Source organism: Geotrypetes seraphini, chromosome 2 (genome assembly GCF_902459505.1).
Source record: "Geotrypetes seraphini chromosome 2, aGeoSer1.1, whole genome shotgun sequence".
Classification (NCBI taxonomy): Eukaryota; Metazoa; Chordata; class Amphibia; order Gymnophiona; family Dermophiidae; genus Geotrypetes; species Geotrypetes seraphini.
The window spans coordinates 133606132-134759564 of NC_047085.1; the positions used below are offsets into that span (position 1 = coordinate 133606132).

A 1153433-nucleotide genomic window follows, 5' to 3' on the forward strand; every position below is an offset into this window, starting at 1 on the left:
CCTTCCAGATGTTCCCATCCAGACAGTTCCATGATGTAATTCCCCATCTGAACAAAATTAGTTTTAAGTCTAGACCCTTTACTTTTGAATGAGCCCTCTCTATAATCTTAATATTAAACTGTACCATGGAGTGATCATTGGATGCCAGATTATCAACCACCGTAACATCAGAAACACTTTCCCCATTTGTAAGCACTAAGTGCAGTATGACCCCCATCCCACAGGGTTCCATTACCAACTGCTGGAACAGTTCTCCTTATAGAGAATCTAGGATCTCCCTACTTTTACAAGACCCTGCAATAGGGATACCCCAATCAACATGTGCCATGTTAAAATCACCTATTAGTAAAACTTCCCATTTTAAAGATACATTCTGAATGTCTACTATTAAATTTCTGTCCACTTCTTCCATCTGTGAAAGAGACCTATATATTACACCTATGTAAATATATTCACCATTCCCTCTTTCCAAACTGATCCACAGTGCCTCTTCCTTGCCCTGAAGGTTTATTTTAATTGTATTTTTAATTTTATTTCTTTAAAAAATTTCTATACCGTTTAAAACTAAACGGTTTACATAATTTACATACATACATGCAATTGTGTGCCTTTAATATGATCTTTAACATATAACGCTACACCCCTTCCTTTTCTTCCTACCCTGTCTTTTCTGAACAGATTATAGCCCAGTATAACTACATCTCAGTCATGGTTCTCTGTAAACCATGTCTCTGTGATTGTCATTATATCCAACTCGTCTTCTTCCATCGCTGCTTCTAGATCCAGAATTTTATTTCCCATACTTCGAGCATTTGTATAAACTGCTTTCCAGACATTGTCCCCTTTTCCCATCCATGTAGAGGTATTCAGTGATTTACTTACCTGAGGGCTTATACTCCCCATCACTTCTAGTTTAAAGCCCTCTTCAGTAGATTAGCCAGCCTACCGCCAAATACACTTCTTCCCTTCTTTGATAGATGCATACCATCCCTGCTCAGCAGCCCTTGGAATGTCATCCCATGGTCCAGGTAGCCAAAATGCTCTTGACAACACCATCCACGTAGCCACGCATTCATCTATAGGATGTGAGCTTCTCTGCACTGGCCTTTACCCTCGATAGGGAGAATGGGCGAGAATACCACCTGCATACATGACTGTTTCACTTTCTCTCCCAGAGCCACCAAGTCACTTTTGATATATTAACAGGGGTACTTGGCAATGTCAGTGCCAACATTGATGAGCAGCATCAGATATTAGTCATCAGGCTTGATGAGTATTGGCAATCTCTCTGTAACATCTTGGATTTTAGCATCCTGGATTTTAGCACCTGTCTGGTCTGCAGATTGGATGCTTCGGTACCCCTAAGAAGGGAATCGCCAATCACCACTACTTTATGCCTCCTAGTGGTCATGGATCCAGCAATTATAGGGATTTCAAGCTTTGATCCTTCCTCTCCTTGGGATGCTATCATCTCCTCCATTTCCAGGGCAGCATACTGTTTCTTCAGTTCAAGGGCAGGGGAAGTAACAGTACCAATCTTGCAGGATTCCATAATCTGAGTCCAGCTGTCTTCCCTCAGCACAGCCTCTTCTTCGCCACTGCTGGATATCTTTGATGCCTCATGAACCATTTCATCGATGCACCTCTCATTTTCACAGATGCTTCTCGGCACCTCCTCTCTCAGTTCCTTTACTTTCTTAATGAGAGATTCAAGGTAAAGACAGTTGGCATATGGAACCACTCCCTCTGCCTAGGTAACATTTTCTGTCTGCACAGAAACAGAAGCTGTAACCTGAGCAACAGCTTTGGTGACATGTTTCCCAGCCATAATGTGGATGTAGAAGTACTTATACCTGGAAGAAGAAAAGAAAGAACAGAAAAATCCTACCAAAGTAATGCTCTGTTCCTGGTTGACTGAAGAGCCAAGAAAAGCTCCACTTTGGGATGGGGGAATGGGAATTAACCTCAAGGGTCACCTGTGGGGTTTGATCTCTAAGAAAGTCCTCAGAATTTAATCTCAAACTAAGAGGCTGAAGCCAGTTTCATTTCATTATACATCATACCAATTTGCTCTCAGAAATATAAAGAATGCTGTTTTCTTAATATTTCTTTCTAAAAAAGTGTATTTTTATCTAAATAATATATTTTATCTACCCTCCCTTTTTTTTTTTTACAGAGGTTTTTAGCGTTGACCAGCTCACCGAATGGTCTGCACTGCTCCAAACTCTATGACTAGGAGCAGCTCAGGGCATTCAGCGTGCTGGCTGGCGTTAAAAACCTCTTGCACAGTTTTGTAAAAGGGGGTGAGGGGTGTTAAATTTCTTAAAACCTGAACCAGTAGAGTTTTTAGTAAGCAATTTGTATAATACATGGCTCTTTCAATCTGTAAAATTTAGGGGTCTTTTTACTAAAGCTTAGCGCAAGCTTATCATATGCTAAGTGCTCAGAAACCTATTATATGGACTTCTTAGATTTTAGTACATGCCAAGCTTTAGTAAAAGGCCCCTTAGTCTGCTCTTTCTCCTCTTTTGATGGTTTTTGTTAATTGGCTTAATCAGCACTGATAATTGACAGCACCATCAAATAAAAACCAATTATAAAAACTAAAAAATTATAATTTGCCGGTAGACGCCTACCAATTCCAGGTATGCCTACCAATTTCAGAATGCCGCGGCTAAGCTCATTTTCGCAAGAAGCAAGTTCGACCACGTCTCTCCACTTCTGTCCAAGCTTCCCTGGCTTCCAGTACATTCCAGAATCCTCTTTAAATGTGCCTGCTTAGCGTTCAAGATCCTACACGGCATCCTTCCTCCCGTTATTTCACTCCTTTGGAACTCCTCAAACTCTAACTCCTCCAGATCCTCCCAAAAACTGAAACTATCATTCCCTTCTACAAAAGGTATATCCCGCGCAGGAAAACTAGGAACATCTCTCCCCTTTAGAATCACAGAACTCTGGAACAACCTCACATCCCCGCTCAGAAATTCAAACTCCCTCCAACTCTTCTGCAAACACCTGAAAACTTGGCTCTTTTCAAAAATCTAACACCTCCCGCTCTCTGGTACCTTGACCCCTCTCTACCCTCTTAGTTCCTTTCCTATAACCCTTCTTCTTCTGGAGTTCCTTTCTATCCTAATTATGTAAATCGTGCCGAGCTCTACGCTTGCGGAGATGGCGCGGTATACAAACCTAAGGTTTAGTTTAGTTTAGTTTAGACACCTACACTACCAGTAAGTAGGTATAGATAGGGGCAGATTTGGGGTGGCGTTTGAGTGTGGATTGACTTAAGCACTGGCGCCTACCTTAGGCACACTCATTTAGGCCAAGAAAACCCTGGTCTAAATGGCAGTGTGCCTAAGGATTCAGTGCCTATTGAATGATTAAGCACTGATAGGCGTGATTTTATAAACAGTGCCTAGTAGTTGATTGAAAACTGCATCAAATTACACCTTGGAGTTAGACACCATTTATAAATCAGGGTCTTAGTGCATCTGCTTAATCACATGTTATCTGGAAAGTGCGGGACTCGCACAAGAGCTCTTGCTCTCTACAAAATGGATGGCGGATTTTTAGATGCAATTAAAAGTCCATATTTTCCATGAGACAGAAATTGCTGTTTTGTTCAACAGTAATGAGTATCCCTTTGCAATGAAACATCAAACACGCACAGTCGTCACTGCATGATCATATCGTAGATGCCACTCAGACATTATTAATCTCACGTTCAGATTTTCAAATACCATTCAATAGACAGTTGGTCATCACACTGAAATCATAAAATACTTATATGACTTGTACTGAAGAATTGCCAAAATGTCTATCTTTTTAAATTGCATCTAAAATTTGGCACTGAAGATTGAATTATTGGAGCTTGGTTTGAAACAGCTAGGAATTTATTTATTTATGTTTAGGTATTTGATATACCATCTATCATATGCTCCTACTTTGAAGATCTTTTTCTCCTCATTAGGTGGAAATCATGGTGAGATTTGTGAAATTGCTTCTGGTTTTTCCTGCTAAGAGGTAGCATTGTTTATTAGATTTGATAAAATGGTGCATTTTGGGGAATTTTACCTAGGCACCCTGTAGTGAAATTATCCCCCAGGTATGCGCATATCAAATGAAGAGTGACTCGCTCATTGTTCATGGCATAGTTTTTGTATAATAAATTGGGCAACCCAAGAAGCAAATAAAACCTTTTAGACTAGCAGTTCTTATGAGCTAGAAATTTTTTATTTGTTGTTTTTGGGGAGGAGGGGTTGCTGTTTGTTTGCTAGCCCATATCTTGTCATTTGGTATAACTATTATAGGATCGCCAAACAGAACCATGCTTTTTATTTTTTACTGGAGGGAAAAAAAATCTGCATTTTTATCATAACAGGTTTCTGAAATAAAATATCTTATTTTCACTTTAAGTACAGGCTGAATTAAAGATTAATTAAGCAGATATGCAGTACAATTGTGGAGACCAATAAAAAATGTGCCTTTAAAGCATTTTTGTTCTAATTTGTCAGTATTTCTGTTCATTGAACAGCTGGAAAAAGAAGAAAATAACATGCAAGTTGTTTAGATTTAACAATTAAAAGCCAATTCAAAGCACAAAGGCTTGAATTATGAGGTTGCCAGGGAATTCAGGACATCAGAGATAAAGCAGACTGGGTCTCTTTTCCACAGCTGTAATCCTGCTTTTTTTTTTTATTTTCTTCAGGAAAGACCGGAAAATTCAATGAAATTGAATTGACTCAACTTTTTCCTAATGACTAGGAACATTCTCACACCCTGATCAAATCACCCAATCAGTTAACATAAGAACATAAGAAGTTGCCTCCACTGGGTCAGACCAGAGGTCCATCTCGCCCAGCGGTCCGCTCCCGCGGCGGCCCATCAGATCCGCGACCTGTGAAGTGGTTTCTGACCAGTTCCAATATAGCTTGCTGATAACCATTCAATTTCAAGTTTATCTAGAAAGCAGGTATAAAAATAAATTGCAAAACCAATTATTGAATATTATGAGGGGCCACTGAAAAGTTCTTAGCACAGTCAACAAAGTTGGGGGCAGTCTCCATCGAGGGCTATACACGTAGGGCTTCTTTTACTAAGGTGCGCTAATGTTTTTAGCGTGCGCTAACTACACGCTGATGAGGCTCTTTTGAACAAGTTTCAAGTTCAAGTTTCAAGTTTATTAAACATTTGATGAATCGCCTATTAAAACTGCTAGGCGATGTACATAATCCAAGTAAAAAACAGAGAAACTAACATATTAACAATATAATTACATAAAATACATACTTGAGGTAGGAGGAAAGAAATTAAAAAGTTACAATATTGAGTTCGGTAAAAAAGGTAAAAACAAAAGGTAAGGGGTTATAAAACCAAAGCACAATTTAAGAGGTGTCCCTAAAGCAAATAAATTTCAAGTATTAAAAGCATCATTAAATAAATAAGTTTTTAAAAGTTTTTTAAATGTTACGATGTCGTGTTCAATTCTAATATACTGAGGAAGGGCGTTCCACAATTGTGGTCCCATCACTGTGAACATGTCTGATCTCCTTGTCCCTATAATTTTCAAAGAGGGTACAGAAAGTAGATTTTGATCAGATGATCGAAGTGAGCGTTGGGTTTTATGTGGGATTAGTGATCTAGAAATAAATTGTGGTTCGTTGGATGCTAAAGTTTTGAAAATGAGAAGCATTATTTTGAACATAATCCTATGGCCGATTGGTAGCCAGTGAGCGTCTTTTAGTAGTGGGGAAACATGGTCATATTTTTTCACGTTATAAATTAATTTTATGGCCGTATTCTGTATTAACTGCAATCTCCTTTTTTCTTTCTGTGTAATGTTAATAAGTAGAGCATTGCAGTAGTCAATTTTTGATATTACTAAGGAGTGAATAAGTATTTTTATTGAAGTTGAACTAAGAAATTTGGCGATTGAGCGAATCTGACGTAATTTAAAGAAACAGTTTTTAACGATAAGAGAAATGTGTTCGTGGTAAATCAGTTTATCATCTAGTACTACGCCGAGAATTTTGACCGAGGATACCAAATTAAGTGGGATGTTATTAAGGATGAACGGTTTTGAAAGTATTATGTCTTTTTTCCAATTGAATAACATTGATTTGGTCTTATTGATATTTAACGCTAATTTGTTTGAATTAAGCCAGTTTTGTATTTGTTCCAATTTATGGTTAATAGATGTAATTTAATGTTATTTTCCGGGTCCAAGGGATGGATGAGTTGAATGTCGTCAGCGTATGAAAACCTGGGTGTGGCAGCCTATTAAAAATGGACAGCTATGTGGTAGAATGAGCAAGCATGAAAAATAAAATAGCCATTATATTTTCCTCTCATTGCCCTGGATTTACTAGTTAGGGTTTGTCTATAAGATAAGGACCTATCCTAGGGCAAAGGAGGAGAGTTTAAATGGCTAGATAAGATTACAATTGGAGAAGCAAGAACACAAACCAGATAAAACAAACAGGGGATAATATATTGACCTAAATATGTGTTTTGTGCTGAGGTCACTGGAAACAGGAGTAGGCCTTCTCTCATGTCACCAGAATTAATATATAAGCTCTGTTGAAGACCAGAGAAGATACACACAGGCTGTAGCTTAGTTTTATGAAGTCCCATTGTTTCAATGTGTGTCCAGTCTCCAGAGAGCTGCAGAACAGAGATTCTCGGTGAGAGGGAGAATTAGAAGTCCTTGAGCATGGGCAGATGCATGCTCAAGGCAGGCAGAAGCCGGAAGATCTTCTAGGCATCGGCACGATCTGTGCCAGACGGGGGAGGGGGGGTAAGTTTAAGTTGTTCGGGGCGGGGGGGGGTGCCAGTTGGAGCGGGGGGAGCAATACCGGTTATCGGATGGGGGGGTGGAAACATATGAAAGTGAGTTTCCATTATTTCCTATGGGGAAACTCGCTTTGATAAACGAGCATTTTGGATTACGAGCATGCTCCTGGAACGGATTATGCTCGTAATCCAAGGTACCACTGTATATTATATTGTAATACTTTTTCCTGGTTTCTTCTGTACCTTTTCTTTATTAGATAAGCTAGAATTAAAATGTAACTTTTAAGAATTCTTGTGTGAGGGGGACGGACACTCCCCCAATATGCGTACAAGCACCTTATATGGTATCAAGTATTCATGACCAATTAGATGCAGGCAGTAAAATGTCGTCATGTATTAGGTATATTTAAGTGAACCTAGCAGAACAGAATTTTGAGGGTGTTATGTCAGGGAAGTTGCATTTACACTCTCTGACTTGTAATGTTCCTCCATTCTACAAATGAATGCCTTGAAACAGGACTGTCTGTTGAATTTTAATAAAACAAGATTTTATCTGAAATATTTGTACAATTATCATCATTTCAGTGCACTTATGGGCAGGGTAGAACCAAAACTCTGCTCAACGCTAAATTAAAAATACTAATGCAAGCTCTATTGAGGCATTAGCGTTTAGCACGTGCGGCATTGTAGCGCTAAAACTGCTAGCACACCTTAGTAAAAGGAGCCCTTAGTCCAGTGATTTTCCACTTTTTTTTGTTCCGGTGGAAAAATACGGCATGAAAAAAGTGGAAAATCACTCAAATAAGTGTATAGCCCTCGATGGAGACCACCCCAACTTTGTTGGTTGGGCCGAGAACTTTTCAGCGGCCCTTCATAAGCAGTGTTATCGCATTAAATTTTAAATAACCTTCTGCCACTTCCTATCACATACATTTCCCCACATGCAAATATAGGGGTCCTTTTACTAAGGTGTGCTAGCCGTTTTAGCGCACGTTAAATGCTAATCTGTCTATAGTGGACGTGTTAGCATTTAGCGTGCGCTAAAACGGCTAGTGCGCCTTAGTAAAAGGACCCCATAGTGAATTCTAGGTATTATAATGTTGAAAGGATGAGAATTATTGGGTTTTATTTATTTATTTAATTTGTTTTCTATCCCATCCTCCCCAAACAGCTCAGGATGGGTTACAGGTTTAACATACATAATACACAGTTAACAGATTACAATATACCATAGTTACAGTACAAGTTGTTTTGTTTTTTTCTGGTACAAGTTTTTATCCTAACTCAACACATACTAGGGATCTAATACCAATATCTATAACATACAGTTTACAGGTTAAATTTGTCACAGTGAGCAAGGGTCATTGACGCCATTTGTGAAAGCTTCAGGTTTGAAAATAATTATACATGCAAAATGACACCAGCGCAAGGTTTTAAAAATTATAACCAAGATTTATTGAATTATTGTTTCTATTTTTCCATTATTAGATCAAAAGAACAGCATCATTGCTTACCGATTGCGCTAATGGGAGATGTTAATAGTGGCCAAAATGCTGGCCTTCTCCTAACGGTCTCGTTTTCATATCTCATTACATTCTATTATATAACTTTTAGCTCAGTGACCTCATCAGTATACCAACGAATGACAATTCACCAAAGAGGTGGTCTTAAAAGTTGGACAAAGAAAAATAAATCCCTCCATGTTTCCATGTTTAAAAGTTTAGAACAGTACATTTGATTTCTGAATTAATATTATAACATATTCAAAAGAATTCTACAATTATTAACAGGGTGCTGAGAAATGCTCAGCCCTAAAGGAAAAAAACTCTTCCTAAGCTGACAGGTTCAAACTGCATAGCCTTACACAGAAACCTTACTCTGGAGGAGGAGGGGGAGGGGCTGATCTCCCCCTCCTCTTTTATGCTGACAGTCTCACACAAAGAGCAGGAGTCTCTGACCTAATTACTCCCAGATGTTGCCTCAGGATTTCTCTTAGATTGCAAAAATATATAAATATGTTTTTCAAACCTTATTCCTTTTGTTCAACACAGTCACAGCCACTCCAGGCACACAAATCACTCCAAGGGCCCCATTCATTCCATTCATAACTCGGCCATTCATACTTAATGCATTTTATATCTTAGTTTAGGACACGTGATCCTTCTTTACCAGTCTAAAGCAAGCACAGCTGGTGTTAATTAACACCACGAGGCTGGGAGCGGGAAAACTCAGAGAGGACAAAGAAGACAGAAAACTAATCACTGGCACAAGATGGTGTCCAAACAGAGAAAATGGATTCCATGTAATCATGATTTCCACCATGATTTGGCTCAACAGCAAAGTACATACACAGATATTATTATGCTTTCCCTTATATTAATCCTTAGTGTATTTTTCTCTGGCCTTAGCTACATTATATTTAAATTTTTATTCACCTGTTTTTCCGTACGCTTCTATTTGGGCGTGGTCCTTAACTGACACAGATGTTTGTCTGACTAGAATTACCCAGAATCATACGAAAAACTGGCACTTTTGTAGAAAAACGTCCACAAAAAATACTGCACTGTCATGCTCCGACATCCATTCCCATTTCTGTCCCATAACCAGCACCCCCTGCTGGCCACGAGCCTCTACTCAACAGTTACAGTACAAGATTTTACAGTATAAATTTTTGTCCTAACATGACACATAGCGAGGATCTTGTATCATAAGAACTTGCCGCTTCTGGGTCAGACCAGTGGTCCATCGTGCCCAGCAGTCCGCTCTCATGGTGGCCCCCAAGTCAAAGATAAGTGCCCTGAGACCAGCCCTACCTGCATACACTCTGGTTCAACAGGAACATAAGAACATAAGAACTGCCATCTCCGGATCAGACCTTCGGTCCATCAAGTCTGGCAATCCGCACACACGGAGGCTCAGCCAGATGTACACCTGCTGTAATTTTAGTCACCCATATCCCTCTATGCCTCCATAAGGAGATGTGCATCTAGCTTACCCTTAAATCCTAGAACGGTGGATTCCGCAATTACCTCTTCTGGGAGAGCATTCCAGGTGTCCACCACTCGTTGTGTGAAGCATAACTTCCTGATATTTGTCCTGGACTTGTCCCCCCTTAGCTTTAGTCCATGTCCTTTTGTCCGTGTCACATTGGACATTGTAAATCATTTTTTTCCCTGGTCTATTTTGTTGATTCCTTTCAGTATTTTGAAAGTCTCGATCATATCCCTTCGCAGTCTCCTTTTCTCAAGGGAGAACAATCCCAGTCTCTTAAGTCGTTCCTTGTATTCCAAGTTCTCCATGCCTTTTATTTGCTTCATTGCTCATCTCTGCACCCTCTCCAGTTTTATATCCTTCTTTAGGTTGGGAGACCAATGTTGGACACAGTATTCCAAGTGTGGTCTGACCATTGCCCTTTAAAGCGGCATTATAACTTTTGCCGATCTACTCGTGATTCCTTTCTTTATCATGCCTAACATTCTATTTGCTTTCTTTGCCACTGCCACGCATTGTGCCGACGGTTTCAGGGTTCTATCTATCAGTACACCCAGGTCCTTTTCTTGTTCGCTCTTACCCAGAGTTGCACCTGACATTCTATACTTGTATTCCTTGTTCTTTCTGCCTAAATGCATTAATTTGCACTTTTCCACATTAAACTTCATCTGCCATTTCTCCACCCATCTCTAACTGACACAAGTCACTCTGGAGTTCCTCACTATCCTTCTGCGATCTGATTGCCCGGTATAGCTTTGTGTCATCTGCAAACTTGATGATCTCACTGGATGTTCCTTCTTCTAGGTCATTGATGAAAATATTAAATAAGATGGACCCAAGTACCGAGCCCTGGGGCACACCACACCGCTAGTCACTTTCTCCCAGTCTGAGAACTTCCCATTTATGCCCACTTGTCTAACTTTGTCTTAAATCCCTGGAAGGTGTTTTCCCCTATAACAGCCTCTGGAAGAGCGTTCCAGTTTTCCACCACTCTCTGGGTGAAGAATTTCCTTACGTTTTGTAATCTATCGGTCATGGGAGTTAGGTGAACTATCCCCTAATGTTTTCTCCACCCCTCTCCTTCATTTATATATGTTTTTTATCTTGATGTATTTATTGCCACCTCTTGTACCTTCCTTCTTTAGTTATGTAACCTCCCCCCACCCACCCTTAATTCAGTGATGGTTTTTTCTTCTTTTTTTTTTTCTTTTAACTTTTTCTTTTAATATCTTTATTGACTGTAAACCATCTAGATAAATTTTGATGGACGGTATATCAAAGAAATAATAAACTTGGAAACTTGAACAGGTATGTTTTTATTGCTTTCCTAAAGTTGAGGAGTCCTTCAAGGGATCTTATATGCTGGGGCAATCAATTCCAGTGGGTCGATATGCAGTGAGAGTAGGAATGTCATTTGACGGTTTGCAGTTGAATGGCATGACCAGGGGGAGTTTTGAGGAGTGTTTCATCCTGGGAGCAGAGGGATCTGTTTGGCACATACGGAGGAAGCTTGGCCATCATATAGTCCGGTGCCATGTCGTGCAAGGATTTGAAAGCTAGCATCAGGTCCTTGAAGATACAACATTTGGCCACTATGTTTTTATACTTCTGTGATTGTATTGTTATTTGTTGCCTGTGTATTTTATTTCTAATGTTTCATGCTTTAGTTCATTTTGTTTGGCCAGATGTCAAAAAGGCATAAAATAAATGCCTGAATTAAAATTAAATTAAATTATTTCACTTTTGGGGTAGACTCTGAAGCAATTTTGCTAGACTTTCTCTGCATGGCCTTATCTGTCTATGGGGCCCTTTTACAAAACTGCAGAAGCACTAATATGTGCTTATTGCACCTTAAAATAGCCTACTGCAGAGCGTGCTCCTGTATTAAGTGTACGTGCTACCAATTTGTTAAAAAATAAAATGTATTTATTAGTGCTGGGGGCATGTTTGGAGGCAGAGAGTGGATAGGGCATTGCCACACACTGATTAGCTCAGGAGTAGCATATGAGCCCTTACCATCTTCAAAATAGGTGTCGGTAAGGGCTCATGCGCTAATGGGAGAATTAGCACATGGCCATTATTACAGAAATGCCAAAATCAGTCATTAACCAGCAGTACTAAAGTATAGGAAAGACCTGTGTTGGGGCTAGCTCAAGAAACCTTTTAGTTCTGCTTAGTAAAAGGACCCTTTATTCTCTAGAATTAGGCATGAATTTTTAGATGAGGTCATATCTTCTCTCTCCCTATACACCCTACGAAGGGCCACTGAAAAGATCTCAGCCCAACCAACAAAGTTGGAGAAGTCTCTATTGAAGGCTATAGAATTAGTTCAGTGGTTTTCCACTTTTCTTGTTCCGTATTTTTCTGACGGATTGAAGAAAGTAGAAAACTTACCGTGCCTTTAACAATGGTCGATAAACCGGTTCCAGCAGTTTAGCCAGTTCCAGTCAGTTTAGTGTCGCAGTATTTACCGACCGATTATCAGAATGGCTCACTATGGTTTTTTCCAAGCTTCCTAGTAGCCTCCGACTCTGCCATGAAATGTCATTAATATTAAAGTGATAGTAAAATGGGCTCATTAATATTTAAACAAGCACTCTGAGCAATTCTCTATTATCACCAGGTGATTCTCCAAGTGTGGCGCCGGCTTTTGATGACCAAAAATTACTGTATGATCTGGGGGTGTTGATAAGGTGAAAAGCACGTCTCAGGCATGTGTTTCTGACTGTAGCCTATGATACAATTTTTATTTTTTTTTTGTATTTAAGTATTTTTATTGATTTCAATATTATATCAAGTAAACTTGTACATAAAGCAAATTTAACCACAGCATATTACAATCATATAAGTCCATACTTAACAATATTAAGCAGATTACAAAAGAAACTATTATGGTAAAATTAGCTCAAGTCGTCATTGGATCCAAGAATTAATTGTGAGAAAATATTAAGAAAACAATCAAAGAAGTAATGCTATTCCTATAAATCGGGAAGGAAGTTACTATTTTGGTGCAGAGGTGAGATCCAAGATGGCCGCAGCCTAGGAGATCAGGTACAAACCCCCAATTGAAGTGTTTCTTCCTGAACGATTTTCAGCTGAAAACTGTTGTTTTTAGCCTGGACGTACCTGCGATGCCGAAGAGCGCTGCTGGCACCTCGCGGTGCTCCGAGGTGCCGTCCCTCGGCAATATTGAGGAACTTCTTCGGAGGATGCAGGGAGCTGCTCCAGTAGATCCGGTTGCTATAGGCCCCTGAGGATCTCCGGTGTTGGTGAGATCGACGGGACTCCTCCTGGGCTAGACACCACTCAGCCCAGATGTTAGAGCACCGCCTCCTCCACTACAGTTGGCCAGCTCACCCAGGGATCAGGAATCCCCGAAGAAAGGGGTATTACTTTTCCCAGAGGCAGACAATCTAACTTTGTGAAGCTTGGAAATGGAGATCCTGGTTCGGGTAATCTCCAAAGAAGACGCTGTGGGGTCCATAACAGCTGGAGGAGGACTGAACCAGAGGGAACAGAAACCAGAACATCCAAAGGAAGGTGAGAGACTCTGTACTACAATACAAGCTACTTTTTGGGACAGACCTGCTGAGGTGACCTTAGAAGCCCTATGGGACCTGGTAGCAAATTTTGTGAAGGTAATTAGTCCCAATTTCCAACAGATTGAAAATAAACTTATCCACCATTCAGAAGAATTGGGAAGATTAAAATTGGATATGACTTCTTCTAATAATTTATTTCAAAAGACTCAGCAGGATATGGTTTCAATAAAACAACTCCAAGAAATTATAATTAAAGACAATTTGAATCTTAGAAGAAAAGAGTCCTTAGAGAATCAGGCATGTAGCAATAATTTGAGATTGATAAAATTTCCAAGGATAACCATGGTAACTCCTAGAGACATGCTTAAGAGCTATTTATCAGAAATTTTGGAAATACCGTAAGGTAATCTTCCACCATTTGCTCAAGTTTATTATCTCCCCAGTAAAACTCAGCATCAACAGCAACCTGAGCCTACTGAAGGACAAGTATTGAATATTACTGAGATTTTGGAGAAGTCAGATAAGGAAGTGGTAACACCTGCAACATTAGTAGCTACTTTGGCTCTCTCTATTGATAAATCTTGATTATTGAGACTATTTCTAAAGAATAAACAAAAGGAATTTCTTGGTTGAAAAATTCAAATGTTCCCTGAAACGCAAGGGAAACGCAAAAACGTAAACGTGATTTCCTTCTTTTGAAACCTGGGGTCATCTCATTAGGGGCTACATTTTATTTGAGACATCCTTGTAAGTGCATTGTCCGTTACCATTCAATTAAATATGTATTCTTTGAACCTCAACATTTGACTAATTTTCTGGCGATGTCCCGTCTGGACAAAGAAAAAACTCAAGGTTAAGTTCTAATACCAAATTTTTTTTAATACGCCATTCACATAAATTATAGTAGTATAATAGTTTGGGGAAAAAAATCTCTAAAGTACGTGTCTTGGGCGTGTGTTTTAAAGGCGTGCCTTAATCGCACCACAGTAGCCAAACGATCCTGTACTTCAACTACAGGAACCAGAAGTGAACATGAAAAGGAAACCGCTTTTATCTATTTTGCAACACAAGCATCTAATGGCTACAGCCGCATGTGACGCATGCCTATAACATGCGCGTATATTATGCGCCAATAAGACAGTCAATAATATGTGGGCCTACACTGTAGCTTTTCCTGGCACATTTGCGCCTCTTTCCGTGGACTATTCTGCGCATGTGCCATTCGCTATTACCAACGATTCATCTCATGTAAATTTAGTGACCTTCCGTGAACCTTCGCAAACCTCATTTGCATATGTGGTTCTTGAAGAATGACTTATCTTTTTGAAATCATTACATTTATATCTGCAACAGCGGTCAGTCAGATTTTACTGGCAATATTAGAGAATCCAGCCCCAAGTGTATAGCCCTCAATGGAGAATACCCCAGCTTTGTTGGTTGTACTGAAAACCTTTCAGCAGCCTCTCGTATGCCTCTCCCTGACCTTTTGATCTGCTCTCCTTCAAGAAAGACAGTGTCTTTTGATGAACTGTGCTCTCTAATATGTGACTTACTTTCTATTACAGAGTTATTCATTGTCTGATTAATGCAGCTGAGAGTTTTTAACTTTCATGGATGATTTGAGTCTGGTTCATCAGCCTATCCAAGATGTAGTGCATACCCTTGACTTAAAGAAAGACATTGGAGGAAAGGGATAAAATCTCTCCTAGCCTCTCTCTGGCTCTCTTAGCCTTCCCTTATTCCAGATGGAACACTCTGTAGTTATTTTTTAATATCAGTATTGGCATCTGAGGATAGGTTCATCCACTTCTAGAATTTCTTTTTTGGTTTATAATTTTTATTGATAGAATTTCTGAAGTCTAACCAATTAAAAAAAGTTAATGGAGAATAATTCTATAACAGAACATCCACTATAGGTGCTGGTGCCTATAATAAGCCTATTCTATAAAAAAAAAGATGCTTAATTTTCTTTATAGAATACTAGGGAAAATTGCTGAAAATGCAATTACTTGCATTAGTCTGTGACAGGTTGCATAGGATATTCAGAAGAGGTCTGTACAGACACACAGCCAGGACACAATTGAACATGAACAGAAAGAAGTTTTATTTTCACTTCAGTACAAGCCTGTTACCGTACAGATTTAGGGCACAGTTTTTTAAGGCACAAAATAAAATACAGTTCTGGATTATAACCCTTGTCCTTGTTTCACAGCTGCCCCACCCCAAACACAGGATTGGGAATAGGACAGTCCACTGAGCTCAAGGTCTAGCTCTAGTCAGATAGAGAACAACCGTCTACAAATTCAATATATTAGTGGCTTACCTCAGCCAAGAAGAGAACCATATTCTCAATTAAGTCTCTCACTCACTTGAACCACTCTGCTTCACTCAGCTTTCCAGGGTTCTGCCTCAGCCCACAGCCAGAGAAAGCTGGAAGTCTCTCTCTCTCTCGCTCTCTCTCCCAGGGACCTCTCTCTGAATCACTCTAAGCTAGCATATCCTTCTCTCTGCCTGAGTCTCACCCCTCTGACTCAGCAGGGTTGAATTACTTCCTTAATGAGTCTCAGCAGTAATCTGTAAAGCTCAGTGCACTCTGGGACAGGTATTTCCATACCTGTCTATCACCCCCTACTGCCCAGCGGGACAACTGCAGCTTTAGTGAGGTAAAACCCCTTAATTTTTTACATGACCGTTAACCTGAGCTTACTCTAACCCAGAGAATTATCAAGCAGCTAAACCCATTGAACCAGCAGTCAGTAATATTATCAAACTGGACTCTGTAATCACAGTTCAGTTGTTACATTACCATTTGTATTTCTCCAAACCCCTTATGAGTTCATGGCAGATCACAATGAATTCAGCTACTGGAAACAGACCCAGTTGAAATAGTATACTACCAAATTCCTTGAAATACAAAAAAAAAACCCCACAAATCATAATCAATTTCAAGATAGAAATTTCTTAAATAAAAATACCATGTCTGTGTCCCCCACCCTCATTCAGCATCATCTGTGTCTCCGCCGGTACTCCTGTTCCACTCTCTTTCACCCATCATGCCACATGGTCCCATCTCTCTACCCCTCACCCAACTATTGTCCCATTCACTCCTGATCTTCTTCCTAGGCTTCATGGAAGCCTCTTATTGATCCCTTCCTTCTAGAATGTGGTAGCCTGAAGGAATCAGGAGCTCACTTCCCTAACTGTCATCTACGCTATAGGGCCCTAACTCTATGCATGCTGTTGCCAGCTTCCCACCCTTCCATGCATGTTATTCAACTTGCTCTCCTTCCCGTCATCACTACAGCTGTTTGCAAACAAAACTAATCCATGACGCGGGGCCCTAACGCAGTGCATTCTGTTGCTGGTTTCATTCCTTCCCGTCATGATGTAACTTCCTGTTTCTTGGAGGGAATCTGGCAGCGGCATGCACAGCATTAGGACCCCGTGGCACAGGTTAGTTTTGTTTGCACGCTGCGGTGGTGGGAGAGAGAGGGCAGTAAGTGAATGACAGACAGGGAAGGCAGGGTAGCTCATCTTACCAGGCAGTCAGGGGCCCTTATAGCTGTGAGGCCCAGTTCAACTGCCCTGTTTTCCTTGCCCTAATGCCGGCACTGATTGTGCTGCAAATGAATCCAACATATGATACAAAAAAATTATGCTGGATAGAAAAGAGAGGCAATCCTAGATTTCATCCTTCTTCCTCAGGGCTATTGCAAAGGAAATTCAATTAAAAGAAAAGAGCTAAACAGCATGGTTCAAGGGGCTTTGTAATTAGTATAGATGGGCAGACAGAAAAGACCATATGTTTTTAATCTGCCATTTATTTCTATGTTTATAATACTATTAAAATCACATGACTGATCAACCTTATAATTGTTATCTTTACTTACTACTGTCCCAACTGTCTAAATCATTACAAAAAAAACTGGACTAGAAGATTGAACTAGGAGGCACATCTATGCTGCAGTAACATATCTTCTCCCATCTCTACTTCCATTTCCTCTCTCTCCATCTCCACTTCTTTAACTGTTGCCTCATCATGCCTTCTATTTCACTCAACATGTAAATAGTAGTAATTTGTTGCCGGAGAATGTGGTGAATTCAGTTAGCTTAGCAGGGTTTAAAAAAGAGAAGTCCATGGGCTATTATTGAGATGGTTTGTGGAAATCCACTGCTTATTCCTAGGATAAGCAGCATAAAATATGTTTTACTACTTGGGATCTAGCCAGGGACCTGGGTTGGCCACTGTTGGAAACAGGATACTGGACTTGATGGACCTTCAATCTATCCCAGTATGGTAATTCTTATGTTCTTAACCTTATTCTCCAGCCTCTATGTCACCACTTGCAGACTGGTCTTCAGCCCTCTCTAAATTAATCAGATTTATAAGGAAAATTTACTTCCTAATATATTTTGGCGGACGTGTATATTTTCTGTAAGTCACTAAGGATGATTCCTGTCTTTGTCTGGCCTTTTTCAACTATCTGTTTTATAACTGTGCTGGTGCTACAATACCATTTACTTACCTGAGCCCATTAGCACTAACTCATCTGTCATCACAGCTGCCTCTGCAATACGTGATAGTATTTTTTTTTTTTTGGTTGAAGGATAAATGCCACCTAGGGCAGTTTTATTCTGCAGCATAACATGATTGAGCAAATGTCATGTGGGGGATCCCTGCTGCCAAGTCTTCTGGCACAAACTGCTAATTTTACTGGACACTGCTGCACAAGCATCGCTCTGGACCTGTAGACTCATAGTCATGGTCCAATGGCCTTTGTTCAAAAAAAGAAATAACAGTTTACAAAATCAAATAGAATTTGGCACAGGTCAGTCAGTCACACAGGACTGCTGCTCTTCACCACATGAAAAACAGTATAGGGCATAAACGAAAATGTGTGTCGACATGAACTCAGGGAGAGCTCTGCTGAGGAGAGGAATGTGTTTACAGCTTTCGGAAAGTCACTATTTTGTAGAACAACGACATGCTGTATGCTGTTGCTAATTGCATGTTTTCACTATAAGCAAGACACCGAGTTTGCTGAAATTCTGCCACCGCAAGAACTACTAAAATTTACACACACACCCCACCATGCTGTGGAATCTTTGCAAACTATTGTGTCCAAACAGCACTTGGTAGATGCTTAACTGTAGCTTTTCCGTTGGCCTCTCTTACTGGTTTCTGCCTCCTTAGATCTGCTTGATAGGTTCTGTCAGCATATTCCTTCTTAGATTGTCCTGACGGAAATGGCCCTCCCAATCAGTTGGCTCTGGCAAGCTTAGGGCTCCACAGGAGCTAATGTCTCTCCTTCCCCTCCCTAAATAACCAAACACACATCCACAATACTCATTCAAATCAACATGTTTAAAAAGGACCATCAGAGGTGATGTTCCCAAGGCAATGTCAATGAGGACAAAAATTCACCAATATCTTCATTAGTCCAAATTTCTCAGCAGTTCAATTTCTTAAGTATTCTTAAGCATTCATTATCATTCGGGTCTAGATTGTTTACAATTTTCAAAATTTCCAGCCTTCTATTACTTAGCACAAAAAAAAAGACTTTCACTTATTTGCATTCGTATCGGGGTAAGAGAGTTTGCCAATATCCCTCTCACACTATAATTTCACTTCAACTTCTTTCACCATTATCGGATCACTGTTCTCAATAGGGCAGAGTGTACCTGATGGGGACTTGGCCTAGGAGTCTCACATTTGCAAGGGGGATATACACAGGAGTTGAGTATAGACAGAACATGGGCAGAACTCAGACTTATGCATGTAACTTACAGAATGCTATAAATATGATAGACTATAGATTGTGAGCCCACTAGGGACAGAAAAGTACCTCCATATAGTATATGTAAACCTAGGGTTACCAGATTTTCGAGAATGAAAATCCGGACACCATGGCCACACCCCGTTCCACCCCCAGCCCCACCCCCTCAACCTGGTCACTTGTCGGGAGGACCTCTGCACATCCGCTGGTTTAACATGATGATATTGCACGCATGCGTGCATGCGCATGACATCACCGCATTGCATCCGTGCATGCGCAGATGCCATCTCGACGTCACTGCTAGCTAGTAGCTTTTCAAAATCTGGCCAAAGTGATCTGTAATCTGTCACTAAAATCACTAAGAACCTGAAGATTGGAGGGTGGCCAATATTACTACAATTTTTAAAAAGGGCTCCAGGGGAGATCCAGGAAATTACAGGCCAATAAGCCTCACTTTGGAACTGGGCAAAATGGTAGAAATGATTATAAAAAATAAAACTGTGGAACACGTAGACAAACATGATTTAATGAGACGGAGTCAGCATGGATTCAGTGGAGGGAGATCTTGCCTCACAAATTTGCTTGACTTCTTTGAATAAACATGCGGATAAAGGTGAACCGGTTAATATAGTGTATCTAGATTTTCAGACAGCTTTTGATAAAGTTCCTCACGAGAGGCTCCTGAGAAAATTAAAGTGTCATGGGATAGGTGGCAACATTCAGTTGTGGATAAGGAATTGGTTTTCAGATAGAAAACAGAGGGTAGGGTTAAATGGTAATTTTTCTCAATGGAGTAGAGCAAACAGTGGAGTGCCGCAGGGGTCTGTACTGGGACTGGTGCTATTTAACTTATTTATAAATGGTCTGGAAATTAGAACGACGAGTGAGGTGATTAAATTTACAGATGACACTAAACTGTTCAAAGTTGTTAAAACACATGCAGATTGTGAAAAAATGCAGGCGAACCTTAGGAAATTGGAAGACTGGGCATCCAAGTGGCAGATTAAATTTAATGTGGAAAAATGCAAAGTGATGCACATTGGGAAGAATAACCTGAATTACAGTTACCGGATGCTAGGGTCCACTTTGGGGGTTAGCGCCCAAGAAAAGGATCTGAGTATCATTATAGACAATACGATGAAACCTTCCACCCAATGTGCGGTGGTGGCCAAAAAAGCAAACAGGATGCTGTGAATTATTAGCACTTGGCCATTATTGAATTATTGAAAAAGGGATGGTTAACAAGACTAAGAATGTCATAATGCCCCTGTATCGCTCCATGGAGCGACCTCATTTGGAGTATTGCGTTCAATTCTGGTCTCCTTATCTCAAGAAAGATATAGTAGCACTAGAAAAGGTTCAAAGAAGAGCGACCAAGATGGTAAAGGGGATGGAACTCCTCTCGTATGAGGTTAGGGTTCTTCAGCTTGGAAAAGAGACGGTTGAGGAGAGATATGATTGAAGTCTACAAAATCCTGAGTGGAGTAGAACAGGTACAAGTGGATTAATTTTTCGCTCCGTCAAAAATTACAAAGACTAGGATACACTTGATGAAGTTACAGGGAAATACTTTTAAAACCAATAGGAGGAGATTTTTTTCACTCAGAGAATAGAGTGAAAAAAATCTCTGTTTGCTCTACTCCATTGAGAAAAATTACCATTTAACCCTACCCTCTGTTTTCTATCTGGAATGCGTTGCCAGAGGATGTGGTTAGAGCGGATAGCATAGCGGGTTTTAAGAAAGGTTTGGACAAGTTCCTGGAGGAAAATTCCATAGGCTGTTATTGAGAAAGACATGGGGGAAGCCAGTGCTTGCCTTGTATTGGTAGCATGGAATATTGATACACCTTGGGTTTTGGACAGGTACTAGTGACCTGGATTGGCCACCGTGAGAATGGGATACTGTGCTTGATGGACCATTGGTCTGACCCAGTAAGGCTATTCTTATGTTCTAATTGATTTGCATATTCATTTGCATATGAGTGAGGTTAGAGAAAAAGAACTGTTTTGGAAGTGGAGACAAGACTGTTAACAAATTGTTTTGAGCCTAAGGGTTAAGGGGGATTTCCTACCCTGATCTTTGTTATCCAAGGGATGTTTGGACAGACAGAGTGGTCTCACCCTGAGAATTTGAGGGGGTTACTCTCAGGGAAAGAGAAAAGAGACTCAGAGTTCTTGAATTTTAAGTAAGCCTATCTGTTGTGGTTAGTGTGTGGCCAAGTGCTTTGTAACCCATGGTGATTGGAGAATCCAGCTGGACCAATATATCACAGTAATCTGTGGAGACTAGAGAACCTAGTGGGACCAGTGTAATCTATGGTGAGTGGAGAGCCCAGCAGGACCAAGCTGCCACAGTGACCCATGGTGACCAGAGAGTTTAGTAGAACAGGTGGCCATGGACACCAAAGTGACCGTGAGGGCTTAGTCTACGCTCTCAGATAGGCAGCAGAGGTCAGAGTGATCAGGGGGATTCAGCCTATACTCTTGGGTAGGCAGCAAGCGACCAATGTGACTGTAGTGACCCGACCTACACTCTCGGGTAGGCAGTGAGGATCTTCATATATGCAATATGTAAAATTGAACCTTCAGCATTCAGCATATATACATATCGAAAATATTTATTTATTTATTTTTATTAAAAAATGTACTACCCGCAGCATTTCACAGTTCTGCATGGGGTAAGAAAAAAAATCAAAACATACAATCATAACAAACTGCAGAAATAACAATAAAATCATAACGTGGTCTTCAAGAAGTAATATGCAGCTTTCACTTTTAAAATACATGCAATAAGATAGCACCTAGTGCACGCACTTTGCCCATTAAATATACAAAGTTATTAAAATGCAGTGATGTGAATGTGCAAATATTTGTAGAGTGTTTTAAATAATGAACATGTCTAAAAATGTCCTCCTTGTATATATACATAGCTATTAGACAACTGAGAATTAAGTGGGCACTTGGACAGCTGGCAAAGCAGTAAACATATTGCAGTACCAGCAAAAAATATCAGTATTCCCTTTCCACCAGCACATGCAAGCTGTCACAGTGTGCAAGGTTTCATCCCTCTATAAAAAGCCTGGGGGGGAGAAATGGGGAAGCCAAAAAGCTTAAATATTTTCATGAAAAATAGTGCACATTCTCTCAAGCCTTTATTTTATGTCTCCCTAACCACGGGCCAAGGCTTGAGACGTGAAGGGATATTTTTCATGCCCTTTTCTTTGCAAAGTTTTAGCGCAACGTTCACACATCTTTTAACAGGGATGACCCTCCGGAGAAGAGTCATGCTTGATGGTTCTCTTGATGGCCTATCCCTTCAACAGAACATTTACAGAAATTGAACTGTTCTTCACTTTTATTATTTTGTCTAGTTCACTAATGTGGCAATATGAAGAACTAATAAATATTTGGCCAGTTACAAAGCAGTGGTTTGTTTAGAACAAGGAGGAAAAGTATGTGGATTATAGCTCATGGAGTTTTTCCCTACCCTCCTGAGTACGTGCGCGTTGGGTGGATTCGTTGCGGGTATTTGTGTGTGACCAGAAAAACAAAAGAGGGGTGAGAAGAAAAGCACGAGTTCCAACAAATATGATCACGTCTCACTGTTATTAAAGAATGCCCATTGGCTTCCAATCCCCCACAGAATAACATATAAAATTGCCATGTTAATCTTCATAACACATAAAACCAAGGAGCCAGCCTTTATCGACAAACTACTCATTCCACATGATCCGCCCAGAACCCTAATATCTACAACTCAACATTTATTCTTCGTACCTTCATTAAAGATTATTAGTACTCTCCGCACAACAACATTTTCAATTACTGCCCCCACGACCTGGAATTCTATACCATTATACATTAGAGAGGAAAAAAATCTAGATAAATTTAAAGGGGCATTAAAATGTTTTCTATTTAAAGATTAGACAACCAAATCTCCAATCTACTGATATCGACCCCAGACTACAAATCATTCAGAAAAGAAATAAAGACTATCACACTCTTCAAGAAATCCATGAAAAAGACTTAACACCACAAGCTTCCGTCTTTCCTCCCACCATCTCCCCGACCTCCCGAAAAAAACTCTTTACCTTCCCTGGAAAATGTCCAGATATCTTTTTGTAATCCACCTTATTTAACTCTTTTGTAATCCACCTTGAATCGCAAGGTAATGCCGGAATAGAAATCCGTAATGGAATGGAATGTAAGATGCTTTTGAACACTGATCTTCCTTTTTTCTTTCCTTTCTTTTTCCTTTCTAAAGGTATACAGCAGTAACTAAATTGTTTCCCCTCATTCCTATTGTTCTTCCCATTAATGTTTTCGTTCCTTGACTTTATTGTAGTTCTTCCCTTCCCCTCTCGTTTATTTATGTTTATATATTTTGTTTGTATACGTCTTTGTTTAAATTTTTGTTTTCCCCTTTTTTTATTATTATTATTGGATATCGCCTAGAATCCAAGATAGGCGATCAATCAAATTTTAAATGAAACTTGAAAAGGGCAGTTCAAATTGAAGAGGTCCCAAACTGCACTGTTTCTCTGACTCTGTGTTTCAAATTGCTGGCGTTATCTGCTCCATAAAAATGAACTGGACCGTTTGGGAGGGAAATTTTATTTCTCCAGGGCCTTAGGTCCAAAATGGCCCTTTTCAAACTCAATGTATTTTGTTCTCTTGGGCTTCGGTGGCTAGTCCTGAAGAAAGCCACAGCACGATGACTAAAATGGTTCTGCCTACCCAGACATGGCGAGACTCAGACAATTGCAACAGTCAATGTATCTCTTCGCCATTTCTTCTCTGGAGGAGTGTGTGGCGCAGTGGTTGGAGCTACAGCCTCGGCACTCTGGGGTTGTGGGTTCAAACCCTGCACTACTCCTTCTGACCCTGGGCAAGTCACTCAGTCCTCCATAGCCTCAGGTATGTTAGCTAAATTGTGAGCTCACCAGGACAGATAGGAAAAATACTTGAGTATCTGATTGTAAAACCGCTTAATCTTAATCTTGATAGGCGGTATATAAAAACCTAATAAACTTGAATTATGCCCCATTCTATTTAGTTGTTATTTTGCCATCAAATAGACAGAATCGTGATCCCTTATATATAACTGGATTGCAAATAATAACAATAAAGGCTGATTTTCCAAGATGCAATCTGCACAACCGTTTAAATAATATAAACACAATTAAAGCAAATGGTTGATATATTGAGCAGGTGTTTTATTATTGATAGGTAGACCCCCCACATAGATTCATCTGTTGTACAGAGAGATCTAATCACCACAATATTTGGTATAATGTAAATAGGGAGTGCTGGAACAGCCATTTTCACAAGCTTTCAAGTTGCCAAATATGTGACAGTTGCTACTGCTAAACAGCAAAATGTTCAAATCACATAAAAAGGGAAAAAAAATTAACATGGATTTGCATGATCTAAACAATAATACTCGGGACGAAGTCCTTCAGCAGCTTGTTTGACTATGAACAGAGCTTGCACCTGATTTATAAAATGGAACTGGAAATCCTATCTTTTTAATTATTGCACTTAGTTCCCACAAGACTAACATGCACACGTCCTGATATACAGTAATCTCAAGGCCCCGCCAACACAAAATGAACTATGCCTTGATAGATAAGGAAATAAAGCTATAATTTCATGCCGCCTAACATCACTTGGGACATGAAGTGTGAGTTGAAGTAAATTTCTTATAGATGAATGGTGAAAGGAATTGCCATCTCTGCTATTAATATGTGTATAAATAAGTGTAATATGGCAAGCTGCCTACTGCAGAACTAGAAAGAAAATATACGTTTTCTGGTCTGGTAAAGGACTCATAAAATACAATGAACTGAATTTGGAAGGTTGACCTTGCGTAACCATCCAAACATAACACATGATGTACTAAACTAATGATATGCAAATTTTCTGGTTATCCCTAATGAATATTCATGGAGCAGACTTGCATGCCTATCACTTTTATTATAAGCAAATCTCTCTCATGTATATTCATTAGGGCTATCCTGAAAACCCAATTAGCTTGGGGGTCCTCCAGAACAGGCTTGGGAACCACTGGTCGAGTGGTAGAGCTGCTGTGAGATCACTCCCATTTCTGCTCACTGTGACCCTGGGCAAGTCACTATATCCTCCATTACCTGGGTCTAGGATAATTCAGCACGGTCATTTCAGCATGGACAGTGTAGCACGGCTATTTCATCACAACCATTGTAATGGCGAACGCTTACCTTGCTGAAGCTGTGAGGTTTGAAAAAGAGAGGGGAAAATAGCCCCCCTCACCCCACTGGTAATTCTTTCCTTTCACTTCACCCACCCACACTCTTCTACTGCCTCCACATCGTCTGGTGATGTCAAAGTTTGGGGAGGGGGGAGGGAGCATCATCACAGATCAATCAGGCACTTTGCAAGGTTTTCCTTTATATTGGAACAGAAAGTTGTCCATGGGTAAAAGGTTGACTTTGAGATGGCATGTTAATATTAAGAGATGAAATAGCCCCGCTGAAAGGGCCATGATGTAACGGCTGCAATGAACTGTCCCATGCTGAAAGAAAATCTCTGAAAGAGCTGTGCTGAAGTTTCCATGCTGAATCGTCTCATTCCCCATTACCCCAGATACAAAATAAGAACATACCTGTATGTAAACCATTTTTAATGTGTAATCACAAAAAAGCAGTATACAATTCCTTTCCCATCTCATTTGTGCAGTGCTATCCATGAAGATGTTCCTACCCCCTCCCCCTTTTTTTAGGAAAATTGTTTCTACAGATGTTAATTCTATCCAAGCAGCCTTTGCAGTATATGGAGCCAAGGAAGACGAGGACCTTTCTGTAGCTGCTGTTAGGGTTGTTAATTTAGGCTTATGCTACCTAGTAGGCTCCACCTCCTATACAACCTCAACTTCTGCGATCCCATCACACCAGCACTCCAAGCAACTCACTGGCTACCTGTCAACATGCACTGCACCTTTAAGGCCCTCATAATGGCTCATAAAAGATTCCACTGCAAAACCCCCACCTTCATAACATCCAAGCTGCAACCATACACCCCCAACCGTCTTCTCTTCTCTGAATTGGAGAGACGGCTCAGCATCCCCCCAGGTTTATCATCAGAAGCAGCATGAACTTCTGACTGAGCTTAGTCAACAGCAGATGACATGCTCATTATTGGCTGTGGTGAGTAATGAGAAAGCAGAACTTGACTATGATAACAAGATCTTAGCTCCAATGGAAAAGAGAAGTCCATAGGCCATTATTAAGATGGCTTGGGGAAATCCATTGCTTTTTCTTAGGATAGGCACAATAAAATCTGTTTTACTACTTGGGATCAAGCTAGGAATTTGGGACCTGGGTTGACCCTTGCTGGAAACAGGATACTGGGCTTGATGGACCTTCAGTCTATCCCAGTCTGGCAATTCTTATGTTCTAATGCAGGCATGGACTATAGCTCTTTGTGAAGAAATTACAGTTCAAGTTAAAAGATTGCTTCCATAGACATTTAGGTCCTGATTCTATAGATGGTGCCTACTGAGTTAGGCGCCTAACTTAATTTTTTAAAATTGGTTAATTGGCGCCAATAAAAACGAAAATATTTTTTTAAAAATTAATTTGCTGTTAGGCGCCAAAAAGGTGTCTACCATAATGTAGGTTGTGTTACAGGTGGAGTTTGGGTGTGGATTGAGTTAGGTGTCAATATTTTAGACCAAGAAAACTGTGGCCTTATATGCCAGCACCTAACATTGGCCTTCTTTTATTAAGCCACGTTAGTTTTTATCGCCAGCCACTGCGGTAAAAGCTACGATGCTCATAGAATTCCTATGAGCAACAGAGCTTTTGCTGCATCGGCCAGCGATAAAAAAACCCTAATGCAGCTTGATAACGAGGGACCATTATGATGCCTACAGTTGCCAACTCTATTTAGGTGCCACTAGGCTTAATTCTAAAAATAGGGCCTAACTTCGAATGTCATGTGATAGGTGCCATTTTCCTAGGTGCCTAATGAGTTAGGTACCGTTTATAGAGTCAGGACCTTTTTGTCCTCATAGGGTCTGAATGCGGACCCAGAGCAAATTAGAATCATACAAGATATATCACCACCTGTAGATTATAAAATTACTTCAGCACTTCATTGAGTTTGTAACTTACCTAGTGAAATTCATGGCGTGTCTGTCTGAGAAACGACAGCCCTTGAGAAGACTTCTGGATAAAGAGGCAGTTTGGCACTGGCTACCACCGCAGGCAGTACAGGAAATAAAATGCCTGGTCACTGCTGCCTCTCTGTTGAGGCACTGTGTTGTTACCAAGTCCATTGTGATAAAGATTGACTCTAGCAAGGGGGCCAGCCAGTGACGCCCCAAAACAATTATGCACAAAGGCCTGGATTCTAAAAACGGCACCATTCGGATGGCACCGGTAGGCGCCCGAATGGCACCTGTTAAGTGTTTTACCCCTTCTTTTTCAAAGCCACGTTAGGCTTTTTTTTTTATCACCAGCCATGAGGCTAATACTGCCATGGCCAGCGATAAAAAAAGCCTCACGCAACTTCATGAAAAGGGGGAGGGGGGATTAATTGGCCATTAACGATGCAGTAATTGACCACACCGTTAAAAACCAATTAAGAAAAAAATAGGTGCTGCGAGGTGCCTACAAAAGAAAGGCGCTTGAGTCGCATCTTCGCAGACACTTACCGGCGCCAAATGTCAAAAGAGGCAATTGCTATGGATGGGGGTTGATGTTTTGCACTGTTAAGCTTGATTCTATGTTGAAGATAAGCACTGGAAATGTAGGTCTGTTAAACCCCGGCCTACATTTCTGGTACCTGTCTTGGACACAGACTGTGATTCTCAAAACGGTGACGTAGTTTGAGTGATATGTGATTAGTGTCGTCTTTTTTTTTCAGGTGTACGATTCCGGCGCCATTTTGAGAATCCGGCCCAAATTGAGAAAGACTGTCTCAGCATTGTGTTTGTGTGCCAGTGTTTTGATTACCTCTATGGCTGAAACATAAATACCACAGCAACGGACCACCAGCCTCTGATAACAATCTTCAAAAAGCCCCTATTAAGTGCACCCAAGCGACTTCAGAGCACATTGTTGATGTTGCAACATGACAAGCTCAATGTTGTTTATAAATCAGATCCTGAGATGTTTATTAGTTATACAGTACAATCAGCAGAGCCACTAAAGACAAACATCAGCAGTCCATCACTGGTACTGAACACCTCACGGTTTGTTGGGTACAATAAGAACAAATTGACATGGTACAAATCAACTAGACATTATCTGAATGTTACAGACTGGAAGCCACGACAGTTCATACAGTACAGTAGACCTTTCAAGTAGTTAAGTCTGTAGTTCTGGAAAGATGGCCAGAATTGAAGGAGGAAACACATTATGACAATTTATACAAAGACTGCAGGGTTATCATTTTGCCTGTGATATCCTTTACTCACCTAACATACACGGTGAGATCAAAGACTTTGTGAGTACTTGTACCACATTCAATGAATATGCTAGGGCAGGGGTTGGCAATTCTGGTCCTCGAGAGCCAGGTCAGGTTTTCAAGATATCCACAATAAATATGCATGAAATAGATTTGCATCTCAAGGAGGCAGTGCATGCAAATCCATCTCATACATATTCATTGTGGATATCCTAAAAACCTGACCTGGCTCCGGCTCTCGAGGACCGGAATTACCTACCACTGTGCTAGGGATTTATAAACCCTCTTCTGAGAGAACCCCAGCCAGTCAGGTTTTCAGGATATCCACAATGAATGTGCATGCATGCGAGCTGTTCAAAATACTGCTTTTGTATTCAAGGGAGTCCCAAGGTTTGCTTATGCTCAGAGCCATAATTTAAAGAACCTTCTCACCCGGTCCCATTTCTGTAGTGAATTTAATAATACCAACAGTGAACATGTGGGCCATAATATTTGTGGATGTTGCTCTGTGTGCAATCATGCCATCATGGCTACCAAAGTTCAACATCTGGTGCTATCTAAAACCATTGAGCTAAAACATTGTGCTACTCATGGGGTGGTCTATATCAGGGGTAGGGAACTCCGGTCCTCGAGAGCCATATTCTAGTCGTGTTTCAGGATGTCCCCAATGAATATGCATTGAAAGCAGTGCATGCAAATAGATCTCCTGCATATTCATTGGAGAAATCCTGAAAACCCGACTGGAATACGGCTCTCGAGGACCGGAGTTCCCTACTCTTGGTCTATATGATCCATTATGCCACACCAGTTAACCGGTGCATGTGCAGATCAGTGAACATCTGAGTCACATGCACACAGGTAATTGTGAGGCTCCTTTGGGTCAGCACTGGGTAGATATTCATCATGACATTGCTGACTTAAAATTTGTAGTTTAGGAGAAAGGTGGTATATAAAATGTTAATAAACTATAAACCATGAGATAAATTTGCATATACTGTCTTTTTTGTTTGCAAATCTATCTCATGTATATTCATTGTGGATATCCTAGAACCCTGACTGGTTGGGGTTCCCTCAGGACATGTTTGGGAACCCCTGGAATAGGCACAAGAATAGCAGAAGGAAACACTGATGTCACATAACATACCAGTGTAACTTGGAAGATTGTCAGCATGGACTTATTTAACTTTGCTGAGAAACAACAACAAACCAGCAACTTATTCTCTGCTCATGATACATCCCCTCCCGAAATAAAATAAATAAATAGCACACAATTAGCACATGATGACAGGCAAATTTCCACAAAAAGCTTTAGTGCATTTTTGAGGTAAGCCTTTTTTCTTAATGCTTATTGTGGTTTAATAAAAAGGGCCCCTTTACAGCTTTTGGAAATTTATCCTAATTATTTGCATGTGTGCCATACATACACACACACTCACCAAAGTTTAATATTTAAAACTATGATGTCTTAGGTACTAAATTCAGGGTGGGGGGCAGATTAAGAAGCTGAACGTTAATTAGGGAGAGTATAATAGTGAAGGTTTGTCTTTGGCGTCCAATACCTTTGCACCAGCCCTGTAAATGCCTCAGCCAAGTCAGTGACAGTGCAGTATTCGCTGTTTTCCTGTTGTGTTCACTGACTGATTTTTGTCTTTCATCTGCTCTTCCCTCACAGCACGGATACTTTTTTCCCTTTAATTTTTAATAAAATAACTTGTGAGCACGCTTCACCTCCCCGGTTTTGCTAGTTAAATAAAAAATGAGTGGTAAAAGCAGGTTGGTAGTGGATAATACGAAAGTGAAATTTGTAGAAAGCATGAACGTGCGAGGAAGGATTAAAAGAAAACACTTTGGGGGGTCTGGAGTAGCTCTGCACTTTTCAGAAGAGAAGAAATGTTAACCATGATGTCTGGGCTCAGTTGCTTTATTCCCTGATTCTCATTTCTGGACTATACAATAGTTGCTCCAAGGGGCTGCTGCTTTTTTTGGTGAGTAGCTTGTGCTTGTAAATCTCTTTTGCAGATGAAAGGTATGATAAAAACATGAATGTTTTATATTATACTTGTTGAATGTCATAGAATATTTTTGTATTTTACAACACACCAACAGATGGGGTCATTTTGCACATAATGAAAGCATATGAATTGATTACTGAAAATATCAACATGCTTTTAGCTCATGTCTTTTGCAGTTGGAACTAAGGTGTTACATCCAGCTAGATGATTATTATTTTTTTTTTTTTACAGTCACCGGAGGACTTATAATCTGAGAGTGGGTGAGGGCAATATCAATGCAGACTACCGTTAAGACATGCAGGTCAGTATTCAAAGCAATTTAGCCAGCCAGAAATAGCTCCTGGTCAGCTAAATGGCTGATTCAGAACTTACCAGTTACACTTCTCCTTCCGTATTCACGGTTTCCGTATCTGCGGATTCGCTTATTCACAATTTTTCAGATGCTGACTCCGCCCCCCCCCCAAATTACATCATCACTAAAGTTCTTTTTCCTTTTACTGTACCGATATAAAAGTTTATCGCATACCATTCTCTGAAAATCGCTGCTTCCATGCTTTCTCCCACAAATTTGCTGCTTCCATGCTTCCCAGTGTGCACTGAGAAAAACGCTGCTTCCCAGCATCCATAGAGAGAAAGGCTTCTTCTCAGCATGCTTGCCTAATCCAAGCCCAGAATTGCTGCTTGCTGCTCCAAGCCCAGAAATCGCTGCTTGCCTAATCCAAGCCCAGAAATTGCTACTTGCTGCTCCAAGTTATTCAGTTTCAATAATAAAAACGAGGGCTTTTTCTAAGAACCGCGAATAACTTTTTAAAAGTTATTTGCAGTTTTTCCATATTCGCGCCTATGGTTCCCCAGCATCCCCCACGAATACGGAGGGAGAAGTGTATTTTCAGCAGCACTTAGACAATTAGAGCCGCATTCTGCAAACAGTGCCATTATCGGCGGCCACCCACAAAAGCTGTGCCATTCGCATGTCAGTCACGGTAGGGTGCCATTTGCTGAATTGCTGCCACATCAAAAGTAGGTGGCGGAAATGTAGGCCAGGGTTTTATAGGACTACATTTGCGGCGCCTACCTTAGAGTTACTAGACGTTCGGATTTTGAGGACATGTCCGGGGGTCTGGACAGCTTTTCAAAGCCCGGCTCACACTAGGAAGGAGTGAGTGAAAGGGAAAAAGATTCTGGGCCAAGGGGATGAAGAGGGAAAGAAAGAAACCCACAGCAGGAAAGAAAGGGGAGGACAGGCAGGTAAGCCAGATGCTGGAAGTGGGGGGGGGGGGGGAAGAAAGAGGGAGAGAAGCTAGATGGGGTTGAAAAGAAGAGACACACTGGTATGGAAGAGGAAGATAGGGGAAATCTGGACACAGGAAGGTAACAGAAAGAGGGGAAATTATGTGCATGGGATATAGGGATAGAGACATAAAGGGGACATGCCATGGGGATGGTATATGGACATGGGGGGGGGGGGCAATGCCAGATACATAGGGGAGATATTAGAAATGGGGAAAATAGGAACACAGAAGCGAGATGGTTTGTGTGGATGGGACAGGGACCGAGCTCGCAGGCTCCAGCGGCTTGCACAAATTACATTGTAATGTGCCACGAAAATAAGAGTGAGGGAGGTAGATAGATAAGCCACACGAGTGGAGCTGAAGGGTGGTAGAAAGGAACAGATGATGAAAGAGGGAGGGAAGGGTGGTGGTAGAAAGGAATAGAACAGACATTGAAAGAGGGTAGAGAGGAACAGACCCTGAAGGGAAATGTGGAAGACAGAGTGGGGAGAAGACGCTGGAAGGGAAGAAGACAGATGCCAGACTATGGGGGAGCGGAGGGAAGAAGATGGGTGCTAGACCAACTGGGGGGGGGTGAAGGGAGAGGCACAGTAACAGCAAATGGAAGACGCAGAGCAAAGACACACAGTGGATGGAAGGAATTGGATGAGAAGATGTGGAAAGCAGAAACCAGACAACAAAGGTAGAAAAAAAAAAATCTATTTATTTATTTATTTTTTGCTTTAGGATAAAGTAGTATATTAGTTGTGTTGATAAAAATTTATAAACAAAGCCCTGCCACCTGAACATCTCTTTCTCTAGTTCAGCAGCAGGAACTTTGATTTATAAGAAAGGAATAAGCTAAATATTGCAGTACTAAGGCTTATATGGATGCTGCGGGGACGGTGACAGGGTGGTGAATGGGATGGCAGTGACGGTGACGGGGCGGTGAAGAGGATGGCGGTGACGGTAACGGGGCGGTGAAGGGAATGGCGGTGACGGGGCGGTGAATGGGACGGTGGGCCGGGGACTGGGCAGAGACGGGGACAGATTTTTTCCCCGTGTCATTCTCTAAGCAGTAGGGCACTTGCCATCACCTAACTTACGGTGCAGTTTTGAGAATCAAGCCCTTAGTGCTGCTGAAAATGTCCAGGGAGCGCCTAACTGAAAATTGGTTATTTGGGGAGGAGTTCCGGGGATGGAGTCGATATATGGCCGGTCAACACTTAGCAGGCCAAGGTCATTGCATTAATGGACCACATATAAGTCAGTCTTATCATTGTGAGGGTCCCATAGCTGTTTAAGTGTTAAATATCATACTTAACCAGCAATGCTGTAGCTGACTCTGCAAACCCGTACGTTCAGCGCTGAAGCCTGGGCATGGCTTGGCATTGAATTTCTGGGCATAATGCTAGCGGCAATCAGCAGAACACTGAGCACTGCCAGCTGCTAATCAGACCTGTGTTATTTTGCTGTTAACCCCAATTATTAGTTACTAGGTCTCATTGCATAAAATAGCATGGGTTAGTGGTATAATAACGCATCCTATCCGTAGATCACATTGATATCTATGCCCCTAATTTGGTGCTGAGGACATAGAGAGTTAAGTTGCTTGACTAAAACCACGAGGAGAATCATTAAGTTATGAATCATGGCTTCTGTGGTTTTCAGCCTGTTAACTGTAACCAGACCTGTAATCAGACCTGTGTTATTTTGCTGTTAACCCCAATTATTAGTTACTAGGTCTCATTGCATAAAATAGCATGGGTTAGTGGTATAATAACGCATCCTATCCGTAGATCACATTGATAACTATGTCCCTAATTTGGTGCTGAGGACATAGAGAGTTAAGTTGCTTGACTAAAACCACGAGGAGAATCATTAAGTTATGAATCATGGCTTCTGTGGTTTTCAGCCTGTTAACTGTAACCAATAAGCTACTAATATATGCATGCAAAGAAGATTTGTTTAAAACAGCTGGAAATACTAAGATATGGAGAAAATCAAAAAGGAACTTATTTTTAAAAAACCTGATTTGAAAAAGAATGGTGTAAGTTTTGTTTGATATGATGCTTTTTAATCTTCAGTTTTGTTTTCTGACCCAACAGACCTTATGAGATAGGAAACTGCATGTTATCCAATTTATAAAGCTACTGTAGACATTGAGATGTAAGGGCCTCTGAACAAAGTTTTTGCAGTAATAGATTACTAAGTAATATATGTGTGGTGCAGTATTAAAGCTACAGTCTCAGCACCCTGAGGTTGTAGGTTCAAACCCACACTGCTCCTTGTGACCCTGAGCAAGTCACTTAATCCCTTCATTGCCCCAGGTACATTAGATAGATTGTGAACTCACTGGGTCAGACAGGGAATAATGTTTGACTGCCTGAATAAATTCATGTAAACCGTTCTGAGCTCCTCTGGGAGAACAGTATAGAAAATAATATAATTCCTATTTACTTTTTAGTGACACCTGTCTGATTTTTTTTTTTCTTTTTTTTTTTGCATCATTAGGCCTGTTATTGAACTGATTCTGGTTTTCAGTAAGCTTCTTTTTCAGTGAAATTGCATGAGGTGATAAATATGACTGGGTCTCTGACATTTAAGCATTCTGCTTTTGTCAAATTTTTTGATTTAGTAATTGAAAAAGATAATATTTATGTTAGGTGCAAGTTGTGTCTAGTAAGCCACAAACCTGAGCATGATGAAGTGGCATCAATGCCAGCAAAGAAATAAAATCTTCTTCAATCAATTATTGATTTTAACCAAACAGCATGAAGTAATTTTTCTGGGCGACTACTGATGTGTCATGAATCCACTAGCAACTGCTCTGGACATACTACAAACTGAAACTAAGGGCTCCTTTTACAAAGGTACGTTAGGGCCTTAATGCGTGGAATAGAGTGCGCAAAAATGACCTGCATGCCAGTCACTATCGCCTCCTCTTGAGCAGGTGGAAGTTTTTTGGGTAGCGCTAGCACACTTTTGTAAAAGGAGCCCTAAATGTTATTTGGGCATTTTGCTGCCCATTTGGTTATGTTGAAAATGAAGCTGGCTAAAGTTGGTATGCCTCACCTCTAATTTGAGCCATCTGTAACAATCTTCCTATCCGTGATTACTCAAACAGCAGTCACACACTCTCAGTCACAGAGTCAGCAATAATATATGGTGCAGTTTTATAATAATTTTTATCAGAGGTCCTTGGGGATATCAGATTGCCTTACAAACAACATAGTTTGAAAGGGTTATTTCCTCATATTACCCCGTGGTACCTCCTCCTCCTCTTGTTCTTTTACTTTTTCTATTTTACTTTTTTCTTTTTTCTATTAATTATTCATGATTCTATGATAGAGTATACTTAGCTTTCAGCCTTGCTATATATCCCCTCAACGCCAACGCGTTTCGGTCTCTTTTTCAAGGTGAAATGGGGAAACTACTACATAGGGCACACCTAATACAGCCGATGGTTCTCAGTACAAAGGACCTTTGTAGTAGTTTCCCCATTTCGCCTTGAAAAAGAGTCTGAAACGCGTTGGCGTTGAGGGGATATATAGCAAGGCTGAAAGCTAAGTATACTCTATCATAGAATCATGAATAATTAATAGAAAAAAGTAAAATAGAAAAAGTAAAAGAACAAGAGGAGGAGGAGGTACCACGGGGTAATATGAGGAAATAACCCTTTCAAACTATGTTGTTTGTAAGGCAATCTGATATCCCCAAGGACCTCTGATAAAAATTATTATAAAACTGCACCATATATTATTGCTGACTCTGTGACTGAGAGTGTGTGACTCACCTCTAATTTGTCATTAATAAGATGTCCGAATATACTAATTAATTTGTTTCACAGTCTCAGCCCCACCACTCCATCGCCAATTAGAAACTTATAGTTTGTGCACTTCAACATGTGCTCAGTGAGCATTTTGGTCATTATCTTGACCCCCAAAGATTTAATTCTGGCTGCAGTTATGCTGCCACAGAGAGCTTCGATGGCTGGGATGATTAAGATGGGCTGGAGTGAGCTTTGACAGAGATTCAAGTAGATAGAACCTAACCACACTACCGGGTAGAACTATGGGTTTCTGGCCCAAAAATATCTTAGAAAAAGGACCATTTAAATTAAATTATGAATTTATAGAGCATGAACAGTTGGGCAGACTGGATGGACCATTCAGGTTTTTATCTGCCACCATTTACTATGTTACTATGGTTTCAGAATATTGATGGCAGTGACAGAAGTGATGCTGCTGAATTGGACCTAATTTCTAAATGACAAATCATTGGAAGTAATCAATGTATCACAGTTTCCTTATATCAAGCACTGATTTTTGCAGTACAACAGGTTTACCTTCAAGTGCTTTTCAGCATGGTGGAAAAATTATGATTCCAAGAAGATACAGAAAGACAAACATGTTGAAATGCAATTGTTCATTTATTATAATGGGGACTGTTTAGTTAAAGCATTAGTGGGTATTATACTTGATACAAGGAAGCTGTCATTGGACCTATTTCTAACTGACACTTCATACCTGGAACCCTATGATCAACCAATCCGATTAAACAAGTTTTTGTTTCTTTGCTGGCACTGACACCATAAGCCTCTGCTTGGTGCTGCCATATTGAGGACTGCAGAACATAGATAATCTTTGATTTATTCACTGCTCATATACTGTGTTATCTATTTTCATTTGTTTTTCCTTATTTGGTTTAAATATCTCTTTAATTGCATTAGATCTCTAAATCTGAGGACTTGAGCATTTTCTGTTTAGAGTTTTCTTTGATGGATGAATTTCCAGGTGCTACAATTAATTTTATGTAACACTAGCTGATGCCCCGGCGTTGCACGGGTATTTAATTATAGCAATAACACTGTAAATGGATTCAAATAAAGATACTTTATAGTGGTGAATGAAAGTATTTTTTTACAGCTTAATAAAAAGTACAATATTCAAATAATAATGTGAAATATTTGACAAAATGAATACAATACAACTAACGCAAAACGTGATTATAAACAACAATTTTAGTTTCACCTCCTGGAGCAAGAACATATAAATTCTTGGGTGAACCCACCCTTGAGCAAGCAACATAGAGGTGTGGGCCGCGAGACCCCCAGAACATATCAACCCAGGTAGTAAGGGATCAGCATACCAAGTTTTGTTCAAATCGGTGAAGCCGTTTTTGAATTAATGTGAGAATGGCAGCTTTTTACATATTTTCCATTGACATGAATGGGTGAAATCTGATTTTCTGTTTGTAGCTCCGCCCACGTGTGCAGGAGGGCCGCGAGACCCTCAGAACATATCACCCCAGGTAGTGAGGGATCTGCTTACCAAGTTTCGTTCAAATCGGTCAAGCCGTTTGTGAATTACTGTGAGAATGGCAGCTTTTTACATTTTTTCCATTGACATGAATGGGTGAAATCTGATTTTTTGTTTGTAGCTCCGCCCATGTGTGCAGGAGGGCCGCGAGACCCCCAGAACATATCACCCCAGGTAGTGAGGGATCTGCATACCAAGTTTCGTTCAAATCGGTCAAGCCGTTTGTGAATTACTGTGAGAATGGCAGCTTTTTACATTTTTTCCATTGACATGAATGGGTGAAATCTGATTTTCTGTTTGTAGCTCCGCCCACGTGTGCAGGTGGGCTGCGAGACCCCCAGAACATATCACCCCAGGTAGTGAGGGATCTGCATACCAAGTTTCGTCCAAATCGGTCAAGCCGTTTTTGAATTACAGTGAGAATGGCAGCTTTTTACATTTTTTCCATTGACATGAATGGGTGAAATCTGATTTTCTGTTTGTAGCTCCGCCCACATGTGCAGGTGGGCCGCGAGACCCCCAGAACATATCACCCCAGGTAGTGAGGGATCTGCATACCAAGTTTCGTTCAAATCGGTCAAGCCGTTTTTGCGTGATCGCGGCACATACACACATACATACACACATGCATACATACACACATACATACCTCCGATTTTATATATATAGATTAAAACAACTGTTTATATCTAAGAATTAAAAAGTAACTAAAAGTAAAATATTACTTGCACAGTATTTTAATATATTACTTTCATTATACAAGTAACTAGTAATATATTACTTATTATTTGCAGTAACTAATAACTTTACTATATTATTCTTACAAAGTAACTTGCCCAATTCTGCCTCTGAAAGAAATATTAGGTTAAATGTTGAAAGACATTAGTACCTATGCCTTACAGCATCTTTCAAAATTAAGTGAAACAATGACAATGCCATATAGCATCCTAAAAATATGTCTATGAAGAGTAAAAAAAAATATAGTTCCTTGGTTTCTTGATGACATTACCAAGTGAAGCAGGATATCATAATGTTTTTATGAAACTGACATCTAGAGGGAACTGGATTTTCCCCACAAAGGGAATCACGAGTAGATCAAGGGAGGTCATAATGCCGCTCTATAGAGCAATGGTCAGACCACACTTGGAATACTATGTCCAACACTGGTCTCCATACCTGAAGAAGGATATAACACTGCTGGAGAGGGGCAGAGGCGAGCGACAAAGCTAGTAAAAGGTATGGAGAACTTGAGCTACAAAGATCACCTCAGAAAACTGGGATTATTCACCCTTGAAAAAAGACTGAGAGGGGATCTGATAGAGACTTTTAAATTGCTAAAAGGAATCGACAAAATGAAGCAAGCTCACTCACCAGCAGGGGGAAAGGATGGTGAGCAAGTATCAGCGTTATTCACATTGGCAAATGTGACCCAGACTCGGACCAGAGGTCATGGCCTGAAGCTGAGAGGGGACACGGCCAGGACAAATGTCAGAAAGTTCTGCTTCACACAGCGAGTGGTGAACACCTGGAACTCTCTCCTGAAAGAGATGGTGGAGGAAACCACCATTCTAGGATTTAAGGAAATATTGGACGCACATCTTCTTGCAGGACACATTGAGTGATACGAGTGACTAATGTATTCATCAGGGTATGCCTGGCTGGGCCGCCGCGTGTGCGGATCGCCGGACTGGATGGACCCCAGGTCTGATCCGGTGTAGGCATTTCTTATGTTCTTAAGGTACAAAAGAGTTTTTCCTATGTGAGGACAAATTTCAAATATCTCATCAAGACACAAAATTTGCAGGTCATATACTAGTTTTAAAAGTCTCAGCAAGCAAGTTGCCCTGTACTACCACAACCAAATGTTCATGATAGAATAGTGGTGCTTCAGTAGTACCACAAGGATGCCTCTAGAGCAGGTGTCTCAAAGTTCCTCCTTGAGGGCCGCAATCTAGTCAGGTTTTCAAGATTTCCCCAATGAATATGCATGAGATCTATGTGCATGCACTGCTTTCAATGTATATTCAGTGGGCAAATCCTGAAAACCCAACTGGATTGTGGCCCTCAAGGAGGGACTTTGAGATCACTGCTCTAGAGGTCAGGGCAGACATTTTATAAAGCAGCCACTAGAGGCAGGACTGAGTGGATTTCACTTCTGCCCTTATCACCCCAATGGACCCAAAGGGATGTCAGAAAGGCTTGTGGAGGCCTATATATTTATTCAATTTTTTATAATGTTCTCCCAGGGGAATTTAGAACAGTTTACATGAATTTATTCAGGCACTCAAGCATTTTTCCCTGTCTGTCATACTCTATCTAATGTACCTGGGGCAATGGGGAGATTAAGTGACTTGCTCAGGGTCACAAGGAACAGTGTAGGTTTGAACCCACAATCTAAGGGTGTTGAGGCTCTAGCTTTAACCACTGTGCCACACTCTCCACTATCCTGACTGGTAGGTGAAGGTGGGGATGGGAGGAGGTTTGGATCTGTCAGGATGATTATGAGAGGGGGGCTAAAGACCATTTCAGGGGGTTGGGTGGAGGGATCAGATGGAAATTTCCAATTTTTTTTTTTTTAATGCTGGTCATGGCTGAATATCAGTCAGGAGCTGCATAAGATCTGGTAGCCACAGTTATTTCAGTTAGGCCCAAATATTCAGTTCCAATGCCAGTCACAATCCTGCTTTCACACTTGAGGTAGGGTGATCAAACTGAGGAATCAGTTAAGATTAAAAATAATACAGAATTGATCTGTAGGTGTAATCCATAGGCTCATGTATAAGGCAGGTGATTAATTGTAGTAGTAATAGTGGTAGTAGTAGTAACCTCAGAAAACAATTTTTCATGGAAAGGGTGGTGAATGCATAGAGCGGACTCCCGGTAGAAATGATGGAGGCAAAAGGTATATCTGATTTCAAGTACATCAAATCTCTAAGGGAGAGGAAGAGTTAGTAGATTGCATGATTAGGCAGGCTAAATGGGTCATATGGTCTTTATCTGCCTTCAGTTTTCTATGTTTCTATGATCAACGTAAAGAAAATGACGCCATCTCTTTAAAAGTAATTGGGCAAATCAACTTTCGTCTATTCTATTTTCACACTTTCAGGCTTTGCCAGCTATGCATCTTAATAACAAACGACCAAGTAAATAAATGGTTGCTCCCAGTTAAGTTTCTCACATTGGATATGTGATGAAAAGAAGTCAATGACGAAGTGACTCTTTGGAAATAATCCTTCCGTGGCCTAGGGTAAATATGCTTGGGATTTGGGATTTAAGTCGGTGAATACAAAGCAAGAAATGTGTGGCTGAATAACCTTTTGTAGACTGATCTGCGAATAAATCAGAGTATTAGTAGTTTATGTATCATGACCCCTCTCTCCTGAATGTCCTGAAACTCCTTTATACAACTGTGTGAAATATTTTGTCCATCTCATTTGTCCTGTGCATAGTTCCCTTTGAAACAGATTCAGTTTGGTAACACTCAGATTTCCTGGGGAGCCTTCAGTCAAAGACTAAGAAGAGAAGGCGTAAATAAACCTCTAAGGCTTTATCTTCTACTAAACAGAAGGCATAAAACACATTCCTTTTTTTTGCCTTTTTATAAATATTTCTTGAAAACAGTCCTGTTTATCCAAACCTAACATATTTATAGAGTACATTTGAAGCAATAAAAGACTGCTGTTATTACTAGCATAGTGATCAGTAATCTGAAAAGAAGTGAACCAGTTATAATGAGTAATTTATACTTCAAGGGACCGCTGAAATGTTCTCAGCCCAACCAAGAAGAGAATGATGTGAAGCCATGAAACTTACAAGTTATCCCACACTATTCTTGACACTTTTCATTTCACTTCATATCATTTCATTTCATATCATTGAAATGAAAAGTGTCAAGAAAAGTGTGGAATAACTTGTAAGTTTCATGGCTCCACATTATTTTCTTCTTGGTTGGGCTGAGACCTTTTCAGTGGCCCCATGTATTGTGATGTCATAACACCTCATTCCACCAATGCCTAAAAGCCAACTTCATCAATGATGTCACAATGGTTTGGTTTCCCCGTACTTGTTCCTATTTACTAGATGCATTTGCCTCATTGAAATGAAAGTGCCAAGGAAAGTGTGGAATAACTTGTAAGTTTCATGGCTCCACATCATTCTCATCTTGGTTGGGCTGAGAACTTTTCAGCGGCACCTTGTTTATACATTGTCCTTACACAAACCAACCGTCTAATATGATATGAGTTCAGGCATTGAAGTTTCCAGGAATCTGTTAATATTAGGGGGTCCAATGTTGTACTATAGCACACTATCACATGCAGTAGTTGGTAGAAGTGTAAACACTGTCCTATTTCTGTAGACATATTTGAAGAAATAGTTTAGTTTTAAATAGACACTCAAAATTTAAGTTTATATATCATAGTTTGTGAGCAAGCAAGAAATTACAATAACAATGTGTAATTTACAATCTTAGTTTCAAATTCTTTCTACTCGATTTTGTTTTTTTTTAATCTTTGCTGTCAAAAATGTTGTGGTTATGTGTATTTATGCTTTATTTTGTAAGGTTTTGTTTGTCAGATAATGATTTAACCCCCCCCCCTTTTTTTTTACAAAACCATAGTGTGGTTTTTAACACCGGCTTTGGCAGTAGCAGCTCCGATTCTCATAGAATTCCTATCAGCATCAGAGCTGTTACCGCTGCGGCTGGCGCTAAAAAAACATGCTATGATTTTGTAAAAGGTGTGCGTGGCGGGGGGTGGGGTGGATGTGTATTCTATTATTAATAATTTTATTGCAACCCATCCTGAAATTGCTTCCTCCATCGCATCTGTAATATCTGAACGATTTAGAATTGCCTGATTCACATTTATTTGCAATTTCCAAACTTTATTACATGTTTTCTTCCTGTAATGTGTTGCCTAATCATATAGCTGTGTCAGGAAAGGATAATCTTTCAGGCCCAGATTCTCAAAACTTTAACGCCGTCGCTAAACTGTTTTCCGGCAGTTTAGCCTGTACGCAGTTTAGCGGTGGATTGTCAAAATTGATTATCTCTGTCAATAGCAAGCTTTCTAGCAGTCTCCGACACTGATATGCAAATGGGCTCTTCAACATTGAAATGAACCCTTCGGTAGATTCTTTAAAAATGCCAAGCCATTTTCTAAAAGCAGCGTCAGCTTCTGGTGACAAAAATAAGTGACTGGTCCAGGGGTGCCGGTCAGTGTCAGAGACTGCTAGAAAGCCCCTGTGTTGTGATGCAGCAGGAAAGATGCTCATTCTCTCTGCTGCATCACAATACCCCTTCCCTGTAGCAGCGGTGGTAGCGAACACCTCTCCCCCTCTCCCCAGAACGGCGGTGACATCCCCCTCTGCAGTAGGAGAGATGCCCACACTCTCCTGCTGCCCTAAAATTTTGGCCGTGACCCCCCCCCCCCCCCCACAGCAGGAGAAATGTCCACACTCTTCCGCTGCCCTAAAATCCTTGCCATGACCCAACCTGACCCCCACACACAGCGGGAAAGATGCTCTCTCTCCCCCGCTGGCAAGTGATACCCCTCCCCCATCTCCACCTTCCCCTTCCCTCAAAATAGATGACCCGGAGGGATGAGGACTCCCTCCTCACAACTGCATGCATTGACAACCAAAGAACAAATATATTTTGCATTTTGAATGAAGAAAGATGGAGTCCAATGGGCATATTCAAACTCTAGTCGAGAGGATGATTTGAGATCCAGAAACTGCGGGATCCAATTTTCAAGAAATTTGATCATGTTATCTTTCTCAACTTTTTCGTGAAGATCCAGGATGCGAAAATTATTATGCCTTGAGTAATTGTTGAGGTCTTCAAGTTTTTCATTCCAGAACTTGTATGGATTTTTGCATCCATGGAAGGGTCTATAGTTGTATGTTATGTGTGTCAATCTATTTTACGCCACCTTTACTCAAGCTGAGATTGCTGTTAGTTGCTGTTTAATATTTAAAGTGTCCTCTTTAAGATCCAACAGAGATATTTTTTTATTTTCTGTGATCATCTCTTTAACCTGTTGAAATTCTTGCATCAAGGTTTGAAGTAAATTTTCTTTTTGTGATTAACAAGGTAAAGCTGGATCGAGTGGTTTTTTTTTTTAATGCCTTGATTATGTACTTTAGTAAAATCATATTTGGTATGTTTCGATGCGGCCATGTTTCAGAAAACTGGAAAAGTAAAAAAGACAGAGATATAAATTCCATTCTGAAGGACACTTAAAAAGAAATGGGAAGGAGACAAGTGAAAGCTCTAAGCTGCCATCTTTAGTGTTGCTTACGAGCACCCCATGCACTAATTTTTTAACTGCACACTAATGGTGAAATTAGTACATGGCCATTATTTCAGTAAATAGGGAAAAAATCTGCCATATTCAAACTACACGAAAAGTGGCCTTAGCAAGTAGGAAAAACCCAGGTAAGGGTAGGGTTACCATATGGCTCCTGTAAAAGGAGGGCGGATTGAGACATCTGGGTTTGACTTCCATTGCTTTCAATGGAAGTCAAACCCAGATGTCTCTATACATCCTCCTTACTTCCATTGCTTTCATCTGAAGTAAAACCCGGATATCTCAATCCGTCCTCCTTTTTCTGGAGCCATATGGTAACCCAAGGTAAGGGTCACGCTAAGGTCATTTTTTGCCACAGCTGTAATGTAAATTAGTGCAGAAACATCCCTTCCCCCCAAAATTGCAAAATAATTTTTAGCATGTGGTTTGTGCACACAGATCCAAAATTTACAACAGCAAGCCTGTGTGCATCCCATAGTAAGTCATTTTAGCCTGTAGTAAGCACACTTGTCAATCCCGCCCATAACCATGCCACCTGACATTCGGCACCGTTAGATGTCTTTGTAGACATGATTCCAGTGCCATGTTTTGTAGGCACCTTCTGGTATCTCCTTTTTTTTTTTTATTGTTTTTTTAGCAGAGCAGTCAATTACCACACCGTTAATAGCCATTTAAAACAATTTACTTAGGCACCAGTAGAGTACCTACAGATCAGCCTTCCTAACGGCACCAGTTTTAGAATCTAGACCTATATGCTTATAAAGTATGGCCACTGAAAGTTCACAAAAATGCACATAAGCATTGCAAGGAATGTAATTTTGAAAAAATAGAGATGAAGTTGCAACGTAAGCGCATATTTTGTAAAAGATACCAGTGCACCCATACAGAATACATGTGCAAATTTAAACCATCTTTAGAACAGATATAAATTTGTTCTTGTGAATTTGCATATTACTGGCACAACCTCACAACTAATGGCTCCTTTTACAAAGGTGCACTAAGCGTTTTAGCGCACTCTAACCACGCGCTAAACACTAATGCACATATGTTAGTCTATGGACGCATTAGCGGTTAGCGTGCGTGTATATTTAGCGCATGCTATAACGCAGAGCACACCTTAGTAAAACAGGGGGTAGATTTTTCTCCTAAGCTTCCTCTTATAAAATTCTCATCTTAATGATTAAACTGAGCAATTTGGTAAACTTAACAGGCAATCATATTACTCTTAAGGATGTTGATAAAGAGAGACATAAAATATATGTTATCTCTATTGAAAGTTAATGATAGACTGTTGTGCTGCCCAAGGTTGCAGGTAACCACAGATGAATGATTTCTAAAGAAATAAAAGGCAGTCTTGGGTTTTTAAAGGGCAAAATAGTCAATATTTACTGCAGACACTTATGAGAAGATACTAACATTCTAGGCAAATACAGATATTTAAAACTTTGCCTATTGAATTATGGCACTACTCCAGATAACCTGCCACTGAAACTTGCAAAAGATACATACAAAAAGGCAGAACAAGTCCAAAGGTTCTGAGAGTGGTAACTCAAAGACAAGAGCCCCTGTGAATATCAATACAACTTCAAAATGAGATAATATAATAAATATTTAGTGTAATTGGGTACCCTCAGTGTGGAGGGTCAGCGAAGGGAAAATTTCTCCAGCACTTCACACAGCAAGGCGGAGGCAACCATACCCCCTCCTGCACACCATCATCAGGTACCTCATGTGTGCCTTAAATCAAAATGTGAATCAAACCACAATAAAACACTAATAAAACACAGGTGAAATCGATCATTGAGACCACTCTGAGAACCCCCCAGCCAACTCCCCAAACAGTAACAATGGACTTAGCTTCAAGTAGTCTTCATAAGTCGTACAGCAAAGACAAGGGGAAATAGGTCTCCAATACACCCCTAGATACCAGATTCAACCAAGCCCGGTTTCGGGAACTCAGCGTCCCTTCATCAGGAACCCGCAGATGGAAAAAAATGACATAAGTCCAAGCCGGCTGGGAGAAGCTAACAGAGCGGAGCGCAATACGTGCTTAAAAGCCACAAAGGAAGTGACATCACGCATCAAAAAGCCAGTCATGGCAAGGCAGGAAAAATTAAACAACAGTACTGAATGATCGTGTTCCACTCAATGCTGTCATTCGGTCCACACTGAGGGTACCCAATTACACTAAATATTTATTATATTATCTCATTTTGAAGTTGTGTTGATATTCACAGGGGCTCTTGTCTTTGAGTTACCACTCTCAGAACCTTTGGACTTGTTCTGCCTTTTTGTAAGTATCTATTGAATTATGGTGCAATATGAGCAAACCGGACTAGGGAGATATGAAGAGTAATGTATAGGACAAAGGTATGAAATAGCAAGTCTATTTGTTAAACTTTATTCAAAGTTTATATTTCATTGTATTTACCTGGATAGAGTCTAACTTTCCACGGGAGTCCAAAAGAAGAAGCAGAGAGAGCCTAGTTTTCCAACAGACCATACTTTATTGGCAACCAATATAGCTAAATAAACATAGGAGTCCAGGATGTAAATATGGAGTTAGTCAATACCAAATCACAAAATAGCTGTTTACGGGCATTGACTAACTCCATACTTACATCCTGGACTCTTGATGCAGGCTCACGCGTTGAAACATGGTCCATGTTGACTCCTATGTTTGTTTAGCCAGTATTGGTTGCCAATAAAGTGTGGTTCGTTTGAAGACCAGGCCCTCTCTGCTTCTTCTTTTGGACTCCCTTAGATTTCTGCAGAGTGGTCTAACTTTTCACAACATGGGTCTGATGCACCTAGAATTCTTCATGTAAAATGAAACTGGAGAAACCTATAGTGCCTCTGACAACAGGTATCTATGTATGCATTTATTTCATTTAGATTTTGCCTAGCATTATAGAGGTCAATATTTTAAATAATTTATCCAGGAAGCATCTGCTACCTAGATACAGTGGTGTAGTAAGGGGGAGTGAGCGCTCTGTCCCAGATGCCATCTTGTTGGAGGCACCAGCACCTGTCTCTGCCCCCCAACTCCTTCCCTCGCCTTGCACATGCTTTCACTTGCCCCCCCTCCCAAACACACTGAACCTCTAGCTCTTTGCCAGCGCGAGCAGCAACTCCAACCTGCGGCTTGTACCAGTGTTGGCTTTCCCTCTGATGTCACTTATGGGTCCCGCGTTTAGGATGTGACATCATCAGAAGAGTTGACACTGATGTGGGCAGCGAGTCGGTGATGCTGTTCATGCTGGGAAAGGAAGGGGCATGCAAATGGGGCATGGAGCGGGGAAGGAGGGGCGGATAAGAGGGTATGGTAGGGCTGCCACCACCCAGGGCACCTCTCACTCCTCGCTACACCGCTGCCCAGATAAGTTCTGCCCAAAACAGATATTCAGTATCACTGACCAGATAGCGTAGCTGGTTTTAAGAAAGGTTTGGACAAGTTCCTGGAGGAAAAGTCCATAGTCTGTCCTTTGGGCTGACTCAGTATAGCTATTCTTATGTTCTTACATGAGCCAAGTATAAGACAATTAAGCCATTGTAAAATCACTGATGAGGTTGGCTCTGAGGCACTGTGGAATCAGGCATTATGAAATCACAATCTCTGCTCTACAATGTTGCTCTCATTGGGGTTCCAGAATCTTTCTATTCTTTGAGATGCTGGAATGTTGCTACTCCTTGGGTTTTGGCCAGGTACTAGTGACCTGGATTGGCCACTGTGAGAACGGGCTACTGGGCTTGATGGACCATTGGTTTGACCCAGAAAGGCTATTCTTATGTTCTTATTTTTACAGACTGCCTCAGTATTATCCAGATAATGCTGGGATGATCCGGCATTGGAGCCAGGGCAGAGATGAGAGTTTTCGGGGGAGGGGGGGGAGGGTGATTTTCACTACCACTGTTCAGGTAATTATTCAAATCAGGGGTGGGGAATGAAGGCCGCAATCCAGTCGGGTTTTCAGGATTTCCCCAGCGAATATGCATGAGATCTATTTGCATGTACTGCCTCCATTGTAGGCAAATAAATCTCATACATATTCATTTGGGAAATCCTGACTACTCGACTGGAATGTGGCCATCGTTCCCTACCCCTGATCCAGATCATATATAACAGCAGAAAAGCTTTCCTGAATCTGTATAAATAAGCTATCCAAATAGCAGTGGAAATTCTCTACTCTCCAAATAGTCCAGGCACCTCCCCACTCTTTCTGAATATTCAACAGCAGCTACTATCTAATTACTGGTGTTGAATATGCATCTTTTTGTTGTTGTATGTTTGTGTGTTTGTTTCTCAACAGCAGTGTTATTTTGTTTAAATCATTTTTATTAAGCATTTCCATTTAAACTTCCAGCAATATATAATAAGAACACAGCAAAAACAATCCTCCAACTATAGAAAAAACATCAACCAACCCTTCCCTCCCTCCAACCTGTCCCCCCACTCAGAAAGAAAGAAAGACAGACAGATACATCTATTCTAGCACCCATTAATGTAACGGGCTTAACGACTAGTCATAATCATAATCTGCTTGGATTTCAGCAAATCCTTTAACACTATTCCTCAAAGGAAACTCATGAATAAACTGAGCAGGCTGAAGTTAGAACCCAAAGGGGTGAACTGATGTGCATCTGGTTATCTGGCAGATGACAGAGGATGTTGGTAAATGGGATTCACACAGAGGATATAAAAGTGAATAGTGGAGCGTCAATTTGATTTTATATATTTGTAAGTGCTATTGCCAAAGGGTTAGAAGAAAACAAAAATTGCTTTTATGCGGTTAACACAAAAATTTGCAAGAAAGTGGGCACTCTGGAAGGTGTGGTCCACTGTAGCACAAAATAGGATTCCTTAGCACTCACAGTGACTGCCACAAGATAGCACCTTGACGTGTGGCCCGGACCGGAGCCGCCCTGCAGGATCGGATTCACACTCTTCCCAATACAATGGCCAGAAAGAGAAAAATCAAAACAAAATCACTACCATTACTGTGCAAACAAATAATCTTATTTTTATTCGGTTTGTCTCCAGGTAGATAGTCTTTTCAATAAAGCTGCTAAGCTGGTCAGAATAGCTTTGTCCAGCAGGACTAAAACAAAAATAATAAACTTAAACAAGTCAGCAAAAAAACAGTAGCAAAGCCACAAGTCCTTGACTTATATTTAGTGATAAGGACACCTTAGCTGTGTCTCTGGTTTGTAACCTCACTGGGACAAAACCCTGACTGCTGCAAATGCAGACAGTATCAAAATTCAGAAAAAAAAAAAACAAAACAGTTCCAGGTACTTTTCTTCTCAGAACAAAAATTGTACAGTTCCTACAAGCCTCTGGCAAGTTTCCTACACTGCCAGGAAACAGGGGAGTGATAGGTTTTGCATATAAAAGTCTTTCACTTGACTCTCACTATGCCCGCCCAAGATATCAGCAAAACCTCTCCCTCAAAGAAATCACTCCTCAGCTTGCACACAGGGAAAACAGAAGAAAATGTTTCACCAACAGTTCAACACTCCCCAAATCACACTCACTGTTTGTGGACAGCCACAAAGTTCACCTGCATGTCCTCAATAACTTCAGGAGCACATTCTGCCAATGCTTCTCCCAGTTCCATGGGCAGCTCCCCGGAAAACATAGGCTTTTCAGCAGACCCCTCCTCCAGCACCTCCATAGGAACTGGATCGTTGCTCCTGCTTGGCTGTGAGGGCACCCTAGGAAGGAAAGGATTAAATCTTCTCCCTATCTTGCTTCCCTCTCTGCTCTCCTTCCTGGGCTTAAGTACCTGAGGGCGACACCCTGCTTGGTCAGCCCTGGCTGAGTTCCAAGGACCCCTTGGGCTCCCCCGGTGGTTAAGGTCGTTATTACATTTAACCGCTGTCTGTCCCTTCCCAATTCCACTCCGGGTTTCCTTTATTGCTTCAATTTTTCTTGTTCTAACTGGGACCTGGGCAGGGAGCCTACCTGACTGGTCACAAAGGGGAGTAGACAACATGAAAAGCGATCTACAAAAATTAGAAGAATGGTTTAATGTTTTGCTTTAAAATGTAATGTAAAGAAGTGCAGGGTGATGCACTTAGGGAATGGATATGCAAAAGAGCTCTATGTATTAGGGGATGCAAGGCTGATATGCACAGACCAGGAAAGGGACCTCGGGATGATAGTGTCTGAGAATCTCTGTCCCTGCAATGCCCTCAAAATGGCCAGTTTTGTTTTAGGTGCTAAGGCTCTGATTCTATAAAGTCCGTAAAAAGTTAGGTGCCAGTATTAGAACAAAATTTATAAAACGTAGGCAGCACTCAAGGTCCTAACATTTAGGTATCTCCAATTTATGCCTGAGTTTTATTTGCTTAAAGTTAAGTGCTGATATCGGAGCTTAATGGCTCCTAATTCACAGAGACACCTAACTTGAAAATATGGTCATGATCCACCCCTAATCACGCCCACTTAATCTAGGCACTTTGGGATAGTTGCCTACTTGTTGTAGAATCGAGTTAGGTGCCTAACTTCCAATTAAGTCCAATTAAACCCAATTGCGAGGTCTTGAGTGCCAATATCAGCACCGATTAAGCCTGTTGGGCAATTAAGCCTTTTGAGTGATTAGAGTTAGGCACTGATATCGGCACCTAAATTTAGGTGGACCTTATAGAATCAGGGCCTAACTGGTTAAGTGCCACTGAAAATGATCAGTTATCCCTGAACAAGCAATTTAACATGCCAGGAGCCATTTCTGACCAGCTAAATCACTTTGGGCTAGATTCACAAACGTTCGATCCGTGGGCGATTGCAGGCAAGCCGACAAATTCACTAAAGGCCTGCATGCAAATGGGAGCAATCGGAGGAACCCCCCCCCCCCCCCCCACAAACCACATGGATCACTAGTGAGCAATCCTGAAGCATACACAGACTATCTGTAGATGGTCTGCGCATGCTTACAGAGCTACAAGCTGATTTTTTCTGTTTTTTACTATTTCGCGAGTCCATAGTTTTAACCCGCTTTAAACCTGCTGGTTAAAACCATGGGCTCGCACTGTGGGGGAAGGGCAGGAAAGTCAGGGCGGCAAGACTTGAGATTTGGGGCACAGGGTGGCGAGAGGAGAGTTGGGGCAGGAGAAGTCGGGTGGCAAGGCAGGAGAAGTTGGCGGCAAAACTAGATAAGTTGGGCAGCAAAGCAGGAGAAATGGGGGCTGAAAGGCAGGAGAAGTCGGGTGGCAAAGCAGGAGAAGTGGGGGCTGAAATGCAGGAGAAATTGGGAGGTAAGGCAGAAGAAGTCAGGCAGCAAGGCAGGAGAAGTGGGGATGAAAGGCAGGAGAAGTCTGGCGGTAAGGTAGGAGAAGTCGGGGCTGAAAGGCAGGAGAAGTCAGCAGAGAGCAGGAAAGGTTGTGAGCGACTGGTCCCCACCAGTCGCTTTTTTTTGGATCGGCCAGCCCAGTTGATGCTCCTGGAAAAGTTAGTGAATCGCGTCCTTCCTACTTTGCATGCCGTTTACCCTTATTTGCATGCGCAGATTAGAATCAGATCGGCCACGAGGTTAGTGAATCCGGTCGGGGTCGCAAACTGATCAGTACACGATCGGTTTGCTTAGTGAATCTAGCCCTTTGAATATCCACCCTGTGGTGTTAATACTCCTGACAAGTCAAGGTAAGGCCCCACTTGGTGTATCATGTTTAGTTTTGGAGGCCATATCTCACTAAGGACATAGAACTAAAGCAGTTCAGAGGAAGGCAAGAAATATGGCATGGGGTTTGTGCCAAAAGACATGAGAAAAAGCTTGAAGACCTCAATATGCTAGAGCCACCTGGCCAGTTAAATAACATTTGGCCAGCTAACTGCTAATTAAACTCTGGAATTTGTTGCTGGAAAATGTGATGAAATCAGTTAGCTTTGCGGGGTTTAAAAAAAGGCTTGGATAAGTTCCTAAAAGGGAAATCTGTTTTATTACTTGGAATCTGGAGGAGTGATTAGGACAGTATGTGGGCGGGATGGGGGCCGACTTCGACTTAGTTGTCCTGCATAGATAATCGAATGTTTTACTAGACATCCTGGACAAAACTTAAATGTTGTGACTTAGACTTTTAAAAACAGGTATAAGTGCCCAAAAGGTATCCAAAGTGACCAGATAACCACTGCAGAGACAAAGTAAAGACCCACACACACTCCTCAGTGTTCACTGACTCCCTCATATCCCCACAAAGATCAGAATAAAAAAGTGCATACCTGTCTCCAGAACATCAGCACATGGTATAGGAAAGCCTAGTAGAGCTGTGCACAGGTGTCTTAAATAGCCTGGGGGGGGGGGGTGCTAGTGAACCATAAAGAGGAGGACCCAGGCCCATAAGCCACTCTAACTACTACATTTATGATGGAACATGTGCACCCACCAAAAACCTCTGAAACCTAATTCTACTGCCATATAGGTGCCACCTGCAGCCTTAAGGGCTGTTGGGGTTATAGACAGGTGGGTATAGTAGGTTTGAGGAGTTCACCATAACCTTTAAGGGAGTTCTAGTGAGATGTTTATCTGGTACCCTTTTTGTGAAGTTCACAGTAGTGCCCTGTAAGGTGCCCCACTGCTCTGTTGCCATGTCTGGATGACCAGTTCATCACAATGCTGGCCCCTCCCACATCCAAATGGTCTTGTTCTGGGTATTTGGGACTTAGACAAATTTTTTGTGGTATAAAGATAGACTTGGAGGTCAGGACGAACAATAGCCTGGACGTTCAGATAGACAATTTTGGGAAAAAAATATTCTAGACGTATTTTTCGAAAATGGGCATTGTTCCCACTGCAGACTCTGGGCGTCTAACGCCATATGTCCAAATCGGACTTAAATGTATGATTTGATTATGCCCCTCATATTTTATTATTTAACCTATATCGTAGGAGCTTGGTGTGAACACAACCTCTCCCTTTGTTAGTCCCTGTGGCCTATAAGCAGTTCTACTTCACCCACCAAATTTGTATACATGTGTGAGATTTTAGTTTTTTGAATTATGTATATTTTCCCCTACTAGCATATACAATGGTCTCATAAACCTTCAAAACATAGCCAGGGATTCTTTTTTTCTCTATATCACTTGAATGATGTAGCTAGCAGCAAGATATGTGTACACATTCTGAATTTTAACTTCTTCTTTCATTTACAAATTGCTGAAGGAAAGTTAGAAATGTCAGAAGTTCAGCTCCCACTGAACCCTAAGCTTTCTAAGTGGCAAGAAATAATATAGTATTGTTAAAACAGAAACCATAGTATGATTCTTTATAAAAAATAAAAAAAAAGCAAGCTGGGCTTATCTGTAGAAATGTCTTGGTCAGAGTAAAATATCTAAAAATATTCCAGCAGTCATATCAAAAGTAAAATGAGTGGAACAAATATGTGTAAACAAATATCTAAGGCCATTATTATCAATATATTAAGCAATTTAGATTACTTTGTCCCTAAATAAAATATTTATAGTCATTAAACCCCAATTCATGAAGTTTTAGTTCTTCACAAAGGTTTTTTCAAATGTAATGCAACAGTCTTTAGGAAACATGTTTCCACCAGGTATATTGTGTGTATGATACAATAGGAAAACCGCAGTGTTATCTATAGGGAAATTCTATAAAAGATACTTAAAATTGTGTACACAGTGGAGGAATGTTATAATGCCTTTGTATCGCTCAATGGTGCGATTTCACCTTGAGTATTACGTTCATTTCTGGTCTACTTATCTCAAAAAAGATATAGCAGCACTAGAAAAGGTTCAAAGAAGAACAACCAAGATGATAAAGGGGTTGGAGCTCCTCTCGTATGAGGAAAGACTAAAGAGGTTAGGGCTCTTCAGCTTGGAAAAGAGATGGCTGAAGGGATAAATGACTGAAGTCTACAAAATCCTGAGTAGTGTAGAACGGGTACAAGTGGATTGATATACAAAGATTAGGGGACAATCAATAAAGTTACAAAGTAATACTTTTAAACCCATTAGGAGGAAAAAATATTTTTCACTCGGAGAATAGTAAAGCTCTGGAACATGTTGCCAGAGGATGTGATAAGAGCGCTTAATATAGCTGGTTTAAAAAAAAGGTTTGGACAAGTTCCTGGAGGAAAAGTCCATGGTCTGCTGTTGAGACAGACATGGAATGGTAGCATGGAATGCTGCTACTGTTTTTGCCAGTTACTTCCCCCCCCCCCCGCCCAAAGCAGCCCCCTTTCCCTGTCTCTCCATGGCCCCTTCTGTCTGTCCCAAGCACATTTCCTCCCCCCCAAAGCAACCCCCTTTCTCTCTCCCTATCTCTCCATGGCCCCTTCTGTTTCCCCCCCCCAGCAAAGCTGTGTGTCCCCAGCACACTTCCCCCCAAAAGCAACCCTCTTTCCCTCTCCCTGTCTCTCCATGGCCCCTTCTGTCTTCCCCCCTCCCCCCGAGCACAGCTCTCTGTCCCAAGCACACCCCTCCCCCCAAAAACAGCCTCCTTTCCCTTTCCCCCCCCTGTATTGGCCCCATTCTTACCCTCCCTCCATCCCGGCGTCTTCTGGCCTGCTCCTCTTTAAAGCAGCCTGCGATCGTGGTGGCCGGCTTTAGCGAACCTCGCAGGCCGCTCTCCAACTCGGTAGCACGTTCCCTCTGACGCGATCCCGTGCTTCAGAGGGAACTGCTACTGAGTTTGGAGAGCGGCCTGCGCGGTTCGCTAAAGCCTGCCATGATCGCAGGCTGCTTTGGAAGAGGAGGAGAAACGGCGGTGGCGGTTGGTGAGTTGAAGCTCCAGTGTGTTCCCTGCCGCAGACGCGGGCAGGGAGAGAGCTTGCCTGTGCTTCAGGTTGGTGAGTGAGGGCAGGAGGAGGGGGAGTGGCCAGAGTGATCCCTGCAGCCGGGTTCTAAAATGGAACACAGCCACGGATCACACACCACAGCGGCAGGGATCACGCTTTTTTAAAAGCACATGCGCCGCTAAGGTTTTATTATATAGGATATATATATATATATATACATATATAAATCCAGGACATTTGGCCTCATCCCGTTCCTCCCTGGTCCTGACCCATTCTGCCGACAGCCCCTCCCTATTCTTCCCCCACCCCCCACCCCAGCACCCGTTCTGCCCCCCTCCTCCACCACCCATCACTTGGCTCTTTGAGGCCTTGTCTGGAGGGCATCTTCACATCTAAGCATGCGCAAATGCCCCCAGATGCGGCACCAAGCTCAATGGTTTTCAAAACCCAGGCAAACTGGACAAACTGGACTGTCCAGGTAAATCCGGACATCTGGTAAACCTATTCTAAGACATCTTGACCTAGTGGTTCTCAATACGCTCTAAACCAGCAGCCAATGTTTAAAATATGCAAACATGCTGCAGCTTTGGGGGGGTTTTCATGATACCGTTGAGCTCTGTTAAAACTATTCTGTGATTGGTCGAATCTGCTGAGCACTTAGATGTTATTTGTTGGTCAGAAAGTCTCCATCCAATCAGATCAATATATTTTCTTTCGAACCATATAATGAGGGCCACATTTCATGATGTTTATATTAAGATATATTTGGGGGGCATGCCCTGCTTGCCCAGTTGTTGCTTAGCACAGGGCCGCCATCAGGACAGTACTACCAGTCCTGCATTCAGGGGCCCGGAGGTGACAGGGGGCCCGGGCTCCCCCAGGGTCCTAGGCAGTGTTCCCTCTAAGGCAGCGGTCTCAAACACGCTGCCCGCGTGTGGCTCTCCAGGTTTTATTTGCGGCCTGCGGTCTAGAGGCATCATTCTCTTCCTTTTGGAGCAGCAGCCGGCTCGTTCGTTCAAAGCCGCGGGTTGGCGGCTCCTTGCGCTATCCACTCCTGCATCGGAAGCCTCTCTGATGTCACAACATCAGAGAGGCTTCAGACGCAGGCGCGGATCTCGCAAGGAGCCGCCACCCGCGGCTTTGAATGAACGAGCCGGCCAGACACGCTGCTGCTCCAGTGGCGTACCAAGGGGGGGGGGGGCGGTCAATTGTTCTCCTTACAGTGCGGCTCGTCCAAACCTGCTTCCCTTCCCTTCTCACTGCTGCCATCGGGGATCAGGCTGGCACCGTGTTCTTTGATCTCCCTGCAGGGCCGACCAACTCTCGCGGTCGAGAGGACGTTAATTCTGACGTCGAGAGGACGTTCTGGCTAGCCAATCGCTGCCTGGCTGCCCGGAACGTCCTTTCCGGCCCCGTGCAGAAGAGAAGCAGGGAGATGGCTTGTTCCCGACAGCGGCAGCAGCAGCAGCCTATTCCGCGGCGGTGGTGGCGGCATGAGGGAGGCAGGAAGGAAGAAAGAAAGAAGGGGGGGGGACAGGGAACCAGAAAAAAACGGGGCACAGAATCAGAGAAAGACAGACATAGAGAAAGAAAGAAAAAGTTGGGGAGGGAATGAGGTCTGGAGGAGAGGAAGCATACAGGAGGCTGAAAGAAGGGAAGAAGTATTGGATGCATAGTCAGAAGAATAAAGTGCAACCAGAGACTGATGAAATTACCAAACAAAGGTAGGAAAATGATTTTATTTTCAATTTAGTGATCAAAATGTGTCTGAATTTATATATGTTGTCTATATTTTGCACTATGGCCCCCTTTTACTAAATCGCAATAGTGTTTTTTAGTGCAGGGAGCCTATGAGCGTCAAGAGCAGCGCTGGGCATTTAGCGCAGTTTCCTGCGCTAAAAACTGCTATTGTGGTTTAATAAAAAGGATGGGGGGTATATTTGTCTATTTTTGTATGGTTGTTACTGAGGTGACAATGCATAGAGTCATCTGCCTTGACCTCTTTGAAAAAAACCCAGAATAGGAATGATAATTAACATTTTCTCAGCATATAGTGTGCTTTGTGTTTTTTAATTTTATTTTTGGTAGATCATTTTGACTTGGTCATTTTAAAGAAGCTCGCAAGCCCAAAAAGTTTGGGCATCTCTGAGCTAAAGCGTTGAAACTGTGTATTTCTATTTTATCCCCCCTTTTACAAAACTGTGGAGCATTTTTTTTAGCAGCTCTGATGCTCAGAATTCTATGAGTGTCAGGGCTGTTACCACCGTGGCTAAAATCCACACTACAGTTTTGCAAAAGGGGGAGGGGTTCGTTTGTGATGACATATTCCATACTAGGCGGGCCATAGGTGTGTTCTGTGTTCTGTGTGTTTGAAAGACATGGTTTTCTGTTAGGATTGACGATGTAGGATTGATCTGTGCTGGTCTGGCTTGTTTAGTTTTACAATGGGTGTATTGATGTACTGCTCACTGCAGTATATAAGATGCTGCCTTTTCCTAGGTACTCATGTGTGACATGTGGTTTGTTACTAAAAATCATGTTTTTCTTACAGATGGGGGGGGTGCCAAAAAATGATGGGCCCCGGGTGTTACATATGCTAGGTACGCCACTGTATGTAAAGATACCAGAAAGCTGGCGTAGCAAAAACTTTAAGTAAATTGTTATTCTTCTAAGTTTTGAGTATTTAACCCTCCCACAATCTCACGGGCACTCGTTTCAAGTTTATTGAGATTTTGATTTAAACGCAATATCAAATATTTTCAATTGAAAATTTTAACTATTTTGATGCGTTAACAAAAATAAATTTGGGGAAATAAATAAAACCATTTGAACAATAAACATACAAACATATCCATAGATGATTAAAAATACATAAGGAGTACAAGGATAAACTACATTTGTTTAAAAATGCGTCCTCCGTGCCTGCTCATAAATTTGTGGAGTATGTAACTTGTCGCTCATGCTTATTTTTTTTTTGCACACACCTCATCAATCCTTAGAGGAAACATTGGTCCTAGGCCACCATAGCACAAATTCCTGTATTATGCTTCTGCTGTGCACAACAATAAACACTGCTGTCATACTTTTTTTTGTCCCCTGCCGATTTCCTGATAGCACCCCCCCCCCCGGATAAAAGTGGGGGGGAAGGGGTGCGTGGGGGGGCCCAATAGGATTGCTCAGTAAGGGGCCCAGAAATTACTGATGGCGGCCCTGGCTTAGCAAATCAGACTGATCAAACCTTGTCTTTTCATGTGAATGAAGATGAGATATGCAGCCAGGGCTGGTGCTAGGCATGATGGGGCTTAGGCAGATGCTAGAGAGGGGCCCCAAAACTTTCTTGTATATGTTACAAGTTGTCAATGGTCTTACAGCAAATTACCATGTGGATCATTTTAGAGGGGGTCTTTTACTAAAGTCTCCTTTTACTAAGGTACGCTAGCGTTTTTAGCGCATGCACAAGATTAGCTTAAAAGGAGGCAGTAGCGGCTGGTGCGTGCGGCATTTTAGTGCGCTAAAACCGCTTGCGCAACTTTGTAAAAGGAGCCCTAAGTCACACCAGCCGATATTAGCACGCTAAATATTAGCGTGCACTAAATGCGTCCTTAGAATATAATGAGCGTGTTAGCATTAATTAGTGCATGCTAATATTTAGCATGCGCTAAATCGGCTAGTGCGCCTTAGTAAAAGACCCCTTACATTTGCTAACCCGAGACGTTCATTGCGTATTTATGCATTATTCATGTTTCCGTCAAGGGTTATTCACATAAAAAATATTTTCAGCGGCTTTTTTTTTTTTTTTTTTTCATTTCAAACTGCAACTAGGGCTAAAGAGTTTAATCATTTATTTGTCACCTATGTTTCTTATCAACATATCAGGAAATATTGAAGACTTATTTATATGCAAAATGTTTGTAAGTTTGATGCCTGTATTTTGTGCATTTCTCCAGCTTTACTTTCTGTATACTGCATAGAACTGCAAGGTACTATGGTATGCAAATACATTTTTGTTATATTATGTTTCTTGCAGGCTGCTCCTCTTTCAATTTTAGTCTGGTTTGTGACAGGCTGGTTTCAGGTGCAAACCCAAGATACTTGTTGTATTTGCCCACCCCTAACACTGGCCCTGTGTGCAGCTGCTCTTTTTTTTTTTTGTAAATCTTTATTGAATTTCCAAACTACCATAGTGCAAACAAACAATTTCAATATACATAAGCTACTCTAAGTTTGAATGTGCCACTAATTATTTCTTAGAACTACAGTCCAATTTTTAAAAAGGGTAGAATAGCATAGAAAATGAGATTGAAGGTAACGGTTGCATTCATTTGTGAAAAACTATTTTATTATTCATGTATTGTTCCTCCACACGCTGAAGCTGATCTAAAAAATTGTGGGAAAACAAAACGAAAACCCTCCACACGCTGAAGCTGATCTAAAACATTGTGAGAAAACAAAACGAAAAACCCAAAGCTTAGCCCGAACATTGAGTCCCAGCCTTGGGATGTGTCTTTCATTTTTAGCCTGCATGCTGACATAGCATCAGCCTCAGTTCCATGTGATGATCTTTGTGCAATTTCTTTAGACAATGGACTTTATTCATGCCACAAGAATAATATTTTGACTCAAAGCACAGTCTGACAAGATAAATCCAGCCATATCAGAAACATTCCATTTGGGAAGATTAAAAGCTATCTCAGAAAAGGCTACAGTGTCTCTTAAAACTATTCTCTCGGAGCCACCCCAGGAACCACATACCTAATGCCAAGTTGCTGCAAAGGAGACCTTGAATGCAGCGTGTGCTTGAGAATCCCTTTTCTTTGGGCAGAGAATCTGGGAGCACTGATTATAATAAGTCTGTGAGGTTCTATAGCAGAAGGCTTGGGGGAAGGGTAACATGCACATTAATATCGACTTTCCTCTCTTTCCCATCCCAGAAACTAATTAGATGTCGGCACCGTCATCTCTGGAAGAACTCATAAAAAAGAAGATTGTGTTGACATAAAATCAATGCTAACACTGATCATAATAGACGTTTTCTACCATCATCATTGTTAGTGCATTTGAGGTAGAGAAATTAAAATGTGACTATTGATGTTTGTCTTGGAATAAGCTGTTTTGCACATTGTTCTCTGGATTCTATAAAGAGTGCTCAAATTTGCATGGCCAAATTTGGACACAATCCTGAGATGTGCCTGCAACTAATTTGGGTATTGAGTCAATTAGTGTCAATAATTGGGTGATAACAATCAATTGATGTTAATTGATATCAATTTAGGTTTCCTAAGTTCAATTTGTTAATTAGAACTTCTGAAAATTCAAAAGAAAACTGGTATAATATAGTAAAACTGTAGTATAATATAATGTAGAATAATACAAAATGTGAAATGAATATAGTATGACAAACTATCATATCAGGAATAATTTTCATTCAGGCATTTAACAATAACTTTATCATATTATATTACTCTGTGGCTTTGTGAAAGTATACATCAATAGGAGACCATAGAAATTGTTCATAGGATAATAATAATGGATTTCATTTTTCTGCAGCATACTGTTCATATCATTTGTAGAAGCAAACTGAATTCCACCAGAAAGCATAGTCTAGAAATCAAGCAGATTTCCAATTTTTTAGAATATATTGTATACCAACTGCAATTAGTTTGTCAATCATCTTAGGTTTACAGATGTGAGTTTTCCAAAACAAGGATACAAAGAATGCAAAATTATGATCTCAAAGTTTATCTCAGCAGAGCAATTAGTAACCTCTGATAGTTTTCCAAATTTCTATCCAAAATGGTTGAATATTAATACATTCAAAAATCATATGTAGTAGAGTTCCAAAGGATGAATTGCAATGCAAACAGTTATCATTAGCTAATAAATTAGCTTTCATCATTCTTTGTGGAGCCCATTTGTCGTTCCACATAAGGAAATGCAGGGATTGAGGTAATCCAACTGAGAGTAATGGTCGATTTACTTTAGTCCAAAAGGTGTTCCATTTTGATAGAGTCAATGGCGTATTTAGCAGTTCTTTCCATTTGGATTGAGAATCATCTGAGATTACCAATTTGGATTTCTATGTGCATCTTGCTATACAATGCAAGCCAAAAGGGGGCACGACATGGAAGTGCATGGGCAGATCAGGGGCGTTCCAGAAATATATACACAGTGTAATAGAATATCACAGATGTATGAACAAATTAGGCACTAAGGACCTCATTCTATAAAAGACTCTTAACATTAGATGCCTAAATTAGTATGCCTAGCTGATTTAGGTGCTTAACTTAATTATTTAATTAGTTTAATCAATACTGATAACAAGCTTAATTGACTCAACAGCTTAAAATGAATTACCAGTTAAGCGCCTACCAATATCGGATAGGTGCCTAGCCCAAGGCACCTACTAGAAAATGAGCATGGTTAAGGGTGTATCGTGGGTGGATCTTAGGCATGTTTTCCAGGTAGACGAGTATTTAGGCCAAGAAATTGTTAGGTGCCATTGACTCGTGTTTAAGTCCTAGCGACTTGATGAACACCATCAAGTTTTCATGGCAGAATATAGAAGTAGATTGTTGGGCCTTCTGTGCAGTATAAATTTGCTTCAAACGTGATCCTCTACCTCCAACACTGCCCAGATGTGTGGTACATCGTTAGTCTGACATCTCCACTGAAATCTGTCCGCCTTGGGAGGCCCTGTTGGTAGTGAAACTACCAACGGTATAGCTTTCAGCTTCTCAGATGCGCGCAAGCCCCAGTGGCAACGTCGGAGGTCAAGAAAACCCTGGCATAGATAGGGGTTGCCTAAGTCCAATCTAGGTGCAGATAGACACGGTTCTATAAACGGCACCTAACTGAAGATTGACAGCTGCTATGTACCACATTCCTCAGCCCTTTATTGGCCACATTCCTCAGCCGTTTATAGAATTAAGGTCCAAATGTTACACTTAGTTTCAACAGGTGTAAGTCATGGCACACAAATGTGGGTTCCGTAAATTGGCGCTACACAATTTTCTATAAAGGGCACTCAACCTGGAGCACCCTTTATAGAGTAGTGCTGGGCACCAATTATTTCAGGCACCCAGATTTGAGCACAGTTTACTGAATCTGATCCTATGGGAGTAATTTTCTCAGGAGCTGCCTAGTCTTGCATGCATGAATATGTATAAATGGTAATATTCTAATATAGCTCATGTATCATAGCTCATGTATTGTAACACCATCACTGAAGCTCATGTATCATAACACCATTATAGAAGCTCATGTAGACCACTCTGAATTGACTCCTCAGTCATTAGCAGCGGTATAGAAGCCTTCAATAAACAATTTACTCACCTAAGTGCCACTTATACGCAAAAATGATATCTTATAGAATACTAGCTGATGAAAGAGTACCCACCATGTTTTAATGGCCCATACTTTACCAGTGGACATATTCATGGGTGGAATTTGCACAGAGCATGGGCAAAGCACTAAAATATGCATGTAAATTATGGAATCCTATAATTTATGTGGTGTATGGGGCAGGACTTATTTAGATTCTCCAGTCTGGTACTAGTCACCTATGAGTTCCTGCCTGGGGCCTAATGGTGATTAAAGGGTTAGTTGTGCCCATACTAATGTCTCATTAACATTTAATTAACTTACATAGACCGGTGTCTGGTCTTATTGAGAGCAAAAAGTTTCTACCAATATCATTTTTTGGTTTGGCTAACATTTAGACATGGGTATTTATACCAACAAAAGACCTGGTGCACCAGCCTACCACACTGGAATTGTACCCTGAGCAACACGCTCCTGGTGCCCTCATCTTTCCCACTGTGCCACAGCCACAAAGAAGAAACAATGGAAAGGGGGCAGTTTTGGCACCCCTGCCTCCTTTGTGCCCTGTGTGGTGGCACCATTTACACAGTCCTCAGTACGCTCTTATTAGTTTGGTGTCAATGATTGTGCCTTAAATGATTTCTGCCACGGTCGCTAGAGTTTGATAAAGTAGGGTGCCTTCTTACACTCGTAGTGCCTGTTTCTTTCTTCCTTTTCATCTAAACTTTGGAAAGAATTTTATTACAGATTGTGTGAACTTTCACAAGATATTTATCTGCAGAACAGCCAGATGACATGAGTGATCTATGGCTCTGATCCTTTGAACCCCTAAAAGCGTATTCTCTTTGACTGTGAAAATAAATGGAAGATCTGTACCAGGATAAGAGACACATCGTATTATTTATTCCTCAGTCAGGAAAATAAATGTCAAAATTCTTCACACTGACCCTTCATTTATTTTCTTTAACTATCATAAACTCAGTGTCTTAACTGGCTGGGTGCTGGCCTTTAATCCATGGAATCTTGGTGCAAGTTCATAGCCATGAGTTTGTAACACTTAACTCCAGACGTAGTAGGTATCAGTTCAAATCAAAGTACTTATTAAAGTAGCCTAGGTCTGCTGAGCAGAATTACTCCAGTTCTGGCAAGACGGGATAATTTTCTGTTAATGAGCCAGAGAAGCGAATGCAAGTCAGAAGCTAAAAGTCATATTGGTCATCAAACAAAGACCTTCAGTTTGGGTTATGTAACTCTAGGCTAATGTGGAGGAGAAAATATTTGGGCCAATGCTTCTTACAATGTAGTTATATTTTAATAGTATGTCACACTTTAGTGCCCAAAGAGGAAATTGCATTAATAGGGCAGTTGTCAAAGCCATTTACAGGGTGAAAAGTATTTTACTTGCATAATATAGCTGTGTGAAAGGTCCTTCCTCTGATGCGACTGATAGTATGCACATGCTTAACCACTGCAGAAATAGTTACATTTAGGGCTAGATTCACTAAGTATTGTATCGGTTTGTGACCCCTTTGCGACCAGATTTCCCTTCAGCCCGATTCACTAACCTCTCCTGCGATCCGCTTCCAATCCGTGCATGCAAATGAGGGGAAACACATGCAAAGTAAACAGGGATGCGATTCACCAAAGAAATTTTTGAAACCGACTGGGCTGGCCGATCAACCCAAGAAGTGACTGCTGGGGACCAGTCGCAAACGTCTTTCTGACTCTCCAGCTCCTTTGAAGCCCGCTCTCTGCCCTGATCTCTGCTGCCCCAAGTCTCTCCTGCCTGCCGCCCCGATGCTCTTCCCCGGATCTCTCCTGCCTGCTATGCCACGATCTCTCCTGCCTGCTCTCTCCCAAATCGCCGCCCTGCTCTCTACTGAATCGCCGCCCTGCTTATCCCCGGATCTCTCCTGCCTGTCATCCCGAATCTCCCTTGCCCTTCCCTGCACTGCGAGCCCGTAGTTTTAACCTGCGGGTTTAAAGCGGGTTAAAACCAAGGGCTCACTGGGCTGCAAAAATAAAAAGTTGCGGCTCAGAGGGGTCTTAGACGCATGCGCAGACCATTGACAAGCACAGAAGATGGTCTGTGCATGCATCAGGATCGCTCTTCTGCGATCCTCGTGGTTGATTGGGGGCTTGCCTCCAATCGTCTAATTAGCATAGGGAGCCCAGACAAGGATCGGACACAGACATGAACCGGCAAGGTAAGGTGGGCTTAGTGAATCTAATCTAATAAACAGGTTCTACACACAACTGTAAATTAATTAAACAAGAGGAAAAGACCTCAGAAGCCTGCACCACATAGAATATGAAATTCACAATGTGGTTAACGGCAGGACAGGTTCTCTATCATCGGTCTACAAAAACCTCTTGTGGCTGATAGAAAAATTTAATATTAGTAGTATTTAGACACTTTAATAATAATAATAATCAGCAAAAAGGAATGCACTTATCTCAAACGTAGATAAGAGCGGCTGATCGGCTAAGTTCAGTGACCAGATAGACCCGTCTAAAAGGCAGGTCTATTTGTGGCTGCCAGGATTTAGCTGGTCAGCCAGCTGATGAATATTGGCATAGCTGTCCAAATCTAAAAGGAGGGCTTTTACAAAACCATAGTGTGGATTTTAGTGCCAGCCGCAGCTATAACAGCCGGCACTAAAAACCACGCTACGGTTTTGAAAACAGGGTTAATGCTGGTCACTGGATATGGTGCCAGCATTGAATTTCCAGTTTCATTGTGGACTATGGGAGACAGCTGGCTACGTCCCATGCTCTGAATATCAGCTGGTGTATACTTAGCACTTTTTTTAGGTTTTAACTGAAAAATATCTTTATTATTTTATTTTTAAATCTTTATTCATTTTCAAAAGCCAACAGTAAGTGCAACAGATATGCAAACAAATAATACAATAATCAGCACTCAATACAATCAAATGATATAATAAATATATATCACCCCCCTTCATGGGCATTAATAACGTTCCAAACAACACAACATCATACGTCGATGATAATGGAACTTCCAGGATCATAGTAATTTGACCCCATTTAGATCTCCAAAATTATTCAGATGCTCAGATATTAATTTATACCACTTGGCGACCTTTAAAAAACACCTCCAATGCAAAAATACTATTGAATGAGTAATGGAAAAACACCACTTTCTCTAGTACTCACTCTTGCCCTTTCGTCTAGCTTCTCATATACCCCTCTCCCCACCTCGTCACCATTTCTGTGTCTTTTCTGCTCTTGCGAGTCCTAACATGGAAAGAATATATTTGATTCCACTGAAAAGGTTACTCAGCAATGGTACCTGAACTTGAAAATACAGATGAACACTGATTTTTTTTGTACCCTTAAAGACCCGCTAATTAGCTAGAAAATAAACACCTAAATTTACTCAGACTGAAATTCAGTGAGAGACAAGTGGCTAGGAGGGCTTTGAACCTGTTATTTCTCACTGACTATGTGATGTCAGAGGCTTATAACCACATATCCACTGCTTATTCCTATTTTTCATTTGCAGCACAGAACTATTTTGACTTAAAAGGAAGCACTGCTCTGATGAAGCTTTAATGGGAAACGGTACGGGCTACCGTCGGGAAGAAGATAAGTGCTTTCCCTATTTATGTTTCAATAGATGCTTATGTTCAAAATACACTTTCACAAAAAAAAAGTCTAAGAGATGTCAACAGAAGATAAGTTGAAAGTTTCTTTCTTCTATCATTCAGTACTGACAGCCCTGCTTAAGGTTTTTATACTTTGGGAGTGCAATGGAGATTTTTTTGCCAGTGAGGTTACCACCCAACCACCTTTAACCACCTTTGTGGAGGTGGGAGGGCTTCAGTCCGAGGCTTTTTCCTCCATTTTTTATGGCACACCTTATCTGAACCAAAGCAGCACTGTTCATATTTTATATGACATCTCTTAGACTTTTTTTTGTGAAAGTGTATTTTGAACATATTAGAGCTTTTCACAAATCTGAGTATTTCAAGCTCAATAGATGCTTATGACATATATACCTCTTTTACAAAGCCGCACTAGCGGCTGCACTGCGCTAATGGCCCCGAAGCCCATAGAGATTTAAAGGGCTTCGGGGCTGTTGCCGCGCGGCAGCTGCTAGCGCGGCTTTGTAAACTAGGCCGATAGATTATTCTTTAATTCAACCATATAAAGAAAAAAGGAAAACAATACACAGAATTGACACAGAATGCCTCTTTAACCCCTCTCCTTCCCTTCCCCCCCAACACTTTTACAAAACCATATAAGCGGTTTTTAGTGCCGACCGGCGCGCCGAATGCTCCATGTTTGTCCAATGATTGGCAGGAGTAGCGTGAAGCATTCAGCGCACCGGCCGACGCTAAAAACCGCTTTCACAATTTTGTAAAGGGGGGTAAATTTCCATTTTCACTTTGTTCACCTTGTTGAGCCTTTTATGCAGCTTCTGTTCCAGCTTTAAATAGCATATTTTATTTGGTAGCCTTCCCAAACAGTTATTTACCCGACATCTTCTTTTCCTACCAGAAAAATGGATGGTGGGACCCCATAGTTTTTCTTCAAAGATGTAAAAAAAAAAAATCTATTCCATTTTAAATGTCACAGACTAAAAAGAGTAATCCCATTGGAACACTGTCGTCATTATTGGGGGGGCACTGTTCCATTTTGGTAAATATTCATAAACAGGAGTGTGGGGGCTGACTTGCTGCACAAACCACTGTAGTAAATTCAGATTTCATGCTGTCTCTCAATGTGTCACAGCGTGAAAAATAAATAAATAAATAGTCCTGAGACAGAAAATGTCAGTAATCAGGCCCTCTGAGTAAAAAGCAGTTGCTCTGATCTCAAGTGTTAATAGGAAAGGTTTAAATCCTACCGTTAAGTTCCTGAGGCTCATGCTTTTAGCACTGCAGCATTAGGAGCAGATTCCCAGCATGTGCAAAAGTGACCACCTCTTCATTCATCATGTCATTATGAGCAAAATGGCAAATCCTATTGATAGTGATTTCCAGTGAAAGGTTAGCGGAAAAGTGGTACTTTGAGAGCAAGCATTGTTGCATCAAAAATAAATGATTCCCAGAGGATTTTCGCATTTTGTTGGAAGGCCATCCAGAGTATGTTCATCTGGGTCACGGTGATGTAAAAAGAGTTCATGGCTGGGATTTGAAAATGTCTCATGCTATTTAAGAATATACTTTCAAATTACTTACCTCCTTCCTTTACAAAACCGCTGGCATAGCTTAGTAAAAGGAGCCCACAATGACAGTAAATGAAAAATCTTTATTGTTGAAAGTCAAAGAAATAGGCTCCGCGATCGAATCACTTTGCCTTGGCGATCGATCATTTTCCGGACCTTGCCGGCTGTGCACCCCTCCTAAGGCTGCACCCGGGGCAGACCTCCCCCCCGTCCCCCCTTGGTACGCCCTGGGGGGATTAGGGTAATTTGTCTTAATATTTGATCGAATATAAGTGTTGTAATGCTGTAATATGTTATATCTGAATGTATATTTGTTTGCACTTGTATAAGTTTGTTTTTTTAAATTAAATCTTTATTAAGTTTTCAAGGCTAACACAAAGGGCATTTTTAGTGCCGGCCGCTGCTGTAACAGCCCCGATGCTCATAGAATGCCTATGAGCGTCCGAGCTGTTACCACCGCAAGCACTAAAAACTCTAGCATGGATTTGTAAAGGAGGGGGTTAATTTTTTATGACAAATGCAAGCCTTACTCTTGTTCTTTAGGCCTCAAGCATCTGTTTATGATTTGATTATATTCATAACACCAAATTATTAGTCACAAATTATCAAGAATAATAAACTCTTTATGCTGAACTACATAGGAGTCAACATAAATGGGGCAATATTATACAAGAGTACGTAGAAGTAAAGCTCCAACAATCAGCAGTGATGCACACATATGTACTAGGCCAGGGGTGGGCAAACTTTTTGACTCGTGGGCCACAATGGGTTCTTAAATTTGACAGAAGGGCCAGACCAAGAGCATGTTTCTATCCCTCCATCCCTCCCATGCCCCTTGCCCAGCTTCTATCCTTCCCTCCCTCCCTCCCATCCCTCGTGCAGCAGAACCCTTGCCCAGCTTCTATCCCTCCCTCCCATCCCTCGTGCAGCAGAATCCTTTGCCCAGCTTGTATCCTTCCATCCCTCCCATCCCTCATGCAAGGGAACCCTTGCCCAGCTTCCATCCCTTGTGCAGCAGAACCCTTGAGCACCCGGCCCCGCTGACCCTCCCATCCTTCCACCCTTCCGCTGACCGCGAGCCCTACATACCTCCTTTCAGAGCAGTGTCGAGCTGGCAACACTCTAAACAGGCTGCTGTGCGACCTTCTCTCGTCGGGGCCTTCCATGTGCTGCGTTACTGATGACATCATCAATGATGTGGCAGAGGGAATTCACCGGCGACAGAAAGCCACAAATCAACCTGTTTAGAGTGCTGCCAGCCCGATGCTGCTCTGGAGGGAGGTATGTAGGGCTCGCTGTTGACGGGGTTCAGATGGTCGGCGGCCTGGATTCAAAAAACTAAATGAGCCGGATATGGCCAACCAGCCATAGTTTGCCCATGTCTGTCCTAGGCACTATTTCGTAAGTGAGCATCTTCTATAAAGCATAACTGTAAGATGACATACAGCATAAGTGGGTGAAGCATGGACATGTCACCAAAGAATGTACTCAACTCACAGAATACTAAGAATACATAGAATGTTAGGAATTATCCGGAAAGGAATGGAAAATAAAGATGAAAATGTTATAATGCCCTTGTATCGCTCTATGGTACAGCCGCACCTCGAATACTGTGTGCAGTTCTGGTCGCCATATCTCAAAAAAGATATAGCGGATTTAGAAAAGATACAGAGAAGGGCGACAAAAATAATAAAAGGGATGGGACGACTTCCATATGAGGAAAGGCTAAAGTGGCTAGGGCTCTTCAGCTTGGAGAAGGGATGGCTCAGGCCTGATATGATAGACATCTGTAAAATACTGAGTGGATTAGGAAGGGTAAATGTGAATCGCTTGTTCACTCTTTCCAAAAATACTAGGACTAGGGGACATGCGATGAAGCTATTAAGTAGTAGATTTAAAACAAACTGGAGAAAATATTTCTCCCTACAATGTGTAATTGAACTCTGGAATTTGTCGCCAGAGAGTGTGGTGAAATTAGTTAGCTTAGCGGGGTTTAAAAAAGTTTTGGATAATTTCCTAAAAAAGAAGTCCATAGGCCATTATTGAGTTGGCGTGGGGAAATTCACTGCCTATTCCTAGGATAAGCAGCTAAAACTGTTTTAGTACTTGGAATCTAGCTAGATATTTGGGACCTGGTTTGGCCACTGTTGGAAACAGGATACTGGGCTTGATGGACCTTTGGTCTGTCCCAGTATGGCAATTTTTATGCTATCAGTTGTGCACATTGATTTGTGCATCTAGCAGCACCAACTCACACCAGCCATTGTTGCTTCTGCGCAGCTTTTGGGCGAAACATGACCACGTCAGGCATATATTTATTTAATTGCCATGCTTCACATATTCATTTGGTCTGCTCTTTGTTCTGATGCTTTTTCATCACAAATCATCTGCCTCTCGTATGACCCTAAACCGAAACCAGGCAGAAAAATTAGTTTTGGAGAGTTTTGGCATCATAATTGAAACTGAAATTCCTCCAAATGTGGCCTCTACTGCTAATTGGCATTAACAACCAATAATTGGCTTTAACTAGTGTTAACTGGTGCTGATTGCCACTAATTTGCATTTATGCATGTAATTGCCCTTAGTCGGTCTTCTAGAAATTGTGCATGCAAAATCCATAATGTACAACTGCAAGGGGGCACAGACATGGGAAGGGAATGGGCAGGTCAGAGACATGACCAGCATTTATGTCCATGGATTCTAATATACTGACAGTTATGCAACTAATCTAATATAATAAAACCCTAGCCGTGCATGCGCACTCTTACCGACATGTTACCTGATCTGTAGTTCCGTGGTCGTCAGAATGCGCATGCGCGCTTACCACACATCTCTCTCTCTCTCTCTCTCTCTCTCTCTCTCTCACAGCAGGCTTGCCGGCTCCGGCCAGACTGACAAAGTTTATTTTCGAACCTCACCAGAGTCGGAGAAGACTTCCGACTCCAAACCTGCCGACTCCAGCAGCGTCCGCAGCACTCTACACATGCTGCTTCGGGGCCTTCTACTGCCCTGATTTGCTCTGCCATGTCTCTGAGGATGTCATCAGGGACGTGCCAGAGTAAATCAGGGCAGTAGAAGGCCCCGAAGCAGCGTGTGTAGAGTGCTGCAGATGCTGCTGGAATCGGCAGGATTGTCAGGACCGCGGGAAGGGAAAGGGGGGGGGGCAGTAAAGGACTAAGGGAGCCGGCCAGACCTCGGAAAGGGAAAGGTGGAGTAGGGGAAATGCTGCTGCTGCACAGGGAAATGGAGGGGGAGGGAATGCTGCTGTGGCTGCTGCACAGTGAAGTGGGGGGAGAGAAATGCTGCTGTGGGAGAGAGACAGATAGAAAGAAAGACAGACAGTGGGAGGAAGGGAGACAGAAAAAAAAGAAGAAAAACACAGGGGCAGGGAGAGACACAGAAAGACAGACAGACAAAGGGGGTCAGGGAGAGAGACAGACAGAAAGAAAGACAGCGGGAGGGAGAGAGAGACAGAAATAAAGACAGACATATATTAGACATAGCCGTTAATGTAACGGGCTAAACTAGTATTCTATAATCTAATCTAATATACAGTTTATTAATCACAATATACCAAAAAGGTTCAAGACGATTTACATTCAAAGAGGCCATAAAATCTACAGGAAAATACAAAAGCAATCAATAATTAAAATATCATCATAACATGAATATTAAAAAAAAAGTTTTCAAATTTTTATGAAATCTTAAGTAAATTATACCAAATTGTAATGGCAGCATAAGCAAAAGAGGAGTTGAACTGTCATTTATACCGTACTCCTCAAATCTGTGGAAAATGTAGTAATAAAGTACCATATAATCCAGGAGTGTCCAACCTTTTGGCTTCCCTGGGCCGCATTGGCCGAAAAAAATGTTTCTGGAGCCGCGCACACGCTGCAGCAAGACAGAGGAGGGAGCCAACAAGACAGTAAACACCCGGGGGCAGCAGAGGAAAACACTGCATCGCCCTCAAGCAGGGCCGCACAAAATACTTAACGGGGCCGCAGGTTGGACACCCCTGATATAATCTGATGGAAGAATAATGCAAATGAGAAATAAGCAAAATCAGATTATCTGAAGAGTCAGTCTATTTGTCTAATTGACAAATTTATGCTTATCGTGGATCATTCCAGTGCCTAACTTTAGGTGACTTTTGAGAATTACCCCATAAGTGTGTGTGTCGAAGGCCTGCTGCCTTGAAGATCCCACTCAGTTCCTTAGCACCATACCCCAGATACAGACACAATCATTAGAACATACTTTCACTCAGACATGGTGACATGGTCACAGTTTTGTTTGAAGCTGAAGAGTTACAAGTATGGAGACAACAGTTATACTTAGCATTACATAGCAATCATGCTGAGGCTATGACTCACCTAAATCCCAACTCTGTTGTTTTCTTCACAAAATTTATTCTGCCTCTGTTTTCACTTTGCTTCTAAATGAAGAAGAAAGGCTTAGGCCAGGACGAAGGGCCATTTGCGCAGGTACAGGCAGAGCACCATAGCAGCAAAGTTTGATAATTGAATACTGAAATCCAATATGAAGAATCTGGTATCCTATAAACCAACTAATTTGGCCAAACTATTGTGCAGCAATGGTATATGGTTTATTTATCTTTGTAAACTGCCTTTCCTGTGGGCCTTCGTTAGAAAAACATACAGGGACTCATATGTAAATACTAGTCAGTAAAATGAATATAATAATAGGTAAGAGACTGACTGTAATGGTACTATATACCAGTGGGGAGAGAGCAAATGACTCCTAAAAACGCTCAGAAAAGTGAAACTCTGAAGGGGAGGTGGATACCTTCCCTTGGGGCAAGAGTTTACCGTCCAGTCATTGCATTTACTTTGTAGAACTTCACTTTCTGACCACTGGTAAAAACTGTAATCTGTTTAAATGTTTTGTTAAATCGACAAAAATTGTTCAAAGATGTTATGCACAAAAAGACTCTTGCTCATTGGAAAAGTGATACCATACACTTATCTGTGCAAGCTTTAAGGTTTGTGGTTGTAAGGGCTCTTGGGGGTCTCAACGCGGCCCCGTTTCGAATATTCTGCTTCAGGAGACCCGATACTACACACTGTTAAACCTCTGTTATAACCACATTTCTTTCCAAGAGATGATCGTTTATCAACTTCAAAGATTTCAAACGCCTAGCCAATAGGCCAATAGGCCAAGTAGGCACGTGCCTAGGGCCCGAAATGGTCAGGAGGGCCCTATGAAGAAGGGCATCAACATTGTTTTTTCCAAACGGTGATGGGCCCCTCCAGCATCAATCGGCAACGCGGGCCCCCCCGATTGGCAATGCGGGCCCCATCCCAATCGACAATGCAGCCCCCCCCCCATTGACGGAAAGTAAGACAAGCAAGCAACGTGGGTAAGAAAGGCAACGGGAACTGTAATTGTGCAAGCGGTGCTGCTTGCCCAAAGCTTCCTTCTGACGCAGCTTCCTGTTTCCGCCTGGGCACATGGTGGGATGGGGCAGGACAGGGGCCCAGTGTACTTGTGTGCCTAGGGGCCCTCGACGAATTAATCCTGCCCTGCCTGTGGGCATTAGAAAGCAGTTTACAATCGAAACAGTAAAATCTAAATTGAAACAGAGCACCAACAGGAAAGAAAACACTCATACCAAGAGTCCAAAAGTATTAAAAAGAAAAAGATAAATAAATAAGCGGAAAGGGACAATGAACCTGAGACACTACATCATTGGCAAGGATATGGTCACCAAAGGCCTTACAAAATAAATAAGCCTTCAAAGTTCTTCTAAATTTGAAATAAGAATGCCAGTCGAATATCGACTGGAAGGGAGTTCCACTAGGAAGGTGCAGCATAATATAAAGCACACTGGCTCATAGGGCTAGATTCACTAAGGGCACGGATCAGATCCGATCCATGAGGGATCCGATCCGATCTGTGTCCGGGGGGCTGATTCACCAATCACCCTCATGCAAATGAGGGCGATTGGAATCACGCTCCCAACCAAGTGCCCGGATCGCTCTATAGCGATCTCAATGCATGCGCACACCATCTGTAGATAGTTTGTGCATGCGCTGGTCCTCCATGCCCGGCACAGCAGGAAACTTCTTTTTTTTTTTTTGCAAGCCCGTGATTTTAACCCGCTGTAAGCCCATGGGTTAAAACCATGGGCTTGCACTGCGGGGAAGGGCAGAAGAGTTGGGGTGGCAGGAGAGATTTGGGGCTAAAATACACAGGAGCAGGAGATGGGGCAGAGAGCAGATCGTGGCAGGCAGGAGATCGGGGCTAGAGCAGGAGATCGGGGCAGGCAGGAGATCGAGACTGAGAGCAGAGAAGCGAGGCTGAGAGCAGGACGGCAGAAGGCACGGCAGTCGGAAAGGACCTCAGCAGTCGCTTATTTTTGGATCGGTCAACTCAGTCGGTGTCCCTCTTTTTTTTTTTTTTTTTGTGAATCGCTGCCTGCCTACATTTGAATGCCATTCCCCCTCATTTGCATGTGCGGATCGGAGAATGATCGGGACAGAGGTTAGTGAATCGGGTTGGAGGGAAATCAGGTCGCAAAGGGGTCACTAAGTGGCCGGAAGCTGATCGGTGGGCTTAGTGAATCTAGCCCATAGTGTTTTAACTAGAAGGTGGAGGTTAGCAGCCATGCTGAAGGCGGCATAAAAGAGGACACTTAGCAGTGGAGAGAAGTCATTTTGAGAGGAACTTTATGCTGTCTGGCAGTTAAGGCTTTTGAATGTATTTGCTCAGCACCCCTGACACAGGTACATGCCAGAACAAAGCTGTGTCAAATAATTGAATAATTAATAAATTCATCAGACATACACTGGATGTCTCCTGTCACTTTCTTGATCCACCCCTCCCTGTCTCTGCTCTTGTTCTTGTATACTGACAAAGGGCAACATATTCTACACACAAAGGGATATAGGAATGAAAGGTTAGTGCATACTGTAAGGTCCTTTAGGCCAGTATTCTTCAACCACCGGTCCATGGACCAGTGCCGGTCCACAAAAATTTCCTGCCGGTCAACAGGGCCAGCACGCGCATCAGGCCCAAAACAGTGTTCTTCAACCGCCGGTCCACGGTACGATCGATGCAGCATTATCTTCGAGCCAGCTCCCTCTTCCTAACTGATTCAGTGCACAAAGCCACGGGCAGTGGCTCCTACGGGCATCCTGCGCCTGAACCGGAAGCCTTCTCTCTGACGTTGCAACGTCAGAGGGAAGGCTTCCAGATGAGGCACGGGACGTGCAAGGTGCAATTAGTACTATTATGGGGGCAGGGTCTGGGGTAGAGATGGGTGGGGTCTGGCCCACGACTTAGCTCCGTGTTCTTCAACCGCCGGTCCACAGAATAATTCTTTTATTTCTGCCGGTCCATAGGTGTAAAAAGGTTGAAAAACACTGCTTTAGGCTACACATTGAGGGTCTAGAGAGAGTAATTATCTGAAATGTTATTATCTTCCAGTGTTTGAGAATAGGAGGACATAAGAACATAAGAAGTTGCCTCCGCTGAGGCAGACCAGAGGTCCATCTTGCCCAGCGGTCCGCTCCCGCGGCGGCCCATCAGGCCCATTGCCTGAGCAGTGGTCCCAGACTATCCCTATGACCTACCTCTACTCCTATCTGTACCCCTCAATTCCTTTATCCTCTAGGAACCTATCCAAACCTTCTTTGAAGCCTTGTAACGTGCTCCGGCCTATCACACCCTCTGGGTGTGGTTCATTAATGTGATTCACTATCAAATATAAGTCATTATTCAAAAGATGAGGTTCATTACAACATATAGGGGAATTCATTAAAGGGCGCTAAGCGCACTGACGTGCACAATCCCTTTAGCATACACAAAAGTATCAGTGTGAACTAACTGCTATAGATACCCATTATATTCCTAAGAGTGTCCTGCCCCCCCCCCCCTTTTTGCACAAAATATAGAGCAAAATACTGGAAATATGCAAAAAGCAAAATGCAAACATTTTGCACAGCCATTGGGAGTTCATTCCATGCATCTACCACCCTTTCCATAAGGAAGTACTTCCTTAGATTACTTTTGAGATTATCCCCCCTCTCGTTCCAGAGAGCTCCCTTTCAGTTACAAGAGACCTGCCGCCTGTGCATTTATGCTACAGAGATATTGAAATATCTCAATCATATCCCTCTCTCTCATCTATTTTCCAAAGTATACATACATGCTTTATGATGAAGACCACTGACCATTTTAGTAGCTGGCCTCTGCTCCGACTCTGTCGTGGTTATATCTTTCAGAAGATGTGGTATCCAGAACTGCATATAGTACTCTAAATGTGGTCTAACCAGTCTTATACAGAGGCACTATCACCTCCTTTTTCCTGCTGGCCATTCCTCTCTCTATGCACCCAAGCATCCTTCTGGCTTTGGCCATCACCTGTTCTACCCTAAGATCTTCAGTTGTAAGCATATAGGTATTTTTATCCCATACTTATATCTAATTTTGAAACCAAAACTACATGGGTTAATACTTAATATGTAAAAGTGCAAAATCCTCAATTTACAGTGTTATTAAAAAAAATTTCATTTATGGAAAGCAATGTAATTGTTACAGAGGTTATATTAGAGAATTCTTTTGGCAGCACAGCACAAAACTGTGATGGAATATAAATTCATTGGAAATTTAGTTCTCTGAAATGTAATTTCTATCTTCCTGAAACACAGTCATCACTTACATTGCCAGCACTATTATTTTCCTGACAAATACAGTAATAAGGATTCTGTTGCCATTTGTATAGGGGGCCCTTTTACTAAGCGACCAGCGCTATGACTAGCATGGGGCTGTCCCGTGCACTTAGGCCACTTTCAGTGTGGCTGTAAAATGGCCACATTTCTCATTTCCTCAATTAATGCACACACACTAATTTCTGGAAGCACTTACCAACACCTATTTTCTAGACCAGTGGTTCCCAACCCTGTCCTGGAGGACCACCAGGCCAATCGGGTTTTCAGGCTAGCCCTAATGAATAGGCATGAGAGAGATTTGCATATAATGGAAGTGAGCGGCATGCAAATCTACTCCATGCATATTCATTAGGGCTAGCCTGAAAACCCGATTGGTCTGGTGGTCCTCCAGGACAGGGTTGGGAACCACTGTTCTAGACGGTAAGGGGGATATTGTATAAATGGCATCCAATCATAGGCTTTTAAAATGGCAAAAAAAACTGTAAAATTAAAGTGCCTACTGGTGCCTAAATTAAAGGCACCAGAATCATGCCTGTGTAGGCGATTTATGGTGCTTAATGCCACTATGAGCATGGCTAATGCTGGAAGTGGCATTAGGTGCCATAAAGCACCTATATAAACATGATTCATGGCATAGATAGGTGCCGGAAATATAGGCCTGGAAAACCCTGGCTTACATTTCTGGTGCCTTTGTTTCGTAGAGGTGCAATTCTCTATAGGGTGCCATCATATGATTGTCACAAAATCGATGGCCGCTGATATCAGCACCTTATAGAGGATCCGGGCCAAAGGACTTGCACGCTAATCACAGGCTAATTGGTTGGTGTATGGAAATGGAGCTGTTCTAAATGATTAGTGCAGAAAATGCCTACTCTCCACCAACAAATAAACCACCAGCGGTAAAAAATAAAAAATATTTGCATTTGGGAAGCACACACAGAAAAATAAAAGCATTTGGGAAGCACACACAGATGTTAAAACTACTGTGGGATGCCTGAGTGCAGGGTAGTGGCATTTAAGGTGTGGTAAGTGTTTACTGCAGCTTAGTAAAAGGGCCCCATAGTATCCTAAACATTCAAACACTGAAGGGTCTATATATGTACTAACAGCGTTTGCAGGATTGCACCCATTTCTGTGAAATTTACCTAGGAGATGTAAATGAGGTATTGGTTCATTAATTTAATGTAATTTGATTTTAATACTTGATATAGCACTCAAAAACCAAAGTATTAAAGTGGTTTGTTGTTGTTAGGTGCCATCGACTCGTGCTCGAGTCCTAGCGACTTGATGAATTGCAGATCTAAAAAGATATCGGTTTTGTGCTAGTCCAGAAGGTCCTCCAGCATCATCCCCATGGTTGTTTTCAACATGCCCAGCCATCTGATTGCAGGTCACCCTCTTTGCCTGGTATCTTCAATCTTCCCAAACATGATGTCCTTCTCCAGTGATCTCTCTCTTCTGATTCTCTTATTTTGGTCACGCTGTCATAATTTCAAAATTTGGGCTTCGAGTGACATAGCTGTCTTGATCTCTTCCAGAATGGTAGTTCTTCTGGCGGTCCACAGCACACCTAAAATCCTTCGCCAGCACCAAAGCTCAAATGAGTCAATCTGCTTTCTGTCTTGTTTCCGTAATCAGTTTTCATATCCGTAACTGACAACTGAGAAAATAAACACATGGATAAGTCTGATCTTTGTTTGGAGTGTTACGTCCTTGCCTTTAAATACTTTGTCGAGAGCCTTCATTGAAGAGTGACCAAATACTAGTCTGCTGAGTATTTCCTCCTTGCTAGTTGCTTCTTTGTTTACAAAAGAGCCCAGGAGATTGAAATCATTTACAACTTCTATTCTATCACCTTCAAACTCAAAATCTTCATCATTTTTCGTGTTCATGATCTTCATCTTGTTTATGTTCAGTTCTAATCCCATGTTATGACTTTCGGCTTTGACTTTTCTCAGTAGATACAGCATGTCTTCTTTGCTGCTGGTGATAAGGATTGTATCATCTGCATAGCACAGATTGTTTGTATTTTAGCCACCAACTTTGAAACCAACACTGTCTTCTTCAAATTTGTTTTTCTGAAGATGGTTTCACCAAACAGGTTGAGCAGGTAAGGTGGCAAGATGCATCCTTGCCTGACATCACATTTTATTGGAAACCAATCAGTGTTGCAGCTTCTTGATTTTCATATAGGCTCTCTATCAGCTGAGTTATGTGTTTGAGCATTCTCATTTGTACTAGAGTTCTCCATAGTTTATTGTGATCCACACAGTCAAATGCATTGCTGTAGTCGATGAAGCAAAGGTATAGGGTTTTTTTGTTTTCTTTGCTCTTCTCCAATAGCCATCTAACATTGGCAATAATGTCTCTTGTTCCTTGACCTTTTCTAAAACCAGACTGAACTTTGGGTGGTTCTTGCTCAACATATGAAGGGAGCCTTCGTTGTATTATTTTCAGCAATATTTTGCTGGCGTGTAGAATTAATGCAATTGTTATGTAGTTGTTACAGTCCTTGCTGTCACTTTTCTTTGATATAGGTATGAACAGTGATCTCCAATTGGTTGGCCATGTTTTTTCCTTCCAAATCTGTTGACACAGTCGACTGAAGGCCATGATAGCACCTTTTAAGCTTTTTATTAATTCAATTGCAATATCATTGATACCAGGTGACTTGTTTTTTGATAAAGCTTTAATTGCTGCTATGACTTAAGTTTTTAAAATATTGGGTTCTTCTTCAGCTTTAGTTTCCAGTTCAATTTCCACAATGTTATCTTCATTGCATTGCTTGTATAAATTTTCTGTATATTCTTTCCATCTCTTTTTAATGCTTTCTGGATCATTCAATATCATGGTAAAGGGGATGGAACTCATCTCATTTGAGGAAATACTAAAACAGTTAGGGCTCTTCAGCTTGGAAAAGAGACGGCTAAGGTGAGATATGATTGAAGTATACAAAATCCTGAGTGGAGCATAACGGGTACAAGTGGACCGATTTTTCTCTGTCAAAAATTACAAAGACTAGGGGACACTCGATGAAGTTACAGGGAAGTGCTCTTAAAATTAAAAGGAGGAATTTTTTTTCACTCAGATAATAGTTAAGCTCTAGAACGTGTTGCCAGAGGATGTGGTAAGAGCGGATAGCATAGCTGGTTTTAAGAAAGGTTTGGACAAGTTCCTGTTATTGAGAAAGACAAGGGGGAAGCCACTGTTTGCCCTGTATTGGTAGCATGGAATATTGCTACTCCTTGGGTTTTGGCCAGGTACAAGTGACCTGGATTGGCTACCGTGAGAACGGGACACTGGGCTTGAGGGACAATTGGTCTGACCTAGTAAGGCTATTATTATGTTCTTATTCCATTGGCATCTTTAAGTATCCCCAGTTGAGTTTGAAATTTCTGCCAAAATCTCTATATCTCCTGATACGCTAATCTGGTTTTTCCATTTATATGTTCTGATTCAATTTTCTGACAAATATCCTTGAGATATCTTTCTTTGTCTTGCCGAACTCGATGTTGAAACACTCAGTTCATTTGTGATACATTTTCTCTATCACCAGATAGTTTAGCTTGTCTTCTTTCTTCTGCTACTTTTCTGGTTACTTCTGAGAACCAATGTGATTTCTTGGCTTTCTTTTTCTTCTGGAGTGTTGTTGTTTTTTTTTTTTTGCTTCATCACTAATTACAGTTTGGGGTCATCCCATAACTATCTCCTATATCAAGCAAGGCAAACCTGTGGTTTAGTTTTATCCAATAGTCTGACAGAATGTTTTCAAGGTCTTATTTTGGGAGGTCTTTAATGATCTTCTTGCAAAACTTCACCTTGATCTTTCATGTCTAAAGCTCGTGATTGCTTCCACAATCAGCTTAGACTTTGAATTCAAAACAGCAAATTTCCATCTCTGTCATAAGAACATAAGAATAGCCTTTCTGGGTCAGACCAATGGTCCATCCAGTCCAGTCAATTTGATTTTGATACATGCCATTTGGAGAGGTCCAAGTGTACTGGTGACGTTTGTGGTGTTGGAAATGTGTATTCATGATTAACAGTTGGTTTGCATTGCAAAATTGTACATAAGAACATAAGAATAGCCTTACTGGGTCAAACCAATTGTCCATCAAGCCCAGTTGCCCATTCTCACGGTGGCCAATCCAGGTCACTAGTACCTGGGCAGAATGGATGGACCGTTAAGGTCTTTATCTGCCGTCGCTTACTATGTTACTGAGTTACTATATCTAGGCACATGTTTTAAGCAATTGAGCAGACATTACAGAGGTAAGTGGTTGGGCTTAAAATATATGCACATAATTGTTCTTCTATGCTAATATTCTGTCAAGGAAAGTAGATAATAGCACGTTATGGTTTTAATATTATTTTACGTTTGTGTATTAGTAAAGATTTAACATTTTATGTATGTTTATGTTTTTAGACTCCTGAGGAAGGCCAGTTTGGCCGAACCATTTACATGTTGAGTCATTGAGTTTTTTAAAGCTATTTTTGGATAAATAAAAAGTATTGTCTGCTCTCACCATTATTGGTTGTATGTTCCCGTTACAATTGCTAATAAAGATATGTAAAAACAAAAAAAAAAAAGTATATTTTAGAATTAAATTGTGTCCACCATCTTTTTAGGACATTTCCACTCTTAGTTTCACGAAGGAAAGTAGATGCCCATTTTCCTTTAAAGAAAGGGTTCAAAATATGTGCCTTCTTGGCGCCTGAAAATAGATACTAAGAACATAAGAAGCGCCATCTCCGGATCAGACCTTCGGTCCATCAAGTCCGGCGATCCGCACACGCGGAGGCCCTGCTAGGTATACACCTGGCTTATTTTATAGCCAACCATATCTTTATATGCCTCTCTCAAGGAGATATGCATCTAGTTTGCTTTTGAAGCCTAGGACTGTCGATTCCGCAATAATCTCCCCTGGGAGAGTATTCCAGATGTCAACCACTCTCTGTGTGAAGCAGAACTTCCTGATATTAGTCCTGAACTTGCCCCCCCTTAGCTTCATTTCATGTCCTCTTGTCCGTGTCAAATTGGACAATGTAAATAGTTTTTTCTGCTCTATTTTGTCGATTCCTTTCAGTATTTTGAAGGTTTCGATCATATCCCCACGCAGTCTCCTTTTCTCAAGGGAGAACAATCCCAGTGTTTTAAGTCGATCCTCATATTCCAGTTTCTCCATACCCTTCACTAGTTTAGTTGCTCGTCTCTGCACCCTCTCCAGCAGTTTTATATCCTTCTTTAAGTAGGGAGACCAATGTTGGACGCAGTATTCCAAGTGGGGTCTGACCATTGCCCTATAAAGCGGCATTATAACTTTCTCCGATCTACTCGAGATTCCTTTCTTTATCATGCCCAACATTCTATTTGCCTTATTTGCCGCTGCCGCGCATTGTGCCGACGGCTTCAGGGTCCTATCTATCAGTACACCCAGATCCCTTTCTTGTTCACTTTTTCCCAGAGTTGCACCTGACATTCTGTACTCGTATTCCTTATTTTTACTGCCTAAATGCATTACCTTGCATTTCTCCACGTTGAACTTCATCTGCCATTTCTCCGCTCATTTTTCTAACCGACACAAATCGCTCTGGAGTTCCTCACTGTCCTCCTGCGATCTGATTGCCCGGCAGAGTTTTGTGTCGTCTGCAAACTTGATGATCTCACTGGATGTTCCGTTTTCCAGGTCATTGATATAAATATTAAAAAGGATCGGCCCAAGTACCGAGCCTTGGGGTACACCACTAGTCACTTTCTCCCAGTCGGAGAACTTCCCATTTATGCCCACTCTCTGCTTCCTGTTTTCCAGCCATTTGCCTATCCATCTTTGTATATCTCCCTCTATGCCATGGCTTTATAGTTTCCTAAGAAGTCTTTTGTGTGGAACTTTGTCAAATGCTTTCTGGAAGTCCAAGTATATTATGTCCACCGGCTTTCCACTATCAATTTGCTCGTTCACGGTCTCAAAGAATTGGAGTAAATTCGTCAAACACGATTTCCCTTTCCTGAATCCGTGTTGACTGGGTTTCATCAAGTCGTGTGTGTCCAAGTGCTGAACTATGCTATCCTTGATCAGTGATTCAATCATCTTGCCGGGGACAGACGTAAGACTCACAGGTCTATAATTGCCCGGTTCTCCTCTCGATCCTTTTTTGAAGATTGGCGTGATGTTCGCTTTCCTCCAGTCGTCTGGTATTTGACCAGTTCTGATACTAGGTATCCTTTTATAGATTGCTTTCCAAATGTATCTTTTATATTTTGTATTTTGCTTTATATATGCAAAAAAAACCCCAACATTTTAAAATCCATATCCATGCACAAAAGGGCTCCTGCCTAATTAAATCACAGTAAGCGGGCCATCCCCAGATTTTCAATGCTTCTTAACTGCACAACGCAGCTGAAAATCCAGGGTAACTACTGCATGCATTATTTGGTTGCTGCTGTGGCAGTCCAGGAGCAGAGTCAGGGTAAGTACTGGTATTTACAATTAGCTGAGATATTCAGTCCACTAACTGCATAAGTGTTAAGTGCCAGTTATCAGCACCAATTAGGCCAATTAATCAAGTTCTGCACGTATATTGGCTTAGCGCACCGATGTGCATACACAACCTTAGGCACCATATACCAAGGTTCACCAAGGTTCACAAAGCTATGGGGCCAGACAACATACACCCCAGAGTACTCAGGGAGTTAAGAGACACCTTGGCGAAACCACTATCAACACTCTTCAATCTCTCCCTCGGCAAAGGAAAAGTCCCGCTAGACTGGAAAACGGCTAATGTCATTCCACTCCACAAAAAAGGAAGCAGGACGGAAGCTACGAACTACAGACCAGTGAGTCTCACATCAATAGTAAGCAAACTAATGGAAACTCTAATCAAGCACCAATTGGATACGGTCCTTAACGAGGGGAATCTGCGAGATCCCCGTCAACATGGGTTTACAAAGGGGAGGTCCTGTCAATCCAACCTGATCAGCTTCTTTGACTGGGTGACGAGGAAGCTGGATATTGGGGAGTCCCTGGACGTCGTGTACTTAGATTTCAGCAAAGCATTCGATAGCGTACCACACCGCAGGTTGTTGAGCAAGATGAGCTCTATAGGTTTGGGAGATACCTTGACTACATGGGTGGGGGACTGGCTGGGGGGTAGACTTCAGAGGGTGGTGGTGAATGGCTCCCCCTCCGAAACGACAGAGGTGATAAGTGGAGTGCCGCAGGGCTCGGTCTTGGGCCCAATCTTGTTCAACATCTTCATAAGGGACTTGGCTGAGGGGCTTCAGGGTAAATTAACGTTATTCGCCGATGATGCCAAATTATGCAATATAGTGGACAAGAACACAACAGGACCTGACAACAAATCCAAGACCGATAGTATGGCACACGACCTCCTCCTACTGGAGAATTGGTCCAGGACCTGGCAACTAAACTTCAATGCCAAAAAATGCAAGGTCATGCACCTTGGCAACAAAAATCCATGTAAGACTTACACTCTTAATGGTGAGATCCTAGAGAGAACTGTAGCGGAACGAGACTTAGGGGTAATCATCAGTGAGGACATGAAGACTGCAACTCAGGTGGAGAAAGCTTCATCTAAAGCCAGACAAATCATGGGTTGCATACGAAGGAGTTTCGTTAGCCGTAAGCCCGAAGTCATAATGCCATTATATAGGTCCATGGTGAGACCCCATCTGGAATACTGTGTACAATTCTGGAGACCACATTACCGCAAAGATGTGCTGAGACTTGAATCGGTCCAGCGAATGGCCACACGGATGGTCACGGGGCTCAGGGATCTCCCGTATGAGGAACGACTGAATAAATTGCAGCTCTACTCCCTAGAGGAACGCAGGGAGAGGGGGGACATGATCGAGACATTCAAGTACCTCACGCGCCGTATCGAGGTGGGGGAGGATATCTTCTTCTTCAAGGAACCCACGTCAACACGAGGGCATCCATGGAAAATCAGGGGAGGGACATTGCATGGCGACACCAGGAAATACTTCTTCACCGAGAGGGTGGTGGATCGATGGAATGGTCTTCCGATGCAGGTGATTGAGGCCAGCAGTGTGCCTGATTTTAAAGCTAAATGGGATCGAAAGGTGGGATCTCTTCGCAAAGGGAGGTAGGGTGGGTCATTGGTGTGGGCAGACTTGATGGGCCTTGGCCCTTATCTGCCGTCACTTTCTATGTTTCTATGTTTCTATATACAGAATTTCAGAGATAATGTGTACCTATTAGGGCAAATGTACAGTACATCAGGCTCCAGAAACAGGGTAAATCTTACCAACAACTTCATATGTATTTCAATAGCGGTGAGGAGAAACAGAGGGTTCATTTTATAAAGCCACAGCCACATGGCAAATGAGACACAGCCCATTCAATTCCAATGGGCTTCGTTGCATTTGCCACGCTGGGAATCGCTACTGTGGCTTTGTGAAAGGAACCCGTGGTGAGGAAACAGAAGTGCCCAATAAATTACTGACCCTCAAGCCAGTGGCGTAGCGAGGGTGAGAGATGCCCAGGGCGTAGGCGCCCCTGCCCTACCCTCATTTCTGTCCCCCCACTCCTTCTACAATTCCCCCCTTTCATGCATGTGCCCCCCCACAACTTCCATAATTCCCTCCTTCCATGCATGTGCCCCCCACTCCTTCCACAATTCCTCCCTTCCATGCATGTGCCCCCCCACTCCTTCCACAATTCCCCCTTCCATGCATGTGCCCCCCCCACTCCTTCCACAATTTCCCCCTTCCATGCATGTGCCCCCCCACTCCTTCCACAATTCCCCCTTCCATGCATGTGCTCCCTTCCCTTCCCTATACCTCTAGTTGTAACAACTTCACCATGCTACTTGCAACCCCAGCAGCTCTCCTTCTGACATCACTTCCGGAAGTGATATCAGTAGGACAGCTGACGCTTTAGTGAGGACTAGCGAACTGTGCAGATGACACAGACCTGAGACCAGGGGCGGAGACACAGCAGAGCCCAGAGGACGGACAAACGGACTACACATATGACACAGATCTGAGACCAGAGAGACAGTTGAAGAAGGGGAGATCGGCTATCGTGGTCGGGGACTCAATCCTGAGAGGAGTAGACAGTCATATAGCCGGAGGGAGAGAGGACAGACTGGTAACATGTCTCCCAGGGGCAAGAACAAAAGACATCATCAATAATATCGAGAGGATCCTGGAGGGAGCCGAGACGGAGGAGACAGCAGTAGTGATCCACATCGGAACCAACGACATCAGCAGGAGAAACTTCAACAGGACTACACTAACGGACCAGTTCAGGACCCTGGGGAGGAAACTGAGACTAAGGACAAGGAAGATAGCCTTCTCAGAGATCCTGCCAGTACCGAGAGCGGACACAAAGAGACAGAGCGAACTACAATCAATTAACTTCTGGCTGAGGAGATGGTGCGAGGAGGAGGGCTTCCACTTTGTTAGGAACTGGACTACCTTCTTGGGGAAGAACAAGCTCTACAGAAAAGATGGACTGCACCTTAGCACAGCTGGGACGAGGATGCTAGCACGCAACGTCCAGAACGTCATAGACTTGGCTTTAAACTGAGAAGAAGGGGAAAGCCGATAGTCGACCTGACCTCGACACATCGGACATCAGTACCTGACAAAGGTACTGAACTGGGACAATGTATAAGAGGACTCGGGACTGAGGGTGTATGGGTTGAAAAAGGACCTAAAGACGCATTGCAGGGATCGAGGGCACAAATGGACCAGGTAAGCGGCACCAACACAGAACAACAGGAAACAGAGGGGCAAAGTCATTGTGAAAAAGAGCCCAGAATTGAGTGGGAATTAGGAGAGCAGGAGGCGCAGGGGAAACAGGCAGAGGACGTCACACACACACAACAGGAGGAGGAGGAAGCTCAGGGGCTGGTAAACCATGAGGGAAACTACAGGAATACCAAAGCACAAGGGAAACAAAGAGAGAGGACAAAAAACTGGGTCTTAAACTGCCTATACACAAATGCTAGGAGCCTGAGGGCCAAAATGGGAGAACTGGAAATCACAGCCAGCAATAAGGACCTAGACATAATTGGTGTCACAGAAACGTGGTGGACTGAGGACAATCAATGGGATGTGGCCATACCAGGGTACAAGCTATACAGGAGAGACAGGACACATAAAAAGGGTGGAGGAATAGCGCTGTACATAAAAGACTCCATACCATCAGCCAGGACGGAAACAACAGTACGGGCGGATGGTCTGGAATCACTATGGGTTAAGCTACAGGGAGGAGCAGGAGCAGACATTAAACTGGGTCTGTACTACCGCCCACCTGGACAACCGGAAGAAATCGACCAGGAGATGGAGGCTGAACTGAAGCAGGTATGCAGAAGCGGAAATGTGGTGGTGATGGGGGACTTCAACCATCCTGGGATAGACTGGAGTATTGGGCACTCAAACTGCGCAAGAGAGACAAAATTCATAGAAGTCACGAGGGACTGTTTCATGGAGCAGCTGGTCACGGAACCAACAAGGGGAGATGCCACTCTTGACCTAATCTTCAACGGACTAGGGGGGACAGCAAAGGAGGTGGCGGTATTACCCCCACTAGGTAACAGCGATCACAACATGATCCAGTGCAGGCTTGAAATTGGATCATCAAAGGGGAAAAGAACCACAACGACGGCACTCAACTTCAAAAAAGGAAATTATGATGCCATGAGAAAAATGGTGGGAAAGAAGCTCAAAGGCAACATAGGGAAGACGGAATCCGTAGAAAAAGCCTGGACCTTATTCAAGGAGACTGTGCATGAAGCACAAAGCATATGCATCCCCAAGTTCAGAAAAGGGTGCAAAAAAAATAGAACAAAAAACCCCGTGTGGATAACAAGTGCAGTGAAGAAGGCGATAAGCGACAAGAAAGCATCGTTCAGAAAATGGAAAAAAGACCAAACAGAGGAGAACCAAAAAGGACACAAAGAACACCAGAAAGAGTGTCACCGAGTGGTTAGAAAAGCAAAAAGAGAATACGAAGAGAGACTGGCAAAGGAAGCAACAAACTTCAAGTCGTTCTTCAGATACGTCAAGGGGAAGCAACCGGCGAGAGAAGAATTGGGACCATTGGACGATGGAGATAGAAAGGGAGTTGTAAAAGAAGAGAAAGAGATAGCTGACAGGTTAAATGAGTTCTTCACGTCAGTCTTCACGATGGAGAATATAATCACCATTCCAGAACCCGAGGAGATCGTAATAGGAGACCAAGACGATAAGCTGGTCGATTTAGAGGTAAGCCAAGAGGATGTACTCAAGCAGATTGACAGACTAAAGAGCGACAAATCGCCGGGTCCGGATGGCATTCACCCAAGGGTACTCAAGGAACTAAAAGACGTAATAGCGGAGCCACTTCGACAGATATGCAACCTATCCTTAAAAACCGGAGAGATCCCGGAGGATTGGAAAATAGCAAATGTCACGCCCATCTTCAAGAAGGGCGCAAGGGGGGACCCGGGAAACTACAGGCCGGTGAGCCTGACCTCAGTCCCGGGAAAGATGATGGAGGCACTGATTAAAGACAGCATCTGTGAACACATCGAAAAAAATGGGCAGCTAAAACCGAGTCAACATGGCTTCTGTAAGGGTAGGTCATGCCTCAGAAACTTATTGTACTTCTTTGAGGGAGTGAACAACCAGGTGGATAAAGGGGAATCTATAGACATCATTTACCTTGACTTCCAAAAAGCCTTCGACAAGGTGCCACACGAGAGACTGCTAAAAAAGATATGGAACCACGGGGTACAAGGGGAGGTCCACCGATGGATCAAAAACTGGCTGGCAAACAGGAAGCAGAGGATTGGCGTAAAGGGACACTACTCAGACTGGAAAGGGGTCACGAGCGGAGTTCCGCAAGGGTCGGTGCTGGGACCGCTCTTGTTCAATATCTACATAAATGATCTAGAGGTGGGAACTAAGTGTGAAGTCATTAAATTTGCAGATGACACCAAACTATACAGCAGGGCTCAAACCAAGGAAGACTGCGAGGATCTCCAAAAGGATCTAACGCAGCTGGAAAAGTGGGCCGAAAAGTGGCAGATGAGCTTCAACGTGGGGAAATGCAAGGTCATGCACGTGGGGAAAAAGAACCCGATGTTCACATACAAAATGGGGGGAACATCACTAGGGGTCAGTAACCTGGAGAGAGACCTGGGAGTGATGGTAGACGCAACACTGAAGGCATCGGCGCAATGCGCCACAGCCTCTAGGAAAGCAAACAGAATGCTGGGTATCATTAAGAAGGGTATTACGACCAGGACGAAGGAAGTCATCATGCCGCTGTATCGTGCAATGGTACGGCCGCATCTGGAGTACTGTGTCCAGTACTGGTCGCCGTACCTCAAGAAAGACATGGCGGTACTTGAGGGAGTACAGAGAAGAGCGACTAAACTGATAAAGGGAATGGAAAATCTCCCATATACCGACAGATTGAAGCAGTTGGGACTTTTCTCACTGGAAAAGCGGAGACTTAGAGGAGACATGATAGAAACCTTCAAGATCCTGAAGGGCATAGAAAAAGTAGACAGGGGCAGATTTTTCAAATTAAGGGGCGCCACAAGTACAAGGGGGCACTCGGAGAAATTGAAAGGGGACAGGTTTAGAACAAACGCTAGGAAGTTCTTTTTCACTCAGAGGGTGGTGGATGCATGGAATGCGCTTCCAGAGGCTGTTGTAGACAAGAAAACATTAAATGGTTTCAAAGAAGGTTTGGATAGATTCCTAGAAGAAAAAGGGATTGGGGGGTATAGATAGGTATAGACCATTGCTCAGGCAATGGGCCTGATGGGCCGCCGCGGGTGCGGACCGCTGAGCAGGATGGACCTATGGTCTGCCTCAGCGGAGGCAACTTCTTATGTTCTTATATTGAAATTGTTGCTTGTAGTGGTGAACAACTAGAGGTACGAGGAAAGGGGGCGTGTGCCTAGTGAGGAGAGGAGTGGAAAGAGGTGGAGGGGGCGGAGAGGAGGAGGGGTGGCGGCCATCATGGCGCCCGGGATAAATCATCCCCTCGCTCACCCCCCCCCCTTTACTTCGCCACTGCCTCAGGCCCTGATTCTACTGTATAAACAGCGTATTCAAAATAGTCACCGAGGATCGCGGCACATAGTGGCTATCAATCTTCAATTAGGTGTTTAGGTAGGTGGGAGGCACTGGTAGGTGTCAAAATCTTAGGCACCCTCCTATTTATGCCAGGGTTTTCTTGACCTAAATACCGATACCTAAGTCCATTTTAGGCCCCTACATGGAAAACGTCCAAAATCCACCCACGATCTGCCCTTAACCGTGCCTACTTTCTGGTGTGCACCTACTGATTTAGGTACCTAACTACTGATTTAATTTTAATTTAAGCTTATTGAGTCAATTAAGCTTGTTATTAGCACCAATTAATCTAATTAAGACCCCCTTTTATCAAGCTGCGTTAGGGTTGTTTTTTTTATCACCGGCCACTGCGGTAAAAGCTCCGACATTCATAGGAATTCCATGAGCATCGGAGCTTTTACCACAGCGTCTGGCAATAAAAGAATCTAACACGGCTTGATAAAAGGGAACCTAAATAATTAACCCTTCCTATTACAAAGCTGCGCTATTGGCTGCCACGCGGAAAAAGCCCCGAAGCCCTTTAAATCCATATGGGCTTCGGGGCAGGTACCACAATGGTAGCTGCTAATATGTTTTTGTAAACAGGGGGGAGGGTGAGAGGGGGGAGGGTGGTAAGTTAGCCACCTAAATTGGCTAGGCATATTGATTTAAGTGCCTAACTTTAGATGTCTTTTATAGAATCTGGGCCTCAGTTTTAATTCAAGCTGCACCACAAGACTCTGTCCGCAAACTATTCTGTGATACCACCTGGTTACTGCTCCCTCACTCTGGAATGCATCACCGCTTGACTTCAAGCTTGAACCTTCTCTCGGAAACTTTTGATCCAAAGTCAAAACTTTTCTTTTCAAGGGTGCGTATAGCAGCTGAGGCCTCTCCTTTACCTATTGCTCTTGAGATCTTTCCTTTGAATTTAGACTGAACCACTAGTAGAGAATGACAAATGCTTCATAAGAAGTGATCCCCTCCCTCTCGTGTTTTCCCATCCCCCTTCTTATCATTTTTGTTTTATTTATATTTCAATGTATTTTTAACCCCAGTGTTCTTTCCCTCAGACCATGTTGATCCCTGTCAGTTTTCAACCCCCCAATTTATCTTTGATCATATACGTTATTGGTTTTTATGTATCTTATTTTTTTTTTTTGTTTTACTTAGTTCATTTTTATAAATGTTATTGTAAACCATCTAGGTAACTCCTGATAGACGGTATATCAAATGATAAATATACTTGGAACCCATCTTTCCAAGATGTTAGCAGACATTTGGCTACAAATTCTTCACCCACCCAGATTTTCACTGCTTGTTATTCAATTTAAAAAGTCTTTTACTGACTTTGCAAATGTATAGGTTAAGGTGCTAAGCTGCAATAATGGAGCCGTTACCACACTTGAATTAGCACATGATAATGGCTCATGTAAATTGCATGCAAATCAGTTTTTAGCTCAATGTTGCACATTCAATTTTGCATGCTCATGTGGTCATTAGTGTAAAACAATTTAATCATACTTCCCTGAGGTGTAGTTGTTTTTCTTGTAATAATGTCTCTGCACTGAAATTTGTGCATACTTTAGCGCATTATTTAGCTCTCCAAACATAGGTAATGAGATCATTTACATAATTATGCAGCTCATTACCTAGTTTTGCATTGGGATATGCAATAGTTTTAAAGAAAATGAAAAATGCAGTGAAACCTGCTGTTTCATTTTGTTTTGTTTGGCAATGAAACACAATAAATGCACTAATGAGAAATATGTTTTATTTATTGTGCTCTGTTTGCCATTAATGTTTATGGGGAAGTATAAGCAAAGCCAGTTTTCACCCCAGAGAGCCTGGTGCCAGTGGGGGATGGGGAAGAAGCCGGATCGATCACTCAGGGCTTTTCTAGCAGGCTTGCTTGATTCTTATTTTACCTGGGACTCCAACAGTAAATGAAAGGGAAAGCATTTTGACTCACTTGGGAATTCAAAGAGTCAACACACATATACCAAAGCTCCTGGCTTCTTATATATGGTCTCAGAGCTGAGTTGTAGAAACCCTTTAGAAAACAAAACTTGTGAATAGGAGTCCAGACACGGGGTTATATCTCGTACAAGACACATTTAGCCAATACATTTAGACCATAGTACAAAAACAGTTCACCAAATTCATCGTACACTGTTGTTTTATAGCAGCCATATTTCTAATGAAGGGGTCTTGCTGGTGTAGCCCGGGTTGGGGGGGTAAATGTCAAGCAGTAGGAATGTGGTTTGGCGCATGCTTCTGCTCAGGGCTGCAGCAGTTAGGGGATGGGTTAACCCCTGCTAGCAGTGAAGAACTGCGGTAAAGGTTCCTGCACACTCTAACTGCAGAGACCAGTGCTTTGGGGTGTGCTCGGTGGCAATAGTGATGCAGGACCCAGTTTGAATATTCTAAGAGGAGGAGTTCCCCAAGAGGTTATAAAAAAGCTGAGCAACAGGTGGCAAACCCTCTTTTTGGGCAGTCTTCCCAAATAGATCAGCAGCTGAGAGCATCGGGTCCTATAATAGGTAGGGTTACCATATGGCTCCAGAAAAAGGAGGACGGATTGAGACATCTGAGTTTTACTTCAACTGAAAGCAATGGAAGTAAAACCCGGATGTCTCAATCTATCCTCCTTTTTCTGGAGCCATACGATAACCCTAATAATAGGAGACTAAGCGTATGAAAACTTACATCTATACACTTGCTAAATGATGTAAATAAGTTGGAGAGTAATCTCTGTAACCTGTTGTGCCAGTTAAATGCTTTTGGAATTGGAAGAATAAAGTTCCTGCTGAGTTTCAACTAGCGAAGTGGACTGAGTTCTCTATACGAAGAAATAGGTACAGAAGGGAAGTGACACACATGGAACGGCCTGCCAGCAAATTGTTGGTCCCAGCCTACGACCCTCCAGTAAAGAAATTAGGGCCAGATTCACTAAACACACCAATCATGTCCTGACCAGTTTGCGATTGTTCTCCGACCCTGACCCAATTCACTAACCTCGTGCCCAATCAATCTCCCACATAATCCGATATGCCCATGCAAATGAGGGGAAATGGCATGCATAAGTAGGAATGTTCTGGTTAAAATTGAAAACGAGATTATTTACACCACAATATTCAGAAAAACCACTGACAGGAATACCTTCCTAGATTTCTCGAGTAACCACCCTTTGCCATTGAAAAGGAGCCTACCCACATCCCAGTTCTTTAGATATCGCCGTTTATGTTCAGAGGCGTCTGATTTCAAACTGCAAAGTAAACATCTATACACGAAACTGAAGACCAGAGGGTATCCGAGTCATGTCCTTAAAAAAGCATACAAAAGAGCTAAGTACCTGAATAGGGATCTATTGTTCCTTCCGAAGGTTAAAACACCGGACACTGACATAGCAACATGTATTTTACAATATTCTCCCAAAATGAATGCCGTTACTAAGATTCTGAGAAAACATTGGGAACTCATGACAACACATCCGATACACACAGAGACTCATTTAAGGATTGCATATACTAGACAAAAGAATTTGAAAGAACTTTTGAGCCCTGCAGACATAACCACAACTTCTCCTCAAAACGGGAGTTTAATTTTGGAAAAGTCAACAGGACATTTTAAGTGTGGCAGATGTTTGACTTGTGCCATTACCATTGAGTTCACTGATAGCTTTAAGCATCCAGGCACAAAGAAGCTGTACAAACTCAAACATCTGACCACCTGCTCTTCTATGTTCGTGGTATATGTTATTTTTTGCCCATGTTTCAAAATTTACGTGGGGCAGACCACAAGGACTCTGAGGAGACACATCACTGAACACAAGAGTTGTCTTCATAACAACAAACTGCAAGCTCCCCTTGTTGCACATTGTCTCGAACATAGTCATAACTTTGAAGATTTACGTTGCTTTGCCATTGATCACGTCAAGGAAGGCACTACAAATCGATCGACTCAGTTGCTACGTGCTGAACAGTTCTGGATCCACCTTTTAAACAGCGAAGAACCAGTTGGGTTAAATCAGAGACTGGAATGGAATGCTTTTTATTAGGTTTCATTCGGTCATCTTCAACCACTAAATTCAAGAAAAATTTCAAAATATTGAAGAACAAATAAAATAATATAAAAATATAAAAATAATATAAAAAGCTCTATATATATATATATATACATATATATATATATATATATATATACATATATATAAAAAAGTTACAAAAAATCCAAACACAGATAGAAAGAATAAACTGTTGTTTTCGGTTTTCTGGTTTGTTGCGATTTCTCAGCTGTCAAGTCTTTCTCTGATTTGCTTCCGGTAGTGACGTTCCTACCGGGGGTATTTAAATTTTAGAAGTTCAGAGCCGCCCCATGTAAGCCATTTGTTTGGACTCAGCTGAAGCGGTTGTTTCCGCTCTCTTAAGGTACAAGTTAGTATTTGAACACTAAGAAGGTAAAACATAATGAGAGACTGTCTAAATTCCTTTTGTTTTTCCTTTTTGTTTTGCAGACTGATCGGTCGGGTCACACCCTGATGCAGCTAGTCGGTGAAACGCTGGCCTCCGTCGGTGTGCCGATCAGTTGAAGATAAGTGGCTTTATTCCTCTATCTATAATTACATACATGTGAAGCATAAGTTTTTTTGCTCGTATTAACTCATTTTTGAAGGTTTTGCCTGTGAGGTTACCGTCTAACCACCTTGTTATCCACTTTTGTGGCGGTGGGAGGGCCTTTTCTGAGGCTTTTTTCCTTCTTTTTGAGTGAAATGTGAGGTGATACTTGCTTCACTATGTTCTAGCAAAACAATATTTTCTTATGTCCTATTTTTACAGCAGTCGCCAATTGAAAGTGTTGGTCTACATGCATAAGTAGGAAGCCATCGATTCACTGAACAGAAGAAGAAACACCGACTGGGTTGGCCAATCCAAAATGAAGCGACTGATGAGGACCAGTCGCTTACTGTCCTTGCTGACTCTCCCGTTCTCTGCCGCCCTGAAATCCCAGGATCGAGGTTACAAAGCAACCATCAAAATAAAAAATAAAACTATACATTACTCCCTTTTTATATATTCTTCAAAAAACACAGTGCGAGCCCATGGTTTTAACAGGCAGGTTTAAAGCGTGTCCTGTTCCACAATCTGGCTGCCCCAAAATTGAAATCATTGGCAGTAGGATTCTGGTTTTGTGTCCCTGCAGTAGACAGCGCACAACTCTGAAGTGCTGTGAAGTAATTAATAGCTTTTTTTCCTACATTTTAATGTACTGTGTGCTAATGTCAATCATAGGTATAATATCAATGCAAAACCTCTTTTTGCCTACGGTGGCCATTAACAATTAGGTAGACTGTTGCCTATATGTGCCGCAGCCTGTGGCAGTGTAGGACCGGCAAGTAAACTGCAGCCCCCACCCCATCCCACCCTTTATTTTGAGCTCGCTTGTGCGAAGAGCAAGAGCATGCACAAATGGCATCTACAACCAAGGATCGAGGCATGCGTCTCAATCACTCTACAGCTGAATCTGTAGTGAATCGATCACTCGGCAGAACTCGACCAAGAATCGCCCCAGAACGATCCAGATCAGCGAGTTTAGTGAATCTGGACCTTAGTTGGGTAGTGCTCCTACCCTAGCTGAGTGATCCAGGGACTGTCTCACTGGGGAAGGGAGCGAAGAAAGATTGTTATTCCTTTATTGTTTGGGGGGGGGGAAAGAACCCGCCCTTTCACATTCAACAGCAAGCACTTTGTAATCTGAAGGCAGAAAAACAGAGAGAGAAAAATACAAATTCTATATTATATATAACAGTATTTGTTTAAAAGACTTGATATACCGCCCGGCCTTAAAAGATGGACAGGTAAAGAGACAAACACAGAGCCATAGGGAGCAGATCTCCTTCCAACAAACTTCCACTTCAATGTTTCTTTAAAATACCAGAGCTGTGGTTTTCAACTTTTGTTCCTTTTTTACTGTTGTGTGTGTGTGTGTGTGTATTTATTTTTTATTTATATTTGGTGAAAACCAGTTGAGAGCAGCACTCTTCTGTGGAACTAAAAGAGCACAGACACTGTCAGTACTCGGTGTGGTTCTTTAGCAATGACAAACTCTCTGAGAATGAGGCCCAGATTCTATAAAAGATGCCTAAAGTTAGGAACTTAGGGCTAGATTCACTAAGCAAACCGATTGGTTTGCGACCCCTGTGCGACCCAATTTTACTCTGGCCCAATTCACTTACCACTGTGCTGATCTGATTCCGATCCGTGCATGCAAATGAGGGGAACGGCATGCAAAGTAGGTAGGGGCACGATTCACCAAAGAAATTTTTGAAACCGACTGGGCTGGCCGATCGACACAGGAAGCGACTGCTGGGGACCAGTCGCAAACATACTTTCTGACTGTCCATGGGCCTGAAATCCCAGCCCTGCAGCCCATCTTTGCCGAGCCCTGCTCTTGCCGCCCCAACTCTCCTGCTCTCTGCCGCCCTTCCTGTGGTTTTAAAGCAGGGCTGCACTGCGGGGAAGGGTGGCAGAGAACAGGAGAGTCAAAAATTGCCTGTTTTTAAGAGGCTGCTGCCACCAGGGATCTGGTGCTGGGAAAGGCCAAACAAACAGCTCTGCCCCCTTGCCCCTCATTTCTCTAGCTGGTTTTGCACTGCGGGGCAAAAAATTAGGGCGATGAGCCCTGTGACCCAACCCATCTCTCTACCTAACAGCCAGCCTTTTAAATTAAAGTTGCCATCCTTCTACAAAAAGTCGGGAGAGCAGAAGAGTCGGGGCCCATAAAAAAAAAAATGAAACAAAAACAGACACAAAACGCATGCGCAGACCATCTGTAGGGAAAGAAGATGGTCTGCACATGCATCAGAATCGCACACTAGCGATTCGTGCAGACGGAGGGGGGTGGTCCGCCGATCGCCCTTATTTGAATTTTTGGATGTTGTGAATTGGTCAGACCTGCTGGGATCGGCCATGGATCGGGCACGGAAACGAGGTAAGTGAATCTAGCCCTTAGATCAATGCATCTAGCCCATCTAGGAGCCTAGCTTAATTATTTAAAAAGCTTAATTGGAGCCAGTAACAAGCAATAAGCAACTCATAATTGGCTTAAATTAAAATTAATTGGATGGTAGGCATCTAACTCAGCAGGTGCTTAGTCCAAGGCACCTACCAGAAAGTATATAGCATATACTTGGCATAAAGGTGCCTGTTTTGGAGTTAGGCCCCGATATTTAAACCCAAAAAAACCCTGGCATAAATAGGGTGCACCTAAGTCCACATTAGGCGCTGCTAGGTGCAATTCTATAAATGGTGCCTAACTTAAGAATGACATACACTAAGTGCCACGTTCCTCAGTGCTTATGTTTATAGAATCAAGGCCTGAGTGTTTTCAGCGTGTGTCGTGCCTTGTAATAGCTTGTCCTTTGTGACAGAGAGGCTGATGCAGAAAAGCTCACAGTAGATTCATACATGGATGGCTGAACACGCAACATCTATCATGAACTTAATTCCATGTTATACAGGAACCAAATGAAGTTTAAATTTAAAATTTTACACATTAATCGAGGGAAGCTGGCCAGGCACATGCACACAAAGGTTCTGCAGTAGGCACGGCTTGCCAAACAAAATGAAACTGTGGGCCTACGTTAATGCCTGTTCTGCTCATAAATTTTAGCCTCACATCAGAACATAAGATTTGCCGTTGCTGGGTCAAACCAGTGGTCTATCGTGCCCAGCAGTCCGCTCACGCGGAGGCCCTTAGGTCAAAGACCAGTGCCCTAACTGAGTCTAGCTTTACCTGCGTACGTTCTGGTTCAGCAGGAACTTATCTAATCTTTTCTTGAATCCCTGAAGGGTGCTTTCTCCTATAGCAGCCTCTGGAAGAGCGTTCCAGATTTCTACCACTCTCTGGGTGAAGAAGAAGTTCCTTATGTTTGTACGGAACCTATCCCCTTTTAACTTTAGCGAGTGTCCTCTCGTTCTCTTTACCTTGGAGAGGGTGAACAATCTCTCTTTCTCTACTAAGTCAATTCCCTTCAATATCTTGAATGTTTCGATCATGTCCCCTCTCAGTCTCCTCTTTTCAAAGGAGAAGAGGCCCAGTTTCTCTAGCCTCTCATTGTACAGCAACTCCTCCAGTCCCTTAACCATTTTTGTCGCTCCTCTCTGGACCCTTTCAAGTAGTACTATGTCCTTTTTCATGTATAGTGACCAGTGCTGAACGCAGTATTCCAGGTGGGGGCATACCATGGCCCAGTACAGTGGCATGATAACCTTCTCAGAGCTGTTTCTGATCCCCTTCTTAATCATTCCTAGCATTCTGTATGCCCTCTTCGCTGCCGCTGCACATTGCACGGACGGTTTCATTGACTTGTCTACAAGTACTCCCAAGTCTTTTTTCTGGGGGTTCTCTCCAAGTATAGCACCAGACATCCTGTATTCGTGCATATGATTTCTTGCAGAGGCTGATATATATGCAAGGAAGAATAGGCACTAATGTGTGATCATACTTTCATTTTTGTTTGGACAAGCGCACATAATCTGTTATCTCCCTTCCGCCGTTCAAATTGCAGGCACTTCTTTCTGATTGCAAGAAAGAAAGGTGAGAGAGGGGAAGATATGCTAGAAATATTTAAAAACATCTGTGACCTCAATGACCACTTCCTATGCCTCAGGTTATTTCTGAATCTGTTCCCTTTCACCTTTATCCTATGCCCCTTCATTCTAAAATTTATTTTAATTTAATAGATACCCTCCTGTGCATTAATTTTAGAATGAAGGGGCATAGGATAAAGGTGAAAGGGAACAGATTCAGAAATAATCTGAGGCATAGGCAGTGGAACACTATTTTGTTTTGGGAGGAGCGTGAGGCGACTCAGCCAATCAGTGCCTTAGGCCCATCCCCATGCATCAGATGATGCGCTGGGGCGGGGGCCTAAGGCCACTATTGCGTAGCAGCGGCCTGGGGAGCAGGAGCAGGAGGACTTTACTCCTGCTCCCGAAGATCGTCATAGGAGCAGGAGGGTCCGGGCACCCCTCCTGATCCCGAATATGGGAGGATTGTTGAAGGAGCAGGGGGAACAGGGCACCCCCTCCTGCTCCCAACTATTTTCAAGGTACCGGGGTGGGTTGGCCGGGCCCGACTGCCTGGGCCAACCAGGAGTGGGCCAGGGGTGGGAAGACTAGGAGCAGGAGAAACTGAGCACCCCTCCTGCTCCCAACTTTAACATGGTCGGGTGGTTCCGTGTCATGGGTGAGCCGGTCCGTGTCGAGCCATGCCAGGAGGGGAGTTAGTTGGTGGCAGGAGGGAGTTGGCATCCCTCCTGCCATATTCGTGTGGGCACAGAAGGCAGCTTCGGGTGGTGGCAGGAGGGAGTGGGCATCCTTCCTGCTATATGTGGGTCGCTGGGAGGGCCCTCGCGTTTGTCAGGGGGCCCTCGGTCTTTTTTTTTACAGGTCTGCCTGTCTTTTCATTTTTTTTATGGGGCAGATATTTTGCATGTGTAACACACGCATAATATCTGTGCTACGGAAAAAAATGAATAAAAAATACAGGCAGGCCTGTCAAAAAACCTGCAGACCTGTCGGTAACTCAGTTGGGTATGTCAGTAGTAAAACCCGACTCATAATAACCAAGCAATTGTTAGTGAATCAATTGCTTGGCTATTTTTCATGGGGTTTTACTAATTTGCATGGGAGGATTGGGATCAGATCACTATAGTGCAGGAGGGAAATTTGGTCGCAAAGGGCTCGCAAACCAATCGGTACATGATTGGTTTGTTTAGTGAATCCTGGCCTTAGGCAGTGAAGCTTTTGTTTTTGTTTGTTTTAAATGATAAGCACTAACTAATCCTGAAGGAGACCTGGGAGAGAGATTTGTAAAACCCTACTTTCAGCAGAGAGAAGGGAAAGACCTCTGTTAAACTGTTCCAGTTCGTCCTTGAGAAAAAGTGTTTTTTTTTTTTCCTACAACCTGCGTTTCAAAGTGATTATTATTTCCTGTTTGAAGCTGAAGATGATTATTTTGAATTGTAAATGATTGCAGGCACTCCCCACAGCACTGTTTGTGGTCAAGTTCTGGGGGGGAGGGGTTGGCAAGAGAAATAAAGAAATTGCTGAATATAAGCCTTGGACCATTCTGACTATTATTTTGAGGCTCATGGGAATGAGTAACCACGTGACCGTCCAGAAGTGTGCGCAACGGCTAGTGGCACAATATTCATTGTGGCTATCCTGAAAACCTGATTGGTTGAGTGTGTCCCAAGAACTAGGCTGAGAGTCATTGAGGTACGCAGATCTATACTATACTCTAGTAGCATTAGGCCAGGGTTCTCAGTCATTCCTCAGAACACAGTTAGGTTTTTAGGACATCCACAATGAATATACATGAGATAAATTAGCATGCACTCAGGGCAGGATTAACCAATAGGCACATGCCTAGGGCCCGAAGTTGTCAGGGGGGCCCGATGAAACAGAGGACTAGTTTGAGGTTTTTTCCCTTGGCAACGCAGGCCCCCCCCCCCCCCCGGGAAAGATCAGCAGAGCTGGGCCCCCCCCCCCCCGGGAAAATCGGCAGCGCTGAGCCCCCCCCAGGAAATCAAGGTCCCGTGATGACTGCGTCTGCCGGCTCTGTTCAGGGAAGAGGTAAGTGACATTGGAGGGGTTGGACCAGCAGACGCAGTCATCGGGGGACCTTTCAGCAACTCTTTGCATCTGCTGGTCCACCCCCTCCGACGCCACTTATTCAGGTTGGTTGATGGCGATGCTGGGGGAGGGTGGTGTTGTCGATCTCCCGGGGGGGGGGCCCAGCACTGCTGATCTTTCCAGGGGGGCCCAGCGCTGCCGATCTTTCCAGGGGGGGGGGCCCAGTGCTGCCGATCTTTCCCGGGGGGCCCGCGTTGCCAAGGGGAAAAAAAAACACCAGCTCCTCTGTTTCTTCAGCGGGCCCCTCTGACCTAGGATGGTGGAGGGAGAGAAAGAGGGCAGGGTGGTATGGAAGGGTGGTGGAAGGAGAGAAAGGGGCAGATGCTGATGGAATTGGTGTGCTGGGGAAGGGGAGAGATATAAGGGAAAATACTGGATGGAATTGGGTTGAAGAGAAAGAAAGAGGGCAGATGCTGATGGAATTGGGGTGCAGGGAAAGGGGGAAGGATACTGGATGGAATTGGGTTGGAGGGAAAGAAGGGGCAGACGCTGATGGAAGTGGGGGGAAGGGAAAGGAGAGAGTGAAATTCCAGACCATGGGGGTGTGGGTGTGGGAGAGGGAAGGGAAGAAGAGGAGAGGAGAGAGATGCCAAACCATTGGAGGAGGGCATGGAAGAAGATGGATTCCAGACCAATGGGAGTGAAGGGAAAGATGGAAGGGGGAGGCATACAGTTTCTGGAAGTGGCACAGGACAAAAGATGAAAAGAAGATATTGACAAGAAGATGAGGAGAGCATAAATCAGACAAGACAAAGGTAGAAAAAAAATTTCTTTTTTTTTTTTTTTTTTTGCTTTAGGGGACATGCATCGCTGTTCCTGGATGGCACAGAAACTGCATAGACCAATTGTATGCAGAGTCCAGTTTCTTGGTGGTTTTATTTAACCTTTGTCTACGTATTTCTATTTTATCCCCCCTTTTACAAAACTGTAGAGCATTTTTTAGCGCTGGCTGTGGCTAAAAAATATACTACAGTTTTGTAAAAGGAGGGAGAGGTTAGTTTGTGATTACTTATTCCATACTAGGCGAAGGTGTTTTCTGTGTTATCCCAGGACAAGCAGGCAGCATATTCTTTACGCATGGGTGACGTCACCGACGGAGCCCTCGGTACGGACCTTTTTAACTAGAAAGTTCTAGTTGGCCGCACCGCGCGTGCGCGAGTGCCTTCCCGCCTGACGGAGGAGTACGTGGTCCCCAGTTTCTTCGTTTCCGCGGAGCGAAGAAGACGCGTGTTTTTTCAACGGCCGTTGAACTAACTTTTTTTGCCTTCCCGCTCGCGAAATTTTTCCCTTTTTATTTTCATTTTACCTTCGGGTTACCTTTTCTTTTGATTTGTCAAAAAAAAAAAAAAAATCTTTAATTTCTTTCCTTTTTTCGTCTTTGCCCCGGCGGGGCCTGTTGCCATTATACAGGCCTCGGGGTTTGATTTTGCGGAGGCTGTATTCCCATTCATGCCCCCGCAGCCCGGTTTTAAGAAGTGCCAGCGGTGTGCACGCCCGATCTCCCTCACTGACCCACACAATTGGTGTTTGCAGTGTTTGGGTCCGGAGCATCAGGCGGACTCCTGCACCCGCTGTGCCACTCTTAAAAAGCGAACACTCAAGAATCGCCAAATTCAACAAAACATTTTGTTCGGCACCGGGTCGACGATGGACTCCTCGGCATCGACAGCGGTACCATCAAAATCGACACCGCCTACTTCGACACCGCCCGACCCGACATCGGCGCCGCTGGCACCAGGTAAGCCGGCTAAGAAGCCTTCCTCTTCCCTCGAGCGCCCGCCAGCCACAGTGGCGGCACCGACTTTGCCGGCTTCACGCCGACCCCGAAAACGCTCCGCCCCGATTTCGGTGAGTGCCTCGTCATCGGCCTCCTCATCGCCGGGGCGTGGAGCGGCACCTAAGGAACCGAAACTAAAGAAAGCGGTTCCGGTGCCAACCCTGGATGACCGCATTGCGGCCATCCTCCAAACTCAACTCCAGGAACAGCTGCAGCATCAACTCCAGCACCTGTTGCCTACTATCCTGGCACCGCTCCTTTCGGTACCAGACCGGCCCGAGCCCCGTACCGAACACCCGGTATCCACCCCATCGGTACCAATCAATACCTCCATGCCAATTCTTTCGGATGAGCAACTTCACGCCCATCTTGTGGTTCACTCCCATACCACTACGGATCCGCCTCGGGACCGGGCGGGGCACCATTCTTCCCGGGACCGGGATCGACGCCGGTCTTCCTCTCCCGGTACCGTTTCGGTGCGCTCTGGAAAATCTTTATCTAAGACCCACCATACCGAGCCTTCCACCCCGGTGTCTCGGCATGCGCACCCGGAGGTCCGGGACCCGGACTTATGGGAAGAGTCCCCCCCCGGTACCGAGGAGGATCTCTCCTCATCCAATGAGGACCCCTCAGCACCCGAAACCACCTCCAAGCCTGAGCAATCCTCCTTCTCAAAGTTCCTCAGGGAGATGTCAGCAGCTTTATCTCTCCCTCTGGAGTCAGACTCCAAAAAATCCCAAGCCTTTCTGGAAGCTCTGGATTTTGCGCAACCACCTAAGGAGTTTCTCAAATTGCCCGTACACGACATCCTACAGGAAACTTTTTACAAAAATTGGGAGAACCCTCTTACAGTACCTGGGGCCCCCCGCAAGTTGGATAACCTCTACCGAGTTATCCCAATTCCGGGGTTCGATAAGTCCCAATTGCCCCATGAGGCTCTCAGCATCTGGACTTGGGCCACGGCCCGCAATCTCTTCCTCAAGGCTGTCTATATCCAGGGCGAACAAAACTCCCTGGCCGACAATCTCAGCCGCATCCTTCAGCCTCACGAGTGGACTCTGGACCCTCCAACACTCCGCTCCATCTTTGCTCGCTGGGGCACTCCGCAGGTGGACCTCTTTGCAGCACCTCACAACCATCAGCTGCCCCAGTTCTGTTCCAGACTCTTCTCTCCTCATCGTCTGGCCCCATATGCATTCCTGCTCGACTGGAGAGATCGGTTCCTTTATGCCTTTCCTCCACTTCCTCTGATGTTGCGGACCTTATCCAAACTCCGCAGGGACAGGGCCACCATGATTCTCATCGCTCCTCGGTGGCCTCGCCAACACTGGTTCTCCCTCCTGCTCCAGCTCAGCTCCAGGGAGCCCATTCCTCTTCCTGTGTTTCCTACTCTGCTTACGCAGCAGCATCAGTCTCTACTACATCCCAATCTGTCTTCGCTCCACCTGACAGCTTGGTTTCTCTCGGGCTGACCTCTCCAGAGAATCTGTCTCAGCCCGTCCGTCTCATTTTGGACGCCTCCAGGAAACCGGCCACCCTCCAATGTTACCATCAGAAGTGGACCAGGTTCTCCTCTTGGTGTCTACGGCGTCATCACGATCCCACCTCTTTAGCGGTGGAAACTGTACTGGAATATTTGCTCTCTCTGTCCAATGCTGGCCTCAAATCTACCTCCATCAGAGTCCACCTCAGTGCCATCACTGCGTTTCATGAGCCTATCCTCGGAAAACCTCTCACTGCCCATCCACTGGTTTCCCGGTTCATGAGAGGCCTCTTCAATGTCAAACCGCCTCTGAAGCCTCCTCCTGTCATCTGGGACCTGAATGTGGTTTTATCAGCCCTCATGAAACCCCCTTTTGAGCCTCTTGCCACAACTTCGCTCAAACTTCTAACTTGGAAGGTGCTTTTCCTCATTGCCATCACCTCTGCCAGGAGGGTTAGTGAGCTGCATGCACTGGTCGCCGATCCACCGTTCACTGTTTTTCACCATGACAAGGTGGTTCTGCGTACCCATCCTAAATTCCTTCCCAAGGTGGTCTCGGCTTTTCACCTCAACCAGTCCATTGTGTTGCCTGTCTTTTTCCCTAAACCCCATTCTCATCCTGGGGAACAGGCATTGCACACGCTGGATTGTAAGCGTGCCCTTGCATACTACCTTGACCGTACCAGGGCTCACCGCTCATCTCCTCAGCTCTTTTTGTCCTTCGACCCTAACCGTCTAGGTCGTCCTGTCTCCAAACAGACGCTTTCCAATTGGCTTGCTGCCTGCATTGCGTTCTGTTATGCTCGGGCCGGTCTCTCACTGGAAGGTGCTGTCACGGCCCACAGGGTCAGAGCTATGGCTGCTTCTGTGGCTTTCCTCCGTTCCACGCCCATCGAGGAAATCTGCAAGGGGGCCACTTGGTCCTCAGTTCACACGTTCACTACTCACTACTGTCTGGATGCCTTCTCCAGACGGGATGGACACTTCGGCCAATCTGTGTTACAAAATTTATTTTCCTAATGGCCAACCATCCCTCCTCCCTCTCTGTTAGCTTGGAGGTCACCCATGCGTAAAGAATATGCTGCCTGCTTGTCCTGGGATAAAGCACAGTTACTTACCGTAACAGGTGTTATCCAGGGACAGCAGGCAGATATTCTTACGTCCCACCCTCCTCCCCGGGTTGGCTTCTTAGCTGGCTTATCCTAACTGGGGACCACGCACTCCTCCGTCGGGCGGGAAGGCACTCGCGCACGCGCAGTGCGGCCAACTAGAACTTTCTATTTAAAAAGGTCCGTACCGAGGGCTCCGTCGGTGACGTCACCCATGCGTAAAGAATATCTGCCTGCTGTCCCTGGATAACACCTGTTACGGTAAGTAACTGTGCTTTCTGTTTGTATGAAAGACATGGTTTTTTGTTAGCGTTGACTAGCCTTGTTTGGCGAAATGCATCAGGCATGGTTCTTGGGAGCACCTTGAATTAACCTGATTTGATTCTCATTATTTTCTGCCAATCTTCTTTTGTTTCACGTTGGATTCTTTGGTGGACTGCTTGCCTTGTTGTTTCGTTGCAAATTAACATAAATGGAGTGGAACGTACTAGAGGAGTTACAGATTTGGTTGCTTTTACATACATATGGGTTACAGTTGGTTGATGTAGAGTGAGGCAGTTGAGAGGCGTTGTAAACTTGATTATTAATATAGACTTATATTTCAGATAGTATTACTGCTCTACAAATATTTGAACACTTTCATATATGCATGGAAAGGGTTCAGAGTTAAATTCCTAGGTAAGTAGGTGGGAAGGGAAGGAAGGGGGATTTGTTCAGAGATGTTTGGGAGTTGCATAGAAGAAAAACTATGCACTGGTATACTAATCTTTGTTTTGAATTTTTTTAAAAAAGAAATACAAGTGGAAAGAAGAAAACAGATAAATGGGGGCGGGACATGGGCGGGGTAGGGGCGGGGGGCCCAGTGTACTTGTGTGCCTAGGGGACCTCAAAGAATTAATCCTGCCCTGCATGCACTACCTCCATTGTATGCAAATCTATCTCATGCATATTCATTGTGGGCATCCTGAACACCTGACTGGCTAGGTGTGTCCTGAGGCTGAGTTGAGAACCTCTGCATTAAGCCAAACATGATACCTAACTACAAATTGCAACCAGATATCATACAAAAAGGTTTGCTCCTCAGAGTTACATATATTCAGTGGTAACTTTTCCCCTAAAGTTGAGTTCCTATAAAAACCTTCATACCATCTCAGTCTAACATGGGAATACCATTATAAGCTCTCCAGTGCTGTATTCCATCCAGCAAAGACACTAGGTAACGTGAAAATGAAAACTGATATGAATGAGGGAAATACGCAGACCCATCTACTTGTGTGTTCCTGGATGGCACAGAAACTTTCACTTCTCAACTATTGCAAAGCACTCTCATTTTAAGGGCCTGTTTTACGAAACCGCGCTAGTGGCTGCGCTGTGGTAACGGCCCCAAAGCCCATAGAGATTTAAAGGGCTTCAGGGCCGTTGCTACGCGGCTTCATAAAACAGGGGGTAAGTGTTGGTAGAATATTCTCATTGTTCTTTGCCTTCCTACTAAACAAACCAAATTACTTTTTAAAAGTCAACAGTAGCACTGTTCTCCTTACTAGGAGAAAAAGATTATTATCAAATCAATACTCCAACAGTAACATTCTTCTCCTACAACAGTGAAAAGGATAAACCTTCCCATACAGAACAGTTTCCACTGTTATGGCCAGATTCAGTAAACCATAACTCAAACAAACATTTCTTCATCTCAGCAAGTTGCTAATCAAGGAAACAGGCTTGGTTTTTTGGGGGAGCGTTTGGTCCATTTTTGAGCTGAGAAATAGACAGCAATTACTTTAAGATGCTATCCGAAGAGATATATCATCTCTCTCCTAGTTGTCAGCAGGCACCTTAACGCATTCTTCCCATTTTTCTAAGAGCATTTTTCCCATTGGGTATATTTTCTGTCGTTTTGGTCTCAGAATCAGTATGTTCACATTTGGTTTTCTTGGTTTTCTCTCTGCCTGTGTCCCAGGATGTACCCGTTCGGTGATGTAAGGGCTGCAGCACTCATTCTATCATAATGCACACAAGCATTTCTGCTTATAATTATGGCATTTCATAATGAATTTGGGAGAAACAATCTAGATAGAGTGATAATTCACTAGTTTATGTTACAAAGTGACAGTGGTGCCAGAACTGGCAGACAATACCAGAAACGCAGAAAGCACTCTGATCACTTCTCTTCTCTAAAGCTTTTGCAATGGGAAACAGAAACTAGGGTCTCCTTTTATTAAACAGTGCTAGCGGTTTTTAGCGGAGGCCAGCGAGGTAAATACTCCAATGCTTGTAGAATTCCTATGAGTGTCGAAGCATTTACCTCGCCGTCCCACGCTAAAAAAATCTAGTGCTATATAGTAAAACCTTAGCTCAAATACCAGTAAATTAAATATGCTACCAACCCTCTCTAATAGAATGTATAAACAAAAAGGACTAGGTTGGTGTATTTCAATGTAGGAATCTTAACCGAAAAACCTCAGCCCCACCACTCCACCGCTATAATGATTTCTAAAGCGGGAGATTTCTGTGGTGCCTCATCATAGGTAATTCGTTGTTCACTGCTGTGATTATATTCATATAAATGTTTTTTGTTTCTTTTTTTCTTTTTTTCTTTTTTTTACAATGAATGAAATGGTATAAAAGTGTATAAGAGTGTATACTTAACTTCTATACACAGCTGGACCTGGGAGTCTGACCCGACATGTTTCGCACATTCCGTGCTGTCTCAAGGGTCTCCCGAGGTCGCCGTAGTCTGTTTCACAGACTTTGTACTTGCGAGTCGGATGACTACGGCGACCTCGGGAGACCCTTGAGACAGCACGGAATGTGCGAAACATGTCGGGTCAGACTCCCAGGTCCAGCTGTGTATAGAAGTTAAGTATACACTCTTATACACTTTTATACCATTTCATTCATTGTAAAAAAAAAGAAAAAAAGAAACAAAAAACATTTATATGAATATAATCACAGCAGTGAACAACGAATTACCTATGATGAGGCACCACAGAAATCGCCCGCTTTAGAAATCATTATAGCGGTGGAGTGGTGGGGCTGAGGTTTTTCGGTTAAGATTCCTACATTGAAATACACCAACCTAGTCCTTTTTGTTTATATAGTAAAACCTAGCATAAAATAATGATTTGCATAGAAAAGAGGAAATTACTTCTAAGACATTGTTTTCTGCGCAAATAATCAGTCTCAAGTATTTAAAACAAACAAAAAAAGTCCAGGTAGGCCGACAGCAAGGAATCCACATCTACAACAATTTTCTGATGTATTTATCCCCTTTAAGATGAATGGTGGAACAATAGGGAATATGGAATCTGTCAGTTCTTTCTATTCAGAAGAAAATTGCAAGCTCAAACCATTTTGATGAAATAATAGATGATTTCACTTCAACAAAAGCTAGCAGAGCTCCTTTACACATTTTGCCAACTCTGCTAAGATATGCTCTTCCTGTTCGTTCCCTGATTTAATGCTAACATTTTGAAAACAAGTAGATTCTGATTATTAGAACGTCAGACAGGGCCTGCTCCACCATTACGCAAGACCAGGACAGCAGTTTCTTGGGGGGAGGAGGAAGGAGTGGAGGCAACAGCAAACAGCGGCTACAATCAGTGCAAAACAACAGCTCCTGACAGCACCACAAATGTAAAGAAGAATCAGTATATACTTTTACCTGCAGGAAGGGAAAACAATTTTCAACAGTTTTCAAACAACCCACTTACCTGGGTGGATGACTTTTAGAAATTGCCTTAATTTTTAGGGTATGAGGTACATATACACACATAGTAACATAGTAAATGACGGCAGATAAAGATCCAAATGGTCCATCCAGTCTACCCAACCTTACCATTTCTTCAAATTACTGATTTAATTTAAATTTTCATTTTTCTTAGCTATTTCTGGTCCAGATGCCAAAGCTCTGGCCGGTGCTTAGGTTCCACCTACTGAAGTCTCTGTCAAAGCTCACTCCAGCCCATCTAAACCATCCCAGCCATTTAAACCCTCTCCAGCCCATCCTCAACCAAAAGACCATGTACAGACATAGACAGTGCAAGTCTGCCCAGTACTGGCCTTAGTTCTTCAATATTTTTTATTTTCTGATTTGAGATCCTCTTTGTTCATCCCACACTTTTTTGAACTCTGTCACAATTTTCCTCTCCACCACCTCCCTCGGGAGTACATTCCAGGCATCAACCACCCTCTCCATAATGAAGAATTTCCTTACATTACTCTTAAGTCTACTACCCCTCAACCTCAAATTATGTCCTCTGGTTTTACCATTTTCCTTTCTCTGGAAAAGATTTTGTTCTACATTAACACCATTCAGGTATTTGAACATCTGAATCATATCTCCCCTGTTCCCCCTTTCCTCTAGGGCAAGGGTGGGCAACTCTGTTCCTCAAGGGCCGGAATCCAGTCGGGTTTTCAGGATGTCCCCAATGAATATGCATTGAAAGCAGTGCATGCAAATAGATCTCATGCATATTCATTGGGGACATCCTGAAAACCCGACTGGATTCCATCCCTCGAGGACCAGAGTTGCCCACCCTTTCTCTAGGGTATACATATTCAGGGCTTCCATTATCTCCTCATACGTCTTTTGGCGCAAACCTCCTACCATTTTTGTCGCCTACCTCTGGATCACTTCAAGTTTTCTTATGTCCTTTGCCAGATATGATCTCCAAAACTGAACACAATACTCCATGAGGGGGCCTCACTACCGACCTGTACAGGGGCATTAATACCTACTATATACTGGTAGCATCCTTCTGGCAACAGCCACCGCCTTCTCATACTGTTTCATTGCCTTAAGATCTTTGGACACTATCACCCCAAGGTCCTTCTCCCCATCCATGCATATTAGCCTCTCACCTCCCAACACATAATACTCCTTCCAATTACTAATCCCCAAATGCATTACTCTGCATTGAATTTTAGTTGCCTGATATTAGACCATTCCTCTAACTTTTACAGATCCTTTTTCATGTTTACCACTCCCTTCTTGGTGTCTACTCTGTTACAAATCTTGGTATCATCTGCAAAAAGCAAATCTTTCCTTCTAACCCTTCAGCAATGTCACTCACATATTGAATAGGATCGGCCCCAGCATCAAACCCTGAGGGACTCCACTACTCACCTTTCCATCATCCGAAAAAATTCCATTAACCACCACCCTCTAGCGTCAACCAGTTTCTAATCCAGTTCACCACTTTGGGTCCTATCTTCACCCTGTCAAGTTTGTTCAAGAGCCTCCTGTGAGGAACCATTTCAAAGGCTTTGCTGAAATCGAAGTAAATTACATCATAGAAACATAGAAATTGACGGCAGAAAAGGGCCATAGCCCATCGAGTCTGCCCATACCATGACCCACTCCCTGACTTTTACTCCCCTATAGATCCCATTTGAATATCCCATTTTCTCTTAAAATCTGACACGCTGTTGGCCTCAGTCTAGCATATATCCTTGATCCAATTCTCTGGTCACTCAATCCAAAAATTCAATCAGGTTTGTTTGGCATGATTTACCTTTAGCAAAAAAATTATTTAAATCACGTGGTAAATAGTAACTGCTATAAAGTATAAATAATCCACTGGTCAACTAAAAAAAGTGGTGAGAGGTGCATTCTAAAGTGCTTAAGTTCTTTAATTTTAAAAAAAATTATTATTCATCTTCAAGGGGGATAATAGAGCCTCAGAATGTGGAACAATCTACCCAATCCAATTCAATAGATTGCTCCACATTCTGAGGCTCTATTATCCCTCTTGAAGATGAATAATACAATTTTTTTTTAACTAAAAAATTAAAGCACTCAAGCACTTTAGAATGCACCTCTCACCACTTTTTTTGAGTGGGTGGCAGATTTACTATTTGAATAATGTGGAATACTATGGGTCAAATATGGAGATTTCATGCAGAGTTTCTATAAATTAAATATATTGCTGAGCAATGAGTAAATTGAGCCTACAACAGACAAAGAAGAGGGAATACAAAGTACAAAAGATAAAGTCACATGCAGTAAGCTAACGGAAGCAAAAAAAACAACAACTCCAAAATGGCAAAGGCCCATGCTCAGGTGGCCCCTGGCAGATACAAAAGAAAAGTCCTCGCTCCCCCCCCAACACAAAAAAAGGAAGAAAGTGCCTATGGTGACCAATCCCGGGAGTGAGCTCGAAGAACCTCAACAAGGCTAAGCAAGAGGATTCAGTGTGTTTTTGTAGGATACTGTGGCCGGTAGTGTAAGAGTTTGCTACTTCTCAGTACACTGGATTTTTGTGGTATCATCTCAACGAAATGTAAGACTATTTCTTTTTTGGTGGTGGCCGGGGGAGGGAGGATATTGGGCACCACCAATAATTTTGAAAAGTTGACTCCTACGGGAAGCATTGCTAAGTCAACGCTTTCACTTCTTCAGCTAACCCTATTAATTACTAGGGCTTTTAATTTTAGTTTGCAACCAATAAACATGGATAAAACATTCTCAATCAAAAACAAAATATAAAATAAAGTAGGTGTTTATTCAATATACATTGGAAAAACATCACTACCCTCAATAGTTTCTCTCTCTTCTCCTCATGACTGCCATGATCCTCCTCATCAGCTGCACATATATATATATATATATTGGAAAAGGTAACCACCAGAGGAATCAGTGCCACAGAAGTACAGATAAATTCAACAAAAACGACACTACTTAATTAACTGGAAAATAAACAGCTAAGAATAGAATCCTTATCTATTACCCACATAGTTTATGCTGCCAACCATAGCTTCCCTATTTATATAGTAACATATACAAAGTTGTGGTAGAGGTTTCTGGGCTGTGAGGTAAATGCTCCAATGCTAATAGAATTCCTGAATATCAGAGCATTTACCTAACCTGCCCAAGTAGAAATCTCTATTGCGGTTTTGTAAAAGGAGACAAGTCTGCTCAGCAGTCACATTCTTTATCAATTCATAATTAAATTGTCGTTCTTTGGCATTCCTGGGTCTTAAGATTGTAGAAATCCACCCACACTGCCCTTATGTTCCAACTAGAGAGCTGCACGGGAACGGGGACGACGGGAATCCCGTGGGACCCTTGGGGAACCCGCGGGTTCCCCCTTCGGGTCACGGGGATCCTGTGGGGACGCCCCCTAGGGTCATGGGGATCCCATGGGGATGCCCCTCGTGCTCTCGGGGATCCCACGGGGTTCAATGCCGCGAGGCTCATCTGATTTTCCTACCTGTCCTGCAGCGAGGCTCGTCTTCCATTTCCTGCCTGCCCTGCTGCGCACACATAGCCAATCGGAAGTCTTCCCCGACGTCAGCGCTGACGTCGAAGGGAGGGCTTAAGCAAAGCGCTGACATCGGGAAGATTTCCGGTCGGCTCTGTGCGGCAGGGCAGGTAGGGAAAAGGCAGTGGCGTACCAAAGGGGGGGGGGGCGGTCCACCCCGGGTGCAGCCATGGGGGGGGAGTGTGCACAGCCGGTCAGGTCCCCTTACCTTTGTGGCGCTTCCCCCGACCTACCGACAACAGGCCCGGCTGACAAACCCCCCTGCCCTGTAGCCGCAAATCTAAATTACCTTCTTACAGCAGCTTCAATACTCCAGCTGCTGTAAGAAGGTAATTTAGATTTGTGGCTACAGGGCAGGGAGGTTTGTCGGACCGGGCCTGTTCTGTTGTCAGTCAGGTGGGGAAGCGCCACAAAGGTAAGGGGCAGGGAGGGAGAAAGGCAGGAAAGGTGGAGTGGAGAAGAAAAGACGCTTAAGGGAAATGGGTAAAACTGAGGGGAGAGAAGGACACTGAAAACACTGGGGAAGACAAAGGGGTGGAGAAGGACGCTGAAAGGACATGGGGAAGACGGGAGGGGGAGAAGGACGCTGAAAGCACATGGGGAAGACAAAGGGCTGGAGAAGGACGCTGAAAGCACATGGGGAAGACGGGAGGGGGAGAAGGACGCTGAAAGTACATGGGGAAGACAGAGGGGGGAAGGACGCTGAAAGGACATGGGAAAGACAGAGGGGGAGAAGGACACTGAAAGCACATGGGGAAGACAGAGGAGGGAGAAGGACGCTGAAAGCACATGGGGAAGACGGGAGGGGGGAGAAGGACGCTGAAAGTACATGGGGAAGACAGAGGGGGGAAGGACGCTGAAAGGACATGGGAAAGACAGAGGGGGAGAAGGACGCTGAAAGCACATGGGGAAGACAAAGAGCTGGAGAAGGACGCTGAAAGCACATGGGGAAGACGGGAGGGGGGAGAAGGACGCTGAAAGTACATGGGGAAGACAGAGGGGGAGAAGGACGCTGAAAGGACATGGGGAAGATGGAGGGGGGAGAAGGACACTGAAAGCACATGTGGAAGTCAGAGGGGGGAGAAGGATGCTGACAGGACATGGGGAAGATGGGGGGAGAAGGACGCTGAAAGGAAATGGGGAAGAGAGAATGGGGAGAAGACACTGGCAGGGAAGAAGACAAAGATGCCAGACTATGGGGGAGCGGAGGGAAGAAGATGGGTGCCAGACCAATTTGGAAGGGGGGGAGAAAGGGAGAGGCACAGTAACAGAGCAAATGGAAGACGCAGAGAGAAGAGAGACAGTGGATGGAAGGAATTGAATGAGAACATAAGGAAAGCAGAAACCAGGCAACAAAGGTAGGAAAAAAATTCTTTTTTTTTTTTTTTTTTTTTTGCTTTAGGATAAAGTAGTATATTAGTTGTGTTGATAAAAATTTATAAACATTAGAGGCTCTTGTAGAAATCCGTTTACAAAGTATGTATTCTTCCCAATTAATATTTCCAAATTAATAAAGTCTTTTTGCTTATTTTTAAATGGGCTTCTACCAAAGCCTTTAATTCAGTAGCATAATTAACTGAAATAACTATTTCTGAAGTTTATAGGGATGGGCGGGGACGTAGGGGATTCCTCACAGGGACTTGTGGGGACGGAGGGGATTCCTCACGGGAACGGGTGGGGACGGGTGGGACTTTGGCGGAGATGGGTGGGGACGGGTGGGATTTCTGTCCCCGTGCAACTCTCTAGTTCCATCTACTGGAGTTGCCATTGAAGGCAACTCCAGCCTATCCAAACCATTTTGTCATTTGCAGGACATAGACTGTAAAAGTATGCCCAGCATTCTCCTTGTGTTCCAAATTACTGGAGTTTCCAACAAAGCCCTCTCTAGCTCATCCTAAACTGAATTGCCATATAGAGGACCCAGACTGTACAAGTCTGCCCAGTGCTGACCTTAGTTCTTTACATAGACCAAGTAAATACACTCTGTGCATATAACAAAATATTCACATACTAAATCACACTTATATTGTGCTCAGAGAACCGTTACAAGGTAAAAACACTCTTTCAGTGAACTAGAAAGCCCACCTTTGAAAAAGGCTCAGTTCTCAATCATTGCACAACAGTGAGTGTATAAAGTGCTTTTTATCAAATTACTTAATATATTTAAATGGAAAGACAAAACGTCAATTCACCACATCAAAAAGTAAAAAATTCCAAACTTAACTGCATGTAATCGTGTGAATAAGTACAAATGGGTCTCAGAGTCAGGTCCTGACACGTTTCGCAATCAACTGCTTCAGAAGACCCTGATTAATGCAGGCAAAATAGCTCACATTTCTTTCTATTTCTGTTCTCTCACTTCTCAGCATTTTTAGAGCGCTGAAAATTAGCGCGTGCAAACCATGCGCTAAATGAAAAATACTAACTCAAGCTCTAAGGAGGCATTAGCATCTAGCGCGCGCGCTAAAATCGCTAGCGCACCTTAGTAAAGGGAACCCCTAGTTCTTTACAGCCAGAGTTGCCATCTAAGCATCAAACACACATACAGCCAGTGGCGTACCTAGCATATGTGACACCCGGGGCCCATCATTTTTTGACACCCCCTCATCTATATAAAAAATATGACTTTTAGTAACAATCCACATATAACACAACAAGAGTGTACCTAGGAAAAGGCAGCATCTTAAATACTGCAATGAGCACTAGAACACCAACACACACATAGTAAAACTAAACAAGCCAGATCCTGCACAGTCACTTGATTTTGTACAGTCAATGCTAACTGAAAACTATGTCCTTTTCATACACACAGAACAGAGATACACCCTCGCCCAATATGGAATAATCACAAACTAAAAATAGAAATATGTAGACAAAAGTTAAACTGAACCGCCAAGAAACCAGACTCTGCATACAATGCAACACCACAACACTACAAAACAGTGACATATAAGAACATAAGAACTGCCATCTCCGGATCAGACCTTCGGTCCATCAAGTCCGGCGATCCGCACACGCGGAGGCCCCGCCAGGTGTACATCTGGCGTAATTTATAGTCCACCATATCTTTATATGCCTCTCTTAAGGAGATATGCATCTAGTTTGCTCTTGAAGCCTAGGACGGTCGATTCCGCAATAATCTCCTCTGGGAGGGCATTCCAGGTGTCAACCACTCTCTGAGTGAAGCAGAACTTCCTGACATTAGTCCTGAACCTGTCCCCCCTTAGCTTCATTACATGTCCTCTAGTCCGTGTCAAATTGGACAGTGTAAATAATCTTCTCTGCTCTATTTTGTCGATTCCTTTCAGTATTTTGAAGGTCTCGATCATATCCCCACGCATTCTCCTTTTCTCAAGGGAGAACAATCCTAGTGTTATAAGTCTATCCTCATATTCCAGTCTCTCCATACCCTTCACCAGTTTTGTTGCTCGTCTCTGCACCCTCTCCAGCAGTTTTATATCCTTCTTTAGGTAGGGAGACCAATGTTGGACGCAGTATTCCAAGTGTGGTCTGACCATTGCCCTATAAAGCGGCATTATAACTTTCTCCGATCTACTCGAGATTCCTTTCTTTATCATGCCCACCCAACATTCTATTTGCCTTCTTTGCCGCTGCCGCGCATTGTGCCGACGGCTTCAGGGTCCTATCTATCAGTACACCCAGGTCCCTTTCTTTTTCACTCTTCCCCAGAGTTGCACCTGACATTGTATACTCGTATTCCTTATTTTTATTGCCTAAATGCATTACCTTGCATTTCTCCACATTGAACTTCATCTGCCATTTCTCCGCCCATGTTTCTAACCGACACAAGTCGCTCTGGAGTTTCTCTCTATCCTCCTGCGATCTGATTGCCCGGCATAGTTTTGTATCGTCTGCAAACTTGATGATCTCACTGGATGTTCCTTCCTCCAGGTCATTGATATAAATATTAAAAAGGATCGGCCCAAGTACCGAGCCCTGGGGTACACCACTAGTCACTTTCTCCCAGTCGGAGAACTTCCCATTTATGCCCACTCTCTGCTTTCGGTTTTCCAGCCATTTGCCTATCCATCTTTGTATATCTCCCTCTATGCCATGGCTTTGTAGTTTCCTGAGAAGTCATTCGTGTGGAACTTTGTCGAACGCTTTCTGGAAGTCCAAGTATATTATGTCCACAGGCTTCCCACTATCAATTTGCTCGTTTACGGTCTCAAAAAATTGGAGTAAATTCGTCAAACATGATTTCCCTTTCCTGAATCCATGTTGACTGGGTTTCATCAAGTCGTGTGCGTCCAAGTGCCGGACTATGCTATCCTTGATCAGTGCTTCAACCATCTTGCCGGGGACCGACGTAAGACTCACAGGCCTATAGTTGCCCGGTTCCCCTCTCGATCCTTTTTTGAAAATTGGCGTGACGTTCGCTATCCTCCAGTCGTCCGGTATCTGTCCAGTTCTGATTGTCAGGTTTGCAAGTTTGTGCAATAACTCTCCGATTTCAACCTTCAATTCCTTTAAGACTCTCGGGTGAATTCCATCCGGTCCAGGGGATTTGTCACTTTTAAGTTTGTCGATCTGATAGTATATCTGGTCTAAGTCCACTTCAACTGTGGTGAGGCTGTCCTCTATTTCTCCTGGAAACACTTTCTCTGCTTCAGGTATTGTTGAGGTGTCTTCCTTCGTAAAGACAGACGCAAAGAAGGAATTTAGTTTGTCTGCGATTTGTTTATCTTCCTTGATGTACCCTTTTCTTCCCTGGTCGTCCCTTAATACAGTGCAAAATATAAAGACAGTAGATGTAAATTTGAAAAAACTGATACATAACAATCACCATTTTACAAATTAACAAATAAAAATAAAACAAATAATGAGAAATAAGAAAATACCATTTTATTGGACTAATCCATTTTTCAATTAGCTTTCAGAGGACAAATATTTCTTCAGAACAGTACAGTATACTGCTGTTATGGTATCCTGTCCTGAGGAAAGGGGTTTAGTCCAAAAAATTGCCTTATTTCCATTTCCTATTTATAAACTTTTATCAATACAGTTACAATACTACTTGATTCTAAGTAAAGCAACAAAAAATCTTTCTACCTTTTGTCGTTTCTGCTTTAATCATCTTCTTTTTGCTCTCTTCTTTCTATACAGCATTTGTCCTCTCACCCTTCCATGCAACATCTGCCCTCTCTCTCTACCCCTTCCATCTACTGCCCACACTCTCTCTGCCCCTTTTCATCTACTGTCCACCCTCTCTCTCTTCCATATGGCATCTTCCCTCTTTCTATGTCCCTTCAATAAAATGTATATCTGGGGTATATCTCTCCTTTGCATATGATTCATTTCAGCTTCACCCCTCTCTCCATTTTTCTGTCTCCACCCCCTCCCCTATGCTTTGGCATCTCTCTCTTTCTCTTCTCTTCTCCTTTCCTTCCTTCCTTCCCACTCCACACCATAGTGTAGTATCTCTACCTCCTTCCCTTCCCTCATGCCATGGCATCTCTTCTTCCCCCTCCATGGTCTGGTATCTCCTTTTTTCTTTTTCCTTTCCCTCCCTTCCATGGACTTGGCATCTCTGGTTCCTCTCCCTTGTCTTCCTTCTCCCTCCTTCCCTCTCTCTCCCCAAATGGGTGCTGCAGCTGCAGCATTTCTCTCCCCCTTCCCTGTGCAGCAGAAGCATTTCTCCCCCCACCTTCCCTGTTCAGCAGCAGCAGCAGCATTTCCCCCCCTTGCCTGTGCAGCATTTCTTCCCCCCTTGCATGTGCAGCAGTAGCATTTCTCTCCCCTTTGCCTGTGCAGCATTTCTCCCCCTTTCCCTGAGCAGCAGCATGTCTCCCCCCTTGCCTTAGCAGCATTTCTACCCTCCCCCCCTTCCCTGTGCAGTATTTCTATCCTCCCCCCTTCCCTGTGCAGCAGCAGCAGCATGTCTCCCCCCTTTGCCTTTGCAGCATGTCTCCCCCCTTGCCTTTGCAGCATGTCTCCCCCCTTGCCTTTGCAGCATGTCTCCCCCCCTTGCCTTTGCAGCATTTCTCCCCCCCTTGCCTTTGCAGCATTTCTCCCCTCTTGCCTTTGCAGTATTTCTACCCTCCCCCTTCAATGTGCAGCATTTCTACCCTCCCCCTTCCCTGCCCAGCATTTCTACCCTCCCCCCTTTTCCTGCCCAACATGTCTGGCCGGTTCCCCTGCTGAAAGCCACGGGCATCTACAACTCACCGATCAGCAGCTGCGTCGGAAGCCTTCTCTCTGACGTCAGAGAGAACGCTTTCAACATGGCCGCGGATCACGTGAGGAACGGACGCCCGCAGCTTTCAGCAAGGGAGCCGGCCAGAAGCTGAGCAACGCCAGTGAGCACCCGCGGACACCCCTGTTTACTGCCGCTGCTGCTGGTTAAGGAAAGGCGACAGAATAGGGAGTGTGGCCTGCTGTGCACCCGGGGCGGACCGCCCCCCCCCTTGGTACACCACTGCATACAGTCATTTAAGTTTTACTTTTTTTATACAATTCAAGTGCACTCGCTTTGAGCTCTCTCACCACAATAATAATAATAATAACTTTATTTTTGTATACTGCAATACCACAAACAGTTCAGAGCGGTTTACAATGCAAGAGACTGTACATACACAGCGAAGATACAATGCGAGGGAATGTACTATGCAGTTGAGAGCAGTTTACAATGCAGGGGATTGTACATATTCAGCATGGGTGTTTATATAGCAAAGATACAAAGCAGATTTTCAATTTAAGAGCCTGTACATATACAGCAGAGATATTTATACAGTGAAAATACAGTGCGAGAGACTTATAGAACAGGATACGATGCAAGAGACTGCATAATGTGGTTGAAATGGATTACTATGCAAAGATAGTTACATTCTGGTTTTTCTGGTAGAGTTTGGTTATTCGGGGGGAGGGGTTCGAGAAATTTATCATAGAGGTAAGATTTGAGAGATTTCCTGAAGGATGAGTAAGATGGGGCAGATGAGATGAGGGTGGTCAGGCAATCTGTCCATCTGCCAGCTTGGAATGAGAGAGTTCTATTAAGGAATCTTTTGTAAGTGCATCCCTTTGGGGATGGGTAAGCAAACAGAAAGGCATTGTGCATTCGATTGGTGCCTGGGAACGCAAAGTGGTGAGACAGATATATCGGGGACAAGCCAGTTAAGGTTTTGAAGCAGAGGCAGGCGAATTTGAAGATGACTCTCGCTTCTATTGGCAATCAGTGAAGTTTTCTGTAGTAAGGGCTGATATGGTCTGACTTTTTGAGTCCATAGATTAGGCGGACAGCAGTGTTTTGAATGAGTCTCAGACGTTTGATGGTTTTCTTGTAGGAGCCCAATATATGATATTACAGTAATCCAGGGTGCTTAAGATTAGGGATTGGACCAGCAGTCTGAAGGAGGGGAAGTCAAAGTAATGTTTGATGGTACGGAGTTTCCAGAGGGTGTAAAAGCATTTTTTGACCTGAGCATTGGTGTGATCTTCGAAGGTCAGGCAGCGGTCTAGGATATGACTCCAAGGATTTTGATGGTAGGGTTGATAGGGTAGGTTAGACCGTTGAGTTGTACGGTGGTGGTAGTTAATTTGTGGTTGGGACTTGCAAGGAAGAGTTTAGTCTTTTCTGGATTTAGTTTTAGTTTGAACCGGGTGGTCCAGTGTTCGACCATGGTGAGTACTGAAGAGATGTGCTGTTCTGTTTCTTGTGACAGTGAGGAGATGGGGATGAAAATTGTAATGTCATCTGCATAAATATAGGATTTCAGCTTTTGGGCAGATAGCATGTGTCCCAGTGAAGCCATGTAGATATTGAATAGGGAAGGTGATAGAGAGGAGCCTTGAGGAACTCCACAGGGATTGGCCCAGGTATGGGAGTAGGTTCCCTCATTGTGGACTTGGTAGGTGCAGTTTTTTAAGAAGCCTGTGAGCAAAGTTAGTACCTGTCCCGAAATGCCTATAGAATCGAGGCAACTAAGCAGAATGTCATGGTCTACCAGGTCAAAGGCACTACTGAGGTCGAACTGGAGTAGCAGAGCGCTGTTTCCCTGGGAAAGTAGTTGGAGGAGGTAGTCTGTTAGTGACGCTAGGACAGTTTCCGTACTGTAGTTAGTGCGGAATCCAGACTGGGAGTCATGAAGGATGTCGAACTTCTCAAGGTATGACATGAGGTCCCGGTTGACAAGGCCTTCCATGATTTTGAGGAAGAAGGGTATGTTGGCAATGGGTCTGTAGTTGGTAGCTGTGGAGAGTGGTTCTTTGGGGTTTTTGATAGTTGGAGATATGAGGATGTGGCCTAGTTCCAGCGGGAAGTAGCCGGTGGACAGGCAGAGAGTGACCCAGTTGAAGAGCTCACTTTGAAGGGGGGGGAGCTATTTTCATGATGGAGGGTGGGTAGTTATCTAGTAGGCAGTTGGATTTGGAATATTTAGAGTATAGCTCGAGAAATAGGTTCCAATCCTGGGTTTTCAAAGCGATTCCAAGTCATGTCGGCGGTTGAACCTTCATTGTTTGGGGCAGGTAGGTTGGTTAGTGGGCTGATGTTTGTTGTTGCAAGAGAGGTTTTTAAGTTATGAATTTTTTTGGCAAAGTAGTTGGCTAGGTTTGTTGGTGAGGGTGGAAGGTCTGTGGGGGAGCTTTTATATGAGTTGATGTCAAATAAGGAGTTGACTAGTCTGAAGAGTTTATTGCTGTTCAGGGATGGGGTATTGATTGATTGGGCGTAATATTTGGAGCGTTTCTCTTTGATCATTCTTTTGTATTCAATAACTTTTATGCGCCAGGAATATCTGTCAGTGTTTGTGCCGGATTTGCACCAAATTCTTTCTAGTTTGCGCACTTCTCGTTTCAGAGCTAGAAGATTGGCATCAAACCAGTTGGCAGATGAGCGGTGTTTTTTCTTGCAGGGTTTCAGTGGAGCCAGGTCGTTTAGAACCTGGATGCTGAAGTTATTCCAACTTGGAATGAAGTTGGGGTTTGGGTCTGTGATGGGTGTTGGGTTATAATGGGACCAGAATTCTTCAGGGTTTAGTTGGCCTCTAGTCCATATTGTTTTTTCTTTATGGGTAGTTCTTGGTGACCTTTGGTTTTGTTTTTTGATTTTTAGCACCATATTTTATCTTCATAAGTTCAGGAGTTCTCTGCTTTAGACTCAGAATTCTGGACCCCTGTGGAAGACACAGACTGTGTCAGGTCTCCAACTTTTAAAGTACATAGGATTTTGATATTATTATGAGATTTTGCATCATCGGATTGACTCAGGGGTCTCAAAGTCCCTCCTTGAGGGCTGCAATCCAGTCCGGTTTTCAGGATTTCCTCAATGAATATGCATGAGATCTATGTGCATGCACTGCTTTCAATGCATATTCATTGGGGAAATCCTGAAAACCCGACAGGATTGCGGCCCTCAAGGAGGGACTTTGAGATCCCTGGATTGACTGAATAAATTCTGGCATCTTATTTATTTTTATTTATTTAAAACTTTATATTCTACATACCCAACAATTCTATGCAAATTACAAAATAACATACATAATAAAATCACAAAAACATAACAAACACAAAAAACACATCAATGTAGCAAAACATAAAAATCAAATCAGCATACCCCAGAACCCGCCCTTTCCCCCAAAAAATCACCTTCACCCTGGAATTTTGTGATATTGTGGGGAGGATGAATTTCAAGAACCTGTTAAAAATGCATCTAATTATTAATGCCTTCCTGTATTACACCTGTTGTTATCTGTTTTACTATTGTTTGTATATTGAGCTTAAGTTGATTTTTATGTAATTTATAAACCATATAGTCAATATGCGGTATATACATTTTTTAATAAATAAATAAAATTAAAATAAATCTACGACAAAGACTGAAAAAAAAACCAACATCTAAAAGAGCCACCTCCAACCTTAAAAGTATGTACAAACAATGTGGTCTTTAACCCCTTCTTTAAACTGACCCACATTTGTAGTGTCTCATTTCCAATGATAGCGTATTCCAGCATGTTGGTTCCTGTACTGAAAACATAAGAATAAGATGACATTTCCCTACACTGCTGTTAGATGTGTTCTTGCTCTATGCCAGACCCAATGTTCAGGTATACAGTGGTATTTGAGAACTAGCCTTGGTCTAAGCCACAAAAAAATGGAGCTTTGGAGAAAGAAATTTCTGAAGGCCATAAGCCACAGTAGCCTCTTCTGCTTTGTTCCACAGCCTATAAGATCAGCGATAGTATATTCACCACTGGCTATTCTATTCCTTGCAGAGCCATGATAAACTGTAGCATCTCAAGGAGCCAAAGTTTAAGTAACAAGAAGACTAAGTTTTCTTTTGTTGTTTGCTTCACTGGACCCCCCTTTTGTTCTTTGACTTTTCTTATGCAATTCATTTTCTAATTAGAGATCCTGTGTTCATCCCACAGCCCTTCGAATTCCATCACTGTTTTCATCTCCACCAGGCTCTCCATGAAAAAGAATATTTTCTTTAAACTCTAATGGGGCAATTCTATAAATTGAAATTGTAGTTTAGGTGTCCCTAGGCCTTGTACGTAGCAACAATGGCACCAAGATTCTTTAACAGAATACTATTAAACAATACAGCTTTATGAGCGCAACGAGATCCAGAGTGCCCTCCTATCTACTATTGTCATATCTGAGCTTGTTGAGGATCTTCAGATTGTTTGATCAAACGCGGCAGCCTTCTCTACTTTGACTGGGCAGGTTTATTACCACTAGTTTATGGACTATTACCACCCCGATCCTGAAGAAGAGGTTGAAACGGGATCACGTCGGGAGGGGTGTGCTGCATCAGAAAGCTAAGTCAATTAATATAAGAAGAATTTAAGTTGGACACATGAAATATTTAAATAAGAAAATAATAAATTAAACATTAAGCTGGAGTATAAAAGCTTACAAAGGATCAGAATGGAGCCTTGTGAGCTATTCGCCATAACAGCAGTCTGAAGATCCTCAACAAGCTCAGATATGACAATAGTAGATAGGAGGGCACTCTGGATCTCGTTGCGCTCTTAAAGCTATATTGTTTATAATAGTGATTGCCTAGTACAGGGATAGGCAATTTCAGTCCTTGAGAGCTACAAGCAGGTCAGGTTTTCAGGATATCCACAATGAATATACTATATATCAGATGGATTTGCATGCACTGCCTCCTTGAGATACAAACCTATCTCATGCATATTTATTGTGGATATCCTGAAAACCTGACCTACCTTTGGCTCTCAAGGATCGGAATTGCCTACCCCTGGCCTAGTATTTGGTAGCCTCATTACTTTGGAGTGTAGTATTTTTAACAATACTAGCATATGTCTATATTGGTGCAACTGTGTTTAGCTGCTCCCTTTTATGCCATGTCAATGGCGGTAACAAAGTAGGGAGCCTAAGGGCTCCTTTTACTAAGGTGCGCTAGCGTTTTTAGCATGCACTACAACCCCGTGCTAAATGGAAGATGCTAACGCAAGCTCTATGGAGGCGTTAGCGTGTAGCGCGCGCGGCAATGTGGCACACCTTAGTAAAAGGTGCCCTTAGTGTGTCAAGCGATTCATGTAGTTCATAATATTCTATAAACTACGCACATAACTGGGAGACATACCCATTCTCTGCCCATGTGTTTGCTCCCTTGCAGTTAGGCGCTATACAATGGCATAGTAAAATGGGTGCGGGGGGAGGGCAATTTGCCCAGGGCAAAGTCTTTGTAAAGGGCACTGGCACCCATCCTCCTCTCCGCCCCCCTGCCATGCGCGTGCACCCCTTCCCTTTTTCCTGTGCGAGCAGCATTGCGAACTTGCTGCCTGGGTCGGTGTCACCTCTCTCTGATGTCACTTCCTGGCCCCACGCCTAGGAAGTGACATCAGAGGGATAGCCAACATGATGCGGGCAGCAAGTGTGTGCTGTTGCCATCACCTGGAAAATTGAAAAGGTTTGGGGGAAGGGAAGAGGGTGTGCATGCAGCAGAGGGGTGGGAAGGAGTGGGGTGGAGAAGAGGGCGTGAAGGGATGCCACCGCCCTGGGCACCACTTATCCTCGCTATGCCACTAGCACTATGACACTTAAGTGCTCCCTTATAGTATATATATATATATATATATATATATATATATATGTGCCTGTTTGTCAATTAATGGTGATTTTGATGCAAATAAGTAATGCACTTCTCCAGACTTTTACAGTGTTCCCTTTGTATGGTCTGCAGAGGGTTTTTTGTTTGTTGGGGTTTGTTTATTTTTTTTTTGGGGGGGGGGGGGTGTTGTTGCGTATCTCTAGACACCAGTTTATAAAATTGCCCTGGCCTTGGATTTTTTTTTTTCAACATGTATTGATTAGACTGGAAGCTCCAAGAAGCAAGAACTCTCTCTTATGTGTCCCTATAAAACACTGCATATACCTTGTGGTGCTGTATAAAACAAGATGACAATATATCTTCAATAGAAATTACTGAATAATAGATTACGTCTAATGTGTTCCAATGTTTCTGTAAAATGGGCCTAGTCTAATAATGTTGCCTATAAATTTCTTGATAAGTCAAATAATTCAGCCAATGGAAATTTACATTTGCTTTTCTTTTTCAATAAATCTAATCAATTAAGACTCCTGGTTAAATCATTTGCTTTAGTACACATTCAAAATTGCCTGTCATTGTGGAACAACTTTCCTCTTGAGTCTCATCTAGATATTTATTATTTGCATTTTAGATAAAACTTAAGACATTCCTTTTTTGAGGCCTTTATGCAGGTTTGGATAGTATCTTTCTGCTTCCTTTTGTTCCTTTAGTTTTCAGTGTAATGTACATCATTATTGGAAGTAAGAAAGAAGTAGGGAATTACAGGCCGGTAAGTCTGATTTCTGTGGTAATAAATTAATAGAAACACTTTTAAACCAGAGAATGATGAAGTTTCTGGACTCTGGTGGATTATAGGACCGGAGGCAACAAATCTGATCAATTTCTTTGACTGGATGACCAGAGAATTGGATAGAGGGAGTGCACTAGATGTGGTGTATTTAGATTTTAGCAAAATCTTTGACAGTGTTCTACACAGACGTCTTAATAAATAAACTGAGTGCCCTCTAGATGGGCCCCAAAGTGATGGGCTGGGTCAGAAATTGGTTGAGTGGAAGACGACAGAGAGTAGTGGTCAATGGAGATTGCTCTGAGGAAAGGGATGCTACCAGTGATGTTTCTCAAAGTTCTGTTCTTGGGCCTGTTCTGTTTCACATTTTTATAAGCAATATTGCTGAAGGACTATCAGGTAAGATTTGCCTCTTTGCGGATGATACCAAAATCTTCAATAGAGTAGAACCTGAACAGATGTGAAACAATACTGCTATCCAAATGGACTGCAATGTGATTATAGATGCTTTGATCAAATAAAGCACAGACAAAAAAAACTGAAGATCCCCCAGAAAGGCCTTCTTGCAATTCCTGCATCCTTCCTGCAATTCCATGTCAACTAGCCTGGAAGTCAGCAATTCCCCTCTGCGAAACCAGAAGTTACATCAAGGAGGTACTCGGCAGAAGGAAGGCCCAGGAGCAGGCCTCTGATCCTTCTCTGTGGTGTGGCTGAGGCTGCTTGGGGTAAAATAAGCCTGTGGCAAGGCAATTTTTTGGTGGGGATGAGATGGCTTTGAAAGAGCAATAAGAGCTCGGAACCAGATAGTGCTGCAGGAGTCCCTGTTTGTTTTTTGAGTCCTGTTCCTTATCTTGCTGCTATTTCTGTCTCATTTCTAGTTGAGTTGCTGGAGTTGGATATCTAAGGAGTCCTGCAGCAGATCATAAAAGATTTAGATGGGAACAGAAAAAGCAAACATAAAAGCCAAAAGGAAACAAGGCGTCAATACAACTGTGGACCTCTGCAGAAAGGCAGGGGGTAGGGAGATGGCCCTTGGAGGCTCGTGGAAAACACTCTTAGCCGGGGTGCTCATAGCAGGCTGCTATTGTACATATGTTCTCACTTTGCTCCTAGCAGATCATGTGCAAATCAGTTACTAGTGTGATGTCAATACAAGTAGAGAATGACACGGTGGCGGTTTACCCGCAGCCACCGCATTTTAGCCGCGGGTCACCCGCCGAAAACGGGGAAGAAAACTAGCAGTCGCTGCGGCGACGGGGACAAGGCCATTCACTGCCCGCGGGGCGGTGAATGGTCTTGTCCCCCGCAGTGAGGCATGAAGGATCGCGCGGTCCCCGCAGCTCACACCCGCCCGCCCAATCGATTCCTGTGTCCAGCCAGCTCTCTCCCCTCTCCTCACCCCAGTCCGCAGATCCTCCTCCACGGCGACCCGCACGCTACCAGAGAGCCGCGCACACCCGCCGCTGCTCAGCCTCGATCTTCTGCTCTGACGCAACCGGAAACAGGAAGTTGCAGCAGAGCAGAAGATCGAACACTGAGCAGCCGCGCGTGTGCAGCTCCCTGGGAAAGCGCGCAGGTTGCCGAAAAAGAAAACCCACAAACCAAGGTGAGGAGAAGGGAGAGAGCCGGCCAAACACCAGGATCGACCGGGCAGGCAGGTAGTGGCCGCGGGGACCGTGCGATCGCTAGTGTTCCTGGCTCAAATTGGAAGGAGGGAGTGAAAGGAAAAAGGCTTATATGGATGCAGCGGGGACGGTGACGGGGCGGTGAATGGGATGGCAGTGGCGGTGATGGGGCGGTGAAAGGGATGGCGGTGACGGTGACGGGGCGGTGAAGGGATCGGCGGTGATGGGGCGGTGCAGAGGATGGTGGGCCGGTGACGGGGCGGTGACGGGGACAGATTTTTTCCCCGTGTCATTCTCTAAATACAAGCTCAATACTGAGAAGACAAAATTCTTTGTCGCTTCACCGCACCCTCTTGACACCAAAACCCCACTAGACATCAACAAACATAACTACCCCATACAGCCCACCATTAAAATACTGGGTGTAACTCTGGCCAATGCCTCACCATGAAAGATCAGGCGGACTCCCTAATCAAAAAGAGTTTTTTCACCCTCTGGAAACTTAAATCCATTAAAGTATACTTTGATAACTCTGCCTTCAGAATCTTGGTACAATCCCTCGTATTAAGTCAACTCAACTACTGTAACATCGCCTACTTAGCAATCCCCCAAAAGAATATGCGACAATTACAACTAATGCAAAACACTGTGGTCAGACTAATCTTCGGTCTAAAGAAGTTCGATCACGTGACGCCATACTTCAAACAGCTACACTGGCTGCCGATGGAAGCTCGTGTAAAGTTTAAGTTCGCCTGCCTCTGTTTTAAAGTTTTCTACGGTCTAACCCCTAAATACATCACTGACCTATTCTCCTTCTCAGCCAACAAACACAAGAGAAGCTCCCACTCGCACTTCGTTTCTCCCCTGGTTAGAGGATGCAAACTAAAAAAACACCATGAGCATCTTCTCTCACATCAGGCTGCTCTATGGGGTAAAGACCTAGAACAACTCCTATTGCCCACCACTTATGAGGTATTCAGGAAACGCCTCAAAACTCACCTATTCCTGAAATACCTAGACAGCTGACCCACTTCCCTCCTTCCCCTCTCTTGCCCTTTCTCTCCATTGTTCCCACATCCCTTAAGTTAGCTCAACTTATACATCAACTCAACTTGTACTCCACTAATCTTCTGTAAACCGCATAGAACTTAACGGTATTGCGGTATATAAACTATTATTATTATTATGTCAATATACATGCATCTCCTATTATGTATGCCTTTTCATTTCCTGCAAGCAAAGAGTGGGCCAGAGTAAAGAAGGTTTGGAGGGGCATTTTTCAATATAGCATCTAAATTTGAGTTTAGATGTTTTAGGAAGTGAATCCAAAAATCGGGTAGAGAAAATGGTCATTTTTGAAACTGCAAAATATCTATTGGGTTGTTTTTTTTTCCTCAAAAATGACTATATCTAGACATATTTGCCCCTAGTGTGTCTATCTTTTTTTGACCATTTTCAAAAATAAACACGCTCAAATGAAAAATGCACAGAACAAACCATTGGGATGTAGGAGGGGCCAGTATTCTTAGCAGTCTTGCCACATAGACAACCCATCAGAGCAGTGGGGCACCCTAAAAGGCACTGCAATGAATGTTACATAAAAGGTCCCAGGTACACATCTCACCATAATCCCCATATATTGTATTGTGAGTCTTCTATAACTCACCTAAAACCTACTGTATCCAACTTTATGCCACCCCAACTTTATGCCAGAAAAATCTGGTAACCCTACTTCAGACACCCTGGCATAGCATATTCTCTTAAAGATGAGGTTGCAGCTGAACATCTAAATTGTGTTATAGAGTAGGTATAAAATTGTCCCCTTATCAAACCTAAACCTGTTTGGCATTGATCCTCAGACAAACCCAAGAACATGGTCCTGGTTTTTAGGCAGCCTCTGTTGCCTCTCCTCACTCTGAGCCAGAATAGAAAGGAACCTCTTATTCACAGCACTCATTCCAGAAATCCTATTCAGCATTAGCAACACAGTCACACAAGAAGACATAGCCATGTGCAGAGACTGCTCCACCGCTACATCCCGAGGTTCAGACAAAGAAAAGGCCAAGGAAGGAAGTCAACAATTCCTCCATCTTTAGCTCTCTATTAGGATTTGCCCCTCTGAATGAGGAGGTAAACTGGGAAAATCACTTCTTTTCAAAATCACAGGTCTCTGGAATGACCTTACTATCCCGCTGCGGAACCTGAGCTCCCTCCATTTATTCCGCAAGCAACTAAAAACCTGGCTCTTCTCTAACATGTAATTTATTTTCCCTTACTTTTCCACTCGATTTATAAACTTATGTAAACCTTTTCCTACCCTTTCTCATTTTTAAGTTCTTGTAAACCGTGCCGAGCTCTACTTCCGTGGAGATGATGCGGTATATAAATTTAAGGTTTAGTTTAGTTTAGTTTAGTTCAGAGAACAGAACAACAGTTTAAAAAAGCAGAATGAGAAGAAAGGTTAAGATGAGCAAGAGGACAAAGAAGAGAAACAACAACACTCCAGCACTAACTATTGATTCACACGAAGGGCTCCTTTTACGAAGGTGCGCGAGTGTTTTTTTAACGCATGCACAAGGATTAGCGCGCGCTAGCTGAAAAAGTACCGCCTGCTTAAAAGGAGGCGGTAGCAGCTAGCGCGCGTGGCATTTTAGCGCACCTTTGTAAAAGGAGCCCTAAGTCCCAGTAGATAAGTTACTCCTGTGGTAAATATGTTTATATCGGATGTAAAAGTGTAGCCCATGTTTAATGACATATGTATGCCCTGATATAAAATGCCATGTACCTATTTATGTGTTAGACCCAGTACATGCCATTCGTTATCGAGAATATACCCTTGTTCTCTATAGACCAAGATGTGCCTGCACCTAATGGACGCATATTTCCCCCTTTTATGAAATAGTGTGAGCCACATAACCTACAACGTAAGCATGTATCTGCCATAATGTAATGTAATTTCTAGCCTTGTATGGGGGGAGGGGTGCTGAAAAGTTCTCAGCCCAACCAACCAACTTCCTAAATTATTTTGCCACTGTAGCTGAAGAGTGTTACCTTATTTTGTTAAGTGCCAATTTGCAGAAACAAAATTCTACGTTTTGACTTTGTTTCAGATCATTGAACCATATTCACGTCATTCTCTTCTTGGTTGGGCTGAGAACTTTTCAGCACCTCCTCGTACACCCAAAATAATCTTTATAAAAGTATCTTCTATTGGATCCAATATAGTGATTGGACTGCAGTGTCTCATGTCCTTTGTCTGGTCTGACTTCTTTTTTTCTCTGTAATCTGTTTATTGTGGTGATTGTTTGCATGTACTATTCCTAACCACAAGAGTCAGATTCAGGATCCCCCCTCCTGCACCACAAGATCTAGCCAGCTTACCATGAGGAATTCATGAAAGCTTACCCTTATTGTCACAAGTCCATTCTGCCTCCATGTGTGTGAGCACCCAGACAATGATTGGCTCACCAGGATAGCAGAGTCTGTCAGTACCACTGCCAGTGGGGGTAAAGCCAGTTCCTGGGAGTCTTGCAAGAGCTGAGAAGACTGAAGAACTGAACTTGGAAACAAAGTTTTCTCTCCTCATTCAGAGGGGCAAATCCTAATAGAGAGCTAAAGATGGAGGAATTGTTGACTTCCAGACTTGCTGACATGGAACTACTGGAGGGATGCTAGAGGAAAGGCTTTTCTGGGGGATCTTCAGCTGTTTTGCGTGTGCCTTATTTGATCAAAGCATCTGTAATCACATTGCAGTCCATTTGGTTGGCAGTATTGTTTCACATCTGTTCAGGTTTTGCTACAGTATTTTAACAATTCTAAAGATTCAGACTCAAGACACTCTTTTCAAAAATACTAGACATGGGCGCATACAATAAACCTACCATGGAAGACATGAAATCTGCAAACCAAGTGGAGCAAGCTTCATCCAAAGCAAGGCAAATCATAGGTTGCATACGCAGGAGTTTCGTCAGCCATAAACTGGAAGTCATTATGCCACTGTATAGATCCATGGTGAGACCGCACCTGGAGTACTGTGTGCAATTCTGGAGGCCGCATTACTGCAAGGATGTGCTGAGACTGGAATCGGTCCAGAGAATGGCCACCAGGATGGTCTCGGGACTTAAGGAGCTCCCATACGAAGAGCGGTTAGGGAAGTTGCAGCTCTACTCACTCGAGGAACGTAGAGAGAGGGGAGATATGATCGAGACATTCAAGTATCTCATGGGCCGCATCGAGGTGGAGGAAGATATCTTCTTTTTCAAGGGTCCCGCGGCAACAAGGCATCCGTGGAAAATCAGGGGCGGGAAACTGCACGATGACACTAGGAAGTTCTTCTTCACTGAAAGGGTGGTTGATCGCTGGAATAGTCTTCCACTCCAGGTTATTGAGGCCAGCAGCGTGCCAGATTTTAAGACCAGATGGGATAGACATGTGGGATCTATCCGCAAAGATAAATAGGGAGGGTCATTAGAGTGGGCAGACTTGATGGGCCGTGGCCCTTATCTGCTGTCTATTTCTATGTTTCTATGTTTCTACCAAGAAGTAGATTTAAAACAAACCAGATAAACTATTTCTTCACTCAGTGTGTAATTTTAGTTCATATGTTCTTTTAGCCTTCTGTGCCTTTAGCTCCTGAAGATTAAAGAACTGGGTAAAGATTACATAAGAACATAAGAATAGCCCTACTGGGTCAGTCCAATGATCCATCAAGCCCAGTAGCCTGGTCTCACGGTGGCCAATCCAGGTCCCTAGTACCTTGCCAAAACCCAAGGAGTAGAAACATTCCATGCTACCTATCCAGGGCAAGCAGTGGCTTCCCCCATGTCTTTCTTAATAACAGACTATCTCACCCATGTTAAAGCAGTCTAGGGGTTCTTGGCTCTAAATAAAATGGTGGTACATAGGAAAATAGAACACCTTGAAAATGCTTCCAGACATTTAAACCGGGATATATTAAACTAGTATCTGAGAAAAATGTTGACGTTTCCAGATTCCACTATGCCCTTTCTTAATAACACCATGAACATCTTCTCTCGAACCAAGCAGCATCATGGGGTAAAGACCTAGAACAATTGCTTTCGCCCACTACATATGAAGAATTTAGGAAACGTCTGAAAACACACCTGTTCCTAAAGTATCTAGACAACTGATCCTCTCTTCTCTCTCCCCTCTATAGCGATTAACTTGTTCTATTGATTACTCTCTCCTCAAAAATGGATTCCCTGTCTTATTAACCCTTTTTCTTCCTCCCCTCTTAAAGTCAATCAATTTGTACCTTTGCTTAATCTTTGTAAACCGCATAGAACTTCAAGGTATTGCGGTATATAAGCTGTTATTATTATTATTAATAATATTTACGAGTCTTTTTTTCATGGAATAGAAGAGTGGCAAAGTGGTTGGAACAGATGCCTCAGCACCCTGAGATTCTAAGTTTAATTCCCACTGTAGTTCCTTGTGACTCTGGGCAAGACACGTAACACTTCATTGGCCCAGTTACAAAATGAGTACCTGTCTAAAATATGGGACCCACTTTGATTGTGTAAACTACATAGAAAAAGCAGTATACAAATCCCATTACCTTTTCATGGAAGAAGATTGTGAGGCAACAAGTAGAAATAACTGTTGATTTTTCAAGCAGCAGCTTAAATTTAGCTGGAATGGGGTAATTAAGCAAGTGGCACTTTTGATATCTTTAGCATTTGCTCAAGACAAGGGCATCTATTTGCATCAACAACATAAGACTCTCTTGGGAGATGGTCATGATTTTTCCTAATGTTTATGAAAAGACCCAGGAAATAAAGGAGCAGTTCCTTGCCAGGAGATGTTTTCTCATGATGCTAGTTTACAGTATGTTATCCTTGTAAGCATGTTATCAAGCTTGAACATAAGATATTTATTTACTTTGAACCCTCTCAGGTTTTTTTTCTTAGACAATGGAGTGGTGACCTCATTAGAGATACCCATGGGTGTTAAAGATTAATAGGGCAATAAAATGTTTAAGATAAGTTTGCTACTCTGATTATTTGTTGCTATTCTACTCTTCCATGTGGTATCTGTATCCTGAATCCCTGGCAGCAATTATTTTTTTATTTATTGTGATTGCTTTATTTTTCTTATTATATGTGGATACTACTAGGTAATTTTCTGTTTTTGAGATTCTCTTGATGTAACTATGAAATGACTTTTTTTTTTTTTTTATTACCCCTGGGAGCAATCTGGAGAATTCTAAAATGTATTGCCACCTCAGAAAAAAAAAATAGGACAGCTAACTGGAACAAATCATTTACTACATCAGAGAGCACATCTAGATAAGTGTAAACATTTTCCTTAAAAAAAAAAAAAACTAGCTGGATTCTCCCATGCAACTATCCCTTTGTTTAGGGCCAGAGCAATTTTTAATACCAAGGTGCTTCAACACACTATAATGACTAGAATCTAATCAACAATTTCTCTTATCTTCATCTAAACCTAATATTTATTACATTAATAGTTCATTTATATTTGATATACTGCAAATAAAAAATCTAAGCTGTTTACAAATTTTAAAAGCAGGGAGCAAAAATACAATAAAAAGAACCAGAACACATGTAATAGAAGAGCAGGACCCAAGAAAGCAAAAGCGAGGATATACAAACACAGGCACAAGAGGGGTTATCTTGTACAATACAATGAGTCATAATTACTTAGAAGAAAACACAAAGGAAAGGGACACTGTGACCTGCAACCATTAGCTGCAAAGGGAATCAGAAATGATAAGAGTGAAAAGCAGGGCCGGATTAACATTATATTGGTCCCTATGCAGACATATATTTGTGGGGTCTCCCATCAGGGACCCTCTCCACCACCATTATTTCACCTCCCTAGAAGAATTAGGGTTATCATATAGCTCCAGAAATCCCAGATTTTTTAATCCGTTCTCCTTTTTTCTGGAGCTAGAGCACTGAATTAGGATACATTCGTAAATTGAAAAACAGTACCGATCAAAAGTCTCCCTCTTGGAGCTGGGTAACTTGCCTGCTCTACAGCATTGGGCTGAGAATCAAGAAAGCTGGGCAAATCATTTTTACTCTTCTTTGCTTCTGGTATGAGCCTGAGATTCCAAGGGCAGACTGCTCAAAAGAGTTAGCTTTAAGGGCAATGTGTACAAGATATAAATCTACAAAGTTTTACAAGTGAAAAAGGTTCACAAACGGAAAAAGCAAAATAAAATATTTTTTTCTAATGCCCCACAAACCATACATACAGAGATCTAAATATGGCAGACCCCAGCGGCTTCACTCATAACTCTCACTTCCAGTATTTTATGAGCATTTTTGAAGCCAGCCTCTTCATCAGTCAATAAATATGACTGTATCATCAGCATCAGAAACATTCTTGAAATAATGCATTCAATCAAGTAGTACTCATCATTGGGGACTCCGACATAAATCTACATTTCACTTGCACCCCCTTTTATTAAACTGCACTAGCAGTTTTTAGCGCGGGGAGCAGCCCTGAATGCCCTGCGCTGTTCCCTATGCTCATAGAGTTCCTATGAGCATCGGGAGCAGCGCGAGACATTCAGCGCAGCTCCCGGTGCTAAAAACTGCTAGGGCAGTTTAATAAGAGGGTGCCTTAATGCTGTCTCAAGGAGCTTCCCCTACAACATACCCCCAAATTAACTCTTAAAAAAAAAATCATTCTGTATTGATTTTTAAACAAGAACAGTGCTATATAAATAAAAGAACAGTATATTATTGCATTCAGTCATAACACTAATATCTATATAGATAACAGAACTATCCTTCAATAATTACATTATTTTGCATATAGTAATAACATAAGAACCAAGTAAATAATATAAAATGAAACCAAGTTACCTAAAATATCATTATCAATAATTCCTCCCAACCACCCAACCCCCCACCCTCCCTGGATGTGTAAAGATAAATAAACCAAGAAAAAAGTAAGACAAAATACAAATTAACTCTTTTTAAATACTGAATTTCACAGAAAAAGAAACAAAAATATATACTAACCAATTCAGACACCCCAGCATACTTCTATCTATGCTTCAAGATGGTAGTGGCGGTGGCCACCAACTTCCTATATATTCATTCCAGTTTGGTGAGATTTTGCACACATCACACTTGAAGTGGTCCAGAAAAAGGTGACAAAAATGGTAGGAGTTTCGTACCAAAAGATGCATGCGAAGAGACTGTAAGACCTGAACATGTATATTCTAGAGAAGAGGAGGGGCAGTGGTGATTTGATATAGATGTTTAAATACTTGAAAGGTATTAATACAGTATTTCCCCCACAATAAGACAGTGTCTTATATTGATTTTGGGCCCAAAAACGCACTAGGTCTTATTTTCGGAGTATGCACATGATCATCTCTCCCTTCCTCTCCTTCACCCCAATTCTTCCTCTTTCCTTTCTCTCCCCCACATGTGCAGCATCTTTCTTCTCCTCCCTCCCATCCCCTGGGCAGCAGAAGTTTGCCCAGCTTCTATCCTTCCATCCCTCCCATCCCTCGTGCAGCATAACCCTTGCCCAGCTTCTATCCTTCCCACTCTCCTATCCCTCGTACAGAATAACCCTTGCCCAGCTTCTATCCTTCATTCCCTCCCTCCCATCCCCTCTGCAGCAGAACCCTTAGGCACCCCCCCGGTCTCCCACTGCATAGCTGAAACCCTGCTGACCCTCCATTCTTCCCTCCCCACCGACCGCGAGCGAGCCCTACCTTCATCCAAAGTAGCGTCAGGCCGGCAGCACTCTAAGCAGGTTGTTTCAGCCTTGTCCATCGGGGAATTCAATCTGCTGCATTACTGATCATCAGTAACGTGGCAGAGTGAAGTCCCCGATGGACAAGGCTGAAGCATGGAAGGATGGAGGGTCAGCAGGGGTTTGGCTATGCAGTGGGGGCAGCTGAGGCAGGGGGCGGGGGGTGGATTGAATAGTTGCTGCCAGTGAATCCCAGGACTAGGGCTTATTTTCGGGGTAGGTCTTATTGTTGGAGAAACACGATATAGAACCAAGTCTTTTGCAGAGAACGGAAATCAGTAAAACTAGGTAAAAAATTGAGGTTCCGGATTGGTAGACTTAAGAGTAATGTTAAAAAAAAATTTTTTTCACGGAGAGGGTAGTTGATGCCTGGAATGCCCTTCCGAGGGAGGTGATGGAGAGGAAAACGTGACAGAATTCATAAAAAAGTGGGATGAACATAGAACATTTCTAATTAGAAAATGAATGGTAAAAATTGAAGAATGAAGGCCATTACTGGGCAGACTTGCACGATCTGTGTCCTGTTTATCGCAGTTTGGTTTAGGATAGGCTTGGGAAGGCTTCAACAGGAACCCCAGCAATTTGGAACAAGAGTATGGTGCTGGACAGACTTTCACTGTCTGAATCCCACAAATGATGAGATTGTTTGGATAGGCTGGAATGAGTTCCAATGGCCAGTAGTTGGAACCTAAGGACAGTGCCAGGCGGACTTCTAAAGCCTATGGCCCAGAAATAAAGAAAAAAGACATTTTAATTTGTGAATTTGTAATGCATGCAATTACAGGGCAGACTGGATGGAGAATTCAGGTCTTATCTGCTGTCATTTACCATATTACTATGTTACTAAGTAATTTAACCGTTCACAGGGTAAATTCCTTGGGCTGAGAAGTGTGTGGCACAGTGGTTGGAGCTCCAGCTTCAGCTTCAAACCCCGTTCTGCTCCTTGAGACCCTGGGCAAGTCACTCAGTCCTCCATAGCCCCAGGTATATTAGATAGATTGTGAGCCCATCAGGACAGATAGGGAAAATACTTGAGTACCTGATTGTACAAACCACTTAGATAAACCTTGATAGGCAGTATATAAAAACCTAATAAACTTGAACCTTGAACCTCCTTCCACATCTCCATTCCAGCCCAGATTTTCAAAGAGAAGTTTTATTTACAGTATATAAGACTGTCCTCTCCAGAGATACAGAAACATAAAGGCCCTGATTCTCCAAAGTGCCGTCCCGATTTTAGGCAGCTGTAGGCATCCTACAGCTGTCTAATCAGCCAATCGGGATGCATGTTTTTTTTAAAAAAATGCTCCCCAGGCAGGCCTGAAGGCACCTCCGGGAGCCTAGGGAGATCCGCAAGATGCCTAAGCTCGTCTAAGGGCCTAAGGCGAACCTAGGCGGCCCTACGCATCTCCCTAGTAGAGGAGAAGCTTAAAATGTAGGCCAGCAAAATGCTGGTCTACATTGTAAGTAGACGCGGCCGCTATACTTATCGCGGCAAGGGATCTCTCTGCCGCTATAAGTATAGCGGGCCACGGCCTGTCCGATCGCTGGCAGGAGGGTGCCAAATCCCTCCTGCCCGAAGACGCACCCCCCCGATACTACCGACCGCCCCCCCCCCGACATTACCGATCTCCCCCCCCCGACAATATCGATCGCTGGCAGGAGGGTACCCAATCCCTCCTGCCTGAAGACGCACCCCCCCCGGCGGTAACAACCCCCAAACCTCCACTCCACCAAACCTGTTCTTACGGCCAGATGGGTCTTGCACGTCCAGCCGGCAGGCACGCCTCATCGAAATGAGGCGGGCCCGCCCCTTCCCGGCCCATCCCGCAGAAGCCTAAGGCCTGATTGGCCCAGGCTCTAGAAGCCTTAGGCATAGCGGGTCCGCCCATCCACACTAAGTCTAAGGTCTGATGGGCCAATCAGGCCTTAGGCTTCGGCGGGATGGGCCGGGAAGGGGCGGGCCCACCTCATTTCGACGAGGCGTGCCTGCCGGCTGGACGTGCAAAACCCCATAAGAACAGGTTTGGTGGAGTGGAGGTTTGGGGGTTGTTAGCGCCCGGGGGGTGCGTCTTCGGGCAGGAGGGATTGGGCACCCTCCTGCCAGCGATCGATATTGTCGGGGGGGGGGGGGAGATCAGTAATGTCGAGGGGGGCAGTCGGTAGTATCGGGGGGGGCGGTCGGTAGTGTCAGGGGGGGGCATCTTCTGGCAGGAGGGTTTGGGCACCCTCCTGCCAGCGATCGGTCAGGGGGACGCGGCCCGCTATACTTATAGCGGCAGAGATCCCTTGCCGCGATAAGTGTAGCGGGCCGTGTCTAATCTAACCCGATTCTCAAACCAGCATCTGTGACATGGACGCCAGTTACAGAATCGGGGTTTAGTTTAGGCCGATTCTGAATAGGACGCCTCTCCCGGGCGTCCTATACAGAATCAGGGCCTAGGTGTCTTGCGGGCCTTGCCTTCAATATAAGCGGCCTGCCTGGGGAGCATTTTTTTAAAAAAACGTGCATCCGATTGGCTGATTAGACAGCTGTAGGACGCCTACAGCTGCCTAAAATCGGGACACACTTTTGGAGAATCAGGGCCAAAGTGCATGCACTCTCTAGCTCTCTTTTCTAGTGCTGTCCTGTCCTATATTCCTTTGTCAGGGTTTCTGGGGGGGGTTTTCTGGGGTTTTTTAATGGCACACGCAAAAAATCTGCCCATTATAAAATAAAAAGAAAAAAAGCCCCCCCTGACAAAGCTCCCCCTCCCTCCCCAAACCCAAAAAACGGCAGGAGGGATGCCCACTCCCTCCTGCTACCAGACGTTCCCCCCAACGCTTCCTCCCCCCCTCGCATGAATATGGCAGGAGGGAAGTACTGAGCCAATCATGCCCAAGGCACCTGAGGCAATCATGGCCTTAGGCCCCTCCCTGTGCTTCACGGGGGGGTTGGCCCAATGGCAGGAGGGAGTGGGCAACCCTACTGCCGTATCAGTTCAGCATGGGGGGCGATGGTAGGAGGGAGTGGGTATCCCTCCTGCCATACTCGCAAGAGGGAGCATGTGGTGTTGCGGCAATTGTCAGGGAAGGAGGAGTAAGTGATTGTCAGCGGGTCATTGGGGAGGGTCTGTGGCTGCAGTGGGGGATTTTTTTTATTTTTTATGGGACAGATACTTTGCGTGCGTAATACATGCAAAATATCAGCGCCATTACAAAAATTTAAAAAACTGGCAGACTTATTGGTAACACAGTTACCTATTTAAGATGTTGTCAACAAATCAGCCTCAAAGAACATCCAACCTAACTCAAAAACTTGTATAGAACAAATAGGTATAAGATGATTACGTATAACATTTTTCACTGAAACACTTTATAGATACTTAATAAGCACCTAATTTATTAAAGTTCAATGATGTACACTTAACAAGCTACTGATTTTAATAACTAAGAACATAAGAACATAAGCAATGCCTCTGCTGGGTCAGACCTGAGGTCCATCATGCCCAGCAGTCCGCTCACGCGGCGGCCCAACAGGTCCAGGACCTGTGCAGTAATCCTCTATTTATACCCCTCTATCCCCTTTTCCAGCAGGAAATTGTCCAATCCTTTCTTAAACCCCTGTACTGTACTCTGCCCTATTACTCCCTCTGGAAGCGCATTCCAGGTGTCCACCACTCGTTGGGTAAAGAAGAACTTCCTAGCATTCGTTTTAAATCTGTCCCCTTTCAACTTTTCCAAGTGTCCTCTTGTTCTTTTATTTTTCGAAAGTTTGAAGAATCTGTCCTTCTCTACTCTCTCTATGCCCTTCATGATTTTATAAGTCTCTATCATATCCCCTCTAAGTCTCCTCTTCTCCAGGGAAAAGAGACCCAGTTTCTCCAATCTCTCAGCGTATGAGAGGTTTTCCATCCCTTTTATCAAGCGTGTCGCTCTCCTCTGAACCCTCTCGAGTAACGCCATATCCTTCCTAAGGTACGGAGACCAATATTGGACGCAGTATTCCAGATGCGGGCGCACCATCGCCCGATACAATGGCAGGATAACTTCTTTTGTCCTTGTTGTAATACCCTTCTTGATTATGCCTAGCATTCTATTTGCTTTCTTAGCGGCTGTTGCGCACTGTGCTGTCGGCTTCATTGTCATGTCCACCATTACCCCCAAGTCCCTTTCTTGGTTGCTCTCATTCAATAATATCCCTCCCATCGTATAGTTGTACCTCGGGTTTCTGTTTCCAACATGCAATACTTTACATTTCTCAACGTTGAACTTCATTTGCCATCTCGCCGCCCATTCCCCCAATTTGTTCAAGTCCCTTTGCAATTCTTCGCATTCCTCTTTAGTCCCAGCTCCACTAAATAGTTTTGTATCGTCTGCAAATTTTATTATCTCACACTTCGTGCCTGTTTCTAGATCATTTATGAATATATTAAATAGCAGCGGCCCTAGCACTGAGCCCTGCGGAACACCACTCGTGACCCCCATCCAGTCTTACTCTAGGTCTTACTCTAGAAAATGTTTTCTTCTTCCTTAGGCAATTGAGAGCTATTAGAACACAGAATTAGGGAACTTTATCAAGCTATATTGTTGCCAAACTTAGATTATTGTAATTCTATTTTTTTGTGGAGCCTCTGAAAAGTTGTTGTCAAGATTGCAGTTGTTTCAGAATGATATGGGGACAAATTTTTCCCCATCCCCGCAGGAACTCATTTTCCTGTCCTGTCCCCCCCAAGTTCTTTTCCTGTCCCTGCCTGATTTCAGCAAGTTCTATCCTCATCTGTAAAAGCCTCAAACACTTTAAAATCATGAGTGTTTGAGACTTATACAGTTAAGGCAGAACTTACAAGAATGAGGCAGGGACAGGGATTGTGACAAAACTTGCAGGGATAGGATGGGGAAATTGAGTTCCTGCAGGGATGGGGACAAACTAAACTAAACTAAACCTTAAGTTTCTATACCGCGTCATCTCCATGGAAGTAGAGCTCGACACGGTTTACAGGCATTACTAAAGAAAGGAACTCCAATGGGAAAATTTGTCCCCGTGCCATTCTCTATTTTAAAATATATCTACTTTGATTGATTTTTTTCAGCTAGGCACTATGAGAGAGCCTCACTGTTGTTGCAAAAATTATATTGACTTCTGATAAAATTTAGGATCAAATTCAAAAGAGCTTGTTTTGTTCATAAAGCATTATATAGAAATTCTTCTGAGCGATTGACTTTTTTTCTACGAATTCCTGCTAAGTTTGTTACTTCAAGGAGTAATTGTAGCTTTAAACTTAATTTTCCAGGTGCCACTACAGTATCTAGGAAGAGTCGTCAGGAACAATAATTTTCTTACTAAGTAGCTGACATTTAGAATTATCTTCCTTTACATATAAGGTATTTTGAATTCTATGTAAATTTCCATAAGGTACAAAGGGAAAACCTTTAATTAGATTAGACTAAGAATGACTCCAAGAACTTTAATGGAATATTTCATAGAGAGGAATACTGTCTCTCTCTCTCTCATTGTCATTCAGGCATACCTCAGACACATTAAATTGCAATTTATAGACTCTCAACTTTCCGTCAAACTTTTTTTCACATATCAGTTCTTGGCTTCTTAAACACATGGAGGGGCATAATCAAATGTGCCTAAGTTTGAAGTTGGATGTTTTGTTGAAGAAATTTTGTACAAGATGTCCACAACCCCAGTAGGAAAAATTTCCATTTTCAAAACTGCCAAATGTCTTTCTTTTATTTTTGAAAATAAGCTAGGTATAAGCTTTGGTCCTTAGGACGTGTACCTTTTTTGCCTATTTTCAAAAATAAAAATGTCCACGTGAAAAACGTACAAAAGCAAGTTTTTGTACACATACCCACTAACTACCTTGTGGAAGAGAATCCCCATCAGCTGAGCCGGTTTCAGGGATTCCTGGTGACTCAGCTGATGGGGATTCCTCCTGCCAGGATCAGCTGAGAAGTAAGAGGGGCCTAAGGTCCTGACTGGCTCAGAATCACCATCTTGAGCCAATCAGGGTCTTTGGCCCCTCCCACTGCATCCCAAGATGCATTGGGAGGGGGAAGCCCTGTCATTTGTAGCACACGGCCCTATAGGCAGGAGGGAGAGAGCTTCCCTCCTGCCATTTTCTCATCTGAAGGTATGGAGGATCCGGGAATGTGGGAGGGGGGGGCCCAGGAATGTTGGGTGGATGTGGGGGAGGGGCGGAGATGTCAGGGGATGTTGGGGGAGGTCCAGGATGACAGGAGGATGATGGAGATTTCCGCGGGATGTTGGGGATGTCAGGGGAATATCAGGGGATGTGGGGGGAGGTCCGAGAATGTAAGGGGGAGGGGCGTGGGTCTCCGCAGCTCAGCTGATCCTGGAAGGGTGAATCCCCATTAGCTGAGCTGCCAGGAATTCCCAAAACTGGCTCAGCTGATTTGATATACCACCACGATCAGCTGATGGGAAGCCTGTTGGTTTTTGGGGCTTTTGTTGTTGGTGGTAGGAGCGGCTTGAGACCACTGAGAGAGTAAGGGGGGGGGGGGTCATGCCTTAAATCCTCCAGTAGTCTTCTTGTCAGTTTGGGCACATTTGTGGAACTTAGACACAACTCAAAGAGGTCTAATTGCCGGTGTCTAAGTTCCCTCTAGGAAAGCTTTTGTTATGGCTGGGGTACATCCAGATGTCATTCTCAAGTATCTACCCTGTGTGGTAAGTGCAGCTGTAGGCACACCTGCTGCATTTGCCACATAGGCTTTGCACATACCATATGCTAACTTTTGCCAACTAATGCACCATAATAGGGTTATCAGATTTTCCATTTGGAAAATCTGGATCCCAAGACCCGCCCCCAGGCCTACCATATTCCACCCATCCCTGCCCTGTTATGCTCCCGCCCCATCCCCAATCCCGTCCTAGCCCCTCCCTAGCTCTGCCCCTGCTGCCTGCTCTCATCGGGCAGGAGCACATCCGCACATGCGCAGATGCGATGCAATGATGTCATGCGCATATGTGCGCATGACATCATTGTGTGGCATCCGCACATGCGTGGATGCCCTCCTGCCCGTCAGTGATTTGTCCCAAGCTTTTCAAAACCCGGACAAAGTGCCAGATTTTGAAAAGCCATCCGGACCCCCAGACATGTCCTCAAAAGGAGGACATGTTCGGGGAAATCCGGACGTCTGGTAACCCTACACCATAAGTGCAAAAATTATTGCACTTTAGTAAAAGGGCTCCTTAGGTGTTTGTTTTCTAGTTAATTAGATACAAATTGAGGGTGCAAAAATCAGTGATTATCAGTGTTTTCCTGTTGCCCAGGTGCCATTGTTGGGTACCTTTCCCAATGGAAGTACACTTTCCCCTCTCCATTCACGGTTTCTGCACTTGCGATTTCACATAATCGCAATTTTTTTCTGGGGAGGGGGAAAATAAAAAAAAACATATTTTTTACCTCCCTGCCGCCTTCCCGGCCTTACCTGGTGGTCTAGCGGGCTTTCGGGGCAGGAGCGATCTTCCTACGATCCTGCCCCATGCAGATCGCCATGAGGAAATGGGGGTGGGTCAGAACTGGATAATCGCGGTTTTTCGCCATTCGCGGTCCGGCTCTGCCAGTATCCCCCGCGAATAACGAGGGAGAGGTGTAAATATATACATTTAGAAACATAGAATATGACGGCAGTAAAGGGCCGACGGCCCAACAAGTCTGCCCACTTGAGAACCCTCCCTCCAACTAGTCTGCCCACTCAAGGACCCTTCCTCCCTGGAGTATCTATCGATTGAGCATAACTCTGTAGTACTCCCATCTGTTTGTCCCATCGACTCTTGAAGTCGAGCACGCTACTGGCCTCGACGACCTGGCGGGGAAGATCATTCCATCGATCAATCACCCGTTCGGTGAAGAAGTATTTCCTAGTGTCACCATGAAATCTTCCCCCCTTAAGTTTTAGTGGATGCCCTCTTGTCGCTGTGGGACCCTTTAGAAAAAAGATTTCCTCCTCCACTTTGATGTGGTGCATGATGTATTTAAATGTTTCTATCATGTCCCCCCTTTCTTTGCGCTCTTCAAGAGAATATAAGCGCAGTTTGATCAGGCGTTCTTCATATGGGATGTCTTTAAGTCCTGAGACCATCCTAGTGGCCATTCTCTGTATCGACTCCATTCTCTTCACATCCTTTTGATAATGTGGCCTCCAAAACTGGACACAGTACTCCAGGTGAGGTCTCACCATGGATCTGTATAACGGTAGTATGGCTTTCGGCTGATAAAGCTCCTTCTGATGCAACCCAGCATTTGTCTGGCCTTCGCTGAAGCTTTCTCCACCTGATTAGTAGCTTTCATATTTTCCCAGATGAGAACTCCCAAGTCCCTTTCTGCAGTAGTTCTTGTTAAGTTTTCACTGTTCAAAGTGTATGTTTTGCATGGATTTCCACTCCCAAGGTGCATTACTTTACATTTCTTGGCATTAAAGTTTAGTTGCCAAGTACTGGACCATTTTTACAATACAAGCAGGTCTTGCTCCATAGTGTTGGGCCTGGTTGCACTGTCAGGTTTTGAGGCCCTGCCCACAAAGCTGCATAGTTTAGCGTTATCGGCAAATAGTGTAATTTTGCCTCGAAGTCCCTGAGTCAGATCCCCAACAAAGATATTAAATAGCATCGGGCCCAAGACTGAGCCCTGCAGCACTCCACTGATTTGTGCAACTGAGGAGTTGTCAGTGAAAAAAAAAACCCCCCACATAATAATAATAATAATTTTATTCATATATAGCGCCACATCACATAGTTCTAGGCGGTTCACATCAAAGAGAACTGTCCAATCGGTGAAAAAAAAAATACAATTAGCATGAAAGTGCATTCAGGAAAAGTCAAAATCATGACATGATAATTAAGGTAATTATATCGATAGTATAATATATAATATCATATTATTGTTTATAACAAGGATAAGAAGGGGCGGAAAATTGTTTAAGGTAATAACTGTGATGATAATAATGTATTTTCATATAGTTTTTCTGATTCTTTCAATTGTATACATTATAAAAGTTTGAAATGTCAATAAAGAAGAGCCCGAGAGCTCGTCTCGATGGGCGGCCGTAACACGGGGATGAGGGCCCGCGCGGCCTCCCATCGAGACGAGCGCTCCGCGCGAGGGGAGGGGGAGGGTAGAGTGCAGGAGGCAGCATAGGATAGGCGGGTTTAAAATTCCCGCGGCGGGGCTGCCTCCTGATAGGATGGGGGGAGCCGGGCGGAGATGTTAAAGCCGGGACCTTGGAGGACCCGGTCTCTTCCTGGGTCCTCCGAGGCGGCTTTTCCTAATTTTCAGCTCTTCCGAGGCGGCGCGACGATGGCGGGTGTGAGCAGAGAGGCGGAAATCTCCCTACTCGCCGGCGACTCCCTGAGTGATGACGAACAGGTGGGAGTCGGCGGCGGCGGGGAGAGGGGGAGACCGATGCGCCGTTCTAAATCGGCTGCTCTTTCGGCCCTCGTGGTCTCGGGGGCGGGCCTGGGTGAGGTGGGAGGCAGGGCGTCTCGATCCGGTGCGGGGCCTTCTGCGCCCATTCTAGAGTGAGGGAGGGGGAGGACACCTGCCAGGAGACCGCGTGGTCGTGGTGCAGGGAGAGCGGCAGGGAGGCCTTCCAGTCTGCCGGTTTTGGCCGGCAGACTGCATAGCCATCACAGCCCTTCTGTGGCTGGCTTGGGGCCTGCTGTGGTCGGGGAGAGGGATGCTGTGGGAGGCAGACAGTATGGGCAGCTCAGCCCTTCTGTTTTAGGTGAGAGGGAGGTGGCCAGAGATCCGGGAGGCATTGGGGCTGTCGGGGTGGGCGCTTCTAGTGACAGGCACTGGGGTCCCCCCGGGACTGGACCTTCCTGGGGTATGACTCCCTGGGGGTCTATGTGGGGGATGCCCCCTTGGATGTCGGGCGGCCCCCCTGGCGGATCGTCTTTGCCATGGGGTTCGGTGCCGGGAGCGGGTTGGCACCCGGGACAGGGCCAGGGGTGGGCTGCTGGATTCCAGAGTCAGGAGAGTTTTGGGGTCCGCGAGGGTGGGGGAGTGTCGGTTGCTGCTCCTCTGTCTGGTTTTTCGTTGCAGGTCCCGAGTGCTGGAGTGGCTGTTCCTTCTTCGCAGAGGCCGGAGCGTGAGAGGGCGGTGCATGGCGAGCCTCCTGGAGTGATGGCACAGCATGGATCTGGTGAGGCTGTTGCTGGTGATGCTCGGGAGCCATCGGCTGAGCGTGCGGTTGCTGCGGACGGCGCTGTGGATCCTCTGGCTGGAGTGCGGGACCCCCCGCTTCAGAGTACTACGGTGCCTGTGGCTGCTACAAGGGGTAAGAAGGGGAAGTCAAAACGTAAGAAGCGGGGTAGGCGCGGCCGAGTATCCTCGTCGTCGTCCTCCACTTCGTCATCGTCTTCTACTACTAGTTCTTCTACGTCCTCACATGCATGCCAGGCGGGGGTGGGGACGGGTGGTGGTGAGGCGGGGCCGTCCGGGTCTCAGGCGAGGGGTGCACCGGCGTTAGTGGCGTTGTCGGAACTATGGGAGGGGGTGCCAAAACGGTTGCGTCATAGGATCAGAAAGCGCGCTTGTGTAGATATCTTCCGCTTGATGGAAGGCAGGTCTCGCCGTAGGAGTAAAAAGAAAGATAAGAAGGTGGGCGAGGCGTCCAAGGCGGTACCGGTGTCGCGGAACATAGTTAATTGGATTAGATCCTTCCTGCGCTTGGCCAGTGTTTGGGGGAGGGCGCGGCCGCAGGACTACGGGATTTTATTATCTTATGCGGACTCGGTGTTGGACGCCTACCATCGTTTCGGAGGCTGGTCGTGGCTCAATTACGACGAGGCCTTCCGTGACAAAATGGAGGAAAACGGGTTCATGTCCTGGGGCACGCAAGATGTTAACTTGTGGTTAACCCACATGGCGTGCCGGTCCAATTCCGCGGTTCAGGGTCCCGGCAGGTCCCCCGCGGGAGGGGGTGGTGGATGGTCCTTTCGGCCCACAGTTGGAGGGTTTGCGGGAGGAGGCACAGGAGTGTGTTGGCGCTTCAACCAGGCTACATGCGCCTTTACGGATTGCAGATTCCGGCATGCCTGTTCAATCTGTAGTCAAGCGCATTCCGCCCTCAAATGCCCCAAAAAAGGGGGTGGAGCTTCGACCGGACCAAGTAAACCGTAAGGTGAGGGGCATGTTGCCCACACCAGTGCGGGTGGCGGCCCTTCGCCCTTGGTTACAGCGTTATGGGGATCGCGCGGCGGCATACCAGCTGGATCGGGGGTTTACGGAGGGTTTCCCTATTCCTTTTCAGGGCAAATTGCGGGAATGTCGGGTACACAATGCATCTTCTGTGCGGCACTTAAGGGAGGTAGTGCAGGCAAAATTGGATGGGGAAATTGCATTGGGTAGGATTGCAGGGCCGTTCCGGGTTCGCCCCTTTCCTTCCCTGATTGTATCCCCCTTAGCGGTGATTCCCAAGAAGGAGCCTGGGAAGTTTCGACTAATTCACAACCTGTCTCGCCCAGTCGGAGCCTCGGTTAATGAGGGAATCCCAGCGGATCTCTGCTCGGTGAGATATGCTTCTTTCGATACCGCTGTGCGCCTGGTGTTGCGCGCTGGTAGGGGGGCGTGGCTGGCGAAGGTAGACATAGAGGCGGCTTTTCGCCTCTTGCCGGTCCATCCTGATTCGTACCCTTTGTTGGGCTTCCGCTTTCAGGGGTTTTACTATTTCGATCGTTGTTTGCCTATGGGTTGCTCCATTTCGTGCGCCTACTTTGAGAGATTCAGTTCGTTTCTCCACTGGGTTACGGTAACGCGGTCTTGCCTGGACTCAGTGGTCCATTATTTAGATGATTTCTTGTTTGTCGGTTCTCCGGCCTCAGATGATTGTGCTCACTTAAAAAGCGTTTTTGAGCATATGGCTGCGGAGTTCGGGGTTCCCTTGGCGGTGGACAAATCAGAGGGGCCGGTGCATGTGCTTACCTTTCTGGGCATTGAAATAGATACGGTGGCCATGGTTACTCGGCTTCCTGCGGGTAAAATCGTTCAGCTGTTAGCTTTGATTCAGCTTGTTCTCCAATCGCGGTCGGTGACTCTGAAGCAGGTGCAGTCACTGTTGGGGTCCCTTCACTTTGCTTGCCGGGTGCTTCCTATGGGTAGAGCGTTTCTGCGACGATTGGCGGTGGCGACGTCGGGTGTTCGTGATAAACGGCATTTTATCAGACTGTCTGCGGGAGTGCGGGCCGATTTAGGTATGTGGAATTCCTTTTTGCGTGGGTTCAATGGCACTCTTCGAATTCAGGCCCTAGAGGTGGCCAATTTCGATTTAGAGTTGTTTTCGGATGCTGCAGGAGGTCTTGGATTTGGACTGTATTGTCAGGGCGAGTGGTGTGCGGCGCGTTGGCCTGAAAATTGGAGAACTCAGGGTATTACGCGTAACATTACCCTGTTAGAACTGTTTCCTTTGGTGGTTGCGTGTGAACTTTGGCCTGCAAGGTTACGAGACAGGCAGATTGTTTTTTGGTGTGACAATCAGGGTGTCGTGGAGGTGGTGAACAAGCTGAGCGCGCGTTGTTTAGAGGTCAATGTGTTGGTTCGGGAATTGGTGTTGCGCTGCCTCCAATTAAATCTTTTTATTCGCGCGCGTCATGTCCCAGGGTCGCAGAATTCCATAGCTGATGCATTATCTCGCTTTCGTTTTTCACAGTTTCGGCTTCTTGCTCCGGAAGCACGCCTGGAAGGCACACCGATGCCCGAAGGTTTATGGGACCTGGTTAAGACGAAGTCTGGGAGATGCTCCGCTTGTCAGTAGCTGCGTCAACGTGGACTCATTACTGTGCAGGCTTCCGTATGGTGACTGCCTTTCTGGAGTCGAGAGGATGGGTCTCGGGTTCCGTGTCGGAGGCGTTGTTGGTGGAGTATGTGTTGCATGCTTTCCGATCCGGGGATTCCCGGGGTTCTGTTTCGGGGCGCCTTGCGGGCTTTGCCTTTTTCTGCAGAGCCTTTGGTTGGGCTTGCCCTATGTCGGGGTTTTTAGTGCGTCGCATGCTGGCCGCCATGGGGCGCTTAGTTCTGCGTCCTCCGGATAGCCGTTTGCCCATCACTCATGACTTGCTGGTACGTCTACTAGCGGCACTGCCTGGGATTACTCGCTCCCCTTTTGAGGGGCGGCTTTTTCAGGCAGCTTTCTCTGTGGCGTTTTTTGGAGCGCTGCGGGTGGGTGAGTTGCTGGGGACGCAGTCTGTCGGTGGATTGGCGCAGGGGTTACTGCGTAGGCATGTTAGTTTTTCGGGTCCCACATTGCGGGTTTTTATTGCGCGTTCCAAAACGGATCAAACGGGTAGAGGCCATTCTATAATTTTGCATTCCATCCCTGGCAGTTCGTCCTGTCCTGTTACTTTGATGCAAAACTTCCTTCAGGTACGGGTTCAGGTGGGAGCTCCCTTATTCATGCATGAGGATGGCTCTTCGCTCACGCGCTACCAGTTTTTGGCGGTTCTTCGGATGGCTCTTGGTAGCTGTGGCGAACTGCCTACTCGTTATGGGACTCACTCCTTCCGTATTGGGGCTGCGACCAGTGCCCACGCGGCGGGAGTGTCTGCTGAGGGTATACGACGCCTAGGGCGTTGGTCTTCCGGGGCTTACAGGGGCTATATTAGGCCTGAGGGCCTCGGGAGGCCAGACAGGGTCTAGGTTCCTTTGGACTGGGGTGGAGTGTGTTGGGGTTGGAGCATGGGCACGGGCACCTTATTTCACTTACAACTGTCTGTGCTTGTCGGGACTGGTGTTCATTGTGTGCTTTGTTTTGCAGCCATTGTTTCCCGGGCCTGTTCTGTGTGGATCGTGGGCCACTCCTTTATACATCGGGCGGGGGAGCGGGCACTTATCCGCCCAGGTGGCCGTCATTTAGGATTGGAGCACCGGGGAGTCCGTGTTTCCTGGTGGGGGCAGCGGGGAATGCGCTGGCGACAGCTTCTTCCTCTGATGGCTCGCCAGCGTTCTAATCCCCGGAGGCCGGATCTCCTGTTGATTCATCTGGGCGGCAACGATGTGGACGCCATGACAGTCAAACAGCTCATCGACCGCATTAAAGATGACCTTCGCTGTGTACTGGACTGGTTTCCCCATGTGCGGCTGGTATGGTCGGATATCATTCCACGCCTGCGCAGATTAGAGTCGCGCAGATGGACTCGAGGGTTAATTAAAATTAATAGACAGGTGGCTAAGTGGGTACTGGGGATGGGGGGGTTGCAGATTCAACATTCTTGGGTGGATGTAAATTGCAAGGGTTTGTATGCACGTGATCGGGTTCATTTGTCGGCGGTGGGGTGTGACTTGCTCCTGGATGATTTTGCCACCTGTTGCGAGTCTCACCTTGTGGTAGCGGGTGTGTAGTCGCAGCTCCTGTTTTGGGGGGAGGCCTGTTTTCCAGGCCTTGTGGCGGTTATCCCGAGCTACGGTATGGTACAGCTCATCAGGAGATGAGCGGGGGGGGCCGGCAGGGAGTCGTGCCCGGGTTCTGGTTCTATGGTTAAAGGGGCATGTTGGGACATGCCACCCCCCAGAACCTTGCTGGCATGGCAGGATCGGGGGCCGAATATTATTGGGATTGGTTAAGGTGTAGCTCGGGAGAACTGTTTGTTATGTAATGTTAAATTAATGGTTTATTAATAAACAGAGCTGCGGCTGTTTATCCATATTCATGAGTTGTGTTGTTATTGGAAGGGAAGTTTAAGTGTGGGTGGGGTGGGGGAGAGAGAGCGGGCTAATACATATCCCGCTGTTAAGAAGAGCCCGAGAGCTCGTCTCGATGGGCGGCCGTAACACGGGGATGAGGGCCCGCGCGGCCTCCCATCGAGACGAGCGCTCCGCGCGAGGGGAGGGGGAGGGTAGAGTGCAGGAGGCAGCATAGGATAGGCGGGTTTAAAATTCCCGCAGCGGGGCTGCCTCCTGATAGGATGGGGGGAGCCGGGCGGAGATGTTAAAGCCGGGACCTTGGAGGACCCGGTCTCTTCCTGGGTCCTCCGAGGCGGCTTTTCCTGCCCACCCTCCCGCCCTCTCGTTGTCTGGGTTGGTGGGTGACTGAGTTTCGGTAGGCGGTTATCCCGAGCTACGGTATGGTACAGCTCATCAGGAGATGAGCGGGGGGGGCCGGCAGGGAGTCGTGCCCGGGTTCTGGTTCTATGGTTAAAGGGGCATGTTGGGACATGCCACCCCCCAGAACCTTGCTGGCATGGCAGGATCGGGGGCCGAATATTATTGGGATTGGTTAAGGTGTAGCTCGGGAGAACTGTTTGTTATGTAATGTTAAATTAATGGTTTATTAATAAACAGAGCTGCGGCTGTTTATCCATATTCATGAGTTGTGTTGTTATTGGAAGGGAAGTTTAAGTGTGGGTGGGGTGGGGGAGAGAGAGCGGGCTAATACATATCCCGCTGTTAAGATTTACAAAAAAAAAAGATAAAATATCAATTTACAAATTTACCAAACAAATCAGTTTTCAACATCTTCCTAAAAGACGAAGAAGAATAAGCCTGAGAAATAATGGTACACAACCAAGAATTCATTTTGCCTGCCTGAAATGCAAATGATTGATCAAGAAATCTCTTACAACAACAATATTTTATAGTTGGATAAGCAAACAAATGATTTCTTCGAGTGATCTTGTTCAGTTTATATCGTTCAAAACATGAGGGCAGGTAAGTTGGAGCCAGACCAAATAGAGCCTTGGAACAAATGCAACCAAACTTAAACAATATTCTTGCCTCAAATGGCAACCAGTGTAACTGTTGATAAAATGGACTAACACGATCATATGAATAGAATGCTAGGTATAATCAAGAAGGGTATTACTACCAGAATGAAAGAAGTTATCCTGCCATTGTATCAGGCAATGGTGCGTCCGCATTTGGAGTACTGCGTCTAATATTGGTCGCCGTACCTTAAGAAAGATATGGCGTTACTCGACAGGGTTCAGAGGAGAGTGACACGTCTGATAAAAGGGATGGAAAACCTTTCATACGCTGAGAGATTGGAGAAACTGGGTCTCTTTTCCCTGGAGAAGAGGAGACTTAGAGGGGATATGATAGAGACTTACAAGATCATGAAGGGCATAGAGAGAGTAGAGAGGGACAGATTCTTCAAAAACTTTCAAAAAATAAAGGAACAAGAGGGCATTCGGAAAAGTTGAAAGGGGACAGATTCAAAACAAATGCCAGGAAGTTCTTCTTTACCCAAAGTGTGGTGGACACCTGGAATGCGCTTCCAGATGATGTAATAGGGCAGAGTACAGTACTGGGGTTTAAGAAAGGATTGGACAATTTCCTGCTGGAGAAGGGGATAGAAGGGGATAGATAGAAGATTACTGCACAGGTCCTGGACCTGTTGGGCCGCCTCGTGAGCGGGCTGCTGGGCGCGATGGACCTCAGGTCTGACCCAGCGGAGGCATTGCTTATGTTCTTATGTTATAAATCAAACGAACTGCTGTGTTCTGAATGATTTTCAATCTTTTAAACAGAGTGGCCGAAAGCAAGAAAGAAAAAGGTGAAAAAGTACTAAGGGAGGCATGGGATTTTCTGATGTTTAGTGAATGAACGCTTATTTTACTTTTTTTTGCACTTGGGGATGTTTTTTGGCGCTAATCCATTCAAATCTGTAATCAGAAACTGACATATAACTTGTAGCTCTTACAGCTCTCCATCACCCAGTATGCATACCTCTTACAGTTGCAAATCCACATGCTTTTTCTTTTAATAACATAACATAACTTTATTTTTCTATACCGCCTCAATCAAAAGAATTCTTTTCCTGAGTGTTGCGATTAATATGGTACGGTTTGTTTGAGTGGTGCTTGCTATTGGTTTGGTTGTGTGGTATGGATGTTCTGGGGTTGATAAACTAAATGTTTATTGCGGCTATGGCTTACTTTCCCACGGGAGGTTTTTCCTTCCTTTGCTTTCACTGTTGGGAGATTTTTGCTCCTAGTGTTCGGGCTTTGCTGATTTATTCTTATATATTTTTTTTTTTTTGGGAATGTACCTGTTTGCCCTTGAATCTTTGTTCCTTATGTTTATTGGTAGTTTATGTCTGCTGCCCTCGTGGGCGTGTTCTTTTGTTCTGGATCTTTTGTTCATTGATTGTTACAGGGCTATTGGCCCTGAGTCTTGTATTGCTGTTGGCTGCTTTAACAATAAAAATTATTTACAAAAAAAAAAAAGAATTCTAGGCGGTTTACACAAAAGAGAGCGTTAAACAATCCCAGTACCTACAGTACCAGGTGAAAAGTAAGCATATTCTGCCCAACATGCAAGCTGTTCAAATATACTTGTACTGCAATTATTTCAAGATTGTGTAAGCTATTTACTCTATTTATTTATTTATTTATTTCAGTAGACTTGATAAACTGCCATAATTTCACAAAGTGCCTCAAGGAGTTTACAATATGTTCGAAAGGAAATGCAATTATACTGCATAAAAGGAAAGGAGTGAATAAAGAGTGAATGAATAAGGGAAAATAGAGAGATTACAAAATTCAAAAGAACAGTTTCTATGACGCCCAAATCAATGCTTTAGCCAGGAAAAGTTACTTTTTGTTATGGAAACTTCGAACCATCAGGGCATATTTTGACTTTTCTTCCTCTAGACTTCTGGTACAATCATTGATTTTAAGCTCTCTTGATTACCGCAATATTATCTATCTAACCTTCAGTAAAAAGACTATTAAAAGGATGCATATTATTTAGAACGCAGCTGTTCGGTTAATTTTCAATTTGAAAAAGTTTGATCATGTAACAAACATTATCGGATATTTCTGTGCCCAGATGAATTGCAGGTTTTTTTTTCAAGTTTCAAGTTTATTTAAAATTTCTTATACCGCCCAATCAAACTTCTAGGCGGTGTTCAAAATCATAAAAACATACTTTAGCTAAAATACAAATTTAAGCTGACAAAGCATCACCAAACGGTAACAATAACTTGCAAAGACTTTTAAAAACAAAGACAAACAGGAACAAAAGGTAAAAAGGCAAGAACTACAATACTCAAAGTAAAAGAGAACAATTAGGGAAAAAACAATAGGAGGGGCTGCTATAAATAATGTTGAACTCAATTGCCCTTAAAAGGACAGTTAGGTCTCGAAGGCATCAAGAAAGAGAAATGACTTTTACTTCTTCTTAAAATTATTAAGAATTGATTCTTCATGTAAGTAATTTGGGATACTATTCCAGAGAGGGGGCAGTAACAGAGAAGATAGTAAGTAGACTTCATTGTATTTATATACTTCAGTGACGGAATAGAAAAAAGGTTATTGGTTGTCGATCTTAGAGTCTTAGAAGGATTATAAGGGGTAAGAAGATTATTAATAAATTCGGGTTTATTAGATAACCCAGTGGCATTATCCTATGATACTGTGATATTTGGTATGGAAATGAGAGCAAAAAGTCAGATTTCTGTGAATAATAATAAATTACTACTTATAATGACCGGTGTTGCCATTCAGCAAATTACATATAATTGGAAGGATTGGAGGAGATTAGATTTTAACTTCTGGTGGAACTCTTTATGCCATATTTATAAAATGGAAAGGTTTATTGCATTGCAACGGGGATACTTTAAGAAGTTTCAGGATGTGTGGAAACCATTAACAAAGTATTGTAAAGATTAATTTGAAATTGTTTCCCTTATACTTATCGATTTAAGGGGTAGGGAGGGGGGAATTTTATTATTACATGTTTTATATGATAATGGAATATAAGGGTGGGTGGGGTGGGAAAAGGGAAGGGATATGTTTTTATGTAATATATCAATGATTGTTTGTAAGTGATGTAGTTAATGCTAATCTGAATGAATATATTTAACACTTAATGTAATTTTGAAAATGAATAAAGTATATTTTAAAAAACATGAATAAATTCGGGTTGATTGTTTTATCTGGTCTTAAATGTTAATAGAAGAATTTTATAAGTGATTTTGTGTTCCACTGGCAACCAGTGGCTTCTTGCAAGAGGAGGGTAACCTGGTTGGATTTCTTTGCATTGAATATAATCTTTACAGCGGTGTTCTGTATTATCTGGAGTCTTCTTATTTCTTTTTTAGTTTTGCCTTTATAAAGGGCATTACAATAGTCAATACACAAAATTACGAGAGAATGAATCAAGATGTTCAAAGACGCAGCATGTAATAGTTTGGATAATGACCTGATCATACGTAGCCGATAAAAGCAACGTTGGACCACTGTACTAATATGAAGATGATAATTAAATTTACTATCGAAAGTGACTCCAAGTAATTTGAGTGAAGGTACGATTTTAATAAGTTGAGATTTGAATTTAAGAGAGGTCTGCATAGAAAGTCCTTCCTTGTTGGATAAATCATTACTTTGGACTTCTCAATGTTCAAAGAGAGCATATGTAGGTCCAGCCAGATTTCTGAGCTTTTTTGCTGTAATTGCACCCGGACACAAGAGTAGCCTGTGATTATTGGACTCTAGCCAGCTGGCTTGATTGTTTCAAGTTCAAGTTTCAAGTTTATTAGGATTTTATATACCGCCTATCAAGGTTATCTAAGTGGTTTTTACAATCAGGTACTCAAGCATTTTTCCTATCTGTCCCAGTGGGCTCAAAATCTATCCAATGTACCTGGGGCTATATCTGGCTTAAGTTATCCTACCTGTTGTTCAGAGGCTCGTTTTGATACATTTCGTGATTGGCCAGTAGCACATGACATCACATTGTTTCTAAAAAAAATTGTCCTATGTGAGAAAATACTTTACAGTAAATCTTTTTGGTGACAAAAAATTCACCTTTTGGATATTTTTGTGTAATTACAATGTTAATTGTATCATATGAATGAAATTATTGTACTGTATTTTAGCATGAACATTTTTAATGCGCAAAAATCGCTAGGTAGTAATGCTAAAATATCAGTAACTTCAACACAGCTTAAGGTAATTACGGTAAATGTTTAAAGTAATTTGTAAGTATGATGGCTAAATAAGTACATAAAATATCTCGCTGAAATTCAATGCAGTTGCTGAGAAAACAGCAAAATACTCTAGGGGGTTACTTTTTTTGCCTCATTCTGTACACATATATGCCTAAGTGCTATTATTCTAGACATTCACGTGCATAAGAGAACACCTAGATTTTAGGAGCAAATTGAGCCTTAAAGTGAATTGAGAGGGGTATATAATAATGCTAAAGGTTCTCCTAGGGCAGTGGTCTTAAATCCTTTGTAGGGCCATGTTTTGGATTTGTAGGTACTTGGAGGACCTCAGAAAAAAATTGTTAATGTCTTATTAAAGAAATAACAATTTTGCATGAGGTTAAAAAAACTCTTTATAGTTTATAAATCTTTCCTTTTAGCTAAGTCTTAATAATGGTATTGTAATTTATAGCTAAAAAGACATATGATCAAGAAACTGTTTTATTTTAGTTTTGTGATTATGATAAACATACCGACGGCCTCAAAATAGTACCTGGCGGGGCCACATGTGGCCCCCAGGCCATGAGTTTGAGACCACTGGCCTAGGGCATCTAACACCCTGGAACCAGTCCTAAATATGATCAGTGCATTTCTTCCACCTAGTTCCAGATGTTGATTGCATCAAGAAAGAGAGAGTATTGGAATAGCTATAATGTGAGTTATTCACATTATAATGAATTTGGCTATTTGTCATACAATTCACAGTGTGTCAGTCTAAAAAATGGCATAAAAGCTATTTCTATGATATTACAACATAATGTAGGGCATCTAAGTCATATTGTTTTAAACATAAGATGTATTTTTATTCACCAGTCAGTGTATAAACTTTCTGCAGGAAAAGTTCTGAATTAATGTGAATCAGGCTTATAATGATAAGAACAAGCATGCAAACTGACAGTAGGTCTACTGAGGAACAAGATATTGATAGATAGGTTCATATTCTGAGAGCCCAAGTGAATTTTTTATCACAGCGTTCACACAGAAGTGTACTGTAATATCTGAGAGACCTGAATATATTTTCCTGAGGGGGAAGTAGGATGTTAAAAGCCTTTATGACTATGTTGGAGCAGATAATTAGGCAATTAGAACTATTAAAAGTTGACAAAACCACCAAGCCTAGATGAATTACATCCCAGAATGCTAAACGAAGTAGCAAGGGAAATAGGAAGGCCTTTGCCAAAGACTTTTAAAGGCACAGTATGGATGGAAATCAGAATGCTGGTAGGTAACGATTTCCTATAGTAGTGAAAAGATGGGAGGAGCCGTAAGCATAGCCCATCCAGTCCAGATAAATGGATACAAATACAGGACATCAGGAGAACTCACAAAACCATCAGCTCCCCTTACCCAGCTCTGGGAGGACAAAGAGCATACAATTCAGGATTTGAAATTTTATATTTTTGATCAACTCCCTCATAAGGGAGGGGGCCTGGTACATAGATTGATACAGCGGACACAAGCTCTTATTTATATATCATAAATCTTGACCCCTTTGGATTTGAATCTAGAAACTAAATGGCAAGGATTTTTGAAAATGGGCTTTAACATATAAGTGCTATTTTGGGTGCAGATCTATTGTGGAGCAAGGCTGGAGGCGGAACAGGATGGGGCCATGTGTCCAGATGTTTGCGGCCCGAAAAATTGTAACCCTACTCAAATGCCAGTGTAAAGAGGCAAACACAACTCCAGATGTAATGGAAACAGGAGTAATTTAATAATCTTTTCCTACCAGACCCATCCTCAAAGAAAGTTGAGGAACAGGACAAAGAGGACTAAGCCTAAGAGATTTACTTTTACCTTTCCTTTTATCCTGCAGCCTTAAAGTGTTTTAAAAACATTAGCACATAGCCAAAAATCAAACAAACATACAAAAAACCCTTTTTAATGACTGCTACAGAATAATAATAATAAAAGTTTATATACTGCAGGACCGTAAAGTTCTATGCACTTTACAATAGTTAAAAATACTACAAATTGAGTAAAACTTACAAAGTTAAAAACTAGTACCTAAAAACCGTAAAAATCAGTTATTGTATAAGATTTTGCAAATCAGCTACCTAAGTGCTTCAAGAACAAATATGTTTTTAGATGTCTCCTAAATTCCTCATAAGTATTAGTAAGCAAAAGCAATTTTCCCAAATCTTTACCCCATAATGCTGCCTGATATGAAAAAAGATGTTGATGATATTTTTAAGTTTATATCCTCTAACCGGTGGGGAAACAAAATTCAAGTGTCTATTGGTTGAAAAAGAAAAAAGGTCAGTTACATATTTAGGAGCTAACCCAAATAAAACCTTAAAACAAAAACAGCCAAACTTAAATTTCACATGCGCCTCCATTAGCAGCCAATGCAGAAGTCGATATGAAGGTGTTACATGATCAAATTTCTTCAGCCCAAAAATCAACCTGACTGCCGCGTTTTGCACCAATCGTAATCGTTGCATATTCTTCTGAGAAATTGCTAAATAGGTGATATTACAGTTGTTATATTATAGTAGTTGACTTAATATAAGGGATTGTACCAAAATTCTAAATGATGAAACGTCAAAATATGCTCTAATGGACCAAAGCTTCCAAAGAGTAAAAAAAACCCTTTCTAACCAGAGTCCACCTGGTCCTTCATAGTTAAATCCTGGTCCAATATTACACCTAAAACCTTCATAGTAGATTGATTAGAATAACTATGTTTATTGATACACAATGATGTTTTAGTATCAAACGGGTGTGATGAAGCTACAAAAAAATTTTGTTTTTCTGAATTAAGTTTCAGTCTAAAATGGCTTAAGGTAGATTTACCAGACGTCCAGGAAAACCCGGACATGATCTCTTTTTAGAGGACTGTCCTGGTGCCCAGACAGACTTTCCAAAACCCAGCAGTTTGTCCAAGTTTTGGAAAGCTCTGGCCACGTCTGGAAGGCCTCTGAGCATGCACGGATGACATCACATTCAACTGCACATGCTTGGAGGCCCTCAGACATGGCTCAGAGGTCAGGAATATAAAGATGAAGCTTTCTGGGGGTTGGGCTGGGGACAGAATGGGGCATGGCTGGAGGCAGAATGGGGCGGGGCTGGTGCGTAACAAGACAGGGTTGGGGCGGAATGGGGCCTGGCCATGTGTCCAGGATTTTTCAACATAAAATATGGTAACCCAAGCTTAGAGTGCAGGAAAGGCCTTCATAAGGGTGCACTAGGCCCATTTCTTAGCACACCTTAGTATAGGGACTCCATTGCTTTCTCTCTTCTAGCATAGTATTAGGCAGTATTTCCCAAGTTTCTTTTTTTTATATTCTTTATTCATTTTTACAACTTTCAAAAAGTGCAACTTAAGATATAATCACTTTACACTTTAACAACACTTAATATTCCATCAAAAACTAATATACATCAAATAATGCCCCTTGTATTGAATTTCAGACAAGAAACATAACATATCCCTCCCCCTCCCCCCCCTCCCACCCTGGACATGTATAAATAAAGGGAAAAAAACAAAACAATATTCATTCTGTACAATATTTTGTTAATGGCTCCCAAACATCCATAAATTTCTTAAAATGCCCCCGCTGTATGGCAATTACTCGTTCCATTTTAAAGATGTGGCACAACGAACTCCACCAAAAATTATAGCTCAACCTATCCAAGTTTTTCCAATTTGTCGTAATTTGTTGTAAGGCAACCCCAAGTTTCAAGTTCAAGTTTTATTAAAATTTGATGTACACGCAATATCAAACAATTCAATGCGTATTACAAATTAAAAAGGGGGCAAATAATAAGACAATTTATTACAAAAATATATATATGTATATATATATATATATATATATATATCTTCATACAAACTTATACCAATACAAAAGGAAAGGGGGATAAACTACAATAATTGAAGAAAAGGAATAGAAATCTATGGGTAACACATCGGGGGGTGAGGGGGGTGTGTGGAACGAATGAAGAAAAAGAAGGAAAGAAAATAAAAAGAAGGAAAAATAAGAGAATAGGATTTAAGGCCTGAGAATAAGGGTTGATTGAAATGTGGATGGCTCTAAGTCATCTTATCTATGTCTCAAATGCATCGTTATACAAGAAACTTTTCAAAAGACTTTTGAATTTTTCCAATGAGGGTTCAGCACGCAAATAATTTGGTAGATTATTCCAGAGCTGAGGAGCTACAACCGAAAAAATAGTAGATCTTCTTGTACCTATTACTTTTAAGGAAGGGATAGTCAGAAGATGCTCCTCTACAGATCTAAGGGCTCCTTTTACAAAGCCACGCTAGGGCCTTAACGCATGGAATAGCGCGTGCTAAATTGCCCCACGCGCTAGCCACGACCGCCTTCTTTTGAGCAGGTGGTAGATTTTCGGCTAGCTCGCGCTAATCCGGTGCGTGTACTAAAACCACTAGGGCAGCTTTGTAAAAGGAGCCCTAAGTGTCTTAAATGAAGTGTATGGTATCAAAAGACGGTTCAGAAATATTGGGGCATTAGATTGTCGGATTTGAAAAGTTAACAAAGCGATTTTGTATGTAATTCTGTGTGAGACTGGTAGCCAATGTGCCTTTTGCAGAAGTGGTGTTACGTAGTCATATTTTTTTGAATTAGTAATGATTTTTATTGCTGTGTTTTGTATAATTTGCAATCTTCTCGTTTCTTTCTGTGTTATACCCTGATACAATGTGTTGCAATAATCAAGCATAGAGATAATTAAAGAATGGATAAGGATAGTGAGAGCTTCTGGATTTAAGACTTTTGCTAAAGATATTATAAGACACAGTTTATAGAAACAGTTCTTAACCACTGAACTGATCTGATTGTGATATATAAGTTGCTGATCTAATATTACTCCCAGTATTTTCGTCATTGTTACTATCTGAAGGGTAATTTTATCTACTAGCATATGAGGTGAGAATTTAACATTATTTTTCCATGGGAAAAACATTACTGAGGATTTTGGTATGTTCAGTACGAACATATTATCTTTAAGCCATTGACTTATCTGCTTTAGTTTAATGTTTATGTTATTTATCTCATTGGGGTGCAATGGGTGCAGGAGTTGAATATTGTCAGCGTAGGCAAATGAGGAAAATCCAATTGATTGACATATGGTAAGTAAAGGTGACAGAAAAATATTAAATAAAAGTGGAGAAAGAATTGAACCTTGGGGTATACCATATGAATTTGAATAATTATTTGAAACAGAGTTGTTAAAGACAACTTTTGACAAGCAATCTTGAAAATATGATTTGAACCAATTCAGTACTTGGTCAGAGATACCATCTGTGAACCAGGGGTTCCTTATGTTCCTTTGACCGATGGTTTTAATACGCAATGCAGCAAGCTTTTCTATTAAATTTTTTGTTGCACTATACCATGGTGTGATTTGTTCGTTTAATGGTAACAGACAAAATTCTTTGATTTTTAAAGAAAAAGATGAAATAATTGTGGAAAGTTCAGTTTTATTCAAATCTTGACAGTTGACTGTTTTAGGGAAATGTTTGATTTTGGTAGTTTTAAAACAATAATTTGTAGTAATTAAGGAGTGATCTGACCACGGAACAGGAATGATCGTGGGTTTTGAAAAAGCAGCCGTTTTGGGTGCGGAGATGAGTATTATATCTAAAGTATGGCCTGCGGTATGGGTAGGATTTTTTATCAAAGTAATGAGATTTAAATTTCAAGCTAATGCTAAGAATCCCACAGCAAAGGAGGACCCCCAGCCAGTCAGGTTTTCAGGATATCCACAATGAAAGAGATTGCATACAATGGAAGTGGATGATGTGCTTTTATTCATCTAGGAAGCACCCAAATCTGTTCCTAAGCTTTCGGAATTGCTAAAGTGCTACAGTCAAATGGCAGGCTATAAATATTATTCTAATTCAGAATCAAAATGTGCAATTCCTTCCTGGTTGTCACACAGGCTTTACGCCACTACTGTTTTGTGTGAAATTCCCTAACTCCAATTTATCCTGTTGTGTCTGTTTTGATTAGATTGAACATTCTATCGAGCTGGGATTGTCTCTTATGTGTTTAATGTACAGCGTTGATTATGTCTGGTAGTCTGGCTCCAGAAAAAAGAGGATGGATTGAGATATCCGGGTTTTACTTCCATTGCTTTGAATGGAAGTAAAACCCGGATATCTCAATCTGTTCTCTCTTATCTGGAGCCATATGATAACCCTATCTGGCAGGGTTATAGAAATGATAAGTAGTAGTGTTAAGACTGTGTCCTGAAGTCCTGGTGAAGGGTCAATTACTACCTCTCCCCCTCCCACCATGATTAAAAAGATCAAATCAAACTTAGCACGTTGGTCCAGATTAATACTAGCCATTTTAAAACAGGTTAATTTGATCACGATAGTGATTCTTCCTAATCTACTGCACTATATTTGTTCCGTCAACTCTGCTGCTCAGAGTAGTTAAAATTCATAGACACCTTATTTCATCCTTTTCTGGAGATGGAACCTCATATGGGGCTAGCAACACTTCAGCTCCCTAGAGATTGTGAGAGGCTTGTGCTGCCTACTTTTTACAGGTATTAATTGGCTTTCAATTTGACTCGTTTGAGGGGGTGATTTGATTTTGATTCAAAGCAAGGATTGATAGACCTGGAAAGCAGCCAGACCCTGGAGCATAGCTTGGCATTCCTGTTACATATCATTTTGCATATGATTAGAGCATGAAAGCTTGCAACTAAGGAACTTCAAATGACAGCAGAGAGGTTCTTCCCCATCTCCTCTTTGCTAATGCATGTGCATTCTTGCATTAGCAACTCCCATCCTCTTCAGAAGGACACTTTATTCACAGCCTTTGAGCAACTGAAGTCAAGGTCTTTGAGAAACTGAGGCAGCTACTCTAACCACTAGGAGTGGCCTAGTAGTTAGAGCAGCTGCCCTAGCACCCTAAGGTTGTGAGTTTGATTTAGGGTTACCAGACGTCTGGATTTCCATGTCCGGGCATCTGGGTGGCTTTTCAAAACCTGGCACTTTGTCCAGGTTTTGAAAAACTTCTAGCAATGAGTGACTTCGGGACAGCATCTGCACATGTGACATCATGTATCACACCAGCGCATGAGGAAAGAGGCCAAGGAGGTGGGGCTGGGGGCAGAATGGGGTGTGACTCTGGAAAAACGGGGCATGGATGGGCCGAACGGGTGGGCCTGGGGGCGGGCCACAGGTCCGGATTTTCATTCCTGAAAATCTAGTAACCCTAGTTTGATTCTCACTTCAGCTCCCTGTGACTCTGGGCAAGTCACTTAACATTTCATTGCCCAAGGTACACAATAAGTACCTGTCTAAAAAATATGTAAATTGTTTGGATCATAACCACACAGAAAAAGTGGTATATCAAGTCCCATCTCCTTTACCAACTACATTTATCTACAACCTAGGAGAGTTTTGCACAGACAGGCTGGACCCAACAGTGACTTGAGAGCTAGAAAAAATAGAAAAAATTCAGATTCATCCCAGTTAAAACATGAAGCTTTTTTTCAAACTTTAGTTTTGCTTAGCATAGGGGAGGAAGATGAGCTGAGTATGAATGCTGGATTAATAAATCAGTGGAAATCAGAATCATGGCATTTGAGGGGTTGTAGGGAATAAGGCCACTATGGGACTCATTTTCAAAACAGATAAATGTCCAAAAAATGGAATAAAATGTCACTTGGACGGTTAAATCACCAAAACATTCAAATCGCCATTTTCAAAATCTATTTTCTTGAAGATGGGCGTGACATTTGCTATTTTCCAGTCCTCCAGGATCTTTCCAGTTTTTAACGATAGGTTGCATATTTGTCGAAGTGGCTCTGCTATTTCGTTCCTTAGTTCCTTGAGTACCCTTGGGTGAATGCCGTCCGGACCTGGTGATTTGTCGCTCTTTAGCCTGTCTATCTGCCTGAGGACATTTTCTTGGCTTACCTCTAGTTGGACCAGCTTATCATCCTGATCTCCATTTACGATCTCTTCGGGTTCCAGAATGTTGGTTGTGTCTTCCCTCGTGAAAACTGACGTGAAGAACTCATTTAACTTGTCAGCTATCTCTTTTTCCTCTTTTACCACTCCCTTTCTGTCTCCATCATCCAAGGGTCCCACTTCCTCCCTTGCTGGTTGCTTCCCCTTAACGTACCTGAAGAATGATTTGAAATTTGTTGCTTCCCCCGCCAGTCTCTCTTCATATTCTCTTTTTGCTTTCCTAACCACTCAGTGACACTCCCTTTGGTGTTCTTTGTGCTCCTTTTGGTTGTCCTTTGTTTGGTCCTTTATCCATTTTTTGAACGATGCTTTCTTGTCACTTGTCACTCCTTTTGAGCAGGTGGCAGATTTCGGCTAGCGTGCGCTAATCCGGTGCGTGCGCTAAAACCGCTAGGGCAGCTTTGTAAAAGGAGCCCTAGGTGTCTTAAATGAAGTGTATGGTATCAAAAGACAGTCCAGAAATATTGGGGCATTAGATTGTCGGATTTGAAAAGTTAACAGAGCGATTTTGTATGTAATTCTGTGTGAGACTGGTAACCAATGTGCCTTTTGCAGAAGTGGTGTTACATGGTCATATTTTTTTTGAATTAGTAATCATTTTTATTGCTATGTTTTGTATAATTTGCAATCTTTTGCTAAAGATATTATAAGACATAGTTTATAGAAACAGTTCATAACCACTGAACTGATCTGATCATGATATGTAAGTTGCTGATCTAATATTACTCCCAGTATTTTTGTCGTTGTTACTATTTGAAGGGGGATTCTATCTAGTAGTATATGAGGTGAGAATTTAACATTAGTTTTCCATGGGGAAAACATTACTGAATTCTCCACGCTGCTCCCGACGCGCTTAGAGTTCCTATGAGCGTTGGGAGAAGCAAGCAGGTATCTGGAGTAGCCTGGTAGGTCACAGCAGTGGACCCACAAAAGGGGACCCGGGTCCATTTTCCATTCTAACTAGTACACTTGTGGTGAAAATGTGAGCCCATCAAAACTCACCAAAACCCTATTGTACTGACATATAGTTGACACCTGCAGCCATAAGTGCTCTTGGAGTGGTAGACAGATGGATCCAGTAGATTTGAGGGAAGTTTAGGAGGGCTCTCCAAAAAACTTAAGGAGATTATGGTAAGATGTGTACCTGGGACCCTCCTTATGTGAAGTTTACTAGGGTGCCCCCTAGGGTGGCCCACTGCTCAACTGGTATATCTGTGTGGCCAGTCTCCTAAAAAATCTGGCCCCTCCTATGTCCAAATGGTTGTTTTTTTGTGTTTTCCAATCATACATTTGTTTTTTGAAAATGGTCAAAAAAGATAAATGCACTAAGAGTGAACACGTCTAGAAAGGTCATTTTTAAAAAATATGACAGACATTTTGCTGTTTCAAAAATGACCATTTTCTCTACCTGATTTTTGCATAATGTCCAAACTCAGGGCCAGATTCTCAAAACAAAAATCTGCCTTTAACGTGCTCACTAAATAGGTTCTAGCTGATTTTGTGTGCATGTATTTTAGCGGTAGATTTTCAAAATGGCTTAGGAAGGTCTTTACCAAGTTTTCTAGCAGTCTCCGATACTGCCATGCCAATGTAGTACAACCAAGTCATTAATAATGAAATGATCACTCCGAGCGATTCTCTATTATCGCAGAGTGATTCCCTAACCTCATTGTGCCACATTTGTATCCAAAATTTACTGACAGGTCTGAGCTGTTGTTGCCTTACTTTCTGATCAGTGCCTGACTGCTGATTGGCTCAGGCACTGACAGGAAAGTAAGGCTTAACAGCTCAGACCTCCCCCTCCTCACGCAAATTTTTTTTAAATAAACAACTACCCAGATTGAAGTTTGGCAGGTTATTTAAGGCCCCTCCTATGAGATGGGCCTCAAGCATCTGGGCCAATCAGAGCCTTAGGCTCCTCTCCAGTGCATCCGGGGAGGGGGCCTAAGGCTCTGGCCCAGGTTGTTTAAGGCCTCTCCCATAGGAGAGCCTTTAAACAACCTGGACCAATCAGAGTCACAGGCCCCTCCACTGTGCATCCCAGGATGCTCCGGGAAAAGAAAGGCATGCCATTTTGAATAGGTGGGCCAGCTGGCCGGAGGGAGTAAGCATCCCTCCGGTTAGCCATCTACATAAGATAAGGGGGAGAGGGTGGGGTTGTCGGAGGCACTGGGGTAGTTGCATGGCAGCAGGAGAATGCAAGCATCTCGCCCACTGCCAAAGGGGTATTGGGGAGTTGCTTGGTGACAGGAAAGAATGGGCATCTCTAGCACTGCAGGGGAAGGGGGTTGCTTGGTGGCGGGAGAGGGGGCCCATCTCTCCCACTGTTGGGTAGAGGGTTGCTTGACTTCGGCGGCTTGGTTTGTTGCTGTTTGGGGTTGGGTTTTTTTGTGTTTATTCTGCGCATATTCCATCACTATCGATGGGCACATACAAATTTAGCAAACATTCGCTACTCTCCGCCTATCTAAATTGCATGAGCATTTTTTTAGAAAATGACTCAATTTTTTAAAATCTCTACTGTAACAGCTGTTATCAGTTTTTTATGCAGAGTTTTGAGAATCTAGCCCTCAGACATCATATCGAAAATGCCCCTCTATGTGTATATTTGGTGAGGGTGTGTAGAGGTACAGCAGTTCTGGCAGGCAGTGCAGCAGGCCCCAAGTGATGACAAAACACTCTTCTGTATGTCTCATTTATCCCTTTTTAATATGTCAATTATTAGTTGATGTTTCTTTGTAATTGTTTTCTTTTTATAAGTATTAATGGTATTGTTAATGGCATTTTTATTATGTTCTTGCTCTCTTTTTTTATATTGTAAACTAGCTTAGAAATTAGATAAGCGATTAAATCAAATTTTAATAAAACCTTGAAACCTTAATGAGGATATACCTAAAGAAAACCACATACTGATGCTGATCAGCGAAGATAAGTTGAGAATTTTCTTCTATCATTTAAATTTTTAAAATTTCATTAGCGAAGCAGAGCACAGCATAAAGCTTTAACATATATTGAAGGTTTTTTGCCAATGAGGTGACCGCTCGACCACTTCTTTGTAAACCTTTTTGGTTGAGGTGGGAGGGCCCTTTCTGAGGCTTTTTCCTTCATTTTTTGATTGAGTTTATAGCCTATGCTGTTCTTATTTTATATCATTGGACATTACCATCATTACTATTGAAAGTGTTTATCCTTTTAAAATATGCAATGTCACCTCAGTAACAACTATAGAAAAATAGACAAATGTAGTGCAAAATATAGACAGCAAATATAAATTCTCAAAACTGACACATTTTGATCACTAAATTGAAAATAAAATAATTTTTCCTACCTTTGTTGTCTGGTGATTTCATGAGTCTCTGGTTGCACTTCCTTCTGACTGTGCATCCAATATTTCTTCCCTTCTTTCTGCCTCCTGCATGCTTCCTATCCTCCAGACCTCATTCCATTCCCCAACCAATATTTCTCTCTTTCCCTTCCTCTCTCTCTGCCTGCCCCCTGCCACCCAACACACTCCATTCCCTCCCCCAACTTTAAACTTTTTCTTCCTTTCTTCCTGCCCCTCCCCTTTCTTTCTTTCTCTCTCCCTACCCCCTTTCTTTCTTTCTTTCTTTCTTTCTCCTTGCCCCCTTTCTTTCTTTCCCTCTTCCTGCCCCCTTTCTTTCTGTCTTTCTTTCTCTATCTCACCAGCCACCACCGCCGATTTCTCCAAGCCACCGCTGATGATTTCTCCCTGCTTCCCTGACGCAGCAACAGGCCAGGTGTGTGCAGCAACTGCACAAGCCTCCCCTGACGTCAATTCTGACATCGGAGATGAAGTTCCTGGAACTTCCTCTCTGACATCAGAATTGATGTCGGGGGGGGAGGGGGAGAAGGCTTGTGCAGTCACTACACGCACCTGGCCTGTTGCTGCGTCGGTGTCGAGGAAGCAGGGAGAAATCCTGGGCTCCGCAATCGACTCGCGTTGCCTTTACGATCTACTAGCAGATTGCGAATGACCTTTTGGGCACTCCTGCTGTAGACATAAAAGAAAATAACCTCACCTTTTTTAGCACAGGCTGGTGCGCTGCTCCTGACACACATAGAAACTCTATGAGTATCAGGAGCAGCGCAAAGCATTCAGTGTGCCTGCCTGCGCTAAAAACCGCTTTTGCAGTTTTGTAAAAGAGGGGGTAAATGCTAAAGAAGTTAAGATAAAAATACATTTTAGAATAGAAAAAAAGAAGCCAGGAACGTAAATAAGAGAAAATCAAGAGTAACCAAAAATGATTCAGGGCTCCTTTTACAAAACTGCTGTAGTGGCTGCTGCTGCTGTGCTAATTGCTACTACTACTACTACCATTTATTTCTAAAACATTACCAGATGTACGCAGCACTATACATTAAACATGCAAGAGAGGGTCCCTGCTTGAAAGAGCTTACAATCTAATTATAGCAGACATAAAGGACAAAGGTGAATTTATACATAATACTTAGGTGGGAATTACAAGGGACTTAAGAGGTGGAGGGGTTAGAGTAGTAAAAGTGAATGACCACAGATATGGGTGCTTTACAAGTTGACAGGGTAGGACTTAAATGCAGCTTCAAAAAAGTAGGTTTTCAACCTGGACTTGAAGACTATCAGAGACGGGGGTTCAATGCACTAAGTCAGGCAGGTTATTCCAGGCATATGGTGCAGCAAGGTAGAAGGGACAGAGTTGGAGAAGAGAATGACTGGTGGAACTTCTGATTTGGCCACGTAAGAGCCAGATTATCAAAACGTACTATGCCTTTAACGATGGTTGCTGAATCAGTTCCAGCCGGTTTAGCGTGTCAGTATTTTACCAGTCGATTATCAGAATGGCTCACCTTGGTCTTTTCCGAGCTTCCTAGCAGACTCTGACTCTGCCATGCAAATGTTATACAACGAGGTCATTAATATTAAAATTGTATTACAATGAGGTCATTAATATTAAAATGAGCACTCCAGGCAATTCTCTAAAGTTTCCAGGCGATTCTCTAACCTCGTTGTGCTACATTTGTGGGCAAAATTTTTTGACAGGGTCTGAGCTGTCATAGCCTACTTTCTGGTCATTGCGCGAGTGCTGATTGGCACAGGCACTGACAGGAAAGTAAGGCTTGACAGCTCAGACCCTACCATAAAATTCTCCTCCTGCCCTCAAATTAAAAAAAAAAAAGATTTCCCTTTCGCCAATCCACCCCAGGGCCATTTGATAGCTCCCATTTGGCAAGAGGGATGCCCAGTCCCTCCTGCCACACGGATCCTCTTCAAGCAGACTGCCGGGGTCCCCCAACAACCCCTATTCCCCGTATCTTTAAGTCAAAGCACGGCTAGAGGGATGCTCACTCCCTCTAGCTAACAGGCCCACCTCTTCAAAATGGCAGTCATTCCCAGTGTATCCTGGGATGCACTAGGAGGAGCCTAAGGCCCTTATTGGCTCTGCTGCCTAAGGCCCCTCACCTGCCCAGTGTATCTTGGGATAGTAAGGAGCCTTAGGCTCCTCCTAGAGCATCCCAGGATGCACTGGGAAGGGGAAGGCTCCCCATTTTGAAGAGGCTGGCCTGCTGGCCCGAGAGAGTGGGCATCCCTCCAGCAGTCCTTCAGCTTAAAGGTATGGGGGTAAGCCGACAGAAGGAAGTGAACATCTCTCCTGCCGTCCTTCAATTTAAAGCTTTGGGGGTGGGGGCTGTCGAGGTTGTCAGGGGGGACCCCAGTGGCCTGCCAGTAGGAGGGAGTGGGCATCCCTCCTGCTGTCCTTCAATGTATAGGTACAGGGGCTGTCAGGGGGTTGTCGGGGGCTGGGAACCCCATCGGCAAGAAGAAGTGAGCATTCTCCTGCCGTCCTTCAATTTATAGGTACAGGGGCTGTCAGGGGGTTGTCGGGGGTGGGGGGGACCCCAGCGGTAGGAGGGAGTGAGCATCCCTCCTGCCGTCCTTCAATTTAAATGTACGATGTGTGGCTGTTTGGGTTTGTCAGGGGACCCTGAAGGCCTGCCAGTAGGAGGGAATGGGCATTCCTCCTGCTATTCTTCAGTTTAAAGGTACGGGGGGTGTTGGGCTGGTGGGGGCAGTAGGAAGGAGTGGGCATCCTTCTTCTAATCTTGTACAGAATGTGAGGGGCTGGACAGTGACAGGTGAAGGGCGTGGGGGGTGGCAGGAGCAATGACTTTTACTTCTGTTGCTTGCCCTGCTGGTCAATCAGCTGATTCTGCATGACTCTGGGAGACATGTGGCTCAGTTGATCGGGGCAGGGAGAGCAGCCTTGACAGGAGGGAGAAGCTGTACCTAGCGATTACTCTTCTGAGCAAGCACCAAGCACATTTCCTCCCCCTTTACCGGCAATTCTCTGCACAAATAGTGTGCATATAATTTGCAAGTTATTATGCCGAGAATCACCCATAAAAGAAAAATTGCTCCCTCTAAAGCTACTACTACTATTACTATTACCTATCACTTATATAGCGCTGAAAGGCTTACGCAGCACTGTATATTTTGACATTAATACACAGTCCCTGCTTGGAAGAGCTTACAATCTAACTTGGACAGACAGACATGACATATAGGGTTGAGGATGCAGAACCCAAGGTGAGAGGAGTTAGGAGTCAAAAGCACTCATCAACTTGCCGGATTCTACCATGAGTTTTGAGAATCTGGCCCTTACCCATGTCCTTATTCCCTGCTACACTCATGATATTTATATATGGGCAGAGTTTACACTTGGAATAAGCAGAAAAACTGTTTTACTCTTTTGGTATGTTGCTGTATGTTTATGATCTGAACCGGCCACTGTTGGAAACAGGAAACTGGACTTGATGGATCTTCAGTCTGTCTCAGTATGGGAATGCTTATTTATTTATTTAATTCACAAAATGTAAATCCCTCATTAACCAAGGCCCCCTTTTACAAAGTTAATTATCACAATGGGCCACAGTAATTGCTCCGATGCCCATAAGGATTCAATGGGCACTGGAACATTTCCCACGTGGCAGCTAGTACCACGCCTTTGTAGAAGGGGTGGGGGAGGAGTAAAAATCTAAACAGGTTACAAATAATATTCATAATAAAAGCAACATAAAAAACATACAATAAACATTAATCAAATAAAACAAAATTTACAGCTCTAAATATCTTTCGATTAACTCTGAAACAGAACCTATTAATCACCCTATTCATGGAAAGCTTGTTTAAATTAAAAAGTTTTTACACTTTTCCAAAAACTGACTGTGATGTAATTCTCAGGACTCACTGCTGAAAAAACTTCCAGAACAAGAATCCATATACCGAACATGATGAAATGACAGCACCTCAATAATCCTTTATCCATCTATTTAAATGATGAGATGGTCTATAAATATATAACGATGAAACAATATTTAGAGGTGCTTCATTGCACAAGGCCTTATAAATGAATATTAAATCTTAATATTAAACTGAACACTCCACGAAATGGGAACCAATGCAAACCCTTTAATACTAGTGTAATATGTTCAAATTGGGCGACACCAGACAGCAAATGTGCTTTAGTGTTCTGTGCTACCTGTAGCACAGGTAAAGAAGACTAAGTAGATTTAAAAATAAACCCCTCCTTTTACTAAAGTGCGATACTGGTTATTAGAGTAGGGAGCCTCGCTGAATGCTCCACGCTGCTCCCTACGCGCATAGAGTTCCTATGAGCATTGGGAGCAGCACAGAGCATTCAGCGTGGCTCCCTGCTCTAATAACCGTTATTGCGGTTTAGTAAAAAAGGGGGGGGGAAGTACCACAGTAAACAAAATATAACATCATCAGGTTCTGAATTACTGTTTGACAATTTGATTCATTTAATAGCTCTTTCACTCTAGATCGTGTTCTTAATTTATAAAATAATAGTATTGATCACACTTTTCAGTTGCATTTTAAAGAATGTAGAATCTCGTATCACTCTCACAGCTTGAAATTTCATGAAGAACTGAGATAGAAATCCTCTTTAAAAATTGACTGACATGGTTGTTTCTGCATTTTTGAAACATTTAGCGCTCATCCAATCACAACCCTCGCTTTGGGGTTTTTTTGTGTGTGTGCGTGTGTTTTTATTGGTCGGGACAAGGTTCAAATTTTCATTGCGTTCATGAGCTCTGTATCCTTATCATTTTCAAATGTCGGCTTCTATGCATACAACTACTGTACACACCTGAGCATAGAGCCTCACTCTTGCCTTTATACCCACCTCAGTGCGAAACTGCATTTGAGGCATGTATGGGGGTTTAACCCATTTTTGCTAGCATTGATGGGATTTTAATTTGTGTCTGTTAGCAGCTGCTTACTGTTTACTTTTTGCTGTAAAAGTGTAACTGTCAGGTTACCTTACCTCTGGCAGCTCTTTGCTGCTTTATTTATAGTCAGCAGCACCGGCACTTCTAATCCCTTCCCTCCTGTGTATGTTTTGTTAGTCTGGCACAAAAGCAAAAACACTTTCAAATGAAGCTTCTGTGCCAGTAGAAAACCACAAAACAGTTCATTGGGACTCATTTATACTGGTAAAGGCCTTCTTTATAGAAAACCAGATAGTTATTAAAAGAGTTTATAGAAACAACAACAAAAAAATTATTGCAGTAATCCCACAGCTAAAAATCAGGAAGAAAGGGTAAACTAGAAAGAAAGAAATCTTCTGTTCAGCCTGCGGGTTTCTCTAAAAATGATCAGAACAGCTGACATGTGGCTCGTTACCACGTCTCCGAGAATGGCACAGAAAAGAAGCCGACTGCTTCAGAAAGCACAAATGAAAAACAGATAAAACGTGCTAAAAAAAAGTGTCAGTGAATGTGAGTGTAGTTCAGCACCACATGTCTTGGGTCTCAATGAAGCTCCAGATAAGAGACCATCTCGGTGAAGCAGCTGTTCCCAGGTGTTTCTGAGATGATCCGAGCGCTGCCTGCTGTCCTTAAATGCATGCACTGTCTGTTCTTCACATTAACTGCAGCCCTTTAAATCTGTTTACTTGCCTTATTAAACTTATCTTTTGATCTCACTGCAAGAATTCAGTTCCTTTTTAGATGTTGCCCTGGTGGCACTGGAACAATGACCACGCAGGCATTTAAATCAGAAGACGGATTCCCACTATCTTAGTACCATGTTAAAAATACTAAAGAGCTGTTACTATCGTTATGAAGGTAATAATAATATTCTGGCTACGCTGAGAAGGCAAGAAAACACTTATTTCTAATCTATTTTATAAAAGCACATAGGGCTTCTTTTACAAAGGTGCGTTAGGGCTTTAACGCGCGGAATAGCATGCGCTAAATTGCCGCGCGCACTAGCCACTACCGCCTCCTTTTAAGCAGGTGGTAGTTTTTCAACTAGCGCACTATAGCACGCGCTAATCCGGCACGTGTGCTAAAAACACTAGCGCACCTTTGTAAAAGGAGCCCATAGGTTCCTATGTGTCTTCATAAAATACCAGGGCTGAACTGATATAAATTACATCATTTATACATGCTCAGTAGTAGATATAATTGCTCATGCATAAAGTATGCACATATGTGTACAGTATAGCTTATAAATTAAGGTCCTCTTTTATCAAGCTGCTTTAGAGGGTTGTTTTTTTTTATTACCGGCCACTGCTGTAAAAGCTCCGATGCTCATAGAATTCCTATGAGCATTGGAATTTTTACTGCAGCGGCCGAAAATAAAAAAACTCTAATGGCGACGCCCCCCCAGCATCGATCAGCAACACGCCCCCCCCGATCGGCAACGCGGGCCCCCACCATCGACGGACCGATCGGCAACAGACCCCCCTCCCCCATCGACGGAAAGTAAGATAAGCAAGGAACGCAGGTAAGAAAGGCAACAGCAGCTGTAATTTTCCGAGCGGTGCTGCTTGCCCAAAGCTTCCCTCTGACATGCCCCGGCGGAAACAGGAAGCTGCATCAGAGGGAAGCTTTGGGCAAGCAGCACCGCTTGGAAAATTACAGTTGCTGTTGCCTTTCTTATCCGCGTTCCTTGCTCATCTTACTTTCCATCAATGGCGGAGGGGGGTCTGTTGCTGATCGGTCCATCAATGGGGGGGGGCCGCGTTGCCGATCAATGCTGAGGGGGGGCCATCGCTGTTTGAAAAAAAAAAAAATCCTCCTTCATCGGGCCCCCCTGACCATATTGAGCCCCAGGCACGTGCCTACTCGTCCTATTCATTAATCCGGCCCTGACCGAGGGTGACCTTCAAGGAGCATGTGGAATGTTCAAAAGTCATTCTCCAAATTGGACGGCACCACCCTGATAAGTGCATAAAGCATTCTCTTTATGTTTGAGAGAAAAAAAAAAACCACTCATTGATGCATGCAGATGCAATGCAGTTTTGTTAGTGCTAAACTTAGGATTGCAGAGCATTTGAGCAAAATCAGCAATAGCAAAACGGACACTCCTTTGGTTCAGCATTGGATGGACAACCAGCACACCATTGAAGATCTTCGTTTTTCCATTGTTGAAGTGCCTAGTTTGCCATGGGGTGGTGACTTGACCTGCTTGTTATAGGCCAAGGAACAACGTTTCATTCTTAAATTACACACTTTGCATCCCGGAGGTTTAAACAGTGAGATAGAGTGGGAAGCATTTTTGTAAGTCCCGCCCTATTTCTTTTTCTTTTTTTGACAGTCAAGCAGGCTCAGCTGACTTGTACGTCCTCCCACATAGAGCAGGATGATGTCATCATACTTCCTTTTTAAATGTAAGTCGGCGTTTCAAGCCGTTACACGAAAGAAGAAGCAGAGAAGTTTTTCACTCAACTATTTATATATGATAGGTACCTTCCTTTTGTGTTGCCTTAACATCTATTAGCATTGAAATATCTTTTTGCATCGAGGTTTTTGTAACTTATTGTTTGAATCTTGTGTTTTTATTAACAGAACAGAATAACACTATCTGACCCAACTTCACTTTTACCAGTCTGGCATTTAAGCCGTTTAATTCTAACTTTGGGTTCCTTGAAAAATAAATTTGAAACATGGTCCATGTCGGGACCTGCAGAAAACCTTAAAGCTAAATGAAAATATTCCTTTTTTGCCATTGAGAACATTGATTTTAACTTTTGAATAGCACTTTTATTCACATTCTTTCACTATTCCATAGTGGTGGGTTCGACTAGAGGAGCTCCTGCTCTTGGCCGAATTACACAATTCTGAGTGTATGTGAGTAGATCACATTATAAATTTAACTGTTTAAGAGACAACCATTAGAAAACACATTAGTAGGAGTCTTTCTTTGCATTGTCAACATTAGTGCATGGCCATTAATACAAAAATTCTAAAATTGGCCATTTTATTGCTGCACTAGAAATGGCCTTAGTGCATGGGAAAGATCCACTTAAGGGCAAGCCAATACCAATTATTAGCATTGCTTTGTAAAAGGGACCCTACATATTACATGGTATAGGGCACTGATATAAGGTTAGAGGCATGCTACTTACAATGTCAGCACAATAAGAACATATGAAATGCCTTCGCCGGATCAGACTCTAGGTCCATCATGTCCGGCGACCCACACACGCGGAGGCTAATCCCGGGGTTCCATGCTGAGACCTTGTTTACCCGTATCCCTCAATGTGGTTTGCAAGAAGGTGTGCATCCAACTTGCCCTTGAATCCTGAAATGGTGGTCTCCGACACAACCCCCTCCAGGAGAGCATAAATAGCAACCAAATGCATTTTATGTTTGTCTGCTCTTCCTCTGAAGATACCCATATGGGATCATAGACTTCCTCATACTATTTTTTTCCTACATGAAATAAACTTACATTATGAGTTTAACGTGTTAACAATTTAGCGTAGTTACTTTCAGCTGTGGGCCCACTAAACAAATCAATGTGATTCTTAAGGCAGAACTTCACTGTCATTCTGTTCAATTCCCGTGACACTCCTAACTCGCGCAGCACCTTGAGCTGATTGACAGCTATTAGATAAGCCTTTGTGGCCTCATTTTACCAGAAATCACATTATCCTCAGGAAGCCAAACAATGGGCAAAACTTCGATTTTCCTGGATGGCAACTATCACCACATTTTCAGCAGAAAAATTAAAAGATTCTTAGATGGGCTATAATGGTACTCCATTTATGTCCTCCATTCCGTTTGAGAGGTGTTGACTGTCTCCCAAGGTGTTGTCATTTTATCCTATTTCTTACATGGACATAGTCTGACTTTTCTTAGGGGTGGTATACAGTTGGGTCCAGTAGGTTTTGGACGGGTTTTGAACAGCTCACCATACACCATAATGGAGATATGGTAAGAGTGTACCTGGGACCTTTTATGGGTGACGGGACTAAATCGCGCGAGACAACGGCGCGCCGACAACTGAGCGCAAGGTTGATGGCACGCCGAAGAAAAGCACTATTTTAAAGAGCTCCGACAGGGGGTGTGGGGGGGAACCCCCCCACACACTTTACTTAACAGACATTGCGCTGCCATTTGGGGAGTTTGGGGGTTGTAACCCCCCACATTATACTTAAAACTGAACTTTTTCCCTAAAAAACAGGCAAAAAGTTTGGTTTCAAGTATAATGAGGGGGGTTACAACTCCCCAAAGCCCCCACAGTGCCAGCGCAATGTCTGTTAAGTAAAGTAGGGGGGTTCCCCACCAACACCCCCCGTCAGAACCCTTTAAAAGAGTGCTTTTCTTCGGCGCGTCATCAACCTTGCGCTCAGTTGTCTGCGCTCAGTTGTCGGCGCGCCGTTGTCTCGCGTGAACCTCAATATATTGCAAAAATGATTGTCCCACACAAATCTTCTCGCTCTTTAAGATCCTCTTCATCACAATTGCTCTCAGTCCCTTCGCTAAGAGTCATAGGCACAAGACGAAATGATATATTTTCTGTAAAAGCCCCTTCAATGTGGAACTCCCTTCCAAATTTCATTAAAAACGAAACAGACCTCGTTGCGTTTAAGAAAATTTTAAAAACGTACTTATTTCAAGACGCGTTTGACATATGAAATATCATTTTTTTGGCTCCCATATTCTTCCCATCTCATCCTAACCCATTACTACCCAATGTGCTTTCCCTTTGATGTCAATTTCTAACAAAGAACAACATTGTAACCTTTTCCCTTTCCTCCCACTCCCTCCTGTTCGTCCAATTCTGTATGTCTTTTGAGTGACTATTGTAAATTAAATGCATTACCACATTCTGATGGTTTTTAACACTGTACATCGCTTAGATATTGTTATAAGCGATTCATCAAATAAAGGTCAAACTTGAAACTTGAAACTTGAAACTTTTATGTAAGGTTCACTACAGTGCCCCCTAGGGTATCCCCACTGCTCTGCTGGGATGTTTGTATAGCCAGTCTACTACAAATGCTGTCCCCTCCTGCATCCCAATAGCTTGTTTTGTAAGTTTTTCATTTGGATGTGTGTGGTGGTGGGGGGAGTTAATGGTTCAAAAAGATAGATCCACAGAGGATAAATGCACAAAGCACAATTTCAAAAAAGCAAGATCGACGTTTTGAAATTTTGAAAATGGTCATGCTCGCTACTGGATTTTTGAGAATGTTCCGCAAAACATCTAAACTCAGATTTAGATGTCATATTGAAAATGCCCCGCAACATATAATATAATAAGTCAATAATAACATAAAAATCCATTTCTATACCGCAATACCATTAAGTTTAATGCGGTTTCCCAAAAGAATCATTGTACAATTAGATGAAATACATTAATTACCCCTTAATCTAGTAAACAAATGTTTTCAATTGTTTCCTAAAATATTCAGTCATCTTTCCAATCCAAATTTCTGAAATAGCCAAGGTTTTAGGCATTTTCCTAAATTGCTGATAATCAGTAAATGCTCTAATATTCCACATTTTTGTAGCTTGATAAGAAAATGTGGCAATAAAAATCCATTTATACTTGACTCTTTTCCCAGCTGGGAAATATAATAACATCTGATTCCTTGATAGCAACATCCCTTAGGATGAAGGAAAGGACACAAGCTTTATCATGTACTGTGAAACCTGACCATATAGAATTTTAAACACCATTGTATAAACTTTAAAAGTTATGAGGTCCTTTTATTAAGGTACGCTAACCAATTAACACGCACTAAATGCTAAAATGCCCATAGGATATAATTAGATGCCTTAGCATTTAGCATGCGCTAAATCAGTTAGCGCACCTTAATAAAAGGACCCTTATATTGGTAGCCAATGAACTCTAATATACAAAGGTAATACCTTATCACAGTACAGTTGAGTCCAGTTGGGTTTGGACTCTGCAAGGTCTGTAATCTCTTTTAAATAACATATCTGCATGTTCTGTATACATAATATTGCAGTAATCAAATTATTAATAATGAATGCCTGTACAATCACTTTAAATTGATCAATTTCCACATAATTCCTTGCTTTTTGAAGGTATCTCAAAACTATTTTTATTTTTTTTTAATTTTTTGATAAGGGACTAGGGAACATGCAATGAAGCTACTGAGCAGGAGAAAATATTTCTTCACACAATGTGTAATTAAATTCTGGAATTTGTTGCTGGAGAATGTGGTGAAATCAGATAGCTTAGTGGGATTTAAAAGAGATTTGGATGATTTCTTGATAGAGAGGCCTATGGGCCATTATTGAGGTGGCTTGGGGAAATCCACTGCTTATTCTTAGGATAAGCAGCACAAAATCTGTTTCACTTCTTGAGATCTACCTGGGACTTGGGTTGACCACTGTTGGAAACAGGATACTGGGCTTGATGGACCTTCAGTCTGTCCCAGTATGGCAATTCTTATGTTCTTAAGGAAGCAATCTAATTTTCAGATGATATGGAAGACTCTAACATTATGGCTAAAACCATAGTTTCCAAGGGAAAACAGGACTTTTAATTACAATTAAATTTTGATATAATGCTTTTTGTATCAGCATAAATTTTGTATTTTGCTTTTTGTTGTGAATGAGGTATCAGCATAAATTTTGTATTATCTATATCTATCTTTAGTTGATGTAATTTAATCCAGTATCCAGCATCCTCAAAAGCCCTGTGCTTCTTCTTGGCGACTTGACAGAAAAGAGATGACGTCAATTTTATCTCTAAAAGATCTTTCTTTCTGATTAGGACTTTTATTCTTAGGTGTTTATAGAAAGTAAAAATAGGTGTTTATTTGCCAACCTATTAGGCGAAAGCACAAATAAATCTGTGTTTATTAGTGGTTTTGCATCACAGACATCATTAGTGGATTTAGTTTCCATTAAAATCAAATATATATTGCATCAGATGTGTTTTACCAGTGTTTGAGTTACAATCTAAAACTGGAATCCCTCTTTATAATCTACGTAAATCCAGTCACAAACTCTTCTCTTGGCACCAGTCCCAAGTGAGGAAATCCTTTACAAAATCACACTTTTATATTAACATTATGCATCTGGCAGGGCAGCACAATTGCATGTCAGACCACCAGTCATTAATTTAATACTGGGTCAAAGTTGCAAATATACAGTAATTACTGTACCTGAAAGGCACCAGGCACTCCATCTGCTACACAAGCAACATGAATATGCAACACTATTCAGAGACTATGTTTTGAATTAATAATTATGTAATCACACAGCATCATCACAAACTTCCTGTTGAAATATATGAGGTCTATAATCAGTGGGACTTATTTAGCTAGTAGAGGCTCCTAACGGATAAGTTTCAAGTTAATTCAAAGACTTTCAATCTTTCCCATCAAATAAATGTCTGAGTGGGCTTACAATCTAATGATAAAGTAGAGAGAGGAGGAGGGAAGCACATAAGGGCAAATGTGCAGTTCAGTCTCATGTCCAGCAAGTCTCTCAGTTAGATGTAAGCTTTGATGAAAAGGAATTACGAAGGGATGAGACTCATGGTAGGAAAAAGATTAAGAAGAGGATAAGAACTGTAAAAACACTAGAGCAAGCTTGGTCCCTTTTTAAGGACACAGTCACCGAGGCGCAAAATCTATATATACCGCGTATCAACAAGGGATCCAAGAGGAAAAAGAACAAAGAATTGGCATGGCTCACTGTAGAGGTGAAGGAAGCGATCAGAGACAAGAAAACTTTGTTTAAGGAAAGGAAAAGGTCAACAATGGATGAAAACTGGAACAAGCACAAATAACATCAACACAGGTGCCATACGGCGGTAAAAGGGGCCAAAAGGGACTACGAGGAAAAAATAGCCAAAAGGGGGAAGAACTTCAAGCCGTTCTTTCAATATATTAAGGGGAAACGACCTGAAAAGGAAGTGGTGGGACAGTTGGATGACCATGGAATAAAGGGAGTGCTAAAGGAGGACAAAGCAATCTCTGACAAACTGAACACATTTTTTGCGTCTGTATTTACCGAAGAAGATTTACACAGCATAATGGAACCCATCAGGCTATATGCTGGAAATGAAGACGGAAAGCTTACAGGATATTGTAGGCAGATTGATAGGCTTAAGAGCGATAAATCCCCGGGACCGGATGGCATCCATCCAAGGGTCATCGAGGAACTGAAAGGGACCATAGCTGAACTGCTTCAACTAATAGCCAATCTGTCGATTGAATCGGGAAAAATTCCGGAAGACTGGAAGGTGGCAAATGTTATGCCAATCTTCAAGAAAGGTTCAAGAGGAGATCCAGGAAACTACAGACCGGTGAGTCTTACCTTAGTACCGGGAAAGATGGTAGAGTCACTGATAAAGGACCGCATCGTTGATCACCTTGACAGACACGGGCTGATGAGGACCAGTCAGCACGGTGTTTGACAAACTTGCTGCACTTCTTTGAGGGAGTAAACAGACAGATAGACAAGGGTGACCCGGTAGACATTGTATATCTAGATTTTCAAAAGGCATTTTACAAGTTTCCTCATGAACAACTACTTCGGAAAATTGCAAGCCATGGAATCGAGGGTGAAATACTCACATGGATTAAAAACTGGCTGGAGCATAGGAAACAGCAAGTGGGGGTAAATGGACAATACTCGGACTGGAAGAGCGTCACCATTGGGGTGCCACAGGGCTCGGTGCTTGGACCCGTGCTCTTCAACATCTTTATAAACAATCTGGACATTGGTACAACGAGTGAGGTGATTAAATTTGCGGACGATACGAAATTATTCAGAGTAGTGAAGACACGGGGGGACTGCGAAGATCTGCAACGTGACATAATCAGGCTCGAGGAATGGGCATCAACATGGCAGATGAGGTTCAACATGGATAAGTGTAAAGTGATGCATGTAGGTAACAAAAATCTCATGCACAAATATAGGATGTCCGGGGCGGTACTTGGAAAGACCTCCTAGGAAAGAGACTTGGGAATTCTGATCGACAAGTCAATGAAACCAACCGCGCAATGTGCGGTGGCGGCAAAAAGGGTGAACAGAATATTAGGAATGATAAAGAAGGAGATCACGAACAGACCGTAAAGGGTTATCATCAGTGTTCCCGCTAAGGTGCGCTGGCCTGCGCGCGCGCACAAAATATTACATCGCAGCGCAAAGTTTCTCTTCACAGCGCACACACGCGTCGCAAAGGTAAGGGGAGGTAAGGTAAGGGGACGCATTGGGGGGATTGCACTTCCCCACAATTGCCATGCTTCGGTTCCTCTTCTTCCTTCCTTCCTCCCCCCCCCCCCCCCCCCCGCGGGACCCTGCGGCACCATCAACTCTTACTCCCTCTAATGTCGGCCCTGCAGCTCCAGACTTCCTCGCACCTTCTCCCCTCCCCCTTTGGATCGCTATTATTTTAAATGTTATAGCCGCGGAGCTGTATCCATCAGTGGAGATGTCTAACCTCGGCCTGCCCCGGAACTCTTACTGCAACAGTGACTTCCTGTTCCTGCCTAGACGGGCGGCTGCTGCAGTAAGAGTTCCGGGGCAGGCCGAGGTTAGACATCTCCACTGATGGATACAGCTCCGCGGCTATAACATTTAAAATAATAGCGATCCAAAGGGGGAGGGGAGAAGGTGCGAGGAAGTCTGGAGCTGCAGGGCCGACATTAGAGGGAGTAAGAGTTGATGGTGCCGCAGGGTCCCGCGGGGGGGGGGGGGGAGGAAGGAAGGAAGAAGAGGAACCGAAGCATGGCAATTGTGGGGAAGTGCAGAGCTGCAGGGAAGAGTGTTGCGGTACCCAGCTGGAGGGAGAAGGAAGATGAGGGAGGGAATTAAAGGAGATGCCAGGGCTTGGAGCATAGGAGGAAGGTATGCCAGTCTAAGGGAAAAGGAAGGGGGAGATGTGAGAGCATGGAGGGGGAACGAAAGATGGAAGAAAAGGAAAGGAGAGAGATGCCAGAGAATCAGGGAAGGGGAGATACCAGACTATGAGGAGAGGTGTGGGAGAGGGAAGGCGAGGAGAGAGATGCCAGACCAATGGGGTGAAAGGAGAGATGGAAGGGGGAGGCATACAGTTTCTGGAAGGGGCATAGAAGGAGAGAAGATGCCATATAGGGGAAGAGAGACGGCAGACAGTGAATGGAAGGAAGAGAGTTACAAGAAGATGAGGAAAGGAGAAACCACAGAAGACAAAGGTAGAAAAAAATTTCTATTTATTTATTGCTTTAGGAGACATGTGTCACTGTTTCTGTGAAGCATTGTATGCAGAGTCCAGCTTCTTGCTGGTTCAATTTAACCTTTGTCTATGTATTTTTATTTTATCCCCCCTTTTACAAAACTGTGAAGCGTTTTTAGCACCAGCCTTGGTGGTAGCAGCTCTGATGCTCAGAATTTTATGAGCATCAGAGCTGTTACCTCCGTAGCTAAAATCCACACTACAGTTTTGTAAAAGAGGGAGGGGTTAGTTTGTGATTACATATTCCTTACTAGGCGAAGGTGTTTTCTGTGTTCTGTGTGTTCGAAAGACATGGTTTTCTGTTAGGATTGACGGTGTAGGATTGATCTGTGCTGGTCTGGCTTGTTTAGTTTTACAATGGGTGTATTGATGTACTGCTCACTGCAATATGTAAGATGCTGCCTTTTCCTAGGTACTCATGTGTGACGTGTGGTTTGTTACTAAAAATCATGTTTTTCTTACAGATGGGGGGGGGTGCCAAAAAATGATGGGCCCCGGATGTTACATATGCTAGGTACGCCACTGTATGTAAAGATACCAGAAAGCTGGCGTAGCAAAAACTTCTAAGTTTTGAGTATTTAACCCTCCCACAATCTCACGGGCACTCGTTTCAAGTTTATTGAGATTTTGATTTAAACGCAATATCAAATATTTTCAATGCGTATAACAAAAATAAATTTGGGGAAATAAATAAAACCATTTGAACCAGTGTTCCCGCTAAGCTGCGCTGGCGTGCGCTGGCGCACAAAATATTACATCGCAGCGCACACGTTTCTCGTCACAGCGCACGATCGGAAGAGGCGTACGGCAGATGGCAGGGCGGCGAGAGGAGAATCGGGCGAGTTGGCTCATAACTTGCTGGCGCCCGATATTTTTGGCTCACGGTGAAAAAAGTTTGCTCACAACACCCGCCCGCTTAGAGGGAACACTGGTTATCATGCCACTGTACCAGGCCATCGTGCGCCCTCACCTGAAGTACTGCATACAGCACTGGTCGCCATACACGAAGAAGGAAACGGTACTACTTGAAAGGGTCCAGAGAAGAGTGACTAAGATGGTTAAGGGGCTGGAGGAGTTGCCGTACAGCAAAAGATTAGAGAAAATGGGCCTCTTCTCCCTCAAACAGAGGAGATTGAGAGGGGACATGAAGGGAATAGACTTAATAGATAAGGGCAGGTTGTTCACCCTCTCCGAGATAGGGATAGATTCCGTACGAACATAAGGAAGTTCTTCACCCAGAGAGTGGTAGAATACTGGAACTCTCTTCCGGAGTCTGTCATAGGGGAAAACATTCTCTAGGGATTCAAGACAAAGTTAGACAAGCTCCTGCTGAACCAGAACGTACGCAGGTAGGGCTAGTCTCAGATAGGGCGCTGGTCTTTGACCAAAGGACCGCCACATGAGCGGACTGCTGGGCACGATGGACCATGGGTCTGACCCAGCAGCGGCAATTCTTATGTTCTTATCCTTAAATTACTGTAGGGATATTTTGAGTCTGAGATGCTTTGGCAGTAGATTCCAGAGCTCCAAGCCCTGGCCCAAGAAGATAGGCTGCCTGGTGCTGTCTTATACAATTTCCCTGAAGGAAGGCATGACAAGCTAGTTTTGTTGTGATGATCTGAGGGCTCTAGATGGATACAGCTTCTACATTGTATTAAATCAGTCCACCGTCAAATCAAGATACAGGAGGAGCAACCGGATTGCATATTGCTTTGCTCTGCTTTATTAAACTGTAAAGGTGCAACTGGCCAATGGTATAAGTGTTTGAGGTTAAATATATGTAAGGCACCTGAGGGGCTACAGGGTACTTGGGAGTTTGATCTGACTAAACATCTGGATGAGACTCTCGGAGATGCTCAAGGCCCAGGAGCAGCCCAGTAGAAAACCAGCGGTAGGCACTTTCAACACCAGCGGTGCACGGCTAAGGACAGGCCCAGTCAGTGGGGGGGGGGGGGGAGGAGACAAACGCGAAGGGAGGGAGCAGCGCTGGTGGCCTCGGGGTAGCAACAAAGCCGGTTCCCTGGGTCGGGGGTGGGGGGCTCACAAATCAAGTCAATGCTCGTTTTGCGAGTTACAGTTTGCTCGTTTTGCTCATCTTGAAAAACACTTGCAAACTGCGTTACTCGCAAACCGAGATTTGACTGTAATTAATTTGATGGCTGTGTTTGAAATACTTTACCCTAATTCTATTGTAGAGAGTGTTGCATTAATCAAGTTGGCTCATCGCTAACAAATAAATGAGAATGTTTAATGCAGAGGGGCAGTGGCATAGTAAAGGGGGGATAGGGGGCGGTCCACCCCGGCACCATCTTCATAGGAACATGGCACCAATCCTCCTCTCCGCTTTCCTGCTTCTTCCTCCCCCCCACCCAACTACCATGTGCGTGCTGCTTCCTTTCCCCCGTTCCTCTGCAACCCCCAACTTGCTGTTGCACCTGCATTGACTCTTCTTCTGATGTCACTTCCTGGACCTGCACCTAGGAAGTGATGTCAGAGGGAGAACCCACACAGGCGTGACAGCAGGTTGGAGGTTGCTGCTCACGCCAGGAATGTTAGAGGTACAAGGGAAGGGAAGCGGCACAAAGTAGGGGGGGGCAGGGAAGGAGCATGTAGGAGTGGGGGGTGGAGAAGAGGGTGGGGTATGGGTACCTCTCACCCTTGCCATGCCACTGCAGAGGGATGAGAGATGTGAGAAATGAATGTGAGAGAGCTATCAATAATCACTCCTTGTACGAGGGCGAATTAAAAATTAAAGGCAAGTGTTAAATTATACAATAACCGGAATAGAGCTAGCAAAATGCAACATATGTACTCGTACATTGCCTGTTGGATAGTTCATCCACGCACAGTACAATACTCGGCCTTTAGTTATGTGGCAGCCACGAGGTCAGGAACATGGATTCTCCATTGCAAGATTGCACCATCAAAAAACAATGTGCAGTAGGGCGCTTTCGACAGAGGGAGTGAAACCTGTGGAAATTCACCATCGGATATTGACTCAGTAAGGACATAGCACCATGAATCAATGAAAGGTTTATGAGTGGGTAAAAAAGGTTTAAAGCGGGAAGAATAGGTATAACCAACAAATGGTGTCCTGGTCGCCCATCAAAGTTGCGCACACAGGAGCACATTGACAGGAAAGATGCCTTGATTAGAGACGACAGAGAGATAACAGTGTCTCAATTGGCTGCAGATTTGGATATCAGCTATGGCTCTGCATTTGCCATAAAGCATAATGACTTGGGATACAGGAAAGTCTCTGCATGGTGGGTTCCCAAACAGTTTATTGATCTGTATAAGCAACAGCGTGTGGAAGTTGCGACCCAGTTCCTGAGATGATATGAAGATGATCGAGTATTCTGGAGAGAAAGCGGTGCTCACCTAGCTTTGGGAGCAGCTGAAAAACTTCTTCTCTGCAGGAATACAGAAGGCAGTTGAATGATACAACAAATGCATCGTCTTGCATGGGGACTATGTGGAAAAGTGATATGTTCAATTGCTCAGTTGCTTCTTTTAAAGCCGTTAAATGTATTTTGCCTTTACTTTCTGATTTACCCTCATACTATTAACTAATGGGACTGGAAGACGGCAAAGGAGGATAGGTATTGTACTGGATTTTTATTGCCACTTAAAATTTAGTCTCACCTTGTCAACAGGTACTACCAGGGTGGCACAGGGATGGAGGAAAAATAGAACCGGAAGTTCTATGGGAAGTATTGATATTCAGTGCCAGTGCCCAAATAACTATTCGGGCAAGTTAGGTCAGCACTATACCCAAGCCTTACTGTAATTTGTTTAAAAAAAAGAAGTGGAACTGTGGAGCTGGAATAAGCTTGGATGTGACAGAAGCAACCGGAGAAGAGGGGCTGGATTAGGGAGTAGTGAGTGTTTTCTTCTCTGCTCCAGGCTTACCATCTCCCTCCCTCTTCCTTACAGGTTTCTTAGAAAGGAGGAGATAAAGCATGTTCTTCCTGCTGCATTGGAGGTTGAAAACAAATGGTGGAACAAAGCCGCACTAGCCACAGTGGTAACAGCTCCGACGCTCATAGAATTCCTATGAACATCTGAGCTGTTACCGCTTTGGACAGCGCTAAAAACGCTAGCATGGCTTTGTAAAGGAGGGGGTAAGACAAGTTATTTTACCACAAGTCATGCTTTTTATCTTTTTTTAGCACAGAGTCCCATTTTATGCAATAGAATGATTTGTGGTAAAATAACCTGTTAATAGCTCACATTGATAACTTCCCCCATTAATTTCATTTAATATCAGAGCTCATGGTCCAACCATTTACCCCCTCTTCTACAAAGCCATGCTAGCGGCTGCCATGTGATAACGGCCCCGAAGCCTTTTAAATCTCTATGGGCTTCGGGGCCATTACTGTGTGGCAGCCGCTAGCACAGCTTTATAGAAGAGGGATTAGTCAGTGGTAAAAAGTAGCCTTAGTATGCCCTTATGCGGTTAATGATAATCCACACTGATAGCCCCCCTAAATATCTCAGGAATGAAAATTCAGTGTTTTTCCTGAACACCTGATATAACTAATCAAAAAATATTTCAAAGCAGAAAAGACTGAAAATCAAAATGATTCCACAATGTCTTTGTCAACCATTAAAGATCACAGGATGATAATAATATGAATGAAGCTACTGTCTGAATTGTAATTAATAATAATAATTATGGAATATGGCAAATTTTTATCTATTATCAAGTCTCTTAGATAATACATTTTCTTATGAGCAATAATAATAATAATAGCTTTTCTAATTTCTCTAAATGTATAGATAAATATATAGTTAAGGCATGGTTCTCATCCAAACCACACACACTTCTTTCCTGCTCACTTCAGCAAGCCCAAATTCACTCAAGCACCAAAACATTCAATCATACAAAAGCAAGGAAAAAAAATCTTCTTAATTCAGAAGTCTTTATTCTTCCTGCTTTCAGCCTGTGTCTTTTACTAAGGAATATGTCTACTAAATGCATTAGTAAATGGGCTTATCACGTGCTAACATAGAACATTTCGTTTCAATTACCGCATGCTAAACCCATTTTTAGCAAGCCTAGGAAATCATGCAATTTCCAGTATTTCTTTTTCAGATCATGCAGTAATGTTTGCATTAGCATATATGACCTGATAAAAAGAATTGACAGGGAATCATCTACCAACCCCTATATAGGAGGCACTAAGGGCTCCTTCATTATAGACATGCTAACAGGTTAGTACGTGGTAATCAGAACACACTAGTTGGCTAGCATGTCCATGCCCATTCTCCACCCCTGACATGCTCCGCCCAGTAATAAATACAAAAAATTAACTACTGCACCCTAGTGCATTCAAACAGGTTACGTATCTCAAAGCTCTTTAACGCACTTTGTGGTAAGTGTTTTTACATACGCTAAAGACCAGATTCTATAAACGGTGCCTGTATTAGGTACCACTGGGCGCCCTAATTGTGGACGCCTAGCACCGCCTAACTTTGGGATCTGCGTGCAACTTTTAAAAAAAAAAATTGGCGTGGTAAATGACCTTGCCAGTTTTCAGTCAATCCAGAAAATTGTTGTCAAAGGCATAAAATTGGAGAAAACATGCATAAGATAATAAGTAGTAAATTTAGAACATACTGAAGAAAATATGGTTAATCATGGTTAATTAAATACAAAAATCCAAATAGGTAAACAGCCTGAGACATAGTTAAAGATATAGATAGAGACAGTGGTGTACCAAGGGCGGAGCAAGGGGGGTGGGCGGACCACCCCAGGTGCACACCTTAGAGGGGTGCACAGCCAGCTGGGTCCGGAACCTCCCGCCTTACTCTTCAACCTGCACCTCACCTCAGCACGACTGCCGACTCCCCATACTTATTCTGGAGCAGAGTCGTCAGCCACGCTAATATGCAGGCAGATCCCACGGTAACTACTTCTGCCACCTCTACTCCAGAAGAAGTAAGTGACGTCAGAGGGGGGTGGACCGGCAGCCGCAGTCATCATGGGACCTTGCCGCAACTCCCTGCTTCTGCCAGTCTACCCCCTCCGACGTCACTTACTTCTTCTTGCAGAACTACCTGTCTCCCCTCAAACTCATTTAGCTAGCGGGGAGGGGGGCGGTTTACACTGGCGCTTGTGAGCTGGAGGAAGAGGAGTGCCGCTGCGGCTCTTCGGTATCAATGAGCACGAGGCAGACAGGGATGATGCTCAGCATTGGGCACGAGGAGCGATATGGAGCCAGACTCGATCATCGAGGACAAGACGATCAAGCTGATGAACACTGCAGTAATTGAAGGGTTGTCCAGGTGATTTAGGGCTCTGAGGGCCCACCAAGAGGAAGAGCAGAGAGAGAAGTACCCTTGCAGCTGCAGTCATCGCGGGACCTTGGTGGTTTAGAGGGAGAGAGAAAGGAGCATGGAAGGGTGGTGGAGGAAGAGAAAGGGGACAGGGTGGCATTGAAGGGTGGTAGAAGGAGAGAAAGGGGCAGGGTGGTATGGAAGGGTGGTAGAAGAAGAGAAAGGGGACAGGGTGGTATGGAAGGGTGGTGAACGGAGAGAAAGGAGGCAGATGCTGATGACATTGGTATTCATGGAAAGGGGAGAGAGACATAAGAGGGAAGGATACTGGAGGGAATTGGGTTGGAGGGAAAGAAAGGGGGCAGATGTTGATGGAAGTGGGGGAAAGAGGGAGAGGAGAGAGTGAAATGCCAGACCATGGGGGTGTAGTAGAGGGAAGGGAAGGAGAGGAGAGAGATGACAGACTATTGGAGGAGGGAAGGGAAGAGGATGGATGCCAGACCAATGGGGTGAAGGGAGAGATGGAAGGGGAGGCATACAGACAGTGGATGAAAGGAAAAGAGTGACAAGAAAAGGAGGAAAGCAGAAACCAGAGAAGACAAAGGTACAAAAAAATTTCTATTTATTTATCTTTTGCTTTAGGGGACATGTGTCTCTGTTTCTCTGGTGTTGTATTGTAAGTAGAGTCCAGCTTATTGCTGGTTCAATTTAACCTTTGTCTACATATTTCTATTTTATCCCCCCCTTTTACAAAACTGTTGAGCGTTTTTTAGCGCCGGCTGTGGTGGTAATAGCTAATGGGCCGCCGCGTGTGCGGATCACCGGACTGGATGGACCTCGGTCTGATCCGGTGAGGGCTTTTCTTATGTTCTTATGTTCTTATGACTGTGCATCCAATCTTTCTTCCCTTCTTTCAGCCTGTATATTTCCTCTCCTCCAGACCTCATTCCCTCCCCCAACTTTTTCTTCCTCTCTCCCTGCCCTTTCTTTTTTTTTTCTCTCTTGATGCCCCCTTTCTTTTTTTCTGTTTCCCTTCTGTCTCCCTGCCTGCCCCCTTTCTTTCTTTCTTCCTGCCCTCCACCAAGCCACTGCTGCCACCATCGGGGAACAGGCCCCAAAGCCGCCGCAGCCGCAGCTGCCCCAAGCTCTCTCTGCTTCCCTGCGTCGGGCCGACCAGCATTCCTCTCCCCGATGTCAATTCTGCCATCGGAGAGGAAGTTCCGCCCAGCCAGGCAGCAATTGGCCAGCCCAAACTTCCTCTCCGACGGCAGCCTTAGGGGGGGTGCACAGCCGGCCAGGTCCAGAAAATGGTTAATCGCCAAGGCAAAGTGAGTCTATCACGGAGCCCATCCAGCGTCAGAGCTGGTAAAAGACAGGTGCGAGCTTGTTGCGCTCCTGCCTTGTCCCACGTCACTATCATGAGAACTGAAGCAGCCATTCATGCAGCAACGTGAGACATGACAGAAGTGTGACAAGCTCGCGCCTGCCTTTTACCCGCTCTGATGCTGCTGCAGCTAGTTTGAGAGTCAGCCGGAGGGAAGGGCAAGACCACCGGACCACCGGAGGAACTAAAATAAGGTACAGAGGTGCAGGGGGGGGGGGCCCTGCCTGCTTGCTTGCCTGCCTCGGGGGGGGGGATGCCCTGCCTGTCTGCTTGCCTTGGGGTGGGGAGCCCTGCCTGCCACTAGGTCTTCGTGCCACTAGGCCTGCCTGCCACTAGGCCTTCCTGCCACTAGGCTACTAGGCCTGCATGCCTGCCCTGTCCTTGCCTACCACTAGACCACCAGAGGGGGGACAGGGTACAGAGCCTGGCAGGGTGGGGAGATAGGGTGCAGAGCCTGGTAGGGAGAATTTGGTTCAGATAAGGTTTTTTTCTTGTTTTCCTCCTCTAAATCTAGGGTGCGTCTTATGGAACAAAAAATACGGTAGAAGACCCACTCCATGTTGTACTGCCTTGGACTAATAAACTAGAGAAAACAGGCAACAGTTTGCCCTTAGTTAAGTTAGACAAAGAAGAGAGTTACCTATAATTTGTCAGTGTTTGTGGACATGTCTGCAGGCAGAATGGAGTGTTTTAGAATTGTCTGTGATAGTTGCATTAAATACCCTTTCTGAGAGTAGTTTAATATGTTTTGGTTCATGCTAAATCTCTATTAAATTTTTATAATAGTTGCTATTCAGCAAAACCTGAATACTTCATATGTTTACTCTTAAGAGACCAAACTAAATCTGGTCATATTTAAGATCACTATTCAAGAGCTAATAACTATGGTTAAATTACTTTGTTAGCAAGGAGTGAGCATTCCAAATTCTTTTATACATTTAGCAGGTTACAGCCTTAAATCTTTAAAAACGCATTGTGTTCTTATGGAAAACTGGAAAAAATAAAAGTATAGTGAACATTTTTTCAAAAACATGAAAAGAGGAAAATTTGACTCTTGACAAATTCGTATGTGTAAAAAATTCTCATATACACCTTCTGGGCCTTTTCTTGGCTCATTTAGCTTGATCTGGGTATATTTTTTTATCATCTTCATCATTTTAATGAGGTACCATGGCGTAGGTGTTAGGAGAAAAGCAAAAGCAGGAGCTCCTTGCAGCTTTGTTACTGTCAAGACTAGCACTGACTCCAGCAACCTTAACAACTTCTCCAGAGAGCTGAGATTGCTCTGTGCTCTCTTCCTTTTTCTCACTTTCAGAGCAGAGAAGAAACAAATCCATTGTACAAAGCCAGCAAAATCAGTTTCTTAAGGCAAAAAATGAACTCAGTATCATAGCTATTAAAATAAACAATGTTAAGGGGGTGATTGGATGGGTGGTTATTTTGTATTTTATAAGAAAAAAATACAAAATCTGTCTAGTTCTTTTCATCATTTGCATATGAAGATGATTTAATGTGTTTACGATAGGGTGCTGAAAAATTCTCAGCTCAGCCGACTTCCTAAATTCTGAGCGTTATTTTGCCACTGTAGCAGCTGAAAAGAGTGTTATTTTATTTTGCAAAGTGCCAATTTGCAGGCTTGCAATGCTATGTTTTGACACTGTTTTAGATCATTGATTGAACCATGTCAACAAAAAGTATGGAATTTTCAAGTGTGGAACTCTGAGCCGTCATTCAGTTCTTATTCCTTAAGAAGAAAACTCCAAAGGAAATCTATGAATGTATGATGCAAACATTGAGTGACAAATGCACCTCCCACATAACTTCCCTAACTAGGTACTTCCACCCGCTGGCAGAGCACTGGACCGTAATACCAAACATACAAAAAGAAAGATAAACCACCAAACGAATGGTTCAACTCAGAACTACTAACCAACAAACAGGAACTAAGAAAATTGGAAAGAATCTGGCAAAAAACAAACAAAGAAATAGACAAGACAAACTGGAAACAAAAAATGAAAATATACAAAAATCTGATCAAAGAAAAACGCACAAAGCACTACGCACAAAAAATTGGTTCAACAAAAATAAACAGTAAAGAATTATTCAAACTAGTAAAAACGTTAACAGACATAACACGAATCCTGAAAAAGGACAATGAGAGCACCCCATCCGCTCAAACCCTAGCTAACTTTTTTAAAAATAAAATCACTAACCTAAGAACTACTCTACCCACACCCACTTCAATACCTTGAACCCCATGACCAGGTTCTCAGAGCAGACATGAATTGGGATCACTTCGAATTCTCAAACTGGCACCAGTTCCTAAGTTTATTCAACAACTACTCCAAATCTAACTGCCTTCTCGACGAATGCTCCCCTAAAATCATGACAGTTGAACCCCCTGACTTCAAAATGGAACTATTCACATGGTTAACAACTGCCCTTACAAACGGAACATTAAACAAGGATATGGGTCACATACTAGTTACTCCGATACCTGAGAGAGGATAAAGCATGGAAGCTCTGGTCCCTGTAAGTCCTGATATTAGCAAGCCAGGTGAAGTGGGATACATCCCTGTAAGTCCTGACATTAGCAAGCCAGGTGAAGGGGGATGGGATAAAGACAAAGATCACTTTTCTCTTTACAGAAAAACTGCCCTCACCCCCTGCAACTGACATCTACCTTATCTATCTCTGCAGATGATAGAAACAGTAGATTAACTGTAGAAAGATATTTCACCATTAACTGAAGAGCATGCAAAGATGGAGAAATACGCTGTTTTATGAGTTCAATTAGCTACTGTAGAAGTAAAACTAGAGAAAAAGCAACAGGTCCTGAGGCTGTGGGCTAGCTGTGGTTTTACACCAAGGCCCACCCAGCCAGATACCATAAAGAGATAAACAGGCCATGGTCAAAAGACAGAATTCTCAGAAGAAAGAATTCATAAGAAATATCATCTAATAGAAAGTATCAGAGATGTTTAAAGTTGGGAGGGGGGCTTGTGCTCGGAAATACTAATATGGTGGGGAAACAGGCATTTCGGGGAAAAAGGTAGGTTTTACGGAAAACAGAGTGGACATATAACATGACGTAGGTGAGAATAGCCAATAAATGAATGTAGTTAGGCAGTAATGCATAAGTAAATAACCAATAAGGATGTATCATGTGATGTAAACCAACGTGGTGTTGGCTACTAAGAAATGTATAAAAACCAGGCCTTTAGAAGGGAGAGGTCAGAACAGACATCAGAGGACCTCTAGGCCTAGAGATCACCTTCTGTTACGCTATATGCTAAATGATTTATTCCTGTAAGCTGTTATTGATTGGCTAAATAAATATATACTTATTGAAACCGTATATAGCGTTCGAGGTCTCATTACCGAGGTAGGCCTGGACAGCTGCCTACATCAGTGGTGAACCCCGACGTTGAAAGAGGGGACATGCCCCTTTTAGAGACCTCACTGGATTGAAGGCCTATACTCTGCTTGTCAGATTGCCTCTCCATTACTTTTTGCCAAAAGTGTGTTTCTGGGTTGCCTGCTTGTACTTATGCAGTGTCTCTACCTAAACTTCCTTATTTTCTTGCAGATTTGCTGTGTTATTTTACTTCCCCTTTTATGCGGTTTTTTCTTTCTTTTTCTAGTTTAAAGCCAGCAATGGAATGTGGTCTGCCTTAAACACTGCTTTCTCTTTTTTTTACTAATCCTGTTTGTTTGTCGTTACACAGGCCCTGTGGCGTCAACTTTGGACGATCCCGGACCCTGGAGCAGGAGTTCACGTCAATTCGCCTAGGACCAGGCTACCATCCTTAGCTGTCCTACGGGTCCTGTATAGACTAGCGCGTTGGGTAAGTTAGTCGGACTGACCGGTGGTAGGCAGTCCATAGTTCATAAGATGATATATTTGCTTGCGGACGGGTCGAGTAGTCCGCCGATAGCTTAGGTAGTCAATAGCTTAGGTTTTAGGATATATTTGCTTGCGGACGGGTCGAGTAGTCCGCCGATAGCTTAGGTAGTCAATAGCTTAGGTTTTAGGATATATTTGCTTGCTGACGGGTCGTGTAGTCAGCCGAGAGCTTAGTCAATCGATAGTGCAGGACGTTGTCGATATACATACTTAGGTAATTAATAGTTGATCAATTACTGGCGGGTCGGGTAGCCGGTGTTTAGGTATAGTCTCAGCGCAGCTGTGTTGTCACCCACTAACACTTCCGTTATATGCCTTCTTTTTACTCTCCTTAATTTTTCTTTTTGGGTAGACACTGATTCGATTGCTGGTTAAATTCTTTCCTTTATTTCTTGTGGTCTTGGGCCACGCCTGACATTTCCTCTGCTATATCAAACTATCACTGTTATGGTGTGACTGTTGAACCAGCTTTGACTGGTGGTTATGCTGTTTCTGTGGTCTCAGGCTACACCTGAGTTATTGCTACACAGGTACCTGCTCTTCTGTGATCACATTGCATCATTTTGTAAGTATTCTTATTAGTTTTATTTTTAGACTCATTAGTTTGTACGCTTTGTAGTTGGATATATTGTTTATTTCTCCCATGTTGCCTGCTCCTGCAGTCTCCCACCCCCTTCTTCTCCTGCTTCTCCGCTTTTGCTGCTAGCGTCTCAGTCCTCCCGTTTGTATCACTCTCTGCCACTGGCAACTGCCCCTTTTCTCTCCCCATCGTATACTCCTAACCCTTACCCTGTCTCTCTACCTCCCTTTGCACACCAAGTGCAATGGCAGGCAGATCGCACTCTTACAACACATACTGGTCGTTACTCCCCTGTCCCGTGGGCCACTATCTCTCAGGCATTAGATGATATCTGTGAAACTATTCAACAGCAATGCACCCCGTTCCCCACCTTCCCCCACTTTCCAGGAAACTGTGCTTAAGTAGTGTTTTTGTCTCGGAGCCCGCTATGTCTGATTTCTCCCCCTGCTCTTGCTGACCTTAGGAATCCCCTTGTCTTATACTTCTCTGGCTGCCAGTGCTAGCCAGAGTTATTTGTCTTGTGCCCCTAGCCCTAGCTTCTCTTTCTCTTGCCTGTTCCCTCTTGATCTTCTGTTAAGCTGTTGCTTAGACAATCCTGTTCCTCCTTTTGCCCCCATATTTCCTACCATTGTTGAGCCGAAAGTATACACCTCTTCTCTGCATTGTGCTTTGTGTTACCTAGCCCCTTATGATGTAGTATTATCATGTATGGCCTCTATTTTGTATGGGTTTTGGCTTATTAGTTCTGTTTTTATGGGTTTATTTCTTTGCTACTAACAAGAGGGGTCTTCTAGCCTTGGCATAGCTCTGAGTCTGTGTTTTACTGTAATATTTTCAGCTTGTCATGCTGTCTACAGGCTTCCTTTATTCTTCCGTTTATGCTAGCTGTCGCTTGTGTACTGACATGTGTAACATATGGCGCTTTGTGAGACAGCGAAAGCATTGCTCTCGTGAGTTTTTGTTTCCTGTTCTTTTGTGGTCACGAACCAAAAAAAAAAAAAAATTGGGGGGGTGAGGGGGATGAGAGTGAATGAGACTTAAAGAGGAAGTATATATTTTAACTGCGTTTCAATGTTACCATAAGCTTTCATTAAACAATTATTTATTTCATATAAGTTTGCTGGATTTTAAAGGATTGTTTTTGAGAAAGAGAAGAACGAAATTACAGAAATGATTTGGATCACTATTGTTTTTATATATAAATACAAACAGTATTGGAAAGAAGGGATAAGAGACAAATATCGAAAGTCAATAGAAAGTGTTATGTTAGATTGGCAATGAAGGGAATATATAAAGATAGTGTACGTAAATAGGAAGGATTCGTGACAAGTGATTATGTCTAACCAAATAACTGACAGGCATTAAGTATAACTGACAATGTAAAAATAAACGCACCCTTTGTCTTTCTAGGTCTGGGATTTTTATTATGGGCGTTTCCCATCACCTCACTTTTTCCCATTACTAACGATCATTTGTTTTCTAGAGTTAGGAAAAACTACAGTGCACTTGAAGAGAAAACTTAATGCTAATACTCTAAATAGGAAAAAAAAGGAAATAAAAAAATTATACAAGAGGGGCACTACCTTGATATTTGCTAGCAATTAATGTCTGTCTATTTTTCAGCATTACAGTCTTTTATGTTACTATGAGTCATTATCTGTTGTATTGTGCCCTGTGTCAACTTCAGTGTTTATGGAAATACGAGTGGATTTCCATTTATGAGCGCTCACTATAATTACCAATATAATGAAAGAAGATTTAATTTTTCACTACTCACCACAACGATTTCAAACCTTATTCTTTGTCTGTGATAGAGAATGACACGGTGGCGGTTTACCCGCGGCCACCGCATTTTAGCCGCGGGTCACCCGCTGAAAACGGGGAAGAAAACTAGCAGTCGCTGCGGCGACGGGGACAAGGCCATTCACCGCCCACGGGGCGGTGAATGGTCTTGTCTCCGCAGTGAGGTATCAAGGATCGCGCGGTCCCCGCAGCCACTGCCCACCCGCCCGCCCGTAGCATTTAGCCAGCTCCCTCCCTCCACCTCACCTTAAATTTCGAGTTTTCCGGCTTCCTTTTTTCCGAGCCGCACGTGTTCAAAAATCCGTGCACGCGCGGCTGCGCGAGTCAATCAATCTTCTCCTCTGACGCAACCGGAAACAGGAAGTTGCAGGAGAGGAGAAGTTTGATTGACTCGCGCAGCCGCGCGTGCACGGATTTTTGAACACGTGCGGCTCGGAAAAAAGGAAGCCGGAAAACTCGAAATTTAAGGTGAGGTGGAGGGAGGGAGCTGGCTAAATGCACGGCTTTTTGAACGCGTGCGGCTAGGGAAAAAGGAAGCCGGCAAACTCGGAACGAATATAAGGTGAGGTGGAGGGAGGGTGGGGGCTGCTGGACCATTCTTCATTACTTTGCCATACTAATTCCATTCTATGTTAGGTGCCACGGACTCAGATTCGAGTCCTAGCGATGATGAGTTAAAGATCCCAAAAGAAGCCAACTTCTAAATCCAGTGGTTAGAGCTACACTACACTCCTTGTGACCCTGGGCAAGTCACTTAATCCCTATTGCTTCTGACACAATGGGCAGTTCCAAAGACCAAGACTGGCTAGTGTCAAAGACAGGATGCTGAGCTTGATAGACCCTTAGTCTCCACTGTTTTTAGTGATCAACAAAGTTCTATGTTTCTATAATCACCCTAATTCTGTTATCATTGGACTAGATATTCAAAATGATTTAAATGGCCAGGACAGGCTCCTGGCTGTTCAAATCATCTGTCCAGGGCTAACCAGGCATTTTCAATCTTCATATTCAGCCCAAATGGTGTCACACAATTCAGCAAAAATACCCAATGTTGTTCCTCATAATTTAAATATTGCTCATAGAAGGAACAACATTGGGTATTTTTGCAAATGGAAGTTGGAGGGTTAATTCCCTTGAAACAGCCAATTGAGTGAAACATGAATTCATGCTGGGACACAAGATAGGTTGAATTTGTTTTGAATTTAAACAGAAAAATGATCAATGAAGAATACTATAATGGCAAGAAAATATAATGATAAAACAGCAACTAATTTTGCCTATTTTTATATATTAAAAAAGTACTACATAAGGTGAATGTCCATATTGCTTTCTGTTGTTCTGCTGAGCACTGGCATTGAAACAGCAAAATGCATTTATTGCATACTTGTCCTCTGTCGGAAACATTATGGTGGTATATTAGTTGTGTTAATAAAAATTTATAAACAAAGCCCTGCCAGCTGAACATCTCTTTCTCTAGTTCAGCAGCAGGAACTTTGATTTATAAGAATGGAATACGCTAAATATTAGAGTACTAAGGCTTATATGGATGCTGCGGGGACGGTGACGGGGCGGTGAATGGGATGGCAGTGGCGGTGACGGGGCGGTGAAAGGGATGGCAGTGACGGTGACGGGGCGGTGAATGGAATGGCGGTGACGGGGCGGTGCAGAGGATGGTGGGCCGGGGACGGGGCGGTGACGGGGACAGATTTTTTCCCCGTGTCATTCTCTAGTCTGTGATCAATGTTTAAGAAATGAGTTATGCTTCTTCTTCCTCTTTTTCCGTTACACAAACATACCGAGCTACTTCCTGGTTGATGTGTCTATGTTTAAGGACACTGGAAAATGTAGTGCTCTATTTCTTTAACTTGAAATTATCAGTTGCTATTTTCTTTTTGTTTTTTCATTATTCATGTCTCTACAATAACTGGAACATATTGCATAGGGTTCTTATGATCCGCTTCTATCCCAAATGGTAATATTAATTAATGTTGTGCTAACATACCGAAGTGAGAATAACTTCTGCTTTTTATTTCTTAAGTCCTAAGCCAAGTTTTTGAGTGTTTCAACATGTTAACCCATTAAAGGTTGTTCACTTCTTGTTAGGAAAATTATTTGTCTAGCTTTAAGCAATGTGTATTGTTCTGTTTGGTTTTTTTCCCTTAATGTAATATATTATGAGCTAAATAACTATGACTTTGCTAGATTTCCATTTACGAGAACTCAATATAAGTAGCAATATAAAAGGGAAACTATTGTTCCTTTACTTATCATAACAGTTTCAGGAAAAAAAAAAAAACTTCTAGCAGTCTTTCTCTCTCTGCCTTTTCTTGGAACTTGTAAAAGAAATGTTACTTCTTCTTTTTCTTACATATTCTCTGATACACGCAGAAATACTTTTTGGTTTAACACAATGCAATTAGCGTTTGGCTTTATTTAAAAAAATTGGTTCTAACTGTTGTTTAAGAACTTTTCTAATAAGTTGGTGAAGGAAATATCCAGTCCTATTGATTGGAATTCAAAATACTGTAGTTTAGGTCTTTTTGCTGATTGACATTCAGAATATTAGTGAAAGAAACAAGATTGAACCCATGATTTGATAGAATCCCATGGGAAGGACATTTCTCCCATAAATCCTATTTTATTGTAATTTTTAGGGTTTATCCTCTTTATTTGATGTTTCAATATAACCTAGGTGTTAATATGTTTAAGGCTATAGCTTAGCCATCCTTTTGCTTGGGTTTGACTCTTTGCTAATTCATATTTATGTTCAGCATATTACTCCTGTCCTTTGAACATCATATGCCATTGTAACTATAACTCCCTTAGGCTGACAAATATAATTCAGCCAATACATATATTAGACCTTAGTCTATTTGAATTAAAGCAGATAAGTTTTTGTTTTTTTTTGTATGTCATCTTTTAACGCTGTACTTATCCTGTTAGTAATATTGCTCAGGTATTGTTGGAAACAAGTTAAATGATATATACAGTACAGATATTTTTGCCTTATTAATTATGGATCACTTCACAAAGACAATTGCCTATCAGAGGAAGCTGTATGCTACATGAGAATCCATGTTTACATCCTTTTAATGTCTATTAATGACTTATTTGCATAATTATGGACTAATGCTATTTGAAATATCATCGCTGGAAGAAAGATTTTCGGCCGTAGGAAACCCCGATGACGGATGAGCCCCAACGGAAGGATCTTGCTACCGGAGAAGAAACTGGATAAGTGCCTAGACTTACCAGCAAAGACTTCCTGACTGTTGCTACCAAAGACAGGATGACCTTTATGACCTTGAACTTTTACAGCTTTAATTATGGACTTATTAATTTGCACGTTCACTCTTTTATGGACTCATGCAGTATTAGCACATATATATATTTTCATGTGTTCATAATTATTTCTAACAGCCCTATTGCAAGATTCATGTGTTTTTCTTGATTGTGACTTTATGCATTTTCATCTTGTTTTGACTCCCACAATAGCTCCCTAGTTATTTTCCCCTCCAGTTGGATTCTTTCCATTCCCTTTCTTGCTGCTAAGCTGAGGAGAAGTGCAGTGAAGAAGAAGTGATGAGCCCAGCTGAAGGATGATGACGTACGATTTGATGTGGTTACCTGGACTTTCACCCCTAGCGTCTGGACCCAGTCGAGTCTGCACTGATCCCAGCTGTTTTGGAAGAGCATGGAAATAATCTAACTTGTTAAATTATCCCGCCATCCCTTTTGGATGTAGTATGCTCATAACAGGATGAATCTAAAGAAAACCCGAACAATGGGAGCTAACAAAACTGGAAACAAGCAAATCTCCCAAGCCCCAGTTTCTTTTTTCGGGGCTTGGGAGATTTGCTTGTTTCCATAACAGGATGAAGCCATAAAGAGAGAATATATTAAAATATATCAGGTTAAATTATGAACCCCTGCAGATGCCTGGTTGCCCGAACTATCCCAAATGTTGAAATAGAGACCCCTACACAGACCCATACACAACATTTTTGATAATCTTGACTTGGCTGATTTTTAATGTACCTCCCTATGAAACACCAGCAGCTGATTTCCCCTCCCACGAGTCACCACCTATCCCCACTACATTAGTAATCTATGCTGATGTTTCCAACACAGCAGTCTAACCCTAAAGGTATAAGTCATTTATTTGAAGCATAAATGCCCATATAATTTCTGCTTCGCACAATATCTGAATCATTGACTGCTTAGCCTAGTATTATAAGCAATAAGTACACTGCGACATGTTATACTGCTCTGTCCTCGGTAGCGTAGCAAGGGTGGGTACTTGTCTCTTTCCTTTACCATGGGTGATTCCTAGCACATAGCCCTGGGCCCTTAATGTACAGTTTCTGACACAATCTAACTCCTCACCGAATGAACAGGGGTCAAAGCCACCTGGAGGGGCTTTGAAGAGGGGATGAGAGAGGATAAAGCATGGAAGCTCTGGTCCCTGTAAGTCCTGACATTAGCAAGCCAAGTGAAGTGGGATACATCCCTGTAAGTCCTGACATTAGCAAGCCAGGTGAAGGGGGATGGGATAAAGACAAAGATCACTTTTCTCTTTACAGAAAAACTGCCCTCACCCCCTGCAACTGACATCTACCTTATCTATCTCTGCAGATAATAGAAACAGTAGATTAACTGTAGAAAGATATTTCACCATTAACTGAAGAGCATGCAAAGATGGAGAAATACGCTGTTTTATGAGTTCAATTAGCTACTGTAGAAGTAAAACTAGAGAAAAAGCAACAGGTCCTGTTGCTAGTGGGCTAGCTGTGGTTTTACACCAAGGCCCACCCAGCCAGATACCATAAAGAGATAAACAGGCCATGGTCAGAAGACAGAATTCTCAGAAGAAAGAATTCATAAGAAATATCATCTAATAGAAAGTATCAGAGATGTTTAAAGTTGGGAGGGGGGCTTGTGCTCGGAAATACTAATATGGTGGGGAAACAGGCATTTCGGGGAAAAAGGTAGGTTTTACGGAAAACAGAGTGGACATATAACATGACGTAGGTGAGAATAGCCAATAAATGAATGTAGTTAGGCAGTAATGCATAAGTAAATAACCAATAAGGATGTATCATGTGATGTAAACCAACGTGGTGTTGGCTACTAAGAAATGTATAAAAACCAGGCCTTTAGAAGGGAGAGGTCAGAACAGACATCAGAGGACCTCTAGGCCTAGAGATCACCTTCTGTTACGCTATATGCTAAATGATTTATTCCTGTAAGCTGTTATTGATTGGCTAAATAAATATATACTTATTGAAACCGGTATATAGCGTTCGAGGTCTCATTACCGAGGTAGGCCTGGACAGCTGCCTACATCATACCCAAAGATAAAAAAACCTCAACAGCACTAACATCCAATTACAGACCCATAGCAAGCATTCCTCTTTTCACAAAGCTACAGGAAGGATTGGTCAACCTACAACTAGCAGACTACCTAGACAAATTTAACATCCTCAGTGAACACCAATCAGGCTTCAGGAAAGGATACAGCACAGAAACAGTCATAGCTTCCATACTAAACCACCTCTATGATCATTTCAGCAAAGGCAAAAGCGCATTGATTCTGCAACTTGACCTTAGTGGTGCGTTCGACCTAGTAGACCATGAAATCATGCTACTATGCCTTGACGCAATAGGAATCTCGGGAAAGGTAATGAAATGGTTCCAAGAATTCCTAACAAACAGGAGGGACCTAAGGCTCCCGGGCCTATTCTGATTGGCCCAGGCACCTTAGGCCCCACCAGAGGCGGGTCTTTGGTTAGGCTGGGCCAATCCGGCCCCATTCGTCGGAGGACTGCCGGACAGACGGACGGGTTTGGCACCCGTCTGTCCGTCCAACTTACATAAAGGTACGGGGAAGGGGGGTGGGGGTGAGGGGTCATGGGGTCGGCCGGGGGGTCACGGGTTGGCTAGGAGGGGGGCCAATCGGGGGTTCTGGGGAGGGCGGACGTTGGGGGAGGGGGGGTTCATCGATGGCAGGAGGGCCTGGGATCCCTCCTGCCCGTAATGTAGTGGGGGGTGGGGGTAGAGAATTGGCTGGACCAGGAGGGCTTGGGCTCCCTCCTGGCCCGAACGAGTCGGGGGAGGGCACGATCGGCGGGGCAAGAGGGCTTGGGCTCCCTCTTGACCTGATGGAATCTGGGCGTCGGGGGGGCAAGAGGGCTTGGGCTCCCTCTTGCCCCGATGGAATCGGGGTGTCGGGGGGGCAAGAGAGCTTGGGCTCCCTCTTGCCCCGATATGTCGGGGGTGCCGCGGTTGGCTGGGGCAAGAGGGCTGGAGCTCCCTCTTGCCCCGATGTTGTGTGTGTGGGGGGGGGAGTGATCTATCACGGCAGGAGAGATACCTCATCTCCCCTACCGCGATGCCATCACTCCTCTACCCGAACTGCCACGGGTCATGGCAGTTCGGGTAGCAGAGTGATGGCATCGCGGTAAGGGAGTAGAGGCATCTCTACTGCCGCGATGGTTAGGTTGTCGGGCTGCTGAACTGATGGCGCCAGCGGCCATCAGCTCAGCGGCCCGTTTTTCGGCACTTAGACCTTTTTCACTTAGACGAAATAAAACCAGGTCTAAGTGCCGACTAAACTGTATTGGTTATACCTGTTGTACGCCTAGGTGTAGGTCGGCCCACCTCCCGCCCACTGCCCGCCCTTTCCCCTTCTCTAAACACACCTCTTTTCTCTCTGTGCGTTTAGAGGCAGGGGAAAGGCCTAAGTTGGTTTTAGATACATCTAAAAACCAGCTTTGGTTATGGGTACTTGAACGATCAGGCATTTTGATCGTCCAAGTAGCCACTTAGGACACTTTTTAGATGTTTTTTTTTAAATTATTATTATTACCCCCATAGCGTTTCAAGTAGGTAAACTGCAATTTTGGCTTGGTGAATGTATTCATCAAGCCACGTCTTACTGTTCTTTTCGAAAATTAGTCAAGTTTTTTCTGTATGACAAATTTATTACTTAACTTGGTATTCTTAAGATTGTAACCATATTTTTAATTTTTTATTGTATGATTTTATTTTTGTGGTATGAATGTATTTTGCTGACCGTCCAGTTTCTCTTAGTGTAAACCGCCTAGAACTTTTGGTAATGGCGGTATAAAAGAATAAAATTATTATTATTATCACACCCAAGTCCTTTTCTTCTGTCATGCACATAAGCTCTTCATTCCCTAATCTGTACCGTTCCTTCGGGTTTTTGCAGCCCAAATGCATGACCTTGCATTTCTTGCAATTAAATTTTAGCTGCCAAATTTCAGACCATTCTTCAAGCTCTGCACTGCTCACAACACTCATAGGAACTCTATGAGTATCGGGAGCAGCGCAGAGCACTTAGTGTGCCAGCCTGCGCTGAAAATCGCTATCAAAGTTTTGTAAAAGGGGGGGGGGGGATGTTGTGACAGCAATATTATGGATTAATTCTTACTATAAATGATTCTGATGATTTTGCTTCATTTGTGTCTATCATCTGATTTGTTCAATTCATTGATAAATAAATATTATAACGCAAACAATATGAAGGATCTCAGTGGTTTCTTGTATCATAGTTGTCGCACCTTCCAAAACAATTAAAAAATGATGAACATAACTAATGTACAAAAGAAATTGATAGAGTTTATTTTTTCTTTTAGGCGCTTTAATATCCAAGATGACTTCAGTTAAACCAAACCAAAAAAGTGCAGAATTAGAAGTATCTAAAAGTGGTCTGTATTTTCTATAAATACAAAATAGGAAAAATAGACAGTTTGCCCAATGTTCAGTTGGAACAGAACGTACGCAAGTAAGGCTAGACTCAAATAAGGCGCTGATCTTTGACCTAAGGGCCGCCGTGTGAGTGGACTGCCAGGCACGATGGACCACTGGTCTGACCCAACAGCGGCAAATCTTATGTTCTTATGTTTTTAAGCAGTATTTCACCAGCCAGGTGAAATAGTGTTTGACTGGTTAACTGCAAATATTCAACAGGAGATAGCTGTCAGTATCTCCTGATAGCCACCGATTTTAAGTGTTAACTGACCAAGTTGAGCAGCCAAATTGGGCTGCCCGAATAGCTGGTCTATCTGTCCGCTACAACTTAGTCAGCGCTTAAAATCAACTTGGCCGGCTGAGTTTGAGCTGGCCAAAAATAGACTGTGGGATTTAGCTGGCCTCCATCTCACGGTCTCAATATCAGCTCCAATATGCCTAGAAGAAAGAAAAAAATAGAGACTCACATAAAGACCACAGTAAGAAACGTTAGAAGAAGCTTATCCAAACTACACCTCAGGGTAAATATGTTTCTGAATTGACACATCACCACATGTGGTAGCAGTCCAACTATAACCCCTGATCTCCTGGTAAGAGTGAATAGCATAGCTGATTTTAAGAAAGGTTTGGACAAGTTCCTGGAGGAAAAGTCCATAGTCTGTTATTCAGAAAGATATGGGGGAAATCACTGCTTGCCTTGGATCAGTAGCATGAAATGTTGCTACTCCTTGGGTTTTGGCCAGGTACTAGGGACCTGGATTGGCTACCATGAGAACGGGCTACTGGGCTTGATGGACCATTGGTCTGACCCAGTAAGGCTATTCTTATGTTTTCATGTTCATTCATCAGTTTCAAAGGTGTAAAGAACTTAAGAATAGCCATACTGGGTCAGATCAATGGTACATATAGCCCAGTATCCTGTTTCCACATTAGCCAATCCAGGTCACAAGTACCTGGCAGAAACCCAAATAATAGCAACATTCCATGCTAGCAATCTCAGAGCAAACAGTCTATCTCAATAGCAGACTATGGCCTTTTCCTCCAGGAACTTGTCCAAACTGTTTTAAAACCCATCTACTTTAACCAATGTTACCACATCCTCTGGCAACAAGTTCCAGAGTTTAACTATTCTTATAATAATAATAATAATAATAATAATAACTTTATTTTTCTATACCGCCATAGTCAGACGACTTCTAGGCGGTTTACATTGTAAGAAGGCTGGACATTCAGCGAATAACAAAAGGTCTTAATACAATACAATAAGTCTACTTACAATACCGAACAATGAGTCTCAATACAATACAATACAATACATTACTATGAGTCTAAATACAATACAATACAGTAAGTCTAAGTACAATACCATACAATGAGTCTAAATATTAAACAATAATCTAAAGGGAAACTTACGTATTAATTGGAGTTCTATGGATAGTGAGTACCTGAATGCTTTGGTACTAACATATTAAGTGGGGTTCTATGGGTAGAGAATATCTGAATACATGAATACAGTGAAAAAATATTTCCTCCTATTGATTTTAAAATTATTTCCCTTTAACTTCCTCAAATCTCCCCTAGTCTTTGTAATTTTTGATGGCGTAAAAAAAATCGATGCACTTTTACCTGTTGCCAATCTAAATGGGAGAGTTGCAAACTGGACATGTTCCTAAGTACATGAAACCTCAGATATTTCCTGTGTCCCAGATAAATGGGACTATGCCAAAATGTTTCTGTCAGATCCAAAGAGGCAAGAAAATTCCCTGGAGCCACCACCACAATGATCGAATGGGCCATTTCCATGGGGAAACGAGGGGATTCTTGAAACACATTGATGGCTTTGAGATAAAAATTGGGTCTCCAAGTTTTCTGTGCCTTTCTTGGGCACAATGAAAACATAGTAACTCAGAATTTTGTAGACTTCAATAATATCTCCCCTTAGCCTAAAAACACATCTGTTCCTGAAGTACTTAGGAAACCAACCTATTCAATCTTAGTCCTCAACAAACGATCGCAAGAACTATCAATCACTAAGTCTGTACTTTGTTTATTCATTCTCTGTAACATTTCTAATAGTTGTAAACCGCATAGAACTTCACGGTCCTGTGGTATATAAACTATTATTTTCCAAGCTGAAGAGCCCTAACTTCTTTAGTCTTTCTTCATTTGAGAGGAGTTCCATCCTCTTTATCATCTTAGTCGCTCTTCTTTGAACCTTTTCTAATTCCGCTATATCTTTTTTGAGATACTGGGACCAGAATTGAATGCAATACAATAAGAATGTACTTTGACTTTCTTGTTCCAGTCTTGCCCCACCTCCCCCCTTCCCCACCAGTGAATAGTATGCTTAATTAACTTGTCAAATTCATTTAAAAATTGACCTACTTGCTTGGAATATTCTTCCTTTCTTAAGCTGTCATACAATATCACAGCACAGAAAAATCTGCTGTCAGATACATGCTGTGATAAAGTCTGTTTCACATACATTCAGTTATGTTGTGCTTTTAACTTTGATGATAACCTCTAGTTATCTGAATGCTAATGCAGGTGGATGGTTACTATTAATAATTTGTATTCTGCAATTAGCTTGTATTATATATTAGTATGGTAGACGCTCCAAGTCATATTTCAGAAGTAACAGAACAAGGCCAAGCTCAGGATAGGTCATCAAACTCAGAGTCTTTCCAGAGCACGCCACCTTTGTAGGTAGAGCTGGTAGACATTTATAAAAAATGAATATATCAAGTCAGAAAGGTCATTGCTTAGTGTGGAGGCCATAGTAGGGGATCTGTCAAGGTTTTCAGAATGGTTTCATGGAAGGGATTGCAATAAAGTCCTTCAGCATAATTCCTCAATGTCCCTTGCTCTTTCCAGAGACATACACTTCATATATGGATATGAATTTAATGTAACTCATGCAGTAGTCTAAGTTTTTATTTCTGGGGTAATAGAGAATTAAGTGACCTGTACAAGATCACAAGAAGTGTCAGTGGAATTTGAACCCTGGATCCCTTGTTCTCAGCTCCCTGCTCTAACCATTTTGATACATGTGAGCAATACGAAGAATTGTTGATGCTGTCCTCCAAGGACTCCAACTGAACCAGCCAGTGAGAAAAGTAATTGGGAGAAACCCACCTCGACCTATGGAGAACATTTCTGATCAAAATAAATGCCAGAGGAAAGAGTTTTCACAAAAAACCTGGAAGCCGGTATATGGATATTTTGCCAGATATAAGCCACGTGCTCTTTCCCCTATAATCTATTTAAATTTTGCCGTACAACTTATTTTCTGCCATTGTTGCTACGAGTACATTCCCATGACCCTTCCTCTCAAGTTACTTCATCCATTTCTGCATACAGTTCAAAGTTCTCGTACTGACCAACAAGTGAATTAATTCTACAGCATCTCTTCTTTCTTATCTCTTACTCAGGAACTCTGCTCACCACGTAAATCACTCTTATCTGCACCTTTTCCTCCCACACCAGTACCAGACTCTGTTCCTTCCATCTTGGTGTGTCATATGCCTGGAATAGATTTCTCAAGTTGGTTAGTCATGCTCTGTCTCAGATGCCTTTAAATCTTTACTCCTTATTTGCCTGTTTAACACCCATGTTGTTTTAGTTAGTCCCATAATAAATGAAACTCCCTAATCCCTTTTTTACACTGTTTGTCTTCAATAGATTGTAAACTCTGTTGAGTATAAGGGGGCACTCGGAGAAATTGAAAGGGGATAGGTTTAGAACAAATGCTAGGAAGTTCTTCTTTACTCAGAGGGTGGTGGACACATGGAACGCGCTCCCGGAAGTTGTGATAGGGCAGAGCATGCTACAGGGGTTCAAGGAAGGTTTGGATAAATTCCTGAAGGATAAGGGGATTGAGAGGTACAGATAAAAGTAGAGATGGGTTATAGGAAAAGTCAGGGACCACCTAACAGGTCATGGACCTGATGGGCTGCCGCGGGTGCGGACTGCTGGACGCGATAGACCTCTGGTCTGACCCAGCGGAGGCAACTTCTTATGTTCTTATGAGAAGGGACTGTGTCCTATGTTTATCTGTACAGCACTGCATATGTCCAGTAAAATTATAAAAATAAGTAGTAGTACATGTGTTGGTAAGAGCCATGCCTACCCTAGATATATTTTATAAGTGCAAAGAGTAATAGAAGTCTCTTACTAACTGTACTGATTAGATGCATTTGTCCTCAGACATTCACTCAGTATCTGATGGCAAATATTGTTATGTAGCTGTATCTCTAATAGCAACAGATAGAGGAGGATGCTGAGGCTGTAGCTTTAACCACTGCGGTTAATCACCTCCACAGATCAGTATCAAGCAAACAAACGGTGGAGATGTCCAAAGAAACAGGTGTGCTGAGTTGTTTCAAAACTCTGCTTTATTCATTCAATAGCTCAAACACTGCTTAATTTATTTATTTAATTAAAATTTTTTTTTTTCTCATTATTTATTTATCTATCATTTTTCAATAACATATCAAGTATCCACTTGTACAGAAAGGTAAAGTTAGGCAGAAAATAAAATACAATACAAATTATATTCTACTATCACAACATAGCTTAACTTTAACTCAAGTCCTCAATAAAGGTCCAAGATGTAGAATCAGCGAGAATATAACAAAGAAATAGAGGCAAAAGCTAGCAATTATGTTAATTGAGAGAGGAAATCAAACAATCTAAGAGTACTCATATTTCCACTCCTTTTTTCAGGCGAGCCGCTGACAAGAAGGTTGTCAGTTGGCTGGGATCAAAGAAAACATATTTTTGCATTTCATATAATATCACACATTTACATGGGTGACGAAGGAAAAAGGTCACCCCAAGAGCGATAACACCTGGCTTTAACAATAAAAATTCACGTCAACGTTTTTGTGTATCTCGTGACAAATCTGGAAATATTTGTATTTTATACCCAAGAAATTATTTCTGTTTATTTTTGAAGAAAAGTCTTGATAGCCAATTCTTATCCGGTGCTAAGGCAACTGTAAGAAGTGTCGCCGGCGTTGCGACCTCCCTGTCAGAGTTCCAGCATTGTAGAAATATTAAGCAATTGTTGATCATCTTCCTTTAGGTTTTCTTCCCTTTTAATAGATAAACAGTACAATTGGGTGAATGGCGGTAACAGTTCCTCTGTAATTTCTAATACCTCCATCATATAACGTTTCAACATGTCTTTAGGAGTTACTGCCGTAACTCTAGGAAAATTAATTAGTCTAAGATTGTTGTTACGAGAAAAATTTTCTAAAGACTCCGATTTTCTCCTTAAATTAATATTATCTCTCACCAGTATATCTGTGATTTGTTTAGAAACTTTCATTTCTTGAGAAGCATTCAGTGTTGAATTTTTCAAATTTTGTAAATCAACTTTAATATTCTTAATTTCATTTTCTTGAGTATTAACCTTATGCTCTAGCTGAGACAGCTGGGGGTTAATTGTTTTAGCTAGATCCGCTACAAGGTCCCAAATGGCCTCAAGAGTTACCTCTTGGGGTTTCTTTAATGTAAAGGACAGTTTTTTAGAAGAATCAATATTCTCACCAACTGAAGCTCCCTCCTGGCTGTGGCTCTACTGCTCACAGTGATGCTGGCAAGTCCCCAGGTTCCGAAGGCATCCCCTGTAGATACAGGGGGCCAGCTCCATGCTCCCCTCTGTGTTCTCATTGGCCTCCGGGGAGAGTCGCTCACCACCTTCCGATGGCTCCTCGACCCGCGGGGAGCTGGTAATCTGGGGAGGAGGGGGAGGCACTCTGGCGTCGGGGCTCAAGGTGGTTTCCAAGCCCAGGGAGAACACCTCCGTCTCGCCATGGTGCATCTCCAGTGGGCGTGCCGATGCTCCCATGATGTCCTGCATTCGGCGCAGAAGCTCATCGATATTGCAGAGACGGGCCCGAAAGCCACAAGGCTCCAGCGATGCTATGGCCTCTCCACTTCGGCATGCTGCAGGCAATTTTTGAAAAGAAAAAAGCAATGATAGGCAAGCACTCTGAAGCGAAGCACTCAGCTAACCAATCAAACCGCCATCTTAGATCCTAGCCTCTTATTTAATTAATTTTATTATTTATATACTACTTATATCCTAAGTGGTTTACATTCAGGTACTTTATCATATTTCCTTATCTATCCCGGTGGGCTCAAACTCTATCTAATGTACCTGGGGCAACGAGGGGATTAAATGACTTGCCCAGGGTCACAAGGAACAGTGAGGGATTTGAACCCACAACCAGTGGCGAACCAAGGGGGTGCGGTCCGCCCCTGGTGCAAGCCCTGAGGGGGTGCTCCCGGCCTTGAAGCTATTGGCGTCCGGTTCCCCCCCCCTGAAGTCCGGTTCTCCCCCTGGCGTCTCGTGTCCGGATTTCCCCCCTCCCCAGCCCCCCTGCACCGTTTGCAGTGGAGAAGCAGCCTGCAGCGGGATCGCGATGCCAGCGATCCCTGGGCTGCTTCCTCCGCTGCAGTCCTGCCCCTCCTCTGACGTCAGAGGAGGGGTGGGACCGCAGCGGAGGAAGCAGCGCAGGGATCGCTGGCATCGCGATCTTGCTGCGGGCTGCTTCTCTACCGTAGGTGATGCGGGGAGGCCAGGGGGTTGAGCGGTCCTTCGGGGTGGGGGGGCGAGCGGTCCTTCAGGGTGGGGGGGCGAGCAGGCCTTCAGGGTGTGACGGGCAGGCAGGCCTTCAAGGGAGGGACGGGCCTTCAAGGGGGGGACAGGCCTTCAAGGGGGACAGGCAGGCAGGCCTTCAAGGGGGGCACAGGCCTTCAAGGGGGACAGACAGGCAGGCCTTCAAGTGGGTATAGGCCTTCAGGGGTGGGATGCAGACCTTTAAAGGGGGGACAGGCCTTCAGAGGAGGGGGGGCCCTGGTGTAGAAGTATACTGAGGGAAGGGGGGGTTCAAAGAGACGCAAATATGCGGACTTTGGGTGGGAAGAAATAATGGGTCTGAAAATAGAGGAGAGGGAGAGAGATGATGGACCATGGGTTTTAGGGAGGGAAGGAACAGAAAGGGAGAGAAGTTGGTCACAAGGGATGGTGTGGAGGGGGGATATGGATAGGAGGGTAGTTGGGAAAAGAAAGGGAGAGATGGTGGACCCTGGGGTGGTGGGGAAGGAGGGAGAGATGCTGGATGAAAGGGTAGTTAAGAAAAGATGGATCTGTGGAGGGAGACGAAAAAAGGAAAGATGCCAGACTTCCTGGGGAGGGAAGGGAAATGGAAGGGGAGGACAGAGATGGCAGATGGATGGTTAGCATGCAGAAAGAAGAAAGAAGGAGACCCTGGCAAGCAAGTTATCAGAAGACAACCAGAGCCTTGGACCAACAAGATTTGAAAAATAACCAGACAACAAAAGGTAGAAAAACTAATTTTATTTTCTGTTTTGTGATTACAATATGTCAGATTTGAAATGTGTATCCTGCCAGAGCTGGTGTTAGACCGCAAACGTGAGCTAGGATTTAACAGAGAGAGGAAAAGTCCTTTTTGTTTCTTTATTTTATTTACACCACAGCGCCAGTGTGGTTAGGAGAAGCCAAAGGGGGGTGAAAAAGCTATAAAATAAACCCACCAGGATGTTTGAAAAAAAAAAAAAAACAAATCACCCAATTGGGCAGGAAAATCGAATCGAAAAACCAATTCAATAGGCTGAATTGAATCGAATTTTTTTTTTTTTCCTGAATCGGGCAGCACTAGTTTGCGCTACTGTCTTAGACTTTAGGACCTGGGATTGGGGAGAGATGGCATCCTCAGTACTTTATAATGCAAGTGAAACGAGGATTTGGTCAGACTTTTGAAGGGCCTGCAGAAGAAAAATATTGTATAGGCCGGGGACATGAGACAGCAGGAAATGGGAACTTTTCTTCCTTCTATTTTTGTGAATGGCAAGGCTGAGGATGTCAGAGAGTTCAGTTAAAATATGTGCTTTATAAGAAAATATAATAATGCGTTTTATAAAGTTTATAAGCATTGCTGGCCTACCCGGTGAGGTGTTCCTAGTGGTGGTGGTGGTGGCAGTGTGTCAATGTGTTGAGAGGAAGAGGAGGTCTGGGAAATTCAACTGAGCAAACTCCGGGCTCATTTCCACCCCCCAGTTAGTCCACTCCACTCAACTGGTTCACACACTGAGTGTGTCTTTCGGTGTTGTGCCTGGGTAGTTGTTTTGGGATCTCTTCCAGTGGTTTGTCAGTATCTTCTTGTGGTCCAAGGAAGCTTTTTTAACCTTAGCATTGACCTTCAGAATATGTTTATTACAGCGCTGCTTGTGTGGCATTAGGCTATGTAGTGATCGAAAGAAAAAACCAGACCTTTGCACATTTTTTCACTATATGGTGGGTGTATGAAGAGATTCACATTTCCTGCACAGCTAAGTCCTTGTGAAGTTACCTTGTTCTTTCTATATTTGACATCTAGCAAGGTCTCTGTTTGGAAGGAAAGATATAAGCTTAAAAATGAAGTGGCCAGAAGTTATGGTAAAAGCAGATAGCGTTGCTGGTTTTAAGAAAGGTTTGGACAAATTCCTGGAGGAAAAGTCCATAGTCTGTTATTAAGACATGGGGGAAGTGTCTGCTTGCCCTGGATTGGTAGCATGGAATGTTGCTACTCTTTGGGTATTGACCAGGTAGTAGTGACCTGGATTGGCTACCATGAGAATGGGCTACTGGGCATGATGGACCATTGGTCTAACCCAGTTAGAGCTTGACCTCGGTCCCGGGAAAGATGATGGAAGCACTGATTAAGGACAACATCTGTGAACACATAGAAAACAATGGACAGCTAAAGTCGAGTCAGCACGGCTTCTGCAAGGGTAGGTCATGCCTCACAAACTTATTGTACTTCTTTGAGGGGGTAAACAGCCAGGTGGATAAAGGGGAATCCATTGACATCATTTACCTTGACTTCCAAAAAGCCTTCGACAAGGTACCGCACGAACAACTGCTTAAAAAGCTGTGGAAACACGGGGTGCAAGGGGAGGTCCACCGATGGATCAAAAACTGGCTGGCAGGCAGGAAACAGAGGGTTGGAGTGAAGGACCATTACTCAGACTGGCAATGGGTCACGAGCGGAGTTTCGCAGGGGTCGGTGCTGGGACCGCTCCTGTTCAATATATTTATTAATGACCTGGAGGCGGGAACAAAATGTGAGGTTATTAAATTTGCGGATGACACCAAACTCTACAGCAGGGTTGAAACCATGGAAGACTGCGAAGATCTGCAAAGGGACCTAACGACACTAGAAGAATGGGCCAAAAAGTGGCAAATGAGCTTTAACGTAGGGAAATGCAAGGTCATGCATGTAGGGAAAAAGAACCCGATGTTCATCTACAAAATGGAGGGATCACTGCTAGGGGTAAGTAACCTTGAAAGAGACCTGGGAGTGATGGTAGACACAACTTTGAAGGCGTCAGCACAGTGCGCCACAGCCTCAAGAAAAGCAAACAAAATGTTGGGTATCATTAAGAAGGGTATCACGACCAGGACGAAGGAGGTCATCCTGCCACTGTATCGTGCAATGGTGCGCCCGCATCTGGAATACTATGTCCAGTACTGGTCGCCGTACCTCAAGAAGGACATGGCGGTACATGAGGGAGTCCAGAGAAGAGCAACTAAACTGATAAAGGGTATGGAAAACCTCTCATATACTGACAGACTGAAAAAGCTGGGGCTGTTCTCCCTGGAAAAGCGGAGACTTAGAGGAGACATGATAGAAACCTTCAAGATCCTGAAGGGTATAGAAAAGGTGGACAGGGACAGATTTTTCAGATTATGGGGAACCACAAGTACAAGGGGGCACTTGGAGAAATTAAAAGGGGACAGGTTTAGAACAAATGCCAGAAAGTTCTTTTTCACCCAGAGGGTGGTGGATACATGGAGGAGCACGTTACAAGGCTTCAAAGAAGTTTGGATAGGTTCCTAGAGGATAAAGGAATTGAGGGGTACAGATAGGAGTAGAGGTAGGTCATAGGGATAGTCTGGGACCACTGCTCAGGCAATGGGCCTGATGGGCCGCCGCGTGAGCAGACCGCTGGGCGAGATGGACCTCTGGTCTGCCTCAGCGGAGGCAACTTCTTATGTTCTTATGTTCTCATCTGTAGGGGCCTTTGTTTTCATTCTTATTTTAAAGTATTTTTTTCTGGGAACTTATCAGTGTTTTTATAATGGGAACAAAAATGGAAAAGAATTAATGTGTGTGGAATGGGGGGTAACTAATTTTTTCAGCTAAATAATTCAATCCACCTCAACCAGACATAGGAGAACTCACGCACCATTCACATACCCTCCAACCAAAAACGTCAAAAGAAAAAAAACTGTTCAACAACCTCCTAGCCATTCGAGCTGCAACACTCAACCCCCAACTCTACAACCTATTGACCTCGACCACAGACTACAAAACCTTCAAAAAAAGAAATAAAAACCCTTCTATTCAAAAAACACATAAAACCAAACTAACACAATCAGAACTGTCCCAAGCATCACCTATAACTACTCCATATGTACTTCTGATGTCATGACAACTCAGACATAATTTTAAGTTATGTTATGTTATGTTTGGAATAATGGTTACATATATGAGGTTCAATAAAAGAACATTTTCACTGCCTGTTTCTATTCTGAACATTTATTCCGTTTCATGGTTATTACAAAAAATAGCTTTTTTACATGGGGGGTGTCAAAAAATGATGGGCCCCCGGGTGCCACATACCCTAGGTATGCCACTGCCCACAAACTCAGTTTGCTGAGACTGTAGTTCTAACCACTGCACCACACACTCCCCTACATGTTATGGCTCAATCATCCTGCATCAAGAGTCTCTAAATTAATGCATCCTACTTTACAGAGTGACATTCGAAACATTAACTTTGCATGGTAAGAGTATATCAACACATCAAGCACTCTTTCAAAATTCCAAAAGCTTGCAAGCACCGTAGTCACTGAAAAACTTTTAACTTTTCAGTGACTGCACCATCAACGTGTATCTGGCCGGTTTACAAAGCTAAAAGCATAAAAGTAAATGTAAAAATGGGGAAAAAGAAAAGGTGAAACATAAAGTAGACGAAGACATACCTGGACTTGAAGGGGTTGGGGGAAAGGAGAGTTAATAATTACATTATAAAAATAAAAGTAAATGGAGATATGAGTGGTGGGGGAAAAACACAAAGGGATGGGAGTCACTTCATAGAAGTGGTTTTTTATGTGGAGTGTGATGCAGTTGGAGAAGGATATTATTAAGCGCTATGGAATGCGTCTTGGAATAAGAAGGTTTTGATTTAGTTTTGAATTTATCACGAGAATTTTCATGGCGGAGGTGCGATGGCATGGCATTCCAGAGAGTAGGGTCTGTAGCGGAAAAGTTTGTATTTCTAGTGTAATAAAGTTCCTTGGTTGGAGGAAAAGTCAATAAGTTCTGGTCTGCTGATCTGAGGGTCTTTCATGAGGAGTAAGGAACCATAGGTTTATCGAGAAATGCTGGAGAGCGCGTAAGTTTAATTTTGAAGGTAAGCAAGAGAATTTTATATGTAATGCAATGTGAGACAGGTAACCTAATTATCTCAATTCACTCTATTTCTCTCCATCATACCTAAGCACAATGGTACAGGACATATCAATGGAAACAGCTCTGGATCACAGCATCTTGGAAACAGTTTGACCAATGGTGGCCATAGTTGTTGCCAAGTGAAATGTCCAACTTACAGAATACTATCAGTTGTGTGTGTTGCACACTTAGGCGTGTAAACTTACACCAGCCCTTGACCTGTCATAAGTGGGCATGCCTGTATTTCAGTGCACCAACATAGCTTTGTACTAATGCCAGGGGTCAGGGGTGTCAAAGTCCTTCCTCGAGGGCCACAATCCAGTCGGGTTTTCAGGATTTCCCCAATGAATATGTATGAGATCTATTAGCATACAATGAAAGCAATGCATGCAAATAGATCTCATAGACCTCGAGGAGGGACTTTGACATCCCTGCCTTAGGTGCACCCTAAAGCCATAATGATTGGTTGGCCCTGAGAGGCGGGATATCAAGAACCAATCATGTATGACTCAACCACTGAGAACCAGGTGAAGCTCTGCCCCAGGGCACCAGAGATACAGGGTGCCAAAATCCCTGATCTCTGAACTCACTGTCAGTACTTTACCTGGTCCAAATCTTTCTCCATCTTCTGTCTCCATCCCTTAGTCCAGCATTGCCTTTTCTCCTTTTTACCTCTCTCCTCCTTCCCCTGCACCCCTCTAAATATTACCTTGATGGCCAATAGTAATAGCATACACAATGCTTTCGGCCAGCCATTGGTCTTTCTATGCCACATCCCGCCTGCAATTTCCTGTTGGTGGGAAGTGGCAGAGGGAAGACCCAGGGCTGGTCAAAAGCAGCACATGCTATTGCTACTGGCAAGTGAGGTAATGTTTAGAGGGATGCAGGGGAAAGAGGAAGGAGGGAGAAAGAAGAGGAAGCAATGCCAGTCAAGGGGCTGGAGAGAAAAGGGGAGAAAGTTTAAACTTTGGGGGCATGGGTGTCACCATCAGAATTGCCTTAGGGTGCCATAACACTTTGAGCTGGCCCTGGAACTAATGAACATAAATATATAGAATTAGTACTAAGCATACTACAGTGTGGCACCTGCATCTTGGCACCAAATTACAAAATTGCTCCACTAAAGGGTGCCTATGTGGAGCCTGTTCTATAAGGGAACATAAGCAGCTACTTTCTGTTATAGAATATTAGCATAACCAACCATATTCACACATATGTGCTCAGGTGGAAACAGTCATGCCAGCCATAGAGCTGGTGTAAATGCTCATACCTAAATTCAGGAAATATGTGCATAACTTATTCTATAAGTCATATATGTAAGTGTGAGTTTGTGTGTATGTATGTATATACTAGTCTTATAGCCCGTTACATTAACGGGTGCTAGCCCCAACTTCCCTGTGCAGCAGCAACATTTTCCTCCTCCCCCCCCCCCCCACTTTCCTGTGCAGCAGCATTCCTACATTCCCTCCCCCTCCATTTCCCTGTGCAGCAGCAGCATTTCCCTCCCTTCCCCCACCACCCTGTGCAACAGCATTACTACATTCTCTCCCCCTCCATTTTCCTGTGCAGCAGCAGCAGCATTTCCCTCCTCTCCCTCCACCCCACTACCCTGTGCAGCAGCATTCCTACATTCCTTCCCCCTCCATTTCCCTGTGCAGCAGGAGCAGCAGCATTTCCTTCCCCCCACTACCCTGTGCAGCAACAGCATTTCCCTTTCATCCTTCCCTGTGTAGCAGCAGCATTTCCCTCCCCCCCTCCACTTCTCTGTGCAGCAGCATGTTTGTTTCTGGCCGATTCCCTTACCCTTTCCAAACCCCGCCTGCATCGCACAACACCGTTGACATGCCTGCATGCGCCGGAAGCTTTTATACTTTAAAGGAAAGAGCAGCAGCAGCATTCACAATTCATTGCTGTTGCCAGCTTCAGGTCTTGCTCTCTGGCACATCCTGTCTTCATGAAAACAGGAAGTAGTCAGGACCCACCAGAGAGGAAGGGCTGAAGACGGCAACAGCAGCGAATTGTAAACACTGCTGCCTGAAGCACCCGAGGCAGACGCTTCTCTCCCCTCCCAGCCCAACCCCCGCTGACTTTCCTATCTCTCCCTCCCATGCGACCCTCCCAGCGAGACAAACCTCCCTCCAGCGTTGGCAGCCGCAGCACAGGCTGCTTCGCGGCTTTCTCCTGCCGTTGAGTCTCTCTGTCGCGTCACTGAGGGACTCCCATCTTCTGGTGCCCGGCGTGCTGCGGCATGTGGGACCCTGAGGAGTTCAGCCAGCACTGGCGAGTGAAGTTCGCGGGTGAGGAGGTTCCAGCGATGCAGCTGCTCTCCGTCTTGGGCACGTCTGCCCTCCGCCGACAGCTGCCTCGCCTCGAAGCCCTCCTCCCGGCAGCCGTCGCTCCGCGCGTCTTGGTGATGTAGTAAGCGCGCATGTGCACTCTTGCCGGAACAGCGTGACAGATCAGGGATCAGGGAAGCATGGGGTAAGAGTGCGCATGCACGCTTAGCGTTTTATTATATTAGATATATATATATATATATTTTTAAAAAAAATATTTTGTCTGTCAAAAATTACAAAGACTAGGGGACACTCGATGAAGTTACAGGAAAATACTTTTAAAACCAATAGGAGGAAATTTTTTTTCACTCAGAGAATAGTTAAGCTCTGGAACACGTTGCCAGAGGTTGCGGTAAGAGTGAATAGTGTAGCTGGTTTTAAGAAAGGTTTGGACAATTTCCTGGAGGAAAGGTCCATAGTCTATTGAGAAAGACATGGGGGAAGCCACTGCTTGCCATGGATTGGTAGCATGGAATGTTGCTTCTCCTTGGGTTTTGGCCTGGCACTAGGGACCTGGATTGGCGTCCGTGAGAACAGGCTACTGGGCTTGATGGATCATTGGTCTGACCCAGTAAGGCTATTCTTATGCTCTTATGTCTATGGAAGGCAAGATTACCAGACAGAAACTGACCTATTTTGGACATGCGATGAGGGCGAATTCACTAGAAAAGGAGGTGCTACTCGAAATGGTCAGTGGTAAAAGGAAACAGTGGAGACCAAGGGCCCGTTGGCTGGATACCATCAAGAATGACACGGGAATGAACATCAAGCAATTGAAAGAAGCTATGGAAAACAGGTAAGCATGGCAAGGACTGGCCTACAGAGTATCCAGGGGTCGGACACAACTGAATGGATAGTAGTAGTATATACAGTATATATATATATATATATATATATATACATACACACACACATATTCTGGTAATTCATGTATATATTTGCTACATATATGTTAGTGCCTTCTTTATGGAACTACCCCCAAGAGGGTATAGAGCCCTGTACTGAAAAGAATCCTCTTCCCACAGGATCCCAGAAGGTAAAGAGCACAGAAGGTAAAGAGTACCTGATTTTAAGCTTGCTGTACACTGCCTTGGGTGAATCACTTCACAAAGATGGTTAATAAATCCCAATAAATAAGTAAAGGTGTTTTATCCTGCAGCAAGTAGCCTCCTGGATTCAGAATAAAAAGAGGTACCACAGAGATGTTGCAAAAGCTGGCTCTTCTCCAAGCAAATCCCTATGTCCCCACACATGTCTCATAGCACTAAATTCTAGCAACTATCTCATTATACGCAGTAAGGACTTTCATATATTGCCTCTAAGAAACAATTATATATGGTAGCAGGGATGAGACTAGAGGAAACTTTGGAATATATTTAACAATTCCATTTTCTAAAAAACACCTAGAGGCAAAAAGCACTGACAAATGGTTCACTCTTTCTAAATCTGCTACTGGTTAGAAATCTGAACTTGAGCAGCACAATGATCTTTTAGTTACAGGATTCAGTTAATAGTATTGATCTTTCTCTTCCTTTGATTTCAAAAGTACCTGAGGTAAGGCAAGTGGAATCATGATTGCTCTTCTTACACAGCCTCGCTTACTACCATCTCGTAGATTAAAACATGAAAATAATACCGTGCTGACTCTTCTCTGAAATCTACTCAGCATGCCACTCGGCTACATGGAAAGTACAAACACAGCACAAACAGCCTGGAAAGTGAACTCAGTGGAAGAGATTTTAGCAAAATAAAAGCAAGCATACTCTTTTTTCTTTTAACTGTTTCAAGCATGAAAGCCCAAGAGAAAAAAACCCTAAAATTCCTGTAGTTGAAAAATAAAGTTAAGGTCTACTAATACCCCACCACCACCACCACAACCACCACCATCTTTTAAAAAATTTTTTACGAAGCCGCATTAGGCTTTTTTATTGCCGACCACGGCAAGAATTCTAAGAACATCGAAGCTAAAATACCACCGCAGAGAGCAATAGAAAAGCCATGTGACGCCACTTTTACAAAACACTCACCGGTTGCCAATATGTCATCGGAGTACATATAAAATAATTTTGCTGTGCTTTAAAACACGACAGTCATACTTGCCAGCATTCCTCGATAAACTCTTAATCCCATACACACTTTCTAGGACCTTACAATGTGCAGACCAAAATTTGCTTGTAATCCCCTCCTTAAAAATAATTAATACTCGAAGAAATGAAATTTTTACAATTTACATTCTGCAGCTTTGGAATACATAACCCTCCTATCTCAGAGAAGAACAAAGGGCCTGTTTTACAAAGCCGCGCTAGTGGCTGCAGCGCAGTAACCGCCCCAAAGCCCATAGAGATTTAAAGGGCTTTGGGGCCATTGCCGTGCGGCAGCTGCTAGCGTGGCTTTGTAAAACAGGCCCGAAATCGCTTTAAGAGCATTCTGAAGTCCTTTTTATATAGAGATGCTTTTCAAGCATAAGCATTAAATGTATGATTGTTTCTTTTTAAAGAAACACGAACCTCAGGAAGCGTCAGACATTCTCCCTGTAAGCCCTTTTTTGTGCTTTCCCTTGTTTGTTTTCTTTCCTATAACTATTGTAGTTCAACCCTTCCCCTTATTTTATCATGTCGGTCATTGTCGGGTTTGGTATACTTTTTAAATTGTACATCGCTTAGAGGTTATGCGTTGTAAACAATAGGAACTTTATTTTGGTCCTTAGAACTGGACCAACACTCCCTTTTTTTTTTTTTTTTTTTTAAATCTACCAACATGGTAGAGTATGTATCTCAATAATAGATAGCGATTATAACGAATATATATCTTTTTTTTTGATTGTGCAAAAACAAACTGTGCAAATTTTGCCAACATGGCAGAATATAAGCTAACAATCTCTTCTATCTGATTCAGGCTAATAGTCCTGTTCAGCTAGTCTAGGTATTGGTGTCCTTTGCTGTGTCTTTTTGGTCACCATTCGTAGTATGTTGAGACCAAAGTCATTGGAGGTCTGCAGTGGGCGATCCAGGCAAAAGTGTCTGGTGAAGGAGTGTGGGGTAGACCAAGTGGCTGCTCTGCAAATGTCCTGAAGTTGCGTGTTGCTGAGGTTTGCCAATGTTGCGGCCATGGCTCTTAGTTGGTATGCTGTGGTCTTTCCCTGAAGGGACACTCCCTCCTGCTCGTAGCAGGAAACAATGCAGTTTGAGATCCAGTTGGATATAGTGCGTTTCCCCACTGGTGTTCCTGGCTTGTTGGGGTCAAAGGAGACAAATAGTTGTACTGCCTTTCGCCAGGGTTGCGTTCGTTGAATGTATAGGCGAAGTGCACAGGAGCAGTCCAAGGTATATAGGAGTTGTTCCGTGCTGTTGGTATGTGGTCCCGGGCAGAAGGAGGGGAGCACTATCGATTGGTTTGGATGAGTTCTCAGCACTGCGTGATCATGAAGGATCTGTGTGTATGGTGGGTTTGTCACCAGGGCCTGTAGCTCGCTGATAAGCCTTGCTGATGTGATGGCAATAAGAAAGACTACTTTCCAGGTGGGGAATTTGATTGGCGCATCCTCCAATGGCTCGAAGGGGGCACTGTTAACCTGCAGAGGATGATGCCCAGGTCCCATGCTGGTGGTAGGCGGCGTACCGGGAGGTTCAGGTTTATAAGACCTTTCATGAACTTGGACACTAGTGGATGTGTGGCTAGGGTCCTGTCCTCAACGCGGTTGTGGAATGCTGATATAGCACTCAAGTGGACCCTTATGGAGGATGTTTTGAGGCCTGCCGTGGATAAGTCAAGTAAGTATTGGAATACTGCTGGGACCTGGCAGATAAGTGGGTCTTCTCCTTTCGAGACACACCATATGTGGAATCCACTTGAGCCTGTATGATTTCCTAGTTGCCGGGTGCTGGCTGCTAGCAGTACCTCAGTCACCCCGGTTGACATGTGGAAAGGGTCCAGGATTAGCCTTTCAACATCCATGCTGTCAGTGCTAGTGTTTTCAATCTGAGATGTAGAGTTTGTCCCTGGTCCTGGGTAATGAGGTCCAGTAGCAGCGGTAGGCCGATTGGCGGCCGTGCTGACGGCCAGTGTAGGAAGGGGAACCACACTTGTCTCAGCCAGTAGGGCGCAATGAAGATCACTGTGGCTGCCTCCTGCCTGATCTTCTGTAGCGCTCTGTGGATGAGTGGTATGGGGGAAAAGCGTAGAGCAGGCGTTTCCCCCAATGTATGGAAAAAGCGTCCCTGGTTTGACTGTATTGTGCCGTTTTTTTGGAGCAGAATTGAGGACACTTCTTATTGTACTCTGCGGCGAAGAGGTCCCTTGTTGGGAGGCCCCATTTGTGGAAGAGATCCTAGGCTACCTCCGGATGGAGGGACCATTCGTGGGGTCCAGCTTTCTGCTGAGGCTGTCTGCCAGGGCGTTGTGTAGGCCCAGGAGGTAGGTGGCATGGATGAAGCAAATGTCCAGATTTTCTGGGCTTCCCTGCAGAGGGTGAGTGAGCCTGTGCCTCCTTGCTTGTTGATATAGAACATTGCCACCTGATTGTTTGTCTGGATCAGTAAGGTCTTCTTGGAGATCCAGGGAGCAAAGGCTTGTAGGGCATTCCCAATTGCCATGAGTTCCTGCAGGTTGATATGTTGTTTGGCCTCAGATGGTGACCAGGGGCCCTTCGTTTTCAGATGGAGGAGGTGGGCTCCTTACCTCTTGTTTTGAGGCATCTGTGGTGAGTGTCAGTTGGTGTTATGGCTGCTGGAAAAGCTTGCCCATGTACAAATTCTGTTGTTGTGTCCACCACTTGAGGTTGTTGCAGATTTTCTGGTCCATTGTGACTCTGTGAGACAGAGGCTGTGTGTGTTGGTTCCAATTCTTTCTGAGGAACCACTGAAGGGGTCGCATGTGGAGTTTGGCGAGTGGGACAACATGCATGGAGACTGCTTGATGGCCCAGGAGGCGTTGTATTGTTCTTGCTGTGACTGTGTGTGTCTCTGATATTTGCTGAACCTGTTTTTGTATTGCTTGTCCCCTTGAGTGGGACAGAAAAGCTGCATTCAGGGGCATGCAGATCCTTGCCCCAATGAATTCTATTGATTGTGTTGGTTGTAGCACAGATTTTTTTTGGTGTTAACGAGGAACCCCAGGGATTGCAGGAGTGACATCATTGTATTGACTGCTGTTATTGTTTCCCAGGCTGATGGACCTACCAGCAGCCATTCGTCCAGGTAAGGGAACATGCATATGACGCTCTTGCGGAGGTGCGCCGCTGCCACCGCGACATATTTTGTGAAGACTCTCGGTGCAGAGGAGAGTCCAAAGGGCAGAACCCTGTATTGGAAGTGCTGGGTTAGGAACCTGAACCGCAGGAACTTTCTTTGGGAGGGGTGTGTAGGGATATGTGAATACGCATCTTGGAGGTCCAGTGAAGCTAGCCAGTCATCCTTTTGAATTAGTGGTAGGATTGTTCCTAAGGAGTGCATACAAAATTTCTCCTTGGTTACATACTTGTTTAGGCCTCGTAGGTCAAGGATGGGTCTGAACCCTCCTGTCTTTTTGGGGATGAGAAAATAGTGGGAGTAGAACCCTTGGTTGTGCTGTGGCTTGGGTACTGGTTCTATTGCTCTTGCTTGGAGGAGAGCTTTGATCTCTCTGAGGATGAGTTCTGGCTGCGGTCCCCTGGAGTTTCTTTTTGGTGGGTTGGCTGGCAGGTGTGTGTGGAATCCCTTTTTTATGATTTATAGCTCCCATTTTTCTGTTGTTATCTTCTCCCAGGCTTTGTTGAATGCGGAGAAGCGGCCCCCAAGAGAGGTGGAGGGCCTTGTTGATGAGTCAAAAGCTAGGCCCGGCTTTTGCGGTGGTGGAAGTAGCTGGCTTCTGCTGTTTAGTTCCCTCTGGCACTGCCTTTGCTGATAAGGGGTGCTGTAGGGTTGTGCTTTCTGTCTGTGGGACGGCCATCTTGTCTGGTTGTCAAAGCGCCTTACAGTGTTATTTTGTTGGCGATAGTGGTTGGTGCTATGCCGCCTTAGTGCCGGGGTTTTTACGAAGCCATCTGACGAGAGGGTTTGGAGAGTTGTGCAATTGGCTTTCATTATGTCCACTGTTTCCGTGACTTTGTCTCTGAATAAGTTCTCCCCTGAGCAGGGTGCATCTGCAATATGCTCATGGGTGTCCTCGCGTAGGCCAGAGGCCCGCAGCAATGCCAGTCATCTGGATGCTATGGCCACTCCGGCCGTGCGTGCAGATGTTTCAAATGCATCAAAAGTCACTTTTATCATATGTTTTCCGCATTCCTCCATATCCTGTAGTATGGGGGCTATGCAGGCTTTTCCCTCGGGGTGTAGCGTGTCTAGGGTTTCCTCTATTTTCTTCCAGAGGGCATCATTGTACAGGGTAAGGTGGAACAGGTGAGAGTCAATTTTGGGTTTCAGCATGGAGCCATGGTAGATCTTTTTGGTGGTAGCGTCCAGAGACCTGTGTTCTTTGCCAGGAGGGTCGTTGGCATGCGGACGGTTGTTCTTAGCTTTCTTAAGGGCACTTTCTACTATGATGGACTGGTGAGGGAGCTGTGGTTTGTCAAAGCCCGGTGCCTTGCTGATCTGGTATTTTTGGTCTAGCCTCCTGGACAGGGCAGGGCCTGACAGTGGGGTTTTCCAGATCTGGTCCCGGCAATCTAGTAGCATTCTGTGAGCTGCTAGTGCGGCTATGGCCTTTTGCACCTTTAGGTATTTCAGCAGTCCCGGTGCTTCTTCTGTCGCCTCTGGCTCCTGTACTGGGGTGAGTGCCAGCTTGTAAGCTACCTTCTGGAGGAACTTTGGATAGGTGAGGTCCTCCGTCAGCGTGTCAGACTGTGTTGTCCCAGACACAGGCTCTGTTTCTGGGGTGTCTTGGGTTGTTGATGTGTGTGGGCTGCCCGGTGTTGAAGCATAGCTTTACTGGTAGTGCCCACTGTATTCGGAGGCATAGCCGTCTGTGGCTGGAGAGTGTGACGTGGCTGTCTCTGCTCCCTGTCTCCATGTTGCCGGTGGTTGCAGGGTATGCTCTGCATTTGGTGCTGGGCTTTTGCTCTGCGCCCTTTGCCCGGAGAGTTGCTGTGTGATGAATCTGTTGAAAAGGTCGAACAATTGTCCGTGATCGGTAGGGGTGGTCACTTGGCGCGGCTGGATGCTGGGATCTGCGGCCAATGCATGTGGGTGGTCAGTCGGCTGATGGGGTCTGCCCCTGCTCCTGGTCCCGTGATCTTTCGACCTTCTGCGCCTCCGTCGCCTTCGCTGGTCTTTCCCCGTGTTCTGCAGCGTTTGGAGCCGGTTTCTTCTAGCCCTCGGAGACATTTTTAGGCACTGAGGGCAGGCTACCATGAAGTGTGCTTCTCCTAGGCAACGGACACACACCTCATGGGGGTCCGTGGAGCTCATTTTTCGTTTGCAGTCCGGGCACTTCTTGAAACCCGGTTTTTCTGCAGGCTTTTTGTTTTTTTCTGCCATTCTTCTTCTTTTCTTTTCTTTCTTTCTGGGTTGTTTCTTGTTTTTTGGGGGTTTTTTTAATGGAGGGCTGTGATCCATCCATTTGGGAAGGGCAGATGAACTAAACTGAATTAGTGAGGGCCAGCACAGGTATATATAGGGCTACCTGCACATGCTCAGATGAGGCTCCCAAAGCCTCACCTGAGCTCTGGGAGAGCAATTCCGAATTGGGAACGTAGATGACATCACCAAAAGTGGGGCTGACTTATACTGCTTGTCCATGGAGAAATTCATGTACACCATTCTGAGCTCCCCTGGGAGAACGGTATAGAAAATTGAATGAACAAATAAAAGAAATCACTTATCCTTTGAGAATTGCAGACAATTCTGTAGCCCTAAGGGTCATCCTTTATGAAACAAAAGTGATGTTCTCACTAAGGTTCAGTTTTGGGATAAACACATTTTAACTCCTGAGAAGTTACAAAATCATTCTCTCTTCACCTGTGACAATCTTATCTCCCCCTTCACCCCCTCCCCCTCCACACACACACACACACACACACAGTGATCCCCTTCCTTCCTGCCTTTGATGAGTGATCAGAGAAAGGCAGTGATGCTATAGTACCTGAGACTGCTTCCTCTTCTTCTGTTGCCTGAGGGTGAAATGTTTGAACTAGACTGCTCAAATTGTGGCCTTCCAACCCTGGGCAGCATTGTTCTTAAGGGATCGCAGGAAATGTGAGGTACGTTCAAGTGAAGGAATCAGAGTGAAATGGGCAAAGCGACTATATGAGTGATTTAAGGGATTAGAAAGGATATGGGTTTTGGATTATGGTATGATGTGATTTATTAATTTGATATTCCAAATGTCATTAGACATCAATGAGGTAATTTTTTATAAACATGATAAAAAAAATTATCTCATGCATGAAATTGCATGCTGCAATTAGTCAATTACTTGCACAAGACTTTAGAGTAAGCATGTTCATGGAAGGAAATGTTCATGGCTTCAATCTAGGCACAATTTCTGTGGGTTTTGTGCTAGTATTTATAATGACACGAGGAGGGCTGTTTTCAAAAGAACATCCAAGTCAGAAATGGAATTTCTTGCTCATAAATGTCCCCAAAAATGTTCATCTCACAGCTGTTTTTGAACAGGAGAAAAGTTGATATTGCTTGTTTGTAAATACATGAGAAGGATGTTCCTGCGCTGAAAATGTTCAAAGTGAACAGCTGTTTTCCAAAATGAAATGGCTAACATTTGAACACCAAAACAGCAAGCATAAAAATGTCTGTCTGTCTGTTTATACAAAAACAGCTACAGATAATAGTGGCCAGTGCAGAAGACTTCAAAGAGGACCCAGGTACAAATCCCACCTTAATTCCTTTATATGTTATTGCGAGTCCTCCAGGAACAGATAAAAACCTACTACTACTATTTATTTAAAACATTTATAGACCACTTAGGGCTCCTTTTACTAAGCTGCGATAGCGTTTTTAGTGCACGCAGGATTTTAGCACGCACTAAACCCGTGCTACACGGCTAGAAATAACGCCAGCGCAATGCTGGCATTAAGGTCTAGCACATGCGGCAATTCAGTGCGCGCTAAAACCGCTATCGATATCGTTTAGTATCTAAGCAGTTTCCAGCAATAAAACATGCATAAAATTATCAGAAGGACATACTAACCAAAAAACCCAGCAATTGCTATGAACTTATCTTATACAAAGATAATGGCAGGTCAGATGAAGAACAATTGTATAGCTCTGCTAGATGTAAACATATAACAGATAGGGTTACCAGACGTCCGGATTTACCCGGACATGTTCTCTTTTCAGAGGGCATGTCCGGGCATCTGGAGGCTTTTCAAAACCTAGCACTTTGTCCAGGTTTTGATGGGCAGATTGTACTAGAAGGGGCATATGCGCATGCATGGATGTCCTCCCAACTGAGACGAGCAGGCTGAGAGAGGTGGGGTTAGGGGGCAAGGCTGGGGCGGGAATGGATAGAACTGGGCGGGCATAACAGGGCGGGAATGGATAGAACTGGGCGGGCCTGGGGGGCGGGTCTATGGGTCTGGATTTTACATACGTAAAATCTAGTAACCCTAGTATGAGGCAATCCTTGCTCAATAGAGCTTACAATCTAATTTAAACAAACAGGACCATTAGAGATTAGGGAATTTCTCACCGAAGGAATGATAAAACAGACATGGGTACTTTACAAGTGAGTGGAAGTTAGGAGTTAAAAGCAGCCTCAAAGTAAAATTATTAAAGTGGGAATTGCAGCTGGGTCCCATCGATCAAAGTTCACCACACTGACCTCTAAGCTACTCCTTACACTTGCTTGCTGCTCTGTTAAGAATGGCCATAATGCTTGAAGCTGTTATAGACCCTGGTATCCACCATCACTTTCACTTCTTTTTTTTTTTTTTTTTTTAAATTCTTTATTGATTTTCTAACCTTCAAAAGTGCAATACACAAATACATATCAATATCATATAATAAGTTAATAAAAGCATATTCAACTTACAAATATGCATAACCAACCATTTTCTCCCCCCCCCACCCAATGATTATTAAATAAAACACAGAAACATAGGGCTCCTTTTAAAAAGGTGTGCTAGCGTTTTTAGCGCACGCACCAGAATAGCATGCGCTAGAGCGCGTGCTACCTGAAAAACTACCACCTGCTCAAAAGGAGGCGGTAGCGGCTAGCGCGTGTGGCATTTTAACATGCACTATTCCGCGCATTAAGGCCCTAACGCACCTTTGTAAAAGGAGTCCATAGACTATCCCAATAACCTTACCCTATTCAGATTAAAAATATCTTCCCATCCTCCCTCCACCCCAGGTGGACATACTCAAAAGTCAAATTAGGACAGAAATAGCTTCACTTCTTAGGGGGGTGGAAGGGGTCAGTAACTACAGGGAGATTAAGAAGAGGTCATGCCTTCATCTCTCCAGTGGTCAGCTGCTCAGACAGTGCACCTTTTTCTACCCTGGACATGATTGAAACAGGTCTACATTAAAACAGCCTTTTTATAGCCTTGGACGTTTCTCCCCGTTCCATTATCGCTGAAAGATATCGCACAATTTTGGGCTCTCTCTGATCCCATCCCAAACATACCTCCAACATGCATTATTTGGATGAACTACACTGTAAAACATCCTTATTCTGCCTTTTAAAATTTCTGATTTGGACTTTTGGGGGGGTCATTTTGAGATTATCTGCTTCGAAAATGAGCACCATAGACACCTATGGGCTCCTTTTACTAAGCTGCAGTAGCGTTTTTAGTGCACGCTAAACCCATTCTACGTGACTAGAACTAACGCCAGCTCAATGCTGGTGTTAAGGTCTAGCACGCGTGGCAATTTAGCGTGCGCTATTCCATGCATTAAAGCCCTAACGCGGCTTAGTAAAAGGAGCCCTATGTGTTATTATAAAATATTATAACTTAAAAGTAGATGGCTTTACCTCCAAATCTAGGTGCTCTGTTTAAAATTACTCTGTCAGTGGTTTAAAACAATAAATAATATTCATATCATTACTATATCAACCCTGTTCAGAGCTAGAGTTTACAAAATGCCAAAATATAATTAGTAAAACACTGAAAAAATAATGTAAATAAATGTAAAAAATCTTCAAAATTATTAGCATCATAATTGACATTAAAGATATTTATTAGAAGGTCTAAAATTCCTCTGCTTTAGTTTAGTGCTTCCCAGACACCCCAGGCACTTTGCTTAATTTATAGTCAATTATTTCTATTAAGAGGATAAGAGTGAAATTTGTCACCGCAGGGTATTTTCATCAGCAAGTACTTTACCATAAACAACAAATTATAGTATTTGCAGTTCAGAGAGAACCAAACACAAAATAAAAGTATAAAACATACCAAATAATCTTTTAAAGCCCTTTAATTCTTTGAAGTATACTAATACCAAAGCCCTTTAATACAGTATACTAATACTAAACAATTCACCTATACTAAGATGAAGACATCAGTCCAGCATGGGTGCTAGCCAGTTTATATGTTTGGTGCCACATGTATGATTATCTCCCAGTTAGGGAGAAGTCATATGTGTGCGCTCAGTGGAGAGTTCCTAGACTCCGCTCTCTGAAGGCGTGAATAGCAAACTTGGAGGAGCTGAGGCAAACAGAGACGTACATAGAGAAGACATACAGTAGGGGCATCCAATCTTTTGGCTTCCCTGGGCTGCAATGGCCCCAAAAAATTATTCTGGGGCCGTGCAAATGCTGCAGCAAGACAGAGGAAGGAGCCAGCAAGATGGTTAACACCTGGGGGCAGCAGAGGAAAACACTGCATCACCCTCGACCGGGGCCACACAAAATACTTCACGGGGCCGCAAGTTGGACACCCCTGACTTACAGGGACATATCCCCACCCCCCTCGATTCTATAAAAATTACACATATTTGAGTGCACAAAATTGGGTGTCTTGTTTGTTCCATTCTGTGAATGTTACTTTTATAAAGCCGCCTAGGAATAGACGGTTGATAAATTTTGTAAAAAAAATATGTAAACTGCTTTGGTTGTACCATAAAAAGGTGGTATTTCAAATGTATGATTCATGAAATATGATAACAAAGGAAAATATTCCTATGAGATATGAAGGAATGGCTATCAGAATCCCAGGTAGGCTGTTTTTAATATTACTCAGACATTCTTGGCAACCTGAATAATAAAAATGAACAGACAGACAAGATATCACCAATGGTTTTAATCAAGCCCTTTATAAATTAGAATGAAATCTTCCACTTACAACTAACAGCTTTTTCTTTTTTTTTTTAGTTCTATCAAATGATAGATGCTTAGCAGAAAAATCTGGAGGATAAGCTTTAAATAGCTGTAACTGAGAGTTTAACTATTAACTGATAAGGTACCAGTTTATACATTTCTATCCAATAAGAGCATAAGCATGTAAAGTGGATTTAAAAGTTTGCAAATGGCAGAAAATTCACCATGCATCAAGGACTTTGTCTCTCTCCCCCCCCCCCCCCCCACACACACACTTACAAAGATTCAAATATTAAAATCTGCTGTTTTGATTCCATAAGGTCTGCATACAGTGGGCATGATCCTTGAAAAGCAGGCAAGGTTTAAGACTGTGGCGCGGTGGTTGGAGCTACAGCTTCAGCACCCTGGGGTTGTGGGTTCAAACCCCGTGCTTCTCCTTGTGACCCTGGGCAAGTCACTCAGTCCTCCATAGCCCCAGGTACGTGAGCCCACCGAGACAGATAGGGAAAATGCTTGAGTACCTAATTGTAAAGACCGCTTAGATAATCTTGATAGGCGGTATATAAAAACCTAATAAACTTGAAACTTGTTTCAGTCCTGAGCAGATGGTGATGTTTTAAAGTTTTCAAAGTCTGTCTAACTTATTTGGGGAGTCTGAATGCCTATTGTTGTGTAAGTAGGTCAGCACCAAATGCATAGTACTTACATAACATAAAATATAACATAATAAATGTCTAGACCGCATAACCCTAAGTTCAATGCTGTTAACAAAAGATTAAGCTATGAGAAAATACAAAGATAATGTAAAACACAGAGATTTAGTTAGCCAAAATTTGGAGAAAAGAAAAGTCTTCAGAAGTTTTCTATAATGTGTATAAGATGTAGATCTAATCAATAATGGGTGGAAATCTTTGTCATAATAGGCTGCTTGATAAGAAAGACAATGCCCATGATGTTTCTTACTTTTACAGCTCTTAGCTGAAGGGTATATAAATAGGGCATGAGATTTTCTACTCTTCTCATGTGTCATGATAAATCTATCAACAAGATAAAGTGGGGCCACACCAAAAGCGACTTTATAATATAAACATCCTAACTTAAAAATCACCCAGGCCTCCATTGGGAGCCAGTGCAACTTCCTCAGACCATAAATGTAATGGTCTGGGAAAGCTCGACTCGGTATACAGTGGTTAGATAAGATAATAAAAATATAAAACAGTGATTAAATTATACCAATAACAGTGTAGCAGAGATGGAAAAGAAATTAATTACTAAAATGTTTGGTAAACAGAATGGTTTTCAAAGACTTACGTAGAGAAAGTGAAAGTTGGGTGAACATGAAGGGCAGAGATTGACCAAAAGCTTTGATTATTTTGATACCTTTACTGGTTGTACAAGATAGCTTAAATTGTTGATTGCCCCTTGCAAAAGAGAATCTATAAAGATTCCAAGATAAAGGGACTAGTGGAGAGAAAATTCCAAAGAGAATTTTGAAAATAACACAGGCACACTTAAACTGGACTCTAGAATACACAGGAAGCCAGTGTAGATTATAAAGTAATGCTGTTTCATGATCAAACTTATATTTCCTGAAAATCAATCTGGCAGCAGTGTTCTGGATCAATTGTAATCTAGAAAAACAGTTTTTTGTAATACCAAGATAGAGGACGTTACAATAGTCAAGATGAGATAAAATAATCGACTGAACCAGATTGGAGAAATGCTGTTGATGGAAAAGATGTCTGACTTTCCTCAGCATACGCAGATTGAAAAAACATTTATTGATCACAGAACTAATCTGATCCTTAAAAGAGAGCGAGGAATCAAAAAGGACTCCCAAAATCTTAGCAGAAAATTTGATTTGTAAAGAAGTTCCAGAAGTCAATGCTACAGAACTAGGGAGATAATCTAGTTACGGGCCAAGCCACAATAATTTCATCTTGGATGCATTCAATTTCATCCAAACTAACTTACTGCTGTATTTTGAACCAAAGTCAACCTAGCCAAATTTTTCTTAGTACTTGTCAGATATACAATGTTACAGTAATCCAAAATATTCAAAAGTAATGGCTGAACTAAGAGTGTGAAGGCGGTAGCATCGACATAGGATCTGATGGCATGAAGCTTCCATAAGGTATAGTAACCCTTCTGAACTACTGCATCTATCTGATTTTTCATAGTTAAGCACTGATCAAAAACCACTCCCAAGATTTTAATTGCAGAGCTTATTGTAAATTATACTGAATTGATCTTAATTATTGGTTCAAAAATAATCTTTTGTGATGACACAAAAAAGAATTTAGTCTTTTCCTGGTTTAGTTTCAGCTTGAATTCTTGCATCCAGGATTTCATCATGTTTAACACAGACTCAATAAATTGAGTACTGTTGGATAGGAAAGGAGGAAAATCTTGTTAGATTAGAACCTCAGTGTCACTGCCAGTGGCGTAGTGAGGGTGAGAGGTGCCTGGGGCGGTGGCACCCCGCCCCATCCTCTTCTCTGCCCTCCTGCTCCTTCCCTACCCCTACCCTACCCCAGGGCAGGATTAACCAATAGGCCAAGTAGGCACGTGCCTAGGGCCCAAAATGGTCAGGGGGGCCCGATGAAGGAGGGTATCAACATTGTTTTTTCCAAACGGCGATGGGCCCCTATAGCATTGATCGGCAACCAGGCCCCCCCCTGATCGGCAACGCAGCCTCCCCCCATCAACAGAAAGTAAAACAAGCAAGCAACGCAGGTAAGAAAGGCAACGGGAACTATAATTTTGCAAGTGGTGGTGCTTGCCCAAAGCTTCCCTCTGACGCAGCTTCCTGTTTCCACCTGGGCGCATGGTGGGGTGGGGCGGGGCAGGAGGCCCAGTGTACTTGTGTGCCTAAGGGCCCTCGATGAATTAATCCTGCCCTGTCCCATCCCCCTGCCATGCACGCATTCCTTCCTTACCCCAGACCTCTTTTGACTTCCCTGGCACGAGCAGCATCACCAACTCGCTGCCTGCATCGGCGTCAGCTCTCCATCTGTTGTCACTTCCTAGGCACGGGACCCAAAAGTGATGTCAGAGGGAGAGCTGACACTGGAGCAGGTTGGAGTTGCTGCTCGCGCCAGCAAAGAGATAGAGGTACATTGGGGGGGAGTAAAGGCACGTGCACAGCAGGAGGAGGAGTGGCAAGGAGCAGGGGTGGACGGGAGGAGGGGGTGCCGATGCCCTCACCAAGAAGGTGCCCAGGGCAGACCACCCCCCCTTACTACACCACTGGTCACTGCTGGGTCAGACCAAAAGTCAATGATCCTCAGTATCCTGTTTCCAACAGTGGCCAATCTAGGTCACAAGTACCTGGCAGAAACCCTTATAGTAGCAACATTCCATGCTACCAGTCCCAGGGCAACCAGTGACTTCCCCCATATCTGTCTCAATAGCAGACTATGAACATTTTCCTCTAGGAACTTGTCCACACCTTTTCTAAACCCAGCTACACGTAACTGATGTTACCACATCCTCTAGAAATGAGTTCCAGAGCTTAACTATTCTCTGAGTGAAAAAATATTTCCTCCTACTGAATTCAAATATATTTCCACATAACTTCATTGAGTGTCCCATAGCCTTTGTAATTTTTGATAGAGTAAAAGAATCACTTTTAGCTGTTCTACACCCCTCAGGATTTTATAGAATTCAACCATATCTTACCTCAGTCATCTCTTTTCTAAGCTGAAGATCTCTAACCTCATTAGCCTTTCCTCATATGAGAAAAGTTCTATCCCTTTTATCATTTTGGCCACTCTTATTTGAACCTTTTCTAATTCTGCTATATATTTTTTGAGATACAGCAACCAGAATTGAATGCAATATTCCTGGTGAGGTCACACCATAGAGCCAGTTCACAAGTACCTGTCAGGAGCCCAAAAGGTAGCAAGATTCCATGCTATTTACCACCATGGATAAGCAGTGGCTTTCCCCCAAGTCTACCTCAATAGCATTTATGGACTTTTTCCTCTAGGTTTTTGTCCAAAACATATTTTTAAACCCAGCTATGCTATGCTATGCTTTTCCACAACATTTGACAATGAATTCCAGAGCTTAATTATACATTGAGTGAAAAATATTTGTGCTTTGATTTTGTTCAATATTTTCATAAGTAATGCTGCAGAAGGATAAGAAAAGATGAGTTTTTCTTTTTGCAGATGACTTTAAGATCTACAGCCAAGTTGATGCTTCTGAGGAAATAAACAAAATGACTCATGATCTTAAAAATTTCAAGAAGTAATAGTGGTTTTGGCAATTAAGATTCAATGTAAAAGAAAAAAAGTGCAGGCTGCTATATTTTGGGTGCAGAAATGCAAGGTAGCAGTATGTGATGGGGTGGGAGGAGAAATACCATATGCACCAATCAGAAGAGAGAGATAATATAGGGTGATGATAAATATTAAATCTGGAAGATTATTTTATATTTTGAAAAATAAATATTGTACCAAGATCATGGCATGCATTCTCATATTATGTAGAGAACAATTGAAAGTGTGTGAAAGATTGCTGTCTGCCAAGGCCGTAGTACAATATATTGTTTCACAATTAAGAACAAGCATTAGTTTTTAACAAAATGAGAGGCTATCTAAAACTGTAGGACAGTTAGCTCCTTAAATTGTCCTTGAAAATACTGAAATATTTTCTAACATGCTATGTGCACACTTATATGGGATGTATGTTTTTGCATCTAACCTGACAGAATTCATGCTGTTAACTATAGTCTTCATTTGTATACTTTTCCCATTTTTGGGGAAAAAATGTCCCCTTGGCTGTAATAGCCTCTTTCACTTCACTTCTGAGAGATCATTTAGCCTTTCTATCACCTTTTTTAATATGCAGAATGCATCTGTCCTTGGCTTCCCAGATGCTATTGCAGCCGTTCCTCCAATTAATGAAGCAGATGGTGACCCCAGAGGTAGGTACAGGTATTTTTTTGGTATGTCTCTGGCAAAAATCTCAGAACCTTCTCCGCCATCCGTTCCCTACGCACACAGAACAAAGATAAAAAAGTCCATGGTTAGCTGAGTTGAAAATCTTTAGGACTCTCTGGTCTGGCTCAAACAACCTACACTTGAAAATATGACAAGAGAGGCTGGTAGAGATTTATATAAAAACACCCATTTACTGGGCCTTCTCCAAGCAAACAAAAATGTATATAAACAGAACAATGAAAATAGTCTACAAAATTAAAGTGATGAAAAAAAAGGTTTTAAACTTGCTCACAGTTTCAGTATTGCAGGTTCTCCTTTATGCAATCTCTCCTGCTCCCTATATCTCTCCTTCCACTCTTCTCCTGGACGTTCCAGCCTCTCTTGGCTCCTCCGCGGCAGCCCATCAAATTTGAGGCAGAAGTTCTGCTACAGTAGGACGTTTTGAGGTTATTTGGAAAAATGTTGAGGGGATCCCTTTTTTCCCCCAGACACTACTACTTGTCATTTCTTTAGCGCTGCCAGATGCATGCAGCGCTGTACATTAACCATGTAAAAGACAAGCCCTGCTCAGCAGAGCTTCCAATCTAATCAAATAGACAAACAGGAAAATTGAGGGTAGGGAATTAGAAGGAATGACAAAATAAGACATGAGTATTTTACTAGTGGGTTGGAGTTAAGAGTTAAAAGCAGCCTTAAGGGCTATTGGGGTTGTAGACTGGTGTGTATAGTGTGTTTTAGGAGGGCTCACCATATCCTATAAGGGAGTTCTGGTGAGATATTTATGTGACACCCTTTTGTGAAGTTCACAGCACCCCAGTGCTCTATTGCCATGTCTGGGTGGCCAGTCTATTACAATGCTGACCCCTCCACGTCTAAATGGTCTTGTTCTGGGACTTCGATGAATTTTCAATGAAAATGTGGTATAAAGACAGACAAACTGGCAGTCTGGACGATCAATGACCTGGATGTCCAGATAGACGATTTTCAAATATTACATTACATTACATTACATTAGTGATTTCTATTCCATATATTCTAAACGTATTTTTCAAGAATGGACATTTTTCCACTGTCGATTTTGGGCATCTTTCACCATACGTCCAAATCAGATATAGATGTTTCTTTCGATTATGTTCCTCAGTAACTATCCGCTTCCGCATACAGTTTAAACTCCTCTTATTGACTTACAAGCGTGTTCACATAAATCCCTTGAATATAGGGCCCATTATTTTTAGCTCCTTTCATATACTCCACAATTCCAAATGTGCTTCCTGCATTTGAACAGTTCAGCTTGTAATATTTAGGGAGCAGCTTACTTCAGACAAGTGGAATTTTATCAATGTGCCTATAATGATAATTGCATCCCTTTGCAACCATTTCTCATTTTTCTTTTTTTAGGTCTGTACATCTCCGGTGACCAAGTTCTTAAAAACTGATGTAATCCAGTAACACATCATTCATAGTACCAGTGTGAACTATGGTTTATTATGTTTAAAGCATTTCAATCCACCTTATCAATGCTGAAGTATTCTTTTCTGGTTCTGTTTTTCCTCCAGCTCCCATGAAAGGTCATATTTAACTTTAGTTTAAAACAAAGGGCTTTTTATAAATGAAAATGGGAGGGTTTTGAAAAGATGCCTATAATTTGGAGTTAGTGTTTAAGCAAGACAAGGAGAATGTTGGTGGAGAGACTGAACTTTGGAGGAGAATGGGCTGTTTCATATAAACGGCTACGTGCACTTATCACACTAACCACAATTTACAGACAATGAATAAGCAGAGTCATGTAAAAATGCAACTTTCTCCCTTTACATATGCTAGCTTTTCTTCCATGCTAAAACTCCTGCTGATGGCAATGGATTAGATTCCGCTTTATGTATAGGGATTCACCACATAAAAACAGGCTGAGAAATGTGCATAATCTTTTATACTTCATCTGTAAAAAAAAAAAAAGGGACTTCCTGCTCTTCTAGCTCTGGGAGCGACAAATCCTTACTCTAGTAGGCAGATAGAAAAGAATAGCAGCATTGTATGTACAGGCCTTGATGCGCAAAATCCATAGATAAATTAAGCATGTGGGAGGGGGTTAATTATCTTGCTGGCCAGATGTGACAAACAAAGCTTAAAGCTTATGACAAAGCAGTGCTGGGAATAAGAAAGCAAACTTCACTGCTGGAAACCTGAGAGTGGGGATTCAGTAATCGGAGTTCAACAGTTTACAAAGAAATGGAGCAAAAACATAACAAAGGTGGGTCTGGTTTTAAAAAAAAAGCTGGCACCGCATGACATACATTTTTTGACAAAGCGGTTTAGAATGCGGCCACTAGCCATATGCGGAGATTTAATAATGATTATGGGAGAAGGCAGTGCCCTTTTCTTTTAATATGTCCCTTTTCATTTTGTTGTGAATTAATGTCTATTTATTGCTGCATCAGTCATGAGTGTTATATGCTGTGACATCAGCGTAAGCAGCAGGTACACTAGAGATTCATTCTTAGAGCTCTCACTGGAATGGTTATGGTTTATTAAACTTTTCTGAGGTCGCAGTGTACAAACTAGTTTAAAGCGAAAAGAATGTCATTCTTTGGATAAGAAATAAGCAAAGTAAATGAAAAACATTTACAGTATTTTGGTATTTACTATTTGCTGGGGTTAGGGGGCAGAGCCAGCCTGTGAATAGGGAAAAATCGCGAATAACTTTTGGCCGTCTCTGACCCACCCCCTGACCTTACCTGGTGGCCTAGCAGTGATACAAGGAAGGAGTTATCTTCCTATACTCCTGCCCCATGCAGAGCCATGCTGCTGAGTTCCCGTGGTCTTATGAGACTACAACAGGAACTAACCTGGTTGAGGTTTTGGTACCTATCCCTTTCTCGACATCAAGTTTGAAGTTGATCATGTTGTGATCGCTCATCCCCAGCGGGACCGTGACTTCTATTTCCTTTGCTGGACCCGTAATGCCATTTAGGACCAAGTCCAAGGTGATGTTTCCTCTCGTCGGCTCTCCTACTATCTGTTCCAGGAAGAAGTCCCCTAGCACTTCCAGGAACTTTGCCTCCTTGCCACAGTTGGAGGCACCATGCCGGTGCCTGAAGATCTGCTTCCTGTGCTGGGCCTTGAGAGTTCACGTTCGACGTGAGAGTTCACGTTCGACGTGATCTCTCAGGCCTTGAGTATGCGCACATGCTCAAGGCCCAGCACAGGAAGCAGATCTTCAGGCACCGGCACCACACACAGGACATGCTGGTGCCGGTGCCGCTGCGGAGGCTACAGCAAAGTAAGAAGAGGGTTCGGGTGGGTTGGGGGGACCTCAGGTCGCGGCGGGGAGGGTGCAGATCACGGGGGGGAGGGTGCTGGTTCGCGGGGGGGGCGCTCGCAAATCGAAGCGCGCTCAGTTTCCGAGGCGCCGATTTTGCGAATGTTTTGCTCGTCTTGCAAAACACTCGCAAACCGGTGCACTTGTAAACCGAGGTACCACTGTATATGTCTGTCTTTCTCTCTCTCTCTGTGCCCTCTTTCTTTCTTTCTTTCTTTCTCCATGCCCGCCCTTTCTTTCTGTCTTTCTCTCTCCATGCCCCTTTCTGTCTGTGTCTCGTCTCCCTTCTTTCTTTCTGTCTCCCTGTCCCCCCCCCTTTCTTTCTTTATTTCTCCCTGCCCTCCCCCAAGCCACCACTATTGGGGATTAGGCCGCCACCATCGCAATCGGGGAACAGGCCAGCACCAAGGTCTTAGCTCTCCCTGCTTATCTTCCCCAGCGCAGGGCCCACCAATTTTGGCCACCCGATGTCAATTCTTACATCAGAGAGGAAGTTCCGGGCCAGCCAGGCAGCGATTGGCTGGCCCAGAACTTCCTCCCTGACGTTAGAATTGACGTCAGGTGGTAAGAATTGGTCGGCTCCGAGCTGGGGAAGATAAGCAGTGAGAGCTAAGACCTCAGCGCTGGCCTATTCCCTGATTGTGGTGGCTTGAGGGAGGGCAGTGAGATGGGAAGGGAAGCAGATTGGGGACCCCTGCTTTAGACGAGCCGCAGTCGTGGTCTGTATGCAATTGTCCTCTCCACAATCGGAAAACTTGTGAATTGGAGAGGACAGATCGTGGGCTGCAAAATAGTCCCTAGGGGGGCCTCGTGTTTGAGACCGCTGGTTTAAAGCCTTTTCTATGGCTCTCTTTATGTTGCCTGCCGTACTCTTACTCCTTCCTTGTTGAGGTGCAATCCGTCTTTTCTGTAGTACCTGCTTTTTCCCCATAACGCCGTCCAGTTGCGCATGAAGTCAAAGCCTTCCTCTTCACACCATTGTCTCATCCAGGCGTTAATTGCTTGCAGTTCCCCTTGTCTCTTTGCATCCGCTCTTGGTACCGGGAGGATCTCGGAGATGGCCACCTTCACCTCCCTGATCTTCAATTTTCTTCCGAGTGAGCGGAGCTGTCCCTTCATCTCTTCCCTGTCATACTTCCGTCCGCTCACATCGTTGGTTCCCATGTGGATAAGCATAGCAGTGTCCTCTCCCCCAACACTGTCTACGATCCTGGAGATCCTGTTGGCCACATCCTTCAATCTTGCTCCAGGTGACGATTCTATCCTCTCTCCCTCCTGCGGTGTGGCTGTCCACATGACGTACGATGGAGTCTCCCACGATGATCCCCATCTTCTTTATTCGGGGGTTCCTTGCCTTTCTCAGTAGGTCCAGATGAGTTAGATGGGTCAATGGAGGGTTAAGTGACTTACCCAAGATGACAAGGAGCAGCAGTAGGATTTGAACCTAGCTTCCCTGGTTTTTCTGCCCAATGCTCTAACTATTAAGCTATTAAGCTACTCCTCCACATTCAGCAGTAGTCTGTGTCAAGAGATCCTTGACACATTTTATGATAAAAAAGTTATGAAGAATTAAGTGGAAATGCCTTCGGTTCAAAGAATTCACAGCTGTAAAAGTACATGAAGCGTCATTGCAGATCCCTGATAAAGATATGCCAAAATGTGGAGAATAGCAAGCGACATCCTACCTGAGGGTCATCCAGAATCCAAGAACGAAGGGTGAAGGGACAGGAAGTCAACTTTCGCCGCAAGAGTTAAAAATCTAGAGTTGACATTCAGACTCCATGATTAGCATTTAAACCTATAAGCGGATTTTTGGTGACAACCAATACATAGATATTTGTGCTTAAAAATCTGGTTATGGAGGTACCCACTACCACTACCTAGGATTCAGTAGATAACTACCCAGATAACTATCCAGTTAACTTAAGACAGACTTCAATAAACCTATTAAAAGGCACAATATATGCACCTATGAATTTTTTTTTTACCTCAGGTGCCTTGTTATAGACATACACTCTTAGGGGAGAATTCATCAATGGGTGCTAACTATGGGCATCTTTAGTGTTTAGCGTGCACTAATGCAGTAGTGCCATTGATGAATTCACACCTAGAGAATGACATAGTGACGGAATTTGTCACCATCCCCGTCCCCGCAGATAACTGCGGGAAACCAACCCCCTTTAAGGAGAGAGGGAAGAATCAGAGTATGAATGGGCTCAGCCATTGACCCTCAAGCCTTGCATTGAAGATTGCTGGTGTAGAAGGACTGAGGTTGAGATAGACGCTAAAGAATGGTATTCAAAGCAGATATTGTGATGTCATAATGCCTTTTTCTACCAGTGCCTAAGAGCCAACCTCTTCAGTGATGTCACAATGGGTTCATTATCCCATACTTGGCTCACATAAGAATCAGAGTATGAATGGGCACAGCCACTGACCCTCAAGCCTTGCATTGAAGAATGCTGGTGTAGAAGGACTGAGGTTGAGATAGATACTAAAGAATGACACGGGATGGTTTCCCACAGTTACCCTTTGGGACAAACCAAACATGCCACCTTATGGATCACCTATTAATGTACTTCAGTCGGTGTAGGGCAAGTACAGCAGGGAAAATACTTTCATTACATTTTAATCCTGAGATGCCTCTGGCTGCCATGCTTAAAACTAAACATACATTTTTAGGGGATTCCTACCAAAAGGCTATTAACAGTAGTTCAGCCATGTGAGAACTGGAGTTTCTATATCAGCTGTTTAACGCAGCGTCTTATTGCTGTTCCATTCCAACAGGAGTCCACAGCTAACTAACCTCCCCTTTTACAAAACTGCGCTAGCAGCTACCACGCAGCAAATGCTCAGACCCCCATTAAATCCCTATAGGCGTCAGGGCGATTACCATGGTTTTGTAAAAGGAGCCCTAAGAGATTTCTAATATCCAACAGGCTTGCAGCCTTTCAGGCTCCTTGACTCATCTTTTGCCACCAACATTATCCCCGTTTTACACGTTATAGCACAGCTTATTTATCTTGTTTATCAGCAACCTGGGGTTGTGGGTTCAAATCCTGTACTGCTCCTTGTGTTCCTGAGCAAGTCACTTAATCCCCCATTGCCCTAGATACATTAGATATAGTGTGAGCCCACCAGAACAGATAAGGAAAAATGCTTGAGTACCTGAATGTTAACCACATATCCCCCTCTTCTACAAAACCTCATTAGCGTTTTTTAGCGCAGAGCTGCGCTGAATGGCCCGCGCTGCAACCGACGCTCATTGAGCTCCTATGAGTGTCGGGAACAGCGTGGCTCTCTGTGCTAGAGAACACTAGCACGGTTTCATAGAAGAGGGGGTTAGGCTATAAGTGGTATATATTTATTTATTCAATTTTCTATACTGTGCTCCCAGGAGAGCTCAGAACGGTTTACATGTGTTTATTCAGGTACTCAAGCATTTTTCCCTGTCTGTCCCAGCGGGCTCACAATCTATATATTGTATTGGGGGGATTAAGTGACTTGCCCAGGGTCATAAGGAGCAGCATGGGTTTGAACCCACAACCCCAGGGTGCTGAGGCTGTAGAGTTCACCACTGTGCCACATTCTCCCTATTTCTAAATAAATTTAGCCATTTTGGTTAGACAGGAGGATGAGTTCTTTAAAGTCCTCCCTCTCTCCTACCCCAATGGCAGATAAAGCTTCTATTTCTTGCACATATAAAATCCTGAACAAGTTGAACAGATTAAATAAAAGGGAGAAAGTACATAGGCTGAAGTTAATAAGATTGTTGCCTATTGAAAGAGCGAAAACATGCTTTGGGAGATACCTAGTAATTTGTAGCTTTGTAGTTTATAAAGGATTGTTATTAGGTCTGATACAGAAATTTTTTTGTATTGTGATTCCTAGTATTGTTCTAGTCTCTTGTTTTTATGACATATTGAACCAGATTATTGGGTAGTCACAGTATATAAGAACTTGTATTATATTGTAGTTCCACATACTGTGTCTTAGGTAGCAAACCTGTTGTCATCTAAAACCTTGGGATTCCAAGGAATGTCTATGAATATCTCTCTCTCTCTTCTCTGTAGTTTGCAAAGCAAGCTTAAATTTCTTAAATGAGTCTTTTTTTTTTTTTTTTTAATTGCATTGTATTAATAGTGTCTATCAAACTTTTTTTTATCTCTGGCACACTAAACGGAGCAAATGTTTTTCGTGGCACATTATAATTGAAATTATAAACTTGTTTGCCAAGACATGGCAGGTCACAGAATGGCTGGTTCTTGAGCGGACACCTGTGCATTTGGCTCTTCTTCGATTCTCCATTTAAACCCTCAATGCCAATGTTTTTGCCTGAAGGAGATTTGATTTTTGGACTTTATCTACAGCAATAACTTTGTCAGTACCTTTAGAGCCCTCTATGCTGCTCTTCCATGTTCACATAAGAGGGGAATGCTGACGTGAACTACATGGCTAAGCAAAGGGACCACGGTGCACTCATTAGACACCTCAGTGAAAGAGCTCAGGGATGCCCTTGTGGGGTACGTGACTTAGATCCAGAACCCCTAGTGGGTGTCTGCTCAGGAGGACTGAATGGTGTCTTCAGAGGACTTGTTGACTGCCCTCGAGAGTCGGGTATACCTGCTAGACTGGGTCAAGAAAATCGGGCCCAGCACAAGAACATTAGAATTATTGGCATCCTTGACAGTGTTAAAGATTCTTAGCTCTTTCATTTTGTAGAGTACTGGCTTCTGAAAGCCTTAGGCCTTCCTGACAATGCAGGCACAGTGGTGGTTGAGCAAGTGTACCATATGGGACAGAGGTGAGAAGGCGAAGATGGTTCTAAACCATGACCATTGCTTGCCCTATTCCACAACTATGTGGTCAAGGCTCAACTGTTGGAACTTTTTTAAAGAACTCAGACCCTAGTGAGCATGAGGGCACCAAAATATTGCTGTTCCAGGACTTCTTCCAAAAAGTGGCCGAGCAGCAGAGAGCTGTCACACCATTTTTTTCCCAGTTGTTTCTGAGGAGCATTAAGTTCTCGTTCCAATACCCGGCCAAAATGTGGTTCACCTGTGAAAATCAATTCTACACCATGATCAAACCTGAGGAGTTGCGGCGCTTCTTAGAGGGCCTTCCAGCTCAATAGGGGAGCACTTGCGGTGAAGGATGAGCTATGTCACTGCTCCTGGATGAGGTCTTTTTGATCTCTTGCATGGTTGCCAAGTTATTGTCAAAAAGCACAGCGACGTCGACCTCTGGGTTCTAGAGTATTTTATTTGTTCCAATAGAGATTCAACACGTACATGTTTCGGCCTACACGACCTGTAACAGGAGTCTTAACAGTTGTATGGAACTTGATTAGACAGCCCTCTATTGTCTTGAAGTTTGGACAGACTCAATCAAGTATAGTTTTAATAAATATCAGAAGCGAATAAAAAGAAAGTGCACTTTATTGTGTCCTGGTGAGGATTCTACTTCAGCAGACTTGTCTACAGTTGATTGGACCTTGGGGAGTGTGAAGGTTTTTCATGCTGTTGGCACTTAACTTTTTGTTTTCTCTGCCTTTCTTTCTTGAAGTGCCAGTGCTACCAGGCCTACATTGGCTGCTTAGTTTTTAAAGTTTGCAGGGTTATATGCAGCATTTTTCTGATGATGTTTCTATAGGAAAAGAAGAACAAGTGAGGAGTGGAACTGTACACATCAACCTTGGAATCAACAAGTTTATTAGTGTAAACTCAATGAAAAACTGAACACATATATAAATACATTAATATAATGTTCTTAGTCTTTGGCGACCTGACACACAGGGCAGGATTAATTCGTTGAGGGTCCCTAGGCAAACAAGTCCACTGGGACCCCCCTGCTCTGCCCCCTGCCCCCATTCATTTACCCTTCTTTTTTACTTCTTTATTTCCACTTGATTTCTCTTTTTCTTTTAATTTAAAATTCAGAATAACAAAGATTACCATACCAGTGCCAATGTACAGTTTTTCTTCTATGCAACCTCCAAACATCTCTAAACAAATCCCCCCCTTCCTTCCTAGAAGAAGAAATCTTCAGCTGGCAGGGCTTTGGGAAGCCCACCAATTTATATTTTGCATTTGGGTAGGAGGCATGGGGCTTGGCAGGAAGAAAATTTAGTGTCCACAATTTTATTTTTCAATAAGCTTTCAGAGGTTAAAACCTCTTTCTTCAGGTCAGTAAATTATACTGCTGTTACAGTAATCCCTGTCCTGACCTGAGGAAGGGAGTTTTAAGAACATAAAAATTGCCGCTGCTGGGTCAGACCAGTGGTTCATCATGCCCAGCAGTCCACTCAAACGGTGGCCCTTAGGTCAAAGATCAGTGCCCTAACTGAGACTAGCCTTGCCTGCATAAGTTCTGGTTCAGCAGGAACTTGTCTAATTTTGTCTTGAATCCCTGGAGGGTGTTTTCCCTTGTAACAGTCTCCGGAAGAGCGTTCCAGTTTTCTACCACTCTCTGGGTGAAGAAGAACTTCCTTACGTTTGTACGGAACCTAACTGAATTAGTAAAAAAATATATTAAAATTAGTCCAATAAAAAGGATCACCTTATTTCCATTTTCTATTAATAAACGATTATCAACACAATGACAATAATACTTTATCCTAAAGCAAAAAGAAATAAATAAAACAAATATAAATTTTTTTCTACCTTTTTGTTGTCTGGTTTCTGCTTTCCTCATCTTCTCATCATTCTCTTCCTTCCATCCACTGTCTGCTCTCTCTCTGCCTCTTCCATATGGCATCTGCTCTCTTTCTATGCCTCTTCCAGAAAATGTCTGCTTCTCCCTTCCATCTCTTCCTCCCCCTCCTCCTTCCCCATTGGTCTGGTATCCATCTACTTCTCTCCACTTCCCCAATGGTGTGGCATCTGTCTTCTTCCCTTCCATCTCTCCCTCCCAACAGATTTTAGCATTTCTCTCTCTCCTCCTTTCCTCCCCTCAGTTCTGGTATCTGTCTCCTTCCTCCTTTCCTCCTCCCAGGTATAGTATCTGTCTCCTCCCACTCCCCCCATGCTCTGGTATCTCTCTCTCCTCTCACTTCCTCCTTTTCTTCCCTGGTTTTCCTTCTCAATTTATTTTCTGCTTCTGTCTAAATTCTTCCTGACTATTCAGTTCTCAATTTCCCTCTTTCATTAAGTCTACCTAAAGCTTACCATCTCTTTCCCTCACCCCTTCCAATATCTAACTCTATCCTCTTCTCCCAATCCAGCATGTGCCTTTTTTCTTTCTCCTCCCCACTTCCTTCCAGCGTATGTTCCCCTCTCTCATCCCTCCTTCAATTCAATGTCTGTCCCCCCTTCCCAACACTTCCATTCGATCCCCTTCTCTCACCCCCATACTTACATTCAGCATCTGTCTCCCTCTTTCACCCTTATACTTCCATTCAACATCTGTCCCCACACTTCCATTAAGCATCTGTCCTGAGTGTCCTCTCTCACTCCCCCCCTTCCTTTCAGTGTCTATCCTCCAAAACCTAAAGCACCACTCAGCCTCTTCCTGTTATCAGGCCATCTCCCTCCCTTCCCCTCACCTTTGCAGACATTTTCTAAAAGCGAAGTTCTCTATTAAAGATGGGACCTAACGGAAAAGCCGTTGTCACAAGTTACACACACCTGGCTCCCTTGATGCTTTTCCTCTGACGCAAATTCCAGTTTCTGCAAGATTGCGTCAGAGGAAAAGCTTTGTGGTAGCCGCGCGCGCGCAACTAGTGAAGGAACCTCTGAGAAAGAGCTTGGAAAAGCGCAACAAAGGTGAGGGGAAGGTAAGAGATTGCGGACAGCTGCCCTGTTTGCCTTCCCCTAATGCTGGTGGGCCCCCCTGATGTTTTCAGGCCTGAGGCACATGCTTACTGGGCCTACCCTTTAGTCTGGCCCTGCCAACATGGTTCGTGTTTCAGCCTCCAATTGGAGGCCTGCCTCAGGGGTGATGGAGTCAGTCCACTAGATTTTGCTGTAGCACTTAAATTTCAAACTTTAAACTTGTGCGCTCAAGGGAAAACTCCGATAAGTCAGCAGTAAGGCTGAGCACCAAAGACTAACGGCCTCTTTTACAAAGCTGCACAGCAATAGCCCCGAAGCCCTTTAAATCTCTATGGGCTTCGGGGCCGTTAGCTCAGCACAGCTGCTAGTGTGGCTTTGTAAAAGAGGCCATAAGGACATTATATTAATGTATTTATATGTGTTCAGTTTTTAATTGAGTTTATACTAATAAACTTGTTGATTCCAAGGTTGATGTGTACAGTCCCACTCCCCACTTGCTCTTCTTTTCCTGTTCTGTTTTACATGGAGTTGCTTTACTAAGTTTTTTGTTGTTTGTACAAATGTTTTCAATAGGCCATTGTTACTGTTATTAATATTGTTTTTGTTTGGGTGTTGGAGGAGGGGAGGAAGTGAGAGCGATTCTGATTGCTTGGTGTGTATGGAGGTTTGTGGAGTGGGGATGAGGGTGTGTTTATGTGTGTAGATTCCTGGGATTTGTTGGTTGGAGTTGTGTGAATGTGCAGGGGAGAGGAAAGGAGAGCAGTGGGGTGGGCCTAGGTTAAGAGTTTCTGGAAGGGGAGTTTTGGTGTTTTGGAAGGGGAGTTTTGGAAGTGGGAAGGATAGGAAGAGTTCTTGGGAGGGATGGGTGTTATGGAAGGGGAGTTTCTGGAAGGGGAGGGATGGGAAGGGTGGGTGGGGGGTTTCTTGTGACCCTGCTTTGCAGAGTAGAGGTACACTGAGATGGCTCAACTGGGATGCCATTGGCAGTGCTAACTATATCTGGGTAATTTCTTTGGTCTTTACTACTGTGATCTGTGACACTGGGTGATTTTTTTAAATTACTTTTTTAAATGTGGATGGTCTACACTCTCCCATAAAATGCACTAAAGTGTTAAATTATTGTAAGAAATTGTATATTGATGTCTTGTTTTTACAGGAAACTCATTTACATCCTAGTGAGCTTAGCAAACTGAAGAGAGACTGGGTTAGGGACTTGGCTTTTGTATCTTATAATGGGAGACAGAGTAGTTGCCATCCTTCATAAAAGTCATTCTTGCATGTTACATAATATCATACAGGACTCAGAGGGATGCTATGTAGTGTGGGCAAGAGAACTCATGAGGAGAAAATATGCTTTTGCTCTGTTTACACTGCCAATATTTACTCTCAATTTTTTTTTCTCACTGCTGGCAGTCCTTACCCCATTTCAGAGTACCAGCTGGTTCTGGGTGGGGATTTCAATATAACAGCTGACCTCTTAATTGATTGAACACCCCCTAAACCCAGGTTGAAAGGGGGGAGGGCAAGGAGGTAAATTTTGTAACTTGTTAGTTAGGTCTTGTGGATGTGTGGCAAACTCTCCACCCTGATGAAGTCGACTTCACTTATTCTTCTCCAGTATATAAAGTGCACAGCCGTTTATATTACCTTTTAGCAGCCCCGCCTCTCTTGGCTGGGGTGAGGAAGGCAACCATTGAGGATGGAGTTGTATCTGACCATTACTTGGTCTAGATGGAATTGATTCTTCCCCAAAAACAATCTTGTAGTTGATGGCACATGAATCCCACTTGGTACTTAGATGAGGATTTTCACACTATCGTAGTCAGCAGTGAGATCTCTTTATAACATAGTAACATAGTAGATGATGGCAGATAAAGACCTGAATGGTCCATCCAGTCTGCCCAACCTGATTGAATTTAAATATTTTTTTCTTCTTCTTCGTAGCTATTTCTGGGCAAGAATCCAAAACTCTGCCCGGTAATGTGCTTAGGTTCCAACTACTGAAGTTTCCATCATAGCTCACTCCAGCCCATCTATACCATCCCAGCCACTGAAGCCCTCCCCAGCCCATCCTCAACCAAACAGCCAAATACAGACACAGACTATGCAAGTATGCCCAGTACTGGCCTTAGTTCTTCAATATTTACTATTATTTTCTGATTCTAGATCCTCTGTGTTCATCTCACTTTTTTTTAACTCTGTCACCATTTTCCTCTCCACCACCTTTCTCGGGAGCGCATTCCAGGCATCCACCACCCTCTCTGTAAAGAAGAATTTCCTTACATTGCTCTTGAGTCTACCACCCCTCAGCCTCAAATTATGCCCTCTGGTTTTACCATTTTCCTTTCTCTGGAAAAGATTTTGTTCTAAGTTAACACATTTCAAGTACATGAACATCTGAATCATATCTCCCCTGTCCCTCCTTTCCTCTAGGGTACACATATTCAGAGCTTCCAGTCTCTCCTCATATGTCTTGTGGCGCAAACCTCTTACCATTTTTGTTGCCCTCTAGACCGCTTCAAGTCTTCTTATGTCCTTCGCCAGATACGGTCTCCAAAACTGAACACAATACTCCAAATGGGGCCTCACCAACGACCTGTACAGGGGCATCAACACCTTCTTTCATCTACTGGTTATGCCTCTCTTTATACAGCCCACAATCCTTCTGGCAGCAGCCACTGCCTTGTCACACTGTTTTTTCACCTTTAGATCTTCAGACACTATCACCCCAAAGTCTCTCTCCTCATCCACGCATATCAGCCTCTCACCTCCCAGCACATACTGTTCCTTCCGATTATTAATCCCCAAATGCATTACTCTGCATTTTTTTTGTATTGAATTTTAGTTGCCAGATATTAGGCTATTCATCTAACTTTTGCAGATCCTTTTTCATATTTTCCACTCCCTCCTTGGTGTCTACTCTGTTACAATTCTTGGTATCATCCACAAAAAGGCAAACCTTACCTTCAGCAATGTCACTCACAAACATATTGAACAGGATCAGCCCCAGCACCAAATCCTGAGGGACTCCACTACTCACCTTTCCTTCCTCCGAGTGACTTCCATTAACCACCACACTCTGGCATCTGTCCGACAACCAGTTTCTAATCCAGTTCTAATGGCAGATAACGATCCCCAAGATTTTTCAGATATTACATTCTAGGAGGCCAGTAAGGCTGTCATGAGGGGAAAAATCATAGAATTTACAGCCTGCAAACAGAAAGAACAGGACATGGTGCTGTCGGAGCTGGCATATCTGTTGCAGACTATCAGGGGGGGAGTTGGTATGGAAGGGAAATAACATAATTCCGAATCAGTATGGATGTTAAAAAAACAGATTAATGCATTGTTAGCCAAGCAGGCCCTTTGATACATAGTTGTACAATTATCAATTACATAGATGGGGAAACAAAGCGGGAAAGCTACTAGTTTCTCTGGTGAAGCAGCGAGTAAACAAGCACCTCATTAAACATATAAAGGCATCCAATAGGCCTGTGGTGTTGGCAGCGGCTGACATTCAACTGAAATGTATTGAATTTTACCAGGCATTATATGATAAGGGGCACTGTGATATAGACTTGGGGTCCTCTTTTTATCAGGGGCTTCAACTCCTTACCTTGAGTCAGGAGCAGAGGGATATGTTGAACTCTCCTGTACAAGGGATAGAAATTCAGAGGGCAATGAAGGCTCTGAAATTAGCTAAGGCACCTGGTCCAGATGGTCTGGGACCAGAATATTTTAAAATCTTGTGCACCAAAGTGGTGAAACCTTTTTAGGCTCTCTGTTCCTCTGGGATACCTCCTAATCGGCTCATTCATGCTACTATTGTGGTATTGCCCAAACTGGGTAGAGTTCAAGACCAACTGGGCTCCTGCCATCCTATTTCACTGTTAAATCAGGATATTAAGCTGTTTGCCACAATCTTGGCTGCCAGATTGGGAACTATTTTGCCCTTCTTGATTCACTCTGATCAGGCTGGTTTTGTGCCAAGTACAGTAGATATCCCTCTGCTAATGTTCTTTAAGCCCTAGTAGTGTCGCAAGACCCACGGTTGCAGGGTAGAGGCATGGGCCAAGCTAGAGAATGACACAGTGACAAAATTCATCACCGTTCCCGTCCCCGCGGATAACCACGGGAAATAATCCCATGTCATTTTCTAGTGTCTATTTCAACCTCGGTCCTTCTACACCAGCATTCTTCAAAGCAAAGCTTGCGGGTCAGTGGTTGTGCCCAATTATACTCTGATTCTTCCCTCTCTCCTTAAAGAATGACATGAAGATAGTTTCCCGCAGTTATCCGTGGGGAAAGGGAACGGTGATGAATTTTTTCACCGTGTCATTCTCTAGAAGCTAATGCTATTATTGTACATTTGGATGCTGAAAAAACGTTTGATAAGATCTTATGGGAACATTTGTTTTGGGTCATTCCTCAATTGGGCATCATAGGCAGTTTCTTGGCAGGGGTACGTGCTCTGTATAATCATCCATCCACCCAACTTTTGGTTAATGGAGAGCTTACCTCTACTTTTAACCTGACGAGAGGTACTCGGCAGGGGTGTCCTTTCTCCCCTATGCTATTTGTCCTCTTCTTGGAGCCTCTGGTGGCTAAGATTCAGCAGCAGGATTCATTGCAAGGGATTTGGTTAAGGTCTAAAGAATTTAAAATCATTCTTTTTGTGGACGATATGGGGCTCATAATAAAAAAAAAAAAGTCTAAACAGTGGCCTAAATGGGTACATGGACGATCAAAAAGCCTGATCGTCCAAGTACCCATAACCAAACATGGTTTTAGACATATCTAAAACCAGCTTAGGCCTTTCCCCTGCCTCTAAACGCATAGAGCAAAAATAGGCGTTTTTAGAGGAGGGGAAAGGGCGGGAGGTGGGCCGACCTAGACCTAGGCGTACAGCAGATATAACCAAAGATTTTGATAGGTTGCCTAGTCAGCACTTATACGTTTTGACTTAGACCAAGTCAAAACAGGTATAAGTGCCAAAAAAGGGCCCGCTGAGCTGATGGCGGCAGGCGCGATCAGCTCAGCGGCCCGGCAACCTACCCCCCCCCCCCGCCCATACACACAGCAACCATCGCAGCAGGAGAGATGGCTCATCTCCCCTGCCACGATGCGATCACCCCTCTACCTGAACTGCCACGACCCGCAGCAGGAGAGATGGTACTTTTGCCCAAACGTCTGTCCCCAAACAAATGATACCAGTGTGGGTCAAACAAACTGAGGTGAGTTTGTATAAGGGGGTGGCTTCTTGCTTTATCTGGAGATGTAAACAGACTCACGTTATCATAAATTGATCAGAGACAGAGGCAGGGGGTGGGGGGCGAACCTCCCAGATTTGTGCTTGTATAATTTTGCTGCCCTGCTGCACTGAGTGCATTAATTGTATTCGGGAGAAACTCGGTTTGTTCCTGATGCCTTTTGGAGTGATTTGGCTGCCCCCTTTTGGGTTTTTAGTGCTTTGCAAGGTGGGTGGGGGTGGGGCTGGTCCTTCTTCCTCACTGCTTCACCCATTACAGACTGCCTGGAGTTGGTAGCAGGTTGCCTTGGGTGGTGCATTGGGCCCCATCTCCTTTTTTGGAATTTGTTGACAATCTTGGGTTTCCAGTGAGAACTGTGGATGCTTTTTTCTTTTTTAAAGAAAGAAAGTATAGTTGCAAATTTATGGGTCAGTTCTTGGGGCTGAATCCGAGGTTCACTCCCATGTATAAAGAGTGCCAGAGGCATTGGAGCTTACTGCCACTCATTACATTCTGCTCAGAGTGCTCTCCTTAGTTCTCTTCCCTAGATCAGGCATTTTCTGTTCACCCTGCTTGGTCATAAGTTATCAGAGTGGTATAAGCTGGAGAAGGACTTTAAGACCACTTTGTTTTTGGAGCAGATGGCTACTGATTGGGGAGCTCTATTGGGGGAAGAGATAACTGCTGCAGAAATGTCTGCTTGTTTTCTTACAGTAAGGCCACTCATGTTGGCCACCAGGAGATGAATTTGAAGATCCTCCACAAAGCTTATATCATAAGAAGCAAAGGGAAACAGATGGGCTTGTGGCAGGATGATAGTTGTCTCCATTGTAAAACTCATTAGGGCACTTTGGTACATTATTTTTCAGAGTGCCCCTTCTTGGGAGACTTGTGGACTTCGGTGTTTCATACAGTTGAGGGTATAATAGGCACTTCTCCAGAGTGGTCTTATAAGACTTTACTATTAGGCATGGAGCATCCCCTTTTTGAATATGGCATAACAGACATTATTTAGTGGTGGTTTTGGATTGGTTAAGAAAGTCATACTGAAGCACTGGGTGGGGAATGTTTGCCCTACAGTTCACCACTGGTTGGTTTGTATGCTGCAAATGGCCACTTGGGAAAGGATGCACTGGGATGTTTCAGGGAAATGGAACCACATGGCCTAACTATTTATTTATTCAATTTTCTATACCATTCTCCCAGGTGAGCTCAGAATAGTTTACATGAATTTATTCAGGTACTCAAGCATTTTTCCTTGTCTGTCCCTGCGGGCTCACAATCTATCTAATGTACCTGGGGCAATGGGGGATTAATTGACTTGCCCATGGTCACAAGGAGCAGCGTGGGTTTGAACCCACAACTTCAGGGTGCTGAAGCTGTAGCTTTAACCACTGTGCCACACTCTCCCCTAGTTTGCTGGACTTCTTTATAGGTGTGTGTTGGGGTCCCGAGAGGGGCAGGGGGCTGAGAGGGAGTTGGGAAGAAAGGAGGGATTGATCTTGATTATATAAAAATGAGGGCTGCAGAACAATTGTATTTGCTGTTATCTTTTCGCTTGAAAGGGGCACTTAGCTCTTTGTTCTGATTTGCCTTTACATTTGTCTCAGAGCTGGATGTACTAAAGCAGGACTGCCAAATCCGGTCCTCAAGATCTACTGGCAGGTCAGGTTTACTGGATATCCACAATGAATATGCATGAGAGAGATTTGCCTGCACTGCCTTCTTGGTATGCAAATCTCTCTAATGCATGTTCATTGTGGATATCCAGAAAACCTGGCCTGCCAGTAGATCTCGAGGACTAGATTTGGGCAGCCCTGCAATAAAGTCTCCAATCATCTAACAATTTTCACTAAACCAGTTTGACTGGTTTAGTGACCGAATTTGCCCACCCTATGTACAAAACAGCTCACCGCGTGGTTTTCCATGCCTTCGTACATGCTCTGATTCTAGCATGCAAATGAGGCCATTCATATTGAAACCAGCCATCTGATCGATGGCCTAACCTTGTATGCCAGAATCAGATTGGTATTACCAACTAGGAAAACCTGACAGGTCTGCCTTTTTTCTTTATTTTTTCATGAGCAAAGATGTGCCCATAAAAAAAATGCCATGCCGACCCCCCACCCACCTGATAACCCTAGTATCAAAAAATCATCAGGAGGGATGCCCACTTGCTCCTGCTGCCACGAAACCCCCCTGCACTGATCTCCCCCCCCCTCCTCACACACACACACACACACTGCAAGGACCCCGGAACTGTCCTCTCCCTTCCCTTTCCCTACTTTCCCAAAAATCAGCAAGAGGCATTTCACTCCCTCCAGCCACCAGGACCCACCATCTCACACTGATGACCCCCCCCCCCCCCCCCCGCCTACTCCCCTGCCTACTCCCCTGCAATCACCAAACTGAACTGATCTCTCCCCTGCCTACTCCCCTTCCTAAAAAAAAAATTGGCAGGAGGGATGCCCACTGCCTCATGCCATCAGATGCCCCCCACCCCCCAAACCTCAAAACTAGATGACAGCAGGAGGGAAGCCCAGTCCCTCCTGCTCATAGGCCTGCCACTCTAAAATGGCAGGCCTTCACCTCCCCGGTGCATCCTGGGATACACGGGGAGGGGCCTAGGGCCCTGATTAGCTCAGATACCATTAGTTTTCAAGGACCAAGCACGTCAAAGAATGATGCTTGCCTGAGTAGTTGTATTCTTATGCATACAGACACACATAACATTGACAGACACTTGCATATGCGACATACATGTCATCTATTCTAGTGTATACTTATGAAATAAATTTTTTAAAATAATTGGGCTCCTTTTACAAAGGTACGCTAGCATTTTTAATGCACGCACCGGATTAGCACGCGCTATAGCGCACACTAGCTGAAAATCTACCGCCTGCTCAAAAGGAGGCCGTAACAGCTAGTGCACACAGCAATTTAGCGCGCGCTATTCTGCGCGTTAAGGCCCTAGCACGCCTTTGTAAAAGGAGCCCAAAGTAAAATTCTGGAATCTCTCGTGGCACACCCGAAATCTCTTCAGGGCACACCACTGTGCTGTGGCACACAGTTTGAGAGACACTATTCATGTGTCAGAATTGCCCTTCATTCAACACAGTGTCCACATCATGTATGTATGTATGTATGTTTAATTTATTTGATATACCGTATTTTCACGCATATAATGCGCGCGTTATACACGATTTTACAAACCGTGCATAACCGTGCGCGTTATACGTGTGAGCGCGTTATCCCCTTTTTTTTTTTTACATAGTTCCTCCCCCCAACATCCGTTTCACCCCGCAGGACCGCTCGCACCCCCACCGCGAAGGACCGCTTGCGCTCGAACACGCACCCGCACCCTCACCCCGAAGGACCGCTCGTACCCCCACAGCCTCCCCCCGCCCCCCCATCATGTAGAAGCTGCCTACCGTCGTCCTGCTGCTTCCTCTGCCGCTGGTCCTGCCCCTTCTCTTAGCCCTGCGTCTACACTGCTTCCTCTTCCGGCAGTCCCGCCCTTTCTCTGGCGTGACCGCCGGAAGAGGAAGCAGCGTAGACGCAGGGCTAAGAGAAGGGGCAGGACCGGCGGCAGAGGAAGCAGCAGGACGACGGTAGGCAGCTTCTACATGATGGGGGGGGTGGGGAGGCTGTGGGGGTGCGAGCGGTCCTGCGGGTGGGTGAATTGGATGTCGGGGGGGGGCATCAGGCTTTCAGGGTGGGGACAGAACTTCAAGGGGGGACAGGACTTCAAGGGGGAGAGGAGAGTCGGGGTGAGCTAAAGGAGAGTCGGGCTGGCCAGAGGAGAGTTGGAGCGGGCGAAATGAGAGTCGGGCAGCGACGGGAGAGTTGGGGCGGCATGCGCGGTATACGGGTGTGCGCGCTATATTAATTTTTTTTTTTCATAAATTTGAGTTCCCCGCGCGCTATAACCGTGTGCGTGTTTTACACGGGTGCGCGTTATATGAGTGAAAATACAGTACTGCTTGACTTTACAATAATTGTCAGAACAAGGCAGTTAACACTAGGTACTTAAAAACATCCCTATCTGTCCAAAAAGGCTCACAATCTAACACAAGCACCGTATTAAGCATTTATTAACATACTAACATATTAACCTAACAAAATAAGTTTTAAAAAAAGAAGAAAAATAATAATATCAGTCCAGACCCCTTAATGCATAGACAGAACCAGCAGTTATTCAAATAAAAGATTGTAAAAAGAACAAAGATGAAAAACAAAAGCAAGAAAACTAAATCAAAATACCATTAAACCAAAACAGGTGAGTCTGGAGTCTGTTTTCCATTCCAGTGGAAGAGGGGAGGAAAAAGCAACTAGCATTTTTTAAATTCCATAATATACAAGCTAATGCTCTGAAAAGATAAATTATCCTTACTTTATCACAACTATAATCTGGAAATTAGCTGCTTCACTTCTTTTGAGTTAAACAACCCTCAGCAATTTCAAATAAGCATTTCATTGAGGATCCCTTTCCAGAACTTCACCATCTTTTATCAGTCCAGTCTGCATACATGTGTCATAACAGTATTTTTCCTATTAGCCTCAATTATACAGGCTTGATGGAAAATTTACTATAACTAATCTACAAAACTATTGGAATTTAATTTTATATCACCATAAGGGGTCATTACAATGTACAAGGCTCTTTTAGATAAAGAAAGCCTGGCTTCTCCACAATATAAGCAGTAATTTTACAGAGCTTTTTCCATGTGTAAAGTTAATTTACATACAGAACGGGGTTTTTATAAAACTGTGAAACCTACTGTATTTATGTGTGATCAGTGTGTAGCTAATTCTGGGGGCAATGAATAGGAAAAGTGAAGATGGAGTTGTGCTTATTTTATGAAATATGGATTATGGATGCATATATTTTCATCTTTATCAGATCAGGTGTTAAATTTATCCATTGGAATTGGGGCCAGATTTGGAAGCCTATGTTATAATATACCCACCCAGGAGATCCTACCTTGTCATGGTAGAGACACAGAGAAGGCGACCAATGGTGTTCACTATCCTTATTGTAGTCTAGACTCGACACATAGGTGTTTCGGCCGTAAGGCCTGCCTCAAGAGTCTTAGGGCCTCTTCCATCAAACTGCGCTAGCAGTTTGTAGTGCACTGAGCTGCACTGAATGGCCCATGCTTCTCCCAACACTCATAGAGTTCCTATTAGAGAGTTGCGCGGGGACAGAAATCCCACCTGTACCCGCCAAAATTCCACCCATCTCTGTGAGAAATCCCACCCATCCCCGCGAGGAATCCCTCCGTCCCCACCCGTCCCCATGAGGAATCCCCTCCGTCCCTGCCCGTCCCTATAAACTTCAGAAATAGTTATTTCATTTAATTATGCTACTGAATTAAAGGCTCTGGTAGAGACCCATTTACAAATAAGCAAAGAGACTTTATTAATTTGGAAATATTAATTGGGAAGAATACATACTTTGTAAACGGGTTTCTACCAGAGCCTCTAATGTAAATATAAATACTCAGCTGATGAGAACCCCCAAGCTGTCAGCTGAGGACTTCCTTTGCAGTTGGCAGGGGGTCCCTTTTGCCAAGCTTGGCAGGCAGCAGTAGCGTCCCTGAGTCACAGATGCTGGCACCTCAGTGGCTCATGGATGTTGCCAGCGACTGCTGTGCTTGGTGGAGGGGAGTTCTGGCCATCTCTAGAGGAGGTCCTCTGCTGGCGGTGCTTGGAGATCCCCACCAGTCACAGCAAGGATCAGCAAGTACTTCAACACTGGTAGAAATAAAACCAGAAATGCATTTCCTTTTCTTTTGAACACAATACAAAGACATCTGCTATATACATTTCCCAAAGCTAACATATTTTAGTCAATAAATTCCGTTTTTTACCTTTGTTGTCTGGATACTTATTTTTCCATAAAGTTGGTCCCAGTTTCTTTTTTCCGCTTTCCCATCTTCTGTAAATTCTAAGGTATGTGTCTACTGTCCTTTACAGAATATAAGTGTAGCTGGTAGAACCATGTGTATGTGGTTAGGCATGAGCACTTATGTCAGCTATAAAGTGGATGTACATGCTCACTCCTAGATTCCAGAGATATTCACTTAAGAGTAGTTAGCTGGCAGCAGTCAGTGTTTTTTTTGGCCACTGCTGCTGGCTTCATCCCTGAACAAATATGTTTGTGTATCCCATCAGCCAGCGTGGGAGGGGTCTAAGGCTCTGAAGGACCCAGACGCCTAACGTACCTCCCATGAAAGGGGCCTTAAGCAACCTGGACTAATCAGAGCCTTAGGCCCCTCCTCGGTGCATTTTGAAGAGGTGGGCCTGCTGTCTGGATGGAGTAGGCATCCATCTGGCTGGCTTTCGTAAACAAAGTAAGGGAGGCATTAGAGGGCTGTTGCTTGGTGGTGGGAGGGAGTGGGCATCCCTCCCACTGCCGGGGAGGGGGGGTGTCAGGGGGATATTGCTTGGTGGTCGAAAGGAGTAGGCATCCATCACACTGCTGACGTTGGTGGCGGGAGGGAATGGGCATCTCTCCAGCCCATCTTCAATTTGGGATTTTGTGTGTGTGTGTGTGTGAGTTTATTCTGCACATTTGCAGATTGCTATCATCAGCAATCAGCACATGCAAATTTAGCGACCCTCTGCAAACCTCATTTGCATGCATGGTTTTTTTTAAGAATTGCTCACCTTTTTGAAATCACTACAGTAGCAGCTGTGATAGCGGCCGTCAGATTTTACCACCAACATTTGAGAATCTTCCCTTGAGGGACAGATGCTATCTAGGGAACCTGCCTGATCATAGCAATTGAAATCCCAATAATGAAGCACCGGCTCCTACTGGCAGCAATGCAGTTAGAAGATTCCCACTCAGCTTGCATGCTGTGCGTTTACATATTTGTACAGTATATTCCAGAATTCTGATCATTTAAGCAAATATTTGACATCTAACTGCCCATTTTATAGAAGTACCATCACAGTGGCTGCATTTCAAAACAGTTGAAGTATAAATGGCAATAATTAGCAAAGAAAACTTCAAAAGGGCATTATAGCGCTGTCAAGCCCTTGCTTTGAGCTCTGGCCAAAACAATATTTTTTCTAAAAGTTGTGCTTGTGTCCGAGGATGTGCAAAGCTAACAGGGAAATTTAATTTGAGTATATATGTATTTGCATTGTAAAATCTATGTTTTGTCTTATAAAGTATATATTTTAATCACACCCAAACCACACTCATAGCACCAACACCATCACTACATCCCAGCTTTTACATGTGTGATTAGGAGCATTCTGAAATACCTGCTTATATGTGTAGCCAATGCCAATTTTAGAGAAACAGGAGACAACAACGTCCCAAATAAATGGAAAGAAAGAACAAACAGTGAAGAAGACTCTGGTGTCCAATCACCTTTATTGTATCTCAAGACTCGACACAATCATGTTTTGGCCCCCACCAGGCCTGCCTCAGGAGTCTAAACAAACAAATCTTAAGAGTTTACATCTCAAAATAAATAAATGAAACAGCGCATAAAAAGAATCCATAAATAATAAAAGAACAGGGACCATATACTTGTCACGTAGTAACTGGGCCATGCGTACACAAATTATTTTAAATAATAAACAATAATACAAGATCCTTTTTGTATAAAAACTAAATAATGGAGACTGTATAAGTGGTATATGCATAAATAAACTGATAAAAAAATGGACTTTTGACATACTGTATATATGAAAAGCATATGAATGTAAACATATATACATCACATGTACTGTGGAAATACATCTATACACAAATATAAAATAGGGCTGAAACACGATCGTGTCGAGTCTTGAAATACAATAAAGGTGATTGGACACCAGAATCTCCTTCACTGTTTGTTCTTTCTAGCCAATGCCACAGTTCCTAAAATGAAACTCCTTATTATATCGGATACTGCCCCTGCCCAATCAGACATGGGAGGCCAGTGTAGGGCATGGACCAAATAGGAGAGTTTTAGAATTTGTCTGTCAAGTAGATCATATAAGATCTTTTAAAAAAAATTCTTTATTGATTTTCAAACCTTCAACAGTGCAATACAACAAATGTAACGTTTAATAATACAATAAAAACACATTCCACTTTCACATGCTCATAATCAACCATTTTCCCCCACCCACCCTCCCACCCAATAATCCTATAAAATAAAACCCTAGCCGTGCATGCGCACTCATACCTGCGTGCTTCCGTGATCTCTGATCTTTGAGATGTAGGTCTGTGGCCGCAGGAGTGTGCATGCACGAGTCCCCAGCCTTACAGCATCTACTTAACAATAGCCGGCAGGACTGGCCGCCAGCGCTGGACTCCCTGCTCTCCAAAAGATTGCGGTGTCGGCTCCTCTCATGAGCCGCACCAGCGTCGGAGAAGGCTTCCGACACTGGCGGGGATTGAGAGGAGCTGCCAAGACAACTTTAAAACTTTTTTAAAAAATTTGCACGGAGCAGACCAAACTGTGGGGCGGGCAGGGAAGCGCCGACAACAAAGATTACAGCCGCAAGTCGCTCAACGGGACAAGGCAGGCAGCCACGCGAGGGAGGGCAACACAATTTTAAAAAAGGTAATGTGTAGGGAGAAGCTGGGCCTGCCTGCGAGGAACGCAATAAGGGAAGGGGGGCCCTTGAAGCAGGCTAGACCGCGGGAAGGGAAGGGGGAGGGGCCAAAAGGAGCAGCCCACATCGTGGTAAGAATAGGGAAGGGGGGTGGGGGAAAATGCTGCTACTGCTACACAGGGACCTGGAGGGGAAGGGAAATACCACTGCTGCACAGGAAAGTGGGGGGGGGGAGGGAAATGCTGTTGCTGCTGCACGGGGAAATGCAGGGAAAAAATGACAGACAGACAGCAGGAGGGAGGGAGAAAGGAAGAAAGACACAGGGGCAGGGAGAGGGACATAAAGACAGAGAAAGGGGGCCAGGGAGAGAGAGAGAAAGAAAGAAAGACAGACATACATATATTCTAGCACCCGTTAATGTAACAAGCTTCAAGACTAATCATTCAATAAAACATAAATACATATATTACCATAAAAATCTTACCCTATTTTAGATAATGATATCTTCCCACCCATTCCAAATGTAAAAATTCAAAAATCAAATTATGACTTAAATAACCCTCTCCCACCATACCCTGGAAATAAACAAAAAAACTGATTAACAGTAAACACTCAATTATTATCAACTATAATGAGGTAACATAAGTTGCCAATGGGCCCCATATCATATAAGATCTTTGAAAAAAAATGAGCTGAAAATAAAATTGTCAGTGTTCTTTCGGTGACATGGCTGGTGATTATGTATCTAACTCAGATGGACTATTCTCAAATTAAACTATGCTATTTGTTCTCTGTACACATCTCTTATTTGCAGTGAAGAAAGCAGAGCCAGCAAGGATAAAAGCAGAAGTTGCAGCTTGAAATTCAGATTTTCTAAAGCTTTCCTTCAATAGCAAATAATTCAGCAATGGATATTCACCTGTGTGCACCTGTGGAAAATAGAATTTAATTCTTATATCCTGCAAAGATCAATGGCATTATTCCAAAAGCCTCACAAAAATAATGTGTGTGCTTGTGTGCAAAATCAGCCACATTCAGATACAGTAGGTTATTTCTCCATCAGCCTTACAATCTAAGAGGTTCTCTTAGCAAGCCACACTAGTAAATGGGTTTAGCACATCTTAACATGGGACTATCACATATGTTAAGCCCATTTCATGTCCATCAAAAAGGGTTTGGTTCTATTTGTTGCATTTCTCATGTGCTAGCATTGACACACAATTGTCTAAAAATATTAACATGGGAACATTAACCGCCTCCTATTTAGGAGATTATAAGGGCTCCCATATCAACCCTATGTTAACCACTTAGGGCCTCTTTTACAAAGCCGCACTAACGCTCCCGAAGCTCATAGAGATTTAAAGGGCTTCAGGGCTTTTGCCACGTGGCAGGCACTAGCGCGGCTTTGTAAAAGAGGCAGTTAGTGTGCGGTAATGTGAGTTTGCTAGCTGATTAATGCTTCCACACCTACTCTCCTCCCATTCCCCAGCCATGCCACATCCCCTCCTAAAAGTCAATAAAAAGTATTTTTACCACTTAATTACTGTGCATAACAAGTAAATTACTGTAGAACACTCAGTAGTAAGCAATTTTAGGCACACTAGCTACATTAGAGTAGTGCACCCTCGTAACTGGGCCCCTGAATTTATACCTGAGGCAAAGGAGGGTTAAGTGACTTGCTCAAGATCAAAAGGTGTTGCAGAGAGAACATAAGAACATAAGAATAGTCTTACTGGGTCAGACCAATGCTCCAACAAGCCCAGTTCTCACGGTGGCAAATCCAGGTCACTAGTACCTGGCCAAAACCCAAGGTATAGCAATATTTCATGCTACTAATACAGAGCAAGCAGTGGCTTCCCCCATGTCTGTCTCAATAACAGACAATGGGCTTTTCCTCCAGGAACTTGTCCAAACCTTTCTTAAAATCACCTACACTATCCGCTCTTACCGCAACCTCTGGCAAAGCGTTCCAGAGCTTAACCATTCTCTGAGTGAAAAAATATTTCCTCCTATTGGTTTTTCCCTGTAACTTCATCCACTTGTACCCATTCTACTCCACTGAGGATTCTGTAAACTTCAATCATATCTCCCCTCAGCTATCTGGTGTCCAAATGAAAAGAGTTCCATCCCCTTTATCATCTTGGTCGCTCTTCTTTGAGCCTTTTCTCGTACCGTTATATCTTTCATATGATAAGGAAACCAGAAATGAACGTAATACTCAAGGTGAGGTTGTACCATGGCACAATACAGAGGCATTATAACATTCTTAGTCTTATTAACCATCCCTTTTTTAATAATTCCTAGCACCTTGTTTGCTTTTTTAGCCGCCGCTGCAAATTGGGCAGAAGATTTCATTGTATTGTCTACGATGACACCCAGATCCTTTTCCTGGGTGCTAATCCCCAAGGTGGATCCTAGCATCCAGTAACTATGATTTGGGTTATTCTTCCCAATGTGCATCACTTTGTATTTGTCTACATTAAATTCATCTGCCTCTTGGATGCCCAGTCTTCCAATTTCCTAAAGTCTGCCTGCAATTTTTTCACAAACTGCAGGCATTTTAACAACTTTGAACAGTTTAGTGTCATCTGCAGATTTAATCACCTCACTCATCATTACAATTTCCAGAACATTTATAAATAAGTTAAATAGCTCTGGTCCTGGTACAGATCCCTGTGGCACTCCACTGTTTACTCTCCTCCATTGAGAAAAATGACCATTTAACCCTAGTCTCTGTTTTCTATCCAATAACTAATTCCTAATCCAGATGATTTTAGCGACAGATTACGATCACTAACAGCAGGTCAGCAATTTCATGTTTGAGTTATTTTAGTACCCTGAGATGTATTCCATCTGGTACAGGTGATTTATCACTTTTTAACTTGTCGATTTGGCTTAGTACATCTTCAAGATTCAATGGGATTTCTTTCAGTTCCTCCGCCTCATCACCCTTGAAAACCATTTCCAATTCAGGCAGATCTCTTATATCTTCTTCTGTAAAGACCGACGCAAATAATTAATTCAGTCTCTCTGCTATGGCCTTATCCTCCCTGAGCATCCCTTTTGCTCCTTGATCATCCAACTGTCCTATGGATTCCCGCGCAGGTTTTCTGCTTCTGATATACTTAAAACAATTGTTATGAGTTTTGCCTCTTTGGCAAGTTTTGCTTCATATTCTTTCTTACCTTTCTTTATCAATGCTTTGCATCTCACTTGCCAGTGCTTGTTTCTCTTTTTCTTAATTCGGATCCTTTTTCCATTCTTTAAAGGATGTTTTTTTTGCTCTAATAGCCTCTTTCACTTCACTTTTAACCATGCCAGCTCTCGTTTCTTCTTCTTTCCACCATTACTAATATTTGGAATACATATGGTCTGAGCTTCCATGATGGTATTTTTAAATAACATCCACATCTGTTTTACAGTCATAACCTTTGTAACTGACCTTTTAAGCTTCTTTTTAACCATTTTCCTCTCATTCCCTTTCAAAAATTAAATGCCCCTAGAGTAGATTTCTTTTGCAACATCACTCCCTGTATCAGCTCAAATTTTATCACATTATCATCACTGTTTCCCAGCGAACCCAACACAGTTAACTCCTGTACTATGCCTTACATTCCACTAAGGAGCAAATCTAAAATAACTTCACCTCTTATCAGTTCCTGGACCAGTTGTTCCAAAAAGCAGTCATTTGTGACATCTAGGAATTTTACCTACCTAGCACTCCCTGATGTAACATCTAACTAGTCAATGCTGGGGTAATTGATATCACCCATTATTATACTGTTGCCCAACTCTCCAGCTTTCCTAATCTCTGAAAACAGTTCTTAATCTTTCTGCTCATTTTATCCCAGGGACAGTAGTATAACCCTACCGTTATATTCCTTCTCTTCACACTTGGAATTTCTATCCAGATGGATTTCACACTGCTATCTATGTCATGCAGAATATTTATTTGATTTGATTCAATTCCCTTTAACATATAGCACAACCCCCACCCCCACCCCCTTCCAATTTGATCTACTCAATCCTTGCGATATAATTTGTACCCAGGTAAAACAATGTCCCATTGATTGTTCTCCTTCCACCAGGTCTCTGAGATGCCTATTATATCTACTTCATCATTTAATGCTATATACTCTAACTCTCCTATTTTATTTTTTTGGCTTCAAGCATTTGTATACACACACTTCAAATTGTGTTTTTCCCTTGTAAGTACATTTGGAAATTTGAATCTTTTACTCTGCCTTCCTCTTAAACCCTCCTGGCTTTCTTTCACTATTATTGAAACCTCTCTACTGGGATTCCCTAAATATCCTGTTTCAATAGTATCCTTCAAGGATACCTCACACCGAACCATCCGCTCCTGGCTTTTACCCACATCTCAGTTTAAAAGCTGCTCTATCTCCTTTTTAAACGATAGCACCAACAACCTGGTTCTAACCTGGTTACGGTGGATTCCATCCTTTTGGAACAAACTCCCCTTTTCCCATAAGGTTGCCCAGTTCCTAACAAATCTAAATCACTCATCCCTTAACCATTGTCTCAACCATGAATCAAGACTTAAGAGCTCTGCCTGCTTCTTGGGTCCAGCAAATGGGACTGGGAGCATTTTTGAAAATGCTACCCTGGAGGATCGGGATTTCAGCTTTATACCTAAGAGCCTAAATTTGGTTTCCAGAACCTCCTTCCCACATTTTCCTATGTCATTGGTACCTACATGTACCAAGACAGCTGGCTCCTCCCCAGCACTATCTAAAATCCTATCTAAGTGACACTTGAGGTCTGCCACCTTTGCACCAAGCAGGCAAGTGACCAGGTGATCCTCATGCCCACCAACCACCCAACTATCTACATGCCTAATGATTGAATCACAATTACAACAGCTGTCCTAACTCTTCCCTCCTGGACAGAAGCCCCTGGAGACACATTCTCGGTGCGAGAGGATATTGCATCCCCTGGTGGTCATGTCCTGGCTACAGGATTATTTCCTGCTTCACCAGAGTGATGCTCTCCTTCCAGGAGACCTCTCTCCTGTAAGGTAGCATAGGGGTTACAAGAGTGGAAGTGGGCCTTCTCTACAACATCCCTTTAGGTCTCCTTTATGTACTTTATCACTTATAAAAACACAACTACGATCCTTAGAAAGAAAATGGCGTCTTTCAAAAAACCCTTTAAACCTTCAACGATATAGGGAACAGGCACATTTTTATAAAGTTAAAATTAATCAAGCTAAACAAAACTTTTACTCTAGGAAAATTGATAAAGCAAAAAATAGCTCAGAATTATTTTCTATTATCAAATCTATTACCCCAGAGTCTAAAGATAATAAAAACAACTCAGATCCTGTTCCCAAAGCACAAGATTTGGCCGACTACTTCTGTGAAAAAATTGTTCATATACGTAAAACTTTTGCTACAGACAAATTAGATGAGACTTTAGATAATAACATTATTCATACTTTACCAATTTCCAAATGTACAAACTTTAAAATCCCATCTTTAAAAGACATAGAAGGTGTATTTCAAAGAATTAAACTAAAAAGCTCACGCTTTGAATTAATCCACCCATTATACTTGAAAAATTTTTTTGTTTGTTTCGGCCCTTTTATTCACTCACTCATTAAAAATAGCTTTCTTACAGCTTCTGTTCCTACTAACTGGAAAAAATCTATAGTTGTACCAATTCTTAAAAAACACAATCTCAATCGTGATGACGTATCGAATTATCGCCCGATCTCTAATTTACCATTTTTAGCAAAATTAACCGAAAAACTGGTCTTTGAACAGCTATCTGATTTCATTGAATCAACTAACGTTCTGCACCCCAATCAAACGGGATTTCGCAAACATCATAACACAGAATATTCATTGTTAGGCCTCATAAATAATATCCATTACCATCTAGATCATCACAAATCGGTTTCCCTTTTTTCCTTAGACTTATCTGCGGCTTTTGATACTATCGATCACGTTCTTTTACTCAATCTTCTGGAATCTTTTGGCATCAGTGGAAATATTTTATCATGGTTTGCATCTTTTCTTTCCAATCGATCTTCTAAGGTTAAAGTTAAAGACGATTATTCTACATCTTATTCCTTATCTTTTGGTATACCACAGGGTTCTATTCTCTCTCCTCTTTTGTTTAACATTTTCCTTTCTCCTTTGCTTACTATTTGTCAATCACTGGGTTTTATTTCATTCTCTTATGCTGATGACATTCAACTTCTTCATCCACTGGATCCCGAAAATGAAGAAGAAATCAAAACAATTAATTTCAAATTGGACACAATAAAAAACTGGCTTAGCCTTAATAAACTCTCTTTAAACATACAGAAAACCCAAACTATGCTCTTCACTTGGAGAAAAGACATTACCCCAAGATCTTCATTTGTAATTGACAACACCCCAATTAATTTAGTATCTGAGCTAAAAATTTTAGGTGTTATCATTGACACCAACTTTACTTTTCATAATCATATCAGTCAAATTGTTAAATCTAGTTTTTATAAACTTCGACTGATACGCTCCATTTCGGCTTTTCTAGAACCAAAATCTATCAATATACTTATTCATTCTATGATTATGTCTAGATTAGATTACTGCAATTCTCTGTTATTTAATGTAACACAAAAAGAAAAGAAGAGACTCCAAATAATACAAAACACAGCAGTAAAACTCATTTATAAAGCCCAAAAATATGATCACGTTACACCTTTTTTAATCAAATCTCATTGGCTACCTATTAATCACCGAATTATTTTTAAAGTAGCTTTCCTGGTATTTAAAATACTATTATTTAATGAACCGCAGTTTATATCCAGAATGATCATACCATATCACTCATTCCGTTCTCTTCGTTCGTCCTCCCAAGATTTACTATCAATTCCATCTTTAAAAATTGTAGGAACTAGGAGAAATGAAATGTTTTCTGTTATAGCCCCTCAAACCTGGAATGCTTTGCCACTTTTTGTTAGAAAAGAAAAAGACCTTATCTCTTTTAAAAAACTCTTAAAAACTTTTTTATTCAATGATGCTTTTAATGATTAATCGTCTAAACCATTCCTATTTTATTTTTATTATTATTATTCTTTTTTTTTTTCTCTTCTCCTTCCCCTTCCCTGTGTTTTTTACCCATTTTTTGTTTTTTTTTTTCTAGTTAGTCTATTGTAACTTTTTACCCTTTTTTCCCTCTATATCATGTCTGTCACTAAGTCTTAACATTTTAAAATACCCTTCATAAATTTTGACTTTTTAATGTTTTGTCCTAATATTTGATTCTTAAAATGTTGTTTTTATTTTAATTGTCCTAACAAATTTTGTCTCTTAAAATGTTGTTTTAAAAATTGTCTTAAAACTTGTATGTTTCCCTACACTGTTTTTTTTAATATTGTTCATTGCTTAGAATGTTTTAAATAGGCGATTTATCAAATAAAAATGAACTTGAACTTACTTCTCTGTCTCCCTCAGCTCCTCCAAGTCTGCTACTCATTCTCTGAGAGCTAGGAGCTCTTTACAGTGAGCACATATATATTTCCTGCCAACTGGGAGATAATCATACATGTGACAGTGCAAAAGACTGGATAACACCCCTCTTGCTGCTGAACTACTGTTTGCATCTTATTATTGAGCTGATTAATTAATTAATTAATCCTTATTAAGCTACTAGGAATATATTAGACTAGTATAAAGAGCCTTAGGATTATATTATATAGGAACATAAGAATTGCCGCTGCTGGGTCAGACCAGTGGTCCATCGTGCCCAGCAGTCTGCTCCCGTGGCGGCCCCCAGGATCAAAGACTAGTGCCCTAATTGAGTCTAGCCCTACCTGCGTATGTTCTGGTTCAGCAGGAACTTGTCTAGCTTTGTATTGAATCCCTGGAGGGTGTTTTCCCCTATAACAGCCTCTGGAAGAGCGTTCTAGTTTTCTACTACTCTCTGGGTGAAGAAGAACTTCCTTATGCTTGTATAGAATCTATCCCCTTTTAACTTTAGAGAATGCCCTCTCGTTTTCTCTACCTTGGAGAGGGTGAACAACCTGTCTTTATCTACTAAGTCTATTCCCTTCATTATCTTGAATGTTTTGATCATGTCCCCTCTCAGTCTCCTCTTTTCAAGGGAGAAGAGGCCCAGTTTCTCTAATCTCTCACTGTATGGCAACTCCTCCAGCCCCTTAACCATTTTAGTCGCTCTTCTCTGGACCCTTTCAAGTAGTACCGTTTCCTGCTTTATTTAGTGTTTGTTCCTTAGATAGTCTTAGGGTTATATTGTATGCTTATTTAATGTTTGATTCTTAGGTTATATTATATGCTTATTTAGTGCTGATTATTAGTAGGTAATGAAATATAGAGTTCTCCCATTGTCCTAACTGGAATACATTAAGAACATAAGAAGTGCCTCTGCTGGGTCAGACCAGAGGTCCATCATGCCCAGCAGTCTGCTCACGCAGGGGCCCACCAGGTCCAGGACCTGTATAGTAACCCTCTATCTATACCCTTCTATCCCCTTTTCCTTCAGAAAATTGTCCAAACCCTTCTTGAACTCCAATACCGTACCTTGTCCTATCACGCCCTCTGGAAGCGCATTCCAGGTATCTACCACCCGTTGGGTGAAGAAGAACTTCCTAGCGTTGGTTCTGAATCTGTCCCCTCTTAATTTTTCTGAATAGTCTCTCGTTCTTGTAGTTTTTGAAAGTTTGAAGAATCCGTCCCTCTTCACTTTCTCTATGCCCTTCAAGATCTTGTAAGTCTCTATCATGTCCCCTCTAAGTCTCCGCTTCTCCAGGGAAAAGAGCCCCAGTTTCTCCAATCTTTTGGCGTATGAAAGGTTTTCCATACCTTTTATCAAACGTGTTGCTCTCTTCTAAACTCTCTCGAGTATTGCCATATCATTCTTTAGGTATGGCGACCAATATTGGATGCAGTACTCCAGATGTAGGCGCACCATCACCCGATACAACGGCAGGATAACTTCTTTCGTTCTGGTTGTAATACCCTTCTTGATTATACCTAGCATTCTATTTGCTTTCTTAGCGGCCACTGTGCACTGCGCCAACGGCTTCATTGTCTTGTCGACTATTACCCCCAAGTCCCTTTCTTGGGTACTATCACTCAATAACAGCCCTCCCATCATGTAGCTGTATCTCGGGTTTCTGTTTCCTATGTGCAAGACTATACATTTCTCTACATTGAACTTCATCGACCATCTCATCACCCACTCCCCTAGTTTGTTCAGGTCCCTTTGTAAACCTTTGCAGTCCTCCATAGTCCTAGCCCCACTAAATAGTTTGGTGTCATCTGCGAATTTTATTACTTCGCACTTCGTCCCTGTTTCTAGATCATTTATGAATACATTGAATAGCAGCGGTCTGAGCACAGACCCCTGCAGAACACCACTCGTGACCCTCCTCCAGTCTGAGTAGTAGCCCTTCACTCCTACCCTCTGTTTCCTACCTGCCAACCAATTCCTGATCCATCTGTGTACATCTCCTTCCACCACATGGTTCTTCAGTTTCCGAAGTAGGCGTTCATGGGGTACCTTATCAAAGGCTTTTTGGAAGTCTAAGAATACGATGTCTATGGGGTACCCTTTGTCCATTTGTTTGTTAATTCCTTCGAAGAAGTTCATTAGGCACGATCTTCCATTGCATAAGCCATGTTGGCTTGTTTTCATAAGTTTATTCCTTTCTAGATGCTCCTCGGAACTGAGGTCAGACTTACCGGTCTGTAGTTCCCCGGATCACCTCTTGATCCATTTTTAAAGATGGGCGTAACATTGGCTATCTTCCAATCCTCCGGGATCACGCCTGTTTTCAGGGATAGATTACAAACTTGCTGTAGTAGTTCCGCTATTTCCTCCTTAAGCTCATTCAGCACCCTAGGGTGGATTCCATCCAGGCCTGGTGATTTGTCAGTTTTTAATTTTTCTAACTGCCTATGTACGTCTTCAAGGTTTACTTCCATGGATGTTAATTTTTCTTCTTGTTCTCCTTTGAAGATTTGTTCAGGTATGTTGGATGTGTTCTCATTTGTAAATACTGATGAAAAAACTATAAGACAATAAATTAATACTATAAGTAAAGAAATGAGCTAGGGGATGGACAGCCAGACCCTGCTCTGCCTGCCAGAGACTATCTCTAACAGAAGGTTCAAGCTTACAAAACTGTAGAACTATAAAAGGCTATAATTCTATGGAGACTAGCTAAGTAAAGTTTGTTCTTTTAAGATCTAAACTATCTATAGAAGGAAACCTATAATTTAACTTTTTTCCCCAAACCTATCAAAGTTCAGAGCAAAATAATGTATACTTACCCAAAGATATATCTTCTACTCCTTTCAGAAAGAGAATGTCCTCTTCCCTCTTTATCTCCTCTCAGAAGGAATGCTACCTTGGACTTTTTGGGCTCCTTTTACAAAGGTGCGCTAGCGGGGTTAAAGCACGCAATGTTTCATCACCGCTAACCCCCGCGCTGGCCAAAAACTACCGCCTGCTCAAGAGGAGGCGGTAGCGGCTAGCGCATCCGGCGGTTTAGCGTGCGCTATTATGCGTGTTAAACCGCTAGCACGCCTTTGTAAAAGGAGCCCTTTATCTCTTTATATAGAAATGATTTGTAGGGGACTGCTACAAACAGACAAACCACACTTCCCTATTGTTATCCTGTTAACCATTGGGCTACCTCAAATTAAAAAAAAAAAAAAAAAAACACCTCAAAACATATAATTAGTTTCCTACATCAATAAACTATGGGGCTCATTATCAAAAAAGAAAAACATACAAAAAGTGGCATAAAGGGGTAGATGGCCATTTTTCTTGCCAAACCCTTCTAATTTGCTATTTTCAAAATCTATATTCTAGAAATCTATGCTGTTGATCAGTAGTACATCTAAATCTCAAGGGGGAGTGTTAGAGGCATGGTGTGCGCAAGGCTAGAGTAGGCTTATGATTTTGGACATTTTTCTGCCACAATCAAATATTTAAGGATATGTCCAGGGTACAATTTCTACATCTGGGGTTAGAACTGTTTTAAGAATTAATAAGTACTAAAATATTGCCCAAACTGACCAGATGATCACTGGAGAGATTTAAAAAGGCCACCCCACACTCTCCCCCAGTGGTCACTGATCCTCTCCCACCCACCCCTAAAGATTTGAATGAAACAATACATACCTGTCTGATAACTGCAGATGATATGACCAGTCCTAGAAGACCAGCAAGAAAGGTCCTGGAGTAGCGGGCGATGTTGTCAACCATATAGATGGGGACTCAGGCCCATATCTCACTCGCACTATTACACTTATGTTGGATTATGTGAGTCTTCCAAAATCCTCTCAAATCCCACTGTATCCACATATAGGTGGCACCTGCAGGCACTGGTGTGGTGCACAATTGGGTCCAGTAGGTTTTGGGTGGGTTTTGGGGGGGTTCACCATGCCATATGAGTGTTATTGTGAGATGTGTGCCTTGGCTTTTGCAATCCCCCTAAGGTGCCCCACTGCTCTGCTAAGATGTCTGTGTGACCAGTCTACAAAAAAATGCTGGTCCCTCCTACATCCCAATGGATTGTTTTGTGCATTTTTCATTTGGACGTGTTTGTTTGTTTTTTTTGTTGGGGGGGGGGTGTTAATTGTTCTAAATGATAGATATACATATGAAAAATGGCCATTAAAAAATAAATAAAAATAAAACAAGAGAGATATTTTTAAGTTCGACAAATGCCATGTTTGGTACTGGATTTTTAAGCATGTTCCACAAAACATCTAAACTCAGATTTAAATGTTATATCGAAAAATGGCCCTCCACATATTATATCCATCAGCTGTTGACATTATAATGGGCCATAAAATGGACCATAAGAATAGGCAGATCAAATCAGTATTATAAAATGAAAATAAGCAGCCCCCAACCATTGCCCTTCCACCCCATTTGAAACTTAGCCCTTTCAGTCAGCTGCAAGTGTCAGACCCCCTACCCCTACAAACAATCATAGCTTATGTATCCAGGAGACTAACCAAAATAGACCAAGGACAATGAAACCTGACAGCAATGCCTAAACACATTACAAACATAGTTTTGTTCCATGAATGAAGCATTATCCTAGATGCCCCAACAGGAAATAGAAGGGAAAAGTAAGCACATACAGACAGACAATGCAACTGTCTTAAATGACAGATGAAAATTCAGGGGGGAAAAAATCAAGCATTCATAACAAAAAATGGAGTAGCTGACTGGGCCAAGTCCCAGAGAGATAGCCCAAACATACAAACAGCAAACATAAAACAAAAAATGTCCAAATGCGAGAAAATGTATATCCAGCTCAGTGTTGCAGAACTTTCATTTCTCTCAAATTGTTTTTTCTCACTGTCATACAGCCTGTCCCTGGAATAAGAGGTAAAGGGGATGAGAATCCATAGTATTCTTAGTGCTGGATGTCATGTCAGTTTAGCAGCAATGCTTTAAGGGACGGTGGGGGATTGTGGTAGCTTATTCCAGTAACCAAAAATTGATGCACTGAATTAAAGCTAGGAAGCAGCAGTCCCTCTTACTTGCTGCAAAATTTAATTGCTCTTCAAGGAGGTGACTGAGGGGTAAAGGGGTAGAGGGAAATGAATGCATGTCCCCTCCCCTGTCTATTTTTAAAAATGGGCCAGGAAAGTTACAAATGCAGCTTCAGACAGCTGGGATCTGACAAACTGCCAGGTTGCTAACTGTGGCATTGCCCACTCCCCCTTAGCTCCTTTGCAGATACTTCAGAGGCCAAGCCACCAATTTAGAGCTTTAGAAGTAAATATATGCTTCCAGATCACGTTTGTGGTGTTTATCATGTATAGTAGAATAGGCAAGTAAGAGACAGCAGGATGCCAATATATCATCATATAATATAATTAACCAGGGGCAACATTCAAACAATGCATGTATGTAAAAAGTCTGTGGGTATTTTTCATCCTGTACTATGCAAAGAAATCCCTATCCACTTCTCAACTTTATAAAATGGCCTGTTTTATTTAAATACATTTTCAAAGACAGATATTATAAGATGACATATTTGTGTCTATTTATCAGCCATATGTAAAAAGGTCACTAAAATAAAATATGAAAAAAATTAATAGTTTCACCAAGAACTAAAGGATCCTACTTTCCAGCATGTGGATGCATATATGTTGACAGGTTATATGTTTGCATGGATCCAATAAAAACATCCATGTCAAGGTTCTTATGACACCCCGACATATGCTGAAAATTTGGTGTGGATAAGACACATTTTAAAAAAACAATTATTAGGCAGCACACACAGACCTTACAATCTTGTAAGCCTTATTTTCCTTTTGAAAAAAAGGCAAAAAGGAGGGGAGGTGATGTCTTGATTAGGTTAAGAAACTAACAAATTCGTTCTTAGGAAATATTTTTATCCAGATTTCTCTAGAAAACAGAATAAACCTAAAATCCCCATAAGTGCAGTTAATTTCTATTTATATGAGCACAGCTGATGTGCATTCAATAGAGGCTTTAGTTATACAGTTCAGCACCGTCGGAAGAAAGGGGCATGAAGTCATCATGGATCCCTGTTTGTTTTGTTGAAGGATAACCATATATCATGCTGTAATTTAGTTAGTGCAGAAATTTTAAGGCCACACAAAATAAGATCAGTGTCTTGTGAAAATCCAAAGAAAAGGAGATTCCCATATGTATGGCATGATATCAAAGATAGATTTCATCACAGCTGACTTAGAAGAAGCGGTACTCAGTCCCTTGTGACTCTGCTACTTCACTAGAAAAAAAAGCTAATGAGAGAAAAATGCAAGGGTGTATTCCCTATAATTAAGCAATCTCAAGGAAGAACATATCCATCCTCTGCCCTTTTATATAGAGTTTTCAGATCTGCAATGATGGAAACAGACGCTGTACTCTTGGGGCCCCACCTGCTTTGATGAAACAAGCAGACACTTTGGTTTGCTGGAAATTGTCTCCTCTTATTTGCTGGAACCTTACACACGTCACCTGCTAGAGATTTCTGTAGGTCAGAAATTTGTTAAGCCTTTAGAAGTCAATTTTGTGATGTAACTGTAAAGATGGTTTGAACCGATAACAAAATTTTAACCAGAAAGATTTAGGAGAATTATTATTTGAAAAGCTAGCCAACTGAGCTCAAATGAAAAATATTTTCTAAGGATAACTGACAAAAATTAGATAGTTATCTTGGTCATGAAGTTGGTTACTTGAAAATTGATCCAATAGGAGTTTGGTCAGCAAGGTACATGGTATGATATAAGCCAGAAAGCTGAAATATGGTAAGGAATTAGTTACCTAGACAAAACTTTTCAATATTGTTTTCTCTGTCTCATTTTATAGTACAGTGTTCCAGTTTGCTCACCATTCCTCTTGCAGACTATCAGTTACCCATTACACTAGATGGGCCATTTGGCCTTTATCTGCCATCATGTTTCTATGTAACCTGTACCCCATCATAAAGTTGTCACTTTCTACTGCTGTGGTACCATGGTTGTAGAACCATTCCCTTATACTTTGTTCCACAGTAACTCTCTGCAAGTTAGGATCTTTTAAGAACCCTTTAAAATAAAAAAAAAAATTCAGATCTGCTGGCTGTAAAATCCTCCTTTGCTATTGGTGCCCCTAAGCCAAAGGTCCCCAAGCAATAGACTGTAGATTCATTTTCCCTAATGCATTCACATTTTAATCCTCCGCTGTCACCACTGCATCCTGCTAATCCCATGGCAATGGTAGCAATTTTTTAAAAAAATGCTTCCTTGAATATCCTGGAGCCCTCCCAGGAAGCAGAATGCAGGTTCTGGCACATGTGAGGTAGAATTTCATGCATTGCTGCCATGAGAGAGAGGTAAGATGCAAGAGCATGGTGAAGAGGGAAGAAGGAAAAGAGAAGAGAGTTAGGGGAGATGCTGGCCCATGGTAGGGGGAGGGGGAGATGCTGGTGGTATTTTTTGGAGGGGTGGTTGAGGAACCCCTTCTCACTCAGCAAGCTTTTCAACTTTTTCAGTGATTTGATAGGTTCAAAAAAAACTGGGGACTCCTGCCCTAACCCAGCTACTAGCACTGCTTTTGTTGCGATTCTGTATGTCCTGCTTCTCATAAGGACATAATAGTCATACTGGGTCAAACCAATATCCTCTTTCCAGCAGTGGCCAATCCAGGTCACCTGGCAGAAACTCAAACAGTAGCAACATTTCATGCTACAGATCCTAGGGCAAGCAGTAACTTTCCCCATATCTGTAAGTGCATACACCTCCAAGTAATTAATTTGATTCTTGTTTAGCCTTGTATCCAGGGCAGGATTAACCAATAGGCCAAGTAGGCATGTGCCTAGGGACCGAAATAGTCAGTGGGGCCCAATGAAGGAGGGTATCAACATTGGTTTTTCCAAATGGTGATGGGCCCCTACAGCATCGATCGGCAATGCAAGTAAAACGTCGCTCCCAGTGAAGTGACTCCAGATTTCAATAATAGAATTCTCTGCGTCGCTTTTGAGTTTCTCTAGAAAAGAGCTTATTATTTTTTGAGGATATTTGACTCTTTGCCCTCATTGACATGCTAAATAAAATAGTATCATATCATAGGGCCACCAAATTCTCCAATAAACTATTTATTTGGCCCCAAATTGATTTCCAGAAATCCAAAATAAATGTACAATAGAATAATAGATGATCTAGAGTCCCAGCTTCGAGAATGCAGTGCCAGCATCTATCAGACTTAGAGCTATCTAATTTATTTAAACGAACAGGGGTCCAAAATGCTCTATGTAACAGAAAAAAACAAGTTTGTCTCATAGGCAGACACAGTACATCTCATCCTCCAAGACCAAATTCGTGGCCATTGAGACACCGTAATTTGATGCTTGATCTCAATGCTCCAAAAGTCCCGAAGACCATTTTTTGGTTTTTTATTTATAAATCCAGATATTAATTTGTACCACTGTGCGGCCTGGTGTCCCAGAAAGTACACCTGAAAGCATAAGAACTCTAAGCTATATTGATTAGTGAGATTTTTCCATTCAGGGAACCCCGCCTGAATAGCCTGCTTCAGTTGCAACCATCTATACCTTTGTAAATTATTAAGACCATATTTATGTTGCAACTGTGAAAACTCAAGCAGTTTACCATTAGAAATAACATCTTCTAATACACATATTCCTGCAATCATCCAATGCTTCCAGATAACTTTATATCCGCCAATTTGAATCTTGGAGTCAGCCATATAGTTTGATTTGTTGATTTATTAATTGGATTAGGTGTTAAATTGTTCACATATCTTTTTGTTTTCTCTTAATATTACATACTGCAAACAGAGTCGAGCTTTAGTCCTATAAAGATGACGCGGTCTATAAATTCAAGTTTTAGTTTAGTTTAGGTTAGATTTAGTAACTGGCAAAAAAAAAAAAAAAAAAATCCACATTGAACACTATTCTATAAACAGCACTCAAAGCTGCATGCTGATTACAGAATAGCGCTTAGGGCTGACTTCCATGTCAAATTTTGGGCTTGAGGAGTTATACCAACTAAAATCATGGTATAAAACCTCGCACATAAGTTAAGGACTCCTTTTACAAAGGTACACTAGCGTTTTTAGCGCATGCACCGGATTAGCCAAAAAACTACCACCTGCTCAAGAGGAGGCGCTAGCGGCAAGCACGCGGGGCATTTTAGCGCGCGTTATTCTGCACGTTAAGGCCCTAACACACCTTCGTAAAAGGAGCCCTAAGTGCAGATCCTCTGGTATTCAATAATACTGTAGGCATCTTTAGTAAATGCCCTTGACCCACCCATGCCCTTCCCACAGCCATACCTCCTTTTGAGCTATGCATTATAAGATTTATGTACGGATCTTTATAGACGAGTAGCATAATTGCTTCTTTTTTTCCTCTCTGTCACACAGCATGGCTTTCTCTTTCTGTATGACCTAAAGCTCTCTATTCCCTCTTCTGTTTGCAGCCCACCTATCTTCCATTATTCTTCCCTTTACTGAGCTACCATAATCTGTTTCTTGTCCTCCTCTCTGTCACACATCATGGCATTCTCTCCATTACAGGTCTCATGTATCTTTCTCTGCTTAATCACTTAGCTTTCTGTATCTGCTCTATTCAGTACACAATGGACCCCCAGGCATGTCTTAATCAACATTAGTAGCCATAATATGCGAAGTGGCATATAAGTGATGACAGCATCTTCCCTGGTGCATGAGCTGAAACAAGGTCATAAGCAGATAGACAGATGTATATGACTTACCATCAGGGACTGATGTCTACTTTAGTACTTTGTAACTTATAATAAAATGTCTGAAAAGGACAATGGCAAGAACAGAGTTGAGAGGATGAGGAAAAAAAATCCCAAGGAAAATGGTGCTGGTTTATTAACTATGGAAATTTATGTGTGTGTCTAGCTAAAATCGTAACGATACAGAGTGAATTAGTCAGTTGATCTTAACTGCAGCTCTTTGTGGTCTTGGGCCAGTCAATTAACCCTCCATTGACTCAGCTACAAAATTAGATTTGTGAACCTTCCAGGGTCAGGAAAATACCTAGTGTACCTGAATGTAACTTACCTCAGGCTACTACTGAAAAAAAATATTACGTCCTTATAAGCAAATTTAAAGTAGGGATGTTCAGGAGAGGGTGAATCATTTGCAGAAAAGAGGAACGGATCGTCAGTTCCCTCTATGGTGTGAGCATGCCATCACATGTCACAGCACACATCATTTTGCAGTGGTTCACAGAGGTCCAGATTGCAGGGAAGAGGATTCATGGTGGCACTTTTTTTTGTCTTGCCAGTTCAGGAGAGAAACAGCCTTGGGACCTCAACACAATCCCTCTCCAGGTGCAGCAGTGGTTCAATTGATGCCTTCTCTGGGGCTCCAATTAAGAGAGAGAGAGCTGGCGTGGGTCCTAGTGCCCCATAGGTTGTTAGTTTCAAATAAGCTGTGGGTTTGGGAGTTTTGTTAAAGCAAGTTTGAGAATGAACATAAGAACATAAGAATTGTCGCTGCTGGGTCAGACCAGTGGTCCATCGTGCCCAGCAATCTGCTCCCGAGGCGGCCCTTAGGTCAAAGACCAGTGCCCTAACTGAGTCTGGCCTTACCTGCGTATGTTCTGGTTCAGCAGGAACTTGTCTAATTTTTGTCTTGAATCCCTGGAGGGTGTTGGCTGTGTGATATTGGGTGTCATTTAGAAGGCAGAGTGAATAGGAGGGGGTATGTGATAGTAAATGGAAGTCTCAGGGTTGTTGTTTTTTTTAATGTTGGAGAAATTTTGGAGTGCCTCTAAAGGGGTAGCAGTTAAGCAAACTCATGGTCCTGGGAAACCCAAGCATTTGATGTGCAGACAATGCACAGGTTGCAATTGAAGGGACTTTTCAGCTTCCAGTGCTGCTTGTGAAAGGCAATTCAGCTTGATGAATGCCAAAAACAACCATAAGATAATAGACCCAATTACTGTAATGCCTAATTGTAAGTAGCACTCACAGGATGATGTAACTGAAAATGTTTTCATCCAAAGAAAACTTTTTGCTCAGCTCAACACTATCCATAGAGAAACTCTGCTGATCATTCCTCTGGACAACTCACCTCAAGCTATTGAAAAAGGTATGATCTAAATCTAAATAGATTACTAAAATAAACTGCCATCATTCTCACTGAGATTCTAGTGGTGGTAAGTGAGCCTGCGAATGGAACAAGTGAAGTTACCCCAGATCGGCAGCTCAGCCATTTCCTTTTACTACTGCTTAAAAGAACTTTCATCACCTTATCTCATGCATAAAAGTACACATGGCACAATTAGACATGTCCTCGTAAGCAAATGTAGAGCAGAGATTATCAGGGGAGGGGTTTGGGTGGAGCATGGGCAATCACCATTTACACAATTATTTTGTAAAATATGCACTAATATGCCTGCTCCCAAGTAGGGATTATCATATTTGTCAAGCCAAAAAAAAGAGGACACCTGGCTCCGCCCCCCAGCCATGCCCCACTTCTAGTGCTCTGCCCCACTCCTGCTTCTCACTAGCCTGGTCCCTAACCCACCCCCTCAGCACAGCCTCTTTCTCTCTCTCCCTCCAGCCCCACCCAGGCCACCCTAGGGTTGGTTATGGCTCTTTGAGTCTCCCCTATCCCCACATACCCCCTCCGGCACTGCAATTTCAAATCTTCGGGCAGCCAGCAGCGTTAGCGACATGATCATGCTGCTGTCGGCCTGCTCCGGAAGCCTTCACTGCAACACCTCTTGTTCCCACGTAGGCGGGACACTGCAGAGCACTGGGGCAGGTTTATGGCAACAGGATCATGTTTCCAATCCTGCCAGCTGCCCAAAGTTTTGAAATTGAAGTGCCGGAGGAGGTATATGGGGACGGGGAGACTCAGGGGTGGGGGCTGGACTGGAGAGAGTGAGGAAAAAACCTGGACAAACTCCCTCCAGTCCAAGAAATTGGCACACCAGAACAGCTCTCTAAAAAGAGGACATGTCTGGATAAATCCAGATGTCTGGTCACCCTACTCCCAAGGTGGCTCAATGCCACAGCTTCACTGTAGGTGTTTCTACAGGACTACTAATATTTCATACAGATGTAGAGACACCTAAAAGATGGCCACTTACCCTTCACAGATAGCTCCTTTTAAAACACATAGCTCCTTTTAAAATTACCCTCTTTAAGGAGGGTAGATATGGGGTATTCTTTCTGCAAAAAAATGTCTCATGTCTTGGCAATGTCTGTCTACAACGTATCCTATTTTTGACTGTAGTTTTGAAAAAATGATAGATTTAAGGTGAATCAAAAACAAAATTACTCTGGCTCGGCCCAAAATTCGAACACCTGCCCACCCTTTTCGCACTACCCACAGGCGATGCACTACTGCTCGAATTCTCATGCAAGGTCCTTGGCATCATTATCGATTCCTCTCTCTCCCTCAATGACCACCTCAACTCCTTCGCAAAATCATGCTTTTTCAGCCTCCACATGCTGAGGAAAGTTAGATCCTACTTCAGCCAACAACACTTTGCCATCCTTGTCCAATTCATCATCCTCTCCAAACTAGATTACTGCAACGCCATCTACTTAAATCTATCAAAAAAAAGTCTCCTAAGACTCCAACTAATCCAGAATACTGCAGCTAAGCTGATCTTCTCAAAACGCAAATCTGACCATGCCTCCCCACTCCTTGCCAAACTTCACTGGCTCCCAATAATCTCCAGAATCCATTTCAAATGTTCCTGCCTGGCTTTTAAGATCATTCACGGCATCCTCCCTCCCCTTATCCCACTATCTTTCAACTCCTCCAGTCCTGACTCCTCCAGAACTGCCCAAAGGTATAAACTCCTCTCTACGCGGCATCCACTATGCAGGCAAACTGGGAAAATCCCTTCTCTTCAAAATCACAGGTCTTTGGAACGACCTCACCATCCCGTTGCGAAACCTGGGCTCCCTTCAATTATTCCGCAAACAACTGAAAACTTGGCTTTTCACCAAATTGTAACTCTATCCTCCCCCCCCCCTTTTTTCTCCTCCCTTCTACACATAAGTTCATGTAAACCTTTTTCTTCTTCTCTACCTATTATTTAAGTTCTTGTAAACTGTGTCGAGCTCCATACTCATGGAGATGATGCGGTATATAAACTTAAGGTTTAGATTAGATTAGATAGAGAAAAGCAACAAAATGTGTGGGGCCCTTATCAGAAATCATAGGAGATAAGACACAGGGATTTAAATATGTATTTTCAAAGAAGAATGGATAAGACCCCTTACATGGGTCTTTCCTGAGCATGAAAGCCACTTTTTGCTACAGCTGGAAAATGGCTGATTTTCCATGTTCTGATTTAACAGCCATACCCTAAAGTTGCAATTAGTGTGTGGCCATTGACAAAAATTAGCATAGGTGTTCTTTTTTGAGATACAGCAACCAGAACTGACACAGTATTCGAGTTGTGGCTGTAACATAGAGCGATACAAGGGCAGTATCACATGTTCATCTTTGTTTTCCATTCCTTACCTAATTCCTAACATTCTGCTTGCCTTCATAGGTGGTGACATTCAAAAAAGCATGGAATACAAAGAAAGCGTCCTTGCTGGCAAGATGATGGAAATAAAGCACTAGGACAGCAAGCACAGTGCAGTAATTGCAACCCTAAAACCTATAGATCTACGTTCAAAAAAGCGCGGGGGGACAACCTGCATAGGGCAGAAGCTGTAAACCCTACAAAGACAATTGCATTATTTTAATAGGCTAATATTGTATTTAATTGTATTATTTTAATAGGCTGTTGGGCAGCACATGCTAAATGCTGAGTCACCCATTCTAGTTCTATGTGTGGCTCAGCATTTCGTATATGCTGCTCAGCAGTGCACCTTTGTAAAAGCCCACCTAAATGAGGAGCAAGGGAAAAGGGGTCTGGGTGTTGGGTTCCTTATGAGAATCTACTGGGTAAGAAAAAGAAAAATAACCCCCTCCCCCCCTTAGAGTATTTTGCCATTTTCTCAGCAACTGCTTTGAATTTCAATGAGAAGCTTTACATACTTGTTTAGTCATCATACTTACGTATTACAGACATTTTATGACTGTATCTTAAGCTATATTAATGTTATTTATTTTATTACTTATATACCACTTACATCCTATGTGGTTTACATTCAGGTACTTTATCATATTTCCCTATCTGTCCCGGTGGGCTCAAACTCTATCTAGTGTACCTGGGGCAATGAGGGGATTAAGTGACTTACCCAGGATCACAAGGAACAGCAATTTTTTGCACATTAAAAAAAGCTAGAGCTAAAACACCATAAAATAATGTCATTCAAATGATACAGTTAACGATGTGTCAGAATTTTGCAGTCACTGTGAATGCTCAAAGTGCCCACCCCCAGCTTTAACATAGGTCTTCAGTCACTTTGGGGAGTTCTTAACAGCCTTGTTGATCGGTCCCTGTGGCAGGCTGTCTCAGATCATCTGCACTGCTTCCTTGAGTTCAGTGATTGCGGCTTTGGATAGTCCTCTGCGATTGCTTCCCAGGCAAAAGTCTATGTCACTGTGATATCATTAACAGTAAGCTGGTACCCTGTTTTTGTTTACAATGCAAACATTTTTTAATGTGCAAAAATTGCAGAATGACCACACTAAAAAGTCTTTGCCAATAAAAGACGTACAGAATCAACGACAGATAGATCAGGACATTGTGCCTCAAAATATCTCAGCGGTACTAGAGACTTCTGATAAAAATTCAGCTAAACTTTAATAGTTATCTTATTATTATTTTATTGCTATTAGTGCTGTCTATTTTATCACTTATTAATAATTGATTGCACTTTGTATTTGTTGTTTAAAAATGAATAAAGAATTGGAAAAAAAAAGTTACAGTGGCTTCAATACCAGATAAGATATGGATTTTGAAGATGTTTTTTTAAAAACAGACAAATTGTTTTTGGGTCATAAGATTCAAATATTTCCAGATGTTTCCCGTAATACACAGGTTTTGCTTCTGAATCCTGGAGTAACCAAGATTGGTGAAACTTTTTATTTGAGATATCCTTGTAAATGTACTGTATAGTGAAATACCAATCCTTGAAATATGTTTTTTTGAACCATCTCATCTTGCATCATTTCTGGCAATGAAGCATATAGAAGGATCATAATAGGATTGTTATGTTTTGCTCTTGTATAGTGTAATTTACACTAGAGAATGACAGGGGGACAAATTTTTCCCCGTCCCCATGGGAACTCATTTTCCCGTCCTGTCCCTGCAAATTATTTTCCTGTCCCTGCCCCATTCCAGCAATTAATAGGATCACAGTCATCCAAGGAGATCCACCTTTGACTCAATGTTACTTTTGGGTAGCAGCAGCTTCTGCTTTGCTAGTCTCTCATAAATACTGATCATAGCTGAAGCTAGAGAGGCCTGCAGTTGTTTAGATGTTCTGGAAAGTTTGTGACTTCCCAAATGAGTTGTCACTGCGTCCTTGAAGTATTTTGGCAGAATGGCCACACCTGGGAAGATTCACCACTATTCCAAGTTTTTTGTCCTGATGTATTTTTATGTAATTTAATACATTTTCACAGTTATTTTAGGGCCTTTTCTATTACATTATGCGCTAGCAGCTTTATTAGCGTGCGCTACCCCCCCGCTAACTGAAAAACTACCGCCTGCTCAAGAGGTGGTAGCGGCTAGCGCAGCCGGCAAATTAGTGCACGCTATTATGCGTGTTAAACAGCTAATGCGGCTTCGTATAAGGAGTCCTAGGTCTTATTTTCGGGATGTCTTATTTTTTTCATGTACAATGATCATCTCTCCCTTCCTCTCCTCCACCCCAATTCTGCCTATTTCCTTTCTCTCCCCCACATATGCAGCATCTTACCTCCCTCTCATCCATCTCCTTGTGCAGTATCTTTCTATCCCTCCCTCCCATCCCTGATGCAGCAGAACCCTTGCAGCTTCTTTCCCTCCCTTCCATCCCTTGCAGTTTCTATCCCTCCCTTCCTCCCATCCCCCGTGTAGCATCTTTCTATCCTCCCCGCCACCGCTGTGCATCCCCCTTGCCCCTTCTCCCCCCCCCCCCCCCTCGCTGACCCATCTCTCTCTCCCATCCGAACCACGAGACACAAGTAAATACATTATAACAAACTGGCAGCAATCTAGACAGGCTGCTTCGCAGCCTGGGCCATTCCTCTGCCGCGTTGCAGATGATGTCATCAGTGATATGGCAGAGGAACGGCCCAGGCTGCAAAGCAGTCTGTCTAGATTGCTGCCGATGCTGCCGGTTTGTTATAAGGTATTTATTTCTGTCTCGCAGTTCAGATGAGAAGGGGAGGGGGGAGGGGAGGGAGCGCTGCTGCTGCTGATGGCGACTAGGGCTTATTTTTTGGGGTAGGGCTTATATTAAGATCTACCCTGAAAATCATGCTAGGGCTTATTTTCGGGGTAGGTCTTATTTTGGGGGAAACACGGAGTTCACTGTGAGCATTGGACCTAACACGGTCCATGTTGCAACAAGAGAGTCTTCCTCAGGGGTCCTATAAATGCTAGTATAATGATGTAATGATGTGTATGAAATAAAAAGCAACAAGTGTGTTGATGAGTATGAAAATCCATGTGGCAACATGCAACAAATGTGATATAGTGCAAGAATCCAGTGGATGTATGGGTGACTGGTGATGTATGAGGATGAATGGAGCTGTGAAAGAGTGTAACCAAAAGTGGTAGTGTGTGTCCCAAAAAAGATGACTATTAAGTGGAAAAGTGCTACAGTACGATATAAAACGTGTGCTCTTGCTTGCAGATGAATACAAATGTAATTGTGACGAAGGAAAAGAAGACTGAATTATACTACACCATGCTTTAAAGTGGATGCACCTGTGCCTAAGGAAAGATTGCAAGAAACATTCAAAATGATGAAAATGTGTATACCCTCTCCAAGATTCAAATCAGATCACTTAAGACCATGTGCAATTTTAAAATTCCCTTATATGGCAAACAGGCCCTGTCCAGTGCATCCCAATGATGAATCACAGGGCACGGTGCCACCATTTTTCAAGATGGCATCAGTGGAGGCAGGAGTGAGTGAGCATCACTCCTGCCTCCCATTATGATATGACCAGAAAGGGGATATCAGGGTACTTAAAAGAGGAGCTGGGTGGTTTGGAGGTATCACTAGACACCAGGAATTTAATTTTTTTTTCTATGCAGGGGAGGGCAGGCCACTAGACTGGAAATATATTTGCAGTGTTTGCAGATAGGGTGTCATGGAGGGGGAGGAAGAGCAACTAGACTATCAGGGAAATACTTTTGAACTGTGCGTAGGGGTGTCAGGTCATCAGGGAGGGGAGTGGGGCCAATAGAATGCCAAGTGGAGGTTTTTCGTTCAGGGAAGGAGTGAGGTAATCTGATACCAGCATCCGGGACACAGTGGTTGGGTTGGTGGGACAGACTTCTCTCATACAACCTTTCTATACTGCCCCGGACCCTGGTGAAAAATTTCCCACATTAGGCACACATGCAAAACCTTTTTTGTTTGTTTGTTTTGCGTGCCTTGGGTTACAGTAGCCTAATCACTGCATTTGCATTCACTTTAATGCAGTGTGTGGTCAGGGTTTCCAAGCAAGTTAACACCTGTGCTGAAACCCTTTCAGTTTTGGTAAATCTGTGGCAAAAGGGTGCTAAGCCTGTGGAAAATTTTCTGTATCGGCCCCTGGGTACATCTTCCCTTGATAGCCCTGGTTTGTACCAGAGGCAATGGAGGGTGAAGACTTGCCCAACATTCTCAGCCCACCAATCCAGAGATGCCAAGTTACTCTAGTTCCAGGAAAAGGACTTGCTGGCCAGTCTTGCTTATTGACCTTATATCCTAATTCAGTGTGCTATTTGTAGTTCCTGATGCTACCCATTGAAATCAGCTCTGCAGTTCCCATAATGCATTAGGATAGAGTTGTCAGAAATCCTAAAGCAAAATATCCTTTCTGGAACTGGGTAGTTTAGCCATTAAGCCACTCTGTTTGAAGCATGTGCTTGCCTACTCACCATATCACTCACAAATTATTACTGCCGCCGCCATTTAGACTATGGATTTTTTTTTTTCCTGTTACTTCTGAGCATGTGAAATTTTGTGGGAAAGGTCATGAATTATGATCTGGTGGAGTGTGGGCAGAGAAAATGATCTGGTGGAGGGAGGGCAGAGAAAATGAACGTGACGCTGGGAGCTGAGTGAGAAAAATAGTAAATGGAGGTCCATATATGTTTGCCTAGAGCCCAATATAGTGGTTATCTAGCCCCTAATATCACTTCAGATGGGAACCCCAACAAGATAATGTAACAGTAATTTAAGTGTAGCTTGAAAATTGCCTCAACTATCTTCCTATAATGATCCCCTGAAAAATATGCCTTTAAATTTCAATGTTGTGACATTTGTCTCCGTAATGAGAGTCAAATCCAAAAGGATTCCCACAGCACTTTTATTTCAGAGCAAAGCATAACTGTTGCTTCTACAGCATTTCTATAATGAAGACGCAAAAAAGGTTTATGCCAGTTATACAAGTGAATGATGAGAATACCATCATGCACACACGTATGAGTGAACAAAGTAGCATATATGCTAGTTTGTCACCAAAGTGCAATTCTATAAATATGTGCATATCTTTTATTGTGTATAGTTTGCAGGTGGGCATAAACATGGGCAGAATCTGGGCAGAACACAATAACCAAAAAGGAATTCCAACAGAACAAAAACTGCAGACATTGTAAGTATCATATCTACGTTTAATGAATATTCTTCCATGCTACCTATTATTATCTCATTTGTACTCCGCTGACATTTATTGAATTTCAGTTGTTCTACTATGGGCTCCTTTTACAAAGCCGCGCTAGGGCCTTAACGCGCAGAATAGCGTGTGCTAAATTGCCGTGTGCACTAGCCGCTGCCCACTTTTGAGCAGGCGGTAGATTTTCGGCTAGCGCACGCTAATCCGGTGCATGCACTACAACCGCTAGCACGGCTTTGTAAAAGGAGCCCTATGTTATTTTAGTATGTATAATTTCTGATAATAATGTGTTTTGTTAAGCCTATTATTAGGATGAATTTTGTCCTCTCCAAGTTTTCCTCATTGATCGCATTTATGCCGTTAACAAAATTGTAAGTTTTATGTCAAGCGATACCTACTGAACTCTGCCTTGGGTGAATCTCATCATAAAGTCAGTTAATAAATCCCAATAAATAAATAAGGGCAACATAAGAGCTCACGAGCCTTTCTAAAACAGGTCTCCAGATCCAGCCTCAATTATGCACAAATGCAGAAGTTTACACCCGCTTTGAATAAAGAACATAAGAATTGCCGCTGCTGGGTCAGACCAGTGGTCCATCCTGCCCAGCAGTCCGCTCACGCGGTGGCCCCAAGGTCAAGACCAGTGCTCCAAATGAGTCCAGTCTCACCAGTTTAGCATGAACTTGTCCAACTATGTCTTGACACCCTGGAGGGTATTTTCCTCTATAACAGACACCGGAAAAACGTTCCAGTTTTCTACCACTCTCTTGGTGAAGAAGAATTTCCTTATGTTTGTACGGAATCTATCCCCATTCAACTTTAAAGAGTGTCCTCTCGTTCTACCTACCTTGGAGAAGGTGAACTGTCTGTCTTTCTCTACTAAGTCTATTCCCTTCAGTATTTTGAATGTTTCGATCATGTCCCCTCTGTCTCCTCTTTTCAAGGGAGAAGAGGTCCAGCTTCTCCAATCTCTCACTGTACGGCAACTCCTTCATCCCCTTAACCATTTTAGTCGCTCTTCTCTGGACCCTTTCGAGTAGTACCGTGTCCTTCTTCATGTATGCCGACCAGTGCTGGACGCAGTATTCCAGGTGATGGTGCACCATGGCCCGGTACAGTGGCATGATAACCTTTTCTGATCTGTTCATGATCCCCTTCTTGATCATTTGATCATTCCTAGCATTCTGTTCGCCCTTTTCACCGCCACAGCGCATTGTGCAGATGGCTTCATGAACTTGTCGATCAGAACTCCCAAGTCCCTTTCCTGGGAGGTCTCTCCAAGTACCGCCCCGGACATCCTGTATTCTTGCATGAGATTTTTGTGGCAGATACCTGTTTGTTTTATTAAACATACGGTATACTTGTGTTTCTGCTCTGCCCAAAATACACCTCTGGGAATGTCCACGCACAGATCACATAAAAGTAAGTGAATGCTTTCCCTGAACCCACTTTTCATGAATATATGTGGTCACTAGTGAATATTTTGTAGCAAAAAAAGGTACCGGTACTAAAGTGCCACCCCATTATTCAGGAGTTGGGTGATCACTGAGGGACCTACACTACAGTAGCCCCCCTGCACCAGCCACAGAATATATGAAACGTCAGTGCTGAGTACGCAGAATTTGAGTTCATTTATTAATATTTGGGGGCCATGGGTCGTTTTCATCAAACAGTGGAAAAGATGCTGGTACTCAGTACTCCTGAGTATTTATTTGGCTTTATATACCATCCTCACAGGAGTGCTCAGAACAGGTTACAAGTTGACATACATATTTACATATTAAAGTATATTTATACAAGGTGATGGCAAACATGGAATGGCAGGACATTGTGTGACATGGCAAAACAGTTAACAAAACATGGTAAAACATAACATGACAAACATGGTACAGTGAGAGAGAGGAGACATGATTGAGACGTTTAAATATATCACGGGCCGTATTGAGGTGGAAGATGATATCTTCTTTCTTAAAGGAACTTCGGCCACGTGAGGGCATCTGCTGAAAATCAGAGGCGGGAAATTTCATGGCGACACCAGAAAGTATTTCTTCACCGAAAGGGTGGTTGACCATTGGAATGAACTTCCACTGCAGATGATTGAGGCCAGTAGTGTGCCAGATTTTAAAAGTAAATGGGATACGCATGTAGGATCTCTACTGGGGTAAAGTAAGGGGGGTGGGTTATTAGAGTGGGCAGACTTGGTGGGCTGTGGCCCTTTTCTGCCGTCATTTTTCTATGTTTCTAAAAACCATGCTATGGTTTTGTAAAAGGAGGAGGTGGGGGGGGGGGGATAATATCATAGATGGTAAGTGAGTCCCACTGGAACAACTCCAAAATAACAAAAGTGTCCCACTATTCAAAGCATAAGGTGTAAAAAAGGGGAGGAAAAGGATCTCAGAAACTTGCCCGGTGATTGAATCCTGCTGAATAAACATGCAGCAGCCTATGTGAACCCTTGAGAAAGCCAGCAATTCTGGTGAAACGGGTCCCGTTGGGCTGTGGCTGCCTGCAGCATTTGAGATAAATAAATTTGAAGACACATTGAACAGTAATTCAAACAAATATAATTTTAAGAGAAGACTCAGTGGAGAAGATTTTATAAAAGTTAATATTAACAGGAAGAAAGAATTATAATAAATAGAAAAGAAATAGAATAAAAAAGGAAGGGGGAAGGTTTTCAGGATCAATGAATGAAACGCAGAACCTTGTCAGACTTGGCTGAGGATTATTATTCCCTGTCACCAAGCAGGTTTCTGAGATCCTTTTCCTCCCCTTTTTTTACACCTTATACTTTGAATAGTGAGATATTTTTGTTATTTTGGAGTAGATACTAGACCTCCTAAAAAAAAAGCCCCAGTGGTCACACAGTTTTATGAAAATCTTTTATAGAAGCAAAACAGTCCTTATACACAGAAAAAGTTTTATACCTCAATGGTGTATTTTTATTCACCTGAAGCCCCCCTTTTGAGAAATCACTTTATTACTTCAGCCTCAGAGCTTCGCCAATAATTCATACAGAGACATTCAGTGATGTAGGTTTCTGAATATGTTTTTCTAGGGCTTGTATATTTTTTACAGTGCAGGAACTGAAACTGTAAAAAAGTGATTATTAACCAGTAAACTGGACAGATCTGACCTTTAAGTCACAGGGCAGGCTGTCATGCAAGAAACATATAGGTCTTGATTTTACAATGTGATTTTTAGCACCAAACACCCAAGTAACAGCATCAGTTACATTGCTCAGAATATCAGCTTGCTTTTGTCTTGACTCCACTGCTTTCACTTTTGATTTTATCGCTAGGTCATCTTCCTTCCTATTGCCCTAGTATATTGTTATTTTCAGGAAACTTTCTCATTCCATTATGGTCACACATAAGAGTTTTTAAAAACCTCCTTGCTGAATCAATTCACTTATCTGTTAGTGATTTGTTCATGATGTATCAGTGTTTATAGTACAGCAAAGAAAGGCAATGGAGGCATCCTATCAGTCAATAGAACAGTCTTTATTTGAACAGATGGTCCCGGCAAGGATCCTAGTTTCAGCGTTTATAAAACGCCTTCCTCAGAGGACACTAACCCCCCTCTTCTACGAAACCACGCTAGCGTTTTTTAGCGCAGAGAGCTGCGCTGAATGGCCCTCGCTACTCCCGATACTCATAGGAACTCAATGAGCGTCGGGAGGTAAATAAGCATCTAAAACATAAACAACCCACAAGGTAAAATAAAATATATAAGCATATAAGACATAAAGCCACATGGTAAAATTAAGAAGACACACAATATATAAAACATCAAATGTAAAATATACACTGTACAATACAGGATAATAAAATACATGAACCTATTGAAATGCACATAAATTAAGCACTATCCCCGGCTGGACCACTTCTTTGGAGGCCGGTCAGAAGCTAATATTCAGTGGCACTGCCTGGCTTAGTGCTGCTGAATATCAGTGTTTAGCTGCTGATCGGTGATTTAAGTGGATCAGAGCCTCTCTGACCCATTTAAATCACTGAATATCGGGCCTATTGTGACCAAGTTCTTTTATCTGCAAGCCCTGAAAAACTTGCTTTTAGCAGGAATCAACCCATCCCTTTTGGTTGATGGATGCTATAGGGAGGATTCATCAAGGTGTGGTAAAGGTTCGCCCTTTACCAAACCTTGATGCCCTGCAGGATTCAGCAATCTGCAGTACCACAGGTTACTGAATCACATTTTATAGGAAAATCGCTGCTTACAAGCCAGCTCGCAAACAGCATTATTCCTGGGGCCCAGAAGCATTAGGCCGCACAAAGTTATGGCCTGATGTTCCAGGCCTGCAGGGATGTAGTTCCTCTGCTGACATCCCCAGCCCTCCCATGTTCAGACCCCACTGTGGCCCCAACTCCCCATGTAAGGTCCCCCATGAGCACCCCAACTAATGGTTACTTTCAATGTCCAGGGAGGTGCGGTGTGATTCAGGGAGGGCAGCCAGAAGCAATGCCTCATCGGTCCTGGCCACTCTAGCACCACTAACAAAATGGCACCCCTAGTGGCTGTTTCACAAGACTACCGCTAGGGGTAATATTTCCATATAAGGAAATTTTTGTATTAATATACTTAGGAAACAAATAAAAAAGGATTCAACACAGGCCATGTATCAGGATTCAACTTGCACTCCAAGGCCAATGAACCAAAATTCAGCCAATGGAAAGCCATATAACAGTTTATTGTCGTCCAAAAGTAACCAATTCAAAACCCAACACAGTACAGTACTGTGAAAAACACGCCTGCATCAGAGGTACTGAGTGAATGAAAGTTGTTCATAAAAGGTAACATTCTGTGAAATATGTATAAACAACTAATGGCTGTGCTTCAGAGCAAGTGGACATGTACCCCTGATGCAGGCATGTTTTTCATGCCGAAACACAGCACTGTGTTGGGTTTTGGATTGATTGCGTTTGGACGACAATAAACTGTTATATGACTTTCCATTAGCTGAATTCTGGTTCATTGTCCTTAGAGTGCAAGTTGAAGGTCCATTGTCCAGTCCCACTCCCCTTCCTGGTTTTGGTTCCGGTGGGCCTGTATCTTGCTGGACTCCTTGTGGTTCTTTCCATTTTTCAGGAGTCCAAATGCAATCTACATAAGAACACTTTTTACATTATTAGGTTTTTTGTCAAGCTTCCTAGGATTAATTGATGTTTTATATACATGATTTGGAAAATCATAGTGTGTCATTTCTGTGTTAAGATCATTTTTATATTCATTTTATTATTGCATACATTTCTATATTAATAATATCATTTATATCTTTGTTCGTATTGTGGCCGGGCCAGTCCCTGAGTAGGGGGAAAGCCCGGCTCAGACCACAGGTAGATTTATTGTAGCGCTTTTTATGTGGCTGGTTGAAAGGAAAACCCGGATGCCGGATCTTGAGTAAAATCCACCAAGTTTATTACTGCTCTCAGAATAATGGGAAAAAAAACATTAAACTGGGTAGGAATTTTCATCAGTGTCCTTTGGTATAATTACCGGTATCACAGTCCAAAACTACTTTGCCCTGGGCTTCAGGGTCCGCAAACAAACAGTGCTGGTTAACAGAAAAAAGTCCTGCTCCAAAACTATAATTCAAATGTGTCCTGAGCTCCAATATATAGCTGCGCACAACCTGTGCCAGCTCTCAGGTTCCTCATATGTTGCTTCAGTCCAAAAGGAGAAAAACTCATAACTTTTCTTTCATGCTTTGGTTTTCATGAAAAGCTACTCATAAATAGGCCACTTAAGATATAATAATAATCCAGTCACTATAAATATCAATAGAATCAGTATTCAACTGAATGGTCTGGATTCCATAATATTGATGATATTTGCGTGATATTGAAAAGGACGCCTCAGCCCCACCACTCCACCGCAAAAAAGGTTCAAATCGCGGGAAGCATAGTGTGGTGCTTCATCATTGGCTGTCACTTCCCATTTCTTGTTAACTCAATATTTTTTATTTATTTTTCTATAGTTTTATTACTTATCTCATATCTCATAAATATGTTATAGTTGTAGTGTGTTAGTTGCTAATAAACCAACTCAAAATGGTACTTATCTCAGCCAACCCTGGGGAGTCAGACCCGACATGTTTCGCACATGAATTGTGCTTTCTCAAGGGTCTCCCTAGAAAAATGTATAAAAAACGGAGTCATAAACGTACAATTGCGTACAATCTCCATCTTATCACAGATTATACCATTAAACCTAAATTACTCAAAGAGAGCCTCACCTAGGTCGCCGCCGTCATCCGACTCCAAAACTTCAAAGAGCATAAGATGGCGCCGACGTCCTCTGAACTAAATTTAAATACTTCCCTCTCCCTTCAAAGTTCACGCCCCCCTGTCTCTTATTGGCCGGACTGTTAAGGAGTTCATGACACAGAACTCCACTCGGAGTTCTGTACATCGGTCGCACCAATCGAAAGATCAAATTACGTCTTAACGAGCACAAGTCCCGTATTATAAACAGAATAGCCCAGGCCCCTTTAGTAGAACACTGGGCAAAACAAAACCATTCCGTGGAGGATCTGAAATGGCGGATTATTTATAAGAATAGTGGGATTGGGGGTGAGGGGGATGTGAGACAGTTAAATGAAGAAGAGCAGAGATATATTTTTAAGGTAGATTCAGTGGAACCCAGAGGGCTAAATAGCATGATCGAGTGGAGTTCTGTGTCATGAACTCCTTAACAGTCCGGCCAATAAGAGACAGGGGGGCGTGAACTTTGAAGGGAGAGGGAAGTATTTAAATTTAGTTCCGAGGACGCCGGCGCCATCTTATGCTCTTTGAAGTTTTGGAGTCGGATGACGGCGGCGACCTAGGTGAGGCTCTCTTTGAGTAATTTAGGTTTAATGGTATAATCTGTGATAAGATGGAGATTGTACGCAATTGTACGTTTATGACTCCGTTTTTTATACATTTTTCTAGGGAGACCCTTGAGAAAGCACAATTCATGTGCGAAACATGTCGGGTCTGACTCCCCAGGGTTGGCTGAGATAAGTACCATTTTGAGTTGGTTTATTAGCAACTAACACACTACAACTATAACATATTTATGAGATATGAGATAAGTAATAAAACTATAGAAAAATAAATAAAAAATATTGAGTTAACAAGAAATGGGAAGTGACAGCCAATGATGAAGCACCACACTATGCTTCCCGCGATTTGAACCTTTTTTGCGGTGGAGTGGTGGGGCTGAGGCATCCTTTTCAATATCACACAAATATCATCAACATTATGGAATCCAGACCATTCAGTTGAATACTGATTCTATTGGTTTTCATGAAAGCATGGCAAACGGCCTTCAAAAAAATACTTTCTCTTAATTAGGCAGAGCTGCTTCTGCCCTGTCCACAGCCTTGCACTAGCTCAGGGTTTTCAAACCACCAGGACTGGATTCCCCATAAGACAGGAAGGACCTTTCATATTTCATTCCCTCCCTCCTATATCCATGTCCTCTCCGGATTCACTCTCACCAGGGAGGCTACTCATTTCCCAGTCATTAGTCCTGTAGCCACGGCTGTTTCTCCACCCATTAACTTCAGGCTGTTCCACCCATCCCCCGCTTTGCCTGCCTGCCAGCTCCTTCAGAACGTTCTCTCTCTGAGGGCAAACCCCCGGGTCTCCCTCCCAGGGTCTGTTGGGCAAGGCAAGAAATCTCCCAGGGCTTACAATCTCTCTCCTGCTGGGCTGACCTCTGTATAGCGTCCTGGGGCGAGGAATGGGCAAACTTTGGAAGCTGCAGTCTCTGCTGGTTGCTGGCCTCCCTTGATTGGAGCCAGCTGAGCTCCCCTGATTACTCTTTCTGCTTCCTACTTGAAGCTGTTTGGTCGGCACACCCTGAGGGCTAACTCCACCCCGAGGGCTAACTCCACCCCCTCCTGGGTTGGTTTTATGTTTCTGGGCTTAAGGAAAGGAGTAATAGGGGAAACTATTAGCTTTCAGTGCCCTCCCCACCTGGCTACTGGGCTGTGCTACACCCTGCCTCTGCACCTTCCCTCCTGGCTGAGTCAGCTGTTCCTGCTCCAGGCCAGATTTTCCAGAGCCCATTGATGCATGCTGGGGAGGTTTAGACATTCTTTTCACTGGGACAGAGGCTTCCCTGTCACAGTATCTAGCTTGTGTTTAGACTCCAGATGCAAGATTCTATTAATAAAGGCATTTGAAGAACAATCAGTTGCTTGCTGTTCACTGGTCATCCCCACTGTTGTATTGTTGATACTTAATAAGTCTGCCATGATGCCACTTTTTAAGCAGAAAGCTTATTATTATTCCCATACTAACAAGGCCATGAGATTGCTAACACAGTATCAGAGAGGTAGCAAATCTCAACAAAGAATTTCTTATCTTAATAGTACAGATAGAGAAATGCTCCCTCGGGTTCGGCTCCGGCAGATTTGAGGAAGGCTATTTCTTTAGAACTGGAGGGGCGGGAGCAGTCTGGCAGTGCCGAGGTCTTCCCCGTTTGGTGGTGGTGCGGGGAAGGATGCTGTGTCGATCGGCAGCCACAGCAGCAGGCGTGGAGTGTTGCGCCCTTGGATCCACGAGGTGAGCTGGGATGACTTTTTGCCGCCACCACTGTGCGCGGCATCCTGGGCATTTGCTTTCTCTGATGGGTCCTTTTGGCAGGCCTCAACCTCCAAAGAGAGTGGGGTGAGTGGCCTGGAAGGAGCAGAGGCATGTGGGCAAGGAGAGACCTTCACATGTCTCTGGCTGCTTCTTTGTGCTCTTTTGCAGTGCTGGCTACTCTTCTGTGCATTCATGGAGGGACTGCAGCCTGTGTTTGCGGGCGCTTGGGGACATTTGTAGGCAGAGCTGATAGGCAGCCATGAGGTGCACCTGGCGAAGGCAATGGACACAGATTTTGTGGGCATCTGCAGTGCTCATTTTCTTCTTACATGTTTGGCAGCACTTGAAGCCTGGTTTTGTGGAGGTCTTCTTCTTTTTTTCCATTCTCATCTTAGTATCGTTATTTGTAGGAGAGCAGGAACTGTCCGCATGGGCAACGGATGGTAAAAACTGAGGCCACAAAGCTGCAGCAAGGGTATATTACGTTATATTACATTAGTGATTTCTATTCCGCCATTACCTTGCGGTTCAAGGTGGATTACATAAGGATTTATTTGGACATTTAGGAATAGATACGGAGTTATCTGGACATTTCCCGTGGTATTATGGAGTGGAGCGGATTGCTATTGAGGATTGAGATGATTCTTGCTGTGTTAGTTTATCGTTAAGGATTTCTTGAATAGCATGGTTTTTATTTCTTTTCTGAATGTTTTGTAGTCTGGAGTCGTGATCAGTAAATTGGAGAACTGGTAGTCTAGTTTTGCTGCTGAGTGGCTAGGAGGCCATCGTACATTTTTTTCATTTGACGTTTCTGATTGGAGGGTGCGTGAATGGAGTGTGGATTCTCCTATGTCTGGTTGTGGTTGTTTGGATTAGTCGGTTGTTCAAGTAGGCTGGGCAGTCTCCTTTTATGGTCTTAAATAGTAGTCAGTAGAATTTGAATAGTATTCTTACTTGTATTGGAAACCAGTGTGAATCGAGGTAAGCCGCTGTGATGTGGTCGTGTTTCCTCAGTGAGTAGATAAGTCTCAGAGCTGTGTTTTGTACTGTTTGTAGTTGTTTTATCATGGTTTTGGGGCAGGGGAGATAGAGGATGTTGCAGTAGTCTAGAAGATCCAGGACTAGGGACTGGTATATAAAGGGGAGCTAGCACATGCTCGGAGGAGGCTACCAAAAGCCTTACGCTGAGCTCTGGGAGAGCGAATCTGCTTTCAGGGCCATCAGATGACATCACCAAGGGTGGCTGACTCATCCTGCTTATCCATAGAGAACTAATATCTAGGCCACAGTTATGCAGGTTTGCAGTTGGGATGTTTCTAAACCAACTTAGAAAAGAGAGGATTGGAGGTAATCCAAACTTACCCTCCCACCCTTTTACAAAACTGTAGCAAGGGTTAATTCACTCATTCTCAGTAGTTACCTTGATACATGAGCTTGCAGAATTTCACTAGCAGTACCACACCAAAGAGTTCTATGAAACTTTGATAAAAAGCAGCTTAAGTGAAAGAAAGAACAGTTTTCCACGAAATTGCTGAATTTAAGAAGTTTGACCCAGTGCACTAGCTTGATTTGATGTATACTGTTCTGCTGCCCAGGAACTCTAACCAAACCATGACTCTGATCTAGGATCCCTGGCTATCCTGGGAAGGGAAAGAAAATGGATCTAATTAGGAGACTCCTGATTCTTGTGCAAAATGCTCTTTTGGAAAATGTTCCAAGAAAATGAACCTTTTAAGATTTCTTGAGAACCTACTGCCAAATAAATACAGATTACATGACCTCCCCTGAACACTGGAAGACCCTGAGAACTCACTTAGGGAGGGCTGGGACAGTTTGTGTTTGTCTGAAGTGGGTTAGCTGATTTGTGGCATTACACATAGCTGACTAAAACAAAATTCCTTCACAAGCCACAGTCTAATAAAATCTGTAGTTATTTATTCTTTGCATTTGCTGTGCCTCTCACTTTTAAGGATTGCTACTGCAATCCTTTGACTAGTATTTATTGTGAATAGAATATTTTTGTTACTAGGTGACCAGGCTCCAGTATACCAATAATCCTGACAAAAAAAGGTCCTTAACAAGACTACAGTCCTGGTCTATAAACTCAAGGCTACATACTCTCAAGCTTTATCAAAGGCAGATAACAGAGGTTAGGATCATGTGTGTATTTGTTGTAACATTATCACACAAAATAGCTTCAATGGTCAAAAATCATTCCATTCCCAAAAGCTTCACTAGCCTAATCTTTTCACTGTGAGTACAGCTCCAGCCTTATCTCAGCGCTTAATTTAAGCAGACTTTATAGAATCAGGGCCTAAGTGGGTTTTGTCCTAAGAGTCTGGTTTCTTTTATAAACTTACTGTGGTCCTATTATGATCCCGGACGCTACAATTATTTGCTTTTAAGAGCTGCCTTCAACCAGGAATATTAGGTATAAGTCTATTCTCTCTTGTTTCTATATGTTTCTTGTTGCACAACTGTGGAACAGGGACAAATTTTGTCCCTGTCATTCTCTAAAAATTTGAGACTAGTATTAGTATTTTATTATGATTGTTTTTATTATTTTATTCAGGACATACAATCTGAAAGAAATCCCTCTATACCTTGAGACAACTAAGGCTAATCAGACCATACTTTCACCAACACCACTTGTACAACTGATTATACTACCACAACTGGACTACTGCAACTCCATCTACATGGGAATCAACACCACTCTGATTCACAAAATGTAACTCATGCAAAACACTGCTGTCAGACTAATCTTCAACCTGAGAAAATATGACTTGATTACAGGCTACCTATCCCATCACAAATAACCTTCAAAACTGCATGCATCATTCATACTTTACAGAAACTCCGCGACTCCTCTCATCCAATTCTTCTCCAAGGCATGGTCTACTTCCTGCAGAACCCTCAACAGAATACTTCTAAATCTCCCTTCCACAAAAAATCTGCAATACAAACATGTTTTCCACTCCATGCTCACCTTTCTAGGCGTAAAAACTTGGAATGACCTTACTGAAATGACCAGGACGGAACTAACTACACCATATTCCGGAAGAAACTGAAAACTCATCTACGAGAGAATGAATGCAGAATGTTTGGGGTCAAGTGTTTCATTTAACAAAGTATGGAGTCCATTGGCTTTATTTGCTGCTTCACATGGTTTATGTATTTTTCTTTAAGTTTTTCCTTACACATCCGGGGGGAGGGGGAGGGAGAGGTAATTGAGAAATTGATATTAATTCTTCATATCAATGCAATAAATAAAGTTGTCTTGTATTATTAATAATTGATAGATGGGTGGGTGGGTAAAGTTATGGTTCTATATACTAATTGTATAAAATAGTTTAATCTATAATATTTTTCTGTATTCAATCAAATGTACTACACTGTTGTAGTTTTTAAAATAATAAAATTTTTACAAAAAAAAAAAGAAAACTCATCTATTTGACACTTAATCACCTGTATCCTCTCCTCTCCCCCTCCCTCCCGCCTCTACCCTCCTCTTCTCCCACCCATCCTCTCCCTTCTCCTTCCTCACCCCTGCCCCTCTTTAAGTGGCCTTGAGCCTACCTAGGTATGAGTGACGCAGAAATAGAAGATTTTACTGTGTATGTTTTATTGTACTCCATGAAGAATTTTGGGATGCTGCAGGTAATAAATGTATAAATAAATATTAAATAACACATCTTAGACAATTGGCAACTGAATTTAAAAAGACACTGCAGAAGCTGCTTTTGGATTTCAATGAACTGTTAAATGACATCATTTGTGTCTTGTCTGCCATCTGCAACATCCTTCCATCATGTGCCCAGCTGCTCAAGCATCTTATTCTTACTGCAACAGATTCATCCATCATTGCTGGCATCAAGGAACATTTCCAACATTTAACAGACCCTTAAACCACACAGTTTAGGTTCTCCTCTACACCCATATTTGAAAGACAATCCATTTATCTTTCTCAGATGATGTAGAAACATAGGCAACTGAATCTTTGGGATAAAGATTTTAGGCAACTATTCTTTGTATTTATGTCATACTTGGAGTTCAGAAGACATTTGAAGATTTATTTATTTTCTAGATTTTTGAGTAATTAATTTTCTTCACTGTTCCATTTGTGATATAAGTTAATCTTTTGGAAACCGCATAGATACTCAAGGTTATGTGGTCTATAAGTCGATTTTATGTTATGTTATGTTGTACTAAAACCAGATAGAAATTGAAGGATCTATTTGTGATTTATAAACATTTGTACAGAATATTGTCCCTTTTTTACTTTAATAAAAATATTTAAATATAAAATCATAAGGGAATTAAAACTCCCTTTTTAACTTTAATAAAAATATTTCAATATAAAATCATAAGGGCAGAGTCCACAAGGATTGGGGAAGGGGGGAGAGACAGAGCTCACAAGGCAGGGTGGGAAAGGAGACAGTACCTGCAGGGAAAGGGCAGGGATGGGGACAGAACTTGTTGGAATTGGGCAGAGACGGAGACAAACTTTATCCCCATGTTATTCTCTAGATAGGCTCAAATCTCAAAACAGAACCAGATATAAACAGTTCAAATCAATCTTCCATGTGAGTAGTATAGGAATCCATATAGCAACTTCTCAGATTTATAGATCAATGAGCCATCAGAAGCGGCACTCCAACATGTTATGGAGGATTAATGCCGCTGTGCTTCCTCATCAGCTCAAACACATCTCATATAACATGATTTTAACTATCTTCTTACTTATACTTTAAACTTGGCACTTATCTTTGAAGTCCTGATATAACATGGGATTTAAACTATGCTAGAGTTAAATAGTGTCGCCGCCATGCATGTTTCATATGCTGTTAACTGCTTCAGGGCGTGGTCATCTATCAACAAACAAAAGGAAAATATTACTATAATATCATTCTATCTAAAAGTCCATCAATCTTATTAGATGAAACCAGACAATGCACTTACTTCAATAGTAATCAGACTTAATGTGGCAGGTATCCACACTCCACTCTGAGCAAACTATCGAAGGGAATGACCCACATGCTCCACGTGATAAACAATGTGAAGCTCCCTGATTGGCTAATTCTAATCTCAAACTCAGGGGAGGCTAAATTCAAAAGCTGCAATAAAATGTTTGTACACTAAAGACATCCAGTCCAATTTGGCATTAAGCCCTTTAGGTTATAAAGTTTGCAAATTAAAAATCCATCTCTGTTCTCCCTTTCTATTTCCTCCCTCCTATGTCCCAAGTTAGTGCCCCCTTCCTCCCTCCCTTCTGTGTCCCATGTTCATACCCCTTCCCTTCCTTCTGTGTCCTGAGTTAGTGCCCCCCTCCCTGCCTTCCATCCTTTGTCCCAAAATCATGCTCCTCCCATGTTCCATGTGCTCCTTCCCCACCTTCCCTCCCCTCCCTTTCTTCCAGATCATGTCCCCTCTTTCCCATACTTGCTTGAGCCGCATTCGCTCCTAGTGCCTTCAGTGGCTCTTGTTGCAGGGACGCGCAGACAGCTATTCACACACTGCATGTGGCTGACCCACAAGCCTTCTCTCTGACTCTCTGACAACCCCCCCCCCCACACCACTGACCTGGAAGGCTTTCCTCTGACATCAACTCTGACACCGGAGGGAAGCCCTCTGGGTCAGCTTCGGTGGAGGGCTGGAAGGAGGGATCCCCAGCAGTGGTTTTGTTGAAGGGTGGAGGGCAGGAAGGCGAGATCCCGGTGGCGGCTTCAGTAGGTGAGCAGGCAATATCCTTGGCTGCAACCATGCCACATACCCCCAATAAGCGGCTCACATACCCCTAAGGGTATGGGTATCGCATGTTGAGAAACACTGATCTAAGGAAATATTTTTTACAGAAAGGGTGGTAGATGCATGGAACAGTCTCCCGCGTGCCGCAAATGATGGGGCTTCCCCTTCCCATTGCATCTTGGGATGCAGTGGGACGGGCCAAAGAGCCAGAATAGCTCAAAATCCTAAAGCAAAGTCCTGGCGTACACTGATCTATAGTGGGATAGCGGCGGAGGAAGATCCATCAGAGCATACACAAAAAGCGCAATGGAAAAGGTAAGAATAAAACCAAGAAATAACAGAGCCCTGAAACCCAAAGGAGGACAGTGTATTGACAAGTAAGTGGTGATCAACAGTGTCAAAAGCAGCAAAAATACCACGAAGAATGAGGATAGAATAAAGGCCTTTGGATCTGGCTAGGAGCTGTTCACTAGAGACTTTAGTAAGGGCTGTTTCCATAGAGTGAATAGGGCAAAAGCTTGATTGAAGTCAGTCAAGAATAGCTTGAGATGAAAGAAATTCAAGGTGGCACTAAACAGCGCGTTCAAGTAGCTTGGCTAAGAAAGGAAAGAGGGAGATGGGATGATAGTTGGAAGGGCGGGTAGGTAAGGAATGGTGTAACTATGGCATGTTTGAAGGCATCAGAAACAGTTGCAGTGGAAAGTGAAAGATTGAGGATGTGATAGATAGGTGGGATGAAAGAAGGAGAGACAGTGCTTACTAGATGGATGGGATTAGGGTCAGAGGAACAAGTACTGAGTTTGGAGGTGGAAAGTAAATGTGCAATTTTCTCTTCAGTGATATCAGAAAAGGTAGCAGGGATTGAATGGAGGTTGATAGAAGGAACTAGGGAGGGAGATGTGGAGGTGAGTTGGTTGAGAACTCAAGGCTAATCTTGTGGGATGTATGGATGGGATGAGAGCTGATATACTGTTTTTCTGTGTGTGGTTACAGTCAAAGCAGTTTACATATTTTTTTTAGACAGGTACTTATTTTGTACCTGGGGAATTTAAGTGTTTACAATAAAACATCTGAGTTCTTCAAATCTATGTCCATTCAATCTACAGTGGAAAACCAAAGGTTGTTGTTCCAAACACAGTGTAGTGATTTAAAAACAACTCCAGCAACCTGAAATCTGGTGGATTTACAAATTGCAAACCCAGGAACCTAACAGGTTGAACAGTTATTGATTGGAACACATTTATCTAATGCATTTCAAGAATTTTAGCTATCATTATAACTAGTTTTACTTTGATGTCTGACGTATGCAGCACTATCTTGTTCAATTAACATTGGAGTATGCTGTAAGTGAAAAGAATTTGAGAGTAATTGGAGTTAAATATTTTTATTGACTTCTATTTATGCCTTTTCTAGAAAATGAATGTAAATTTGATGGAGTACAAAGGAAATATTTAGCCCTGAAGAAGCCAATGCCATCGAGTGAAATGATGGTCCCATCTTTTTGAATTAAGGCACTTCAATCTGGAATTTTACATAGTAACATAGTAAATAACGGCAGATAAAGACCTGAATGGTCCATCCAGTCTGCCCTTAAGTTATACTCATTAAAAAATACATGATTAGATTAACTTGTCTCTTCTTTGATATTTCTGGGCCATAGACTGTAAAGTCTGGTATTGCCCTGAAGTTGCCGTCCAAGCTCACTCCAGCCTATCCAATCATCCCGTTGTTTGCAGGACATCTACCATAAAGCCTTGCCAGTAACGTCCTCCCGTTCCATATTAGTGAAGTTCACACTGATGCCCACCCCAGCCCATCCTACCTACACCGAACTAAGGCCGGTATTGGAAGTTTTAGTTTTTAGTATTGTAAATTGATAATCTGACAATATTCACTTATAATTTATAAATATTAAAAAATGAGGAAGTACTTTGAGACCAACGAAAGAAAAAGGAATCAAGTCAAAAGCATGGTTGCTGAGGTCTCTTTCTCCCAGAAATAAAATGCAGATTCTCACTAGTTCCTTCAGCTTTTGGTACTTGGTGTAGTGTTTTGGTTAGGTATTTGTAGCAGCCCTGCTTGTCATCTTTTTTTCCCATTAGAGTAACAGATAAGATCCTTGGACCTTGGACAATGCCCACTCTTAGGGCTCCTTTTGCGAAGCCGCGTTAGCGGTTTAATGCGCATAATAGCGCGCGCTAATTTGCCGGCCACGCTAGCCGCTACCGCCTCCTCTTGAGCAGGCGGTAGTTTTTTGGCTAGCGCAGGAGTTAGCATGCACGCTAAAATCCCTAGTGCGGCTTCGTAAAAGGAGCCCTTAGTGATGACTGTAGTTTAGATTTGATATTTACAAGCAGGGTCACCCATCTTTAAGCCAATAGTCTATCATCAAGATCATTTTCTTGAATTAACTATTATTGGTTATTTTGTAATCTTACTATAAGGAAGATCAGGGTGGTTTTTTTTTTTTTTTCTGGAATGCCTCATTGCTTTATTGATTGCTTTATTGATTTCCACTGATTAAAAACCACCAGAACTCCAGAAGCAGCCTCATGATGAGAAGAATCTCATAGCTAGAAAACGGCATGCATACAGACTGCCCAAGTCATTACATCAAGCAGTATTCAAATCCAAGCTAAAAGCCCATTTTTTGAGGCTGCTTTCAACTCCTAACTCCCAGTCACAGTAAGATACTTATGACCATGCTATCATTATCTCTGCTAGAAACTCCCCAACCCCTATATGTCCTGTTTGTCTGTCCAAATTAGATTGTAAGCTCTTCTGAGCAGTGACCATCTATTACATGTTAAAATGCACAGCACTGCGTACGCCTTCAGTGCTAAAAAAAATGATAAATAATAGTAGTAATCAGGAGCTCACATAATTTGTAGGATGTGGATTTGGTTACTCTACATCCAAATAAAACAAAGTTTATTGTGAGCTTCTATATCGCTACTAATGACTGGGGAGTCAATTCAGAGCGGTTTACATGAGCTTCTGTAAAAGGTGTTCCAATTCATGGGATCTATGTAGAGTTATAGGGGCTTCTGTACCAGTGTTACAATATGGAGTTATTAAGACCGGCATAATTAATCATCCTACTTATGTTACCGGCACATTGATTATTCTATTTATTTGCATATGTTAATACCAAATCAATCGTCCTACACATCTAATATTAGGTTTACTATTGCAGCTAAGTACACTATATTTACACACCTCCTAAGGAGTTTGGCCTATTCAACTAAATATAGTCTATATATAGGAAAGAAAGCTATTTTTCTGTGTTAAAATAACAAACACATATATAGCATCATTTTGAAATTCAGTAGAAAGGCTTAGCAGATGAAACAGCTGCCTATGTAATGACTGAATGGTTTTTAATTTTTAACACCACTTCTTGACTTTCTACCTGCTGTCTCATTGCAGGTCAGCCAAACAGACTAATCCAGTCTGGGTTATTGCATGCATAAAGTTGTCATTGCATGCATCAGGTTGTCATTTTCTACTGAGAAGAGAATGACACGCTGACAGAATTTGTCACCATCTCTGTCCCCGTGGATAACCGCGGGAAGCCATCCTGTGTCATTCTTTAGTGTCTGTCTCAACCTCAGTCATTCTACACTAGCATTCTTCAATGCAAGGCTTGAGGGTCAGTGATTCTTCCCTCTCTCCTTAAAGAATGACATGGGGATGGTTTCCCGCAGCTATCCGCGGGGAAGGAGATGCTTCTCGGTTTATTTGGAAAATCTGCAATGTGGAAACCAAAAACAATGCATTCAATTGGGCTGGATTAATCTGTTTGGTGAAATGGTAGCACTAATTTACCTCTCTTTTTTTTTTTATTGAGGTTTTTGTTTCATCTGGGAGCTTGGCATCAGAATCTACTGTCTCAATCTTATGGGCTCCAGCTAGCACAATAGCAGAAAAAAAGTGTAGGAAATCCAATAAAATAGACAAAAAACCCCCCCAACAACCCTTCCTTCTTAAGGATATATTCAAGGCTCCTATTGCTGACCAACAAGTGTGTTAATTCTGCTGCCTCTCAATATCTCTCCTCATTTCTCTCTCCTTATGCACCTCCCAGAGAACTCCGTCCCTCAGATAAACTGCTTTTATCCGTATCCTTCTCCTCCACTACTAATTCCAGACTTTGTTCCTTTCATTTAGTGCTTGGAATAAACTGAGTTTGTCTACCATATCCCTTCCCTTGTTTAAAAGCAGACTGAAAATCCATCTTTTTCATATAGCCTTCAATCCCTAACCTTACTCCTCACTACCCACTAACCTAACCCACTAATCCATTCCCCCTAACGGTATCCCCCCACCCTAGCATCCTGTTTGTCTGTTTAGATTGGGAAGCTCCTTCGAGCAGGGACTGTCTTCTTTGTGACTCTGTACAGTGCTGTGTACATCTGGTAGCACTATAGAAATAATTAATAGTAGTAGTAGGATATATTATTGAACGTTTTCTGTTTAACAGTCCCTCTCTAATCAGCGAAAAACACGTCCAGTTGCATGCAACATACTTGGATTATAATCCTTTCTATGCAGAATCTTACAGCCTTCTGTGCTTGTTTTTTTTTCCATGATGTTATTTTGTACATCTCATTTATTTAATTGTGTTGAGTCTTTCTAACACCCACCAGACAGGCACAGAATTACCCACACTGATGGAGCCCCAGCACAACAGGAAATTAAAACGCTCCTTCCACAAGCTACTTCTGCAAAGGAGGACTACCACCATTCCTTTTAAAGTTTCTTACCGCAGAAAAACACTATAATCAGTTTCTAAAGGAGGTCGTGATTTTGGGCATGGCATTTATTTAGTAAAGCAAGACTTTTAAACACTTTTCATGTGGTATTGTAGCACTGGGAACTTGGCTCTGCTTCTTATGGGCATGAATACATCAGAAGCCAGTTCCCACTATTAAATCACTGTTGAAATCAATTAGGAGAGCCATATTAAAAAAATGGAACAAAGGACTGCTTTTCTTTAAACTCTCTTTATTAGGTATGCCAACTGCAGTACAAATAAAAGAGCAGACTGTCATATATTTATTTATTTCGTTTTATAGCCTGTCCTCCCCAGGAGCCCAAAACGGGTTACAGCGGTACATTCACAATATCTTGGGAGACATAAGATTAAGGATACATTCACAATTTACTGGAGGCATTGGATTAGGGCATAGTTGCCCCAATATACTGAAGGCATATTACATTCACAAACGGGGCAGGATTAATTCTTCGAGGGCTCCTAGGCACACAAGTTCACTGGGCCCCTTGCCCCCCCAAACATTTATTTACCTGTTTTGTTATTTACTTCTTTATTTCCACCAATTTATATTTTGCATTTGGGTAGGAGGCATGGGGCAAAAAAAATTGAGTGCCCACCATTTTATTGGACTAATACATTTCTCAGCTTTCAGAGGTTAAAACCTCTTTCTTCAGGTCAGTAAACTACACTACTGCTACAGTATTCCTGTCCTGAACTGAGGAAGGGAGTTTTGGTCTCCGAATTAATAAAAAATGTATTAAAATTAGTCCAATAAAAAGGATCATCTTATTTTCATTTTCTATTTATAAACATTTATCAACACAGCTACTTTATCCTAAAGCAAAAGAAATTAATAAAAGAAAGAGATTATTTTTCTACCTTTGTTGTCTTGTTTCTGCTTTCCTCACCTCATCATTCTCTTCTTTCCTTCCATCCACTGTCTACCTCTCTCTGCCTCTTCTATATGGCATCTGCTCTCTTTCTATGCCTCTTCCAGAAACTGTCTGCCTCTCCCTTCCATCTCTCCCTCCCTCCCAGATTTTAGCATCTCCTATGATGAGCATCAGAGCAGTGTTAGGGCATTTATTGCTCCAGGCCGTGGAAGAAACCTATATCGTGGTTTAGTAAAAAGGGGGTTAATTTGTATGAATGTCTTGTTTGATGCCCAGGGGATGCAGTCTTCCTAAGGGTGCAGTACCTCTCCACCCACCACCCACTCCTCTCCTTGCTGCATGCGTACCCCTTGTCTTCCCCTGTGCCTTTTTTTACTTCCCCGGCACAAGGTTGCTGCCCGCATCAGCATTGGTGCTCTCTATGTCACTTCCAGGACCCGTGCCTAGGAAGTGATTTAAAAGGGCGAACTGACGCCGATGTGGGCATGCTGCTCACTCCAGAGAAGTTAAAAGATATGAGGAAAGGTGGGGGCAGGGAAGAGGATACTGCTCACTCTTGGAGAGAGGAAGGACCAATTGGGCCAGGCTTCTTTACCTGGCCCAATCGGAAATGCACTGTTGATGCTTTTCCTTTTTAAAAATGGTGTTCCTTTCTCCTATAATTTTGTAAGCCACTATGACCTTCTGAATTTAATGGGGTATCAAGTCCACAATAAACGTAAACATAAACATAGCAGACAAAGGCTGTTCAGCCCTCTTTGCTTCCAAGAAAATTTTAAACTGATCAAGGTAAAAAAAACAATAACAACAAAACATACTGATTAGTGGTAAATGTTACAATGAAATCTATGCATAAATTTTGCACCAAAACTTGCTGCTTCATTGCTGAAATTTCTTTCTTTGATCCTGCATAACTTTAGTCAGACTGGGAAAAATCCAAATTTGGTGTCCCAAGAAAAGCTTTTGGCAGTGACGAAAATAAAGTCTCAAAACATGCTCACGATCCTGAGGAAATACAAAGGTCGCTAACAGAGTTTCACGTCTCACTGTATCAGTGTCAGATTTCTCAAGCAAAGCTGTAAGATCTAAACTGTCTTGTGAAATATCCTTCAAACCCCTTCCTACGCCAACTGGGATTTAGAAGAAATATAATAAACCTTAGAGATTGGTGGAAAAGCATCTTTAGAAATGCCTAAAACCTCTTCAAAGTAATTCCCTAAGAGTTGATTTGGAGAAAAAAATAGACACCCTCCTTTACAAAGCCACACTAGCATTTTTAGCGCCGGCCGTGGCGGTAACAGCTCAGACGCTCATATGAATTCTATAAGCGTCAGAGCTGTTACCACGGCGGCCGGCGCTAAAAATGCTAGTGCGGCTTTATAAAGGAAGGGGAGAATGTTTGGGAAAATTCAACAAACAAAAATTTAAAAAATGTATAGAATTTTCCAAGTTCTCCAAATGCTTTGATCTTTAATCAAGACAGATTGTTGCTTCTGTACTTCTGTGGACTCGGCTTCCACCTTCTGAACTTGAGATTGCAATTTAGGTAAAAAGGAATAAATTTTAACTACTGTAGTACTAAAGATCGTCACAACTTTAGTTAAAGAAGTAACTGCTAAATGCAGAGGACAAAGCATCCCATACAAATTCTAGTGAGATCCTTCCAGGCTGGGCCAAGAGGTGTCAGCGTCTTCAAAAATCCCAGCTGTGCTTCAAAAAAAAAAAAAAAGCCTGGAAGGCAAAGTATCAAAAACAGCAACTGATGGTAAAGAAGCCTGGCCCAGTTGATTTGGTCCTTCCTCTCTCCAAGAAGTTGAACCAGGAACCTCCTCTTGTCGAGAGCTTTCCTCCACGGCTACCGCACCAATAGATGATGAGGTTTGTTGCAGCTCAGAATCGTCTGGGTTTTCCAGTGCTGGCAGGATGGGTGCTTGCCGCTGGTCCAGGCTCAGCATGATCTTGGTGTCTCCCATTGCTACTGCTTCTAGTGGCTGTGCAGGGGGGGTGGGACCAGTATTGTACACTGGGAAAAGGCCTCAGCGATGGACATCGCGATAGGGAAGATTCACGAATGAGATTTGGAGGGATGAATTGAGATTTGGAGGGAAAGCCTCTCTCTGCTTCCCCTTTTGCTTCCTGCCCATTTCTACAATTAGGCAGCCATTTTGGATCTATCCAGATTTAGACAAATTCCTGGAGGAAAAGTCTATAGTCTGCTATTGAGACAGACATTGAGAATGCCACTTGGGATTGGTAGTATGGAATGTTGCTATTTGGGTTTCTGTCAGGTACTTTAAAAAGGGGTGTCCGGCAAAGATGTCCCTTATCTCCCTTGCTTTTTGATATAGTATTAGAACCTTTATTATCGGCAATTCAACAGGCAAGGGAGATACAAGGCATTGCATATGCAGGTCACATATATAAAATCTCAGCATATGCAGATGATATTTTATTGCATTTAACCGATCCTGAACAAACTATTCCATCTTTGCTCCAGCTGATTGAAGATTTTGGGTATAAAATCAACTGGAGCAAATCTGAGGTTCTTCCACTGAATGTCCATTGTGTAAACTTAAAGGGATTACTTTGGAAAGAAGATGGAATAAAGTATTTAGGAATATTTATTCAAAGAAATTTGGAAGACACTATACTGAAGAACATTATTGATAAAGGCCAAGGAAATGTGTGAGCGATGGAACCCTTTACATCTATCTTGGTGGGTGAGAGTTTAAACTATTAAAATGATGATTGCACCTGTAATTTGCTACCAGATGAGTATGATACCTAAATATTTTCAGGCATCCTTTTATAAAAAATGAAATAAAATTTTATCAGATTTTTATCAGATTTCTTTGCAAAAGTCTCACAGCCTCTTTTACAAAGCCGTGCGGCAACAGCCCCAAAGCCCTTTAAATCTCTATGGGCTTCGGGGCTATTACCGCGCAGCAGCCGGTAGTGCGGCTTTGTAAAACAGGCTCTCAATCTATGGGAAGAATAAATTTCCTGAATTTTTAAAGGTATCATCAAGCTTATATTTTGCTCAGGGTATGTATTGGATCCTCCCTGAACTCATGGAGAATTTGCCGGACTGGCTTCTTCTTGAAGAACATCTTATGGCCCCGCTTCATCTCAAACATTTACTAAGTATTGGACTTCCAAAAATTTATAAAACTAATAAAATTTTTCATTCTACATGGAAAACATTGAGATTTTTAGACTCTTTATTGCCAGTCCCCACTAAAAAAAACTAAATGTCAATCTTTATGGTTAAATTCAAAAATTATGGTGGCTACAGGCTGGAATACGAACTTTAGATGATGTAATTTTTCAGAGCAAGTTGGCTTCCTTGCTTTAGTTGCAGCAGTCATTTGGCTTATCTAAGACTCAATCTTTTATTTTTATTTATTTATTTTTAACAGTTTAACAAGAAAATAAACTTCTTGTACAGAAATGAATAAGATATAGATTCCACTACAACAGCAATTAAATTATAAAAAGTAAATTTATTAACTTAATCAATATTTAAAGTTCCATATTTGAGAGATCCAAGATTCAAATGAGTGATTCAACAAAGAAAAAAGGAAATAACATATCCTATTCAGAAGATAAGCGGTCAACTATTAGTGATTACAGAAAGGTTTTCTTATTAGGTTGACATTGTTACATTTTCCCCCTCAAGACGTTTCATGGTTAGAAATCCTGACAGCTGGGAGGGTTCAAAGAATATAAGAGACTCAATCTTTTAAATGGTTGCAATTGAAGCAAGCAATTTAGAAAGGGATCCCTGAATGGATTACTTGTACAAGCCAACAGAGCCTCCCCTTTTTGTGCTTTCAAGTGGATTTTCATGGACATCAGGCGTCTAAATGGTACAAGTTATTATCTGAATATATGCCTAAAAAAATCTAAAACAAGTCTCTGTGATATTTGGAGTATGGGAATTCAATATGTCATCCTGGTGTCTCAGTGGTCCAGAATATGAAATCGTAAAGTGAAACGCACAGCTTCTGCTGCGATGAGGCCAACTTTGTGCTTTTTGCTATACAGAGTGTTCTGGACTCCAGTGAGGTTAAAAAAGTAGATAAAAATCGCTCCAATAAATGCTGTCATTGTCAGCTTGAGCAAGACACATTAGATCATTTGTGATTTCATTGCCCATTAATTAGGGCCTTTTGGAAATCTATATGGGGCAAAATTATTTCAATTATTGGTGTTCCTATTCCATTATCATATGGGACCATTTTATTTGGAACTTCACTTATGCCTAAGAGTCCGCTTGATAGTCCCAAATATAAGCTTCTCTTGGAAATGTCTGGAGTTGGGTTGCAGTTAATCACATGAAACTGGAAAAATTGGGATCGTCTAAACCAGTGGTTCCCAACCCTGTCCTGGAGGACCACCAGGCCAATCGGGTTTTCAGGCTAGCCCTAATGAATATGCATGAGAGAGATTTGAATATAATGGAAGTGAGAGGCATGCAAATCTGCCCAAGCATATTTATTAGGGCTATCCTGAAAACCCAATTGGCCTGGTGGACCTCCAGGACAGGATTGGAAACCACTGGTCTAAACTTCACATTCTGGAGGGAGTCAATGTGTTTGTATTATTGGTATGAACGAATGATAGCAGAGGAAAATGGTCAGTTCTGGGCATTTAATGACATCTGGAGCCCATTGGATATGTTTGTTAAAGACTGGGGTGGTATATGATGGTTCTTTTATTTTATTCAGATTATTTATTGTATTATTCATATTCTTTATATACATCCAGGAAAGGGTAAGGGGGGGGGGGGGTTGGGTGGGAGGAAGTTGGGGGTTGTTTTAAGAATTTGATGTAGTATGAAAGTGCTGTTTGTTTGATTTTATTATGATATTTTCTTGCACTTTGTATAAGTTATTAAATAAAATCAATAAAAATTGGCAACTGTGGAAACAGAATACTGGGCTAGAAGGATCACTGGTCTGACCCAGTATGGCTATTCTTATGTTATACTGCAAAACCAAATACCCCCTCCCCAATAAAAAAAAAAAATAAATAAAGTGTCTCTTAAGTGGAGGAAAAAGCCTCACTGACGTGTTGACAGCACTTTACAAAAGTAAATAAGGCTGCCTGCTCTTTATCGTAGGCAAAAAAAACCTCCACTGAAACTGATTCTAATAGTGTCCAAATGAAAATGGCAGCCACCACCAGTGTGCACAAACACCTAACTTATCTGATGTTGCCAGAACTTGTTATGGATCTATCAAAACTTTCCAATTTCCATTCTCTGGCTCCAGTAGAACTCCCACTTAAGAAGCATTTCTATAGTGTCCAGTGATGGGCCTCCTATGAGACACTATTTTTGGGATCTTCTTACGTTATACAATAGGGGAGCAGAGCAGATATGCACGTAACCGCAACTGGTGCCAATTAGCACTTGTTATGTCCAATTATTGAGAATTATCACCAATAACACCAATTTGTTTATGTGCATAGTTGACTCTATTCAATAACTGTGGGCCCAACGGCATGCCTAACTTGGACACCATTTTAAAAAATTTGGGGAAAAATGAATATAGTACCAATAGGAGCCACACCTTTCAGCTTTTTAGCTTTTATTTTTCCATACCACCACTTTGCTCTCCTGCTTAAGAAGTGAGATGCTGGACAAAGAATACTCAAAGGTAGCAGAGTTTCCAATGCATTTGAAAGCCATACTGCGAGACAGTTGCGCACAAAGTATGGAGCCTGATATTATTTATTTAATTCATTTTCTATCCTGTCCTCCGCAAAGAGCCCAGGATGGGTTACAGGTCAACATACACACTATACAGTTTACAGATTAAATTTATCATAGTTACAGTGCAAGATTTTCCAATACAAGTTTTTATCCTAACGCGACAAATATCAATATACATTTCTTTGTAATCTATCGGCTGTGGGTGAGGGAGTTAGATGAACAGGTGTGTTTTTATTGCTGTCCTAAAATTGAGGAGTTCCTCAAGGGATCTAATCTGCGAGCAGTTGATCCCAGTGGCTCAGTATAAAGTGGGAGTAGGAACATCGTTTGGCGGTTTGCAGAAGTGCTGCCCGATTTGCAATTCGAATCAATTTGCCGATTCACTTCGGGTGAATTGGTTTGAATCGATTCATTTGCACAAAAAATCAAACTCACCGATTCAAAGGTCGGTCCCCTTGGTATGCGCCTGTGCGATCCGTGGTGGTGGCAGCGACGTCAACCTGCAAGCACGTTGATTTTTTTTTTATAGTTGTTGGCTCTTGGCTGGCTCATTCCCAAAAGCATTTCTCCTCGCCAGTCCCTGAATCTAACTTTCAGCATAAGTAAAGGATCTCTCTGCTGCAGTGCTCTCTTCTTTTCCTGAGGCCATGGAATGGGGGGGGAAGGGGGAAGCTGAGGACCTTTCTTTAAGGAAGTTGAGAATCGGGGAGGGGGGCTGGGGAGAAGGAATATGGGGCCTATTTCTTTGGGGAAGCTGAGAATCGGGGAGGGGGCTGGGGAGGGGGGAATATGGGGCCTATTTTTTCAGAGATGCTCTGGGCCTGGGGAAGCTGAGAATCGGGGGAGCTGGGGAGGGGGAATATGGGGTCTTTTCTTTGGGGATGCTTTGGGGAAGCTGAGAATCAGGGAGGGGGCTGGGGAGGGGGAATATGGTAGTGCTGCCCGATTTCCTTAATATTGCCTTGTTTAAATAAAATTTTTAAACTTAAAAAGCTGAGTCAATGAAAATGAACTGAATCAAAAAATCGATTCAACAGGGTAAATCGAATCGAAATATTTTTCACTGAATCGTGCAGCACTAGTTAGCATTTGAAGGGAATGGCCAGAGGGCATTTTGAGGCGTATTTCATCCTGGGAACGAAAGGACCTGTTTGGCATGTATGGAGGAAGCGTGGTCATCACGTAACTCGGCGCCATGTCGGGCAAGCATTTGAATGCTAGTATCAGGCCCTTGAAGACACAACGTTTGGCTACGGGCAGCCAGTGAACCGATGACAGAGCTTTAAATGGATAAGCTGCGTCTTAGGACAAACCACTACAAGTGGGTAGTGTACTCCCTTCCAGTATTATATAAGTCAGAGGACTGATTTTCAAAGACAGCTGCTGTTTTCAAAATCAGAACTTTTCAAATCAAATAATGTTCATTTATTGCCAAATATGCTACCAAAATTGTAATAGGCTTTTTTTTTTCTGATAAATCTTAAGGCAAGGTGTTGATCATACTTTTAAAGGGTTTCACTTAGATCTCTTCATTGAAAATAACATGGGAAATGTTAATAATGAAAAAATAAATTACCCCCCCTTTTACAAAGCCAAGTTGACATTTTTATCGCTGGCCACGGCAGTATTAGCTCGTATTATAGGAATTATAGGCGGTATTATAGGAATTCTGAGCATCAGAGCTAATACCGCCGCAGCCAGCGATAAAACACCTAACATGGCCTTGAAAAAGGGGGCCTAATATTTTTTCTTGGGTTGGCAAGTACTCTTTCCAACAAGTGTGCATTATTGCTCAATAGTGCTAAATTATTTGTATACTACTGAAAATGAGCATGCACATTATTTATGACATTACCCTAAATGGAGAAAAAAAAAATACTGCAAATAATACAGGAAAATAACCATATTTTAGCGACATCCATCCCCTCCTCCCATAATTTCATTCATTTTTCAGACATCTGTTAAGATTCAAGTGAAGGCTAAACACTCATTTGGTCCAAAATAAAGAAACTTGGAGTATGCTGAATGGGAAGAGACATAAACACCATGCAACCCCCACTCCTCTTCTCCCCCCCCCCCCAATAACAATGCCCCAAACAGAGCCAGACATCTTGTTATTCCTTTAAAAAAACAAACAAACAAACCACCAGTGAATTCTCTAGTTTTATCTATAACTTAAGAGTGAAATAAATGGCAAATTCATATCCCAAAATGGCACACGTGTTAAATAGTATTTCATGCTGGAAGGGCAGATTTAATTGAATTCCTTGCCAATTGTAGAACAGGCCTAGTAGATGGAAGCAAAGAAAAAGGATTTCTGTATAATCATCACAAAGTGCCATCTTCCATACAAGACTGGCAATTATGGGGCGTCAGTTCTCTCTGTGCACAGCATTCCTCTTTTTTCTTTCCCCCGACCCTAAACGTTCATTATGTCTTACCCTTTAGACTGCTCTCTGCTTTTCTCTCCCCTCCCCCTCCTTTTGTATTTAACAACGCTCTCTCATTTTCATATTCAGGCAAACTAATAAGGACTACCGCAGTCTGAAGTTGCACCAGGCTCTTAAGATGCGCTTTGATACACATTACCAGATAAGGTCCTACTGGGCCAAATAACATTAGCAGTCAGACAATAAGAGTTGAAGGTGTAAACTGTAAAGTATCATCAGTCCATTCCGGCTGCCAACGTCGCTCTCCCAGCAGGTGGCTCATAGCAAACACTGAAGCTCCAACAATCGCACCTATTTTATATGGACTCCGTAAGACCCTTCTTATATTTATTGTTATTATTTTAACTTGTTCCAATATTCCTCCTCTAGCACAGAACAAAACTAAAGAGGAAAAAAAAAACCCCCACACACCCTACAAACGCGAATGAAAGCAGGGAACGTGGGCGTAGCCCGATCGCCTGAATCTGTTCTCCAAGCTCAGAGAGAGAGAAAAAAAGAGGGGATTATAACAGTACAGGCTCTTAGCATACGGCTGTTTCAGATGGAAAATATATTTCACTGAAGCAAAGAAAAAAAAAAACCCAAAACAACAACACACCAAAAAAAACAAACCCAAAAATAATTTGGAGAAGCGGAAGAGGGACAATTCAACCCCTAGAGACTGGAAAATATAAACAACAATAATAATGATTATAATTAACATTTTTCTCCTTCTACCTTTGTGTTACTACCTGCCTTCTCAAGACACGCGAGAAAGAAACGAAGTGCATTTGTGCAGGCTTTGGAAAGAGACTCCGGAGCCGACCAGGGTGAAGCCACCGCCGGTCCCCGGGGGGGGGGGCTGGGAGTGGGGACGGGCTAGGGCTGCTCAGGGGCGGAGGTGGGAGGAGACGGGCGGGTGGTCCGGAGGCGGGGTGTATCGCTGGGGGCGAGCCCGCAGCAGCAGCAGCCCTGGCCGCGCACAGTTGCCTGCACGCCGAGACGAGAGAAGCGCGGATTAGAGAGGCGTGGGGGCGGGAGATAAAGCAAAGGAAGACGAGAAGAGCAGATCCCGGCGGCGCATCCGGAGCTTTTTTTTTTTTTTTTTTTTTCTCCCCCTGTGTGTGTTGTTTACAGCGATCGCTTTCTCTGTGCGGGACTCCGGCGGCTGAGGACAAAAACGTCTGAGGACCTGCGTGGTGGTGGTGGTGCTCCGGTGATCGCGCCCGTCTGAGGCGGGTGCCCGGGGAGGGGCGGGGGCGTGCGGAGCCCCGCTCGCCCACCCGCTCTGTGTTGCCAGGGATTGTTAGCCCCCCCCTCCTCCTCCTCCGGGAGGAATCTCTTTCACCAGGAGCAGCAGCACCGTCGCCGCCACAGCCTTCTCCTCGCCTCTGTGCCCATGGCTACTGCACCCGTGCACCGGGTGGCGCGGAGCCTGCCGCTACTAGCGCTGGCGGCGCTGCTGCAGCAGGTAAGATCGTGGGAGTGGAATGGGGGGGGGGGGTGAGAGAAGCTTTCCGGAAGGGGGGGATGTGTGCATGTCCGGTTCGCACCCTGCCGCAGGTGCTGGATGAGGGCCCTGGGAGCGCATTCACGCGCCTTAGCAGGTGGCTCTGAAGCGGCGAAGGGCTGGGGCAGGGCGCTGGCAGGGAGTGGCTGGGAAGACTGAGTAACAGATCTACTCGTGCCGTTATTATTATTATTATTGTTATGCGGCTGGAGTTTTTTTTTTTTTTCCCCCTTAAACATTTTTTCCCTGTTGTTGCGTTGGACTTGAAGCCTTCTGTTTCTCTATAGCGAGTGAGCACGTCGGCTTAATGTTTGCCCATTTTTGCCGGACGAATCTTTTGTTGCTCTTACTTTCCGGGGGGGGGGGGAGGGGGACGCTGGAGCGAGTAAGGACCGGTTCAGCCTTTGTGCAAGCGCTAGGCAGCCGCCTAGAGCAGCTCCTTCTCGGGGCGCAGCGACTGTAGTGTCAAAGCGAAACAATAGGTTCCCGGGTGCCCCACGGATTCAGAACCGTTAGCGCTTGCTTTTTGAACCCGCGTTATTGACGATCCTGACTGTTGAGTTCAGTTTATCAAAAATGTGGGTTGTAGCGCTACAGGCTAAGGCCATGAAAGTTAATACGGGGGTGGGGTGGGGGGGGGGGTTAAGGCTCTTTTAGGGAGCCCACTGCCCTTGCACCGACTCTGTGAATAAAGCGCATATTCTCACTCTGCTGGGCGTGTTGACCGCCGATTCTCCGAGCCCGTTTTTGTGAATCGTGTCCACTACTGTGCGGAGTAATGGATCTGGAGAGCGGGCTCCGGGTGCACGCCAGCGCAATTTACAACGCTGCAGGTGCATTTGCAAGGGGGGGGTGAAGCAGCGGGTCTCGGCGCATGGGGCCGGCTCAGTCTCGCGCCGTTCTTTGGCGGCGGCTCTGGAGTTACTGTCCATGGTGTTTAAAGGGGAGGGAGCTCCCGGGCAGGCTCGCGCAGCGGCCACTGAAAAGCTGATCGGTCCCCGTGCACGTGAATCCGGCAGGAGAACGGAACCGTTTCCCCCACCCCCCCCCCCTTGTTTTTTTTTTTTTTTTTTTTTTGCTTTGTTGTTGTTCACCCCCGAATCCCTCGAGCACAGTGGGGTTCTGGGAGCGCTAGAGTTGAAATGAGCCCCTCATCCGCTACTACCACCAGGGTTGGGGGGGGGGGGAAGGGAGAGGATCCTTTTCCGTCCCCGCTGTCCGGGGCCGTAGTGCTAGTTCGCTTTCTCTCCGGCGCTGGCTGGGCTTTGCAGTAAGTGTTGCCTTGCCCCACTAGTGTGGGAACCAGTTCATCAGATGTAATCCAGCCCTGTGCTCAACATTGTTTTGTTGTCTCGCTTTGTCAATACAAAGCCTTGTGTGCAGTGGGGGAGGGTTAGTTAGAGCGGTTTTTTTTTTCTTCTTCTTCCTAATGCATACTCGAAACCTCGATTCCAACAAAAAGAAATCTACGTATTGTGATTAATTGAAAAGGTCAGATTTGCAGCTACAACTAGTTTGTATGTGTGTGGGCGGGGTGGTGTGTTCTTAATGCCCAGTTATTCAGTTACACTTTACAGGAGTGGATATTGATCCGATTTACTGTGCACCCGAATACTGGAAACAGAATATCTTGCGTGCTAAATGGGGCTTCGATGCATTTTTAGGTTTTCTCTTTTATCCATTACGGGGGGGGGGGGGGGACGTGGAGATCGGAGTTTTAAAAGTGGCGAGTGCTTGAAAATAGACACTAACTATGGTCGACTTGTTTCTCTTCTGAAAAGATAAGAAAGGCCAGCTCTTTATCTTTTCTTCCCCCCCCCCCACGTTTAATCTTGGTTTGCTTATGCTTTAAAACAGTGGTTCCCAAACCTGTCCTGGGGGACCCCCCAGCCAGTCAGGTTTTCAAGATATCCCTAATGAATATGCATGAGAGAGATTTGCATACCTGTCACTTCCATTATATGCAAATCTCTCTCATGCATATTCATTAGGGATATCTTGAAAACCTGACTGGCTGGGGGTCCCCCAGGACAGGTTTGGGAACCACTGCTTTAAAACAAAAGGTACTATGCAGAGACAAAAGGAAATGATCTAACCATCATTCAGTATGGGAGATATAGCTAATGTTACGGTTCGGGAATCCAATTTCCCTTTGAGTTCTTCAGGTATCCATTAAATCAGGTTTTTCTTGAGGATTGATTGCATTTTTTTTAAAAGAATCTTTTTATTCTAAAGTTGGTTTGGGTAGAAGGCTGCTGCTTTTGACTGTTGTGCTGCTAATCAAATAATCTGGCAGGCTCTTTGATTACCTTTTTAACTCTTCTCACTTGGGTTCTCTGCCCAAGAACATTCATTTTGTCTGGGCTGTGCATAACACATTTCAAGTTCTGGCACACCGATTTTGTTGCATTGGTTGTGTTCTGGCACACACAAAAAAATTACTTTCTCTTGGCTATCAAGGATGAAAATCTTTTTAAGAGGATGGGCTTAGTTTCATAGAAACATTGTATAAATTTCAAAAGTATATGTTTGTGTATGATTTTATATATACAGTATATAATATCAATACATTTGAATTTTAAGTGGAAAATCCAAAAAGCAGCATATGTAAGGAGAAACATTTGGTGCACAGTAGAATTAACACTATGAGGAAGTAAATGTGATCTTGCACTTTAATGATCATGTGTATATGAGGTTTTACTTCTCCCACAAACTCGTGGTTTGCGGTCATTGCTGAATTATGAAATGCATTATTCCCCACCTGATCCATCTCGCAACAAAGAAGATTTTTGCTATTTTATGTCCACTGCAAAGAAGAAAACATCTTAGTAAACAGACAAATTTTATCAAAGGACAAGTGATATGGTGAATCGTTAGAGTGACTCTCAAATGTTGTGGATGTGGGTCTGGATATACTGTAGATACATAACAAAAGGAACTTAGTTAGCAGTGCATCCATATAAGATTTCCTTTGGACTATATGAAGACTGTACTCTGTATTCAGAGTAGAGGGCTGCACGGGAGTGATGATTGCAGGAATCCCGTGGGTATGAAAGAAGTTGCCATAGGATTCCTCTGGGAATGGGAGAATTTGCTGTGGGATTCCTGTAGGAGTGTAGTCAAAAATCTCTGGTGCTCCAGAATGAGGCCTGGAATGCACTGAGAAAGGCAATTGGAGCACCAGAATGAGGCATGAAATGCACAGAGTGCCAGAACACTCTTTGGTTGAACACTGTCCAGAAAGCCACAGGGAACTGTGGGGTTGGGAGGAAACAGAGGACTTTGAGCAAGTAAATAATAGTGTTGACTCTTTGTGGGGATGGGTGGGGATGGATGAAAGTTCTGTCCCCATGAAACTCTAATTCAGAGGGTAAGTGAGCACATAGAAGGCTAGATCAAAGCTTCTGGGCATTGAGGAGGTTAAATTTAGCCCCCTCTCCCTAGGTAGTTAACTTTAATCTGGGTGTAGAGTTAGGATGGAGAAAAACAACCAATGACCGACTGACAGTATATCTATAAATAATTACTATTTTAGATTTAGCTTGAACCAGTGAGTCACATTCAGTTATGGTATTTCTTTGTCTCTGTAGGGCTCACAATCTAAGTTCAAAGGTGAAGCAATGACGTGTTAAGTGACTTGCCCAAGATCATAAGGATTTGCACTCTATATACTGTATTTGCATGCGGGTCTCCAGCGGTGCAGGGCAGCTGCGATCTCTTCGGCATCTGGCCTGCCTCCGCACTTCCCGCTGAATGGCCGACGTCGAGACTCGTGAGAGCTGACCTCAGCCACTCAGCAAGCAGTGCGGGGGCAGGCCGAATGCCAAAGAGATTGCGGCTGCCCTGCACCGTTGGAGACCCGAGACGTGAGCCAGCGAGGGGGCTTCCTAAAAAGGTACCGGGGATGGGGGGGGGATGATTTAAAAGTTTTATATAAGCCGCCCCATATAACTAGGTCATACCCCTTACATGGGTTTGTAAAACCCATTTATAGGCCAATTAAATTATTGCCAATTAAATTATTGGCACTAATTAGAATTTACACGCACCACTTTTTAAGCATATTCTATAAAGTGGTACATGCAAATTCTAGTACATGGATCTCAGAAGGGGGAATGGCCAGGGAAAGAGCATGGGCGGGTCATGGGCATTCCTAAAAGTTAGGTGCACTATTACAGAATATGCCCAATCCATGCATAACTTAGGCACAGACATTTAGGCCTGGTTTTTATTGTCATGAATGCCTGTGCCTAAATGTTGGTCATGCAGGCAGGTGCTACACGTGATTCTATAAACTGCACCTAACTGGAGGCAGTTTATAGAGTTGGGCTAAGCACTGACTTTTTTTAGGTTACATATATAGAATTTACTCTTAGATGCTTAATTTGGCAACTGAACCTCAGGTGTTAGTGTTATAATAGCAGGTTTCACTTTGACTTTCAACACAAAAAGAAAGTGCCAGATTCAGTAAATGGTGCTCAAAGTTAAGCACCATTAGGCAGAACGCCATTTACAGAACAGTATCAGCACGCTTCTTGTGTCAAAAGCTGATGGCAATGTTTAGGCAGTTAGGCATATAAATGCAGGTACTGTAATATACTCGAATATAAACCCATCTGAATATAAACCGAGATAACATTTTCTTCCCCCTTTTTAGAGGAAAAATATTAACTCCAATGTAAACCAATGTAGACTAGTAGTGAGCCAAGACGAGGTGTCTGGTCTTGTCCCAGATGGTTCTGCACCCACCTCGCTGCCCTCCAGACGTCACTGACCTCTCACCAGGCCTACCTTAAGCCCTTGTGGTTCAGTGGTGAGCAGGGAAAGAAGCAATGTGAGGTGTTGGGTCCTGGCTGGCTGTTCACCCATCAGGCCCTCCTCCCCCATATCCAGCGCAGGCCTCTCACCAGGCCTACCTTAAGCCCTTATGGTCCAGTGATGAGCTGCGAAAGGAACAATGTGAGGTGTTGGGTCCTGGCTGGCTGTGCACCCATCGGGCCCTCCTCCCCCATATCCAGCGCAGGCCTCTCACCAGGCCTACCTTAAGCCCTTATGGTCCAGTGATGAGCTGCGAAAGAAACAATGTGAGGTGTTGGGTCCTGGCTGGCTGTGCACCCATCGGGCCCTCCTCCCCCAGATCCAGCGTAGGCCTCTCACCAGGCCTATCTTAAGCCCTTGTGGTCCAGTGGTGTGCTGGGAAAGGAGCAATCTGAGGTGTTGGGTCCTGGCTGGCTGTGCACCTATCTGGCCCTCCTCTCCCAGATCCAGCGCAGGCCTCTCCCCAGGTCTACCTTAAATTCTAGTGGTCCAGCGGTGAGTTGGAGCAGGAGCAATCTTCTTACTTTCCTGCCCTTGCAGTCCTGCTAGTAAAAATGAATGCTGCAAGTTTCCATTGGTTAGTGTCTGATTAAAAAATATGGTAGCTCTGAAGTAGTCTTCTGTTGTTGCTTTCCCCAAGAAATCCTTCCCTTTTAAAACTCTTGCTTCATTTATTCACTTCATTTTCAGAAAAGAGACCAATTCCTTGTCAGCACTTAATATCTGAATGTGGATTGGCTCCTTCATCAGTGAATAAAGAAATTCTATTAAATGGTAGCTGTTAGCTCAGCCCAAGTGAAAGCCTTGTAGAATTGTGGGGGAGGATAAGATCACTTGGGAATTTGGAAGGGGCGGGGGTTGGTAAAGTAGGAAAGGAGATATGGAGGAAAGCTTTGGGGGTCGTCTCCACTTTTATTTATTTTTATAATGTTTTGGTTTAGGACAAGGATCAGGCAAGGGTGACATGAGAGCGTTGCTTTTAGATGCAGGTGGTGGTGGGGATCTGGAGATCACAAAGCAGAGCTGTGCTTTCCTTTTCAATAACTGGTTGAGAAGTTAGATTTAGGAAAATATTCAGCTGAAAGTCTAGTTGGTTAGTTTCATTTGAAAGATAGATTAAAATTATAATTGGGAGACTCACTCCCACAGTGGATTTTGGAATTTTCCAGGATGAACTAAATCCCAGGTAAGTAAAGGGATTTTCTCACAGGACAATAAAGGTTCATGTCTTAGATACAGGTTTTCAAACCTACCTAGTGACCCTGTAGCCAGTGGGATTTTCAGGAGATCCATGATGAATATGAATGAGGGAAATTTGAATAATGGATTTGTTTTAATTATGTTTTTGAAGTCTATGTAAGTTGGTTTTGAACACTGCCTCGAATTTGTAGGTAGTGTGGTTTATACATATTTTAACTAAATAGACTATCTCCATTGTATATAACCCTCATGCCTATTTTCACTCAGCCATATTCAGAGACTTCCTTTTAATCTTAGTGAGTAGTCTTGCTTTCAACAAAATTTCACTCAGGTAAGAAACCCATACTAAGGACTCTAAAGAGCCACAGGATGATCAGAGATTGTGAAAAATCTTCACAAGATTGGCTAGTTTGCTAATAATCAAGTCCGTAGCTGAGTGCTTTACATGTTTCACGCCTCAAAATCCTGTTAAAAAAATTACCAGGGATAGTTTTCAACATATACTGAATTTGATGAAACAATCCAGAGTATTCATTTTTACACAACTTACTAGACTTGATGCACAGTCACAGCTCTATTATATTGGGCGGAGAGCATGTCAAGATAACTGTAGATAAATGCAGATATATGATGCTTTGTGCTTTTTTCAAGTGTTTTAAAGCAAAGGTTTGTTTTACTGATCCACACAAATACACAAGTTTTAAGTGTATGTCTATAACTACTTTGGAACTAATCAATTCAAAAATTGGCAAAGTGGGAAAATATAAATATATAAATGCACGAAACTCCACTTAATTAAGGCTGAAAGTCAGCTCATACGGGGAAAAAAAGCCTCAGGTCTTTATCGGTAGAGCTTAAAGCTCAAACCACCTCTACCCACATTATTGGTCAAAAACTTCCGTAAAGAGTGACTAAATGCCACTAAAGTTATTCTTTTGAGAACTGAGATTCTTAAACAACTCTCTAATGACTGTGTTTAAAAACTAAAGAGTCTTCTATATTGCCAACGTTTCACAGACCTAAGCTGTTTCTTCAGGACTTTTAGACTTCCTGTATATCCACACAGATTGAGTCGTCTGTTCACAGTCTTACCAGCATCCTTCCTGGAAGTTTTTGGCCATTGATGTGGGTGGAGGTGGTTTGAACTTTAAGCTCTACCGATATAGACCTGAGGCTTTTTTTCTGTATGAGCTGACTTTCAGCCTTAATTAAGTTGAGTTTTGTGCATTTATATATTTATAACTACTTTTGTCCACAAAGTCCATCCTTTTTATGAGCGATATTGATTTTCTGTGTATATTTATCCTCACTCCTGAGGCAGGCGTATTGTACACCAAAACACAGTACTGTGTCGGGTCTACACCTTTGTGGATGGACTGAATAAATTTACATTTTGTAAGATCACATCGATCGTCTTTTTCTTTGGGAAATCCATTGTCAAACTTCTAGTTTGATTACTGAAAACTTACCACACCATAAGGCAGTGCTATAAATATCACACTGAGCCTTAGAGCACCGATATGCCGACCATTGGGAAACTGGAATAAGCTGGACTGTTACAGATCCCTACACAGACACTGCATGGTAGCAGAATCCTTCACCTCAGTTGCACATGCAGAGCATGGACAGAACCTCATGTGATACTAATAGGGACCAAACAGAAGAAAGGAGAGAGAAATTGCCTCAAAGTGTAGCAACCAAGCAAAAAAGGCAAAGGAGATGTCAAAATCAACCAACAGTGATATTTATTAGCGAAAAAGTCTCAGTACAGTTAAAAAGCTGAGATTACAACTAGGATCCCAGTTTCAGCAATCTGGAATGACTTCATCAGGTGACAAACGAATTACGGTATACCGCTGGTTGTATGAGAATTCAACCAAAGTAATGAACGGAACCAAATTGTGAAGGCATCTTCAGTAAAAACCTAGCGCCAAAAAAGAAAACCAATAGGGAACTGCAACTAGTAGGGAGCTACATGCAAATAAAAACTGAAATGGAGACTCCCAAGAAAGCTAGACTTTATAAGCAGTGCTAATACTGTTTTATATTTATATATTTATTGAATTTTTTCAATATAATCAAGCATAACTTGTACAGAAAGGAAATTCAGCAAAAGAATTAATAATTAAACATATACTTCAATCAAACATCTAATATAAGCTAAATCTCTACTCAAGTTCACAATTAAGATCCAAGGTTGATGATGGGCAAGTAATACAAAGAAAATTTAAATTAAGAAAATTATTACTAGTAGACTGGAAATACACCTTTCCTTAATCTAAGCACTCATGTTCCATCTTTCTCCAAACATGAAGTTGATAGAAAGGTTGTCAGTTGAGATGGCTCAAAGAAGACAAATTTATGTGAACGATAGTTAATTACACATTTACATGGATGTCGCAAATAAAATGTAGCCCCTAGAGCCATAACACCAGGTTTCCTTAGCAAAAATTCACGTCTCCTCCGTTGGGTCTCCTTGGCCAAATCTGGGAACATCTGTATTTTACAACCTAAAAATTATTTTTGTTTATTCTTAAAGAAAAGTCTTAGCAGCCAGTTTTTATCTGGCGCGAGCGCTACTGTTATAAGTAAAGTTGCTGGTTCCGCCAATTCTTTATCCGATGTTTCCAGAATATTAGTTAAATTCATAGAGTCCTGTCCCATATTCTGTTGTTGTTGTTGCTGTTGCAATTTCTTATTTGGAAGGTAATAAACTTTTGTAAATGGTGGTAATGTTTCTTCAGAAAGCTCCAATATTTCAATCATATAACGCTTAAGCATTTCTCTAGGGGCTATCATAGGCACCTTAGGAAAATTAATCAGCCTAAGATTGTTATTCCGGGAAAAATTTTCCATTACCTCCATTTTCCTTCTTAAATCAATATTATCTTTAATTAGTGTCTCAATAGTTTGTTTAGAAACCTTTATATCTTGAAATGCATTCTGTATTTTATATCTTGAAATGCATTCTGTATTGAGGTCTTAGAGTCCTCAATTTCACTTTTTAAGTCTTTAATTAGTCAGTCTCATGTTTGTTAATTTTATTTTCAAATAGTTGTAATTGTGGACTTATAGACTTTGCCAAGTTAGCCACTAAATCCCAGAGAGAGTCCAATGTTACCTCCTGGGGCTTCTCTATTTGAAGAAAGTGTAACTTAGGTTTATTTAGCTCACCCACTGGCAAACTGTCTCTTCCAACGTCGTGTTTGGTTCCTGCTTCCCCCTCTGCTTCCTCCTCAGTCTCCGCATTCGGGCTTCCCTGCAGCAGCAGGGGCCCCGGCAACACAGTTCCCTCGTTGATCTCCTGAGCCTCCGGGAGGAGGTGAACTCCAACTTCCGGGAGTACCTCCGCTTGCGGCGAACTGGTAGACTGAGGGCGTGGGGGAGGTGCTCTCACGTTGGTGCTTAAGGATGTTTCTGGCCCCATGGAGAACGACGCAGACTTGCCGCCACTGCGCGCCTCCTGCAGGGAACTCCCCGACGATATTGTTGGCGTTTGCTGCATTCTCCGAACAAGCTCCTCGATATTGCCGAAGACAGCCGTTCTAGAGCGCTGTGAGGCTCCACCAGCGCTCCTTCCTCTCCTCTTCGGCATGGCTAAGCAGGTAAAATTTTACCAAGAAAAGTAAAATAAGTAAGACGAGCTTGGGGAGAATGTGCCCAGACCTACTAGCATTCGGCCATCTTGGATCTCTACAGTTTCTCTTGACTGCAGTAAGCAGTGCTAATACTGTTAAGAAAACATAAATGTATTTTTTCCTGTACTCTGCAAAATCAAAAACAAAGATATACTTACAAAGCAGATACAACCGTGTCTTTTAAAAATATTAAATAAAAATACATTTTTCTTATTGGGCTGATCCCAGACTTTCTTCCACTTTCCAAGTGTCAGTCGTCTACCAAATTATTTTGCAGATTGGCTTTTCCATGTCATCTCTTTCCTCTTTTCTTCCTTTATTTGTCTACATCTGTCTGACATTGATCTTTCATTTTATTTTTTTTCCCCCACTTTTTTCTTCTCTGTGTTTATCTCCCTATCTCTCATCCATTAGTCCTTAGTCTCCGTTTCATTTCTCATCCATCTCTCATTCCCTCTCTAGCACTCTCATAGCCCCCTATGTCTCCCCCACCCATCTTTTACACACTTTCTTAGTCCCCATTCCCATCCTCTGTACTTAACTTTTTAGCCCTCAACTACTCTATTCTGCATCTCATCACCCTATCGGACCCAGCTCCATCCCTGTGTTTCCTTCATTCCCTTGTCTCCAAGGTCATTCTTATCTCTTAATCCCATGTCTTATTGCCTCTCTTTCACCATCTTTTTAAACACATTTCCACTCCACTCATCTAGTTCAGAGACCCATCATTTTCCTCCAGCACCTATCCGCAGTACCCCCATCCCTTTTCAATGCCTTTCCAATCTTCCAGGTCATTCATGTTATGTCTCAGTCTTTCTTGTCTTCTTCATCATCCCCTTTATGCCCTCTTCTCTTATCCCTAGTGGTTAATACAGCAGCCTCAGAACCCGGGGAACTGTATTTGATTCCCACTGCAGTTGCTTGTGACTTTGGGCAAGTCACTTAACCCTCCGTTGCGCCAGGTATAAAATAAGAATATAAGAACCCATGGTCCATCAAGCCCAGTAGCCTATTCTCATGGTGGCCAATCCAGGTCACTAATACTTGGCCAAAATCCAAGGTGTAGCAATATTCCATGCTACCAATACAGGGCAAGCAGTGGCTTCCCCCGTGTCTTTCTCAACAACAGACTATGGAATTTTCCTCCAGGAACATGTCCAAACTTGTCTTAAAACCAGCTACACTATCCACTCTTAGCACATCTTCTGGTATTGTAACCACAGAAAGGCAGTTTATCAAGTACCATCCCCTTTCCTTTTTCTCAACTCATCAATATACCCCCATTCATACTTAAAACTGCCAAGTACAGTAAAACCTTGGAATGCAAGTAACTTGGTATGCAAGTGTTTTGCAAGACAAGCAAAACATTTTATAACATTTTAACTTGATAAACAAGCAAGGTCTTGCAATACAAATACATACGGTGCAGTGTTCTCCCGCGAATTTGCGGTTCGCGAATCGTGGACTCGCTCATTTGCGGTCTGCTTCAACTACCTCTTCCTGTAGTAAAGTCGGGCTACACCAATCAGGAGCTGCATGTCAAAGCAGCTCCTGATTGGTGTAGCCCGACTTTACTACTGGAAGAGGCGGTCAGAGCAGACCGTGAGTGATTTTCTTTGCCCGCCGGCACTCCAGCTGCCCTCTCCTGCCTTTTGACAGGTGAAAAAACCACATTCATGGTTTTTCAAAATTTGCGGGTGATCCTTGAGCGTAACCCCCCATGAGTTTCGGGGGAGTACTGTATACACACATCACATCATCAAATTTGAGCCGATAGTTCGTCTCTCTCTTTCTGATACTGCAGGAATGTAGTGACTGTTTTAAACAAGTAAGATCTTGCAATACAAGTACATACAGTATTTTGCATTACAGTTTTTGGGTTGTGAAACGAATTGTCTTGAGTTTCATTATTTCGTACGGGGAAATTTGCTTTGATATACGAGTGTTTTGGATTACAAGCATGTATTTGGAACAAATTATGCGCGTAATCCAAGGTTTTACTGTATTCAATATCCCTTTAAAATTCTCACTCCATCTCTCCTGTCCATAATTCTCTGCTCTGCTCCCATTCAGTCATCAAGGCCAGTCATCATCTGCTCTGTTTCCCTTTTCACCCACCCCACCCTACCCCATACCATAGTCTTACATATCACCATACTTTATCACACTATTCCAGAGCAATGAACCAGAGGAATGGTAAGACAAATAATGGTGATCTGTATCCTACCTTTGGCATCTGTTTAACTTCAGTATTAAGGTATTTGAGAGTATTTTGATCCTCCTTTGATCTCAGCTCCTGATGAAGCCTAGATGGTGAAACAGTCTTATCTTGTCTTGTGTTGAGCTGGATAGTTACAAGTGAACTGAAACATTCATTTTGCTACCAGTGGATTTTGGGAACAAGACAGCCAGTATTCAATTACAGCATTTTACAGCAAATAAGATTTAATTGAATTTAAAGGTATATAAAGAAAAAGATTGTGGTTTAAACACAGTGGAAATCTAACATGCTATAGGACATTTATCTTAGTCATTATAATTAGGAAGAGGACTTTAATTCTTTAGAAAAGTATTTATAAATAATGTTAAATAAATAATGAGGACATTGAATTATTTGTAGAGTATGATGTAATGATTATATATAAAAATTTGTTAAATGAAAATATTTTCTATACAGCTTTTTTGAGTAAGATATAATGAGCATGCATGAGGCAGATCTGCATGCCTGTCACCTTTACTATATGCAAATCTGCTTCATGCATGTTCCTTAGGGATATCTTGAAAACTCAACTGACTGGGGGTCCTCCAGAACAGGTTTAAGAACTACACTTCCCCCTTCGTATTTGCGGGAATTAGGGGCAGAGCTGGCCCGTGAATATGGAAAAACTGCGAATAATATTTGAACCGGTTCTACCCTTATCCCCCCGCTTCCCCCAGCTATTTTTAGCCCTGTAAGCCCCCCCCTTAAGCCTTACCTGGTGGTCTAGCGGGTTTTCAGGCAGGAGCGATCTTCCCATACTCCTGCCCCATGCAGATCGCTCACAGGAAATGGCTGCCTTGAGCTCCCGTAGTCTCTTGAGCCATTTCCTGTGAGCGATCTGCACGAGGCAGGAGTGTGGGAAGATTGCTCCTGCCTGAAAACCCACTAGGCTATCAGGTAAGGTTTAAGGGGGGGGGGGCTTATAGGGCTAAAAATAGCCTGAAAAATGAAAAATGTTTTTCTGGTCAAAAATCATGAATAACCGAATCTATAGATACGGAATTTGCAAATACGGAGGGGGAAGTGTACTGTTTTATCTATAACCAACTTTATTTCAAATGCACTCTTATCAAACTTTCAGGAAGTCAATCAAAACTTATTTCTTTGACAGATTTCTCTGACTCCACTTCTGCCTTGATGCATTCCTAAAACACTGCCAGATAAATTTGATTAATCTTAACATGCTAATGTAAGGTTTTTTGTTTTTTTTGCAGTATCGCTGTCTGTATACAGTATCTTCCTCTGTAAACCGCTCTGAACTATTTGTGATATTGTGGTATATAAAAATAAAGTTATTATTATTATTAACATGTGCTCAACTGTCCAAAGCAACAAGGTTACAGATAGATGACAAGTGAGTCACCCTTAAAGGTATGATCCTTCTGCAGAGTGTAATGCTCAGCCAGGAACACCTCCCCCTCCAAATCTTACCAAACAAGCAACCATTCTTAAGACTATTTTCTGCTTTATTGATAACCAATGTAGTGTCATTAGTCAGAATGTAATCAACTCATACTATTTCTGTTATCAGCTGGATAATGGTGTTCTACATCATTCATAAACTTTTGTAGTTGAAGTTACATAACCTAAACCAGGGCTGCCCAAGTCCGGCCCTTGAGATCTACTGGCAGGCCTGGTTTTCAGGATATCCACAATGAACAAGCATGAGAGAGATTTGCATACCAAGAAGGCAGTGCAGGCAAATCTCTCTCATGCATATTCATTGTGGATATCCTGAAAACCTGGCCTGCCAGTAGATCTCGAGGACCGGACTTGGGCAGCCCTGACCTAAACAGATTGCATTACAGTAGTCTAGGTCAGGGGTGAACAAACCTTTTGGATTGAGGGCTGCATTAGGAGCTGTGAGCAGGTTGGCGTGGCCTCTCTATCCCAATCATTACTCTTGATATTGCCAAAAAGCATGAAGCCATTAACTAGATAAACTATAAGCCTTAATGCTGAGCGACATACAAAATTTTAAGAGATTGCTTAAATGGCACCTCTTTTACCTGATGAAATACAGGGTATGAGATTCAATGAACAAGGATGAATAAAGATTGTTGACAGGAAGGTGCTGGCCACCGATGTTTTATTGTCTGGTAGTTTGTCTGTTTTGTATTTTTAGATTAAATTTTCTATTTTTGTATGTACATAAGAACATAAGAATTGCCATCTCCGGATCAGACCCTGGGTCCATCAAGTCTGGTGATCCGCACACGCGGAGGCCCCGCCAGGTGTACCTTGGCATAGTTTTAGTCCCCATATCACTGTATGCTTCTCAAGGGAGATGTGCATCTAATTTACCCTTACCCATATCACTCTATGCCACTCTTAAGGAGATGTGCATCTAGTTTACCTTTAAATCCTAGAATGGTGGATTCTGCAATTACTTCCTCTGGGAGAGCATTCCAGGTGTCCACCACTCGCTGCGTGAAACAGAACTTCCTGATATTCGTCCTGGACCTGTCCCCCCTCAGCTTCAGTCTATGTCCTCTTGTCCATGTCACATTGAACATTGTAAACAACTGCTTTCCCTGCTCCATTTTGTCGAATCCTTTCAGTATTTTGAAAGTCTGGATCAGATCCCCTCGCAGTCTCCTCTTCTCAAGGGAGAACAACCCCAGTCTCCTAAGTCGTTCCTCGTAGTCCAGGTTCTCCATACCTTTCACTAGCTTTGTTGCTCGTCTCTGCATCCTCTCTAGCAGTTTTATATCCTTCTTTAGGTATGGAGAACAATGCTGGACGCAGTATTTCAGGTGCGGTGGTCTGACCATGACTCTGTAGAGCAGTATTATAACTTTCTCTGATCTACTCGTAATTCCCTTCTTTATCATGCCTAGCATTCTATTTGCTTTCTTTGCCGCCGCCGTACATTGCGCCAACAGTTTCGGGGTTCTATCTATCAGTGCACCCAGGTCCTTTTCCTGTTTGGTCTTTCCCAGAGTTACACCTGACATACTATACTTGTGATCTTTATTTTTTCTGCCTAAATGCATCACTTTGCATTTTTCCACATTAAAATTCATCTGCCATTATCTGCCCACTTCTCCAATTGATTCAAGTCGCTCTGGAGTTCTTCGCTATTCTTCTGTGATCTGATTGCCCGGCATAGCTTTGTGTCGTCTGCAAATTTGATGATTTCACTGAATGTTCCTTCTTTCTGGATAAGGGCGGGATATAAATAACCAAACCAAACTAGATGGAGTATAGCTGGTAACAGTTCATAAATTGTGAGGCAGGAGTGTACTAGTGATCGTTCTTCTGATGTTATCATTTGGTGCCCTGAATGTTCACCTTTTAATGATTTGCTGAGGTTCGGACATCATTAAAAGTGATCATTCAGGGCACAGCTTGTTGACTTCAGCTAAGCAACTCTGGAGCAAGTGTCAGCAGGTTGAATCCTGTTGAAAAAGTGAAGATACAGAGTGAGCCAGAAATTGTGCCGGCATGCTGTGGCTCATGGGCCAGAATTTTTCTACCTCTAATCTAGGCGCTGAAACACACATGATTGTGCTAATGTCCAAAAATCCTCTAAAATTAATATGTTTCTCAGTTGCTATAACCCTGTTCACCTGGGATTTAAATGTTAATTTTGAATCAAAGTAAACGCTCAAACTCCAAGCCTCTAAATCTATTGCGAGGTATTCATTAGCAATTTGAAACTGGCAAAGCACTATGGCCCATTTATAGATCATCTGTTTTTATCAGATTTAGCAATAGAGAGTTGGCACGGGAACAGAAATTTTCATCCATCTTCACCTATTCCCAGTGGAATTTAACCTATCCCTAACTGTACCCGCATGAGTTGACTATTATTTACTCGCTTGTAGCCCTCTTCCTCCCAACCCCAACAACCTTCCATGCTTTTTTGGATGATGCTCACTGTTCAACCAATGAGTGTTCCAGCTGCCTCTGTAGGCATTCCAAGTAGAAAATGGCATGGGGCCAAATTTGTCCCCTTCCCCGTGGGAGCTCCCTTGGGAGCTTTCTCCATCCCCGTCTTGTCTCCGCGAGTTCTGTCCCTATCCTTGCAAGTGCTGTCCTCATCTGCACAAGCCTCGAACACTTTAAAATCCTAAGTATTCTAGACGTGTGCAGATAAGGACTGGAGCTTGCAGGGACAGGGAAAGAACTCATTTTGGTGCTTTATTTTCTTCTCTGGGCATTCCAAGTCTCATTCTGGAGTTACTATAGATTCTAACTACACTCCTGCAGGAATACAACTTCTCCCATCCCCTTAGGAATCCTGTGGAACTTCTTCCATACCACGGGTTCTGCACCCAGCACCCTTCCCTCTCTCCCACCTTCCCCTGTCAGACTCTGCACTTGGCATCCTTCCTTCCCTCTCTCCCCTGTAAGGCTCTGCACCCAACACCCTTCCTTCCCTCTCTCCCTCCTTCCCCTGTCAGGCTCTGCACCCAGCACCAAGCCCCCTTTTTCCCCTCCCTCCCCTATCAGACTCTGCACCCTTCCTTCCTTCTCCCGTCAGACTCTGCACCCTCCCTCCCAGGCTCTGTACCCTGCCCCCCCTCTCTGCCCTAGCCTCATACCTCTACTGGTGATCCTCTGTGAGTGCCTTCGGCCGTGCTGAGAAGCATGAGCAGGTGCTCGATTTGGCGCTGCTGCCATTAAGGAAGCCACAATAATTTTGGAAGGAGGTGTATTGGCTCGAATATGAACCGGGACCCCATTTTTGGGCCAATTTTTTGGCCCAAAAATAACGGTTTATATTCGAGTATATAAGGTACTTAACCAACAATTGCCCAAAGACATGGAATTGAAACGATATAAAACTGTTGATGAACAGGATCCTCGAAGAACAATCCAGTGCAGTTCCTTTCATTTCATCCTCTCTTGATTCCTTTAGCTGTTGTCTTTTTTTATGGGTCAAAGAGATAGAAATCAGGTCAGCACAAATCTTCCTACCGGCTGCATTGTCCAGTCAGAGTACCATGATCTATTGTGTTGAATGCTATAGTTATATCCAAATGGATTTTAAGCGATAGTGCAGTCACCTTCTTTCCTAATATACAAGAAGTCTGTCAAGTTTGCTACTGTCCTCCAAAAACTCCACCAACAAAAATGATGGCAGTATATATTTTGTAGTTTTGTAGTTTTCCAGGTAAATGTACTGATTTTAAATTAAATGAAATTCAGAGGCGGCTTTAAAGACTTCATAACATTTCCTGGGGATTTTCCATGTTCAGATTTCCATGGGTTCTGGTTATCACACACTTGTTTTCTATTTATGCAGACAGGATAGGAACATAACATGGTATTCAGGGACATTTATAACAAGTCCTTGAATGTTCTAAGTGGGTGACTTGTTTTGTTTAAAACATTTATATTCTGTCTTTCTGGTCTGTCAGATTGTTTAAAGTGATTTACAAACATCAGCAATTTAAAATACTATACATTAGATAGAGACAAGCTCTACTATATATGACTAAAACTAAGTAAAAATAAAAATCGACTCAAACATTATGAAAATATTGATCCTGTCTGACCATTAGTAGAATCATAGCATTTGAGTTCCAGTCAGTTACCTAGCAAATGAATTCAGGGAATAGAAAAGTCTTAATCTTTTCCCTAAAAGTCATGATATTTAATTCCTGCGTAGTTTACTATGAGGAGACATTCATAATACCATAGCAATTGCTTTCAGATTAGCATAACACATGACCTGGTTGACACAGTTTCCAATAAACAATCCTGACATGATTGCAGCTACCGTGTTTCCCCGAAAATAAGACAGTGTCTTACATTAATTTTAGGCCCCAAAAAAGCACTAGGTCTTATTTTCAGGGTATGTACATGATCATCTCTCCCTTCCTCCCAATTCTTCCTCTCCTTTCTCTCCCCCACATGTGCAGCATCTTTCCTCCCCTTCCTCGTGCAGCCAGGACCCTTGCCCAGCTTCTATCCTTCCCTTCCCTCCCTCCCATACCTCGTGCAGCAGGACCCTTGCCCAACTTCCCTTCCCTCCCTCCCATCTCTTGTGCAGCGGGACCTTTGAGCGAGCACCCCCTATTCCCTGAACACCTGCACCCGCCACGTAGCTGAATCCCCATCCTTCCCTCCCTCCCTCCCATTGGAACCTGGCCCGAGCCCTACTTACCTCCCTAAGCAGTGTCAGGCTGGCAGCACTCTAACAGGCTGCTTCGGCCTTGTCCGCCCGTGAACTCTGCTGCGTTACTGATGACGTCCAACCCACCGCTGTTCAAAGTTGACCGCTGGATAAAGTTGACGGTTTGTTCTGATGACAGCTTCATTGTCTTATTTGCTTTGAAAAGTCCTTTGTTTTTCATCTTAATAATAATAATAATAATAATAAAAGTTTATATACCACAGGACCGTAAAGTTCTAAGCGGTTTACAATAGTTAAAAATACTACAAATTGAGTAAAACTTGCAAAGTTAAAAACTAGTAACTAAAAACCTTAAAGATCAGTTATTGTATATGTTTTTAGGTGTCTCCTAAATTCCTCATAAGTATTAGTAAGCAAAAGCAATTTTTCCAAATCTTTACCCCATAATGCTGCCTGATACAAAAAAAGATGTTGATGATATTTTTCAAGTTTACACGACCTACTGCTACTGGAACAATGGTCAAATACTTGGCAGCTAGGCTTCAATGCTAAAAAATGTAAGATAATGCACCTGGGCAAGAGAAACCCGCGTAGAACTTATGTACTAAATGGTGAGACCTTGGTTAGGACCACGGCGGAACGCGATCTAGGAGTGATCATCAGCGAGGACATGAAGGTTGCCAATCAAGTGGAGAAGGCTTCCTCCAGGGCAAGACAAATGATGGGGTGTATCCGCAGAAGTTTCGTCAGCAGGAGACCTGAAGTTATGATGCCGTTGTACAGAGCCATGGTGAGGCCTCACTTAGAGTACTGTGTTCAGTTTTGGAGACCACACTACCGAAAGGACGTGCTGAGGATCGAGTCGGTTCAGCGAACGGCCACCAGGATGGTCATGGGGCTCAAGGATCTCACGTATGAAGAAAGACTAAAGAAATTGCGGCTGCACTCACTTGAGGAAAGAAGAGAACGGAGAGATATGATTGAAACGTATATGTACATCAGGGGACGCATCGAGTCAGAAGATGATATCTTCTGGCTCATAGGACCCTCGACCACCAGAGGGCATCTGCTGAAAATCAGGGGAGGGAAGTTTCATGGCGACTCCAGGAAGTACTTCTTCACCGAAAGAGTGGTGGATCATTGGAACAGACTCCCACTCCAGGTGATAAAGGCCAGCAGCGTGACGGATTTTAAGAAAAAATGGGATACTCACGTGGGATCTTTAAGGGAGTAAATTCAAGGGGGGGGGGAATACTTGGAATGGGCAGACTTGGTGGGCTATAGCCCTTTTCTGCCGCTTTTTTCTATGTTTCTAACCGGTGAGGAAACAAAATTCAAGTGTGAGCTTCTCTTGTGTCTAGGAGCTAACCCAAATAAAACCTTAAAACAAAAAAGCCGAACTTAAATTTCACACGTGCTTCCATCGGCAGCCAATGCAGAAGTCGTTAAGAAGGTCACATGATTGAATTTCTTCAGCCCAAAAATCAACCTGACTGCCATGTTTTGCACCAATCGCAATTGCTGCATATTCTTCTGAGAAATTGCTAAATAGGCGATATTACAGTAATCTAGTTGACTTAATATAAGGGATTGTACCAAAATTCTAAATGATGAAACATCAAAATATGCTCTAATGGACCGAAGCTTCCAAAGAGTAAAAAATCCAATGAAGACAAAACTGTGGCAACATAAGTGTAACCAGAACGACATCTTTGTGGTCAAGATAATGACCAAAATGCTCATTGAACTATGTTAAAGTTTACGAGCTAGAGGTGAGGCATATTTAAGTTCTGTACCAACTTTAGTCAGCTTTGTTTTCAACATGAATACTCTTAAAATAGTTTTGCCATGCATATTCATTTTGAATACTCTGAAAACCAACTGACTCAGGGTTGCCTGGAACAGGTGTGGGAACTATTTAGTAAAGCCTATTGAAGACTAAATTTTATTCAGGTTTGGACTTAGGCAAGAATTTAATGGAAAGCCTAAGAAGGTATAGGCTGAGTTGCCAGTTGAGATCCTTCCAAATTTTTAATTGGTAATTCCTTCAATAAATGAGACAAAGGGGAATTGGATTAGAGGTAGAGTGTTTTCAGTCATGGCCCCTTCTTGGTGGAATTGCAAGGGTAATCTGGATAGAACTGGATACTAAGCAAAATTAATCAGGTTGTGGATGTCCCTGGTATAAGTGGCTCTACAATGCCGAAGTGGCTAGGAAATGAAGGGGGATGTAACGGAGATACTGGAGATGTTTAGCCAGGAGATAAGGGGGAAAGTAGGGGACTTATTTGATGCTTTAAAAATTTTAATTGTGAGCTGATGTTAGTATAGGTGGCTTTATAAGTGTGTCTGTTTGCTAGGACTGCATTGAAATGTTCCTAGGGTCATGTAACTTGAAAGGGACATCATCTATAACACAAGGAAAACTCACAGGTTCAATATAATATCCCAGCTGAGATATTTAAAATGAACATATCTAGAGATATAGAATCTACCCCAAAGACCTCAGTACAAGCTAGCAAACTGCACCCTCAGACCATAAATTTCAATATTCTGCCAAATTCTCAGCTGAGAATTTGCATGATATATATATATCATGCAACTGCCTGACATGAGGAAATAATATTTCTTGATTGAGAGTTCATGTCCCATCATGCCTGCTGCTACCCCACATTCACTTTTGCTTTGTTCCAACACCTGTTTTTTTAGTGTGTTCCATACATTCTCCATTTTCTTCCCTCATCCTTCCACATATCATCTTCACTTGAATGGACTTCCTCTTTGTTTGTGCTCCCTCCACTGATGTTTTCCCCTTTTCCAACACCTAGACTACATCCTTTAATTCTACTAGTGTACATTGCCACATAAGAACATAAGAATCGCCATACTGGGACAGACTGAAGGTCCATCAAGCTCAGTAACTTGTTTCCATAAGTGGCCAACCCAGGTCCCAAGTATCTAGCTAGATCCCAATTAGTAAAACAGATTTTATGTTGCTTATCCTAGGAATAAGCAGTTGATTTCCCCAAGCCATCTCAATAATGACCTATGGACTTCTCTTTTAGGAAATTATCCAAGCCTTTTTTAAAACCCTGCTAAGCTAACTGATGTCACGTTCTTTCCTCCTCACCCTAACTTAGAGGGCTGATTGAAAAGTAATAAGACTTCCTCTTTTCAGTAGATGTAGCAACGCTGTGATGGTTCTTGTGAAGCTCATGCATTGACATTTCTAAACCTGCAGTTGAACTGTCATAGTCTTCATTGTTGGGTCACAGCAAGAAGAAGAAGTTTTGTCATGGCAAATGAGGAAGACGTTTCTGTAAGAGTACGCAGCATGGCTAATTGTTTCGCCATTGTATGCGTGCCATAACATTTCAAGAATTTCATTGCTACTCTTTTTCCAAGTTTAATACAAAATTCAATCATGCACCTCTGGCGTATTCTCACAGACATATCTCCCATCTGCCATGCCGAAACGTACAGAGTTCTTCCTCTCGCTGTGACCCAACAATGAATTCTAACGCAGTCCAACTGCAGGATCAGAAATATTGATGTATGAGTTTTACAAGAACCAGTACAATGTTGCCATGTATACTTCTTGGAAAGAAAAAAGAAAGAGAAAAAAAGGGTGTCAGATTCTATTTCTACTGTTGTTCCTTAAGCCTCCTTTAGACTATAAGGACTTTGGGGGCAGGAAATTAAACTGTATCTGATTATAACTTTAATGGACTTCTACTGAGACATAAAGTAAATCCAAAATTCCTATCCTTTCTCCGTTATAAACACATATGGTATATCTGCTTCAGGGATTTTTATACTTTATTTATTTTAGGCTGATGTATTTGCCATTAATTGTAAACTGCTTTCATCTCCCCTCACCCCTTATTTTTGAGTAAAAGTGCAGAACTGAAGGATGGAATAGAAATTTAGGCACAGTCCACATACCACCATCCATATAAAGACAATGATAGTTACACCAGGTATATGTCCCTTACATTATCCCATTTTTAGCAGGCTCCAGTACACAGAAAATAAGTAACAGCCATTACTTGCCTGTGTCAAATGGATTGCAGAGAAATGTATATTGGTACTAGATCTCAATATATGTCACATTAGGTTAAAAACTTGTATTAATAAAACATGCCCTGCCAATGATAACTATGCAAATGGTAACCTGGAAAATCTAATTGTTTGTATCAAGTTAGGACACAACTTTGTATGGTAAACTTGTTCTGTAATTATGTCAAATTGTAACCTGTCAACTATAAAATATGTATGTTTAACCTGTAAGCCGTTCTGACAACGGGATAGAAAATGAATAAATAAATAAATAAATGAATGAATAAACAAGCACATGGAGACCGAAGACCAAAATATTATTTATAAAAATTGTTGTAGGAATTTTTGGGGGTGAAATTAGATTTTCTGCTCTAAGTGAAAAATAGGGAGAAGAATGTGTTTAGACGGGAGCTTTTCTAAAGTGGTTTCTTTCAAGAGTGATGAGAAATGGCTTGTATGAGTTTGCCTAAAAACATATTTGAAGAATGTGAGATGAAATGCAAGTGGTCATAGAGACATTTTATGACTATATGAGTCAAGCGCCTACAGTTAATTTAGAATACAGCCATTAAAATAATCTATAATGCGAAAAAATTTGATCATGTAACACCTTTACTGATTAAATCCCATTGGCTCCCAATCTCACATCGTATCACTTATAAAATAATATTGTTGACTTATAAAACTAGACAAACCGGGCAACCAGAATTCATTAATAGACTCCTTGTACCCATCGTACACTCCGTTCATCTTACCAGAACTTACTTGTAATCCCATCATTAAGGGTTCCTTTTACTAAGCCGCGTTAGGGCTTTAATGCGCGGAATAGCGTGCGCTAAATTGCCGTCCGCACTAGACCTTAACGCCAGCATTGAGCTGCGCGTTAGTTCTAGCAACATAGCGCAGGTTTAGCGCACGCTAAAATGCTATGTGTGCTAGAAATTCTAACACAGCTTAGTAAAAGGAGCCCTAAGGGTTATTAATACTATGAGAAATTGCATTATCTCTGTCACCGCACCCACATTATGGAACTCTGCGCCAGCTTATATTTGAGAAATTAATTCATTAGACAAATTTAAATCAAGCTTAAAAACTATGCTCTTTGAAGATGCTTTTGCAACACAAACGTCCTTTTAAGGAGGTTCTCTTTTAACCAAATAGTAGAATTTTCTTCTGACCAGCCTTTCTGCTCAGAAAATCAGCTGTGTCCACCCTACCTTTTATTCTTTACTTTCAAAATATTATAGTTCTTCCTCCTCCTTTTTGTGCCATAGTCATATGTTTTAATGCTTAGTTATTGTTGTTGTCTGTCATTGCTGTTTTTGTTCTGTTTTTTTTAAAAATGTCATTTTAATATTTGATGTCTTTTTATTATTCTTTCTTAATTGTCTTTACCCCACTCAAATGTTTTATGAATGTTAGCCGCTTTGAAACTTTGAAAAGGCGGGATAACAAAATTTAAATAAATGTGAAACTTGAGATGTGTTTATAAAGGAACTGTATGCATCGCAATAACACATTCAACTTCATTTTTTTAAAACTAGGAGTTGAAAAATCAAGACATCCAAATTTTGGTACTGGGGTCTGAGTGCAGCAACCTGGGCCCAAGATAGTCTAGAGCATGGGTGTCTAACCTTTTGGCTTTCCTGGGCTGCATTGGCCGAAAAAATATTTCTGGGGCCGCACAAACGCTGCAGCAAGACAGTAAACACCCGGGGGCAGCAGAGGAATACACTGCATCGCCCTTGACCGGGGCTGCACAAAATACTTCACAGGGCTGCATGCGACCCTTGGGCCACAGGTTGGACACCCCTGGTCTAGAGCAATTTATCACAAACTGTGTGCCTCCTGAGATTTCTGGTGTGCTGCGACACACTGGAGAGGAGGAGAGTCAGCTGCGCAGGCTGCTTGCCTACAGGGCGTGCCTCTCGCATTTAGAGGCACGTCTTGTAGGAAGTCAGCCCGGGCAGCTAACTCTCCTCCTGGCCGGCGTCTCTCCTCTTCTCCCTGAACCTCCCGAATCATTGTAAAGGGGTTGCGGCCAGACGGGCCTCTGCGCATACGCAGACGTTGACATGAAGTCGACATCATCACGTCAACTTCTGGGTGCCTTCTGGCCGGGGCACTGGTTTTAGTGTGCCACCTGCTGGAAAAGCTTGCAAGACACTGGTCTAGAGGGTGGAGCAAAGGAACCTCTGCTGCCCCAAAACTAAGTGGATCAGCCTTGCCTGAGGGCTGCAAGACTGCATTTTGCCATCAGGCAACCCAGTGGAGAAACAAGCACTGTCACTGTGGCTCAAGACTGCCAGGCAGTCTTGCTGGACTGGGAAGGGGGAGCTGACAGGTTAGAAAATAAGGAATATAGAGAGGAGAGAAAAAAATACCCCCCCCCCCAAAAAAAAAGGTAAATATTACTGCTATCGCCTATTTCTATATCGCTACTAGATGTACTCAGCACTGTACTTTAAACACATGGAAGGGCTTAATAAAAAGATACGTCTAAGTCCGATTTGGATGTAGGGCGCTAGTTGCACAAAGTTGAAAGCGACAAAATGTCCATTCTCGAGAAGTACATCCAAAATATATTTTTTCTTTTGCGAAAATCATCTCTCTGTACATCCAGGCAGTTGATCGTCCAGACTGCTACAGTCTTGACCAAAATTCAACCAAGTCTGAAACGTCCAACACAGGACTTTGCAATCCCAGGCCCTGAATGTTTCTGTTGTATGACCACTGTCTCCTCTCAGGGGCTTGAAACACAGCTGCTGAGGTTCGGGAATCAAACCCTGGCTCCTCTGCTAAGTGTATTAAACATTCTACCATTTATTCCTTTGCATATTATTTTCTTTTTCTTCCTGGTTCGTAATCCATCATTTTATATCATAGTGGGAATTTGCGCAGAACAGCATTGTATGCTGAGTTATGGGGACTTTTTTTAGCCACTGTTTTAGAATTTACAGAATTCTGATTCTGGCTGTATGTAAAAATGACTTTGCAAATGACTTGCCTTTTATATTGGGCTCCATTTATGCTGAGCTTTTAAATGTTGTGATGGGTGCATAACCCAGGCAAGCTAATCAGACATGCATTAGGTTTTTTTCAGTAAATAGGTCATTCCTGTAACCTGTTTGCTGAACTTTATTTCTCTGTATATGAGTGGGCTAATCCAGTAAACCACTAGCTAATCCTGTGCTGCCACTGGCTTTCTCATCCCAGCAAGGCGTTTTATCTAGCTGTGATTTGGTAGCATCCGATAAATATTTCTGGAGTGCTGTGATTGCAAAATGCCTTTGGCTTCTCTCAGAATGAAGTACAACATTATATAAATGCAAATTATTATAGTATTTTCAAAGTGATATTTGGTGCAGTTAGAAACTATGACAGACAGGTGCATTGCGCATCAGAAAAAGTGACTCTGTGCCGCTCAGCACATTGTTCCCCTGTACAGCAGAAAAGCCGATGCAAACCTGAAATCTTAAAATAATGATAAGGTGATTCTGGATATGAGAAAGTTAACCAATTCTGCTCGGTTGGGGTGGTGGTGGAGGGGAGGGGAGAATAGGTCTTGCTAAAGAGAAAATTGGTACAAGAGTAATGGCATAACACAGGGGTGCCCACAATTTTTGGGCTTGCGAGCTACTTTTAAAATGACCAAGTCAAAATGATCTACCATCAATAAAATTTTAAAAAACACAAAGCACACTGTACCCAGAGAAAATGTTAATTATCGTTTGTATTCGGGTTTTTTTTTCCAGAGGTCAAGGCAGATGACTTTAAAATATGCAATGTCACCTCAGAAACAACTATACAAAAATAGACAAATATACCCTCTCCCCTTTTACTAAACCGTGATAGCGGTTTTTAGCGCAGGGAGCTGCGCTGAATGCCCCTCGCAACTCCTGACGCTATAAACCACTATTGCGGTTTAGTAAAAGGGGACCATAGTGCAAAATATAGATAGCAGATATAAATTCTCAAAACAGACATATTTTGATCACTAAATTGAAAATAAAATAATTTTTCCTACTTTTTTGTCTGGTGATTTCATGAGTCTCTGGTTGCACTTCCTTCTGTAAATTCAATATTTCTTTCTTTCTGACCACTCTTCTTTTCTTTTTCTCTCCCCATGCCCCCCCCCCCAAGCCATCACACTGATTTCTCCACTTCCCCGATGCTTTCTCTCTCCCTGCCCCCCTCCAAGCCACCACGCCAATTTCTCCCTGCTTCCCCGAGCCAGGCCTGATGCGTACAAGTGCCGGTCCCACAAGCCTCCCCCCCCCCCCAACTTCAATTCTGACATCGGAGAGGAAGTTCCATCGGAGAGGAAGTTCCAGGCCAGCTAGGCAGCAATTGGCTGGTCCAGAACTTCCTCTCTGACATCAAAATGGATGTCAGAGGTGAAGGCTTATGGGTTCGGTGCTTGTAAGTGCCTGGTTTGGCTCAGCAGGAAGAACAAGATCACAAAGGCAACGTGATCGACTCGCGTTGCCTGCTATCTACTGGTCGATCGTGATCGACCATTTGGGCACCTAATGACCAGAAGGAAAGATAACTCCAGTGTTTTGACCGGAGTAGTTTCTGCACCAATTCTTCTGTATGTTATAGTCGCTTGGAAATCCCATTTTGAAATTCCTCTCTGAACTCAAAGTGGCAAATTTTAAAAACTGTGCCTAACGTTAGGTGTCTATATCGGTACACCTCGCTGATGTAGGCGCCCAGCTTAATTGGTTAATAGGCTAAATTGGTGCCAAAAATTGGCACTTAACACCTCATAATTACCGTCAATTGGACTTAAATAAGAACATAAGAACTGCCATCTCCGGATCAGACCCATGGTCCATCGAGTCCGGCGATCCGCACACGCGGAGGCCCAGTCAGGTATACACCTGATGTAGTTTTAGTCACCCATATCCCTCTATGCCTCTCGTAAGGAGATGTGCATCTAATTTGCCTTTGAATCCTAGCACAGTGGATTCCTTAATAACCTCCTTTGGGAGAGCATTCCAGGCGTCTCCCACTCGCTGCATAAAGCAGAACTTCCTGACATTTGTCCTGGACTTGTCCCCCCTTAGCTTCAAACCATGTCCTCTTGTCTGTGTCGCGTTGGACAATGTAAATAATTTATTTTCCTGCTCTATTTTATCGATGCCTTTCAGCATTTTTAACGTCTCGATCATGTCCCCTCGCAGCCTCCTCTTCTCAAGGGAGAACAGTCCCAGTTTCTTGAGTCGTTCCTCATATTCCAAGTTCTCCATACCTCTTATTAGCTTCGTTGCTCGTCTCTGCACCCTCTCCAGCAGTTTTATATCCTTCTTTAGGTTGGGAGACCAATGTTGGACACAGTATTCCAAGTGTGGTCTGACCATTGCTCTATAAAGCGGCATTATGACTTTCTCCGATCTACTCGTGATTACTTTCTTTATCATGCCTAACATTCTGTTTGCTTTATTTGCCGCTGCCGCGCATTGTGCCGACGGCTTCAGGGTCCTATCTATCAGTACACCCAGGTCCTTTTCTTGTTCGCTCTTACCCAGAGTTACGCCTGACATTCTATACTCGTGTTCCTTATTCTTACTACCTAAATGCATTACTTTGCATTTCTCCACGTTGAACTTCATCTGCCATTGCTCTGCCCATTTCTCTAACTGATACAAGTCGCTCTGGAGTTCCTCGTTATCCTCCTGCGATCTGATTGCCCGGCATAGCTTTGTGTCGTCTGCAAACTTAATGATCTCACTGGATATTCCGTCTTCCAGGTCATTGATATAAATATTAAATAGGATCGGCCCAAGTACCGAGCCCTGGGGCACACCACTAGTCACTTTCTCCCAGTCTGAGAACTTCCCATTTATGCCCACTCTCTGCTTTCTGTTTTCCAGCCATTTGCCTAACTCGAAAAAAAACGATTCTATTAAAAAAAAAAAAGTGCAAAGTGTCTACCTAAAAGTGGGTTTGCTAGGGACAGATAATGGGTATGTTTTCGAGTTAGGCAGTTAGGTGCATGCATTAGGCCAATTAAAGCCTGGTATTAAATATGATGCTCCTAAAGGATGCCTAGTGATGCCTAACACTGCTTTGGTGGAGCTAAGCATGATTCTATACAGTGCACCTAATTTTTATAGAATCGCACTAGTCGGCACCAATTTTTTTAGGTGACCTATATAGAATCGGGGTCGAAATGTATTGCAAAAGGCACTTTTGTAAAGAGAGACCGGGATCCCTATGAATCTAACCTCTTATTTTCTAAAAGAGTGCATTGTATCCATCATTTACTGTTGTTTCCTTTTTAAAGCATTTTTCTGTAATATTAAATCAAGAAATATACAGATTACAGAACCTGTGTTCACAGCTTTTTGTGCTTTCAAAGCACCAGGGGCTTTGACTTGCAAAACCATTAATCTCCCAACCAGATTCAGTACAAGTGCAGCGTGTTCGTTTGCCCGAGGGGCAGAAATGCGAGATCAGAGGATAGAGCTCCATTTGCAGAAACGGTGGAATCGTCAACAGCAGCGTTTGCCAGCTCCCTTCGAGAACTGGATGAATTCATCAGCTGGTAAACAGTACTGTTATTACCAGGACTATACCTCTCCTCTCTGCCTCACTCCCTCTTGCACAGCTCCATTTTTGTTTGGAGTCCCTTGACGCTGTTCTGCTGGCTCTTGGCCCAAGCGGTGACCTGGTTTCGTTTTTTTTCTTGCCTGCTAGCTTGTTAATTAGCTGGCACTGGCCTTTTTTGAAGCTTCTCTTCCCCTTGCCTACATTTCCCCCCACATGGATAGCAAAATCTTTTCTCTTCTGCCTCGCTTTGCGGCCTGCCTCCAAAATTAGCCTCTGTTTGCAACCCTACTGGGTTGTATGTAATTTTGACTTTGAAAAGTCAGTTCTTTAAAAAAAAAAAAAGTTTTTGAAAGCTTTGGTATAGTCGTACCTTTGCTATCTAAATTTTAACTCTTTACAGATTGGTTGAATAAAATTGAAATGTATGTCAGGATACCTGTTGCCCTATTAGCCAGTGATCATTTAATTACTGTCCTTCTTTACATCAAAATTACCAATATACTATGTCCGCAGTTCCATTGTAATATAGGAGATCTTTTACTAAAGATTAGTACGTTATCTGCAGCAGGGACCAAAGGAATAAAGTGGGTCTGGTAGCAGATAACCTGTAAGTATCGTATGATTAAAGAAAAAAATAATAATTGCAGTTCATTGCACAAGTAAAGGTATTTTATTTATTTATTTCCCACTGCAGTTCCTTATGCCTCTGGGCAAGTCATTTCACTTTCCATTGCCCCAGGTACAAAATTAAGTACCTGTATATAATATGTAAAACATTTTGACTGTCCCACAGAAAGGTGGCATTTCAAATTCCATCCCGTTTCCCTTCCATTAAAGACTGATAATTTCTCCTCCCTTGCAACCCCAGATCACCACCTTGGCGATAGATTCTACTAGTGGCCCCTCCAGTTCTGCTTATGGGTCATCAGATCATTCCCTTCTCTCTACCCATGTTTTGGTGTCTGCCCTATCTTAAAGATGATCTTCTGTTGGTCCCCAGTGGATTAAGTACCTGTATATAATATGCAAAACACTTTGTACCACAGAAAGGTGGTTTATCAAATTCCATCCGGTTTCCCTTCTGTTAAAGACTAATAATCTCCCTCCCTTGCAACCCCAGATCACCACCTTGGTGATAGATTCTACTGGTTGCCCCTCTAGTTCTGCTTATGGGTCATCGGATCTCTCCATTCTCTCTACCCATATTTCGGTGTCTGCCCTATCTTAAAGATGGTCTTCTGTTGGTCCCCAGTGGATTGGATCCTACAAGTTTTTATGTGGATTAACAAGTTGAATTAACAATAAAGTTTATATTTGGAACATCAACTCTCCACAGCATTTTCTGTTGCCATTGGATTTTTGTTTTGTGGAGTCATCAGGGCCAATTTCTTGTTTTGCACATACACTGCTTGCAGCCTGCTCCAGAGCTTTTCCTCTGGCCCATCTCACCTCCTCTTACTTTCTGTTTTGGCATGGGCAGGATTGGTCAAAGGGAAAGCTCCAGACCAGACTGCAGACATCAAGTGTTCCTCTAATGGTCCTATTAAATGAAATTGCAAAAACCTAAAAAAAAAAAATTCCTCACTAAACCCATCTAGACCAGGTGATATGTGTAATGGCAGATTCTTGATTACCCTCTGGATCTCCTTACCAGAAATAGGAGCATTTAGGTGCCATCTCTCCAGACCCGATAACTTTGGGAGAGAAACTGATTCTATGAATTGAAGACATAAAGATATAATCTAAACTGGATGTTGCATTTTGTACCCTAGAGATATGTGTAAAATTCAATCAGATCTAAACTTTTAACCAAGACTCACTAGCCTTAGTCAGTTTTCAGATGGGATCTAAACTGACCAAATGAGGTATCGAGACCAGAATCCTTCACCACATTAAAAATCTTCTGAAGGATCATGTCCTTTCCCATAAAGGGAGCCAGAACAGATAATGTTGACATGAAAATGGTCTGGGATTACTGTTTGGAGCATGCATGGAAACAATGGGAATCCAGTGTTCCTCCAGGATTCTGAATGTAATGCACTGAAAAAAATAAATAAATTATGAATTAGAATGGTTCCTCCAGCATTTTTGAAGCCGAGGAAGTGTAAAACATTGTCCAACCTAGGATTTTTGGATTTTTGGACTTTTGAGCTTAGTCTCATGCAGGAAGGCTATATTCATATCTACCTTATGCTTGCACAATTTCTCTAGAATTTTGTTCCTTTTGGGGTAGAGTTGTGATTGGGGTAGAGCAGCTAGCCTCTCAATGTTGACACGCATTGACACCATGGTTTACATAAGATTCTAAAATTGAAATTGGAGAAACAGGCTTAAATATAAATTGTAATGTACTTAGCTAGTAATTTGTAGGATCAATTTGTTCAAGCTTATAATGTAGCTATTTTTAATGTTAAGAATTTTTATTCTTAAAAGATTGTGACAGCAGGGCATTAAACTGAAAACCTATTCAGCTTTGTCATATGGCTGTTTGAGAAATCAGAATGTGAAAAGTTTGTGACTCATTTTGAAAATAGTCGCTGTTATCAGAGCTAGAAATAAACCTGATTCTATCAGGTTGAGTACTTAAGACATGATGAGTCCATAGAGTTGAGGTCATTTGCTTAGATAAAGGAGAGTTACGTATCGTTGTCTCCATTAAACCTACATTTATTTCTTTCTTTTTATATTCCGTTCTCGCAGAAGAGCTCAGAACGGGTTAAAAAGTTCACATAAATAATAAAGCATATTTATACAAAGTGATGGCAAACATGGCATGGCAGAACATTGTTTGACAAAGATGGCAAAACATAATTAACAAAGCAAGGTAAAACATAGTCCCCCTCCCCTTTTTACAAAGCAGTGAAAGCAGTTTTTAGCGCAGGCTGGCACGCTGAATGCTCTGCGCTGCTCCCGCCACTTATAGAAACTGAGTGGTGGGAACAACGCAGAGCATTCAGCGCTCTGGCCTGCGCTAAAAACTGCTATCGCTGTTTTGTAAAAGGGTGGAAATATGACAAAACATCGTATGGTGAAGCAAAGCATGTCAAACATAGTATGACACGACAGTATGACATGTAGCATGATAAAACCTAGCACAGTAGACATGGATCGGCAAATATTGTGTAGCAGACATAGCATGAAAAATCATAGCATGATAGACATAGGGGTCCTTTTATCAAGCCACGTTAGCGGGGTTAGCGCATCGGACATTTCATCACGCGCTAACCCCCGCGGCCGGCTAAAAAACTAACGCCTGCTCAATACAGGCGTTAGCGGTTAGCACGGCAGGCGGTTTAACGCATGTTATTACGCGCGTTAAACCCCTACCGCAGCTTGATAAAAGGACCCCATAGTATGACAAATATAGTGTGGAAGATATGATGTATAGTTTAGTAAAGTGAGAAATGGTGATAGTATGACAAAAGGTGGCAAAACATTGAATAACAAAACATGGCATGGTTAGAAATTTGGGTTGGTGCACTCTCATAGAGGGTCAAGGGAAGATGTGAGTTTTATTAATTGCCTTCCTGAAGTCAGTAGACCCGTTCTACTCCACTGAGGATTTTGTAGACTTCCATCATATCTCCCCTCAGCCGTCTCTTTTCCAAGCTGAAGAGCCCTAACCTTTTTAGCCTTTCCTCATACGAGAGGAGTTCCAAACCCCTTTATCATCTCGGTCGCTCTTCTTTGAACCTTTTCTAGCATTGAGCTGGCATTAGTTCTAGCCGCATAGTGCGGGTTTAGTGCGCGCTAAAATTCTGCATGCACTAAAAACGCTATCGCAGCTTAGGAAAAGGAGCCCATAGTTTACAAACAAAATGACTTTTTAATTTGTTTTTCATTATATTTTTTACTTTTACTTAAGTATCAAAATATGCATTTACCTTTACTTAAGTACTTTGACCTAGTACTTTAAACAACACTGCCAACGAGGATGTATAAACTGTTTAATTCATTGGTTGTCCCAGTCTGTTGCCATTTGGCAGCTATCATTCAACACCTTGATAGTTTTCAATATATGACATTCTGTTTATCTGTGCAGGCCTTCAGTTAGCCTTTGAGAATTGTTAATGAGGAGTTGAGGCTCTTGTATATATTCATACTTTCTCATCACTTTGAGCTGGTAGTTGTTACCAGTTGTGGTATCTATAAAGTTCTCATTCTAGGCAAACATATTGAGCAATAGAATAACCTAGGGTTAGGAGTTATCATATTTTTTGCTCTATAAGAAGCACCTGACCAGAAGATGCACCTACCTGTAGAGGAGGAAAAACCAAGAAAAAAACAATTCCAAATCAAATGGTTTACCCTGTCCCGCCGCCCTGCCCTGTACCCTGTTCCCCCTCTGGTGGTCTAGTGGTAGCTGGGACAGGGCAAGTCTAGTGGCAGGCCAGGACAGTGCACAAGGCAGGTAGGCCTAGTGGCAGGCAGGCAGGGCTCCCCCTGGTATCTTTTTATAATCCCTGTGCTGTATAGGCCGGCAGGCAGGCAGGCAGGGCCCCTCCCTCCCCCCCTGTACCTTTTTTAATTCCAGTACTGTATTGGCAGGCAGGGCCCTACCTCCATTGTCTTTAATTCTAGCGCTGTGTCTGCCCTTCCCTCTGCTGGACAGCTGCCTCCTGATCTCTTGCCGCAGCGATAGCGGCGCATAAGGCAGGCGCGAGCTTTTTGCACGCCTGCCTGGTCCTGCGCCGCTCCCTGAATAGTATAAAAAAAAATAAAAGTACGGAAACTTTTTGAAGAACCCTCATACTACTAAAGATAAATTAGGTAAATCCCCCTCAAAAAAAACCCCAAACAAAAATCCTTGTCTATGGCAATATCTGCTTTCTAAGATTTGAGTTTTTTGAAGCTCACATTTTTATTCTTTATTCTTTATACATTGCTTGATGAACTGCTTTTCAGGATGGGAAGTCAAGGCTGTTTACAATGCTAACAATAAGTGTTGATGAGAAGGGAAAAGAGAGACAGTTTTTTCGATAGGACAGAAAAAATAAGAAGGGGGAAAGGTGATGTGAACTGTGTCACTGACATGTCACCCTAGACCTAATTTGGGTTTTCGGGAAAGACAAGTTTTTAATGAGTTTAAGTTAAGTTTAAGTTTATTAGGATTTTATATACCGCCTATCAAGGTTTTCTAAGCGGTTTTACAATCAGGTACTCAAGCTCAGGCTTGGAGTTTAGAGGGTAGTGCGTTCCACAATGGTGGAATCATAAGAATGCAGAATGCCTAGTGCACACATGTCAAACACAAGGCCCGGAGGCTGAATCCGGCCCGCCTGGCCGTTTTATGTGGCCTATGGTGATTGTGCTGCATTTAAGCGCCTGACTGTGCAGCCGCAGTCCCAATGGCGCTCCAAGCGCCTGAACCCACTGCCCCACTACCAGTGGCGCTCCAATCTCCTCACCATGCTGCCTCAGTATCAATTTGCAGGCAGAAGAACCCAGTCCCAATGTAAAAGCTAGGTTGGAGCAAGGCGCTCCACCCAAGTGCCTGACTGCGCCACAGGTGTCTGAGGGTGAGGAAGGATCTATACTTCTACTAAAACTAAGTATCTTAATAAAAAATTTGGCCCGCAGCTTAGCCTATGTTTTAGATTTCAGCCCCTTATGTGATTGAGTTTGACACCTGGCCTAGAGGATTGGAGTTGTGCAGAGTGGACGGTAGGAATGGATAGTTGATTTCCTGTAGAAGACTGAAGGGGACAGGCAGAATAATGAGGAAGGAAAGATAAAGGGGGATTCCCAAGTATAAAACCTTGTATGTTAATGTTGGATCCTAAACGGTATTAGGAGCTTAGAATGATTAGCATTTGAGATAAGGAAACAGGTGTAGTTTGGATAGTCTGAAGTCTCGTAAGAAGGGATGCAGATAAACCAGAATAGATGATGTTACAGTAATCTAGCTTAGAGGTAACAAGAGCAAAGAGCAGGATGACACATGAATCATCAAGATACAAATGAAGCAAGCATATAGATTGTGTTTCTATTCTCTGCGTAGTAACAACAAAAGATATTTGAGGACAAGTTGGTCTTAAGTGCTGTTACACTTCTCCCTCCATATCCGCGGATTTGCTTATTTGCAATTTTTTGGAAGTGACTCCACCCCCCCCCCCCCCAAATTACATCATCATTAAAGTTCTTTTTCCTTTTACTGTACCGATAAAAAAAAAAGTGTTATCGCTTACCATTCACTCTGAAAATCGCTGCTACCATGCTTTCTCCCACAAATTCACTGCTTCCATGCTTCCCAGTGTGCACTGAGAAAAACATTGCTTCCCAGCATCCATAGAGAGAAAGGCTTCTTCCCAGCATGCCTGCCCTGAAGTCGCTGCTTGCCTGCCCTGAAGTCGCTGCTTGCTTGCCTGTCCAGAAATCGCTGTAGAAAAGTTATTTGCGGTTCCAATAATAACAGAGGGTTTTTTTTCTAAAAACCGCGAATAACATTTAAAAAGTTATTCGTGTATTTTCTGTATTCGCTCCTTTGGTCCGCCCACATCCCCTGCAAATACGGAGGGAGAAGTGTACTCTTGGGTATTTCAGAGAATTTACCAAAGCCAGACAGGAGCCCTTCAGTGTGAGAGAGATAAGTGGATGAGGAGCATAGTCTAAGATCCAAAGAGTAACTGATTTAGAAGGGTTAAGCACTAAGGCCCGGATTCTGTAAATGGTGCCTAAATCAACCGGCACCTACAAAAACGACAACGGTCACTTGACAATCACGCTTAGGTGCCGTTAATACAATCGCAGCTACCGGCACCTAAGAAAAAACGTAGGCGCCGGTAATATAGGCCAGGGTTTTAAAGGCCTACTTTTCCGGCGCCTAAGTTTTTAATGTAGAATCACACATAGCGACGCCTAAGGTCATCTTCATACCTAAACGCGCCTACTTTGACCCTAGGCGCTGCTAGACACCTTGCTGTAGACACAATTCTGGTGCCTTCTTTTTTAATGAGATTTTAATTGGTTTTAAATGGTGTCAATTACTGTGCCAATTAAAGCCAATTAAAGCAATTAAGCTAGTGGTAGGTAGGTGCAATCTAGGTGCCTATTCCTCCTACCAATTTTGCAAATGCTGTCGAGGGGGGGAGGTCCTCTGCCTCAGCCAGCTCAGCTGATCATGGCAGGGATATTTCTCCCTCCTCCCCCCAGATCAGCTGAGCTGGCAGGACTCTCTGAAGCTGCAGTTTCGGGTAGTCCTGCTGGCTCAGCTGATCGTGGATTCGTGCCACAATCAGCTCAGCCGGCTGCGCCTACACAGGTCTCTAACTGGCGCTGGGCGCTGGCTAGAGAATTTAGGTTTAGGACAGACATGATTCTATTTAGGATGCTGGTACACAATTCTCAGCCACTTCTTAGGCGGTTACTTAGACCAGCGTCATATACAGAATTAACCCCTCAATGAGCTGCTGTGATGAACATTCACACATATTAAAATGGGTGTGTGTAAAGGGCTTTGAGGGCCCATTCCCCTCTCTCCTCTCTCTTCCCCCCAAAACTAAATCAGTGCAGTTTAATTATTTTTCATGCCCCCAGAGTTATTTTGAGTAGTTGTAGGATTATTGATTTAAAGAGGCTACTTTCCTTGTTGGGGGGGTGAGGGAAGGGCTCAAATACTGATAGATCAGTGACTTATGAAGTTTCCTGCTTTGCACATGTAAATAAGGAAATATCAACCTCTGCACAATCAAAACATCCAAATAAATGAAGCAGAGTAGTCCAGGTCTCCAAATCCAAGGTGATTTATTAATATCCAGATGTATAAAAGTATAAAGACTCAACAGGGACCGTGTTTTGGCCAGAGGGCCTGCGTCAGGAGTCCTAGAGTCTTAAAAGAGTCAAACCACATATAATGTAAAAGATGAGGCTTAGTCACATCTTCGGAGCAGAAAACATCATGAAATGTCCCTGTGACTTGTTTTTTTTGACATTCTTCCCTGGGATTATTCTTTTTCTTTCTAAAATGGTACTTACAGATGGATGTATTCAGTCTGAAAATGTCTACCTGCAAACCATAATCAAATCAGAAATTTAGTTGTTTTTCTGGTTTTGATTATGGCTGTGAGCCTAGATATTAAAAATTTTTTTTGAGACACTTTTGGTAAAATGTCCCGACTTGGATATATAGGAAATGCCCCTCAAGTGTCTAAGCTCCTCAAATAGCTTTTTTTATGGGGACCCAACATCATTTCAGTAGACTCTCCCTGGACAATCTTGTCCTTTCAAAGGTATAGCCTCCAGAACTGGTGACAGAATTCCAGGTGCGGTGTTTGGCCTCTCTTTTTTTCTGCTGATTACGTTCACCCTATGGACCTCAACATCTCTCTGGCTCTGGCCAATGCGGTTTATACCATTCCCTTATTTGAGATTAAAAAACACAATCGGACCAAGGTCTCTCTCCTGCTTAATGAACATCACTCAAAAATAAAAAAAATGGAACAATTCAGCAGCAGTGGCAGAGTTATCTCAAAATAAACATGAGAAACAACTTTGCTATTGTCCTTCACAAAAGCTGCAGTCCTGGGTGGGCAGGTCAGCAAAGAAACCAGACTAACAACCGCACACTGATGTGCACAGGAAACCTTCAGCCTTTATAACAACCTACATATTAAACAGCTATTGTACCCCCAAACAGAGAGCTCAGCAGGGGAAAAAAAAACCCGTAAAGAAAGGCTGTGTCATTCTTTCAGCAAGTTTTTCCCAGTAACACAAAGGACAGTGATTCCTGACTGAATGTAGTCAAAGTGTAGAGAATCATTAAGACATTGCAAAGGAGAGACAGGCAATATGATGGACACATTCAAATATTTCAAAGGTATGAATCGAATACAAGACACTACCCTTTAGAGGAAAAAAAAGATTGCAGTAGGTAGACTTGGAAGCAGAATCAGGAAATATTTCTTCATTGAAAGGATGGACAGTAAATGAATTTAGGGAAGCATGTGATAATCCCTAGTGTCAATGAATTAGGAGTGGACTAGGAGTCATCTGAGTGCAAGTGTTACACTGGGAGGAGGTTGGTAGACTGAATGGATGTGATCATACACCGTGACAGTGGTAGGGACAGGTTTGGAAGGCTACAGTTCTCCACATAATGAATCCATCACTTCAGAGGAAAGGCAAAGGGGGACAGGACATGGGCAAAAAAGAGTACAGTTAAAGGAAGCATGACCCAGTGACCCTTCAGGCTGTGCAAGCTTAGGTGCAAGGAAGGGGGCGGGGGTTGTCATTGTTACTTACTACATTAAGCAGTGTATCTTAAAGGAATAATGAATAAAGAAAACAAAAGCTGGCTGGGTAAAGAATGATATATTAGGGCAGTGTCTCTCAAACTGTGCCACGGCACAGTGGTTTGCCCTGAAGAGATTATGGGTGTGCCACGAGAGATTCCAGAATTTTACTATGGGCCTTAATGCGTGGAATAGCGCGCGCTGAATTGCTGCGTGCACTAGACCTTAACGCCAGCATTGAGCTGGCGTTATTTTAGAAGCGTACCGCGCGGTTTAGCGCATGGTAATTTCATGCGTGTGCTAAAATGCTAGCGCACCTTAGTAAAAGGAGGCCTATATTAAAAAAAAATCCCCTTCATAAATATATACTAGAATAGATGACATGTACTTCGCGTACGCAAGAGTCTGTCAATGTTATTAGCGTCTGTGTGTGTAAAGACACAACCGCCCAGACAAGTATCATTCTTGGTCCTTGAAAACTAATGGCAAGTCATTTTTTTAGTTTATTTTTTATACAGTGGTTATCCTAACTTGAGCAACAAAGCGATCAAGGCTTTGTTACAGTTTGGATCTTCTTATCTTTGCAAACTTATATTTTCAGGTCTGACAGAAATTAAGGTTCATAGTCAGTCGCGCGCGAGACACCAGTGCGCCGACAATGGAGGGCAGACAATTCAGCGCAAGACACTAGCGCGCTGTGGGAAAACTTAGTTTTAAAGAGCTCCGAAGTGGGGTGTGAGTGGGGAACCCCCCCCCACTTTACTGCATAGTGTTCGCGCTACTGTTGGGGGACGTTTGGGGGGTTGGAACTCTCCATTATAGAGAAAACGGAACTTTTCTGATTTTTTTCAGGTTTAGTAAAAGGGGGCCATAGTGCAAAATATAGACAGCAGATATAAATTCAGACACATTTTGATCACTAAATTTTAAAATAAAATCATTTTTCCTACCTTTGCTGTTTGGTGATTTCATGAGTCTCTGGTTGCACTTCCTTCTTCTGACTGTAAATCCAATATTTTTTTCTTTCTGCCTTTATTTCTTTCTGCCTCCTGCATGCTTCCACTCCTCCAGACTTCACTCCATTCCCCAACCAACATCTCTCTCTGTCTCTCCATGAGTCCAACATTTTCTTGCTCTCTCCCTGCTCCCTCCCCTTTCTTTCTCTCTCTGCCCCCTTTCTTTCGTTCTCTCTCCCTGCCCCCTCCCCTTTCTTTCTTTTTTAATTTTTATTTTAACAAGTTTTATTGAATTTTCTCAATGGCAAATACACCAGATAGCCAAATCCCCACCCCAAAACATAAACAGTCATACTGGTACTCTTCAATATAAGGCAATACTATCCAACCTCAAATTTCCCCCTCCCTCTCTTTCTGTCTGTCTTTCTGTCTGTCTGTCTCTCTCTCTGTCTCTCTGTCTCTCTCTCTCTCTGACCCCACCACTGATTGCTTCTCCGACGCCAGGCTGCCGGACTCACAGCTTTCCCACCCTGACGTTGGCCCGGAACTTCCTCTGTGGCCATAGTTTCCCTCACTCACCATGCCATCTTTTCTATTTAGGAATTTTCCTCCGCATCCAAGGTGGTGACTGGGCAAGGGGTTACTCTAGCCTTTTCATATTTGGGGATGCCTTGGGGATTCCATTATTGCAAAGAGAGGAAAGTATAGGTCAGACTCTGTCTCCATTTACATCGGAGCCGTTTTCCCCTGAGTTTATATTGTTATTACATAAGATCTATTTGTTGGAAGGCTCTATGTCCACATATAATCTGTCAAGTTATATAGGGGTTTTTCACCATTCTGGTACAGATCTGACTCCTTCAGTCACACAAGGGCAGCAGGCATCTAAATTCAGAAGATTGCTCTTAGTTTCTGAGCTAGATTCTTTGCCCTTCCCTTTGCATTCTCCTTCTCTCTCTCTGAATTGCCAGGAGGAACAGGAAAGATTTAAGCTACCAAAGATAGATTTCCTGATTGCGGTGGTCACCAAGAAGACTATGCTTCCTGTTAAAAGATGTTCAAGATAGAAAATTAGAAGCTTCTTTAAAACTGTCCTTTAAGGTGACAGCTCTGGTGTTGCATGTGGCTCGAGCATTTCTTTGCTGGATCCTGCAGATCACTGATTCTATGGTAGAGTCAGGCTCTTAGCTTCCCAGGGAATTCCTTGATGTCAAGACTGGGTTAGCGTATCTGACAGATATCTTATTTAATATTATTAGGACTTCAGCAAAGCAGATGTCATTAGCAGTCGCTTCTAGAAGGTCCTTATGGCTTTACCATTGGGCATCGGATGCCGCATCTAAATAACAGGTAGTTAAGCTTCCTTTTAAAGGAAAATTGGGATCGTCATGTGGGATCTCTTCACAGAGATAAGTAGGGGAGGGTCATTGGGGTGGGCAGACTAGATGGGCCGTGGCCCTTATCTGCCGTCTATTTCTATGTTTCTATGAATTGGAGAAGTTAGCTAAGGATTTTAATGATTCTAAGTCTCAATACCTTCCAGAAAAACCTAGGGTTTCATTTAAGTCCTCACAAGCCCACTTTATCTTTTGCAACACTAAGCGTTATAGGCCAGGGAAAGCGGCATATAATTAAAAAACAAAGTTTTCACAGAAGCATTCCTTTCATTTAAACAAGGTGTCATCCTCCCAAATAACCCGTCATTCAGCTGCTCGCCCTACATAATGACGGGCTCATGGTTCACTCCACTAACTGCCTTGGGGAATGGCTGTCTCACTTCTTGGCAATGGACTAAGATTACTTCAGATCAATGGGTACTGAACATTATTCAAGGAGTGTACAAATTAGAGTTCTCCTCTCCTTTTGCAGATTTTTTTCTTGGTCTCCCCATGCATAAATTCTGCCAAAAGAGTAGCGGTGCATCAGATTCTGCAATCCCTACTAGATCTTGAGCAGTCATTCCAGTTCGTCCTGGGGAACAAGGCCAAAGAAGGTATTCAATCAACTTCATAGTTCCGAAGAAGGGAGCTCCGTCAGCTCAATCTCAAGAAAATCAGTCTCTGAGGGTCAGACATTTTCACCTGGAAACTGAGATCTGTCATTATGGCTGTCCAACTGGGGAAGTTCCTAATGGTGCTAGATTTCAAGAAAGCATATTTAAATATTCTCATATGGCTGCTACATCAGTGCTTCTTTGTTTTGCCATTTTAGGGCAGCATTTTCAGTTTTGGGCCAAGCCATTCGGTCTTGCCACAGTACCCTAGTCATTCTCCAGGGTGATGGTAGTGGTCACAACCTTTCTCAGAAGAGAGGGGGATCCAGGTTCACCCATATTTGGATGACTGGTTAATATTTGGATGACTGGTTAATTTAAGCATCCTCAGCACAGAAGAGCCACTGAGTTACGACTCGGGTACCGTTTAGTTGGATCATAAATTTTCCCAAGAGTTCACTCTGCCTATCTCAAACATTGGAACATCTGGGAATTCAGTTCGACACAGCTCAAAGAAGTTCAAGTTTTATTAAAAGTTGATAAAATTGCTTATCAAGATTTCTAAGTGATTTACAATAAAATAATTTGGTGTTTAAAAAATTACAGTATGGATAACAGAACTAAACTTGGACATTTGACTAACGGGAAATGCAAGGTTGGAGGGTATGAAATACAATTGTAAAAGAAAAGGAGAACATGTAAGGTAAGGACAAAAGGACCGGGGCAAGATAGTGTTTCCTTGATCATTGATGGACAGAGTCTAGAAATGAAGGTTTGTCATAGTGTAAATGCTTCTTTAAACAAATGACTTAAGTAAACCCTTGAAAAGGTTGAGATTTTTTTCGGTTTTCAGATTGGTGGGAAACGAATTCCAGTATTGCGGAGCGACAACAGAGAACATGTCCTGGCGTTTGGTACTAATTATTCTTAATTATGGAATAGTTAGGTCTTTCTTCCAGCTCTCAGATGAAAGAAACTCCAGGCGTAAATTTGGAGCATTCTGTGTTCTTCTGTGGTGTAGGATTACATGCAGGTTCTGGGGTCCATGGTCACAACCTCGGATGTGGCACGTTTTCACATGAGGCCTATTAGTCAGCTGGTATCCAGTATGCTAGGAGTATGACCCCAGACTTTTCTGGATGTGTCAGGTCTACCACAGCATGTCCTGGTGGCTGCAGTCACCACCTCATCTAAGAGATGCCTCTGGCTTCCCTGGAGTAGATATTAATCTGACAGTATGGGGGGGAGGGGGGGAAGGGTGCATTGCTTTCTTTGCTCGGCACACAGCTCTTGGAATCAAAAGGAGAGTCAGTGGTCCATCAATTGCCTAGAGTTGAGGAGTGGTATGCAAGGTCCTAATAGCCTTCCAGTTTTTAGTGGAGGGCTGAGCGACCACGGTGCTATAAACAGTGCCTAGCACTTGTTTGATAACCGTGCCAAACAGTGCCTAGGAAGACACCATTTATAGAATTAGGGCCTAAGTACCTCTTAAATAGGAGGCGGTTAGGGCTACTGTGTTTTATCTTTTTGCAGGTATTATGCCCCAATGACAACATTGTAATGTAAGCACCAGCACTATAATAATAAAATTTATATAGGAATGAAGATACTATCAAATAACACACTCGGCTGAAAGAAGTTATCTTACAGCTTTGCTAAACTTCATTCAGGTGAATTTCAGAATTAGTGTTCACTGGTCCTCAGCGGGCCACCACACACTCGAAAGCTCTCATTGTGTATGGCTTTACGCTCCCACTCGTCATAGGAACCAGCTCGGCTTTCAATTTGCATTCAAATATATAAGTAATTAAATATGAATACTAAAAGTACTTAGCTTCTAGTAAGATGCTGTGTAGGGAGAATTTATTCTTAACACCAACATGTTTCGCCCATTTGAATCGATGGAATATATACTCCCTAGAATATAAAACAAGAAACCTAAGTTTCCACACTATCATGTATATACTAACACCTCAATACAGCTAAGCATAGTTTAAATAAAACATTTTCCCATATTCCCTCTCTCACCTTTTAGTAACTTTCAACCACCATTGCTTGAATGTGAAATGGCGGGACAACTCACTATCACATGTTTTATAGACTCACGCCCCCGACGTCAGCTCCCCAACCAATACGGAGAGATGACGTCAGACGCCAGAGGCCACATTATAATCAATAAGATAACTGTTAATTTTAATATACTAAATAACGGAAAGAACCCCAAGACCAGCCCTCATATCAACGAGGCCCATTCCAGCTCAGTGTTGAGCCCAGCAGGGATTATGGTGTTTAATCGATAGATCCACCGCTGTTCTAGCATATTCAATTTCCGTTCCCAGTCCCCTTCCTGCTCATTAACATCAATGTTATCAATAACCTTCCATCTTAATTGTTGAACCCCATGTCCCTTATCCATACAATGTTGAACTATGGGGGCTTGGACGGTTGCTGTGTTAATCCGAGATTTATGTTCATTGAGGCGGATGCTAATCGCCCTCCTGGTACGTCCCACGTACACTAAATCGCAGGGGCAAACAATAATATAAACAACCCGAAGGGTCTTACAGTTAGTGTTAGCCTTAGCTTTAACCACAGAGCCTGATTGCGGGTCCATCCACTGGGGGCCCTCCAAAGTGGAGTTGCACCATTGACATTGCTGGCACTTTTCATGACCCCTGATCATACCAGGGTCTGATGCTTTCCTGCCAATTTTTCTAAGAGCCTGACCAATGGTCTTACCCCTACGGTAGGAGAACAGGGGGAGCTCAGCAAACCCCTCATGCAGGTTGAGTATGGGCCAGAATTGCTTGATTTGGGAGATTAAAACCCCTGATGCTTTAGAGTAAGGCAGAACACATATGAGCCGGTCCTCCTCACACCCACTATTTTTTCCTTTTTCAAGCAATGGTGGTTGAAAGTTACTAAAAGGTGAGAGAGGGAATATGGGAAAATGTTTTATTTAAACTATGCTTAGCTGTATTAAGGTGTTAGTATATACATGATAGTGTGGAAACTTAGGTTTCTTGTTTTATATTCTAGGGAGTAGGAATCTTGATAAAGCCCATCGATTCAAACGGGCGAAACATGTTGGTGTTAAGAATAAATTCTCCCTACACAGCATCTTACTAGAAGCTAAGTACTTTTAGTATTCATATTTAATTACTTATATATTTGAATGCAAATTGAAAGCCGAGCTGGTTCCTATGACGAGTGGGAGCGTAAAGCCATACACAATGAGAGCTTTCGAGTGTGTGGTGGCCCGCTGAGGACCAGTGAACACTAATTCTGAAATTCACCTGAATGAAGTTTAGCAAAGCTGTAAGATAACTTCTTTCAGTCCAATGACAACATTAGCACATTGCCTGCAAAAAAATAAGCAAAACGTTTTTTTCTAAAAAGTGTCATGTTGAATTTAGGCTTGGAGCACGAGAGAACCTTTGTTAAAGACGTGCTAGGGCTTCATAGATTACAAATGTTATAATTAGCATGTGTTCTTTAGAAATGTAGGTGCAGACACTGACTCTAGCTCTGGTGCTGATATAAATGTGGTTGCTATGTAGGCACTGGTACTACATTCCCTAGTATTTCATAAAGAAATATAGGTGCCTAGTTTTCTTTATAAAATAACACCTACATAGACATCGCCTTATAAAATTATCCTTAAAACCTGCAAACAAAGTAAAACCTGTGAAAAACCCAAGAAAACAGATCTAAGAAACATAAGCACATTTGATTTGGTAGACCATAAAGTTCTTAATGTTTTAAATAACATAGGAATAGTTGGAAATGTATTGACTTAGTTTGAATAGTTTCTATCATTCAGATCTTATAGAGTCAAGAAGCAAGACGTTTTGTCAGAAAAGTGGCTGCCACCATCAGGAGTGCCACAGGGCTCTCATTATCTCCTATTTTATTCAATGTACTTGCAGATTGCCTGGCGTTGCTCGGATATTTACCATGATATTGACCATGAAAGACCAGGTAGACTCCTTGATTAGAAAGATCTTTCTCACTCTCTGGAAGCTTCGGTCCATCAGAGCTTACTTCGATGTCTCATCATTTAGAATTCTGGTACAATCTCTCATACTGAGTCAACTCGATTATTTTGTAACATCGCCTACTTGGCACTCTCCCAGAAAAATATGCAGTGATTGCAACAGGTACAAAATGCAGCGGTTAGGCTACTTTGTGGACTGACGAAGTTTGATCATGTAACACCTTCCTATCTACTTCTACACTGGCTGCCGATGGAGGCACGTGTGAAGTTCAAGTTTGGTTGTTTTTGCTTCAAGGTACTTAGCCTCTAAATATATAACAGTTTGGTTGTTTTTGCTTCAAAGTACTTAGCCCCTAAATATATAACAGACCTTTTCTCTTTCACAACCAACAGACATAGGAGAAGCTCACATCCGAACTTTGTTTCTCCACCGGTTAGAGGTTGTAAATTTAAAAGTCATCACCAACATCTTTTCTCACATCAAGCAGCATTATGGGTTAAAGACCTGAAACAACTGCTCGTGCCTACTATTTATAGGGAATTCAGGAAACGCCTAAAAACACATCAGTTCCTGAAGCACTTAGGTAATTGACCTATACTATCTTAGTCCTCATCAAATGATCTTCGAATTGTTATTCACTAACTCTGAACTTTGTTTATTCCACTCAATCTGTAATACCTTTTAATCATTGTAAACTGTTATTATTATTATTTTTAGGTTGAAAAAATATGATCATTTAACACCCTCCTATCGAGTACTGCATTGGCTGCCAATGGAGGCGTGGGTGAAGTATAAGTTTGGTTGCTTATGTTTGGTTTAGCTCCCAAATATATAATTGAGATTTTCTCTTTTGCAACCAACAGACATAAGAAAAACTCACATCAGAATTTTGTTTTTCCACCTGTTAGAGGATGTAAACTTAAAAAACATCATCAAAATCTTTTTTTCATATCAAGCAGCGTTATGGAATAAGGATTTAGAACAATTGCTTTTGCTTGGGGTTCCGGTCATTTGTGGTATTTTCTGACTGCGAATGACCGGGCAGGAGAGGGCAGCCGGAGCGCTGGCGAATGAAGGAAATCACTCGCTGTATGCTCCGACCGCCTTTTCCTGTACTAAAGTTGGGCCTTACCAATCAGGAGCTGCGTGTCAAAGCAGCTCCTGATTAGTGAGGCATGACTTTAGTAGAGGAAGAGGCGGTTGGAGCAAATAGCGAGTGATTTTCTTCACTCGCCGGCACTCTGACTGCCCTCTTCTGCCTCTCCAGCTGCTCTGTCCTGTGTCCCCTGCTTAAAAACCGTATTCGCGGTTTTTTGAAATTCATAGGGATTCCTGGAATGTAATCACCGTGAATTTTGGGGGAGTACTGTACTGTATTTAGGCAGCTAATTCGTAAAAAATTTATTATGCATTATTTTGATCATTTTAGTGTCTCTAATTATTCGCTTTTAACTTTTTTAGTTCTATTCAACTTCTTTTATTGTTTTGTTTTTTAAACTATTGTAAACCGCATAGAACTTTACGGCCTTGCGGTATATAAACTGATTATTATCATTTATTAGATATTATTCATTAAAAGTTAAAATCATCTTTAAAACGGTTAGGAATTATTCTAGGCAGCAAACTGACTATGGAAACTCAGATTATCTGGCTAGAAGTGCCTTTTGAACTTTAAGAAAACTTTGATGTAAGGAAATATTTGCAGCAAGATTAATTTAGATTGGTAATGCAAATACTAATATTAAGAAAATTAGATTATTGCAACATAGTTTATCTAGGAATTCCTAATATCTACTTAAATGTTTGCAGACAATACAGAATTCAGCTGTTTGATTAATTTATAAATTAAGAAAATCAGAATTACACCTTCTATACTGTATGTACTCAAAAACCTATCCAAATATAAACCAAGATACCAATTTACCCCCCTGTTTAGGGGAAAAATGGTAACTCAAATATAAAACAAAAATGCTGTGGAGAAGATGATGTTCAAGATTTCTCAGCTGCACAGTGTTTTATCCAGAGTCATTTTTAGCCTTTAGTCCACGAATCTTTGTATTAGGACCCTTAGGGAGCCCTGAGGAAAACAGTTATATCGAAACATGGACCGTGTTTGATCCAAGTCCTCAATGATTTGGGTCCTAGGCATTTCTCATGTAGATTATTGAACTGTTCTTTAATAAAGCCTGCATCTTGAAGAACAGTTCAATAATCTACAGGAGAAATGCCTAGGACCCAAATCATTGGGGACTTGGATCCAACATGGTCCATGTTTCGACATAACTGTCTTCCTCAGGAGTCCCTAAGGGTCCTGATACAAAGACTCGTGGAGTAAAGGCTAAAAATGACTCTGGATAAAACACTGCGCAGCTGAAAAATCTTGAACATCATCTTCTCCATAGCGTTTTTGTTTTTGTTCAAGATTCATTTATGTGGAATACCAAAGGTCAACCTCTTGTTTGCAACTCCAATATAAACCAAGGGTTTATATTCTGCCATTCTTCCCCTACATCCTTCAGGCATTCCTACCCTCCTTTCCTCCCTCCCAGTGGTGTCCTTCCTCTGCCTGCACCTCACTAGCAGTTCCCTTGCCTTCAGACCCCCCCCCAACCCGGCTTCCCTGTCTGTCTGGCAAGGCTGCCACTGGAAGTCTTGGCAGCCATTTTCAGCGCAGAGAGAGCACGGGCAGGAGCGAATGACAATTGCTCTTACCCCAACACTTTGCTAGACCACCAGGGTAGCAAGGTGGCCTGGAAGTCCTATTACTGGGTCCAGGAGGGGAGTGGATGGGCTGTGCCTCTTCGGGGTGCGGTAAAGATAAGATGGAGGGGCGCACTGACAGTGGGAAAATTGCCAGGTTGGGGGGGGGTGACAGTAGGGGAACTGCCAGTTCTGGGTGGAGAAGAAGGGACAGTACTGGGTATATAAACCAAGACCCCCATTTTTGGCCCCAAAATCTGGGTTTATATTAAAGTATATACGGTAGCTTTATACTGATTGCCAGTTGAGGCTAGAGTCATATTTAAGTTGTGCTGTTTGATGTTTAAAATATTATATGGACTGACCCCACAATATATGAACAATTTAATTTTCAGGCCATTGATTGGAAAGTATTACAGTAGAATCTCAGATAACCGGCAAGAAATTGCTGGCCAAAAAAAAAAAGTCTCCCATGATCCTCATACAACATCCATACAATCCTCCTCCCTCCAGCCCCCTAAGCAGCAGGCAGCCACAAATTTCCCTCCAGCCTCCGAAGCAAGAGTAGCAGCCATCCTGACAATCCGTCCTCCTTTCCTCTGGGAGCCAAGGCAGCAGCGGCAGCCAATCCTGACAACTCCCCTCCCTCCATTGGTCCTGAAGCAGCAGAGGAAAGGCCCTGCCAAGGCTGGCCAGAAGCGGCCTGTTTACAGCACTGCATCTGTTCACCGGCTGCCGCTACTGTCTCGGTAAGGAAGGGGGGGGGGTTGTCTAGATTGGCTGCCACTGCTGCTTTAGGGTCAACAGAGGGAGGAGGTTTATCTGGATGGGCTGCCACTGCTGCTTCAGGGCCGAAGGAGGGAGGGAAGGTTGTCAGGATTGGCTGCCGCTACTGGCCTAGGCCCAGAGGAGGGAAGGGAGGTTGTCAGTACTGGCTCTGCTGCTTCAGAGGCTGGTGGAGGAGGAGGTTATAAGAACCGGCTCTGCTGCTCAGGGGTCCGGAGGGAAGGGGTGTTGTCAGGAATTGCTGCCTACTGCTACAGTATTTTTTTTTATTTTTTTTTTTTACTGTAACAAGCAACCAGAAAAACAATTTTCTGGCATCCACCAATCCCCATGGGTGCTGGATACCTGAGAGTCTACTGTATAATGTTCGGAATACTTTTAACATTACAGTTCCCCAGTTTAAAGAGAATTGTATCTAAAAGATTGTTTACTATCTCCTTTCCTTATTAGGCCACTTCTGTATGGTCAATCTTGTCAATTCAAATATGATCTATAGTAATTATTACCATTTTTTTTTTTAAAAGCACAAAACCATTTTTGATTCAGAAATTCAATCTTTGTAGTTAATAATGGGATAATGTTATATCTTTGCTTAATTAATCTAGTCCAGGGGTGGGCAATCACGGTTCTTGAGGGCCACAACCCAGTTGAGTTTTCAAGATTTCCTCAATGAATATGCATGAAATTGATTTGTATACCATGGAAGCAGTACTTTGTATGTAATCTGCTGTGAACTCTTTGTTGGCAATAGCGGAATATAAATGATTGAAGCAAGCGAGATAGTGATGTGCACTTATTGGGAAAGATATCTGCCAGTGTCAATTTACAGGGCAGATTTATGTGCAGTGCACGAGGCAAGTAAAGATATTAAATTTTCTGGAGAAAAATATCCTTATTCATATCTAGTACTGTATATTAAAAATGCTATAGAGCCCTGCTGCCTCATACAGAGGGGATTTCTGTTCAGTAAGGGCTAGTTGCAATTACTCATTTTATTTTTTTAGTGCTAGGCTGGGCTTGACATTCATTTTAACATTGGTTAAATTGTGAAAAGTTTAGTTGAAGAAGGCTGACTAGAAGATGGGAGCTGTCTCCCTTGGAAGTTGTGACAGCTGGGGGTGGGGAAGAAAGGGGAGTGTTTGGGCTATCACTTGCTGGGCTATGGTGGATGCCTTTCTCTGACCATGAAGCTCTAGCAGATACTGTTGGAGGCCTGGCCCGGCCTAGGGTTTTTGGAACTATCTAGACTGGGGAAGGGAAGGTTAGGTTTTCTCAGAGAGATCCGTTCTAGGGGAGAGCTTATGGAGAGCTTGTCATTCTGAGGCTGAAGGAGCTGAATGTGTGCAAGGTTAGACTGAAGCGTTTTATTTATTTTTTTTTTTTGGGGGGGGGTGGAGGCAACAAGTTTGCTGTGCTGAAAACAACCTCAGTGAATTAAATGCTGACCAAGAAAGACAGACAAGAAAAATACACCTCAGAAAATGCATGGTTGCATCTCCTTTTGTAAACTGGAAAATTCTCTTACCTCACAAACTAGCTCTTCAATAATACCTATTGTTACTTAGAGCTTTCCTAGCTGGCTATTTTTAGATACCAGCAATTATCTGAAGTAAAAAAAAAAGAAAACGTATTTGTGGAGACTGCTATAAAAAGATTGAGTCGGTCCAGAGGAAGGCTACTAAAATGGTGTGTGGTCTTCGTGATAAGGCATATGGGAATAGACTTAAAGATCTCAATCTGTATACTTTGGAGGAGAGGCGGGAGAGGGGAGATCTGATAGAGATGTTTAAATACCTATGTAATATAAATGTGCATGAGTTGAGTCTCTTTCATTTGAAAGGAAACTCTGCAAGGAGAGGGCATAGGATGAAGTTAAGAGGTGATAGGCTTCGGAGTAATCTGAGGAAATACTTTTTTACAGAAAGGGTGGTAGATGCGTGGAACAGTCTCCTGGAAGAGGTGGTGGAAACGGAGACTGTGTCTGAATTCAAGAGGGTCTGGTTAGGTAAATGGGATCTCTCAGAGAGAGAAAGAGATAATGGTTACTGTGGATGGGCAGACTAGATGGGCCATTTGGCCTTTATCTGCTGTCATGTTTCTATGTCAAAATAGGAGCTAGCAAGTGTATATCTGTTCGTATATATTGGACTCCCAACTATCCTCCTTCCCCAGATCTCTGCCTTAACCAAGGCAAGTTTCTCCATTTTTCGCCAACTATGCGCAATTCGTCACCTATTCAACCATGACATTTTTCATGCCCCAATTGTTTTAGGATTAGACTATGCAACATTATCTGCACAGGGATTCCAGACTACATTAAAAAAAAACAAAAACAAAAACAACTACAAACTCTTCAAAATGTGGCAGTCAGACTATTTTTGTAAGGCAGGCAGGTATGACAAGAGTTTCTAGTCTCTTGAAATCTCACCACTAGTTTCAGGTTAAACCGAGAATCATGTACAAAGTTCTTCTTATGACTTTTAGAGCATACTGGTTTGGGACTCCTTCTGTGCTCACTGAACAACTTTTGTATGATCCTGCCTGTGTCACGATAGGTACAATTTGAGTTTGCATGTCACCGAGCGTTCTGTTTTACAAGACCCTTCTCTTAGAATTCTCTTCCCCTTTCCATCCATAGCATTCCCTCTCTTAAGGAATTTAAAACCACTCTCAAAACATGGCTATTCACCCATTTTCTCATCTACTTAGTGTGAGGATTTGGATTTCTGGTGCAATCAGACTATTCATGCAGAGTCATTGTCTTCCCAACCCTTGTTCTCTATACTTTACCCTGTGTTTTCTGTGATTGATTTTCTTCTTTCCTATCTACATGCTGGTATTCCTTTCTTATTTTACCTAAATTTTTAGATTGTGAACTGCTTAGCTCTGTCTTGTACAGTTGTAGCAGTATAGTAAATGTGAAATAAATTATATAATACAATATAGTGTGTTCTTAACAAAATGAACAAAGAATAGGCTTTGACAATGCTAGACTGTATGGGAAGGTAATAGGGAAGAGACGTATTGTCTTCTTAACTGCTGGTTTAGAGAATGACACAGTGACAAAATTTGTCCCCGACTCACCTAATTTGCTGACCCAGTGTATAAAATGGCTCACTGCGTGCTTTACCATGAGTTCGTATATTCTCTAACTGTCTGAGTTCAAAAAAGTATGGGACAGGCACATGGGATCTCTTATGGAGAGAAGGAGGTAATAGATGCTGCGGATGGGCAGACTAAATGGGCCATTTGGCCTTTATTTGCCATCATGTTTCTAAGTTTAACCACAGGTACCTGTCCCCGTGTCATTCTCTACTGCTAGTACATACCCTGCCCGTCGGGGATACTTTGGAAATGTAATTTTGACTGGCTCTGCTCCTCGTCCTCATGGTTTATTCTTTAATAAGTTTCTTGTTGATATTTCTGAATTGGTACTTTTCCTAGCAGAGAGATTTATAGCCTTGATTTTTTTTTTTTTTTTTTTATTGAAGGCTTACACACTTAATATTGTCTTTTTTTTAACCATTAAAACAGCTAAACTAAAAATTCCAAATTGTCAAACAGCTTAGGTTCTCTCTTCTACATGTCATGAGAAGATAAGAATTGCCATACTTGGTCAGACTTTAAGGTCCAAGTACCTGTCAGAATCCCAAAAGGTTGTGAGAGTCCACGCTACTTACCCTTAGGAATAAGCAGAAGTTTTCCCAAGTGTACCTCAAGAATAGTTTATTGTCTTCAGCTCCAGGTATTTGTCCAAACCCTTTTTAAACACAGCTACATCAATGACTTATCTCATCCTCTAGCAGTGAGTTCTGATTGAATTGTAGGTGTTAGCTGTATGGGTGCTGGGGCACTGCCAGCATTTTATAATGTATTTAATTAAATTTGGAGCACAAAAGCTCTCTACTGCAGAATAGCAGGGAAAGGCAGAAAAAAAAGTGCTTCCATATCCTAGCTACTGCTCCTGCCTCTTCATGCGGTGCATTGGCTAGCTGTGTCTGGCCAATGACATGCAGAAGGAAGATGGAGCTTCTGTAGCCTACTGACTGTCTGACAAGGGCTTCAGGAGGAGGAGGGAGCTACTGAAACCTAGGATACTACTTCTACTATTTATCATTTCTGTAGCGCTGAAAGGCGTACGCAGCACTGTACGTTTAACATACAATAGATGGTCCCTGCTCAGAAGAGCTTACAATCTAATTTGGACAGACAGACAGGACATTTCAGGGTTGGGGAGATTTTGGCAAAGGAAATGATACAATGGGTATAGGTATCTGACAGCAGTTAATGGGAGTTAAGGCTAGCCTTTGGAGTATGTGATCTATGTGGCTGCTTTGGTTCAGCACCTGTTATCTAATCTAATCCTTAGGTTTGTATACCGCGTTCGTAGAGCTCCACGTTCGTAGAGCTCGACGCGGTTTACAGTAGGAGAAATAGGAACTACAACAGAGGGTTAGAGGTAGAAGTGTGAAGAAAATTTAGAGGACTTGGGATGCCAAGATATAAGAGTTTCCTTGATTCCTAAGTTGAAGGGAGACTTACATTTTTTTGAGAAAAGCCAGGTTTCAGATGTTTGCGGAAAACTTGGAGAGAGCTCAAGTTCCGAAGAGGGGAGGTAAGGTTGTTCCAGAGCTCAGTGATTTTGAAGTGGAGGGAGGTCCCTAGCTTTCCTGTGTGGGAAATGCCTTTTAGCGAGGGGAAGGATAGTTTTAATTTGTGGGAGGATCTGTTATCTTGTTCATTATCCAGAAATTCAGTAGCTGAAATACTTGTGGTATGATGCTAGATTTTATAATGTCTGTGCATATGAGGGATTCATCTAGATCTGCAGTTGTTGCAACTTTGATAGGTGTTGTCTTTTAAAGGACGTGCTGCATAATTTTTGGTCAAGAAAGGTTACAAGGCTTCCTTCATTTAAAACATAAGAATAGCCTTACTGGGTCAGACCAAAGGTCCATCAAGGCCAGTATCCTGTTTCCAACAGTGGCCAACCGAGATCATGAGCACCTGGCAAGATCCCAAGTAGTAAAACAGATTTTTATACTTCTTATCCTAGGAATAAGCAGTGGATTTGCTTATGGAATCTTGTAGGAAATTATCCAAACATTGTTTTAAAATCCTGCTAAGCTGCTTTCACCACATTCTCCGACAACAAATTCCAGAATTTAATTACATGTTGAGTGAGAAACTCCCCAATACCTTGCTTGTTCTGTTTGGCCATTGACTAGCTTGTAAGCTCTACTGAACATGGACTGTCTCTTGAATGTTTTAATGTACAGCACTGCATATTTCTAACAGTGCTATGGAAATGATAAGTAGTAGTAGTAGCAGCTGCTCAGGGCATCATGAATGAGGAAGTATTGCTATAGTGGTGCCCCAGTCACATGCTTTAACATAAGGATAACTAGGTGCCTATTTGAAGCCTTTTCTACAGTAGATACCTATGTTTCTATAAAGAATATTAATACAAGTGGCAGAAAATATCCCTAAATTTAAAGGCATTATCACTTATACCTGTCCTATGACTGGTATAAATTCTTATGCCTAGATGTTAGCTGGAACACCTATAAATCTCCACCATGCAAAGGGCCTGCTGGGAAAGCATATGCCATAAAAATATGGTGAATGCTTTATTTCTGGTTGGCATTCTATAACAGGTGATTTGTGTGCATTTCTGCTGTCTGAAATGACTGTAGATAGTTCTTTATGGAACGTTTTCTGATTTAACACCCTCAGTTATTTTGAAAGGTTGGCTGCTGAGAACTGAATATGCCATGTTGGAACGAGTTGCTGGTAGAATTTTTTTTCCGTGAGGTTCTTTTCAGCCAAAGCAATACTCATTGTCCCCTGCTCATTTGATTCCATTTAAGACTCTGTGACTACATAAAATTTGATATCGTTTACCATTAACCTAACTAGTGGCATTGTTTGCTCCATTCCACTTATCAAAAGGTTTAACCCCTGACCCCTGAAACATCTAATTGCTGCTATTTCCAAACAAAGGGTTTGTATGTTCAAGATTAGAGAGACATTTCTTTTATTTTGCCAGTTGAAATGCTGCTTGGCTTTGAAAGTTTTAAGGAATGACAGAAATTGTATTGTGTTTTCAGGTACCAATTGAAGCCTCTGATGGGACTCTATCGTGCAGGACAGGATTTTCTAAAGATGTTTATTATGCCACTGTCTCCAGGAACAGTCTACACGAAGGACAGCCTCTCTTAAACGGTAGGCATTTCAGCAAAAATATGCTTTTATTATTGCCTTATGTCCTTGGAAATACTTCTTCACCTTGCTGTTCTTGTTGCTGCTTTAAACATTCCCAGTCTGAGATATGCTTACTAGACAATGAAATAAGCCATATATTCAACCTTTTCCTGTATTTATATTTTTAGCAGTCGTATCTTTTAAGTGGTACGTTTATATGTAAACATTTCCAAATAGCTAGATACTAATTAAATGGCGGTCCTTGTAAATGTGGTTTGTACTGCTGATGTTCCTATTCAGGGCCTGTATGCAATATATCCATAAGAATTATCACTTTTTTTTAAATTTATAAAGATAGACTGTACACTGGTACAGATTTATCTGGAATGACATTGGCAAAAGTGATCATTATTTTTTTGGGCTGAATTGCCTGTTTGGAATCAAACACAGAGAATGGAATATGTTTAGGTCAAAAGTGAAAAGTGCCCATCTGCCCACAGAAATAGGAGGGTCAAATTAGTATGCTGATATTTTAATATGAATATGCTCAATCAACAATAGCTGTCTTATTCAGTAGTTATAATTGGACCTCAAAACACAGATTAAGCACTCCAAAAGACCTGTCCAATATATAAGGGTCTTTTAACCTATAACGACATCAGTAGGGCTGCACTACTGAGGTCATTATAGGTTAAAAGACCCTTATATATTGGACAGGTCTTTTGGAGTGCTTAATCAATATTGTGGTATGTGTACTTTGAGAGAGGGACGGGTTAATTTTCAAAGAGAAACTGGATGATTTTTCTTTGAAATGAGAGTGGCTGTTGATGTGGAGAACTGAAAATTGCTTCCGTGACTTGAGGCCTCCAGTAAACAGGACATTAAAATAAAAAAAATTCCAATATGAAATGGTGGAAGCATATAGAAAAGTATAAATATTCGCACAGAGCCTGAATGGGAAGCCTTGTGCTCTTCTGATCAGGGTTTACAATATCCCTTGTTGCCTTTAGCAGTAGAGGTGTTTTTGCTAGGCTTCCCATCTGCCCACCTCATTTGAAAATGAAACGTTATCGCAAGCCAATAGATGCTGCTACTTGATGGTGTGTATATATTTTATCCTTTTCATTTAATAGGATGTACAGCAGAAGATCAATTCACTGTGCTTTCACTGAACAATGACTTACTGCATGTCAGCCCTGACACTGCAGAATTTCCTTGCAGTCCAGTTGGAAGTCGTTCTATTTTGATGCTTTCCTAAGTTATAAAAGATGACATGGTTGTGTGTGTGTGTTTTTTTTTTTTAATTTGATGAAGAAAGATACTTGCTGCCAGTCACAAGTACAGGAAGCTCAGCATTTGTCTCGCCCCCCCCCCCCTGCTCCCAACAATCTGCCTAGGACAAGATAGGAGAGCACTGCTATCCGTGAGGGTTATTGCTGGTTACTCCATTCCTGTTAGAGTAACACGTACAAATTTCACTTTTATGATGAGAAGCACTGAGACCAGAAAGAGTGGTTTCAGAAGCCTGAATTTTTGTTCCTGGGGAGCCTGCTTCCTGTATTGACAAGTTGTGAACCATGTGCTGAGTTCATGCTGCATCTGTCATATGCGCAGGCAAGCAAGACTGCAGTGCAGTGTTCAAAAAATTGTGCAGGCAGGTGGCCTTTGCAAGTGTGCAGCCCTAAAGACACATAGCTAAGGTGAATTTAATTCATGGAGATGCAGTTTAGGCTTGCTTTAGAATGCTGTTTATGGCATTAAATGTAGCAGGGGTGCTGATGTGATAAAAGAAATGGGAAAAATAATTCAGCAGTTGAGGGCCTCGGCTTTGAAAAGCAGATACCATGAATGAAGGCTTCGTGCCCAGCTGAGACCCCCAGCTCTTCTTATGAGAACATTTCTTTTATTTGTCTTAATTGTTTTTGTCTCTGTATCGAGTAGAGTTTCTACGATTGTAAAGGATGACTTGCAGTCAGTGGCATAGCAAGGTGAGAGGTGCCCGCCCTCTTCACCCCTCCCCCACCTCCACACGTTCCTTCCCCGCCCCTCCTGCTATACACGCGCCGCTTCTCTTCCCCCGTGCCTCTGTAATGTTCTTGGCATGAGCAGCAAGCCCCCAAGCTGCTGTCGTGCCAGGGTCGGCTCTTCCTTTGATGTCATTTCCTAGGCGCGTGTCCAGGAAGTGACATCTGAGGAAGAGCTAACGCTGGCTGCGCTGCTCATGCCAGAAAAAGTTACAGAAGGGGAAGGGAAGCGGCGTGCGGTGGCAGGGAGGGGGCAGAGAGGAGGATGGATGTCTGTGCCCTCACCAAGATGGCGCCCAGGGCGGTTTGCCCTCCCCCTTTAGTACGTCACTGATTACAGTATAATTTTTTTATATTAAACTACAGGTAACTATGGCTGCTATAGGAAGGATTGCTGAATATGGAAAAATACTGAGCTGTTCAATAAACTGTCTTGAGTGAGATGGAGAACAAACTCATATCAAGTTGATTTAACTATCAGACCTCAAACACCTGAGGCACTATTTCTTGTGGGTTTTTTAAAAAATAATTATTTATTCGTTTTTGACATCAAATACAAAGTGCAAGTAATATAATCTACTGCACTCTATTCCAACAAATAATATAAAGCTGTTTAACCCCCTCCCCCCCACCTTAATCCTCCCCCGCCCCTCCTGGATGTGTATAACAATCCTTCATGAATCAAAGGGAAATAATAATAATAATAATAATAATGTTAATAATTCACTTTTCATAACTTACAATATTTTGTTAACAGGCCCCAAATTTCCATGAATTTACTATGGTGTCCCCTCTGCAATGAATTAATGTTTTCAAACTTATAAATCTGGCATAACGATTCTCATCAGAAATTATAATTTAAGTTATCCAATTTTTCATTGTCAGCTGCATGGCTACTCCTGTCATGATGAGGAACAATTTATTCTGGGTTGCATTAATTGGATTCTTGGGTAATAATATCGTTCCAAACAATATTATATCATATGATAATGGAACTTCCAATATCGTGATAATTTGACCCCAAATGGATTTCCAGAATTTGAATATTAGGGGACAATAATACAGCAAATGATCCAAAGTTCCTATGTCGAGATGACAGTGCCAGCATCTATTACACTTAGAAACGTCTAACCTTTGTAACCCTATCAGGGGTCCAAAAAGATCTATGTAACAAGAAAAACCAAGTCTGTCTCATAGATACTGATGCTGTACATCTCATCCTCCAATTCCAAATTTGTGGCCATTGAGATGCAGAAATCTGTTGCTCCAAATGTCTTCAAGACTAGTTTTTATACCACGGGGCAGCCTGATGTCCTAGGAAATTCATCTGGAAGCATAGGACCGGCAAACTGTATTGATCTTTTAAATTCTGCCATTCAGGGAACCCTTTCTGAATAGCCTGCTTCAACTCCAACCATTTAAATGTTTGGGACTTTGAAATACCGAAAGCTTGTTGCAGTTGTGAAAACTCAAGCATCTTTCCATTTGATATCACATCATCTAATGTGCGTATACCTGCCTGCATCCAATGCTTCCAGATGACTTGTTAATTTTTTATGCCCTGACAGGGGTGATGTATTCATAATTGGTCTTGGTATGATGACAAATTTATGTTAATTCTTTTAGTTATTTTTGCAGGCTCAAAAAAAGTTAATGTGCTTATGATTTAATAAAGGAAAGACACTTATCTTTATGCCCGACGGCTGCTCAACCGTTTCACTCTGGGTTTCATCAGGGGCTATACCTCCTTGGATACTTGCACAATAACCAATTTTCTGGTAGAAAGGTTTTTTAGAATTCACTTTCCCAGTCAAAATTCCAAGCACAAATATCAGCCTGTTTGTCATCCAGGTACAACTTATCTTGCAGGAACCTAAGTTTGGGCTGCATCTTTGTTCCTCTTAAATTTCATCCCCTGCTTTGCTTCCCTGAGTGAGCTATTTTTCAAAATTAGAGACAAACTAGCTCCTGCTTTTGTGCAATGCAGTGGTTTCAGGGGCATTCCCTCGCACGTAGTAAAGGGGCATGAATTATTGAGTATTCTGTGGCTGAATGCGCTCTGATGTGTCATAATCTCCATGAGAACCTGCTGGCATACACCGATGAAAGGAGCATTTTCTTTGAAACTAATGTATAACATGGCTCATATGTAGGCTTCTGTTAACTGGCTGTTGCTTGAGTTTAATCCATATGCTGCCACTGGTGGTGTCTGGCCGTTTACCTTTGTCCTAATAAGCAGGTTAGGGATAGTTGATCAGCTGCCCTTCAGCTGTAGACACTCTAGGGGCTATATATTAGATTACCGCCCTCTCCCCAAACTTTTCCAATATTCTACACCACCTCTCGACAGGAACCTTGAACTTTGTCTCATGAGATTTCAGCAAGGATGAGGGATATATACTCGTATAACCTTCACCCTTAAATGCTTGAGAATAAAGAATAAAAGGTGGAGTTCTTCAGTCCTACATGCTGCAGCGATTTTATAATCTGAAAATAGAAATATCCAGTCTGGTTTCAGGTTAGATGATCCAGATGTTGTGGGTCTGATCTTTAGTGATTAACACCATGCTGTGTCAGATATGTTGGTCCTTTTCCTCCCCTGCTTGCCTGTAAACCTGACTGCACATATTGAAACGCTCAAATGCATGCACACAGTGAATGGATTCTTGGCACAAAAAAAAGAAGAAGCCATAGACTTGATTTAACATTAGCATGTGTAACACTGACTCACTCTAGTTACATTTTCATATACCTGCTTTGCATTTTTCAACCATAATTAAAACTTAAATGTGAGAAGAATTGATTCTCTTAACTACTGGAGGAAAAATATTTAGATGCTTAGGTTAAAGCCATAAATTATTAGAGCCAAGCAATGTATTTTTTGTTTTGCATTTTACTGCTCCTTTTTTTTTTTTTTTTTTTAACTTTTTTGATGTCCTTTTTCCCCTCTTCTCCTACCTCCTACTTTCCTTTCTCCTTCCTCAGTGTAGCCCCTTTTCAATTGAACTAGGTGCTTCTTGAAGTTCCAGGATAGTTAAACTCTTCTAAAATCAGCAGAGACCCCCCCATAGTGGATTAATTCTAATGCTACAGTTTTGCAGAAAGTAGCTGAAGAGAAAATACCACAGAGGAAATTCTCTACAGGTCGCCTAAAGTGTAAGCGCTAAGTGCAGATTATTTAATGGCAATTGCGTGTGTGTAGTTGCTGTTATGGAATACAGGCAGAAGTCTGCATTTTTGCGCCACTTTGCTTGTCTCCAGCCATTTTTGGTTATCTCTTCAAAGGCAAGTACACTGTTTTTAGTCTATTCTTCTATCTGTGTATCCTACATCATCTGGACCCCTGAGGAAGGTGTGTTCGCCGAAACACGGCCCGTGTAGGTTCCGGTTGGACTATCACACATGTACTATCGACTTATATTTGCATTTTAATGTTTTTATTGTGAAGAGTGAATAATAAATCATCTTTCAGAACATCTACATCCACAGTCTTTTGTTTTTAATCGTTGGATTGTTCTCCCTGTGGAATATTGGGTCTTCTTTTTGTCTCTTGTTGTGTCACATTAAGCACAAGTACTTGTGCTAGTTCTGTGGCAGGCTTAAATGCTCGGTCTAAATGCGGCAGTTACGCGCAGCTGACAGTGTTGTTAAATCTTAGCACGTAAGTGCTTGGCATGCCGATGCCCCTCCCATTTCCACACCCCTCCTTGCAGTTATGCACTATAAAATTTAAGGGCTAACATCATAGAATAGTGCTGAAGTACAGTCATGTGCGTAATTGCAGATTATGGCCAAATGATGTCGATTGTCTCTGATTATTACTGATTATCGATTGTTCATACCAAATTGCACCTAATTAAATAGTTATCTCATGTAATTTTCTTTAAAATATTTATATACCGTATATTACCTGTACGGTTTCCATAGTAACAAGCATATAATGTTAAACAAACATACATATTTCAGTTGTTAAAAAAAAAACTACACTCTTAAAAATGGTCGATAAACATCAGAAATTTCAAATCTTAGTTTGAATATAAAATTTCAGCTCAAAAAAAGCCTTCATAAACAGTTGGGTTTTTAACATTTTCTTAAAATTCAGTCTAGCAGTACACAAATGCAAAATTCCTGGCAGGGTATTCCACAGCTTTACACCCGCTACATAGTCGCACCAGTCTTAATTTAGGAGATTAACATATTACCTTCCAAACATAATTTCTTACTGTTTTCTGATCTCAAACTTCTTTTAGGCTGATAGAGTTGAAAAAAAAAACTCTTGAAAAACAGCAGGAGAGACTTGGTACAAAGTTTGATGAATTATGGAAAGTTTTTTGAATTGGACTCTTTGTTGTATTGGTAACCAGTGCAACTGCTTCAATACTGGTGTTGTACAAGCCATTCTATAACCTACGTGCACCTGTGTGCCTAAGACCTGTAAATTTGCATATGGGGTTATAGAATCAGAAGGCATGTGTATAACAACATGGAGGATTCTAGTTCGATCCCTTGGATGGGCCTTGCTTTGTCCCTGGGAGGATTTATATATCACTAATGAGTTCTCCTCCAGCCAGGAATCACAATTGAAAGATCCACATGTGTGAAAAAATTCAGTTGTGGACAGTGGCGTAGTGAGGGAGGTTGGCACCTGGAACAGTGGCGCCCAGCCTTGTCGCACCATGCGTCCCCCCCCACCTTTTCCCTGTCTCCCACTCTTCCCTGTTGCTTGGCTCCTCCGATCTCTTCACTGCTGCTTTAACACCCCACCTCTCCCTGTGTATCTCTTGAAATGCTCGCTGGTGCAAGCAGTATCTTCCACCCGCTGCTCGCACCGGTGTCAGCTTCCTTGTGATGTCACGTTCTGATCCCGCAACCAGGAAGTAATGTTAGAAGAGAGCCGACGCTAGTGTGAGCAGCAAGAAGAAGATGCTGCTCGAGCTGGCGAAAATTAAAAAAGGTAGAGGAGAGAAAAAAGGGGAGAGGAGGAGAAGCCAGGTAATCCCTACGAAGATGGCACGCAGGGCGGTTCACCCTTCCCCCCTCCTTACTACGCCACTGGTTATAGAACTAAATGAGATCTCGTTTCTTAAATAGGATTACCTCAGACTTCTCATGGAAGCAGGGCCTTTAGCTCGGAGCTGTATTTATCTGTGACCTGGCTGTGAGTCTGGTTCTTGGACTGGCAAAGCTTATTCATAATTCTTCTTTCTGTGAGAAAGGGGGCTGCCTCTGTTAGACTTGATGGAACAAGCAATGACTGAATGTGTCTGCAGACTGGATTGTGTAAACTGTGATCTCTCCTGTTAATAATTAGACCTTTATTTGGAAGCACAACTATTGTCTTGTCTTTATTACCTAAGATCCAGCTTAACTGTGAGAGAAAGAGAGAGAATAAAACTCTAGGCTGTGTGTTTAAAAGAAAAGCTGATTTAATTTAGAGTGGGCTAGATGAGCCATGTGCAGTCAGTGATTCATCCATGGGTTCACTAACCCATATGATTCACCACAGGCCCTGTTTTGGAACTTTAACTCCTATTTGTGGCTTAAGTCTGTTTCTAGGAATCCATACTGCTACTCCTGCAGTCCTTGCAGCTTCCTCTCCTTCCCCCATCTACTCTTCCCTTGGCCCAGCAATGGAACTTCATTTGCAGCACCTTCCTCTTTCCTAAGCTGATGTTAGACAGTGAGCGTGAATTAGGACCTAATAGAGAGAGGAAAAGTTTTTTTTGTTCATTTTGTTTACACCACAACACTGGCATGGGGATGGAGAGGGCAAAGGGTGGGATGGGTGGAAAGACTACAGAATAAACCCGCCGGGATGTTTGAAGAAAATGCCCGATTGGGCAGAAAAATCTATTTAGTGGGCCGAGTCGAATAGAAATATTTTTCCCTGAATTGGCAGCACTGCTGCTGACTGTTCGCAGTTAAAACAACTGTGATAGTAGGTATGGTTTACTAGAGCATACATGACATTCCAATGGGCAGTTATTTGTAAGAATATTTGTTTTTGAGGGAATGGCTGAGTGCCCTTTGCACTGAGGATTAAAAGCAGTTAATCTGCTCTTCTTCTGTGCTGTGTTAGAAAATGTGGCTTACTGGGTGTTTCCAATGAATATTTTTGAAGACTTCAGACTTGAGAAAATGTTCTGCAGAAGGATCAAAATATTGGATGAATGACTTGAAAAAAGCATCAGCTTGTTCTCTTGCCACATTTTTCTTCACTAGAATATGCACATATACATGTTTTGTAATATGTAAGCATCAGTTTGTCATTGCATTGGCTTTCTTGATTGATGATTAATTATTTTGTCATTTTGAAATGCTTTCCTTGTTCAGAGCCCATTGTATGATTTTCCGGCACATGATTCTAGGCAGTAGATTCTAGGCAGTAGGGGGGAGAGGAGCTGAAAGAGATAGAGATGATTGGGAGAGAGTTGTGTGGGACTGGAAAGGAGGGGAGTGAGAGGTTGTGAGAGGAAAGGAAGTTGAGAAAAGGGAGATGGACAGTAGAGGAAGCAAGTGGCAGGAGGGAGTGGGATTAGTAGGAAGTGAGTAGGAGAGAAGTCGTAGAGAGACAAGCTATAGAGATAGAGACATGAAAGGAACAGAAATTTAAAGAAATAAGAAAGATGAGGACTGTGAAAGCAGAAAGGAAATTGGAAGATCAAGAATTAAGCAAGAGGCAAAGAGCATACACATAGGTAGGACAATTTAAATTTGGTAAAGATGTATCTGCTAGTTGGAATGGGTCAATGGTGGGAGTAGTTGGTATTTAACAACAGAAAGAAAGACAGCCTCACACTTTCAGAGAAGAGAAATTCAAAATGTATTAATTTCAAACAATGATTTTGGAAAAAAGCCTCAGAACCCCTTCAGAAGCAGACCATTTATTCATTGAATGGAAAGGGTGGTAGCTTCATGGACAAAAAAACTCCTCCATTTTTTACTAACACTTTAAATATTCAAACTATGGAAACTTTTTTTGACCTTGCTTAAATCCTTCTAACAACACTTTTCATCGCCATTCTTTAAAGAGCAAAACTTATCATTTTATTTGCAGTGTAAATCCAATCCGGTCCTGTTTGGATTTACACTGCATACACCCTAGTATCCTTCTAGCTTTTGCCATCTCCTTTTCAACCTGTTTGGTCATCTTAAGGTCATTACATATTATCACACCCAAGTCCCGCTCTTGTTTCACGCACAAAAGTTCTTCACCTTCCCCCCCAAAAAAAATAAAATAATTGTACCGTTACATACAAGAACCAAACTTTGAGGCACACCACTGGTAACATCCCTTTCTTCAGAGCGATCTTCATTGACTACTACCCTTTGGTCACCTTCCACTCAACCAGTTCATGACCCAGTACAGGAGTTCTCAGCTTGCTACTCGGGATGTGCTCAGCCCGCCAGGTTTTCAGGATACCCACAATGAATATGCATGAGAGAGATTTAGGTACAAGGAAGGCTACACAAGCAAATTTTTATCTTGTACCTATTTATTGCGGCTATCTTGAAAGCCCTGAATACTGGGTTAAGAACCCTTGGTATAGTATATTCGTATCACTTTGCCTATGTTTAATGTAAACTGAACTTAGTTTATCATGCCTCATTTGAAGGTGTTTTAGGGCACAGAATAAAAAGAATTGAACAGTAGTAGTTATTGTTTTGGATTATGAGTTGAGCACACAAAATGGAATGGTGAGTCCAGGATGATTGGATGCATCAGCGTTCTTTAAGTGGTAAAATAATTGTGGGTCTAAGGAAAGTTAATAGCATTATGTAGTAACCATGATGTCCAAGGTCCAGTGGCATAGTAAGGGGGGGGAGGGACTGCCCCGGGTATCTACTAGGCCACTGCCGGGGTCCAATGTGGCGTCTGAGTTCCAGTTTTCCTACCTACATGAACAGGTATCCTTTACCTCGCTGCATCTTTGGCTGCCAAACTGTAATTGAATGCCAGCCTGGAAACTCTTTAGGGTTGCTGCAGTTTTCCCTGATGAGTTACGGGAGAACAGTCTATACAGGTGTTGTGCTAAGAAATCACTTTTGACAGTGCTGAACTTTGCCTTGAAATTCTCTAGAAATAGGGTAATCCCTATGCATGTAATTTTAAAAGTGTTTCAAGAGCCAGTATCAAGGGAGCTGGAGTGCTAGTTAAATGCAAATGGAGCATTGAGGCTTAGCATTATAGGGGGTGGTTCAGGTGCATTTTGCTGTACATTTTGCTAAGGATTAGTCGGAGATGTGTTGAAATATGCCTGCAAACTGACATTAACTGGGAAGTTGACAGCCTGAGCAATTAAGCTTTGGTGTGTGCCCGGATACATTATATCTAGTGGCATAAATAAATTCAAAATATATGCAGAGTGAAGTACAGCTATTTTCTTCAGAAACAATGATTTGTGGACTATCCTCGGAGGTGTCTTCATCCAAGTTGTTTCTGCTTAACCAAGCAACACTCGTGTGAAGTCAACACGTACATGATTGTTTTCTAGACTTGTGCAGCTGTTGCACTACCAAAAGTTAGATATTTAAAGCTTGAATGATTCAGATATATACTAAAACCAGTTTGAATAATTTTGAGTGAAAGGGTGAAGGTACTTTCTGAGTCAGTTCAGTGATAGTAGATCCCTCCCAATTTGGGTCTTCTGCATTCTAGACAGAGTGAGGAACATAATCAAAACAAAGGTCTAAGTCCATTTTGGGCCTAGGGCGTTAGTCGCTCAAAGTTGTCAGTGTCCAAAGTCCATTCTCAAAAAATAAGTATGCCCCCTCCCCCCCAATTTTATTTTTCAAAAATCGTCTATTTCCACGTCCAGCCGCTTGATTGTCCAGATCGCTAGTACATCTATCATTTTACTACATTCTTGTCCAAAAAAATCGTCCAAGTCCCAACGCCTAGAACAAGACCTTTTGGATGTGGGAGGGGTCAGCAAAGTGATGGACTGGTCACCAAGACATGGTAACAGAGTAGTGGAGCACCTTTCAGGGCACTGTTGTGAACTTCATGAAAAGGGTGCCATATAAACATCTCATCACAACTCCCTTGCAGATCATGATGAGCCCCCCCAAACACCCTCAAACCTACTATAACCACCTGTCTACAACCCTAATAGCCCTTATCCCAGGACAAGCAGGCAGGTATTCTCACTAGTGGGTGATGTCATCCGACAGAGCCCCGACACGGACATCTTGAAAGCATGTCTTGCTTGAAGAAACTTAGAAGTTTCGAGATGCCCGCACCGCGCATGCGCCAGTGCCTTCCCGCCCGATGTACCGGGCGTGTCTCCTCAGTTCTTTTCTTTCCGCGGAGCTGAGAAGTTTGTACTTCATTCTGCGCTGACTGAAATTCAGTTTTTGCCTTCTAATTACCCGCGTTTCTGTTTCTTTCTTTGATTTTATTTCAATTTTACTTTATTTTTCTAAAAAAAAAAAAAAACAACTTAAAATTATTTCTTCCGGCGGTTCGGCCGGGCCGGCCTCGTGGCTGCGGCCTAGCGGCTTCGACCTTGCAGCGTCGATTTTCCGGCCTATGTCCCGACCAATCACCGGTTTTAAAAAGTGCAGCAAGTGCCAGCGTGCGATTTCGCTGACGGACCCACACCGACGCTGCCTTCAGTGTCTTGGTCCGGAACACGTTCCGAAATCGTGCCGGCCTTGTTCCACGCTCACTGCGCGCTCGTTTAAGCGGCGCTGCTTGCTCTGGGAGTCGATGTTCAAGATGGAGACTGCCAAGGACATCTCTGCTACTGCGGCTGTTGAGGTTTCGCCGGTCCGTTCGAAACCTGCATCGACGACTCCTGCATCGAGCATCGTGAAGCCCGCATCGTTCACACCGGCTTCAGCATCGTGTTCAGCATCGGCGCCTGCTTCCGTCTCCTCGGTTCAGGTACCGCCTTCCACTGTTCCTCCGGTGGTCATCAAAGTGCCTAAAGCTAGCAAGCAGAAGCACTTGGCCACGAAGGAACGCGAAGACCATACTGGAGGACCCCCTTTCGGTGCGGATCCCTCCATATCGGCTTCGCTTCGTTCCCTGCTAGAAGCTCAGTTTGTCGAGCTTATGCGCACTATGGGACCCCGGCTTATCGCCAACATTCACGGTGAGCTTCCGACCCCGGTTTCAGAGGGCGGTCCACCCCCTCCCCCTCCTCCTCGTCGTTCAGTCTCTCTACTCGACGAGGGGGATCGGCGGAGGGCGGCGGAATCCTCCAGGAGGGCTTCCCTTCCTGAGATGCCACCTTTGGAGCCCATCACACCTCCACGCCAACAGGGTGCTAGGGCGGCTCCTGATAATCGTAGTCCTGGGCATACTGCATCGCAGGAGGAGTTCTTCCGCACTCCATACCAGACCTGGGTGGCGCTGCGTGAATCCGCATCTCTGCCACCTCTACGATCCACTGCATCAAGCCCTATCCATTCCTTTGAGGCTTCAAAGGACCACTCGATGCATAGAAGATCTCGTTCTCCGTCCCGTCACCGGGAGGGGCATCGATCTCGACACTCTTCTCGGCACTCCTCACGTCATTCGGAGGTGTCCCCGCAGAAGAAGATGCAGCGTTTGGGATACTCCTCGTCGGATTTGTCCCAGCCGGAAGGGCCGGAGTATGAGGAACCATCTACCTCCTATTCTCCCTGCCGATCTCAGCTCTCCCTGGACCCGGAGGCTTCCACGTCTTCTAGCCCGTCTCGTCGGCCGGCCTTGGCGGATCAACTGTCTTTCTCATCCTTTCTCCGACAAATGGCGGATGACTTGGATGTGACTTTGGACACTGGGTCAAAATATTCTAAAGAGTATTTGGACACCATGCATTTACCTCACCCTCCGGCGGAGACACTTCGGCTTCCTCTACACAAGCTGCTGGACCAGACTTTCATGCGCTGTTTTGAGACACCGTATTCCTTACCTGCTGTCCCCAGTAAACTGGATGCTCGATACCGCATCGTTCACCACAAGGGGTTTGAGGGAGCTCAACTTTCTCATCAGTCCCTTCTAGTCGAGTCCTCTCTCAAACGTTCTCATCCCTCCCAAGTCTATGCTTCCGTACCTCCGGGCAGAGAGGGGAGAACGATGGATAAGTTTGGTAGACGTATCTATCAGAACTCGATGATGGCGACTCGAGTGCTCAACTACAACTTTTTCTTCTCTTCATACTTGGATTTTTTCTTGCCGGTGCTCCGCAAGTTCATTCCTTTCATCGATGCTCAGGCTCGTTTCCAGTTTGAAGAGGTGGTGGCGACCCTGTCCCAATTACGCCTTCAACTGATGCAATCCTCCTACAATGCCTTTGAGCTCTCGGCTTGAGCGGCGGCATGTTCGGTTGCCATGCGTCGCCTGGCATGGCTTCGAACCATCGATATGGATCCGAACCTCCAAGACAGACTTGCAAATGTACCTTGTGCAGGAGCGGATCTATTTGATGAGTCCATCGAAACTGTTACTAAAAAGCTGTCGGACCATGAAAAGTCTTTTCAGTCTATTCTACGTCCTAAACCGAAGCCTCAGCAGTCTCGTCCATCTAGACCGCCTCAAATTTACCAGCGGCGTTATCAACCAAGGCAGACTCCTCCTGCGAGACAGCCTGCGAAGAGACAGCCTCCGCAAAAGACTCAGCAGAAGCCTCAGATGCCGGCTGCATCCAAGGCTACTCAGCCTTTTTGACTCTCTTCCAGGGAGCATAACCGACGTTCTGTCTTCCCCTGTTTTTCCCATAGGGGGTCGTCTCCATCATTTTTGTCATCGATGGGAGGCGATCACCACTGACCTTTGGGTCCTTACCATCGTAAGAGAGGGATACTCTCTTCATTTCCAACGGGTCCCCCCGGACCACCCTCCAAGAGAGTATCCTTCCAACTTAACGCAGACCGCTCTTCTTCTCCAGGAGGCTCAGGCTTTGCTTCGGCTTCGGGCCGTCGAGCCGGTCCCGTTAGATCAGCAAAACCAAGGGTTTTACTCCAGGTATTTCCTAGTTCCGAAGAAGACGGGCGATCTGCGGCCCATTTTGGACCTTCGAGTCCTCAACAAGTTTTTGGTCAAGGAGCGGTTCCGTATGCTGACCCTTGCCTCTCTCTATCCCCTCCTCGAGCAGAACGATTGGTTATGCTCTCTGGACCTCAAGGAGGCCTACACTCACATCCCGATTCATCCGGCCTCCCGCAAGTTCCTCAGATTTCGGGTGGGACATCTACATCTGCAGTATCGAGTGCTTCCATTTGGCCTTTCCTCTTCGCCCAGAGTCTTCACGAAGTGTCTGGTGGTGGTGGCCGCTGCACTCCGGAACATGGGTCTCCAGGTGTTTCCATACCTCGACGACTGGCTCATCAAGGCCCCGTCGGCCCCAGCGGTCATTTCGGCGACCTTGACTACAATTTGTTTTCTGCAGAACTTGGGCTTCGAGATCAACTTTCCCAAGTCCCATCTTCAGCCCACTCAGACTCTCCCCTTCATCGGGGCGGTCCTGGATACCATCCAACTTCGAGCGTTCCTTCCTCCTCAGCGCATGGATGCTCTTCTTCTACTTTGCCGATCGGTGTCTTCTCGCCCGTCCATCTCAGCGAGACACATGATGGTCCTCTTGGGTCACATGGCGTCCACAGTTCATGTGACGTCTTTTGCCAGACTACATCTCAGAATTCCTCAATGGACCTTGGCATCTCAGTGGACTCAGGTGTCCGACCCGTTGTCCCGCCACATTGTAGTCACTCCTGCTCTACGGCAGTCTCTTCTCTGGTGGATGACCTCTTCGAATCTATCCAGAGGTTTGCTGTTTCACTCTCCTCCCCACCAGAAAGTTCTCACGACCGATTCATCGAACTATGCATGGGGAGCTCATCTGGATGGTCTTCGCACTCAGGGGTTCTGGACCAGTGCGGAACGACTCCATCAAATCAATCTTTTGGAGCTCAGAGCCATCTTCAATGCTCTTCAGGCTTTCCAACATCTGCTTCACGACATGGTGGTCCTGATTCGCACCGACAATCAGGTCGCCATGTATTATGTAAACAAGCAAGGGGGCACGGGTTCGGCCTCCCTCTGCCAGGAAGCTCTTCGAGTCTGGGATTGGGCGGTCCGCCACAACACCTTCCTCAGGGCTGTCTACATTCAGGGGAAGGACAATGTCTTGGCAGACAAATTGAGTCGTCTTCTCCAACCTCACGAATGGACGCTCAATTCAAAACCCCTTCATCAGATATTTGCACAGTGGGGGACACCTCAGGTAGACCTCTTTGCAGCCCCCCACAACTTCAAGCTGCCTCAGTTTTGCTCCAGGATCTACACTCCTCTCCGCCTCGAGGCAGACGCTTTTCTGCTGGGTTGGGGGAATCGCTTCCTATATGCGTTTCCTCCTTTTCCTCTTATTCAGAAGACTCTGGTCAAGTTGAGATCAGACCATGCCACCATGATTCTAATAGCTCCTCGGTGGCCCAGACAACCTTGGTTCTCCCTTCTACTTCAACTCAGCAGCAGGGAGCCCATACTTCTTCCAGTGTTTCCTTCACTACTCACTCAACATCAAGGTTCACTCTTTCATCCCAATCTGCAGTCCCTCCACCTGACAGCTTGGTTCCTTTCAACATAACTCCTCACCAGTTTTCTCAAGCAGTGAGGGAGGTCTTGGAGGCTTCCAGGAAGCCTGCTACTCGACAATGCTACTCCCAAAAATGGACTAGATTCTCTTCCTGGTGTATTTCCAATGCCACGGAACCTCAGCGAGCTTCCCTTTCTTCTGTATTGGACTACCTTCTACACCTATCTCAGTCTGGTCTCAAGTCTACCTCCATACGAGTCCACCTGAGTGCTATTGCGGCTTTCCATCAGCCTCTACAGGGGAAACCTTTGTCTGCTCATCCTGTGGTTTCCAGATTTATGAAAGGGCTTTTCCATGTCAACCCTCCTATCAAACCTCCTCCTGTGGTTTGGGATCTCAATGTTGTCTTGTCTCATCTCATGAAGCCTCCATTTGAACCTCTCAACAAGGCTCCACTTAAGTATCTCACCTGGAAGGTGGTTTTTCTGGTGGCCCTCACGTCTGCTCGCCGCGTCAGTGAGCTTCAGGCCCTAGTGGCGGATCCACCGTTCACTGTATTCCATCATGACAAGGTGGTTCTTCGTACTCATCCGAAATTCCTGCCTAAAGTGGTCTCTGAATTTCACATCAACCAATCCATCGTGCTTCCAGTGTTCTTTCCAAAGCCTCATTCTCATCCTGGGGAAGCTGCTTTGCACACTCTGGACTGTAAACGTGCTTTAGCTTTCTACTTGGATCGCACAAAGCCTCACAGAACTGCTCCTCAACTTTTCGTCTCCTTTGATCCAAACAAGTTGGGACGACCCGTATCGAAGCGTACCATCTCTAACTGGATGGCGGCTTATATCTCTTCCTGCTATGCCCAGGCTGGATTATCCCTTCCCTGTAAGGTCACAGCCCATAAGGTCAGAGCAATGGCAGCCTCTGTAGCCTTCCTCAGATCGACACCGATTGAGGAGATTTGTAAGGCTGCCACTTGGTCCTCGGTTCATACATTCACCTCTCATTATTGTCTGGACACTTTTTCCAGACGGGATGGACAGTTTGGCCAAACAGTGTTACAAAATTTATTCTCTTGAAATTGCCAACTCTCCCACCATCCCATTGGGGTTAGCTTGGAGGTCACCCACTAGTGAGAATACCTGCCTGCTTGTCCTGGGATAAAGCAATGTTACTTACCGTAACAGTTGTTATCCAGGGACAGCAGGCAGCTATTCTCACGTCCCACCCACCTCCCCTGGGTTGGCTTCTCAGGCTAGCTACCTGAACTGAGGAGACACGCCCGGTACATCGGGCGGGAAGGCACTGGCGCATGCGCGGTGCGGGCATCTCGAAACTTCTAAGTTTCTTCAAGCAAGACATGCTTTCAAGATGTCCGTGTCGGGGCTCTGTTGGATGACATCACCCACTAGTGAGAATAGCTGCCTGCTGTCCCTGGATAACAACTGTTACGGTAAGTAACATTGCTTTATGGCTGCAGATGCCACCTATATGGCAGTACAGTAGGGTTTGGGTGGGGTGGTGGTCTCACATTTTCCATCATGAATGCAGTGGTTTGAGTGGCTTATGGGCCTGGATCCTCCTCTCTATGTTCACTAGCCCACCTCTCAAACTACTTAAGCCACCTTAGTACAGCTCTTTCCTATGCCAGGTGCTGATAGTCTGGATGCAGGTATGTCCATTTTTATTCCAATTTTTGTGGTAGTGTGTGGGGGATCAGTGATCACACTCATTCCAAAAACAGTATAAGCAGTCCTTTAAATTTTGATTGAAAAAAAAAACAGCACCAGATTAGTCATTCTGATTCCAGTAGAGAGAGGAGGAAGGGAGTCAGTTGGTTGTCCCTCCTTTCTCCACCTGTGGATTCTCATCTGAACTGAGGTCCCACCTACTATTCCTGGGCCTGATTAAGCAGCCCTTTAAAGGGCTGTGTGAGGTGGGCCTTCACCATTGGCAGGCCCTTTTTATGGCCCTTCACCCTTCATGCGGACCAAATAGGACCAAGCTAAAACCTCTGCCCAACTTCACCCATAAGTAACAACAGTCCACAAAGCTGTTTAATTGAGAACCAATGCGTTGGAGGAAATCACTTTTCGAATCCACCTTCAAGTTTCAAGGCCCCAAACTTTGTAACTGCCTCCCAACTTGCTTAAGTCAATTTAGGAAGGTGCCAAAAACACATCTGTTTTCATTATAGTCTTGTTAAGATTGATGTCTATGTTGCTAACCTTATTAATCTTATGTAAGCCACAATGATTTCCAGTTGACATTTGCAGGGTATAAAAACCAATATGGTATGGTATAAATAGGTTTGCCAGCCATTTGTTATTTTCACTGGTTCCAGCTGTGTGACTGCACTGGAACCAGCAATATGGATCTCTTACAGCTTAAAGATAAAGGGAAGGCAGAACAACTTATACAGCGTATGCTGCTCTTTGCAAAACTGTCGCCAGTTTTTATAAATTAATCACATCTACCACTGATCTGGGAACAGTTAAGGTTTGGGAAAATGATGTAGAAGCTCAGTCCCTACCTGCTTCTATCACCTAAATGTCATATTTCTTGGCACGTCAGACTATCTGGACACCACCTAAACTGGAACAGCTCTTATAAAATGTTGGTCTTGTCAAATTCCAATGGATTCATTGGTACACATGCTTTATTATTGTGCTAACTAGCAATGATTTAGGTTGTTAGCGTGGTATAGAATCAAACATCTATTGAAATTTGATGAAAAGCTTGCATGCAGACACATAGGGCTCCTTTTACAAAGGTGCGCTAGTGTTTTTAGCGCATGCACCGGATTAGCACACGCTAGCCGAAAAATTACCGCCTGCTTAAAAGGTGGCGGTAGCGGCTAGTGCACGCTATTCCGCACGTCAAGGCCCTAACACACCTTTGTAAAAGGAGCCCATAGTCTGGAGCTCATTATTAAGATGGCTTAGGGAAATCCACTGCTTATTTGTAGGATAAGCAGCATAGAATCTGTTTTGCTACTTGGGATCTAGCTAGGTACTCGGGACCTGGGTTGGCCACTGTTGGAAACAGGATACTGGGCTTGACGGACCTTTGGTCTGTCCCAGTTGGCAATTCTTATGCTTCTTATGCTTCTAGGTCTTTGGAACATAAACCTTTTGAATAGAACTTGCTTCTCATTGGATCTTCTGATTTCTATCACATTAAAATTATTGACTAATTTGGAAACATAACAGTTGATTAGACTTCAGTATGTGGTGGGGTGGAATTAATGTATGTTGAGTTTCTGAATAAGAGAGCACTGCATTGGGAAAAAGGGATCTACTTATAGAATCACATTGTGTGGTTGCCTGTCGCTCAACCTGCTATTGGGATAAGTAAATTGCATGCTTTGTACTCAAACTGTACTCATAGCCTGTTTTTCGTTTTGGTCTTGAAAACTTAATTCTGTAAAATAAATTGGAACTCAAAATAAGACAGAGTTGACCGGGATAGCCATGCAGATGGTAACCGGAAATTGGAAGAACTATGACTGCCTAAATTTCCTTTCTGGTGGGCAAATTTGTGCTCCAGCTATAGATATGAAAAAATGAATGGGGCACAGTAATTTTATTTAAGCTGGTTTGGGGGCCGTTGACATCATATATGACCTCACTATAGTAGGTCTTTGATTATGAGTCAGTTTTGGTTTATTTTCGTGCACATCCAGGAAAGGGGGGTGGGGGGCTATTTCTGTCCTAATGTACTTTACCTGAGGTGGGAGGAGGGTGGGAGGTTATTTTTAATCTGAATAGGGTAAGGATATTGGGATAGTCTATGCTTCTGTGTTTTATTGAATAATCATTGGGTGGTGGGGAGAAAATGGTTGGTTATGCATATTTGTAAGTTGAATGTGTTTTTATTACCTTATTATATGATATAGATTTGTGTATTGCACTTTTGAAGTTTAGAAAATCAATAAAGAATTAAAAAAAAAAAAAAAAAGACAAAGTACTAGCTTCAAAATAAACTGGAAGAAAACATCCTCTCCTTTCTCTAAAAAAAAAAAAAAATCTAGCATGAAATAAAATATATACAGTGTTAAACAATGTCATTGTTTTCTTTTTTTTTTTTGCATAGGGTAAATGTAAGCAGTTTTGATCCTTTAACAGACCAAATATATAATTTGATGAAGATGGGGAAATTGTGTGGAAGCTCAAACAATAAATGCAGAAAGCTCCATTTAAAGAGAAAAATAAGCTGTATGACAAGGCAGATTTGATGCTAAATTATTGGAAAATCCTTGGGTAGGCTACCTCGTCAACTGTTCCTCTTCTGTACATACTACACTTAACTATTAAAAGAGAGCTCTAGCACCAGGATGACAGGCAGCCATTAATCATCACTGCCTTCTGCTAGTGACAGGCACGTCCAAGAATTTCACACTCAGCATTCCTTTCATACTTCAGAATTAGCTTGTTAGATTTTCTATGCTGGTTTATAATAAACTCTTCATGTTGAACCAAGTTTCTCTTGCACAGAATTAATTAGTGACTCAATACACAGTATAGTCAACAGAGTTTGTGTTAAATATGAGTTTTGCCCTCTGATCACTTACCATAGAATGTTTTTGCTGGTTTTATACTATTATGGCTTGAACATAGAACTGCAACTTTGAAAATGGCAGCCAATCAGGGCACACTTTTTTTTTTTTTTTTTAAAGTGTCTGAGGCAGAACGCCTACATTGTAGGCCTCTGTAGCACGTCTCTTGAGATGCATACCCACACTTAAGCATGCCCAAGGCGGGGTGTGGGCATGGTTTTGCCCGGAAGTGGCCTTGGGCAGACTTAAGCATCAGTACGCGTCTCTGTAGACACGAGTCAAATGCCTTGAACATAGGCCTGCAAAATGCTGGCCTACATTTAAGGGATCTGTTTAGGAGGGTAGACACGATTCTGAATAGGACACCGATACGTGATTGACACACTATTAGTGGCTGCTTCCTAGGCGACCGCTGATATTTGCGTTAGAATCAGGCTGTTTGTGTGTTACCCTGAAGTTCCTTGATTAGGTAAATGCATGCCGAGCTCTACTTCTGTGGAGATGATGCGGTATACAAACTTAAGGTTTAGTTTAGTTTAGTAATACATCAGGACCTTGGATAGTCATCATGCCATTGTATCGAGCTATGGTGCGTCCACATCTGGAATACTGCGTTCAATATTGGTCGCCGTACCTCAAGAAGGACATGGCAGTGCTTGAGAGAGTCCAAAGGAGAGCAACGAAACTGGTAAGAGGGCTGGAACACTGCCCATACGCCGAGAGGTTGGATAGGCTGGGGCTCTTCTCTCTGGAAAAAAGGAGGCTCAGGGGAGATATGATAGAGACCTTCAAGATCATGAGGGGCATAGAGAGGGTGGATAGGGACAGATTCTTCAGGCTGAAGGGGTCAACAGGCACGAGGGGGCATTCGGAGAAACTGAAGGGAGATAGGTTCAGAACAAATGCAAGGAAGTTTTTCTTCACCCAAAGGGTCGTGGACACTTGGAATGCGCTACCGGAGGAAGTGATCAGGCAGAGTACGGTACAGGGATTCAAACAGGGATTGGACGGATTCCTGAGGGATAGGGGGATCGTGGGATACTGAGAGAGGTGCTGGGATGTAACACAGGTATAGAAAGCAAACCAAGTAATAAGTATAGAAATCCAACCAGGTCGTGCATGTGCAAGACCAGAGGGTTAAGACTTCGATGGGAAGATAAGACTCAATGGGAAACCAAGGTGGCAAGGGGGCCCCTTCTGGTGACTCAGACAGGCCGTGACCTGTTCGGGCCGCCGCGGGAGCGGACTGCTGGGCAAGATGGACCTGTGGTCTGACCCAGCGGAGGCACTGCTTATGTTCTTATGTTAGTAAGCTTTGTCTGATGGAAAGCTTTTAATAAGGAACTGAGGCCCAGATTCTCAAAACTTTAACTCGGTCACTAAACTGGTTTCCAAATGGATGGATGCATTTTAGCGGGGGGTTATCAAAACAGCTTATCTTGGTCGTTAGTGAGCTTTCTAGCAGTGTCCGACACTGCCATGCAAATGGGCTCTTCAATGATGAAATGAGCACTCCGGTGGATTCTTAAAAATCGCCGAGCCGTTCTCCAAGAGCGGCATTGACTTTTGGTGACAAAAATCAGTGATTGGTCTGGGAGTGCCGGTACAGTGACAGCACTATTAAAAGTGCATCTGGTTGGCCCAGGTTGTTTAAGACCCCTCCTATTGGTGGGGCCTTATGCGTCTGGGCCAATCAAAGCTTCAGGTCCCTCCCCAGATGCATCCCAGGATCCACTCTCAGGAAAGAGTGTACACCATGTGCACACTTAGAAGAAAAATGTACTCTGTTAAATGTACTCTGGTTTTGAAATGAGAAAATAATCCCAGAAATAATAACACAAAAATGTTCTGACCATTCATCCCTAAATATGCATTATAAAACTTGTAAGGATCAGTAGTGAGACTTTGAGATTAGACTGGCAACTTTGCTGTTTGTGTAATGAAATAGTTCTTAAACCTGTCTTAGCATAGTAGAGTCCATCCAGTCTGCCCAACACGATAAACTCATATGCTTTGATGTATGCATACGTGATTTGTCCTTGCCATTTTTAGGGCACAAATTGTATAAGTCTGCCCAGCACTGGCCTATCTGTTCAGCCATGATTAGGGTATAAATCGTAGAAGTCTGCCTAGCACTGATTTTGTTTTTCAATTACTAGTGCTTCCATTTATTACTGCCAAGCGTGTTTGGTTCCATGCCTTCCATACAGGATTCCTTTATGTTTATCCCATGCATTTTTGAATTCCGTTACCATTTTCATCTTTACCATCTCCCACAGGAGGGCATTCCAGGCATCTACCACCCTCTCCATGAAAAAATATTTCCAGATGTTATTCCTCAGTCTAAATTCATGTCCTCTGCAATCTAAATTCTTATCTTACAGTTCTACCACCTTCTCTCCTCTGTAAATAATTGTTTGTATATTAATACTTCCCAAATATTTGAATGTCTGTATCATATCACCCATGTTTCTCCTTTCCTCCAGAGTTTACATCTTCAGGTCATCAAGTCTCTCCTCGGGTGTTATGGTTTTCAGCATCTTTGCTCTTTAGTCAAAATTTAGACTGTGTTAACGGGTTTCTCTATAATTTACAAGCCTAGAGTGGGGGTAACTTATTCTTGCATGGAGGGCTGATACATAGCAGTATCTTTGGATTGTGTTAGCAGATTGAGGACTTCCTATATTAAGCTCTTGTAAACTGTGCCGAGCTCTATAATTATGGAGAGGATGCAGTATATAAACTTAAGGTTGAGTTTAGTTTAGACTTAACTTTTGGTTTGTAATTAACAGAAAAAGTGTGCCAGTTATGCTATATATAAGATATCTTGGTAGATCTTGGAAATGTGTTGCCCCCCCCAAAAAAAAAAAAAAAAATCTCGTCAGCAGCCTATCTTAAGCTGGTGAAGTGCTCTGGTCCCACCAAGGGAAAAGGAAGTAGCGCCTGACTCATGCTCCAGAGAAGAAGCACAGCATCATCTCCACCATCTTTGTTTTCTCATTGGGGCCAGAGCAGAATGTTTTTGGCATGGGTTGGCAGGCTTTGGAAATCTCTCCCCCCTTCCCCTTTTTTTTAAATAATAAAAACAAAATTGAGTTGTTATAGTCAGTCCTGTTATATTTAGATTTTTGTTGGTAGAGTCCAGTGTCTATTGTGACATCTTATTCTACTAATTAGACCATCACCTCTCGTTGCTTTGTGTTTTCCAACTTTCTATAATCTTTATTTTTATTTCTTGTTTGCATCCGAGACGGTCTAACAATTTGTCTTCCTACACTTCCTAAAATTGTTTTGTCAGATGAGCATTAAAAAGACAAAGTGTATCTCTTTATACCCTGAAGCCAGAAATAAGGTCAGACCATTTTTGGGTGGTGGGGGTGGGGGGAAATGACACTTTGTACAGCTTGAAATCTTAAAGTTCCATCTCGACATTCAGACAGCAGAGTTGAGCTTTCTCATTCAGGAAGTCCAAGATTGTTGCCTGAAGCGACTTTCTGCAAGTTGGCTCATAAGTTTGAATCAAGTACCATGTTTCCACAAGTGTGTGTGTGGTTTAAAAAAAAAAAAAAAAATTGAAGCTGTATTAAGCAGCATACAAAATTGTGCTTAACGCATTACTTACTATGGTTGTAATGGTGAGAATTAATGATAGCAATTTTTTTTTTTTAATTGAGCAAATTACATTTTTGAATAATTACTTTTCCCTTCCACTATTAACAAATCATTTGATAATGAGAACAAGGAAGAGAGTGAGGGTCAGCATAAGTAGAAGCACTAGACACCCCCTACATTCGGCACCATTTCCAAGTGGCAGGCAGTAGAGTGCGTGCAGAATATTTAAATGCCTGAGGTCAATATAATCTTTGTTAATCAGCCCAGCACCGTGCAAGCTAAAAGAGCGTTCTAGTTCCAAACAACTGGAGTTGTTTTTCTAATGCCGTGTACTGTCTGCCTGCATGTTAATCATGTTGAACAATTATGTAGGGTAACACAGTAGCACTGTCTAATGGCCTGAGAACAAGACTGCGTTCTGTGACTCAGCTGCACAGGGTGCCAGCACTGCGCCTCACGCATGACCTGACAAATAGGGAGGGGGAGTGGTTATTTGAACCGATCGATTAAATTCAGAAGCCTTTGTTCAGTGGGATCAATAATGTGGTAATGAAGTTGGAGCTGCAGTTCCCTGCTAAGGAGCCCTGCAGGGGTTAGGATGGCGCCTTCAGTTCTGCTATATAAAGGCAAAGTAAAAATTACATTTTCAGTTCTTCCTGTTAGGTGGAGATTGTGTAATCTTCACTTGTCTTGCTATGAAACTGCCCAACATGAATGTTAATCTTGTAAGAGTTAACTCCACGGTTCTACAGAAGTCTTATTGATGTTTTAGATTTAAATAGCAGGGAAATTATGTACTGTTGTCTTTTAAAGCTGTCTCCTCGGAACAAAAAAAAGAAGGATTTTAGCGGTTTTCTGTTTGGAAGTTAAATTATTTATGTTCTGTATCTGTAGAAACTAGGGCACTGCTATGCCAAGCCTCTTCAGGCAGCACAATGATGGTATAGGTAAAGAAAGATGACAGTACCAAACCACCCAAACTACCCTCCTTTCCAGAAAAAAAAAGAAAATTCAACAAAACAAATAAAAAAAACCTTACATGGGCTTGAGGGAACTTCTCAATCTGGGGCTGGTGCATTCCAAAAAGGGGTGAAAATTGCGTGGAAGGGAAGACCTGGGATCAAAACTTTAGAGGAACACACTGAAGAACTGCTGTTGTTATTGGGTTTTTTTTTAAGCTGAAATTTTATCACACATGTCATTAGATATGGAGCTGGCACTTGGAGAAACTTGACATTTTTTGGTTGCTTTCTGGTTGTCATATCAGTTTTTAGAGTTTAGTGATCAGCTCAGCAGCCCGATTTGGAACTTATACCTGTTTTGACTTGGTCTAACTCAAGACGAATAAGTTCCGTCTGGCAACCTGTCAAACCTTTTTGGTTATGGCTGCCAGACGACTAAGTCTAGATCGGCCCACCTCCCGCCTTATCCACTCCTCCAAAATCGCCCCTTTTCACTCTGGGCATACAGAGGCAGTAAAAAGGCCTAAGTTGGTTCTAGATACGTCTAAAACCAGTTTTGATTATCGGTACTTGGACGATCTGTCTTTTTGATCATCCAAGTTCAAACTTAGGCCGCTGTTTGGATATTTTTTAAATTTTTTTTTATTATGAGCCCCTTATTATAATGAGCCGTGTTAATGTTACTTATAATCAAATAGAGCTAATCCACTACAATTACAGTGACAGATTTTTTTTTTATGATAGAGGGGACATTTAGTAAAAAAAAAAAAAAAAAAAGGTTTTCGCTATTTAAGAGCTTGAGTTCATAAATTGTCCATTTAAAAAAAGTTTTTTAACTGCCAATTTATGAACTCAAACTCTTAAATAGTAAAACAAACTTTTTGGGTTTGTTTTTTTACTGAATGTCCCATCTATGGGGGTGCCGTTGAAAATTTCTCAGCACAACCAACAAAGTTGGAGCAGTCTCTATCACTATTTTCCACTTTTTTTTTTGTTCCGTATTTTTCCAACAGAACAAAAAAAGTGGAAAATCAGTTGGCTTAAATGTATAGCCCTCAATGGAGACTGCCCCAACTGTATTGGTTGGGCTGCAAACTTTCCAGCGGCCCCTGTTACAATTAAAACAAACAAACAAAAAAACCCTCTTACTGCAGTTATAGTGGATTGGCTCTTTTTGGTTTATATTTCATAAACTGTATCTCTTGTATTGGGGTTTATTTTGTTGAAAGTTAGTAGCATCAATATTTTTAGCATTACTGTGTAGAAATTCTTACGCACAAAAAATGTTCATGTTGAAAGAGTAAGGTAATGTTATTCAAATGATACTGTTAATAATGTGTCAGAATTTTGCAGTCATGCCGATTAAAACCAATTAAGTCAATTAAGTTAAGCAGTGATACGCCGTTTTGAGAATTCAGGCCTACATGCAGGTACTTTCTCTGTCCCTAGTGGGCTCCCAGGGGCATTGGAGGGTTAGGTGATTTGTCCAGGGTCACAAGAAGCTGCAGTGAAAATTGAACCCAGCTCTCCAGTCATATGTACTAACCATTAGGCTGCTAGTCCACACCAGCAAACAACAACAACAAACTCTTAAGGGGTTACTTTTTTTCCCCCCTCACCTTTTAGAGCAGGGGTCTCAAAGTCCCTCCTTGAGGGCCGGAATCCAGTTGGGTTTTCAGGATTTCCCCAATGAATATGCATGAGATCTATGTGCATACACTGCTTTCAATGCATATTCATTGGAGAAATCCTGAAAACCTGACTGGATTCCGGCCCTCAAGGAGGGACTTTGAGAACCCTATTTTAGAGCAAGGGTTCTCAATCCAGTCCTTGGGAAACACCAAACCAGTTAGGTTTTCAGAATACCCACAGTGCATATGCCTGAAATAAATTTGCATTCAAGCACGCCAATTCAAAGTTGGTGTGTTTGAATGTTGAATGGTTGCACTCTCTGAATTACAAGTTGAGGTTGGTGAGGTGTTTTGTTGAAATAAATTTGCAAGCATTTCCTCCATTGTGTGCAAATCTATCTCATGCATATTCATTGTGAATATCTTGAAAACTGGCCTGGGTTGGTGTATCCTGAGGACTGGGTTGAGAACCCCTGATAAGACTAAAGAGGTTGTCAGAAAATATGTTAGGAACAAAAGGTGATACCTTTTTTATTGGACTTTCTTTTGTTTTATTTCTATAAAAATAAGGTTTGACTTTAATAAATGAATATATACTTCCCCCCCCCCCCCAAAGTATCCCCTGAGAATTGGGGGAGAGGAACTAGGAGTTGACAGTTCCCCAAATAAGTACGTTTTCTGGATTGTGCTGCTACTTTAAAATGATTTTTGAGCTCTTGATTTTGTTGTAGTCTTTCCCTTTAAATCAGGGATCTCAAAGTCCCTCCTTGAGAGCCACAATCCAGTCGGGCATGCACATAGATCTCATGCATATTCATTGGGGAAATCCTGAAAACCTGACTGGATTGCAGCCCTCAAGGAGGGACTTTGAGACCCCTGCTTTTTTTTTTTTTTTTTTAAATATGTTTATTGAGGAGTCAACAAGAGAGGTTTTAATGCCACCCACCATCACAAATGATGGCATTGAAATAGCTGCAGTAGTACAGAGGACCTCAGTGCTCAAGAGACATTGACACCCTCAAAACTATGATTAATAAAAAAAAGCTGGCTTTGATTTGAATCTTCTTTCGGGACAGTGTCTCCAAATGGATTATATTTGTGCATGTCATGACAGTGAAGAGCCTCACTGCTAAGCCAGGGTATGATTTCAATCTCTTGTACTGTGTACCTACATCAGTGGTCTAACCTTGGAGAAACTTTTTATCAATCAAGGCCGGCTTGCAGGTTGGAATTGGATTGTTGTGTTTGTTATGAGCGCAGCAAACCTCTTATTTGAAGCTGCAAATAAAACCAAAATTGTGACAAACTAAATAATGTCACCTAGAAAGATTCTACTTTCAAATTGGTGGGGTGATGTGTTGTTTTTTTTTTTTTAGCTTACACCTTGTCTGTTAGTAGCTTCAGATGAGTAAACATCATGTAGAATAGATATTTTCTTGTCCCATGAGGATTTACACTCCAAGTCTGTACCCGAGGTTGTGGAAAGTTACGTGACTTCCCAAAAAAATCACAAGGCCTGCCAGTGGGATTTGAACCCTAGCTTTCCTGGGTTTTACCCTGCTGCTCTAATAATTAAGCTAATCGTCCACTCCATATTTTTCATTTTGCAGTGTAAATTTCAAGTTTATTAGGTTTTCATATACCACCTATCAAGGTTATCTAAGCGGTTTACAATCAAGTACTCAAGCTATCTGTCCCGGTGGGCTCACAATCTATCTAACATACCTAGGGCTATGGAGGACTGAGTGACTTGCCCAGGGTCACAAGGAGCAGCACGGGGTTTGAACCCACAACCCCAGGGTGCTGAGGCTGTAGCTCAACCACTCCTCCACATACTCCTCCCAGTGTAAGTTTGTACAGCGGGTTAAGGGGCCAGTGCTAACTTGGTTTGCTCAGAAATGACCTTTGAGTACTCTGCTAGGCCACTCTCTCTCCCTCTGGTTGTATTTTAGATTGCTCATTTAAAATGGTCCAGTGTGTTGATAAAAAGAACCTAGTTGGCACGTCTGTGAAGTGAAAAAGAACCCCCCACCAACCTGCAATGCTGTTCCATGCCTTCAGTAAAAACATTAAGACTACCTGATTTTTATTCAGCCTTTCAGTAGCTTAAAAAAAGCAAGGTATTTAGCAAAACAGTATTGTTACCAAAGGAATACTTGATGTGCAGTGGCCTTATCAGAGCAAGATGAGTAACATTATTGTTTCAGAATGGTTTCCATGGATTTTTCCCCCTTTTTTGTTCGTGTCCTTGGTTTGTAATTAGTTTGTTAGCTACCAGCTATTCCAGCTGCCCAGGAGCAGATCCTGAATTTGAAGCTAAAAGCTGACAGCTATGGCCGGAGGGGGCTTTACTGTGAAATATGCTTTTACTGTTGCCAATAAGTTTTTAATTTCCTAAACGGATAAAAAGAAAAGTCAGTGATGTGACCAAAATAAAAGAAGGCACATTTAAAAATCTTTGTACTGCAGGCTTGTATTTTCTCATGCAGTTTTTTTCTGGCTTTGAAACATGCTCCTAAGGATTTCTTTTTTTAAAAAAAAACAACAACAAAAAAAACCAGAAGGGGCTTCCAGTTGTGAGTCTTGTATAATAAGCTGTATTAAGAGTTACCGTACCATACCATATAGTTTCTTAAATCCCACAATTTTCAACAAGGAATCATTGCGGTTTTGCAATAAGATTGAGATCAGTTATCACATTAGCAATTAGATTCTAGAGAGCAAATTGAGTAGAGATCAGTCATTATGAGGAGAAAAGATAAGTCTTTAACATTCTTCTGAAGCTGTAATAGGAGGGAATTTGACTTAAGTATGAACAAATAAATAAGTATAGGGGTAGTCTATTCCAGACTCTGGGGGGGGTCCAAGTATTCAAAGGTAGACTTGAATATTTCTTCCATTGAACATGATGAGGTGAGGGGAGGGACAGTTTAAGGTGTTGCATCGTTCTTGAATTATGGAACGATCGAGGAATCTTGATGACCCGATACTAGTCTGCCAGAGGTGTCACCATAAATTGCTTTATAGACAATGCAGGTGATTTTGAAATGAATCCTATTTTTCATTGGTAGCCAGTGTAATTCTCCCAACAGTAGGCTAGCCCTTTTGAATTTGCCTATTCTGAAAATTAATCTGGCTGCAGTATTCTGGAGTAGATGTAATCTTTTATGTTCCTTCTCAGTGATGCCATAGTACAAGAACATAAGAATTGCCATCTCCGGATCAGACCCTTGGTTCATCAAGTCTGGTGATCTGCACACGCGGAGGCCCCACCAGGTGTACCCTGGCATAGTTTTAGTCCCCATATCACTGTATGCTTTTCAAGGGAGATGTTTCAACCTCCCCTACATGCCTTCTATGCAAATATAGGCTTGTGATGCAAATGTAGATATTTTAGGCCCTCAGAGGTGCCACCAAAAGTTAAATAAACTTTCATAACTTTTGGCTTTATGCCCCCTATCGTCATCGGGTCATTGATTTAATACTTAGAGGTGTGCAACAATTATCTTTAAATATTCAATAAATTAAATAAGTTATAAAGTGCATGTTACTTAACTTGGGTGGTTAGCCAGGAGGGATAAAGTCGCCAACATGTTTCACCCTACTGGGGTTTCCTCAGAGCACAATCCCTCAGTACTATATGCTATTCACGACGTGGCCACCCTATCACATATCTTTAGAATCTTTAGATCACTTATCAGGTGGCCACGTCGTGAATAGCATATAGTACTGAGGTGAGGAGTTCTTTTAGTCCCAGCACTGTCTCCTCTAGCAGCTGGACCTTCCTTTTCAGGCTATCCAGCTTCATGCAACAACTGCAGTAGTAGAAGTAAGGAAGAAGTAGGCCGGTAAGTCTGACTTCTGTGGTAAGCAAATTAATGGAAACACTTTTAAAACAGAGAATAGTCAAGTTTCTGGAATCCTGTGGATTACTGTACTGGAGGCAACATGGATTCACTAGAGGTAGGTCTTGTCAGACAAATCTGATCAATTTCTTTGATTGGGTGACCAGAGAATTGGATAGAGGATGTGCGCTAGATGTAGTGTATTTAGATTTTAGCAAAGCCTTTGACAGTTTTCCACACAGACTTCTAATAAATAAAGTGAGTGCCCTCGGGATAGATCCCAAAGTGATGGGGTGGGTCAAGAAATGGTTGAGTGGTGATCAATGGAGATTGCTGAGGAAAGGGATGTTACCAGTGGTGTGCCTCAAGGTTCTGTTCTTGGGCCTGTTCTTTTTAACATTTTTATAAACAATATTGCTGAAGGGTTGTCGGGTAAGATTTGCCTCTTTGCAGATGATATGAAAATCTTCAATAGAATAGACACGCCGGATGGTGTGAATAACATAAAGAAAGACTGGCGAAGCTTGAAGAATGGTCTGAAATTTGGCAGCTAAAATTTAATGCTAAGAAATGCAAGGTCATACATTTGGGCTGCAAAATTCCGAGGGACTGGTACAGATTAGGGAGTGAAGAGCTAATGTGCACGACAGAAGAGCAGGACTTGGGTGTGATTGCATGTGATGATCTTAAGGTGGCCAAACAGGTTGAAAAGGTGGTGGCAAAAGCTAGAAGGATGCTAGGTTGCATAGGGAGAGGTATGGCTAGTAGGAAAAAGGAGGTATTGATGCCCCTGTATAAGACTTTGGTGAGACCTCATTTAGAATATTGTGTACAATTCTGGATGCTGCACCTTCAAAAAGATATAAAAAGGATGGAGTCGGTCCAGAGGAGGCTACTGAAATGGTTTATTCTTCATCATAAGGCGTATGGGGACAGACTTAAAGATCTCAATCTGTATACTTTGGAGGAAAGGCGGGAGAGGGGAGATGTAAAAGAGATGTTTAAATACCTACGTAATGGAAATGTGTTTGAGTCAAGTCTCTTTAATTTGAAAGGAAACTGCAATGAGAGGGCATAGGATGAAGTTAAGAGTTGATAGGCTCCGGAGTAATCTAAGGAAATACATTTTTACAGAAAGGGTGGTAAATGCATGGAACAGTCTCCCAGAAGAGGTGGTGAATTCTAAAGGGCCTGGGATAAGCAAGTGGGATCTCTCAGAGAGAGAAAGAGATAATGGTTACTGCAGATGGGCAGACTAGATGGGCCATTTGTCCTTTATGTGCCATCATGTTTCTATGCTTCTATGTAGTAAAGCAACCTATGCTACAGATCTAAATCTAGCCTGACTCAGAAGGGATTGTATTGGTCTTAGTTGTCTTAGTCTGAAGAAAAACTTTTTGACCAGGGGATCGATCTGATCTTCAAAGGTTAGTTGAGAGTCAAGGGTAATGCTTAGAATTTTCAAAGTTTTGTTCAATTTTGAGGATCTCACCGGTGGACGGTACCAGATCTGTGCTTGGTAGCGAATTATAATCTTCAAACCAAAGCACTTTGGTTTTCTGTTATGTGCTGAAGTTCAGTGTACGTATTTCTAATGATTGCATGGCGGAGAGAAAAGATTTTTTTATACACCAATCTGTAACCAAATCATATGCAAATGTTCTCAAATACAGAAGAGGATATGGTCATCATGAAAATATGTGCATATGGGTGGAAGAAAGGTAGGAGATGGGAGATATGATAGAGACATTTTAAATACCTCCATGACATAAATACACAGGAGGTAAGCCACTTTCAATTGAAAGGAAGCTCTGGAAAGAGAGGGCATAGGATGAAGGTGAAAAGGGATAGACTTGGGAGTAACCTGAGGAAATATTTTGTCTTGGAAAGGGTGGTGAGTTTGTGGAATGGCCGCCTTGTGGAGGGGATGGGGATAAAGACTATATTTGAATTCAAGAAAACTTGGGACAAATACGTACAGCAGAATCTCTAGGGTATCTCTAGGGTAGAAAAAGAGATAGTAGGTAGCATGAATGGACAGACTGAATGGGACATATGGTCTTTCTCTGCCTTAATTTTTCTGTTTCTAATTATTCCACATATAAATATCACTGGCATGGTAAATCCCCTGAATTTCAGAATCAGCAATGGGGAAACTGAGTGATTTCATCCATGGCGGCTGTGACTGAACTCAGGGCTCTTGTTGCAAGCTGTTGGCCATCAATTTACAGTTCCTCTGTATTTCCTATGAAATGTGGGCAGTTCATTTTCTGAAACAAATACTGGAGGAACTTTTGCAGAAGCAGGCCTTGTGAAAGGCGGTACTAATGTTAGTATAATGCTTAAAGAAGCAAGTTGAAAGTCATCGGAAACCTCTCATTCAGTTGGAATGTCACATGTTTTCCTGCCTTTGAGGAATCCTCATCCGCGCAGAGTTACGACTCAGTATTGTTTTAAGTTTTTAATCCATGTGTTCTCATATCAGGACTTTTAGGGACCCCTGAAGAAGACAGCATTGTCGAAACATGGACCGTGTTGGGTCCACAGCTCCCAACAATTTAGGTCTTAGATATATTTGATGTGGATTATCAAATTGTATATCATCATCATCTCCACAGAGTTTCCGTTTTCGGCTACCATGTGTGATCCATGAATAAAAATGTGCTAGTTTTGTTTATTCTAGAGGGAAGCACATTTTATTTCCTTTAGTTGTAAATCCATGACACAGCCTATTTTTAGGTAAAACGTGGTCACATTGGGCATAGTTTTAATCTGTCTGTTGTCAATAAAGTTTATTTTACTACCCCCATCGCTCAGTCTGTTTGGTCTATTTTCTATCTATGATGCTTCAGAATTTGCAGATCCAGTGCCTTTCATCATTCTTCTCCCTCAACTTCTGCTTGTTTCATCATTCTTCTCCCTCAACTTCTACTTGTTTACTGGAAGCCTTTATATAGGTAAGATATCAATGGTTCAGAAAAAAAAATCTGGTCTGGACTACACTTTTTAAATATTGAAGTGACAATGATCCCAGGGCCTGAAGGCCTTCCAGCTTAGCTGGTCTCAACCCAAGAACCCTATGTACTCTTGAGTGGAAGATATAATCAGGACAGTGCTGCCTACCATAAAGTACATACGCAGGGAGGGACCACAGAGCATGGAGACTACATTAGGAAAGGTCTGTCACATTTCAAGTTGCCCAAGACCAACATAATCAGCCTGTGGTTGTCCTATAAAAGCCAAAGTGAATTTTCTTTTTTAGTCCCTTTATCTACTCTGTCTTATTGAATTCTTCTACATGAATACAATGTTTTAGAACTTTGTGGTTTGCTTAACAATTACAAAGTAGATTAATATATTTTTCATCTTGTGAGAAAGTCGAGGGAAATACAAGATGTAGTTTTATGTACAATATTGTCATGCATCAGTAACCATTAAGTTCTGTTGGGATGTGCTTTCATTAGGTGCATTGGTTTGGTTCACATTTCTGAAATCCCAGACACAGCAGAACCTGGCTAGAGCTTAGTGTAGCCTGTAGTCAGCACAAAAAATGTAATCAAGGTTTAAAATGGTTTTTTTTCCCCCTGATAGGAATGTGTGGTTAACAGTAAAGGTACGCATGAACATATCTAGTCTCTTCTGCTAACCCTGACTAGCACAATTTGAAACTATTTCATTTCCTGACTGTCTCTAACATAAACCATTTTTCACCTGTTGGTTGATGCAGGCCATTCTGCTGTTTAATTTAAAGTTAACATTTTTATATAACTGTGTTGTATGCTCTGGTGTTTCTGATTGGGTGAAATTTCTGTGGATGGGCCTGTCTTCCCGAGCAGCTATGAATTTCCAGCTTTTACTCAATTCTCAACAAGCAAAATGTTCCAATTAGATTGTGAGTTCAATTCCTACTGTAGCTCCTTGTGATTTTGGGCAAGTCATTTAACACTTCATTGCTCCCAAGTACAAAATAAGTACCTGTCTAAAATATGTAAACCGCTTGATTGGTAAAACTAGAGAACATAAATTACAGTTGAGGGGTGGTAGACTTAAGAGTAATGTTAGGAAATTATTTTTTTCACGGAGAAGGTGGTGGATGGAATGCCCTCCTGAGGGAGGTGATAGAGAGGAAAACTGTGATGGAATTCCAAAAAGCCTAGGATGAACATAGAGGATTGCTAATTAGAATATGAATGGGCAAACTTTCACGGTCTACATTCCTCAAAGGAGATGGTTTGGAAAGGCTGGAGTGAGCTTCAACGGCAAATCCAGTAGTTGGAAACTAAGGCCAGTACTGGGTAAACTTCTGATGTCTATGGCCCATAAATAACAAAGGAAAAAGACATTTTTATTTGATCGTGAAATTGTGATTACAGGGCAGACTGGATGGACCATTCAGGTCTTTATCTGCCATCATTTAACTATGTTACCTTGATTAACCAAACAGAAAAAGCAGTATACAAGTCCCATCCTTACTCAAAACCAGCTATTTTGGGGGCATTCCGGGGGCAGATTCAGTACTTGGCCAGTGAAGTGCCAGTATTCAGCCCTTAATCAGCCAAGGTAACCATATAAATAGTACCTCACTTATTCTAAGCACTTTAGATTACTGTAACATCCTTTTATTTGTCAATCTGTAAGAAAAACATCAAGAGGTTGCAAATTACTGAAAATACCGCTGTTAATTTGATATCCAGTCAATGGCATGCAAAGCAAAAAGATATATGACGGTCTACTAGGCACCAGAGCAGCGAAAATAGACCGCCACCTCTCAAATCTGCTGACCTCGACGCCCAACTACAAAACATTCAGGAAAGAACTGAAAACCATACTAGTCATGAAATTTGTCAGATGATCTAATTAAACAGTATCGACACTTCCCAGATCCCGATGCATACTATAGCTATCAATCTTGTAATCTCCCTGGAAATGCCCAGGCTAATTTCTTGTTGTAAACCGCCTAGAACTGAAAGGTATTGGTGGGATAGAAGACACCAATATTCTGCAATGTAATTAATAAATTCGACCATATGATAAAATATTACCAAAAATTGCACTGGCTGCCAATTGAGGCGAGAATAATGTTTAAATTTGGTTGTATATGTTTTAAGTCTTTACATGGTCTTTACCTAATCATTTTCTTGACCACTTGAATTTGTTAATAGAAAAAGCCCTACACGGGGTTTGCAGATATTTGACTTTCCATCTATTAAGGGATGTCTTTACAAACGATTCTTCGGCAGAATTCTCTCTTATCAGGCTGGTATATGGGATAAACATCTTGGTAATTTTATATTAAGTTCCAACACCTATCTGGCATTTAGAAAATTGTTAAAAACATATTTGTTTGGTAAATTTTTTTAAGTAATGGATTGTAATTCACTCTGAATGTCCAGAATCTTTACTCTGTAAACCGCACAGAACTGAGAGGTAGCTGCAGTATACAAGCATATTGTTATGTTATATTAAAACTAGTCTTTAGGCCCGTTACATTAACGGGTGCTAGAATAGATGTGTGTCTTTGTGTTTCTTTTTTTTTCATTTTCTCTCCTTGGCTGCTTTCTGTCTGTCTTTCTTTCTTTCTGTCTCTCTTCCTCCTGCTGTCTGTCTTTCTTTCTGTGTCTCTTTCCTTGACTGTCCAGCCCTTCTCCCTTCATTTTACCTCCCCCCTGCCCAGCAGCACCTGTTCCTTTCTTCCCCTGTCCAGCAGTAGGGCTCCCTTCTTGTTACCCCCCTCAGCCTGTTACATTAATGGGTGCTAGAGTAATGTCTGTCTGTCTGGTTTTTTTTATTATTTTTCTCTCTCTCCTTGGACGCTGTCTGTAATTCTTTCGGTCTTTCTCCCTGGCCCCCTGTCTGTCTATCTTTATTTCTAACTCTATCCTCTTCCCTCACATGTGCCTTTTTTTCTTTCTCCTTCCCATTTCCTTCCAAGTCTGCTCCCCCTATCCCTCAGATTTCCATTCAGCAGCTGTCCCTCCTCTCCCCCACACTTCCATTTATTGTCTGTCTCCCTCTCTCTACTTGCTTGGATTAGTAATTCCTCCTAGTTCTCTCTCTCTCAACTCATACCCTTGGACAAACTATTTTTTAAATATCTTTTTCACTTCAGCATTGTCTTCACATATCTGCAAGCCATGGCTTTAGGCCTTCCTCTCTGGCGGGTCCTGTGTTAATGAAAACAGGAAGTAGGCAGGACCCGCCAGAGAGGAAGGGCTGAAGCCGGCAACAGCAGCAAATTTTAAACACTGCTGCTGCCCGAAGAAGCCAGGCCTTAACCGCAGCCGGCAATGGTGATGGGAGTGGAGGGTTTTCAAATGTTCAGCGGCGGTGGTGCTGGGGGGGGGGTTGAAAAGCCGTCGGTCGTGAAGTATGCCGCCTGCATACTTTATGGCCGACGGCTTTTCACGACTTTAAAAACTTAGCGGCGTAGTCTTTTGGTGCCCTATCCCCTTCCCGCGGTCTGTCCGTCTCCCAGCAGCTCCTCTCGCGACCGCCGCCTGCGTCGGAAGCTTTCTCCGACGCAGGTGTGGCTCACCCTTACCGCGCTATCTGCCTGCCCCGGAAGTGTTAATTTTGGTTGTTTCGTCGCCGACTCGGGTTCGGGGCCTTGCGCTGTTGGAGGAGCGGAGCGGGCTTCTGGAGGCGATCGGGAAGACTGACTGCGAGGTGCACTGGTAAATAGGAAGACGTCGGGAAGGGGTGGGCAGCAGACAATGCGGTTCTCCAAAGTCCCGATCCCTTTCTGAAGCTGGAGAGGGGCGGGAAAAGCTAGCGATCGTCTCTTTTTTCGCTCTCCTGGGCCTGCTCTCCTTCCCCTAAGTACCAACTCCTCACTCCCTGCCATCTAGCACATGCGCCACAGCGCGACAGATCAGCGCGAGGTGGAGAGCAGGTGGTGACGTAAAACGTGCGCCTGCGCAGTCGTGTTTCCACGACGGACCAGGGAACACGTTTTTTTAGTGCGCATGCGCGGCCTATCATTTTATTATATTAGATGGCGAGTGCTGCTGGCTGAATATCGACCCCTAAGTTTGTACTTGAGGCAGGAGAAGGTTAACTTTGTATAGCATTTAACAGTAGGAATTATGAGAGAGATCAGTAGAGACAGATATACTGGAGAGTCTAACTGGAGGCCACAAAGAGTATCAGTGGGACTTGAACCCTGGTCTCTCTGATTCATAGTTTGCTTAACCACTAAGCCACTCCTCCATATAAGCATTGCCACCAGATACTGCATTTAGATCTCTGTGAAAACGGATGCTCCAAGCTTAAGAACATAAGAATAGGCTTACTGGATCAGACCAATGGTCCATCTAGTCCAGTATCTCGTCTTCACGGAGGCCAATCAATCCAAGTTGCAGGTACCTGGCAAAAACCCAAATAGTAGCAACATTCCATGCTACCAGTCCATGGGCAAGCAGTGGCTTCTCCCATGTCTGTTTCAACAGCACTTTAGCTTTTTCTTCCAGGAACTTGTCCAAACCTTTTTTTAAAACCAGCAACCTTAACTGCTCTTACTACATCTTTTGGTAAAGCATTCCAGAGCATAATTATTCTCTGAGTGAAAAAAAAAATATTTCCTCCTATTAACTCTGTAACTTCATCCCTGAGAGATTTCTGAAATGCTGCAGCTTAGCTTGGTGTTAGCTGCAGTCTGAGCTTTTTTGGACAGCCGAGCAGGTAGTAGCAGATGCCAAAGGGACCAAACAACTGTCTATACAGCAGCTGTTGTAAGATTGATATTTGTATCCACTGACGATGCAAACACAGGAGAAAATAAAGAAAAATATGGTTCATTAGCTTATCTTGTAGCTGGGGTTTTCTTACATTCCCCAGTTTAAGCAGCTGTACACAATTGCTAGCAGAGGCTTACCTGAAGGGATGCAAAACCCTCTCTCCCTATAGAGTTAAGGATAAGGCTTTCAGATACCTGGGGGTATAATAGTTGAATATTGTATTTGTGAATTGCTTCAATAGTTTGTACAGAAAATGATAGAAATAAACCATTGGGGATCAGGGTTCAGACAGAAGGGTTTGTGGAGAAGCAGGAAGCTGTCTGTAGCAAGCTAAAAGTTGACTAGCCCACTTGCTATATCAAGAATCCTGTGTGCAGAATCCATGCTGACCAATTCCTGCTTTACTGATTTTGAGTCCTAAGTCTGTAGCTCTGGTAAATTTCCAACACTTGCTTCATCCCTGTGAGCAGCAGTCCAGTTCTAGGTCTCCAGTGCTATTCTGGCTCTTATTCCTGTAAGTTCCAGAACAAGGCCACTGATAGAATTGAAAAATGAACTTGCAGGGCTATTGCTAGTAATTTATAATTTATCTTTAAGATCCAGCATAGTACCAGAAGACTAGAGGGTGTCCAACATAACGCCAATTTTTAAAAAGGTTTCTGGAGGTGATCCGGGAAGTTATAGACCGATGAGTCTGACATCAGTGCCGGGCAAAATGGTAGAGGACAATATAAAGAACAAAATGACAACATATGTATGAGCATGGATTAATGAGAGAAAGCCAACATGGATTTAGTTAAGAGAAATCTTGCCTCAATAATTTACTGCATTTCTTTGAAGGGATGAATGAGCATATGGATAAAGATGAGTCAGCTGTTATTGTATATTTGGATTTTCAAAAGACATTTGACAAAGTACCTCGTAAAAGACTTCTGAGGAAATCAGAAAGTCATGAGATAGGAGGTACTGTATTTTTCGCTCCATAAGACACACCTGACCATAAGACGCACCCTAGATTTAGAGGAGGAAAACAAGAAAAAAACATTCTGAAACAAATTCTCCCTGCCAAGCTATGCACCCAACCCCACACTACCTGCCAGGCTCTGTACCTGTCCCCTCTCTGGTGATCTAGTGGTAGGCCGGGACAGGGCAGGCAGGCCTAGTTGCCTAGTGTATTGTGCAATTCCTTGGAGACAACACATAAAAATTCAGGCTGATTTTCATTTCCATAATTATAGGAAGAGCCAATACTCACCAGCTCACTGCTGCATTTCTGGAAACTGGTCTCTTCCCCTTTCATTTCCCTTGACACAATCAGCAGAAATTCTGACTGGTGGTCCTACCCGTAGCCATACAAGGAACCTATATTGTAGAATTCAGCTTCCTCCAACACTCCTTCTTCTGCTGCTAAGTCCTTGTCAATGACAAGTTTCCCATGTTTCAAATAATTGAGTACTGACATATTCATAGGAGATCTGACTCAAGGGCTTCAAGGTAAAATAACACTATTCGCCGATTACGCCAAACTATGTAATATAGTAAGTGAATGCAGTTTACAGAATGATATGACGCAGGACCTGCTTACATTGGAAAGTTGGTCCTCAACCTGCAACTAGGCTTCAATGCTAAGAAATGTAAGGTCATGCACCTCGGAAGTGGAAATCCATGCAGGACGTACTTCTTGAACGGAGAAACTTTAACTAGGACTTCAGCAGAACGAGATTTAGGAGTAATCATCAGTGCAGACATGAAAACTGCCAATCAAGTGGAGAAGGCTTCATCTAAGGCAAGGCTGATATTGGGTTGTATCAATAGAAGTTTCATCAGCCGAAAGCATGAAGTCATAATGCCATTGTACAGGGCCATGGTGAGACCTCATCTGGAGTACTGTGTGCAATTCTGGAGGCCACATTACAGTAAAGATGTGCGCAGAATTGAATCGGTTCAGCGGACGGCCACCAGGATGATCTTGGGGCTCAAGGGTCTCTCGTACGAAGAGAGACTGAACAAATTGCAGCTCTACACTCTCGAGAAATGTAGGGAGAGGGGAGACATGATCGAAACATTTAAGTACCTCACGGGACGTGTCGAAGTAGAAGATGATATTTTCTTTCTCAAGGGACCCTAGGCCACAAGAGGGCACCCGCTCAAACTCGGGGGCGGAAAATTTCATGGCGACACCAGAAAGTATTTCTTCACAGAGAGAGTGGTTGATCATTGGAACAAGCTTCCAGTGCAGGTGATCGAGGCAGACAGCGTGCCAGACTTTAAGAATAAATGGGATACCCATGTGGGATCCCTACGAGGGTCAAGATAAGGAAATTGGGTCATTAGGGCATAGACAGGGGGTGGGTAAGCAGAGTGGGTAGACTTGATGGGCTGTAGCCCTTTTCTGCCATCATCTTCTATGTTTCTATGACCCAAAGTAGGTTGGGTCTCAATCTATTAGATAAGCACATGTTTCATCCTTGTCCAAATCCAGGTCTGGGTCGGCCTGACACAGTCGATACAGGAATGACTTGGGTCCCTGGACATTGTGTATTTAGACTTCAGTAAGGTGTTTGATAGTGTTCCACACCGTAGTTATTAAACAAGATGAACTCGTTAGGGCTAGGAGAAACACTGGTAGCATAGGTACAAGACTGGCTTAGCGTCGGGCTTCAAAGGGTAATGGTAAACGGTATCCCCTCAAAAACGTCGAGAGTGACCAGCGGAGTGCCACAGGGCTCAGTCTTGGGCCCGATGCTGTTTAATATCTTTGTAGGGGATCTGACTCAGGGACTTCGAGGCAAAATTACACTATTTGCCGATGACGCTAAATTATGCAATGTTGTGGGCGAGGCAACAAAACCTGACAGCGCAACCAGGACCAACACTATGGAGCAGACCCGCTTGTATTGGAAAAATGGTCCAGTATTGGCAACGAAACTTTAATGCCAAGAAATGTAAAGTAATGCATCTTGGGAGGAGAAATCCATGTAATACGTACACCTTGAACGATAAAAACTTAACAAGAACTACTGCAGAAAGGGACTTGGGAGTTCTCATCCGGGAAGATATGAAAGCTGCTAATCAGGTGGAGAAAGCTTCAGCAAAGGCCAGACAAATGCTGGGTTGCATCAAAAGGAGCTTTATCAGCCGAAAGCCGTAAGTTATACTACCATTATACAGATCCATGGTGAGACCTCACCTGGAGTACTGTGTCCTATTTTGGAGGCCACATTATCAAAAGAATGTGAAGAGATTGGAGTCGATACAGAGAATGGCCACTAGGATGGTCTCAGGATTTAAAGACATCCCATATGAAGAACGCCTGATCAGACTGCGCTTATATTCTCTCGAGGAGCGCAGAGAAAGGGGGGACATGATAGAAACATTCTAATACATCACGGGTCACATCCAAGTGGAGGAGGAAATCTTTTCTCTAAAGGGTCCCACGGCGACAAGAGGGCATCCACTAAAACTTAAGGGAGGAAGATTTCATGGTGACACCAGGAAATACTTCTTCACCGAACGGGTGATTGATCGATGGAATGATCTTCCACGCCAGGTGGTCGAGGCCAGTAGCGTGCTCGACTTCAAGAGTCGATGGAACAAACAGGTGGGAGTACTACAGAGTTATGCTCAAACGATAGAAATTCCAGGGAAGAAGGAGTCTTGAGTAGGCAGACTAGTTGGGAGGGAGGGTTCTTAAGTGGGCAGACTTGTTGGGCCGTCGGCCCTTTTCTACCGTCATACTCTGTTTCTATATTTCTCTATGTTTCTAATGTTTGCTGGGTGATGAGGACGTTCAGCTGGACCCACTTGGAGAAGCTCACTGAGTGGGCACCCCTCTCCCTGGGGGGCATACCGGCAGAAAGACACAGTGAGCCCGCTAAAGTCGCAGCTTTTCTCTGCCGTTGCAGCCCCTGCTTCTGCTCCCGAAATCCGCCGAATGCACAGGAAGTGCTTGAGCTTGCGAGTGTCCCCTCACCTTCCTCTGAACAGGCATCCAGTGCTCTCCTTCCGCTTCCTGTCTGACTGGAGGTCATGCGGCCAGCAGGGGTCCAACCAGCGAAGCCCTAGGGGGAGGAGTCATATGGTTAACCAGCCATTGGAATGGTGCAGGACAAGGCAGGAAGCAAAAAACTCGCACCTGCCTTCTGTGCTGCTCTGACTCTGTTGCTGCCGCTCGGGAGAAAGCCTCCTGCTCTACAGCGCTGGACCGCCATATGAATTAAGGTTAGGGGGGATTCGGGTTTTCACTCCATAAGACACACCCTTATTTCCACCCACTTTTTTGGGAAAAAAAGTGCGTTGTATACAGCGAAAAATACAGTAATATCCTATTATGAATTAAGAACTGGTTGAAAGATAGAAAACAGAGTGTAGGTTTAAAAGGTCAATATTCTCAAAGGAGAAGAGTGAATAGTGGGGTTCCCCAGAATAGTGTGCTAGAACCGCTGCTTTTTAACAAATTTATCAGTGATCTAGAAATGGGAATAACTGGGGAGAGAATTAAATTTGCTGAGGACACAAAGTTGTTCAAAGTTGTTAAATTGCAAGAGGATTGTGAAAAATTGCAAAAGGACCTTGGGAGACTCGGCATCAAAATGGCAGATGATGTTTAATGTGAGAAAGTGCAAAGTGATGCATGTGGGGAAAAAGGAATCCAAACTATAGCTATGTGATTCAGGGTTCCACGTTGGGAGTCACCACCCAGAAAGGATCTAGATATCATTGTTGAGAATACATTGAAACCCTCAGCTCAGTGTGTTGCGGGAGCTAAGAAAGCAAATAGAATGTTAGGAATTATTTATTTATTAAAAAATTTGTATACCGCATACGACTATGCGGTTTACACAACACATACATAAAATCTTATTTCCCTACGATTTCCACATATAGCATAGACATGACTGGACAACATCATAAGCATCCTCCCAATATAAAATATTAGTATATCGAGTCAATACAAATTTTACCAATTAAGAAACCAAAAAGGCGCCAGATCAAATCAATTCCAAAGTAGATGACAAAACCAATTCACATTTGCATGCAAAGCAAGTCAAATTTCAACAATTCAGAGATATAAACAGGCTTTAAATCGTACATTACTGTCAGGGAAATCTGAAGAGGATATTTTCAGATGGGACTGCATTAGCATAGAAAGGCATTGGCAAATAATTGTGTTTTCAGGAAAGGATTGGAAAACAAAGATGAAAATGTTATAATGACTTTATATCATTACATTACATTGCATTACATTACATTAGTGATTTCTATTCCGCCATTACCTTGCGGTTCAAGGCGGATTACATCCAAACTAAAACAAAAATTACATTCAGAATTTGAAGGAATATAATTTTTAAGGTAATATATATTGGGTAAAGAGTTATCAAAGTGAAGTGGAGGTCTTTAGGAGATAAGAATAGGGTGAAATTATGGATTTTAGATAACGTTTGGTAGATAAAAGAGTATTAGAGAGATCTAAGGGTAAATAGAGTGTTGTACAAACACACTTCAAATACTGTGAATTTTGGTTGCTGTATCTCAAAAATGATATAGCGGAGTTAGAAAAGGTACAGAGAAGGGTGATAAAAATTATAAAAGGGATGGGCTACTTCCCTATGAGAAAAGACTAAAGTGGCTAGGACTCTTCAGCTTAGAGAAGAGATGGCTCAGGGGAGATATGGTAGAGGTCTATAAAATACTGAAGGCTGGATGCTCTAAAATCCCTGTTAAAATTCTGTGGATTGCTGTGGTGGCGAAAAATGGTCCGATTTGAAAACGGCGATCAGTGTTGAAACAATTTTGCATGCAAATGAGTTTTGCTGAGGTCCGCCATAATCCTATGTGATCAGTTGTTGGACAAAGCGACTGACACACGTGCAGAATCAGCAGGGGAAGCCCTAAATAGCTGGGCGGCAGAGGAAGCTGTTCCGGGCAAGAAGAGTAGGTTTTGTTTTTGTTTTTTTTAATGGTTGGAGATGTTATGCTAGTGTTACACATGCACAATATCTGTGTTTATTTAATAAAAACAAAGTTGTGCCGGGACCCCCTCCCCCATACCCTCAAACTTTAAAAAATAAATCAGCAGGCGGGAAGCCCTTTCCCTCTTGGCTCGGCCATCTGGAACCCCCCCTACACCCCCACAAACCCCCACCTTTAAATTGAAGATCGGCAAGAGGGATGCCCACTCTCTTGCTGCCAGGGCCCCACTATGAACCCCTGAACCTCCCCATGTACCTCTAAATAGAAGATCAGCAGGAGAGATGCCTACTTTCTGCTGCCCACTCACACTAAAGATGGCATTATTTAAATCTGTTTCAGGCCTACCTCTTCAAAATAGTGGACCTTGCCCTTCCCATTGCATTCTTTGTGGTGGGGGGGGAGGGGTGGTTTGTGGGTTCCCAGTGGGGCTCTGGCAGCAGGAGAGAGAGGGCATAGCTCCTGCTGAACTTCAATTTTGGATGCGGTGGGTCCAGGTGGCCAAGGCAAGAGGGAGTGGGCTCCTTCTGCCAATTTTTTTTTTTTTTTAATTTGGTGTGTGTGGGCTGTTTTTGGGGGGGGGGGGGTGTTCCAGCACAATTTTTTTTTTTTTAAGTATTATTTTTAATGGGAACAGATATTTTGTATGTAACATACTCGCAACTCCTGTGCCCATTAAAATTTTTTAAAAAGCTGTTGTTTGGGGGCACTTTTTTTTTTTTTTTTTTTTTTAACACTACTGGCACCTCCAGACCTTTTGGAAACTTTGGAGCATTAAGAGACTGGCACTTCATTTTGTGTATCTGGATATTGATCGGTGTGCTCATTTTAATATTGATGAGCTCATTGTAATTTATTTATATACAATTATCAGAGGCTGCTACAAACCGATTAGCCATTTTGGACATCAGTAACTGAAATACTTCAACTTTAAACAGGTTAAATCTAGTTTAGTGTTGATTGTTAATGGCGCAGTGAGTTTTGAGCATATGGGCCTGAGTGGTATGAAAAGGATAGATGTGAATTTGCTTGCTTGCTTGCTTTTTTATTTATTTCATTTTCTATCCTGTTTTCCCCAAAGAGCTCAGAACATTTACTGTTTCCAAAAATACTAGGACTGGGGGCCATGCGATGAAGCTACTAAGTAGTAGATTTAAAACAAACCAGAGAAAATATTTATTTACTCAAGTGTGTAATTAAACTCTGGAATTCATTGTTGGTGAATGTGGTGAAATCAGTTAGTATTGCAGGATTTAAAAAAGGTTTTGGCTAATTTCCTAAAAAGAAGTCCTTAGGCCATTACTAAAATGGCTTGGGGAAAATCCACTACTTATTCCTAGGTTAAGCAGCATAAAATCTGTATTACTCCTTGAGATCTTGCCTGTGACCTGGGTTGGCCACTGTTGGAAACAGGACACTGGACTTATGGACCTTTGGTGTCCCAGTATGGCAATTCTTATGATCTTGGCAAGTGCAGCTCCTGAATCCCAGGCACTTCCTAGCCCTAGTACCCATATGCTCTGCGCTAAATTACCTGATAAAATAGACAAGCAAGCTGGCCAACTCTTTTTTTTTAAATTTTTTTTATAGGTATACTATATTAATCAGATAATAAGGGAAACCCAGTTGAACCAAGATTCATCCAAACCAAATAAATGGTCATAAAAACAATGCAATAAAATCAACCTGTGATTAGTCCATATTAAGCCTCCTTGCAGTCAGTTATTCTACTTGCCAAACAAGACTAGTGTGGGTCTATTTGTCAGACTCCCTTCAATTCATCCTTAGTAAATCCGTCAACACGGATTTACTAAGGGGAGATCATGCCATTCCAACCTAATCAGCTTCTTTGACTGGGTGACGGGGAAGCTGGATGTTGGGGAGTCCCTGGACATAGTGTACCTGGACTTCAGCAAAGCATTCGATAGCGTACCACACCGCAGGTTACTAAGCAAGATGAGTTCTATGGGATTGGGCGATACATTGACGAAATGGGTTGGGAACTGGCTTGGAGGTAGACTTCAGAGGGTGGTGGTGAACGGCACTCCCTCAGAAATGACGGAGGTGATCAGTGGGGTGCCGCAGGGCTCGGTCCTGGGCCCGATCCTATTCAACATCTTTATAAGTGACTTAGCAGAAGGACTGCGAGGTAAAATGACATTATTTGCCGATGACGCCAAACTAGGCAATGTTGTGGGCATTAACCCAACGGACGAAGATTCAATGCCTGACAACATGATGCATGACCTGCTCCTCCTGGAGCGCTGGTCTAGGGACTGGCAACTCAGCTTCAATGCCAAAAAATGCAAAGTTATGCACCTGGGCGGCCATAACCCATGTAAGATATACACCCTTAATGGAGAGATCCTAACAAAAACGGTAGCTGAACGAGCCTTAGGGGTGATCGTCAGTGAGGACATGAAAGCTGCCAATCAAGTGGAGCAAGCTTCATCCAAGGCAAGACAAATCATAGGTTGCATACGGAGGGGTTTCGTAAGCCGGAAGTCATTATGCCATTGTATAGGTCAATTGTGAGGCCCCACCTGGAATACTGTGTGCAATTCTGGAGGCCGCACTATCGTAAGGATGTGCTGAGACTGGAATTGGTCCAGAGAATGGCCACCCGGATGGTCTCGGGACTCAAGGATCTCCCGTATGAAGAAAGGCTGGATAAATTACAGCTATACTCACTCGAGGAGCGCAGAGAGAGGGGTGACATGATAGAGACATTCAAACATCTCACGGGCCGCATCGAGATGGAAGAAGATATCTTCTGCTTCAAGGGTCCAGCGGCAACAAGGGGGCATCCGTGGAAAATTAGGGGCGGAAAACTGCATGGGGACACCAGGAAATTCTTTTTCACTGAAAGGGTGGTTGATCGCTGGAATAGTCTCCCACTTCAGGTTATTGAGGCCAGCAGCGTGCCTGATTTTAAGGCCAAATGGGACAGACACGTGGGATCTATTTGCAAAGAAAAGTAGGGGAGGGTTTTTGAGGTGGGCAGACTGGATGGGCCTTGGCCCTTATCTGCCGTCTATTTCTATGTTTCTAACTCCATTCCCTGCAACTCTAATTCCAGAAACAGAGACCTGGGGGAGGTGGGGGGGGGGGGAAATCAAAGAAAAATAACTAGTTAATGCATGTACACCCAAGTGCCTGTTTAACACATTTTAAGGAATCGCCCCTTTTCCCATATCTACATACTGAAAAAATATCTACTGTTATCCTTATCTCTCTGAGAAATTTCCAGTTGTTTATGTGGGGATGGGGAGGGAAAGTGGTACAGAAAGACAACTTTTGTTTTCCAGATAACTAATTAGGTACTCTTAATGGGAACTTAAGTTTCCAGTGCAAGGGCCTAAAATCTAAGAATGAAAGCCTTTCTCCAGTGCTGTGTGGAATGAGCCAAATCCGGGAACATTTTTTATTTTCTGACCCCAAAATACTGCATCTTTATTATGACAGAGTGGCCTCGATAGAAACCTATTTTTAAACACAGTCAAATGATAACTTTTGAAAATTAAACCATCTGCAATTTCCTCATTGATTGGAGCTTGCTATCGGGGCTGCACCTGGCAAGTAATAGCTCGGTAGCACTGCAATAGGCCTTTCCTGGGGATATCTTACAGGAAATCCACATTTCTTAAACGGCATGTGTGGAGAAAGCAAACGCATTACAAGAAAATACAACAATCTTCTATAGCTTTAGCTATGTATTCTGCAGTTTCTTTTGTAAATTTACGTAGCTGAGAATAGACCCATATAGCATGGACTCAGTCCTTGTAATAATTATTTAAATATCAATTAAAGAAAATTTTCTGACAAATCTGACATTACTTGAAACTGATCTGCCATCTTCTTTGATGGTAATCTTCCCCTTCTCACCCCCCTCCTCCAGTACTATGGTAAAGGAGACTGGTTTGGATACAAGGGCTTGAACAGCTATATGCTCATTAGAGATCTAGCAGATGAGACCCCGTAGCCCCCAGAGAGGTCTCAGACTCCTCTGCACCAGATACGTCCTGTGGAAAGCTGATACTCCTTAGTGGGCCAGATGGTCCTTCAGAAGCTCCCTCTGCATGTGTCCTGTGTCTGTTGCATATAATGAACCATGTCTGGGACTGAAAGGTGGGTAGTGAAGGAGCTCTATGCCCCCTGTTATGTTTGGGAAATGAATTAGTTGTAAAGTTTACAAGAAAACTGCATGCTCTATGTATTTGTAATGTCCACTCAAAAGTTTTTATTTCCTGATGTGCTATTCTCTAATTATCTGGAACCTGTCAGTACAGTCATAATCAGAAATCCATGGAAAATAATAATAAAAAAAACATCCTATGTGGAATGGGATCTGGTTATTTTTCATAGTGTGCGATGCCATACCAGTACAAACCAGTCCCATCCAATGAATCTCCAATAATTTGAAAGCATCACTAGTATGAATAATATCAGGGAAATGTCCAGAGATTTGACTAACAAATATAAACCATGAAGCTGTGGCAGCTCTTAATTTATATTAGCTAAAGGCTAGATGCACAAAACATGATCGCCAAGACCGATTTTGGGGCTGATTCTGGAACAGTGATTGATGTTCCATCAAGTTTGCATGCAAATGATTTGTGCGGAGGTTTGCCGCAATCCCATCTGATCATTCGCTGTGAGATCATCTTTAACACATGTGCAGAGCCAGTTTGAGGAAGCCCGAACAGCTGAATGGCAGGGGAAGCCCCAAAGCAGCCTCCTGCCACTCAGCTGTTGGGGCTTTTTTGTTTTGTTTTGTTAATGGTACAGATGTGTGTGTGTGTGTTACACATGCATAACATCTACCCTGGTAGGTGGGAGTGTCAGTTCAGTGGGGTGGATTTTGGGGTGGCAGGAGGGAGTGGGCATCCCTCCTGACAATTTTGGATGGGGGTTGGGAGTAGACATCCGCCCTGCTGATTTTTTTATTTACGTGCAGGGAAATGGTTTGGCTGGTGCGAGGGGGAGGGGGTTCCCAACTGCAGGAAAGAATGGGCATCCCTCCTACCTCTATTATTGTTCTGGGATGGGTTGTCAGGGAGGGGTCATCACACACACACACACAGCATCTGTGCCCATAGAAAAGAATGAAAAAAAACAACCAACCCAAGCAGACCTGTCGGTTACACAGTTACCGACAGGTCTAACTAGATATGTCGGGGGTTTTTGAATCAGTAGTACCAATCTTATTCTGGCATCCAATATTAGGCCATCGATTAGATGGCTGGTTTTAATATTAATGACCTCATTTGCATGCCAGAATCGGAGCATGTATAAACACATGGAAAAACCACGCGGTGAGCTGTTTTGTGCATTGGGTCGGCAAATTTGATCAGTCACTAAACCAGACAAACCAATTTAGCGACGATCATTAGACAATCGTAGACTTTAGTGCATCTAGCCTTCAGTGTTTGTGCATGCTGGTCATACTGTCATGCATGGGACAACTTTCTTTTAAGGCAGTGATTCCTAAACCTGGTCCTGGGGATACCCCAGCCAGTCAGATTTTCAAGATTTTTCACAATGAATATTCAGGAGAGATATTTGCATGCACTACTTCCCTCATATGCTAAACCTCTCTCGTGAATATTCATTGTGGATGTCCTGAAACCTGACTGGCCGGGGTGCATCAAAGACCAAGTTTGGGGACTACTGTTTTAAGGCACTTTGTGGTGATCCAAGCTGAATCTGTGCCTTTTGTTGCAACATTTTGTCAGATGCTTGACTGCTATTATGCTGAGTGTTTTATTATTACTGCAGCAGGTTAATTACTTGGAAATCCCTGCATGTTGTTTTTTTCAATCAGTTTGGAATATTAACACTATGTTGGAGAAAAAGCATTGCTGCTGGTTAAAGCAGTAATAAGAAATGGAGGAAAAACACACAAACACACAGGTGTGTTGTATGATATTACAAAAAATACCTTACTGTAACAATCCAGCAATAGCTAGAAACCCTCCCCTATCCCCCAAAATATTGCTAAGGACATGGCAACTTAATACATGTATTTTGAAGGTGATAGTGGTTCCTTCTTGTGGGTTTTAAATTCTAACTCAAAAATGTTCCCTATCCACCAGAATATTTCCTACAGACCTTGGGGATGGGGGTAGATGGCACTGCAGATTGAAGACGAGTTCATTTGAAGGGGCTGCTAGTGAGTTTGAATTCATTGCTAAAGATAAAAGTTCTGTTAAGTAAGCATTACTTGCTAGTAAATTTAGAAAAATAAGCACATGGGTAATTCTATTATGGGGACCTAAAATGTGCCTAGTTGGAGTCTATTCTAAAAGGAAAAGTGAATGCCTATTTCATAGTGTTCTTCTCACTATTTCAGACCAGTGGGAATAGTTATGTCCCTTGACCAGCAGTTTGAGATAGAAACCAGGGCTGTGGAGTCAGAGTTGGAGACAATTTTGGGTACCTGGAGTCAGAGTTGTTGATACCAGAAATTGAGGAGTCGGAGTCGAAGGATTTATCTACCGACTCCACAGCCTTGGTTCTTTATTCAGGCAGTCCCTGAGTTACAAACGCCTTACTTAAGTACAACTCATACTTAAGAATAAGGTTGTGGCTTCATTTGATTTCACTGAACAGTATTTCCAGTGGCTTAGACTCCTACACTTCTCCTGTAGCAGATTCAGGAATGATGCATAGCCATATTAAGAACAGTGTATGGTTGTGCATTCTGTATGTTAGAGGGAGCACTGGTAGGGACAGTTGACCCTTTTGCCATAAGAACTTAAGAATTGCCTTTCTGGGTCAGACCAAGTCCAGTAGCCCTTTCTCATGGTGGCCAATCCAGATCACTAGTACCTGGACAAATGATGATTACCTCATTTAAGATCATTTTAATGTATTGTTAGTAATTCTGATCCCTAATTTTCATCTGCTTGTATGTGGCTCTTTTACAATCTATCTGTTTAATATCATATATGTTAAGCTGTGAGTCGTTTTGGAGAAAAGCGGATTATACATGTTTTTTTAAAAATAAATAAATAAATTCCATGCTACTGATCCAGGGCAAGCAGTGGCTTCCCCCATGTCTTTCTCAATAACAGACTATGAACTTTTCCTCCAGGAAATTGTCCAAACCTTTTTTTAAAACCAGCTACGCTATCCGCTTTAACCACAACCTCTGGAACTACATTCCAGAGCTTAACTATTTTCTGTCAGCTGGAAGCAGAGGTAAGCAGCAAGAATCTTAAAATCTACATGTTCTGAGTTACATATAAATTCAACTTAAGAACAGCTTTAAAATGTAACTCGTTCTTAACCTGGGGACTGCCTGTACTGTACCTAAGTTTGGAGGCTTTTTTATTATTATTTATTGATTTTTTTCAAATTTTTTACCAAGTACAACTTGTACAGAAAGCGTATTTAACCAATAACTTTTACAATATCAAAGTGCGAAACATCAACATTTAAAAAACAACAAATAAACAAAGAATATAGCATAATGGTCAAATTAGCTCAAGTCCTCAATATCTATCCAAGAGATTCTTACAGGCGAATCAAAAGGAAAAGTATAATTCTATACAATATAAGATGAGTTATAGACTAGACCAGTGGTTCCCAACCCTGTCCTAGAGGACCACCAGCCAGTCAGGTTTTCAGGATAGCTCTAATGAATATGCATGGGGCAGGTCTGCATGCCTGTCACTTCCATTATATGCAAATCTCTCTCATGCATATTCATTTGGACTATCCTGAAAACCCGACTGGCTAGTGGTCCTCTAGGACAGGGTTGGAAACCACTGGACTAGACCTCTGGAAGTGGAGCTGCAATTTTGTTCAATAGAGCTCAAGATTTATCTCCATCCAAATAAAGCCAAGAATGCAGTTACTTGCTGTGGCTCGAAGAATGGTAGCAAATTATAAATTTACAAGGATGCCTTAAGTAAAATGTAGCTCCTAATGAGATGACCCCTGGTCTTAAAAGAAGAAACTCATGTCGGCGCTTTTGTGTTTCTCTAGAAAGATCAGGGAACATTTGAATTTTACATCCAAGAAATTCTTTGTTTGTTTTTAAAGAAAAGTCTCAAATCCACATTTTATGGGAAGAGCTAGTGTTAGGATCAATGTTGCAGGAGTTGCTACTTCTGCATATGGTGTCTCCGTTGGAGGCTTTTTATGTTCTGATATGAAGTACCTTTTCATTCTCCAGTTTTTTAGTTAAAGGCGATCTGGGTGTAACATTAATAGTGTGGAATGGTTCGTGTTCACCACCAATTTGAAGAGGAGCATCTTTTGTTTTCAGCTACGTGGCTGCAGAAATTCTATGTGGTGCATCACCAATTTAACTAGTCACCCTATGTCCCTGCAGGACGAGATATACTAAGAGCTCCTTTTACTAAGCTGCGGTAGCGTTTTTAGCGCATGCTGACCAGTGCTCCCTCTAAGCGGGCGGGTGTTGTGGGCAAAATTTTTTTCGCTGTGCGCTACAAATATCGGGCGCCAGCGCCAACTCGCCCGATTCTCCTCTCGCCGCCCTGCCATCTCCGTACGCCGTGCGCTGTGACGTAAACTTGTGCGCTGCGATGCAATATTTTGTGCGCCAGCGCACGCCAGCGCAGCTTAGAGGGAACACTGATGCTGACCCCCCCCGCGCTATGCGTGTAAACTAACACCAGCTCAGTGGTGGCGTTGGCGTCTAGCGCGCGTGTAAAAACCTCTAGCGCAGCTTAGTAAAAGGAGTCCTAAATATTTTTACCAGAGGGGATGAGTTTTGGTAAGGCCAAACCTCCTGTGCATGACGAAGGATGGCAGCTTGTGATTTTTATCTGTTCTTCTGAACTCATTTTATATTCTTTAGAATGCCTTGCTTAAAAAAAAAAATCTTGCTTTTCCGCTTGTTTTCTTAATCCCAGACTTGCTACATTTCAGAGTTTTATACATACGTCAGTGTGTAAGGAATATAAATACCTGTAGTTCACCAGCTTTAGCACTTAGCTTCTATATGAGATTGACATCTGCGTTATTATATTTGGGAAGCCCTTTGCAGTGCAAGTTAACCATGGCTGTTTGAAACAGGGAACAGTAGTATGTAGCAACATGCTGCTAAAATAAACATCTGGATTTGTTCCAAATGAATGAAGGATGACCCCTATAAAAATTTAATTAGCCCTTTGTAATTGTGGTACTTCTGAGTATGTTTATGAAAAACAGCGCTGGTAAGTTACTTATACTGTGATGCAGATTGCCAATGTGCCCGGTGCTAGCGATTTAGTATCGGACCTGGGAAATTTTTACTAACAGAGTCCTAACTGCAGCAGTATCTATAACTAGTAACTGTAAAGTGAGATCTTTTAGGAACTTGTCTCAACCCTTTTCTCAATGAATGAAATACCTGTGAATGTGTTTTGCTGTCCCTTTGGTCAGTTTAAATAAATTAACTGGCATTGAAGGCATAGGCAAAAAATCATGGATTCTGATTGGATACAAGCTTCTCAAAAAAAAAAAAAGGGTACAAAGGGCTCCGAGTCCCTGATCTGGTTCAGAGAAGGTTTGAGTTAAGTATCAAAGGAGAAATGAAGATTGTAGTTTAGAATTATTCCACATTGTTATGTATTATCTTATTTAATTTTCCTTTCTGCTATCATATGTTCAGTTACTGTACATGCACAGTATATTTGATAAAGGTATGCCTTCAAATAAATTTAAATACATTTTCAGCCCAGAGAAATTTTGTTGAACGTTGGCAATGATAAAGTATTATGCTCGTATGGCTGTATGATATTAAATTGTAGTAACAGATTCTGTTATATTATTATTAGTTTTACTTTTATTTCTATACTTAGCCCTGAAGGCGGCTATTTAGTCCTGTCTTCTGCTTTCAATATTTGATTGGCCAGCCTTTGCTCTTGTGGACAAGCCAACACCTTTCGGTCATAGAGTGGACCAGCTTCACTAGATGCTCATGGGTGATAATCCTATTCCAAGCGTCAGTCAATGAGACAATCGGCTCTTGCTTCATTCTTGCCCTCCAGTCATGGTCCCGAGTTTAGTGTGCCGCGGCGCTGGAGTGTTTGTGCGACACTGTTCTAGATGAAAGTGTAAAAAACAGATTGCAGGGAAGGAGCCATATCTTCCTTGCCTAAGAGTATTCAGCGAGCAGTTTGTGGAGGAGCAGTAGGAGGGGAATCCCACCCAGTGGTTCACCAGAGCCTTGGTTTCCTGACCTTGGGACTGTGGGAAGTGGAGGAATTAAGCACAAGGACTGTCAACTTCTCTTGGAGCACCTGAGGAAAGAATTGTTTCCAAAACATCAGAACTGATCAGGAGCAGTCAGTCTGATTCCACAGCTAAGAACAAAGTGCCCTAAGGCAGTGTTTCCCAAGCTGATCCTAGATAGGGTTACCATATGGCTCCAGAAAAAGGAGGACGGACTGAGACATCTGGGCTTTACTTCTTTTGAAAGCAATGGAAGTAAAACCCGGATGTCTCAATCTGTCCTCCTTTTTCTGGAACCATATGGTAACCCTAGTCCTTGAGTACTCCCCTTACCAGTCAGGTTTTCAGGATATCCATAATGAATATGCATGAGGTTGATTTGCATACACTTCCTCCATTGTATGCAGATCTCTTTCATGCATATTAGTTTATTATTTATTATTAGTTTATTATTAGGATTTTATATACCGCCTATCAAGGTTATCTAAGCGGTTTTACAATCAGGTACTCAAGCATTTTCCCTCTCTGTCCTGGTGGGCTCACAATCTATCTAACGTACCTGGGGCTATGGAGGATTAAGTGACTTGCCCAGGGTCACAAGGAGCAGTGTGGGGTTTGAACCCACAACCCCAGGGTGCTGAGGCTGTAGCTTCAACCACTGCGCCACACACTCCTCCAATATTCATTGTGGATATCCTGAAAATCTGATTGGCAAGGGGTACTCCCAGATCGAATTAGAAAACACCTCTCCTGATCCATAATCTGTCAGTGACAATACAAAGTGAAGCTGTTGACAACAGACTCTCCCAAATGGAGAAAGAATTTGAAGCTAGAGACAATGGACATGCCTGCCACCTTAAGTAGCAGGGGATAATACACCCACCCAGGGTGTATCTTTGGCTTCTTCAACAAGATCAAACTTATACTTTGCTTTTGGCTAGCAGATGAGGAGGACCACAAGGTTTTAGGGTGTCAGGTCAAAAGTGCGCCGGGACAAAGGTGCGCACAGTCAATTGAGCGCAGCGCGGAGGTGCGCGCCGAAGAAAATTACTGTTTTAAGGGGCTCCGACGGGGGTGTGTGGGGTAACCCCCCCACTTTACTTAATACAGATTGCACCATGTTGTGGGGCGTTGTGGGGGAGCTTGGGGGGGTTGTAACCCCCCACATTTTACTGAAAACTTCACTTTTTCAGGAAAAAGTTAAGTTTCCAGTAAAATGTGGGGGGTTACAACCCCCCAAACCCCCCCCAACGCCGCCGCGATCTGTATTAAGTAAAGTGGGGGGGCTCCCCAACAAAACCCCCCGTCGGAGCCCCTAAAAACAGTAATTTTCTTCGGTGCGCGCCTCCGTCTTGCGCTTAGTTGTCGGCGCGCGCCTTTGTCTTCCGCGATTATGTCTATGAACCGGTTTTAGTCTTTGCCCTAATTTATATACCAACTTACTGAAGAGAAAATGGCTACAGAGTAGAGGAGAAGAAAGGCACCATTGTGGATAAGGAGTGCTTTGCATTTATATTTTGTGAGAGAGTATGATGTTGGAGTTGGACATGTGGGAGACTGTAAACCGATGAAGTTGTTAGATCATTTTGTAACTATTGTACATTATTTTTTGTGGATAATTTGCCTTACCATTTTATTCTGTTTTGTACATACTACTTCTCTACTGGAGTTCCCATTAAAGGCAGTTTTTATCTGAAGCCCAACTTGCCTCCAGACTCTGTTGTCTGTTTCTTTACTGAGCCTAATAACTGTGAATTGCTGAAAGGTTAAAGCTCGCTTTATAAGGGACCCTTTAGTCTGTGTGCCTTCAGGTAATGTTAGGGGAGTAGGAATGTAAAGTTGGCTATAGACACTACGTTTTGATGATGTATCCACTTCTGGAACAATATCAACCCCGACCAACAAGGTGTAATTGTTTGAAGTAAAGAGAATAGTTTAGGGGAATAATTAAGCTGTATTGCTTTGGAATAAAGTCAGAAATATGGCTTTTGAAAAAGGACCTGCTAGCTCCTGTCATGCTTGGGCTAAAACATGAGTGAATCATGAAGCAAATTATAACCTTAGCAGAAAGGCTCACGTACCATTTTCATTATAGACCTACGTTTGAGTTTTAGTAAATGTCAGAACCTCATACATAGTAAAATCACTTAAATGTAGAGAAAAATATGGTGCATTTCATTTAACACTTTAAAAAAATCATTTGCAGGCTGATGTCTTGCTTGACTTATAATTTTAATACGTAGTTGAAAAATCATTTACAAACATGATTTCTCAGTCATTCAAGTTTATGAAATTCCTGAGGAGATCCTGACTTTGAGTTTTTGAAAATTGTGCGGTTAGCCAGTCCTATTATTAAAAATGTACATGAAGTAGGAGAGAAAGTTGTAAAAACAAACACACACAAAATTATCTCCCCCCCCCTGTAAAATCTAGTGAAGTCATATCTGAGGTCAGTAAATTGGGACAACAGTTGCCAAGTGCATGCATTTTCTTAACCAGAATGGAGTTTACAGTTTTAACTGTAAGATTATAATACTGGCTGAGCCAACCACGACAGTAATTTTGGTAAGGGGTGGGGAGTTTGGAAAGTCAGAGAGTAAGGATCAGATAGGCTGGGTGGTAGTTAGCAAGAGATTTGTAATTTGGGTGCTAGGGATAAGGGATTGGGTAATTAGTAGGGGTGGGAAGTTTTGATTGGGAAGGAAGTTGTAGGGGTTTGGGGATGTGTGGTGAAATTGGTGGGTTAATTATCATTTGGGGAAGGGTGGGAGCGTGGGAGGATGTTGATAGGTAGGTTGGGAATGGTTTCACTTTCTGCCCTCCCTGTTTGGTGGGTTGGTTTAGGGTTTGGTCGCAGCTTTTGGGCAGGAATGTGGTATATGGGGTGAATTGTGAAACAGTGTGGCTTATGAAGTTATTATGCGTTATATGTGCTTATTCTGCTCATGTGCGGAAGCGCCATGGGTAGCGGCATGACTCTGCAACACTGCGTTTCTTGCTGGGGGAAGTGGGGTTTGGTGGATGTGATGAATTTGGTGAGTTGGGCTAATTCGATACCGATTAGCACCAAGGGGTTTGAGATTTGTTCTCCGAATAGCTCCAAGGTATGTGGATATTAAGGCTACATTAAATTATTTCTGTAAGGAATGTTTATATATATATATATATATATATATAAATATATAAAACATTTCTTACAGAAATATAGTGTTTTAATTTATTTAGAGGTATGACTGAAGGAGTTGTACGAATGCCAGTGTTAATACTAACATTTCTTAGCCTAAGAAAAGACACGTCTCAGTATGACACTTTCTTGCTATCAGAACTGCATACAGGAATTGCATTCATAAATGAATTCATTAATTTATTTAAAAATATTTCTGTACTGCTTAGGTGAAACCAGCTGAATTAACCAATATACGAAATACTGTAAAAACAAATCATATAAAAAGTCACCTGAAAGAAGTAACAAACAGACCAATAATAAACACATATGGGAGACAGCAACAACAAAGAAAAGAGATACCAGAGCGAATCAAAAATTAAAGGGGATTGTTAAATTACACGATAACCGGAACAGAGCTAGTGAAATGCAACATATGTAACTGTTGGATAGTTTGTCCACGCACAGTACAATGCTCATCCTCTAGTTGTGTGGCAGCCATGAGGTCAGAAATGTGTATGCTCCATTGCAAGATTGCACCATTGAAGAACAACGTGCAGTAGTGCGCTTTCTGTGGACAGAGGGAGTGAAAATTACTGTGCATTGCTACGAAATGAACTTTAAACCTTCAATAATGTTAAAAACAGTCTTGCTGCACCATGACAATGCACAACCTCATACAGCAGCAGCGAAATGTAATCTTTGAAAATGGGAGTGGTTTCCTTGGTGTGTAACATTTCCAGAAATAAAGGAGAGCTAAAACAGCCACAACAACAGCAAAAAAAGGCACATAGAAAAGAAAAACAGGCCAGCTGGTATTTTGATGACTCCAGCAATAGCTTGGGTTTGAATGTCTTCGACATCCTTCTTACAGCCCGGCTCTGGGGCCTAGCGATTATCACATCTTCGGTACACTGAAGGAGACGCGAGGTTGCAGATTCACCTCTGGTGATGAATTTAAAGGAAGCGGTGCTCACCTGGCTTTGAGAGCAGCTGAAAAATTTCTTTTCTGCAGGAATGCAGAAGCTACCGTATTTCCCCGATGGTAAGACACTGTCTTATTTTTTTTGGAAGGCCAAAATATGCTCTAGGGCTTATTTTCGGGGGGATGCCTTATTTACCCATGAAGAAGACTACAGTACACAGTTATTGTTGAAAAAAAACAGAATTTTATTACCTGTATTGGATGTTCTGGCCGTGAACAAACTCCTGCAGTCTCCGTTAGGGAGGGATGAGGGAAGCTGCCTGTGTTTCCTTGCGCGGAGTCACGTGCGCGCGCTGCAGTCCTGTCACTTCCTCCTCTTCACTTCATGACGAGGCGCGGCACGCAGCCATGGAGGCAAATACAGTAGACGGAGGGACCACACGGAGTCACCCACCGTACCACCCGATTCGGGTAAGCGCAGGTATCGGTGGGTGGCTTATTTGCGGGGGGGGTACCTTATTTTACATTTTTTTCTAAAAAGGGGGGGCTGTCTTATTTGATGGCCCTGCCTTATCATCGGGGAAACACGGTAGTTGAACAATACAACAAATGTATTGTCTTGCTTGGGGGACCATGTGGAAAAGTGAAATGTTCAGTTGCACACAGTTACTTCTATTAAAGCCATTAAATGTATTTTTGCTTTTCTTTTTGATTTACCCTCATAGGACCACCACATTCAGCAAAAACAACTAAAGAGATAACTAGGAGAAATGTAATCTTTGAAAATTGGAGTGGTTTCCTTGGTGCGTAACATTTCCAGAAATAAAGGAGAGCTTCTTCAGTAAAACATCCACAACAACAACAGCAAAAAAAGGCACATAGAAAAGAAAAACAGGCCAGCTGGTATTTTGATGACTCCAGCTAGCAGAGTGCTGTATAATATATTCTGCATGTTATGGAGTTTTAAAACTAGACACTTGAGTAGATGTGGCTGGAATTCATCTCTAAAAAACAGCACCTTTTTAGAAAGGGAAAATGCACACGTGCTTTGCATTCTAAAATTCCTGCTTATGCAGGCTTCAAAATATATTTGTGCCTCATCGAGAGCAAGTTTAAATCCATGCATGAATGTTTGTTGGGTTATGCACATAGAGGAGGCATAATAAAAAAAAAAAGTCTAAGTCCCTTTTTGGTCTAAGGCCTTAAACGTTGAAAGCAGAAGCAGGGAAAATGTCCATAACCAAAAAAAAACCTCCTTTTTTTGATAATGGCCTGCCTCTACATTCAGCTGTTTAAACGCCCAGACCACTCTACGTCTACACTTATCCCCCCACTACGTCTCCACTTATACCCCATAATGAACCAAAAAAAAATGCCTAAGCCCCCAAACGTCCAACACAAGGGCTTTTAGGCGAAGGAGGAGCCAGTCCTTCGCCTAAAAGCTGGATTCTGTAACCGGTGTCTGTCAAAAACAACACTGGTTACAGAATCCCCCCCACCTTAAAACGATTCAGGCAGGAGGGAGCCCAAGCCCTCCTGGCCCGCGGCACCCCAAACCCCCGACTATGTTCAGGGCAAGAGGGAGCCCAAGCCCTCTTGCCCCGTGGCACCCCCCGATTACGTTTGGGGCAAAAGGAAGCCGAAGCCCTCTTGCCCCGCCGACTCCTCGACAGCATCGGGGCAAGAGGGAGCCCAAGGGCTCTGAGGGGTGAGGGGTTCAGCTGTCTGGAAGCAGTTCTGAAACAGAATGAATAGTTAACGTTTATAGTTATCTTTATTTGATATGCTGCCTTTCCTCTGCAGATATCAAAGCGGTTTTACACTACATTTATTAGTAAGCAAGTACCGTGTTTCCCTGAAAATAAGACACTGTCTTATATTGATTTTGGGCACAAAAAACGTCTTATTTTCAGGTTAGGTCATTTTTTTTTCATGTACAATGATCATCTCTCCCTTCCTCTCCTCCATCTTAATTCTTCCTCTTTCCTTTCTCTCCCCCAGCTGTTTCTCTTTTGATTCTAAGCTCTCCCAATTGGGTTTTCATCAATTTTGATATCCAGTTGCTTTAAAGGCAGTCGTTTTCTAACAGACATTCGGATGGTGTTCAGGGAGCTTTAAGAAGCAATCTTTTAAAATTTATTACGTTTTGGGCTGTCATTCTCATCAAAGTTTTCCAGAACCTGATGAGTTCTCTAACAGTGACTCCAACATTTGGCAATGGAGATGTCATCTTTATGTCTTGTAGCAAATTATTTTTTTGCGCACATGCCCTTCAGCTTAGAAGCAAAGTCCTTTGCAACCTGGTCCCAGCTCCGTTCTCCCGGCAGATCGCAATGCAATGACCCGCGGAGGTTCACCCTTGCACAGCTTCAATCCCACAATTGACTTTTTAGCTCCGTTTTTTTCTGTAACGGGTAGAGATTTGGAGAGCCTGCTAGCGCTAACCCAAGCCCTCTCTCCGAGGGTTCCCACCTACGAGAAAGCAGGAAGTTACCTCAGGGAGAAGAGTGAGGAGCTAACGGGAGCAGGTAGTCCTAATTGCTGCCGCTTCTGATGCAGAAAACTTCAAATGCTGTGTCGCCGACTGGAGACGTGTTGAGACAGCAGAACATCACTCCTATGAGAAAGGAGTGACAAGTAAGGAAAGAAGGCACGTGGTTCGATCACCCACCATGGAACAGTAACCTCACCAACCCACCAAAGCAAATCAAAAGACCCTATGGAGTCTCACTTCACTTCCTAACAAGACCGTCAGCCAACGGCTTCCTACTTCTTCTCTGTAGACAGAACTTGTAGTATATAGAATAAAGCTTTTTTTTTTTTTTTTTAGTACATTAATGTCATTATCAAAAGCAACATATAGAAAACAACAGTACGAAAAAGACCAACCACCTAAAAATAAGCTTATATACATAGCACTGCCACAGATTTCCAACCTCCATGCTTTCCTTCTGACTCACCCCTGGATTACGTTTCTTGACAGTGGTGGTGGAGGTGGTGGTGGGGGAAGCGCTGCTGCTGGCGAATCTAGTGCTTCAACTAGGGCTTATTTTTGGGGTAGGGCTTATTTTCGGGGGAACACGGTACTAGGCTCACAATCTTACTATAGTACCTGGAGCAATGGAGGGTTGCGTGACTCGCCCACATGCTTGTGTTCCTTCACCCGAAAGCTGCCTGCTTAACTAAAACCTGCAATTGCACGTCCAGTCCCCTAGAATACCATTCCCCCTGAGCTTAGACAGAAATAAATTTATTTGGCTTTTTTTTTTTTGTACTGTTTTTACAAGGCTTTGGGCTGGCAGTTTTGAGTTGATCTTGGCTTTGCTTAAAACTGTTCAGATGCCTTAGGTGAAGGTGTGTACCAGAAATGCTTTTGGCTTTTATCAAGTACTCGTATGATTCCCTTTATTAAAATTTCATTTTATCTGTTTGCATGTTAGCTGCCAAGAGCAAAGTTGAGGATTTGTAGGATACTGTATAAATATTTATAAAAGAAAACTCTTTGAGTGATCTTAGCTGGCTATAGCATTTTTGCTCATTTTAAGCACTGATGTATCTAGATCCATCCACCCAAAAATTCCCCTCTCTGTCTCCCCAAAAGAAGATTCCCAAGCCCCCCCTCCCTCGTGTCTACACCCTCCCCTCCCTTTCCAGCTCTGCCTGCGTCTCTCTCACTCCCCATCCCAACCCCTGGTGTACCATTTCAGTAAGCAAGTCTTCTATGCTGAAGAAGGTAAAGGTGAGTTACAATTACTATGTAAGGTACAAGCAGAATATCTTCAAAATTTATAGCCACACTAAATGATATTCATATAATAATGCTATCAGAAATCAAGTGCTACACCTGTTTCATTTGTGAAAACGGTAAAGACCTCAGTGTTTCCCAGGATAAAACCTGTGAAACAAACTATGCCAATAATAATATTGACATAGAGAAATACATCCTTGGTCTTATATTTTACCGTTACACTTAGCTCTTATTTTCAGCTTTTTAACGTTTTATTAACTTTTATACTTTTTACTAACTTTTATATTTTTATAGAGAAGTAAGCACTTATCTTGTTGCCTTCTGATAGCTCAAAATCACCGCAGCTGCAGTTTTAGCGGTATCCATATGCCGCTTTTGAACAGTTTCAAATTTAATCAATTCAGAAATATCCCAACAGGCCCTGTTTCGCCCTACGGCTGCATCAGGGGATTATTTTTCAATATGAGCTACTGCTTTAATGATTTTCTCCCAGCGAAATGCATTTCAAAATGTTTTCAGAAGGGCAGGAGGAGTCAGAGGGAAAGATCGGGTACATGCTCTAGGCAGCCTGTAAGTATGTCTGCCACTGGCGCTGCAACACAGAAAACCTCCTCTGAGGTTCTCTCAAGGAGATTACTGAAAGGATATACTGGAGGTTGGGCTGGGGTGTGTGGGAGAGCTGCTGGGAGGGGAGGGAGATATGCTATACTGTGCCGGGAGGGTTGAGGGAGAGAGGGAGTGAGAAGGTGTGCAGCACTTATAGTCCGTATTCTCAGGAAGTTTGGTGATTGTAATTTTAAAGGGTCCAGGTTCTCAGGTGGTCTGGATTTCTGGCGTCCGGATTTTTGGTCTTTTACTGTATACTGTAATATTGGAGCTGCTTCTCCCATAGAAATATTTTGTGGCATTTTTGGAAGGGGTTCATGTATCGTCTGCTTCCCAGCAGATGCAGAAACTTTGTCCCCGTGTCATTCTCTAAAAACTTGAGACTAGTATTAATATGAATGATACATCTTAGACAATTGTCAACTGAACTCAAGGATTAAAAATTTTTGCAGAAGCTGTTTTTGGATTTCAGTGTACTACTGTTAAATAACATACTTTGTATCTTGTCCACCTTTAATGTGGCAACAAGAGTCTTGTCTGTGGATCAAACGCCTACCTCCTTCCATCATGTGCCTAGTTGCTCAAGCATCTTACTGTTACTGCAACAGATTCATTCATCATTGCTGACTTAAGGAACATTGCCAGCATTTAATAGGCAATTTCTTGTTCATTCATTACATAGTTTAGATTCTCTTCTACACCCACATCCAAATGAAAGTCCATTTACCTTCCCAGATGATGTAAAAACATAGGCAACTGAATGTTTGAGAAGGTTGTAGCAAAACCAGATCGAAATGGAAGACTTTTATTTGCGATTTATAAACAGTTGTACAGAATATTGTCCCTTTTTATACTTTAATTAAAGATTTAAATATAAAATCATAAGTGTTCGAGGCTTGTGCAAATGAGGACAGAGTCTGAAGGGACAGAGCTTGTGTTGATGGGATGGAGAGAGAGATGGAGCCTGCAGAGACAGGGCCAAACTTCATCCTTGTGTCATTCTCAATACATCTCCCAGGGCCCCTTTCAAACATGTGGACACGAGTATATGTATAGTTTGCTAGAGGCTTAATTTGACCCTTCCGTATCCTATCCTTTAACTGCCATTGAAAAGCACTGGATCATATTCTGGGCTGCTTGTTTCTCAGGAGTCCCCAGTGCAATTTGGCCCATTTTCAAACTTGTGTCTGTTTACCCGTTTCTCCCTTATGCCAAGTTTCATCCCGTTCCTTTAAATTTTCAAATTTATTTTGCCCCCAGACTGAAGGGCATTCTTGACCCCTTTTTATGTAAGTCTTTCCAACTTCCTTAGGGTTGGAAAAGAATAAAAAAAGAGGAAAAAACAAATCTGCAGAACTTGGCAGTAAGTAGGTTTTGTAGTTTTTAATAAGAGTCTGACCTCCAAAAAAATACATTTCTTCCCACACTGAAAACCAGTGCTGCTATCAGCTTTCCTTTACTAAGAACATTCTTTTAAAGGAGTTGCTTACATAGGTAAACTGAAAACTTAATTTATAGTCTTAATCTAAAACTGCCACCTTGGTGTCAGACCAGTGAAATTTGTTCACATGAAACACAAGAGTCATTGTGCTTCATCAGTGCTGAGCTCAGCATTTGCATGCTTCCCTGCCCATGCAGATCAGGATGTGAAATTCTTCAGGCAGATACCACTACCCAGCAGCCAGGACAATGCACCCTGAAGCTGGCCAAGATTAACTTTGGTCCAATGACTTCGTCTGCAGCCACATAGCAGAAACATGAAGTCAGCAAGCTCTTTCAAGTGCCCTATTCTGTAGTGGGTGCGACTTGACAGAGTTATCTGGCTGTGATGGTTCTTTCCAAGTATTTCTTTTTTGAGCGTGCTGATAACTGACGGTCTCTAGCCAGAAATGTTATGAGCTGTTAATTGCTCGCAACAACATACCAAGCTCCCATTCCACATTAGAAGGTGAAGGTCACCAAAGCACCAACCATGCAAGGTTATCAACTTGTGAAATGCAAAGATTTTTTAAAAAGGCAAACTTAACTACAGTATTTTTGTTTTGTAAGTTTTGGGCGTTAGACATATTTAAGTTATTCTGGGGTTTTTTCTGTGCAGCAAATGATTACAGCAAATTAGAGATTGCTGGATTACTAGTTAGTCAGAAAATTATATTTATATAAGGATAAAATATAGATAGTTCTGAATAGTAGGTTAAAATAGCTAGAAAAAAATATATAGAATATCCTAATGCAATGAAGGCATTAGTTGGTCACAAATTGAAAGGGCGATGGCAAAAGCTAGAAAAATGCTTGGGTGCATAGGGAGAGGAATGGCCAGTAGGAAAAAAGGAGGTATTGATGCCCCTGTATAAGACTCTGGTGAGACCTCATTTAGAATACTGTGTACAATTCTGGAGATCACACCTTCAAAAAGATATAAACAGGATAGAGTCAGTCCAGAGGAAGGCTTCTAAAATGGTTGATGGATGTGCTGAGACTGGAGTCGGTTCAGAGAATGGCCACCCGGATGGTCTCGGGACTCAAGGATCTCCCATACGAGGAACAGCTAGACAAATTGCGGCTGTACTCGCTCGAGGAGCGCAGAGAGAGGGGGGACATGATCGAGACGTTCAAGTATTTCACGGGCCGCATCGAGGCTGAGGAAGATATCTTCTTTTTCAGGGGTCCCGCGACAACAAGAGGGCATCCGTGGAAAATCAGAGGCAGGAAACTACGAGGTGACACCAGGAAATTATTTTTCACTGAAAGGGTGGTTGATCGCTGGAATAGTCTTCCACTGCAGGTGATTGAGGCCAGTAGCGTGCCTGATTTTAAGGCCAAATGGGATCGACACATGGGATCTATTCACAGGGCAAAGGTAGGGGAGGGACAGTAGGGTGGGCAGACTTGATGGGCTGTGGCCCTTATCTGCCATCTATTTCTATGTTTTCTATGTCTGCGTAATAAGGCATATGGGAACAGCCATAAAGATCTCAATATGTATACTTTGGAGAAAAGATAGGACAGGGAAGATACGATAGAGACATTTCAAAACCTACGTGGCATAAAAACGCATGAGGCAAGTCTCCTTTAATTGAAAGGAAACGCCTGAGTGAGAGGGCATGGGATGAAGTTTATTTATTTATTTAAAAATGTATATACCATATAAATCTTATACGGTTTACATAACAACAGTCATAAATATTAGACAGTACATAAATGTTCAATACGTAAAAACCTTTGCTATAGGATCCAGAATATTTATCTAATAAAGCATTTGTAGGTAATTACATCACACAGTATTTCATCATAAGAAAGCATTTACAAACAATTGCATTTTCAACATTTTCTTGAAACCCAACCTGTCTGTGCAAAAAGCGCAGAACTCATGGCAAGGCATTCCAAAGCTTTATACCCTCCACTGTCAACATAGCGTCTCTCCAGTCCTGGAGTGAGAAATTGTCATCCTGCCACCCAATCAGTTTCACACTATTTTCCGATCTCAAACTCCTAGGTTGATAAATCTCGAAAAACCCTTGCAAAACAGTAGGGGAGATATCTGATGTACTATCGATAACAGTTTAAAATGAGGTGATAGGTTCAGGAGTAATCTAAGGAGATATTTTTTTTTTACAGATAGGTTGAGACAAAGATTGTATCTGAATTCAAGAAAACGTGGGACAAGCATGTTGGATCTCTTAGGGAGAGGAGATAGTGGATGCTGTGGATGGGCACATTGGATGGGTCATTTGGCTTTTGCCTTTATGTTTCTATGTCAATGTTGACACTGATGTAATTAGAACCATTTCAAATGGCAGAAATGATAAGGGTCTGTACATTTTATGAACTGGCTTTGTTACCCATGTATTGTTTTAACCTTTAAACTTACAATTCTCCTGGATAAGAGATGGGAGAGTAAGATAAAATAGTTTTTGTATGTTCTTTTCTTTTATGTGTAAAGATTATGAAAGATTTTATGAAAGATTACACTGAAATATTAGAAACTTTAAAGGTTTGCAGGCAACACTTTACATTTTAAAAAATGGTATATGGTGAAAACCAGGAGCATGCATTCATTAGTGCGCCTTAAAAATGTAGAGCCCCTTTTACAAAACCATGGTAGCAATTCATGCAGGGCAAATGTGACGCAGTCCATTCAGTTCCTAGGGGCTGTGTAACATTTGCTGCACCAGGACTCGCTGCCGCAGCTTTGTAAAAGGGGACTATGTTAACTACATTTGTTAACATTTCAAATGTATGCATATTTTTTTAGACATGAGTATGTGGAAATAAATTGAAAAATAGGTCTGAAAATTAGGGAAAAGTTCAGAATATGATCCAAAATGAACAAAATTAATTTTCCATGTACATCCTATGAAAACCGAGGTCTTGTTATTCACAGTGATTTAACCAGGCAGAAGCTCCTGGCCAGTAAAATCACTTGTGTGGGTCTATTTGCTGAAATTCAGTGGCACTTAAACAATAGGGCCTGATTCTGGATTCGACACCTGCTGCATCCAGAATTGTATTTTATTTTTTTTAACATAAATGTAGGCCAGCATTTTAAAGGCCTACATTTAAGGCACTAGTCTCGCACTACAGAGCCGCATAGAGACACCTAAGGCCACTTCTGGCACAAACCATGCCCACACCGGCCTTAGGCATCCAAAGGCGTCCCTATGCGCCTCCGTTGTCGTGAACCAGGTGCCTAAGAATGGCACTTGCATTTTTTAATGCAGGCCTCCTACCGCCGCCTAATTTTGGGATAGCTCCTCTACAGCACTAATTGGCATACATGAAGCCGGTGATATTGTGGGTGGAGTTGGCACTTAACTTATTAAGGGCTAGATTCACTAACCTGCCCGATCGTGACCAATCAGTGTCTGATCCGGGCAGGTCCGATGGATTCAGAAAACCCAAAAAACACTGTGGAGTGACGATGGATCTGCCAACATGGATCACTAGTATGCGATCCTGTAGATCCTATAGATTGTCTGCGCATGCGTCTAAGACCCGTCTGAGCTGCGACTTTAAAAAAAATATTTTTTAGCCCAGCGAACCCGTGGTTTTAACCCGTGGGTTTAAAGCGGGTTAAAACCACGGGCTCGCTGTGCAAGGAAGGGCAAGAGAGATTCAGGGGAGAGTCGGGTGGCAGACAGGAGAGATTCGGGGGAGATATTTGGGCGGCAATTCGGGGGAGAGCAGGGCGGCAGTCAGGAGTGATTCGTGCGGCAATTTGGGGGAGAGCAGGGCGGCAGGCAGGAGAAATTTGGGGCAGCAGAGAGCAGGGTGGCAATGGAGCTGGAGAGTCAGAAAGGATGTTTGCAACTGGTCCCCAGCAGTCGCTTCTTGGGTTGATCGGCCAGCCCACTCGGATCGCAAAATTTGTGTTGTGAATCGTGTCCCTGCCTACTTTGCATGCAGTTCCCATCATTTGCATGCATGGATCGGAATTGGATCGGCAGAGAAGTAAATGAATCGGGTCGCAAACCGATCGGTACACGATCGGTTTGCTTAGTGAATCTAGCCCTAAGTGCCAGTTTGCAGCACCTGTCTAATGGGTTCTTGTACTAACCTGTGTTCTAGTGCAGTGTGTTTCAACCTTTTTATACCTATGGACTGGCAGAAATAAAAAAAATTATTCTGTGAACCTGCATTGGTCTGTGGACCGGTGGTTGAAGAACACTGGGCTAAGTCGTGGGCCAGACCCTGCCCATCTCTACCCAATGTCCATCCCAGACCCCGCCCCCATAATAGTACTAATTGCACCTTGCACGTCCCTTACCTCATCTGGAAGCCTTCCCTCTGACGTTGCAACATCGGAGATAAGGCTTCCGGTTCAGGTGCAGGATGCCCATAGGAGCCACTGCCCGTGGCTTTGTGCACTAAATCAGTTAGGAAGAGGGATTTGGCTCAAAGATAACGCCGCATCAATTGCACCATGGACCGGCGGTTGAAGAACACTGTTTTGGGCCTGATAAACGTGCTGGCCCTGTGGACCGGCAGGAAATTTCTATGGACCGGCACTGGTCCATGGACCGGTGGTTGAAGAACACCGTTCTAGTGCATTAGGCACATCATACTTGAACCTGTGGGTGATAGCGATATCTAGTGTAGAGAGCCTCATTTGCATTTTTTCTGCTCTGCCTCCCCTTATCCTGGGCTGTCCTGTAACTTCTCAGTTTTACTCTCTACATGTGAGATGGTAGGAGTCTGTTTGTTCTGCTCATGTTTGCTTTTCTTTAATTTTTTTTTTTTTTTTTGTTATCTGGTCCTGAGGCTTTTCAGTGCTGCAGAGGCTCCCGGCCTCGGGACATCTCCAGCTGCTAGAGAACACAGACTGTGAGGGCAGAAGTTTGTAGCCAAGAGGCAGCCTGCTTGGCCAGCCTGCATTAACATTCTGTGAGCTTGGGGACCATTCCTTTTGGAGCAATGCTCATTTCAGGTTTTGTCTGCAGAGAGCTTAAGCGCAGGCTGAGTGGCTCTGTGGAGGTTTTTATTTAGGATTGGGTGCTGACTGCATTCCTCCCCCCCTCCCTGCTGACTTTGCATGCTGGTTCCATTGGAGGTTTGAGGTTTCAGTCCGGCTGGTATGACTGAGGAGCAGTCTGAAGAAGCAAGCTATTTGGTTTTCCAGGCTTGTCTGAGGCAGAGGTTCTCTGGCTCAGTTTCAGTCTAAACAGCTCCCAGCATTTGCATGGCACAGTGAATACTGGCTGTAAAAGCCTATGAGAGAAATGGTGTGTGTGTGTCTTTAGAAGTAGTTTTTAAAGCTTTCCAGGGCTAGGGCCAGGATCCCTTACTTCTAAAACCCTATTTCCCAAATGTTTTGACACCTTATTTAACTCCCATGGACCATTTTGGGTGCTAAAATCGCTGCTGTGGTAGACATTTTTTCTTTCCCAATCTTGGAATAAGAGCCTCAAAACAGGTAAAAGGATTTTCTGTTGTTCAGGAGTTAAGTTATGGAACTCCTTAGTGGGTCAGATACGAAACTGCTGTGAAAAGGGTAGGTTTAGAAAATTACTAAAGACGCAGCTTTTCGTAGATGCCTTTTTAAAATTATTTCCGCTAAAATTGATGAATTTTCCAAGAGCCCTGCTATTCCTTCTATGGTATTTTCTTGAGGATCGTATGTAATTTTACTTTTATTAGATGGCTATTTTACTATGTATTTGTTTTTATTTTTTTATTATTTTAACACTGTGTATGTAAACCATGTAAACCGTTTAGTTTTAGATGGTATATAAATCTTTAAAATAAAAAATAAATATTCATTCCAGATTTGAACTGAATGACTGGCCGAGGACCGTTTGTGTTCCACATGCTGCGAGGCACGTGATGGGGGGAGGTGGAAGCCACTGGCTTAGCCTTCCTGAATCCCTCTGGTAGTATGGGGTCCTAGATGGACAAGAGTTCCAGGTCAAAAACCCTGGTTGAAGCTGGGAAATAGTGTAACTGCATTCCCAGCGAAGCACAGCCGTGAAACCAGAGTAAAACACAGGTGCACCAGCAAGGTCCCTCTGGGCGTCCTGGTCTAACTTTTGCTCCAGAATTTATAAGCATGATGTATGAAGCGTACTTAAATTACAGTGGTCGCAGTGACTCCTTGGGGGTCACAGCAGTGTTAGTACTAGGAGTTCTCCCCCTAAGAGTGCAGTTTCCCACAGCAGAGCCATGCACAAGATGCAGGGATACAGTCAGAAGAGGACTGGGATGAAGTGGGGTCTATACCTTTAACAGTCTTGGTCCTCAGTACTAGAAGATTCTGCATCGTACCTGGGAGGACCAGGTCATGACCAGGTGGCAGCCTTGGATCTCGGGAAGGACCCGAATGTGCGCAGTCTGTTATAAGCCCACAGTGTTTGTGGAGATTATTACCGAGTTACTCCAAGAATTAAAGAGAGACCCTCCACAGACTTTTAACTTCCCAGTGCTCGCTAATGCGCAGTATTAAATGCTTTCCCTCCCGTCCAGACATTACTAAGATGCTGACAGATCATTGGGAGGTCGTGGAGGGGCCCCTTCAGGTGGCTAAGGCCATGATGAAACTTTGCCTAATGGACGCTGAATTTCATCAGCTGTTTATTCTGCCAAAGGTGGACTCCCTGGTGACACAGGTTACCAAGTGTACCTCCCACCCCAGTGAAGGGGGAGTGGTGTTAAAAGATGCACCGGACCGCAGGCTGGATTTTGTCCTTGAGGCAATTTGAGGCTGCGGTGTTGGGGTTGAAGGCAGCAGCAACAGCGGTGTCATATGTCACACGTGCTTTTCACTCAATGTTAATGTCATGCCCTGGGCGCAGATGCTGACACAGATCCACAGTTCCTTATTTTATTTATTTACTTGTTTTTATATCCCATCCTCCCAGGAGAGCCCAGAACGGATTACAAGTTTACATACATTTTAAAGTGTATTTATATAAGATGATGGCAAACATGGCAGGGCATTGTCTGACAGAGATGGCAAAACATAGTTAACAACGCATGGCAAAGCATAACACGACAAATATGGTATGGAGAGGCATATAGTATCTGGAGTGGATCGAGAGGCATATAATATCTGGAGTGGATCATGCAGATGCCCTGCATGATTTGTTCAGGGTCTTGACCAAGGTTTCTGCATATGCTATTTCTGCCTGTATTTCTGCTTTTCATTAGACAGTGGGTGGAGATTCAGCCTTTTAATTAATTAATTGACTCATCAATTTTTCTATACCGTTCTCGCAGGAGAGCTCAGAACAGTTTACATGAATTTATTTCCTGTCTGTCCCGGTGGGCTCAGTCACAATCTATCTAATGTACCTGTGGTAATGGGGAGATTAAGTGACTTATCCAGGGTCACAGGGAGCAGCGTGGGTTTGAACCCACAACCCCAGGGCGCTGAGGCTGTAGCTTTAATCACTGCGCCACACTCTCCCCCATACTATGCTGAGCAAATTGCCCTTTAATGGTCAATTGCTCTTTGGTAAAGGGCTTGACGACCTTATGGCCAGCTATCAGGATCGTAACCAAAGTCTCTTTATCAGGCAGCAGACCAAAGACTTCTAGAGGGTCAGGTTGAAGTAATTTTCATAGCTCTAGGTGCTTTCGCCAGTGCACGGGAGGACCTTTGATCCAGAGATCAATTCAAGGCTCAAGACAGAGGTTGGGCGGTGCTAGGCATTTTTTGCCTTGTGGGGTGCTAGGCACCCCCAATCTTCAGGATCTCACCCCTCAGTTACCCCCAAGAAGCAGTTTGGATGCAAGGTTAGGAGTCATACCTCCAAGGAGAGGAGGGAAGTTGTTGGCTTATTGGGAAGCCTGGGCGAAGATCACTTCAGACCATTGGGTTCTGAATATTGTTCAAGAGGGGTACAAGCTTGAGTTCTTTCAACCCCTTCCAGACCTCTTTGTAGATTCTGTAGCAGGAAAGCCAAAGAAAGCAGTCAGAATCCAAATGACAGTAAAGAGGCTACGAGATCTAGCAGCCATAGAGGCTGTCCTGGATGCAGAGTAAAGTTTGGACATATAATTTATTGTCCCCAAAAGAGAAGACTGGAGGCTGATTCTAGATCTGAAGTTGGTCAATGTGACCCTCAAAATACTGCACTTCTGCATGGAAATGATGAGGTCAGTTGTTGCTTCTGTGGTGATGGGGGAATTTCTTGTCTTACTGGATTTGACATAGGCTATCTACATATCCCCATTTTTGGGGATCACAGGACGTTCTTGAGGTTCCCTATCCTGGAGCAGCACTTCCAGTTCTCGGCCCTTCTGTTTGGCCTGGCCATGGTGCCACACACCATCACCAAGGTGATGGTCATAGTAACATTGTACCTCTGCAAGGAGGGGATACAAGTGCATGCATCCCTGGACAATTGGCCGATACGAGCTACATCTGAATCTGAAGGGAGGACAGCAGTGCAGCACAGCGCGTAATTCAGCTTTTGCAGAGCCTGGGCAGGGTCTTAAACTTCCGAAAAAGCCACCGTCTAGAACAGTGATCTCAAACTCAAACCCTTTGCAGGGCCACATTTTGGATTTGTAGGTACTTGGAGGGCCTCAGAAAGTCTTAATAATAATATTGTCATTTATAGCTAAAGAGACATATGATCAAGAAACGGTTTTATTTTGCTTTTGTGATTGTGATAAACATACCGAGGGCTCAAAATAGTACCTGGCGGGCCGCAAGTTTGAGACCACTGGTCTAAAAGATGGATGCACCAATTAATAAAAGAATGCATATCAACGTGTATATTAGCCCATAACAATATTAGTGATATGTAATATTGAATATATATTAAACATATGAAATGAGTGAAATGAGAGTTTAAATAAACAAAACATATCAGCTATCTTAAAAAAAAAAAAATAGCAATAAAAGACCAGATATGGCAATGCTTCAGCAATGTGTTTCATCAGGGGATTATTTCCATTTTGTATGATAACCAGGCAGACACAGAGGACACAGCAGGTACACTGGTCTGGTCTGATCCAGCAGCGGCAGTTCTTATGATCTCTTATGGTAGATTTAAAAATAAAAGAAAATTTATACAATTATATCTAAGGCATATTAGCAATGAATATGATTAGTCGTGTAAATTTCAGGAAGTTGCTGAAAACACAATTATTTGTTAATGTATATAAGTGATATATCTTGGCAGTTAGTAATGAAGATGTAAAGTAAGATGTTTTTATCTTCATTATGATATTTGTCTTAATGATATGTATGTTTAATTGGAAACCGCTTGGTAACAGGCGGTGTATAAATTTTTAAAATAAATAAATATATACCGGTAGTCTCGTTATACATGCTGTATCTATGCTGGCTTACCCACCAAACTTTGCTTTTTAGTGTTATGAAATGAGCTTTTTGCTCTTTTAAGCCAAAAGCCTGATTTATAGGAGACACATGGTCACCTTCAGCTTCAAAATGATATAAGGCGGTTCAAAGAAGGGTTGCCAAAAAGGTGTACACATGCCTTGAGACTGAAGAAGCTGAAGAGGTGCAGTCTAGAAGGGAAAAAAGGAGGTCCTGGTGACTATTCACCAGAGTATTCCTTTTCCCCAAGCCCAGCCCTCTTGTTTCTCTCTCGTGTTCCACTGCACTCAACCGGTCTCTCTCTCTCTGTCTGGAGAAAAGCAGCATTTCTTTCCTGCCCGCATCAGTGTAATTCCTGGGTTGTATAGGGCTGGTAAGCTCAACAGGGCCGAGGGATCCTGCAGGGATGGTATCAGCAATCCTTTCTTTTACTCTCTGCCTTTACTTAATTTACTCTCCTCTCCTATTAATAATTGTAGTTCTGTTTCTACTAGATTGTAACCAGCTTATTTATTGTAAACTGCCTTGATGGACTTTCTGAAGACAGTATATCAAATTTATTTTAATTAACTTGAAATTTGCATGGTTCAGATTGAAAACCACTTAAGTCACTCAATTATAAAGCATTATACGTCGTATTTTTTTGCTGTTGATAGGAGGATGGGGAGAGAGTTGAAGGTATGGGACCTAAAACATTTGCCCCGCTTATCCCCTTCCATCTCCCTTGGGACAGCTCAAGACAGGGAGTTGAAAAAAATGCTTTCCTGCTGAGAGAATAGTGAACACATGGAACAAACGTCCACCAAAGGTTCTAGGAGCCAAAACAGTACAGAATGCATGGGATTCAAACAAAATGACAAGGTTGGTGTTATACATGCTGGACCACACATCAGAAATTTGGGAGACGGCCCCTAGAGCTCACTGGCAGGCTGTACGTTCTTCAGTTTTGAGCAGGCTTGGGGATCCCATAGCCTGGGGTCCACGACAATTGCTCTGTTTGCACCTCTCGAACACAGTTAACCTTTTAATTGGCAGATGGTGAAACGGCTGCTTTACGTAACTTGATGTTGAATGAGAGCAACAGTGCCAAGTAACAGGCATTTGGAGATGTAGATCTCCCATTAGAGCCTAGAAGACATATGTTGCTTCTGAGCAGCAATGCCAAATAAAGGGTTAAAGAGAGAGGAACACAAAGCTTGTTATCTACTCCTGTGGCACTGCACTGGGCAGGCACAACTGGGTAGTCTGGATGGACCACATGGTTCATGCCAACAACTTGTATGTTTCTTTGTGATATACAAGTACAGTAAAACCTTGGTTTGCAAGCATAATTCATTCCAGAAGCATGCTTGTAATCCAAAGCACTCGTATATCAAAGCAAATTTCCACATAAGAAATAATGGAAACTCAGACGATTTGTTCCACAACCCAAAAACTTTAATACAAAATACTATATGTACTCGTATTGCAAGACCTCGCTCATTTAGAACAGTAACTACACTCCTGCAGCGTCAGAAAGAGAAGAACCATTGGCTCAGTTGTGATGTGTGTATACTGTATGTACTTGTATTGCAAGACATTGCTTGTATACCAAGTTAAAATTTAATAAAATGTTTTGCTTGTCTTGCAAAACACTTGCAAACCAAGTTACTTGCAATCCAAGGTTTTACTGTAGTTTTAATTTTAAGAAAAAAAAAATAAGGAGCTAGCTAGATGATTGAGTCCTGAACCCTGACATACAGAAGACCTTGCTTCAGTTCCCAGGTCAGTTCTGTACTCTGGGATGGTCATATAACTGGGGCTGCTGTGAAAGACAGTGTTCACAGCCCTTAAGAAGATGCTAAAAGGAGCCTTTGTGCAAAACTACAGTGACTTGGACAAATGAGTTGAGAGGGGGATATGAAATGGCAGAAGACTCCCCAGGTAGTTCTAAATAAAGATTCCTTGCTGCAGCCCAGTGGAGCCTGGCTCTGCTAAAACTAAGCACTGATTGAGAGGAACTTTCTTTCATATTTAATGATTATGTACTCAGATTCAATAATTTTTGGGTCTGATGTGACTGTATGATTGATTTGTAGCTCCCTATTCAGATATCTCCTAAGCTGTGCTTGTTTGGGGTGGGGGGCTGAGGTGGAGAGAAATGGTAATGTAGGTTGCTCCAAATGGGCCTCTCTTCAGTGAAATATGTAATAGATGTAAGCCCACTGGGACAGATAGGGAAAAATGTTTTGAGTACTGAATAAATTCATGTAAACCATTCTGAGCAACCCTGGGAGAACGATATAGAAAATTGATTGAATGAATAAATAAATAATATCATCTTTTTTTGTAGCAATTGATTGGGCCCATGGTGGAGGACTGATTGTCATGCTTGTAAATGGTTGCTGGTTTGGAACACCTCACTGACCAGCAGAAACATTGCTATGATCACAGTGCAGAAGAATGTAGATATCTGAATCGTTTATGGATAGAAAGGCAGAGTTGCGGGGAGCGAGGGACACCAGTGGGGATGCAGGTCAGTCTAAAGGACTATCTGGTTGATCTATTATTTTGGTTAATTTGAAGGTTTGATTGGTTGGGGATGGGGGATAAGGGTTGATCATGGGAATGGAGGGTTGGGTTGTTCTGTATTAAAGGCTGGTTTCTGGTACTATTTTTTTTAAATAATTTTGCTTATTGAAAACTGTAGGAACCCAGCCTGTCATATGTTGAGCTTTATTGATATTTTGTATATTAATAAAAATTTATTCATATAGCACTGATTTTATAGAATTTCCCAGTAGCATTTTCTTGACAACCCACATTTCTGTTATGTTTGTTATTTTGGATATTTGAACCTGCCGGTAACAAAGGAATCTCTGATCAGGCTACACCTACTTCATTTTCCATTATCAAAATGTTAATCCTGCTTGAGGGAAAAGAATTTTAATGCTAACATCGGACTCCAGCCAGTTAATTCATTAGACTGGATAGGCAGTCTGACCCCTTTTAGCACTGGTTCCTCCAAAACAATTTTTTTTTAAGGGGGGGGAGAAGATATGGTAGCAATATTAACGATTACTAATGCAATCAAAATAAGTTGTTTCAAGTGAAACTATGCAGTGCAAACCTAGATAGACTTGATACTGCTGAATAAAAACAAAGATCTCTTAATTTACAGGATGCGTCTGAGCTGTGCTCGCCCTGTGCCTGCTTGTGTTGTTGCAGTGGGTAGTTCTAATGGACTCTGAACGTGTCCTTTACCAGATGCGCCATCGAATGTTGAGCGCCATTCTATATGGATGCTTTTGAATTGGCAGGGTCCCAAATGTGTGTAATTGCATTTCATCTGTTTGCTATCTCGACAGCTGGACCCATTTGGTTGGCCACTTGCATAGTTTGTCCTTGAGCAGTGGCTGGAAATTCCAGCGACTTATTACAATTAGTTGTATCTGGCTAATGAGGACATATGCTGAGAAGGCACAAAGCATCCAGAAAGTTTATATGTACAGATGTGATGAACTAGCGGTCATTCACATTCCCCCCTTTCCCCAAGCCAAGAGAAAGTACAGTTTTCTGAAATTGCTCCAAAGAATGACCCTGTTGCCTGCAAATCTGGCACCCATTTGTGGTATCTAGATAACCTGAAATGCCTACATATCAATAGTTTTCCTTTCTTGAACTCCTGGGGAGAGGAGAAACATTTGGCGGATACTGCTTTTGTTTATTCACTTTTTATTTTTATAGTGGAGACTCTTTTGCCGTTTAATTGGTTGCATCCTGCAACTGGGCAGAAAATTGTTCTACAAAGGAGCGTTTCTTTGATGCTTAATACTGTTTGTTGCTTGGGGAAAGTTGAAATACAACAGGCAATCTCTATGTGTGAGGAGGGAGGATATGCTTAAGGAAGAGTGTGAAGGTGTCAGTCAGATGCGAAGGTGTTAATTGCTAGTTCTCCCTGCTTTCTCTTTTCAAGATGCATAATTGAAATGCAGGAAAGAGATTTCACTTATTACCATCAGCCCTCTTAGAACTTTGGTATTTTAATTTCTTCTTTTTAAATACACAGGATGTCACAAGGTAATGACAAAACAATTTGGTTTTGATATTTTCAGGACAAGGATATTTAACTGCAGTTTGACAAGCTTTGATTAACACAAAAAATAAAAAAAGAACCTGCAATTGGATGTGGATTCCCCTATCCCTTAAGGTTTTCAAACTTCTTCATTGTTTTTTTTTTACTGCAGAATTGTAACATCCCTAGAGTAGTCCTTGAAGAAATTGGCTTTGTGTCTTAGATGGTTTTGTTTTGGGTTTGTTTTTTTTTTAAACTGAAAAAGGAGAGTGCTGTAGTATGAGCTTGGTATCACACCAGGTTTTGCTTCTCATACATCACATTCCAGGACACTTTCTTGCTGGTTAAAAAAAAAAGAAAATTTGGTACAGTGTCACAACTAATGCTCAGTTGTTAGAATTTTATTTTCAGAAACCCAAACAAATTTGTCAGACCCTGAAATCTAACATCTGAGTAGAAATCATTTGGTTGAATCAAAGATGTTTTGTTAAACATGTAGAATGCTCAGCAAGATATGACACTCGGTTACATACCGTATTTTTTGCTCCATAAGACGCACCTGACTCTAAGACACACCCTAGATTTAGAGGAGGAAAACAGGAAAAAAACATTCTGAACCAAATTCTCCCTGCCAGGCTCTGCACCCTGTTCGCCCTCCCTGCCAGGCTCTGTACCCTGTCCCCCCCTCTGGTGGTCTAGTGGTAGGCTGGGACAGGGAACAGAGCAGGCAGGCCTAGTGACTGGCAGGCAGGCCCCATACCTCCTCCATACCTTAAATCTTCCCCCATACCCCCACGCGCCCCCCCAGTACCTTAAATCATCCCCCTTTCTCCCATGTACCTTAAATCATCCCCCCATACTCCCCAGTACCTTATATCATCCCCCCTTACAACCACATGCCCCCATGTACCTTAAATCATCCCCCATACCCCCATGTGCCTCCCAGTACCTTAAATCATCCCCCCACATACCCCCAGTGCCTTCTTTAATCATCCCCCCTCGGTACCTTTTTAAATTCCTCCCTCATTAGACAGCTCTCATCTTTCCCAGCCAGCAGCGCCACAGACCAGAAGCGCAGAGATCAGGAGCAAGCCCTCTACGCTCCTGCCTGGGCCTGTGCCGCTCTCCAAATGGCTGCAATCAGTTCTCGCGAGTCCCGCAAGAGCTGACTGCAGCCATTTGGAGATCGGCGCGGGCCCAGGCGGGAGTGCGGAGGGCTTGCTCCTGATCTCTTCGCTTCTGGCCTGTGGCGCCGCTGGCCAGGAATTAAGCAGCGAGCGGGCGGGTGGGTTTTAAATATGCAGAAGTGGCGGGGGAGGGTGTTTAAATATGCAGCGGTGGAGGTGGGGTTAAAAATATGCTGTGGCGGGTGGGTGGTTTAAAAGATGCAGCAGCGGGCTTAATAAATTTGTATCTTTGCTTCATAAGACGCACTTACATTTCCACCCCCTTTTTGGGGATGAAAAAAGTGTGTCTTATGGAGCGAAAAATACAGTAATTAAAATTAAAACCTCAGTAATTAAAATTGTCACCATCTGCACTTGTATGGTGGTTACAAATCTTTGGCACGGAGAATACAAATGAGTAAGTGTTCAAGAGATTTACGAGCTGTAGTTTTTACATAAAGGAAAAGGAGAGCATTCCCCGGGTTAAGAACGAGTTATGTTTTTAAAGCTGTTCTTAAGTTGGATTTGCATGTAACTCAGAACTTGTAAAATTTAAGATTCTTGCTGCTTACGTCTGCTCCCAGCTAACAAAAGTATCAACTGTCCCTAGTCCAGTGTTCCCTCTAAGGCAGGATCTCAAAGTCCCTCCTTGAGGGCCGCAATCCAGTCGGGTTTTCAGGATTTCCCCAATGAATATGCACTGAAAGCAGTGCATGCACATAGATCTCATGCATATTCATTGGGGAAATTCTGAAAACCCAACTGGATTGTGGCCCTAAAGGAGGGACTTTGAGACCCCTGCTCTAAGGTATAGCAATTACAACCACCCACTGTTCTTAATGTGGCTATTCATCATTACTGAACCTGCTGCAGCTGAAGTGTAGGAGTCTGTGGCACTGGAAATGCTGCTTGGTGAAATCAAATGAGGCCGCAACTGTGTTCTTAAGTATGAGTTGTACTTAAGTCGGGCGTCTGTAACTTGGGGACAGCCTGTATACAAGAAATGTTGAGTAGACATTGTTCAGCTTGCAGTATAAAAATACATGAGAATGAAGGAGTGAGGTAGTAGTTTGAATAAAGGACTAGGAGCCAGGACACCTGACTTGGAGTCTTGCATCTGACATAGACATTTGTTGACATAAGATGACAAGTCACATTATCTCCTTGTTCCTTGAAGGCTCAACTGTAAACTGCTATCCCTTGGGGTGGGTGTTCAATGTACTTGAACATCTGTATATTTTACAGTAGATGGTGCTTAAAGAAAAGAATGAGAGTTGATTTGAGACAAGTTGGGGGCAACATTCAAACTTGATCAGACATGTTAGCATAAAAAGTAGGGATGCACATTTTTTTAAAAAATAATGAGATCCCAAAAGAGTAAAAACAGATTTTATGATGCTCATCTTAGGAATAAGCAGTGGATTTTCCAAGTCCATGGTAATAGCTTATGGATTTTTCTTTTAGGAAATTATTCAAATCTTTTTTAAACCCTGCTAACTTTTTACTACATTCACTGGCAACAAATTCCAGTGTTTAATTACACATTGAGTGAAGAAATATTTTCTCTCATTTGTTTCAAATTTATTACTTAGTACAGTGTGTCTCAAACTTTTTTAACTAGCACACTCAACGGAACAAATTTTTTTGTGGCACACTAAATGGAGCAAATATTTTTCATGGCACATTATAATTTAAATTATAAAACTGCAAAACCAACAAAAAAATAAATTTGAGAGTTATTTATTTAAAGTTCTTTAAGCTATGTATGGATAATTGTAAAAACAGTGAAACTAAAGTAGATAAAATAGAATTGCTAATCAATGCGATGGATGTGCTTGTTTTTGAGTGCAAATTAACTCAAAATATAGCTTGATAGTTGACAGGCAACACAAATTTCATCATCTACCATCTGCAGTCATTCTCTTTTTTTCGATTTAATTTCTATCAGAGCTGAAAATCCAAGTTTTCAAAGATAAGAAGATCCAAAAAGTAACAGTCTTGATTGCTTTGTTGCTCAAGTTAGGATAACTACTGCGTATGCGACATACATGTCATCTATTCTAGTGTATACTTAAAAAGGGAATTTTTTAAATTAAAGTACTATTTTGGAATCTCACGTGGCACACTCGGAATCTCTTCAGGATACCCCTCTTTGCTTTGGCACACAGTTTGAGAGACAGTGATTTAGTTTCAATGTGTGCCCCCTAGTCCTGGGGTTCGTTTTACGAAGCTGCGTTAAGCGTTTTAGTGCGCGCTAGCCAAAAATCTACCACCTGCTCAAAAGGAGATGGTAGTGGCTAGCGCGCGGGGCAATTTAGCATGCGCTATTCCACGCGTTATGGCCCTAACGCGCCTTCGTAAAAGGAGCCCTTAGTGTATTTGGAAAGAATAAACAAGCAATTCATGTCTACCCATTCTACTCCATTCAGTATTTTATAGACCTCTATCATATTTCCCCTGAGCTGTGTTTTCTCCAAACTGAAGAGCCCTATCCAATTTAGCATTTCCTCATAGGGAAGTTGTACCATCCCTTTGTTATTTTCTTTGCTCTTTTGTGTACCTTTGGCTCTCATGGGCAAGCATTAGCAGTAAATTTGATATCAAGATTATGCTCCACATGCTCTGGTTGAGGAGTGAGGTTCATTTCTGTCATGCTATGTGCAACACTAACCCATTTAGAGGCATTACCCTCTAAGACTTGGTACAGCCTGTTGAGATTTAGTGAAAGAAGTACATTCTTAGTAGCCAAGAGGGTATAAGCATGTTGATGTGGTCTCATGTATGCTTATAATCTGCCCATGTCCCAGCATAATGTAAACTATATCTATAACAACAAAATTCTTCAAAAATTGCAAAGGTTGTAGATAAGTGATAACATTCTGGGTCATAAAAGAATTATGCAGTTGTATCCAGTTTAGAAACGAGGACAAGGGTCTAGATATGGAATATTAATAAATATAAGTGATAGAGGGTCCTCAGTTTTCACAACTCATAGAACCATCCCTTTGTATAAGAGTTGTGCACTAGTGCTGCCCAATTCAGATAAAAAATTTTTAATTCAATTCAACCTATTGAATCGATTTTTTGATTCAATCCAATTTTACTGCTCAATTGGGTGTTTTTTTTCAAATGTACTGGTGGGTTTATTTTGTAGCCTCTTCACCCACACTGGTGTTGTGGTGTAAACAAAAAAGACTTTTCTTCTCTCTGTTAGGTCCTAGCTCATATTCGCTGTGGCAGGATACACATTTCAAATCTGACATATTGTAATCAGAAAACAGAAAATTAAATTATTTTTTTCTACCTTCTGTTATCTGGTCATTATTCAAATCATGTTGGTCCCAGGCTCTGGTTTCTGTTTGTCTTCTGTTAACTCACTTGCCAGGGTCTCCTGCCCATTTGATATTTTCTTCTTTCTCCGTGCTCACCATCTATCTTCCATCTCTGTCCTCCCCTTCCATTTCCCTTCCATTTCCCTTCCCTCCCCTGGAGGTCTGGCACCTCTCCTTTTTTTTTTTTGTCTCCATCCCTGCAGTCCAGCATTTCTCTAATGACCACTCCCCCCATCCAATATTTCTCCTCCCTCCACACCATCCCTTGGGTTCAACTTCTCTCCCTTTCTTTTCCCTCCCTCTCTCCCTTCTTTTCCCTCCCTCACTCTATTCCATTGTCTCTCTCCCTCTCCTCTGTTTTAAGACCCATTATTCTTTTCCCTTCCCCCCACCCTCAGTCCAGCATATGCCCCTCTCTTTGGACCACCTCCTTCTGTGTACTTCTATAGCTCCTCCTCGAAGGCTGGCATGTTTCCCCTCTTCTCTCCACCATCGTCAGGCTTCCCCCTGGCCTCCTGGACTCACTTTCAAAACTAATTATGGCCTGCAGAGGATCGCCGGTGATGTAACAATTCTAGCATGCTGCCGTCGGCCTCCACTGCATGTTCTCTCTGCTGCGGTCCCGCCCCTCCTCTGACATCACATCCTGTTTTGGTCTGGGATGGACCACGGCAGAGGGAATGTGCAGTGGAGGCCAACGGCAGCCTGCTAGAATTGCTACATCACCAGGAATCCTCTGCAGGCCATAATTATTTTAGAAAGTAAGGTCGGGAGGCTAGGGGCAGCTGGACAATGGAGGTGAAGACATGCTGGCCTTCAGGGAACCCCCTAAATCCGTGAAGCCAAGGGTACCCACAGCGCTGGCGCCTATGCAGCACTTCCTGACCGACACCCTCCCCCCAATGAGCTCTGGCATTCTAAAGCAGCAGTGGCAGTGGACAGCCAGCAAGAAGCAGCGCTTAGGACAGACTTTTCGCTGCCAGAGCACTGCTGCTCCTGCTTTAGGAGGCCCAAAGGTATGTGAGAAAGAGGGTTGGTTAGTGAATCGTAAAGCCTGATTCTTTAAAGAAAACAAATCGATGTGAATTGATTTACCGATGTAAACTAAACTAAACTAAATCTTGGGTTTATATACCGCGCCATCTCCACATTTGTGGAGCTCGGCACGGTTTACAGGAATTGTAATGAGAAAGGAACTCCAAGGAAGGGTTGGGTGAGGATCGGAGAAGGAAGAGTGTTAGCGGGCTAGGATGTCAGAAGAGGAGGGAGTGTTAGGTTTTTGAGAAAAGCCAGGTTTTCAGATGAATCAGTGAATCAATTTGAATTGGTGAATCGGGCAGTACTATTGTGCATTCCCAAATGGGTAAATGTGTGAAACATCCTAGGACCTCTCGTTTGTGCAAAACATGTTCAATCAAAAAGTGTAATAAATCAATAGTCCCATCCTCTATTGCAAAATTAAAACCATATCTTACATTCTGCTGCCAATGCATGCTCAGGTGTGTATGTACTGTATTCCTGGTGACCATCCTCTCTTGTTTTGTGCAAATAATTTATAGTAAGTACAATTTGGATGCAGTGTCGAGTCAGGAACTGCAGTGAGCTTCATCACATAGCTCTAATGCACAGTTTACAGTATCAGCCTCTTTAGTTAAACAATTTTAGATTAATCCTGCATTTATATGAACTTTCAACTTAGCACAGACGTACTTCTTAATTCCAAAAGAGGTGTTTTTTTTTTAAACTAAACTCTTTCACACATTTTTATATAATATTCCTTCATTAACCATAAAAATGTTTGATGATCTATGAATTAGGTCTACAAGCTATGAGATAAGATGTCTGAGCAGATATTATCTTAAGTTTTTAATCTTTTTTTAATCAAGATAATGTATTTCCTGACTTCAATAAAAATTTCCCCCGAGTACACATTTCTTGTAACGCCTTCTTTATTTCATTCTTTAGCTTTCCTGCTTCTGAGTCCATTGCTCAAATGAGGATCACAAAGGTCTAATAAATGCTTATTAGAATGGCAAACCACCATTTGCAAGAAAAACACAGACGGGAAAGTTATATTACGACCTTGCAAGTGATAGTTGAATAAATTATATGGATCCACCACAGCTGAATATGTAAAATCCCCAAAACATCTACAGGCATTTGTGTTTTCCCCATGAGACACCAAATGGGAAAAAGAACTTCAGAGAAAATAAAATCAGACCCTTAGTGAGCCTAAATCATATTCCAAAAGTCCAGAGCTCATTTAACAAAGAGGTGTAGTTAAAATACATTCTGATAATGTTGCTTTTTCTAATTAACATGTATTCTTTACATTATGCTGGTCTTGGAGAGGATGCAAGAACTGGTTGGTGGATAGGAAACAGAGAGTGGGGGTAAATGGACAGTACTCAGACTGGAAAAGCGTTACAAGTGGAGTGCTGCAGGGTTCGGTGCTCTTCAACATATTTATAAATGACCTGGAAATTGGTACGACGAGTGAGGTGATTAAATTTGCAGACAATACAAAGTTATTCAGAGTAGTGAAGACACAGAAGAATTGAGAAGACCTGCAATGTGACATAAACACGCTCGAGAAATGGGCATTGACATGGCAAATGAGATTTAATGTGGATAAGTGTAAGGTGATGCATGTTGGTAACAAAAATCTTAGACACAAATACAGGATGTCCGGTGCAGTACTCGGAGAGACCCCCCAGGAAAGAGACTTTGGAATACTGGTCAACAAGTCAATGAAGCTGTCCGCACAATGCGCGTCATCGTCAAAAAGGACGAACAAAATGCTAGGAATGATTAAGAAGGGGATCAAGTATTCATGTTTTTGATTAAACGCTTATCCAAAGGTACAAAGCGTTGTACAAAGAGTAAAAAAAAAATAAAAAGAACATTAACATTTTAAGAAATTAAACGTACATGATTCATTATGAGACATACTTGGGTAACTGCTTTGTAAAGCCACAAGAAACAATAGGAAAGAGGGGGAGAACTACAATTTTAAAGATTCCGTGCAAACATAAGGAAGTTCTTCTTCACCCAGAGAGTGGTAGAAAAGTGGAATGCTCTTCCGGAGGCTGTTATAGGGGAAAACACCCTCCAGGGATTCAAGACAAAGTTAGGCAAGTTCCTGCTGAACCAGAATGTACGCAGGTAGGGCTAGTCTCAGTTAGGGTACTGGTATTTGACCTAGGGGCTGCCGCATGGTCTGACCCAGCAGTGGCAATTCTTATGTATTGGTACCTGAAATTGCATATGTATAGACTACCGGTATGTGCATGGCTGGAGTGCAGTAGTATTCTGTGCTTAAATATTATTGATGTAGTATTGTTTATATTGCTGAGGTTGAGGCCTTTACTGGTGGTGTAGTTAAGACTGGGCTCCAGGTGGAAAACTTAAGATGGGCCCCTATAACGCCATCGTTCTCAAGGTACTGGGGACCGGGAAGGGAGAGACGGCAGAGCTTCATTAAACAAATACCACAAAAAAGCAAATACATTTCTGATCTATAGAAAACCTGTCACTATAATAGAAATATAAACTGATATACCATATATCAAATATGCACTTTTCCCAAAGCTGACACAATTAATAAATTCAGAAAAAATACATTCATTTTTTCTATCTTTGTTGTCTGAGCATTGTTATGGTTCCACTGTTTCTGTTCTACTTTTCTCTGTGTTTTTTTTTCACAACTCTTTCCAGGGCATCCTGTCATTTTGATATTTCTTCTTTGTCTTCCTCCATCTTCCTACTGTGTCCCTACCCCCCTACCATATGCATTTTCTCTTCTCCGTGTCCCTATCTCTGTGCTCCTTCCATGCCCAGATTCTCTTCTGTATCCCTATCTTTAATCCTTGTCCAGCTTATCCCCCCTTCCTCCTCAACTCCCTACTGTGGGCCAGCATTTATCCCACTTTCACCCTGACCCCCCTCCCTCTGTGACCTGGCATGTTTTCCCTCTCCTTTTGTTGATACAGCATCTGGCTGTTTCTCTCTCTCTCTCTCTCCACTTCCCTCCATGTCCCTCCCATTTAGTTCTGGCATTTCTTCTTTCCACTTCCCCCCAGCATAAGAACATAAGAACAGCTTTGCTGGGTCAGACCAATGGTCTATCAAGCCCAGTAGCCCTTTGTCATGGTGGCTTATCCAGGTCTATAGTAGCTGGCCAAAACCCAAGGAGTAGCAATATTCCATGCTACCGATCTAGGGCAAGCAGTGACTTTCTCCCATGTCTTTCTCAATAATAGACTATGGGAAATTGCCCAAATCTTTCTTAAAATCAGCTACGCTATCTGCTCTTACCACAACCTCTGGGTTCCAGAGCTTAACCATTCTCTAGTACAGTGTGTCTCAAACTTTTTCGAGCCAGGGCACAATAAAGGTAGTGGCCACGGCTTGAGGCACCCAGATGTGCACAGACATCGCTATGATGACATCATGCTTATGCATGACATCATCACATCGTTGTCCACGCATGTACATAGGCCATCCAGATGAGCCCTGAGACGCCAGTAGGGGGTGCCAGCAGGGAAGAGGGCCAGAGAGAAGGAGAGGCACTGGCGCTAGCTGATTGCCTATAGCAGTGTTTCTCAACTACTTCAAGCTAAGTACCCCCTAACAAATAACAACTGAGTACCCCAGTACCCCCTAAGTCTAACAAATATCAACTGAGTACCCCAACCACAGACCTCCCTAGGCCCACCCAAGCTCTACCCCAGATACCATCCCCTTTACTAACTGTAATGCAAGTTTTTCCATTCATTTTTCATATACACACAGGCCCTGATTCTCCAAAAGTGCGTCCCGATTTTAGGCAGCTGTAGGCGTCCTACAGCTGTCTAATCAGCCAATCGGGATGCACGTTTTAAAAAAAAAAAAAATGCTCCTCAGGCAGGCCGCCTATATTGAAGGCGAGGCCCACAAGACACCGAGGCCCTGATTCTGTATAGGACGCCCGGGAGAGGCGTCCTATTCAGAATCGGCCTATACTAAACCCCGATTCTGTAACCGGTGTCCATGGTACAGACGCTGGTTAGAGAATGGGGGTAAATTAGACGCGGCCGCTATACTTATGGCAGCAAGGGATCTCCCTGCTGCAATATGTATAGCAGCCGCGGTTGCGGCCGCCTGTCCCATCACCGACAGGAGGATGCCTAACTCCTCCTGTCGGAACCCCGGACCCCCCTCCCCAAACTCGTAATCACCGACAGGAGGATGCCCAACTCCTCCTGCCGGAAAGCCCAACGACCCCCCGCCCCAACTAATCTCCCTCCCCCAACTAACCTTTCAATGTTGGTCGGCTGGACGGGTCTTGCTGCCGTCCAGCCGACGGGCCCGCCTCGTGGAAATGAGACGGGCCCGCCCCTTCCCGGCCCATCCCCGCTAAATCTAAGGCCTGATTGGCCCAGGCTGTAGAAGCCTGGACCAATCAGGCCTTAGGCATAGTGGGTCCGCCCATCCCCACTAATCCTAAGGCCTGATTGGCCAAGGTGCCAAGGTGCGAATTGCACCAGAAGACGTATGAGGAGAGACTGGAAGCCCTGAATATGTATACCCTAGAGGAAAGGAGAGACAGGGGAGATATGATTCAGACATTCAAATACTTAAAGGGTATTAACGTAGAACAAAATCTTTTCCAGAGAAAGGAAAATGGTAAAACCAGAGGACATAATTTGAGGTTGAGGGGTGGTAGATTCAGGGGCAATGTTAGGAAATTCTACTTTACGGAGAGGGTGGTGGATGCCTGGAATGCGCTCCCGAGAGAGGTGGTGGAGAGTAAAACTGTGACTGAGTTCAAAGAAGCGTGGGATGAACACAGAAGATTTAGAATCAGAAAATAATATTAAAGATTGAACTAGGCTAGTTACTGGGCAGACTTGTACGGTCTGTGTCTGTGCATGGCCGTTTGGAGGAGGATGGGCAGGGGAGGACTTCAATGGCTGGGAGGGTGTAGATGGGCTGGAGTAAGTCTTAACAGAGATTTTGGCAGTTGGAACCCAAGCACAGTACCGGATAAAGCTTTGGATTCTCGCCCAGAAATAGCTAAGAAGAAAAAAAAAAAATTATAATTTAAATTGAATCAGGTTGGGCAGACTGGATGGACCATTCGGGTCTTTATCTGCCGTCATCTACTATGTTACTATGTTAGTTGGGGGAGGGAGATTAGTTGGGGCGGGGGGTCGTTGGGCTTTCCGGCAGGAGGAGTTGGGCATCCTCCTGTCGGCGATTACGAGTTTGGGGGAGGAGGGGGGTCCGGGGTTCCGACAGGAGGAGTTAGGCATCCTCCTGTCGGTGATGGGACAGGCGGCCACGGCCGCTATACTTATTGCAGCAGGGAGATCCCTTGCCGCGATCAGTACAGCGGCCGCGTCTACTTACAATGTAGACCAGCATTTTGCTGGCCTACATTTTAAGCGTCTCTTCCTCTACTAGGGAGACGCCTAGGGCCGCCTAAGTTTGCCTAAGGCCTGTAGGCAAGCTTAGGCATCTTGCGGGTCTCCCTAGGCTCCCGGAGGCGCCTTCAGGCCTGCCTGGGGAGCATTTTTTAAAAAAAAACGTGCATCCCAATTGGCTGATTAGACAGCTGTAGGACGCCTACAGCTGCCTAAAATCGGGACGCACTTTTGGAGAATCAGGGCCACAGTATACACAGCAGATATACATTCTCAAAACTGACACATTTCAATCACTATATTGAAAATAAAATCATTTTACTTACCGGCAATCCTGTGCAAGCTGCTGTAATTAGCTTTAAAAGTGAGACCGAGAGGCCAGGGGAGAAGCCGGAGGACGCTAGAGAGAAGGAGGAAACATGCAGGCCTTCAGCAAATCGGGCAGCGGTAGCGCTGTACCACATAGGGAAGTCAGGTGGCAGGTGCCTCTCTTTCTCCTCAGTGTGCCGCAGCACACTTGGAATCTCAGGAGGCTCACAGTTTGAGATTCACTGCTGTAATATATGCCCTCTCCATCATGGCCCTCTAAACTTATGGTGATAAAAACAAGCTCCTTCTTTTCTGTGCTGTATTCCACGTACAGAAAATTGCAACAGAGAAAGCGGGACCCAAGAGACAATGCTTAGATGAGACAATGATGCAGGGAGGGAGTGATTTAGATTTCTTAGGAACTGGGCAGCATTCTGGGGAAGGGGGAATATATTCAAACTCAAACTGCTGGCATCAACATTTTAAAAAGAACACTTTTCTAGCTTTTGAACTAGAGTCTGGCGAAAGGCTGATAGTCCCTCAAAACCACATTGTTCGGAACAAGGTATCTTTGAAGGGTATCACCAAATGGAGAAATTAGGGCATCCTGATTGTGACGTTGCAGTAAAGGCTATGGTAGATAAGCTGCTTTTAAATAAAGAGCAGGAACTTGAAAGATTGCAAATTATCACTGTCAACTGCTGAGCAAGTAGTTACTGGAAACAAAAATCATTGTTTGAAGTGTCTATATACAAACGCTCAAAGCATAAAAAATAAGATGGGAGAATCAGAATATAAATGAAAAGGTATATATATATATAGGCATCTCTGAGACCTAGTGGAAGGAAGATAACCAATGGGACATTGGCATACCAGGGTACAAATTATATTGCAGTGATAGGGTGAATAAAGTTAGTGGAGCACCGTATGTTAAAGAAAACCTTGAATCAAATAGACTAAAAGTTCAGCAGAACATACACTATGAACTCCTTATGAATAGAAATTCAGTATGTAAAGGGGAAAAGGATAGCTACACTGGCCAGAATGAACTGACATGTTGAAATGTTAGCAGAAATTAGAGAAGCTAACACATTGAATAACACAATAATAGGTGACTTCAAATACATAGTAACATAGTAGATGACGGCAGATAAAGACCCGAATGGCCCATCCAGTCTGCCCAACCTGATTCAATTTAAATTTTTAAATTTTTTCTTCTTAGCTATTTCTGGGCAAGAATCCAAAGCTTTACCCGGTACTGTGCTTGGGTTCTAACTGCCGAAATCTCTGTTAAGACTTACTCCAGCCCACCTACACCCTCCCAGCCATTGAAGCCCTCCCCAGCCCATCCTCCCCCAAACGGCCATATACAGACACAGACCGTGCAAGTCTGCCCAGTACTGGCCTTAGTTCAATATTTAATATTATTTTCTGATTCTAGATTCTCTGTGTTCATCCCATGCTTCTTTGAACTTAGTCACCATTTTCCTCTCTTGGAAACACATTCCAGGCATCTACCACCCTCTCTGTAGAGTAGAATTTCCTCTGTAAAGTAGAATTGCTCTTGAATCTACCACTCCTCAACCTCAAATTATGTCCTCTGGTTTTACCATTTTCCTTTCTCTGGAAAAGATTTTGTTTTACGTTAATAGCCTTCAAGTATTTGAACGTCTGAATCATATCTCCCCTGTCCCTCCTTTCCTCTAGGGTATACATATTCAGGGCTTCCAGTCTCAAAACAAATATTCTTCTATACCAGGAATCTCATAGTCCCTCCTTGAGGGCCGCAATCCAGTTGGGCTATCAGAATTTCCCCAATGAATATGCATTAAAAGCAGTGCATGCATATAGATCTCATGCATATTCATTGGGGAAATCCTGAAAACCGGACTGGATTGCGGCCCTCAAGGAGGGACTTTGAGACCTCTGTTCTATACAAAGTATATAAATAACTGGAGAGAGCAAACTAATCATATTATACAAAAATATACAGTTAGTTTGCCGAAAAGTTTGTAATTGTATTATTTTCCACTAGATGTTTATAAAATGCTATAAAAATCATATCAGAGAGTGATAACCTCAAAGTTCCAGGATCAATTTAAACCTCTTATCTGATTTGTCAGTAAATTTGAGAGACAGATCATATTCTGTATGCCCTGGTTAGGAGTGAGGTTTATTCCTGTCATGGTATGCACAAAACAAATCTATTTGTAGAAATTGATTCACTTGTTAAAGGAAAACTTTATAGCATCTCAATACAAAATTCAAAAACCAAAACAAAATATATTATTTAACGGAGAAAAAAGATCAAATGGCAAAAAACTTCAATTAAAAAAAACACTATGGTGAAAACTTTCCTTATAAATAAACCCCAAACACTCAAAACAAAAAAGGATAAGGAATAGAAAGATAATCCTACAAAAATCCATTCAAAAGTAATGATTGTGCTACAGTGGGTTATATTCTTGTCACTATTCCCAACAGTGCAGAAATTTATCAGCAATTATTACCTTGTCTTTGCTTATTTATCAGCCAGTGTAACCCATACCCAGTTAGCAAGCTTTTAGATCCTTTATTCTTCCAGTCAGCTACATTCACATACACAAGCTCTACTCCAACAGGATTTATTTATATCCTCTACACATTGGCATAGTCGATTACATGACTTCAAATACACCAATATTGACTAGATAAATGTAACATCAAGGAATGCTAGAGAAATAAAGTTCCTAGATTTAATCAAGGACTACTTTATGGAGCAGATGGCTCAGGAACCAACAAGATGAAGAGCAATTCTAGATCTAGTGGTTAGTGATGATCTGATATCAAGTGGTGTTGGGGCCACTTGATAAAGTGATCATAACATAGTCAAATTTGATTTAATAGCTCTGGAGTAAGTACACACAGGAAATTCGACATTAAAATTTAACTTTAAAAAAGAAAACTATGATATAATAAGGAAAATGGTAAAAAAAATTCTTAGAGGAGCAGCTTCAAAGGTCAAAAATTTATATCAGGCTTGGATGTTCTAAAATACCATCATGGAAGCTCAGACAAGATATATTCCACGTATTAAAAAAGGCAGAAGAAAAACCAAGTGTCAGTCAGCATGGTTAAAAAAATGAGGTGAAGAAAATTATTATCTAGCTAAAAGAACATCCTTCAGAAAACAGAAGAATCCAACTGAAGATAATAAGAAACAGCATAAAGAATGGCAAATTAAATAGAAAGCTCTCTACTAAGGCAAAGAGAGACTGGAAAAGAAGCCTGCCTCAGAACAAAAACATATAATAAAAATTAAAAGTACGTTCCAAGCAAAAAGTCAGTAAAAGAATCAAACCACTAGATGATTTCATGGGGGTAAAAAGGGGGCACTCATTGAGGCCAAGGTCATTGCGGAAAGACTAAAGTATTTCTTTGCTTCAGTCTTCACTGAGGAAAATGTGGGTAAGATATCCATGTCAGAATTGTTAGTTTATGGTGATGAGTTGGAGGAACAAACAAATCTCTGTGAAAATTGAAGATGTAATGGGACAATGGGACAAACTAAACAGTAACAAATCACCTGGACCAGAGACCTACCAAAAAAAAAAAGAAATTGTAGATCTATTATTAGTAAGATTGGAGAGTGACCAATGTAATACCAATGACATTCAATAAACAGATTGTCAGGAATAACTTTTTTCAATTCCAATACTTCCACACTTAAACATACACTAGTGCAGATAATTCAACAGCATTTGTATACTATTTAGATATTCAAACCCTCTGGTCATAGTCTCTTGAACCTTTAATTCTCAGTTCAAATCCTGCATTTCTAAAACCTTTTAGCCCCTTTCAATTCTGAGTGCCAACACTGTGATTGGAAGCTTCTCCCAAGCTTCTTAGCTTAGTCACTAGGTGGGCATGTCTGTGTATCTAGATCCCACATTTTCTTTCTAATTCACCTTTGTCAGCCCCCAAATTCTTACCCAGTCAGTGGAAGCTCTTAGGGGATAGTGGGTACTATCCTTTCTGGCTGGTGGACTTGCCATGGTGGTGGTCTCCTGGTGGTTATCCTTTAGCTCTGAGGGCCCTTGCCTTCCCAAGAGTGCTCCACCTCCACCACTAGTTTCCAGGGAGCTTCCTTCCTTCCTTGTTGGGCTGCTGGTGCCGATAGCACTCTGGCGGCCTGGCACCTCCGTTGGGCTACTAGTGCTGATCTGCACTCTGGTAGCCTTCCCTTCCTTCAAGCGGATCCTCTGGAGTAGCTCCCTGCTGGGGTCCCAGGTACCAGCCCTCATCAGGGCTCAGCAATTTCCAGTAATAAGAGCTCATTCTAGAGCAGTGGTCTAAACTCAAACTTTTTGCAGGGCCACATTTTGAATTTGTAGGTATTGGAGGGCCTCAGGAAAAACTAGTTAATGTCTTATTAAAGAAATTACAATTTTGCATGAGGTAAAACTCTTTATAGTTTATAAATCTTTCCTTTTGGCTAAGTCTTAATAATAATATTGTAATTTATACCTAAAGAGACATATGATCAAGAAACTGTTTTATTTTACTTCTGTGATTATGATAAACATACCTAGGGTCTCAAAATAGTACTTGGTGGGCTGCATGTGGCCCCTGGGCCATGAGTTTGAGACCACTGTTCTAGAGGGCTGCTTCTGCTCTTCTTGATCCTCAGACACTGATAGTGCCTCTGCAGGCCCTTTTCTTCTGCCCTGAGCTGCTTCCAAAAGTGTGTCTGCCCTAAGCTGCTCCTAAAGTCCGCTTGCCTTGATCTTAGCTCCCAAGGGCTGCTGGTCTTCTGCCCTTAGCTCTCTGCTCCTAAGAGCTGTCAATCTGTTTCTTCAAGAATGCCCCTAGTGGTACATCTCTGCTGGTGCACAGCATACCAGCTCTAAAAAGAACCCTGACTAAGCCAGTGACAGAGTTCCCCATCTAGAGAGCTACCTCCAAAATGAGTATAATGCACAGATATGACTCATAGATTCCAGACTTTTCAAAAACTCCCTGGCCTTGCCTCCCCACTACTTTTTCCTTTCTTTGAACTCATGGGGAGTGTATTTTCACTTCCCCTATTCTGACTCATCTCTGCTCAGTTCATATCCCCACATTCATTTGAGCCCACAAGCTTTATTCCCACTCATTAAGTAATCTCTTAAAATGCATAACATTTCACCCAAGTGTTTGAGTATTCATTCCTCAGTGCATGATTTGCATATATGGACCCTCTGCACACTCAGCCATGTAACTTTCTTAAATCAATACAAATCTCCTTCGTTAGCTAAGTTGCAGGCAGAAACTCCTTTTTGGTTTTTAACACAGATAACTGCTGGTTTTAAATCTGTTCACAAACACTTCTTTTCAAGCTTTCAGAAACCCGCCCCTATGGGAGGAGGGGGGTTCATATACATACATAGGCCTGTATTAATGGGACAAAGACAGTATAGATTTAGTCAAGGGAAATCTTGCCTCACCAAGAAGCTACATTTCTTTGAAGGACTGAATACATGTGGATAAAGATGAGCCGGTTTATTGTCTGGATTTTCAGAAGGCATTTGACAAAGTAACTTAGGAATAGCTCATCAGGAAATTGAAAAGGAGCAGCCAACCTTAGTGCTGAGCGGGCTTTGCTGAGCCCAGATCAGAGGCAGGCTGTCCCCCAACCCAGATGAACAATCTTTGCAGGAACAGCTGGAAGTTTGTTATCCCATGAGGAAACTGTAGAAGTCATACTTGGAGGAACAGCGGTGAGATGACCAGACCGCCATCCTGCATTGAAGGTAGAGAAGGAGGCTTCAGGAAGTAATATCTTGCAGTTTGGGGAGATGGTTAAACCTACTGTTATCAATATAGATGCTTTGTGGAAGGCTTTGGAAGTCATAGATTCCAACCTTAAGAAGACAGTTTCTGTTTTAAGAAGTGATTGTGGGACAATCTCTTCCTGTGTAGATTTGCAAAAAGAGAAATTATGAGACTATGGTGAGACTAGATGGGCCATTTGGCCTTTATCTGCCATCATGTTTTTATGAAGAACAACTAATGCAATTAAAGCAACTAGAAATTGATATTCTTAAAGAAAGATCTTTTATTCAAAAGAAATTGGAGTACATTGAAGAACAATTTGAGATTTTTGAACTTTCCTAGGTTCCCTGTAATGTCAGCAGTGAAGATGCTATGAAAATAGTTATGACAGGGATTGATTCTAGTGGAGAGTGTGCCACCAAATTTGAGAGCTCAATATCTTACTATTAGGAGGAGACTTGGAAGTTCTGTTCCAACAAATGTAATTGGAACTGGACAGGGAGAGTTGAATTTGACCAACTTTTTGGATAATTCTCTAGAAATGGTTGGTGAAAGAACAACTCTCATTGTGACATTTGCTTAGAATTTGATAGAGATCTTACTTATTCTTTGTACTTATTTCAGGCATATAAATGAGCAATTTCTGGGTTCAACTATTTGTCTATATCCTAATATATCACAAGTATCTCAGAGAAGGAGGAAGGACTCTTTGGATTTTCGGCCTAAAGTCCTAGCTCTGGGTGCTACTTATATGTTCCTGCTAAATGTTGTGTTTCTCTTGGTGGTAAAAGTGTTCTTTTCTTTGAACCAAAGCGATTGTTGGACATTATAGTGGCCAGAGAAGGTGGAGGCCTTAATGAATTAACACAAACTGGCTGCTGGTATTTGCACTCTGTGCCGCTGTTCCTGGACTTTTCTAGTTTTTCTCCTGTAGTTTTCTTTAGCTCCCATGATTGTGGACTAAAATATACGTATAATAAGTTTTCTAATTGTGTGTTCACCTTTGTCGATATTTCTTGTTTTTAATTAAATCTGTATTCAAGTAATGTGTTTATGCTTTTCTTTATGCTTAAAATTCATAAATTTTTTAAAAAAGGACATAAAAATTGCTGCTGCTGAGTCAGACCAGTGGTCCATCGTGCCCAGCAGTCCGCTCACGCGGCGGCCCTTAGTTCAAAGACCAGTGCTCTGAGTCTAGCATTACCTGTGTACGTTCTGGTTCAGCAGGAACTTGTCTAACTTTGTCTTGAATCCCTGGAGGGTGTTTTCCCCTATAACAGCCTCCGGAAGAGCGTTCCAATTTTCTACCACTCTCTGGGTGAAGAAGAACTTCCTTACGTTTGCACGGAATCTATCCCCTTTTAACTTTAGAGAGTGCCCTCTCGTTCTCTCTACCTTGTAGAGGGTGAACAACCTGTCTTTATCTACTAAGTCTATTTCCTTCATTATCTTGAATGTTTCGATCATGTCCCCTCTCAGTCTCCTCTTTTCAAGGAAGAAGAGGCCCAGTTTCTCTAATCTCTTCCTGTATGGCAACTCCTCCAGTCCCTTAAACATTTTAGTCGCTCTTCTCTGGACCCTCTCGAGTAGTACCGTGTCCTTCTTCATGTATGGCGACCAGTGCTGGGTGCAGTATTCCAGGTGAGGGCATACCATAGCCCAGTACTGGGGCATGATAACCTTCTCTGATCTGTTTGTGATCCCCTTTTTAATAATTCCTAGCATTTTGTTCACCCTTTTTGCCACCGCCACACATTGTGCAGACGGCTTCATTGACTTGTCTCTTTCCTGGGGGGGGGGGGTCTCTCCAAGTACTGCACCGGACATCCTGTATTTGTCTATAAGATTTTTGTTACTGACATGTATCACCTTACACTTATCCATGTTAAACCTCATTTGCCATGTCACGGTCCACTTCCAGATTACTTGGCTCCATGGGGAAACTATACTATTCCCAGACCATACCAGTTTCATTGTTCATTGCAATATCAGGAATATTTCTAAGTCAGGATCTTTTTATTTTTCCTGTCATCTATCCTTTGATATGCAAATTTGTTCAGTATGTTGTTTTTTTTTTTTTTTTTAATGGCACTGCTCTTTCAGTCTCCATACAGACTTATGATAGTGTCCACTGGTGTTTGGAGACAAAGAAAGGAGTTCAGGAGTAGTCTAGTGATTAGAGCTGCTGGCTTAGCACCCTGAGGTTGTGAGTCCGATCAGCCTGCTCCTTGTGACTATGGGTAAATCACTTAACCCTCCATTTCCCCAGGTATCACAGTTAGATTGTGAGCCTGCCTGGACAGATAGGAAAATACTTAAAAGTACCTGAATACTATTCAATATATTGTAAACCGCTTTGAGTGAATCTGTTCCAAGAAAAGGTGGTTAATAAATCCCAATAAATAAAGGTAAGAAAAACAGGTTCAGCTAATAAGGAGTGTGTAACATAGAATCTGAGCATTGCACAGTAGAGCTCCCCCTGCTGCCCACATGGTGCACTGAACAACCAAAACGTGTTTTCCAAAGTGGCCCTCCTAAGCCCTGGTAGATATCTTTCTGCCTGCTTTTCATTGGTTTGCTTCCAGTAATGTGCCAAAGCTCTTACTTTAAGTACAAGAGTGTGAGCCAAAGATGAGCAATTTGAGTAGCTATCGTCTTGGTGAAATGCTGTTGCCAATAATGTTTTTCTGAGACTTATCTTGGGCAGTAACTGGCACAGACATGCTAGTCTTCAGGTAACAAGGGAGGTATAATGACAAGTTAATAGCAGCACAGAAATGCAGGTGCTTCAGTTTACTGAGATGATAAATGTAGCCCTATGCGGAATTTAAAATCTGTTTTTAGTCCGGATCGTCTAGTAAATCTCAGCCGCCGCATGGCTGCCATGTGTACTGGCAGCTGTAACACCTGGTATTTGACATAAAAGGAATGGAAATGAGCTGTCACAGTGTTTGTTGTGACACATTTTAAGGGAAATGCATTCTGGATGAATTTTGTAGCTTCTATTTGGAAATCAAGGCTTTTTTTTATTTTTTATAAAGTGATTGAAACATTTATTTAAAACTTAAAACTTTATGGTGAATTAGCTACATTTGGAAATACTGCTTTCCAAAGTAGTAGGTTTTGTTTTTTTTAATTAGTTTATTGGGTGTGTTTTGCAAAGCTGGTAAGTGCTATTGTATAACTTTGGTAAGATACACTTAGCAAGTCTGAAGAAATAGAAAACTTGGTTACTGCCTAAAATTTTAGAAGCCTGACAAGAAGAAAAATAAATTTAAGCGTTTCTGTGAGTTACTGTTGTTTGCCTGCGTACATATATGCAAATATATAGATATAGATAGATACATACTGTGAACCCAAAAAACCCCCCCACCAAAATGATTGTTGTCGTATCTTCCACAGAACTCTGCCAATTCTTATAAAATTTAGTGAGTCGTATCGTTCCCATTTTTTTAAAAATTCCTGCTCTCCTAATTCCTGTGCTCTGTCTTCTGTGCTATCTCTAACGTTTATGCCAGCTCTGTCTAATCTGTTGTGGTGACACCCATTGGGCCTGGGCACATGAGAGGCACAGGGAGCCTAATTTTAAGGCCCTTTTTACTAAAGGGCATTAAGCCTATAATGTGCAGTTAGGGGTCTTTTACAAAACCGAGGTAGTGATGCTGCTGTGGTAAATGCTCCAAAGCCCATAGGAATTGAATGGATTTCAGTGCATTTACCATGGAAGCATCGCTACCGCAGTTTGGAAAAGGGGCCCTTAGTGTGTGCAAAAGGCTACCATAGAGAGGTATTTTGCCTTTTTGCTTGCACTAACCATTGTGTTACAAACTTTTAAAATATATTTTTGGGAAGGGGTGTGACATAGGCAGGGAATGGGATGGATAAGGCAGCTTTAACATGGGAGCACTTAGAGCCTGATTCTGAAAATGGCGCCTGCCACGGTAGGGTCCTGCAAAACGGGAACATACTGCATGGCAATCACTGGTAGGTGCCGCGTCCAGAATCGCATCTATTTTTTGGTACAAACGCTTTACAGGCCTACATTTAAGGCATCAGACTCGCACTTATGAAAGTGCCTAGACATGCCTATGGACGCTCAAGACCAATTCCGGCATAAGCCATACCTACGTATCCTTAGGCGTGCCTAGGCACTAGTCAGACTCCTACCTACATTATAGGTGTCAATCACTGCATTGATTTTTAAAAAAAATATGTGTCCCAATTGGTCCGTTAGACAGCAGTAGGATAAGTTTCAAGTTTATTTGCAATTTGATATACCGACCATCACATTTACCAGGCATGTGAGCTCCTCCCCCTATATCCCGTTTAAGAGATCAATCTACCTGCTTTAAATATCAGCAGCAGTAGAAAAACAACTGCTTTTACATACAAGCAGCAGCAAGACCTACCGCAACCACCAAGATCCCACAGACCCGATCCTGCCAGGAGTGTGAACTCCTCCCCCTGCAGTCCATTGGAGAGATCAATCTGCCTGCTTTTAAATATCAGCAGCAGTGGAGATCAACTGCTTTTACACCTAAGCAGCAACGAGACCAGCCACAACCACCGAGAGCACACAGACCCGATCCTACCAAGAGTGTGAACTCTTCCCCCCATGCAATCCGCTAAGAAGATCGACTGTCGGCTCCGGGCGGCTTTCCCGCAGAGGAGAGAATCCTGCATTCACCGTGGGCCTCATCTGGGGCAGCCTCCTTGGAGCGGCTGGGGCACGGGCAGTGTGTCTGGGAGGGAATGCATGGATGGGAGAACATCGCAGGGGAGGAGACATAGGCATCCTGGGACTGTCTGCCAAGTCTCTTCCCTGAAGAAGCCCTTTCTGGAAACGTCAATCGCTCCTCCTAAACTTACTTGCTCCACTTCATCACTGACGCTGAAACCGTGGATTGAAGACAAAGTTTTATTTTATTTTTCTTTCCAGCTTATGATTTATCTTTAATCTTATCTATTGTTTTGCCTTTTGTCTTTGTTTTGTTCTATTTCTATCATTTAAATTTCTCCAGAATTCTACTGTTCAACGGCTCCCCCTTCTGCTTCTATTCCTTTCTCTCCTCTCTTCTACCTTCCAAAGTATTTAGATCAATGCTGTCTTGTTAAAATGTTTATTTTATTTTTATTTTTCCTCTAACTCTACTTTTCACTTCTCTATTACCCTCCAGGTACTTTAGTTAGATTGTGAGCCTTCGGGACAGTAAGGGAATTTTTCAAGTACCTTTCTTATTTCTAATCTTAATGTATATTTTTTGTAAACCGCTTAGAACCTAACGGATGTAGCGGTATATAATAAATAAATTACATTACATTACATTACATTATCTGGTCGGTTTACAATAATAATAATAAAAAAAATATGTAAGATATTTAAAATTCCATAAATAGCTAAGAAAAAATGGGGAAAGTTAATGACAAGACAAGGACATAATTGAGACAAGTGGGTGACGAATGGAGGGAGGGGGAAAGGGAGGTTGTTAATTACATTATGTAAATGAATAAAAAGGAAGGGTAAAACAAAAGGGAGAGGGGAATGTTGCTTCTTAAAAGCGTTTCTCTGTTTATTAGTTTTTGTTTTTGTTTTTTCGGGTTCTCAGTTGGAGTTTAGATAGGTGTCTTTGAATAGAAATGTTTTAAGGTGTGTTTTAAACTTGTTTAGGGAATTTTCAGCAGGGAGGTGAGGTGGCATTGAATTCCAAAGTGAAGGCGCGACAGTGGAAAATATAGTATTTCTAGTATAGTATAAGTCCTTAATAGAGGGGACTGTCAGTAAGTTCTGATTAGTAGATCTAAGGGCCCTAGCAGGGGTATGAGGGGTTAGATATTTGTCTAGAAAGGCGGGGAGATTGGAGGTCCTAATTTTGAAGACTAGGAGGAGAATCTTATAAGTTGTTCTGTGATTGACTGGTAACCAGTGTGACTCTCGAAGTAGCGGGGTGACGTGATCATATTTTTTGGCTTTATAGATGAGTTTGATTGCGGTATTTTGAATTAATTGCAGTCGACAGATTTCTTTTTGCGTTATTCCATGATAGAGTGAGTTGCAATAGTCTAGGTGCCTACAATCGGAACGCCATTTTGAGAACCAGGCCCTGAGTTCCTAACTTAGGCGCTGGTAAATGCCTACTGGCGCCTAAAAAAATAGTGCCTGAATTACGCCTACATAAGCACTTTATAGTGCTCAATGCCACTGTAGGCTGCTGGAAGTTACGTTGGGTGTCGTAAAACACCTATGTAGGCACGATTCATATCAAAGGTAGGCAAAGGAAATGTAGGCCTTGAAAACTCTGGCCTACATTTCCGGTGCCTACCTATGCTGGAGGCACGATTCTCTGAATGGTGCCGTCACGTCATTGCCATGCAATCGGTGGCCACTTTTAAGGCGGCTGCCGATAGTGGCGTCATTTAGAGAATCTGGGCCTAAATGCTTCCAGATTAAGGGCTCCTTTTACGAAGGCGCGGTAACTGTCTAGCACGCATTATACCGCGCGCTAAACCGCCAGATGTGCTAGCCGCTACCGCCTCCTCTTGAGCAGGCGGTAGTTTTTGGCCAGCGCGGGGGTTAGCGCGTGATGAAAAGTAACGCGCGTTAACCCCACTGGTGCGGCTTTGTAAAAGGAGCCTTAAGTCCTGGGGTTCCGCTTGCTAATTACATTAGTATCCATCTGAATTTTTTAAAAACAAATAGAAAGTGCCTTAAGAGTGCTACATTAGAATTGGAGTTAATGCACGGGAAAATACTTTCACTCCAAATCTTAGCATATTTTAGTATAAAGGCTCCTTAAGTGCCCAGTAATTTTCCACTCCTGTATGTTTAATTGAAAGAGATACTTGCATTAACAGTTATCAAACAAGATAGAAATGCTGATCCTATATGAGCTTTTGTAATTCCCCCCCCCCCCCTCTGGTATTTTTGCTGTGCTCAGTTTTGAACCCTGTGCCCTCCTTTTGTACTATACTATATGGTTATCTTAAGTTTATTTTAGCACAATAATCATTTTAGAAATAAGATGAGGAAGAAAGAAATATTTTTTTAAACCTAAAATGAAATGAACTTCCTATTTTAGTCAGAATGACACATGCTTGCTATTCAAATATAGAAATGAATCCTTTAAGAACATAAGTCAGCAGCCTTGTAGTCTGTTTTAACATTCTTAAAAGAATGCATATTTTCTTGCTCATCATAATGTAAATTACTTATTAATTATCTGTGCATTTCTTTGATTTTTATTTCAATCATCTGACGTGTAAGAGAGCTTTGTGTTTTTTGATTATTGATTTCAGAGGAGATGCTGTTGTTGGCTAGATGACTTGGGTTCTTTTTCTCTTTTTGTACTCACTTGGACTGTTCTGCTTTTCTGTTTTAAATTCCTTAGGCATTTCCATCCTTGTAAATGTAAAGATATCAGAGCTGACTGGCCCAGTGGCTCCAGGGGAAAGTAATGTGTGTACATTGCATTGAATTCTAGTTTCATTCTCAGTGTTTTCTCATTTTTGTTAGCTAAGGGTGCTGTAACGGCATTAATGGGAACCAGAGGCAGCCTAAGAGAGATGCAATGCATATGGATGTCGGGGCCGTGTGTAGAGATTCATTATGGAACCTCATTTGCATTAGGGCCATGTTGGAAAAAAAACCAGTTGCTCAGCAGTAGGAATGACCCTGTTGATGGCTATTACAAAGGGGAGAGAGGCTGAGGCTGTCACTCTCACTGATGAAACCTAATGACTAAACCTATGCTTTGACCATTTAGGGCTCCTTTTACAAAGCCGCGCTTGGGCCTTAACGTGCGGAATAGCGCGCGCTAATGTGCCGCGTGCGCTAGCTGCTACCACCTCCTTTTGAGCAGGTGGTAGATTTTTGGCTAGCGCGTGCTAATCCGGTGTGTGCATTAAAACTGCTAGCGCAGCTTAGGAAAAGGAGCCCTTAGTCTTAGAAAGATGGTGTTAGTGTTTATTCTCTGCAGTTAAATTCCTAAGCCAACTAACAGCTGATTCCTACGTCATCTTAGGGAAAAGCCGTCAGGCTGACTATGGTGGCCAATAGAGGCCAAAAAACTAACAGAAACTTATGCAAAAGAGTTTTACAAAAACATTAACTGGCATTTAACTCCCTCCCCAAAATCCTAGCTGGATAAGAGACTGCCACTCTAGTTCTTCATTAAGTCTTGTCTGGTTGGACCGAATTTAAAGAATAAATCCAGCGTTGTTCATGATAATTTAATTTCTCTTCAGATTTCCCTCTCCCCTATAAGATCAATAGAATCTATAACCCTCCAATGGAGGTCAGTTAATTCATGTTTTTTCTCCAGCCAGTGTTGAACTATTGGCGCTTGGACATTCTCAGTATGTATATGGAATTTGTGTTCATTTAGTCTCAGCTGCACTGGGCGCATCGTACGTCCCACATAGATCAAGTTGCATGGACATTTCAAAATATATATGACCCCTGCAGAATGGCAGATGGTATCGGTAGTGGCCCTGATTTTCTTCTTCGTTTAGGGATCCTGCCAGATTTCCCCTTCTATGGTGTATTCACACAATTGACTAAGTGGTCAAAGTGGATGGCGACATATCAATAGGTAGGGGAAAATTTTATAACCTTTCCTTCTGTCTAATCATTTTTTGCTAACTTATTGGGATTTTTTTAATGATAATCTATTCTGTGACAGTACTTGGTGACATCTGTGCCTGAATATGAGCACGTTTGAAAGCTAAGTACTATTAAATACTTTTGCAAACTATAGATGTAAAACCCATATTGGCTTATGAAGTATTATATAAGCTTTAATATTATTTACTATAAAATATTTGATCCAGTGACGAACACAGCACATAATTCTCTGTGTAAAAACTTTTGGAATACAGTCGTGTTACTGAGGATCTTGACATTCACGAAGGGTGTTTATTGCGATAGATACTTTATTTAAGTACCCTCCTAATGATGTGATTTGGAGGAGAATACCCTAAGATTTATTTCAAAAGGTACTAATGATATTATAGCTGGATTGTGTTAAACATATATGTTTCCCTCTAACAGAAGTGCTTGTTAGCAAGGGTCTGTCTATCTGCTTTTGTGCACAATACTTAGGGCTCCTTTTACTAAGGTGCGCTAACGTTTTTAGCGCATGCAGGAAATTACCGCTCGCTACACGGAAAAACTAGAAATCCTAGCTAGAAAAATGTGCTTTTAGCATGCATTGCCAACTTTTGTCAAAATAGTTTTGCCTAGTTTTATTTTTTTTTTCCTCTATGCTTTTTAGTGATGATATTTTCTGATTCTTTATGCTTTTCTTCACCTCCATCTTCCCATGTTCTTCCCTGCCTCTCTTGTCTCGGGTGTTCTTCCATGCCTCTCTTGACTTGGGTGGTGTTCTGCTGGTAGTTGTAGTTTGTTTTGCTGGATCTAGGGTTACCATATTTAAAAAAATGGAAAGCCTGTACATATGACCCTGCCCTGTTCTGCCTCTAGCCCTGCCCTAGCCCCATCTCAAGTTCCGCCCAGTACCACCTCTAACTCCACCCCTTCTGCCCTTCAGCTCCACCCCCAGAAAGCCTCTTCTATTTGCTACAAGTTCCAGCCGCGTCAGGAGGGCCTGGAGCATGCACAAATGCGTGTGATGTCATCCGTGCATGCTCGGAGGCCCTCCAGATGTGGCTGGAGCTAGTAGGGGCTTTCCAAAACCCGGGCAAATGCCGGGTTTTGGAAAGTCCATCCGGGAGCCGGTATAGTTCTCTAAAAAGAGGGCATGTTTGGGTTTTCCCGGACTTCTGGTAACTTTAGCCAGATCTGGTCTGTGATCAGTTGCTGCAACTCTTTATGAAGGCATCAAGTTTGATGGTTTTAAAAATGTAGATGTGCAAGATTATGACTACTATTATTTTTAACATTTCTATAGCGCTGATCTGTGTTAGAGCAGGCCTGCACAACTCAAAAATGATTCGGGCCCGAAACAAAGTTGGAAAATGTAGCAAGGGATGCAGGTAGTGGCCATGGCTCGAGGTACCTGGAAGTGCGTGGATGTTGCCGTGATAACATCATGCGCATGCATGACATCATGATGTTGACATCTGCGCATGCGCAGAGACCTTCCAGACAGGCCCTGAGACGCCAGTAGGGGGTGCCAGCAGGGAAGAGGGCAGCAGAGAAGGAGAGGCACTGGCGGCGGCTGATTGCCTACAGCAGTATTTCTCAAGTACTTCAAGCTAAGTACCCCCAACCACAGACCTCCCAAGCTCCGCCCTAAATCCACCCAAGCTCTGCCCCAGATCCTGCTCCCTTAAAAATTGTAATGCCATTTTTTTCTTTCATTTTTCATATACACATAATACATACAGTGGATATAAATTCTCAAAACTGACACATTTCGATCACTAAATTGAAAATTAAAATAATTTTTCCTACCTTTTGTTGTCTCGTGATTTAATTAGTTTCTGGTTGGACTTCCTTCTGACTGTGCATCCAACATTTATTTCACAATCCAGCCCCATCCCCTTCGGGTCCAGGTCTCTATCTCTTTTCCCTCTGCTTACCCTCCCCAGATCCAGTGTTAGTTCTCCTTTGGACCTACCACCACCTTTGTTCCAGGTCTCCCTCATTCTCCCTCCTCTGTTATGATCTTGCATCTCTCTGTTCTTCCTCAGGGTCTCTTCCCCTCTGTCTCTTCTATCTGCACCTCCCATAGTCCGGCATCTGCCTCCTGTCTTTTCCCTTTGGTTCAGGCCTCTCTCTCTCTCTCTCTGTCTTTCTTCTGCTTACAACCCCCACCCCCATGTCCAGCATTTATTCGTTTTTCTTCCAGGTCTTTCTCTGCTTCTTTCTACTTCCTTCCTCCCTCCCTGGTCCAGCATCTTTACACTTCTCTGCAGTCTCTTTCTCTCTCTTCCCTCTATACACCCCCCAAGTCCAACATCTGCCCCCCTCTCTTCTACCTCCTCTTTGTTTCAGATTTCTCCCTCTCTCTATCTTCCTTCTGCTAACATTTTGAGTCCTCCCCTCTCTACCACCTCTAGTCCAGCATCTGCCCTGTCTTCAAGTCAGTTTCCCGCCCCTCCTCATGGTCCTTTTCTGTTTCTCCCCCCCCCCTGGTGTCCAGAACCAGCATCCTGCCGGGGCCCTTGCAATGGGCGGAGCCTTACCTCCACTGCTTCCTGCAAGGTCATTGTCTCTGGCTCTGAGATGGTGCTGGGTTGAGCTGGGATGGGTGGCAGAAGCCCTCACAGTGCAGGGCTGCAGCTTCTGCCCAAGTCTGAATACATCATCCGGAGTTGGCAGGCTCTCATCGCCTCCCCAGCAGTTGCTCTTTCTTGCTCGCTACCTGGAGCAGGAGATCAGGGGAGACACAGCTCTTCCTTTCTGTCTTCCCTGTCCCCAGGTGTTTCTAATGTTTCCTGTTATTGATCAGCCCATTGTTGCAGAAGATTTTTCCATTAACTTTTTAGGTTGAGAGATTATTTTCCGCGCTGTGACCGCCGCAAACCTAGTAGGCTGCCATTGGCCTCGGCAGCAGGTTTCCTCTGCTGTGGTCCCGCCCCTCCTCTGACGCCAGGGGTGTGACTGCAGCAGAGGGAATGTGCTGCGGAGACTGACGTCAGCCTGCTAGGTTCACTCTTCAGACTGACATAATTAGTTTTAAAGGGGGGAATCTGGAGGACGCTGAGGGGGAAGCCGAGGAAGACAGCCGGTAGGGAGAGCCGTATCGAGTGCAGGTCGCAGTGAGAGACGTTTTGGGCCGCATGTGGTCCGCGGGTCTTATGTTGTGCAGGGCTGTGTTAGAGGGTACAAACCCATGCAGATGGAGGCTCCCAAGACCTCTGAATCTGAAAAAACGAAGAGTCTGTTGGTGGGTTTTTGGGCCTCCTTCTAAATTTCTGGTCTGGGCCACTAGCATATTTTAACACTGGCTCTGTGTGAGGCTTTCTGGATGAATGTTAGTGCCTAATTAAGGTGCAATCTTTTATTTCAAGCATTTTATAGAATATTTCTTTACATGCTTTTGTGAAGATGAGGAATCTTTGCATCGCCACTTCCACTGGAAGAAATATTTCTTACTGAAACACTTTCAGAGCAGCACTTGTTTTGCACATTCAGAGGCTTTTGATTTATTTTGCTTTTTGCACAATCATGTTTTGATTTATTCAGCACAAAAATAGATGTATGCAATATGAAAAATGAACAATTGATTTAAAAGGTCTGCTATGATTAATGTGTTCAGCTGACATTTAATGAGTGCTTGGTGCCAAATAAATTACCTTTGCATATTTTAGAAACCTTTTGAAATCTACTGGTATGTGTAACTTTGTCTACACTTTTTGAGTTTCCTATTGCTCGTTTTGGGCTTTGTTATTCTACGACCAAAGTACAACATGCATATGTAGAAATAAGAGTCAGAAAACAGGCTATAGCAGGGGTCTCAAAGTCGCTCCTTGTGGGCCGCAATCCAGTTGAGTTTTCAGGATTTCCCCAATGAATCTGCATTGAAAGCAGTGCATGCCCATAGATCTCATGCATATTCATTGGGGAAATCCTGAAAACCCGACTGGATTGCGGCCCTCAAGGAGGGACTTTGAGACCCCTGGGCTATAGGTAATACCTTTTTATTTAACTAGCATAAAGGCTCATTTTCAAACATTTGGAATAGCTTGCCTGTTATCCTACCAAGCAGCTCACTTAAGCCGAGAACTACTCCCCATCATAGGGTCCTCTTCATCATATATGCATTTTAGGTGAAGCTTAGAAACAGAACCTGTACAATAAGTTTCTAGCAGAGTATTAAACTAAACTAAACTAAATCTTAGGTTTGTATACCGCGCCATCTCCGCAAGCGCAGAGCTCGGCACGGTTTACAGAAGTTAAGAGGAAAGGAACTACAATGAAGGGATAAAGGAGAGGGACTAAGAAGATAGAGAGGGACCGGATGCTAGAGAACGGGAGGTAATTAGATTTTTGAAAAGAGCCAAGTTTTCAAGTGTTTGCGGAAGGATTGGAAGGAGCTTGAATTTCTGAGCGGGGGTGAGAGGTTGTTCCAGAGTTCTGTGGTTCTAAAGGGGAGGGATGTTCCAAGTTTTCCTGCGCGGGATATACCTTTTATAGATGGGAAAGACTATCAGTTTTTGTGAGGGTCTAGTGGGGTGTGGGTTTGAGGAGTTCCAAAAGAGTGGGATAACGGGAGGAAGGATGCCATGTAGGATCTTGAAGGCTAAGCAGGCACATTTATAGATGACTCTGAAGTATACTGGGAGCCAGTGAAGCTTGGAGAGGAGTGGGGAGACGTGATCGAACTTGCCTTTTGTGAAAATAAGCTTGGCCGCTAGAGAATGATGGGTGGACAAATTTATCCCCATCCCTGCGGGAACTCAATTTCCTATCCTGTCCCCGTACGTTCTGTCCCTGCCCCATTCCTGAAAGTTCTGTCTTCATCTGCACAAGCCTTGAGCACCTTAAATTCATAGGCGTTTAAGGCTTGTGCGGTTAAGGCGGAGCTTGCAGGAATGGGGCAAGGACAGGGGCAGGGAAAAAACATGCGGGGACGGGGACACGTGTCATGGGTGTCAAAGTCCCTCCTTGAGGGCCGCAATCCAGTCGGGTTTTCAGGATTTCCCCAATGAATATGCATGAGATCTATTAGCATACAATGAAAGCAGTGCATGCAGATAGATCTCATGCATATTCATTGGGGAAATCCTGAAAACCCGATTGGATTGCGGCCCTCGAGGAGGGACTTTGACACCCCTGCTCTACATTAAACCCTGTGCTCTCTCTGAGTGTCACTCATGCTCTTCCTCCCCAGACGACTGTAAATGCTCCATTCACAGATACATTTAATACTTGCTATGTCCTACCACCCCTCTCCTTGCTACCTGTACTAGGAATCCCTATCCACAACTTTAACTGTAATCACAGGCTGTATTGCAACACTTCTACAGAAGCTCATGCAAACTGCTCTGAATTGACTCCCCAGTTATTAGTAGCGGTATAGAACCTCACAATAAACAATATTAATTTACTATGATTGTATCTGACAGCGATCTTGTTTTGCTCCTAGGCTGTTTGTACCCTCACTGCTTATGTGCAGTCTTTACTGCAGTTAATTTTTGTTAATTATATCAAATTTCAAGGTGTATCGTGATATTAAATAAAATTTTATGTTTTGAAATTAGATTGTCGACACCTTATCTTTTCTGTAAATTGTTGAAAACATATTTATTTGAGAACATAAGAAGAGCCTTACTGGGTCAGACCAATGGTCCATCAAGCCCAAGAGCCTGTTTTCATGATGGCCAATCCAGGTCACTAGTACTTGGCCAAAACCCAAGGCGTAGCAACATTCCAGCATCTCAAAGAATAGAAAGATTCTGGAACCCCAATGATAGCAACATTCTAGAGCAGAGATTGTGATGTCATAATGCCTGATTCCTCAGTGCCTCAGAACCAACCTCATCAGTGATGTTACAATGGCTTAATTGTCCTATACTTGGCTCATGTAAGAACATAAGAATAGCCATACTGGGTCAGACCAAAGGACTAGTACCTGGCCAAAACCCAAGGAGTAGCAATATTCCATGCTACCGATCCAGGGCAAGCAGTGGCTTCGCCCATGTCTTTCTCAATAACAGACTATGGACTTTTCCTCCAGGAAATTATCCAAATCCTTCTTAAATCCAGCTACCCTATCCACTTTTACCACAACCTCTGGTGATGCATTCCAGAGCTTAACTATTCTCTGAATGAAAAAAATATTTCCTCCTATTGCTTTTAAAAGTATTTCCCTGACCTCTTGACAAATAATAAAGATGCTGTCCTATCTCAGTTAATTATTGTTTGTCTCTTATTGATAGAGATCTCTTTGTTGTAATTCTCACTGAATCCTTAGCATAGGCCAGCACATAGACTTACAAAGGGCTAGATTCACTAACCTGCCGATTGCTCCCAATCCGTGGCCAATCTGCGGCAGGCCGACTGATCCACAACGGGTCAGTATTTAAATAGGGGTGATCGGAGAATCGCCCCCCTCTGACCACACGGATTGCTAGTGAGTAATCTTGAAGCATACGCAGACCATCTTCTTTGCCTGTAAATGATCTGCGCATGCTTACAAAGCAGCAATTTTTGCTTATAACTTCATTTTTCGAGCCCATGGTTTTAACCTGCTTTAAATCCGCGGGTTAAAACCATGGGGTTGCATTGTAGGGAAGGGCAGGAGATCGGGGCAGAGAGCAGGAGATTGAGGCTGAGAGCAGAGAAGCAGGGCAGAGAGCAGGGCGGCAGAAGGCAGGGCAGTTGGAAAGGACCTGAGTGATTGGTCCTCAGCAGTCGCTTATTTTTGATCGGTTAGCCCAGTCAGTGTCCCTTATATTTTTTAGTAAATTGCTGCCTGCCTACATTTGAATGTTGTTCCCCCTCATTTGCATGCACGGATCGGAGAATGATTGGGACAGAGGTTAGTGAATCGGGTCAGAGGGAAATCGGGCCACAAAGGGGTCGCTAAATGGTCGGGACTTGATTGTGAATCTAGCCCAAAGTTACATGTTTCAAGTTTTTTATTTGATATACCGCCTATCACAGTGTCTAAGTGGTTTACAATAAATTTAAACAAAAACATATACAGTGGAACCTTGGTTTACGAGCATAATTCGTTCCAGAAGCATGCTCGTAAATCAAGTTACTCGTATATCAAACGAGTTTCCCTATAGGAATGAATGGAAACTCGCTTTGATTCGTTCTACCTCCTCCTCCCCCCCTGAGGCTACCAGCGCTGCTCCATCACCCCCTCCCCCCTCTAACCGGCATTGCACCCCCCGAACCGGCATCGCCCCCCCGCGAGAACCACATTGCACACCCGTGCTGAAAGCGGCATCCGCCCGCCCTTCCTCCCAAACATGCTCCTTACCCCATCTGCCGGTTGTACGACTGAAAGAAATCTCCCGCCTCTTGCGTGGGCTGGGCCTTGAGCATCTGCGCATGCTCAAGGCCTTCTGGCTCTCGTTCTCTTCGCAAACCGAGGTTCCACTGTATATTAAAACAGGGAATTAAAAAAAAAAAAGCATCATTACAGGAATGCACAAACAAAAAGAAACAATGACCGTAGACAAAAAGGGGAGAGGAAAAAATACAATATTCACAAAAGAAAAAAAGGCCACACAAATTTGAGGGGGGGGATGGGGTAAAACAAATATTCTGTTCTGATAGTAATTAGATCTTCTTAGATAGTATATGCATCATTAAATAGAAATGTTTTTAGATTTGACTTACACATTGGTAAGGATGTTTCTTGTCTGAGGTGGCTTGGAAGGGCGTTCCATAATTTATGAGCAGCAACAACTGAAAAAATGTGTGTGGTGTCATAAAGTATTCCCCTCTTCTACAAAACCGCGCTAGCGTTTTTTAGCGCAGAGAGCTGCGCTGCTCCCGATGCTCATAGGAACTCAATGAGCGTCGGGAGCAGCGCGGGCCATTCAGCGCGGTTCTCTGTGCTAAAAAACGCTAGCGCGGTTTTGTAGAAGAGGGGGTATGTAACAGAATTGAAGGGAGATTTTACTGCATTGAACAAAGTGGTATGAGGAAGTAATAGTCTATCAATAAAAGCCGGAGAGTTTTTGTGTTTTGTTTTGAAAAAAATGAGTAAGATTTTGGAAGGTGATACGGTGAGATATGGGCAGCTGTGGTTTGCTATGCAGCTCTGTAAGTCTGTGTGTTTGAAAATGAGCAACGTAACGTGACTAACATGTAAAGAGCTGTGCTGCTTGTGTCAGATCAATCTTCATAGCCCCTCGGTTTGCCCATTCCTCTGCCACCCTCTCAAGACCAGGTGGCCCGGCGACCTCTTACTGCTTGAGGGCAGCCAGAAAAGCCTCCATTGCTCAAGGTAAACTTTTAAGTGGTGCTCATATGTCAACAATCACCTGATGTCAAGGGTAGTAGGCCTTCTTTCCCCCCAGGGACTTGCACAGCACATTTTGGCTTCCATGGCACTTAGGATCCTGCTGGCTTTAGCATATGGCACTGCTACTATACTACTGGTGCATTTTTTTTTTTTTTTTTTTTCTATAGTGAATTTGTTTGTTTTCATGTAGGAAGTAGAGAATGACACAGGGACAAATTTTTCCCTGTCCCCACAGGAACTCAATTTCCCCCCTCCCATCCTCGCGAGTTTTGTCGCTCTCCCTTCCACATTCCTATAAGCTCTGTCTTTACCACACAAGCTTTAAACACTTATGATTTTAAAGTATTTGAGGCTTGTGCAGAAGAGGATGGAGCTTGCAGGATTGGGACAGGAAAAGAACTCAATGGAAGGGAAAATGAGCGCCGGCGGGGATGGGGAAAAGTTTGTCCCCATGCTATTCTCTAGTAGGAAGTCTTGCCTTGCCATTTTATTGTGCATGAATGCCTAGCTAACAGTAAGTATCTTACTATTCCCTCTGTTTTGTGAAATATAAAGTGGAGCTGGGTGAAGCAATATGATTATTCGCGTACAGACGACGGCCGAATTTATCTAGGGTCCGACCCTCTCTCCCCGGGGGGACAGCAGCCGAGACTCTAGAAGGCTGCGTGCGCTTAAGAGCCGACTCCACCAAGAGCGACTGATGGGAGAGTTGCCCCTTGTCAAACCCCTTAGGGGGAAGAGTCCGGTATTTGGATTCCATCTTGGTGGGCACTACCGCCACTGTAAGAGGGGTCTCAAGGTTCCGCAGCAAGGTTTGAAGGAGGACCTTGTTAAGCGGGAGGCGGGGGGATTCCCGCTGAGGGGCAGGAGAATCCTGTTCCTCCAAAAATTCTTTGGTATAGTGTGACCCTGCCGACAGGTCCACCCCCCAAAGCCTTCGCCATGTCATGGACAAACTTTGAAAAAGAAGATGTCCGTGCAGGCGGGGAGGGTGACCGAGACTTCTCAACGGAGCCGAAGGGAGAGGCCTGGCGAGAATACCCGAACTGTCCCCCGGACCCCGCCACAGGGCTTCTGACTCCGCGGATGAAAATGAACTGAGGACCACGAGGTGGGGATGCGCCCTCTAGTGGCGAGAAGGCTAGCACATGCGTGGTGCAGTGTGCAAACTTGAAACTTCTAGCAAGTTTGCTGAAAAAGCTGTCTGCGCTGGGGCTCCGTAGATGACGTCACCCATGTGTGAGAATATATGCCTGCTGTCCCTGGATAACACCTGTTACGGTAAGTAACTGTGCTTACTATTCCCTCTGTTTTGTGAAATATAAAGTGGAGCTGGGTGAAGCAATATGATTATATAGTATTCTTGTTAAGTTACAGCATTCTAACTTCTTTCAGTGAATGTAGAAAAAAAATACAAGTTAAAAAAAAATATTCATAGCTTGTATTTTGAAACTTTACAATGGTACTGGGTAAAGTACTAAAGAGTTTGTGGCATGTGCGATATGTGGAATAACAGTGTGAGAAATTCTGCCTGAAATTCAGTCACCGAGCGGATGTGAAACTCAGACCCTCATCTGTAGTGTTGGAATTTCTTCAAGCGTAGGTGGGAACGTGAGCCAGCCTTGGCAAGGACCCTGCAGTGCCAGCCTGGATTCTTCAGAGCCCTTTCAAACAAGGTGGGTGACAGGCTATTGAAAAGAACTTGACTACAATTGCTCAAACTGCACACAGGCTTTAAGCACTGACCTTCCGTTAACAAAATTAAAATAAATAAATGCACATTCGTTCATAAGCAAATGACTTTCCCAACCAAATAGGTCACACTGGAGTGCATCTTTAAATGTATTTGAAGGCTCAAGGGTTTATAATGCAGACCCCCCCTCCCCCAATGCCTTTTCAAGAGTCTTAAAGGGCTTTTGCAGATGTTGCATTTAGAGGGAGGGGGTTGTGAGACCTTTTATCCTACTGAATTTCAAAGTGTTGTCAGGTACCCGGAGAATGAAATATGTGAAGCCTGAATCTAACGAGATTATCGGAACAAAATATTTACATCTGCAAATTGTGAGTCCAAGCCTTTTGTTGTTTTGCTGATCAGGATTTACTGTAAGAGGATTGAGGAATTTGGAATGTGTAATGTAGTTTCATTTTGTAAAGAAAGAGGTCCCATCTCAGATCACAAGTGCAGTTGAAGTGAGATTATGTGAACTGACCATAGCAGATCGATTTGACACAGTTTGGGGAGGGGGAGGGCTGCTGATTAAATGGAGAAGGAGTTGGCATTTTGTAAAACCTCAAGGATTTTTATGGCTGAATTACACCTGTGTGGATATATATTGGTCACAGATTTCATTTAACAGATGATCAGATCATCAAGGAATCTAAAAAAAAAAAAAAATTATATTAATCTGGGAGACTGTAGTCTGTATTTTGAATCGGTTGTAAAAATCAGAATTGAAACATTTGATGGTAATGATGGATGGAGGAGGGAATTTTTATCTTTTGTATAGATACTGATTGATTATAAGTGCTTGGTTGATGATCATTATTTGTATATAAATTGTATTGCACTTTTTGTTGGCATTAAAAACTAAATAAAGTTTAAAAAAAAAAAACATCTAGTTCATGATGAGCTCAGTTCCCCTTCTATTTTACAAAAATCTCTGCAAAACATGAAAGGCGACCGAAAATGGTAAATGGGATGGGATAACTTCCTTATTAGGAAAGGCTAAAGTGGCTAGGGCTCTTCAGCTTGGAGAAGATGGCTAAGGGGAGATATGATAAGAAGTCTATAAAATACTGTGTGGAGTGGAATGGGTAGATGTGAATCACTTGATTACTCTTTCCAAAAATACAAAGACTAGGGGGCATGCAATGAGGCTACTAAGTAGTAGATTGAATAGAAGCCAGAGAAGATATTTCTTTTCTTAATAAACTCTGGATTTCATTGCCAGAGAATGTGGTGAAAGCAGTTAGATTAGCAGGGTTAAAAAAATAATTTGGGGGGGATAGTTTCCTAAAAGAAAAGTCCATAAGCCATTATTAAGATGGACTCGGAAAAATGGACTGCTTATTCATAGGATAAGTAGCATAAAATCTGTTTTACTCTTGGGGATCTTGCCATGCAGAGCCAGCTCAAGAGACTGTGGTTTCCTCAGCCAACTTTTCCATTGCCTCCCCCCTCCCCCCAACAATCTGGTATCATTCTCCTCTTCCAACTCCCAAACCCTCCTTGGTGATTTGGTATCTCCCCCTCTCTCTTTAAAGTCGTTCTCTTCTGCTGGACCAGGTGAGGCCCTGGCTCAATGCACTGATGACAAAGGGTGCCAGAATTCCAGTCCAGCATCTATCTAGAAGTTTGAGGGTAGACTGGGCTGAGATTTTGGTGCCCTGGGTTAAGGCCTCATCTGGTCCATAGGTAGAGCCAGTCCTGCTACCAAGTACTTGTGACCTGGGTTGGCCACTGTTCAAAACAGGATACTGGTCTTCATGGACCTTCTTATATTCTCATGTATGTATTCTCATGTAAGTATTCTCATGTATGTGATTTAGTACCAAATAAAACAAACAAAAAAAAGAATCTAAAACTTAAAACGGAAGTGATTGAACCTTTAATCAGACAAGTTGATGTTCTATATCATTGCATCCAAGGTATATCCAAGGTTCACAGTTGACCATGTTGTAGAATTTGGTTGTGGCTGTGACCTTTGCTGCTAGTTGTAGGCATGGGGAAAACTCTTCTTCCTACCCTTTGCATACCGCTGTTGCTTTTTACCTTTTGCCATTTGATGCCAGCTTGGCTACTGTTGTGTTCGTCAGTTCTTTCCCAGCTATGGCCAACTGATTTTAAACTTGTTTCCAATATAAACTTTTCTGATTACTCTGTTTAGATGGTAAACAAGTACGTGTTTCTCTAAGAGCAGGGGTGTCAAAGTCCCTCCTCGAGGAACACAATCCAGTCGGGTTTTCAGGATTTCCCCAATGAATATGCAAGTGATCTATTTGCATGGACTGCTTTCATTGTATGCTAATAGATCTCATGCATATTCATTGAGGAAATCCTGAAAACCCGACTGAATTGCGGCCCTCGAGGAGGGACTTTGACACCCCTGTCTTAGAATGTTTGGCGGCTTTTTATTTTAAACTTGAAACTAAGCCAATCTTTTTTTTCAAGAAAGTCCATGTTGGCTTTCTAATCTTTTTTTCCCCTATGTCAGGGGTGTCAAAGTCCCTCCTCGAGGGCTGCAATCCAGTTGGGTTTTCAGGATTTCCCCAATGAATATGCATGAGATCTATTAGCATACAATGAAAGCAGTACATGCAGATAGATCTCATGCATATTTATTGGGGAAATCCTGAAACCTGACTGGATTGTGGCCCTCGAGGAGGGACTTTGACACCCCTGCCCTATGTTGTCCTTTCCCCTGCTTATTTCCAGCCCTTTGCCTTTCACTGCTCCTGGATCAGATGCAGCAATGAACATTCTTCTGGAGTCCAGCTATTATTGTTTCTCCATACAGATTTTAATGGCAGGGTTCTGTTTTTGGACCAGTACCTTGGTGACTATGATTCCGCTGGTAGTTTGTGTTGGGCTGTTTGGCTTCTGAAGTATCAGTTTGTTGTTTTTAATAATCTACGAAGGCAAATCAAAAATTAAAGGCAATTGTTAAATTATGTGATAAACTGGAACAGAGCTAGCAAAATGCAACATATATACTCGTACATTATCTATTAGATAGTTCGTCCACACACAGCCTTTAGTTGTGTGGAAGCTATGAAGTCATAAACATGAATGCTCCATTGCAATATTGCACCATCGAAGGAAATGTGCAATAGTGTGCTTTCTTTTGAACAAAGGGAGTGAAACCTGTAGATATTCACCGTCGGATATTGACTCAGTATGGACATAACACCATGAATCTGCAAAAGGTTTATGAGTGGGTAAAAAGATTTAAAGCAGGAAGAGCAGGTGTAACCGACGAAGGTCATCTGGGTCATTCATCAACATCGTGTACACAAGAGCACATTGACAGGGCGGATGCCTTGATTAGAAAAGACCAACGGATAACGGTGTCTCAATTGGCTGCAAATTTGATATCAGCTATGGATCTGCGTTTTCTATCATGCATGATGACTTGGATACAAGAAAGTCTGCGCACAATGGGTTCCCAAACAGCTTACTAATCTCCACAAGCAACAGTGTGTGGAGGTTGCGACACAGTTCCTGAGACGGTATGAAGAAGATTCAAATATTCTGGAGAGAATTGTCACTGGCGACGAACTTGTGAGCATCTGTCCTTCCCAACTCCCAGTCTGTGCAGCATCTGTCTTTCGCTACCTCCCCAACCCCCCCCCCAAGCCCATGCAGCATATATTCTTCCTTCTATTCCCATCTCCATCCCCCCCCAGCAGGATCCTGTGGCACGACTTCTCTCTCTAGCTCCCGACTCCCCCACCCTCCACCTTCCCAGACGCTGTAATTTTAAATGTTCGGGCAGCCAGCAATGGCAATGAAGAAAACCTTCTGCTGTCAGTGTGCCTCGGAAGACTTCATTATGAAGCAACTTCCTGTTCCTGCCTGGGCAGGATGCTGCAGAATGAAGGCTTCCGGGGCAGGCTGACAGCAGCAGGCTCACCTCGTTGATGCTGCCGGCTGTCTGAAGATTTAAAATTATAGCAGCCGGGGAGGAGGTGGGTGGGGGAGTGGAGAAGCCATAACTGACTTGTGAAACAGGAAGTTACATTAGAAGGAAGGACTCTGGCAGAAGGAAAGCCTGAGCGGGCCTGTGCAAATTAGATTGGCTGTCAGAGGGCTAAGAAAGAACTTCAGTGCTACTGCTGATGAATCAGTGAGTCTGTTTTTTTTTTTTTCTTTCAGAAAATGAATTGATTCGAATCGATTTACTCAAAGTGAATCAGTGAATCGATTTGAATTGGGTATCAGGCAGTTCGAATATATACTACTTTTATAGCTTTCAGGCGGAACATCAAAAAATACAATTAAATATACAAAGTGTCTATTGCTGATGAGGGAGAAAGATCTATATACAGGCAGCAGTGCCACTGTTCATTGGCAGTTTGTTTTTCTAAGTTATACAGTTCTTGTTATGTAGTTTTACAGTTATAAAGTTATACAGTTTTAAAGTTATACAGTTATAAGTTATGTAGTTTTCCTATACCACAAGAGCTGTTCAGAGTAAAACAGAACTTTAGAAAGCAAATCAGATCCAAGTGCATTAAAAAAAAAAAAGCTGAGAAGCTGCTGAGGTCATATTAACTGTTCCACATCAGTAAAAACTACCCCCAGTTTTAGATTAACCAGCAGTTGAATAAACAGCGTATCAGGGTGTTGAGCATTCCTCTCTATTTCTAGCTCACCAGTTATCATCCATCAACTGGATCACAGGTCACAAAAGCACCAAACTGCTGGCCAAGGGCATGATAAATCTGGGATGTAGATAAAGGGTGAGACTGAAATACCATTCCTTCTTCCCTCACTAACCTTCGTTTTTTTTCATTCAGTATTTAATTAAAAAAAAAAATTACATTTAAAAAATCTGTACATGCATTTCCAGTATGTTGCCAGAAATATTTTTAACCCAATAGAAAGGGATTTTTTTTGGTCTTTATTTATTAACCTTTATTTGCGCTTAATTTTTTTTTTTTTTAGCTGTGATATTCCTCCTACTGGTAGCAAATTTTTGCAAGGAGTAGGAGGCACTGCTACATTAAGTAAACGATGCCTCATTTCCTACTAAAGAGTCAACACATAATCAAGAACAAAGTGCCAAATGACAAGATTTAATGGCCAAGGAATGAAAACACAGAGATTTGTTTCCCTCACAGTTGCTTTTGATGCATGCCTCAGTTATCTCGAACACCCAAATCTTTTGATGCCAAACGCATCAAATACCACTGACCAAGAGCTGCTCATCAGAGCAGTGGGAAGGGGAAGTGACAGCTGTGATGGCAGACCACAAACATTTGCTTTTCCTGAGAGGGGGCAGACTATATAGATTGCACATAAGAAAAGCTCTGAAGCAGATGCCCTGGACTTGTCAGTAGCATGCTGGCATAACAGTAGATTGACTGCAGAGCAGAAAAGGGGCATGATATATTTATATCCATCTATGCACACTCACGCAAACACAAACACACACATACACATATATTTTAATTTAGGGTTGCTTTTCTGAATAGGCTGTGAAAAGCTCATAGCAATTCTGCATGCTGTTTAGATTCTTTAATTTGTCATTCTTTTCAATTTGTATTTTGTATTCCTTACCTTTTCATTATTTTTTATTCTTTAACTTTTTAAGGCGTGCATTTTGATTAAAAACTGTGATCGGTATTAAGCACACAATTAATGGTATGCTATTTATTAATTTTATTCCCCTCCTGCAGCTCCTTGTGATTTTAGGCAATTGGAGGGTTAAATGACTTGTCCAGCACCACAAGGAGCTACAATGGAAAAAAAAATAAAATAAAATACCTTTAATGCTGTAGTTAAAACTTTAATCGACATGCAGCCCTATTTTATTTACCCCCCCCCCACACAGACATATACGATCTTCCTTGTGCCCTGCTTGGTCTATTGTAGTGGTTGCCAAATCTGTCCTGAGAAAATCCCCAGCCAATCAGGTTTCAGGATATCTGCAATGAATATTCACTTGAGAGACATGCATACTACACCTCTTCCACTCCATGAAAATTTTTCCCATACATATTCAGTGTGGATATCCTGAAAACTTAACTGATTGGGGTTTTTTCATGGTCTGTAATGTACTTTTTCTGGTCTTGCCATTTAATTTATTATACCATCAATAGCACAAAATATGAAAGTGAGGTTCATACTGGGAATTCACAAAGGCTGAGAGTCTCCTTTCCCTGATGACTTGCAGGCCTTTCTTCGGGCCTGCCATAAGCCCTCCCACTTCCCAGACCTCTAGAAAGCTACCTTGATAGCCCTGTTGGTCCAATGGTGAACCGGAGCAGGAACGATCTTCCTACACTCCTGTCCCATGCAAGCCACGATCTAAAATGGCTGCCATGAGTTCCCACACCAAACCTCACGAGATTGTGGGAACTTATGAGAACTCGTGGCAGCCATTAATGGCTTGCACAGGTCAGGAGCTTAGGAAGATCTCTCCTGCCTCAGTTCACTGCCGGACCACTAGGGCTTTCAAGATAGGCATTCTAGTCTGGGAGGCGGGAAGGAGGTGGGAAGTTTTAGATTCATCTGGGACAGGAGGCAGGAGGGATCCTTCCTATTCCAGCTCAACCCTGGACCACCAGGGCTTATGACAGGCCTGGGAAATGGCCTATAATAGGCATGGGAGGGGGAAAGGTGGGCACCAGCTTGAATATAAACCAGAACCTCCATTTGTGGGCCATTTTTTGGCACAAAAATCTCAGTTTATATTCAAGTATATATGATATGTACTATATTTTTTGCTCTATAAGACGCACCTGACCATAAAATGCACCCTTCTGTAGAGGAGGAAAAACCCAAGAAAAAAAATTCTGAACCAAATGGTGTACCCTATACCCACCACCCTACTCTGTACCCTGTCCCCCCTCTGGTGGTCTAGTGGTAGGCCGGGACAAGGCACCAGGCAGGGCACCCCCCAGTACTTTTTTTTAATTCCGGTGGTCCAGCGCTGTATCGTCAGGAGCTTTCCGCGCTCTTGCCCCTCCCTTGTTGGATGACTGCCTCCGAGTCCTGCTTATCTTTTGCAGCAGAGCAGTGTAAAAAGCATGCTTGCGCTTTTTTTGCATGCCTGCCTGGTGCTGCGCCGCTCCCTGAATGGCTGCCGTCAGTTCTCGCTTAAGAGCCCTCACAGCAACCATCTCCCCTAGACACAGATTCATAAAAGCTAGGTAAAACACTATCACAAGAAACGAGATAAATGGAGCAGAGATGGTTGCTGTAAAGTAGCCACTGGCCCGGAGCACAGCTGTCAAAGAAGGGGAGCAGTTTACCTTCTTGCCCCTAATGAAATAGCAACAATTACTGGTAGTTTGTGTGAGGGCTTGGGATGGGAAGAGTAAGAACATGAATGATGGAGTCGGGGCCCTAGCTTCCCAGGACTGATTTGTGAAGGAAAGGCCACCCAGGCTCCAGCTTCCCATTGCATTTCCCATTCTTGGGCTTTCCCTCCCCTTCTACCAAAGGAGGACCCCGTCTCTCTGCCGTGGCCCTGCTTACCTGCTCTGGGCGGGTCGTGGCGCACGGAGCTCACTGAGGCCCGGTGGCCACCACCGCCGCTCATTGAAAGGCACACTGCACGAGACGAGGCTGGTGCTGCGTGCACTGGGTGGGGAAGGAAGACGCGGGACCAAACGAGACACATGCGCTTGTGTACGAAGCAGCAGCAAGCACAACGCCACAATGCACGCTCTCCAAAAAAGAAGACTAGCTTGAAGGGTAGTGGGAGGAACAGAACTAAGACGGGGCCGGGAGCCGGCGAGACTGCAGCCTACGGAGCCTTATATTCGATCCATAAGATGTACCTAAATTTCCACCCACCTTTTTTTGGGGGTTAAGGGAAGTGCGTCTTATGGAGCAAAAAATACTGTATTTGTTAAGTATAAGCACAGGTGCCAAGTGTAATATGAGAGGTGTTCAATAATTTATCTACCTCAGTAGGAAAGAAAAGAGTTTTCAAACATTTTTTTGTTTTGTCAATATAGTCCCCTGATAGCGCCGTATTCTTCATCCACTTATCCTGCAATGACTTTAACCCCTTGAAAAGAATTCTTCTTTTTGACCTTCAAACCAGGATATCACAGCTTCCTTGACGCCTTCATCACTTGAAAACCATTGTCCACGGAGAAATTTCTTTAAAACTCGGAACAGGAAATAATTATAGGGAGCAAGGTCAGGACTATAGGGTGTATTTTTCAGCTGCTGAAACCCACATTCTTAGATGACAGCCTATGATTATCATTACATGTGCACCGGCAGCACGTCTGCTGTGAGTTTTCCTCATCTTTTCTCCTTGATTGACTCCTGCATATCGATTATTATGTTGGTGTAGCTCTCCCCGGTTGTGGTTTTCTTGTGTGGCATGAACTCCAGAAGCAAAAGTTCTCCTTCATCCCAGAAGACAGTTGTTATGATTTTGCCTGCAGATTTTTCTGTCTTGAACTTTTTTGGGATGGGGCTTTGACTGCATTGACTCCATTTTGGACTTAGGATCTCTGTGACAGACCCAAGTCTCATCTTCAGTCACCAAACAAAAAAAAATTTCACTTGATCTTCATAGAGCATCTCCAAGTTCTCCTGATAGCACTGGAGCCTCGTGGTCTTCTAACATGGTGCTAGCATTCTTGAAACCCATCTTGCACTAACCTTGGACATTCCCACATTTCATGAATTATTTTCCAAACTGTATCTGCCGAGATGCCCATTTCTTCAGCTATTTGGGAAACCTTAATTCGTCTGTGTGCCAAAATTAAATCCTCCACTTTCTTGCATATTTCTGTGGAAGTTGCTTCCATAGGACATCCTGTGCGAGGGTCATCTTCAATGGACTCTACCCCACTTAAACTGCTTACTCCCAAAATTTACTTTGTAGGATGATGGGGCAGACCACCACAAACTGCAATTATGCGTTCATGGATCTCCTTTGGCTTTTTCCCTTCTTTTATGAGAAATTTTATCACTGAACAGTTCTCCAAATTTAGCAGTTTCATACTTGATTTGCACGAGGACTCTCCTGACATCCTGTCTCTTGGAATGTTAGTCTCGCACTGAGCTGCAACTGTGCATGAGTAATCTTGAGACATGTCACAACATGCACAGACTTGTTTCAACATGCTTGATACTTTCTTTCATACTCAGGTAGCTAAATTATTGAACACCCCTTGAGTGTAATTCTGCCCCCAAGTAAAAAAGCCAAGGGGAGGAGGGTTATAATTCAGACCAACTGTCTTAAGAACATAAGAACATAAGCAGTGCCTCTGCCGGGTCAGACCACAGGTCCATCCCGCCCAGCAGTCCGCTCCCGCGGCGGCCCAAACAGGTCACGACCTGTCTGTATCACCAGAGGGGGCTCCCTTGCCACCTTGGTTTCTCATTTAAGTCCTGTCTTCCTATCGAAGTCCTAATCCTCCGGTCTTGCACATGCACGACCTGGTTTCTATACTCATTACCTGGTTAGCTTTCTATACTTGTGTTACATCCCAGTTCCTCCCTCAGTATCCTATGATCCCTTTATCCTTCAGGAATCCGTCCAATCCCTGTTTGAATCCCTGTACCGTACTCTGCCTGATCACTTCCTCCGGTAGCGCATTCCAAGTGTCCACGACCCTTTGGGTGAAGAAAAACTTCCTTGCATTTGTTTTGAACCTGTCTCCCTTCAGTTTCTCCGAATGCCCCCTCGTACCTGTTGTCCCCTTCAGTCTGAAGAATCTGTCCCTATCCACCCTCTCTATGCCCCTCATGATCTTGAAGGTCTCTATCATATCTCCCCTGAGCCTCCTCTTTTCCAGAGAGAAGAGCCCCAGCCTATCCAATCTCTCGGCGTATGGGCAGTGTTCCAGCCCTTTTACCATTTTCGTTGCTCTCCGCCATGTCCTTCTTGAGGTGCGGCGACCAATACTGAACGCAGTATTCCAGATGTGGACGCACCATCGCTCGATACAATGGCATGATGACTTCCCGTGTTCTGGTTGTTATGCCCTTCTTTATGATGCCAAGCAGAAAAGACCAGTCGAGGCTGTTTCTGAATTAATCAAGCCTAATATCTTGGGAAAAATATTTACCTGTAATTATACTGTGTGCTTTCAAGATTAGATTATGAACACTGTTAAAAATATAACTGATGCACTCGGAAGTAAGGGAATGCATTCAGTGGACCGTTAGCTTTAAATGTAGCAATGAAGATTATGCGTATGCAGAATTACCAACTATTTGTAAAAATCATCAATATCAATTTTATGTAGCTTCAACATGAATCGCAGAAAAAAATAAATCACTGTGTTTCCCACCTCCCCAGCTTGTTATCCATAAATTTCAGTGACTCAGTGTGAAAGTTCTAAGGCGTTTCAGCATCTTAACATTCCTGAAGACTGATGCACGTGTCCTGCCCTGGAGTTTCAAAGGTGATTCACTCCTTATGACCAGATGGGTTTCATTTAAAAAGACCAAAAAAAAATCAATGTCAGTAGGTCTTTATGTCCTCTGTTTGAACTAGGAGTCCAATAGGTACTGTTTCACTGAGGCAGGGGACCAGAAGTGATGTTGCTACCATAGGATGACAATTCAGGTGACCATTGTTGTGTAATAGGCTGCTAAAATTCACTTTCCTATACATTTGCAGGAGGAACATTCTAGGCCTCTGATCCAGAAAGATGCCAATCAGATCTGAATAAGGGGTGGTCTGTTCAGGGAAAACAGCCCAAAAGAACACACTCATTATGTTGGGGTACCTTAATTTGAGTCTGTGCAAAGTTGATTCTGCATGTGCGCATTACATTTGAATACACCTACAGAAGTGAAATTGTGTGATATGAACAGAAAAACTCATGAAAAAATCAGAAAACTCTCAGATTTAGGCTTAACAAGTACAGTGTTGCAGTGGTTTCAATCTTTTCTTCAGGATCAGTCTTTTACCGTTGTCACCCCCATATTCAGAATCAGCCGCTCATCCTGCATTGCCTAGTGCTGCAAAGCTCTCTCCTTTCTCCTCTGTTGCTTAGGGCTCCTTTTACTAAGGTGCGCTAGCGTTTTTAGCGCGCGCTACGTGCCAGAAACTAACACCAGCTCAATGGTGGTGTTAGCATCTAGCGCATGTGGCAATTTAGCGCGCGCTAAAACCGCTAGCGCAGCTTAGTAAAAGGAGCCATTAGTCTTTTGGCAGTCAATCAAGAATTTGCTATTTCATATTTATGTTGATGACATTTTCCTTCTATTTCACACTAATTTGATGTACCTGATGCTAGACATTTATGAAATTTGCTTAGACAGGATTGCTTATTGGGTGGCAGAAAATCAGTTGGTTCTCAACCCAGAAAAGACTTGCCTGTTGGTGTCCAGGATCTCTCTCTCACCCAGGCTCTAATTTATGAGGATCATTTCATAAATAATGCACACTATTTTTTTTTTTTACTTTACATGTTTTATTTTTTTTTTTCAAGTATTTCTTTACAATCCTTCAATATAGTCTCTCTGCTTTGCAATGACCGAGTCCCAACATCCGGAAGCTTCATTATTCCATCCAAGACACCGTTTTGTTCAGTTGCCGAATGGCTCGGGTACCGGCAGAAGAAAGCTCTTCCAGAGATGCAAAACAGTGTCCATGCATAGGTTGTTTCAACTTTGGTAAAAGGTCGAAGTCTGGTGGACTCGTGTCTGGAGTGTAGGAAGCATGAGATAACACCTCCCAGCCGTATTTGCGTTGTTTTTCAATGATGAGTGGAGAGCTCCATCTTCCCCATGACCAAAAGAATTTTGACAAGCTCTCAAAAAATGAAGATTTTTGCTTAGGATCATGAAGGTCTCATCATCACAAACAAAGTTCCATGTGGAAGAAGTGTCACAGCAATGTATTATGATTCTTTTGCAAAAAATGCACAGAAAAATGCACAAAACTCGACCTCAGTTGCTCTTGGCTGAGCCATTCATTCTTCATGACAACACTTGCCCGCACATAGGGAATGTCGTCATTGAAAAACTACGCAAATATGGCTGGGAGGTGTTACCTCATGCTCCCTACAGTCCAGACATGAGTCCACCAGACTTCGACCTTTTTCCAAAGTTGAAACAACCTATGCGTGGACACTGTTTTGCATCTCTGGAAGAGTTTTCTTCCGCCGGTACCTGAGCCATTCGGCAAATGAACAAAAACGGTGTCTTGGATGGAATAATGAAGCTTCCCGGATGTTGGGACTAGGTCATTGCAAAGCAGAGAGACTATATTGAAGGATTGTAAAGAAATACTTGAAAAAAAAAATGTAAATTAAAAAATAATTAGTGTGCACCTGTCTTTCTACTGGCCTGTCTGCTGTTTTTATATATCAATTTTCGGACTTTTTGTACCTTGAATTGTTGGCATGAATGGTTGCCTTCCTATGGATTTTGTAGTTTCTTTCATTATGGATTTTTTTTGAAATGTACTCTGCTCTGACAGCTAAGCGGTATAGTAAGTCTGCAATAAATACATAAAACAAACTGAAAATTTCCTGACTGTGCACATTTCCTAACAATTACTCTGCAGTGATGTGTCTGATTGAGCAACATCTCAGTAGGGCTTATGGACCTAAAAGATAACTCAAGGGAGAGGAACACAGCACAGGTGAAGGTTCACCTAGTATATTCAATATCTAGGGCCCGATTCGCTAACCTACCCGATCGTGACCGATCAGTGTCCGATCCGTGTCGGGCCGACCAATTCACGACGGGACAATATTCAAATGGGGGCAATTGGAGGAACTGCACGGATCGCTACTGAGCGATCCCGACACATGCGCAGACCATCTTCTTTGCCTGTAGATGGTCTGCGCATGCTCTCCGCTGGGAACAAGAGAAAAGTAGAGATAAGTCCCAGCACACTTATTAACTTCAGGGGCTCAAACAACCGGGGCACATTTAAGTGGTGAAATTGCAACCCCTGTGGTCTCCGTAAAGTGTTTTCAAGACAGAAAGCCTCTTCTTCACCGAGGGGGGGCTGCAGAGGAGAAGTTTGTGGCTTGTGCCCAGCGCGACATCAGGCTAAAAGACCAAAATGGAAGTGTCTGCTGCCCTTCCTCGCATTGCAGCCCCGCTTTAAACCTGATGGTTAAAACCACAGGCTCGCACTTTGGGGAATGGTGGCAGAGAGCAGAAGAGTCAGGGCGGCAAGAGCAGGGCTCTTGAAGGGAAGTGCGGCGATGTATCCCTGTTTGAGCAGAGCGGCAGAGAGCTGGGGGCTTTTTTGATGGTTTGATGGGTTATAGGGCTGGGATTTCAGGGCGAGGGCAGTCGTAAAGGATGTGAGCGGCTGGTCCCCAGGAGTCACTTCTTTTGTTGATCGGCCAGCCCAGTCGGTGTCCCACACTTGTTTAATGAATAGCTGCCTGTCTACTTTGCATGCCATTTTCCCTCATCTGCATGCACAGATCGGGATCGGATTGGAGGATGATCAGAACAGAGGTTAGTGAATTGGGTTCATAGACAAAACCGCCGAAGACAAAGGTGCGTGCCGACAACTGAGCGCAAGACAGAAGCGCACGCCGAAGAAAAAGAGTGTTTTTAGGGGCTCCGACGGGGGTTTTTGTTGGGAACCCCCCCCCCACTTAATACAGATCGCGGTGGCGTTTTGGGGGGTTTGGGGGGTTGTAACCGCCCTCATTATACTGGAAACTTAACTGTTTCCCTGTTTTTTTAGGGAAAAAGTGAAGTTTTCAGTAAAATGTGGGGGGGTTACAACCCCCCACAACGCGGCACGATCTGTATAAAGTAAAGTGGGGGGTTCCCCCCCACACCCCCCGTCGGAGCTCATTAAAACAGTCATTTTCTTCGGCGCGCACCTCCGCGTTGCGCTCAGTTGTCTGCGCGCGCCTTTGTCCCGACACGCTTTTGACCTGACACCGTGAATCGGGTTGGTATACGATTGCAAACACGATCGGTGGGCTTAGTGAATCTAGCCCCTAATCCTTTCCATGGATAACTATGATTAAAGGCCTGCACAAACTCTTAGGTATCCTCATTTCACACCATTCGTTTGAAGAGGTTAATCCATCCCTGCAATATAATTTATCCTTTTGTTTCTATGTCTTCATTAATAATTTAGAAGCAGCAGATGGTCACACCATACTCTCCGGAGTCTTAAGTCTCACACAGATAAAAGCCCACTTGGTTTTTAGCTGTAGGATTGTATTGAGGTCCCATATAAGGCTGCCTTATTACTTTTATTTCTCATTCTCGCCTTTTGCCTTTTATCTATAAGTCAAAAAAGTATGTTTAAGTGTATTTGTAAAGGCCTTTGAAAACTTGGGCCTTAGGCAAACGTTTTAGGCATCAGAGAAAATATATTTTCCTTTGTTCCTCCCCTTTTCTTCCCTCTTGGGTTTGTTTTTTACTTGCTTTTCATTACTCTCATCTAGCTTTTCTTTCTCATCCTGTTATTTCTTGCTTCTTCTGTGTGACCCAGTGGCAGAAGGCTTCATGAATATCCGTAACCCAGTGTCTTTGCCTAAACCTGTCTTGCCCAGAAGTAGAGAATGACACAGGGACAAATTTGTCCCCATCCCTACAGGAACTCAATTTCTCCATCATGTCTCCTTGAGTTTTGTCGCTGTCCCTTCCCCATTGCTGTAAACTCAGCCTTAAAACCGCACAAGCCTCAAACACTTATGGTTTTAAAGAGTTTGAGACTTGCGCCGATGAGGACTGAACTTGCAGGAATGGGACAGGAAAATAACTCACGGGGATGGGAAAAAATTGTCCCCGTGTCATTCTCTGCCCAGAAGCTCTTTAAGTGCAGGTATACTATAGCCATATCAAGTTACCAGCATTGCTCCTCTTCTTTTCCTGGAATTGATGTGGCAGTATGGGCCATATGTACAAAGCTCTGACTCGGCTGATCACAGTTTCGGCGCCAACTCAGTTGATTGTTGCTTTTTTTTAAACATTGGATATGGGTACAGCTGTTGTATGTGTCCTGCACATAGGTGTGGGATGGGACCTACACCCACACAACACACGCACAATCAGCTACCGGCAGCGCCAGACTTGCCGTACATTTTTCTCACTAAAAACTGGGTGTTCCCTTTTGAATATTACAAGGAGTGCTCATTTAAATACTAACAAGCTCCTTGTAATGCATTTGCATCTCCGTAGCTGCTATGGCAATCAGTAAAAGCCCTCCAGCGACACTTTTGGGCATTGGAGGCTGAGCTGCCATGTAAGTAAGACAGGCTACAATCAGTCTTCTGTTCATGGCAGACTTTTGTGCATCAGGGTCTGAGTCTGCTATCCAAGAATGTGAATTCAGTGCCTCATCCTGCCTTGCTCACAAGCCACTGAGTGCAGCTATAGCCAGAATAGGTCACTAGACTTGTTCATAATCTATGGAATTAACATCCTGGAATGAGGGTGAAAGGGAAAGACCCTGCAAGTAATTCTTTACAGTAACAGTGGTAGAATCATGGCACAGAGACAAAGAAGCATAGGACAAGAATCGAGGATCTTTGAGGGGAGTGAAAGGAATTGTAAAGCTGAGATGTATGCGAGGATGCATGAACATAGATGGTATAAAATGTTTATGCAGCCTACTTACCGCTCAGCTTTTCTTCTATTATTTAGCCCATGGATCATGGCGTGATCTGTAAAGTGTGTCTGGGATTGTGATAGTGGAGAAGGCAAAGTTTCCAGCACATCGATTTCATCTTGGTTTATTTACAGAGTGTTGAAATACTGTATGTGGTTGAAGCCTTTAAGCTATTCTTGCTTACCTAGGAACCACTGGGCTAGCTGCAGGCTTATTAAAGTTTATGGTAGTTGTTGTAATGTAGATGTATGAAACTACCGGTAAAGTCTGTTTTTTTTTAAATCCAAAATACATGAGGCAACAGTGTTCTTAGAATAACTGATTTTTGTTATATTATTACAGCATTTATTAATGAAGAAAAGATAAAATAGCGAAAAACAAAGGGGTCCTTTTACTAAGGCCTGCGCTAAACACTAACGTGTCCATAGGCTATAATGGTTGCTTTAGCGTTTAGCGCACGCCAATATGTAGAGCTAAAATGGCTAGCATGCCTTAGTAAAAGGACCCCAGAGAGAGAGAAAAGGTTCTGAACTCTTCCCTCTCGTTTTTTTCCCTTTTTTGTTCTTTCCTTTACAAATATTGTAGGTCTCCCCTTTACCTCGTGTGCCAGTTAATCAAAGTTAGTTAAGCATGATTTGTTTGTCCTTGGTTGCGTTCTCTTCCTCCATTCGATGTTTTTCATGTAATATTTCAATTTTGTAATGCCGCTTTGAAAAACGATAAAGCGGGATATCAAATTTTAATAAACTTGAAATATATAGGAACAAACCAGAACTTTACAAGTTAAAAAAAATCTTGAAAAGTCTTCTTATCCATGTTATTTAAAACATTTTATTTCATTTCATTTATTCAAAATTTATAGACCACCTTATGCCAAAGCGGTATACACAAGTACATACTTAATATTAAAACAAGCAACAATCAAAAATAAAGAAAGCAATGGGGCGTTCAGATCACAAGTCCCTTGCATCATGTGTCTTGAAATAAACAAATGTCGCTCAACAGCCGTTAAAACGGAGTCAAACTTGGCTGACATTGAGTCCTATTGGCTGGCCCAGACCTTCTCTCTAACGTCCTGACGTCTTGGGAAGGTTTGTGGGCTGGCGGCATGCAATCGTTGCACGCTGGCCCTTCCCTTACCTTCCTGGAGTTGCGGTGAGCAGCGGCAGACCGGGGACTAAGGAGGAGGAATCAGCGGCGAGTAGGCAGGCTTCTGCGTGGCAGGGAGGGAGGGAGGGTGGCAGGCAGGCTTCGGTGTGGGCCGGCAGTTCTCATCTGCTGTGCATTGATTTGAAAATTCTAGGTTCAATATTTTCCTATATATACTTTGCCTAAAATGGAAAAACCAAGCATTGTGAATGGAGTTTGGAAATTCTTCTGAAGAGGCTCGTATGGCTGCTATTCAAAGTCAGAAGTGACAATCGGAGGTTTCAGGGAGATAATGAGCTTTGTAGCTTACAACATCAAGACCTGAATAAGCTAGTGATGGGATTCAACTTCTATCATTAGGGCCAATAGGAGCATGTATTGAATATAGTGGAAATGGTGTTGAATCTATGATCCATGATTCAATACGGACTCTCACTGAGCTTGTGAATATTGGTGACTGTTGTGAACAGCAGGACTTGCTCTGAGTCAACATCTGAATTCTTAAAAAGGAAAGTCTCCCCAGTGAGAGCTTTGTGTATTCTGGAGGAATAACCAATTCAGTCAAGGTTGATGTTCTGGTTTTTTTGGACTTGTTTGACAGTTTGCTTTAAAGATAATGTCTTTGGCAGGTACAGTTTTGTAAAGGTGGATTGAACAATTTGGGCAGGCTTGTCGTTACTGTTTACTGCACCTTGTTTTGTGGTGGCCTTCACAAAGGCAATGTCAGTTTGGTGTGCAGCAGCAGTGTGCATCGCTGATTGGCTGGCCCGGACCTTCTCTCTGATTGGCCACCGTGAAAACGGGTTACTGGGCTTAATGGACCATTGGTCTGACCTAGTAAGGCTATTCTTATGTTCTTAATAGAAAGGGACAATTGTTGGGCCTGAGTGAAGAAAGAAAGAAATATTGGATGCACAGTCAGAAGGAAGTGCAACCAGAGACTCATGAAATCACCAAAGGTAGAAAACATGATTTTATTTTCAATTTAGTGATCAGAATGTGTCTGCTGTCTGTATTTTGCAGTATATTTATCTATTTTTCTATAGTTATTACTGAGGTGACATTGCATATTTTAAATCATCTGCCTTGACATCTTTGAACCCCCCCCCCCCCGAATATGAATGATAATTAACATTTTCTCTGCAAGTCAGGGAAGGGGGCTGGGTTCAGAGGCACAATTTGATTCAGAATATTTTTTTTATTGGATTTTCCTCCTCAAAACCCCCGTTAACCCTCCCAGCCAACCCACCGCGAGATGAATTTCCTGTTCCGTGTCCCCGATGACATCATCAGAGACGCGGCAGAGGAAATTAGGCCAGTAGAAGACCGCGAAGCAGCGTGTTTACTGTGCCTCTGACGCTGCTGAAGCTGGGAAGTTTCTGTTTGCCTCGTGGTGGGTCAGCTGGGAGGGTCAACGGGGGGTTTCTGGTGTGCCGGGTAGGGGGGGGGAGTTGCAGCATGTTATTGTTGTGCCGGGTAGGGTCAGTGGCGGGGGAGGGGGGGAAGTCACGGCGTGTTACCTGCCGCCGGTCCTTAAACGCGTTCATGCGTACTTTTACCTGCCACAGCCCGACAGATCAGGGATCAGGGAACACGGGGTAAGAGTGCACATGCGCGCTTAGCATTTTATTATATAGGATATATATATATATAGATATAGATAGATAGATATAGATCAGGGGTCTCAAAGTCCCTCCTTGAGGGCCGCAATCAAGTCGGGTTTTCAGGATTTCCCCAATGAATATGCATGAGATATATGTGCATGCACTGCTTTCAAAGCATATTCATTGGGGAAATCCTGAAAACCCGACTAGATTGCGGCCCTCAAGGAGGGACTTTGAGATCCCTGATATAGATAGATAGATATAGATATATCAGCAAAATAAAACTGCAGTGAATTTTGAATAGTAATTTTAGGCAGAATTCTGCATTGAGGAGTGAGCCAATCTTTCCTCAGACCGATGTCAAAGACTGGTAGATGGCTACAAGAAGTGTCTCACTGCAGTTATTTCAGCCAAAGGGGGGTAACATAAGCTATTAGGTGTAGGGTGTACAGTTAGAATACAAATTTTTGTGGATATATTTTGTTTAATGAGTAAATCAAGGAAAATTTGCATTGTTTACCTGCAATTACATCAATTTCTTTTCCAGAGATAAATTTTTTAAAAAGATTTGACATTGATATGTGAATATTTCTTAAGAAAACTGAATATTTCATGGCGTGTCCTAATTTTTTCACAAGACTGTATACTGATAAATTGTAAGTAAAGACATTAGTTTTCTAACCATAGGAAAATAAATTCTGATTTCCTTTTTCCTCAGTGCGGTTTGTGGAGTTGGGACACGTCAGCATATTGAAATGTGATAAGCTTGTGGTTGATTCAAGAGTAAAATTCTTTTAGCTTCTTGTCTTATGTTCAAGTTGGTATCATGATTTTAGCATAATCAGCATGAATCCCCCTTCAAATTCCAGATATTGATGATGGCCTGAGAGCAATGCTGCTTATATATGAAAAGATTGAGGGCCTCTCTCATAGCTTTGGAACATATAGAAGACTTGTTCAGTTATCCTATAATATACAGACCATCTGAGACATATTTGTTTTAATAATTTATCCAGCTTGGATAGTATTTTTTTTCCCAGAGTGTTCTTTTACCCTGAAATGAGGTGAATGGAACCTTTAATCTTAGTTCTTTTCTCACTTTTCCTCTGAATACAGTAGTTCATCCTTGGGTTACTTTTCAGTCCCTTGCAATATTTAATTTAAAACTCCTTTCAACTGTTACCAGGCTTTTTTTTTTTTGTGTGTGTGATTTGCTGTAAGCACTGAAATTCAATTGTGCATTTAAAATGCGGCTGTGCTTCTGCAGGGCTGTGCGCTCGCTCTTTGGTCGTCTTGTATTTGCAACGTTACATCTTCGTTCATCATCACGGATCAGTGGAGGCAGTGCTTTATCATGCTTTTCTTTACACAGATGCACAGCCCTTTGTGTGCTCGGCATCCAGCTTGTCTTTCATCCTGGCCTTTGTCTCTGCTTCCATAGAAATTGATCCTTGACAAAGAATGTGATCAAATTTAGCAACTTGCAAAGGATTCCATTTCAAAGGTGGAGACTTAACTGAAGGATGACAACAAACTTATCCATTAAAAAAAAAAAAAAAATATTTAACATCGCTGTTTAGCTAAAATATTAAATCTAGTGGCATGCTGTTCAATCCCATTGTGAATACCATCTTAAGAATTTTCACAACATGTAGATAACCTCCAGCCTTCTTCTGACTGTATGCAAAGCAGGAACCCTGAATGAAAGCATTGTGTTAGGAAGGACTTAAAGCCTAGCAAGCCTTAAAAGCCTCATCTTGCTGGCCATTTCATATATTTAAATGGTGTCTGAAAGAAAAGGCCTCATTGTGACTCAGTTCCGTTAATTAGAGACAAATTACCATCTTTAGTGGCTTAGCACAAAAGACGGTGACTGGAACTCTGCGAGACCCTGGAGGATTCAGACATTCTGATGCGATGAGAGCCTCTGCAGTGGAAGGGAAGCTAAATGCCATCAACCCAGCAAGACAACTGGCAGATCTGTCAGCTTTTGTTTTTTGTTGTTGTTTTTTTAGTTGAAGTGTGTGGCTTTTTTATAGCTTTTTAAAAATTTATCTGTTGCTTGCACCTTCATGTTTTGGAAAATGTGATTTCTGAAAGCAGCTTCTGCATTTGTTACTTGACAGCATTTTTGAGCTGTTGTCTCTCTCTTTATGAGCGAAGAAAGGAGAAAAGGGATTCTTCAAGAAAATGGGAGTGCGAGAAGCCTTGCTTGGGAGTGTTGAAAGCCCTGTGTTTCAGTGAAACAGCCATGCAATTACAAGGGCTGTCGTGGAAGATTACTGTTTTTCACTTGTGTTGAAATTATACAGACAGTGTCAAAGAAAGCAAAAAGGAGTTGCTGATACAGAACACAGTGTATATGAGAGTGAAGGACATGATTTCCTCTAAACCACAATTCAGTTGGGTTTTCAGGATTTCCCCAATGAATATGCATGAGATCTATTAGCATACAATGAAAGCAGTGCATGCAAATAGATCTCATGCATATTCATGGAGGGAATCCAGAAAACCCGACTGGATTGCGGCCCTCGAGGAGGGACTTTGACAGGAGGCTATAGAGGCTGGGGGAAAGCAGAAGGGGTTTTTATGTCTTCGATGCTGGTAAAGACTGCTTTAGTGGAAGCCAGCTGAAAAACAAAATGTTCTGATTCATGTACTCAGAAGACTAAAGTGACAAAATGAATGTGTCTTTGGTACACATACTATACCTTCAGTTAGCACTGCATGTGCTTATAGGGATTGAACTAGGCAAAGGAGATCCCTGTTGAGCTACTACACCAGGCCTCTCAAGTAAACCAAAATTAGAAATTATCTGTATTTCATCCAATCAAAATCTTAAAAATTCCATCTCATAACTGAGGGAAACCTAGTAGAAATTAGACTTTCTTTGGTGTTGAGCAACTGTATGAGTATATTATTATCTATTGGATTTATCCCACATCTTGTAAGCATTGGAGGATTAAATGACTTGCCCAAGGTCACAAGTAGCAGTAGCAGGGTTGTCAGTTTAGTGCAGTAGTTCCCAAACCTGTCCTGGGGAACCCCAGCCGGTCAGGTTTTCAGGATATCACTAATGAATATGTATGAGAGAGATTTGCATACCTGTCACTTCCATTATATGCAAATCTCTCTCATGCATATTCATTAGGGATATCTTGAAAACCTGACTGGCTGGGGGTCCCCCAGGACAGGTTTGGGAACCACTGGTCTAGTGTTTTAACCACTAGGCTATGCCTCTGAATTCCCTTAGCAGATTTTTTGAGCTAACGTGCTATGGAATGAGCCTTTCAAAACAGTAGCCCAGTTGATGGCATAGCATACGCAGACTGGTCTACCATATGCTTGGCTAGGCAGTATTGGATGATGTACTGCATGAGGCAGGAAGATGACAGCGTGGATGATCTCTTATGACACAAGGCTTGTATGCTGTATCTCTTCATTGCATTCTTTTCACTTTGCTTTCTTCTTCAGGTGAAGCATTATATAAAATAAACTTGTTTCACAAGCCTCAGAACCCTTGGTTTGGATATTCATTCCGGATAACCTGTGGGAGTCCCTTGCTGGGGTTGGAAATGGTCTATAGGTGACTTTTTCAGTCTGTCTAGTGCAGGGGTAGGCAATTCCGGTCCTCGAGAGCCGGAGCCAGGTCAGGTTTTCAGGATATCCACAATGAAGATGTATGGATGAGATGGATTTGCATGCACTGCCTCCTTGAGATGCAAATCCATCTCTTGCATATTTATTGTAGCTATCCTGAAAACCTGACCTGGCTCCGGCTCTTGAGGACCGGCATTGCCTACCTCTGGTCTAGTGGGAGAAAATATGGTGTAAAAGCAGTTGCCTTTGAGATGGGAAGAGACAGCGGGATCATTTTTTGTTTGTCCTCTTATTCCTTCTGTCGTGCTGTGCTATAAGATGGAACTGCTAGAATATCAGGGTTGACTGTTAATATTCATGCAAACTAGGTGGCAAGAGATTTTAATATTTAGAGAGCAAATATCATACACCCTAAAACTGCTCTGAAACCTGATTGCTTCAGTGCCGATGTAATGATTGCCCCTTCCCGCTGTATTAAAGGGTATACAGTATTAGCTAAGTATGGCGTCCTTTTGTCTTGTGGGGATTCTGTGCAGCACTTGCTGTAATAAATCTCAGGTGTAGTGAACCGAGTATGCTTTTGCAGAGCACCAAATAGCAGAGATTTTTTTTTTCCTTTCTAGTAATTTGCTGGTCTGCAGTTCTAGATTTCCCATTAGGCAGAGTAGGAACTGGTATAGGTGCGTTGGTACTTCATCCACGGCAGCATTTTGAGTGTTGCTGTTCCACTGGACTTGACACCTTTAAATGCCCAGGGACAGTAGAATAGAACTTCCATGGCCCTGCTCATGTGCCTTCTAGTGGTGATAAGGGGGAGAGTGCGGTGCAGTGGTCAAAGCTACAGCCTCAGCACCCTGAGCTTGTGGGCAAGTCACCTAATCCCCCCATTGCCCCAGGTATATTAGAAAAATTGTGAACCATGGGACAGACAAGGAAGAATGCTTCAGTATCTGAATAAATTCATGTAAACCGTTCTGAGCTCCCCTGGGAGAACGGTATAGAAAATTGAATAAATAAATAAATAAATGATAGGATGCAGCTGCTGAGGAAAGCGCTCTCAGGACAGAAGAGGCAACACCACTTTCATCACAGAATATTATTAAAAAGGGACCACAGTATCTCCCCATCTTAATTTCCACATTTGGTAGGGGACATTTCTTTCTGCTGCACTTAAGGGCCTCTAAAGGTGAATTGGGCCCCACATAACTACTTTAAACACTTTCCACAGAAACACCTATTACCTTTGCCGAATTTTCCATTTAAAATTCTTAAAATGCAACTAATCTTCTGACTGCAATAAATCAAGCTTTGGGGATTGTACTTCAAATCAGTTAAATCTCTCCAGCTTAGCCATAAAAGTTGCAAGCCGAAAGCAATCTCCTCATCTGCTTTATATATCAATTCCCCCCCCCCCCCCCATTTATGTTACATCTGCACCAACCCTGCCTACAACCTTTAGTAATTAATTGCTTCAGGGTACCTGAAATGTGGTCCTGGCACTGATGTATGATGGTTGTGTTAAATTGATTTGAGCTGTATAAATAAAACAAACTAGTTTTAGACAGAATAGAGATGCAGAAAATATCTTTTAACATAGTTTGTTGTTTTGTACCATCTTCCTCCATCTCCTTTTTGAGTTGGAGGATTGGGTTAGGGAGACAGAACACCTGATTGGTATTGAATTGCTCAGCAAAATCCATAGAGTTGACAGAGGTGTTTTTGATATCATCTTATTTAAGATTTTATCCTATGCGCTCTTATCCTATGCCCTCTTATTCCAGAGCTTCCTTTCCTTGTGTATTTTTCTATTTAGTTCCACGGTTATGGAACAGTTTGCCTATAGAATTGAGGAAAGAAGAATTATATATAAATTTTAAAAGACATTTAAAAGCACATTTTTTTTTCCAATTGGCTTTTTCAAATTGAAAAAATGAGTTTGGGACTGCAGTCTAATCTAATCTAAACCTTATGTTTATATACCGCATCATCTCCATGAGTATTGAGCTCGACACGGTTTACAAGAACTTAAAATAGTAGGTAGAGAGGAAGAAAAAAAAAGGATTACATGAATTTATATGAAGAAGGGGGGGAAGGGGGGGAAGGATAGAGTTACAATTTGCTGAAAAGCCAGGTTTTCAGTTGTTTGCGGAATAACTGAAGGGAGCTCAGGTTCCGCAATGGGGAGGTGAGGTCGTTCCAAAGACCTGTGATTTTGAAGAGAAGGGATTTTCCCAGTTTGCCTGCATAGTGGATGCCGCGTAGGGAGGGGAAGGCTAGTTTATACCTTTGGGAAGTTCTGGAGGAGTCGGGACTGGAGGAGTTGAAAGACAGTGGGATAAGAGGAGGGAGGATGCCATGAATGATCTTAAAAGCCAGGCTGGAACATTTGAAATGGATTCTGGGGATTATTGGGAGCCAGTGAAGTTTGGCAAGGAGTGGGGAGGCATGGTCAGATTTGCGTTTTGAGAAGATCAGTCTGGCTGCAGTATTCTGGATTAGCTGGAGTCTTAGAAGACTTTTTTTTTGATAGATTTAAGTAGATGGCGTTACAGTAATCTGGTTTGGAGAGGATGATGGATTGGACAAGGATGGCAAAGTGTTGTTGGCTGAAGTAGGATCTAGCTTTCCTCAGCATGTGGAGGCTGAAAAAGCATGATTTTGCCAAGTAGTTGAGGTGGTCATTGAGGGAGAGGGAGGAATCGATAATGATACCAACGACCTTGCATGAGAATTCGAGCTGGAATGTATCGCCTGTGGGTAGTGTGAAAAGGGTGGGCAGTCTGTACTTATTCATTTTAATAAAAAAAAAATTTGTATAATTAGTTAATTTTTATTAACGATATTTTGATTGTTTTGAAATATTATATATTTAAAAAAAATCTTTATCTTCCATTCTTTCCTTTTCTATTTTTAATGGAGTTCTTTTCAAAATTGTTTTGTATTACGTATTGTAAACTGCTTGGATCCTTTTTGGCTATATATGCGGTATATAAAGTTTTTAATAAACATAAACAAATGAAAGAGATTTGCCTCATGAATATTTAAGCCATGTAGATATTTAAACGCCTCTATCATATCTTCCCTTTCCTGCCTTTCCGCCAAAGTATACATATTGAGATTGTTAAGTGTGTCCCCATATATCTTATGATGAAAACCACCAACCATTTTAGTAGTCTTCTTCTGGACCGACTCCATCCTGTTTATATCATTTTGAAAGTCTCCAGACTTGTACACAGTATTCTAAGAGGTCTCACTGGAATTTTATACAGGGGCATCAATACCTCATTTTTCCTACTGGCTATACCTCTCCCTATGCACTCTTAACATTCTTCTAGCTTTTAATTATCATATCTATCACACCCAAGTCTCCCTCCACTTTCATGCCCAAAAGTTCTTCACCCCTAAACTGTACCATTCCTTCGGGTTTTTGAGCCCAAATGTATGGCCTTGCATTTCTTAGCATTAAATTTTAGCTGCCAAATTTCAGACCATTCTTAAAGCTTCGCTAGGTTCTTCCTCACATTATTCACACCATCAGTGCAGATGAATTTACTTTTTATAGATATTTATATTTATATTCTTATTGTGTCAGATTTGTTTCATTGCAAACCACTTGAATATTCCTAGGCCCTGATTCTATAAAAGACAACTATAATTAAGTGCCTAGATAGCTGCGCTGAGCTGATCTAGGTGCCTAATTATTTTTTTTAATTGGCTTATTATCCCAGGACAAGCAGGCAGCATATTCTTAACACATGGGTGACGTCACCGACGGAGCCCTCGGTACGGACCTTTTAACTAGAAGTTTCTAGTTGGCCGCACCGCGCGTGCGCGAGTGCCTTCCCGCCCGACGGAGGAGTGCGTGGTCCCCAGTTTCTTCGTTTCCGCGGAGCGAAGAAGACGCGTGTATTTTTTCAACGGCCGTTGAAATCACTTTTTGCCTTCCCGCTCGCGCTTTTGTTCTAAATTTTTCTTCCTCTACCTTCGGGTTTCCTTTTTCTTTGAATTAAAAAAAAAAAAAAAAAAAAACTTTGATTTTTCTTGTTTCTTTCGTTTTTGCCCCGGCGGGGCCTGTTGCCATTATACAGGCCTCGGACTTCGATTTTGCGGAGGCTATCTTCCCCTTCATGCCCCCGCAGGTCGGTTTTAAGAAGTGCCAGCGGTGTGCACGCCCGATCTCCGTTTCTGACCCACACAATTGGTGTTTGCAGTGCCTGGGTCCGGAGCATCGGGCAGATTCCTGCACCCGCTGTGCCACTTTACAAAAACGTACTCTTAAAAACCGAAGAATCCAGCAAACCCTTCTCTTCGGCTCCGAGTCGGCGATGGATTCATCACCTTCAACGGCGGTACCGCAGAAATCGGCACCGTCAAGCTCGACACCGACCGATCCCGCATCGGCGCCACTGGCGCCAGGTAAGCCGGCTAAGAAGCCTTCCTCTTCCCTCGAGCGCCCTCCAGCTACGGTGACGACACCGTCCATACCGGCATCGCACCGGTCCCGTAAACGCTCCGCCCCGATAACGGTGAGTGCCTCGTCATCGGCCTCCTCATCGCCGGGGCGTGGAGCGGCATCCAAGGAACCGAAGAAAAAGAAAGCGGTTCCGATGCCACCCTTAGATGACCGTATCTCGGCCATTCTACAAACTCAGCTTCAGGAGCAGTTGAAGAAACAACTTGAACAACTGCTACCCTCTATCCTGGCACCGCTCCTTCCGGTACCAGACCGGCCCGAGCCCCGCACCGAGCCCCCGGTGTCCACTCCTTCGGTACCGGTAAACACCTCGATGCCGATCCTTTCGGCCCAACAACTTCCTGATGATCCTGTGGTTCATTCTCAACCCACAGTGGATCCTACTCGGCACCAGGCGGTACGGCACTCTTCTCGGGACCGAGAACGACGCCGATCGTCCTCCCCTGGTACCGTTTCGGTGCGCTCTGGTAAATCTTTGTCCAAGACTCGCCACACCGCACCCTCCACCCCGGTGTCCCGACATGCACCAGAGGTCAGGGATCCTGATTTATGGGAGGAGACTCCTCTCGGTACCGAGGAGGATCCCTCCTCATCTGATGAGGAACCATCGGCACCTGATGCCACCTCTAAACCTGAGCAATCCTCTTTTTCTAAATTTCTGAGGGAAATGTCTGCTGCTCTGTCACTTCCCCTTGAATCTGACTCCAAAAAGTCCCAAGCCTTTTTAGAAGCCTTAGACTTTGAGCAACCTCCTAAAGAGTTCCTCAAGCTTCCCGTACATGACATCTTACGGGAGACATTCTACAAAAACTTGGAAAATCCCCTCACGGTACCGGGAGCTCCCCGTAAACTGGACAACCTTTACCGTGTCATCCCTATTCCAGGATTCGACAAATCTCAATTGCCCCATGAGTCCCTTCTGGTGGAATCCACCTTAAAAAAGACTCAGGGCTCCAGTGTCTATGCCTCTACCCCTCCTGGCAGAGAAGGTAAGACCATGGACAAGTTTGGCAAGAGACTTTACCAAAATGCCATGCTTGCCAACAGGGCAAACAACTATTCCTTCCATTTTTCCTTTTATCTCAAACACTTGGTCCAACAGCTGTCTGCCCTCCAGAAGTACCTACCTGAGCGCAAGGTCCCGCTATTCCAGCAGCACATATCTGGCCTTCTCCAAATGCGCAAGTATATGGTCCGCTCGATATACGACTCCTTCGAGCTCACCTCTCGGGCCTCTGCCATGGCTGTAGCCATGCGTCGCTTGGCCTGGCTCAGAGTCTCCGACCTGGACATCAACCACCAGGACCGCCTGGCCAACGCCCCCTGTCTCGGGGATGAGCTTTTTGGAGAGTCACTGGATTCCACCACCCAGAAACTCTCTGCCCATGAGACCAGGTGGGACACCCTGATCAAGCCGAAAAAGAAGGCTCCGCCTGCTCGACCCTATCGGCCTCAATCATCTTACCAGCGGAGGTTCTCAGCCAGGCCACTCAATCCGCCTCCCCAACAATCTCGGCGACCCCGTCAACAGCAGCACCATGCCCAGGCTCGGTCTCAGGCCACTCAACCCTCCAAGCCTCCTCAGCCTGCTAAACAATCTCAGCCCTTTTGACTCTTCTCTCCAGGGCATAGCCAGTCATCCACCCTCGCTACCTCTTCCACAGCCTATCGGGGGTCGTCTCACCATTTTCTCAAGCCGTTGGGAAGTCATCACGTCGGACCAGTGGGTCCTCAACATCATCCGCCACGGCTACTCTCTCAACTTCCAGACTCTGCCTCCGGACAACCTTCCCGTAGAGTCTGCTTCAAACTCATCTCAAACCCCCCTCCTCCTGAGGGAGGTTCAATCCCTCCTCCTTCTCAATGCCATCGAAGAAGTACCTCCAGATCAAAGGGGGCAGGGATTCTACTCCCGCTACTTCCTGGTACCCAAAAAGACGGGAGACCTCCGTCCCATTCTCGATCTCAGGGACCTCAACAAGTGTCTGGTCAAGGAGAAGTTCAGAATGCTCTCCCTTGCCACGCTCTACCCTCTTCTTTCTCAACACGACTGGCTATGTTCCCTGGACCTCAAAGAGGCCTACACTCACATCTCCATCAATCAACATTCTCGCCGCTACCTGCGGTTCCAGGTACTGCACCACCACTATCAGTACAAGGTGCTACCGTTCGGCCTCGCCTCCTCACCCAGGGTCTTCACCAAGTGCCTTATAGTGGTAGCGGCCTTCCTCAGGTCTCACAACCTCCAGGTGTTCCCCTATTTGGACGATTGGTTGGTGAAAGCACCTACGTCTCCACTTGTGCTACAGGCTACTCATCACACCATCTCTCTCCTCCACCTCCTGGGGTTCGAGATCAACTACCCCAAGTCGCATCTGCTTCCCACCCAGCGACTTCAATTCATTGGAGCAGTTCTGGACACCACGCTAATGAGGGCTTTTCTCCCCTCCGATCGCAAGCAGACCCTGCTCCATCTCTGCCGTCAGGTACTCATGCATCCCTCCATTCCTGCTCGACAGATGATGGTCCTCCTGGGTCACATGGCCTCGACAGTGCATGTCCTTCCTCTGGCTCGTCTCCACCTTCGTACACCTCAGTGGACGCTCGCCAACCAGTGGTCACAGACTACGGATCTTCTTTCTCATCCCATCTCTGTGACATCATCTCTTCAGCAATCTCTCCAATGGTGGTTGAACTCCTCAAATCTTTCCAGGGGTCTTCTTTTCCATCTGCCCCCCCACTCTATGATCATCACCACAGATGCGTCCCCCTACGCGTGGGGAGCTCACCTGGGAGATCTACGCACCCAGGGACTTTGGACCCCACAGGAGCGTCGTCATCACATCAATTTCCTGGAACTCAGAGCCATGTTCTACGCCCTCAAGGCTTTCCAACATCTTCTCTGTCCTCAAGTCCTCCTCCTATGCACAGACAATCAAGTCGCCATGTACTACATAAACAAGCAAGGCGGCACCGGATCTCGCCCCCTTTGTCTGGAGGCTCTGCGCATCTGGACCTGGGCCACGGACCGCAATCTCTTTCTCAGGGCGGTCTATATCCAGGGCGAACAGAACTCTCTGGCCGACAATCTCAGCCGCATCCTTCAACCTCACGAGTGGACGTTGGACCCTCCGACTCTACTCTCCATCTTTGCTCGATGGGGCACTCCGCAGGTGGACCTCTTTGCAGCACCTCACAACCATCAGCTGCCCCAATTCTGTTCCAGACTCTTCTCTCCTCACCGTCTGGCCCCGGATGCATTCCTGCTCAACTGGAGGGATCGGTTCCTCTATGCCTTCCCTCCACTTCCTTTGATGTTGCGGACCTTGTCCAAACTCCGCAAGGACAATGCCACCATGATCCTCATCGCCCCTCGGTGGCCTCGTCAACACTGGTTCTCCCTTCTGCTTCAACTCAGCTCCAGGGAGCCCATTCCTCTTCCTGTGTTTCCTACTCTACTTACACAGCAGAATCAGTCTCTACTACATCCCAACCTGTCTTCCCTCCACCTGACAGCTTGGTTTCTCTCGGGCTGACCTCTCCGGAGAATCTATCTCAACCGGTCCGCCTCATTTTGGACGCCTCCAGGAAACCGGCCACTCTCCAATGTTACCATCAGAAGTGGACCAGATTCTCCTCGTGGTGTCTCCGGCATCAGCAAGAACCCACCTCTTTGGCGGTGGAAACTGTCTTGGAATATTTGCTCTCGCTGTCCAACGCTGGCCTCAAAACCACCTCCATCAGAGTCCACCTCAGTGCCATCACTGCGTTTCACGAGCCTATTCTCGGAAAACCCCTCACGGCTCATCCTCTGGTTTCAAGATTTATGAGAGGGCTCTTCAACATCAAACCGCCTCTCAAGCCTCCTCCCGTCGTCTGGGACCTGAATGTGGTTCTCTCTGCTCTCATGAAACCTCCGTTTGAGCCTCTTGCCACAGCTTCATTCAGGCTTCTTACCTGGAAGGTGCTTTTCCTAATTGCCATCACCTCTGCCAGGAGGGTTAGCGAACTGCATGCACTGGTTGCCGACCCACCGTTCACTGTTTTTCACCATGACAAGGTTGTTCTGCGTACCCACCCTAAATTCCTTCCCAAGGTGGTCTCAGCTTTTCACCTCAACCAGTCCATTGTGCTTCCCGTCTTCTTCCCTAAGCCTCACTCGCATCCTGGAGAACAGGCGTTGCACACGCTGGATTGTAAGCGTGCCCTTGCTTACTACCTTGATCGTACCAGAGCTCACCGAACATCCCCTCAGCTCTTTTTGTCTTTCGATCCCAACCGTTTGGGCCGTCCTGTCTCCAAACGGACACTTTCAAATTGGCTTGCTGCCTGTATTGCCTTCTGTTATGCTCGGGCCGGTCTCTCTCTGGAAGGATCTGTCACGGCCCACAGAGTCCGAGCTATGGCTGCTTCTGTGGCTTTCCTCCGTTCCACGCCCATCGAGGAAATCTGCAAGGCGGCCACTTGGTCCTCAGTTCACACGTTCACTACTCACTACTGTCTGGATGCGTTCTCCAGACGGGATGGACACTTCGGCCAATCTGTGTTACAGAATTTATTTTCCTAATGGCCAACCATCCCTCCTCCCTCTTTGTTAGCTTGGAGGTCACCCATGTGTTAAGAATATGCTGCCTGCTTGTCCTGGGATAAAGCACAGTTACTTACCGTAACAGGTGTTATCCAGGGACAGCAGGCAGATATTCTTAAGTCCCACCCACCTCCCCGGGTTGGCTTCTTAGCTGGCTTATCCTAACTGGGGACCACGCACTCCTCCGTCGGGCGGGAAGGCACTCGCGCACGCGCGGTGCGGCCAACTAGAAACTTCTAGTTAAAAGGTCCGTACCGAGGGCTCCGTCGGTGACGTCACCCATGTGTTAAGAATATCTGCCTGCTGTCCCTGGATAACACCTGTTACGGTAAGTAACTGTGCTATCGGTGCCAATATTTGAAAGCACCATTTAATATTAATTTGCCAGTAAGCACCTACATCTACCCTGAGGAGCCTACTGGCACCTATACAGAAAGCAGGTGTGGTTAGGGACAGATTTGTGACAGAATTTAGACATGGAATCACGATTGCACTCATTTAGGCCAAGAAACCCCTGGCCTAGGGTTACCAGATGTTTGGTTTTACCTGGACATGTCCGGGCATCTGGATGGCTTTTCAAGACCTGGCACTTTGTCCGGATTTTTAAAAGCTTTCACCTTGGGACCGCATCAGGAGGGCATCTGCGCATGCATGGATGCAACATGGGGAGAAACAACATGAAATGGGAGCGACTGGTGAACCCCTTGAAGGTGCTGATGCCACTATTGCACATCAAATTGGGCCTAATGAAACAATTTGTCAGAGCTCTAGATAAGGAATTGGCAGTCTTCAAGTACCTTCAAGACATCTTCCCTAATCTGTCTGAGACAAAGGTCAAAGCTGCTATCTTTATCAGACCAAAGATAAAGGAGCTTCTGGAGTACAATAAATTTTCCAAGAAACTAACTAGAAAGGAGAAATCGGCTTGGAACAGCTTTGTCACAGTGGTTCGAGACTTCCTGGACAATCACAAGGCCAAAAATTATATGAAGTTGGTTGAGAATCTGGTGAATAATTACAGTAAAATTGATGCTGATCTTAAGACATTCAAGGAGAACATGAGAGCATACTCAGAGAAGCAAGGTAAGTGCTTCCACCAGGATATACTGGACATCGAATGCAGCTAACAAGGACAATATAATGAGAACATGATGGGAGACTATATCGGGGGCTGATTCATAAAAGTGACTTACAATATATAAATCTCGAAAAACTACCTGCTTCTAAATCTTCTGTGGTCATCTTTGTTTAACTTTAATATAAATATATGTTAATTGTGATTCATATGTTGCTTTTCATGACTTTATAAGAATGAAAAGATGAAAATTCAGTATTTTCACTTTTTAAATATTTAAATTGCAAAATTTGACTATCCTGGTCACAAAACAAAGTTTTGTGGAAATAACAGACATTTTCTATACATTTTAGGCATGAGCAATTAGGAAATTACACTAATTGCCCAGGAACAAAAACTGTTTACGTAGTGTTATTGGCACTGTAAGATCTTGCTGGACTCCTGACGCAGGCTGGGTAGCCATAACACAGTCCCTATCGGGTCTGTCTTTTGTGCCACATTTGTGTTATTAAAGTGTTTACCAGTTTGAACTTTTCTGCTCTTATCTGCTCTTTGCTGTTCCCTATTTATGCAGAGTTCTTCTCACGCTTTTGTTGGGGATGGTGAAAGTGTGAGACAAGGAGCTGGATTTCTGTTTGATTGTTAAAAATCGATTAGCAAAGAAAGCATTTATACTGATAATTTCCTTTTGAAGATTTAACTCCTAACAACAGACTCTCATATTCAAGATGTTGTGACTCCTGATGAAGGCCGTTATGCTGAAATACAGAACAATATCAAGTCCTTCTTTTGAATTTCTATTATTTGTGGGGGATTTGTTTTATGTAGACCTGGTGGGTTGGTGTTATTTTTTTAACTTATTTTTTATTATTATAATTAACTTTGACTTCAGGATTCCTTTTTTCTACTTTTTTATTGGTCTTCCCCTATTTCTTTTTCTTCTGTATTTTTTTCCAAAGGGGACTTTTTCTCCTTTTGGGGATGGTGGTTAGCTGTAGAAATGAGCCTAATGAAAGTGTGGGATAAGGAGCTGGATTTCTGTGCAGGTGTTAAAGGTCAATATGGTTTCCGTGTATTGGATTTTATAGTTTCCAAATAAGCTCATTACAGGCACCAGGTACACACATCTTAGATAGAAAGCTTGATATTGAGAGAGTTATTTACTGAACACAATACCTCACATTTCTTGTCAGTGCAGCTTAAAAAGAAGCTTCGATGAAATTCAACAAGAGAAAACTACCAACAAGCCCCACCATTCTTCAACCGATAACCTAAAAGCCCAATATGTTAACTCCTAAACTTTTGCTCAACCTTCTACAGCTTATGAAAAAACAGATAAGACCCTCTATTCTGCAGTTCAGCTGTCCCCAGAACTTAGCAATTGGAGGCAGCTTTGCTGTGAAGAAACATAGGGACCTCTCCGGCTCATACTTCCCCGTCCTGCTAGCCAAAGATGATGGGATTCCTAAAAAGTGGCTTTTTGTAAACATTCAATACAATCTAAAAATTATTTGCTGAGCATTCTTTATTTTCCATGACCGAGCAATGTTATACTGTTGGTTTGAGCTCACATTCATCCACAAGTGCGCAGGGGTGTATCCCTTTTTTATCCCGTCGCACTTCTTTCCGGCTATGAACTGGGGCTTTTTTCAGAACCTTGCAGTCATGCACCATAAATCTGCTGGCATCAACATTGTATGATTATGTCTCTATCCACAGCATCCTATGCATTTACCAATCCAGAGAAAATGTTTGAGATGGGAAATGAGCTATTATTATTATTGTTATTATTTAGACACATATTAATTTTTTTAAATCGAGAACCAGCACTGAATTAGATGGGGATGGCTGCTGGAGCCTATGCAGGTCCTGGCTGAATTTTGGCTGGGACTTGCTTAACTACTGTGTTTTTCGTTGCATAAGACGCACCTGACCATAAGACGCACCCTAGATTTAGAGGAAGAAAAAAACATTCTGACCCAAATTCTCCTTGCCAGGTTATGCACCCTGTCCCCCCCTCTGGTGGTCTAGTGGTAGGCCATTACAGGGCACAGAGCAGGCAGGCCTAGTGGCAGGCCCCATACCCCTCACATAACCCCCCCAGTACCTTAAATCATCCCCCATACCCCCACGTACCCCCAGTACCTTAAATCATCCCCCATGTCCTTAAATTGTCCCCCCATGTGCCCCCCAGTACCTTCAATTATCCCCTAGTACAACCACGTGCCCTCCCAGGACCTTAAATCATCCCCCCACATACAACCCCAGTACCTTTTTTAATCATTCCCCCCCGTACCTTTAATCATATCCCTTTGGTACCTTTTTAAATTCCTCCCTCCTTAGACGGCTCTCATTTTTCCCAGCCAGCAGTCGCACAGGCCAGAAGTTCAAAGATCAGGAGCAAGCTCTCCGCGCTCCTGCCTGGGCTCGCTCTGATCGGCTGCAGTCAGTGCTCACGAATCACGCGAGAGCTGACTACAGCTATTCGGAGATCGGTGCGGGCCCAGGCAGGAATGCGGAGGGCTTGCTCCTGATCCCTGCGCTTTTGGCCTGTGTGCCGCTGGTCGGGAAATACACTGGACCACCAGGTAAGATGGCAGCGAGCGGGCGGGTGGGTTTTAAAGATGCAGCAGTGGCGGGGTTTTAAAAAAATGTGGCGGCAGGGGGGTTTAAAAGATGCAGCGGCGGCAGGGGGGATTAAAAGTTGTGGCAGCAGCGGGCTTAATTTGTATTGTTGCTTCATAAGATGCACTTACATTTCCACTCCCTTTTGTGGGGTGGAAAAAGTGCGTCTTATGGAGCGAAAAATACGGTAGTTTTGTCCTTAAAAACTCTCCAGACCTAAAAATTATCCCCCTCCTACCTCGTACCCCATGAACCTCAGAGCACCCCCCTTTTTCAAAAAAGGCCCCTTCAGCCCTTCCCTCCTGAGGTCTAGGTATGTTCCTCTGGGCCTATTTGTCTCCCTTGTGGTCCTGGTGGGGTCATTGGGGCCAAGAACAAAGCCCTTTCACTGTGCCTTCCTGCTGCACTTGGAAAATGGCTGCCGTGACCTCTTGTGGCAGCTCATGGCAGCTCTGCAAGAAGTACTACGAGCTGCCATGAGAGGTCATGACAGCTATTTCCCAAATGCAGCTGCAAGGGGCAGGAGAGATGGGGGGCTTCACTCCTGCCCACAAGAACCCCATTAGGACTACCAAGGAGACAGGTAGGGAGATGTTGATGTTTGCAGGCTGGGGGGAGGAGTTAGGAGGGAGGAGGCAATTTCAGAACCTGGGAAGCGAATTGGGAAGGCTTAACAGAACAAAAATAGTTATGCAAGTCCTGGACAAAATATAATGTGTCAACTCAAATATCTAATGGGTGAAGTTAGGACAACTTTTGAGCTGTCCTAAATTCACCTGCTTAGCTGTGCGGGTGCTGGAACTGAATATTAGTTGGCACCTAAATAACCGCAAGCACCATCTCTGACTTGTACACTTTTTTGTCCAGTTAAGTTCCATTTAATATCCTCAGTTATAGAACCAGTCGCGTAGTAAGGAGGGGGGTGCACCCTGGTCTCCATCTTCAAGTTTTCTTTATTTTTGATATACCATTTATCATACAAGTATCTAAACGGTTAACAATAAAATAGAATATAAAAATTTAAAAATAAAAGCATGGTTAAGCTAAAAGGAGGGAAGCACTTACGCATATGCATACATGGTACGAAAGGGAAACAAGGGGAGAGGAAAATTATTAAATACATCAGAATGGAAAAATAAAAGGTAAAGGTAGGTAAAAAGGGGAGGGAAGAACAATTGGTAGCGAGGCGTCGCTTCAAAACAAGCATTTTAGTTGTCAAAGAGGTTTTACAAGCGAGGAACAGTAGTTGTCAAGATAAGGATTATAAGGTGTAGTCCTTAAAAAGAAAGGTTTTGACTTTGATTTTGACTTTATCTAAAGAGTTTTCTAAGTGAAGATCAGCAGGAAGGGCATTCCACAAGATGGGTGCTGTAACAGAGAAAATGGATGTGTGAGTAGTATCATAAAAGAGTTCTCTTTTCGAGGGAATGATGTGGAGATTTTGATTACTAGATCTTGGTGGGAGCACCAGCACCCGTCCACCTCCGCTCCTTCCCGAATCCCTTCTTCCACGTGCGTGCACCCCTTCCCCACCCTGCCTCTTTCATTTTTCCAGTGCGAGCAGCGTCACGAACTTGCTGCCCCACATCGGTGTCGGCTTACTCTCTCTCTCTCTGACGTCCCTTCCGGGTTCCGCACCTAGGAAGTGATGTTAGAGGAAGAGCTGACGCAGGCAGCAAGTTTGTGATGCTGCTTGCACCAGGAAAATGAAAGAGGGACGGGAAGGGGTAGGCGTGCCCGGCGAGGGACAGAGAGGATGATGGGGGGTTGCCACTCACCCTAACTACACCACTGTGTATGACAGTGTGCAATATAAGTGTGCAGAAGGGGCTTCCCCCCCCCCATTGAAATTGCTTTTTGTATTGTCTTTGTACTGACTGATAGAATTTCTAAGTCCACGAAGCCCAGCTTTTTTCTGTTTGCTGAACAGTGCACTCTCTCTCCCTGCATGCTAGTCCGTGGCATTAGATTTGACATTCAAGCCAGTGCAACTGGCTCAGGGTTTGTCCTGGCCACAGTAAATACTTTTGAGCTCAGGATCCCTAAATAATGCATTGCTTCAATTACCAGGTTAGCTCGGGCCTGTGAGTCTCTTTTTCATCAGTACCAAGAGATGTGTCTCGTAAACTTTGCGAGCCGGCATCCCACTAAACTGGGGATGGCGGCAGGAGGGCATCTGGAAGTGCATGCGCTTGAATGCGATGTGCATAATGTCATCCCATTGACATCTGCTCATGCGCAGAGGCTCTCCAGGGGGGGGGAGTGCTGAAAAAGAAAAGGCGCAGAGAGATGCCAGGGAGGAGGAGAGGCATTGGTGCTGGCTGCCTGCTTGCCTACCGGATGTGTGTCTCATCACAAGAGGTGTGTGCTGTAAACAGTAAGCCAGCGCTGATGCTTCTCCTCCTCTCCAGCGTCTGGCGGCACACAGTTTATGATACATTGACCTAGAGCAGAGGTGCCCAATAGGTCGATCACGATCGACGGGTAGCTCGCCAAGGCAAAGTGAGTCGATCACCCAGGACTCACTTTGCCTTGGCGATCTATCGGGCCGATCAGTCTTCCTCTCCCCGACGTCAATTCTGCCGTCGGAAAGGAAGTTCGGGCCAGCCAATCGCTGCCTGGCTGGGCGGAACTTCCTCTCCGACGGCAGAATTGATGTCGGGGAGAGGAATGCTGGTTGGCCTGAAGCAGGGAGAGCATGGGGCGGCGTCGGCTTTGGGGCCTTTTATCCATTGGTGGCGGTTTGGGTCCTGTTCCCCAATGGCAGCGGCAGTGGCAGTGGCTTGGGGAAGGGCAGGGAGAAAGAAAGAAAGGGGGCAGGCAGGGAGACAGAAGGAAAGAAGAGAAACAGAAAAAAAAGAAAGGGGGCATGAAGAGAGAAAGAAAGAAAGATCAAGGAGAGAGGAAGAAAAAGTTGGGGGAGGGAATGAGGTGTGGAGGAGAGGAAGCATACAGGCTGAAAGAAAGATTGGATGCACAGTCAGAAGAAGAAAGTACAACCAGAGACTCATGAAATCACCAGACAAGGTAGGAAAAATTATTTTATTTTAAATTTAGTGCTCAAAACGTGTCTGGATTTATATCTGCTGTCTATATTTTACAATATGGTCCCCTTTTACTAAACCGCAATAGTGGTTTTTAGCGCAGGGAGTCTATGAGCGTCAAGAGCAGCGCTGGGCATTCAGCGCAGCTCCCTGTGCTAAAAACTACTATTGTGGTTTAGTTAAAAGGGAGGGGGGTGGGTATTTGTCTATTTTTGTATGGTTGTTACTGAGGTGACAGTGCATAGAGTCATCTGTTTTGACCTCTTTGAAAAAACCCCGGAATAGGAATGATAATTAACAATTCTTTGCGTACAGTGTGCGTTGTGTTTTTTAAAAATTTTATTGTTGGTAGATCATTTTGACTTGGTCATTTTAAAAGTAGCTCGCGAGTCAAAAAAGTGTGGTCACCCCTGACCTAGAGCATTAGTGGAGTGGTCCTCAGGGGACGATTCTCAAAACTGTAACATGGTCGCTAAACCGGTTCCAGACGGATTATCGTTCGTGTATTTTAGCAATGTATTTTCAAACGGCTTACCGTGGTTTTTACCCGAGCTTTCTAACAGTCTCTGACTCTGTCATGCAAATGTATTACAATAAGGTCATTAATATTTAAATGAGCACTCTGGGCAATTCTCTATTATCACTGGGCGATTTCATAACCTCGCTCTCCTACAATTATTTATTTATTTAAAAATGTATATACCGCATACAACTATGCGGTTTCCATACCACATACTTAAAATCTTGTTTCCCTCCAATTATCACATATAACATAGACATGTCTAAACAACATCGTTAATCATCCCTGTTATAATAGGGATAGAGCACAAATTCAATCAGTTTTGAAATACAAGCAAGCTTTAAATCATGCATTGATGTCAGAAAAATTCTAAAAGGCGATTATCAAATGAAATATACCTTAGCATAAAAAGGTATTGGCAAATAATTGAGTTTTCAGCATTTTCTTAAAATTAATCCTCCCCATACAAAACCGCAGGCAAGGCATTCCATAGTTCTACGCCAGCCACAGATATCATTGATGCTCCGAGTCTAGCATGCATAGTCGACATTCTACTCCAAACTTAATTTCATCCAATTTACATCCGGCAGGTCTGAGTTGTCCTAAACTTACTTTCTGGTCAGTGCCTGAGCACTGATTGGCTCAGGCATTGACAGGAAAGTAAGGCTTGACAGCTCAGACATGCCAGAAAATTTTACCGCCGTCAAGCAATCCCCCTCTATACCCCCTCCCCCTGCCCCCCGGCAGCAGAAGGGATGTCCACTCCTTCCTGTCATTTCCATTAAGCATACCCCCTGACACCCCCCAGCAGTGGGAGGGATGCCCACTTCCTTCCGCTGCTGCTGTTAAGCAACTCCCCCCTCACACACACACACATACCCATAGGAGGATCCTTAAATAACTTGGGCCAATTAGAGCCTTAGGCCCATCATTTTGAAGAGGCAGGCCTGCTGGCTGAAGGGAGTAGGCATCCTTCCAACCAGCCTTTGTAAACAAGGTAAAGGGGGGTGGGGGGTTGTCGGAGGCAAGGGGGAGAATCGACACAATGGCAGAGGTGGGAGGGAGTGGGCTGTCGGATTTTACCACAAACATTTGAGAATCTTCCCCTCAGTGTACTATCACTAGGATAGAGAAACTTCTGTCTTACAAATAGCTGTGTAACAGCAGATATCGATCTGTGCACAGTCTGCCTGTGAGCTTTTGGACTGTTAAATAACTGTTTTACTAATAGTGTTTGGTAGAGGTTCCAAAAGTGTTAGGTTCCTGCTAAAATCTCTGTGAGCATATAGGGGATCAGACTTAGTTTAAGTTTCTGGATCAATGTACCGTATGCATTTCCAAATCAAGACTATAGGTGAAGAAATGGTAAACATGTAGCCCGGAGTAGGCAATCCGTGATCCAGAATGTTTGCACAAAGATGGAAATAAATTAACATAGCAGCCCTAGGAATTAGATAGCTCTTCTGTGTTTGATAGTAATTTTTTGTAAAATTGAAAGTGTGGACTTTGAACTTTTCACTAATTAATGGGTACAAGATAATTAAACAATTTTATACCAAAACAAATGTAGATACTTCCTTATGAACCCAAATGAACATTAAGGGTCATTGGTTTTTACTTCAACTAAGCAAAGTACTGATCTTCAATTTTGCTTGATATTATTAATAATATAGTAATCTCCATAGCTTCCCTTTAAGTTCAAACAATTTTCATTGATGCAAACACAGCAAATACAACATCAGCACACCCCAAAGGTGCACAGTACAAATAATAATGCATCATATACAATAATAGAACAAACATATACAATAAAAGAGTAACATCAACCAAACTCCCTCCCCGTCCTTCTCTATATAGGGCAAGTGAGATTAATGAGGGTGGAAAGGTACTCCAAAGCCCTGTACTCTTATGAATCCCAAAAATGTCACACCACCCCTTCCTCCCACCTGAGCCACTTATCCTATCTTTGACTAATTGCCAGAACCTTCAATACACCCCATTTCCCTTCCTCAAACCCCCCTCTCCTCCCTCCCCATTGATACTCTCCACCCCGCCCCAACAGTACTCACCATTACTCTCCCAACCCAACTAACTAACAAATTAGGACACCCATCTTAAAACCGCACTGCGACCCTTATGATGTAAGACTTTGCAGATAAGGCTCCCATATATTCAAAAACAACATCTTTCGTTTCCTAGACCCTCCGGCATCTCGCGCCTCCCAAATGACCAACTGATGCAATTGGTTCCGCCAATGCCAATATGCCGGAGGGTCCGGAACCGTCCAGCACTGAAGAATACATTTCCTGGCCAGTAAACTCATCTTCCTACAGAAAGCTCAATGCCCCCTAGGTAAATGGCCAAAAGTCTCTGGCAAATCCAAGACAAAGTGGTCCAGAGTACTGCATAAGACTCTCCCAATTAATCCTTCTACTCAGGAAGGAACATATCGTAAGATACTTAGTAACAGATCATAGGACCTCTTATGATCTATACAGTACTCCCCGAAATTCATAGGGGTTCCGTTCCAGGACCCCCCGCAAACTTCAAAAAAACCCTCGAAAGTGGGTTTTCGCCTATCAAAAGGCAGGGCAGGGCAGCTGGAGAGGCAGGAGAGGGCTGCTGGAGCGCCGGCAGATGACACGCAGCTCCTGATTGATGTAGCCCGACTTTACTACAGGAAGAGGTGGTCAGAGCAGACTGCGAATGAGCGAGTCTGTGATTTGCAAAGCACAAATTTGCGGAGGAACACTGTATATCATTTCAGGTCCACATCCTGTATTACATTTTTCATAATCAGTTATGTTCATTCCTCCTACCCATCCCTTAGTGTGTTTATAAATTTTTTCTTTTTATGTGTGTGATAGTACCTCAATCTTATTTTCTATTTCCCTCCCTTCCTAATATCCTCTTGAAGCACAGTAACACTTATCTTAGGTGGTACTGCCACAATATCTGAATGTGACAGGTGGCTCATTCAGGGCCTGATTTACCAAGATCATTCCCTTATTCTCTCTCGCTCTGTGTTGGAGTGAGGAAGCTTAGTAAATTAGGCCTTAAGAGAATTCTACAGTTGTGATGTTCAAGATATTAGTAGTTGCCCAAGTGCTATACTTTCTTCTTGAGATGGTAGTTTTGGATTCATATACACAGTGGCGTAGTGAGAGTGGGAGGCGCCCCGGGGCAGTTGTGCCCCCAACGCCCTCCTCTCCACGCCTTCCCACCTCCCGCTCCTTCTGCTTCACACTCGTGCCCTCCCTTACCATCCCGTACCTCTTAAAATCTTCGCCAGCGCATGAAGCTTCACCAGCCTGCTGCTCGTGCTGGCTTTCCTTCTGACATCATTTCCTGGTCTTGTGACCTAGAAGAGATTGCAGAGGGAACCAGGCCATCACAAGCAACAGGCCAGAGTAGTTGCTCATGCTGGCAAAGATTTTAAAGAGGTATGGGAGGCGGGAAGGGAGGGCACGAGTGTGGCATGGGAGGGCGGAGAGGTACCAGCGCCCCCACCAAGATGGCGCTTGGGGCGGTATAGCCCCACCCCATCACTATGCCACTGCATATAGACAATATCTTCTATGAAGCATAGGCTTGTGATAGTTGACCAGTGACTTTTTTTACACAATTTTTAAAGCTTCATAGAACCGAATGAAACTAGCAGTAAAATATTGAAGGTTAAAGTGAAAAGGACACTGAAAAGCCACTCTTAGGCTTGAGCCCTGCTGTAAGTGTCTCAGGGCCCGAGAGAGGAGGTGATTCAGAGAGAGATTAATGAATGTAAGCTTGCAAGCTTCTACTTTGAAATATATGTCTGTCACTTCTACTTTTTGAAACTTTTACTTTCACAGGGTTGTATGTGGAAAAGTTAAGCATATGCCACATTCTGCACGAAGAAGGTAGTTCTTTAACAGGGCACCTAATAGAGAAGCTGGTTAAAATGCCTAGTTTAAGCCTTTTCTCCAAAGAAAACTAGGTATCTACTTTTCTTTATAAAATACTACCACATTTGGATAAAAAATGGCCTTTCATCTAAGGTATGATCAGTAAGACCAGCCCTATAGCTGGTGCAAATGCCTATGCCTGTATGTTCAGCAATTGAAGGCTGATATCTCAAGACTTGGAACTCAACCAATCTCTCAATAACCAATTCCAAGTGTATGCTTCTTATTTTTACTCCTATTTCATTTCATTTCAGACCTTCTAGTTATACCTTTTTTTATATTTATTTATTATTATTTGCTTTCTTATGGACCTCAGAACCACCCTCCTCCATCCGCTACCCTCGAATCTCAAAACGGGGAGCTTCACAGGTGTATTCTCCTCACTGGTCCATATGAATTATTCAAAAGCAAACTTAACACTATCTTAACACTTCTTCTTATTGTTTTCTCTACATTTCAAATTGTACTTAGCTTTTTTATTAGTGCAGCGGTAGGACCCGACATGTTTCGCATCCGCTTCGTCAGGGATCCTTACTGTGTATAAAACAGATAAATTTATCAGTGCTATTGTACAACATAAATGTCCTACTCAGAAATCACACACTACCTCCCTACTTACCAATCCGCTAACATCCACCTCGCTCAAATTTTAAATCGCAAAGATGGCGGCGGCGTCTTCAGTAGCTTTATTTAAAGGGCTTATGGTAAAAGACCAGCCCCCTTACCTTCTTACCTCAACCTATCAGCTAATGTTCCCGATTTAAAGGGGAACAAACCTCTACCTACACCGGGCCTTATCAAAATAGAGTTTGCCATTCTATGTCCATATTCAACCCTCCAGGATACACTGTATTAAGACGGTGAATCCACAGTTGTTTTTTCACATTCAGAGCTGACTCCCTAAATGCCAATGGTGTAAGAATACCATTGAGGGGGATTGGTGGGAAGCCCCGGGCAAACATATAAAGATTGAATCTAGATCCATCACTGATTGTAATAGTAGGGGGGTGGTTTATGTAATAATATGTCCCTGCGAATTATTATACGTAGGTAGAACCACCAGGCCAGTTAAAGTTCGGTTAAACGAGCACAAGTCTCGTATACTAAATAGAAAAACTGAAGCTCCGATGGTCCAACATATGTTATATAAAAATCACGAAGTATCTGAACTGAGGTGGAGAGTGATTGACAGCGTGAGTGAAGGAAGGGTGGGTGGCAATAGGGAGTCAGCTCCAAATGTGAAAGAACAACGGTGGATTCACCGTCTTAATACAGTGTATCCTGGAGGGTTGAATATGGACATAGAATGGCAAACTCTATTTTGATAAGGCCCGGTGTAGGTAGAGGTTTGTTCCCCTTTAAATCGGGAACATTAGCTGATAGGTTGAGGTAAGAAGGTAAGGGGGCTGGTCTTTTACCATAAGCCCTTTAAATAAAGCTACTGAAGACGCCGCCGCCATCTTTGCGATTTAAAATTTGAGCGAGGTGGATGTTAGCGGATTGGTAAGTAGGGAGGTAGTGTGTGATTTCTGAGTAGGACATTTATGTTGTACAATAGCACTGATAAATTTATCTGTTTTATACACAGTAAGGATCCCTGACGAAGCGGATGCGAAACATGTCGGGTCCTACCGCTGCACTAATAAAAAAGCTAAGTACAATTTGAAATGTAGAGAAAACAATAAGAAGAAGTGTTAAGATAGTGTTAAGTTTGCTTTTGAATAATTCATATGGACCAGTGAGGAGAATACACCTGTGAAGCTCCCCGTTTTGAGATTCGAGGGTAGCGGATGGAGGAGGGTGGTTCTGAGGTCCATAAGAAAGCAAATAATAATAAATAAATATAAAAAAAGGTATAACTAGAAGGTCTGAAATGAAATGAAATAGGAGTAAAAATAAGAAGCATATGCCTGTATGTTGGCATGAATGCATGTAAATGTTACAATTATATTAATTTACCTGCACACTTGTGTACTCTACCTAGACTTCCCCCCCACACACACACCTATTGGCAAAGTGCGGACAATTAAATCACGGCATGTACTTCGATAGTTATTGTGTATATTTTGATTTTTAAAAAAAATAATACTCAAATCAAGTTTACAATCAGTGTTTGGGGGGGGGGAAGCTACACGTCATAAAAACATTAAACAGTACAAATGTGCAAGAAAACACTAACAAAGGAAGCTTGAAAAGGAAACCTGTGGAGAAAAAAATATATGTATATTTTTCTTTTATTTAGGTTATCTATATACTGTTTTTCAGTGGAGATTGTCTAAGTGGTTTACATTCAGGTATTTGAGCATTTTTCCCTATCTGTTCCAGCGGGCTCACAATCTACCTAGTGTACCTGGGGCAATGGAGGATTATGTAACTTGCTCATGTCGCAAAGAGCAGCACTGGGCTTGAACCCACAACCTCAGAGTGCTGAGGCTGTAGCTCTAACCTCTATGCCACTACTACTACTGCAACTTATCATATCTATAGCGCTGCTAGATGTATGAAGCGCTGTACATTAAACATGCAAAAGACAATCCCTGCTCAATAGAGTTTACAATCTAATTAAAACAGACAAATAGGACAAATTTCTTACAGAGGGAATGATAAAACAGACATTCGTACTTTGCAAGTGAGTAGAAATTAGGAGTTAAAAGCAACCTCAAAAATGTGGGCTTTTAGCCTAGAATTGAATACTGTCAGAGAAGGAGCTAGAAGTACCTGGATTTAGAAATTATAGGAGATATAGAAAATATCACATTGCGTGGGGACACAGTATTATTAGGGGACTTCAACATGCCTGATGTGGATTGGGATACACTTACCTCTGCTTCCGGCAGCAGCAGGAGGTTATTAAACTCTATGAAGGGAGCTGGGCTCAGGCAACTGGTATTGGACCCAACAAGGGATCAAGCAATTCTGGACCTTTTACTTACCAGTGGAGAAAGTGTCACAGAGGTCTCGGTGGGCGACACTTTGGCCTCCAGTGACCACAACATGGTATGGTTCAATCTTAAAAAAGGTTTCACTAAAACTACCACACTGACCAAGGTCCTCAATTTCGGGGACACGAATTTCCAAGACATGGGTTCCTATGTCCACCAGGCGCTACATAGCCAAGCAGAAACCGATAGCGTGGAAGAGATGTGGTCAACTTTGAAAGCCACCATACAAGAAGCGACAAACCGCTATGTTAAAATAATAAGTAAACGGCGGAGGAACAATAAGCCGCAGTGGTTCACTGCAGAGATCTCTGACCTCATCAAGGAGAAGAAAAAAGCATTCATGTCTTATAAACAATCAGGAAAACAGGACTTTAGAGCAGACTACCTGACCAAGTCAAAGGCCGTCAAAACAGCTGTCAGGGAGGCTAAATTCCACATGGAGGAATCTCTAGCTAAGAACATCAAGAAGGGAGATAAATCATTCTTCAGATATATCAGTGACAGAAGTAAAAACTCAGGAGGGATTGTACGTCTTAAGAAACCAGACGGAGGCTACGTGGAAAAAGATTCAGAAAAGGCACAGCTGCTTAATGACTACTTCTGCTCAGTATTTACCAGAGAAGCACCGGGGCTTGGCCCTCAGCTACAGACAAGGGTTGCCTCAATTGACCCATTTAGTAACTTCAAGTTTACGCCCAGCAGTGTCTACGGTGAGCTGTCAAAACTCAAGGTTAACAAGGCAATGGGACCTGACAACCTACACCCCAGAGTGCTTAGGGAATTGAGTGAAGTCTTGGCGGAGCCACTGTCCGCACTCTTCAACCTCTCCCTCAGTACAGGCAGCGTCCCGATGGACTGGAAGACAGCTAACGTTATTCCACTCCACAAGAAAGGCTCCAAGATGGAGACAGCAAACTACAGATCGGTGAGTCTCACATCAATAGTGAGCAAACTAATGGAAACTCTTATCAAACATCAATTGGATATGATCCTAGATGAGGAGAATCTACGGGACCCCCGTCAACACGGATTTACTAAGGGGAGATCATGCCAATCCAACCTAATCAGCTTCTTTGACTGGGTGACGGGGAAGCTGGATGTTGGGGAGTCCCTGGACATAGTGTACCTGGACTTCAGCAAAGCATTCGATAGCTACCACACCGCAGGTTACTAAGAAAGATGAGTTCTATGGGATTGGGTGATACATTGACGAAATGGGTTGGGAACTGGCTTGGAGGTAGACTTCAGAGGGTGGTGGTGAACGGTACTCTCTCAGAAATGACGGAGGTGATCAGTGGGGTGCCGCAGGGCTCGGTCCTGGGCCTGATCCTATTCAACATCTTTATAAGTGACTTAGCAGAAGGACTGCGAGGTAAAATGACATTATTTGCCGATGACGCCAAACTAGGCAATGTTGTGGGCATTAACCCAACGGACGAAGATTCAATGCCTGACAACATGATGCACGACCTGCTCCTCCTGGAGCACTGGTCTAGGGACTGGCAACTCAGCTTCAATGCCAAAAAATGCAAAGTTATGCACCTGGGCGGCCATAACCCATGTAAGATATACACCCTTAATGGAGAGATCCTAACAAAAACGGTAGCTGAACGAGACTTACGGGTGATCGTCAGTAAGGACATGAAAGCTGCCAATCAAGTGGAGCAAGCTTCATCCAAGGCAAGACAAATCATAGGTTGCATACGGAGGGGTTTCGTCAGCCGTAAGCCGGAAGTCATTATGCCATTGTATAGGTCAATGGTGAGGCCCCACCTGGAATACTGTGTGCAATTCTGGAGGCCGCACTATCGTAAGGATGTGCTGAGACTGGAATCGGTTCAGAGAATGGCCACCCGGATGGTCTCGGGACTCAAGGATCTCCCGTACGAAGAAAGGCTGGATAAATTACAGCTATACTCACTCGAGGAGCGCAGAGAGAGGGGTGACATGATAGAGACATTCAAACATCTCACGGGCCGCATCGAGATGGAAGAAGATATCTTCTGCTTCAAGGGTCCAGCGGCAACAAGGGGGCATCCGTGGAAAATTAGGGGCGGAAAACTGCATGGGGACACCAGGAAATTCTTTTTCACTGAAAGGGTGGTTGATCGCTGGAATAGTCTCCCACTTCAGGTTATTGAGGCCAGCAGCGTGCCTGATTTTAAGGCCAAATGGGACAGACACGTGGGATCTATTCACAATAAAAGGTAGGGGAGGGTCTTTGAGGTGGGCAGACTGGATGGGCCGTGGCCCTTATCTGCCATCTATTTCTATGTTTCTATGTTTACCGACTCAGGCAGTCTGTTCCAGGCATACAGTGCAGTAAGCTAGAAGGGACTGAGTCTGGAGTAGAGTGCTTCACGGGAACAGGGACGACTGGAATCCCGCAGAACCCGCAGGGATCCCGTGGGGTTCCACCTGGGGTTGCAGGGATCCTGCAGGTTTGGAGGCACCTCGAGGGGCTCAAATATCTTAGTATGCCTCCTTTTCCTACCATCCATCTGCACTCGCTCCTCTACAAAGCAGCGTGTAGCACTCCCAGCACACCGCCTATAGCTGACCCAGAAGCCTTCCCTCCAACGTGAGAGCTTACATCAGAAGGAATAGTCATTCACATGGTCCTGTGAAGAAGCATGGCTGGAAGGCAGGAAGGAGGCAGCTAACCTGGACGGCTCTGGTACAGTCTTGCGGGAGGGGGGCACCGAAGTAGTTGGACTACAGAAAAGAAGGAGGGAGTGAGCAAGCACATGCGTTGGACCAAGAAAGGGAGAGAGAGGGGGCATGAATTTGGGATAAAGGAGAGAGCATGTTGGGAAATGGGAGGAGCCCAAACCTGGAACACAGAAGGGAGGAAGGGAGCGAGTTTGGACACAGAAGGAGGGAGGAAGCATGAACTTGGGACAGAGAAGAGAGAGAGGAGGGGGCACAAACTTGGGACATAGGATGAAGGGAGGGAAAGAGATGCTGAGGTGGTGGAAGGAATAGAAAGGGAGAAGCACGAGTGTGTCAGAAGGAAAGAGAGATGGTGCAGACAGGGAATAGAAGAGGAGAATTTTTGGGCATAAGGGAGGGAGAAGAGTGAGGTACAGATGTACAGGGAAGGGGAGAAATGTTATGGTGGACAAGGAACAGTGGCACAGATAGAAAGGGATGCAAGAGGGAGGAATGTTGGACATAGGGATGGAGGGAATGGAGAGAGAGATGTGACGTGGTGCTGGAGAGGGGTGATAGAAGGAGAAATGTTGGGCAGGGGTCTGGTGGGCAGGAATGAAAGATGCTGCACATGGTCAGGGGGATGAGAGAGAGAGAAAAATGTTGGATGTGGCAGTAGAGGGGATAGGAGAGATGCAGCCTGGATTCCTCTCTCTCTTTCCTAGCTCCCTTTGCAGCAAGGGAGAAAATGAGAGAAATAGGAAGACATGTTGCACATGGGGGTGGAGGGGAGAGGAAAAAATGCTGTGCAGGAGTGTGGAGGGGGAAAAGGCTGAGATTGATCTGGGACAGAAGGGGGTAAGGATACTGTAGAATGGGAGGAAGGGAAGAGAGAGGGAGAAATGCTGGACCATGGTAGAAGGAACCAATGGACAGCAACAGAAGAATTTACAGAAGACAAGAAAACAGAAAAAAAAGAGAAACTGGGACCAACTTGATGGAAAAATAAATCTCCAGACAACAAAGGTGTAAAAGGAATTTATTGACTGAAATATGTTAGCTTTGGGAAAAGTATTTAGCAGATGTTTTTATATTGTGTTGAAAAGGAAATGCATTTCTGGTTTTATTTCTACAATGCTCAAGTACTTGCTGAACCTTGCTGTGGCTGTTGAGGATCTCCAAGCATCGCCAGCTGAGGACCGCCTCCAAAGACGGCCAGAACTCCCCTCCACCAAGCACAGCAGTTGCTGGCAGCATCCCTGAGCTACTGAGATGCCAGCATGTGACTCAGGGACACTACTGCTGCCTGCAAAGCTTGGCAAATGGGACCCATGGCCACCTTCAGAGGAAGTCCTCAGCTGACATAGCTTGGGTGTCCTCATCAGCTGGAGTATTTATATTTTATATTAATAAAGGCTCTGGCAGAGACCCGTCTACAAAGTATGTATTCTTCCCAATTAATATTTCCAAAATAATAAAGTGTCTTTGTTTATTTGTAAATGGGTCTCTACCAGAGCCTTTAATTCAGTACCATAATTTAATGAAATAACTACTTCTGAAGTTTATAGGGATGGGCAGGGATGGATTCAATACTTGCAGGTTTGATTCTGGCTGGGATGGGCTGGATTTCTGTCCCCTCGCAACTCTCTAGTCTGGAGTTGGCAGTAGAGGAGAAGGGTGCAGATAAGAGAGACTTACCTGATGAACGGAGTTCCCAAGGTGGAGTAACCAAATGTAGACATAAGGAACCATAACAAGAGCTCCATCATTGTCCCAACATCTTGCCAAACTAAGCATCCAAACTGTGTCCAGCAATAGACATAACAGCCTATATCTCAGACCCACCTCATACATCCACCATCAGGAAAATGTTTCATATAGTCATAAGACCAGCGGCATACCAAGCATGGAAATTTAACCATCACATAAGTACTAATAGAGCACTCTTCCTTCTGCCAGGGCATAGGGGGAAATTCTATACATGGAGCTCAAGATTGGGCATAGGAAAAAATTGGTACTAAACGCTTTTCTATAAAGAACATTCACCTTAATAGAATTGCGCTTAGTGCCGATTCCCATCCTAACTATAGGCACCAGATTTAGGCCTGCTGAAACCTGTTGTAAATGCTGGCGCCCAAGCTGGGCTCGCAAAAGCAGTATTCTTTAGCTACGCATGCAGCCTTTTGGAATGGTCCTGGCATGGCCATAGCCACACCCCTTTTAGTTATGCACTAGTAGAGATAAGCACCATAGTGTGCAGCCAGATGGTACGTGCAAATCTTAAGTGGTGCCAATTAACATCAGTAATTGGTTGTTAGCACTCAATTATTGTAGTTAATGGCTGTACTCAATTTTCGAACATGTCCAAATTTCTTCACCATTTATATATAGAATCCGGGGGATAATGCCTTCCATTAATTCTTTCAGTTAGTAGAGGGGGCTGAACTCGCTTCTTTCATGGACTTGATAATCTCCTTCAAATGCAGTGGCTTAAAGAAAATATATTACTTCCCTTTACATTTAACCAAATATTTTCTAGAAAATTTAAGAGAGAAAAATATGGCCAAGGACAAAGCCCTGGGCCTAAGTTTAAAAAATGGCTTACTTATCTCAGACAGAATGGTGAGCACCAAAAAAATGTCCTTCAACTCATCTGATATATACAAATGCCTTTATTCATCCAATCCAAAAGCTCATATATATATCCAATGACCCGACACGCACATGTTTCAGCACAATCGGCCTGCCTCAGGAGTCTTATGAGTCTTCAACGAGTGTATTAGAAAATCGTATGAAGTACAAGGATGCACACACCCTCTATATGCGGCTACCCATCCTCATGCTCAGTCCTGCAGGCAAATAGAGGAAACTAGTTAGCAGTTTCTTCAGGCTCCATCTGTTCTTGACCTCCCCGGGCTCTCTCTGCTTTGCTCTTGTCTGGCTCTTTTTAGTCTAACTTCCTTCCTGTGGAGGTCAAGAACAGATGGAGCCTGAAGAAACTGCTAACTAGTTTCCTCTATTTGCCTGCAGGACTGAGCATGAGGATGAGTAGCCGCATATAGAGGGTGTGTGCATCCTTGTACTTCATACGGTTTTCTAATACATCCGTTGAAGACTCATAAAGACTCCTGAGGTAGGCCGGTTGAGCCGAAACATGTGCATGTCGGGTCGTTGAGTCATTGGATATATATACGAGCTTTTGGATGAATAAAGGCATTTGTATGTATCAGATGAGTTGAAGGACATTTTTTTGGTGCTCACCATTCTGACCGGGACAATTCCACCTTTTTTTGTGCTTTTGAGTTTGTGGTTTTGTTTCCCCTGTTTTACTTTGTTACTTATCTCAGAAACATAGAAACATGATGGCAGATAAAGGCAAAATGGCCCATCCTGTCTGCCCATCCGCAACAGCCGCTATCTCCTCTTCTCCCTAAGAGATCCCACATGCTTGTCCCTCACTTTCTTGAATTCAGACACTGCCTTTGTCTCCACCATCTCTACTGGAAGACTATTCCATGCTTCTATCATTCTTTCTGTAAAAAAGTATTAACTTAGATTACTCCTGAGCCTGTCACCTCTTAACTTCATCCTATGCCCTCTCATTCTGGAGCTTACTTTCAAATGAAAGAGACTCACCTTATTTGCATTATGCCACATAGTTATTTAAACATCTCTATTATATCTCCCCTTTCCCGCCTTTCCTCCAAAGTATACATATTGAGATCTTTATGTCTGTGCCCATATGTCTTACGAAGACCACTAACCATTTTAGTAGTCTTCCTTGGGACCGATGCCATCCTGTTTATATCTTTTTGAAAGTGCGGTCTCCAGAATTGTACAGAATTTTCAAAATGATGTCATATTTAGGGGAATCAATTCCACCTTTTTCCTACTGGCCATACCTCTCCCTGTGCACCTTAGAATCCTTCTAGCATTTGCCATCAGCTCTTCAACTTGTTTGGCCACCTTAAGGTCATCATATACTATCACACCCAAGTCCTGCTCGTCTTTCGTGCACAAAAGTTCTTCACCCCCTAACATGTATCATTCCCTTGGGTTTTTGCAGCCCAAATGCATGACCTTGCATTTCATAGCATTACATTTTAGCTGCCAAATTTCAGACAGTTCTTCAAGCTCTGCTAGGTCCCTCCACAATCAGGGGTGTCTATTGCAGATTTTGGTATCATCCACAAAAAGGCAAATTTTACCCAACAGCAGTTCTGTAATATCACTTACAAAAATGTTAAAAAGAATAGGCCCAAGAACTGAATCTAGAGGTAACATCCCTTTCCTCAGAGCGATCTACATTGATCACTTCCTACTGTTGCCTTTCACTCAATCAGTTCCTGACCCAGTTTGTCACTTTGGAGCCCATACCGAGAAAACTCAGTTTATTAATTAGACACCTGCCAAAGGCTATGCTAAAATCTAGATGCATCATATCTAATGCTCTCCCTGTATCCAATACTCTGGTCACCCTGCCAAAGAAATTGATCAGATTTGTCTGATAAGACCTTCCCCTATTGAATTTGTTGCCTTGGGCCCAGTAATCCACTGGATTCCAGAAATGCAGTTATTCTCTGTTTTAAAGGTGTTACTATTAATTTACTTATCACAGACATCAGACTTACTGGCCTGTAGTTCCTTACTTCCACTTTTGTGGTGAGGGACCACATCTGCTCTTTTCCAGTCCTCCGGTGCCACTCCCAACTCTAGAGAAGCTTTGAAAAGGTCAGCCAGAGAAGCCACCAAAACTTCCCTTAGTTCCTTTAGTACCTTCGGATGTACACCATCCTGCCCCATCTCTTTAGCTAGTTCCTCACGAACACAATCTTCTGAAAATTGAACAGGGCATGCCCCCCCCCCCCCCCCCGCCATCCCTATCGGCGTTTTTCTTCTGAAGTCCTAGTTGTAGTCCTGCTCCTGGTGCTTCAGCTGTGAACACAGATCAGATGTATTTGTTAAGCAATTTAGCCTTATATTTACACCTTTGAATCTTTCAATGCCACCTTTGCACTTATTCTTATCACTAATATATCTAAAAAAAAAGTCTTGTCCCCCTATTTTACCGTGTCTGCTATTTTTTTTCTTCCATTTGCATCTTTTCTTTCCTGACTACTTTTCCAGATATTTTTGCCTGTCTTCCTCTTTCTGCAATCTTTTGTCGTTTATGAAAGCTAACCTTTTTTTCCTTACTTTCTCAGATACTACTTTTGAGAACAAAAGTGGCCTTCTTTTCTTCTTGCTTACTTTCCGTACAAAATGGTTTATTGCTTCTTTCAGTTTTGCTCATTGCTTTCCCCCTACTTCCAGATGTTCCCATCCAGATAATTCCTTAATGTAAATCCTTATCTGAACAAAGTTTTTTTTTTAAAAAGTCTAGAAACTTTACTTTCGAATGAGCCCTCTCTACATCTGTCTTAATATTAAACCGCACAAAACACTGAAGATTAAACTGCAGATCACTTGAAATCTCATTCCAAAAACAAAGTACCGTATTCACAAATTTGTATGGGTTTTGTTAGTTGCTGTCAATGACTAGGTCACTGTTGGTAGGCAAGGATCTTCTAGAACTGTTAAAGTAAAGCAAGGTTCCTGTATGTGATCTTTCCTATGTATACAGTAGACTGAATCTATTCCAAGCAGCAAACATGGGACAGTAAGATTGAATTTCTAAGGGGCTCCGGTTAGGATCAAAACTGTACCCAGCTGTCTCTCGCTAATTAAAGTTTATTGATTCTAACTGAGTGTTTGTGCTTTTGATGGTAGTTTAATAGGGTTTACATATAAATGGTCACAAGTGCTCTTTGAAGTTTACCCCCCTGGGTAAGATGAATGGGTGCAGTCAGTGCTACTGTCTGTGCTATTGTTTCGCACAGTCTGCGGACTCAGCAAGACTGTTTTCACCCTCTAGCGAATACATGGCTGCCTTCATGCATGGCATGCCTGCAAAGCTAGAAACCTTCATTGAAAATAAAAACAAAGGGATACAGAATGCATTGCACAGTGTACCACAGAGAATAGCCAAAACCACAGTAATGGAGATTTGAATTTCCCCTAATCTCAATTATAAGAGTAGAAATTGAAAGTCCTTCAGTCTGGAACAGAGTCTTACAAGGCTTTGTTCCCTAACGTATGGTATAGGTAAGTCTTTTTTTTCTATATATGTTTTGATAGGGGAGGGGGCAATAGCTTCTTCCTGCTCCTTTGGATTTCAGCGCAGTTGTAAAGAAGGCTGAAATCCGGTACCATCGGCCTTCATCTTCAACTGTTTGGTGACTGGTGATATTTTATCCTCTTTCCAAACTTACTTCTATTCTACAGATTGCAGTGAACATAAGAATTGCCGCTGCTGGGTCAGACCAGTGGTCCATCGTGCCCAGCAGTCCGCTCCCGCGGCGGCCCTAGGTCAAAGATCAGTACCCTAAATGAGACCAGCCTTACCTGCAAACGTTCCGGTTCAGCAGGAACTTGTCTAACTTTGTCTTGAATCCCTGGAAGGTGTTTTCCCCTATAACAGCCTCCGGAAGAGCGTTGCAGTTTTCTACCACTCTCTGGGTGAAGAAGAACTTCCTTACGTTTGTACGGAATCTATCCCCTTTTAACTTTAGAGATTGTCCTCTCGTTTTCTCTACCTTGGAGAGGGTGAACAACCTGTCTTTATCTACTAAGGACTCCTTTTACAAAGGCGCGCTAGTGGTTTTAGCACGCAATAGCCGCTATTTCCTCCTCTTGAGCAGGTGGTTGTTTTTTGGGTAGTGCACGCTATAGCGTGCGCTAAAAACGCTAGCACACCATTGTGAAAGGAGCCCTAAGTCTATTCTCTTCAGTATCTTGAATGTTTCGATCATGTCCCCTTTCAGTCTCCTCTTTTCAAGGGAGAAGAGGCCCAGTTTCTCTAGTCCAGGGGTGCCCATTAGGTCGATCGCGATCGACCGGTAGCTCGCCAAGGCAAAGTGAGTCGGTCATCCAGTCGATCGTCGGAGAGGAAGTTTGGGCCAGCCAATCGCTGCCTGGCTGGGCGGAACTTCCTCTCCGACGGCAGAATTGACGTCGGGGAGAGGAATGCTGGTCAGCCCGAAGCAGGGAGAGCATGGGGCGGTGGCGGCTTTGGGGCCTGTTATCCATTGGTGGCGGTTTGGGTCCTGTTCCTGATGGCAGCAGCAGTGGCAGTGGCTTGGGGAAGGGCAGGGAGAAAGAAAGAAAGGGGGCAGGGAGGGAGACAGAAGGAAAGAAGAGAAACAGAAAAAAAGAAAGTGGGCATGAAGAGAGAGAGAAAGAAAGAAAGGTCAGGGAGAGAGGAAGAAAAAGTTTGGGAAGGGAATGAAGTGTGGAGGAGAGGAAGCATACAGGCTGAAAGAAAGATTGGATGCACAGTCAGAAGAAGAAAGTGCAACCAGAGACTCATGAAATCACCAGACAAGGTAGGAAAAATGATTTTATTTTTAATTTAGTGATCAAAATGTGTCAGAATTTATATCTGCTGTCTATATTTTACAATATGGTCCCCTTTTACTAAACCACAATAGTGGTTTTTATCGCAGGGAGCCTATGAGCGTCAAGAGCAACGCTAAAAACTGCGCTAAAAACTGCTATTGTGGTTTAGTAAAAAGGGAGGGGGGTGGGTATTTGTCTATTTTTGTATTGTTGTTACTGAGGTGACAGTGCATAGAGTCATCTGCTTTGACCTCTTTGAAAAAACCCCGGAATAGGAATGATAATTAACAATTCTATGTGTACAGTGTGCGTTGTGTTTTTTTAAAAAAATTTATTGTTGGTAGAACATTTTGACTTGGTCATTTTAAAAGTAGCTCTCGAGTCAAAAAAGTGTGGGCACCCCTGCTCTAGTCTCTCACTGTACGGCAACTCCTCCAGCCCCTTAACCATTTTAGTCGCTCTTCTCTGGATCCTTTTGAGTAGTACAATGTCCTTCTTCATGTACAGTGAACAGTGCTGGACGCAGTATTCCAGGTGAGGGTGCACCATGGCCACACAGCAGCATGATAACCTTCTCCGATCTGTTTGTGATCAGTTAATTAAAAAAAACAAAAACAACCAAACGACTGAAATTCCCTTGCATTTCATTTGCTGTTAATAGTGCCCCCTATTTGCAAAGAATGTACATTATTAATGGCATTGTCCTCCAAAATGAAATTTAATAAAATAAAAATGAGAAATGCCACCAACTTGGAAACCCTAAACAAAATGAAACATTTTGCTTTGCATATACCTAATATTGAGTCTAATGGCAGCTAATGATTATAAAAGCCATTTACTCTTCCCATCCTCCTCTCCTCTGGCCCTGGTGCAGACACACTTGTTCCTGGCAACTTCTTCTCCATTAAAGATCATCTATGTTTGTCCCGTCTCTTCATCAATTTGTTTACCATTTTGCTCCCACCTTTTCCACTGGGAAGGTGTTATGCACATTTCCTTGTCTCCATCCAGAGAGGTTTGCGATCTGCCAGAGCTTAATGCAGACCCAGTAAGTCCTGCGCTCAGACAATATTGACTGTGCATTGCAGAGAAAGCTTTTACTCTGCTAAATTCTAAATATTATGCACTCAGTTTTATCGATATTGAAGTTAAAGGAAAAAGTGCTTCTGGAGGCAAGAACAACTGGTTTGTGGGGGACAATAGAGACAATTTTTTTTTGCTCTAGAGGTTTTATTTTTTAATTATAGCAATTGGTTTTACCGTTGTGAAAAAGGTTAAAATATATACTGCTATTTTTGAAAATTGTTTATAGACTAATAATGGAGTATTTCAGACAGGAGAATCACATAATCCAATAAAACTCTTTGCAGATGATGTCCCCTTTGAAACAAAACAAAACAAAAATCCTGTTAATGCTGTAAATTGTACATGGGTCTGATTTACAACTGTGAATGTAAATGCTTAAGTGTGTACTTTTGGATGATCAGAAGCATATCATTTTCCAGCACGTACAAGTCAAATTAATCACGCTGCACACAGGGTGCAGCAGTCTAAGCACAGTGGGGCGAGGTTTTGGTCATTGGCAGTTATGCTCTATGTGAAGAAGAGAGTCAGCAGAGCAAGCTGCTCCAGAGAGCTTGAAAGAGCATGGGGGGGGGGGGGATGATAGCATGTCATATCTACAGAGAATAAAATCAAATTGTAATGATTCATTACAAGACCAGTGTGTTACGGTAATAAACATTTTTAAGGACCATAGATCTGCTGTTGAAATTGGCCTGTCAGAATTTCATGCATGTCGTTTTGTTACAGCTACTGAATTTTTACTATTTAAAAGAATTATTGGCTGTTTCACCAAAATAAATTCCTTTGAAGATAGTAACTATCTTTCTCACTAATTTTTTTTCCAGCTCAGAGAAAATTAGTGTGGCTGAATTGTTTGTTTTGTTTTTCTTTAAATAGTTTGTGCTGTGCCATTCCTGTTAATTTACAGTGCCATAATGGGAAGAGCCCCAGCCTCTCACACAGCTGTTTTGTACTGCCTAGTGGTTTTGCTGCTCCCCCCTCCCCCCCAAAACACACACCCTCACATCCTCTTGCAGTCAGTTAATGGAAGGAGACAGGCAGGGGCCAAGAAAGGGGCACTTCAGAAACCATGTACAGCTTAGAAGCAGTGGTTCTTAGGCCTGTCCAGTGGGACCCACAGCCGGTTGGGTTTTCAAGATATCCCTAATGAATATGCATGAAGTAGATTTGTATATAAGAGAGGTGACAGGCATGCAAATCTGCCTCGTGCATATTCATTAAGCTATTAAATAATTTGGAAGTCCCGAACAGTAGTACACTTCTCCCTCTGGATTCGCGGGGGATAGGGGCAGAGCCGGACCGCGAATGGTGAAATACCACGAATATCTTCTGGTCCGGCTCTGACCCACCCCCGCCTCCCTCCCGCCTTCCCCCCAGCATCCCAGCCTTACCTGGTGGTCTAGCGCAGTGGTTCCCAACCCTGTCCTGGAGGACCACCAGGCCAGTCAGGTTTTCAGGATACCCCTAATGAATATACATGAAGCAGATTTGCATGCTTGGCACCTCTATTATATGCAGATCTCTCTCATGCATATTCATTAGGGCTATCCTGAAAACCCGACTGGCCTGGTGGTCCTCCAGGACAGAGTTGGGAACCACTGGTCTAGTGGGCTTTCGGGGCAGGAGCGATCTTCCTACGCTCCTGCCCCGTGCAGATCGCCAATAGGAAATGGCTGCCATGAGTTCCCGTAGTCTCTCAAGACTACGACGGGAACTCCCCACAGGTGACCGGCCATTTACACATGAACCTTCATAAAATCACAATGCAAAGTAAGTACAGTCAAACCTCGGTTTGCGAGTGTTTTGCAAGACGAGCAAAACACTTCAACAAATTTTAACTCGCAAAATGAGCGTTGTCTCGATAAGCGAGCGCATCACTCTCCAAACTGAGTTGCCACCACCCCACCCCGGGAACTGGCTTCTCTCCCCCCGCGGTTCACCTTCACTGGCAAACAGCACCCACTAACCCAAGCCAGGACCACCGCTTTGCCTATGCCGCTTCCAGCTCTGCTGGAAGCAGGAAGTGGAATCACAAGGGGCGGAACTTGGACAAGGGAATGTTGCGATGCTGGTGGGTAGCTTGGGTTAGTTGTATGACTGCAGCTGTTCAGCTGAAGTCAGGCTTGAAGGTGAACCATAGAGGAGAGAAAGAAAAAGGGAGGGATGGGGATGGGGAAAGCGAAGTGAGAAAGATGATGGATGGGGAATAAGAAAAGGGAAAGATGGTCTGTGGGGATGGAAAGAAAGGGGTGTACAAATGCTGGGTCTAATTGGAGAGGGGCGGGGAGAAGAGGGAAAATTGCTGAAACAGAGAGTGGGAGAAATGGACCAGAAGAAGAGAGAGAAGAAGGGATGGGGGGGTGGGGGGAGGAACAAATCATCCGAGTTTCCATGACTTCCTATGGAGAAATTTGCTTTGATATACGAGCGCTTTGGATTACGAGCATGCTTCTGGAAAGAATTATGCTCCCAAACCAAGGTACCTCTGTAGTGGAGTACCTTATCATTTTAAAGAGGGGAGGAGAAGGGGAACATCCTTTTGCCCTTCTTGACAAGGCTAACACGGATGATCTCCTTCTCGTTCCTGAAGGATCCCTAGCTAGCTGACATAGCTGGGTCACAGTGTAGATGAAGAAATTCCTTTTAGATCAATGGGTCATAATTAGTACAAAGAACAACTTGTGACTCCATTTTATTGCTCTAAGAAATCACGTATGCATGCAGGCCTGTTCTATGTATCTGTCTTAGTGCCTGGTACAGCCAGGAGGCATAGGAATGTAGATGTTAGTTAGCCTAGATGTATAGATTATAGGATGGATTTATGGTTTTGTTTTTCTCTTTGCTCCTACCTTTTGGTCAGAACTGGTTAAACTGGTTTGAACTGGTTAGGATCCTATATAACTTTTGTGTCCGAGATCCTCAGGGTCTTCTGTTTATGCAGCCAGTTCTGCCCAGAAGTCCAGCATATATGCTTGTTTAATAAAAGCCTTTTTAAATCTCTTCAGTCTCTGGCTCAAGTCTCTGCACTACTAACGGAGGGCCTTATCCTAAAAGGTACCTTCATTTGGCGCAGCCGAACAGGGACTTGATCTACAGACTTGAGCCTGTTTGGCACGATCGTCTCCCTCGGAGGATTTCAAACCTTGCCTCCTACGAGACCCGTAATAGCCGGCATTAACCTGGTGGTTGACCAGGAACGGTTTCTCGTCGAAGACAACGGATTGCACCTCGAGAAGGAACGAATCGGTGGAGATTTCTGGCTCCTGGTTTTGTTGTGCCGGTACCGGACCTGTCTTGGTAAGTGAGAAGTTGATTCCTTCTCTATCCTGTCTCTACCTCTTCTGTCTAGTAACTTCTTAATCCGTTGTGAAGCACAGAGAGGTATATAGGATTCTGGTTTCTGGAAATTGGAACTTTTGTTGGGTGCATATATAGATTGTATAATATGGGTCAGAGCACCACCGACCCCCTTCAGATCATGCTTAAATATTTTACAACTGCCTTTTCTGGCGATTATGGCGACCCTAAGATTTTTTATTGTTTTCTTCACCCTTATTTTTATTGTTGTCAAAGGCTTAGTATTTGGAATTTAATCAACTTTTTGTCATACTTGTCAAATTAATGAAACAAAAGCTCTGGGGACACCTGACAAGACACAGAGAACGAGAAATTGGTGATGTTGAGAAATTACCCGGGGAGATGGAAATAGCATTTAGGTTGGAAACCTGGGAAAAGTTGGTAAAGCAAGCCAGCATGATTGTTTTGCCGAAAGTTGCAGACAGGATAGTGTAAGTTGCTTAACAGGGTAAAATGCATGTGGATCAAGACAGAATTAAGAATGTGAGTTCGCACTGATGAACGAGAATAAGGACTGTGATTTTAGATATATGTTGCGTGCAGTGGATTTGTTACAGACAGTGAGTAATTTAAAGAAAGTTGAGCCAGATAGTTTATGTGTTCTCGCAGTTGTCAAAGTGTGTCTGCTGGTAATAAAAAAAAAGAAAAAAAAAAAGCAACCGTTTGTCAGACATGTGGGGTTTGTGTTGGGCACATCCCTGCCTTTGTATTCCAGTGTTGGGGGATTTAAAGTACAAGACTAACAATGATAGAGGTTAAGTATCCATATTTTTCTGAAAATTGAAATATTTGCTAAACATGGGCTTGATAATTCAAGTTCAAGTTTCAAGTTTTATTATTATTTGATGAATCGCCTATACAAACATTCTAAGCGCTGAACAAAAAAAAAAAAAAAAAAAAACATTTTAGAGGACAAACAATTTTAAGACACAAGTACAAAGTTAAATAACAAAGTTTTTAAGAGTTTTATAAAAGAGATAAGATCTTTTTCTTTTCTGATGTACAGTAGCAGTGCATTCCACGTTTGTGGCGCTGTAACAGAAAACATGTCATTTCTTCTTGTACCCACAATTTTTAAGGAAGGGACAGTTAATAAGTCTTGTGATGATGATCGTAGAGAACGAGGGGCATAATAAGGAATGATCATTCTAGACATGAATTGAGGCTCATTGAAAGCTAGAACTTTAAAAACCAAGAATAATATCTTAAAAGTAATTCGGTGGCTAATAGGTAACCAATGGGACTTAATCAATAGCGGTGTAATGTGGTCAACTTTTTTTTTTTTTCCTTTATGAATGAGTTTTATTGATAACGGATGGATTGAGATTACTTCTTTTGTGCTAACAGTCTCCCTTGCTTTCCCGTATTGTGTCTTTATCCTGGTGTTCTTTATGAATTCTTTCTTCCCATGCATGTTTGTATAAAGTGTTATTATCAATCAGATTCTAAATACAATTGGAAACAGAAATTCCTTTCAAATAAACTTGGTAGCTCAAACTCCAGAGGAAGGGGGTAGTTATTATGTAAGGACAGTGCAGACTAAAGTAGCTACATCTAGTCTGCAGCAGTGCCTACTCCTCAGAGTGTAGCGGGACCCAGGTGGCAGACAAGGGTTCCAGGTCTGCCTGCAGGGAACATGGCTAAGTGACCTCAGGGGTGGTGTCACGTTAAAATGTCTCTTCTTTGTCTTCGCAGTCAGACATACAGAGCTGTTCTGGACCTGTTACAATGAGCCTTTTTCTACCCAGAGAAGGAGGACAATGTTCTGCTTTCAGTAACCTTGAAATGACCTTGCACTTAACATTTAACATGTTTCTTTTTTTCCCCTTTGAATTGACATTGCCATACTTCAGAATACCTCTATATTTAACATTGTACACTGTACCTAGTAAGTTTTGCTTATTTTTCAAGATTGAAGCACACCCTAGCAGTTGCGTCCCTGTCTGCCTTATGAATGTAATTGGCAGGGCACCAAGCCAGAGTGATCACATTCTTACGTTTTCTCTTTCGGATGTTCCAGTAACCATTAATAGATGCCTTTTATGATTATGTGATTATTATGCCATGTGTTATATCGCACTTTACTTTGCCACTGTGTGCACACAATTATGATTCGTGCTATGATGGACGTTTGTTTTTGTATAACTGTGCATTTCTCTGCAGATCTAAGTTCAGCTCTGAATCCTTGCCAGCTGGAAGAAAAGTTCCACGCCTTTTCTGTTTTCTATGTTTGTTTATGCCCTGTAATCTTTGTGTTGTCTATCTGTTTGGTTTGTGGGGTACCCCAAGGAAACCAACTATACCATTGGCCATTTTTGGAGATTTTTCTCTCCCTTTTTGCATTTTTGTTTTTTTCCTATCTAAATTGCCTTTCTAGCTGTTCACGCCCACGCTGCCCTCTGGCGCCAGCGCTCCTTCCTCACCTCCTCTGGATCCCCTATCCAACACCACCAACTCATCCTGGACCTTTTGGATGCTATCCTGCTACCCTCCAAAGTTTCTATCATGCACTGCTGGGCCCACCGTCGCCTCCGTGATTTCATCAGCCGCGGTAATGCCTTGGCTGACCGCTCGGCTCGCCAGGCGGCCCTCCAAGGTCCGCCCACACCCCCTCTTCTGTTATCCCTTTCCTCCCCTCAACCTTTCCTTCATTCCCTTTCCCCCCAGTACACTGACCCCGAGCGCAAGTGGGCCACGCAGCAATCTGGCCATTGCACCCTCCCATCTGGATGGATTACTATACCTTCCTCTCACACATCCACCCCCCTCCTGTACGTCCCTCAACTCCTGGCCCTCACTGTTGTCCAACGTGCACACGATTTTTCTCATGCCGGTAACCCAGCTCTCCGCACTCTTCTCCGACAGAATTTCTATATCCCGAATCTCTCTCAACTCATCTCCCATGTCCTGCTCCGCTGTGTCATTTGCCTCCGACACAACCCCTCTTCTGTCAGACCCCCCGTTCCTGGCCACCAGCCTATCGGTTCACATCCCATGCAAGTCCTCTCTACAGATTTTACCCACTTGCCCCCCTCCCATGGGTTCCGTTACCTCCTGGTTTTCATTGATTCCCACACTGGGTGGCCAGAGGCCTACCCAGTGTGCACAGAGAAAAGTAGGGAAATAGTAAAGGTTTTACTCCATGACATCATCCCTCGCTATGGCCTGCCCCTAGTGATTGGCAGCGATAATGGCCCCGCCTACATATCACAAGTCACACAAGCAGTCTCTTGGGCTCTGCAAATCACCTGGAAATTACATACGGCCTATCACCCCAGAGCTCTGGCCAAGTTGAACGCATCAACAGAACTATTAAAACCCTCCTCGGCAAAGCGGCAGAAGAAAGCCGCCTGCCATGGCCCAAACTGATCCCTTCTGTTCTATTTCGCATCCGCTGTACCCCAGGTAAACGCAATCAGTTGTCCCCATTTGAGCTCATGTATGGCCGACCCCCGCCAATAGTCAGTCTAGACCCTGAGTCTCTTGAACAGATAGGGAACACTATCACAGACGCAGAGATAAAGCAGCTAGGAAAGACCATTATGAAATTACAGAACTGGGTCATTTCTAGAGCCCCGTTACCAATTACAACCCCTGTTCACCTCTACAAACCTGGGGATCAAGTGTGGCTAAAAGTATGGAAGAAAGAACCGCTGAAACCCCTTTGGACAGGGCCTTTCACTGTCTTACTTGCTTCCCCCACAGCTGTCAAATTGTCCCGCCACGAGTCTTGGATTCACTACAGCCGTGTGAAGCCCGCTGCTGAGTATATTTGTGAAAAAGGGCCTACTGACCTTCAACTGAAAATCACGCGGCTGCCCCACACTCTGGAAGAGTAATCACGCACGTCTGATCCAGAGATCTGTCAAGATATTTAATATGAACTCTGTTGTGTATATACTACTTGTGATTTGCGTCTTGCCAACATTGTCCATGTCCCCTACCCCTCCCACGCCTGGGTGTGCCCCTTGTGTGGCACTAGTGGACAATGGGGGCAAAATGGAAAATGTTATTAGATTTCAAACTAATTATGAGTGTAAGGGTCAACTAGTGACCCCTGTATGTATATATAACAAGGTTGAATATTCTATATGTAATAATGGAGACTCACAGATCTGTTTTGACCCCAAAGCAACTAATAGGGATACTTGGATAGAGGTCAGGTCAGTCTGGGATCAGGGCCCCCTGATTCAACAAACCCTGGTCACTAATCCCTATGTCCCGGCCTCAGTCCTCTTTGATGCTTGCCATGCCATGGACCAAAACCCCACCCTCCTTGGACGTTGTGGTGCCCTAGCATGGAGGAGGGAATATATGCACAACGATAAATACATGTGCCTGGCGGGACAGAAGCCGTCCCACTGTGAAGGGTCTTCCGAACACTACTACTGTAACTACTGGAGATGTGTATCCTGGGCTACTTGGGGTATGACCCGACTGCCTAACACCCGAGCCATATTATCCAAAGGGGTGACTACCTCTGACTGTGGCCTCCAGAACTGTAATCCACTTAACTTCACTATCCTACAGCCGTTTAAATGGAACCTCGATGATAGCCTCCGGAAAGCTCGCTATCTTGTGGGCCTACAGATATATGGTAAAGGCACGGACCCTGGTACTGTCTTACACATCAAACTCGTTGAGAGACACCGGATCCCTGAACAACACAGCATTGTGTTTCCTGACTTTTATGAACATATGAAACTAGACCAACAAGACTTTGTGCCCTCTGCCACCACCCGCAACCTTTTCATACAGTTCGCTGAAGCCATAGGAGCCACCTTAAATCTGACAAACTGTTATGTCTGCGGGGGCACAAATATGGGAGAGAAATGGCCATGGGAGGCTAAACAGGTTTCCATGCTCCGGCTGGCCAGCCTCCCGTCTTTCAACTACACCCCCAACTTACAGCGGGCACCCAGCTGGCCTCTGAAAAACTCCATTCTGGCAAAACACTGCATACAGCGTCTCGGACCATCCTTTACCACTCGTGTTGGACACCTGCAGTGCCAATCCTTATGGACTAAAAACAGCACCTCTCAGCCCGGTTGGACTTATTGGACCGGAGATCCTAAGTTAAAAATACCCAGACGATGGAATACTACTGGCAATGCTACCACATTAAATGTCTACCTCAACCTGCCTGCTTCTGCCCCTTGGGCTGCACCGGAAGGATACTACTGGATCTGTGGGAAAATGGCGTACCCCACTCTACCCTCAAATTGGACTGGCACTTGTTTTCTGGGCACTATCAAACCAGCCTTCTTCCTCCTCCCGTTATCCGAAGGAGAACATCTGGCTGTCCCAGTATTCGATCAACGGGCCCGTTCTGAAAGAAGTTTGGAAATTGGTAAATGGGATGACACTTGGCCCCCGGAGCGCATCATTGCTGTCTACGGTCCTGCTACTTGGGCTGATGATGGTATGTTTGGATACCGGACCCCAATCTACATGCTTAACCGCCTCATACGACTGCAGGCGGTTTTAGAAGTTATCACCAATGAAACAGCTAGGGCCCTGGGAGCCCTGGCCAAAGCGAACACTATGATGCGTACCGCCATCTATCAGAACCGACTGGCCTTAGACTATCTATTGGCCGCTGAAGGAGGGGTGTGTGGAAAATTCAATCTTTCCAACTGCTGTCTACAACTGGATGATGAAGGATTTGTGGTTGAAGAGGTCATAGACAAGATTACCAGATTAGCTCACGTTCCTGTCTAGACTTGGAAGGGTTTTTCTGCTGATATGTTTGGACTCAACTCACTGACTGATTGGGCCTCCAAACCGGGACTCTTTAAAGCCCTCACCATAATTTTCCTGGTATTCTCTGTCATACTTTGTGTTCTTCCTTGCCTGTTACCATGTTTATTGAAAACCCTTAACCGTACTATTAGGACTACGATTGACAAAAGTACCACCGCTCTAGTCCTGGCCCTTTCCTCCTATCACCCAGTCCCCACCTCTGATACAGATGGCCCTGACCTCCCATAACCCAGCTAGTCAGCTAGCCTACAGAAGAAAAGTTGGGAATGAAGGATCCCTAGCTAGCTGACATAGCTGGGTCACAGTGTAGATGAAGAAATTCCTTTTAGATCAATGGGTCATAATTAGTACAAAGAACAACTTGTGACTCCATTTTATTGCTCTAAGAAATCACGTATGCATGCAGGCCTGTTCTATGTATCTGTCTTAGTGCCTGGTACAGCCAGGAGGCATAGGAATGTAGATGTTAGTTAGCCTAGATGTATAGATTATAGGATGGATTTATGGTTTTGTTTTTCTCTTTGCTCCTACCTTTTGGTCAGAACTGGTTAAACTGGTTTGAACTGGTTAGGATCCTATATAACTTTTGTGTCCGAGATCCTCAGGGTCTTCTGTTTATGCAGCCAGTTCTGCCCAGAAGTCCAGCATATATGCTTGTTTAATAAAAGCCTTTTTAAATCTCTTCAGTCTCTGGCTCAAGTCTCTGCACTACTAACGGAGGGCCTTATCCTAAAAGGTACCTTCAGTTCCCAAACGTTTTCTGCTTTTTTTCTCCCTTTTCCCTCTCCCCATACCAAACAGTTTGATGCTCGCATTCTCTCCCACCCACGCGTTTACCTTTTTTTGGGGGGGAGGGGGGTTCTTATGTTTCTATTCCAGGAGCAAGCAACAGGTCTCTTGTGTGTTGATATTTCTTTTTCTTGTTTTCTAGAAGAAGTAAACTCACTTTATGTACCTAATGAAACAAGAAATGGTTTATCTAATTTTTATAATTGGTTTATAAAATTATAAACCAATTAAAAAAAGGAATGGTGACAGCTTCATTACTAACCCTTACTTTGTACAAAGTAATTAGGCATAATAATCTTAACATCGGTTGGTATATTAGACTTTCAAAACATATAATTAAAACTTGGTAGGGGCCTGTTGGAGCTATAATTTATAGTTCAGATACTTACTGTGTAGTAGCAAAACAGCAAGTTCCAATAATTATGATCTACCTTTTTCTGTTTTGTCTCTACTAGTCTAACACTATTTGCCTTGGTGTTGCCATCATGCCTACTTTCTTCTAGAATCCCCTCTATTGCTAGTTCTCTACTCCAGTCTTCATGTTCATTTATTTAGCCAGTCCTCCCAAAGGAGCCCAGAATAGGTTACAAGAGAGAGAGGCTAGCATTGCTGATAGCTCCTTGCTGAATTTTGTGCATATGGTATGATGTTCACATGTGTCTCAGAAGCCTGTCAAAGTTGTTGAGGGATATTTGCTTTTCTGATAAGTACTCAGACTCGGTCAAACTCAAATCTAGAAGATTTTGAAAAGTAGATTGCTTACTGCTTTATTGTAAGTCAGTCACTGTTTGATGTGTGTTTGCTATTAAAAGCCATTTACTACGATTAAATATTTCTCTAGCAAAGGTAGCAGCTATTTTTACTTTTTTTGTGTCCTTTTTTTTTCATCTCTGCAATTATGGTGTCCCTAGTGTGTCTGAAAGAGTTCTATCACCAGGTAAAGGAAGAACACTCGTACCATCCTTTTTGACTATCTTAAAAAGGAGTTTTATGTTCTGATCTGGTGAACTTGGTATTGAAAGAAAGGTGGAGGAAAAATGGATAGTTATAATGATGGAATTGAGTTTGCTCAGATGGGGATTTATTGTGTTTGAACATTTAGTTTCAGAGCTTCATCAGTGAAAGAGAAAACCACGAGCTAGGAGCTTGCTAGCAAAAAATTGTGCAAAGAGATAAAATCAGACAACTTTGTAATAGTAGTGTACTTTAAAACACAATATATGATTAAAAAAAAAAAACCAACCAGGGTGGTGATAGACCACAAATGACTTATTTAAACTTGATTACTCACCTTATCGTTATGAACCACAAAGCAGACTGCAGTCATGGATCAAGAAAAAAATTCTGTTTATCAGCAGTTTGTGTAGCAGGCAAGATTAGTTTGAAAGCAAACTGGATGAGTAGACGTGATCTATAATCACGGACACAGTTGTCCTTTGGCAGATTTTTCAAAATTCTGAGCAATTATGTGACACGGTTGCATAATTTAGAAGGGCAACCAAAATGATTAAGGGAATGGAAAGATTTAAATATGAGCAAATGCTAAAGAGGATAGGGCTTCTAAAGTTTGGAGAGGAGATGGCTGAGGGGGAGATATGACAAAGGTCTATGAAATGAATGGATAAGAGTAGGTAAATGTGACTAGATTGTTTATTCTCAAAAATACGACGACTAAGAGACATGGCATAAAGTCACTAAGGGGAAAATTCTAAAACTGGCGCCCTACCGATGCCTAAGTTAATTGAAGAACTCTGCATCAAGGTTGAGGCACCTACTGAGGCCTAAATAAAAGGCGTGGGAATTGCACCTCTGTAGGCGCTTTAGGCCACCTAATGCTAAAGTAGACATGGCCAGTGCCGAAAGTAGTGTTTGGCAGCCTAAAGCACCTATGTAGACATGATTCACACAAAGATAGGCACCAGAAATGTAGGCCCAGAAAAACCTGGCCTACATTTTTCTGATGCCTATCTTTTTTAGGGGATCCTTACAATAGTCCATAGCCTGCCATCAGCTGATCGCGGCAGAGGAATCCACGATCAGCTGAGCTGGCAGGATTCCACGAAGCTACAGCTTAGGGTAATCCTGCTGGCTCAGCTGATTGGGGTTTCTCCTGCCATGATTAACTAAACCAGCAAGGCCTTCCCCTTCCCGGTGCCTGGGCCAGTCAGAGTTTTAGGCCCCTCCCAGTTCATCCCTGGGTGCACTGGGAAAGGGCCTAAAGCCCTGATTGGCACAGGTGCCTAAGGACTTTCTTATGAGCCAATCAGAGTCTTAGGCCCCTTCCAGTGCATCCCAGGTTCAGCTAATTGTGGCAGGGGAATCCCCTTCGGTGGAGTCCTGCTGGCTCAGCTGATGGAAGGCTGTGGACTATTGTTGGGATCCCCTCGCAAAGATAGGTGCCAGAAATGTAGGCCAGGGTTTTCCGGGCCTATATTTCTGGCGCCTATCTTTGTGTGAATTGCACCTACAAAGGCACTTAAGTGTGATTGACACATGACTAGTGGCCGCTTTTATGGCAGCCATCGATATGGGCGCTGGTTAGAGAATCCAGGGTAAATAGTGTTTTTAAGGCAAATTGGAGAAAATTATTTTTCACTTAGGCCAAAATTCTATATATTCTGGAACTGATAAAATTTTGTCCTAAACGCTATTCTATAAACAGCACTCAGAATTGGGTACCATTTATAGAAAAGCATTTGGCATTGGAATGTGCACCTAATTTTAGGCATGAGAATTTAAACCAAGTAAAACCTGGTACAAATTCTCACACCTAAATTATGCATGGATCTCCCTTATTCTATAAAACTGCATGTAAATTCCAGGAATGTTCCCAATCTGCCTATGCCCCTCCCATGACCACACCCTCTTTTCTGATCCATATGAAAAATGTATATACCGTTATTGGTATCTAAAAATGTGTGCATAAATTTTAATTGATGCCAATTAAGGGAAAGGGATTTGTATACCACCTTTTTGTAGTTATACAACCACACTCAAAGCAGTTTATATACAGGTATGTCAAGCATTTTTCCTATCTGTCCCAGTGGGCTCACAATCTATCTAATGTACCTGGGGAGGATTAAGTGACTTGCCCAGGGTCATAGGAAGCAGCTTGGGGTTTGAACCCACAACTTCAGTTTGCTATGGCTGTAGCTCTAGCCACTATCCAAAGAAAAAACAAATAGTGGAAAACACAATGTTCTTGACTTTCCTTTTATTTCTTCCAATGTGTTTTCAAATAAAACTTGACCACATAGATCATATACAGAGATAAAATGGACCTGACACGGGCCGTGTTTCGGCTAACAAGCCTTCCTCAAGTGTCCGATCATGGATGATGTGTCTTGAATTGTGATGCTAATTTTCCAAAACGTATAAACACAATGCTGCTTGAACAAGTGGATAACTAGTCACTAGGACACAGTTGAACTGCTGCTCTAACCAGTATGCCACACTCTCCTCAATTAAATTGTGCCCAGAAATTTCTGCACACAGTGTTGAGCTCCATATTTAGAATAGAGAATTACAGTAATCTAAATGAGAAATGTACAAAACAATAGTTTTTCCCAGGTCTAACTTAATAATGATTTATATAGTTTTCTTTCAGGGATTAGTTCAAACCTTTTATTAAACCCAGCTATGTTGTTTTTACTATAGATTAACAGCATAATACTACAGTTCAATATTCTTATCCAAGTATTTAAGAAACAGAAACACAGAAACATGATGGCAGATAAAGGCCAAATAGTGCATCCAGTCTGCCCATCTGCAGCATCTATAATCTCCTCCCTAAGAGATTCCTAAGGGAATTGACACCCTGTTCTCCTACACTCCTTCACAATCTTTGCGTTCAATACAGAAAACCCTCCTCTTTTTTTTCTCCCATACTCAACTCTGTGGACACCACCCATCACACTGCATTCAGTTATGTAGGATCTCAACTTTGGAACACCTTTCTCCTCTGGACATTGAATAGAACTCTCCTTTTCCAAACTTAATAAGTAAATTATGTACTGGTTAAGTCCAGGAAAGGGGAGATGGCGATCAGAAGATCAGTTCCACCTCCTGAAACTGATCCCTTTTCACCCTCACCTCCTCTGCCAAAGTCCCTCCAGACTTATCACACAACCACTTCAGTCTCCTTACTCTTCTCCTGCCACATTTCATTCTGATTATTCACCTTCTTGTCATACGAAGTCCTCTCATTTTCTCCTGCCCTTTCACGCTCTATCAAGTACTTTTTCTCTTCACTTGTGATTCCTACTCTCCCTATTCCTCTGGCAACCCTTCCAGTCCTCTCTGTTCCTCAGTCACTTATTCCTTTCACTATTTTTCTGCAACTAAACTAAGGGGAGGGAGGAGTTTCCTATTCATTTGTAAAAGTTGAGCTATTTGTCCTAGCGTTGTGCTTTTCATAGTCTACTTCAACAGAACGGTTCCTAGGTTTTTGACTAGTTTTACAGTTCCTGGAGCAATTGGTAAGGATGTACCCATCTTCAAAGTAAAAAAAAATAATCACTGTTTATAGGTTTCTTTTGTAATCTAGGATAGAGACAGTAGAAATAAAAAAAAGTGGTACAATCCAGAGTGATTCAAGAGAGCCTTAACTGTCAAAAAAGCATGGTTTTTTTTAGACCTTGCATAAATGTAAGTGGTGATATAATTAAGGACTTGTCCTCCTCCTAAGCCCAGAACCACTTTTTATGGTGCTTAAAAGATTAAGCTTTTCTCTACGACATAGTTGAAGGTGCACCACAGTCAAAGGCTTTCACAAATATCTCTGCATCATTTGGGTGAGCATTGGATGAGAAATGCTTTTCCTATTAAGGCCTCTTTGAGATTTACTTTTGCATTTATTTGCTTTTGAAAAAGGCCGTGATTATACAGTATATGCAACTAGCAGCAGAGTAGGCAGTGCAGGGCTCAGTATAAGAAAACTATTGCTTCACCTAGAAGACAAGGTCTTGGAAAAGGAGCTGAACTCTGGGAACCGCCTCCTGGAACATTAGAGATATCCAGAATTATGAGCCACATTTATCAAGCCACGGTAGTGAGTGCCATGCAGCAAATACGCCAAAGCCCATTCAATCCTTAAGGGCTTTGGTGAATTTACTGTGCTGGGCCACACTATTCAGCTTGATAAAAGAGGCCCTTTATGCTTTTCTACCGTAAATTCTTTGTTTTTTAAAGAAATTTCTGACTTCCTCTTAACATAGAAACATAGAAATAGACGGCAGATAAGGGCCACGGCCCATCTAGTCTGCCCACCCCAAAGACCCTCCCCTACCTTTCTCTGTGAATAGATCCCACGTGTCTATCCCATTTGGCCTTAAAATCAGGCACGCTGTTGGCCTCAATAACCTGAAGTGGAAGACTATTCCAGCGATCAACCACCCTTTCAATGAAAAATAATTTCCTGGTGTCCCCATGCAGTTTCCCGCCCCTAATTTTCCACGGATGCCCCTTGTTACTGCTGGACCCTTGAAGAAGAAGATATCTTCTTCCACCTCGATGCGGCCCGTGAGATACTTGAATGTCTCGATCACGTCGCCCTTCTCTCTGTGCTCCTCGAGCGAGTATAGCTGTAATTTATCCAGCCGTTCTTCGTACAGGAGATCCTTGAGTCCCGAGACCATCCGGGTGGTCATTCTCTGGACCGACTCCAGTCTCAGCACATCCTTGCGATAATGCGGCCTCCAGAATTGCACACAGTATTCCAGGTGGGGCCTCACCATGGATCTATACAATGGCATAATGACTTCCAGCTTACGGCTGACGAAATCCCTGCGTATGCAAATTATGATTTGTCTTGCCTTGGATGAAGCTTGCTCCACTTGATTGGCAGCCTTCATGTCCTCACTGACGATCACCCCTAAGTCTCGTTCTAGGTTAAAGGGCTTCTCTGTTTTATAGTGTAATGATCATTTGTCCTTGATTTATATGTAAATGAGAAAGTTACTGTGTGGAATATATTGTTTTTTTATGTAATTTGTTATCTGCCTAGAATCTATTTTGATCAGTGCAGAATATAAATCTGTTTAATTAAATAAAGTACAGTAAATGGTTTGGTCTTTATCTAGAGAGTTGTTTTTTTGTTTTTTTACCAAACTGGAGTTCAAATGTAGTTTTTAAAAGCAGTTGAGCAACCTTGTGAACCATAGACCCAAGGATTTTTTTTTTTAATATTAAACACAGAAAAAAAAATTGTGTTTTGACAGCAGTTTGTTAAATCAGCTAGAGCTGTCTCTCTTTTCTTTCCTTAACCCCTTCTTTACGAATGCACAGCGCGGGTTTTAGCGCCGGCAGCGGTGGTGAAAGGTTTTGCAAAGGTCATACAGTTGCTGAGACAAGGGAAAATCAATTCAAGCCCACTGATGCAACAAATATGCATTAGCAAAATTTCAAATGACATCACTTCATTCTTTGCAGGTGTTCTGGAACATGAAAATTTTCCTGCCCTTCAAGTATCCAGTCTCCAACCTGGTCAGTATTTAGTTTGCACCTATGACAATTCTTGGTGGATTGACCACATATTTGAAATCTCCATTGAGAAGCGTGAGATCTTGGTCAATGTTTTGCACCCCAAGGTCATTTTATTGGCCACCCGATAGAGTCCCCTCTTGAGTTCCAAAGGAGCATATTATTGCTTCCCCTGATGCACCCACAATGTCATCAGGCAAGCAGTACATTTATTCAAAAGCCATTTTGATGAGATGTTCAAAAGCATTTGCAAGTCAGGAAAAAACATTAAGTGAATTTTTGTAAAATCTGCAGTTTAAGCAAGCCACTTCTTGCCCTGGATCGGTAGCATGGAATGTTGCTATTCTTTGGATTTTTGTCAGGTACTAGTGACCTGTATTGGCCACCTTGACAACAGGCTACTGGGCTTGAAGGACCATTGGTCTGACCCAGTAAGGCTGTTCTTATGTTATGCTGTGCCTTTTCTTGTCTTATGTTTAAATAAAGCTTGACAACCTATGGCTGGTACCTTGCCTGGCTATCGGGAGTGGCCGCTAGATGATGAAATCGGCAGTGTCTCAGCCACCCCTGATCAATGCAAGGTAATTAAAGTACCACAGTTCTGCAGCAACTTTAATGACTAATTTATGAAAATACGTCTGAGCAAAGATGTGCCCTAAGCTGGTAAGCACAACAAGCTTATCTGTACTGTAAAGTGTCACATCTCTAGCTCATTTGTGTGTTACGCAATAGGGCGCCAAAGAAGGCTCTGTTTAACTTAGTATATCCGCGCATGCAAATGAAGCACTTCCTTAAAACATTTCCTTAACAGAATTCCTGGAGCTAAAAGACAACGCACAAGAAAATTCAAAATTGTAAACTTTTCTCACTTCAACTGATTCTCCAGAAACTAGTTTATGTAATGTTAACTTTTTTAATTGGCAGATGATGAAACTAAACTAAACTAAGCCTTAAGTTTATATACCGCATCATCTCCACGGAAGTGGAGCTCGACACGGTTTACAACGCTTAAAAATATAGGAAGAGAGAGGAGAAGGATTTACAAAAGCATATAAAAAGAGGGGATGTAAACAGGGGAAGAGATGTTATATGTTAGAGAAAAGCCAGGTTTTCAGTTGTTTTCGGAATAGTTGGAGGGAGCCCAGGTTCCGCAGCGGGATAGTGAGATCGTTCCAAAGGCCCGTGATTTTGGAGAGAAGGGATCTTCCCAGTTTGCCTGCCGTGTGGAGAGGGGAAGGATACTAATTCTAAGCAGAGTTCCATGCACTAATTTCAAATTAACAGGGCACCTATTAAGTGCACACTTTAAATAGAAAAGTGTCTCATTCTGGAGAACTCTAGGACACATAAATGGGATCTGCTATCTTCTTGTGTTCCCTAGTCACATCAGGAAATTCCATCAAATTATGATGATAAAACAACTGTTTATGGTTAAAATAAAGCCTTAATACTGAGTCCTGGGAAGGCTTTCTGGTGAGGGCTGCTTTATGTAACTTGATGTTGAATGAGAGCAACAGTGCCAAGAAACAGGCATTGGGAGATTCAAATCTCCCTTAAGAGCCATAGAAGACGCACGTTGCTTCTGAGCAACCCTGTCTTTTCATTTCAGAAGCACTTACCTACTTGAAAAGTGGAGACAAGGCTTGCACTGTCTCAAAACAAAGTTCAAATTGTGTATTCTAACATCCAAGTTTTAAAACTTGGCAACAGCTTGTTGAGAAAAGTCACACGATTGAGCATCTGACGCCTTAAGTAACTCTCAGTCCGTGCAACCACCTTCCATACATTTAAAAGTGAACTTGCTGTGATGACTCACGAGCCACTGAGGCAAAGTCATCCAAAAGTGCATAGGAAACATTTTGGGAGGGACTCAATTTGTTGGTTTTCCCTTTCAAGGAAGGAATACCTTCTGATGAAAACACCACCTTGGAGGAAGGTAAGGAAGGCCCAGGAGGATTGACCCTCTCCCCGCCCCAAGAGCAAAAGGAGATCCCAGCGTTCTCTTAGCAGTATGCTTATCCATAATATCAAATGAATCCATGGGAAGGAGAGGTCTCACTCTGACTGTTCCCTCTCCATGTCCCTATAGAAATGAATAGTACCTCCAAGTCACACATATAAATCAAAGATAAGTCTCTTTGACCTTCTTGGGCTTCAAAGGGGCAAAACATGCTCCTTTTGGGCAGGCACCTGCAGCCAGGTACCACAGACAAGATCTGACAACCCTGAATTATGATATCAGCAGGATCGCTGCACTACCAAGGGCCACGACATCTCCTCTTTTTCCTCCGGATGGTAGGCTCTCCAGTAGTGCCCAGGTACTCGCATCCTCCAACTCCCCTTGTCCCAGCCCTGCCCCTCACCAGAAAGCCTTCCCAGGACTCAGTATTAAGGCTTTATTTTAACCATAAACAGTTGTTTTATCATCATAATTTGATGGAATTTCCTGATGTGACTAGGGAACACAAGAAGATAGCAGATCCCATTTATGTGTCCTAGAGTTCTCCAGAATGTGCACTTATAGGTGCCATGTTAATTTGAAATTAGTGCGTAGAACTCTGCTTAGAATTAGTATGGAAGCATTTAGATGGTGGTGATAAATGGCCCTGCTTTAATTGCAAAAATGCCAATTATCATACCTTTTTGTGCAGTGTGCTAATGGTAAAACACCTTCCTTGCCCATGACTTCCATTAACATGCTAAGCTACTGTGCGTTTAACTGTAAAAATATCACTAAGGGCTAAATGCACTAATTCAGTCAGCCGATTCTCTGGCCAATTGGGGACCAGTGATCAATGCGCTACCAAGTTTGCATGCAAATGATTTGCACGCAAACCCGACGGGCCTGCCGCCCTGAGGGATTAGTCATCCCTTTGGCCGGCTTTGCTTATAAAGGTAACTGGGAGGGATTCCCAGGTGGAGGCTTCGGGGGTGGTGGGTCATGTGTTGGGGGGTTCTGGCAGGAGAGAGTGGGCATCCCTCCTGCCGGGGAAGTTGGGGCGGAAGGGTGGTGGCAGGAGGGAGTGGGCATCCCTCCTGCCAGGGATAGTTTTGAGGTTTGTGGCAGGAGGGATTGGGCATCCCTCCTGTCGTGGACAATGTGTGTGTATGTGTGTAGGGGGAGTGATTCGGGGTTGGCAGCGAGAGGGAGTGGATGTCCCTTCTGCCGGCTGACTTGCGGTGGGGTTCTGGGGTTCCCTGCCCCTCAGCTGATCACAGCAGGGAGATTCTCTTGCCGCAATCAGCTCAGTAGCAACATGATTCTTTAAACAGCGTCTGTGTCATGGATGCCGGTTAGAGAATCAGGGTGGTTAGGCGAACAGACGAGATTCTATATGCGATTACCACTTAAGCAGCTGCTGAGACCGGGTGTCCTATATAGAATCAAGCCCATAATGTATAATCAGTATGTGAGCCAGTAGATCCCTTCTTATCCAACTAAAAGCAAACGATTAGGGCCAGGACCTCATTTTTAGGCATTGTGTTAACACGTGAAAATGCTCTTTCAGCAATCTGTACAGTCTGTTGAAGATATACAATATAATGCTTACTAAATTACCGTATTTTCTCGCATATAACGCACGTGTTATAGGTGTTTTTTACGTACCGCGCATACCCTTGCACGTTATACGCGTGAGCGCGTTGTACAAATTTTTTTTTACATAGTTCCCCCCCGACGTCCGATTCAACCATCCCCCCTCCGCAGGATCGCTCGCACCCCCACCCCGAAGGACCACTCGCATGCACTCCCACCCGCACCCTGAAGGACCGCTCGCACCCCCACAGCCTCCCGACCCCCCCCCCATCATGTAGAAGCTCCTACCGGTATCCTGCTGCTTCTTCTTGGCGGTCCCGACACCCGACACGATCGGGGCAAGAAGGAGCTCAAGCCCTCTTGCCCCAGCCAACCGCGGCACCCCCGACACGATCGGGGTAAGAGGGAGCTCAAGCCCTCTTGCCCCAGGCAACCACGGCACCCCGACACGATCGGGGCAAGCTCCCTTACCCCCCCCCGACTCCCCGACACGATCGGGGCACATGGGCCCAACCCGACCATGTGCCCAAGGCCCCGCCCCCAGGAGGGACCTAAGGCTCCCGGGCCTATTCTGATTGGCCCAGGCGCCTTAGGCCCCACCAGTAGGCGGAGCTTTGGGACGGATGGGCCAATCCGGCCTCATTCCGTCATTGGCTGCCTGCCGGACAGGCGGGTTTGGCTCCCGTCTGTCCGGCCAACTACACAAAGGTACGGGGAAGGGGGGTGAGGGTGTCGTGGGGGTCGGCCAGGGGTGTCACGGGTAAGCTGGGGGGGCGGTCGGAGGTTCTTGGGGGGGGCGGTCGTTGGGGGGAGGGGGGTTTGCGTCGAGGGCAGGAGGGCCTGGGATCCTTCCTGCCCGTAATGTAGTGCGGGGTGGGGGTAGGGGGTCGCTGTGGCCAGGAGGGTTTGGGCTTCCTCCTGGCCTGAACAACTAGCGGGGGGGGGGGGGGGTCGCCAGGGCCAGGAGGACTTGGGCTCCCTCCTGGCCCGATATTGTCGGGGAGTTGGGGAGTCGGCGGGGCAAGAGGGCTTGGGCTCCCTTTTGCCCCGATCGTGTCGGGGAGTCGGGGGAGCAAGAGGGCTTGAGCTCCCTCTTGCCCCGATCCTGTCGGGGGTGCCGTGGTTGCCTGGGGCAAGAGGGCTTGAGTTCCCTCTTGCCCCGATCGTGTCGGGGAGTCGAGACCGCCAAGAGGAAGCAGCAGGATACCGGTAGGAGCTTCTACATGATAGGGGGTCAGGAGGCTGTGGGGGTGCGAGCGGTCCTTCGGGGTGGGGGTGCGTGCGAGTGGTCCTTCGGGGTGGGGGTGCGAGTGGTCCTTCGGGGTGGGGGTGCGAGCGGTCCTGCCGGGGGGGGGGGGGTGAATCGGACGTCGGGAGGGGGGCATCAGGCTTTCAGGGTGGGGACAGGACTTCAAGGGGGAGAGGAGAGTCGGGGCGGGCGAAAGGAGAGTCGGGGGGGCCAGAGGAGAGTCGGGGCGGGCGAAAGGAGAGTCGGGCAGCATGCGCGGTATACGGGTGTGCGCGGTATATAAAAATTTCTGTACATAAATTTGTGTTTTTCGCGTGCTATACCCGTGTGCGCGTTTTACACGGGTGCGCGTTATCTACGTGAAAATACGGTAATTCTGGTCAATACTGTGAGCAGTTTTAGTTGCTCCAAGTATCTGCTTTAAGGGACCGTAAATTCCTGTTGATTTCACCACCATGTTGCCTTAGAAACACATTTCCTAGCTTAGTTGTTTTTAATCCCTTTTGTGTTTTGTTTTGATTGGCATAAGGAAGGTACTGAAAACATTAAATATTATGGGAATAACTGACTATGTTCATGGCCGTAGCCTTGTTTAAAAACAGAATGTAATAAGTTGTAGCTCTAGGCCACTTCTAGGTAGGCTGCAATGTTTGTACTTGTAGCTCTGTTGTTGTGTGCATTTGGCAGGTCAAACACATACTAAACACATAAATGCCAAGTCACATGCATGTAGACCTCTTCTCTAGCTCACATGCCTAAATGCATTTGTTGCATACATTTGCTCTGCTCCCTGCCACTGTTTTCTCTCAGCTGCATGACTCTTACGCAGCAAAGTGAACAAGTCGAGAATGATGCATGTGGGAAAGAGAAACCTGAACTATACGTGCACGATGCAGGGATCCACATTAGGAGTCACTGCTCTGGAAAAGGATCTTGCTGTTACTGTTGATGATACGTCAAAACCCTCTGCTCAGTGTGTAGTAATGGTTAAGAAAGCAAATAGAATGATCAGAAAAGGAATGTAAAATAAAGATGAGAATGTTACAATGCCTTTGTATCGCTGCATTGTGTGGCTATACCTTGAATGCTATGAAAAAACAAATAGATGCTGTGGTTATTACACGCTATGGAAACTGCGTACCATTAAACCTTTCTTTGAGTTTTCTGCTTTTAAACTTCTGGTACAATCTTTATTATTGAGTCTTTTGGATTATTGTATTATTGTGTATTTAACAATTCCCGAGAAAGACACGGTTCGACTCATACTGATTCAGAATACAGCGGTTAGAATGATCTACGGCAGTGTTTCCCAACCCTGTCCTGGAGGACCACCAGCCAGTCGGGTTTTGGGGATAACCCTAATGAATATGCATGAGAGAGATTTGCAAATAATGGAGGTGAAAGGCAAGCAAATTTGCGCCATGCATATTCATTAGGGCTATCCTGAAAACCTGACTGGCTGGTGGTCCTCCAGGACAGGGTTGGGAAACACTGATCTACGGTTTTAAAAAAATATGTGACTCCATTTTATTGTGAATTGCCTTGGTTGCCAATGGAGGCTCGTGTTTTGTTTAAGTTGGGCTGCTTTTGCTGTAAGAGTTATGTATGGTACCGCTCCATTTTAAATGGACAATAGATTCTCTCTAGCATCGTATAAAAATAGTAGAAAGTCTCATGCCCTATTCACCTTTCTGTCAGTACAGGGCTGTAAAAGTAAGAAATTTCAGGACCATACTTTAGCATTCCAAGCAGCTTCACCCGACAGAGAATTTCGATTGTTATTGCTTGGAGCTTGTTCTTATAAATATTTCAGAACTCAACTGAAAACTTATCTCTTTTCAAAATACTTGGTCAAATAATTTTTTTTTTTGTCATCCTTAAATTGTTTTTAGTTTATAATCTTTTGTAAACCATGTAGAATTCATGGTTACGTGGTTAAGAAGTATGATGTTATGTTATGTAATATTATGTGAAGTTCTGGTTCACACATCTCAAAAAATATGTAGCGGAATTAGAAAAGGTACAGAGAAGGGTGATGAAAATGATAAAAGGGCTGGGACAATGAAGAAAGACTATGAAGAAAGACTAAAGTGGCTAAGGCTCTTCAGGTTGGAGAAGAGACAGCTCAGATGAGATATGATAGAGGTCTATAAGTGGAATGTTTACTTCTTCCAAAAATACTAGGACTAGGGGGCATACAAAAAGCTACTAAGTAGTAGATTTAAAACAAACTAGAGAAAATATTTATTCACTTAATGCATAATTAAATTCTAGATTTTGTTGCCAGAGAATGTGGTGAAAGCAGTTAGCTTAGCAGGGTTTAAAAAAGGTTTAGATAGTTTCCTACAAGTCCATAAGCTATTGTTAAGATGGACTTGGGGAAAACCACTGATTATTCCTAAAATAAGCAGCATAAAATCTGTTTAACTGTTTGGGATCTTGCCCAGGTACTTGTAACTAGGTAGACCACTGTTGGAAACAGGATACTGGGCTTGATGGACCTTCGGTCTGTCCCAGTATGGCTACACTTATGTTCTTATTAAGCCTCATTTCCCTTCCACCACTGCTGCTGCTTTTTCTGACCAGCAGCAGCAGCAAAACAGCAGACATCAAATCACAGGGCCATTGTTTCTCTTCCTGCGTCTGCTGGTCTCGCCCCCCTCTGATGACAGCTTCCTGTTCTGTGACAAAGCCAGCAACCATGAGAAGAGAAATAACCCCCCCACAAATGTTTCTGCTGTTTCGCCACTCATGCTGCTAGTCAGGAAAAGCAGCAGCAGTGGTGAATGGGGTGTTCAGGGAGTAGAGGATAAGGACACAAAGAGGGAGACACTGAATGGAAAGGGAGGACAGGAAGAAGGCAGAGGAAAGATTCTGTATGGAAGGGGATTAGAAATGGCTGATGCTGGGTGAAAGGGGATAAAGGGTAGATGCTGTATAGAAGGGGGAAAGGGCAGATGTTGGACAGAAGGAGGGAAAGAGAGAGGACAAATGTTGGATGGGAGGGTAGGAGGATTAGCAATGCTGGCCCCACCAGCAGTAGGTGGTGCAGGAGGGAAAGTTAGAGAAGGATGCTTGCTAGACCCCAGAGGTGTGTGTATGGTAATGGTGGTGGTAGGGGAGAGGGATGGCAAGTAAAATAAAAAAAATGCTGGTATTATGGGAAGGAAGAACAGGGAAACATGCTGGTAGGAGGGGGAGGGAAGCAAAGGGACAATTGCTGTACTCTGGGAGAGGACAGTAGGAGGACATGAGGAAGGGAACAGATAGAGAAATGCTGGCCACTGAGGGGAAAGGGAAAATCAGCAAGGAGGGAAAGAAGAAAATAGCTAAACTTGAGAGGTGGGGAGATAGGAAGGAAGGAAAAGATGCTGGCCCTTTGGGGGAGCAGGGGAAGGAAAAGAAATGGTGGGGGTGAGGGGTTTGGCATGAGGTAAGCAAGGAAGATGCTGGTCCCTGTGGAGGCAAGACAAGAGGGAAGGTAGATAGATGCTGGCTCCTGAAGGTGGTGGTGGGAGGAAAGAAGGCAAGGAAGTGGGATGAAGAAATTCTGGCCCTAGAGGTGAAGGTGGATGGTGTGGGGGAAGAGAAGAGTGAAGAGAGAAGATGGACCTGGGGGAAGGATAAGGACAATGAAGGGTAATGCTGGGAATGGGGAAGGAAGAGAGAGAGATAGATACAGAGCAAGAATAAGGACACAGAAGGGAGATGCTCAACTTAGCAGGAGGATAGGGGCAGGGACAAAGAGTGGAAATACTGGACAGGACAGATAAGGATACAGAGAGAAGATGAGTGATGGGCATGGAGAGAGAAGAAATATCCTGGCAAGAGGAGAAAAATAAATCAGAAACCAGACAACAAAGATAGAAAAAGTAATTTTATCTATTTAATGATCAGAATATGCAAGTTATGGAATGTGCCTATGTTAGAGCTAGTTTAAGACATGGCTGGGGCCCACGAAAGAAACCTCACTCAGCCATAAATCTGCAGCACAGCAGTGGTAAGTCTTCAGCTTTGGGATGGCCCCCCTCCTCCCCTTCGAATCTCTGTAAACTATGAATGTTCCAAAATGATGGAGGTCCAGTAGACACTTATAAACTTCTGCAGTGAAGTGGGTGCTTATATTCTTGAATTTCACTTTAGAGCTGTGATTTGAAGACGTAAATGTTAGTTTCACCCTGTGCTTTTTTTGTACTCACAAAGGGCAACCTTAGGGGTTGGGTCACTATTGCTATGCCCCTACATTAGCCACACTCCTTTTACCTAAATCATTCCAATTGTCCAGCATATCCCCATCTCTCCTTCCCCTCCACCTCGGAATCTTAAGTTCCAAAATTCTTCACTTCCATCTGCTGCCCCTCCCCCATGTTCAACAACTTTCTCTGTCTCCTTTCCCTTCCCCTCTCCCTTCTGTGCCCAGCTGTGGCTGTAGAGTTGCCAACTTTTGCCAAAGAAAATCCCTAGTTTGGCATCTCATTATGGGTTCTTCCCCTTTTCCCTTCTACTTCTCTGATTCTTCTCCCCCCCCCACATGTAGCATCATGATATCTCTCTCTCTCTCCCCATACCAACATGTGTGACATCTCTCCCTATCCCTTCATGTCTAGCACCCCTCCTGCTCTTCCAAAAGCAGTGAGTCACTGGTATCCACGGACATACACTCTTTTCTTTTGCCCCGCGCCCATAGGAAGTTGTATCAGATGAGGCAGAGCAGTAGCAGAGAGAAGCTCTGGGCAGCAGGAAGTACAGTTTGGTTTCCTGGATGCTGGCAACTCACTGCTTTTCGAGGACAAGAGAGGATGGAAAGATGCCGCTGAGCACTGAGAGCTGCAGGTAAAAAAGGTGCTGGTATGCCATAGTGGTGCATACTGGCACAAAAGTCGTTGTTTCACCATATAGTAACCAACATATAAAAGCCTGCATTTGCCCAGGCCTTAAATATACACCCAGGAAACTGTATATAAATTTCATAATTTGATTTTGGACATAAAGCAATACCATAAGTTGCATGTGATATGTTTTTGTTGGGCTAGTTTAATAGATTAGGGTCTTTATTTGAGAGCTATGCTTCTTTCATCAGTCTATCTTCATAAGGTCAGTAAAAAAATAACTGAGCTAAGAAAGATTTTGCCCAAAGGTGCAACCAGATTGTAGGCTCTTTGATTTTCAGGCATCAGACCTGTGGTTGCCGATTAGACCCACTAAAGAAATGTACGAGTGAGGCAGTGCAGACTTATCTGCAGCCTCTACTTGGGCACTCTCTCTCCTTTCATCTGGAAGGTATGATTTTTCTTTTAGTGGGACATCTGGGGGTCATTCTTCGAGAGAAAATTTGCTTTTGAGTAAAAGTTATATTTTTGGGGAAGAAGTGTATTCTCAATCATTTCATACTTTGTCAGCACAGTACTCTAGGAAACGGCAAAACCTCTCTCTCTCTTTGGTCTCCATATCTGTTCACACTCTCTCCCATGTTGCAAAGCCAAATTTTGAACAATTTGCAGAAGCTGGCACCTCTTCAGTCGCAGTCACTTGGCCCTTGAGGGGGATTTGGGGTTCTTTTCAGGACTATTATCTTTTTATGTACAAATATACTTGTTAATAATAATTATAAGGAAGGAAGTGTCCAATAACATATGAACTGTACTCTTGTTATGCGTCACTTCTTTATGTTCCTCCTTTATTTGATAATTCTTCTCTGGACCTGGGTTGGCCATTGTTGGAAACAGGATACTGGGCTTCAAGGACCTTCGATCTGTCCTAGTATGGCAATTATGTTTTTATTGATTCCAGGATCCAAACTTCTACTGAACAGTAACCACCTATGAGAATCTTCTTATCTTTGGTGATTTTAATTTTCATGATGTTAATCAATGTGGCTTTTTTAATAACCATTTCATTTCCCTAATCACAGATCTTGCATTTATTCAACATGTTGGTCACAGCCTAGATTTAGTACTTTCTTCCTTTTCTTCCACCTCTTTTGCTCTGTCTCCATTCCTTGGTCAGATCATTCCATATTATCTTTTAATCACCATAACTCTCTATTCTCTCTTCATTATCTCCCTTTTTTCCCTCTGCGTCATTGCTCTATTAACATACTAATCCCTATTCTACTCTATCACTATCATCTTTTCTCCCTTCTTATTTTTTAGACACTCAGTTTTCCTATTGGGATTCCTTCTTTAAATCTGTTTCTATCCTCATATGCTCCCGTCCAAATCTCAGTCTTCAAACCCTTATAAGAACCAGTCTCCTTGGTTTCATAGTGGCCTTCGTCTCATTCATAAGTAGACTCTCTGTGCCAAGAGGCTTTGGAGAAAGAATAAAACAGATGGTTTATTAGAGAAAAATGTTACAATTTTTATCACTAAGTTAGCAAAACAAGCTTTTTATTCTTCACAGATTTTGAAGACTGTTAATAGACCTAAAAGAGCTGATGCCATCATCCTTGACTGCTTGTACTATCTCTGCAAATGACTTTGCTGACATTTTTTTTTCTGGCCAAACTTTCTCTGCTTCAATCCCAGATATCATCATCCTCAGCTTTATCTGGATCTTGTAATCTTTCTTCACAAAGCTGTGCTGCTTTTGCTCTATCATCTTTCCCTGTCTTTGAAATCTAGATGGAATTCCTTTTCATTCATTTTGCTAGCCAGCTTGACCTTAATAGTGAGTAAAGCACACAAAATTGCCTGCCCTCTTGATCCTTTTCCTTTATCCTGGATTTCTTCTAGAGGTCTGCATGGGAACGGGTCCTGCGGGAATCCCGCCGGAATCCCCACCTAACCCGCAGGATTCCCGCAGGGACCCCCCTCTGGCCCACGGGACTTCCACGGGGATGGAAGGCTTTGGAAGCAGGGTTCATCCATATAATATAATGGACACATCAGCCTTAGTAAAAGAGGGGGTTTATAAGTTAATTACCTGAACAGAAAACAAAAAAAAGGGTTCCACCAAAGAGATTCCACAAGGAAAACAGTAAAAGAAATTGTGGAATTTATGATCCTGTCAGAAGTAATTGCTGCTTTTTATGGAGACGGGCGGGGATGGAGGTAATTCCTTGCGGGGACGGCTGGGGACGGAGAGGATCCTGGCATGGACGGGCGGGGATGGGTGGGATTTCTGTCCCCGCACAACTCTCTAATTTCTTCCCCCCTTCTTCCCTCCCCCCAAATCCCTCCTTCCCTTCTTACATCAGATGATCATTAACAGTCTACCCCAAGGCTTGACTCAAACCCTTGGAAACATGCATTGGTATGTCTGTTGCTCAAAAAGCCCTGCCTTGATCAAAACTCTCACTCAATTTCCGCCCAATGTCTAATTTGCTTTTTGTCTCTAAAATATTAGAGTGATAATCTTTCAGCAGCTGTTAGAATATGTAGATCATACTCACATCCTCCACCTCCGTCAATCTGGCTTCAGGCTGGTCCATAGTTGTAAAACTGTAATCGCCACTCCTGATCTTTATTCCACCCTACAGACCCTACTCTGTTGTTATTTCTTGATTTCACTGCTGTCTTTGATCTTTTTGTATTTTATTTTATTTATAACCTGCCTTGCTCACAATATAAACATACACAATGAAATATACATAAAATACATATCGAAGACACAAACAAATAAGCGACCAGCGCTTACACCATCACAATGTCTTAATATCCGTATTTCATGTTACAGAATAAATGTCTTTTCAGTAACTTCTTAAAAACATCAAAATTACTCTGCATTTGAATGTACAGAGGTAACTGATTCCATTCCTTGGGGGCCCCTGCAAGAAAACATGCTTACACGTCAGGTATTCAGTCTCATAAGAACATAGGAATAGCCTTACTGGGTCAGACCAATGGTCTATCAAGCCCAGTAGCACGTTCTCACGGTGGCCAATCCAGGTCACAAGGACCTGGCCAAAACCCAAGGTGTAGCAATATTCTATGCTACCGATACAGGGCAAGCAGTGACTTCCCCCGTGTCTTTCTCAATAACAGACTATGGACTTTTCCTCCAGGAACTTGTCCAAACTTTTCTTAAAACCAGCCACACTATCCGCTCTTACCATATCCTCTGTCAACGCGTTCCAGTGCTTAACTATTCTCTGAGTGAAAAAAATTTCCTCCCATTGGTTTTAAAAGTATTTCCCTGTAACTTCAGCAAGTGTCCCCTAGTCTTTGTAATTTTTGACAGAGATAAGGAGACCAGAATTGAATGCAATGTTCCAGATGAGGTCGCACCATGGAGCGATAAAGGGGCATTATAACATTCTTAGTCTTGTTAACCATCCCTTTTTAAATAATTCCTAGCTCCTATTTGCTTTTTTGGCCGCCACCACACATTGGACGGAAGATTTCATTGTATTGTCTACGATGACACCCAGATGAACAAGTTGTTAGTCATGATCATCTTCTTTCACTCTTGGCTTCTCTAGGAGTATTAAGAACATTAGACCCCAGATAGCTCTTAACACTGGTGGTGGAGTAGATCCCTTTGATAGAGAATGCTGGTCTGAGAGTGACGAGTCTTTGTTGAAATAATCAAGAAAGAAGACAATAGATACTGTAGCACTACAAAAACAGATTACTGTTTGGATAAGAAATATGCCCCTTGGCTTACTGCTTCTTTAAGATCGCAATGTAATAAGCCGAGGAAGCTTGAGAAGCAATGGAGGTGCACACATAAGAACATAAGAAGTGCCATCTCCGGATCAGACCCTAGGTCCATCAAGTCCGGCGATCCGCACACACGGAGGCCCCGCCAGGTGTACCCTGGCATAGTTTTAGTCCCCATATCACTCTAAGCTTCTCGTAAAGAGAAGTGCATCTAGCTTACCCTTACCCATGTCATTCTATGCCACTCATAAGGAGATGTACTTCTAACTTAAATCCTAGAACGGTGGATTCCTGACAAATATTTGCACTATTAACCTACAGCTGTCAGGCAGCCTGTTCAATACATAGGTTTCATAAAACATTTTACATTTTACACACAAGATGTAATTGTCAGAGATACTTTATATTGGCCATTACACGTGAGTGAAATTATTTTTATAGGAAGAAATTGGGAGCTTTTTTCAATTGTGAAATCATTGATGTGTGTTAAGAACTCGATGGAGACACATTGCCCATTCTCACCTGATTCTTTGGATACTTTTTTGTGCAGAAGGTGAATCATATAGTCTCAACTTTTGCTGCATCGTCACTATCTGATGTATCTGTTCGGGAAACTTATTTCAGTGGAATGAATTTTTTTCAGTCTGAAGTTGAGTTGTATCTGAGGGATAGTCAACCAACAGGTCTGTGGGGGTTGTGTATACACCCAATTTACTGTGCTATATGGGATGTTGACATGGATGATAAATTATTTTCTGACTGAGGGTCTGATGCTAACTGCATTGAAGTTGGCAACAGTATGCCCAGTGGTAAAAAAGACTTCCCTTGACCTTACAGAGATCTCCAATTATCGTCCATTGTCTTCATTACGGTATCTTTTATCACAAAACTTGTTGAAAAATCTATATATGTGCAAATAGAGGATTATTTGATATGTTTTTCGGTTTTGGATTTGTTCCAGTACAGCTTCTGCAAGGCACATGACACTGAGATATTATTGGCAGCTATGATTGATGAGGTTCATCTTTCTTCAAATGGAAAGACATATTGACTATTTGTTTTGGTGGTGGTGGGGGGGGGGGGTTATATAACAACCACCTTTGACATGCTAGATCAAAGGATTTTGCTTGGCCGATTGACTGATTTTGGTATTGCGGGAGCCATCCTGTGATTGCTCCAATTGTGCCTGAGTGAGAGGAAATAATTGGTTTATATTGGCCAAAAAATATCCAGGGCTTACGAACTGCAAACTGGAGTACTTCAAGGCTCTTCTTTGTTTAACTTGTACCTGATTCCTTTGTGCAAGCTACTACAATCGTGTGAGGTCTCTTACAGACTGTATGTGGATGATTTTCTTTTTTTGTTTCCGTTCATGCCTCTCTGAGGCAGTGATAAGGCTGCAGCAGGTTTTTGACGAGATTCTAGGATGGATGAGGGAACATTGTCGCTATCTGAATGTTAAGAAAACAGAGATTTTTTTTTTTTTTCTCAGCCCAGATCCCGTCATTCCTGCTTTTATAAAATTTCAGGTATTGATGCTACTGTATCACAGTGTGTTAGAAACCTCGGAGTTTTGTTGGATTTAAATTGAAACCTATATTGACAGTAGATGATTTTCAGACGGTTCTGCAGGCTATGATTTTGTTTCCCCTTGATTATTGTAATATTGTTTACTTGGGGCTTCCTGGAACTTTTGTGCAAGCTTTACAGGTGATGTTGAATTCGACAGTATGATTGCTGTTTGGACTGTCAAAAATTGAACATTATAACACCATATTTACAGAAATTAGGATGGCTTCTCATGGCACAGAGGATACAATTTAAACTTTAACTTTTGATGTATTTGAGGATGAATCATGATGTTCCTTTATGTATTCAGACTCCTGAACTGACCTATGTTTCTCAGTGGGCTTTTCACTCTTTGACTTCTTGTGATCTGGCAGTACCCAATTTAAACAAACTTCATTTAGTTGTAGTTCGGGCTGGACCCTTTTCTGTGGCTGGACCATTGCTTTGGAATAAGTTGCCTTGGACACTGAAAATGATGAAAAATTTATCACTTTTTAAAACAGGATTCAGATGTTTTCTGCAAAGTTAAATTATTCTATTTTGCTTTTTTCAGTTTGATGTACAGTGATACCTTGGAATCCGAACTTAATCCGTTCCAGAACCCCGTTCGAGTTCCAAGACAATTTTTCCCATAAGAAAATAATAGAAACTGGATTAATCTGTTCCTGGGTCCTACAAATGCAAATTTTAACAGGAAATACACTGGATTTTAAAGTAAAAAATTAACAAATATTCCAAAGCAGCATTCAGATTCTGGGGCACAAACACACATATATAATGTGCAGGACGTTCAGATTCCAAAGCAGAGTTCGAATGCCAAGACAAAATTTACTACAAAAAAAGTTTGGATTCCAAGTCGTTCGGGTTCTGGGGCGTTCGGATTCCGAGGTACCACTGTATTTTTGATAAATGTATTATTTTTTGTTTAGTATTTTGTATGTGTGTGTTACCTGCCTTGTAGAAAGGTGGGATGTAAATAAAGTGTACCAATGCCAATCTTAAAACCTGTTTGAAACGGCTTTTAACATTCAGATTTATTTATTTATTTTGATTTATATCCCGTTCTCCCAGTAGCTCAGAACGGCCTACAAGCAAACATTCACAGTGGTGTATATTTGGACAGTACAAAGATTATACAGTAGTTCAAGTACGGGGATTATACAGCCATTTAAGTACAGGTTAAGAGAGGACTATACAGTAATTTAAGTAGAGGTTAAGGATGGGGGGGAGATGGGAGAAGGACGGGGGAGTTTAAGGGGTAGATCACAGTTGTCATTTTAGTTGAAGAGGAGGGTCTTTACCGCTTTCCGGAAGGTCATCAATGAGTTCTGTGATCTGAGTTGCGGGAGGAGTTGGTTCCAGAGTTAGGGGATGAAGTGGCTGTAGGAGCGTTTGCGGGCAGTTTCTGACAGGAGAGACCTTCCTGGGGGGATGCATAGGCGTTTCTCCATTTTCGAGCGGAGGGGGCGGGTGGGAGTGTACAGGGTTAGCTTAGATTCTATGTAGGCTGGAGTGGTAGCGTAAATTCTTTTATGTGCTATTACCAGGACCTTGAATGTGCAGCGTTGGTTAATCGGAAGCCAGTGCTCTTCGTGGAGGGCTGGGGAGATGGTCTAGCCCAGTGGTTCCCAAACCTGTCCTGGGGGACCTCCAGCCAGTCAGGTTTTCAAGATATCCCTAATGAATATGCATGAGAGAGATTTGCATATAATGGAAGTGACAGGTATGCAAATCTCTCTCATGCATATTCACTAGGGATATCTTGAAAACCTGACTGGCTGGGGTCCCCCAGGACAGGTTTGGGAACCACTGGTCTAGCCCCTCGGGATTCACTAAACATGCAAGTTGATCTCTCCCTCTTTTACCTAGAATTTAAACTGAATTTTTCTGCTCTTGCTGAACTTGTAGTCCTTAAACTTGTTCTTTATATTATTATTTGCATTATTTTCTATTTTGTTTTTATTGTGCACCGCTTTGTTATTATTTAAAAGGAAGCGTGCTATATCAAAATTAAACATAATTAAAGGTAATCTACAACAGTGGTTCCCAACTCTGTCCTGAGAGAGATCTGCATATAATGGAGGTGCCAGGCATGCAAACCTGATGCATGCATATTCATTAGGGCTATCCTGAAAACCCGACTGGCCTGGTGGCCCTCTATTTCAGCGCCCGATCTACAACATTTAAGCACCCGATATATATACCGTATTCAGCGCCATTATATATATACCATATTTCCCCATGTATAGGCTGCGGTCTATACATAGGTTTTAAAATCCCATGCAGTGAGTGCGGTTTCCTTATATGGGGCGACTTATCTAAAGACATCGTAGATAAGCCACCCCCATTGAAAGATCAGCTACGGAGTCCCCTGTACCTGCAGCTCCCTCCTGGATGGCTGATGGCTACCTTATCGCGGCCAGCGGTGCAGGGCAGGAGCGATCTTTTCAGCATCCAGCTAGCCCCATGCTGCTTCCTCAATGCCTGTGCCTGAGTCCCGTGAGAACTGACGCAGGCATTGAGGAAGCAATGCTGGGCCGGCTGGATCCTGAAAAGAATGTCCTGTCCTGTATTGCTTGCTGCGACAAGGCAGGAGCCAGCCGGCGAAGGTATTTACGGGGGGGGAGGAGAGGAAGGAATGTATAGGCCGCCCCATTGTATATGCCATTTTAGCTTTTAAAACACTTAGATAAGCCGTGGCTAGTAACATGGGGCTAGTAACATATTTAAGAGTTTTAAAACCTAAATTGGTATTTCCTACGGCCTATATATGGGGAAATACATTTGAGGGGGGAGTGAACTAGTATGTATCTAGTATATTCTTGGCTTCTACTTCACTTCCCCCTCTTCCTAAGGTGCGCTAGGCGATATAGTGCTCACTAAACGCTAACGTGTCCATAGAATATAATGGACACGTTAGCATTTAGCACGCGCTAAATCGGCTAGCGCGTCTTTCTAAAAGGACGCCTTTGAGTTGAGCTAGAACTGGATTCTTCAAAAGTGGGTCATTTCTATCCATTTATAGACTTTTAAGGACAGGCCAAAGTGTTTATTTTATTTTATTATAAACCACTTTGATAAGATATTTTCATGGGCAGTCTAGAGTTATTTTTTAAAATTTTTTTTATAAATTTTAATACATTATACATTCAATAAACCAAATTGAATGTCAGAAATAGAATTAAAACAATCAGGCATTATATATATATATATATGTAAATAGGAAATAAAAATCAAATATTAGTCAACAACAGAAGGACAAAGAATAAGGTAAATTGATAAAGGAAACAAAATAAAAAGCCACCTTAATAACAGAGGCAATAGATTGAATATAGAAAGCTGGTTAAGGATTAAGTATGGGAACTGCCTAAACAGTTAGGCACAGATTCTGTAAATGGCACCTAAATTGGCCGGAACTTAGAAAAATGATTCCAGGCATGTGTCAATTATGCTTAGGGCCCGTTTACAGAATTGCACCTAGTGGTATCTATGTAAACCCTTAGACGCCAGAAATGTAGGTTTTTAAAGGCCAACCCCAAAACTAAGCAATATAGTTGCCTTGGACAAGGCACTCACACCATCAACAAAAAGTGGAGAAAATGAGACTTTAGATTACACTTCTCCATCCATATTCGCGGAGGTTATGTGCAGAGCCGACCAGTGAATATGGAAAAATCACAAATAACTTATAGGGCCGACTCTGACCCACCCCCACTCCCCCCGCTCCCTTCTGCCTCACGGATTTATCCACATCTTACCTGGTGGTCTAGTGGTGAAGTGGGGCAGGAACAATCTTCCTACGTTACTGCCCCAGGCAGAGCTGTCAACAAAAATGGCTGCCGTGAGTTCCTGTGGTTTCATGAGACTACAGCGGGGGGCAGAGATGGGTCAGAGTTGGCCACTTTAAAGGAAGAAAGGAACTCAAAATTTTCATGGCTCTGTGTCTTTGCAACTTACAATTGCGGGTCATGGGGCAGGAGCGTAGGAAGATCGCTCCAGCCCTGCTTCACTGGAGAGGTCTGGGAGGTGGGGGTGGGTCAGGGTTAAAAAAACTCATGAATAACCAAAGTCTCAAGTCCTAAACCCACAAATTTGGAGGGAGTGTATATATACACCCAGAGTAGCACAGAGTGGTCTCTGGTTTTGTTGATGGTGTGAGTGCCTCGTCCAAGGGATTTATATTATTTAAAGTTTTTTGGTTTGCTGATTTATATACAACTAGTTTTAAGCCCGTTACATTAACGGGTGCTAGAATAGATGTGTCTTTCTGTCTTTATTTTTTTCTCTCTTCTTGGCCGCTTTCTGTCTGTCTTTCTATCTCTCTCCTCGGCTGTCCACCACCACCCCTTGCCTGCTCCCCCTGTCCAGCAGTAGCACTTTCTTTCTGTCTGTCTCTCTCCTTGGCAGTTGTCTTCCTGTCTTCCTTTCTTTCTTTCTTTCTTTCTTTCTTTCTTTCTTTCTTTCTTTCTTTCTTTCTCCTTGGCCGCTGTCTATCTGTCTTTCTTTCTTTCTTTCTCCTTGGCCGCTGTCTGTCTATCTTTCTTTCTGTCTGTCTCTCTCTCCTTGGCTGCTGTCTGTCTTTTTTTCTTTGCCTCTCTCTCTGTGGCTGCTGTCTATTTGTCTGTCTCTCTGGCCCCCTGTCTGTCTGTCATTCTTTCTTTCTGTGTCTCTCCCTGGCCCCCCTGTCTGTCTTTCTTTCTGTCTGTCTCTCTGTCTCTCTCCATTGCCTCCTGTCTGTCTGTTTCTCTGTGTGTTTGTCTTTAGTTCTCGTGCGCTGCCTGCCTGTCTTTCTGTCTTTCTCCGTGACCCCCTGCCTGCCTGTCTCGTTCTGTTGCGCCATGCCTTCCTGTCTTTCTATCTCTCTCCGTGGCACCCTTCTGTTCCCCCCAGAGCAAACCAAGATTGCTGCCTGTCCCCCCAGCACACCCCTCCCCCTAAAGCAGCCCCCTTTCCCTCTCCCCCTCCACTTCCCTGTGCAGAAGTAGCAACTTTTTCCTGCTCCTTCACTTCCCTGTATTTACATCGTGTAATTCTTACCAGCATGGGAGGACTCATTTATTCAACTAAACACCTCTTCTGACAGCCGGACGCCTCGCAGCACCTGCACCCTGTCCACCTCATCCAAGCCGAAGGACACCCTTCTGCTGTTGCTCTCGCCGCCACCTATCACCGATGTCACACCGCAGGAGACAAACCGCCACGTTAAGCCCCACATGCGCTGCAAACTGCTGCATTCGCTGCAAATCAAACACGGCCAGGGAGGCAAAGATCACGTCGTTGTAAGTGCGCATGCATGCTTAGGGTTTTATTATAGTGGATAATTCTTTTGAGTTTCTTGGTTTTTAAAGGCTTACATTTCAGGTGCCTAAGTTTTTGGAGAATCACTATCTATAAAAATGCCCGCTTAGGCATTAGGCGCCACAAAGTGTCATCGGATAAGTGCCTATTGCCCAATTAAAAATGTATTTTCAATTATTGAAGCTACATATTAAGGGGATTTTGCCAATTAAGTTAAGCACCCTTTAAAGAATCTGGCTTTTAGTGAGATTTCCCCTTGATAATAATAATTTTTTTAAAAAAATGCTTAAGCTGATTAGGGGTGAGGGGAGAAAGATAATTATCCTTCATAGAGTATAAAAATCAAGGACATTAAAAAAAAAATCAATTGTCCAAACCAGAACTCAAGATTTTAAAGTCAATAAGTCCCTTCTGAGTTGAGTCTAAAAAAGAATCAAGAAAAAGCATATCCAAGGCCTAATTCCAGTATCATAATTGGATCAGGTTCCAGGAGAAAGGTTAATGATAAAGGCTCCTTTTACTAAGGTGCATTAGGGCCTTAACACGTGGAATAGCGCGCACTAAATTGCCACGGGCGCTTTAGCATTGAGCTGGCGTTATTCTAGAAGCGTACCGCGCGGTGTAGTACGCGGTAATTTTGTGTGTGCGTTAAAAATCTAGCGCACCTTAGTAAAAAGAGCCCATAGTTCTTAAAATCACTAACTCCATGGAATTCTTCAGAAGAACTGTCAAATCCAAAGAGTCACTTTATGCTGAACATCGTCCAGACATAAAAACTGTGGACACTCACCCAGATTGAGATTGGCACTATCATTAAGAAGTGGATAATTAAAGATGTCACATATGGAGAAGAGTCCACTATTTTATTTATTTATTTTATTTAAAAGATTTCTCAACGCTTTACAAATAGCAAAATCCATAAAATAAAATTTAAAAAACATACAAAAAAAACCCCAAAATTTATACAAACAATAAACATTTCAGATCATTCACTGAAACAATTAATTCACAGCACTCCATTATATACAAATCCAAAAAAACGGGATAAACCAGAATCATCATTCATTGCAGTGCTTCTACAAAAAGTGTAGTCTTGAGCATTTTCTTGAACTTCTGAATATCGGAGAGAGTTCTTTGTGGTCCAGTTAATTTGTTCCACAGAGTTACTTTTATGATGGAAAGAGCAGAAGATCTCGTATTCTCATAGTGTACTTTTGAAAAGTCTATCAACAACAATCGTATCGCACCCTCAGACTGTAGAGTTCTAAGCGGTCGATAGAGTGCTATAACCTGCGATAAATACCAGTGAATAGCTGGTCTAATAAGACCTCAGATCTTCCTGCATCTAGACTCTGTTAACCAGCAGAGGGAATAGTGTGCCCTCATGTTAATGAGACTGTTTATCTCAGTCTCAAACACTTCTCCCATTTCCCTAAATCAGGGAAGAGGCTGCCAGGACGTTCCCCTTCATGGAAGCAGCAAGCTGTACTCCTTGGACAGTGAGCCCTCCAGAACTCCCAGCTAGAGTGATTCCAGGTTGCAGAGGTGCACTTCGCATATCAGTCTAGTCAACTTATAGTCCAAGCTCTGCCCCAATCTCTTCGGGCTTCCCACAGCCACACTTCCCTCCATTACTGGATGGACAGTGTGATTCTCAAAAGCTGGCCAGACGATATGGGGAGGGGTCTTTGGGCATGGAAGGGCAAATCTGGGGTTCTCCCTTTCCTTTCCCATCTCAGAACCAAAGAAACTCTGATGATCACAAGCACCATCCAACATAATGTATTCTGGCACCATCTTAGTCCTCCAGCAGATTTCTGGTTTCTCATTGGAGGCCTATCTGATAAGGGTTAACCTACAGCATAACCTTCTGAGTCTTGGAAACACACCAAGCCCCTCTACCACAACAAGGTGGTGTCCCTTTGGAGGGGTATTTATTTTAATTATAAATATATTTAGGGCAGAAAGGAATTTTCTTTCACTGCTGCAGAATTGGCTAAGGATACCTTTGACAGGATGTGAAAATGTGCTGGCTGTTCAGATTTGGTTGTAGGCTCAGGGGTTGGTGACTAGCAGTAGGGATTCCATAGAGCTCTGGTTCAGTGTATAAGATGACAGGTTAGATATTTCTACTAGGGATGCGAACAGTGAAAACAATTTTGGGCTCATTTCTGTATTTTTGGCATTTTGTGCCTATTTTTAGAGCTTTTTGGGTCCCCCCCCCAGAAAAAAAAACAACATTTGCTTCACACATCTGTGTTAACTTAGAGATTATCACTGATTCTGGAAAATCAACTTGACACGAATACATTTCTAGGTTATCACACACAATTTTATGTGCTATAGGGAGACAGATATACACCCATACTATTTACTGGGAGGGGTAAGAGTGAAAGATTTTTCAAACAATGATGATAATAAATAATAGATAATGATAATGATTTGTTTTCCTATCTTGTACAAGGAAAAAAAATAGTTGCTAAAAAGATTGCGATAATCTCTCTTCATTGATCAGATATGATATTCTTTCTCCTTTGAGTTCTACCCTGTGTAACGTATATCTCAATTGTATTAGAATGAAAGACAAATTAATCATTAGTGGCAAGTATATGCTTTCACCCAAGAGAGCTGTAAGTGAAAGGTAGTTATCCTGTGGCCAAGAAAACTCCTGACACCTGCTTGGCGGCGTGAAATTTTACACACACATTCCTGCTTTCAGATCTGTTAAAGCTAAATAAATTTGTCTCTGTGGACCCCCTGCTGCAGACCATTAATAAGTTCAGACTTTCATTGCAGGCTTCCTAAAGCTGGAGGGCTCCTGTGGGCTGCTAGTTTTGTATGGAGATGAAAGGGCAGTGGTCTGTGAAAAGATTTTTTGTTGTTGTTGTGGTTGCTGTTAGGTTGTGTTAATGAAGATTTTTTTTGCTCATGGGTGAAAGTAGTCTGCTGGATTTCAGGGTGTATTACATCATAAATAACTAATCACATTTTTGTGCTCTTGTACACCAGAATTCAAAAAATTGTATAGTTTCTCTTCTGCTATAACATCTATGAAATACAATTTTTTGTCAACGGCATAAAAAAATATGCGTAACGTAGTAAGTAGTACATGTAGAACAAATTGGAGAAAATATTTTCTTCAGCCAATGTATAATTAGTCTCGGAATTTATTGCCATAGAATGCGATAAAAGCAATTAGCGTTGCAAGGTTTAAAAAAGGTTTGGACAAGTTCCTATTAAGATAGATTTGGGGAAAATCCACTGTTTATTCCTAGGATAAGAAGCATAAAATCTGTTTCTCTTTTGGGATCTTACCACGTACTTGTGATCTGAATTGGGTACTGAGTTTGTGTTATTATTTTCAGTGGAAATCTAATGACTCATTAGTGCACGATAGTTAATGTTGCCCTCTCTGTCTCTTTCAAATGTCTGAACTTGTATTGGGTGGTTTAGAATAGAAAAACTACCTTTGTCCTCTGTATTGGCTCCATCTGAAAACTTCAATTGTTTCTCACCTCTGGGGTATAATTTACAATTTCATTCCTACCATGTTCACTTTCCTGACAGTTTCATCCCTTTATAAGTTTTAGATCACTGTAGAAAAAAGTGGAAAGAAATGGAAGTTGGCTCTTTTGTGGCTGGACTGATTCATGCTGAGCTGCTTTTACTATGAACAAAAATATTTTGTGAAATTGCATCTTATCTCTTTTCCTGTCCATACCCTGTGCCAGTAGATGTCAACTAAGTCTTATAGGAGCCCGATTAGTCTGTTTTCCAGGCAATATCTTGCATATTTGTTGTATGCATTTATATACAATTAGTAGAATGGAGGAGTACCTGAAGAAAGAGCTGGTAGGATGGGAGGACATTAGGGAAGTGGAAAAACAGTGGGCCAAGCTGAAAGGAGCAATAAAAATGACTGCAAACCTTTATGTGAAGAAAATAAATAAAAACAAGAGAAAAAGGATACTGATATGGTTCTCCAAACCACGTGTAATGGTAGAGAAAATAAAGGCAAACAAATTGGCATTCATGAAATATAAAAGTTGTGATTTTGAGCCAATCAGGGCCTTAGGCCCCTCTCACTGCATACATTTGATTAATCATGAATACTACATGAAATGTACTATTAGCTATACAATTGATGCAATATTTATAATATTTCTATTATGAAGCGACCATACCTCTTTACCTAGGCTGAAAAGAGAAATGGGGAAAAAAAGGAATTTCTTGGAAGTTAAATGCCAGAGAGAGGCTGAAATATCTCTGCCTACAAAACTTGAATATTTGCCCGTGGTAGAGTTTTATGAATCACAGTCCAAGATCATGCCCAGATAACCTGAAAGAAATAAGAAGTCCTTCAGTAGGAAAACAAATTAACCTGCTTCTGCTGAGTAATTCCTGTGCAAACAAAAGAGAAAAGCTACAATAAGAGTGAAAACAAAACACCTGAAATTAAAATCTTTCCATTTGGTGCTGTTTGCGGCCTGAAATCTCATAGGAGGTGCTGCTTAAGATATAAGGGCAGTTTGAGTGAGATAGCAGTTATCAGAGAGGTGGCAGTCCAGACCTGTGCAAAGTAATACATTACCATAAGTGGTACCCTGTGCAAGCTTATGTTATGTTATGTGTGATTTTATATCCTGCCAAATATTCATTAATTAGAGCTCTAGGTGGATTACAGGAAACATATTGTTACATAGAATTTTGTACAGATCATCCTCACTTAATGATCTGCCTGTTTAACAACCACACAGGCTTACGACCAGCTCTCTGAACTGGAGAAGGAATTAATTTTTTCCGGGCCTCCCACAGTAGTGAACTTTTTCTTTTTCTCTGTGGGCTGGAGGTGGGCCGACCTAGACCTAGGTGTACAGCAGGTATAACCAAAACTTTAGGCAGGTTGCCTAGTCAGCACTTATACGTTTTGACTTAGACCAAGTGCTGAAAAAGGGGCCGCTGAGTTGATCGCTGTAGCTCAGCGGCCCCAGGAACCTGCCTATCGCTGCAGGAGAGATGGCTCATCTCTCCTGCCAGCGATGGTGATCGCCCACCCCCCTCCGAACCGCGGCACTTCGGGGTGAGCATCGCGGCAGGGCATCTCCCCTGCTGGCGATCCTCACCCTGAAGTGCCGCGGTTCGGAAGGGGGTGGGCAATCACCATTGCTGGCAGGAGAGATGAGCCATCTCCTGCACGATCAGCCCTCCCCTGGCTATTACGATCGAGCAGGAGGGAGCCCAAGCCCTCCTGCCCGGCAACACCCCAAACCCCCTAAGACAACTGGGCCAATTCCGGTTGGCCCAGGTGCCTCAAGCCCCACCTGTGGGTGGGGTTTGAGCCACCTGGGCCAATCAGGCCCTAAGGCCAGCCATTCCGGAGATGGCTGGCCTGTCGGAAGGATGGGCTTGGCACCTGTCCGTCCGACCAACAATTTTTAAGGTATGGGGAGGGGAGGTTGCGGGTCAGCAGGGGGGCGATTGGGGGTTCGGGGGCGGTTGTGGGGGTTTGCGTCAAGGGCAGAAGGGCCTGGGATCCCTCCTGCTCGTATTTTAGTGGGGGGGGGGGGGGTTATGGGGTGTTGCCGGGCCAGGATGGCTTGAGCTCCCTCCTGGCTGGATTGTGGGGGGAGAGGGGGGTTGGAGATCTCCAGGCCAGGAGGGCTTGGGCTCCCTCCTGGCCGCATTGGACTCGGCGGGGGGTGGGGGGTGGGGGGGGGAGGGGATCGCGGGCAAGAAGGCTTGGGCTTCCTCTTGCCCCGATGCTGTTGGGGAGTCAGGGTGCCGCCGGGGCAAGAGGGCAACATTAGGGTAAAAGGCTGTAGGTTTAACCAGTGTGCCAGTGTTTATAATTTCATAGTTCATTAAAATTTTGATTGAACTCTAATCATAAAATTTGAATCATTGTACATTAAAATATAAATGGGGTACGAACAACAAATAATAAATAAGACACAAACAGACCAGACAAACTTGACTTAGGGAAGGGAGGCATAGCACAAGGAACAGAGGAAGAACAACAATTTGTAAAGAAAAGAGAACATAAAAGGTAAAAACAAATGGGAAAGAAGAGGTAGTGGCATTTAGTTCTTGACAAAATTCACTGGCAGCTTAAAAAGCTACTAGATCCCTTCTATCCCAAAATTATCTTACAGTTAGTTATTGCAGTAGTTCCCAAACCTGTCCTAGGAAAACCTTAGCCAGTCAGGTTTTCTGGATATCCATACTAAGGGCTCCTTTTACGAAGGCATGTTAGCGGTTCAATGCGCGTAATACCACGCGTTAAACCGCCGGATGTGCTAGTCGCTATCGCCTCCTTTTAAGCAGGTTTTGGAACTACTGGAATAACTAACTGTAAGATAATTTGGGGAAAGAAGGGATCTAGTTAGCTTTTTAAGCTGCCAGTGAATTTTGTCAAGAATTAAATGCCTGGACTTTTTGCATGTGCTACCGATGCCAAGTGCAAGCTTTTCACAGAACTTTAACTCGGAGAGAAGAATTTCAATATATCTTCATTAGTGTATAACGACAACTCTAGGAACAAGTCCACCTACCATATGGCAATGCAGCATAGATTAATCCAGTTACTACTTAAAATCTCAATTAAAAAAAAACATACAGTACATGCAGTTGTATTGGAAATGTAGTGGCATAAACAGAGCAATTTAATTAACACAAGTAACACTAATTCTCAAGGTTCTGGCCTCAGTCACTGTGCATCTGTACATATCCTACAAGCATTTTATAATTCAAATGCTAAATATAATTTTAAATGCTATATTTGCTCATTGCAGACTTAACAGGGCGTTTGGCTTTGTAAAAAGGGTGTGACGATACTGAAATATATTAGGTTTTTAATCTGATTCGGTGTAGTTGTAATTGTACCATTTGTACACTGCTATGGAGGCATCAGATGACATGGAAAGGCAGTTTATAAATATTTAAACTGATTTAAATTTTAAAAGCTACTCAATGAGAGTGGATAATCCAGAAGCCTGCCCAGCATTACCTTAAGTATAAATCTACTGGAAGAGAGATGGTGCCTGTGTATGGCTCCTCAAGTTCATGACCTGCTGCTATAAAGTGTTTTTTTTCCTGTCCTTTGGGTTTGATGCAGAATGCCACATGTTAAAGCAGTATCTCTCAAACTTTTTTTTTTTTAATCTCTGGCACACTAAACAGAGCTAATGTTTTTTTGCAGCACATTTTAATTAAAATTATAAAATTGCAAAACCAACAAAAAATTTAAATTTGAGAGTTATTTATTTAATGTTCTTTAAGCTATGTATGGGTAATTGTAACAACGGTGAAACTAAAGTAGATAGAATAGAATTGCTAATCAATGCGATAGATGAGCTTGTTTTTGAGTGCAAATTAACTAAAAATGTGGCTTGATAGTTGACAAGCAAACAAACATTTCATCATCCACCATCTGCAGTCATTCTCTGTTTTCAATTTAATTTGTCAGAGCTGAAAATCCAAATTTGTAAAGATAAAAAGATCCAAATGGTAACAAAGCTTTGATTGTTTTGTTGTTCAAGTTAGGATAATTACGTCATAAAAAATAGAAATAAAATTACTTGCTGTTAGTTTTCAAGGACCAATCATGCCAAAGAATGATGCTCATCTGGGCAGTTATATCCTTACGCGCTCTCAAAACATTGACAGACTCCTGCGCACACGACGTACATGTCATCAAGTCTAGTGTATACTTATGAAGGGAATTTTTAAAAATAAAGTAAAACTCTGGAATCTCTCATGGCACACATGGAATCTCTTCGGGGCACATAGTTTGAGAGACACTGTATTAGAGCCATGAGCCGATGGTTGAGCATGGCTTTTAATGTAAACTAAGTGAAAAAGTTTTGCCTGCCAATAAAGTAAGCTAATAATATGCAAATTCAAAGCACACAGAACTTGTGTGATAAGCAGGGCAAGACTATCTGATCTGTATGCACAAGGTTCTGTGCTGAGGTCAGCTAGTACTGTGCACATGTCCAAATAAAGTGAACATGCCAGCACACATGCAGATATCTGCTGACATGTGAATATATATCAGCCGTACAAAAATGTATTGCACACAAACTTTTTGTGATACCAATATTTCATATGGAGAATAACATTCTGGTAAATGAGCGGAATCAAATTTTTCTGTTTGCTTAGATCTGCATGCAAAGCCATCGCCTCTTGTTCTGTCTTAAAAGTTGTGGGTGCTGTTATGCTCACAGCAAAAAGAAAAAAAAAAAACAATTCTGACACTAATGGCCTCTTTTACAAAGCCGTGCTAGTGGCTGCGCTGCACTAATGGCCCTGAAGCCTATAGAGATTTAAAGGGCTTCGGGGATGTTGCCGCGCAGCAGCCACTAGCACGGCTTTGTAAAAGAGGCCGTAAATCCCAACTACTGGCATTAAATCCCCTCAACATTAATGTTTCCACAGACCTGGCATTGAAGTTTTAGGGGTCCTTTTACAAAGGCGCGTTAAACCGCCTGCCGCGCTAGTACCTAACACCTCCATTGACGAGGCGTTAGGATTTTAGGCTGCCGCGGGGGTTAGCGCGTGATGAAATGTCCGACGCACTAACCCCCGTAGCCCGCCTTGATAAAAGGAGCACTTAGTGTTCTGCTCGCCTTAATCTTCTGTGTACTTTATATCGAGGCCGAATAGCGAATATACTCATTACTATTCATTTTAATTTGCTGTGCGCCAGTGTCATCATTGAAACACTTCTTTGCCTTGTGCAGACATAAAATTGCACACAGACATCTTTCTAACCACCAGCTTCCGCCTGCACTAGTTTTCTGTATCAACTCCTTTGCTTCTACAAACTCCCTCATCCTCTGTCTGTTAAAATCATAAGGCTAATATCCTCCCATCCTTTTGTAAACTAAGCCCCTTTTGTGGACCTGAGACAAGTGAGAACAATACATTTTGCTTTTTTTTTCTTTAAGTAATTGAATTATGAATGCTTATGAGAGAAGCATAGTCAGTGGCTAAGAATGAGGCCTTGACAATCAGCCCTTCTGTGTTCTAGTTTCAGACTTGTTTTAATGCAGTCTCTTTGTGTGTGTGTATATATAAGCGCCATCAAAATATAAAAGCCTGCAAAATTGCTTCTTCCAGTGATCTCACTTTACTTCATAGCATAATTTCTATAACTGTTTGTTTTAGAAACGGGGGATTGTCTTTCTACACTTGGAAGAAATTGTACATTCATAATCATTTTCAACTTGCCTGTGACTCTAACTTAGAAATTGGTGTTGCCCTGACAACCTAAGTGAAGCAAATGATTTAAACTCTGCAAAGATTATATTTATAGAGTTGGGCCTAATATTTTTTTAGGAAGCACTTTCTGGTTATTCAGGATACCTGTACAGCAATACAGTGAAACATACATGAAGCCATGAGGCATAACACTGTAGGCTGAGAATATGGTAAAATTCAAGGCTATTGTCCCTACAAATCTCCTTTTATCTATGGTCTCTGTTGTACCTTGTTGCAATGTGCCTGTAGGTTCAAGCCTACCCAGTTATAGGTGACTGCTGTGCTTTGGAAATGGTTGAGTTAGTCACATTAGGAGCAACACCCAGATCCTGCTGGGCCCCCAGCTGTAGGTTGAGTCAACCCTTTCTTACTCTATGGACTCTTAACAGAAAGAGATCCACAGGCACTTACCGTATTTTTTGCTCCATAAGATACACTTGACCATAAAACACACCCTAGATTTAGAGTAGGAAAACAAGAAAAAAACATTCTAAACCAAATTGTGTACTAACATATACCAGGCTCTGCACCCAGTCCCCCTCACTCCCTGCCAGGCTCTGCACCCAATCCCACACTCCTTGCCAGGCTCTGCACCCTGTCCCCCCTCCCCTACTAATTGTAATGCAATTTTTTCCTTTCATTTTTCATATACACACAGCATATATAAATTCTCAAAACTGACACATTTCGATCACTAAATTGAAAATAAAATAATTTTTCCTACCTTAGTTGTCTGGTGATTTAATTAGTTTCTGGTTGGATTTCCTTCTGACTGTGCATCCAACATTTCTTTCACAATCCAGCGCCACACCTGTTGGGTCCAGGCCTCTATCTCTTTTCCCTCTGCTTACCCTCCCCAGATCCAGTGTCACTTCTCCTTTGTAGCTACCACTACCTTTGTTCCAGGTCTCCCTCTCTCCCTCCTCTGTCATGATCTTCTATCTCTCCATTCTTTCTCAGGGTCTCTCCCCCTCTGTCTCTTTTGTCTGCACCTCCCATAGTCTAGCATCTGCCTCCTGTCCTTCCCCTTTGGTCCAGGTCTCTCTCTCTCTGTTCTGCTTACCACCCCCACCCCCACCCCCACCCACAATTGTCCAGCATTTGTCCTCCTTTCTTCCAGGTCTTTCTCTGCTTCTCTCTCTCCTTCCTTCCTTCCTCCCTCCCTGCTCCAGAATTTTTCCACCTCTCTGTAGTCTCTCTCTTCCCTCTATACACCCCCAAGTCCAACATCTGCCCCCCTCTCTTCTGCCTCTCCTTTGTTTCAGGTTTCTCCCTCTCTCTATCTTCCTTCTGCTAACATTTTGAGTCCTCCCCTCTCTACCTCCGTATCTGCCCTGTCTTCAAGTCTGTTTCCCGCCTCTCGTGAAGGTCCTTTTCTGTTTCTCCCTCCGCCCCTGGTTTCCAGATCCAATATGCTGCCGGGCCCTCGCGATGGGCAGGGCCTTACCTCTGCTGTTTCCAGCAAGGTCGTTGTCTCTGGGGTGGGCGGGACTACAGCAGAGGCAATGTGCTTCAAAGGCCAATGGCAGCCTGCTAGGTTCACTCTGCAGGCTGCGGTAATTAGCTCAGCAGCGGTCACAGTGCGAAAAACGACTTCTCTCGCTGGGTGTGGGAAGCAGCTTGGAGGTAAGGCCCCGCCCGTTGCGTGCTTAATTAGCTTTAAAGGGGGGAATCTGGAGGACGCTGTGGGGGAAGCCAAGAAGACAGCCGGGCACTCACCAATGCTAGGGAGAGCTGTATTGGGCGCGGGCATTTAAAAAGGTATGGGTGGGGTGGGGTGTTTTTTTAAAAAAGGTATCTTCGCTGCATAAGATGTACCGACATTTCCACCCACTTTTGGGTGGGAAAAAAGTGCATCTTATGGAGCGAAAAATATGGTACTTGCAAGATACTTTCCTCTTATTTAGTTATGGATCTCTTTCTGCCCTGTGAGTGTCAGGAAACTCCAAGTTCCATCACACTATACTGAATCTCGGGTTTTGCCTAATGAGCCTATGTCTATACTACATCCTAGGTGAAGGCGGAATGTCACATGATTATACAGTAAATGAAAATGGCCTCCTTAGTGTTCTGACCAAACCAGTCCAGAGACCCTCACAGGTTCTGGACTGGTGCAGCAGGACAAAAGAAAAGAAAATTATCATATAAGACATAATTTCTCCAGCCAGTTAAGATGGTAGCTGATATGTCAAATATGTGTATAAAGGAACAGTAAAGAAAGAAGAATCTTTGCTTTACTGAAGTCAAACATACGACAGTCAGTAAAAAATAAATCTAAGCAGTTTAAAATTTAAAATTGGATGAAAGACAGGGATAAACTTCAAATTGTGAAAGCATACAAGGCGCGTAGGTTACAGTCATAATCGATAAAAGGAAATAGAAGGAAATTTGAAGTCTATAATGGAGGAACCACAAAGCAAAAGGGACAACAAAATTGGTACAAGAGTTCCTGGATGTGACGGGAATCATCAAATTCAAAAATTTATTATAATCAAAATATAATTTAAGAACATCAAAATTAAAAGGTCTTAAATGCAGACTATTATTCCTGGGAGTACCGTATTTTCGCGGATATAACGCGCACCATTGTAAAACGCGCACAGGGGTATAGCGCGCAGAAATCACGATGATATGTACAAAAACTTTTCTATACCGCGCTCAGGCATATAACGCGCATGCTGCCCGACTCTCCTTTCGCCCGCCCTGACTTTCCGTGCGCTGTCCCGACTCTCCGTTCACCCCCCCTGACTTCCGTGCACTGTCCTCCCTTGAAGTCCTGTCCCCCCTTGAAGGTCTGTCCCCATCCTGAAAGCCTGATGCCCCCCCCCGACGTCCGATACATCCCCCCCCCCGGCAGGACCACTCGCACCCTCACCCCGAAGGACCGCCGACTCCCCAACAATATCGGGCCAGGAGGGAGCCCAAACCCTCCTGGCCACGGCGACCCCCTACCCCCACCCCGCACTACATTACGGGCAGGAGGGATCCCAGGCCCTCCTGCCCTCGACGCAAACCCCCCTCCCTCCAACGACCGCCCCCCCCCAAGAACCTCCGCCCGTCCCCCAGCCGACCCGCGACCCCCCTGGCCGACCCCCACGACACCCCCACCCGCCTTCCCCGTACCTTTGTGTAGTTGGGCCAGAAGGGAGCCCAAACCCTCCTGGCCACGGCGACCCCCTAACCCCACCCCGCACTACATTACGGGCAGGAGGGATCCCAGGCCCTCCTGCCCTCGACTCAAACCCCCCTCCCCCCCAGCCGACCCGCGACCCCCCTGGCCGACCCCCACGACCCCCCCACCCCCCTTCCCCGTACCTTTGGAAGTTGGCCGGACAGACGGGAGCCAAACCCGCCTGTCCGGCAGGCAGCCAACGAAGGAATGAGGCCGGATTGGCCCATCCGTCCTAAAGCTCCGCCTACTGGTGGGGCCTAAGGCGCGTGGGCCAATCAGAATAGGCCCTGGAGCCTTAGGTCCCACCTGGGGGCGCGGCCTGAGGCACATGGGTCGGGTTTGGCCCATGTGCCTCAGGCCGCGCCCCCAGGTGGGACCTAAGGCTCCAGGGCCTATTCTGATTGGCCCACGCGCCTTAGGCCCCACCAGTAGGCGGAGCTTTAGGACGGATGGGCCAATCCGGCCTCATTCCTTCGTTGGCTGCCTGCCGGACAGGCGGGTTTGGCTCCCGTCTGTCCGGCCAACTTCCAAAGGTAAGGGGGGTGGGGGGGTCGTGGGGGTCGGCCAGGGGGGTCGCGGGTCGGCTGGGGGGGAGGGGGGTTTGAGTCGAGGGCAGGAGGGCCTGGGATCCCTCCTGCCCGTATTGTAGTGCGGGGTGGGGTTAGGGGGTCGCCGTGGCCAGGAGGGTTTGGGCTCCCTTCTGGCCCAACTACACAAAGGTACGGGGAAGGCGGGTGGGGGTGTCGTGGGGGTCGGCCAGGGGGGTCGCGGGTCGGCTGGGGGACGGGCGGAGGTTCTTGGGGGGGGGGCGGTCGTTGGAGGGAGGGGGGTTTGCGTCGAGGGCAGGAGGGCCTGGGATCCCTCCTGCCCGTAATGTAGTGCGGGGTGGGGTTAGGGGGTCGCCGTGGCCAGGAGGGTTTGGGCTCCCTTCTGGCCCAACTACACAAAGGTACGGGGAAGGCGGGTGGGGGTGTCGTGGGGGTCGGCCAGGGGGGTCGCGGGTCGGCTGGGGGACGGGCGGAGGTTCTTGGGGGGGGGGGCGGGCGTTGGAGGGAGGGGGGTTTGCGTCGAGGGCAGGAGGGCCTGGGATCCCTCCTGCCCGTAATGTAGTGCGGGGTGGGGTTAGGGGGTCGCCGTGGCCAGGAGGGTTTGGGCTCCCTCCTGGCCCGATATTGTTGGGGAGTCGGCGGTCCTTCGGGGTGAGGGTGCGAGTGGTCCTGCCGGGGGGGGGGGGATGTATCGGACGTCGGGGAGTCGGCCAGGCAAGAGGGCTTGGGCTCCCTCTTGCTCCGATCGTGGATGCGGGTGCGGGTGGGAGCGCGTGCGAGCGGTCGTTCGGGGTGGGGGTGCGAGCGGTCCTGCTGGGGGGGTGAATCGGGCGTCGGGCGGGGTGGGAACTATGTTTAAAAACTTTTGTATACCGCGCTCAGGCATATAACGCGCGAGGGGTATGCGCGGTACGTAAAATCACGTATAACGCGCGCGTTATATCCGCGAAAATACGGTAATTAGCGGATTGTGAGATTTCTACAATATATGATTTCTCTGCATTTAAGACCTTTTAATTTTGATGTTCTTATATGATATTTTGATTATAACAAATTTTTGAATTTGACAACTCCTGTCAAATCCAGGGACTTTTGTTCCACTTTTGTTGTTTTGGGTCTATAATGGAAGAAACAAACATACAAGAGGAAAGTATGTGGAATGTAAACATCGGAACACTAGTTCAAGTTGTGTAAGGGACCTACCAGTAGAAATTCCCACTAGCACAGGCAAAGGCCCTGAAATAATAATAATTTAAAAGTTTATTATTATTATTATTAAGTTTCAAGTTTATTAAAATTTTGATATACCACCTTATCATTTATTTCAAGGTGGTTATACATTTTAAAATAGGGTAGAAGCATATAATATACATTTAACATAACTTTAACAAAATAAACATGCACGACTGGACAAACGGGTACGAGTGGAAAAGAAGAGGAGAACTACAATGCTGAAAGAAAAGTAAGATATAAAGGTATAAACAAAAGGGCGGGGTTAAAAACAAGTAAGAAGTGGACTTGTAGAAGATAAAAAGTTTATTTTTTTTAATTTTAATAAATATCATTAAAAGGACATTTACACTTGAAATGCATCTTTAAAAAAGAATGTCTTAAGGAAAGATTTAAATTTCTCAAGATTAGTTATCTCTCTAAGAGCATTTGGTCTTGAGTTCCAGAGGGTCGGGGCGACTACTGAAAAAAATAATGTTTCTTCTAGTATTAATATGGTTCAAGGCTGGGATTACTAATAAATTTTGTTTTGAGGAACGAAGAAATCGCGATGTGGTGTACGGTATCAAAAATTTATTAATGAATTCTGGCTGTCCAGTGTTTCTTGTTTTAAAAATCAATAATAGAGTTTTATAAATGATACGGTGATGGATGGAAGTCAATGTGCTTTTATCAGAAGAGGAGTTACGTGGTCAAATTTTTTGGCCTTATAGATGACTTTTACGGCTGTGTTCTGGATTATTTGTAGTCGTTTTCACAGTTTTTTGGTAATACTGTGATATAAGGCATTGCCGTAATCCAGACAAGAAATAACTAACGAATGAATTAAAGTATTTAAGGCCGATGTATCAAGAAATTTAGTTAGAAAGCGTATCATTCGTAAACGATAAAAACATTTCCTTATAATTGTACTTATGTGATCATGGAAAGTGAGAGATTCATCCAAAGTGATAGCTTGATATTACGTACTATATGTATTGAAATGGATTTGATTTTAACGGAAGAGAACTATCTTTATTCTGTGATTTCCTCTGTTTTCTGTTTTGGATCTTTTAGGGCAAAGAAAACAGGCAGGTGTTGCTATAGATGAAATGTGAGATGACAGTTTGGTAGCACTGTATTACTACTACTTATCACTTATATAGCGCTGAAAGGCATATGCAGTGCTGTACATTTTGACATTTATAGACGGTCCCTGCTTGGAAGACCTTACAGTCAAACCTGTACAGACAGATATGACACATAGGGTTGGGGATATTCTTCTCTGTGTCTCAGATCTAAGAGACAAAAACTATAAATGGAAAGTAAGAGGGAAGAGCTGTGGGCCTTGTTTGACACTTTTCACTTTCATACAGAGTATCTCAATCAAAGCTTGTAAAGAGAATACAAATATTTATATCAAGATTTGAGTTTGAAGGTCATTAAATCTGAACTGAACTGTATTGTGCACTTTGTCAGATTATGTATCACGGTTTCTTAGTATCTACCATGTTTCCCTGAAAATAAGACACTGTCTTATATTAATTTTGGGCCCCAAAAAGACACTAGGTCTTATTTTTGGGGAAGTCTTTTTTTTTCCATGTAAAATAATCATCTCTCCCTTCCTCTCCTCCTTCTTATTTCCTTTCTTTCCCCCACATGTGCAGCATCTTTCCTCCTCTCTGACCCATCCCCTTGTGCAGTAACTTTCTATTCCTCCCTCCCATCCCTTGTTCAGTAGCCTCTTGCTGGAGTTTGTACTTCTGCTACACAAGGAGTTTTCACAGCAGAAAGCAAGCCAGGACGGAAGGAGGGGGTTCTGCAAGGATGGCCTAGCCCAGGGGGCGGCATTTCAGCCACAGTTTGGTCTTAAAGGGGCCAAGAGGTGTAGGGTGCCCAAGGCTGAGGATTTGACCTACCTGGAGAGCCCTCTACTTCTTTTTGGTTCCGAGGGGGGAGGGGAAGGCGGGGTGCAGGACATGGAAGTAGAAGGGGCTGGTAGGGATGATCCCTCAGCGCTGCGTCTGTTCCATAGGGAGGAACTGGCGGCCTTCATTTCTAAAGCTATGGAATGTATGCACATTTCCCTGCCAGAAGCAGAGGGGGGAGGGCGGTGCCCAATCCCCTTATGGTGGACACTAGACCTTTCCTGTGCATGAGGCCATCAGGAGTTGATTTCGGAGCAATGGACTACAGCTGAGTCAGGTCTCAAGGTAGCACGGGTTATGCGTTCATTGCATCCTGTGGCTCTTGAATAGCAGGATAAGTTTAAACTTCCTAAAGTGGACACCTTAGTAGTGGCAGCCACTAGGAAGACTTATCTGCCAATTGAGGGAGGTATTACTCTGAAAGACCCTCAGGATAGCAAGATAAAGTCTTCTTTAAGGTCTTCATTTGATGTGGCAGCCCTGACTCTGCAGGCAGCGGTGTGCATTTCTTGTGCAGCACAAGCCTGTCTTCAGTGGATCCAGTTATTTACTGATGAAGTGGTGGAGGCCGACGGAGCTCTGGCCCCAGACTTTCCAGATGTGGAGTCCAGGCTGGCATATCTGGCTGATGCCTTATATGATATAATTCAAGCTTCAGCTAAGCACATGGCTCTTGCAGTAGTTACTAGGTGGCACCTATGGCTGCAGCATTGGGCAGCGGACGCCACCTCCAAATTACGCCTGGTGCGTCTTCCCTTTTGGGGTAGGTTGCTGTTTGGAGAGGATCTGGAAAAATTGGTGAAGGATTTTGGAGACTCTTAAGTTTCAAAGGTTGCCAGAGGATAGGTCCAGAGGGGCACCTAGGTCTCCCTCATCTAGGCCACGTTTTCAGGATACCAGGAGGTATAGCCCAGGTAAATCGGCACATAGGGCCTCCTATTCAGCAGCTTATAGAGCCAAATATTCGGCTTTGAGGGTGGATCCTCCTCAGTCCTCACTCCCTCCACAATGACGGGGGTTTTGGCTCCTTCCGCCGAGTGAATAAGGGGGTGTCTGGCCTCATTGCTGGCGGAATGGGCCAAACTTCCATAGAGCTCAGAGGTCTTCTGTGTAGAAGGCGAAGATTACGTTTGAGATTGCTTTTTTCCAAGTGCAGATTCTTTCTGGGCGTCCCTGTGGGCAGGGGCTGGATTGAAGATGGTGAGAAGAGTTTACTCCGGGGACAGTTAGCCTTAAGGCCGGGAGTTCTTGTTCCTTGCAGTCGGAAGGGCCCGTGGCTCTCTTCCGGGGTTTTGTGGGTCCTTTGGTTCCCCAGGAGATGAGGACTCGAGGTAGTATGTCCTTGCATTCCCTAGCGGTAAGTTCCCCGGCTCCCCAACAGGCTTGGGACGTAGGGTAGGCCTTCGGTCCTCCCAGGGCCCCGTGGCGTCTGTGGAGAGGGTTTCCTCTCTGGACGGTGAAGGGGCGAGTATAGCTTGCTCCAGCTCGCGGCTCCGGCGCAGCGGGGTGGATATTTCAGGATTGTCCGCAGCCCTCAGGTTTGACTCCTTGGGGGAGGAGGTCACCGGTCACTCCGCCTTGGTGGTGGGGGACATCCGTCTGCATCCCACAAGAGTAGGTTCAGAGGGATGCTCCCTTCCACTGTAGTCTTATGGGGGCCTGGCTATTGAACAGTCGAGGCTGCAGCGTAGGGGGTATTCCGAGCAGGTTATCTCTACTCTTTTATAGGCAAAGAAGAGGTCTACCTGTATGACTTATGCTAGGATCTGGCGGATGTTTGAAGATTGGTGCATTCAATTAGGGTTGGCTCCTTTTCAGACTTCCCCATCTCAGATTCTTTCCTTCCTGCAAGAAAGGGTTGCTAAAGGGTTGGCCTGCAATTCCATTCTGGTACAGGTAGCGGCTATTGCCTGTTATAGAGGGAAGGTGTCTGGTTTGTCCATAGGGTCTCACCCTGTTATGGTAAGGTTCCTTAAGGGAGTTAACTGCATTTGGCCTCCTTTGCAGAGGCGATGTCTGGATTGGGCCGTTCCTCTGATGCGCTGCTTATGATGTCATCAATTATGCAGCAGAGGAACGGCCCAGGCTGTGAAGCAGCCTGTCTTGATTGCTGCCGACGCTGCTGGTTTGTTATAAGGTATTTCTTTCTGTCTTGCAGTTCAGATGGAAGGGAGAGATGGGTCGGTGGGGGGGAGGGGGGTTAAGGAAGCGCTACTGCTGTTGCCGGCGATTAGGGCTTATTTTTGGGGAAACAATAATATTATGTGCCTCATTTGGTGAAGATGGAAGGTATCTTCCCAAGCCTATGAAAATATAAGCTTAATCTATATTAATGTTCTGAAAAATGCCTAGTTTAGAGGAGAAAAAGAACAGAAACGTTTTAGGGGGTGGGGGAACAGCAACTTCAAGTGGTAAGAATCTGAGTGTTTCATCTATTAATGTGGAAAGGTTAAGAAAGCAGATGAAGCCCAGAAACTGAATGGTGATAGTGTTAGGGCACCTTGGATGGAGTGTGCTGATACCTGTGTATAAGTTCAGCATTGTAAGTCCCCCAACAGTCCCTAGAAGCTTCGTATTTTAAAGCATTATGTCTATCCTAGGATTTTCCTAGTCAGAAATCTGATAATGAAGGTGGCTGCTTTGTATCTGGTATGATAGGGAGTGCTGTGATGTGTGATGCTTTCAGTGGAATAATGAACTGTGGACAGGGATTGTCTGGGGGATTGTCATTGGAATGCTGAAGCTTTATGAGATAAGAAGAACGGCAAAATCCTGAACAAACCAACTCCCCCTGTCCCCATCCTCCTAAATCAGATAGCACAGCTATGTGCTTAGTCATATTGTTAAATTAGTTTTCTCTTTCTTTCCTTAGATATAAGGGGCTCCTCTCTTCCAGAACTTTTTTGCTACCCTTTCACATCTCCTGGCTGCCTTTATTCTTAGAAGTTTAACATAATTGGAGTTTAATTAAGGCTCTAGATTCTCATGTCTGTTTTAACTTATCTATTTGAAAAGTATTCATAGAAATTAAGGACTGGTTTTTTTTTTTTTTTTTAATTCTTCTGATAGAAATTTTGCAATAGCAATTGTGGGTGTAATGTTACGTGATGAGGACATGAGGGCATACTGAAAATTGCTGGAATGTTCCAAAAAACCTTTTAAATATCAGTTGGTAGAGTTCAGTGCCCACCCAGACCTTCAATTAACATTTACATTGAGTTCATATATTCAATTAAAGTCTGCAGATGGCCGGAAAGCGACACCATATGAGATTGAAGCTTTAGATGTCAAGGCGGTCGAGGCCTTATGGTTTTTAGTAGTTTAATAGTGATCATTATTTTGACTTCATTACATAAGCATAATTCTCCCTTCTGTCTTTTCCTGCTTCACAACCATCTTTTTGGTTAGTCAATAAATGCTGTCTGATTTTAGTAAGTCATATGCTTGCAGTAATTCTCAGCGCTAGAAAATAGGGGGGGAAAACCCGCCACAGCTTCTGCCTGTAAACATGTTTTTGTTTGTTGTTTTAGATGAGCCCAAGTACTGCAAACATTTAATTATGCATAAAATTCTGGTACAAGCCATGCAAGATAATGTTCACCTTTGAGGTTAGGAAAAGAGAAACATATCTGATGTGTTAGTGAAAAAATAAAATAAAATAAGCAGCCCAAGAAAGGTTAATCTTAAAGGCTTCAGACTGAATTCAAGGTTCTTAATAGAAATACAGTGGTACCTTGGATTACGAGCATAATCCGTTCCAGGAGCATGCTCGTAATCCAAAATGCTCGTATATCAAAGCAAGTTTCCCCATAGGAAGTAAGGGAAACTTGCTTTGATATGTTTCCACCTCCCACCTTCCCCCCCCCCCCCGAGGCCAGCAGCGCTGCTCCCCCCCCCCCACGAGAACCGGCATTGCTCCCCCCGAAGGCCCTCCCCCCGCGATCCGGCACCCCCCGCCGCCGCCATCGGGCACCCCCCTGCCGCGACCTGAGATCTCCCCAACCCACCCGAACCCTCTTCATACTTTGCTGTAGCCTCCGCAGCGGTACCAGCACCAGCATGTCCTGTGCGTGGTGCCGGTGCCTGAAGATCTGCTTCCTGTGCTGGGCCTTGAGAGTTCACATTCGACGTGAGAGTTCACGTTCGACGTGAACTCTCAGGCCTTGCACAGGAAGCAGATCTTCAGGCACTGGCACCATGCACAGGACATGCTGGTGCCGCTGCCGCTGCGGAGGCTACAGAAAAGTAAGAAGAGGGTTCGGGTGGGTTGGGGGGACCTCAGGTCACGGCGGGGGGGGGGCCCGATGGCGGCGGTGGGGGGGGTGCCGGATCGCAGGGGGGGCACTCGCAAATCAAAGCGCACTCGGTTTCCGAGGCGCCGATTTTGCGAATGTTTTGCTTGTCTTGCAAAACACTCGCAAACCAGTGCACTCGTAAACCGAGGTACCACTGTATGTTCACTGAATCTGCCACAGGAGACGTACTAGCCCAGTTTACATAGCTACTAACACTAATCATATTGACTTGCCAGTTACAGAACTCTCTCTTTTTTATGTTCTGAATGGTTCCTGTGGATATTTGAAGATTTAAAAGTTCTGAAAGCACCACATCCTGTTGCCCGTTTCCTCTGACCATAATGATCAGAATAAAGTAGGGAGTCTCCATGCTATCCTGTATCAGAACCCAGGCAGGTGTCGGGATGGGATCTGTTAAATAGAAATACAGCATAAAGAAGTGAGGAAGTTGTATTAATCAAGGACCGTATCAATGAGCATATAGAAAAAAATAGGCTGATGAGAACAAGCCAGCATGGTTTCTGTACCGGAAGATCTTGCCAAACGAACCTACTGCACTTCTTTGAGGGAATAAGCGAACAATTGGACAAAGGTGACCCCATAGACATAGTATATCTGGACTTCCAGAAAGCCTTCGACAAGGTACCTCACGAGCGCCTACTAAGGAAACTGTGGAACCACGGTGTGGAAGGGGACATACATAAACATACATAGAACAATTACTTTCGCCCTCTACTTATGAGGAATTTAGGAAAAACATACCTGTTCCTAAAACATCTTGACAACTGATCCACTTATCTCTTTCCTCTCAATAGCGACCTACTGTCCTTTTGATCACTTTTCTCCTCAACAATGAATTTCCTGTCTAATTACTTCTCTTTCTTCTTCCCCTCTTGAAGTCAGTCAATTTGTACCTTTGCTTAATCTTTTGTAAACCGCATAGAACTTCACGGTATTGCGGTATATAAGCTGTTATTATTATTATTATTATTACACAAATGGATCAGAAACTGGCTGGCGTACAGGAAACAGAGGGTAGGAGTAAAGGGCCACTATTCTGAGTGGAAAGGGGTCACGAGTGGCATCCCACAAGGGTCAGTGCTGCGACCACTGCTGTTCAATATATTTATTAATGACCTGGAAACAGGGACCAAGTACGAAGTTATAAAATTTGCGGACGACACAAACCTCTCCAGTAAGGTTAGATCTGTAGAGGAATGTAAAGAACTTCAAAGGGACCTGAAAAAGCTGAGTGAGTGTGCAAATAAATGGCAGATGAGCTTCAATGTAGAAAAATGTAAAGCCATGCACATATGGAAAGGATAAAACAATGAAACCGGCGGCATAATGCGCAGCGACCTCAAAAAAGGCAAACAGAATGTTGGGCATTATCAAAAAAGGTATCACTACCAGAACCAAGGAAGTTATCCTCCCGCTGTATAGGGCGGTGGTGCGACCGCATCTGGAGTACTGCGTTCAGTACTGTTCGCCGTACCTCAAGAAGGATATGGCGATACTCGAGAGGGTCCAGAGAAGAGCAACAAAAATGATAAAGGGCATGGAAAACCTTTCATATGCTGAGAGGCTGGAGAAGCTGGGGCTCTTTTCCCTGGAAAAGCGGAGACCTAGAGGGGATATGATAGAAACTTACCAGATCATGAAGGATATAGAGAAGGTTGAGAGGGACAGATTCTTCAGACTGGCGGGGGCAACAAAAACTAGAGGGCACTCAAACAAATTAAAGGGGGATAGGTTCAGAACAAATGCTAGGAAGTTCTTCTTCACTCAGAGGGTGGTGGACACCTGGAATCCGCTTCCAGAGGAGGTGGTAGAGCAGAGTACGATTTTGGGTTTCAAATTGGGATTGGACGAGTTCCTGAAGGAAAAAGGGATTGAGGGGTACAGTTAGAGGGTTACTATATAGTACAAAACGCTTTAGAGTAATAGATCACTTACAGGTCATTGACCTGGGGGGCCGCCACAGGAGCGGACTGCTGGGCATGATGGACCTATGGTCTGTCTCGGCAGAGGCGATGCTTATGTTCTTATGTTACATATATTTTTAGGTACAAATTTATTTGATGTGCCTCCTTCCCTTTTTAAAAATCTGATTATATGTTTTAGTCTATTTTCTATTTCAGTAATTTGTTTTTAATTCCTGACTTTCTGCATGGCTCCATCTGCTTCTATTCTTTTTGTCTATTTCGCTAGAAGAGAATGGTGGATGTGGATCAGAAATACCCTCCTAGAACCCTTTAATGCTCTGGGGCCTTACTTGAACCACATGCCACTGTTATGGATGTGAGACAAAATTGTTTATGTATACATTTTGTCACAGGGACCTAAGGAATCTCTGCAATGTCCGGAAACTAAGATCAAGGATAGTGAATTGGCACAGGGATCTGCAAACCTTACACCCAAAACAGCACCTAGAACCTTGCAGGGAAAAAAAGATTCCTTTAATAAATAACCCACAAACAAGGGTTTCAACCTCCAAGACTTATTTATCTTTTCCCAAGCAGTTAGCTGCATTGATACAGAGAGAACTATAAATCCCAGCAGAACAGAGGACCGGTAAAGCCAAAAACCAGGACTGGAGCAATACCTGCTACCAGCCAACTTGAATCTGGTTCAAACCAGTTTAGAAGGCTCCAGAAGTAGGAATTGCAAAGCCTAGGAGCACAGCTGCAGCTAAGGTTAATCAGGTTAGAGCGGGCAGAGAAAAGGGTATATCTCTCAACCAGAAGCAGCAGTCCCAGATTTCCAGAGTGACACAGGGGTTTGTAGAAGGCAGACAACTACAGCTGAGAGCAGGAAAGCATCAGTCTCCATCTTGGCATCAAGAACAGGTAGGAGCTCTCAATGGAGAGGCTTCTGAGAACTTGGATAATACTAGTATACCTGAGATTGAGATAGAAGATGATGTAAGCTCATGTGGAATGGAGTTAGAGTTTACTGAATTGCCAAGTATAGAGGACATGGAGATGTGTTAGAACCTGCTATGAATGTGTGGCTTTTTCAAGGCAAGTGTTGTTTGCATACAAGCTAATGAACTGGAACAGAGTTAAACTGTAAATGCTAGTATGGTATGGCAGTTAAGCTGAAAGCTGCCATACAGAGAAGCATAAAAGCTAAGGGATATTTTGTATTTGATTTTTGTGTGCTACTGCTGTGAAGAAGGTACTTACTAAACAGTGCCAGCAGGTAATTTAGCCATTTGATAAAGAAAGTCACTTTAGGTTCAAACAATTTTTATTGATGCAAACATCAAATACAACATAAAGAAAGTCACTTTAAATCATAACAGCTTGTTGGGATCTTTGGGAGGAAATCTGATATTCTGATCTGTTGGGAAAAGGAATTGATCCCATGCCTTGGGGTGTTTACTCTGGAGATTAAACCCCAAGGAATTCCCTCAGTGGCAGTGTTTTGTGGGACAATGATATTTTTCCTTTTTGCATGATTTGCTCTGGAAGTTACAGTGTTCTTCAACCTTTTTACACCTATGGACCGGCAGAAATAAAATAATTATTTTGTGGACCGGCATTGGTTGAAGAACACTGGGCTAAGTCGTGAGCCAGACCCTGCCTATCTCTACCCAATCTCCACCCCAGACCCTGCCCCCATAATTCTAATTGTAACACTATTTCCCTAGCAACAGCAGCAGATGAATCCAGAGACCAATGGGATAGCTCACATCTACCAGCAGGCGGAGATAGAGAAACTGATTAACAGGTGGTCCTATTGGCTGGCACTCCTCCTGTCTCATCAGTAATCTCTATCTCCCAGCAGGAAAAGGTCGCTATTCAACTAGCTCCTGAATTCTGGCTGTGGCTGGAACTTTATTTTCTCCTGTTGTGGTTTCTCTTCAGTGAGACTGCCATTCTGTTTCTCCTGTTGAGATTTTCTCTTCAGTGAGCTGGCAGTGCTATTTCTCCTGTTGAGATTTTTCTCTTCAGTGAGACAGGGGTGTCCGGCTGAACGGTGCCGGCTTTAGAGGTTACACTTGGGCCCCCCCTTGTCCCTGCCTCACCCTCCCTCCATTGCTAGAGGGTCTGACTGGGTCTCAAATTTTTTCTTCTTTCCCTTCTCTGTAAAAAAAAAAAAAAAGAGACCACAGTTGTTACATTCTGCCATGCTTTTGCTGCAAACTGGCTTCAACCGGCCCTAACAACAAGCTGAGAGTATGTCTGGCTTTTTACAGTTGTTTGAACTTTAGGTTCTGTTTGGGAGTCTTAGTACTGTGGGTTCGGTCATCATACATTTAAGGTATGGATATTTTATTGAGGCTAAGTTTTATGACTAGAAATCCATGGAGGGAGCCGGGACTTCCCGCCCTTTGCATGCACGCGCTTTGTTTCCTTGTTGGTTACAGCGCAGCAGTAGCGATGCAATTTCATGCTCGTACTTGTTCTCTTTGTTGGGTTTCAGTGCAGCAGTAGTCCTGTTTATTCTGAGGCTCTCTTTCATCAGTGTTTGTCACGGCCATGTGCAGCTGATTGTGCAGGTGCCGGTTTATAGCAGCGCGCATGAGATGGGATATGTTTTTTCCGGCGCTGTGGGCCGTTCTTCTGGTTATTCCCCGAGTCTGATTTTCTTTCTATGCAAGCCGCGGCAGGGTAAATTTCGCGGGGCTCGAATCCGACTATGTTTCTAGGAGCGTTGATGCAGCGGCCATGTGTCAGCGAGAATCAGGCGTGCGCACGGGTCTCCGGCGATGGCGGGAGAGCTGCAGCGTTCCAGTAGTTTGTTTCCAGCTGACTTTGGTCAGGGTATGCCGGGGCTTCTCTCCTTTCCGGTTCAGACAAGTTGTATGTGTTTCACCAGCTTTGGGACAAGCTTGGGCAGCTTTATATGTCTATGTCTGTGTTCCTGCTGTACTCCCTTGAAGGAAGCTGCTTGTTTAATCGGACTCTGGGGTTAGCACTCAAGGGGTTTACCAGAGAGACTCTGACCTGTGCTAGGTCACCCAGTCTCGGTTTGTCTCCAGACTGGGGCGACATACGGCAACTCACGGCACAGTGAGATCAGCAGTAAGATAGTGCCCTGTATTTCACACAGGTATCTCATTGTCTCTCTTGGGGTCCCTGCAGATTGGGCCTTTGTCTATTGGTAACTGTCCTTGTTTGGGCCTCTGTGCTGAGCTGCATGTGTCTAGTAGTGGCACAGGATATTTATGCCTAAAAGTAGTACAAGCAGTTTCCAAGTTTGGGCTGTCTCTATGGGCATAATGACACTGCGCATATTCCTGCGGCCAGGACTCTCTTTCTCTATTTCTGAGGGGGCCTGGACTTCAGATTTCCATGCTTATCACGCTGGTTTCTCCTGTCACCATTTTCTCATGGCACATGCTAGACGGGCCCCCCAACCAGACAGAAAAGGCTGTACAGCTCCTTTTAACCAGGAGCCAGTTACCTATTCTATCAAACCCATGGAGGATCACGCACTATGTGGCTGTTAACCTCATCCCTGAAGCTCTCATTAACGATGTGAGCTTTGTCTGATACCTGTAAGGAGGCTGTTGTTTTCCACGGGGCGGTAGATGCAGCATCTTGATTGAGTCTAGTACGTATTCACTTTAAAGGACATACATATTTCGCTCATGTTGCATGGGATTAGTACTGTTTTCATGGTTCCAGTATATTCCTCTTTACATTGTGAACCTTGATTTTTCCTAGGAGAATCTTCTTGCAGATCCTACAGTCTTATTCTGCCATTCCCTGACCTTCTGCACTTCATTCTGAGGGGATCTTGACTTCTTCCAATGACTCTTCAGGCTTTCTCATGAGGGAGAAGACACTATAATGTCAGGTCAGAGGGCTGTGAAGATTTTTCAGGATGCTTGCATTTTTGCATTCTCCTCAGGTTTTCCAGTTCGTTCTTGGAGTCTCTATGTTTTGTGTTTCCCTTTTCAGTATTACTGGTCCTCAGGACGGTTCTTGTAGTTCTTCGTGAACTAAGGAACGTTGTTCCACTTACCGCATGGTGCCCGAGATAGGGGGCATTGGGCAGGCTGGATCCCATTCTGCTGAATTAGTTTCTCGGGGTTACACATTTCTGCAGACAACCTGGGAGTATATTTACATTTTCTCTATGGACTCCAAATCGGCACTTGGTTTGCCTGCCTCTCTTGGAGCGGCGCTTTCGGTTTTGGCACATGCCATTTTGCCTACCCAAGGCTTCACGAACGTTTTATGTGATGTGGGCGGTGGTACCGTTTTGGCGCTACCAGGCGATTCATCTAATTTCTTCTTGACTGCCTGCTTGATTCGGACGACTTCCAGTCGGGCCATTTGACTGACATGAAAAGGGTGATATCTTTTCCTCAGTTCTTTACACGTGCATCTTTGAATTTGCACAGCACTCTTTTCTCTTGTACTATTTATAGGTATATCGGGGTGATGTTTTTATTCATATAGGAGAGACATGTGTTTCTTTCCGGAGACTTGGGCGTGGGGTCTGGGTCTCAGATTGGTATTCTTCTTCGCTTACCATGACCAAGAGTATGGGATTCTGTACAGTTTCTGGGATCCATATTGCTGATTCCACTGGGGACTTCGGCTTGCTTTCCCCTTCTTACGCTATAGCAGTCACTTTTGTTCCGGTGGTTCCCGGTATCTCAGGGCACCAATTATTTGGTATGCTCCTCCTGCATCACTCTGTATGATTTGGTGGCTCCGCGCGATTTCTCTTTTCAAGGCATGCCTCGGTCTTTGCTGGACTATCTCATGACCATCGACCATCCCGGGCTGTTGGGTTGGGGGGCTCCGTGGCTTCCATCCTCAGCTCCTGGAGTCTGGTCTTCAGAGGCGACTCAGTACTTGTTCATTCTTCTGCTCTTGAGCAGGGTCAGGCTACCTTTCTGGAGCTTCAGATCATTCTTCCGGATTGCCGCTGAGGGTCCTTTTGGTCAGTATTAGGATGGGGGTATTTCTCTACTGCTTGGGCAGTAAGTGTTGTACTCATTGGCAGGTGAAGTTGTTCTGCTTCAATGGGTGGACTCTCATCTTCGTCTTCTGTTGGCAGATCCTTTTATGGATCAGGATAAGAGTTTGGATAGACTTTCTCTCCGCGGAATCTGAGCATGGCCCATTTCTTATATGTTACAGTGTACAGCGCTGTGTACGCTCTGGAAAGTGTGCATGTTAGTAATAGTGTAATCTTCTGCATCCTGGATATTGAGATTTGTGGCTCAAGCGTTCTAGCTCTTTTTATGGAAGTGAGATCTGCTTGACCTAGACCTCATGGCCTCATCTCTCAATTCTAAGCTTCCTAGCTTCTTCGGCGGGCCCAGGGAGTGGGAGTTAGAGGGGGTAGCTGCATGGCTCCTTTCTCGCTTCTGCCTTCTCTTTTTCAGTGTTTTCCGATGGCTTGGATTTGCCACCTCGAGTTCGCTTTCCGGGCACAGTATTTGTAGAATCTCTGGATTGGCGGCGCCATCCTTACTTTGCGGATTTGATGAGTCTTTCAACAGCCGGACTAAGAAGTTTCCTGGTATCTCCGGCTTTGCTCGCCTAGGGTCCATTCAACATGGATATTTGTACTACTTTAGTATTACGACCTAGTTTTTTGGAAAATCTTGGCTGACGTGTAAGGATTATGCGAAGCAGGTTGTTTCTTCTCTTATCCAGGTGCTACGGACATCTTCTCCTGTGGCTTCTGCTTCCTTTTGGAGGTTTTTCCTTTCTTGGGTGCTTCTTAACGTTTGAACCACTCCAGAGTTCCTTTTTGGCACAGGTGTATTGCCGAGGGCTTAGCGTTCAATTCCCTTCAGCTTCTAGTGCCATTCTTAGCTTGTTACAAGGGCTAGGTATATTGCTCTTCGCTTACTTCTCAGCTTCATGTAGTTCAGGTCCTAAACAGAGTGCGGTATATTCATGCGCCTCTTAGAAAGCCCGGTTTGGAGTACAATCTTCACGTACTTCTTCTCAGTATACCGAAGGCTTCATTTCATCCTTGTATTTTGGGACTCTAAAGGGCTGTGCCGTTGAATATGGGGTTTCTTGTGGCCATGGCTTCAGCTCTGCAGTTTTCTATATTGCAGGCCTTGTTCAACGGGGATTCCTATTTCTGATTTCCGAAATATGGGGTATCAGTTCGGATGGTACCATTATTTCTTTCTAGGGGGGTGTCATCCTTTCTTTTATGTCATGCTCGCTTTTCCTTCCTTCTTCCTGGGAGGGGAAATTGGGAGCAGTGCTTTTATTCACTGCATTTTTTGATATGTACGTAGCGTTCTCTGTGAGCTCGGTTTCTTACGACTTTTAGTTGTTTATATCTCCTTTTTGCATTCTTCAAGGGACGCCTCAAACGTTTGGTGGCGTCCGAAGCCTCCATTGCTCAATGGGTCCAGGAGGACATTCTTTATGCTTGCTTGCTGGCAGGGAAGCGGTTGGCGAAAGAACTTCATGACCATTCCGCTGGAGCGATGGCTACTTCTTGGGCTCGGCCCAGAGGTTTTTTTTTCCTTGGAGGAGATTTGTCTCGCGGCTAATTGGTCTTCCGAGCGTGCTTTCTCTCCCCATTTCTGCTTGGATGTGGGGGCGCATGCGGTAGGGGCGTTTTGTGCTTCGGTTGTTGCGGAGACGACGTTTGCTTCCCACCCAGATTGAGGAATGCTTTGCTACATCCCATTGGTCTCTGGATTCATCTGCTGCTGTTGCTAGGGAAGGAAAAATTATTTTCTTACCTGTTAATTTTCTTTCCCTTAGACGCAGCAGATGAATCCAGAGCCCCACCCTTTCTGGATATTGTGTCTCGGTTTTTTCTTTTGCAACTTTCACAGTTTGTTATTATGGCGGGTTGTTTTCTGTATTATTGCATTTTGAGATTTGTTATGGGAAAGAAGTTTTTTACATGCTATGCCTATTGCTGGTTACGTGTGCTTGGGCAAGGAGCTATACTGATGAGACAGGAGGAGTGCCAGCCAATAGGACCACCTGTTAATCAGTTTCTCTATCTCCGCCTGCTGGTAGATGTGAGCTATCCCATTGGTCTCTGGATTCATCTGCTGCGTCTAAGGGAAAGAAAATTAACAGGTAAGAACATAATTTTTCCTTTTTCCATTCATTTTTCATATATAAACACAATATAATCTTATTAACAATGCATCGATCGCAACGCAGACCGGCACTTGAAGAACACAGTTTTGGGCCTGATGCACATGCCGGCCCTGTGGACCGGCAGGAAATTTCTGTGGACCGGCACCGGTCCATGGACCGGTGGTTGAACATTGGTTTAGAATATGTGGACTACAATATAACTAAAAGCCATTTTGTTTACTTGCCAGTGATTGTGCATCTGTCCAAGCCTTATGATTTTGTGTTTGGGCTTATGGCTTAATGAGAAGTTGAATAAAATACTAGTTGGACTGCACATTTTTGTCATGAACTTTTCCATTGTTGCTTATCCAAGCTATCAAGCATACCTTGCTCACGCTCGGCTGAGGTTTATGTGACTCGGGCCTGGTCACTAGCTGCGTCCAGCCCAGCCTCGCCTGGTCGCATATGCAAAAAGCAGTGAAGGTAATTGATTCATATTTTAGTTGTATATACACAAATATAGATATTGCTAACACTAATAAACTGAAAACAGCAGGAAAAAAACCTCAGGCATCCCTCCAACATGGTGCCTAAAGAATTATTTCTGCACCATCCAAACAGAGTCAATATAATCATAGGTCAAAAAAAAAAAACAACAACCCTGTAAAAGCTAATCAAATAATTTCCAAAAGTGGAAACATTAAGGAGGCACTTATCTGGAATTTCCTTAGCAACGGCAGCAGATGAATCCAGAGACTAGTGGGATAGCACACATCGACCAGCAGACGGAACGTCTCCTGCAGCTTTAGTATGCTCTATCTCCCAGCAGGTCATGGTCACTATTCTAATAGCTCCTGAATTCTGGCTGTCTTTGGTTGTCTGCTTTCCTGTTGAGAATTCTCTTCAGTGAGAAAGGAGTGTTCATCTGAACGGTGCTGACTTTAAGAGGTTACATCTGCCCCCCCCCCCCCCTCCAGTTCCCTGCCTCACCCTCCCCTCAGAGCCAGTGTGGGGTATTCACTCCCTGTATTTCTTCTTTCCCTTGGAAAAAAAAAAAAAGGAACAGGGAGCTTCCAAATGTCAGTAGCTGTCTTTTACTTTGTAAGTAGTCTACAACTACTACTCTATTCAGCATTTCTTCTGTGGAGCGGGTAAGATTCACTTTGCTTGGTTTATTTTTGGTTGGCCCAGTGGTTTTCATGTTCTGCTGGTTCAGATTACCTCTTTGTGTTGTTTGCAGGACGCAACAAGGGTATGGCAGCATCCAAAGCTTCCATTGCTAGGTGGATCAGGGAGACCATTGCTTCCACTTACTTGGTGGCAAGGAAGTGTTTACCGGAAGGTCTTCATGCTCATTCCATGGGCTGAGTCTAGGGGTATTTTCATTGGAGGAAATTTGTTATGCGGCTACTTGGTCTTCTAAGAATACCTTTTCTAAACATTACAGGTTGGATGTGGCAGCAAGTGTGGAGACTGCTTTCGATGCTTCGGTCATCTCGGAGGCGGCTTTTGCTTCCCACCCAGTTTGAGGCAGGCCCTGGCCCTCTTCCTCCGCCACCCACGCATACATTTATTTATTTATTTTTTTACTTCTGTTCGCAGCTAAGGCTGGCTGCCTAGTTTCTGCCACTTCCTCCCAGAACTGTCAGCTGATGCGGCTGCCTCCTCTTCCGTTCTCTCGCAGCATAGCGGCGCACCAGACTTGCACGGTCTGTATATGGCCGTTTGGGGGAGGATTGCCTGGAGAGGGCTTCAATGGCTGAGAGAGTGTAGATGGACTGGAGTAGGTTTTGACGGAGGCTTCGGCAGTTGGAACCCAAGCACAGTACCGGGTAGAGCTTTGGATTCTTAGCTAGAAATAGCTAAGAAGAAAAAATTTAATAAATTTAAATTGAATCAGGTTGGGCAGACTGGATGAAACATTCGGGTCTTTATCTGCCGTCATCTACTATGTTACTGCCTGGTCCCGCCCGGCTTCCCACTGAGAACTCAGTTCTCAGTTGCTGGTTTTTTTATGTTGATTCTCTTTTCTTTTCTTTTTTATTTTAATTGAAATTTTACAAATACTTGTGAGTGGTTCTCATTGTTACATTCTAATATGATTGGACTTTACTATTGTTTATTGTAGTTCTTTTTCTTACTGATTTTTAAATATACTTTTAGTATTGTAAACTACTTTGATATTTGTATTATGTAAAGTAGAATAACCAACTTACGGTGACACTCCTAGAATGAGTGTCGGAGCATTTACTTCGCCAGCCTGTGGTAGAAACCTCTACTGCGACATTGTAAAAGGAGCCCTCAATAAACTATAACTATAGACACATGTAAACAAGCAACTTTGAAAACGGTAGAATGAAATAGCTTTACAATCCATAAATTCAATTAAAACCTGATTTTAAAAATTAGCACTTTCAGGTCTGAGAATCAGCTTTTGGGTGTAATATAATTGGGGGTTCATTCCAGAGGTGGGGCTAATGATTGAGAAAGTAGTCTCATGTACATGTTTTCCTTCTTTCACACAGGCAGTGGCATAGTGAGGGTAAGAGGTGCTTCGCCGCTCCCCCACTCCTTCATGCCCCCCCAGCTCCTTGCGTGCTCCACTCCACACTTGCTCCCTGTACCTCTTTAAATCTTCACCATCATGAACAGCTTCTCTGGCCTGCTGCTTGCATTGGCGTTGGCGTTCCCTCTGATATTACTTTAGAGGGAGCCAGGCTGGCCCAAGCAGGAGGCTAGAGTAGTTGCTCACGCTGGAGAAGATTTTAAAGAGGTACTGGGGGCAGGGAAAGTAGGGCTCGAGCATGGCTGGGTGGGGGGGGGGGTGGAGAGGTGCAGTCCACCCCGCCTTACTATGCCACTGTACACAGGGAAAGAACATTCATTCAGCCAGTGACAGATTGCAAAGATCTCTCAGTTTCAAGCGGTTTTAACCCTAAAAAAAACTATTTATCTTAAAGTCAATAAGCATAAATACCAAAACCAAATATTTAAATAAAGCCTTAATTTCACAGGAAGCCAGTGCAGTGTACCCAGAGATGGAGTAAGATGATCAAATGTAGATATAAAATTACAGTGGCCCATATTGGAAAAAAATTGATCATTCTTTCAGAAAAAAAAACAGTGTAAATTATGTAAAAATAATCTATGCAAGGTGGTAATAATTTTTGAACTACCATAGGAAAAGTATGATGTTTAGGTATGTTTGTGAATCACCACAAGTAGCTTTAAAAAGGCCTGCCAAATATCTTTATTCATTTTGGGCTTGAAAAGTCAACCATGGCACTCAAATATTTTAGTGTTTAAGTGCCATAGGTATACAGCGAGCTGCGTGGCATTTAGCACACACTAACTCTATTAGTGCACCTTTCTAAAAAATCAAATGTGTGTTGCTGGATTGTACATCTTCACTATCTAGCATTATATGCAATGGTTGACATATTTATGTATTCAGTTTTCTATACTGTTCTCCCAGGGGAGCTCAGAACAATTTATATGAATTTATTCAGGTACTCGAGCATTTTTCCATGTCTGTCCCGGGGGGGCTCACAATCTGTCTAATGTACCTGGGGTATTGAGGGAGTTAAGTGACTTTGCCCCAGGTCACAAGGAGCAGTGTGGGTTTGAGCCTACAACCTGAAGGAGCTGAGGTTGTAGCTTTAACCACTGCTTGGAGCACAGGTAACAGAAAGGATTTGACAGAAGTTTATAAAATAAAGAGTGGGTGTAAATAATTTAATTTAATTTTTCAAAACAATAAAACAAAAGGACACGCCCATGAAACAAGATGTCTGAAAAACCACAGCATTTTTCTTCCAAACAGCACTATTATGCTGTGTAATCTAGACAAGGTGGCTAAGGGAGTAGGAAAATATTTTACATTTCTACAAAATTCAGAACCCAGTAACATCTGTGAAGATTGCTCAGTCACATGCAGACTCTTCTTAATCTGAGGATGGTTCCACAAAACACTCGTTTTCAACTTTAAGAGGAGACTTTGGCAGCAAGATAAATCAGTTCAGCGTGGATAATCTAGGTATCATCTACCATAAATAGGTGAGAGTTTAGGGTCTTGGGAAATGAGCACATGACGTTATAAACATTAAACTATCTAGATATCTTATAAATTCTTTGCTAATTTTCCTGTAATTAACGGAGCTGTGCTAGGAAACTGTTTTAGGTCATTCATTTGGCCATTAAAATATTACAATTATATATATAAAAAAAAAATTTTCTTCTTGAAAAGACACTAATGTTTAAAGCTTTTGAAATCTCTTTCTACTTTGTATTCCCATGAATACAAAAGCTAGGGAGCTGATTTGCTAACCTTCTTGAGAATATTTCTGGTTTTCAAAATATCCCAAATGAATCGCCATTAGGTATATTTACTTAGGTATAATTATAGAGCTCGTATTTAGTAACTTGCTAAAGACTTTTTTTTTGTTTCAAAAATCTATCAAGTATTGTTTCAGGAAAGATGAAGTTGTAATATCCTGGCTTCATTTGATGTAAATTTAACCATCTAGTATAATGTATGGTCTTAAAAACAAGGCTAATGTATTTACCTTCGCTATGCTGGACTTCTTCATGGCCCTTGAAAAGCAGATTTCAGACATGGATGTAGTAGCGTAGGTGGCTGAACTGAAACATAAAGTTTTCTAAATAGGGAACTTGGCCACAGTATGATAAACGTAAGATGCAAAACAAATTGGAGACAAAGCAGTTTATGAATATGACAAAAAAAAACACCCCATCAAAAAAACCAAAAACCCCACAGATCATAAGAACAGCCTTACTGGGTCAAACTAATGGTTCATCTAGCCCAGGGGTAGGCAATTTTGGTCTTTGAGAGCCACAGGCAGGTCAGGTTTTCAGAATATCCACAATAAATATGTGTGAGATAGATTTGCATATCAAGGAGGCAGTGCATGCAAAACAATCTTGTATATATTCATTGTGGATATCCTGAAAACCTGACCTGCCTGTGGCTCTCAAGGACTGTAATTGCCTACCCCTGATCTATCCCATTTCAAGTCACAGTACATGCTACCATGCTAACGAACATGTGTTCTGAACATAAGTTAGAACTCAGATAATGAGGTATCTTTTTAATAGCAGAAATTCTTGATATTTTTGTTAGCTAGCTGAGCTGTCAGATTACACATTCATTTTGGAAGGCCTAGGTATACTGTATAGCTAGAAACATTCCTAGCCATTCAAGTAGCTGCTTTAAGAACATTCTTAGTTGCTTGGTAAGGTTCTTTTCAAAAGCTGGTTCTAGTGGAAGATTGTAACCATACAGTTTTACTATATTTTAAATGATCATTATAAATATCTAGGTTCATTATATAGTCTTGTTGTCATAGCTACTTCTAATTTTCTACATGTTTCATCTCTTCTTTGGTCTTATGTTGAGTGAAGGGTCTACTTACATTATTGAGCAAATTGGATTTTAGAAGGTACGTAGTATTCAGTATGTCATGGGCACACAAGATTAGCATTTATTCTCATCTTTTTCTGTGGTCTAAAATTTTATCCAGGAGAAAATAGCGTGAGATGATTACATGCTGCTCAATGAAAATACTCTCCTAGCACAAAGTTAGTAAAACCCTGACAGCTTTTCTTAGGAGGATGGATGGTACTCATGTTTGCCACTGTGCTTGTTTGCAATCTCAGCTGCCGAACGACATTTGTTAGAAACTGCAGCAAGAATGACATAACAAAAGCAATTGTCTGCACAAAGAGTAAATACCATCCTTTTATCTGAGATGTTTCCTTTAGTGTGTTTGATCTTTCAAAAATAAAGAGAAGGGCTAGCCGTGGTGGAAATGGTATTTGTGAGCAGCAGTGGAGGAATTAAATGGGACCAGAGAATCAAATGTAATCTGGTCTGTGTAGCATGTAGCCTGATGACCATTATTCTGAAATGTTTCATAGCCAGTAGAGAGAGAGCGAGAGAGCTTTAGCACTGTCTGTTCACTCTGATATGTTCACTTTAACTATGTTCAATGACCAAGGATTATGGGAAATAGAATGTAGGCGACATGCTGCCTTGAGCTGGTCAAGTGTCTGGCTGTGTGTCAGAAAATTGAACAGCCAGATTGCTTTTACCGTACAAGGGAAGGGCGAAGTTTTATGCAACTTATCCCACGCATAGGGCCTTATGGGCTAAACTTTTTACACTGAGTGAGTCAAGCTCCTGGTAGTTTGAGAGGTCAGCATTACTCTGAAAAAGACTGCAAAGTCTGGATTTAAAGTGAATATTTCTCTATGTAACAAGATAACATAAATGACGTACAAGTAAAAACTGACCTTTTTTTCCCTTGGAGAATATATTTTTTCTTAGAATTATATGGGTTATAGGAACTGTTGTTTCTTCTTGCTATATCCTCTTTATGTTTAAATCTATTTTATTAAGCAACAGTAAGTACAACTACAATAATAATCATGGTATACATTTTCAGCAAACACCTGCGGAGGACTGGACTCTTATGTCCTCCCCGGACCTACCTGACCCCTCCCCCTAATTTCATTTTTCTTTCTTAATTTCATGCTATTATTATAATGTCATTTGAACCACTCAGAAATCCTTCTATTGATCAGTATATCAAATGCTATTAAATTGAAATTTGAATTACATAATTTTTGTGGTCGGAATGAGAAAAGCCACTTATTAAGCTGATTAATGGGGCTAAACAAACTCTCAACCCTGTTTTAGAGTAGGAGTGGAAGCATGGCAGTAACAGCTCTCTTGCTTGTGTTTCAGGGTTGTGCTACAGAGTTAGGTAGAGTTACAGAAAGGCCTGTGTGTGGGGGGGGAGGGGGGTTATTTGCTTATTTTCTTATCTGGAGTTTTGTTATTGTTGCTGAGTTGGCGAGAGAGTGGCATGGTTATCATATGTGGGCCTTATTTTCTGTGTCTAAGGAAGTCATGGTTCTCTGAGAGGAGAGTTTTTGGGTTTTTTTTTTTTTTTTTTTTTTCTGTGGTGGTTTCAGTGTCTTAGCACTGTCTGGTGGTATCCTTTCAGGGCAAGCAACTTAATATAGCTGTGTGAGGGAAAGGTGTGTGCCTACCTTATAACTATATTAAGATTTAGGTTGATTTTATAGTCTGTTGTAGGGTATCTCTGTTGGAGAGTGCTTGGGGGTTATTTAGGTGGTTATTAGGGTAGCTGTGTGTCTGTAAGTGAAAGGGATTTTTTTTTATTTAACTTTGTGTGGGGGAAGAATAGACATTGTTCAGGTTTTTGAATACAGTTTGTCTTGAAGAGTAGTATGTTTTAATGTTATATTTATTAGTGGAGGAGAATGAGGTGCAGTGGTTAGAGCTACAGCCTCAGAATACTAAGGTTGTGGGTTCAAACCCTGCACTGCTCCCTGTGACCCTGTACAAGTAACTTAATCCTCCACTGCCCCAGGTACATTAGATAGACTATGACCCTACCAGGACAGACAGCAAAAATGCTTGAAGTACCTGTATGTAAACTGCTTTGAGTGTAAAACTACAAAAAGGCAGTATACAAGGCCCAGTCCCTTTAAAAATCCCTTCTATGTATGTATGTTGTAAACTGCATAGATTTGCATTATATAAGAAATTTTTAAATTAAATAAATAAACTCAGCATCCTGTTTCCACAATGGCCAATTCAGATCACAAGTAGCTGGATCCTGGTACTTGCTCTGGGCTGCTGATGGCAGAATTGGGTGGTGTTCAGAGTTTGGGTCCTCTGAGAGTCGGTATTCTGAATCTAATGAGATTGTGATTACTGACAGAACTAAGGAAACTGGGGGTCTTAATACCGCAAGTTCATTCCTTCTTCCCACTAACTTCCTGACTCTTGCATTTTTCTGAAACTCCTACAGTAGTTCTGATTCAGAGTCTGACACGGGTGTGCTTCTAGGGTTAGCCTGGTGGTTACAAATCGTGCACTCAGCACTGTAGCTCTTACCCCTCATGGACTAACGTGGAACAATGATGACACTCAGGCATTTATCGACTCGTGTGGAATTTATTTGGCCGCAGCCATAACAGCACAATTACATCCAACTGTTATCCACTGAACATAATAATCAAGCATGAACGGTGATGACCTGTACACTGTAACCGCACTTCTGACAATGGCATAACACACAAGGTACATCACCAGGCAACATATAACCAACCGATGATCAGGCGCACAGCATATGCCTCTCTATCCCCGCACAATGTGGGGTGCCGTACAAGCAACCCCGGCTCACCAGACCCTTCCCGTTCAAGGAGGTGTCCCCTCGTCAGTGGTACGTAGCTGTGAAGATCATGGCCTGTCCTCCCTGCCGTCCAAGCAAGGCGACGTGCCCCATGTCTTAACCACAGTAAAGATGTATGCCTTCTATCCATATGCTGTGCTTACCTGCCACTACCCGTGATAGCGAAACCTCGCTAATCGCAGGTTCCCCCCAAGTGTCATGGCTGCGGCCCCGCACGTTCACATAGCCTCATTGACAACATCCTGTATTGAACTGGTGAATATATCCAGCAATGTCGGAGCAGTGTACCCCATCCAGGCGGTACCGACGCAGACAGCTGTCCTAGTGCAGGCGGGCATAAATTTTGCCCAGTACTTATTGCGTTTCTTGCAAGTAATCTCCACGGCTGTGTGAGATCTAAGCAGGGTATATATGGGACTACAATAAGGTACTGTGGGGAAGCCTGCTGGCTCAGGATAAACAATCGATCTGTTGCGAGTTATCTCCACGGCTGTGTGAGAGCTCGCAGCTTTGCCTACTAATTGGGTATAAACAGTATAAGATGTGACCAGGTAAGGTAGCGTGGGGAAGCCTACTGGCTGAGGATAAAGAATCGGACCAGATAAGGTAATGTGGGAGCCTGATGGCTGAGGATAAACAATCGGACCAGATAAGGTAGTGTGGGAACCTGCTGGCTGAGTAAAACAATCGGACCAGATAAGGTAGTGTTGGGAAGCCATCCGTATAAGGTAGTGTGGGAGCCTGAGGTAGTGTTGGGAAGACAGCTGGATGAGGATAAACACTAAGGTAGCGTGGGGAAGCCTGCTGGCAGAGGATAAAGAATCGGACCAGATAAGGTAGTGTGGGAGCCTGAGGTAGTGTTGGGAAGACTGCTGGATGAGGATAAACACTAAGGTAGAGTGGGGAAGCCTGCTGGCAGAGGATAAAGAATCGGACCAGATAAGGTAGTGTGGGAGCCTGATGGTTGAGGATATACAATCGGACCAGATAAGGTAGTGTTGGGAAGCCATCCGTATAAGGTAGTATGGGAGCCTGAGGTAGTGTTGGGAAGACTGCTGGATGAGGATAAACAATAAGGTAGTGTGGGGAAGCCTGCTGGCAGAGGATAAACCATCGGACCACAATGCGGTATACAAAATAAAGTTGTTGTTATTATTATTATTATTATTATTAAGGTAGCGTGGGGAAGCCTGCTGGCTGAGGATAAACAATCGGACCACATAAGGTAGTGTGGGGGAAGCCTGTTGCTGCTGAGGATAAACAATAAGGTAGCGTGGGGAAGCCTGCAGGCTGAGGATAAAGAATCGGATCTACCTTTTATTGCCTAACTGTACAATGGTCGCTGGGGTGGACGGATGAGCATATCCAATGTACTAGTGAGCATATCCTGTTGAACTTCACCAGCCCAGTGTAATGATTAGAGTACAAATGAGCATCCAAAGCAATGATAAGCATATACAGCTGTACTTCTGATGAAACATATGGAACTTCCGCAAGTAATGTACGAAATAGCATAATATACTGATAAGCATATAGTGATGAACTTCCCCAAACCAAGCATTCTGATGAACATATCCAACGTAATGATGAGCATATCCCCAGCAGTGTACTGAGGAACCTCCGCAGGCAATGTACCGAAGAGCATAATGGACTATTGAACCCATACCCAAGATGCCTTGTACTCATGTACCTATAACCCTGTACCTATAGCCCTCATTATCCCGTCAACCCAATAATACAGGTATATGGGACCAGTAAATACTGGGACATAATGTCGCAAGTCATCAGGGACTTGAGGAAATGTAAACCCTAATTGTGAAGGTCATTCAGCATTTCTTGAAGTGTTGTAAACCCTAAGGTAAACTCCGTAATGTAAAACGTAAGTATGAAGGGCCTTCAGCATTCCATGCGGTCCTGTCGACACAAAATCGAGGCAGCATCCTTCCCGAACACTGATGTATAAACGGAATGTAGATCCCTGGTTTTGCCCGAATAACCGAATGTAGATCACTGAGTTTGATACCACTCTAAGGTGAGCAAGATCTTGAGCAGTGGTCTCAAACTTGTGGCCCGGGGGCCACATGCGGCCCCTCAGGTACTATTTTGAGGCCCACGGCAAAACAGCCTCTTGACCAAATGTCTCTGCAGCTACAAGTCACAACATTACCATCGAGGCTTAGCCAAAGGAAAGATCCATAAGCTATGAAGTTTTACCTCATGCAAAAATGTCCCGAATGTAGACCCTGACAACCCAAGGCCTCTTCCCTCCGAATCGTACTGTACCGGCTGTGATATAACTCCATTCTGTATCGGTCTGTATCCTTAAATCCGATGTAAACCCCGATAATAACCCTTATGTCACTTCCCGATTAAAGACACGCACTATGTGTTGAGCTGCCTACGTGGCGTTCGATCTCACCTCCCAGATGGTGACTCTCCTTCCGAATAAGGGATTCTTCACGTTCTTATCTCCTTGATGCTTGTGAGTGATGTTAGCTGGTCGCCAGGCTAAGGTCTCTGGTAATAAGGTCGTCAGCAAGGTGGTCAGTAAATGATAGCCTGGCAGTGTAGGTCATGAAGAGTGAGTGAGGCAAGAACACAATTAATACAAGAGGTGCGCCCACATCATCCCCCGTATAAGGGTCTGGTATGGTCGAGGAGAAACTTCAAGGATGAGGACTCAAGGCCTACATCTTCCGTCCCGTTCAGCACTGACAACTTCCTAAGGAGACAATCATACTCATGTAATAAGGTCGAAGCAAGGTGGGAAATGATGATTTCTTGGCCGTGTCGCTGATAAAGAGAGTAAGAGAGGAACGAAAACAGTTAATACATGAAGTACGCATGAAGTGAGGTCAACACATCCCTTGTCCGTAGCATCTCCCCGTCATAAGGGCCCTGCCATGGTAAAGGAGAAACCTAGAGGAAGCCTAATATGAGGGCTGGGAGCTGTAAGGTCTACGTCTTACTCCTGCTCACTGGCTAAGGAGGAAATCATACATGAATGGAGGAGAAAATTGATACCATGGATACGAAGAGTCTTGTTGAAGAGAGATTGATAATACGACTCCTGAAGCGAGCGTGGTTACCCCACATGTGATATCCTCCTTTCCTCTGCTAACCAGGGGGTCTGGTTGGACTAGGGGCCATGTGCTACTTGTTTCAGAAGGAGGTTGAGCCCTAGACTGTTCAAAGAGCGACAGTGCCTCCTGTATACCTCATGCTAGTGTAACGTGGTCCCCGCTCGCCCACTAGCAGAGGGCATGGTCTCCCCGTGAGAGGTGAGGGCATATTATGTGATGAGAGAGTGTCCCATAGTGTAGCAGTAGCAATCTCAGGTGCTGGAGGTGGGTGTGTCGGTGTGGGAGCAGCTTGTGGCTCACCTGGGACGAACGTCGACCGCCCTTCTAGGAGTTGTAGGTGCATTGGTTGAAACCTGTGTTGCTCTATATGCCTCTGGAACTCAGCCAATACGTCGGCCAGTTCTTGTTGAGGCTGTGCGGCCATAGAAGCTGGTGCCGCTGTTGAGGCCATAGAAGCCACCGCTGTTGTTGTGGCGAGTGTGGTCCTCGTCTTTCTTTGACACTTAGCCGTGGGCTTTTTCTGCACTGCTGGTTTTGATCGTGGCTTACGTTGAGCAGGCATGGCTGTAATAAGTACTACAAGAATAAAACAGTACCGGCATACTGGATTGGAACCCGAGACAGGCCCTAGTATTAGTAAGCCCACCCTCTGGGATCACGCATAAAATGCAATATAGGACTCAAGCCATCAGAAACTCCAGCTGGAGAAAGAGCGGATTGCTGCTAAGTTGTAGGTATCGCATATGATGGGATCTGAAGAGCATCTAATGGCAGCTAATAGCAGATAATAGACTTTGAATAGCATATGAGACATTACATTACTGGCTTATATTCCGCCTGTACCTTCCAGTTCTAAGCGAATTACATCAGAAAGATAACTGGATATTTCCAGGAAGAGAAATACAATTGAAGAAGTTGGACCTAGTACAACAAAAAGATAGCTGGACTTTTCCAGTAAAAGGAATACAATTAAAGGCATAAGGTCTAAAGCAATAGCATATAAGAGCCTTGAAATAGCATATAAGAGCCTTTAAATAGCATAGAATAGCCTTAAATAGCATAATAGCCTTAAATAGCATATCATTGCCTGATAGCATAGCATTTAAGTAAATCGCATATAATAGCATAGCATTTAAGTAAATAGCATATGAGCCTTTAAATAGCAAATAATAGCATTAAATAGCATATAATAGCCATAAATAGCATAGAATAGCCTTAAACAGCATATCATTGCCTAATAGCATAGAAATCAATAGCATTTAATGGTATCTACTAGGAAGGAAGCTCACGAGCATGAAAATTTCCACTCAAGGAGAACTCCACAGCCAGGCTCAAGCAGAGAGGGGCCACGTGGGAGGTCAGCTCTCTCTGTTGGCCTCAGCAGAGCCGTAGAAGCTCCACGCCGGATTCACAGGGAGGACCAGGGCCCTCCACAGCCCCCCAAGTGGCCACAGTCCTGCTGGGCCATGTGGGGGAGGGGTGGCAACCTCCCCAAGCGAGCAGCGGCCCCCCCAACGAGTGGAACGAGGGTCCAGGGTCGGCCTCCAGACACAACCTCCACTGTTCTTTCCCCTCTCGACTTGCAGAGGCAGGCGGCAGGGCAAACCGCAAGAAGTGGAGCGGAAGCGAAGGCACGCCGTGACTAGGGCGGCGGACAAACAGCCGGGGTGGGGCGGGCCGCCCCCTCCCTCCCTCCCTCCCCCCAGATGGCCACGCGGGCGCACACCCGCAGTCCCCCTGGCGACCACGAAGCCGGGTGCGGTGGAAATCCACCCCCGTCTGCCGACTATGAGGCAGCAGCACCCGATCCCCAGCGACAGCCCAAACCCCTCCCACAGAAGAACCGGCAGCGCCGGAGAGCCGAGCCACGCGGCCGCAGCTCCCGAACTCCCGCGGCAGCCAGAGGCCCAGACAGACCCCGCAGTCCGGCCACACAAAGCCGGCAGCAGCGGACGAGGACGATTCCAGCTCCTCAAGTGGGCGCACGCGGTGCGGCCCAAACCAGGCCGCCGCTACCAACATCAACGGCCACGTCCCCCCCCGGCAGCGGGCCGCGGCACAGACTGCACGCGCACGGCGATCCGGGCCGGCGACTCCCCCCCTTTGCCGTGGTCCGCGTTGGGGCCAGTGGCTCTCGGCAAAGACTGCCCCCGACCGGCGCTCCAGGCCGGCAACGTCCCCTGGCCGCATGTAGAGCGGCCCGACACCCTCTCCACCTGGACTCACCTCCAGCAGCTGCATGCGCGTCCCTGTGGGGAAACCAACACCGGTCCCAGACACTCCGGTGTGCAGCCGTCGGAGAGAGGACAAAGGAGAGAAAAGTTTGCCTCTGGAGCAGGAGGCGCCGGCACATGTAAGGGAAAAGACCACAGTCAAGGGGTGGGAGGAAGGGAAGCCGCATCTCTCTCGGGATCGCCGTACGAAAGGGCGACTTCCCTTCCGCTCACCCCTATCCCCTAACCCCCCCCCCCCCCCCCCGCTTCCTCCGTTGATTGGCCACTCCCTTCTCCCTCCCCCCTCCCATCCTATCGCTCCAGCTTCGGCCGATTTGGCCGCGCTCCTCCCTAGATGGGATCGGAGCTTGTTCTTACACTTCTCCCTCTGTATTCACTGTGATAGGGGATTAACAGACCCGCAAATACAGAAAATCCACCAAATAACTTTTTCATATGCCATTCGCTGTTTTCTATTAAAAACCATCGTGAATATGGTGAAACCTGTTCCTGAAGGAGAGACAAAACAGTGAAGAAAGTGCTTGGAATCAGCGATTTTCTCTGTAAATGCTGGGAATCAGCAATTTTCTCTATGCTAGCAGACATAATTGGGGGGGGGGGGGGTGAGCCAGCAAGCTAAAAACCGTGAATAATCGAAACCGCAAATGCTGAAACTGCGAATACAGAGGGAAAAGTGTAGTCATCAGTTTAGGCAGCATGATCATATTTCTAATGCTTTGCCTTTCCAAATCTAGTCATAATTGACTTTGGGGTTTTAATATTATTGCAGCTGTTTTGGGGAGGTCAAACCTGCTTTGTACCTTTGTTATTTTAAAGTATTCTGGTTTGATTTTAATAGTGAATGGGTATAGTTTAATTATGATACTCATTTTAGGAAATAACTGGCAAAAGAGAAGTCTAAAGCTTGAGGTTTGAGATGTTTATATTTGGTTGACTGAGATGACAGCAGTTCAGCCGTGGTCCTTTTTCGGGAGTTTGGATAGTTTTTCTTAGCAACAGTTGCTAGGTTTAGAACATCAGGATGGCTTATGTCAATGCAGGGATGGGATGTCAATAGGGCCACTTCTTAAGCTGATTCCTCAGCTTCCACTTCAGTTTACTCACTATATCCACCAATCAAGTAGGTTTAAACACCGGTGTTCTGGGGGGAGGGGGGGAGGAGGGAAGCATTCACCCAGCCTTCTGCTGTCACCCTCAAGGAGCAGCAGTTTCCAGGAGAGTTAAACCAAAACCTAGATATTCCTGCTTTCAGTTAATTTGCTCTCTTTGCCCACATGGTTGGGTAACTTTACAGGTTTTTTCCAATCTGATATTCTGCTCTTTAGCAAGCTATCAGAGCTATCATCAATTGGATGATGTGTGTTTGTTGTTTGAAGGTTTTCATAATTCTTTCTGAGGTCCATTTTTATCTCATTGGTCCTGAAATGCACCTTTTGAACTCAAATAAAGGTAATGATTGAAAAATTGTGTACGGAGCTAGGTAGAATTGCATGCATTCTTTTTGCCTCCTTTTCTAAATTAGTCGGTTCTCTACTGGGGATTGTTCCTTAGAAGGAGACTGGCAAGTTATATTCTTGTGGAACAAGCGTTAATGCTTTCATAGACCCTGATACTGGTTTCATGCAGTATGGTTCCCTGAACCAGGTGCAAACTTTTGAGAGGGATGCTTTGATGGCTAAACTGACATTGAAGTATCATTTGGTTTTCTGTGTATCTGACATCTTTTCTGTTGTTGGGATTCAAATTTGATTCTCAGTCATTTTTTTGAGGGGATATATGTTTGAGGAGCGTTTGGTGGTATGCCCTCATTTTCAGGCATTTTCTACACTTGTTCATTGGATTGTGGAACAGGTTGCTGGGGTCAACAATGTTGTTCATTATTTGTCTGATTTTCTTTTTGTGGAACTTGCTGAGGGTGGAGACTGTCATTAGGTGATCAGACAATATCGCTGTGGTATTTGGAATTAATTGACAGTCCATGCACTGTCCTTTAGCAGTTGAGGTATCGTGAATGCTGCTTTTATTTAATTTACTATGAATATTTATATTATACTGTACTTTTTCTTTAAAAAGTCCAATGGAGATTGTAAAGGAGATTGTTTACATTTCGCTCCTAAAATATATAAAATTAACATCCATAATTAACATTAGAATTCAATAAAATTATTATATTGCCATTTCTTCAAGGTGTGTCTTAATCCCTTATAGGAAGATAGACTTCTTCAAGTGTGGATGTGTGATTTGGTGGAGGGAAGGCATATCTTAAACAAATTTTCTCAACTGAATGTAATTGTCTTCATGGTATATAATGATACATTTGAATTAATATAAAGGGGAGGCATCAAACTTGCCCCCTCCCCCGCTTTTTATCAAGCTGTGCTTGAGGTGTTAATTGCAGGCTGGTGAGGTAAGTGCTCTAACGTTCATAGAAATTCTATGAGTACTGGAGCATTTACCATACATAGAAACATAGAAATAGACGGCAGATAAGGGCCCACGGCCCATCTAGTCTGCCCACCTTAATGTCCCTCCCCTACCTTTGCCCTGTGAATAGATCCCATGTGCCGATCCCATTTGGCCTTAAAATCAGGCACGCTGCTGGCCTCAATCACCTGTAGTGGAAGACTATTCCAGCGATCAACCACTCTTTCAGTGAAAAAGAATGTCCTGGTGTCATAAGAGACATACCAGGTCTCTTAGTATTTTGAATATAAATGGTAGCAAATTAATTTAATTTCCACATTTATATCTCACTTAACCACAAAGCTCCAAGCAGGTTACAGTAATAAAATAATATACATTTGAGTATTCCATCAACAGTTAGTACATGCTTTACAATGTGTTATTCCAATTTCCATCCTACTCAAGTCAAAGATATTTCTGAAATAGCCATGTCTTTAAAGCCTTCTTGAATAACCCGATTTTAGACAATTTTCATATTTCACTGGGTAATATATTCCAGAACTCTGCAACTTTTCCTAGAAGTGTTCTCTTTCTAGAAGAAAGCAATCTACAGTCTTAACAAGAGGGTATTTCCAACCACAATTCTCAGGAAGAATGTAAATACAGAGTTGTTGATGTACACATCAAATCTATCAAATAACCTGGACATAACCTATATAAAATCTTAAAAATAAATATTCTTGCCTCAATTGGAAACCAGTGCAGTTCTTATAAAAGTGGGGTAGCATTAATCATCCCCAGAATAAGTCTGGTGATGACATTCTGCAAGATCATAAACCTGTCGTTCAATAACAGTCTTGGAATATTAAATAGCGGACTAAACTCTTATTGTACTTACTTTGGCTTTAAAATGAATTGTTCATAACAAGAAAAGTATTTGAGCATTTATGTTGGAGATATATATGTCTGGTGTATAAATATGAGATAATGATTGCTCAGAGGGATAATATTTTTTAAAAAGTTTATCGATGTCTGATCTCTTTTTTGCATATTTTTATTTCTTATTGTTGATAAACAGCTAAATCACCAGTCATTGCAGTCTGATCTGTTTTGTTGTGTTTATTTTAATAGTGAATTCTAGAGACATTTAGCTCATGTCTGTCCCCAAATGGTTAGAATTGTATTAATTAGGGTTACCATTTTTTGTGCTGCAAAAATCCAGACACATGGCCCCGTCCTGTTCCGTTTCCAGCTCCGTCCTGTTCTGCCCCAGCCCTTCCCAGTTCAGCCTCCAGCCCTGCCACCAGAAACCTCATCTCTTCTTCCCCGCCAAGCTCCAGCCGCATCTGGAGGGCCTGGAGCAAGTGCGGATTTGTATGACATCATCTGTGCATGCTCAGATGCCCTCCAGATGAGGCTGGAGCTTGTCGGGGCTTTCCAAAACCTGGACAAACTGGTAACCCTTTTATTAATTAAATTTTTCTGTACATGCACATTTTTTATCCATGTAATGTAATGATACAAGACTGAAGCTAAGCCAAAAAAGGCAAAAATGAAAATGTTTCCTCTTCATCCCCCTTTAAAAATATTGTTTGTTTATTGAAAGCTTATTTCTGTACTGCTACTAATGACTGGGAAGTCAATTTAGAATGGTTTACATGAGCTTCTGTAAAGAGCTACAATACATGAGCTTCTGTGCTGGTGGTTCAAACTGAGTTTGAGTGTTTCTATGATGGTTTTCTAAAAAGGAGCATCTGTAGTGGTGTTACAGTACAGATTTAGAGAATTTCTATGATGGTATTCAGTACTGCTCCAGAAGGGACTAGCCAATGGTTTTAAAGCATTTAGGTATCATGGTATGGTGCATTTACTTTCTTTTACGTTTGTCTTTTTTGAAAAGAACTTTAGGTGGCATAGCTCTGTTACCCAGAAATGTGCATATATACGTTGTGTTCCGAGTCTTTTTTTTATTTTATTATTTTTTTTTAGAACAGGGGTGAGCAGTGTGATATGGAACAAGAAATATCTAGTATAATATAGGAAGACTAAGCTTTCAGTAGTGAAAATAATTTGCTGCAGTTTTTTAAAAAGTGCTCCATATTTTTAAGGATTTGGGAGGAGAGGGAGAGCAAGATAGAGACAGCCATAGTGCAGCGAAGCCAGGGCTGCCCATATTACATCAGATTGGTCCATCTGGGATGAGGAAGGGGATCAAAAGCAATTCCCTTGGAGAGATAAAACCTATTCTCTAGAGCCCCAGAGAGGAAGTTTGTGACCTTCTACTGATTTATAGGGAATGACACGGTGACAGAATTTGTCACCATCCCTGCAGATAACCACAGGAAACCATCCCCATGTCATTCTTTTAAGGAGAGAAGAAAGATTCAGAGTATGAATGATATAGAAGGACTGAGGTTGAGATAGACACTAATGAATGACAGTCTCTGGTATCCAGAGCAGATATTGTGATGTCATAATGCCTTATTCCACCAGTGCCTAAGAGCCAACCTCATCAGTGATGTCACAATGGGTTCATTATCCCATACTTGGCTCATATAAGAATCAGAGTATGAATGGGCACAGTCACCGACTCTGAAGCCTTGCATTGAAGAATGCTGGTGTAGAACGACTGAGGTTGAGATAGACACTAAAGAATGACACGGGATGGTTTCCCCACGATTATCTGTGGGAATGGAGACGGTGACAAATTCTGTCATTGTGTCATGAGTGCTGAACTGTTGCTATGGTATCAGTTGGACCTTGAACAGATGCAAATAGCATGGCAGTTTCCCAGTTCTATTGACAGGAATCCTGACTCATGAATTTTTTTAGGGTGAAGAAATGACTACCCCAAAAGCCAGAGGTTTATTACAACACATTTTCAAACTTTGGGACCCTTTTACAAAGCCGTATTAAAAAGTGGCCTGTGCTATTTTTTGTGTGTGGATTTCCTACACGCTAAGGCCGCTTTTTTAGCATGTCTGTAAAATGGCCACAATTTCTTTTTTTTTTTTTTCTCATTAATGGCCATGCACTAATTTCCCAATTAGCACGAGAGCCCTTACTGCCACCTATTTTATAAGCAGTAGGGGGCCCCGTGGTACCCTGCACTAATTGGTCTGTCCAAGGCATGCCTATACTCTTCACCTCCAAACATACCCCTGTGCTTTAAAAAAAGTTTTTTTTAAGAATGTGGGAAACGTGTGCCAATCCTGGAAGTACTGTGGGATGCCTGAGCATGTCCTGAAGTAGTGCCTTTTTAACCTGCGGTAAGTACACACTAATGCTTACCACATAGCTTAATAAAAGGACCCCTTAAGTCTTGAATATTGGATTTGGTCTGCGCTAACAAGCAGTGCTAGAAGGAATGGTAGAGAATTGCAGCTTGCACTAGTAGTAGATAGAATTGCTTAAGCCGATTGCTTAGTGACTGGAGGAAATACTCGTATATAGAAATAAAAAACAAAACATAAAGGAAATAAGGTGAGGCCTTTTTTATTGGACTAACTTAATGCATTTTTTTGATTAGCTTTAGGAAGTAGCTCTTCTTCAGATCAGAAATAAGCTAATCAAAAAAAGGCATTAAGTTAGTCCAATAAAAAAGGCCTCACCTTATTTCCTTTATGTTTTGTTTTATTTCTATATATTACTGTTAAAAAGCACAAACATGGCTACCACACCATTTCACTTAGTGACTGGAGAAAGGCAATCAGTCTCAAAAGCACTTTTGATAGTGGTTTAAAAAAAAAAAAAAATTAATGTTGTGTAAACCAGACTGTTGGGTGTGGGAGATAGTATTTAAAAGCCTATTTTGCTATTTGATAATATAAACTGCACAGTAAAATGTAAATTTTGATGAGGGAAATCTATTGAGATTTTAAAGACTATCCAGGCTAGGGGGCTAGCCCTGGGCTGCCCCTAAGTGAACTGACCCCTGAGGGGAGAAGGGATAATCTTGCCAAGCTGAGCAGTGTCATAATAAGAGGGGTTAAGGGGTGAACCACCCTGGGTACCTCTCCTCCCGTCTGCTCCTTGCATACCTCTTGAAATGTTTGCCAGCGTTAGCAGCTCTTCTACCTCCTGCTTGCACCGGCCTCGGTGCCCGTCTAACGTCGCTTCCTGGTTGCAGGACGTGACGTCAGAAGGGAGCCGAGGCTGACGCAAGCAGGAGGTTCAAAGATGCTGCTCATGCCAGCGAATGTTTCAAGAGGTATACGGAGGGGGGCACATGGTGTGGTGATTCCATGCACCACTGCCCTGGGCACCTCCCTCCCTCTGCTATGCCACTGAAGCTAAGAAAGAAAGCCAGGAAGCAGAGACTTTAGTGGATCCTCACAAGACTTGGTTTAGACCAGGGGTGGGCAACTCCGGTCCTCGAGAGCCAGAATCCAGTCGGGTTTTCAGGATTTCCCCAATGAATATGCATGAGAGCTATTTGCATGCAGTGCTTTTAATGCATATTCATTGAGGAAATCCTGAAAACCCGACTGGATTCCGTCCCTTGAGGACTGGAGTTGCCCACCCCTGATTTAGACTCAGAAAATAGATGTCACCTTGTTTTTTAGTAAAGGACAATTGAGTCTGGAACAATTATTAATGATTTTTTTAAATAACATAGTAGCGTAGTAGTAATATTTCCCCCCCTTTTTATTTTACAAAACTGTAGCATGGCTTTTAGCACAGGCCACGACAGTAACAGCTTTGACGCTCATAGGTGACCAAGTGTTTTGCCTCACAGCTGTGTCAGGGATTGAGGAGAGCAAAGCCTGCAAAAAACAAAGATCATAAGTGCAGGGATATAAAAAAAAAAAAAAAAGAAGAAGAAGAAGACTTGTCTATATAGAAAAACCAAATCTAAGCAAAAGAGTAGAATATATCTTAAATATAAGTAGGGAATCTTTCTGTTCATGCTTCAGAGCCTCTTCCTGCCGAACATTTCAATTATAATCTCCAATTATACTGTTTCCCATAAAGTTCTTCAAAAAAATCCTTTGGTTTGCTATAACCACAACATCTCATAAAGTCTTTTTGTTAATACAAATCATACAGTCTCAACAAGGGCTACTTGTTTTGTGGGAAACCCTGCTGCTTCAGAAGATCCAAAGTAGAGAGACAGTTCTTGACAAAGATGCTGGTTTTTAAAGCAGAAACCACCAATTCAAAAGCACCAATCAGAGATGTCAAAACATTTTTAAGGAGGTACAGCACTGTTTCTACCACCGAAAGTGAAAGAATTAAAGAAGTTATAAAGATTTTAAGAAATAAAGCACTATTCCTCTGCTGAAATTCAAAAGGGCATTTTTGCTGATATATTTCTTTTTCAGCAAGGATTCATTGTGGTTTTCAATAAGATCCCTAACATCGTTACAGATACAATAAGAAATAAAATCATAATTGATTAAAAGTCATGAGAATTATAAAGGGAAAAGATAAGTCTTCAACTTTTCCTGAAATGGTAGTACGAGTGGATTTGAAATATAATGGTAGGACATTCCAAACTTTGGGAGCTTCTGACAACCACTAGATATGAAGCACAAATTAGTGACAATCAAGGTGGCAACAGAAGCTCAGAAAGAAGAGAAGGGGTACTGGGCCTTATTAGATAGCAAACTTCAGTTGTACCAGCACATCACAGGATACCCCAGTTGCCCACATGAGAAAAATATTAAACATAAAAGGATCCTAAACATGCTTCTGCTCAAATGTTGAGAATATTATTTGGTGCAGAAAATGTGTAGACGTGTACTCTACTGGGGAGAGAAGACATATTCTAAAGACAAGAATCAATTCACACAGGTACCATATCAGAAGCCACAAAACAAATAAAGGTGATTGTTCTGTGGCTGAGAATTTTTAAAAAACCTGCCACTTTATCAATGCCCTTATGGCCTTATGCCCTTATTAAGAGCCTTATGGTCAGAATACTAAAATGTAGATTATACTATTTTCGTTTATGGCTAGCTTTTTTCAGGCCCCAGGTTCAGGCCTCAAAGGCAGTGGGGAGTAAATTAACTAGAAGACAACCAGGTGGTGCAGAAAAAGAATACTGTATATAGGAATAGGCTTTTACAAATATAGAACATAAATTGGATTTAGAGCTGCTTCTGTGTGTGTATAAGAATATGTGACTGTCTTTCTGAAAATGACTGAGGAGGAGTGTACGTATATCTGGGTGTGGGGGTATGAGAGAGCAGAGCAGAAAGAGTCAGTGTCCTGCTAGAATTAATGACGTGTGTGATTGGAGAGGTGTAAAGATATGGAAGAGGAAGAGAAAGGGTGCAATAGACTGTCTTTATAGATTGGAGTTTGTTCTAAAAATAGTATCTTCCAATATATTTTTGTGTCACAATTTGGTAATTGTTTGAAACAATGATATGAAGGTGATATGAAGGTGTGTCTCGTTTGAAGAACTGATAGCTGGAACCATTCTGTGTTATACTTCAAGTATCTGTCTTTATCATATCTATTGAAAGTTCAGGACTTAAGTAGCATGCAAAAATGATTTTGTTAATCTAAAGTACTAGTCTTTTAAGAGTCATTAAGTCGGCTTGCAGTGGCATTCTAAGTAAAAGGTCTTTTGTTAGACTGAATGACTCCTACACTTACTTATTTATTTATTTTTACAAATTTCTGTTCTACTTATAGTGTACCTAAGTGGATTACAGTGTTAACGTACACAAATCCAGAATAAGATAACAATACATCTTAACAAAAAGCAGATAACCCAAGATAATACATCCTATAGACTTAAAAGAATGCTTTTAACAGATGTGTTTTCAAAGACCTTTTTAAAAGATTTCAGATCTTTGTATAAATTCTGTAAGCCATTGAAAGCATTCCATAACCAAGGCTGAGCCACAGAGATTGCTGCCATCCATGTTTTTTTTAATAATGTACCTCATGTGGATGCTTAAGCGATAACCTCATTGTTAATTGTGAGCACAAGAAATGATTTGGTAAGTACTTCTTTAAAGTTTGCATTAAGTACCATGTTGCTTCTCCATGAATTACATTGAAAATTCTGACAGTAATATACAATATGAAACATGACAGGCAACCTTTGTAACTGTTTCAGCACTGAGGAGATATGTTGGAAACGGGAACACCAGAAATCATACTTGCAGCTGTATTCTACACCATATGCAAAGCGTGCACCTTAGATTTAGCCATACCCAGAAATAACTGCAAAAATCCAGTTTTGCAATAACAAAGACTTTGGATTACTATTTGAAAGTCTAATACAAACAACATCGGCTTAACGCTGGATAGTATTCTCATCTGCATAAAAGCTCTTTTAACAACATATAAAATTTGTTCCTGCATTGTTAAATGGCTGTCCAAATAAACACCCAGCAATCTCATACTAGGGAAAATTGACAATTTCATATCCTGCACTGTCATCTCATTCAACTGCAGTAATTGATCATCATCACCAACAAACATCACTTCCATTTTTTTTTTTTTTTTTTTTGGGGGGGGGCAAATTTAGCATCAACATATTTTCATCCATCCATTTCCCTATCTTTCATAGAGATTGTCAATTTAGGCATCAAGTAGTCAATCCCTGTTTTGGTTGAAAAAAAGAAGCATATATCATAATAATAACTTTATTTTTCTATACCGCCATAGTCAAACTGACTTCTAGGCGGTTCACATAGAAAGAAGGCTGGATAATCAGCGAATTATAAAATGCAAGAAGAAGGGTGTTGCATAGTAAATTGAAGAAGCATGAATATATGAGAGAAGAAAGATGTTACATAATACATTGGGGTTGAAAGGGAAAGAATACCTGAGCGAGGTCATCTGATTAAGCAAGGAATTTGTCAAATAGAGCGGTTTTAATTGATTTTCGGAATGTGTCTGGCTTTATTTATGTGGTTTGCCAGCCAGGATTGCTGTCTGTTTGCTTGGAACATGAAGGTTCTGTCTAGGAAGGATTTGTATTTGCAGCCTGTGATCTTTGGGTATGCAAAGATGTTTTGGTTTCTGGTGGTACGTGTGGGGTTGTGTAGAGTGAAGTGTGTTTGCAGGTAGGAAGGTGCTAGGCCCCAGACTTGTTTGAAGCAGATACATGCAAATTTGAACAGTATTTGCGCCTCCACAGGTAGCCAGTGTAATTTCTTGTAATAGGAGCTAATGTGGTCTTTTTTTCTCAGTCCGAAGATCAACCGAACTGCAGTGTTTTGCACTAATCTTAATTTTTGTACTGGGTTTTTTTTGGGATACCCAGGTAGGCGATGTTGCAGTAATCTAGTGTAGATAGGATCAGCGACTGCACCAGTAATCTGAAGGATGTGGTGTCAAAGTATTTTCTTATAGTCCTTAGCTTCCACAGCGTGTAAAAGCATCTGTATATATTCAATGTACAGTATATCTAACTCTTCCAATACTCACCCTAGTGATGCAAAGTAGACATTGAATAATAAATCAGATAGTGCTGATCCCTGTGACACTCCCTTATTTGATAAATCTGTCACACAACGGCCACTGGTGAAAAGAGATGAGACTGAAGGTATTCCTTCTATAAGGGTTACAAGCCTCAGATAATGTAGCCAATTTTGGGTTCGCTTGTGAAATAACTCCTTTCACCTGCTTTTTACATCACTGGCTTGAATCCACCCTACCACTCACTAAATCTAAGTGTTTTTTATCATCTTTAGTGAATGTTATTTAAATAAAGTTAACTATTTTTTCATTCATTAGTTCTTTTCTTAAAAGGTCTTAATGACTTATTTTCTACACACAATTAGACCTAGCAGTTCACCTCAACAGAACCAGCAGATTGATGCAAAGTCCAAGTTAATTAAATAACAAAATTAAAAGACAAAATGACAAAATCTCTGGTACTTATCTTGAAAAAGTGCTCTGGTGCTTGAAAGTGCTTTAGTTTACATCCAGTATTTGTAGATTTTTTTTAAGTGCTATTGATTCATGCTCCCTATCTGTAGAGCTTAAGCTGTTGCTTGTTTTACTATTCTTAATCAATCCTCCAACTCAGCCTGCGTTTCGCGGGATAAACAGCACTCCCGCTGCCTCAGGGAAATGTTTAAGCAGCGTTAAAAATGGAAGTTACTATGCATTCCATTTACACACCGAACAAAATTAAAAACATTGTTCAGGGCTTCATACCTTTTATGAGCAGTGCAAACGCTCCTGCCGGTTCTGAACAACAAGGGAAACATGGCACCACGTATTTAAAAAAGACATTCAGACGTCTATCTAATTAGGATACTCGAATCTGATTGGAGGAAATGCCCAATGACTTTAAACCTTCAAAAGTATAGAAAAACCTGTGATAACATCACAGCAGAGGTGCAACCACCACTTTTCACCACAAATTTACAGTTGGTCAACAATGAGTTAAAACAGTTCAATACAACCCCTCCAAGTCCTCCCATATGCAATTTCTTCAACAAAATAAAGGGATCTACAGTATCAAAAGCTGCAGAAATATCTAGCGAACACATGGGGCAAGCCACTGGTTGCCCTGGATCAGTAGCAAGGAATGTTGCTACTCTTTGGGTTTTGGCCAGGTACTAGTGACCTGGATTGGCCACCTTGAGAACTGGCTTGATGGACCTTTGGTCTGACCCAATATGGCTAATCTTATGTTCTTAATAGATTTTTCCTGAATCTAAACCTCTCCAAGGTACATCCATAGTAGACAGTAATAAAGTCTGAACCCTGTGCCCTTTCCGAAACCCATATTGATGTTTATGCAGCCAGTTATTTTTCTCCACAGATTCCTCTAATTTTTCTAATATCACTCGTTCGATAATCTTAGATACAACAGGCATTACTGAAATACACTTATAATTACTCAAAATTTCTAGATCCATGCCCTATTTCTTTAACATAGGTTTCACAGTTACAATCTTGCAACAATCAGGTACATTTCCACTTTGTAAAGCTTTATTAACAATTTTTTATTAATACTTCAACAGCTTCATCTATCACTGATTTTACTAATGATGAGTGTGTGGCACACTGGTTGGAGCTACAGCCTTAGCATCCTGAGGTTGTGGGTTCAGATCTCTCGCTGCTCCTTGTAACCTTGGGCAAGCCACTTAATCCCCTCATTGCTCTAGGTACACTGGTTCATAGTCTGTCGCGCGTGAGACACCAGCGTGCCGACAATGTAGTGCTGACAATTCAGCGCAAGAAAGAAGCGCACCACGGAAAAACTTAATTTTAAAGAGCTGCGAAGCGGGGTGTGAGTGGGGAACCCCCCACTTTACTGCATAGTGTTTGCGCTGCTATTGGGGAGGTTGGAACCCTGCATTATAGAGAAAATGGAACTTTTTTGGGAATAGTTCTGTTTTCTCTATAATGTGGGGGGTTGTACCCCCCCCCCACCCAACGGCAGCGCGAACACGATGAAGTAAAGTGTGCGGGGGGTTCCTCCCTACCCCTGTCGGAGCTCTTCAAAATGAAGTTTTTCCGCAGCGCGCTTCTTTCTTGCGCCAAATTGTCAGCGCTGGCTTGTCGTCGTGCTGGTGTCTGGCGTGCGATTATCCCGTCACCGGTACACTAGATAGAGTTTGCGCCTGCCGGGACAGATAGGGAAATATGATAAAGTACCTGAATGTAAACTACTTAGATATAAATAATTAAATAAATAAATATCTAGTAGGAGTCAATCTATTCACAAGTTTGTTTGTTTTTTTTACTTCTTCCTGAGTAACATCCTCAAACTTCAACCAATCTCTCAGCTCATGTTACTTAAATTCACTAACATTCCCCAAGGTCAGCAAGGGTCAGATTGTTTTAATATTATATTTCGGAGCCCTTCACTATGGATATGCCAGCACACTCATGCTGACAGTAGATTTAAAACAGTCCAGGAACGTAAGACCTTTCAAGTTAAGTTGATGAAATATTTTGATATCAGACAGGACTTAACAGGAATGGTGCTACATTAGAGCTACATCCTCAGCACCCTGTTGTGGGTTCAAACCCTGAACTGCTCCTTGTGACCCTGGGCAAGCCACTTAATCCTCCATTGCCCCAGGTACATTAGATCTATTGTGAGCCCACCGGGACAAATAGGGAAAATACTTGAGTACCTATATGTAAACTGCTTTGAATGTGGTTATGTAACTACAAAAAGGCGATATATAAATCCCTGTTTCTTATCCCTTAACGGTAACAAGGATCTGGGTTTCCTATCACATTTCAAATCATAAAAGTGTACTGCTTTGCCACCTTCTAGTTACCATCCTTTTCCCTGTTATTGGAATTTTTTTCCTTTTCTACTATATATATTTTGATAATATTATTGTTTGCTCATAGCCAACCTGAAGATGTCTCTGCCTTCAAAAGCTTTTCAAAAAATGTAATAAATTAGTGTACAAGAAAAATATATCAACTTATTTGCCTCTCTTTTTTTATTTTTCTTTCAAATTAATACCATTAATTCATAAGTTAATGTAATGTTTAATTGTTCAAGGTGCACCAAAGAACCGACAGTCCTAAGGAATGCTTATCCCTCATAATTTTGTGGCGGTAGATAAATTTAATAGGGCAGGTTCCATGAATGTGTGTGTTAAGAATTTCTTGCCTGTTTCAGGGCTTCAGTTAATGGGTTATACAAGAACTAGTCTTTAAGCCCGTTACATTAACGGTGCTAGAACATATGTGTGTGTGTCTGTCTTTCTTTCTTTCTCTCTCTCTCTCCTTAGCCGCTTTCTTTTTCCTTGGCTGTCCATCACCACCCCTTGCCTGCTCCCCCTGTCCATTTTCCCTTCCTTTTACCTCCACTGTGTCCACCACCACCCCTTCACTGCTCTCCTTATGCAGCAGCAGCCCTTCTCCCTTTGTTTTACCTCCCCTCTGTCCAGCAGCACCTCTTTCCTTCTCCCCCTGTCCAACATTAGTCCTGCGTTCCTTTTTCTTCACCTCCCCTGTCCATCAGCACCTCTTTCCTTCTCCCCCTGTCCAACATTAGTCCTGCGTTCCTTTTTCTTCACCTCCCCTGTCCATCAGCATCTCTTTCCTTCTCCCCCTGTCCAGCAGTAGGCATCCCTTCCTCTGACATCATCAGAGACGCGGCAGAGCAAATCAGGGCAGTAGAAGGGCCCGAAGCAGCGTGTGAAGATTGATGCACACGCTGCTGGAATCGCCATTCGGGCCCGCGGGAAGAGAAGGGGGTGGGCGGCAAAGGAGGAACGGAGATCGGCGGCGGCAGGAGGAACGGAGATCGGCGTCTGGCTGCGGTCCGACTTGTGGAGGCGATAGGCTGGTGACGTATTAGCGCGCATGCGCACTCCTTCGGCCACAGACCTACACGCACGGAACACGCAAATAGGAGTGCGCATGCGCGGCTAGCTCTTTATTATATTAGATAATCCAGCACCAATAAGTTGTTTAAAATATGGCTGTGGGGTTGATTTTTGGATATTCTAAAACAGTGTTCTTCAATGCAAGGCCTGGAGACTTCTGGCCTTTTTTTTTCTGCTATTCATCACCCAAGCTCATGGCAGAAAAGTGAAAGTAAATGGGAGAAACAGCCACATGCTTGAAGGACAAGATATTTCTCAATAGACAAAGAGAATGTGAATTTCTTGAGGATTTCTATCAATTCCAATAGTCTGACTTAAAAAAAGAAAAGTATTAATAACAAAATAAAAAAAAAATTAAGTCAATCACATATATAGGAGGAGGAAAAGATTTCAGAGGATGCACCTAAAGGGGATGCAAAAATCAACTCATCATATTTAGATGGTCTGATTGTTGATTGACTTAATTTTTTTTATTTTGCTATTACACCTCCTTGAGCATATACACAATAAAAAGTTGAAGGCAGTATAGTGGGGTGAATGTCATTGATGCACACTGATCAGCACTGTTGAGGCCTCGAATGGGAAAATAATTGGTGGCTCTACGTTAACTCATTCGGATTCAAAGGGATCCTGGCTTAAAAATTAGTGAGGACCACTGTTCTCGAAGACTGAATGTTAGAATCCTTGCTGTTGACTCTCTTAACGGTTACCTGTGTTATGTGATAAAATTTTGATTGAGTGTAAAGGAGCTCTGTCTCTGGTTAGTTGGTAGAAAACATTCCTTGTTATTTAACATGAAATATTTAAGAACATAAGCATTGCCTCTGCCGGATCAGACCAGGGGGTCCATCGTGCCCAGCAGTCCGCTCCCGCAGCGGCCCCCCCAGGTCTGTAACCTGTAAGTGGTCCTTAACCTAAATTCTTTATTCCCTATTCATTTAGTACCTGTATAGTTACCTTCTATCTGTACCCTTCAATCCCCTTCTCCTTCAGGAAGTCATCCAATCCCTTTTTGAAGCCCAATATTGTACTCTGCCCTATCACCTCCACTGGGAGCACATTCCAGGTGTCCACCACCCTCTGAGTGAAGAAGAACTTCCTAGCATTTGTTTTGAATCTTGTCTCCTTTCAATTTTTCTGAATGCCCTCTTGTTTTTGTTGGCCCGATTAGTCTGAAGAATCTGTCCTTCTCCACCTTCTCTTTTATAAGTCACTATCATGTCCCCTCTAAGTCTCCGCTTTTCCAGGGTAAAGAGCCCCAGCTTCTCCAACCTTTCAGCATATGAAAGGTTTTCCATGCCCTTAATCATCCTTGTCGCTCTTCTCTGGACCCTCTCAAATATCCTTCTTAAGGTAGGGCGACCAGTATTGGACACAGTACTCGAGATGTGGGCGCACCATCGCTCGATACAGTGGTAGAATAACCTCCTTCATTCTGGTAGTGATACCCTTTTTGATTAAGCCCTACATTCTGTTCGCTTTCTTTGAGGCCGCTGCACATTGCGCCGCCGGCTTCATTGTTTTATCCACCAATACCCCCAAGTCTTTTTCTAGGCAGCCTTCCCCCAGTACCCTCCCTCCCATTGTATAGCTGTACATTGGGTTCTCCTTCCCCACATGCAAGACTTTACATTTCTCTACATTGAAACTCATCTGCCATCTTTTTGCCCACTCACTCAGTTTGTTCAAGTCTCCTTGTAGTTCTTTGCATTTCTCAACAGTTCTGACTCTACTAGAAAGTTTTGTGTCATCCGTGAATTTTATAACTTCGCACTTTGTCCCTGTTTCCAGGTCATTTATGAATATATTGAACAGCAGCGGTCCCAACACTGACCCCTGTGGGACCCCACTTGTGACCCCTTTCCAGACCAAATAGTGTCCTTTTACTCCTACCCTCTGTTTCCTGTCTGCCAGCCAATTCCTGATCCATCTGTGCACGTCCGCTACCACCCCGTGGCTCCACAGTTTCCTCAGTAGGCGCTCATGAGGTACCTTGTCGAAGGCTTTTTGGAAATCGAGATATATGATGTCTGTGGGGTCAACCTTGTCCAATTGCTTGCTTATCCCCTCAAAGAAATGCAGTAGGTTTATTTGGCATGATCTTCCTTTATCATGCTGGCTTGTTCTTATCAGATTGGTTTTTTTGATACCTTCCTTGATCAATGATTCGGCCATCTTCCCCGGAACTGAGGTTAAGCTTACCGGTCTGTAGTTTCCTGTAGGCCTCTCGATCCCTCTTTGAAGATAGGTGTAACATTTGCTATCCTCCAGTCCTCTGGGATTACCCCTGTTTTCAAGGTTAGGTTGCAAATCTGCTGCAGTAACTCCGCTGTTTCATCCCTGAGCTCTTTCAGTGTTCTCGGGTGGATTCCGTCTGGGCCTGGAGATTTGTCAACTTCTACTCTATCTATCTGCTTGAGTACGTCTTCGAGGTTTATCTCTATGCATGATAATTTTCCCTCTTGATCTCCCCTGAAGATTTTTTCCGGTTCCGGCACGTTGGATGTGTCTTCTCTTGTAAAGACCGACGAGAAGAACATGTTTAGTCTGTCAGCCACCTCTTTTCCTCCTTCACCACTCCCTTCTTGTTGCCCTCATCCAGAGGTCCCACCTCCTCCCTCGCCGGCTACTTTCCTTTCACATATCGGAAGAATGGTTAAAAATTTTGTGCTTTCTTAGCTAGTCTCTCTTCGTATTCTTTCTTTGCTATTCTGACCACTCGGTGACACTCTTTTTGTTGCTTCCTGTGTTCTTTCCAATTTTCATCAGTTTTATCCTTTTTGCCATCTCAGAGGGCATTGCTAAATATATATCTACTGTAAGAGAAATGCGAACAAACCCCTTTCTAGGGCTTTCTCTTTATGGAGACCGGAAACGTGGAATATGATGCTGTTGGAGTTCAGTGTTGAAGAAAACTAGATGAAGTTTTGGTAAACTATTATAAACTTGACTGTTTGACAGAGATTAGTGTCTGGTAAGTTCTGAAAATGTATTTGTAGCTCTAGCGTGCTAAGGGTGGGGCGGTGGAGTACTCCACCCCTGGTGCAGCAGTGGGGGTGCTGCATGGAATGGTCATGGGGCCACGGTTGGCGTGTGCATGGCAGTCAACCCTTGACATCAATTTCTTGTTCCATGGCAGGCAACCGGCAGAGCCGATGGCCATATACATGTAGACCATGGCCCCATAACCTTTCCACATACCCCCACATCACTCCAGCTGGAGAAGTGAATTCTCTGCCCCAAGTGGCCACCAGGCCACGTACGCTACTGATATGCAGGATGACAAAAGATGTGTCAGGGGTAGATATCTTTGTAAGATTTTTGTTTGTTTGTTTTAAATCTATTGCAGCTCTATTATGTAATTTAATTTATATTGTTTAGAATGAGAAAATTTTAATGATGCTTACTAACTGTTAGTAACTGCACCTAACAGTATTAATATGAGGGGTGCAGCATATAAGTAATATAACGAAATTAAATGTCAATTAATGAATGTAACGGGGAGAAGATTAGCTTCCTAAAATTCTCTGAAAGATGGAAATAGCTGACTGCCAATAATTGCTCTCATTTATATAATGTATCATTTCCAACTACTCTATGAAAAATGAACTGCCTACGCTATCCCTGTATTAATATCAACAGAGCTTTAAAAAAAATATAAGGCAGATTCTACTGATTCAAATTTAAGACTAATGGCCATGTGGTTGAAGGGAGAAATCTATTTGCACAACCTGTGCTCTTTCAGGAAAATTTAATTATGGATGGTTATTCTCTAGTGTAATTTGTTAATGGCCACTCTTAATACAAGCAGAATAATTTTGGCAGGGCCCTGGCATTTTGTACATACTTAGCAAGGTGTTGACAAATGGAAGGTGTGTCTAGCGAAGGAAAGCTACATTGAATTTCCTATTGTACTCTTGCCTGGAGGAGGAATATCACTGAAGCAGAGAGGAGTTTACATTTAGTGGAACTGTTAGAATGCTTACCAGGGAGCATTGCCAATAAGCCTTGTAGTTGTAATGCCATACAGTACATGAAACAGGATATATCAAAATTAGAAGCCATCGGCAAATCCAGGTTTCATCAAGTTGTTTTCATTGCCTCAGTATTTCTTTTTAACCAGGGTGACTGGTTTTCATTTGATTATTATTTGTTACTACTTTAAAAATGCTTGTCTCTTTTCCCCTTCATTAACATTTGGCATTTCAGCTTTAGCTGCGTCCTAAGTTTTACGTTGTGTATAACAGCTTTCATGCCTTCTTGCTTAATGAAGTGTCAGGGTGAAAAAGTGATCTGAAGGGAATTATTTTGGGCAACTGGTGCAGTAGAAATGTGTGTTGCATTTTTCCAAAGCGCTGCTTTTCCTGATCACTAACAGTGTTCTCCCCAGAAATTTTTTTCCAGCCGGGTGGCATGATAAAGTAGCCAGGTGGGGCAGGACGGGGTTAGAATAGGGTCATTAAATCCAGTGGCGTACCTAATATATATTACAGCCAGTGCTGATCATTTTGTTAACAACCCCCTCCTCTATATAAAAATGTTGTTTTCAGTAATAATCCATGAGTCACACAACAAGGATGCACCTAGGAAAAAGCAGCATCTTAAACACTAGAACACCAACACACACATTGTAAAACTAAACAAGCCAGATCCTGCACAGTCAATTGATTTTGTACAATCAATGCTAACAGAAAACCATGTCCTTTTCAAACATACAGAACACAGAAACACGCTCGCCCAATATGGAATAATCACAAACTAAAAATAGAAATATGTAGGCAAAAGTTAAACTGAAACGCCAAGAAACCAAACTCTGCATACAATGCAACACCACAGAAACAGTGAGACATGTCCCCTAATACTGTGCAAAATATAAAGACAGTAGATGTAAATTTGATAAAAACTGATACATAACAATCACCACTTTACAAATTAACAAATAGAAGAAAAACAAATAACGAGAAATAAGAAAATACCATTTTATTGGACTAATCCATTTTTCAATTAGCTTTCAGAGGCCAAATCTTTCTTCAAGACAGTACAGTATACTGCTGATATGGTATCCTGTTCTGACCTTATTTCCATTTCCTATTTATAAACTTTTATCAATACAGTTACAATACTACTTGATTCTACGTAAAGCAACAAAAAAAATTTGTTTCTACCTTTTGTCATTTCTGCTTAAATCACCTTCTCTTTGCTCTCTTCTTTCTATACAGCGTTTGTCCTCTCTCCCTTCAATGCAACATCTGCCCTCTCTCTTTGCCCCTTCCACCCAGCCTCTGCCCTCTCTATCTGCCTTCCATCTACTGGCCACCCTCTCTCTGTCCCTTCCATCCACTGTCCACCCTCTCTGCCCTTTCCATCCTGTGTATGCCCTCTCTCTCTCTCTTCCATACGGCATCTTCCCTCTTTTTATGTCCTTCAACAAACTGTATATCTTGTGTCCTTTCTCTTCTTTGTACATGATTCATTTCAGCTTCACCCCCTTTCCATTTTTCTGTCTCCACTCCCTCTTCTATGCTCTGGCATCTCTCTTCTCCTTTCCTTCCTTCCTTCCCACTCCACCCCATGGTCTGGCATCTCTAGCTCCTTCCCTTCCCTCCCCCTTATGCCCTGGCATCTCTCTCCTCTCCTTCCATCTCCCCCTCCATTATCTGGCATCTCCTCTCCTTCCTTTCTCTCACTCTTCCTTCCTTTCCCCTGGTCTGTCTCTTTCCCCTCCCCCTCCAAGGTCTGGTATCTCCTTTCCCTCCCATAGTCTTGGCATCTCTCTTTCCTCTCTTCTCCCTTCCATGGTCTTCCTTCTCCCTCCTTCCCTCTCTCTCTCTAATTGAGTGCAGCAGCAGCAACATTTCTCTTCCCACCCCCATTGGGTGCAGCAGCATTTCTCTTTCCTCCCCCCCCCCATTGGGTGCAGCAGCATTTCTCTTCCCCCCCCCCTCCGGGCAGTGCAGCATTCACAATTCGCTAAAGGCGAAGGCGGGAGATAGGGAAGTGACGAGGGAAGCTTACAACTAGCTGCTCTTGCTTGCTTTGGGCCTTCCTCGTTGCCGGGTCCTGTCTTCATGGAAACATAAAGTAGGCAGGACCCGGCAGCGAGGAAGGCCCAAAGCAAGCAACTTGTAAGCTTCCCTCCCTGCCCTATATCCCGCCTTAGGCTGTAGCAAATTAAACCCATGCTCCAGGGCTCTAAAGGTAACACCGTGCGTGCCAGCTTTCTTCTCTTCCCTCCCTCCCTTGGGACGTAACTTCCGGTTTCGGAGAGGAATAAGGGAAGCCGGCACACACAGTGTTACCAATAGAACCCTGGAGCATGGGTTCAAGTCGCTTGCTGGCGCTTTAAAAAGAAAAAAGTCAGGCTGAGGTAGGAGTCAAACGTAGAACTTCCGGCAGTTCTTCAGGCTGTGCCGAGTCAGCCCGAGGAATCCCCAAGCCGGTGAGAGTGTTTTTTTAAAATGTTTGAGCAGCGGCGACAGCAGCAGGATTCGTGACTGAGATGACAGCAGGGCGGAGCGCCTGGCTAAAAGGCTCTAGGGAGAACACTGACTAAATTTCACTCCAGCTGTGTTCAGATGCAGGAATGTTTCAAGCTAAGAGTGTATCCTGTGTGACATGCACCCAAATGCTTCTGCCCTGGCCACTAGTGACACACCAACAAGGGAAGCCAAGGGGCAGTGTGCAAGTTTAGTGCCCCGACTTCTCGTTTGCCATTTGTGGCTACACCAACCACACATGGATATCTATGGTTCTATTTAGATATTTTAGGGTCTTGATTTTCTCTTTGCATTTATTTGTTGTTGAGAAGAACATTGAGCTCCAACCTCAGATTTTCATCTGACCTACTTGCTGGTTTTCTATAACTATTTTATGTGTCATGTTCCTCATGTTATACCAGGCCAGTCTTCTGTGTGTGGTGCAGGGCCCCAAAGCCACTGGTAGGCTATATCTCCAGCTTCAGACAGGCTTAGGCCCTGAGGCCCAGGATAATTGCTTTATTGCACACCCTCTAGCTCTGGCTCTGGAGCAGTGCACAATTATTTGAGCCCTTGACCACTCAGACTTTATCTCCTAGAGTGGTGGTCTTTATTCCAAGGCCAATGAGCCAATGGCAACCCTCTAAGACCTCTTGGGCAGCCCGCAGAACCTTTGCAGGATATCATTGGGATCCAACACTTTTTCCACTCTTTCTCTTTCCAGTACTGCACTCTTTGGGCAGCATAAGTGAAGTAAACACACTGCCTTCGGCAGCCCTGGAAGCTTTACCATTGCTACACAGCCTCCTGTCCCTGTGGTAGGAAGTTGTAGCAAAGGGAAAGCTTCTGGGGCCGCTGAAAGCAGCGTGTTCATTCACGCTGCCTTCGACCCAAAGAGTACAGTGTTGCAAACAAAATGGTAAAAAAGTGTTGGATACCGGGGGGGTGGAGGGGGCAGAAGGAAAGGGTACTACAGAGATGTTGGACTGGAGATGGGGAGCAAAGGGTAAGAAGAAAGGGAAAGAAAGAAAGGGAAGGACAGTGATGCCAGATCACATGAGGGGGAAGGAAAGGAAGTAGGGATGGAAGGGAAGGAGGGGAGAGATATTCCAGACTTGCAAGGCAATACACAGCAGAACACAGGAAGGGAGAAGGGAAGGAAGGAGACAGAACATGGGAAGGGGGTGGAAAGGAAGGAGAGAGAGAGATGCTAGACCACAGTAGCGGGGGAGGAGGGAAGGGAAGGAGGGAGAGAGAACAGATCATGAGAAAATGGGAAGGAGAGAGAGGAAGGAGATGGTGCACATGAATGGAGAGGAGGGGAAGGCATGGAAAAGTAGATAGATTGAGAAGGAAGCAGAAAAATGGAAGAAAAATGAATGTTAAAAGTTAATGCCAAAGATGAATATAGGATATAGTAAAGCAACTGGTTTCAATAATAAATGAGTCAATGAAATGTAGCCCTATGTGGCTTGTAAAAAAGCTCAGAGATATGAAACTCTGAAGGGAAGGTTTTTAAACCTCCCTGAGAGAAGAGTTCATCTTCCAGTCATAGCAACTCAACAAGTTCATAGGGCACATTCAAAAAAACTCAAGAATGCAATAAAAGCTCAAGGTTTTATAGTCTTTCTACTTTGAAATGAATATCTTCACTTTTTTACAGGCTGGCAGTTGAAAGTCGTTTGATGTCAGTCCTTTGAAACCTACACACAATCGTGATACAACTGAACATCACGCTATGTAATACATTCAGCCATGAAGATTTGCAGATTCACACCTGTGCTCACATTTGTTACTCTCTGAACAACATTTGCTACTTTGAACATCACTTACATCGGGTCTCCTAAGGCAGAGATCGAAACGGGGCCGCGTTGGGACCCCCAAAGCAATATACAGAGCTAAGTAACCTGTGGTGGCAGTTTATACTGTAAAAAAGTGAAGATATTGTTGAGTTGCTATGACTGGAAGGTGAACTCTTCTCTCAGGGAGGTTTAAAAGCCTTCCCTTCAGAGTTTCATATCTCTGAGCTTTTTTACAAGCCACATAGGGCTATATTTCATTGACTCATTTATTATTGAAACCAGTTGCTTTACTATATCCAATACCCTTTCTGGTTTCTCCTTGTTTGATATATTCACCCCTGAACCCATTGCTTGGAAATAAAGATGAATATAGGGCAAAAAGTAAAGGAGAGAAAAACAGCAAATGGATAAGAAGGCCCTGGAAACAGAGTTAAGAGCACAGATGGAAGGAAGTGTAGCAAGAGACTGGGAAAAGATGATTCGAAAAATAAAATCACTAGACAACTAAAGTAGGAAAATGATTATATTTTCAATTCAGTGATTTTTACATCTGCGGTCTATATTTTGCACTGTTCAGGAAGAAATGCATTTCTCTCTATTTCTCTGGTGGTGTACTGCATTCAGAGTCTGGGTTTCATTTGTGTATATTAGTACTTTTAATTTTGTGATCCTGTATTTGCATAAGGTTCATTTGTGTTCTGCACTGTGTGACCAAAGCCAGTTCTAGTAGGAATGAATGTTGAGAAGTGTTATTAGCATCATGGCCCCAAGTAGGAAGATATTTGTCAGCTCTCTTTCAGCCCTTTTGGACCCAAAACAGCCCTCACTTAAAAATTAGGGAAGACCACCTTCCTAGAAAGTCATTCTAGCAGGAAGTGTAAAAGCAGAGAGGCATGTTCAATATTCCTTTGGTTTAACGCTCCCATATAAGGGCTAGATGCACTAAAGATACCGACTGAATTGCTGTTGGCCGATTCTCTTACCGATCGATGTTCTATCAAGTTTGCATGTAAATGATTTGCACACAAACCCCGACAGATCAATCGCTCAGTAAGCAATTTGACACACACAGAGCCCTAACAGCAGTGACAGGGCTTCTTTTCTTTTTTTTTTTTATGACACAGATGTGTGTTTGTTACACACACAATCTGTCCTTTTTTTTTTAAAAAAAGGAAAAAGCCCACTTCCCCACACCAGGAACCCCCCACTCACCGTTCCCCTCTGAACCCCCATAAAATAGCAAGCGGGATGCCCAATCCCTCCTGCCATGCAGAACACCCCCCCATGCCATGACCTCGCCTGCGCCAGGCACCTCTGAGCCCTACCCCCACAAACCCCCCAAAATGGCAGGAGGAATAACATAATAGCAAATTTCTAGACCGCATAAACTTTAGTTCAGTTAACAAAAGATTATGCTATGAGAAAATACAGAGATAATGTGATGCACAGAAATTTAAGTAGCCAAAAATTTGGAAAAAAGGAAAGTCTTCAAAAGTTTTCTGTAATGTTTATAAAATATAGATCTGATCAGTAATGGACGGAAATCTTTGTCATAAGAAGCAGCTTGATAGGAAAGACAATGCCCATGATGTTTCTTACTTTTACAGCCCTTTGCTGAAGGAAACGCAAATATAGCATGAGATTTTCTACTCTTCATGTGTCACGATAACAAATCTATCAACAAAATATGATGGGGCAACACCAAAAGCAACTTTATAATATAAACATCCCAACTTGAAAATCACCCGGGCCTCCACTGGGAGCCAATGCAACTCACGATAATAAGGAGTGTCATGATCGTTCTTCTTCAGGCCATAAATCATTCTTGCTGCTGTATTTTGAATCAAGGTCAGTCTAGCCAAATTTTTCTTAGTACTTGTCAAATATACAATATTACAGTAATCTAAAATACTCAAAAGTAATGTCTGAACTAAGAGTGTAAAAGTGGTAGCATCAAAGTAGGATCTGATGGTACGGAGTTTCCATAAGATATAACTCTTCTGAACCACTGCATCTATCTGATTTTTCTTAGTTAAACACTCCAGCCTGCAACCAGATGCCTCACTCTCCCAAACCTCCCCCATACCTTTTTAAAAAGTTGGACCAGTCAGTTTTTCCAATCACTAAAACCCCATTTTTAATGTATTTTTGGAATAGCCAAGCGATGTTAGTACATCTTCGCTTGGCTCATTTGCATGACCGGTCGGAAAATGGGTGATCGAGGGAAAAAACATGCGATGAGTTGTTTTGTGCATTGTGTCGGTAAAAGCGATCGTCACGAAAGCTGTGAAAATAGGTTTAGTGATGATCGCTGACTTAGTGTATCTAACACTAACCCCCTCTTCTACAAAGCCGTGTGGCAACAGTCCTGAAACCCTTTATATCTCTAGGGGCTTCGGTGCTATTACTGCGCGGCAGCAGCTAGCGCAGCAAAAGAGGGGGTAAGTGTTGCCTCAGTTTGTTTAAGGGTGACCAATGTTATGCCGATTTTCAAACAGGGTTCCAGGGTAGATCTGACTTCAGTGCTGAGCAAAATGATGGAAAAAATTATAAAAAATAAAATTGTGGAACATGATTTAATGGGACAGAGTCAACATGGGTTCAACTAAGGGAGATCTTGTCTCACCAATTTGCTTGACTTCTTTGAAGGTGTGAATAAACATGTGGATAAAGGTGAGCCGGTTGATGTAGTGTATCTAGATTTTCAGAAATCTTTTGATAAAGTTCCTCATAAGAGGCTCCTGAGAAAATTAAAGAGTCATGGGTTAGGTGGCAAAATTCAGTTGTGGATTAGGAATTGGTTATCGGATAGAAAACAAAGGGTAGGGTTAAATGGTCATTGTTCTCAATGGAGGAGAGTAAACAGTGGAGTGCCGCAGGGACTGGTGCAATTTAACTTATTTATAAATTATCTGGAAATTGGAATGACAAGTGAGGTGATTAAATTTGCAGATGACACTAAACTGTTCAAAGTTGTTAAAACACATGCGGATTGTGACAAATTGCAGGCAGACCTTAGGAAATTGGAAGACTGGGTGTCCAAGTGGCAGATGAAATTTAATGTGGACAAATGCAAATGATGCACATTGGGAAGAATAACCCGAACCACAGTTACCGGATGCTAGGGTCCAAGAAAAGGATCTGGGTGTCATCGTAGACAATATGATGAAACCTTCTGCCCAATGTGCGGCGATGGCCAAAAAAGCAAACAGGATGCTAGGAATTATTAAAAAGGGGATGGTTAAAAAAACTAAGAATGTTATAATACTCTTGTATCATTCCATGGAGCAACTTCATCAGAAGTATTGCAGGCATTTCTGGTCTCCTTATCTCAAGAAAGATATAGCGGACTAGAAAAGGTTCAGAGAAGTGCGACCAAGATGATAAAGGGGATGGAACTCCTCTAATATGAGGAAAGACTGAAAAAGTTAGGGCTCTTCAGCTTGGAAAAGAGTCGGCTGAGGGGAGATATGATTGAAGTTTACAAACATAGTAAAACATAGTAGATGACGGCAGATAAAGACCCGGATGGTCCATCCAGTCTGCCCAACCTGATTCAATTAAAATTTTTTTATTTTTTCTTCTTAGCTATTTCTGGGCAAGAATCCAAAGCTTTACCCGGTACTGTGCTTGGGTTCCAACTGCCGAAATCTCTGTTAAGACTTACTCCAGCCCATCTACACCCTCCCAGCCATTGAAGCCCTCCCCTGCCCATCCTCCACCAAACGGCCATACACAGACACAGACTGTACAAGTCTGCCCAGTAACTGGCCTAGTTCAATCTTTAATATTATTTTCTGATTCTAAATCTTCTGTGTTCATCCCACGCTTCTTTGAACTCAGTCACAGTTTTACTCTCCACCACCTCTCTCGGGAGCGCATTCCAGGCATCCACCACCCTCTCCGTAAAGTAGAATTTCCTAACATTGCCCCTGAATCTACCACCCCTCAACCTCAAATTATGTCCTCTGGTTTTACCATTTTCCTTTCTCTGAAAAAGATTTTGTTCTACGTTAATACCCTTTAAGTATTTGAACGTCTGAATCATATCTCCCCTGTCTCTCCTTTCCTCTAGGGTATACATATTCAGGGCTTCCAGTCTCTCCTCATACGTCTTCTGGCGCAAGCCTCCTATCATTTCCGTCGCCCTCCTCTGGACCGCCTCAAGTCTTCTTACGTCTTTCGCCAGATACGGTCTCCAAAACTGAACACAATACTCCAAGTGGGGCCTCACCAATGACCTGTACAGGGGCATCAACACCTTCTTCCTTCTACTGACTACGCCTCTCTTTATACAGCCCAGAATCCTTCTGGCAGCAGCCACTGCCTTGTCACACTGTTTTTTCACCTTTAGATCTTCGGACACTATCACCCCAAGGTCCCTCTCCCCGTCCGTGCATATCAGCTACTCTCCTCCCAGCATATACGGTTCCTTCCTATTATTAATCCCCAAATGCATTACTCTGCATTTCTTTGCATTGAATTTTAGTTGCCAGGCATTAGACCATTCCTCTAACTTTTGCAGATCCTTTTTCATATTCTCCACTCCCTCTTCGGTGTTTACTCTGTTACAAATCTTGGTATCATCTGCAAAAAGGCACACTTTTCCTTCTAACCCTTCAGCAATGTCACTCACATACATATTGAACAGGATTGGCCCCAGCACCGAACCCTGAGGGACTCCACTAGTCACCTTTCCTTCCTTCGAGCGACTTCCATTAACCACCACCCTCTGGCGTCTGTCCGACAGCCAGTTTCTGACCCAGTTCACCACTTTGGGTCCTAACTTCAGCCCTTCAAGTTTGTTCAATAGCCTCCTATGAGGAACTGTATCAAAGGCTTTGCTGAAATCCAAGTAAATTACATCTAGCATATGTCCTCGATCCAGCTCTCTGGTCACCCAATCAAAAAATTCAATCAGGTTCGTTTGGCACGATTTACCTTTTGTAAAGCCATGTTGCCTCGGATCCTGTAACCCATTAGATTCAAGGAAATACACTATCCTTTCTTTCAAGTTTTTGAGTGGAGTAGAATGGATACAAGTAGATTGATTTTTCACTCCATCATAAATTACAAAGACTAGGGAAATACTTTTAAATGGGAGGAAATATTTTTTCACTAAGAAAATAGTTAAGTTCTGGAATGCATTGCCAGAGGTTGTGGTAAGAGTGAATAGTGTAGCTGGATTTAAGAAAGGTTTGGACAATTTCCTGGAGATTGAGAAAAACATGGGGGAAGCCACTGCTTGCCCTGGATTGGAAGCATGGAATGTTGCTGCTCCCTGGATTTTGGCCAGGTACTAAGGAGTGGACCTGGATTGGCCACAGTGAGAATGGGTTATTTGGCTTGATGGACCATTGGTCTGACCCAGTAAGACTATTCTTATGTTCTTAAGACCTGTGGTGAGGGGTTTGGTGTGCTAAGTATGCGTGATCTCTAGCAATCTTGGTTATGAGAGGAACTCTTTTAGGTGCCATCCTCTGAGTGCAGTGTTCATCTTCTTCTGAAATCTACCAAAATTCAACCCTTCACCTCCATTTGTCTCATTCCTTTCTTCTGTGTGTCAGTCTGTCCCTACGCATGTGTGCTGAAGTACATGTGCAGTCCCCGAGCCCTTAATCAAGCTGCTACGCATCATGCTAGAAATAAAGGCAAATGAAAGGAGAAGCGGAAGTCACCATCAGCGTCTTACTCTCATCCCTCAACCCCATTGTAATTTTATTAGGGGTGAGAGAAAAGTAACAGTATTTGCACTTATCCTGGCTGTGCTCCCAGTGATCTGCTTGTACATACTTTGGGGGAAGTCAGTGGGCAGAAGGGATTCACGAATGTGCCTTCACGTTTGTTTTCTTTTCTGGAGATGTAAGCCTTCTGTTTTAGTTATGGTTCAAATATCTTCGTGCCCCCAGTGGGGTTGAATGTTAGGGTGGTAACCTCCTATGTTGAGCAGGCTCTTAGCCTCAACTAAATGACTCAGATGTTCCATTTTATCTTACAATCAAGAAATGCTGAAGCCTGTGCTCCTTCTCTGACATAGAAATCCCAAACCAATTAGTGAATTGAAATGTATTTCTTGGGTATGCATCTGAACAATAAATAGTAATTCCATGGCAAGGTTAGACCTAGACAGTATAGTCTGTCTTTTCAGGCATAAACTATGAAACCAAAATTCTCCTCTTTATCTTTTATTCTAGGAATGATTTTTTTTTTTTTTTTTTTTCGCTACAGAGGTTAACAATCTGCAAACACCAAATTCTCAAAATACTTTATGGATATTTTAATTGCATAATAAATAATGCGTCTGTGTAGCTTGTAAAATGAATCGGTATTGGAAATGTGCCTAACAGATTTATGTGTACTGTATCCAAGAAACTCGCAGTTGTTTTTCTCCATGCTGTGTGTGCTGTTGGAAGCCATCACTAATACTTTAGGTTTAATTTGTCTGCCTAGAAGTAGAGGAGGGGGTCTAAGCCTTAGCATTCTTCATCTGAAGATGTCATATTTGTCAGACGTGCTTGTAGAATGGATTGAGAAAGGGCTGTTTGCCCACTGAGCAGACAAAGGTCAAAAATATTCAATTGTAATTAGAAGAGTTTATAGGAAATAAATTAACCTCTCGAAAGAATATGTCATCAGCTAATAGTGATTCATTCTTCATGTCTTAATATGCTGTGAATCTGGACACGGAATAATAGCAATTGAAACAGAAGAAGGTAGAAACCCAGATTTTTTGAAACATGAGACATGCAATTAGCTCTAAATTTCCTCTCTCTACTACTTGTAGTGTTGACCTCTTAGAAGAATGAAAATGGTAGCTTTCCTGCTGTCTTTTAAATGCAGTAAGTCTGGCTGGCGGCACTGTTATCTGGTGAAGGAGTGAATTTATGGTATGAGATCACATTCAAGAGAAGCTCAGTCTTGAATGGATTTTCCTTCTGGCTTCAGACAGTGAAGGTTAATGCATAGTACTCCCAAGTATTTCCTTATGGAACTGCTGCCTTTCAGGACATACCCTTGACTGACTTGACATTGTTGAATAATATTGTCTGAAATATGACATTTAGTTGTCTATCGTTTTTTTTAAATTTGTCTTCATTTAGGTGACTTAAAAAAAAAATTATAAATGTTTGACTGTGTTAAATTTTTAGGTGTTTTATAATTGTTGGAGGGAAAAATTGTTTATGAAGATACCGATTTCTGGAATGAGAGGGCATAGGATGAAAAGTTAAGAGGTGATAGGCTCAGGAGTAATCTAAGGAAATACTATTTTACCGAAAGGATGGTAGATGTGTAGAACCCCTGAGGAAATGGTGGAGACAGAGACTGTGTTTGAATTCAAGAAGGCATGGGATCTCTTAGAGAGAGGAAGAGATAATGGTTACTGCGAATGGGCAGACCATTTGTCCTTTATGTGCAATCATTTTTCTATGTAACTTAAATGCATCATTTCTCTTTGGCAGGTGAATTTCATCTATACGTTGAATAAATTAATGGAAATTATTAGCTTGTGAGAGATGTGGGCAGGAAGGATGTCTACTATCACCATTACTTTTTACAGTTACGATAGAACTTTGGCAATAGCAAGTTGAACATACATAAGATATAATACAAGGTATAACTGTAGCAGAAGAAAACCACTCTTTCATTATATATAGATAATATGCTTATTTTCTTAAAATATTTAACACAATCTCTCCCACACATTTTAAAATCATCTAGACAGATATTCAATAATTTTACTAAATCTCAGTTCAAAACTTAAGATTTTTATCCCCTTGTACACACATCTCTGCAAAACATTTTATTAGAAAAATGGGAAGATATATCCTAGCCCTTTTAAGAATAGTACCCTCCCCCCCCAAAAAAAAACAACAAAAAAAAACACAGATGGGCAAGCTGTCTGATAGGCCAAATAAGACTAATGATGATGAAGAAGTAGACATGTTGGAAAGTTGTTGAAATTTTTTTATTGCAGAATAACCAAGATAAAAAGGCACCTGGCAAAGTTGTGTTTCGTCCAGCAGGGCTTCTTCAGGGGCAAACACTTAAACTAATAGAACATCTACAAACATTATTAACATAAAAAACATGTTAGCATAAATAAACAATAACTTAAAAACCAGTGTTAGTGTTAGATCGTGTTTTGTGCATCTATCTATTAGTAAAACTTAAAAACTAGAAACAAATAATATCAGAAGTAGTTCTAAAAAAATAAATTCATAACCTGTAGACCAGTGGTTCCCAAACTGGGTCCTGGAGACACCCCAGCCAGTCAGGTTTTCAGAATATCCACAATGAATATTCATGAAAGAGATTTTCATGCACTGCCTCTACTGCATGCAAAAATCTCTCATGAATATTCATTGTAGATATCCTGAAAATCTGACTGTCTGGGGTATCTCCAGGACCTGGTTTGGGAGCCACTGCTGTAAACAAAACACTAGTATATATATGGAATCAGTCAATGTGTCTTAATACAAGGCACAATCATTAACTTAAATAAAAGTTAATCATTATGAAAGAGAGAGAAGAAAAGAAAAACTTGCCAGAGCCTCCACACAAAGGGAAAATCTCTGATCTTACATTAGTCTATTCATTGCCAGAGACTAGCTTTTAAACTGAAGTTAGGTCACATGATCTTCTAAGAAATAAAACTTTATTTGTAAATACCATAATAGACATGGGTCAAAACAACTAAAACTAAATAACGACTCTAAACAAATATAGATAAGAGCTAGGGCAATACTACAAATAACATTTAAACATATATTCTGCTTTGGAGTTAAATAAGAAACAACTGTAAAAATTTCAAAAACAAAATGATTGCTGGCACAAAAATCATCTAGCTCACTCAAAAATGCTTATTTGGATGAGTTTTTGAGGGCTCCCCATAAGGGGGTTATGGTGAGATATGTACTTGGGACTTTTTAAGTGAAGCTCACTGCGGTGCAGTCCCCCCTAGGGTGCCCCACTGCTCTGCTAGGATAGCTGTGTGGCCAGTCTGCGATTTTAATTTAGGGCTCCTTTTACTAAGATGCGCTAGCAGTTTTAGCGCGCGTTACAATGCCCCGCACGCTAACGCCTCCATAGAGCTGGCATTAGTTTTTCCGCGTAGCGCAGGGGTTATCGCACACTAATCTTCAGCACGCGCTAAAAACGCTACCGCAGCTTAATAAAAGGAGCCCTTAGTATCTAGTGTAAACTACCTAGATATTTTCATTCACAGAACATTGAATTACCGTATTTTCACCCATATACTGCGCACCCATGTAAAACGCGCACACGGGTATAGCGCGCGGGGAACACAAATTTATGTAAAAAAAATTTAATATAGCGCGCACACGCGTATACCGCGCATGCTAAAACCTCCTCCCGCCTACTCCGAACCGGCATCCTCCCCCCCGCTCGCTTACCCGAGAGAGCATTTTTTTTTTCATTCGAATCCAGCATTCCCCCCCCCCCGCTCGCGTCACCCCCCTCCCCCGCGATCCTACATCCCCCCCCCAGCACCGCAAAACATCTCTTACCCGATTGGGCACCGGCACCAGAACCAATGCACAGGATGTGCCAGTGCCAGTGCCCGAAGATCCTCCCTCGTTGGGTTGGGCTGGGCTGGGCGGTACGGTGCGAGAGAGATCCTCCTTCTTCCTGCGCCGGGCTGGACTAGGCTTTGAGCATTTGCGCATGCTCAAAGCCTTCTGGTCTCGCTCTCTCTGGCACTGGCACATCCTGTGCATTGGTGCTGGTGCCGGTGCCCAATCGGGTAAGAGATGTTTTGCGGTGCTGGGGGGATGTAGGATCGCGGGGGAGGGGGGGGGTGACGCGAGCGGGGGGGTGAGGATGCCGGTTTGCAGGGCGGATGCCGGATCGGATTGAAAAAAAAAAGTTGTAAAACGCGCTCACACGTATAACGCGCACAGTTTGTAAAAATCGTGTATAATGCGCGCGTTATATGCGTGAAAATACGGTAATGTGAATATGAACCCTGACTTTCCTGGTTTTCAGACCACTCCTATTATTCTATTGAGCACAGACACAGAGCTGGTTTTGCCTCTGCTCCTTTCTCATATCTCTCTTAACTATCAGATTTAATGTATTCAGTATTTCTCCTCCCCCCCCCCCCCGCAACATCATCAAGGCGTAGAAACAGGACAACTGATTAAAGCTGTTACTCCACTTGCCACAAGTCTGTACAGTCAACTCCGCTTAAGTGCAAGCCCTCTGGACCAGACTGCGACATACGCTTAAACGGAGTGTGTGCTTAATCGGAGTACCACTTTTTAGTCATGAACATAAGAAGTTGCCTCCGCTGAGGCAGACCAGAGGTCCATCTTGCCCAGCGGTCCGCTCCCGCGGCAGCCCATCAGGCCCATTACCTGAACAGTGGTCCCTGACTAATTTTGTAACTGCCTCTAATCCTATCCCTATAACCTACCTCTACTCCTATCTGTACCCCTCAATCCCTTTGTCCTCCAGGTACCTATCCAAACCTATAAGAACTTAAGAATTTGCCTCCGCTGAGGCAGACCAGAGGTTCATCTTGCCCAGCGGTCCGCTCCCGCGGCGGCCCATCAGGCCCATTCTCCCGCGGCGGCCCATCAGGCCCATTCTCCCGCGGCGGCCCATCACAATACGCTGTAGTCAAATGCAATAAAACTTTTAATTAGCAAAAAACACACAATTTAATACGGTTCAGTTTCAGAAACAGCACTGTTCCGTCAAATGCAATACACTGTAAACCTTTTTTAAACCAACATTCTACTGAAATAATCAGTCATTGTTTTCTGCACGCAGATTGCACAATATCTGACTACTGATGCTGTAAAACTGTCCATAGTTGTAACATCCATTTATCTCCAGATAACAACGCAGCGTGTGTAAGGACTTTAGCACATCCGAGAAGGAAACAATCTCTGCAGGTGTTTCAATAGTCGTGATGACCGCAGCAGTATCTCCATCCTCATCAGATTCTTGGTTGTCTGCAGTGTCCTTTATGACTGTACAGATATTGGAATTAGTGCTGTCAGATGATGTGGGCACATCGTTGTTAATGGCGACATACAGCTCAAACTCTTGTGGCAAGAGTCCAACTGGGAGTTCATTGGATGAAGTGTCAGCTTCATTTGTCTCATCAGATGCGTGAACGAAGCTCGCCCGTCGATAACAATTTGAAATCGTTGATGATGAGAGTCGACTCCACGCCTCCCGTACCATGTGAAGAGAGTCAAGCACCGTCATTTTTCTCGCATTTTTCAGCAGCTCATAGGCTGGATTCCATGCTTGCATCAATCACTGCCATCACATATCTTAAGATGAGCGACCTGTAATGACGTTTGAAGTTGACGATTATCCCCTGGTCCATTGGTTGGATCAAAGATATCGTGTTTGGTGGCAGAAACATGAGTTTGATGTTGGTTAGTCTTATGTCATTGCTGTTTGCTGCATAGTTATCACACAGCATTACAATGTGCCTCCTATGCCTTCTCATCAGATTGTCAAGTTTCTGCAACTATTCTATCCAGTGTCACCGTCATCCATACATTTTTGTTTCTTTCATATTCAACAGGCAGGCATTTAATGTTTTTGAAGCACCAAGGATTTCAATTCTTTCCAATCACCAGTAGCTCGAGCTTTTCACTACCGTCCATATTGCAACTGAGCAGCAATGTCAATCGTCACTTTGGCACCTTGAAACCAACAGTTTCTCTGTGTTTGAAAGCCAATGTTCCATCAGGGATGGTACACTCGTACAGGTCCATTTCATTGGCGTTGAAAACGTTGCATGGTTCATATCCACCAATGACTGATGGCAAGACTTCCATGACCCATCTTTCTGCACCAAACTCATCAGTGTCTTGTTTTTCACCATGCTGCTTCTTAAATTTTATGCCGTTACAAACTTTCCATCTCTCTAGCCATTCGTTTGTTGCTTTGAAGTCTTCTACACCGAGTTCTTCGGATAGCTGTGCTGCTTTCTCCATCATCAGAGGCCCATTGATTGGCAGTTGATGATGTCTAGCTTCAGCAACTATTGCAACAATGCCTGTTCAACGTCTCCAGCCTTTCCAATTCTTTTCCGATTCCTGGTAGGATTGCTGTTGTTTTGCCAGTCTTTCAATATGGCTTGCTTTTTTTTTTTTTTTTGTGAATCCAAGAAATCTGGCTAAGATGAGCGCTGTAATGTTTTGCAATAGAGACCTGACTATCCCGTTGGTCAAGTCTCTTTAAGACATCGACACGTTCAGCCGAAGACAAAGATTTTTCTCCACACAGCGCCCTAGTGCAGTTCCGAAAGTTCAAACACCTGGCCAGGCCTAGACTACTGATCTGAAATACGTAGCTCATTCACGTGAGAACTACTGAATGATTACTTCTATTCAGTCTTTACCTGCGAGGCACCAGGGCATGGGCCTTGGCTGGATGCAAAGCAAAGCTTGGATGACCCATTTCAGAAGTTTGAGTTCACACCAGCTGATGTTTACAAAGAACTGTCAAGACTCAAGGTGAACAAAGCCATGGGACCGGACAATCTGCACCCAAGAGTGCTCAGAGAGCTATGCGATGTTTTGGTGGAACCGTTAGCCATGCTCTTCAATCTCTCCCTAAGTACGGGAAGGGTCCCCCTGGACTGGAAAACTGCCAATGTTGTTCCTCTGCACAAAAAGGGTTGCAGAGCGGAGGCTGCGAATTACAGACCAGTAAGTCTCACATCAATAGTGTGTAAACTCATGGAAACTCTACTTAAAGGGAAATTAGACACGATATTGGATGAGGAGAATCTGAGGGATCCCTGTCAACATGGATTCACTAGGGGAAGGTCATGCCAATCCAATCTTATCAGCTTCTTTGACTGGGTGACAGGAGAGCTAGATTCGGGAGAGTCTCTGGAGATAGTGTACTTGGATTTCAGTAAAGCGTTTGACAGTGTCCCACACCGTAGACTATTAAACAAGATGAAATCGATGGGGTTAGGTGAGAAACTAACGGCATGGGTCAATGATTGGCTGAGTGGAAGACTTCAGAGGGTGGTGGTCAATGGCACCCTATCTAAGACATCGGAGGTGACTAGCGGAGTGCCACAGGGCTCAGTCCTGGCGCCATCCCTTTTTAACATATTCATAAGAGACTTGACCCGAGGGCTTCAGGGAAAAGTAGCGCTGTTTGCCGACGACGCCAAACTGTGTAATATAGTAGGTGAAAACGATCTCACGGATGGTATGGCGCAGGATCTGATCAAGTTGGAAAACTGGTCCTCAAAATGGCAGCTGGGCTTCAATGCAAAGAAGTGTAAGGTGATGCATCTCGGCAGCAGAAATCCATGCAGAACATACACCTTGAATGGAGAAACACTAGCTACGACCTCAGAAGAACGGGACTTGGGAGTAATCATCAGTGCAGACATGAAGGCTGCCAAACAAGTAGAGAAGGCCTCATCCAAGGCAAGGCGGATGATGGGATGTATCAATAGAAGCTTCGTGAGTAAACCTGAGGTCATAATGCCACTGTACAGAGCCATGGTGAGACCTCATCTGGAGTACTGTGTACAATTCTGGAGGCCACATTACCGTAAAGATGTACTTCGAGTTGAGTCGGTCCAGCGAATGGCCACTAGGATGCTCTCCGAACTCAAGGGTCTCTCATACGAGGAAAGACTGGGCAAGTTGCAGCTCTACTCTCTAGAGGAGCGCAGGGAGAGGGATGACATGATTGAGACATTTAAGTACGTCACGGGTCGTGTCGAGGTGGAAAACGACATATTCTTTCCTAAGGGACCTTCAGTCACAAGGGGGCACCTGCTAAAACTCAGAGGAGGGAGATTTGGTGGTGACACCAGGAAGTATTTCTTTACAGAAAGGGTGGTGGATTACTGGAACAAACTACCGGTGCAGGTGATCAAGGCCACTAGCGTGCTCGACTTTAAGAATAAATGGGACATCCACGTGGGATCTCTACGTGGGTCGAGCAGCACTCTGACTTAATGGGGTGGGACAGTAGTGTGGGCAGACTTGATGGGCTATAGCCCTTTTCTGCCGTCATCTTTCTATGTTTCTAACCAGAGTGAACGTAACGTGAACAAATAGAGGAGGGACCTATAACATCAGTGTGGATAAGTGGATTGTGTGCTTATCAGAATTGCAGTTTTCCGGAGTTTATGTCTATTGACTTTAATGTAAAAAAAAAAAAACGGGACCATGTTGGTAGGATGCAGATAACCGAAGCGTGCACTTAACCAACCTGCACTTAGGTGGAGTCGACTGTATATGTAATAAAAGTTTATTTTTTTTAACAGTGGTATGTTGGAAGTATAAAAATGAATAAAGATTAAAAAAAAAAAAACCACCCAGTGGTGTTTTGAGGTATAAACACAAAGCATCCTTTAATATGTAATCACTTGGCTGTCTCAGTGATGCAGAAAGAAAATTTATATTGATGGGTTCTAGTCATAGGGAGATCAGAGAAACTTCTCTGTAAGGCCTTTCAATAAAGGTTATTGCCGTGTCCTGTTTATTATTCATGCTTAGTAACATGCTGGGTACTAGGAGTGTGGTTTCCAAAAAAAATAGTCTCTCTTACTGAACAGATCATTAACAAAATAGTTACAGCACACAGTCCAAGTACCATTATCTTTTCCCATAAAGAAGGATCAGCTGGTTCAACTTACCTTTGTGATTTTACGCACCACTTTGATGGAAGACACATCCATAGGTTTGCACAGATTTTGCTATCATCTATGCTTGCCTGCTGTAAGGAAGTCTGGATGCCAGAAATATCTTGTCTTTTTGGATCAGCACCTTAATTCCCTATTTTACGGCTGACTGAAACTCATCTTGTTCAGTTTTCAAAGAATTTGATTTACTTAAGGGTAGAGAGCAACCCGGTTTAGGATGCTTCTCTTCCTCCAGTATTAAGATGTCTTCCTCCTTGTAATCCTATGTGCCACTCTTTTCCCATAGCTTTTTGCCAGTTTAAAAGAGGGGTGGGGAGAGCATACTTAGGAGGGCAGAGATTGAGCCAGGAAGTCTCAGTGGCTAGTAGAGAGAGAGAGAGAGAGAGAGAGAGAGAACAAAATGCAGAAAGGAAATAATAGATGAAAGGGCAATAGAGAGAGAGAAAAAAAAAACCAACAACGAAAGAGCAGAGAAAAATCTGGGGGGTGTACCTAGAGAACAGAAAGCAATATAGGAATGGGGTTAAACTAAGTAGGGGATAAATATGGGGAGAGTTGAGCCTGAAAAAAAGAGAGAAAGTGTAGAAATGAGGTGTCAGGCCCTAGAGGGTAGTCCATAAGAACAAAAGCATTGCCATTCTGGGACAGACTGAAAGTCCATTAAACCTAGTATCTTATTTCAAACAGCAGGCATTTCAGGTCACAAGTATCCGGTGGGTTCCCAAAAGAGTAAATTATATTCCATGTTGCATATCCCAGGATAAGCAGTAGATTTTCCCAACGCATCTTAATAATGGTTTATGGACTTGTCCAAACCATTTTTAAATCCTGCTACGCTAATGGCTTTTACCACATTTTGGCCAACACATTCCAGAGCTTAATTATTCATTGAGAGAAGAAATACTTTCTCTGATTTGTTCTGAATGTACTATTTAACTTTATTGTGTGCCTTTAGTCCCTGGAGTTTTGGAAAGAGTAAACAAGCAATTCACATGTATCCATTCGACTTCACTCAATATTTAATAAGAACATAAGAATATCTTTACTAGGTCAAGCCCAGTAGCCCCGTTCTCATGGTGGCCACAATCCAGGTTCCTAGAACCTGGCCAAAACCCAAAGAGTAGCAACATTCCATGCTACCGATCCAGGGCAAGCAGTGGCTTCCCCCACGTCTTTCTCAATAACAGACTATGGACTTTTCCTCCAGGAAATTGTCCAAACCTTTCTTAAAACCAGCTACGCTATCTACTCTTACCACAACCTCTGACAATGTTTTCTAGAGCTTAACTATTCTCTAAGTGAAAAAATATTTCCTCCTATTGGTTTTAAAAGTATTTCCCTGTAACTTCATCGAGTGTCCCCTAGTATTTGTAATTTTTGACAGAGTGAAAAATCGATCCACTTGTACCCGTTCTATGCCACTCAGGATTTTGTAGACTTCAATCATATCTCCCCTCAGATGTCTCTTTTCCAAGCTGAAGAGCCCTAATGGTTTCCTCATACGATAGGAGTTCCATCCCCTTTATCATATTTGAACCTTTTCTAGTGCCGCTATATCTTTCTTGAGATAAGGAGACCAGAATTGAATGCAATACTCTAGGTGAGGTCGTACCATGGAGAGTTACAGGGTCATTATAACATTCTTAGTCTTGTTAACCATCCCTTTTTAAAATAATTCCTAGCATCCTGTTTGCTTTTTTGGCTACCGCCGCACATTGGGTGGAAGGTTTCATCATATTGTCTATGATGACACCCAGATCCTTTTCTTGGGTGCTAACCCCCAAGGTGGACCCTAGCATCCAGTAACTGTGATTTGGATTATTCTTCCCTCTGTCATATCTCGTCAGCCATGTATTTTTCCCAAGTTGAAGAGTCCCAGCTTCTATTTCCTTTCCTCACAGAGTATGCATTCCATACCCTTTATCATTTTTGTTTCTGTTCTAATTCAGTTGTATCTGAGGTTCTTAAACTTTTTTTTGTTCCGGCACCTTGTTTACTGATCAATGAAACACTTGCAGTCACCCCCTTTCCTAAAGCATATGACTACTGGCAGCTACATATGTCACTGTTAGCCACTTAACAGTGCTGATAACGTGTTGTTAAAAGTACACTTGTACATCATTTTACTACCAAAGAAGTTGCACTCATAGTTATTTGCAACGCTACATAAATTGTAAATAAAGGGAGCCACCCAGATTTGGCTGGGTGGCAGATAACATTGGGCGAAGGACAGCTGGAGGAAGAGCAGGAAGAAAAGAAGCTGAGGTAGGAAGGGCTAGGATTGGTGGGGGATAAGAAGAGGGAGGAGATTGGAGAAATAAGGTTAGCTGATTTGATGGAAGAAAGATTAGGGTGGGCTCAGAAAGGTTTGAAAGGGGAGGGGGTTTGTTTTGTGAATTTGGTGGGCGGGAAGAAGGGATTGTGAGAGAATAGGAGAAGAGGAAGGTTAGGAGCAGGGAGCGGAGTTTCCCTCCCTAGTGAGGTTGTTATTGGGTTTTGAGTGGGATGGGTGTTCTGAGGTCGGTCGTAGCTTTAAGTGCTGGGGCCTAGATATGAACATTTATTTTGGAAGGGGTGAAGTGAAGACTTGATATGGGAGTAATTGAAATATGGACTCGTGGGTGACACCGCCGCGAGTTAAGGGGCTTGACGGCACCGTAAGTCACAAAAATCTTATAAAGTAATATATTGTATACTGGAGCTAGTTTACAAGTTTGTATTTGATATATGCTGAAATTTGTTATCAGCTATTGAATTTGGTTCTGGAATTTAATAAGTTGATATAAATAAAGCTGCGGCCAATGTTATGCCAACAATTCTAGGTGTACTGTAGTTATTTGAGTTGAAGTAGTAATTGAATGTATGGCTGATATCCGAGTCCCAATTTTATGTTCTTGAATAAAATGACAATTTAAAAATGATACATACTAGGAAACGTTTTGGCCCGGATTTTCTAAACAGCACCTAAGTTAAGTGAAAAAACACAGTTTAAAACGCTATTTAAAAAAAATGATTGCTGCTAAATACAAATACAATACCATTAGTAGTCAATTATTCAGGAAAGATCTGTTTCTACAGGAAGCTGTATACTATGGTAACTCAAATAAAGCAGGGAGAATCCTGGCAAATTACCTTAAAGTAAAAAAATGGAGAGAAAAGATTACTGCTATTAAAGATGAAAAGGGCATAATATATACTAAGCAGTCTGATATTCTATACCAATTTCTACAATATTATAAAAAACTGTATTTCTCTGATTTAGATACCAAAAATACTAGCAAAATTGAAGAATTTTTACAATCTTTTTTTCCCCCAATTCTTTATTCATTTTCAAATTTACAATAAGTGTAACAAAATATTCAAACAAATTAACAATAATTATCACTTAATCATCAATGGTACAAATGTTATGTTCTTAACTCCCACCCTTCCCACCCTTTCTTATCATATAATCAATACCTTATACAATATGTAATATAAATTTACCCTTCCCTCCCTCCTCACAATCGAACTTATAAATTTAAGGGGAAAAAAAATAAATAAATAAAATGCCATCTAATCGGTACAATACTTTGTAAATGGATCCCACACATCCTGAAATTTCCATTATATAAACCTGACATAAGGAATTCCACCAGAAATTATAATTTAATCTACTCCAATTTTTCCAATTATATGTAATTTGTTGAATAGCAGCCCCAGTCATTATAAGTAGTAATTTGTTATTATTTGTAGAAATCTGACTTTTTGCTCTCATTGCCATACCAAACAGCACAGTATCATATGATAACTGGGTGGCCTGGTGACCCAAGAAGTCCACCTGAAAGCATAAGAACTCCATATTAAATTGATTACTAAGGTTTTTCCATTTAGGGAACCCCGCCTGAATGGCATGCTTCAGTTGCAACCATCTAAAACTTTCTGATTTATTAAGGCCATGTTTATGTTGCAACTGTGAAAATTCAAGCATTTTACAATCTGTTAAGGGACCTAAAATTCCAGATCACATAAAAGATTCCCTTGATGCTTCTATAACTTTTCCTGAAATCCAAAATGCATTGAAGTCTCTCAAAATAGGTTTGGCACCAGGAAATGACGGATACACTGTGGAATTCTATAAATCTTTCCAATCCAGTTTATTATCTTATCTTTTTAAATTATATCAAACACAACTGTCAAAGTGTCAGTTATCTGGATCCATGGCTGAAGCTTTGACAATAGTACTCCCTAAACCAAATAAAGACCTGATGATGGTGATTAATTATAGGCCAATATCATTAATCAATGTAGATGGGAAATTATTAGCTAAATTTTTGGCTCTTAGATTGGAAAAAGCTCTTCCTTATATCATCGGTATGCATCAAACGGGTTTCATTGCTCACAGATATTTCTCTAATACAGTGGTCTCAAACTCGTGGCCCGGGGGCCACATGCAGCCCGTCAGGTACTATTTTGAGGCCCTCGGTATGTTTATCATAATCACAAAAGTAAAATAAAACAGTTTCTTGATCATATGTCTCTTTAGCTATAAATTACAATATTATTATGAAGACTTAGCCAAAAGGAAAGATTTGTAAACTATAAAGATTTTTACCTCATGCAAAATTGTCATTTCTTTAATAAGACATTAACCATTTTTTCTGAGGCCCTCCAAGTACCTACAAATCCAAAATGTGGCCCTGCAAAGGGTTTGAGTTTGAGACCACTGCTCTAATAATACTATATTGGCTCTCCATGTACTTAATTTGGCAAATTTATTGGATGTTCCAGCTTTTTCACTGTCTCTTGATGCCGAGAAGGCATTTGACCGTGTTGAATGGTCTTTTATTTATCAATATATGAAATGGTTTGGGCATAGTTTTGTGCAAATGATAAAAACACTTTATAGTTTTCCTTCTACTAGACTATATATCAATAACATTTTTACTGAAAAATTTCCTTTAGAGAGGGGAGTTCGACAAGGATGCCTCTTTTCTCCCCTTATTTTTATCTTATTTTAGAACCTTTACTATTGGCAATTCAGCAAGCAGTGGATATAAAGGGAATCTTATATGCATGTCAAATGTACAAAGTTTCTGCCTACGCAGATGATATCTTGTTGCATTTGACTAATCCAGAATTATCTATTCCTTCTTTGCTTCAACTGATTTTGGAACCATCTCAGGTTATAAGATAAACTGAAACAAATCTGAAGTCCTCCCGTTAAATGTTCATAGTGTTAAAGGTTTATTTGACCCTTTTCCATTCCCATGGAAAGATGATGGAATAAAATACCTAGAAATAATAATCCAAAGAACATTAGATGATACTATTCTTGCCAATGAAAAACAAATATTGATAATGGTTAAGGAGATGTGTGAGCAATGGAATCCGTTACTTCTTACTTGGTGGGGGAGAGTACAAACAGTTAAAATTATGATTGCGCCGGTAATTTGCTACCAGACGAGTATGCTTCCTATCTATTTTCAGATCTTTTATTAAAAAAAATAAATAGAACTATTTTGGATTTTTTGTGGTCTGGTAAGACCCCTAGAATTGCCTTATCTTCATTACAAAAAAAGTCAACTTAACGGTGGAATCAATTTTCCAAATTTTTATAAGTATCATCAAGCAAATATTCTTTGTCAAGGTATGTACTGAGTTCTTCCAGAACTTTTAGAATGCTTCCCGGATTGGCTTGCTCTTGAAACGAATCTGATGGCTCCACTCTGACTTAATCACTTATTAAGTATTGGACTTCCAAGGATCTATAAAGATAATATAATTTTTCAAGCTACTTGGAAGACTCTAAGATCTTTGGATGCTATGTTGCCACTCCCGGTTAAGAAAACAAAATTTCAATCTCTATGGTTGAATTCTAAAATTATGATAGCAAATTCAAAAATCTTATGGAAAGAGTGGATAAACGCCAGTATTAGAACATTAGATGATGTATGTCCCCAAAATAATCTGCTATCTTTCACCCAACTACAGCAGACATTTGACTTACCAAGAAATCAGTGCTTTAAATGGCTACAATTAAAACAAGCAATTATAAAAGGTTTTCCTGAAAGGAGGTCATTAATAGGACAACATAACTTTCAATTCTTGTGTTTTCAAGTGAACTTCCAAGGTCACCAAGCCTCTAATTGGTACAAGTTGCTAGGTGAATACTCAAATAAAAAACATTAGACAGGTCTGCGAGATATTTGAAGCTTGGAGACACAGTATAATATCTCATTAAAACAATGGCCCCCAGCTTTGGAACTCCCGAGTGCACTGTCTTTCAGCTGCATCGATGAAACAAACGTTATTGTATAGAGTTTATTGGACGCCGGTGAGATTACACAAAGTAAATAATGTAAACTCAAATAAATGCTGGCACTGTAATCTATAGGTGGGAACTCTAGATCACCTTTTATTTCAATGCCCTTTAATATTAATTTTTTGGAAATCCATATGGAGCAAAATAAATCTTATTCTTGAAGTTCCCATTCCATTAACATACGGAATAATTATGTTTTGAACTTCTATAATGAATAAGAACCCTCTTAAAAAACATAAGGACAAACTCCTTTTGATAATGATGGGTGTGGCTTTTTTTTTTTTAACACTACCAGCACCTCCAGACCTGTCGGAGATTTTGGAGCATTAAAAACCGGCGCTTCAGTTTTGTGCCTCATCCGGGCATTGATTGGAGTGCTCGTTTTAATATTGATGAGCTTGTAATCTGTTTACATATGATTATCACAGGCAATTAGAAACCACAGAAAAGACCTTGATTAGCCATTTTGGGCATCAATAATTAATATACTATGACACTAAAATTGGTTTAGCGTTGATCGTTAAAGGTATGGTGAGTTTTGAGCATATAGCTTCAAGGTATTTTACCTTTCAAACTGCCTAACCTTCTCATTTTCTTTCCTGATCAGAGACAAATAAATCACACACCTGTATGCTCCTATTCATATGAGCACTCACACACCTAACATACAAACACCCAAACCCCATAAATTCACACATGCATTTACATGCCGAGAGGTTGGAATATTCCATGAGCTATGTTCCACCCGCTTTCCCCACTAATTTTATTTTGCTACTTTCTTTTTTTGTTTTGTATTGTTAATTGGAAAATTGAACAGTTTTCAGTCAAATCCAGTTTTTAGTTGAAGACTAGCACCTTACAGGAAGTTGGCCTTCTGCTAATGTTCAGTTGATGAGGTAAAAGTTTATTTTTTTTGTGACTGCATGCTGGTGTCCATCTCTGTTACCTCTAAAATAATCTATAAAAATGTTTGACAAATTTGACAGTAAGCAAAATATGCATTTTTTTTTTTTTTAGTTTATTACACAAAGCTACTTATCAATAAAATGTATTTGAAAGTCTTCTTAGCATTCATAATGGGCAGTGTTACTATTATTGGTGCTCTGATGCATTGAAAGTAGTCATAAGATCATTATTTTTATATGCCTTTTAAAGTTTAGAACTTGTGTAAATATCTTGTTTCCCAGACTTCTTCACATATTGTCCTTTTTTTTTTTTTTTTGTACCTTTATGAGGTATTTCCACAATTTAGCAAAACTTCAATGAGCTAATTCTGGAAATGCAGATAATGTTTTTGAATCTCTAGTTCATTTCCAAAATTGTTCATTTCCAAAATTGTGTTTTTTTTTTCTAAAATTTGGAAACTGGTTTGTGGTAAACCCCATAGCGGAGTCACAGAAATCGGATGTGGATTTCCATATATCTGTGGCAAAAACTTCAAAGGAATTTGCAAGAGATTTTTTTTAAATCCACTCATTTTCTGTGGAATGAAATTAAGCTGCCATCTGCTTGATTGAATTTCAAGTCAAACAAATTGTCACATCCCCCGTGTGTATGTATTGAGTTTCTTTTATTTTATCTTGCGCAAAACAAGCATAGTAGTATGTTAATACTGCTGACAGTTCTGTGCATGTTTTATCTGAGATTTTCTTTCTTGATGGAGTGCCAGCTTTCTGCCTGCTTCACCGATCACGCAAATGACTTGGTAAGTGTCTTATATTCAGTCTTATCTGTATTTATCTTTGCAGTGAAATTTACTGACTGCAGTGAAGACAGGAGAATACAGTACAGGACTAGTGACTTGAGCAATTTCCTGGTGGATGGAGATGGTGTGGTGTATGCAGCCCGAACCTTTACCCTTCCTGCTGAGCAGATGGAGTTCCTGGTATATGCACAGGATGAGGTGACTCTAAAGCAGTGGCAGACAGTTGTGAAGCTGTCTGGAAGAACGCCATTGGATCAGGAGACACTCAAGGTATGGCTGTTCAACTTGAGTCTGAGGAAACACATGGCAAAAGAAGTTTCAGTGCCTTGTATCACAAATAGTGTATGCTCTTAGTATCAAATAGCAGTCAAAAAGAAAAAAAAATCCAACGGGTCTGTAGAAAAGAAACAGTGAAACCAAAACAAGAAAAAACTGCAGAGCACTGTACAAGATGCAGGCAATGTTTATTTCAATAAACAATTTGTTGTATACAATTAGACTACCTTAGGTAGGTAAAGGGACACGACACGGTCCATGTTTCGATCAACACATCTTCATCAGGGGTCCCTGAAAAGGTGACAAAGGATATATATGCAACAATTTTGCCTGGTCTATGGGCTGCGTTTTTTTTTGTAAGGCTTGTCACTTTTGAGTCCCTTTGCCTACCTAAAGTGGTCTATTTGTACGCAACAAATTGTTTATTGAAATAAACATTGCCTGCATCTTGTACAGTGCTCTGCAGTTTTTTCTTGTTTTGGTTTCTTAGTATTATGTGGTAAATTTTTTCCAGGCCCTGTACTAATGTTGTCAATCAAACAGTAAGATGAATAGAGCTAAATAGATTGCATTAAAATACTTCATGTAGCAAAAAAAAAAGAAAAGAAAAGTTATCTTTTAGAGGATGTTTGCAGATATGAAGAACTTGAATTAAATTTTCCAAGTGCAATGTGTCTTGTAATCTTGAATGCTAGGGTTATGCATCTGAATCCACATGTTGCTTGCAGAATGATATCACTCGTCTTACAACTCCGCCTCCTTCCCAGTAGATTTGCTCCTGCCCCCTCAGTTTTTCTTCTGCAGGCAAGATGCTTAGATATGTTTCTGATCTGCTCTGTGTTTTTATTATTTTCAGGGGGGGGTCATGTAATTTTAAGTTGTAGGCTCGATGCCCAGACTCCCGTACCGCACACATGTTGGTGTCTCCCTGCCCAACATTGGCTCATAGGACCATTCATTTTCAATTTTCTGTGGAGCTGAGAAACTGTTCCTTAGAGTCTCTCTAACTGCGTTAAACCAGTGAATTTTTTGTGCCTTCCCATTTAATTTTTTCCTTACTTTCAATCATATTTTTATATTTAGTTTCTTTTCCATTCAGTTTAAAAAAATTTTTATTTTTTACCTATTTTGTCTTTAGATGCTTTTCAGCCTGTTTTTAGGCCAGAAGCATCAACATTTTTTTAGTTACCCATCTATTCTGGTTACCAATGGAGGCGCGAATAATGTTCAAGTTTGCCTATATTTGTTACAAGCAGGTCTGGGAACTAGCGCCTTCTTACCTACTACCAAATTTCATACTACACAACTCCACATGACCAACCAGAAACCGAAACCTAATTACATATCCAAAGATCACAGGCTACTAATACAAATCCTTTTTGGACAGATCCTTCATGTTCCAGGCAAACAAACAGGAGTCCTGGCTGGGCAATTACATCAATGGAGCCAGACAGACCTACGGCACATTCCGGAAATCAATCAAAACCGTACTGTTTGATAAATTCATCTCCTAAACAGAAGCCTCACCACTTACAATGTTATTTTTCCCTCTGTTAATCTCGGTGTAATATGCTGTCCTTTTAACTACGTCTTATATAATAAGTTGTATCCCCACTTCTTGCATTCAGTAATTCACTGATTTTCCAGCCTTCTTCGATGTGAACCGCCTAGAAGTCATTCAACTGTGGCGGTATAGAAGAATAAAGTTGTTATTATTATTATATTCGACATCCCTGGATCAGATTCCTTTGATCTTGCATCAGTGGGTTTTCCATCAATGTCCAGGGCTCCTAGCAGCTTCAAGCAGTGCACTCAGTGCCACAGGACCATCTCAGGTACAGACCCACATAATTGATATACCAAGTGCCTAGGTCCTGACCATTGAGATGTCTTCTTCAAGCTCTGTGCTCATTTGCAGAAGAGGTCGCTTAAAGACAGTCAATTATAGCTGGAGACACAGATGCTCAACCTCAATCTACTCCACATCGACACTGGTACCAACGGCATCAACAATCCATTCCACTTCATTGTTGGTGTTACCAGGGTTGGGGAGCCTGGTAAGAAAGCTAAGAAACACAAGCACATCTGCCTATCCAAGCATGCACTGGCAACATTTCAAGCATCATCACCCTGGACGCTATCTAAGCATTGACACATCTATTCAGTTGGTGTCTCCTCTGAGTCATGCCTTGACACTGAAGTCCTGAACGCCTTGACACCCAATGCAACCAGTGCCTAATGTACCCTTGTCAATATTGGAACCGGTGCCATCTCTGCAAGAACAGCTTTGAACGCTGTTGCAAATAGAATTAGCTGGGATGTTGCAGTTTCATTCTGCGAAAGTACCTGCATCGACAACCCAGTCTCTGCTCAGTCTGAGTACTGCCCTCAAACTCCATTTAGGCATTGATCTCAGACATCTCAACATTGAGAGTCCAAACTGAGGAGACATCCATCTTCTTCCAGGGAGCACAACTCATCATCTCACACTCGACACTCTCCTCGATGCTCTCCTTGAGTGTATCTCTGCAAGTGCTGACATGGAAGAGTATGATTCAGACCTGTCACCACACTCTTCTAGCAACTATCCTGACTTGTCTGCAGACAAATGCTAAAGGATTCCTTTTGATCATCTCCTCCACCATCTCGTTAAAGGTCACCTCCAGAAAGTCTGTCATTTGCAAAGTTTATCAGATGACTGGGGCAGGCTCTTCCAATTAATATGGAATCTGAACTCATGGATGCTCTTGTCTTTATAGAGTGGCCCAAAGACTGCATAAAAGTTCCTCTCTATGATCTTATGAAGGAAGTCTTTTCAAAAACTGGGAATCTCTATTCTCTGTTCCAATAGCTCCATGAAAGTTGGATACCCTGTACAGAATCTAGTCTTGCCCAGGCTTTGACAGACCACAGTTATAATACCAGTCTTTGGTTGTAGAGCCTGCCTTGAAACGAGTGAACAATTCCAGAACTAACACAAGTACTCCACCAGGTAGAGAGGGTAAAACATTGGATAGATTTGGATGGATAGTCTTTCTAAGCTTCATTCTAGCCAACAGAATTTTGAACTATAATTTCTATATATCATTTTATTTGAAATCACTCATCCAACAAATATCATCTTTTGAACAATATATACAATCAGAACATCTTAACTCTTATTAACATCTGACAAATGACCTTCTAGATCTAGAGATTAAAAATTACATATTATGCTCTACTTTTGATGCTTTCAATATAATCTCTCACACCTCATCAGTTTCTATTGACATGCATAGGCATGCATTGCTGAGAAGTTCAGACCTAGACATCAACATACCAGCTCTCCAATATTCCCTGTATAGGAGATATCTTTGGAGATCGAATTGAAGAGCAACACAGAAGTTCAAAAGACATACTGATTGCATGACCTTCTTTGTCATCACTAAGTCAGCACAATCTTAACCAAAGAGATATTCTAATACCTCTGAATCTCCGTTTACTATTCAGATGTAGATTTAACCTGCCTTCTTCATCCAGTTACTCAGCAAATCAAAGGCATCCCAGTCAACAGAGGCAGCAGAAGACCCAATCATAGCCTCAATCTAAACAGCAGAAGTCTTTGTGACTCCATAATGTTTATGCTAAAATTTGATACTCCACCAAATCTTGCAAAAGTTCTCATGGATTACATTCAAATTAAATAAATAGAAACTATAAAGAACTCCATAATATAAAAAGAAGACATAGATTCATAATTCATATCTAAGATGCATTCAAATCCATCCACATAATAAAATTGTCAACATAACTCAGCCTTTGCCACAGTTTCTATGTAAAGGACAGGGCTGCCCAAGTCCGGTCCTCGAGATCTACTGGCGGGCCAGGTTTTCAGGATATCCACAATGAATATGCATGAGAGAGATTTGCATACCAAGAAGGCTGTAGAGGAAAATCTTTCTCATGCATATTTATTGTGGATATCCTGAAAACCTGGCCTGCCAGTAGATCTCGAGGACCGGACTTGAGCAACCCTAGTATAGGAGGTTGATTCACCCACAATTATCATCAGTGGTCCCTTATAACAACAGATTATTATATCTTTCAAGTGGTGAGCCAGGGTGATGCCCTTTGTTTACAGAAAAGACCCCCAAATTATCCTCCAAGAGAATCTCCCACCAGAACACCCTTCTTCACCAGGAATTCTTAGCCCTCCTTCAGCTCATTGCCATAGAACAAGTTCTGTAGGAGAGGGGTTGAGGGTTCTACTCAAAGTATTTCCTTATACCAAAAACTTCCAGAGGTCTCCATCCAATGCTGGACCTCTGCGCTCTCAACAAATACTTGGTGAAGGAGAAATTTAGCGTGGTCTCTCTGTTACCACTGTTGGAGAAGAAAACTGACTCTGCTTTCTAGACCTCAAGGAAGTGTACATTCATATTTCTATCCTCCCTGCCCACAGGAAATATTTTCACTTTCGAGTGTGAACATGCCACTTCCAGTACAAAGTACTACCATTTGGACTAGCATCAGTACCCAGGGTATTCACAAAATGTTTAGTGGTGGTAGCAGCACTCCTCCGCTCATGCAGTTTTCATGTCTTCCCTTACCTCCTTACCTGGACGACTGATTAATCAAATCCTAATACCTCAGGAAGCTCTCCAGGCCATGAATACAAAACGGTTAATTTATTGGAACTTCTCGGATTTGCAATCAACTACCAGAAATCCCATCTACAACCCACTAAGACTCTATAGTTTATTGGATTGCTTCTAGATACAACTCAAACTTGTGCCTTTCTATCTCAAAAGAGTGTTGACACACTGATTCATATCTTCAGGAAGATGTCCTCTCTCCACCACATCACTGCATATCAATTGATGTGTCTCCTTTGTCACATGGCATCTACAGTTCATGTAACTCCATTTGACCATCTACATCTCAGGGAAAATCAGTGGACGCTCTTGACCCAATGGTCTCGAGCCACCGGAACACTATCCCAATGATTATAAGTGATCTCTGAGCTTCATCAGTCCCTTCAGTGATGGTTCTCATTGGCCAGTCTTTCCAGAGGCCTTCTATTCTACATTCCAGCACATCAAAAAATATTAACGGATGCTTCCATGCTAGGTTGGAGAGCCCACCTAACAGCCTCCATACTAAAGGCAGCTGGAATCCTCATGAGAAAACTTTCCACATCAATCTTAAGCTTCAAGCAATTTATAATGTTCTACACATATTACAAGATCGCCTCCTCAGTCAAATAATATTCATCCGAACAGACAACCAGGTAGCCAATGTCTGTACACCCTTTGGTTTCCAGATTTATGAAAGGCCTTTACCATACCAATCCACTCTCAAACCTTCTCCTGTGGCTTGGGTCCTTAATGTCATGCTTACCACTCTGATGAAGCTTCCATTTGAACCACTCTCAACCTCATCTCTCAAGCATTTCACTTGGAAAGTACTGTTCCTTATATCTTTCACATCTGCACGCCGAGTCAATGAACTTCAAGCCTTGTATCATATCCACCTTATACAACATTCTACCATGATAGGGTAATTCTTCGCATTCTTCCAAAGTTCCTCCTGCAAGTTATCTCAGAATTTCATTTGAACCAGTCTATAGTTCTCCTGGGCTTCTTTCCAAGACCACATTCTCATTTTGGTGAAGCAGCACTCCACACATTTGGACTATGAACATGCTCTTGTTTAGTACTTAGATCGGACTAAACCTCACAGAATTACTCAACTATTCCTCTCATTCGATCTTAACATACTTTGAGTTCATGTCACCAAGAGAATAATTTCCATATGACTGGCAGACTATATCTCCTTTTGCTATGCTCAGGCTGGGCTGACACTTGGAGGCCGGGTCACTGCACATAAAGTTTGAGCAATGGCAACTTCAGTAGCTCATCTACGCTCCACTCCCATTAAGTACATCAATAAAGCAGCCACTTGGTCCTCAACTCACATCTTTCACATACCACTATTGTTTGGAGAATCATTCCAGAATGGGATAGTCGATTTGGCCAAGCAGTTCTACAAAATTTATTCTCCACTTACTTCCCTCGAACCCTTTTTTTTTTTTTTTTTTTCTTTCGCCAGGCTTATGGTAGTTGTCAATAACCCTCTTCTCAGAGGCATGGTCCTGGCAGCTAAGAGACCCATATGTGAGAATATACTGCCTGCTTGTCCTTGTATAAAGCATAGTTACTTACCTGTAGCAGGTGTTATCCAAGGACAACAGGCAGGTATTCTCACAACCCTCTCTCCTTCTCTAGTTGGCTTCATAGCTTTGTTACTGAATTGATGGTCCCGTAACCTGACGTTGGGCAGGAAGGCACCAGCATGTGCACGTTGTGGGCAGTCTTAAAGATTTAATGTGACAGTACACTTTTTGTTCTGTCTGTCGGGTTCCATGGATGACATCACCCATATGTGAGAATATCTGCCTGCTATCCTTGGGTAACACCTGCTACGAGTGATTAACTATGCTTTTTACTCTTAATAGCAGGAATGAAAAAACTTAAACCAAAACATTGGGGCCTTTTTACTAAGCTGGGTAAGAACTAGCCACAGGATAAAAAACACTACCACAGGGTGCTCAGGCGTCTCATGGTAGTTTTGGAATTAGCACAAGCTTTCCACTAGGGGTGGAGAGTAGGTGAGTATTGTGCTAATCCGACAGCGCAGCTACATTGCCACACTAACCAATTAGCGCAATATTAGCACATAAGCTCTTGTTCATTCAGTTTTCTATACCGTTATAGTGGTAGGAAAAAAAAGGAACCCCCTAGGTTTTGTCTTTGTTGATAAACAGCATAATTTAAACAAATTTGGGTAATTTGTACCAAAATAAAGCCCTCTTTTATCAAGCTGCGATAGGGTGTTTTTTGGGGTGTTTTTTTTAATCACAGGCCGCTGTGGTAAAAGCTCCAAAGCTCATAGAATTCCTATTAGTGTGAGAGCTTTAACCGCAGCTACCCGTGATAACCCTAATGCAGCTTGATAAAAAGGAGCCTAAATGTCATAACTGACCACTAGGATTTGCTGCTTGTTTATTTTTCTATTGTGCAAAGTGGCATCAGTATGATGCAATTGTTTACGCTACATAGTGAACAGATAAAGGGGACCCACACATTTTACCTCATGAGTTATTATGCACCTGTTTAGGGCAGTAAACATGCAGAAATGTATAGAAAACAAGGCAGTAAAAATATGTTGTCACACCTTAATGCTATTGTTACATACCTTGTAATATTCAAGACTCAAAAATTTGAACGAAATATAACAGTTGGCCAGTGTATATTTAGTAAAAATTTAAGTGACTGTAAGAGCACAAGCGGGATTTAGGTATATTATGTATTTTTAACCTGTAAACTGTCTTGACTATATATTATGTATGCTCAACTTGTAACCCGTTCTGAGCTCGTTGGTAAGAATGGAATAGAAAGCAAATCAAATAAATAAATAAAGAGGTTCAGACCTGTGCCCACGCAACCAGGCCCAGAAACAAGTGATAAAGAAAAACAATTTATTGATTAAAAGAAAGAAAATCCTGCTCCTTGTTAACTTCAAAGGGACAAGTATATACGAGAGGCATTCAGTACCAGCATTGGTTTCACCAAGGGAATAACTTACATGAGGCATTCAATAATTTAATTTATCTCAGTAGGAAAGAAAAAAATTTCAAAACATTTTTGTTTTATTTTTCAGTATAGTCCCCTGATAGCTCCACAAACTTCATCCACTTTTTCTGCCAAAGACTTTAATCCCTTTGAAAAGAATTCTTCTGTTTGACCTTCAAACCAAGACTTCACAGCTTCCTTGATGTCTTAATTACTTGAAAACTGCTGTCCATGGAGAGATCGCTTCAAAACCCAGAACAGGAAATAATCTGAGGGTGCCAGTTCTGGATTGTAGGATGGATGGTTCAGCTGATGAAACCCACATTCTTGGATGGCAGCCTGTAATTATCATGACGTGCACCAGTGCATTGTCATAAAGAAGCAGCATGCCTGCTGTGAGTTTTCCTCATCTTTTCTCCTTGATTGACTCTCACAAAACGATCATTGTGTTGGCATGTCTCCTTGGTTATAGTTGGCTTGTATGGCATGAACTCCAGAAGTGAAAGTACTTCATCATCCCAGAAGATAGTTGCCATGACTTTGCCTGAAGATTTGTCTGTCTTGAACTTTTTGGGGGGTAGGGGATGACTTGTGCTTTCACTGCATTGACTCCATTTTGGATTCAGGATCTCTGTGATAGACCCAAGTTTCATTTCCAGTCACCAAATGATGAAAAAAATCATTTGGTGTTCATGGAGCATCTCAAAGTTCTCCTGATAGCACTGGACCCTCGTGGCCTTCTGATATGGCATCAGCATTTTTGGAACCCATCTTGCACTAACCTTGGATATGCCCAACTTTTCATGAATTATTTTCCAAATTGTACCTGTCAAGATGTCCATATCTTCAACTATTTGGGAAATCTTAATTAAATCCTCCACTTTTTTGCACATTTCTGTGGAAGTTGCTTCCACAGGCTGTCCAGTGTGAGTGTCATCTTCATTGGACTCTACCTCACTTAAACTGCTTGTTCCAAAATTTTGCTTTGTAGGATGATGAGGTATATTCACCACAAACAGCAATCATGCATTCATGGATCTCCTTTGGTTTTTTCCCTTCTTCTTTGAGCAATTTTATCATTGAATGGTGCTCCAAATCTTGCAGTTTCTTACTTGATTCATACGAGGACTCTCCTGACATCCTGTCTCTTGGAATGTTAGACGACTTGTTAAAGCACGTTTGCTACTTTCTTTCATACTCAAGTAGATAAATTATTGAACACCCCTACCTATGTTAAGGTGGCTCCAGGATTGTGAGGTAGTATCCAGCAGGGGGAGCGGTAATGTCTTATACACTCCCTCACAATAACCATTTTTGATTACAGTAGTTTTAAACACTCCTGCAAAGTAAATGATAAGGTTTATTTCAGTCACAGAATTTGTTGAAAATGTTTTCCCCACATGGACACACAAGCTTGAAGACATGTATACCGCAGTCTTTGCAGCATATGGGACACAATTTTATAAATGGCACCGAAAACTCAGCGCTGACAAAAAAGTGCACTAAGCGCTCTTCTATAAATGACACTCAAAATAAGGTCCTGTTTATAGAATAGCACTTAGGTACAGAATCCAAGCCTAATTTTAGGTGCGAGGAGTTATACCAACAACACGCCAGTAAATCTGTGCGCCTAAATTAGGCTTGGATCACCCTTATTCTAAACAGTATGCATAAAATGCAGAAATGCCCCTGATCCAATCGTGACCCTCCCATGGCCACACACCCTTTTTGGAACCACATTACCGGTAATGTGAATTTTACACACAAATCTTGTTGCCTAAAAATGTGAATGCAAACTTTAATACCAATTAGCAGTGATTGATTATTAGCACCCAATTAAAGGCACTATTTGTCAGGTTCAGTTAAGCACCCACATTTTCATGTTTAATTTTTAGCGCCATTTATAGAATTAGAGTGTCCTTGATCAAGTTCTTCCCATATAGGCCCTACCCTTCCGATGTTCTGTTTTATTCTAGTTTCATCCATTTTTTTCAGAAGTTATTTAAGCTCCCCAAAGTCTAGATCTTTGTGGGAAATTGTCATTTTAAGTTGTTTTTCACCGTAATGTTTAGTTTGTCTGAAAGCATTGATAACAATTCTGTTGTCTTCAGTAAACAATGTTGTTACCTTTGCATATTTGAAAAGGTAAGTAGACAGCAATTTCTGGTGATCAGGTATTTATTTATTTATTCAATTTTCTGTGCTGTTCTCCCAAGGGAGCTCAGAATGGTTTACATTAATTTATTCAGGTACTCAAGCATTTTTCCCTTCCTGTCCCGGCGGGCTCACAATCTACCTACCTGGGGCAATGTACCAGGGATGCAATGTGTTGCCCAAATTTGCTTAAATTACACTGTTAAACACTAAAGTTAGATGACAGAATTTAGGGGTTCCTTTTTTTATGATCACTATTTGTGTGTATGTGTATAATATCTATGTGTCTACCTATCTATCTATATTTGTATATATATACTCCCAAGTTATTTATATGGCACTTTGAGTTGCATGTGCAAATTTGGGCATGTGCTAAATTTGCACAGGGAACTTAATTGAATAACAAGCCAATTAGTGGTGGTAATTAGTGGTGGTAATTAGTGGTGGTAATTGGCTTCTTAACAAGTGATTATCAGCATTTATCGGATTCACTTTTCATGCACCTAAACGTAGGTGCGGAAACCGTGCCTAAATTTTACACGTGATGCCAAAAAAGGGGGGAGCACGGAAATGGGAGGGTCATGGGTGGATTAGAGGCATTCTAAACATTTACACATGTAATTATAGAATAAGGAGCATCTGTTCCTAACTTTAGATGTGAGGATTTGCACCGTGTTTCTGTTGGTGCAAATGGCTGTGCCTAAAGTTAGGCTTAGCTCCTGGAAGTAGGGTTACCAGATGTCTGGAAAAACCCAGACATGTCCTCTTTTTAGAAGACTGCCTTGGTGCTTGGATGGACTTTCCAAAACCCCGACCTCTGGGCCACATCTGGAGGGCCTCTGAGCATGGGCGATGTCACATGCATCTGCGCATGCTCGGAGACCTTCCAGACAAGGCCGTAAAAGAAGCCAAGGTTTTGTGGGGGCGGGGCTGGAGGTGGAATGGGGCGAGACTGGGGGCAGAACAAGGTTGGGCCATGTGTCCGGGTTTCTCCATGGAAAAAATCTGGTAACCCTACCTGGGAGTAGGTGCTGTTCTATAAACCACACCTAAATTTAGACACTTTTATAGAATAGCTCTTAGGGGATTTTTAGTGCCAAATTTTTGGGTGTAATATATAGAGCTTAGTTCATAATGTCTAATTTTTAAAAGCTATGTAAACCATTAAGAGAATAATCCTTATACAAAGTTTGCCACACTAAGGGGTCCTTTTGCTAAGGTGCGGTGGCGTAGTAAGGGTGGGGCGGTCCTCCCCAGGCGCCGTCATGGTGGGGGCACCGGCACCCATTCTCCTCTCCTCCCACTCCTTCCTTTGACGTGCGTGCGCCTTCACTTCCCCCTACTATACCTCTAACTCGGCATGAGCAGCAACTCCAACCTGCTGCTCACACCAGCTTCAGCTCTCCCACCCTCTGACATCACTTCTGGGTGCCTAGGAAGTGATGTCATATAGGGAGAGCCAAAGCCAACGTGGAGAACAGGTTGGTGATGCTACTCATGTTGGGAAAGTTAAAGAGGTACAGGGGGGCAAAGAAGAGGGCGGGGGAGGGGCACCACCGCCCCGGTCACCTCTCACCCTTGCTACGCCACTGCTAAGGTATACCAACAAAGTAGTGTGCGCCAGATGCCATGCATCTCATAAGTATACAATGGGCTGTGTGGTATTTATCACATACTAATCATTAGTGCACCTTAGTCAAAGAACTCTTTAAGTGCATTTTAAAGCATAAATTCTATATAATAAAAATGCATTGTTTTCTTCATGGTGAGAACAAGCACATTGGTGCATTGAAAACTGGAATTACAAGACCCTGAAGTCGATTTATTCTTCTGGAATCATACAGTCTGTGCAGTGTGGTAAAAACTCCATGTTTGCCATAAGCTCCTTCCTGGAGTATTCCTTACACTGTTTTACGCCATACATCTTTCACTGAGGAGCATAAAATTCTGAAACAGGACCTGAGAATTTGCTCTGCAAAAGGCAGGAAGAAATCATTCAGCAGTTCCCTGCCTCGAGTCATCAGGAACTAATGGCTGTGGTGACTGCAGACACTGGGAGAGGAATGGTAAAGAAATGTTGACACCCGGCAGAGATTAATACCCAGTGAGGAAAGTGGGTCATCTACAGCATCCATCTTGGCTGACATAGGTTTAAAATAATTACAGCATTAATTCTGTGGGATTTAATAGGGTCATAAATATTTGAGACATTCCTTACCAGTATTAAACTTCACTTGGAAGTCAAATTATACTTTAGAACATTCAGATCTGAATTTAATGTAAAGTTGCATATTTTCTGAACTGTAGTTCTAACTAATGAGATATATAAGAGATTGTTCTAATAAATTCCGCACCATGCTAACAGCTGTTCACTGTAAGCAATATGATGGGTGGGTGACGGAGTTGAGGAAGGCTCATGAAATGCATTTAAATTCCTGTTTGTTTGTTTTTCCCCCCCTGCAAGAGCATTTAACTACAGGAGTGTTTCTGGTTTGATGGACCAATTGATATAAAAGTATACATTTTCTTTGCTTTCCCAAAGCACTGTGGATTTTGTGAACTACTTTGCAGTCTTGATATTTTAATATCCTGATGCAGTGATGTGTTTAGAATGAATATCTTTTTTGCAGCTTTGGATTTGCCACAGATATCTCATATGTGGTTTCCACTTTTCCTTTGCAAGGAATCACAGAAAATCAGAGAGATTTTGTTTCCAGCCAAGCGAGACAAGCATGATGGTCATCTGTACAGGCAAAAAAGAGACTGGGTCATCCCTCCAATTAGTGTTCCAGAAAACTCCAGAGGTTCCTTTCCTCAGGAATTAGTTTGGGTAAGTAAGCTCATTGAAAAGGAAAATTTTAGATAGATTGTGAAAGGCCTAGAGTAGTGGTTCAGTGATTAAGAGGGTGTTATAAGTACCCCCTTTTTTTCAATTTACGACATAGATTTGTGGGTTCTGCTTTTTAAACCGTTCTTAAGTTGAATTTGTATGTAACTCGGATCCTGTATGGTACACAGTCTATAAAAACATTAAAGAAAGAAATAGGGACATTGATTATGGGTGTTCGGCTGCTTTGACTGATCACCAGGACACAATAACAAGGCAGCTTTCCAAAGACCCACATATCATTGGGGGTTCCTCAGAGGGTGGCAAGGTGGATACCTGAGTGTGTAAGGTGGTGTGCCTGATGAGATTTGAATGGAGTGCTTGTGGTACTGGAGGGGGTTTTACATAGTAAAATTGCAGATTGCAACTGGACTGTATATGGATACCACATCTATTTTTCATGTAGATTGCCTGTTCTGCATTACTGTTTGTACTTGGCTTGAACTGGTTGCCTGTACACTCTGTGTTGCGATTGCTAATAAACATATAAAAAAAAAAAGAATAAAGAAATAATCCTCTAAATACAGTACTGTAGTTTAAATAGAAAGAAAAGATAGATTTACACTTATTTTTCTTCTTCATCAGTCTCACTGTTCCCTCTCCACCCCCACATCACATTTCTCCCTTTCATCTCTCTTTTCCCTATGCATCTGTACCTCATGCCTCTCCCACCACCATGTCCAATATTTATTTCTCCCTCCCTATTATGTTCTTATTCCCAACAATTTACCTTCTTTCTTCATTTCCCCATGTGCACCATATCTCATATCTTATTCCCAACAATTCTCCCTTTCTATTCCCTCCCCAACTCAGCATCTCTTTCCCTCCCTCACTCCATTCTGTGTCCCATGATCATGCTCCCTCCCTCCTCTCTTCCATCCTTTGTCAGAAGTTTGTGCCCCCTCCCTTCCTTCTGTGTCCCAACGCAACCCTGCAAGGGTTCAAACAGGGATTGGACGGATTCCTGAGGGATAGGGGGATCGTGGGATACTGAGAGAGGTTCTGGGATGTAACACAGGTATAGAAAGCTAACCAGGAAATAAGTATAGAAATCCAACCAGGTCGTGGATGTGCAAGACCGGAGGGTTAGGACTTCGATGGGAAGATAGGACTCAAAGGGAAACCAAGGTGGCAAGGGGGCCCCTTCTGGTGACTCAGACAGGCCGTGACCTGTTCGGGCCGCCGCGGGAGCGGACTGCTGGGCGGGATGGACCTATGGTCTGACCCGGCGGAGGCACTGCTTATGTTCTTATGTTCTCCCTTCATATGCTAACACAGTCCCTCTTCTTCCTTTCCCGTTCCAGCATGACCTTCTTCCCTTCCATGTCCCAACACACCCCTTGTCATTCCTCTCCGTTCCATGTCCCGAATGTGTGTGTCCCGTGTTTACCTCCTTTGGCCAGCTCCCTCCTCCCAGCCGCACTTCTCTTGACAAAGCCATGATCGGAAGCTCCTGCACACAGTCCACTGACCCGGAAGCCTTCCCTCTGACGTCTGCGTCAGAAGGAACGCTTCCCGGGTCTATGGGCTGCATGAGCTGCTGATCATGGCTTTTCGAAGACCAGGAGACCGCGTGCATCAAGAGAACTGCAGCTGAAGGGAGCTAGGGTACACGCCTGTTGTTGCCCATCATTTTTCTTAGACCCTTCCACTAGTGACTTTGGTAAAGGTTAAACAATATGGAATAAAACCCAACCAAGTTACAGGATATGTTGAAAATGAACCTATCCTATTAGCAAATCTGTTAGCAGTAATGTTAATGATTATTGTATTACCTTTTCCAACAATTCAATATTCGTTTTATCTATATGGAAAGGGTGAGAGGCTGAGCCAGGAGCCTCTGAGAATTTGAAACTTGTCACCCACAGATTCACAAAATGGTTTTAGCATTACTGTCCAAGGCATAGAACTGCCAGCTTGACTTATAAATTGTAATTGAAAGTGTATGGCAGTAAACTTTTTCTAGTTATTGGACCACTTTGCATGTTGGCATAAACAAACGTCTTTTTTTATGCCAATTAGATTAGGTCTGATCGTGATAAAAGCCTTTCACTGCGGTACAGTGTAACTGGACCAGGAGCAGACCAGCCTCCCACCGGTATATTCATCATAAGCCCGATTACAGGCCAGATGTCGGTGACAAAGCCATTAGATCGGGAGCAGATCGCATCATTCCAAGTAAGTATTCTGTTGATTTGTAAATCTGAGGTCCTAGAAGAAATAGCTGTCTTGGACATTCAGAGGCAGTGCTATAAAATTTTGATTGTCAAAAGGCAGGCGCCAAGATGCAGTGCGCTAAGTTCTAATTCTGTTATAGCATCTAGATGACAGAATTCTATTGTAGAATACTATATAATCAGCATTTATGTGCCAACACTGAGCAGGCATAAACTTGTGTACCTAAATGTGGTGATTTATTGCATAACTTACAGTATTCTGTAAGTTAGCATCGAAATGTGAGAGCTGCCCATGCACCCTCCCTCATTTACACCTTGCATTTATGTACTAACCTTCAAATTCTTTAAATGTCATCTTAAATTGTTCACGCAAATCAATGTACACAGCCAATTTGTGCGCACAACTTAATTGATTTAAGCCACTTGGGAAACAAGGGATTGCTAGGGGCTTTCCTGGGCAGGAAATCAATTATCTGAAGGTGTGGGAGCCCTGTCTGCACAGTTTTGACTCATGGTGGTGTAGTCTTTTCTTGGATAATCTGTGATATCCAGTGACACCACAGTTTGTAATGGGACTATACCAGCAGTGATGGGATTGAAAGAAGTATGGCAACAGTATTTCATAAGTTCAATGTACATTTATTTATTTATATTAAAAATTTGTATACCGTTTAAACCTAAATGGTTTACATATCATTACATGTCGAACAATAATAGGGAAATATACAATGTTACTCTGTGAATACTAACAATTTGTATATTACTAAATTTCACAGTTATTTAGTAAATTACATATCATTACATACATAATTCAATAAAACAAATAAAATCAAACAAACATTAACATATAATCATCAGAAAATCACGTAAAGTGTCCATCAAAAGAACAACCGCAAAGATAAGTTCTTAGAAAAATGCATTAACAAATAACTGTGTTTTTAATAGTTTCCTGAAATTATCCTTGTCATAACATTTTCAAAAATTTTTTTTTTTTAATTTAAAAAAAAAAAAAAAATTTTTGCAGAATTGACCGACAAGTGAGTTCCACAATTTGACCACTGCACAGCAAAGTCCATTTTACTGGTCTCAGCATATTTTGGATTAGCATTTGTTTTTAATAACGCCGAGTTCTCAGAACGCAGAGACCTAGATGGTAAATAATTTGACATCTTACTTTTAAACAATTCAGGTATGGTTCCATACAAGAATTGATGGCAAATCATTATTGCTTTATATTGAGATCTAAAAACAACAGGCAGCCAGTGCAATTGTTGGAGATAGGGCGAGATGTGATCGTATTTAAATACGCCTGTTATCAATCTTGCTTCAGCGTTCTACACAACTTGCAAAGCCCTGCATTTTGTCTTGTGGATATCCGCAGAGAATCCCAAGAGTAAAGACCTTCTGATAACTGACTCTATTAAGGATAGTTGCTCTTGAATACCGGGAGGGGAGGTTTTAGGGTTTGTGTAAATTGGGGAACTGCTAGGAAGGGAGACATAAAGTAAAACATAAAGATGGGTGTCAATTATCTTCAATATTATATTATGAGAATTCAAAGTTAAATATAATCGATTAATTGGCCTAATCAGTTCCCGTAATTGGCAATTAACACCTTGCAATTGATACTTATTGGCACTAATTCAAAGTTACATGAACAACTTGGAAAGTGTGATTCTATAAAAAGTAAGCGCCAGTTGCTGTGTGCAGCTCACGGGTGGATAGTGAGCGTTCCTAGAAGTTAAATGCATTGTTATAGAATACGCCTGATCTGCGAACAACTTAGGAACAAGCATTTAGGCCTGGTTTTGGCTGGCCCAAATGGGTGTGCCTAAAAGTTATTTATCTATTTTTAAAATTTGTAGACCGCTTACATCTAAGCGGTTTCCATAAAAGCATACGTAATATTCAAACAGACAGCACATAACACAGATTATGACCATTACACCAAAAATTAACCCTTTCACTATTCTAAGCTAGTAATATCTCGCCATCATAAAGTCAGGCAGATTCTCTAAAAGGTATGCGCACCTTGCAGAGTGACGCTAAGTGCCATTCTAGTTGGCACCAATTTTTTAGCTGTCATATAAAATCAAGTCCTAAGTGAGTCGCATGCTAAAGTTATGAATTAGAGAATGACATAGGACCAAATTTTTCCCGGTCCCCGCAGGAACACATTGTCCCGTTCCGGCGAGTTCTTTTCCTGCCCCATTCCTGCAAGCTCTGTCCTCGTCTGCACAAGCCTCAAACACTTTAAAATCATAAGTTAAGGCAGAGCTTACAAGGAATGGGGCGGGGACAGCGACAAAACTCGTGGGGATGGGATGGGGAAATTGAATTCCTGTGAGGACGGGTTAAAATTTGTCCCCGTGTCATTCTCTAAGATGGATTATAGTGTAGCACTCAACTATCACCTATAGGCATAACTTTATCAGTCTCGTATGTAAGTGCTAATATTCTAATCTTAAACTTGCAATTTAGCCAACCTGTTATAGAAAGATGGGATATATAATTTCAGTTGCACTTGGCCATCTACATTCGTTGTGTTGAATTGTGAAAATGACATAACTTGTTGCATTTTGAGATGTACTAGGTTAATTTATAGTATGAAAGCTCTGCAAAGAGGCTCTCTCTTATATATCTGTTAGCACAGCAGGGGAAGGGAATTGCAGCTGTCCTCTATGCTGCACAGGCAGGAAAGAGGTCGATTCTTGCAGCTTAACCACTGTCTCCACAAAGCACAGCACCACTCCTCTGTCTCTGTAGATTCATCACCAGTTGCTGCAGAATACACTCCTGGTGCCAAGACAACTGATTCCCTGAAAGTTCTATGAAAAGCCCTACCACAATCCTCATGAGAATGAACTCCAGTAGGGAATACCGTCCTATTGCTCTCCAGCAGACCAGTCAGAGCTGTCTGTGTGTTACCATGAGGGTGGATCTATCATCTGTATTATACCCGCAGCCTTGACAGATTAGGGAGAGGTTGGTCTTCATCTTTCTTGTCAAAACTGCATTGTGGTTTTCAAGGAAATATTTCTAGTATAATTAATAGAAACACACAATCACCTTTACGTTTGTGTATTCTACAGACAGATGTGCTGAATAGCGCTCTTCCCCCACATAGCCTGTGTGTGCTCAAATATAAGCATACGCACATGATAATTTGAACATTCAGCTTGGTGGTCAGGACCAGGAAAACTAGAGTTTAAATCCCACTGCAGTTCTTTGTGACCTTGGACAAGTTACTTAACCCTCTATTGGCTCAGATACAAATGTTTAGATTATACACCCTCCCAAGGATAGGGAAATAATTACTGTATTGAGCTACTGGTGAAAAAGTTATGAACTAAAGCCCAATTTGTTTGAATAGCATCTGTGTGCAGAGTTGTACTATGAGGAGGATGGCTTTTTGACACATTAATGCAATTATTTTAATTGCTTTTAAATGCTTTAACCTTTTCCTATCATGTGTCCCGGATGACGGGACATTCCAAAAATGTCATTGCCATCGTATCTCAACATACTAATAAAGAGCCAGGAACACAAAATATTTGAATTTACAGACTTATGACTTATTTACATTATGTTTACAATAGCCATAAATTGTAACGGTGAATAATACAAAACTTTGCTAAAATAATTACGATTGGAACCAGCGTAACGTAAAATGTATTACAATAGGAAAAGGTTAAGTGCACCAAGTGATTTTAACATGCCGGATGTTGATTGGTTTTCTAGAAGTAGGGAGATCCTGGATTCTCCAAGAACTGTTCCAGTAGTTAGTTGGTAATGGAACCCATGTGGGATGGGGTCATACTGGACTTAGTGCTTACCAATGGGGAAAGTGTTTCTGATGTTACAGTGGGTGATCATCTGGCATTCAGTGATCACTGAATTGTACGGTTTAATATTAATATGAGTATAGAGAGGGCTCATTCAAAAGAAATTATTTCTATTTCTTTGATTTTTTGTTCTTGGAAATGTATTATATATTTTTATTACATATTTTTAGTTTATCAGGTACTTTAGTTAGATTGTGAGCCTTTGGAACAGATAGGGTAGTTTTTCTCAAGTATCTAATTTCATTATAGTTGATACTTTGTAAACCGCTTAGGTCAGTAAAATGCAGGAGCAGTATATCAAATCTTAAATAAACATAAACAAAAAAGTTATAGACTTTAAAAAAACTAACTTTGTGTGGATGGAGAATTATGTCAAGGGATTGTTTTCTGGATGGGAACACCTGGAAGGAGTAGAAATGCAGTGGGCAAAACTGAAAGGAGTTATAATAATAAAAATAATAATAATTTATTTTCTTGTATACCGTCCCACCAACAGTTCTAGGCGGTTCACAACAAAAGACTGAGACTAGTCAGCAGAAAATATAATTTCAAAAATAAACTACTACATACAACCATCAATACAGCATTAATTCAAATATATTAAAGAGAGATTACAAATTAAAATGTAAAAACACCATTGTATTGTAAGGATGACAAATCTTTTTGTTAGGCAAGTAAGTTTAAGTAAGAGGTTTTGGTTCTCAAAAGTAGTAGTTGAGAAGGTAAGGAATAAGAGGTTAGCTTTCATAAGCTACAAAAGATCGCAGAAAGAAGAAGACAGGCAAAAATATTTGGAAAAGTTAAGAGAGGCTGGTCGAGTAGTCAGGAAAGCAAAGATATAAATGGCAGAAAAAATAGCTGACGGTAAAATGGGGAGAAAAGACATTTTTTAGATATATCAGTGAGAGGAAGTGTTCAAAAGTGGCATTGTGAGACTCAAAAGTGAAGGGGAGGAATATGTAGAAGTAGATAAAAGGCTGAATTGCTTCTGTGCTCACGGCTGAAGAACTGGGAGCGGGACCACAGAACACAAATGCAAATAGGGATGGAGCAGTGATTTTCAGAGGGTTGTATTCATGAGGAGCTAGCAAAATTAAAGGTAAAGAAAGCGATGGGGCCAGATGGTGTACATCCAAGGTTGGCTGAAGGAACTTAGGGAAGTTCTGGTGGCTCCTCTGACTGACCTTTTCAATGCTTCTCTAGAGTCAGGTGTGGTACCGATGGACTAGAGAAGGGTGGGTGTGGTCTCTCTACCCAAAAGTAGATGTAAGGAGAAGTAGGGAATTATAGGCCAGTATGTCTGGCTTCTGTGATCAGCAAATTAATGGAAATGCTTTTAAAACAATGGTGAAGTTTCTGGAATCCAGTAGATTACAGAACCAGAGGCAACATGGATTCACTAGAGGTAAGTCTTGTCAGATAAATCTGATTAATTTCTTTGACTGGGTGACCAGAGAATTGGGTAGCGGGAGTATGTTATTAGTTTGTATACTGAGCAGCAGCAGGACAGGAGCCTCATGTCGCCTGTTGATTCTGGACCCCCGAGGAAGGAGTGTTTTTCAAAATATGGCCGTTTTGGGTCCCATCTCTCACATATGAGAACCTCCATTTGGATCACCACATCATATCTGCAGTCCTTTCTTTTTTTTTTTTTTTGTCGCTTGTCTCCTCACTGCAGACCCTTTGGATTGTTTTCCATGTTTTGAATTGCATTTAGGTTTTAGCAAAGCCTTTGATAGTGTTCCACACAGACATCGAATAAACTGAGTGCCCCAAAGTGATGGGCTGGGTCAAGAATTGGTTGAGTAGAAGGCAACAGAGGGTAGTGGTTAATGGAAATCATTCTGAGGAAAATAATAATAATAAAACCGTATTTTCATTCATATACCACGCACCCGTGTAAAACGCGCACACGGATATAGCGCGCAGGAAACTGTAATTTATGTAAATAAATTTTTATATACCGCGCACACCCGTATACCGCGCATGCCGCCCCGACTCTCCCGTCGCTGCCCGACTCTCCTTTCTCCCGCCCCGACTCTCCTCTGGCCCGCCCCGACTCTCCTTTCCCCCTTGAAGTCCTGTCCCCACCCTGAAAGCCTGATGCCCCCCCGACGTCCGATTCACACCCCGCAGGACCGCTCGCACCCCCACCCCGAAGGACCGCTCGCACGCACTCGCACCCCCACAGCCTCCCGACCCCCCCCTCCCCCATCATGGAGAAGCTCCTACCGTTGTCCTGCTGCTTCCTCTGCCAGCGGTCCTGGCCCTTCTGTGAGCCCTGCGTCTGCGCTGCTTCCTCTTCCGGTGGTCTTGCCCTTTCTCTGACGTCAGAGAAAGGGCAGGACCACCGGAAGAGGAAGCAGCACAGACTCAGGGCTCACAGAAGGGCCAGGACCGCTGGCAGAGGAAGCAGCAGGACAACGGTAGGAGCTTCTCCATGATGGGTGGGGGTCAGGAGGCTGTGGGGGTGCGAGCGGTCCTTCGGGGTGCGAGTGCGTGCGAGCGGTCCTTCAGGGTGGGGGTGCGAGCAGTCCTGCGGGGTGAATTGGACGTCGGGGGGGGAACTATGTTAAAAAAAAAAGTTGTAAAACGCGCTCACGCATATAACGCACATGGTTATGCACGATTTGTAAAATCGTGTATAACGCGTGTGTTATATGCGTGAAAATACGGTAATAACTTTATTTTTCTATACCGCCATAATCTTGCGACTTCTAGGTGGTTCACAGTGAAGAGAGCTGTACAATCAGCGAATTACAGTGTACAAATAGTGAAGGTGTCACTGAGCAGTCAGTGATTACAAGTTAGCAAGAAAAGATATTAATGGGTTGCTGTATAAACTTAACATGTTACATTAAAGGGGCTGGAGAGCCAGCGAATTACAGAATACGATTGGTGAAGAAGACACTGAACAGTCATTGAAAACAGGATACCGTTAGATGAGGAATGTTACCAGTGGTGTCCCTCAAGGTTCTGTCCTTGGGCCTGTTCTTTTTAACATTTTTATAAGTGATATTGCGGAAGGGGCTGTCAGGTAAGATTTGCCTCTTTGCGCATGATAACAAAATCTGAATAGAGTAGACATCCCGAATAGTATGAATAACATGAAGAAAGACTTGGTGAAGCTTGAAAAATTCTCTGAAATTAGCTAAAATTTAATACTAAGAAATGCATTTGAAAGGAAGCTCTGGAATAAGAGGGCTTAGGATGAAATTAAGAGGTGATAAGCTCAAGAGTAATCTAAGGAAATACTTATTTACAGAAAGGGTGGTAGATGCGTGGAATAGTCTCCCAGAAGAAGTGGTGGAGATAGAGTGTATCTGAATTCAAGAAGCGTGGGAGAGACATGGGGCTCTCTTAGAGGAAGAGATAATGGTTACCGCGGATAGGCAGACTAGATAGGCCATTTGGCCTTTCTCTGCCATCATGTTTCTATTTGCCACCACTCTTTATCTCCTGTCAGTCAACCAATTTCTGATTCAATTTATTACTTTGGGTCTCATCCTCAAGGTGTTAACCCTATTAATGAGCTTCCTGTGAGGAATAGTATCAAACGCTTTGCCAAAATCTAAGTAGACTCTATTAAGCATTGTCTTCAATCCAGTTCGTTTCTTAATCCAGCCCCCCAAAATCAATCATGTTTGTTTGTCATGATTTTATAGGGAAGACATAGAAAGTTGATTTACATCTAGGATAAAGCCCACATTTACATACACCTTGTGCAAGTAAATGTCTAGAATGCTAGTACTTTTGCACATAAGAACATAACATAAGCATGGCCTCTGCCGAGTCAGACCATGGGTCCATCATGCCCAGCAGTCCACTCCCGCGGCAGCCCCCCCCCAGGTTCATGACCTGGAAGTGATCTTATACCTAAAACATTCTATTCCTTAATCCTTCAATATCCTATATGGTAACCCTCTTAACTATACCCTTCAATCCCCTTTTCCTTCAGGAAATCATCTAATCCCATTTTGAAACCCAAAATCGTACTCTGCCCTTCCACCTCCTCTGGTGTCGCATTCCAGGTGTCCACCACCCTCTGAGTGAAGAAGAACTTCCTAGCATTTGTTTTGAACCTGTTTCCTTTCAATTTTTGCGAATGCCCTCTTGTTTTTGTGCCTCTGCTAGTCTGAAGAATCTGTCCCTCTCTACCTTCTCCATACCCTTCATGATCTTATAAGTTTCTATCATATCTAAGTCTCTGCTTTTCCAGGGAAAAGAACCCCAGCTTCTCTTACCCAGTGGCGTACCTAGCATATGTGACACCCAGGGCCCATCATTTTTTGCCCCCCCCCCATCTGTACGAAAAACATGATTTTTTAGTAACAAGCCACATGTCACACATGAGTACCTAGGAAAAGGCAGCATCTTACATACTGCAGTGAGCAGTACAACAGCAATACACCCATTGTAAAACTAAACAAGCCAGACTAGTACAGATCAATCCTACACCGTCAATCCTAACAGAAAACCATGTCTTTCAAACACACAGAACACAGAAAACACCTTCGCCTAGTATGGAATATGTCATCACAAACTAACCCCTCCCCCTTTTACAAAACTGTAGTGTAGATTTTAGCCACGGTGGTAACAGATCTGACGCTCATAGAATTCTGAGCACCCCACCCCACCCACCCCACCCCACCCCCAATGCCTGCCTCCAATCCCCCTGAGCAGCATGTTTACATTGAAACTCCCCCACCCACCCCCGAAGGCAGCCTGCCTGCCTCCCATCCCCCTGAGCAGCATGTTTACATTGAACCCCCCCCATGCTAGCCTGCCTATCTGCCTCCCATCCCCCTGAGCAGCATGTTTCCACTGTAATCCCCCCCCCCCCGATGCCTGCCTGCCTGCCTGCCTCCCATCCCCCTGAGCAACATGTTTCCATTGACATCATCAGAGATGCGGCAGAGAAATTTAGGCCAGTAGAAGACCGCGAAGCAGCGTGTTTACTGTGCCTGGAACGCTGCTGGAGCTGCGAGGTTTGTCAGCTGGGAGGGTAAACGGGGGTTTCTGGTGTGCTGGGTAGGGTCGGCGTGGGGGGAGGAGTCGCAGTGTTTTAGTGGTGTGCCAGGTAGGGTCGGCGGCATGGGGGGATGTGGGGAGTCGCGGCGTGTTACCTGCCGCCGGTCCTTAGACGTGCGCATGCGTACTCTTACCTGCCACAGCACAGGGATCAGGGAAACATGCGGTAAGAGTGCGCATGCGCGCTTAGCATTTTATTATATAGATTAATGGTCATATGAGCATCAGTGACATAGCTATGGGTGGGCCTGAGTCTACTCAGGCCTAACCAAGACAATTCTGCAGTGTTTGACTTTCTCCCCTATCTCCCACACCTGGATCTGGCACTTGCCCCCACTTACTGGCCCACAGTCCAGAAACTCCCTCCTCTCTCTAAACCTCCCTCTTCCCGAACCTCTTCCCAATAGAGGAGGTGCTGTTGCTGGGTGCTTTCAATCTGCCGGATGCGGACTGGAAAGTTCTGTCTGTGAATCGGAAAAAGTAGAGAGATCGAGAATGCCTTTCAAGGGGCTCTGCTCAGACAAATGGTGACGGAACCCATGAGGGAAAAGGTGGTACTCACAAATGGTTGAAGTGTCTCTAATGTCCAAGTGGGGGCCCACCTGAGAAGTAGTGATCATCATACAGTTTGGTTTGATATAACAGCCAAAGAGGAGGATTGCCACACAAAACTCAGTCCTGGATTTCAAACATGTGGACTTTAGTAGCTGATTGGATGGAAAGACATAAGGGAAGTGGAAAAACAGTGGTCCAAGTTGAAAGGTGCAATAAATAGAGCTACTGACCTTTATGTGATGAAAATAAATAACAAGAGAAAAAAGAAACTGATATGGTTCTCCAAACTAATGGCAGAAAAAATAAAGGCAAAAGAATTGACATTTGTGAAATATTAAAAAAAAAAAAAACTCAAGAGGAGTACAGAAAGGAATATCGGATGAAACTGAAAGAAATCAACAGAGAGATACATCTGTCGGAAGAGCAAATGGCTATAAATATAAGAAAGGAAGACAAAAAATTGTTCAGGTATATTAATGAAAGGAGGAAGACAAAAAATGGAATTACGAGACTGAGAGGTATGAACCGATATGTGGAGAGTGATGAGGAAAAAGCAAATGTGCTAAACAAATACTTCTGTTTGGTATTCATAGAAGAAAACCATGGAGCAGGACCGCAATTGGTAAAGTTACACCTGAGAATGGAGTGGAAACCACACCGTTCACGGAAGAAAGTGTTTATAAACAACTTGAAAAGTTGTGGACAAAGCTATGGGACTGGATGGGATCCATCTCAGGATATTAAGGGAGCTCCAAGAGGTTATGGTGGGTCCTCAAAGATTTGTTCAATAAATCTTTAGAGATGGGAGAAGTTCCGCAGGACTGGAGAAGAGCAGATGTGGCCCCTCTTCATGAAAGTGGTTGCAGAGATGAAACTATAGGCCAGTAAGCCTCACTTCAGTTACTGGAAAAATAATGGAAACATTTCTGAATGAAAGGATAGTGAAATTCTTAGAATCTAATGGATTATCAGATCCGAGGCAACATGGATTTATTAAAGGTAAATCATGCCAAACAAATGTGATTGAATTCTTTGACTGGGTGACCAGAGAATTGGATCAAGGACGTGTGCTAGATGTAATTTACTTAGATTTCAACAAAGCATTTGACACGATTCCTCATAGGAGGGTCTTAAATAAACTCTATGAGCTGAAGTTAAGGTCTAAAGTGGTGAACTGGATTAGAAACTGGTTAACAGACAGGCACCAGAGGGTAGTGGTAAATGGAATTCACTCTGAGGAGGGACAGGTGTGAGTAGTGGAGTGCCTCAAGGAACGGCTCTAGGACCGATTCTATTCAATATGTTTGTGAGCAACATTGTTGAAGGGTTAGAAAGTAAGGTTAGCCTTTTTGTGGATGATACCAAGATTCTGGACCCATGAGGAAGGAGTGTTTTTCAAAACATGGACCGTGTTGGGTCCCATCTCTTCACATATGAGAACCACCATTTGGATCACCATTTGTCCACTCTGACACACCGGAGGGAGTGGAAAACATGAAAAAGGATCTGCAAAAAAATGGTCTAGCATCTGACAACTAAAATTCAATGTGAAGAAGTGCAGAGTGATGCACTTGGGGGGTAGAAATCTGAGGGAACCATATGTGCTGGAAGGTGAGAGTCTGTTAAGCACAGATTGAGAGTGGAACCTTGGAGTGACTGTGTCTGAGGATCTAAAGGCATCTAAACAGTGTGATAAGTTGGTGGCTGTAGCCAGAAAGAGGAGTAATCAGCAAAAGGGAGGTGATGATGCCCCTATATAGGTCTTTGGTGAGACCACACTTGAAGTATTGTGCTCAGTTTTGGAGGCCATATCTGGTGAAGGATATAAAAAGACTTGAAGCGGTCCAGAGGAAGGTGACAAAAATGGTAAGGGGTTTGAAGAAAAAGAAGTACGAGAAGAGACTAGAAGACCTAAATATGTATACTCTGGAGGAGAGAGACAGAGGAGATATGATACAAACATTTAAATACTTGAAAGGTATTAATATAGAACCAAATCTTTTCCAGAGAAGAAAAAATGGTAAAACTAGATGTCATAATTTGAGGTTACAGGGAGGAAGACATAGGAGCAATGTTAGGAAATTCTTCTTCACAGAAAGGGTAGTAGATGCCTGGAATGCCCTCCTGAGGGAAGTGGTGGAGAGGAAAACGGTGATGGAATTTAAAAAAAGTGTGGGATAAAAATAGAGGATCTCTAATTAGAAAATGAAAGGTGTAAATTAAAGAACTAAGGCCAGTATTGGACAGATTTGCACTATCTGTGTCCCATATATGGTGATTCGGTGTAAGATGGACTGGGGTGGGCATTAATGGGAACTAATTTGGAACATGAGGATGTTACTGTCCAGACTTTACAGTAGATATCCTGCAAATAACAGGATGGATGGATAGGCTGGGTGAGCTTGGACGGCAACTTCAGCATTTGGAACCTAGGACAATACCAGACTTTACAGTCTATGACCCAGAAATATCAAAGAAGAAACAAGTTAATTTAATTGTGTAGTATTTTTTTACTGGGTATAACTTATGGGCAGACTGGATGGACCGTTCAGGTCTTTATCTGCCATCATTTACTAAATAGTTTTCTCATGATTATTATAGTCTAAATGTTTGTCCTTACAATTTCATGCCATGATCCCTTGTCTATATATATTTTTTTCTGCCTGGAAAATTTCACATTCTTGTACTATACAGAAGCTGTTCTTATATTAGAATAAGCCTTTCATTCCCTCCTTTTCCCAAACACTGTATTTAAATGGTGGCGGGGTAGCCTTTAAAATATGCCATTCTCTTAGACTAGGAATAGGAGGAGGGTAAGCTGCCATTTACCTCTGGCTCTGTTTGTGGTTAATGAAAGTCTATATTAAAGCCTAAGCTCTGTGAATTACCCTTGAGGCTTAGAAAGACCGCAGTAGGAGCTGTAAGAGGCATCCTGGTTTTAAGTTTTGTATTGATTTTCTCTGGGGTCTTGCACTGTCGTTCGACTTTGGAAAGCAGCGTTCTTGCGGTTTCATGCATTTGTTAAGCTTTTCTTTTTCAATGTGAAAAGTAAAACAATTTAGGTATGGTTTCTTAAATTAGCTTAGAGATAAAAAGAGCTTTTTAATTTTTGTAGGATCGAGCAGGAGTTCAGGATTAAACCGCTAAAGTTCCTTTGTGATTTGAGTTCAGCTGAGCTCCTGTTACAGCAAAGCTGTGTTTGTACAGTCATATATATTTTTTTCTTGCTGTTTAGCATATTTAATTTAAAACTGCCTCCCTGTAAAGATGGTCTTCTCTGCATGCATAATCATTAGAGCTGTGCGCTGGTCATAGAAATGATCATTTTTGGCAGTCCATTTGGTTTATCATGATTTTTATGATTTCCAAGTGTGATTATGCAGTTTTTGCTCTGTTCTTGGATTTGTAACATTTTGCTGAAGAGTAGACATCAGTCTATTGATCTGAAGGATGTGTCTTCAGGTGATTTTTTTTTTTCTGCATCAGTTTCTTTTTTTAAAGATTTATTTTCAAATGTCTCCTTAGTCCTAATACTGTAGAAAACATGCTTTGAATATCAATAAAGCAAAATAAAGGATGTTTGTTTCTATAAAAAACAAGCAATATCATAATTTCTAAGAATTTTAATGTTCTGCCTTGTTTTATTATTTTAATTGTTTTCATGTGACTCTGGGACTCAGCTGTTGTTCTTTCTCACCCAAACCTATCCTTCAATTTGCACAGCAGGGGAGACATCAGAGCACAGATTCTTAGGACCTACACTTAGAGGGGGTAATTTGAAATTATGGTACCTATGTGAAATGTCAAAAGGAGTGTATGCAAAAACAATCAATTACTAATCTTCATGCAATTACAATTGTATGAAGTTGACATCATGTTGTGGAACCTCCAAACCAAACAAAAATGGAAAACCATTTCATAGGACCCTCAGCTGAAGAGAGCAGAAATCGCACAAAACCTTCCGCTAAGGGCACATTATATATCAAGTTTTTATGCAATAATTAAGAAAAGCAAACTTGCTCTTTGCAGCGAGCATCAGAAGATGAGTATCTCGTGGGACAACTGGCACAAGTGCCGTAAGACCGGAGGCAAAAGGAAGCTCTATCACAAAACGAGGAAGTATGAGTTGGGGAGGCCCGCCACCAAGATTGGTCCCCACCGGATTCACACAGAGTCCGAGGTGGCAGCAAGAAATATTGAACTTTAAGATTGGATGCTGGGAACTTCTCTTGGGGTTCTGAGTGTTGCACCCATAAGACCAGAATTATTGATGTGGTTTGCAATGCATCCAATAATGAGCTGGTGAGAGCCAAGGCATTGGTGAAGAACCGCTTTGTTCAGATTGACAGCACCCTTTATAGACAGTGGCATGAGGCCCACTATGCCTTGCTTCTTGGATGCAAAAAGGGAGCTAAGTTGACTCCTGAAGAAGAAATTCTGAATAAGAAGAGATCTAAGAAGATTCAGAAAAAGTATGACGAGAGAAAAAAAGACAGCCAAAATCAGCCCCCTCCTGAAGGAGCACTTCCAACAGGGGAAGACACTCGCCTGTATAGCCTCCAGACCTGGGCAGTGTGGGCTTGCAGACGGCTATGTCTTGGAAGGAAAACAGTTAGAATTCTACCAGAGGAAGATCAAAGCTAAAAAAAAAGGCAAATAAACTGAAAACTCCACTCTTCCAACAAATAAAACCCAAATACCTGAAGAAAAAAAAGAAAAATTTATCTGAGGAACCATATGTTCTCTTCTATTAAAATGCAAACACTGGAACTGGCAAACAAGGCATGCTATAGTCCCATGTGACACAGAATTGTGCTTCGAGCTCTCGCTCTGCTTCAGGGACAAATAGGCATCTTTAGATGGGTTTTGCAAACAAAACCACAAGTCTCACAAACACCACTGCAGATGGTTACTGAAAATATATTCTATGAAATTAAATGTATCAACGAATCATAAGAACTGCCATCTCCGGATCAGACCTTCGGTCCATCAAGTCCGGCGATCTGCACACGTGGAGGCCCAGCCAGGTGTACACCTGGCATAATTTTAGTCACCCATATCCCTCTATGCCTCTCGTAAAGAGATGTGCATCTAGTTTGCAAACCATGTGCATCTAGTTTGTAAACTATTCTTCCTTTCACGTGTTTAGAGCCTCCCAATGAAATCAGATTAATGATATACTTGCAAATAGAGAGAGTGGTCATTGCTCCCTTCTGAGGGTCCTTTAAAAAGCTTTTCTTCATTTGTTTGGTTTGAAGGTTTCACAAAATGATGCCAACTGATGATTTAGATGAAGATTTCTAATGGCATGTGTATTTTTTTAAGTGGTTTTATTTTTTTTTTTGTACATGCAGTAGGGTATTTTATTTTTTTCTGTCATTTTATAAAGGCAACATATATACCTCTGTATCATTTACAATAGAAACATGATAGCAGATAAAGGCAAAATGGCCCATCTAATCTGCCCATCTGCAGTAACCATTATCTCTTTTTCTCTCCGAGAGATCCTAAGTGCCTATCCCAGTAACACACAAATTTACACCTTCTCCAAAGAAATGGTAAATGTGTGTGCTTACATGTTTATTTTATTTAATGCACGTGTAAACACAGCCTTGTTTTAGCTTCACCCAAACGATGCCCCCAGGAATGTCTATATATAGATGCATACAAGAAAACCAAATCTTGTGGTTTGCTTTTCAAACATGCATCTCTATTCACTTTTATAAAATTTATTTTTTTCATATGACGGATGCTTTACATGCAGAAAATTCTTTATAAAATTAATCTCTTAAAAGGCAATTCTATGTCGGTGCACTTGTTAAGAGCCTATTCGATAATGGAAAGTGGATACCGCTTTCTCCTTTATAGAATGCCGGTTTAATTGGGTATATAAGTATGTAGGCACTTAGGCGTGAGCACTTCAGCTAGCCATCGAGCTGGTATAAGTGTTGTCACCTGAATGCTACAGATAGTTGCGTATCTTAGTGTTTTTTAAGATACTGTACAGTACATGTGTAGGCATGAGATGCATCCATATGTACATCCCTCTGGCAATTACATACCGTAGTATAGGCTGAATTCTATAAATCTACAATGAACCCAAAACCACTGCTATGATACTCTAAAAAAATATAGTATGCAGAGTGCACTATATATATATATATATATATATATATATATATATATATATATATATATATATATATATATATCAATGGGAGCCTGTGTTTGAAGAAAAACAACTAGAACCACCCAAACTGATATTGTGAATCCTCAGTGTGGGATAAAGAACTGTAGGTAGCCGGTCCCTCCACAAAAAGGGGGCCAAAGCTCTGATGCTCAATTTGGCTTCAGACTTTTTACTAGTGTGAGACTACCTCACAATTTTAGCCACGCACCACCAAGTGTTCAAAACAAAATGTGATTAGTTTTTGTGACCAAGTGGTATATAATGAGCTACGAAATAATAATTCTTTGAACATCCACAAACACAGCCCCTATGATGGTAGCCCAGATAGTGAAGTGAGCACAGGTTTTTATAACAGAGAAAATTGCACTTATCTTATATCGAGCACTGCCTCATTCATTTATCACAGCAGAATTCAAATTTGTGTGTGCCAAATTGTGCACGAGCCAATTAGCACTAATGATTGGTTGCCAACAATCAATTTTTGGTGTTAATTGGCAACATATTTTATTTGTGCCTGCATCTTGATAAGCACTGTTTTATAAAATCCACGTACAAATCTTATGGCGTGCAATTCAAAAGGAGGCATGGCCACTGGAGGAACATGGTTGGGTCAGGGGTGTTCACTAAAGATTGAATTGAATTGGATCTAATGCCTACATTATTACTGAATACCAGGATTCATGCCTAACTTGCACATCAGGATTTAAACCAAGTTTCAGTTGGTGTAAATCCAAGTTTCCAAGTGTATTTAAAATTTAGTATCCTGCAATACGGTTACATCTATCTAAGCGGCTTGCAATCTAACAGAATTTTCCAAAACATTACATGAAAGTGAGTACCGGGGTATGAACTACATTTTTATGATAGAAAAGAAAGGGAAAGGGAACATATATGGAGCAACTGCTCATCTTCCAAGAGTTTGTACATCGTCTATAAGATGGTCTAATCAGACATAGGCATCATTAAAGAGAAAAGTCTTCAAATTTGTCTTAAATCTGTCTAAAGATGATTGAAGTCTAATAGACAGAGCAAATTCTATTGTGAAGGACCTTGTACTGAAAAAAATTGATTGTCGGACATGTTCAAGAATAATAATTCTATAAAGTGCACCAATTCCAGAAAGCATGTTATAGAATTTTGCTCATTGCTTACTTTATCAGCGCCAAATTTTGAGAGCCATTTACTAAATCCAGCCCTATGTAAGTTAAGCAAGTATTTACAGAATAGCACTTAGGCAGAATTTTAGCAGTTACACGTATGTACAAGTGTGCATAAATGCCATTACTCTGTGTTATTGACGTGCCCCCTTAATGGGAAGGTGTGCAAATAATGATGTGTCCCTTTTGTGAGAAACACAGAAGACTAACATCTGCAAGGTGTGTGGCTAAAATATCAATTATGCAAAACTTTGTCTTATGTGATTCCTTCCTCAAGTTCTTACATATCTTAATGGGCTTTTCTAGCTAAGGGCACATGCAGTGGACGTGAATGGAAACCAGGTGGAGAATCCCATTGACATTGTCATTAATGTCATCGATATGAATGACAACAGGCCTGAGTTCTTGCACCAGATTTGGAATGGAACAGTTCCTGAAGGATCTAAGCCAGGTGAGACCATCTTACCATGTATTGTTTTCATGTTAACACAAGATGGTTTGAAAATAAAACTAGTACCTTCCCTGTTGTAAACCAAACAGCTCAGCCTGGTCTAAACAAATTAAGGTGTATAAATAAGTCACAGAAATAAAAGTGCTTACAGTGTAACTGAGTGTGTAACACTGGCTGAGCCAGCCGGGGGTTAAAGGTTATAGGGGGGAGGAGGTTGTGGATGGGAATTGGGTGTAGAGAAGGATGCAATTGGGGTTGAATCTGTAGTGGAAGCTGGATAGTGATAGGGATTGGAGGGAGTGATTAGTAGTGTGAGTGGATTGGTGGAAGGTCTGTGAGGAAATTGGGATTGGCTGCAAAAGGTGTGAGATGATTTTAGAGGTCTATGAGGAGAATTGGTGGGTTTTGATGCATTTTTGTTTGTGGAAGGGAGTGCGGGAAGGTATAGGTAGTGGTGAGAGGGAGTTGTTTTCCCTTATTTTTGGTTGGATTGTGAGAGGGTTGGGATGTTTTGGGGGTGGGTGTTAGGGTTTTAGGCTGGTTGCAGAAAAAATACTTCTGTGTTCATGGAAGAAGATCATGGAGAAAGACCGAGATTGTCTGGCAAAGTTACACACAAGAATGGAGTAGATACCGTGCCGTTCATGGAAAAAAGTGTTTATGAACGACTTGAAAAATTTAAGGTGGACAAAGAGATGGGCCTGGATGGAATACATCCCAGGATATTGAGGAAGCTCAAAGAGGTTCTGGCAGGTCCTATTAAAGATTTGTTTAACAAATCTTTAGAGACAGGAGTGGTTCCTGATGAATGGAGAAGAGCGGATGTGGTCCCTATTCACAAAAATGGTCACAGAGATGAAGTGGGAAACTACAGGTGGGTAAGCCTCACTTTGGTTATTGGAAAAATAATGGAAGCGTTGCTGAAAGAAAGGATAGTGAAATTCCTAGAATCAAATGGGTTACAGGATCCGAGGCAACATGGTTTTACTAAAGGTAAATCGTACCAAACAAATATGATTGAATTTTTTGATTGGATGACCAGAGAATTGGATCAGGGTCATATGCTAGATGTAATTTACTTAGATTTCAGCAAAGCCTTTGACATGGTTCCTCATAGAAGACTCTTAAACAAACTTGATGGGCTGAAGTTAGGACCCAAAGTGGTGAACTGGATTAGAAACTGGTTGCCGGACAGACGCCAGAGGGTGGTGGTTAATGGAATTCGCTCGGAGGAGGGAAAGGTGAGTAGTGGAGTCCCTCAGGGGCCAATCCTGTTCAATATGTTTATGAGTGACATTGCTGAAGGATTAGAAGGAAAAATTTGCTTTTTTGTGGATGATACCAAGATTTGTAACAGAGTAGACACCGAGGAGGGAGTGAAAAACATGAAAAAGGATCTGTAAAAGTTAGAGGAATGGTCTAATATCTGGCAACTAAAATTCAATGCAAAGAAGTGCAGAAGGAGCCGTATATGCTGGGAGGTGAGAGGGACCTTGGGGTGATAATGTCTGAAGATCTAAAGGCAAAGAAACAGTGTGACAAGACAGTGGCTTTTGCCAGAAGGATGCTAGGATGTATAGAGAGAGGCATAACCAGTAGAAGAAAGAAGATGTTGATGCCCCTATACAGGTCAATGGTAAGGCCCCACTTGGAGTATTGTGTTCAATTTTGGAGACTATCTCGCAAAGGACATAAAAAGACTTGAAACGGTCTAGAGCAGGGGTCTGCAACCTTTAAGACATAAAGAGCCACTTGGACCCGTTTTCGAAAAGAAAAAAAAACTTGGAGCCGCAAAACCATTATAAAACAAATCTAACACTGCATATATTGTTTCTTATCTTAATGCTATATACAGGATCACTAAATTGAAAATAAAATCATTTTTCCTACCTTTGCTATTTGGTGATTTCATGAGTCTCTGGTTGCACTTTCTTCTTCTGACTGTGCATCCAATCTTTCTTCCTTTCTTTCAGCCTCCTGTATGTTTCCTCTCCTCCAGACCTCATTCTCTCCCCCAACTTTTTCTTTCTGTCTCCCTGTTCCCCCTTCTTTCTGTCTCCGTGCCGTCCCCCAAGCCACTCGGTTTGCTGCCACCGCAATCGGGGAACAGCCCCAAAGCCACCGCCGTCCCAAGCTTTCCCTGCAGAAGTGTTGCGCTGACCAGCATTCCGCTTCCTGACGTCAATTCTGACGTAGGAGAGGAAGTTCCGGGCCAACAAGGCATTTCTCCTCATTCCATCCAGCCTGAGCCCCATCTCTCCTTGATCCAGCATTTCCCTTCTGTGTCTGTCAGAATTACCATTCCACCTATTTTCCAGCATCACCCTTCTTTGTGTCCATCTCACCTATATCCCTATCTCACCACTTTTTCAGAATCTTCATTTGTCTCTGTCCTTATCTTTACGCCATGTTCACCATTTGCCCTTTCAATGTCTTTATCTCCCCCCACACTCTTTTTCAGCATTACTTCTATGTCTCTATTTCACCTCGTCTTCATGTCCCCTCTGTATCTCTATCCTTATTCAGTAGGTCCTGCTTACCCTTTCTCTTCTTTGTGTCACTATCTCCATTTTCAGCTTTCCCCCCTTTTCCTTTGTTACTGCACCCTGTAGCTAGAATCTTTCCACCCTCCCTCCACTCCGGCCCAGCCCAGAGATAGGAAGGCTGTAGATCTCCGGAGCATGACACCCCCCTGCTCCGCGGCTCTCTTCAGCAACTCGTCAGCAACAGTGATCAAGACAAGCTGCCGACATCGAGGCCTTCCCTCTACGAGTCCCGCCTTTGTGGAAAAAGGAAGTTGAAACAAGCGGGACTCGCAGAGGGTAGGCCCCGACGTCAGAAGCTTGTGTCGATCGCTGCTGCTGAGTTGCCGAAGAGAGCCGCGGAGCAGGGGATGTGGCCGGAAGCAGGTAGAAGGGAGAGGGAGATAGGAAGGCTGTAGATCTCCGGAGCATGACACCGACCCTGGCCAGGATGATTTCTTTTTCAGGCGTGCACCTTACAAGTCCAGCGTCGCGGCGGGAAATAGCCATGCTGAGCAGTGAGCTCAGCACTACACAGATGAAAGCCTTGCTTGCTGATTGGTCCGGCGGTGCGGCGGGGCGGGGCCGCCGGACCAATCAGCAAGCAAGGCTTTCATCTGTGTATGTGCTGAGCTCACTGCTCAGCATGGCTATTTCCCGCCGCGACGCCGGACTTGTAAGCTGCATGCCTGCGTGACACACTACCGGAGCCGCAGCAAAGGTGGAAAAGAGCCGCATGCGGCTCTGGAGCCGCGGGTTGCCGACCCCCGGTCTAGAGGAAGGCGACGAAAATGGTAGGAGGTTTGTGTCAGAAGACTTATGAGGAGAGACTGAAAGTCCTGAATATGTATATCCTAGAGGAAATGAGGAACAGGAGAGATATTATTCAGACGCTCAAATACTTAAAAGGTATTATCGTAGAACAAAATCTATTCCAGAGAAAGGAAAACGGTAAAACCAGAGGGCATAATCTGAGGTTGAGGGGTGGTAGACTCAAGAGCAATGTTAAGAAATTATTCTTTACGGAGAGGGTGGTTGATGCATGGAGGTGGTGGAGAAGAAAACGGTGACAGAGTTCAAACAAGCGTTGGATAAACACAGAGGATCTCTAATCAGAAAATAATGATTATACATTGAAGGAACTAAGGCCAGTACTGAGCAGGCTTTCACGGTCTGGCAAATGAGGTTCAACATGGATAAGTGTAAAGTGATGCATGTCGGTAACAAAAATCTCAAGATGAATATAGGATGTCCAGGACAGTACTTGGAGAGACCTCCCAGGAAAGAGACTTGGGAGTTCTGATTGACAAGTCTATGAAGTTGTCTACACAATGTGTGGTGGCGGCAAAAAGGGCAAACAGAATGCTAGGAATGATTAAGAAGGGGATCACGAACAGATCGGAGAGGGTTATCATGCCGCTGTACCGGGCCATGGTGCGCCCTCACCTGGAGTACTGCATCCAGCACTGGTCGCCGTACACGAAGAAGGACATGATACTACTCGAAAGGGTCCAGAGACGAGCAACTAAAATGATTAAGGGACTGGAGGAGTTGCCGTACAGTGAGAGATTGGAGAAACTGGGCCTCTTCTCCCTTGAAAAGAGGAGACTGAGAGGGGACTTGATCAAAACGTTCAGAATACTGAAGGGAATAGACTTATTATATAAAGTCAGACTGTTCACCCTCACCAAGGTAGGGAGAACGAGAGGGCACTATCTAAAGTTGAAAGGGGATAGATTCCGTACAAACGTAAGGAAATTCTTCTTCACTCAGAGAGTAGTGGAAAACTGGAGCGCTCTTCCAGAGTCTGTTATAGGGGAAAACACCCTCCAGGGTTTCAAGACAAAGTTGGACAAGTTCCTGCTAAACTGGAACGTACGCAGGTGAGGCTGGACTCATTTAGAACACTGGTCTTTGACCTGAGGGCCGCCACGTGAGCAGACTGCTGGGCAGGATAGACCACCGGTCTGACCCATGAGCAGCAATTCTTATGTTCTTATGTTTAAAAACTCACTAATAACCAAATTTGCGAGTCATAAACCTGCGAATCGGGAGGGAGAAGTGTAGAATATTTTTGATTTTCAGCCCACTATCTGGACAGTTAACAAGATGTAGGTTCACTTTTACTATGCCATGCAGCAAATGCCAGAGCATTTACCGTGCAAGCTTGCTCTGTCAGGTTTAGTAAAAGTGCGGTGGGGGCGGGGAGATAGTTAGGACAGCTTATTTGCTAATAACTTTTATTAGCAGTAATTGTTTTTTTCTCATTTAAAATTTTATTGGATCAAAATACATACCTTCTATCGGGCAATCTGTAATGCCACTGAAAATTGCTGGTATGTCCCGGACAGCAGCAATCTGGTGTTTTCACTTATGTGAAGCTGCGTTTAAATACTAACGCAACTAACATATCTGTGTCAATAGTTCCCTTACCACCTTCTTGCCCTCTCTGTGTGTCTTGTCATCATTAGATTGTAAGCTCTTCTGCGAAGGGATTGTCTCTTGCATGTTCAATGTACAGCACTGCGTCTGCTTGGTAGTGCTATAGAAATAATAAATTGTTGTTGGATATATGATTTTGTGTGTTGGGATATTGATTTCTTGATTTTATGGTGGTTTATTTTTTTCTCGTCGAGTAATGCCTTATTTCTGCTTTTTTGTTTTTCAAAAAAGCGGATGATAGTATGCTCTGGAATGACACGGTGACAGAATTTATCACCGTTCCCGTCCCTGCGGATAACTGCGGGAAACCGTCCCGTGTCATTCTTCAGTGTCTATCTCAACCTCAGTCGTTCTGCACCAGCATTTTTCAATGCAAGGCTTGAGGGTCAGTGACTGTGCCCATTCATACTCTGATTCTTATGTGAGCCAAGTATGGGATAATGAACCCATTGTGACATCACTGATGACGGCTCTTAGGCACTGGTGGAATAAGGCATTATGATATTACAATATCTGCTTTGGATACCAGAGACTGTCATTCTTTAGAGTCTATCTCAACCTCAGTCATTCTACACCAGTGTTCTTCAATGCAAGGCTTGAGGTTCCATGGTTGTGTCCATTCTGATTCTTCCCTCTCTTTTTAAAGAATGACATGGGGATGGTTTTACCGCAGGGACGGGAACGGTGATGAATTCTGTCACCATGTCATTCTTGCTTACATGTTTGGTGTATTTACGTAAATGTATTAATTGATGATACATGTAAATAAACTATATGTATATCAATTTTGCTTACGTAGGGCAGCCCATCACAGCTCCCACCTTCTGCTCTACTTTTTTACTTGTTTGTGTGCATTACGTTTTTAACCTACAAAGTACAAAAATGGAGAAACAGTAGTCAGAAGATATGAAGGACAAATGACGCATGACAAATATTCATAATGATTTAACTATCAAACGTCACTGTCCTATTTTTATCTTGGCCCCAGCTGATTCATGCTAAAGAGTATTCCAGTGTAGCTGCCAACTTGGATGGTTTTCTTGTGCTTGTATAATTAACTGAGCCATGGGAAAAAGCTCAGGGGAGCAGGATTTAGCTTGCCTTAAGGAATCAGAAGCAAAAAATCATTTTCACGGAGGTCTTTCACATCCTGTTGCTGGCTGGGTGTATGGAATTGGATTTAGATTTTAGATTTAATTACTCAGCTTTTCCAAATCTAAGCTAGAGGCCAGTTGCAGTCAGGTGTATGACTTATCTCCCTGTTTCTGTGCTTACAATCTGAGTTGTAGCTGAGGTGGGTGAGGGAAGGGGTTGAAGTGACGTGACCAGTGTCATAAGAAATCAAATTTGAGCTTCCCAGAGGGCACGTACAAGGGGGGGAAACCTCCAAGTCTGTCAAAAGAAGGAGGTGACGATATCGTTGTGGTTGGGAGAGCCAAATAAACAAAACATCTGTCCCGCCTTCCAAGGTCCCCTAGCTGCTGAAACTTAGAACAAAATGCTGGTTGGGCCACAGCCTTGATGGCCTACTCTGTTTTGTTGCCTTTGGCAATTATAACAGACAGCCCAAGTTTGTAATTTTTCAAAAACTGTATAATAACAGTATTTCAGTAGCATAGCCAGAGCGCAAATTTTGGGTAGGCCTTATATGTGGGCATGAAATGTTCTCTCTGACATCCCTGTCTGCTTCTGACCCTTCCTCCCCCCCCCCTCCAATTCATCTTTAAAAAAAAAATAATAATTACCTGATTTGGTAGAGATTCACTCCCTCTGAGCTTGTCAGTCAGAGGCAGCTCCATGAAATGCTGACTCTGCTTCAGTTTTCAGGCATGCGCTGGTCTTTCTGATATGATGTTAGCTTCTCCACCACCAATGGTGAATTGAGTCACACCAGCAGGTGCAGCAGCGTGGCACTTCTGGGAACAGAATGAGAGCATGCAGTGGCATAGTAAAGGGGGGAGGGGGGTTACAGGTACTTCAAGCATTTTCCCTATCTGTCCCGATGGGCTCACAGTCTCTCTAATGTACCTGGGGCAGTGGAGGATTAAGTGATTTGCCCAGGGTCAACAAGGAGCAGCGCGGGGATTGAACCCACAACCTCAGGGTGCTGAGGCTGCATCTCTAACCAGTGCGCCACACTCACACCTAAATGTTAAAAGTGCTTTAATACCTAGTTACGCTAGTATTCTGTAAAAGAAAGTAGATGCCGGCCTCTCTTTATAGAACAGTGGTCTCAAACTCGTGGCCCGCCAGGTACTATTTTGAGGCCCTCAGTAAGTTTACTATAATCACAAAAGTAAAATGAAACAGTTTCTTCATCATGTGCCTCTTTAGCTATAAATGACAATATTATTATTATTAAGACTTAGCCAAAAGGAAAGATTTATAAACTATAAAGAGTTTTACCTCATTTCTTTAATAAGACATTAACTATTTTTTCTGAGGCCCTCCAAGTACTTACAAAACCAAAATGTGGCCCTGCAAAGGGTTTGAGTTTGAGACCACTGTTATAGAATAAGTTTCTACTGTGCATCCTTCAAATGCCTAATTCTAGATGTTCTCTTAATGAATTGGTAAGTGCAAAACCTGTGTGCTAAATGTAGGCATTCCCAGAATTTGCCCAATCGCTCTTGCATAGTCACTTTGCTACATGCATCTACAGATGACAAGGGTTCACCAATGCGTGTAATGTAGTGGCTGCGCTAAGTAACACAAGAAAATGATCTGCCAGGGGAAGGCATCTACGATCTCCCTACCCTGATCACCAACAGTTCATCCCCTCCACCATACACCATCTAAGAACTTAAGAATTGCCGCTGCTGGGTCAGACCAGTGGTCCATCCTTCCCAGCAATCCGCTCAAGCGGCAGCCCTCAGGTCAAAGACCAGTGCTCTAAATGAGTCCAGCCTCACCTGCGTACATTTCAGTTTAGCAGGAGCTTGTCCAACTTTGTCTTGAAACCCTGGAGGGTGTTTTCCCCTATAACAGATTCCGGAAGAGCGTTCCAGTTTTCCACCACTCTCTGGGTGAAGAAGAATTTCCTTATATTTGTATGGAATCTATCCCCTTTCAACTTTAGAGAGTGCCCTCTTGTTCTCCCTACCTTGGAAAGGATGAACAGTCTGTCTTTATGTACTAAGTCTATTCCCTTCAGTATTTTGAATGTTTTGATCAAGTCCCCTCTCAGTCTCCTATTTTCAAGGGAGAAGAGGCCCAGTGTTTCTGTTTGAGGGAGGGAAAATGGCAGCTGTAGTGACTTTCCAGTTTGTTTGAAATACATGGGAAGGTCAATTTATAACTGGATGCCATATATTTACAAGGCACTGGGTACACAAAAATGTACAGAATACCAGCACTTTGTGGGTAAGTGCCAACACGCCTGCCCCCAAAGAACCCCTGCTGGACCACCATGTATGTAGGTAAGCTTGTAGGAAGCCTACCTACACATGGGAGAGGGTGGCCAGGAAGGCGGGGGGGGGGGGGGGGAGGAGGAGAGCGGAGTATTGTTAGGGGACACAGGAACTTTATTTTTTAAAAACAAAAGCAAAATACTTATACAAGCCCAAGCTCAATATTCGGATGGGACCCACATAACTTTTGCTGAATATCTGCCAGCCCTGGTGACTGGCTGCCTGGAGTTATGCCCTAGTTTGCAGTGCCAGTGGCTGGACATGGCCCAGCACTGAGTATCGGGGCATAATTTAGGTGGCAGCGATCAGCACTAAAAAAAAAAATAAATCCGCTGACCGCTGGTGGATGAATATTGAGGGGAAAGAGAAAAGAATCCTAAGTATTGGAGGTGTTGAGGTTCACTGGATGTTTTATGTCCTGTACACATTTGAATGAGATTTGTTGGGTGATTCAAAGGTTCTTGGAGTCAGGAGTGGGAATGAGACCTTTAGGGCTAGTTCCTCTGTCGCAAACCAAGCCAGCTACCTCCCTTCCCACCTTTGCTGTTCTAGGTTGCAGCTGTTGCTCTTTTTAGCTTACCAGTTTTTCCAGTGCTTTATTTCCATTCTTTCTGCTTCCTAGGATCCACGGAGTTTAACCCACGCATTACTGAATTCCCCAAGTCACTCTTGCACCCAGAGAGAGGCTAATTCTGTGTGTTCAGAACTTCTGCTAAAAATGGGGAAAGGGATGTTGCCATTGTGCAGTAGACAGAAAAGCTTGTGGCTGTCTAGAGCTTTAATAGCTGTCTACAGGAAATGGAGAAGGGAATGGGTAGTGAGGGGGAGAAGAAATGCAGAGAATGGAAGAGGAGAAGAAATGCAAGGGAAGGAAAGAGATGAACAGATGGAAGAGAGGAAGGAAGGGAATTATGAGACAGATGGAGAAGAGGAATCGTAGTAAAAAGTCTGCACTTTGACACCGAATGGCAGGGGTAAAGAGATGATAATCATTTTCCCTCTGTAACTGATCCCAGAACGCTGATATACATAATGCTGAAATATGGTATGTGCAAAACAGTTAACTTCTCTTTGTCGGCCTGACACCTTGAAACTTTCTGACATGTCTGTGCCATTGCTACATGTTGAGCAAGGTCAGCGTTTGATTCTGCAGATTCTCTTTTGACTCCCATTAATAATTTTCTTTTCTTCTCCAGTTCTGAAAAGCCTCTCCAGTTGATTGCGTTCATTGTATGTCTTGCTTTTAATTGGTTATGTAGAACTTTTCTTCTTTTTTTTTTTTTAGTTTTTACACCAGGAAATGTGATTGTTTTGTAAATGCAAAGCACTTCAGTGTACCATTAAAGGTATCTTTAATTGCTTTCAAATCACTTTATTGTGAGCCCCAGGGCTAATCAGTTTTCTCTGAGCAGTGAATACAATGAGAAATGTTTATCAAAGGAAGTAAAATGGTTTTGACCAGGTTCTTGGTTTTAAGTGACCCTGGGTAATCTGGGTAAACTCTTTACCTCACGCTCAATATATTTTTGTTCTGGCTTTAGGAACTTACGTGATGACAGTCACAGCTATTGATGCCGATGATCCGAAACAACCAAATGGAATGCTAAGATACAAAATCCTGTCTCAGTCTCCAAATACTCCCTCTCCCAATATGTATACAATCAACAATGAGACGGGCGACATCATCACCCTGGCAGCAGGACTTGATAGAGAGGTAAAAGGCTATGTGTGTGCTTTCTGGGCTTAAAGACTGTTGGTGTGTACAGCATGGTGCTTTTTCATTTATCTTGCAAGTATTTGGAAGCATAAATAAGAAAAACATTCCCTTTTTTTTTTGCCTGGGTTTATGTTTATGTATTTTATGCACTTTAAAGTTAAGTTATATGATATGATGCAATTTTAAGGGCACGTCGAGGAGTGTATTTATCTTAGCATGAAATTCTTTTGAGCACTTTGCACTTTATATTTCAATCATTAGTGAGTTTGATAGTGTGGATTCTTGGGAGTTTAGTTTAGTTTAGTTTATATTTACATTTCCCCCAGTGTGATTGTTTGACCTTGATTTATTTAGGATTTGAATTGCATGGTTTGCACTTATCAGAACTAAATGATGTATGAGGCAGTTCTCATTTAGACTTATGTCTGGTGCTGGTCACCTATGGGTTGCTGCCTGAGCTCAAAATCCCTCGTTTACATTCCGAGAGCTCATACTGATGTCCGTTTATTTATAGCATTTTTTGATAGGTTCCTGTTCCTTCAAGGCCAAACACTCTCCCCAAGAGATTAAAACAGTTAGCCAACTATAGATTGAATTATACATTGGACATATTGGCAACTGCAGTGTCCTTAGGGTTACACATTTTTGTGCTGATTTTATGTATTTTAAGACCATCTTGGCGTCTAGAATGGGATTTTCATAATGGATTGGAAAAAATGCGGATTCAGTGTCAGATTCAGACTGTTAGATAGCAGTAGAGTGTAAGCTAATATGTAGTTTTGTCCTGATATTATGTATGTTTTTATGTGCATCGCTTAGATTTAAGCAGTTTATAAATTTTTAAAATAAATAAATTTAAACATTTTCAAATTGTTGTCTTAAAGATGTTATTTTAAAATGCTTTTACCCACATAAATAACTGTGTTTACATGTGTAAATGCTATACATGTAAATTCCTATTTTAAAAAGCTTCATGAGAGAGATGGTTTGGAAGGGGGCATGTTGTGGGCAGGCCAGAAAAGCATGCATGTATACTTTAAATAAAATACAGCCATTGTTATTTACACCTGCTCTGAAACAGGCATAAGAGTCAACTAAATGAATAAACATAAGAATTGCCGCTGCTGGGTCAGACCAGTGGTCCATCGTGCCCAGCAGTCCGCTCAGGCGGCGGCCCTTAGGTCAAAGACCAGTGCCCTAACTGAGATTAGCCTTACCTGCTTACGTTTCAGTTCAGCAAGAGCTTGCCTAACTTTGTCTTGAATCCCTGGAGGGTGATTTCCCCTATAACAGCCTCTGGAAGAGCGTTCCAGTTTTCTACCACTCTCTGGGTGAAGAAGAACTTCCTTACGTTTGTACGGAATCTATCCCTTTTTAACTTTAGAGAGTGCCTTCTCTTCCTCTCTACTTTGGAGAGGGTGAGCAACCTGTCTTTATTTACTAAGTCTATTCCCTTCATTATCTTGAATGTTTCGATCATGTCCCCTCTCAGTCGCATCTTTTCAAGGGATCTAATCTCTCACTGTACGACAACTCCTCCAGCCCCTTAACTATTTTAGTCGCTCTTCACTGGACCCTTTCGAGTAATACTGTCTCCTTCTTCAAGTACGGCGACTAGTGCTGGATGCAGTATTCCAGGTGAGGGCGTACCATGGCCCGGTACAGCGGCATGATAACCTTCTCCGATCTGTTCATGATCCCCTTCTTTATCATTCCTAGCATTCTGTTCGCCCTTTTTGCCGCCGCCGCCGCCATTCATTACGCAGACGGCTTCATCAACTTGTCGACCAGCACTCCCAATTCTCTTTCCTGGGGGCTCTCTCCAAGTACCGCCCCAGACATCCTGTATTCATGTATAACATTTTTGTAACCAACATGCATCACCTTACACTTATCCATGTTTAGACTTAAAGGTTTATACTAGTGACAAAGAGTAATTATGTTTGCCTTTCTTCGGTTTAAACCCCTTTCATAAAATTCATAAAATATATTTTTTACTCAAATCCTTAGCTGACTGATTCTGGGCATTCAGTTGTTTAAAATATGGCACTTAGGAGGAGGTGTAGGTTGCAAAATCGAGATTAGTCAGCAAAACACATATTAATCTTTTTATTATATATGTTTGTCAAATGTCTGTTTCTGTGTATGTACAAAATATCTGCTGGATTCTGTATAGGTTGTCCATATTTTGGTGTAGATTCACACCTTAGCTAATTAGGTGCTAACAGTCAGTAATTGGCATAAAGCACTTAACTGGCAGTAATTAGGAGATATGCGTAGATCTGCCCTACACTCTGTTCTATAATAGACACACTTAAATGTCATAGCTTGCAACTCCAAAAGAGGCGTGGCCATGGGAGGTACATGGGCAAGTCGGGGCATTCCTAGCATTTAGGCCTGATACTACTACTGCTATCATTTTATAATGCAAAAAATAGTACGCAGCGCTGTACATTCAAGATACAACATACAGTCCTTGCTCAGAAGAGCTTACAGTCTAATTTGAACAGACAGAGGGCATATAGGGGGTTGGGGACCTCTTCTATGTCTACACCTCTTCCCTCAGTGCCCTGATTTCCTCCCAGATCTACTTCTCTACACCCAAAATGTCACCTAAAGTCTTCCAAAAGTCTCTGCCTGTTTGACTGACATTGCTGCCTGGATGTCATGCTGTCATCTGAAACTAAACATGTCCAAGACTGAGCTGTTCCTCTTTCCTCCTCAAACCTGTTCTCCTCCTCCATTCTCCATCTCAGTAAATAATGCTGTCATCGTTCCAGTCTCCTCTGTTCGCAACCTTGGAGTTGTCTTAGATTCCGACCTCTCATTTTCTATGCACATCCAACAAACTGCTAAGGCCTGTCACTTCTATCTCTACAACATCACCATAATTTGCCCCATCCTCTATGAGCACATTACCTGGACCCTTGTCCACACTCTCGTAACCTCAAGCTTAGATTACTGCAATCTACTTCTAACTGGTCTACCGCAGTGCCGCCTCTCCCCCTTGCAATCTGTGCAAAACTCTGCTGCACGACTCATCTTCTACTAACCTCGCTACGCTCATGTCACCCCTCTCCTTAATTCACTTCACTAGCTCCTTATCCACCATCGCATACAGTTCAAGCTCCTATTGCTGACCTACAAGTGTGTTCATTCTGCTGCCCCTCAATATCTCTCCTCTGTTCTCTCTTCTCTCTCCTCTCTCCTTATACACCTCCTAGAGAATGTCGTTCCTCAGATAAGCCCTTCTCCGCCACTGCCAGTTCCAGACCGTTCCTTTCATCTAACTGCCCCCTATGCCTGGAATAAATTACCTGTGTTTGTTTGCCAAGCCCCTTCCCTTGCCTTGTTTAAAAGCAAACTGAAAACCCACCTTTTTGATATAGCCTTCAATCCGTAGCCCTACTCCCCACTGCCCACCAACCTAGCCAGCAGATTAACCATTCCCCTTAACTGTATCCATAACATCCTATTTCTCTTGTCTGTTTAGATTGTAAGCTGTTTCGAGCAGGGACTGTCTTCTTTGTGACTCTGTACAGCACTATTGAAATAATTAATAATAGTAGTTGTAGTAGTTCAAGGTATTTGGGGAAAATAAGTCTCGAAAGAAAACCATAAACACCTGACAGTCTGGAGTGTTATTCTCTCAGGTTTGTGTTTGATCTTCAAAGCTCTGTGACTGAGACTTATTCAACTAACATATCCAGCAGCATCTGCAGAGCAGAGATCCACTGAGACCAGCTCTTTTGTATATCCAGAGTAAAAACGCTAGCACGCAGTTCCAGAGATGGGCAAAGAGAAGGGGCCAGAGGCTAGAGAGGGCTAAGTTCCGCAGTGCTGAATTCACTTATGAAATAAATGGGGGAGGGGGGTCTTTGTTCCTTGTAACCTGATGGTTTTGTTGTTAGCGTTTTGTGCATCAGTTCCCATAGTGACTTCCACATCAGCTAGCTTCTCGCTTTTCTTTAAGGGTTCTTATTGAATGATGCTTTGGTAGTTCGCTAGCTAACCTTTTCCCCATGCTGTGGTTTCTAAACTAAATTAGAACTGGACATGTCCATGTTTGTTTTTATTGTGTCTTTTTCAGATTCTTTGTAGGGAATTTCATGGTACCTTTCCAATTGTCAAGGAGATGTTTCATGACTGTACTTGAATGCTAGTTGGCAAAGCAAACCTAAGTTTCAAATTCCCCTGGAGGTACCTTAGACAAAGGGAGACATGCCTTCAGCTGCCTTTAGGACCAAATATTTAGCAGGTTTTTTTTTTCTTAAAGATATCTCTGATTCAGTGTAGTATGCATGCTGGAACAACTGAGAAACTCTGTCCCCCAATTGGTTAACGAGCTATTAACCATCAATTGGATGCTAACAACCAATTATTTAAGTTAATTTGCACCAATTGGGATTTGTGCCCGCATCTAGCTGCACACTGTTCTTTCGAATGTAATGTTGAGTACCTAAATCCCATAATGCACAACCCAAAAAGGATGTGGCCATAGGAGGTTAGGGGTGTTCAGAAAAGTTGGAAGTTGTGTGATAATATTGAATTCTACTGGATGTATTTACTTTGATCCTACCTAGCTTGAAAGATTACTGATTGAAAAAGAGGCTTCTGTTAAGTATCCCCCCCCCCCCCCGCCCTCATGAACCTTCCCAAGTTCAGGACCACATCTGCACATGTGCGGACATCGACACGACGTTACATGCATGTGCGAATAGTATTATATCATCATGTTGAGGTTCGCACATGCGCAGACTCCCTTCAGACGTGACCCTGTCGTTAGGTCTTATAGAACCCGGACAAACTGACAGGTTTTTGAAATCCCTCCAGGCACCCAGAAAATCCTCTAAATTAAAAAGAGGATATCTAGTAACCTTACACTACGCACCAGTGGCATTTTAGGTTGCCTAGGATTTTGCTATCTCGACTGTAAGGATCTGAAATAGCTTACTAAAAATAAAATAAACATAGGGCTCCTTTTACAAAGTGGCACTGTCAATTATTTTCCACTGAATGCGAAGAAGCCCATGGGAATTGAATGATACTTTGTAAAAGGAGCCCATAGAGCCTTCTAACTAATCATAGTAATAGAAATGCTTAGTAATTGTTCACCTTTACCAGTGCAAGAGATGGTATAACAGCATCTGCTATAGTGTATTCTGAACTTACATAGAGTTATGCTTACCCAGATTCATTGCAACCGATTCAAGCTACTCTGTAATAAACTGGTATATTGGAGATGTGTCCTTCCAAAGAAGTAGTGATATTTAACTGTAAATATCAAATTTTTGTTTTAGAAAGTTCAACAGTACACATTAATAATTCAAGCTACAGACATGGAGGGAAACCCGACGTACGGTCTTTCAAATACAGCAACAGTTGTCATCACAGTGACAGATGTCAATGACAATCCTCCGGAGTTCACTGCCAGTACAGTAAGTACAGTGCAAAAATGTTGAAGAATATGAGAAGAAAACAGATTTTGGCTTTAGCTCACACCTTTTTCAGTAGAAGCTCATTGAGTTACATTTGGGTACAGTAGGCTGTCTCTGGAGCTCTTGCAATCTAAGTTGTGCTTGAGTTAATGGAGGATTTAATAATACGCCCAATAAGAGTATTCCATGCAACATTATGCATATGTATAGAAAATGAACAATAACAATACAAAAAACTACTAGTCTCCACATAAACACAATAAGACGTTCCAGCCGAGCTATCACCATAGACCAAAGAAAAAGCCTCAGGTTATAGGTGAGCATAAATATTAATGAGCTCTACCAACCTCTACATCATTGGGATAAAAAAAACTTTCCTCTAGGTGGTAAGCACCAGGCAACAACAAAAAATGGTATAAAATTGAAAAGCTACTTCAAATTATAGCTAAACTTTAATCCTTATACTTTAGAGCCAACATTTCATGGCAGTACAACCACTTCCTCAGGGCATACTGTACCTCCACATTGGCTGAACAGATTGTGACGTGGTTTTCCCCTCTCTCCACGTCACAATCTGTTCAGCTAGTGTGGAAGTCCAGTATGCCCTGAGGAAGCAGTTGTATTGCCATGAAACATTGGCTCTAAAGTATAAGGGCTAAAGTTTAGCTATAATTTGAAGTAGCTTTTCAATTTTCTACCGTTTTTTTGTTGTTGCCTGATGCTTGCCACCTAGATGAAAGTTTTTTATGACGATGATGCAAAGGTTGGTAGAGCTCATTAATATTTATGCTCACCTGTAACCTGATAGATGAAATGAACAAACTAGGTTGGTATATTTTAAGTATCAATAGCTTCACTGAAATACCTCAGCCCCACCACTCCACCGCTATATTAGTTTCAAAAAGCGGGAGATTTATGTGGTGCCTCATCATAAGTAATTCATTGTTAAACGCTGTGTCAAATTTAGTGTGCTCATAGAAATATTTCTTGTTTAAATAAATTAGAATAGTGTAAAAGTTAAAGAATATATACTTAGCTTCTACACACAGCTGAACCTGGGAGTCTGACACGACATGTTTCGCACAAACAGTGCTGTCTCAAGGGTCTCCCGAGGTCGCCGTTGTCATCCGACTCGCAAGTACAGATTCTGTGAAAGGGTTAGAGAGGGTTGGCATTATATATAATAAAGATACACTGGTATTCGGATTAAAGCACCTGTAACCTGAGGCTTTTTCTTTGGTCTATAGTGATAACTCGGCTGGAATGTCCTATTGTGTTTAAGTGAAGACTAGTAGTTTTTTGTATTGTTAGTGTTTCCTCCACGCCTCGTTTTTTTGTATTTATAGAACATGTACATGTCCAGTGTTTTATTTAGTGGCCCAGTGGCATAGTATATGTATCTCTTCAGAATTCAAAGTATACTGTTGCAAATTTCAGAACATTACACAATAGTGGTCCTTTTGGACCTCCAGTCCTCCCAAGTTGCTCTTTCCAGTGGAGAACCATTGGATATGTCTCTCTAGGGTTAGATTTATTAAAGTGCATTATCACACTATCATGCTCTAAAGCACATTAATAGATTCTATTTATCATAGGTCCAATTTTATATAGATATAGACATTTATGCTTATTTGTACAAATCAGTTTTGTTCACATCCTGGAGTAAAGTTCAGCAGTATCAATTTGATTCCCTGCTTAAAATTTGACAAATACATACTATGTATGCCAGTTGCATATCGAGTTCATCCAGCAATATGTAGCCAAAATCTTCTCAGAGTAAAAGATTTCAGTATATATATTTTTTAAATCTTCTGCTCTAGTTTTTTGGAGAGGTGCCTGAAAACAGAGTGAATATAACAGTGGCTAACTTAACAGTAACTGATAAGGATCAGCCACACACTCCTGCCTGGAACGCAGTCTACAGAATCATTAGCGGAGACCCTACTGGCCGATTCAGCATATTGACTGATGCACATAGTAACGATGGCTTGTTAACTGTTGTGAAGGTAAGGTAATATGATTCCAGATTGAAAACCTCTTAATTAAGCAGTTCTGCATGCATTTTTTTTTTATAATATTAGCCAGCAAGGTCATTATGAGTTGCAAAGGGCCTGATTCTGTAAACAGCACCGTAAGTTAGACAGTAAGCGCCCTACTGCCACCTCACTTAATTGTTTTAGTTGGTTTGGTAATTGACTGTGCCATTAAAAACCAATTTAAAACTTGTTAAAAAAAAGTGGGTTCTGTAATCATGTAAAAAAAAAAAAAAAAGTAGGCGTTATAAATCGTGCCTACAAAAGCTACCTAATGGTGCTTAAGGTCAAAGTAAGCATGACGGGCACCGTTAGTAACCTTAGGCACCGTTAGACGCGATTCTGAGAAGAACTTATGCGTCTGCAGTAGAAGCCAGTAAAAAAATGGCCTACATTACTGGCGCCTGTGTTTTGTGATATGCGCCATTAGCCGTAATTCTTTAAACAGCACCTAAGCGTGATTGACACATGTCCGTCGCCTTTTTTGAAGGTGGCTGCCGATTTAGGTGTCATTTACAGAATCCGGGCCCGAAGGGCCTGATTTGTAACAAGACCATCTGTAACAGGACCATCAAAAAATTGCCTATTCTAAGTTATGTTTATTGTTTATTCAAAGCTTAGTCATGTGAAAAAATTAGGATACCCCATGAAATATTCAGTTCTTTTTTAAGAAACGTTCACATATCGGTCACAAATCTTTTATTTATTTTTTTTTAATCTCTGGGAAAAAAAGTGATGTAATTGCGGGTAAACCACAAAAGTTTTCCTTAGGGTGTCCTAATTTATTCCTCAGTTAGAATACACATTTTTGTGGATATCTTTTGTTTCATGAGTAAATCAAGGAAAATTTTTGTGGTTTACCTGCAATTGTATCACTTTCTTTTCCAAAGATAAATATAAAAAAAAAAAAAGATTTGACATCGATATGTGAACATTTCTTAAGAAAGAACTCCATATTTCATGGGATGTCCTAATTTTTTCACATGAATGTTTATACCCCAACTAATGACTGAAACAGTCAAATCTGAGTGGTTTATATGAGCTTTTGCAATGGTATCACAAAGCATGAGTTGCTGTAGCGATGTAACAATACAGAGCAATTTGCATGAGCTGTTGTAATGGTGTTACAATGCAGCCTTCTTGGTACTTATATCATTTATATTCATCCTATGCCTATACACACAGCACCTCTCTCAAATCCTTTAGAAAATAGGTATCCAGAACCAGCCCCAGATGGTGCAAATGTGGACGCACACATTTATACCTGCCCAAAAGCAGGTGTGAATGGCAGCATGCACTTAAATATTTTTAAAAGTACTCCAGCCAGACTACTCCCCCTAAGAATGCCTTCCTGTGGCATGCATGTAAAATTCACCATCTTAACGGCAAGCAAACAAAAAGAGCCTGAGAAATATCACCAAATCCACAGTCCCAAGATAAAGTGTTACCACACTGGTGAAGAGATGTCTTTAAAAATAATTATTAGCAGATAAAGCCTGACATGGCCATGTTATGCCCACAGGCTGAATCAGGGTAAAACTTAAAAACTATCAGCTTCTCACATCTTCTTTTCCAAATTCATTCCTGTTAAGGAAAATAGTTGCCCAAAAATACCTTGTTGAGACTTCTCACAGCTGCTTGATAATGTCTAATTTCAGCACTTGCAAGCATGCATACTAGTTGGTTTTGTTCCTGTTATTTGGGATTCTGCCACTGTAGAAACAAGATACTAGGCCAGATGGACCATTGGTCTGTCCCAGTATGGCTATTTTTATGTTCTTGTGTATACCACAAAGTAATTGTATTTTAAAATTAAAAAAAAACCTTTACTTACAGAAAAATGTCTAGAGAATTATCCCCATCCCCATGAACAATTTTTTTGTTTTTGCTGGGAGGAGGGGAGGATTGAATCTGGATTTATCCACTTTTCCAAATCTGTGCATAAGATGGTTTAAAATGTTGTTATAGTACAGCTTGCAATTTGTTCCTGTGGTGATGGAAAATGAGATAACTTACCCAAACTAAACTAATGAGGCCCAGTAGATTACTCAGTAAAGCCAGTTAATACCAGTATATTCAGAATTGTGTGGATTAGGATCTTCAGATTATTCCTTTATAGTCACTTCTTCATTGATCCTTAACTCTTTTTTTTCTAAAATTTCCTTATATATAAATTATAATGCGAAGCATGTAAAGATCAATAACTTAAATGTGTTAAAACTTTTCATATTGAAAATTCTTATGTTTTTCTTGATCCAATACATTTGGAAAATTGTCTTGTTGATAAAGCTCCTGCTTCAAAGTAAATAATTTTCTAGTAGGATGAAGGGGTAATTGGAATTTAATAGGCGTCTGCTAGTGATAAAAAAGAAAAGTTTAATTTTTTTTCTTTTTCTTCTAAACTATGGGCTCCTTTTACTAAGCTGTGGTAGCGTTTTTATCATGTGCTTAGCGCACGGTACAATGCCGCGTGCGCTAGACGCTAACGCCTCCATAGAGCTGGCATTAGTTTTTCTGCGTAGCGTGGGGGTTAGCGCACGCTAATCTTCAGCACGCGCTAAAAACGCTACCGCAGCTTAGTAAAAGGTGCCCTTTATGTGTATACATGGAGGGGCATAATCGAAAGGGACGTCTAAGTCCGTTTACGTCCATCTCGCAAGTCGTCCAAAATTAAAAAGAGCCTAAGACACATTTTCGAAAGATATGTCCAAGTTTTTTTTACTTTCGAAAATCGTCTAATTATACGTCCTGCCGATCTGATCGTCCAACCCACTAAATAGTCTATCTTTATACCACATTTCCGTCCAACATTCCGTCCAAGTCCAAAACACCTAGAACAAGCCCTGTTGGACGTGGGAGGGGTCTGCAAAGTGATGGACTGCACACCCAGACATGCCACTTAAATAGTAGGGTACCTTACAGGGCACTGCTGTGAACTTCACAAAAAGGGTACCATGGCTTCTCCTCACTACAGCTCCCTTATAGGTGACGGTGAGCCCCCCAAACCACCTCCAGAATCCCCTAGACCCACTTATCTACCACCCCAATAACCCGTATGGCTGCAGGAGCCACTTATATGCCAGTAAAAAAGAGTTTGGGGGTGTATAGGGCAGTGCACTTGTTTCAGTATCAATGCAGTGATTACAGGGGCTTATGGGCATGGGTCCTCCTCTCTCTGGGTCCCTAACCCACCCCCAAGACGACTTAGGCTGCCTCTGGGCTGGACAACTAGGCTTTCCTACACCAGGCAGCCAGGTGATGATGGTCTTGAGGCTGAAATTTAAAGTTGTGAATAAAATTTTTATGGGGGTGGGGGGTTGGTGATCACTGGGGTAATGTGTGGGGGTCTGTGTTATGTGTTTGCAGTGCTTATCTGGTGAGTTTAGGTGGGTTTTTGTGACTTAGACCATGTTTTACATGATCTAAGTCACAACGTCCAAGTTCTGTCTAGACTCTGTTGTTAAATTTTCGATAATACATGCTGTACGACTAAGTCTAAGCCGGCCCATGTCCCGCCCAACTCCCGCCCTTGACGCGCCTCCCGAAAAGCCCCGTTTAGCTTTGGACGTTGAGCGACACTATGAAGGCCTAGGTCGCTTTTAAATACATCCAAAACCCAGTTTTATTATTGACGCTTGGATGTTTTTGAGAAATGTTTGTCCAAGTGCCGACTTAGACTGGTTTTCGGACGTTTTTCTCTTTTGATTATGAGCCCCTTATTGTTTTTAGATATCTCCACCACTAATGGGGACTAGAAAGATTCAATTTCTGATCTGTGAGTTCTAAAACCTTGTTTTCTTAATTTTGATCCTATAATTAAAAATGAACTTTGATACAAATACATTTTTTTTTTAAATTTTGTTTAAACTTTCACAACACCCCTCCTAAAGTTTGAACAAATTTAAGATAAGTTATTGATCTTTACATGCTTCACATACCCCCTCTTTTACTAAGGCAAGCTAGCTGATTTAGCGCACGCTAAATGCTAATGCGTCCATAGAATATAATGGATGTATTGGCATTTAGCATGCATTAAAACGGCTAGCGCGCCTTAGTAAAAGGACCCCCATAATAATTTATATATATAAAGAAGATTTAGGGCTCCTTTTACTAAGCTGCGCTAGCGGTTTTAGTGTGCGCACTAGACGCTAATGCCACCATTGAGCTGTAGCGTGGGGTTAGCGCGCCCGGCAATGTAGCGCGTGCTAGAAACGCTAGCACACCTTAGTAAAAGGAGCCCTTAGGAAAAAAAAGATAAGGATCAATGAAAGGAGTAATACACTCCGACAGCAATCTGAAGATCCTAATCCACACAAAACTGAATATGCTGTATTAACTGGCTTTACTGAGGAATCTACTGAGTTTGAGGATCTATTGATTGAACCTAGCCTCCAATTGAGCAAGTATTTTGAATAGTTCAAACTAATGAGGAGCATCAGGGGAAGAAGCAGTGTTTGAACCATGGCTTTTTCTGGCTCTCAGTCCACAGGTCTAACCACTAGGCCATTCAGAAAAATTATTTCTATTAGCCTTACTCAGACAAATTACTTACAGGGTTCCACATTAGGAATCGCTGTTCAGGAAAAGGATCATCGTTGAGGATACGTTGAAATTCTCAGCTCAGTGTGCAGCGGCAGATAAGAAAACAAATGGAATGTCAGGAATTATCAAGAAAGGAATGGAAAACAAAGATAAAATTATAAAACGGATGGGAAGACATCCCTATAAGGAAAGGCTAAAGCAGGTAGGGCTCTTCAGCCTGGAGAAAAGACAGCTCAGAGGAGATAGGATAGAGATCTATAAAATATTGGGCTATGAGGCCTGATATGCAGCAAATCCCATTTATTGTAGTTCATTACTCAAGAGCTTCTGCTTTTATGGTACTTATTAGTGATAGGATATAGTTAGGGTTTCATATACTACCAAGCCCAGTGGGGACAAACTGAGACTCTCCTGGTTTTAGTCCAAAGCATGCTTAAAGCTGTAGTCCTACTTTTAGAGATCTTGAAAACAAAATTAAGGGCTAGGTCTCCATGGTTTATAATATGATCACTCTAGGCAATATTATTTCTTGTTGGTTCCTTAAAATATTTTGATATGGCCCATGTCCCTTGAAATGTATCATGAAATAAAGAAACTGGCAATGAAAAAAAAAAACCCAAACACTAGCAATAGCCAGCTGCTCACCAATGGAACAGACACTTTAAGTCAACAGAAGAATGCTCTATCCCATTCTGCCTTTTAGGCCTATGTCAAGAGTAGCATCAAAAGCTAACAGATCACACGCTGCAATGTCACAGCTGGAATAACAGCACAGAATAACATAGAATATAGACACAACCATGCAAGACAGGAAAGCTGTCGGGGGTAGACACATTTCATCTGAAGCTTGACGGATGTTAACTTAGCAGTCTCAGCTGAATGTCTTTTAATTAAGAGGCATGATGGAAGGTACAAATAGTTCGTATTAATTTTTAAGAGGATTTCAATTGATCATAAAAGGTAGGCATCCTTTTGATAAATAGAAGACCCAGTCTTCTTCTATAACAGTAATGTGCTCTGATTCTTCTTCTTTTTTTTTTTTTTTTTGGTTAAAGCTTTTGTTTTAGGAGCTCTAAATGCAGTCTGTGGTTGGATAGCACAAGAGAATTGGCTTTGATACTGGGTAGAGCAGTGCTATTCACTCCAAGTCCTGGAGGGCCGCCAGTGAGTCTGTGTGTGAGAGAGATTTGCATACAAGGGAGCTGTAGTCATGCAAATCTGTTCCATGTATATTCATTAGGGATATTCTGAAAGCCTGACCTGTGGGCGACCCTCCAGGATTGGGAGTGAATACCAAGGATCCAGAAAAATGAATCTGTGAACGTGATGAAATTACATTGTTCTTCCATATTTCATTGAAAATGTTATATTCATTTACATGTTGACTCAGAAGTTCTTTACTTGGTGATACTGATTGTGTACTTTCTACTTAGACCCATATTCTCTATACGGTGCCAGTATTGGCAGCCGCCTAAAAAGTGGCTGCTGATCACGTGTCAATCATTCAATGGCTTTATACATTGTAGATAGTTAAAGCAGGGGTTCATTCACACCAAAAATAACAGAAACAGGACAGTTGACAAAATAATAAATAAATAAATAAACGGAGAAAAATAAACCTCAATTGTGGGTCGCCGGGACTACACAAGTACCCTAAGCTCACCACCTCATCACGGGTTTATAAAAAAACTCCGTACAATTATAAATTCTTTTCATACTTCAGTATCTCTTTAGAAGAATAGTTTTCAAAAACATTCTCAAAGAATTTGAATTTCAACGTCCTAAAATTTTCTATAATGAAGTGAAATAGCCCCAAACTAACTATGTTTGTGGCAATCAGCTACAGCTGTAAATAACCTCTCAACAGGATCTAGTAGCGTGGTTATAAAACCTGCATAGTAACGTGTATAAGAGAGTCAAACACTCATCTGAAGAAACATCTTCGTCCCGATAGAAAAGATCTTCTATTTCGCCTGCAAGCAGGCTACTTCAGGGGATTCGTTTGCACCAGGTTATCTCCACGCTGTCAGCTGTGTATAGGGAGGCCTGCTTCTCTCAAAATGGCCCTCAAACTGAGATACGCGCCCGACTCGTTTAAAAACAGAACGAAGTCGGGCGTCATGACGTCATCGCAAAAACGCGATGAGTGATAGGTCAAACATCCTTACTTCACACAAAACACTAGATCCAGGAAAATAAATCTCAAATTCATAAAAACGGTTGCCACTCATGCTCAGAGTTTAAACCTTGTGGTTCTATAGTATGGAGGCAATTTATCCATTGTTGTTCCTTCTGCCATAATAGCTTTCTGATATCTCCTCGTCTCATTGAAGGGATAACTTTCTCAACCACCCAACATTTAAGGCTTTCGAACTTATGTTTTAAATTTAAACAATGGGCCACTATTGGTGCTGTCATTTTACATGTGTTCAAACAGCTTTTATGCTCTGTTATTCTTATAGTTAGATTACGTGATGTTTGGCCCACATAAAACAATTCGCATGGGCATTGTATTATATAAATCACGTTCGCTGTTTGGCAAGTAGAGGTCTGTTTAAGAATGTAATTTTTCCCATCAATTGGATTTATGAAGTTGGAAATAGTGGACATGATTTTACAATTCGTACAATGTCCACATGGGCTGTGTCCAAAAGTAGATTCTATTCTCTCATTTACAAACTTTTCCTTAGATGTATGACATAGCCAATCGCTTAAATTTCTATTAAATATCAAAGAGATGAAAAAGACTATCAAACTGGATATGTCTATAGATGGATGAACACGAATTATAAAACAAAAAATGTGAGATTTACTACATCTGGAGATTCATCTGAAAATTTAAGCAATGAGGGTACTTCCACATCTGAAGATCCGGATGGGGATCAAGGTCGACACAGGCAAGGTATAGGTCCAATTCAAGGAGGCAGAGGTACCCGAAGCAGAGGAACACACCGAGGCCGATTACGTACTCGACCCCAGAGGAAGAGGAATCAATAGTGATTAACATATCAAATCGCAATTTAACAACTGATGAAATCAAGATCTTATCGAAAGGTTTAACTTTTGTTCCTACCGCACCTCATAACTCTTTTCAAGCTCGAATAGATTTAGAAAAATTTCTACGTAGGCTCAATTTATGCTCTTTTTTTCATGAACATCCGAGCATAGAGCCTGATTTATCCTGTGTACGTCCTAAATCTAAATGGAACCCTCCGGGCCAACCAAATCCGATTATAACAGCCTTTAAGAATTTAATGATTCAAGACTTGCAGCAAGTTGATGAAAATGCTAAATATCGAAGGCATTATAATAATTTGACCCCCGCAGAATGGACAGCGTTACAATCTCTAAAAAAAGATCCCACAATAATTATTAGACGGGCCGATAAAGGGGGTGCAATAGTAATATGGGGTTTGGAGTTATATTTAGCAGAAGCCAATAACCAACTTTCTAAAAGAGATACTTATTTGAAAATGACTTGTGATCCTTCATTGGAAATATTTGAAAAAATTGCTCAAATCAGTTCTGAAGCATTAAAACAAGGCTTTATAACAAAAAAGGAATATATGTTTTTGACACCTCAACACTTTAAAATTCCTATATTCTATTTACTCCCCAAAATTCACAAAGATACTCAACACCCCCCTGGACGTCCAATAGTTTCGGCACGTGATTCACTGTTGGAGAAGATAAGTAAATATATTGATATAAAACTGAAGAATCATCTGAAAGATATCAGATCATATATTCAAGACACAACACAGTTTCTTAAAATGCTAAACGATATTGAACCTGATGCTTTACAAAATTGTACATTAGTCACTTTTGATGTGTGCTCGTTATATACCAGCATACCCCAAGATGAAGCCCTTCAAGTTCTGGTTAATCTATGGAATATTCAATATGAACCTGGAAGTGGTTTTGTACAATTTTTGAAAGAACTATGTGCCATAGCTCTGAAAAATAATTATTTCATCTTTAATGGAGAATTTTTTGAACAACTCTCTGGCATAGCTATGGGTGCATCGTTTGCTCCAACCATAGCCAATTTATATATGGCATGGTTTGAAGAGACTTTCATCTATAAACTTACAGGATTTCAATTTGTGTTTAAATGGTGGCGTTTTATAGATGACGTGTTTGTGATCTGGTTAGGAACCCAACTCCAGCTTCAAGAATTTGTTTCAGCGTTAAATCAGTGTCATGAATCTATCAAATTTACCGTGTCATCTAGTAAAAATAAAATCAATTTTCTGGATGTATGGGTACAATTGGATGGAATCCGTCTAACAACATCGGTATTTCGAAAACCAACGGATAGGAATACACTATTGAGATTCGATAGTATGCATCCTGCACATTTGAAAACCAGTATTCCGTTTGCTCAGTTTATAAGATATAGGAGAATTTGTAATAATAAAGAAAATTTTCTTCAAGAAGCAAAGATACTGGAGCAAAGATTAACATCTAGAAAATACCCAACATCGATAATCAAAAAAGCAAAGAAAAGAGCTCTGTCTAATCCTAGAGAGATACTATTGGACTACAATAAGCCTCCTAAGAATAAAGAAGAATCTGAAATAATTCCTTGCATTATCAAACAGACTTGCTTTTCTCCTCAGATCATTAAGAAATATAAAAAACATCTTCCATTGCTCAAAACACTTCCATGTTTTATAAACAAAAAATTTATTTTTCCTCAATCTAGAAATAGAAATTTAAGCGATTGGCTATGTCATACATCTAAGGAAAAGTTTGTAAATGAGAGAATAGAATCTACTTTTGGACACAGCCCATGTGGACATTGTACGAATTGTAAAATCATGTCCACTATTTCCAACTTCATAAATCCAATTGATGGGAAAAATTACATTCTTAAACAGACCTCTACTTGCCAAACAGCGAACGTGATTTATATAATACAATGCCCATGCGAATTGTTTTATGTGGGCCAAACATCACGTAATCTAACTATAAGAATAACAGAGCATAAAAGCTGTTTGAACACATGTAAAATGACAGCACCAATAGTGGCCCATTGTTTAAATTTAAAACATAAGTTCGAAAGCCTTAAATGTTGGGTGGTTGAGAAAGTTATCCCTTCAATGAGACGAGGAGATATCAGAAAGCTATTATGGCAGAAGGAACAACAATGGATAAATTGCCTCCATACTATAGAACCACAAGGTTTAAACTCTGAGCATGAGTGGCAACCGTTTTTATGAATTTGAGATTTATTTTCCTGGATCTAGTGTTTTGTGTGAAGTAAGGATGTTTGACCTATCACTCATCGCGTTTTTGCGATGACGTCATGACGCCCGACTTCGTTCTGTTTTTAAACGAGTCGGGCGCGTATCTCGGTTTGAGGGCCATTTTGAGAGAAGCAGGCCTCCCTATACACAGCTGACAGCGTGGAGATAACCTGGTGCAAACGAATCCCCTGAAGTAGCCTGCTTGCAGGCGAAATAGAAGATCTTTTCTATCGGGACGAAGATGTTTCTTCAGATGAGTGTTTGACTCTCTTATACACGTTACTATGCAGGTTTTATAACCACGCTACTAGATCCTGTTGAGAGGTTATTTACAGCTGTAGCTGATTGCCACAAACATAGTTAGTTTGGGGCTATTTCACTTCATTATAGAAAATTTTAGGACGTTGAAATTCAAATTCTTTGAGAATGTTTTTGAAAACTATTCTTCTAAAGAGATACTGAAGTATGAAAGGAATTTATAATTGTACGGAGTTTTTTTATAAACCCGTGATGAGGTGGTGAGCTTAGGGTACTTGTGTAGTCCCGGCGACCCACAATTGAGGTTTATTTTTCTCCGTTTATTTATTTATTTATTATTTTGTCAACTGTCCTGTTTCTGTTATTTTTGGTGTGAATGAACCCCTGCTTTAACTATCTACAACGTATATTCATAAAATATTGTTCTTCACGGAATACGATTGTACCTTTACTATATTTGGTTAATCATTCAATGGCGCCATATAGAGGATTGTTCCTCTGGGAAATATAGGTTCCAGAAATGCAGGCCAGGGTTTTCCAGGCCGACATTTCTGGTGCCTCTCTTTGTCGTGAATCGCACCGCAAAGCCACTTCCAGTGTTAGCCACGCCCACAGTGACATTGGCCTAAAACGCCTACGGAAGTGCGATTACAGCAATGATTTTTTTAGGGGCCATTTTAAATGGTGTTTCTTAATTAACTTAGGTACCATTTGTAGAATTTCCCCCTTAGTGTCACAGATATTGAGCATTTTCATGTTTTTGCATAGGTTGAGGATCTTAAAAAGAATAGTGAACAGTGTAAACACATAGCTTGGGAAAATTGTAGGACTCCACTAATTAGTCTGATCAGCCTGCATATTCATCCTGCTCCCCAATCATAAAGAAGTGCATAATTCCACCATAAAACAAGAAATATTGTTTTTGTGCCACACATTTATTTAATTAACTAATCACTCCCCATTTTTTGTATTTCTAGCCAATTGACTATGAGACCAGTAATAAATTTGTACTTACTGTGGCTGCGGAAAATCAAGTGGCATTAGCCAAGGGCATTCACCATCCTCCTCAGTCAACAGCATCTGTCTCCATAACAGTTATCGATGTGAATGAAAGTCCATACTTCAGTCCCAACCCTAAATTTATACGTCAAGAGGAGGGCATACCTGCTGGAACCATGTTAACAATCTTCACTGCTCAGGATCCAGATCGATATATGCAACAATCTATAAGGTATATACAAATTTGGCTTATGATAACTTCTACTTGGTAGCACTTCCATTTAATCATGTTTTATCTAGAACTTCTGGGATATTTTAATTTTTTTTATCTCTCTGCTTTATAGTAAATTAGATTTTTCTTGTGTTTATTTGCACAAGTCTTTTTCTTAAGTTTTGCTTTGTTGATAAGGGGGGGAAGTTATCAACATGGACTGCCATTAAGACATGTTATTTTGCTGTTAAAATAACAGCTATTAGTAACTACTGTAGGTCTTATGGCATAAAATGGGACTAGTGCTAAAATTGTCCGAGTTAAGTATAAAGTAATTTGTCTTAACAGTGGCCCATGTTAATAACTTTTTCTCTTTAGCATAGTTAAGAATCTCTTCAGTGGTGGCCCCTTAGCTAGTCCCTCCCCCAACCACATACATATTATCCTTCTTCCCCTCTTTAAAAAAAAAAAAATGAAACTGTAAAAGAAAACTGGGAGCACAGAATAGTACCCTTTTTTTACAGGATACCAGATAGCATAGATTCAGAAAGTGAAGATCTGTCAAAATAAACTTGATTGAATTCTTTAAAAAAACAAAAAATACCTCCTTTTACAAAACCGTAGCATGGTTTTTAGCGCTGGTCGCGGCGGTAACGGCTCTGCCACTTGTAGGAATTCGGTGAGCATCAGAGCTGTTACCACCACGGCCGGCGCTAAAAGCCGTGCTAAGCTTTTTTACAAGGACAGGGGGGCGTAAATTAGTGACAAAAGTGGTAGATCAGGATGGTGCAGTGATTTGTTCTTGATCTACAATTTCATTTCATTTATTAGACTTGTTAGTCCATGCGATGACTAAAACACCCCCAAAGAAATGAAGTAAATACAACCATACAAAACAAATTATAACAATGTGTTGCTAAAATGCATACATATAAATAAAACATGCCTATTAATAGTCCAGAAGAGTCGATCAATTTTATAGAAAGCTTGAAATGTTTTGGCAAGATGTTTGTTTCATGGACTGTGGAAGATTCTTGTATTGAATTAATGAATGTACGGAGATCATGTGATGCTTGAGTCCCCCTGCTCTCATGCTTTTGCTTTTCTGCCTGTTAAAGGATGCAAACTTAAAAAATATCAGCATCTTTCATATCCAGCAGCAGCATGGGGCAAAGACTTAGGGCTCCTTTTACTAAGGTGCGCTAGCGTTTTTAGCACGCGCAGCAGATTAGTGCGCGCTAACCCCACGCTATGCGGCTAGAACTAACACCAGCTCAATGCTGGCGTTAGCGTCTAGCGCACGTGGCATTGTAGCGCCCGCTATTCCGCGCGTTAAAGCCCTAACGCAGCTTAGTAAAAGGAGCCCTTAGATCAACTTCTCCTTTTTACCGAAATCTATGGGGAATTTAGAAAACATCTAAAAGCACGTTTATTTTTAAGTACTTAGGTAGTTAATTTGTAAAAATTTTATACTATGTAATTATTAGACTTTTAGGGTTTTTAGCTATTGGTTCTTTACTCTCTTATCTTCTTCAACTTTTATTGTATTTTAAATTATGTAAACCGCATAGAACTTCACGACTTTGTTATTATTATTATTATTACTTTACTTTTCATTTTAACTGCTGATCTGGCCATGTATAACCTGAGCAGATCTTCTGGTTAGTATATGGCAGGGGTAGGCAATTCCGGTCCTCGAGAGCCGGAGCCAGGTCAGGTTTTCAGGATATCCACAATAAATATGCATGAGATAGATTTGCATCTCAAGGAGGCAGTGCATGCAAATCCATCTCATACATATTCATTGTGGATATCCTGAAAACCTGACCTGGCTCTGGCTCTTGAGGATCGGAATTGCCTACCCCTGGTATATGTAATAGTTTGTTAAGAAATCCAGAGACGGAATGGCAACTAAATCATCTTAAAAAAATGAGGATAAACCCCGCTGTAGGGATGGCAAGATGGAGGAGTTGAGCACACCAGCTGCTGTGCCATTCTCTGCCCTTCAATTAGAGCAGCTTACCAAGGCTGTGAGAGAGGCAATTGAGCCACATCTTTAAGCAGCTTTCAGGGCAGATGTCTAATGTGGAGTCCTTGCGTGCAGAGATCATGTACCAGACTGGTGAGTTGGAGCAGCATCTTTCTTCCATAGAAGAATCAACCACAACCTCGTGCACACAGCTGAGCACCTTGCAGGCCCAAATTAAAGAACAGGCCATGAAATTAGATCATCTTGAAAACTGTTGTAGTACAATAATGTACATTTTGTGAGCTTACATGAGAAGATTCCTTAGAAGTAGCTGCCTCATATTCTAGAAAGTTGGATCTTGAAGGTACTTCCTTCCTTATTAAATAAGAAGGCCCTGTATCTTGAGCACACACACCACTTGGGCTGCAAGCGAGATGGGGAACCTCATTTCAAGTGGTCATTGCAAGATTTCACAATTATGCTCATAAGCAAGAATTCTTGTGCCTTTATGAGTTTTCACAAGGACATTATGAAAGTACAAGGGTATCTGCAATTTCCATAGCAGGGGTGTTATTGTGGAATAAATTGACAGGGTCATTGAGAGCACTTCTGGATTTACAAAAGTTTAAGAACATACTTAAAATAACTCTATTTGTGGAGGCATTTAAATTAGAATTAATATTTTATGGAGCTATTAACATTATTAGATGGGGAAGTGTTTAAATGAATGAATTGTATGGAGATAGACATTATTGTGTGTTACTTGTATGCATATCTTATTATGATTGTACTGTTGTAAGACGCTTAGGTATGAGCGTATAAGAAATCTTTTAAATAAATAAATAAAATAATATATGACAGGGAACTAATGCATATATTTCAGGATTATTCAGCAGCTGATAAAACGGAGTAAAATCTTAGCAGCTCTTAAGAGACATGGACCAGATATTGCCTGTTTGCAGACATCCCGGTTATCAGAAGCTGAAACATTGAAATTACAGAAACTGTGCTTGGGGATGTGTTATTCTGCTGCAGACGGGCACAAGAGGGGAGGGGAGTGGCAGTACTAGTGTGCAAGGATTTACCTTGCAAAATAGAACTGCTGCTTAAAGACATAAAGGGTTCCTATGTAGTTTTCAAAGTACGTCTTCAAGGAAGAGAACTGATTTTATTGGTGGTTTATGCTCCAGCTAATCCAGATCCCAATTTTTATTGTCATCTCTTACCAGTGTGCCTTAATTATACAGATAAGCCTATGTTTGTGACTGAGGACATGAATAGCAGATGGTGGCCCAGACAAAGGGGTCCCACAACACTTTTGTACCGCTGTGAACCTTATAGATCTGTGGCACTTACTGCACCCTGAAGACCGTGATTATATCCTAATGTCTAGGGTAAATAACACCTTCTCCAGGTTGGATTATATTTTTATTGAAAGGTCTCTTCTTCCTCATGTGTCCTCAGCCAACACAGGTCCAGAAGAGGTTTCAGATCACTCTTACCCTTCCCCCCCTTTACAAAACTGAAAGCGGATTTTAGCGCCGGTGTGGATTTTAGAGTTCTATGAGCAGCGCAGAGCATTCAACGCACCAGCCTGCACTAAAAAACGCTTTTGCGGTTTCGTAAAAACGGGAGGGGGAGTTAATTTGGTTGGAGCTGGAGGCGCAGAGCCTTTTTATCAGCATTGGTCAGGGTGGTGGTTGCCATCCTATCTCTTTAAATATCTTGACTTTAAAAAAAAATAATAATAATATTTGAGTAAGAACTGAGAGGATTTTGTGGCACACTATTTATTTTTTGGCAGCTATCTATACTCTCTGTGCGGAACCACAGGCCTCTTTGCTGGTGAATGGGATGTGTACGGTGGCTTTTTCTGTCCCTCAGCACTAGACTGGACTGTCTTCTATCTCATTTGCTCTTTGTGTATCTTTGGAGCCTTTACTTCATAGGGTATGAGCCTCTGATGAGGTTTTGGGCGTGTATCATCATCACACAATAGAAAATTATTTTTTCTACCTTCCACTGTCATATCCAAAATTTGTTTCTTTCTCGCTCTCTACCATCTCTCTCTCTGCCTTGTGCCCTAGGTCAAACCTCTCTATTTCACTCCATGCAGCATCTATCCTTTCTTCCCCTCCATTATCATGTGCAACATTTTTTTTCTCTCTCCCCATGCACTATTTCTCCTTGCCCTCCACCCTTTGTCCAACGTTTCTTTCTCTCCTCCATGCATGTCTACCTCCCCTCCATCATTTGAAGGATTTTTCTCTCCCTAACCTATTTCTACCTTTGTTTCATCTCTCCCATCCTCTCATCCACCCCCAACAATTCTTCCTCTTTCCTTTCTCCCCCAGTTGCAGCATCTTTCCTCCCCTCCCATCCCCCTGAGCAGCAGCTTTCCTCCTCTTCCACCCATCCCCCTGTGCAGTAGTTTTCTATCCCTCCCTCCCATCCCCCTGTACAGCAGCACCCCACCGATTCTCCCACCGTGAGACCTGATATACTTCTGAGGCCTCCTAGAGCAGCGGTAGCGCTCTGAACGGGTTGCTTCACGACCAGTCCTGCTAGGGCTTTCCTCTGCCATATCACCAATGACGTCCTAAGTGACATGGCAGAAGGAAGGCCCCGGCGTGGAAGACTACGAAACAGCCCATTCAGAGTGCTGCCACTGCTGTTTTAGGATGCCTCCAAGGTATGTCAGGTCTCACCAGGGTGGGGGTTGCTGAATCGGTGAATCCAATTTTCTCAGACAGCGAATTGATTCAAATCGGCGAATCAGGCAGCACTAGTATCTAGGATTTTTTATTCCACAGGATTGGTCACTTTTATATGATGGTAATGTGCTACCTTTGCTTGTTGACATGGAGCAGAAACTACAAGTTTGACAGGCATTCCCTGTGTCCTTGATGGGGTGCATCAGTCTTTTTAATATGTATTTCATACATTGGCCTTTGTTTCTCAAAGTTACAGATTTATTACAAGATTACAGGGCATTACAAGTTTACTTATGGCACAAGACTACCGATTACTGTCATTCAGACTCCTAAGCCGCAGGAAGGTTTAGGTTTGCTGAATATTTGGTATTTTACAATGGCCTGTGACATGCGACATATTAATGTCTGATATAGAGGAACCGCAGACTTTTCTGTTACTCCTCTGGAATTTGTCCTCCCTCAGAAGGAGCATTTTAGCTGGGTACGACAGACTATTAAAAGAAGGATCCCACTTCTCTTACGAGGTTACATTGTTCTGCGAGCAGCAAGAACGAAGTGGCGCTGGTTATGTAGAAGATACTACTTCTCAGCGGAGCCTACACCGTTCTTTTCTATACAGCACAATCCTGATTTCACATTGCGTACGGAGTTGCCAATGTTTCAGTGCTGGGGAGTCAAAGGACTTTGTTACCAATTACGTTTATCTCCAACTTCATCACTGTGTTAACAGTCTTGAATGGACACTTCTATGTGAAGATATCCAGGACACACTTAGTACTGTGTATGCATTAGGTTCTTAGTAGCAAGTTCTATTGGAATATCATCACAGGTTCTTGTAAGAAAGGACAGCTAAACTGGATTACGCCTGTTAAGCCACTGCTTGGAATAGAGACTTGTCTCTTGATGTCACAGCATCTCACTTGGAAACATGAAAAGCCTGTCTGGTTCAGCACTTTTGTGAGAGCTGCGCTTGCGGAGATGGTGCGGTATACAAACCTAAGGTTTAGTTTAGTTTAGTTTAGATTTTTTAAAAAAAATAAATTTTGCACTTGAATGTTTCTCCAGCTCAAGCACACAAGGCCACAGTTAGCACTATGGTTCACTATCCTACATGTGACTTTCATCCAGCCACTTTGGGACATATGTTGTGGCAGGGTCCCAAAATAGTCTTTTTAGCAACAAGTCATTCAAAATATTTCAGCTCAGTTGTCCTGGCATTTTGGATGGACTCCCGTGCTTTTGTTTGATATCTTGCCAGAGTAATCTGTACCTTGTTTACAAAGAAGTCCATTTTATTTCTTTTTTTTCTTGTTTTTAAATTATAATAACAATTTGCAAAAAGACTGTTTACAGCTGCAATGTGTAGGTTAGATAAAGGAAAATATATTATCATACATTCCCACCCCACAACTTACATCATATTAACTCAAATGCATAGGAAGGACTTTGATCATCCCAAATCCCTTCTCACTATCTTGTCATGTGACACCAGAAAAAAAGTCACTTGAAACAGAAGTAGAAAGTTAAAAAGGTCATGTTTTGTTCTCTCCACTGAACAAGGTCATCATATCTAAGAACATTCCAGCACTGCAGAGCCCCTTCATGAACTATGGGAAAAAATGGCCTCCGTTTAGCGATTTTTTTTTTTTGAGGAAAAAACACCAAAATTAGCATAAATGCTCCTGGGCAATATTTCTTTTAGTAAAATCTGCCTGGCAGCTCTTCTAATGCATGATTAGAAAGGAAAAGAAAAATTGCAAGGGTACTCAGTATTTACAAAGATACTTTTTTTTATATATATACATAAATAGCGACAGCACTAGCTAATGCGGACAAGGCTGGTTTGCTGGAATGTAAAATATGGTATTCTTAAAAAAAAAAAAAAAAAAGTTTTGAGCACTAGGTGACCTTAAAGTGTGCAACTTTATATGAAAATAAATCATTTACATATCATATAATTTTATTCACTACTACATTTTGGGGGGGTCCAGACATTTTCTCCTTTTCTTTTGTATTTCAAACTCAATCAGAACTGGAACCTGGATCGACCCCCCATAATCTTTCAATTCCCAGTTTCTCAGGGACATATTTTTTAACTCCCTGTTACACTCCCACCCAACTTACTTCAATTCATCCACTGTAGCAACATTCTCTGGCTGGAAGTTGCAGCAGAGTTCCTTCTAGAACAGCGGTCTCAAACTCAAACCCTCTCCAGGGTCACATTTTGGATTTGTAGGTACTTGGAGGGCCGCAAAAAAAAAAAATAGTTAATGCCTTATTAAAGAAATGACAACTTTGCTTGAGGCAAAATTCGTCACAGTTCACAAATCTTTTCCCAACTGCCTCCGATAATCTCAGCCACACACAGCCGAAAGCAGTGCAACCTGAAGAAAATGAAGTTTAGATAGTTTGTTTTTTTATTTTACTGTATTTGTTGAAGATTGCAGCTCAACCATCGGTGACCTGGAGGATACAAATGATAACAGCTTTTACAAACATGACTTCTTCCAAAAAGATTACTTTTCAAAGGTCTTGGGAGAGATTTAGGGCCACTCTTATGCAGATTGTTGAATTAAATTTATGTTGACCATATTTTCTTTTTTTTTGCGGTTGGGATGGGAGAAAAATTAATATTATATTAGAAACATTTCTGTCTATTTTAATATCCATGGTTTGATTGATAATAAGTTCATTGCACTGTTACACGTACAAGAATTTGTACGTGTAACAACAGTACAATGAACAAAGCAAAATCCTAAGGGTAGAGATAAAAGAAAGCCAAGAGAAAACCTTAATTACAAACAACATGAAAAATGCAGTGTTAAAACCTTAACTCAGAGTCAAATATGTAAATAAACATTTAAAAAATTTGATCTAGCAGTACAGCATTCCAAAAAGCAAGCAGGACAATGCCAGCACATTGATGGTGATTGATTTCTTATCAGCAAAACAAAGAGAACCATGGAGAACTGATGATTAATTGAAAATGTTTCTTCACTGGTTGTGATAATTGTTCAGATTATTTCAAAACTTGGCAGCAAGTCCAAGTGTTTCATTTTTATTTTTTTCTTCTATACTGCATTCCCAGTAAACCAGACTAAATATTGGATTAAATTTGGCATCTTGTATACTCATCTACCCAGGATGGTAGAAAACCAGGGCCAGATGCACTAAAGTCAGTAATCGTGTAACGATCATTGCCGATGACACCCTTCATAATTCCCCCCCTCGCCTGGGACAAGCAGCACTGGGAACTGACACCCTTCCCCTCCGGGCAGCAGAAACGGCAGGAGGGATGCCCACTCCATCCTGCAATGCTGGCCCCACCCCTTGCAGAAGAAAAAAATGGCAGGAGGGATGCCCATTGTCTCACGTAGAGGAGGGGGTTTCACCTTGGCAGGAGGGAGTGGGCATTCATCCTGTCATTTCACTGCCACAAGGGGGGGGGTGATTGGCATGGCAGGAGGGAATGGGCATCTCCAGCTGATTTTCACTAGCGCAAGGCAGATTCCCGGTGCCACATTCATCAGGAGTTATTGGAGAGGGCAGTCATTGGTGGGGAGAGGGGTTTTGGTTTTTTTTTTTTTTAATGGGGCAAATATTGTGTGTGTGACAGACACAGCATCTGTGCCCATAAAAAGAAAAAAAAAAAAAAGGTTTCCTGCCCAAAACAGCTAAGTGGCAGGGGGCTTATTTCGAGGCTTCCCCTGCCGGCTCGGCTCATGCGTGAGAGTCGCTCTCACAGCGATCAATTGGATGGGAGAGACGGAGATTATGACAAACCTCCGCATGAATCATTTACATGCAAACCTTTTAGTACATCAATAGCTCTTTTTGAATCGGCCAAAAATCAGATCGGTCTTATCATTCCTCTTTAGTGCATCTAGCCCCTAGTGGGGAAGGAAAAATACTGACTCGGATAAGGAATGTGTATCATAATCCCTTAAACTTCCAGGGCTGGCTGCTGGGTGAGTCCTTGCAGTATGAAGGGAGTAACGGGCAATCTTAAATCCACTAGTCTCTTTTGCCATAATCTGTTGTGCTACTGTACTAAAAAGCAGGCAAGCAACCTCCTTTCATGAAACCCACATCTTGATTATTTTTTAAGGATACAGGCTAAAACTATAATCATTTAAAAAAAAATAATTAAGTAACCAATTTGCCTTAAGTCTGTATAAGAGACTTCTTGTATTACAGTGAATGCTTGAATATCGATTTGTGTCCATAAGGTAATTAAAATGTGCAGTGGTAGAAATGCACAGATGAGACAGTGATGGAATTTGTTTTGCTGTTCGAATTAGTTTGTGGCTCCTCAAGAATTTCTAATGTGTTGTGTCTCCAACCTGCTTCTGCTGTTTACTGAGTGATAAAAGGATGATCTGATGTTACTGGATTGCAGACCTTAGGAAGAGCAGAAAGGAATCCAAGACTTTACATTGACCTTTCATATAGATAGATATAGATATACTATATATTTTTTCCTCTTAGCCTGCAGATAAGATTGTACTGCATAGGCTCATAGCACACCCATACTGTGGCTGACAGGGATCACTAATGACCTTCCAACTGAAGACCTCCTTCAGTCTTCCAAAGGTGCCCAGTTACCAAGAATGCCATGCCATCAAACTCTGCAACCAGCTCAGCGGCAGTGTTCCTGAGCCAGCACCTAACACATGCTCACTTCTCTTACAAGATCAGTTTTTGCACACGTACAAGAAATGAACAGGTTCAAGAACACTGCTGCCCAAGCCACCTGCAGAGCTTGGTGACATGGTGTTCTGGGCTGCTGAGTGCCTTTGGAGGACTGGCGGAGCCTTCAACTGATGGGGCTTGGGTTCTGGGATTCCCACCAGCTCAGGTATTTATATTGTGAGCTGGGAGTATCACTACCATATGGCTCCAGAAAAAGGAGTATATATATATAATAGCAAGTGGAATATTAATAGGACACACCACCAAAAAGTATTCCAGTAAATGCTCACTGCTATGGAGAAGTGCAGTCTAGAGATAAGGAGATGTAGTTATATGGAGAAAAGACCTCAGTTTCCTCATCAAGAGGTCTCTATGTCTGCCGTACACAACTTAAAGCAGCATAGGAGAAAACATCCCTGGTCAGAAAAACTCCACTACATACTACTAGTAAAACGACTATTAGTAAGAATCAAAAGGACTAGTAGTAAGGCAAAAAAACTTATCTCTTAAAGTCACGGTTCTCCAGGTGAGACAAGAATCCAGTTAGGTAACATAGGATTATCACATTAATCTTCATACATTAAGACTCCCGACAGGCCCTGTTTCGCTATCGCTGCATCAGGGGAAGTCTCTAGAAATGTAACTTAAGCTACCGCTTTCTGTTTTATAGAATCTGTAGAGCGGTAGCTTAAGTTACATTTCTAGAGACTTCCCCTGATGCAGCGATAGCGAAACAGGGCCTGTCGGGAGTCTTAATGTATGAAGATTAATGTGATAATCCTATGTTACCTAACTGGATTCTTGTCTCACCTGGAGAACCGTGACTTTAAGAGATAAGTTTTTTTGCCTTACTACTAGTCCTTTTGATTCTTACTAATAGTCGTTTTACTAGTAGTATGTAGTGGAGTTTTTCTGACCAGGGATGTTTTCTCCTATGCTGCTTTAAGTTGTGTACGGCAGACATAGAGACCTCTTGATGAGGAAACTGAGGTCTTTTCTCCATATAACTACATCTCCTTATCTCTAGACTGCACTTCTCCATAGCAGTGAGCATTTACTGGAATACTTTCCAGAAAAAGGAGGACAGATTGAGACATCTGGGTTTTACTTCTACTGAAAGCAATGGAAGTAAGGAGTACAGATAGAGACATCTAGGCTTTACGTCTATTGAAAGCAATAGAAGTAAAACCCGGATGTCTCAATCTGTCCTCCTTTTTCTGGAGCCATATGATAACCCTAGCTGGGAGGGAGTAGAGAGCCCACCAGCGGGGGAGGGGGTAAAGCAGAGGGATGGAGAGGAACTTTTGTGCCCACCCATTCTGCCCCTAGGCCTGACCAAAATTTACTGCTGGGCTATGCTGCTGGTACTGTTTTATCAAGATTTCAGTACTATCCTGCAGCCACATAGCACTCAGTTTGCTCCATTAAAGGACCCTATCCATTTCCAAAGCCTTTAAGAGTTTAGAAGCCAGGTTGGAGGAGCCACTAACCCATCTCCTAATGAGCAGCAGCATCAAGCCCAGTAGATGAGTTAATGATTTCATCAACTTTTTTTGCACGTTTGCTTCAAAAGATTCACCTAATCTTGTTATCACTCTTGTAGATACTCTATACTTTACGACCCTGGAAACTTGCTAAGAATTGATTCTGTGAGTGGACAGATCACAACTGTGGCAGTTTTGGATAGAGAGAGAAACTACATGAAAAACAACATGTATAACACCACATTCCTGGCTTCTGACAATGGTATGAACGTCTTTTGCTTAAGGGTGAATTAAACGAGTGTTCACTTCTGTCTGTACTTATCTTGAAATTTAGCATAAACATTTCATAGGTTGACCCTATTAAGATTCAGTGGTTGCTGGAATATTTATTCCTGTTTTCCTGTGCCTTCTGTGCATACCAGATGATGTCAGACTTTTAAGAATCTTGAGCAAATATTAATTTTTTCTGTACGCACTGTATAACTGCATTGTGACATACAGAAGCTTTGAGCAGTTACAGGAGATTGGTCCTGCATTGTGTAAGTGAGGTCGTCTGCCAAATTCACTCATACAGCAAGCTGGAAATATGAAGCCCTGAAAATGTAATTGTCGTACTGAATAGATTAAGGGTTAAGTGTTACTTGGTTTGTTAAGCCAGTGTTTGATAAAATAAATAGCTTTAATTTTTTCTTTCTCCTGTAAGGCATTCCTCCGATGAGTGGAACCGGCACACTGCAGATGTACTTGCTTGACATTAATGATAATGCTCCTCAAGTGGACCCTGTTGAGGTAGAGATCTGTGAAAGGCCAGACCCCAATGCAATTAACATCACAGCGACAGACGCTGACATTAATCCTAATGCAGGACCATTCATCTTCGAGCTCCCATCCAGCCCTTCCAGCATTAGGAGGAACTGGACCATTACTCGCCTCAGTGGTAAAGTTGAAACTGGATAATTTATTTCACATGTATACACACAAATCTACATAGATTCATTTCTTTGGTTTTATATGTTTATTTAGACTATGTGAAAGACAAAAAATTTGTATAGAATTTCTGCCTGTCCTCCCAGTGATTGCTGTCTACATTTTTAAAAATCGGATTTCAAAGAGTCAGATCTCACAAAAAAAGTATTTTGTGACAGATGTGAAATATTGCAAGGGTTTTCCAAATCAGTTTTGAGAATAATAATTATCTATATGTCTAGCAAAAGCCAGTTGCCAGTAAGTAATGTAATGTAATGTAATATAATTTATTTCTTATATACCGCTACATCCGTTAGGTTCTAAGCGGTTTACAGAAAATATACATTAAGATTAGAAATAAGAAAGGTACTTGAAAAATTCCCTTACTGTTACTAAGTGTCAGTGTAAGGCATTAATTAATCAGAACCTACAATTCAAACACCTTCAAGGTGTTTAATCCTCTATTTTTGTGACTCCTCAGTCTCCACTTGTTCCTTCACACTATCAGGACAGTCAGAATAATTCCTGTACAACTACCCAAGAGTTTTCCCCTATCTTACGTTCAGATTTTGCCGCAATAACTCTGTCAGTGGCCATTTATCAGGGCTCCTTCCCAACCACTTAGGGCTCCTTTTACTAAACTGCGCTAGCGGTTTTAGCGTGCGCTAGATGCTAACGCCTCCGTTGAGCTGGCATTAGTTTTTCTGCGCTAATCTGCAGCGCGCGCTAAAGACGCTACCGCAGCTTAGTAAAAGAAGCCCTTAATGATGAGCCCTCAATCCAGTAATTAGAAACATGATACTGAACAGAGTATGGGGAATATAATTTGAAATATCTAAATTTAATCATTTCAAATTATTCATATATTTAGCAGAACTATATATCTAGTGAGCTCTGCTGAATACACCCGATGTATTATATAAAATTACTAGGAAAAGTGGGAGATCTATTAAAATATGGGAAATGCCCAGGTTGTTGGGAATGAATAGTTTCAATTGAGGTAGAAAGATTGAACTTTTTTCTTCTATCAGGTACCCCTCTTTCAAGAAAAAGACTCCAATAAGTGATTATGCCTCAGACTGGTCACAAAAGTGGTTTACACTTTGGAGAGACAAAGGCAGGATCCTGATTTATAGTATATTAGATATGTGTACATTATCAGGATAATTCTGTAAAGTATCTACTCACAGTTACATACCGATTGCAGGCATAGGGCATTGCAATAATTGAACTTGCACACATGCCAAAATTCTGCCTAAATTCTATTCTGTAAATATAACGTATCTTACACAGGGCCAGGTTTTATAAACAACGCCTAGATTGGGGACACTTAGCCAAATTCTGCACAAAACTCAAAATTTATTAATGAGCTTAATTGTTATGGTAATCGACCATGATGTTTAAAACTTGTAAATAACTTTTTTTTAAAAAAACCAATTAATTAAGAGTTCCACGTGGAACTTGAAGTGACACCTACCTGAAAAGTGGGCATGGTATGACTTAGGCATCACTAGGTGTCTGAGTTAGGCACCAGTAAATTAGGCCGTTCCTGGCATAATATGCCAACACCTAACAGGCGCGATTCTATTAACAACGCCTAGAGGTTGATTGATAACCATGCCAAACTGCGCCTAGGACTTAGGCGTCACTAGGCACTGTTTATAGAATTAGGTCCAGATTTGTGTATTTTACAGCAAGGCGTATACGTACAGTAGGTGGAGTCTGAGTGGGTCAGAAGGTTATGCGCAAAACGTACCCCCCCCTTTTTTTTACAAAACAGTAGCGTGGTTTTTAGCACCAGCCGCGGCGGTAACAACTCTGATGCTCGTAGGAATTCTAGGAGCATCGGAGCTGTTACCGCCGCGGCCGGCACTAAAAGCCGCACTACGGTTTTGTAAAAGGGGGGAGGAGTTAGAGAATACTATGAGTTATGCATGTAACTGATAGAGCACTAAGTCACATGCCTATTTCAGGTACTTAGGGACACACACATACACCACGTCTTTGGTGGTGTAAATGTTCAGGCCTAAATTATAGACATGCATGTTCAGTTCTATGCTGGTATTCCTGTAAAGCAGTGGTCTCCAACCTTTTGCATGTAAAAGGCTGCAGTGTGAATACGAGAAAACTCTGAGGGCCACCAAAAGATTTCAGGCTTACGCATACTACTAATTTTGCAAACCACCTTGATCTTCTTGTTCAGAGTGGGTATTAAACATTTAAAATTAATGCTAATATTGATTCTTCAACACTTCGTGGATATAGTTTAAAAACTCACTTTATTTTTGATTGTCAGCAGTAGCAAATTCTATAAATGAGACAACTGAGTAATGCACTTAAAAGATTGTTTGCAGTTACTATATCAAGTGGGCAAGACTGAAGTTATTGCATTTATGGGATTTGAAGAGCATTTCAGCAAACTATTTGAGGGCCACAATGGAGGACTTAGGGGGTCGCATGTTGGAGACCACTGCTATAAATGATGGTAGGCGCCTACATTTTTTTATATCTGTGTTTTTCACTGCAAGGCCTGAGGGCCAATGCCAGCCCCCGGAGACCTAGTTGTCTTGCAGTTTTTCATCTGCCACTCTGCCTCTTTTCCCAGTCTCAAGCGAAAAGGGGAAGTGGATGGGGGAAGAGCCACATGCTCAAATGGCAAAAGCATTTCTCAATAGATAAAAGAGAATGCATTTGAAAATGCTTGCAACTTCAAGGATACCCCCAAATGAAGTTAAATGATGGGCTGGTGGGGATGGATGCCATTGACACATACTGTGGCCCTGCATAGGAATATATTTGATGGCTCTTCTTCAGCTCATTAGAAGCCAAAGTGACCCCCAGCTTAAAAATGAATGGAGACCACTGCTTTATAGAATAGGTTCCTTCCAGGCACCAAGTTATAGAATTGCTTCTGTTCTCATATGCTTTTTGATGAAGACCACTGATTAGCCATCCTCTGGACTGACTCCTTCTGTTTATATCTTTTTGAAAATATAGAATTATAGACAATATTCTAAACAAGGTCTCATCACAGTTTTGTACAGGAGCATCATTACCTCCTGTTTCCTCCTGGCTATGTCTCTCCCTATATATCCAAGCATCTTTTTAGCTTTCGCTGACGTCTTTTCTACCTGTTTGGCCACCTTAAGATCATACAAATATACATAAGGTCTCCTCCTCTTTGTGCACAAAAGTTTATCCTCCTCTAAACCAGGGGTAGGGAACTCCGGTCCTCGAGAGCCGTATTCCAGTCGGGTTTTCAGGATTTCCCCAATGAATATGCATGAGATCTATGTGCATGCACTGCATTCAATGCATATTCATTGGGGAAATCCTGAAAACCCGACTGGAATACGGCTCTCAAGGACTGGAGTTCCCTACCCCTGCTCTAAACTGTACTGTTCCCTCAGGTTTTTGCAGCCCGAATGCATGATTCTGCATGTCTTATTAAATCTTAGCTGCTAAATTCCAGGCCATTCTTCTTGCTTCACTAGGTCCTTCCTCATGTTATCCCACACTATCAGGGTTGTCTATCCTATTGTAGGTTTTGGTATCATCTGCAAAGAGGCAAACCGTAAAAGACAGTCCTACAAAAATATCACTTACAAAAATGTTAAAAAAACAGTTCCAAGAACCAAACCTTGAGGCACACTACTGATAACATCCCTTTCATCAGAGTGAGCTCCATTTATCACTCTCCTCCGTCACCTTCCACTCAACCCGTTCCTAACCTAGTCCGCCACTTAGTATTAAAGGAAGACAAAAAAATAGCATGTTTAAATAGTTGCAAAGCAGAAATGGGCACAAACAAAATAATTTTGGTTCTTTTGGCTTTGTTCCCCTTATATTTGGGTTTTCTGCAGGTCATTTTGCAAATTTGCTTTGATAACTTTTTTGTGTGTGTGCACTGAAAAACTTTAACATGCCTAAATAAGTTGTATGTATACATTCATAAGTTATGCGGTGAAATTTGGGGACACCCAAACAAACTGAATCCATCCTATCAAATGCATAGTAGTTTTAACATTTACTTTAGGCTAGTAGAGTCCTGTTAATGGTATCAGATGGATTTGGTTTGGAAAATTTTATGTCATGCACTAAAGTGAATTTGTACACATAAAGCCTCTGAATTAAAGTATGCAAAATTGATGTGTGTATTATTTGATAATCCAGTTTAGCATGCATTAATTGCTGAACTGACCTGAAAAATATCCAAAAGTGTGGCCAAAAAAAATTCAGAAATGATCTGAGAACAAACCAAAACCACTTTTTCTATGCACACCCTTGTAATCCCTATAACTGGTAAGCTCCGCTTTTTTTGTCAGTATTAAAGGAAAGAATTTAAGATCAACAACTTATTGTTAACCATTGAATTGCACTGGTGTTTGTTTAGTCATGGATTCACTGAGATTTGGTGCTGTTTTTCTCAAACCAACACTGTTTAATTTTCTAGGTTATCATGCTCAACTTAGTCTTAAGATTGGATCCTTGGACAGTGGCCTTTATAAGATCCCAATAATCATCGCAGATTCTGGAAATCTTCCCATGTCGAACACTTCAGAACTCCTGGTGAAAGTTTGCTTATGTGATCAGAGCGGAAGCTGCAGTGGGGTGCAGCCGATCGTGGGTGCTGGCCTAGGAACAGGGGCTATCATTGCAATCCTCCTATGCATAATCATCCTACTCAGTAAGTAAACATTTGCTCCATGATTTGCTGTCCTTGTGTGGTAGTAAATAAACTAAAAGCAGTTTGCTGTTTGAAGTGCTTAATTTTGTTTTAATTTGAACAAGGATTTCATCAAGGGACCAAAATTCCACTCTCCAAAACAATTAGATTTTTGTGAAAATAAAATTTTAGGAACTCATTGCTCGTGATCTCTTTGGGCATTGTCTATTGTCCGGCTTTACTAATATTAACTTTCGCTCCATTCCCTATCATTGTTAGTAGGGAGGAATTCATCAAGGTGTGGTAAAAGTTTGCTTTTTATCACACCTTCATTTCCTGCGGGACTCAGCAGTCTGTGGGATCTGTATTCCACAGGTTGCTGAATTCTGGAGCAAGAGAATAATGCCGCCTCACAAACAGCATTATTCCCATTGAGCTATATGAAGGTGATTAAATTTGCAGATGACACTAAACCGTTCAAAGTTGTTAAAATGCGTATGGACTGTGAAAAGTTGCAGGCAGAACTTAGGAAATTGGAAACGGCAGATTAAATTTAAGGGAGACCAGCCATCCCCCTCACTGCACTTAGAACAGCCCCTTTCTGCTTCAGAGCCACCTCTTCAGCCCTTTAAAGGGCTTCAGCTCCAACATGTAGCCATTTGTTTGGGCTAACATGACCGATCGTACAGGAATGTTTTTAGTCTTTTTCGTTCTCTACTTGCTAGGTACGAAAAGTTGGGATTCGAGAGCTTTAACATTTGAATCAATTCCAACCCACTTTACATGGGACAGAATCACCAGGTCTAAAAAACGCTCTCCTCTCTCCCTGCCTGCCCCCTGCCACCCAATACACTCTATCCATTCCCTCCCCCAACTTTTTCTTCCTCTCTCCCTGCCCCCCTTTCTTTCTCTCTCCTTGCTCCCCATGCCACTGCCGCCGATTTAAGCCTGCTTCCCCGATGCTGCAAGAGCCAAGCCTGTGCAAGTGCCAGGTCCACAAACCTTCCCCCCCCACCCCCCAACATCAATTCTGACATTGGAGAAGAAGTTTTGCCGAAAACTTCGAGGGGGAGGCTTGTGGGCCCGGTGCTTGTGCAGTAGCTGCACACGCCTGACTTTTGCAACATCGGGGAAGCAGGGAGAACGTAAAGGCAACACGAGTCTATCGCGGAGCTTGGGATGGGCTCCGTGATCGACTTGCGTTGCCCTTGCGATCTACTGGTCGATCACAATTGACCTTGATGTAGTGTATCTAGATTTTCAAAAAGCTTTTGACAAATTTCCTCATGAGAGGCTCCTGAGAAAATTAAAGAGTCATGGGACAGGTGGCAAACTTCATTTGTGGATTAGGAATTGGTTATTGGATAGAAAACAGAGGGAAATACTTTTAAAATCAATAGGAGGAACGCATTGCCAGGGTTCTGATAAGAGCGGATAGCATAGCTGGTTTTAAGAAAGGTTTGGTATTGCCAGAGGTTGTGGTAAGAGCAGATAGTGTAGCTGGTTTTAAGAAAGGTTTGGCATTGCCAGAGGTTGTGGTAAAAGCGAATAGCGTAGCTGGTTTTAAGAAAGGTTTGGCCAATTTCCTGGAGGAAAAGTCCATAGTCTGTTAGTGAGAAAGACATGGGGGAAGCTACTGCTTGCCCTGGATTGTTAGCATGGAATGGTGCTACTCCTTGGGTTTTGGCCAATTACTAGGGACCAGGATTGGCCACCATGAGAATAGGCTACTAGGGTTGATAAACCATTGGTCTGACCCTGTAAGGCAATCCTTATGTTCTTATAATATCTGTCAAGATTTCAGGAGTATAGAGAGAGATGTGAGTCATAAACATAAAGGTGATACTGAAAGACATGGGAGGATATTAGAGCACCAAGCTCATTTTTGGTAAGAATAAATTCAATCACGTACATTGGCTTCCAGTGTATCTTAGAATTCAATTTAAGTATGTTTGTATTGCATTTAAAATTCTCTTTGGGATCTTTATTACTTTGGCTCCTTTAGATTGGAATGTACACAGATCTCATCTCACTAGGTGTTCAAATAAATTAAAACTTACATTTCCTTCCCTTAGGGTTAAAAATAGAACTTTCAAGAGATTCAGCCACTCTTTCATTTTCAAATTAACTGAGCTCTAGAATGAATTACCACTTTCACTAGAAGTCTAGGCCCCTTCATTTTAATTCAGAAAGCTCTGAAAACTTTCTTGTTTACTAAACACTTTGGAAATTAAGCCATTCTAGATTACATTTTTCTTCTATATTTATGTACTATATTTACATTATTGTAAACCGAGTCAAGCACCTTTTGGTTGAAGACCCGGTCTATAAAATTAAATTTTAGTTTAGATTGTAGATAGAAAAAAAGAAGTGGTCCCAGGACAGAGCCCTAAGGTGTATCAACTAACAACAGGATGGCAGTGGAGGAGGATCCACCACAGCATATGCTAAAGATGGGAAAGATAGGAAGAAAACCATGTGATAACAGAGCCCTGAAATCCAAGTGATGGCAGCATATTGATATTACCATGTCAAAAACTGTGGATAGATCAAGAGGGATGAGGACTGAGTAGATTTGGCCAGAGCAAGTCATTGGAGAATTTCTAAGGGCAGTTTCTGTAGAATGAAGAGGGTGAAAGCCCAGTTGAAGTAGGTCAAGGATGAAAGAAATTCCAAGATGACGATGATGAACAGCATATTCAAGTAGCATGGATAAGAAGGGAAGGAGGGATACAGGTCAATAGTTGGAAGGGCAGGTATGGCCAAGCAAGCATTTTTTGAAGAGTGGTGTAACAATGGCATGTTTGAAGGCGTTGGGCACCATTGCAGTGGAGAGTGATAGGGTCAGGATGTACCAGATAGAGGGGATGGCCGTATGAGAGATAGTAGTAAGTAAATGGGTTGGGATGGGGTCAGAGGAATAGGTGGTGAGTTTTTCTCTTTTGAAACTGAGCCCCATAGTATTTTTATTCATTTTTTTAAATATGGGATGCAGAATTGCATTCAAATTTCAGAAACCTTTATGTAGAATCTACCTCTAAACTGCTACAGGGGAAATGGTTTTATGTCTAGAAGTTGTTTTATAAACAAAAATTCTGCCCACCCAAGCCATGCCATCAAAAGGACACTTTAAGATTTGTGTTGAAAGGGTTGTGGTGCCACAAGCTTTGTTTCATTTACCATGGAACTGTTCCAAAATTCATTAGTAGTGGGAAATGATCCATAAAGACATTTTGTCTATTATACAAGTTTGCTTGCCAATAGATCTCAGAGTTTTCTTTCTAAATTGGCACCCGAGGGGTTGAAAAAGATGCATAGAAATACAAGTTCTGAGGCGATTGGGGTAGCCAGGAGCACTTTGGCTCAATTTCAGAAGCCGGTTGTGGTTCCCAAAATGGATAATATGCTAAATAAACTGCAACATACAGCAACCATGGGAGAGAGAAATGGTAGACAATACCTAAGTTAGATATAAGCTATTTAGAACACAGTGCTCTCTTTCTAGATTAAGTAAATGCAGATGGCCATTCTCAAACTTCACTCTCACATTCAGGAAAATCTATTTCTGTCTAGACTAGAACAACAGCAAGTCACTGATGGTAATTTTAGTGTAGCTTGAGCTAGCTCTAATACGCAGTAGCTTTGACTACTGTTTGATTTGATTTATGAATTATCCATTTTTAATGGAGATTGTGATTCAAACCTCTGAAACCTGTAGGGATCGTAGAGTTAGGAGTATTATCTTTAAGCATTTAACTTTTAAAAAGGAAACTATGATAACATGAGGAGAATGGCAAAAAAGAAACTTAGAGGAGCAACAGCAAAGGTCAAAAATTTACGTCAGGCGTGGAGGTATTCCCAGAAATTAGACACGATGTAATAGAATACTGCATTTGCACAACCAAATGCCTTTGGTGGTATAAATGCTTGCACCCAAAGCTACATCATTTGTTGCCTATACTTTTTCCCAGAAGTGGCAAAGGTAAACACAGTTAAAGAAGAAGATCTGCTTCTTAAAGATTAAGTATTGGTGAGACTTTTTTTTTTTTTTAAATTCCCATGTAGATGCTAGGCAAGTCATTTTGAGAATACAGTATAATCTCGTTATAACGGACTTCAAGGAACCTGGAAAAGCAGTCTGTTATATCCAGAGTTGAATTTTTTTAACTTTATATAGCTCAACTTGAAACAATGTACACTCAATGAACAACAGTCACTGCACAAGCATATCGGCAACATCAATAACAAAACTCAGCAAAACATTGGTATGGCATTAAATGATTGCAAAACAAGAACACCAAAAGATGTTCTAAAGCATTATGTCATACTGTACAGGAAAGAAAAATAATCTGTCATTTTCTTCTGGGCTGCATTTTGATACTATATCACTGGCACGCCATACACCTTGTAGGCGGAGCCTCCATGTCCGTTATAGCCGAACAAAACTACAGCTAAAAGCGGCTCTGGGGACCAAATTGGTTGTCCATTATATCCGAAAGTCCGTTATATGCATGTCCATTATATACGATGATTTTCGGCGTTTATAATGGCGCTCGGCCGGGACTAGCAGACCTCGTCCACTATAGATGAGGTTCCATTATAAGCGAGTCCTTTATAACGAGATTATACTGTAGATATATTTTTTACCACCCTAAGCATTTGGAATTATATTTCTTAAAGGGAAATCTGTGTGTCCTTAGTTGGGGTTATGTGACTTTCTGTAGGGGTGTTAGTGTAGACTTAGTGGTGGTCTGGGCGTTTAAACAGCTGAACGTAGAGGCAGGCCATTATAAAAAAAACAACCTCCTTTTGGACGTTTAAGGCCTTGGGCCAAAAGGGGACTTAGACGGGTTTTTTTTTTATTATGCCCCTCTATGTCTTTTCCTCCCTGTCCCTGAGAGCTGACTGCTTCGACTGGTCACAACGTTTCTGCACAATAATAGCTCTACCTCATGGGTTTAATAGACACAAGTAAGTGGCTTCTGGATTCAGAATCTGTCTTATTCGGTATGCCATAGAATGGTGTAGATTTTCAGGGTTGACTTTCCTTTGCTTCTGAGAATTCAATACATATAAGTATTTTTTTTATTCTTCTCATTCTTTGCTCTAAAAGATGAAAATATCTAAACAGAATATATTCCAACATTGTTATGTAGGTGGGCTTTCTTTTCTTATGACTATTTAATATAGTAACGAGCAGGATGAATATCTTTCTTCATTATGTTTTCCATTTCACATGCCTGCATTATGTCTTCACATAAAGGATTTATTATACCTTGTTTCATAATACATTTTTCATTTTCCTTTGAAAGGATGTGATATCTAAAGTAAAAAGTGATGTGACTATAATTAAGGTTTTAAGTGAAAAAAGGGGCTCTGTCTAACATTAAACTTGATATCTGGGTCTCGAGTTATATTGGTTGGTGAAACTTCCTGATGGAATATTTGGGGGAGGGTATGTAAACCATTAGTCATTTTATTTTTTTCCAACCCAATAGAAGTTGGAAATAAGTACACAGAAGTGATTCAAAAATAACTGTCTGGCTGCAAAATAATTTTTTGAAAATTAAACGGAATGGAATAAAACTTGGTATGGTAGGTGGGGGGGAACTGAAAATAAACAACAAATTTGAAAATTGGCCAGCTCAGACTAGGACTTCCAGATAAATAAGCCACCCCAAAAAATGGTCCAGTGCATTTCTATGGGAAAAGCAGCACCAGCTTCTGCAACATGGAAACTTACAGTAAAGCATAACAGGGCACTGCTTTTAAGTTTCAAGTTTATTTAAAATATTTGATATGATCGCAATATCCAAATCCAATGCGATTTACAAAGAATTTATATTTTAAAGCTACTGCTCCATTCTTCCCAACTTTCGCATTTGCCCTACCTGCTAAAACTATCCCTTTAATTTCCCCACATCTCACAAACTGCCCCTGTAACTTTTCCCAATCCCTTTAAATTTCCCCACTCCAAAATTGACCCCTGCAACTGACCTTTCACCTTCCAAACTGCTCCCCACAAAGTCATACTTACACTCATACGGTAATTCTATGTTAACTGGTCCAATTTCAAGGAGGGTCCCTACTCAACTTCTTCCGCAGATACAAAAAAGTGACCCAAATAAGGGGGCCCCTAACTCTGGACCCAGTCAAGATCATACCCCAAAACTTTAGATATCTTTATTAGAGGTCCCAACATATCTCCTGAAAAAAATTTCATCAATTTCTGAAATAGTCAAGTTGGGAGCTCTGGACTAGAGAATGACACAGAGACAAATTTTTCCCTGTCCTCTCGGGAACTCATTTTCCCGTCTCGACCCATCAAGTTCTTTTCCTGTCTCTGTCCCATTCCTGCAAGCTGTGTCCTCATCTGCACAAGCCTCAAACACTTATAATCATGGTGTTTGAGGTGTGTGTGTTAAGGCAGAGCTTACAGGAATGGGGCAGGGACAAGGACAGCGATAAAACTCACTGGGACGGAATAGGGAAGTTGAGTTCCTGTGGGGAAGGAGAAAAATTTGTCCCCGTGTCATTCTCTACTCTGGACCACTTGACTTGGAATGACCCCGTATATATATATATATATATATATGTAGTAGGTTGAAAAGAATTCCATTAACTATGTTCTACATGCTTTTTTTAACTTGTTTTGAAAACAAAAAATGTACCCTTTATTTGTAACTTTTATGGGACACCAAAGCACCTCTCTTAGATCCATAGAATAGTCTATCTTAAACAGGTGTGTTTAGAGTCAGATTTAAAAAGAAAAAATTATAGTAATTTGGTTATTGCTGTGTAGGCTGCTTCAGAGTAAGAAGGAAATAAATACAAAGGGCGAAAATAATAATAATAACTTTATTCTTCTATACCGCCACAATCGTGCGACTTCTAGGCGGTTTACAACTGAAGAGAGCTGGACAATCAGCGAGTTACAATATGCAGATAATTAATGAAATTACAGTATACAGAATCATGGAAAAGCAGCAATTACAATATACAGTGCGTTTAGAAATTCAGAGGGGTCCTTTTAGATAAAGTGGCGAAATACATAGTACAGTTTGTTTAGAATTTTTTTTTAATTTTTTTTTTTTTTTTTTTCAGGGGGGGACATATTAGGAAATAGTGATTGGTGTAGCTGAAGTTTAGGTGATATATTTGTCAAATAAGGCAGTTTTTATGGTGCCCGGTATGTTCAGAAAGTGGTACAGTTAGTGGAGCATACAGGGCAAATGGGGTTATAACAGTGGATCACAGGATATATGTGAGGTTTAACCACATGGACATTAGAAGGTGAGAATTAGAGAATGATATGGGGGTCAAATTTTTCCCCATCCCTACAGGAACTCAATTTCCCTTTCTTTGCAAGTTTTTCACTGTCTAAACTAAACTAAACCTTGGGTTTATATACCGCACCATCTCCACGAATGCGGAGCTCGGCACGGTTTACAGGAAGAAAGATGAGAGAGGAACTACAGTGGAGAGATTAAAGAGTTAGGTGTAAAGGGGGAAGGTGAGAGGCCTAAGAGGGGGGAAGTGTTACAGTTTTGAGAATAGCCAGGTTTTTAGGTGTTTGCGGAAGAGTTGGAGGGAGCTTGAGGTTCGGAGAGGGGAGGGGAGGTTATTCCAGATCTCAGTGATTCTAAAGGGGAGGGATGACCCAAGTTTGCCTACATGGGAAATACCTTTATGGAAGGGAAGGATAGTTTAAAAATTTGGGAGGATCTGGAGGAAGTAGGGGTTGGGGAGTTCCCTTCCTCATTCCTGTAAGCTCTGTCATTATCCGGGGGGACCCGGATAATGTTTGGAGGAGTTACTACAGTGGTTTTTAACACTTTAAGCACATAAGTTTATTACTTCACCTCTGGGGAACAACATCAAGACCAAACCATCCGTTACACAAGATAAGTAACCATATTTTGGAACTTTGGAACTTTCAATTATATTAATTAGGGTGGTGAGGGGACAGTGAATTTCAATGATGGTCCCCCAATTAACCCCAGTTTGGTGAATTCACCAGTCACGGGTGTTGGTTCTGAGATATTCACTATATTTAATTTAGAATTTATAAAGACACTGTGATTATAGTATAGAAAGGTTTAAATTAATATCACAGTTTAAGAATTATATCTCTCCTTATAAAAGTGAGCTCTGTCTTAAGCGCATAATCCTGAACATTTATGATTTTAAAGTGTTTGAGGCTTGTGCAGAAGAGGATGGAGTTTGCAGGAATGGGGCGGGGACGGGGAAAAATTTGTCCCCATGTAATTCTCTAGTGAGAATAAGTTTAAATTGATAATTGATATTAAACAGGCAGTCAATAAAAGAGAGCAGAGCATGAAAAATGATGGGTAAAATGGGGCACATAAAGAATTAGTTGTATACCTGGGGTTTGCAAGAGTATTAGGTTAGGAAGGAGCAGGGACAGATGTATGATAGGCAAAAGAATAATATTTTATGGATGCTGCATTTGTAATTGCGCTTAGTGCAATAAAGTTTAGAGATATGCAGTGAAAATGAACAGAAAGGGGTTTTATTGGCCTACATTGCAGATGCTTAAGTTCTTTTGAGAATCACGTCTAACGGCGTCCAAACTCATTTCTGCGCCTAATCATGCCTACTTTGACCTTACATGCCATTAGGTGGCATCTTGTAGACATGATTATAACACCTACTCTTTTAACGAGTTTTTAATTGGTTTCTAGCGGTGCGGTCAATTATCGCACCAATTAAAACAAGTTAGGCGGCGGTATGGCGCCTACCACCACCTAACTTATGGGGCCATTTACAGAATCAGGTGGTACGTTCCAGAGCTTAACGTTTTGTTGAGTGAAAAAATATTTCCTTCAGTTTATTTCAAAAGTATTTCTGTATAACTTCATTGAGTGTCCCTTAGTCTTTCTACTTTTTCAAAGAGTAAAAAATCCCTTCAGGGATTCAAGACAAGATTGAATAAGTTTCTACTGGAACAGGACATACTCAAGTAAGGCTAGACTCAAATAGGGCACTGGTCTTTGATCTAAGGGCTGCCACGTGAGTGGACTGCTGGGCACGATGGACCACTGGTCTAACCCAGCAGCAGCAAATCTTATGTTCTTATGATTCACTTTTATTCATTCTACACCATTCGGGATTTTGTAGACCTCAATCATATCCTTTTTCAGCTATCTCTTTTCCAAGCTGAGGAGCCCTAACCTCTTTAGGTTTTCCTCATATGAGAAGAGTTCCATCCCCTTTATCACTCTTCATTAAGCCCTTTCTAATTCAGCTATACCTATTTTGGGATAAAGTGAACAATATTGAACACGATATTCATTATTCAAGGTGAAGTTGTACAATGGAATGATATAGGTATTATATTCTTGGTCTTTTTTTTTTTCTATCTCTTTCCTAATAATTCCTTGCATCCTGTTTACTTTTTTGGCTCCTGCCACACACTGGGCAGAAGATCTAAGTTTTCTTGGGTGCTAATTCACATCAAGTAACTATGATTTGGATTATTTTTCTCACCATGCATTACTTAGCATTTCTCCACATTAAATTTCATCTGCCATTTGGACAGCCAAATAAAAAAGTGACAGTTGGAATGACCACTGAATATGTCAATGTTTGACTCCTTTTTAATCCCCCAATGGATTCCTCTCTCTTCCCACTGCTTTATATCCACCACCACCACCACCTTTTTACAAAACTGTGATAGCATTTTTTAGCACAGGCCGGCACGCTAAATGCTCTGTGCTGCTCCCAACACTCGTAGAGTGGGGAGGGGGTAAGAGCTGAACTTGAAAGGGGATACCAGGTGGTTTGACAGCATCAGATATTACGGGCTTACCCAGCAGAGCATCAGGCAGCTCCCAAGAGTAACCTAGTGATCAGTGCAGTGGACTGTGACCTCTTTGTATTCCTTGATAATACAAATATAATTCCATCATACACTAACAGAAAGGTTTGAGTTGTCTTTAACAAATAATCAGATATCTAGGTAATGCAAGCATATTGGTTAACAATTTAGTATGGGTAGATTGATTATTCAAGTCAGGGGAGTTTGAATATAATATCATTATTGCATAGGAAACTTAGATATTCCCGTCTGTATTCAATACTGAACATATTTTAGTCCATTCATCCAACCAATAGAAATGAACATTAGCACAGTAAAAAAAGGAAATGAGACAGTGAACCAGATTTGTTTTAGCATGACCAGCACAAATCAGATGATACTTTCCTAGAGATCTTAGCGAGTTTAACAGAAGTCCAATAGACATTATGCATCATTTTTTTAAAAATGGATTGAGAGATTGCTGTTGAGAGTAGGGTCTAGCAGATAAAATCCAGAATGCATTCCAATCAAAATTGTTTGCAATAGAAACAAAATCTGATTCCAACATGGATTCAATTATTAACACCCACCTCCCTTTTATTTTATTTTTTTTTACAAAATTGCAGAAGAGGGTTTTTTTTTTTAAGTCTTAGTTTATTTTTCAAAGTTTTCATACAACAGTCAAAAAAGAATAAAGAACAAAACAAAGGAATATCCAATTATATGCAGCAAAAACATTGTTCATACAGAATAATATTGTGCATTATGCATTAGAAACAATTGAGCTAACAAATTATTCAGAGTTCAACAGCAAGTAATCTTTAAGAGCAGACCAGTCCCTCAGAGATAATATAGGGGAACTAACCGAGCAATTTCTATTGGTGGAATAGCATTCATATTAGTAGGTGAGACATAGGGCTCCTTTTACAAAGGTGCTCTAGCGTTTTTAGCGCACGCACCGGATTAGCATGCGCTACCCGAAAAACTACCGCCTGCTCAAGAGGAGGCGGTAGCGGCTAGCACACGTGGCAATTTGGCGCTCGCTGTTCCACGCGTTAAGGCCCTAACACACCTTTGTAAAAGGAGCCCATAGTAGATTCCATCAATGGTTATGGGTGACTTTCGATAGATCTTTCCAGAATGTACAGACAACCTTAACAGCTGTAGTCAAAAGCTTATCTAGTAAGTGACAATGGATATCAGAAAGTGTAGAAGTAAAGTAGGCTCCTTTCAGCAAGACAATACTCAATGATATAGGTTCAGGAATGTGAAGAATGCTCGATATTGTAGACCAGACATCATTCCTATATTTATGTAGGAAAGAATATTCAAAAATGAGGTGCTTCATGCAGTGTTCCCTCTAAGCGGGCGGGTGTTGTGAGCAAACTTTTTTCACTGTGAGCTAAAAATATCGGGCGCCAGCAAATTATGAGCCAAATAAATATGTTGCTTTCTACCACAGAACTTCCTTACGTTTGTATGGAATCTATCCCCTTTCAACTTTAGAGAGTGCCCTCTCGTTCTCCCTGCCTTAGCTACTAAGTCTATTCCCTTAAGTACCTTGAATGTTTCTATCATGTCCCCTCTCAATCTCCTCTGCTCAAGGGAGAAGAGGCCCAGTTTCTCTAATCTTTCGCTGTACGGCAACTCCTCCAGCCCCTTAACCATTTTAGTTGCTCTTCTCTGGATCCTTTCGAGTAGTACCGTGTCCTTCTTAAAGTACCAGTGCTGGACGCAGTACTCCAGGTGAGGGCGTACCATGGCCCGGTACAGCAGCATGATAACCTTCTCTGTCTCTTCAGTCCAGCATCTGCCCCTTCCATTCACTGTCTGTCTTTCCCTGCCATCTCTCCTCCTGCCCCCCCCCCCACCCCCCAATTTGGTCTAGCATCCATCATCTTCCTTCTGTTCCCCTCATGGTCTGGCATCTCTATCCTTCCCTCCCCCCTGTGGTTTTTAGCATATCTCTCTTCTCATTTCCTCCACTCAGATCTGATCATTCTCTGCTCTCTCTTCCCTTTTCTTCTCTGGTCTTCCTTCTCTATTTTCTGCCTCCATCTAAATTAAATTCTTTCTTACTATTTAGTCCCGTTTCCCTCTTTTCACTGTGTCTACACACAGCTTGTCACCCCTTTCCCTCACCCCTCCATTATCTTACTATTTTCTTCCCCCTTTATTTATCTCCTCCTTCCATCCAGTATGTGTTCTTTCCCCACTTCCATTCAGCATCTGCTCTCCCTTCTCAACTGACATCCATCTGCCTTCTGCTCTCTCTCCCTTCTTCTCACTTCCATCATCTGTCCCCTTCTCTCTCTCTCTCATCTCCTCCATTCCATCATCTGCCCCTTCTCTCTCTCTCTCTCTCTCCCCCCCCCCAACTTCCATCATCTGCCCCCCTTCCCCTCACCTTTGTGGGTCACTTTCTTTCCCCTGAGGGTGGCTCATGTCACAGGGGAAGCTTTGGCCGAGCAGAACCGCTTGATTGACAGTGGAACTTACTTGATTGATGTCGATGCTGGGGCCCGTTGCCGTTTGAAGGAAAAAAAAAAAGGTGGAAAAAAGGAACCTGTAAAGGCGAGAGGAAGGGAAACCTCCAGGACAGCTGCTTTTTGCCCTCCTTCAGCGGCCCAAGAGTTCAGACCAGCAGCGGCAGCTCTGTATGCTTTTAACTTCGGCACAGAGCTGCCCCTAATCAATAGTTTAGCGCGGTTTCATGAGGCAGCCTCGGGGCCTTTGATAGCCGGCCCGCTTCGATGATGCGATGTGGGCCGGCCTAGCAAAGGCCCCGAGGCTGCCTTATGAAACCGCGCTAAACTATTGATTAGGGGCAGCTCTGTGCCGAAGTTAAAAGCATACAGAGCTGCCGCTGCTGGTCTGGAGGTGCGGAGACAAGGCAGGAGGCAAACGCGGTGGAAGGCAGGAGTCCCGGCGAAGGCAGGAGTCCCGGCACAGCGACTGCAACAGGAAGTTGCAAGTCAGCTGACGCCGGCCTTTCGTTGCGGCGGGGACCGAATCCTTCGCGGACCGGCAAGATTTTGTTTGCGGACCGGCGGTTGAAGAACTGTGCTCTACACTGTGTGCGCTGTGACGAGAAACTTGTGCGCTGCGAGGTAATATTTTGTGCGTCAGCGCACCCCAGCGCAGCTTAGCGGGAACACAGGCTTCATGTCACCTATCATAAAGTTCCTAGGAATGTCTGAGCAGCACAGAGCATTCAGCGTACCGGCTGGCACTGAAAACCTCTTGCGCATTTTTGTAAAAGGAGAAGGGGCGTAAGTTGAAATTTTTGAGTGAAACATACAATTTTATATATATATATATATATATATATATATATATATATATATATATACTAGTCTTTAAGCCCGTTACATTAACTAGTGCTAGAAAGCAGCCCCCTTTCTTTCTCCCCCTCCAGTTCCTCCCTAACTGTCTCTCCGTAGCCCCCCTTCTGTCTTCCCCCCCTAAGCAAAATGATCTGCCTCCCAGCACACCCCTCCCCCCGAAGCAGCCCCCTTTCCCTCTACCCCTCCAATTCCTCCCTGACTGTGTCTCCGTGGTCCCCCTTCTGTCTCCCCTCCCAAGCAAAGCTGTCTGCCTCCCAGCACACCCCTCCCCCAAAGCAGACCCCTTTCCCTCTGGCCCTCCAGTTCCTCCCTGACTGTGTCTCCGTGGCCCCCCTTCTGTCTCCCCCCCCCCAAGCAAAGCTGTCTGCCTCCAAGCACACCCCTCCCCCAAAGCAGGCCCCTTTCCCTCTCCCGCTCCAGTTCCTCCCTGTCTCTCTGTGGTCCCCCTTCTGTCTCCCCCCCCAAGCAAAGCTGTCTGCCTCCAAGCACAGCTCTTCCCCAAAGCAGGCCCCTTTCCCTCTCCAGCTCCAGTTTAGAGAGTTGCGCGGGGACAGAAATCCCACCCGTCCCCGCCAAAGTCCCACCCATCCCCGTGAGGACTCCCACCAGTCCCCACCCATCCCCGCGAGGAATCCCTCCGTCCCCGCGAGGAATCCCATCCGTCCCCGCCCGTCCCCGTGAGGAATCCCCTACGTCCCCGCGAGGAATCCCCTACGTCCCCGCCCGTCCCTATAAACTACAGAAATAGTTATTTCATTTAATTATGCTACTGAATTAAAGGCTCTGGTAGAAACCCATTTAAAAATAAGCAAAAAGACTTTATTAATTTGGAAATATTAATTGGGAAGAATACATACTTTGTAAACGGGTTTCTACCAGAGCCTCTAATGTTTATAAATTTTTATCAAAACAACTAATATACTACTTTATCCTTAAGCAAAAAAAAAAAAAAAAGAATTTTTTTCCTACCTTTATTGCCTGGTTTCTGCTTTCTTCATGTTCTCATTCAATTCCTTCCATCCACTGCCTCTCTTCTCTCTGTGTCTTCCATTTGCTCTGTTACTGTGCCTCTCCCTTTCTCCCCCCTCCCAAATTGGTCTGGCACCCATCTTTTTCCCTCCGCTTCCCCCATAGTCTGGCACCTCTGTCTTCTTCCCTGCCAGCGTCTTCTTCCCATTCCCTCTTCCCCATTTCCTTTCAGTGTCCTTCTCCCCCACCATCTTCCCCATGTCCTGTCAGGCAGCATCCTTCTCCCCCCTCTGTCTTCCCCATGTCCTTTCAGTGTCCTTCTCCCCCCTCTGTCTTCCCCGTGTCCTTTCAGCGGCCTTCTCCACCCCTTTGTCTTCCCCAGTGCTTTCAGGGTCCTTCCCCCCCCTCCTCCCGTTTACCCCATGTCCTTTCAGCGTTTTTATCCACCCCTTTGTCTTCCCCAGTGCTTTCAGCGGCCTTCTTCCCCTTTAAGCGTCTTTTCTTCTCCACTCCACCTTTCCTCCCTCCCTGCCTCCACCTTTGTGGCGCTTTTGCACCCGACTGACAACAGAATAGGCCTGGTCGGACAAATCTCCCTGTCCTGTAGCCGCGAATCTAAATTACCTTCTTACAGCAGCTGGAGTAGTGAAGCTGCTGTAAGAGGTAATTTAGATTCGCGGCTACAGGGCAGGGAGATTTGTCGGCCGGGCCTGTTGTCGGTCGATCGGGGGACCTGACCGGCTGTGCACATTCTCCGGGGCGGACCGCCCCCTCCCCCTCTTTCGTTCGCCATTGCCTTCTTCCTACCTGCCCTGCCGCACACAGCCGACCGGAAGTCTTCCTGATGTCAGCGCTGACGTCGGAGGAAGGGAGGGCTTTGCTTAAGCCCTCCCTCCGACGTCAGCGCTGACATCGGGAAGATTTCCGTTCGGCTGTGTGCTGCGACAGGGCAGGTAAGGAGAAGGAGACTACCCTCGCGGCTCGAGTGCACTGCGATCCAACCCCGCAGGAACCCCGCGACCCTCGGAGGCGTCCCCACGGGATCCCCGCGACCCTAGGGGGCGTCCCCACGGGATCCCCGCGACCCTAGGGGGCGTCCCCGCGGGATTCCCGTGACCCAAAGGGGGAACCCGCGGGATTCCCGTCATCCCCGTTCCCGTGCAGCTCTCTACTCCAGTTCCTCCCTGTCTCTCCGTGGCCCCCCTTCTGTCTCCCCCCTCCCAAGCAAAGCTGTGTGCCTCCAAGCACACCCCTCCCCCAAAGCAGGCCCCTTTCCCTATCCAGCTCCAGTTCCTCCCTGTCTCTCCGTGGCCCCCCTTCTGTCTCCCCCCCCCAAGCAAAGCTGTGTGCCTCCAAGCACACCCTTACCCCAAAGCAGGCCCCTTTCCCTCTCCAGCACCAGTTCCTCCCTGTCTCTCCGTGGCCCCCCTTCTGACTCCCCCCCAAGCAAAGCTGTGTGCCTCCAAGCACATCCTTACCCCAAAGCAGGCCCCTTTCCCTCTCCAGTTCCAGTTCCTCCCTGACTCTCCGTGGTCCCCCTTCTGTCTCCCCCCCAAGCAAAGCTGTGTGCCTCCAAGCACACCATTACCCCAAAGCAGGCCCCTTTCCCTCTTCCTCTTCCTTCTTCCCAGTTCCTCCCTGTCTCTTCGTGGCTCACGCGATTTTCTCTTCTCGCGGTCTGACCAGCTCCCCTAGTCCCTTGCCGCCGCCGCTGCCACCCCCTTCAATTCCTGCAGTCGACAAACCTCTTGCCTCCAGCAGCCGCCGCAGCACTGTAAACACGCTGCTTCGCGGCCTGTACTGCCCCGATTTGCTCTTCCGTGTCCCTGATGACGTCATCAGAGAAACGGAAGAGCAAATGAAGGCCGCGAAACAGCGTGTTTACAGTGCTGCAGCGGCTGCTGGAGGCAAGAGTTTTGTTGACCGCGGGAAGGGAAGGGGGTGGCGGCGGCGGCAAAGGACTAAGGTAGCCGGCCAGACCGCGAGAAGGGTGGGCTGAGAGGAACCCGGGACCGTTGCAGAGGTTCGTTGCACAGTGTAAATACAGTTGCTCAGTGTGAGGCTTCCTTCGCTCTTCCGGGTCTGCATTATGACTCCTCAACGCGCCATCTAGCGCATGCGCAGTCGTGCGGCCACATCCCGACAGAAAAGGGATCAGGGAACACGTTTCGCTACTGCGCATGCGCGGGCTAGCATTTTATTATTTAAGAAGATATATATATATATATATATACAGTAAAACCTTGGTTTGCAAGCATAATTCGTTCCAGAAGCATGCTTGTAATCCAAAGCACTCGTATATCAAAGCGAATTTCCTCATAAGAAATAATGGAAACTCGACGATTCATTCCACACCCCAAAACTTTAATACAAAATACTATACGTACTTGTATTACAAGACCTCACTCATTTAGAACTCCTGCAGCGTCAGAGAGAGAAGAACCATCGGCTCAGTTGTAATAATGTGACGCTTATATACTATATGTACTCGTATTGCAAGAGCTTCCTTGTATATCAAGTTAAAATTTAATAAAATGTTTTGCTTGTCTTGCAAAACACTTGCAAACCAAGTTACTTGCAATCCAAGGTTTTACTGTATTAGAAGCTTTTTTATTACTTAAAAGTAGAGATTGGCAAAAGAGGAAAAAATCAGATGAGTCTAAACATGGAGCACTAGAGTGCATAAAATGTGTTAAACTGTTCTTATTCTGATACCAGGTATGGTGTTTTATAGGATCAACACCATAAATGACTGTCAGGGAGTCCATGGAGATCAGACTACCTTTACAAAGTAATTGAGACAGTGTCCAGATCCCCTTAGACTGCCACTCTAGCGTAAGTGCGGGTTAACTTCACTGGAAATGTCCAGTTAGCTCTTTTGTAATCCGCCTTGAACTGCAAGGTATAGGCAGAATAGAAATCCCTAATGTAATGTAATGTAATGTTAGAGTTAAACCACAGAGGATTCTCCTCAACAGAACGTTTTTTTGTAATTAAATGTGTTGAATAATTTGTTTATAACTCGCACAGTAGATTTTAATAAGCGTGAGGAGCTACCATAAAGGAAGTTATTCATAAATGGTAAAAGATGGATTGGATAAGGGTGGATTAATGAAGCATCAAAGGTTAACCATCTAGGGTGTCATGATTTTGTGCTAGATGAAACCATTGTACAGCATGACTGAATCTGAAAACAGAATGGTACATTTTAAAGTGTGAATGATTCACCCCACCTTTATTTTTAGGAAGTTTAAGTTAATTTCAGTCTATTCAAAGGACTTTTTCCTCCAGAGGAATTTATTAATTAAGCTGTCTGATTTATATATATATATATATATATATGTGTGTGTGTGTGTGTGTGTGTACATATATATATATATATGATTAGTGAATGGAAAGGAGATCATACTAAATATATAATTAAGTTTAGCGGCAAGGACCATTTTAACTGCTTTGACTCTACCCCATCACATGAGGTTCAAAGGTAACCAGGAATCTAGGATGGAGTTGGTTAGCAATAAAATTGTGTCTGTATTCAGTTTCATGGTTTTATCAATGGAGTTACTATATCAAACACCAAGGTATATAATCTTATTGGGTTCCCATGAAAAGAGTAATCTTGACAAGTGATGTTTCATAATCAGAGGACACAAAGGCAAGACTGCTGATTTATTCCAATTTATCGTGCATCCAGAGGTAGTTCAAAACGATTCAATACAAGTAAGCAGGAATGTGAGGGAGTGTGAAGTAGTGTATATCAAAATATTATCAGAATAAATAGAGAGTTTATAAATTGCATAACACCTTTACTTTGGCTTTTATTAAACCACGGTAGAACGTCATTTCTGTGAATATTATTAAGCAGTGATGGTTTTTAACTTTTGAATTGCTTTCGTAAGTAGTATGTGTGGGTGGGTGCATCATCTTGCTTTGGAAATCCCAAGCATCATTGCTTCAAAAGTATATACAGTACCACCTCCGGTTTCAGTACCTGCGGATTCAGTTATTTGCAATTTTTTTTTAGAAACGCTACATCCCGGAGCTTTATCTGGTGGTTGAGCAGCGACACGGGGCAGGATCAATCATCCTACACTCCTGCCCCGTGCAGAGCCATCATCAAAATGGCTGCCGTGAGTTCACGTTAATGATGGCTCTGCACAGGGCAGGAGCATAGGACGATTGATCCTGCCCCATGTCGCCGCTAGGCGGTCCAGGATGCGGGGGTGAGTCAGAGCCGGCGCTGAAAGTTATCCACGATATTTCAATATTCGCGGGCCGGCTCTGCCCCTAACCCCCGCAAATATTGAGGGGCTGCTGTATTCTTTGTGAAGAAGGAAAGCCCAGTTTTAGATTGAGGGGAAAGAAAATGTATTTTTGCCATTTTGGGGGGAGGGCAGTGCGTAGAGATCCAGTAGTAGCGGGCCCGCTATGGTTCCTTAACACAATACAATACATCTGGTTTATCATGCTGTACTTTTGAAATGTAGCTCTAATTACCATGGGTAGAAAGGTTGTGTAGTCTTTCATAATTCATTGGGTTTTGTTATTCATAGCTAAAAACACATGAAACATGTACAGAGCCCTCCCGAGTGTATAAGCACAATCTGTAAATCATGAATGTAATTCATGCATGTTTGTACAAGCTTAAAGAGGATTATTTGCAAATTGGACTTGCGCTGCAAAGCAGTCAGCAAATTTTTCAAGATCTTTTTTCACAGCTGCATTGGAGAGGGCTTAATTAAAATTGTTTGTAAATAAACTGATTAGGAGTAAGTGTGGGGGCATACCCTCACTATTCTCAATGAGCTAATTTGGACAGAGCGCAAAGCATATCACTCCGGTGGAGCTTCCTGACTTCTTATGCCACTTTAAGTTATAGTGTACATATGAGTGTACTACATCTGTTGCTCATACTGGGCTTATCCTGAAACTTTTTTTTTTTTTTTTTTTTTTTTAGAATTACATAGTACAATATAGCATTGTGACATAACTACAACATGTGCTTTCCATAGAGCAGTTATACATTAGTAGGCTGGCCTGAAAATAAGCAAATAGGTACTGTATAAATATTAAGTGTATCATTTCAAACTTTATAATTTAGAATTCCAACTTTCGAATTCTTTAGACAAAGCAGGTCAGAGCTATGAACTGAATACAGTTCTCATAACCAAGTCAATACAGTACAGTATTTATGTTGTGTGTCTTAAAAAGAATTCTCTCTATAGGATATAAGGGAAGGAGATTATTCGATATAGTTTAGAATTTGATGATATATTAAGTGTGATTTAAGTATAAATGATTGTATTATATGTTACACTTACTGGGAGCTTTAAAAATGAATAACGATTAATTAATATAACAAGTTATGGGGAGGGGGAAATGATTGTTTTATATATTAATTGTGTATTTAAAATGCCTTCTTTGTAGTGTTTATATCTAAATCAGTGGTCTCAAACTCAAACCCTTTGCAGGGCCACATTTTGGATTTGCAAGTATTTGAGGGCCTCAGAAAAAATAGTTCATGTCTTATTGAGAAATGACGATTTGCATGAGGTTTATAGTTTATAAATCTTTCCTTATGGCTAAGTCTTAATAATAATATTGTCATTTATAGCTAAAGAGACATATGATCAAGAAACTGTTTTTTATTTTACTTTTGTGATTATGATAAAATGCCGAGGGCCTCAAAATAGTACCTGGCGCATGTGGCCCCCGGGCCGCGTGTTTGAGATCACTGATCTAAATTAATTATATGGCACTGTCAAAGTTTGAAAATCAATAAAGATTAATTTTAAAAAAAGGAATTTTCTCTCCCAACCCACTTCTCAGGGCTTCAAATACTAAGGGTGCATGGGGGGTGTTGAGTTTTACGAATGAGTGATCGAGTAATGCATTTTTATGGCATCATGTCATGCACTGTGTGAAATAATCCCAGTCAGAATTGGATGAAATCTTCTACGGAAACGGCAATTGCTTGGTGTGCTCATAGAACCCGAACAGGGTTTCCTTGTGTAAGTGTGGATGGATTTGAAATAAAACAAGAAGTTGGCTGGCTGTTCATTTTGGTGTGCTATCGATCATGAGAGCAGGGACCGTGAGCTAGGGATGGGCGTCTAGAAAAGTTTGGTTTCCCATCATTTCCCGTGTCGTTTGCAAGAACTTTCATTTTATTCATTTTTACGGGGCCATTACAGATATTTCAGAACACTGCAGCAAGATTAGTAGGTAGGGACAACACATTATGAACATATTTCTCTCATGTTAAAACAACTACATTGACTTCCGGTATCATATTGAATATAAAATTTTGATGATTATTCACCAAGTGGTTTCTGAGGAAGCACTAAGGTACTTGACACAGAGGGGTCCTTTTATTAAGGCATGCTAACTAATTTAGCGTGCACTAAATGCTAAGGCATATATTATATTCTAAGGGCGCCTTAGCATTTAGCGCGTGCTAAATCAGTTAGCGCACCTTAATAAAAGGTCCCAAAGTTTGCAGAAATATATACCAACTCGTACCTCAGGATCTCATGGGATGATGAAGCTAACTATGGAAACAGTGAGTAGGGTGCGTCATATGAAAACCTGGGCATCAGCTATTTCAACGGCTGGTTCATGAATGTTGGAATTCTTTGTCAGGCTTTCTTAGGTTGTATAGGAATAAGATGAGTTTTACGAAATTATTGAAGACCCTTCTCTTTGTTAAAACTTTTTATTAGCTATTACAGAGTATATACCTCACCCCCCCCCCCTTTTTTTACAAAATAAGCCCTTGTTAAGATCAACCCTTGAATGTCCCCGACACTCCCCGACTCCATCGCAGCCCAATTCGCTGAAAAAATCGGACTCGTCGATTCAGCGACCCCCCCCACCCTGCTGAGACCTGGCGGACCTCCGCTCCGAGACCTCCTAAAGCAGCAGCGGTGGCTCTAAACGGGATGCATCACAGCCTTCCCGCTGCCGCCGCTGCTGTTTTTGGTGGCCTCAGAGCGGAAGTATGTCAGTCTCAAGATGAGAGGGTCGGAGGAGTTCTGCTGCACAGTGGATGGGAGAGAGAGAAGGAAAGCTGCACATTGGGTGGGGGAGAAAGAAAAGAGGAAGAATTGGGGGAGAGAAGGGAGAGATGATTGTTGTGCATGAAAAAAAGACATCCCCCAAAAATAAGCCCTAATGCATTTTATGGACCCAAAATTAATATAAAACATTGTCTTATTTTCGGGTACTACTATTAATTGTTTCTATAGCTGACTACAGGATGTGCCTCTCGCTGCAAGAAGCATGTCCTGTAAGCAATCAGCTGGTGTCTCTCCTCTTCATCAGTTTGCAATACACTGTTCTATGCTAACAACTAAACCGCAGGAAACTTTCCCTTTCCAAGTATTGTGATTATCTGATCTCCTCTCCATTCGGAAATGAAGCGGGTTGGTTTTAGTCATTTTGTTCTCTCCTTATTTTTTTTTTTAATGTTTTATTTATAATTTTAACAGAACAGCCATATATAAAATACAATAGTTATACAACTGCAATCCCCGCATGGCAAGCATACAAAAGTTAAAACAATGCTCTAAAATAGAGGATAACAAAATACAATCGGATCTATATATATATATTTTTTTTAAAAAAACACAATCCCACCCGAAATCCCAGGCTCAATCCTTCCACATCTCCCATCAATGTAAACCTATACAGCAACGCTGTTAAACAGACAGTTCTCTCCAGGATAGATAATTGCCCCATATTTTATGAAAAACTGGAACGCTATCATTTTTGTAGGCAGTAAGTTTAGACATCAAGCAGACATAATCCAATTTTAGCAATACCATGTGTAATGAATACATCTTTTCTTTTTCCCAAAAGCGGGCCAATACCAATTTAGCTACAACAAAGAAAGATGTTGCAAATTTATGCACACTAGAGGAAATCCCCATTGGTTTAACATGTAAAAGACAAATGTCAGGCAAAAGAGGATACACATATCCCAAAATGTCTCCCAAAAGTTTCAGTACCTGGGCCCAAAATGGAACAATCACAGGGCAAGTTCACCAGATATGCATGGAAGTGCTCCATTGATCACATTTCCTCCAACACCCATCTGATACACTAGAAAATTTTTTTGACAACCGAGCTGGGGTCATATACCATTGGTAACAAATCTTATAACCATTCTCTATGAGAGAAGCTGAAACTGATACCTGGAAGAGAGATTTATATATACCCACCCATTGTTTTCTTATTTATTTATTTTTTCAGTTCTGGTTTTGATGTTTGTGGTATGGATGAAACGCCGAGATAAGGAGCGTCAAGCTAAACAGCTTTTAATTGATCCAGAGGATGATGTAAGAGATAATATTTTGAAATATGACGAAGAAGGCGGAGGAGAAGAGGACCAGGTGAGTTCATACACGAAGTGCCTTGAAAGAATAGTTTTTATGTTCTTTTTGGGCTGTTGTTAATTGCAATACAAATTATGGATCCTGTTCTGATGCTAATTTAAATTAATTTATTTCTAATTGTTGCCTATGTATAACCAGAGATGGAAGAATATTTAGAAAATTGAATACCATCTAAAAATTTTTAGCAGATACTTCTTTTCTTTTCTTAGAGGATTTTGCTTTATGCCAGCTTTTGTTTCTGTTCTATCTTGCACTCTCCAGCCTCTCTCTTTTCCCCATCCACTAGATACCTTCTTTTCTTGCCCCCATTCTTCCTTCCCTTCCCTCAAACCTCCTCTACATCTGCATGGTGCCACCATTATTTTTTTGGGCCTTGACCTGATCCAGCTACAGTGGTAACATTCATCCCCAGACATGGCATACCCATGGAATTGGTATCTCATCCCAGGTCTCGCTGGCCACATATTCTGTTTAATTTTAATAAATTTCTGGCATGTCACCCTGGTCCTTGCCAATCGCAGCTTCTCTCCCAAGGTCCAGCCATAGTATTGGCATGAGAGCCAAGGCTCAACCAATAGCACTAAACTAAAGCTTAACTTTATATACCGGGTTGTCAACCTAAGGAAGCTCGACTCGATTTACAACAATTAGATAAAAACTAAAGAAAGTAATAACAAAAGTTTCAAAGAGATTAGTTTTCAAAATGTTAGGTAAAAAAAGAAAAGTTTTTAGAAGTTTACGGAAAGAACTGGGGCTCCTCAGAATTAAGGGGAGTTCATTCCATAGTTGAGAAAGTTTAAAAACCAGAGATTGTCTGAAGATCTTAACTCCTTTAATTCCTTTTCTAGATGGAAGGGAGAGTTTGAATTGTTGGATGCCTCTTGCAAAGGAAAATCTGTATGCATTCCATAATAAGGCAACGAGGGGAAAAAAATGCCATATAAAATTTGAAAGAGATGCAGGCACATTTGAATTGAATTCTAAGATAGACCGGGAGCCAATAAAGACTCAGGAGCAAAGGGGTCGTTTGGTCAAATTTACTTTTCCATAGATCAGCTTTGCAGCAGTATTCTGGATTAATTGTAATCTTTGGAGACAGATCTTTATTATGCTAAGATAGATAGCGTTACAGTAATCTAGTCAAGATAATATGATTGATTGGACCAAGACAGAGAAATGTCGATGATGGAAAAGATGTCTAACCTTCCTCAACATTCGTAAACTAAAAAAGCATTTCTTGACCAGGGAATTTATTTGGTCCTTAAAGGTAAGAGAGGAATCAAAAAGACTCCCAATATCTTAGATGAGATATTAGATATCTTAGATGAGATCTGCAGAGGCCCCAGATTCCAAAGCTACAGTAGGAGGAAGACAGTCCAATTTTGGACCTAACCACAGAAGTTTAGTTTTAGTTGTATTAAGCTTCATCCGGACAGAAAGAGCCCAGGCTTGAAGTTTGGAAATGGAATGATTAAATTGGAAAATAAATTGGTAATATCTGAGTCGATCTCAATCAGTATAAAGATATCATCCACATAGGTGAACAGCGTTTCCCAAGCTGACAGCTTAAAAGAATTCAGTGTAGTCATATACAGATTAAATAAAATTGGAGAAAGCGGAGAGCCCTGGGGAACCCCACAAGGAGGCCGCCAGGAATTGGAGATATCACCTTCAATATTCACTGAATAAGAGCGAGACAAAAGAAATTTAGAGAACCAATCCAGAACAACCTGATGAAGACCTATATCTGAAAGTAAATGAAGTAAAATGCTGTGATGTACTATATTGAACGCTGCTGGTAACATGTCTCCTAGGATCTAGGCATGCACCAGGGCAGCATGCTGTCCATAAACCTGCATGTACCCATAGCTTATACAAATACTAAGGCCTGGATTCTATAAATGGCGCTGCTCAGCGTGGTTGTCGATCAGCTGCTAGGCGCTTTTTATAGAATCACACCTCGCAGTTCCTAAGTGGACTTAGCTGTCGCTAGGCATCCTAGACATAGGTTCCACTTCATTAGGTAAGGTTTTCACTCGCTTTATTTGGCAGCACCTGTGTTGGACGCCTAACTCAACCATGCCTATTCTCTGCCCATAACCATGCCTACTGATGTCGTTAGTCGTCCTTAGGTGTGGGAGGGTGCCGCTACTTAGGCATCACTAGGCATCCTAAGAGTTTGGCACCAAACTCTTCAAATTGTTTGGGGGGGAGAGGGGGTTGGTTTTTTGATTGACTGAAAACTGACACGGTCAATTACCATGCCGATTAAGCTAATTAAAAAAAAGGTTAGGTGTGGATCCCAACTTTACGTGTCGCTAGGCAACCGCAATTAGGGTAAGTTTATAGAATATGGTCCTAAGTGGCTTCTTTTAATTGGATCCAAATGAGTTTCTTATTTCACAGAGAACCACTTTTTCAAAGTCTTTAAGTCTGGTCAGTACACACTTGTGAAATTTTAAGACTGCACACAGTACATTTTGTTCATGAATATCGTAGAAATTTCCATTTCTGTGCTGCTGTCTCAATCTGATCATTCACAGCCAATTCTAATATAAAATAAAGCAATTTTAGCTGTCTGAATTAAAAACTGCTCTCTAAACTTAAGTATTGAATTAATGGCTATATTTTCCTTAGAAGGTTGCCTTCCATTTTTAAGTCATCCTCAGATAAGTTAGCAGTACTATTGTTGCAAAGTACTGCATAATATTTAACATCTGTAGTCAATAGCACTGAGGTGTTTGTCTCCAGCCCCAGCTTAATAAATGTATCTTTTTTTATTCTTAGATTTCTTTAGGCTACTTGGCCCAGATTCTATAAATCAGGGATGTCAAAGTCCCTCCTCGAGGGCCGCAATCCAGTCGGGTTTTCAGGATTTCCCCAATGAATATGCATGAGATCTATTTGCAAGCACTGCTTTCATTGTATGCTAATAGATCTCATGCATATTCATTGGGGAAATCCTGAAAACCCGACTGGATTGCGGCCCTCGAGGACCGACTTTGACACCTGTGCTATAAATGGTGCCTTTAGTTAGGCGACGGGAGGCACCCTACCAGCACCTAACAAGTTGAAATTGCTGTTAAAAAACAAAAAACAAAACCTTTCAAAGGAAAAATGTAGGCACCTAAAAAAATAAAACCACACAGCCCAAATTCGGTAACTGGCACCTAATGTTAGGCGCCTGTTTTGGAGGCGCCCAACTAGATAGGCGCTGATCTAAATTGATTAACAAGCTCAATTAAGCTTTTTAATCAACACTAATTGAAACTTAGGCGCCTATCAAGAAAGAACGATTCTGTAACAAGGTGCCTCTAAAAATTTAGGCGGCCTTCAAAAAAATAAATGCTATGCATTTTGGGCGTGGCTTCGTGTTAGGTGCCTGTTACAGAATCACTGCTCTTAAGCGTGCTTAAGCACTCGCATGGTCGCCTAACTTTTAGCTGTGCCTAGAGCTGGCCTATTTATTGGGTGCCCTGGTCTTTAAATTCTCTGTTGCTTATAATTCTCCCCCTCCCTACTGTTTTTTCCCTTATATGTCTTCTTTACTATTTTTAAACTTGTATTTCTTTTCCTATTCCCTTCCTCTTGTATCATTTGTTTTGTTTTGTTAGTCATATTTACATTGTCTGTTTCCCTTTGATTATTGTAATTTAATATTTTAATGTTTTGTACATCGCTTAGAATGCGGAATAAGCGATTAATCAAATACTTAATAAACTTGGAAACTTGGAAAATAGGTGCCGCTCAACATGATTCACTAAACAGCACCCAATTTTACTTGAATCACGCAGAACAGTGCCTAGTTCAGTGCCTAACCTTTGGGCGCGTCTTATAGAATTTGCCCCTTAGTGCATCAAAGCACCTGAATTGTACCTTTGAAAGTGCTTTATGACATCTAATGCCACTATAGGCATGGCTAATGCTGGAGGTAGGATTAGATGTCGTAAAGCGCCTCCATAGGTGCGATTCATGTAAAAGGTAGGCACCAGAAAGGTAGGCCTTGAAAACCCTCGTCTACGTTTCCGGCACTATCTTTGCCAAAGTTGCAATTCTATACATGGCACCATCGTGTGATTGACACGCGATTAGTGGCCATTTTTTAAGGTGGCCACCAGTGTTTATAGAATTATTTATTTAAAAAATGTATATACCACCTGTAACTGAACAGTTTCATTAGAATGGAGAAAACAAAGACAAAAATAACTTACTTTACATCTGCATTACTAACTGCAAAAATACATTATATAAATGCACTAACAGATAACTGTGTCTTCAGCAACTTCTTGAAATTTACACAACCAGCACAAAGTCGTAAATTCCGTGTTAATGCATTCCACTTTCTCACTCCAACTATTGAGAACATTGTAGTCCTCGTCACAGCATAGTGCATTCCCAGTTCTTTAGTTACTGTCAATCTCATGGCCCCCCCCCCCCCCCCTCAGACCTCAACACTCTTCCTGGTCGATATCTCCAACAGCGTTTGAAGGTATGCTGGAGCCATCAAATATAAGACTTGATGGACAGCACCTTATACTGCACCCGCTGTTGTAGTGAAGCCAGTGCAACTATTTCTAAATAGGTGTTATATGGGTTATTCTAGAGACCCCAGTAATCAGCTTTGCGGCAGAGTTCAACAACAATTGTAATGCCTTATATTTTGTCTTGGCTAGTCCGACGAGTGGCAGTAATCTAACCTTGACAAAATTAACCCTTGCACTACTGATCTAATATTTCATAGGGTGTCGGCATTGGTTCCAGGCTGTTTTTTTTTTCCATGGGCATTCAGTTGTCTTAATGGTATTTTTCAAGGGCCCAAAATTTATCATGTGATATTCTCTGCAGAATATGGCAGTTTTAAGACTGGTACGCTTGGGGCCATTCTTATGAGACACAGATTGGGATGATTATTCTAGGGTTCATGCTTTTTAAGGGCCATTCAAGCTAAATTTACTCTTGAGTCACATGCTGCTTTCCAGTCAGCCCTGAATTAGTAAAACAATTCAACCAATGTAATAGCAAAGCTTATGCAGCTCTTCTGTGCAGGTACAATGATGATAAGGCAGGGGTGGGATAACAGCTAAATAAATACTCAGTATTTAACAGTTCCAAGGGGAATTTCCAGAAGCATTTTGGATTGTAACCAAATCCAAAAAAACAATATTTTTTTTTTTTTGGCAATTTTCTCTTGTTTTGTTTTCTTTATGAATATTATCAGAATTGCAGGAGAAGCCTATAAGCAAATTTCAACAAAGACTTTATGCTAAACAGAACTGAGTCTGCAACACGCTACAGCCAACTTTATTTTGCAACAAATCCTTTTCTCGAAAAAAAAAAATGCACAAACACATCTAACACACGCTGAGTTGGTTTGAAAGCTTGGAAGAAGTGTTGATTACATCTGTGGCAAATCTTGTACTTGTGTAGATGTTTTCCACTTAAAGTTCAGACTGTCATGCATGTGGTATGAAAATAAGCATCCTTTTGCAGTTTCTTCTTTCATGTAGACAAGGCATCTGTGGCATCATTAATCAGTAAAGGCAGTATTCTATGATTACATTGCACTACATCATGTCTCTTATATTCTGCTAATACCTCACAGTTCAAAGTGAATTGCAAAAGAAAAAAAAATAAGAAACTAGATCATTTACAGGTTTTTTTTACTAAGGTAAATTCAGCGCTAGCCAATTCAGCGCGTGCTAAATGCTAACGCACCCATTATATTATATTATATTTAGCGCGCCTTAGTAAAAGACCCCCTTAGCTAGTAATTATCAAGCTTTATCAAGAAAGTTATACATAGGGGGGAGGGAGGATGGTATAAAGTTCTATTAAAGGTTTAATCAATAGATAAGAACACAATATTTAAATGATATTTTTGATTGAAATTTTTGTGGGAAGGGTGGGTGGGGAGGGAATAAATTTATGTATTTACGATGACACTAGAAAGAAATTCAAGTGGTGTGTAAAAGTTTTAAATGACGTAATATTGTTTACTTTGATGTAAGATGAAAAATGAATAAAGAATTTGAAAAAAAGAAAGTTAATTAGATAAAACACACTTTTGAAATAAGTATAGTTTTTACATATTTTTTAAAAAACATCAAATTTAGATTGAAATCTTAATTCAGTTGATAAGTATTCCATGCTTTTTGCTGCTAAATAGGGAAAAGAACATGAGAAATGACTTTCACATTGAACACTTTTTAAACTTGAAAATTGCAACATTAGATGATTGCACGTTAAACGTTTACCCTTGATAGAAAGAACCATCATTTGCTTGATTGATTTCTATAATAGTTTTCAAGTTTATCAAAGTGAGTAAGAATTATGTGGGTATGTGTGATACAGGTTTTACTCTGCCAAAATCATGCCCAGGGCTACCTCTTTGTCTTAATTGCTTATTTGATACTTTTAATTAAATAAATATACATCTGTTGTGTGCACATCATGAAAGCTCTCCAGAGGAAAAGATCATCCCGATTCAGTTACTGTACTTGAGTCTAGCGAACCAAGGAGAGGGGAGCTGGTGATGAACCTGTGTCAAACCAGTCACAGAAGGATTCACATCCCAAGAAGGCCCCTGACCTAGTTTTGTTCTCTGAGGACCAGACCACACATCCTCACTTTTCCTTTGTGGTGAATTCTGTTTCCATTTTCTTTCTTGCTGGGTGTTATTGGTTCACGAGCTTTAGGCCCCATTCTCTCTGTTCACATTGCTCTTCTTTTTCTGAAGGACTACGATCTGAGTCAGCTTCAGCAGCCGGATACAGTCGAGCCTGACACGATCAAGCCTGTTGGGATCAGACGTCTAGACGAGCGACCAATCCACGCGGAACCTCAGTATCCAGTCAGATCAGCGGCTCCTCACCCGGGTGATATTGGGGACTTCATTAATGAGGTATGAGATGGTGCAAAGTTTTTCAATTAGACTCTACAGGGTCATGGGCTTTCAGTTGAAGAAGTTAGTAATGCCTGTAGTTCTTTGTTTCTCATTTGTCATCAAAACTATGAAAATAAAATCTTGTTTTCAAAATATCTAAAATATTCAAGAGTGACATCAGCATATAAGCATATATATATATTCTAAGGGCCAGGTTAATATTGTGTAATTTAGGGCTCCTTTTACGAAGGTGCGTTAGGGCCTTAACGCACGGAATAGCGTGTGCTGAAATGCCACACGTGCTAGCCGCTACCGCCTCCTCTTGAGCAGGCGCTAGTTTTTCGGCTAGCGCACGCTATAGCACACGCTAAAAACGCTAGCGCACCTTCGTAAAATGAGCCCTTAGTGTACTCGTAATCTATGTGATCCACAGGTAGGTTCCCGGGAGCATAGTTTAGGTGCAGAAAGAAAGAGTTGCAGCATGTTTGAATGGTTTATAAAATACATGGGTGCGCATGCCCAATCATGCCCCTGTTTTGGAGCACATGTAAATTTTGTGTATCAGTATTTCCTTGCTATTAGACTTGTCCTAGTAGGTCTATTTGCTAAAGATCCATAGGCATCTGTGTTGTTTTTAAAGATAGATTTGAAATAGGCATCTTTTTTTGGACTTCTCATGTAGGGCATCCTGTTACAGAATTACTCCTATTGTGCAAGTACTCAAGACGCCAGTTGTGCTCTATGGCCCCAATTCTATATCGACTAGTGTGGCGCTAAGTGCGATTCTATAAAAATTAGGCATATTATATGGAATCCTGCTTAGTGCTGTCTAAGCAGCCTTAGGCGTCGCTAGACATCCTAACTTTTAGGTGCACCATATTCATGCCATGGTTTTCTTGGCCAAAGAGCCTGCACCTAAGTTAGGCTCACATTGACCCATATTCTATAATCGTGTGCATAACTCAAAAAAAAATCCATGATCCGCTCCTAGCCATGGCCACTTTTAGACAGGCACTTTGGAAAAGCCACCTAACTTTATAGAATCATGCCTACTAAGTTGTGTGCTTTACATTTAATTAACGTCAATTGGTTTTAAGTGCCAATTATTGGTGCCGATTAAGCCTATTTCTAGAAGTAAGAAAACCTCCCAAACCTATTTTGTCTTCATCTTAAAATCCAATTTGATTTAAGCATGAATATTGTAATGAGACCAGATTAAGTACATGACCTTTTTTCTTGGTAATTTCTTTAATGCTAGTTTTCATTCTCTGGCTAACTAGTACAGTGGTACCTCGGTTTGCGAGTAACGTGGTTTGCGAGTGTTTTGCAAGGCGAGCAAAAACATTCCAGCAAACTTTGACTCGCAAACCTAGCATGTCCCAATAAACGAGCACTTATGACGTTGTGAGTCCCTGTACAGCTGCAGGCAGTGCCGCTTCAGAGAGATGCGTCTGCCATCCACCAGCCTTCCGTACCACGTTGGAGAACCCCCGAACCCACATAACCGAGCGCCATCCCACATGCGCGTTACGTATAAACATGCCCAACGTCGATCATCGAAGTTGTGCATGTTTATACATAACGTGCATGTGGGACGGCACTTGGCTACATGGGCTCAGTGGTGTAGAAGGCTGGCGTATGGCAGAGGCATCTTCCTGAAGCGACGCTGCCTGCAGCAGTACAGGGATCCCGATGGTTACGCGCGGCTGGCCACCTACAGCACCTGGCACCCTCCAGACAGGTACCCACCCCTGGGCCACCCCTCGCCTCTTCCTCATAGAACCTTTTGGGTTGTGGAATGAATCATCCATGTTGCATTTTATTTCTATGGGGATCTTTGATTTGATATATGAGTACTTTGGATTCCGAGTATGCTACTGGAACAAATTATGCTTGTAAACCAAGGTACCACTGTATTTTCATTTCCTGAGTATTGTGGAATATGGTTTTCTTACTAATTAGTTTAATTTCCTTATGGATAATTGTTAATTTATATAGTAAAAAAAAAAATTTCTGTATCAATATTTGTCTTGTTTATTTGAAAAATATTCATTAAAAAAAAATTTGTCACCTATATCGGCTAACTTTAATAGGACTTTATAGAATTAGGGTGTCTCCTTTTAACACAGCATTTCAGACACGAGGAGTCTTGTAGAGGCATGTTTTGAACACAATTACATTGACTCGGGAAAAGCTTAGCTAGTTAAAATGAAGCCAGTGTTGCTTTTGACTGTGGGACATTTTAATTAAATGTTAAAAGGGAAGATGTAGCCAATAACTTTTATACTTTGGTGTTAATTACTTCCATTATATATCAGCCTTTTATATATCAGTCTTTTCAAGAGGGATTTATTCCCTGGTTTTAAAATAATGGTCTAACAAAATTATATTTTATCCTAAATTAATTTATTAACTGAAATTCATTTAGCAGAAGAAGAAAGTAGTTTTTCATTTTCCTCAACATATTATCCTTTGGATCTCAATCATAACTGAAATGTAATACCTTCTAAAAGACAAAAAAGGGTTGCATCAAATTAGGTTAGTAAGTGGGGAAGTTTGAATTAAGTGTACAATATAAAAGCAACTAAGCATGTGTTTTGCTGAGTTTGAGCTGATGTTTTGGTTTCTCATGCAGTGTCATGGAGAAGATGAAAATATATTGGATTTTATCATAGAGAGCTTAATTTCTTCAGCTTGCTGATTGCCTATGTTAGTCCAGCAAGAATGTCTTGGGATTTCTGATGTATACAGTAAAATGTATTTTTGTGCAGCTTACAATATTGTGTAATATAAAAGTTATTCCTTTCATTCAGGCTGAAAATACTAAGGGCTCCTTTTACGAAGGAATAGCGCGCGCTGGCCGCTACCACCTCCTGTAGAGCAGGCGGTAGATTTTAACCGCTAGCGCACCTTCGTAAAAGGAGCCCTAAGTGCATGCAATGAGTTAATCTAAGTTAAGTGTCATTCCCAATATGTAGACAAGCATAAATGGAAGGAAGCTGGCACATCTTAGAAAATTGGTTCCTAAACCTATCTGGAAGACCGCTTACCAGTCAGGTTTTTAGGGTATTTGTAACAAATATTCATGAGAGATAACTGAATGCAAATATTTCTTATACATATTCATTGATATCGTGAAAATCTGAGTGGCGGGGGGGGGGGGGTCCAAGAGGATGGATTTGGAAATCACCGTCTTAAGAGAAAAGATTGATGCCTACCATTACTCTTAACTGAAGATGTGGGATAAAGAATCAAAGTAATCACGCAGTTTCTCACACAGTTGTAGAATAAGATGTCTGGCCTAGAAGCTTTGAAAAAGAAGAGTTCAGTAATATACTGTGGATAGAGCAGTACCTTTTCTCCATAAAAGTAGTTTTATCTGTACGAAAAAAAAACAAAAAACCCACCTATTGTGTATGTATAGAGCCTAAGGCTTTTTTTATTTCACATTTCCCTCCCTTGGTATGGGGTGGTTCAAGCTACATTTCTAATTTTAATGAAAAGAATAATATAGAAATCTCACTCAGAATATATTGGGGGAGGACAGGCTAGGGGGCCAATATGGTGGTTTGACTACCGTCGGCGCGATTCGACACTGGAATTTGCCTGACTGATTTACCTTTTTGCTGATTTTATTATGCCGCACACAAAAAGAAAGGGGTCTGTTCCTCTCCAGCCCGTACATCGTCCCCTCTTCAGCTGACTTTGGACCAATTTGCTGTCGGACCCATCTGACGCCAAGAACAGAGGGAGAGCCCTGCTGCTGAGGGCGGTGAAGGAGAATCGCCCTCTTCTTTGGGGCATGATACTGCTCTATCGCCACAGGCGACCATCATTCCGCCATGTCCAGCACAAGGTCCACTCAACTTCAAAGCAGGGGTGGAAGATGCCAATGCAGTGGAGAAATGAGAGGAGGGAAGGCCTGATGAGTTCATTGCCGATGCTGGGAGTAAAGAAGCTGTGGAATTATCAACTACTTCACCAGCGGTTTCACTGGAGGGGATTTGGCAGGTCTTACAAAAGATGGAAGGTATGCTTGAAAAATCAGTACAGGAGGTAACTCAGCTGTCTGGAAAAATTGAAATTTTGTATTCTAATCTGGAATTGGTTAAAAATGATTCCTTAAATCAAGTGGCACAAGTTCAGACTGAAGTGGTAAATATTTTTTTTAAAAAAACTTGTCTGAGATAGTTAAAGATAAAATGAGCATACATCGGAAAATGGAACAATTTGAGAATTTCAAAAGGAAGCTCAATTTGAGAGTTTTGAATTTCCCAGATCTGTCCTTCTTTCTCCATTGGATTTCTTCAAAATTATTTAACTGAAATTTTGTCTATGCCTCTTCAGGCTATTCCTCCTATTAATAAAATATATTACTTACCATCACAAAAGATTAATGAAGGGCAGGACTTGAATGATGATTCAGCTCGACGTCAAGAACAGATCCAAGAACATATTAATCCTTTGGAGGACATTTGAAATATCCTGGAGACTTCACTTTCAGAGGTGACAGAAAGAGCAACCCTGCTTATTTCTTTTGTATTTGGGCAGGACTTAAATGCAATTTTGAAGTTGTTCTTTCGTAACTCTCATAAACTCTTCTGTGGTCAAAAAATTTGGATCTATCCTGATGTTGCGAAAGTGACATAGGATAGAAGAAAATAATTTCTTTTGTTAAAAGAAGAGTTAAAGAAGTTAGTGGGCTCCTTCTTATTTGCCTATCCATGTAAATGTGTGGTGTGGTTTCTAGGTAGCAAATATATATTTTTTGTACCAGGTCAGTTCAGATCTTTTTTGGACCTTAAAAATCTCTCCAGGAATTAAATGATAATCATTATAGATATAGGAACGAGTTCATCAAATAATAGTCTTTGGCCTTTTGTATTATTTCTTTGATATATTCTCCTGAATATAGACTCCTCTTCTGAAATGTGGTCTAAGGCAGTGGTCCCCAACCCTGTCCTGGAGGACCACCAACCACTCAGGTTTTCAGGATAGCCCTAATGAATATGCATGGGGAAGGTTTGCATGCCTATCAACTCCACTATATGCAACTCTCTCCCCATGCATATTCATTAGGGCTATCCCGAAAACCTGACTGGCTAGTGGTCCCCTAGACAGGGTTGGGGACCACTGGTCGAAGGAAGACTCTTTAATTTTTAGTTAATTTGATTTCTTGGAAATGTATTACTGTCTGTGTTTCTGAAGCAAGTGTTGTTACTTGTATTATCATTTTGCAATATTAATAAAATAAAAAAGGGGAGGGGGGCTTTGCAGCTGTTGTATTGGACTTTTGAGAATATTCCAGTCCCAGGTAAGAGCAAATCCATTTGAGTTGAGTGCTCAAAAAAAAGGAATAAAAATTGTTAGGGTGATCATCCCTTTGTGGGTCACTTCTGGCTGATGCAGATTGCATTGATAAAGTATATATGATGATTTTGCCTCTCATGTACTCCAGATATCTTTTGAAGGGTTGCAGTGAGTCTTTTTTTTAACTAGAAATGTCTCCTGAAACTTAGGGCTCCTTTTACTAAGCTGTGCTAAACGGTAACGCCGCCATTGAGCTGGCGTTAGTTTTTACACGTAGCGTGGGGGTTAGCGCGCGCTAAAGACGCTAGCGCACCTTAGTAAAAGGAGCCCCCCTAGTATTCAGATTTACTATCCATTATTAGCATATGGTTACATGGGCTTGTCTTGATACTAGGGCTTGCGGGCATCTACGAAGCTGTCATCTATGAAGCTGTCAGTAGTTTCACTACCTGCAGAGCCTCCCAAGGTGAACAGGTTTCAGCGGAGATGTCAGACTAACGATGTACCACCCATCTGGGCAGCAGCAGGAGGGGCAGTGTTGGAGGATCGTGTTTGATGCGACAACATCAAATTTATACTGCTCAGAAGAAAGACCTGGCAATCTACTTCTGTAATCTGCCACAAAAACTTGCTGATTGATAATCATCAAGTCGCTAGGACTCAAACACAAATTGATGGCACCTTACATTAGCATACGGAATATTGCAAACTATTTTGAAAACTAATAGTGTATGCCATGTTAAAGTTTCAAGTTTATTTAGGTTTTGATATGCTACCTAATCAGAGGACTTTCAAGACATGAAGTAAAAGAGGTGGAAACGAAAGTAAGAAAGAAACAAATGCAGCATATTGAGCAGCAGGTCTCCCCTACCCATAAAATGAGGAACAGAAAGGGTAGGGACATGCTCAGAACAGCTTTATAGATTACAATCTATACGCTAATACATGTCAACATATTATTACATGGGAATTCGTATGTTACAAAGAATTATACATGCTACATAAAGCTATCAAATTATACTTACGGTCTGAGGTAATACGAGTACAGTGGGTCCTTGGTTTACGAGCATAATTAATTCCAGAAGCATGCTCGTAAACCAAAATATCAAAGCGAGTTTCCCCATAGGAAATAAGGGAAACTCGCTTGATACATTCCCCCCCCCCCCGAGGTTAGCAGTGCTGCTCTACCCCCCTCCTCCCCCTGAGAACCGGCATTGCTCCCCCCGAAGGCCCCCCACATGATCCGTCACACCCCCCCTCCCCCCGCCGCGATCTGAAATCCCCAGACCCACCCAAACATGCTTCTTACTTTCATCTGGCCACCGGCACTGGCATGTCCTGTGCGTTGGTGCCAGTGCCTGAAGGTCTGCCTCTTCTTCTTTGCTGGGCCTGGAGCATCTGCCTCTCTCCGAGATCACCAGCGCACAGGACATGCCGGTGCCAGTAGCCAGATGGAAGTAAGAAGCCTGTTCGGGTGGTCGGGGGGATTTCAGATTGCGGCAGGGGGGTGCCGGATCGCGGGGGGAGGGTGCCGGATCACAGGGGGCGCCGCTCGCAAATCGAGGCACGCTCGGTTTCCGAGGTGCCGATTTTGCGAATGCTTTGCTCATCTTGCAAAACACAAACCGGTGCACTCGTAAAACAAGGTACCACTGTATATCATAAATAGCGGTTGACCATTAATATTGTCTTTGTTTTTGGTGACATGTATTAACGTATAGTGTGTAATCTATAAAGGTGTTCCGGGCATGTCCCTACCCTTTCTATTCCAACAGAGCAGTGGGATTCCTTAGAGGGAACTTCTGTCAATTTCACATAAAGGGTGCCAGATATACATCTCACCCTAACCCCCTTATAATTTATGGTGAGGCCCCCAAAACTCCCTAAAAACCTATTATATTCACCTGTCTACCACCTCAATAGCCCTTATGACTACAGGTGACACCTATATTAGGGTTTTGGTGGGCTCACCCTTTCTACCATAAATGGAGAGTGGTTTATGGACCTGGCTCCTCCTCTCTATGGTTTACTAGCTCACCTTTTAGGTTACTTAAGACACCTGTGTGTCTTCCCATACCAAGTGCCGCTGTTCTATAGACAGGAATATACTCTTTCATTTAGATCTTTATGGGATGGGAGGGAATTAGTGACCACTGGAGGAGTGTGGGGGAGGGTTATTACTTAATCCCTTCGGTGGTCATCTAGAAAATTTGGGTACCTTTGTGGCACTTAAATGCTTCTAAAACAGGTCCATCCCATTATAGAATTTCACGGAGACAAATTTTTCCCCATCCCCGCAAGAACTCAATTTCCCCCTTCCTGTCCCCGCGAGTTTTGTTGCTGTCCCTGTCCTTGCCTCATTCCTGTAAACTCTGCCTTAACCGCACAAGCCTCTAACACTTATGATTTTAAAGATGAGGACAGAGTTTGCAGGAATGGGGCGGGGACAGGAAAAGAACTCACCGGCACGGGATGGGAAAATGAGTTCCCACTGGGACCGGGAAAATTTGTCCCCGTGTCATTCTCTATCTAGGATGTTCTGGGAAAGGTTTGATTATTGCTGCAAGACGTTCAAGTCTATCCCACCCATAATGCACCTCTCAAAATGTCCACTTCCGGATGCACAGCGGGCAAAACACCTCGCTCTCTGTTCAGAAAATCGGCTTTGAAAATTGGCACTAGGATCTATTGTAGCAACCCTGAGAAGTTTAGATACAGTAGGCAATCTCCCCTTTCCCAGCCACAAAAAGGGGCCAAAACTTTAGTTGTTGTCTTAAGGGATGCCACGCCTAGCATGCTAATGTCACAAAATAACTATTGCTTAAAGTCAAAGCTAGAACTTAATAGCAATGTGGATGATAGTGCTGAATAACCAAAATTCAAAAGCCACACAGAGACCACACCTGTAGCAGCTGAAGACAACTTAAGACTGCCTATAAAAGAAATATCTTTACTGCCTATTCCAGAGAATCAAAATCAACAGCTTGCAGGCAGGAACCAGCAGAGCAGAAATAGTGTCGTGCACAATGGTGAACTTCCTCAGGGGTTCAAAACCAATTATTTTTTTAATGCCGTTGTCTTACAGATGAAGAAATATGTCCCAAGCATTTAAGGGCTAGAAACCACAAGAAAACCAGAATCATCTTTTTCCCAAACATTGCAAATGATCACAGATTCCAAAGATGATTCTAACAGCCTGAAATTACAGTGTAATATATATTGAAATGCAAAAATGAGCCAGAATACAAAAGAAGAAATGTAGCACAATTATCAGGACCCATAACCATAAAAACTGCAATAATGAAAAGCCCATCGACAGAGAGATCCTAACTTGGAAGCAAAATGATTTTCCCTGCACAGCCAAGACCTGACAAGTGATAAGGAGCTAAAAATACTGCAAACTGATTAATGCCTGAATTAAAAGCTGAGGTTTTATAGAAACCTATTATACAAAACATCTGTAATGACAAATAGCAGAGGTTGTTTGGAGAATTGGTAAGGGATTCATACATTTTTTGGAAAGCGTCAATAGCATAAATATCTCTCTATAAGCTGGATGTAAATTATTGGTAGGGCATTGTAACAGCGTAAGTGGGGTGGGATCTGGACCAGTCCACAAACAGTGAGACACAAGCAGAGAAGGTAGGGAAAAACTTCTTAATTAGCTCAAAAAGGGAACTCCTGTATCCTGTTACTTCTCAGGGCCAGGCATACATGGAACAGTCTCTTGTTCAAAAAGTTCTGAAAGGGGCCTGTAGCTGATAGGACCCAAAGCATGGTCCATGACTTGCGACTGCCATGCCCCAAACAGTCTTCCAGCAGTTTCCTTCTGTCAGCTCTGGCATTGTGGAGTGGGGGGGAGTGGTAGTGTCCTATAGACTCTCTCACAGGCACATACTGTAAAAAAAAAATTAATGCAATATGTTTGTTTAGATTCTTCAGTGGTTTTAATCAATTAATCCCTCATAAACTACACTGCATTTAAATGTCATACATTTTTGAAAATCTCTTAGAAATCATATGAACTTATCCCAAGCTTTTTTGAATTCAGATACCGTTTTTATCTTCATCATCTTCACTAAGAGGCTGTTCCATGTATTCACCACCCTTTTTGTAAAGAAATATTTTCTTGGCTTACTCCTGAATCCTTTCCCCTTTCTAAAAACAGAAATAGTCTTACTGTCAAGAGGAACCCATCCCAACACAATAGCGATATAACACATGCCCATTCCCAACACAATAGCGATATAACAAGTATCCTACAGAAACTCCATCCAAATATCAAGCACTCAGTATCGGTGAGTCAGTATAAGTTCATAAATATTAATCAGAGTGTACCACAAGTCAAAATTTTTCCATTTGTTTTCAAAGGCTGCTTGCAGACCTCGGTGTATAGCTGACAGTTTTCCCAGATAATATGTCTGCCACAGTTTTGATTTAAGTTGATACAGAGCAGCTGTTTAGTTGTCCAAGCTCTTGCAAGTTCCCTATGAATAATGGCTAAGCAAATTATCAAGATCTTAAATTAGGAATCCTGGGATTCCTGTGGTTGTCATTCAAGCAGAAGAACCCTAGGATCCAGAGGAACTGGTACCTGTATAAACATCTGCCAAATCCTTTGTGTCGCAGGACCTTCCCACCACATATGTGGGCCTCTTTGCCCACACCCTCTCTAACATAAAGGAGACTTAGAAGAAAAGAGTGAAAGACATGAGTAGTACCTGTACCGTCTATATAGCATTGTAAGACCCTATTCAACCAAGTTGGTAGACACACAAAGTTTTTTAGTCTGCTGGTGAACAGTTAACCAGTCTTGATCTGAGAATGGGGTCTCCAAATCTCTCTGATAAAAACAACAGACTGTGGATGTGGATATCCTGAAAGATGATTTTTATTCACTCTTCACAATAAAATTACAAATAAAAGTCTGAATAAGTAAAGAAAGCAAATAGGATGTTGGGCATGATAAAGAAGGGAATCACAAGTAGATCGGCGGACATCATAATGCCGCTTTACAGAGCAATGGTCAGACCACACTTGGAGTACTGTGTTCAACACTGGTCTCCCTACCTAAAGAAGGATATAACCCTACTGGAGAGGGTGCAAAGACGAGCCACGAAGCTAGTAAAAGGTATCGAGAATTTGAGCTACAAAGAACGCCTCGGAAAACTAGGATTGTTCACCCTCGAGAAGAGAAGACTGCGAGGAGACATGATAGAGACTTTTAAAATACTAAAAGGATTTGACAAAATAGAGCAAGAACCATCGTTATTCACATTGTCAAATGTGACTCGGACAAGAGGTCATGGACTGAAACTGAGGGGCACCAGGCCCAGGACAAATATTAGGAAGTTCTGTTTCGCACAACGAGTGGTGGACGCTTGGAACGCTCTCCCTGAGGAGGTTGTGATGGAGATCAGCATTCTGGGATTCAAGAGCAAGTTGGATGCACACCTTCTTGCAAATCACATTGGGGGATACGAGTAAACAAGGTTTCTCTGCAGGGAACACCTGGCTTGGCCTACGCGGGTGCGGGTCGCCGGACTGGATGGACCTGGAGTCTGATCCGGCGAAGCCATTTCTTATGTTCTTATGTATGATTGTCCTGACAGACCCTACACGATCCGTGTTTCGGCGAGACCGCCTTCCTCAGGGGTCCGGATGATGTATGGCAGTGTTCTTCAACCTTTTTACACCTATGGACCCCGGCGGATATAAAATAATTATTTCGTGGACCGTCAAACTACTAAGACTGAAATTTATTTTTTTTTAAACCATCGCCGCCCCGTCCCCGCGAGCTCGGTCCACAAACCATCTGATCCCATCCGCACAAGCCTCAAATAGTTATGATTTTATATTGAACATATTTTATATAAAGTATAAAAAGAAACAATATTCTATACAATTGTCATTTTATAAATACAAATAATACAGGGCAAAGATCAACAAAACCCCTTCACATATATCCCCTCTACTATCAAGAAAACTGAATAAGCCAAATTATTACAGAATGCTACACAAATATCATGTAACAGAATACCACAGTCACACATGGCAGGAATGTTGTTAGGGGAGTGGAACTAGGGCAACTGCCCCCTGGTCAGAGAGAGCCCTAAGCCAGCTGGAAGCTAAAGAAGCACTGCCTGGGCTTTGCACTCCCCAGTTATGTCTAGCAAGATACATATTTCAAATCTGATATATTTGAATCACAAGATAGAAATAAAATTATTTTTTTCTACCTTTTGTCGTCTCTGGTTTCTGCTTTCATTGCCTTTTCACTCTCTTCCATCCAGCATCTGCCCTAAGAACATAAGAATTGCCACTGCTGGGTCAAACCAGTGGTCCATCATGACCAGCAGTCTGCTCACGCGGCGGCCCTCTGGTCTAAGACCAGCACCCTAACTGAGACTAGCCCTACCAGCGCACGTTCTTGTTCAGCAGGAACTTGTCTAACTTTGTCTTGAATCCTTGGAGGGTGTTTTCCCCTTTAACAGCCTCTGGAAGAGCGTTCCAGCTTTCTACCACAGAACTTTCTTACGTTTGTACGGAATCTATCCCCTTTCAACTTTAGAGAGTGCCCTCTCGTTCTCCCTACCTTGCAGAGGGTGAACAACCTGTCCTTAGCTACTAAGTCTATTCCCTTCAGTACCTTGAATGTTTCTATCATGTAGCCTGTGTTCCCTCTAAGCTGAGCAGGAGTCCTCCACCCACAGTCTCACCAATAGAGGGTGCTGTTTTACTGTCACATTTTTCAATTGTGAGGGACAGGCAAGTTCTGCAGGACTCCAGGGAACATACCTGTCCTTAGCGACTGAAAATATTCCACACCCTGGTGGTAGCAATGCAGCTGGAGGACACCTGCTCAGCTTAGAGGGAACAGTGATGTCCCCTTTCAATCTCCTCTGCTCAAGGGAGAAGAGGCCCAGTTTCTCTAATCTTTCGCTGTACGGCAACTCCTCCAGCCCCTTAACCATTTTAATTGCTCTTCTCTGGACCCTTTCGAGTAGTACCGTGTCCTTCTTCATGTACCAGTGCTGGTCGCAGTACTCCAGGTGAGGGCGTACCATGGCCCGGTACAGCGGCATGATAAACTTCTCTGTCTCGTCAGTCCAGCATCTGCCCCTTCCATTCACTGTCTGTCTTTCTCTGCCATCTCTCCTCCTGCCCCCCCCCCCCAATTTGGTCTGGCATCCATCATCTTCCTTCTGTTCCCCTCATGGTCTGGCATCTCTGTCCTTCCCTCCCCCCTGTGGTTTTTAGCATCTCTCTCTTCTCATTTCCTCCACTCAGATCTGTTATCGTTCTCTGCTCTCTCTTCCCTTTTCTTCTCTGGTCTTCCTTCTCTATTTTCTGCCTCCATCTAAATTAAATTCTTTCTTACTATTTAGTCCTGTTTCCCTCTTTTCAATGTGTCTACCCAAAGCTTGTCACCCCTCCATTATCTTACTATTTTCTTCCCCCTTTATTTATCTCCTCCTTCCATCCAGTATGTGTTCTTCCCCCACTTCCATTCAGCATCTGCTCTCCCCTCTCAACTGACATCCATCTGTCTTCTGCTCTCTCTCCCTTCTTCTCACTTCCATCATCTGTCCCCTTCTCTCTCTCATCTCCTCCATTCCATCATCTGCCCCTTCTCTCTCTCCCCACCCCAACTTCCATCATCTGCCCCCCCTTCCCCTCACCTTTGCGGGTCACTTTCTTTCCCCTGAGGGTGGCTCATGTCAGAGGGGAAGCTTTGGCCGAGTAGAACCGCTTGCAAGGAACAGTGTTACTTACTTGATTGATGTCCATGCTGGGGCCCGTTGCCGTTTGAAGAAAAAAAAAAGTGGAAAAAAGGGACCTGCAAAGGTGAGAGGAAGGGAAACCTCCAGGACAGCTGCTCTTTGCCCTCCTTCAGCGGCCCAAGAGTCTTTAGGCAAGCGGCAGCTCTGTGTGCTTTTAACTTCGGAACAGAGCTACCCCTAAGCAGTAGTTTAGCGCGGTTTCATGAAGCAGCCTCGGGGCCTTTGCTAGGCCGGCCCGCTTTGATGATGCGATGTGGGCCGGCCTAGCAAAGGCCCCGAAGCTGCCTCATGAAACCGCGCTAAACTACTGCTTAGGGGCAGCTCTGTGCCGAAGTTGAAAGCACACAGAGCTGCCACTGCTGGTTTGGAGGTGTGGAGACAAGGCAGGAGGCATACGCGGTGGAAGGCAGGAGTCCCGGCGAAGGCAGGAGTCCCGGCACAGCGACGGCAACAGGAAGTTGCAAGTCAGCTGACGCTGGCACCTTTCCTTGTGGCGCGGACCCAAATCCATCGCAGACCGGCAAGATTTTTTTGCAGACCAGCGGTTTAAGAACTGTGATGTAGGGTACAAAGATAAAAATATGAGCAAAACAATGTATGTGTCTTTGAGCATAAAACCTGAAAACAAGCAGAGTGGTGCGTAAAATAATTGTGGATTACTGTGGATCATTGGGTCTCCTTTTTTGTGCCCCAAATCTCCCTCTCATTTAATCATATAAAAATGCTTTCCCACAAGTTCTCCTTGCAATATATTATACAATCTGGAAATAAGTTTCTTTAGAGAGCCCTCTGCTATCAACAGTTCCTCAAGGGTTCCAAATTTCTGGTGCAACCATTAGCAACTGTGAAAGAGGTCATCAGTGCCTTACTTGTAAATAAATGTAAAAATCTGCAGCTGGTACAGAATAAATCTCTTATAGCTGTTGAAAAGATCTCAAGGATCCATTCTCATAATACTCTACTGTTCCCATGACTTCAAAAAAACAGAATCCCAATAAGGTGCAAACGATAAAAGGGAACAAATTGGGGCAACCAGAGTAAATACTGGGAGGCCTTACCTACATTTACCCGAAAATGATCTAGTTCCCATAAAAGGTTAAGCATCCATTGGTTGGGTGGTAGCATACTCTATTCTATGCTTACCCAAGCTTTAGGATTATAATTATACCAATCTACCACAATTTTCAATTGAGAAACTTGTTAGAACACCCAATACTTTCTGTTTCCTGTTCTCTAGCAAAACCCTCCTAGATGCTCTGGGAGGTCGTTTTCTCCAGATATAGCTAAACATTTTTTTGCTGGAGAATACATAACTGCAAGGTTTGACATAAATAAAGAAATTTTGACAATAACATAATTTTACGTACTGCTGATGGTATGGTGGAGCCTATTCCCTTCCAAAAAGTAGGCTGATGTTAGACCCAAAGATTCATACACCTAATTCGAATTGACTTTAATTGATGAATTAGGATCTCAAGCGCTCGCAGTTATGAGCTAACAGAACTAGTCTTGGCTCATAACTATTTCGCAAGCTATCATCAGTCCTTACATCTTTTTCATTCAATTTAAAGTGTATGAAAATTTTTCTTTTTTCAATTACTTTTCCTATACTTTTTAATACTATTCTTTTAGATACTAATCTTGTATAATACTATTTCTTAAGTTCATTTTTTATCCTTATTTCAATTTTATAATGTAAATATGATGATAATTAGCTTGGGTGTATGTTTCATACCCGGCCCTCTGACCACAGCACTAACGGAAGATCTCCGTTTCGCTCTCGTTTACAGTAGGAGAGCTTCATCAGGACCAGAGTGGAGCCTATACCATCTGCCCAACACTGAAAATAATTTCGGGAGCAGTTTGCCATAGTTTAATCTAACTAATTAGTTTGATTTAATTAGTTAGCCAAATCAGCAGATATTTTCACACCAGTTACTTTTGATGAGGGTACAGGAAAGTATGCTGGAGTATCACAGAGATTTGTACTAGGACCAATGTTATTATATTTGTAAATGATGTAGAAATGAGAACAATGAATGACGTGATCAGATGTGCAGGTGACACAAAATTATTCAAAGTTGTCAAATCACATGTGGATTGTGGGACGCTGCAGGAAGACCTTTGGGAGGCTGGCAGACTGAGGCTTCCACATGGCAAATGACATTTAATGTGGGTTACATTTTAGACATCCTATGCATTGAACATAGGATGTCTAAAGGGAAAAATAACCCTAATTATAATTATTCAGTGCTAGGTTCCATATTAGGAGTCATCGGCCAGGAAAAGGATGTAAGCATCATGGACAGTACATTGACATTTTCTACTCAATATGTGGCAGTGGCCAAAAAAAAAAAAAAAAGAAACAGGATGTTAGAAATTACCGTAATAGAAACAAAAGAAAGAATAAAACAAAAAATACAATGCTTCTATATTGCTGTAAGCTGCAATCGCAACTTGAGTATTGTGAACATTTCTGGCCTCCACATATCATAAAGAGATAACAGAATAAGAAAAGGTTTAGAGAGGGGTGACCAGAATGATAGAGGATGGAAATTACAAAGTACTACATTTAGGAGGCAATTCTATAAAGGTCTCCTAAATATGAGGGTTCAAATATAGAGAACTAAGCTCAGATTCTATAACAGCATCTGGATGCCCAGATGCCATTGTAGAGCATTAAGTTGGCATTTGCACGTCAATATATAGGCACAATCATGCTATGTAACAGGCAGGTGTAATGATAGCATCTAAGGGCTCCTTTTACAAAGTTTCAAGTTTATTAAAAATTTGTTTGACCTAAGCGGTTAACATAATAAAATTACACAAAAACAGGTTAAACATATTAAAACAGGGAAGACAAGTGACTTACACAAACATACGGCAACAAAAGGACAGATGGGGAAGAACTACAATAAATATAGGATAGGTAAGTCATAAAGACTAAAACAGTAGGTTAGGTAAAAAGATTGTCAAAAAAAAAAAAAGGGCATTTAACAAAAAGCATCTCGGAATAGAAATGTTTTTAATTCTATTTTAAATTGTTTTATATCTGATTCGTTACGGAGATATATAGGCAGTAAATTCCAAAGGGAAGGGGCATTAGGGCCATAGTGCGTGCTAAATTGCCACGTGCGCTAGACCTTAACGCCAGCATTGAGCTGGCATTGGTTCTAGAAGTGAAGCACGGGTTTAGCGTGCGCTAAAAACGCTAGCACACCTTAGTAAAAGGAGCCCTAAATGTTGCACGTTAGCATGCAACTTCTAGTACTCTGCAAGTTATGTGTTTAAATGTGGGACCCACCCGTGCTCTGCTCACATGTACACTCCTTTGCAGTTGTGCCTTAAGCTTGTTGAATATCACTATGGACTAAATTCTAAATATGGTGCCCATAAAAATATTCAGCACCGAAAAAAGTGCTTATTCTGTAAGCCACGCTTAAAGTTAGGCAAGGTGCGTAAAATAGCACGCTCAGGGACTGCAACTAAATTTAGGCATGGCCATTTGCACCAACAAAAAATGTGGTGCAAATGCCTGCATCTGAATTTAGGCACGGATGCTCTTATTCTATAATTGTGTGTGTAAATTAATGTAAGGACCCTGCTCTGTAAACTACACTATAGTAAAGTCCCCTAATGAGAAGAAAATCACCAATATTTATACTCCAAACATTCCCATATATAAGAAAGATGTAAACCACCAATATTTAAACTCTACTTAGGGGGGAGACCTCAGTAACGGAGCCCACGTACAGTCGTTTTTCACAGACCGAGGATTCAACGTGGCTCTATGCTCCTTAGCTCCAATCATCGGTCTCCTTCCCACCTATATTTTATCCTGTATTCTAAATATCTTATAACTATTATTTAGAAAGTATTTCTTTATTTGTTTTTTTATTTTTACTATTTAGTATTTTCTATTTCTGATTAATGCACATCTTAATACTTTTTTTTTAATTTTAAAATTCTAATTACTCTAATATAATGATAAGTCAGGTGTCTACACTCTTTCATTAAAGATCAAGCTGACATCACTTATACTTTTCAAATTTCAACTGGTTGTTAAACATTTAGTACTTATCAGTCGTATGTTTTAAAAGTACTTAGCTTTCAGTTTTTAGCTTTCATTTTTAGACAGCGCTCGTATATCATGCAATACCAACGTGGCCAGCGTTTCGTAGACTTGAATATTTGTCTACTGCTTCAGGGCTATTTTCCACGTATAACAAGCTGCTGTAAAAAACCAAAAAGATTTTCATATAAGAATTGCTCTTTAAGATCTAATTCAGTCCTTACAAACTATCAAGACTACCAGTTCTTACTTACTTGTTCAACACACACTATCAGTCATCTCAATCATATCCAAAATGGCCACAGCCTCTATTTAACTCGGTAACGTAATGACGTCAGAACAAAAGTCACTGGCGTCACGACGTGCCCGATACCCATAGGGAACCCGTTAATGTTACCTGAACTGTAACTAATTGTATTCAGAAAAAATGTTGCCACTCTATATGTTTATTTAATCCATTAGGATGTAAAGTGTTCAGACGATTGATCCATCTTTGCTCATGTTGGGCAAGAATTCTACAAAAATCCCCCCCTCGTATATTTGGTTGTAATACTTCAATAATCAATGCTTTTAAAGTTGCAAATTCATGATGTTTAGCTATACAGTGCCTTGCCAGCGGAGCACCTAAATTATGATTTTTAATGGTGCTCTTGTGTTCAGTGAGTCGGACACAAAATTTTCGAGATGTCTGACCGACATATATCAGGTCACATGGACATTTCAGGACATAAACAACACCTTGAGTTTTACAGTTTGAATTGTGTTTAAGGATGTATTCCTTTTTGTCTCCTGGATTAATAAATTGATTAGTACATTCCATCATTGTACACAACGAACATTCCCCACATTCACGATGGCCTAAATAATTTTCAACCTCCATAGTTTGTTGTTGGGGAAGTTGAGACGGGCAAAGCATTTCTTTTAAATTCCTGGTGCGACGGTAGGCAATTCTTAAAGAATAATCTTTAAATGTCCCAGCTATTTTCAACATCGCCCAGTGCTTCCTGAGAGAACGTGCAATTTGGTAACTGTTTTTCGAGTATGTTAAAACACATGTCATCTGCTTATCATCTGTTGAGCTTGTAGTCATCGGCTTTGGTTGTAATAAAAGTTCTCGGTGGTTGTAATACGCTCTTTTATAAGCCTTAGCTATAATGTTAGAGGGGTAACCTCGTTGTAGGAGCTTTTCCTTTAAATGAGTAGCCTGATGTTTAAACTCATAATCAGACGTACATATCCGCCTAATTCTCAAAAATTGAGAGAACGGGAGGCTCGCTTTTAAAGATCTAGGATGTGCGCTAGAGAAATGTAACATAGCATTACTATCTGTAGGCTTCGTGTATACTTTGGTATTAAATACACCATCAACCACTTTAATCTGTACATCCAGAAATGATATCTCAATTTCACTGCATATAGAGGTAAATTTTACTTTGGGATGACATATATTGATATATTCCAGAAACAGATTCAACTCAGCATGACCTCCATTCCAGATCATGAAAATGTCATCGATGTACCGGACCCATAACTTAATTTTATCTTGAAAACGTGAAGGGTATATCCATTTCTGCTCAAATGAATCCATAAAGAGGTTAGCTACAGATGGAGCCATTGTAATGCCCATTGCAATCCCTGAGCTTTGTTGAAACAATTGATCTTCGAATATAAAAAAACTAGTTTGAAGAACAATTCTGGCTAGTTGATAAATGAATTCAGTAGGGACCCTGGGGTTTGTTCTCATGTCCAACAGGTTCCTAATGATTTCTAGTGCCTCTTCTTGAGGGATAATAGTATATAATGAGCAGACATCAATGGTAACCAATATAGATTGTTTATCTGGAATCGTTTGGTCAATAATTCTCAAAAATTGAGTGGTGTCCTGGACATAGGAGGCAGTTTTTTTCACAGCATCTTGTAAGAATTTGTCAATGTAAATAGAGGATGCTTCCAACAGAGCTCCTCTATTGGAAACAATCGGCCTACTCTGCTCTGCCCATGACCCGCCCATTTTCATGCCTCCTTTTTTGACTCGTGTATAAAATTTAGGCATGGACCTTGTATGGGAATGTGTGTCTGAATGTTACATGAGTCTGTATTGGTTAAAGTTGACATATAGGATCTGCTATAAGCTGTTATTAACAGTCTATAGGTGTTTACATAATTTGGCTCCAAAATGTTTGATCAAGAGCATTCTGCCATATTTTCCGTCTTGTCAACTTCGATCTGCAGGGCTTATAGAATTGCAAATTCCATTTGCTAAAGATCTTAGATTGAAAGTATATTCTGTTGTGTCAGCCCAAGAGAATGGAATGGGCTTCCTTTATACAGTCAAACTTCGGTTTGGGAGTAACGCAGTTTGCGAGTGTTTTGCAAGACGAGCAAAACACTCGAGTAAATTTTGCCTCGCAAACAGCGTTGACTCGGGGAGAGCGGGAGCCAGAAGGCCTTGAGCATGTGCAGATGCTCAAGGCCCAGCCCAGGCAAGAGGCAGGATCTTCAGGCACCGGCACGTCCTGTGAGTTGGTGCTGCCTGCCAGTGCCAGATCGAGGTAAGGGCTTGTGTTTGGGCGGGCGATGCCGGTTCACGGGGAGGGGGGGGGGGTAATGCTGGTTCTTGGGGGAGAGGTGGAGCAGCGCTGGTGGCCTCGGGGGTGGGGGGGGACGACAACCAATCAAGCGAGTTTCCCTTACTTCCTATGTGGAAACTTACTTTCTTATACAAGCAATTTGGTTTATGAGCATGCTTCTGGAACGAATTAGGTTCGTAAACCAAGGTTCCACTGTATATACATCAACAACAGAATTTGCAGAATTTTAAGCGATTGCTCAAACGCCATCTTTTCTGTCAAATGAAATATAGAGTTTGATGTTTTTAACCTAGGATGAAAGTGAGGTGCTGGTCCCTATTTAATTTTATTGTTTGTGATTTATGTTGTATTGGGGGGTTTTTTTGAAGTTCATAGTATGTTATTTTGTAACCCGCCTTGGATAAGGCGGGAATATAAATAAACCATAACCATAAACTATAACCATGAGCACCAATAATTTCTTATTAAAATACCAATTATCAGTGCCAATTAGCTTTTATTTAAATTATGGGCACAATTTTAAGGGTTTTTTGTATAGAATTTGGGAATTGGTGCTCAGCTGGTACCTATGCATGTGAATATTACTTTTAGCACGACAGTGTTAGTATTCTATAATCTTAACATGCAAATAGCACTATCCCACCCCCACCCACACACTTTCTTTTATTGAGCATCAGAGTTTTTACCACCACAACTGGCGATTAAAAAAAAACCTAACACGGCTTCACAAAAGGGTAGAGGGGTATGTTTGGGCAGTATAAATTGTAGAATTAGGGGGTTGAAAACAAATGGGAGAAAACACTTTTTGCAGCTTCCCAAGGGAGTATGATAACAGTTACTTGTGCTTTGCGACTTCAATTCTTTAATTCCTTAGTAAAATACATTTTCAAGTGGACATTCAGTTCACAGTGTAACATCGATACTGAAGCATTCCCCTGGGAAAAATAACACCCAGCCCATGTAAAACCTTCAATGTAAAATCTAGCAATATAAATGGCATTTGTTATCTGATAGACAGCCAGTGAAGTTGTATACGCAACATTATTGGCCTGTCTCACCTCTTACTGGCAGCAGTGTTTTGTAGCAACTGCAGTTCTGCCAATAATCTGTCTGTGGGGCCCAAATACATAATTCTAGTCTAATTCAGATCTATAGACAAGAGTAGCTGCCTGCATAACCTGCTTTAATTCTGAATGACTGAGATAAGTGAATTTGTCTGATCCTTAACTCTTGCATTGTAAATATGATTGAAGTATTTTCATATCTATTTACCATACACTTATGAGTTGTTACTGATGTTATGCCTTGTTGGTGCATATATTTGATTTTTGATTGAGGCTTCATTGCCTCATTAATATTTGATCCCAGAAGATCTGGATGACATCACACAACTTATGAGCGATTGTCTTCCTGAAAATGACTGTAGCAAAACTGTGTGTTGAATTTTTTTTGAAAACTAAATGACAGCTCATGTGGATATTAGAAAGAATATTATCGTCTTATTTCTTTCCTAGGGTTTGTATAAAATGTTATCAGTTTAGATGAATTTACTAAAAACTGGCAACACTTTTATGTCTAGCTGAAACTCAGTGGGTCCTGGGCGGGAGGATCAAAATACCCCACCCCTGCCTGCCCCCAGGTCTGGCATCTCTCCTCCCTCCCTCCGCATCCAGCTGCTTACCCACCTGCTGGGTCCTCCAGATGCTACAGCGGCAGAGATAGCGTTAAAGGCTACCTCTCAGGTCATCAGGGCCTTTTCTCTGCTGCGACCCACTTACAAGAAACTGCATCAGAGTGGAGGGCGCAGCAAAGACCCTGCTGGCCAGATAGGCAGCCATAAGCACTGTCTCTGCAACAGTAGCATCTGGAGGATCCAGAAGGTGGGTAAGCAGCTGAACATGGTGGGGGGGAGGTGTCGACCTGGGCACACAGAAGGGAGAGTTCAGCTGCGGTCGGCTTCTACCATTGGGCAGCTCTGGGCATTGTGCAGGGCTTGCTCAATGGTAGCTACACCCCTGGCACTCATTTTAGTTAGAAGAGTTTACCTGCAAAACAATTAACAATGACAGAGAAAGCTAAGTCCATGCCATTTCCTGCGGAATTACTTGCTTTATGCACATTAATGTTGTCTCTGTAAAACACCTCACTTAATCCACAGTATGATAAAATGGCTTAAGTAAATACTTTCTAGCCCAAATCAATACATTAACTTTTGGCAGTAACACGTCAGCTGTATCGGTTTCTGTTCTCAGTTTTCATCCTGCTGAATGCTCACTGCTGTTTCAGCACTCTGATGTTCTTTAAGATTGAACTTTGCTTCTGACTACAGCCCATCTGAAGTCTGGTAGTGAAGAAAGGGAACGTATCAGAAGATCTAAGTATAGCACTGACTTCTTTTAACTTCTCACAGCAGAACTAATACAGTGAAAGAAAGGAATACAAAGATGAAACTCTGAAATGCACGCACTAAGGGGTTATGACAGGGCATGTGAGGTTTTCCCCTGAAGAGTCTAATCATTTGTAAATGATTTTTGTAAATTCCTGTGAGAAATAGTTCAGAGACTTGGATGCCTTGTAGATTTTAATGAATCTTATTGGATCTACATCAGAATTAATGCTGATAATGATGATGTCAGGGAGTTTAAGACCACACTGGTTCCTTCTTAAAAGCATGACAAGCATCCTTCTGGTTTTTTTGCTATCATCTTTTCTGCCTGTTTGGCCACCTTATTGTCATCAGATAGTTACCACCAGGTCCTGCTATTTTTTCTTGCACTGAAGTACTTCGCCTCTTCTGCTGCACCACTCCCTTAGGTTCTTCCAACCAAAATGTGTGGCCCTTAATTTTTCAGTATTAAATCTTAGCTGCTAAATTCTAGACCAGGGATGTCCAACGTCTGACCCAGCGGAGGCATTGCTTGTGTTCTTATGTTCTTTTGTTCTTATGAGATCTATTTGTATGCAGTGCTTCCATTGCATGCAAATAGATCTCATGCATATTCATTTGGGAAATTCTGAAAACCCGGCCTAGTGAGGGCTGAGGATGAACACCCCTGTTCTATACCATTCCTAAATCTTCACTTGATCCCTCATATTGTCCACATCTTATAGTATGGGCCCCAAAGTGATGGACTGGGTCAGGAACTGGTTGAATGGAAGGCGACAGAAGGTAATGATCAATCTAGATCGCTCGGAGAAAAGAAATGTTATCAGTGGTGTGCCTCAAGGTTCGGCTCTTAGGCCTGTTCTTTTCTAGCGTTTTTGTAAGTGATATTGCTGAAGATTTGCCTCTTTGTGGTAAGATTTGCCTCTTTGTGGATGATAACCAAAATCTGCAGTAGATACCCCTGATTGTATGGATAACATGAGGAAGAATCTAATGAACCTTGAAGAATAGTCCGAAATTTGGCAGCAAAGATTTAATGCTGAGAAACGTAAGATCACGCATTTGGGCTGCAAAAACCCAAGGGAACAGTACAGTTTAGGAGGTGACAAACTTTTGTGCATGAAAGAGGAGCAGGACTTGGGAGTGATAGTATGTGATGATCTAAAGGTGGTCAGACAGGTTGAATAGACAAAAGCTAGAATAGTGCTTGGGTGCATAGGGAGAAGAATGAGACTCCATTTAGAATATTATATACAGTTCTGGAGACTGCACCTTGAAAAAAATATAAATAGGATGGAGTTGGTCCAGAAGAAGGCTAAAATGGACAGTGCTCTCTGTCTTAAGGTGTACAGGGACAGACTTAAAGATCTCAATATGTGTACTTTGAAGGAAAGGTAGGAGAGTGGAGATATGATAGAGATGTTTAAATACCTATGTGGATAAATGCACATGAGTCGAGTCTCATGGGACCTAGGTTGGCCATTGTTGTAAACAGGATACTGGGCTTGATGGTTCTTCGGTCTGTTTCAGTATGGCAATTCTTATATTCTTAATTAAAGGAAACTCCAGAGTGAGAGGGCATAGAATGAGGTTAAGAGGTGATAGGCTCAGGAGTAATCTAAGGAAATACTTTTATACAGAAATTGTGGTGAATGCATGAAATAGTTTCCTGGTAGGGGTAGTGGAGACCAAGACTGTGTCTGAATTCAAGAAAGCATGGGATAGGCATTTGGGAACTCCTAGGTCACAGGTGTCAAAGTCCCTCCTCGAGGGCCGCAATCCAGTCAGATTTTCAGGATTCCCCCAATGAATATGTATGAGATCTATTTGCATACACTGCTTTCATTGTATGCTAATAGATCTCATGCATATTCATTGGGGCAATCCTAAAAACCCGACTGGATTGCGGCCCTCGAGAAGGGACTTTGACACCCTGTCCTAGAGAGATGAGGAGATGGGCCATGTAGCTTTTAGCTTCTTTTCATATTTCCAATCTGCACAGAGGATCACTTTTCCCAACAGCAATTCTGCAGTATCACTTACAAAAATGTTGGGGGGGGGGGAAATGGACCAAAAACATTTCCCTATGTTCCCCAGTAGTAACACCCTTATCCTCAGAATAAACTCCCTTTGCCACTATCCGGCAGCTCAGCAAAAGGTAATCCTGACTTGCAAAATATCTATTTTTACCAAGCACTAATTGAGCTACTGGAATATGGAGACAGGCATGGGAGAAGCCACTGCTTGCCATGGGATCGATGGTATGGAATGTTGCTACTATTTGGCTTTCTGCCAGGTACTTGTAACCTGGATTGGCCGCTTTGGAAACAGGATACTGGGCTAGATGGACCATAGTCTTATGTTATTCTATGCTATGCTTGGGGAGAGTCATATTTTCAATTATATTTAGGCCCTCTTTTACAAGCGCGTGCTAAATCAACACGTGCGCCAAGTGCTAATGCACACATTAGCATTTAGCGTGCGCTAAAAAGGGGGTTAATGTCACAAACAGAACATATGGAAAACATTGCTCTAAGTATACAACATAATGAAATAAATGAAGTACAAATATATTTAAAAATGAAAATAGTATGTAAATGCCACAAAAGGCTTCTAAAATGGCTTCCATTGTATACGGCTGCAGCTGTATGCACTGGTATAGCGAGGGTGGGAGGCACCCGGGTTGGGGGTTCCCTCCCCATCTCCGCTCCCCCTGCTGCGTGTGCATCCCTTCCCCCATGTTTAGCTTCCCTGGGTCGAGCAGCATCTCCAACTTGTTGCCCACACCGGCATCGGCTCTCCCTCTGACATCACTTCTAGTCGTGGGACCCAGAAGTACTGTATAGAGGGGAGCACTGAAGCCGGCGTGAGCAGCAGGTTGGAGCTGCGGCTTCTGCTGGCGAAGAACTAGAGGTGTAGCGGGGGGAAATGAAGGCATGTGCGCAGCAGGGGTGGATGGGAAGGAGCTGGGGGGAGAGGACAAAGAGGAGAAGAGGTGCCGGCGCTCCCACCAAGACAGCACCTGGGGCAGTCCACTTCCCCTTACGATGCAACTGGCTGCATGATATTTCTCTCTACACTGTTTTACAAGACTGGGGTGGGTTCCATTTTAGACAATCTATACATTGGATATAGGATTTCTAAAGTGAAACTCTGCTTCCAGACTGCACACTGGTCATTTAACAATAGCAGTTAGGTATCAAAAATATTACATACTACCTCTTTTCTTCCTCCTTTCCCAAGGCAACTATCCAGCTATAACTGTATATAACTTTTGAGATAGTAAGGCGGTTTGAATTTTTTTAGGCATTTTACCCTCAGATAGCTGCTTTGATGCAGACCTTTTAATTTTAAAACGAGAAGTACGTAAATTGGAAAGAGACAGACAACGACAGACTCAACTGGCGACTAAAAGTCAAAGAATATAAAAGAATAATTAAAGAAAAGCGCTGTAAACATTATTCCCAAATAAGCAATTCTCCCTTGCTGAATAATAAAGAACTTTTCAGAATAGTTAACTCTCTGTTTGATATTGATTTACTCAAACGTTCCAACTCTGACTTCCCACCCTCCGCCACAATCCTAGCCGACTATTTTGCCAGTAAAATTCACAATCTGAAATCGTCTCTCGTAGTTTCCAGCACAGAATCAATGATCAACCGACCTGCCATAGGAAAGGAAAGTTCAATAGCAGACATGACCTGGAATCACTTTGAAAGCCCAGACTGGAACCTATTCCTCAAGCTCTACTCTAAATATGCAAAATCCAACTACCTACTAGACAACTGTCCCCCCCTCTATCATGAAATCTGCCCCCCACACCCCATTTAAAGCTGAACTCTTCAACTGGGTTTCCCTATGCTTGTCCACCTGCCACTTTCTGACAGAACTCGGCCACATCCTTGTATCTCCTATTATTAAAAACCCCAAGGAACCTACCTCTTCGGTTACCAACTACAGAGAGACCCATTGCCAATATACCACTCTTCCAAAAAATTATGGAAGGTCTAGTTATTCATGAATTACCTAGAGAAGTTCAACATTCTTCATGATTCCCAGTCTGGCTTCCGCTCAAATCATAGCACAGAAACAGTCTTAGCTTCTCTGACTAATTACCTCTTCCATTTATTTTCATTGGGAAAAAGCGCCCTGATACTCCAGTTTGACTTGAGCAATGCCTTTGACCTGGTTGACCATGACATTTTACTCAGATGCCTCGACTCCATTGGCATCTCCGGACAAGTACTAAACTGGTTCACAGGCTTCTTAAAAAACCGCACTTACCAGGTTCACTGTAACGGAACCTTCTCCCAATCCTGGCACAATTCCTGCGGAGTACCTCAGGGCTCCCCTCTATCCCCTTCTCTATTCAACGTCTACATGGCTTCATTGGGTCATATGTTATCTGACTTAAAACTGAAATTATATATATATATATATATATAAACAAATGACATCACTATTATCATTCCCATAAGCTCCCTTTCACAAGAGACCGAACAATTCACCTCTTCCGTCCTCACCAAGATAGAACAATGGACCACACTATTCAAATTAAAACTGAACTCAGATAAAACCAAAATTTTCCTGGCTAGTCCCACTAACAAGGTAACAAATACCTCCTTGAAATTAAATGGGTTAGACTACCCAATTAACCCTACTATCAAAATCCTTGGAGTCATCCTGGACCGATGCCTGACTTTTGAAGTCCATACTAATGTTCAGGTTAAAAAATGTTTTGGTACCCTCTGGAAACTTCACACCATCAAACACTATATCAACTTCCTCTCCTTCCGACTTCTGGTCCAATCACTAATCTTGAGCATCCTAGATTATTGCAATATTATATACCTAGGATCATTTAAAAAAAGCCATCAAACGCTTAAGAATCGTTCAGAATGCTGCCGTTTGCGTCATTTACAATCTCAAAAAATCAGATCATGTAAGCCTTTATTACAAAAAACTGCACTGGCTGCCGATAGAGGCAAGGATCATCTTCAAATTTGCTTGCCTCTGCTTCAAAACCTTAACAGGCTCATCTCCAATCTACCTGTCGGATCACTTTGAACGTTCAGGCCCCACCCTCACACGTAATTCCCACCTGTTTGCCTTCCCGTCCCTAAAGGGCTGTGTCTACAAGAGATTCCTTGATAGATCTCTGGCATTCCAAGCAGGCAAATGGAATAAATGTCTAACTACTTTCATTTCTAACTCACCCTCCTACCAAACTTTCAGGAAATTAATCAAAACCTATTTCTTTGATAAATTTCTCTTACTCCCTCCCTGCCTTGTATCTCTGATATGCCTCCGGATTTCTTGACTACTCCCGACTTGCTAAGCTAAACCGATTGACTTGTTTGTAACATCGCTGTCTAAGTACAGTCTCTTACTCTGTTAACCGCTCTGAACTTTTATGGTACTGCGGTATGCAAAAAAAAAAAAGTTATTATAAGCAGCATATTTTAGACATCTGACTTTGGTACAGTTTTTGAAAACATAACCCAGCAAGGGAACAGTGGCATACAAAGGGGGGGAAGGGGGGCAGCGGGAGCATCCCTTAATAAGGTGCTCCAAGCAAGGGCCAGCATCATGGTCCAACTCCGGAAACTTCTGGCATGGCAGCATTCAGAATTTACTGCTCTTGCCGGCGTCAGGCCGTCCTCTCTACCAGGTCCTACCTTCATGGAACAGGAAGTAGGCGGGACCTGGCAGAAAGGAAGGCCCGATGCCAACAAGAGCAGCGAGTTCTGAATGCTGTGCTGCTGACTGGGGAGTGATAGAGAAAGAGAGGGAAGGAGTGGGGGAAACATGGTGCACCTAATTGAGGGCGGGAGGGAGTAGGAAGACCAGGGAGAAGAGAGGAAAAAGAGATGCCAGGCCATGGGGAAAGAAGGCAGGGAGGGGAAAGGAGGGAGAGAAAGGAAAGAGAGGAGATACCAGAGCATGGAAGGGGAAGAAAGATGGAAGAGAGGGAGAGGAGAGAAATGCCAGGGCATGGGGGAAGAGAAGGAAACAGGGATGCCAGACCATCAGGAAGGGAGGTAAAGGAAGGAGAGGAGATGCCATAGTATGGAAGAGGAGGGAGATATGAAAGGGAAGGAGAGAAGAGAGTTGTCAAGGCGTGGGGGGAGGGAAGGGAAGGAGACTGAGATGCCAGACCATCGGGAATGAGGGAGGGTAAGGAAGGAAGGAAGAAAAGGATATACCAATGCATGGAGGGGGAGATAGAAAGAGAGGAGAGAGATCCCAGCGCATGGGAAGGGAAGCAAATACCAGACCAAGGGGTGAGTTGGTGTGGGAAGGAGGGAAGAAAAGGAGAAGAGAGAGATACCAGAGCATGGTGGAGAGAGTGAAGACAGAAAGAGAAAAATGGAAGGGGTAGAGAAAGAGGGCGAATGCTGGATGGAATAGAGAGTGAAGAGAAGATGAGGAAAGCAGAAACCAGAGATGACAAAAGGTAGAAAATGTTTTTTGTTGCTTTAGAATAAAATAGTATTGTACTTATATTGATAAACATTTATAAATCGAAAATGGAAACAAAGTAATCTTTTTATTGGATTAATTTTAATTTTTTTTTTTTTTTTTACTAATGTTTGGAAGCCAAAATCCCCTTCCTCAGGCAGTGGCGTACCGGGGGGGGGGGGAATGTTAAAAGATGATCGGCCCTGGGTGTTGCATATCCTAGGTGCGTCACTGCATGGAAGAGAGCTTTCTGAAAATAGGATTATATTGGATTTCTGATGCTTCATTATGTATGCCTTTGGCTAATGTTTTTAAGTCTGTAGTTTTTCATGGCGTTGACACATCTTTTTCTTCTTTCAGGGACTTAAAGCAGCTGACAACGACCCCACGGCTCCACCATATGACTCTCTGCTAGTCTTTGACTATGAAGGCAGTGGCTCCACCGCTGGATCCTTGAGCTCCCTCAACTCTTCAAGTAGTGGTGGAGAGCAAGACTATGATTACCTAAATGACTGGGGCCCTCGCTTCAAGAAACTTGCCGATATGTATGGTGGAGGCGACGACTGAAATTCAGGGTGAACTTTTGGTTTCTGGACAAGGACAAATATTTCACCTGATATTCCCCCCCAAAAAAAGCATAAAGAAGCTAGGCTTTAACTTTGTAGTCTACTAGCTCAAGTGCTTGTTTGAAAGCTTCGGCATAGGCTGCAAACCAATTTGGGCTTGATGGGAATATCAGTACTCCAATACTGTTTGGAAGAAGAAAAAATTGTTGAGCTCTGTTACACTTGAATTTTACAGTACAGAAGCACTGGGATTTTATGTGCCTTTTTGTACCTTTTTCAGATTGAAATTAGTTTTATGTTCATGGCTTTAATGGTACTGATTTCTGAGAGGGTAGTTAAAATGACAAAGTATGTCGTGGGTGGGAAAGTGCAAGTAACCATGATGCTTCAACATGCTTTTGTTACATTTGCGTTGCTTTCCTTAAAGTACAGAATTAGCGAGGAAGTAAAAGCTTCATGGATCTTGTTTTTGGGATTTAGGCGGAAACCATAAGGATGGCAAGTGTACAGTGCATTACTTCTAGTTGTAGATGTTAGGGGTTTTTTTCACTAAAATTCTAAAACTTATGCAGCTGGTCACAAATAAAAGAGTCGTTATATCATCAGTTAGTAGCAGAATTGATTATTTTTTTTCATACATTAGAATGTTAGGCTCATTTTTGGTCTTAATCCATGTACACTTTTTTTTTTTTTTTTAGTTTATTTTTTGAGAAATTTTTGGTACTTTTGATCACTTCACTGTAAAAATGTGTACATAATGTTTTATCAGCATTGTCTATAAAGAAGTGTAAAAGCTTCAGACGTGTATGTATTATTTGGACTATGGATTCAGGTTTTTTGCATGTTTATATCTTTTTTCTTTTTTGGATTAAAACATTTACAAAACAGGCTAGAATCAAATTACAGTGATTCAGTTGCTGGACCTTAGATTGAATATTGACATTTTTTAAGCAATTTGAGGAGGGGGAATAGTTCTTAGCACAAATGTTTTACATAATTTGTACCAAAAAAACCAGGAAGGTGTGGCCTGACATTGGTGGCATTACTAATATATGTTTTAAGAAAGCAAAAAAAAAAAAAAAAGGGGAAAAAGTTTAAACTGGAGAGTCTTCTGACAACAGCTTTGCCTCTGTATTGTGTAAATGATACACCTCTGACCCCCAGCGTTCTGAATAAAATGCTAATTTTGGATGTGGTGGCTGGTTTGAACTTTTTCTTTTCCACTTGAACAGTTTGAAATGTGAAAAATCCCAAGATACTCGGCGTTTTCTCTGAGAACAATGAAAAAAATAAAAGATGGAGGGGAAGAGGAAGAGGAAATGTAAATACATTTCTGCATCATACCATACATTTGTGCAGCTCAATTTGATTCTTATGTGAATGTGAAGGACCACACTATCACAGAACTCTGATAGATCTGTTTTTGAAAACCTAAACGACAACAGATAATTAATTTTCTACCATACAAATATGACTAGTACTGGAAGTGAAATCTCAAAGTAGAGAATGACACGGGAACAAATTTTTCCCCGTCTCTGCAGGAACTCATTTTCCCATCTCGTCCCCCCCCAGAGTTCTTTTCCTGCCCCTACCCCATTCCTGCAAGTTCCATCCTCATCTGCACAAGCCTCAAACACTTTAAAAGCATAAGTGTTCGAGGATTGTGCAGTTAAGGCAGAGCTTACAGGAATGAGGTAGGGACAGTGACAGTGACAAAACTCACGGGTGCAAAGGCAGCAACTCAGCCAGTGAGCCACAGTCCTTCCAGATGTGCTATGAAGCTACTTCCTTATGTTGAGGCCTCCAGGTTGGTGATGTTGGCAAAATGCAGCAAACTAGGCAGGAGGCATCTCTCATTCCTTCTGCCAATGAAGATTGGGGCTTTCTAGAATAATATGGTTGAATTCTGGAAGGGTAGAGGGTGAGTATTCAAAGATACTACATAAACACACACACACACACAGAGGGGAATGTGTTGGAGAGGGAGTTGTACTTTGAGATTTCACCAACTTGATGTAGGAGATTACCTTGATGAAATCAGGCCATTTTAATTGAAGAAGAAGAGACTGAAAGGTCATAGTTTGCAAAGGATTTTGGGAGGAATAAACCACCTTTGCTAACAGTCCCTTTCACTTTGGTTAATACAGGAGATTTCAATATACTATTGATTGATTGGGCTTTAGGCATAATACTCAGCTGGTGCCAATATATCCGCTGCCAGTGGATTATATAGGGTTAAAAAGAATGGTCTATTATCTACTAGTTGGAAAACAGGTTGTGAGGTGCCACAGGGTTGGCCCCCTTTCTCTGATATTATTTAATGTTATGATGCAATGCTTGGGTAGAGCAATGTTTAGTTATACTTACGCAGATTACATTAATATTCTGTTACCTTTTGGCAATGCAGATTTAGATTGGATTTTATTAAAAACAGGGCTTAACACTGTGGAACAATGGGTATTGACCCACAAATTGAAAATAAATATAGAAAAACCTAAATTTTTTGGACTGGGTTCTTAGGATCTAGCCAGATCACATTGGCAGTCAATAGGTCAAAATAATTATGTCTTTGATATGCAAACTAGAGTTTTGGGCATTCAATTGGATAATTTCTTGACTATGGAACATCAGATTAAATTGGTTAGTAGGAAAGCTTTTGGCCTTTTAAGGAAATTACAGGCCATGGTGTAGTGGGGGGGTCCACCCTGGGCGCCATCTTGGTGAGGGCGCTGGCCCCTGTTCTCCTCTCTGCCCTCACTCCTTCCCATTCCCCCCCTGCTGCACACGCACCTTCATTTCCCCCCACTATACCTCTACCTTTGTGTCAGCATGAGCAACAACTCCAACCTGTTTCTCGTGCCATTGTCAGCTCTCCCTCTGATGTCACTTCCGGGTCCCACACCTAGTAAATGACATCAGAGGGAGATCCAAAGCGGGTAGCAAGTTTGTGATGCTGCTCACGCCGGGAAAATTAAAGAGGTAGGGGAGAAGGCGGGGGTGGGGAAGGAGCGGGGGCAGAGAAGAGTGTGGGGAGAGGGGTGCAGCAGCCCCAGCCACCTCTCATCCTCACTACGCTATTGATTGCGGGCAGTACATAAATATTTTGATACAGCAGTGTTTGCAATTACAGTTCAATCACATGCTTTCTTTGATGGATTATTGTAATATACCTAAGATGTGCAAATGGGTTGTTGAAGAGACTGCAGACATTACAGAATACTGCAGTTAGGGTGATCTTTTCAGTCTTTAAATATCACAGAATTGCATCATATATAATTAAATTACATTGGTTGTCAGTACAAGCAAGGATAAATTTTAAGCTTTGCGTAAGTCTTCAATATTTTATATGGTCAAGGACCATCATATCTTCTGGAATTAGTCTCAGAACATGCTTTTTGGATATCTTCTGGAATTAGATCAGGACATGCTTTTTGGTACCAGTTTTACCTTCAATTTCCCTCCTCAAAAGCAACTGGATCATGTATGCAATGAAATGCATCTTTTTATTACCAGGCATCGCTAATCTGGAATGATTTACCCTTTTTAATTAGATCAGAAGTTCATTGTACAGTTTTTAGAAATTTCCTGAAATTGATTATGATGTGTGTTTATTTTATTTTAAGGAATTTATTTATTTTTAAAATTTCTATACCTTTTTTTCCCAAAACGGTTTACAATGAGTTACATACATAAAATATTAAAAGTCAATTCAAATAAGAACAAAAACAGGCAGATTCAATCTTATATAAAGTCAATTGCTCAAAGAAATGCATCTACAAATAGTTGAGTCTTCGGGCTCCTTTTACGAAGGTGCGCTTGGGTTTTTAGCGCATGCACAAAATTACCACACGCTATAGCGCGCGGTAGCCGGAAATCTACCGCCTCCTAAAAAGGAGGTGGTAGTGGCTAGCGTGCACAGAAATTTAACGTGCGCTATTGCGCGCGTTAAGGCTCTAGCACACCTTTGTAAAAGGAGCCCTTTATCATTTTCCTAAATGAGTTCCTCTTTCCACATTTTTGAATCTGGCTAACTGGGTCTGTTTCCAATAGTTGAATTTATTGCGATCTGCTATGAACTCACAAGTGCCATGGCGGAATGCAAATGGTAATGGAATGAATATCTGGTTTCATTGTTGGCTGTAACAACTTAACCGATTATGCTGATATTTAGTACTAACAGGTTAAGTGCTTAGGCTCGGATTCTCTATAGGGCATTGATATCGGTGGCCACCGATCAGGTGTGAATCACACGACAGAGCCCTGTAGAGCAGTGTTTTTCAACCTTTTTACACCTATGGACCGGCAGAAATAAAATAATTATTCTGTGGACCTGCATTGGTCCGTGGACCGGCGGTTGAAGAACACTGGGCTAAGTCGTGGGCCAGACCCCGCCCATCTCTACCCAATCTCCACCCCAGACCCCGCCCCCATAATAGTACTAATTGCACCTTGCACGTCCCATGCCTCATCTGGAAGCCTTCCCTCTGACGTTGCAACGTCAGAGAGAGGCTTCCGGTTCAGGCGCAGGATGCCCTTAGGAACCACTGCCCGCGGCTTTGTGCACTGAATCAGTTAGGAAGAGGGAGCTGGCTCGAAGATAACGCCGCGTCGTCGCACCATGGACCGGCGGTTGAAGAACACTGTTTTGGGCCTGATGCACATGCTGGCCCTGTGGACTGGCAGGAAATTTCTGTGGACCGGCACTGGTCCATGGACCGGTGGTTGAAGAACACTGCTATAGAGAATCTGCCTCTATGAAAGATAGGTGTCTAAAATGTAGGCCAGGGTTATCTGGGCCTAAATTTCTGGCGTGGGCGTCTATCTTTGGTTTGAATTGCGCCTATGTAGGCACTTTATGCCGCCTTATTATGTCTTTGATATACAAACTAGCATTCCAGCATCAGCCACACCCATAGTGGTGCAATACCGGTGTGTATTATTTAGGTGCCAGTAAGCGCTTTAACGGTTAAATTTTCTGCCATTTTAAACAGGGTTTGTTAATCAACTTAGGTGCAGGTAGGACGCCATTTCTAGAATTTCCCCCTTAGTGGCTAAAGATAGGTCTTCTGTTTTAGCCACTAAACCTAGCTGCCTTGGCACTAAATATCTGCACCTTGCCAGCTAATTTGAATGATATAGCCTCTAACCATGAATATTCAGCAGGAGATAGCCGCTTATCTCATGCTAAATAGCCACAGTTAGTCACCGATAAGCCATTAAACTGGTCAAAACTGGTTAAATAGTTTTGAATATCAGGAGGAATGGGCTTTTAATGATCATACTGAACTGGATTCATTTTAGGGGATATGCAAAAAAAAAAATATATATATATATATATATGACAAATTAGCATGCAGGTTAAATATCAACTCACACACAAGTTTTTGTACAAATTTTAATGGTTGTCCCTTTATTAGTTCTATTTTTATTGTAAACTGCCTTGAAACCATGGTGGGAAGTGGTATACGAAATTAACACATCCAATACAACCTGAAATATGAGACAAATGAAATATTAAAAATAACTTTGTACCAGTGTGGTTTGCCATTCAATTATAGTATACTCATATGTTGAAAGTAGAAAACTTAACTAAAAAAAAAAACCATTAATATGGGCTTGGACTTTGGTTTCTGTTCAGTATATTTTTCTTCATTGCTTATTTATGGAAATAATGAAATAATTGGTGTGCCTTTTGCTACAGTGTAAACAGGAAATCTGAGATTTCAAGAGAAGCAAACCTGCCAATTCATAAATGATTTTGCAGAGAGAATAAAGAGATCTCAAGTACAGTGGTACCTCGGTTTACGAGTGCACCGGTTTGCGAGTGTTTTGCAAGACAAGCAAAACATTCGCAAAATTGGCGCCTCGGAAACTGAGCGTGCCTCGATTTACGAGCGCCCCCCCCCCCCCCCCCACGCGATCCGGTACCCTCCCCCCTGTGATCCGGCACCCCCCCGCCGCAACCTGAAGTCCCCCAGATCTACCCGAATCCGCTTCTTACTTTCAGGTCGGCCTCGGCACCGGCACCAGCATGTCCTGTGCGTTAGTGCCGGTGCCCGAAGATCGGCCTCCTCTTCTGTGCTGGGCCTTGAGCATCTGCGCATGCTCAAGGCCTGCGAGTTCACGTTCTCTCCGAGAAGAGGAGACCAATCTTCAGGCACCAGCACCAACGCACAGGACATGCAGGTGCCGAGGCCGAGCTGAAAGTAAGAAGCAGGTTCGGGTGTGTCTGGGGGACTTCAGGTCGCGGCGGGGGGGGGGGTGCTGGATCACAAGGGGGGGGGTGCTGGATCACGGGGGGGACACCTTTGGGGGGAGCAATGCCGGTTCTCATGGGGGGGGGTGGATAGAGCAGCGCCGCTGGCCTCGGAGGGTGGGAACGTATCAAAGCGAGTTTCCATTGTTTCCTATGGGGAAACAAGCTTTGATATACGAGTATTTTGGTTTACGAGCATGCTTCTGGAACGAATTATGCTCGTAAACCAAGGTACCACTGTAAATGTAGGCGAGTGATTCAGTAAACAAGTTGATCAGTCTTAAAACATGCTGTCGTTAAGATGAGGATAAGATATGCGATGGTCAGGTTTATTTAACCCCCTCTTTTACTAAGGTGTGCTTACCGATTAGCGCGCACTAAACACTAATGTGTCCATAGACTAACATGCACACGTTAGTGTTTAGCGTGCAGTAATCGGTTAGCGCACCTTAGTAAAAGAGGGCCTAAATGAAGATTTCAAATACAGTATTATTAATTTAGATCTGAAAACTGCCATTTTTATAAAGTCTGCAGTCGGGGGGGGGGGGTCACATGCTGTGCATTTGAGTGGGAATAGGAGAAACATCACAAAAAGCCTTACATAATAAGAACACTTTTCCATCGTTGCTCGGAAGTTAGTGTAAGGACTGTTAGTCAGGCCCCCACAATGTAACGTTGGTGGGGTTATATTAGAGGCGCCCTTAAACACGCCAGGTCCCAGGTTCAGTTCCCTCACTGAAGATTCACCAGGAAGTAGACTCAAATAAGAAACACAGCCAGAATGATTGCATAAAGAATATATTATACAAATAGGCTTACAGAAAAGCAATATTCAGTTAGCTATACTATTTTTCAATATATCTTGTTTCAAGTGGTTCAGTAAGTCAGCATTCCATCTATTTCATTGATTTAGAGATTTCTAAATAGGCAATATTCATTTTTGAGCATGAATTATTTGTAAGATATTTTTAATTGGAGAGAAATATTCTCCAAGAAGGCTATACTTCAAAGGTAAGATGCTTTGAAGTATGAATAAAATAGGTGAATGCCAGCCATAAGTGACTGATGTCCCAATCAATGTGCCAGTGGTTATCAGCACCTGCAGAGTAAAAGAACCGTAGGAATCATTAAATGGAGCAGTGGCAGTTTAGCGACCAAAAATTAATTTATATTATTATTCTGAAGGATACTTTGCTGTCGCTGGAAGCCTTCGTTGTTACAGAGCATAAAATAACCTTGTTCTTAATAATCATTCATTTTATGTGTAGTTTTTGCTTCTTTTTCCCCCCCATTTTATATCATCTATAATGTTAGGCAGCATTGTCTTATTCTTACTCATGAGTGAAAGGCACTGCAAAAGGTCCCTTGTGACTAGCAGATTAAATGGATCAATGGAACACCCCATTGCCATCATCATTGCTTGGGTAGTGTTGTATTTTCTGTGTTATTCTTATAGTGACCTCGTGGAAACCTCTTTCCTTGAAGAAATTTCACTGTGCCAGGAAAAAAAAGACTTTTCCCCATTAACTAGTCCCTATAGGAGAAAAATCTAAGATCTCTATGTAACTATGTGGAATAAAATCATTCAGGCGCCTGAATCGTCTTGGACATGCCTCGGGGAGATCAGAGGGTCGGGTGAGTTGTTAGAGGCCAGGTTGCAAACTGTTACAATAAAAATTGTGCGATAGAGAAGGAACCAGCATGGAGAAGAGAGAGATCTAGCTTTCTTGCTGAATAACATTAATGCAAGACAGACAGATGGAAAATCACTGCAAGCAAGCTGAATGCTTCCTGGAGTTCCTCCTGCTAGTGAAGAGGGACAACTTTAAATATAAGCCTCAGAGAAGCAAGTGGGTACTGACATCAGATCAATGGGGTTTGTGCGTTAAGTCTGATTCATAATTCAACTGCTCAATGTTAAGAACGTAAAAACACATTGTCCCTGAGGAATGGACAATAAAGATGGACTGGTTTTGAACCACTCTTGCAGCTCAGTTTCTTGTTGGAATCCTTTATAAGATTTTCTCTGCAGAGGCACAGAGGAAATTGTCCTTCATTATAAGCTCCATCCAAGGTTCATGCTTGCAACTGTCAGAAAAAAATCTCATAGCTGCACAAAACTACCAGAGATGTTGTGTGCATGGTCGATTAAAAAATGGTATTGGTACCCTCAGTTCTTCATATTCATATGTGTTATAAAAGGAGCATCACTCAATGATGGGTCTAGATTTCTACAATATGGAGTGCTCCGGGGAGACCTGGTTTGCACATTTTTTTTTTTTTAGTATATTTGATGTATATATCTGATTGATTTGTTTGGTTTTATCTATGGTTTATTGTAACCCACATAGGTTTGGTGGGACATAAATATTTTCAATAAATCAATTTTATACACAGTTTTATCATTTTTGCTTTTAGTAAAACAATATCATATGCCTGGATTTGCTTTTGCACTAATTCACTTTAACAGTGATTAGACTTCATTGAAATGAATTAGAAGGAAATGAAACATTATGAAAGCTCATTCGTCAGTTTCACTATAGTAGAACTCATTTACTTGTGTGTGTATATTTATGGAGAGAGAGAGAGAGTTCTAGCATAAAGCAACATTTGATACTGACTCTGGTAGGGTTAAAGCAAATACTGCTATGCAAAACGTCCTGTGACTCATCCAGCAATGATACATTCTGTCACCTAACTTCTTATAATTCATCTGCACAGTGAAAGCATCCAGTTTCATTTGTTGTCGTCTTCTAGGCCAGTGTCTCTCAAACTGTGTGCCACTGCACAGTGGTGTGCCCTGAAGAGATTCCAGATTTTACTTTAAGGGCCCACGGATTAAGCTATGGGCCAGTAACATTGGCTGCACTGCTGAAGAGCGAAGATTTATGTTATTGGGTTGGGGGGTGGGAAGAAGGGAAGGTCGGGTGGAGAGGTGTTATGGTTGGATGGTGAGGGAATGGATGGTTGCTAGGGAAAAGTGGCGAATGATTGGTGGAATGTTGGTGAATTGGGGTTGGCTGGGATTGGGCAGGAGTATGAGGCTGTGAGAGAGTTGGAATTTAGTATTAGGAATTTAAGGGAGGAGAGGGTGGTTGGGGTGCTGGTGAATGGGTAGTGTAGGGAAGTGGATGGGAGTTAAGAAAATTGAGGATTTTGCCCAACCGTTCTGTCCCGTAAGGGGTGGGATGCTTGTGTGAGATGGTCTAGTCGTTTTGTGAATTGGTGTCAAGTGTGATGGTATAGCTTTTGGGGGTGGGGGTGGGATCTGTCACAGTTTTGGCGGAAAATTGGTTTTCCAGGTGATCAATGATTTGTTTATGGGATTGATACAGGGGATTGATGGAAGGGCAGATACTTGTGTGTGATACCACCACAGGTATTGATGAGGCCGGGCGGCACCGCAGGTCTTATGGGGTGTGGGGGACAAGGGTTGGATCAATGTTAAGAGGGAACACGGTTTGATTTTGTGGGGGCTGTCAGCTAGGTCATTACTGCCTAACTGACATGGGTTGAGGTTTTGGGAAGACCGCTTTGGAAAAATTTCATTGATGTATATTCATGGTTAATGTTATTGCATTGTTTAATAAATAAAACTGCGGCCAGAATTTATTTATCCAAAATTAAGAGGTCTGTGGAGTATTAATTTCTATGTATTGTTGGTTAGAGCGTGAAAGTAGTGTGAATGCCAATGTTAATTTTTTTAAATTCCCTTCATAAGTATACAGTACATTAGAATAGATAACATGTACATCACGTTTGCAAGAGTCTGTCAATGTTATGAGCATCTGTGTGCATAAGGCTAAAACCACAGACAAGCATCATTCTTTGACATGATTGGTCCTTGAAAACTAACAGCAAGTAATTTTATTTTTATATTTCATTCATAGTTTTCCTAACTTGAGCAACAAAGCAATCGAGGCTTTGTTATTGTCTGGATCTTCTTATCTTTGTGAACTTGGATTTTCAGCTCTGACAGAAATTAAATTGAAAAAAAAAAAAAAGAGAATGATTGCAGATGATGAAATGCATGTTTGCTTGTCGACGACTATGGAGCATGTGAGTTAATTTGCACTCAAAAACAAGCACATCTATCACATTCATTAGCAATTCTATTCTATCTACTTTAGAATTCTCAAATTTAATTTTTTTGTTGGTTTTGCAATTTCATAATTTCAATTATAATGTGCTGCAAAAAAATATTTGCTCCATTTAGTGTGCCAGAGCTAAAAAAGTTTGAGACACACTGTTCTAGGATCTCTCTGATTTGCTGTCCAGAGTGCTGTGTAACTGTTGTTGACTTTCTAGCCCTCCCTGCCAAATGGAGTACGCATTCAGTTAGGTTAATCCTTACTGTAGGATGCCATGTACTTAGATACTATACCATCATTACTCATATGGGGGGGGGGGGGGTTCTACACATGGCTTTATGCATATGGAAAGAAAGTACAATAAAATCCTGCTCTTCTTATTTTTGTGCTTCTGTGCCCAATCAGTTTCTGGTGTTAACAGTCCTATTCTATGGGGAAACCTGCAGTTACTTTTGAGTTCATATTGGCACCTAGTCATACTAAGTAATAAAAAGAACCACAAAAGAAGGTGACAGGACTAAAGCATGTCAGACAATCGCGCGCGGACAAAGGAGCTCAGACAAATGCACGCAGGATGTCAGCGCGTCGGGTTAAAAGTTAAATTTAAAGCGCTCTGAGGAAGGGTGTGGGGGGAACACCCCTCAGTTTACATAGAAGTGTTGGTTCTGCCGTTGGGGGGGGGGGAAACACCCCCACACACAGAGAGGAAACTAATTTTTCCCTAAAACGGTGAAAAATTACACTTGTCTCTGTAATGGGGGGATTCCCCCCAAACCCCCAATGGCAGCGCCAACACTTTAAATTTAACTTTTAATCTGGCTCGCTGACATCTTGCGCGCGTTTGTCTGAGCTCCTTTGTCCTCGCGCGATGGAGAAAACCAGAACCTTTGGATTGTTCCTCCTCTTACGTTTCTGGCAAGGTCTGAGAGCAGGAAACAAGTGGCGACTATCACCCCTCAATTTTTGTTAATCATGCATTGTTCAATTTGTTGTTGTATGGTAAATTTTGTATTTATTTTATTGGTATTTATACAGTATACCACCTATCAAGGTGGTTTAAGCGGTTTACAATCAGGTAATCGGGCATTTTCCCTATCTGTCCCAGTGGACTCACAATCTATCTAAAAGTTTCTGAGGCAATGAAGGATTGAATGACTTGCCCAGGGTCACAAGGAGCAGCGTGGGGCTTGAATCTACAACCTCAGGGTGCTGAGGCTGTAGCTTTAACCACTACGCGACCTTAGAATTACAGTGTTCTAAGTGACAATTTTCAGTATTTTTAACTCCGATGACTTCTGGGTTCTATCTGACATGTAGATGTTACAACACTCACGAGGATTTATTGCAACTTAACCATTCCTTCATTTCATAAGAAATTACATGGTTCTATGTACAGAAATTAGTCTATGCATGGGATTACAAGGTTCTAACTGCGAGCCAACTTTCGGTACAGTTAGAACCATGTAATTCTAAGATCGCGACTAGGCTATTCCTGTATGTCAGCCTAAATGGGCCCGATTCTAAAAACAGCGCCCTATGTTGGCGGTAGGCGCCCTACTGCCGCCTAACTTAATTGGTGTACTAATTGGCAGTGCCAATTATAAGACAATTGAAATGATGACACCTAATATCACTGTAGGCGTGGCATCAGGCATTGTAAGGCACCTCCATGGACGCGATTCTTGTGAAAGGTAGGTGCCGGAAATGTAGGCCTTGAAAACCCTGGCCTACATTACCGGTGCCTACCTTTTATGTAGCCACGATTCTGTAAATGGTGCCGTTGCTCATTTGACACATAGTTGGTGACCATTTATAAGGTGGTTGCCGATAACAGCGCCATTTACGGAATCCATGCCAGTTTGTATAGGGTGTCAGAAATGGAGGTTTAGATCCATGCATATGGAACTGTAGTTATAGTTTATAAAAGGTTCACTGAATATGGAGCCTTTTATAAAATATTTGTTGCATCTTGGAAAAATATACAGTATATATTTGGTGGCTTGAAAAAAAGGCCATTTTACAAAAATGTATACTGAACAAGAGTATATTTTTTTATTTTAGTATTTTATATTCCACTTATAACCTATGTGGTTTACATTCTGGTACTCAAGCATTTTTCCCTGTCTGTCCCAGCAGGCTCACTCTCTACCTAATGTATCTGAGGCAAAGGGGGGATTACGTGACTTGCCCAGGGTCACAAGGAGCAGCATGAGATTTGAACCCATCTCTCATCAAGTTTCAAGTTTATTAGGATTTTATATACCGCCTATCAAGGTTATCTAAGCGGTTTTTTTTTTACAATCAGGTACTCTAGCATTTTCCCTCTCTGTCCCGGTGGGCTCACAATCTATCTAATGTACCTGGGGCTATGGAGGATTAAGTGACTTGCCCAGGGTCACAAGGAGCAGCGTGGGGTTTGAACCCACAACCCCAATGTGCTGAGGCTGTAGATCCAACCACTGTGCCACACACTCCTCCATGGGCTTTTCTCTTATAAATAGCACCACAGGCACACATAAGGTGGTGATTTTACATGCCAGAAGCAATCGGTTATGAAGATGAGGGGCTCAGTGAATGCCTTGTACCACAAAATTAACAGCTATGCAATGGCAATGAGCATACAGATTACTGCCACATTTTTTTAAATGTGGCTGTAATCATCGGCTCGTTGCCAAATGTATCCCTTCCTGTTAATTTGTTAGCAGTGATTATCTCACACACTGACAGGAAGGGTGACATAAAAAATAAAAGCCCCCTGATCTGGGTAACAAGTCACTTCCCTGGATCCAAGCATAAATGGTCTGCCAATCAATACTTAGGAATCATTATTGATCAGGAACTCTCTTTCAGGATACAGATAACTATTCTAGGGATGACCTGCTTTTCTTTATCTGTCAATTTTGTGTCAAGTGACCTCTTGTGTGGGGCCTCCCCAACATAATGTGTGCATTGTTTCACAGATTCCTATATTTTCCTGCGCATATCTTCTCAAATTACATTTCTCTGTGCTCTCATTATCTCTTGTTTAGATTATTGTAATGTCATTTACTCTGGGCTGTCTGCTTCAACACGCTTTTTGTTTCCAAATAATACAGAACACTGCTACGTATATGAACTCTTACATTGGCCAAGCTCATTGGTCATGTGACGCTAGTCTTTATCTACTATCATTGGCTGCCCATTACATACCGTATTCAGTTTAAGATTCTTGCCCTAACCTAGAGATCCATTCATCTTGGAATTCCCTCCTATCTTTCCACTTATGTTAATCCCTGCTTACCTCCTAGGCTCCTGTGCTCTCTCAATGACCGTTGATTATAAGAATATAAGAATTGCCGCTGCTGGATCAGACCAGTGGTCCATCGTGTCTAGCAGTCCGCTCAAGTGGCGGCCCTTAGGTCAAAGACCAGTGCCCTACAGAATTAAAGAATTAGACCTTGCTCGAAGCAGTGCATTCTACTATTTTGTGCCTTCTGTATGGAATGCTCTTCCTAACAATATCCATTTAAATCAATGGTCTCAAACTCAAACCCTTTGCAAGGCCACATTTTGGATTTGTAGGTACTTGGAGGGCCTCAGAAAAAATAGTTAATGTCTTATTAAAGAAATGACAATTTTGCTTAAGGTAAATATTTTATAAATCTTTTCTTTTAGCTAAGTCTTAATAATATTGTAATTTATAGCTAAAGGGACATATGATCAAGAAACTGTTTTATTTTACTTTTGTGATTATGATAAACATAATCAAAATAGTACCTGGCGGGCCGCATGCGGCCCTCGGGCCATGGGTTTGAGACCACTGATTTAAATTTATCATACCAAAAATTTCAGATGACCCTCAAGACTTTATTGTTCCAGAGAAATTTTAGAAACCAACCTGCTATCAGCTGCATGTATGTAATTCTTACAATTAAGACTTATCTTTCCCATTTTTCTTTACTAGACTGTGATGATTAATTGGTCTACTCTACAATCTTAATATGGAGTTCTATTCCTGTTTCGACTAGCTTTTTAATTTTATTATGTAAACTGCCTTGCAATGATCGCAGGAAAGATGGTATATCAAGTAAAAAACAAACAAGCTATAACCATAGCACTGAGTTCTTCACACTTCACTGAATCTGTTGATCACTGCTCTTCAGTTTTAACTTCGCATTTCCCCATCTTCACTACAAAAGAACTCTAGATATTAAAGCTTGTCTGAAACAAAAACACAAAGCCATGCTTCAACTCCAAAGGTCCACTGCAGTTAAAACTCCAACCAAGGTAGGGTTGGAAGGGGGTCCAAAGTAGGACACAAGCTTATCTCTGTAGACTATGTTCCAGGGCAGACCCTGGGTTTTAAAAGAGTTCCAGCTGATGATGTCACAGATGCACTGGACTAGAGAGTTGCACGGGGACAGAAATCCCACCCATCCCCGCCCGTCCCCGCCAGGATCCTCTCCATCCCCACCCGTCCCCGTCAGGATCCTCTCCATCCCCACCCGTCCCTGTCAGGATCCTCTCCGTCCCCACCCATCCCTGCAAGTAACTACCTCCATCCCCACCCATCCCCATAAAAAGCAGCAATTACTTTTGAAAGGATCATCAATTCCACAGTTTCTTTTGTGTTTGCGCTGCTGTTTGCCTTGTGAAATTTATTTGGTGGAACCCTTTTTTTGTTTTCTGTTCAGGTAATTAACTTATAAACCCCCTCTTTTACTAAGACTGATGTGTCCATTATATTATATGGACGAACCCTGCTTCCAAAGTCTTCCATCCCCGTGGGAGTCCCGTTGGCTAGAGGGGGGGGGTCCCCTTGGGAATCCCATGGGCCAGAGGGGGTCCCCGTGGGTGTCCCATGGGTTAGGGGGGATTCCTGCGGGATTCCCGCAATCACCGCTCCCGTGCAGACCTCTACACTGGACCCATTGTCTCAGGGAGTCAAACTCAACATACTCAAGGTAGGACTTCTGCTCTCTCCTTTCCCAATAGTTTTCAGTTTTGTTTTGTTTTTGTTTCTTATGTTTAAAGTGCTTAAAAAAAAAAAATCAGCTTTAGGACTGGCACAATTGACTCCACAACTCTGCGGGTGAGTGTTTATTCAAAGGAAAATTAGGGCTCCTTTTACAAAGGTGCACTAGCGGTTTTAGCACACACTAGCTGCTACCGCCTCCTTTTAAGCAGGCAGTAGTTTTTTCGGCTAGCGCGTACTAATCTTGTGCGTGCACTAAAAACGCTAGCGCACCTTCGTAAATGGAGCCCTTAGTCTTTAAAGGTAGCCAAATATTTAAATGTCTTCTTTGGAAAACAGTGCTGAATCCCGCAACTTTTACCATACTGAATTGCATTTGTTAATGTGGAAATAATTTTTTTAAAAGCTGTGAATAACTAACCCCTTCTGTTTGTAGGTCACACTTAAATATTTATACTGTATATACTGTATAAATATTGTATATATTTACAGTATATATATATAGTATATATAATTATGACCTTTATTATCTAGTAGAAATAATTCAGCTTCTAAGTTCCCTGAATATGTTTTCACTGTCTGAAAATCATTTCCATGCAATTCATGCAGGTGATGTACCTATAAATAAATGTGACATGAATACAGCTGGTGTAATTATGGCAGGCAACTGAAAGGTGTACATGACTGCAATAAATAGGATACTACATAAATAAAAGATTAATGGGAAAAGCAAAATCACATGGGCTTTATTCCTCCCATTTGAATTCTACAACAGAGCTAGTATGTGTCTTTTTTTAAAATAATTTTTTGTTAAAATGTGTAGCATATATCTCCTGTCCTGACATTTAAAAAAGGGCCAAAATACCATGATATATCACATAATGGAATGCACACCAGGTGTATAAAATTTTTTTCTCAGTTTTCTCCATGGCTTATTTAACCAACCCCTCCCCCCCTTATCAAGTTTTGCTAGAGATTTTTAACACATGGGATAAGGTAAGTGCTCTGACTCTCATAGGAATTCTATAAGCGTTGGAGCTTTTACCGTGCGGGCTCATGCTAAAAACCTCTATCGCAACTTGATAAAGGGGGCTCCTAGTAATTTTAGTAATTTCATATGACTTATGTCTATTTACATGTCTCAAATATTAGGGAACAGAGAACCTCAGCAGTTATGGGATTTCTTTCTAGTCAAAGAGAACTTAGAAACAGAGATTTTAAATTAGATTAGTCACGTCAATCCATTCTCTGGTGGATAACAACTTGCATCAGTGTACTACTCCATACACGTTTACCATGCTCTGCTGAAGACAAGCTTAGCATTGATATATTGGGAGGATCAGATTCCCTTGCAACTAGAAAACATGATTCTTTCATACTGTAGCAGCAAGGAGGGATAGAATCCTAAGACAGTGTCAGACATCCTAACAGGAAGTCTGGGCAGGCGGCACAGGAATATTTATACTGTACACTCTGCCCGTGCCAACACCACATTTGCAAAGGTCACTGCCATCACTGGCACTTTCCCCATCAGAGACTGTTATTGCAGGGGAAACGCTGGGCTGCCTGCATCTTTAAAGGATTACACTTCTGGATGTTGCCACTATTTAGGTTTCCGCCAGGTACTTGTGACCTGGATTGGCCACCATGAAGATTGGATACTGGGCTAGATGGACCATTGGTCTGACCCAGTAAGGCTATTCTTATGCTCTGGCTAGAGGAGGCATGACTTGTTCTCTGTGCCTAAGGGCAACCAGCAGTAAATGCCTCATTGTATTAAGAGGTCCCTGAATTAAGCCATGTGAAAATGAAGCACTAACTACAAAGTCAACCCTATCGTGTTTCCCTGAAAATAAGACACTGTCGTATATTAATTTTGGACCCCAAAAACGCACTAGGTCTTATTTTCATGGAAGCTGCCCAATCACAAACCCACAGCATCTTTCTGTTAATAATTTTCAGAGTGCTAGCAAATTTTTCCATTTTCATAATGTACAAAATATAATAATTTCACCAGATTTAAGCCGGTACATTTTTCAACTCGTATCAGTTTACCTGTATCAATCGGTAATATATTACAATCATCTTAAATTATTTTTTTATATCAATACTTCTAATTGGAATGGACATTTAACAATAGTAATAGTAATTTGACGCAATGTTTGGCTCTTGGCACTATCTCACTTTTGCCAATAATAATGTCAATGCTGGGAAAGCCAAACCCTCCCCCCGCCAACCCTTCCATCTCTCCCTCCCCACGCCGACTGCGAGACCGACATACCATTACCTTCGACAGCAGCATCGCGGCAGTAATCTAAGCGCTTCTCTGCCGCATCATTGATGATGTCACCAGCAACGTAGCACTCGGAACACCATGGTGGGAGCAGGCCTGAAGCAGCCCATTTAGATTACTGCCGCGACGCTGCTGTTAAAGGTAATGGCACGTTGGTCTCGCGGTCGGCGTGGGGAGGGAGAGATGGAAAGGTCGGGGGGGGAAGCGCTGCTGCCGATGAATTCAGGGACTAGGGCTTATTTTTGGGGTAGGGCTTATATTAAGACCTACCCCGAAAATCATGCTAGGGCTTATTTTCGAGGTAGGTCTTATTTTCGGGAAAACATGGTACATGATGCAAGCAACAGGCTTTCCCGAGTGCTTGTTAGAATAATATAGGAAGCATGCTTGAGAGTCAGTGGCGGCGCATAGTAAGGGTGAGCAGCACATGGGGCGGTGGTGCCCCTCCCTTGCCCTCTACTCCACCATCTGTGCGTGCGTCCCTCTCCTTTCCCCTGCAACTTTTTAAATTTCTCCACTATGAGCAGCATGCCCATGTCGGTGTCGGCTCACCATTTGATGTCACTTCATAGGCACAGATCCCATAAATGACATCAGAGGGAGTGCGCCGATGCCAACGCAGGCAGCAATCTCACACAGGGGAAGTAAAAAAGGTACGGGGAAGGCAAGAGGTGTGCGGCAAGAGGAGGAGGGGGGTCAGAGAGGAGGAGGGGTGCCATGCCCTTAGGAAGACCGCCCCCTCCCCCCACCCATTGTTGAGAGCCTAACCCCGACAGGCATAGTAATGTGTCTGGTTGCCACTCTTTAGGTGTTTAAAAGGCTCCGAGCAGGACTTGAGTGCTGGGCACAGTTTTTTCCGATTAAGCCAGGTATGTGCAGCACTCAAGTAGACAGAAGCCCAGTCTGAAACTTACAGTTAGAAAGAGCTGGAACAGAATTGTGGTCATAGACCTGGAGTCAGAAATGCAGATCACTCAGTTGGGACAGAAGCTAGCAGAAAATTAGAAGTGAAATCCTGGAGCAGAGAAACTGGCTGATAGAGATTCTGCTTGCTGGAAGTTCAATGGTAACTGGGTTAGCTGGCCTTTTGCTTGATGCAAACAGCTCCCTGCTTCACAGCAACCCTTTAGACCAAGCATAGTCAATCCAAGGGCATGGCTTTTGGGAACCTCGGACATAGCCTTCTCTATTGCTTCCACTTGTCTCAAGGTCCTAGTTAGGCTGATGTTGCTTCAAACTTTTCTCCATAATGGGACTGCATTATATTTTCATGGAGGGGAGTGACTGATAGTGGCCATAATATTAAGGGTCAAGGCTGGAGCTTATGCTATTGAACTGGTATATTTTAAGAAGAAAACATCAGGTCCAAGTCCTTTGTCAGATAGAGGCCCCCATAGGCTGTATGCTGTAAAACTGGTACAACAAAATAGCAGTGTCCTGGGGCCAGCCAGCAGCGAAAGGGTGGTATAACCATAGATGTTCACATACATTTCATGTAGGACATAACTCAAAACTCAAAGTATTATTCAAGTCTGGGCTTTGACTAGGTCACTAAAGGACATTTACTTTCTTCTTGCAGAGCCACTCAATTGATGCCTGTGCTTAGGATCATTATCTTGAGGGCCAGCTTAACCATTAGTTATTTTAGGTGGTTACCTAGGTTGGCAGCTTCTGAGAGAAGCAAAACAGCAGTTGTAGTCACAGTAAAACAATAGGTCCTGACAGTCACACTAATTGAAACCACCTCTCTTTCTTCTCCTGCATTCCCAGCTGCGTCTTGCATCTCCTCCCAAGAAGTCAGATCACTGGTCTGGAGACTGATACTCGCTTCATCAATAAGTGACAGCATCAGTAAGAATCCGGTTAGGTGGGGATTACATTGATTTTGCAGCTCTTCCAGCACCAAGATCTCTGATGTAATTTTCTGCTCCAACTGGAAATACTGAACTGCTCCAGCAGCAACACTGCGGGGGTGATCTTGCCAAGGGTGGCTGTATTAACCTTCGGGATCAAATTTTTACTCCATCAAAAATGACAAAGACTAGGGGCTCCTTTTACTAAGCGGTAGCGTTTTTAGCGCACGCTGAAGATTAGTGCGCGCTAACCCCCGCGCTACATGGAAAATACTAACGCCAGCTCTATGGAGGTGTTAGCGTCTAGCGGGTGCTAAAACTGCTAGCACAGCTTAGTAAAAGGAGCCCTAGGGGACATTACATGAAGTTACAGGGAAATACTTTTAAAACCAATAGGAGGAAATATTTTTCCACTCAGAGAATAGTTAAGCTCTGGAACATGTTGCCAAAGGATGTGGTAAGAGCGGATAGCGTAGCTGGTTTTAAGAAAGGTTTGCACAATTTCCTGGAGGAAAAGTCCATAGTTTGTTATTGAGAAAGACATGGGGTTGCTTGCGGTTGTATGGAATGTTGCTATTATTTGAGTTTTTGCCATGAGGAAATGGCTGTAGGGAGTTCCCGTCGTAGTCTCAAGATACAACGGGAACTCACAGCAGCCATTTCCTCATGGCGATCTGCAAGGGGCAGGAGCGTAGGAAGATCGCTCCTGCCCCGAAAGCCCTCTAGACCACCAGGTAAGGCCGGGAAGGCGGCAGGGAGATGGGGGTGGGTCAGAGCCAGATATTCGCGGTTTTTCGCCATTTGCGGTCCGGCTCTGCCCGTATCCCCCGCGAATAACGAGGGAGAAGTGTACTATTCTTTTTTTTTTTAAAATTAATCTTTATTGGTTTTCAAACTTTGACAGTGCCATACAATTAATTTAGATATAAACACTACAAAGAAGTCACTTTAAATACACAATTAATACATAAAAACAATCATTCCCCCATAACTTATTATCTTAATTAATCTTTATTCATTTTTAAAGCTCCCAGTAAGTGTAGCATATAATACAATCATTTATACTTAAATCACACTTAATATATCATCAAATTCTAAACTATATCGATTAATCCCTCTCCCTTGTATCCTATAGTTATTCATAAGAAAGAGAAATCATAAAATATTTCCCCCCCCACCCTACCCTGGACATATATGAACCAAAGGGAAAAAAATTAATGCTATTCTTATGTTCATGCCATCCTTGAAGAGCTCAAGGACATATGTACTATCAAAGCAATTCTAGAACTGGGTGCAAGTGGTGCACATAGGTGCAGTGGTGTAGTAAGTGGGGACAGACCGCCCTGGTCTCTCCTCCTCTCCACCCCCACATACCTCTTTAAATGTTCACTGGCGCGAGCAGCATCTTCCACCTGCTGATCGTGCTGGCCTCGGATCCCTTCTGATGACACATCGTGGTCATGGGACCAGGATATGATGTCAGAAGGGAGCCAAGGCCGGTATAAACAGCAAGTGGAAAATGCTGTTCGCACCAGTGAATATTTCAAGAGGTATAGGGGTGCATGGTACAGCTGGGAAAAGTAGGGGGTGCGTGTTGTGGTGATGTCGGGCACCAACCTCCTTCACTGCGCCACTGTATAAGTGGCACTTTAATTGGCACATACACACACAAGTGTACTATATGTTAGTCTATAAGAGAGTGTAAGTGCAATGGGGTGTACATGTGGGTGGAGCATTGATTGAATAGGGACAAGTCACCTACTTATGTTCACATCTTATAGAATACTATAAGTAGCATGAACCAAGTAGGGATGCCCTTCCCTTCTCTCCATCTTGGTCCAAAGCCTGCTCCCCCTCACCTTTTAAAATATAAGGGGGCCACTGGCACAGCAGTGATTCTCCAGTGCTGCTTGCAGCTTCTTTTGTACTGTTCCTATACTGCGGGCCGCCTCCTCTGATGCAACTTCCTGTTTTCCACATGGTTGGACCGTGGCAGAGGAACAGCACAGAGAAAGCCATGAGCAGTGCTGGAGAATCACAGCTGCATCAGCAACCTCTTTACATTTTAAAAGGTGAGGGGGAATGTGCTTCCCATAGGGGCTCCTTGGAACTGTTGTTCCCTTCCCCCCTCTCCCCCCCCCCCCATTGCCAGATCTGAGGTCATTGCTAGGGCAGCACTTTGCTTCTTCTCCCAATTTCCATAATTTAACACTTGCAAGGTCATTTCCAGCACATCTTGTTCCCTCATGGCATGCCAATTGGTTGTTTGCAGCTGGGTGTTTGCTTAAGCTAATTTGGCCTTTTTCTGTGAAAAAGGTGTGGGGAAGAACACTGGCATAGCAAATCCTGTGGTGTGTTGGGATTTTCTTTATTGTAACATAAACATAGTAGATGATGGCAGATAAAGACCCCAATGGTCCATCTAGTCTGCCCAACCTGATTCAATCTAAAAGTTTGTTGGGTTTTTTTTCTTCTTCTCCTTAGCAGAGGAGCTTGGCCATGCTGGCTAATGCAGCAACTCCTGTTCTCTGAGGAGGGGAATAGCTCACTTTCACAGCCCATGCGTGCTTCCAACTTCCAAAATGAATATGTCAGTCAGTGTGCAAGTGATTGTTTTTTAAACCGACTTGTAATACTATATAAGAACAGAGGCAGCTCTGCTAGCTTTTGTCAGAAGAAGGAAGGGCAAAGGAGAGGAGAGAAGACTGGACATTTAGAGGGAAATATCTGTTTTGCAAACAAAGCTCGACAAACTTTGGAGGCAAAACTTGATGTAAGTTGTCTGTTGTGCTTCATGGATTTTGGCAGACAGTTCCCACTGCCAGAGAGACAATTTACATTGTCAGAGTAGTGAGTCTGCCTCTTGCGAAAAGAACTGTCACTGAGATGCACTCTCCCTTTTCTCCCACTGACTGTAGTGGTTGCACTGTGCTGATGCCTCTGCGCCTTCAGTGACTCTGACTTGAGTGCCTGCCAGAAGAGACACACATGACTACGTTTGTCAAGCTGTGTTTGTGGTGTGTGTGCTGCTTCTGGCAGGCACTCAAGTCAGAATCATCGAAGGCACAAAGGCATCAGCACAGCACCAACACAACAGTCAAGGGGCAGAAAGGGAGAGTGCATCTCAATGACAAATTTCTTTTCAAAAGAGGTGGGCTCAGTACTCTGACCAGCTGTCTCTCTAATTTTCTAATTGTGGTTCAAGGAGTGACAGACAGTGCCCGCAGCAATCATGTCCAAAAGAGGGAGGAAATGTGCATGGTAAAAAGGGTGACGGAAGGAAGGAAAACTATGGCTATACTAGATGTTACTAGTAGTAACACTAGGTTATCATATAGCTCCAGAAAAAGGAAAACAGATTGAGACATCCGGGTTTGCCCATGTGCCTAAGGCCCCGCCCACAGGAGGGATCTAAGGTAACTGGGCCAATTCCGGTTGGCCCAGGCACCTACGGCCCCTCCTATGGGTGGGGCCTTAGGCGCCTGGCCCAATCAGGCACTAGGCCTGCCATTCGAAGGATGGCGGGTCTGCCGGTCAGACGGGCTTGGGGCCCATCTGGCCGACCAACTTAACATGAGTTGGGGTGCTGGGGGTTGGGGTGGGGTCGAGGGGAGGTCATGGGGGTTGCACTGTGAGCAGGAGGGCCTGGGATCTCTCTTGCCTGTATTTGAGGGAGGGGTCGCCTTTCGGCAGGAGGGGTTGGGGTTCCCTCCTGCCAACATTGTCAGGGTGGGGGGGGTCGCAGGGGGTGCCTTGGCAGGAGGGGTTGGGCTATCTCCTGCCGGTATTGTCTCGGGGAGGGGGAGTCACGGGAAGGGGTGGGCAGTAGGCAGGAGGGCCTGGGATCCCTCCTGCCTGTATTTTCAGGATTCAGGAAGGTTTGGGGAATCGCGCCTCGGCAGGAGGGGTTTGGCTTCCTCCTGCCGGTATTGTCGAGGTTCGGGGGGGGAGGTGGATTGTGATCGCGGCAGAAGAGATTGGGCATCTCTCTTGCCGCGATCACGATGCCCCACCCGAACTGCTGCAAACTGTGGCAGAAGAAATTGGGCATCTCTCCTGCCGCGGTTCACAGCAGTTTGGAGGGGGGATTACGATTGCGGCAGGGGAGATGGGCAACCTGTTAAAGTTTTTGGTTATACTTGCTGTACGACTAAGTCTAGGTTGGCACACCTCCCGCCCTTTCCCTTCCTCTAAAAACACCTCTTTTCACTCTAGGCGTTTAGAGGCAGGGTAAAAGCCTAAGCTAGTTTTAGATACATCTAAAACCAGCTTTGATTATCGGTACTTGGACGATCTGGCTTTTTGATCATCTAAGTACCGATTTAGGCTACTTTTTGAACATTGTTTTTTTTTTTTATTATGAGCCCCAAAATGTATCTAGATTTTCCAGAAAGCTTTTGATAAAGTTCCTCACGAGAGGATCCTGAGAAAATTAAAGTGTCACGGATAGGTAGCAAAGTTCAGTTGTGGATTAGGAATTGGTTATTGAATAGAAAACAGAAGGTAGGGTTAAATGGTCATTTTTGTCAATGGAGGAGAGTAAACAGTGGAGTGCCGCAGGGGTCTGTACTGGGACCGATGCTATTTAACTTATTTATAAATGATCTGGAAATTGCAACGACGAGAGAGGTGATTAAATTTGCAGATGACACTAAACTGTTCAAAGTTGTTAAAACGCATGTGGATTGTAAAAAATTGCAGGTGGACCTTAGGAAATTGGAAGACTGGGCATCCAAATGGCAGATGAAATTTAATGTAGACAAATGCAAAGTGATACACATTGGGAAGAATAGCCTGAATCACAGTTACCGGATGCTAGGGTCCACCTTAGGGATTAGCACCCAAGAAAAGGATCTGGGTGTCATTGTAGACAATACGATGAAATCTTCCGGCCAATGTGCGGTGGCAGCCAAAAAAGCAAATAGGATGCTAGGAATTATTAAAAAAAGGGATGGTTAATAAGATTAAGAATGTTATAATGCCCCTGTATCGCTCCGTGGTGCGACCTCATCTGGAGCATTGTGTTCAATTCTGGTCTCCTTACCTCAAGATATAGTGGCGCTAGAAAAGGTTAAAAGAAGAGCGAAAAAGATGGTAAAGGGGATGGACCTCCTCTCATATGAGGAAAAACTAAAATTGTTAGGGCTCTTCAGCTTGGAAAACAGATGGCTGAGGGGAGATATGATTGAAGTCTACAAAATCCTGAGTGAAGTAGAACAGGTACAAGTGGATCGATTTTTCATTCCGTCAAAAATTATAAAGTCTAGGGTGCACTCGATGAAGTTACTGGGAAATAATCTAAAAAACCAATTGGAGGGAATTTTTGTCACTCAAAAAATAGTTAAGCTCTGGAATGGGTTGCCAGAGGATGTGGTAAGAGTAGATAGTGCAGATGGTATTAAGAAAGGTTTGGACAAGTTCCTAGAGGAAAAGTCCATAGTCAGTTATTGAGAAACACACGGGGAAAGCCATTGCTTGCCCTGTATCCGTAGCATGGAATATTGCTACACCTTGGGTTTTGGTCAGGTACTAGTGACCTGGATTGGCCACTGTGAGAACGGGCTACTGGGCTTGATGGACCATTGGTCTGGCTCAGTAAGATTATTCTTATGTTCTAATGTTCATTAGGCTCTGATAGCGGCATTTACGGTAACTTTAGGCAAAGAAAACCCTGGCATAAACTGGGGACTTGAAGTGAAAGACTGCTTTACTTTACCTCACCGGAGATCTGATGTGATACAAAAAAAAATCAAAAATCAAAACCAACAACATTACATTGTATATTCCAAAGCAAATAACTTTTTATTCTAGTAATAAGTATTGTAGTAGCATTTGTCAAATCAGAAATAAATCAGTTTGGACATATACAATGGAGAGAAAAAAACCTCATATGAACAGTGCCGGCATCTATAAGCATGGCGCAATCTCTCTAAGGAACCTCTGCCACAGCAGGGGGGTTTTATACAGAAAGTATCTTTTTCTCACACCCTTCCCCTGGCTGGGAATATGTATCACCCTATTGGATAAACCAAATGCCTATCTAACTCTCTCCTAGTCCATGCCTCCATTCTTCCCTGGGGGGCCCTAGACGGGCATAGCTTCTAGAACTTTCTTCTTCTTGAAGTTTCCATTCTTCACACGGGTACAGCATCACTTTATCAGTTCTTAGGTTTCCGAATGGAGTGCTCTGCTGACTTGCGTTTTTTTTTTTTTCTTTCAGCACTGTTCATTGTCTTTCCAGCACTGGTTGGTGTCCTTGAGACACTTTACAGCAAGAAATCCACACACTCACATGCCACACATTAGCATCTCGGCGTCTGAACTGAAACCAGTTTATACAAACCTGTGACTTTAACTTCACAAAATGCTGAAGGGGTAATGAATTTAACTACTACGCTGGTATTGTAGAGTGACTAAAGAAATGTCAGTGATACTTGAAAAAGTCACTGCATAGAAATATCCAACAGGTATAAACTCAAATATGGTTGGTTTACATTTCTGTGCTTAGAACTCTGCTCAGAGACATGAAGGCTGATTTTTCCGCCTCATCACCCAATCATTGCAGTGTTCAGTATGGACTGACTCTGAAATGTAAAGCTTTGTTCGAGATATCCAAGAAGACTCAAACTAAGAGCAGGAAAGCAAATTTGTGTTCAAACTTAGTGGTGAGTGTGTTCATTCAGTTAAAGCCATACTTATTTTATTAAACATAGTGAGGTAGTTGAGTAAAATTTGTGTAAAAATAAACGATATTGATTTTAACATATAATTATCTCTTGCTTTCAGTGACTTCACCTCCAGCTTTAAATATAGCTGTGTAGCTGTCTTGTCGGTTCCCTGACGCAGCACCGAAACGTGGCACGTCGGAACCAGTCACTATTCTAAAGTTAAGTTTATTCTTATAAACATCAAATCGTAAAATTGAAGGTTTCAGCATAGCTGTAAAGGCTAGCACTTAATATATTGATAAGTTTACATTTCAGTCAGTCCATACTGAACACTGCAATGATTGGGTGGTGAGGCGGAAAAATCAGCCTTCATGTCTCTGAGCAGAGTTCTAAGCACAGAAATGTAAACCAACCATATTTGAGTTTATACCTGTTAGATATTTCTATGCTGTGACTTTAAGTTCAGTAAAATGTAGGAATAGGTCTCACAACCTGTAAAAGTCTCCCATAGGCTCCTGTCATCTATTTCAGATGCTTTAGGATGCTGAGTGCCACCTAAGCACAATTCTATAATGGTCACCTAAGTTTTATAGAATCAGTGCCTATGTCTAATTTTAGGCAGACTTTATAGAATCAGGACCTTACATTAAAACTAAAACATACTTCAGTAAATCTAGGCCATGACTAGAAAAGAACTGTGATTTAATTCTGATTGGTAACGATGATTAATAATTAGGGTTAAACAAAACAATGCACAGAAATATACAATAAAGATTTAATTTCTTCCTGCCTTCAGTTTTAATATTTTGCTGTTTTTTACAGCTCAAATTTTAAGTGTAAAATGGTCATTTACTTCCAACATTACAACTTGGCACTGTTTGCAAACGTGTTAGACAGTAAGGTTGTTATTTCTGTATCACAGTTGCCAGTTCAGGCAAGTCTTCAATATTTGTGTCTTAGGAAAAAAAATGATCTATTGGTTATTACAGCTCACCAAATCAGGCATGTTATTAGAAGGAATTATCTCTTGGAAAACTTACTTTCAAGATTATTTTCTCTGCAAAATGGTCTTTTACTTTCATATTACAGCTTGCTGCAGTTTTGAAACAACATATTGTGCATTGCCAGGTTGTTAATTTTGAGCGTCTGTCATCTCTCAATACATCTTTGCAAGAAGAAAAAAAAGATCTCTCACAGCCTGTGCTGTTCACTGGGACCGATAAACAGCTCAAAGCTATTACAGCCAAATTTGGAAAATGATCTTTCATGCTGCATCAAAATTTTACAAAATCAAGATATTTCATTCCAGTAACTGCACTGCTGTAGCTGGAAATCTGAGCTTTTACCAATGCATGCTCTTCAAACTCAGGAATAGAGTCAAACCCATTTAGCTAGTCCATGTCCAGCTGATTGGCTTTATTGAGATCAAACTCCCTGCTGACTTTGAAAAAAAAATTGCAGGGAGCTGACAGAACTGTTGAAATTTAGTTAGGCAGGCTTTTACTATACCATTGTTTTCTTCCAAGCTTATTCTAGCTAGCAAGTTGGCAGCAATACCATTGAATGACTATCCAACTTGCAAGGTCAAATCGTTCACCAGTAATATAATTGGGCTTGTAAAGGGTAACTATATAAAGGAACAACTATTTTTTGAGTACTCAGAAGGCACCTATCTGGAGCATACATAACTTACAAAGCATAATAAAGTAAAGTTACTTACCTGAAATGAAGGTTCTCCTTTGACAGCTGGATAAGTCAGTCACATATAGGTGATGTAAGCCAACAGCTCCCAATTGGACAGAAATGTCCTCCAATAGCTCAGTGAGATCTTTTTTTTTTTTAAGCCCTCTGAGCATGTGCAGTAGCTATCTTTGCTGGGCAAGTCTGGGAAACCCTGCTTTCTGTCTCAGTCAATCCCTAGTTAGGAATGGATCGTCTGAAGAGGGGAGGTAGGTGGGTTGTGTGGTTGCCTTATTCTTCTGTCCATGGAGAACCATGTTGGTGCTGTGCTGTCCAGGAAAGTAACTTGACTTTCTCCTAGAATAGTGGTCGGCAAACCGTGGTTCGCGAACCACATGCGGCTCTTTAGCCACTTGAGTGCAGTTCGCGGCTCAGCTAGCTAGAGCAAGGGTGCCCAACCTGCTTCCCTTCCCCGTAAAGGGGACACTGAAGCGCAGGGCCAACCAACTTTCACCATATGACATCAATTCTGATTTCGGAAAAGAAGTTCTGGGCCAGCCAATCGCTACCTGGCTGGCCTAGAACTTCCTCTCCAACGTTAGAATTGACGTCAGGTGGCAAAAGTTGATCGGCCCGACGCTTCAGCATCCTCTTTACAGGGAAAGGAAGCAGGGAGAGCTCGGAACTCAGCGGCGGCCTGTTCCCCGATGTCGACAGTGGCAGCCTATTCCTCGGCAGTGGTAGCAGCCTGTACCTCAATGGCAGTGGCTTGGGGGAGGGCAGGGAGAAAAGAAAGAAAGGGGACAGGGAGATAGAAAGAAAGAAGGGAGACGGGAGACAGAGAGAAAGGGAGACAGACAGAAAGGGAGCATGCAAGGAGAGAGAAAGAGAGACAGAAAGAAAGAAAGGGGCATGGATAAAGAAAGAAAGGCATACAGAAAGAAAGGGGGCATGGTCATGGAGAGAGAAAAAAGAAGGGGGCAGAGTGAAAGAAAGAAAAAGTTGGGGGAGGGAATGAGGTATGGAGGAGAGGAAGAATACAGGAGGCTGAAAGAAGGGAAGAAATATTGGATGCACAGTCAGAAGAATAAAGTGCAACAAGAGATTGATGAAATTACCAGACAACAAAGGTAGGAAAAATTATTTTATTTTCAATTTAGTGATCAAAATATGTCCGTTTCGAGAATTTATATCTGCTGTCTATATTTTGCACTATGGCCCCCTTTTACTAAACCGTAATAGCGGTTTTTAGCACAGGGAGCCTATGAGCATCGAGAGCAGCGTGGGGCATTCAGCGCAGCTCCCTGCACTAAAAACCACTATCGCGGTTTAGTAAAAAGGGAGAGGGTATATATTTGTCTATTTTTATATTGTTGTTACTGAAGTGACATTGCATAAAGTCATCTGCCTTGACCGCTTTGAAAACCCGCGGAATATAAATGATAATTAACATTTTCTCTGCGTACAATGTGCTTTGTGTTTTTAAAATTTTATTGTTGGTAGATCATTTTGACTTGGCCACGAAGGTAAAGGGGAGGGAGGGAGGGAGGGGAGCTGCTGAAAGACATTTAGTAATCCTTGCAGGCTTGACTGCAGGGAATTATTTTTGTAAAATCATGTTTTGTTATGTGACTGGCATTATTTAGACTTTAATTTTTATGAATGAATAGAATGAAAATGATATAAAATTGCTTGCTTGTTTTTATGTGCATGAGCTGAAAGGAAGTGGAGAGAGAGTGGGCTGAGGACGCTGAAGGGAAATGGGGAAGAGAGAGTGGGGAGAAGACGCTAATTTCTAAATTGACAATTGTACAGAATATTGTTTCTTTTTATACTTAATATAATTTCAGTATAAAACTATTTGAGGCTTGTGTGGATGGGATCAGATAGTTTGCGGGGACAGGGACTGAGCTCTCGGGGTTGGAGATAAATTTTTTCCTTGTGTCATTCTCTAGGCTCTGCCATGAATCGACTTCGACTATGTGCGGGCAAGCGGGTTGTCAGTCGGGTTGACGTAGCCATCGTAGCACAAGCGGGCGCGGGGTATGGCTCTCAAAAGAAATCTAAATCGTTGTACTGCTGATCTTTGACTCTTTTGACTAATGAGTTTGCCTACCACTGTCCTAGAATAAGCAGGATGCATCAGACACATATAAGTGACTCATGAGCCAGGGGGCATAAGGAGGGATAGCTGCCCCAGTGGTTTTGATCTTCCCGGCCCTTGAAATGCTGAGATAGGAGGGTCCGGCCCAACCAGGAGATGCAGGGAGTGAAAGAAAATGTACATTCTCTAGGAATTAGAATGGATATTGACTTGGTAAATGAAACATCAGGGCATGTTAGGGAGGTAAAATTCCTTGATGAAATCAAGGACTGCTTTATGGATCAGCTGGTTCAAGAACTGACAAGAGGTGAAGAAATTCTAGACCTAGTTCTTAGTGAAGTGCATGAATTGGTGCAGGAGGTAATGGTGCTGGAGCCATTTGATAAAATTGATCATAGCACTTTCAGATTTTATATAATCTCTGGAGTAAGTATACACAAGAAATCTATTGACCAATCTGTCAGAGGTTGAGCAAATTCCAGTTTGTAACCTGACCTAATAAACTCCAAGACGCACTGGTCGGGCATAATGCACATCCAGACAGGCAGAAATGTTTGAGTTGGCCCCCAATCTGCAGCGGGGCATCTGTTCACCTGGCGCCATTGTGCCTGTGTGTCAGGAGGCACAGCACTGAAGTTGGGAGGCTAGGAACTTCTGTAGCCATTATACCAGCATAGGTAGCCCTGAGACAACACCTATGACGTGTCACTTGCATATAGCTGGAAGTGCTGGGTGTCAAGAAATCAGAACAACCAGAACCCTAGGAGCGCCGGGTTTGCTATTAGGCTGAGTCGTAGTCTAGAATCCATGAAGTCATGCAAACCTCTGCCAAACAATCGCAGCTCATGAACAGGCAGCCCACTGCGGGCAGAGATGGATTACTGACACCTGAGTCAAACTCTCATAAATAGGGCATGTAATGCATCCAGCATATAAACTGTGCCCGCCAAAACAAAATTGAAAAGAGGGAATCACCGCTTCACTTTCCAGAGCGCGCTTTTGAGCGTGGCATGCGCAAGTGACACAAAACGTTGCCAAAGCACTAAGGCAGCTGTGCCACCCACCTTAGGAGGAAAGGTGCATTTTGCCACCTGCGCTACCAAAAATCCACCCTGGGCAGAACCAAGGCTGCTGACACTTCCTTACCATAAAATCCCAGTGTGGCATAGCTGTAGCAAAAGTCAGAGTACTCTCAGGAGAATTAAACTGCTCCAAGACCAGAACGCACATATCAAGGTACCAGAGGAAGGCAGCAAGTATACACCACAAAGCCAGGAGGAAGAAGTGGCTGGAGCCGCTGAGAGACAAAAGAAGATCTCCTGTAAATTATCAGGTCTGGCAAAGCTGCCAATTCAAATAGGTGCAGTCTCGTGAGAGCATTTCCAGGCTCCCAAAACCCCAGAGGGATCCACAGATCAAGCACACAGTCCCTGATCTCCCATCCCGGGAAATGCTGCACCTGTAAATAAGGGGTCAGCAAGCAAATAATTTGCACTTAAATCCCCCAGATCAGGGTCAGGCAACGCAAGCATTGAGGCAGGATGAGTCTAGGATGTATCCAAAGGAGTAACGCCACTGAGAGACACCGGGTAGGCAGATTAGGACTTCGCAGAGGGAAAACACAGTGGTCCGAAATCCTGAGAGCAAACATTTAAAAAATGTTGAAAAGGTGTCCAGCTCCTGAGGCATAGGTCACATTAAGGTGGCAAAACAGAGCTTTTCTGAGGCTACACAGGCTCTGCAGCCCGGCGGATGGAATTACTAGCTGTGCTGAGCCCCAAAAACCATGAAGGCTGCCATGCTAGACTAGCTAAGTGTTTGGTCACTTGCTTCAGCAGGGAAGAGGCTAAACTGCAAGCTGCGCCTCCCCCCCCCCCCAGCTGTGCCACGTGACACGTGGTAAAAAAAACACTCTTTTTGGACTTTGCATTTTGGACTTGTCTCATTATTCAAAATTTTTGGAAAAGAATAATATCCTATATGTCAAAAATAATTGGGAGATCTTTACGTAGTTTTCCGACCCATTTTGTTTTAGATTTGCCAGAGGCTTTCAGACATTTGCCTAGGGGTCATCGGGTGCTGTGTAGGAAGATGAGTTTATTGGCCAAAAATGTATTTTACAATATTGGACGGTCCCTGACCCCCCCAAAGTTTTGGCATTGGCGAAACCAATTACATCAGTTAGCCATCTGGGAGGCAAAAAATGCTGGAAGGACTGAGAAGCGAAAGTTGATGTTTATAAATATATGGGAACCTTACTTACAAACCTTGCATCCTAAGGGCCGTAGTGCGGTCTTAAGATGGGTTTCCTAGAGTGTATTGATGTGTCATAGTGAGGTGAATTAGAGAATACCATTGGGGGGGAGGGAGGGTTTTGGGTTGGGTATTTATGCTTCTTATTTTATATTATTTGATGCATTATTGTTGTGATACTCTTATGTTGTTTTTGATATTGTATGCATCAATAAAAATTGTTTAAATCTAAAACTAAAAACAAACAAACAAACAAAAAAACGCTCTAAAAGCGCAAAAAATGTGCAGTCCTGGCAAGAATCCACAAGAGGAGAGCCCAAGGACTCCATCCCAGCAATTTTAAAGGCAATTTTTGCAGATTTGAAGAAGCAGGGAGCTTTAGAAATTAAAATTGCTAAAATCCATGATGGCCACGTCACAAAATTAACGCCAAAATCGTAACATTTTTCACATTTCCCAAACGTTAAAAAGCAAAATTAGGATTTATCAGGAGGGGAAGCATAGGGGAACATTTAGAAACACTGAAAGCCCCACTTTTCACACCTCCCCCAATTTCTCACAGGCTTTCAGCTTGTGTACTCACTGTGACCTGAGAAGATCAGTTAGAAATGCTGCAAGCTGACAGGGTGACGGTCCAAGATGGCAGCAGCTCAGTGAAACACCCTCGACTTGGACCCTGAGATTTCTCTGTTTCCTAAGAAAATGCTGCATTTAAAAAGAAGGGGAAGCGTTCGGCTGGATCCCTTGGCCCCTAGAACCTCCTCTTCTGCTCAGCGGTCCATTAGAGAATTTGTTTTCGCTGCGATCCTGCAGTCACCCGGAGGCCAGTCTGCTATATCTTTGGCAAGAGGAGACACCGAGGACATGGACTTTAACATCTCCAGGGTCGGTTCCTCCGCCTTGCCCTGCTCATACCATAACTCAGCTGGTGGATTCCGGCGAGGGAAACTCGGTTGGGGAAACCCCAATCCAAGGGGCTGTAGCCACGAGAGTTGGAGAGGACCAGAGAGAGCTGGGAGTGGTAGTAGGAACTATCACCCAGCTTGAAAGACCGAAGGCAATAACACTGGAGAACATATGGGAAGCTCTCCAGACATTGAACTCTTCAGTTTCCAGGTCCTCTAATGAAATTTCAACTTTAGAAAGTATTATATCTGCTTTGGGGAGAAATTAGATGAGGCTAGAGATGAGTTTACCTTACAGATGAAGAAGCTTACAGACAGAACGGATAAAATGCAAGAAGTAATGGCTGGATTAAGGAAAAACATCCTCAATAAAAAGATTGAACAGCTAGAGAAGTATAACTGCAGATTAAATCTGAGACTTTTAAATTTTCCTAAACCTCTGAGTGTGACTGCTATTGAATTGCTTAGAAAATATTTGATTGAAGTTCTAGGTTTTTCCTCTGAAAATATTCCCCCAATTAACCGTATTTACTACCTTCCTGGGAAAAAAGAAATGGGAGCCATTTCAGAGAACATACAAAAGAATTCAGAAGAACCACCTTTGAATATCACAGATATACTAGAATCAACTATTACAGCAGATTCCGAAAGAATGACTCTATTGGTGTCCTTTGTTTTTGAACAGAATGTTAATATCATTATTAGGTTGTTTTTCCGTAATTCTCAGAAATTGTTCTACGGTAAAAAAAAAAAAATCTGGATATTTCCAGATGTGACTAAACAAACTCAGGATTGTAGGAAATTATTTCTAGCAATGAGACCAGATGTGATTTCTTTGGGCGCCTCGTTCTTGTTGTCCTATGCTTGCAAGTGTTTGATAAAATATTTAGGATTAAAATATGTTTTCTTTGCCCCAGTTAAGAGCATTTATAAAGATGAAGAGGCTGGCAATTGGAAATGTTTAGTGTTCGGGAACAGTAATGGATGTTGGCGGGATTTGTCTGTTAAGCCATTTCTATATTAGAATTATCTTTACAATTTGATTATCTCCTTATTAAGATTACCTAGGTCCTCAACCCCTCAACTTCATTATTGGGGTCTAAGGAAGATTTATTTGTTTTCTTACCATTCTCTATTTTGTCTTTTCTTTTGTTTACTTCTATATTTCCTTAACAAGAGTTAATCTTGCATTTCATTTCAAAATATTATAAATAGAAACATAGAAAATGACGGCAGAAAAGGGCCATAGCCTATCAAGTCTGCCCATACTAATGACCCACCCCCTGACTTTACTCCCCTAGAGATCCCACGTGAATATTCCATTTTCTCTTAAAATCTGACATGCTGTTGGCCTCAATCACCTGCTGAGGTAGCTCGTTCCAATGATCGACCACCCTTTCGGTGAAGAAGTACTTCCTGGCATCACCATGAAACTTCCCTCCCCTGACTTTCAGCGAGTGACCTCTGGTGGTTGAGGGCCCTATAAGACAGAAGATATCATCTTCCACCTCTATACGTCCCGTGATATACTTAAACGTCTCAATCATGTCTCCCCTTTCTCTTCGTTCCTCCAGTGAATACAGCTGTAATTTATTTAGCCTTTCTTCATACGTGAGATCCCTGAGCCTCAAGACCATCCTGGTGGCCATTCACTGAATCGACACAATTCGCAACACATCCTTCTGGTAGTGTGGTCTCCAGAATTGAACACAATACTCCAGATGAGGTCTTACCATGGATCTGTATAGCGGCATTATGACTTCAGGTCTTCTGCTAACAAAACCCCTACAGATGCAGCCAATCATTTGTCTTGCCTTGCAGGAAGCCTTCTCCACGTGATTGGTAGCCTTCATATCATCACTAATGATTACTCCTAAATCACGTTCCGCCGTGGTCCTGGCCAAGGTCTCACCATTTAGTGTGTAAGTTCTGCATGGATTTTTTTAACCTAGGTGCATCACTTTACAAGAAATGCTGCAAGCTTGCATTCAGCTCTCTCATAGTAGCTGGATGAGAATAATCACTGCCACAAAACTAATGAATGTTTCCACACAGCTGAACTTTGGTTGCCAGTCAGACTCCAATGTCTGACTGTACCTCCATCATTGCGGACCATTGGATGTACACTAGAACGGGCAGAGGTATGACGATGCAGCAGACACCCTGCGAGAAACCACTGAGCCTCCTAAGGGCACCTAACAGCCTGCACTCGATCCTTGATTAACAGTAGGTGAGCCACTTCAGGGACGGCCCTGAGTTCCAGAAAAAAACTATGCAGGCTGGCCAACAGGTACCCAAAAAGGTATTGGCCTGTCAGCTCCAGACTGAAGTCTGTGAATTCTTAAACAGGCAGAGCTATAAAATCGCTCCAAGCACTAAGTTACTCAAAAAGGGGACAAAGTTACATCAAATTAAAACAGTGTCAGGTCAAAAGTGCGCCGGGACAAAGGCGCGCCCAGACAATTGAGCGCAGTGCGCGCCGCCGCGCCACTCTAAATTACTGTTTTTAGTGCTCCGACGGGGGGGCGTGGGGGGAACCCCCCCCACTTTACTTAATAGACATCGCGCCACGTTGTGGGGGCGTTGTGGAGGGTGTGGGGGGTTGTAACCCCCCACATTTTACTGAAAACTTCACTTTTTCCCTGTTTTTAGGGAAAAAGTTCAGTTTATAGTAAAATGTGGAGGGTTACAACCCCCCAAACCCCCCATAATGCCGGCGCAATGTCTATTAAGTAAACTGGGGGGGTTCCTCAACAAAAAACCCCGTCGGAGCCCCTAAAAACTGTAATTTAGAGCGGCGCGTGCTTTTGTCTTTCGCGCCGTTGTCTATGAACCAATTAAAACAATAAAATGGGAAGAGCAGAACACACAGAACTGCATCCATGCGTTGCAGATGGAAAAAAAACTGTAGAGGGCGCTAAACTGATCAGTGAAGTACTATAGAGGCAGATTGAAAAATCCGGAGTGGATACCTTCTACAACCATTCGACTAAAGTGAAATACCTCTACTGTCTAGATTAGAATGTCTCATCTATTTCACTGAAAATCCAATACATTAGCATTTAACTTTTTTTTTTTTTTTTTTAAAGACACTATGATAACATGAGGAAAATGGTAAAAAAAGGAAACTTACAAGGAGCAGCAGCAAAGATCAAAAATTTACATCAGGCATGGATGTTATTCAAAAATACCATCTTGGAAACCCAAACCAGATATAATCCATGTATTAAAAAAGGAGGAAGGAAGACCAAATGGCAGTCTATATGGTTACCAAATGAGGTGAAGGAAGCGATTAGAGCTAGAAGAAAATCCTTTAGAAAGCATAAGGATCCGATTGAAAATAATAGGAAACAGCACAAGGAATGGCAAGTCAAATGCAAGGTCCTGATAAGGAAGACAAAGAGAGACATTGAAAAGAAGATTGTGTTGGAGGCAAAAAAAATAGTAAAAACAAGTGGAATTGTCCAATAAGAAAAGGTGCAACAAATAAAGATGTCTTTCAACTCATCTGGACAATCAGGTAATTCTTTATTCTTCCAAAAATACTCGACCCGACATGTACATGTTTCGGCCCTACGGCCTGCGTCAGGAGTCTATAGATAATGTATAGAATCATATAAACACATATAGAAACATAAACACTGTAATCATTTACAGTGTTTATATGTTTCTATATGTGTTTATATGATTCTATACATTATCTATAGACTCCTGACGCAGGCCGTAGGGCCGAAACATGTACATGTCGGGTCGAGTATTTTTGGAAGAATAAAGAATTACCTGATTGTCCAGATGAGTTGAAAGACATCTTTATTTGTTGCGCCTTTTCTTATTGGACAATTCCACTTGTTTTTACTATTCTGTTTTCTGTGGATTTGTTTCCCCTGTGTTTTGCGGAGGCAAAAAAAATACACCACATAGAAAAACTTTTTTAGGTTTATTAAAAGTAAAAAGCTGGGAAAAGAAGCAGTTGGACCGCTAGATGACTGAGGGGTAAAAGGGGTGCTCAAGGAAGACAAAGCCATAGTGGAGAGATTAAGGGCTCCTTTTACTAAGGTGCGCTAGTTTTTTTAGCGCATGCAGCAGATTAGCGTTCGCTAACCCCGCGCTACGCGGCTAGAACTAACGCCAGCTCAATGCTGGCGTTAGCGTCTAGCGCACGGGGCATTGTAGCACGCGCTATTCTGCGCGTTAATGCCCTAACGCAGCTTATTAAAAGGAGCCCTAAATTAATTCTTTCCTTCGGTCTTCATCGAGGAAGATATGGGGAAATATTGGTTCCAGAAATCCCAATTGCAGTGGTACCTTGGATTACGAGCATAATCCGTTCCAGGAGAATGCTCGTAATCCAAAATGCTCGTTTATCAAAGCAAAGTTCCCCATAGAAAATAGTGGCAACAGCAACGATTCGTTCCAGAACCCGGGGTCTGTACCTGTGGGACGGCACCCAGCTGCAAAGGTCCTCCAACCTGCGGAAGGCACCCGACGTGGAAGGCTGGACGGAAGAGGAAGAAGCGGCGCTTCCTGGACTGAAAGTGCTCGTTTATCGGGCAGCGCTCGGTTTGCGAGTCAAAAGTTTGCTGAGTGTTTTGAAACACTCGCAAACCGGGTTACTCGCAAATCTAGCTAGGTACTTAGGACCTGGGTTGGCAACTGTTGGAAACAAGATACTGGGCTTCATGGACCTTTGGTCTGTTCCAGTATAGCAATTCTTATGTTCTTACCGTATGTTCTTAAAGGATAATGAGTCTGAAAAAGTGAAACAAATCTCTGTTGTAATGGGGCAATTTGACAAATTGAACGGTAGCAAATTTAAACCTGATGGTGGTATACGTTTGAGAGTACTTATAGAATTGAAAAAAATGAACTTGCAGATCTATTGTTAGTAATTTGTAATTTAACGCCAGTGTTTCAGGAAATTATAGACTGGTGAGTCTGACATCAGTGTCAGGCAAAATGGTAGAGCCTATTTTAAAGAATAAAATTACAGAGCATATACATAAGCATGGATTAATGAGACAAAGCCAACGTTGATTTATTCAAGGGATATCTTGCCTCACCAATCTACTATATTTTATCGAAGAGGTGAAAAAATATGTGCTTAAAAGTAAGCCCTTGATACTTAAATTTTGGAGGTCTATTTGGGGTCAAATCAATATGATATTTGAAGTCTCATTGTCATATGAAGTAGTGTTGTTTGGAACACTATTAATGTCCAAGAGTCCAATAAATGCAAATAAGAACAGATTACTTCTTATCACGACAGGAGTTGCTATGCAGCTAATCATGAAAAACGGGAAAAATGGGATAGAATAAATTATAACTTTTGGTGGGAAACCTTATGCTAAGTTTATAAGTTTAAACGTCTGAACTCGTTACAATTGGCACACTATAATAAATTCAAAGAGATTTGGGATCCATTGACAAAATTTTGTACGAACTGATCAGTAATATTACCCTTTGATTTCTGAGTGAGAGTTAAGCACATCCAGGAAGGGAGGGTGGGGAGAAGGGGGGATAAGTACTTATCTTATTATTTGATTATAATGAGTGCTGTGTTTTGTACAAATTGTTGGTTAATCTGTTGCACTTTGTGTTGGCTTTTAAAACGAATAAAGAATTGGAAAAAAAAGTAAGCCAGTTGATATTGTGCATTTGAATTTTCAAAAGGCAGTTGACAAATTGCCTCATAAAAAAACTCCTGAGGAAGTTAGAAAGTCATAGGGTAGGAGGTAATGTCCTCTTATGAGTTAAGAACTGGTTAAAAGGGAAAACAGAGAGTAGGGTTAAATAGTCAATATTCTCAATGGACAGGGCAGGATTAACTAATAGGCCAAGTAGGCACATGCCTAGGGTCCAAAATGGTCAGGGGGGCTCGATGAAGGAGGGCATCAACATTGTTTTTCCAAATGGCAATGGGTCCCTCCAGCATCGATCGGCAATGCGGGCCCCCCCCCGATCGGCAACACGGGCCCCACCCTGATCGGCAACACGCCCCCCACTATCGACGGAAAGTAAGACAAGCAAGCAACGCGGGTAAGAAAGGCAATGGGAACTGTAATTGTGCAAGTGGTGCTGCTTGCCCAAAGCTTTCCTCTGATGCAGCTTCCTGTTTCCGCCTGGGCGCATGGTGGGGTGGGGCAGGGTGGGGCGGGGCAGGGAGGCCCAATGTACTTGTGTGCCTAGGGGCCCTCGACAAATTAATCCTGCCCTGTCAATGGAGAAGGGTAAATAATGGGGTTTCCCAGGAATCTGTGCTGAGACCATTGCCTTTTAACATATTTATCAAGGTTTCATTAAAATTTCTAAGCGAGTTTACAATATAAAAAAAGAGAGCATGAACATAATAAAAAAGCCATTAACAATACCATTAACACTTACAAATAGAAAACAATTACAAAGAAACATCAACTAATACTTGGCATATTAAAAGGGGATAATAATAATAATAATAATAACTTTATTTTTGTATCCCGCCATACCCGGAAGAGTTCTAGGCGGTTCACATCAATTAAACAAGGTTACAAGTGGTTTACATCAGTTGAGCGGGGTTACAAGCGGTTCAATAACAAATTGATCAAAGTTGCCAGGGGGGGGTGAGGGAAGGATGTAGAGGGGAGAGAGGTTGTTAGATAGAAGGGGCGTTGGGATCCTGGTCTTGGAAGAGGCGGGTTTTGAGTAGTTTTCTAAAGCCGAGGTAGTTGGGGGCCTTGAGGGCCATTTGGGATAACCATGGGTTTAGCTTAGTGGCTTGGAAGGCGAGGGTTTTGTCGAGGAATTTTTTAGAGTGGCAAAGTTTAAGGGAGGGGTAGGCGAATAGTTGGATTCTGCGGGAGTCCTTGATGCTGTGATTCAGGGTGAAGTGAGGGATGATGTAGCTTGGGGATAAACCAAATACTGTTTTATAGCAGAAGCAGGCGAATTTGAATAGGACTCTGGATTCTAATGGCAGCCAATGGAGTTTGTGGTAGAAAGGGGTGATGTGTTCCCATTTTTTCAGGCCGAATATGAGGCGGACAGCAGTGTTCTGGATCATTTTGAGTCTCCTGATGGTTTTTTTTGTGGAGCTTAAGTAAATGATATTGCAGTATTCCAATATGCTAAGGATGGAGGATTGTACTAGCAGGCGGAATGAAGTGTCGTCAAAGTATTTTTTTATGGTGCGGAGTTTCCAAAGCACCGAGATACTTTTTCTGACAGTATTGTCCGTGTGTTTGTCAAGGGATAGATGTTTGTCTAGTGTGACGCCCAGTATTTTTAGGTTTTGTTCAAGGGGGAAAACGGATCCTTTTACTTGAATTGTGGTGTCTTTGATTTTATCTTTGGGGGTTGCTAGGAAGAATTTTGTTTTATCCGGGTTTAGTTTTAGTCTGTATGATAACATCCAGTGTTCTATCTGATTGAGTATGCTTGAAAGGAAGGTAAGGAGCTCTGATGTGAAACTGGTTAACGGGATGATTATAGTGATGTCATCTGCGTAGATAAAAAATTTGAGCTTGAGGTTTTGCAGAAGGTTTCCTAGGGAGGCGAGGTAGACGTTGAACAGGGTGGGAGACAGGGGGGAGCCCTGTGGCACGCCACAGGAGTTCTCCCAGATATATGAGAAGGCGTCGTTTTTGAATACCCTGTATGATCTGTTCCGTAAGAACCCGTGGAACCAGTTAAGGACCTGGCCCGAGATGCCTATGTAGGTGAGGCAGTCAAGGAGAATGTTGTGGTCGACCAGGTCGAATGCACTGCTCAGGTCGAGTTGTACAATCAAGGCGCTGGAGCCTTGGCTGAAGAGTGTGTGAAGGTGGTCTAGGAGAGAGGCTATAATGGTTTCGGTGCTGTGGTTGGAGCGAAAGCCTGATTGATTGTCATTTAGGATATTGAATTTATCAAGGTATGTGGTAAGTTCGGCATTAACCAGCCCTTCTGCTATTTTGGTGAATAGTGGGATGCTTGCGATCGGTCTGTAGTTGGACGGGATATTGGGTGGTTCTTTTGTGTTTTTTGTCGAGATGTGGCCTTGTTCTGCTGGGAAGCTTCCAGTAGATAGTAGGAGGTTAACCCATGCCAGCATATTTGCTTTGAAGTGGATTGGAGCTGTTTTCATAACGTTAGGGGGGCAGGTGTCTAGTCTACAGAAGGAGTTGGTATATTTGTTATAGAATTTGTTGAAGGATTGCCAATCGATAGTAGTGAATTGATCCCAGTTTAGGTCTGCTCTGGACCCCGGGTCTGGTTTGGAACTGTTGTTGTCTTGGAGGGTTGGAAAGTCCCCTTGGGGATTGGCAGGGGCAGTTATCGAAGATCTTAGTTTCAGTATTTTGGAGTTGAAGAAGTCGGCTAGGGAGTTGGCGATAAATGAGACAGACAGACGGGAGACAAAAGGGAATAGGGTTAGAAATACAATTTGGATAGGAACGAAAGACAAATACAGAAAAAAACCCAAAAGGAAAGGGCTTGTTGCTGCTTAATTCCTTAAGGGAGTTAAAAGGATACTGTAAAATATAAATCAAATGTTAAAAGCTTCTTTAAATAAATGACTCTTAAGTAGGCTTTTGAAACGTTCAAGATTAGCTTCTTCTCTAACAAGAGCTGGTAGGGTATTCCAAAGTTGTGGGCTATGACTGAGAAAATGTCATGTCTTTTGGTTCCTATTATATGAAGGGAGGGGACCATCAGCAATTTATGATTAGATGATCTAAGACTACGGGGTGGGTCATATGGGATAAGATATTTATCAATAAATTGGGGCAGTTTAGATGACTATTAAATTGCAAGAGAACCTTGCAAGTCCACCCCCGGTGTTCTGCATACTCAAAGGCTGCAGCCTGTACTGGGCCTTTCCTTCTGACCCGGCCCTCCTAGGAAGTGGCATCAGAATGGACGGGCCAGGTCAGAGGGAAAACCCAGCGCAGGTACAGGCAACCTTTGAGTCATAGGTGTCAGAACAGGGGAGGCCACAGGGGCCATGGGCTCCCCAAAATCAGTCAAAAGCTTCCCCTGAATGAACTGCCTGGGCGGAAACAGGAAGCTGAGTCAGGGGAAGCTTTTGACTGAGCACCTGTTGCCGATCTGAAGTTCTGCTGATGCCGGGAGAAGGAGGCCGAACTTGAGTGCTGTCGCGGGGCAGGGGGGGCACCGATGCCGCTCAGTGTCATCGCGGAGGGGGGGCGCCGATCCCGCTCAGTGCCGTCGCAGCCCAGGAATTTTCCGGACCTGCCCGGCTGTGCACCCCCTCTAAGGCTGCATCCAGGGCGGACTGCCCCCCACCTTGGTACGCCACTGGGGAAGACAGAAATGTCTGACCACAGGAGAGGGAGGGATGAGATGGTGCACAGGGATGGAGGGGAAGGGGAGACTGAGGGAGGAGATGGTGCACAGCAATGGGTGTGGCAAGGAAGAGATAAGAAGAAATGCTTATGGATAGATGGGAATAGGGGAGAAGAAAGTGGGAGGAGATGGTATACATGGATAGATGGGAAGGGACAACATGGAAAAGTAGATAGATTTTGAGAAGAAAGCAAAAAAAATGGAAGAAAGTTGAATGTTAGAAGTTAATGCTAAAGATGGATGTAGGGCAGAAAGTGAAAAAAGAGAGAAAAACTGCAAATGGATAATAAGGCCCTGGATACACAATTAAGAGCACAGACAGAATGAAGTGCAGCCAGAGACTGGGAAAAGATGGTTAGAAAAATAAAATCATCAGGCAACAAAGGTAGGGGAAATTATTTTATTTTCAGTTTTGTAATTGAAATTTGCCAGTTTTGAGAATTTCCATCTGTTGTCTATCACCCCCCCCCCCCCATTTTTACAAAACCGCAATAGCAGTTTTTAGTGCAGGCTGGCCCTCTGAATGCTTTGTACTGCTGCAACACTCATAGAGTACCTTTGAGTGTTGGGAGCAGTGCAGAGCATTCAGCGTGCTGGCCTATGCTAAAAACCGCTAATGCAGTTTTTTAAAAATAGGGGGGGGGGTATATTTTGCACTGTTCAGGAAGAAATGCATTTGTTTCTGTTTCTCTGGGGATGTACTGCATACAAAGTTTTGCATCTTAGGGTTTTGTTTGTATACTGTATATCATTACTTTTAGTTTGTGGTTCTGTATTTGCAAAGGGGTTATCTGTTTTCTGCATGTGTGACCAAGGCCAGGTGTTTTGGTAGGAATGAATGTTGAGAAGCATAGAGTGCGCTTTGTGTAGTTTAATTTTGTGGCTAACCATTATGTGTTGTTTATTGCGATTATATTGTGTTATGTATGAAAAATGAATGGAAAAATTACAATTAGTACTGTAATGGGGGTGGGGTCTGAGGTGGAGCTTTTGGCCCCCTCCAAAAAAACCGTGTTCCGCTGCCTATGCTTTGAGTATGGCTACTGCTGTTGCTGCAGGGTCGAAGACAGGAAGCATAAGTACAGGGGCGAGGAACCTGATAAAGAGAGAACTGTGAGATTTCAGACTATGCTCGGAGGGGGGGAGGGATGAGGAGGAGATTGGGAATTAAGGTACAGTACTTAAGCATCAGTGGATTTTGGCATTCGCTGTGTGTCCTGGAACTAATCCCCCACAAATATGGAGAGCTGACTGTATACAGCTTGCAGTTAAGCTATATGTATCTTTAATAGAGATTGAGCAGGCTGAATAACATAACTTTATTCTTCTATACCGCCATAATCAAACAATTTCTATGCGGTTTACACAGAAGAGGGCTGGACAATCAGCAAAATACAATTAAATGAAATACAGCAATTTTCCTAAAAAATTCAGTATAAAATTTTAGTTAACAGTAATGTCCTCATTTAGGTAATAAATTTATCAAACAACTTTGACTTGATTACTTTTTGAAATGCATCATAAGACAACACAACTCCACCAATACAATTACCCCACCAGGACTGCTCCTGTCCAAAAAGGTCTTATATCTGCAGCCAGTAATTTTTGGATAGGCAAATAAATTGGAATTCCTAGTTATCCTTATTGGACTATATAACACAAAATGGGTTCCTCCAGCCCAACTTCCTAACATTCAACCTTCCAGAAGGAAGGCTGAGCTCTCTCTAAACTTCCAACCTCTTATAGGGAAGTAGAATCCTTCTCTAAATTCCATCTGAATTGGGATTTGGGGAGAGGAAACTGGATTGGGGAGAGGAAGACCTTACTTCGCACTACTTTGATTGGAGAAGCTAAGGAGCTCATCTGTAGAGTACGTGGTTTCCCTTTGTATTTATCCCTGCACCGGTGGATTCTGTCATGCAACTTCCTGTGATGCTATTTTTTAGTTTCTAGACCCCACCTTCACCTTTTTCCTCAACCCCTGGGTTTTCCTATGTGACAGGACTTAGACCCTATCAAAATAATCCACTGCCTCTTCACCTAAAGAAATGTAATCAAGAAGGCAGTGGTTGTGTAGATGGCTCTTCCGTATTTGGGAAGTAGCCATAGGTAGAGCTGATGTTGTAAAGTCAATAAACTAAGAAACTTAGGATGGAAAATGATCTTTTGCCTCTTTCTGACAAACTCAAAAGGGCGAATAGGCCTCTTGAGATTGATTCCTGATTATTGGCCTAGCTGCTGGATTTCTGCCTCTTAAAAAGTTTATGGAAAGCCTGAATTTAGGCTATGACCAGTGTGGAGATTCACTAGAAGACACAACATGTAGCTGATCCAAGAAGCGTGGGGGAGGGGGGTAATTGTACAATGTGAAATAGTGAGCTGAAGGCCTTGGACCAGCAGGGAGATTCAATAAGGGAGAGGCCTTGCAGCTTAAGTGTGTTCCTAAAGGAGTTAGTGCTTAACTAAAAATGGGAGTGATAGATATTCCAATCTGAATTTTCCCATGGGTTGGGGAACTTATTGAGTGTGTGTTTTGTAAAATGCTTTATTGCAGGTAAATTACTGGAGAAGTGTGGACGAGACATCTGAAGAGGATCTCAAGTAAGCTAAGTGGCCAGAATAGTACATAAGAAGTTCAACTTAACTGAGTATTTCAAGTTCTATGCTTTTTCTATTTTTATTTTTTTCTGTATGTTTGTGAATTCTCAAAATGAACAGAATGGTTTTCTCCTTTGATAATCTGTTAGTTCCTGGAGGATTTAGTACACTAGGTGTTCAATCCCCTCACGCAATCCAGGAGCCGCAGAAATCCACCTCTCCAAGCACATGCTCCTCCAACCCTAGAGAGAGAGCCAAAGCCCCCTGAAGTTCAGTCCCAAAGCCAAGCAACGTACCTGAACAAATTCAGACAAGGATGCTCCCCAGCAACATAAACAATTTGTGAACTGGTCTGCTCTGCAAAACATGAAAACAAGCAATAAACAGGCACAAAGGCAACACAGAAAAACACTGAAGAACAATGTAGAATTAACATACTGTGTGCAACGAACATCCACATGAGACAGCCTTTGGAAATGTGCATACTCACAGAAGTAGAAAACTTGCCACAGGATCTATCAACTGGCTAGAATATCCTGAAGTCTGGAAGGAGAATAAGCGAAGCAGAAAACAGGCAATTCAGAACAAGTGAGAGGGCAGACCATACCAAATCCTCCGGGGGACTAACAGAAAGAAGATTATCAAAATTGAAAAGTTGAATAGATCGTTTGGACACTTCTGCAATCATCTATTATGCTATAATAAGTGTAGATTACATTCTTTCATTTTTGTATTTGTTTAAAAATGTCCAAAGTGGAATATTTATATTATAATTTTATGACTATATTTATTTCAGCATTTCTTACTAGTTACATGAATGTAAAGCAAATCCTGTTGTGTGGTTCTCAACAGTAACATTCAACACTGGCACCACCCTAAAATATTCCGAGTATGAAGCTGCCAGAATAAATATCTATTCAGAATAGATTAGCATGGCCTCGCTGCATTGATGACCTACCCATTTGTGACGCATTCCAGATTTCTAAAAGACTCCTTAAAACTGGCTTATCCAAATACTTAATTCCTTGGTTTTCTATTTATTTTACCTCAGTCTACTTTTCTTCTGGCTCCTTCCTTTATTTGCATTCTTGTGTAGCACCCTGATCAGGGCGGCAGCTGAATGCTATAAATAATTGAGCAAAATCCCAGCTGAGCTCTGAGGAGTAAATATCCAGAATCTGAAAACAACATTCTGTTGCCAAAAAAATAAACCCAGTGACATCTGAATGCATTGGAGTGAGGAATTTATAAATACGATGCATGTTCATAAAAACATCGACTCTGATAGGAATGTGAAGTTGTAGGCGCACACTCAGTTTGTTTGGGTGCTTTATAGTGTGTGCAAAATTGACTGTGAGCATATTTACCTATGAATGAACATGCTAACAATTGATTTTATAGACTTGCAAGCCCAATTTTAGGCTGCCAAAAGTTTGGTGCTGAAAAACATGGAGGGACATAGTCAAAAAAAAATGTCTAAGTCCCCTTTTGGCCTAAGGTCATAAACGCTGAAAGTAGCAGCAGGGAAAATGTCCATTCTCAAAAAAAACAAAGTCCAAAATAAGTTGTTGTTATTTTTAGAATGGCCTATCTCTATGTTCAGCAGTTTAATCGCCCAGACCACCAGAACACATTATCAACCAAAAAATTGCCCAAATTCCAAACGCCCAAAACAAGATCTTTTAGGCAAAGGAGGGGGTCAGTCCTTCGCCTAAAAGCTGAATTCTGTAACCGGCATCTGTCAAAAACAACTCTGGTTACAGAATCCCTCCCCTCGCAACGATCGTGGCAGGAGAGATGCCTAATCTCTGCTTCCGCGATCCGTCCTGCTCCGAACTGCTACAAACCACGGCAGAAGAGATGCCCAATCTCTCCTGCCGCAATTGAAATCCACCCCCAAACTCCGACAATACTGGTAGGAGGGAGCCCAAGCCCTCCTGCCAATTCACAAGCCTACAACCCCCCTCCCCGACAATACCGGCAGGAGGGAGCCTAAGTCCTCCTGCTGAGGTGCAAGCCCGTGAACCCCCGATCAGCCACGATCAGCTCAGCGGTCCCTATTTGGAACTTACCGTATTTTTCGCTCCATAAGACACACTTTTTCCACATCCAAAAAGGGGGTGGAAATAAGGATGCATCTTATGGAGCGAATACACAAACCCCTCCCGTTACCTTTTTGTAAATTCCGAGGCCCACCCTCGCTGGACATGGCTGCCTGGAGCACTGACAGCTGACGTGGCTGATGAGGCAGGCCCCCTGGAACCTATTTTTAATTAGGCAGGGCAAATCCTGGCCTCCCTCCCCTCCCCCCCCCCCATCGTTACCTTTTAAAAATTCTGAGGCCCTCCCCTGCTGGCCGTGGCTCCCTGGAGCACTGACAGCTGACGCAGCTTCCTTGGAATCTTCTTCCCTTGCAGCAGAGCGGTGCAGAAGGCTGACGGCCTGGTCCCATGCTGTTTCCCGCGAGAGTTTTTAATAGGAGAGTTCACATGGGAAGTGGAAAGGGACAGGCCGCTCTGCCGCAAGGGAAGAAAACTCCAAGGAAGCCGCGTCAGCTGTCAGTGCTCCAGGTAGCCACGTCCAGCGAGCGAGAGCCTCGGAATTTAAAAAAGGTAACGGTGGGAGAGAGGGAGGCCGGGAGCTGCCCTGCCTAATTAAAAATAGGTTCCAGAGGTGGGGAGGCCTGCCTGCTGGCTGAATTAAAAATATGGAGGGTGAGGTTGTGCCTGCCTGCCTGGGGATAGGCCTGGAGGAGGGAGGCCTGCCTGCGGGGGCTACCTGGGAGGGGGTTAGGCCTGCCTGCCTTCATGGGGGATAGGCCTGGGAGGGGGGAAGCCTGCTTGCCTGCCTGGAGGTGCTGCCTGGGAGGGGGGAGGCCTGCCTGCCCTGTCCCTACCTGCCTGTCACTAGGCCTGCCTACCCTGTCCCCTGTCCCGGCCTACCAGTAGACCACCAGAGGTACAGAGCCTGGCAGGAAGGGTGACAGGGTGCAGAGCTTGGCAAGGAGTGTGGAGTTGGGTGCAGAGCCTGGCATGGAGAATTTGGTTCAGAATGGTTTTTTTTCTTGTTTTCCTCCTCTAAATCTAGGGTGCATCTTATGGTCAGGTGCATCTTATAGAGCGAAAAATATGGTATACCTGTTTTGACTTGGTCTACTCTAAATCAAAACGTATAAGTTGCGACTGGGCAACCTTGTTAAACTTTTGGTTATACTTGGCGTACAACTAAGTCTAGGTCAGCCTACCTACCACCTACCTCTCATTCTTTCCCCTCCTCTAAAAACCCCTCTTTTCGCTCTAGGGGTTTAGAGGCAGGGTAAAGGCCTAAGCTTGTTTTAGATACGTCTAAAACCAGCTTTGATTATTGGTACTTAGACGATCTGTCTTTGTGATCGTCCAAGTACCGATTTAGGCCATTTTTTGAATGTTTTTTTAATTTTTAATTTTTATTATGAGCCCCATAAGTACTAAGGACACAATTCTATATATTGTTCCTAAAAATTAGGTGTCGACTAGTGCAGCACTAAAGGGCTGATTCTACAAAAGGTGTCTCCGATTGTAGGCAATGGTAGGCATCCTATCGCCATCTCACCAGCCAATTGGGATGCACTTTTGTATATTGTAAGCATCTGTCTCACACTTATAAGAATATAAGAATAGCCTTTACTGGGTCCATAAGGCCCAGTAGCCCATTCTCACGATAGCCAATTCAGGTCACTGTACCTGGCCTAAACCCAAGGAGTAGCAATATTCCATGTTACCGATCCAGGGCAAGCAGTGGCTTCCCCCATGTCTTTCTCAATAACAGACTATGTATTTATCCTCCAGAAAATTGTCCAAACCTTTCTTAAAACCAGCTACGCTATCTGCTCTTACCACAACCTCTGGCAATGCGTTCCAGAGCTTAACTATTCTCTGAGTGGAAAAAAATTTCCTCCTATTGGTTTTAAAAGTATTTCACTGTAACTTCATTGAGTGTCCCCTAGTCTTTGTAGTTTTTGATAGAGTAAAAAATTGATCCACTTGTAACCGTTCTACTCCACTCAGGATTTTGTAGACTTCAGTCATATTTAACCTGACCATTTATTTTTTTCATCAAAACGGTACATCTATTAATTGTCAGTCCCGTCCACAATCCCGCCCTAGCCCCACCCACCAATCCCACCCCCAATTTCTTCCATTCATTTTTCATAATGATAACCATACATTTTTTTTAAAAAAAACACAAAGCACACAAAGCACAGAGAAAATGTTAATTGTCATTTATATTTGGGGGCTTTTCAAAGATGTCAAGGCAGATGACTTTAAAATATGCAATGTCACCTCAGTAACTATAGAAAAATAGACAAATATAGTGCAAAATATAGACAGCAGATATAAATTCTCAAAACTGACACATTTTGATCACTAAATTGAAAATAAAATCATTTTTCCTACTTTTGCAATCTCGTGATTTCATTAGTCTCTGGTTGCGTTTCCTTTTGACTGTGCATCCTTTCTTTCATTTCTTTCTGCACTCAGGCCCAACAATTGTTTCTTTCTATTCCCTTCCTCCTTCCTTCCTATGTCCTTAGTGCCCCCATTGCCTCCTTCCTATGTCCTTAGTGCTCCTTCCTATGTCCTTAGTGCCCCCAGTGCCTCCTTCCTATGTCCTTAGTGCCCCTAGCACCTCCTTCCTATGTCCTTAGTGCCCCTTCCTGTGTCCTTAGTGCCCCCAGAGCCTCCTTAGTGCCTCCTTCCAATGTCCTTAGTGCCCCCAGTGCCTCCTTCCAATGTCCTTAGTGCCCCCAGTGCTCCTTCCTATGTCCTTAGTGCCCCTTCCTATGTCCTTAGTGCCCTCAGTGCCCCTTCCCATGTCCTTAGTTCCCCAGTGCCTCCTTCCTATGTCCTTAGTGCCCCCAGTGCTCCTTCCTATGTCCTCCTCACTGCCTTCCAGCCTTTGTCCCATCCCTCCCCTGAAGCTAGCTAGTCAGCCTATCTCCCTCCCTGCCTCTCTCCCTCCTGCACCGAAGCCAAAGCCCCTGGACCGGCCCCTGCTGCTGCTACCTACCCGCCTGGCCTAATGCCGCTTCAAACACCCCCCCACCTCAGTCCGCCACTGCTGCCACCCTCTGCAACTAAAGCAAAAGAAGGTCCAGGTGCCGGCCCACAAACCTTCTTCCCGATGTCAATTCTGACGTTGGAGAGGAATTTTGGGCCAGCCCGATCTTCAAACCTTTTTTGAAGATCGAAGTAACATTCGCTACCTTCCAGTCTTCCGGAATCTTTCCCGATTTGATCAACAGATTGGCTATTAGTTGAAGCAGTTCAGCTATAGTCCCTTTCAGTTCCTTGATGACCCTCGGATGGATGCCATCCGGTCCCGGGGATTTATCACTCTTAAGCCTATCGATATGCCTGCATACCTCTTCTAGACTGACCGTCAAACCTGTCAGTTTCCTGTCTTCATTTCCAGCATATAGCCTGATGGGTTCTGGTATGCTGTGTATATCCTCTTCGGCAAATACAGACACAAAAAATGTGTTCAGTTTGTCTTGATTGCTTTGTCCTCCTTTAGCAGTCCCTTTATTCCATTTTCATCCAACGGTCCCACTGCTTCCTTTGCGGGTCGTTTCCCCTTAATATATCTAAAGAATGGCTTGAAGTTTTTCGCCTCCTTGGCTATTTTTTCTTCGTAGTCTCTTTTGGCCCCTTTTCTCGCCTTATTGCACCTGCGTTGATGGTGTTTGTGCTTATTCCAGTTTTCGTCCATTCTGTCAGTGCACTTTTTCATCCTCAATCGCTTCTCCCCCCAGCATATCTTCCCTGTCCCTCCTTTCCTCTAAGGTACACATATTCAGGGCTTCCAGTCTCTCCTCATACGTCTTTTGGTGCAAACCTCCTATCATTTTCATCACCCTCCTCTGGATCGCTTCAAGTCTTTTTGTGTCCTTCGCCAGTTACAGTCTCTAAAACTGAACACAATACTCCAAGTGATAACTAGTGTTTAGCTTAAGCATATTAGTGTTAGCCCAGTGAAGAATCTTAACCATGCAATAAGAAAATTTTTAAAGAGTATCATCTAAAAATCTGGTACTAGTGCTTCTGATTTGTCAACTTCTTTTTGTTTTGAAGGGGTTGAGATTCTCCTTATTAAGGCAATGAAATATCTGAAGATCACTTTGGATTTTTCTTTATACTTTAAATATTATTGCTTTTTGATTGAAAATCTTGCATTATTTTCATGATCTTCTGAGCCCTGATAGTTTTGGACTATAGCGCAGGTGTCTGTGTTTCCTTTGTTTGATTACTATAATGTGTTATAGGGCCTTCCTCAGAATTCACTTTGAGCACTACAAGTGACTCAGACTGCAATGGCATCTTCAAATGATCTAATTTTGAAAATAAAACTTCTATAGTGAAGCAACTGCATTGACTCCCAATTGTATGGAAGATTCAGTTTACAATTATGACCCTGATATTAAGGCATTACATGATGATCTTCCGTATATCAATGCCACCTTGAAATTTGATAAACCATTGTGAGCTTTGTGCTCTGTAGAAAGAGATTTCCCTGAAGTGCCATCATTTAACCTTGTTAGATTGAATGGATAGCAAGACTCTCAGGTAAAACACAAGCCAACATTGTGGAATGCCTTACCATCTACCTTTAATGTAATATGGCCTGAAATTTACTACTACTAACCCTTTAAACTCAGTCCCATCATTTCTGGCCTTTCAAAAGCAGCTAAAAGCTTACTTCTAACAGGCTTTCCCTTGATAAAGAAACAGAGAAACATGATGATTAAGGCCAAACGGCCTGTCCAGTCTGTCCATCCACACCATCTACTATCTCCTCCTCTCCCTTAGCGATCCCACATGCTTGTCCCATTCTTTCTTGAATTCAGAAATCTTTATTTCTGCCATAGTAGTATATAAAAGCAAACACCAAAACCCCATTCTTATAATGTGGCATGCTTATAGCTTTGAACTCATGTAGTTTTTAAGCTAGTAACTCTAAAACTCTCTTCGAAATGAAACAGCCACAACGAAACCCTCATAAGCACATAAGCACATAAGCATGGCCTCTGCCGAGTCAGACCATAGGTCCATCATGCCCAGCAGTCCGCTCCCGCGGCGGCCCCCCAGGTCAATGACCTGTAGTGATCTATTACTCAAGAGCATTTTGTCTTGTATAGTAACCCTCTAATTGTACCCCTGGATTCCCTTACCCCTCAGGAATTCGTCCAATCCCTTTTTGAAACCCAAAACCGTACTCTGCTCAACCACCCCCTCTGGAATCGCATTCCAGGTGTCCACCACCCTCTGGGTAAAGAAGAACTTCCTAGCATTTGTTCTAAAACTATCTCCCTTCAATTTTTTTGAGTGTCCTCTAGTTCTTGTTGCCCCCGCCAGTCTGAAAAATCTGTCTCTCTCTACCTTCACTATACCCTTCATGATCTTATAAGTTTCTATCATATCCCCTCTAAGTCTCCTCTTTTCTAGGGAAAAGAGCCCCAACTTCTCCAGCCTCTCAGCATACGAGAGGTTTTCCATGCCCTTTATCATTTTTGTCGCTCTTCTCTGGACCCTCTCGAGTATCGCCATATCTTTCTTTAGGTACGGCGACCAGTACTGGACGCAGTACTCCAGATGCGGTCGCACCATTGCCCTGTACAGCGGGAGGATAACTTCCTTGGTTCTGGTAGTGATACCTTTTTTGATAATGCCCAACATTCTGTTCGCCTTTTTGGAGGCCGCTGCGCATTGTGCTGCCGGTTTCATTGTTTTATCCACCAAAACCCCCAAGTCCTTTTCTAGGTTGCCTTTTCCCAATGTCATCCCCCCCATCATGTAGTTGTACATCAGGTTCCCTTTCCCTATGTGCATAACTTTACATTTCTCCACATTAAAACTCATCTGCCATTTATCTGCCCACTCACTCAGTTTGTCCAGATCCCTTTGGAGTTTTTTACATTCCTCTACAGATCTAACCTTACCGGAGAGTTTTGTGTCATCCGCAAATTTTATAACTTCACACTTTGTCCCTGTTTCCAAGTCATTAATAAATATATTGAATAGCAGCGGTCCCAGCACTGACCCTTGTGGGACGCCACTTGTGACCCCTTTCCAGTCAGAATAGTGTCCCTTTACTCCTACCCTCTGTTTCCTGTTTGCCAACCAGTTTTTGATCCATCTGTGTATGTCCCCTCACCCACTCAAATCCTACCTCTTCTATGCCTCATAGAGGTTCAAAACACATCTCCCACCAGCAGATCCATCTCCCCTTGGCACTCCGCCCAACAAAGTTCCAGGCCCCCAAATTCACTTGCCACACCTGAGGATTGCTATGGATCTCGCCAGAACCCTATCCCCATCCTCAAGCTCAAACACATATACCAGGAAAAGATAACTAAAACAACCCCCTTTTAGAAATCACACTAACCTAAAACTTATTGCCAACACAAACCATCCCACAAAAACCCCCAAAATCCTCACCCTGGTCCCCTGCATGTATGTCAACACAAAATCAGTGGTAAACAAATTATTCCTTCTAAATAGACTGATCTCAACAAATGACTTAGAGCTGACCTTTCTCACTGAAACATGGCTAAAGCAATTAAACTGACCAGAACTACCTCACCTCTGTCTACTTGGATACAACTTTCTCCAAATCCCTAGAAGATACAAGAAAGGAGGTGGAATAGCCATAATCTATAAGAACATGTACATTATTACCATGATGGATTCCACCACTCATCCCAACCTTGAATACATAGTATGTAAACTGGAAGACAAGCCTAATTCCACTGTGAACAACATCGGTATCCTACTACTATAAAGATCCCCAAACTCCCAATCAAATGCAACTACAAAATTACTATTAATAATATCAAGCCTTGCCCGCCAATACACCAGACTGCTTATTCTTGGAAATATCAACATACCTCTTGAGTCAACCACCAACAATGATGCCAAAAACTTCAGAAAATTTCTAGAAGACAGCCAAATCACTAGCATGCCATTGGGATCCACACATGAAAAAGGTCACACTATCGACCTACTTTCATCTACACCCTCAGACCTCATCTCTGACACCAAATGGACACCAATCTCCTGGTCAGATCACTACCTCCTTAACTTCAACCTGAACTTTGCAGAAGGAAATCCAAACAACATAACCCACAGAAGAAAAAATTGGTAAGAGGGAAAGCAAATTCTTCCATTTTCTGGAACAAAGTTACTGAATCTCTTACATAGAGAATGACACGGGGAAAAAAATTGTCCCTGTCACTACCCCATCCCGTGACCACCAGCTCTGTCACTGCTCCATCCCCGTGACCACTGTCCCCGCCCCGTGACCACCATCCCCTATCCTGTCCCTGTGACCACCATCCCCTGCAGCATCCGTACAAGCCTCAATACTGCAATATGTTGCTTATTCCTTCCATGAAATATGATTTTACTTAGCACAGGCACAGCCCAGAGAGACAGAAAAATAAGCTAATAACTACACAGAGCCTGTTTTCTTTATCTTAATAATTACATTTAGGGCTTCAGTGTCTTCTCCCCACTCTCTTTTCCCCATTCCCCTTCAGTGTCTCTTCCCCATTTCCCTTCAGTGTCTTCTCCCCACTCTCTCTTCCCCATTTCCTTTCAGTGCCTCTTCCCCATTTCCCTTCAGCGTCTTCTCTCCTCTCTCTCTTTCTCATTTCCCTTCAGCATCTTCTCCCCACTCTCTCTCTCTCTTCTCCATTTCCCTTCAGTGTCTGTTCCTTTCCACCCCCTTCAGCATCTTCTTCTTTCCTTCCCCCTTCCCTCTCTCTATCCCCTTTAGCGTCTGTTCCTTTCTACTGCACTTCAGCACCCCATGCGCGTTCCAAGCATCTTTTTCCCTCTTACCTTCATGGTGTGTTTTACTTTACAGTGTAATTTATTCAAGCCGCCGGAGCCTGCCTGAAGTCGCGTGCATCTGCGGGTGGAAGCTTCTCTGATGCAACTTCCAGTTGTGTCAGAAGAGAAGCTTGAACAAATTACACTGTAAATTAAAACGTGCCATGAAGGTAAAGGGGAGGGAGGGAGATAGATGTGGCCAGTAGGTAGGAAGGAAGGAGGGGGCCGCACGCGATCATTGACTACGCGCGTTCCCTCCCTTAACTGCGGAGACAAGGCCATTCACCGCTTCACTGGGCGGTGGATGGCCTTGTCCCCATACCCGCAGTAAACACTTTTTTTTCCCACCATTTTGGTGGGATACCCACGGCTACTCTTACTTCCCCATCAAACTGCATAAATATTAACGCTATCAAACTGGAACACCTCCATTACCAACACCCTTGCCCCGCAATACCCACACAAAATAAAATGAGCTAAAACCTCCCCATGGTTTACTGAAACATTGAAAACCAAAAACAACATTGCCGAAAGTCTTGAAAGACCATGGCAGAAGTTCAAATCACCCAACCACAAAGCACAATGGAGGACGGCAATAAACAAATATAAATGCAACATCTCGGAGACTTAGAAGAATTATTACACCAATGAAAGTGGTAACAAAACATCAGACAATAAAAAGCTATTTCATCTTGAACAGAGTTTAACACCCCGTAAACAAAACACCACAACCAACCAACAGTCCAGGACCTTCCTGACTTTTTTCTCAATAAGATCAAAATTGTTCAAACAGAAGTTACCAAAATGATCATTGCACAAAAACCAATAGAGCATTGCACAAAAACCAATAGAGCATAAACACGAAAATCCTGTGAAACCCAGTAACATTGACCAAATATGGAACTCCTTCACCCCTCTATTGACCACAAAGACAAAAAAACTACTAATCAAGCTTTCCACTCGCTGCAGCTCCCTGGACAACTGTCCCTCCTACCTTCTCTCTTCTGAACCTAAAATAATAATTACATGGATCACCAAGTTCCTAAACTGTACCCAAAAACCAAGGCCAACTTCTGGAGGCGATGGGAAAAATAGTACTCACGCCAATACCAAAATCACTGAATCCCTCAAATTATAGACCCATTGCTGGCATACCCATACTCACCAAAATACTAGAAACCCATGTAAGCAAACAACTTGCGACATACATTGACCAACACTCCTGCCTACATCCCTCTCAATTCAGATTCTGGCCACAGCACAGCACAGAGCTTCTTCTAAACCTAACCACAGAAATCAAACAATTACTAAGCATGGGCTGACATACAGTTCTTCTCCAATTCAACATTTCCGCTGCCTTTGATCACCTTGACGGACACGGTCTGATTAGGACCAGCCAGCACGGTTTCAGCAAAGGCAGTTCTTGTTTGACAAACTTGCTGCACTTCTTCGAGGGAGTAAACAGGCAGATAGACAAGGGCGACCCGAGGGTGAAATACTCACATGGATTAAAAACTGGCTGGAGCATAGGAAACAGAGAGTGGGAGTAAATGGACAATACTCAGACTGGAAGAGTATCACCAGTGGGGTGCCACAGGGTTCGGTGCTTAGACCCGTGCTCTTCAACAACTTTATAAATGATTTGGACATAGGTACGACGAGTGAGGTGATTAAATTTGCGGACGATACCAAGTTATTCAGAGTAGTGAAGACACAGGGGGATTGTGAAGATCTGCAACGTGACATAATCAGGCTCAAGGAATGGGCATCGACATGGCAGATGATGTTCAACGTGGATAAATGTAAAGTGATGCATGTCGGTAACAAAAATCTCATGCACAAATACAGGCTGTCCGGAGCGGTACTTGGAGAGACCTCCCAGGAAAGAGACTTGGGAGTTCTGATCGACAAGTTAATGAAGCCGTCCATGCAATGTGCAGCGGCGGCTAAATGGGCGAACAAAATGCTAGGAATGATAAAGAAGGGGATCACGAACAGATCGGAAAAGGTTATCATGCTGCTGTACTGGGCCATGGTGCACCCTCACCTGGAGTACTGCGTCCAGTACTGGTCGCCGTACATGAAGAAGGACACGGTACTACTCGAAAGGATCTAGAAAAGAGCGACTAAGATGGTTAAGGGCTGGAGGAGTTGCCATACAGCAAAAGATTAGAGAAACTGGGCCTCTTCTCCCTCGAACAGAGGAGATTGAGAGGGGACATGATTGAAACATTCAAGGTACTGAAAGGAATAGACTTAGTAGATAAGGACAGGTTGTTCACCCTCTCCAAGGTAGGGAGAACGAGAGGGCACTCTCTAAAATTGAAAGGAGATAGATTCCATACAAACATAAGGAAGTTCTTCTTCACCCAGAGAGTGGTAGAAAACTGGAACGCTCTTCTGGAGTCTGTCATAGGGGAAAACATCCTCCAGGGATTAAAGACGAAGTTAGATAAGTTCCTGCTGAACCAGAACTTACGCAGCTAAGGCTAGTCTCAATTAGGGCGCTGGTCTTTGACCAGAGGGCTGCCGTGTGAGCGGACTGCTGGGCATGATGGACTACTGGTCTGACCCAGCAGCGACAATTCTTATGTTCTTATGTAGTAGATCATCACCTCCTCCTAATGAAGATTCTGAAACAGGAGTGACAGATACTGCACTAAATTAGTTTACAGATTTCCTCATAAAAAATAATACATCATTAAGAAAGATGACACCTTCTCCAACAAATGGAAGTCCTTCTGTGGAGGATTTGGGCCAGGTCAGGTTTAGAGATATGCAGGTTTGATCCTTCTTAGTTGGCGCAGATAGTAGAAGAAGGTGGAGACCACCTGTGAGATGTGGGCTGAGAGGGAAAGGTGGCCATCCAGTATCACCCCAAGGCTGCACACTTGGTCCTTTGCTGTTAGGAGTATGGAGCCCCAAGATATTGTTGGGCAGGTAAGGCTGGTGTTTCTCTTTCTGATCCATAGGAGTTCAGTTTTGGCAGCATTTAATTGGAGTTTGTTGTCTGTCATCCAATTCTTCATGTCAGAGAGGCAGTGTTGGAGGTTGGTGAGTTGGGCAGATCTGTTTTCACCTAACAGGAGGAGTAGCTGAATGTCATCAGCATAAGAGTGGATTTTGCAAAATGTTTCTGGGCAATATCAATAACTGGTCTGATGTACAGGTAAAATAGGAGCAGGAACAGCAGGGCACCCTGGAGGACTCCATATTTGATAGGTTTGGGTTCAGTTTTTCTTAGGCCCATCAGCACTGTTGGCATCCTCTGCTGTATGAAGGAAGTGAACTATTGAAGAGCAGAGTCCTTGATTCCTATATCAGTAAGTCTGTCCAGTAGGAGTTGATGATCAATGGCATCAAAGGCGACGCTTAGTCCAGTAGTACTAGGGCATCGCTTCCTTTGTCTAGTATTGACCAACTGTCATTGATGATGTCCAGAAGGACTGCTTCAATGCTGTGGCCTGCTCATAAACCGGATTGAAAAGGGGAGAGGGCACCTTGTTTTTCTATGAATGGTAGTAGTCAGTGGAATACTATTTGCTCCAGGAGTTTAGATACAAATGGAGGTTGGAGACCGGACAGTAGTTGTTTGGGTCAAGGGTGTGTTTCTTGAGGGTAGGTTTGATAATAGTTATCCAATAGAGTGGAACCTTTCCAATTGATAAGGAGCTATTTATGATGAGGAGGATGGATTTTTCCAAGGTGCTTTCAGTGGATAGGAGGAGACTGGAAGGGCAGGGGTCAAGGGTGCTGTTAAAGGGTTTAAGTTTTTTCAATATTTCAAGAAGTTCATTGTGTGTGACTGGGTTAAGTTGTGATAGAGATCCAGATGCTGGGATTGCCAGATCGGGTTGAGAATGAGTTTGGGGGAGGGTCGTTGTTGAGGGTGGTGTTTAGCTTGTTGCGGATATTGTTAATTTTGTTTTGGAAAAAGTTAGAGAGGGCCTCACTGTCAAGGTTTGTGGATTTGTTGTGAGAGTTTCCATAGGCAGCGGAGAAGAGATGGTTTGTCAGGGCAAACAGGTGTTTGGACCTTTATGGAACTCTTTGTAGAAGTTGTGAGTGGTAATCTTTTTTGGCGTCTAGAATGGAGGATTTGTAGGAGGCTAGTAGACTTTTCCAGTGTGCCTTCGTTTCTTGGTTTGGGTGCTTAACCCATTTCCTCTCGGTTTTCCTCAGTGCCCTTTTTTGGGATCGGAGGTCATTGATAAACCAGGGGGCCGAAGGCTTGTTGGTAGGTAGCAGTGTGTTTTTTTTCTGGGCAAGGTTGTCATAGAGGGATTAGATTCCTGAGTGCCAGGTAGAGGCAGTCAGGTCAATGGATTGGAGTTGCTATTTGAAGGTTTTACAGAGGTCTCGGATGCCCACAGCTATGTCTAGTGGGTTGACTGAGTCCATGATCTAAGTGTGAGTGGTGAGATTGGGGACTCAGGCAAGGCAGGGGCGGTTTTGTTCAGGGAATAGTAGGGCTATGAGGTAGTGGTCTGACCATGGGTCTGGAGTGGTGGTGCAGCTCACATGTTGGGACTCAGTGGTTAGGTCTTTGTGTATGAACACTTTCTAGGTTGTTGCCTGCTGAGTGTGTGGGGGTGGATACAGCCTGAAGGAATCCTAAGTCAGTTAAAGAGGAAAGGAAATCATCGCTCATTCCATTGGTGTTAGGATAATCCAGGAAGTTGAAATCACCTAGGATGGTCAGATGTTTGTGGGAGATGAATAGCTTGGTGATGAAGTTGAGGAGGGTTTCCAGGGCTTCTGCTGGGGAGTGGGGTGTTCTTTATAGCAGGATGAGGGTGATTTCACTTTTGGGGATTATTGTGAAGGCTAGGACTTCCAATATGGAAAGGATTATTGAGTCTATTAGTTTAGGAGAGGTGGTAGTCTTAATTATGGCTGCTACTCCACTGCCCTTGCTAGTGGTATGAGAGCAGGGCAAGCCTTGGTAACCTGGGGGCATAGTTCACCCAGCACTACTCCATCATTGTCACGGAGCCAGGTTTCTGTGATCATGAAGACATCCTAGTCATTGATATGGCCAAGATCATGAAGGATGATGGATTTGTTGGAGGCTGATCTGATGTTGAGGGTCAGTGTTAATGGGTTGTCGATTGTGGTTGTGGGGGGGGGGGAGGTGATGGTGATGAAATTGAGGTTGAAGGGGTTCCTGGTTCAGTGATTCTTGTGTTGAGAGCTTAGGTCACCATATTTTTCATGTCCCATGATGACTGGAATGATGAAGCAGATAGTAGAAAATAGTGCTGGGGTAGCAGGTTTGTGGCGATAGCTGTGTGGAGGGTGCCATTATGTGGGGATGGCCCATGTTGGGAGGGAGGAAGGATGGGTGTCTGGAAGCATGATGGTCTGGTGAGTTGTGGGTGCGCATTTGTTGAAGGGGTAGAAGGAAGGGATGGCTGTAGCAGGAGGGTGAGGTTTGATTGGTTGAGGAGTGGGACATAATTTTTGTTGTAGGTGAGAGGAGGGGGTAGCTTGGTGGTAGTTTTGCCGGAACAAATGTTGAAGTTGACAGTTGGCTGGTTTGGCCCCTGAGCTTGGTCTCCTTGGTCCCCACGAAGGGCCACACAAAGGTCCCTTTGGTATAGCCCTTCAGCGTGGCCTGCTGGCAGAGAGGCCCACCTCGAAGTCAGCCCTTTAATAGGACCTGCAGGCCAGTAGACGTCGGGTGGGCAGAGCAGGGTTTAAAAAAAAGGTTTAAATAACGTCCAAAACAAAAGTCCTTAAAAAGGCTTTGGAAAATCCTCTGCTTACTCTTGGGGATCTTGCCAGGTACTTGTGACCTGGGTTGGCTAGTGTTGGAAACAGGATACTGGGCTTGATGGAAATTTGGTCTGTCCCAGTGGCAACTCTTATGTTCTTCTGTATGAATAAGCTTTTTTCATTATGCTAAATCAAACTACAAAGAACCCCATCATTCAGTTACAGATAACTAGATGATACTTTTAAACAGGTCAGGTTATTATTCAAAATAGGATGTTTGTTGTAAGATCATGGTTGGTTTAGTTACTTCTTACTTATATTATCATCTTTCATTTTCTTTACCCAAAAATCTTTGCAAAATATTATTTCATTGTCCATCAGTAAAAAGTATAAAATATGTAATCAATCTACTTTCCTTCCAAGTGATCAAATGGGAGCCTATAATTCAACCATTAATTTCATTCTCTTACATGCATTTTAGAAGATTAGTGAAAACTTATTTGTTTAATAATTTCAGAAAATGATTATTGTGTGGTTTTAATTGATTATAAATTAAACAGTTAATTGGAAGTTTTATGATTTGCAAATTGCATAGTACCATGAGGTATCTGTGATTCATATATAAAGTTTTGTTATGTTATAAACACAGAGAATGTCTAACCTGCTACATTTGGGTAGTGGTTAATGGAGATTGATCTGAGGAAAGGGATGTTACCAGTGGTGTGCCTCAAGGTTCTGTTCTTAGGCCTGTTCTTTTTAACATTTTATAAGCGATATTGCTGAAGGGACGTGGGTAAGATTTGCCTCTTTGTGGATGATACCAAAATCTGCAATAGAGTAGTTACCCCGGATGGAGTAAATAAAATGAAGAAAGACCTAGCGAAGCTTGAAGAATGATCTGAAATTTGGTAGCTAAAATTTAATGCTATGAACTTATGTGCATGACAGAAGAGCAGGACTTGGGTGTGATTGTATGTGATGATCTTAAGGTGGCCAAACAAGTTGAAAAGTTGACGGCAAAAGCTAGAACCTCATTTAGAATATTGTGTACAATTCTGGAGACTACACCTTCAAAAGATATAAAAAGGATGGAGTTGGTCCAGAGGAAGGCTGGTGCATGGTCTTTATCATAAGGCGTATGAGGACAGACTTAACAATCTTAATATGTATACTTTGGAGGAAAGGCGGGAGAAGGGAGATATGATAGAGACGTTTAAATACCTACGTGGCTTAAATGCACATGAGTCGAGTCTCTTTCATTTGAAAGGAAGCTCTAGAATGAGAGAGCATAGGATGAAGTTAAGAGGTGATAGGCTCAAGAGTAATCTAAAGAAATACTTTTTACAGAAAGGGTGGTAGATGTGTGGAACAGTCTCCAGGAGGAAGTAGTGGAGACAGAGACTGTGTCTGAATTCAAGAAGGCATGGGATAGGCTGTGGAATCTTTTAGAGAGAGGTTACTGTGGATGGGCAGACTGGATGGGCCATTTGGCCTTTATCTGCCATCATGTTTCTATCTGATTCTCCAGTATATAATTTATTACATTAAATTAATTTATTTTGTTTTAAAACATGAATGCAGGGAGAGCTGAAGTGAAGGGATAAAACCTAATTTATAATTTTCGATGGTATTTTTAGTTTGTTACTGCATGAGATAGCAGTAGTGAGAATCAGACATGTCATGAATATTCTCCTCATTCACACATTTAATCTCACATTTTCAAAAGCTATCGTTTGCTTTCCTTCTCCTCCCCCTCAGTCTGCAGCTTCCAAGATTTCTTCATTTGCACATTTTTGGCATGTGGTAGTCTGTAAAAAGGCATTGTATCCTGTTGTAATTAATTAATTGTTTGACCAAGTAGTACAGGAGCATGCTAACAAGTTTTGGCAGAGCTGCTGAAGTCAGTACTTGACCCACTGTTTTTGTTGTTTTTTTAAATTTAAATCAATTGCATTTGACTGGAGAAATATTGAAAAATACAGATCATATTGGGACCGGAGTTGGCCATTGTTGGAAACAAGATACTGGGTTTGATCGTCCTTCAGTGTGTCCCAGTATGGCAATTCTTATGTTCTTATGTTAACCAGATAGGATCACAATTTGCTGAAACTATGAGCCTAGATTTATTTATTTCCTATTATATCCCGTTCTATCAGAAAGCTCAGAACGGGTTACAAGCAGTGTTCCCGCTAAGCTGCGCTGGCGTGCGCTGGCGCACAAAATATTACATCGCAGCGCACAAGTTTCTCGTCACAGCGCACGGCGTACGGCAGATGGCAGGGCGGCGAGAGGAGAATCGGGCGAGTTGGCTCATAACTTGCTGGCGCCCGATATTTTTAGCTCACAGCGAAAAAAGTTTGCTCACAACACCCGCCCGCTTAGAGGGAGCACTGGTTACAAGTAAACATACAAAGCATTAAACAGGCAGAAGGGGGTACAGTTACACGCTGGGGAAGTAACAGAACATATTAGTGTAACAATTCGGGGGCAAGGGGATACTACAGAAAAAGGTCAAAATATCAGGAAATTTAGTCCTTCATCTGTCTGATGTTATAGTTTATGTGCTGTATAAACATGTCGGAACACCTCTTGCTCAAACATAAACTCAAGAGTCATTAAATACTGAGATAAGTTAAGAGAGACGGTGACCCGATAACTCTAAAGGTTATGACAGTGAGTTTCAAACACCCGAACGCCCTCCACCTTCCGGTGTTTACAGGGATATGAATATCATCACTAGCTGGCTGTCATTCCTATTTGCTTACTTAAAATATTTGCTGATTTTCATATATATTAGGACTGCTATATCAAAACTGTACTTAGCTTAGGGTGAAAGGTAAGTACAGTTTTGATGTAGCAGTCCTAATATATATGAAAATCAGCAAATATTTTAAGTAAGCAAATAGGAATGACAGCCAGTTAGTGATGATATTCATATCCCAGTAAACACCGGAAGGTGGAGGGTGTTGGGGTGTTTGAAACTCACTGTCATAACCTTTAGAGTTAAAAGGCAACAGAGTACTGTTGATGGAAAAGAAATGACATAGAAGTTTAAAGCTGGTTAACAAGGTTAATAGTGGTTAAAGAAACGGTTTAAGGCTATCTCCTGAAGAAGCTCCAAGGGGAGTGAAACGGAGACGCTCCGTAGAGCACTGCGTAATATCATCAGCCACTGTACTTTGAATTATCTCTTCTAATAGATGAGTGAACAGCATCGGCAGCCTAATATGGCTGAAAGCTATGGCGAGATGAATATTTACTGCTATTAATTCTTATAATAAGAACTTTATAAAAAAGAATTAACCAAACAATAAGGTTAACTTTTAACACAAAGGATACATAATTAAAATGAAATGGGCTAATAATAAAAATGAAAAAAAATAGGGGGGTTACATGAGACCTGTGATAGCTCATGAAATGGTTGTATTGACAAGACTTGTTCTAAAGTCAAACAACTGTGAGCACTTGAGGTTACTGTTCCCCAAAGAAGAAAGAAATGAACATTAGTATCACATAAGAAGGGTGTTGTGTCATAGACAGAAATTAAACTTGATTATGTATTTAGATTTTAGGGAAAGCCTTTGACAGTATTCCACACAGACATCTAATAAATAAACTGAGTGCCCTCGGGATGGGTCCCAAAGTGATGGGCTGAGTCAAGAACTGGTTGAGTGAAAGTTGACAGAGGATAGTGATCAATGGAGATTGCTCTGAGGAAAAGGATATTAGCAGTGGTATGCCTCATGGTTCTGTTCTTGGGCCTGTTCTTTTTAATATTTTTATAAACAATATTGCTGAAGGGTTGTTGGGTAAGATTTTCCTCTTTGCAGATGATACCAAAATTTGCAAGAGTAGACATGGCGGATGGTGTGAATATTATGAAGAAAGACCTGGCGAAGCTTGAAGAATAGTCTGAAATTTGGCAGCTAAAATTTAATGCTAAGAAATGCAAGGGCTGCAAAAAACAGAGGGAACAGTACAGTTTAGGGGGTGAAGAACTTATGTGCACGACAGAAGAGCGGGACTTAGGTGTGATTGTATGTGATGATCTTAAGGTGAATCACACTAAAATCTGAGCATGGGGCATTGACGCCATTTGTGAAAGCTTCAGGTTTGAAAATAATTCTACATGCAAAATGACACCAGCGCAAGGTTTTAAAATTATAACCAGGATTTATTGAATTATTGGTTCTATTTTCCCATTATTAGATCAAAAGAACAGCATAATTGCTTACGTTGCGCTCATGGGAGATCATCATCGTGGCCAAAGGCTGGCCTTCTCACAATGGTCTCGTCTTTCTATCTCATTACAGTCTATTATATAACTTTTGGTTTAGTGACATCATCAAGTTTGACGACCAATAACATTTCTATGGGTGGTCTCAAAGTTTAGACAAAGAAACATTCCTCCATGTTTAAAAGTTATACAAAGTTTTCAGAAAATTACTTTTGATTTCTGAATTAACATTATAACATTCAAGAGAATCTATAATTATTAACATGGTGCTGATAAATTCTCAGCCCTTCCATGCTGACAAGAAAAAATAAACTCCTAAGCTGACAGACTCAAATTGCACGGCCTTACACAGAAAGCTTACTCTGGAGAAAAAAAAAGGGGGGTTAAATCCCCCTCTCCTCTTCCTGAAGCGTGGGCTTCCAATGCCCCCCTTCTCCCTATTCTTGAGACTGACTCTAATCACTTCCAGATGTTGTGCTCAAGATTTTTTCTTAGTGTTTCTGCTTATAAAACCATTTATATATCCACAATCATATCACCACATATTACATTCATGGGCCCCAAACATTCATAATTTCATTCATATCTTGGCCATTCATACTTCATACATTTTATATCTCAGTTTGGAATATGGAGTCTAATATGCTTTTCCTAACTGGCCTGAGCACATCTGTTTTCAATTAGAACCACGAGGCTAAAGGCGGGAAGCTGAACAAAGAACAGAAACTATTCACTGGCACAAGATGCTGGCCTAAGACAGGACAGTTATAGTACACACAAAGAACCTAAACTGGACTCCATGTAATCATGATTTCCACCATGATTTAGCTCAACAGCAAAGTACACAAGAAAACACCATTCTTTTCCTTATATTAATCTTTAGTGTGTTTTTTCTTCTGGCCTTAGCTACATTATATTTAAATGTTTTATTCACCTGTTTTTCCGTACGCTTCTATTTGGGCGCGGTCCTTAACTAACACAGATGTTTGTCTAACTAGAATTACCCAGAATCATACGAAAAACTGGCGCTACAAAAATACTGCACTATCATGCTTCTGACCTCAATATCGTCCCATAAACAGCACGCTAGCCACGACGAGCCACGATTCAAATCTCATAAAGAATACGCTATCACACAAATATATATATACACAAATATATATATATTTGTGTGATAGCGTATTCTTTATGAGATTTTAATGTGATTCATAATATTTATATAAGATGATCTTAAGGTGGCCAAACAGGTTGAAAAGGTGATGGTGAAAGCTAGACGGATGCTAGGGTGCATAGGGCCAGTAGGAAAAAGGAGGTATTGATACCCATGTATAAAACTTTGGTGAGACCTCATTTAGAATATTGTGGACAATTCTGGAGGCCACACCTTCAAAATGATATAAAAAGGATGGAGTCGGTCCAGAGGAAGGCTACTAAAATGGTGCATGATCTTCGTCATGAGGCGTATGAGACTTAAAGATCTTAATTTGTATACTTTGGAGGAAAGACGGGAGAGGGGAGATATGATAGAGAAGTATTAATATCTACGTAATGTAAATGCGCATGAGTTTGAGTCTCTTTCATTTGAAAGGAAACTCTGCAATGAGAGAGCATAGGATGAAGTTAAGAGGTTATTGGCTATGGAGTAATCTAAGGAAATACTTTTTTTTACAAAAGGGTGGTAGATGTGTGGTATAGTCTCCCGGAAGAGGCGGTGGAGACAGAGACTGTCTGAATTCAAGAGGGCCTGGGATAGGTACATGGGATCTCTCAGAGAGAGAAAGAGATAATGGTTACTGCGGATGGGCAGACTAGATGGGCCATTTGACCTTTATCTGCCATCATGTTTCTATGTAAGTCTTGGTCTTGAAATCTATTTATGTCCAAGCCAGTTTCTGAGATCCTCAACCACCCTGTATTAACACTCTTTGCTTCAGCCTATGGGATTGCATTTTTCCTTTGGATGATTCCTTTTTGATCCCATATACCATCTTCTCATATGTTAGCCCTTTTTATCCCTCAGTCATCTAGCGGTTTAACAACTGATTCTCTTCCCAGCTTCTTGCTTTTAATATACCTAATACTGTTTTAACTGTTTGTTTTTGCTTCCAGAGTAATCTTCTTTTCAAGGTTTCTCTTTGCCTTCCTTATTAGCACCTTGCATTTGACTTGCCATTCATTGTGCTTTTTACAATTATTTTCAGTTGGATCCTTCTTCCTTTTTCTGAAGGATTCTTTTTTTAATGACTCCAGCTGCTGCTGTTTTTCATAAATGCCTGTTTAAAAGAAGGCAAATTTAATGAAAGCAGTCAATGAATTCCTCTTAGTAGTAAAAGCAACCACATTGTTAAGGTGTATAGAAGCAAGACCATATAAAATCTTTAACATAAAGCAAGATAGTTTAAAATCAGTATGAGCATATACTATATAGGTAACCAATGAAGAGTCAGACTTGCAAAGCTCTAAATTTAAAAGACTTTTCTATGTAAGTTGCTAACCTTATAATCAAAAGAGAAGGAATGGTCTAAAAACATGGAGAAACCCATCAGGCGTTCCACAGGGGTCCCCACTATCCCCACTACTCTTCAACGTCTATATAGCTTCACTAGGAACGAAGCTAACCCAGTGAGGCATAAAAGTATTCAGTTATGCAGACGACTTCACAATCATAATCCCGTTTACAACATCCCCCTCTGAAATCACCCCCACAGCAACTGAAGCGCTAAACACGATGGATCAATGGACCACAGATTTCAAACTGAAGCTCAATTCAGAAAAAACTAAATTCTTCATAGCCTCGCCACACGCACAGAATACAACAATACCATTACACATTAACAATCTAAACTACCCCATTTAACCAACGATGAAGATTCTAGACCAAGGACTAACCATGAAAGACCACATAGACTCCTTAATCAAAAGAGGGTTTTTCACTCTCTGGAAACTTAAGTCCATTAAGGCGTACTTCCACACTTCAGCTTTCAGAATTCTAGTACAATCCCTAATACTAAACCACCTGGACTATTGCAACATCACCCATCTGACAATCCCCCAGAAGCAAATGCAAAGACTACAAATGATACAAAATGCAGCAGTCAGGATGATTTTCGGGCTGAAGAAGTCCGATCACATAACCCCTTCCTACCGACTCCTACACTGGCTGCCGATGGAGGCGCGCACGAAGTTCAAGCTAGGATGTCTCTGCTTCAAAGTATTAAATGGTCTAGCCCCAAAATACATTACAGACCTCTTCTCATTCCCAACCAACAGACATGAAAGAAAAACACACCTGAAATTTGTCTCCCCACCAGCTAGAGGGTGCAAATATAAGAGACACCATCAACAATTGCTATCATATCAAGCAGCCATATGGGGTAAAGACCTAGAAAACTTAATCATGCACACAAACAACTATGAAGAATTCAGGAAACACCTAAAAACTTACCTATTCTTGAAATACCTAGGTAATGAACCGGAACATCAACCCCCCTCGTAACATCACCACACACCTGAACGTGCAAACTGTTAACCCCAACCCCTATTCACTAAATATGAACACTCTATGAACTTACGGAATATTTCTACTGCTGTGTAAACAACTTGGCACTTCCTGGCCTTGCACCACACAAACTGACGTTAACATTATTAAAGTTATCAGATGTACACTGCTATATTCTCTAATTCGTTGTACGAAATATACACTGCTATACTCTTTAATTAGCTGTTCGTAAAGTTTCACTTGATTGTATTTACAGTTTCTTTTATTGTAAACCGCCTAGAAGTCGCAAGATTGTTGGCAGTATATAAGAATAAAGTTATTATTATTATTATTATTAAAAATGCTTGTATAAACACACTAATCCTCAATATATGGAATCAAAGACCAAAATCCCTTAAAAATTGATGAATTTAGGAGTCCTTTAACATAAATCCACAGTGCTTATATATGCTATTATCAATCTGTGTATATGATGAGGAAATTTATGTTTTCTTATAGGCTGAAAGACCTCAAGTGTTCACAGCTGACTGGGTTTGAAAATCATCTTACCCAGACAGCCAAAAGTGAACTATCACTGGTCTTTCATCCTATAAGAAAACATAAATTTCCACATCATATACACAGATTGATCAAGTTTCAAGTTTATTAAAAAAATTTTTAGACCGCTTATTTAGGTTTCTAAGCGGTTTACAATGTAAAATTACACATAAAAACTAAATAACATCCAAACATAGCAAAAGGTTTCGATGGAACGTACGGAACTACCTCAAACAATAGGGTAATGGGGAGGAACTACAATTATTATAGAAAAGGAGAGACATAAAAGGAAAAAACAATAGGTTAGGGTAAAAAAAAAATGGTTTAAAATTTTGCCCTTAAAAGGACAGTTATTATCCAAAAGCGTCTTGGAACAAGAAAGTTTTTAGTTTTGCCTTAAATTGTTTTAAATCAGATTCCCAGCGCAAGTGGTTAGGCAATGAATTCCATAGGGTAGGGGCACTAAAAATGCTTGTAACATCTTAGCTGTTTTTTTTAACAGTCAAAACTTCACCAGAGTGTATAGAAATGGATTTTGGTAGAAGCTTATCATTCTTATTAAGCCAGAGAATGTTGGGTTTTGCAGTGCTAACCTATGGGATATGGCCCAGTCATTAATTTTACAAAAATTTTCAAACATATAAGATTAAAATCAGTAAGGGAAGTTATAAGTAAAAAGATATTGTCAGCATGTGAAAATAAACATTCACCTCGTTCAAAAGAAATTGTATTTATAAACAAATAAAAATATTAATAAAGTAAAGGAGAAAATGGGGAACCCTGGGGTATACCTCATGGAGGTATCCAGGTATGTGAAAATTCATCATTTACAGAATAAGATCTTTCTATGAATCTATGAAACCAGTAAAGCACAGTTCCTGACAGGCTAATTTCACTCAATTTATGAAGAAGAATGCTATGATTAATGGTGTCAAATGCTGCAGAGATGTCAAACTGCACTAAAATGATCTGATTACCCCTACTCATAGATTTTTTAAAAAATTTTCAAACTAAGGATAACAGCAATGGCTCAGTACTATGCAGACTCCTAAAGCCAAATTGTGAATCAGAGCCAGCTCAAGGCATAGTAGTGTTCTGAGCCAATTTGCTTTGGTGCCTCCCCCCCATCATATCGCTTCCGGCGCTATCTCCCTCACCCCAAATGGGTTTTGACATCTCTGCCTATCTTGGGCCAGCATCTCTCCCTCCCAATACAATCCAGTCTTTTCCCTCTTCTCTGTCCCCCTCCTCAAAGGTCCAGAACTGCTCTCTCATTCTTCAGTCTTGTAAAGTTATGTCAGTCACCTTCTCAGTCTTGTAAAGTTATGCCTTCATCCATCCCCTGGGCTTTACTGCATTCCCCCACAGGAAATTGCATCAGAGCTGACAAGATGCAGCAGAGGAAAGATCCATGGTTGGCCAAAGGCAGATTGCTGCTGCTGCTGCCAGCTACCAATGTAAACTTTACAGGATTGTGGAGGAGTGAGAGAGGTGATGGAGCAGTGTTAGATACACAAGGAGGGGGAAGAGAGATGGGGAGAGACTGGATTGAGGGGGAGGAGGGGAAAAGAAAAGACTTAACCTGTAGACTAGATATTTTGATGCCCTTAATTGCAGGTGCCTTGGGCAACAGCCTCACCAGGTCAAATGGTTAAGCTAGCCCTGTTGCAAATGATGTAATATTTAATATGTCCATATACTGGGGGCATGGCTTGGCTGCAATACAATATGAAAGAGTGATTCTACAGCTCTTCCCTCAGCAGCACTATTCAGCCAATTTGTCAGCACAGGAGGTCAAATTTACTCTCAAAAAGTGAATATTCAGATTTGTGAAAACTTCTACAGCAGATATGGCTTCAGGAAGACAGTCCAGATTAGAGACAGCATTTGCTGTGGGGGCCTCAGCTAAATGGCCTAAACCAGATCCACTAACTCCATTAAAAGTGCCACTTTCTAAAGATACCTCAGAAATGTTTGAACAAGTGTTACTGGAGCTGAAATCTATAAGAGATATGCTTCAAGATAATACAACTGAACTAAAGACATTAAAAGAAGAAGTTCACAATCTCTCACAGCAGGTAAAGGTATGTGATGCAAGGACTGGGCAGTTAGAACACCGCCTTTCTGAGATGGAAGGCAGTTTGAATAAATTTCAAACTGACCATAAAGCTGTGGCTCGTCTGACTAAAGAATTTGAGGATGCTAACAACAGAAGTAGGAGAATCTTGGCGAGGGTGAGATCCAGAAGGCCTTGAGCATGCGCAGATGCTCAAGGCCCAGCAGCAGAAAACTGGCGGCAGGCACTTTCTAACACCAGCGGCGCACGGGTAAGGACAGGAGGGGGATCGTGAAGAGAGAGAGTAGTGCCAGTGGCCTCGGGGGAGCAATACTGCTGGCTCCTGGGGTCGGGCCGGGTTGGGTGGGGACTCGCAAATCGAGTCAATGCTCAGTTTGCAAGTAACAGTTTGCTCGAGTGTTTTGCTCGTCTTGCAAAACACTCGCAAACTGTGTTACTCGCAAACCGAGGTTTGACTGTACAGTATATGGCGGATTTTTCATTTTAATGCTCGAGAATTTACATTTTGTTCCCAAGTTCATAAATCATTTTCAAGAATTAGTTATTTTTTGTTTCAGATCATTTAATTCAACAGGTTACAAAAGCCAACATAGATACTATCATTTTGTTGGATGATGCTGGAATTTGGATAGAATACCAGTTCACTGAAAAAGATTCTAATAGACTTGTTTGAAGGTTCAGTAATACACTGCATGCAGACTCAAACTTTCTTGAGGAAATTCAAATAAAAATGAATGAGTATTTTCAATTCAATACCTCGGAGGAAATCTCTTTGGAAACTCTATGGGATGTTTTCAAGGCAACTGTAAAAGGGCATATCATTTCATATTCGGCGCATGTTAGGAAATTATTTAGATCAGAGTTTTCCAATCTAGAACAAATTAATACTGCTTTAGAATCACAAGGTTTTAAAATGGAACAAGATACTTTGAATGCCCTGTTGAAGGCTGAATATAAATATAATGAGATTTGCTCACAATTGGCTAGGAAAGATTTGTTTCGTCAGCAAATGGTATATTATGGAAACTCGAATAAAGCGGGAATAGTATTAGCTAATTATCTTAAAGCTAAAAAAAGAAAAAAGTTGTGGCCATTAAGGATGAAAAGGGCAAGATTTATACCCACATAGCGGATGTTTTAAATCAATTTATGGAATATTATAAAGCTTTATACTCTTCTGGGCTATATTCAAATAAAGAGAATGAAGGAAGATTTTTTGAATTCAATTAATGGGCCAAAAATTCCAGAGCATATAAAAGAAAAGCTTGAGGCGCCTATATCGTTTACAGAGCTCCAGTCAACATTGAAGTCTCTCAGAGCTGGGTCAGCTCCTGGTAGTGATGGATTTACAGTGTAGTTTTTCAAATCTTTTCAAACTATACTGTTATCTTCTTAAATGATATCAATCACAACTGACGAAGGGTCAAATATCAGGCACTATGGCAGAAGTACTTACTATTTTTTGCCAAAGCCAAACAGAGATCCCATGTTGGTTTCAAACTATAGGCCAATTTCTTTAATGAAAGTGGATGGAAAAATTCTGGCTAAACTATTGGCTATGAAATTAGCTAAGGCTCTCCCTTATATGATTGGAATGCATCAAACGGGTTTTGTTACTCAAAGACATTCTGCAAATAACACTAGATTGGCACTTCATATGCTTAATTTAGCAAAAACTGGCGATGAATTCCAGAGTTTAATTAAACGTTGAGTGAAGAAATGTTTTCTCCAGTTTGTTTTAGATCTACTACTTAGTAGCTTCATCTCATGCTCCCTAGTCCTAGTATTTTTGGAAAGAGTAAACAAATATGAGAATGTTATAATGCCCTTGTATCATTTCATGGTATGGCTGCACCCCAAATAATATGTGCAATTCTGGTCGCCGCATCTGATAAAAGATATAGAAGAATTAGAAAAGGTACAGAGAGAGGCAAAGAAAATGATAAAAGGGATTAGTGACTTCAGCCTGGAGAAGAGATGACTCAAGGGAGATATGGTTGAGGTCTATAAAATACTGAGTGAAGTAGAACGGGTAGATGTGACTTTGGTTAGTCACTGTTGGAAACCGAATACTGGGCTCAATGGACCTTTGGTCTGTCCCGTATGGCAACTCTTATGTTCTAATGTACAGTGAGAGACAGCATAGTTTTCTCAGATAGAAACAGCTCCTGAATGTTGTTTGGATTTGAGGGCTCAGCATTTGTGTTGAGTCCAGCTGTATCTAAGGGGGAGTTTGTGCCTCCCAAAAAAGGATTTTGATATTAGGTAAGAGACTACTTGTGTTAGAACCTGCAGGAACTCTGTTTTACTTGAGTTCAGGCAAAGATTTATGTGTTACATTTTGGATTTTCAATCATTTGTTAAATTTTCCAGTAGTTTTTCTGATTAGTGTTATGTGTAAAGATTTTACTCAAATATTAAACCTGGTCTACAGTGCAGGAAAGAGAGACACCCATCAAAAGGTTGTTCTTTTAAAATTCTATAAATAATGAACTTTTATATTTCTGCTCTGCTAGAAAGGGGTAATATTTGAAAGCAAAGCATGTCTCATTATCTCGACATTGTTAATGAAGATATGAGAAAACGAATTGAAAAGGATCCTGGCAGGAGCCTGAATTGGCTGTGAAATTAATAAAATTTCCATTGATATGAAAAGTCGCCTGAGAATTACAAAACCCTTTCAGCCTTTCTTGAAATACAGCATGTTCAGCATGGTATAGATTCCCTTTATAGCCAGCTAATATAAAAATGAGGGTTTCCAAATGAGGATACTTTGCTTTAAACAAATACATATGATATCCAACTTCAGAAAGAGATTTAAAGCAGACATTGTACATTAAAAAGATGCTGCACCAGCAGAGAAAGCAGCAAGGCAGATGTACTTTCAAGACCCCTCTCTTTCATTTTTCCTTACTTTCAACACTGTGCTTTTTTGAATTGTTGAAGCATTATTACCACTCCTTGCGATCCTTATTTTATTCATTCTTCATCAAAAAAGCCCAAAGCGTATTACAAGTAAAGGCCCTCCTTTACAAAGCCGTGCTAACATTTTTAGCTTATAATCCCTTTTACACAGCCCCAACAGAAGTGGAAAAATCATTGAGAATATGGGGGGCAATTCTATAACTGGGTGACAAAGGTGTCTAGATGCAGTGTATTAAGCACAAATTCTGTAACAGTATCTATAACAGGTGCCATCGTTGAAGATACGTTGAAACCCTCAGCTCAATATGCGGCGACAGCTAAGAAAGCAAATAGAATATTTGGAATTATCAGGAAAGGAATGGAAAACAAAGATGAAAATGTTATAATGCCCTTGTATCACTCTATGGTATGGCCACACCTTGAATACTGTGTGCAATTCTGGTCGCCATATCTCAAAGAAAGATATAGCAGAATTAGAAAAGGTACAGAAAAGGGCGACAAAAATGATAAAAGCAATGGGATGACTTCCCTATGAGGAAAGGCTAAAGTGACTAGGGCTCTTCAGCTTGGGGAAAAGATGGCTCAGGGGTGATATGATAGAGGTCTATAAAATACTGAGTGGAGTGGAAAGGGTAGATATGAATCGCTTGGTCACTCATTCCAAAAATACTAGGACTAGGGGACATGGGATGAAACTACTAAGTCAGGGGTAGGGAACTCCGGTCCTCGAGAGCCGTATTCTAGTCGGGTTTTCAGGATTCCCCAATGAATATGCATTGAAAGCAGTGCATGCAAATAGATATCATGCATATTCATTGGGGAAATCCTGAAAACCTGACTGGAATACGGCTCTCGAGGACCGGAGTTCCCTACCCCTGTACTAAGTAGTAGATTTAAAACAAACCAGAGAAAATATTTCTTCACTCAATGTGTAATTAAACTCTGGAATTTGTTGCCAGAGAATATTGTGAAATCAGTTAGCTTAGCAGGGTTTATAAAGCCTTGGATAATTTCTTAAAAGAGAAGTCCATAGGCCATTATTGAGATGGCTTGTTGAAATCCACTGCTTATTCCTAGGATAAGCAGCATAAAATCTGTTTTACTACTTGGGATCTAGCTAGGTACTTGGGATCTGTGTTAGCCGCTGTTGGAAACAGGATATTGGGCTTGATGTACCTTCGGTCTGTCCCAGTCTGGCAATTCTTATGTTCTTTTTTACTAAGCTGTGATAAGCACTAACCCCCTATTTTATGAAACTGCGATAGCAGTTTCTAGCGTGGGGAGCCGCACTGAATGGCCCATGCTGCTCTCGACACTCATAGGAACTCAATGAGCATCGGGAGCAGCGCCGGCCATTCAGCGTGGCTTCCCATGCTAGAAACTGCTATTGCAGTTTCGTAAAAGGAGGCCTAAGAGCATGATTTTATAGATAGTACCTAACCATGCCTATCATTTAGGTACTGGTCCATACAATTATCAATCAGCCACTAAAGAATCATACCTGGTGGTGCCTAACTGATAGTTCTAGGCGGAGTACAAAAGTGATGGTAGAAACTATACTTATACATGTAATAGAATAAACCCCAAACCCAATATTTAAAAAAACCTCAATATAAGGAAGAAGAAAATGGAATGGGAAGGAAAAACAAACTGTAAGAAAAAATTAAACCGAAGTGAAATAGAGGTCCATTTGGGCTCAGTCCAGTGCAAGGCAACAGCAGGACACAATGGCCGAAACAATTCCTCTATGTCAATCCATCACTGGCCGAAGACGATCTCAGGATCCTCCCAGCAGGAGAGGGCCAACAGCAGAAGATTGTAGGTAGAAAAGAAGGAGCAGCCAAAGGCATTGGACAACCAGAGCAAAAGTCGGCTCCATCGTCAGTGACAAAACCGAAGGTGAGGTAGAAGAAGTTCACAGAGTCAGGAGGGGCCCAATGGCCGAAGGCAGTAGGCCGAGGCGAGATAGAGGACTAAATAGACAACCACCTCCAACAGGGCCGATGCACCGGATGTACGCCGCATCAGCAGGGGCATCAAAAACCCCGTCTCCATTGTCATTGGTCTCTGTGGCTTTAAGAGGTGCGCTAGCACATAGGACGCTCCCGCAGACCCCCCTCTTCTGCTGACTCCACCATGCTCCGTTCTCTCCCCGGCAAGCCGAATATCAATCTCTCCAATGGCCAACTCTCCAACACCATCAGATAAATGAAGGGGGATGCACCACAAAAAAACTAAACTAAACTAAATCTTAGGTTTGTATACCGCATCTTCTCCACGATCGTGGAGCTCGGCACGGTTTACAGGATTAAGATAGAATGGAACTCCAAAGGATGGTTGTGGATTAAGAGTAAGGAGGAATAGAGGATTTTAGGGTATCAGACAGGGGGGAGGTGTTATATTTTTGAGAAAAGCCAAGTTTTCAGACCCCAAACAAACTTTGATCCCGCTGTAAAAGGTAAGAAAAATGCCCATTGTCATTGAGGCTGTTTGAAACCAACGGTCACATGCAGAGTAATGAAAATAAATTAAAATGAATTTTTAGACCAATAAATTAGAATAAAATTAAACAACAAAAGGAAAAATTAAAGGATGAAAGAAAACTAACTAGGATATGGGAGAAATCTGAAAATAAACTCAGAATAAAACATAAAAAAGAGGGACAGCACAGCTGATGACTTAACTGGCTGCCATCTTGTTAAAAGTACCTAGCTAGATCCCAAGTAATAAAACATCCAGTGGGATAAACCTAGGATTAGATCAACACTATCAGGCTTAATTGGATGCAGTTGTCACTTTTGATCTCACCCTTCAGGAATGTATATTGGATAAAAGCTGGTACTATGTTTTCTAAAACCCAGCCTTTGTATTCAGTATACTTAGGCAATTCTATTTGTGCCTACTTGAACATTTAAAATGGTGTTTTACATGTTCAAGTCACTTACAAAAGTAAAAGTCCATCCAATCAGCCAAACAGTAATTTTAAAAAATGAGTGTATAAAAAATTACATCATATACATGGTACAGAAAAACCAAGAAGGATCATTTTCAGGTGTTGGTCCTAGCCTGTATTGTCCCTGATCAGATTACTTTTCTGGTCTCATGGCAAGATACATCATATTTCACTGTTTTAACTACTGTTTCCTTAGGATTATACAGAGTTTTTCATGCTCATTATTTTTGGGGAAATCTTTGACATTCTCTGTCACCTCTAGGCCATGTGGTGCAGTGGTTTAAGCTACAGCTTCAGCTCACTGAGGTTGTGGGTTCAAACCCACGCTGTTCCTTGTGTCCATGGGCAAGTCACTTAATCCCCCCATTGCCCCAGGTACATTAGACTGGGACAGACAGAGAAAACTGCTTGAGTACCTGAATAAATGCATGTAAACTGTTCTGAACTCCCCTGGGAGAATGGTATAGAAAATTGAATAAATAAATAAATATTTTGCACAATATATATGGAAATGCATTTCTGTTTCTTTCTGGCTTCTTAGGATTTCCAGTTCATATATTGTCTGCATATTTCTATTGATAATCTGAAGTCATTTAGGGCCACATTTTTTTAAATAGTGCCATCCATGGCAACTGCCTAAAAAAGCAGTGCCGATCATGTGTCGTGTATCAATCACGCAACAGCGCTGTTTCGAGAATCATAGCCACGGCAAAGATAAGTGACAGAAATGTAGGCCAGGGTTTTAAAGGCCTATATTTCTGGTGCCTATCTTTGACATGAATCGCAACTGTGGAGACGCCTAAGAGTGCTTAAGGTCAATTCTGGCATTAACCACGCCTTCTGTGACCTTAGGTGTCCTTAGGCACTTCTGTAGTTGGAAGAATGGCACCATTGCAGGAGATGCCTCCATTTTTTTTAAATGAGAAAAGAATTGATTTTAAATGACGTGGGCAATTACCACACTGATTAAAATCGGTGACCCGTCAAACGCGCGCTGGAATTGATGCGCCGACAATCCCGCGGTGCCATTTCCACGTAGGACATATGCACACCGCTGCTTCTGCAGCTTTAAAGCCTTTAAGTTACCACTGTGAGAGGGAATGGGGGGACCCCCCAGTACATTGTCCCCCCATTACAAGTCCTCACGCTCCCGTTGGGGTGTGTGTTGGGGGGGAACCCCCCACTACATTGAAAACTTCCGAACAGCAAAAATGGAAAGGAGAACGGAAGTTTTCAGTGTACTTGGGGGGTTCCCCCAATGCCCCCAATGGGGGCCCTCCCCCGTACCCCCCTCACAGCGGTAACAGAAAGGCTTTAAAGCGGCGGTGCACATGTCCTGCGCACAAATGTTGCTGCGGGATTGGCGGCATGCCAAAGTGCAGCGCACTTTTGACGTGTACCTTAAAATCAATTAAGCAAATTAAGGTAGGTGGTATGCCACCTGACTCAGTGTGCTGTTTGTAGAATCTGAGCCTTAATCTATATTTAGTGAGTTTCTGTCTGTGCTATGTGTGTGTTTATGTGAGGAAAGGTTTTCCGGTAGCATGGAATTTCTGTGTAAGAAGCTGTACCAGTCCAACTTGCATTGTTTTCCAATCTGCACCTTCTAACTGGGGGGGGTATATTGGTGTTCTAGGGTAACTTGTAGTACTTCCGTTTCTGACTTCTCATAGGCCAGGTTGTAGCTATTTGAGTTTTGGTTGTTAGTGCTGGTTTGGTATGGCATATTTGAATGTGTTTTTATTTCTTCCCAATAGTTCTTTGTTATTTCATAGAGTGCCTGGTAACTGAGAGATTCTTCTGCTGTTGAGAAGACTGCGACATTTTGAATATTTGAAGCATTGTAACTGTGCTCTGAATCTGTAATATGGGTATTACAGTGAATGCATGGTATCTGCATCACTAGATTTCTGTTGGTGGCAGACCCCAGAGGATTATTAAAAATGATTCTATCAAAAAGGTTTAATTGTAGTTTTACTTAAAGGTTGTATTTGTTCAGAGATTTCATTGTTGCATACACAGTGATGAGAAAAAGTCCTCCTTCCTATTATTGCAAATATCACACTGAATGGTTTCTGATCTTTAAGCAAAATGTAATGTTAGACAAATGGAACCCAAGTAAACACAAAGCATGTAAAAATAACTGTCCCTGTAGTTAATCAACCAGTTGACCAAATTTAATTGATAATTAGATTCAGCTGATACAACACAGGCAAGCTTGATTGCAGCCAGCCCTGTTGAATCTAAATATCACTATATATTTAACCTTACTATGAGAGTGAAATAGTTATCACAAAGTTTCTACAAGAATATTATGTTATGATTAAAGAAAATTAAAGTAGAGATGAGAAAAAAATGTTATTGAATTATATCAGTCTGGTAAGGGTTACAAAGCCATTCTGAAGCCATTGGACTCATCAAACCACAGTGACAGCCATCATCCCCAAACGGAGAAGACTTAGAAAAGTGATCAATCTTTTCAGGTGTTACCGGCCTGCCAAAATTACTCCAAGAGCACAGTGGCAACTCATCTGGGAAGTTACAAAGCATTCCAGAAAAGCATCCAAAGAACTGCAGACCTCTCTAGCCTCGGCTAAGATCAGTGTTCATGACTTTTGGGGATAATATTCTATGGACAAAAGAATCAAAACTGAAACACTTTGGACAACAGAGGTTCTATCATATCTGGTGTAAAGCAAATACATCATTCCACAATATGTCAAGTCAAGCATGATAGTGGTAATGTGTTGGTGTGGGGATGTTTTGCTGCTTCAAGACCTAGAAAACTTGAAGGATCCATGAATTCTGCTATGTCCCAGGAAATTCTTAAGGAGAATGTCTGGGCATCTGCCTGTGATCTGAAGTTCAAGTATGATTGCATTATGCAGCAGGACAATGGTCCAAAATACAAATGTAAGTCTACATCTGATTGGCTGAAGACAGATAAAATTAATGTTTTGGACTGGCTTAGTCTTGAACCCAGCAGAGATGCTGTGGCAGGACTTGAAACAAGCAGTTCATGCATGAAAACCTGCAAATGTGTTGGAATTAAAGCAGTTCTGCAAAGAATGGGCTAATATTCTTCAACCTTGATGTGAAAGACTAATAACAGATAACAGGAAGTATTTAGTTGTAATTATTGCTGCTAAAGGAAGTACAACCAGTTGTTATGCTTAGGGGCAGTTAGTTATTCAACACTCATGTAAAAAAGTATCTCTGGATTTTGATAAAGATAGAAACATAGAAACATAGAAAGATGACGGCAGAAAAGGGCTACAGCCCACCAAGTCTGCCCACTCTACTATCCCACCCCATTAAGTCAGAGTGCTGCTCGACCCGCGTAGAGATCCCACTTATTCTTAAAGTTGAGCACGCTAGTGGCCTTGATCACCTGCACCGGTAGTTTGTTCCAGTGATCCACCACCCTTTCTGTAAAGAAATACTTCCTGGTGTCACCACCAAATCTCCCTCCTCTGAGTTTGAGCGGGTGCCCCCTTGTGACTGAAGGTCCCTTAGGAAAGAATATGTCGTTTTCCACCTCGACATGACCTGTGACGTACTTAAATGTCTCAATCATGTCACCCCTCTCCCTGCGCTCCTCTAGAGAGTAGAGCCGCAATTTGCCCAGTCTTTCCTCGGGCAGCTCGAAGTACATCTTTATGGTAATTTGGCCTCCAGAATTGTACACAGTACTCCAGATGAGGTCTCACCATGGCTCTGTACAGTGGCATTATGACTTCAAGTTTACGGCTGACGAAGCTTCTATTGATACATCCCATCATTCGCCTTGCCTTAGATGAGGCCTTCTCTACTTGTTTGGCAGCCTTCATGTCTGCACTGATGATTACTCCCAAGCCCCGTTCTTCTAAGGTCGTAGCTAGTGTTTCTCCATTCAAGGTGTATGTTCTGCATGGATTTCTGCTGCCGAGATGCATCACCTTACACTTCTTTGTGTTGAAGCCCAGCTGCCATGTTGAGGACCAGTTTTCCAACTTGATCAGATCCTGCGCCATACCATCCGCGAGATCGCTTTCACCTACTATATTACACAGTTTGGCGTCATCGGCAAACAGCGCTACTTTTCCCTGAAGCCCTTGGGTCAAGTCCCTTATGAATATGTTAAAAAGGGATGGTCCCAGGACTGAGCCCTGCGGTACTCCGCTAGTCACCTCCGATGTCTTAGAGAGGGTGCCATTGACCACCACCCTCTGAAGTCTTCCACTCAGCCAGTCATTGACCCATGCCGTTAGTTTCTCACCTAACCCCATCGATTTCATCTTGTTTAATAGTCTACGGTGTGGGACACTGTCAAACGCTTTACTGAAATCCAAGTACACTATGTCCAGAGACTCTCCCGAGTCTAGCTTTCCTGTCACCCAGTCGAAGAAGCTGATAAGATTGGATTGGCATGACCTGCCCTTAGTGAATCCATGTTGACAGGGATCCCTCAGAATCCCCTCATCCAATATCGTGTCTAATTTCCCTTTAAGTAGAGTTTCCATGAGTTTACACACTATTGATGTGAGACTTACTGGTCTGTAATTTGCAGCCTCTGCTCTGCAACCCTTTTTGTGCAGAGGAACAACATTGGCAGTTTTCCAGTCCAGGGGGACTCTCCCCGTATTTAGGGAGAGATTGAAGAGCATGGCTAACGGTTCCGCCAAAACATCGCATAGCTCTCTGAGCACTCATGGGTGCAGACTGTCCAGTCCCATGGCTTTGTTCACCTTGAGTCTTGACAGTTCTCTGTTAACATCAGCTGGTGTGAACTCAAACTTCTGAAATGGGTCATCCAGGCTTTGCTTTGTATCCAGCCGAGGCCCGTGCCCTGGTGTCTTGCAGGTAAAGACTGAACAGAAGTAATCATTCAGTAGTTTGGCTTTATCGGAGTCAGTTTCCACATAATTCCCGTCTGGCATTCTAAGGCGTACTATCCCGTTTGTGTTCTTTTTCCTGTCGCTAATGTATCTGAAGAAGGATTTGTCCCCTTTCTTGATGTTGTTCGCTAGAGTTTCTTCCATATGAAGTTTGGCCTCCCTGACTGCTGTTTTGACCGCTGCAGACTTTGTCCTGTATTCAATGTTTGCTTCTTTTTCCCCCATGCGTTTGTATGATAGAAATGCTCTTTTCTTCTCTTTGACGAGGTGTGATACCTCATCTGTGAACCATTGCGGTTTCCTTTTTCTTTGTTGTTTGGTTACCGATTTTATGTAGCGGATAGTTGCCTCATGAAGGATCGATTTCAAGGTTGTCCACATAGCTTCCACATTATCAGTTACTTCTTGAACCTGCAGCGTCTGGTAGACGAAATCTCCCATGCGTGCGAAGTCAGTGCCCCTGAAATTGAGTACCCTTGTTTTGGTTTGTGACCTAGGGAAGCCTTTCTTAAGGTTAAACCATACCATGTTATGGTCACTGGTGGCTAGCGTCTCTCCCACCGAGACGTCTGAGACGCTTTCCCCATTCGTAAGTACCAGGTCCAGGATGGCCTGGGCCCTAGTGGGCTCTAGTACCATTTGTTTGAGCCGTACTCCCTTCATGGATGTTAATATCCTCCTGCTATCACAAGTTGTCGCTGATAGTGTGTTCCAGTCTACATCAGGCATGTTGAAGTCTCCTAATAGAACAGCCTCCCCCCGTAAGGTGATATTCTCAATGTCTTTAGATATGTTAAAGGGAAGCAACCGGCTAGGGAGGATGTGGGACCACTGGACGATGGTGACAAGAAGGGAGTGGTGATGGAGGAGAAAGAAGTGGCAGAAAGACTTAACGCGTTCTTTTCATCTGTATTTACAAACGAAGACACATCCAGCATTCCGGAACCTGAACAATTCTTCAATGGAAATCAGGCAGAAAAATTAACAACCATGGAAGTGAGCCTTGAAGATGTACACAGGCAGATAGATAAATTAAAAACAGACAAATCCCCGGGTCCGGACGGAATCCATCCAAGGGTTCTGAAGGAATTAAAGGAGGAGATAGCGGAACTACTGCAGCAAATTTGCAATCTATCCCTGAAAACAGGTGTGATCCCGGAGGACTGGAAGATAGCCAATGTTACGCCCATCTTTAAAAAGGGATCAAAAGGTGACCCAGGAAATTACAGACCAGTGAGTCTGACCTCGGTACCGGGGAAAATGGCAGAAACACTGATAAAAGAAAAAATTGATGAACATTTTGAAAGAAACAAACTTCTGATAACCAGCCAACACGGTTTCTGCAAGGGAAGATCTTGCCTAACTAACTTATTGCACTTCTTCGAAGGAATTAACAAACGGATGGACAATGGAGACCCCATAGACATCATATATCTTGATTTCCAAAAAGCCTTTGACAAGGTGCCCCATGAACGCCTACTCCGGAAACTGAAGAACCATGGGGTGGAAGGAGATGTACATAGATGGATCAGAAGCTGGTTGGCGGGTAGGAGACAGAGGGTGGGAGTGAAGGGCCACTACTCGGACTGGAGGAAGGTCACGAGTGGGGTCCCGCAGGGCTCAGTACTAGGGCCGCTGCTATTTAATGTATTCATAAATGATCTGGAAACAGGGACGAAGTGTGAGATAATAAAATTTGCAGATGACACTAAACTATTTAGTAGAGCTCGGACTAAAGAAGACTGTGAAAAACTGCAAAGGGACTTGAACAAACTAGGGGAATGGGCAACGAGATGGCAGATGACGTTCAATGTTGAGAAATGTAAAGTATTACATGTGGGAAACAGAAACCCGAGGTACAACTATACGATGGGAGGGATGTTTTTAAATGAGAGTACCCAAGAAAGAGACCTGGGGGTGATGGTGGACTTGACAATGAAGCCGTCGGCACAGTGTGCAGCGGCTGCTAAGAAGGCAAATAGAATGCTAGGCATCATCAAAAAGGGTATTACAACCAGAACGAAAGAAGTTATCTTGCCATTGTATCGAGCAATGGTGCGTCCGCATCTGGAGTACTGCATCCAATATTGGTCGCCGTACCTTAAGAAGGATATGGCGATACTCGAGAGGGTTCAGAGGAGAGCGACACATCTGATAAAAGGGATGGAAAACCTTTCATACGCTGAGAGATTGGAAAAACTGGGACTTTTTTCCCTGGAGAAGAGAAGACTTAGAGGAGATATGATAGAGACTTACAAGATCATGAAGGGCATAGAGAGAGTACAGAGGGACAGATTCTTCACACTTTCAGAAAATAAAAGAACAAGAGGGCATTCAGAAAAGTTGAAAGGGGACAGATTCAGAACGAATGCTAGGAAGTTCTTCTTTACCCAGCGTGTGGTGGACACCTGGAATGCGCTTCCAGAGGGCGTGATAGGGCAGAGTACGGTACTGGGGTTCAAGAGGGAATTGGACAACTTTCTGCTGGAAAAGGGAATAGAGGGGTATAGATAGAGGATTACTGCACAGGTCCTGGACCTGTTGGGCCGCCGCGTGAGCGGACTGCTGGGCACGATGGACCTCAGGTCTGACCCAGTAGAGGCATTTCTTATGTTCTTATGTTCTTATGTTCTTAATTCTGCGTCCTTTTCCTCCAATTGTCTCAGAGGTCTGTATACCACACCAAGGTACAGGCATTTTTCTCTACCTCTGGCCAAGTTTACCCAGATGGATTCCCCAGTATACTTGACATCTGTGATCCTAGTTGTCTTAATGTTCTCTTTGATGTAAAGTGCTACCCCACCACCTAACCTACCCTCTCTGTCCTGTCTAATCAGGTTGTATCCTGGTATGGTTATATCCCACCCATGAGAGTCTGTGAATCATGTTTCGGATATTGCTACTATGTCTAGGTCTGCATTAACTATTTCTGTTTCTAATTCTAGAAATTTATTCCCTAAACTGTGTGCGTTAACATACATAGCTCTCCACTCTTTCTGTTTGCTCAAATTGTCTCCTAGCGGTTCGTTTGCAGTAAGGGTACTTACCTCAGACCTAGAAGCGTAATGTTGGTTCGCTACATCAGGATTATTACTTACTGCTCTGGTGTAAAAGTGGGTACCCACCCCCGACTTACCTAGTTTAAAGCCCTTCGAAGTAGGCGGGCTAGTCTGTGTCCGAAGACATTCTTACCTCTGTTGGTCAGGTGGAGTCCGTCTGGTCCCTGTAGTCCCTGTAGTGTCTCTCCGTGATTCAGGAATCCGAAGTTCATCTCCTGGCACCATCGTTGTAGCCACTCATTCGTCTTCAGGATGTGTTCGTCCCTGTCCCTTCCTCTGCCCCTAACAGGAAGAATGGAAGAGAATACTACCTGTGCTCCTATCTGCTTCAGCCTCTTTCCCAGAGCTCCGAAGTCTCTTGCTATGTCCTCCAGGGTGTTCTTGGCAGTGTCATTCGTTCCGATGTGGATGAGCAGCATGGGGAAGTGGTCCTGGGGCCTGAGAAGTCTATCGAGACAGGTGGTCACGTCTCTTATTCTGGCTCCGGGCAGACAGCAGACTTCCCTCGACTGCTAGAGGTTTTTAGTGCGGGATGGTGACGTAAATGCTCTGATGCTCATAGGAATTTTATGAACGTCTAAGCATTTACCGCGCCGGCACGTGCTAGAAACCTCAAGTGCCATTCAGTAAAAGGAGCCCTATGTTCTTTAAATAACTCAATAATTTAAAAATTGTGTTATATGTTACTCAGCTATTATCCACTGTGTTTAAAGATCAGAAACCATTCTGTGTGACATACTGTATTTGCAATAATAGGGGAATTCAGGAGGGGGAAAACTTTATCAAATTATTGTAGGGCTCTTAATGCTTTCTCTTGAAGTATCTTTTTAGCCAATTTAAAATTCTCAAATGTAATTAATTTCACACCAAAGTATGTACAGTATGCTGAAGCTCTTCTTTAGGATTTAAAATTGTATTGGGAATTATTTGGTCTTTTTTTGGGAAACCGTATTCAGTCTTTTCCAGGTTATCTTGTAGGGCCCAGGATTTCAATAGGCCTTTTAGCAAGTTCAGGCTTCTTCTTAGTTCTACTGGGGTAGGAGATGAAATGACTAGCTGGACATCTAAATCATTTCATTTTAGACCCCAGGCTCCTTTACATCTTTATACTATATACTATATTCAGATTTTCTTCTACTCTTGCCCGCAAAATTGTGGCGAGTCTTTGAGGCATGCTCTAGTTTGTATGACATCATGATCTGGCATCATTTGAATGTGTTAGGGGCATATAGAAATTCAAGTAGTGATGTCAGATCTAGAGGAGGCCAACAGGAAATCACAGACTTTTGGAGGAACATCTGCATGCCTAAGACTTCAATTTGCCGTTCAGTTGAGTTAGAGAATGGAGCGAAATTTGGCTAAAGTGGAAATGATAGCATTTGTAAAAGAGTGTGTGCATGCATTTGGAAACTACAGGTCCTAATGTGTTTCTCTCCTGTGCATGCATCTTAGGTGCACAAATCTGGGTGCCATAAATAGAATCTGGGGATCATGGGTGCATTTCTATAAAGTGGTGTCTAAATGTAGACACCACTTAAGCATTAGGCGCTGTTCTATAAGACATAATAGGATTAGAATAGGTAGATTGAGGGAACATATGAGGAAAGGCTAAGGAGGTTCGGGCTCTTCAGCTTGAAGGAAAGATGGCTAAGGGGAGATATAATAGAGGCCTATAAAATCTTGAATAGAGTGGAAAACGTAAATACAAATCAATTGTTTATTCTTTCAAAAAGTACAAAATCTAGAGGATATGGCATGAATATTTAAATATTTAAAACAAATTTGAGAAGATATGATATTTTCTCTCAATGCATAATTAAGCTCTGGAATTCACTGCCAGAAGATGTAGTAAAACCAATTAATATAGCTGAGTTTATGGTTTGGACAACTTCCTGGAAGAAAAGTTCATAAGCCGTTATTAAGGCAGACTTGGGGAAAATCTACTTCTTATCCTTGAGATTCAACTTGTATTTATAGGAATCCTACTATCTGGATTGGCCACTGCTAGAATCACAAATATGGGCTTGATGGACCTTTGATCTGACCAATTATAGGAATTAGGGCTGGCCAGACCACCAAGTGAACTAGGTGTCTACTTAAGGTGGCACAGTTTGGGAGGTGATACTAGTCTGCTCAAGGCCCTCTTGTTGCAGCCCCTTCAGAACTTTCTGTTTTGGAAGGTTCAGGACAGGATGGGGGAGGGGCTTCAGTATGGATGCTCAAGGTCCTGAAGAGGAGATGGGTGGAGGAGTAGCCTAATGGTTAGTGCAGTGACCTGAAAACTAGGGGAACTGGGTTAAATTCTCACTGAAGCTCCTCATGACCCTGAGAGAAGCACCAGGTACAAAATAAGTACCTTGGTTTACGAGCATAATTCGTTCCAGAAGCATGCTCGTAATCCAAAGTACTCATATAGCAAAGCAACTTTCCCCATAGGTCATAATGGCAACGCTGACAATTCGTTCCACAGCCCAAAAGGTGTCAAGGAACTGGGAGGAAGTGGCAAGGGGTGGCCAAGGGGTGTGTAACAGTCGGGTGCCGGGTGCTGCAGTTTGTAGGAGTCCTTGTACAGATGCAGGCAGCACCGTCTCAAGGAAATGCCTCCTCTGTTCACCAGCCAGACCTCCGCACCACGCTGGAGAACCCTTGAGCCCATGCAGCTGAGCGCAGTCCCACGTGCACCACGTATAAACACACACAACATCAATGATTGACATTGTGTGTGATCATATGCAACGTGCAGGTGGGATGGCACTTGGCTGCGTGGGCTCAGAGGCTCTCCAACTTGGTGCAGAAGACATCTAGCATGGAAGGCTGGCCGGCGGATGGAAGAGGCATCTCCCTGAAGCGGCACTGCCTGCAGCTGTAAGTGCTCATTTATCAGGGCAGCAGTGGCATACCTAGCATATGTGACACCCAAGGCCCATCATTTTTTGACACCCTCCCATCTATATGAAAAATATGATTTTTAGTAACAATCCACATATCGCACAAGAGTGTACCTAGGAAAAGGCAGCTTCTTAAACACTGTAGTGAGCACTAGAACACCAACACATACATTGTAAAACTAAACAAGCCAGATCCCGCAAAGTTAATTGATCCTGCAGTCAATGCCAAATGAAAACTATGTTCTTTTCATACACACAGAACAGAGATACACCCTCGCCCAATATGGAATAATCACAAACTAAAAATAGAAATATGTAGACAAAACTTAAACTGAACCGCCAAGAAACCAGACTCTGCATACAATGCAACACCACAACACCACAAAAACAGTTACACATGTCCTCTAATACTGTGCAAAATATAAAGATAGTAGATGTAAATTTGAAAAAACTGATATATAACAATCACCACTTTTCAAATTAACAAATAAAAATAAAACAAATAATGAGAAATAAGAAAATACTATTTTATTGGACTAATCCCCGTAAGCTCGGTCCCCATCCCCGCAAACCACCTGATTCCATCTATACAAATCTTGAATTCTTTTATATTGAACTTATTATATTAAAGTAAACCCCCCCAATATTCTGTACAATTGTCAATTTATAAATCAGCGTCTTCTCCCCACTCTCTCTTCCCCATTTCCCTTCAGCGTCCTCAGCCCACTCTCTCTCCACTTTCCTTCAGTGCACGCACATAAAAACAAGCAAGTAATTTTATATCATTTTCATTCTATTCATTCATAGAAATTAAAGTCTAAATAATGCCAGTCACATAACAAAACATGATTTTACAAAAATAATTCCCTGCACAGTCAAGCCTGCAAGGATTACTAGATGTCTTTCAGCAACTCCCCTTCCTCCCTCCCTCCCCCTTAACTTTGTAGCCAAGTCAAAATGAACTACCAACAATAAAATTTTAAAAACACAAAGCACATTGTACGCAAAGAAAATGTTAATTATCATTTATATTCCGCGGGTTTTCAAAGAGGTCAACGCAGATGACTTTATGCAATGTCACCTCAGTAACAATTATACAAAAATAGACAAATATACCTCCTCCCTTTTTACTAAACCGCAATAGTGGTTTTTAGCGCTGGGAGCTGCGCTGAATACCCCACGCTGCTCTTGATGTTCATAGGCTCCCTGCGCTAAAAAACACTATTGCGATTTAGTAAAAGGGGCCATAATGGAAAATATAGACAGCATATATAAATTCTCAAAACGGACACATTTTGATCACTAAATTGAAAATAAATTCATTTTTCCTACCTTTGGTAATTTCATCAGTCTCTGGTTGCACATTCTTCTGACTGTGCATCCAGTATTTCTTCCCTTCTATCAGCCTCCTGTATGCTTCCTCTCCTCCAGACCTCATTCCCTCCCCCAAATTTTTCTTTATTTCATCTTTCCCCCTTCTTTCTTTCTCTCTCCATGCTTCCTTTCTTTCTCTGTCTTTCTCTCTCCCCGTTCCCCATTTCTTTCTTTCTTTCACCCTGCCCCCTTCTTTTTTTCTCTCTCCATGCCCCCTTTCTTTCTCTATGTCTGTCTTTCTCTCTCTCCGTGCCCCATTTTTTCTTTCTTTCTTTCTTTCACCCTGCAACCTTTTATTCTTTCTTTCTCCCTGCCCTCCTCAATGCCACCGCCATTGGGAAACATGCTGCTTCCACCGCCACTGGGGAAAGGCTGCCACTGCCGCCATCGGGAACAGGCCGGCGCCGAGATCTCCCTCCCTGCTTTTCTTCCCCACGGGGCCGACCAACTCTTAACACCCAACGTCAATTCTAATGTCGGAGAGGATGTTCCGGGCTAGCCAGGCAGCGATTGACTGGCCCAGAATGTTGTCTCCGACGTCAGAATTGACTTCGGGTGGAGAGAGTTTTTCGGTCCCCCGGGAAGAAAAGCAGGGAGAACTCGGCGCCGGCTTGTTCTCGATGGCGGCAGTGGCAGCCTATTCCCTGGCAGCAGCCTATTCCCCGGTGGGTGGCCAGCTGTGCACCCCCTTGGGGTGTGCACCCGGGGCGTACCGCCCCCCCCTTGGTACGCCACTGCAGGGCGGAGCTCAATTTGCGAGACAAAAGTTTGCTGAGTGTTTTGCTCATCTTGCAAAACACTCGCAAACCGTGTTACTCACAAACTGAGGTTTAACTGTATATAATGTATGCAAACCACTTTGACTGTAACCACAGAAAGATGCTACATCAAATCTCAACCCCTTTCCCCCCAAAGAAGGGAATGGCTGAACACTCTGGGGTGAGAAGAGAAGATAATTAATACTGGAGGAGGGGAACGAAGGAGACTAAGATAGATACTGGACACCATTGGAAGGGGGTGGAGGAAAGGAGAAGCGGGGCCATAGAAGTAAAGGGACTCTGAGCTAGGGTTACCATATTTGAAGAAATAGAAAGCTGGATGCATGGCCCCACCCCCAGCCCCACCCATTCTGCCTCCAACCTGCCCTGTTCCGCCTCCAGCCCTACCCTGATCCGCCTCTAGCCCTGCCCCCAAAAGCTGCACCTCATTTTTTCCTGACCTCCGGCCATGTCTAGAGGGCCTCCAGCATGTACAGCAGATACATGTGACATCATCCGCACATGCTTATTGAAGGCTCTCCAGATTCGGCCGGAGCTTGTGGCTTTCAAAATCCCAGCCAAACTGCCGGTGTTTGGAAAATCTGTCCGGGAACCAGACAGTCCTCTAAAAAGATGACGTATCTGGATTTTCCCGGACATCTGATAACCCTACCTTGAGCCACCCCAGGGTGAGATGGGTTACATAGCTGAAGATTTGCCCTAGCGGCAATTCTTATGTACTTATATATTGTCACATGTCTCATGCAACAATGCAGATAACTTTTATTCTGTGGGTTTTTTTCCCCTTTGCACATTTCACATGGTTGTTTGATTCTGCTTTTCCTTTGTCTTTCTGCTCATTGTATTTTGTCATGTTCAATGCACAGCAGTGAGCTTTGGTATACAGATAACCTCATGAATAACATTTTAAACGTTAAGTATTACACTTTGCTGAGTAGTGAATAATTAAGAAGCACCAGTGTGCAGAAGAAATGCAACCTCTGTGTAATTTGTCTCTGTAGAATATGACAGCTCAGAGAAATGAGAACTCTGCTGGAAAGTGGAGATTTGCCATAAAGAACACCAGATTCATCTGGTGTGATATAACATTAGCTGAGCTGATGTTACCGGCTGGTAATATTTATTGAATGATGGTGTGGGTAAAATGGGAGGGGGACAGAGGGTGAGGGGAATATATGAGGTGTTGTCAAGGGTCTGTAGAATAAGGATTGACAAGCTTTTAAGAGGAGGTAAGAAAGGGTTAATAGAGCTTGAAAGAAAGAAAAATGATTAGGGAGGTTTCTAAGGTGATGGGGTGGAGCAGTCACGTGATTGGTTGGATATTGTGGCAGTCTGGAGTGAACTCTGTGAGGAAAGGGGAACAGTAGAGTAGTCTCTTCAGGAAAAGATTATCCCTCCCTCCCATTTGTGCTGGTGTTATGTTTTGTGTCAGTGTTGTGGGGTGGGGTGGGGTGGGGTGGGGAGTGTACATATTATATGTCGACTTGGGTAGGTTTGGTGGAGCTTCTGGGGTTGGGGGAGGTGGTCGCAGCTTTGGGTGGAAAATGGGGTTTGGCCCAGTTGGATCTGGGAGATGAGCAATTAATAAATAAATAAATGTAACACTCGTATGCGATACTGCTGCGAGGGGAAGCATGGCCTTGCGTCATTGTGGATCATGTTTGGGGGGAGGGGAAGCATGGCCTTGCGTCACCGTGGGCCATGTTTGGGGGAATGTTATAAATTTAAAGACTTAACGGGAGCTAGTTTCGACACCGAATAGCTCCCTGGAGGTGTGTGAAATATGCATTGGGGGTTTGTTGGTTTTAGATAGATAATAAAGCTGCGGCCAAATATTTATTCCAATAAAACTGAATTGTGTGATTATTGATTGATGGTGATTAGCTTTCAGTTGTAGGTGACGGGAATGCGAATGCTAAAGTTATGTCTGGAAAGAGTCTGATTTGCTTGATATTATTTTTATTTCTGTAGTACACAGCACTGAACAGAGCCATATAAAAAACTTCCTGTATCTTGATGCGTACAATCTAGTCCAAAATAGACAAAAGAAAAACAAACAAAAAAGGCTATAGGTTAAAGCACTGAGCACATGGCTGAGAAAAAAAAAATAGGTGAGATTAATCAAACTTTCTTTTTCTTTAGTAAAAGCAGTAAAAAGTCTATATAAGAAAAAGGGTCAGGGAGTGGGTGGATGAGGGATATGGTGGCAGGGATTATAAATGGACCAAATCTGTACATCTAAAGGAACTTTAAACTATCTCCACCCATTCTTCTTTCACAGTAACTGAGGAATTTTCCCAGAAAAGATAAATCAGAAAAAAGAGCCAAAAAGAACTTCACTTAGCACCAAAGATGAGGTGAGCTCTGTTAATGGTGAGCCAGGTCTGCATCTTTAGAGAACCTTTGATAATAATGCTAATTCTGAATCTCTTGGGAAAACAAGCTGAGGTTCAAAACCTACCAAAGACATATTTCTTATTCAGCAAAAGCTTGCTTGGGAAGCTCTGTTCTCTCAATGGCACTAACACAAATCTTGGGAAGGTTTCTGTTGATGATAGCGTCTGAAGTTATAATGGTGCCTTTCTTTTCTTTTCTTTATTTTCCCAGTTTGGAAGTTAAAGATATTAATCAGAAAAATTTATCTGTACTAAGTAGGAGATACAGTGGTGGTGCCTGTCTGTAGCCTGCCTAGAAATATTGATGATAGGTGGATCATAAATATTTTAAATAAAAACCATCAGAGGTATAAAATGCCTAAAAAGAGGTCACATATTATGCTAGATAAGAGCAGTAGGGAATCCTGTAGTTTTAATCTAATGTAATAAATTGATACCATGGCATTAAGGTTTTAGTTGGAAGGCATTTAAGCTTGCACAGCAACTTAAAAAGAACATACGAGGGGGTGCTGAAAAGTTCACAGCCCAACCAACTTCCTAAATTCTGAGCGTTATTTTGCTACTGTAGCTGAAGAGAGTGTTATTTTATTTTGCAAAATGCCAATTTGCAGAATTGTAATGTTATATTTTGACATTGTTTCAGATCACTGATTGAACCCATATCGACGAAAAGTGTTGCATTTTCAAGCGTGGTACTCCGAGCTGTCATGAAGTTCCTATTCCTGAAGAAGAAAACTCCAAAGGAAATCTCTGAATATTTGTTTGATATAAACATTGAGTGAGAAATGCCCATCATACACCACAGTGAAGAATTGGTGTGCAAACTTTCAGCATGGAGATTTCAAGACCCAAGATGCAGCAAGTTCTGGGAGGCCTCAAACGGTGTCAACTCCCGAAATTGTTGACCACGCCCAAGACCTGATTTTGATAGATCAGCGAATATCGACTAAAACAATTGCTGAGATACTACAGATATCCAGGGAATGCATAGGGTGTATAATCCATGAGCAGCTGGGTATGCCGAAGCTGACAGCCAAGTGGGTGTTCAAATGTTTGAATGGTGATGAGAGAGGACGTCAAGTGGACACTTTCAAGTTGATTTTTTTTGCAGCATTTTCAATGAGCTGGTGCCAGCTTTTTGGAATGACTAGGAACTACTAATGAAACATGGTTACACCACCATGATCCTGAGACAAAACAACAGTCCATTCAATGGCGGCAAGGCCAAGGAGAGTCAAGACCCAAAAGGTCATTTGTGATCATGAAGATGTTGTGATGACTGACTATCTTCCAAGGGGTCAGACAGTTAATGCAGAATACTACTGTAACTTGCTGTGCCGATTAAGGAGGCAGTGAAAGAAAAAAGGAGAGGGAAGCTGCTGAAAGGAGTTCTCTTTTTGCAAGATCATGCACCTGCTCACAAGGCTGGCAGTTTTGAAGCAGTTGGAGTTTCAGTGCATAGACCATCCACCCTACTAACCAGCTCTTGCTCCATCTGACTATGTTCTGTTTCCAAATCTTAAAAAGAGTTTGAAAGGGCGACAATTTTCAAGTGATTCGGAGGTGATTGTAGCAGCGGAGCAGTATTTCAGTAACCAGACATTAGAGTATTTTTTGGGAAGGGTTACAGAAATTTCAGACATGATATGCCAAGTGTGTTAAACTTAGGGGTGAATATTAGCATTATTATCACAGGAATAACTTGGTACATGTGTGTTGAACTTAGGGGTGACTTTAGCATTATTATCATAGGAATAACTTGAAAGTTTCATGGCTCCACATCATTCTCTTGATGTTTGGGCTGAAAACTTTTTAGCACCCCCTCATAGTTTAAGATTTCAGGAGCTGCATTTCTGTGTTAGTGAGAATATAGCTGTGGGCCAAAGTTTGGGCATCTGTGGTAAGATTATATAGTATGTTTCATTTGATTTCTAGGACAGCACTTCTCAACCCAACCTTGTGGTCATTAATTTCAGAATATCCATAATGTCCAGGTTGGGCAGACTGGATGGACCATTCAGGGTCTTTATCTGCCGTCATCTACTATGTTACTATGTTACTATGAATATTCATAAGGCAGATCTGCATGCACCACCTCCTTGGCATACTAGTCTATCTCATACATGTTCATTCTGTATATCCTTAAACCAGTTGTTCCCAAATATGTCTTGGGGGCTTTCTAGCTAGTCAGGTCGTGAGGATGTTCACAGTGAATATTCATGCAGTGGAGGCAATGTATGCAAATCTATCTCATGCATATTCATTGAGTAGCCTCCAGGACAGGTTTGGGAACCACTGCCTGAAATTCTGACTAGCTGGGTGTGCCCTGAACACTGGATTGAGAAACAGTACTCTGTTTTTTTACATCATTTATAAACTTTTAGCCTATTATAAAATAATTAAGAAAAATTTTCAATTGAACTTTTACTTTATAACTTTTATCCCTTTTTTTTTTTAAATATATACTATTACTTAATGTATAAATTGTTAATTTTTATAATATTTTATGTTATTTACTATGTTAGTAAATTTTAGTATAAATTTGTTAATTTTATAATATTTCATGTTACCTACTACTTTAGTATTATGTTTATTCATACACTGTACTTCGCTTAGATATAATTTTAATTAAGCGATTAATCAAATATAAATAAAACTTGAAACTTGATGAGAGCGAGTGCAACTCTTTATGTGATACAAAGTTAACAAGGTATCATCCCACAATGGTAAGAATATGTCCACATCAATTGTATAAAAACTAATTGACCCAACACAGGCCGTGTTTTGGCTAGCAAGTCTTTCTCAAGGGTCCAGTCATAAAAGACGTGTTGGTAAAGTGGAGCTGAGTTTCCAATTGCGCAGATCCGATGTGACGAGCAAGCCGCAGCTTGTGTTTTTCTGGATTGCTACTTTTGCTGGGGGACATTGGGTCTTCTTGTTTTGTGGTACAAAGTTATCAAGAACATCTTTCTGGAACTTGTTAACTTGTTTTATGCACAATTACTTTTTATTTGCTGACTAGTTTTTTAGCCCGTTACATTAACGGGTGCTGCCATTTCCTCCAGTCTCTCTAGAGTCCCTACTGATCTTCCGTCTCATTCCTCTACGCTTCCCGTCATCTCTTTTGTCCAATCGCCTTCAACCCTTGGACAGAAGCACTTCCTACAAAGGCAGCTTTGAGCATTCTCCCATTCCCTCTTTCACAGCCGCCACCACCAACATGTCCGCCCAGGTGAGCCGCAGCGCTTTCTTCTGTGTGCAGCGCGCTGGTGTCACGCGGCAGTGACGTCCAGGCCTCGCACTGCCACGTCTCTCCTGGGCCGCGACGGAGAGGGCAGGGGATGCTGGTGGTTTATGTGTTGGGGGGAGGGTCTCACTCCCTCCTCGGTCGCTCAGAAGCCTTTCCCCGGGACCTGCTCTGCCTAAGGAGGGTGTCCGCTGCCCTTGGTGCTGGGGCTGCCCCTTCCCTCCAGGGCGGGGACGGACATGAAGCCAATTGCAACTTTTCAGTGCTGAGGAGTTGTGGCCCTTGGTGACGTAGTAAACGCGCATGCGCTCTCTTGCCGGCACATCCCGACAGATCAGATCTCAGGGAACACGTGGTGAGAGTGCGCATGCGCGCGTAGCATTTTATTATTATAGATAGGAAAAGATAGGTTTACTCAAGCAGAGGGAGTAGAGGGAGAAGAAACAAGGACGCAGTAGAATCTGAGGCTACCAACTGAGCAGAATGGCAATGGAAGAAAATTAACCAGACTATATAGAAAGTTCTCTGGGAAAAGTATGATGAAAACCAGGATAAGATAGCACTGAATCTTGAAGTCTATGGTGTCAAGAAGTTAATGGTGCCCTCCCCCCTAAACATGAGCTACTATCTCATGGCTTTCTGAGAATTTAGATACACTGCATCAGCTGGCTCACTTTTATCCACCTGCTTATTCACATCTTCAAAAAAATGTGGAAGTTTGGTGAGACAAGATTTCACTTGGCAGAATACGTGTTGATTCTTTCCCTTTAAACCATGTTTGTCTATGTGTTCAATAATTTGTTATTAATATTGATTTCTACTAATGTCATGTTCCTCTTACAAAAAATAAGATAGTGAAATATACAGTAAAATGATATTGCTCTTTAGACAAAAATCACTATCATTGGTCAAAAATATTCCATATGTCTTCTTCAATTGCAAAACAAAAAAAGGATTCATATAGCACTTATTAATATTATTTAACAATCCAGAAATTTTAGAGTCAATACTTAGCTTTAGAAAATATTACTGAGTTTCCAAATCTGAGGTGTCTTCAAACTGAATTGGCAAATTCCCGACAAGGGCCCCTATTTCATGTAGGCTGCATCAAGAGACTATGGGGCTCATAATCAAAAGTTTAAAATGCCCCCAAACCAGCCTGTCAGCACTTGAACGTCCAAGTGCTGATAATCAAAACCAATTTTCTGGACATACAGCAACACTTCTAAGCTTCAGATCCGAGGACACTGACATTTTTAGCCTGAGAACTGAGTAACTTTGTACGTTTTGATAAGTAGAGCTTTTGTCTCCCCCTACCCTGTGTGTGTGATTCTATAAGGGCATAGAGCACCTGACTGATATGTATTTTATAACAGAAAATGTGGCCTGGATTCTCATTTAGACGCGAAAACTTAGGCAGCGGTAGGTGTCCTACAACCTGTTTCAATTGGCGCAAAACGATGTGGTAATTGATCACATTGTTTAAAACCAATTACAAAGTAATTAATAAAAAAGGCACCGCTACGTGGCCTCCAGGATCAGTGTCTATATCCCTGGCGGCTAGTGGTGCGTAGTGATGCTGAAACCTGGAAAAAGGCGTGGCTAGAGGGGCAGCATCAGACTTCAGCATCACTATGTGCCACTGGCCGTGATTCTGATGGGACCCTAGGCACTGGAAATGTAGGCCTAGGGTCCCACCAAGCTGCAGTTCTGGAAGTGGCACCTGCTGATGATTGATACATGGCAGGCGCCGCTTACAGTTTTAGACCCTAGGTGCCTACTTTCCTTTATAGAATACTAGCATACTAGCAATTAGGCCCCAAAGCTCAAAAGCTTGGGATGCAAGAAAGACTGGCTTTAACAAGTCTTCCTTGCAAGAGCTCGGTCTCTGATGCTCTACAGCAGGGGTGTCCAACCTGCGGCCCCGTGAAGTATTTTGTGTGGCCCCGGTCGAGGGTGATGCCATGTTTTCCTCTGCTGCCCCCCCCCCCCCCGGGTGTTTACCGTCTTGCCGGCTCCCTCCTCTGTCTTGCTGCAGTATTTGCGCAGCCCCAGAAACATTTTTTTCGGCCAACACGGCTCAGGGAAGCCAAAAGGTTGGACACCCCTGCTCTAAAGAGTTCATGAGGGCTTGTACTAATCACGGACCGAAAATCCTACGCAAGTGCATTAAAAGGCGCTCATTAGCATATAAATGAGCATGCCTTGTAATGCTCAAAAGGGAACATCCACCTCTTACTGTGAAAAATTTACCGGCAGATCACGAGGTGCTGATAGCTGTTTGTGTATGTGTGAGTGTATGCCTCGAGCCTATGCCGAGGATAATCCGTCCTACTGTATTTGACGGGTAAGTTGCAAAAGTCTATTTTCTTGAATAAAGTGATGTATTACCCACAGAAGCAGTTTTGAAAATGACCCATAACATAAGTGATTTAAATCTTTTTCTTTGCATTTTCAAATTGTTTATTGTTTATTGTTTAATTAGTTTTTTGATTAAACGCTTTATCGATTCTGCAAAGCGTTGTACAAAGCATAAAATGACATTTCAACAAACAAAATTACGATTAAAACATACTTTCAAAAAAGAACTGTAAGACAAACTACAACACATACTAGGTTATTAAGGACGAACGAACAGAAGACACATGAAGGAAAGAGGGAAGAAATACAATCGCTATAGTAAATGAGAGAGACATTAAGGGTAAACACAAAAGGGCAGGAGTTAATAGAAAAAAATAAAAAAGACTAAAATAACTTTAGTTAAAACCCGTTTAAATAAAAACAAAACAAAACAAAACAAAAAATAAAATAAAATAAAACTTCAGTTAAAAGCATCTTTAAAAAGGAAACATTTTAAGTTGCTTTTGAACGTTTTTAAAGTTTTTTCCGTTTTTAAATAAAGCGGAAGAGCGTTCCAAATCGTAGGAGCTGTTACAGAGAAAATGGAGGTTCGGCGTGTGCCAATTATTTTTAAGGAAGGGATAATAAGATTAGATTGGGATATGGATCTTAAAGATCTCGGTGGGTCGTAAGGAATCAATACTCTATCTATGAAAGCTGGGGAATTAGTCTGCATAGTTTTGAATGTTAAAAGGGCTATTTTATAAGTTATCCTATGTGAGATTGGTAACCAGTGGGCGTCTTTTAGCAGAGGGGTAACATGGTCATACTTTGTTGCTCTGGAAATTAATTTGATGGCCGTATTTTGAATTAGCTGCAGACGTTTCAAGTCTTTGTGATATATACCTTTTAAAAGCGAATTGCAATAATCTATTTTGCATTTGGGACAGCTAAAATATCATGCTGCAAAATCTTTCCCACTGAGTTTGTAGACCGTTTATTTTTTTTAGTTCAAAAAGTTTTATTGATTTTAACATATAAATACGGAGAAGAGAAAATATGGATAGGCATGTGCCAGCTTGTTGTATTGTACAGTTATTCATCCATACGAACATGAGAATTGCCGCTGCTGGGTCAGACCAGTGGCCCATCGTGCCCAGCAGTCCGCTCATGAGGCGGCCCCCAGATCAAAGATCAGTGCTCAAAATGAGTCCAGCATCACCTGCATACATTCCAGTTTAGCAGGAACTTGTCCAACTTTGTCTTGAATCCCTGGAGGGTGTTTTCCCCTATAACAGCCTCCGGAAGGGCGTTCCAGTTTTCTACCACTCTCTGGGTGAAGAAGAACTTCCTTACGTTTGTACAGAATCTATCCCCTTTGAACTTCAGAGAGTGCCCTCTCGTTCTCCCTACCTTGGAGAGGGTGAACAATCTGTCTTTATCTGCTAAGTCTATTCCCTTCAGTATTTTGAATGTTTCGATCATGTCCCCTCTGTCTCCTCTTTTCAAAGGAGAAGAGGCCCAGTTTCTCCAGTCTCTCACTGTACGACAACTCCTCCATCCCCTTAACCATTTTAGTTGCTCTTCTCTGGACTCTTTCGAATAGTGCCGTGTCCTTCTTCATGTACGGTGACAAGTGCTGGACGCAGTACTCCAGGTGAGGGCGCACCATGGCCCGGTTACAGCAGCATGATAACCTTCTGCGATCTGTTCACTCATTCCAGTGCAACTTGTTTGTACCATTCTTGACAGTTTTTAATAGTGATCAGGAGCACACGCATGCTGTTGTGTACCTGAATTTTGGAAACGAACAGGCTGACAATTAGGATATAGGCCCTATGGAAAAAGTAAATGACTTCTAATGTTCCAACACTATTTTCAAAAGAATTCCATGAGTCTCACAACCATAATATACATTGAAAAAAATTGCTTAAAACCAAGCTTGCTTTATTATTGTTTATGCATGTTTTTCCAGGTTTATTTGGCAACAGATTAGGACAGATTCGCCTGTACTATGTAATGTGGAGCTGGGTAGCCAGTTTAGGCTTATGTAGCATAACCTAGAGATGATCATGGATGAAGGCCTAAAATTGAACTATTGAGTGGTTGAACCTGCCGTTTGTGTTCATTGTTGGAACGAACTGTTCTTGTTTTCAGTCTTTCATTACATTGCTTATTTTCTATAATGTAGTGATATATCACAGTTTCTCTGCAGTGCCTCGTGTCATGTGCTCAAGCATGAGTCAGATTGATTAGCATAAGCAAACATAACATTAAACAAATGCTCTAAAGAGTGCTAACAGAAGCTTACGAAATACAACACATGAACTTCACATATCTAATGCTGAATATCTTAGCAGAGGTTCCAAGCCCAGCATTTGGCACCAGAGCATATGCCAGCATACATTAGCATGAAAAGCAGTTACGATCTGTAACAGTATCCTTGCAGGTGAAGTTTGCTGAAAAATCAAAATGGAAATTGACAAGGGAGAACGAGAGCAAGACTGTTTGAAGCAGACGATTGGGTAAGTTCTCAATATGGAGAGGATTATTCTGAGTGCAATAACTTTCAGCAAGTAATTCACTACAGGGAAAGTTGCCTCATGCCATATAGCAGGGGTGTCCAATGTCGGTCCTCGAGGGCCGCAATCCAGTCGGGTTTTCAGGATTTCCCCAATGAATATGCATGAGATCTATTAGCATACAATGAAAGCAATGCATGCAAATAGACCTCATGTATATTCATTGGGGAAATCCTGAAAATCCGACTGGACTGCGGCCCTCGAGGACCGACATTGGACACCCCTGCCATATAGCAACAGGGTCTAAAACAATGGTAGGGAACTCCGGTCCTCGAGAGCTGTATTCCAGTCGGGTTTTCAGGATTTCCCCAATGAATATGCATGAGATTATTTGCATTATTTGCATTATTTGCTTTTAATGCATATTCATTGGGGAAATCCTGAAAACCCGACTGGAATACAGCTCTCGAGGACCGGAGTTCCCTACCCCTGGTCTAAAACATCCTTGTAAACAGGGATTAATGTGTGAAACAAATATCAGTTTGGCCGCAGATTTTCTCTGAGGTTCCACTGACTAGGTAGCACTTTTTTGTTTAACATAATTCCATGTAAAGCATTTGCCTCTCAATAGCTGACTCAAATATTTTACACTTGGTTACCCTAGTATGCTGAGTCATAATATTTTATATATCAATCTTTTATTACAAGTTGTTAATTACATTCTTTGGCTATTTTTTTTCTCTTCCACTTAACATTCTCCATTTTTTTTCTTTTTTGCAGTGATTACATTATGTGCTGCTAGATTTGTGCCATAATAACATTCAGGGAATTCTAGACTAATTAAAATTCATTCTTCAGCTTACTAGTACAGTCTTATTCAGTTTTGAATGCCAAATTATTTCTGATTCCTTTTATTTTTGTTGCTACATATAATTTTATTGATTTAATGCCAACTATGAAATACTGTATAAACACTCTATAAGTATAATGCACAGTAAATCAAAAAAGCAAAGCAAAACAAAAAAATCTCTAAAATAAGTAAATCTTGTGATCACATTTACAAAAAAAGGGAAAGTTCTGGGGCAGGGGACTTGCAGTCCTGTAGACTGCTGCATTGCTACGGCTCAATATACCATCATACTGCCTGCACCCATTGCCCTGCTGTTGATATGCCACTGCCCCTTCAACTTCATCTTATGTCTTCTTGTAAATTAATGGAAACGCTTTTATAACAGAGAATAGTGATGTTTCTGGAATCCTGTGGTTTACAGGACCTGAGGCAACATGGATTCACTGGAGGCAGGCATTGTTAGACAAATCTGATCAATTTCTTTGACTGGGTGAGCAGAGAATTGGATAGAGGGAGTACACTAATTGTGGTATATTTAGTGCTCTCAGGATGAGCCCCAAAGTGATGGACTGAGTCAGGAACTGGTTGAGTGAAAGGCGACAAAGGGTAGTTGTCAATAGAGATCTCTATGTGGAAAGGGTTGTTACCGTGGTGTGCCTCAAAGTTCAGTTCTTAGGCCTGTTCTTTGTAACATTTTTGTAAGTGAAATTTCTGAAGGGCTGACAGGTAAGATTTGCCTCTTTGCTGATAATACCAAAATCTGCAAAAGAGTAGACACCTCTGATGGTGTGAATAACATGAGGAAGGACCTAGAGAAGCTTGAAGAATGGTCTGAAATTCAGCAGCTAAGAGTTAATATTAAGAAATACAAGATCATACATTTGGGCTGAAAAAACCTGAGGAAATGGTACAGTTTAGGGGGCTGAAGAACTTTTGTTCTCATAAGAGGAGCGGGATTTGGATGTGATAGTATGTGATGATCTTAAGGTGGCCAAACAGGTTGAAAAGGTGACGGTGAAAGCTAGAAGGATGCTTGGTTGCATAGAGAGAGGTATAAGACTCTGATGAGACCTCATTTAAAATTTTGTGTACAAATTTGGAGACTACAGCTTCAAAAAGATATAAACAGAATGAAATTGGCCTAGAGCAGGGATCTCAAAGTTCCTCCTTGAGGGCCGCAATCCAATCGGGTTTTCAGGATTTCTCCAATGAATATGCATTGAAAGCAGTGCATGCACATAGATCTCATGCATATTCATTAGGGAAATCCTGAAATCCCAACTGTATTGCAGCCCTCAAGGAGGGACTTTGAGACCTCTGGTCTAGAGAAAGGCTACTAAATGTTTGGTGGTCTTCATCATAAGGCTTTTGGGGACAGACAAAGATCTCAATATTTATTGTTTAGAGGAAAGGTATAATGGAGACATTTAATTATTTATGTGGCATAAATGCTCATGAGGTGAATCTCTTTCAACTGAGGTCATAGGATTGAAGTTATGAGGTGATAGGCTCAGGAGTAATCTAAGGAAATACTTTTTTACTGAAAGGGTGGTAGATGTGTGGAATTGGTAGAGCCCAAATGATGAAGTTACGACTGTCTTATTTTGGTTACACTGTCAGAAGAAAAAGATCATCGGAGAAGGACATTATGTTTGGGAAGATCGAAAGAACTAGGCGAAGAGGGTGATCTGCAATCAGATGACTGGACATGTTGAAAACAACCGTGGGAGTGACGCTGGAGGACCTTACCAAACTAGCACAAAACAGTTCACTAGGACTCAAACATGAGTCAATGGCACCTAATTAACTAGCTAGAGATGGAGGAGATAAAGACTGTGTTTGAATTAATGAAAGTGTGGGATAGACATGTGGGATCTCTTAGGAAGAAGAGGAGATATTGGATGCTGTGGATGGACAGCCTGTTGGCCTTTATCTGCCATCATGTTTCTATGGTTCTGTATATTTTCTGCATTAACTGCATGGATAGAGTTTGGACATGTTTCCCAACAATTAACACACTTTGAGTCATTACCACGTGGTAACGGCAAAACTTAATGTATGCTTCAAAAATTTTAGCATCTACTGTATACAAAAATAGCTCTTAACAAGCAATTCCCCTCATTCAATTCCTGTGATCATATCATGCATATGCATATGCTAATCTAAAAATTATCATGTACATATGAGCTGCCATATGGAAACTGGCCCAAAATGAATACACCAGTGGACATGGGAGATTTTTTCTGTCCCTTCTCCCTACCCCAATTAAAAGGAGTTTTCCCTGCTCTCCAATGACAAGCTGAATCCCCACACTTTTCAAACTCCAACTCCTGATGCCAAGCAAATATCTCTCCTCGAGATCAGATTTGGAAGAAATGAGTAACTAAATCTCTAAGCCAAATCCAATCCCTTCTACTAACATCATAGCACTAGTGTGTTACACAGTGATCACTGCTAGGCAGTATCACTCACAGTGAATTATTTCTAGCAAAAAAGGTGCCAATATTCAAATACCAGGCCATTCTTCAGGAGTGGGGTGATCACTAAGAGATCCACCCGACAGTAACCAGGTACCCACAGTAACCAGGTACCCTGTAACCAGGTATCCAGGTACCCTGTAACCAGGTACCAGCCACAGAATCCATGAAAAGGCAGCACTAAGGGGCATATTCTGGACGTCCAAATAAATTGAATAATAAGCCCAATTAACGACTTTAACAAACAATAATTGGACGTTAGATGTCCAAAAGCTGTGTGCAATTCACAAAATAGGCATCCAGAATTTCATAGATGCCCATGGGAAAAAGCTGCGTCTAACTCCAGAATATGTAACTTTCCCTCCTCTTCCCCTCATATCCTCACTTTCATGTTAGTCAATTATGTTTTTAATGTTTACTCACCACATTTTATATTTTAAATATTATCTTTGCTTTTCTTTTTATAAATTGTACTGTGAACCGGCCAGATACTTGGTGATGGTCGGTATATTAAAAAGTTAATAAACTTGAAACTTGAAACTTGAAACTTGAACTTGATAGGCGTGGGTGTAGTTTTAATATGGACACCCATTTACAGAATTGCATGCCACTCAGCATCCTAACGCATCTACAATCTAGCCTAAAATGCAGATGTAGCAAAACCAGGTCTACTTTTGGGTGTGAGTTGGGCATTAGCTTGGTGCAAGTTAGGCATGTGTTAGGCGTGCTGGAGGCGTCCAGATATAGTGGTATGGGTTTTGTTTTTTGGGGGGTAAGCAATGCTCCAATTTGATATTAAGGTAAAAAGATATCTAATAATGCATTACTCAAGCAAAGCACATGAAAAATATATTGCAAACTAAACCTCATTCCCAAAAGGTTTTGTTTTGTTGGGGTAAAGAGTATGCCAGTTTGATATTAAGGTTAAAAGATATTTAATAATTCATTACTAAACTAAAGCACATGAACAAATGTAGTACATACTAAACCTTATTCTCAAGTTTAAGAAAAGAAGAAAAGAAACCCTACTCACAATAGCTGTGGTTCAGAGCAAGTGGACATGTCTGATGTACAATCTTAATATCATTGTGACATCATCAATATGCACCTATATGGCAGAATGTCACTAAAAAATAATAGGAACCCCTTCCTTAGCAGAAACTCCTGTGGCTCAGTGGTTAAAGGCACTTCTTCCAACTTCCACAGGTCATGGGTTCAAATCCATACAGCTCCCCTGCTCCCGTCCCGCCCCAGTATCTTAACCATCCATTTCTTTTTGCTCTCATAAGAGAATATAGATTGTGGACTTTGCTATTTACACTCTGTTGTTTCCAGGGTCCAGAGGGAAACTTATTTTTACCCCGAGATGGCTATGATCTCCTAAGATATCATCTCACATGGCAGGAGCCCCTGCTTAAAAGGAAGCTCCTGTGACTCAGTGGTTAAATGCACTTTTTTCATTTTCTACAGATCAAGGGATCAAATCCCTAGTATGGTCAGGTACCACTGCAGATATTCCCATTTTTTTTAGTGACAATCTGCCATCTAGGTGCAAATTGATGATGTCACATATATGTCAAGATTGTGTGTCAAACATGTCCACTGGCTCTGAACCACAGCTATTGTGAGTAGGGTTTCTCTTCTTATTTTTTTAAACTTTGGGAATGAGGTTTCGTATGCAATACATTTGTTCATATTGTGACGGGGCCAGGGATAAGCCTAGCGCTGGCAACCCGGCTCCCGCCCCAGGCACAAATATTAGCACTCTTTGAAGGGCCACTCTGGGATAAACACAGCAAAAAAAACCCTCCACAAATAATTGACAGTTCCAAGTTTTATTCCCCAGTTCAAAGGCACTGGTTCTAAGGTAGCCACACCGGCTGATGATGCTTGGAAAAGATTTCCTAAACAAAAGTTCTCCTTTATAGCAAGTCCATGCTTCATTCAAGAAAGAAAAAAAAACAACAAAATTATTTCCTTTTAAGCAGGCTTTCTCTTTCTCCTGGTTATGCTGCCAGGCTTTAACAGTTCTGGGCAGCCTTTGGGTTTCCTGGACCCAAATATCAGCGTTTAGCTGAACTCTCTTTAGGCTTGGAACAATTACTGTTTTGTGCCTTCGGTTGTTTCAGGAAGTTCTCCCCACCTGACCTCCTGAATTATAAATGCCCCCACTACCCTCTTTATTTCAGGGAAGGGGCTGGGAACCATCCACCCTTTGTTTTACTGGTCTAAGATTCCCCTCCCAAAAGTTCCCACTATCAGGGCTGTGCCATGTCAGATCACTGAATCCACTCTGGGCTTTACTTCTCCCTTTAAGGTTAGTTAGCAGTACCCCTCCCCCACTCACTATGCTTAGCTGGCATACAGGGATTCTGATTTAATTTTCACTCCTGCTCTAGCCAAGTTCTGTTTGTCAGCTCCACCCCTTTCCTTAACCCTTACTGGGCCAGATTTCCTGACCAGAGGTTTAGCTAGAGAATTAGCAGGTGATTTATAAAAGGGATTATAGTGACTTGGAACAGGTATTCTGTTCTCCTCTGCCATTCCTTCTCTGTTCTGCCCTGCCTGTCTTCTCTTAGCACTGTGAACAGAGTTAATGGGCAGCTTCCTTGGCTTAGGAATAGGCACAGTTGTTTTAGTGGCAGGGTTTAAAACAGGTTTTAAACCAGTGACAGGAGCTTCCCTGTCACAATATGCTTTGCTTGAGTAATGCTTTATTAAATATCTTTTTATCTTAATATCAAACTAGAGTCCTCTTTACACACAAAAAAGAAGGTTTAGTATGCAATATATATATATTTCATCAATAAATCATAGTACAAATAATATAATATAAATAAATGTGTAGTGCTTAGACCCACAACCTATAAGTGCTCAATGTAAAGTGAACAAAGCATAGGCTGCCCAATAGGACCATCATAGCATACACTGTCCAACCACCACTGAAAACATCAATTAAATTTAAAAAATTCAACAGAAAAGTAAAAATACTTATCTGTATGAACATGGCTGTATTAATGTAGGTCCCGACAGCAGGGCAAACTGACTTGTGTTTCACAGCTTCAGGAGCTCTATTCATTTATGTGAGCATTCGGTTTGTCCTGCTGTCAGGACTTACATTATTTGTACTGTGATTTATTGATGAATGATATGTTTATCACAGATGTCTAAATCAGTTATTCCCATTATATAGTTAGTTGAAATATATATATTTTTAACATGTGCTTTGACTGAGGAAGCCTGCGGTCAAAGGAATTTTTTTTGGAAAACAGCAGAGGAACTGGACGTGTTGTAGGTACATGTTTGATATTTATCCTAGAGAAATGACTTCTTGTGAATCAAGAAAATTTAAGCTTGGCTTTTAAACTGACATGTGGTCATTTTCCCTTTAAACATAATTTGTGTAAGTTCAATTGGGAAAGAGCCTAAACAAACCAAGTAATCATTTTAATAGAACAGAAATACCACACCCTTTATCTTCTTTTGTGAAGGGGAGAGAGATTAGGAAATATATGTATGTGTTTTTAGCATGTGTGTGAGGTAAAGTTCTAAGCTGGACAAGTTCCCATTCTCCCATTTAGCACACTGTGGACAGTCTGTACTGTGCAACATAGGTCAACATCTGACAGTTTATAAAATTATAGTGCTGTCAGAAGGCATCCATCTTTTCTACATGTGTTCTGTAAAACTTGAAATACTCAGGAGCTGAGTGATAATGTTTGTTGCTATTTACAATCCTTTTTGCTCCCTCAGCCTGTCAATCCCAGTAGTTATATTTACATGATCTTTCAGTTTTGTTTCCTGTTAACTACAAACAGACTTCTGTCATAGACTCACCAGTTTAACTGTTGTATTATAACAGTATGCCAAAAAAACTCTGATATTGTGAAAATCAACGATAATTCAGGAACACTTCCACAATGGTAAGATGCACAATGTCAAAAGGTGCATCTTACCTTTGTAGAAGTGTTCCTGAAGTATTATAACAGTATTACATGCCAACACAATGAGTGGTTATGACCTTTATTTATATACGAGAACTAAATATTTAGTCAATTTATATGTCTTAATTTAATCTTTGTACACCTTGAATTTTTAAAAGTGCTTCCATGAGCACTTGATTGTAATAAAAATGTAATGATACCATGATCAACCAGCTATTAAAGATTTACTTCTAGAGATATATATATAAAAAAGAAAATGGAAATAAGGTAATCTTTTTACTGGACTAATTTTAATACATTTTTTTAAAACTAACCTTTGGAGACCAAAATCCCTTTTCTCAGATTTGGACAGGATACAGCAGTATACTGTATTGACCTGAGCAAGGAGGTTTTGGCCTCTGAAAGCTAATTGAAAGCATGTGTCACTGTTTCTGTTGTGTTGCATTATATGCAGAGTCTGACTTCTTGGCAGTTCAGTTTAATTTGTTTTCTACATATTTCTACTTTTAGTTTGTGATTATTCCATATGGGGGGATGATGTATCTTTGTTCTGTGTGTATGAAAAAGACGTGATAGTTTTCTGTTAGCATCAACTATGCAGGATTTATTTAGATTTATAGCCCATTCTCCCGGGAGCTCAGAACAGGTTACAACTGACATTCACAATAAAATTATAGGACAGAGTTTATAGGCAGTCATAGAGACAGGAGGGAAGACATAGGAGAGGAGGGGAGGGGGAGCAAAAAGGGAGGGGGAGGGGAGAGCAGGGGAGTGGGAGTTAGGAAGAGGAACTAGGAGTAAGGAGAAGGTGGTCCGAGGGAACTGTTCAATTGAAGGATCAATCTGTATTAATCTGGCTTGTTTAGTTTTACAATAGGTATATTGATGATCTAATGCAGTGTTCTTCAACCTTTTGACACCTATGGACCGGCGGAAATAAAATAATTATTTTGTGGACCAGCACTGGTCTGCGGAACGGCAGTTGAAGAACACTAGGTTAAATTGTGGACTGGACCCCACCCATCTCCACCCAATCTCCGCCCCACACTCCGCCTCCATAATAATACTAATTGTAACACCATTTTTTCCATTAATTTTTCATATATACACACACACACACAATATAATCGTATTAACAACTCATAATGGTTTTAACCACAAAGTTAAACTATACAAAGCACGCTGTATGTTTCTCAATAATCATTCCTACCAGAAGACAGATAACCTCATGCAAATACGGGACAAAAAACTAAGGGCTCCTTTTACAAAGGTGTGCAAGGGCCTTAACGTGCGCAATAGCGTGTGTTAAATTCCCAAGCGTGATAGCCACTACCGCCTCCTTTTTAGGAGGCGGTAGATTTTCGGCTACCGCATGCTCTAGCGCGTGGTAATTTTGTGCGTGCGCTAAAAACCCTAGTGCACCTTCGTAAAAGGAGCCCTAAAAGTACTAATATATACAAACAAAACCTAAGATGAAAGACTCTGCATGCAGTACAATCCCAGAGGAAAAGAAACAAATGCACTTCTTCCTGAACAGACAGCAGATGTAAATCAATCATTAAATTAAAAAATAAAATCATTTCCACAACCGTTATCTCCCTCCCTCTATACTGTGCCTTGCCTTCTGGCCTGCTCCCGCCTGGCCGATTTATGCTGCCCCCCAGTGTTATCTTTGGGCTAGCTCCCTCTTCCTCAGTGCTGTAGTGCATAAAGCCGTGGGCAGCGGCTCCTCGTGTGTCCCATGCCTCATCTGGAAGCCTTTCCTCTGACGTTGCGATGTCAGAGAGAAGGCTTCCGGTTTAGGCGCAGGACGTGCATAGGAGCCTCTGCCCCACGGCTTTGTGCACTGCAGCACTGAGGAAGAGGGAGCCGGCCTGAAGACAACACTGCATTGATCGCACCGTGGCCCATGGCCCGATGCACATGCTGGTCCTGTGGACCAGCAGGAAATTTCTGAGGACTGGCATCAGTCCACGGACCGGTGGATGAAGAACACTGATCTAGTGCTCACTGTAGTATTGTAGATGCTGCTTTTTCCTAGGTGCACCTTTATTCTGTGAATCATAGATTATTTTAAAAAAATATATATTTTTTTAATATGGGGGGGGGGGGTGTTTAAAAAATGATCAGCCATGGGTGTCAATTACACTAGGTATGTCATTGCCTGAGAGCCACAGTCTACACTTCCATGTCATAAAGTACTACTTTGACCGGACCTGAGCAACACCCCCTGAAACAGTGGGCCTGGCAAAAGCTCCACCAAACTCTGGCATTGGCCGGACTACAAAGCCATTCAGCATTGTTTGTCACACAGCTGAAGAATGACTGGACCTAGGAGGAAAAATCCATAGCCTCCCTTTCCTTTTTACCATGAAAACATAGAGAAAGCACCAGCACAAGTGGTACAAAAATGAAGCTACAGAGCAAAACAACCCTTCTGCCTTATCAAACTGCCATCTTGGGTCCCTCAGAACTGTATCAAGATCCTATTTTTTTTATTTTTAGTATTTGCCTGTCCATTGTTGTCTGATTACTCCAAGCACGAGTAAACCTGTTTAGGTCAGAACAAATGCTCTGACTGGCTGAATTATTGTACGCCAAAAGGAATGTGTACTGAGTGGATTTAAAGTGTCAATGAGCTCTGTGTGCAAACTGGTCCCAGCCCTGACCTCACTAGAAATCTTCAAATTTTACTAAATTAATCTGCCCCAGCTATCTATATATTGCTGTATCCTTTTAGATTTGCTCACAATTTCTCTGATTCCTACATTTTTAGAACACCAGAATATTTTGTAGAAAACAGTTTGGTGTATATAAAATCAATTTTCATTCTCCTCCTTTCTATCCCTTTAGACATGGTTATTTTGTGCTCATGAGCTGTCCTTTATTATTCCTTTGGCTTTTCACTGAAAGGATTATTTGTTTTATATGGAGTCGATGCAGGCACTGATTTAATGGAACTATAAGAAAGTAAGTCTAGCATTCTCAGGGAATACCTGAATGAACAGGATGCTGTGCTCACTACATATGGCATTTGCTTGGGGGGGGGGGGGATGGGGGGAGGGACAAGTTCTCCTTCTCAGCAATCAGCAGTTGCAATTGAAAACCAAAAGCATGAAGAAATTGGTGGATTTAGGGGGGCTTTCTGCAGAGTCTCTTGTGTTCTTCACAATCTAAGCTTTCTTTTTAAAGCTATCCCAGTTTAAATGATAGCATTCACTCCGCAAAATCAATGTGCTGCTATTTTGTTGAAAGTGTAGCCCGATAGAAAGAAACAATAGTCCTGACAGAGGGGCGAGCTCTCTCCATGAATCCTAATGGAGTGTAAAATGTATTCAGACACTGTTAAGCTACTATATATGTACCTTAAGCACATTCTCTGATATTAAATTATAGAACATTTTAAGCCTATGTCAAGTATCAGGAGCACAAAAATATTATTGAAATGTATGTCACAGAGGCATCAAGTGACTCTTACTTAATTGTGTTAGGATGTATGCTTACCACACATTAATAGCAAAAATTTAACATGTGGTAAAAAAATGCAGAGGAGGTGGACAACATTTACCACACAGGGCGGACAGTTAACACATATTCCCTCTTTTACGAAACTGCGATAGCAGTTTCTAGCGCGGAAAGCCACGCTGAATGGCCCACGCTGCTCCCGACGCTGATAGGCACTCAATGAGCGTTGGGAGGAACACGGGCCATTCAGCGCAGCTCCCCGCGCTAGACACTGCTATCGCAGTTTCGTAAAAGGAGGCCTTAGTCATTGCATTACATGTTTGGGCTGATGATGGGCCCTCTGCACTATTGGCCAGATGAAATTTAATGTGGACAAATGCAAAGTGACGCATATTGGGAAGAACAAGCCAAATCATAGTTCCGGATGTTAGGGTCCACCGTGGGGGTTAGCACCCAAGAAAAGGATCAATACGATGAAATCTTCAGCCCAATGTGTGGCGGTGGCCAAAAAAGCAAATAGGATGCTAGGAATTATTAAAAAAGGGATGGTTAACAAGGCTAAGAATGTTATAATGCCCCTGTATCACTCCATGGTGCGACCTCACCTAGAGTATTGCGTTCAATTCTGGTCTCCTTATGTCAAGAAAGATATAGCGGCACTAAAAAAAAATTCAAAAAAGAGTGACCAAGATGATAAAGTGGTTGGAACTCCTACCATATGAGGAAAGACTAAAAAAGGTTAGGGCTCTTCAGCTTGGAAAAGAGATGGCTGAGGGGAGATATGATTGAAGTCTACAAAATCCTGAGTGGAGTAGAACGGGTACAAATGGATTGATTTTTCACTCTGTCAAAATTTACAAAGATTAGAGGACACTCAATGAAGTTACAGGGACATACTTTTAAAGCCAATTGGAGGAAATATGTTTTCACTCAGAGAATAGTTAAGCTCTTGAATGCATTGCCAGAGGTTGTGGTCAGAGCGAATAACATAGCTGGTTTTAAGAAAGGTTTGGCCAATTTCCTGGAGAAAAAGTTCATAGCCTGTTATCCAGGGAAGCCACTGCTTGCCCTGGATCAGTGGCATGGAATGTTGCTACTCCTTGTGAATTGGCCACAGTGAGAATGGGCTACTGGGCTTGATGGACCATTGGTCTGACCCAGTTCTTATGTTCTTATATAACACATAGAAACATGATGGTAGATAATGGCCAAATGCCCATCTGTAGCATTCACTATCTCCTTCTCTCTCTAAGAGATCCCTTGTGTCTGTCCTACACTTTCTTGAATTCAACCACCTCTACCAGGAGCAGTGACATAGCTAGAGTGTGTGGTGCCTGGGGTAGAGGCTCTTCTCCCCCTGCACTCTTCTCCACCCTCTGCTCCTTCCCGCCCCCCCCTGCATGCCTTGAATGTGCTCCCATCCTTTTTCCTTTTTAATTTTCCAGGTGGCAGCAACATCACAAACTTGCTGCCCGTGTCATGTGGGTCATCCCCTTTGATGTCACTTCCTAGGTGCGGGGCCCAGAAGATTGGTGACACTAACACAGGCAGCAAGTTTGTAATGCTGTTCATGCAGGGAAAATTAAAGAGGTACGAGGGGAGAGAAGGAAAGGGGAGCATGCGCATAGCTGGGGGAGTCGGAAGGAGTGGGGGCAGAAAGGTGCTAGCACAGCTTTACAAAAGGGGGGGGTTAACTGGCAAAATACCATTAATAGCCTCAATAATTGTTAAAAAAAAATTAATTGTATAATAGGTGCCTATCACATGGCGCTTAGTGGCACCTAACGCCTAAATCAGGGGTGTCCAATGTCGGTCCTCGAGGGCCGCAATCCAGTCGGGTTTTCAGGATTTCCCCAATGAATATGCATGAGATCTATTTGCATGCACTGCTTTCATTGTATGCTAATAGATCTCATACATATTCATTGGGGAAATCCTGAAAACCCGACTGGATTGCGGCCCTCGAGGACCGACATTGGACACCCCTGGCCTAAATGGATGTTTCTATGGGCAGAGCATGACTTAGGCACCGCTAAGTGTGATTCTCCCCAAAACTTAGGCACCTGAAATGTAGGCCTTTAAAACCCTCACCTACATTTGAGGCACCTAATTTTTTTACATTGGAGCCGCTAGCCGTGATTCTGTAAACGGTGTCTAAGTATGATTGACATGTGGCCAGCGCTGTTTATAGAATCAGCCCCTTACTCCCTTAAAAAAAAAAAAAATGGGTGGCAGTAAGGGCTCATGCGGTAATATTTTTAATGACTGTGCGTAATTACCGTATGGCTATTAATTCTGGAAACAGGAAGATCAACCAATTTCTGGACATAGCACAAGTGGCCTTAGCACACCCCTTACATGTATCTTTCCTGCTCGCTAAGGCCACTTTATGTAAGGGGTGTGCTAAAGCCACTTTTGCTGTGGTTTTAGAAAAAGGACCCTATTGTGTGGTCATACCAAGTTATACTTCTGTAATGTTTCTTATTTATTTTTCTTATGTGTTATACCAACAGATTGACGTGGCTGCATTTATTGAAGCAAGCTTGCTCTTGTATATTTATGTGTAGAAAATGTATAAATAATTAAATAAGCCACCTGCTCATGTTGGCCAACCCTTTACAAGACGGATTAGGGACGCTAGTCTCTTTTATCCCCCATTGTTTTATATCCCCCTCCAAATTGAAAATAAAGATTGTTGTCTTTGTAGTTAATTAGCATAATTTATACATGTGCTGTAGGTTTACAAAATAATTCACATATACTTGTAAGTTGCCATGTTTTCTCCACTTAATTGGCGACATACCCTTGATAGCCTCAATAATTATTTAAAAAATAAATAAATATTTGTGTGATATGCCCCATTCGATTCTATAAAAGATAGGCACCTATTGCACGGCACTTAGCGGCACCGAATGCCTAAGTGGGTGTTTCTCCACTGGGGTCAAGTTTCAAAGCAATTTAAGCGGGCAGAAGAGGGTCCTGCCTTCACATAGCACATAGTGGACTGACTGCTGATATTCAGCAGATGCAGATTGGCACTAACAGGCCATCTTGAATCTGGGCTGGAGCAGGACATTCTGGAGGTGGAGGTAGATAGAGCTGGGAGTTATGTGGGTACCAGCAATATTCAGGTAGAAAAGACCATAAAAAAAGTAGTCCTAATTATGCCCGCTTAGCATTGTGGCAGCTGGCATTGAATGTCATTCAGCACCCACATAGATTCTGTCATATGTGATGGTAGGATCCACTCCTCAATATGAACAGACCCCTCTCCTAGAGTTCCTAACATATGGACCTTCCTCGGAGCTCCTCCCCTAACATGTGCCAATCCTCCTCTCAGACCCTCCCAAGTCCCAGTAGCCACCTCCCCACTGAGACCTACCTTAGCTTTCGCTCTGCTCTACTTTAACTTCTGGACCAGCAGAGAAGCTATCTGCTCCAATCTTTAGCAGCTCCTGTTTAAAAATAGTGGTCATGACCTGAAGAGGAAGGAGGACTGGATATGTTGGGAGGACTCTATTATTGGGGGGAGAGGGTGATTTGGGAGGCAGATTGGATTTTTTTTGGGGGGAGGGACCCGATGGCCTCTTATGAAGGTCTTATTTGATATTCAGCTCGCATAAGTGTGTTATGCAGATCTTGGCTAAATATCAACCAGGCCCTGCATAAGAGCTGGTGGACATCACATGCCCGAACAGCTCTGGATACTCCATGCCAGTAGCCAGACATAGCCTATCATTGAATATCCAGGGCTAATTTATCTGCTGATGGTCACTGCTTAATAAAATGTTGGTGACCATCAGCTGAATATCAGGAAGCATTACTTTTTCCCACATGCGAACCTGTAAATCATCTGCTCCCTCTGTATGTGTCAGCACATACTCTACAATCCTCCAGGTATTTTAGAAAAGGTTCTACATCAGCCGATCTTTTTCTAAAATACCATATCTTGACCCGGATGTCTCAATAGTTTTGAGATCAATAGTTTTCTAATCTCTCAAATTTTGTGGATGTATTGTTGCAGAAGGAATGTATTTATGGAATGCCTTCACTTACAGAATGATGATCCCCTGATACAGCGATTTAGTGAAATGTAGTACTATGTCAGGAGCTATAAGGATGGATGGATTGTTTCAGTTCGCTTGAGAAGATGTGTATTATGAAGAATATCTAAGACACTTAAGATAAATTTATTTGAGAAATGCTTTTAGCTAATTTATGTATTGCCATGAAGCGTTTTGAAGCTTTTGGACTAATTTATGGAATATATGAAAACTTGGACTGATGAGGAGCTGAGTGAGCACTTTTGAAAGACATTTGAAAGATTCTCATGTTCTGATGGTCTACAAAAATATTTTTAAAAATTTAGATTATACAGTACATGAAAGGTATCTATGATGTGTCAATTCTAATCTCTACATTTTAGGTTAATTACAGCTCATGTTACTTGATAATTAATTTCTTGTTTATCTTATGGATGTATTTGCCAAGCAATAGGAAAAAGGAATTAATCAATGTTAGATGTTGGTTAGGTGGCAAAGCAAGAGCCAAGCTCAAATGTTTTCTTATTTGAACAGTGAATACTTCCTGGTACATTTTTCACTGTGATATAAAGGTCACTGGAAGTAACCCACCTACAGATGCTGATGTAGCACATAGGTTTCTCCCAAAATTGCCACTTTCATCATCCCTAGTGGTCCAGAGGTGCAGTGGGCAGGAGTGAGCTTTCTGATTCCTGTCCCGTTACTAACCCGACTGGTCACGGCTGGTTTCTTTTGCCGCTGAGTAGCAATGAGCGGTAGCGCGCTTGACGCTCTAGCTTGGCGCTCAGCAGCTTCTTTGACTGGCTCCCGCCAGTGTATGAAAAATGAATGGAAAAAATGGTATTACAATTAGTACTATTATGGGGGCGGAGCTTTCGGGCCCCCCAAAACAAAAAAGTGTTCTTCTGCCTAAGGTGTAGCATGCCTTTCAGATTGGTGAGGGCTGAGGTGTACTCCAGATGCCAGTGCACGAACAATTTAGATAGGGTCTGTGGCTAAAACACTTCCAATCTCCTAAACATCTTATTTTCAAACAGAGGCTTAAACGTTACATGTCTGAATTTATTGTACCTTTCTAATACTAAGTATAGCCCTGGTCTTCACACCCTGCCTGCCCCTCCATGCGGCACAGGGGCTCCGGCCAGCTCTTTGGATCGGGGGGATTGCCCATCTGACACCAGGGCTCACATAAAGAAACTTATACTTTTGGTTTGCTACCACAATTCTGATGGCTACAGTCTCTCATGGACTCACAATCCACCCTCGAGCTTGGACATAGGCCAAGACCAGCCAAATCCAGTAGGCCAGAGGATGAGCAACTCCAGAGTCCAGGGCCACCATCAGAAATTTTTGGGCCCCTTACTGAGCAATCCTATTGGGCCCCCCACGCACCCCTTCCCCCCCCCCCGACACTCCCCCCCCCTTCTTCCATGGGCCGAATACACACATACTTTTCTGCTAATGCTCTACCTAACTACCTAAGCCAGTCCCGTAAAATCTTCTCACGTCCATTGGGTGATTTGGCATAGAGGAGATATTCATAAAAAGAACATCCGTCAAGATCTTTACTCATAGACTGTGCCATTTGCTTTAAATCATCTTCCATCATTAATCCAAATTGCACAATTCTTTCTCTGTCTTTGTCCTGAATGGCATCTGGCCACATTCTGGATCCTTCCAGTCAACAAATTTATGAGCAGGCGTGGAGAACGCATTTTTAAACAAATGTAGTTTATCCTTGTACTCCTTATGTAATTTTAATCATCTATGGATATGTTTGTATGTTTATTGTTCAAATGGTTTTATTTATTTCCCAAAATTTATTTTTGTTATACGCATTGAAAATATTTGATATTGCGTTTAAATCAAAATCTCAATAAACTTGAAACTTGAAACGAGTGCCCGTGAGATTGTGGGAGGATTAAATACTCAAAACTTAGAAGAATAACAATTTACTTAAAGTTTTTGCTACGCCAGCTTTCTGGTATCTTTACATACAGTGGCGTACGTAGCATATGTAACACCCGGGGCCCATCATTTTTTGGCACCCCCCCCATCTGTAAGAAAAACATGATTTTTAGTAACAAACCACACGTCACACATGAGTACCTAGGAAAAGGCAGCATCTTACATATTGCAGTGAGCAGTACATCAATACACCCATTGTAAAACTAAACAAGCCAGACCAGCACAGATCAATCCTTCACCGTCAATCCTAACAGAAAACCATGTCTTTCAAACACACAGAACACAGAAAACACCTTCGCCTAGTATGGCATATGTCATCACAAACTAACCCCTCACTCTTTTACAAAACTGTAGTGTGGATTTTAGCCACAGTGGTAACAGCCCTGACGCTCATAGAATTCTGAGCATCAGAGCTGCTACCACCACGGCTGGCGCTAAAAAACGCTCCACAGTTTTGTAAAAGGGGGGATAAAATAGAAATACACAGTTTCAACGCTCTAGCTCAGAAGTGCCCAACTTTTTGAGCTTGTGAGCTACTTTAAAATGACCAAGTCAAAATGATCTACCAACATTAAAATTAAAAAACACAAAGCACACTATACGCTGAGAAAATGTTAATTATCATTCCTATTCTGGGTTTTTTTTCAAAGAGGTCAAGGCAGATGACTCTATGCATTGTCACCTCAGTAACAACCATACAAAAATAGACAAATATACCCTCCATCCTTTTTATTAAACCACAATAGCAGTTTTTAGCGCAGGGAGCTGCGCTGAATGCCCAGCGCTGCTCTTGACGCTCATAGGCTCCCTGCGCTAAAAACCACTATTGCGGTTTAGTAAAAGGGGACCATATTGTAAAATATAGACAGCAGATATAAATTCAGAACTGTGCATAGTAAGTGAAGGGAAGTTTTCATCTCTGGGAATTTACCCAGTTAACTATTATGTTATTTGGGCAAATTCCTTTGAAAACTGTGGTAATACTGCCTCCACTTTGCTAAATTTAAAATAAAATAATTTTTCCTACCTTGTCTGGTGATTTCATGAGTCTCTGGTTGCACTTTCTTCTTCTGACTGTGCATCCAATCTTTCTTCCCTTCTATCAGCCTGTATGCTTCCTCTCCTCCACACCTCATTCCCTCCCCCAACTTTTTCTACCTCTCTCCCTGACCTTTCTTTCTTTTTTTCTGTTTCTCTTCTTTCCTTCTGTTTCCCTGCCTGCCCCCTTTCTTTCTTTCTCCCTGCCGTTTCCCAAGCCACTGCCACTGCCGCTGCCATCGGGGAACAGGACTCACCAATGGATAACAGGCCCCAAAGCTGACGCCGACGCATGCTCTCCCTGCTTCGGGCCGATCAGTCATCCTCTCCCCGACGTCAATTCTGCCGTCGGAGAGGAAGTTCCGCCCAGCCAGGCAGCGATTGGCTGGCCCGAACTTCCTCTCCGACTGCAGAATTGACGTCGGGGAGAGGAAGACTGATCGGCCCGATAGATTAGATCGCCAAGACAAAGTGAGTCCTGGGTGATCGACTCACTTTGCCTTGGCGAGCTACTGGCGCTCCTGCCTTAGAACACTGTCTAGGACCCTGGGGGAGCCCGGGCCCCCTGTCAGCTCCGGGCCCCTGAATGCAGGACTGGTAGTACTGCCCTGATGGCGGCCCTGCCAGAGTCTCCCTTATTCCACTCAAACTCTTTATCATTCACTTGGATAAATGACAGCTCAGTCATTAAACTATTTACACTCATTCCATGAAACAGGTACTCCGGTTCTGCTAAGAGAATTTCCCTTATCACCTCCTTTCAATGTAAGGTCCTTTATTTATACAATCTTGTCAGCTTCCTCTCAAATTATCCTGAGAGTCTTCTTTTGTCGTGGGCTTTGGCAGAAGAGAGGAACAGCCAAAAGCCAGGATCATACTCCTTCCTCCCCTTTTAAAATCAGCCCCTCCCTCCTGGGAAAAGGGATCTCTAACTCCTCCCATTCTCTACTCTAGCCACTGTCAAGATTCAGTGACCACCTGAAAAATCCTCAACTACTGCCTTTACAGCTGAGGCATTTTGCAAGCGAAAAATGTGGTTGAGAGAGTATTATAGTGGAAATATAAATGAAAGTACAAATAGAAAAAGAATGAGTCAAATAGTCCAGAATGTAAAATAGTAACAAAAAGAATCAAAGGATTCATCATTCTTGTCCTCCTCTAGTAGACAGTAGCTTCTCTCTCCATTATCAGTTAATATGGCCTTTTTGGGCAGTATTTCACTTCTCTCTGGGTAGCAAACTATGCTCTGATCACCTTTCTCTTCACTCTCTCCCTCTGTCCTTTAAGGTTTGGTGTCCCCCAGTACTCAGTCTGCCCCAGTCGCCTTCTCGGTGGGGGTGCCTGCACCCGTCTTCCTCTCTGCCCCCCTCTGCTTCTTCCCCGTCTGCACAATAGAATTGAACTTGGTTTCTACACATCTTTTTCATGGACCAGATTATGTCTTAGTAGCCGCCACTGACATTCAGTGGCTCTGTCTGGTTAAGTGTTACTGTAAATCAGCAGCAAAGCTATATAAAGGCAATTTGACCAGGCAGGAGGCTCCTGCATGTTTGAATAGCTTTGAATATCTGCCCCTGTATTTTATATCTTTGGCGGGCACAGACTTTTTTTTTGGTATCTCTTCAATTAAAGTCTGATATTTTCTACATTTGAATGAAAATTCACAGAAATTAGCCCCCTCATAATCATCAGAATGGAATGTCAGCTAATGTTAACAACAAACAATGTTTTTCTGTAGATCATATTGACAGGTAACTTAGTTCCAGCCATTTAAAATGGAAGATTCAGTGATCTATGTATGCATTGGTTAAATGCATGCTTCCAGATAGAATGCATATGATAAACTGGTGTTAAATGTATTTTGCAGGTTTTGTGAGTCTGCTGGAGCCATTAAGGGTAAGGAATCCCAGGTGCTATTCTGACAACCATGAGCAGCACAGATTTAAACTCTCCATGGTAGCTGCTGTCAGTTCAGAAACTAGCTGCCGAGCCGAGAGCTGGAATTGACTGCGGTGTCTGCCACTGCTGGGACCTTTGCATAGGCACAGTCAGAGCCGTCATTGCTGATGCACTGTAACAAGTGAAGCTTGTATTAGAATTGCCGTAGAATGAGCCTCTAATGAGAAACTGCATACATAAATGAACTGAGTCTCCGCTGCACCTGTAAGTTAATTCATTAAAATAGTATAGTTGACTGTCATCAGCTGTGACGTAATATCTAGTGGTTATTATCATAGTTTTACTCTTGAGTCCATTCAGTGCTGTACAGTTCAGTAAAACAGTTGGGTACATAACCATTGCAAATATTAGTCCCATTTTTAAGGGTTATGGGAGCAATTCTATAAAGTGGTGGAGCAGTAGGTAAGCAAGCAAACAGTGGTGCTTTTTATTTCAAATTTCTGCTTTTATTGATATATTGGCTCAACATGTGTTTCGGCCTATACGGCCTACCTCAGGAGCCTTATAATTGACAGATTTTCTTTATTGCAGCGTATACTGTATTGCAATTAAAACATCTAAAAGACGCTGTTCTGCGTTAACTTGTACATTTGCTAGCAAAAAGACGTCCGGTGACCGGCTCTTAAGCACACTCTCAGAGATGCGTCTCAAAGAATATCCAGCTGAAAGTCAGCACTGCCAGTGACGTACCTTTGAGAGCGTCTTTTAGATGTTTTAATTGCAATACAGTATATGCTGCAATAAAGAAAATCTGTCAGTTATAAGGCTCCTGTTTGGCCTAGAGCAGGGATAGGGAACTCCGGTCCTCGAGAGCTGTATTCCAGTCGGGTTTTCTGGATTTCCCCAATGAATAAGCATTGAAAGCAGTGCATGCAAATAGATCTCATGCATATTCATTGCGGAAATCCTGAAAACCCGGCTCTCGAGGACCGGAGTTCCCTACCCCTGGCCTAGAGGTAAGTGTCATTTACACATGTCAGGGGTGCCATGAAATTGATAGTTAGGTGCCCTAGGGCTTATTTTCAAAAGAGATAAATGCCCAAAAAGTGACATAAAGGGGCAGATGGATATTTTGTTCCTTAAACCCTTACAATTCATTATTTTCTAAACCTATTGTCTAGATCAGGGGTCAGCAATCTGCGGCTTGTGAACCACATGTGGCTCTTCTTACATGTAGCTACGGCTCTCCAGGCCCTGACGTTTTAATCTCCCTCACAACCCCATGATGCCCCCCCCCCCCCCGGCCTACCGAGGTATCTGGTGGCTCATGGGGGTCTTTATAGTAGGAGCATGGTTCTCTTGCTCCTGCCTCCTTACAGCTGCCTTCTAAAATAGCTGCCGTGACCTCTCGCAGCTGCTCTTGGCTTTTCCTATAGTACCACAAGCTGTCGTAAGGGGTCACGGCAGCCATTTTAGAAGGCAGCCCCGAGGAGGCAACAGCTAGAGGGCCACACTCTGGCCACAAAGAATCCCGCTGAACCTCCAGGTACCTCAGTTGGCTGGGGGGGGAGGGTGAGAATCTTGGGGTTGGAAGGGAGATTAAAGGGTTGGGATCTGGAGAGGGGAAATAACTTTGACTATGGGTTAGGAGGAGAAGAACATCCAGGAGAAGGAGGGAGAGATGAGAGGTACAGAAACCTGCAAGGGGTTGGAGGGGAGAGATGCTACACCTTGTGGCTCTTTGTAAAACTTGAGTATAACATTTTACAGCAAAGAGCCAATTTATCCAAAAAGATTGCCGACCCTTGGTCTAGGCAGTTTTCTATGCATTTTGTCTAAATGTCAAGGGGGCATGTTAGAGTTATAGTGTAGGCGGGACTAGGATGGGCTTATTACTTGGATATTTTTCTGCTATAATCATATATTTAAAAATACATGCAGCACACAATTTGGACACTTGGGGGCCAGACTTGTTATAATAACGAGTAAGTGACAAAAAAGGTGCCGAAACTGACCAGATGACCAGTAGAGATATGAAGGCATGATCTCCCCATACTCCCCCCATGGTCACTAACCCCTCCCACCCCCCAAAGATGTGAATAAAACAATACATGCATTTTTGTATGATAGCTTCAGATGGTATGGCCAGTCCTCCTATAACATCAAGCAGGTCTCTGGAGTAGCCTGGTGGTCAGTGCAGTTGATTCCAGAGAAGGGGACTTAGGCCCATATCCTACTCTTACTACTACAATTGTGGTTGAAAGTGTGAGTCCACCAAAACCCATCCAAATCCCACTGTACCTACATGTAGGTGACATCTGCAGGCATAAAAACTGTTGGAGTGGTGTACAGTTGAGTCCAGTAGGTTTGGGGTGGATTTTGGATGCCTCACCATATGCTAACAAAAAGTTATGGTTAGAAATCCCCTCCTTTGCTGATGACATTCAACTATACCTACCACCAGGAGTATATCGTGACACCCAGACCACAACCCTGTACAACAGGGGTCTCAAAGTCCCTCCTTGAGGGACGCAATCCTGTCGGGTTTTCAGGATTTCCCCAATGAATATGCATGAGATCTATGTGCATGCACTGCTTTCAATACATATTCATTGGGGAAATTCTGAAAACCCTACTGGATTGCGGCCCTCAAGGAGGGACTTTGAGATCCGTGCTGTACAACTACTTATCTGAAATTAAACACTGGATGACCTCGAACAAATTTCAACTGAACACCTCCCAGACTGAACTACTATGGATTAGGAATGAAAAATGGAGCCTGTTTCACCCTCGTTTTAAGGTTTAAAGCGGCCAAGATCAGCAATGTTGAAGCTAGTATTAACCCTGATGAAGCCTTAAAATTACATTATATTACATTCCAATTCTTTTTATATTCCTCCATAGCCCTTATGAGTTCCAGGTGGGCTACAATAAATCAGACGACTGGAAACAAACCTGGTTAAACAGGCAATATTGAAACAATCTGTGGTTCAAATTCTATAGCGGGAATTAAAACCTAAAAGTTAAGTAATTTCTTGAATGAAGTTTTTGACTTAAAATCAGGTACTTTTTGAATGAAGTTTAAATAACACTGAAGCTCTATTAAGAGGTGATCTTTTGGAATTAAGCGCGTGCTGAGCCTGCCAGGTAATACTTTTAGTTTGAAGGGTATTCCAAAGTTTAACATATTCAACATCAATTAAAATCTTAGGTGTCACCTTGGTTTGCACCCTGTCGTTTCACTTGCACATCTCGGGAGCCATTAAGGAAGCTGCTCAGCACTGAGCAGCAGCGCCAAATCGGGTGCTTCTTAGCGGCCGAATAAACTCACAGCAGCCAGTTTGCAGCGGGGCAGGAACTTGGAAAGTTCGCTCCTGCCTGCTGAACCTCCACTGGGGATCGGCAGTAGAGGTATGAGGCTAGGGCAGGGAGGGGGGGCAGGATACAGAGTCTGATGGGGGAGGGAAGGAAGGGTGCTGGGTGCAATGCCTGACAGGGGAGGGAGGGAAAGAAGAAAGGGGGCTGGGTGCAATGCCTGACAGTGGAGGGAGGGAAGGGAGCTGGGTGTAGTGCCTGACAGGAGAAGGAGGGAGGGAAGGAAGGGTGCTGGTTGCAGAGCCTGACAGGAGGGAGGGAGAGAGGGAAGGAAGGGTGCTGGGTGCAGAGTCTGACAGGAGAGGGAAGGAAGGAAGGGAGCTGGGTGCAATGCCTGACAGGGGAGGGAGAGAAGGGTGCTGGGTGCAGTGCCTGGCAGAAAGGGAGCTGGGTTTAGAGCCTGACAGGACATGGCACTTGAATATTAAGCCATCTGACTTATATTCGAGTCAACCATTTTTCCTCCTTTTTTGAAGGGGAAAAGGGGATTTTGACTTACATTTGGATCGACTTATATTCGAGTATAAACAGTAAGCTCTCTGAGGAACATAATTTACCCTCTGCATATTGTCTAAGATGGCAGTGGTGTTCCATTAAATACCATAATTCAAAAATCATCTGACCCACATAAGCCTATCGGATTACATCAATAACATCCAGTACAATTCTACATTTAAGCTTTTGGGCATCACCATATTTAGTTCAAATATACAATCATAGTTACCACTTTCTCACACTGAAAGGACTGTATCAATGATCCTCCAATGGATCTTTAATGTCATGCTTATGTGAGATCCAGTATGAAACAATAGGAACAGAAACTGTTTCTGAATATTTATGAGATTTGTGCTCATGAAGACAGAGCTTAATCACTTGATTAGTCCTAATGTAGACCAAATAACTTGAGTAAACAGTAATGTAAACAGCATATGGAGTAGTGGTAAAATATCAATCATTACTTGCGTAAGTCTAGCCCATAACTTCCTTCGTTGTACTACATCACTGACATCTCCAACAGATCACATGACCCACAGTTTGTGTGTTTGAAATACTTTTCATAGAGCCAAAAGACAGATATTCTCTAATTGGTTTTCCTCTGTGCACAGCCATAATTGATGGGTCTATCGAAGTACTGAATAGTTTTAACAGATGCCAGTTGCCATAAACTATAGTTGTTATAGCCTTTGACAGTTTAGACATACACAAAATGCTCTTTCTGTTCTTGCTAGTTATATTGTAGCAGCAAGTTTTTTCTGAACAAAATGAGGTCACAAACATACCTGTTTAACGATGAAATCAGGATATCCATGCTGAAGAAACTGCTCATTTACAAATAATCTTAAAATTTAAAGTTCCGTTATAAGAAGAACAAATAGTATGAAGGCATGATGCTCAATTTTGCTTTTACCTCTAAGCGATAATGCCTCATACCAAGCGGAAGAGTGTTGTCAAAGCGGTTCTCTGGCTACTAGAATATTTTCCCAAGCAGAGCAATGACTGAGTGATACGCAGCGAGGAATTCCATTGTAGAAGCTGGAGATGCGAATCCGGCTCAATGGGGAGAACTCTCTATTTTCGGATTGGAAGTCTCTCAGTCTCTACCATGACATGCTCATGCTCCGCCCACTTACATCATGCAGTTCACTATCTGTCACGCACCGTGCAACTAGTGCACCAGTTTTATAGAATAGTGCCTAGCACATATGTGCATAAATGCTAATTTGTGATATGATTCATGCATATAAGTGCGCCTATTCTATAAATTAAAACAGTGGTTCCCAACCCTGTCCAGGAGGACCACCAGGCCAATCGGGTTTTCAGGCTAGCCCAAATGAATATGCATGAGAGAGATTTGCATATAATGGAAGTGATAGGCATGCAAATCTGTTCCATGCATATTCATTAGGGCTACCCTGAAAACCCGATTGGCCTGGTGGTCCTCCAGGACCACTGAATTAAAACATGCAACTGGCTTCTAAATTTAGGTGTTCTTTCTAGATTTGCCCTTTGTGTTATCATATTTAAGGCAGACACACAATTTCCACCACAAGGGTTTTATTTGTCTGGTCCGCATCTACACTTCTCTTGTTCTGTGTTTGTCATACTTAGAAGATTGTCTTCTTTTTATCATATTTTATCACATTCAAGAGTCTCTCACTGTGTCCACTAGGAAGCTGTTTCATGCATCTATGACATTTTCTGTAAATAAATATTACCTTAGATTATTCCTGAATTTATCCTACTTTTACCTTTATCCTATGACCCCCCCCCCCCCCATTCCAGATCTTCCTTTCCTGTCTTCTGTGCATTTATATCTTGGAAATCTGTAAATGTAACAGGGGCTCACCAAGAACAGTAAGATAAATCAGCCATACCTTATACTCATCTCTTATCTGTACCCTTCTCCTCAATTGCCAGCTCTAAACTCCATCCCTTCTATCTTGTTTACTACATGCCTGGCACAGACTGCCTGAGTCAAGACATCAAACTCCATCTCTGGCAGTATTCAAATCCAGGCTAAAAGCCCACGTTTTCGAGGCTCCTTTTATCTCCTAAATCCCACTCATTTGTAAGATACCCATTTGATCTCCCTAAACTCTGAGCTCCCATTTTGTCCTGTTTGTCTATGTAATTAGATTGTAAGCTCTTCTGAGCAGGGATTGTATCTAACTTATTTAATGTACTGTGCTGCATACATCTAAAAGCACTATAGAATTGATAAATAGTAGAAGTAGCATTTTATAGAACAGTGCATAGCCAGAATATCAGCATTGGCATGTATCTGTGCATATACCAGTATTCTGGTCATTTACTCAGGATTTTGGTGCCTAAATGTTTGTATTCTCTTTATATAATTAGCCCCTAAGCATGTGTATTGGTGTATAAGTGTGAAAAGGACTTTGTAAACTTACCCCCTTACATGTGATGCAGTGAGCTACACCTCTTATGGTTGCTTTAATTCCATGTATCTCAAACTGTGATTTTAGGTATGCCGCGAGAGATAGGTCATCCACGCATCTGTCATTGCCGGCACCTCTCCTCCTTTCTGCTTTCCAGTGTACCGGAATTTTAGGGTTACCAGATGGAGGGATTTTGAAACTAGGCAGTTTGGCTGAGATTTGGAAGGTCCCCCCAAGCTCAAGAACGCGTCTGGAGGGCCTCTGAGCATTCATGGACGTCAACGTGTTGACATTACCCACACATGTGTGACATCGTGGTTGACATCTGCGCGTGCTAGGAGGCCCCTCCAGAGGCGGCCCCGAGTTTAGTGTGCTGCGGCTAAAAAAGGTTTGTGAAATGCTGCTTTAATTGCTCTGTGTTACTTGCTGTTAACAATTAACCCACAGCAACAGCCTCCATGTTACATGTTAGATGCAGTCTCCTCCCATTCCAAGCCCCAAAATGCTATGTCTGTTTTAGCTACATATTTAATGTGGGATTTCTTGTTCACTATGAATGGGCAGACTGGAGAGGCCATATGTAAATAGTAAATGAAATGACAGCAGATAAAGACCTGAACGGTCCATCCAGTCTGCCCATAAGTTATACCCATTTAAAAAATACATGATTAAATTAACTTGTCTCTTCTTTGATATTTCTGGGCCACAGACAGTAAAGTCTGGTATTGTCTTAGGTTCCCAATGCTGAAGTTGCTGTCCAAGCTCACTCAGCCTATCCAACCATCCCGTTGTTTGCGGGATACCTACTGTAATAGTCTGGCCAGTAACATCCTCAAGTTCCAAGTTAGTTCCCATTGATGCCCACCCCAGCCCATCCTACACCAAATCACCATATATGGGACACAGATAGTGCAAGTCTGTCCAATACTGGCTTTAGTTCTCTAATTTACATCCTTCATTTTATAATGAGAGATCCTCTATTTTTATCCCACGCCTTTTTGAATTCCATCACCGTATTCCTCTCCACCACTTCCCTCCGGAGGGCATTCCAGGCATCTACCAACCTTTCAGTTATTTGTGGTACAATTTTACATGTTAAGCCCCTTATAGATCAATATAAAAGTCGTCTTTTCCTGATAATGATGGGGATAGCCATCCAGATGATCACTCGAAATTGGAAGAACTGTGATCGTTTATTATGATTCTCTTTTTTTTTTCCCCATTAGATTCCTTTACACATCCAGGGAGGGTGGGAGGGTAGAATATTTATTTGGAAGAGTAAAATTAATTCTTTTTTATTATATTGATAGTATAATATATAATTTTATTGTTTATAATTAGGATAAGAAGGGGATAAAACATTGTTTAATGTAATAATTGTGATGATTACAATATATTTTCATACAGTTTTTTCTGATTCTTCACTTGTATACATTATAAAGTTTGAAATGTCAATAAAGATTTACAAAAAAAAAAAAAAATTAATATAGGGCCCATTGGCATCTTATGTTACCTCATTATAATTGTTTATTGATTGTAAGTCAGTTTGTTCTTTACTTTAGTACATATCCAGGGCAGGGTGGGAGGGGATTCTTTATGTTATAAATTTATTTTTGAATATTCATAATTGGAATGGGTGGGAAGATATCATTATTCAGAATAAAGGTAAGATATTTATGGTAATATATGTTTTTGTGTTATACCGAATGATTATTAGTTGGGGGTGGGTGGATGGGGTTGGGGGGAATGGTTGATTTATGAACATGTGAATGATGAATGTGCTTTTATTGTATTATTGTACGTTGCATTTGTTGTATTGCACTGTTGTAGTTTTGAAAATTAATAAAGAATTAAAAAAAATAATAATAATTTACTAACATTGCTCTTAAGTCTTCCTCCCTGTAACCTCAAATTATGCCCTTTAGTTCTGCCATTTTTTCTTCTCTGGAAAAGATTTGGTTCCATATTAATGCCTTTCAAGTATTTAAACGTCTGTATCATATCTCCCCTGTCCCTCCTCTCCTCCAGAGAAGTTTTATGAGTTTTATGTGCTGCTATTTTTTTCTCTGTTTAATAGTTATTGTGCTGCAGTAACAGTTAATCCACGGTAATTCCTATGTTAAACAGTTTAAACTGCCTAGAAAAGAGACCCCTTAGATTTCCTGTTAACCATGGCTATTAAGCAAATAATATATGAAAACATAACTCTCAAAGGCTTTTAAACTGTCGGTGGAATTTAGCGTGGTAGCTATAGAAAAATATAAATAAGTTGGCTTCATGCAGATCGCTAATCAGATAAAATTCCAAACATCACCGGTAGTTTTTCAGTTTTTCTTTCTCAATCTCATATTTATTTGGTACAATAGGTACTGGTAATCTCTATTTAAACATATAGGGCTCCTTTTACTAAGTTTAGTACTCTTCTAGAATAATGCCAGCTCAATGCTGGCGTTAAGGTCTAATGCACACGGCAATTTAGCGCACGCTATTCTGTGCGTTAAGGCCCTAACGCACCTTTGTAAAAGGAGCCCATAGTATGCTATTTGATATCACCTATATAGTTGATCTGCTATTATCATATTGTTATTATCCCCCCCTCCCTTTTACAAAGCCCCCACAGCAAAAGCCCTGAATCCCTTTAAATCTCTATGGGCTTCAGGGAAGTTACTGCAGCGGCAGCCGCTAGTGTGGCTTTGTAAAAGAGGGAGTATATTTTTCTTTTTGTATAATTTCAGCAAACTTTAGTACTGGCACATACAGTTCCTGCTGTGTCAGAACAGGTGTTATTTTCTGCTGAAGTTTCCTGCCAGGATATTTTATAAAGACACAGAAGTACATGCCAGCTTTACAAAATAGGTGCAATATACCTTATGGGCCCGGGCGTCCTGTTAAACAATTTCTCTCCGAGAGAGTCACCGTTGTAGCTAGGAAGAAATGGCCGAGTGCTGTCAGCAACAAAGCTGACAGGGAGATCTAATGGTGATCTGTGACTGCCTTTTAGCTCAGCTTGACAGACAGCCCAGAGAGAGGCCTGGGAAGTAGCCATAAACTTCAGATCCAACTGAAGGATGTCACAGGGTTTAACTCTGGAAATAATTTAAAGTGCTAGTTATTATCTGTGTGAAGCCAATTTTCTTTTGTTTTGTCTCTTAATCTTTTCATGTTTGTTGTTCATCCTTTTTACTATTCAGCTGGTTTGTCTAATAGCTCTGATGTGGGGTTTGCATCAAAAGACTTATGGGAAGAGACTCGAAGACCTCAATATATATAACCTGGAGACTGCACCTTAAAAAAGATGGAGTCGGTCCAGAGGAAGGCTACTAAAATGGTGCATGGTCTTCATCATAAGGCGTATGAAGACAGCCTTAAAGATCTCAATATGTATACTTTGGAGGAAAGGCAGGAGAGGGGAGATATACAGTACTACTACTATTAATTATTTCTATAGCACTAACAGATGTACGCAGTGCTGTACAGAGTTATAAAGAAGACAGTCCCTGCTCGAATGAAGTTTAAATCTGAACAGACAAGATAGACAAACAGGATATCATGGATACAGTTAAGGGGAGAGGTTAATCTGCTGGCTGGGTTGGTGGGTAGTGGGGAGTAAGGTTATGGCAGTATCAAAAAGCTGGGTTTTCAATCTGCTTTTAACAAGGTAAGGGAAGGAGCTTGGCAGACAAACTTGGGTAATTTATTCCAGGCATAGGGTGCAGCTAGATCAGTGTTTCTCAACACACAGTTATGCGTACCACTTGTTGGGGCTACGCAGCACTGGCCACCACTGAGGATATTGCCTGCCCGCATATCTGCTGAAGCCTCCAGAAGGGATCCCTCCTTCCTGCCCACCCGTCCACCGAAGCTGCTGCCGGGGATCTCTCCTTCCTGCCTGTCAGAGGAAAGCCTTCCAGGTTAGCAGGTGTGTGTATATTCCCAGTTACCTCCTTCAACGTCACTTGTTGGAGGGGGGGGGATGTGCAGGCAGCAGTTCACATGCTACACTTAGCTGACCCGGAAGCCTTCTCTCCGATGTGCACATTGGGAAAGGAAGAAAGAGGAAAATTGGGCATAGAGAGAGAGAGAGAGGAGTGAGGTAGAGGCATAGGGAATAGAAGGATGAGAGGAAGAAATGTTGGATATGGTGGTGGCGAGGGAACAAAGGGTCAGATTGAAAGGGATGCAAGGGGCAGGGATGTTGGATATAGTGATGGAGGGAGAGATGTGGCATTGTGCTGGAGAGGAGTAATAGAAGGAGAAATGGGCATGGGGCTGGTGGGCAGTGGTGAAAAATGCTGCACATGATTTAGGGAATGGGAGATGGAGAAATGTTGGATGTGGCAGTAGAGGGGGTGGGAGAGATTCCTGGCTCTCTCAAGACAATGGACAGAGAGATAGAGAGAGAGAGAGACATTGTCAATAGGGGTAGAAGAGAGAGGAAGAAAAGTTGGACTCATAGAAGGACAGAAAGAGATGTTGGTTGGGGAAGGGAATAAAGTCCGGAGGAGAGGAAGCATGCAGGAGGCAGAAAGAAAGAAATATTGGATGCACAGTCAGAACGAAGTGCAACCAGAGACTCATGAAATCACCAGACAACAAAAGTAGGAAAAATGATTTTATTTTCAGTTTAGTGATTGAAATTTGTCAGTTTTGAGAATTTATATCTCCTGTCTATATTTTGCACTATATTTTTCTATAGTTGTTACTGAGGTGACATTGCATATTTTAAAGTCATTTGCCTTGATCTCTTGGAAAAAACCCTGAATATAAATGATGATTAACATTTTCTGTGTGTACAGTGTGTTTTGTGTTTTTTTTAAATTTTGTGGTTACCATTATGTATTAATAAGATTATATTGTGTGTATATGAAAAATGAATGGAAGAAATTGCATTACAATTAGCACTATTATTATGGGGGGTTGAGTCAGGGGCGGAGCCTGGGTAGGTCTGGGACGGAGCTTGGGCGGAGGTACTTGGTTAATATTTGTTAGACTTAGGGGGTACTTGGCTTGAAAAAGTGGAGAAATACTGAACTAGATGACAGGAATGAAGTCTGAAATTGGCAATGGAGGAGTTGGGGCTGACTTCAGTCAAAAAATGAACATGGGGTAAAGTAAAAACTCACTTACCAAACAGATCTAGGAAGATGAATTACCACTGATTTGAAAAGCCCAGAAAAACTAGACAAAATTCACAAGTTGCAATATATGCTTCTTATAAAAGTTAATGCTTAGAGACAAGGAGACCATGTAGGACAAACCTACATATAAGTTAAAATATCATCTATATTGCATATTTCATTTGAATTTCCATCAAAACTTTTAGGAGGTCTTTTACTAAGGCACGCTAGCCGATTTAGCATGCCCATTATATTCTAAGGACGCGTTAGCATATAGTGTGCACTAAATCGGCTAGCACGCCTTAGTAAAAAAAACCCTTAGGGGCTCATAATAAAAAACCACGTCTAAAAAGTGGCCTAAAAAGGTCTAAAACCATCTAAAAAGGTGGTGCTTGAGGCGCCTGGGCCAACCGGAATCGGCCCAGTTGTCTTAGGCCCCTCCTGTGGGCGGGGCCTTAGGCACATGGGCCGGTTGGGTCCATGTGCCTTGGCACCCGTCCATCCGACCAACTATTTTTAAGGTACGGGGAGGGGGGATCGTGGAACGGCAGGGGTGCCTGGGATCCCTCCTGCCTGTATTTTAGTGGGGGGTGGGGGTGTCGCCGGGCCAGGAGGGTTTGGGCTCCCTCCTGGCCGGATCGTGGAGGGGGAGGGGGGTAGGGGATCGCGGGGCAAGAGGGCTTGGGCTCCCTCTTGCCCCAAACGTAGTTGGGGGTTCGTGGTGCCACGGGCCAGGAGGGCTTGGGCTCCCTCCTGCCTGGATCGTTGTAGGGGAGGGGGGATTCTGTAACCGGTGTTGTTTTTGACAGACACCGGTTACAGAATCCAGCTTTTAGGCGTAGGACTGGCTCTTCCTTCACCTAAAAGCTCTTGTTTCGGGCGTTTGGGAGTTAGGCTTTTTTTAGGTTGATTATATAGTGTTAGTGTAGACATAGTGGTGGTCTGGATGTTTAAACAGCTGAACGTAGAGGCAGGCCATTATCAAAAAAACCCTCCTTTTGGAAGTTTTTTTTGATCTGATGCATATTCATTGGGGAAATCCTGAAAACCCGACTGGATTGCGGCCCTCAAGGAGGGACTTTGACACCCCTTCTATAGATGTTGAAGCCGTCATAAACAGTTATCAGAAGCAGTTAAGACTCCACTGGTCTCTGTGAGTTAAACAATATAGAATAAGATGCCTGCACAATGAGGAATCCTCCCTGTGATGTTTCAAGGCAGAGTACAGGAGTGGTTTGCCATTGCCTTCTCCTGCACAGTGTGTGACTCCACTATGTTGCTGCTGCCCAACATAGGACCCCTCGAGGCTCAGCTTACAGCACCTGGTATATTTTCCAGTGGTCCCCCCATCTAGGTGCTAGCCAGGCCTGACCCTGCTTGGCTTCCAATGGCAAGAGCAGGCCTACCCAGGGCAACCAGGCTGTGGATTGTCTAGTGGTAAGCTCATTTATTGTACAGTAAGCACACGCATGCGCTTATTGCAGTGGCCTATCTTCTTTTTCTCCGAGGGTATACCTCAAGTTTCATCTCTTTATTGGTCCCATAGTCTTTCATGGGGCAAGTTTTAGACACTCTGGAAAAACTATATAGGACCAAGAGAGATCAATTTATGCTCTCTTGACATAACTCTCAAATTCTAATTATCATCAGAAACAGTAATGAGTGCTTCTTTCGATTAGGCTTGTCTAATACACATTTGAAGCTTAAAAAAGCTTAAAAATATTTTAAAAGAGGAAGGGCCTCAGATCCCCGTGCTCTGTCAGTGGAGTGACTAAAACAGCTGGATAGGGAAATAACCCCTTATTTAGTTCAGTTTATTTGACATACTGTACAGCAAATATAAAACAGAGTGCTATCTAAGGGCTCCTTTTATCAAGGCGCGCTACGGGGGTTAGCGCGTCAGACATTTCATCACGCGCTAACCCTCGCGGCAAGTCAAAAAACTAACGCCTCGTCAATGGAGGCGTTAGTGTCTAGCGCGGCAAGCGGTTTAATGCGCGGTATTCTGCAAGTTAAACCCCTACCGCGCCTTGATAAAAGGACCCCTAAGTGGCTTACAGAGTAAAATTAGGGGGAGGGGAATGCATTCATAGTTACGTGAACAAATATGAGACATCACAGGACTTACAGAGATAGAAGGGGAAATGAAGTAGGGAAGGTTATAATAAGAGCCATTTTCAATATGATGTCTAAATTTGACTTTGGGTATTTTGGGAAAAACATCCAAAAATCCAGCAGAGAAAATGATCATTTTCAAACCATTTAAAAAACCCGTTTCTCTCTCTCTTTTTGAAAATAGCATTCTCCTGGATGCCTTTGTCCCCAGTGTGTCTTATCTTTTTGAATCATTAAAAAAAAAAAAAAAGTTCAAATGAAAAATGCACTAAAAACAATCGATCATTGGAATGTAGCGGGACCAGCATTCTTAGCAGACTGACCACCTAGACATCCCAGCAGAGCAGTGAGGTACCCTAGGGGGCACTGCAGTGAACTTCGCATAAAAGGTCCCAGGTGTACATCTCACCATAACCCCCCTTACATTTTATGGTGAGCCCTCCACAACTCACCTACAACCTACTATACCCAACTGTATATGTCCCCAATAGCCCTTATGCCTACAGGTTTCACATATGTCAGTACAGTAGGGTTTTGGTGTGCTCACATTTCCCATCACAGATATAGTGAGTGGGATATAGGCCCTTCTCTGCAGTACACTGCAATGACCACCAGGCCGCTCTAGAGACCTTTCTGTTGCTCTAATAGGATAGGTCATAATATCTGAAGCTGTCATACAGGCTGATATGTACTGTTTCATAACTGGGGGGGGGGGGGGGAGGAGGGGGGGAATAAGAGGGGCCATGCCTTCATGCCTCCAATTTTTTTGTCAACGTTTTGGCACTTATTTGTTATTGAAACAGGTCTAGCCTCAAATATCCAAGTTTTGCCCTGGACATTTTCTGCAAAGTTCACTATTCTAGAAAAATGTCCAAATCATGTCTGCCCTAATCCCACCCAAAACATGCCCCCTTGAAGATTTAGACACACTGCAGACAAACAGAATAGAAAACTGTTTAAAAATTGTGTTTTGAAAATAACAATTTGGGCATTTTAGCAAATAAAAACATCCACATGCTACTTTACACCATTTTTGAATGATTTTCTTTTTTTTTTTTTTTTTTTTATTCTTTATTCATTTTCAAACTTACAATAAGTGTGACATATGTTCAAACAAATTAACAATAAATACATCACTTAATAATCATCATTGGTACAAAACATAAACTCTCATCACCCCCCCTTCCCACCCTTTCCTACCATATAATCAAATATCTTATAGAATATGTAATAGTAAAATAACCCCCCCTCCCCCCTTCACTATTGAACTTTTAAAACTTTTAAAAATGAGCCACTATATAATTAGGGCAGTAAGGGCAGGAAAATAACAAAAGGGAGGGAAATACAGAAGTGGTCTAATTTGAAAATTAGATCAAAAGAATGAGGACGGGATTGAGATGGGGGGGGTTAGGGTTGCCAGATTTTACATTTGTAAAATCCAGACCACTAGACCCACCCCCAAGACCCACCCATCCCCACCCCGTTATGCCCTAGTCCTTCTCCTAGCCCCACCCTGCTGCTTGCACTGGTCGGGCAGGAGGGCATCCGCATATGTTCTGATGTGATGTGATGACATCACGCACACTTGCATGTGCGCATGACATCATCACATGGCATCCATGCATGTGCGGATGCCCTCTTGCCCACCACAATTTCAGGGGAAGCTCTTCAAAACCCAGACAGAGTGCTGGGTTTTGAAAAGCCATCGACCCCTGGGCATGTCCTCAAAAGGGGGGAAGACTCCAAGTTAAAGGCCTGCTGCTTCTCCCTGGCTTTCAAACGTTCCAAAGGATGGTTTTGTCCTGAGATAGAGGGAGAGAGAGTTCCAGAGGATCAAGGAAGACTTGTCACAAAGAAGGAATTATCAGGAGATGTTATATGGTGCTGGGTGTAAGCCCCTGCAGTGCTTTCTATGTTTCAGCATTACTCTGTCCTAAAGCAACAGCAAACCTGCTGTTGGTCACGGTACCGGGTGGCAAGAAAACCTCCCCAGTAGAGAGCACACTTTCACCCAAATGCACTGCAGACATCTCCTGGGAGAGTGTGGGCCCCAGCAGACACTTGGTATAAAGCAACACTTTCACAAAAATTCAATTTGTAAGCTAATGAACATTTATTGCACGAAATTAGTTCAGTTAAAACACTACTATATAATTCGGCAATTAAAGTGCATAACTGGATCACAAGATATGGCGGCAGCCATTCAGGGAGAAGCGCAGGGCTGGGCGGGAGCTTGAAAAGCTCGCTCCTGCCGGGTGCGCCGCTGGCCTCAAGATCTGAGGCAGCCATCCAGGAAGGGAAGGGCTCAGCGCGGGGTAGGAGCATGGAAAATTGAAGCTTAATTCAGAAAAAACAAAATTTTTTTTAGCTTCGCCACACCCACTTCACACTAAAACATCAATAAACGTAGTTATCCCATCCAACCCACTATGAAGATATTGGGTGTAACATTGGACTAGAGTCTAACCATGAAAGACCAGGTGGACTCCTTAGTTAGAAAGGGTTTTTTTTTTTACCCTCTGGAAGCTTCGGTCCATTAAAGCATATTTCGATGTTTCATCATTTAGAATCCTAGTACAATCCCTTATACTGAGTCAACTAGATTATTGCAATATCACCTACTGGCAATTTTCCAGTGGCGATTACAATTGGTGCAAAACGTGGCAGTCAAGGGTTGAAGAAGTTCGATCATATAACACCTTCCTACCAACTTCTACATTGGCTACCGATGGAGGCACGCGTGAAGTTTAAGTTTGGATGCTTTTGCTTTAAGGCACTATTCGGTTTAGCCCCTAAATATATAACTGACCTCTTCTCTTTCTCAAACAACAGACATAAGAGAAGCTCACACTCGAATTTTGTTTCCCCACTGGTTAAAGGATGTAAATTTAAAAAACACCATCAACATCTTCTCTCACATCAAGCGGCATTATGGGGCAAAGATCTGGAACAATTGCTCATGCATACTACTTATGGGGAATTTAGGAAACACCTAAAAACATACCTGTTCCTGAAGTATTTAGACAACTAACCTGTACAATCCTATTCCACAATAACTGATCTCTAGCGCTGTTAATAACTAGCTTCTAACCTTGTTAATTCTAATTAATTTGTAACATCCTTTAACCATTGTTAACCGCATAGAACTTCACGGTCCTGCGGTATATAAACTGTTATTATTATTATTATTATTAAAGCTTGCTCCTGCCCAATACATCGCTGGACAACCAGGGATTCAAAAAGGCGAAAAAAGGTATGCGGGGGGGGAGGGGGGTTAAAAAATTGTTTGAATCAGCCGGGACTTGAGATAGGAGAGATCCCTCATATCTCAGCCTACCAGGTCATACGGCAGGCCGGCAGAGGCCTGCAACAAACCTGGGAGGGGGATCGGTGGTCACTGGGTGATGACCCGAATATAGGACGAGACCCCCATTTTGGGCCATTTTTTTGGTAATCATTAACAAATGTTTTGTTTCTTCTTTCGTTTCACTTCATATCACTATCCCCTTCCTTTACAAAGCTGCCCTAGCATTTTTTGTGCTGGCCGTGGTGGTAAGAACTCCGACACTCATAGTATTCATATGAGTGTTGGAGGTCTTGCCGGCGCTGAAACTCTAGTGCAACTTTGTAAAGGAGGGCTTATGAGAATTCAACTCAGTCAAATAAATCTAACTCCTGCAAGAGGACTTACCCCATAGCACACCTTAGTAAAACACGTCCATAGGACACCTTAGTAAAACAGGGCCTTAGTCAGATAAGTATTCTTCTGTTTAACAGATACCAATATCCAATTCCAATATCTGTTTTCTCTCACTGCTCTGCTCTGACACTGCTGCACTCATAAAATAAAACCATTTAAATTTAGCTTTCAGTTTGATTATTTACTTTTTTTAAAAAAAATTATTTAATAATTGTAAACCGCATAGAACTTCACGGTCCTGCGGTATATAAACTGTTATTATTATTATTGATTTTTAATCAAAAACAGTGTCATACAAATGAAAGAACAAACGATATTCCACATATTCCACTATTATCTTACTTTTACCATTCACTACAGGAAGGTTTGATTTTAAACTTCTATACTTAAAATAATGTTCTAGCCTTTACTCAAAATTCTAAAGCTGTTGTTTTTTTCTTCCCTGCTCTAGTCTACACCAACAAAGAGCAGGAGAAAAGATAATTTATTCTATAGCAGTTACTCTTATCTATTTTTTTAAAGACACATCCAGCTTTGTTTGAATGCTAAATCACAAAATTAATTTTCCAATCTTTAAAACTCTTTCCTTTGGAATAGCCAAATTATTATTTCAAGTTTTCAGAAAATTTCTCAAATCTATTCAACCAAACTAGATTTGAGGTACTTTCTGATTAAAGAAACCATTTCCAATCCCTTTTCCTAACATTTTAAGCTTCCTTTAAAACTTTCACTTCACAAACCGTTTTAGATAAGTCACATAAAATGTCTCAAAATGCTTCCAAATCACACAACACGCCTCTAATAATACTTCCCTTGCAATGTCACTATCATATAGCACTTTTCTACTCAACAATAATACCTCAACAAACTCTCTTTAAGATACACTCACTCCACACAAGGTCCTCACACTTTCAGATCCAGTCTTCAGTTGCTTCTTCTTAAAGATTCCACACACGAACAACATTCGGATCTTTTCCAGATAAGCCCCGCCACTACTGGAAAAAGTGGACGCGCCGAAAGTTAAGCCCCGCCACCTTTTGCCAGCGCACGCAACCTTAACCAGTGAAGCTCTCAGCACAACGGCCCCACAACGCTTCGCGATGTGTATAAAGTAAAGTGGGGGGGGGTACCCCCCCACGCCCCCACATCGGAGCACCCAAAAATGATTATAAAAAAGAGGATATGAAACTTAACATTATAAAAAAATAGGATAAACTGTCAACCATTTTTTTAAGGGCTCCGACGGGGGGGGGGGGGGGGGGGCGTGGGAGGTTTTACTTTCTACAGATCGCGCCTCTTTTTTATAATTTTTTTTGGGTGGCGGGGGTTAACTTTTTGGCGGGGCTTATCTGGAAAAGATCCCAACATTCCATAGAACATTCACCTTGCACACTCACACATCACACACATGCATTTTAACATTCACACAGCAGACTAACTTATCTTTACCCAACTGCCAGCCCTAAAAACTGCCTCCGATTTAAATTAAACTTTAAAAACCTGAAAAAATTTTAACCTCGGCCATGTACAGCTAAAATTGCTCACTGCCTGCTTCCTTCTCATGCCCTCTAGTATGAGAACAGCTAAGCCTTGCTCCTGTTCCACTCCCGCCCATCACTGTTACCAGAGCCCTCTACCAATCAGGAGGTGCTAAATTCACACCTCCTGACATCCAGGTTTTTGTTTTTTTTTCTATGCCCAGATTTTCTCAGCCCTCTCCTCTCCTGCTTGCACATTCACGGCTATCATCTGTATGGCTGTAGGCCTCACTAGGCCTTCAAATGCCTTTCTGGACCCTGGCTTCTCACAGCCAGGGTCTCAACACATTTCAACTGCATCTGGGAGACACTTCCTGCACTAAAAATGGACACCTTCCCACATCTGTTGTGCCCCCGTGCACCTGACAGCCTCCAGGCCTACCTCTTTTTGGTACCTGACCTTTCCCTTTAGCCCTTCTGGGCCCTTTCTTTGCTCTTCCTACCCTGGGCATCTTTGGCATGCTCCTGTGCGCGCCTGTTACTGGTGTGCATTACTGGTGCATATTTGGCTTTCTCCTGCCTCCTTTCCTCCTCTCATCAGTCGGCAATCAACTGATTGTTGCACTGTGCCACTGAGAGGAACGAAGCCACCCCTGGGGGCGGGAGGAAAGGAAACCCCCTAACTGTCAGGTACCCTCCTGGTCATGGCAGACCCGCAACTCTGTCATTTGTTCTGCCTTGATCCCTGCCTCCAACAATAAGCCCCGTACTCAGTAGGCCAAGCAAGCCCCAAAGAAAAATCAGGGAGCCTGTGCCCAGGTGATCTTTATTTATTTTTTAAACTAGGGTTGGTTACACTCGCAAGCTCAGAAGTATGTTGTACCAACTAGTATGCAAATATATTTTCAGAGGGAAACTCCTTATGGAGTTTCCCTTTGAAAACCCAGCTGGCAGAGGGATAGTAAGAACTTCGTACTTGCATACATTTGCAGCTGTTTTGAAGAAGGTGTAGTTCTAGCTGCAGATAGTCTACACTGACCTTTCAAAATGTCAACTCTGCATTAACATTTCCTTCTCCAGGCTCTGTTTGCCTCAGTTCTGTCTCTTTTTTTTATATGTGGATAAAAATACTCACCTTGTGAGCTATACTCATTGTGTGAAGAGAGGGGGCCAGCAATTTTTAGAGGGAAATCCCCTGGAAAAAAACTTTGAATTTATCCTCCCCTTGTGCAAATCCTGAGGCATCTAGCTGCATAGCCTTACTAGAGCTTCATCAGAGTAATAAAAATCTTGTAAATATGTGTCGCCTTCTGTATATTTGCTTTAGTATCTCATGCGTGTTTCTATTATTGAGGTCTATTCCAATTCAAAACCGAACTGCAAACTCTAATCATATTGCAGAGATTTACTTTCATGAACACCAGCTTCTGAAGCCAGAGTATTACTGCTAGTAAAATAAGGTTTAATTTAGTAGAATGAATAAATACACTTTTTATATGTAAAACCATTTATCAACAAGTCGTGGAAAATTAAATCTCCAGGAGAAAGGTTAAAGGCAATTGCCTAGTACTCTACCTATATTTTCTCAAAAACAGTGGAGTGAACTGCAGTGCCTCTGCTGTAAATCAGTCCTCGTAGTATGTCTAGGATAATAAATTACACGGATTTATATCTCAATTTTCTACGCTTCATAGAAGATGTGGGGAAAGAGAAGAGTTTTGTGAAGCATTAGCTGACACGTTTCTTCCTTGGCTAAAAGAATATATTTAAATATCACGTACATAGAGACATATCTCTAACTATCTTAAAAATCGTGACCAGGAGGAACTTAACATGCATGTGTTTTTTGTTTGTTTCTAGAACTTTAAGCATCAGTCTAGATCTGGCACCTTCGATCCTTCAGATGTGAATAATTCAGACGAGCCAGTTGCGTTTTGTTGTCTGATAATTTTACAAGCCCATTCTAACAAAACTGAAACTGCTTCAAACAGCTGCATTTAAACACTTTTGGCTTGTGAGTGCCATTGCTAGAAATCTATATATATAAAATCGGAGGTATGTATGTGTGTGTGTATGTGTGTATGTGCCGCGATCACGCAAAAACGGCTTGACCGATTCGAACTAAACTTGGTATGCAGATCCCTCACTACCTGGGATGATATGTTCTGGGGGTCTCGCAGCCCACCTGCACACGTGGGCGGAGCTACAAACAGAAAATCAGATTTCATCCATTCATGTCAATGGAAAAAATGTAAAAAGCTGCCAACGCAAAAACGGCTTGCCCACTTTGAACGAAACTTGCTATGCTGATCCCTCACTACCTGGGGTGATATGTTCTGTGGGTCTCGCGACCCACCTGCATACGTGGGCGGAGCTACAAACAGAAAATCTGATTTCACCCATTCAAGTCAAAGGAAAAAATGTAAAAAGCTGTTGGACCGATTTGAACGAAACTTGGTATGCAGATCCCTCACTACCTGGGGTGATATGTTCTGGGGGTCTCGCGGCCCACCTGCACACGTGGGCGGAGCTACAAACAGAAAATCATATTTCACCCATTCAAGTCAATAGAAAAAATGTAAAAAGCTGTGGGACCGATTTGAACGAAACTTGGTATGCAGATCCCTCACTACCTGGGGTGATATGTTCTGGGGGTCTCGCAGCCCACCTGCACACGTGGGCGGAGCTACAAACAGAAAATCAGATTTCACCCATTCATGTCAATGGAAAAAATGTAAAAAGCTGCCAACGCAAAAACGGCTTGCCCGATTTGAACGAAACTTGCTATGCTGATCCCTCACTACCTATGGTGATATGTTCTGTGGGTCTCGTGGCCTACCTGCACACGTGGGCGGAGCTACAAACAGAAAATCTGATTTCACCCATTCAAGTCAATGGAAAAAATGTAAAAAGCTGTGGGACCGATTTGAACGAAACTTGGTATGCAGATCCCTCACTACCTGGGGTGATATGTTCTGGGGGTCTCGCGGCCCACCTGCACATGTGGGCGGAGCTACAAACAGAAAATCATATTTCACCCATTCAAGTCAATGGAAAAAATGTAAAAAGCTGTGGGACCGATTTGAACGCAAATTGGTATGCAGATCCCTCACTACCTGGGGTGATATGTTCTGGGGGTCTCGCAGCCCACCTGCACACGTGGGCGGAGCTACAAACAGAAAATCAGATTTCACCCATTCATGTCAATGGAAAAAATGTAAAAAGCTGCCAACGCAAAAACGGCTTGCCCGATTTGAACGAAACTTGCTATGCTGATCCCTCACTACCTATGGTGATATGTTCTGTGGGTCTCGTGGCCTACCTGCACACGTGGGCGGAGCTACAAACAGAAAATCTGATTTCACCCATTCAAGTCAATGGAAAAAATGTAAAAAGCTGTGGGACCGATTTGAACGAAACTTGGTATGCAGATCCCTCACTACCTGGGGTGATATGTTCTGGGGGTCTCGCGGCCCACCTGCACATGTGGGCGGAGCTACAAACAGAAAATCATATTTCACCCATTCAAGTCAATGGAAAAAATGTAAAAAGCTGTGGGACCGATTTGAACGCAAATTGGTATGCAGATCCCTCACTACCTGGGGTGATATGTTCTGGGGGTCTCGCAGCCCACCTGCACACGTGGGCGGAGCTACAAACAGAAAATCAGATTTCACCCATTCATGTCAATGGAAAAAATGTAAAAAGCTGCCAACGCAAAAACGGCTTGCCCGATTTGAACGAAACTTGCTATGCTGATCCCTCACTACCTATGGTGATATGTTCTGTGGGTCTCGTGGCCTACCTGCACACGTGGGCGGAGCTACAAACAGAAAATCTGATTTCACCCATTCAAGTCAATGGAAAAAATGTAAAAAGCTGTGGGACCGATTTGAACGAAACTTGGTATGCAGATCCCTCACTACCTGGGGTGATATGTTCTGGGGGTCTCGCGGCCCACCTGAACATGTGGGCGGAGCTACAAACAGAAAATCATATTTCACCCATTCAAGTCAATGGAAAAAATGTAAAAAGCTGTGGGACCGATTTGAACGCAAATTGGTATGCAGATCCCTCACTACCTGGGGTGATATGTTCTGGGGGTCTCGCAGCCCACCTGCACACGTGGGCGGAGCTACAAACAGAAAATCAGATTTCACCCATTCATGTCAATGGAAAAAATGTAAAAAGCTGCCAACGCAAAAACGGCTTGCCCGATTTGAACGAAACTTGCTATGCTGATCCCTCACTACCTATGGTGATATGTTCTGTGGGTCTCGTGGCCTACCTGCACACGTGGGCGGAGCTACAAACAGAAAATCTGATTTCACCCATTCAAGTCAATGGAAAAAATGTAAAAAGCTGTGGGACCGATTTGAACGAAACTTGGTATGCAGATCCCTCACTACCTGGGGTGATATGTTCTGGGGGTCTCGTGGCCCACCTGAACATGTGGGCGGAGCTACAAACAGAAAATCATATTTCACCCATTCAAGTCAATGGAAAAAATGTAAAAAGCTGTGGGACTGATTTGAACGCAAATTGGTATGCAGATCCCTCACTACCTGGGGTGATATGTTCTGGGGGTCTCGTGGCCCACCTGCACACATGGGCGGAGCTACAAACAGAAAATCAGATTTCACCCATTCACGTCAATGGAAAAAATGTAAAAAGCTGTGGGACCGATTTGAACGAAACTTGGTATGCAGATCCCTCACTACCTGGGGTGATATGTTCTGGGGGTCTCGCAGCCCACCTGCACATGTGGGCGGAGCTACAAACAGAAAATCAGATTTCACCCATTCAAGTCAATGGAAAAAAATGTAAAAAGCTGTGGGACCGATTTGAACGAAACTTGGTATGCAGATCCCTCACTACCTGGGGTGATATGTTCTGGGGGTCTCGCAGCCCACCTGCACACGTGGGCGGAGCTTCAAACAGAAAATCTGATTTCACCCATTCAAGTCAATGGGAAAAATGTAAAAAGCTGTGGGACCGATTTGAACGAAACTTGATATGCAGTTCCCTCACTACCTGGGGTGATATGTTCTGGGGGTCTCGCAGCCCACCTGCACACGTGGGCGGAGCTACAAACAGAAAATCAGATTTCACCCATTCAAGTCAATGGAAAAAATGTAAAAAGCTGTGGGACCGATTTGAACGAAACTTGGTATGCAGATCCCTTACTACCTGGGGTGATATGTTCTGGGGGTCTCGCGGCCCACCTACACACATGGGCGGTGCTACAAACAGAAAATCTGATTTCACCCATTCAAGTTAAAGGGAAAAATGTAAAAAGCTGTGGGACCGATTTGAACGAAACTTGATATGCAGATCCCTCACTACCTGGGGTGATATGTTCTGGGGGTCTCGCGGCCCACCTGCACACGTGGGCAGAGCTACAAACAGAAAATCAGATTTCACCCATTCATGTCAATGGAAAAAATGTAAAGAGCTGCCATTCTCACAGTAATTCAAAAACTGCTTGACCGATTTGACCGAAACTTGGTATGCAGATCCCTCACTACCTGGGGTGATATGTTCTGGGGGTCTCGCGGCCCACCTGCACACGTGGGCGGAGCTACAAACAGAAAATCAGATTTAACCCATTCATGTCAATGGAAAAAATGTAAAAAGCTGCCATTCTCACAGTAATTCCAACTACCTGGGGTGATATGTCCTGGGGGTCTCGCGGCCCACCTGCACACATGGGCGGAGCTACAAACAGAACATCAGATTTCACCCATTCATGTCAATGGAAAAAATGTAAACAGCTGCCATTCTCACAGTAAATCTAAAACGGCTTGACCGATTTGAACGAAACTTGGTATGCAGATCCCTCACTAACTGTGGTGATATGTTCTGGGGGTCTCTTCACCCAAGAATTTATATGTTCTTGCTCCTGGAGGTGAAACTAAAAATGTTGTTTATAATCAAGTTTTGTGTTAGTTGTATTGTATTCATTTTGTCAAATATTTCACATTATAATTTGAATATTGTACTTTTTATTAAGCTGTAAAAAAATAATTTCATTCACCACTGTAAAGTATCTTTATTTGAATCCATTTACAGTGTTATTGCTATAATTAAATACCCGTGCAACGCCGGGGCATCAGCTAGTTACCTATAAATATGCTGAGAGTAAAAGGTGAAACTACTATAGGAAAGACTAGAATGCTAGGTATTATTAAGAAAGGTATTACAACCAGAACGAAAGAGGTCATCCTGCCGTTGTATCGGACGATGGTGCGCCCGCATCTGTAGTACTGCGTCCAATATTAGTCACCGTATCTTAAGAAGGATATGGCGATACTCGAGAGGATTCAGAAAAGAGCAAAGCGATTGATAAGAGGTATGGAAAACCTTTCATATGCTGAAAGATTAGAGAAACTGGGGCTCTTTTCCCTGGAAAAGCGGAGACTCAGAGGGGACATGATAGAGACTTACAAGATCATGAAGGGCATAGAGAATGTGGAGAGGGACAGATTCTTCAAACTTTCAGAAACTACAAGAATGAGAGGGCATTCAAATAAATAAAGAGGGGTACTGATTCAGAACCAATGCTAGGAAGGTCTTCTTCACCCAAAGGGTGGTGGATGCCTGGGCACGGTATCAGGGTTCAAGAAGGGATTGGATGAATTCCTGAAGAAGAAAGGGATAGAAGGGTATAGATAGAGATCATTATACAGGTCCTGGACCTGATGGGCCGCCGCGTGAGCGGACTGCTGGGAAAGATGGACCCCTGGTCTGATCCAGCAGAGGCACTGCTTATGTTCTTATGTAGTCTAGCGATTCTTAGCACATTCCTTGACATATCCTTGACAGCTAGGGCTCGTTTTACAAAGCCGCGCTAGAGCCTTAACGCACAGAATTGCGCAAGCTATATTGCTGTGAGTGCTACTTGCTTCCGCCTCCTTTTGAGCAGGTGGTAGATTTTCGGCTAGCGCGCGCTAATCTAGTACATGCGTTAAAAACGCTAGCGTACCTTTGTAAAAGGAGCCCCTAGTGTGGTTCTTAGGATATCCTTAAACTAAATAGTGGCTTTAGTAAAACGAGTAATAGATGTTAAATGTACAGGGTGCAACAAACAGACTGCAGACAATGTACAAGATGCAGGCGTTGTTTATTAGTAAATGCAGTAACATATACAACCTTATAGCCAAGCAAGGGACCCGACACGGTCCATGTTTCGGATGACACGCCTTCCTCAGGGGTCCATGGTGGTTAAGGTATAAAGCAAACTGCGTAAACATTTTTTTACCATTGTGTAAGACTTGCTTGACCCCATTTGATCGTGATTGGCGTGTATTTGTTATCTTTTACGCAGTTTGCTTTATACCTTAACCACCATGGACCCCTGAGGAAGGCGTGTCATCCGAAACACGGACCGTGTCGGGTCCCTTGGTTGGCTATAAGGTTGTATATGTTACTGCATTTACTAATAAACAACGCCTGCATCTTGTACATTGTCTGCAGTCTGTTTGTTGTTTTCTGGTTGCTATTGTTTACTGCAGACTACGTTGAATTTTCTTTCTCCCAAATGTACAGGGTGCCCACAAAAACACTCCTTGATTACAAAACCAAAATTAATTGGAATATTCTTTTACCTTTGAGGTTACAGTTTCATCAACTCATAAAGTTTCATATGCTATCTGTTGATTACAAACACTCGATGTGTGCCCCACCTGTTACTCAGCAAACATCTATGCAATAATCGAAGCATATCTGGCATGATTGTGTTTATAGCTTTAGTGATGCGTTCCTGCAGATCACCCATATAGTAGTTGCGGGTAGTGGAGGTACGTACACTCTCGACCTCTTATACAAAGGCGCGCTAACGGCCCCGAAGCTCATAGAGATTTAAAGGGCTTCGGGGCTGTTGCTGTGTGGCAGCCGCTAGCACGACTTTGTAAAAGAGGCTGTCTGTCTTTCAAGTAACCCTAAAGGAAAAGTCACAAACAGTAATATCCGGTGATCTTGGGGGCCACTTGAGTAACACCTGGTCATTTTGTCACGTTGCATTGTCTGAAGGTTGCAACTTCTGCACCAATTGTTCAGAGTAGTGAGGACATAGAAGGATTGCCAAGACCTACAACGAGACATAAACACACTCAAGGAATGGGCAGCGAAATGGAAAATGAGGTTCAATGTGGATAAGTGCAAGGTGATGCATGTCGGTAACAGAAATCATATGCACAAATACAAGATGTCCGTTGCTATACTCGGAGAGAGCCCCCAGGAAAGAGACTTGGGAGTGCTTGTAGACAAGTCAATGAAACCGTCCGCGCAATGTGCAGCAGTGGCGAAAAGGGCCAACAGAATGCTAGGAATGATTAAGAAGGGGATCACAAACAGATCTGAGAAGGTTATCATGCCGCTGTACCGAGCCATGGAACGACTCCATCTGGAATGGCTCCACCTGGAATACGGTGTCCAACACTGGTCGCCGTACATGAAAAGGGACATAGTACTACTCGAAAGGGTCCAGAGAAGAGCAACTAAAATTGGTTAAGGGACTGAAGGAGTTGCCGTACAATGAGAGGCTAGAGAAACTGGGCCTCTACTCCCTTGAAAAGAAGAGACTGAGAGGGGACATGATCAAAACATTCAAGATATTGAAGGGAATTGACTTAATAGAGAAAGAGAGATTGTTTACCCTCTCCAAGGTGAAGAGAATGAGAGGGTACTCGCTAAAGTTAAAAGCGGATAGATTCCGTACAAATGTAAGAAGGTTCTTCTTCACCCAGAGAGTGGTTGAAATCTGGAACTCTTTTTCAGAGGCTGTTATAGGTTAAGCACCCTTCAGGGGCAGATTCTGTATAAGACGCCGGTCTCAGCAGCCACCTAAGAAGCAGCTGAGAATCACACACTGGCGTCCTATACAGAATCACATCTGCCTTAAAGGACAGATGCCTAACCCTAGCCAACCACTCTGATTCTCTAACTGGAACCCATGTCACAGGTGCTGGTTAGAGAATTGCTTAGGGAGCCCTTGCCATCAGCTGATAATGGCAAGGGAATCCCCCTGGCAGGAGGGATGCCCATTCCCTCCTGTCACCAAACCCCTGAACCCCACAAAACATCTAGGCATGAGGGATGTCCACTCCCTCCTGCCACTACCCACAACCCCCCTGGGACCCCTGATACCCCATAAACAAGAATCCTCCAACATCCCCTCATAAGGCTGCAGGCCCCCCACCCCTAACTGTACCCACACACTCCTAATTCCCCCTCATACTTGTAGCTGAAAGTCTGGCTGGAGAGATTCTCATTCTAAATTAGCAAGCTTTCCCTTTTCCAGTGCATTCTGAGATGCACCAGGAAGAAGCCTAAGGCACCTGAGTCAACCGGAGTCTTAGACTACTCCCATTGCATCCCAGGATGCACTGGGAAGGAGGCCTCCCTTTCTTGGGGAGGTAGACAACATGGGTAGGGAGGGTAAGTGGTCGCAGCTTGCAGGAAAGAGAGGGTTGGGGGCAAGAAGATAAATTAGGAACATAAGAATAGCATCACTGGGTCAGACCAATGGTCCATCAAGCCCAGTAGCCCGTTCCCATGGTGGCCAATCCAGGTCACCAGTACCTGGCCAAAATCCAAGGTGTAGCAATATTCCATGCTACTGATACAGGGCAAGCAGTGGCTTCCCCCATGTCTTTCTCAATAACAGCCTATGGACTTTTCTTCCAGGAACTTGTCCAAACCTTTCTTAAATTATGTTAAGACGTGAGGTTCAGTGTGTAAGTTGGATTCATGTGAGATACTGCCATGAGTTGGAGCATGGGTTTGCAGTACCACAGGTCGTGCATATGGGGCTAAAAAGTTAGACTTTTTGAGATAAAAAGGTCAGTTAGTGTGGTACTGCCTATCTGTGGAAGATGCAAGAATGTTTTGTAATGGTATGGTATTATGCTAATGTTACTGTTAAAGAATATGTTTTGTTGCAATAAAGCTGCAGCCAAGATTTTGCCACTGTTGAAATGGATTGAAGCTTAATTTTTGGTAATAAATGTTATAAGCAAGAGCGAATGGAATTGCAAGTGCCAATGTTAGTGTTTTTCAGCTTTGACATCATCCATAATAAAAACATCTTTAGCATAGGGTGTTAGCAGAGGTAGAACATGTGGAGGGCCATTTTTGATATGACACCCAAATCTAAAATCCAGTACCAAACATGTCCATTTACAAAACGTTTATCCTGTTTGTTTTGAAAATTGCCATTTTTCAGATGTACATTTATTTTTTTGAACCATTATAAAAAACAAACAAAAAACCATGGCAAAAAGAAAGTTGGATGGGGATCGCTTCTTAAGAAGTGTCTGTCAATCTGCTGGAGTGTTTATCAATCTCTGCTGGAGGAGTCTTACCTCAAGTGTTGAAGGGCTCTTTAAAGAGAAAAGTTTTGATCTTGGATCTGAATTTCTCCAAAGAATATTCTAATCTGATGTCTAGGGGTAGAGCGTTTCAAAGAGAAGGTGCCAATATGCAAATTAGTGCCAATATTTGAACGTTAATTAAGAGACTGACTCAAGTCAATTAAACCAACATATGAGAAGGACCCGTTGTACTGTAACGTAGCTCAGAGACTTGTAACTCTGAAGAGGGGGAGGTTACCCCCTCTTGGGTTAAGAGTTTTCATCCAATCATAGCATGATATTTAGTAAAAACAGGTCCAGCTCTTGAAGGTAAAAATTAATTAGTAACTGTATTCAACACTTAAAACGATACTGCTTTCAAAACTTTTGAAGAGTGCAAAAAAAGTAATTGCATTCAGGTTGTACTGGAAGTGTAAGAATGTACTTAGCTTGTGTGCAAAAATACAACTTCTCAGGGTCCCGACGAGGCCCCGTTTCGGCGTCTGCTTCAGGAGACCCCGCCAACCGAGAGTTAGATATTTTCAAAAAAGACACACCATGTATGAGTTCTTTAACTGTAATCTGAAATGCAACAACAAAAGAAAAGTGAAATGCACCAGATCCAAGCACTGAAACTCAAAAAACTGCTGTTCCTGTGCAAGATTTTAAAGTATTAACAGCTGACAAGGAAGAGAGACACAATGAAAATACATACCGGTCAAAAATTGAAAAGTTCCGTGCAACGGAGAACGCCAGCACCCGCTCTGACTTTTAAACCAGAGGGGGAGGGGAACAGCCGAGCGTGGGAACGTGATGACATCATTCATTCACATTACAGAAGCATGAAACAATGTATTACTACTGCTACAGATGGGAAGCTGTAACGCCAAACAAAATCAAAGAAATGCTGCCCATTCGATTTCGATATGTGCATTCGATATGTGCATTTCGATATGTGCATTCGATATGTGCATTTTGATATGTGCATTCGATATGTGCACAGGGCAGAGGAAGTTAGGCACAGATTCTTATTAAAAGGATATCCACCAGCAGTACTCAAGAAAGCCTACAAGAGAGGCTTATATGCCAATCGGACTTTGCTATTACAGTCACAAGCCAAACCTGAATCTCGCTCACTGGTGTGTGTTATACCATAATCTATTCATGCTTTCCAAATCAAGAAAATCATTAAACAACATTGGCCTATCATGCAGTACCATGAAGCTTTTCACGATGTCCCTAGGTTTGCTTTCTCCAAATCTTTGAATCTTAAACAGAAACTCACTCACTCTCAGTTCCTAAGTCAGCCATCTCAACAATCTCCACAGGGGCAACATTCTCCATGTGGCCGCTGTAAAACATGCCGATATAGTATCACAATTCAACAAATGTCACTTACGCCTCACCTGAAGTACACGCAGCACAGTATGAATTGTAATTCTCATCACGTAGTGTATGCCATATCATGCCCATGCCATCTCGTCTATGTAGGGTGCACCACCCGTAACCTGAAACTCCGTATTGGGGAGCATATGAGTCGCATTCGGACAGGGGTGCAAGAAGCCCCCCTCGTTCAGCATTGGCAACAAGCTAATCATGCCGTGGAAGATCTTACATTTACAGTGTTGGACTGCATTTTTAGCCCCAGGGGTGGTGACATTGCCCGCATGTTGTGGAGGAGAGAACAAAAATGGATCTTTAACTTAAATTCCCTCCACCCGAATGGCCTTAACAATGAAATCGAATGGGCAGCATTTCTTTGATTTTGTTTGGCGTTACAGCTTCCCATCTGTAGCAGTAGTAATACATTGTTTCATGCTTCTGTAATGTGAATGAATGATGTCATCACGTTCCCACGCTCGGCTGTTCCCCTCCCCCTCTGGTTTAAAAGTCAGAGCGGGTGCCGGCGTTCTCCGTTGCATGGAACTTTTCAATTTTTGACCGGTATGTATTTTCATTGTGTCTCTCTTCCTTGTCAGCTGTTAATACTTTAAAATCTTGCACAGGAACAGCAGTTTTTTGAGTTTCAGTGCTTGGATCTGGTGCATTTCACTTTTCTTTTGTTGTTGCATTTCAGATTACAGTTAAAGAACTCATAGATGGTGTGTCTTTTTTGAAAATATCTAACTCTCGGTTGGTGGGGTCTCCTGAAGCAGACGCCGAAATGGGGCCGCGTCGGGACCCTGAGAAGTTGTATTTTTGCACACAAGCTAAGTACATTCTTACACTTCCAGTACAACCTGAATGCAATTACTTTTTTTGCACTCTTCAAAAGTTTTGAAAGCAGTATCGTTTTAAGTGTTGAATACAGTTACTAATTAATTTTTACCTTCAAGAGCTGGACCCGTTTTTACTAAATATCATGCTATGATTGGATGAAAAACTCTTAACCCAAGAGGGGGTAACCTCCCCCTCTTCAGAGTTACAAGTCTCTGAGCTACGTTACAGTACAACGGGTCCTTCTCATATGTTGGTTTAATTGACTTGAGTCAGTCTCTTAATTATAGCTCAGCCATTTTTCTGACTCCTTTTGTTACATTGTCCCTGTCTATTGGAAAAATATTTGAACGTTAGCAGCATTATTGGTGCTAATTGGCTCGTTATTCAATTAAATTGTATGCACAAATTGGGCAAGCACCCAAATTTGCATGTGCAATTTGGAACCCCATTTATTTATTTTGGGGGAAGATGCTTGGAATATGGTTGCTAATAAAGAGGGTTTTGAAGACTAGGAATGCTCTTCTCTTCTCCACTGGACTTTGATGCTATTTGTGCAGAGGTGATTGTCTCCATTGTCTTTGCTGGGATATGGTCAATGATAGTGCATTTCAATTGGTCAAACATATGTTTTGTTTTTAAAAAAAATAAAATTATGTACTATAGTTGTCTTAGTTAATTTCACACTAAGGACTAACAAGAAATATTCTGATAGACACTCTTATGATAGTATTTCTGGAACATATGGACCTTCAGACCACCATCGGGTATAAAACACCGATTGTTTAACTCTTCGTCGGTCCAGCCTTTATTAATTATTCATAGTATGCTCATTTTTGAATTTTTATCATTGTTTTTTAACTTAATTTTTCTAAAAATTTTCTATATATTCATGACAAACGGAACGTCACATAGCTTTAGCTTATAGTGATACTGTCCTGTCTTCACCTCTCCCGACATGCATGTTTCAAAAAAGAAACCTTTCTTCAGGGTCGAGGGAAACTACAATGAAATAACAATATGCCTTACTTTCTCATGTATAAAAAGACAAACTAACAACAGATACTGCCTCTCTTGAATATTCTAAACTAAAAAAACTACAAAACTAGTTGCTTATCGATTGAGGGAGCTAACTTGAAGTTGTAACATGGCCGCGGTTTGCAATTACGGCCGTTAAATACAACTGGCCTAACGCACATCACCGGATGTGAGACGTTATCACCGGCCTAACGCACATCGATGGACGTATGACGTCATCACCGTACCAGTGCAAGGCTCAGCAACATGACCGGAGCTAATGTCACTCGGCTCTCATAGGATAGATAACCACTCGATTTCTTCATTAAGTCCTACAGGAGCCAGGACTTGAGTCTGTATATCCATTTCTGCTCTTTGAATGCTAATGCTTTCTGGATATTCCCTCCTTCCCACCCTACTGTAACAGAGTCAGTGATTTTCCATTTGATGTCTGACCACTCATGTCCCATCAACTGCCAGCAGAAATGGATATACAAACTCAAGTCCCTGGCTCCTGTAGGACTTAATGAAGAAATCGAGTGATTATCTATCCTGTGAGAGCCGATTGACATTAGCTCCGGTCCTGTTGCTGAGCCTTGCACTGGTACGGTGATGACGTCATACGTCCATCGATGTGCGTTAGGCCGGTGATGACGTCTCACGTCCGGTGATGTGCGTTAGGCCAGCTGTATTTAACAGCCGTAATTGCAAACCGTGGCCATGTTACAACTTCGAGTTAGCTCCCTCAATCGATAAGCAACTAGTTTTGTAGTTTTTTTAGTTTAGAATATTCAAGAGAGGCAGTATCTGTTGTTAGTTTGTCTTTTTATACATGAGAAAGTAAGGCATATTGTTATTTCATTGTAGTTTCCCTCGACCCTGAAGAAAGGTTTCTTTTTTGAAACATGCATGTCGGGAGAGGTGAAGACAGGACAGTATCACTATAAGCTAAAGCTATGTGACGTTCCGTTTGTCATGAATATATAGAAAATTTTTAGAAAAATTAAGTTAAAAAACAATGATAAAAATTCAAAAATGAGCATACTATGAATAATTAATAAAGGCTGGACCGACGAAGAGTTAAACAATCGGTGTTTTATACCCGATGGTGGTCTGAAGGTCCATACGTTCCAGAAATACTATCATAAGAGTGTCTATCAGAATATTTATTGTTAGTCCTTAGTGTGAAATTAACTAAGACAACTATAGTACATGATTTTATTGACTATACAACTGAGGCTCTTGTATACTATTGATTGTTTTTTTTAAAGACACAATGGCATACCATTGTCTCTTCCAGCTTGTCACACACGGCGACACACTATTTTTTCTGTCACAGCCCCTCAAATGTGGAATTTACTCCCAATTCATGTACGAGAAGAATTAAGTTTGGATAGATTTAAGAGCAAGCTAAAATGCTTTCTTTTTAAAGATGCATTTGACAGCCAATAAAACTAGAATGCAGGATTTGATTAGGGTTCTCTACTGAGCCCTGGGCTTTAAATTCTCTGTCTCCCCTTACCTATTGTTGTTTTTCCCTTATATGTTTCCTTTACTATCTTTTAAACTTGTATTTCTTTTCCTATTCTCTTCCTCTTGTGTCATTCGTTTGTCTTGTGAGTCATATTTACATTGTCTGTTTCCCTTTAATTATTGTAATTTAATATTTTAATATTTTGTACATCGCTTAGAATGTGGAGTAAGTGATTAATCAAATACTTAATAAACTTGGAAACTTGGAACACAGAAAATAATGCTTGAGCTCCATAATTCTGGTTTTAAATACCTGAGATGTGTATCTTAAATAATACCAATACTAATATCACTTTTATACTGCATATGCCTTTTTAACAGCTCATTGCATGGTATAAAAACAGAAAGCTGAGAATACATAGAAAATTATAGCACGTTTGCTAATCAAAACATCCCATTTTGCACTTCTTAAAACATATTTTTGAAAAAGAAAAGCCTTAAGCTGCTTCTCAAAAAGCCAATACACTCCCAACCTCTCTCTACTGGCAGATACTGTGTGAAGTAACATAAACCCTGTGAATGGATACCCTGAAGCTTACCATACCATACCAGCGCCACATGCAAGAACTCATAATACACATACCCTACCCAGGGCAGGATTAATTCTTCAAGGGCCCCTAGGCACATAAGTACACTGGGCCCCCCTGGCCCTGCCCCGCCCATGCCCCGCCCCATTTATCTGTTTTCTTCTTTACTTCTTTATTTCTACTTGTATTTCTTGTTTTAAAAAGTTCAAAACAAACAAAGATTAGTATACCAGTGCACAGTTTTTTCTTCTATGCAACCCCCAAACATCTCTGAACTAATCCCCCTTCCTTCCCTTCCCACCTACTTACCCAGGAATTTAACTCTGAACCCTTTCCATGCATATATGAAAGTGTTCAAATATTTTTAAAGCAGTAATACTATCCAAAATATAAGTCTATATTAATAACCAAGTTTACAACGCCTCTCAACTGCCTCGCCATCAACCAACCTGAATAAGTGACGTCAGCTCTGCTCAGGGAAAAAGGTAAATGACATCGGAGGGGTTGGACCGGCAGATGCAGTCATTGTGGGACCTTGCAGCAACACTTTGCATCTGCCGGTCTACCCCCTCTGACGTCACTTATTCAGGTTGGTTGATGGTGATGACGGTGTTCTCAATCTCCCAGGGGTGGGGGTGGGTGGGGGGGGGGCAGCGCTGCCGATCTTTCCTGGGGGGGCCCGCGTTGCCAAGGGAAAAAAGCAAACAAACCGAGTGCTCTGTTTCATCGGGGCCCCCTGACAACTTCGGGCCCTAGGCACGTGCCTACTTGGCCTATGATAAGTCAAAAATATGAGGGTCCATTGAAAAGTTCTCAGCCCATCCAAGAAGAGAATGATGTGGAGCCATGAAACTTATGAGCCACTCCATACTTTTCTTGACACTTTTCATTTAATTTCATATCATTAAAACAAAAAGTGTCTAGAAAAGTGTGGAACAACTTGCAAGTTGCATGTCTCCATAAGCATTCTCTTCTTGGTAGGGCTGAGAACTTTTTAGCGACCCCTCGTACACCTCCCTTTGGGAAAACAGGACAAGCGAGATTGCTACAGATCCCTACATACAACCTACATATTAACAGAATCCCTTCCCTCAGTTACACATGGAAACAGACTATCACCTAGTAAAAGTAACAGATTGCAAATTAGAAACAAATATGCAGACAAAAACTTAAATGAAAACCCCAAGAGACCTTAGACTCTCAACAGTAGAATACTGAAGAAAGAAAAACAAATACATTTCTCCCAGAAGAAAATATAGCAGTAAGTAATGAACATTTTCAAGGTGACATACTTCATTTTCTAAAAATTAAAAAAAATATATTTTGTACCTTTGTCTGATCATTTTATTTTTCTAGTTAAGTTGGTTTTAGTCTCTTTTTACGTACCACTTGATTATGCTTAAGTCCTCCTTTTGAATCTCACATTCCATTTTCCTTTTCATCGCTCTTCTATCTTCTTCCTTTCATCTCTAACATCTTTATTTCTCTTATCTATTTTTTAAAATCTATTCCACTTCACCTCCTTATTTCTCTAGTCTTTGTATTTCCACCTGTTTCTCTCATTCCTGGTTTTCAGCAACCTTCTTCCAGTTTCCAGGCCATCAAACACTAGCTTTCTTTTCTCAGTCCTGAGCTCCAGCATCAACTATCTACTCCTTTCTCCCAATGCTCAGCCTCAGGATAGGTTTCCATCTTCTTCTCTCATCCCCCTATCCTTATAGCCCAACATTCTTCCTCTCTCTCTCTCTCTCCCCTCCACTCTTGTAGTCAAACCTCTTCCCTCTCTCTTCCCTCAAATTTGTAGCTTAGCATTTCCCTTTCTATCTCCTCCCCATAATCAGTATCTCACCCCCTCCCCCCGCCAGGAAGATAGGCAGCCTGGAATACTATGACTGTTAATGTAGCTGGTTTAAAAAATAGGTTTGGACAATTTGACCCCCACTGGGACATTGTTGTGCCTGCTAATCATCAAAATACTTATGAGCACAGATGGGTGAACTAGAGAATGTTATAGGGAGAAATTTGTACCCATCACCACAGGAACGCCATTTTCCCGTCCCCATGAGTTTTGTCGTGGTCCCTGTCCCTGCCCCATTCCTGTAAGCTCTGCCTTAACTGCACACACCTCAAACACTTATGATTTAAAAGTGTTTGAGGCTTTTGCAGATGAGGACAGAGCTTGCAGGAATGGGGCAGGGCCAGGAAAAGAACTCGCCGGGACGGGACAGGAAAATGAGTTCTCATGGGGACGGGGAAAAATTTGTCTCCTTGTCATTCTCTAAGGTGAACTAAACATTTTAGATTCAATGTTTCGGTCAGTGGCTACATCTTACTTCTGGTTTGCCGTCGCATCAAAGAATGAAGCTCAATCTCTTTATCATCAGTTTCACTGTTATTGTTATAACCCCTGGCTTCCTATGTTCACAGGAGAAATGCCAGAAGAAACTAAAAAGAGAATGAATAGGAAAAATAGAAATCCCCACTTTACCCATATTTTCAGTTTCTGGGACACTGATCCACTAGAGTTACTGTATGTGGATAGATGTAACCAACTGCACAGAGAATTCTTCGATGGCGCAATCTTGCAATGGTGCGTCCGTGTTTCTGACCTTGTGGCTGCCACACAACTAAAGATCGAATACTGTGTTGCTGCACTCTGCATGGACAAACAGGCAATGTACGAGTTGCATGTTGCATTTCGCTAGCTCCGCTCTGGCTATCGCACAATTTAACAATTGCCTTTAATTTTTGATTTGCCCTCGTGTATTTACCCAGGATACGTCTAAGCTTGTTGGGCACTTAAAATTTCTTCGTCTTTTCTCTGTTGGGGTCCAAGTAACCATTGGAGCTCTTAACTATGCAGGTGGTGTCTAAAAGAACAGTCATTTTAACACTTTTGATGTAGATAATGAACTTCCTTTCTATGTGCTTGTCCCTGTGGTGCTGGTAGTTTCTGAACACGACCCAAGTACCAGTGGCGTACCAAGGGTGGGGGGGGGGTCCTCCCCGGGTGCAAGCCATGAGGGGGGTGTTCCCGGTCTGGGAGTCATGATCCGGGAACTTCCCTTCTCACAGCCCGGTGCCAAGGATCTGGATAGTCACCATGGTCCAGCATGTTCCCAGCCTTCTCTCCTGTCCGATGGCCCTTTACCTTCCATGAAACTGAAAAAACTGCCGGCCTCAGCAGTGATTCAGCTACATCGCCCGTGGCTCCCCTTCCTGCTTTCCGCATCTGCCAATGATGCAACTTCCTGTTTCCACCTGGGTGGATTGTGGCAGAGGCAGACATGGAAAGCAGAAAGGGGGAGCCGCAGACGACGTAGCTGACATGGAAAGCAGAAAGGGGGAGCCGCGGACGACGTAGCTGAATCACTGCCAAGGCCGGCAGTTTTTCAGCTTCATGGAAGGTAAAGGGCCATCGGACAGGAGAGAAGGCTGGGAACATGCTGGACCATGGGGACTATCCAGAGCCTTGGTACCAGGCCGTGAGAAGGGAAGTTCCCGGACCATGACTCCCAGGCTGGGAAAACCCCCTTCATGGCTTGCACCTGGGGGAACATTACTAAAAATATTTTTTTACATGGGGGGGGTGTCAAAAATGATGGCAGGGGTGTCAAAAAACAATGGGCCCCGGGTGTCACATACCCTAGGTACGTCACTGCTAAGTACCTAGTTAAAGGTTAAAAGCTAAAAAGCAGAATACCTTATGTCCTTCAATAAAAGCCTTTGCTTTTCTTTTTCCAGATGCTGGCGAGGTACAATTAGTAACCTGGCCAGACAGTTTCCTTCTTTTCCTCCCCCAGTGATAATCTCTGCAGCTTGAAGCCAGATGCTGTACTTCTTAGGAATTCCTTAGTGCTTTCTATCTATGATCCCCCCTTCCACTCCCCCCCTGAAGAATGTCTCTGCTACAGAGCAGGAGGCATCAGATTCTTCTGGGAGACACCAAGTACAAGTGTATGTGGATAGAAGAATTATGTGAAAAAGTCAGACGAAAACGACATGAACTTTTCGCTAAAACAACAACAATGCACCAGCTCCTATGAAGGAGTTTTTAGTCAGAAAACAAATAACTGTATTGGAACACCCTCCCTACCCACCTGATCTGGCCCCCAATGACTTTTTTTTTTTACCTGAAGAAAAAGGAAATATTGAAAGGAAGACATTTTGATGACATTCAGGACATCAAGGGTAAGACGGCGACAGCTCTGATGGGCATTCCATACAAAGAGTTCCAAAATTGCTTTGAAGGGTGGACTAGGCGCTGATGTTGGTGCATAGCTTCCCAAGGGGCATACCTCGAAGGCCACAGTAGTGATATTTAGCAATGAGGTATATAGCACTTTTTCTAGAATGAGTTTGCAAACTTAATTGTCAGGCCTCATATCTAACATAGGTGCTATCTTCTAATTTTCATTGGTAATAACCAGTTAAATGCTGCTGAAAATTAATGAATAGGCCCTAACAAGCTATTTAGCTAGTCAGTGGCTATTTCTGGACGATTGAATCATTTTGGATATTAACCAGTATATAACTAATTTTAAAAGAAAAACTGGTAGTCCTTCTCTCCAGAGCTAAACACACTGAAGAAAACCATATTGCCATTCAGTTCAGTCCCTGAGTTGGGCAGAAAAAAGGGATGATGTGGTCTGATGCACCACAACTCCCCTCTTTCTATGTAATTCCAGACAGAGTGATGGGTGGGGCAGAAGAAGGGATCAGATTAGCAGAAAAGAAAAAAATATTTTAGACCTAAGTTAGCCTGATCTTACTTTTGGTAGCTCCCAATTCTAACGGTTTCATTTTCTAGATTTTCTACTTTTTGCTGAAAGCACAAAATCATGGGAGATGAAGAACCCTGAGTATTGCAGTGAATGGACACAAAAGCATACCTTTGTGAGGATTCTCGTAGATATGGTTTGCGTGTTGTCTGGGAAAATGTTTTTGTTATGGTAGACCCAGGCAGGTATCAGGAAAATGAAATAACCCAGATGTAGGAAACTGGAAACGTCTGTTCAAATCTGATCAAATTTAATTGCTTTTGGATTTCTAAAATCTTGCTTACTCAGATTAAGGATTTTAGAATAAATCGTATCATGCCAATCTGGAATGTACTAGGATAATTGCTATGTGAAAAGTGGAAAAAGCCACAAAGAATCAAGATGGAGCCAAGAGTCCACATTAAAAACAAACAAACAAAATTAATTGAATAAAAGTAAGGCAGCATAATCCAAATGTGGAATGATGTAGAGTAGGATCCAACATGGTCCATTTTTCGGCAATAACCGCCTTCCTCAGGAGTCCTTTAGTCTGTGTTAAACATCATGTGTGCACAGAGTAAGGACTCCTGAGAAAGGCAGATACTGCTGAAACATGGATCATTTTGGGTCTTACTTTATTGTTCCTCTCGGATTCCTCCTCTGTGGAGTTATTAGGGTCAATTCTTTGCTTGCGATTGGGTCCTACTCTACACCAGTTCACATTTAGATTATGCTACCTCACTTTTATGAAATGAATAAATATTTTTTAGTTTTTGCTGTGGACTCCTGGCTCCGTATTGATTCTTTGGGCCTCTTCTATTAAACTGCACTAGTAGTTTCTAGCGCGGGGAGCTGCATTGAATGGCCCGCGCTGCTCCTGACACTCATAGAGTTCCTATGAGTGTCAGGAGCAGCGCGGGCCAATCAGCATGGCTCTATGCGCTAAAAACTACTAGCGCAGTTTAATAGAAGAGGGAGTTTGTGACTTTCCACTTTTCACATAGTGATTTTCCCTTCTTGTGGATTTGCCACCCCCTTTTTTAAATTTTTGCTAAGATTATTACTTGCATTACATTTGACTTAACATCAACTATGCGTTTATTGTTTCTCCATGAACAAAATCAGAAAAGTAGACATGGATTTAAGTTCAGAGATTTTCTGTACTTCCAGTAAATAATAAAACATGTGAGGAATCAATTCATAGGGGAATAAAGAATAAGTCATTGATGTAACCTATAGCACTTCTCCGGGGCTCTGAGAATAACTGGGGATTCTAGTCTTTGTTTATAAATTTTGTTTTCTCTTTTCTTAGTCTGATCCCAAATCACACAGCGCTTCCTCTTTCCCGTCATGTAGACAGCCACTGAACTATATGTAGGCAGGTTTGTACAAAGTGTACTTTTTCTTTTGCTATCAAAATTCATCAAGAAGAAGAGAAAAGATGCCGTGGGCAAATTTGTATGGAAAATCAATGTCTGTTCTGTTGATTTCAACTATCCCTATTCATAATTTATTAAAGATAGGAGGATAGGGGAGGGGGATGCATTAGCAAGACATGGAGGCTATGGCTTCTTTATCTCTTTTTTATCCTTCTCAGGGAAAAAAGAAAAGTGTCCCTCTGAAATCTCAGATATGATCCTGATGGATCATTTGCATATGTAGTATTTAATGAGAACACTTACCTTCTAGCTTGAACTTTGAGAAATTGAAAACACGGACTGAGATTATAATTCTGAGGACATGTTCAACATGATTATGATTGTAGACTCAACACACATGTGAGTTTAAAGAGGTTGCCGCCACCTGTGTGTTCACAGTTATTCGGAGTCAGAGTGGGAGGAGCCAATGTGACAATGAGTATTTGCGCAACAGCTGAAGTAACTGAGTAGATGAGCACACCCACAAGTCTAGATGCCTTGTTTTAAAAAAAGCTGTTTTGTTCTCTGGAAACTCTGTACTATTAAATCGTATTTTGATTTCAGCTCTTTCAGACTCTTGTGCAGTCTCTGGTTTTGGGCCTACTAGATATTATTTGGGCTCCTATAAGAAAACTATTAGGAAGATAAGAGTTGTTCAGAATACGGTGGTTCATCTGATCTATAACTTGAAGAAATCTGAACATATAACACCTTATCTTAGGAAATTGCTTTGGCTTCCTGTTGAAGTGAGAATACTTTTCAAATTTGCTTGTATCAGTTATAAGACTCTATTTGGAAAAGCACCATGTTATATGATGAAACATTTCAGACTTTCAGGTAATGAACGCCATACACATGGTTGTTCTTTTTTTCTCTTTCCCATCCTTAAAAGGATGCATGTATATAAGATTTCTTGAACGAACTCTATCTTTCCAATGGCAAATGGAGTAAAACGTTAAGGGGTCGTTTTACAAAGCCACGCTAGGGCCTTAACGCGTGGAATAGCATGTGCTAAATTGCCGCACGTGCCAGCCGCTACTGCCTCCTATTGAGCAGGCGGTAGATTTCCGGCTAGCGCATGCTATAGCGCGCGCTAGTCCGGTGCGTGCAATAAAACCGCCAGTGCGGCTTTGTAAAAGGAGCCCTAAGTGGTTTGATTGTGGCTTCTAATTCCTACCAAACTTTTAGGAAAAATGTTAAAACCTATTTTTTTTTTATAAATTCATCTGATGTTATCACGAATTTTAACGCTATTGCTTTACTATTGCTTGTGTTGTCCAGCTTTTCTTTATTGTAAACCGCATAGAACTGAGAGGTCTTGCGGTATAAAATGCAATTTATTTTTATTTTTAAATCTTTATTGATTTTCAAGGCATAGAAAAAGTGCAACAATTATACAGTCAAAAATATCAAAGAACAGCACTTATATACTTACAATTAACTGAAACAAATTATCCTACCCCCCCAACCTCTCCCTCCCTCCTCACCTGGATGTGTGTATCTGTTAACTAAAGTTTTAATCATTCCGTAGTTTAACATATGACTCCAATGGACTCCAAATAGCTGTAAAATTCTTACTATTCCCAGATTGTTCCACAAGCATCCTTTTATATCTATAATATAAACAAAGGGCTCCTTTTACTAAGGTGCATTAGCGTTTTTAGAGCACGCAGGAAATTACCGCGCACTACACTTTTAGAACTAACGCCAGCTCAATGCTGGCATTAAGGTCTAGTGCGCGTGGCAATGTAGCGCGCGCTATTCCGCGCGTTAAAGCCCTAACCTGGCTTAGTAAAAGGAGCCCAAATTGTTTCCCACCAAAAAAAAAAAAAATTCAACCTGTCCCAATTTTTCCAATTCCTAGTTATTAATTGCATGGCCACCCCAGTGATAATAATAAGAAGTCGATTTTTATATTTGTCTATTGGACTATTAAGTTTTAAGAATGTCCCAAATAAAACCACATCATACGAAAATGGAATAGAGACACCGAATACCGTAATAATTTTGCCCCAAATTGACTTCTAAAAATTGAGTATCAACGGACAATAAAATAAAAGATGATCCAGTGTCCCTACTTCAAGTTGACAGTGCCAGCATCTATAAATAAAATGTATTATTATTATTAGAAAGTGAGAAAAAGTCCCGGTGAGCAGTGCAAGTTCAGTGGATGGCTGCAGACTGACAGCACTGATGTGGAAGAGGAAGCAATGCTGAGTGAAATGGGGTCAATGAGGTGGGGGAATCTAAAGTTAGCACCAATAGCGCCCTGGGAAGTATAACATGGGAAAAGCCTGAAATGCTGTACTGCAAAAAACACACACAAAAAAAAAGGTACTGCAGCAAGATCAAATCACGCCCGAAAGCATAGGGAAATAGGAAGAAAGCCAAATGCTAGGAGATTGACAATGAGATAATTAAACCCAACAGATGGACTCCAGGAATAAAATAAAGCTTCAAATGCTGCCAATTTTGTGGAAAAGTGGCATGTCAGGAAGTAGAGAACATCCTAGGCATAGAATGCTGCGCCAGGAAATGTAGAAGCCAACAGGTGTAACTTTGAAAAGGATGCATAAAGAATCTGACTTGAAGTATACCTGTAAATATACAGGTAATTAATGAGAATAATAGGAGTAACACAATAATGGCTCCTTTTACTAAGCTAAGCTAGCGGTTTTAGCGCGCGCTACACGTTAACACCTCCATAGAGCTGGCGTTAGTATTTTTTGTGTAGTGGGGGTTAGCGCGCGCTAATCTTTAGTGCGTGCTAAAAACACTAGTGCAGCATAGTAAAAGGAGCCCTAAGTGTGTGGTAACCTGATGAACAAGGAATCAAGACAGTCTGTTCCTGTCACAGACTCACTGCCACCCTGGGCAAGAACCACATTAACATTTACTGTCTTCTCTCTTAACAGTTTTGTCTTCTTCAGTTAGGGTTACCAGATGTCCGGATTTCCCCGGACAGCTTTTCAAAACAGCTGCGACCGACTGAATTAGCAGTGGGCTTCTGCTCACTGCACCTCTGAACCACCAGGCCAGAGGAGATAAGATGACGGGGCAGGGTGCAGAGTGAGCGAGGGGAGAGGAAGAGAAGGGGACTGGATGCAGTCTGACTAGGGGAGGGGAGCTGAGTCTGCCAAGGGTGGTGGCAGGGTGCAGAGTCTAACAGAGTGAGGGGGCTGGGTGCAGAGTCTGACAGGGGGTGTGGCTGGGTGCAGAGTCTGGCAAAGGAGGGTGGCTGGGTGCAGAATCTGACATGGGAGGGGGAGGGAGGGAAGGAAGGGGGCTGGGTGTAGAATCTGACAGGGTGTAGAGTCTGACGGAGGTGGCTGGGTGCAGAGTATGGGAGTGAAGGGGGCTGGGTACAGGGGAGGGGGCTGGGTGCAAAACCTGGCAGGGAAAGGCTGGGTGCAAGGGGTTGGGAGTTGGTAAGGCAGGAAGGACAGTTGCTCAGGGGGTTGAGAAAGACAGATACTGCACGTACTGAAAGAGGATTGGGAAGAACAAATGTACATGCTGGCGGGGGGGGGGGGGGGCTAGGATAGAAATAAAAGAGAGATGCTGCATAGGTGGAGTAGTGGGAAGGGAGTGAAAGAAATACTGTTGGTGATAATGGGGAAAGATTGGCGAATTGTTGGACATAGGTGTGTGGCATGAGAGGGAAAGAGAGATGATGTATATGGGGAAAGAAAGAAAGAAGGAGAATTGTTGGCCATGATAGTGGTAGAGAGGAGGGAGGGAGAAATGTTACACTGGGAGGGAGGAGAGATGTCAGACCATTGAAATGGGAAGGAGAGAGAGAGAGAGATAGATGCCAGATCACAGAATGGAAGGGAAGAAGGGGAGAGAGAGATGCCAGACTGCAGAAAGGAGAGGAGAGAGATGTTAGACCTCGGGAAGAGGGAGTGAAGGAGAGAGAGATGTCAGACCATCAGAGATGAGAGAGATTCCAGGCTATGGGAAGGAGAGGAGAAAGATGCCAGACCATATGAGGGGGAACGAGGAAGGGGGAAGACAGAGATGTCTGACCATGAGAGACGGATGAGATGATACGTAGGGGTGGAGGGGAAGGGGAAACAGAGGGAGGAGATGCTGCACAGCAATGGGTGTGACAGGGAAGAGATAAGATGAAATGCTGCTTATGAGTAGATGGGAGTAGAGGAGAAGAAAGAGGGATGAGATGGTACACATGGATATATGGGAAGGTAAGGCATGGAAAAGTAGATTTTGAGAAGAAAGCAGAACAATGGAAGAAAGTTGAAAGTTAAAAGTTAATGCTAAAGATGAATGTATCCAAACAGACCGGGGATTTTGAATTACAGTCCACTCAAGGGGGCAAAACTTTGAAAATAGAATAAAACACAAAATACCCCCCTCTCATCAATACTGGGCAAGTTTCTCAAATAATATCATCATGTAACATTTAAAGACTTTTAAATATTTACATGTGCTCATAAGCTCTTCAGAAAGGCGCCACAACAGCGGTGAGACTAATATGCTGCTCAGGAGAGAAATCTACTATGTGACAGCACATGTGTAAAAACTCAAAAGCAGAGAGAGGAAGAGTCAAATGTTAAGAACCAATAACTTTGTAAAAAACATTATAAAAACCCTCCCAGACAGGAAAAATCATCTTAGCAGAATACGCAACATCTTAGCAGAATACGTAAAAAAGTAACAGAAGCCTCTCTCTTGCAGCACTGGGGGGATTTAGGGTATCAGCCGTCAGATTTGCAGTTCTTTATCATTGACATAGTTACTCTGCCCCGAGGAGGGGATCTAGCTAGAATACTATGGAGGAACGAACAGCGGTGGATTCACCGCTTACAATCCATACACCCTGCAGATTTAAACAAAGAGGTTGAGTGGTGTGCATTTTTGTAATCCTTTATTCTGCTCTGGTGATTTTTCCTATCTGGGTTTTTATAATGTTTTTTACTAAGTTATTGGTTCTTAAAGTTTGACTCTTCCTCTCTCTGCTTTTGAGCTTTTTACACTCATGCTGTCACATAGTAGATTTCTCTCCTGAGTAGTATATTAGCCTGACCAATCACAGCAAAAGTCTTTTCTTTTGAGCAGTATACCATCCTGACCAATCATGTTAAGAGTCTTCTCTCCTGAGCAGCATACAACTTTGACCAATCGTAGTAAGAGGGGCAGGTCCTCATGCTTCCTGTGGTTATTGGCGTCAGCTGGGCTGCTTCTTTTTTGCAGCCTCTGTTTGGCCCCGTTCCCCAGGGCATCTTTTTTCAACATCAAGTGTGTAGATCAAAGGACTCAGGTAACCTACCTAGCAGACAGACTAAAACAATGTTTAAATACATGGCTGTTATATATTTATAATGAATCTTGTTTCTTAACTATGAGTACAATTTTCATAGCACGTTTTTGTTCTTAGGCACTGCATACTGCAAATAAAATCAAAACAAAAAGCTTATCCTTCCGGTTCCTGATGTAGCTTAGCGAAACACAGACTGTTTTGGAGCCGTGAACTAACATTTTCAGATAAGTGGTCTACTGTTAAACAGTCTTTGTAGAGCCATAACATTTGCCACTCCAATAGAAGCAAGATTCCTTGCTCTATGCAATGTGTTATGATTAAAATTCAAGCACCTTTCCAGCGACGTTGTATCACTGTTGTGGCGCCTTACTGAAGAGCTTATGAGCACATTTAAATATTTAAAAGCCTTTAAATGTTACATGATGATATTATTTGAGAAACTTGTCCAGTATTGATGAAAGGGGGGGGGGGGTCTTTTGTGTTTTGTTCTATTTTGAAAGATGGATGTATGGCAGAAAGTGAAGGAGAGAAATCCAGCAAATGGATATGGTGGACCTGGATACACAGTTAAGAGCACAGACAGAAGGAATAATTTTATTTTCAATTTAGTGATTGAATTGTGGCAGTTTTGAGAAATTACATCTGCTGTCTATATTTTGCACTGTTCAGGAAGAAATGCATTTGTTTCTGTTTCTCTGGGGTTATACTGCATGTAGAGTCTTGCATCTTAAGGTTTTGTTTGTATATATTAATACTTTTGGTTTGTGGTCTTGTATTTACATAGGGGTTATCTGTGTTCTGGTAGGAATGAATGTTGAGAAGCATACAATGTGCTTTCTGTAGTTTAATTTTGTGGTTAACCATTATGTATTGTTAATAAGATTATATTGTGTGTATATATGGAAAATGAATGGAAAAAATTGTATTACAATTAGTACTATTATGGGGCGGGGTCTGGGGCAGAGCTTGGGCGAGTCTTGGGTGGAGCTTGCGGGCCTCCCAAAACAAAAAAGCGTTCTGCTGCCTATGTCTCTTGTAGTTCATTGTCTGGATTGTTGTTTTGTATTAGGAGTATAGTGATGAACCCCAATCTCAAACAGTCATTCTCATTATGCTTAAAATGCTTAAGACATTTTCAAAATGTCCATTCAAAGTCATTTTTGGTCAATGGTTAGCAAACATAGCATCCATCATGTACTCAACTTCCTTATGCATACATATTTGTGTATGCATGTATGTACATGCCAGCTGTCTCTGCTCTCTCATTTAGCATCACAATTTAGGGTCTATAGGCAATCTTCCAGCATGAACTTCATCAACCATTTTGTTGGTTGTTGCTGTTTTTGGACATCTAGAGCATTCTTCATCAACAATGCTTGTCTGACCATGTTCATGCTTTCACCTTTGAAAATGAAGAAGACACATCACCATACACTGAATCTAACTCAGATTTAATTTTGGTAGACAATTTTCCCTTCAAATGAAGGAATTTTGTCTCAGCGTGATACTCAATTTTTCCATTTTTTTATTTTTATAAAATGGAGCAGTAGTTCACTTTAAAAGGCTGACATGACAAAACTAAACAAGACTGACTCAGAGTGACTTGAAAATCTAGCTGTTGATGTTTGTCAATGCCATCTGCTGGACAGCTATAGAATTGTGGTGATAATCTTACTCATGCTTGGTCAAGCTGGACACTTTTAAATTGACCCTCGTGACTATTGTTTCTGCTTTGCAGTTTCTGGTTCTGATGTCCTTGGATGGAACAGTCGATGCAACTAACTGGAGGCTTTTTTTTCTTTTGTTGTCTAGTTGAAGGGTTAGATATACTCAGATCAGGAAAGAAGAATGAGAGACTGGTTGTAATATGCAGGGAAGGTAAGGTTGCTTTTCTCCAGACAAAACAAACGAAGTCCAAATAGCTGAAGGAAAAAAACTCAAAATAAAACTGAGGATTTGTGCTTCAACACAACTGAACAGAAGTATCTGCTAGCCACTGGGTCTTACAAAGGAACTGGCCGATATTCAGCTGGGACCCAAATATGTGTCTTATGTGGGTTCTAGCTCAATATTGGCTAGAATCTGCATAATGTTATCTGGCCAGATCCTAACCCTCCCAAAATTCTGATCACCCCCCTACTCTCTGGAATATGAAGCATGGCCCCCCTTCTGATCCACCCTTAGAGCATTAAGCCCCGCTAACATTAGGCTCCTCCCCCGGTGTCTACGTGACCTATCCTTGGTGGTCTAGCAGAGAATGGGCAGAAGTGATGCCCACTTGATCCTGCTTGTCATGGCTGCCTCTTCCAAAATGGTTGTTGTGACCTCTAGCAATAGCCTCATGGTATTATCAGGGAGGAGAGATTGTTCCATTTCAGACCAGTACCCAGAAGCTATGCGGGTTCTAGCCAATTATTCAGTGCAGACACCTGCTATGTAAGTGTTCCTGTTTGTTTGCTTAGTTACGTGGGCACCCGCAGTGAATATTGCCAGCACTTGCATAGCTGCCAGTTCCTCTCTGACTTTGCCCTCAAAAATGCCCCTCTCTAGCCCACTTCAAAAATGACAAGACAGAGCCAACATTCAGTGACACTGCCTCTTGATGTACTTCTGAATATCGGTGGCCAGTCCCCAGAATGGAATTTAATGTGCAGGAGCCTCTTCTGCCCACTTAAATCATCTTGAATATCAACTGGCATATTTTTTAAAATCTGTAGGTTGCAGGTGCCTTAGGTGAATGTAGCCTTCCTCTTCCTGGATGGTTGTGTTGTTTCTCTTTGACATACTCCTCAGGAAAGACTGAAATGAAGAATTAAATTAATTTCTTCTACTAAAAACATATTTTTGTGAAAGCTTTTGATTAGGTAGTGGTAGTTTAGATTTGATAATCTGTTTTATCTCAAATTTTATTAGCTATGTTCTAGTTTTAGTAGAAGTGAGATGAGTTGAGAGGATTTGGAAGGAAAATGCCATTACTAATTGTTTTTTAAAAAAAATTAATTATTTATATACCACTTATATCCTAAGGGGCTCATAATCGTAAGAGAAAAACGTCCAAAAACCAGCCTAAGTCGGCACTTGGACGATCATAAACGAAAGACGTCCAAGTGCCGATAATCGAAATGGGTTTTGGATGACCTAGGCCTTCATAGTGCCGCTAAATGACCATCACTAAATGGGGTTTCAGGAGGAGTGTCGAGGACGGGAGTTGGGCAGGACGTGGGCTGGCTTATACTTAGTCGTATTGCATGTATAACCGAAAGTTATACAGCACAGGATCGACGGAACTTGGACGTTGTGACATAGACCATTTATAACATGGTCTAAATCACAAAAACCCACCTAAAGTCACCAGATAAGCACTGCATACACATAATACAGACCCCCACACACTACCCCAGTGATCACCGACCCCCCCCAACCCCATAAAAATTGTAATCACACCTTTAAAATTCAGCCTCCAGAACATCATCATCTGGCAGCCTGGCATAAGAAAGCCTAGTCGTCCTGCACAGAGGCAGCTTAAGTCATCTTGGGGGTGGGTTAGGGACCCATGGAGAGGAGGCCCCATGCCCATAAGCCCCTGTAATCACTGCATTGTTACTGAAACATGTGCACTCCCCTATACATCCCCCAAACCCTTTTGTACTGGCATATAAGTGACTCCTGCAGCCATAAGGGCTATTAGGGTGGTAGATAAGTGGGTCTAGGGGACTCTGGAGGTGGTTTGGGGGGCTCACCGTGACCTATAAGGGAGCTGTAGTGAGATGATGACACTTTTTGTGAAGTGCCCTATAAGGTACCCCACTATTTAGGTGCCATATCTGGGTGTTTAGTCTATCACTTTGCAGACCCCTCCCACATCCAACAGGGCTTGTTGTAGGCGTTTTTGACTTGGACGAAAAGTTGAACGAGAATGTGGTATAAAGATGGACGATTTAGTGACTTGGACGATCAGATCGGCAGGATGATTTTCGAAAGGGAAAAAAATTTGGACGTATTTTTTAAAAATGTGTTCTAAGCTGTTTTTTTACTTTCGACGACTTGCAACTTAGACGAAACGGACTTAGACGTTCCTTTCGATTATGCCCTCCATGCATTAATGAGCTGATGTGATATCAAATTATGAAAAAAAAACATTGTGGGTAATGTAATCTTACACATGCTGCAATCACTCCTGCTTGCCTATAAAAATTTCTCTGTCAGTGGTCTTTCTCCTAAGACCATTTCCCTCTCTTCTCTCATCTAAACTTGGTTCCTTTGTCTCTTCTCCCACTTCCTAGTCATTTCATAAGAACATAAGAAGTTGCCTCCGCTGCGGCAGACCAGAGGTCCATCTCGCCCAGCGGTCCGCTCTCGTGGCAGCCCATCAGGCCCACTGCCTGAACAGTGGTCTCTGACTAATTTTACCATTTACCTCTAATCCTATCCCTATAACCTTACCTCTACTCTTATCTGTACCCCTCAATCCCTTTGTCCTCCAGGTACCTGTCCAGACCTTCTTTGAAGCCCTGTAGCGTGCTTCTGCTTATCACATCCTCCGGTAGCGCGTTCCATGTATCCACCACCCTCTGGGTGAAAAAAGAACTTCCTGGCATTTGTTCTAAACCTTTCCCCTCTCAATTTCACTGAGTGCCCCCTTGTACTTGTGGTTCCCCATAGTTTGAAAAATCTGTCCCTGTCCACTTTTTCTATGCTCTTTTTCTATACCTTTTGCCCTGACAAGGTCAGCAAGTTGTGACCTTTCTAATGCTACCTGGTGCAAAGCTTTGTTCCTATTGGTCTCTTTCATGAACCCCCCCCTCCCCTAGGCTTGGATGCTCTTCTCTGTCCCTTTGTTGTGCTTCTGCCTGTATCAGCTACACATGGTTGATCCCTCCTTTGACCAAGGACCGTCTATTTACCACACATCAGCAAATGCACACACACATTCCTGAGCATCTGACTTCATGCAAGAATAATTCTGAATCTTTTTCCTGGTATTTGGAATATTTTTAGGGTCTTTTACTAAGGCACGCTACATAGCATGCACTAAATGCTAACGTGTCCATAGAATATAATGGACGCATTAGCATTTAGCGCGTGCTAAATCGGCTAGGGCGCCTTAGTAAAAGACCCCATTTATTTTTCTCCTTTTTTCTCATTCCTGCTTTTCAAACCTCTCCTTGGTTCTACGTCAGATTGAAACCAAGAAGCCTGCACTCAGATGCTGTCCTCTGAGAAAACCTGCTAATTGTGGGTACAAGCACTATATTTACTCATTAAAGCATAATACAGAAAAGTATAAGGACTTTGTTAATGTGTGGAGCAGGCATTTGCTAATGTGCCAAAAGTTTAACTTTCTGATAAATATATCCTTACGTTCGGGACATGGCTATACAAGATCAGTAAAATCCACTGTATATTCCTAGGACAAGCAGCATAAAATCTGTTTTACTCCTTGGGATCTCACAAGGTAAATGGGACCTTGGTTGGCCACTGCTGGAAACAGGATCCTGGGCTTGATGGACCTTTGGTCTGTCCCAGTATGTCAATTCTTATGTTCTTATGTTAAAATGTAAAATAAAATACGTATATTAGAAACAGTGGAAATAACCTAAAAATAGAAATAATGTACCCTGAAAATAATCCAGTGATGGAAAGCAGTTTATAGTATTTCATTCTTCTAGTCAACTGAATACATCCATTATGAATTTCTGCACAGCATATCCAGTGCAGACACTGACACATACTAATCCTTTCTTTTAGCAGCCAAATCTTTGGTTGAACAGAATAAGGATAATTTTTTGTCTATTAATCCCTTGTTTTCTGAGGCAATAAATTGGAGTGGGGATTCCCTTATCAGTATTCTGACCATGCCATTTTATGTTTATGTTGCATGGGAATGATATTATAAAGTTCATTTGTGAAACTATAGATGTGGAGTCCCCCATTTCACATGGTACCTGGAGATAGGAATTGAGATATCCAAGTTAGGATGTGCTCAGTTCCGGCGATATTTTAGAAAAGGATCTGCTGATGCAAAGCCTTTTCGCAAATACCTCCAGGAGTGCTCATGTATGCACGTTTAAATATATATATATATATATAAATTCTTTATTGATTTTCAAATTTTGACAGTGCAATACAAATATATTAAACATGAGCATTATACATAACGCATTAAAATATACAAAATTAATACATTACCAATCCTTTTCTCCTTCCCTTTCTCACATAACTATTACACTGCATATGCATATATTATTACAATATTATAGATAAATACCTTTAGCAAACCCAAATACCTTCCCCTCCCCCACCCCACCACCCCTGGATGTGTAAGGAATCTGTAAAAAGGGAGATGCCTGATATTCATTGCAATTCAACATATACAGTCAATGTTTTTATTTATAACAACTTTCTTATTACAATCAAGGAGAATGATTACAACTTGAATAGATCAATTAAACATAATAGAAACGCCAAGATGGCCGCAACTAACTAACTGCTGCTCAGACGCCTGTAACTTTGCTCCTACCTCGAAAAGAAATGCTGAAAAGGAAGGGAAAAAGCACTGGTGCTGCCTCCCGACGCTCAATACCCCCGTTGGCTACAATTGATGATTTTATACGGCGACTGCAACGGGAACAAGGATCGCCAGGGACACTACCGCTGGGAACGCCGCTGGAAAGTATCGCTGTGGCGAATTCCCTAGGGCCCGACATCTCTCTGAGTCCTGACGAATGGATGCCACCCCACCAGCCACAGCCACAGGCAGCCAGCTCACCGCGAGATTTGAGTGCATCCGGACAGGAAGTTCTCTCTTCTCGAGAGGCAAGTATGTTGGAGGGCTCGCTGAATGGGACATCTCATCCTGTAACCGGGACACCAAGTGCTGGAGGAGGACAAGGCTTCATTGAGGTAAACCAGCTTCAAGAACAGACTCTAACCACACAAGTACAATTATTTTCAGTGGTTAAACCCCCACAAGTCACATTAGAAGCTCTTTGGGATTTGGTGGTTAATTTGGGGAACACTTTAAATCCTCAAATAAAAAACTTGGATACAGAAGTTCAGAAAGAAGAAATTAACTCTTTAAAACAAAATGTATCTTTATTAAAGCAGGAAACCAATAAAGAATTAATAACTGTCAAACAAAATCAAGATCAATTGGTTAAAGATAATACAATCATGAGGAGGAAATTGGAAGCTTTGGAGAACAATACTCGGACTAATAACCTGCGGATTGTAAATTTTCCTAGGATTTTATCAGTTTCCCCTCGAGATATGATAAAACGATATTTTATGGAGATTCTTAAGATACCTGAAAATTCTCTACCTCTCCTTACAAGGGCTTATTATCTTCCTGTTAAAGCTCAAACTTTTCAAAAAGAAAAAGTCGAAGAACCTCAGGAACACCCATTGGATATTTCCGCTATATTAGAACAATCGGACAGAGAAGTGGCTACGCCAGCCACTTTCCTGTTAACTGTGGCTTTGGCTCCAGACAAGGACTGGATCCTGAATCATTACTTCAAGAATAGATCCAAGGATTTCCTGGGTTTCCATATTCAAATTTTTCCAGATGTCTTAAGAGAGACTCAAAAAAGAAGAAGAGAATTCCTGAATTTGAAATCTTGAGTGACCCAAATTGGGGGGGGGGGGGGGGTTTCTTTTTAAGATACCCATGTAAATGTGTCTTTAATTGAAATATGTATTTGTAGATCCATCTCATTTGATAAGATTTATCTCAATGAAACGCCTTGAGAATGAAGTAACAACAGCTCCTATTGGAAATTAGTTCTCTGTATTAGTAGTAGTTAAAGTGCCTCTTTATATTTGTTTGCATTTAATTAAGGTACTCTTTAAATCTTGGATCTAATTTAATTTAGAGGACTTGTGTGTGATCAAGGGAAGCTGAATTTTTTCTTCTTTTCCTATTATAATTTGAGTGAATTACTTTTTAGAATTGAAAATTAATTTAAACAGAGGTGTCTTGATCGTACTTTTCTGTACAAGATGTTTATGCTTGAAAATTTTTTTATAAAGTTGTATAAATAAATAAATAAATAAATAAAACATAATAGAAACACCAAAAAACAAGAAAAACAAATTATTTAGATATTTAATCCACAATATTTTGAGAAAATCAACAGGAAATAAAATCAAATGAAATATCATAGCACAATAAGAAAGCAACAATGTTCTGGATTACCTACAGCAGGTATAGCAAGTCATACATTATTTGCTACAGATGCTCCTTCTCTTGATTCAATAAACTCTAACAGCTTGTTATGCACATTTAAATATCTACATGGCATAAATGTGCATGAAGCAAGTCTCTTTCATTTGAAAAGAAGCTCCGGAATGAGAGGATGAAGTTCAAAGGTGATAGACTCAGGAGTTACCCAAGGAAACAGTTTTTTTTACAGAAAGAGTGGTAGATGCATGGAAAAGGCTCCCGGTAGAGATGGTGGAGACATAACCTGTGTTTGAATTCAAGAAAGTGTGGGACACGCATGCGGGATCTCTTAGGGAGAGGAAGAGATATTGGATGCTGTGGATGGGCAGACCGGATGGGCCATTTGGCTTTTAATTTTCTATGTGCCAGCATGTGGGAGATCTTTTTTTTTTTTTTTTTTTTTCTTTTTTACAAATATGCATGTGTAAAAAAAAAAAAAAAGACTGCAGACCTGAAAGCTTCCATTTGGAACTGTCTGCATCTATACACGGAAGTGATGATTCGACAGCTAAGTGGTGCCATTTCCATGTGTTGCTGCGCCATTTTACGAAGCTACCTGGCTGATATTCAGAATGATTTAAGCAGCAGGAGAGGCGCTGGCATTAAACTGACCACTGCCACTGAATATTGTCTCTGGTATAAGAATGGCACTGGTGAGCAGTTGGAGGTTATGTGGGCGTCGGCAATATTCAGTGCCAAAATCTGCATTGCTAAGCTGTCTTAAATTCATCTGCTTAACTATGTTGGCCCCGGCACTGAATATTGGCTGGGACCCATATAATCTATTTTAAACAATTTTTACCTCTTGAGCCCATCTTCTTTCTTCCCCAACCCCCAGTCTACCACCATTCTTAACCTCCCACCCCGATCATCCTTCTAATCCCCAAACCCCCCTACAGTCTAGATAGCCCCCCTCCCAGGCCTATATATAGCCCTGGTGGTCCAGTAGGGAGTGATGGGGCTAGGAACTCCTTCCCTTTGAAGCTGCCATGATCTCTCACAGATGCTCATGGTATTTCACAAGTACCATGAGGGCTTGAAAAGAAGGAGGGGGGGACACGGGGCAAAGGCTGTATAGGTCCCAGCCAATACTCAGTTAGGGTCCGCATAACTGTCTTATGCAGGCCCTGGCTGAATACCGGCTGGGTCCCACATAAGTTAAAGTGGCCAGCGCAGCATCATTTAGCCCCAAACATTCAGTGCCAGGGCCTGTACATTGCCAGTGGCATAGTGAGGATAAGAGGCACTCAGGGCAGTAGCACTCCTCCCCCGCCCTCTTCTCCACCCCCCTTTCCCCACCCACTCCTTCCCAGCCTCTTCTGCCACAAGTGCGTGTCCCTTCCCTTCCCTCATAGCTCTTTAACTTTCACAGCGTGAGCAGCAACCTCAACCTGCTGCTCGTGCCAGTATTGGCTCTTCCTCTGATGTCACCATAGGTGGAGGTTCAGGAAGCGATGTCACAGGAGGAGCCGACGCTGGCATGAGCAGCAGGATGGGGTTACTGCTCGTACCACGATTGCTAAAGAGGTATGAGGGAAGGGAAGGGGCACACGTGCGCGGTAGTGGGTTGGGGGGGGGGGGACACGGAAGGAGCAGGGGGTGGAGAGGAGGATGGATGCCAGCACCCCCACCAAGACTGCCCCCCCTTACTACGCCTCTGTATACAGGGCTAATTTACCCCTTCCCCCTTTTAGAGGTTTTTAGTGTGGGCCGGATCAGTAAATGCTCATAGAATTCCTATGAACATCGGAACACTTACCTTGCCGGCCCATTCTAAAAACCTCTAATGCAACTTGATAAAAGTGTGCGTGTATGATCGTTAGCTGTGGTCATCATTTAAAAAACACTGACCCCTGCCAGCTGAATATCTACCCCTACTTTTCAGGCCCACATTTTGGATTTGTAGGTACATGGTGGGCCATAGAAAAAATAGTTAATTTCTTATTAAAGAAATGACAACTTTGCATGAGGTAAAACTTGTTATAGTTTATAAATCTTTCCGTAATTGCTTCTGATAATTTCAGCTATACACAGCTGAAAGCAGTGCAACGTGCAGAAAGTGAAGTGTAGATAGTTTTTCACTTTCTACATGTTGCACTTCTTTCAGCTGTGTATAGCTGAAATTATCAGAAGCAATTAAGGAAAGATTTATAAACTATAATGAGTTTTACCTCATGCAAAGTTGTCATTTAGATTCTAATCTATAGTATCAACTGCAAGAGACAAGATTTTGGTGTAGTCCTCTAGGCTTTTTTGTAGAGGGAAAAATCAATATCCGACTTGTGCCTGGAAAACTTGTGCCATAAGTGTCCGGTGGTCGCGTCGACAACTGCCTGTAAGTCTGTAAGCCCCCTCCCCCTTAAGCCTTACCCGGTGGTCTAGTGGGTTTTAGGGGCAGGAGCAATCGTCCCACGCTCCTGCCCCGTGCAGATCGCTCACAGGAAATGGCTCGAGAGACTACGCGAGCTCAAGGCAGCCATTTCGTGTGAGCCGGGGGAAGTGGGGGTTCAGCACCGGACACAACCGCCATCTTAAATCAAGCAGTCACCGCCAGGAGAGGTGCCGAATTTCACGAGAGTTCACAAGATTACGTACATACTCACAAGCTGCACTGCCTCCAGTGGTTACCTTACATTCTGGAACATTGCCCGCCTCACTGCTGTATCCTCACGCAAGTGTTTTCCTGCATACGCGATTGTCCTCTCCACTCCACCTCACAATCGCGTACAGATGCAGGAAAGCACTTGCGTGAGGATACAGCAGTGAGGCGGGCAACGTTCCAGAATGTAAGGCAACATTCCAAAACAATGGTAACATACCAAAGGCCTCAAAATAGTACCTGGCGGGCTGCATATGGCCCCCGGGCCGCGAGTTTGAGACCACCGCCCTACATGTATAAGTATCCCTATTAAGTAGTAAGGAGTAGCCTAATGGTTAGTGCAGTGGCACAAGAACCATGGGAACAAGGTTCAGTTCCTACTGCTGCTCCTTGTGACCCTGGGCAAGTCATTTAACCCTTCATTACCTCAGGTACAAAATAAGTCCCTGTATATATGATTGCAACCATAGAAATCATCAAAATCTTAGAAAGGCACCATATCATATTCAATCCCCTTTCCACTTAATTTGGCTTCCTTTTAGAGCAGGGGTCTCAAAGTCCCTCCTTGAGGGCCGCAATCCAGTCAGGTTTTCAGGATTTCCCCAATGAATATGCATGAGATCTATGTCTATGCACTGCTTTCAATGCATATTCATTGAAGAAATCCTGAAAACCTGACTGGATTGTGGCCCTCAAGGAGGGACTTTGAGATCCCTGTTTTAGAGGGAGGACATAAACTACAGGTACATAGGATAAGAGGAATGACTGCCTTAATCCCTCGTGTTAAACCTTGGCCAAAACAAGCTCATAAAAAACCCCAAAATAAAACTATGCATTCCTTTCAGCTGTTGCAAAATAGAGAATGACACGGTGACAAAATTCATCACCGTTCCCGTCCCCGCGGATAACCGCGGGAAACCATCTTCATGTCATTCTTTAAGGAGAGAGGGAAAAATCAGAGTATAATTGGGCACAACCACTGACCCGCAAGCTTTGCTTTGAAGAATGCTGGTGCAGAAAGACCGAGGTTGAAATAGACACTAGAAAATGACATGGGATTATTTCCCGTGGTTATCCGCAGGGACGGGAACGGTGATGAATTTTGTCACCGTGTCATTCTCTAAATGCAAAACCCAACATGCACATTTTTACCCATACATGTGTATTCTCTTTGTAAAAAAAAAAAAGGTTTGCGTAAAGCATGATAAAAGACTCTTAAGCAATTATGAAACAGACTACCAATATACCTTTTACAAAGCCACAGTACTCCTGCAACAAATTCACCATTCAATTACTATGGTCTTCGGTACATTGGCTGTAGGAGAAGCCCTATCGTGACTTTGTAAAAGGGGCCTACATGTTACCAAAATGTCAGAACATATTACATGAACTTAGCTACAGCAACCAAAGGAGCTGAAATGTTCTTCAAAGATCAGAAATATAATTGTTTTCTTATTCTCACTAAATCATTAAAGAGATATAACAAGAAGCAGAACTCCATGAACCATGGAATGCCTGGGTATATGTTTATAAGAATGCATATTTAAACAGGGTTTTTATCTAATGAGGTTGGATATTTGTCTTCATGTGTCCTCCTCAGAGTACAAAGTCAGGATGGCAATTATATTTTTAAACATTAAGTAGATAAAAAAAACAGAAGGCTGGCATTGGGTGGGATTAGGAAGTATGAATATAGAGTGGCATCTTGCTCCAGTACAATGAATCAATGAATAAACATAACTTATGTTTGAAATAAAAGATGCAGAGAGTAATAACTTTAGTGGAAATTAGTTTAAGGGGCTCATTTTCAAAAGAGGAAAAATATCCCCAAAGTGGCGCAAAGTGGCATTTGAACATTTTATCTGCTAAAACATCCAAGTTGCCATTTTTGAACACATTTTCAGACGGTTTTCTATGTTGTTTGCCTGAAGGGGCGTGTATGGGAGTGTTTGGAGGTGAGATTAGGAGAGATTTATGATTTGGACATTTTTCTGCAATAATGGAAACATTGCAGAAAATGTCCAGGGCTAAACTTGAATGTTTGAGGCTAGAGCTTTTTTGTTAATAAATAAGTACCAAAAAGGTGTCAAAGTCCCTCTTCGAGGGCTGCAATCTAGTCGGGTTTTCAGGATTTCCCCAATGAATATGCATGAGATCTATTATCATACAATGAAAGCAGTGCATGCAAATAGCTCTCATGCATATTCATTGGGGAAATCCTGAAAACTTGACTGGATTGCGACCCTCAAGGAGGGACTTTGACATCCCTGCCATAGAGGTATGAAGGCATTGCTCCCCTTATACCCCCAGCGGTCAATGACCCCTCCTCAAGCTGCCCAAAAATGTGAATGAAACAAATCCTATGTTCAGTTGTTGTGGCCAGTCTTCATAGCACAGCAAGAGGGTTTTTGGAGTAGCCTAGTAGTTGTTGTAGTGGACTGAGAGAAGGGGACTCAGGTCCATATCCCACTTTAACTAGTACACTTGTTTTAGAAATTGTGAGCCCACCAAAACCCTACTGTACTGTCATATAGGTGAAATAGGCATAAGAGCGACTAAGATGGTTAAGGGGCTGGAGGAGTTGCCGTACAGCGAAAGATTAGAGAAACTGGGCCTCTTCTCCCTCGAACAGAGGAGATTGAGAGGGGACATGATAGAAACATTCAATGTACTGAAGGGAATAGACTTAGTAGATAAGGACAGGTTGTTCACCCTCTCCAAGGTAGGGAGAACAAGAGGGCACTCTTTAAAATTGAAAGGGGATAGATTCCGTACGAACATAAGGAAGTTCTTCTTCACCCAGAGAGTGGTAGAAAACTGTTAACACTCTTCCGGAGTCTGTCATAGGGGAAAACACCCTCCAGGGATTTAAGACAAAGTTAGACAAGTTCCTGCTGAACCAGAACGTACGCAGGTAGGGCTAGTCTCAGTTAGGGTGCTGGTCTTTGACCAGAGGGCTGCCCTGTGAGCAGACTGCTGGGCACGATGGACCACTGGTCTGACCCAGCAGTGGCAATTCTTAGGTTCTTATGGGGAGATATACAGTTGGGTACAGCAGGTTGTGGGTGAGTTTTGGAGGGCTCACCATACAATAGAAAAGAGTTATTGTGAAATGTGTCCCTAGGATCTTTTATTTATCTATTTATTTTATAGCTCGTTGTCCCCAAAGAGCTCAGATCGGGTTACAGGTTTAACATATATCATTTCTGTACAAGTTTATGATACGGGTCTTTATCCTAACTTGATACATGCTAAGGGCTGATGATAATATACAATTTACTGGTTACAATTTGCTTTGGTTGTCCTTTTATGTGATGTTCAAAGCAGTGCCCGCTAGGGTGCCCCAATGCGCTGCTGGTAATACTGTGCAGCCAGTCTGCTAAGAATGCTGGTCCCTCCTATATCCCAATAATTGTTTTTTGTGTGTTTTTCATTTGGGTTTGTTTTTCTAAAAAAAAAAAAAAAAATAATGGTTAAAGAAAAGATAGATGCACTGAGGACATTTTCAAAACAAACAAAAAAAAGATAGACCTTTTTTGACAATGGGAATTTTCCCTACTGGATTTTTGGACATTTTCTGCAGCATGTCTAAACTCAGATTTAGATGTCATATTGAAAATGCCCTTCTACATCTGGCAGTACTTGGAAAAATAGTACTACAGAGATCCAAACATTTCCAGAATGGCCATGCTTATCTGTAACTGAGACCATCTACCAAACATCACTTGTCCTGAAAGTCACTGAGTCCATGTGGGCTAGTGATCATCTATTTTCTGAATAAAAAGGGACCCTTTCCACCCCAAAATCCAGAACATATAGATATTATGAAGTGGTATGTTACAGTAAGGGCTCATTTTACGAAGCCACGTTAGCGGCTTTATCGCAAGTGATTTTTTTTTTATCACGCGCTAACCCCTGCGCTAGCCAGAAAACTACCACCTGCTCAAGAGGAGGCGGTAGCGGCTAGCACGGCCGGCAAATTAGCATGCGCTATTACGTGCATTAAACCACTAACGCGGCTTCGTAAAAGGAGCCCTATATGTATTCAGAGCTTTAGGGACTTATCCACTCAAATTCAGGTATTTATAGATATTCTTTTCCAAAGATGTTTGTCTGCTTGAGGAATCAAACTTTTATATCCTGCTTGAAAAAAAGCCTGTAAGTATGAGCCATTTTGGCAGTTCTGTGTTAGTGGGTTTTTACAGCCCGCTCTTGCACTAGATCTATAATATATTCTCAATCTCACTATCCCTTTTCAGACATGTGCTTCTGTGAATGATATCCCCCCAGGCACATCTGCAATAGAAGCAGAAAAAACACACTGGACACAGCTAAATCCTTTTGTCAGCACAGAGAAACAGCAGAAACTAAAAAAGAGGAAAAACTCCCCCACATTTTTTGCCTTCTGAAATGCATTTCTGGCCTTTTAACTCATAGAAAATAGAAAAAAATATATATTTTCCTAGGGATGGGCAACCAGAAAATGTTCATTCATTTTGTGTCATTTCCCAGGTTGTATCTGCGAATGTTTTACTTGTTTTCATTTGGCCATTTTTTCACCACCTAGTAACATAGTAACATAGTAGATGATGGCAGATAAAGACCCGAATGGTCCATCTAGTCTGCCCAACCTGATTCAATCTAAAAATTTGTTGTTGTTTTTTTCTTCTTCTTCTTAGCTATTTCTGTGCAAGAATCCAAAGCTCTGCCCGGTACTGTTCTGTTTTACCATTTTCCTTTCTCTGGAAAAGATTTTGTATCTCCACACCACAGTTTTCAGGGAAAGTTTTGATCATGAGCCCCATGCTGTATACATCCACTTTTCAAATTGCACCGCTCTATCTAATAGCGAGAGCAAAGACATTGAGGCCGATATTCTCCAATGTGTGCACAAAATTGGGCATGATATATAGAATTTAGGGAGCAAGTGAATGTGTGCCATTTTCCAAATACCTTAAATTCTCTTAAAAAAATTAACAAAAAAAATTATAAAATACAAATGTTCATGTTTTTATGCTAGTTTTTGATTGATAATGACATGCCACAGTGGGAATGGGGAATATATTGTTGATATTTTCTACTTCGTTAGAAGAGAGTTCCCATTCCTAATTTTGGACTTAATAGACTCTACACCGTGGAGCTATAATTCAAACAAATGACAATTTGCCACTTCCTTCAGCGTACCAACAATATCATTATTTTGAACATGAGTTTCAAGACAGACTGAAGGAAAATATATTCCAAAGCCTGACAGCCATTCAGGGCGGATACCACAACAAATGTTAGGTGGTATGGGAACAACACATATAGGGCTCCTTTTAAGAAGCCGCGTTAGCGGTTTAACGCGCGTAATAGCACGTGCTAATTTTCCGGCCACGTTATCCGCTACCGCCTCCTCTTGAGCAGGCGGTAGTTTTTCGGCTAGTGCGGGGGTTAGCGTGCGCTAAAAAGGTGCATGTGCTAAAGCCGCTAATGCGGCTTTGTAAAAGGAGCCCATAATGGAGTAGATTCAAGAGAGAGTGCCAAAATTTAGGCACTGCGATGATGTCTGCATTCTGCCTTTTTTTCTGTTGAAGGTAGCCTGTTGCTAGTCTGTCCCATGTGTAAGGATCCAGCTATACTGCTTGTCTTCAGAAAAAAAATAGTTACTTATCTGTGCCAGATGTTCTCCCAAAATAGCAGGTTATGAATTCACATTATCCTTCTTCCTCTCTGAGGAGTTTGTATTCTAAGAGTTTGCAATAGTCTGCTGGGTTCCATGTTACAGATGCAGTCAGGAACAGGTGCACATATGCAGTGAGACATTCCCAGAAATTCTAAAGATGTTGGAAAACTGTTTCCAGTGCAGGCTCATAGCTCAAAGCTTCTCAGTTCAATTTTGTCTATTATGTTGAATTTTATTGTAGTCTTTGTATACAGTTTTTTAAATGGATGTTTTATTGTGATCCGCCTTGGTTTAAGGTTTTGCATGGCCCAGTGTTCCTGGGCCAGAGGAATAACACTGTTTCTGCAGAGGAATAACACTGTTTCTGAGGTGGCTCACAAGCAGCATTATTCCTATAAGATGGGATTCAGCAACCTGCGATACTGGGATACCGCAGGTTGCTGAATCCCGCAGGTCATCAAGGTACTGTAAAGGGCAGGAGGGACCTCCTGCCACCACTCCATAGAACCCCTGACCCCAGACCCCCCAAACACTCCACAGACCCCCTCTACACTCCAAAGTCAACCACAACACTCCCTACCCCCTCCACCTGTATGTCGTAGAAGAAAGTCTGGCCGGAGAGATGCTTACTTCTTCCAGCAGGCCTGCCACTCCAAAATGGTAGGTCTCCCCTTCCCATCATTCTGGGATGCACCAGAGAGGGGCCTAAGGTCCTGATTGGCTCCGATGCCTAAAACCCCTCCAATATGAGGGACCTTAAGCACCTGGACCAGTCCTGAGATACACTGGCAGAGGCGTAAGACTCCAATTAATCAGCAAGTTATTGCTGATAATTGTGCTAATTGTCAATAATTAGAATTTATTCTATAAAGATTTGTAATTTTTTGTGCACAGATCTGAAAAGTAGGTGTGGCTGCTGGAGGGGCATAGGTGGGTAGGGACATTTGCATGCAGTATTATAAAACAAGGCACATTTATGCCTAATTTAGACATGAAGATTTATATCAGGTTCTACTTGTAAATCCTCCTGGCTATAACTGGTCATGACACCAAGTGCTATTCTATAAACAGTGCCCAACTTGAAGCACCATTTATACAATACTGCTTAGTGCTCATTTTTTGGGGGGTGTCAATTTTTATGGCACCATATACAGAATCTAGATCTAAATGCCATAGTTAATTTGCTGCTCTAGCTATGCACCATGCTGCTACCATTTAGATGCCAAGGTGATCAGTGGCACTCTATGTAAAGTGCCACTGATCATGGGGCATACCGGTTAGGGGAATTATCCAGATAATTGATGCTGTTGTCCACATATTTCCTTTTGAGCATTGAGCTCACAAATTTTTTATCCTTTTGAATTACTAGTGAAAATCATTGTTTTTTGGTTTTAATTTCCTCTCAAAATTTAATGAAAATAATTAATGTTTGTTTTTGCATAATAATTGACAAGAACTAGCTCTTAAATTTGTATTATTGTCTCCTATTTTGAATCTGCATATGGAAAAATATAACATTAAATTGTATTTCCACTTAAAGCAATAGAAAGGAGCAATTTCAGGGACTATCTCCCCTGCCCTGCAACAATGATCAAAACATCTGCAAACAGTTCAAAATACTCGTCTACTCCCTAAAAAAAACACATGACCACATTACTGAAGCATTCATGATCTCACACTGGCTCCCAATCCAGGAAAGAATACTATTCAAATTTTACTGCCCGCTGTTTAAAACCATAAACGGAGACAGCCCAACCTACTTGAACAACCGACTCATCTATAATACCGCAACCAGTCATAGAAAAACTCACACCCCATTCACACACCCGCCAACCAAAGAAGTTAAATGGAAAAAAAACTTTACGAAGGCCTCCTAGCCGCTCAAGCAGCGAAACTGGATAACCAAATCTCCAATCTGCTGATAACAACCATGGACTACAGGTTATTCAGAAAAAAAATAAAGACCATACTCTTCAAGAAATCCCTGATTAAGTCTTAACATCACGATTACCTCATTCCTCCTATCTTCTTCTTAACTCTCTGAAAATACCCACCCTATTCTCTTCCTTCACTAGTCATGACCACTGATCTCTTCTTGTAACAGACCAACCATAAATCTTTTGTAATCTGCCTTGAACCTCAACGTAATGGCGGAATAGAAATCTCTAATGTAATGTAATGCAACTATGAGTAGGGGACATGTGATGAAGCTATTAAGTAGTAGTTTTAAAACAAACCGGAGAAAATATTTCTTTACACAATGTGTAATTAAACTCTGGAATTCATTGCTGGAGAATGTGGTGGAATCAACGAGCTTAGCAGGATTTAAAAAAGGTTTGGATAATTTCCTAAAAGAGAAGTCCAAAGGTCATTATTGAGATGACTTGGGGAAATCAACTGCTTATTTCTAGGATAAGCAGCATAAATCCGTTTTACTACTTGGGATCTAGCTAGGTTTTGGGGACCTGGATTGGCCCCTGTTGGAAACAGAATACCAGACTTGGGGCTCTTTTTACTAAGGTGCGTTAGTGTTTTTAGCGCATGCAGGAAATTACCGTGCACTACACTGCGCGCTACTCTTCTAGAACTAATGCCAGCTCAATGCTGGCATTAAGGTCTAGCTTGCAGGCAATGTAACGTGCGCTATTCCACACATTAAAGCCCTAGTGCACCTTCGTAAAAGGAGCCCTTGATGGACCTTCGGTCTATCCCAGTATGGCAAATAATAATGTTCTTAATAATGAGAACAATGAAAAATTCACTTTTGCACATCTTCTCTTTCGTAGCATGTTAAGTGCTGCTTCAGTGAGCTGATTCGCTTCTACGTAGATGGTGCTTAGGTAGATAGTGGAAATGTTTAAAAGGAGATTACCTAATGGGTTTGAACTGAGATCAATGACAGCCCAATTAATTTACAGCAATAATTCTAAATATTACAGATATGTTAAAAATTAAATATAATGACTTTTTGGAAAAAGGATTTAACAATTAGAAGTCTGTTAGTCTCTTTATGTAATAAGGGGAAATAATTAATCTTAAGTAGATTTGCTCTTGCTACCACTTGTGAAAGGGAATTACTTTTTAATTTTTATTGCTTAGTCATTTGGACCAGAACTTTAAAATTCAGACCCTCCAGTGACATTTGACAGATTTTTATAACACTGTAGTCTCAATTGCCACTAGATTCTTTTAAGCACTTTAAAATATACACTATTATTTGTAGACAGAATGTGCATTTGGGGACAAATCATGGTTCAGGAGAATCATTGCAGTATCATCTTCTCTACTCGTCGTCCTTCTAGAACACATCCCAGCGAGACAGAGAGGGTTTCTGAAATATTACTCTTTCAAAACGTAAACTGTGAGCGATAAAGTCCCACTGTCAGTGTTCCATCAGTTTCAATACAGACAGTAAGTAGTCCCATAACTGTCTCAGCGAATTGTGCCCTTTAAAGTGGCTGGGCCTCACATCAGCACTGTTCAGCTAAAAAATCGGTTACTCATTTTAAAGAAAATGCATTTGTTTTCAACTTTGGCAGCTATATACGATATCTCTGATATCTGATGCACTGAAGGGAGACAGAAGACAATTGTTAACTGTAACCATTTGGCTCCACAAGGTCTAGAGATTTTTGAGTGTTCATTAATTTTGCATCATGTCCTCAAGGGATTAACATAGAATACAGTTGTTCTTTGTACCATATAGAAAATGCTGCCTTTGCTAGCGGGTATATGACAGTCTTCAGTCTGAGAGCTCAATATGCCATAAAATAAACCTGGAGCACCCATATTCAAAAATTAAAATTAGCATTTCAATCTGATATATATATATCTGGAGTGCAACAGACTTTGAGAGGTGCTACTATTCTTTTACATGCTACCTGAATAGTGATTTGAAATATATATCCTGCTTAGCTGTATTTGGTACTTTATTACAGCACTTTTCAACCCTCTCCCGGAGGCTCAGGAATATCAAAAAGAATATGCATTAGACAGATTTGCATATATGCATATTTATCTCATGTATATCCATTGTGTTCATCCTGAAACTCCAACTGCTTAGATTTGCCTCCAGGAGAGGGTTGAGAAGCACTGTATTCCTGCTATCAGGCACACTTCATTCCATGTAATTGATCAGTAGTGCCAACTCTGGTATAATCACACAAAAATGCCATTTCACTTAGCTTTGTCAAGGTTGACTTGATATTGTTAATTAAAAAGTAAGGGGTCGATATCTAGCATGATTTAAGTGGGCAGAAGCGTCTTCTGACTGCTTAAACCACACTGAACAAGCCATCTCTATTCAGTGTTGCTGAAAATCCAATGTGGCCACTGTGGAACTGTACAGTTAGTGCTAGTGTGGTCTGGGAAGGAGTCAAAGCGAGAAGATATGCCAACAAGGTGATATTCAGTGTCAGTGCCTATTTACCTAATTAGAGAGATATGACCATCTCAAAATGCATTGGGAGGGGCCTAAGGCAATAAGCCAAGCAGGGCAATAAGCCAAGCAGGGGCCTAAGGCAATAATCCTCACAGTGCATCTTGGGATGCACTGGGAGGGGACTATGGCCCTTAGCCAGTCAGTGCCTTTGTTCACTCCCAGTGCATTTTAGGATGCACTGGGAAGGGCCTAAGGTGGCCCTGATTGGCTTAGGGCCTTAGACCCCTCCCAGTTCATCCTAAGTTGGACTGGGGGGTAAGGGCTCCCATTTTGAAGAAGCAATTCTATTGGCAGAAGGGAGTGGGCATCCTTCCTGCCAATGTTTCATCGGAAGGTATGGTGGGTGTGGGGATGTCAGGATGAGTCTGGGGGGATGTCAGGGGTGTGAAGGGGTATTGGCATGTCGGGGTGTGTGGAGGGGTAAATGGGGTATGTGGAGTGCCAATGTTGTTCTTGTAACAAGTTTCACATGGTCTTGAAACAGCAATGGAAAGTAACTTAAACACAGAATTTTGAACTAACTGCAAATGTTTTAGTTGATACTGGGGACATCCAATTAGAAGGGAATTACAATAATCTATTCTACAGTATTGTTCATCAACATATGCAAAAGTGTTTTAGTGGATTGAAAATCTAAGGAAAGCTTCATTGCATGATTTTTCATCTATGGATTTAGAGAACACCTGTTAAAGAAATATGGAATTATGACAAAGAGAATTGTATCTTCCGATTAATAAATATGTTTAAAGTTAATGTATGGGGAAAGTTAGTGTTACTGTTTTGACCTGTGAACTTTTCGGTAGTAGAATACATTATAAGTGTTCTAGCAAACCTAAAAATATTTTTCTTCAAAGGAACATTGCCATTTGAATTTATAACAATATGTAGTTATAAGTAATTACATAGTTACTTGCATTAAGCACACATTCACTCTGTCTCAATTTGTAATAATTATAATTTCTCTGCTTCAAACTTTCCCACCTCCAACCTGTCAAAAAAATTACATTTTTAACTAAAGATGGGGTCGTGGGACAATAATGGGATTACCTTAGGCTTAGTTCAAATGTCTCAGAGAACCTCGGTTCAGAACTGGCAATCTGCACTGTGGATCTGCCACCATCTGTAATTCACTGCCAGTCAACAAGTCTCATTGTGGACACAAGGCTGTAAGTGAGCCTGTGAATTCCAGTTAGCTGGTCTGTTCTGTGGGCCATTCAAACCAGGGAAGTCAGTTGGATCTCAGTTATTTTCTCAAGCACCACCCGAAGAGGGTTTCATCCAGCTACTGCCTTGAAGAGACCACAGTCTTGAGAGGGTTAAGTCTTACCCCTGACATGAAAAGTTTAGCTGCACAGAACTGCTGAGTGGCATGGATCTAGTCCAGGGGAGGGCAACTCTGGTCCTCGATGGCCAGAATCCAGTCGGGTTTTCAGGATTTCCCCAAAGAATATGCATTGAAAGCAGTGCATGCAGATAGATCTCATGCATATTCGTTGGGGAAATCCTGAAAACCCGACTGGATTCCAGCCTTTGCGGATCGGTGTTGCCCACCCCTGATCTAGTCCAAGTATTCATTCACTTTCACTGTGCATATTAAACATGCGCTCACTCTAACAATTTGTTACTAATCATAATAAAAGAAATACTGTCATTGAAATGGGAATGCAGGGTCCTGGAAAGAAAATGGAATAAGCCGCAAACTGAAGATGACAAGGGCTCCTTTTACTAAGCTGCGATAGCGGTTGTAGTGCACGCTTAGCGCACGCGTGCTAGACGCTAACGCCTGCATTGAGCTGGCATTAGTTCTAGCCATATAGCGTGGGTTTAGTGCGTGCTAAAATTCTGCGCGCGCTATAAATGCTATCGCTGCTTAGTAAAAGGAGCCCAAAATCTTATGGCGGAAAAAAAAAAGAAAAGTTAAACCACTAGAAAGCCCAAACAAAACTAGCTAAATATAAGTATTATTCTGAACAAATCAGAAAAGGAAAACCAGATTTGAAAAAAATTATTTCAAATAACACACTTCCTAGATAACCCAACTGAATTAACAACCAAATCAACAAATATCCTAACAGTGGATGAACTGGCAAACTTTTTCAGAGCAAACTTAGGCCACATCAGAACTGACACTAACAAATGAAATGCAGCGAACTGCATCGAAGTACTAGGAAACAGCAGAAAATCAAGAGAGAGAGAGAGAGAGAGAAGACCCTCCACAAACAAAAATGCCCAGCAGATATGTACTGGGAGGAATTCTCCCCAATCACAGAAACAGAGTTAATAAGATGGCTACCCATTTAAACCAAAATTTCAGTGCTCATTAAATGCCTGCCCAATTTTCCTGCCAAAATATTCATCAAAAATATACTACAACGATCCATTAATGACACACTAGAAAAAAAGAATATTCCCCAAACACCTAGAAAAAAAAATCATTCTAACGCCCATCCCATAAGATTGAAAGGGAGAAAATAACAATGTCAAGAAATATTCTCATATCTGTTACCCCTCTCATTCACTATCATACATTATGGGCTTCTTTTACTAAGGTGTGCCAGCGTTTTTAGTGCACGCATGAAATTACCGCATGCTACACCGCACGGTATGCTTCAAGAATAATGCCAGCTCAATGCTGGCATTAAGGTCTAGCGTGTGGAGCAATTTAGCGCGTATTATTCCGCACGTTAAGGCCCTAATGCACCTTAGTAAAAGGAGCCCTGTATTTCTTCCCCCGCTTCCCTTTTGGTCCTGTTTATGTTAAGTGTTGTGTCTATGTTATTTGTATTGAACCCTGTATTTGTTGATGTATTTAAAATTTTTAGACTTGTTCATCGCTTTGTATTACGATTAAGCGATTCATCAAATTTTAAATAAACTTGAAACTTGAAATACAGAGCAGTAGGTTCAATCAAGCTATTAGAAAGCATGGCACCAAGTCAAATCACAAAGTACCTGGAACACCAAAATCTCATCTCAGTACCCTCACTATAAATCATCGGCACCAGACGCAATGAGATCTTTTCGATTACAGCACCCCCAGCTGTGGAACTCACTCCCAATTCATCTTAGAGAGAAATCCATATTAGAAAGATTGAAAAGTTCCCTGAAAACCTTTCTCTATAATGGGTAGGCAATTCCGGTCCTCAAGAGCCAGAGCCAGGTCAGATTTTCAGGATATCCACAATGAATATGTATGAGACAGATTTGCTTACACTGCCTCCTTGAGATGCAAATCTATCTCATGCATATTTATTGTGGATATCCTCACAACCTGACCTGGCTCTGGCTCTCGAGGACCGGAATTGCCTACCCCTGCTCTATAAGGACGCATTTGAAACTTCAGTTCACATTTAAATATTAGACTGCTTAAACTTTCTATTTTCTAAGAAATTTTTCTCTTGTCATGAACCCGACCCACAGTTTTTTTTTTTTTCCTTTATTGTTAACTTTTCTTAATACTATTGTAGTTTTTCCTCCCTTCCTCTTGTTCCTGTCAGTTTATTAGCCAAAGTTTGTATGCTGTGATTGTTTTACATCTCCTATTTTAATTATTATGTACATCGCTTAGAAATGTTATAAGCGTTTTAATCAAATTTTAATTAAACTTGAAACACTGTAGCACTGAAATACTACTGTGTGCCCTGACATCTGAGATTAGAACACACGTGAGTACAGTCAACAAGTCCTTGTACTACAATTCGACTTAGCTAGTGCATTCGATGTGGTAGACCATCAACACCTATTACTGATTCTATGTTATAGATTGGATGTTCCTATCTTTGACATGACACTGCCTTGCTTAAATAAAATAACAAAGATATGTTAGCCTTCCCTTCCTTAAAGGGAATTAAATCTCCTGGAAAGCTCAGTCGATCTTTTGTTTTCAAGTTTGTAGAGATCTGGAATGAACTTCCTGACTCCATTAGGCTTTTAGGCCAGCTGCAATTATTTTGTAAATTCCTGAAAACTTTGTTGTTCTCATGATTTTTAAATGGTTTAACTATAATCTCAATGAAATGATAATATTATAGTTATTTTTCTTATGCTTTTGTTATGTACTTTAGTTTTTAATTAGTTCTTCCTTCTATGTTTTCTGCTATGTACTCTAGTTTTAATTACATGTGAACCGAGTCAAGCTGCACTGGGAGATGACCCAGTATGTAAACCAAAGATTAGATTAGATTAGAAAGTAAGAATAACACAAATCTTTAGTTAAATACTCCTTCTAATGTGGTGGTTGTACATGAAATTACAAGAAGAAGTTGTAAGCAGATCTTATCTCCTACCTGAGCTCACCTGTAAGGACTATGCTTTTGAAGTCATGAAGTCAGGTTTTATAGTGGAGGAAGAAAGAATAGATAGTAGTAATGTACCAGAGGAGCAGTGGTTGAGATGGGATAGGGTAGGTAATGGGAAGCCACAGCATCAACATGCAGAAGTCGATGGGGGACCTGTGAAGGGCCTTGAGAAAGGTGAGGGGTGTTACATGGCCATAGCAACGAAAGCAGAAAGTGACTTGTGCAGCTGACAACTGAATAGACTGAAGCAGTGAGAAATGGTTCAGTGGGAAGGTGCAAATTCCAAGCAGGAGGGCATGAGGATTCCTGTGCTGTGCTTGGTAAGGAGGTGATGGATTTGGGAAATGTTTAGTGATAACCGGCTCACATGATCTCCCACTGCTTTGGATAGGTGCAGAGAAGGAGCTTAGTGTTAAAGAATGTGGGAGTTACATACACACACACTACAGACATAAATTCTTCTCGCATCTGTAAACCAAAATTGTTTTACGCGGCTTGTGCTGCAAGTGACCATTTACCCTCCAATCTTACCATTTGCATGCTAAGATTATATAGAACTAGGAGTTGTGTAAGTGTCAGTTGAGCAATATGTGGCGTTCTACAAGCTAAGCACAGTCTCTATAGCATGAAATTGCTAGGGGGGTACATATGGGTGGGTCCCACTCTTAGATGCAGAAGTTTATGTGCTAAAGTGCAACATTTATACCTGCCTTTTACATGGAATAAGTGATGGTGCCTACATGTTGATGTGCAAATGCTTGAAATTCCAAACTCCAACCTACCTGCTAAGCACCAATATCTGTCTTATCATTCCCCTACCTGAGACCTGTGTATAGTTGCACCTTCTTGTCTTGACTAGATTGTAAGCTCTTTTGAGCAGGGACTGTCTCTTTTATGTTTTGATGTACAGCACTGAGTATGTCTAGTAGTGCTACAGAACTGATTAGTAGAAGTAGCAGACTTAAAACGCGGTGTCATTGAAAGCAAATTGAATTAAAAAATCGATTCAACAGGGGGAATCGAATCAAAAATTTTTTTTTCCCCTGAATCAGATAGCACTGGGACAGAGGATAAACATGAGATAATGGGAAACAAGTGAAAGTTAAATGGGAATAAGAGGCTAGAGAAGGGGCAAGATGGGAATTGAGAGAGCTAGGAGGTGAGAGAACATAAGAAGTTGCCTCCACTGAGGCAGACCAGAGGTCCATCTCGCCCAGCGGTCCGCTCCCGCGGCGGCCCATCAGGCCTATTGCCTGAGCAGTGGTCCCTGACTATTTCTATAACCTACCTCTACTCCTATCCCTATAACTTACCTCTACTCCTATCTGTACCCCTCAATCCCTTTGTCCTCTAGGAACTTATCCAAACCTTCTTTGAAGCCCTGTAACGTGCTCCTGCCTACCACAGCCTCCGGAAGCGCATTCCATGTATCCACCACCCTCTCGGTGAAAAATAACTTCCTAGCGTTTGTTCTAAACCTGTCCCCTTTCAATTTCTCCGAATGCCCCCTTGTACTTGTGGTTCCCCATAATTTGAAAAATCTGTCCCTGTCTACTTTTTCTATGCCCTTCAGGATCTTGAAGGTTTCTATCATGTCTCCTCTAAGTCTCTGCTTCTCCAGGGATAACAGCCCCAACTTTTTTAGTCTGTCAGTATATGAGAGATTTTCCATACCCTTTATCAGCTTAGTTGCTCTTCTCTGGACTCCCTCAAGTACTGCCATGTCCTTCTTGAGGTATGGCGACCAGTACTGGACACAGTATTCCAGATGCGGGTGCACCATTGCACGATACAGTGGCAGGATGACTTCCTTCGTCCTGGTCATGATACCCTTTTTAATGATACCCAACATTTTGTTTGCTTTCCTTGAGGCTGTGGCGCACTGTGCCGACACCTTTAATGTTGTGTCTACCATCACTCCCAGGTCTCTTTCAAGGTTACTTACCCCTAGCAGTGATCCCCCCCATTTTGTAAGTGAACATCGGGTTCTTTTTCCCTACATGCATGACCTTGCATTTCCCTATGTTGAAGCTCATTTGCCACTTTTTGGCCCACTCTTCCAGTGTCGTCAGATCCTTTTGGAGATCTTCGCACTCTGCCGTGGTTTTAACCCTGCTGTATAGTTTGGTGTCATCCGCAAATTTAATGACCTCACATTTTGTTCCCGCCTCCAGGTCATTAAGGAATATATTGAACAGGAGCGGTCCCAGCACCGACCCCTGCGGAACTCCGCTCGTGACCCATTGCAAGTCTGAGTAATGGCCCTTTACTCCAACCCTCTGTTTCCTGTCTGCCAGCCAGTTTTTGATCCATCGGTGGACCTCCCCTTGCACCCCGTGGTTCCATAGCTTCTTAAGCAGTCTTTCGTGTGGTACCTTGTCGAAGGCTTTTTGGAAGTCAAGGTAAATGATGTCTATGGATTCCCCTTTATCCACCTGGCTGTTTACCCCCTCAAAGAAGTACAATAAGTTTGTGAGACATGACCTACCCTTGCAGAAGCCATGCTGACTCGACTTTAGCTGTTCATTGTTTTCGATGTGTTCACAGATGCTGTCCTTAATCAGCGCTTCCATCATCTTTTCCGGGACCGAGGTCAAGCTCACCGGCATGTAGTTTCCTGGGTCATCCCTTGAACCTTTCTTGAAGATGGGCGTGACATTTGCTATTTTCCAGTCCTCCGAGATCTCTCCAGTTTTTAATGATAGGTTGCATATTTGTCGAAGTGGCTCTGCTATTTCGTTCCTTAGTTCCTTGAGTACCCTTGGGTGAATGCCGTCCGGACCTGGCGATTTGTCACTCTTTAGCCTGTCTATCTGCCTGAGGACATTCTCTTGGCTTACCTCTAGTTGGACCAGCTTATCATCCTGATCTCCATTTACGATCTCTTCGGGTTCCGGAATGTTGGTTGTGGCTTCCCTCGTGAAGACTGACATGAAGAACTCATTTAACTTGTCAGCTATCTCTTTTTCCTCTTTTACCACTCCCTTTCTGTCTCCATCATCCAAGGGTCCCAATTCCTCCCTTGCTGGTTGCTTCCCCTTAATGTACCTGAAGAATGATTTGAAGTTTGTTGTTTCCCCTGCCAGTCTCTCTTCATATTCTCTTTTTGCTTTCCTAACCACTCGGTGACACTCCCTTTGGTGTTCTTTGTGCTCCTTTTGGTTGTCTTTTATTTGGTCCTTTTTCTATTTTTTTGAACGATGCTTTCTTGTCACTTATCGTCTTTTTCACTGCATTTGTTATCCACACTGGAGATGGAAAGTTGATAGGTAGGTGAAAAGTAGAAAGGAGTAGGGTGAAATTTGCGTGGAAAGGGCAAAAAAAAAAAAAGGAAAGAAAGAGCTAAAAAGGAACAAATCAGTATGTCAGAGACAGATTAGGTCATATTCTATAAATGGCGTCCCAATTGTAGGCGGCAATAGGCATCTTACCGCTGTCTAACCAGCCAATTAGGGCACACGTTTTAAAAAACAAAAACACCCCAAGGCAGGGCGCCTACACCATAGACATCCGTCATGGTTGAGGGAGATTTATAGGGATGTTTAAGCTCATCCAAGGCTAGGCATGGGCATGGTTTCGCCAGAATGTGGCCTTGGGGAGCTTATGCGACACTGTGTGTCTCTCTAGGGCCGCAATATGTGCCTGAAATGTAGGCCAACAAAAATTTGGTCTATATTTCAAATAGAAGCAGCTGCTATACTGATCGCGGCAAAGAAATCTCACTGCTGTGATCAGCTGAGAAGCCGCGGCAGGGAACTCACCCCCCATGAAGTCGTGCGGCAGGAGGGATGCCCACTGCCACCTGCTACCACCCCCCTCAAAGCATCCCTCCCAAAGCAGGAGGAGTGCCCAATTCCTCCTTCCAGAACCCCCTGAGCAACTCTCGGCAGCAGGAGTGCCCAATTCCTCCAGCCAGACCCCTCACTGAAATATCCCTCACCCAACTGTCATAGGCAGGAGGGATGTCCACTCACTCCTGTCAAACCCCCCCCACCGGAAACACCCCTCACCCAACTGTGATAGGCAGGAGGGATGCCCACTCCCTCCTACCAGAACACCCCCCTCAAAACACCCCCCACATGGCAACCAATCAACCCACCGCCCATCCGGTGACTGCCCTCCACTCACTGACACCCCCACCTGGCGATCCCCCTAAAGGGGAGACCACCACCACCCCTACTCCCTCCATACCTTGAAAACAGAAGGTCTGGCCAGAGGGAGGCAAACCCAAGGCGTCTGAGCCAATTAGGGCCTTAGACCTCTCCCTGTGTATGACATGATGCACCGGAGAGGGGCCTAAGGCCCAGTGTTGTCAAAGAGGCGCCAGAGCAGGAGGTGTTTTCAGTACCTCCTGCTCCCAATGTCAAAGGTACGGGGGCCTAGAGGGAAGGGGGGGCCTCCGGTAGCAGGAGGGTATGGGCATCCCTTCTGCCTTTTTCTTTGAGGAAAGGGGGAGGTATTTGTGGGCAGGAGGGAGTGGACATCCCTCCTGCCATTTGTTTTAGGTTTGGTTGGGTCGCTGCAATTGTCGGGGGAGGGTGGCATGCATTTGCCTGGGGTCATTGGGGAGGGCCATCCACGGTGGTGAGGGATTTTTTCATTTTTAAAAAAATCTGTGCCATTGACAAAAAAAGAAAAAAAACCAACCCCAGGCAGACCTGTCGGTAACACAGGTCTATAGCAATTGGGTTTTAGGATCAGTAAAACCCGATGCTAAACAGCCAAGCAATGTAAGTGAATCAATCGCTTGGCTATTTTTCATGGGGTTTTACTAATTTGCATGGCCGGATTGGAAAATGGACGATCAAGGGGAAAAACAAGGGGCGGGCCATTTAGTGAATCAGGTCAGTTAGCTGACAATCGCTGACTTTAGTGAATCTAGCCCTAAATTATTTGTATGTGATCTTCTGAGGGCTGTTCTTGATGAATTTGCAATTGTGTCTGTTTTGCTCTCAAATAAAATAAACCATTTCTTGGTTTATTTGTTGTGATTTTATGAATTGAATAAGAACTAACATTTTTGGGAGAACTGGACAAAAATATCACTAGTACTGAGTTGATGTTTGGTTTTCTGTGTGTAATGCAGAACCCAGCATGCCTCACACTTTTATTGATGTTCTTTCAATCAAAATTAAAGTTAGAACTCCTCCCTCCCACCACACACACATACACACACTCACAAACATTTTAAGCCTATAGTGTGTGTGTGTGAGTGTATTTGCAATGCCTTAGGCCCATAAAATTGCATAACATCATCTTTCTGCTTTGAGACTGCAGGGATGGGGAGAGGATGGGGATAAATTTTTGTTCCCACATCACTCAGACGGCTGAGGGGAGATATGATTGAAGTCTACACAATCCTGAGTGGAGTAGAATGGGTACAAGTGGATCAATTTTGCACTTCATCAAAAATTACAAAGACTAGGGGGACACTCAATGAAGTTACAGGGAAATACTGGATTGGCCACCATGAGAACGAGCTACTGGGCTTGATGGACCATTGGTCTGACCCAGTAAGGCTATTTTTATGTTCTTATAACACATTCAGAAAAGAAATGTGGAAGGTGAATAAAGCTACAGCACGAGTCAGGCCGACTCGACCAGGAGGAAAAGCCTCAGACAAAGCCCTCCCACCACCACAACTGTGGTTCAAGGTGTTCAGGCAGAGAACCTCATTAGCATAAAAACCTCCCAGAGGGCCAAAAGGCTCCTTCCACAAAAGAGAAGGAAGGAGACAGGTCTCTTGTCTTATTTTAAGAGCTTATGATCGGAAGGTACACCCTGAGGCAGCTTTATGTGAAACGCTGGCCATCGTTGGTGTTCCGACCAAGCTCATTCCAAAAGATAAGCTTTTTGAGTCAAATTATTTATGAAAATGTGACCACCTGGTGATAGATTTATTCAATTCACTTATTGATTTTTGCTAAGTTTTGCACAATACAGAGCCTTTTGGCCTTCTGGGAGGTTTTTATGCTAATGAGGTTCTCCGCCTGAACACCTTGAACCACAGTTGTGGTGGTGGGAGGGCTTTGTCTGAGGCTTTTCCTCCCGGTAGAGTCGGCCTGACTCGTGTATGGAAACTCCTGTCATGATGAGAAATAATTTATTGTTAAGTGAAGTTATTAGACTCTTGGGCATTAATAACATATCAAACAGCACGGCATCATATGTTAATGCCAATGGAACTTCCAATATCCTATTGATTTGATCCCAAATGGATTGCCAAAATTTAAATATCAGGGGCCAAAAGAAGAACAGATGATCCAATGTCCCTATATCCAGATGACAATGCCAGCATCTAATAGACTTAGAACTATCTACCCTTTGCAACCGAACAGGGGTCCAAAAAATTCTATATAACAAAAATAACCAGGTTTGTCTCATAGATGCTGATGCTGTACATCTCATCCTCCGAGTCCAAATCCGTGGCCATTGAGTAGAAGAAATTTGCTGCTTTGTCTCAATGCTCCAAATATCTCTTAGACTAAATTTTGGTTTGTTATTCAGATGCTCAGATATTAATTTATACCATTTGGCTGCCTGATGCCCTAGCAAATCTGTCTGGAAACACAGGCCTGGCAAGCTATACTGAATTTTTAAATTGCACCAATCAGGGAACCCCCTTCTGAATGGCCTGCTTCAACTGCAACCACTTAAATGCTTGAGACTTTGAAATACCAAATGATTGTTGCAGTCGTGAAAAGTCAAGCATCTTCCCGTCTGATAACACATCATTCGCTGCTCAGGACCAGTCGCTGAAGCCCTTTGCGACTGCCCTGCCTTCTGCCGCCTTGCTTTCTAACCTGTCAGCCCCATCTCCTGCAGCCCCGAACGAGCCTGCCTGCCTGCCCCGAACCCCCTGCCTGCCTGCCCCGATCTCTCCTGCCTGCTCGCCCCGACTCTCCTGCTCTCTGCTGCCCTTCCCCGCAGTGCAAGCCCATGGTTTTAAAGCGGGGCTGCATGCCGCATTGCAGCGCCAGCTTTAAACCCGCAGGCTCGCACTGAAGGGAAGGAGGGAAGAGGCTGTCGCCGCCGCTGCATAGGAGCAGGAGAGTCAGGCCCCGAACATGCCTGCCCCGACTGACTGTGCAAGCCCATGGTTTTAACCCGAAGCGGGTTAAACCCATGGGCTTGCAAAAGTTTAAAATAAAAAAAAAAAAGTCATGGCTAGGACGGGTCTGCACATGCGCGATCTGTGCAGGCAGATGGGGGTGTTCCTCTGATCGCCCCCCACCTGCATATTTTAAGTTAGTGAATTTGTCAGACCTGCCTGAATAGGAAACTGATTGTTCCAATTCGGGTAGGTTAGTGAATCTAGCCAGGGGTAGGGAACTCCGGTCCTCGAGAACCGTGTTCCAGTTGGGTTTTCAGGATTTCCTCAATGAATATGCATTGAAAGCAGTGCATGCAAATAGATCTCATGCATATTCATTGGGGAAATCCTGAAAACCTGACTGGAATACGGCTCTTGAGGACCAGAGTTCCCTACCCCTGATCTAGACCTAAGTGACAAAGGTTGAAGTGTCGCAGGATTAACTGTCTGAATACCATTACTTCCCAATTTTTTTAATATTCCTTACAAATGTGTACCTATTTTGGAATTTACACTGCTTAAAATATTTATTAAAAACTCTATTATTACATGTATGGCAATGAGGTCTCTTGGAGCATTTATAATTTCTTTCTGCCATAGGAATTTTGTAGGCAAATCAAAGTCCTTGAAATATACTCAGCATTTTCTGTCTATATATTTTCACTGTTAAATCTTGCATCTCCAAAATGGGTGGCAACAATTAATTTTCTGGAAATTTGCATGTTCATTTTATCTATATTTAAGCCTGTGAGCCATGGCTGCAGTATTCTTTTTCCAAGAACAAGAATATAATGCACCTAATCATATCTGTAGTTTTGTGTGGGAGCTGCAGTTTTAAAAATGTGTGTGTGTGTGTTTTTTTAAATATATACCTCCCTCACATAGACTTGGCCTTAGATTTGTACAATTAGGTGGTAATTTTATGAAGAATATTTTTCATGCCTATGTGCTAGTATACTCATATCGAAGGCCTCTTGTAGAATTATGCAACTTTACAGTAGGCAATTTTAGGGGAGGAGTTTGGGCACAGTCACAATTTATACTTGTATTTATAATACAAGTACGAGGGTTCATACTTTATTTATTCTGTTTTCTATACCGTTCTCCCAGTGGCAGTGGCGAACCTAGGGGGGGGCGGGCCGCCCCGGGTACCAGCCCTAAGGGGGTGTTCCCGGCCTTGCCGTTCAGTCCCCCGCCACCCCCGAAGGACCGCTCGCCCCACTGACCTTCCTGCACCACCTGTGAAGCAGCCCGCAGCAGGATCGCGAAGTCAGCGTCAGCATCCCTGCGCTGCTTCCTGCGCCGCGATCCCGCCCCTCCTCTGACGTCAGAGGAGGGGCGGGACCGTGGCGCAGGAAACAGCGCAGGGATCGCTGACGCTGACTTCGCGATCCTGCTGCGGCTGTTCATAGGTGGTGCGGGGAGGCCAGGGGGGCGAGCGGTCCTTCGGGGTGGGTCGGGGCATCAGGCCTTCAGGGTGGGGCGGGCGGGCAGGCAAGCAGGCTTTCAAGGGGGAGGGGGGTGACAGGCAGGCAGGCAGGCCTTCAAGGGGGGACAGGCCTTCGGGGGGGGTGCAGACCTTCAAGGGGTGCAGGCCTTCAAGGGGGGCAGGCAGGCCTTCAGGGGGGTGCAGGCCTTCGGGGGGGGGTGTAGGCCTTTGGGGGGGTGCAGGCCTTCAAGGGGGGGAACAGGCCTTCAAGGGGGGAAAGGCAGGCAGGCCTTCAAGGGGGGGGGGACAGGCCTACAAGGGGGGGGGGGACAGGCCTTCAAGGGGGGGGCAGGCCTTCAAGGGGGGACAGGCCTTCAAGGGGGGAAAGGCAGGCAGGCAGGCCTTCAAGGGGGGGACAGGCCTACAAGGGGGGGGAGAAGCTACAAGGGGGTGGGACAGGCCTTCAAGTGGGGGACAGGCCTTCGGGGGGGTGCAGGCCTTCGGGGGGGGCAGACCTTCAAGGGGGGGACAGGCAGGCAGGCCTTCAAGGGGGGGACAGGCCTACAAGGGGAAGGGACAGGCCTTCAAGGGGGGTGCAGGCCTTCAAGGTGGGGACAGGCAGACCTTTAAGGGGGGACAGGCCTTTGGGGGGGGACCATGATTTAGAAGTACACGGAGGGAAGGGGGTGTTCAAAGAGACATGCATATGCCAAACTTTGGGGGGGGGAAGAAATAATGGGTCTGAAAATAGAGGAGAGGGAGAGAGATGATGGACCATGGGATTTAGGGAGGGAAGGAACAGAAAGAGAGAGAAATTGGACACAAGGGATGGTGTGGAGGAGGGATAGAGATACTGGATAGGAGGGTAATTAGGAAAAGAAACGGAGAGATGGTGGACTCTGGGATGGTGGGGAAGGAGGGAGAGATGCCGGATGAAAGGGTATTTAAGAAAAGGTGGATCTGTGGAGGGAGATGAAAAAAAGGAAAGATACCAGACTTCCTGGGAAGGGAAGGGAAATGGAAAGGGAGGACAGAGTTGGCAGATGGATGGTTAGCATGCAGAAAGAAGGAGACCCTGGCAAGCAAGTTATCAGAAGAAAACCAGAGCCTTGGACCAACAAGATTTGAAATATAACCAGACAACAAAAGGTAGAAAAATTAATTTTATTTTCTGTTTTGTGATTATAACATGTCAGATTTGAAATGTGTATCCTGCCAGAGCTGGTGTTGGACTGCAAACGTGAGCTAGGATTTAACAGAAAGAGGAAAAGTCCTTTTTGTTTCTTTATTTTATTTACACCACAGCGCCAGTGTGGTTAGGAGAAGCCAAAGGGGGGTGAAAAAGCTATAAAACCCACCAGGAGTTTTGAAAAAAATCACCCAACTGGGCAGGAAAATCGAATTGAAAAACCAATTCAATAGGGCTGAATCGAATCAAAATTTTTTTTTCCTGTATCTGGCAGCATTAGTTTGCGCTACTGTCTTAGATTTTAGGACCTGGGATTGGGGAGAGATGGCATCCTCAGTACTTTATAATGCAAGTGAAACGAGGATTTGGTCAGACTTTTGAAGGGTCTGCAGAAAAAAAATATTGTATAGGCCGGGGACATGAGACAGCAGGAAATGGGAACTTTTCTTCCTTCTATTTTTGTGAATGGAAAGGCTGAGGATGTCAGAGAGGTCAGTTAAAATATGTGCTTTATAAGAAAATATAATAATGTGTTTTATAAAGTTTATAGCATAGCTGGCCTACCCAGTGAGGTGTTCCTAGTGGTGATGGTGGCAGCGTGTCAATGTGTTGAGAGGAAGAGGTGGTCTGGGAAATTCTGCTGAGCAAACTCCGGGCCCATTTCCACCCCCCAGTTAGTCCACTCCACTCAACTGATTCACACACTAAGTGGGTCTTTGGGTGTTGTTTTGGGATCTCTTCCAGTGGTTTATCTCCTTCTGGTCCAAGGAAGGAAACTTTGTTATCCTTAGCATTGACCTACAGAATATGTTTGTAACAGCGCTGCTTGTGTGGCATTAGGCTATGTAGTGATCGAAAGAAAAAAACAGACCTTTGCACATTTTTGCACTATATGGTGGGTGTATGAGGAGATTCACATTTCCTGCACAGCTAAGTCCATGTGAAGTTACCTTGTGCTGTATTTGACATCTAGCAAGGTCTCTGTTTGAAAGGAAAGATCTAAACTTAAAAATGAAGTGGCCAGAAGTTATGGTAAAAGCAGATAGTGTAGCTGGTTTTAAGAAAGATTTGGACAAATTCCTGGAGGAAAAGTCCATAATCTGTTATTAAGACATGGGGGAAGTGTCTGCTTGCCCTGGATCGGTAGCATGGAATGTTGCTACTCTTTGGGTTTTGACCAGGTATTAGTGTCCTGGATTGGCTACCATGAGAATGGGCTACTGGGCATGATGGACCATTGGTCTGACCCAGTTAGGCTATTCTTATGTTATGTTATCATCTGTAGGGGCCTTTGTTTTCACTTCTTATTTTAATGTATTTTTTTTCTGGGAACTTATCAGTGTTTTTTATAATGGGAACAAAAATGGAAGAGAATTAATGTGTGTGGAATGGGGGGGGTAACTAATTTCTTCAGCTAAATAATTCAATCCACTTCAAACAGACATAGGAGAACTTGTGCACCATTCACACACCCTCCAACCAAAAACGTCAAAAGAAAAAAACTGTTCGACAACCTCCTAGCCATTCGAGCTGCAACACTCGACCCCCAACTCTACAACCAATTGATATCAACCACAGACTGCAAAACCTTCAAAAAAGAAATAAAAACCCTTCTATTCAAAAAACACATAAAACCGAACTAACACAATCAGAACTGTCCCAAGCATCACCTGCAACTACTCCATATGTACTTCTAATGTCATGACAATTTAGACATAATTTATGTTATGTTATGTTTGGAATAATGGTTACATATATGAGGTTCAATAAAAGAAAATTTTCACTGCCTGTTTCTATTCTGACCATTTATTCCATTTCATGGTTATTGCAAAAAAAAAAATTTTTACATGGGGGGGGGGGGTGTCAAAAAATGATGGGCCCCGGGTGCCACATACCCTAGGTACGCCACTGCCCAGTGGAGCTCAGGACGGTTTACATGCATTTATTCAGGTACTCAAGCAGTTTTCCATTTCTTTCCTGGCGGGCTCACAATCTATCTAACATACCTGGGGCAATGGGGGGGGGGGATTAAGTGACTTGCCCAGGGTCACAAGCAGCAGCGTGGGTTTAAACCTACAACCTCAGGGTGCTGAGGCTGTAGCTTTAACCACTGCACCACACTCTCCCCATCTTTACATGCTAACATTTACACTTGCCCTGAGTGATGTCCACAGCTTCAATCTAGCTGTTATTTCTGTTAGTATTTTATAAAGAAACATAGAGGGGCATTTTCGATAGGACATTTAAATCTGAGTTTGGATGTTTTGGGAAAGATGTCCAGAAATCTAGTAGAGAAAATGTCCACTTTCAAAACAGCAAGATGTCTATCCCCCCCCCCCCAAAAAAAAAAAAACAAAAAACAACAAAAAAAAATGACCTATCTAGATGTTTCTGCCCTTAGCACATCTATCTTTAATGGTCATTTTTGAATATGAAAATGTCCAAATGAAAAATGCACAAAAACAAGCTATTAGGACATCGAAGCAGCCAGCATTCTTAGCAAACTGGCCACACAGACATCTGAGCAGAGGGGAGCTCTAGATGGGCCATTTGGCCTTTATCTGCCATCATGTTTCTTTGTTTATGCTGTCTTTTGGATGTCTATCGTTTTTGAAAATGACCCCCATAAGTGCTTAGGGCTCCTTTTATCAAGCTGCGGTAGGGATTTAATATCGCGTGTTAAACAGCCTGCTGTGCTAGCCGCTAACGCCTACATTGAGCAGGCGTTAGTTTTTTAGTTGGCTGCGGGGGTTAGCACGTGATGAAATGTCCGATGCGCTAACCCCACTTGCGCGGCTTGATAAAAGGACCCCTTAGTGTCTTTATAAAATAGGCTAACACTAGGTACCACTTGCAGGGTTTCTTTTTTTTATTTTTTTTTTTTCACTCCTTGTTTATGTTTCATGAGAGATGATGCCAGTTTGGTAGTTAGAATGCTTTATAAGATAATCTCAGTCAGCTTCATTTAGGTAGCTTTGTAATCTTCATATTTGTGAACTTTCTCTATATAGGACAAAACAGCATTTCTGCATGCACCTGGAATATGAGGTTTTTTTTACCCTGGAGCTGCTGCTTTTCTGTTATCTCTGCTTATCTGTCAAATTTAGTTTACTTCTGGATATCTTGTTGTATTCTTTTTGCTGCACTTCCGATAATTTTATGTTTACTTCAAACACGTGATACTTACTCTTGCAATGTTCTGATTATTTTATGCCTCTAATACCCTACAGACATTGGTTTACTTCTCTGTATTTGATATTGTTGAAATGTTTTTTGTTCTTTCTTTCACTTATAATACAATAAAATTTTATTGAACTTAAAAAAAAAACCATGCCTGCCTTTTCACTCTCTTTCTTTCCATTCTGTTTATTTTAAATGTTCTAATAACAAAAATTGCTTCAGACCATCTTTACTGAAATTCTCCTTGGACAGCATACACAGAACAGCACAAAAATAATACAGTTAGATTACCACACATGAAACTGTCTTGGAGGATTTAATTTCCCTGCAGCACAAAAAGAGTCAATTTTCTAGGCATCCTCCTGACCAAACAAATCACACTGTGATCGCTCTGTGTTCTGTCATGCTTGCTCAGCACACGGATCAACCTGAGATTTTGTCTCATCATTGACTGCACAAGCAGTTTTGTTGATAAAAATCAATCTGGATTGAAGCCAAGGAAATCCAGATGCCACTGTAAAATCTGCCAAAGTGAATTAGGTGGAAATCTGACATAGTGGATGGTTACTAAATCTGCTCATTTTGCCTTTCTGTAATACATTCCGTTCTTCCAGATTGAGGATCCCTTTAACTACAGTGCACTAAATAGCTTCTGAATTAGCACATGCTGTTAGTGCCCAGCTGTGGCAACCATTACTGTGCTATTATGACAGTTATTGCACCTCATGCAAACTGCATATGCTGTTGTGGAGAAGGGAAATGGGTGTGTCCTGCATTTTGGGAGAGAAACTATTATGATGGATAAGTCTTCCTTGGGACCCCGTCACCTTCTCAATACAGGATTGGCCCCAAGGAAGCTATAGGACAGGTTTGGAACTCTAGGGTCAGAGAAGAAACCTGGGCAGGCCTCAGAAAAAAAAGGGGGATTCTAGTGCATGATAGGAAGGAATATAGGGGAGGCATGCTATCTTAATAGGAGAACCAGGGCCAGACAATAGAAAGGGAAAATATACCCTCCTACCTGAAGTATTTAGGCAACTAACCTGTACAATCCTACTCCACAATAACTGATCTCTAGTGATGTTAATAACTAGCTTCTAAACCTTGTTAATTCTAATTAATTTGTAACATCTTTTAACCATTGTAAACTGCATAGAACTTCACGGTCCTGCGGTATATAAACTATTATTATTATTATTATTAAAGTGGGAACTGCCAGGAATCCTATCCAGCATACTAATGGGGAGAGGAGTGGCTTTGATCCTTGGGGAAGGCACAGCAGCAGTGCAACCTCAGGAAGCAGATCGGCTAAGCCAGTGGTCTCAAACTCGCAGGCCGGAGGCCACATGCAGCCCGCCAGGTACTATTTTGAGGCTCTCGGTATGTTCATCATAATCACAAAAGTAAAATGATCATATGTCTCTTTAGCTATAAATTACAATATTATTATTACGACTTAGCCAGAAGGAAAGATTTATAAACTATGACGAGTTTTACCTCATGCAAAATTGTCATTTCTTTAATAAGATATTAACTATTTTTTTCTGAGGCCCTCCAAGTACCTACAAATCCAAAATGTGACTCTGCGAAGGGTTTGAGTTTGAGACCATAGGGCTAAGCCAATTGGAGTCAGGTTAGGATTGAGCTCTGGAAGACTAGGAACCATACTTGACATAAAAACTTTCTTAGAGAATGAAGGCAGAAGGAGGGATGTAACTCACCCTTGATAAGGGGCAGGGCAGAAATAAACAAACAGCTAATATCCAGGGCTAGAGGATCCTGGATCCTGTTCCCTGCATACCAGAAGCAGGTTGCAGACTGAAATTCATGGGGGAAAAGTCCCCAAAGAAAAAGGAAATCTCTTGGGAGTAGGGCTAACATATGGCTCCAGTAAAAGGAGGATAGATTGAGACATCTGGGTTTTACTTTCACTGAAAGCAAAATGGAAGTAAAACACAGATATCTCAATCTATACTCCTTTTTCTGAAGCCGTATGGTAACCCTACTTGGGAGGCTTCAGGACTCAAGTCAGAGAAGCTAAGAACCTGCACTAACGATGAACTCTTTTGAAACCTTGTCAGGATCACAAGGAGTCACAGTGGGAATTGAATCCTGTTCTCCTTATTCTCAGTTGACTTTACTAACCATTAGCTTACTCCTCTCATGACAAGTGTTATGTGAACAATAATAGAAAGGACATAGAGTTGGGGGTCAGTACACAGACCTATGACATATGTAATCTTTCTCCAGGCACATAGTGCTAGAGCTGGCATTAAGGGGGGCAGGACAAAAGGGACAACTGCCCTGGGCCTCACAGCTCCAGGAAACCCCACAGTCTTGACAACTCTCCCCCTTCTTGGTCCATCTTTCTCCCTTCCTCTCATACAAATGAGGGCAATCGGAATCACACCCCCAACCGCTCTATAGCGATCCCAGTGCATGTGCTGACCATCTGTAGCCTGGCAAATTTTCCTTTTTCAGAAGATCCAAACACAGTAGCCATTCTTACAAGCTGTCAGCAGTGGCCCTGAAACTTTTTTAGCATTCAGTAACTGTGATTTGGATTATTCTTCCCAAGGTGTATCACTTTGCATTTGTCCAAATTAAATTTCATCTGCCACTTGGATGCCCAGTCTTCCAATTTCCTATGGTCCGCCTGAAATTTTTCACAATCCGCATACGTTTTAACAACTTTGAACAGTTTAATGTCATCTGCAAATTTAATCACCTCACTCGTTGTTCCAATTTTCAGATCATTTATAAATAAGTTAAATAGCACCAGTCCCAGTACAGACCCCTGCGACAATCCACTGTTTACTCTCCTCCATTGAGAAAAATGACCATTTAATCCAGGGGTGTCCAATGTCGGTCCTCGAGGGCCGCAGTCCAGTCGGGTTTTCAGGATTTCCCTAATGAATATGCATTGAAAGCAGTGCATGCACATAGATCTCATGCATATTCATTGGGGAAATCCTGAAAACCCGACTGGACTGCAGCCCTCGAGGACCGACATTGGACACCCCTGATTAATCCTACCATCTGTTTTCTATCTGATAACCAATTGCTAAACCACAACTGAACTTTGCCATCTATACCATGAGTCTTTAATTTTCTCAGGAGCCTCTCATGAGGAACTTTATCAAAAGCTTTCTGAAAATCTAGATACACTACATCAACCGGCTTACCTTTATCCACATATTTATTCTCACCTTCAAAGAAGTCAAGCAAATTGGTGAGGCAAGATCTACCTCTGCTGAACCCATGCTGACTCAGTTTCATTAAATCATGTTTGTCCACGTGTTTCACAATTTTATTTTTTATAATTGTTTCCACCATTTTTCTTGGATCTCACCAGTACCCTTTTTAAAAATTGGTGTAATATTGGCCACCCTCCAATCTTCAGGTACTACAGACAAATTTAGCAACACATTACAGATCATTAATTTCATGTTTCAGTTCTTTTAGTACTCTGGGATGTATACCATCTAGTCACAGCGATTTATCACTTTTTAACTTGTCAATTTGGCTTATTACATCATCCATATGCACCGATATTTCTTTCAGTTCCTCCGCATCATCACCCTTGAAAACCATTTCCGGTTAAGGTAGATCTCTTACATGCTCTTCTCTAAAGACCGAAGCAAATACTTTATTCAGTCTCTACGCTATGACCTTATCCTCCCTGAGCACCCCTTTTGCTCCTTGAGCATCCAACAGTCCCACAGATTCCCTCACAGGTTTTCTGCTTCTGATGTACTTAAAAAAATTGTTATGAGTTTTTACCTCTTTTGCAAGTTTCTCTTCATATCCTTTCTTAGCTTTCTTTATTAATGCTTTGCATCTAACTTGCCAATGTTTGTATCTCTTCTTATTTTCTTCATTTGGATCCTTTTTCCATTCTTTAAATGATTTTTTTGGGCTCTAATAGCCTCTTTCACTTCACCTTTTAACCATACAGGCTCTCGTTTCCTCTTCTTTCCGCCTTTGCTGATACATGGATTATCCCAGGACAAGCAGGCAGCATATTCTCTACATGTGGGTAACGTCACTGACGGAGCCCCCTAGCGGACTTGCTTGAAGACCTTCAAGCTTGCATTTGGCCCAAGCATGCGCGCGTGCCCCTCCTACCCGGTCTAGGGCATGCGTCTCCTCAGCGTGGCCTCAGTTCTCTGTTTCCCTCGAGTGATTCTTCATCCCCCGAGTCACCTGTGACTTTTTGAGGGTCCAGGCCAGGGGCCCGTTTTTCCACCATTGCTATGTCGCGGCTTGCCCCTCCTAAAAAGCCCCGGTCTTCTCCGCCCGCGAAACCTTCCAGGCACACGCTTGTCCTTGAATTGGACTCTAGTGTATGTTCCCCATCGAGGCGGCTGCCAGCCTCTAAGGGGTCTTCTTTGAAACCGGTGGAGGAATTTTTCTTTGCCCCATCTTCTCTGAGGCTTCGCCAGCTGTTTCCTCAGACCTCAGGGTCTTACACGGTTCATCTTGCATGGGGTCGTTCCTCGATGCCCCCAAAACATTTTAGTCAAGCCTCTTCGGTCTCCCATTCGCGGGACTCCGAGGCACCAGCTTACTATTCAAGGGAAATTTCTCCCTCTTTCTTGGCTGCCCCCAGATCTCACTCGGGGCCTCCTCAGGAGGATGTATCTTCTTCTCGAAACTACTCCTTTATTAGTTTCATCTCTGACATGGGTAGGGCCTTGAACATGGACCTCCAGTCTGAGTCCCGTTATACCCAGAAATACCTGATGGAAATTAATAATAATAATAACTTTATTTTTTCTATACCGCCAAAATCTTACAACTTCTAGGCGGTTTACAGTGAAGAGAGCTGGACAGTCAGCGAATTACAGAATACAAATAGCGAGGATGTCACAGTACAGTCAGCGAATTACAGAATACAATTAGTAAAATACAATACAATAATTGGTGTTGATCATCTGCCCCATGAGGCGCTACAATTGCCATTGCACTAGGTTCTCCAGCAGACTTTTCTCCAGAACCTGGAGACCCCATATGCGGTCACAGCCATTCCCTCCAAGTTGGAGTTTCATTACTGGACGATCCTGGTTAAGGGGTTTGAAAGCTCTCAGCTTTCGCACCAATCCTTGGTGGTTGAGTCTTCCTTGAAGAAGTCTAACCCCTTGAAGGTTTCCGCTGCCGTCCCTCCGGGCAGGGAGGGCTGTATGATGGACAAATTTGGTCGCCGTCTTTATCAAAACTCAATGATGGTGAACCGTGTCCTCAACTATAATTTTATCTTCACGTCCTACCTCCGGTTCTGTGTGGATGCCCTCCGCTCGTTCCGGGAAGCTGTGCCGGATTCTCGGCGTCAGGAGTTTAGTCTCCTCGAGGAGACCCTCTCCCAGCTCCACCTTTATATGTTTCAGGCGACCTACGACGCCTTCGAGTTGTCATCAAGAGTCACGGCCTTTGCGATCGCCATGCGTCGCCTCGCTTGGCTCCAGATTGTGGATATGGATCTGAATCTACAGGATCGTCTTACCAATCTCCTGTGTGTAGGTCATAAGCTCTTCGATGATTCCATCGAAGTGGCCACCAAGCGCCTCTTGGACCATGAACGGTCCTTTGCCTCCCTGGTGAAACTTAAACCGAAAGCCCCTCTGGCTCAGCAATACAAAATTCCTCTCCGGAGGTAACACAGAAATTTACTCCTGCCTTCTCTCAGCCTCCTTCGAAGTGGCCGCAGCAACAGCAGCAGCGTCAAACTAAGGCCCAGCCACCAGCTCCGGCGAAGACTGGGCCGTCTTTTTGACAATTCCAGTCCGAGCCTTTGGTCTCCCTTCCTCCTGGAGCCTTTCCCTGTTCCCATCAGAGGTCACCTCCATCATTTCGAAGCCCAGTGGGAAAGTCTTACCACCGACAGTTGGGTGCTTTCTATCATCCGGGTAGGGTAGTTCCTTCACTTCAGTCACGTACCCCCGTCCTGCCTCCAAGAGTTTCCTTCTGCTCGGCTTCAGCTGCCTCTCCTTCTGCAGGAAGCTCAGGCCCTTCTTCACCTTTGAGCGGTCGAGGAGGTTCCCCCGGAACAGTGGAACACCAGATTTTATTCCCGGTACTTTCTGGTACCCAAGAAGACGGGGGATCTGCGTCCGATCCTGGACCTCTGTGCTCTGAACAAGTTTCTGGTCAGGGAACGGTTCAGAATGCTCACCCTTCCTACGTTGTACCCCCTCTTGGACGAGGGGGACTGGCTGTGCTCGCTGGACCTCAAAGAGGTGTATATGCACATTCCGATACACCCAGCCTCTCGCTGGTATCTGAGATTCCAAGTGGGGGATTTCCATCTCCAGTATCGTGTTCGTCCCTTCGGCCTGGCGGCCTCGCCAAGGGTCTTCACGAAATGTCTAGTTGTTGTTGCTGCGGCCCTGCATCTCCGCAACCTGCAGGTGTTTCCCTACCTCTCGCCATGAAGTGCTGTGAATGACTAATCAAACCATCTTGCTCCTTCAGAGCCTCGGCTTCGAGGTGAACTTTCCCAAGTCTCAGCTCTGCCTGTCCCAGTCTCTGGAATTTATCGGAGCGGTCCTGGACATGGCTCCTTCTTGCCTCGGCCTCGGCAGGAGGCCCTTGTTCACTTATGCCAGAGAGTTGCCCATCTGTCCTCGGCCCCGGCTCGGCTCATGATGGTCCTCCTAGGTCACATGGCCTCCACGGTTCATGTGACTCCTTTTGCCAGACTTCACCTCCGTATTTCTCAATGGACTCTAGCGTCCCAATGGAACCAGGATCGGGATCCTGTCTCTCGACTCATTGTCGTGATTCCTTTGTTGAAGCAGTCTCTCCATTGGTGGATGCTCTCTTCCAATCTTTTCAGAGGTTTTCTGTTTCATGCTTCTCCTCTGCAGAAGGTCCTCACGACGGATTCGTCGACCTATGCTTGGGGGGCTCATCTGGATGGTCTTCGCACTCAGGTCCTGTGCCACAACCGCCTTTGTCACATCAATCTACTGGAGCTTCGAGCGATTTTCCTCGCCCTGAAAGCTTTTTGTCACCTGCTTCGCGACCGAGTGGTGCTGGTCCGCACGGACAACCATGTCGCCATGTATTATATCAATAAACAGGGGGGAATGGGGTCTCAGTCCCTGTGCCAGGAGGTGATGTGGCTCTGGGACTGGGCCATCTGCCGCAACATATTCCTTCGAGCGGTCTACATTCTGGGCCAGCACAATTGTCTGGCGGATAAGTTGAGTCGCCTTCTGCATCCTCACGAGTGGTCCATCCATTCCTTGACCCTGCGTCAGGTGTTTGCTTGTTGGGGGACTCTGGACATTGATCGTGCGCTGGCCTTCTACTTGAAGCGCACCGCTCCTCATCATTCTGCTCCCCAACTTTTCCTCTCTTTCGATCATAATCGCTTGGGTCGCTCTTTTTCTAAACGGACCATTTCTAACTGGTTGGCAGCTTTTATCTCTTTCTGTTACGCTCAGGCTGGTCTCTCCCTGCCGGGTCAAGTCACGGGCCACAAGGTCAGAGCGATGGTGGCGTCTGTTGCTTTTCTCCGCTTTACTCCAATTGAGGAACTCTGCAAGGCTGCCACGTGGTCCTCGGTTCATACTTTCATCTCTCACTACTGTCTGGATGCTTTCTCCAGGCGTGACGGCCATTTTGGCCAGTCGGTTTTGCGAAACCTGTTCTCCTAATTTGCCAACTCTCCCACCATCCCATTCTGGTTAGCTTGTAGGTCTCCCACATGTAGAGAATATGCTGCCTGCTTGTCCTGGGATAAAGCACAATTACATATCGTAACAGGTGTTATCAAGGGACAGCAGGCAGATATTCTTGCAACCCACCCACCTCCCCATGGTTGGCTTTTTTGCTTGCTATCTGAACTGAGGCCACGCTGAGGAGATGCATGACCTAGACCGGGTGGGAGGGGCGCGTGCCAATCGCAAGCTTTAATGTCTTCAAGCAAGTCTGCTTGCGAAAACGTCCGCTAGGGGGCTCCGTCGGTGATGTCACCCACATGTAGAGAATATCTGCCTGCTGTCCCTGGATAACACCTGTTACAGTAAGTAACTGTGCTATACATCTGGTCTGGTCTTCCACAATGGTATATTTAAATAACATCCATGCCCGTTTATAGTCTTAACTATAAGTGATCCTTTTAGCTTCTTTTTAACCATTTTTCTCATTTTCTCATAGTCGCCCTTTCGAAAATTAAACGCCTCTACAGTAGATTTTTTTTACAGTATCAACTCAAATTTGATCACATTATGATCACTGTTTCCCAGCGGACCCAACACAGTTAACTCCTGTACTATGCCTTGCATTCCACTAAGGACCAAATCTAAAACAGCTCCCCCTTTTGTCAGTTTAAGGACCAGTTGCTCCAAGAAGCAGTCATTTATGACGTCTATGTTTTTGGACAACTAACCAGGAATACTGAAAGAAATAATTAGATAATTTCTAGTGTATAAAATATGGATCTAAATAGAGGCAGTGATAAACTTTTTTATCGGTACAGTAAAAGGAAAAAGAACTTTAATGATGATGTAATTTTGGAGGGTGGAGTCAGCAGCTGAAAAATTGCGAATAAGCGAATCTGCAGATACGGAAACTGCGGATATGGAGGGAGAAGTGTAGATGAGAAAAGTTTGTTTAAATTACTCCACACTAAATGGTGCCAGCATAGATAAAGGCTATCACAGAGGAGAGGATGAAAGGTCAGATTTAAAAAATGCAAGCAAAACCAGTATATTTATATTGTATATATTCATTTTTGTATTACACATTTTAAAAGTCCTGTACACCACAGGAGGTAAGAATACATTTTAATTTAGTAAAGAAACTTTATTAACAAAGGAACACTTCTGTTACAACTACAAAGCAATAGAAAACATAAAAATTATTAATAAAGAAACACTTTTGTTATTATAAAATGACTGAAAATATATTCTGAAAATATATATACAGTTGTAGCCTTGAAATACTGCATGGGTAGAATTCAGGACTGAGTGAGGGTAGAAGCAGGCTCTCTACTAACCTGTCCCTAGGACCATGGGCTAGATTCACTAAAGTCCACAAATTGCTCCGATTCGTGTCCTATCCATTTCCGAGTCATTCTGGCCGATCGATCCAGTAAAGCTTGTCCATGCAAATGAGCAAATTGTAAACATGCCCCCATTTGTGCACACATTTTGCTGTAATATCGATCGACGAGCGTGCACACTGAATCCTTGTTGGTTTTGAAGCATATAACGCATGCGCTAGCTCTTTAGGACTTCACTGCTTAGAAATAGGGTGGGGTTTAATTGCAGACGTCATTGGTGGGCTCCGAATGCGCCTACCACAAAGCATTGTTGTCGTAAAAAATGCAATATAAGAACTGTAGTTTTTACCAACCTCTCCTTGGCATACTCGTGTTCCAAAAGAAGCAGATAGTGTAGCCAACGAGCGCTGTCCATTTCTCTCAGAAAAAGAAATGTTAAGTTGCTAGTAGGCACAACAGTTAACAGCAGTTGAATGCGCTGGGATCATGCGCTGTTATATACAGCCTACGAATCCCAGGAGGCTGTGCGGCTCTTTCTGCCGTGAAGCACGAAGCAACCAAAGGCGACCCGTGATGTCAGATGCAGGCGACAATCTAGCTGGAAGGAAGGGGGAGAGGGATAGCTGGCCCTTTAAAAGTTATTTTTGATTTTTGATGTTTTTTTTTTTAATTTGGCATTGCTATATGAAATGTACAATGTGCAAGGAGAGCACAGGGTTAATCCTTGATTTTCTTGCCATGTGCATTACAAATCCGAGATTCACTCCCGCGCTCGCTATGCGAATTCCCAAAAAATCAAAAAAATATTTCTAATGCTTATGACAGTTTACATATATTTAAAGTTTAGATATATTTTGGATTTTTTGCGGGGTACATATATATTTTTAATGGGGTTCTTAACATACATGCGGCATTTGCTAGGCAGGCATAGTCGGAGAGGATGTAAAGCGACTGGTCCTCAGCAGTCAAAACTTTTTGGATCGGAAAGGCCAGTCGGTTTGGACGAAATGGTTTCATGAATCGATGTCTTAAAAAATTTACATGCCTTTTTACTCATTTGCATGCGCAGATTGGATCGGGTGCAGATGATGTCTGGAGGAAGGTTAGTGAATCAAGCCGTAGTCGGAAAGTGAGCACAAACCGATCGGTACATGATCGGTTTGCTTAGTGAATCTAGCCCCATATTGGCAAGGGGGAAAAATAACTTTCAAGGTTCTTATCTCTTTAGAAGCTCCTTATCACCTGTGTGTTCCTAATTATCACAGCATCTCTTAAGGAAACCAAAGTCCAAGCTGAATGGCTGTTCAAATAAAAGAAATTTACTGATGAGTATCTTCAGGGCAGCATCAGTGAAAAGAATTTCACTTCAAAAGAATCCAAACATAAAAGCATAAACTAAGACATTCCTTGTATGATCCTTTGACTCCTCTTGGCAGACTCGCCTTTAGCTCACCCGACATACAAACTCCTTGTCCCTTCAACTCCTCCTACTTTTCTCAGACTAGTGGCCAGAGTTCCACATCATCCGTCTACTCTCCTGTAGACTCCAAAATGCTCTAGACACAGGACAGACAGGAACATTACATTCTGACATATTTCACCAAAGTCCTTACCAGTTCATGGTGGATAACAATATATTTCTATTATTGGGAACATACCCGGTTAAACATAACACAATGACAAACATTCAGATGGAACATTAGCAGTATAAGATGATACATTTCAAAATAATTTTTTTTTTTAACAAGAAGGTCTTTAAAAGTTTTCTAAAAAAACAGTATATTGACCTACTGATCTTATTAAAGCAGAGAGAACAGTCCAAATTAAAGGAGCCTGATAAAAGAAGGGTGCCTTCCATTAAGGCAGTGGTTCCCAACCCTGTCCTGGAGGAACACCAGGCCAATTGGGTTTTCAGGCTAGCCCTAATGAATATGCATGAAGCAAATTTGCATGCCTATCACTTCCATCATATGCAAATCTCTCTCATGCATATTCATTAGGGCTAGCCTGAAAACCCGATTGGCCTGGTGTTCCTCCAGGACAGGGTTGGGAATCACTGCATTAAGGAAATGATCTAGTCTTTGGTGAGGGAATTTGAAGACGGAATTGCTTCCATATAATCTGAGGCGGTCTTCATGCTCGTAATGAAATCATTTCCACTAAATAATATGGAGCTGGTGCTGCTTGCGCCGGTGAACATTTTAAGAGGTATGTGTGTGGGGGGGAGGGCGGTGGTACATGGTACGTTGGGGTTGGGGAAGAATGGGGGCACATGGCACAGCAATGCCGGGTGCCGTGACCCCAGGCGCCAACCTTCCCAGCTACGTCACTGGGAACACTCATAATTTGCTCTTGCTCCTTTGCTGGCCATGCCCCCTTTTCATATATGTGCATTAGAATTGACATGCACCACTTTATGGAATGCGCCTACCAAGTTGTGCATGTCACTTCTAATTGGTGCCAAGTATGAAGTGTTATTGCCAGTTTGTGGTATAAACTGGTAACGTTAAACAAAGTTGTGAGCGCAAATTCATTCTGCGCACCAATTTGCACGCCCAGCTTATGGCACTATATACAGAATTTGGGGTAAAATTAAAGAATACTGACTGCTGTTAAGAGTGAATATTTACAGCAACTATTGCCTAAGTGCGTGTGCCTAAAGTTAGGCGTGCAACCGCGGACTTACACTAGTATTCTATGATGGCAAATATGCACGTAATTCCATTATAGAATTTGCACTTAGCACACATGCTTTAGGTGCTTAACTTTAGGTGTTCTTTTAAGAATTATCGCCATAGTGCCACTCATAACTTATTTAAAGTTGTAGGGGGTTAATTATGATATATGGAAATGTCACTTTGGCTTGCTACCCCCCCCCCACACCCCATCCTCTACCGACACATCTGGATTGCATACCTAACGCCACCCCAAATATCTCTATCTGGAGACACCACTGAAGTCACTGCTTCATATCTCTAAAGAAATTCCTTGTTTACCACCACAGATACAAACAAAATAGATTTACCTTTGTTTCATTCAGCAATCCTGACTGAGCAGAAAAGCTGACGTGGCTGCATCATTTTCTGTTCTGCGTGTCAAAGCAGCTCCTGATTGGATAAGGCCCGACTTAGTGCAGGGAGAGGCGGTCGGAGCATACCGCGAGTGATTTCCTGCACTTGCGGCGCTCTGGCTGCTGTCTCCTGCTGCCCTCTCCTTGTCAGCGGTTCGTGGTCGGAAAATACCGCAAATGACCGGGACTGCGAACCGCCGACCGTGAACGAACGGGGGAACACTGTATGATTCATTCTCCTCCCTTCCATTCACTATCACCTAGGACAGGGATAGGCAATTCCAGTCCTCGAGAGCCGGAGCCAGGTCAGGTTTTCAGGATATCCGCAATAAATATGCATGAGATAGATTTGCATCTCAAGGAGGCAGTGCATGCAAATCCATCTCATACATATTCATTGTGGATATCTTGAAAACCTGACCTGGCTTCAGCTCTCGAGGACCGGAATTACCTACCCCTGAACTAGGATATATCACCTGTGTGGTTTTTTTTTTGTTCTGATGAAAGACCTCTATGATTTCTCCAATTTCTTAAGGGAATGTAGCTACAGGGAATCTGAGCATCTGTCAAAACCCAAATGGCCTCCTTATGAACTGGTTAAATTAAAAAAAAAAAAAAAAAAAAAAAAAAAGAAACATAACAAAATGCAGTGAAGGCCGTTTGCCTTAAAAGCTTGTTTGTGAGTGAAATGCAGCTGCTTGGCCCTTTTCAAAGAATAATCAAACTGAGCCATAAAATAAATAGTTGCTTATGAGACCACAGGCTATGTGTAAATTAGGTTACAAGCTGCATTTTATCCAAAGTAACCCTTCCAGGTCCACATGTCCTTTGGAGTCCATTTAAAGCCAGGGAAATTGCTTTGCTTTCTGCCTGCGCACAATATTTCACTGTAATGTACTAAAAAAGGGGAGGAGAAAGAAAAAAAAAATGTTAAAAAAACACTCCTACAAACCTGACAAAGAGAAAAATTATAGACCTATAGAAGAGCCATTTAGAAGTTATGCATATTTACATGCTAGCTAGATACAAATGAGAGGAAAGAAGTTTTGGTGAATTTGTATTAAAAATTTATACTACATGATAATTGCCAATACAGTGAAAATCTTGTACCTTATTCTTTTTTTCTTGCTAAGAGTGAGGTTGTGGGTTCAATCCCTAGGCTTCTCCTTGTGACCCAGGGCAAGTCACTTAATCCTCCAGTGCCCCAGGTACATTAGAAAGATTGTGAGCCTACTGGGACAGGTAGGGAAAATACTTGAAGTACCTGTAAGAGAATAACACAGGGACAAATTTGTCCCCATCACCGCAGGAACTCAATTTCCCTGTCCTGTCCCTGTGAATGCTGTCACTGTCCCTGCCCCATTGCTGTAAGCTCTGCCTTAACCACACAAGCCTCAAACACTAATGATTTTAAAGTGTTTGAGGCTTGTGCAGATGAGAATGGAGTTTGCAGGAATGGGGCAGGGATAGGAAAAGAACTCACGGGGATGGGATGGGAAAATGAGTTTCCGCGGCGACGGGGAAAAATTTGTCCCTGTGTCATTCTCTTCTACTTGTATGAAAACCGATTTGAATGTATACAAGTCCCAATCCCTATTCCCTAAAAAGCATGGGAAAGCAATAAAATATAGGGCTTAGAAAGATGCCAATAAAAGTGCTTTCTCTGATGGGTGATGTAGCTTTCCTACGTGTATCTGTTTTATCTATAATTCTGCTTGGCTTGCACAATACGGTGGACCTCATGCCAAGCAAAGCTGGGCTGGTGGTCCTTCTCTAGGCTGTGCGTGCCACTGGTAACTTTGGTTATGGGGCACCAGCCTCTCCTGCTTGGTGAGGCACAGCAAAGACACTCCCCCCTCCTTGATGAAAGCTGGCGAAAGAATGATGCACTATCAAATTTTGCCACTATGTGATGAAACGTGGCAGAAATGCGCTTCCAGAGGACGTAATAGGACAGAGTACGGTACTGGAGTTCAAGAAAGGATTGGACAATTTCCTGCTGAAGAGAGGGATAGAGGGGTATAGATAGGGGGCTACTGCGCAGGTCCTGGACCTGTTGGGCCACCGCGTGAGCGGACTGCTGGGCACGATGGACCTCGGGTCTGACTCAGTGGAGGCATTGCTTATGTTCTTATGTTAACATGAGGGTGCATATTTTGGACCTCTAACTGTTACAAAATATAAAATGTGAACCCCCAATACAAAAGAGATTGGACAAGCCTGATGTAGGGATTCCCCAGAAGTAGGGGGTGAGGGGCTATTGATGAAATAAATAGTGAGGACACTACGAAATAGCAGATTGAAGTGAGGTTCTTAGCTAAATTTTTGAGGGTTATATGAAAAGTAATACCTCCACCTTTATAACTTGTTTAAAAGAAGATATTGTAATCAATTAAATATGAAAATAATGTTTGAAACATGCTCTTTTATTATATGCATTTACTTTTCTACATAATTGCCTCCATCTACCATATGTTTCTGCTAACGATAGTCAAGTTTTTGAAAGCCATAATGAAAGAACTGCATAACTTGTCTCTTCAACCAGTTGCTCAGTCTTTAACACCTCTTCATTTGAGTCAACCGGTACCCCCAACTGTATTCCTTCTAGTTTGGGAAAAAAAGATGGAAATTGAGGGCTCTTTTTACTAAGGTGCGCTAGGACTTTAACGCACGGAATAGCGCAATGAGCTGGCGTTAGTTCTAGAAGCGTAGCGAAGGTTCAGCACGCACTAAAATCCTGTGTGCGCTAAAAACGCTAGCGCACCTTAGTAAAAAGAGCCCTGAATGGTGCTAAGTCTAGGCTATATGGCAGAGGCGGTAAGACTCTGAGACCCATCTTCACAATTGCCTTTAGGTTATTTCTTGCTGTGTAAGGTCTAGCGTTGTCATGTGGCAAAACAATTTCCTTCTTGTGCTTCCAAACTCTTCTCAATCATTCTTTCAAAGTTGTCAGAGTTGCTATGAGTAACCCTCCAATGGTCCTTTACAAGTTCATCAACCTTTCTTGTGTAAGACTCGTCTGTTCCTATCACAGGTCATCCACTTCAATCAGCACTTCCCAAATCATAATTTTTATATCTTTTGGCTCAGTGATGCACAGTACTCGCATCAAAACAGTCCCTACTATAAACAACCTGCATACAGCGATGGATTTCAATTTGAGGGACTCCTACAGCAGTCAGAAATTCTAAACCAGTACATTGCTTAAATTGCACCAAGAACTCACCCTGTGCTTCCATTTCACTCATGCCTTGTTTAATTTTCCCTCTGTACAGGGTTGTAAAAGCAAAAAATTTCTTGAACATACTTTGGCATTCAGGTAGCTTCCCATGATAACGAATTTCGATCGTTATTACTTACTGCTTATTCCTATAAACATTTTAGGACTTTGTTGAAAACTTATCTTTTTTCAAATAACTGGGTTAAATGATTTATTCTGTTTCCAAAAATATTGTTCTTTGTTTATAATCTTTTGTAAACCGCGTTGTACTTATGGCTACTTACGACGTTATGTTATCTTATAGCAAAACAGTCCCATCACATGGACAGAATTAATAAACATATGGTAGTGTATGCCATCTGTTAATGAAGTATGTAGATGGAAACATTACTTTTCATTTAACCCTCATATTTTCTGTCTTGAAGAATGAACTTGCAGAGGAAACTACAGGCCGGTGAGCCTCACTTCAGTTGTTGGAAAAATAATGGAAGTTTTGCTGAAAAAAAGGATAGTGTACTTCCTTGAATCTAATGGGTTACAGGATCCGAGGCAACATGGCTTTACAAAAGGTAAATCGTGCCAAATGAACCTGATTGAATTTTTTGATTGGGTGACCAGAGAACTGGATCGAGGACATATGCTAGATGTAATTTACTTGGATTTCAGCAAAGCCTTTGATACAGTTCCTCATAGGAGGCTGTTGAACAAACTTGAAGGGCTGAAGTTAGGACCCAAAGTGGTGAACTGGGTCAGAAACTGGCTGTCGGACAGATGCCAGTGGATGGTGGTTAATGGAAGTCGCTCGAAGGAAGGAAAGGTGAGTAGTGGAGTCCCTCAGGGATCAGTGATGGGGCCAATCCTGTTCAATATGTTTGTGAGTGACATTGCTGAAGGGTTAGAAGGAAAAGTGTGCCTTTTTGCAGATGATACCAAGATTTGTAACAGAGTAGACACCGAAGAGGGAGTGGAAAATATGAAAAAGGATCTGCAAAAGTTAGAGGAATGGTCTAATGCCTGGCAACTAAAATTCAATGCAAAGAAATGCAGAGTAATGCATTTGGGGATTAATAATAGGAAGGAACCGTATATGCTGGGAGGAGAGAAGCTGATATGCACGGACGGGGAGAGGGATCTTAGGGTGATAGTGTCCGAAGATCTAAAGGTGAAAAAACAGTGTGACAAGGCAGTGGCTGCTGCCAGAAGGATGCTGGGCTGTATAAAGAGAGGCGTAGTCAGTAGAAGGAAGAAGGTGTTGATGCCCCTGTACAGGTCATTGATAAGGCCCCACTTGGAGTATTGTGTTCAATTTTGGAGACCGTATCTGGCGAAGGACGTAAGAAGACTTGAGGCAGTCCAGAGGAGGGCGACAAAAATGATAGGAGGCTTGCGCCAGAAGACGTATGAGGAGAGACTGGAAGCCCTAAATATGTATACCCTAGAGGAAAGGAGAGACAGGGGAGATATGATTCAGACGTTCAAATACTTGAAGGGTATTAACGTAGAACAAAATCTTTTTCAGAGAAAGGAAAATGGTAAAACCAGAGGACATAATTTGAGGTTGAGGGGTGGTAGATTCAAAGGCAATGTTAGGAAATTCTACTTTACGGAAAGGGTGGTGGATGCCTAGAATGCACTCCCGAGAGAGGTGGTGGAGAGTACAACTGTGACTGAGTTCAAAGAAGCGTGGGATGAACACAAAGGATCTAGAATCAGAAAATAAGATTAAATATTGAACTAAGGCCAGTACTGGGCAGACTTGCACGGTCTGTGTCTGTATATGGCCGTTTGGTGGAGGATGGGCTGGGGAGGGCTTCAATGGCTGGGAGGGTGTAGATGGGCTGGAGTAAGTCTTAACAGAGATTTTGGCAGTGGGAACCCAAGCACAGTACGGGGTAAAGCTTTGGATTCTTGCCAAGAAATAGCTAAGAAGAAAAAATTAAAAAATTTAAATTGAATCAGGTTGGGCAGACTGGATGGACCATTCGGGTCTTTATCTGCCATCATCTACTATGTTACTATGTTATCTTTAAAATCCAGTGTGGTACCATAAGATTAGAGGATGGCAACATAATTCTGATTTTTAAAAAGGATTCCAGAGATGATCTGGGAAATTATAGATCGGTGAGTCTGACATCAGGTCCGGGCAAAAAGGTAGAGACTATTATAAAGGGCTAGATTCACTAACCTGACTCTCCTTGGCCGATCCGTGCAAGCCTGACCAATTCAGGAAACAAAAAAATTAAACTTAGGGCGATCGTTGGAATGGCCCCCTCTGACCGCACGGATCGCTAGTGTGTGATCCTAATGCATACGCAGACCATCTGTTTTCCCTGTAGATGGTCTGCGCTTGCCTTTCTACTCCTGCCTTTCTATTTCCCATATGATCTGGTCTACCTGAGAGGCCCTTCACACCCCTCTGGCTCTGAAGTCTATGCGGGATTGCTATGCATCTCTTTGGAAATGTTTGTGTTTAATGTGGCTCTTCCATCCTATAAACTGTGGTTTTTGAGTGGTTTTATGTGCTCCCCACCATGTTTCCAAGTCCTTTGACCTTCACGCCTTTCTCGCTGAAGGATATTTTGAAGCTGGAGCAGCATTAAAGTGGCCTGGCCACGGAAGACCTTGCCTCCTCTTGCCTGCTGTCAACCTTTAAGCAGGAGACCTACTCGAGGACCCCAATCCTCTCGGCCATTAGCGAGGATCTGACCCAATGGTTGTGAGTTCCCCAAATCCTCCCCAGCCACCTTCAACAGCTTTCTATGTGTGTTCTATAATGGGAATTAGAAAGCTTGCAAACACACTAATTTGTGTCCATTTTTGCTGGGGTTTTTTTTTCTGACAATTTATTGACTCTCCTGCTCTCTGCCGCCCTTCCCCGCAGTGGAGCTCCGCTTTAAAACCATGGGCCCACACTGTGGGGAAGGGTGGCAGAGAGCAGGAGAGTCAGGGCGGCAAGAGCAGGGCTCGGCTGGAAGGGGCAGAGAGCAGAGCAGCAGAGATGGGCTGCAGGGCTGGGATTTCAGGCCAAGGACAGTCGGAAAGGACGTTTGTGATTGGTTTGCATGCTGTTCCCTTCATTTGCATGCACTGATCGGAATTGGATCGGCACTGAGGTAAGTGAATCAGGCTGGAGTAAAATCGGGTTGAAAAGGGGTCGCAAACCGATCGGTACACAATCTGTTTGCTTAGTGAATTTAACAGAAAAAAATGTCAGAGCATATACAGTACATAATTATGGAATAACGAGGCAGAGCCAACATGGTTTTAATCAAGGGAAATCTTGCTTCATCAATCTACATTTCTTTGAAGGATAAAGATAAGCTGATCAATATCGTATATCTGGTTTTTTAAAAGACATTTGACAAAGTAATTCATGAAAGACTCCTAAGGAAATTAGAAAGTCATGGGATAGGAGGTAGCATCCTATTATGGATTAAGAACTGATTGAAAGATAGAAAACATACAGTAGAGTTAAATAGTCATTGCTCTAAATGGAGAAGGGTAAATAGTGGGGTTCAATTTTCTTAATCCAAGTTATCCAGAGGTGTAAATCCACTATGAATAGCTCCTGAACTTAAATCCTTTTTAGTTACTATCAAAGGGGATGAGCCTCAGATCCCCGTGTGTTGTATATGTTTCACAATCACACTAGAAAGGGAATTAGCCTCACTGGCTCATGCTCCCCTCCTGCCCTGTTGTTAATCAAAAATACTTATAGTTCTTAAAATTATTGTTCTTAAAACAGGGACTTAACTTTTAGATCCCGGGCAGGGCTTGTTGAAAATAGGCATTGAAAGTCGTTGTTACTCAGTCTTTCCTGCTGGCAAAGGGACTAGCAGAGAGAGCAGGAAAGATTGAGTAACGACTTTCACTGCTTATTTTCAACATACCCTGCCCCGGATCTAAAAGTTAAGTTCCTATTTTAAGAACTATAAATATTTTTGATTAACAACAGGGCAGGAGGGGAGCATGAGCCAGTGAGGTTAATTCCCTTTCTAGTGTGATTGTGAAACACATACAACACACGGGGATCTGAGGCTCAGCCCCTTTGATAGTAACTAAAAAGGATTTAAGTTCAGGAGCTATTCATAGTGGATTTACACCTCTGGATAACTTGGACTAAGAAAATTGAAATGACATTTGAGAAGGGTATTTTTTGAAATGAATATATGTTCTTTCTCATCCTGTATATAATTTTGGTAAATAGTGGGTTTCCCCAGAAGTCTGTGCTGGGACCATTGCTTTTTAACATATTTATTAATGATTTACTGATGACATAAAATTGCTTGCCCTGGATCAGTAGCATGGAAAGTTGCTACTCTTTGGGTTTTGGCTAGGTACTAGTGACCTGGATTGGCCACCTTGAGAACAGGCTACTGGGCTTGATGCACCATTGGTCTGACCCAGTAAGACTATTCTTATGTTCCAAATTATTAAATTGCAAAAGGATTGTGAAAAATTGCAAGAGGACCTTTTGAGACTGACAGATGACATTTTATATAAGCATGTTCAAAGTGATTCATGTGGGAAAGAAGAATCCAAACTATTACTATGTGTTGCAGGGTTCCACATTAGGAGGAACCACCCGGGAAAAGGTTCGAGGTGTCATCACTGAGGATATGTTGGTGGCTAAAGAAAGCAAATCAGGAAAGAAATGGAAAACAAAGATGAAAATGTTGTATCGCTCTACAGTTGTGGCTGCACCTTGAATACTGGGTGCAATTCTGGTCACCACATCTCAAAAAAGATAAAGCAGAATTAGAAAAGGTACAGAGAATGGCAATGAAAATTATCAAAGGGATGGGACGATTTCCCTATAAAGAAAGGCTAAAGTGGCTAGGCTTCTTCAGCCTGGAGAAGAGATAGCTCAGGGGAGATATGATAGAGGTCTATAAAATACTGAGTGGAGTTGAATGGATTGATGTGAATCACTTATTTACTCTTTCCAAAAATACTAGGGGGCATGCGATGAAGCTATTAAGTGGTAGATTTAAAACAAACTGAATAAAATATTTCTTCACTCAACATGTAATTAAACCCTGGAATTCATTGCTATTGAATGTGGTGAAAGCAGTTAGCTTAGCAGAATTTATAAAATGTTTGGATAATTTCCTAAAAGAGAAATCCATAAGCTATTATTAAGATGGTTTGGGAAATCCACTGCATTATTCCTGGGATAAGCAGCATAAGATCTGTTTTTTTCTCTTTGAGAGCTTACCAGTTATTGTACCCTGGGTTGGCCACTGTTGGAAACAGGATACTGGCCTTGATGGACTTTTGGTCTATTCCAGTACAGCAACTCTTATTTTCTTAAGTAAATATATTTTTGTTCTTTCTTCCTTTGTCCAAACACCATCAACCAGTATTTCTGCTTTACAGGGCAAGGCTTCTCCAAGTTTTCTAATGAATGTGAAGAAAAATGTAAATCAACTATTATATCACAAACCTTGTGTGGTCTACCTTAAAGAGTATCTTAGGCATGGAAACATCCCAAATGAAATGTCTTATCTCCAAGAATAAATTAAGCTCAATCAAAGGTATTATTCTGGGCAGATGTGTCAATATATGATTAGGTGTCATCAAGGGGTATCTTGGAGTTGTCTGTAGCTGAACAATAGATGTGACCACAAGTTATCTGTTAAACCAAAACAAGATGAAAGAAAAAAGGCACCCTCCTGCAAAAATATGCATGCTCTGAATGTATGCACTACAATGGATTGTCTTCTTACATAAATACTAATTAGAAGCTGTTTTATTTAATTTCTTATATACTGCCTGCAAGTCCAAAGGCTATTGAAGTGCTGTAAATTCAAATGCAATAGGTATTTTCTGTCCCCGGAGGCTTCACAATTGGAGTTTGTGCCTGAGGGTGGATTAAGTTTCAAGTTTATTAGGATTTTATATACCGCCTATCAAGGTTATCTAAGCGGTTTTTACAATCAGGTACTCAAGCATTTTCCCTCTCTGTCCTAGTGGGCTCACAATCTATCTTACGTACCTGGGGCTATGGAGGATTAAGTGACTTGCCCAGGGTCACAAGGAGCAGCGCGGGGTTTGAACCCACAACCCCAGGGGGCTGAGGCTGTAGATCCAACCACTGCGCCACACACTTTGGCCCAGATTCACTAAGGGCACGGATCGGATTCGATCCGTGAGGGATCCGATCCGATCTGTGTCTAGGGGCTGATTCACGAATCGCCCTCATGCAAATGAGGGTGATCAGAATCACGTCCCCAATCAACAGCCCGGATCACTCTGTAGCGATCCCGACGCTTGCGCAGACCATCTGTAGATGGTCTGTGCATGCTTAAAGAGCAGTGACCTTTTTTTTTTAAACTTTTAACTTTAGCCCAGCAAGCCCGTAGTTTTAACCTGCTTTAAACCCGCGGGTTAAAAATCACGGGCTCACACTGCAGGGGAAGGCTGGGGCAGAAGCAGGGCAGTGCTTGGGTTAGACAGCAGGAGAATCAGGGGCAGAGAGCGCAGGACATTCGGGACAGAGCAGGGCACCAGGAGAATCACGGCAGAGAGTCAGGGCAGAAGAGAGCAGGGTGGCAAGAGAGCTGGAGAATCGCAGCAGAGAGCAGAAGATGCAGTCGGAAATGACGTGAGCGACTGGTCCCCAGCAGTCACTTGTTTGTTGTTCAGCCGGCCCAGTCGGTGTTGCAGTTTTTTGTTAGTGAATCACTGCCTGCCTACATTTGAATGCCGTTCCCCCTCATTTGCATGCGCGGATCAGAGGATGATCGAGACAGAGGTTAGTGAATCGGTTCGGAGGGAAATCGGGTCACAAAGGGGTCACTAAGTGGTCGGAACTTGATCGGTGGGCTTATTGAATCTAGCCCTTACTCATGATCATAAATTGCTGGAGTAAGAGTTGAACAGAACTTTCCTGGTTCTCAGTCACTTCTTTAACCATTCAGGTACTCCAGGGGGGAAGAGTGCCGGGAGCACCACCATCTCTCCTCTCCTTCCTTCAGGGATGAGGGGGGTCTCTTAAATGCATTCCATGGGTACCTCTTCTAGTCTTAACTGGCAGTGAGCAGGAACTCTTTCCTGCTGCTCATGGTGGCCCTAGCCCAGCCTTTGATATCTCTTCTTGTTCAGAGGGCCAGGAAATGACATCAGAGGGTAGTAGATCCTACTTGCTACCAGTGAAGAAAAGATGACCTTATGAGTTATGGGGGAAGGGAGTGTATCTAAGAGACCCCCACTACCACCTTGGGGGGGGGATGTTGGGTTCCTCTTTCCTAGGCGAAGGCTTCCTTCACTATGCCTACTTACTGTCTTAACAGAAAGAAGACTTGCAGTTCCTTCAATTAATATCAGGGCTCTCCTGATCACTTAGTAGCACATTTTTCTGATGGAGACCTTAGGTATATGGGTAACGTGACCATTTATTTTTTTCATTAAAAAGGGACATCTATTAATTGTCAGTCCCGCCCCCAATCCCACCCTAGCCCCGCCCTCTATCCTGCCCCCAATTTCTTCCATTCATTTTTCATGTACACATATCTTATTAATTCATAATGGTAACCATAAAATTTTAAAAAAACTACAAAGCTCACTATATGCAGAGAAAATGTTAATTATCATTTATATTTGGGGGTTTCAAAGATGTCAAGGCAGATGACTTTAAAATATGCAATGTCACCTCAGTAATTATAGAAAAATAGACAAATATAGCGCAAAATATAGACAGCAGATATAAATTCTCAAAACTGACATATTTTGATCACTAAATTGAAAATAAAATAATTTTTCTTATCTTTGCTGTCTGGTGATTTCATGAGTCTCTGGTTGCATTTCCTTCTGACTGTGCATCCTTTCTTTCATTTCTTTCTTTCTTTCTGCACTCAGGCCCAAGAATTGTCCCTTTCTATTCCCTCCCTCTTTCCTTCCTATGTCCTTTGTGCCCCCGGTGCCTCCTTCCCATGTCCTTAGTGCCCCCAGTGCCTCCTTCCCATGTCCTTAGTGCCCCAGTGCCTCCTTCCTATGTTTTTAATGCTCCCAGTGCCTCCTTCCCATGTCCTTAATGCCCCTTCCTGTCTTTAGTGTCCCCAGTGCCTCCTTCCTATGTCCCTCTCACTGCCTTCCACACTTTGTCCCACCCCTACCCCCGAAGCCAGCCTGCCTGCCTGTCTACCAATCTCCCTCCCTCCCTGACCAAAGCCAGCCTGCTTGCCTGCCTACCTCCTTCCCTCCCTGCTGCGTAAAAAAAAAAAGCCTCCCTCCTTCCTTTCCCCCGGTCCATTGCTATCTTACCGACATGCTGCTGCTAAAGCCGACATGAAGTCTTCTTTCCGACATCAATTCTGACATCGGAGAGATGTTATGGGCCAGCCAGGCAGCGATTGGCTGGGCCAGAACATCTTCTCCGACATCAGAATTGACGTCAGAAAGAAGACTTTGTGTAGGCTTTAGCAGCAGCAGCAGCAGCAGGGCGGTAAGATAGCAGCGGGCCGGGGGAAAAGTAGGAGGGGAGCTTTTTTTTTTACGCGGCAGGTAGGGACAGGAAGTGATCGCCTGTCCCATTGTCCCCAAGCAAAGCTTCGGGACGGTGTCCTTGAAAAAGGGACATTTTGGCGTCCCGAAGCTGTGTGTGGGGACAACGGGACAGGGGGTCTGAAAACGGGACAGCCCCATTCAAAACGGGATGTATGGTCACCTTCTGTATGGGTCAATCAGAGCCTTAGGCCTCGGGGAGGGAAAGGCCCGCCATTTTAAAGAGGCTGTCCTGCTGTCCTGAGGGAGTACACATCCCTCTGGCCAGACTTTGTAAACAAGGTAAGGGAGGATGGGGGGGGGTTAACGGGAGCATGTGGAGGGTTGATGGGGGTACAACAGCGGTGGGGGGAGCGAGTGGGCATCCCTCCCGCTGATCTTTAATTTGTATTTTTTTTTAATGTGTGCATTTATTCTGCGCATGTTCCGATCACTATTACCAGCAATGGGCAGATGCGATCCTCTATGACTCTTTGTGAACCTAATTTGCATGTATGTTTTTTAAAAGAATGACTCGCGTTTTATAAATCATTACAGTAGTGAATGTGACAGCGACCCGTCAGATTTTACCACAAACATTTGAGAATCTTCCCCTAAGTATATAACCCTTGATGGAGACTGCCTCAACTTTATTGGTTGGGCTGAGACCTTTTCAGCAGCCCCTTGTATTATGGTTGGTTCTGGCTCTCCATTTGTTTCTATAAGTGGATATTGAGGCCTGGATTCTAAAAACGGGGTCCCGATTGTAGGCAGCCAACTGCTGCCTAAGCAGCCAATCAGATTGCACATAGCTAAAAAAAAACCTCCCGAGGCAGGCTGCCTACATTGGAGGAGCCTAGGGAGGCATGCAAGCTGCCTAAACTTGTCTAAGGCTAGGCATGGGTGTGGTTTGGCCCAGAAGTAGCCTTAGGTAGACTTAGGTGGCCATACGCGTCTCCCTAGGCCAGCGGAAGATGCATACAATGTAGGCCAGCAAAATGCTGGCCTACATTGTAAGCAGACGTGGCTGCTGAGCTTATTGTGGGAGAGAGATCCCCGCTTGCAATAAGCTCAGTGGCAACCTGATTCTATAATTGGCATCTGTAACATGGATGTTGGTTAAAGAATTGGGCTCTTTTAGGCAGGCTTAGATACAATTCTGTATAGGACGCCCGTGTGCGATTCTCAAAACCCGCTTAAGTGGCTTCTGAGACCGTGCGTCCTATACAAAATCTGGGCCTGATTCTGTAGTTTCTTATTATGAATGTAGTAGTGCTTTGGTAAGTATTACCTGTTTTCTTGTCAAGCTTGGCAGCGGCATAATAGGCTATTCGTCAGTATTGTCACGTATCATACAGGTGTGATTTGTGCAGTCCTTTTGGTAATCTTTAACTGCATTCTTTCCTTGTCATTCTGTTCTTCTGCATGTGTTGTCTTCTTTTCTGTAGGTATTAATGTTGTTTGCTTTCTTTTGCTGCTAAACCACTCATCGAATCCAAATACAGTCTCCATGTAGTATATGCAAATCTGTTTGAAACATATTCATTGTGGCAGTCCAGGAAACCCAGCTGGATAGATGTTCCTTCATGAGACAGTTTGGAAACACTTCAGAGAAAGTAATGGAAGCTGTCTGACTGCTGCAAAAGTCCAAAGCAAATCTATACCAATCTCTGCATAAGTAAATATTTTTGGATTTCATAGCTGCCAGAGGTATAGCAGGCCCTCAATATTTGTGAGGGTTAGGGGCAGAGCCGGCCCGTGAATAGGTAAAATCGTGAATAATTTTTGGGATCGGCTCTGACCCACCCCCCCAAGCCTCCCTCCTGCGTCCCCAAACTTACCTGGTGGTCTAGCGGCAACGTGAGGCAGGAGCGATCTTCCTACGCTCCTGCCCCATGCAGAGCTGTGCTGTGCACCGGTGTTGTGAGTTTCTGTGGTCTCACGAGACTACAACAGGAGTTTTCGTTGTAGTCTTGTGGAGACCACTGGACTCTTATTTGCTGAATACTCTGATGATTGAATTCATTTTTGTCTTGGTTTCTTATCCAAAAAGAGGCTTTTTTATAACTCACCCCCCATCTAAGTATGTCTCTGAATCCCTTGCTTAATATACCATTCAATTAATTCCACACACTGACCGTCTGTTTACTCTTTCTCTCTGCCTTGAACCTGCACACCTCAGTACCACAATATTTTAATGGTTTCACTGTATTTGATCGTTTTTCTTTGTAACAGAGCACTGACATCCTTATCCTATGTTCTTGCCACTTCTCCCTCCATCATTTGTTTTTCCATATCCATTCATTCACCCGGTGCCCTGAACAATATCAAAATTTTCTAAGATGGAAACACATTATTTATGAGGAGACAGAGAGGCCACAAATAACATATCTATTAGATATATATTCTTACATCTCGATGTTAGCTTAAACTGTACACAGTCATAAGTGTTCATTTTACTTAATATGACATCTTGAATCAAGATTAGCCCTTACTGGTGTGTGGACCTGATTATTTTTGCTTTGCTTAATTGACAGCTGCACTCTGCTGTGTGATTGTTTTTCTTAGCTTTTAAGCTTCAAAGTCACTTAGAAGTCAGCACTACCTTGCTGGGTGGTAAAATATGAGATACTTGCCTCAGTTGTATAATATCCCTTTCCTTGGGTCATGTGGGAACAATGTGCTTGTATATATTGGGGCTATGGATGCTATAAAGTTCACAGATCCCAGGAGGGAAGAAATCTCCATCACTATAGAGCAGAGCTGGTAAAGAGCTGAAGTCTGGGGCCCTTCATTATGACACTCAGGGGAAGATTCTCAAAACGAAAATGTGCCTTTAACGTGCTCCAGCCGGTTTAGCGTGCATGCATTCTAGTGGCAGATTATCAAAATGGCTTACCATCTTTTCCACATCTCCTAGCAGACTCCGATACTGCCATGTAAATGTAGTTCAACAAGGAGAGTGTGGCCCAGTGGTTAAAGTTACAGCCTCAGCACACTGAGGTTGTGGGCTCAAACCCACATTGCTCCTTGTGACCCTGGGCAAGTCACTGAGAGCTCCATTTACGAAGCCGCGTTAGCGGTTTAATGCGCGTAATAGCGCACGCTAATTTGCCAGCTGCTACCGCCTCCTCTTGAGCAGGCGGTAGTTTTTCAGCTAGCGCAGGGGTTAGCGTGCGCTTAAAATGTACGTGCAATAAAGCCATTATCGCGGCTTCGTAAAAGGAGCCCTTAATCTCCCCATTGCCCCAGGTGAACCTGCCGGGACACACAGGGAAAACTGCTTGAGTACCTGAATAAATGCATGTAAACCGTTCTGAGCTCCCCTGGGAGAACGGTATAGAAAATTGAATTTAAAAAAAAAATATTAAAATGAGCATTCTGAGTGAATCTCTATCATTGCCGAGTGATTACCTAACCTCGTTATGCAACATTTGTGGCCATAATTTGCTGACAGATCTGAACTGTTGTAGCCTTAATTTCTGATCAGTGCCTGAACATTGATTGGCTTAGGAACTGACAGGAAAGTAAGGTTTGACTGCTCAGACCACCCCCTCCAAATTAAAAAAACCAAACAAATCCCAAATCAAAGATCAGCAGGAAGGAAGTCCACTCTCTCCTGCCGCATCGCACTATCTCCTGGCACTACTTCCTGTCCTGCAGCAGGAGAGATGCCTACTTCCTCCCACCATCACTCAACCCCCCTGACAACTCCCCTTGTGCCCCCCTTGCCCCTCCCTATCTTATTCACTAAGTCTGGCCGGAAGGATGCTTACCCACCCTGGCTGGCAGGCACGTCTCTTACAAAATGGCAGGCCTACCCCTTCCCATTGCAACTTGTGATGTGCCGGGGAGGGACCTAAGGCTCTGATTGGCCCAGGTACTTAAGGCCCTTTCTGTCAGTGCCTGAGCCAATCAGTGCTCAGGCACTGATCAGAAAGTAAGGCTACAACAGCTCGGACCTGTTGCCATTTTGTAAGAGGTGGGTAGGCATCCTTCTGGCCGGACTTCGTGAATAAGGTAAGGATGGGCATGGGTGGAGGTGGTCATCGGGGGCATGGGGAGGTTGGGGAGGGTGGGCAATGGTGGTGTTATAAAATTATTATTAAATGGATGGAACTCCACCAATAAACTACACACCCTCTCAAAGAGAGGAATATAATTTATAAAAAAAATATTAATATGAGGAAAATTAGTTTGCTTGATTAAAATTTAGCTCTATAGTAATAATGTATTAAGTTAAAAAGACCAAGATTCAAAGCATTTGCAAACAAACTAGAATTTTATTTCTCACCAAGCAAGATTAAGCATAAAATTAAAATCAAGCCGGTAAAGCAGTTACAGATAGGATTTTTGAGCAAAGATAATAGGATACAGTAGAGAAATGTTGCTAAATCAGAAGAATCAATTTATCTGGATTCAAAAAGTTACTCACAATGTGAATAGTCCTTAAAATGGAGAAGAGGCCACATGGTAGGGCCAAGCACATGGTCTAGAACAGTGGTCTCAAACTCAAACCCTTTGTGGGACCACATTTTGGATTTGTAGGTACTTGGAGGGCTGCAGAAAAAAATAGTTAATGTCTTATTAAAGAAATGACAATTTTGCATAAGGTAAAACTGTTAAAGGAAAGTTTTATAAAGTATAAAGAGTTTAACCTCACGCAAAATTGTCATTTCTTTAATAAGACATTAACTATTTTTTCTGCGGCCCTCCAAGTACTCTATTTTTTCTGCAGCACTCACATTTAAAGTTTAATATATTTTCTTTCTCAAAACTGGCACATTTCTATTACTAAATTGAAAATAAAATCATTTTCCTACCTTTGTTTGGTAATTTCATCAGTCTTGGGTTGCACTTTATTCTTCTGACTGTGCATCCAATATTTTTTCTCTTCTTTCAGCCTCCTGTATGCTTCCTCTCCTCCAGACCTCATTCCCTCCCCAACATTTTCTTTCTTTTTCTATGTCTGTCTTTCTCTGATTCCTTGTCCCATTTTTTGCTTTGTTTCTGGCTCCCTGTCCCCCCGCTTCTTTCTTTTTTCCTTCTGGCTCCCTGTCCCCCCTTCTTTCTTCCTTCCTTCCTGCCCTCACCCATGCCACCGCCGCCAGGGAATAGGCTGCTGCTGCTGCCATCGGGAACAGGCCGAGATCTCCATGGGGCCGACCAACTCTGCTCAACGTCAATTCTAACGTCAGAAAGGACGTTCCGGGCAACAAGGCAGCGATTGGCTAGCCAGAACGTCCTCTCGACGTCAGAATTGAGGTTGGGCGGCGAGAGAAGCAGAGAGATCAAAGAGCATGGTGCTGGCGGTGAGAAGGGAAGGGAAGCAGTTGGGCACCCCTGCTCTAGACGAGCCGCATTCTAGGAAGAACAGTGGAGAGTGACTAGTTGTGCGGACCGCCCCCCCTTGGTACGCCACTGGAGCAGCAGCATGTCTGGCCGGCTCATTCCATTCAAAGCCACGGGTGGCGGCTCCTTGCGAGATCCGCGCCTGCGTCTGAAGTCTCTCTGATGTTGTGAGGTCAGAGAGGCTTCTGATGCAGGAGCGAATAGCGCAAGGAGCCGCCAACCCGCGGCTTTGAACGGAACGAACCGGCCAGACCCGCTGCTGCTCCAAAAGGAAGGAATTATTCAGTCCAGACCGCGGGCCGCAAATAAAACTTGGAGAGCCACATGTGGCTTGCGGGCCGTGTGTTTGAGACCGCTGGTCTAGAAGCACATGATTGCAGAGAGAATGATGTAGCATAGTGATCCAGGGAAAAGAAGAGTTGTTGAAGCTTGATCCAGGCTGGTTCCAGAGGGAGAGAGAGCATCTGTTAGAAAGGATTCACATGATACTATATGATTCACATGATAATACTACTCAAGAATCTATTGCTTTTGTTCAACAATATTCTACTTACGCTCAAACAATTTCACAGATTGTGTTGAAACATTGGCACATTGTAAAATTTGCGATTCCAACTATAAGTGACAAGCCCATATGTTCTTACAAGCAAGGTAAGAGCATTGGTGAAAGTATAAATCACAGTATTCTGAGGGAAACAAAAACTCATATCAAGGGAATTCATCTGCCCTGTGGACAATGCCAATGGTGTATTTACACTCTAGCGGGTGAAATATGGAATCATCCTATTACGGGTAAAACATATCAAACTAGGCATTTCACTAATTGCAATTCTCATCATGTTATATACTTGATACAATGTCCTTGTCTTAAGCTACATATCGGACGTACAACTTGCACGATAAAAGTGAGATACCCAAAAGGAAAGTTCCCCTCTGGTTCGCCATTGGAAACTGTGCGGACACAAGTTAATAGATTTGAAATGGTGGGTCTTAGATGCTATACAGATAGGGTGGGAGGGAGGCAATATTGAACGAACCTTGAATCTTAGGGAACTGAGATGGATGTTTGAACTCCAAACTATGGCTCCGGAGGGTTTGAATGAAACTACGGACTGGATGCCCAAGTTGATAGTTGATCAGGCCTCCTCAGTAGATCATGTGATGCTATGACATCATAATTGGGGAGGGTATTTTAGTGCTGGGTTAGAAGGCCGTGGCCATTTTTGAATGTCTGGTTATACTAGGAGAAGCTATGCTGTAATGTCCAGGTAAAATAAAAAAATATAAAGTATATAAAAAAGATAAGGTAGTATTAGAGTATTAGAATATGAGGAGAAGCTGTAATGTCCAGGTAAAATACAAAATATAAAGCATATGAAAAAGATAAAGTAGCATTAGAGCATTAGAATAATAGTGGGATTTTAATGCTTGTAGAGTAACTCCCTCTTTTGCTAACCTTTATGTTTTAGTTCCCCTGACCTTGAGAAAGTTCGGCGAAACGCGTCGGGAAGGGGAATGGACATTGAATAAGCTAAGTCTATTATTTATATATTTATATAAAATAATTGAAATAAGTAAATAGTTGGGAAATAGTACTTGGAATCATGAAGAATCCCACCACCTGTATCTATTGATAAGGGTGGATATCTGAATTCCTAAGATGTACTATTGTAAAGAAACTGGACTAAGAAAGAATTTATAAAGCATTGATATATTATCTAGCGCTACTATACTATCTAAGTTGGAGTGAACTGTTTTGGTGTACAGACTGTAATGAGTCATTGATAAGATCTGTTAGGTAGGAGAGTCCTAGGCCTTTAAGCTATCTCATCAGTTAGATTGGGCAGGTGCCAAGGGATGGTGGGCCTGGTTTCACTCTGTTCAGTAGTTTCTGCACCTTGGTTTCTGTGACAGGTTCAAACTCTTCCATTTTTGTCTCTAGTTTCCCCCTTCTGTTTTTCTATAGTTATGTTGTCATTTAATCCGTTGTCCTTCTGTAGATTTCCCATTGAATGGGTGTATAGTTGAGTATGAGGGAGTGCTGAAAAGTTATCAGCCCAACCAAGAAAAAAAATAATGTGATCTGAAACAATGTCAAAACTGAATTTTGTTTCTGCAAATTAACACTTAACAAAATAAGATAACACTCCAGCTACAGTGGCAAAATAACACTCAGAATTTAGGAAGCTGGTTAGTTGGGATGAGAACTTTTCAGCACCCCCTGTATATACATTAGGTAGGCCTGGGACATTCTGAAAATTTGGGTGTAGTGTTATAGATTGCTGGGTCTCTGTGTCCAACTTGGGCACTGAGATTTACACCAGGTTTCAGCAGGCATAAGTCTGGTGCCTACTTGGATAGTGGTAATAGAAGACTATTCAAGAGAATAAGGACCAGAAAATAAAAAGCAGATTGTCTTGTAGCTTCATAATGGGCTTTCTTGGGATCTGGTAGCACAAGAGACCTCAGATTTCTAGAAGGGATATAAGAGATTGTGAAGGAGGAAAGAAAAGATGGAACACCAAGATAGTGAACTTTATGTGTTAAACAATGGATCTTAAACTGAATTCAAAATACAATGGGAAGCCAGTGTAATTGCATAAACAGAGGAGAAACATGGTTGAATTTTTTGGCCCTGCAGAGGAGTTTGGCGGTAGTACAGTAGTATACATGGTCTGAACGCACCTAGGTATATAACCACAGACATTGCATCAGCAAGGATGCCTTCATCAGATGTCCAAAGCTTTGGTGAGATACATCAACCTAACTCTGTGTTTTTGATTGAGGCTGACATGAGGCTTTCACTTGTACATACAATCAAATGTTTCATGCTGCTTGGTGTACCTCGCCAGAATTTTGGACTTCTGATGCATCCTTGCCGAAACACAGACATAGAATAAAATATTCCCATTTGAAATCAAATTTCCTTGATCTTCCTTCTTTGGTTGTCTCCATTACATTTTCCCCCCTTGGATTACTTTGTGGGGATCTTGTTCCTCTTCTTTTTCGTACTCTACACTGAGCCAGAGTACACAGCAGATCAGACAGAAGGTAAAAACAGGCAGCTGATTGCCTGCTTCCAGAATGTTTTGCCAAAAGGAGTTCAACTACTGTCAAGAGCCTGGTTCAGAGCAATGGGTTCTGATAACCTGATTTCATGTTACTTTGATTCCTGTATCATTCTGAAGGCTGGTTCTAAGCAATTCATTTTCTTGTCTGCGGTAATTGTAAGCCATGTTGTGTGTGTGAGTAAACTAAACCTCACAAGTGACTGATTACTTTAGGACTTTGCACACTTGACAACATGTTGTGAACTGATCATCTGCAGGGAGCTCTCACTTCTTAGAAAAGGCTGTTGTTTTTTTTGCTTGCTTGTACCTTGAAGAGAGCTAAGCTCTGTCTCAGTAGTTAGGGTACTAATTATGTCTAGCCAGTACTTCAAAGGAACTAGCATTTCCTTAGTTTTGTTTTCTGAATTTGACCCAGTGTGCTGCACTATGTAAAACATTACCTTGAATTCAGTGTAACCTTGCAATCTGAATTCGTGTGCGCTGTGTCATACCCTGACCTGCTTGTGACAGACGCCTGTGCAGTGAACTGTGCTTACAATCTAGTTTCAAAAATCTAATTTTTACCTTTCTGGAAGGAAACAACGTGACTTAGCATGTACAAGCTGAATGTGTCTAACTCTGCTTAATGAAACCAGATCTCTGTGTTACTGCATTAGAATTCCTGAAATTCTGTAACAAAAAATCCAGGAAGTACTTGGGAGGGAATTCTGTTCTACTATGCATTGTGGAATTTGTGCAGAATTTCCCTTCTATATGAATTCTACACAAAGACTAGAAGGCAGCGGTTTTGAATTATTTTCTCCCTTCCCCTAGTGGCACAAACTCTGACCATGTCTTCTCAATCCTTATTGCACTTTTGGTATGACCAGCATCAGTGGAACACCTTTGTGACTGGAGGAAATAAATAGATCAATCTCTTACCTCACCTTCGTGCTCTTTAATTGCTTATACAGTGTTGGACAAAATATTGTACGGACCATGATCTCAGTAGCTCACCCCATTCTGCTGTCAAGGCTCACCCCATGATACACTGTAATCTTTGACTTGCTCCTGGAGACTAGTGCTGCCCAATTCAGGAAAAAAAAAAAAATGGTTCGATTCAGCCTATTGAATCAATTTTTCGATTCGATTCAATTTTCCTGCCCAATTGGGTGTTTTTATAAAACATCCTGGTGGGTTTATTTTATAGCCTCTTAACCCCTTTGCCTTTCTTCTAACCACACTGGCGCTGTGGTGTAAACAAAATAAACAAACAAAAAAGACCAAATTATGGCCACAAATGTTGGCCACAATGTGGCAAATTATGGCCACAAATGTTGCATAACGAGATTAGGTAATTACTCGGCAATGATAGAAATTCACTCAGAATGCTCATTTTAATATTTTTTTTTAATTCAATTTTCTATACCGTTCTCCCAGGGGAGCTCAGAACGGTTTACATGCATTTATTCAGGTACTCAAGCAGTTTTCCCTGTGTGTCCCGGCAGGCTCACCTGGGGCAATAGGGAGATTAAGGGCTCCTTTTACGAAGCCGCGTTAATGGCTTTATTGCACGCACATTTTTAGCGCACGCTAACCTCTGCGCTAGCCGAAAAACTACCGCCTGCTCAAGAGGAGGCGGTAGCAGCTGGCAAATTAGCGTGCGCTATTACGCGCATTAAACCGCTAACGCGGCTTCGTAAATGGAGCTCTCAGTGACTTGCCCAGGGTCACAAGGAGCAATGTGGGTTTGAGCCCACAACCTCAGTGTGCTGAGGCTGTAACTTTAACCACTGGGCCACACTCTCCTTGTTGAACTACATTTACATGGCAGTATCGGAGTCTGCTAGGAGATGTGGAAAAGATGGTAAGCCATTTTGATAATCTGCCACTAGAATGCATGCACGCTAAACCGGCTGGAGCACGTTAAAGGCACATTTTCGTTTTGAGAATCTTCCCCTGAGTGTCATAATGAAGGGCCCCAGACTTCAGCTCTTTACCAGCTCTGCTCTATAGTGATGGAGATTTCTTCCCTCCTGGGATCTGTGAACTTTATAGCATCCATAGCCCCAATATATACAAGCACATTGTTCCCACATGACCCAAGGAAAGGGATATTATACAACAAGTACCTCTGAAGGCCTGCCTGTCCCCCCTGAAGGCCTGTACCGTACCCCTGAAGGCCTTTCCCCCCTCCGAAGGACTGCACCTCCCCCCGAAGGTCTGTCCCGCCTGAAGGCCTGCACCCATCCTGAAGGCCAACACCCCACCCTTGAAGGCCAGTACCCCCCTGAAGGCCTGTCCCCCCCACGAAGGACTGTACCTCCCCCTTGAAGGACTGTATCCCCCCCGGAAGGCCTGTGTGTTCCCCTCTGGCCTCCCGCACCTCCCTTTATCTGATTGCAGCAGCCTGCAGAAAGGCTCGCGGGTACTTTAGTGTCAGTGTCAGAGGCAGAGGCAGGATCACGGCAGAGAGAAGACAGCTCCTGAGGCCTATGGCAACCTGCAAGGATTGCTAAAGTACCCATGATCCCTACTCTTATCGTTAATCTTGGATCTTAATTTGAGGACTAGTGTGTGATTAAGTTAGGATGTATGCTTTCTTTATTATTTTGAATTGCTTTCAGGTTTGAGAGTAAATAATATTATTATGTTTTCTTGATCTCACTTTCTGTACAAGATGATATGCTTGACAATAAGGCCTAAATTCTCTATTAGTACGTTTAACTTAGGCGTGCTTTGGACGTCCGGTAAACGTAAATACCAATTAACTATATTTAGGCGTGAGATAGACGTCCCGCGAAATAGACGTGCGCAAAATAGACGTCCCTCGTCGCGCAAAATAGACGTCCCTCAAAATAGACGTGCGCAAAATAGACGCAGGTTTCTGAACCGTCTCTAATGGACCCGTGATAGACCTGAGTACGGGTTTGTTTTTTGTTATTTGTTTTTTTTAAAAATTATACTTTATATATACTCTTTATTATCACACATTCAGCATTGATAAGTATAGGATGATGAAAAACATAACTAAAACACTGTATCAGAATTGTACAATTTACCATTAATACAAGGAAAAGAAATATGTTATGTTTCAAAGGAAAACTAGAAAATGAAACGTACCGAGTGGGTGTTGAACTTACATTATCAGTAATGGAAGGTGGGAACCAGTAGATGTGTGCTACACAGAAAGCTATACAGGAATGTCATACTCACCTCCTATTAGAAGTGGAAAGGATAGGACTTTGAACACCATATAGACTTTTTATAAACTTCGTTTAACTTCCACAAAGACTGGCAGGAAAGGCACCCTAAGTCATCCAATAAGCTTTCTCTCGATTTGCCAGAGACATTATTTCAGAGAGGATAGTTTAGAAGTGATATCTTGCTCCAAAGAACACTCTCCTGGTCTTAAAACATTCCTACTATCAGCTCATTCTTCACAACAAGAAACACAATCAAAACACAGATTCAACCTGAATGTGGCTTCCAGTTCACAGGAAGAGGAAATAGCAAGCAGCACAATGCTGATCTCATTGTGACATCATCAAGGTGCACCTGGAAGGTAGATATGCCACAAGTAAAAGACAAGCCGGGACTTGAACTCACAACCTACAGATGATCGATATAGTGCTTTTACTCACTGACCTACACCTGTGTCTCTAATTCCCCTGTCATAGCATACCTTAGTAATGTGCTAAAGTATACTCTACTTAGCTATCATATCACAGTCAGTTGAGGCAAAAGACTGGTAGCTCAATGGTGTAAAGCACTGTTGTCACGGATGCAACACCCATATTCTTAAGTATGGTTCAATAAATGTAATACAGAGTCAAAATTATGCTGTTTATTTTATCAAACCCAAGCTCAACTTTGTAATGTATTGTGTATAGTCTTGCTAATGTGTTTGTGATGAAACTTAGATGCGATACGTGTATATATATAAACCCTAGCCACGCATGCGCACATACCTGCGTGCTTCTGTGATCTCTGCTCTGTGATCAGTAGGTCTGTGGCCAGCAGGAGTGCAGATGCAGCAGCCAGGTGACTCCCCCCCTCCCTCCCTCCCTCCCTCACCACCAAAATCACCACCGCCAAAGCTTCCTCCTTCTGGCCAGCCGGGAGGAGGGCTCTGAGTCGCTGAAGACTGTCCCAGATCGCTCAAAAATTAACCTTTTCATCTGAGGTGCGAGGCTGCGGGGACCTTCCTCCCCGGCTCACTAAGGTTTCATCTTAAGAAATTCAAATGCATTGTAGAAAATGCAAGTGACTATTCTCTGTCATCCTATACACCCCTGCAACACCCCAACAACACACTCCTGCAGCATAAACCCCTCATGTTATAATCAAGTAAAAGACAAGCTGGGAGTTGAACTCACAACTTATGGATAACTGGTACAGCATGTTTACTAACTGAGCTACCGAGCTACTTAACTGTAGCCCTAACCCTAACCATAAAGTAGCATCTGACATTATAGAAGCCGTTAGAATTTTAAAATCGTTTTGGACGTTCATTGGGTGTTCTCAGATCAAATACACCTGTAGATACTTGCAATGATTACCCCTTGTCAAATCTTGTACCTAAAGCCATTTCTGGAGACTTCCATTCCCAAGTCCCCAACATAGCTCAGTGCTTAAAAGCACTGCATGTATGTTGCAAAGGTCAGGGGTTCAAGTCCTGACTAAGGTTACCAAAGGCATAATATTTTTTTTTTCCACCCACCCAAACATGCATAGCTAAGCATGTGAACCTCTTCATTTATTTAATTTATAACGTCATTGTGTTTGGGGGGGGAGGTGAAGTTTCATTAGGTTTACATGGTAAGCTTCTAAGCTTGTACCTAAAGCCATTTCTGGAGACTCCCATTCCCAAGTCCCCAACATAGCTCAGTGCTTAAAAGCACTGCTTGTATCTTCCCCAAAGGTCAGGGGTTCAAGTCCTGACTAAGGTTACCAAAGACAGAATATGATTTTGTTTTTCCACCCACCCATGCATAGCTAAGCTAAAATATGTGAACCTCACTTCCCAATCTTCATTTATTTAATTTACAAATTGTCATTGTGTTTCATTAGGTTTACATGGTAAGCTTCTAAGCGTTCTGCTGTACTTTTTTGTATAACAGCTATATCGGCGTGGTTTAGGATGTAATCTATAGTGTTGATGTAGCGCGGAGCGGCTGCTGCAAGCACGCCCAAGCGGCACAAACACGTCATCGCGTTTTTATGCGTTGTGACGTCATAGAATCGCCCGTTCTTCATACGCAGTTATTTCTCCTAAAATGGCTGCCAGAAGACAGCCAAATTTTACCACACAGGACACCAGGCTGCTAGCCAGGCTGTTTCTCTCCCGGGAGCACCACTATTTTGTAGTGCCTGGCCATCGCAGGTCATACCTGCAATTCAGGGAGTCATGGAGCCGCCTGACCCGGCGGTACAATCGCAGAGCCTCCTGTCCCAGGGAAGTAAGTATTCCAAGTCAGGCCCTCACAAATAATCATGTAAAATGTAATGATGGAAACCTGTCTCAATCAAATTGTTCATGTTTTTGTGGGTAAATTTTGATTCCTTTTAAAAACTACAATTGTGCATAATAAATCTTTTACATTGAATACTGAAATTAAAGCACATCCCAAAGGAGCAGTAGTAGGATTTCAAATGACAAATTCAGCTCCTAGAAGGCATCTATTCCATTCACAACATGCACACAACTAATTTTTGGGTCACAAGCTTCACATTTGTAATCGAAACATCTTGACATCAACTTTCCCAAAGTGCTGCTATGTCATTTCAAATACCTTAAACACTCCTGTATCAATCTGCTGGTCTAGGGAGATAGTGGCATGACATTTAAAGTGACAGCGTCAGTACCCTGACGTCAGGGGTTTCAAGCCACGCTGCTCCTTCTGACCAAACTATTTTATTGCCCCTGCTGCATGATTGTAAGCTCACCAGGACATGCTGTAATGTGGGGCAGTGCTGATAGGCTACAGCCTCAGCACCCTGGGGTTGTGAGTTCAATCCCACCTCCTCCTTGTGATGCTGTCCATATCACCTCACACACCCCCCCTCCCCCCCCCCCCCCCCCACTGTCCCAGGTACAGTAGAGAGATAGCGATGCCTCCAGCACAGAAAGGGGAAATGCTGGAGTACGTGAATAAATTCATGTAAAACATGTGGCAGAAGGGGGTGGAGGCAGACAGCAAAGCGGATAGGGGCTCTTGGAGGGCAGTGTACTCCATTTTTATGTGCTTATAGAGGTCAATACTTAAGTAAACATGTTATGCCATAGTGCTAGATGGCACTCATCATATCCCTCCCTCTCTGTTCTTTCTCTCTCTCTATTATCCAGGTTGAGGATCTCAGGAAAAGGGGGCGACTGCTGAGGCGCCAGGAGCGGGCCTTCCTTGAGGGGGTGAGGGAGGAATTGCGTGCACAAGCCGGTGAGTAATGAGTCCAGCGTGTGTTTCTTTGTGATCAGCCTACCAGAATAAATAAATGAAAATGCTTGAGTAGCTGTAAACCATTCTTAATCATAAAATCTGCAGTAAAGCTGCTATTGTGATATCATGTCACAATGGCTTTATGGTGTTCTACTTGCCTCACTTACTTACGCTACATTTTGATGTTGACAGTGGAGTAGGTGCTTTGCATCCTGTTATTAGCATTTGAAGAAATTAACGTAGTAAATAATGTCATGTTCAAAAGTGTTGTGGACATATCTGACTGTATCCTATTTCTCTCTTGTCAAGCAGCAGCGCAGGCACCCCCTCAGGAGGCCCCGCAGGTGATGGAGGGAGCCCCACCCTGGTCCTCGGCAGACGAGGAAGAGGAGATGGAGGAGGAAGAGGAGGAGATAGAGGCGGAGATGGAGGAGGAGATGGAGGAGGAGGAGGAGGCCTGGCAGCCCTCAGGACCACCCACACCACCACTGCCCCCTGGACCTCCACCACTGCCCCCACCACTGCCCCCTGGACTGCCTGCCCCACCACTGCCCCCTGGACCCCCACCGCCTGCCCCACCACTACCTCCAGGACCACCACCACCATCCCCTGTTGGACCTTCCCCTTCCCCCACCCATAGCCCTTCCCCTCACTCTCCTGCCCTTCCTGTTCCCATCCCACCCCCTTTCCTTGCTGTTCCCCCCCAGGAGCAGCCCGACCAGCCTCAGGAGGGGGTGGCCAGGGAGATGGCGGCCTACTCTGCCATCTTGGAGGAGGTGCAGGTATTGAGAGGGTGTGTGGAGAGGATGGAACATGCCCTCTTGCGGCTGATAGCCGAAAGAGGGCATGGTGCCAGCAGCCATACACCCTCTCAATGACTGCAACTCTTCCGCCCCCCTCGCCTGAGGTAGCTCAAGCTGCTCTTGGGGGGCACCCACCCTTTTTCCCTGCGTTATATGTTATGTTATATATGTAAATAGTTTTTTTAAAAAGTTTACGTTTTTAAAAGTTTTAATAATTTAATAAAAATATTGGTTTATATTTACTTTAAACTTTCCTGTGTGGTTTTAGCCTTGTAGCATCATCAGCTTAGTGGACAGAGTCCAAGGTAGATAGGGGTTCAGGAGGGACTGCTGAATGGGCCCTTTTCACTATAACAACAAGGTGACATATAGAAAGTTTGACAATCTTTATTGGGGTCTGTCATTCATTCTATTACCTGCTAGCCACTCTGATGTCAAATCATTGCAGAATCTAGGAAAAAAGCAAGTGAATGCAAGGGTATATGCAACTGTAGGTAGATGACGACATCTCAGCTATGATGTGCAAAGTAAGCCAGTCCCTGTTCCAAAGTAAATGGCTACATAAGGAAGAGAATATAAGTCACTGTGGTAGATTTGTTGTTAAGGAATAGGGTTATTTCTAGTAAGAGTTGGCTCCACACCAGGAGAATCCAAATGAGACATGTGGGTTTTTCTTCCTTTCAATGAAGGTGATGGAAGTAAAGGCCAGATCCCTCAATCTATCCTCCTGGTTCTTGAGCTACACTATTTTGGTAAAGCAGGTGTGGAAACCACAAAGATGCTCACAGCTGCACTGCTCTCAGTACTATAAAAACTCCATCTGACAATACTGCAGTTGCCTGTGTAAGACACCTGAAAACTGAAAAGAGGAGAAGCTGGTTTACACAACGTTCACAAACAGGGGGGTTCAACCCCAAAGGTCCTCCCTTCCCTGAAGCAATGTGTTAACCTCATATATGTTGAGCTGCTTAGATGTCACCGTGGTATAGGTGTTAAGGCAATAACCTTAACTTGCTGATGGTGTGGGTTAGTATCACCTGTAATCCTCCACTGCTACTGTTTAGAACTCATGTGAGGGAATAGACTAACTGAAAACAAAAAGTTTGTGTGCATATAACAGCAGGAATGCGTGCCATGGTGTTCTATGAGGCCAACAATATCAATTTACTATTGTTCCTGAAAGTCATCAAGGATACCTGTGTGAAGAGAACAATAGAAGTGTGAAACATTTATTTCACTCATCAGAAGAGTGACTCAAGTGAAGAATAGTAGAGTAAGCAAATAAAGGTTACCATATATATTCTCACCTACAACTGTTTGGCTAGGTGCAAACTGGTGTGCTGAGCTGCTGCTCTGGTCTGAAATGAAGAATAGAGAGAAACTGTTAACAAAGACCTATGTCTCCTAAATTAAACACTGAAGTTGTGGCAGAACACACACCTAGAAGTAACAGAGCTGCTAACATACCTTTAGACTCCTTATTAAAAATGGCAGCCATTAGCCACTCATTAGGAGTTTTCCACCTGAACCATGTTGATTAGATATCCATTGAATGGCAGTGTTCCCCCCCCCAACATACCCGACCTATTCTTATCAATGAGTTAGTACACAGAACCATTCCTCACCTGATTTTAATTTGCCTGTAATTTGATTCTACAAAGAATTAACTTTAACTCTGAGTAAACCCTCTCAGATGTATGAACACATCCATTTTATTTACATATCCATTTGTGTACCAGCAAAATATATACCAGCATGGTCTTTATCAGTCTTCTCAGTCATTTTTATCAGCCCTGTGGAATGGAGAGTAGGAGATATCAGAAATAAAATAACTAGTATAAACAATAGCACACAATGAAAGGACATAAAGAGAAGTCAGTTTTTGTTGGTTGGTTTCTTTAGTTCTATGATAGTTCAAAGTAGCTTACAAAATATCATTCTCACCTGGACTTACTATCTGAGCTGCTTCTAGAAAAGATAAAACAACATATTAGAATGGCCAGTATTAATGGCTCTGTGGAATAGAGGGAAATGGGAGGCAGAGATAGGGAAAGAAATGTAAAAGACTAAGACAGAGTAAAGTCTCAAACATCTGCATAAGCAATAGGATAGAATAGAAAGGAAACACTGCTCACCTGGACCTTCTTATACCCATGCACGCCTATGTAGCGTGTGACGTCATCATAGCAGGAAAACTTTCTCTATGCCTATTGGGCGCCGTTCGGGTGCGGTTCCTTAGCCCGCTTCCTAACCACGCCCATCACACCTCATTGGTTGTTGTACAGGGGGTGTGTTTGAACGTGTTCTACAAGTAGCCTGAAAAGATGGCTACACCTTGCAACATGGCTTCAAAGCGAAAATCGAATTTCTTGCATGGAGAGTTGCAGATATGGAAAATGGAGGTGGGGCAGACAATGACATTATGAAAGCAGGGAGAGTGGTGGGTGTGGGCATCTGTGTGTAACCTGACCTGGCCCCTTCTTTTCCCTAACAATTTATTCCCCTCCACACTTAACACAAAATTTAAGTCCCCAACAATCCCTCACACCAACACCCAGAAAAATCCATAAACTAAGGAAATACAGATAATGGGGGTGGGGAGGAGTGTCAAAGGCAGAAGGGAGTATAAAGGAGAACAAGCAAGTCATAGCACAAAGTTTCATCATTGAGGAAACAGAACACCACAAACACCAACTCACATGAGGGGGTCTTACATAGGCAAAATGGCTGTGCCAAAGCTTTCTATATACTAAGCACGCCTAATTAGCGGCGGACGTCATAGAAACCGTTAGGATTCAAATCTAATTGGATGTGCATTGGATGTGGTTTTGCAATATACAGCTGTAGTGACGTTGTAGTCATTTCCTTCACATCTCTAAGCTCTATGTTCTAAACAAAGTTACCTCTATAGCTCTATGCCTTAAGGCATTGCTTTTTCATCGTCCATACATCAGGGGGTTCAAGTCTTGAGTAAGGTTAGCAAATAGGTTATATTCATTTCTCAGCCAGGACACCTGGTAACTCTTTAGCCTTGCCTTTACATATCAATATTTTGCTTCAGCTTTTATTATGTGCAGCCCATTGTCTAATAGTTAATGCAACCTGTTCTCTCTCATGCTGAACACCCTCCCCCCACCAAAAACATCCCCCCCTAACTGGATCATTCTTCAACACCTGTCCAAGCCCTCTGAAGTTTGATTTAACTCATAGAAAACAAATATGAAATATGTATTAAAGAATTGCAGCACAAATAACGCCTAAACGGAACAGATTATTTACAGTCCTATATGCATTAGTACAGTGCTCAGAATGAAGATTAGCGTGTAAGAAAAAGAGAGCTCCACCTCACATGCATTCAAGCACACTTGGGAATATGGGTTTGGGGCTCAGTGAAAGCAGCGCTTTTAGCCATTGAGCTAACACTCTTTTGTCTCAGCCTACTATGACATTATAGCTAAACTCCTTTTCCCTTAGCACTTCACTAAGATATGATATGACAAGGGAACGAGAGGAATTGGAGGTGTGGGTCAGTGAGGAAAGGCACTCTCTACCAATCGTGCGGCCTTTGAGGGTTCAAATCCCAGCCTGTATTTTACTTGTGGCGTATCAGCCTTCCAGGTGCACTTTGATGATGGTTTCCACTTCTTATAGGAGTTGAATATAACATTTCTCCATTTAAACATGGCATACGTTGTTAGTTTTGATCGTGGTAAAGTATACATTTCTGAAATGGTGAAGAAACAATAATATACAACGTCAGTAAGCGGTATAAGCAAATCCAAACTGCTATAAGCGCAAGAAAGCATTTGTAGCTCAACACGCTAATGCTCCTTTTCTGAGCTTTGCCATCTAAAACTCCCCGGTTTGACTCCCACCTTTGCTCATTTTAATAAGGTCCTAGTTTTTTCCTATTAGATCTTATAACATTTCCCTTTGCAGGCAAACCTATTTTCAACTTACCATGGCTCGGACATCCTAAGCAGTGATGAGAGAAACCTTTCCTCTGACAGCAAGATGACATTTGTGGATCGCCTGGTTAATGTGCTCTCATCACTGCGTAGGATGTCCGAGCCATGGTAAGTTGAAAATAGGTTTGCCTGCAAAGGGAAATGTTATAAGATCTAATAGGAAAAAACTAGGACCTTATTAAAATGAGCAAAGGTGGGAGTCGAACCGGGGAGTTTCAGAGGTCAGAGCTCAGAAGAGGAGCATTAGCATGTTGAGCTACACATGCTTTCTTGTGCTTACAGCAGTTTGGATTTGCTTATACCGCTTATTGTTTCTTCACCATTTCAGAAATGTATACTTTACCACGATAAAAACTAACAAAGTATGCCATGTTTAAATGGAGAAATGTTATATTCAACTCCTATAAGAAGTGGAAAGCATCATCAAAGTGCACCTGGAAGGCAGATACGCCACAAGTAAAATACAGGCTGGGATTTGAACCCTCAAAGCCCGGAAGTTTGGTAGAGAGTGCCTTTCCTCACTGACCCACAGCTACAATGCCTCTGGCTCCCTTGTCATATCATATCTTAGTGAAGTGCTAAGGGAAAAGGAGTTTAGCTATAATGTCATAGTAGGCTGAGACAAAAGAGTGTTAGCTCAATGGCTAAAAGCGCTGCTTTCACTGAGCCCCAAACCCATATTCCCAAGTGTGCTTGAATGCATGTGAGGTGGAGCTCCGTTTTTCTCACACGCTAATCTTCATTCTAAGCACTGTACTAATGCATATAGGACTGTAAATAATCTGTTCCGTTTAGGCGTTATTTGTGCTGCAATTCTTTAATACATATTTCATATTTGTTTTCTACTTGAAAACGTTCCAAATCTTTAGGCATTCCTTTGCTTAAACTTATTTGAGTTCATCCTGATATGATACCTAATGAAGCACGGACAGTTCAGTCAAGCAGCTGTAGCTCTATCGGTTAGGAGCCCAGCCTGTGCTGCTAACATCCAGAAGTTGTGGGTTCAACACCCACCACGTCTTTTAATTGTGGCATATTACTGGAAGATGCAGATTGATGAGGTCACAATGAGGTCAGTTTTGTGCAACTGAACACCTCCATTTTGCAATGAGGGAAGCTGGATTGTTAAGGTGTGTATCTGTTTATTCTCTTTTTAAGTGCTGATAATGTGTGCTGGTTTTTCTTTGCTTTCAAAAGAGAGCCGATTGCAGTGCTGTTTGTTGAGACAAAAAAGGGGGTTGTAAAAGCCATGTGAAAATTATATTATGGTTTGGGATGAAATGTGGTTTGTTATCCATGCAATATAATGTGTTCCATTGTTATGGTGTCATTATATTTATTCGGACAGAGAAAAGATGAAATATACCTATTGAAATTCACTATTGGAATTATTGATGAAAAACACAGCGGACGTCTGCCTCGCGTGTAACAAAGAGCCGCAATTACGATAGTTGAAACGGCATTGAAATCCAAGCTAGACCAGGGTTTCTTACGTCTACATAATTCACGAGATTTAGACGCACGCGTTCGCCCAAGTTGCGCCTATCTAGCGTCCCCACTTGGCACGCCCAACGGAACGCCCACGGAACGCCCACGTCCAGAGCTGCAGACGGGACTATGCTTTCAATAGACGTTAGTTCGTTATGTACTACCTAGGGACGTCTATGTGTCGTTAATTACCCAATTAACATCAATTAAGACCCTTAACTCCGTAATTATTCACTTGCAGCGGACGTCCAAAGCACGCCTAAGTTAAACGCAGTAATAGAGAATTTAGGCCTAAATGTGTAAATTTTATAAATTAAAAAAAAAAAAAAAAAAAAAAGTACCCATGATCCTTTCTGCAGGCTGCTCTCTAAAGGGAGGAGCGGGAAGCCAGGGGGGAAGCCGGACACTGCAGCACTTCCCAACTGACCCTCCCCCTTCGCTCTCTAAAGCAGGAGCGGCAGCAGCCGGCTAGCAAGAGGCAGCGCTGCTGATCCTGCTTTAGGGGGCGAGGGGGGAGGGTCAGACAGTGAATCGGGAGGCCAATTTTTTTTGTTTTGAATCAATTCAAATCGATTCACCCGAAATGAATTGGTGAATCGATTTGAATCGTGAATCGGGCAGCCCTACTCGAGACTAATCTGTGAAATCCATGCCAGACCACATTCTCTTTTTCAACCACTCAGGGCCAACTATATGTGTTGCCATCTAAGAAAAGGTACCAAGTCTTAGTGCATGCTTACTTGAGAAATGAGGCAACAATGTCAAAGGGGTTCTATTTATTTATTGAATTATAAACTGTGGCATAGTAAGGGGGCTGACTACCTCGGGTGCTGTCTTCGTGGAGAGCGCCGGCGCCTCTCCTCCTCATCGTCCCCTGCATAGCTCTTTAAATGTTATCCAGCTTGAGCAGAATCTTCTACTTGTTGCTTGCGCCAATGTTAGCTGTCTTCTGATGTCACTTCCTGATCACAGGACCAGGATGCAACATCAGAAGGGAGCTGACGCCGGTGCGAGCAGCAGGTGGAAGATGCTGCTCATGCCGGCAAACTCAAGAGGTGCATGGAGGGTGCCCAAGCAGTGGAGAAAAGTGAGGTGGGCACACAGCGTGTTGATGCTGGGTGTCACCGCCCCAGGTGCCAACCTCCCTTGTTATGCCACTTATAAATTAGGCTTATGAAGCTAGACAAATGAATGGCAGGCTTAAATTTATAACTGTTAAGTCCTAAATTAAGATACATTTTCAGCTGAAAACATACTCCTGAGTCTGGCTGAAAATGGGGCACAGCTTTAGGATCCTAATTTAGGAACAGTGTTTTGTTTTTTCATATTGTGCTCATGGTTCTTTGATAAGTATCAGTTGAGGATGTTATACCTGCAATCAAGCAGTGTATACTTGAAGGTTCCTGAACCCAGAGAGTCTGTAAGAGCTGCCTTTGGGAAGGGGAGTGGTATTGGAAATGAAGAGCTTTTGGTTAAACCCAGGTTTGCTGGGTTTAGGGCTTGTGACCTTGCCCTTGAATATCAGAACTGAAAGGTAATATTAGGATGCTAAAAAGGCATTTCTTACACTTTTACAGAAAGCCAACCATATTATGGATCCTGATGCGACCCCAAGGGTCTTGATATCAGGATGCCATGTTACCTTGATTTCTGAATTAATTTGAAGCAGTGACTCTTATGAAGCAGTAATGAAGCCTTAACCTATCTGTTTGTGTGGGCAGTAACAGTAAACCAGGTTCTGTTTATGTTCGGTCTCTGTGTGTGAATAACTAGCATTTGGCTAATTACTGCAGGGATCTCCAACCTGACATAGATTCACTTTATGCATGCTGGCCCATACCTCTAATTACCCAGCATATGTTTATCTTATATAATATTGTCAACACATAGAACAGAAAAACTTAAATCTATAACTAAATAAAAAAGAATTTCCCTGTATTGAACAGAATGTGGTTATTGTCAAAGCCTGAAAGAGAGAATGTCAGTGAGAAAGCTGGTTTAGGGTTTCTGCACAGATTAAGTAACTGAGTACTCTTCCCTGTCAAGCAATCACAGGCTCAGTGGGACACATTACACTTGTGACCACTAAAATTTAAAGGGACCTAGTCCTATTATCTCTATGGATGGGTACTTCAATAAAAAAATACATTTGATCTGAGTAGGATGAGTGCTCTTACCACCATCAATGCCAGCATTAGTTTGGAACCTATCACTGCAGTTCCATTTTGCGGAGCTCATTAGTTTGTACTTTCCAAATGCATTATAGTTCTAAACCCAGAGGAGACACTTTCATAAAATAGGAAGCTCAGATTTGGGCTCAGTCTAAAATCTCACATATTTTTGTTTTCTCCGTTTATTTGAGCTGTTCCTGTTGGAGTGTGCAGTTCAACCCTTCAGTAAGAAAAACTGAAGCTATTCTATCCTTAGGTGAGTTTGAGACTGGAGCATAACAGCTCCACTCATACTTGTGACTGTGGCTCAGCAGGTAAAGGCACTTGGTCCATCCTCTGAAGGTCAGGGGTTCATCTCCAGTAATGTTAACAGCTCCCTATTTGCTCTGATAAGAGAGTATAGATGGTGGACTTTGGCATTTTCAATAGCACTGTGCTGTTTGCAGGCAAACTTATTGACTTGGGTTTTGGCCAGGTACTAGTGACCTGGATTGGCCACTGTGAGAACGGGCTACTGGGCTTGATGGACCATTGGTCCGACCCAGTAAGGCTATTCTTATGTTCTTATGGTTGAACTTTTCTGAGATCATTATCATTATTTGGCAGTGACACAAGACAGAAGACAGTTTCAAAAATTCCCATTCCAAATGATTCATATCAGAATTGATGGGAGTGAAATATAAACTGAAAGGGAAGGTAGCTTTCATATTGTAATTACACCCAAGAAGGCTCAGACCTTTTTCACTGTGTTTAGTGGATGTCATTATTTTCTTCTGATTCCTCTCTGTTCTGATCACATTACACAGTTGAATATCTCATAAAATAAGACTGGCTTTGTTTTCATTCTAAAACAGAACAATAAAAAAGAATGTGTATCTGTCATGGACAGGTCAAATTGTTTTGTGAAATGAACTAATGATCTGGAATAATGACAGAGTGACTTCAATGTTATTTAATTTAGACTTCACAGCAGTTCCCATAGTCTGACTCTTGTACAAGACAAAATCTCTGTAAATCTATAATTACAGCACAGCTGTTTGAGATTGATCTAAGGTGGTCTTTATTCTCAAGATCTGTAGAAATTTTCTACAGGGTAGGTCATTTGTCTTCAATAGTCACAAAGAGTGTAAACATCTTTCTGTATAAAAAGAAATACCTGTCTTAGTTGTCACTTATAACTCAAGAATGATCAGTTCTAGTTACTCTAAAATTCAAAAATCACTTAATGCTACTCAAGAAAAACAATGGGTGAATTTAAACTAGATTTTTATATTACTCTTGTTGTCTTCCAGAACTCACCATAATAATGTAAAAAGGCATAGAAAGTATATTTTTTTTACCTTCCATTATTAGAGAAAAAGAGGCCTAGTGCTGAGGGGCCATTGATTACAGGGACATGCATTTGTTTGGAAGTGAAATGAAAAAGGCAATGAAACAGGCTTGTTTTCATTTAAAAATGAAATTTATTAAAAAACAATAATTATTTTTTCCCCTTTCCTTTTATTTAATTTTTTAGTGTGCACTTTGTCTGGGTTTTGAAAAGAAATCGCATCAAGAGGGGGCTTCTGTGCATGCGCGGATGCAATGTGGTGACATCACATGCATGTGCATATGCATGTGATGTCATCACATCGAATCTGCGCAAGGGCGGATGCCTTTCTGCCCGACAAACAGGCAGCGGGGAGCAGGGCTGGGGGTGGAGCTAGGGCATAACAGGATGGGGATGGGTGGAACTGGGCAGGCCTGGGGTCAGGCCTAGGGGTCCGGATTTTACTGACGTAAAATCTGGTAACCCTAAATAAAAGGGACTTTGTTCGTGAGCACATGGTCTATGGTTGCCCACTCCCGCTGAGACCCTAGCATTGAAGGGGAAGTCCTGAAGGCTAAGATGGGAGAAATTTGCTGTGCCTGGTAAAAGGGATGGGATAGATGTGAGTCACTTATTTATTCTTTCCAAAAATACTAGAACTAGAGGATATGTGTTGAAGCTACTAAGTAAATCGTTCCAAATGAATCTGATTGAACTCTCTGACTAAGTGATCAAAGAAAATGGATCGAGGGCATGAAATAGATGTAATTTACTTAGATTTACGCGGTTCCTCATAAAAAGCTCTTGAATAAACTGGACAGGCTGAAGTTAGGACCCAAAGTAGTGAACTGGATTGGAAACTGGTTGACAGACTGACACCATAGAGGAGTGGTTAATGAAATTCACTTAGAGGAAGGAAAAGTGAGTAGTGGAGTGCCTCAAGAATCAATGCCGGGGCCGAATCTATTCAATATGTTTGTGAGCGACATTGCTAAAGGGTTAGGTTTGCCTTTTTGAGGATGATACTAAGATTTGTAACAGAGTGGACACCCCAGAGGGAGTACAATACTGTATATGAAAAAGAATCTGCAAAAGTTAGAATGGTCTAATGTTTGGCAACTAAAATTCCATTCAAAGAAGTGCAGAGTGATGCATATGGGTAGTAGAAATCCAAGGGAGCCTTATGTGCTAGGAGGTGAGATGCTGATATGCATGGATGGGGAGAAGAACCTTGGGGTGATAGTTCCTGAGGATCAGAAGGCGAAGTGAATCTGAAGGGGAGGGAGGTCCCTAGTTTTCCTGCACGGGAAATACCTTTTAATGAAGGAAAGGATAGTTTTAGTTTGTGGGTGGGTCTGGTGGTATTAGGATTTGAGGAGTTCCAAGAAAGTGGGATAAAGGGAGAGAGGATGTCATGAAGGATTTTGAAAGTTAGACAGGCGCATTTAAAGTGGACCCTGGCGTTTATCGGAAGCCAGTGAAGCTTGGACAGGAGCGGTGAGACATGGTCGAATTTACTTTTTGCGAAGATAAGCTTAGTCGTGGCATTCTGAACCCGCTAAAGTCTATGAAGATTTTTCTTGGTAAGGCTTAAGTAGATTGAGTTGCAATAGTACAATCTGGAAAGGATGATGGATTGGACAAGGACAGTAAAGTGTTTTTGATGGAAACAGGATCTTACTTTCCTCAGCATATGAAGGCTGAAAAGCATTTTTTTGCCAAGGAATTGAGGTGGTCATTGAAGGACAAAGTAGAATCAATGATGATGCCCAAAACATTGCTTGAACTCAAGCTGCAGAGTGGAGCCAGAGGACAGTGGGATGGAGGTGGGTAGTTGGTCTAGTTTTGGGCCAAGCCAAAGTAGTTTAGTTTTGGACTCGTTCAGTTCCATTTGGACAGTATGGGCCCAGGTTTGGAGGTTCGTTATACAGGAGGATATGTTCTCCGAGAGGTTGGTAAGGTTTGGGTCAGTTTCGAGGAGGATGAGGATGTCATCAGTATAAGTGTAAATTGTTTCTAGGGGGGACAGATGGAGTTTTAGGGAGGACATATAGATGTTGAAAAGAATAGGAGATAGAGGTGAGCCTTGCGGGACTCCACATATTGGTTTCCAGGGGGCAGATGAAGTACCATTCATGTTGAGAACGTAGGAATTTTGAGAACCAGTCTAGGACTGTGGAATTAATGCCTATCTCAGAGAGTTGGTAGACTAGTATATCATGATGAACAACGTCAAAAGCAGTGGAAAGGTCAAATTGTAGGAGGACGGCAAACATTTCGAGAGTGAAGTAGTTGAACTTTGAGATTAAGGAGGTCAGTAGGGACCTGAATATATATACACTAGAGGAGGGACAGGGACGATAACGATACAGATGTTTAATTTCTTGAAAGATATTAATATAGAACCAAATCTGCTTTTGTGCTGGAATCCCTAGTGGGACCCAATGCATGCACCCCTGCCCTTGATGACTGTGGCGCAGAACAGCCTTGCATGGTGTTGCGACACATCTCACTTTCCAGGGGCCTTCCCCTTTGGATCTTGGATTGTGTGATTCTGTCTATGGATGCAAGTCTAAAAGGCTGGGGAGTAGTTTGTATGACCATCCCTGTTTAGGGCCAGTGGTTGCCCTCAGAGTGCAAGTGGTCGATCAATCACTTGGAGCTTTGGGCGATTCGGCTGACTCTTCTCTGTCATCAAGCCATACGTGTCTTCTCAGACAATGCCATGGCTGTGGCTTATATCAACTGGCAGGGGGGCATGAGGAGTCCCTTTCTGAGCGTGGAGGCTCAGTTTCTTTTCTGGTGGCAAAGAGACATCTTGTGCTGCTGTCAGCTGCACACATGGCAGGAGTGGACAACATTCAAACAGACTTTGTCAGACGCTGGACCCTGGAGAGTTGTTTTTATCCCAAAGAGCATTCGAGTGCATAGTAGATTAGTGGGGGTGCCCCACATTTGACCTCAAGGCGACTGTGGTCAACAAGAAAGCCGATCGATTCTTCAGTCATCGTTGTGAGGACAGCAGCAAAGGACTGAATGCTCTGGTTCAGCCATGGGATGGTCTCCTCTATGTCTTTCCTCCATGGCCCCCAGATCTCAGCCCATGAAGTTATGATGATTCTGGTTGCTTCTTATTGGCCAAGGTGGCCTTTATATGCCTACCTGGTTCAGCTCCAGCAGAATTAGAGGCTCTGGTTGTCTTGTCATTCTCATTGTCTAACACAGGGTCTGACTAGACTGCTTTGTCTTATGGCATGGCTCTTGAGCAGGTGACCTTGACTAGCCGGGGTTTTTCTTCGGCTGTGATTTTCACATTGCTTCACAGCAAACAGAAGTCCATAGTGTCAGCCTGTGTGAAGACTTGAAGGTGTTGCCAGACCTTGTGTGCCCTGAGAGAGGTGGACACTTCCCTTCCGATTCCTCGGGTTCTTGAGTTTCTCCAGAATGGCCTGAAGAAGGGGCTAGTGGTGGCTTCACTCAGAGTACAGTTAATAATAATAATTTATTTTTATATACCGCCTAACCAGCAGTTCATAGCGGTTTACATAATAGGTACTCGGCATATAATATAATAATAAATAATACATAATAAAATTCTAAGTAACACAATAGGTACTCGGCATACAATATAATAATAAATAATACATAATAAAATTCTAAGTAACTAATACAAGCATTAAAAGTAATCAATATAATAAAACCCTAGCCGCACATGTGCATTCTTACCGGTGTGTTCCCTGATCCGTATGTCCGTGGCCAGCAAGAGTGTGTATGCGAGCTTACAACGGCCTCGCATTCACGGTCTCACTGGCTCCCTTACTAAGTTTTTTGCGGTGGTGGCTCACCGACAAAAAAGACTCCAGCTGCTTTGCCTGCTCCCCACTCACTCCGTAAGTAATTTCTACGTGGTCTGACTCCTGACGTCTGCCCGGCTCACTTAGTCCTTTGCCGCCCCCCTTCCCTTTTCGCGGTCCCGACTTCAAATGTGCCGATTCCAGCAGTGTCTGCAGCACTCTACACACGCTGCTTCAGGGCCTTCAACTGCCCTGATTTGCTCTGCTGTGTCTCTGATGATGTCATCAGGGATGTAGCAGAGTAAATCAGGGCAATAGAAGGCCCCGAAGCAACGTGTGTAAAGTGCTGCAGATGCTGCTGGAATCGGCAGATTTGTCGGGACCGCGGGAAGGGAAGGTGGGGGGGGCGGTAAGGGACTAAGGGAGCTGGCCAGACCGCGGGAAGGGAAAAGGGGGTAGGGGAAATGCTGCTGCTGCACAGGGAAGTAGTGTGGGAGAAGGGAAATGTAGGGGGAGGGAATGCTGCTGCTGTGGCTGCTGCACAGGGAAGTGGGGGGATCGAAATGCTGCTGCTGCACAGGGAAGTAGGGTGAGGGAAATGCTGCTACACAGGGAAATGGAGGGGGAGGGCATGCTGCTGTGGCTGCTGCACAGGGAAGTGGGGAGAGAGAAATGAAGACAGACAGCGGGAGGAAGGGAGACAGAAAGAAAAGGAGAAAGACATAGGGGCAGGGAGAGACACAGAAAGACAAACAGACAAAAGGGGCCAGGGAGAAAGAAAGACAGCGAGAGAGAGAGAGAGACAGAAATAAAGACAGACAAGACATATATTCTAGCACCCGTTAATGTAACGGGCTAAAATACTAGTGAATAAAGAAAACACAATACAAACTAAAATAAGTATGGATAAAAAGATAAAAAGTACATTATAACTATACGAAAAAATTTTTGTAACAACATGCATTTGCTGAAGGAAAATAAAACCAACCAGATCTACAAATATTTTTCTTAGAAATAAAAAAACTAAAATGAAAACAAGGTAAACTGGTGCTAAACCAAATAAAACTTTAAAACAAATGCATCCAAATTTAAATAACACTGGTTTTTCATATATAGGCCCTCCTTCTCTGTGGGGCTCATTGGCAGCCCATCTGGATTTGGTTCATTTTCTGCAGAGCGCTCTGCATCTTAGGCCTTCCTTACACCTTCCCTGTCTGACTTAGAATCTTAATCTGGTTCTTTGCTTTCTGGCTTGTCCACCATATGAGGCTCTGGACCTGGTGTCTCTGATGGATTTCACAATTAAGATGGTCTTCCTGGTAGCTATTACCTCAGCCTGCAGGATCTCAGAGCTCTAGGCTCTTTCCTGCAGGGATCCCTTTCTGCGTATTATGGATTCCACTGTTCCATATTTTCTTCCAAAAGTGGTTGCCACTTTCCATGTGCATCAGGAAGTCCAGCTTCCTACTTTTACCTCCTCTGGTTTGAGGGAGCAGGACTGGATGTTGCGGTCCTTGGATATGCACAGAATTTTGTTGTGGTATCTGGAGGTCACCAACAAGTTTCACCTTTCTGACCACCTGTTTGTTCTGGAAGGTCCTGCCCACAAAGGTCAGCCAGCTTCAAGGCTACCATTTCCAGGTGGATTCGCCTGGCCATTTCTGCAGCTTACGTGGTGGACAGGAAGAAGCCCCTCCTCATGGTGTGGGCTCATTCAACCAGAGGTGTTTTGTCCTCTTCCCAGAGTCATTGGCTATTTCTCTGGACAAGATTTGTAGGGCTGCTACCTAGTCCTCCTTACATACATTCACCAAGTTCTACAGGATCGATGTGGTAGCCAAGCAGGATGCTGCTTTTGGTGCTTCTGTTCTAGCAGCGAGGTCATCAGTCCCACCCTGAATAAAGTGGGTTTGTACAAGAATGAAAGATTAGGTTCTTACCTTTGCTAATCTTCTTTCTTGTAAATCCACATTTTATTCTGGTAAGTACTGGTAAGCTGAATTTCTGTTTTCTGATCAGCCTTTATAAGAGTGCCATCAGAATGGGTTTAGCACTTAGTTTGGAGGGGTCCCTGGTTCAGGCGCCCCCTTCTGACAGTGCAGGTTGTGTCTCCCTTTAGCACTGTTTTATTGTTCGGGTTTATGTTTCCTAACTTGTTCTTTCATTTTTCATTGTTGCTGTTTTTCATTTGTTGATATGAGCAGAATTGATTTATTTGTTGGGGAGTTCCCCCCATTCCCCTCTCTCTTGTTGTTATCCTGTACATATGTTCCTGGCTACTTTTTCACTGACTGAGGTACTGAGGCACTAACACAGTGATGAGGTGTGAGGGGGAAGCGTTTAAGTCTCTGAAATTTTGAGTGTTCCTACAATGTCCTGACAAGTAGAAGGAAATAACCTACTGGTCCTGGAATAAAGTGTGGATTTACAAGAAAGAATATTAGCAAAGGCAAGAACCTAATCTTTGATTGTGTGATTGGGGGGGGGGGGGAAGGAAACCATGTGAAATACTGCTGCCTTCTTTTATTTATGCTGAATTCTGCATAGCAAATGTACATTGCAATGGCACAGAATTTCCCCAGCAGTAAGTGACTCAGGGACCTGTACAGAGACTATTATTTTATTATTCCTAAAAGATCTGGAAAAGAGAGCAATGAGTGAGCTAAAGAAATTTGTAGATGATATAAAATTATCCAAAGTAATTAAAACATGAATGAGTGTGTGGCATTGCTGGATGACCTTGTGAAACTGGAGAATGAGGCATCTATGAAATTTAGTATGAACCTGGGGAAAATAATCATAATTTTATGTACATAATGCATATTAGCAACCTCTACTCTAGAAAATTACCTTCAAGTCACTGCAGACAAGATATTGAAATCCTTGACTCAGTGTGTGGTGAAAAGGGGAAATCGAATGCTAGGAATTATGTGGATTGGAATATTATAATGCCTGTAAAAAAAACTATGTGTTCACTACACCTTGACTAATATGTACAAATCTAGTTACTCCTTAAAAAATGATATAACTGGAAAAGATATACAGAGGAGAGCAAACATGACAAAGGTGATGGAACGATTCCCGTAGTAATCAATTTTATTTGTTATTCACCTTTCAAAACTGAATGTCAAGGAACAATGAAGTGTAACAACAGATGAAAAAAAAAGAACAACAGATAGCTCAAATAAGCCAATAATAACACTGAACAAAATGAATAGAAAAAAAAAAATCAAAATGAAGTAACCAAATTTATTTGTTACTTTTATATTTGCACTAATGGATCATTTCTCTTTTCAAAGGAATACGGCCCTTTTACCAAAATGTGATGTTTTGCACTAATGGCACTTAAGAACATAAGAACATAAGAATAGCCTTACTGGGTCAGACCCATGGTCCATCAAGCTCAGTAGCCCATTCTCATGGTGGCCAATCCAGGTCACTAGTATCTAGCCAAAACCCAAGGTATAGCAATATTCCATGCTACCGATCCAGGGCAAGCAGTGGCTTCCTGCATGTCTTTCTCAATAACAGACTATGGACTTTTCCTCCAGGAACTTGTCCAAACCTTTCTTAAAACCAGCTAAGCTATCCGCTTTTACCACATCCTTTGGCAACGCATTCCAGAGCTTAACTATTCTTTGAGTGAAAAAAAATTCCTCCTATTGGTTTTAAAAGTATTTCCCTGTAACTTCATTGAATGTCTCCTAGTTTTTGTAATTTTTGACACAAATGCTGGGCACGTTGCTGACCTATATTTTCCTTGGCTTCCTTATTGATCACATTGGCGATTTGACAGCAGAGATCAAGACTGATTGCTGCCATTGTGCTCCCAATCACAACACATGGCTATGAGACATGGACACTCACGAAAGCAGAAGAAAAATTGACGCCTTCGAACTGTGGTGCTGGAGACTTCTACGAAGTCCATGGACTGCTAGGATCACCAACAAAGATGTTCATGACCATATAAACCCAGAGTTTAACCCTAGAAGGCAAGATTACCAGACAGAAACTGATCTATTTTGGACAAGTGATGAGGGTAAATTCACTAGAAAAGGAGGTGGTAAAAGGAAGCAGGGGAGACAAAAGCCTGTTGGCTGGATACCATCAAGTGTGACATGGGAATGAACATCAAGCAATTGAAAGAAGTGGAAAACAGGGAAGCATGGCAAGGGTTGAATACAACTGAATGGATAATAGTAGTAGAAGTTCTAATTAGCACCTAAGTTAACAATTACGTTACAATTGTAAGTGGCAGTATTCCATTATCTGCAGATGCAATTTTGTTTGCAATGTGTGAAAATGGACACATAAGATGATAAAATTAGGAGGAATATGTGCCGCAAAAGCCAATATCCTAAAATGATGGCCTAATTAATGAAAGATGGATTATGTTTCCCTTCTCATATAAATAGGAGCTTCACTAATATCAGCCTAAATTGAAACAGAACATAACAGTCATTTTTCCTCTCTCCTCATTTATTAATAGCTGTAAGATTTCTGAGCTGCATAACATCATCTATTCTCCACAATCGTAATGAAAGAATCTGTCCCAAATTCAGAGAACACATGCTTATTTCCTGTATTGCCTTGCCCCAAAAGAAATACTCTCCAATATAGAACTCAGAAAGAATAGAGAATTTAAAAATCTGCCCAAGTGTACCAATTAGTATATGTTTTGAACTTCCTCCACCCAAATATATCCAAAACCCCCAAAATCCCAAATACACTTCAATATATGCCACAATAAAGTCCACTCAATAGAATCAAAACAATTTAAAGTCCCTTAACAAAATAACCCAGTCCCAATTCCCAGAATGTCAGAAAAAATGGAGGCAATAAAGAAAACACCTATCACTTCCATTAAGGGCCTGGAAAAGAGCATGCTGATGATCATGCCCTTTAGAAAAACTCTTTTAACACAACATTTAATGCATGATGCATCCAGCCTTCTTTGTTCTATTCAAGTTTCCCACCAATAGGGTCATCAGATAGCCAGAACCTATGAAGATAACAGAGAGAATAAGAATGCAGAACTCCAGCTGGTATATTCTTAAAATTTGGCTTCCAGATAACATGAGAACATAAGAGTTACCATACTGGGACAGACTGAAGTTCCGAAAAGCCCAGTTTCCTGTTTCCAAGTGGCCAATCTTGGTCACAAGTATCTGGCAAGATCCCAAAGAGTAGATTGGCAAAGAGTGTAATCAGATTTTGAATAACCTATAATCAGCAATCCAATTTTACATATACTGTATATAGGGAGGATTAACCAATAGGTCAAGTAGGCACGTGCATAGGGCCTGAAATGGTCAGGGGGGCCCGATGAAGGAGGGCATCAACATTGCTTTTTCCAAATGGTGATGGGCCCCTCCAGCATCGATCGGCAATGCGGGCCCCACCCCAATCGGCAACGCAGCCCCCCCCCCATCAACGGAAAGTAAGACAACCAAGCAACGCGGGTAAAAAAGGCAACAGGAACTGTAATTGTGCAAGCGGTGCTGCTTGCCCAAAGCTTCCCTCTGACGCAGCTTCCTGTTTCCACCTGGGCAGATGGTGGAGTGGAGCGAGGCAGGGGGCCCAGTGTACTTGTGTGCTAGGGGCCCTCGATGAATTAATCCCTGAATGTATATATTTATATCTATCTATATCTATATCTATCTATCTATCTATATGATGAACTTGATGTTATCATGGTGCTGACAACAGCTTTCTACATAGTAGAATCCAAAAAGGTGAATAGCCTGCTAATTACTTGCAGCAATAGGGAAACATTGTGTGCTCTCTTTTCCAATATTTGACTCTACTTTTAAGCCTTGATCACTGGCTATCACAGCTTATTTGCCTTAGGTTTAATCATAAATCCCTCTAAATTCAGGAGCACAAGTTAATGAAAGTATTTTAGTTTTTACATGGTATAGTCGGTGGAACCTATCCTATATTATTTTCTGGTCCTTCTGCTTAACTTAGTCTAACATTAAGGGCTTTATTCTATAAACGGTGTCTTGTAGGCACTGCTCAACGCGGTTGTCAATCAACCACATGGCACAATTTATAGAATCGTGTCTAGCGGCGTCTAAGCAGACAGCCATTGCTAGGCGTCCTTGAAGTAGGTGCCAGTAGGTTAGGCAGGATTTTATCTGGCTTAATTTACTGGCGCCTGCCTCAAATGCCTAGTGAAGCCTAAGTCTACCACCCCTATTCTACCCCTAACCACATCTACTTTTCAAGTAGGCATCATTAAGCATTGGAGGGCTTCTAACTTAGGTGTTGCTAGGTGCCTCACAGATATCCAAATGCAACCCTAATTAGCAATTAAAATGATTTTTAATGGGGTTTCAATGGTGTGGCCAATTACCACACCATATAACCCATTAAAAAACAATTGTTACATGCTAACTATAGTTAGGCGTCGTTAGAAGTCCATGATTAGGGTGCTTAGGGGTGCCTATCTTAGGTGCAATTTATAGAATCAAGCCATAAATGAATTGTTAGAACAATATTGTTTTTAAGAACATTTGTAGGAACATGCTCATGTCTGTATTACTTTGAGTTGGTTTTTTTATTCTGTCAGCATATAAAATGTTGTAACTGCTCCTCTTTAATGATTAAATGGATCTTTAATGATATGGAAAAATGACCATTACTAGACATGACTTAAACCTGCATTGTTTTTACCCTGTTAATATTTGTTTTCATTTTGAATTTGTTTTCTTCTGGCACACAATTACAGATTAAGCTCAGTATCAAAATATACCCTGAAAACTTGAAAGCACCTTAGGAGCTCATTTTACTAGCCAAAGTACACAAATAGGGCAAATATCAGTCTCACAATGCATTCCAGAATTTCACTGTCCTAAAATTCTTGTTTCAATCTTAAGATCATTGCAGGAGCCTGCCTTCGTATTTTTCCATGTACCATTCTACCAAATAAGAGTAGAAATAAATATTTATTCCATTTTCTATACCGTTCTCCCAGGGGAACTCAGAATGGTTTACATGAATTTATTCAGGTACTCAAGCATTTTCCCCTGTCTATCCTGGCAGGCCCATAATCTATCTAACGTACCTAGAGCAATGGGGGGATTAAGGGCTCCTTTTACTAAGGTGCGCTAGCATTTTTAGCGCACGCTAAAGATTAGCGCATACTAGCCACACACTAAATGAAAAATACTAACGCAAGCTCTATGGAGGTGTTAGCGTTTAGCGTGTGCGGTATTGTAGCATGCCCTAAAACCGCTAGCACACCTTAGTAAAAGGAGCCCTAAGTGAATTGCCCAGGGTCACAAGGAGCAACATGGATTTGAACCCACAATCTCAGGGTGCTGAGGCAGTGGCCAGTGATGTAATGCTGCTGGAATGGCCAGAGTTGGAATTCCTGCATTTTCTATAAATGGGGTTAATGTAACTTATTTAAAAAAATAACCATAGGCTGCATATCAATATGCCTATGTGGAACATAAGAAGTAATTTTAAAACAAAGAAAAATGGGGAGACCCAATGATCCACAGTGAAAACAATCCACCGATGAAAATAAAAACTGTGGATGCAGATGTTCTGGAGATAATTTATTAAACACTGACATATAAAACCACGAAAATTCAATTAAAAAAGTACAATGCTATAAAAATATTGTGATAAAAATCCAACTGGACCCTACACGGTCCGTGTTTCGGCAAATAAGCCTTCCTCAGGGGTCCGATGGTTTGCAAACTCACATATAAAGAATTGGACTGAAAACAGTCTATTGTCTTTAAACATGTGAGCAAAGAACACCACAGACAAGCTAAAGTAGCAAACCATCGGACCCCTGAGGAAGACGTGTTCGCCGAAACATGGACTGTGTAGGATCCGGTTGGATTTTTATCACAATATTTTTTTAGCATTGTACTTTTTTAATTGAATTTTCATGGTTTTATATGTCAGTGTTTAATAAATTATCTCCAGAACATCTGTATCCACAGTTTTTGTTTTCATCGAGGGTAATTTTAAAACAAACACAGAGAAAAATAATACACTTTAAAATATTACAAAAAGATATAAGGCTGCTCAAAGGATATAAGGTTACTCAGTTAAGAAAGCTTCTACCAACTTGCTGAACTTCAAATAATCCTTCTCAGATATCAGATTTTCCAGCTGAGCATTCCAAAGCACAGGTAAATGCATGTGAATGGGTTTCAGTTTTATAAAATCCATGCACCAAAGGGGTTACCAATAACTCCTGACCCTTCAGTCTCAAATATCATTTTGGTTTATAACTTTGAACAGGGTCCTCAAAATAAATAGAAGACTGTCAGTGACACATCCTATGCTCCCCTATGTGCCATTAAATGAAAATTGAGAAGAAAATAAACTCTTCAGCTGAAGATATATTTTCATTCTTCACGGTTTGATAATAAGGCTTTTTCAGAGGTTTGGAATTAAAGCTCATGGGTTTCTCCAGGGCCCCTTGATCCAGTTCTCCATATGTTTTGGCATTTGGCACTACAAGATGTAATAAAAATGGAACAATATCTCCCATTCAGTCCACAGAATATGTCGAGAGAAGAAATCAATGATCTGTAACAATTGATTAATGAAACACCTATAGTAATTAGCCATGCAGGTAAGGGAGGTGCAATAGTAGTATTAAATCTAATTATATGAAAGAAGTTTATTGCCAATCGAATGATAGTACAGTATACTGCCATCTGAAGCTTGATCCTACCGAAAGTTGCTGAAAGAAATTGAGCAATGCACTAAAGATGCTATTGATGTGGGTTTTTAACACCTAATGAGTATAAGTTTATGAATTTTAAGAATGCAGTGATACCAATTTTCTACATCTTGCCTAAAATTCATAAAACTTTACAACAAAGCCCGATTGGTTTCTTTTCCAGGAATTCTCTATTGGAGTGTGTGAGTAAATATGTGGATTGTGATTTTACACCCTCTTGTACCTACACTCTTATGTTAAGCATACAACTCACTTTTTGAATATTTTGACATAGTTGCATAAGAATTTTGACTCTCTGATACTGGTTACTATGGAAATACAACCCGTGTACACATTGATCCCTTTGCAAGAAGCCTCATGATGTGGTTATGTCCATGTTGGATAAATGTTCTCATCCAGCTAGAGTACCTAAGGAATTTCTAGTACAGCTGTTAGATATTGCTTTGCTAAATAATCATATTTGACGGTAAACTTTTGCAATTGAGAGGTGTAGCTATGGATGCTTTCAATGCTCCTTCCGCTGCAAATCTTTTTATGATGAGTTTTGAGACTAGCTAGATTTATTCTCTGGCAAATTTTGTTTTTGTGAAATGTTGGCTACATGTAGGGCTGTTAATGTGAGCATATCTTTATCTTTATTGGAAGCTTCTATACCACTACTAATGACTGGGGAGTCAATTCAAAGCGGTTTTCAAAGATATCTGTAATGGATTTCAAATACAGATTTAGATGGATTCCACTGTGATTGTTGTCAGCCTCCTAGCTGTTTGGGTAGGGCAGGGGTAGGCAATTTTGGTCCTCAAGAGCCGGAGCTAGGTCAGGTTTTCAGGATATCCACAATAAATATGCATGAGATGGATTTGCATCTCAAGAAGGCAGTGCATGCAAATCCATCTCATACATATTCATTGTGGATATCCTGAAAACCTGACCTGGCTCCAGCTCTCGAAGACCAGAATTGCCTACCCCTGAGCTAAAGAATCATGTTTACATTTATATTATTATACTATTATATATGCATACATTGCATGTATATTAGGTTTACACAAGATTACAGTTAATTATTCTAAGTATTCTATGTTTACACCCTCCTAAATAGGTTAACCATGACAACTAACTAATCTAGATTTACATGCATCCTAAATAGCTCTATCAGTATGTACTATATTCATCCTTTTACTCTCATCCTAGATAATTCTAGTTACACTCATTCTAATTTAATTCAGTTCTGTTTACTATACTGTATTCAACATATCTTAAACATTTCTGGAAAGATCTACTATGTGCATACATGACATGTCCTGTCCAATGTTCCCTCTAAGGATTGATGAGGTGTGTGCAAAAAAAAATATGCATGAGCGACAAGTTACATACTCCACAAATTTATGAGCAGGCGCAGAGGACGCATTTTTAAACAAATGTAGTTTATCCTTGTACTCCTTATGTATTTTTAATCATCTATGGATATGTTTGTATGTTTATTGTTCAAATGGTTTTATTTATTTCCCCAAATTTATTTTTGTTATACGCATTGAAAATATTTGATATTGCGTTTAAATCAAAATCTCAATAAACTTGAAACTTGAAACGAGTGCCCGTGAGATTGTGGGAGGGTTAAATACTCAAAACTTAGAAGAATAACAATTTACTTAAAGTTTTTGCTTCGCCAGCTTTCTGGTATCTTTACATACAGTGGCGTACCTAGCATATGTAACACCCAGGGCCCATCATTTTTTGGCACCCCCCCCATCTGTACGAAAAACATGATTTTTAGTAACAAGCCACACGTCACACATGAGTACCTAGGAAAAGGCAGCATCTTACATATTGCAGTGAGCAGTACATCAATACACCCATTGTAAAACTAAACAAGCCAGACCAGCACAGATCAATCCTACAACGTCAATCCTAACAGAAAACCATGTCTTTCGAACACACAGAACACAGAAAACACCTTCGCCTAGTATGGAATATGTCATCACAAACTAACCCCTCCCCCTTTTACAAAACTGTAGTGTGGATTTTAGCCACGGTGGTAACAGCTCTGATGCTCATAGAATTCTGAGCATCAGCGCTGCTACCACCACGGCTGGCGCTAAAAAAACGCTCCACAGTTTTGTAAAATGGGGGATAAAATAGAAATACACAGCTTCAACGCTCTAGCTCAGGGGTGCCCAAACGTTTTGGGCTTGCGAGCAACTTTAAAATGACCAAGTCAAAATGATCTACCAACAATAAAATTAAAAAACACAAAGCACACTATACGCTGAGAAAATGTTAATTATCATTCCTATTCTGGGTTTTTTTCAAAGAGGTCAAGGCAGATGCATTGTCATCTCAGTAACAACCATACAAAAATAGACAAATATACCCCCTCCCTTTTTATTAAACCGCAATAGCAGTTTTTAGCGCAGGGAACTGCGCTAAATGCCCAGCGCTACTCTCAACGCTCATAGGCTCCCTTCGCTAAAAAACACTATTGCGGTTTAGTAAAAGGGGGCCATAGTGCAAAATATAGACAGCATATATAAATTCAGACACATTTTGATCACTAAATTTAAAATAAAATCATTTTTCCTACTTTGTCTGGTGATTTCATGAGTCTCTGGTTGCACTTTCTTCTTCTGACTGTGCATCCAATCTTTCTTCCCTTCTTTCAGCCTGTATGCTTCCTTTCCTCCAGACCTCATTCCCTCCCCCAACTTTTTCTTCCTCTCTCCCTGCCCTTTCTTTTTTTTTTTTCTCTCTCTTGATGCCCCCTTTCTTTTTTTCTGTTTCCCTTCTATCTCCCTGCCTGCCCCCTTTCTTTCTCCCTACCCTCCACAAAGCTACTGCTGCCACCATCTGGGGAAACAGGCCCCAAAGCCACCACTGCAACCATCGGGGGAAACAGGCCCCAAAGCCACTGCCGCGGCTGCCCCAAGCTCTCTTTGCTTCCCCCGACGTCAATTCTGCCGTCGGAGAGGAAGTTCCGCTCAGCCAGGCAGCGATTGGCTAGCCCGAACTTCCTCTCCGACTGCAGCCTTAGGGCGGGTGCACAGCCAGGGCGGACCGCCCCCCCCCTGGTATGACACTGAAGACATGGCAGCGGTTCCTCTCATGAATCCCCACCTGCGTCAGAAGTCCGATGCAGTCGGGGATCTTGAGAGGAGCCGCCGCTGCATAACTTTAAAATACAGGCCGCCGCCACTTCCTCTCACCTCGCCCTCGAGTGAGCGACAGGAGAAAGCGCATGAGCGACGCCACTGAAAATAGTGAGCAATCACTCATGCGTTAACCTTAGAGGGAACACTGGTCCTGTCCTCCTATCGTGTTCCTAATGTATGTCTGTGATGGGAGGGGAGGGGGAAAGTCTGCTATTTTCCTCTATGTTGCTTCCTCCCTCTGCCAGCTCACAGTATCAGTTGAAGTAGTCTGAGAAAAGGATAATCTTTATCCCTTTCTTGAATTTTCCGGTGTCCTTTTCTAGCTTTAATTCCTTCGGTAGGGCATTCAACCACGTTGGAGCCATTACAGAGAACATTCTTGCCCTTGTGCTTTTGTATTTGATGTCTTTGAAAGAAGATATTTATAGTAGAGACTCCTGTCTCAAGCATGGGGTGCATGGTGGAGTAAGGTTGTGACCATAAGATTAATAAATAATGCATACACACCAAATAAAACTCCATAAACTATTTAAATGCATAAAACTATAAAAAAGACAGAACAAATAAATATGAGAAGGGTGTAAAGGGTCCCAATATATAGACAGTTTTCATTTGAAGCATAATCAATTAAGTTTTTAATTGGTTTATACATTATGGTTTATGAAATAAAGAGTGATCAGTATATTTTAGACACACTGTATGGTTTAAGGATTGCAATTTGGCTGCTATACGAGAGCTACACTGGTGCCACAGACATGATTTAGAACCATAGTAATGGTATAGATCAGTGATTCCCAACCCTGTCCTGGAGGTCCACCAGGCCAATTGGGTTTTCAGGATAGCCCTAATGAATATGCATGGAGCAGATTTGCTTGCCTGTCACTTCCATTATATACAAATCTCTCTCGTGCATATTCATTAGGACTAGCCTGAAAACCCGATTGGCCTGGTGGTCCTCCAGCACAGGGTTGGGAACCACTGGTGTAGACTTCTTGAAAGCCATAGGGCTAAAGACGTGTGTAGCAATCATGTACCACATCAGCAAGATCCATCAGTAACATAGCTATCTGTTTGATAAATTTATTACTTGATTTGATGGTTATATTGCTGTATCTGTGTATTTTTTATACAATTGTATTTCTTCACTGATTGTTCAGTTCTCTTTTATGTAAACCACCTAGAACTGCTAGTGTTGGCGGTATAAAAGAATAAAGTTTTATTATTATTATAAAGTTATTATTATTATAGGTCACAATAATAGTGAGAATGATGATAACACAAGATGCTACAAATGAGGCATGGGCATAACATGTAAGACTGAAGCAGAAGAACAAATTAGTTTCCTTTGTTCTGCCAATTCCAGACTTTGTTCCTTTCATTTAGCTGCCCCTTATGCCTGGAATAAATTACCCGAGTTTGTCCTGCAAGCCCCTTCCCTTCCCATGTTTAAAAACAGACTGAAAACCCACCTTTTTGATATTGCCTTCAATCCATAACCCTACTCCCCACTGTCCACCAACTTAACCAGCAGATTAACCATTCCTTTTAATTGTATCCATGACATCTGTTTTTCTGGCTTGTCTGTTTAGATCACAGGTGTCAAACACAAGGCCCGTGGGGCAAATCTGGCCTGCCTGGCTGTTTAATGCAGCCCATGGTGCGATGCGGCATTTTCATTGCCGCACCTAGGTATTTTATCTTCTGGACGGCTCCCTCCTCCTCATTTCTGCAGTGTGCTCAAAGCCATAGGCGGCAGCTCTTCACATGTCCCACGCCTCATCTGGAAACATTCCCTCTGACGTTGCAATGTCAGAGAGAAGGCTTCCAGTTCAGGCGCAGGAAGCGCTTAGGAGCCGCTGTCCACGGCTTTGAGCACACTGCGGAAATGAGGCAGGATCCGGCCAGAAGATTTACTGCTTGAAAGCTATGCAGTAGCATACCTAGCATATGTGACACCCGGGGCCCATCATTTTTTGACACCCCCTTATCTGTACGAAAAACATGATTTTTAGTAACAAGCCACACATCACACATGAGTACCTAGGAAAAGGCAGCATCTTACATACTGCAATGAGCAGTACATCAATACACCCATTGTAAAACTAAACAAGCCAGACTAGTACAGATCAATCCTACACCGTCAATCCTAACAGAAAACCATGTCTTTCAAACACAAAGAACACAGAAAACACCTTCGCCTAGTATGGAATATGTCATCACAAACTAACCCCTCCCTCTTTTACAAAACTTTAGTGTGGATTTTAGCCACAGTGGTAAGAGCTCTGACGTTCATAGAATTCTGAGCATCAGAGCTGCTACCACCACGGCTGGCGCTAAAAAACGCTCCACAGTTTTGTAAAAGGGGGGATAAAATAGAAATACATAGACAAAGGTTAAATTGAACCAGCAAAAAGCTGGACTCTGCATACAATGTAACACCACAGAAACAGTGACACGTCTCCTAAAGCAATAAATAAATAGAAAATTTTTGTTCTACCTTTGTCTTCTCTGATTTCTACTTTCCTCATCTTCTTGTTACTCTCTTCCTTCCATCCACTGTCTGCCATCTCTCTGCCCCTATATGGCATCTTCTTTCCTTCTATGCCCCTTCCAGAAACTGCATGCCTCCCCCTTCCATCTCTCCTTTCACCCCCATTGGTCTGGCATCTCTCTCCTCTCCTTCCCTCTCCCACACCTCTCTTCTGCAATCCCTTTCTCTTTCTTCCCTCATTTTCCTTTTCAATTTATTTTCTGCATCCATCTTGATTACGTTCTTACTATCTTCTCATCAATTTCCTTTTTTACTGTCTACCTACAGCTCGCCACCTCTTTCCGTCACTCCCTCCAGTATTTCCCTAACTCAATCCTTTACCCCATCATGTGCCCTCCTTTTATTTATCCCCTCCTTCCATTATGCCCTCTTTCTCTACCCCTTCCATCTAGCTAAAGAAGCACTGCCTGGGCTTTGAAGTCCCCAGTTATGTCTCTAGCAGGATATATATTTCAAATCTGATATATTCTAATGACAAAATAGAAATAAAATGATTTTTTTTCTACCTTTTGTTGTCTCTGTTTCTGCTTTTATCTTCTTTTCACTCTTTTCCTTCCAGCATCTGCACTGTCTCTTCAATCCAGCATCTGCCCGTTCCATCCACTGTCTGCCCCTTCCAGAAACTGTCTGTCTCCCCCTGCCATCTCTCCTGTAGACCCCCTCCCCTCTTTGATCTGGCATCCATCATCTTCCTTCTGTACCCTCATGGTCTGGCATCTTTCTCCTTTCATCTCTTTTTCCCTCCCCCCTGTGGTTTTTAGCATCTCTCTCTTCTCATTTCCTCCACTCAGATCTGTATCTCTGTCACATTCCCCGTTCTCTGGCATCTTTCTCTCCTCTCTCTCTTCCCTTTCCTTCTCTGGTCTTCCTTCTTTATTTTCTGCCTCCGTCTAAATTAAATTCTTTCTTACTATGCAGTCCCCAGTTTCCCTCTTTTCACTGTGTCTACCCACAGCATGCCACCACTTTCCTTCACCCCTCCACTATCTCACTAACTATCTTTTTCCCCATCCAGCATATGTCCTTTTTCTTTATCCTTCCTTCTATCCTGTATGTATTCTCTTTCTTCACTTCCATTCAGCATTTGCTCTCCCTTCTCTCCACTTCCATCATCTGCCCTCTTCTCTCTCATCTGCCCTCTTCTCTCTTACCCTTCTCTCCATTTCCATCATCTGCCCTCTTATCTCTCCCCTTTCTCTCTACTTCCATCATTTGCCCTTTTCTCTCTCCCCCTTCTCTCCACTTCCATCATCTGCTCTCTTCTCTCTCCCCCTTCTCTCCACTTCCATCATCTGCCCACTTCTCTTAATCTCTCCATTCACCACAGGCCCATCTCTCTCCCTTCCTCTCATTCCGATTTTGGCAACAAGATTGGCAACGCCACCTCCCCTCCGCGATGACACTTAAGATCGGCAACGGGCCTCCTTCTACCCCCGGCATCAACAGCACTTCAGATCGGCAACGCGGTGCTCAGTCCAAATCTTCCCTCTGACTCAGCTTCCTGTTTCCACGCAGGCAGTTCAGTCAGAGGGAAGCTTTTGACTGAGCACTGCATTGCCGATCTGAAGTGTTGTTGATGCCAGGGGTAGAAGGAGGCCCATTGCCAATCTTAAGTGTCATTGCGGGGGGGGGGGGGCATTGCCGATCATTAATTGCGTCACAGGGGGGGCGCCGATGCCGCTTATCGCCATTGCAGCCCAGGCGCTGGCCCCAATGTGATCTTGCCGGCCCAGCGCGGAACGGCACTGGATGACCTGGACCTAGCTGGCTGAGGTGTGCACCTGGGGCGGACCACCTCCCCGCCCCCCCCCTGGCAAACCACTGAAGCTATGGAAGTACTTTCTAGCACAGGATAGCAATCTGTCAAAGCCTGAATGGGAATGAGAACTTCTGGCTGGCCTGATCAACTTTGGACCTACTCTTAGAATATACTTCATCTCCCAAGGTTGCAGTGACACAGAAGACATAAGAGCACAAGTACCTGTGGAAGACCCTCATTCCTCTAATGAAGCCCCTCTCCCCTTCTCCTTTCCCCCAGGTTTGAACATGTGGAACATCAATGGCTACTAGGATTTTGCTGCTCATAGCCTAATCCTGATCAAAGAGCTGAGAAAGTATGTGTGTAGTCGTGATGGAAGACAGATTCTAATGAAGTACAGAAAAGATTATGGCAAGCCTGTGCCTGTGTTGTTTAATTTTGTGGTTAACCATTTTGTGTTAATAAGATTATATTGTGTGTATATATGAAAAATGAATGGAAAAAAATGATGTTACAATTAATACTATTTTGGGGGTGGGGTCTGGGGCGGAGATTGGGCGGGATCTGGCCCAAGACTAAGCCTGTGCTTTAGATTTTGGCCCCTTAATATGATTGAGTTTGACCCCCATGGTTTAGATTGTAAGCTCCTTCGAGCAAGGACTGTCTTCTTTGTGACTCTGTACATCTGGTAGCATTATAGAAATAATTAATAGTAGTAATAGTAGTGTGAAGAGTTTCAGTCTTTGGGAAGCAGAGCTGAGATTGTGATGTCATAATGCCTCATTTCACCAATGCTTAAGATACAACCTCATCAGTGATGTCACAATGGCATGATTGTCCTGTACTCTCCTCTGCCTTCCAACCCAGCCAGCTGATTAACCGTTCCCCTTAACTGTATCCATGACATCCTGTTTGTCTGTCTTGGCTGTTTAGATTGTAAGCTCTTTTGAGCAGGGACTGTTTCTTCTTCTTTGTGACTCTGTGCAGTGCTGCATGCGTCTGGTAGCACTATAGAAATAATTGATAGTAGTAGTAGTAGAGAAGGAAAAAGGGAAGAGAGGTTGGTGGAAGATGACTGAGAGGAGAAAGGAAGGAGGGATAACTGGTGACAGTTCATAAAGGGGGACAAAAGTTGAGAAGTAACAAACTAGTGAGACATGGAAGAGAGGAAATAAAGTAAGGGGAAGGTAAACGGGGGATGAAATGAAGCGAGGATTAGGGAAGAGAGTGAAGAGGAAGACATTTTCAATAGAAATACTGATTTGGACACCCATAATTTACAAGTTTCGGATACTCTTGTAAATAATAGTTTATGTAAAATATAGACTACAACATTTAAAAATATTAGAATAATAATAGTAAAATATTTTTGAAGGACGTCTAAGAGCTTCCATGGTGGAGTGATTAATGAATAGAAGATTAAAAATGAATTATAAGTTAAGAAAAGCCATTGGTTGCAAGTTCAAATCCACTTCACCCATGAATTTCTGTCTGAACATGAACAAGCAACTTAATCTCTTTGTACTTCAATTTATTCAAGTATAATTGGATAGTAAATAATTTTCTTTCCCTCTAATCTTTGAAGACATATTAAATTGTAAAACTAGTTTGGATAGACTTTGGATGAAAGTTATTATATGAATCCTGTTATTGTTATTGTTGTTTAATGAACTTACCCAGGTGAAACACAATATAAAGAATTCTCATTTATCTTATCTGGTGCTTATTAGCCAATGACAGGCAGAAGACCTTGCATTGCGCACCACATTAAGAGAAGAAAAGTCATAAAGATTATCATACATATTTTAAGCCCCATTCTATAAATGCACCTAAAAATCGGTGCTGACTAGTAGAGAATGACACGGTGACAGAATCACTGTTCCTTTATCACTGTTCCCATCCCTGTAGATAACTGTGGGAAAACAACCCCATGACATTCTTTAAAGAGAGAGGGAAGAATCAGAATAGACACAACCATGGAACCTCAAGCCTTGCATTGAAGAACGCTGGTGTAGAAGGACTGAGGTTGAGATAGTCTCTAAAGAATGACAGTCTCTGGTATCCAAAGCAGATATTGTGATGCCATAATGCCTTATTCCACCAGTGCCTAAGAGCCAACCTCATCAGTGATGTCACAATGGGTTCATTATCACATACTTGGCTCAAATAAGAATCAGAGTATGAATGGGCACAGCCACTGCCCTCAAGCCTTGCATTGAAGAATGCTGGTGTAAAACGACTGAGGTTGAGATAGACACTAAAGATTGCCACGGGATGGTTTCCCACAGTTATCCGCAGGGATGGGAACAGTGATGAATTCTGTCACCGTGTCATTCTCTACTGACTAGTACAGCGCTAAGCATGATTCTATAAATGTTAGATGCATTTTATAGAATCACTCATAGCACCACTTGTGTTCTTTGGTGTCACTAGGCATCCAAACTTTAGATTCACTCTATGTCAGGGTTTTCTTCACCTAAATACCTGTGCTTAAGTTTTTTTTCCTAATGGCACCTAATTCACACTGAGGTCCCTAACTCGAAAACATGCCCATGGTTTGGAGTAGGCAACTACATTTAATAGAATTGTGTTTTTCAAGTTAGGTGCCTAACTTTCAGTTAAGTTCAACTGAAGGCAATTATGGGGTGTTAAGTGCCAATTTAGTGCTGATTAAGCCTATTAAGCAATTAATGCTGGGTTTTACGAAGCAGCGTAAGAGCATTTTACCGTGGGCCGGTGAGGTAAATGCTCCAATACTCATAGGAATTCAATGAGAGTCAGAGCATTTACCTCACCAGCCCGCAGTAAAATGCTCTTATACTGCTTCGTAAAAGTAGCCTCAAGTTAGGCGCCAGCATTGGCTAGGCACACCAATGAAGGTGCCTGACTATAGGCAGCCTATATAGAATTTGCCAGTTTGTGTTTACCTACCTATAGTTTTCTTCCTTATTCAGTTATCTGTATGCTTTCACATATTCTAAAAACACATTTCTACCTAGCAGTTTCTTCCTCTCTCATATTTTCACTCAGCCTGAGAAAAATCAAGTTGGTGGAAATTAGGCATGACAGTATTATCACAAGAAGACTGGCTGTGGCAAAAGCCCAGAAAGGAATTGAAATGATCAGCCTCAAAGTTTCTAGATTAATCCTGCAGAGCTTTTAAGTATTAAACTACTGTTCTCCTTTGTGGATTTGTATATATAAGTGATCTAAGTTGCTCTTGCCCCTTGGAATATAAGAATCCTCCTTCATCCCATACAACTAGTACTGTACTTTCAAACAAACAAGCTTCGTTGATTCTTAAATATTTCTCCTGGTGCATCAACTGCTCTCCAGCTTCCAGCTGCTAATAAAGGCAGCACCGCATTGGTGCAAATGTTTAATCAGATTTCAAACACTTCAGCTGGAGATGTGCATCTGGGAGACAACAAAGTTTTCACGTCATATGAAAGTCTTAAAATTCCAGGCTTAGCTCCAGAAGGTGCCCAGGAGTACCGCTTGAAAGCAATTCCTCCAGCTGCGGGACTAATCGCCATGTTTTGCACAGAACATTTCTAGGCTAGCCCCAAATCTAAAGCCCATCAATTACAAAAAAACATTTGACTTTTTGTCTTTAGTTGTTTTTTTTTTTTTTTTTAACTGATTTCAATATAAATCTTTTCTTGTTTGAACTACACCAATTAGCAATTAACAATTAGAATTTATATTAAGATATACAGTACATCCATGCAGAATCACAGTGAGTTAAGGATATGTAAATTCAAATTCATCAAATGAAGTCACTTTTTGGGTAGCACACATTTTGAATTGTATACGTATGCTGGTGAGAACACAAGATTTCCTAAGTGGCATTAATCCCTTAATACTGTAAGCCTTCATTTCTCTGTGTAGTATAGTAACATACTGCATCAGGTAATAATGTACAGTAGCAATGCATGCATTTTGATATCTATTTGCATACATTATTATTACTGTCTCCCCGCCACCCTTTAAAGGGGAGTGTTCCAAACTGCCCAGCAGATACCTCCCTCTCCTACAGTAAAAACTGCATCCCTGCTTTTCCTAGCCTTTGGTTTATGGGCACATGTCCCCGTGCACATGTGCGTCTTGCTAAAACTCCCAAAGTCCCCCCAGTCTACCTTTATCCTGTCGGAACTTGGCCTCCTCCCCTGCCAGATCCTGGGCAGAACATGGCCACCTCTCTGGCCCCTACTGGGCCTGTTTCTGCTCTTCCTGGCCCTGAGGGGGTATTGAGTGCGCTCCAGCGCTTCCTTGGGCCTGCTGGCCCAGGACATTGTTCTTCAGTGCATGCATGGCCTACCGTTAATGCTCGCGAGGTGACAGGCTTCCCCTCTTGCTCCCAGCAGCCGGCACTTCAAAATCCACGCCACGACAGCTTGGATAATTTCCTAAAAGAGACGTCCATAGGCTATTATTGAGGTTTGGGGAAATCCATTGCTTATTCCTAGGATAAGCAGCATAACATCTGTTTTACTACTTGGGATCCAGCTAGGCACTTGGGACCTGGGTTAGCTACTGTTGGATACAGGATACTGGGCTTGATGGACCTTCAGTCTGTCCCAGTATGGCAATTCTTTTGTTCTTATAAGTTCACAGCTCAAAGGCATTGATGGAGGATGGAGAAACTCAGCTGGCATATTCTGGAATACTACTGCCAAGCTGGCCGTGCATGCTAGCTGTCCCATGACAGTGGTCGCAAGCCATAGCACCACATACACTAATATTTCAAACTTCATGGGTTGGCTATGCTGGATTTACACTATATTGGGTCTTAGGCAAACATACATTTGTGGGATATCCATTTACCTCTCTACTCATCACCCCACCCCACCGGTCACATCCACGGAGTTGCATTTACTCTTTCCTTTCCCCACGCTCAGATTTTCATTCATAGTCTTTCTCCCACCCTTCACTTCTCCAAAGGTAGCATGGGGAAAACTGAAGCAGTAGCAGACTGTAATTTAGCATGACTGGGATGCTTTCATTATAATGGCCTAGTGGCCAGATGAGTGGGCTGAGAACCAAAAAATGTCTCTCTGTTTCCTCTATTTCTCTGTCCCTAGCCCCTCTTTTCCCCTTCCCTCAGTCTCTCTTTTTCTCTTTATTTTCTCTGCTTCCCTTCCTCTTTGCTCTGCTTCCTCTCCCCTTCTCACTGATCCGGTATTTCTACCTCCCCCCCCCCCAAGTGAAGGTTCAGCATCTTTCAAGCACTATACCTCCTGCAATCCCCAGCCAGAAGCCCAGCATCTCTCTAGCACTACTACACCCCCCTACACACTCATGCTCAGATGCCTGGTGGTACCCTGCATAGGCAACTATGAAAACAGGCTGCCTGCTGGTTGGCCCTACCAAAGCCTTTCCTATGTCATGGCTCACCTCTCTGATATAGTTTCCTGTAGGCTGGCCAAGGAACAGGAAAATCCTTGGTGGGGCTGGCTGACAGGTAGCCTGTTATCAAAGCTGCCTCTGTTAGGGACCACTGCGCATCTAGAGGACCAGCAGTGGAAGTGGCAGAGAGGTGCATGACTAGCACGGGAGAGGGGAGGGGAGAGGAGTGAAGGTGCAGAGAATGGGAGGTAAGCCAGATTTTGAGGGGAGGAGGAGGATTCATTTGCAGGCGGCCCCTATCACTAAATGGCCCTGGGCATTTTGCTAGGCTAGCTCAATGGTAGCTATGCATCTGATTTGCATATAGAGTGGGTTTTCAGTGTATCCAAATATATAGTCCATTATATAGTGTATATCTCATGTATATTCATTGTCCACATGCAGAAAACTAGACTGCCCCTAGAATTAATAGATAATATTTGAGAACCAAATTGCTAAACTGAGAGTATTGTAAATATTTTCAAGATATGAAGGTCAGCTGTGTTTATCTCCAAGTGTACAAGATCAGCACAGCCAACTTACAGATTTGGAAAATGACCTGTACTCAGTGCTTGTGCAGCGTAGTTTGAAGGACAGGTTAAGGACTATTCAAAGCTGACATGTAAGTACGGCAAAAGTGAATACAGCTGGAAAAATCCTGCTTACCCAGATGCAGGAATGGAAGACATTGTAGGCTTCCCCTAAATAAATTAATTGATTTGTGCATGCACAGGCTTGGTTTTCTCTAACGATGAAACCCTTTCTCTAATGATGAGACACAGGGTCCACATGTGCACAGGACTTAGGCATTCTGGTCTCACAAAGCATACTGTCCTGATCCCAGGCAGTATACAGAAAGTACAGTGGTGCCTCACACAACGAACTTAATTCGTTCCAGGAGCAAGTTTGTTATGCGAAAAGTTCGTTATGTGAAACGCGTTTTCCCATAACAATACATGTTAAAAAAAATAATTCGTTCTGCAGCATAAAATATGCTAAGATGACATAAAAAAAGATAAATTTGTCAAAATGGTGAAAATGATGGTCTTGCTGAGGCCAAACTCTTTGACGAGGTCACACTGTTTTACCCCACATTCACTCCTTCTAATTATTTCCCGTTTCATTTCAACAGAAATCACCTTCCTGCTTTTTTTAGAAGCCATGATATACAGTATATAAAAAATATTGAGTTTATCTTAAAAGGACGACTGCCGTGATACGTGCGTGCGTGCGTGATTTAATTCGTAATGAAGAACGATTGCCGCGATACGTGCTTAAGTTAAGCGCAGTGACTAACGACTGCCTGCAGTGCCTGCGCGGAAGGATGCAATACATCGGCAGCGATCGTGGAAGCTCGGGCAACTTCGTTGTGTGAAACGAAGTTCGTTGTAGGAATCATGACATGAAGTTCGTTGTGTGCAGCGTTCGCTGTGCGAGGCGTTCTTTATGCGAGGCACCACTGTATAACCTTAGCATACCGGCATACACTGGAGTCTATAATTTTCTGAGAATTTTATTGAATAAAATTGCTGATTTCCTCACACTTTTGCAGATTTTTCAGAAGTTCACTGACCCAAGGCAAGAGATTCCATAGTTCTGAATTTTGCAGCAAGAAATGAAAATGGAAGCTTGAGAGGAAGAAGGATTTGTGGGAAAGATGTGGGAGTAATTAGGTTAAGTGTTCCAAGTTTCTGAGGTGAGAGGCTGAATCGTTCATGTGTGTGGTCAGATAACTTCATGTACAAAGACCAGTTTTGTTTGGAGGGGGAATCAATTTTCTGCTTGGGGCCCATTAAGTTCTAGCTACGCCACTGATGCAAATACAAGATCTCATTTATACACATTATATGTAAATTTAGCTGTAGCACCTTGCGAACAAGGCCGGGAACTACTATCATACTCTTTTCAGGACAGTTTACATTTTTTACCATAATATTATATCAGTGTGTTACACCTTAATGCTTGGTTAGTGCACGCTAAAATGTCACTGCAGATTACATTAAAGCATTTTGCAGTATTTTGCCTGTTTGGGTATGCTAACCTGAATGTTACCAGTTTTTAGAAATATTTTTGGGGAGCCTGAGAGCATTGGCAGAGAATAGGCAGACCCATGTTATCTGGCAAGTGCACTCCTCCAGCCTTTAAACCATTTTAGTCACTCTTCTCTGGACCCTTTCGAGTAGTACCGTGCTCTTCATGTACAGTGACCAGTGCTGGATGCAGTACTCCAGGTGAGCACGCACCATGGACCAGAGCATGATAACCTTCTCCGATCTGTTCGTGATCCCCTTCTTTATCATTCCTAGCATTCTGTTCAGCCTTTTTGCCGCCGCTGTGCATTGCACAGACGGCTTCAAAAGTGAATGCCTGGAGTGCATTTGTAGGTGTGTGAGTGAGTGGTGCACCATGGTAGCTGGCTGCATCAGGTTTGCTTCATTTGGACACTGTTGAAGAAGGATGTGCATCCTATAAACTTGAAGACTTCTCTGATCCAGGCTGTGCCAGTGTGCTAGTAGGTACTGAGGTATGACCCAGTACACAGGTTCTTGTTTACCGATTGGTGACTTCAGAGGCAAGGTGGTTAAGCTTGCTCTCCTTGCCATCAGGCCTTGTGGATGATTTAAGGGCCTTGGCTTCAGCCTCAATAGCAGCTGCTTCTTTCCCTTGTTGGAACTCCTTAAAAGAAATATCTATCTCTACCTTTTCGAGTTCCACAGTGCCTTCTGATGCAGCCACTCTTGGTTTCTTTTGATCTATTCTGAGTTTTTGAGTTTATATTGCTACTTCTTGTTGGCTATAGAGAACCTTTGCCTTTGCAGATTCTACCCTGGCTCTAGCCGAAATAAAACATAGAAACATGACGACAGATAAAGGCCAAATGACCCATCTAGTCTGCCCATCCACAGTAACCATTATCTCTTTCTCCGAGAGATTCCACGTGCCTATCCCAGACCCTCTTGAATTCAGACACAGTCTCTATTTCCACCACCTCTTCCGGGAGACTGTTCAATGCATCTACCATCCTTTCCATAAAAAAGTATTTCCTCAGATTACTCCGGAGCCTATCACCTCTTAACTTCATCTTATGTCCTCTCATTGCAGAATTTCCTTTTAAATGAAAGAGACTCGACTCATGCACATTTATATTACGCAGATATTTAAATGACTATCATATCTCTCTTCTCCCACATTTCCTCCAAAGTATACAGATTGAGATCACAAAGACCACACATCAATTTAGTAGCCTTCCTCTGGACCGACTCCATTCTTTTTACATCTTTTTGAAGGTGGGGCCTCCAGAATTGTACACAATATTCTAAATGAGGTCTCACCAGAGTCTTATACAGAGGCATCAATACCTCCTTTTTCCTACTGGCAATACCTCTCCTTATGCAACCTAGCATTGTTCTAGCTTTCACCATCATCTTTTCAACCTGTTTGACCACCTTTAGATCATCACATACAATCGCGCCCAAATCCCACTCTTCCGTTGTGCATATAAGTACTTCATGCCATAAACTGTACCGTTCCATTGTATTTTTGCAGCCCAAAATTTCAGACCATTGTTCAAGTTTCACCAGGTTTTTCTTCATGTTATTCAGTAGCATGGAATATTGCTATACCTTGAGTTTTGACCAGGTACTAGTGACCTGGATTGGCCACCGTGAGAATGGGCTACTGGGCTTAATGGACCATTGGTCTGACCCAGTAAGTCTATTCTTATGTTCTTATGTATGAAGAGCCCAGTGCACTCTGACAAAATAATTTTTTTACAGTATTTGAGCAGAGCCGCACGCCTCGGGACTGGAGCGCGGACAGAAGGGGGCCTCCTCTCTCCCGTAGTGCACCGCACGTTTGTGGGGAACCCGGTGCTAAATCATTCGTAGATGACCTGATTCTGGGTCAGGGTTTCGTACGTAGCAGAGCAGCTACCTCGCTGCGATCTATTGAAAGTCATCCAGCCCCTGCCGACGCCGGCGATGCCGGAAAGGACCAGATGGCCCCCTACGGCCGCCCGCCCTTCCCCCCGGGAACAAGATGGCCCTTTCACACCCCATTCCCCACCCCCACGCATAGGCAGGGACCAGATGGCCAGGCCAGTCCGGTCCGATCCCCTGTGTCAAAACCCAAAGGAGCCGTGCACGTCTTCTTTCTGGAGAGCAAAAGGTATGGGCGACAGTAGTCCGGGCTTAATAGTCGATGTTTAATAGTCCCCGCTGCACACACACCCCCTCCTCCGAACGTGGGGTAGCTTAATATCCAGAGCCCTTCTTCCTCGGGAGCTTAATAGTCGTTCCGAGCAAGGCCTTAAAAAGCTTGTTGGCCGACACTCCCGGGGGAAGGGACCGCTTGCCGCGATGTCCTCCGTAGCCCCAAAGAATGCTCCTGTCCCGTGGGGGCGCACATAAACTTAAAAAAATAAAATAAAATATAATAAAATAAAAGGGCGAATTCAGCAATTCTTCCACAGTCAGTTCTCCGGAGCTAGAACCTGCATGTAAGATACAAGGCATGATTTGTGAACTCTATAATGTGCCAGATGGAGTTTTGTTTGCTCGCTTTGTTTTCCCTTCTCCTTTGTGTAATTTCTGCATTTTTTTTTTTTTTGCTCTCTTTGGCATTTCAAAAAGAGAGAGAGAGAGGGGGGGGGGAGGGAAACGGGGATGGGACCGAGGCTGTGTATAGGCCCGGGAACCTAATAAGGCCTGGCAGGCGGCCTGCTTTGTTTGTTGTTGGAAAAGTACAAAACGACTCGACTGTTGTTGTTTTAGCCTGACAAATAAATGCCCCTTGTTTGTGGAGAACTGTAAGACAAGAGGGGAGGCATTGACTGTGGAATTACCGGGCTGGTAAGCCTGAGTGTTTCCGTTTCTTCATTTTGGAATTTCGGCTTGTGGGTTTTTTTTTTGGTTTTTTTTGCCTCTTTGGCATAAAAAAAGAGAGAGAGGCTATTAAAGGCCCGGGTGCCTAATAATGCCAGGCCAGGCGGGGCCTGCTTTGTTTGATTGAACTGTGCGTTATTGATTATTAGATCTACACATTACAGAAAACTTTCCCACCTCCCTCCAAATGTTTGACTAATTAATTTCTGTGTATTATTACATTTTTCTTTTTGTATTTTCTCATAGCTTAGTCTTTTGTTAACCGCATTGAACTCGGGGGGGGGGGGGGGGGGGGTAGGGGGTTATGCCTTCAAGAGATCTGTCATTATGTTATGTTACGAAACTGCTACACGACAAAGATATTTGCTGTGACCGGGAAGTAACCCGAGACCTATGGGCCTTTTGTTGTTGTTTCTGCCTGACAAATAATTGTGCCTTGCTTGTTGAGAACTATGTCATCAAGAGGGGAGGCATCGGCTGGGGGTATACCTAATGACTAGCGGAGTGCCGCAGGGCTCGGTCCTGGGACCATCCCTTTTCAACATATTCATAAGAGACTTGACCCAAGGGCTTCAGGGTAAAGTAGCACTGTTCGCCGATGACCCCAAACTGTGTAATATAGTAAGTGAAAACAATCTTAAGGATAGTATGAAGCAAGATCTGATCACGTTGGAAAACTGGTCCTCGACATGGCAGCTGGGCTTCAACGCAAAGAAATGTAAGGTCATGCATCTCGGCTGCGGAAACCCATGCAAAACTTACACCTTGAACGGAGAAACACTAGCTAGGACTTCAGAAGAACGGGACTTGGGAGTAATCGTCAGCGCAGACATGAAGGCTACCAAACAAGTGGAGCAGGCCTCATCCAAGGCAAGGCAAATGTTGGGATGTATCAATAGAGGCTTCATCAGCCGCAAACCTGAAGTCATAATGCCGCTCTACAGAACCATGGTGAGACCTCACCTGGAATACTGTGTGCAATTTTGGAGACCACACTACCGAAAAGATGTGCTTCGAGCTGAATTGGTCCAGCGAATGGCCACTAGAATGGTCTCCGGACTCAAGAGTCTCCCATACGAGGAAAGACTGGATAAACTGCAGCTCTACACTCTTGAGGAGCGTAGAGAAAGGGGAGACATGATTGAGACGTTTAAGTACATCACAGGTCGTGTCGAGGCGGAAAGCGATATATTCTTCCCTAAGGGTTCCTCGGTCACATGGGGGCACCTGTTCAAACTCAGAGGAGGGAAATTTAATGGTGACACCAGGAAGTATTTCTTTACAGAAAGGGTGGTGGATCAGTGGAACAAACTTCCGGTGCAAGTGGTCAAGGCCACCAGTGTACTCGACTTTAAAAAACAAATGGGACATCCACGTGGGATCCTTACGGGGGTCGAGCTAGGGAACTGGGTCATTAGCACTCAGACTTGATGGGGTGGGTCAGAAGAGTGGGCAGACTTGATGGGCTGTAGCCCTTTTCTGCCGTCATCTTTCTATGTTTCTATGTTTCTAATGTGACCATTTATTTTTTCATCAAACCAGGACATCTATTAATATTCAGTCCTGCCCCAACCCCGCCCTAGCCACACCTCCAATCCTGCCCTAGCCCTGCCCCAGCTCCACCCCCAATTTCTTCCATTCATTTTTCATGTACACATAATATCTTATTAATTCAAAATGGTAACCATAAAATTTTTTAAAAACCACAAAGCATACTATGTGCAGAGAAAATGTTAATTATCATTTATATTTGGGGGGTTTCAAAGATGTCAAGGCAGATGACTTTAAATTATGCAATGTCACCTCAGTAACTATAGAAAAATAGACAAATATAGTACAGTTATAAATTCTCAAAACAGACACATTTTGATAACTAAATTGAAAATAAAATCATTTTGCCTACCTTTGCTTTCTGGTGATTTCATGAGTCTCTTGATGCGTTTCCTCCTGACTGTGCATCCTTTCTTTCATGTCTTTCTTTCTGCACTCAGGCCCAACAGTTGTCCCTTTCTATTCCTTCCCTCCTTTCTTCCTATGTCCTCAGTGCCTACTTCCTATGTCCTTAGTGCCCCTTCCTATGTCCTTAGTGCCCCCAGTGCCTCCTTCCTATGTCCTTAGTGCCCCTTCCTATATTCTTAGTGTCCTCCATGCTTCCTTCCTATGTCCCCCTCACTGCCTTCCAACCTTTGTCTCTACCCCCTCCCCTATGCTCTGGCATCTCTCTTCTCCTTTCCTTCCTTCCCACTCCACCCCATGGTCTGGCATCTCTATCTCCTTCACATCTCTCTCCTCTCTTTCCATCTCCCACTCCCAGTACATTATCTAGCATCTTCCTCTCCTTCCTTCCTCCTGGTCTGGCATCTGTCTCCTCCCTCCATATACCCTTACATATTTCCCCCCTCCATGGTCTGGTAGCTCCTTTCCTTTCCCTCCCTCCCATGGTCTTGGGATCTCTTTCTTCTCCTCTCCCTTCCCTGGTCTTCCTTCTCCCCTCTCTCTCCCCAATTGGGTGCAGCAACAACACTTCCCTTCCCCTATACTCTCCCCAATTGGGTGCAGCTGCAGCTTTTCTCTTCCCCCCTCGGGTGCAGAAGCTTTTCTTTTCCCCCCTCCCCCCTTGGGTGCAGCAGCAGCAACACTTCTCTTCCCCTAACCCCTCCCCAATTGGGTGCAGTAGCAGCTTTTCTCTTCCCCTCTCACCCCCCTTGGGTGCAGCAGCAGCAGCTTTTCTATTCCCCCCTCCCCCCTTGGGTGTAGCAGCATCATTTCTCTTCCCATCCTTCCCAACGGCAGAGTCGCAAGCTTCCCTCCATCGCTGACCTATCTTCTATAGGTCAGCGACGGAGGGAAGCTTACAACTTGCCTCGGGCCTTTCTTGTTGCCGGGTCCTGCCTTCACGGAAACAGAAAGTAGGCAGGAGTCGGACCCGGCAACGAGGAAAGCCCGAGGCAAGTTGTAAGCTTCCCTCCGTCGCTGCCTGTAGTGAACTCTTGCTCCAGTCCGAGGCTCTGTGCGTGCCGGCTTCCCTTCTTTTCTCCTCCTCCCCCCCCCCCCCGGGACATAATTTCCGGTTTCGGACGGAAGAGAAGGGAAGCTGGCATGCACAGGTTAGAGCCCCAGAGCGTGGGTTCAATTTGAATGGTGGAGTCAGCCCGGAAAGGAACATCAGCGGCGGCAAGCAGGTGCAGAGAACACTGCGGAGGTTTGGCGCTAGATCGACTGTCCCCTTGTCCCCGCGCACAGCTTCGGGACGCTGTCCCTGAAAACAGGACATTTCCTGAAAACAGGAAGCGGTGGCTCGGGACAACGGGACGGTCGGTCCAATAACGGGACTGTCCCATTGAAAACAGGACGTATAGTCACCTTAGGTATACCAGGCGGTAAGCCTGAGTGTTTCCGTATCTCCTTTTTGGAATTTTGGCTTGTGGTTTGTTTGGGGTTTTGTTTTTTTTTTGCCTCTTTGGCATAAAAAAAGAGAGACAGGCTGATAAATGCCCGGGTGCCTAATAAGGCCAGGCCAGGCGGGGCCTGCTTTGTTTGTTTGAACTGTGCCTTACTGATTAGATCTACATCTACACTGTTTTAGGAGCTTCCTTCCTCCTAGCTTGACTTTAAGGAAACATAAAAACATATCTATCTAACAGATTAGGATCTTAATGTTGTTGTTGTTGTTGTTGTTGTTTTAAATCTATCTTTTATCCTTTTTTATTTTTAACTGTTTGTATTTCTCATTGTAGTTAACATTTTATCATGCAGAATCTTTAGAAGATTTTAATCCGATGTATGCATTTGTAATGTATCTATTGCCTGATTTGTACTGTGATTAATTGTTGTAAACCACTTAGAACTCTTAGGTATGGCGTTATATATAAATAAATTATTATATTATTATTATTATTACAGGAGGCCCATGGAAGTGTTCCATTAGGCTGGCAATGATCATTACTGATTGTGCATTGTTATAAAAATGTATAAAATACGAAAGTATTGAAATGTTTATTTTTAAAAAATGGAATGATTACATAACAGTCCTAGATCCCAATTTAGGCTATTCCATATCCTATACTACATAAAAACAGAATGAAGCGCCCAATACTATTTTATGGTGTAAAGCTTTACTAAAGGATAATAAAGCAGTAAATCCTCCTTGAGAGGCACTGATCTTCTAGCCTCGGACAGGATAAAAATTGAGTAAAATAAGCTGGTGCAGCACCCATAAAGATTTTATGAACTAAACTTGCTATTTTAAAAATGATTAGGGCATGAAAGGGAGACAATGTGACTGGAATAGAAATGTTGCTTCATCAAACTTGTGGCCTTTAAATATTAATTTGGCAGCAGAATTTTGTATCAACTGAAGTGTGTTTCAAGAATGTAGAGAAATTTCTGTATAAAATGTATTACAATAGTTCAAATGTGGAAGAATTAATACCTGAATTATTAGGTGAAACATATTTTCATAAAAATATGGTCTTAACAACCTTCTTACCTGCAGTAACTTAAAGAAAACACGTTAGCACCTATGTTATAGAATTACCCCTCTAGTGTAAAAGGATGGCCTAAAACCTCCCTCTAAATGTCAATTTAAGTTGCCTAAGAGTTGCAATTAAGAAAAAAAAGAATGGTAAACAAACTTATATAGCTACTAGTCTTTAAGCCCGTTACATAGAAGAGATGTGTCTGTCCGTCTCTCTATCTCCTTGGCCGCTGTCTGTCTTTCTTTCTGTGTCTCTCCCTGACCACTGTCTGTGTGTCTGTCTGTCTCTCTTTCTTCTTGGCCGCTGTCTGTTGTTCTTTCTTTCTTTCTTTCTGTGTCTCTCCTTGACTACTGTCTGTGTGTCTGTCTGTCTTTCTGTCAATCTCTCTCTCTTTGGCCGCTGTCTGTCTCTCTTTCTTTCTTTCTTTCTGTGTTTCTCCTTGACCACTCTCTGTGTGTCTGTCTGTCTTTCTGTCAATCTCTCTCCTTGGCTGTTGTCTGTCTGTCTTTCTGTCTGTCTCTGGGAGTAACACAGAAAGATACACAGACAGCAGCCAAGGAGAGAGAGAGAGAGACAGAAAGACACACAGACAGTGGCCAAGGAGAGAGAGTTTCAAGTTTCAAGTTTATGAAGATTTGTTATCTACGCAATATCATATATTTCAATGCGTATAACAATTTTAAAATAAAAATAAAAAAGGGGGAGGACAAAACAAGACATTGTAAACAAATTATTTACATTCTAATACAAACTGGTACAAAAGGCAAAGGGGATGAACTACAATCTTTAAAGAAAGAAAAAGAAACATTTAGGGAAGAACACATATGGTGAGACACATAAGAAGAAAATAAAGTAAAATAAAGAATAATTTGGCGATCTACTCATAAGATTCATTAAAGTCTAAAGATTTAGTACTTGGTAAGTTATGCTGTCTATGTTTTGAATGCGTCCTTGTACAAAAAGCTTTTTAAGGAGCACATGAATTTTTCTAAAGAAGGTTCATTACGTAGATATAGTGGTAAATTGTTCCAAAGCTGGGGTGCTATGACTGAGAAAATAGTGGATCTCCTGGTCCCTATTATTTTTAGAGAAGGAATAGTTAATAAATGTTGTTGTGTTGATCTGAGTGCCCAAATTTCTGCCTCTCTCTCTCTCTCTCTCCTTGGCTGCTCTCTGTGTGTCTGTCTGTCTCTCGTTGTCCGCTGTCTGTCTGTCTTTCTCTCTTCTTGGCTGCTGTCTGTGTGTGTCTGTCTTTCTGTCTCTTTCTCTCTCTCCTTGTCCGCTGTCTCTCTCTCTCTCTCTCTTTCCTTGGCCACTGTCTGTGTGTCTTTCTGTCTCCTGTTGGCTGCTGTCTGTCTGTCTTTCTGTCTCTTTCTCTCTCTCTCTCTCTCTTTGGCCGCTGTCTGTGTGTCTGTCTGTCTGTTTTTCTCCCTCCCATTCCCCGCCTGCACCCCGCTCCCCTTCCTTTGGCTGCCCCCCATTCCCCTCTCTGCGGCAGCGCCACCAGCCTCCAGCACTATGGCAGCAAATAAACAAATCCTAATCCTCGACCCGCCCAATGAACTCAAATTCTGAGGTAAGGGGTGTTAGTTTGCCGCCAGGCGGGCAGAGAGTGCGGCTCCTGCGAGCTGCAATGGTGCTCTAACCCAGAGGAGAGAGTGGAGGCAGAGGAGAAGGCCATGCGACCAGGGAGCAGCAGTGGTTGTGGCCTTCCCTCCCCTAACTCTGTAGCTCGGTCACCGCTGCCTCCTTCTCTCTCTGATGTCAGCTCCGAATGTCCACGCACTCCTAACGTCCATGCGCACGCGCCACACTCTTTAACATTTTGCCGGCCACAGAGCTATGGACGCACAGAGCCACCAGGTTTGAAGTGCGCATGCGCACTAAGGGGATTACTATAGCGGATGACTGAATTAAGGCCCATATGCTTGGTGATCTATACAGTAACCGCATGGGTTAGGGACTGGCTTAGAGGTAGACTTCAGAGGGTAGTGGTAAATGGTACCCTCTCCGATACGACGGAGGTGATCAGTGGAGTGCCGCAGGGCTCGGTCATGGGCCCGATCCTATTTAACATCTTCGTAAGAGACTTGGCTGAGGGGCTTCGAGGTAAAATTACATTATTCGCCGATGACGCCAAACTATGCAACATGGTAGGCAACCGCACAACAGATGAAAGCATAGTGCCCGACAAAAGCTCAATGCCCGACAGTATGACACAGGACCTACTCCTGCTGGAACATTGGTCGAAGACTTGGCAACTAAGTTTCAATGCCAAAAAATGCAAGGTCATGCACCTTGGCGGCAAAAATCCATGCAGGACTTACACCCTAAATGGTGAGATCCTAGCAAGGACAGTAGCAGAATGTGACTTGGGGGTGAACATTAGCGAAGACATGAAGACTGCCAATCAAGTGGAGAAAGCTTCATCCAGGGCTAGACAAATCATGGGCTGTATCCGTAGAAGTTTCGTCAGCCGTAAGCCCAAGGTCATAATGCCATTGTACAGATCCATGGTCAGACCCCATCTGGAATACTGTGTACAATTCTGGAGCCGCATTATCAAAAAGATGTGCGGAGAGTTGAGTCGGTTCAGCGAATGGCCACCAGGATGGTCTCAGGACTCAAGGATCTCCCGTATGAAGAACGACTGGGTAAGATGCAGCTGTACTCACTCGAGGAACACAGAGAGAGGGGAGACAAGATCAAGACGTTCAAATATATCACAGGCCGCATCGAGGTGGAAGAGGATCTCTTTTTCCTTAAAGGACCCACGGCAACAAGAGGATATCTGTTGAAAATCAGGGGTGGGAAATTTCATGGCGACACCAGAAAATATTTCTTCACCGAAAGGGTGATCGCTGGAATAATCTTCCACAACAGGTAATTGAGGCAAACAGCATGCCAGATTTTAAGAAAAGATGGGATTGGCATGTGGGATCTCTTCATGGAGGTAGTTAGGGGGTGGGCCATTAGTGTGGGCAGACTAGATGGGCCGTGGCCCTTTTCTGCCATCATGTTCTATGTTTCTATGTATAGTGTAACCTATGAAGGAAAAATATTATTTATTTTGACAGGGTTCTCTGGACTATCCTCAGGCTAGTTTTGGTCCATCAAGGTCATTTCTGGGTCTGAAGAGGAGTTGAGGATGCCAGGAACAAGCTTAAATAACCAAAGAATGAAAGTGCAGCTGGGAGGGAGAGAGGTTGGAAAATGGCAGGCATTCAGACTGGGCTACTGGAGTTCCAACATATGAGTCTCTGGCTTAATTATTGTACTCCCTCCCTCCCCCCACCCCTTTTACGAAGCCATGGTTGCGGTTTCTACCATGGCTCAGAACACTAAAGCCCAAATTTTGTAACCAGCGCCTAAAGTTAGGCACCTATTTCGGAGGCGCCCAACTAGATAGGCGCCTATCTAAATTGAATAACAAGCTCAATTAAGCTTTTTAATCAGCACTGATTGAAACCTAGACACCTATCAAGAAAGCATGATTCTGTAACAAGGCGCCTATAATAAAGTATTTCACATAGCCTGGGTCTCTGTGTCGTGTAAGTAGGCAAAGCTTGCTGAACCTGGATGAGGTATTATGGTTTTCCCTAGCACCTGACTAAGACAGGCGCGTAATTTGTTTATGTAACTGATTAATCATCCATAAATCTTACTACAGTTTGGGGGCTCATCCGGGAATTTTTTGTTCCTACTTTGCGTCTTTATGACCATATCCGATGATAATGAAACACAGCTTTCTTGGTTTTCCCTTGAGAAGATGTTTTTCAGAAGATCGCTGGTATGGCATTGAAACAATTTGACCCTGATATGTATTTTGCTAATCTCGTACGCTTACTGCCTGAAGAGTTAGAGGAGACTAATCAGGCTTACTGTTCCATATTACAACGCCTGCTGCAAGCTAAATCTAAGCCCACAGGTGAACAATATGTTGAGCTTATCTGTTCGCTTCTTGCCTTTAAGCATTTTGTGTTCTCTGTTTTATCTCAAACACGCCAGCTTCAAAGTAACCTGTATGACCAATTAGACTCCTGTAAACAGGAATTGCAAGAGGAACAGGCTCATAGTGACACTTTTGAACTTATTGCTTCCACTTGTCAGACACAACATTCCGATTTTGATAATGCAATGTCTGCCTTAAAAAAACATTGCTCTGATTTACAGTCTGATCTAGACCGTCATAAAACATTGTTGGACGACTGCCCAGTGCAGACTGCCTGTAAACATTGTGCTTCTTTGGTTTTGCAACTTAACCATCTCTATGCACAGAAGGCTGATTTAGATAAGACTTTACTTGGTATGCATGAACAATTACAGGGTAATGCTAAGCGCAACGCTGATGTTTTGCTTGCGGCTCAAAAGGAGCTGGATGATATAAAAGCTTCTTATGAATGGGTTAGTGAGGACCTGTTTTCTGCAGAGCGCTTGTGTAACGAGAAGGCTGAACAGGCAGATAAAGAATTATGTGCGCTTCATGCTGATTTTATTGTCTCTCAAAACAAGCTGTCTGCTTCTGAGTTAACTGTTCAAAAGCTTACTGCCTCTTTTACTTGGGTGGATGCCGATAATCAGGCTTTAAGCCAAGATTTGAACACTGTATCCTCCTAAAGGGCTGCGTTGTTTACTGATTTCCAAGTTCTACAGGGCACGGTTGCTGCTTTACGTAGTGAGATGGATAGTTATACTCCGGCTTCTGTCTCTCCACCTGCTTCTCCCCTACTCTTGCCTACGCCAGCACCTAGAGCTGTCTCCCGCTCATCCTTAAGCTCTAGGGGGGTAGGGGGTGAGGGGTTCGCAGGAGTGTTTTGATTCTATTGTTGAGGATTTGTTACCCATTGGCAAGCCCTGCCCTGCGAAATCTTTGCCACTAGCCACCCGCCCAGTGCATCAATTACATCCTGGCAGGTCAGAAGATGATAGGATACTCACTGATTCTCAGACACGCCAAGTAAAGTCAGTTTCCATTGAGCCTAAACAACCACTAGATGGCGCCAGAGAACCAAAAACTTCTCAGTTTGCTCCACAGAAGTCACATCACAATACTGAGGCTGTGAAGAATAATCAAACACGAGAAGATGGTCTTTTTATACCTCCCTATCACGCTCAGTTGATGAAGGTGTTTAGACAGATAAATCCCTTTAGAGAGGGAACCAAGCTAACTATTGAAGCACATCTGTCCTCAGTACATGAGTTCTTTGAGACTTATGCCATCAAGGAGGAGGTTGACAAGCTGCAGTTGCTCCGCTGGTCCTTTGCTTCTGAGTGTCATGACACGTTACGGTCCATAATCGCTGGCATTTATGATGTGGTATCGGTGGAACAGCAACTAAAGAAACGTTATGGTAGGTACGCTGATTCCTATGAATCGCGCAAAGCTGCCTTTAACTTGTCCTGCGGGACACAGGAAAATCCACGAGAATTTGCTTTCTGGCTAAAACAAATCTATTCTCAGAGAGAACTCCTTCTGAGGAAGAACTAGAGTATGGAGAATTCCGAACTATTTTTGCAAAAGCCTTACCTGACTATATGAGTGTGACTATAGCTGGTATGAAGAATGACTCTTACTCAGCGATAATGGCAAAAGCCGATGATATTTATGATTACCATGTCAGGGCTCCTGATGCAACACCTGCTAAACTGGTGCCCAAAGCATGATCTAAGGAAACGAAGCAAAGTGTATGCACCGTTCAGACTTCACTTGTTGTAGACAAGAAAACATTAAATGGTTTCAAAGAAGGTTTAGATAGATTCCTAGAAGAAAAAGGGATTGGGGGGTATAGATAGGTATAAACCATTGCTCAGGCAATGGGCCTGATGTGCCGCCACGGGTGCGGACCGCTGAGCAGGATGGACCTATGGTCTGCCTCAGCGGAGGCAACTTCTTATGTTCTTATGTTCTTACTTGCTTTGGAACCCAGTAGCTCTGCACCTTCTCCACCAGGAAATTCCACACAACATCCAGCTGACCCGCCTTCACCTTCTGCTGAACCACCCAAAAGGAGTGGACCCAAGCAACAGAAGAAGAAACGGCCAAACAAACAACAGAAGATGGAGGATAGATTCCACGCGATAGAGGACCAAATGGCTCAGATGGCAACCTTTTTCTCCATCCTGGCTACTTCTTCCACACAACTGCAGTACCTGCCCAATCTGGAAGGGAGCAGACCCCGAAGAGAAAGGATAAGAATGCTAGTTACAATCCTTCTGGCACTCGAGTGGTCAAGTCAGTGGCGACTGACACCCAGGTTCCCTCATAAGAAGACCTGGATGGCACATCCGAATTTTCTGAGGAATATAAAGCATGACTAGTACCATAACCACTTTCTCCACCCATTATTATATCTTCTGTCCAAACAACCTCTTCTGATGTCGCACAAGATATTGATCCGGTTCTTTTCAGTGCATTGTCTGAGGACACAGAGTGGCTTCCTTCGTGGGATTCCATGAAGTCACACAAATATTTCTTAGGTAGGCTCATGTCTATGGGTCAATGGTATACCATACCTTTGCTTCTCCAACAGATGCTGTCTTGTCCAGGTTTACTTGACACAGCTTCCGAAGTGACTTTGATCACTCAGGGACTATTCCACCATTTGAAGGCTACCCTGGGTACCCAGACTTCACTGAAGATTATTCCCTGTGATTTGTCTTTGGTTGCATATGGACATCAGAACATTGAGACAGTTGGCCAAACCTGGCTTACCTTGCAGTTAGGCAAAATGACTGTCAAACATCCAGTGATTATTACCACTAGTCCAAGAGATGAGTTTTTGTTTGGAAACGATCTTTTGAAGAGATTTAGGCCTATTTTGGATTACGTCCAAGAAGTGGTCTGGGCCCAGGTTACGTGTCCTCTTTCTTACGGGAAAGTGCAGACTGCACGCCGGTCCCAGGTCGTCAACACTGTGAAGTGAAAAGATACTTCAATTCGAATCAATTTCCTGCGTTCAGCGGATCCACACATCTTGGAGCTATGGTACGCCAACACTTCAGAGGGGGGTCCCACAGGCCGTGAGATTGTCAGCGTTCCCAAGGAACAGATATCTGACATTGTTCTCCAGGCTGACCATTTGGAGATTATTCTGAAGCCTTCGTTCCCCGTGCTGGAACCACCTCAAGAGACCGTCCAAAAACCTAACTCATCTGGTTTCAGTTCTCTGACTTCTCATCCTCGTCTGCTGGCTGTACTTCACCAGGATGATACTGACTTGTCTGTTGATGTCCACCTCCACGGTTCTGTCTCTGTTCAAGCTCAAGTGTTACTACGTAGTGACACCTCCATGATCAGTGAATCCTTTTTCCATCAACTTCAGCGAACCACATCTGTTCCGTTTGTTAGGCGCCACTCTACTTACCTACCTATACCAGGTAAGGGTGTCAAGCCTCTTGTAGGGGTTTGTAGCCTTTCGCTGACTCTGGGTTCTAAGACTTTCACTCATCGCTTTTCTGTGGTGAGGCCTACAAACATCCTTGTGTTTGGGAGCAGATTGTCTTGTTTGCCTAGGAGTTTACGGTGATTGTGTGCTTTGGAGCAGATTACAAGGCACCCTGGTAGAAGAAGTGGACCTGATGGATGGTCTGAAGGCTGGAAAACCTGTTCCTCAAGTTTGTGAAGTGGTCTGTGCTGAAGACGTCAAGGTTCTTGGTCTTGTGCAGGATTTTGCTCTGCCCCTTCGTTTGGCCCATGGTCAACGCATGCTCGATGATATTGGCTTTTTCAACCCGAATCCCTCTTTTCTCGAGCATGGTCTGTCTCTAGGTGCTTTACCTTGTCTTGACGTACCTATCTCTTCTTTCCATACATACAACTCTCCCTTATGTCAATGCTCAACCTACTGGAGTCCTACTTTCTGCTGGAAACCTTTGGGTTTTCTTGTGGGTGAATCTTTTCTTGATGTTGAGGTAACTTTGCCTATCCTTGGCAGTTTGTCTTCCATTGTCGACCCCTGCCAGGGAGGGGACATGCTGGACCGTATTCTTACCTCACCAAGAGGACTCATTTCACTGGATTTCCTTTGGCCATATGATCCATCGACATCCCATGTAACAGTGTTTGATTTTATCCAGGAAGTTAGCTCTGTCTGACCAATCCAAAGCTGTGCATGCCATTGAATCTTCATCTCTGCAAGAACAGATTGAAGACCAAGTGGAAATCTCCTCCAACCAACCTTTTTCAGAGTTTTGGTGCCATGGTAAAGGAACAAGTGGACCTAGCTGATGCGTGCTCTTCTGAAGAACAAAAGGCTCAGTTAGCACAGTTGTTGTACAAGTATCAGGACCTGTTTGCAGTGGATACTTATGACACTGGCCTGACTGAACTACATGTGACAAAGATTCCTACGGATCCACACAGTAAGCCTATCTTCGTGCGTCAGTATAAGATTCCTTAGGCCTCCTACGAGTTCGTGCAAGAGATACTTGATACCCTGGAAGCTAGGGGTATCATTAGGCCTTGTAACAGTACATACAACTCTCCCTTATGGCCAATCCTGAAGAAGAATAACAGTTGGAGAATCGCCTTGGACTACCGACAGCTAAACAAGCAGGTACCCTTGTCCAGGTGGCCTATAGCCCATCTTGACCAAAACTTGACTACCATCAAAGGAGCTAAGTATTTTACCAGCTTGGATTTAGCATATGGATTTTGGACAGTCTCTGTACATCCACATTTACCTTTGGGAAGAAACAGTACACTTGGAATAGAACACCTTTTGGTTTTCTGAACTCTCCTGCAGAGTTCAACATATTTCTCCATAAAGCCCTTCCAGATGCCGAAGCCCGAGGAACTCTGGTCTATGTGGATGACATTTTGATCAAGAGTCTCACCTTTCAGAAACACCTGGAAGAAGTAGAACATGTGTTCCAACAATGGCAGAATGCAGGAGCTAAATTGACCCTTGCCAAAGGTCAATGGTGCCAAACATCTCTGAACTACCTAGGGTATGAAATTTCCTCTGAAGGTCTTCAACTACAGAAGAAAAGGATACAGGCCCTACAATAGTTGAGGAGACCTACCAATTTGACGGAACTTCGTTCCTTTTTGGGGATATGCAACTATTCGTGACAGTTCATAGATCAGTATGTGGAGATCTCTAGACCTTTGGTCGCCTTACTGAAGAAGGATGGACCTTGGACTTGGGGTCCTGAACAGGAAGATGCTATGCAAGAGAGGAAAGATCAGCTTAGTCGCTTTCCTTGTCTGGCCTACCCTGAGAGTGGTCGTGAATTCTTCAACGACCTGGGATTCTCCAAACACTCTGAGCACTGTCCTGTACCAGAAATACGACTCTGACAAGCATGTGGTGGCCTATGCAAGCAAAGGCTTCACTGATGTAGAGAAGAAGTATTCCGACTGTGAGAAAGCTCTACTGTCAACTGTTTGGGCTCTTCAACATTTTCGGAGTTACATCCAAGGAGAGAAACTCATTGTAGAGACTTATCAACCCATTAGTTTCTTGGGTAGTGACAGGATCAAGACTGGTCGTGTCTCCAATAGCCGAAAAGTCTCATGGACTTTGGCTCTCCAAGGATGGCCTTTACAGGTAAAGTATGCTCTGAAACATCGTAACACAGTAGCCCAAGGAATAGCAGAATTGTATGAATGTACAGAACAAGATTCTTTTACAGGTATATCAGAACCTGATGTTCCACCAGAAGAGGAGGAACCCCATCATCATCATCTTTATGATCAACAGCTCTGGGCCAATATACCTCAAGTTTACGTGGACAGCTGTGCCTTCCACCAGGCCTCGGACCATGATTTGGTCGCAGGAGTAGGTGTAGTATGGAATGCAGACACACCTATTGAAACCTTGAAGTATCGATTGGGTGCCAGAACCAACCAATATGCAGAGATTGTAGCAGTCTTGGTCGCTGTACAGTCTGCGGTACAGAAGGGGATCCCAGAACTGATTATCTGTACAGATTCTGATTATGTGGGTCAGAACTTTGTGTCTCACTTACCCATGTGGAAAAAGAAGGACATGTTAAATTCCAAAGGAAAGCCTGTCCATCATGGAGACTTGATTCTAGCCTTAGATCAATTGGTACGAGACAATGACATGACCATCTATTGGAAGAAAGTGAAATGTCACGCCAAGTTTAATAGTCCTGACAAGATTGGAAATGACCTTGCGGATCAACTGGCTAAAGAAGGTGCTTTGTCAGGTGAACTATGGCAATGCCCTGAAGAGTTATTCTCGACGGTGCATGCTATTACTCGACGCCAAGCGAAACAGGTAGCTGAAACACCTGTATTGCAGTGGGGCAATGATTCCCCTTCCTTTGATCTTGTAACTGCTCAGAAGAAAGATCCTATCCTGGGAAAGTTCTATAACTTCATATAGAATCCACAGGAACATCCATTGTCTGAAGACGACCAGAAGGATGAAGAACTGAGGATACTCTATACCTCCAGATATAAATTCTCGATTCACCAGGATCTGCTCACTCGGACGAGTAAGCATGGTATCGTGCAGTGGGTTGTACCCAGTGCATATCGAGGAATCATGTTGCAACATGCCCATGATGAACCTTGTGCTTGGCATAGAGGTGAGGAAGTTAGCTATGAGACACTGAAGCAAGTGGCCTACTGGCCTCATATGCAGCAAGATGTGCAGTTATATACAAGGTTGTTCGACTTGTCACTTTCAACCCTCCACACCAATTCACTAACCATCCTTGAGAAAGAAGGGTTTGGCCATGCCATGGTCCAGCATACAGATTGATTGGATTGGCCCAGTGGTTCGTTCCTCCCGTGGCAATAAGTACATGCTGACTGTCACCTGTTTGTTTACCAAGTGGATTGAGTGCTTGCCTGCACCCAATTGTACTGCGGAGACTACAGATACCTTGCTACTAAATCACCCGTTCAGTAGATGGGTGTTGCCCATGCAAGTAGACTCAGACCAAGGATCCCATTTCACTGCTGATGTGATGCAACATATGTGGAAGATGCTTGGAGTGAAAAGTAAATTGCACATAGCTTATCACCCTCAATCATCGGGACAAGTGGAAAGAGCGAATTGTACCATCATCACCATCCTGAAGAAGTACGTGTCTACCTCTGTTAAGGATTGGGATATGAAGTTACCTTTGGTACTGATGGCTATTTGTGCCACACCTCACTGTTCTACGGGGGTGACGCTTTTTGAAATGATGACAGGTAGAGAAATGATATTACCAATTCATTTATTGTATAGAACTAACGATATGAATCTTTCTAGTGCTGCTACTGCACTAGAATATGTCACCCATTTACGTCAACATCTACAGGGTGCATTTTCCTTTGCCCAGAAAAATCTGGAAACTGCTGCTAAAGGTAGAAAAGCCTACTATGATCATAGGACTACCTCAAAGGAATACCAAATTGGTGACAAGGTATTCTATTACAATTTTGGCAAAACCAAGACCAAAGAAAGTAAATTTTTGCCAAGCTGGCATGGTTTCAAGTTTCAAGTTTATTAGGATTTTATATACCACCTATCAAGGTTATCTAAGCGGTTTTACAATCAGGTACTCAAGCATTTTCCCTATCTGTCCCGGTGGGCTCACAATCTAGCTAACATACCTGGGGCTATGGAGGACTGAGTGACTTGCCCAGGGTCACAAGGAGCAGCGCGGGGTTTGAACCCACAACCCCAGGGTCCATTCCCTATAGAGGAAAAAGCTTCACCTGTGGCCTATCAAATTCACACCAAGTCAAATTCTCAAGGTGAAGATGTCCTTAAATGGGTCCACATTAATCAACTGAGACCATGTCATCCCAGTAAATTTGCCCAGGATGAAACCATTGTTGTGATGCCCAATGCTAACCCAACAACAGTATAGTCTGTTTTTGTTATGTTTTTCAGATGGCGAAAAAAAGTCTGATGCTGCTGTTCCTGTTTCACCTGCTGATTGGAGTTGGTCCCAAAATGATTGAACCTGGTCCCCAGTCTGGAGTTGTCCTTCAAGATTCTCCTGGTTTCCTGATTACCCAGTCTCAGATCGTTACACAGAAAGTCTTCATTTCCTTGTCTCCTCATTGATGTTTTCCGGAAGCACTTCAACTTGACCATTTCTCACTTTACCCTGACTACCCAACTATGGTATCTAGACCATCTGCGTTATGCTGCTACCAATGTGCAGAATATCCTGAGTCAACTCGAGACAGTGATGGTACCACAGGTCCAACCTCAGCGTAACAGACCCCAACGTTTTATTGGTTTTGTCTCTGGTGCTCTTTTGATTACTGCTCTTGGTTCACTTTTTGGCTCATCTATGTCCATTGCCAATGCTGTCTCCATTAATAAAGTACATGCTACTGTCTATCAGTTCCAAACTAATTTGGATGAAATTCAGTCCCAAGTGAGTTCACAGTTGAATGGTTTTTACCCAGTTATCTTGTTATGGATCTTCCAAAGTCTTTGTTTATTGTTGGCACAGAAATCATAATAATTGGTAAGATTTGAATTCAGCTTTCACTATGGGAGACCAAGTAAAAAAAGATGATTAGAAAGAGTTTTGCAAAGTTCAGTTTAATTATATATTTGAGAGATTACTTATCTCCAGTAAATTTTAGAGTGATTATTTAAAGTATTATTGTACTACCCTTCAATTATTGCAATGTCCCACTTCTTGGGTCATCTAGGGTGATGTCTGGGTGATTTGGGAGGTAAAGAGGAAGAGAAGGGGTGGGGATTGAGGGACATTTGGCATTAGGTTTATTGGACCACCAGGGATTTAATGCCCCCTGTGCGGACCTCAGATTCCTTGTGTGCCATGGAATGAGGTGTGGGATGTATGGGAAGGGGGGAGTTCTAAAGTGGCCTCTGTGTCCAAGCTTTGCACTGTCTGAGATTCAGCATGCTACAAAGGGAAGGGGGTTGTTCAGCAGGCACTGCGCAGTCCCAAATAGCCTCTACATCAAAGTTTCCCAGACTGTGGTTTTGGACCCCAAATGGAGTCAGAAAACACACATTGGAGTCACATCCTGATTGCGCTATCCATAGATGCAACATTATTTTGCATCTTAAGGAGTCATATAATTTTACTGTATTTGGCCACAATCATGGGGTCACAGTCATAATAAAGATTGAAAAGCACTGCTCTACAACCCAGCCTGGCTGTTGTGCTTGCCCTGCCTCATTGGATTAATATAAAGTATAGTGAGCTGGGCTAGTGGCATCTGAAGCTAAAGAGTTTGGTGCCCTTTATTGCTGTCACTCTGGGCCAGTGCCTTACTTGTTCCATCGGTTAAGCTGGCCTAGGCTGCTTCCTCTTGCTCACCTCTATTGTCATAATCTTAGCACTGTCCTTTGCTTCCCTGTCCTCATGCCAAACAGCAAAATTAAAAGTCAGTCTGCCTTTATACAGATCATAAAATTCTTGTTTACAGCCAAGTATACAGAATATTTTCAGAGCTGGTTTGTATTTCTTTGTCAAGTTGTCTCTTTTATAAGATCAAATGTATCTTCTGTATCTCATACAGGTTGTCCAAATTATACAATCCGCTTTACATTTAATTATCTCACTCACCAAAACTTGGTAATATTAAGCTTTATCTAGTCTTGGAAGTTAGAAAGCAGTAATTCAATTTCACTCAAAAGCTCAAAAGTTACCCTTCTACTTGTCCATTCCAGATTAATTTTTTTTCTGTTACGACTGTTTAAATCATCTGTCTGAGGCTAACGGGGCACTTAACTGTATGGTACAGCTGAAAATGCCCAATTAGTGCCCAGACCAAACCAACTATTTTGGGGGCATTCCAGGCTCAGAGTCACACTTAGCCTAGCCAATGAAATGAATTTTTTTTAGCACTTAACCAGCTAAGATAACTGCATAAATAGCCTGGCTAACTCCCGTAGTCTGAATATTGGTCCCATTTCTACAGAACAATGCTTAAGCGCATTTTTGGCATTATCCCCCTAATTTTATTTATAGTGCTTATAATTATACTTGTGCCCAAATTGAGTGCACAATTTAAAGAGCCAATTAGTGACAATGATTGGGTCCTATCAATTGGTGCTAATTGGCAATAATTGGAATTTACATACAAATCTATATAGCCGCTATTTTTCTACAGAGATCTAAAAAGGGGGCGTGGCTATAGGAGGGGCAGGGGAGAGTCAGGAGCATTTCTAGGATTTGTGCACAATATTACAGAATTCAAGAAATGTGTGCCTAATTTAGGAGGGGGGATATATACCAGGGTTCAGTTAGAGTAAATCCTTGTGCCCCAAATTGGGTATGGATCCTGGCAGTGGTGTTATTAAGGGGGGGGGGGGTAGACCGCTCCAGGCACCGCCGCTCTGCTCTCCCACTCCTCCCCCACCACATGAACGCATTCAATTCCCCGCCACCATAACTCTAGCTCTTCATCGGCGAGAAGCAGCTCCATCCTTCTGCTTGTACAGGTCTCAGTGCTCCCCTCTGATGTCACTTCCGGGTCCCGTGACTAGGAATTAACATCAGAGGGAAAGCTGATGCTGGTGCGGGCAGAAAGTTAGAGATACTGCTCGTACCAGGGAGCTAAACAGGTATGAGGGAAGGGGAGCGCGCATGGCAGGGGACACACACACACCGCTGTACCCACCCCAGGCATCTCCCACCCTCTCTACACCACTGGATCCTGGTGCTAAGCACTTTTGTAAATGGCGTCTAAGTTGGAGATCCGTAGAATAGCATTTAATATGTATTTTATGGGTGCCCAAATTTGGGAACCATTTACAGAATTAAATCCAATGTGTGTATGTGCACCGATATCCACATATATGCCAGTTTCCTTGTTATTTGGCCATGTATTTGCTGTATATATGTTAGCACTTTATTTATAGAATTGTCCCAATACATTTAAAATATGGTGATTTTAAAAAGAAAAACTACACATTCCCATCCACGGTATACTGTACATTGTATTTTGCAATATGTACGTATGTGTGAATCTTAAACTCTTCCCTCTGCAATGTTTGTTTCATATATGCAGAGAAATATTTCTTGGATTGCTCCCTATGTATAATTTTATATATGCATGTGGTGATGCATAGCCACTTTTTTTTACATGACAAAATCAGGTTGTCAGGTGAAAAACCTTTCTAAAATTGCCCTTTGTTGCTGTTGTTGTTGAAAGCGATATAGGGAAAATGAAGTGAGTTCTCTTTCTATGACATATTTGTATATAATTCCAGATCACATTGATCATTTTGTGACTGAACGAAAAAAGGCAGTGGACTCCTGTTTCAATTACTGAACATGAAAAGCAAGTCGAACAAAGTTTGCTGAAATTTCAAGCTTCACACTTGATAACTGCACTCAGAGGAAAAGCAGTCTCATGTGTCCAAGCAGACTATAGATACACAGTTCTGTCTGGGCATGTTTATCATTTACATTTTTTTTGCATTATATTTTGTCTCTAAAATCTCAATAAATTACCATGTATTCAGACCTGTTCAGCAGGAGAATCCTACTTTCATAGATCATCTCCCACATTCCAGCTGGTGAGCAAGGTTCTCCCATTGAGCCAGAGGTCACCCTCTGTTCTCCAACCCTTTACCTGTCTTTCTCAATCCTGACCTACCTTACCCCCTGCCCTGGTGTCCAAGATTAGAGAATGACACGGTGACAAAATTCCCGTCCCCGTGGATAACCGTGGGAAATAATCCCATGTCATTTTCTAGTGTCTATTTCAACCTCAGTCCTTCTACACCAGCATTCTTCAAAGCAAAGCTTGCGGGTCAGTGGTTGTGGCCATTCATACTCTGATTCTTCCCTCTCTCCTTAAAGAATGATATGAAGATGGTTTCCCGTGGTTATCCACGGGGACGGGAACGGTGATGAATTTTGTCACCGTGTCATTCTCTATCCAAGATCACTCTTCTGAACTTCCTTCCCCATGTAGGTCTGGCATTTCCTTACCCCAATTTGGCCTTCCTAAAGTGACGGCAGCTGGGTGGCAGAGGCAGTGATGTAAACAGGCTAATAATAATAATAATTTTATTTTTGTATTCCGCAGTTCCTTGCAGTTCAGAGTGGTTCACATTTTTAAAAGGTGCAAAATTGCAGCAAAAGTACGTCAATATTTTATACAAAAATATATCAGCAGAATGGTTAAACAAATTTATTGAATAAATAAGTTTTTAATGATCGTCTAAATGTTTGATATGAAAGGGAATTCAAAATCAGATCACTTAGACCCAGATTCACTAAATTTAACGATCCTGTAATGATCGTCGCAAAACCAGTTTGACTGGTTTTGCAATTGTTCGTATTCCCCAACCCGATTTACAAAACTGCTGTCCTATGTGCTTCTCCAAGCTCTCATCCAATCTCCGATCTAAGCATGCTAATGAGGGAAAATGCCATGCAAAAGAAGGTAGTGATTGATTCACAAAGCAGAAGAAGAGATCCTGACTGGGTTTGCCAATCCAAAAATGAGTGACTGCTTAGGACCAGTTGCTCACTATCCATGGCTGACTCTTCTGACCTGAAACCTCCCCCAACATCATGGCAGGAGGGATGCCCACTCCTTTCTGCCACCAGATGCTCCTCCCATGTGAATATGGCAGGAGGGATGCCCACTCCTTCCTGCCATCACCCCCCTCTCCCTGTGTGAACTGATATGGCAGGAGGGATACTCACTCCCTCCTGCTATCGGCCCACCCTAAACTTTTAAATATGGCAGGAGGGATGCCCACTCCATCCTGCCATTGCCCCCCCTGAACTTTTAAATATAGCAGGAGGGATGCGCACTCCCTCCTGCCGTTGGGCCCCCCTATCTGCCATTGGGTCAGGTCCTCCACCCCGCCATCGCCCTCCCCCTCCTGCTCCTCCACCAGCTGCCATCAGCAATGCAGACCTTAGGCCCCTACCTGGTGCATCATGTGATGCATGGGGAGGGGTCTAAAGTCCTGATTGGCTCAGGTGCCTCAGGCTCCTCCCTTGGGAGAGGCCTGAGGCATCTGAGCCAATCAGAGACTTCCTTAGGGAGGAGTCTAAGGAAGTCCCTGATTAGCCAAAACAATGGCCAATTGGGGACTTTCTTAGGCTCCTCCCTAAGGAAGTCCCTGATGGGCTCACATACCTCAGGCTCCTCCCAAGGGAGGAGCCCTAGGCACCTGAGCCAATCAGGGCCTTAGGACAAATATAGGACAGCAGAGGTTAGGGAATCATCCAAAGTGCTAGTTTAAATATTAATGACCTTGTAATATATTTGCATGGCAGAATCAGAGACTGTTAGAAAGTTTAGAAAAGACCACAATAAGCAGTTTTGATAATCCACTGCTAAAATACATGAATACCAAACTGGCTGGATCCAGTTTAGTGACCATTTTAAAGTTTTGAAAATCTTCCCCTTAGAATATTGTCACAGAGAATTGTCCCTGTGAGTTTCGGTGGAAACCTAGAGAAGCTAGTTAGAGATGAAATAGCACCTAAATTGGCCCAGTGCCCTGACAAACATAAAACCATACCACAGCCTAGATCTGGGTGGAAGAAAGTGGCATACATAGGAAATACTTTGGGAAGTGAATTTAACTCATCAGTTACCAATTCATCTTTTCTTAGGTCAGGGTATAGTGGGACAAAGTTAGGACAAGTAAAAATGTTTAAGACAGGAAACATAAATTCAGTGATTGCTTGCAAACAGGACACACAGGGCTACAAGCAGAAAGCAGGTCTAAGCAGGCACACAACTCTCAAGAAGAGTCAGAAAAGGGCAGCAATGGGCAGCAACAGAAGGTGAGGCCTGAAGTCAAACTATAGCTCCAGGAGGAAAACAGGTCAGACAGCTACATGAGCTTAAGTTTGTATACCCTGAATTGGAAATTCAGGGTGATAGCATGTCGGACTACTCTGAAAATGATATGGCTATGAGTCAGGAAGAGCCCATGGAGTTTTGTGAAGCTAATTCAGATCTCTTACCTTCTGAAATCCTGATGGAAATTGGTAATGCTTAATGGTCTAAAAGTTTGCTGATGTGGAAATCATTGTGGCATGTTCAAATCTGTGGTTAACCTGAGTTGCTGAAAACAGAAGCCAAAAAGTTTGAAGCTCTTAACCAAGCACTGTTCTGAATATAACCTGACAAAGTAAAGGCTGTGTTCTTCTAGCAATTGTTGAAGCTTCTTAATAAAGGAGCACCATAACTGATTGGTAACTTTACAACAATATTAAAATGCAGGTCAGAGAAAGCTTTTAAAATCAGAAAAAAGAACTGTGAAAAAGGTCAAGCCTGCTGTAGGAAGTGTAACATTACAGAGGACCTTAAATTATTAAAGCATGAATGGGATTTTTGGTGTGGGATCATAAATAATTGATCATTGAGGGTGGCTGATACCAAAACCATTGAGTTTGGCCTTATAATAAAAGCTCAATGATGATTTTTCAGGTGATACCTACAATCAGTGGCATAGTGAGGGTGAGAGAATCCCAGGGTGGTTCCGCCTCTCCCCTGACCTCTTCTCTGTCCCCATCTGCTCTTTCCCCACCCACTCCTGCTGCGTGTACGTGCCTCTTCCCTTCCCCTTACCTCTTTAACATTTCCAGCACAAGCAGCAACCCCAACCTGCTGCTCATGCCAGTGTTGGAATTTCCTCTGATGTCACTTCCTAGGCATAGATCCAGGAAGTGAGGTCAGAGGAAGATCCAACACTGGCACAAGCAGCAGGTTGGGTTGCTGCTTATGCTGGTAACATTAAAGAAGTAGGTGGGAAGGGAAGAGGTGCATGCATGGTAGTGGGGAAGGGGGCAGAAAGAAGGACAGGTACCAGCGCTCCTACCAAGAAGGCACCCAGGATGCCCCTACCTTTATTACACCACTGCCTGCATTGAACAGTAAAAAAGCTTAAAGGAGGACCGAAGACTGAGGGAAAGTTAATTTGCCTGTCCTTGTGGAATTGTGAGTTTGGCTCAGCCTGAGTAGGCCAGACTAAAAGCCTGCCCAAAGGGTGGGACTGTGATAGCAGAAAGAAGAGTGGTTTTTTTTTTCTTTTGAATTCAAATCTGTATTTGAACTTTAAATGGAACTGAAGCTAGTCTGCCTATAGGATCCATGTGGGAAAGATGGTTTTGTTTTGTTGTTTTATGGAACTATTTTTGAAATGTTTGGTGAGAAACCTATGTCCCAATAATAGCACATGCCACAGAAGGTGTTTGTGACTGTGGAGCTTATAACTTTTCCCCCCAGTACCAAATTATCTACCAACTCCAATAAATAATCTGCTCAGTTTAGGTCTGTCAGCTGGGCAGTTACAGGCTTTACCCATATTAACAAGCCCATGCCGGACACAATATTAGTATGTACTGTACATGTGTATGCCATTATTCTATCTAAGCACTATTCTATAACTTGTGACGCTACCGGAACCGTGGATACGCTTAGCTCCGGTCAGCGTCCAGAATAGCCCAAGTCCGACGTGCTTCCAAAGAAAGTTGGAAGTCCTGCTGGTCACACCATTCAATGAGAAAATAAAAGATTCAAAAGAGTCAGTTTCCAATATAAATCAAGTCCCACTTTATTGTGGCAATGAAACTGGAACAGGCTTCAGTTCATGCTTTCCCGAAACCATAAGTAAATATCACAAACACAAAAAGGTGAGTTGCAAACAAGACTCCTGCATCTCACACCTTTCTTGCAGGTACTTCAGGTAAGTAGAAGTGTGCAATCTTAAATGTTTCCGCCCTTGGCAAGCAGGCAGTCCACAACAGTTACACTTCTTCTATAATGCAAAACAATGCAGTGTCCAAGCCTTTGTTAATGAGCGGCTTGGCCCCAGCCAACTTAATGGGAGTTGGTGGGGGAAGGGAAGTAGCCGAATCCACAAACTTTCTCTGTAAAAACAGAATGCCACAAATGGCCCCGCTGTCCCAACCTAGGATGACATGTGGATTCTTCCCCAACAAGCTACCTCCTCCAGCCCACAATTCAAAACCCAAAGTCTTTCTTGCATTCAAAAAAAAAAACAACAAACCAAAAATGTAAACTTAAACAGTCCAACACACTTCAACCCAAAACCCAAGGTTTTTACTTTCAGGCACCTAATAAGAAGCTTAGCACTGCTCCCTATCCTGACTCAGGTGCAAACAGTTCCCCTGAAAGGAACCTAAACAATGGCTAACCCGAGCATACAAACAAAACCCACCCAGCATTGAAACTTAACTTTCTTCCATAGGACTGACTTCAGTCATGCTGACAGTTTCAAGGCATTCCATAGGCTCCGGTTCTGCTGGCTGGTTAGCTTCAGGGTCAGTGGCTGGATCTCCCATCTCAATGTCTTGAGGGAGTTGAGGTTCAGGAGCACGGTCCTGCACACCTCCTTCCCGGGCTGGCCCAGGGCAGACTGCCTGCTTCCTTCTCAGAGCAGCTTCTAATGCATTAAGGCGGCCACGTCCTGTTCTTAGAGGGGGAAGGGCAATCTGCAGCTTCTGCCTAGCTTTACCAGAACTTCTAATCAGCTCCTGCAGCTAGGAGCTGACAGGAGGAGGAGAAGGATTCTGTGGCTGTTCCAGGCTCTTACTCTCATAATCCTCCCCTCCCCAGGGATCAGAAATCTGGGTTTTAAAGGGCCATACTGGGCTTTCCCTATTCTTTGACTCTAGCCTATCACAATGATCAGCTCTTTTGATGGCAAGGCTAGGTTTAGCAAGAGCCTTACCTGCCACAAGCCGAGCTTCAGGGTTAGGGTTGTGACAAACTGTGCGCATGTGTTACATGATATGCAGTTTGCAGGCAGATGTAGAGTCTGAGTAGGACACACAGTTACAGGTGTAATTTGCAGGGCATTTAATTTTCAAAAGGGCAACTATGATAAAATGAGGAAAATGGTTAAAAAGAAGCTAAAAGGATCAGTTGCAAAGGTTAGGACTGTAAACCAGGAATGGATGTTATTTAAAAATACCATTGTGGAAGCCCAGACTAGATGTATTCCACTTATCAGTAAAGGTGGAAAGAAAAGGAAATGAGAGCCAGAGTAGTTACATGGTGAAGTGAAAGAGGCTATTAGAGCCAAAAAATACATCCTTTAAAGCAGGGCTGCCAAGTCCAGTCTTTGAGATTTACTGGCAGGCCAGGTTTTCAGGATATCCACAATGAACATGCATGAGAGAAATATGCATACTAAGAAGGCAGTGCAGGCAAATCTTTCTCATGCATATTCATTGTGGCTATCCTGAAAACCTGGCCTGCCAGTAGATCTCGAGGACCAGACTTGGGCAGCCCTGCTTTAAAGAATGGAAAAAGGATCCAACTGAAGAAAATAAGAAGAAACACAAGTACTGGCAAGTTAGATGCAAAGCATTGATAAAGACAGCTAAGAAAAAAATATGAAGAGAAACTTGCAAAAGAGGCAAAAACTCATAGCAATTTTTTTAGGTACATCAGAAGCAGAAAACCTGTGAGGGAATCTGTGGGACCTTTGAATGATCAAGGAGCAAAAGGGGCGCTCAGGGAGGATAAGGACATAGCGGAAAGACTGACTGAATTCTTTGCTTCGGTCTTTACGGAAGAAGATGTAAGAGATCTACCTGAACCAGAAATGGTTTTCAAGGCTGATGATGCAGAGGAACTGAAAGAAATATCAGTGAATCTGAAAGATGTACTAAGCCAAATCGACAAGTTAAAAAGTGATAAATCACCTGGACTGGTATACATCCCAGGGTACTAAAAGAACTCAAACATGAAATTGCTGACCTGCTGTTAGTGATCTGTGTAACCTGTCGCTAAAATCATCTGTAGTACCTGAAGATTAGAGGGTGGCCAATGTTACGTCGATTTTTTAAATGGGCTCCAGGAGAGATCTGGGAAATTATAGACCGGTAAGTCTCACTTCAATGCTGGGCAAAATGGTATAAACAATTCTGAAAAATAAAATTTTGGAACACACAGACAAATATGATTTAATGAGAAAGTCAGCATGGGTTCAGCTGAGAGAAATCTTGCCTCACCAATTTGCTTGACTTATTTGAAGGTGTGAATAAACATGTGGATAAAGGTGAGCTGGTTGATATAGTGTATCTAGATTTTCAGAAAGCTTTTGATAAAGTTCCTCATGAGAGGCTCCTGAGAAAATTAAAGTGTCATGGGATAGGTGGCAAAGTTCAGTTGTGGATTAGGAATTGGTTATCAGATAGAATACAGAGGGTAGGGTTAAATGATCATTTTTCTCAATGGAGGAGATTAAACAGTAGAGTGCCACAGGGGTCTGAACTAGGACTGTTGCTCTTTAACTTATTTATAAATGATCTGGAAATTGGAACGACGAGTGAGGGGATTAAATTTGCAGATGACACTAAACGGTTCAAAGTTGTTAAAACGCATGCAGATTATGAAAAATTGCTGGCGGACCTTAGGAAATTGGAAGACTGGGAGTCCAAATGGCAGATGAAATTTAATGTGGCCAAATGCAAAGTGATGCACATTGGGAAGAATAACCTGAATCAGAGTTACTGGATGCTAGGGTCCACTTTGGGGATTAGCGCCCAAGAAAACAATCTGGTTGTCATCGTGCAGAATACGATGAAACCTTCCGCCCAATGTGTGACGGCGGCCAAAAAAGCAAAAAGGATGCTCAGAATTATTAAAAAAGGGATGGTTAACAAGACTAAGAATGTTATATGCCCCTGTATTGCTCCATGGTGCGACCTCATTTGGAGTATTGCATTCAATTCTGGTCTCCTTATCTTTATAAAATAGGGGCCTAGCTAGAGAATTACATCATATGGCTACTTTTATTTAATTATTTGATTTAGCTTTAACACTACAAAATGATCAAACCTTTCAATGCAGTTTACAATAAAACATTCATTTAAAAAATCACATGAAAAAAATAACATAAAACTGTAATACATTTTATCACAAGGTAATATGTATAAATTAAAAAAAACATAAAGGAAAAAAAAATAATACCATTTTTATTGGATAAACAATATAGTTTATGATTAGCTTTTGAAGGTAACCCCTTCATCAGATCAGAAATAAGCAAATGTTGGCAACATCAGTATATATAAGGGAAACATGAAAGCATTTCAGTGGTAGTTGGAGACAAAGAGTTGACAAATCAGTTTGAATTTCTCTGTAGTGGGAAAAAAAGCCATAATAAACCCCTATCAAATAGCCTTGCCACATCCTGTTTGTCCTTCAATTGGAAAGAAGTTATTGAGTGGTGTTTCTTCCTTTTTTGGCTTTTCTCTGTTGTCACAACTATGTAATTCTGAAAAAAACCCCAGAAAAGGAGGAAGAAGCAGTAAGCATGAAACACTGCTTAGTTATTCTCGCTGCTGGCCAAGAGTCAAGTAGGGATAATGAAGGTGATAATGCCAGAGAGTGTGGAAGGTGAGGAGGGAAGTAATGCAATTATGTCAGGGAAAGAGGGATGGGGATGAGTGAATTAAAAATGTTTAAGTATTATGGTGTGTGGTCCAACATGCTTTTTTGCCTAGGGTCCTTCAAAAGAATTAGTACTACCTTGGATCCAGGTACTCACAGTAAGTACAGACCTTGTGCACCACTGCATACTGTCTCTGTAAAATATTTTCAATCAGGATCTATAACCACTAGAAGATCACAGAGATGCCTTATTTCTGAAAATAGAATTAAAAATTGATTTGCTTTGAATTATATTGCCATAAAACTTTACGGTGTAGAAGAGAATAAGTATCCTTTCAGTTTGACTTTGAATCAGTCCCGTGTTTCGGTGAGATACTTCCTAATAGATCTGCCTGTGAGGTATAGCTTTTGCTGGCTTTGCTGCCAGATTTAGAGCTTGCAGCTTGCCAAAATCAAGTTCAAACATTCCTTGCCAATATAAATGAAAACTGCCGAGTAGCACCTGACAAAATTATTGACTCCCACTAACTATACAATGAGAACAATTTTTTACCCACAGCTCCTGCTTAGTAACCAGCAATATAGTTATCTTTCTGTGTCAGTACTCTAGTTACCTGATGTGCTGCTATCCACTTTTCTAGTCTTTTATTGTGTTTTATGACTAACTGTAAACCGTCTCTGAATGAAATTTTCAGGGAGATGAGAGTATGGCAAGAACGGACTAGACAGAGGATCCCCTTTACCCAAGGAGAGGGTGAGTCATATAAAAGGAGTATGCAGAGAGAAATCTTGATCTTTGATTCTCCTTTTACACCTGCCAAAGTCCTGTATGCTGATGGAGATTCCTCTCATACCCAGGAGGGGACAGACATCATTGGATTAGACAAGGAAAGCGTAAGAAATGATCTCAGGCTTGGTTGATCCTAATTTCCCCTGTCAAGACTGAGTAAAAGAAGGAGACTCTCTACTGGCTGGAGAATTGGGATAGAGAAGAGACATTTGTGAAAGAGGAATCTATTTGCAACTGATGACTGATACTTTTGAATATGTAAATAGTTGAATACTACCATCTTCAAGCACATTGATAAATCATTCAATTCGTTTCAATTTACCTCTGGGTTCCTGCCCGTTTTACTTTATCCCAAGGGGCAGGGAAGACTGAGTGAGTAATTGGAACACTAGGATTTGCTTTTCCTCCAGCTTACGCCCAAGCTCTGGAAGAACAGTGAGTGACTGTGAAAGTGACTGAATTAATTTAATTTTTTGTGATTCCTGGTGTGGAGCGGGCAAACCCCCAAACCACGAAGAGCTGGCCAGAGCTTGCCACGTAGGCTGGGTGGGCAGAAACCAGGGCTACATAAAAATGATATTCGTAATGTGGGGTGTAAAGAGTGCAGGATCCTAGAGTGAGGAGAGACAAGAGATCGAATCGGAGGAAGTGTATGAGATGGTGACTTGCCTCTGTGGAGAAAATTGCATGGAGAGACTGTGGAGAGAATCCCTGCCCTGAGCTGTGAGTACCAGTGGACCAGAATTTGGACGGGAAGCTGTAGAGACAATAATGGTGTCTTTTCCCATTTGCATGATGCGGCAGGGAAAGAGGAGGTGGAGTTGCCCCCTCCCCCTGATTCTGGCAATTAGGGGAGAGAGAATGCGACTTCAGTGGATGCAGGAGGGAGGTTCTGGGAAGAGAGAGGAAGTGAGAGACTGGAACTACACCCTGACCAAGGATTCGCCCATGGGGAGCTGGGTCATAAAGAACTGCAACTGAGTTGTAGGGGTGAGAGAAAGTTCAATGATGACACATTGCTTAATCACTGCCGTTTACACTGCAGACAAAAACAGAGATTTTGTGGGGAATGGCATCGGTGATCTTAGTGGGACCTGAAGGACTGAGCTGCCTGTGCAGTTATGTTGCCTAAAGTTTGAGAATCTTCCAGTGGAGAAACTTCAGTGGATTTACTAGCCCCTTTCTGTGAGGGGAGGACAATTCAGAACATGAGATGAGTGGGGAGGTTGGCCCAGGGAGTAATGAACCCAGATCAGCTTTTACATCCTCTTGTGGGGTCCTGGGACACAGTGTCAATGGAAGAAGCAGAGCCACAGCCTGAGAATGGAAATTGGCTCAATTCCAGGACTTGAGTGACTTTGCCCGAGTAGTGCAAGAACTAAAGGCCCTGCTATTCAGGACGAAAACAATAAACCAAGAGTTAAAGCAGGATTTGCAATCACATGAAGACAAATGTTGGGAGGTCTGACAGGACACATTTTGTGGAACTGGTAGACTGATATCGTAGAAAGAGGTACCACAGTACAGTGGTGTACCTAGCATATGTGACACCGGGGCCCATCATTTTTTGATGCCCCCTCCCCCTATCTGTATGAAAAACATGATTTTTAGTAACAATCAATATGTCACACAAGAGTGTACCTAAGAAAAGGCAACATCTTACATACTGCAGTGAGCAGTACATCAATACACCCATTGTAAAACTAAACAAGCCAGACTAGTACAGATCAATCCTACACAGTCAATCCTAACAGAAAATCATGTCTTTTTGAACACACAGAACACAGAAAACACCTTCACCTAGTATGTAATCACAAACTAATCCCTCCCCCTTTTACAAAACGGTAGTGTGGTTTTTAACCACGGTGGTAACAGCTCAGATACCAATGCTAAAAAACGCTCTAGTTTTGTAAATGGGGAGATAGAATAAAAATACGTAGACAAAGGTTAAACTGAAGCACCACAGACACAGCGATGCATCTCCCCTAAAGCAAAAAATATATATATATAATTTTTTCTCTACCTTGTCTTCTCTGGTTTCTGCTTTCCTCATCTCTTCCTTTCATCCACTGTCTACTCTCTCTCTGCCCCTTCTATATGGCATCTTCTCTCCTTCTATTACCCTTCCAGAAACTTTATGCCTCCCCCTTCCATCTCTCCCTTCACCCCCATTGGTCTGGCATCCATCTTCTTCCCTTCCCTCTTCTAATGGTCCGGCATCTCTCTCCTCTCCTTCCCTCTCCCACACCCCCCCATGGTCTTGCATTTCACTCTCTTCTCTCCCTTCCCTCCACTTCCATCAGCATCTGCCCCCTTTTATTCCCTCCAACCCAATTCCATGCAGTATCTTTCCCCCTTATGTCTTTCCCCTTTCCCTGCACACCAATTCCATCAGCCCCCTTTCACTCCCTCCACCATGCTTCCATACCACCCTGACCCCCTTTCTCACCCTCCACACCCTTCCATACCACCCTAATCCCCATTTTCTCCTTGAACCACCCTGCTATGCTCCTTTCTTTCTCCATCCAAATCAGCAAGGTCCCGTGATGACTACTTCTGCTGCCTCTGTTCTGGAAGAGGTAAGTGACGTCGGAGGGAGGTGGGCCGGCAGACGCAGGGAGTTGTAGTAAGGTCCTACGATGACTGCAGTTGCCGGTCCACACCCTCCAACGTCATTTACCTCTTCCAGAGCAGAGGCGGTAGACACAGTCATTGCGGGAACTTTTTGCATTTCAACGCGGCTGCTGAGACTGCTCTGGAATAAGTACGGCAGCCACGCTGAGGTGCCATTTAGAGCAGCGCGAGAGGTTATGGACCTGGCTAGCTGTGCACCCCCTTGGAGCGTGCACCCGGGGCGGACCACCCCCCTTGGTACGCTACTGCTACAGTATGACCCATGCTCTTCCAGAGTGGATTTTTGGTGAAGAAGCCTGACTACTTGTGGTACAGTTAAGATCAGAAAGGGACACGGTGTACAATTCCCGCTCCGCTCTGCCCCTAAACCCCGTGGATACAGAGGGTGAAGTGTATAAACTGTGGGGTATGGTTTAAATTTGAGTAACATGTACCAGAAACAGAATTGATGATAAGTGTGAAATAAAAGTTAAACATTTGAGTTGGAACACCTGATATAGCATGGTGAAATTATAGAACGTGTAGAAAAAAAAATGTGGCTGTATTAATGTAATTAAAAATTACATTAAGAGAAATACTTGTATACTGGAACAAAGAAAAATGTTGAGAGGAAAAGATAAGATGCTGTAACCCCCCTCCCCCCCAAAAAATAAAAAATAAAATATAAACCAGTAAGAGGTTAATGACAATATGCTGATAATAATGAAAAAACTCATTATTATCATGTGACAAAAAAATGATGAATGAGGAAATTACTTGAGAATCGATGTGCTGCTGGAAGTGGAAGGTGAACTCACTGCCAGCACATTGATGTGAACATGCAGAAATGAAGTGGAACAATTAAAAGAGAAAATCAATGTGTTATCAGAAGTTAAATGAGTCTGATTCTATCACATTGATAGGGACAAAAGGAAAAAGGGTGGTGTGATACCAATGGGGAACTTAGACCCTGTCATGCATTGCCACATGGATTTCAGAGGTATATCCAATAAACAAATTCTAAAAGATAGTGGGAGGAGGAGTATGGCAAAGAGCTTGTGGAAACATCAAAGTGTTGTATTTCTTTAAACAAAAGAAAAAACAAAATTGATGAGAATAGGTGATGAATATAGATATGCAACTAGGTTTACCATATGGCTCTAGAAAAAAAAGAGGATGGATTGAGTTATCCAGGTTTTACTTCCATTGAAAGGAATGGAAGTACGGAGGATGGATAGAAACATCTGGGTTTTACTTCCATTGCAAGCAATGGAAGTAAAACCCAGATATCTAAACCTGTCCTCTTTTTTTTCTGGAGCCATATGGTAACCCTACAATAGTGTGTGTATGTGAGAAGTATAACTGACCTAGAAAGGCTATCAAGGAGAAATGTTCTAATTAGAATATACCATCTTTCTCCCCAAATAAGACAGTGTCTTATATTAATTTTAGGTCCAAAAAACACCCTAGGGCTTATTTTCGGGGATGTCTTGACTGAGCCCCTGAAAAGCAGACTGGAACATGTATTACTTTGGGGTAGGAAGAATTTAGTCAGGGTAGATGAGGAATGGTATGGATGTTGGAGGGGAATGGGTTAAAAGTGGTGGATTGAAGGAGTAAGGGTGTGGTCACATGAAGAGAAGTGTAGTCAAAGAAAGTCAAAGACTGAAAATGAAAAAAAATAAGTAAAACTTATCTTGAAGCTGTAATATCAGTATTTATAGGGTCCCGACATGGACCATGTTTCAAAGTCTGCCTCAGGGAACCTAAAATGGAATTCAAATTAAAAGTTCCAGATTTTTGAAATATTCAGGGACCTGGAACTTTTGAATTTGAATTCCGCCCTGGGTTCCCAGGACTTCAAATGAGATAAATATCTTGTAGAATCTCCATGTCTTTGAGCAAACATTAGTCTACAATCAATCATAATTATTGTTGGCATCATTTTTAAGAGTTATTTATTTATAGCCTTTTAGCTTTGAGAAAAGAGGAACCAAGAACTATGGGGCTCATAATAATTTTTTTAAAAAAGTTCAAAAAGTGGCCTAAATCGATACTTGGACGATCAAAAAGTCAGATCGTCCAAGTACCGATAATCAAAGCTGGTTTTAGATGTATCTAAAACCAGCTTAGGCCTTTACCCTGCCTCTAAACACCTAGAGCGAAAAGAGGTGTTTTTAGAGGAGGGTAAAGGGTGGGAGGTGGGCTGACCTAGACTTAGTCGTATAGCAAGTATAACCAAAAACATTAACAGGTTGCCCAGTCGGACCTTCACACGTTTTGACTTAGACCTAGGGCTCCTTTTACGAAAGTACGCTAAGCATTTTAGTGCACGTACCGGATTAGCGCGCACTATAGCGTGTGCTAGCTGAAAATCTACCGCCTGCTCAAAAGGAGGCGATTAAACTACTGAACATTGAGGTACGCCATTCTAACAAAAAACCTCATTTTAGATGGTTTTTTTTTTTTAGAATGGACATTTTCCCTGCTGTTACTTTCAGCATTTAGGGCTTTAGGCCAAAAGGGGACTTAGACATTTTTTTTAATTATGCATCCACATGCATGAATAAAGGGCCTCTTTTAAAAAGCTACTGTAACAATGCTGCTATGGCAAATTCACCGAAGTCCATAGAAATTGAATGGGCTTCAGTGCATTCCCCACGGCAGTATCACTATCATGGCTTTGTAAAAGGGGCTCAAATTGTACAGGCTTATTTACCAGAGCTGGAATATATAATATCTAGGTCAGTACTCCAACATTTTGTGATTTTAATATTAAAGCTAATATAACTTAAAGTATTTGGAAATCTAAGCCCTTTTAGACATTATAAGACTTGTAAAATTGTTCTCATCCTTTTTTAAAATAATAATAAAAAAATCCTAAAATCTGCTTTTTCTCTTTACACGTCTTCCCAACCATGCTCTTGCCACTGCAATTTGTTGGGTATTTAAAAGTTAAGCTTGGTCTCAGAACTGTACCACATCACATGGTTTCTAGTTTTAAAATTATCTTAAAGTTTGACAAATCCCAAGTTGAAATTAAAAGTTCTGTCAGCTTAGTTGGGTTCTTTCATAGCTGACGATCACACAGTTTCATGCTTTAATCTTATGACAGTATATAAGACCTCCTAGCTTACCATAATGTTTCTGACATCAATAAAGGTGTCCTTTGATTTTTATTTACATCTGTGTATACTGCAGGAGGCAAATTTACTTGCCACTTCCCACGGGGGAGGCACAACAAATTCTGAGACATCTGGAGATTTGATTGCTTACATGACCAGTTTTCTCTACATTTACATAACATCCTTTCTCTGAGAATGTGCCCTGTTTACATTGTGTCAGCTTAGAGGCAGATAGCCTTCTACTCCACAAAAATGTTTTACCACATTAGAACAGGCAGGGTTAACATGTTCAAGCATGAATGCTTTAGCAAGGTAAGAGAGAAAAATTCTTTAGGCCACTTCTCTAATGACTTGCATATCAAATGAGTGAAGATGTACAGTAAATAGCTTCCTGTTCACCAAAGTCTTAGCATATACTGTAAAGTACCCGCTAATGCATTATTTATTTATCTATTAAGATTTTCCGTGAGATAGATACAAACTGAAATGTCTAGGTGCATACTAGTAACCATAGTGGGATGAGAAAGCATGCATAATGAACTCACAGAAATATCACCCTACTCACTAAATCTTGTGTTAATTAGGGACCACGTTCAAATGCTAAAAATATATCAGTCATTCCAGATTCCAGTGTTGGCACCGATTGCATAGATTTAGAATGATTGTATAACAACGGCAGCAACAAATACTGTATTTATACCAACCCCCCTTTTATAAAACCATAGTGTGGTTTTTAGCACTGGCCACGGTGGTAACAGCTCCACCGCTTAAATGACCATCAGAGCTGTTACTGCCACGGCCAGCGCTAAAAAAACACGCTATGGTTTTGTAAAAGGAGAGACAATATGTTTATTTTATGAAAGATAACACACTAAGGGCTCCTTTTACAAAGGTGCGCTAGCGTTTTTAGCGCATGTACCGGATTAGCACGTGCTATAGCGTACGCTACCTGAAAATCTTCTGCCTGCTCATGAGGAGGCAGTAGTGGCTAGCGCACGCAGCATTTTAGCATGTGCTATTCTGCGCATTAAGGCCCTAACACACTTTTGTAAAAGGAGCCCTAAGAGAACTGCCCAAGGGGGGGGGGAGAGGGATGTAGGTAATATTCCTCCGGGCCTGGCCTCCAAAGGGGGCACAGGCCATAGGAAAGCTTCCTGCTTGCCTCTGAGACTGTATTGACAGCGCCAACATGGGGGGGGGGGGGGCAAGCTGGGTTCTATGGTGCTATATCTCCCTTCCCTCCTTCTCTTAACAAGCTTCTCTTTCAAGAGGTTGCTGACAGTGACTCTCACACACTGTCTGAGGCTGACCTGGAAAAATCCCCTCTGAAATGTCAGAAGGTTGCATCAGAGAGGGGCAGAATGCAGCAGAGGGGAGGTTTCAGGGTCAGTTTATGAGAATCACTGCCATCCCTTGTGAGAGAGGCTTGTAAAGATAGATGGGTTGAGGAGTGAAGATTTGGAATGAGAATCCGACAACGGGAGAGAGGGAGGAAAGGGTGAAATGTTGGACATGGTTGTAGAGAGTGGGAGGGAGAGATTTTGGACATGAGGGTAGAGAAGGAGGGAGAGATGCATAGGAGGGAGAAGAGAGAAAGAAGGATATGTAGGATTTGGGGCAGAAGGGAGTGAAGAAAAGATGCTGAACAATGGAAAGGAGGAAAGAGAGAGGAAGACATGCTGGACCATGGGAGAGGGGGACAGGAGGGAAGGGGGAAGGGATAGGAAGATGTGGGGGAGAGTAGAGTAGAAGGGCCAGGGAGATGTTAGGCTATGAGGGTAGAGAGGGTAGAAAGAGGGAGCAGGTACTAGGCTAGAAGAATGAAGGAAGGAAGACACTGAGAATTTAAGTAGCCTGTCTCTATGTATTCTATATAATTATCATAATATATTGAAGTTGTTATTGTTAGGTGCCATCGACTCGTGTTCAAGTCCTAGCGACTTGATGATTATCATTAAGTTTTCATAGCAGAATACAGAAGTAGATTGCTGGGCCTTTCTTTTGCCCAGTGTAAATTCAATGTTGTCACCGGTGTTGCATCAAATATGATCCTCCATCTCCAACACTGCCCATCTGCTGCTGTCCAGATGAGTGGTACATCATTAGTCTGACATCTCCGCTGAAACCTGTCCACCTTGGGAGGCTCTGCTGGTAGTGAAACTACCAACGGCATAGCGCGCAAGCCCCAGTGGCACGACAAGCCCATGTACCATGGGGGAGGGAAGAAGGTCCTTAAGATTGTTTTCCCTGGACACAGCTTTGTCTCTCGGCGACCCTGCACACTGACAATTTCTAAATATTTTAAATGGGGCTGGAAAATGATAACCACTATGATAATGGTGTCCAAATCTAAATATATAAGAATAATGAAGCCCATAATAAACTCACTCTTTATAGCATTGGGCTATGGTATATTAAATAAAAGGGATCAATGAGGACTCTATTAGTGTCCATATTTTCCAACCATAATCTTCCAGTCATCATACTTAGGCTCCAAACTTTTCTTAAAGAGTAAAGTACACATTTATCTTCTATAGAGTTACAGTTCAGACTTATATATAGCTACAGCGAACAATAGGAACCTGACATGAATTCATGTTTCGCCAGCTGGCTGTCTCAAGGGATTAAACCACTGTTTCAGCTTCCAGCATTATACTGTATTTTAGGTAATCTTCTGTCATTCTTCTCATTTGGACTTTACAAAAGGTTTGGAATATGATAGGAAGATTATGGTTAGAAAATATGGCCATTAATATTCTATTTTAAAATATATTAAAAAGTAATACCATAGCCTAATGCTATAAATCATGAGTTTATATGTGCTACATGATTCTGTTGGTCCAACAAAAAATTACTTTCTGTTCTTTTCTTGAATGTGGGAGCAGACTTGGACTCCTATTTGGGACTGTATATTGCATAAGGTTCATAGTTACATATTAACCTCCCCCCTCCCTTTTATAAAGCCACAGTAGTGGCTGACATGCAGCAAATGTTCCAACGCCCATTACATCTCTGTGAGCGTTAGAGCGATTACTGCAGCAGCAGCTGCTTCCACGCCTTTGTAAAAGATGCCCTAAATTTGTAACCTAGGAAGAGGTAGAATGGAAGTGGGGTGATATGGGGGGTGGGGGTGGGAGGTAATCTGGTTATTGTAATGTGATAACTGTGGTATGGACCACTGTAAAGAATCAACTTGTAGAGCTGACTGTGGTGTATGCAATGAGTGTGCTTTGGTGTGTGTGAGGGGTTATCGATTTGAGGGGCCAGGGATTTAGTAAGTGTCCATTGTCATTGTACTGTCCTTTATCCCTTTCCCTTCTGCAGATGATTGTGTGGTATAGTGGTTTGGGAGTTGGTGTTTGTGATGACTGTTTATTTTTTCCCTCAGCTACTGCAATAAACAATATAGTAGTTTGTGGGAAAATGTATCTTTTGGAACTGATGGATACTGCTCGATATATGCCTTCCCCTCTCTACAATCCTTCCCATGAGAGGTAGGCTCTTTGCATCTAGGACATGATGGGAGAGGTTGTAGGGTTACTGTTTGGGAAGTACTTACGTTGAACTCTGAGGCGCCATCTCACACGCCAGATAAGGGTTGGGTTTTCCCTCTGCACCTCAAGGACTTAAAATTCCCATGGATCTTGAAATGCCTGCAAGACACATGTTGGTGGAGAATGGGGTCAGATGATGGACCATTCTGGCTTCACATACATGATTATTACTTGTGATATGCTGTGCAATGTTCCACACATAGCCTTATACAAATAGCGATAGGCTGTTTGCAGGGAGGGTTGGGGGGCTAGTGGGGACTGACATCATTGAGGACCCTCATATTAGGAGGCCATAGGTGGGCCCCCTGACAGCTGCTGAGGTTCTAAGGAGCACAGGCTGCTGGTGTCTAGGACTTAGATAGTGGAGGCCACTGGCTGATACTCATCTCTGGAGGATGCTTCAGATGAAGCGCCCGGCTCTTAGGGAGACAATGTGGGGCGACCCTACTGTTGTGGAACTCAGAGATGCCTCCTGTAATGGAGGCATAGCTCCACCAGGGCCTCTGTTTCCCATGGGAAGTAATTAAACTACCTTCTTTCCCCTATCACACAACACACTCTTTCACTCACAGACTCTCTCACTGACACACTCTCTTGCTCACATACTCTGGGGATCACTCTCTCTCACACACACACTTTCTCACCTTCTCTCTTTCTCTCTCTCTATCTCTCTCTCTAGCTGTCACTCTCTCTCTCACACACACACACACTTTCTCACCTTTTCTCTTTCTCTCTCTCTCTCTCTAGCTGTCTCTCTCACACACACACACACTAGCACTCTGTCAGTCTCTCTATCTCTATCTCTGACTCAATCTAAACATCTCTTCTCTCTACTACCACAATTCCTCACTACAACCATAAAGAAACATCATTCCATGTATGGAGGAAATTGGGGATATCCAGTTACTACTGCGTTAATGTTATTACATCACCAGGAACATTTTAAAGGCACCTCTACTTTAGATGTCCTGTGGGTCATATAATCAAAACTCTGGACATCTATCTCGGACATTTTAGGGGCTCATATAATCGAAACCTTTGGATGTTCAGCTGAATGGGTTTTGGATGGTGATTTTTTTAGACATTTAGACACTTCATTTTTGAAACATCTTGGGCATCCTGGACATCTTTTTTGCTATCTTTTGGATGTCCTAAACTGGGCTTAGACATCCTATTGAAAATAGTCCTTCATTTGCATGACCCTGTATTTTTATTTATTTGTTTTTACCTTGACTTCCAAAAAGCCTTCGACAAGGTGCCACACGAGAGACTGCTTAAAAAGATATGGAACCACGGGGTACAAGGGGAGGTCCACCGATGGATCAAGGTCTGGCTGGCAAACAGGAAGCAGAGGGTTGGCGTAAAGGGCCACTACTCAGACTGGAAAGGGGTCACGAGCGGAGTTCCGCAGGGGTCGGTGCTGGGACCGCTCCTGTTCAATATCTACATAAACGACCTAGAGGCGGGAATCAAGTGTGAGGTCATTAAATTTGCAGATGACACCAAACTATGCAGCAGGGCTCAAACCAGGGAAGACTGCGAAGATCTTCAAAAGGATCTAACACAGCTGGAAAAGTGGGCCGAAAAATGGCAGATGAGCTTCAACGTGGGGAAATGCAAGGTCATGCACGTGGGGAAAAAGAACCCGATGTTCACATACAAAATGGGAGGAACATCACTAGGGGTCAGCAACCTGGAGAGAGACCTGGGAGTGATGGTAGATGAAACACTGAAGGCATCAGCACAATGCGCCACGGCCTCAAGGAAAGCAAACAGAATGTTGGGTATCATTAAGAAGGGTATTACAACCAGGACGAAAGAAGTCATCATGCCGCTATATCGTGCAATGGTGCGGCCGCACCTGGAGTACTGCGTCCAGTACTGGTCGCCGTACCTCAAGAAAGACATGGCGGTACTTGAGGGAGTACAAAGAAGAGCAACTAGACTGATAAAGGGAATGGAAAAACTTCCATATACCGAAAGATTGAAGCAGTTGGGACTTTTCTCCCTGGAGAAGCGAAGACTTAGAGGAGACATGATAGAAACCTTCAAGATCCTGAAGGGCATAGAAAAAGTAGACAGGGACAGATTTTTCAAATTAAGGGGCGCCACAAGTACAAGGGGGCACTCGGAGAAATTGAAAGGGGACAGGTTTAGAACAAACGCTAGGAAGTTCTTTTTCACTCAGAGGGTGGTGGATACGTGGAACGCGCTTCCAGAGGCTGTTGTAGACAAGAAAACATTAAATGGTTTCAAAGAAGGTTTGGATAGATTCCTAGAAGAAAAAGGGATTGAGGGGTATAGATAGGTATAGACCATTGCTCAGGAAATGGGCCTGATGGGCCGCCGCGGGAGCGGACCGCTGAGCAGGATGGACCTAGGGTCTGCCTCAGCGGAGGCAACTTCTTATGTTCTTATGTTCTTATATCCCACCCTCGCATAATATAGCAGAACATTGTCTGGCAAAAATGGTAAAAACATAGTTAACAAGGCATGGTAAAACATAAGATGACAAAACATGGTATGGTGAGACATAGCATAGTATGGTGCACATATTATGGTAAAACAGCATGGCAAACATAGTATTACAAGCATGGCTAACCTAGTATGACACGATATGGCAAAAATTGTAAGGCAAGCATAGCATGATAAAACCTAGCACAGTGGACATGAAACAGCAAACATTGCGAGGTAGATGTAGCATGAAACATTGTAGCGTGGTAGACATAGTATGGCAGTGCAACCAATATAAGTAAACAATATATGAGCATGGCAAACATAGTGTGGTAGATACGATGTTTAGTATGAGAAAAATGGTGACGGTATGATAAAGTGTGGCAAAACATTATATAATAAAACATGGCATGGTCAGACATAGGACATAGTACAATGGGACCATGCATAGCAGTAGGGGCTATACATTACCACCGGCTGGGGATTGGTACGATAGAGCATTATATGATGGGCAATACAAAGTGTGACAGTATAAGGCTTGGTAGGATGAAGTACATCAGTGTTTGAGACTCGAAACAGTGGAGGGTTGGTGCCCTTTTCATAATGTCTAGGAAATTAGGGTTGATGCTCTCTCATAGAGGGTTACGGGTTACGGGTTGCCTTCCTAAAGTTCAGTACACCTTCTAATGATTTTATGTGTGTAGGTAGTTTGTTCCAGAGGCATGGTAGGTAGTGTGAGTAAGGTTTTTTTCTGAGTGGACTCAAGGTGGAGGGCATGTCCTGAGGGTGTATGTAATAGGTTTTCTTCTTGCGAGTGAAGCAATTAATTCGGGGCATAGGGCAGAAGTTTGGAGGCCATATAGGCTGGTACCATCTTGTGGAAAAGTTTGTAGGCTATTACTAGGCCTTTGAATATATATAGTTTGTTGATTAGCAGCCAGTGGGAAGTGCAATGCTGGGGTAATCGGGTCTTGTGGTGATTGGTTTTGCTAGATCATAATGAGAAGCTGGTTCAATGTAATTGAGGGTTTTGGTTCTGGTTTCTCTCAATGAGGGGGGAGAGGTGTTCTGGGTGTTTGCTGGGCTTTAAGGTGTTAAATCATGATTTGCACTTATGTGATCAATTTTTTTCTTGGAAGTAGATGGAGAGGGTTTCATTGTCCAGGTTATTTTGTAGGTTTTTTGATTTCCTTATAACGCTGTGAGCAAGTTTTTTGGCAGTGTGAGGATATTCATCAATCTGTTTGGAACTTTCTGTAAGAGTATAATAGGTCTTTTTTTGCATCATGGATTGATAGTTTGAACTCATCTATCAGTTTTTTCCAGTGGGCTTTGTCCTTTTTATCTTTGGATTTCCACTAATTTATTTTGGCTTTTCTTAGTTCTCTTCTTTTTCCTGAGGTTGTCTATAAACCAGGGGAAGAAATTGCGAGTATTGAGTTTTATTTTCTTGGTGTCTGCTAGGTTTTCATAAAGGGTCTTGACTTGCGTGTACCAGTTTGACGTAACTTTGTCGATGGGTGTCGGTTCAGTCCCAGCTATTTTAAAGATGCCAGATGATAGCTTTTTTTAGATTGACCAAGTTAGGGTTGAGTATCTTCTTGAGTGGGGTGGTGCCCTTGGTCAAGGGTTCTGTAGCTGTGTTCATGAGATGGAATGTGATAAGGTAGTGGTCAGACCAGGGTACTGGTTTGGAATTGTAGTGCTGGACATGAGGATTGGTGGATTGGTCTTTTTATGTGAAGACCAAGTCAAAAGTATGGCCCAAAACATGAGTGGTTGAGGTGATGATCTGGTAGTCTGTTATGAAGTCAGCTGGTGTCCTGGTTATTTTAGGGTACTTCTACTATTAATTATTTCTATAGTGCTACTAGACACATGCAGCACTATACAGAGTCACAAAGAAAAAGAAAACCGTCCCTGCTCGAAAGAGCTTACAATCTAAACAGGCAATACAGACAAACAGGATGTCATGGATACAGTTAAGGGGAATGGTTAACCTCTACCATGGCTTAGTAAAAGGGGGGAGGGGGATAAGTTAATAAAAAAAATTTGATAAATATTAAAAACTTTTCAACGCAGGTTAATTGACTTTTATGTGTTTTAATCTGCAGGCTAGCATGTGTTACACTGACTTAGGCACTACAGCACTGATTCTATAAAAGAAGTTTAAAGTTGGGCACCTAGATCAGCGCACCTAGCAGATCTAGGTGCCTAACTTAATTATTTAATAAGTGTAATTAGTGCTGATAATTGGCAATCAGCACTTTATAATTAGCTTAAATTAAAATTAATTGGTTGCCTATTAATTGGTTGTAGGTGCTTACTACTTTTGGGTACCTGCCTAGCCCAAGGCATCTACCAAAAAGTGGGTGAGGTTAAGGGCATATCGTGGGCAAATTTTGGGCATGTTTTGCATGTAGTTGTCTAAAATGGACATGGGTGCCGGTATTTAGGACAAGAAAACCCTGGCATAAATAGGGGGCACTTAAGTCTATTTTAGGCACTGCTAGGCATAATCTTATAAACAGCACCTAACTGAGGATTACACTGTGCCGCATCCTTCAGTGCTGATTATAGAATTGGGGTCTACATTTTTAAAGGAATGCTAATGAGACTACTCATCTGCAAGGTTTTAATTCCTTCATCCCAATAAAGTGCATTCCTGAAAATCTGCTTAAGATTGTTATTCACAGCACAGTAATGGAAATATATACCATAAACACTATCAAGCAATAAAAAAAAGAAGAAGCTTTATGTACAGTTACAAGAAATATTCAGAAATTTAATTAGTTGTTTCAATCAGAATGTACAGTTTCATGTACATAGATTTGTCTCCGGTGCCTTGTTTTAATAGCTGACCAGTTTCAAGTATTTTTTAAACATTTTAAAAATCTATGATGCCAAATATATGGCATAATAATTCTTTCGAGTAGTCACTAGAGTCTAGAATTATAACTTTGTGGTTATCAGTTTATAACCACACTTGCTATCATAACTCTAGTACCATTGATTGAAGTTCGTAACACCATAATCTATCAAGCATGCTGACATGTGCTTTTTCTTTCATAATAGTGCTCATTGCTAGCAGCAGCAACAGATCTGTTGATGTTTACAAAGGGCTTAATTCAACCTCTTTATTTTATTTTTATTGTTGGGGGGGGGGGGGGCGGGGAAGCTCTGAAGGGTGAATAACTCCAGATTTTTGACTTTTGATAGAAATTGTTGTAAAAGGGTGGATATATGTGAGATATTCAGAGTGATCAAAGATTCTCAATACACCTTTAAAAAATATATCTTGAGCATACTGGAGAAGAATGATCCATTAATGCATTTTAGTCTGCTCATAAGCTGGCCCAGAAAAGGTTACTCATTCACCAAGTTCCTGCTCAACTGGAAAGTATGCAGGTGAGGCTGTGCTCATTTGACCTAGGGGCCCATTTGACCTAGGGGCCGCCGCGTGAGTGGACTGCTGGGCACGATGGATTACTGGTCTGACTCAGCAGTGGCAATTATTATGTTCTTATGTTCACTTGCCTTCTGATACTATGAAACCTAAAAATATTTAGCAGCACCCAGTGGTGTAGTAATGGGGGGTGGAAGGGCGGACCACCCTGAGCGCAGTCTTGGTGGGGGCACTGGCACCTCACAGAAACATGACAGCAGATAAAGGCCAAATGACCCATCCAGTCTGCCCATCCACAATATCCGCTATCTCCTCTTCTCCCTATGAGATCCCATATGCCTATCCCATGCTATCTTGAATTCAGATACAGTCTTCATCTCCACCACATGCATCGAGAGACTATTCCACACATCTACCACCTTTCTGTAAAGAAGTATTTTCTTACATTATTCCTGAGCCTATTACCTCTTAATTTCATCCTATGCTCTCTCCTTCCGGAGTTTTCCTTCATTTGAAAAAACTCACCCCCTGTACATTAATGCCATGGAGATATATAAATGTCTCTATCATATTCCCTCTCTCCTATCTTTCCTCTAGAGCATACATATTAATGTCTTTAAGTCTGTCCCCATACGATTTAGGAGAAAGACCATTAACCACTCTTATTTTGATTTTAGGAAAACATTAAAGACCCGTCTGTTTGACATGTCTATATCCTAGTACTACAACTGTTCAACTCATTTTTGTTTCTTAGCTGATGCATTTCAATTTTAACTGATTCTTAATTGATGTATTCCAATTAATTGATTGTTTTATTATGTCATTTCAATTTTATTGTTTATATTTATCTTGCTGTGAACCTTTTTGAACCTTTTTTGGTATAGCCGTATACAAAAAATAAATTATTATTATTACTAACCAATATTGTAGCAGCTTTCTGGGCTGACTCCATCTGATTTATATCTTTTTGAAGGTGGGGTCTCCAAAATTGCACACAATATTCTAAATGGGGCCTCACCAGAGACTTATAGAACAACATTATTACTTCCCTTTTCCTACTGGCCATTCCTCTCTTTAAGCACCCAAGCATCCTCCTGCTTTGACCGTTGTCTTTTCTGTTTTGCCACCTTGAGATCATCAGACACAATCACCCCCAAGTCCTGCTCTTCTTCCACACACAGAAGTACTTTGCCTCTTATACTACACTGTTCTTCTGGATTCTTGCAGCCCAAGTGCATGAACCTGCATTTTTTTAGCATTAAATCTTAGTTGCCAATTACCAGACCGTTCTTCAAGCTTCGTCAGGTCCTTCCTCATATTATCCACACACTCCAAAGTGTTTACCCTATTACAGAGCTTAGTACAGACATGGGCAACTGCTATCCTCGAGGGCCAGAATCCAATCGGGTTTTCAGGATTTCCCCAATGAATATGCATGAGATCTATTTGCAGCACTGTTTTCAATGCATATTCATTGGGGAAATCCTAAAAACCTAATTGGACTCCTGCCCTCGAGGACCAGAGTTGCCCATGTCTGGCTTAGTATCATACACAAAAAGACAAACTCTGCCAGACAGTCCTTCTGCAATATCACTCATAAAGATGTTAAATACAATCAGCCCAAGGACATATCCCTAGAGCAGTGGTTCCCAACTCTGTCCTGGAGGAACACCAGGCCAATTGGGTTTTCAGGCTAGCCCAAATGAAATTGCTGACCTGCTGTTAGTGATCAGTACCTTATTGCTAAAATCATCTGTAGTACCTGAAGATTGGAGGGTGGCCAATGTTACACCAAATTTTAAAAAAGGCTCCATGGAAGATCTGGGAAATTACAGACCGGTAAGCTTCACTTCGGTGCCGGGCAAAATGGTAGAAGTGATTATAAAAATTAAAATTGTGGAACATGTAGACAAGCATGATTTAATGAGATGGGGTCAGCATGGGTTCAGCCAAGGGAGATCTTGCCTCACAAATTTGCTTGACTTCTTTGGAAGCTGCATCCAATTCCTGCTTAAAATTACTGAGCTCCTCCTTAATACTAGAAAGTTGAAGACAGATGGGGCAAGCCCTAAGTCTCCAGATGGTGCACCTTGGAACTAAAGCACCACAATGGTTGCACTGAATAAAAGTCATTTTGATTGGCTGGTATGGGAAGTGACATATATAGACAACAATACTTATCAGTAACAAACCAAGGGTGGGTGGGACAATTAGTCCTTAATTCAGCAGAGAACTAAGCAGATGAGAATTATGAATATAGGTAGTGAAAGCACAGCAGTGGGTGGGCCTAGGCAACCAGAGATCTGTGAGTTGTGTTACCTATGAAATCTATCTCCAAAGTAATTCTCTATTAAAACACCTTTCTATAACTCTATTTGTAATACACCAACAATATGGTCTAGAATCGATGTTCACCTTAGATGAAACACAAAGAAACATTCACTGAACTACCACTGCATACATTAGAGACCAAACAGTTCCTCTGATCCAAGATGAATCTAACCTAAACATGGACTCAACAGTGGGACAACATTTTGACAATTGTTCATACACATTCCCTAATTTCTCTGTGGCAGTTCTGAAACTTTCAAAAATGTGAGAGAAATGTGAAATTAAACACATACAATTAGATTTTAAAAAATGCTTGAGATTACCAATACATTGCATTCATAGCTCATTATAGTAGACTTTAACACCTTGTACATACTGTTAAGCTGAATGTTACTTTAGCATCTATTTACAATATTTATAACACCTTCAATAATTAAAGTTCTGTAAATTGATACTAATTAGCATTTATCCAATTACCTCATGATCACTACTATGGGAATTTGAATCCCATAACACTCAAAATACAAAAACGTCTTTTGTTTGTTTGTTTGTTATTTATATCCCGCCCTTACTCAGGGTGGGTTACAAACTTACATACAAAACTATAAAATTATCTCAAAAATATATACACAATCAACAATAAATACTCCCACAAATTAGAGCAAACAAATGCAAGTAATAAAATACATAGAAACATAGAAAGATGACGGCAGAAAAGGGCTACAGCCCATCAAGTCTGCCCACTCTACTGACCCACCCCATTAAGTCTGAGTGCTGATGACTTAGTTCCTTAGCTCGACCCTCGTAGGGATCCCACTGGATGTCCCATTTATTCTTAAAGTCGAGCACGCCGGTGGCCTTGATCACCTGTACCGGAAGTTTGTTCCAGTGATCCACCACCCTTTCTGTGAAGAAGTACTTCCTGGTGTCACCACTAAATTTCCCTCCTCTGAGTTTAAGCGGGTGCCCCCTTGTGACCGAGGGTCCCTTGGGAACAAATATGTCGTTTTCCACCTCGACACGACCTGTGACGTATTTAAATGTCTCAATCATGTCACCCCTTTCCCTGCACTCCTCTAGAGTATAGAGCTGCAATCTGCCCAGTCTTTCTTCGTATGAGAGACCCTTGAGTCCGGAGACCATTCTAGTGGCCATCCGCTGGACCGACTTAGCTCGAAGCACATCTTTACGGTAATGTGGCCTCCAGAATTGCACACAGTATTCCAGATGAGGTCTCACCATGGTTCTGTAAAGTGGCATTATGACTTCAGGTTTGCGGCTGACGAAGCTTCTCTTGATACATCCCATCATTTGCCTTGCCTTGGATGAGGCCTTCTCTACTTGTTTGGCAGCCTTCATGTCTGCACTGATGATTACTCCCAAGTCTCGTTCTTCTGAAGTCCTAGCTAGTGCTTCTCCATTCAAGGTGTATGTTCTGCACCTTGCTATCATCTCCTCTTCATTAATAACATAGGCTCATGCTCTATATTTCGTCTGGCAAAAAAGATGCCAGTTCAGCAATTTTTTAAAAGTTCTGTATATTCTGCTGCTGTCGAATATACTCAGGGACATTGTTCCATTCCCTAGGCCCTTTACAATGAAATATACTATCCTTAGACATTGTCAGCTTCAGCTCTTTCACAGATGGAATTTGCAGCTCTAATTGTTCTGCAGATCGAAGTGGGCGAGGCGGAACATGTGGCAGAATGCTCTCAACGAAATGTTTAGGAGCCAGATTATGCAAGCACACGTAAACATTTAGGGCTTCTTTTACTAAGCTGCATTAGCAGTTTTAGCATGCGCTTAGCATATGCTGAATTGCCAAGCACACTAGATGCTAATGCCACCATTGAGCTGGCGTTAGTTTTTGGCATGTAGCGTGGGGGGCAGCGTGCGCTAAAAACGCTAGTGCACCTTAGTAAAAGAGGGGGTTAGTATTAGTTTGAAATGAATCCTGTCCATCAGCTTAAACCAATACCAACTCACATAGCATTCGGTCATGTGCTCTCGTCTCCCCAACCTAAACAGAGTTCTGATCACTGAATTTTGGACTACCTGGAAAGCAACATACAAACACACCCGTAAAATGATTCAAACCACTTCAGTCTATCAGTGGATGAAAAGATCTCAGAGACATTTAAAAAGCCACAATACTGCTTTCAGTTAGCAAGTGAAGCAGGTCATGTCTCAATCACTGGACACTGGGGAGGGGGGGGGGGAATGGACATGCTTTAGTTCAGTGGTCTCAAACTCAAATCCTTTGCAGGGCCACATTTTGGATTTGTAGGTACTTAGAGGGCCTCAGAAAAAAATAGTTAATGTTTTATTAAAGAAATGACAACTTTGCATTAGGTAAAAATCTTTACAGTATATAAATCTTTCCTTTTGGCTTAGTCTTAATAATAATATTATAATTTATAGTTAAAGAGACATATGATCAAGAAACTGTTTCATTTTACTTATGTGATTATGGTAAACATACCAAGGGTCTCAAAATAGTACCTGGGCCGTGAGTTTGAGACCACTGCTATAGATCAACCTGCATGTTTTCCACATATTAAGAGTGGATAATAATCAAAGACATGGTTTGTGACGGTAAAGTGATCTTTTGTCTACAGAAAGGACTTTTATTCTTTCTTTCTTAATATTACAAAACCAGCCTAATGTTCACCAATCACACATGCTTCTCCTTTTCATTCATAAGTTTTACATATAAGCACTACCTGTATCCACAATATACACGGGCAGACACAAACTTATGTTCTTAATCACCTATGGTACCCTATGACTGGCTATGTGTACAGGAGGCAGACCAGAAGAATACTATCAAGAAAAAGAAGAGTAAATAGTACCAATAGAAATTCCTCCTTCACTAGTAGTATATTCATGGTTCTGGGACACTGATCCCCTGAGCTATACAGAAGTAGCTAGCTGCTTAGAGAAATTCTCTCTCAGCTCCCACAAAACTATTAACCAGAGAGAAAGACAAACTGTTTCTCCCTATTCCCTTCCCCTTCTGACTCCAACTGCCTTCTGTGCTCTCTCTGTACACTGTTTATCAAGCTGAAAAAAAACCTGACTCGTTCAAAAGAGCCAATAGTAGCTCTCTGTCCCTGGCAGTGGGAGGAGTTCACACAATGTGCATGGTAGCTTAACTGTTGCCATGACATCAGAGACCTGCCTGCTAAATCTCTACACTTAGATTAAGTGAATACAGAGACAGATTTAGGAAACACAGGAATCCCCCTCAGTGCACTTTGAAAGATGCAATAAACATGGGAATCCCCCCTCCTCACACAAATATACTGCTAAACACATAAGAAGAGACAAACAGAACAATATTTAAACAATTGTTTTAAAAGTTAAGGCTTGGTTTTGCTTTCTTTTGGGGTATACTGTAGATGTGAAATAGTGGGTCATCCTTTGTGCGTGCAATTACTAATGGTAAGTTTGCTCTGGAGGAACTATGCTCTGGATGAGTTTTTAGAGCTGGTTGGGTACACTTCTGAAATCCTTTGGTGGGGCAGATGAAACATCTTTTCGCACTATACCTATCTTTGCTTTAGTGAATTGATATGATCAAGGCTGTGCTGAACTATCAGGTCATGCAGCTATACAGGGATTAATATTGAATGGTTTGTGTAAGGGAAAAGTCTTCTTTGTTTTCTATTTCAGAGGTTCTCAACCCAGGTCTCGGGACACACAGTCAATTTTTCAGGCTACCCTTAATGAATATGCATGAGATAGATTTGCAAACAGTGGAGGTAGTAAACATAAATGTTTCTCTGGCATATTCATTGTGGATATCCTGAAAACCTGACTAGCTAAATGTTTCCTGAAGCTATTTTAATGGCCAGGACACCTGTCAATCAATTATGAAGTAACTATATTGCAAAGATGGAACAAAGTATTTTGTTATAATGTAAGCTAAGAATGCATGTCAGGATTTCATTATGCTTTGAACTATAGTGAGCAATTAGCCCCTCCCCCAATTATTGTTTTTTTGTGTATATCCTATATAATAAAGAGCTAGCCACGCATGCGCACTCCTATTTGTGTGTTCTGTGCAGTGTAGGTCTGTGGCCGCAGGAGTGCGCATGTGCGAGTCCCCAGCCTTGGCCGCAACTTGAGGCGTATGCGCCAGTTAGCTGCATCGGGCGACAGGAGCGGCTCTGGCAACGGATGGCGGGAGGAGGGCTCATGGTCCTGCCGCCGCTGCCGCTTCTGTTCACAGCGGCCTGCACGTCGCCGACTCACCCCCTCCCGCAACAACCGCTACCGCTCCTGTTCTTTCCCTCCCTCCAGTCACCGCTGCCATTCCGACTCACCCCCTCCCGCAATAACCGCTACCGCTCCTGTTCTTCCCCTCCCTCCAGTCACCGCTGCCATTCCTATTTAAAACAGCCTGCTGAGGTTCGCGGCCGGCTGTAGCAAACCTCGCAGGCCACTGTTCACCTCAGTAGCATGTTCCCTCTGATGCGATCGCGAACCTCAGCAGGCCGTTTTAAATAGGAATGGCAGCGGTGACTGGAGGGAGGGGAAGAGGAAAAAGAAGGGCCATGGAGCAGGCAGGAAAGGGGGCTGTTCTGGTGGGAGGGTTGTGCTGAGTGCAGATAGCGGAGAGTTGGGCCAACCTCTCCTTCCTCACCGATGCCAAAGAAGCTGCAGGCCCCGCTCCCTGTCGCGCTCTGAGCACTCACGATTGGCTGAATAGTGTTGTGCCAGTGCTGCAGGTACAGGGGGATGCTTTTGTTGGAGAGGTGTGCTGGGGGGTAGACAGCTTTGCTCGGGGGGGAGGGGGAAGACACAAGGGGGTCAGGGAGAGGGAAAGGGGGCTGCTTTGGGGGAAGGGGTATGCTGGAAGCAGACAGCTTAGCTCTTGGGGGGGGCGGGGGAATGACACAAGGACACAGACACAAAGAATGACACACAGGGGGCCATTGAGACAGACAGAAAGGAAGACAGTCAGGCAGCGTCCAAGGAGAGACAGTCAGTGTCCAAGGAAAGAAAAACAAATAAACATAGACAGACAGACAGCGGCCAAGGGGAGAGAGAGAAAGAAAGAAAGACAGACACACACATCTATTCTAGCAACCGTTAATGTAACGGGCTTAAAGACTAGTACATATATATTACTCCTTCTCCCAGTTCTTTCTTATAGTGCTGGACCCTGTAAGTACCACAGAGAATATTTATATTAGACAGAATGATTTGCGCATTCTCCGAAAGCTTGGGAAAAAGTCAAGTGAAGTTATTTGCATTAGTAGTTTTCACTTCCACAAGTTTGTCACATGTTTTAATACGTTACACAGACTTTTCTCACCTAGGCAAAGCCAGTCAAGTGTTGTGATTAAGCAAACTGTCACAGAATGAGCTGCAAACTTCCAGAAGTGACAATGAGAAAAGCTGAAAGGATGCTAGGGGAGCAAAACAGTGCTAAAGCATGAAGGAAGGAAACTTGGCAGCAGAATGAATTTAAAGGCCGTATGCACGAATAAACAGAGCTATTGTTATAGCTCGTCTGGCATATTTACAGTTCCTGTTCAAAAGGTGAATTATTGAATAATACCTATATTTACTGTAGGCATAGATTTCAGAAATGCATGCTAGTACAATTATCTTCACCCAGACATAGAACAGTTGGACAGTTATCAAATCTAAAAGTCGTTTATGAATTGATTTTGCTTTTGTAAGTTCAACTCAATACTATTCACGGCATACAAAGCACTCTCACTAGCAAGGCAAACTGCACAACAGAGGATGTACAATTTGTTCTTTGAATTCTGTGCACAGTGAAGGCGATTTAAAATCCAAAAATAAAAACATATTCTATTATATAAATTCTGGTCTAAATGTTTGCAGAAATGCAAAGATCTTATTGTGTGTGTGTTTTAAATGTTGTGCAGTATTCTGACACTTTTTCTAGTAATGTAAAATCTGCCATTATCAACAGATTGATATTTTTAAAGCTTTGGAGAATGACTTTTAAAGCCATTTACCTGGATAAACATTGATTTATCCAGGCAAACTGACAGTATGAAATTTCCCTTACTCCATCTGACTAACGTATACATGGGGTTCCATAGAACAAATTTTTAGCAGGATTGAAGGAAAACATTCCCATCATTCCCAATGTTTAGGGCAACATTGGAGAATAGCACTCATATTGTAGACAGTGGCTCATTTTGAAAGCACTTACATATGTAAAGTGCCATAGAAAGCTATGGCACTTTGTGGATTTAAGTGCTTTGAAAATGAGCCTTCATATTTTTAAAATGTACTTACAATTTCTACAGAAAAAGCCAGTGAAATATGAGCACAGTGCTTTTTCTTACAGAAATTTTGAAATGGGTTTACGCCCAGCAGTGTCTACGAGGAGCTATCAAGACTCAAGGTGAACAAAGCTATGGGACCGGACAAACTATACCCCGGGGTGCTCAGGGAGTTGAGTGACGTCCTGGCGGAACCGTTATCCACGCTCTTCAATCTTTCCCTAAATACAGGAAGAGTCCTGTTGGATTGGAAAATGTCTAACATCATTCCCTTATGCCAACATGATGATGTATGTTTCTTTTGGTATTTCATTGGGTTGTCATCTACTATCTTTGAATGTTTCAGGCTGTTTCTATCCAGTTGATTGGATGTGGTTTGACGATTAATATATATAAAACTGAAGCTCCTATTTTTACTTATGCCATTTTAATAGAAGGCTGATATTCTGTTTAAGTCTGAACTTATATATCTTGGTGTAACTTTGGTTTCCCAGGTGAATTGTATGATGGTTATGATCTTAATTAGATTTTGTTGATTTTTATATATTTTTCAAGCAATGTTTTTCTGACTTTTGCAATGATTTTTTGATGGGGCTCTCAATCAAACTGGATTTGAAGATTTCTTATGTTTAGTGACCAATTTTTAAGAGTGTTTTTTAACAACTGAACTATGCAGGTTTGTTTAACATTTTATGCTTGTTACTATGGAAACCGTATAGGTAATATATGGTATATACATTTTTAAATGAATAAATAACCTTGCCTAGAGTCACATAGAGCAGGTTGGGATTGAACTTGCAGCCTCAGGGTGCGGCGGTAGCAGCCCTAATCACTAGGTCACCTCCTCCCAGTTTCTTATGCTTCTTTATAGAAGAGACTCCCACTGTACAACCTCCAGGCACTTAATTGGAGGCACTCGATTATAGGATAACCTCTTTTATGGTTTTGTTTTGATTTTCAGTTTTATTATTATAATTATGTATATTCATGTGAAAGCCACTCTGAATTATAAGATGGGTAACAAACATCATTTACATATATGAATAACAATACTGAGCATGCAATTGTATTGTTTTTTCAAAAAATTTTATACTATACTTTGTAAACCACTCAGAACTTGCAAGTCAAGTGTGGACTAAAAATGTTGAAATTAAATTAAATGCTACAAACAATGAAACAAGTGTTGCCATAGAGACAAGACTTGGTGTTCCTTCAGAGAAAGCACTGAATGTGGTAGCTAGGTGGAATATCCAAATTAGTCCCTTTAAATTTAAGGTTGCCATTTTCCTCACATGTTTAAGGTACAAACTTTGCAACTAAAGTCAGCATTTTCAAATGAAAATGCTTCAGGGAGTTGGTCTTTGGAAAATGTGCTTTGCATGAGAGAAATAAATATGATCCTTAGATCAGCTATGGCCAACCAGAATTTGGCGATAGTGGAGCAGGAATAATTGGGCATTAGGACACTTGAATTCAAATCTAGTCAAAGGAAGGAAGGAGGTGAGCCCCAAGGAAATTCTTGGGCTGGTGAAGCTGCTGTATGAGCTGAATGCATTGAGGTCCGAGAGGGAACAGCAGGTTGACTGTGGGCAACATAAGAGCACTGAAGGTCTGATTGACCTGACTGACATGAAGGACATTGAGCTGGTCACAGTAAGCAACATAATATCTGTGAAATTATACACCCACAAATTTCTGTCTGGGTAGGTAGAATGGAAGACAGTGGGGGACAGGGGTAAGAGTTCCAGGGAGCCTCATTTATCTCCCCTCCCCCCTTTTTACAAAAGCATAGCAAAGGTTTTTAGTGCCAGACGTGGCGATAACAGCACCGACACTCATAGAATTTCTATGGGCATAAGAGCTGTTACTGCCATAGCCGGCACTAAAAATACATGCTACGGTTTTGTAAAAGGTGTGTGGGGGGGGGGGAGGGGGGAGGGTTAGCAGGAAGCTGAGTGGGTGTGGGATTTAAGAAGTGGCAGAACAATTTAAACTTGGGACAGGAAGCTGCTGTAGATGTGAGTTGGAGGGGGTGGGCAGAGGTTTTCTTACACATGGGCCTAGCTAGGTCTACTAGGATACATGTTTCTCAAAACTGACCAGCCACACTATCCTGAGAGTCTCAGCAGATGTGTTAGCTTGCCAATGCTCTCAGGAAAATGTTAGCTACACATCTTGACATGAAGCGAACAATCCTGTGATTGCACAGTCTGAATAGTTTTTTCATCAGCTGCACTACTGTTTACCTGCTAATGAGCTGATTTGCATACATTTACAAGTGAAACAGTTCATTACATTGAATCTGATTTATTTTGGCACTAAGCGGTGTTCTCACAAAATAACACTTGCTATCAGCAATTAGCATGTACTATCTGTAAATAACACAGGTTATTGGCAAATAATTCACGTTGCTGTCCTAAACAGAGCTTAGTACTGTATATGGACCCCAGAGAGGCACAGAGACAGACCCAATAAGAGACCCTGAGCTGACTCACTCTCACTGAAGCTCTCAACTCCTTGACTTGTGATACTGTGACAGGATGCATGGACACCTGCATCAGCCACTTTTATTTCCATATATTTATTTCTGAAGTCATTATATTTAGAAATTAGAGAACTTTATGTAGTCTTCTCTCTCTTTGTTCAAGGGAACCCTACAACATGACAGCTATAGTTTAAGAACTGATTGCGTTCCATTTTAAAAATATGGCATAGAGATTCCCACCAGAAAGTATAGTTTAACCGATCCCAGTTTTTCCAGTTCCTCAAAATAAGTTGTATGGTAACCCCTTTCATAATAAAGAGAAGTTTATTATTATGAGAAGATATTTGACTTTTAGCACTCATTATCGTGCCAAATAGCATGGTATCGTACGTCAATGCTATAGGATTTTCCAATACTTTGTTCACTTGACCCCAAATGGATCTCCAAAATCTAAGTATCAAGGGACAATAGAACAGTAGATGATCCAATGTCCCTACATTGAGATGACTGTGCCAGCATCTATTAGACTTAGAACTATCCAATTTCTGTAAAGCATTCTGCTTTCTATTTTCTCATCTTAATATAAAATAAATTAAGGCAGGGAAACAAAAACCACAGCTATGATACTTACCCACTTTGGTCAGTGTTGGAAGCAGAACACAAACTGCTGCAATTAAAATGAAATTGGAAATTCAGTGCCGGCACCTAGATGCTAGGTGGTTCTGAATGACCAAAGTGCTCACCCAGGTTTATGGTGATATGCAGACTGTGAACTGAATTTCTAACTGAGCAAAGTCCTGATTTTATCAAGTTAGTTATGTGGTTAGCAATCTGAATATGTCCATTAACCAGATAATTGGACCAACCCAACAGTGGCATAGCTAGGGTAGGGAGTGACCAGGGTGGTGGCACCTCCTGTGCTCTCCTCTCCCCCACCCCGCTCTTTTAGCACCCATACGCTACACTCAAACCTTCTCTTACTACCCCGTATCTCTTAAAATCTTTGCTAGAGTGAACAGCTTCTCTGGTCTACTGCTCATGCCGGCATTGTCTTTCCCTCTGACCTCACAACCCGGAAGTAATTTCAGAGGGTGCCAGGTTAGCTCAAGCAGACAACCAGTGTAGTTGATCATGCTGGTGAAGATATAAAGAGGTACAGTGGGTGGGGAAGGGAGGGCGTGAGCATGGCACGGGGGGATGGTGAGGCGAACGGGACAGTCCGTCCCCCCTGCCTCCCCTTTCTACGCCACTGCAACCCTATGCTGTCTGGACAATGTTGAGGTGGCGAGGACTAGTGTCTCCAAACAGCGCTCCCATCGGTGGCCGCTTACAAAAGCTGCACCAATCTTGTGTCAATCACACAATGGAGCCATTTGGAGAATTGTAGCTATGTGAAAGGTAATGTAATGTAATGTAATGTAATTTATTTCTTATATACCGCTACATCGTAGGCTAAGGTTTTAAAGGCCTACATTTCTGGCATGCCTAAGGTCACTTCTGGTATCAATCATGCCTACAGTGGTCTTAGACGCCGCAAGGTGCCACATTAGTCGGGACAAAGGGTGCCTCCATATTTTAATGGCATTTTAATTGTTTTTTAATCAATGCAGTCAATTAATACACCAATTGAACCAATTAAAACAAATGAGTATGGTTCCTACTACTGCCTAATTTACAGTGCCATTATTAGTATCAGGGACTGTGAGCACATATTCAGTGGCTTTGAATTTTGGTCCCTTTATAGTTATTTTAGAAGTGCCATTCGTGTTTCCAATGGTGTTTAAACCTATGCTTAAACTTTGAATTAATGTCTACTATCTGATTTTACAAAACCAGGATACATATATATTAAAGTAAGGAATGTGTATTGAGCAAGGGGGCATGTTTTAGGTATGATTTGTGCCGGATTAGGGTGGGCTTAAAAATGTACATTTTTTTTCTCACATTTCAGAAGGGGAATGAATGTTTGTGTCCTAACAGATTGACATTTGGATTTACAGCTGCTACCTAGGATGTCTAGGCTTCGGAAAAGTGCTCCTATTGAGGGGGTTAGGGAAGATAACCCCCTGAATCCCCAAGTGCTTGATGTTTCCTCTCTTTCCCCCGTGTCGATAGATCCCGTTCTAAAATGCTAACGGAACTTATCAGACGGTGACTAAAAAAATTGCACCGTTCACGTGTCAACCACACTTAGGGCTCCTTTTACAAAGGTGTGTTAGGGCCTTAACACGCGGAATAGCGCGCGCTAGCTGCTATCACCTCCTTTAAAGCAGGTGGTAATTTTTCAGCTAGCGCGTGCTAATCATGTGCGAGCGATAAAAACGCTAGCGCACCTTAGTAAAAGGAGCCCTTAGGCACCATTTACAGAACTGCGGCTAGTGGTGCCTATATAAAAACTTTGGTATCTGAAATGTAGGCGAGGGTTTTAAAGGCCTATATTTTAGACGTACAGAGGGGCATAATAAAAAAAAGTCTAAGTCCCCTTTTGGCCTAAGGTCTTAAAAGTTGAAAGTAGAAGCAGGGAAAATGTCCATTATCAAAAAAAAACGTCCAAAAGGAGGTTTTTTAAAAAAAATAATGGCCTGCCTCTACGTTCAGCTGTTTAAACACCCAGACCACCACTACGTCTACACTAACACCATATAATCAACCAAAAAAAAGCCTAAGCCACAAACACCCAAAACAAGAGCTTTTAGGCGAAGGAGGAGCCAGTCCTTTGCCTAAAAGCTGGATCTGTAACCGGTGTCTACAAAACCAGAATCCCCCCCTACAACGATCCTGGCAGGAGGGAACCGAAGCCCTCCTGGCCCGCAGCACCCCGAACCCCCGACTACGATCGGGGCAAGAATGAGCCCAAGCCCTCTTGTCCTGGCGGCACCCGCCTTCCCTCACACGATCGGAGCAAGAGGGAGCCCAAGCCCTCTTGTTCTGGCGGCACTCACCTTGCCCCGACTCGATCGGGGCAAGAGGGAGCCCAAGCCCTTTTGCCCCATGGCACCTCCACCCACCAATCACGATCGGGCAGGAGGGATCCAAAGCCCTCCTGCCCATGAGAACCTCCCCTTCCAACTAAGAAATGGGCAGGAGGGATCCCAGGCACTCCTGCCCTCGACGCAACCCCCCATGACCGCCCCCCCCGAAACTCTGATCAGCCCTCAACCACCGACCCATGAACCCTCCCTGCTGACCCCTCGACCCGTCCATTCGACAGGCCAGCCATCCCTGAAACGGCTGGCCTTAGGGCCTGATTGGCCCTGGTGGCTCAAGCCCCGCCCATAGGTGGGGCCTGAGGCACCTAGGCCAACCGGAATCGGCCCAGTAGCCTTAAGACCCTCCTGTGGGTGGGACCTTAGGCACATGGGCCAGTTGGGCTCTCTCCTGGCCCGATCTGATCGGGGGAGGGGTGGATCGCTGCAGGAGAGATGGGTCATCTCTCCTGCCGCTTTAGCGATCCTAAGTGCCGCGTTTGGTGGTACTTGGTGGTATCACTATTGCGGCAGGGGAGATGAGGCATCTCTCCTGCCCCGATGGTTGTGGTGGGGGGTGGGGGGGGTGGTAGGGGGCGATCAGCTCAGTGGCCCCTTTTCGGCACTTATACCTGTTTTGACTTGGTCTAAGTCAAAACGTATAAATGCTGACTAGGCAACCTGCTTAAAGTTTTGGTTATACCTGTTGTACGCCTAGATGTAGGTCGGCCCACCGCCCGCCCTTTCCCCGCCTCTAAAAATGCCTCTTTTCTCTCTGTGCGTTTAGAGGCAGGGGAAAGGCCTAAATTGGTTTTAGATACGTCTAAAACCAGCTCTGATTATGGGTACTTGGACGATTAGGCTTTTTGATCATCCAAGTACTCATTTAGGTCACTTTTTAGATGTTTTTTTTTTTTAGGAGTTAGGCACCACTAGGTGCCATGCGATAGGTGCCTATCTTTTATAGAATTGCATTTGTTAACATACAATAATAGAGATATATATTTTATTTCTTAGATTTCCTTACACATCCAGGGTGGGGGGAGGGGAGGGGAAGTATTTGGAAGAGTTAAAAATATTTAAATATAATATTGTAATAAATAATATGATTTAATATATTAATAATTGGGAGAAGGGGAAAATGGATGTTTTCTTTAATAATGTGTGTAATATGGTGTATTTTATGTAATCTGTTAAAGTTATATTAATTGTAATATACTATCAAAGCTTGAAAATTAATAAAGAATTATAAAAAGAAAAAAAGATAGGCGCATATCTAGGGTTACCAGATTTTCCTTTGGGAAAATCTAGACCCATGGCCTCACCCCCAGGATCTCCCAGCTCTACCTCTGTCACACCCTGTTCTGCCCCTAGTCCCACCCCAGATGGCATCCACGCTTGTATGGACGCGATGCAATGATGTCATTGCTATGTATTGAGATTAAGCGATTCATCAAAATTTAAATATAACTTGAAACTTCATGTGCATGATGACATCGCCGTATTGCGTCCGCACAATTTTTTTGGGAAGCTTTTCAAAACTCGGACAAAGTGCTGGGTTTTTAAAAGCCGTCCGGACTCCCAAATATTGAGGCTATTAAAAGTATTTTGCCAATTAAGTTAGGCACCCTTTATAGAATCAGCCCCCTTAATTTGAATTTGAAAGTCGTTTATATAATGCCATGCCACATCTTCTCTATTCAAGTCACTCTTAGATTTTACTGCAAAAACTAAAAATATATGCATGCACCACAGGCTTTCCCTATGTTTTAATATTTCTGAATGATCTAAATTGAAGAGATTATACAAGTAGTAGTTGGAGTAAGATTATTTTTTTCTCTCTTTCCTTTTTTGCACTGGGAATAATCTTCTGCCTGTTGGATTGCCGTGCAGCTGCTTGTCATGTTAGACCATATGAAGTCAGCAACTGAGTCCAGCAGTACAGTAGGATCAGAGCCCTTAGGACTCAAGCAAAAAAAAACAAACAACCCTCTGATTCTGTTCTGTGACAGGTCTTGCAGCTATCAATCCTCAAAACATTTCAGATGAAAAATGTCATCACCCTTTCTGAACTAGCATGGAAGCATGAAATACAGACTATCTGGAGACTTTTAACAGCATTGGTTGTTCAGAGAGCAAGAAAAATGTTCCAGGTGAAGATCTCTGTTATATACAGTTAGCTGCTGTTTCAAGGTCAGTGTCAGTGGGCTGTATGAGAGGTTTATACTCCTCACATTGCAACTTAAAAGCACTAGCCTGAATCAGCAGAAATTGTAAGTCAATGTGAATCTGACACTTGGCATTATTTTTTATACTTCAGTGAATAATATGGATAAGGATACTGTGGTGGTTATTTTAGAAACTGTGCTTTTGACATATAAAACCTAACATTTAGATATCCTCATTGCATGGGCATCTAAATCCCGATTTTATAAAGCCAGGATATGGATGTCAAAAAATGCAGTATATCCTTATGAGAAGAGGCATGATCTAATGTATTTTGGGTGGGATTAGGGAGGTGCCAAAAAATGGATTCCCAACTCCGACTGCAGAAGGAGAAGGGACATACATGCCTGTATTTAGATCTGGTACTCGGCATGTCCAGGTGGTCCAAAGAGTTTTGACTGAGCAATTCTCCACTGGATTGAGTAAGGGAAGTCACTGAAGGGCTCACAGTTAAAAAAAAAAAAAAAAGAAAGAAAGAAACTTATAAACGCTACAGTGAGATTTGAGCATGCAATCTCTGGTTATTTGTTCTAGTTCTTACCCCGATGCTCTAACCAGTAGACTATTCCTCCACATAGATGGCTATGTGACCATTTTCTAATATGGGCATTATTCTGTTGCCACAAAGCTCTTCACATCAGTTGTTTTGCCTGTTTATGAGAAAAAGTCAACATGGATTTAGTCAAGGGAAATCTTGCCTCACCAATCTACTACATTTCTTTGAAGGGGTAAATGAATATGTGGATTAAGGTGAGCTGGTTGATATCGTGTATTTGGATTTTCAAAAGGCATTTGACAAAGTACCTCATGAAAAACTTGTTTTTTAGTTCAAAATTTTTTTTATTGAGTTTGGTCTATAACGTACAATAAATGTTAACAAGGCAAGAAACATGCACGCTGCACCAATGCAAAAAGTCACAAAAAATTATCTACATAATGTAATACAGCAGGCAAAGGAATGATGAGACCAGAGTCCCTACAGAATTCATTATGTCACTTGGTTCTAAAGAAAAACTATTTTCAATTTAATGGCAATTTTTTTTTCAACAATGCCAGGGGGTTGCCCTGGGGGCTGTAGCAGCCCCCAGCATTTCCAACTTGTACATGAGCCAATTTGAGGAAGAGTTTTTATACTTTTCTTCTTTTTTTCAGCATGTCAAAATATGGACACCCTTCATAGACGATGTTTTTTTGATATGATCAGGTTCTCTGGAGGATCTCCAGAAGTTTTTCATCTGGATCAGCACCTTAGATAGCCATATGCAATTTACTCAAACATGGCGTTTTGAAAAAATCACTTTTCTGGATACTATTGTAATAAAATCAGAAAACAGTCTTATTTTTATAGTTCATCATAAAGATACAGAAAAGAATAATTATCTCCAGCTGTCATCCTCATGGGTTAAAAAAGCTCTTCCCATAGGACAATTTCTAAGGATACGACAGATATGTACGTCTATGGATGAATTTTATAGGGAGTCCGAGTTATTGACCTCAAAATTGCGTGCCAGGGGCTATCCTACTAAAATTATACATAAAGCATTTTTACGAGCCAAATTTGCGAATAGAGACCTCCTGTTAAGGAAGACCTTGCAAGAAAATTCAAATAAACATGTGTGTGTACTATCTTTCTCCAGCCAAGCCCAGAGAATCACCCAAAGTATACACAAACATTAGGAAATTTTACAACTTCATTCTGTTTTTCAGGAATACCCATGCATAGCCTTTACCGAAGGGAAAAAGCTAGTAGACAAATTAGTAAGATCCAGATTTGAGGTCAACAATACGGATCTTACCATTATAGAGGGTCATAAGGCATGCGGACATTGCTCTTGTTGTGACACAACTATAACTGGGACTGTTTGGCTCATCCCCACACTAAACAGCAATACTTCCTCAGAAAATCGACCTCGTGTGAGTCTTTGTTTGTGATGTATGTAATTTTTTGCCTTTGAGGCCAGTTGAATGTGGGGAGTACAACACGGAAAGCCAGAGTGAGAATGATAGAACATCGGAGCTGTTTTCAAATAAAGAAACAAAACGCTCCCATGGTGGCTCATAGTTCAGAGAAAGGACATTTATTTGAACACATGCATTGATTCATCATAGACCAAGTTGCTCAGGACTTTGCTGGGGATCGAAAATCATTTTTGTTATTCAGAGAACAGTTCTGGATTTACACCCTGCGTTCGTTCATGCTGTTCGGCATGAATGAATCAGTGGAATGGCTGACAGCGGCGAACTTCGCAGAGAATTTCATGTTCATACATCATCACGTTTGACGTCGGAAGAGGCGTTACCGTGGACACTTCCTGGTTTTAAAACGTGGTTACATTCAGTTGTTCCTTAGTCATGGCACTTTGGAGATGGTGATCTTTTGATGGCAGCAGGTTGAACTTTTGAGCTTGCCCCTGAGGAATGACATGAAACAGGGGGGTCTCTGTAGGGCATTCAGCTAAGGGACCCTTGATTATTTGGACAGCTGCTATCATCTTCAGATAACTTAAAGCAATGTCTTAACAGATGGTGGCTACTTTTTTCTATTCATTCTATTAAGGAATCGCAGTGACACTTTATATGAAATGTTTTAAAAGTTTTTTTATTGCATAGGGCACTTAAAAAAAAAAAATGTTGATTAAAAATGATGTTTTGGGTAAGGCCCACAGTGTACTTTAAGTCACTTTGTCTGTGGCATATACCCAGGTAAAAACCTAAAATAATAAGGTTATTCCCCAGAAACTGATATTCACCTTCATTGTTTAATTAAACTGAGTTAAGCTTGAAGTGCAGTGGGCAAGCCACAAAAACTTGGGAGTTGGTCTTTGCTGAGAACATTGAACACACACATACAGCAGGCAGACCCTTGCCTATCTAGAAAGAGGAGAGTAGTAGCACAACACACAGCCAAAAATACTTCTCAGGAAATTAGAAAGTCAATTTCCAATTGGAAAGACAAGTTCCAATTGGAAAGGCTTAATTTTTACGAATGGTGAAATCACCTTTGTGTCATCAGAAAGTATGAGGAAATAATAACGTTCAAACAAAATAACATAGCCAGATTCACAAAAATTTGGGCCCCTCTTGATGAATATGTAAGGACTCATGCAAATCTTAATTAACTTTACTTTGTATATTAACCATACTATATTTTGCATATTATTATGTATATTTTGGTACATGCAGGTGATTGAGGCCAGCAGCGTGACGGATTTTAAGAGAAAATGGGATACTCATGTGGGATCTTTAAGGGAGTGAATTCAGGGGCGGATACTTGGAATGGGAAGACTTGGTGGGCTATAGCCCTTTTCTGCCGCCATTTTCTATGTTTCTATGTTTCTATTGTTTTGTTTTGTTCTTATACTTTTGTATTTGTAAAATTTCAATTAAAAAAAAAAAGAAAGTCATGAGATAGGACATAATGTCCTATCATGGATTAAGAACTGGTTGAAAGACAAAAATCAGAGAGTGGGTTTAAATGGTCACTATTCTCAATGGAGAAGGGTCAAGAATGGGGTTTCCCAGGGGTCTGTGCTGGGACCGCTGCTTTTTAACATATTTATTAATGATCTAGAGATGGGAATAACTAGTGAGAAAATTAGATTTGCTGCCGACAGAAAAGCAGATGCACTAAAGCAAGCGATCATCACTAAACCTGTTTTAACAGCTTTAGTGACAATCACATTTGCCGATTCGATGCAGAAAATGGCTCACCGCATGGTTTTCTGCATGCTCGCACATTCCCCGATCTGACCATGCAAATAATCTCATTGATATTGAAATGCCATGTAAAGTAGTAGAGCGATTGATGCTCTAAAATGGCTTCCTGATGAATAAAAAAAAAAAAAGTGATCACTTTTAGTGATCCAAAAAAAGCGACTGGTCAAGACCAGCCACTTACATGTCTAACCTTAGTCTAGCCCTTTTTTTTAATATGGGCACAGATGTTGTGCATGCTACACATGCACAATATCTGCTTCATTAAAAAAAAAAAAAAAAAAGGAACCCTCACATCGCTGATGATGGCCCTCCATGATGAACCGGCACTGGAAACTGAACCCCCCCCATGAGAGTGAAAACGGCAGGAGAAATGCTCACTTCCTCCTGCCATGCTGACCCCGCCCTACCCCCCCATGAGAAAAAATGGTAGGAGGGAAGCCCACTCTCTCCTGCCATGGTGACTCCCCCCCCTCCGCATGAGAGAAAATTGGCAGGAGGAAAGCCCACTCCCTCCTGCCAACAGAGGCCCCAACCTCTACATCCCATACCCTCTCCCATCCCCCCAATAAAAGGCAGGAGGGATGCCCACTCCCTCCTGCCACCGAATGCTCCACTGAACCTTTGACATTGGACACAGGAAGGAAGCACAGTCCCTCCACCTTCAAGGCACGCTGATCCAAACTGACTGGCCTTCCTTCCTCGGTGTATCATGTGATGCACGGGGAGGAGCCCAAGGCCCTGATTGCTCGGATACCTAAGGCCCCTCCCAAGTGGAGGAGAAAGACATCTGAGCCAATCAGGGCCTTAGGTTCCTCCCTTTGTAGAAGGATACTGGACTTAATGGACATTTGGTCTGTCTCAGTATGGCAATTCTTATGTTCTTATGATGTTCATGTTAACTGTCCATTTCTCATGTATAACAGAACAGGCTGTACGTAGGCAGATTCTGTTCTGAAATACATGAGAAATAGACATCCATATTCTCACTTGGATGTCCTTTCTAAAATGCCCTTCTACCTATGAACCCAGCCTCTATGCACATTTAAAAGTATAGGCAGATGAGCTGTCTAAAAATTCATAAAAGCTTTTGACTTCACAGATTCAATTTGCATCATTTCTACTGTATTTGAAATGTGGAGAAATATCAAGATTAGTGCATGAGTGCTGCTTAATTTGAGTCAGAACCCTTATTGACCATGAATAACTGAAGAATTGGGAAAATAAAGGACCTGCACCCTTAAGGCTTAGGGAATCAGCATGCATCTAGCCCCTCCACTTCTCATGACATTTTTAGAGTGGGGGTTAGAATCTGTTGTTTGCCTGCTAAAAAAGCTTTATGATAACAATAATCATAATAATAATTCTATTCTATTTTTGGCATTTATATCCCGCTTATGTCAATAAGAAATCAAAGCAGGTTACAATAAGAGTATTGAAATCTAGGAGAGGAACCAATTAAAAAATACCCCTAAGTTACAAATTACAATATTTATAAAAATAAAAAGGTGTATAAGACCTTACATAAAGGCCAATACTCAGACAATGTTCTTATTGATTGATACAAAAATGAATCATCAAAAAAACCCCAAAACACTTAGGACTCCTTTTACAAATGTCACTAAAACTCTTGGAAAACTTCAAATCAAAGTAGAATAAAAATACAAAGAATTCAGTGCTATTGGGAAAGTTAAAAGCTTGATGTGTGAGAGAGGACAAAGACCCTATAAAATTTACAAATAAAACAAGCAGGCAATTTTAAATTCAATCCAAGCTCATAAAGGCAGCAATGCAGTTCAATAAGCACAGCCTGATCAAACTTTCTCTGACCAAAAATCAACTTAGCAGCTGTGTTCTGCAATAATTACTATCTATAACAGAGCTTAGATGAAAGCCCTGTATATAAAGAATTGTAACAATTGTGCTGAGATACAACTAATGCTTGAACAATGTGCTTGTTCTGTTTTTCTATGCTTTCACCATTATTGGTTGTATGTTCCTGTTACAATTGCTAATAAAGATACTTAAAAAAAAAAAATGTTCAGGAAACAAAAAGCATCAAATAGTTCAAACTTGTCTCAATTTAAAAAATATATATATATTTTTGTTTAGATTGCTTACTTGAGGCTCTAAAATGAACTGATTATCCAACATGAAACAAGAATGTTAGCGAAGGTTTCTATCTTAATTGATTATCCAGACTTCAAAGTAATAGAAAATGGAATAGCCAATAAAGAATTACCAAAATATCATTTTTTTTGTCTTTGATGTATTAAAAAATGTTGACAATCCTCAACCACTTTAACATAATCTAAAATTATAGGGCAGACTGACAGACTGAAGAAGCTGGGGCTTTTCTCCCTGGAAAAGTGGATACTTAGAGGAGACATGATAGAAACCTTCAAGATCTTGAAGGGCATAGAAAGAGTAGACAGGGACAGATTTTTCAAATTATGGGGAACCACAAGTACAAGGGGGCACTCAGAGAAACTGAAAGGGGAAAGGTTTAGAACAAACGCCAGGAAGTTCTTTTTCACCCAGAGGGTGGTGGATACATGGAACACGCTACCGGAGGATGTGATAAGCAGAAGCACGCTACAGGGCTTCAAAGAAGGTCTGGACAGGTACCTGGAGGACAAAGGGACTGAGGGGTACAGATAGGAGTAGAGGTAGGTAATAGGGGTAGGATTAGAGGATTAGAGGCAGTTACAAAATTAGTCAGGGACACTGTTCAGGCAATTAGGCCTGATGGGCCGCCGCGGGAGCAGACCGCTGGGCAGGATGGACCTCTGGTCTGCCTCAGCAGAGGCAACTTCTTATGTTCTTATGTTCTTATGGCTCCTTTTACAAAGATGTGATGGCGTTTTTAGCGCATGCAGAATTTTAGTGCGTGCTAAACCCATGCTACGCAGCTAGAACTAACGCTAGCTCAATGCTGGCACTAGCATCTAGCACGCGGGGAAATTTAGCACGCGCTAAAACTGCTAGCGCAGCTTTTTAAAAGGAGCCCATAGTCTTGAATGAGAGAAATTCTAGAACATTAGAATCAAAACAAATACATAATTTCCATTAAAAAAACAACATAAAATTATGAAGAAGTTAACAACAAGCCTAATGAGCTCACAAAGACATTAAATAAAATAGGTAAATGGGAGAATCCTGAGGAACACCAAAATTAGGGGTCCAGCTAAATGAAATAGAATTATTTTTTTCTGAGCACAAAAATGTCTTTTCATAGGGAAAACTTTCAATCAGTTAAGAGCAGAAATCCCAAACTCTTTTAGTGCTCCTTTTACTAAATGGCACTAGAGGCAAGTCTTTTAATCCCTCCATTGTCCCAGGTCCATTAGATAGATTGTGAGCCCGTTGGGACAGAATGCTCCAGGGAAAAATGCTTGAGTACCTGAATAAATTCTGAGCTCCCCTGGGAGAATGGTATAGAAAATGGAATAAAATAAATAAATAAATGGATAAAGGTTTTTGGCATGGGCTGTGAGGTAGATGCTCCAACACTCATAGAATTCCTATAAGCATCAGTGCATTTATCTCTAGCACCATTTCGTAAAACCCAGTATTAATGTAGTCAATAATACAGCATGGTCTACAGCAAGGGTGTCCAACCTGCGGGCCCATGAAGTATTTTGTGCGGCCCCGGTCGAGGGCGATGCAGTGTTTTCCTCTGCTGCCTCCGGGTGTTTACCATCTTGCCGGCTCCCTCCTATGTCTTGCTGCAGTGTTTGCACGGCCCCATAAATATTTTTTCAGCCAATGCGGCCCAGGGAAGCCAAAAGGTTGGACACCCTTGGTCTACAGTAAGAAAAGTACCTACACTCCCCCCTCCATATTCACGGTAGTTAGGGGAAGAGCTGGCCTGTGAATATTGAAAATTCATGAATAACTTTTGGGCTGGCTCTGACCCACCCCCGCCTCCCTCCTGCCTCCTGGACCTTACTTGATGATCTAGCGGTGACACGGGGCAGGAACAATCTTCCTTCACTCCTGCCCTGTGCAGAGCTGTCTTCGAAAATGGCTGCCGTGAGTTCCTGTTGTAGTCTTGTGAGACCACAGGAACTCACAGCAGCCATTTTCGATAATGGCTCTGCATGGGGCAGGAGTGAAGGAAGATTGTTCCTGACCCGTGTCACCAGGTAAGTTCGATTCACTAGGGAGGGTTCTGGCACAAAAAAATGTGAATAGGCAAAATTGCGGGTCTTGAAACTGTGAATAAGGAAGGAAGAGTGTACACAGTGAAACTGTAATAAAACTGATTGAATCATATCGATGTTTAACTCTAGAAACAAGAGCTAACAGTAAGGACTCTATGCTGTGCATTGCTCTAAAACCGAATTGAGAATCATGTAAACAATTAAAATGTAAGCTAGGAGGCCACAACTGATTCTAAATGTTTAGATAGCCAACAAATACTAGCTATTGGATGAAAATTTGTGATTACAAAGATCTGCACCTTCTACCTTTGGAATGAGAGTCAAAACAGTATTCCCCAGAGAGGAGGTTTTGCAAAACATTATTAACTAATATAGTGAACCAATTTATCAGTTCTTTTGGGGGTGGTATTCAACAGATAAGAAAGGTGGTTATCTAATGAACAGAGCATATGTGAAAGTTTTATCATCATCACCAACATCATCCTAAGGCACACACAACAGAGATGCAGGTGATACACTAAGGGCCTGATTCTATATATGGTGACTAAAACGTCAGCACTGACTAGAACAGCACTTAGCATGATTATACAAGGTGCACATAACTTTTATAGAACTACACTAAATGCTACTGTGTCGCATAACTTTTAGGTGCACCCATTTAGGCTAGCTAATATCAGGCCTAAATAACCTGTGTCTAAGTTGTGCGCAGATCAGGCATATTCTATAACAATGTACATAACTTTTAGAAATGCTCACAATAAGCCTGTGATCTGCCCCAGCAATGCCCCTTTTTAAATTTGCACACTGCAACTGGCACATATTTTTATAGAATTGCACTTTCTAAGTTGTGCACCTCACTTTTAATTAGCAATAATTAGTATCAATTACAAGGTATTAATTGATTAAGAAGGGGATCACGAACAGATAAGAGAAGGTTACCATGCCACTGTACCGGGCCATAGTACGCCCTCACCTGGAATACTGCATCCAACATTGGTCGCCGTACTTGAAGAAGGACACAGTACTACTCGAAAGGGTCCAGAGAAGAGCGACTAAAATGGTTAAAGGGCTGGAGGAGTTGTCGTACAGTGAGAGATTAGAGAAACTGGGCCTCTTCTCCCTTGAAAAGAGGAGACTGAGAGGGGACCTGATTGAAACCTTCAAGATAATGAAAGGAATAGACTTAGTAGATAAAGGCAGGTTGTTCATCCTCTCCAGGGTAGGGAGAATGAGAGTGCACTCTCTAAAGTTGAAAGGAGATAGATTCTGTACAAACGAAAGGAAGTTCTTCTTCACCCAGAGAGTGGTGGAAAACTGGAATGCTCTTCCGGAGGCTGTCGTAGGGGAAAACACCCTCCAGGGATTCAAGACAAAGTTAGACGAGTTCCTGCGGAACTGAAACGTATGCAGGTAGGGCTGGTCTCGGTTAGGGCGCTGGTATTTGACCTAGGGGCCACCGCGGGAGCAGACTGCTGGGCACGATGGACCTCTGGTCTGATCCAGCAGCAGCAATTCTTATGTTCTTATGCCAAATAGCACCATTTAGACCACTTATTTAGTTAGGTTATTTGTGCAAATCAGCTGGGCACAAATTTGTTTTGCATGCAAAACAAAGTACCATATATAGAATTTGGGGGTAGTTCTATAAGTGGTCATCAAATTTTAGGTGCTCCAATGCTGCATAGTAAGAGCCTGCCCAGATCCCTTTATAGAATACCAACACAACCTAGCAAGGGGGAGCATGCCTAAAATCTAGGCTCCCAATGTTATACCAGTCATAGACCTGATGGAACTGTGGACATCTAAATTCGGTAAGGACATGCCTAACTTACAATATTCTGTAAGTAGCATGGGAAATGGAAGCACTGGCCATGCATCTCCAATGCTCACCCAAGTGAATGTCCTTTCACCTGTATGCACTGTAGAGGTAATTTTAGAAGAACTATTTGTGATATGGGCATCCACATTCCCCTAAATGTACATCAATGTTGCAGAAATGTTCAAAGTTTCATTTTAGAACAGGGTACTATAATGCCCATGCTTCATTGACAATGATGTATGGGCCTCCATGAAAGAGGTGTGCTCGGGATATGGTTAATGCAGTGCCATCGGTAGGATATCTACATGTGAATAGGTTTAATGTGATGATGTTCAGGCACAGAAATATAGATGTCAGTATCTAGAGCAGCTACTGTATAAGAAACAACCAAAAGGCATCACAACCTGGAACTCACTGCATTGTTGCTGACAAGGGGAGTAGAGATCGAGCATGCGGTCAGATAGCTATCATTGTCTATCTTGGTCTATCATCTCACAGGCTTAAATGTTCTACCTTGTGTGTGTACACATTCAGAAACTTATACACTTCCCCCTCCCTATTCGCGGTTTCGACGTTTGCGGTTTTGATTATTCACAATTTTTTTTCCCCAGACCCTCCCCCCCCCAACAATCACTCGTTGGCAGCCCACATAAAAAAAAACCTGGCCCTGGTACTTGGATCGGAGGAGGAGGGAGGTGATCGGAGGAGGAGGGGGTGATCGGAGGAGGAGGAGGCGATCGGAGGAGGAGGGAAGGGAATCGGAGGCAGAGGGGGCGATCGGAGGCGGAGGAGGTGAGCAGCCACCCCAGGAGCACGGACCTTACCTGGTGGTCTAGCAGTGACGCGGGGCAGGAGCGATCTTCCTACACTCCTGCCGCGTGCAGAGCCATGCTGCGAGTTCCTGTGGTCTCACAAGACTACAACAGGGAGTTCCTGTTCTAGTCTCGTGAGACTATGGGAACTCACAGCATGGCTCTGCACGGGGAAGGGGTGTAGGAAGATCAATCCTGCCTCACGTCACCACTAGACTACCAGTTAAGGTCTGGGGAGTGGGTCAGAGCCGGTCCAAAAGTTATTTGCAAATTTTCACTATTTGCGGGCCGGCTCTGCCACTAACCCCCGCGAATAGGGAGAAGTGTATTGCACACCCAGGTAATCCTCAGTCCTTTGTATTCCTTATAATTTGCCAAATACTCCCTCCCCACCCCTAATCCTCAAGTGATAGGCTGGATAAAAGAGGATTATAAATTGAAAAGAAATGAAATCTTGCACAATTGTATGCTTGCACACCTGTGTCTTCCTGTTTATCATTATGCCAGCACATAGGGTATGTATTACATACATGTTTTGCTGATACTTCTTATTTGCCCCTCTATATATAGGGCTGTATTATATGGTAGCAACCTTCTGCACCTTCAAAATAGCTGCCTGTGGTGTAAGATACATAATATTGCCAGGAACTCACTCTCCTTTGTAGAGAGGTTTTGCTCCTTCCTGACACCTATATTTTTTGGCTGGGTTCATTTTCAAAGTTCTTAAACACATAAAGTAATATAATAACTTATGGTACTTTGTATGTCTAAATGCTTTGAAAATGAGTCCCTTAAGGTCAAAGATGAGCAACTCGCATTGCTCATCCAGAAAACGTACAGCAGTGTTCATTATTGCACACCCACCACATTTCATGGCTGTGCTGCAAGCTCTATTACATGGAAGATTTACACACTTTTTACCCACTTGTGGCCATGTGTGTCCTGCAGCAAAAGATGACATTACTATTATATGCCTGTGCCAACATCTAATTCAGGCCTAGAATGATTGAACGTGATTGGTTCATCAAAGCCAATTCATCGCGGTCGTTTCATTGTGACCGTTACAGTGCGATGACTCCGATTTACTGTTTGGGAGTGATGCTCCCCACACCCTCCTCGCATTGGCCCCAGAGCAACAGGCCTCATG

The 1153433-nt window shown here is 42.5% G+C and overlaps 1 protein-coding gene and 1 pseudogene across 1 annotated transcript; both read left to right on the forward strand.

The window, feature by feature from the left end:
- The first annotated feature begins 313639 nt into the window (after positions 1–313639).
- On the forward strand, positions 313640–800412 carry CDH2 (cadherin 2). Its single transcript, XM_033933790.1, has 16 exons — positions 313640–314015; positions 368449–368563; positions 663104–663330; positions 675787–675933; positions 678013–678168; positions 695252–695396; positions 705312–705484; positions 710788–710925; positions 712746–712931; positions 723988–724241; positions 735199–735341; positions 735783–736016; positions 740499–740732; positions 763101–763240; positions 769980–770144; positions 799092–800412. The coding sequence occupies exons 1-16, from the start codon at positions 313944–313946 to the stop codon at positions 799296–799298; spliced, it is 2736 nt and encodes a 911-aa protein (XP_033789681.1). The 5' UTR covers positions 313640–313943; the 3' UTR covers positions 799299–800412.
- LOC117355358 lies at positions 691641–692258 on the forward strand (annotated as a pseudogene).
- Positions 800413–1153433: the final 353021 nt, after the last annotated feature.

Coding starts and splice junctions, on each gene's coding strand:
- CDH2 (XM_033933790.1), top strand. CDS start 313,944: ATGGCTACTGCACCCGTGCACCGGGTGGCGCGGAGCCTGCCGCTACTA. Junction 695,397..705,311: donor TCCTGAAGGATCTAAGCCAG/GTGAGACCATCT, acceptor TTCTGGCTTTAG/GAACTTACGTGATGACAGTC. Junction 705,485..710,787: donor CAGCAGGACTTGATAGAGAG/GTAAAAGGCTAT, acceptor TTTTTGTTTTAG/AAAGTTCAACAGTACACATT.